Source organism: Salvia miltiorrhiza, chromosome 3 (genome assembly GCF_028751815.1).
Source record: "Salvia miltiorrhiza cultivar Shanhuang (shh) chromosome 3, IMPLAD_Smil_shh, whole genome shotgun sequence".
In the NCBI taxonomy this organism is placed as follows: domain Eukaryota; kingdom Viridiplantae; phylum Streptophyta; class Magnoliopsida; order Lamiales; family Lamiaceae; genus Salvia; species Salvia miltiorrhiza.
Window position 1 is genome coordinate 48816001 of NC_080389.1, and position 1010183 is coordinate 49826183.

Below are 1010183 nucleotides of genomic sequence, written 5' to 3' on the forward strand. Positions count from 1 at the left end.
AATATTATTTGGGTTGTTTTGGATAGGATATGTGGACTTTGGGCTTTTATTTTAAATTATTAATTTTGTATATTGAATCATTGATAATTTACATATAATTTGCTCCAATCATATGTATTTGAAATTGTATTTACTTTATTATGTACCACAATTTCTTTTATATATGTGTAGAAAAAGTTATTCTTCAGTTTATTTATTCATCCTAATATATTCATATACATATTAATTGGAGTACTAGTGTGTAACCCGTCGAATTTCGACGGGTATAATTTGAAGTTATAATTTATATAAAAAAAACCTAAAAATTATTTCTTAATATATTTATAAATTATGGATATTATTCACTAAAAAAACTGTTAATATGATATAGGTCTGCGTTACACATCAAACTAAAATGAAAAAATAAATTAAAGATGACTTTCAACATTAACATGACTTGGCGAAACGTATATTCGAACAAATTATTTGCCAGTCACTACTATTTGCCATTCATACCTGCAAACCCGCGGATACCCGCCACCCGTCGAGTATCCGCCACCTGCTACCCGTCGGATACCCACCACCCACTACCCGTTGGATACCCGCCGTGGCTTAAGAGGTAAGGGCGATGCTGCTTTTGGACGTCGACATTTTGCAATCAACCACCCAACAAATAAATCACCACAAAACAGCAGCAAATTTTAGAGAAAATTTTAACTTCTTATACACTACTATTTGCCACCCATACCCGCAACATGCGAATATCCGCCACCCGTCGGATATCCATCAACCCGCTACCCGTCAGATACCTACCACCCGCTATCACAATTACAACTCTGTCTATCCCAAATTACGCTTAATTAATTGACTAATTATCTGCCTAAATAAACCCCTCCCTAATTACGCCTCTTTCTCTCTCATTCTCTCTCTAAGCTTACGGCTCCTCCATTTCTCTCTACCTCTCTTCTCTCTACCATCTCCTAAACCCTAGCGCTGCCTCCACCCTCTAGTGCCTCCACACCCTCACCGCTAGGGATGGCAATCGGGTACGACGGGTACGGATAGTGACTATCCGTACCCATACCCACAAACTAAATGGATAGTGGTTTTTAACCACGAAACTATCCATAGATATCAATGGTATCCAAACCCGCTACCCGCGGATACCCGCTACCCGTCGAGTATCCACGAACCCGCTATCCGGCGGGTATCCGTCACCCGCTATTCGCCGGATACCCGCCACCTACTATCTGCCGGATACTCACGAAATAAAATTTAAATATAAATTTACAACAAATTTAATAGAAAAAAAAATCAACACAAATAACATAGTTCAAATCCATATGTTGAAATCCACAAAGAACAATGTTTAAATTCAAATTCATCAACTAAAATATAAAATCCAACAAAATTCTATAATTGCTCAACAAAATTCAAATTTAAATTAGACTATAAGAATTTGGGTCTTAGTTCAGTTTCTGTTTAGGCATATTTTAAGATATAATATGCTAGCCCATAATCTCAAAATATATATTCAAAGCCCATATTTTATGGAATTTTTTGTGGATATTTGACGGGTAATTCACGGATAATTGACGGGTAATTGGCGGATATTTTCGCGGGTAAACGGGTTTCGCGGGTATGGATAGTAAGTATCCAAACCCATACTCACGAACTAAATAGATAGTGAATTGCAACCACGAAACTATCCGTGGATATCAAATGGTATCCAAACCCACCCTAATAGGTTCGGATTTTCGCGGATATCCGTTACCCACGGGTAGATTGCCATCCCTACTCACCGCCTACACCCTCCACCGTCTCCACACCCTCGCCGCCTCAACTCTTCGACCCAAACTCAAGCTCGACCCCTACCAGTCGCCGCCTGCCTCCCTTCTCTCTTCAAACACCACCGCCCGTCGCCTCCACCGCCCTCGCGCCCCCACCACCCGGTCGCACCGGCGTCGCCACCGCCTGCCTTCGCGTCTCCACCGCCTCAACCCTTAGCCGCCGTCCACTAATTTTTGTGGGTTTCCGAAGCTCATCCCCTCGACCTCCACCTAGCGCCAACTCAACTCTTCAAGCTCATTTGAATCGAAACCCTTGAAGACCTCCTGCAATGGCGGCGCGATTCCCTGCCTCCACTGCCTCTTAGTTCAGCGTCGTCGTCCCCGCCACCTCCACCATAGCGCCATCGGCCACCCCCTCGAGTTCCGGATTCTCTCTGGGTTTGGGATCTGATTAATTTTGGGTTTGTGAGAAATTTTAATTTTTGTTTTGTTAATTTGATTTTAGAAATTTTGAATTTCGATCTTGCTTGGAATTTGGTTGTGGAATCTTATTTAGTGAATTTAGTTCTTGAATTTGTTGATTTTGGTCTTGAATTTCGTTCTTGGATATTTGAATTTGGTTCTTGAATTTATTAATTTTAATGAATTTGTTCTGAAATTTGTTGATTTTTGCTGAATTGTGGTTCTTGAATTTTCGTTGAATTTGGTTCTGGAATTTTGGTTTTAAAATTGTCGATTTTTAATTAATCACCTAATGAATACCTTTATCTCATCTCTATTTCATAATCTTGTTCTTCTTAATCTTCGAGCCCAAAAGCATTGTCCCATAAATAATGGGACGGAGGGAGTATTGATTATGGATTATATACTTTTGTCTCCAATTCCTATTACACCCTTGAATATATTTACATTTACTTCTCCTTTTATATGTAGATATATAGATATATAGATATAGATTAAGAAAGACACGCACAATCCCTAACGTTCACCGCTTTGAGTTTTAAATCCGCCGCCCTGCGTTCACCTCCGCCTGAGTTTCCACCGTCCGCCGTCGTCGTGGTTGTGTTTCCCCTCCCCTGAGTTGTAACTGTCCGCCCGCACCGCCTGCCCTCATCGGCCTTGCGTGAGTTTCCGCTGGCCGCCCTCGTCGATCTCGCCTGAGTTTCCACCGTCCGCCATCACCTTTCTTTCTTCTTCCTTTCGCTTTCCTCGTCGTCTGAATCTACAATTTTCCAGGTACGTTCTAATTTTCTGTCTAATTTTTTGATTGTATGCAAATTCGTCGCACTATCTTGTTAAATCTACTAAATCAATCAGCATTTTTATATTCAATATTGGTTTATTAGAATAATTGTATGTGTATGATGTAACCACTCATTTGTGGTTGACTTTGGTGAGCATTATCTTTTGATTTGAAAATAAAAGGACGAACCATAGATAGATTGTTATCACCTATGAACATTGTAGTGATTAAATTGAATCTATTAGTTTGTTATTCAGATTATGCGTTTTATTAATTTTAAGAATGGGATTCTGATTGTAAATTTTAAAAATATATAGGGGAATATGTACCTTCTTCTTCTGGGAACAAAAACACTCAGTCTTGCAAGTGCTTTCAGTATTCTAACTTCCTTAAGAAACCTATAGCTACTTTAATCTAAAATGGTGTCATTTAATTTCTGCTCTTCACATATGTTCTGCTTTATATTGGTGTTAAAGATCTTTTATGCAATATCATAGTAATTCAAATAAGGTAGCTATCTGACTTGAGTATAGCTGTTAGCCTGTTATGGATAAAGTTTATGGCCGCTAGAAGGAGAAGGCGCAAGCATATGTCTGTGTTTGCTGTCTTGCTGTTTTCTTTCTTTCTTTATCAGGCCACGGGCTCCAGTTATGGCTTGCTTCTGCCTAAGTATTACAAAGGGTTCACTCTTCTTTTGGGAGGGGTGTCGAGGATTTTATCTGCAATAGTTGTATGTGTATTGAGCAGTATGGCCAATAATAATTTTTAACTCGAAATAGTTGAAGAAGTAATGAGCTCAATGTTTATAACAGATTACTTGTATTGCTTGAGAAAAGATTGTTTAAAATCCACTACCCAATTGACCTCAATCTTGGATTAATCCCCAAGTAACACATGTTCGTTGGGGCTTTCTTGGTGAAACCTATATATATATATATATAATTATTCTATATATATATATATATAGAATAATTATATATATATAGTCATAACACACCTTATACCACATATAAATACATACATGACATATTTTTGAGTTAGTTTGGAGTCCTATTTTGTATATCAAAGTCCGAATTTGATCGAATTCTTCACTAGCCAATAGTCAAGTTTGGTTCAGTTATTTTGTATATCATGTTCAGTATATTAAGGTGTAATTTTTAAAGTCATAGCTCTTATATTTTTCTGAATTTTGTGGCAGCTAACGAGACGCGACTTCGCCCTCTTGTCTGTGCTGGACTAGTCGCGCCCTGTGGTCGTGCTCGCCACGACTTATCCTCCTACCTCGCCGCACTCTGTCTATCCCACTTGGTTCATCTTTCCTAGTAAGCCACATATCTACGCTAGCTTATATTTTTGCTCAGTTGCTTTCCTGTTGTGTCTGGATGGTGGAATCATAGGTATATGATATGAATTGCTTTTGATATTTTTTTCTCAGTTGCCTTGTTGCTGTGCTGGATGATTCGGATGAATATGATATGAATTTCTTTTGGATATATATATGTTAGTCTTGATAAAAGTGTCTTTCTTCACCTTTTTATTCTTTTGATAAATTTTATTGTGCTTGTCTTATAGAAAGATATTGCAGGGGAACATCAAATAATGAATAAATAAATTAATTCAAAAATTCTATTGGAGTATATATAAATATTTTATCTGACTGAGATATTTATTTGGCATCTTATATGCAATGCACCATTTGTGTGTTAAATTGCCCAAAAAATAGTGCGTTTTTGCAACGTCCTAGGCTATGTAGGTAATTTCTCTACCGGCGCTGCTAAATTTAACACTATATATTGTCATTTAGGTTCATAATGGACAAAACATGGATGTTAAAGAATAGATTGACTGATGAGTATAAGGTTGGAGTAGAGTCTTTCATGCAATTTGCCATGCAAAATGCACCTAATCATGAATTATGTCCTGTCCATGTTCAAAATGTGGAAATCTAATTAGAAAGAAGATTGATCTGGTAAGATTGCATTTGTTGAGTAACGGTATGGATCTAACATACCATGCTTGGACATTTGTTGAGTAACGGTATGAATCGTGAAGAGAAATTCGGACATCGTGAACACAATTTTGACTATGAAGAACCAATTGACATGGTACATGTTGCATATGAAGAAACTAATGATCCATGTGAATTCAAAAAATTACTTGAGGATGCAGAAAAACCTTTATATGTTGGATGTATCAAATTCACCAAGTTATCTGCAATTGTGAAATTATACAACCTAAAGGCCAAACACACAGCTGGAGTGACAAGAGTTTTTCTGACCTTCTCACTATCTTGAGAGATATGCTGCCTTCACCTAATGAATTGCCCCCAACAATATATGATGCAAAAAAAACTCTAGCTTCTTTAGGTATGGAATATGAGAAAATCCATGCATGCCCCAATGATTGTATTCTATACCTGAGGGAGTATGAAGATTGTACTAGTTGTCCAACGTGTGCCGCCTCCAGATGGAAAGAGTGTAGGAATTCTTCTTCCAGAAACTCAATTCCTGCAAAGGTCTTATGGTATTTTCCACCTATTCCGAGATTTCAAAGAATGTTCCGTAATAAGGATATCTCCAAAGGAATTAACTAGGCATGCTGATAAAAGGGTTAATGATGGTCTTCTACGTCATCCAGGTGATTCTCCATCTTGGAAGGTTGTGGATCATAGGTGGCGAGAATTTCAAGATGAACCAAGACATCTTAGACTAGCTTTGTCTACTGACGGGATCAATCCTCATAGTTTGATGACCTCCTCATATAGTTGTTGGCCAGTTTTATAGGTAATGTTAATGTGATATTTAAGCTATTGTTTTTGTTTATAAATATTAATTTATTTGGAAATTGCTGCTACAGGGGCTGAAATAGCAAAAAAAAAAAAAATTGTATACCTACGACAACAGTTTTTTTTTCCCCATCGAAATGGTTACGATAACCGTTGTCATATAATTCTACGACAACGTTTTCATGTTGCCTACAAAAATGGTTAAAAACCATTGTCATTAAGACCTACAACAACGGTTTTAAACCGTTGTCTTTGAGCGAAAATAACAGACAACGAAACTTACGACAACTGATTTTTAAATACATACGACAACGGTGTTTGACCGTTGTTGTAAACATCTACGACAACGGAGAAAAACCGTTGTCTATTAGCGCATTTTTCAATTCCCCTACGACAACACATGATATGACAACAGTGTTTTATAGGCTACGACAACATTTTTAAACTCTTGTCTATTAGCATATTTGTTGTAGTGATAGCATAGTCCATGTTTACTGTTCCATTTTTTAAAATCCTTAGTGGGAAAAATACTGATGTGCTGGCGGTTTGGACATTATGATCAGCTTGGTTTGTGCAAAATGTTATGATGAAATATCAAGTGTGGTGAAAGGGGAACCTATTTTTGATCTGTTTCTGATGAACCTCCGTGCATAGATATTATATAGTGCTATCTTCTTTATCCCCTTGCCTATTATACATCATGGCCTTATTCAACTAAAGTAGCTTGCTATGGGTGTTTCTTCCCCCTTTCAGAGACAGATTGTTTCGTCTTGTGAGATTCTTTTCAATTTTGTAATCTGTTGAATATTAACTAAAATCTATCATGGATAAATAGCTTGTAATGTTTCATCCACATTATTTGTGTCAAGTTCTAATTTTTCTTTTTACTGGGATAACAAGTTAGTGTTCTCAATTACATATCAGAGAATGACGTAAATTTGGCATCCTTGTGAAGGGAGTAGCAGTCAGTGAAATTCATTTTCGGGCAACTTTGTTTCTGGTCTTGTTCGTGATCTTTTAAATTCATTTAAGTTTTCTATGGTACCCGCAATGAGGCTATATTGGAAGTACTTTTAGTCCTTAAACATCATTTCACCATTGTTATAGCAATTGTCTGTCTAATGTTAAAACTTGTCATACTTGTATTTGTTGATATTGACTAACACATTTTCACAGAATATTTCAGATACAGCATCTCGAAGGTAATCCTGCAATCAAGTGAAAATTGTTTAACAAGAAACGATTGACATTGAGGACAGTGCAAAACTGATGTCTGGACTCATTGAAGGTCTTCCTGATGCTGTGGTGTTAAGGTGCCTTGCACGGGTTCCTTTTCATCTTCATCCCAAGCTGGAACTTGTTTCACGTTCCTGGCGGGAAGCCATTCGCAGCGCCGAACTCTTCAGAGCCCGTCGAGAGGTAAATGCAACCGAGGATTTCATATGTGTGTGTGCATACGACCCCGACAATCTGTGGCAACTTTATGATCCTCAACATGACCTCTGGATCACTCTTCCTGTACTTCCCTCGAGCATCCGCCACCTTGCACACTTTGGCGTTGTCTCGGCCGCAGGAAAGTTGTTTGTGCTCGGTGGTGGTAGTGATGCTGTAGATCCTTTAACTGGTGATCAGGACGGGTGTTTTGCAACTGATGAGGTTTGGTCGTATGACCCGATGACCAGGGAATGGACCCTACGCGCGTCCATGATCGTTCCTCGTGCCATGTTCGCTTGCTGCGTGCTGGACGAGAAGATAATTGTTGCTGGTGGTTTTACTAACTGCAGGAAATCAATAACTAAAGCCGAAATATACGACCCGGAAAAGGATACGTGGCTTTCGATACCAGATCTCCATCAATCGCACAACTCTGCGTGTACGGGGGTGGTTATCGAAGGTAAGGTTCATATCTTGCACAAGGGTTTATCAACTGTGCAAGTGTTGGAAAACATCAAGCAGGGATGGACTGTTCATGACTTCAGTTGGCTACAAGGTCCCATGGCAGTTGTGAAAGGAAAGCTCTATATAATGAGCCACGCCCAGATTTGCAAGCAGGAGAGAGATTCAAATAAGCTGATTGTTTCAGCGTCCGAGTTCCGCAGGAGGATTGGCTTTGCGATGATAGGGTTGGGAGACGACATTTATGTCATCGGAGGCGTGATCGGGCCGGATAGACTCAACTGGGACATCAAGGTGACGTCTGACGTGGATGTGCTGACGCTCGGGAACGAGAGGTTGGTGTGGCGTGGGGTGGCCCCGATGACAAGGTGTCGGGGGACGATTCTTGGGTGCACACACCTGAGGATTTAGGGGCAGTAATGGTGTTGTTGAAAGAGAAGAAGAGCCTGTAAACAAAACGTATAATGATGCTTCTCAGTAACGTTGGGTGTTTGGACATACTTTTTTTGGGTTGTCCAATACTTGTTGAATATGAGGCATTGCATTACATTACATTACATTGCCTTACCTGCTTTTTAGTTTAGATTTAGATATATTGACATCAATGGATATCTATTCATTCATGTTTTCGCTTTTTTCTGTTGCTCTAATTCTGTTGCTTCTCTTGATCACATGCATTAACTACTCTACCTTCGATCAACCCACACATTTCTCTTAATTTGTTTAGTTTTAGGATGTGTTCTAATTGGCTGATAATTTTATTATAAAAATACAAATGATAACAAAAATTTCTCCCTTTAAATTCATTCATTCTTTTGCCTCATTTTTTATAAAATAAAGTTATACCCCATCTAATCTATTTTTTCATTTTAAAGATGGATAATATTATCACACAAAAAATGGACAGATAATATTATCCCTCATTAAAGTGAAAAAAAAAGGATGAAAAAAGGTATAATTATCTTTTTGTAGAAAATGAGGGGGAAAATGAAGGAATTTGAAGAGAGAAATTTTTATTTTCCTTATTTTTCATGTTAAATTTATCAATAAAGTAGAACACATCTTTCGTTGCCAAATAAATTATTCACTCCATCCATTCGGTAGCTGTGGACTGAATAAGGCTCTACTTATGTGGTTCAAACTCTTTGCACAGGAGCATGGAATGTCATTTTTCGTGAAGGCAAATATAGTACACAAAAATTTGACTACAATCGGGTGTACCGTACAATCAGGTTGCACTTGTACTCAGAATCTAATCTGCACCCTAATCTAAACCTGCATCTTGACCCAAATCGTGTAAATGAAATTATTCTAGGTGCGGGTGCAATCCAGTTGTACCCAAGACCACCTCAATATAGTATTAGTAGCTACTTCCTATCAACACATGTTAGCAAAAACTTATTGTGACATTTTCCCCATAGTGATATTGTTATGTTGGTTTTGAAGTATATGTATACTACTTTTATGTTAAATCTTCAATATATTGGAATTTTTTTCTCTCAAATGAGCACTTTTGTTTTTCTATTCGAGTATTTTTTTTCATTGGATTTAATGAGGTTCGACTCTGTGTGATTTGTGAATTTCATTGAGTTTAGCTTAAGTTGTATTCATTTCTTTCTATATATTAGTATAAAATTTCTAGCAGACAGGAGTTTTTCGTAAACATATTTCGCTGAAAGAAATTGGAAGCGTCTAAATTACTAACAAATCAAAACATTCTAAAACGGATATTTATTTTACAACAAACCCTTATTTTTATGTATGGGCGATTGATAAACACTCATTTTGCATGATTTTTATGGTTTATATTCTGTAGTTTAAGTCGATTTTACGCCCGTTTTATTATCGTTTGGAGTTCATTGACTATTATTTCATGATTTCACGGTCGGGTGTAGTTTTGACTGTTTGGATGTAGAATTGAGTGTTATTGAAACATGGAGTGTAAGGAACAAGTTGAAGAAAAGAGATATGAGAGAATCGAGCCCAAAAATCGAGAAAAGATGAAGATTCTGAAGTCGGGACGAAAAAAAAGGCATTTCGGCGGTCAAAGGTGTTGACCGCCGAATTTGGGCATTTTAAAGAGCAAAAACGGCGACCAACTCGGCGATCGCCGAAATCCCTGATTGAAATTTGGCTTAGGGGCGAAAAAACGGCGATCGTCGTTTTTGTGAAGATTTCAGGCCATTTTCGGCAACCAGTTCGGCGATCGCCGAACGGGTCGCCGTTTTGACGCGTGTTTTTAATTCTTCCTCGTTTTACGTTTTTCCAAGTTATTTTCGGTTTAGAACTTTGTTTTTGACCCTAAGACTATAAATAGGTCATCTTTTGACCTATCTAGGGTTCCCAGAATTCATATTTCAGTTTTATAGCTTTAGAATATTTTTGCTTTCCAGTTTTCAAGGCTTGGATCGAGATTGAAGATTCAAGCCGCTACAATCATTCCTATTCGGTTTTTATACAATTTGTTTTTACAATTGCGTTATTTTTAATTATGTTTATGCTTTATTTTATGATGTCTGGCTAGTTCTTTTAGTCTGAACCTAGGGTTTGTATATAGCTGATTAATTATGTATTTTTGATTTATTGATATCAATTTGCCTTCCGACTTGTGATTCATGATTCCTGGTGCCTGTTTTCTTGTGAATTACCTGATCAATAATTTACATGTCTAGCTGTTCAGTTTGAGTCTTGAATGCGATAATTGTTCAGCTGATTCAGGAATGCATGATATAGTGTTAGCCTTGAGTCTTGAATGCGATAGGTGAAGCTGTAGGAAGCTATTCTTTATGTGCTACTTGGAGTTAGTTTATTCCTTGGAATCTTGAATGTGAAGGGGGATAAATTAATCTACTTTCATAGGTGTTCGTTAGAGAAGCTTGTGAATAATTTAGTGATCTTTCATCAGGGTTGGATTAAATTGGTAATTGAATTGATAGATTAAATGCATGTAGTTGATTAGTAAAAGTACATCCCTAGGGTCAGAGTTTTCCTTACATTTGAGTTAGTTATCGTTATTTATATGCTCTTTAGTTTTTATTTGGTTAAATTTTAGTTCGTAATTCGCCTTCATTATTGTTTTACCTGTCTACTGTTAGAGTTTGTTTAGGAAATAGATAGAGCAATTTCGTTTTACAGTCTCTGTGGATACGATACTCTGCTTGCTGTTTTCGTGCTACAATTACACTGTTTAGTTGCAGTTTTTGTTGCTATAAAAATAGTGATCAACTTTTTGGCGCCGTTGCCGGGGACTGTTAAGAAGTTGCTTTAATATTTTCGATAGGACTTTATAGCACTACAGGTTTTATATTGTTTTTATTTTTCTGTTCTGATTTTTAAAAGGTGTGTTTCTGTAGGTTGCGTATGAACACTAGATCTCACGAAAATCCTCTTCTTAAGTTGGACCCTGAAATCAACAAGACCTTGCGCAATCTTAAGAAGCAGAAGAATCAAGTTGAGACAGATACGATGGCTACTCCTGAGCAAATCCAAATTCGAGCTCTGCAAGAACAGTTGAAGAAGCTGATTGATAAAACGGAGGCTGAAGAGGCTCAGAAGCAACCAGCCATCAATGAAGCGTTCATACCACAGTATGTGTACCAGGAGCCCCCACGAGTGAACGTTAACAACTTTGAGCTGAAAACGGGTTTGATCACAATGGTCCAACAGAGCCAATACGGTGGACATGCGATTGAAGACCCTAATGCGCACCTGGCGCATTTCCTGGAGCTGTGTAGTACGGTGAAGATGAATGGTGTCCCCGATGACATTATCCGTCTTCGTCTTTTTCCCTTCTCACTGCGGGATAAGGCGAAGTCGTGGTATCATACGTTGCAGCTGGGAGATAATATCATGTGGGAGGACTTAGCTCATGCGTTCCTGCGCAAGTTTCATCCGCCTGGCCTTACGTTGAAATTGAAGATGGACATCGTGCAGTTTCAACAGTACGAGGGAGAAAAGCTAGCGGAAACTTGGGAGCGGTATCAGGAGAAGCTCAGAAAGTGCCCAGGCCATGGATTTGATGAAGGCACACTCGTGATAATGTTCTACAATGCCTGCGGGGAGCGTACAAGGATGCACATGGATACAGCTGCAGGTGGCTCTCTACTCCAGAAAAGCAGCTCTGAAGCATGGAGCATTATTGATAGTATGGCTTCTACGAGCTACTAATGGCCATCTGAGCGAATTCAATTGAAGAAGGTTGCAGCTGCGTCAAGTTCTGATCCTATTGCAGCAATGGTTACTCAACAGGCAGCGATGGCTACACAACAGACAACGATGGCTACACAGCTGGCAGAGCTGACTACAAAAATTGGTGAGTTGAATGTTGGACGTCCTGAGCAAGCTGAGATAGACCCATCAGGCATGGAAGATGTCAATTATGTGAATGGCAGAAACTATGGGAATTTCCAGCGAGGACAACCAGGAATGTATGGCAGAGGTCAGCAATATCAGCAGGGTCAGCAGCAGTTCCAGCCAGGAGCACGCCCGCATCCGAATCTTTCTTACAGCAATCCAAACAATGCTTTGCAGCCTCCACCTGGATTTTCTGTGTCTAGCGGAAGAGTTATAAATGAGCCGAAGAAGGGATCATTGGAGGATATGATGCAGCAGGTTTTAACAGAGGTGTCTAGCATGAAGACAACTGTTAATTCAAGGATGACTAATTTGGAGTCTCAAGTGGGTAATATTGGAAATAATTTTTTATCACTCTCCAAGCAAGTGCAGATTTTGGAGACTCAAGTTGGTCAGATTGCCAACCAAGCAGCTGCGCAGCACACACCAGGAAAGTTTCCTAGCAACACTGAGATCAATCCTAAAAATCAGTGTAATGCGATTCATTTAAGGAGCGGGACTCAGTATCAAAATCATCCAGAGCTGCAGGATGACAAGGAAAAAGGTGTAGAGATTGTTGAGGAGGACGACTTGGAGACGATTGTATGTGACTCGCCGCCTACTTCTAAGGCGTCGAGTTCTTCTGCTGTTAAGGAGCCCATTCCTACTCCTACGTTTCCCAGGCCAGAGTACAAGCCTGTAGCGCCTTTCCCGAATCGCCTGGCAAAGCCAAAGATGGATGAGAAGTTAGCCAAGTTCATGGAGATGTTTTCAAAGCTTCACATCAACATCCCTTTACTTGATGCTTTGAGAGATATGCCAGGCTATGCCAAGTTCCTCAAGGATGCAGTCTCCAACAAGAAGAAGTTGGGAAAATATGAGACGACAAATCTTTCCGAGGAATGTAGTGCTGTGCTACAAAGGAAGCTACCATTGAAGCAAAAGGATCCTAGCAGCTTTACTATCGCTTGTGTGATTGGAGGGCAGAATTTCTCCCGCGTTCTTTGTGATTTAGGGGCAAGCATCAATTTGATGCCTCTCTCTATTTTCAACCGTTTGGAGATTGGAGATATCAAGCCTACTTCCATTGCATTGCAGATGGCAGATCGTTCCCTTACATATCCCAAGGGAATAGTGGAGGATGTTCTAGTGCAGGTGGAACAGTTTATTTTTCCTGCAGATTTCGTAGTGTTGGACATGCCGGAGGACAAGGATACTCCATTGATCTTGGGGCGTCCGTTTCTAGCTACGGGCCGTGCGTTGATAGATGTGCAAGAGGGAGATCTGACCTTTCGTGTCAATGATGAAAAGATGACGTTGTCCATTTATGATGCGATGAAAAAGCCAGCTGAGCCACAAATTGAGGATTGCAATTCAATTGAGTCTGTAGTGGATTTTCCTGCAGCTATAGAGGATCCTTTGGAGGAGTGCATCTGTCGCGGCCGCGCCCGCTAAGGATAGCAAACTCGGGGAACCCGCGACGAGGGGAGGGGATTTAGGAGCGGGGTTAGAAACGGGGCATGCTTGACTTCTTGAAGACTCGACTATATAAAAATGAAACAAACGAAATGACTAGATATTAATCAAGGGCCGAAAAGGGCCGTACATAATTATCCAAGAGGGTACTCGAAGAGTTTGGGAATATTGTTAAATGATACATATTGTTCAACGAAAGACATGATAACTTAGCAACATCAGTGTACGCAGCGGAAAAACAAACATCAACTCGAGCATATGTGTGGAGACATATACTCCTGCTCTGAGGTTCTCGTCCTAGCTTGACAAAAGCTCCGCTTGCACACCACATCCCCGATCACCGCTCAACCTGCACATTTAGAAATATATGCAGGGCTAAGTACGGAAGTACTTAGTGGACACATGCCGAAATATACATACATACATAAAAGCATTATATTGTCAAGCCGTCATAGGTAGTAAGACACGAGGGTTTTCCTTTAAAGACTCGTACTTACTACAAAACAATATCATTTCTGTTCATAAATATCTCGAGCCGGCAGTTTAATATTATTAATCACCATATCAGTAACTCGTGCCGAGAGGTAGGCCTCCCTCTACGGACACTATGATCGGCCAACCCGCTAGATGACTCACGATCACAAGGGTGTACACTAATTCCGAAGGGATTTGCGGTCCCATCCAGAATCTGAATTCGATTAGCATCAGATAGGTAATTAACAACAAAACATAAAGCATTTAGGCATTGACAATATCATTTAAAATCATAAGCATAAAGTCATAACAATTCCATAATATGGTTTTAGTTTTCGTAAGAAAGCCCACCTGGTAATGGTGACTCACGGCTAAGCCTTAGACTCTTGCGTTCAACCTTGATTCGGGAAAGAACAACGTAAGGTCTTAGTCCGCGGAAATTCTAACATAAATGAGGATGCGTGATGCAATTATGCATGGCTCATATTCCTTTTTATTAACCAATTAACCCAACTAGGTTCGTCCCATGAAGTCAAGTGGTTAACTACAGTGATTCATTCTCATTAGGGCGTTCTAATTGTCAGTGAAGCATAATAATCCCTCTTTGTGCAAGCAAGGGAAGGAAAAAAAAAAAAAGGATTTGAAACACCCTAGGTTCTCTGTTTTCTCTCGCGGTCCGCTCTGCTTCGTCGCTCTCTGCTCTGGAGGTCAGCCCTGGTCTCTATGTCAGCTCTGGCTGAGTTAGTCCTGCGGCAAAGTGATCCCTCGGGGCGGAACGATTTCCTCTGATAAAAGTGATTTCTCTGGCGAGGAACGATTCCTCTGGCGAGGTGATTCCTCTGGCGAGGTGATCCCTCTGGCGGTGTGATTCCTCTGGCGAAGCGACTCCTCTGGCGAGGCGGTTTCTCTGGCGGAGTGATTCCTCTGGCGACGCGACTCCTCTGGCGAAGCGATTCCTCTGGCGACGCGACTCCTCTGGCGAAGCGATTCCTCTGGCGACGCGACTCCTCTGGCGAAGCGGTTCCTCTGGCGAAGTGATTCCTCTGGCGACGCGATTCCTCTGGCGACGCGACTCCTCTGGCGAAGCGATTCCTCTGGCGACGCGACTCCTCTGGCGAAGCGATTCCTCTGGCGACGCGACTCTTCTGGCGAAGCGATTCCTCTGGCGACGTGACTTCTCTGGCCATTTCTCTGGCCATTCCTCTGGCGACGCGATTCCTCTGGCGACACGATTCCTCTGGCGACGCGACTCCTCTGGACTTGTCCTTGCTGGACTCGTCCTCTCTGGACTAGTCCTTGCGGGACTCGTCCCCTCTGGACTAGCGATGGGGACTCCAGTTTTCAAAGCCAGACATCTCCGTTCTTATCTCGTCTCGATTCTCACTCGCATACAGACCTTAATCTCTACCTATGTGAGCATGCTGTGATTATCTATGTTCGTCTACGCTTAAAGCTAAAGTTCTCGTCGTTCGTCAAGGTCTCAAGTCATAGATTCTAACAAGTCGTAACTTAACATGCTTTTCGTTCATTCGTTTACAGCCCTTAAAACATGATTTCTGGAGTGTGATGCATGCTGATTGGAGTAGCAACAAGGGTCGATGATTACCTTGGTATAGCGTGCTTTGGTCGGGTAAAGAATGATGGTTTCTCGCTTTTTCGAGCGTCGAGGTGCAAACTGGAAATGAAATGGCTGCTGTTCTTAGGTCGAAAAATAAGTGGAAAGAATTATGGCGAAGGGAGGAAAAATAAGCCGAGTTTTTACCTTGTTCAAGGCGGAAGCAAGAATCTCGATCCACTCCCTTCGTGCAAGGCGTCGAGAGAGATGAACTCCTTGCTGCTGCTGCTGAAATTTCTAAGTGTTCGAAGTGGAGAAGGGGTGGCTCAAGGATTGAAGAGTGAATTTATAGGAAGAGCTCGACTGTGTGCACCTGAGTGCCGAAGGAAGAGTATAGGCTGAGATAGGGTACAGCAGGAGAGGTAGCGTGAGGCCTTTCGGTTTCCCGGCCAATGGGAGGAGCTGTTGTTGCAGTCTGCAGCTTTGCGTGGGAGTCCCTTCGGCTGCCTAGCCAATGGGAGGAGAGCTGCTGCTGCCGCTGGTTTGCGTGGGAGTCCCTTCGGCTGCCTAGCCAATGGGAGGAGCTGCTGCTGCTGCAGCACCTTATCCACCCTTTTCTCTCTTCCCTTTTTCCCTCTTTTCCTTACATGTGGCGTTAGCAGGTGGCGGGTAGGGTGGCGTATAGGGCGGTGGTGTGATCTTAAAGGATCTAAGTAAAAATCCTTCAGGGTCGGTCTCTCTCTTAGTATTAGAAATATTGGTTCTGCGTTTCTGCTAAAGTCGATACTTGCTAAATTAAATCCGTAGATTTAATTCATTTGTTATTCTAATACTTAAATTAAATCCGTAGATTTAATTAGCATCAAAGTCGGAAATAATTCACGACTTAAGTAGCAATGTGACAGTAAACTCCACTTTGATAAATAACACAACTTAGCTAAGTTGGTTATAACTCGGATTATTAATCATTCATCAACTCAAAGATTCTCATTGCGGTCTTAAACGCGCGAAAAAAATAAATAAAGCATACTGTTAGCTAAGCAACTTTGTTACCGAGATAAATAAATTCAGGAACATAATAGAAAACATAGAACTTCAATTACTGGCAGATAGGTAAATAAACACACAATACTGTAATTAAAATACTGATAAAAGAGTGGGTTACTACAGCATCACACAGTCATTATATCCTTATTCCGATCTTGATGAGGCGTGTGATGAGATTTTGGATTTTATTGCAGAGCTTGAAGCCGTAGAGAGCCATCCCATCGATCATGTGCCTTACATGGATATTCACAAACCTGTTGATGGGGGAAACAAGTCGATGGAAAAGGGAGCTGATTTTCCTGCGCCAGCTGCAGCTGTAGCTGCACCCAAACTTGAGCTGAAGCCACTTCCCGAGTGATCACTATTTTATTAGCAACAAAAATACCGCAACTAACACGGTGTAATTGTAGTATAAACAGCAATCGAGTATCGTATCCACAGAGACTGTAAAACGAAATCACTCTATCTATTTCCTACACAGACTCTCACAGTATGCAAGTGAAACGATTATGAATGTGAATTAAGAACTAAGATTAACTAAATAAAACTAAAGAGCATGTAAATTATGATAATTAACTCAAATATAAGGAAAGTTCTGACCCTAGGGATGTACTTTCACTAATCAACTACATGCATTCAACCTATTGATTCAATTACCAATTTTAATCCAACCTTGATGAAAGATCACTATATTATTCACAAGCGTCTCTAACGACCACCTATGAACGTAGATTAATTAATCCATTTTCGCATTCAAGACTCCAAGGAATAAATTAACTCCCAATAGCACATAAAGAATAGCTTCCTATAGCTTCACCTATCGCATTCAAGACTCAAGGCTAACACTATATCATGCATTCCTGAATCGGCTGAACAATTATCGCATTCAAGACTCAAACTGAACAGCTAAACATGTAAATCATTGATCAGATAATTCACAAGAGATTAAGCACCAGGAATCATGAATCATAAGTTGGAGGGCAAATTGATATCAATAAATCAAAAACACATAATCAATCAGCTATATACAAACCATAGGTTCAGATTAAAAGAACTAGCCAAACATAATAAAAGAAAGCAAAAACATAATTAATGAGAACGCAATTGAAAGAACTGAATTAAATAAAACTCTGAATAAAATAATTGTAGCGGCTTGAATCTTCAATCTTGTGGAAATCCAATCCAAGCTGTAAAAACTGGAAAGCAATAATAATCTAAAGCTATGAAACTGAGAAAATAAAGTTGGAAACTGAAAAAATAAAGCTGGGAACCCTAAATAGGTCAAAAGAAGACCTATTTATAGTCTTAGGGTGAAAAACCAAGTTCTAAACCGAAAATAACTTGAAAAATCGAAAAAACGCGGAAGGAAACGGAAACACGCCTAAAAACGGCGACCCGTTCGGCGATCGCCGAACTGGTCGCCGTTTTCAAGGCAAAATCTGCTCAAAAACGGCGACCGCCGTTTTTCTTCACTCAGGCCAATATCTGAACAGGGATTTCGGCGACCAACTCGGCGGTCGCCGTTTAGGTCGCCGAATTTCTTCTTTAAAATGCCAATTTTCGGCGGTCGCCGTTTAGGTCGCCGAATTTTGACTGCTGCGCGCAACATTTTTGTTTCGGCCATAACTTTCTCGTCCGAACTCCGATTTATGATCTGTTTGCGCTCACGAACTCGTATCGAGACAATCTACAACTTCTATTCAGAACATTGTTCCAAATTCGAATTCAATAAATCTGCAAATTCCTTCAAAGTTCGAGTAAGAATCATGTTTCACAAGATAAAGCAAATTAAGCACAAAACAACTATCAAACACTCAATTTCCTATAAAATTACCAACATATGAACATTAAAAACCATGGAAATATGAGTGTTATCAACTCCCCCAAACTTAAGCCATTGTTCGTCCTCGAATAATGAGAAGAACACAATCAATAACACGAATGGGTAAGAAATCTAGCTCATCGATGCCTCCGAAAAATAAAGGATAATGGAATTATCAAATCTTCAATAATCAAGCACAAAATTTACCAATAAACACAAGCTATAGCAAAATCAACCTTGACATTCCAAACAATTGAATCTCACAAGGTATGTGTATCACTCAACTCTCAATTTGATGGAACGGGACGTGTATACTCTCATCGAATTCAATGCAATATAGATCACTTACCATAAGCTTGCCAATCGTCTACAATCTCCATCGCTAAAAGTGTGCCAAGACTAAGATCAAATAGGTCTTTATTTTTGGGTTATAATGTAGGGACATTGGTTCAGGTAGGGAAATATAGGCTAAGTGACTCAAATAGATCAAGAACACCAACCTTATGACTACACTAATCAAGCATGGAATAAATTCCATCTTCCACCAACTATATCACCATAATCAACACAACTCAAGGGATTTAATCATCACAAAACAGAACTAAACACTCTTTTATGCTCTCCATTTATTTCCAACAAACAAAGTCGATTTTCTAACAAATTTCTCAATAAACACTCGACTTCACACTTTTTCACTTTTTTTTTCTTTTTTTTTTCTTTTCTCAACAATTTTTTTTTTCTTTTCTTTCCACATCTTTTCTAGAGCTTATAAGAGTAAATAGTAACACAAAATCATCCCTTCTTTTTCACAACCCACTATGAATATTCACCACACGAAGATCCCCATATACTACATCACCCCTATCATCCGGCTAAAGAATAAAAGCTAAATAGGCTCAAAGTAGATAACAAAGGATAATTTTTCGTTAAGGACAGTGTTTGGGAAAATAATGTGGCTAACAAAAGATGGCCTAAAATCATCTCCTAATCCTGGGCACAACAGCAACCTCGACACAGAAACCATGGCAAGTTCTAGAAGATCACCACATGCATGACAAAACTCACAACAAATAATAAACTGTGTATGATAAACAGTTACGGCCCAAAATCTCACAGGTTTATTCAACGTCCAAAAGTCAAGGTTAAAATCACTCTAGAATTATGCAAATTAGTTCCAATTATGCTCAAATCATCAAAGAAAATCAAATTCAATATTTTTTTTCACAGAAATCATCATTGACATCTCACCAGAAATCTAATGGAGCAATAAACACACACCACCAACTAAGCAAGATAAAACAATAAAGCCAACAAAAAGATAAAAGTGATACACATATCTACTCTCACCCCCCTCCCCCAAACTTATTACAGAACATAAGTTCGAAAATAAGTTTGGAGGGATGATGATATGTGTATCACTACTCACAGAAAAACGTGCTCCATGGTGGTGGTATGAACAAGGCGCGTGTTCCCGCATCTTCCAAGCTCAACACTACACTAAACCCCAAACAAAACAAAGAAAACAAAGAAACTAAAAGAAAGAAAAATAAAACAAAGAAAAAAAACAGTTGGGTTACCTCCCAACAAGTGCTTAATTTAACGTCTAGAGCTCGACGATACCTCATGGTCTCAATGAACATCAAACGCAGCGGGCGTGACATACTGCCTAACACGAACAGAGATAGAAGACTCATGCGCATCAGCTGCGTGAAAAACGACACTTCCATTCGGCACATCTATCATAGCTCTCCCCGTAGCTAAGAATGATCGACCAAGAATCAACGGCGGATTTGCATCTTCAGGAATATCGAGGACCAAGAAATCCGTAGAAAAGACGAGCTTGTCAACCTTCACAAAGATGTCTTCAAGCTTTCCTCTCAGCTTCACTCTTGATCTATCCGCCATTTGAATCTCCATCGAGGTCGGTTTGAGATCTCCAATTCCCAACCGCTTGAAAACAGAGATGGGCATCACATTGACACTAGCCCCTAAATCGCAAAGAGCCTCGGGAAAGAGCTCTCCTCCAATCTCGCACTCAATGGTGAAGCTACCCGGATCTTTCTTCTTCGAAAGTAGCTTCATTGGCAGCTCAGTGCACACAGCTGTTGCCTGCGGGATTTTCTTATCCTCATCTCCCATCTTCTTGGTGTGAACAACTATATTTTCTTCTTTTTCCTTGGGATCCTGCAATTTTGAGAGAGTTTGAGGTTGTGCACGTCGGTCCGATTCTTCAAGTAGTCTCTCAAGCTCATCCACTATACGTCTATGCTCCATCTCCTCGAGATTGGCAACTTTTTTCTCATTCTTGCAATGGGAGATCTCCAGCTTGATTTCCTTGGCATCCACCTTTTTGCTTGGCTGCACAGCACATTGCTCTTCAAGCACCTCCCTCTTCATCAGCCTACGGGGGAATGGAGCCTTTGGGATGTATTTCCTAAGTGGAACAAGAGCTTTGTATGGTTCCTCAATCAGAGATTCATGCTCCTTGCTCATCCTCCTATCCTTTGGAGACAGAATACCATCGAAAATAGCATTGCATTGGCCCCTAGGATTGACAGTAGTGTTGCTCGGGAATTGGCCAGGCTTATGCTGCGCAGCTGCTTGGTTGGCAATCTGACCAACTTGAGTCTCCAAAATCTGCACTTGTTTGGACAGTGATGAAAAATTGTTCCCAATATTTCCCACTTGAGACTCCAAATTAGTCATCCTTGAACTAACAGTTGTTTCCATTCCAGTCATCTTCATTAACATCTGCTGCATCATATCCTCCATTGATACCTTCTTCGGCTCATTTATAACTCCTCCGCTAGACACAGAAAATCCAGGTGGAGGCTGCAAAGCATTTTGCGGATTGCCATAAGAAAGGTTAGGATGCGGGCGTGCTCCTGGCTGGAACTGCTGATGACCCTGCTGAAATTGTTGTTGTCTGCCATACATTCCTGGCTGTGGTCGCTGGAAATTCCCATAATTTCTTCCATTCACAAAATTTACATCTTCCATGACTGACGGATCTATCACAGCTTGCTCAGGACGTCCAACATTCAACTCACCAAGTTTTGTAGTCAACTCTGCCAGCTGTGTAGCCATTGCTGTCTGCTGTGTAGCCATCGCCGCTTGTTGAGTAACCATTGCTGCAATAGGATCAGAACTGGAAGCAGCTGCAACCTTCTTCAATTGTATTTGCTCAGATGGCCATTGGTAGCTTGTAGAAGCCATACTATCAATAATGTTCCATGCATCAGAACTGCTCTTCTGAAGTAGAGAGCCGCCTGCAGCTGTATCCATGTGCATCCTCGTACGCTCCCCGCAGGCATTGTAGAACATTATCACGAGCGTGCCTTCATCAAAACCATGGCTTGGGCACTTTCTGAGCTTCTCCTGGTACCTCTCCCAAGTCTCCGCTAGCTTTTCTCCATCGTACTGTTGAAACTGCACGATGTCCATCTTCAACTTCAACGTAAGGCCAGGCGGATGAAACTTGCGTAGAAATGCATGAGCCAAGTCCTCCCACACGATATTGTCTCCCAGCTGCAGCGTATGATACCACGACTTCGCCTTATCCCGCAATGAGAAGGGAAAAAGACGAAGACGGATAATGTCATCAGGGACACCATTCATCTTCACCGTGCTACACAGCTCCAAGAAATGCGCCAGGTGCGCATTAGGATCTTCGATCGCTTGTCCACCATATTGGCTCTGTTGGACCATCGTGATCAATCCCGTTTTCAGCTCAAAATTGTTAACGTTCACTCTTGGGGGCTCCTGGTACACATACTGTGGTATGAACGCTTCATTGATGGCTGGTTGCTTTTGAGCCTCTCTCGTCTCCTGTGCATCAAGCAGCTTCTTCAACTGCTCTTGTAGAGCTCGAATTTGGATTTGCTCTGGAGTAGCCATCGTTTCTGTCTCAACTTGATCGTTCTGCTTCTTTAGGTTGCGCAAGGTCTTGTTGATTTCAGGGTCAAACTCAAAGAGAGGATTTTTGCGAGATCGTGTGTTCATATGCAACCTACAGAAACAGCAAAAAGATCAGAAAAGAAAAATAAAAACAAATAAAACTTGCAGTACTATTAAGTCCTATTGGAAATATTAAAGCAAAATCTAAACAGTCCCCGGCAACGGCGCCAAAAAGTTGATCACTATTTTATTAGCAACAAAAATACCACAACTAACACGGTGTAATTGTAGTATAAACAGCAATCGAGTATCGTATCCACAGAGACTGTAAAACGAAATCACTCTATCTATTTCCTACACAGACTCTCACAGTATGCAAGTGAAACGATTATGAATGTGAATTAAGAACTAAGATTAACTAAATAAAACTAAAGAGCATGTAAATTATGATAATTAACTCAAATATAAGGAAAGTTCTGACCCTAGGGATGTACTTTCACTAATCAACTACATGCATTCAACCTATTGATTCAATTACCAATTTTAATCCAACCTTGATGAAAGATCACTATATTATTCACAAGCGTCTCTAACGACCACCTATGAACGTAGATTAATTAATCCATTTTCGCATTCAAGACTCCAAGGAATAAATTAACTCCCAATAGCACATAAAGAATAGCTTCCTATAGCTTCACCTATCGCATTCAAGACTCAAGGCTAACACTATATCATGCATTCCTGAATCGGCTGAACAATTATCGCATTCAAGACTCAAACTGAACAGCTAAACATGTAAATCATTGATCAGATAATTCACAAGAGATTAAGCACCAGGAATCATGAATCATAAGTTGGAGGGCAAATTGATATCAATAAATCAAAAACACATAATCAATCAGCTATATACAAACCCTAGGTTCAGATTAAAAGAACTAGCCAAACATAATAAAAGAAAGCAAAAACATAATTAATGAGAACGCAATTGAAAGAACTGAATTAAATAAAACTCTGAATAAAATAATTGTAGCGGCTTGAATCTTCAATCTTGTGGAAATCCAATCCAAGCTGTAAAAACTGGAAAGCAATAATAATCTAAAGCTATGAAACTGAGAAAATAAAGTTGGAAACTGAAAAACTAAAGTTGGGAACCCTAAATAGGTCAAAAGAAGACCTATTTATAGTCTTAGGGTGAAAAACCAAGTTCTAAACCGAAAATAACTTGAAAAATAAAAAAAACGCGGAAGGAAACGGAAACACGCCTAAAAACGGCGACCCGTTCGGCGATCGCCGAACTGGTCGCCGTTTTCAAGGCAAAATCTGCTCAAAAACGGCGACCGCCGTTTTTCTTCACTCAGGCCAATATCTGAACAGGGATTTCGGCGACCAACTCGGCGGTCGCCGTTTAGGTCGCCGAATTTCTTCTTTAAAATGCCAATTTTCGGCGGTCGCCGTTTAGGTCGCCGAATTTTGACTGCTGCGCGCGACATTTTTGTTTCGGCCATAACTTTCTCGTCCGAACTCCGATTTATGATCCGTTTGTGCTCACGAACTCGTATCGAGACAATCTACAACTTCTATTTCAGAACATTGTTCCAAATTCAAACTCAATAAATCTGCAAATTCCTTCAAAGTTCGAGTAAGAATCATGTTTCACAAGATAAAGCAAATTAAGCACAAAACAACTATCAAACACTCAATTTCCTATAAAATTACCAACATATGAACATTAAAAACCATGGAAATATGAGTGTTATCACCGAGCACTTGAGGTATCAATTTTTGGGTGAGAATGAAACTTTTCCTGCTATTGTGTCTGCCTATTTATCTCCGTTGGAGTTGGAGAAGTTGATGCGAGTTTTGAGAAAATACAAGTCTGCTATAGGATGGTCTATTTCTGACATCAAAGGAATTAGTCCTTCTATTTGCATGCATCGTATTTTATTGGAGCAGGAATACAAGCCTAAGGTGCAGCCGCAGCGACGTTTGAATCCGGCTATGCAAGAAGTTGTGAGGAAGGAGGTGCTCAAATGGTTGGATGCATGAATCATATATGCCATCTCTGATAGTGAGTGGGTGAGCCCAACTCAAGTTGTCTCTAAGAAGGGAGGCATGACTGTGGTTAAGGATGAGAGAGATGAGCTTATAGCTACGAGGCTGGTCACAGGATGGCGCGTGTGCATTGATTATCGAGCTTTGAATGCAGCCACACGTAAGGATCACTTTCCGTTATCATTTATTGATCAGATGCTTGACCGTTTGGCAGGATATGAGTACTACTATTTCTTGGATGGGTACTCGGGCTACAATCAGATTATGATAGCCCCGGAGGATCAGCATAAGACCGCTTTTACTTGTCCCTACGGCATCTTTGATTTTAGGAGGATTTCTTTTGGTTTTTGCAATGCTCCTGCCACTTTTCAACGCTGCATGATGGCGATTTTCCATGGGCTGATTGAGAACATTATGGAGGTATTCATGGATGACTTTTCTGTTTTTGGCTCCTCCTTTGATAATTGTTTGGACAATCTTGCTCAAGTGTTGCAGCGTTGTGAGGAGACGACACTCGTGCTCAATTGGGAAAAGTGCCACTTCATGGTTCGTGAGGGCATTGTTTTGGGGCATAAAGTTTCTGCCCAAGGTTTGGAGGTGGATCGTGCTAAGATCGTGGCTATTGAAAAGTTGCCGCCGCCTACTTCTGTGAAATCTGTGCGGAGCTTCCTTGGTCATGCAGGATTTTATAGGCGCTTCATCAAAGATTTCTCCAAGCTGTCCAAGCTACTTTGTGCTTTGCTAGAGAAGGATGTGAAGTTTATCTTCACCGATGAGTGCCTCGTTTCCTTTGAGAAGTTGAAAGCTGCACTGACTTCTACGCCAGTACTGATCACGCCGGATTGGAGTGCTCCATTTGAGTTGATGTGCGATGCTAGCGATTGGGCCGTGGGAGCTGTGTTCGAGCAAATGAGAGATAAGTTGTTCAAGGTAATTTACTACACTAGTAAAACCTTGGATTCTACGCAGATGAATTACACTACCACGGAGAAGAGCTGCTAGCTGTGGTGTATGCCTTTGATAAGTTCCATTCTTATTTGATTGGAACTCATTCAATTGTCTACACTGATCATGCCGCCATCCGCTACTTGTTCACGAAGAAGGACTCCAAACCCCACTTGATTCGTTGGATCTTATTGCTACAAGAGTTTGATATGGAGATCCGAGATCGAAAGGGATGTGAGAACGTGGTAGCTGACCACTTATCTCGTTTGGAGAATCCGATCGAGGGAGATGATCCGAAGATGGCCATCAATGAGTCTTTTCCCGATGAGCAGATTTGGGCGGTGCTATTTAAGGATCCTTGGTATGCCGATTTCGTCAATTACTTGGTTATTGGAGCTCTTCCCGAGGGGATGTCGCACTATCAAAAGAAGAAGTTCCTCCATGATGTCAAGTTCTATTATTGGGAGGATCCATACTTGTACCGGAGGTGCGCCGATGGCTTTATTCGGCGATGTGTTAGAGAGCACGAATGGCCAAAGATCATTGAGGAGTGTCATAGCTCACCTAGTGGAGGTCACTTCGCTGCCAACCGCACTGCCATGAAGGTAAATCATAGTGGATTCTATTGGCCTTCAATTTTCGCAGATTGCCATGCTTTTGTGAAGTCTTGTGATCGATGCCAGCGCATGGGCAACATTACCAAGCGGGATGAGATGCCACAAAACATCATTGTAGAGGTGGAGCTGTTTGATGTGTAGGGAATTGACTTCATGGGTCCTTTCCCTCCTTCATGTGGTTTTTCCTACATATTGCTTGCTGTGGAGTATGTGTCTCGATGGGTGGAGGCGATCCCAACTGTCACCAATGATTCTAAGGTAGTCATTAAATTATTGCAAAAGAATATTTTGACTCGGTTCGGAGCACCGAGAGCGTTGCTTAGTGATGGGGGTTCGCACTTCAACAACAAATTGCTAGCAAGCGTTTTGGCAAAGTATGGAGTAAAGCACAAGGTGACGACTCCATATCATCCTCAAGCCAATGGGCAAGCAGAGTTGGCAAATCGAGAGATCAAGCAGATTTTGGAGAAGAGCGTCGCCAACAAGAAAGATTGGGCAAATCACTTGGATGATGCTCTTTGGGCGTATCGCACTGCCTACAAGACTCCAATTGGTATGTCTCTCTATCAACTTGTTTTTGGCAAATCCTGTCATTTACCTGTTGAGATTGAGCACAAGGCATATTGGGCGACGAGGAGAATCAATTTGGAGTTCAAGGAGGCCGGTCATACAAGGCGCGATTTGTTGACAGAATTGGATGAGTGGAGAAATGAAGCGTATGAGAGTTCCCGTATCTACAAGGAAAGGGCAAAGAAGTTCCATGATTTGAGCATCCGCACAAAGGAATTCAAGCCGGGACATGAGGTACTCTTGTATGATTCTAAGCTTCGTCTATTTCCTGGCAAGCTGCAGTCTAGATGGAGAGGTCCATATGTGGTCCACAAGAGCAATTGGAATGGGACTTATGAATTGCTTGCTTCGAATGGATCCACTTTCACTGTTAATGGCCATCGCCTTAAACCGTACTTCAAAGCAGAGTTGGACCGCGATGTGGAAGTGGTCAACTTCGTTGATCCGTGATTGTGAGGTATCGTCAAGCTATAGACGTTAATTTTAGCACTTGTTGGGAGGTAACCCAATTTTACTTGCTTTGTTAGTGTTTGCTTGTTTCCCTTCTTTTCGTTTGTCGTTGTTTTCTTCTCGTTTTTGTTATTTTTACCTTGTTAGTTTATGTTCGTTTTTGATGTTTTTCCTAGTGTTTTTCGTTTTTGCAGTATAAAAAAAGGTGAAAATTGGAATTCGGCGATCAACACTCAAATTCGGCGACCTAGCTTCAAAAACGGCGACCAACTTGGCTATCGCCGAGTAGGTCGCCGAAAACCCTGAACGCAAATTACACCTTGGGACGGAAATTCGGCGATCGCCGAATTTGTGCAGAAAATCGCCGAAAAACGGCGACCAACTCGACGATCGCCGAGTGGGTCGCCGAGTTGCCCAGGTAAGGTTAAAATTCGATTTTTCACCTAATTTTCATACTCTACACCTAAAACACACACTCAGCACACATAGTGGCGAAAATTCCAAATTTTCATCTTTAGATTTCTTCCAAACGGCTTTGAATCGTCTCAATTCCTTCCATACATCTACTACCCACATCATTAGCTTCCATTCCATCCGATTACTTCGAGTTTTCATCCACCACATTGGGAGATTCACGATTTTGGGGGTTTTGCTCAAGAACTTTTGAATTTTCGATTTTTGCTCCTAAAATCTTCAAGGTAAGTGCTTCCAACTCTTAATCTAGTGTTATTCCTATGCTACTACTACGTTTCTTTGGCTTGATTGTGGAATTTTTGATGGGTTAGTAGAGCTAGGGTTTATGCTAGAACTTTTTGTGAGCTTAATTGTTTAAGGAGTTTGAATCGTATGCTTTGTGTTGGTGTTTGAGCTTATTGATAAATGCTTCTTGGTGATGATGATATTAGTTGAATTCAAAAGAGCATGCTAGTGATAGAATTGTTAAGTCTCAAGAGGTTCTTATCTTTGCCTTACTTTCACTTGGTTTTTGTTTGATGATTATATGTGATGGTGATTGTAGCATTGATAAAATCCATGAGGCTTTGTATATTTGGGGAGATTAAGCATGTTATGGGGGATTATGATAGACAAAGGAGGTTGGATTTGTGGAGGGAGTTTGATAGGGGGTGCTAGTTAGCTTGTTTTACAATCTTGTGGATGATTAAATGGTTTCTAACTAGCAATTAATCCAGGTACAATGGTCCCAAAGAAACGTAGAGCTACCGGCGCCTCAAGCTCTCGCCAACCGGCCGAATACACACGTGAGGACCCCGAGTTTCATGGGGTAGTCCTTATATCAGACGATGATCGGAGTCGGTTTAGAAAGCTTGCAAGGAAGGGGGTCGAGATAACACGTTATGCCGATCATGACCTTCTTAGGGAGATGGGAATCTATGAAGACGTGCGTGACCTGTTCTACCATGTTGGGTGGACCTACATCTTCAATGGTGGATGGCCCACCTACGAACGAGCAACGTTGGAGATTCTAAGCTCTTTGGATCAGTCGGTCTTCACTCAAACCAGACCGAGAACCATCTCATTCCAGCTCAACAACATATGGGAGGGGGATACCCCGGTGACCGAAATCACCACGGCGCTTAACTGCAGAGTAGGGGGCTACACCGTGCACACAATTGGTGCAGAGTTCAACGCTGCAGCATTCTGGAGAGAAATAGCCCTACCAAGCGCCGGTGCATTCGTGTCGGGAACATCAAATGCGGCGAACATCAGAAATCCTGTCCTAAGGATGGCACACCGCATCTTGGCTTATACGGTGCTTGCACGGAAGGACAACACCCACGTGACGCAACATGAGCTGTTCATCATTTAGGGGATGCTCACACGCACCCCAATGGACTTGACTCACATCCTCCTCAAGCAGTTGTTCAAGGCATCAATGGCCACCGCATGAGTGATTACAATTGGAGGGATGCTTACACCCCTTGCACGCCGTATTTGTCCCGCAGTTGCTCAATGGGATGCTTTAGCAGGTGATAAGCTACTCAATGGTCGCCGGATGGTCCACATGAGATTCTTGACGAGAGCCCAACCACCATTTAAGTTGGTGCAAAGTGAAGGAGACCACTTCCCCCTGCCGAACCCGCCTCTCACCCGTGTGGGCGAGAGTTTTGAGACCCAGAACTGGCTAATGAACACAGACGCCCACTTGAGGGCTATAGCAGGGGAGCAGGTTGAAGAGCAGGAACCTCAGCAGGTGAATGAGGAGGAAGAAGAGCAGGAGGAGCCCGCAGCAGAAGCAGCAGGAGAACAATGGGGACCGAGAGTCCATTTTGATGTGACTGAGCTCACCGAGAGGATGCAGCGGTTGCAGGCCTTTGCCGAGCAACAAGAGGCGCAGCTCACTATAATGCGCACTGACGTCACAGCGGTTCGCCTGCAGCAGCAAGCTATGGATGCGTATCAGTGCGAGCAGTTTGCTCATTATGGCGCTTTTGAGACCTATGCCCGGGATGATTTCAATCGGCAGGCGACCTTTGAGGCTTGGCAGCGGGCAGAGATGGAGAGGCAGCAACAAGAATATGTTAGGCAGATGGCTATGCAGGAGGAGCTCCTACGATAGTTTCAGGAGTTCCAGAGGAGACAGGGAGGACCGCCATCTTGAGTGATTTGTAAGTATGCTCACCATAACTTTTATCTATTTTTCCCTCCAAACTTATTTTCGAGCATTCGCTCCTTAATAAGTTTGGGGGAGAGGGATGGAGATTAGTTATGGTTTGCATTTTTAGCCTAGTATATTTTTGTTTTTTTTTTTGCTGTTTTTGAGGAGATTTTTCTTAGTCTTTTATTTGTGGGCCTGTAACTAAATTGATATACTCTCAGACATACTCCATAGTTTCTTTGCTATTTGAATGTTTGTTGCTCCAGTTAGTTGATTGGTAAGGTGCCTATGACGATTTCTACGAAAAAGAAGGTAATTTCCAATTTTTCTTGATATGGTGACATGATTTGAATTGATGTGTGTGATTGATGAGTATATTTTGCCTTGAATTTTGACGTTGAACAAGCTTGTGAGGAATTGAGCCTTAACTGCCCATATTTGCAGTTTGTTCTTTGTTTTTTAGTGTTGTCATGCATGTAGTGCGCTTCTAGAACTTGCCATGAGTCTTGGTTGAGGTTGCTTGTTGTGTCCAAGAGTTTGAGATGATTTTAGGCCATCTTTTGTAAGCCACGTTATATTCCAAACACTTTCCTGAATACATTATTCCCTTATTAACCGTGTTTGAGCCTTTTTAAGCTTTAATTCATTAACCGGATGATAGGGTGTTAGTTTGGTCGAAACAAATTTTGGCGCCGTTGCCGGGGAAGGCTTTAGGCTTTTGATTGTGTTGCATTGTTTTCCGTGTTTATTTTCGTTTACTTCTTTTGACTCGGTTATTTTCTCCCTCCGGTGCGTTTGATTTGGTTTGCTAGTGTTGTGTATGCAAGGTCGCCGCAGCTTGAAGAGAAAGCTAGTACCTTACTTTGACAACATTCACTGACCTAGAGAGGTCCTTTATAGCCTGGAGGAGGAGTCCGAGTCCAGTTCGAGAAGCCTTGTGGAATCACAGTTTCGGGAGGAAAACTGTGAAGAGAGAATCGCTTCCAACCCCATTCTGGAAGCCGTTGAGGATACACATCTAGTGCATCCGGAAGAAGAAGAAGCTCGGCCCAATCCTGACCAAGAAGCCATGGCGGAGCAGAATGTGCAGTACATGGGAGACTTCTCCAGGCCGATTATTGGAAACGCTAACACTTCAGCGATAGTGCTCCCCGCAGCAGTCCGGAATTATAATCTGAAGCCTAACGATTCAAACCTGCTGCCGCTCTTTTATGGGATGCCGAGTGAGGATGCTCTACAATTCATCCGGGACTTCTGCACGCAAGTACAGACCTTCCCACTGTTGGAGCTCACCGAGGATCAGCTGAGACTCAAGTGCTTACCCTATGCACTCAAAGACCGGGCGAGGACGTGGTTGCTGTCCCTGCCGCCAAACTCCATAACCACGTGGAGCGAGGCATGTGAGAAGTTCATGCTCAAATATTACCCTAATCACAAGACTCAGGAGATTAGGAGCCAAATTATGAACTTCATGCAAGGAGCTGACGAGCCTCTCCACGAGGCTTGGGAGAGATTTCAAGAGCTCCTCCGCCAGTGCCCACAGCACCAGTTAGCACCCGTCATGTTGATGCAGTTCTTCTATGACGGATTGATTCAGACGGCACAATTTATGGTGGACAGTACAGCAGGGGGCAACATTGCCCGGAAGACAGCTGATGAGCTCAAGGAGATTTTCAACACACTTGCAGCGAGTTCTCAACAGAAATCAGTTAGAGGAAGGAGGGTTGAAGTCAATGCAATAGCTCCCAACAATGAGCTTCAGAAGCAAGTAGCGGACCTGATGAGGCAAGTACAACACCTCACGATGAACCAGGTGAAGGCTCCACCAGTTCACGCGCCACCAGCAGAAGGATGTGGCATATGTGGCGATTTTGGTCATGGAACCAACGCGTGCCATCGCATGGGGGAATGCACACCTGAAGGAGGAGCAGAGGTCTATGCTGCTCAAGGCTATCCGGGGAGGCCTCAATTTGAGCAGAGAACCAACTTGAATCAAGGGCAACAAAACTCCAACTCGGGGTGGAGAAATGAGCAGAATTCGGGATGGAGAAACCAAGGTCCTGGCCAAGGGTCGGGATCAAACCAAGGCAATCAGTTTCTCCGACCTCCACAGCAATACCCATATCAGCAACAACAGCAGTTCTACCCACCTCAGCAGCACCAACCTCCAGGCCCCTTATTTGAAGATCAGATGCAAGCTTTCATGCAAGCTAGCAAACAGGCGATGGAGGCTCAGAGTGCTACCATCAAGCGCCTCGAGACTACAGTTGAGCAACTTACAGGAGCCCTGAATCAGCTGCAGCAAGAGCAGCCAACTGGGAAGTTCCCAAACCAGGACCAACAGCCGCATCAAGCTCATGCCGTGGCGGTAATCAATGAGAATGCCCCAATAACCACGGGGAAATGGAGAAGCAAAGCCGTGCAAGCAATCAAGGCTACCCAATGCCCCAGTGAGCCACTGCCACCCGTCACAGTTGCACTAGACCAACCGCCACCCAAGCAAGGAGATCCAGGTAGCTTCATTTTTGATATTAGCTTAGGTGGGGTTGAAGAGGTGTTTGGGATGCTTGATTTGGGCGCGGCAGTCAATTTGATGCCGTTTGACATTTTTGAAAAATTGGGTAATAAAAGGCTGAAATGCACAAATATGAAGATAGAGCTAGCTGACGGCTCTATTAGTAGCCCACGGGGCCTGGTTGAGGATGTTGAGGTTGTTGTGAGGGGGATTAGAGTCTTGGTTGATTTTGTCGTCCTTGATGTGGGAAAAGGGATTAGAGGCGAGAATGGGCATCTCGTGCTACTTGGCCGACCCTTTATGGCTACCACCTGTACTCGCATCGATGTGGGTACGGGAACTGTCAATATGGTAGGGGCGGGTAGAGCGGTAACTTTCTCTGTTTTTGATAAAAAAACCCACTACCCCCACTTCCTTAATTCAAATCTGCTCTTATGTTGAAACATTTGATGCTTTGGATGAGGATTATATTGTGCAGGAATTCCTTAATCAGTTGCAGAAGGAGGACGAGATCGAGGAGGAATCCCTTGCTAACCTGCAGGATGGGGCTGACATTGAGCAGGAGTTTATCGATAAGCTGCAAGAGGATGAGGATGTAGAGCAGGGCTTTCTGCTTGCCCTGCCACTGGAAGAGAAGTTTGATGAGGTAGTTCCACTCGGTCCCCAAGAATGTGTGGACAGGAGATCATCTTATGATATGAGCGTTGAACGCTCACCTGGAGGGCCCGCAGCTGCGATCGAAAGAGATATGTGTACAAAGATGCTAAGGCAGATGGAGCTTCAATGGGGTTTTGGTTAAGGACCCATCTTAGTCGGGCTGGCGACTTTAAAACTAGCGCTGCATGGGAGGCAACCCATGTTTTTCTTGCTTTATTCTTTGCTCTTGTTTTTCTCTTGCTTTGTTTGAGTTGTGTTTCTCTTGTTTCTTGTGTTTGTGCAGGTTGGTGCTTGGGAATGATAGTTTGTGTGGATAGAGACAGGCAGACATCGTGGGACACTATAGACTCACCACTGGATTGGTATTTAGGGAAGTTTCCTCTTTCACCCCTCTTTTTGTTGCACTGAGGACAGTGCCAGATTTTAAGTGTGGGGGGGGGTGTTTGTTGGTATTTGTTATTCCTGTGGGTGTTTTTCTTGTTGTGTTCTTGGGCTTTATTGTGTTGGGGCGAATGGTCCCCTTCTTTTATTTTCTTGCCTGTTTTTAAGTACATCGCATGATTGATGGTAGTTCATTGGCGATTCTGGATTGTGTCTGTGTTGTTTGTTATCCTCGTTTTTCTTGATTGTTTTGTTCCCAATGAAGTGTAATTAGTTTAAGGTTTTGGTGCAACACCCTGATGAGCAACTTTTGACGTGATTTGTCCGGTAGAAGCTAGGGGGAGTGTTTTCAGTGCAAATTCCTAATATCATTCTCTGTGTTGAAGTGTTTGGTTGGTTGTTGAGTTTTTGATAGCTCTGGGTCTCTGCTCCTCTAATGGCTTCATTATGAGTATGGGAAACCACACGAGAACATCTCGGATAACCTCCAAAAGTTCAATCTCGTGAATTTTGGCCCATCTATTAAGAGCGAAAATAACTTGACCCAAAAATAAAAAATAAAAATGAAAGAACATGAAAAAGGAATGAGATATGATTATAAAGGAAATTGCATTAGGAAATTCACCCTTAGCGGAGAATTGGGTCTGATCGGATTTAGTTGTATCACCTTGTTGTTGCATTTTTAAATTTTAGCTTTGAACACTTGATTGGGGGAACATTGATATCTTGAAAGACTTGGATTGGTTTGTGTTTGTTTGGAGAGAAGAATCGCTGGTGGATTTTCTGTCGATGTTGTGATTGTTGCTTGAGGACAAGCAAGGAATTAAGTGTGGGGGGGTTGTTTAGCCCTATTTTGTGATGGTTTTTGCTAGTGTTTCTACTGTTCATGCGAGCTCATTTCGTACCCTTGTGATTTATTTTGCACGTGCTCGATGACTTTTTGGGTGTACTACTGTTGTGTGCAGGATTCGGGAGTTGATGAGCGGTTTGGCATCATTTCGAGCAATTTTTGGAGTCAGGCTCACGGCCGCCGCCGCTAGGCGGCGGCCGTCGTCGAGACGGCGGCCGCGGCCCCACGGCGCGGGCCGTGCTTTACTTGGAGAAGAGCAGCGAAAGGGCTCCCACGGCGGCGCCGCCCCACGGCGGCCGCCGTCCACAGCGCCGCCGTGTCACGGCGGGCGCCGCCAGCCATAAACCAGCCCAAGTCCCACAAATCAAGAAAAGGCCGAAAGGGGGGGACGGCGCCGCCGTACCACGGCGGCCGCCGTCCACGGCGCCGCCGCCTCACGGCGGCCGCCGCCCCTGTGCAAATCCGGCAGTTACGAAAGTTGCTATAAAATCCGATTTTGAGGGTTTCATTGGGATCCAACCTTTCTCCCAGCCTCCACCTGCGATTTTATGCATTTTCCCTTAGTTTAGGTAGATAGAAACATCTTAGATACTTGTGGATTCCGCTAGATCGTTGTTTCCATTGAATCGATTGTAAGTTCTTCATTTTGATTAGTTAATCTTTACAAGCTTTCTTGTTTTTGCATTGCCTAGATAATCGAGCACTTAGATAATGATATTTGATTTATGCTTTTGATGTTTTCATCGCCTAGATAATTGTTTCTTTATGCGCCTAGATAAATATTGCTTTATGTTTTTAGGTTATTTATCGCTTCAAGATTAATTAGCTTAGAACCCTAGTTTTTATGCTTGATCTATTGCTTCATGTTTATTTCTTGCCTAGATAATTTTACTGCTTTCTTTCTATTACGCGCTAGTCAACCCAAGTCAACCTAAACACTCTAATCAGAAGCACTCTCTCCGATTAACTAGCGCGTAATAGAAAGAAAGCAGTAAATTTATCTAGGCAAGAAATAAACATGAAGCAATAGATAAAGCATAAAAACTAGGGTTCTAAGCTAATTAATCTAGAAGCGATAAATAACCTAAAAACATAAAGCAATATTTATCTAGGCGCATAAAGAAACAATTATCTTGGCGATGAAAACATCAAAAGCATAAATCAAATATCATTATCTAAGTGCTCGATTATCTAGGCAATGCAAAAACAAGAAAGCTTGTAAAGATTAACTAATCAAAATGAAGAACTTACAATCGATTCAATGGAAACAACGATCTAGCGGAATCCACAAGTATCTAAGATGTTTCTATCTACCTAAACTAAGGGAAAATGCATAAAATCGCAGGTGGAGGCTGGGAGAAAGGTTGGATCCCAATGAAACCCTCAAAATCGGATTTTATAGCAACTTTCGTAACTGCCGGATTTGCACAGGGGCGGTGGCCGCCGTGGACGGCGGCCGCCGTGGTACGGCGGCGCCGTCCCCCCCTTTCGGCCTTTTCTTGATTTGTGGGACTTGGGCTGGTTTATGGCTGGCGGCGCCCGCCGTGACACGGCGGCGCTGTGGACGGCGGCCGCCGTGGGGCGGCGCCGCCGTGGGAGCCCTTTCGCTGCTCTTCTCCAAGTAAAGCACGGCCCGCGCCGTGGGGCCGCGGCCGCCGTCTCGACGACGGCCGCCGCCTAGCGGCGGCGGCCGTGAGCCTGACTCCAAAAATTGCTCGAAATGATGCCAAACCGCTCATCAACTCCCGAATCCTGCACACAACAGTAGTACACCCAAAAAGTCATCGAGCACGTGCAAAATAAATCACAAGGGTACGAAATGAGCTCGCATGAACAGTAGAAACACTAGCAAAAACCATCACAAAATAGGGCTAAACAGGGGTGATGGAGTATATGGGGATCATCGTGTGGTATTGGCTGTGGGTTGATTGAAATAAGGGGTGAAACATGATTCTAGTCATTCTTATAAGCTCTAGAAAAAGAAAAAAAAATGAAAAGGAAAAAAAAGAGAAAAAGAATGAAGTTTTGATGAAAGTTGGTTGAAAAAGTCGAGTGATAATTGAAAAGTTCATGGATAGTCGACTTTGTTATTACTAGAAAAGTGAGAGCATAAAAGAATGTCTAGTTTTGTTTTATGATGATTATATCCCTTGGTGTGTGGTGATTATGGAGATGTTGTTAGGTGGAAGATGGAATTGATTCCATGCTCGAATGGTGAAGTCATAAGGTTGGTGTAATCAATTTACTTTGAGTCACTTAGCCAAATTTCCCTACCTAATCCAATGTCCCTACATTAGAACCCAAATTTAAGACCTATTTGATCTTACCCTTGGCACACTTTTTGCGATGGAGATTTGAGACAATTGGCAAGCCTATGGTAAGTAATCTGCATTGCATGAGTTTCGATGAGAGATACACGTCTTTTTTCCATCAATTGAGAGTTGAGTGAAACACTTTTATCTTGAGAGTCAATTGTTGGAATGTCAAGGTTGAATTTGCCGTTGATTATGCTTGTTGGTGATTATTGCGTTCATATGTTAAGAATTTGAGGGAATTTGAAAGGTTTTATTTTTCTGAGGCATCGATGATCCAATCATCTTACCCATTCGTGTTTATTGTTTTGTTCTTCTCTGGTGAAACATATAAGGATGGGTATCTATTTAATCGGTGGATTATTAAGGAATCGTGGACTATACCTAGTTTTGATCGGAGAAGACAAAGAGAGTAATCGGAATTCTAGAACACGAGAATAAAGTTGCTGCTTGATAGTAAAAGATAGCGTAGGTTACAAAGGAGCACGTATGCCACTATTTATAGATTACATATGAAGGGCAAAATAGTAAAATCAGCTCTGGAGCATGCGTCTTCCGTGGTCGGGGGCATAATAGTAAAGTCGCCTTTATGCGGGAGATTTCCCCGCGTTTCTGGTGATTCCTCTGGTGAAGACCATTCCTCTGGCGAAAGCGGCTTCTCTGGCGAAGGTGGTTCCTCTGGCGAGCGTGATTCCTCTGGCGAGTGTGATTCCTCTAGCGAGTGTGATTCCTATGGCGAGTGCGATTCCTCTGGCGATTGTGATTTCTCTGGCGAGTGTGATTCCTCTGGCGAGGATGATTCCTCTGCCGAGTGCGATTCCTCAGGCGATGATGATTCCTCTGCTGAGTGCGATTCCTCTGCCGAGTGCGATTCCTCTGGCGAGGATGATTCCTCTGCCGAGTGCGATTTCTCTGGCGAGGATGATTTCTCTGGCGAGGATGATTCCTCTGATGAAAGCTACCTCGCTGCTCCCTGTGATTCCACTGGTAAAGACATTCCTCTGTTCCGCATATATTACTCCTCATCAGCTACTCCCCCTAGTCTGGTTGAACCGGGTATTCTTCGTGTTCAACCAGCGAAGTATTGTTAAAGCCAGTGTTGTGCTGTTTTCCTTGATCCCTGCAAATCATGAAGACATAAGAGTTCCAATATTGTAGGAAAGCAAAGATAAACATTTTCCCCTTGACTTTGGAATTGTAATTCCAAGTTAGATTTCCTTATCGTGAAATGGCGTGTTTATCCCTTTAATCAAAGTGCTGAGATTTTTCTTTAGAATTTTTGCTACTCCCCCCTTTGGTCTGACTAGTTCGCTCTGGAACGGTGCAACTAGTCAGAGGATTCGCCCGCGCAGATGACGTTATCAGCATTAAATGCCTGCCCTTTCTACAGTGGTTTTTCCGTATCCCGAGGTTACTTTTTCAGCCTTCGCGTCCCTTTGCCTCCCCGCAGAAATCCTCGTCCGTCAATTGCTTTTTTAGGGCCACGTGTCCTTCATCCCGTATGGTGATAGTTGCCCGCGTACGTTACTTAATTAGTTTTGAATTTTTATCCCTTCATCTTCTTCATTATGTTTCCGCACTTACTCATTTTTTCTCTCACTTCCAGCGATTTCCTTCTTACTATTTCGGCGATTTTTCTGCGACCCCACCGTTCCAGTCCTTTCCGTCGACCTTAAAGAACTCCTGACTTTAGGTAAATCGCGTGCTCCCTTTCCTGGTACTTGTAATTTACAGCGTAGTTGTGTAATTGTTGGTGCTCTGACTGAGCGTGTTAGAAACCCTAGACTTAGAAATTCCGACAATGGCTTCCACTTCCACTTCCCAAGGTTCTTCGTCTTCCTCCTCCCAGTCCCGGGATCCTATAAACCTTCCTAAGCCCTCGAAAAGAACCAAGAAAGCACCCCAGCCTCCTAAACCTGTTCCCGAATCCCGCCTTGGTGTCGCGGCGATGGAGAAGATGAGGAAGAAGTGTCTTAGTCCCCCGGACCTAAAATTTGAAGCCTTCTCCAAGGCCTCGCCACCCCCAGAGAGGTTACGCGATCATAAAACAGTGGTCGTTTGGAAAGCCCAGATAGATGCTGGCTTAAGGCTTCCTCCCCCTGCTCTCCTGGTTGAAGTCTGCAACCATTACCGCATCCCCTTTTATCAAGTCACCCCCTCTGCCATCCGGAGGTTATACTCCTTCCACATTCTATGCCGAGCCCACGGTGTTGGAGATACCTTCAAATTATTTTTTCAGACCCAGTCTCTCCGTATGCAGGGCAGTCCTCTGTATAGCTTTGCCGATCTTAAGAAATATCCCACCACCTTCCTTTCTTCCCTGAATTCTTTTGATAAAGATTTTTTATTTCAATATTGTTACGTGCGCACCCTTATTGGTTCCTGGCGCGATCACGGCGCTCTGGAGCTGGAATGGCACAGCCCTCGGACCACTTATAAACCAGCCTCTCCAGATGCCCCCTCCACCTTTGACCTGGGGTCATAACCCGTCTCAACGCCATGAACAACGCCCAGCCCTTAGACTGTAGGTACCTCGCCGAAAACAATTCGGCTTTGGCAGCCAATGGTCTATTTCCCCTGTATCCAAAGACATTGATAGGTAAAAATATGTGTTAAAAAACATATTGACTTTTGTTACCCTGATTCCAACAGTGTGGAATTTCTTGTTTGCAGACATGGCTTGGAGAGCAAAGTGCGGCATCGATCTAACTGCCACTGCTTCTCCCTCTCGCAGCGAGGGGCGTGGCTCGGGAGGCTCTAACTCTCGTACGGGCCCTTCAGAGCAACCAATCGGGCCCGAGGTGGACACCTCTCACCCGGTGTCAGAGTCCCCTGGGATGGTCACCCCTACCCAAGGCTTTCGCCCTGGTAAGGGGAAGAATGTGGAGGTTTTGCGCACACTCAGCCCGGAGGGTCCGGAGGTTGATGTCGGCGGCCTTATTCATAGGCGCAGACGTTCCGGCGCCGGTGAGGTATCCGGTGCTGGTGGAGAAGATGTCATTGTTGTGGACATTACTGATGAAGTCCCCTCTCCTGACTCAGTCCAAGACATCGCCACTCCCGGGTTCACGAAGAAGAGGAAGAGGGGCCTGATTTCTGTGGGCGAGAAAGAAAAACAAGAAAGCCTGAAGAAGGCCAGCAAGACTGTGGGTCCAGTAAGGAAGTCTGCTGGTGGTGCGGGGGCTCTCTCCTCTGCTGCCCAAAAGGGCAAAGGCAAAATTTCGGCCCCTCCTGTTGAAGAGTCGGAAGTGGCTGTGTCCTGGTCCGATTGCACGTCTGTCGGGGTAGGAGTTTGTTGAGGCCCTATCTGCCCGTGTTCACCCGAAGGACAAGGAGCTGACAACGAAATTGAAACGAGAGGTTTTGACCAGCCAGCTTGGCCAGTTGGCTCTTCAGGTATCCTGCATTTAGTATTTTTATTTAAAGATTAAATTACTAACCTCTTGATTTCTTTGTTGTGACATTACCCGCCTTATTTCTTTGCAGATGGAGTCCCGACTCTGGGTGGCCGTCCAATGCATTAATAATTATGATGCATTGGAGAAGGAGAGAGCAAATGAGCAGGAAGAGATGTCCAAGCGGGACGACGACGTCGTTGGTGTAGTGGAGCGTCTCAGCAAAGCTGAGGCGGAGGCTGCGGCTTTTCAAGCTCGCATCGCCGAGCTAGAGGTGGAGAAGGCGTCCCTGGTCTCTGAACTGGCCAGGGCTAAAAAGGAGGGTTATGATAACCTTACCCGATTCCGGGAGACGTACCAGCGGGAGCATCAAGACGCCTGCCGTCAGTGGAAAAAGGCATGTGAAGGTGTCCAGGCGCGGTGTTATGTATTAGGGGCCAGGGACCAGCACCGGGAATTTTTTGTCTCTCTCCAAGGCCAGCGGTTCCTGGACTTCATGTTGGAGGGCACTCTGGCGGCTTTTCAGAAGCACCCCGACTATCTGGAGGGGTTTGCACCCATCTTCGCCCATATTATACGAGAGATATCCACGAAAGCGGCGGAGATGGTATGAGCGTCAGAGGAGCAGATCGCGACTCTGGACATGAAGGCCTTGATGGATCATATCAAGGACGAGGATCTCAACAGGATATTGGGGATTGATGCTAAGGCCCCGGCGAAGCCCGCATGGTGGTACCCGATTTTGAATAAAGCCATTCCCCAATTCGCCTTTGGGGTCTATCCTGGTCCAGCGTTCCCCTCCCCGAAGTATCAGCCCTCCTTCTGTGCTACTTTGGCCAAATTTGTGGAAAAACTGAGGGGTGGGTCTGGCGCTGGCCCCCACAAGCTCTCCCAGTTCACTATGGAGCCCCCACTGCCCTCTGGCTTGAATACCTCGGCCTTCGAGGACACTGCCTCTGCTGCAGACGCCGTGAGACAACTTTATGCCTTATTTCAAAACAAAGACGTGTACATTTCTGAGGCAACAAAGTTGTTGAACATGAAGCAATGTCTGCCCCCAGTGCACTTCTCTGAGGCATTGCCGGTGCTAGAGGTAGGTGGTTCCTCTGGAGGAGCTTCCACCGTTCCCGAGTCTTCTGCTGTCCCTGCCCTTGTCCCGGATCCCTCTGCTGCTGCTGCCTCCAAGCTCCCTGATACTGCTCCTCTACCTTGATTATGCATTTTTTGTAAACTTGTATCTTTGTGAATACTTTGACTTTCATTTTGGCTGTTGTTGAGGGATGGTTTTTCCCCTTTGGTTGTCAATATTATCCACCCATCTTTTGTAGTAGCCCGCTCTTTTATTTATGATTAAGATTAGTAAATGCGATATTTAATTATTGCATCCTCCAGTAATGTTAATCCAGCTGAGATTCTGAATTAGATATTTCCACGTGAAATGATCGTGATTTATTCATTGAGCAGACAATTATTTATTTTTCAGAATGATAACTGACTTAGCAAAATCAGGTTATTAATTTTATATGCTATAGAATATTATTTCCATCTATTATTGTTATTCAAGTCGTGGATTATTTCGGCTTGTGAAGCGAATTAAATCTACGGATCCAATTTAGATTCATTCTACGAGTATCACGATATTAGTAAGGCAGGAAATCAAATATCGAATAACAAGATTTATTAGAGTATTCAGTATAGTAGCAAACTAGAGATTGTATTACATTTTCAGATACCCAAATACACCATTAAATAGCAAGACTAGAATTAGTATTGCAGATACTAATAGTAAGATATAAAATGACCATGACCAACACTGAAGAATTTCATTAGTCACACCCACAACTCTACACTATCTATTACAAACATCACTCAATTCCTAGCCTACTCCCTACATTCCTATTATTACGGCAGCAACAAGAAAGAAAAGGAAAGGCATGCGTGTGGGAACAAACAAGCTGTCAATCAGCCACAACTTTACCTATTCTCTCTCAAGGCTTTCACATGGCATAGAGGACTAGATATTCAAGATTAGCTACCAAATTCACTCCTTTAATAATTCAGCAGCAAACTTCCTTCATACCACTCCCATTCTACACTAAAAACTTCACCAAAAGAAAGAAAGACTTCATTTACTGCTGCCGACTTCAAAGGATGTAAGCTTTGGCTTTAATTCCTCCACTTCCTCCCTGAATTTCAGCCTGCATTTAATAGGGAAACAATACACAATTCATTTCAGCTATCTTCTCATTGAGACCAATTCAATGGCAATAGACAGCCACCGACACCAAGCATTTGCAGGTGAATACTAAACTCAGCTCTTCATGCATCATACCATCACATACATGTTTGAATAGAAATATAGAGGTGTAAACATTTATATATGCTTATGGACCCAGCAGTCACACGTAAAGAAATCAGTTTGTATATAAATCTTCTTAAAATCAAATATACACACTCTTATATTCAATTCAAAGATCTAATCTTTGAATTGATTTTAATACTTTTGACTATTGATTCTTATTTTCAACACCTACAGCCACCCTACCTCTGTACCATCTCCGTAGAGTGCTCAAGTGTTCAGCCAACAACCATTCCCTCTTAGTCTTAAACCTCCAGCCAGCAATCTCACTTCATTCTCTCCCATTCCACACTAAGGACTTTTGAGAGAGAAACAGAAGAATTTGCTGCTGCAAGACTTCAAATGAGTTTGTCTCCACGAGAATCAATAGCAACACAGCAGCCACCCAACACAAAACAATCAAGGTATTCTTTTTCTCTAATCAGTATGCTTCCTTCCATATTATACATTTCATTTCCCATCAAGCTTGTCCTGTTCATAAGATAGTACAATGAATAAGAGGAAAAGTATGATCATATCATCCACATATAATCTATAGACTAGATACAGACTCTTAAGCCTTATGCTTAGTTTTAGTGGAAGCATAAACTGTGTTAAACCAATAGAACACCAAAGCTATGAGAATTTCCTATTTACATAATAGCATTAAGTTTGAACTTAGCTTCAGCCGGACCAGGGAGAGTGCGACGGCGGCGAAGCTCCCGCCACTCGTCGAAGGCCCAGAGAGACAAGAGGGCGAAAATGGTATTGGCCATCGAACTGGCAGCGGCGATTTATGATGGGAGAGAGAGAGTACCAGCCGGCGCTTGGGCGCTGACCACGCCATAGAACAAACTCAGGCAGCTAAACTTCAGCCGGCCTCGCCGATTCTACAACGGCGGCGGTAGATTCCAAATAAAGGAGGAGAAGGGGAACCTCCTTCGCCGGAAAGAAACCACAGCAGCAACGACGATTGTTGGTAAAGAGCTAGGGCTCAAATTTTTGCAAGAAGGGTGCAAGGTGAATCGAGGAATTAAAAGAAAAGAAGAAAATAAAGAGAGGAGGGCAGATGGAGCGACGACCTCGCCGGAAAATCAGAGTTTCGGCGGCGTGTTATGATGGAGGAGATAGAGCTAGGGCTCGGATTGGGCGTGTGGAAAGGGACGACGCCAGATGGTAGGCAACTACCACGCCTGGAGTAAGACGCGGTGGAAGAACCGACCTCGCCGGAATCTCAGAGCCACGATGAAGGCGGCGGATTTCATGGGTGAGAAATGGAGAAGGAAAATGGATGAGTTTCAGGCGAAAAAAATTGAGAGAGAGAGCCGAAAATTTGAGAGAGGGAGTAGATTTGGGCTGACTTTTCCTTTGGTCTGGGCCCCTCTATTTTTTTTAGTTGGGCCGAAGAAGTCAGTTTTGATTGGGCCGAAAACAGGGTGAATTTCTTGGGCTGAAGCTGTTAATTAATTGGACTAATGCTTTTATTAAGTGGGTTGTCCCTCTTAAATAGTTTCCAGGCCCAGTTTCTTTTATTGATTGGACAGTAGATTACCGCATTATTTATTTAGCCCGATTGTATATTAATTTAGATTAGTCTATTAATTGGACTTAGTTAATTCTATTTATTGAATAATTTAGAATGAGATATTAGCTAATAAGTGGGTTAACAAACCCTGAAGTGAGTGGATTAATTAAGTTTATTAATTCAATCTCCTAAGACGAGTTTTAATCCGATAGTCAAGATTTATAGTAGAATTTCTTGAATTATTATTTCATGATAATAATCACTAGAATAAGAAGTCATGCATAGTTATTTTATACATTCTCGTTCATTTGAGAATTATCATCGAGTTAAAGTCTTATATTATATTCTCGCATTAAAGGTCAGGCGCGAGAGTAAAAGCTATTCAGGAGTAACTAAGCTATAGCAAAGGTTTGCTTATAAGGTGGGCATTACTTTCATATATATCAAATGAGTTTAAATGTTACGTTCAAGCAAGTTATTTCATGATAAAATCTTTGAGTTAAAGTTATTTCAAGTATTGTCTTGCCATAAAATGTTTAAATTTTAGTATGATATCTATCTGCTTTGGCTTTGCCAATGATGCAATCGAATTCGGGTCCTGAGCAGTTGATAGCTATCCTGCTAGGACTAGTGTACACCAATGACCGTGAGTCATCTAGCGGGTTGGCCGGTCAAGTGTTTGTGAGAGGTGGCCACCTCTCCGGCACAAGTTCCAGATATGATAGATTACAAGAGAACTTAGTCTGCAGACGAACTTTAAGAATCACAAATGAACTTAGTAAGCTTGGGCCTATTTAGCTAAAACTCCCTTGCTGTACTGTTTATGATGGCATGACAATTTACAGTTTTACGAAGCATGTTTGTGTTTATACTTAGGCATACGTGCCCACTGAGTACTATCGTACTCAGCCCTGCATATATTTCTAAATGTGTAGGTTGAGCAGTGGCTGATGAAGATGAAGTGAAGAGCGGAGCTTTTGTCAAAAGTTAAATGAATGAACTCTTGGATACATGTCTTCATACATGTAATCAGATTATGTTATTCCGCTGCGTATTCTTAAGTAATAAGTCTTTTGAATTAAGTCGGATTCATCCGAACTTACTAGTTAATTGAATCTTTGTGGCTAAACATAAGATATATTATAAATGTCCCCTTCGCTGTCAAAGATTAAGTTCAATCCTTCATTATATATAATTACCCTTTCTATCCCCGCTTCTAATCTTCCTCCCTTAGTCATGGTTTTTTTTCGGCTTAATTATCCTTAATTAAGTCCGGTCGTGACAGAATGGTATCAGAGCAGTTCGTTTGCTCTGAATCCAAGAGTTACCCAATTAGTCCTAGAATAGATATTAGTATAAAAGTGTCAGTCGACAAAAGCTCAGCACTTCATCACATCGTCATGCTCAACAAGAAAGAAAGCGGTAATGATTTTCAAACGTTGAAAAGTTCACGTTTCATGTGAATGTATTGATGCTTACATTCAAGTTTTATGCTTTATTGATTGATTAGATATCTCAATAAACTTAGATACATTAACAATGCATTATCACTGTTACAAGAAGAACAATACAAATTAGAAACTCAGTTATCTTTCACTATAGCTATAGTGACAAGCCAAGAAAGAGGAAGAGAATCAAATGTCACTTGAGAAGACACGAGAATCCAATGGAAGCAATGCAAGCAGAGTGCCACGTACGAGTCAGTGACACGGGCATAGTGCTTCATTCAGGATGTTCACGCGTGATAGAACACCGAATCGACTATTGCCTTATTTGATGATAGATCACGTGAGTCATTGCTCGTAGCAACAAGTGTGACTTATGTAATCAGTTAGGTATCGCATAATGAGCTAAGACTCATTTCTAACTCTCGATTATCACCAGTTATGGCATGAAGAGAACCTTCATGATTTATGTTCGAACTTCAGAGTCAGACTCACATGCAGTTATAACGCTTTGTGTATGATGTTATAGCATTGCGATTAGAACTGCCAGCTTACAGTTTCAGATATTCGGAACCTTTATGATTACAATTACCTATTACATTACACGTGAGCATGATTTAGAATCCCTATTGATTACGATCACCTGCTACAATTTGAAAGGAGGATAGGTGACATGGGTAACTAAAAGTTACCAACCACTATGACTAGAAAAAAATCTATACAAGTGCGTAAGACGGGAGGAGTTCCTGAAGATGATTTGGAGTTTAACAAGAGCTAGAAATATCGACAACGGTTCGATGCTAAAGTTAAGAGATTGAGATTATGATGAGAGACTAAGTAGGTTAAGTGTGCATACCTTAGTCGATCAGAGACATTCCCCAGTTAGAACATTTTGGATTATTAAACATTCAGTTTAGTAGCCAGAATGCAAGCATTGACTAAGGTCATTCCATGACTTAGTATTTTGTGTAGTGACCCATACCTTGTAAAGATGCTTATAGAAGCAAAATTCATTTCCTGGTGGAAGGTAAGATGATTCGGAAGGTCTTCCGCAAGGGCATGGGAACATGGTTACATTCAAGTGCTATGTGAAAGAACGCTAAGTACTAGAAGTACTACTACCTTAAGATCATTTAGAAGAAGATTGTGGAATAAGTTTGAATACAGATGAAAGGTTTTACGTTGCTTATAGAAGATTTTAAGAAAGGATGTTGATTGTAGAAACCAGACTTCAAGTTTGAGAATCCCCAGAACATTCTCAAGGATATATTTCAAATATTAAGAAGAAAGGAGAGACTTTTAGACCAGAAGCACCTTTTGCAGCCAAAAAAAAAAAAAAAAAAACCCCACCAGGTTCGGAAAAGTATTTCCGTGTGACTGAGAAGTAATTATGTTGGACCTGGCCAGTCCACATGATCAAAATCTCGGTAGTCGTCATATATGGGTTTCTATACCTACATATTTTAAACCTTCATCTGAAAAGCCAATCGGGTTCAGACTATTAGGTCATTTCATTTCGACCTTTAAGCCAATTCATTTCTACCCTATGGTTATTCCTTTTCAATTGTTTGACAAATTATTGAAACACTTCGCCTAATTATCATTCATGATTTCAGTCATTGTGATTTGTTAGCCGTTAGCAGCTTTTCTTTGACCTAAAGACAAAAAGAGTATCCACCAGATTATATCAGTCAGACACTTATGTTTCAACCCAAAGGTTAAGCACGTGATGCAACGAGACCATCTCTTATGTGTTTAGTAGGATGTTATTGTGTATTCCCGGAAATGTTAATTGTTCTGATGCTTTTGTATGCTCCTACGTTGGCTTAGTTATTTTGACTAGTATTAGTACAAAACGTTGGTCCAAAAGGTGTTCCATGACCAAGTTCCTTGTGATAGCTTGCTAGATAGTCAGTTCATCATGTGTAGTACCTGGATAGATCAGCAGATCCAGATTCAGATGTTGATGAAATAGTCTCTATCGAACCAACTTTCCATGTTTATTTAGCGACTTTATCGGTCTTTTGCGACAAGTCACTTCTGCCATGTTTACTTGTATGCTTTCATAAGAGAGAGTGCGAGCAAGATTTGAGGATCCAGAAACAATTTACAGATTGTATGTCAACTCATCAGTATGCCACCAAAACGAGGGCGTCCAAGAAGAGGGGAAAGAATTCCCCAAAACGATGAAAGAGGCCCAGTACCAGGGCCGAACAAAACATAGCCCCACCACCCATACAACCATAATGTAGAATAGAAGAACTATTCTACGATATAACCCACTTGTCAGCTTCAGTGGAATAGAAGATCCAGCGGAGGCTAAGACTTGGGTACAAGCTATTGAGTGCATCTTCAAATTCTTGTGTTGCACATATTAGGAACGTCTTAGTTGCGTACCCTTTCAACTGACTGGGTCAACTGACTTTTGGCGGGAAGCAAGAAGAAAGACAACGATAGCTGAGCAGTTAGGGAATTTTACACGGGAACTTTTTAAGACGAAAATATATGACAAGTACATACCCAAAAGCTATCACAAGAAGAAGGAAAGTGAGTTTTACCATCTAAAGCAGGAATAGATAACGCTACTTCAGTATGGTAGAATGTTCTACGACATGTCGTGGTATATGCGCCAGAACAAATAGATACAAATGAGAAAGTGACTAAAAAACAAAAATTAAGTACCGGCCTAAGGCACAAGATCAGGATGATTTTGGCAAGCAATTGGGGATTAACTTACACGGAATCGCATAGCAGTGCGATAGACATTGAGGCAACAATGCCGAGAGAAAGACCAATAGCGACACCTATCCTAGCACCTCCATATGCACAACTCAGAACTTTAGAGGAAAGAAAAAAAGAGGGGGAGGGGAGAGATAGCAGTAACTGCAAGCGAAAAAGATGTCATAGCACGGGCAATCATCCCATCAACCGGGGTATGAAAGCTAGGGTACTACTAGACAGATAAAGGATAACCAGCAGAGGATCCTGCCCTTCCCAGAGTGTAACAAGAACCATGAGAGATGCTGCAAGAGTGGCAATGAAGGCTGTTACACAACAGCCAGAAAGGCATTATGCAAATCGTTGCCCGAATAAGCAACAAGAGACGTGTCTAAGGCTGAACCCGCTTGTCCAAGCTCTATATCTGCAAGCAATCCAAGGTTTGCCCCAACCACACCGGGAGTAGTACTTACGACAACAACATCATCATCATCAACAACAACAACATGGATGGCCCCATAATGCTAGGGCTTATGCTATGAAACAAAAGCAATCCGAGAAGAACTAGGGAAAACTTGGCAGGTATGGGCATGCTACAACAATACTCATGTTGTACTTCTGTTTGATACGGGTACTCCACATACTTTCGTAGCAAGCGCGTATGTTGACACTCTAGGACTTAAGCAGGAAGTGCTAATCAGGATTTGAGTATATCTCCACTAATAGGAGGAATGACAATAGTAACACATGGGAGCTCGAACTTAGAATTGATCATAAGATCACTTAAGGTTGTAGTGAATAACTCATATGTTATACAAATAGAAGGCGTGGATATAATCTTAGGAATTGATTGGCTAGTTGGGAACTATGCCCCTATCATTTGCAACGAAAGATAAATTTCTTTTCGACCCCTTGGAAAGGAACTGACACGCTCCTATGGAATCAAAATGGGCAAGAGAGAGACATTCATCTCCACCTTTAAAGAAATAAAGATGACACATTGAGACTGTGTATAGGCTATAGAGAGTTGAACAAGGTGACACTCAAGAACAGGTATCCACTACCGAGGATAGACGACTTGTTCAAGCAGCTTAGAGGAGTGAGTGTGTTCTCAAAGATAGATTTAAGGTCTAGGTACCATCAACTAAATTCGACAAGAAGATGTACCCAAGATGGTCTTTCGAACCAGATATAGAAGCTATGAGTTCGAGTGGTGTCATTTGGATTGACCAATGTACCAGCCGTGTTTGTGGACCTCATGAACTGAGTGTTCCACCCATACTTAGACAAGTTTGCCTTATTTTTTTTATGATATCTTGATCTACTCGAAGAACGAGAAAGACCACGAGGAACACCTGAGAATAGTCTTAGAAACATTGAGAACAAAACATCTTTATGCCAAGATCAACAAGTGCGAATTTAGGCTCCGTGAAGTCACGTTTTTGGGGTATATTGCGTCATGTGAAGGGATAAAAGTGGACCCTGAAAAAAAAAAAAAAATTTGTGTATCCCACACGATGAGAAACTCAAAGAGGAGATAATGAGTGAGGCTCATGACCCGCCATATACTGCCCACCCAGAAAGCACAAAATGTATCAGGACTTGAAAGGAAATTGTTGGCGAAAAGATATGAAGAAAGATATAGCTTCATTTGTGAGAGATGCTTCACATGCCAACAGGTGAAGATTGCACCAAAGACCATATGGAAAGTTACAGCCATTGGAGATTCTGGAATGGAAATGGAAGCACATTACAATGGATTTTGTGACCAGTTTACCCAAGTCGTAAAGGGAAAACATTGCCATTTGGAAAATAGTGAATCGACTCACAAAATACGTTCCTTTTATACCGATACCGATAACATACGGATCGGATAAGCTAGTCCAATAAAATATGTGAGAAATTATGCGTCGCACGGTATACCTGTGTCAACAACTTCAGGCTGAGATTCGAAGTTACGTTTAGATCCTGGATGAACTTGCAAAGGAACTAGGCACAAAGTTAATTTCAGTGTCGCCTTCCACCCACGAACACATGGGTAGTTGAGAGAACAATTCACTCTCGAAAACATGTTAAGAGTAGTTGTACCAGACAGAGTTAGAAGTGAGGAATCAGCGTGGCCATCGATTGAGTTTGCCTACAATAATAGCTATCGGGTAAGTGTCGACATGACGTCTTATGAGGCATTATATGAAAAAAAATGCATATCACCATTTTATTGGGATAATATAGGTGGAATGAGGATTTTAAGACCAGACACTGTCAGTGAGATAATCGAGATAGTCAGAAAAAAAAAAAAAAAAAAAAAGAGGCACAAGATAGATATAAATCTTATGCTAATACGCGCTTAATTGAGTTGCATTTTGAAGTGGGAGACAAGGTCTTCCTAAAGATTTCTCCTTCCAAGGCAATAGTTAGGTTTCACGACAGAGAAAAGCTCAGACCCCGATTTGTGGAACCACATGAGATTTTAGAGAAAATAAGCCTGTAGGACTATAGATTGGCACTACCACCAAGTTTCAGGAATATCCACAATGTTTTACCACATCTCAACTCAGTAAGTATGTTTTCGATCCGAAGCACGTGATCCACCAAAACAAAGTTGTCCTTAGCCCAAATATGAGTTAAAAAAAAAAAAAAAAAAAAAAGCCAAAAACCACCTTGGATCCAAAAGGCGCAATGAATGAGCCTATCAATTAGTGAAAGTCCCATGAAGACACCATGGATAAGAAGAAATTACGTGGGAACTTGAAAGCAAGATGAGAGAAAAATATCATAACTTTTGTGATGATATGCAAATTTCGGGACGAAATTTTTTTTTAAAGGGGTAGTATGTAGTAGCCCGCTCTTTTATTTATGATTAAGATTAGTAAATGCGATATTTAATTATTGCATCCTCCAGTAATGTTAATCCAGCTGAGATTCTGAATTAGATATTTCCACGTGAAATGATCGTGATTTATTCATTGAGCAGACAATTATTTATTTTTCAGAATGATAACTGACTTAGCAAAATCAGGTTATTAATTTTATATGCTATAGAATATTATTTCCATCTATTATTGTTATTCAAGTCGTGGATTATTTCGGCTTGTGAAGCGAATTAAATCTACGGATCCAATTTAGATTCATTCTACGAGTATCACGATATTAGTAAGGCAGGAAATCAAATATCGAATAACAAGATTTATTAGAGTATTCAGTATAGTAGCAAACTAGAGATTGTATTACATTTTCAGATACCCAAATACACCATTAAATAGCAAGACTAGAATTAGTATTGCAGATACTAATAGTAAGATATAAAATGACCATGACCAACACTGAAGAATTTCATTAGTCACACCCACAACTCTACACTATCTATTACAAACATCACTCAATTCCTAGCCTACTCCCTACATTCCTATTATTACGGCAGCAACAAGAAAGAAAAGGAAAGGCATGCGTGTGGGAACAAACAAGCTGTCAATCAGCCACAACTTTACCTATTCTCTCTCAAGGCTTTCACATGGCATAGAGGACTAGATATTCAAGATTAGCTACCAAATTCACTCCTTTAATAATTCAGCAGCAAACTTCCTTCATACCACTCCCATTCTACACTAAAAACTTCACCAAAAGAAAGAAAGACTTCATTTACTGCTGCCGACTTCAAAGGATGTAAGCTTTGGCTTTAATTCCTCCACTTCCTCCCTGAATTTCAGCCTGCATTTAATAGGGAAACAATACACAATTCATTTCAGCTATCTTCTCATTGAGACCAATTCAATGGCAATAGACAGCCACCGACACCAAGCATTTGCAGGTGAATACTAAACTCAGCTCTTCATGCATCATACCATCACATACATGTTTGAATAGAAATATAGAGGTGTAAACATTTATATATGCTTATGGACCCAGCAGTCACACGTAAAGAAATCAGTTTGTATATAAATCTTCTTAAAATCAAATATACACACTCTTATATTCAATTCAAAGATCTAATCTTTGAATTGATTTTAATACTTTTGACTATTGATTCTTATTTTCAACACCTACAGCCACCCTACCTCTGTACCATCTCCGTAGAGTGCTCAAGTGTTCAGCCAACAACCATTCCCTCTTAGTCTTAAACCACCAGCCAGCAATCTCACTTCATTCTCTCCCATTCCACACTAAGGACTTTTGAGAGAGAAACAGAAGAATTTGCTGCTGCAAGACTTCAAATGAGTTTGTCTCCACGAGAATCAATAGCAACACAGCAGCCACCCAACACAAAACAATCAAGGTATTCTTTTTCTCTAATCAGTATGCTTCCTTCCATATTATACATTTCATTTCCCATCAAGCTTGTCCTGTTCATAAGATAGTACAATGAATAAGAGGAAAAGTATGATCATATCATCCACATATAATCTATAGACTAGATACAGACTCTTAAGCCTTATGCTTAGTTTTAGTGGAAGCATAAACTGTGTTAAACCAATAGAACACCAAAGCTATGAGAATTTCCTATTTACATAATAGCATTAAGTTTGAACTTAGCTTCAGCCGGACCAGGGAGAGTGCGACGGCGGCGAAGCTCCCGCCACTCGTCGAAGGCCCAGAGAGACAAGAGGGCGAAAATGGTATTGGCCATCGAACTGGCAGCGGCGATTTATGATGGGAGAGAGAGAGTACCAGCCGGCGCTTGGGCGCTGACCACGCCATAGAACAAACTCAGGCAGCTAAACTTCAGCCGGCCTCGCCGATTCTACAACGGCGGCGGTAGATTCCAAATAAAGGAGGAGAAGGGGAACCTCCTTCGCCGGAAAGAAACCACAGCAGCAACGACGATTGTTGGTAAAGAGCTAGGGCTCAAATTTTTGCAAGAAGGGTGCAAGGTGAATCGAGGAATTAAAAGAAAAGAAGAAAATAAAGAGAGGAGGGCAGATGGAGCGACGACCTCGCCGGAAAATCAGAGTTTCGGCGGCGTGTTATGATGGAGGAGATAGAGCTAGGGCTCGGATTGGGCGTGTGGAAAGGGACGACGCCAGATGGTAGGCAACTACCACGCCTGGAGTAAGACGCGGTGGAAGAACCGACCTCGCCGGAATCTCAGAGCCACGATGAAGGCGGCGGATTTCATGGGTGAGAAATGGAGAAGGAAAATGGATGAGTTTCAGGCGAAAAAAATTGAGAGAGAGAGCCGAAAATTTGAGAGAGGGAGTAGATTTGGGCTGACTTTTCCTTTGGTCTGGGCCCCTCTATTTTTTTTAGTTGGGCCGAAGAAGTCAGTTTTGATTGGGCCGAAAACAGGGTGAATTTCTTGGGCTGAAGCTGTTAATTAATTGGACTAATGCTTTTATTAAGTGGGTTGTCCCTCTTAAATAGTTTCCAGGCCCAGTTTCTTTTATTGATTGGACAGTAGATTACCGCATTATTTATTTAGCCCGATTGTATATTAATTTAGATTAGTCTATTAATTGGACTTAGTTAATTCTATTTATTGAATAATTTAGAATGAGATATTAGCTAATAAGTGGGTTAACAAACCCTGAAGTGAGTGGATTAATTAAGTTTATTAATTCAATCTCCTAAGACGAGTTTTAATCCGATAGTCAAGATTTATAGTAGAATTTCTTGAATTATTATTTCATGATAATAATCACTAGAATAAGAAGTCATGCATAGTTATTTTATACATTCTCGTTCATTTGAGAATTATCATCGAGTTAAAGTCTTATATTATATTCTCGCATTAAAGGTCAGGCGCGAGAGTAAAAGCTATTCAGGAGTAACTAAGCTATAGCAAAGGTTTGCTTATAAGGTGGGCATTACTTTCATATATATCAAATGAGTTTAAATGTTACGTTCAAGCAAGTTATTTCATGATAAAATCTTTGAGTTAAAGTTATTTCAAGTATTGTCTTGCCATAAAATGTTTAAATTTTAGTATGATATCTATCTGCTTTGGCTTTGCCAATGATGCAATCGAATTCGGGTCCTGAGCAGTTGATAGCTATCCTGCTAGGACTAGTGTACACCAATGACCGTGAGTCATCTAGCGGGTTGGCCGGTCAAGTGTTTGTGAGAGGTGGCCACCTCTCCGGCACAAGTTCCAGATATGATAGATTACAAGAGAACTTAGTCTGCAGACGAACTTTAAGAATCACAAATGAACTTAGTAAGCTTGGGCCTATTTAGCTAAAACTCCCTTGCTGTACTGTTTATGATGGCATGACAATTTACAGTTTTACGAAGCATGTTTGTGTTTATACTTAGGCATACGTGCCCACTGAGTACTATCGTACTCAGCCCTGCATATATTTCTAAATGTGTAGGTTGAGCAGTGGCTGATGAAGATGAAGTGAAGAGCGGAGCTTTTGTCAAAAGTTAAATGAATGAACTCTTGGATACATGTCTTCATACATGTAATCAGATTATGTTATTCCGCTGCGTATTCTTAAGTAATAAGTCTTTTGAATTAAGTCGGATTCATCCGAACTTACTAGTTAATTGAATCTTTGTGGCTAAACATAAGATATATTATAAATGTCCCCTTCGCTGTCAAAGATTAAGTTCAATCCTTCATTATATATAATTACCCTTTCTATCCCCGCTTCTAATCTTCCTCCCTTAGTCATGGTTTTTTTTCGGCTTAATTATCCTTAATTAAGTCCGGTCGTGACATCTTTTGATCTGACTTTGCGTTTATTTATTTTTGATGCCTTTCTGTCGCTTTGTCTTTGGAGCTTTGAGATTTTGCTAACTCCTCATTTGATGATTTTGCTGACCCCTTTGATTGGATTTCTCTGACTTTGATATGGTTGATGGTTTCCTTATGACATCCTTGCATTTGTTGACCGGTGCTGTCGTAATTTCTCTGACTCTTCCTTTGTGGATTTCGCTGACTCCTCTGGTGAGGATTTCGCTGAGTGCGATTCCTCTGGCGAGGATGATTCCTCTGCCGAGTGCGATTCCTCTGGCGAGGATGATTCCTCTGACGAAAGCTACCTCGCTGCTCCCTGTGATTCCACTGGTAAAGACATTCCTCTGTTCCGCATATATTACTCCTCATCATTCTCGTTGTTCGAGGACGAGCAAAATCTTAAGTTTGGGGGAGTTGATAAACACTCATTTTGCATGGTTTTTATTGTTTATATTCTGTAGTTTAAGTCGATTTTACGCCCGTTTTATTATCGTTTGGAGTTCATTGACTATTATTTCATGATTTCACGGTCGGGTGTAGTTTTGACTGTTTGGATGTAGAATTGAGTGTTATTGAAGCATGGAGTGTAAGGAACATGTTGAAGTGAAGAGTTATGAGAGAATCGAGCCCAAAAATTGAGAAAAGACGAAGATTTTGAAGTCGGAACGGAAAAAAAGGCATTTCGGCGGTCAAAGGTGTTGACCGCCGAATTTGGGCATTTTAAAGAGCAAAAACGGCGACCAACTCGGCGATCGCCGAGTAGGTCGCTGAAATCCCTGATTGAAATTTGGCTTAGGGGCGAAAAAACGGCGATCGCCGTTTTTGTGAAGATTTCAGGCCATTTTCGGCGATCGCCGAACAGGTCGCTGTTTTGACGCGTGTTTTTAATTCTTCCGCGTTTTACGTTTTTCCAAGTTATTTTCAGTTTAGAACTTTGTTTTTGACCCTAAGATTATAAATAGGTCATCTTTTGACCTATCTAGGGTTCCCAGAATTCATATTTCAGTTTTATAGCTTTAGAATATTTTTGTTTTCCAGTTTTCAAGGCTTGGATCGAGATTGAAGATTCAAGCCGCTACAATCATTCCTATTCAGTTTTTATACAATTTGTTTTTACAATTGCGTTATTTTTAATTATGTTTATGCTTTATTTTATGATGTCTGGCTAGTTCTTTTAATCTGAACCTAGGGTTTGTATATAGCTGATTAATTATGTGTTTTTGATTTATTGATATCAATTTGCCTTCCAACTTGTGATTCATGATTCCCGGTGCCTGTTTTCTTGTGAATTACCTGATCAATAATTTACATGTCTAGCTGTTCAGTTTGAGTCTTGAATGCGATAATTGTTCAGCTGATTCAGAAATGCATGATATAGTGTTAGCCTTGAGTCTTGAATGCGATAGGTGAAGCTATAGGAAGCTATTCCTTATGTGCTACTTGGAGTTAGTTTATTTCTTGGAATCTTGAATGTGAAGGGGGATAAATTAATCTACTTTCATAGGTGTTCGTTAGAGAAGCTTGTGAATAATTTAGTGATCTTTCATCAGGGTTGGATTAAATTGGTAATTGAATTGATAGATTAAATGCATGTAGTTGATTAGTAAAAGTACATCCCTAGGGTCAGAGTTTTCCTTGCATTTGAGTTAGTTATCGTTATTTATATGCTCTTTAGTTTTTATTTGGTTAAATTTTAGTTCGTAATTCGCCTTCATTATTGTTTTACCTGTCTACTGTTAGAGTTTGTTTAGGAAATAGATAGAGCAATTTCGTTTTACAGTCTCTGTGGATACGATACTCTGCTTGCTGTTTTCGTGCTACAATTACACTGTTTAGTTGCAGTTTTTGTTGCTATAAAAATAGTGATCAGCGATTCTATTCATAGTCTACACCCTATTTAATTAATAATTATAAATAATTAAAATTTTACAAATTTACCCTATACAATATAGCCTCCAAATTTGTTATCGCTTGAGTTCTTTGATTTATCCAACAATTTTCTCTCCAAATACTCTGTATCTGAATGGGATCCCCTATACTAATCACGCTCAAATCCCTCTCAAAAACCACCACATCAAACCCCTTCCTCTTTGCCGCCAATGCGAAAACCGACCTGCCGATGCCGCCGCCGGCCACCAGAATCCGCAGCTGCTTCTCCTCTACCCCGCATCTCTCGGAGCCTCCGCCACACTCGCTCTCACCGTCGAAACTCTCTTCGACACCCCACTTCATTCCTTGCAGGAAAACGGCTTCTTGCTCGGCGTCGTGCCGCGGATTTGAGCTAAAAAAATGCTCGAAATTGTTTGTTTACTACAGACGTAAATGATATGTGACAGATCAATTCGCCATGGGACAGTTAGTTGGAGAATCAGTGAGGAGTAGGGGTGAAAATTTGGGTCAGGATGGGTACCCTACCCAATTTTAATCGGGTACCCGACCCGTAAATAAGCTAAAAGTAGCACCCATACCCGCACCGTCTTATAAAATCGGGTACCCTAATACCCGTGTGGATACCCGGTCCAGGTATTCGGGTACCCAATTATTTGATCTAGCTATTAAAATTAATGTTTCATTATAAGTCCTAATTTCTATAGCCCAAGTAGCATGTTTAATTAGAAGGATAAATGGATTGATGGATATTTTGATATTTCAAAACTGATGTTTTTTATTTGTTGATGAGTTTCTTTTATACTAAATAATTTTTATTTCATTGATTACGATTCATGAAGGATGAAATTTACAAAACGAAAAATAAAAAATGAACGATGGGTACTAGGCATTTTTCATAGAAAAGCAATATACAATGTTACAAAAATCAACGACTATTCACTATTTTATTTAAATTGAGATAGTATTTATAATTTAATATATAAAACCTTAAATATACAACCATAAAAAAAATGTTCGTAATCGGGTATACCCAATGGGTACTCGAGTTATCCGTTACCCTGAAAATAGTAGCCTTGTCTATCCGGTAGCGCTCCGCGCCCATAAAGTATCGGGTATTGGGTATCCAATAACCGACCATTTATAGGGTCGGGTCGGGTTCGGGTAATCCGCTACCCAGCAACCCGAATTTCCACCCATACTCGTGTATGATTAAAACAAATTAAAGATTATTAGTAGAGTTTGACTGAGTTACGTAGAAAATATATGCTCCCTCCGTCCCTGAAATAAGTTCATCTTTTTCCATTTTGAGACGTCCCTCAAATAAGTTCCTCTTTCTTTCTTTCTATTTTTGGACAACTACCCCACTACTAATAATACTTTATTTATTCTTACTTTTCACTTTTCACCACTCCCAATACTAATTATAACACTTTTCACCTTTTCACTACTCCCAATACTAATTATAACATATTTTTTCTCCACTATCAATACACTTTACCATTTTCCTTAAAACCCGTGCCGTCCCCAAAGAGGAACTTATTTTGGGGACGGAGGGAGTATTAAGAAAGAAGCTACAAGTTCCTATAAGTAAAGATAAAAATATATTGTAAGAAAGAAACTACAAGTTGCTATAAGTAAAGATAAAAAGGACAAGAAGAGAGAAAATCGTAGAAAAAATATATAAGAGCGTTTGTTTTTAAGGATTAAAATCCCATTTATATAATTATAGATCTATGATTTAGATATTGTTCATTACTCAATACTAAAAAATCTATAAATAAATATTTCTACAACACTTTCCCTTTAATAACATCCCTAAGAAGATGTTGTCTTATTAAAATTTTGTCATGAAAATTCAATAGGCCAAAACGTGGTTGAAGAAAGAAAAGAAAAGTACAATTACTCTCCTAGAAAAATAATCATTGTAGATTTGAGAGTCAGCGCATGACGATCTTGTGTATCATCTTTAAGTCAACTATCATATTGTTGTTGGTAATGTCATTGTAAATAAGTCCGTCAAATTATCACTTAGGTAAATGTGTTGGATGTAAATATCATCAACATAGTTGGTTGTCCTTTAGTGAAACCAGAGTATTAGGATATTCGATCAAGATTTCGGGGTCCGGATTGGATATCTATCCTACCCTATACCGATATACACCCCTAGTTCCGCGCCTTAGCTTATTTTGTTCGTTGGTTCCCTTTGGAATCAACATGCATGCTTTCAGCTATCTCCTCAATTATAGCATGGATCAACTATTCATTTATGTTCAGTAGACTTAGTTTCGTATAAAGTATTTTAAATTTCATTCAATTAAAATCGAATTAAATTTTAATATTTTGATAATTGGTCGAATATGAAAATCTTTTACCGAATTATCGATAATCAATAATCGAATTATATAAATAATATTTATTTATTTTTTAACATTTAAATTTTAACCCTATAACTTTATTTAAAGCCTATTAAAAAGATATTGGGTATTAGCTTGCTTTATTACCCAATATCTTTTTAATAGGCTTTAAATAAAGTTATAGGGTTAAAATTTAAATAATTGTAGTTTATGGCCCGAACTTTGGAGTCATTTGTAAATATGGCCCGAATCCCCTCTGTTCCGTCGGCGCCGCCTAGGGCTGCCACCGGTTCAGGAACCGCCGATTCCGGGCCTGAACCGGCGGTTCAGGTTCGAAAAATTCATGAACCTGAACCGGCCCGCCTAAAATTTGAAGGGCCAGTTTTCGGACCCTGAACCGGCGGTTCTCAGGCTTTTCCTCTTTTTTTTTGTATTCTTTTTTATGAAATTAAATGATTTGTGATGAAATTTCAAAATTTTTTACTTTACAAGTGTTGAATTTTTTTGAAATTACTCAACTTAAATAATATTTTAATTTTAATCAAATGTAGGTTCTCTATTTATAGTGTACTACACATTGTAGAGAATCCTACATTTTTCAATGTGTGATAATTTAAACTTAATGTAGCTTTACTATTTATAGTGTACTACACATTGTAGAGAATCCTACATTTTTCAATGTGGGATAATTTCAACTTAATGTAGCTTCCTATTTATAGTGTACTACACATTGTAGAGAATCCTACATTTTTCAATGTGGGATAATTTTAACTTAATGTAGCTTCACTATTTATAGTGTACTACACATTGTAAATAATCCTATATTTTTCAATGTGAGATCACTCAACTTAAATTATCTATATCATATATAGACTTTCATTCTTAATCATTCATTGGTCTTTTTAATTTGTCTAATGGCGTGAAGGTATAATGGTTACATTTTTTTATTTGAATTGGGAGATGGGGGAAAATGAATTCAAGGCCTCTTTATTAATATATCGAATTTTTATTCGAATGGATGTATCATGGCACACTTATTTAAAATAATGTGTTTTTAGTAGATTTGACATAATTACTTTTACTAATTTTGAAACCCCTCTTCTCTCAATCAAATTGTTGGACTAACATTAAATTATGGGAGAAAACCCATCAAATGAACCATCAGGTATGGCTTTCAAAAAAATATTAGTAATCAAAATCGATTAATATTTTTTTAGGCCCTCAATTAATGATTAATTAATTTTTCTATAGAGTGTTCATAAAAGGGAGTCAAGAATCAACGATGAAAAGTAACATAAAATTAATCAATTGACTCTCTATTACAAAAAATATATGTTTTCAAATGTTTGATATAAGTATATAACTTAGGCACGTTATCAAAGGCATACATATGTCAATTGATGGTGCCAGGTATATTTCTAAATTATAAGTTATATATTTATAAATTATAAGTTATAAGTTATATATTTATAAGTTATAAGTTATAGTATATTACATGAGAATTGAATTGAAATAAAATAAAGGAAAAATAATTAACACATTGAGAACCAAAAATTCAAATGAATTCGTAAAAATAGATATCTTTATTGAATTTATTCTATGTACCAAAAAAATATTACAAGGATACAAATTACATAATCTTTAAAATTGAATAAGTAAACTAACTAATACTAACTAATTGATCCCTAGACCTTATAAGTTATAAGTTATATATTTAGAAGTTATAAGTTATTACATGAATATAAGTTATATATTTATAAGTTAGGTTGAGTGATCCCACATTGAAAAATGTAGGATTCTTTATAATGCGTAGTACATTATAAATAGTGAAGCTACATTATCCCACATTGAAAAATGTAGGATTCTCTACCATGTGTAGTACACTATAAATAGTGAAGCTACATTATCCCACATTGAAAAATGTAGGATTTTCTACCATGTGTAGTACACTATAAATAGTGAAACTACATTTAGTTAAAATTATTAGGATTTGAATATAAAATTAAAAAAAAATAAAAAATTGGCCGGGCCCGGTGGTTCAGGGCCGAACCGGCGGGCCGCGGGCCGCCCTCCCCTTGAACCATAACCGGACCGAGCTCCTTGGCGGGCCGGTCCCGGAACCAGCCCGTGGTCAACGGTCCGGGCCCGAACCGTTGACTTTCGGGCCGGTTCAGGGTCGGCCCGCCGGTCCCGGTTGAACTGTGGCATCACTAGCGCCGCCTCCCACCTTCCCCATCTGTAAATCCGCTCCCTTCTTCCCCCTTTGTAACTCCACAGACACCGCCGCTCCCTTCCCCTCTATTCCGCCGGCGCCACCGCCTCCCTCCTTCCCCCTCTATAAATCCGCTCCCCCAGAAATTAGGGCTCATCGGACTCGTGGTAGTGACAGCGGAGAGTGCCCTCCACCTCTTGCCTCTCTTCCCACGCCGCCTCTCGTCGTCGGGCCGCCTCTTCTCTCCTCCACCGTTCATGGTGCTTCGCCTCTCCTACTCTATTTTTCTCATAAGTGGTGGTTAGTGGCGAATCTCGTCTGGAATTTAGGAATTAAAGAAGAGGGATAGAAGGGGATAGAAATTAGAGATTTTGTTCTTCTGTTCTTGAATTTGCAGAGTGTTCCTTGAATTGGTTTTCTTCTTCTTGTTTACTGAATTTGCAGAGTGTTGATTAGTTCTTCTCCTTGAATTTATTTTTGTTTAATTCATGTTTCATGTTTCTCGTCGAAAAAAAAAAAATCCTTGCCTCTTCTTCACACGAATTAGGAAGACACGAATTGGCAGTGGCTGCTCCGGCTGCTGCTCGGCGGAATCAAAGAGGTGGCTCCGCCTACAGTTGCCGTCGCCGGAGTTAATCATGGTGTCGCCGGCGGGGTAGCGTCTGCATAGTGTATGTTGAGGGAGAGAGTGCCGAGAGAGAGAGACATGTTTGGAAAGGGGGTTAAGCTATACTTACTTTTTCTTAAACATGTGGACCTTCTATTTTTACAACACTAATTTCACACTCCTTAATCTCCGTGCCCAAAAGAAATGTGACAATATTATTGGGACAAAGGGAGTATAAGAATCAAAAATATTTTAAAACTTAAACAATATTGTAAACATAAATTATGAGTATATTATTCTTTTATCTTCTTTCACTGCCCATTTTATTTAATAGATGAACTCATCACTAAATGATACTCCCTCCCTCCCCCATATTTATGCATATATTTCCTTTTTAGTATGTCCCCCAAATTTATGCACATTCTATTTTTGGTTACTACCATATATATAATTTTTACAATTTTACTCTTGTAACTTACACTATTTACGCACAATTAATCTACTTAGAGCATTGGTAACGTACCTACACGATCCACCCTACTCGAGTAAGGGTGATATCGTGTAGGGCGTTGCAGCCTTGAGTCACTCGAGGGCTACACGTTCCATCGTGTATGCCCGATGGCCTTCAAAATTCGGCTCGTGTTTTACACGCGCTATATTTAAAAAAAAATGAAATTTGAAAAATGTGAAAGCTTTGACTACCTCGATTTGCGGTCCTTTTTTACCCGTTTGATATGTTTAATTTTTTTTTTCTTTTTTCTCCTCTTTATCTATTCTTTTCCTTCTTCTTCCTCACTTTCTTCCTTCAACTTTCTATCTTCTCCTCTTAAGATGTGTTATTTAAATTTGAGCAATTAAATTTAAATGAAAAGAATAAAAATCAAAACTAAAAAAATCATGTAGGCTATCATGTAACCCCAATGCGGCCTCCTTACTTAATGTGGTCCCCCTCATCAAGTAAGCTATCATGTAACCCCAATGGGGATGCTCTTAACAATACTCTCAATGTGATACAATTTCTCAACTATCAATACTTTAAATAATTTTTTTATTAACGTTCCGTACCATGGTCAATTATGCATATTTATGGGGGACGGAGGAAATATAAAATATACTTTTAAGATATTTTTATTTATCTATTAATATAGTATTTGATGGATAGCAATCATGATCTATTAATCAATAGTTAAAAATATAAATCTAATATTTATTAGATAAATCAATGATAGTTTTGGAGAGAAATTTTTGCAACTAAAACCTTTACTTTAATATATATAGATTATTGTTTGTAGATATTTTTCTTTTGTAAGGGTTAGTAGTATATTTTTACTCTAATAGGATTCAATATAGTATCTTTCTTTAAGAAAAAATGGAATTCAGTATATCTTTTGATATTACATGCAAGATACAATAATCCTCACGAAATACAAAAAGTGCAATTTTGTTCTTATATTATCGTCGTTTTCTAATTGAGGTTTTATATTTATTGTTCATTATCTTTGAGTTTCTATACTATTATTTGCTTTAAATAAATTATTTACTATATATAGTTTTTTTTTTAATTACTACTTAACTACTTATTTTTATAAAGAATATATAATTTGTGTATAATACTTCAAATCATATATGTATATGTTTCAAATAACACATCCATAATAACTACCGAAATTTAAATAATAATTAAGAATACATTACATTGTACATAAACTGTAATTTTAATTTTATTAAATTATACAAAAAATAATTGTACTAATACTTTTGGACTATGTCATTTCTTGAAAGCTCAATAAATATTCTAATTCAAATTTAATTAAAGGGTGATTCTAAACATAGCCCCCATTTTACTCATTATAGCCTCTTGATTAAAAAAATAATAAAAATATTAATACATATACTTTTTTTTTTTTTTGATCAGAAAAAAGGCAATTTATTAAGAAAGAAGAAGGTACCAGAGGTACCAAAGACAACTTACAACATAAAGCTATAGAGCTGTGAAGAACACCATTCCAGGATGGGTGGCTCCCACGCAAAAAAACCAAAAATCTTGTTCCAACTCCACATTCTAGTTTTAATCTCCATGATAATGCTCTTAAGCTCCCACACCTTGTCTTCGAATCTGCTTTCATTCCTCTTTCTCCAGATCACCCAAATAGTGCACATCCACAGTGCCTTAAGAAGCTGAGTACTGTTCTTGCCATTTGCCAAATACACAAAAGAAGAGAAATGTTCGGGAATACCTCGCGGTCGAGCCCAGCTGTAACCCGTCCAATTAAGAATCTGATCCCAAATCATTGCAGATTTCGGGCAGTCGAGGAACAGATGAATCGCCGACTCTTGCGGAAAAAAACAAGCAACGCAGCTCTTTTCCACCTCTCCCACTTGAATATTTCTTCGAATAAGATTGTCACAAGTTGGAAGTCGGTTTCTCAAGACACGCCAAGTTGTCACGCGAACTTTCTGTGGGGCTGTTGAATTCCACAAATCACTGAAAAGATTCATCTCTTCCGGCTCAACTCTTCTTTCCTCAATTTGGTCTCTAATTGCTTGATAGGCCGAGTTTGCAGTGTAAACTCCATTCTTTTGGGCTCTCCAAAACCATTTATCCACTGAACCTACACAAGGAGAGAAACCAGATAACTGACCAAGTAGAGATTGAGTTTGCTCGACCTCCCTGTCAAGAAGCACCCTTCGCCAATTGAGAGACCACATCCAACTCTCATCAATCCATTCCCCCATATCACAAATATTCCCATTCTTATTATTACTGAGGAGGAAAAGACGTGGGAACAAGACTTTAAGGGGCTGCTCTCCCTTCCATGCTTGATGCCAAAATTTTGTATTACCTCCGTCTCCGATCTTCCTTTTCAAGTTTTTTGCAAACCAAGAGCTTGCTTTCCCAACACCTAGATTCACAAGAAATGGGGCCGAGCCGAAAGAGGCCCATTTACCTTTTGTCAGCCCAGATGCACAAGGTATGGGGCGAGAGCTTCAAGAGGCAAGGAACCCCAAATCGCAGATACCTAATCAAAGTGACTTCCGAGATTCTGTTGGCTCCTCCCAGAGATCTTTTCCACCAACTCCAGAAAGTGACGAGATTCCACTGGTCTCGAAAGAAAGTGTGCGGTCTTCGCCGGTAACTTCGAAGAGGGACGAGCTTCGCAAGAAGGTTTCTTGGGCAAAAGGGAATCATGAAAACAGAACAATATCTTAGAAAGGTAGACAAAAGCTCTCCAAAAAACAAAGAAGAGCAGAAATTAAAGGAAAGGAACTTCAGAATTGGGGAAGCTTCATTGCCGATCTGGAGGAAGATGTGGTCGCCGGAGAGGATGCTAATTTGTATAAAGTTCGACACGCCGAGAGTCCGACTTCCAGAAAAAGGATTGATGAGATGGAAGAAGGGTCAAAAATCTGGAATCTTGGAAAAGAACTGGGATTCTCTAGCAACCTACAAGATGAGGAGATTGCAGAACAGATCGTTTCACATCAATTGAAGGAAAACGGTGAAGGAAAGCTGGGAGAGACTGACAAAGTTTTTTTATGAAGATTCTTTCTTATAACATTAGAGGGCTGGGAAGTGTGGCGAAGCAAAAGGAAGTGGGAGATCAGATCAGATTGCAGAATATCGATTTGTGCTTCGTGCAAGAAACAAAATTGGAATCCTTCTCCAATAATGTTTGCAACGGTTGGTGGGGATCTAATAATTTCGGGATGGCTTTTCGGAATTCTGATGGGCGATCAGGCGGTATTTTGAGCATCTGGGACAGAAGGAAATTCACAGCTTCAAGCAGCTGGGACATCCCAGGTGCGGTGATCGTCAACGGAACTTGGGTCTCAGGTAATCAAGAGTGTTGTTTTATTAACGTGTATGCCCCTATGGTTGCCTCAGAGAAGTTGGTGTTGTGGGATTTAATTCAGTCAATTGTTGAGCAAAATGGTGATAAATGTGTTTGTGTTCTGGGGGACTTTAACGCTATTAGGGATAAAAGGGAAAGGGTAGGGAGAGGAGGGCCTTTCTGTGTTTCTGAAGCAAGAGCTTTTGATTCCTTTATCCGTGATTGTGAGCTGATGGAATTAAGAACTCAAGAAAGAAAGTTCACGTGGTACCAACCGAATGGAGGATGTAAAAGTAAATTAGACAGATTCTTGATTAATAATCGATGGCTCTCTGTTTGGCCTGCTTCTTACGGTCGTGGACTCCAACGGTCTATCTCGGATCATTGCCCTATCCTCTTATCCACAAAAGATGTTGATTGGGGCCCGAAACCGTTTCGCTTCATCAATGCTTGGACAACACACGGGGAATTCTTGGAAGTTGTTCGGAAAATTTGGGAAGATCAGTCTATCTCAGGGTGGAGTTTCTATGTTTTCAAAGAAAAATTAAAAAGGGTAAAGCTGGCTCTTAAGGAATGGAACAAGTGCACTTTTGGTAATTTAGAGCACTCAATCACAGCTTTGAAGGATGAGCTTGAAGCCTTGGATTTGATCGACGATACTCTTGGTTTAGATGAAGGGGAATTCATTAAAAGGAATGAGATCAAAGCAAAGTTGTTTCTCCAGTCAACAAATAGAGTCAGCCTTCTTCAACAAAAAGCTAAAACCAGTTGGGCTAGAGAGGGTGATCTGAACTCAAAACTTTATCACAAAGCTATCAGTGGAAGAAGAAAGAAGAATGAGATTTCTGGTATGTATTTTAAGAATCAATGGATTGAGGACCCGAAGGAATTAAAGGAAAAGGTGAAAAACTATTTCGAGAATTTTTTCAGAAGAAAGAACAGAGTCCTACCGTCATTCCCTCCTGATTTCGTTGCCAAAAAACTCACAAATGAAGATAAGTCTTGGCTGATCCGTCCTTTCTCTGAAGAAGAAATTAAGGAAGCAATCTGGAGTTGCGATGCAAACAAGAGCCCAGGCCCCGACGGCTTCAATATTCATTTCTGGAAAAAAACTTGGGAGATTATTAAGATGGACTTCTTAAAGGTGATGAATGAGTTCCATGCTAATGGCAAGATTCCTCGAGGAGGCAATCCTTCTTTCATTGTGCTCATTCCCAAGAAAGAAGAAGCGAGCAAAATCGAGGATTTTCGACCAATTTCCCTTATCGGCAGCTTGTATAAGATCATTGCCAAAATTCTGGCGGAGAGAATGAAGGTTGTGATGGATATGATCATCTCGGAGAATCAAAGTGCTTTTATTGGTGGCAGATACATTTTGGATGGGGTCGTCGTCTTGAATGAAGCAATTTCGGAAGCAAAGAAAAAGAGGAAACAAAGATTGATTTTCAAAATTGATTTTGCGAAAGCATACGACTCGGTTGAGTGGGACTTCATTGATATCATGCTGGAAAAATTTAATTTCGACCCCAAATGGAGATGTTAGATCAATGGCTGCCTGTCTTCGACAACAGCGAACGTTCTTTTGAATGGTTCACCAGCAGGCGAGTTCAAATTAGAGAGGGGTCTCCGGCAGGGAGATCCCCTGTCTCCTTTTCTGTTTTTACTTATGGCGGAAGACCTTCATCTTTTGGTGACACGAGCGGTGGAGAGGGGTTTTCTGATTCCAGCGGAGATTGGAATTGATAAGGTTAAGGTGTCGCATCTCCAATATGCGGACGACACGATTTTTATTCTTGACAATGATGATAGAAATGTGGAAACAATCAAGCTTGTTTTGTGTTTTTTTCAATGGATTTCAGGTCTGGCAGTTAATTTCAGTAAGAGCTCCCTCATGGGGATTGGGATAGACGCCCAACATCTTCAACAGAAAGTTGGCTCGCTGCATTGTTCAGTTGGCACCTTTCCTTTCAGCTATCTGGGTATTAAGGTCGGAGGGCATTTGAACAAAATTGTGGATTGGGATTATCTGGTTGAAAAAGTTAGGAAGAAGATACAGGGATGGAGGAACAAGAATCTTTCGTTGGCTGGTCGCATCACCCTTGCAAAAGCAGTGCTCCAGGCAATTCCCATCTATCAGCTTTCCTTCTCTCCAATCCCAAAAGCAATTGTCAGAAAGTTCAATTCTCTTTTGGGAAATTTTGTGTGGGGAGGAGATGAGTCCAAAAGTCAGATTACTTGGGTGAAATGGCAGGATGTTTGTCTCCCAAAAAGGGAAGGGGGACTCGGTTTGAAAAACATTGAATTATTAATACATATACTATTACACCCTTATAGCCCTAATTTATCTTTTCAATATTTAAATCCTTTTTGTCGTCATTAACAAACCCTTATAATCCATTTTCCATTCTGCAAATTCATCTTATTGCTCTCGAAATTTTCGACAAACACATAAGTACAAATAAAATTGAATTCTAGAAACAAGTGAGTATCGCCAACAATTTAATGGAACATGCGAATGTTTGAAGCGATGGTAAAGGGCAATGACTAATGACTATTAAGGAGAATTTGAGAAAGACGATCCCCATTCATGTTATATCAGATAATCAGAAGTGGTTTATTTCCCAAGGTTTTTATGAAAGTCTTATTCAGGGGGATAGTGTCTATGGAATTATTGCGGCAGAAAGAGCAACGAAAGTAAAATGAAGATTAAGAGGGTGGAAACAAGGTAATAAGAATAAGAAGATAAAGAGAACAAAAAGTGAATATAACAATCAACAATGCCCGTAAATTCTTTTTCTGTTTATTTTCTCCAATTCCAAAGCGCGACAGATCTTGTAAATTTACAGTTGGCTGATAAAGCGAGAATAAAAATTGTGTGGGTTTTTATTCAGTAAAGTCACAAATTTCAGAGTACTTGATCTTTTGCGCTACAAAGATGAAATTATACTCCATTTATTAAAGAATTTAAATTATGATTACAAGGGCGAGATAGTAACTTTATTAATATATATTTATTTATTTTAATTAAGAGGCTACAAGGAGTAAAATAGGGACTATGAATAGAATTACCCTTAATTAAATTGAAAGCCTAACACACCAAAAAGCCCATTTGTTTTTTTGAAGTGGAACCAAAAAGCCCAAAATTTGATTTACTAATTCCGAAGAAGGGTTAATTGCCCATAAAATACCAAACTTTCATCCAATTTTGGTTTTGCATACAAACTTTAAACTGTGGCGTGATAATTACTAAACTTTTGATTTTATCTGATTTTGCTACTAATATAAATTTCAGCCAAATTTCGTCCAAATTCCATGCCAATATTCGACTAATTTGATTTGTACATGTTATTTGCAATAAAATATTTAAAGAAAGCAAATGAGTCGAACTACTTGGCACACAAGAATAAATACGACACGTCAAATATTGGCATGGAATTTGGACGAAATTTGGCCGGAATTTAGATTAGTAGCAAAATCAGATAAAATCAAAAGTTTAGTAATTATCACGCCACAGTTTAAAGTTTGTATGCAAAACCAGAATTGGATGAAAGTTTGGTATTTTATGGGCAATTAACCCTTCGAAGAATGATGATAAAGTAGCAGTACTTGACTTAGTACCCTTTTTTTTTTCTATGCGCCTCTCTTCACTTTCTCTAATCTCTCAAACTCTGCAAATTATACTGTCGTCTCCAACTCGTCAACTCCCTCTGAACGACTTCATCTAGGCCACACAGAATCACCGTCTATTTGTTGTTTTCACTCTTTCCCGGTCTCTCTCTCTCGTCCGACGGTAGCCGCCGCCTAGCCCTCGCCGGCTTGCCCCGTCTCCTTCGATCCAGAGTCGGAGACAAGGGGGTGGCTGGCAGTGGCCACCGCCCCCCCTCAAAATTTTAAATTTTTCTATGTACATATATGCATAAATATATAAATGTATATGAATGTTTATTTAAATATATATGTGTATACAATTTTTTTAGTGGCCCATTCTATGATCGATCCCAATATAATTTCTACTTAAAATCTAATTTAATAATTTGAACTAAACAAAATTCATTTAATAAAGGGTAAATTGGTATAAAACCTTAATAAATTTTCAAATTTTAGTTTTTCCCACAATCTTTCATTTTTGTTTTAAAATTCATAATAAATTATTTTTTTTGGAATTTCCCACGATGACAGATTCCAATAAAAAATTTAAATAACGTGTCAATACAATGTAATTACATGGAAATTATGTGACATGACAATCTAATTGCCCCTGGCGTTTTAACGGTGCTTGATCCCGTTAGAGCCGCGCTTGGGGCGACCGTTAAAACGTGGGGGCGTTTTTCTTCAGTTTTGAAATGTTGAGGTGGTAAACAGCGCCAACTTTGATGTTAGGATGTTAAAGACGATAGGGGTGTCAACATTGAGGGGGAAAGTGATACTTAACCCTTAAATATGCCACATCATTCAAGTTCGGCGCCACGTCATTTAAAAAATTTGCTGAAAATCCGCTGGAAAGTCACACTATGGGAAATTTTAAAAAAAGTGATTTATTATGTATTTTGAAACAAGAATGAAATTTTGTGGGAAAAACCAAAATTTGAAAATTTATTATGGTTTTAAACCAAATTTACTCTTTAATAAAATATAGTGAAACTTGGTTATACAAAAATTGATTTGCTTGTTATATTCACTCATATATACTTAACTTAAGGATAATCGTGTTATTTAAAACTATATAATCTATGAAAATATTGTTCATTATTATTATTACTATTATTATTATACTTGCCTTTTAATAGAAAATGTATGAAATGCCCAAAAAAAAATTGTTTGTTATTTAGACTATACTTGTCTTTTAATAAAAAAATGCCTAAAATATACGAAATGTTCAAAAAAAAAATTGTAATGTATTGAAACTAATTTGTAATATATTGAAACTATATAATCTATGAAAATGTTGTTTGTTATTATTACTATTATGCTCGTATTTTAGTAAAAAAATGCCTTAAATATACAGAAGCCCAAAAAAAATTTCTTGGGGGCGGTAGCCCCCCCTGAACTTAATTACTGGCTCCGTCCCTGCTTCGATCAACGACAAAAGTGAGGTAAAGCGGCAGCCTATTAGGGTGTTTTCGAAGTTTGAGTTTTTTTTTTTTTTTTTTTTTCGCCTTACTGAAGAATCCATGGATTAAGTCGAAGATTTTGTAGATATACAGAAATACTTGAATATTTTGTAAATCTCCAAATAATCAGACATTAGACAAATACTTGATGCTCATGGCTTTTATTCATGGATAATGTTAAGATGTATGAAATAATTTGTTGAAGACAAAAAAACAATATAAAGCAGCCCTAATTTTATTTCTAAATTATGCCGTTTCTTCATCTTGACTCTATTTTTTGTTTTAATTCTTTCATCATAGCTCTGCTTCTCTATGCGCCTCCTTTTTCTTCTCTTCTTATTCTTTCTTGTTGCTGGCAGAATGTTTCCTTCTCTTTTCTTCAGTTCCTTCTTGTTCTTTTATTCTTTCTTTTTGTTGGCAGAATGTTACCTTCTTTTTGGTCTCTTTTCTTCAGTTATCACGGGTAATAGTAGTGTTGGTAGTGGCGATGACAATGAAGGATGATTGTTGGTAAATTTGAAAGTGTGGATATAGAGAGTCAAAACGTGAACCACACAAGAGAGAGGGAATTACAACAAAATTTACCAAACCCGAACCGTTTCTAAAACCACACAAATTATAAAAATGAAATGAATAGCAAAAGCAAGGTGTAAAATCCCACGACTGACGTTTATCGCATCGCATTTTCCAATAGGTATTTTATCTCTGAAAGTGGAAAACACTTGACGCTGCATTCAACTGGTTTCGTGTGTGTTGCTTGCTATATTAGTATACTAGTGTTGTATTCCGTGTCATACACGTAAGAATATTATTTATAAAAAATTATGTATAATAAAATATTGATAAAATAATTACTAACAAAACTAATATCAAGAGAGAGAAAATAATTGTATTAAATATTATATTATCAAAAAATTAGGTTTATTAAACTCTAATAGGGGTCATATATAGCCTAGAATGTCCAAACAAGTAAAAAGGAAGAAATTAAAATTTATAAATAATATTGTAATAGTAAAATTAATAAATTAAAGTTCATTTTATGATCTTTCGTTAAAGTTTTATATTGCATATTTTATCCTAGATATAATTACATGAAAATAGAATAATGTGCCCTATCTATAAAATGAGAAGAAAAAGGAAGAAATTAAAATTTATAATTAATATTTTCGGTGGTTTTGTATTTAATTTGTTGTCAACAATTTTTATTTTTTATTTTGAAGTGTATTGAAATTTGTTACTTTTGTATTTAATTGTAAATTATTATTTTTTTTGTCAATTTCAATTTACTCTTCTAGTTGAATTTATTTACACTCTTATTATATATATATATATATATATATATATATATATATATAATATGATTATATATGTAACATTTTATATTTTTTCAATTTTACCTATATATTTTCCTAAATTATATATTAGTCCATAAAACTTGTTAATTTTATTTAACTTAATTATGTAATTTATATCGTTGTTACGTTTATCATATTTGGACCCTAGTTATAATATATGAAATTAACTATGATAGATAAGAAATAAAGTTAATAATAGTATATGAATAATGTAATAACTTATGGAGTAGTATTTTTTTTCTATAGGAATCAACAATCTATGTTTAATATGAAAATTTTGAACACTTAATTGGATTAAGTAACTTTAAATTAAAAGTCCAACTATTATTAAATCATCATCCAATACATAAAAAAAAAACAATTAAATTTAACAAAATAGGTCACCCTTAATTTTATAATTTTGGCATTTATAAAACAAAATTAATAGCCCATACTTCATATTAAAATTTGGGGTGGAATTAAATCTACCCACTTCAATAAAACATCTTACAAAACTACCCACTTTGAAAGTCAAAACCGAAAAGTACACTTGATGGTGATGGATTGCTTTGTTTTTTGTAAAAGTTCTTACACTTTTCTTACACAAGTACAATTGTGTAAGAAAATGTGTAAGATAGGTAGTTAAAAATGCGCAAAAGCAGATAAATGTGCAATTATTGTAAGATGATTGACGTATAATGCCCTAAGTTTGAAAATAATGAAGGTAAGTTTGTGTATAATAAAACAGTAATACGAGGATGTAAAAAATTGTACTTTAAGTATATTTGGAAACAAAAAAAAATTCTAAACCTAATGTATACATTATCCGCCAGTAAACAATAGCCGTTCGCAATAGCCGCCGGGTTTTTTTATCCTGGCGGCTATTGTTTACTGGCGGATAATGTATACATTAGGTTCAGAATTGTTTTTTGTTTCCAAATATACTTAACGTACAATTTTTTACATCCTCCTATTACTTTTTTATTATACACAAACTCCGTTTAATTTTGTATTCTTTTTTAAAAATATATTCTATGAAGTAGAAATATATAATAGGCTTGTATTTAGACAAATTTGGATCATAGTGGTGTAATAAGTCTCGAATTTTTGATTTTATTTTATTTAACATGAATTAATATAGCCTAACACATAAAATAATAGAAAATATTGGATAAAAAAAATGTATAATCATATATTATGAAACAGTAAAATATTAGAGAGCCTACCACATACGTATCCGCCAGTAATTCGTATCCGCTAGAATTAGCCGCGTGAAAGAAACCCTAAGCGGCTACTTCTAGCGGATACTTTTTACTGGCGGATATAAGTACCATGTCATTTATAACTGGTTTTTATATCACAATATATATAAATCTTATTTATTAGAGTTCATATTAATGGTTGTTGTATTTTTTTTCAATTTTGAAGAACTAAAGCTAGTTCAATTGTGATTGGACAATTCAACCGGCAACTCTAGTATGGGAATCTATAGGCTTTGCAGAAAAGTGTAATTCACGGGTATTGGAACTTGGGCACAGCTTTTGTGGGTTTCTTTGACCACATTGAAGATTTGATAAGGCCGAAATCTTGGGTAGGGCCCATTAGGCTAACTTTTTATGTTAAATTAGGGTAGAATTTTTTAGAAGCAGCCGCACCATCACCACATTCAAGCGGATACTGAATTTTTTCGTGTGAGAGTGAGAAGCAGCCGCTGCTTCATTTTTTCAAACGAGGAGTTCATTCGGTCTTTCATCAAATCCATTCACGCCATGGCTTCTTCTTCATACCAAGTAAGTATACTACATTTTTAAAATAATCACGTTTTTAAAATTCACGGTTTACTGTATTATGCATAAAATAATAATGTTTTTTAGGTTATTCAGAATTTAAAAATTTATAGCATATTAATTAAAAAATATAGAACCATAATTAAGTAATATCCGCCAGTAATTAAGTTTTTTAAGAAGTAGCCGCCGGGTTTTTTCAAACCCAGCGGCTACTTCTTAAACATATTATTTACTGGCGGATATTACTTAATAGTGGATCTATATTTTTTTATTTATGTTTGTAGTAATTTAATAGTTAATTATTCATTATTATTAGTTGATGTTCGTTAATTCATTATGTTTTGTAAATTGAGTTATTCATTATGTTTATAGTATTGAATTTTGTTTTGTACTTGTAAGATAATGTTAGATATATATGTTAGTTATATATGTTTTGTATGTGTTAGATACGCCTGTTGAATTTATTTGTTTTGTATTTGTATAGTATTGAATTTTGATTTAGATATATAGTATTTATATAGTGTAGTTGAGGGTTGTTACAAGTTTGAGTATAGTTTCAGTGTTGTTAGAATTTTTATTTAGTTGAAGCATATTTAGATATATTTAATCGTCTATTTAGATCATTAGGCTAATTTTACTGTATTACGCATAAAATAATAACGTTGTTTGGGTTATTCAGAATTTAAAAATTGATAACATACTAATAAAAACATATAGAACCATAATTACCTGATATCCGCCAGTAATTAATTGTTTTAAGAAGTAGCCGCCGGGTTTGAAAAAACCCAGCGACTACTTCTTAAAACAATTAATTACTGGCGGATACTTGTTTATTGTGGTTTTATATTTTTTTATTTATGTTTCTAGTAATTTAATAGTTAATTATGCGTTATTATTAGTTGATGTTTGTTAATTCATTATGTTTTGTAAATTGAGTTATTTTTTGTATTGAATAGGTCCGTTATTCGAGGCCCGAGCAAATCAATCGTCCAACAGTTGAGATCAGTTCGTACAACAATATCAGTTACCTATCGACAGTAGTCCAGAGACTAAACGACATTGGCGGTTTTGCACTGGAGAATACGTTCAGGCAGGGGTGCTTTGGGGATATGTTGGATTGGCAGCCGGGCCAGAAGTGCAATGCTGCATTGCACCATATTGTCTCTCGTCATCTTCAGATCACGGCCTTCGATGAGGATGATGAGATCTCCTTCTACATCAACGGGAGGAAGGTTGAGTTTACTCCGAGAGATTTCGCTCTCGTGACAGGATTGTCCTTTGGGGATGATCCTTTTGACCCCGAGGCTGAGCACGATCTGAGCGAGGCACGGACATTTAGAAAATTTTGCCGCTCTAAGGCGGTGTCAGTGCGGGACCTGGCGGCTATATATTTCGACACCGGCAATCTAGTAAATGACCCCGACGGCGGGTTGTACCTCCGTGTGGCCCACTTGTTGGTGCTACACGCATTTGTATTAGGAGCGTGCGACGACCCGTGCAGTCCTGGACTTGGAAGTTGGTGGATGATTTGCCGGCCTTTTCCAGATTTCCTTGGGGATCGTGCGCGTATAGGAGCTTGAACTACAGGTTGAAGCACAGCACAATCAAAAAGGATTGTAAAAAGTATCACTTCTACGGTCCTTCTTGGGCCCTATTCATTTGGGGTCTTGAGAAAATTCCCGGATTGGGCCCAGCCATAGCCATATGCAATGCGGGGGTTTACCCCAGATTTCGGAGGTGGACGTTCGTGAAGACCAAGTTGGATGGGTTACAGAGTTTTTTTGAGTCTCCGGTAATAATTTAGTTGTTTATTTGTTAATATTATTTTATTTTATGAATATTAATGTTTAACTACATTTTTTTTGTTTCTAGGAGAACGGGATATTGGAGATGATCCCCGATGAGTACGAGGCCACGACATCTTACTGGCTATCGGTGGCAGGCGGCAATGCCGGGATAGGGGTTCGAGTACCAGAGCCGGCAGTCTTTGGTCATAGGCAGCCTCAGGCGCGCTACACTGGTGGGGACCACAACGAGGATGCTCCTGAGCATCAACCTCGGCGTCGCAGTATGAGACAGGATACTGGCAAGCGCCCGAGGGGACAAATAGTGGACACCTCATCGAGCAGCAGCCATCACGATCAGAGCATTGGGGGCGATCACCCCGTTGATTCTGGTCGAAGGTCTCACAGTCACAGAGCCCCGAGGCCTAGGCACGAGGATGCTCCTGCACCATCACAGTGGAGCGAGGAGGATTGGCAGCGCATGCAGCACATGATGCGCGAGAGTGAGGGTCGGATAGCGAGGAACGTGGAGGACAGCCTGTTCAGGAGGCTTAAGAATTGGTTCGAGGACAAGTTGGATGCTATGCGTTGCCGATGCTCGCATAGCACTGATGTTCACGTGCCCAGAGCTGCTCCACGATCTCACTCTGACAGGAGACGCGAGCCCCAGCCCGAGCCCGACTCCGATCCGGCGCAGCCTACATCCTCAGAGGCCCCATCGCATCACCGATCCCCTGCACACGAGTCTCCTGCACGAGAGGTGGGACAGACTACTGGTGATGCCATGCACACCCCGCAGTGGCAGCATGATCCGTTTGGACACCCGACTAGCTTTGGGCATGTGCAGACTCCGCACATGGGTGTCCACCACATGCCCCTATTCGAGGCGTCCAGTTCTTATGGTGGGCCACGCTACTCGTGGGCTGAGCCGGGCACGAGTTCAGCATACCCTTTTGAGCCGGCCCGTTCTTCGGCTCCGATCATGACTCGAGATGAGATGAACGAGTATTGGAAGCAGTTTACAGGGGTATGTTGTCGTTGAACTTTTTAAGCGTATTTTAATACTATATTTTATGTGGTTTTATAGATGGAATTCGTGAGATACATATATGTGAGATACAACGGAGTCGTCGATGGTATATACTATGTTGGCGGGGCTACGGAGGTCCTTCCCCTCTTAAATGAAACAGTTGCGAGCCTGATATACAGCATCAACAATGTAATGACAACGCATTCGTTGAGCCCGAACTATCAATTGTATTATTTGGCGACCAATCGATTTGGAAGGGAGACGAAATGCGTAATAAGTGACGACGATGATGTGCAAGGCTTGTTGGAAACTGCCGAATATCCCATGGTGTACGTTGAGCAGAACAATGACCCGGTCGAAGAAGCGTACATCCCTACTTTTGATTTTGGCCAGGCTTCGGGATACGGAGATGATGAAGCACAATCTAGTCAGTATGAGACGTCGTATCATGCTCGCGAGAGCGCGCCTCCAACACAGTACTTTTCATGGGATGGGCAACCGTTGGACGAATCCGCATGGAATCTGAATAAAATGTGCGGGAGATTCAACCAGGTGCGGACGGATGAAGCCGTACAACCTGAAGACGAAGCCGAAGAACCTGATGACGATTCCGATGAAGAAGACGAAGAATACGATCCAACGAACGAGTCGGGCACAGATTCTGCCGCCTCTGAGGATTTATTAGACGATGATCTGATAGAGTTCACGGCGACCGAGCGAGCAGGTTGGATCCGACAAAGTAGAACCCGTCACGGAAATCCGACGGACTCGACCGGTGATCTATCTAATTGGATAGTTCCGTTGATTCCAGTGGACGCCACGACTTCGCTCGTTGCTCGCGAGAGTGAGCTGTCCAGAGTTGCTGATTTGGGGAAGAACTCTTTTTACAACAGTAAAGAAGAATTGGTCCTTGCTGTTGGCTTCTGGAATATGAAGCAAGGGGCTGAGGCAAAAGTTGTACGCTCAGATCAGGGACGCCTCTATTACAAGTGCAAGCACTCTGATAAGTGCAAGTTCGACCTGCGTGCATCTTGTCACGCCTGAGTTTACCGAAGAACGGGCCGGCTTAAACAATGTTGACATAATTTAAATTAAATGACTTGTAAATTTAATGCAACGACAACATACCCCTGTAAACTGCTTCCAATACTCGTTCATCTCATCTCGAGTCATGATCGGAGCCGAAGAACGGGCCGGCTCAAAAGGGTATGCTGAACTCGTGCCCGGCTCAGTCCACGAGTAGCGTGGCCCACCATAAGAACTGGACGCCTCGAATAGGGGCATGTGGTGGACACCCATGTGCGGAGTCTGCACATGCCCAAAGCTAGTCGGGTGTCCAAAAGGATCATGCTGCCACTGCGGGGTGTGCATGGCATCACCAGTAGTCTGTCCCACCTCTCGTGCAGGAGACTCGTGTGCAGGGGATCGGTGATGCGATGGGGCCTCTGAGGATGTAGGCTGCGCCGGATCGGAGTCGGGCTCGGGCTGGGGCTCACGTCTCCTGTCAGAGTGAGATCGTGGAGCAGCTCTAGGCACGTGAACATCAGTGCTATACGAGCATCGGCAACGCATAGCATCCAACTTGTCCTCGAACCAATTCTTAAGCCTCCTGAACAGGCTGTCCTCCACGTTCCTCGCTATCCGACCCTCACTCTCGCGCATCATGTGCTGCATGCGCTGCCAATCCTCCTCGCTCCACTGTGATGGTGCAGGAGCATCCTCGTGCCTAGGCCTCGGGGCTCTGTGACTGTGAGACCTTCGACCAGAATCAACGGGGTGATCGCCCCCAATGCTCTGATCGTGATGGCTGCTGCTCGATGAGGTGTCCACTATTTGTCCCCTCGGGCGCTTGCCAGTATCCTGTCTCATACTGCGACGCCGAGGTTGATGCTCAGGAGCATCCTCGTTGTGGTCCCCACCAGTGTAGCGCGCCTGAGGCTGCCTATGACCAAAGACTGCCGGCTCTGGTACTCGAACCCCTATCCCGGCATTGCCGCCTGCCACCGATAGCCAGTAAGATGTCGTGGCCTCGTACTCATCGGGGATCATCTCCAATATCCCGTTCTCCTAGAAACAAAAAAAATGTAGTTAAACATTAATATTCATAAAATAAAATAATATTAACAAATAAACAACTAAATTATTACCGGAGACTCAAAAAAACTCTGTAACCCATCCAACTTGGTCTTCACGAACGTCCACCTCCGAAATCTGGGGTAAACCCCCGCATTGCATATGGCTATGGCTGGGCCCAATCCGGGAATTTTCTCAAGACCCCAAATGAATAGGGCCCAAAAAGGACCGTAGAAGTGATACTTTTTACAATCCTTTTTGATTGTGCTGTGATTCAACCTGTAGTTCAAGCTCCTATACGCGCACGATCCCCAAGGAAATCTGGAAAAGGCCGGCAAATCATCCACCAGCTTCCAAGTCCAGGACTGCACGGGTCGTCGCACGTCCACTCCTAATACAAATGCGTGTAGCACCAACAAGTGGGCCACACGGAGGTACAACCCGCCGTCGGGGTCATTTACTAGATTGCCGGTGTCGAAATATATAGCCGCCAGGTCCCGCACTGACACCGCCTTAGAGCGGCAAAATTTTCTAAATGTCCGTGCCTCGCTCAGATCGTGCTCAGCCTCGGGGTCAAAAGGATCATCCCCAAAGGACAATCCTGTCACGAGAGCGAAATCTCTCGGAGTAAACTCAACCTTCCTCCCGTTGATGTAGAAGGAGATCTCATCATCCTCATCGAAGGCCGTGATCTGAAGATGACGAGAGACAATATGGTGCAATGCAGCATTGCACTTCTGGCCCGGCTGCCAATCCAACATATCCCCAAAGCACCCCTGCCTGAACGTATTCTCCAGTGCAAAACCGCCAATGTCGTTTAGTCTCTGGACTACTGTCGATAGGTAACTGATATTGTTGTACGAACTGATCTCAACTGTTGGACGATTGATTTGCTCGGGCCTCGAATAACGGACCTATTCAATACAAAAAATAACTCAATTTACAAAACATAATGAATTAACAAACATCAACTAATAATAACGCATAATTAACTATTAAATTACTAGAAACATAAATAAAAAAATATAAAACCACAATAAACAAGTATCCGCCAGTAATTAATTGTTTTAAGAAGTAGCCGCTGGGTTTTTTCAAACCCGGCGGCTACTTCTTAAAACAATTAATTACTGGCGGATATCAGGTAATTATGGTTCTATATGTTTTTATTAGTATGTTATCAATTTTTAAATTCTGAATAACCCAAACAACGTTATTATTTTATGCGTAATACAGTAAAATTAGCCTAATGATCTAAATAGACGATTAAATATATCTAAATATGCTTCAACTAAATAAAAATTCTAACAACACTGAAACTATACTCAAACTTGTAACAATCCTCAACTACACTATATAAATACTATATATCTAAATCAAAATTCAATACTATACAAATACAAAACAAATAAATTCAACAGGCGTATCTAACACATACAAAACATATATAACTAACATATATATCTAACATTATCTTACAAGTACAAAACAAAATTCAATACTATAAACATAATGAATAACTCAATTTACAAAACATAATGAATTAACGAACATCAACTAATAATAATGAATAATTAACTATTAAATTACTACAAACATAAATAAAAAAATATAGATCCACTATTAAGTAATATCCGCCAGTAAATAATATGTTTAAGAAGTAGCCGCTGGGTTTGAAAAAACCCGGCGGCTACTTCTTAAAAAACTTAATTACTGGCGGATATTACTTAATTATGGTTCTATATTTTTTAATTAATATGCTATAAATTTTTAAATTCTGAATAACCTAAAAAACATTATTATTTTATGCATAATACAGTAAACCGTGAATTTTAAAAACGTGATTATTTTAAAAATGTAGTATACTTACTTGGTATGAAGAAGAAGCCATGGCGTGAATGGATTTGATGAAAGACCGAATGAACTCCTCGTTTGAAAAAATGAAGCAGCGGCTGCTTCTCACTCTCACACGAAAAAATTCAGTATCTGTCACGACCGGACTTAATTAAGGATAATTAAGCCGAAAAAAAACCATGACTAAGGGAGGAAGATTAGAAGCGGGGATAGAAAGGGTAATTATATATAATGAAGGATTGAACTTAATCTTTGACAGCGAAGGGGACATTTATAATATATCTTATGTTTAGCCACAAAGATTCAATTAACTAGTAAGTTCGGATGAATCCGACTTAATTCAAAAGACTTATTACTTAAGAATACGCAGCGGAATAACATAATCTGATTACATGTATGAAGACATGTATCCAAGAGTTCATTCATTTAACTTTTGACAAAAGCTCCGCTCTTCACTTCATCTTCATCAGCCACTGCTCAACCTACACATTTAGAAATATATGCAGGGCTGAGTACGATAGTACTCAGTGGGCACGTATGCCTAAGTATAAACACAAACATGCTTCGTAAAACTGTAAATTGTCATGCCATCATAAACAGTACAGCAAGGGAGTTTTAGCTAAATAGGCCCAAGCTTACTAAGTTCATTTGTGATTCTTAAAGTTCGTCTGCAGACTAAGTTCTCTTGTAATCTATCATATCTGGAACTTATGCCGGAGAGGTGGCCACCTCTCACAAACACTTGACCGGCCAACCCGCTAGATGACTCACGGTCATTGGTGTACACTAGTCCTAGCAGGATAGCTATCAACTGCTCAGGACCCGAATTCGATTGCATCATTGGCAAAGCCAAAGCAGATAGATATCATACTAAAATTTAAACATTTTATGGCAAGACAATACTTGAAATAACTTTAACTCAAAGATTTTATCATGAAATAACTTGCTTGAACGTAACATTTAAACTCATTTGATATATATGAAAGTAATGCCCACCTTATAAGCAAACCTTTGCTATAGCTTAGTTACTCCTGAATAGCTTTTACTCTCGCGCCTGACCTTTAATGCGAGAATATAATATAAGACTTTAACTCGATGATAATTCTCAAATGAACGAGAATGTATAAAATAACTATGCATGACTTCTTATTCTAGTGATTATTATCATGAAATAATAATTCAAGAAATTCTACTATAAATCTTGACTATCGGATTAAAACTCGTCTTAGGAGATTGAATTAATAAACTTAATTAATCCACTCACTTCAGGGTTTGTTAACCCACTTATTAGCTAATATCTCATTCTAAATTATTCAATAAATAGAATTAACTAAGTCCAATTAATAGACTAATCTAAATTAATATACAATCGGGCTAAATAAATAATGCGGTAATCTACTGTCCAATCAATAAAAGAAACTGGGCCTGGAAACTATTTAAGAGGGACAACCCACTTAATAAAAGCATTAGTCCAATTAATTAACAGCTTCAGCCCAAGAAATTCACCCTGTTTTCGGCCCAATCAAAACTGACTTCTTCGGCCCAACTAAAAAAAATAGAGGGGCCCAGACCAAAGGAAAAGTCAGCCCAAATCTACTCCCTCTCTCAAATTTTCGGCTCTCTCTCTCAATTTTTTTCGCCTGAAACTCATCCATTTTCCTTCTCCATTTCTCACCCATGAAATCCGCCGCCTTCATCGTGGCTCTGAGATTCCGGCGAGGTCGGTTCTTCCACCGCGTCTTACTCCAGGCGTGGTAGTTGCCTACCATCTGGCGTCGTCCCTTTCCACACGCCCAATCCGAGCCCTAGCTCTATCTCCTCCATCATAACACGCCGCCGAAACTCTGATTTTCCGGCGAGGTCGTCGCTCCATCTGCCCTCCTCTCTTTATTTTCTTCTTTTCTTTTAATTCCTCGATTCACCTTGCACCCTTCTTGCAAAAATTTGAGCCCTAGCTCTTTACCAACAATCGTCGTTGCTGCTGTGGTTTCTTTCCGGCGAAGGAGGTTCCCCTTCTCCTCCTTTATTTGGAATCTACCGCCGCCGTTGTAGAATCGGCGAGGCCGGCTGAAGTTTAGCTGCCTGAGTTTGTTCTATGGCGTGGTCAGCGCCCAAGCGCCGGCTGGTACTCTCTCTCTCCCATCATAAATCGCCGCTGCCAGTTCGATGGCCAATACCATTTTCGCCCTCTTGTCTCTCTGGGCCTTCGACGAGTGGCGGGAGCTTCGCCGCCGTCGCACTCTCCCTGGTCCGGCTGAAGCTAAGTTCAAACTTAATGCTATTATGTAAATAGGAAATTCTCATAGCTTTGGTGTTCTATTGGTTTAACACAGTTTATGCTTCCACTAAAACTAAGCATAAGGCTTAAGAGTCTGTATCTAGTCTATAGATTATATGTGGATGATATGATCATACTTTTCCTCTTATTCATTGTACTATCTTATGAACAGGACAAGCTTGATGGGAAATGAAATGTATAATATGGAAGGAAGCATACTGATTAGAGAAAAAGAATACCTTGATTGTTTTGTGTTGGGTGGCTGCTGTGTTGCTATTGATTCTCGTGGAGACAAACTCATTTGAAGTCTTGCAGCAGCAAATTCTTCTGTTTCTCTCTCAAAAGTCCTTAGTGTGGAATGGGAGAGAATGAAGTGAGATTGCTGGCTGGAGGTTTAAGACTAAGAGGGAATGGTTGTTGGCTGAACACTTGAGCACTCTACGGAGATGGTACAGAGGTAGGGTGGCTGTAGGTGTTGAAAATAAGAATCAATAGTCAAAAGTATTAAAATCAATTCAAAGATTAGATCTTTGAATTGAATATAAGAGTGTGTATATTTGATTTTAAGAAGATTTATATACAAACTGATTTCTTTACGTGTGACTGCTGGGTCCATAAGCATATATAAATGTTTACACCTCTATATTTCTATTCAAACATGTATGTGATGGTATGATGCATGAAGAGCTGAGTTTAGTATTCACCTGCAAATGCTTGGTGTCGGTGGCTGTCTATTGCCATTGAATTGGTCTCAATGAGAAGATAGCTGAAATGAATTGTGTATTGTTTCCCTATTAAATGCAGGCTGAAATTCAGGGAGGAAGTGGAGGAATTAAAGCCAAAGCTTACATCCTTTGAAGTCGGCAGCAGTAAATGAAGTCTTTCTTTCTTTTGGTGAAGTTTTTAGTGTAGAATGGGAGTGGTATGAAGGAAGTTTGCTGCTGAATTATTAAAGGAGTGAATTTGGTAGCTAATCTTGAATATCTAGTCCTCTATGCCATGTGAAAGCCTTGAGAGAGAATAGGTAAAGTTGTGGCTGATTGACAGCTTGTTTGTTCCCACACGCATGCCTTTCCTTTTCTTTCTTGTTGCTGCCGTAATAATAGGAATGTAGGGAGTAGGCTAGGAATTGAGTGATGTTTGTAATAGATAGTGTAGAGTTGTGGGTGTGACTAATGAAATTCTTCAGTGTTGGTCATGGTCATTTTATATCTTACTATTAGTATCTGCAATACTAATTCTAGTCTTGCTATTTAATGGTGTATTTGGGTATCTGAAAATGTAATACAATCTCTAGTTTGCTACTATACTGAATACTCTAATAAATCTTGTTATTCGATATTTGATTTCCTGCCTTACTAATATCGTGATACTCGTAGAATGAATCTAAATTGGATCCGTAGATTTAATTCGCTTCACAAGCCGAAATAATCCACGACTTGAATAACAATAATAGATGGAAATAATATTCTATAGCATATAAAATTAATAACCTGATTTTGCTAAGTCAGTTATCATTCTGAAAAATAAATAATTGTCTGCTCAATGAATAAATCACGATCATTTCACGTGGTAATATCTAATTCAGAATCTCAGCTGGATTAACATTACTGGAGGATGCAATAATTAAATATCGCATTTACTAATCTTAATCATAAATAAAAGAGCGGGCTACTACATACTACCCCTCTTAAAAAAAATTTCGTCCCGAAATTTGCATATCATCACAAAAGTTATGATATTTTTCTCTCATCTTGCTTTCAAGTTCCCACGTAATTTCTTCTTATCCATGGTGTCTTCATGGGACTTTCACTAATTGATAGGCTCATTCATTGCGCCTTTTGGATCCAAGGTGGCTTTTGGCTTTTTTTTTTTTTTTTTTTTTTTAACTCATATTTGGGCTAAGGACAACTTTGTTTTGGTGGATCACGTGCTTCGGATCGAAAACATACTTACTGAGTTGAGATGTGGTAAAACATTGTGGATATTCCTGAAACTTGGTGGTAGTGCCAATCTATAGTCCTACAGGCTTATTTTCTCTAAAATCTCATGTGGTTCCACAAATCGGGGTCTGAGCTTTTCTCTGTCGTGAAACCTAACTATTGCCTTGGAAGGAGAAATCTTTAGGAAGACCTTGTCTCCCACTTCAAAATGCAACTCAATTAAGCGCGTATTAGCATAAGATTTATATCTATCTTGTGCCTCTTTTTTTTTTTTTTTTTTTTTCTGACTATCTCGATTATCTCATTGACAGTGTCTGGTCTTAAAATCCTCATTCCACCTATATTATCCCAATAAAATGGTGATATGCATTTTTTTTCATATAATGCCTCATAAGACGTCATGTCGACACTTACCCGATAGCTATTATTGTAGGCAAACTCAATCGATGGCCACGCTGATTCCTCACTTCTAACTCTGTCTGGTACAACTACTCTTAACATGTTTTCGAGAGTGAATTGTTCTCTCAACTACCCATGTGTTCGTGGGTGGAAGGCGACACTGAAATTAACTTTGTGCCTAGTTCCTTTGCATGTTCATCCAGGATCTAAACGTAACTTCGAATCTCAGCCTGAAGTTGTTGACACAGGTATACCGTGCGACGCATAATTTCTCACATATTTTATTGGACTAGCTTATCCGATCCGTATGTTATCGGTATCGGTATAAAAGGAACGTATTTTGTGAGTCGATTCACTATTTTCCAAATGGCAATGTTTTCCCTTTACGACTTGGGTAAACTGGTCACAAAATCCATTGTAATGTGCTTCCATTTCCATTCCAGAATCTCCAATGGCTGTAACTTTCCATATGGTCTTTGGTGCAATCTTCACCTGTTGGCATGTTAAGCATCTCTCACAAATGAAGCTATATCTTTCTTCATATCTTTTCGCCAACAATTTCCTTTCAAGTCCTGATACATTTTGTGCTTTCTGGGTGGGCAGTATATGGCGGGTCATGAGCCTCACTCATTATCTCCTCTTTGAGTTTCTCATCGTGTGGGATACACAAAATTTTTTTTTTTTTTTTCAGGGTCCACTTTTATCCCTTCACATGACGCAATATACCCCAAAAACGTGACTTCACGGAGCCTAAATTCGCACTTGTTGATCTTGGCATAAAGATGTTTTGTTCTCAATGTTTCTAAGACTATTCTCAGGTGTTCCTCGTGGTCTTTCTCGTTCTTCGAGTAGATCAAGATATCATAAAAAAAAATAAGGCAAACTTGTCTAAGTATGGGTGGAACACTCAGTTCATGAGGTCCACAAACACGGCTGGTACATTGGTCAATCCAAATGACACCACTCGAACTCATAGCTTCTATATCTGGTTCGAAAGACCATCTTGGGTACATCTTCTTGTCGAATTTAGTTGATGGTACCTAGACCTTAAATCTATCTTTGAGAACACACTCACTCCTCTAAGCTGCTTGAACAAGTCGTCTATCCTCGGTAGTGGATACCTGTTCTTGAGTGTCACCTTGTTCAACTCTCTATAGCCTATACACATTCTCAATGTGTCATCTTTATTTCTTTAAAGGTGGAGATGAATGTCTCTCTCTTGCCCATTTTGATTCCATAGGAGCGTGTCAGTTCCTTTCCAAGGGGTCGAAAAGAAATTTATCTTTCGTTGCAAATGATAGGGGCATAGTTCCCAACTAGCCAATCAATTCCTAAGATTATATCCACGCCTTCTATTTGTATAACATATGAGTTATTCACTACAACCTTAAGTGATCTTATGATCAATTCTAAGTTCGAGCTCCCATGTGTTACTATTGTCATTCCTCCTATTAGTGGAGATATACTCAAATCCTGATTAGCACTTCCTGCTTAAGTCCTAGAGTGTCAACATACGCGCTTGCTACGAAAGTATGTGGAGTACCCGTATCAAACAGAAGTACAACATGAGTATTGTTGTAGCATGCCCATACCTGCCAAGTTTTCCCTAGTTCTTCTCGGATTGCTTTTGTTTCATAGCATAAGCCCTAGCATTATGGGGCCATCCATGTTGTTGTTGTTGATGATGATGATGTTGTTGTCGTAAGTACTACTCCCGGTGTGGTTGGGGCAAACCTTGGATTGCTTGCAGATATAGAGCTTGGACAAGCGGGTTCAGCCTTAGACACGTCTCTTGTTGCTTATTCGGGCAACGATTTGCATAATGCCTTTCTGGCTGTTGTGTAACAGCCTTCATTGCCACTCTTGCAGCATCTCTCATGGTTCTTGTTACACTCTGGGAAGGGCAGGATCCTCTGCTGGTTATCCTTTATCTGTCTAGTAGTACCCTAGCTTTCATACCCCGGTTGATGGGATGATTGCCCGTGCTATGACATCTTTTTCGCTTGCAGTTACTGCTATCTCTCCCCTCCCCCTCTTTTTTTCTTTCCTCTAAAGTTCTGAGTTGTGCATACGGAGGTGCTAGGATAGGTGTCGCTATTGGTCTTTCTCTCGGCATTGTTGCCTCAATGTCTATCGCACTGCTATGCGATTCCGTGTAAGTTAATCCCCAATTGCTTGCCAAAATCATCCTGATCTTGTGCCTTAGGCCGGTACTTAATTTTTGTTTTTTTAGTCACTTTCTCATTTGTATCTATTTGTTCTGGCGCATATACCACGACATGTCGTAGAACATTCTACCATACTGAAGTAGCGTTATCTATTCCTGCTTTAGATGGTAAAACTCACTTTCCTTCTTCTTGTGATAGCTTTTGGGTATGTACTTGTCATATATTTTCGTCTTAAAAAGTTCCCGTGTAAAATTCCCTAACTGCTCAGCTATCGTTGTCTTTCTTCTTGCTTCCCGCCAAAAGTCAGTTGACCCAGTCAGTTGAAAGGGTACGCAACTAAGACGTTCCTAATATGTGCAACACAAGAATTTGAAGATGCACTCAATAGCTTGTACCCAAGTCTTAGCCTCCGCTGGATCTTCTATTCCACTGAAGCTGACAAGTGGGTTATATCGTAGAATAGTTCTTCTATTCTACATTATGGTTGTATGGGTGGTGGGGCTATGTTTTGTTCGGCCCTGGTACTGGGCCTCTTTCATCGTTTTGGGGAATTCTTTCCCCTCTTCTTGGACGCCCTCGTTTTGGTGGCATACTGATGAGTTGACATACAATCTGTAAATTGTTTCTGGATCCTCAAATCTTGCTCGCACTCTCTCTTATGAAAGCATACAAGTAAACATGGCAGAAGTGACTTGTCGCAAAAGACCGATAAAGTCGCTAAATAAACATGGAAAGTTGGTTCGATAGAGACTATTTCATCAACATCTGAATCTGGATCTGCTGATCTATCCAGGTACTACACATGATGAACTGACTATCTAGCAAGCTATCACAAGGAACTTGGTCATGGAACACCTTTTGGACCAACGTTTTGTACTAATACTAGTCAAAATAACTAAGCCAACGTAGGAGCATACAAAAGCATCAGAACAATTAACATTTCCGGGAATACACAATAACATCCTACTAAACACATAAGAGATGGTCTCGTTGCATCACGTGCTTAACCTTTGGGTTGAAACATAAGTGTCTGACTGATATAATCTGGTGGATACTCTTTTTGTCTTTAGGTCAAAGAAAAGCTGCTAACGGCTAACAAATCACAATGACTGAAATCATGAATGATAATTAGGCGAAGTGTTTCAATAATTTGTCAAACAATTGAAAAGGAATAACCATAGGGTAGAAATGAATTGGCTTAAAGGTCGAAATGAAATGACCTAATAGTCTGAACCCGATTGGCTTTTCAGATGAAGGTTTAAAATATGTAGGTATAGAAACCCATATATGACGACTACTGAGATTTTGATCATGTGGACTGGCCAGGTCCAACATAATTACTTCTCAGTCACACGGAAATACTTTTCCGAACCTGGTGGGGTTTTTTTTTTTTTTTTTTTTGGCTGCAAAAGGTGCTTCTGGTCTAAAAGTCTCTCCTTTCTTCTTAATATTTGAAATATATCCTTGAGAATGTTCTGGGGATTCTCAAACTTGAAGTCTGGTTTCTACAATCAACATCCTTTCTTAAAATCTTCTATAAGCAACGTAAAACCTTTCATCTGTATTCAAACTTATTCCACAATCTTCTTCTAAATGATCTTAAGGTAGTAGTACTTCTAGTACTTAGCGTTCTTTCACATAGCACTTGAATGTAACCATGTTCCCATGCCCTTGCGGAAGACCTTCCGAATCATCTTACCTTCCACCAGGAAATGAATTTTGCTTCTATAAGCATCTTTACAAGGTATGGGTCACTACACAAAATACTAAGTCATGGAATGACCTTAGTCAATGCTTGCATTCTGGCTACTAAACTGAATGTTTAATAATCCAAAATGTTCTAACTGGGGAATGTCTCTGATCGACTAAGGTATGCACACTTAACCTACTTAGTCTCTCATCATAATCTCAATCTCTTAACTTTAGCATCGAACCGTTGTCGATATTTCTAGCTCTTGTTAAACTCCAAATCATCTTCAGGAACTCCTCCCGTCTTACGCACTTGTATAGATTTTTTTCTAGTCATAGTGGTTGGTAACTTTTAGTTACCCATGTCACCTATCCTCCTTTCAAATTGTAGCAGGTGATCGTAATCAATAGGGATTCTAAATCATGCTCACGTGTAATGTAATAGGTAATTGTAATCATAAAGGTTCCGAATATCTGAAACTGTAAGCTGGCAGTTCTAATCGCAATGCTATAACATCATACACAAAGCGTTATAACTGCATGTGAGTCTGACTCTGAAGTTCGAACATAAATCATGAAGGTTCTCTTCATGCCATAACTGGTGATAATCGAGAGTTAGAAATGAGTCTTAGCTCATTATGCGATACCTAACTGATTACATAAGTCACACTTGTTGCTACGAGCAATGACTCACGTGATCTATCATCAAATAAGGCAATAGTCGATTCGGTGTTCTATCACGCGTGAACATCCTGAATGAAGCACTATGCCCGTGTCACTGACTCGTACGTGGCACTCTGCTTGCATTGCTTCCATTGGATTCTCGTGTCTTCTCAAGTGACATTTGATTCTCTTCCTCTTTCTTGGCTCGTCACTATAGCTATAGTGAAAGATAACTGAGTTTCTAATTTGTATTGTTCTTCTTGTAACAGTGATAATGCATTGTTAATGTATCTAAGTTTATTGAGATATCTAATCAATCAATAAAGCATAAAACTTGAATGTAAGCATCAATACATTCACATGAAACGTGAACTTTTCAACGTTTGAAAATCATTACCGCTTTCTTTCTTGTTGAGCATGACGATGTGATGAAGTGCTGAGCTTTTGTCGACTGACACTTTTATACTAATATCTATTCTAGGACTAATTGGGTAACTCTTGGATTCAGAGCAAACGAACTGCTCTGATACCATTCTGTCACGACCGGACTTAATTAAGGATAATTAAGCCGAAAAAAAACCATGACTAAGGGAGGAAGATTAGAAGCGGGGATAGAAAGGGTAATTATATATAATGAAGGATTGAACTTAATCTTTGACAGCGAAGGGGACATTTATAATATATCTTATGTTTAGCCACAAAGATTCAATTAACTAGTAAGTTCGGATGAATCCGACTTAATTCAAAAGACTTATTACTTAAGAATACGCAGCGGAATAACATAATCTGATTACATGTATGAAGACATGTATCCAAGAGTTCATTCATTTAACTTTTGACAAAAGCTCCGCTCTTCACTTCATCTTCATCAGCCACTGCTCAACCTACACATTTAGAAATATATGCAGGGCTGAGTACGATAGTACTCAGTGGGCACGTATGCCTAAGTATAAACACAAACATGCTTCGTAAAACTGTAAATTGTCATGCCATCATAAACAGTACAGCAAGGGAGTTTTAGCTAAATAGGCCCAAGCTTACTAAGTTCATTTGTGATTCTTAAAGTTCGTCTGCAGACTAAGTTCTCTTGTAATCTATCATATCTGGAACTTGTGCCGGAGAGGTGGCCACCTCTCACAAACACTTGACCGGCCAACCCGCTAGATGACTCACGGTCATTGGTGTACACTAGTCCTAGCAGGATAGCTATCAACTGCTCAGGACCCGAATTCGATTGCATCATTGGCAAAGCCAAAGCAGATAGATATCATACTAAAATTTAAACATTTTATGGCAAGACAATACTTGAAATAACTTTAACTCAAAGATTTTATCATGAAATAACTTGCTTGAACGTAACATTTAAACTCATTTGATATATATGAAAGTAATGCCCACCTTATAAGCAAACCTTTGCTATAGCTTAGTTACTCCTGAATAGCTTTTACTCTCGCGCCTGACCTTTAATGCGAGAATATAATATAAGACTTTAACTCGATGATAATTCTCAAATGAACGAGAATGTATAAAATAACTATGCATGACTTCTTATTCTAGTGATTATTATCATGAAGTAATAATTCAAGAAATTCTACTATAAATCTTGACTATCGGATTAAAACTCGTCTTAGGAGATTGAATTAATAAACTTAATTAATCCACTCACTTCAGGGTTTGTTAACCCACTTATTAGCTAATATCTCATTCTAAATTATTCAATAAATAGAATTAACTAAGTCCAATTAATAGACTAATCTAAATTAATATACAATCGGGCTAAATAAATAATGCGGTAATCTACTGTCCAATCAATAAAAGAAACTGGGCCTGGAAACTATTTAAGAGGGACAACCCACTTAATAAAAGCATTAGTCCAATTAATTAACAGCTTCAGCCCAAGAAATTCACCCTGTTTTCGGCCCAATCAAAACTGACTTCTTCGGCCCAACTAAAAAAAATAGAGGGGCCCAGACCAAAGGAAAAGTCAGCCCAAATCTACTCCCTCTCTCAAATTTTCGGCTCTCTCTCTCAATTTTTTTCGCCTGAAACTCATCCATTTTCCTTCTCCATTTCTCACCCATGAAATCCGCCGCCTTCATCGTGGCTCTGAGATTCCGGCGAGGTCGGTTCTTCCACCGCGTCTTACTCCAGGCGTGGTAGTTGCCTACCATCTGGCGTCGTCCCTTTCCACACGCCCAATCCGAGCCCTAGCTCTATCTCCTCCATCATAACACGCCGCCGAAACTCTGATTTTCCGGCGAGGTCGTCGCTCCATCTGCCCTCCTCTCTTTATTTTCTTCTTTTCTTTTAATTCCTCGATTCACCTTGCACCCTTCTTGCAAAAATTTGAGCCCTAGCTCTTTACCAACAATCGTCGTTGCTGCTGTGGTTTCTTTCCGGCGAAGGAGGTTCCCCTTCTCCTCCTTTATTTGGAATCTACCGCCGCCGTTGTAGAATCGGCGAGGCCGGCTGAAGTTTAGCTGCCTGAGTTTGTTCTATGGCGTGGTCAGCGCCCAAGCGCCGGCTGGTACTCTCTCTCTCCCATCATAAATCGCCGCTGCCAGTTCGATGGCCAATACCATTTTCGCCCTCTTGTCTCTCTGGGCCTTCGACGAGTGGCGGGAGCTTCGCCGCCGTCGCACTCTCCCTGGTCCGGCTGAAGCTAAGTTCAAACTTAATGCTATTATGTAAATAGGAAATTCTCATAGCTTTGGTGTTCTATTGGTTTAACACAGTTTATGCTTCCACTAAAACTAAGCATAAGGCTTAAGAGTCTGTATCTAGTCTATAGATTATATGTGGATGATATGATCATACTTTTCCTCTTATTCATTGTACTATCTTATGAACAGGACAAGCTTGATGGGAAATGAAATGTATAATATGGAAGGAAGCATACTGATTAGAGAAAAAGAATACCTTGATTGTTTTGTGTTGGGTGGCTGCTGTGTTGCTATTGATTCTCGTGGAGACAAACTCATTTGAAGTCTTGCAGCAGCAAATTCTTCTGTTTCTCTCTCAAAAGTCCTTAGTGTGGAATGGGAGAGAATGAAGTGAGATTGCTGGCTGGAGGTTTAAGACTAAGAGGGAATGGTTGTTGGCTGAACACTTGAGCACTCTACGGAGATGGTACAGAGGTAGGGTGGCTGTAGGTGTTGAAAATAAGAATCAATAGTCAAAAGTATTAAAATCAATTCAAAGATTAGATCTTTGAATTGAATATAAGAGTGTGTATATTTGATTTTAAGAAGATTTATATACAAACTGATTTCTTTACGTGTGACTGCTGGGTCCATAAGCATATATAAATGTTTACACCTCTATATTTCTATTCAAACATGTATGTGATGGTATGATGCATGAAGAGCTGAGTTTAGTATTCACCTGCAAATGCTTGGTGTCGGTGGCTGTCTATTGCCATTGAATTGGTCTCAATGAGAAGATAGCTGAAATGAATTGTGTATTGTTTCCCTATTAAATGCAGGCTGAAATTCAGGGAGGAAGTGGAGGAATTAAAGCCAAAGCTTACATCCTTTGAAGTCGGCAGCAGTAAATGAAGTCTTTCTTTCTTTTGGTGAAGTTTTTAGTGTAGAATGGGAGTGGTATGAAGGAAGTTTGCTGCTGAATTATTAAAGGAGTGAATTTGGTAGCTAATCTTGAATATCTAGTCCTCTATGCCATGTGAAAGCCTTGAGAGAGAATAGGTAAAGTTGTGGCTGATTGACAGCTTGTTTGTTCCCACACGCATGCCTTTCCTTTTCTTTCTTGTTGCTGCCGTAATAATAGGAATGTAGGGAGTAGGCTAGGAATTGAGTGATGTTTGTAATAGATAGTGTAGAGTTGTGGGTGTGACTAATGAAATTCTTCAGTGTTGGTCATGGTCATTTTATATCTTACTATTAGTATCTGCAATACTAATTCTAGTCTTGCTATTTAATGGTGTATTTGGGTATCTGAAAATGTAATACAATCTCTAGTTTGCTACTATACTGAATACTCTAATAAATCTTGTTATTCGATATTTGATTTCCTGCCTTACTAATATCGTGATACTCGTAGAATGAATCTAAATTGGATCCGTAGATTTAATTCGCTTCACAAGCCGAAATAATCCACGACTTGAATAACAATAATAGATGGAAATAATATTCTATAGCATATAAAATTAATAACCTGATTTTGCTAAGTCAGTTATCATTCTGAAAAATAAATAATTGTCTGCTCAATGAATAAATCACGATCATTTCACGTGGAAATATCTAATTCAGAATCTCAGCTGGATTAACATTACTGGAGGATGCAATAATTAAATATCGCATTTACTAATCTTAATCATAAATAAAAGAGCGGGCTACTACAGTATCCGCTTGAATGTGGTGATGGTGCGGCTGCTTCTAAAAAATTCTACCCTAATTTAACATAAAAAGTTAGCCTAATGGGCCCTACCCAAGATTTCGGCCTTATCAAATCTTCAATGTGGTCAAAGAAACCCACAAAAGCCGTGCCCAAGTTCCAATACCCGTGAATTACACTTTTCTGCAAAGCCTATAGATTCCCATACTAGAGTTGCCGGTTGAATTGTCCAATCACAATTGAACTAGCTTTAGTTCTTCAAAATTGAAAAAAAATACAACAACCATTAATATGAACTCTAATAAATAAGATTTATATATATTGTGATATAAAAACCAGTTATAAATGACATGGTACTTATATCCGCCAGTAAAAAGTATCCGCTAGAAGTAGCCGCTTAGGGTTTCTTTCACGCGGCTAATTCTAGCGGATACGAATTACTGGCGGATACGTATGTGGTAGGCTCTCTAATATTTTACTGTTTCATAATATATGATTATACATTTTTTTTATCCAATATTTTCTATTATTTTATGTGTTAGGCTATATTAATTCATGTTAAATAAAATAAAATCAAAAATTCGAGACTTATTACACCACTATGATCCAAATTTGTCTAAATACAAGCCTATTATGTATTTCTACTTCATAGAATATATTTTTAAAAAAGAATACAAAATTAAACGGAGTTTGTGTATAATAAAAAAGTAATAGGAGGATGTAAAAAATTGTACGTTAAGTATATTTGGAAACAAAAAACAATTCTGAACCTAATGTATACATTATCCGCCAGTAAACAATAGCCGCTAGAAATAGCTGCCAGGATAAAAAAACCCGGCGGCTATTGCGAACGGCTATTGTTTACTGGCGGATAATGTATACATTAGGTTTAGAATTTTTTTTTGTTTCCAAATATACTTAAAGTACAATTTTTTACATCCCCGTATTACTGTTTTATTATACACAAACTTACCTTCATTATTTTCAAACTTAGGGTATTATACGTCAATCATCTTACAATAATTGCACATTTATCTGCTTTTGTGCATTTTTAACTACCTATCTTACACATTTTCTTACACAATTGTACTTGTGTAAGAAAAGTGTAAGAACTTTTACAAAAAACAAAGCAATCCATCACCATCAAGTGTACTTTTCGGTTTTGACTTTCAAAGTGGGTAGTTTTGTAAGATGTTTTATTGAAGTGGGTAGATTTAATTCCACCCCTTCTGAAATTCAATGTGAGTATTTCAATTTGTGTTTTGGTCATTCACAAATGCAGACTTATAAGGACTAAACTTGATTCCTTACAAAAAAGTTCACGTGAAGTGTAGTGTTCATTCAATACGGCTTCAATCTATTATTGCATGTCACCTCACACATGCATAAAATTAGCATTAATGCCCCACTACAACCAAAATTTTTGCAGAGTCACCTTCTCAGTATGTACTTTTAATTTTTTACTAAAAAATTAACAAAAAAAAAAGCAACAAATACAAAAGAGGAATGCGTATGTTATATTTAAACATTCATAACAAGCTGAAAAATTAACAATTATACATAATTTGACATAAAATAATATTTTCTGCCTCACAGACCAAGTATCCGCCAGAAAATCATACAAAAGACCCAGTAGCCGCCATATATTTTTTGTTAGCGGCTACTGATAAATCAAATAATTTAATGGCGGATACTTTACGTTTTGGCTATATAATATTATTTCATTACCGAATATATGAATTTCCAAATAATTGGTATATAATTTCTTATTATTTTATGTGCAAGTCTATTATTTTATGTGTAGTCAAATCATGCATAAAGTGAGTGTTATTACCCCCACTATAATCCAAATTTTGGCAGATTCACTATCTCTCATATTTCCCATCCATGTGTACTTCTTGTACTGTACATATTTCACTATCTCTCATATTTCCCCTTGTAAAATTAAATAAAAATCTAAAAATAACGGTGCATATGTAACAATAAAAAATCACGAAGGATAAAAATTCACAATCATGCTAATTATGAACAAAGTATTTTTTTTAAAGCGAATAACACAAGTATCCGCCAGTAATTAGTAGCCGTTGAATAGTAGCCGCCGGTCACAAACTTCAGCGGCTACTTCGGCCGGCTACGAATTACTGGCGGATACATGGTTCACTGGTTTCAAAAAAAAAAATTCTTAAGAATTGACATATTCGTGATTTTTTTGGCCTTCGTATTAATGTTTGTAACACACAAACGTCCCCTAATTTATTCAAAATTTGCAAATCTATTTAATCTTATAATGCATGAAAGTGACGTTTTCTCACATTTTGTACCAATTTTAACTGTATTCTTACACAACTCTTACACAATTTCCATCATCATCAACTTTTACACAAAAAACCAAGCAACCCATCACCATCAAACTTGCTTTTCGGTCTTTGATTTTGAAAGTGGGTAGTTTTGCAAGACATTTTATTGAAGTGGGTAGATTCCCCTATTAACACTTAAAATTTTGGGTTCTTAAAAGTTCAAATTTCAAATTATAAAAGTATTAAAAGTCCATACTTAATTAGCCCAAAATCTAAAGCTAAAAAAAAAAAAAAAAAAAAAAAACTCAACAATCAAAAACAAAATTTAAAATAAATATAATCATTATAAAATAAAAAATAGGTCTACCTCTAATATAATCAGTTTTTATTTATATTTAATTTGTGGGTCTCAAAATAATACACTTTTTCTCATCTCAACTAATAAATAATAAGTACATTAATTGTGGGTCCCTTTTTCCACTCAACTAATAAAAATACACTTTTTCTTAAAACTCGTGTTTTGCTACTTAGGTCATGAATTAGTGGACGGAGGGAGCATAAATAATGGAGTAAAAAGACTATATCTCTTTATTAGGTTCACAGACATCTCTTTATTAGGTTCACAGACATGACGCCTCTAATCCCTATTTCTTCCTATTCTCACGCTACCAGCTCAGCTCGTCTGCAATCTCTCTCTGTTTTCCGCCGCTCGTCGCCCCCTCCGGCCCACGCCGCTCGCCTCGAAATCTCTACAGCAACAGCCTGCGTCGTGCTCCGCCTCACTGTGCAGCTGCAGCCTATCAGTTTTCGTCGTCCTGCTTCCTCCGGCCTCGGCCCATCCGTCTGGCAACTCTTGCCGACACCTCCCCAACCCAACGCCTAATAGCAGGTAAATCGACTGCAATTTGAAATGTGGGAGCTGAGATGTGGAAGTGAAGAATTCATATTTATTGCTGCTATTTATAGATGGTAAACCTGACTTAGAATATTCAAAATTCAAATAACCTATTACCCAACAGATAATTATTCAGTAGATTAAAGGAAGTGTGACTTGGCGGGAAAAATTGGCAGCTGAAAACCTTGCTTTAATATTAGTATAGATAGATAGATAGATTTCCTTGCCATTGTAAAACCTGCACTCGCTATTGAATTTGTTGTTACACATACAAATTTCAAAGAATTGTAGTGATTTCAGCTTCAATTCGAATCTTAGTTAAGCTCCGGGAGTTTGTGAGTGGAATTAATTTACTTCCGTTTTGGATAGGTCGTAAATTTCTCTGGGTGATTAATTTTGCTCATCTCTTGAGTTTTAGATGTTGATAGTTGAATAGCTGAGTTATGAATCTTGTATTATTTTTCTATTCTGTTTAATTGCCTAAAGGAATATGTACTTTCAATTGTAGGATGCTAAGTTTGAGGCATTCTCTTGTAACTATCAATATAGGATTGCAGACAGTTGTATTTGGGAATAATCGGTATCGATGTCCGGTGGTAAGTTTTTTTGTTGAATATATTTTCTTCTCTAATTTTCTTTTTCAACCTTTGCATTAGTGGTATTATCTTTTGCTATACGTATGATTAGCTTGAGGGTTCTTCAATGCAAACAATATACCATGTGTCCTTTATTCTTCTTTTGCTGAGGGAGAATTACGACTCATATTATGTATGCAATTTTTCTTTCTTATTAATTCTCCTTTCTCTGTTTATAAGATATGGCACATAAGTCTTAACATTTTTATGTCTAATATAAAGTCTTCCAATGCCAAATGAATGTACGAGGTAGTTGGCAGTTTGTTAAACAAACAGATTGTTCTTGGGTGAACGTGAATTGCATGCATAGAGGGATTGGTGGGACAATAAAATCGCAATAACATCAAGTGGAAAAGCTTGGCCTGGTACTGAATTTCAACGAACAATGCAACGCGGGACTGAATGACTGCATGGGGACACTAATTATCAGTAGGAGCAAAATCATGTTGATGATTTGGTCTTGTGGTTGTTAAAATGATCTAGAAAGATGTTTGGTTTGACATCTCTCTGCTAGATTATTAAAATCATTGTATATATTAATATATCCGTATAGATTGTTTAAGCATATAATATATACTATGTATACAAAGGTGGGCATATCTTAAAACTGCTCATAGAAGAATTTAACATTATAGTTACATTTTTGAGGTTGGAAAAATCCATCACATAGCAGGGGTTGAAGGGAACAAGGATATAATAATATCCATCGGAAGAGATGGTGCGGCTGAATTATTATTGCCTTATTTGGTTTTCAATGCTTAGTCTAAATCATCCTTGAATATGATACAATGAATTGATGACATTAAATGCATTAGTAATATTTTGCAGGAATGCGCTGCTAAAGGTCCTCGACCAAGGTACCCTCGCGTATGGAAAACCAAAAAACGGATAGGGACCATTTCAAAGTCCCGAAAGTTTGTCGAATGTGTGAGCTTTCGACCATCATGATCTCTATTTCTGGGTAAAAGTAGAATTTGATTTATTTCTGTTACCCACTTCAGATAAAGGGATTATCAAATGTCAAAGAGGAAGTATATGGAGCTCTTGATTCCTTCATTGCTTGGGAACTAGAATTTCCCTTGATTACTGTGAAGAAAGCTTTAAAAAGTCTTGAAAATGAGAAGCAGTGGAAGAGGATAATTCAGGTACATTCATGCTCTTTAACTGTATTTCCTCTGTTTCTAGATTCAATTATTTGATTTAATCACCACTCGACTCCCAGGTGACGAAATGGATGCTAAGCAAAGGACAAGGAAGAACTATGGGAAGCTATTACACTTTGCTAAATGCTTTGGCCGAGGATGGAAGGATTGAGGAGGCTGAAGAACTATGGCAAACATTGTTTACTCGGAACATAGAAAGTATGCCGCGCATGTTCTTTGAGAGGATGATTTCTATCTACTATCAGAGAGAAATGCATGGGAAGATGTTTGAGGTGCATCCCTGTTTCACTTCTCAATCTCTCAAACACAGAGGCTTTTTTCCTTTTGGTTAATAGGAATTCAATGTGTTCATCGTTATAATAAATACTTTATTCCTATCCCTGGTTCCATTGCCTCCTTCAGCACATGTTAAAATTAGATGGCTAACTCGTCTTCCTCTTTTGTTGTCCTTGCAGATATTTGCTGACATGGAAGAGCTGGGTATCAGGCCAAACGTGCCAATTGTGACAATGGTGGGGGAAGTTTTCAAGAAACTCGACATGCTGGACAAATACGAAAAATTGAACAGGAAGTATCCTCCACCAAAGTGGGAATACCGATATATTAAAGGTAAGCGTGTGAAGATAAGAAGCAAATTTGCCGAGCAAACTGAAAGCAACAACAATGAGGCAAATAGTTGTGACATAGAAGCTAGTAGTGATGCGGTTGAGCTGCACGAGATTGCAGAGGTTTGTAGTGATAACTGTGATGATGAAAATAACTTGTATCTGCCTGAAACCCTTACAGATTGATAATTGTATTTTATTGACGACGAGTTTTGATAAACTCGCACCATCTTTTCTTTGTGAACAAATGATAGATTATGCTTCTGCATAATCCACCAAAATCTTATTATTCCGAGTGTTGAGAAGACGAAAAGAAAGAATTAAACGCATGCTAATATGTTACAAGAAGCATGAATAATTAATTAGAAGGGAAAAATTAATATTGAAAATGAGACGTGGCGATGATCCAAGCAGCCATGAATATAAGGTAGATCGATGATGTTGTCGCATCAGATGTATCAATATTCGGAACCGGAACTGTCTTCGAACCTGTACCAATTGTTAATTAGAATACAGATATCATTCTACACCTATTGTGTATTTCAAACACAATTTTATGATTGTTTTAATTGCTTTTGAGCTTATATTCAAATATAGGCTTCTTTGATTTCCCTAAAATGCATGTGTTCGAGTTGGAATTCAAGTCATATTGCAAAATGGGTGTACCTGAATCGAAATCAGAGGTTGGCGCTTCCGCTGTTGAAGGCGGGGACGGGGAGGAGGCGTCCGACGGCGGCGACACCGCAGGCGAGCTTGCTGCACCTCCATTACCAACATCTGGAGTAGAGTAGACCACATTAATTTTAGGATTAAGTTCAAAGAAATGATCAACCTATATTTTACAAATATTTGAATAAGTGATTTTTGAAGTCTCCTCATTACCTTACCTCGTAAAATAAAAAGGTTGTTATAAATTTTTGTAAGCAAAGTTTATCCAATCAAATGCAATCCAAAACATACCATCATGACATTGAGGAGTTGGAAGTTTGCAGGTGGCGGGCATGGCCATTGCAAGAGTCCGGTTGATGGCAGTGCCGAGAGTGGCGCTTGCACCATTATTGGTGAGCATCGGGCAGATGCACTCGGGCTGCGCCTGCTGGACGTTGGCCAGAGAGGCGCAGCACGATGGCAACGGCCGCGACGAGTTCCCTCTCAGGTAGCTTATGCACGAGGATAGGCCGCTTATCATGTTGTTCGAGCACCCTGCAGACTCACCCCTGCCTCCTCTGCTTACCATTACTGCAAACACTAGGAATGACCAAATTCTGCAGCTTTTACTACCCATTTGTCCAAATATTTTGAGGAAAATAACGTTGGTTACTTCAATTATCTGCTACAACAGAGTGATAAACGCTATTTAACATGAGGATTATTTCAGTAGATCACTTCTTGGTTGCCCAACTTTTCCTAAACTATATATGAGTTATTATTAAATTTGAGTTTTTTTAGATAGATACTTCACTTGATGGTTAGGTAAATTCTCCCTATCATCAGTTGCTTAATTGATTCCTAAATATCTTCTTTTATCAAATTTCAGAATTCTAATATTTAAAGAAACAATCATTTTCTTTAGGGATAAGCTTGGTTTTTTAAGGTGTATATGCGATGCGACCGCTGCATTTGCTCATCCGACTTCAACAAACTTTGAAATTATTTCTCTATGATATCATGTTCTGAATTATATACGTTATTTTTAGCAACTAAATAAAGTAGGAATATATGAAACATACAAAAATGTCAAGTAATTAGTTGTTGTTGACAACGAAACACAACTTAGAGCATCTCCAATGATTCGCTCTACGTTACAGTGAACTTTGCTCTATTATAAAGTAAAAAATAGAGTAAATTTATATTGCTTTCTAACAGTCTTCTGCATTTCCTCTACAATAAAAATATTCTATTTGTATAGTTTCTATTATTATTAAATTAATCTTTTTATCTAATTATTACTATATATTATATATTTAATTATATTTATATTTATGCTAAATCTTATTTAATTATAATACAAGATTATAGATATTTTTAAAATAACTTATTTTATTAAGAACTATAGTTATCAATTTATTTCAACGACATTAAAACCAATTTTACATAATCCTTGTAAAAAACATAAATTCCTTGATATAACAAAACTAACATTGCATAATTGCTAAAGCATAAATTCCATAAGAACTAGTTTTATAAATTTGAATATACCTCGTACAAATGATCAATCAATGAATCACACAGTGCAAGATGAGTCAAATTATCTTTGATGCTTCTATATTTTGCAAGAAAATTTTCAAAATAACTTCTTTAATTTGACACCAGAGTTGGTGCTTTTCTCACATGAGATTGTCCAACTACGAAAAATTGATATTGCAAAGGAAGAAGCCTGTCCATTGCAATTTGTTTTTCCGTCTTATCAATGCATGACTATATATGATTTGTTATCATTCCTATTATCATCAGTTTCTTCAAGTTTAACTTGATCGATTATGTCATCAATCAATCCAAATATTAAAGGGGATAATATTATCACACCAAAATAAATGGATAATATTATTCTTCCTTTGTAGTAAAAATGAAGAATGAGTAAGGCTCAAATTCTATTTTATAGGAAATGAGAGAAAAGAAAGGAAGGAATTAAATGGTGAAATTTTATTTATCCCTAATTTTCCCATGATAAATTTACAATAAAAGAAAACGCACCATAAATATAAGATTGGACAAATGATTTAACTGATGTTAATAAAAAAATCGATATTCCCACAAATTAATGGCGGTAAGATGAAAGACGGCAGGATCTTCCAAAATTGAGAAAATTTGATTCAAAAGAAGTTTTAGAAACAAAATCTCTAACCGTTCACTCTGAGCTTACCAAATTAATGGCTATATTATGATTTTCCTTTAATCCTTAGATATTCTTTCAATCCATTAGTTAACTTCGTTAAATCCAAATCATAAAATTAGCACATCGCATCTATCCACAAATGCAATAGAAGATTAAATTAACATGAATATGCAATAGAGATCCAATTCGGGTAATTTTTCACCTACTCTCGTCGAGAGCTAAATAAGCCTCGTTAGCTAGAAAGGAAGGCCAAAATAAATGTGATTGTGATGGTCAGCGTTATGGATTTAATTATTGGAGATTGGAGATAGGAAAACTTGCCAAACATTTCTTTTTCTTCTTTAGTCACGTTAACAAATAAAGTTGGGAGGAAGATTCCAACCTTAGACTTTTGGCTTCGTTCACTGTTCACTAATTATATATACTACCACCAACATATATAGACACTGTTTATTAATTACTCATTTCGTCTCACTGATAATAGCTCACTTGATCTGGGCGTGAGAATTAAGTAGGAGGTGTTTTAGAGGTGTAAAGTAAATTTGTAGTGAAAAGTAAATACTCCATTATCAATAGAACAGGAAAAAAAAACGTAAAGTGAAGCATTATCAATGCAATGTGACGGAGGGAGTATTTAAGTCTGTGTGTGTAATAGGAAAAAATGATGTAACATGCATTGTTAAACAATCCTGGTAGAACGAGAAACTTAAACAATCACACAAATCCAGTAGGAAATATATAAAGAAAAACAAGATGAGAATCAAAACAAAAGAGCTACAACTTAAAATCCAGGTAGGGAGAGAGCAGACGATGCAAGAAAGAGGAGGAGAGCTGCAATATCATATGTTGCTCTAACATTTGTGGCGCCATTGACGGAGGGGACAGTTTTGGAGCCTGCAGATGGAATAGCGGGCGGCTGTGTGTCAGCTGGTGAAGCCGACGGGGCGTTGGTCTCACCATTGCATCTGCTAGTGGGAGGAGTCTGGACGCCGCAGGCGTCGGGCAGCTGCAGAGCGAGTGTCTGGTTGATGTCAAGCCCGTAAGAAGAGGCTGTGCCGTTGAGCAGCAAGCATAGGCACTGCGGTTGTGAAGAAACTACGTTGGATAGTTGGGAGCAGCACGAGGCCGCTGGAGTGGACGTGTTCCCGCTCACGTAGTTGAGGCACGGGGACAGGGCCATCAGGGTCTTCGTGCACCCCGTTTGGCCCCTGCCGCTGCCCCACACCATAGCCACTGCTAAGATGGCCAACAGGCCTGATTTCCTCATTTTCATAATCTTTAAGAAGTGTTGTAGCACACTTGATTGGATGAGAGCTAGGAGGAATGGAATGGGGCTTAAATAAGGATTGGAGGTAGGAAACAGACGAGAGATGTTTTTGTTGGGTTGGCCAACTGTTTCGTTGGGTTTTAAGTATAACTAATCAAATGATTGCCCCTTAATTACTAGGAAATGCATATGTCAGAATTTTGAATTGGGTTAGGAATGAGCAGGTTTTTATTTGATATGGTGTGTGTTGTTCTTTCATAGACATATGAATATATATAGTTGAGCTCTGTTAGAAATGGATATTGGACCCATTCCTCCCTTAAAAGGCCTTATAAGGGAGGGGGTTGCCTCACCATATAAAGTGGCTCATGCCACTATCTCCCTTTATATGGTGAGGCAACCCTCTCCCTTATAAGGCCTTTTAAGGGAGGAATGAGCCCAATATCCATTTCTAACATGGTATCAGAGCCAACCCAATCCAACGATGGGCCCTCCAATATCGTTGTCAACAGATGACGTTTGGGATAGTCCACGCTGCGCGTGCGGGGGGTGTATTGAAGTGTCCCACATTGGATTGGAGATAGTGGCATGAGCCACTTTATATGGTGAGGCAACCCTCTCCCTTAAAAAGCCTTATAAGGGAGAGGGTTGCCTCACCATATAAAGTGGCTCATGCCACTATCTCCAATCCAATGTGAGACCACTTTATATGGTGAGACAATCCTCTCCCTTATAAGGCCTTTTAAGGGAGGAATGAGCTCAATATCCATTTCTAACAAGCTCATATATATATCCATATAAGGTAGAAGCAAGTTGTATGAGTACTATATATATTGAAATTTTGTGTTAATAAATAGTGATTTTAGAGTAATATATATAGTAAATTGCGATTCATGGCTACTGGGGGTAATGGAAGACGTTTTCCAATTCAAAGTAGGTTGGATGCAGCAACCCAAAAATAAATTGGTACATTGGAGAAAATTCAGAGGCGTATCTTTTTTACTTGGAGAAATTAAAGAGCGGTGATTTGAATCTTAAACTTTTCTATTGTGAAGAGAAAGTCTGATATTCAAAAATATCGTATGTCTTATTTGAGAATTAGGGTAATAGAACAACAATTAATAGGTTAAATTTAAATTATTTGAAAGATTAATATATAACCCAACAAACTAAAAGTTTGTTCCATCTATCAAATGACGGCTGGAGTATATCTAAACGAAATAAAGTCTAATATATCTAAACCCTCTTCAAAATAGTGTCACGTGCTTCTGAAAGTTTAAACTGGCCATAATTCTACCAACTTAGAAGTTTGATTCTTGAATTAGTTTATTTTAACTGTGTCTGAAGACATTTTTGCATTAATTCGGATATATTTAAGTTTGTTACTCCAATAATGAATCGAAATATTTAATACTTACTTGATCCATATATGAAAATTATTATTATTATTCGCTTGGTTTTAATTTTTTTTGTTTGAAATTACTCCTTATATTTTAAACCTCATTCATATTTAATATCTACAATGAAAGTGTTGCTTTTTATGGATCGGATGTTGTGCACTGTGTTAGAGAAACACACAAGTACACACAGAGATTAAAGCAGCAGAAATAAAAAGAAGACACAAGGATATATGTAAAATTTTCTACTCTCTCTGTCCCATTGATCTTGTCCCGTATTCCTTTTTTGTTTGTCCCACTGATCTTGTTCCATTTCTCGTACCACTGATCTTGTTCCATTTCTATAAATAGTACTCCCTCCGTCCGCCAAGATTATGTCACAATTACTATATCGGGTGTCCGCCAAGATTATGTCACTTTCCTTCTCATCATTCTCTTTAATATTTTATTCTTACTAACACCCTTTATTTATAAAAAACTCACCTCAAATTCAACCCTTTTTCCACTACATCAAAATCATCACTAATTTCATAAAATCTTATGCCCAAACAATTTGACATAATCTTGGCGGATGGAGGGAGTAACAATTAGCTAAACAATAAGAATTCTTAATTATCTTCTCTCTCCTACTTTATCACTTTATTACATTATCTTTCCTACTTTATCACCTCTCATATCCTACTTTATCAATTTTATACTTTAGTACCTACACACTTAAAACACTAATAATACTCTTTTTAATAACCGTGTCGAAACCAAATGGGACAAGCCCAATCGGACGGAAAGAGTACAAGTTATAAATTACAACTTGTAGAAACCCCATGGCAAAACTTCACTAAATATGAGAATGACTTACACTCACGTTCAATATCTTTACAAAGACTAGGTATTGAACAAAAGACACTCTCTCACTAAACAACAATATCTCCAAGCTTCCTACTTTGTAGGGGTCTTCAACAATCTTTGACTCCAACTTTTAAAAAAACATGAATAAGGCAAAACACAATAATACTAAATCTCATTAATTTAACAAGAGTTGGTCTAGGGTGAGGTTGACCTCATACCATGAGACGGGTCGGGGCGCGGGTCGGGTGGGTTTGGGCGCGGGTCTGGTGGATAAGGAGGTGGAATGGGCGGGTCTGGGGTTGCATTTAATATATAATAAGTGTTTCCTTATAAATTCTAAAATCGAGTGTGTTGTAGTGGTTGAGGAAAGGTCTAATTTTCTAACCCACCAGAGTTCAAAACTTACATATAGCATTTTTTATGTTTCATTTTTTTTTTTGCGTTTTTTTCCCTTTTGTTCTTTCCTTTTTTTTTTTTGCAATTGCGTTTTTTGTGTTTCTTTTTGCATTTTTTTTTTCTGTTTGTGTTTTTTGTGTGTGTGTGTGTTTTTTTTTCCATTTTTTCTGTTTTTCTTTTTTGCATTAGCGTTTTTTGTGTTTCTTATTGCGTTTTTTTCCCTCTGTTTTTTTTCCTGTTATTACATTTATACTGTATTTTTTTCCCATTTTTGTCATATCAATGATTACTTTTTATTACAATAATAATTATTTTAGTAAAGCGTTTTATTTATTTTCTTTTATTTTTTTTATTTAATTTTTTCTTTTCAACATTTTCTATATATTTTTTCTTTTTCCATTTATTTATTTTGTTTAAAAAGATTACATTTTTTCATATCAATGATTGTTTTTGCTTACAACTATAATTACTTGACCAAGTCATTAAAATTACAAGTTTTCGTAAGTAAAAATAACATTTTTTGTGAAAAAGGTAATAATTTTGAAATGTTACATTTCTTCATATGAATAATTACTTTTTATTAAGACAATAGTTACTTTTAATAAGTATAAAATATACATTTGTTAGCACTTAGCACAAATGTATACTTATGTTAATATAAATATTTATCTTCATTCAATATAAAGTATAATATTTTCTAAACCCTAAACCCTTAACAATAAACCCTAAACACTAAACCCTGAACACTAAATCCTAAATCCTAATAGAAATATTTACTTTTAATGAGCAGAAAATATACATTTGTTAGCACAAATGTATACTTATGTTAATATAAGTATTTACCTTCATTTAATATAATGTATTATATGTTTTACATCATAGACCCTGAAAACTAGACCTTAAACCCTAAACCTTGAATAGTTACTTTTTTATTATGACAATAATTACTTGACCAAATAGTTAAGAATAAAAGTACTAACGAGTAAAAATAACATTATTTTTATTCATATCAATACTTACTTTTACTTACAAAAATAGTTACTTTAGCAAATAACTAAAATTAAAAGTTCTTATTAATAAAAATAAACATTATTGTGAAGAAATGTAATATTTCAAAAGCATTACTTTCATTCATAATAATAATTATTTTTTATAACAACAATAAATACTTTGTATTACAACGACAATAACTACAACAAATGTAATAATTTCGAAACACTACATTTGTGCATATCAATAATTACTTTTTATTATGATAATATTTACTTGATAAAAGAAATAAAGTACAAATTCTCATTAATAAAAGTAACAATTATTGTGAACAAATGTAATAATTTAGAAACATTACATTTCATCATATCAATAGTTACTTTTCTTCAAGACAATGATTACTTGAATTATTATTTGATTATTTTTTTCTATATTCTATTTATTTTCTACGTTATTCAAAGTAATTATTATTATAATGAAAAGTAATTATTGACATGAAGAAATGTAATGTTTTTGAAACATTACTTTTCATCACATCAATAGTTAATATAAGTATTTACATTTATTCAATATAAGCAAAAACAGAAAAAAAAAAAAAAAACAAAAAACAAAAAAAAGAAAGAAAAAAAAAAGAAAAAAAAAGCCAAAAAAAAGGGAAAAAACTCAAAAAAAATGAAACAGAAGAAATGCTACAAAGAAGTTTCGAACTCGGGTGGAGACTAAAAAGTGAGAACTTTCTCCAACAACTATACCACACTCCATTTTGTCATTAATAGGGAAACAGTTTTTATATATTAACATTCGACTTCAGACCCGCCCATCCCACACCCTGACCCGCCAGACCTGCGCCCAGACCCACCCGACCCGTCTCATAGGGTGAGGTCAACCTCACCCAAGAATTTGCGATTTAACAAAGTTTCATGGAGTTAAAAATTAATTCCAACATACAATAACCCAATCATTTAACACAAACTTTGATGTGTTCATTTTTTTCACTCAACTTTAATGAATCTATTTATTTACTTTATATGTATCTCACAATTATTTATTAAAACTTACACCCTCCTAAATACACAACAATTATTCGGTGGAAGAAAAGTACTAACCCATATAAAATGGTAAATAAACTTAACTTGGGTAGAAGGAAGAATCAATACGGCAATCATGATCGCCATTTGGATCGCCGAGTTTGTCAAGAGTTGAAGAAGGAAATCGGTGATCGCCGTATCGAATGCCAAAGAGCCCCTTGGCGAGCAACTCAGCGAGTTGTTCGTTTCCACCCTAATTTTGATTTTGTAAGGGTTTACATGAATTTGTACTAGGTGCTTACGTACAAATCCTCATGTAACCCTTTTATAGTTTACCACTCATATTTTAGGTATAATTTTTTATTTGCTTTCTTAGTTCGGCAAGTTTTTAGGGTTTGGATTAATTTTTGCAAAGATTGAAGTTTCAAATTGTTCATCATGAATTTGCCAACAAGTTGCTTTTATTTATTTATTTTAATTCAATTGCAAAAAAAAAATAAAAAAAAATACAAAAGACAAATGATCAAGTCAACTTTCTAAATTCAATTAGTAAAATCAATTCAAATATACAATAATATCTATATCTATTTCACTTTTGTCAAGTTAAACGACATTGGTTAACACAAGTTCTTTCTACTAGTTTGCGTAGCTGGGTAATGCATGATCTTATGCATTACAAAGAAAGAGCACCACTGATAATCAAACTTACCGCTTAAAAAAAAAAAAAAAAAATCTGACGGTGAAGTTCAACTCAGTAAGTAAGATGATTCCCCTCCAACTATTAGGTCGGAGTTCGTAACCACACTATATGCATGAGGGAAATGGAAAATCATTGTTGATCCTTTTATATATATATAAAATCTGATTTCCTTGTATGAATAATGCATGATCTTGTCTATTACAAAGAAGCCAAATGAATAATAAATTACACGAAATGGTTACAAATGATGAGAAAAGGAACATTAAAATGGCAGAGAAATGAGAAGAGATATAATGAGTGGCATTTGTGGGAAATATTGGAATTCAAGAAATAGCCCATAATGAAGCCATCAACACAAGAACGCCCATTTTTGGTCCCACATTGCTTCCTGAATTGGTGGTCGATCCATCAGTCCTAGGAACCGTCTTAGACCCTGCACCTGCACCTGATATATACAACCTTCATCATCATTAATTCATCTCTCTCTCTCTCTCATGGAATAGTAATAGCTAAAACATTGGCTTAATTAAATACCTGAGGGAATATCAGTGACTGCCGGTGTTGTTGGAGTCGGAGAATCAGGCGCCTCGTCAGAAGGAGCACCAGCATCAGCAGGCGCAGGCGCAGCATTAGCATCTGTTAATTAATATTGGGTTTTATTCATACATACATAGAAAGCAAATAGTTTGAGCGTAGATATGAAGATGAAGATGAGGAATATTAATCTGACCATCACAGCGGCTGAGTGGAGGCGTCTGCACCTTGCACACTCCGGGCAGAGCAAGCGCGAGGGTCTGATTGACCGTGATGCCCAAGCTGGAGCCCCCGCCTTTGAGCAGCGTGCACAGGCACTGCGGTTGCGACCCCACCACGCTCGACAAGCTCGTGCAGCACGACGCCGACGGGCTCGACGAGTTTCCACTCACGTAGTTCAGGCACGGGCTCAAGCTCATCAGCGCCACCGTGCACCCCGACTGCGCCGCACCTCCCTTCACAAGCGTCGCCACCACCACCACCACCAACATTACCAAACTCATCTTTACTTTACTTGGAATTAGTATACGACGAGATCTCTCTTTCTAGCTAGATTGCTACTGTGTTGAGATTCGCACTTTAAATAACACTGAAATAGTTATATATTGTTGGCCAACTCTCAGTTTTAAGTGATTCAAATTAACTAAAACAAGAAAGCTTTGAGCTGAGCTGTGCTACCTAACGTTGATTTTAGAGCTTAGCTAGTTAAGAGTTGTTGAGCTCCCTCCAAATTTTGTTAACCGTTTTATTTAAACCTCAATTAACAGATGATGAACCAATTTTCACCCATTTTTTTTTTTAATTAATACCACATTTCAAGATATTGCAATAATATTTTTACCTTTTAAAGTTTTGAAAAATTAATATATGTAAATCTTTCCGGTCACATAATATTGACATGACATAGGTCTCATTTGAGGTGAACATGATATTTATGTAAAGGTTATTAAATGTGAAAATTTGACCTGCCATATCAATTTTAATTCTGTCAATAAAAATTAAATTGAGGTGTTAATTTCATAATAAATTAAAATGCGATGAGAATAAATTGAAACGTTTTAAAATACGTGTTGAAATTGAGTGAAAATTAATCTATTATAAATGATATATATGGCATTCTGTTTATTGTACATAGTGTTCCTGTGTGAGAGCAACAGCAAGGTTTCTCCCCCATGATTTGGTGTGCTGGGGTATGAAGCTTGGCCTCCATTCACAACGAACTCCGTGATCAAGGAAAATCGCCTCCTTTCATTGATTCAGATTTGCTGCGAGCACTTCTTAAATCAATAGATATTGCTCCAGAAATTTTTCATGCAGAGTGTGGTTTCCTTGACTGTTGTTTATCTCATACAAATGAGTGGGTATACATATTTTTCTAAATTCTAGATAGATTGAAATGTCAGTTAAGATCGATAAACATTTTGCACTCTTGGCTCTGTATGTATAGACAAAACAGTCAAATCTGCATCCTTAGTTAATCAGTATTCTTAGTTTTTGACTAGATGAATTCAAGATTCTTATTCTACCACTGTAATTTCATCCCCCTTCTCGATGATGTAGGATGCTCTTAAGATTTTGATAGAGTGAAGGGATTGACATAAACAGAGAGCAAGAGAATAGAAAGAAATAAATTGAAATAAATAATGAACAAAGAAAACAGAGAATAACTCTCCTTTTGCGAGGCCTACAACGAGAACGTTGTCCCGAACTCCTCTTGAGGCCTACAGTGGAAGTTGTCCAGAATAATATTGCAACGATAATTTTAACCCTAACTCACTATTAACTCATTTAAAGACCTAGAGAAACTTGAGACCCAAGAAATATCTTGGAGCCCACACAAAAGCCTGATCCATTACTTTATTTTAACCCTAATTAATAACTTAAGCCTAAATAACTAATAAATTAAAGAAACAATATACTAATTAACTATAACTAATGATCTGTATTAATTCCTCATGCGAGGCCCTCAAAGAAACACCAAATTGATAAAATAAAGGTGAATAAATAAGATAGAAACTAAATATACGATATATAAATTCCTCATGCGAGGCCCTCAGAGATGCTATTGTTGTCCCTAAATAATGATCCTCAAATAATTATCCCTAAGTCGTAAAGAACTATATAAAGACCTAATGACTTGAGGCCCAGTTAAATAACTTAGAGCCCATGAGTCCGACCTAAATAACATAAATCCTAAATAATTGAACTATTAAGAAAATTAAAAGATAATTATGAAACTAACAAAAAATAATAGAATAAAGATAATCATAACTCTGCAGCTGATCTCTATCAGTTGCTCGCCTGTTTCGACAGCCTTGTCAAGGCTAATTTTTTTTTTTTTTAATCCCAAAACCTCTGCAAAAAAGCCATTTCCATGCATGGGCTTGTATCCCCAACAACAAGCACTATGCTACCTCCTGGATCATCCTCGTCCTGCATGAGCATCACCCTTAAGAGTTTTAGGGGGACAATTGTGCAGTGAACCGAACTTCTGGCCACAACATATTGTTCCCAAATGCATATATTTCAAGTCAAATTCATAATAGAGATTTAAGTTGAGCTACATAGCCGACTCTGTTGAAAATAAGAGTCAATAGTCAAAAGTATTAAAATCAATTCAAAGATCAGATCTTTGAATTGAATATAAGAGTGTGTATATTTGATTTTAAGAAGATTTTGTAAGACTTTTTATCCATCCTTATACTATATAAGGATGCATTGTAATCAAGGAAATAAGCAAGATCAAACAATATCAAGAAATACAATTACAATCTTTAGCTTCTCTTTATCTTTATCTATGCATTATGATAATAGCATGTTTTAACACTGAGCGGGATGGATTGTACTATGTGGATGAGATAGCTCAACAAGGCAAGGTGATGCTGGCTCACGGAACTGCTGACCGGGAAACCTGGCTTTGGCACCGTCGGTTAGGGCATCCATCTATGGGGTATCTTAAGCTTTTATTTCCTAAATTAATAAAAAATGATGAGAATTTATCTTGTGAAACTTGTGTTTTAGCTAAAAGCCACCGAAAATCTTTTAAGCCTAATGACACACAAGTAAACTCCATATTTTCTCTTGTTCATTCTGATGTTTGGGGTCCTTCACCTGTTGTGGGGGGTCAAGGTTTTAGATATTTTCTACTCTTTATTGATGATTGCACTAGGATGACATGGGTGTATTTTCTCAAAAATAAATCTCAAGTTTTCGAAAAGTTCACTCATTTCTTTAAAATGATTCAAACTCAATTTCAAAAACATATCCAGACCCTTAGAACCGATAATGGGGGGGAGTTTGTCAATCGATCCATGCAAGACTTCTGTCAACAAAGAGGGATAATTCATCAAACCACTTGTTCCCATACTCCCGAACAAAATGGTGTTGCTGAACGAAAAAATAGAATTCTCCTTGAAATGACCCGTGCTATGATGCTTGAGTCTAAGGTACCCACCCACTTCTGGCCTGAAGCTGTCGCCACCTCTGTTTACCTCATAAATCGCCTTCCCACCAGAACCCTCCAGCTTCAAACTCCTTTACAGAAATTATCCACTCTTTCTGATATACCTCTCGCTCTTACTCTTCAACCTCGAGTTTTTGGTAGTTCCGTATTCGTTCATATTCCCAAGCATGAACGGACTAAACTCTCTCCTTGTGCCATTAAGTGTGTGTTTGTCGGGTATGGTGTTAACCAAAAAGGGTATAGATGTTACAATCCTAAAACCCGTCAAATCACAACCACCATGAACTGCGACTTTCTTGAAACTGAGTATTTTTACAGTACCCACCTTAACAGTCAGGGGGAGAGTGAGAAAGAGAGTGAGATCGACCTGTTAAGTTGGTTACCAATGCCAGGCCCGGAAGCAGACCCAACAGAAAAAGTTAGCCTTGCCACCGAGCATGTTTCATCCACTCCAGAACAATCTAGTCCGCTGCATGAGCCTATATCTTCTCCACCACTGATATCTGAGGTAAGATCTTCTGAACCTACTATTGTGGCTTCTGATTCTCCTGATAATATTTCTCAAGTCATTGAAGAAGAACAGGAGGATAATACAGTAGATGGAGATACTGGGAGATATGTGCTACCACCCAGGAGTAATCGGGGTGTACCTCCTAAACGGTATACCCCAGAGAAAATTGTGAGGAATTCAAGATACTCAATTGGGAATATCGCCAAGGGAAACTTGTCCAAAAATGCCACAGCCTATGAAGCGGCCTTATATGATGAGGAGATTCCACAAACAGCAGAGCAAGCCCTGAAGATCGAGCATTGGAGAAATGCTATGAAGAAAGAGATAGGAGCCCTAAACCGGAATCACACATGGGAGAAGTGTCGGTTGCCAAAAGGGAAGAAAACTGTGGGATGCAGATGGGTTTTCACAATCAAACGAAAACCCGATGGATCTATTGAGCGATACAAAGCTCGGCTGGTTGCAAAAGGCTACACACAAACATATGGGATCGACTATGCAGAAACTTTCTCGCCTGTGGCAAAGATGAACACTGTCAGGGTGCTCCTCTCCATTGCTGCAAACAAGGATTGGGATCTTCATCAGTTTGATGTTACAAATGCCTTTCTTCATGGTGAGCTTGAAGAAGAACGGGAGGTATACATGGATGCACCCCAAGGTTTTTCGGATGAGTTCGAGGAAGGGAAGATATGCAGATTGAAAAAAACTTTATATGGACTCAAACAGTCTCCCAGAGCTTGGTTTGGAAGATTCACCACAGCTATGAAGAAGTTCGGGTACCAGCAAAGCAATTCAGACCACACCTTATTCTTGAAGAAACGAGGTGATCTTATTTCTTGTTTAGTCATTTACGTTGATGACATGATCATAACAGGGGATGACTTAGAAGAAATCCAGAAGTTGAAAGCAAATCTTTTCAAGGAGTTCGAAATGAAGGACCTTGGGAGACTAAAGTACTTCCTCGGGATCGAAGTACTCAGATCGAGGAAAGGGATTTTTATCAATCAGAAGAAGTATACTCTTGACCTTCTTGCAGAAATTGGGATGCTAGATTGCAAGCCAGCTGAGACGCCTATGGCTGTCAATCATGGGCTACAGATTGTGAAGGGAGCTGAATTGGCGGATCGAGGAAAATATCAACGTTTGGTAGGGAAACTTATATATCTTTCCCATACTCGGCCTGATATTGCATATGCTGTTGGAGTTGTGAGTCAGTTTATGCACCAACCACAAGCTGACCATATGGAAGCAGCACTCAGAATTGTGAGATACTTGAAAGGAACCTTTGATTATGGAGTACTGTTCAGGAAGACTGGACATCTCGAGATACAAGCCTACACTGATGCTGACTGGGCTGGAAACCCAGTTGACAGGAAATCAACAGCAGGATACTTTGCCTTCATTGGAGGGAATCTTGTATCATGGAGAAGCAAGAAACAAAAGGTAGTGGCACTCTCAAGTGCAGAAGCAGAATTCAGGGGAATCAAGAGTGGGCTGACTGAAGTTCTTTGGTTGAGAAGGCTACTAATGGAGTTAAGTCTTCATCCAACAAAAACATGCCAAATGTTCTGTGACAACAAAGCCGCCATCAGCATATCTGAAAATCCGGTGCAACATGATAGAACCAAACATGTTGAAGTTGATAGGCACTTCATCAAAGAGAAGATCGAAGGAGGGATCGTGACCCTACCCTTTGTCAGATCCGAAGATCAACTCGCTGACATCTTAACTAAGGCTGTAAACTCCAAAAGTTTTTCAGATGTTCTTTCCAAGTTGAGTATCGGAAATCCCGTCACTCAACTTGAGGGGGAGTGTTGAAAATAAGAGTCAATAGTCAAAAGTATTAAAATCAATTCAAAGATCAGATCTTTGAATTGAATATAAGAGTGTGTATATTTGATTTTAAGAAGATTTTGTAAGACTTTTTATCCATCCTTATACTATATAAGGATGCATTGTAATCAAGGAAATAAGCAAGATCAAACAATATCAAGAAATACAATTACAATCTTTAGCTTCTCTTTATCTTTATCTATGCATTATGATAATAGCATGTTTTAACAGACTCAACATCAGGATCCGCGATAGCAATAATTCTCAAATTAAAAGATAATGTTCCCAACATAGTTAGATGCATATATTTCAAGTCAACTTCATAATAGAGATTTAAGTTGAGCTATATAGCCTACTCAACGTCAGGATCCGCAACAGCAGGGAAGGAGGTCGGTGGAGCGGCGGTAGCAGGGGTAGAGGCCGGGGGGAGAAAGTTGCATCAATATCATTGACATCAACCGGCTTGTTTGGTCCAGGGAGTATTGGGTGCTAGGCGCGTATATGCTTAACCACTGTAGAACATGCATATGGATAGGGGTTTGCAGAAAATTCAAAGGCCTACGAGGGGTAGCAACAACCGCAGGGGAGGGATAAAGCTCGTCGAATATGTTATCCACCATTTGGGCCGCATAACTCCGGTAGTATCTAATGCCAAATGGCAACATGTGAGCTAACAAAACCATTCAAGTCAGTTCTCCACCTCGTTATAGATATACTATCACTAGGGCTGTCAAACTCTACGGACTACGGGCCGGGCCAGCTCGGCCCAACCCAGCGGGCCAAGGCATATTTTTGGGCTGGGTTGGGCCGACCCGAAATTTCAATGGACCGCGGAAATTAAGCCCAGCCCAACACTACACAGGCCGCTGAGCAGGTTGGGCCAAAACGGGTCAAAATAGACATAATTTATAACAAATATTCAACTGTATTAAACCTGCTAATAACATATAAATACACCTAAAATAGCAAAAATAATAAGACAAGAGTGACACAAATATTTGAAGTCTCCAAACACTATAAATTATCAAAAGACAATCCATGAACAAATCCACAAGCACAAGTCTCATATAAGTTTTTATCTTAATGAGAAAGTAGTTAAAACAACGATAAAGTCGACAAACAAACCTGTTAAAATTTCAAAATTCACGCATATGATTTGAATAACAAACTAACTATAATACAAAATTGAACCAAATTGAGGTAGTCTTGGGTACAACTGGGTGTATCGTATAACTTGGTTGACCCGCACCCAGATCCGCATCCAAACCGGCTTCCTGATCTAAATCGTGTAAATGATACTATTCGGTTATACAAATGACACTGCTTGTAATTGACATTATTCTGTTATACAAATGACACTGCGTATAAATGACACTATAACATTGTAAATGACATTGTGTATATTTCACACTTTTCAGAATATAAATGACACTTCCTGTAATTGACAATATAAGATTATAAATGACACTATAATATTTTAAATGACACTATAAGATTGAAAATGATATTATAACATTTTAAAATGTTGCAGTGTCATTTATATAACTGAATAATATCAATTATAGGCAGTGTCATTTGTATAATCGAATAGTGTCATTTACACGATTTTGATTTAGATACGGATTTGAGTGCGGAACAATTCGGTTGTACTCAAATTTTTGTGAACCAAATTTTCATAAATTTGCGGATCATGAATCTAGCATTTTGCATGTCGAGACATTATAGATTAATGGTACTTTTCTTTTTTTTCAAAAGTGGTAATTGTGGATTAATGGTACGTTTTTTTTAAGGTGCGCGACCAATATACAAATATTAATTACCTTAATTTCCAGGCATTATAGATTAATGGTACTTTTCTTTTTTGAAAAGTGGTAATCGTAGATTAATGGTACGTTTTTTTTAAGGTGGGTGACAAGTATACACTTTTTTTTTAAAACGAAAAGGAAGCTTATAGTATATTATTTCGGTGAAGAATATCCAGAAGCCAACTTGAAAAATCAGTAGGGATGGCAATGGGTCGGATCTGGATCGGATCTCATTAATATCAAATCCAGATCCAATTTAATTTATGGGATTCAGGTCCACCCCAGATCGAACGGATCTGAAAATTTGGAATCCAGAACCGCGGGTCCACGGGTCCAGATCCATGAATCTACTGTTTTAAATTAAATTCAAAAAAAAAATCACAAAAATCAACAATATCTAGTTTCTATCATAAAAAATATTGCACAAAACATATTCATACAATTCAAAGTCTCAACATAGAAAAATAAGTCACTAAAAATTCAAAATAAACAAATTTCAATGCTCAAGTCAATGATAACCTACGATGCACGGATTCGCGCAAAATCAACACCGTGCAGTATCCGATTCGCGCGGGGGGCGGGTGCGGGCGCGATTCGCGTGGGATTCGCACGGGATTCGCCAGGTGGCGAATCCCCCCCAAAAATAAAAAAAAAAGAAATCGGATTCGCGAATCGGATGCGCCAACCTCGCGAATCCGGGAGTTGGCTTCGCTAGCCGCTGCGGTTGTCGGGTTTCAGAGGGCTCCGGCGGTAGGGGCGGCGACCTCCTGTCGGTGCTCAGGCGAAGAAGAGCCGCTCCGATCTGAGGCCGCTAATAACAGCGGTAGCAAGTTGGTCGAGTCGGAGAGACAGAGATGGGAGTTGTGGGGGTGCTGCTGGGAAAATGGCGGCGCCGCGCTGGTTTGGTGTCTGTCGAGGGAAGGAGAGCCGAGAGAGAGAGAGATTTGAGAGGAAGGAGGACCGCGCTGGTTTGGTGTCTGTCGAGGGAAGGAGAGCTGAGAGAGAGAGATTTGAGAGGAGGGAGGGAGGCGTGTGTTGAAAAGGGGGGGGGGGGGGGGAATTAGGGTTTGGGTGTTGGGCCATAGTCATTGGGCCGAATTTCACTTAATTAAGTGTTGGGCCAATTCATTTAATTGCTAGTATTTTCTTTTTCTTTGATTATTGAATTTTTGTTTGATTTAATTGGATCTTTGAACTTTGAATTATGTTGTGATTTAGTTATTTGAATGGTCATATATATATATATATATATATATATATATATATATATATGTATATATATATATATAGCATAGGTGTATCCTTCACGAATCGCACCCTATAATTTTTAAAAATCCGTATCCCCGCACCCAAATCGTATCGCTCCCGCACCCGTGCAACATAGATGATAACAAGTCTTCCAAATTATATTTCCTAAGAAAAAAAGTCTCCATCATCCATGGTACAACTACTGTAGGAGAAACTAAGGTTTCTTTCAAGAGATAGTGTATTGTATTTAATTTTTAATAAATTTAATATTATTAATAAAATAAATATAAAAATATAAAAATATATATATTAAATAAAATAGATCCACGGGTCGGATCTGGGTTGGATTCAGATCTAAAATTTCAAGATCCAGATCCAGATCCATTTTTAAAAATTGAGATCCAGATTCGTCGGGTCCAAAAAATTGAGATCCAGACCCTGAAAAATGGATTTGGGCCGGATCCAAGATCCACTATCATCCCTAGAAATCTGACTTCCAGATGGTTACATCATCAGCAGAAATAGCGAAATTCGCAAGGCTATGGATTAATTACCTTATTTTCCAGCTAAAAAAGAAAGAAAAAGGAAATCAATTTAGCACATTTAATGGCAATTATTATTAAAATCCTTAATATAAAATTATATGTAATTTGCAACGTTTGTTTTTACCTTTTTTAGATATTCTTTAAATATTCACAATCGTTTCATATAGATACACAAATTATATCAATCTATATTTGTATGGTATGTATTTTTTAGTTGGAATTGTTGAATCGTGGCATAACACACATTTAATCCTATATAGAAATCACAACAATCTTAAAGGTTTACTTTTCATAATTAATAAGATATTTTATCTTCATCAATGAAATATAAAATAAATAATATAAATTCAAATTATAGCCATTTATTTCATCGTCTGCTCTATATATACACTATCTATACCCAATAAATCTAAGGCAAATGGCAAACCCAAAATCCTTTATAGCTATTTTTTTCATCATCTGCTCTACGCTTCTCCTTGTATCAGGTAATTTTATTCTTTAATTCAATAATTGATTATTATGGTTGATTAATTCATTAGTTATTAGGACATACAAATTTTTAAACTATAACTTTTACTAATAACTATTAATTGAAGTTTACAATAATACTAGCATTTGCACCATGTGCACGTGAAATATATTTATGTATCTATATTTATATAAAATTGATACCAACTCAATTATCATATTTAAAAATATAAAAAAATTAATTTTAACTAAATATATTTAAACTGAATATTGAAAAAATAATAAAAAATAAAAATTGGTATTATGAAAAGGCAAAAAAAGTTAAAAAAAAAACAAAAATAAAAATGAAAATATAAAAGAAATAAAAAATAAATTTATTCAAAACAAGATGAGAGAGGGGAGATAATTTTTTAAAATTTCAATATCTAATCTCATTGATCCACATAATATTTTAATTTGAATGGTAAAATAATAATAATAATAAAATGAAAATGCAGTGAATGGAAAGGATTGCAAGGAAGGGTATCCATGGGTGAAGATAAATTGCGATAGGAGCAAAGTTGATGGGCCGTGCTGGGCCGAGTGCCAACGCCGCCATGGCGCAGAAGCAACGGCCGAGTGTATTAACCCATCTCCTGCTTTGCCTAATTATGATGTTTGTTATTGCTTTTGGCCTTGTTAATTCATAATTTATTCATTTCATATTAATAAACCAGCTCATCAACTTGGATCTTGTAATAAATATGAGCATCCAGTAATATATAGCTGTGATATTGATTACATTCAAAAAAGTATTATAACTTAATTAATACTCCCTCCGTCCACGAAATGAGTACCCATTTGTGGACGGCACGCGTTTTAAGAAATGTATTGAGTGTAGTGTGAATAGAATAAGGGTCCCACATTTTTTAGTGTATTAATTAAAAAGTTTTGTGGGGTACACTTGCCAAAAAGGGAAATGAGTACTCATTTTGTGGACGGACGAAAAGGAAAATATGAGTACTCATTTCGTGGACGGAGGGAGTATTTTTTAGGGGTTATGGCCAAAAAATGCACAAATTTTGAAACAAATTGTAATTTTCACCTGAATTTTCAATTGAGTCAAAAATTATGTGAATTTATATATTAGTTGCAATTTTCACCTCAGTTTGACTTCCAGCAAAAATAGAGCTTAGTTGGCAGTGGAAATTAAGTCAATTATATTAATTTTTGCCTTCTTAGACTTCCAAACTTCATAATACTCCTTATCATCAGAAGTTAGACCAACATCAGGTGAACTTTCGACTAGCAACTAAGCTTTAATTTTGCCAGAAGAAATAAAAATTACAACTAAAATATAAATTCATCTAATTTTTTGTTTAATTTAAAATTTAGGTGAAAATAGTATTTAAAAAAAATTGTGTATTTTTTTGCCATAACTCCTATTCTTTAAGAAACAACTATTTAAAACAACTAAAAAAAAGCTAATATAAAACAACTCAAAAGAAAGCAACAACTAATTAATGTAAACAATCCATCCCAGCCTTGTAATTTAATTCTCGACTATTAGGTCACACATAAACTGTTTCATGCGTGAAAAAAAAAAAACCATGTAAAATGTGTGACATTTATATATTTCTATTGATCGCTGAAAATGTATTTTGCGGAGATAAATCAGCCCTTTTTACATTTAAATATTTTTAGAACATTTCAACTTGAGGACCAAATGAAAAAATACGAAAGAGATAAACCAAAACTAATCAATTCGGTATTTCTCAAGGAAAAAAAATACAAAAATTAAAACTATCGAAATCGGTTGGATGATGTTCGATAAATAAATTAAGATATATTTTAAATATTAAAATTTGCACAAATTTCATGGGCCGAATCCAAATTGGGCCATTAATTTGAATATTGGATAATTTTAAACACAACCTCAATTTTCTCTCTATAACCTCGTATTTAAAAACTAATAAAATAATTATAATTTTACTATTTTATCCTATATTTTCCTAAATTAAAATTTGCATATAATAACTTGTTATTATGACCCCTAAATCTTATGAAAAAAGTGTAGAAATGTGGAGGCGACCTTCCTCTCTAGACTGCCAGCCCTCCGCCGCCTGTCGAACATCTTCTGAATATTGATCGCAGCAATAATAATACACAAATCAATTCTCTATTCGAGCATAAAACAATGAAGAACACTTTCTTTTACGTGGTTCGATCTCGAAAGATCTACTCCACGGGAGGGTCAATCGATGGTTATTTTATTACCATGGAACTGTGTGTTTACAAGGAAGAACAGATTGAAAGTTACTGTAAAACCTAACTTTGAACTACAGTAATCTCCCTTTTTTTCCCTCTTCACTACGCACTGCTCTCTCACACACAATCTGCATGACTTAGAATGAAATTTAGCTCGTCAGTTACAAGCTACTATATACCATAGCTCGATGAATCTAGACCATACACCATCAATGGCTGAGATCGGCTCCTGCATCACATCCATATAACTGTCTCAAACAAACTCCTTATTTGCAACTAAGGACCTCATCTTTCAGCTGAATAGATTTGTAATCACCTCTCAACACTACTAAATAGCTAAAAGTTCATTGTTTATTTTTTTGGGAATTCTTCGTAAATCACTAACTGTGAAGGAGAAAGCTCGTTCTCGTGGAAATCTCTTCGATGGTGGGATCCTCAAACTTGTATCTCATTCGTTCATGATGTCCTCCTTTATTTTAAGCATCGGGTTCCTTTTCTTTTCTTAATCTCATGAATTTTTAAGAAAATATATACAATTTATGCTTTCACCATAGTTTATACTTTTCAATTCTTTATATTAGTATTTGATTTCTTTTGCTTTAGATTATTGTTTCTGTTGATCCTAGATTCATAGATTGATTGAGTTTTCAATCGTATATTAATTGTTGAATTTACATGTCTTATTTATTGTTCAAAATCCTAGATTTTCATGATTGAGTTTATTGCTTTCATTTATCGCATCGGTAATTCATCTGGTTCCTTTAATTACACACTAGTTAATTGGTTGAGGAGTGACAAATTCAAATCATGTTTAGACTGTTTAGAATTTTACTGATTTTTTTTGTTACACAAGTGAACGCCATGTTTAACCTCTCTTGAGATATACGATTTCAATTGACTTGCCACACTATAATGACCTCGTACTATTATGGGCGACTTTAGGTATAATTAAGTCAAAATAATGTTGATTCCTTAGAAAAAAGGTGCCAAGAAAAAGAATGAAATGGATGTAGAAATCACCATTTTTTTTCTCTCTTCCATTCCATTGTATCAAGCGTATCCTTAATTGTAATTTCATCTAAAATTCACTAATATTCAATGGTAAAATGATGTGCCTTTTTTGAACAAAATTCAGATATTAGGATTTCTTACCTATAACTAATGTCGTGTTTATGTAGTTTGTTGGGCCATGAATAATTGTCGAATTACCTTAGATGAAGGGATGACCATTTTTTGACCTTAATTTTATGAATAAATATGTTGTTTTTTCCATTACATATCGGGCAGTGAGTTAATTAAGTTGACTAAAATAGAAAGGAAAAAAATTTAGTGAAAGGACTCACTACTTTTGACAAATAATTGAAGGGTATAATTGTTTTATGCAATAGACTAACCCCCCCCCCCCCCCCCCCCCCCTCCCCTTCCCTTTTAGAATAGGTTGGCTTTGTTCCTTTAACTTTTAAGTACTTCATTGAAAGAAAAAAGAGATTTTATGGTTTACTTAATAATTACTTGCACGAAAATTTAATTTACGTGTTATTATGCAATTAGTTAGGCGAATGAGCTAGTACCTATGTCATTAGATGTTCATACTACTTGGTCAACAATATAGATATACTAGTTCATAGTTCATAGACATGTCAAGAATCGACCGAAAAATTATTAGACACACACTAGTAAAGAAACACTAATTATTAGGTGCGGCCGGTCGCATAGCATGCGGTCGGGTCGTTCGCGCCCCAAACTCGCACTCATGACCCGCTCCCCTAACCCGCACCCCTTTGACCCGCGCTTGTTTATAATAATTGTTACTTTTAATAAGCATAAGATATACATTTGTTCGCACAAATGTATATTTATGTTAATATAAGTAGTTAACATCAATATTGTGAAGAAATGTAATGTTTCAAAAACATTACCTTTCTTTATAATAATAATTAGTACTTTTTACTATAACAATAATTACTTTTGATTACAACAATAATTACAATAAATATAATATTTTTGAAACATTACCTTTCTCCATTCAATTAGTATTACTTTTTTATTATAACAATGATTACTTTTAACAAACATAAATAATTATATTATTATTTGATCAAATAATTATTATTGTAAGGAAAAGTAATTATTGATATGTATAATGCTTTGAATGAAGGTAAATATTTTATATTAACATAAGTATACATTTGTGCGACCAAATGTATATCTTATGCTTATTAAAAGTAAATACTCCTATTAAGGTTTAGTGTTCAGGTTTTAGGGTTTAGGGTTTAGTTTATAGGGTTTAGGGTTTAGAAAATATAATACTTTATATTGAATTAAGGTAAATACTTATATTTACACAAGTATACATTTGTGCGAACAAATATAAATCTTATGCTTATTAAAAATATCAATTATTATAAACAAATGTAGTAATAATTTGTGGCGCGGGTCAAAGGTGCGGGTTTGGGCGCGTGGCGACCCGGCCACACCCCAATACCAACCCATAAAGAAATTGTTCACTACAACCTTTTCAATTTAAAAATAATTATTTTAATTTTTAATTTGGTTCTTCACTACATACAACAAAATTATTTTTTGAAATAATAAAAAATTAAGTATATGAAAATCTGTCAAAATTTCATTATAGCTATATGTAAGATTGAAAAATCAACTAAGAGTCCACGTGATCCATTTGGAAACTAATTACATAAGCTAAAACTATTTATTTGGTTTGAAAAAATATACAATAAAATTGTTGTATGTATATACGCACTTATTTGATAAAAATAAAAATAAAAATAAAAATAATATTAAAAAAACATAATTATATCTAATCATTTTAAATAATTCTTCAATTGGTGAAGACAAAAAAAATTGAAACTGAAATTATGTTGAAAATACTTATCATATGTATCCTTTGACATAAGTTTTTTAATCCTTGAAAACGAGTATTAAAAAATTGAAATGAGGCTGATATATTCATACCCATCTTAAAAAGTGATTTATTATTTGTTCTAATCCGAAACACGCAAACTAATACACATTACTTATGTTTAGCTATTTGAACTCGTTCAAAAATTTTGTATTTATATCTGTCTCAAACTCTATTAAAAAGATATTTTACATGTTTTCGTCGTAAACTGATCATATATTAATACCACTAATTTCTCAAACTTGTTTAAATTTATAAAATACGTATATAATCAAAATAAAATTTAAAACAATAATTGATTATCCATCTCAATAACTCCTCAAAAATCACAAAGCAAAATATAAATAACAAAAAATGTATAAATTTAGAAACATACAATATATGAAAATTTATATATTCATATTGTCCCAAATATTGAAAAATAATTTACTTATTTAATTAGAATCACAATGATAATAGGGGTTGAAGATTAACTCAAATTTCTTTCGCACAAATTTCATAATTATAAAATTAATTTTATATCTTTATTTATTTTGAAGTCTTATAAAATTAAAAGTTAAATAAGATATTATTAATAAAAATACTGCCTGATTTCAAAAATCTATATAACTATTCTTGGCAACAAGTTAAAATTTGATATTGATATATACTATCTTTAAGAGCCAATGAAATTGCATCCCATCAACTTTGGCTCATGATTATATAAGTTGAAGCTTGAAGCCCGACTTTCCATCCAACTATCAATAGAGATCTATATATTAGTTCTAAATACACCAAATTATAATTGAAGAACTCAAGAATTGAAGGATAATTTCTTTTACAACGAAATTATCTCCAACATTAAGGTGTCCCATCAAGGTTCAAAGCATTGTTCGTGTAAGCAAGCTCAAATAAAATCCAACGTTCGATTGAAAACAAGGCGAAAGCCCCCACACCAATGTTATAAAGCTCAAAGCTCAAGATAAGCCCAAAGCTCAAATCAAGTCCAGTGTTCGATCCATAAACAAGACAAAGCTCAAAGCTTAAGTCAAACCAAACGTTAGATCTGAAACAAGAAGAAAAGCCTCTGCAAAGCTTAAAGCTCAAACAAAGTCCAACGTTCGATCCAAAAACAAGACAAAGCTCAAAGCTTAAGTCAAACCCAACGTTAGATCTGGAAACAAGACGAAAGGCCTCTGCATCAACGTCATAAAATTCGAAGATCAAGTCCAAGAAGTTCAGAGGGTATTTCTCTAACAAATTTCAATGACTACTCAATTTGAATAGAAGAATCAGATGATCAAATAGGGATAGCAACCCGCAAACATAGATTTAATCTACAAATATCGTAGTTGTAAGCAATTTTGTGTTTATTTAATTAATAGAAAATTTATGTTTATAGCATCTCACACAAATGAGAGTCCTGTGTGAGATCATTTCTCATGTTGAAATTTTATGAGACGAGCCATGATTTGGTTTTAAACGCAATCAACATTAAATAAGATTTTATAAAGTAAAAGAAAAGAAAAAATTTATCAAAAACTTGTTAGCTAATTATTTTCACTATGCCGCAAATATACGGTGTAGTTGCAATATGAGAGAAGTAAGATCGTATTCTACAAGGACTAGTAGTTCAATTCTAGTGATTATCCTAATTCATTGCACTAAGGCTATTTAGACTAAACAATAAGGTGATTGGTTTGATTATCTAACTAATTGCTTAACAAGTTCAAAGACAAAGTAAATCAAATAAACAAGGTGGATTAAACAAGTGATGGAGGTGATTTACGAACTAGGCATCAATGGACAAGTAATGGACTTCAATTAGCTCAATATTAATCTCGATGTTTCTAATTATCTAGAGTGATCTCCCAACTAGTTCTAGCCTTCTCCCAGACGACTAAAATGGTAGATTACGGGTCATAGTTGCCGTCCCCGGTCAACTTCTAACCTATAACTCCCAAAAGCACACAAAGATCGACAAACTCTCACCCAACTCTCAACCTTTCGGTTTATTGAGTTGATATGTTTCAAGCTCCTAATCTATTATGATTATCCTCTCCCGATTCAAATCACAAATTAGAAATGCATAGAAAGTGACCAACAATCCATACAAGATATAAACCTAGGGCTTGAAAAGATAATAGCAATAGAAACAAACAAGATATATATTGAGCATAATATTCAATCCAATACAACATCCATCTAGCCTAATCCCCAAATCAAGGGGAAATTTAGTCTATCACGCTTACAAATAATATCCCTAAATCAAATGGGTACATAAATGAAAGAGAGAGTAAGAGATGACAAATCCTATTTAATAAGCTTCCTTCAATCTTCTCTCTTCTTCAATGTCCTTCCAATCTTGGTGGTTGAATATAGTAATGGAGGTTAGGGTTTAGTGTGTGAAGGGTTTTTGGAGTGATGGAGTTGGTGTGTGTAATCAATGTTATGAGAAAAGAGGGGGAAAATGGGGTTTTAGGGCTAAAATTCCCGTTTGGGCCCACAAAGGGCAGAATCCCGCCTTTTCCCCGCGACCACGGCTGGAAGGAGGGGAGGCCGCGGTCATGGGCCGCGGCCGCGGCTCGGACCGCGGGTGCCGGCCAAATACGTTCTGTACTCCGGGCGCAGGGAGCCGCGGTCTTCCCCGTGGTCGCGGGTGGGACCGCGGTCCGTTCTTCTTCGGCCACGGCCGTGGGGTCCTGCGCAGCCGGCTTTGTCGGCTCCGTTCTTCCTCGTTCGAGCTTCGATTCCGGCGCCGTTCGCGCTCACGGATTCCTCTCGAGACGTACTTCGCTCTTATGCCTTCACAATCCTCCAATTGATCATTGATTTTTTTTTTTTCTGAAATCACTCCAAAAGCTACACCAAGCATCAAATCTCAACAAAACTCAAAATTGGGAAGCAAACACATATTAACAATCAATTCATGGGGGAAAATGACAACAATTCATGCGATATTGAGGTACGAAAACCATGTTTGTCAGAACCCTTGAAAGCACAAAAGATACTGATTAATGACCTTGCCTCATCAAAATTTTCGGAGAAAAGCATTTTGAACGCAATCAACAACAACGTAATTACAATAAAGGTATATTTTGTCCCATCCGTACTAATTAAATTTTAATTGTGATTAATATATCTTAAATAGGAATTAGTAAATCCTAATTGGATATGAATAAACTTTAAGACAGCGTTCTCCTTAATAGAATAGGGTGGAAAATACATATTTTTACTAATTTTTAAATTTGGATCTTGACCCATCCATCGTGAGAGTATTTCACACAAATTTGTATGTTATTCAAATATTAAAGCGAATACAAATTAAAATCATTGACAACCAAAACATGCTTATACGCGACTGGATGGAAATTGAAAAGAATCTGAATAATTTGATTCCATCCATTAATTCATTTATAGCTATAAATCTAGGCAAACTCCCCTTGAAGGAAATTAAGCAAGAAAATTAAAAAGGATTGAAATTTCCATATAAATTAATGGTTTGTAGTTGGAAGTTGAATTGTTAAAAATCAAAACTAGTAACTCAAAAAAAAAACCCCACTTAAAGTTGAGGTTTGAAAACTCCTTCTGTTTAATTCTGGCTTCCAAGTGAGTAGTCAAAAGCACTTAAAAGAAGTAGTTGGCGATGCTCTATGAATGCAGCTTTGATATAATTAGACTGCTTACATTTCCCCCTCGCCCAGTCAAAGTATGTATAAATAAACATCAATTTTTTCAATTTATTAATTAAAATTAATGTTCGATTGTATGAAACAAAATGGTTATTGCCATCGAAAATTTCTTTTATTTTTTTTAGAATACAAGGGTGTTTATATTAAATTACGAGACGCAATATCTGAGAGTCAAGCTGGGAAGCTCGACTGCTAGATCATTACACCAAAAAAAGATGTGCAGTAAAATTTGCCAAACAATGTGCCGTCTGATTAGCTTCTCTACGAACATGACAAAAATCTAAAATAACATATTCTTTCACTTTATTTCCGTGTTGACTTTGACTTTGAATCCAATGTTTAACTTTTTCACAATAGCACCCAATGTATGAGAAATTACAAATTAATATATCTACTATCGTTGTTGTTGTTGATAAGTCTATCATTTTAATTTTCTTATGGTTTCAATTTCGACATATCTAATCTTTACTCTAGACCACAATTGAAATCCCCCCTCGACTTGAACTCCTCAAATTAATTTCCTAAAGTGACATTGATTGGACATTGGAATTTCATTTCAAACAATCACAGAATTCTAAATTTTCAACAGTAAATTAATGTCAAATTGGAAAAAATTAATTCGGAAAGTCAATGAAATTTCGTTGCGATCTCAATTCCGACAACATATGATGAAATTGACATTGCAAGAAATGAATTTCAACTTCTTTTTACTGATATAATTGTTAACAACAATATGATAATATAGATATTAATTTATAGTTTTTCATATAGTGTTGAAATTTCATATCCCATTGATTAAGATTTCTCACAGAATTCATTTCCAACAAGGAAAAAAAGATTTATCACGGAATTAATGTAGTATTAATTAATATAGTGCGCATATAAACTTTTGTATTAAAAGTTATGGGAAAATTGCAGCCTATCATAATTAAAAACGAAAAGCTTAATAAAAAATATGGTAAGTATGATTTATATTTTTCTGCCACCCTACTGCCTCACTAGTCACTACAAACCAACAGAAGAAATGTAATAGGCTGATTAAGTCATGAGTAATAATATGAATTGTCAGAAATTAAAATCATAGGTAAGTAATCTGCACGTGCATGTTGTATTTGCATTTAATCCTCTTTAATGGATGAGTTGAATATTATATATGACTAGTCACTATAAAAAAAAAGTTGGGATTTCAAATTGAAGACTTTTAATTTGCAATACATTTGCACGCAATGTTCGTTTGTTAGATGCTACTAACTTTGGAAATAAATGAATCAATTTTATTGGATTTGAATCATTGCTCACATTCAGCATTTCGGAACTCATTTTTATAAATGAATTTATTTTTGTTCTATAATTGTAGTGGAAGATGCACTTTAGTTATTTAGTGTTTTGATGTAAACAACCTCCGCATAATTCCATTTAACCAAAAATCTATTTTTTTGCTAACCCGTTATACACCAAATTTGGTCTAACATAGATATTATGTTCTTACTCTTTCATTTATCGAGTACTAACAATCTAATTACTCTTAAATATCATAACAAATGTGAAACACTACCCACAAAGGTGGAAAAACTATCCGTACGTAGATGAGATTAAATCCAAAATTAAAATTAAATCCAAAATTTCTTACAAGTGAGAGTCTTTGAGTGCCTCAACTTTGCCCCTTCAGTTAGGCCTCATATATAACTATATAATTACTTGTATAAGATTCCCACAACAAAATCCGATAAATAGTTAATATTTTATACATAAGGTTAAACTTCTCATAGGACCACTGCCAATATACTCGGAATAATTAACGCATAAATTTCTCACAATTTTTTTAGGGTTAATTGCATATAATATCACGAACTTTGTCCGAAATTCATTTTCCCCACGATCTTTAAAAATTTCATTTTTTATCAAATACTCCCTCCGTCCCATTTCCATAGTCCACTTTACTTTTTTCACACATATTAAGAAAATACAATAAAAAGTACTTGAAAAATTCAAATAGTACTCGAAAAATACAAAATGTATGTAATTATTCAATTTTGCCCTTATTTATTCTATGTTTGACTATATTTAAATAAGGTTAATTTGGTAAAAAAAAGAAATTTAATGCTAATTTAATTTAGAAAGTGGACTATATTATGGGACATCTAAAAAAGGAATAAGGGACTATGAAGGTGGGACAGAGGGAGTACTTCGACATTTGTTCAATTTCCCCACGATTTTTTTTTACCCTCAAATAGAAATCGACGTGGCGCTGATGTGGCTCGCCGGCACACACCATTCCAATAAATTAAATGAGGTGTTTCAGTTTAAACATTAAAACTCTCGTTTCAGCAATCAGTGCCACCAATGAGCGATGTAACAGCCCGACTTCTCCAAGGCAAAAAGAAATAGGAAAATAATTGAAGAACTTAATTGAGCTGAATAAAATTGATAATTTACCCATTAAATCGGGTATTCATATCTAAAGAGATAAGATGAGAGAAGCTAAAATGAAAGGCGTTGAGAGATGCCAATCAAATGACAATATTCAAACTCAGGATCGCATAAGTTTAGTTTCGTGTTTCAGATAACCGACATTTCTTAATCAAAATACTTGAGAGTCAAAAGTCTAGGCTCAACAAAAGATATCGTTTAGAGTCATAACATAAAGGTCTTAAGTCAAGAAAACGAAAGACAGATAAAGGCTAGTACTACAGCGGAAGTCAAAACACGGAGTTGAACCCTAGCCTCAGCTCTCCCCGTCAGCACCAGCCAATGAACCTGAAAAACATTTGAAAATATTTGGGCTAAGTACTAATGTACTTAGTGGGCTGCAACTTTTAAAACATTTCGCAATTCGTAAGAGCAGTTTATCCAATCATTCATGACATAACTTAGAAGGTTTTAAAACAAAAAGAACTTCTAAGCATGTTAAAGCATTTCATTTTATTAGCGCGCTGTTGTCACACTCTGTTCTGTTACTCGCTGTGATCCCGAACCTTTTAGCCACCGACAGATCCCTCATTCCCATGATACTTGCCCTGAGGACGTAACTCAGACAAGTTGAATTGACCTCGGGACGCTACCCAGTCAGGCCTTACATGATACATGCTCCGGAACACATCCAGCCAAGCACCCTTATAACGCCTCTGACATGAATTAGTGCCCGATGGAGATCAACCCACCGAAACAACTAACAAGTGTACACAATTCTCAAACAACGTGTTAGGTCATAAGAGAACCTCGATCGATCCATGAATTGCGAGCCTTAAACATAACAGAGCGCACAAAAACATTTATTGGATAAACAGTTTTCATTTCAGGAAATATTTAGAGCTTAATAACTCAATCATACATTTGGAAAGTAAGCCCACCTGATAGAAACTCTTGTTGCGGTGTAGTGGCTCTTAATCTAGTTATTGCTCTCCCGCTTGACCTTTATTGCGAGAAATTTAAATAAGACATGTGCTCGAAGAGAATCCTCGATTAATGAGAATGCGAAAATAAATATGCATGACTATCTTATGCATGATTCATTATTCCGGCTTAATGGTCTCGGAATTCTACTATTAATCCTGACTCTCAGATTAAATAAAATAAACAACTTAAATAAGGCTCGTCACATGAGGCCGGATAACAACTATAATAATCCGTTCTCATCAGGGTGTTCTAATCTGTCCATTAAATAAGTCTCGCTCGTGGTGGTTGATAAAAAGGAAATAACTAACTTGGCTTGTTCGCTATATAACCTCATAAGGATTAATCGGGCTTAATAAATAGAAACAAAAATAATATTATAAGTTCAAATAAATAAAAAGTCTCAACATAAGGCAGCCTAATAATTAATTAAGAAAAGTGGGCTTGAACTAAATATTACAATCAACCCAAATAATTAAGTGAGGAGGTCTTAGTAGTATAATAAATAAATTTGGCTCAAGGGATTTTTATACAACTCAATGAATGAATTGTTAGTTGGGCTTAATCATTTAATTAAAATCGGCCCAATAAAATAGAGGTGGCCCAACTGAATTAATACACAAGGCAATCCAAAAATAAAGGCTTAAAAGATGAATCAACTGGGCTCAATTTAAATAAAAGAGTTCAGCCCAAAGGAAATAACATATGAGCCCCAAATAAAAATAAAATTTGAAGCCCAAAACAAATTAAACTCAGCCCAAGCTCCATTCTCTCCTCACAATCGGTCTCTCTCTCTAATCTCTCCCAATCTCACACCCGCAGCCTTCTCTCCTCTCAATTCTCCCAATCTCGATCTGCCTTCAGACGAGGCTTCCGCCGCCGCGACTCCGGCGCGGCCGCACCTGGCCGAGGGCGGCGCCTCTCGCCTATCTCACTCTCTCCTCTCGAAACTCCTCTCTCTCAAAAAATCAGAACGCCTCTCTCGCAAAAATCAGAACGCCTCTCTCTCTCCCTCTCTCTCTCTCTCTCGCTCCGCCTCCAGCCGGTTCCGCCGCGAACGGCTCCGATAAAGTCGTGCCGTCCGAGCTTCTGCTGCTGTCCCTCAGATTTAGGGGAGGCCACCCAAAAATTGAGCCCTAATTCTCCCAAATCGGGAATCGCCGCTGCCGCCGCTACACCTGAAGCTCCGGCGACATTGTCACCTCAAGCCGGCGTCGCTCCGCATGAAACTCCACCGCCGCCGTGCGCCAAGCCGTTGCTGTTACTCTGGAATCGGCGCGGGGCCATCACTGTGATCGGGAGTCGTCTGCCTTTCACCGCTCGATGCCGTCGACGCTGCTGTCCTTGGAACCGCCGCTGCTGCGCACGAGTCCGGCGTGCCTCTGCACATCGCCGTGATTCGTGGTTGGCGCTTGGATCCCCATGAGCCGTCGCCCGATCATCGCTTCTTGGCTCGACCGAACAGGCTGCGCCCTTTTTCCCTAAAGCTAAGTCCTACTTCCTTATATCCTAGTTTCTAGTTGTTAAGGGCAGAATACTCATGGTTTGTTGTTCTAGAGCGTAAAGTAACAATGAGTGAATCATAACATAGTTGTAATGCCATAGCTTGAACATGTTGACATGAATGCTTGATTGGATTGAAATTCGAGATAGTATAATACCTTGAATGTGTTCGAACTGATTGGTGGCTGTTGGAGTTGAATGAAATGTGTAATAGCTGAAATGAAGTGAAGGTGCCATTGTTTAAACGAATGAAGGAGACTTTTGGGCAGAGAATAGTAAAGTTAAGAGCAAGCTCACCTTGCAGTTGTTTTGTTTGATTGATGATTTGTTCGCTGTAGTTGAATGGTTTTAATTGAGGAATAACTGAATGAACTATGGTTCTCGTGTTAATGCAGGTGAACTACTTGAAGGAAATGAAAACATTGAAGCCAAGCCTTACCTTGAGATCTTGGCAGAATGAATTGGGGCTGCTCTTCGATATTTTTCGGTGGAATAAAGTGAGAGTGAGAGTTGTTTGTTGGCTGGGGTTGATACTAAAAGTTCATTGGTGCATACTTGAGTATGCTAGCAAGAATAGGTGTAGGGTAGAGTGAAGGTGATTGGGGGAAGTGGGGCGGCTGGCATAGGGGAAAGGGGAGGGTGTAGGGAGAAGGGAATAGGAGGGGAGGGGAGGGGCTGCAGCTATAGCTGTAACAGCACACGCCTCTTATCCCTCTTTTTTTTTTTTCTTCTTTGCTTTCTTTTTCTTCATTGATGGCAGATGGTGTTAAAAAAAAATTGTGGGTTAGGAACTTGTGAGATAATTGTAATAGATAGGTTGTAAAAATTGTGGTGTGATAGAGTTGGAGGATGTAGGAACAGAAGATTTGGTGGATTTACAAGGAAATCCCTTAGTGTTGGGAATTATAAATCTGTAATATAGTAACGTGTGATTAATAAAATACTAGTTTCGGATTTGTTAATATCGCGCGTGTGTATATCTGCTCGATATCTGATTTCCTGCTTTGCTAGAATAATCTAAATTAAATCCGCAGATTTAATTCACGGACTAAAATCTAAATTAAATCCGAAGATTTAATTTGTCTCACAAGTCGGAACAATTTCACGACTTAAGTAAAATAATAATAATAATAAAAATAATATTTCTATTGCACTTAATAAATAACATGACTTTGCTAAGTCAGTTATAATCTGAAATAATAATTATTGACTGCTCAATAATCCTCATCACGTGAAGCTAACGGACGTAAATAAAATAATAACTCTGCTTCCAATAATATAAATATAATTCAAAATCATAAGCGGATAAGCCTGTTATCAACCTAAATAGCCACTGGGTTTTATTATTGAATTATGCAATAAATAATTATCGCATTACTGGTTTTAATATAATTAAAAGAGCGGGTTATTACATACTACCCCTCTTAACAAAAATTTCGTCCCGAAATTTCATATCTGGGTCATCTAGCTTGGAATATTAGACATTCATTCCATTCAGCTCTTACGCGGCATTGAATCATACATGGCCTTAACTTTCTAACAACGCGTCATCGTTCTTCAAACCAGAAATTTTCTTTAAAATCTGGTATGTCATTATGTCGTGGAACTTGTCTTTTCTTTTCTTGGAGATTGGAGTGTGATCCTTCTCTCTCTACAAAGTATCGTAGCTCTGACTCAATTAAGTCTATCAATTCTAGGATTACGTCAAATTCTATCATAGAATCACACGCAAGTAACGTCCTTAGCGTTCAATTTTCCACATCAGTTATCCTAACTTCTGAAGTTGTTTCGGACAATTGCAACGTCAATTCTAGTTTCTTACTAGCAGTAGGTGGAATGAAAGAGTGAGATGCTCTAGTATCAGACAAAGCTATAATCGACACGTCGAAAATATTAATCGTACCTGCTAGGTTTTCCTGATTTTCTGCTGCTTAGTGTTGGTTAAGGGCATAGGCCCTAGCATTTCGTGGTTGTCCTTGGTATCCTCTAGGACCTTGGTTCTGTCGTTGTTGGTTTTCGGGATTTTGTTGTTGGGGTGCTCCTCCTCTTTTCTTTGGGCATGCTGAAGCAAAATGCCCAGGTTCCCCGCAGTAATAACAAACATTCCTTCCTTTCATGCATTCCCCTAAATGGGGTTTTCGACAGTTTGGACAAGGTGGTGGAGCTATAGCTTGCGGCTGTTGGTTCTGGTGCTGATTTTTATTTTGATTTGCCGCCCATTGTTTCTTTCTATTTCCATTCCCAGGGTTTCCACCAGTTCCCTCGTTCCATTTTCTTTTTCCTTTACCACTATCCTGAGATGGTATAATTCCAGATTGTTCGGGAGATTTCCCTTTTTCCTTTGGTAGAAGTGATTCAATGGTGAGGGCTCTGCTCAGTATTTGTGCATACGTAAGACCTCCTTGGCTTGCTAAAGAAATCGCTATCTCATGGTGCAATCCATTTCTGAATTTTTCTGCGCGCTTCTCATCAGTGTCCACAAGCATCGGAGCATATCTTGATAGCTGATTGAAGGCTCTATCGTACTCCGTAACTGTCCCAACTTTCTGTTTCAGATTCCAGAACTCGTTCTGCTTCTTCTGTCTATAGCATCCTGGTATGTACTTCTCATACAACACAGTCTTAAAATCTTCCCAAGTGAAGTTTTCCCACTGTTCATCAGTCATTGTGCGTCTCACTGATTCCCACCAGAAGTCGGCTTCGTCCACCAGTTGGTAGGCTGCACAAGTTACTTTGTCTTCGTCATCGCAACGGATGTAGTTAAAGATACGCTCTATGGCCCTAATCCATTTTTCGGCGTCTGTTGGATCGCCCAGCCCGTCAAACGTTGGAGGTTTTTCCTTACGAAACTTCTCTTCAGCAGTACGATTCGGTGCTACTTGTTGGATTGGCACTTCAGGGATGAATCCCCTGCCGCATCCGCGACCACGACCACGTCCTCGTCCCCTACCGCGTCCTCTTAGTGCGTCGTCCATTCTGGTTTACGAATGATATTAACACAACAGTGAGACTCATTCTTCATACATACATACCAAATATGTACAAGATATATCGCTTCTATGGTGTAACCATGTGAAAGACTAGTTCTATATGGAAACTAATCTTAACCTAAGTGGAATAACTTAAGTGAAACCTTAATCTCAGGATATTTCTTCTACGTTGTAACATATCTATGTTAAACGCTGCTATCTTATCATTCCTTACTTAAATCGATCAAGCGGAGCTATCACGACTAACATTTCTAAAGTATCCTTGGGTAGTACTCAAACGGTTTGTAAGAGGACTCATCATTCATATCGTACAGGCAGTGAACCTAAAACGATAACATAAAACTTTTCATTCATTTAATCATTTGTTTCTTTTGAAACCTTAAAACATTTGGACAATGCATGTCCCTTTCATGAAAACTTTTCTCAAGTCGGAAAGATTTAGGAAATCTAACTCGATCTTAAATTCGTTGATTCGTTAAGGGCTCGGGTAGTCCCAAACACGACATACATTCATACATTGGTTATATGAGCCGGAGACTCAAAATAACAATATGAAAGCGATAAGCAATCCATATAACATCATTCATTGAAAGCGCGCACTTCTTAAAAACATTGAAAGCATTTAAAACTTTTGAACTTTTAAAGCATACCTTAGTTGCGGCAGTGTGACGGCGAACTGAGGTTCAACAACTTTCTTAGAAGTCTAGAGGTACTATTCTAGACTCAACATTAGAAGCTTTCGGTTATCAGAGACATGAAAGAAAACTTATGCTCTGATACCACTTGTAACAGCCCGACTTCTCCAAGGCAAAAAGAAATAGGAAAATAATTGAAGAACTTAATTGAGCTGAATAAAATTGATAATTTACCCATTAAATCGGGTATTCATATCTAAAGAGATAAGATGAGAGAAGCTAAAATGAAAGGCGTTGAGAGATGCCAATCAAATGACAATATTCAAACTCAGGATCGCATAAGTTTAGTTTCGTGTTTCAGATAACCGACATTTCTTAATCAAAATACTTGAGAGTCAAAAGTCTAGGCTCAACAAAAGATATCGTTTAGAGTCATAACATAAAGGTCTTAAGTCAAGAAAACGAAAGACAGATAAAGGCTAGTACTACAGCGGAAGTCAAAACACGGAGTTGAACCCTAGCCTCAGCTCTCCCCGTCAGCACCAGCCAATGAACCTGAAAAACATTTGAAAATATTTGGGCTAAGTACTAATGTACTTAGTGGGCTGCAACTTTTAAAACATTTCGCAATTCGTAAGAGCAGTTTATCCAATCATTCATGACATAACTTAGAAGGTTTTAAAACAAAAAGAACTTCTAAGCATGTTAAAGCATTTCATTTTATTAGCGCGCTGTTGTCACACTCTGTTCTGTTACTCGCTGTGATCCCGAACCTTTTAGCCACCGACAGATCCCTCATTCCCATGATACTTGCCCTGAGGACGTAACTCAGACAAGTTGAATTGACCTCGGGACGCTACCCAGTCAGGCCTTACATGATACATGCTCCGGAACACATCCAGCCAAGCACCCTTATAACGCCTCTGACATGAATTAGTGCCCGATGGAGATCAACCCACCGAAACAACTAACAAGTGTACACAATTCTCAAACAACGTGTTAGGTCATAAGAGAACCTCGATCGATCCATGAATTGCGAGCCTTAAACATAACAGAGCGCACAAAAACATTTATTGGATAAACAGTTTTCATTTCAGGAAATATTTAGAGCTTAATAACTCAATCATACATTTGGAAAGTAAGCCCACCTGATAGAAACTCTTGTTGCGGTGTAGTGGCTCTTAATCTAGTTATTGCTCTCCCGCTTGACCTTTATTGCGAGAAATTTAAATAAGACATGTGCTCGAAGAGAATCCTCGATTAATGAGAATGCGAAAATAAATATGCATGACTATCTTATGCATGATTCATTATTCCGGCTTAATGGTCTCGGAATTCTACTATTAATCCTGACTCTCAGATTAAATAAAATAAACAACTTAAATAAGGCTCGTCACATGAGGCCGGATAACAACTATAATAATCCGTTCTCATCAGGGTGTTCTAATCTGTCCATTAAATAAGTCTCGCTCGTGGTGGTTGATAAAAAGGAAATAACTAACTTGGCTTGTTCGCTATATAACCTCATAAGGATTAATCGGGCTTAATAAATAGAAACAAAAATAATATTATAAGTTCAAATAAATAAAAAGTCTCAACATAAGGCAGCCTAATAATTAATTAAGAAAAGTGGGCTTGAACTAAATATTACAATCAACCCAAATAATTAAGTGAGGAGGTCTTAGTAGTATAATAAATTCAAGGGATTTTTATACAACTCAATGAATGAATTGTTAGTTGGGCTTAATCATTTAATTAAAATCGGCCCAATAAAATAGAGGTGGCCCAACTGAATTAATACACAAGGCAATCCAAAAATAAAGGCTTAAAAGATGAATCAACTGGGCTCAATTTAAATAAAAGAGTTCAGCCCAAAGGAAATAACATATGAGCCCCAAATAAAAATAAAATTTGAAGCCCAAAACAAATTAAACTCAGCCCAAGCTCCATTCTCTCCTCACAATCGGTCTCTCTCTCTAATCTCTCCCAATCTCACACCCGCAGCCTTCTCTCCTCTCAATTCTCCCAATCTCGATCTGCCTTCAGACGAGGCTTCCGCCGCCGCGACTCCGGCGCGGCCGCACCTGGCCGAGGGCGGCGCCTCTCGCCTATCTCACTCTCTCCTCTCGAAACTCCTCTCTCTCAAAAAATCAGAACGCCTCTCTCGCAAAAATCAGAACGCCTCTCTCTCTCCCTCTCTCTCTCTCTCTCGCTCCGCCTCCAGCCGGTTCCGCCGCGAACGGCTCCGATAAAGTCGTGCCGTCCGAGCTTCTGCTGCTGTCCCTCAGATTTAGGGGAGGCCACCCAAAAATTGAGCCCTAATTCTCCCAAATCGGGAATCGCCGCTGCCGCCGCTACACCTGAAGCTCCGGCGACATTGTCACCTCAAGCCGGCGTCGCTCCGCCTGAAACTCCACCGCCGCCGTGCGCCAAGCCGTTGCTGTTACTCTGGAATCGGCGCGGGGCCATCGCTGTGATCGGGAGTCGTCTGCCTTTCACCGCTCGATGCCGTCGACGCTGCTGTCCTTGGAACCGCCGCTGCTGCGCACGAGTCCGGCGTGCCTCTGCACATCGCCGTGATTCGTGGTTGGCGCTTGGATCCCCATGAGCCGTCGCCCGATCATCGCTTCTTGGCTCGACCGAACAGGCTGCGCCCTTTTTCCCTAAAGCTAAGTCCTACTTCCTTATATCCTAGTTTCTAGTTGTTAAGGGCAGAATACTCATGGTTTGTTGTTCTAGAGCGTAAAGTAACAATGAGTGAATCATAACATAGTTGTAATGCCATAGCTTGAACATGTTGACATGAATGCTTGATTGGATTGAAATTCGAGATAGTATAATACCTTGAATGTGTTCGAACTGATTGGTGGCTGTTGGAGTTGAATGAAATGTGTAATAGCTGAAATGAAGTGAAGGTGCCATTGTTTAAACGAATGAAGGAGACTTTTGGGCAGAGAATAGTAAAGTTAAGAGCAAGCTCACCTTGCAGTTGTTTTGTTTGATTGATGATTTGTTCGCTGTAGTTGAATGGTTTTAATTGAGGAATAACTGAATGAACTATGGTTCTCGTGTTAATGCAGGTGAACTACTTGAAGGAAATGAAAACATTGAAGCCAAGCCTTACCTTGAGATCTTGGCAGAATGAATTGGGGCTGCTCTTCGATATTTTTCGGTGGAATAAAGTGAGAGTGAGAGTTGTTTGTTGGCTGGGGTTGATACTAAAAGTTCATTGGTGCATACTTGAGTATGCTAGCAAGAATAGGTGTAGGGTAGAGTGAAGGTGATTGGGGGAAGTGGGGCGGCTGGCATAGGGGAAAGGGGAGGGTGTAGGGAGAAGGGAATAGGAGGGGAGGGGAGGGGCTGCAGCTATAGCTGTAACAGCACACGCCTCTTATCCCTCTTTTTTTTTTTCTTCTTTGCTTTCTTTTTCTTCATTGATGGCAGATGGTGTAAAAAAAATTGTGGGTTAGGAACTTGTGAGATAATTGTAATAGATAGGTTGTAAAAATTGTGGTGTGATAGAGTTGGAGGATGTAGGAACAGAAGATTTGGTGGATTTACAAGGAAATCCCTTAGTGTTGGGAATTATAAATCTGTAATATAGTAACGTGTGATTAATAAAATACTAGTTTCGGATTTGTTAATATCGCGCGTGTGTATATCTGCTCGATATCTGATTTCCTGCTTTGCTAGAATAATCTAAATTAAATCCGCAGATTTAATTCACGGACTAAAATCTAAATTAAATCCGAAGATTTAATTTGTCTCACAAGCCGGAACAATTTCACGACTTAAGTAAAATAATAATAATAATAAAAATAATATTTCTATTGCACTTAATAAATAACATGACTTTGCTAAGTCAGTTATAATCTGAAATAATAATTATTGACTGCTCAATAATCCTCATCGCGGTTCATCACGTGAAGCTAACGGACGTAAATAAAATAATAACTCTGCTTCCAATAATATAAATATAATTCAAAATCATAAGCGGATAAGCCTGTTATCAACCTAAATAGCCACTGGGTTTTATTATTGAATTATGCAATAAATAATTATCGCATTACTGGTTTTAATATAATTAAAAGAGCGGGTTATTACAAGCGAAGCACCGACGCCAACAATCGGTGCAAGCAATCGCCGCACTGGTTCGGAAGACTGGAAACACGAAGCAATCAGCGCCAGCAATCCGCGAGCAATCAGCGCCACTGGTTTGGAAGACCTCGACACGAAGACTTACACACTGGTCTGGAGAAGAACCCTTCGACAGAGGTGGTGGAAAGGAAAACAATCATTTTTTTTCTAGCGCCAAAAGTAATCTTTGATTTTCTTTTGCCTGATAAAAATGAGAAATTAAAAGAAATTATGACTTTTTATTATGATGTAATATTATATGTGTAATTTAAAATTCATATATATTCCACGTCAGTGTTACGTGTAAAATTAAATCCACGTCACTGCTATGTCATTTTTTGGGTCATCAGAAAAAAAAATCATGAGAAAATTGAACAAATATTAAAGTATTTGATAGAAAATGAAATTTTTAAAGATCATGAGGAAAAATAAATTCCAGGCAAAGTTCGTGATATTATATGCAATTAATCCTTTTTTTTTTAATGACGGTGAGATTTCGAACTATGGCATTTTTGTTTGAATAATCAAATCAAATGTCTAAATTCTAATGTATGCCAGTATGTGAGCATATATAAATATATTTTTTTTATATACTTTGGGGAGTTGGGGAGGGGGAGCAGTGAGGTTTGAACTCGGGATCTCACTGTTCACACATAGGAGGTCGCACCGTTTGGTGTCCCTCGGAGACAGCATACATAAATATTTAACATGTTAAATTAGTAAAATAATGACACGTGTCCGAAGGGATCATTCATCATGCATGACTGATGACAATAGTACAAAACGCTCTTAAATATGATTAAATACTCAGAATTACTCCCTAAAAAAACTCGAATTAATATAAAAATATGTGTACAATTTACTTTTAAACATGACCACCCGCCTAGTCGAACTTACTTAAGAGATTTACGGCTTCATTGAAAATGTAGTGACAAAATTATTAAATAGGTTGTCTTGAGTGGAGTATAAAGTTTTGCGGGGGTAAAAAAGTACAAATATGTCTTTAAATTATTTCTACGGTTAGTTCCACCTAAAGGAATAAATTAACTTTTGACTAAAATAGACACTTAAATTATTTAAAATCTGAAAAACAATCTCCTCATTATTATTATTATTATTATTATTATTATTATTATTATTATTATTATTATTCAAAATGTATCAAATTGACGCTCTATTGACCGAAATCGTTGAAGTTGTTGGTTTTATATATTAGTTAAATATTTACTAGTTATATCAGAATTGATAATAAAATACAGCTTAATTGATAAGATATCTCTACGAACATTAAATTTTGATTCAAATCTTTATAGAAGAAAATAGTGAAATATTATTAATCTTCTCAAAGAAAAGGATTATATAACATATTTTAAATGCTTTTGATGATGACCTTGCAATAGTAGTAGTATGATTAGAAATGATTAGAAAGCTCCCGTTGTATATTTTCATATGATTAAGAGGGTGTTTGACTAAGCTTATTTTAAAGAGCTTATAAGTTCTTGAAGCTTATAAGATGTTTCAACAACTTATACGTAATTTTATAATAGCTTATAAGTTGTCAAAGTATTTGAATAATTGAACTTATAAGCTAGAAAGAGAATTTTTACTTAGAGAGAGAAAATATTAGTTAGATCAAGAAAAAACAAAAATTTTGGTCCAATTGAGTGTACCGTACAATCAAGTTGACCCACACCCAGACCCTGACCTGCATCCTAATCTGAACTCGCATTCTGATCTAAATCGTGTAAATGATACTATTCGGTTATACAAATAACACTGCCTATAATTGACAGTATTCGATTATATAAATGACACTTTAACATTTTAAAATGTTATAGTGTCATTTAAAATATTATAGTGTCAATTACAGGAAGTGTCATTTATATTTCTGAATAATGTCAATTATAAACAGTGTCATTTACAGTGTCATTTGTATAACAGATTAGTGTCAATTACAAGCAGTGTCATATGTATAACCGAATAATGTCATTTACACGGTTCGAATCAGAATGCGGGGGCAACCTGGTTGTACGGTACACCCGGTTGTACCCAAGACCACATCTAAAGAAAATAAAAAAGATATGCAATTTGAATGATATATGATGAAATAAAAAATTATAGTTGAATTATTTTTGTAAAATGAGTGTTGCTTATAACATAATGAGAAAATAAGTTGAGGTAGATGGAACTTATTTTTTTTTTGGAGCTTATAAGCTTTAAGAGCTTAATTTTACAGCTTATGAGTTCTTTATTAGCTCATTTTGCTAAACACTTTAAAGGAGTTTATAAGCTTCTAAACAGCTTATAAGTTGTTTTAAAGAGCTTATAAGTTCAACCAAAGCCAAAGTGCCAAACACCCTCTAAGTAATTGAATCCAATCAATGAGGCCTAACTCAAGTGGCAGATTTGAGACACCAAAAAACTCTCTTTGTGAGAGGTCTTGGGTTTAATCTCGGTTGCGTGCGAGTTGCTTATTTAATTATATTTATATACCTCTTGTAATTCTAATTCAAAAAAACAAAAAGTAATTGAATCCAAAAATCTCGATGATGAGAATTTGCGCCTACCTTATTTAACGACATCAAATGTTAAAAAAGGTAAAATTTATCGTAAAATACACAAATTTGGACGAATTCTGATTTTGCACACAATCTTTAAAATTTGAAATAAAATACACTAATTTTTTTTTTCTTCTAATTTTTCTCTGATTTAAAATTTCCCCTAATTTTTTTTAAAAAATTACTACAACCTAACACAAGAAGCTCATAACTTGTACATGTAATACATTTAATGAACTCCGTAATTCCACAGTTCAATATTAAAATGAAGTTTTCCCTCACAATCAAATATTAATTCACAAGAAAATGAAAATAAATTATAACAATTTAAAATTTATTGTATTTTGTTTCGAATTTCAAAGATTGTAAGCAAAATTAATATTTTAATTTTATTCTCTTGTGGATTAATGTTTGATTGCATAGAAAAGCTTTATTTTTGTATTGAATTACCAAATTTCAAATTTAGAGGAATTTTAAATCGAAGAAAAAAAAAATGCTTTATTTCATATTTCAAATAGATTTTGTCCAAACTTTACATATTTTACGGCAATTTTCCCTTAAAATAAAGACTTACCAACATAGAACTTGTATTTCAAACTTGGTAGCCCGTGGTTTTAATTTGTCCATCGATAGCTGTAAGCGATAAATTTGAGCCTAAAAATACACGGCCAAATTCGAGGTAAGAGAAACTTTAATTGAGCTTTTTTACCTCAAAATTTGACGGTATAACATTAGGTTCAATTCTATCACATACACCAATCAAATAAATAACACCATTGTTGGATGATAGCTCCAAATTTCAAATTTATCCTTCAATTACATGTACTTTATAAGTTAGGTGCAAGTGATTTATAATTTTCACATTAAATGATGTTTTATTTGATCTAAATTAAATCCTATATAAATGTTCATGTGATTAGGTGGGATTGAAGTATAGTTAAAAGTCATATTCATATCTTATTCCACACACTGGAAGACGTTCTAGTAGCATGTACATTTCATCAAAAAAAAATTGTACGTCAAATCTCCTTAGTTTTTTTTGAATTATGTTGATATAATTTTAGTTCTATTATTCATGCCCTAACATATGTATATATGTTACACATTTTTCATGAATGATCTATTGATAATCTTCACATTTCTTTAACAAGTACTTTTATGAAAAAAAATTTAAATCGCATTGGTACGTATTCATATTATATATATGGGGGAGAGCTAAAATAAATACGCTTCTTAAAATATAAAAGTTAGATCATTTTCAGCCATTAGATCATTAAGATCTACGGTTGATTGATCATCCTGTTGGATGAATTCATGGTCCTGAGTTCGAATCCCAAAAGTAGTAAAAAGTTATTTTTCGCAATTCATACCTTTATACAGCGAATTCATACGTGTTCTACATAAAATTCATTCATTTTCTTAGTTCTTATTTCTTATTTAAGAGGTGCTCTTATGGTAGCCCTTCCCTGTATGTATGTATATGTAAGTTAACAAAAGAATATAGAGAAATGAGATGTTCACTACAACAAAATAGCACTATGAGGATGTTTATGTTGGGACTATTATGTGATAAGAGTCCTATTACTATTTTAATGGGACTCTCGGTTAAAAAAAATAAAATCGCCCCTAGCTAACATCCAATTAAAACTTAAAGTCTCATTTTTAATTAACGGAAAATAGAAAAAGATAAAGGGCACAAAAATTAACTGCTGAGAATGGGTATCAACGAGTCAAGTGGAATGAAATCAAATCACCAATTTCTCATTTGCTTTGGTGATTGAAATTCATCTTCTCAAAATTGAAAGTAAGGAAAGCGAGATTCACTTCATCCTTCCCCCACTGCGTCTTCGATCTTGCAGCACCGGCAGCGCCGCTGGAGCTAGCGGAAGGCAAGGCCACGCTGAAGCCACAGCAGCAGCGAGCGGCGCTGAAGACGACGAAGAGGAAGCCGGCTTCAGCAGCGGCCAGAGATAGCTCGAGTAGAAGCGGCGGAATCCGCTGAGGGCCGAGACGACCAGCACACTTGCTATCTCTCTCTCTCACTACTTCTCTCCGGCGATCTCAATATCGGCGCTGCTGCCCTAGGTAGTCATCTCTTTTCTATTTCAGAATTGATCCTCCAAAATTTGAATGCTTAGACCGAAAATATGTGGTTATACTTTTGGATCTATGTTAATTATGGTTACCTTCATCAATAATTAGTCCTTGATCGTTTTGCATCAGCGAGCTCTGCTGCTAACAAGTGTGGATGAACAAAATAGTGAGATAAACCCTAAATCGAGATTTCGATTGTAGGGTTTGTTATCTAATTACTTTTACTTTTGGCTCTGCATTTTATTAATCAGGAATTTCTTAGTGTTTTATGGGATTTTTCAACCAATCATGCTACTGATTAAGCTAAATTTCTGAACGGTCAAGCATATTTCACCACTACTGAAATTCATGTCCTTTATTAAATGATTTCTTGTTCTTTGCGTTATTCTTGATTGGGATTTTGTGTTGAAATAATGTTTTGCTTCCTACACTGTCTCCTTGATGTGGTGAGAGGATGGGAAGAGCGTGTGATTTCTCAGAGAAAGGGCAGCCGCATTGTTCACTTTACCTTAAGGGACTCTACTGGGAGTTACCTCCTTGTTGTGGTCGGGGTAGAAAGGAATGCAAATTGTATAATCTATTTGATGGGAATAAGGAGTTACCTCCTTGTTGTGGTCGGGCTTCAAGTTTCTCACATCAGTGACCTCAGGAAGCTGTTCAATCTTATGCCTCACTGCCTTTGTGCCTCATGTGATATGCCTCTCATTTCATTTCATATTATGTCTGCTGAAAATTGATTTAGATGATTGAGTAATTGAGTTTTTGTATTCATTGTGCAATCACTTCTGGGAGGAATGATGATAATATTAATAGTTTAATACTAGGCTGGTAAAGTACCAACTAAAACTTAAATTTTAGTCTGGATTAACTCTGAGGTTTGCAAGATTCTGCCATTTTTTCAGACTGAGATAAGTCACATTGAAGGATTAGTCCTGTTGTGAAAAAGGGGCTGGCTTATAATAAAAGTTTTGATGTGGGATCTTGCTCTCTTGAATTCAAGAATGTTTTTTGTTTATGTTGTTGTTTCTACAATTTACTGCTTCTATTTAGTTGAAACGGTCTCACTGATATTTCTGATTCCTTCTATGTTTTACTAATAATACACCCTTTTGACTCACTATTTAATAATGTAACTGCAATTCTTTTCACAGGTATAATGGAGTCGAAGGTCTTCATATTAAAGTTACAGAGTTTGCCTCGTCTGTGGTCCTGGTGTTCTAGTCGAGTTGGAGAAGTCTATTACTTTAAAAAAGGTGCTTCATCACATTTTCTTCTTTCAAGACTCCTATGGCCCTGATAGTTTTTGTGTCAGTAATTTTAAATGATATTTGAATCTGCAACAGTTCATCTATCAACTAGAAGATCACCCTCGTCTGCTCCTGACTAGATGGAGCGTCTCATACAGGGGGAAAAGGTTATACACGCAAGCACCTCCTGAATTAGAAAAGGACACTCGATCTAACCTAGATGTCCCTCTATTCGATCTTATGAATGGAGTATCCAGGGATATTATAATGTTAATGGCATGGCAGGTATGGGAGAAGCAATCTTCTATGAGGAAACTACGTATTGCATTCAAGGGGGTTGATGGAATTGCAGATATTGATATGGCTGGTGGGGCATAACCTCTCACCATCTCAAGAGGTATTGAAATTGTTCATCCATTTGCATAGTAGCGTTCCTTTTCGATCTCATCATTTGTGTCAGTATATGAAGACACTACAACAAAATGGGGTTGTGGGGACTCTTATATTAGGACTATTTATTATTCATAACTATAGCTTGAGAACAAACGAACCTGCTGATAATCTCCATATATTTATACTTTCCAGATATAGAACGTGGATCCTTGGTCATGCGTGCTATATTGTTGCTGCCACTACACTTTCAGATCTTCAAGGTAAATTTGATTTTTCCATTGATAAAAATATGTGATGATTTGTATACATCTCATAATAGTATTTTTAATGTGCCTTAAATCAAATAATAGCATTTTAAGAACATAATGATAATGTGAGTTACTCTTCAGAAGCCTACATTTGTTGAATGTAATTTTGCTGCTGATTTCTATGACTTCAGAGAATAAAGGTTGTATATTGCCAATTATTTTCCTAGATGTTGATCATATTTTTGTAGAGTTTGTAAAACTAGATCATATTCAAACTAGTTCTTCTTTTGTTTTCAGGTGATCAACGATGATGATGATGATGTTCGAAGAAGATTGATATGGTCTAGGATTTGGTGATATACAACAATGCATTGCTTGGCCGTATTCCAATAGAATGGGATGAAGAACTAATTAGGTCGTATTCGAATTTGTCTACAATTGGAGACGCAATCGGAACATGCATTGCTTGGCCTCGCCACTTGGTAATCATCTTTATTTATCTATGTTGTTGATTATGTTGGTGTGCTTGTTCTATTTTAAAATATTGATAACATTTATTCTTTCTTTGTTTTCCCTAGAAGCACATGCTTGCTAAGTTCAACTTTCACTCTTATTCAATTATCTAGTATCCTGCTGTTGGAATAACCACAATTCTAATGGGTTTTTCTCTTGCAAATTTTAGGTGAAAGCTAATGACGATTTGGATTGATGAAAAGATGAATAGCTTTGAAAGTGGAGTCTAGAGGTCCCATTCTAAAACAGTTGGTACCAAAGAGAACCTATTCTAAAACAGTTGATATAGTATTCACTATGTAATAAGCTTCTTTACTCATGATTGAGTTCTTTACCAAAATATTCCTTGGTGATGTCTGAAATTTCAGATTTGAAATAAAGCATTGTTATATTGGGATTAATCTCGTATTTGTTGGATTATTGTTACGTAGAATATCGCGGATATTAGGAAATAATAGTTAATTTAGTTATAACATTATTTTCATATTATAATTGTATATTAAAAGCCTCCTAGCATCCTAAAATAAGAGACTCCAATCATTCCCAAATAGGACGGTAAAAAATGTCCTATTATGCATTTTTTGGCAAACTTTTAATAGGACACTCCTGAGCATCCTAAAATGAAGCGTCCCAGAATAGGACATGCGCATGCGTCCTATTATACCTATTGTGACTAGCACAAATAGGACTCATTTTGGGAAAGTCCCATACAAGGGAAAGTCCTATTATATTGCATAATAGGACACTTATGAGAGTCCTAATATGGGATTTTTGTTGTAGTGGTTTAACAAATAAGATTTGCATAAGTCATGACTCAACAAGAAAAAAAAAAGATTTGCGATGGTCTTTTTAGAAAACAATACACATAATAGCCAAATTACAATTTTTATTAGTTAGAAATGGCACAAATTCATTATAACACCTATTTATCAAAGAAATTCAATAGCGAATAATTATTCACCTAAATATTACTTAATTTATAGGCAGTTCAATACCGATGAAAATTTTAAATAAAATAAAGAAACTTGATATTTACTTTCTAACTGATTATTTATATTACAACTAGTATGTGCCCGCTCGTGCGATGCACGACTTCATCGAAATTGAACAATAGTTTAAATAAATAAATATTAAATATATATATATATATATATATATATATATATATATATATATATAAGTAAATATAAACATATATGATCTCAATAAAAAATAAATTATCCACAATATAATCTCAATAAAAATATCAATCTGAAAACATTCGAATTTTCAATTTTTGAAATAGCAATTAACTGATTTAATTGATAATGTGTATAAATATATAAATTATGAAATATCAAAAGCAAGTATAGATGATAATAAGTATTATTATGGATCATATAGTATTCTAAGATGTACAAAACTATTTATTTACATATAGTATAACTATAGATTAATATAGTTTTCGAATACATATTTAAATCATATTTATGTGGTCATTTTGTTTATGCTCAAATTTTAAAATAAAGTTACTATCAACATATACAATTTTTTATCAATTGGAAAGCGGAAAAATAAAGGGTTTAACATGAGATATGTATCATTCATTTTCAAAAATAAAATGCATACAATTTCAGTAAATTTAAATAAATGTGCTACTATAAAATTAAACTCTTCAATTTACTAATATATAGTAGGGATTATAGCCAAAAAATACACGAACTTTGATAAAAGTTGCAATTTTCACCTGAACTTTCAAATTAGCCAAAATATACCTGAACTTATATTTTTTGTTGTAAATTTCACCTGAACTTGCAATGATTGAACTCCGTCGAGGTGAAATTTACAACAAAAAATATAAGTTCAGGTATATTTTGGCAAATTTAAAAGTTCAGGTGAAAATTGCAACTTTTATCAAAGTTCGTGTATTTTTTGGCTATTAAATTTAAGATGCATATTGAAAAAAAATCACGAATTAAATTTGACAATATTTGCAAAAGAATTAAATTATGAAAAACTAAAAGAAAAAAGAATGAAAAAATTCATGGAAGAAGAGAGAGAAAAAGAGAGGGAAAAGATGGAGGGAAAAACTCATCTTTTATATATTATATAGATGTCTTTTCTCTCTTTTCATTAAATATTTTATTTTCTCTCTTCTCATTAAAATTTTATCACTTTTTATTTAGGTTTGTATATGAAAATATTTATTATGACGTGTAACTCCATAGTAATAATGTGTAAATGCTAATTTTTGTTATTGAATAATTTTTATTACATTTTATACAAAGTTGTTAATATAATTTTTAAATTTAAGATTTTATTGAATAATTGACGTGAATTATTTTATTTTTAAAATATATTTTATATTTATTTATATTTATTTAAATATATTGTCAATTTCGATGTTTCGTCGTGCATCGCACGAATGGACATTCTAGTTTAAACTAACATAGAACGAAAATTAAAGAACACACATGAATACATTTTCATGGTTATATAAATACAACCCGTGAGTGCCCCATGACTAAATTCACTATGATCATCAACATTACACGATACAAAATAAGATCTCTCTGGTGATCAACCTTTACAAATTGGCTGTCTAAGATTACTCCACTTATCTATAAATTGGACTAGAATGTTGACTCAACACAGAAAACTAACAACCGAAAAATCTAATGTTAATCGGACAAAAACCAATATGCTACACTCCAATATCCTCAATCTTCAATACTTGCCCTTAACCTCTCCTCAATATAGAGTAAGCTTTTACAGATTGGCTGCTTAAGACTCCTTCATCAAAGTAAGACGTGAAGAACTGATGTCATGTTTGCATGTCATGTTTGCAGCAAGACAAAATGACGAGTTGGTTGTGAGTGAATGTTAGGTCGGTGAAAATGTACTCCCAAAACGTAAGAATGAGAGAGTCATCTTGTAGCTTTTATAGGATGTCATGTCATGGTTAGTTTGCCCCACTTCCCACTTCCAGAAGCTTTCAATAACCGCTGCAATCTGTTTCCAAAAACTGCTAGTCGACCAGTCACGAATGTTGGTTGAAAAGATCACGAGTCCTAAAAAATAAGAACAAATTATCCACTACTTTGGACCATGATTAATCACCATTCCACTTATTACAAACTTGGTCAACCACCACAAATCTTTATTCAACAACCAAAGAATAATAAAACGTAAAAGAAATATAAAGATTAAATATTTACAATTATCAAATGCAGCTATGCAGAGTCAAAGTTTAAATTAAAGGCAGACTCCAAAATATTAACTGATTTTTAGAAATATTGACAACAAAATGGTATCAACATTCAATCCAACAGTGTCGAAGTCTAACATTAACTCTGACAAATACCAAATACTCCATCCGTCCACCAAAAATGGGACACAATTATTATATTTGACGTCCACGAAAAATATGACACTTTCTCTTTTAAGACATGAGTCCATCACTTTTTCTTATATTTTATCATTATCAACACCTCTTATTTAAAAAAAAAAAAAAAACTTTAATTCAATCTCAACCACTCATTTTAAATAATGGTGGGATCCTTATCCACTGATCACCAATTTTATTAGTAAAATTTATGTTTAAAGAATATGCCTCATTTTTAATGAACGGATAAAGTAATTATTAAAATGAATAAGACACAAATCGATGAACAGATTAAAATAATAAATTAGAATAATAAATTAGAACACGAATTGGTGGATTGGGAGAGTGCAGTTACTTTCCAACCACCCCCACTGTTAGAGAGTTAGAAGAGATAAACAAAATTGTAGAGTTATGGAAAGTTTGCATCGTGGTTCACTGTTAGTTATGAAAATGCCACATGTAGGACCCATAAGCCCTATAAATAGCCACCTAGCGCGTCTGTTTCTGTCTCTATTTTTAAACTTATTTTCATGCTGCAGAGCATAGCAGAGTACTTCGCATTCTGCACACACAGACACAAGATAGTACTACTCCACTCTTAATCCCTACGCCACATTCCACCAAAATGCCGGTCAAGCGGAACCGCGCCGGGAGCTCCTCCGCCTACCTCGAGGCGTCGGTTGCAAGCGCCTCTTCCACCACTCCGGTGAAGGTCATGAAAACAGACGCTGCCGCCGAGACGGCGCGGCCGAAGCTGCTCGACGTTGCTTCTCCGGTGAATATTGGCGAATGTGCTGATCGGAAGAAAATTGGCGGCTTCCTGGAGCGGTGTCACTATTGCAACAAGCGGATTGCTCAGAATTCTGATGTTTTTATGTACAGGTAGGGGAATTGTGCTCGATTTGCTGAATTTTGGTTACTTGATTTGATTTTGTTGATCATATTTGTGAATGCTTGACTCTTCTTGTTTTGAGTTCCGTTGAATTAACTCGTTGATTACTTTTGAAGTCATTTTTATGATGCTTGCAATGTTTTACGTGCTATACGTCCTTTTCTCAAGTTTGATTAATGTTTTGCTATTTTTCACATGAGTTCAACTTGATTGTGGTATTTGATCTACTCTGTGTTTTTGTATGTAAAATTTGATCGAGTTACTGAAATATCACTGGTGGTGTTAATGGGTTTTTTGTTTTGTATTTTTGGTATTTAGTAATAACTGATTTAGTAAATTCGTTCTGAATATTTTTTTATACCTTTCCAGAGACAAATAGTGATTCAATTATTTAATAAATGTATTGTCGTTTCTTCCGCTTGATTAGTCTTAATTTATTGGTTCGCTGACTAATCGTCGCCTTTGAGGAATCTCGTATTCTTTTCCGTTATTGAGTTCACTTTCAGGAACATTTTCCTGTCCGTTTTTATGATAGCAAAGTTTGTAATTTGAATGAGCTTTTGATTTCCTTGATTTATGCCTCTTCATGTCTTGCTTGAAGTCTTACTTGTTTATGATTCGTTGACTAAATCCAGAGAACCAGCGTACACAAATTTTTTATTCCTTGAAATTAATAGCTTTCTTCATTTTCAAGATTCTTCCCTACTTCATTTATTTTTTTGTATTTTGATGACAACGGAACTCTTAAAGAATAATTTAGGTCTAATATCCAACTATGCTTCTATATTTTCTCACAAGTAATACTATCTTGTCACATACATTGCTGTATAGTTTCATTATATTGCTTGAGAAACTAATGGTTTCAATTTAAAGATTCTAACAGAGAAGTTGAACTATGATTTTGTGGGCATTACTTCTATCCTCTATCTTTATACTCTGGCATGCTTATATTTGAATTCATTTATTCATGCAGCAACCTCTGTGCTTTCTGCTCTGTCGAATGCCGTGATTTTCAGATTAATGTGGACAAATTGGGAGGGAAAAAGCCATAAAATTAGCAAAAGAAGTTGTTTGAAGGGCAGAAGTGAAGTGGAATGCTGATCGTATATTACATACCTGGCTAGTCAAATACTAATTGTAGATGTGGGCTGTTGGTTTTTGAGGAACAGCTTGCGCTTCTGCATATAGGATAGAAAGAGTATAATTCATGTTAATAGTTGTTACCTACACGTATAGTTACCTCCCTTTGTTAGCATGTTTCTGAAAGCATAAAACTGGTTCCAGCTCTTTTGCTTCAGTTGCTAATCTGGAGTTGATACACTGCTATTGATATCATATTATGAAAAACTCTCTTTTTTGTGCAAATCTAATTAGATTAAGTTATTGCTTTAGAAAATTAGATCCAACTGTTCGTTCGTGCTCTTTATACGTTCCTTTATTCAATTGTGCAACGGAGACGGGAGATCTCCACTATGGATTTGTGTAAGATAATCAACTACTGCATCAAAAACCTCCGAATCATTTACTAAGACAAAGGAAATGAGGAATAGTAAAGGAAATTTAATAATATTCTGTCTTGATATAATCAGCTTGGCAGAAGAATTGTATAGATTGCAGTAACCTGAAGAAGTTAATTCTTGCAGATGATTGTTTTGTCTACATGTCATATTTGTTGCAAGAGGGTGGAATTTATACAGAGATGAGGTGCTAGATTTATATCTAGTTTGGCATGCTCAATGCTCCATTTGATATAACTAGAAGTTATGCAGTGGGATAGGTATGTACCTCTTGGGATCATTGCCATGCCTTTGGACTTGAAAAGTATTGTCCAGTAAAAATATCTCAGGCATAGTCTGATTTGATCATCTGGCCAGTACTTGGACAGTTATCTATAATATAATCAAAGTATTTTACAGATATAATTTGTCCAATTATTTTCTCAAGTATGCTCTTTCTTATATACGACGTTACATTGATTTTTCATGAACTGTTTAAGAATTAGTTTTATGCCATATGATTGGTTGAAATTGTGGCACCATGATTCTTTTTTGCCGCCTTCTCTCCTTTCTTAGTTTCCTGAAGAAGTCCCTTCTATCTTCTGCATGTTTTCTCAACTGTATTCATCATCATTTTCCTCTTCCCATCAGACATATCAAATTGATTCCTGGAAAGGAAAGTGTTGGTTAAGAATTTGAACTTTTTGAGTTCTGTTGTGAACTGGCCTAACTGGTAACCCCCCATCTCTGGAACATCATCTCTAGGGCAGATCCTTTGACACGTATCATCGATGAAAGAGCTCTGCTAGTTTGCTTTCTGGTTCTGTGTAAACTTACAAAGCATAACATCCTCATGAGAATAATTTCTGTTCAGATTCTGCTTGTGTTCCATATTATAGATCATGTATATGAAGTGTGAGGACATAATGTATAGTATTTGCCAATATTTATGTGACCAACTATATTTCAGTTAGCCGGGGCATCCCACCTCGGTGACCTTTGCTCGTCCTTTATTATGATTATTGTATGCATAATTATCTCTTTCATAGTTTGGATGCCAAGGAGCCTAATTTTCACCTGTCTATCTTAGCTTGAAAAATAAACTGCGTTCTTCCACCTGCTGCGGCTGGAGGTGCAATGGGCTTATAGAATTTGTTCTGATTTTTTTAGGGGAGTTCTTTGCTGTTGATAGTTTGCTTCAAGTCCACCAATTTACACTTGAGCTAACTATTAGTTCAATGTGCTTTTATCATTTTGCTCTGACTTCTAAGGCACATACTTTTCCAGAGATCATCCTTCAAATTGAAGGGTAACAGATTCTCGGGAGCGTAAGTCACCAACAAGTTGAACAAAGTGTTCTTGAAACTTGTTTTGAATCTTTGCAGGTTTTGCTGTCACATGTACTACTACTGTATGTCATGCTCAACTGGAGTGGCTGGCTATGCAGACTGCACAAGGTAAGAGTTGTTTTCTGTATTTCACAGAGCTCATTGGTTCTTGTTTCTTTAAAAGATTAGAAGTTTCACTTTAGATATCTGCACCTTATTTTCCACCATTTTTTCTTCAGCATCTTTGTCCTATTCTCTCACCAAAACCCCACAAACAAACGACAAGCTTGTGTGATAAATCACTTTTTCAAGATCCATATAGAAACACTGAATAGATTATTTAATCTGCAGTTTCATGACAATGGTATGATGAGTTTCAGGTAGCATAGTATGATGGACAACTTGAGGTTGTGAACCTCGATGCTTAGTTATCTTAAGTCGATGACTAGGAAAATGAAGACGATGACCTTAACAGTTACTATATATTAGTGTATCAATGCTAAAAGAGCCAGAAATGATGAAAATGTGACAATAATGTAGGTGATACAAGGACACCACCAGGGGGGGGTCTAGTTATATGATACACCATGGTAAGTTCCTTACATATTCTAATTATATATGTGTATATAAAGTTGACTTTAATTACATAGCAAATTTGACTAGCTCTATTAAAGCTTTTCGTTAATGGGGACACCATTAAGATCCAAGTCAGCATTTAACTTGTACAAGTAATGCCTAGAGCAATTGGACTTGCATAGGATGTATAAGAAATTTTAATGACCATGCATAGCCTACTAGTAGAGGGCCTTATGACATGATGAAGTCATCATATGCCAAGTCTTGCTTCACCTTGATGCAATCTGCAGGGGAAAAAAAGAAAAAGTTAGAATTGTTTGTGGGCTGCTTTGAGATGTACTAAAGAAGTAGTAATTAGGTAAATCTGCAAGAAGAATACAACCCAAATATTTAATATTATTCCCCACAAACTCTAAAATCTAATTCCTCTGTGGTATTGGCACCCTGCTTCACGCCAACCCCCATATTCTGTAAATAATCATGCATGAGAGCCTTGTTACTGATCTCTGCTTTGCTGAGTTGTACCTGCACTGAGAGTACAACTGAAGCATCACCAGTATCTAAATTCATGACTATATCGCTCGTGCTCAAAACTGATTCATACCTCTGAATCGCTGATAGATAAATTAGATGTTTTCCTTCTGACAGGCTTGTTTTAACAAGCAAAGGCTACTTTGTTTTATTAAATTACTAACTCTCAGTGTGACATCATTTTTACATTTTTTAAGTAGCCCTATTTTCACAAACTAGCTTTTTTCCGTAAATGGCCCAAGTTTGTGAAATTCACCCATTCATCTTTTCCCATTTTCGTGTGAAGTTGATATTTTCTTTCGCCAATTATTTGTCACACTACATGTAATCATCATATTTTGTTGTTGCATGGTGATTTTTTGAATTACAGTAATGAGGTCTAAAGTCCTTGTGCTGTGAAATGAATTATTTTTATATACGTATAGCTTGTGTCATCATCAAAGTGGCTGGTCTCTCTATCTGAATGCATTGATTAGCATAACGCTACGTACCATTAAATCTTTAAGATGGGAGATAGGTTTACCCTTTAACACGTAAACTCTATTTCATTACGTGTTTGCAGAATTTTGAGCTATCCTTTTTTAGGGCGACCACACTTTTCCATCATGACAATCAGATCTTGATTTTGATAGATTATTATTGAAAATAATTGAGGTTTCGATTTGTCCTTTCATGATTATTGCCTATGTTTATCTCAGTCAACGTCCGTGCATCTTAAAAAAGCCTACCATTGTTGTGTTTGTTGAGAATAGAATGCATATTTTACTACAAGCACCCACAATGTGATTTTATAAAAATTTTTTATAAAATTAAATTGTGGGTGGCCACATTGTGGCCACCCACAATTTAATTTTATAAAAAAATTTAATTTATTTAATTTATTTTTAAAATAAAAATGATATTTAATTATTTTATTGTATTATCTACATTATAGTTATTTTTTTGTAATTTTTTTGCATCTTTTATTTTAAATTATTTTTTAATAAAAATAAAAAAGTTATAAAAAATTATTAAAAAATAACTACAATGTAGAAAATATAATAAAATAACCAAATCTTATTTTTATTTTAAAAAATAAGTTAAATAAATTAATTTTTTTCTATTTAAGTGATTTGTGGGTGGCCACAATGTGGCTATTTAGCTCTTTATTGTATTCAACATTTTAGATATTTCATTTTGTAATTGTTAATTAGGGTTGAGAGGACCTAATTCCCATGTATAATTTCTTAATTTTTAGTTTATAGTAGTAAATATTATTTTATGATAGAATAATATTAAAATTCTTAATAATTTAATAAGAGGATACTGATAGGAGTTACAAAATGTTGGGATAAAATATCTAAATCGAGTAATATTGGGTTTTTATTAGGCAAAAACATTTTGTTATGTATCCTCGATAATATTTATATTTATTGGAGTCTATCATTTTACGCAATATCTAGGGAATTGTTATGTGTACGTCATTTGTAGTCGATTTAGGAAGAGTCGTGATCGTGATGCATGCTAGGTTTGTTTTGTCTTGATACTTTTAACTTATTTTGGTAAGTTGATACTTCAGATAGATTCAATGGTAAAATGAGAGTTTCAATCTTTTCCAAAGTAGAATCCAAACAATATTCCGCCAGCACTTTCTTTTGATATATAAGCCACATTTTTTTAAGTCCAAAATCCCTGAATTTTCAAATTTTAATCCACTCAGTACCTATCTGAACATGTAATACGTGACCATCCATATATTACTATTCTGGCGGAAAATTCTAACGTAAAGCACCTGCAATGCATGCCTTGAGATCATGTCATGTGGCATGGTCTCAATTTTAATTTAATAGTTAAAAAATTCTAATTAATTAAAAATAATTAAAAAACAAAAGCAACCATGGTTTGACTAGGGATGGCAGTGGATCTTGGACCCGGTCCAGATCCGTGGATCCAGATCCATTTTTATTATGGATCTGGATCTCAATTTTTTGGACCCGACGGATTTGGATCTGGATATGGATCTCAGTTTTGAAAACGGATCTGGATCTTGAAATTTTAGATCCGGATCCGGCCCAGATCCGACCCGTGGATCCGTTTTATTTTATATATATATTTTATATTTTATATTTAGTTTACTAATAATATTAACTAAATTAAAAATAATAAATAAATTATATTCAAAAGAATAAAAACTAAAAGTAATTAGATAAAAGTATTCTGTGTTATATTTTTCATGATGGAAATTAGATGTTGATTTTGTGAATTTTTTTTAATTTAATTTAAAAATAGTAGATCCATGGATCTGGACCCGTGGACTCGCGGATCTGACGGATCTGGATCCAAAATTTTCAAATCCACGGATCTGGATCTGGATCTAGTATATGAAAACGGATCTGGATCTGGTATTGGCCAGACCCGATCCAGATCCGGCCCGTTACCATTCCTAGGTTTGACACATTTTTCAGAATAGATTTTCAAAATCTGTTGTACAAATGCATCGGGCACAACCCATGGTCAGAGTCGGCTTCTCCGGCGTGAAACATACGCCGGCCGATATGTCCTTTTGATCGGCATTTTGCAGCGGTCACAATGGAGTTTTCGGAGCGGAAAATGCTCGAGAAAATGGCACTGGCCGTCATTCTCCTCGAAGTTGACGCTATTCCTGAACAAAGATATGTAACTGTTGCTTTTGGTTCAGTTCAATTCACCATTCCTCACAGCAAGACCTGAAGAAGATGACGTTCACCTTTTTCGATTCAATTGAAGATTTCATCTATGGGTTGAAAGGGGCCAATTCCGAGCAATTTTTCGGGAACATTTACGGTTTCCATTCGCTTCAATTTCGCCGGCTCTCCTCTGTAGATGGTATCTCTCTTCTTTGTTTCTATACCAAAAGCTGGAATAGAGCGAGGGAGAGAGCTTGAAAAGATTTTACCAGCTTTGTTGATTTCTCTCTTTCTTGTTTTCTGCCCGTTGTTGGATGAAGGATTGCTCGACAATCTGTTTTCTTGCTTGGATTGAAGAGAGAGAGAGAGAGAGCTAGGGGAAATGAGAGCTTTTTTTTAATTATTATTTTTTATAATCCTTTTCTTTTACCTGGATTAAAAATCCCATTTTGGGATTTTGATTGGTGTTGTTGGGTTGCTTTGAATTGGGTGGTAAAATGAATATATGATGCGTCGGCTAAAGAGCATTGCTTATGTTTTCGATTTAGTTTACATTTCAGATCATGTAAATTTTCGATTTAGTTCTGTCTTGATTTTGAGCTTTTTGTGTTAGTTTGATCTTAAGGTTGGTTTTAGCATATTCAAGAGTTGTTAATCAAACTGATTTTTTGCTCCAATGAATCATCATGTTCTCTCCCTTTTATTTTCCTCTAATTTCGTGTTTTAGTTTTTCAACCTTTTTGGTTCTCGAATTTTTTTTACTGCTCGTGAATTAGATTTACCCATGAGAGATATTTGCAACTACATTAATATACACATGAACGTTTTCACGTGCAGATTTTCTTTCATCTTCCTTCTCAAATCTTGTATGTATGTGTATGCAATAATATCTCAACTCTTGTCTACTGCTTGTAAGTTAATCAAAGACCATGCATCAATCAAGTATAATAAATACAGCCCTTATAAGCAGCCACCAACCAACCAACCTTCAACATTCAGTTTTCTTGCCAGTTAGTAGCTCTTACTATTAATAAATACATGCATATATACATGTGTGATATTTTAAACATTGGTGAAGCTAATGTAATGAGATTTTTGCTATTGATATACTCTTGTTAGAGATGTATAATATCCTCTAGACACTAGTGGTAGCTAGCATATATGTCTACATTGTCTTCCTTTCTATATTTATGAAATAGATGTATTTCAAATGTAAATTCTGAAAAAATGGTGTAGGTGTGAAGAAACTGTAGGATAATAGGCTTGATTTGTGATTGACAAAATATGCAATCAAATTGTTTCTTTGTTTCTGTCGAGATATTGATTTCAGTTTATAATTAAGCGATTTTCTAATTGTGTCAATTTTAAAATAATACATGAATCGTGATGTTTATCCTTTGTTTTCTTAATTGATTTCAGGGGTCTCAGCTAATAGATTTGAATAAAGCCCTAGGTATCTCTGATAGTGATGAGGATAAATCTGGAAATTCAAAAGATGGTGATCGATTCGTATCCTCCAATCATGAGTAAGATATCTCATTTCCTAATGGAAATATACAATTTCCCGATAATGAGCCATTTGAAATTGATGGTGACAATGATAATGATGAAACTAAACGTGGTGAAAAAGATGGATTCGATGGTAATTTTCCCTCTCCAGGTGTGAATATCCCCTTCCCTGATTCTGAGCCAAATGAAACTGATAATGATAGAGTTGAATATGGTGAAAAGGATATATTAGACGGTGAACTTTGTGAAATTGTGAAACAATTATCCGTGGGTTCAATATTGTTTACAGATCTTCATCAAATATATATGTTGTATTGTAAGTATGCACATGTTGTAGGTTTCAATGTAAGGAAGGAGGAACAACGAACTTTTGGTAAAAGTTCGAAAATAAGATGGAAGGAATTCTTGTGTTCGAGCAGCGGACATCCAGATTGTAGTAGTTTGAAGCGCAGGGTGGCCGTCTTCAAGAAAATGGTAACTAGAACTAATTACCTTACGAAGTTACGAGTAACCAGAGAGGATTTAGGACCATTTGTAGTTGCTTGTTTTGAAACAAACCACAACAACAGATTGATCCCTGTTAAAATGTGTTATACGCTTAGATCCAATCGTAATTTGAATTATGGTCAGAAGTCTATTCTTGAAAATATGAAGGCGGATGGTATTCGTGTTAGTGTTGCCTGCAAATTCATGGAGAAGGAAAGCGAAGGTGTATCAAATGTGGGATTTACTCGGAAGGATGCATATAATCACATGTCACGTGTGAACATATCCTCAAAATTGATAAAGGATGACGCGGCAGAATTGCATAAATATTTCAGCGCCAAAAGCAACGAGGAGCCATATTTTTATTGGAAGTATGAATTGGATGACGATGGCAAACTGATGAATTTCTTTTTTTTCGTGATTCTAGAAGTGATGTTGAGTATGAAGCATTCAATGATGTTTTGTCCGTTGACACCACGTACCATACGAATCGGTATAATTTGATTTGTGCTCCATTTATCGATATAAATCATCATTCAAGCAATGTTATGTTCGGAATTGCCTTCTTGTCGGATGAGACAACTGGGACCTTCTGTTGGTTGTTTGAGTCATTTCTAGAGTCGATGCATGGCAAAGAGCTAAATGTGATATACACCGATCAATGTCAAGCAATGATGAATGCCATTGACAGTACCTTTACGACTGCGAAGCATCGGTTGTGTTTATGGCATATCAATCAGAATGCAAGTTCTCATTTTGGCAAGTTAACGACAACAAGGATTTCAAAGGGTTATGGTATAAATGCATGAATCGTGTTGATACTGAGGAAGAGTTTGAGGAAACTTGGCGACACATGATAGAAACATATGCGTCGGATAAAAATATATGATTTTGTGATATGTACAAGCTACGTCAACGGTGGACACCTGTTTTCACACGAGGGATTTTCACGGCCGGGCTATTGGCAACATCTAGAAGTGAGTCCACCAACAAGGTAATCTTCTACTCCAGGTTTGACAGTTAAAATCTGCAGGATTTCATAGTTAAGATAAACAACACAAACAATAAATGCTGCAAAAATGAAACAGCAAGCCCACACAAACTAGAGAGCTTACCAACATCATCATCTTCTTGCCTTCTAAATAGTCTCGCAAATATCTGGTTAGCTGATCAAAGTAAACCAGTGTAGATGCTCTTATTTATAGATTTCAAACACTAATTTAGAAGATAAAATACTTCCAAATGAAATTTTGTCACCAAAGCAGCTAAGAGTACCAAGGAGGTTTTGTAGTGCTTCTGCAGTGTTTTATTACGATTCTTCTGGTGTTCCAACAGTGACTGGAAGTAAAGAATAAAATTAATGACAGATAATGAGATGCTTAACTGCTGAAAATGTGTAAATCCAATGTGTGTGATGATAGAGGTCAAGGGAAAAGTATAACAGCATAGTAAAATTTACTAGGATGCAATTTTTGTTTCGTACCCTCAAGCACTGCCCAAACACCATTGATGTATTGTTGATGAAATTAGTTTCAAGCAATCTAGCCCCTTGAGAAACAACATAAGAACCATACCATTAGCAATAAATTAGTTTGAGTTGTATAAACTAAGTTTGATAAACTTAATTGTAACTTACTTTGCATTTTGGTTTGATTTTGAATTAAAACACGCTTTAACATATGTTGTGTAAATAATTGAGTAGAGCACAAGCTTAAAGAGTTTGTCATCTAGTTGAGCTTGAGCTTGAAAAATTGTGCTTGGCAAGTTAAGCCCTTGAGCTTGAATTAAAGCTTAAAATTTTTCCATCAAGCTTAACCTTGAAACTATTTAACTCGCCTATAGGTGTTGAAGGAGGAGGCCCGTTTCACCACCTTTTTATTTGAGTTCGTTAAGCAGTATGAACAGATACAAGAGAGATGGCGGCTTTGAGAAGTGAAGAGGACACGATCTGTATATGGCAACCTGGACAGTTCGTAGGAGACGCTAATTTACTGATACATGCAGCGAGTGTATACACACGTACAATATATAAATCATTTGAGTACGAGGTGACACATTCGTTCAACGTAATTCTTTAAGAAATTCCCATAGAAGTAGATTGATACTTGGAGTATACCGCCACTTCAAAAGAGGTTAGGTCACGTGTGAGGAAGGTTATGTTTAATCCAGTGAATCATCATTCCAGCTGTACTTGTAGGATGTGGGAATCCAAGGGAATTTTTTGTTGAAGAGCTAAAAAGTACACGTTCACGTGAAAGCTATTATGATTCACGTGAAAGTTGGATGTTCTTTTTTATCTGATTTTCCTTATAACCACCTGCAGCCAAGTTAGTACGAAACACATTCACACAAAAAGTTAAAAAGCTAATAGATAGTCAACACCTAATCTATTACTTAGATACTATTGTAATGTCAAGTCAAAATTGATTGACTCTGGCGAAAACAGGCAAGTTGGCGTATAGCTTGTTTTTAATGAAATGAAATGGTTCTCCAATATAAATTGGACAACTAAAGAGCCACACCTCCAACAAATATTTTTGTAAAATATTTTGGTTTCATTAGATTGTTTACAAGAGCCAGTTCCAAATTTAACCAAACGTCAAAAACAAAGGTGCTCACCTTTTATGTTGGCTTAAGTTATTCATTTTATGTTATGTTCGAAATTTTAATTTTTGATGGTGTTATTCGTATTTGTAGATTTCATTATGGACTTTTACCAATGTTGTTATGTTACTCTTGGTAAGGAAATAATTGAAAATGCACAACAAATACTTAGATTGTATCGTGATGTTGAAGATCCACAACATGCAAATTATATGTCTCTGAATTTCATAAACAAGATACATGCAATCATATACGATCAAAGGACCGACGTGGCCATGGCGCGGCGCCAACCGCCAACCAAAACACCATCGGCAATTCACAACTATAAAACAATATTATGCGGCATTTGCATGGACATGACTAATTTTAATGGTAGTCATCAACTATGGTAAGTGTTCAATATTTAGGCAGCAGTGAAAATGATAATATATTAAATTGGATCATACATAATTAACATGGTGTGTAATATGTAATGTTGGTGACTTAGCTGCTTAGCTTGTCGACATATGTATGATCGGAGGTGTATTGTCAAAGTGATCAACAATGATTTTCACGATATTCCAGCGGTAAGAAACTCGTCATATTTATATGCAATGTGTACATATCACTCAGTTTGGTGAATTAAAATTATAGGTAATGTTTTGATACTTTTAGTGCCTAGCATGCCTTGTCAAATGTGAAATGCACGAGTTGTGCAATATCACCACAGACGAGGTAATTGATGTTTAACCCTAGTGAATCACGAATATATTGTATTTGTATACGTCGCAAAGTTACTTATTATTCATTGCTTAAATTTTTAAGTTGCCTAAATCGAGGTGCACAATAGAATATGCACCAAAATCGCTCAATGAACATTGCATTTATTCCTTTACGCGGAAAACAATTCATGAAATTGGAGCACGTTTGGTCGGCTTTTGCGAGCCAAGGAATGTACGGTCCATCTTCGACCAAGTACCTTGAGCTAGTTGATGGTCAACTAAATAATATCAACATCAGTGGGAATGAGAACATCTGCTATTACAATGTTGGTTTTTGTTGCGCCATTTGCTTCCATGATACACATTCTGGTGGTAGTCATCAATTATGGTACGTGCTTAGTTAATTATAAGAGATAAACAATTCACCATATTGTTATGCGTGACAATTGTCACGAGAAACACTTGAATAGCAGACAGTACACAAGATGGAGAGGGCGTAATCCGTGCAGCATTCTGTAATCCTCATGAGTAGTTTAACCGTGGTCGGAATCGTGTTGGAACTATTTGACATCAAGGAGAAGCAACTCTTTGACATCACCGCGGAGAATACCACCCTGAATAGAATAGCAGCCCTCATGGCAATAGCCTCATCTGGATTCACCCCTTTGCTTGGGGACTTGCCAAAGATTTCATAAACTTCTTAGTCCTCTCAATCAAGCTGTTAACCAGAGCCTCAAACTTGGACCTTGGCAATGTTATATTCAGATGCCTTTGGACCAGTTGAATTAGCAGTTATGAAATGCAAGCTGATCTCTGTCTGAGTTGTTGATGAGAGCTCTATCTTTGCCTTCTCAGCTGCCTCCCTTAGCCTCTGGCCCTCTGTAGACCAAGATGATCATTTGACAGATCAATGATGTCCGTTCTCTTAAATTTACAACATATAAACAAGACTGAAGCAATTCATAATTCACAACACTCACAATAAGCTTTATCAGATTACGTTGGTCTCACTACCGGGAAAGTCGGCTGAACCGACTGAAGCAATTCATAATTCACAACATATAAACAAGCAAAAAAACTCACACCAATTTTGCTTTCCAGAACTCCACAATTTTGCTTATATTTAAACAGGACATCTACAAAACAAATTCTCTAGGAAGTCGTTATATGTTCAAAAAGATGTGCAAAACAAATTTTCTCGAAAGTCTTTATCATGTACTGCATGCAAGATCCAAATTTAAAGTGATATGTCGATATATAACGATTATAAATTAAATTAATCCAAATTAACTTTTTGAAAAGTCATTACGTATACATATGCAAATTGTGCGGTTTACATTTTTCAAAATTTAAGATTTTCTCATATCGAGTATCTATTGAATTAATTTGATGCGATATAGTATGTTCTTTGAATAATAACCCTTGAATTTCTTTTTCTTTTTTTTTCCCTTCAAAATTTATGAGCAGTTTGTACCAAGAGATCTAGACGACAATAGTGAGAGAGATATGGAATTGCAGGCATGATAAATTAAATTAATCCGAAATAAGATGAGTGGAGGGACCATAACACATTACTATGTTGGTTAATTAGGTATCATGCCACACATGGAGGTATGTACATCGTGATCCACTCACTATTCATTTAATTATTTTCTTTTTATATAATTTATTTCTTTATTTATATTTAAAGTCTTATTATTTGCAATTCATTATATCATCTACAGATGGGGTCATGGGGATATGCCAGTGAAGTCCAAAATCAACAAGTCGGCCCAAATAGACCGATATCAATGGAGGATTAGGATTAAAAAGTTTTAATCTGAAAAAATTCAACCAAAATAATCAGATCGAAAATAGCCAGAGTTCGATAGGGTTGCTCGATCAATCTAATTTTTTTTTTTTAATAATTGATTTTCAAACTTTATTATTTTACTTTTTAATTCGATAATAAGATTTTGATGCTTGGGAATGTATTTTGATTTTGTCCAATGGTTTCATAGCAAACATTTATGACATAAAGATCAAAGAAAGATAATCATTTATATTGAGTATATCCAAATTTTGTATAAGTAACAAAGTTACATATTAGCTATTATGTAAATTTACGTTGAATTTGATTCTAAAAAATACGGTCTATTTTATCTTACTAGAATATAATTATTAATAAAAAAATCATATGTATAGACAAATTCATCGTAAACTTGTGAATCCGACAAATTAGCCCAAAATCCATTGGGTTATAGTTAAAATCAAAATATTTTAATTTGAAAAATAAAAAATCGATTAGCTCAAATGAAAAATAATTCGAAATCAAATGATTGGCTCAAAATCGATCGAGTGGATCAGCCGGATTGAAATGCTATCTGCAGATACCACCGAGGCGTTCATTTCCAAAGTAGGAATGCAAAATGTTCAGTTTTCTTTTTCCATATATATAATGTTCAGTAGACTAATAATTATTTACGATAACGGAATCGCCTCAAAAAAAAAAAAAATTACGATAACGGAATCCCATTTAGTCATTTCAACGGATAGTGATATGGCAATTTATTACCATACAGCACAATGTACACACAAATGTAATATTATAAGAAAATTTCTTCTAGCATTCGAGAATGCAAAATATATCCATTAATAATTTCGATATCCTAAAAATAGTTACAATATGATACGCATTGATGATTTAAGGAAAAAGAAGTCTGAGTATGAGATAAGTAGTAAGACGTTGAGTTGAGGCTTTAGAAAAAGGAGAAAGAAAGACGTTAAAAATAACGTTGATATAAATTATTTTGTGTCTAATCATGATTTAAGAATCGAAATTGTTAAATTATATTTATATATATATATAAATATTTGTTAATGAAATCATATTTATATGAGTTTTTTTTTTTTTTTTAAGCCTAAAAAAGGAGGAGTAATATGTTGAGATATCAATTTTTCATACATAATATTAATATTTTTTTTAGGTACTTTTATCTTTAGCTTTATGTGGTCGCATTTCTTGCCTATGTTCAGAATCAGCTCTTATTCTCAAAGATTAAACATTTTATTTGAGCTATTTTATGCTTTAATTTTACAAAAATGAGCTTTTTGGTTGGTTGGGGTCATGTGATTATATGATCCAATCCAACGTTAATAAAATTATTATTTTCATATATTATTCTATACATAATTTTTCTTTTCATTTCTTTGACACCGTTTATAATTCTTAATTCGGAAAACACTTTTTCTAGCACTGAATGATTCTCGACCTCTTGTCGGAGCAATAACTAGAGAATCACTCTAGATATTTTTTTTTAAGAAATCAAATATTAATATTCTGTCTCATTTTGTAGTAACATATTGACCGGTTTTGGTATTAAATTATTGACTGAATTTTGTACTAGTATTTTGGTATGTGCATGATGGAGGAATGTTGATTTTGTAAAACTATTAATTAAATAAGTAAATGGGAAGTAATGTCCTGAAAATGGAAAGCAGGAAGAGGAGAAGCATCCCCACTTAGATCTTTGTCTCCTTTTTTTTCTATCTTTCAGTAAAATTATAACAAAAAATGTTACCTTAACACCGGCCAATCTCCTACTGTTGGTCAACCTCTTTTTGAAGGATACTATTGGTCAAACTACCAAACCTATATACTTAAATTAAAGTGGAGTATTAATTGTGTCGTGTTACGGATCAAATTAAATTTGTTAGCCAACTAAAAAATTAAATTACTCTCAAACATTAATAAAATTATAAATATAATATCAAATATACAAATTTACATTTTTATATGAGTGTTTTTTTTTCGAAATTACAATAGGTATCTAATATATAATCAAATAAGCAATCCGCACGAAAGAAGGTGTCTTTGAATGCCTCAACTTTGCCACTTGAGCCAGGCCTCATCGATAGATTTTTATATGAGCGTTGTTGGATAAATATTGTTAATCCAATGAAAAATCTTACATGAGTTTTTGTGATAAATTAATGATAGGCATATTGAAGATTTGAACAAGTAAATAAGTTATTTGGGCGAGCGCAGATGTGACCACTCGAGAAACAATGGTTATTATTATTATTTTGACATTAATCATCAAATTGTTTGTTAAAAAATCGTGTGCCAATTTTTGTTTGTTAGTATTTAACTTATTAGTTTATTTGGGGTTCAGAAATTCAGTATTGTTGATTTGTTTCTTTTTTGGGAGAGTATTGTCAATGCAAGAAATTAAACCTTCGGGTACAATTAATTTGGAAACATCCAAACATGTCGTGTTAAATTTTAGCAGTCGATTTAACAAATGATTCTGACTTTTTATTATTTATTTATTTGTTAATTTTGTGAGCCAAAAAAAAAAGATAAAGGAAAAAGCTGAAATTGGCACTGGATTTTGTTGGGTGTAAAAAGCAGGATCCGTAGTTAATATTCTCCTGGGAATTGTGAGACAAATGTCTGCTGTTCTTTCTTTTCTTCCAACAATTGTACTTGCTGAACACTCCATTTTTTCAATTTATATCCTTTTTTATTTCTTTTATTTGGAAATTAGTTGATATATAACTATATTTTGCGCATGTTTTTTTTTTTTTTTGAGGAAAATATATTTTACGCATATTGATTGTGTGGTAATGGTATATAGAGTTTTCTGAAAATGTCTTCGTATTTTGGTTTTTATTAAAAATCTTTAACTTCAACATTTTTCAAAAAATATCCCGTTGTATAAATTCCTTATAGGATAACGAGTCACCTTATTGGACTTTTAGGTGGAACGACATTTTTTTGGGTGAGGTTGAAAAAAAAATTCTCATATATGCAGGGGCGGATTTACATTGGGATTGCACCGGATTCCAGCCCAATGCAACCCCAAACTTTTCTTCTATATATATGTAATATATTTAGCTTAATATTTACATAGCTCAACCCATAGCCCAGTCCAATCTTCAAAAAGATAAAAAGAAATTAACTTAATAATAAAAATTCATTTACTTTTGTTAAAGATTGAATAATTTTTAAAAAAAAATGTATAGATGCAGTTCTTTATGTACTGCAAATGTACCTATTATTGAATCAATAAAAAGAGTACAACTATATATTATATTATGTGATCGATTTTTAATCCTAAAGCCATTAAAATTCTGCTTAGACACAAAACGATTTGTACAAACTGTCCAAAAAAAATTGGCCCGGGGGCTACGCCCCCAAACCCCCGTACAATACTTTCAAGTTTCATATTTCAACAAGTTCAACCCCCCCTATCTACAAATCCTAGATCCGTCCCTGCACATAAGAATCATAAGAATTTGGAGTTATAACTCATTATTTTGTGGCCAAATTTGGTAAGGAAGATACATTTTTTGAAAAATACTAAAAGTTGAGGGTTTTTTAATAAAGAAAAAAAAATTAAGACATTTTTTTAGAAATATATGAAAAGTTAGGGACACAAAACATGATTAACCATAATATACAGGGTAAATATCATAAAAACCCCTGAAGTATATCTGCTTTATCAAAAATACCCTGAAACTTTCAAAATATTCTCTAAACCCTCAAACTATCAGGTTTTTATCAAATATGTCCCGCATCTATTTTCCGGTCACCAAAAATGTGATGTAGCTCGCCGGATGCCACAATGTAATTTATATTCTATTTTTTAAATGCAATGGCAAAAATGACGTCGTTTCGTACCATATCATTTAAAAGTAATCGAGCAACCCCAGTTTGCTTCTAGGAATACGTGCAAAGAGATGCAATTCACCGAGATAGATAGATACATGCTCAGCTCCAATGTGATTTGATCAGGCACGTTTAGGCACGTTTCGGACCTCTAGAGCTGGAATAGTTATTTTAGGATATGTCTTTAAATTTTTAAGATTTATGTAATTTTTTTATGTAATTTTTAGGATTTTAAAATTAATGCAATTTAAATTTGAAGTAAATTGTGTTATTTAAATTTTGCGTAATTAAATTTAAATGAAAAATACAAAAATCAAAACTAAAAAGATCAAGTCAGCTATCAGGTCACCCCACTGTGGCCTCTTAACTCAATGTGGTCCCCATTCTATCAAGTCAGCTATCAGGTCACTCCCACTGAGGATGCTCTAAATTATGTCTTTTCATCTAATGTATCTGAATCTTGCTTTCATATTTTATAGGCGATTTCTGTGAAGTTGCATTTGATTGGGGTGGGATCACTGATGGGGATGAACACAATGAATGTAGCTATGATGAATTTGTGAAGTTGGGAGCTTTTCATTTTGTTATTCAAGTCAGGGAAGAATGAAGGCTGGGAGTGCGGCAACATTGATTGTCGATGCACTGCTACAGCGGTTCCTTTCTCTTGCCAGGCGACGCATTGAAACTGCTTAAGTTCAGGTGAGTTTCTTTATGTTCGTCTATGATAATTTAGTGGTTGAGCTCTTCTATTGCCCTTCTATTTACAGTATGGTTCTGTAGTTCATTGTTTCAAATTGTAATATGTAGTATATGTGTTCTTTGTATTTTCAATGCTCAAGCTTTCCTTCATATTATATTTTCAAAGTTGTAGGTGGTGGTACTGGTTCTTGGTTCTCAATGTTGTAGACTATGGGAAAAAGTCGAAGTTTAGCTTTACCATCTATCCTTCATCCCAGATGCTTTAACTTTCTAGTAATTGTGCCATTTAACTTTGCGAGATGGTGTCGTTCTCCAATTTTATGTGCATGTTGGCTATGTGAAGTATAGGACATAAGTAGAATGGTTTGCTTGAGATGCTTGCATATGGCACACATGAGGGAATTTATAATTTGATTTGATTTCTATTACATGTGTCCACTGTAGTTGTTGAACCTTAATTACAATAATGTTGTTTCCACTCATTCTCTTCTTGAGCACACAGATATTGTTGTGTTGTTGGACAACCTGCTGCAACGTCTCCTAAAGATACGAGTGGTGACAACGCTTGTGAAACCCCATACTTCGATGGAGAAGAGAAGTATAGGTCTGAATTGATTTTCATTTCTTATTCATCATCATCATACAATGTGTCAGTGTAACAGGATGATGATGTTTGATGTAGTGTAGGATGATGATGTTTGATATTAATGGATGTAAGATGATGATGTTTCATTCTAATGTATGAATTTTTATTATTAATTTATGTATTTTTGGCTTTTTATATTGTGCTTTTAGATTTGAATGAAATATAGATTGAAAAAGCAGGTAATTTTAAATATAATTATAAAATAAAAACTATAACAAGAAATAGACAATGGGTCTCCAGATCGTTATCTATTATAGAATAGACAACGGTCAGGTGATGGTTGTCTATGATCTCAATAGACAACGGATCTCAAAACCATTGTCTGTATGAGCATAGACAACGGACGACTAGCCGTTGTCTATCAGAGAATAGACAATGCTCACGGTCGTTGTCTTTTAGCGCATAGACAACAGACACGCAACCGTTGTCTATGACCGCCTCTCAATAGACAATACTTTGATTACAACGATCATTTTTCTAATAGACAACAGTTTTCGACCGTTGTCTATTAGCGAAATCCTTGTAGTGTCTTTCATTCCATTGCTTTTCTTGGAGATTATAACCCCCAACTCTGCGATTAGTTTAAGGGGCAATAGGGAGAGGCAGTGAAGTGGAATAGATAGCTTTGTGTTCTTTACGTTTGTGTTTGCTGCAACTTTGTGATTCATCCTTTGTGAAGACGTTGTCGGAGAGGGTGTGAAATGCTTGTTGGGATATTGATGAGTCGGCGAGAGCAATACTCCATCGTGGTTGTGTGTGTGCGTCATCGAGAGGGTTGTACCTGAGTCGAGTGTCTTCGATTCTTCTCGGTGCTTCTTGTTCTCTTTTACTTATCATTTTCTCTATCTTCTTTGTGTTGTTTTGGTGCTATTCTTTATTGCTTTGTGTAGGCTAGCCGCTATCTGAAATTTGCTTTCTTGTTGATACTGTTGTTGCAACTCTTTTGGAGACAATAGCACGATTTCATAGTTACCGCATGCTGCCTCAAATGGAGGTTATATGCCAACAACGTCAAGGATCGACACCCAACAGTGGTATCAGAGCTAGAGTTGATCTCGTCATCACATTGGTAAGTCAGGATCCTGATCTTAGGATCCTGCTCTGGTAAAGCGGTTTTAACCTTTTCGTTTTTTAATTATAGGTCATTACCAACTGGTGTCGTATAGGGTTGAGCTTAACTTCTGTTTATTTATCTACTTGTGTTTGTTGCATTTATGGCTAAGTTAGGATGTTTTATTGGCTTAAATTTTGTTACTCTAATTTGTTTCCATTGCATTAGGCTTATTATTCATCTTCAATTTTTCTGTGTCAATTCAGTGGTTGTTAATCTGTGTAAGTCGTTGTGGTTGTTTTCTTCGTGTTGCTAGCGAATTATGGTCTAGCTCATTTTAATGGTAAGACAGATTTTGGTTTCTCATAGTTGAAGAAATGTATTTTAATTCAACAAAATGTTTATCAAGTCATTGATAATTTGTATGAAAAAGATATTGATGAGAAAAAGGAAATTCAAATGAATCGTCGTGCTTTGTCTGCTATTATTCTCAACTTGTCTGATTGTGTGCTTAGAAAAGTAGGGAGAATGACTTCTGCTAAAGAATTATGGTCCAAGTTATAGGAGTTGTATACTGAAACCTCTTTGCCTTTTAAGATGTTTTTGATTGAAAGGTTTTTTACAATTCAAGCTTGATTTGTTTAAGAAAATCGATGAAAATGTTGATGAGTTCACTAAGTTAGTTCAAGATATAAAACTGACAGGTGATAAACACATTGATGAGTATGCTTCGTTTGCATTATTCCTGATCTTACAGTGATGTCAAATATGCTATTAAGTATGGTATAGATAATGTGACGCTTGACATTGTTGTGAGTGCTTTAAAGAATAAGAAATTAGATTTAAAATTTGATAGCAGTGCTCAAGAACTGAATAAGGTCATGCATGTTAGGGGTGAACAGAAATTTAATGATAAGTCTAAACATGGATATAAGCCTATAAAGTGTTATAACTGTTGTGAAATTAGTCACTATATTAAGGATTGTCCTCACCCAAGAAAAATCAACAAGTAGAGCATGCTAATGTAGTTACTAATGTGGTTAACACTAATGAAACCATTAGTGATTTGTTCTAAGGCGGAGGTTATGTTTGGCTTTAAGTTTAGGGTGCATGAGTTTTGGAATCTGTTTCCTATGTGTCTCTGTTGTTGCTCATTTTCAGGTGAAGCTTCTTCCCTTGCTTAAAATTATTAGCGTTGTTCTTTGTGGTTGTTTTGTCTTTGTGGCTTAGTGACATTGTGGATTTCTTTGTGATGATCTTTATATCGCTTATTATCTCTGTGATCTTGTGTGGTTTGTGATTTTTGCTAGCTCTCTTTGTGGTTATTCTTCGTGGTCTTTTATGTTCGACTAATTTTGAGTTAGTTTTGTTTCATGCTTGGTGGTTGTTTTTTTCTTGTGTGTGTTTTGCAGGAGTTAACATGGTTACCCTTTGGCCTTTGTGATCTAGTGTTTCCCTGTTTTATCTTTGTAATCTTACAAGGAGCTCGATGATGATGATTATTGGTATGATTTCCTATTTGATGCACACAACACCACGATTGGGCCAAAGGTGAAGATGTTGATAGTTGGCCCAATAGACATAGGCCCAAACCCATCCCTTTTGGCAGCCCTTAATCTATCTCGTCCCTCTCTTGTGTCCTAGCAACTGCGGCTCTACCTTTCATTTTCCAAATTCTTTTATTTCATGGTTTTGCTTGGAGATTATTACCCCCGACTCTGCTATTAGTTCAAGGGGCAGCAAGAAGAGCAAGTGAAGTGGAATAGATAGCTATGTGTTCTTCACCTTTGTGCTTGCTGCAACTTTGTGATTCATCCTTTGTGGAGGTGTTACTGGATAGAGCGTGGAAGGCTTGTTGGGCTATTGATGAGCCGGTGAGAGCAACGCTCCATCGTGGCTCTTCGTGGTTGTATGTGTGCATGATCAAGAGGGTGTACCTCGGTGCTTCTTGTTCTCTTTTACTTATCATTTTTTCTATCTTCTTTGTGGCATTTTGGTGTTGTTCTTTATTGCTTTGTGTAGGCTAATTGTTGTCCGAAATTCATTTTGTTGTTGCTACTGTTGCTGCAACTCTTTTGGAGACAATAGCATGTTTTCATAACTGTTGCGTTGTTGCCTCAAGTGGAGATTATATGCCAACAATGTCAAGGATCGATACCCAACAATTGCAACTATAGGTTTGAAATAATGTAAAAATAAACAATTTGAATTAACGGACATAGGAATGACAGAAAAGTTAACTGATTTATTAGATTTGTAATACAAAGACTTAGTGAAATCAAAAATAAAAGTATAAGAATATATTAAAACGAGAAAGGAGCTTGCAAAATAAAAGGGTTTTTGGCAAATAAAATCACGAACTATTTCGAAATTACAATTTTAACCTGATTTTTGAAATGTGACGAATTAAATCATCATCTTTTCAATTTTTGCAATTTTGTCCCATCCCCTCCCCCCCTTTTTCTAGTCGCTAGAGTGTTGAAATGGAGCTTACGTTGATTAGTAAAGACGACGTTTTTGTGAGGCTTAAATAACGTCGTTTCATGTAATTTCAATTAAAAATCTCTCCGAATTATAAATGGATTATATCCTGTATTGGCACTATAATTTCCAATATTCAGCAATTTTATAGAAAATGATGTCGCAATACGACTATTACGTGGCGAACTAATCAATGTAAACTCCAACTCAATGATCTAACGACCGAAAAAAATTGAGGGAACGAAATTGCAAAAATTGAGAATGTGGTGATTTAATTTACCACACTTCAAAAATCACGTTAAAATTGTAAATTCAAAATAGTTCGTGATTTTATTTGCCAAAACTCCAAAATAAAATGCATAAGTATCAGGATCTGTAAACGCGTTTCGCCGATAAAATCTATATAATATATAAAAGAGGAGTTTTTCCCTTCATTTTTCCCTCTTTTTTTTTCTCTCTTCTCCCACAATTGTTTTCACTATTTTTATCTCTATTATTTATATAATTTAATTCTTTTCTAAATATCGTTAAATTTGATTCATGAACCAATATTTAATATGCATCTTAAATTTAAGTTCGTGATAAAATATTTAATGTGATATAAAAAAAACGTCAAAAATTAATTTAAAACGAATAAGTTATGAAAACTTTAAAATACTTTATTTCCTCTCTTTTTATTTATGTTTGTGTGAGAAAATATTTATTTATTGTTTATTTATTTATTATCACGTGTAATGCTCTATAATAATAATAATGTGTAATATTAATTTTTATTATCAAATGATTTATAATTATTTTATAATACTATAATTATCATTACTTTGTATAGAGTTGAAAATTTACGTTTTTAAATTCAGGATTTTATTGAGTAATATTGATGTGGATTATTTGATTTTATTCTTAAAATTATATTTTGTATTTATTTATATTTTAATTCTATTTAACAAGTATACTTGTTTATTTAAAAATGTCGTTTAATTTCAAAATTCGATGTGCATGCAGAGGAGTGCACTAAATACTAGAGAAATAGAAGAAAATGCATTTAAGGCAGTTACAGTGTGTTTGGTACTTGGTCGCTGTAGTAAGCGGCGGCTCCGCCGTGGGGGCCCTAAGACCATGAATATCGGCGCCCACAATTCCAAGAGGTCGACCGCCACATAGACATTAGCAATTAAAAAAAAAAAGAAAAAATTTTGCTTCAGTTTTGGAAGAGACCGACCTCGGTCTGCAGCCGATGGAGATGAGACCACCTGGTCTCTCTACTTTTTTGTCCACATGTCACCATTTAATTGGTGATAAATTTAATTTAAATAGTAGTATGATATTTATATATATATATATATATATAAATATTTACATAACTTTTTTTCTCTATAAATAGGCTAGACATTTGTAATATTTTTTCACACTTCAAAATCCTCTCTTCTCCCATTTTTATCAATTTCTCAATGGACCCAAGAAATTTCTTCTCAAATTCTCCAAATATGATGAACTCTCAAAATTATTCTCAAGATTATTATTGTAATTTATATAGTATGATTATTTTTGCAATGTTATTATTGTAATTTATATTTTTAATTTAGTTTGTGTAATTTTTGTATTGCCTTTTAATTTCATAGTTATTGCTCGAATTTTAGTTTTAAAATTTTTATAATTTCTTGTTTTAATCATAATTTTATATATTATTTTTAACAAAAATAATTATTAATAATTAAAAATTATAATAAAAATAATTATAGATAACATTGTGGTTGGGTGGTTGGATGGTCATGGATAAATCATTCAAAATAGATGTGGTTGGGTTGGATGAAAATTGATGATGTGGAAGAGAGAGAAATTAATTAAATATTAAAGAGGTTGGATGGTTGGGTGGTTGGAATGGTTGCTGTTATTCATGGTCTAACCATCCACCGGTAACGCCGCCACATGTGTGATGTGTGTGTGTGTAAAATTGTAAATGTGATCGTGTATGTCATATATTTCAAAATTATTTTTCTACTAAAATAGCTAGACAACTTCATTTCGCAATTACCATGCAATGGATTCTTCTCTCTCATCATCAATGCCAATTCTATTCATCAAGAAACCTCTCTCTCTCTCTCAATCTGGACTAGATATTTATAGACAATTCCTTATTCCTATTAGCTCTAGTTAATAGTGAAGCTCAACATGAGGTGAACTGACAACATTTAATATCATTGGCAAACAAATAATCCAACAATTATATAGTAGTAAAGTCGGAAGAAGAAAAAGAATTGAAGGATGAAATAGGAATTCCGATACTTTTAATCATACTACAATACTCATATTTGAATACAAACTCATATATATTCAATAATATATTTATAATTTTATCTATATTTGATTGTCTTTCCATATAGATAGGACAACCATGACATAAATTTAAGGGTTAATTGTAGTTTATGATCCGAACTTTGGAATCATTTGTAAATATGACCCGAACTTTAAAAAATATAAAAAAAAAAGTCTAAACTTTGAACATTTGCAACAATAGCCCGAACTTTGAAAAATACAAAAAAATAGCCTGAACTTTGAAATCATTTGTAAAAATGGCTTAAACTTTGGAGTCATTTGTAAAAAAATAACATTAATTTTAAAAAATACAAAAAAATTACATGAACTTTGAAGTCATTTGTAAAAACGGCACGAACTTTATTAATACAAAAAATGACTCAATTTTTATCAAACGTATAAAAATGGCATGAGCCTTACAATTTCGGAATCGAATTATGACAACGTGGAAAGTCCAACATTGATGTGAAAATTATATGAAAATTATAAATTCACTTGGAATATTTATAATAAAGTATGATAATTAATTCTCTTATCATAAGAATTTTAATCTCGTACAAATAATTTTTCTCTCGTCAAATATTATTGACAACATGAATTTTTTAAACTTCGAGTACATAAAAAAATTCATATTACGCACAGACAGAGAATTTTCATATACTTTTCAGGTTGTTTTAGATTTTGTATTTCGAGCAATTTTAGATTTTTTAAAATTCAGGTCATTTTTACAGATCTTCATAATTCAATTTTTTTTTGTATTTTTTTTAAAGTTCAGACCATTTTTACAAATTTTCAAAATTCAAATTATTTTTGTATTTTTTTTAAAATTCGTGTTAATTTTACAAATGACTTTAAAGTTTGGCTATTTTTACAAATGACTTCAAAGTTCATGTCATTTTTTGTATTTTTTAAAGTTCATGTCATTTTTACAAATGACTTTAAAGTTCAGGCCATTTTTACAAATGATTACAAAGTTCATGCCATTTTTCTGTATTTTTAAAGTTCGGGTCATTTTTACAAATGAATTCAAAGTTCAGGCTATTTTTTGTATTTTTTAAAGTTCGGGCCATAAACTACAATTAACCCTAAATTTAATTTAACATAATTCCCTCAAAACTAATTGATTTCATGAGGATATTTTAAAGTTCTACTCCAGATTTCTTGGTTCCTTTAATCATCACATGCTTTTCCAAAAGGGTATGAACATCATATTAAGTACAACACTTCTTTTTGGACTTAGTTTTTATTTAAGACTTCCCAATAATAGCACGGCTACAGCCTACAAGGAAGAGCACAAACTCATACACAAACAAAAAGTAAAAGTTAAAAAGTCTAACACAAGTAAATTTGAGTTTCTAAAGTAGCATAGCCCTCAAATTTTGAGACACTAAAACCTTTGATGTTAAATCTCTTCATCCATGTTTTAGGGAAAATTAATTTCATACTAGCCTATATATCTACTGCACCCTGAAAACTATTCTTACACTGCAACAACTACTCATTTACAGTTGATAAATAAAAAGAGTTCGGCCCAAAAAACAGAATTAAAGAAAATGAAACAATAAATACACCATTGATAAATTAAAGAATAGCTCTGGGAGAAAAAAATGTTTTTGAATACAATACCCATTTACAGTTGAAATAGCCATCTACAGTAGGCCATGATTTTCTAATGTATACAAATCCTCCTTCAATTATCTGAGTTTCTACATCTAATGAGCTTGGTTTTCATTGCATACTGTGTATGATATTGAACCCATAAGTTACGATTGCAACGAGCAAGACTGAGATTTTTCACCTAATCTCTGCATTTCTTGATGTTTGATGCCACTTTCGTTGCAGAAAATCATTAATGAGAGAAGAGTTTCAAGTGGGAGAGTTTACACTTTGAAGCCAAGTTATGGATGCACCATAGGTTTAGCAATGAGTCGAGAATCATCATCTTCGTCTCCCACCATTTCATCTGCAAATACAAGCCATGTTAGATGAGGATATGACCAATGTAGGTGATTTTCAGCATATGTAGGTTTAGCAAGTGAAGAACAAATAATAGTAGTAGAGTGGTTGAGCAACGAAAATGAAAAGGGAAATCAGAAATCACCTCAAATTATCAAAGAATGACTCTCCTAATAAATCAGCCATTGAACTATAGAACTCCATGCAAGAGTCAAAAACCTTCTGGAAAAAACCAATAAATTATTCTCTTTACGATAGAATTAAAGTGGGATGGAAATTCTGAGGTTTTTAGGAGAAGACGACGTACTTGTTGAGAGGCAGCGGCTAATCTCATGGTCTACCACATGAGAAGAAGCTAAATGTGAATTCATTTAGAAGAAATTTGGTTGAAGATATCCATGTGCATATGGCAGCATTTCTTCAACCTCAACTCTTGAGCTTGAATAGGCCATGTTTTTCTTGATGCGGTTGCGGTTGATGGACTCGACTTCTGCCAGAAATATACTGTACACAGGCCTGTGATCCGAGAACCTAGACTCCCCACGAACATATGATAGTTGTTGGATGCCACGACCGTGCCATAGTATACGATCACACCTTCATCATAGCCACTAGTTCTGTTAGACAAAAACTTAACTAGGCATGCTTCATTGTTTTGTAACTTTTGTTAGATAAAAAAGCTTACCATGCTGGTGTTCTTCGTTTCTCTTTCGGGTGCATATTCTCACCAGCGTATCGGTCAGAGTTATCTGAATATTTGTATGTAGGAGGGAAATATATCCTCCCCTCGTTCCATCCAGAAAAGACTCTCCCATGTCGCTGCTCTATACGAAGCTGTTTTGAAGAAATAAAACCAATCAGTATAATGATTTTAAGGTAAAATGGAAGCTTTGAGGAAATTATAGTTCGCTTGCCTGATCATTTTCTAACAAAACTCTCCAGTTTCTCATCTCAACAAGTGTTTTTGCACAACGGTAAGAAAGGGCAATTCTGTAATTTAAGTCCCCAAGCCATATGATTCGACTGGAAGAGAACGCACACAAGAAAAGAGCAATTTGTCAATATCAAATAAAGACTGAAAACATTTAAAAATTTACATGAAGCAACTTACTCATGCTCAAGAATTGTTTGAGGAGAGTTCTCATCACCTACACCATGAACTCGTGGAAACCGTGTTTTCCTCAAAATCTCCATGACATCAGAGTTCCTCCTCAGCTCGTCACCATCCTTCTCTCCGGAGGTCAAATGGCTACAAACGAAGCAGAAGCTCGTTTGGTGCAAAGACATGCTAATAGATATCGAACCCTGCAAAAACTTGCCACAATAAGACTCTAGCTTTTGGTTGAAGTGCAAAAGTAGTCTCATTTGTGAATTCAAGAACCTTACCTTGTTTCCAAGATAGCCCATCAAGCCTCTACCTACACACGAAACCTTCAGATTCCGCACAGCGTCTCTAAGATCTCTCTTAATCCAAACGGTGAGAAAAATCCCCACCATTTGCTTGCTTGCAACCAAGCAATACCTCGACTGAACAGGATGCCTATCTCTATCCTCCATAGAAGCAGAACCATTGTATGGAATGGGTGAGGAATAAGTGCAATGTGACTCACTCAACCCGTTATCATCATCCGAGGAGCAATCCCCCCTCCCATTCGGATCATAACTATAATCACTCGGTCTACTATGCCCATAGATAGCCCGATCACAGACACTGTATCTACGATCAAGTCTTGGTTGGGACATTGAGCTATCATCCTCCATCACTCTCATGCTACGGCTCAATGACTGGAAAGAACGACGATGGAAGAAAGAGGAAGCCTTCTCCCTATTGGACCCTTCAAAATCATCCTCTAACTCGACTATAGGGTCAGGGACTGGTGAAGGAGTGCGACAATTGCCACTACTTCCCGGTAGACTATTTAATGTTTCTCGAATAAGCGCCAGCCATTTCCTAGCAGGGCCATTATCCTCTGTGCCCAAAACGTTGCCAGCGTTTAGAGGAACAATTTCTTGAAACCTTAACATTTGAAAACAATATTTGATCAATACAAGGCAACACAAACGTGAAGATAAGACAATTTTCGACTGACTCAAACTCACCCTAGGACATAAACATCAGCTGGAGGTGAGGTGTGCAGCCATTCCTCAAGATTTAGATAAGTAGGGGGAGATTTCCCAGCCACATTCCATGTTGCCACAAAGATTCTGATACACAAATATAAAGGCATTTGCATTGTAAAGGGATAGCTTTTTCAGTGATCAAATACAAACCTAGAATTCAAGAACACACACCTATAGTTATTCACATCTGTGAGCTGGGAGGCCTCAAGATCAATCTTACTTCTCCGGAGACGATCTGAGGTTCGTCTAGCTGATCTCTCTACCAATCCAAATAGGAGAAAATAAGCATACAAAAAACCCCAAAGAAGAAAGAAAAAGAGAAATGTTTGCAAAGATTAATAATGGCTAGTAATAATATAGTGGTCCAAAAGGAAAACCAGTTGTGTCTGATTTCTGAACCTGTTTTGCTTTTCTTGATAGTGCATGCCTCCTCCCTCTCTCTGAAATTGTTCCTCCATTCTTCATCAACACCTGAAAAAGCAAAAAAACTTCAAAAAAAAAGTTTTTAAAGCTGTGGTCATTAACTGTTGCAGCATATGACCCACATTTGCACGAAACCAAAATAGAATTTCTTTTTTGTTTAAAGGATAACTTAAATTAAATATAGGTGATTTCAGAGATATGATACAGAATGTTAAAAAAAAGAAGATCTCAGCAGATTGGAGATATCAGAAATCTCTGCAAAAATCTAAAATTCATGTGCAGAGCTAGCTGTGTGATTCAATACACCAATTGCACAGGGGCACCTTCTATATAATCTTAAAAATGGTGAGAGAAATAACAAGATTCCATTTTTTCCTTCTTCAGAATCCCAAATTAGATTTACCATGAAAAATTTACCTCCAGAAATGATGTCATCGGCGTGAAAATCCTCAGTTTTGCCTTTGATGTTGAGCCATTTCTTCACTAATGTCTTCGGCCATGAAAACTTAATATCAAGAAACACAAATTTAAAAGAAAACAAATCAGAAATCTTGAAAAATAATCAATGCAGTGGAATCCTTAAGAAACTCATTAATGCAATAATGGTTCTTCTTCAAAGATGCAAACCTTGCTTTTCTTCGAGTTCCCATCTCTCATTGTTTCACCGATTCATATATGATTGAACACTTTCTCCACTCTCTGAATAAAAGGGACTAAAAAAGATGGAATTTTTTCTCTTCCTGTTTATTCAACGAATTCATCCAAAAACAATAAGATGAAAAACAGAGAAAAATAATTCAGCAGCGGAAATCGGGCACTCGTGTTTTTCTAGGTGATGAAGAACCCAGTTTTTTGGCATGTTGATTTGGAAATCGAATTTCAAGAATTTGTGTGAAGAAAGAAGTTGGTTGTGTTTTTGGTTGTTTGAAGAATCACAGAGCGAGAAAAAGAAGGGAAGGGAAATCAAGAAAGTGAGGAGTGCAGTGAGATAGTGAGAGGTTGTGAATGTAGAGAGAGGACAATGCAGTACAAATATTTATATATATATATACATATGAGAGAGAGAGAGAGAGAGAGAGAGAGAGAGAGAGAGAGATGGAAGTTTGTTGGTTGAAGGGGTGAGAGAATGGGAGGTTGTATTGTATGGTTTCTCTCCTCAAAAACCTCGTTGTGAGTACAGAGCTAAGTATCGAATTTTGAAGAGAATAAAGTGCAGAGATGGGAGAAAAAGGAGAACCCAAAAAAATATTTTTAAAAACACACACACATATATATACACACAGTGTGTGTATTTCTCTAGGCCTTGCAAACGAGGGGCCCGGACTCAAATTAAGGGCAGTAGGAAAGAAAAAAAAAACAAGAAAAAAGAAAAATAAAAGGAACAGTTTGAAGAAGCAAGAAAAGGCAATTTGGGAAGGTTTGATTTGGTCACCTTTCTTTAACTTACCACTTTTCTTGAGAAACTAACAATGTTATAAATACAGCTCACACATACATATATTGTTTTATTTAAGTTGGGCAGCATTTCTCCAGATTGTGGAATGTTTTTGGGAGAAATTATGCATGCAAAAACTATAGTGTAGAATATTGGGTTTTGGGGAATAGCTTTATTGGGTTTAGTTGTGCTTGTGCATGGGGGGAATTGGCCGTTTCTCAAAATGTAGGTTTTTGGGTTCATAAATTTCCAAAAAAATTAATATTGCGAGGTTCTTACATCTATACAATTGTTTTTGCATATACAATGCAACAACACTATGTTTGTTTGTAAACCAATTTGGAGGTTCATTTTGGGTGAAACTAGACTAGTGTCTTGGGATGCATAGGCAACTATGTCCTAATTTGAGTATCGTTGTTGGAATTGTTCCATTAGCCACAAACCTATATACTTCTTTTTTTGTTTTTTAGAATTACAATACAAACCTATATACTTCTTATTTCATTGGTTATTAATGCAACTTCTTTTGAGCTTGGGAAATTCCTCATTCACAAATTAAAAGGGTTTTATTTGGTCAAAACTGCAAAGAATATTTTCTTCTATTCTTTTTTAAGTAATTAAGGTATACATGTCTTAATTCATATGTGTATAATATGATAACGCGAAAATAGCTGATTGTTTGGATTTATTTCAATGGCTGTGAGCTGGGGTTGGAATGGGCAAGAAATTAAAAGAAATGGAAGGAAATAAAGGAAATTAAAGAGTTGACCTAAATCCCATCTCAGATCTAACTCAATTTAAAACGCAGTTTCCTTACTTTTCTTTAAAGATATTTTAATTTTTTATTAAACGCAAATCATAGGCTAAAATTATCTGAAAACTAAATTCCAATGCATAATTATTGATCTCACTAATAATAGTATATACTTAGATATACTATACTTTCCAGATATATACACATGCATTTATTGATCTCATTAATATATGTATGTGGAAAAGATAACAAAGATTGCACTCAAAATATCTCATAAAGACATGTAGGTTATTTTCTAGTATGAAATAAAGTTTAAATGATTTCATCATAGCACAAAGTAATTATTAATGAATATTGGGCTTTTAAAAAAAGAGCGCTTTTGCTTTGATATAGGAGGATCTTGTTTAGCGCATTAACCCTAGATTAGTCGACCCACAGCCCACGCGATCTCCTAGGGTTTTGAGCAACAACTCCAAATTAAGTGAATTAATAAGAGAGTTACAACAAATTAATCTCATTGGATTAAGCCCTCTTAGACTTGGAGTATTAATTGACTAATCTAAAAAACCACATGCCACATGTGGGAGACTGTGTTTTGGTCCCAACCTTAGTCCTTGTTTTCACATTTCCAAGGTTCTTTTGCCCTTAATTATTTTTGCATTACTTTAATTACTCGTAGATTAGCCTAATCAAGTGACGCGCCAAGAAGACCTCACCTAGCTACCTCAATATCTTCTGATCATAAATCGCCCTATTGACCGGCCGTTAAGATTATACAGCGAAAAATGATGATGAGGATTAAGAGGGTGTTAAAACACCTGGTGATGGCTGATATGCAAAAATAAAATTAGATGCGAATAAAATAGATTTAGGAATGAAATGATGACAGGAAAAAAATGGAATGGAATATAGCATTCTTATGACGGGTACAAACAATGAATGAATAGAAATGAACTTTAATAATAATAATAATAATTTTATATTATTATTATATGAGATTAAATTTGTTAAAATAAAAAATAATTAATGATAATTTCATTATTTTAAAATTTTATTTTTGAGTAATCTCATATTCATGGGAATACGCAATACCATAAGGAATATGGGGAATGGCTAATCTCATATTCATGGGAATAAGCATTGCATCTGGAATGACGATTCTCATTAGAAATTAAAACCGTATCAGTTATAAAATTGAGAATGGACGCATGAATCTACATTCACATTCCATTCCTGCATACCAGTCATACCCTTATAAATTCTTTCAAAGTGTATAGCAAAATAACTTTCTAAACAACTTACAAGTTCTAAAAATAAGCTTCAAGAACTTATAAGCTCCCAAATATAAGTTCCTCTATCCCAACTTGTTTTTTCATAATCTTATTGTAACTATAATTTTACAGATATTATTCAACTATAATTTGTTATTTTCATCATATACCATTTCAAGTTCATCCCTATTCGATTTTCTCTCTTTAACAAAAAATTCTCTCTCTCTCTCTCTCTCTCTCTAGCTTATTAGTTTAATTATCCAAACACTTTGATAACTTATAAGTTCTTAAGACACTTCATTTTATAAGCTCCTGAAATATTTATAAGCTCTTTAGAATAAGCTTAATCAAACACCATATGAGCTTTATCGAAGCTTCCACTAGTCATAGTAGTGGAGCTAATTGTTAAAATAGTACTGTAACTTTTAATGTTTTTTGAAAAAGAGGACTATATGTTACGAAATTTGAAAATGAGGACTTTATGCTACTAGCTAGCTTCCATTTTTCACATTTACACTCTTACTTAATACATCAAAATAAGGACTATGGCTTTCATCATGTCCTAAAATAGGAGTGTAAATGTAAAAAATGGAAGCTATAGTCCTCATTTTAAAATTTCGTAGCATATAATCTTTATTTTCAAATTCTATAACATATAGTCTTCTTTCTGAAAATACTAAAAGTTACAGCTTGTTTTAACAATTAGCTCCGTAATAGTGATCTGATATGTTAAGCTGGCATAATATATACATTTGCTTCAGATATAGTCATCTTTAAATCTTCATGCGTAGGTCTTGTTGTGAGACTCTTTTTTTAAAATATATATGACTAATAATGATTTCTCATTTTCTCTCGTGGTAATTCGGATCCCTTATTTAATGATTAAAGGAAAGTGTCTTAAGAATTGAGTTGTGCTTCTATGAGAATGTTATGTATATAAAGCTATAATTATTTGAATTAAATAAAATATATAAATAATTAGTCAAGAATTAAAAGCACAACCAAATTATATTTATGCTTCTTTCTTATTAATTACTTTGAAAGTAATAAAAGGGGAAAACTTTAATTTATGGCCTGATCCCATATTGTGACGTTGCCTTATAAGCAAGCACTATATAATTGATCATAAGGTGTATATATATCTTTTGTGCTAATGCGAATAAATTAATCTTTATAGTCATAAGTGTTGCATTTTTTTGGTTTATTTTGAATGTTGTTGGTGTTGGAATTGATGTTCAGACAAAACATATAGATGCCATGATGGTATGTATGTATGTATAACACACACAAGAAATATATATATATATATATATATATATATATCAATGATATCATCATTCACTACAAGAAACTGGGCGATTAGCGACGGAAAATTCCGTCGCTAATCCCTGATTTTTCGTCGCTATTTTTAATCACCGACGGATGGCCGACGGAGGCCGTCTGTCGCCGTAAAATAGGTCGCTAAACCGAATACCGACGGAATTTTGGTCCGTCGCTATTTTAGCGACGGAAATAACGACGGTTCGACCGTCGGCGAAAAAACGACGACGAAAGCGTCGTCAGTCAATAGCGACGGAAATAGCGACGGAAAATTCCGTCGCTATTTAGTGACGGACTGAAATTCCGTCGCTGTTTGCTCGCCAAATATTTAACGACGGACGACGATTCCGTCGTTATTTGTCCGTCCAATATTTAGCGACGGACTTAAATTCCGTCGCTAATGTTAAAAAAAAATTATTTTTTTTTTAAATTTGCTCTATCCATTTATCGACGTCCTGTTATACACTTTTATTCTACTATATTATCAATACACCAATCACCAAAAACACAAAATCAATCAAATATTAAAATACTAAAATATCATTCACATATAGTCATAACATAACAAAATATTCAAGTGTTAGAAACATAATAGAAATAGTCAAGTATTCAAAGTACAGAAACACAACATAATCAAGACGAAGGTCCGGTGGGTGGAGTGGGTCCCGCAGATCCAGGTGGAAGCCTAGCCAATATCTGGTAGAGCATACGCTGCTGAGCGTCCTCGAACATACGCTGCTGAGCCTCAAATCGAGCATCGGTCTGCTCTTCTTTCTGCTTCATCTCATCCTTCTGACGTGCTATCTCCGCTAAGGCGAATGAGTCAGCTGTATATCTCGTACAGATGCAGCAATCCCTCCATCTGATCCTGTGGATGATGCAGGGTTTGAGGATGATGGAGCACCGCTACCACTAGAACCTCCTCCTCTCCCACGTAAACCTCTCGCTCTAGAAACTCCTCCCACCATCTTCAAAAACCAAATAAAATTTACTATTAACAATTATTGACAAAAATAATTTGATCTCACAAGTAAATTATCTTCATAAAAAAAGGTAAATAATTTGACAAAAACAAATACGCGGCTCCAAGCCATCACCACAGCAACAAAATGGGATGGAACACAGCCATCCCCCAACCTAATCTCCATTTACTACCTAGATACATGCTCGTCTAATATATACAAATAAAAAAAATCCTAGATACATGCTCATCTAAAATTTAAAATTTTAACTATGACTACCATTTGAGCCATAGTACCAAAACAAGGGATAATAGAATAAAAACTTACTTGTTTTTTCTTATTCTCGTTGACTTCTTCCTTTCTTCCTCACAAATTAAGAATCACCCTAACAATCTCAACCTGAAAATAAATGAGTCAAGTTATTCATATTTTGACTTTATACAAATTCATTCCACCTCTTCTAGTAATATACATGAGTCGAGCTTCAGTGCACTAATAGACTTATTAAAAAATGAAAATATAAAATCAAATTCTTATTATACTTTAATTAGTAAAAAGAAAAGTATATTAAAACTACAATTAACTTTATTTGTTAAAAGAAAATGATGAATTTATGAGGAGCAACTCAACTCAATTGGATTACACACTAATAATAGGAGGAGGAGTTAGTAGTCCAACCATTAAGGCTCCTGCTTCAACAGCGGCAGGAAATGCTGATGGATCAACAGAAGAAACACACACCTGCAACACATACAATAAACAAAATTCAAGCATTTCTATCTAATATAAACTAGGAATTTAGACTATGTCCATAGATAAATTGCAATATTGCAAATGAAATAAGATAGATAACTGTATTTAGGAGTGTCATACTCATCAACTAACCTCAAAAACTAGAAAAATCTTACAGCTGAGTTATTATGAAGAAATACAGTTATAGATATTTGAAAGGTAAAAGAACCGGTTATGTTTAGTCAACATGAATATTGTTCTTTTTATTTTAGTTTTAAATTTTTAATACTTGGAAAATTATTATTGACACAAGTATTTAAAATACATAATAATCAAAGTTTGATTTATTTATTTATTTTCTTCATTTATTTGAAGTAACCGAGAAAATGAATAAATCTTACCGGAAGGGCAGTCAAGCGCGTTGCAAGTCTCACAGGCAATATCTACACGAGTTGCACCTCCCTAACAAGAATCAAAATTGATTTCTGCCTAAATCCAATTTTGTCCCATAAAAACTTGATTTGCAGATTCTGGCAGATCTGCAGATACTAAACAAAAAAAATTAATTTAATTTAGTTATCATAATTAACAGTTTAAAATTTAAAAACAAAAAAAAAGAGAAAGAACAAGCTCACCTCACCTGAACAGTGGCCGAGCGCGGTGCGGCGGTGCCGGAGCAGCTTCACGGGAGCAGACGTCCAGCGGCGGTGGTGGGAGGGACCTTCTCCAGCGACGGCGGCGGCGTTCAGCGTTTTGCAGCAGCGGCGGCGGCGTTCGGCTTTCTCCAGCAGCGGCGGCGTCCAATCGACGGCGTTCTCCAGTGGCGGCGGGGTCCGATCGACGGCAGGTTCCGATCGACGGCGTTCTCCAGCAGCGGCGCCGGGTCCGATTTGCAGTGGGAGTCGCTTTTGAGGGAAAGAGAGATTTTGGGAAAATTAGAATGAATTTCTCTTCATCCCGCGTCTATCTATTAAATAGGGCCCACCGACGGAAATTACAACGGATATGTCCGTCGCTATTACCGACGGATCCTTCATTCCGTCGTTAAGCTATTTTTAATAATCGATAATTTTTTTAAAAAATTAACGACGGAATTAAATTCCGTCGGTATCCGTAAAAAAATAAAAAAGAAATTTAAAAATGAATCTACGACGGAATAATTCCGTCGGTATACAATTCCGTCGTTGTTCCGTCGTTATTTCCATCGGAGAATTTCCCGGGCGGTATTCGCGCCATCTTGAACCGACTCTCGGAAAATCCGTCGGTGATTCCGTCGGTACTTAAAGACGGAACATGTTCCGTCGTTGATTCCGTCGGTAATTAAAGACGGAAAAAATTCCGTCGGTGATTCCGTCGGTGTCCGACACATTTTCTTGTAGTGATTCATCAATGTGCTTGCAATATGCATGACATGTATTACGAGTTTAGAAATTATTAGAAATATGTATTAAATTTGAAACCTTGCTAAGATCATGTGATCAATTAGGCAATCGACAAAAATAGTATATCTCACAAATATAATGCAGATTTTTCGCCTGCGAAAAGAAGATATGAAACCAGGTGATGCAAATATTTAGCAGTGCAAGTGGAAGCCATTTCACAGAAATTGGTAATCTAAATATTGGCAAATTGCTTACTTTTTATTTTTTATTTTGCTTGCCAGGTATTGGATGATTAACCTGATTTAATACTTGGGAAGAATATTCCCTGATTTTATACAGTTTCTCTCATAAATTGTAATGAATTGAATGTATATTTTCTGAGTGATTGAACATGCATGATTTACTAAAATATATTTATTAATAGTAAGTGTAAAATTTCCATCGTCTAAAACAAAATAGTACGTTGCTATACTGCACTCATTTTAAGTTTTTTTATTATTCTTCTTCTTTTCTTTTTTCGTTTTCTTCTAATCACATTAAAACTCCCCATAATCAAAAGTGTCCGTCAATATGCAATCATAATTTTACTATTTGATGGTAAGAAATGATAATTTTGGCTAATTAATTAAGTATCAGTTTTACTAATTACAAGAATTGGACCGTGCATGTATAGACAAATTAAACCTTCATCTTTCCAACTGGTGTCTTTGCAGACATAATAACATACAACTCTAATAATCTGTATTATATATATACATATAAAAACAACTGTAGTAGACAACGAAATGCTTATATTATATAGCACATGAAATCTCAAAATATATTCTGCAAATTTTATAACTTTTCCTAAGTAAACCTCATCCAAAGCATAAGAATATATCGTATCCATTGACTTTTATTTAGTCCAATAAATACGCTTATTTATGTCACAAGACGAGAATGGTATGGGCTGCTGCTGCAACAACCTAGTTCAACCCATAGTAAAAAGTAAAAAAATAACTAAATAATAAAATCAATTTGTAGAAGTATAATTTTAGAGAAAAAAAAAAAAGCAAAATGAGAAGCTTTAAATTATGATGTGAAACTTTTCACCGAAGGGTGTAAAACCGAGGTTGAAAAAATTTCACCAAAAATTTAACTTGGGAAATTAAATTGAAATCAATTTCATTGACTTGGCCTCTGCGTAAAGATCTTGTCACTGTCTTTCTTGCCTTTCCTTTTCGAAATTGTTGTGCATTTCTTTGTATTGCACATCAAATCTTCTCTTTCATTTTTTCCCATCTTATGTAACTTGTTACTATGTCTACTACATGCCACCAAAAACTAGATCGAGTTTATTGTTACTCCATTTTAGGTCCACGATAAAAGAATTGCATGCGTTTCACCTTCATTCGGTAAAAACTATCAACTTGAAAAATATTTTTATGTGAGGAAAATGCATATCAATATATGAGTTTTTGTTCCTTTTTATTTTTGCATGACTTTTGATTTTCTTGTAAATTCACCAATTTTTAATTTTGTTATTTTTTTCATAATTTTAAATTTCACCCAAATTAAATCTGACTTGGGAGCTTATGTTATGTGGTAGTTGGGCATGTGTTAACCTCTCTCCCATCAGTACAACGTCGTTCATATTCAAATTTAGGGCAAAATTTGATTTTCTAAATTTGTTTCCTCTCAAGAAAAATTCGTAGATAAGTTGTACTTCCTCCGTCCCTCATTTTAGTATCCATATGAGATTAATGACACGAGTTTTAATAAAATGGTTGATTGTGTTGTGAATGGAATAAATGTATTGCCTTTATGAGAATGTTAGAGTGATTAAAGTGAAATAATTAATGAACCCACATTTATAGGGTTGTGTAGAGTAGTTTTATTAAAAATAAAAATTAATATTAAATTGTGGAACATATTAAAATGTAAAAATAAATAATAAAATATGGGATAGAGAGAGTAATATTTTTTGTGGCGAAACAATCTTATATTCAAAGCGACATTCATTACATATACGGATACAAGATGTCTTCTTCCTTTATCTTGATTTATAAATTTATGCATTTAGGATATTTGGACAATTTTTTTCATATGGCTTCTGCAAATTCTTTGTTTTTCAGTTCTTTCATTTTTTTTTTTAGAATTTTGACCCGTTGCAATCTACATCAATTTATTTTAAACAATAGTATTTAGAATTTGCATGGCAAAGATTTGAAAAAATGAAGAACTCAATTGAACAAAATTATGAATTTTTTTTGAATAAAATCAAAAGTTGGTGATTTTATAAGAAAAAATTAAAAGCCATGTGCAAAATAAAAGAATGATCAAATTTCATGTAAAGTTGTGGAAAAATTGAACAAAATAAAAGTTGGTGATTTTGGAGGAAAAAATTCAAAAGTCATGCAAAATAAAGGGAGCAAAATTCATGTATTTATATGCATTTTTCCATATTTATCTTGTATCGATCAAATCAAATATTATTAAATTATTCTTAAGAATATTATAGGTATAGTATGTCCGAATTTATGAAAGTACACATTTTATTATAGTAATATATTCTCCCGTACTTCCAAAATTGTCAATTTAAATACAGTTATTTTAATCACGTAATATATTTATGGTCAATTTGTCACATTCATTTTCTCTTTATTATCTTCCTTCCTATTCAGGAGAATAATTTGCTTTAAAATTACAAATTTACTATATTAGGAGGATTCTGGTCGAATCATATTTACAATTTTGAAAGAATTTAGTTTATTTTGTTAAGCTATTATAACCGCTTCATTTGTTAGGTATATAACTCAAGAACTTCATTTTGGCTCGAATTCATTTTTTGTTCCTATCTTTTCAAGGATATTAATCATCTATTGTGTTCGTATAATCTTTCTTATGATGCGTGACGAAAGTGTTTAGGATAGCTAGCTTGACCTTTAAATGATAGGATGTAACATTATTACCTCAATTTGTTGGTTTTCAAAGGAGAAGGACGGAGATGAAGATTTTAAAAATCATTTAGCAATGTGTTTGTTGGTGGTGTTTACGAAACCAACACCTAAAACTATAGAGAGAAACCGCGAATTATACCTAGTGTGATGACTTGAAGAAGACGAAGTAAGAATGATCGGAAACCTTGACCCAAAGAGAAAATAGCAGTTGTATTTGAAAATATGAGATAGCGTAAGTCACAATACACGAGCTCGGGCCCTATTTATAGATTTACAAGCGGAGGGGTAAAATAGTAAAAACATCTTCGGTGCATGCGTCTTGCGTGGTGGAAGGGTACGCTGGTAATTTCGATAATACGCGGGAGACCTTCCCGCGCATTTAACAACTCCTCTGGTAAAAAATGTCTTCTCTGGCAAAAGCGTCTTCTCTGTCGATGTAATCTCTGGTGGAGATGACTCTTCTGGCAAACACGTCTTCTCTGGCAAAGGCGTCTCCTCTGGCGGTAGTGACTTCTCTGGCACGGATATACTTTCTCTGATGTCAACGACTTCTCTGGTATTGACGACTTTTCTGACTAGGATGCTTCCTCTGGTGAAGATGACTCCTCTGACGAGGATGACTCTTTTGGTAGTGATGGCTCCTCCGTCGAGGATGACTCCTCTGGTAGTGATGGCTTCTCTGACAATGGTCATTTTTCCGCATGATTCTTCTGATGCAGATGATTCCTCTGATTTACGTCCCTTTTCTACTCTGCACATATTACTCCTCATCAGTTGGAGTATTTGGGGAGCTAGAAATGATGCCATTTTTAACGGGATCAAACCGAAGGTGAAAAGTGTTATAGAAAGAGTCAAATTTAGATCATGGAAGTGGGGATTCATTCTTTTTTCAATTTTTCTTGTGCTCATTCTCTTTATGATTGGTGTTCTAGGCCGATTGCATTCATTCTGTCTATTCTTAAATAAAACAGATTTTTGTAAAAGGGTTGTTGTGTAAGGGATTTGAGTATCCTTGTACTCATTTGAATATTTTTCTCCTTTTAACTTTTTTTTATAAAAGGGTAAAAGAATTAAATGCACACACCATTTCACTTTTAAGCTTAACTCGTATTTAGCTTGACATATATATGTAGTCTTAATTGAACCATAGTGCATTCAAATCCAACTTGGTTACATCTTTACTTGTAAAAGGCCGTACGCAAGATCTTAGTCTTTCGTTATTGACAATCTAAATAATTATTTATATCGAAAATAAATAAAATCGACACGAATTATTAAGAGAGCAAGAGAGCGCTCGTAATATAGTCATTTTGAAGAATAAAACACAATACTTGGCCACTAATTGAAAAAATATAAATTTTGGCCATATTTTACGTGTTAAGACTAGTTTGCCTTAATTAGGGTGGACCGGATTCGGATCAAATTCGGGTTTACACGCGGATTAGTACCATATGTGCCAACCGAAAAAAAAAAGTATATGGCACTAATGGCACTAATATGGCCATAAGTACCATTCATGCAAACACTGAGTATATGGCACTATTTAACCCGAATTCGATCTGCTCTATTTAAGAGCAAAACAGTTCGAAAACGTAAAAAATGGCCAAAATTTATGTTTTTTCAATTAGTGGTCAAATATTAAGTTTGCATCTTCAATATGACCATCCGTCACCATTGTTTCAATTATTAATGTCCATATGTAGGGAGTAGAAACAGACTTGCTAGCTGTTATGATCAAATTATCAACTATCCATTGTGGCGCAAGAAAATGTTATTTAATGAAATACTAAGAGGTGGGAGGCAAGTTTGACAAGATTTTGAGAGACCGTGTCTTAATTAAGTCTCCCTCAATCCTATTTTATTTCTCATGAAATGGTTATTTCACCTACCAAAACCAAACATTGGTTATTATATTTATTTGGTCACTAATTACTAAGTTTGGTTAAAAATATGCGTTCACCCCCACCATTATGCAAACTTTGAGCGTTACTTCAATAATGTCGCAGCGTTTGATAAATTATAAAATCACGCCTAACTTTTCAACATTTCGACAATTATGGCCCGATGTGATATTTTGAATTAGGGGTGGACAAAATAAGCGAAATCGAATAACTAAACCAATCCAATCGAAATATTAAAATATTGTTTAAATTGGTTTTTCAATTACGTTTTCTAAAAATCAAACCAAATGACAAACTGAATTATATTTATATAATAATACATTAATATATAAATTTATAATATATATGTATATATATTAATATTAAATACTCCCTCCGTCCCAAACGAAATGTCCTCTTTCTTTTCGGCACGGAGATTAAGAAATGTGTATAAAGTAGATAAAGTGGGTTGGTGGAAATTATTTAAATATTAAGTATAGAGAGAGAGTGTATTGCCAAAAAAGGAAACAAGACATTTCGTTTGGGACAACCCAAAAAGGAAAACAGGACATTTCGTTTGGGACGGAGGGAGTACTATTTATCCTTTTTTTTCAATTTTTTTTTGTTTCTTTTGGATTTTTTCAGATTCAGTTTTTTCAGTTTTTTTTGGGATTATTTCGGATTTTCTATTTGATTTTGTTTTAAATCTAAAATTTCAATTAATTTAGTTTGGTTAATACGGTTAATTCGATTAGATTTATTTTAAAAAAAAACAAATATAAATTTGGTTTGAACATTATTGAAAATTCTCAAAGATTTGAAGAAAAATTGATATTTGCTCTATATGCATAATAATACTGTATATTGAAATAACTGAACAAAATAAACAGCAAATTCTGCATTTAGTTTTAACATTTATGCAGCACAAAATATTCATCAGCATTGTACTTAATCATCTACTGCTATTAGGAAAACCACCTCATTTCAATACTAAATAACAATCACCATTTACATGATAGCATGGAATGTACATTCCATTTCCTTTGATAATGAATATGGAAGGCTAAGTAAGAAAATATGGGACAAAACAAAAGTCATTCAACTGCAAAGCTCTACCAAGTAGGTGTGATAAAACAGCATAAAACCAAACTGCATCTACCACAATTGATAAGCATCAAAATAAAGGATACAAATCTACAAGGGGTGAAAAATTCAGTACCAAGGAACAGGAAACACCCCACATTTGAAGCAGTACAAACCAACAGTTTAAGGCTGCGTCGACTGTCTAGCATTCTGATTGGCCAAAATTGTCACAGGCAGTAAACAGCAAGGTAGCATACAGCCCTTCAACTCAGTAACAGATCATAAACAACTTTTATGCACCTTCAATTGTTATCTATACAAAGTCGTTTTCTATGATGAAAGATCAATGCCAGAAGCATTGATTAGTATTAGATTGATCATCATTTCATCATATATATCTCTGTAGTAAGAAAAGCCAAACATAGGCCAGAATCTAAATGAAAGATGAACTGAGATAAAGGGACAAACAAACAGTCTGTTCATTTGGGGTATTCTAGCAAGAAAAAAGCAGGTTCCACTATTGACTCATCGCTTAGTTCTCTAGGAATTGGATAGTAATGCCAAAGGGTAAATAGCTAGAGCACCAAAAAAGAATTACAATTCGTTCATGCCCCATCGACCCTTAAGTTACAGAGCAGGACAAGATTTACCATTAGAGAGAAATGAACTTGATATGAAAATAGTACTAATTGCTATATAGAGCAAGCAATTAAATGACAGTTCCTATGTTTGGTTCTGTTTAATTAGTTTCCACACTTGGTGAAACATGAAAATTTATTAGGCAGCCTAATGCAACTACAGGGTCCCCAAAGACAAACAAACTCGTAGAGAAATCACAAGAAAAGAAAACTAATATTAACCTATTGTTTTAGTTAATGAGAACTCTCTCTTCACAAATCATTAATCATTAACAGACGAGGAGCATCAAACTTCGAAACAGTTAACATTTCATATGCAAAATGTACTAATTGCTACTGCTATTGCTAGAGCGTAACTAAAGAATCACTACATTAGTATACTTAACTTTCACCGTACACACATGCTTAAAACAGCCGTGGTATCATCATCTCTTCTCACAAATTAAGAGCACGAATCCGGAAAGCCTACAACTCAAAAAGATCAGCACGAGCATAAAAATGAACTTCACTTCACTATTATCAGTAACCTTTCCAAGAAGCGCTTACTTGATCAACTGAGGGCACAATGAATGATACAAACAAAATTCCAACCATTTCGAATAACAATACTCACAAACAAGAAAACACTAAACAAATACATTCAACGAGCATAAAACCCAACTCCAAGGAATCAAGAAGCGCTTATTTGATCAACAGAGGGCACAATGAATGAATCAAACAAAATCCCAACACTTTAATCAAGCAAAATTGGGTCAATTTGGACCTCCTAAACAAAACCACAATGCAGTTAACTTCACAACAAGAAAACCCTAAATCAAAAGTTTCAAACAGCAATCCTCGAAAACTTATCATAACATCTCCTCGCCAACCTCACACAATCCAGCCAATGCAAAACCTGCGCATTGGGATCCGTCTCCAACGCAACATCGGCGACCGTAATCTGCAGGGCCCCTCTGAACCCGGTGATCCTGCCGCGAACCCTGGCAACCACACCGAGCTGAATATCGGAAGCGAACTTGAGAGCCGTTTGGGCAATTGATCGAACAGCTGATGGGCTCCTCCGCGAGAAGTAAGGCGAGGTGAGTTGGTTGAGCCAGAGCACACAGGGGATGCAGCCGGTGCCATCGTCGATGGAGAAACGGAGGAATTTGCCGGGCTTGAGATCCCGAGTCACGACCACTCCGATCGTCTCGGCGCGCGATAGGCGCAGCCCTTTGCGGAGGAAGGTCGATGAGTCTGCTCGGTTGGGCGTGAGAGACACAAAATCGAAAGCTAAAAGCTTGACGTGAGTGTTGTACAAATCCATGGCTGCACACCCAAACATTTACGCGGGAATTTAAATCACTCAAATAAATCGCTTTTTCTTTTTTGATGTAATGTTCGGAAATTGCAATATTTTTGTTTTTCGTTTTGGAGTTTTATTCATATAATGATATTTAAAAATATATCTATATATTATTATGAGATATATATATATAGAGGTGGGAGATATAATACCCAAATCTTAGGTAGTATGTCGTACCAATTCTGAATCACATATTTTGTCCATGTGGCACACCAAAAAGTGATACGTGGAAGAGAGCTTCCAAAGCCTTCGAGGGCGAAATCCATGCAAGAATAAAATTGGAATAAAATTTTTGGATATTAAAAAAATATATATTTTTTTTATTTTTTTAAATTTTTTGAAGCTGACATGTTTTTGATACATAAGTTTGCACATAAAAATGTATAATATTGTACACAAAAATAAATTGAATTTTGCAATTGTTCATCAAGATATAAAATCAGAATCATTTTTAGCTTTTAGATCATCAAAATCTACAAATAATCTAGCCCCCAGGATGTCAATTGGGCCAATCCATCGGGTTTCGGGCTAGCCCTATCGAGTTAAGGGTTATTCAGGTGCGGGCTAATTGGGTTGAAATTATATTCGGGTTATAAAATTCCAACCATAACCCTAAATGTTCAGATTTTGGGCTAGTCTATCGGGCTAGTCGGGCTCAAAAATTTATTTAAATAAAATTAATTAATATATTTCTTTTGACAATATTATATTTGTAATAAATATATACATGCATAAATAAGTAACATTTCAACATCGATTTATATAATAACTAATATCCAAGTCTTAGAGATTAAAGATGCAATATTTTTATTAAATAAGTATCATTTTTAAATTTTTACATCTAAATATTTTATGTTAAGTATTGGATTAAAAATACAGAGAAGTGAAATGATGAATATAACTTCTAATATTGAATTTCTAATATTAAATCAAAATACATTTCACTAACTTTTGAAAAAAAAAATATCTTATTATGCAATTTTTCATAAGCAAAGTAATGAAATTGAAAATCAAATAATGAGAAAATTTTCATATAATCAAGTGAACGCATTATTTTCGGGTCAGCCCTATAGGGTTTCGGGTTAATTTTGGCTGATCCTATCGGGTGCCGGGCTATTTGGTTATGAGCTAATCGGATTGTAATTTTTATCAGGTTGAAAATTTTCAACCCTAACCCTCTCGAATTGACGGGTTAATCGGATCAACCCACGAATTTCGAGCTGAATTGACATCCCCGACTAGCCCTCCCTATATATATTATCTTAACTTTTAGTACAATTTATGATATAAAGTTAATTTTTTAACATATTTTGTTCTTCTTTTCGTAAAATTTCCACGAAGTTATAAACATAGAGAAATGAGAAGAAAATACAAGACAAAAATGAGATATCAATCAAATATATGGTAACTACAATTTCCAATCCAAACTCCGCGTATTTTATCGTTTTGCCACTATTTCTTTTTTTATCCAAACTTTTAATTTTCAAAAGGCCTAAGCATGGAGTTGAATTGTCCTTTTTCTCTTTAGAAAATTGAAGTCCTTGTAAATTTCTTCTTCCAAATCTATCTACTATCTATAGAAACAAAACCAGTATCGTCCAAAATGAAATTACCCTTCTTCTTTTTTTCTTTTTTTTGAGCAACCATGCGATATTAATACAATCTGTTTTAGAACAGGGGATGGGGGCTCTCTTTCTTCAATTATTTTTATTAACTTCTTAGAAGATCTTTCCCTCAAAAAGAAAGATTATTAAAAGTTTAAAAGCATCATGTGAATTTTATAAGGCCATGTTAAAGCATGAATAACCATTTTGTTAGAGCACAAACCTGACATTATAGATCTGTCATAGATAAATAAAATAAAAACTAAGAAACAATAAAAATGGAGAATTGAGATTAGTTTCACTTAAAGATGAAAAATTAAGGTTATTTTCTTAATTAATATTGTTAAAAATAGAAATTCATGACGAACCCCCCTTTTTTTGGATGAATGCACACTGTCTACTGAATCTTAATGTTAATAATTGAGCTACTAAAAAAACGTTAATTATTGAGGAGGGTATAGAAAACTTTAAGAAATAGTCTGCAAAAAGCATAAGAACCGGAAAATTACTAATCGACATTGACACATAATCGCAAAATATCCACACTTGTCATTTAAATAAAAAAAAGGCATTGTTGTAATGATACATAAAGAAGCAGTATGAATAAACGAAACACTATTGTAAAGAAGCACTATTGCTTCATTGGATTCAAAATTCCAATTCTTGATTGATGCTTCAAACGCTTTACCATAAGAATTACCAGAAGAGGAAAATGATACATGTAGATGTGCAAGCTTCATCATTCATAGATGTTATAAATTTTAGGACCACTTTGATGCTTGACACCAAATCAGGGGACCAATATCACCAGTAATAATTGAATTCAACCAACTATATAGATGGATAAATGTTGGAAGCTCATCTTGATAAGCAAGAAGCAGATGAAGGATAAGATAGAATAACAACAACAATGTCGCCTTAGATTGAGCCCACAAATGCTATAAAGTCTAACCCAAACTAATTCATAATGCAGTACACAGGCGGGGCTTTGCCTTTAGGTTCGACCATCAAGTTGCAAAGCATTAGTATCAACGCTAATAATGCAATCCCAAATAGCTTCACCGATTCCTCTAACCTAAGATTTATGATACCACTGCACAGCAAAATCACAAAGGACTTTTATAAGACTATGTTTCCACAACATTAAAAGATTGACGAATTTAGGAGAAGAGAATCACAAATATGGAATTCAAATCCCCATTGAACGAGGTGCTGAAAGTGAGAATAATTCAAATAATGTCGGCAAATCAACCACGTCAATTTCATTATCAGAATAATATTTACAAGTCTTACCTGGTCAAGAGACGGTCAAAGAGCTCACCCAATCATTGTGCGCTTTCTTCCTCTCTGTCGTACTGAAATCAGAACATATGATCCATGAAACATTGTCTTCTTGGAAGCAAAAGAAATGCAAAATCCAGAACATGAATTAAATGGTACCTTGAGCTAGCTTGTTCAAGGTTGACGACCACTGCTTTGAGGATTTCCTGTATGCTGCGAGGATTCGGTCCATCTACAGGAGACGACGGATTAAAAATTGGCATCATAACGGCTTTTCAGTCAACAAGATAATATATGATGCTTGCAAACATTTTAATTAACATTTCTTTCTTCTCAATGACCATTTCATATGAAACTTGATTTTTGCAAGTTTTCCATCAATTGCAGCCCTTGTCATCCGTTCCTAAAATATCATTACTTAGAAGAAAGGAGTATTCTGCAACACACAAGAATTTACTGCTTGAAATGACATTTTCATTACTGAGGTATTTTACATATGAAATAGCCAAATAAAATATAGGAGACATCATTTAAGCTAAAAGAGCAATGACACAGAAGACAACCAAAGACCAATTGACATTATTGCTATTAGGATTACAAAAATACATGTTTTCATGCTTCAAGTCATTTTTGAACACTAAGTCTTTTATTGAAAACAATGACTGCTTACCACATTTCCGCATGAAGAGTGCATAGATAGCAGTGCTCGTTCAAGAACATAAAGATCAACAGCTTTATCTTCTGGGAGCGTCGAGGTGAAGCTTAGACCAAAATCGATGAGTGTCTTTCGTAACATACAAATTCAACCAATTCATTAAGGAAGAATGTTAACCAATAAAAAACTCAGGAAAATTTAACACAACACTGAAAATAGTGTGACCTACCAGCTTATTGGTACCACTACGGACTAACATGTTTGATGTTGTCAAATCACCATGGATCAGACCACCATCATGTAGTTTCCCAATGGTGTCACCAATTTGTGTTGCAATATCATCTAACCGTTCTTCAACAATACCATGTGAGCCAAAGTCAAGCAATATGTCTTTCACAGCAGGACCTTCGACATACTCAAATGTAAGAGCATTTAGCAAAGTATCAACAGCATAGAGTGCCGGAGTCGAAACCCCAAGCTTTCTAGCTTTTGTCAAACACCGAGCTTCCTGCTCTAGGATTCAGCAATAGTCAAGCATATAGCAAAGAATTTGACAGCTACATTGTGATCTCTGTTTTGAAGACTAACCGCATTAAGACGTTTGAGAGTCAACTTCGAGTCCAACAATGGATGCCGATACTTTTTTGAAAACCGTTCCTTAATAATAGATCTTCTTCCAACAAAAGTTGACTCAAACACTCTCTAGAAAAATGAAAACAGAGACGTACCAGATGCCAACATGAAAATAGTTAATCCAGTTGCCCAACATAATCATTATATGTTAATGAAAACATTTCTTTTCTGTTGTTAACCAAGAGACACTAACAAGGTACTAACAATCTTTTTAACAAGGTTCAAAGTTAACTTACAGCCTCAGCACCTTGCTTAATCAAAACCAAGGAACCCTCGATTCCATCTAACTTCATATCCATAGTGAAAAATACAGCAATTCAGACGTCAATTCAGAGTTGATGTTACGGCTGGAATGGCAAAGATAATTAAAACCTAAGGTCACTCCTCCAAAAGAAAAGAATGCCGGCATTTAAATTGAATGAAACCAATACAAAGACTCCAAACAAATCCATCTAGGGTCAAAAAACTTGTGTACGATATTGTGAGCACAGTAGCCCCTATTATATTTCACAACATAAATGTGAATTTGTTTCTCTCATTAAAGAATCTCAATGAAGCGATGAAATAATAAAAGATATGGGTTCAAAAATGTTTTAAGATGTCCGGGTATTGCAGAAAGTAAGTGCAAACAAAAGCAATGAAAATTACCCAATCCTAGGAACTACCCCTGGAATCTTTTAATGAACATAATCATAACAGAATTCACAAATAGCTTCAAGCAACCATGAAAAATCTCTTTCAGTTAGTTTCTAAATGTAACATGAGACCCAAAGACCTCATATCATCTCTTTACTGTTTAATTACTCAAGTGCAACGATCCTTCTTAATAAAACAAAATAAACAAGCAACATCCAGAAAAAACATTTGAAACTTATCAATTCATAAACAAGAATCAGCAACAGGGTGGATGTAAAAATGAATTGGGAAAGCTGAGCAAAAGAAATTAGCATCACCTTCAACTAGCAAACCCGATAGGGGCAATCATATAATTCTAGAAATTTCATAACCGAAACTTACATAACCATTCAGCAGTTAACATGAGCCTTTTACATTCCTATTTTCACAAATACAGTGATTTTCACAACTAATCAGCATACAATTTGGACCTTGTACGTTCCTTTTCAGTTTTCACAAATCAGAATCCCTTTCTTGTAGTACTACAACGGCAACATAAGTTAATACTAACTACAAAACATTGGGAATCCACAGTAGTTAGACAAGTGATATCTATCTCCTAAAATCTAAAACACATATGAAAAAGCTGCTAATTACTTCAAAAAATCATGTAGAAATAATAAATGAATCACCTTTAAGCTCTGAAAGACGTCAGACGAAATGAAGAAATGCTCTGAATTTGGAAATAATTATATGGGCAGGGCATAGGGCTTTCAGAGATTAGGGTTTAACCGTTTCCTCTTTAAGCAAAAAAAAAAAAAAACGTATCTTTTGTTTATTGTAAATAATTTTTTTAATAAATACTCCATGCCTCGCATTGCTTTTGGGCAGGGGTGTGCATTCGGTTATACAGTTCAGTTTTTGTTAAAACCAAATTAAATTAAATTTAAGTTCGATTTAAATGAAATCGAATCGAACCGAATTAACCGAAAATTTAAAAATTAAAATCGAACCGAACCAAACCGAAAAATCGAATTAATCTGAATAAAATTGGAAAAACCGAAAAATCCGAATAAATCAAATATTTTTATAATTTCTTTTAGAAAAATGTTCAAAATTAGATTATATATTTTATCATTATCCATCATTTATTTTAAGAACATATAATTAAAATATTATAATTAGGGTTAGATTAGAAGTTAGATATTAGAAAATTATGATTACAATAATATAATATAATATATATACATATATATATATATATAAACATAATTCGGTTTTCGGTTTTAAAAAATTCAAACCAAACCAAACTAAAAAATCGAACTTTTATGGAAAAAAAATCGAACCTTACCGAAAAATCAAAAAAATTGAACGATATTTTTAAATTTCGGTTTAGATCGGTTCGGCTATTCGGGTTCGAATTTTTTCACCCCTACTTGGACATAGAGATTAAGAAATGTGTAATTTATAAATAAAGTAAGTTAACAAAGAGTGGGTGAGATAAATAATTTGGGATTTGTAAAAGTATGTATAGAGGACAGTATGTGGTGAGCTCATTAATTAATTAGTCTCTTAATTATTTGCCAAGAAGGAAATTAGACATCCCATTATAAAAATTGGGACATTTGTAATGAGACGAAGAGCGCAAATTTTTAAAGTCTGTTCCCGACGATAGTGAACTCAAATTTGAGAAGTTTAGTTTCAGATATTTCGATTGTCACACGATGTTATAAATAATTCCATTGCATTGTTAGTGTTGTCTAATTTAGTAGTTTTGATTGTCTCATTATTATGTTGTATTTTCGTAATAGATAATAGTTAACTCTTCGAAAGATATGACCTTATAACTTTTAAATAATTTAGACATTCTTTTTACTTTTCGTGCTCAAAAGTTTTGGGACAGAAACTCTTATTAATAATAAAGTAAATTATTTTTGTTACATTAAATTGGGTAAATATCATTAAAATCCCTGAACTGAATTGAACTATACCCGTTTTATCAAAAATACCCTGATAAACCCTCAAATTACCAACTTTTTACCAAATATATCCTGCATCTATTTTCCGGTCACCAAAAACGTAATGTGGTTCGGCGGATGCCACAATGTAATTTATATTCCGTTTTTTTTAAATGACATGGCAAACATGATGTCGTTTCTTACCATATCATTAAAAAAAATACATCACGCTGGATTTTAAAATTCACGCTGACACGTATTTAAAACCCAACGCTTCCAGCTAAGAATACATTTTTAATGTTAACCCTAATTGACGATAATTTCCAAAATTCTTTATCAGTGATTCAGCGCCGATCGTAATCTTTCTCAACTCAACTAGCGCCGAACTTGGAGTGGCCGTCGAAAGTCGATAGCTCCAGCAAGGTGAGGGAAAGCGGAGACACAATGGTTCTGATAATACCGTGAAGAAAATATTACATAGTCAAGAAGAAAATATTACCCTAAAAAGTAAGATTTTGCTGAGCCGATTGCCAAGGAATTTGCTGGTCCCCTGAGTATGAACGAATTTTCGCCGAGTTTAGGATGATGAAGAATTTGAAAGAATCTGGATTGAAGCGTGCATGAATGGAATGAGAGTTAATTATTCTCTCGTCTGCCAACTAATTTGAATTAAGGCTTCTAAATTAATTAAAAGTAATGATATGGTAAGCAACGACGTCATTTTTGTCATATCATTTTAAAAAAAGAATATAAATACATTGTGGCATTCGACGAGCCACATCATGTTTCTGATGACCGGAACTTTCAGGATATTTTTGATAAATAATATTTACCCTAAATTTTAGGAATTGGGTGATGATGGACTTGAAATTTAAGATAAATTAATCACAAAAATATTGTTTAGAGACGCTTCAATTTTCAATAAATTCCAATTTAATGTATAAATTATTTATATTTTTATAACTATTTTTTGAGAAAGTAACTCTCGTAGTTGGAAGCCTTAAAACTCACTTGAAAGGTAGATCTTGAAATTCAAGAATTGGTAGAATTTTGAAAACCTCTTAAACCATTCTCTAGCTTGCTTCTGATGAATTTTTTTTGGAAAAATTATATAAGTAAATAAAATTCTCTATCTTACTTCTAAGTAGTGATTCTTGAAAAATATAGGTAAAATATGAAAAATATTGTAATTTTACTCTCAAATTTTGAAATAGAACATTTACTGTGAAATAAGAAAAGAATCAAAATTGAAAACTCAAATACAAACGAATTGAGTAAATATCATTAAAAATAATGGTAATTACATGAAAAAAATTAATATTTATTCATTTACCCTCTAATCAGAAAATTAATAATGTTTGATATGTGGGCACGGGACATTGTCCCATGAATCCACCTCATTTTATAATACTATATTAATAGCATTTTTTTTAGATAAATATATTTGCATATTAAAAAAGAGTATAGTATTTTTTAGTGTATCTTACCCTTAAAAATAAGAAAAAGAAAGCATTCACCACTAATCAGCAAACGACGTCGCTGCGCGAAACCCTACTTAAGATTTGGGAAATTTATTCCTTGAGAGATTTGGGGGAATTCTGAAACGTACGAATAATTTGGTGAAATGAAGAGAGGACTTAAATGGAGCGACGGCGACGACGAAACGTCGTCGTCCGACGACACCTCAGCTCCCGAAACCAACTCCGACGACAACGATGTCGGCTCCAAATCTAGAGACACCTCCAAGCTCAAAGCTTCTCTTCAAGGTATACATCACGAAATAGTTCAATTTTGTTTTTAATTTTACCTGATAATTTACTGATTCTGTATGTGAGATTTAATAAATGTGGGATATTGAACCCAAAATTTGCAATTTTAATCAATAATGCTGAAATTTGCCTTTCGAAGACGATTTTGCTGATCGGATTCCGCCACGTAGTGTATTGGGAAACCTGAATTCGCAGTGCTATTGGTTAAATTATAAACTTCATTCATTTTATATGATTCCACTCTGATGTTTTTCTTTGTATGTATTTCTGTTGTCTAAAGATAGTTTCTCCATACTTGAGTTGGTTCTTTTAACAAAAGTGATGAAGCTTTGTGTATAATTTTGGAGAATTCCAACCAATTGAATGGAATAAGAATTAGGGATTTGGATTAAGAATGACATTTGAAGCTATTTTGTTGGCCTATTTTGCAACATTACAAAGTGAAGAAAAGTTGATGGGTTGAATAACAGTTGATTCTACAAAGAAGAAAAGGAAAGGCATAGACTTTGAAGCTTTGAGTCGACACGGATACAGAGGGGGGCTATCAGTGTTGAAGGTGCCGCCACCCAAGGAGGCGGAGAAGGAGCAGGACTGGTCGTGGTGCTGGGGGAAGGAGCAAAAGTCGAAAGAGGCAGAAGAAGAATCTTTCAAAGAACGACAGAAAACTCGAGCTGCACTAGCAGATGGTGAGCAGCTTGCACATGTTCTAAGCCGCAAGGAGAGGAACAATCTGTCGTTCCAACAGAAAGAGAAGAGGAAAAGAGATCTAGGCCAAGCGAGTAGGGGAAAGAACTATGTTGAAGAAGAGAAGAGGCTGCTTAGAGACAACGGGGTTTACTCTGGTTTCGACTCTTGATTTAAGTGGTAAGTTTTTAGGTATTGCAGAACAAAATCTTCATCACAGTTGATGTGTTGCATTCTGTAAAATGGATGAGTAATACTAAAAGCATGTTGTGTTGAATCTGTTGATTGAGAAGATGGATATTAAGGTGAGTAAGAATTTTTCTCAACATTTGATCCCATTTATTTTGTGATGAGCTTATGTTGTGGCATCACATAGTAGCCATTAATTACTATGACCTCAACTTAAAATACTAGCCAAATCACGCCTGCAGATACAACCTCCTATTTTTCAGGCGAATTTCGTCGTGTTTATTCGAACTTTCCAAAACTTTGATGGGAACTCTCAATCTTCTCTACGTATACGTGAAAATATTCAATGAATTGTCAGACAAAAATTAGGAGTATTGTGATTGCAAAATCATTTAACATGGTTTGTAATTGAAATCACAACTTCTAGGCCATTTTGCATTAGAAACCACGACGACTATAAAGTAACTTCGTAATTTCAAAAATGCCTAAATGTTGTAATTAAAAAACAAAAGCATAAAAACTCACAACATTTAGATCATTCTGCATTGAAAATGGCAAAGATTACAGACCCACAACGTAATTGCAAAATGACCTAAATCCTAAATGACCAAAAAGTAGTGAGCAATTAATCCAAAATTTATCAACAGAAAGATAATTTTTTGAGAAAAAGAAAAGATGGTTCAAGTCGATGGCTAATAAGAGTTAAGCAGTAAAAACATCCCTAATATTTACAGCGAAAAACAAGTAAATTCATAACGTTGTGTTTTGTGCACTTACTCCTTATCGTTCATAAAGTTGGGCTAATAACTCTTCCCGTCTAACGGTTAACAGCTAGGGAGCTTCTCTATCTTCTTCTTTTTATTTTTTTTTGTAAATGTTTGAGGTGTTTTTGCTATTTAATTCTTCTTTATTTTTCTAAAGTCTTACTTTATGCTTTCTTAATTTCATATTACAATTTTCTTAATTTTTAATTTATGTATCATTAATTTCATATTGTTTTTTTGATAATTTTATGAATAAGTTATTGCATTATTAAGCATAACTAGTACGCACAGCCGTGCATTATTAGAGTACCCGAATTACCCGATTTGGCTTAATAGGGTATTCGGGTACCCTAATACCCGATTTTCTAAAAAAAATCAAAAATGTATCCCCTATTTCCAGCCCGTGTCCTATATAATTGTGTACATTTTCAATTCCATGTATTAACAAATAATATATATCATCAAATGAATTAAAAATATATTCAATTAAAAATTCAATTCAAACTTAGTTTCATATTTTTATTTAATTAAATTTAATTAAATAATTTAAAATATATTCAATTAAAAATTCAGGTATTTCGGGTATACCCGATACCCGATTTTTTTATACCCTAAATACCCGAATTCGATCCCGAACCCTAATTTTTCGGGTATTGGGTACCCTATACCCGATTTTTCGGGTCGGATAATCGGGTACCCTATACCCGAAACCCTATCTTCCCACCCCTAATTTTTATTATAGAGTATTACATACCATAATAAAAAATAAATAAATAAATATTTTCATACACAAACATAAATAAAAAGTTAGTAAAATATTAACGAAGAGAGAGAAAATAATATTTTAAAGTTTTCATAATTTATTCATTTTTGATGATTTTTATAACATATTAAATATTTTGTCACGAACTTATATATAATATGCATATTAAATATTTATGCATAAATTAAATTTGAGGATGTTTAAAAAAGAATTAAATTATATAAAAAAATAGAAAAAAAAATTGGTGGGAGAAGAAAGAGAGAAGAAAAAAAAAAGAGGAAAAATATGGAGGGAAAAAAAGGAGTATATAGATTTGTTCTTTTATTCAAGATAATTTATGTCCAAGTTATTGTATTACTATATCATTTAACTAATACGGTTAGTAATTCGAGCTCTCTTTAAATCAAACCTGCGACATCTCTTGTATTTATATTTATCTTAGAATTCTCATTTTATATATTATTTTTAATTCATACTCCCTCTGTGATAAAAGCTTTCTAACTAGGACTGACAATTTTCAACACAACACAAAAGCACGGTACGAAACCTCATGAACTTAATGAATTAGTGTCGAGCCTTACCAGGTTCGTGTCCTTATTGTGTCGACCTGATAATTTCGTGTCGGGTTCATGTCAGGTTCGTATAACCTGATAGAGGCCACTAATGCTCTGATTACTTTTATCTCTGAATTTGCCCCAACTGCAGGTAATAGAGAAAGGTGGATCTGGAAAGCTTCCAAAGGTGGTGACTATACAACAAAATCCGCTTACTCGGCGATCAAGGCTTCTCGCAACGAGAGCACTTCGACAATTAGCAACAGCGACACATTGGCTAGTATCTGGACTACAACAGCAACTCATAAAGCCAAAGTTACAGCTTGGAGGATTTTGCGAAGCAGATTACCAACTTGTGACAATCTGAGGAAGAGGAACGTGCCGTTGGGTGTGGAGGAAATGACTTGTAACTCCTGTTTTCATAGCCCCGAATCGGTCGAGCACGTCTTCTTGACGTGTCCTAAAACTGTAATGGTGTGGAACAGGGTCAAGACTTGGATCGGGAGCAGACCGGCTCATCCTCAAGGTATCGACTCCCACTTCTACACATTCACACATTTGGATAAAGGGAAGAATTGCGAGAATTTTCTCAAGGCGCTGTGGATTTGCACCACTTGGCTTATTTGGAAGCGGAGAAATGAAACTCGTTTTGAAGGTAAACAGTGGTCTATTGATGGTCTCATCTTGGAAATTCAAGCTAGAACTTGGAGTTGGAACAAAGTGTTTATGTTCTCGAGAAAGGATTTTAGTTTTAGAGATTGGAGCTCTAACGAGCTGTTGGCCAAATTGTTGTAAGACCTTTTCTTTGGTACCTCTGGTACCTTCGTTTATTTATGCATTTTCTTGATCAAAAAAAAAATATTACTTTTTTTATTAAATATATATTTTTTTAATTTTTAATTCTTATTTCTACACTTTAGCCTTTAAGGTTTCGTGTTTAATCAGGTTTTAATCAGATCGTGTCGTTATCGTATAGTGTCAACATGATTCGAATCATGTTGTTATCGTATTTGTGTCGGGTTAGTGTCGTGTTCGGGTTTGAGTAAATCGTATCGGGTTCGTGTTCATGTCGAGCACTTCCTTAACAGGTTGTGTTAAGGTTTGACCTTATCAGGTCGTATCAATATCAGGTCGACCCGATAACGATCTGACATGCACGATTTGTCAGCCCAATTTCTAACAGGAAGTGACACGAGTTTTAAAATGAGGTTATTAAATTTATTGGGAGTGGTGAAAATGTGAAAAGTAAGGATAAATATGGTATCATAAGTGGTGGAATATAGTTCAAAAATAGAATATGAAGTTTTTTATGTGTATGTCTTAAAAAGGAAAAAACTAGGAAGTTTTATTATAGGCGGTGAAATTATATTTTTAAATACCTTGAATCCCACATCAATTTTTTAGCGTTTATCACCGATCGAAAAATCTATATAAAAAACAATTCAATCCTCTACACTATGTGGTATCCCATATCCTTCCATTGGGTAAATATCATATTAAACCTTGAACTATATTCGCTTTATAAAAAATCAGCAGGTCTTGGGTGTGACGATCGCACACCAATGCGACGGGTCCGCCCCGACCCGCGTCCGACCCGACCCGGAAATCCGAAATTCTAAATTATTATATTTGTTTATAATAATTGTTACTTTTAATAAGCATGAGATATACATTTGTTCGCACAAATGTATACTTATATAAATATAAGTATTTATCTTCATTTAATATAAAGTATTATATTTTCTAAACCCTAAATTCTATAAACTGAACGCTAAACCCTGCAAACTAAACCCTAAACCTGAACACTAAACCCTAATAGGAGTATTTACTTTTAATAAACATAAGATATACATTTGGTCGCACAAATGTATACTTATATTAATATAAATATTTACCTTCATTCAATATAAAACATTATACATAGCAATAATTACTTTTTCTTACGATAATAATTATTTGATCAAATAATAATGTAATTATTTATGCTTATTAAAAGTAATCATTGTTGTAATAAAAAAATAATATTTGATATGGAGAATTGTAATATTTCAAAAATATTATATTAATTGTAATTATTGTTGTAATAAAAGTAATCATTATTATTATAAAGAAAGATAATGTTTTTAAAACATTAAATTTTTCACAATATTGATATTAACTACTTATATTAACATAAATATACATTTATACGAACAAATGTATATATTATACTTATTAAAAGTAACAATTATTATAACCAAATACTAATAATTGAGAGTGCAGGTCAAATTCACGCAGAAGGCGGGTTTGGGGCGCGCGCCGGAAAAAAAGATGTGAGATATATTTGATAATACTATGATACTTTGAGAGTTTAGAGAGCATTTCGAAAATTCCAATGTATTTTTGATAAAACAGGTATAGTTCAAGGTTTAATATGATATTTACCCTTTTCCATTCTAATTTTCGTAAATTCTCTATTTAATCTCTATATTTTAGATATATTTAAGTCATAATTTTTTGTTAGGAAAATTGTATAATATTTTTGTTAGGCAAATTATATAATTCTAGAATTTATATTGGTTGATATAAGTATACATAATCAATCTCTCTCTATTTTGAATATAAGTTGAGTAGAAAAAACAAATTGCCTCCTACTGTTACTAAAATTTGGCAAATAACTCCCTTCATCTAACAGCTATTAACTCCTCGTTAGACAAAAAGAGTTATTTGCCCGATTTATGAACGATAGAGAGCAAATTACACAAAACATAACATCAAAAACTTAGTATTTATTTTTCACTATAAACACATAACATCAAAAACTTAGTATTTATTTTTCACTATAAACGTTAGGAGTGTTTTTCTACCACTTATCCTTTTAAATCAGTAATGAACAATATGATGAAAAGAAGGGAAATTACTTTGAGCCTGAAAAGGGGAAAACAAAAACACAATACAGAAATCTTTCAAAAAGTTATCTTAATAATATGATACAAGTGACTAAACTTGCCACTCATCAGTTTCCAGACATTAAAAAAAATAACAAAACTTCGATTCCAAAAGTTCAGTTGCAAACTGAGCCTCTTCTTCCCCACTCTGCTAACCTTCACTGGGTTGGAGTTGAGGCGCCTTCGATACTAAAGATGGATCAACAGATCTAGACGAGAGGGTTTCGTAGATTGATCTGATGGTGTGGGGAGTAGTACGGCAGCAACCTCCTACAAGCGAAGCTCCTGCTTCACACCATTTGTTTACATACGAAACGAAATCTTTGTCTGAGACTCCTGTATGTTGCTGCAAAATCAAACAAGATATGAGCGAGGAACGCTCTTACTATTCATTTCCAGAAGTAAATTTGACAATAAAGTGAAGAACTTACCACCCACTCCTTCTGATCAGCATCATAACTCTCACCGCTATTTGGGTAAATAAGTATTGGTTTAGCTGTCGCCTGAAATGGAGTCAAGAGCAACAAACACTGATATTGTCAGCTACAGCCTACAGCTTATGAATATTCAGTTTTCTAACTAATATTGATGAAAACACATGCTTGCTCTTCCATATTACTGGTGTTTGCATACGAGAAAATACCAGGAAAATTTACAATCAAGATAAGAAAATAAATGAAATCTAATCTACCAAAATTGTTTAAATATGAGCAGTTCGCTGATATATAGAAAAGGTTAATTGTAGCTAACGAATTAGAGAGAAATAAAAGTGAAGACAGAGAAGAAGATGTTTAACAATTCCATCTTCGCATGTCTATCTGTTTTTCCTGCAAGTCGATCACAAGAAAAACAACCAACTCCGAACTCTTCACCTTGTGGTGTTTTTCATCATTCTAGACTCATATTCGTGCATGTTTTTAATTGAACAATACACAGCAGAGATTGGAATATGCATCACGGTAAACAAAGAAACAGATCAAACAAAAAAAATACAGAAAATCTGATACCTTCTTGATGGATAAAACCAGATCCCTGATGAATCTGGGCGGGGTGCAGTTAATTCCAACTGCAACAACTTTGTTGGATGATTCAGCAATAGCGACACATTCGGTGAAAGAATCACCACTAACCACATTCACTCCATCCTTAGAATTGAAGGACAGCCATGCAGGAATATTAATATTCTCTTCCTCGAGAAGCATAGCAAATGCCTGGTTGAGCACAAATGATGGTCAATATGACTAAATTCATAAGTTTCTTGCATTACGCATTACATTTACATATGCGCCATTGCAAACTAGTTTTCAGGACAACAACCAGATAAGGTAAAAAAGCATCCAACTTTAGATACATTACTACATTTATTCATAGTTCCCATCAGAATCAACTTGAAAAGGTCTATAAGATATGGTAGACAAGTCAGCTTCTAATCTTGTTATATGTGGAGAGAAATACAAGGCAGCTTGGCGACTAAAATATCTGTACCTGAGCTTCCAGCCTGTTGGGTACTGTTTCAAAGGCTATAAGATCAGGGCCAGCATCTGCAAGAACCTTGACCCTCCTTCGATGAAAATCCTTTAAGAACTCCAAATTCATAGCATCTCCATAGTCACCGCTGAATATCAGCAAGGAACATACATTAACATCCAGTATAAGAATTACCATTTACTACTAATATGCACATTTCATAAAGAAGGAAAATGTTCTGTAGCGCAGATAAGTTGATAATCACTATCAGGTGTGGACCATGTATCACTAAGAGAGGTTCGTTATGAACAATCGCATAGCATGACCAACTTTATATATGTTCTGTGTTTGATCTTCGTTTCCAAAATACAGAAAAGGAAACATCAAACGCAATGACAAGATACTCATACTAGGCAGCCAGAAATTTTGCATCAAAGCACCTATATTCTGATCCATCAGCTAGGTAGGCCCCGTAACTTCCAACAGATGCTGCAACCAGTATTTGACGCTGCTTGAGAATTTTATCATCGGAAGTATCTTTAGTTGAAGCTTGGTGACACCTAGTGTAGTATATGTCGCGTGCCTCACGTGCAAGTTCCACACTCTTTCTGAGCATATTCTCACCTTGTTCCAATGAATAACCTTTGTTCTGAAATCCTTGTATAGTTGCCTGTTCAATGTGAGAAGGAATATACTTCAGTCTCATTTATATATACCTCATAGCAAGACATTCATTTTGACTTAGAGGGAGAGCCAAATCACCTGATAAGAAGCGGTAAGTATTATATCTGCACCTGCTTCAAGGTAGTCAAGGTGTACCTGCTCAAAGCTAAAGTTTTGAGTTTGAGATTGACAGATAAATGTTTTGGACCCAGCAGCCATATGTCATCAACTGTCGTAAATCCAACCTTAGCACTTAGGAAATCATATGCTCAGACCATATTAACAAAGAACGAAAGAACCACTACTTCCTCCATAAAATTAAACAAGGGTTAATTGCACCAAAATAAACGAGCTTTAGTCACTTTTTCATTGCACACGAACTTTAAAAATTACATTTTAATCATGAACTTTGCAACTCGTTCAATTTTTCCATAAAATTCAAATTCAATTCCGGCATCCTAAAATCCGACGTGTCATTTAACATGCCACGCGTATATACACACATCTTAGTAAAAACAACGTCTTTTCGACATTGGGTAATTAAGCTGTATCGTATTGCTGTTAAACGGCGTCGTTTTGACATTTTCACTCAAATTAATCTTCAAATTAGGGCACTATACTAAGGGGAAAACAGACTTATGAAAAAATTGAACGAGTTGCAAAGTTCATGATTTAAAATGTAATTTTTAAAGTTTGTGTGCAAAATGAAAAAGTGACTAAAGTTCATGTATTTTGGTGTAATTAACCCATTAAACAAAGTCAAAGTTTAAACTAAACCTATGAAACACATTCATCCATTGTCTTTTGGCATGTTAGCTACTAATTTTCAGCAGCTAAGTGGCAAAATCCAAGATCTACATGTTAGCTCGAGTAAGCTTTTGGGCATTGGAGAGTGATTTCCATAAACCTCAGCTCAAATCACAACTCACAAGGCAATAAGGATGAGCTGACCATAACAAATCAAGACGAGTCAATCAACTTAAATACAAATCACTTATGCAGAGATTTCCATAATTTGTATTAAAAAAAAGGGAAGGCAAACACATAAGTTAGTTGGGGGACCAGTCAAAAACAGATCTTGCTTTCAAGACCTGAAATATATCATATTATAATATGATGACTCAAGAGAATATTTAATTGCAATCCGTGACACCGTCATCAGCCACCATGATGGCTTGCAAATGGATAAATGGCCTAGATGGTGGGCGACCCCTCATTATGAAATTTGTTCTTTTCCCTACTTGAACTTAAAGCATCACATCTACTCACTGCAGGAACACTTACTTGGCCAACTCAGATTCTTCTCTTTCTTTCTTTATTCCTTTTCTTCTTCTTCTTTTTAAGAGAGAGAACCCTAATCTTTTATTGAGAGATTACATTTGGACACTAGAATCTCACACAACTTGTCAGTATTACACATAACGAACCCAAAAGATAAGATAATTAGTAAAAAATGTGCATACGAATGTACAATTACAAAAAAATGTGGTAAGCATTTATCATTAGAAATCAATAAAAAAAAAGAACCATGAATCGGAACATAATACTCAAAGGAGAAAAAGATGGAAGGCATAATACTCTGCGGATGAGTTCGGGGGAGGTAAGGAGGCATTTGGCGCTCCAAAGAGGGTCGTTGAGATCTGCGCCGTGGCGTTCGAGCTCCGTCGCGAAACCGCCGTCGATCACGGCCACGCCGCCGCATTGGCGGAGGAACTCCGACATCATTGCTGCGTGCCCCATTTTCGCGGCAACAATTTAAGAATCGAAGAGCCCCGGCGAGGCTGAGCTCCGGCACGCAAGGTTTTTGGAGAAGAAGAAGAAGAAGAAGAAAGGAATTAATGGAAAGCGCCGCCATTAATTTATAGAGCGTAGAAGAGAGAGGGGTTTCGTAAAACCTCGCGAATCAAATTGTCCAAAAATTTGGTAAATTTGGTACACGTGTATACCCGATTCATTTAAATTCCCAACTAACTCTACTTAAGATGTTATTCATTAAAAATGTAGTATAGTTGACTTATTTGATATTTATGTAGCACTTAGGATATAATTTTACACATTATTTTTATAATATTTTTTTATTTACCAAAAAATCACCTCATACCTCACATTCCTTATAATTTTATTTCAATAACTCATTATTCAATATGTTAAAATTCATTTTCCACTGGAAAATATCTATCAAATTTTTATTAGAACTCATATTCAATCCAATATGTTAAACTCTTGATGGATGGAGATAATATTATCTTAATTTCCTCAAACAAAAAAAATGTTTTGTTAGGATGCGTTTATTTTGATGGATAAACTTGTTATGAGAAAATAAGGGATAATAAAAATTTATGTCTTTAAATGTCTTTTTTCTTTTTCTACATTTTACACAAAAGAGAAATTCACAACTTTTCCTTCTTTTAATTCACTTAAAGGAAGTGAAAATATAATTTAATATATAAAAGAGGAGTTTTTTCTCTCTAATTTTTCTCTCTTTTTCTCTCTCTCATTCCATCAATTTTTTCACTATTTTTTTAATAATTTAATTATTTTATAAATGTCATCAAATTTGATTCATGAAAAAATAATCAATATGTATCTTAAATTTAATATAGTATAAAAATCATCAAAAATTAATTTAAAATGAATAAGTTATGAAAAATTAAGATATTTTATTTTCTGTCTCTTCATTAAAAATATAGTACAACTTTTTATTTATGTTTATGTATGAACATATTTATTATGATTAATAATACTATATAATAATATGCATAATGAAAATTCTCATTATCGAATAATTTTTAAATTTATTTAATAACTATAATATCAATACACTTTGTATAAATTAGAAATTTATATTTTTTAATTCTGAATTTTATTGAGTAATTGATGTGAATTATTATATTTTAATTTTAAAACATATTTTGTATTTTTGATTTTTATTATTTTTATTTATTTAATTATTTATTTGAATTTGTTGTTTAATTTTGATGTCCATCGTGCATGGCACGAATGAGCGTATACTAGTGTTTATTAAATAAGTAGAATTCAAGCATCTATAGATATATTATAGACGGGTTTTAATAATTAGCGGATATTATATACAGGTTCGGGACACGAACAAGTTGTAAAATTATTATATCATAACAATATAATAAATGATATTATTTAAATAATGGATATTACTATACGTTATTGAAATATGAATGAACAGAAGATTCATTTTTTAATTGAATTTGACATGAAATTTGGGACGAGTATATAAATTATAACTGGATATAAATATATAAATTTGTAACAATTTATATTTATAAAATTAAACGGGTTGCGGTCATTAATCAAATTTGAGACTGAGTACGAGTATATACATTTTAGACGGGTGGTACGAACATTTATCGACATACATTCGTGGATTATTTAAATTATTTGGGTATGATTAATATACATTCTTGACGGATACAGACATTTATCAATATGCCTGCATGATTTTTTTTCTATTTTTTTAATTTCTTATTTTAGTATAATAATTATTAGGGTTAAGTACCAAATTCCCCCTATCGATGGCGTCCCTATCGCGTACAAGACCCTATAGTCAGGGTAAGCACTGTTTACTGCCTCAACGTGGCAAAATCGAACCAAATTCCCCCCGCCTTTTAATGGACACTAACGCTGTTAGAAATTTTTCGTTTTTAATTATGGTGGGCTCTAGCTCGCTTTCTCTCTCTCTCAATTCCGGCGAGGGTCACCACCGTTCGCCTCGTCTCTCCCTTTCTTCTCCGGCGGCAGGCAACCAACGCCAGCCTAAAGGTCGCCGCATAAAATTCATAAATTGCAGAGAAGATTTTCCAAAATTTCAGAAATGAACGAGAAAATTTTTCTAGAAATTGCAGAGAAGGTTTTCACCATTTTCAGTCAAAAATAAACAAAAGATCTAAGCTAAAAAAATTGAAAATTCACCATTTTCAGCAAAAAATAAATGAGCTTGACGACTGGAAAAACACGAAATCTGAGCGAGATTCAGAAAATCCACAGCCAAATTAACTATAGAATCTACTCATCCTCTAAAATTAGCTCCAGATCTACACAAAAATCAGATTTAATTCGAAGAAAAAGGCTTCAGATCCTTCGAAATTAGCTTCAGATCTCCTTGTCGGTGGTGGCTACAACGAGGAGCTTGCGGACGAGTGGGGGGAGAAGAGAGAGAGAGAGTGGAGTGGGTTTCAAGGAGGGGTAGATGGGGGTTTTGCAGCAGACGAAGATTCGACCGCAGTGATAGCCGTGGGTGGAGGCTGCGGCGGGAGCGAGAGGGGAGGAGGTGGTGCTGGTGCTGGTGAGAACTTAGGTGGGTTCTTCGGCGGTAGAAGAGGGAAGCCAAGTAGTCGTGCTGGTCGAACAGATGGTGGAGGAGGCGCGGTGGAGGACGGTGGCCAACTAATCACCGGAGATTTGGAGAGATAGAGAGGGAGGGGGGAGAACAGCAGATGAGATGAAACGAGGGGGAAAAAGAGAAAGTGAGAGATAGATTGATTCTAACGGCGTTTGGGTCTGTTAAAAGGCAGGGGAAAATTGGTTCGATTTTGCCACGTTGAGGTAGTAAATAGCGCTTACCCTGACTATAGGGTCATGTACGCGATAGGGACGCCATCGATAGGGGGGAATTTGGTACTTAACCCTAATTATTATTCTATAATATTTGAGTCTCTATTGAGACAGATAATCAATTGTTATGATAAATTATATTTATATATTTAAAATATATGCGAATAGTTAACATATATTACTATACATTTTTATTATGAGAACGAGTAGTAAAATCGTTATTTATATATCAAATTTGAATGTATATTTTGATATAAAAAATGTTTTGCTTATTATAACTATAAATCTAACTAAAGTAATTATCTGTCGAATTTCGACGAATTACGTATTAGTAATATGTATATACATAATGCCTCTCAATTTTAAATCATCTGATAGATTTTTTTTAAATTACTTTTTTTTTATTAATTATATAATTTATTGACTATTTGCCTCTACTACATATTTTTTGAAGTGACAAGATTTATTAAATCTATTTCAGTTATACACTATAAATTTAGTAAATAACTTATCCTTTAAAAATCTTTAAAACATCAACAAATATGGGTGTCACTTTCAATTTTCGTGTTATGTTATAGGCCAAAATAGTTTTATTTGGTCTATTATTTTAATTTTAATTGAATTATCTTTTTTTAATCAAATCATTTGTTAATTTAATAAGGTCTATTCATCTAGAATTTACATAAAGAAAAAAATCTTCTATTATTGGTAGAATATTTTAAAAACAAATTTCAATCTCTTAATTTTTATTAAGGCTAATTATGTAAAATATTAATTATATTAAAATAAATTAATTACAATTTTTTTAGCTGTATTACAAATTGACATAATTACCCCAATTATCATATTATGTTAATTTATCACTATTATAATAGTAACTGAAATCGGTTGCTCCACTAAAAAGTAGAATTCCTCATCTTTCCTTACGAATTTAGGACGAAATCTAATTGTTAGGTCCTGAGGGTCTCGAATAGGTGTATGGGGGGGGAATACACCTATAGGCTATTTTTGCACAATCTACTGACCTCAATCAGAGGGATCTCAGTCAGAGATCAAAACGAAACTTTGCATGCAAACAAGGACTCCTGTTTTACTGAAATCAGTTTTGACCAACAGGGTTGACGACTGATACTGAAAGCTCTTCAGTAATGAGTTATCAGTTAAGTTGCTGGAACTTAACTGATGCAAGTAAGGGCTTCAGTCGTGTTTGCTAAGACAGAGATGATATCACTCTTCCTGACTATCAGAGGATAGTTCAGTCAGATCGATATCATACGCAGCGAAAATTAAACTTTGTTTCGTAATAGCCTCGGTGGAGCAGGTTGTTGGTTTAAGGTTTCTCTTTGCTGTTAGTCAGTGTTCAGTTTTATCAAATGAAATAGCACAAATAAGAATGTAAAACTGAAAGCTGTAAACAACACAGAGACTTTTACGTGGTTCGGAAAAACCCTTTCCTACATCCACGGTTGGTTGATCAGACCAACAATCCACTCCGCAAGTGCTTCACTGGTGCACTGCAAACCGTACACGTGTGCTTGCCTGGTGCACACAACCGTGAACTGAAGAAAAACCCTTCTTCAGCACCCACACTACCTCGCGTAGGATTTCCCTGCTAAGCACACCTCGTGCTCAGACTTTTCACTCAGAGTTCAGAGTACCTTCCTGAACTCCGAACCACTCAAACACTCTTATGGGGAGGAGGTTTGAACGAGTGCCAACTATACTTACAAAGAACAAGTTCTTTGAAGCAAGTTTGACCTTTGGCTTCTGGGTAAACAGATATATGCCTAGGGTCTAAGAGAATGTATGTAATCAGCAGTGACTGATTTTGGCTTTGGAATTCTCTTCTTCGATTCAAGCTTTGGGGCGGTTAAGCTTTAGACTGAGTAGCAATTTTGGCAGAGCTTCAGCTTATGTCGTTGAATCTGTGAAGGTTGAAGTGATCCTCGAGCGCTATTTGTAGGAGAACTCTTGAATAGATCCATTGGCGTAAATCGTCCTCAAGATTTCTTCCGTTGGAGAGCAATTCGAATTTGGGCTGAGGCTTCAATCTTCGAGGTTCCTTGTCTGTGTGGAAACGGCTCTCTTTGATGGACATGAGATGTGACGTCTCTGAAAAGTAACCACCAGATAGGAATGACCTCTGCAGAGATAAGATATTCTGAGATCTCTGCATTTAATGCGGCTGTACTTGTGCGTACGTGGCTTCCTCTGAACGTTGGAAGATCAGTCATAGGAGGAATGTTCAACTGATACTTGACTTTAGTATCAGTCCTTTGCGCGCATTAAATAATCAGTCTTCAACTGATTCTTCAACTGATACTTCAGTTGGTATCTGCAGTCTTCAGTCTTCAGTCTTCGTTCTTCAGTCTTCAGTCTTCGACACCGCAACTAAACTAGAAACGAACTCTAACACTTGAGTTCAAAAACGATTCTAGTCTATTACATATGAGTCCTATAAATTTTGGTATCATCAAAACAAGGGTTCGGATATTCCACAAGGTTCCCAACAATTTCCCCCTTTTTGATGATGCCAAAACCACACAGCAGTTCTAGACAGCAAAAAGTCTGAACTCACAGTACAAGTTCTAAACATGGGGTGAAAACAGTTCCCCCTTAACAGTAGAACCTAAAAACTTGTACTTAGAGTAAGAACAGAAACAGTTCTAAAACAGAACAGGAAGACGACAGAAAAACCATAATCAGAGCCTGGACAAAGAGTCATTATCTTCAGGTTGAGATCAATAAGAAGTTCATTTCATTAATAAAGACTGATAAGCCATCAGTCGAGGTACAGAGCAAGACTTACATTGGACTAAAAAGAAAAACAAAAACAACATGGGAAACCCATGGACTCCAGCAGTCTGCTTGGCTGCGCCTTGAACTTCTTGATCTTCATCTTCTGTCTTCGTGTCTTCATGTTCCTAAGCTTGTTCCACTCTCACTTGTGTTCCGTTGAATTGAGGTTCTCCTCCTCTTGGCGAATCTTCCTCATGATCATCAGATGAAATAGGATGATCATTTTGCTTGATCGTCTTCAGTCTTTTGAGAATAAGTCTCTTAAGAATTTCCCCCTTTTTTGGCAACATCAAAAAGGTGGGATTTTGACTGAAGGATGAAGCTAAGACCACTGCGTGGAAACAGAATCGCAGAATGGTCCAGAGAAAGATGCTGAGGGTCAGAGGTAAATGGAGAACGCGAAGGGTTTAGAAAAGAAAAAAAAAAGAGTGAGTGGAGGAGGGATGAAGGAGACGGAGAACTGGGTGGGATCAGGTTTGCATGGCTCTCGAGACTGGGAAGAAGAGAGCAGCCATCATGCAAACCAAAGGAGGTTGAGGAGAGGGTTGATGGTGAAGAGAAAGAAGCACACGAGGAGAACTGTGTGGAAGAGGAAAATCGAATCAGTGGCTATCGTGAGGATAGACACTGTCGATGTTGCACCGGTTGACAACGAGCTCTTGCTCATTGTTGTTGCTTGGCATCGAAGCTTCACAGTAGGCAAGAGGCCTTTTTGTGAAGACGATGAAGTCTGTGTTATTTCAGACAGATACTTCAAGCCGATGCACCGGGCATGAGGATAGAAGACACTCGCTTCGCTGGATACAAGTGAGGGTAGAGCAAACTTTGACGCCGGAGAGACGTTGAGATCCAGTGGAAGGGTCCGGTGAAGACCAGGTGTGTGAGCGACATTCTTCCACTCCATGACTTTGCAGTCATAGATTTCTCCTTTAGTCGGAACACTTTTTCTCTGCAACTTTCGGAAAGATTGAAAATTTTTCTCACAGTAAAGGCTGTGGAGAGATGTTAGTTGATGCAGAAAAATCGTGAAGACAACATGGTATAAATAGACAGGATGTGAACCATGTAAGAAGATGAAAAGGTTTTTCGAAAACAATGCCTAAAATGCAATTGAAGAGAAAATTCGCGTCCGCCGTCACTGCGAGGGACTGCATCTTCAAAAAGTTGAAAGGCATCATTACATTCTGTCATGTCAATGAGCTTTTCAAGAAATTTTATTGCAGAGGCAAAAAGGTTGGAAAGATTTTTGGCAAAAAGATCAGGACAAGTTCAATCAAAACAGATTTTCCCTTTATAAAAATCTTGTCCTTCTCGGATATTCCATTTTCCAACACTTCCAACAATCAGTTAAAGTTATTGAAAGAAACTGATCAGTTAGAGAAAAGATTTTGAACTAAAAACTTTAAAGCTCTTAACTGAAATAACTGATTTAAAAAGTAAGCATTTCAAATACTTACTGATCAACTGAACATCGTAGTCAGTTGATACCACTTGATCCTGGTTGTTTTCATCAGGATGACTTCTTCTTCAGATGAGCATTCAGACTTCATTGCTTTCCACGTTGGCGATCGTTGAATCAGCAGTTGGTTGACCACCAGTCAGCATGACTGTTTGAGAAGATCTTCAAACACAGCATCACTCTTCAGGGTTGATGAGGCCGATCTTTGCACATAGATCATTGAACCTCTCTTCTGGAAGAGCCTTGGTCAGCAGGTCCGCTCTCTGAATAGCAGTGGGAATCCATTCCACAGAGACATTCTTCTTTTCGACATGATCACGAATGAAGTGATGTCGAATTTCAATATGCTTTACTCTGGTGTGGTGAACTGGATTCTGGGAGATTGCAATAGCACTGGAGCTGTCGCAATAGATAGGAACTTCCTTTTCGTCGATCCCATAGTCCTTTAGTTGATGGACTAACCACAGGATTTGTGAGCAGCAGCTTCCGACAGCAACATATTCAGCTTCAGTTGTAGAGGTGGCGACTGAAGTCTGCTTGTTTAAAAACCAAGAAATGAGCTTGTTGCCTAGGAATTGACATGTTCCGGAGGTTGATTTGCGATCAAGCTTGCATCCACCGAAGTCTGAATCTGAATATCCGGTGAGCTTGATGTCGTCGTCTGCTGGATACCACAATCCTAAATTGGGCGTGCCTTTGAGATATCTCAGAATCCGCTTTGCTGCATCCAAATGAGCTTCCTTAGGATTTGATTGATATCTTGCACATACCCCGACTGCAAATGCGATATCTGGTCTGCTCGCAGTCAAGTATAGCAAAGATCCAATGAATTCTCTGTACTTCTTCGAAGAGACAGAGTTTCCTTCTGAACCTGGATCAACTTTCCAGTTTGTGTTCATTGGGATCTTGACTGACTTCATGTGCTGAATACCGAATTTAGCTATCAGTTCCTTGGCATGCTTGGACTGACTGATCAGTATTCCTTCGTTGGTCTGCTTGACTTGCAATCCGAGAAAGAAATTCATTTCTCCCATCATGGACATTTGAAACTTGTTGGTCATGATGTCAGCAAACTTCTTGCACATGCGTTCGGATTTGGATCCGAAGATTATGTCATCGACATAAATTTGAACAAGCAAGAGATCTTCTCCTTCTTTGAGAGTGAACAGAGTTCTGTCCACAGATCCCTTTTTGAAGCCTTGTTCAACCAGATACTCCGAGAGAGTATCATACCACGCTCTTGGTGCTTGCTTCAATCCATAGAGAGCTTTCTTCAGCTTGTACACCTTTTCTGGTCCAGCAACCTCAAACCCTGGAGGTTGTTCTACATAGACTTCATCTGTGAGCACTCCATTGAGAAATGCACACTTGACATCCATTTGGTGTACCTTGAAACCTTTGTGAGTTGCGAAGGCTGAGAAGAGTCTGACTGCTTCCAATCTGGCAACTGGGGTGAACGTCTCGTCGTAGTCGATTCCTTCTTCTTGACTGTATCCTTTAGCCACTAGCCTTGCTTTGTTTCTCACAACATTTCCTTCTTCGTCTTCCTTGTTCTTGAAAATCCATTTCAAGCCAATCACCTTTGCATCGTCTGGTCGATCCACAAGCTCCCAAACTGAATTTCGGTTGAATTCATTGAGTTCTTCTAGCATTGCGATGACCCACTGAGTAGACTTCAGAGCTTCTTCAATATCCTTGGGCTCTGTAGTTGATAAGAAACAGCTGAAATTCTTATCTTCGTTGATGCAGTTCTGATTGATGTCGAAGACGAGGTTGCACATTGATCTCCGATTGAGTTGTCTCCGAATGTAACTTTGGATCCAGCTTTCTCAACATACTGAGATAGATATTCTTTGTAGCCCGTCATGTGCTTCGAACAACCATTGTCCAGATACCACGTTCTGATTGAAGCTTTGGCCTCTTCCTTCTTTTTGTGTTTCCTGACATTGACCTGCAAGGAAGAGTTGCTTCAGGCACCCAATCAAGCTTTGGGTCCTTCGATGTTAGCTCGAGTTCCCTTTGGAACCCATATCTGCTTCAGAATTGGTCTGGCTGATCTCTTGCGCTTTGTTGAATGTCTGATTGACGTCGTTGGCGCTTCCAGTGGCACATGAGCATTCTTCTGTTGAGAAATCCTTTTGAAGGCCTCACTCTTGTAGCAGTTCTATCTGATGAGTGGTTGAGGTCTTCTTTGCTCGGCGAAGTATCTTCCTTGAGATACTCGAGTCTTTGCAGACTTTTGGAGACTTGGCTGATGTCCAGTAGCTAGTTGTCGTGGATGGCTCTTGGCTCGTCTGGACTCAGCATTGCTTGGTCTCCATGGATGTTGTTCCTTCTGAAACTGAACTGAAGATGTCAGTTTCTGACTGATGTGGCCTTTCTTCCCCCTGGATTGATGAGGAAGATTCTTCTTGACTCCTGATGTTCCTTCCCCGATCTTTGACTGAAATCTGCTTTCCAGCCTACTTAGTAGGATGATCTGGTTGGGGGCCTCCTTAGCTCGTCTGTAGCTTTGTGGAGGTGGAACATTTGATCTAGCCATCAGTCTGCGCTTGCGAACTTCATCCATATCATGATCTCTTGATTCTTCCGAGGTTGTGATTTCAGAAGGATCGTCCTTTGAGATGATCATGATATCCTTTCCTTTGTCAGCTGCAACCTTTCCTCCGATGCTGTTGACCAGACCTTTCGATGGAAAGTTGCTCATCATGGGAGACTGCATCATGCAGTTCTTGACTGTTTCTTCCAGCTTGTGATTGAGCCTCTTGATTTCATGAGATGCTCTTTCACATTCTGAGTTGGAGATTCTGAGCTCTTCTTCCAGTCGGTTGTTCTCCATGATTAGCTGATCAAGACAAGTTTCATCCGGAAAGTAGATGACTGTCTGATTCTTAGCTCGTTCATCATTGATCTCCTTGTCCATTTTCTGATTCTGCTTGAGGAGATCTTCGAACATTTTCCTCAGCTGACAGTGATCAGTCATGAGCTGATCAAACTCGTCAGTTTTATCGGATGAGCTACCTCCAGATTCTGAGTGGTCTCCTGAAAGCATCAGGAATTTATCAGTATAAGGAGTTTTTGAGTGAGAGTTTACCTTTGAGCCATTCATTCCATTGTCGTAGCTGTTGTTAGCCACGCTTTCTGATTCATTGGCCATCATGGCTCGGCTCTCATCATCTGAGCTGGAACTGTCGAAGTCGGATGATTCTGATGTGTCTTTGGAAGAGTCAGCATCGTCAGCAACCATCGCTTTCTTCTTCGAAAAGCTACGATCTTTCTTAGCTTTCAGTTCTCTGCGCTCAGCTGGAGTCAGATCAGGGCATTCATGTCGAAAGTGCCCTTTCTTTCTACATCCAAAGCATTCCATATCTTTGATGTTGTAAGCGGCTGACTTCCTTTCTCCGCTTCGATCTGTGGAATGTCTGGAGTTGCCTTCTCTTTCTTTTCCTTTGTAGTGCTGCTTGTGGAACCTTCTGTACTTCCGGAACTTGGACTCCATCTTGTTGAATCTTTCAGTCAACAAAGCATATTAACTGAAGAAGTCCTCTGGGTTGAGTTCCGTTGACTCATTGATCTGCTTCTTGCCTTATCTTGTTGAGGCCTTCAGTGCAACTCCTCTTGAGGTTGATGGACCATCTTTGTCTGATCCTCCAGCCTTCTTGTTACCAAGATTTCTCAGAAGGTCGAACTCATTTGCCATGAGATCGGAGAAAAGCTTGTTTGTCGGGAGCTGACTGAATCCTGGCTTATGCTGATGAGCGACTGAGTAGATCTGTCATTCTCCACGTGGCAGTGCTCGAAGAATCTTCAGGTTGATCTCTCGTTGAGTGTATTTGTCTTTGGAAATGGATTGAACTTCATTCAAGATTAGATTGAATCTTTGTTCCATTTTCTCGACAGATTCATTCTTGAGCATGAGGAAGGAGTCGAACTTCTGACAAGCTATGGATAGCTTATTCTCCTTGATTTCCTCGGAACCTACGCACATTCTTTCCAGAATGTCCCACATCTCCTTTGCAGTTCCGCACTTGATGATCTTCATGACATGTTTGTCGGGAACGGTGCCGGAGATGATGCTTTTGGCGAGGTTGTCTAACTCATCTTGCTTCCTTTATTCTGTGGTGAAGTCTGCCTTTGACTTGGGTTGGACCTCATCATAAGGATCCTGATGGAGATCAGCAGGAACCCTTTTGATAACTTCGGTGATGGTGATCGGTCCGCCGGTGATGACTTCCCACATTCGGCAATGTTGGGCGGTGAGTAAGCTTTCAAGCCGAAACTTCCATATGTCGTATTTTTCAATACTAAACATAGGTAGAGAAGATAATCTGCTGTGGTTAGTCTCCATCAAAAAAGAGAGAACAGATAACAGCAGATAGAGCAGATAGCAAGCACAAAAAGAAAGAGTAAACTTTTTCGAGACCTTTAAGAAAAAGGATCTAGTTCAAATAGAACCTAGTCAGATGCAGATAGTTCTTGCGAACAACCTGCTCTGATATCAATTGTTAGGTCCTGAGGGTCTCGAATAGGTGTATGGGGGGGGGAATACACCTATAGGCTATTTTTGCACAATCTACTGACCTCAATCAGAGGGATCTCAGTCAGAGATCAAAACGAAACTTTGCATGCAAACAAGGACTCCTGTTTTACTGAAATCAGTTTTGACCAACAGGGTTGATGACTGATACTGAAAGCTCTTCAGTAATGAGTTATCAGTTAAGTTGCTGGAACTTAACTGATGCAAGTAAGGGCTTCAGTCGTGTTTGCTAAGACAGAGATGATATCACTCTTCCTGACTATCAGAGGATAGTTCAGCCAGATCGATATCATACGCAGCGGAAATTAAACTTTATTTCGTAATAGTCTCGGTGGAGCAGGTTGTTGGTTTAAGGTTTCTCTTTGCTGTTAGTCAGTGTTCAGTTTTATCAAATGAAATAGCACAAATAAGAATGTAAAACTGAAAGCTGTAAACAACACAGAGACTTTTACGTGGTTCTGAAAAACCCTTTCCTACATCCACGGTTGGTTGATCAGACCAACAATCCACTCCGCAAGTGCTTCACTGGTGCACTGCAAACCGTACCCGTGTGCTTGCCTGGTGCACACAATCGTGAACTGAAGAAAAACCCTTCTTCAGCACCCACACTACCTCGCGTAGGATTTCCCTGCTAAGCACACCTCGTGCTCAGACTTTTCACTCAGAGTTCAGAGTACCTTCCTGAACTCCGAACCACTCAAACACTCTTATGGGGCGGAGGTTTGAACGAGTGCCAACTATACTTACAAAGAACAAGTTCTTTGAAGCAAGTTTGACCTTTGGCTTCTGGGTAAACAGATATATGCCTAGGGTCTAAGAGAATGTATGTAATCAGCAGTGACTGATTTTGGCTTTGGAATTCTCTTCTTCAATTCAAGCTTTGGGGCGGTTAAGCTTTAGGCTGAGTAGCAATTTTGGCAGAGCTTCAGCTTATGTCGTTGAATCGGTGAAGGTTGAAGTGATCCTCGAGCGCTATTTGTAGGAGAACTCTTGAATAGATCCGTTGGCGTAAATCGTCCTCAAGATTTCTTCCGTTGGAGAGCAATTCGAATTTGGGCTGAGGCTTCAATCTTCGAGGTTCCTTGTCTGTGTGGAAACGGCTCTCTTTGATGGACATGAGATGTGACGTCTCTGAAAAGTAACCACCAGATAGGAATGACCTCTGCAGAGATAAGATATTCTGAGATCTCTGCATTTAATGCGGCTGTACTTGTGCGTACGTGGCTTCCTCTGAACGTTGGAAGATCAGTCCTAGGAGGAATGTTCAACTGATACTTGACTTTAGTATCAGCCCTTTGCGCGCATTAAATAATCAGTCTTCAACTGATTCTTCAACTGATACTTCAGTTGGTATCTGCAGTCTTCAGTCTTCGATACCGCAACTAAACTAGAAACGAACTCTAACACTTGAGTTCAAAAACGATTCTAGTCTATTACATACGAGTCCTATGAATTTTGGTATCATCAAAACAAGGGTTAGGATATTCCACAAGGTTCCCAACACTAATTATATAATCTTTTAATATGGAATTCAAATTGTTGTTACCATGTGTTCGTGATTTGTGAATGTTGTCTTGGATGAGATCGAAGGCATTTTTTCCATAGTTGGAAAGGAAATTTGGAGATTAAACTCCGATCTCTCACCATATAAAGTTGGAATATATCACTAAATTACAAAAAAAAAAAATTGTGGTGGATAAAATAGAGTTTAATGATCATAATTCGAAATAGAGAATCTTTGTTTGTAGAGGCGAATACTTACACGGATAGAATGAAATCATCAACTGATTCGAGGCGAACATAAATGTCTTCTACAACACAATATCTTCTTCTCTTAAATACGAATCTTGATAATTAAAAGCATATTCTCATTGGCATAATTCTCTCTCTTTTTCACTCTAATAAACCAAAGCTGATCAACACCTATCAAGAAAAAGTAGGAATAGAAGCATCTCTTGTGCCAAAATCAAACATTATTTTCCTCACATTCTGTAAATACTTACAACTTTCAAGAAATCTCACTCACTTTCCCAGTGAGTGAAGATTATATAACGCGGCGCCTAGCGAGTCAGACTATTGCACATGAACGTGGTTGAAAATCACGGGCCACGATTAGGTCTAAAACAAAAGCAACCACTTGCCTCATCATCCGGTATCATTCCACCACCTTTGCTTGTGTCCACTGCTTCCAACATCCTCACAACCTCCTCCATCTCCGGCCGATTCTCGGGTTTCGCGTCCCAACATCTACGCATGATGTTTGCAAATGGTGTTGGGCAGCATCTAGGAATTTCTGGCCTCAGATTCTGCCCAAGAAAGCATATATATATATATAGATGTCAAATTGTCAAGCCATAGATTGTGTATCTTTATTTTTATAAAGAAAAAAAAAAGATTAATATTATTCGTACAAACTACAAACCTGCTGAACTACAGCAGCAGAGACTTCAGCAAAGCTCAAATTAGGATAAGGCATGTTGGAGCAGTATATTTCCCACAGGCATATGCCAAAACTATACACATCACATTTCCTATTGTAAGGCTTCCCATCAAGAACCTAGGATTTTGTGACATTATTTCGATTAGCTAGACGAGCCATAAAATCAAAAAACATATACAACTTTTAGTAATGCGGCTGAATTCTTGATTGCAAAAGAGAATAATAACATACCTCCGGTGCCATGTAACCAAGAGTTCCGGTGTTTCCAGTCATGTCCCTTGGATTCTGAGCTTCAACTCGAGCAACACCAAAATCCGCAATTTTCAGAGTTCTGTTAGCATCGAGCAACATGTTCTCGGTTTTGACATCGCGGTGCACGATTTTTTTGGAATGGAGGTAACTCAAGCTGCAAAAATTGGAGTGGAAATGGGAAATGAGGAAATGAAAAGGACTAATCGAGCAATGTAAAGATCGTGTTTGTGAACTCGAATGATGAGCGCAAGCATGGCGTTTTCTCACCCTCTGGCAAGATCCAATGCAAGTTGAACCACAATCTTGAATGCTAATTTCTTCTTGCTATTCCTAATCAAAAACTTCTTTAACGTCCCACCAGGAACGTACTCAACCACGACACAACATGCCCTAGATGGAAGCGAATTGAAACTAGCACCCAAAGTCCCTTCAGAAGGTAGCCTAAGATTTGTTGTTCCGATTGAGGCACCAACGAACTAGAAACCAAGAACGAGTTTTAAGTTGGAGTCGAGCAATAAACATAAACAAATACCAATTGCAGCTTAAACAATAACACAATAAGGAATATCTTCAACCACAAAAGAATTGCTATAGATACCATTATCAAAATGAAATGTAGAAACAGTTCATCTTCACCTTTGTAACATTAGGATGGTCGAGCTTATGCCAAACGGCTACTTCTTGTCGAAAAGATGTCTGAAGAGCATCGCTCTCGTCAGCTGTGGTCATACCATCCTCCCCCCACTCCAATACCTTCACTATATGTAATTGAGAGTAGCCTTAGTTGTGACTGTGAGAGTATTATTATGGTTAAATATGCAACTACATGAACTTCATCCCTTATCAAGATTTGCACAATCGATCAAGATCAAAAAAGGGGGTACTTGATCCTATCTGTTATGTCCAGTTACATCAGAGCAAACCACTGCAACAGCTAAGCTTATATATAACTTATAAGGGACAATGCTAGATAGGCAAATTATCAATCCATTTTCAGACAACATTATCTATACCCTCAAAAAACATTCACTTGAGATAGTTCCAAGAATAAGTCTTACGGATTGATGATACAATACAAGATGATTAATTCAATAAAGTCATGAACACTGCAGCTTAGCATTTAAAGGCATTCCACTGAAAAAGAGAGCTCAACCTAGCTATATACTACATGAATTGAAATGTGCATACAAATTCAATCCTATACAAATTAAAAAAGAAAGAAATGGAGATTTGTTTACCAGCAACATCTTGGGCATGATAAACAGCTTTATAAACAGTGCCATAGGTGCCATGAGCTATGGCATTCTTGATGTCAAGCTTAGCCAGATCAATCTCCCATTCCTCGGGCTCCCCGCGGGCCTCGGTATCTCTGGGCCAGGCCCGGTTCAAATGCTTCTCCAATTGCACATCCCATGTCTTGAAATCAATCCTGTCAGCCCTCATAAACACACCACTCTCTCTATTATCATCTCCCATTTCTTCCACATTCTTGAAATCCATCAATCTCGGACTTCAAAGAAGAAGCAAAAACTGCTTAAATACTCGAATATGTCCAGAAATGCTAGACGCCCACTTGAAATATTCAAATGTTGGAAGGGTAAAGGAAAAAAAAAGGTGAGAGTAGTGGCAGTAGTACTAGTAAATGGTGGAGGCATGAAAATAAATAGTGAAAGAAGGCAGGGAGAGAAAAGTTAAATGCATGAAGGACAAGAAGCATTGCAGAGGGAGAGAGAGAACGGAAGAGGAAATGACATCTCAGCGAAAGAGATGTGAAGGCGACACAATATTGAGATTTTGAAGGACACGAAAACACATTGCGGGCCGAATGCTTGTGTTTGTGCACGACAGATTTTACAAATTTTAGGTAAAATCCAAGTAAAATTTGCTGCAAACACCCAACCAAATTTGATTTCATAATCATTTATTTAGAAAAAATGTTATAACTTTGATTCGTCTTTTTTAATCAAGAATTTAAGAGAGTGCCCTTTGAGTCCTTAAGCCTTGTCTACAAGATAAGATCGTGATAGAGAACATATACAGACTTAGCCAGGTGTTTGGTATTTTAGATGAATAATAAGAAGATTCGAGATAAAATTATTATTTCTCTTTACATAAAAAAAATTGGGCTTAAGACTAGTTTTATCAATGACCAACACTAATCGGTCATAGCTAAAAGACAAAGAAAAAAATAATAAAAAAATGTTAAAATCAAAAGTTCCTCACAACCGATTATCAATTAGGTTACAGAGCAACCTTTGTAACCTTAATTCTTGTGCTGACATGTGGCAAGTGCCATCATTCATGTGGCATTTTATAATTAAAAATTATGACAACAAATAATAAAAAATCAAAAGTATTTAGGTTGTAGTAGGTTATTGATAAAATATAAAGGTTGTTAAATTATAGGTTGTGTATGTAAAAGAGAAATAAATAATTTTTTTATTAAAAAGTTGGGTTGATGTAGGTTGTTGATAAACATAGTTAAGGGGTCCTATAGCTACCAAATTTTTGAATAATAACTCAGATATAGAATTAGATTTTTACATAACCAAACCGAATCAAACCAAATATCCAAATTCTTTTGAAAAATAAAACCAATTCAAATTGAAAATTCAAAAAAATCGAACCATATTTTAATATTTCGATTTGGATCAGTTCAGTCATTCGATTTCGGTTATTTTGCTCACTCCTAGGTGGGGTGTGTCAAACTCTCTAACTGAATTTTTCTTTTTGATTTAAGTTAATCAATTAATTTAATATAAGGTTAGAATGATAATTTATTTACTTAATCTAAATTTTCATTTAATCTACCAAGCAACTAATTCATAGTATCTATATTTTATATTTTATCTACCAAATACTAGGTTACGATACTAATCTTACTCTATTTGCGATACATATCTTAAATTTTATCTGACTTGACTCATCCCAAGGAGGCTACCAAACAAACCCTTATAATGTTAGGCTCTTTAATAATTTATGCATTTGAAAATAATAAGTACAATTAAAGGTGACAAATTGATGAGAAGTAAATCATGGGATCATCGATGGACTCCTAGAGCTGATTAAATTAGGAAATCACCAACAATGATTTTATCTAAAAAGGAAAGCATAGATTATTATTATTATTATTATTATTATTATTATTATTATTATTATTATTATTATTATTATTATTATTATTATTATTATTATTATTATTATTGTTGTTGTTGTTGTTGTTGTTGTTGTTTGATTAATTACAGCGTTGATGTGGCAGGGCTGACGATCGAATCCATCACTAAGCATACGAAATCATGCCGCGTTCAATAGAGATTCTCGACAACGAGAGAAGGAAAGAAAGGAACAAGAGCATCTTCAATAGGAGGCTCTAAAAAGAGACTTTAAAAGTCGGTCCCCACCTTAGAGCCTCCACTCTCAAATACATTGGCTCTAAAAGGGGCTATAATTTCTTCATTTCCATTTTAACTATTTAATTTTCAAATCCAATATTTTGTTAAAATTTAAAATTGCGACATTAAATTAATTAAAATAAAACAATAATTAAAATAAAATTTAAAACCTTTTCAGATTTCATCAAAAAAAAAACTTTTTAATTTTTTTAAAAAAAGGGGTGCATGCTATACCGCCCCTTTGTGCCAACTTTTATTTTGGATCCTAGATCGAACTACCCAGGTGCCCTGGTGCAACGCATGCTCTAGCGCCTGGGCTCGAGCCGGCTACTAGAGCTTGCATTGGAGATGCACCAAAGAACTATTAAATTTAGCTCTAGCGCTTCATGGCTTGGTATGCTTCACGCAGAACATGTGATTTGAAACGATAATCCTGAAAAAGCTAAAGATAAAATAGTTAGTTGATAGCCGAATATAGGTAGATCTATAATAATTGTAACTAACTCATGTTGTGTACATGAGTAATTGAGAAAGACTACTTTACCCTCGCAGCTCATAGTGTTATAAATAGCTCACTCAATATACTGAAATCTAGCTTTGGTTACTAGTTTTCAGATAAGTGTTCTTCAATTGGTCGTGGAATTCAAGAGCTTTTCATACTATCATTTATTCGTCTTCTTCTTCTTCACATTTGACATCAAATTGATGATTTTTCTTTCAATTTTACGAACTTTGAAAACATGGAATTTAAGAGACTGCCCTTTGAGTCTTTACGATGTTAGGCCCTTGAATAATTTATGCATTTGAACATAATATGTATAATTAGAGGTGGCAAATGGGCTTTATCCCTTTAACACTAAAATTAATATTTCTAATATGTTCTTGTGAATGTTAGTAATTATATATATTGCTTATGAAAAGTTTGTAGTTTATATAACACTACAAGTTAGCGAAATGACACAGAAGACGCGACAAAAAGAGAAGCAACCATATATCATAGTTTTATTTTTATTTAATTTAGTTCTGATTTTCACCTATGAAAGTAAAAATGAGACGTGCACGGCTATCACTATCAACTCCAATGATGCAGACTACACATTTAATTTAGGCACAGAGAATTTGGCTTTTGAAGTGAATAAGTATTGGAGGACCACTCTTACTCATCTATGCATTCATGTATGTCAAACCAAAATGCTCCAAATGGAACTAATTCACTAGTTTGTTGGGCCAACTAATAGTGGAACACCCTCCCACATTTCACAACTTTCGCATCTTCAATATTAAATTCCACTCACGCTTGCTTCAATAATTTTATATTATAATTCTACTTGACTTTACTCAATACTACTATATAGTAATGCATATAGAACAAGATGTGGTAATAATATTCTTGGTTTCTTCGTTGCTTGTTATTAGTCAAAGCCGTGTAAAATTATGTCGCAAAATATGTATTTCGAACTTCACTTCATGTAGTATATAATCTCAAATCATGTGCACTATTACAAAAAAGTGTTAACGTGTAATACTAGCCATTTTTCATAAATATGGAGTATTAGTTTTCTAGTCATTTTCATTATTAAAAAAACTATGTTTTGTTGCCACTATAAATTTTCAAATAAAAAATAAGGGTATGTCCACAAAATACTGACATTTGCAGGGAAGATGATAATGGGTCTCATAAACTGCAGTTGTTGACTGTGAATCAATTTCATGATTGATACTTGTACAAAAAATTGAAATTTTTTTAGAACATGTTAATCGATTTTATAATTCACTACAAAAAATTGAAAATTTTCCATAGCTGATAACTAGGCATGATTAAATTTTAGTATTACATAGTTAACACAATTAGCATGTTTAAAGTTGTTAGAATTCAAAGATTGTGTGTTTCTCAAATGTTTAGTTTAGGCTTACATATTCATATGTAAGTGGCTACATGGATGGCAGCAGCCCAGTTGGAAACGCATAAATTGTAGCAATGATATTAAACAACAAAGAAGATGAAATAAATTTAGGCATTAGGATTTTAAAACATGATGGGCCCACAACCTAGAGTCATCATCACCACTTGGATACAGAATATAGTCCGGCAAATTTCAAATCGACAACTTGGACAAATTTGTTTTCTGTAGGGACACACAGAAAAATAGTTCTTTGATGGTAATGATGATTTTTTTCATAGTCTCACAGTTTTATTACATTTGTTTGAGATGGAGGGGATACATGCATGAACATGATACATTATAAATTATAAACGTGTTAATTTGGATTCTGTTACATGGATCACACCTCTCCACCAGTTTCACTTATCCTGTTCCACAAAAAATGCACTTTGCATTATGACCATCACCACATAAGTATAACCAAAAAACTACGTACAAGTTTGGTAAATAAAGTAAGTTAGTATTCCCTCAATCAATCCCAATTCAATAAAACAGAAGGGCCAGAACACGGATATTAAAAAATGAATAATTTATAATAAAATAAAAATACTAAAAAGTAACTTTTATTTAGGATAAATTTGTGAAAAAATAGGTGAGAGAAATGAAGATATTATTTTTTAAGTGAAAAAAAAGATAATTTTGTGTGGTCAATGCCATTTAGAGTAACTAATGAGTTTTGTAAAGGTGTTTGTTATGTAGTATGATTTTCCATTTTAATAAGTGGCCAACTCAATTAGGATGCTCAAATAAAGAAACTTGGCTTGTTGAATTAATGACCATTCAATCATCTTTTACAGGTCATATAAAACAAATCGATTTAACATAATTTTCTAAACTAAACTTTTCCTTATTAGATGAAGTAGGAACAAGAACACCTTATTTGAATTCTTGTTTACATGCTTACAAAAAATACTACAAACATTTTTTTTAAAAGGACATTCATATTTTCCATGTAATACTTGTTCATAAACTATTTGCCCCTTATTTATTGAACTATTCATATTATTATACTATTCATTTTAAATGATACTCCATATCATATAAAAGAACTCTTTATATGCTTGTGACTTGTACTAAATTAATACCTATGGTATATATCAAGTACTCCATCAGACGCAATTAATAAGGATATGGAGTAGTAGACAAGACAACATTGATTTTGTAAGAATAAGCTCTTTTGTAATAGTAACAATAAGTGAGTTTATTTTTAAATATGACATGAGAACTTATAATGCATGACTTCAGCAACATGTGAATACATGCATATTATTTCCGGATTAAAAATATTTATTGAGTATAAATTTTATGATAGACATGACTCACCTTCATACTGAATAACAGAGTGCCATCAGAAACTTGTTGGCCAGCAGAAACTCGAAGCCCACTGATGTAACCAGCACTTGTTGCCTTCACAACATGCTGCACAAGGAAGTTAACACCAGACCACATACAAGATAAGACATCATAACATAGGTGGAAGAAAAGCTTCGGAAAAAATAAATGTCATACCTCCATTTTCATTGCTTCTAGGACCAATATCGGCTGCCCTTCCGAAACTTTCTCCCCATCCTTCACCAAAACTTTAACTACTAAACCAGCCATAGGAGCCGCTACAGAACCAGGAGGGTGTGAAGACGCCTCAGTCGTAGGTCTGTGTTGATTGGATTCATCAATGTCAACGAGGTTAAGTCTGTTTCTCCGTTTGAAATGATGATGGCACGACCCATGCCAGATGTGGATGTGCTCCATCTGATCCTGCAAGCGTGGGCACAATTCACATTCTGAAATTAGTACAAAAGTGCAAAATGGACAACATCAGCAAAGGTACAACATTAATCTTGTAGCACAGGACATCATGCTTGCTAGAATGGTTATTGGCTAAAAATCTAACCTTCTGGTAAACAGCTATGCTGGCCTTCATGCTTACACCATCATGTTCAACTCGAAAATCTTGGTTGCCCAAGTGCACTACATTCAACTCAAGATCAGGAAAACTGCTTCCTTCTGTCTGTAAAGGCATATTAATAGTCAGGATGTGGGTTTCTGAAATAAAGAATGTAACATCCAAAGAAGTCCAAAAGCAAAACAAAAATTGGCTCGAGATGAGGAAACCGCAAGAAAACCTCAATTAGATATTTCCCTTTCGGCATGTATGTGACATGTACAGGTACTAGTTTTGGGCCACCCTTGCTCGATTCATCTTCCCATTCAAGCTCCATTGTGCGTTTAGCAAAGTGATTAACTCGGAAAGGAGGATTAGCATACCATACAGAAAGGCTACCTGTGCAGATTATACAATATAAATTAACAGATTCTACGAATATAGCAGGTTCGATGTGTCTAGGGAGTTGAGTCCTAAACTAAATTACCAGGGAAACTTTCATGCTCTTTTTCACAAAGACAAGCAGCGGCAATGGCTGCACCATGTGCAGCAGAATTGCACACTAGCTGAGTTGATAACTCATCATCGGGATCAACAAACAGATCATCTTTATGCAGCTCAATGAAATGGGTTTCAACTTCTCCCTTTTCAAAAGCTCCATGATTTGCAAGCTTTGAGAGAAAATCAATATTGGTTGGCAGACCTGCAACCTTCAAAATCTAATGATTAGATTCTAATCGCAAGCAAGACCTGGGAGTAGGGACTAGACGAAGAAGTTACTATACTTTGTAGGGAAACGGGAGACATAATGTGGTGCTGATATGGGAGAATATATTGAAAAGGCAAGAAGAAGTTATCTTTTCAGTAAATTAACTAAATGATTTGCTGCAAATTAGAACTTTATGCATCGAGAAAAGCTAAGCTAGTGATTAAATTATGAATTAGATAGCAGAACTCCTGCAGCAGTTCATATGATATACAATTCTCTAAGAGTTCAAATAACCTTATCAATATTGTCAATTCATAATACCTGAAACTTCGAAAGGCTGTCCCTCAATTTCATCAATGCACCTGTTCGATCTTCTCCCCACACTACAAGTTTAGCTATCATGGGATCGTAATGCATACTGACGGTGTCTCCTTGCTCAACTCCAGTCTCCACCCTAACTGGTAATTGGAATTCACTAGACATAAGAAAAGATGCACACAAGAAAACTGCAAAATTCGACATCGGAAGAGAATGATATCCGTAACAACAAAAAGCAAAAACGAAAGGGGGTCCTTTCTGTTACATGAACCATAACATTTTTTTTCATCTAAACTTTTTGTTTTTCTCTTTTCGAGTCTATGGCCACCTGAACTATCTAAGTTTCTGCAATGTCCATCCGGCTAAATATTTATGGAATATTCTAGAATATTCCTAAGATATTCCATCCGAAATAGATCTAGATGGAAACGAGCAATATAATAGTTCAGGTGGTAATGGAAATAAAATACTAGTTTGTATGGAAAAAGTGAAAGAGTGGCTTAATTTGGATTGCAATAAGCAATTTACCCAAAAGGAAATCCAAGCAGTTAAAGATTCCCTATATCAGTCACAATAGCTTCTGTGTGTAACAAATCACAGGAAATTTTTGAGGTGTGAGATACCCTGTCATTTGATTTAGTCATCACTATTACTTTATGTACCTTCTGACGAAGCTTGAACAGGAAGATAATGATGAAGAATTCCAGTTGCTGGTAGAAATCCTTTTAAAACATTCTCAGCATATATCCGGGCTTCAAAAGCATGGCCTGTCACAAGAAAATCCTATAAAGGAATCCTGAATAAACCCAAGGAATGGGGAATGTCCCATTTAAGTTGATCAAAATGGTTAAGAGCAAAACAAGAGCCAATGATTAGATTAGGTAACCCCAAATTATTATCTACACATGAAACATAAAAAGCTGAATCAAAATATGTCAACTGCAGATAACAGTCAACTCAAGATATCAGAATCACGTGACATGATAGAAATCAATGCTGTTTAGCACCACTTGAATGCTATGAGGCAATGCTACAATGAAGTGCCTAAGTTAGATCGCAAAAAATTGTTTTAAGATCTTTAACGAGGTCACTTTCTCCCCTCAGTTCTTAGATGTCAGGTTATCCTCATATATGACCTTTGCCTGCAATGATAGACATAGGAATGATACTATTGGCGATTGTTCAACAATTACACATATTTATCCAGTATCTCAAGTATTGCAGAAAAATATAGATTATCTGAGTTTGAGAATAAAAGCAATAAAATCACATTACATCAACTCAATGCAATCTGAGATCCAACGCATATATCAACTCAAGTTCTATGTAAAAAGTTCAAAATAAACTCCAAAAGCATACCATGTAAATATGGCGCAGTCAAAGCACCCACATAAAAGAGATCTTACCTAACAAGGGCACCTGTGACTGACTAACTGGAAGAGGTTCTCCATTAGCAACACGTATTTGCCACTCCACGAGATCTTGACCAACAATCATCTCAGTAACCGGATGCTCAACCTGCAAGAAAGATGAGTATTTTCTGCATTCAGAGGATATAGACATAGAATAAAGAGAAGTCATGGCTTGGAGTGATCTAATCACCTGCAGACGGGTGTTCATCTCCATAAAATAAAATTCTCCAGACAGAGTATCAACTATAAATTCAACAGTACCAGCACTGTGATAATTCACTGCCTACAAAAGTAAAGCATAGAAAAAATATTATGAGGAGTTACAATAAAGCCATCTAAATATACTACAAACTTAGTAAACATATTCTGAAAGCATATACATATGACTCATGCTTTTCCCTGGTGCAAAAGCATGCTTTGAAAAAAGACAGGACTAGGAGGGAGTAGTAACCTAGAGGAAAATATCTTCAAATCTTCTTTCCAAGTTTCAATAGTTCAATCAAAGAAGAATATATTCCATCTAAGAGACCAATTGCACCTACAATGGACTAATAATTACAAAATCATTTCTTCTGATTGTTTGATAGTAATAGTTCTTACACAGGATCCTCTAATAGTACACTCCACTAGCTCATTCTCCAGAATACCTCTATAATATGTTATTGTTCATAGAATATGTATTCTTCCACTTGAGTATTCTATTAAGGATAAATTATGTACTACATGAAACCAATCATTATTTGTGACTGGCATCGCTCAGAACCAGGAGAGCAAATTAAATAGGAGATATGTGCACCCCTGAAATATTCTCATTCTAAATATTTATCACTTTCTGCATGTACCAGCTGAGTTTATAGAAAAGCACATCATACTACTACTATGCTCTAAAAGAAAGCATTGTTAATAGTAGAGTCGACTAAGTTTGGCTGTTATGTTCACAATAATAAAAGAGAGGTGATAATAAGGAGCAAAACAATAAAACTAAAATTCCCTTCATCCCATCGGTATTAATAGTCAAAGAAGAAAAGAAAAAAAAAAATGTTCTCCCTAACCACTATGACCAGTGGCAATAAATGAGCTACCATATGAAGTGCAATAATGGACACACACATTATATGGGTGAGCAAAGATCACCTTAGCTGCGGACACAGCTGCTTGTCCCAAGTGTGACCGAAAATCACCACTGATGTTTGGCTGCATATATAAATTTTCCAGAGATCAGGAAGAAATCATTATGGTTAACCACCAATTAGAAAAAATAATGTAGAGAAGGTTGAAAGAGGAATTACAGCAGGAGCTTCTTCAATAATCTTTTGGTGTCTCCTCTGTACACTGCAATCTCTCTCATTTAGATGCACGATATTGCCATGTTTATCCCCGAATATCTACAATTAGAAACTTAGATAAGTGTACTGGTTTTCTCGCTACCATGGCATTAAGTGGATTACAGCTTTCCATATGTCTTTTGTATCAAATTGTTTGTGCAAAATTTGCAATTGCTAATAGTTTTGACCAATTCATCTCTTAAATCCCCTCACAAGTGAATTGCAATAACTACAGAAACAAAAGTTAATAGATGACAGGCTTTATAAAGCCAGTTGTAATCGGCAAACATAAGGATGAGCCACTCCTACTGAATAATCAAGGTCAAATGAGTACCTGTACTTCTATATGCCTTGGTTTCGTAATATATTTCTCTAGCAGGATTGTGTTTATTCCAAAAGATGCTGCAGCTTCTCTTTGTGCGCCAATAAATGAATCAACAAAATCTTCAGGACTATGTACAATCCTCATGCCCTAAAGTAGGCAAGAACCCGATAATGCTTCAAAGATATTAATGCCCTAATTCAGGTTATACATAGAAGAAACAACAAAAAAAGTAAAGAAGACAAAAGAAAAAATTATAACTTGGTCAGAAAAACCTTGAGGAGATGGATTAGTGAGCCATAACAAGTTCTGAAAAGTAGAATAATGGTCCATCAAGGACCCTACTCTTCTAAATGTGTATATCATGATTTGATGGTTGAATAAGGAGCAGAGCAGCAACAAAAATTTGTTTACTTCAATCTTTTACTTCGTGAAATTTAATATCACATCCACTCAATCTCAATTTCACCCCAGAACACCAACTCACAATTTTAGATGTAGGCCCACTCAAAACCTTTTTCCAACCAATATCATCAGCTTGCCAGACTTATCACATCACTCCCATAGAACCCACCACATATATATCATTCTTCATATGTAACTATAAATTCAAAGTAGGCTCCACCATAATAAACTAGAAGAAAGCAATGAATCATACACATTTCAGTTTCGAATCTATAATTTTTTAAATGAGGCAAAATTTGTTCTAGCCACTCAGGATACTTGAAAAGTTATAAGTTTATAAGTTTATGGCTAAGAAAAATGATTCAATATCCTAAGTGGCTTCTACCAATTGTCACTTTTTCAAATTTTAAAAGCATTTGTCTATGCACAAATTCTCATTTCTACAACCCCCCCCCCCAAAAAAAAAAATATATATAATATAATAAATATAAATAAATAAACTGAAAAAGAAAACAACACGAACTCATAAACTACATTGGAATCATTGCAAACTGAAAGCTAAGAATGAAATGAACCCGCATAGTAAATATTACACAAAAATGGTTCGAGCACTTAAATATTGCAAACTCAAAATCAAACTTGCATAGTTTGAGCACTTACTGCTCACTAACTATACCTGCTAATGTTCTCTTAACACACTAGAACATGCCTAAACACAATGTGTCGCAGTTCCCATGCTCTTGTTAGATTTACAAAAATAAAAAATAAAAATGAATGAAGATCAGCATTCATGTAATTAAACACAATGTGTCGCAGTTCCCATACTAGTAGTTTTGAAATCAGCATTCATGTAATTAAACAGAAATAGGCTATGACATTTACACCAACCATAATCTTAGAAATAAGATCATAATAAGAAAGTAGCATCACCTTTCCTCCACCTCCATGAGTTGGCTTTATCAATATAGGATATCCAATCTTGTCTGCTTCTAACTTCATCAAATCAATATCTTGTTCATAGCCATGATACCCAGGCACAAGAGGTACTCCAGCAGCACCCATTATTCTCTTTGAAGCACTGGCAGATAATAACAAGAAGGTTAAGACACTAAATCATGAGCTTTATCTGATTGCCAGACATCGAGTAACAGGTTAATTTATTGCAAAAACGTATTAAGGTGCAGCACTGCAAACAAGGACAAGACTGGTAAGCTAATAAAAAAATATAACAATTAGGATCACTTTGCACTTAATTCATTACATATAATATCCACGGTGCCCTTTCTGCTGCATATCTTAGAAGTTAAAAATACTAGTTGATCATGATGAGGTTTGAGGACATGTTTCCTTCATTTATCCCACCCCTTCTGCCTGTTATTGTATTTTTTCTTCAAGAGTTAAATTTATGTCCATATAGCATAGGAAGTATGGTCGTGTGAGACAAGTCAGCTACACAGAACTCTTTGGCACTAACTGAATTCTTACTATGGAGGAGAACCCAATGAAAAGAAAAGGAATGAGGAAAAAAAAGGAAGGAGATAAGAGAGGGAAAATGAGTAGAATAATGAAGAAGAAAAGGGAGAACTAAGCAAAAAAGAAGGTAACCTTTTATCACCCATGTCACGAATTGCAGATGCAGGAGGTCCAACAAATGTTAGTCCCTCGTCTTCACAGAGTTGAGCAAACTCGGCGCTTTCTGATAAGAAACCATAACCAGGGTGGATAGCCTAACTATCACAAAGAAGACATCCCACTGTAAATGTGTGTCTCAAAAACGCCAAACAACCAGACATGATATATCATGAAAATGCAGTCATGCAATATACACCACATTTGTACCCCTGATTTCATTAAAATGAAACATGTGAACACTAATTGATGATCCATGCAAATTTAGATATCCAGTCTTACTCGTTAAATCCAGTGCTAATTACAGCTACAAACATCGAACTTTCAGAAGTCTAGAACCACAATAAAAAGGAGGCCCTTCTAAAAGACTTAAAAACGTCCAATGTGAGCGTAGATGAACCAGCTAGTTTAAACTGTGCACACAGGGTCTAAAGAGCTCCTATATCTAGAATGCTCAAACCTGGCATGAAAGAACAAGCCAGACTAAAAATTCTCAATTTTGAATTCATTTCTTTGAGCCAAAATGATATTGCAATACAAATGCAAGTTGAGCTCTAGCGCCTCGATTTAGTTACATTGTTCAAAGAATAAAAAGTTATTCTTACACTGACGTCCAAACGAGACAAGTTGAGACAATCATATCATTCCACCTAAACTAGCCTATTAACAAATATAATCATTTCTAATTTTCACTCATGGTTTAGAACATTCAAGTTCAATGAGCATCATCGGCACTTGTTTAGCACCAATTGTTAAATACTAAGTTACTTTATCAGGCGGACTATCCACACAAAAAGCATAATCAAGCAATCAGCAATACATAACGTACAACCTGCGCGCCAGTTCTGGAAGCGGCTTGGATGATCGAGGCAGCGCTCAAGTAGCTGAGGCGAGCCGGGGGCGGTCCAATGCGAACGGCTTCGTCAGCCAATTTGACGTGCAAGCTCCGCTCGTCGGCGTCGCTGTAAACAGCGACAGTTCGAATCCCCAATCGCTTGGCGGTACGCATTATCCTGCAGGCGATTTCGCCTCTATTCGCGATTAATAACTTGTCAATTCTTCCACTAGTTCGGTCGATCGAATTGGGCGCACTCGACGAGAATCCTCTCAGCCGAAGAGTTATTGGCTTGCTTCTTCTGCGGATTAGAGAAGCTAAAGACGACATCGTTTCACAATTGTAGTGTATCTAATGAATTTACAGTTTAGAAGGAAACGAAGGGAGCTTAGAAGTTATGAGATGTTGTCTGTTAGTTTTAATTTAAATTATTTTGTCTGTATTATTGCATTACTCCGGATAGATGAAGATGAACTTATACAGCGCTTGCGTGGCATGTTTGCCAATATCCTCTACTAATGTGATTTATTTATCATTTCGTTTGTCTATAATAAATAAACTGCAAATAGGGGAATCTACCCACTTTTATAAGATTTCTTACAAAACTATCCACCCAAGCCCAAAGTTAAAAAGTCTTCGCCTGACATGCTTAATTTTTTGTAAAAGGTCTCACTCACGTCATTTTCACAATGAATTTGGTTCAAAATCTGATGAAGAGACAATAATTGTCCAACTCACGTCACTTTCACAATGTAATATATACTGTATGTTTGAAAAGTTATAAAAAAATTAACTTACGTTTGTGTTATAAAAACATTAGTAAGAGGACTAAAAATTTAACTATTATGTATATTATGCAACAAAAAAATATTCTGAAATCAATGGCGTTATTAGCCGTCGGAAATTCATAGCCGTGAATAGTAGCCGCCGGTACAAAATATACGCGGCTAATCTTTCCGGCTATGAAATTCCGATGACTAATTACGCCATTTGTTTCATAATAAATTTTTGTTGCATAATATACATAATAGTGAATTTTTTAGCCCTCTTAGTAATGTTATATTATAACACGAATACCTTAATTTAGAGTTTTTATTTAAATTTGTAATTTTATTTTTTTTATAGTACAAGAAGTATACATTGATGTGAAATATGAGAGATACTGAATCTGCAAAAAATTGGATTATAGTGGGGTAATAATACTCACTTTATGCATGATTTGATTGAACATAAAATAATACAGTAAACACATAAAATAATAGGCTATTTTTTAAGAAAACATTTGGAACTCTTGGACTTTGAAGAAAACAATATTTTAGAGCTAAAAAAAGATTAGCCGCCAGAACTTGATAGTCGGTCGTACTAGCCGTGTGAAATTTTTCACCCACGGCCAGTGACGCCGGCTACGATTTCGTGGCGGCTAAATTTTTTTTTGGGAAAAAAATATCATTTTGACGTAATACATATGGTTGTAAAATATTTTACCTTGTTATGAATGTTTGAAAGTAACATATGTATCCTTTTTTGTGTATTTCTATTTTTTTGTTAATTTTTTAGTCAAAAAAGTACATGTCGACATGAAATAAGAGATAAGGTGACTGTACAAATTTGGATTGTAATGAGGCTTTAATGCTCACTTTCTGCATGCATTTCATTGCACATTGAATAATAGATTGAAGTGTACTGAATGAATGAACAATACATTTCACGTGAATTTGTACAAATTAATGAATCTAATATTAGTCTATAATAGAGCTGCATTTGTGAATGAGAAAACATAAATCCAAATACTCGTAGATTCGTGAGTTGAGTTAAAAAATTGAGAAATTGAAACCCTCAAGATTTGAGAAGTGGTTTGTGCGATAGGTGGTGCAATTGGTGTTCAAATTCTACTTGAAGAGGTGATTTTCTCATATATTGTTTGTGTAATTAATAGGTTGAATGTTTTATATTATATTTATGAGAATAAATTATTAATTTACAAATACAAGATGTTACAAGTGATTGTGTTAAACACTAAAAAGCAAGTAGCCGCCGGAAAATCATTAGCCGGCGACACTAGCCGCCGCCCACTAGGTGGTCAGCGGCTAGTGCCGCCGGCCAATGATTTTTTGGCGGTTACTTGCTTGTTATGGTTCATTGTGAATTTTTAAAGCGTTTATGCATATTTTAATACTACATTTTATATGTTTTTATAGATGGAATTCGTTAGATACATATATGTGAGATACAACGGAGTCGTCGATGGTATATACTATGTTGGTGGGGCTACAGAGGTCCTTCCCCTCCTCAACGAAACTATTGAGAGTCTGATGTGCAGCATCAACAATATTATGAGGACGCATTCGTTGAGCTCGAGCTACCAATTGTATTATTTGGCGACCAATTTATTTGGTAGGGAGACGAAATGTGGCTTGACCACAGACGATGACGTGGAAGCCTTGTTGGCAACTACCGACAATCCCATGGTGTACGTTGAGCACTACAACGGTCCGATTGAAGAAGCCTACATCCCTACTTTTGATTTTGCTCAGCCTTCGGGACACGTAGATGAAGCACAATGCAGTCAGTATGAGACGCCGTATCATTATACGTCGTTTCATGGTGTCCAGAGCTCGCCTCCACGACAATATTTTACATGGGATGGATAACCGCTAGACGAATCTACATGGAATCAAACCGAAAGGCTTAATGAAGTATGTGGGAGATTGAACAAGGTGCGGACAGATGATGAACCTGAGCACGAAGCTGAAGCCTCGGTTGCATCAGGAGACGATGATGATTCTGAGGAAGATGACGAAGAATTTGACCTTGCGCTCGAGGTGGGCATTGCTTCTGATGCCTCTGAGGATTTATTAGATGACGATCTAATCGATTTCACGGAGACCGAGCGAGCAGGTTGGATCCGACAAAGTACAACACGTGACGTAGATCCGACAGCCGAGACCGGTGATCTAACTAATTGGTTAGTTCCCTTGATTCCAGTGGACGCCTCGGCTTCGCTGGTTGCTCGCGAGAGTGACCCTTCTAGAGTTGATGATCTGCAGAAGAATTCTTTTTACAACAGCAAAGACGACCTGATCATTGCTGTTGGTTTGTGGAACATGAAGCGAGGCACTGAGACAAAAGTTGTCCGCTCAGATCCGGGACTGGTCTATTTCTCGTGCAAACACTCTGACAAGTGCAATTTCGATCTTCGTGCGTCTAGTCACGGCCGAGGGATGTCTAAACTTTCACATAATGTCGATAAGATATCTAAATTATTAACACTGTATAAAAAAATGTCTTCACTATCATAATTATTGAAATAATTTATTTATTGAAATGATTTTAAAATTAAACTAAATCAAATTATATACTAAGTAAATCACGAAAATAACATAAGTAATTCAACCAAATAGAATTATTATTATTATTATTATTATTATTAATTCATGAAAATAATTAAACACAACAAAGGATCTTCTCGTTAGTTTCAATTTATGCACTACCCAATTCAATTCTTTGGTTGTGTATTTTATTTAAATTATTGAAATAATTTTAAAATTAAACTAAATCAAATTATATACTAAGTAATTCACGAAAATAACATAAGTAATTCAACCAAATAGAATTATTATTATTATTATTATTATTATTATTATTATTATTATTATTATTATTATTATTAATTCACGAAAATAATTAAACACATGTAGATGATCTTCTCGTTAGTTTCAATTTATGCACTACCCAATTCAATTCTTTGGTTGTGTATTTTATTTAAATTATTGAAATGATTTTAAAATTAAACTAAATCAAATTATATACTAAGTAATTCACGAAAATAACATAAGTAATTCAACCAAATAGAATTATTATTATTATTATTATTATTATTATTATTATTATTATTATTATTATTATTATTATTATTATTATTATTATTAATTCACGAAAATAATTAAACACATGTAGAGGATCTTCTCGTTAGTTTCAATTTATGCACTACCCAATTCAATTCTTTGGTTGTGTATTTTATTTAAATTATTGAAATGATTTTAAAATTAAACTAAATCAAATTATATACTAAGTAATGCACGAAAATAACATAAGTAATTCAACCAAATAGAATTATTATTATTGTTAATTCACGAAAATAATTAAACACAAGTAATTCGAATTAAACAATGTCACCAAAATGACTACAACAAAATAACATGCTTCAAACTAATATCCTTATTCACGAAAATAATTAAACACAAGTAATTCGAATTAAACAATGTCACCAAAATAATTCACGAAAATAACATGCTTCAAAGAATTAAACACAACAAATCCGAATTTAAAATCAACGAAATAGGATACTTATTTGGTTTGAAGAAGAAGCCATGGTGTATGCCTTCAAGTTGAAAAAATCATGAATGCTCTCCTTCAAGTTGAAAAAATTGTAAATGCTCTCCTTCAAGTTGAAAAAAATTGATTCTCATTCAAACATGGGACAAACACAAACAAAGCAAAAAAAAAAAATCATTCCAATTTACCTTAGGTGTATGAAAGCCGTGAATGCTCTCATTTCTCTCAAAAAAAAACCGATTCTCTTTCTCCTCTCTCTCTCTCTCTCTTTCTCGGCTCCCTCTCTCTCTCACTCTCTCTCAAAAAAATAAACCGATGCCGTCTTCCGTGAGTGAATGCGGCTAGGTTAAAACTTCTAATTCTTATACATGTAAATGAGCCCCAATTCAAATTTCTTGGTCAAACAAGCCTTAAATTGCCTTGTGAATTTGAGATAAAGTCGTGTGTATCCCCCCAATAAAGCTTCCGCGATTCTCGCCTATCTGTATAGCCGTATGAATTGTCCAATCACCCTTTAAGTTTATAATTAAAAAAAAAATAGGTTTTCGTGTATAAATAGAAGAAATAGTAGTAAATTAAGGGTAAAAAATACTAATATTATATAAAATGATATGAAAAATTATTTTAAAAACATTTTTTAACTTACCCGCCAGTACTGAGTAGCCGTACGCTGTAGCCGTGAATAGTTTCTTACCCACGGCTATTTCAGCCGGCTACACAGTTCTAGCGGGTACTTGGTTGTAAGCTCTATTATGTTTCATTGATTCATAATATATGATTTTGTAATTTTTTTATCCACCATTTGCTATTATTTTATGTGTTACAATATTAATTCATATTCAATCAAATAAACTAAATAAATTTAGACTTATTGAGTTTATTTTGTCAATCTCCTTCTCGTGAATTTACTGCAAAGAGATTCCCACCCTATAAAGCTGCATTGTAGCCGTATGAATTGTCCAATCACCCTTTAAGTTTATAATTAAAAAAAAATATAGGTTTTCGTGTATAAATAGAAGAAATAGTAGTAAATTAAGGGTAAAAAATACCAATATTATATAAAATGATATGAAAAATTATTTTAAAAACATTTTTTAACTTACCCGCCAATACTGAGTAGCCGTACGCTGTAGCCGTGAATAGTTTCTTACCCACGGCTATTTCAGCCGGCTACACAGTTCTAGCGTGTACTTGGTTGTAAGCTCTATTATGTTTCATTGATTCATAATATATGATTTTGTAATTTTTTTTATCCACCATTTGCTATTATTTTATGTGTTACAATATTAATTCATATTCAATGTTTATTTTGTCAATCTCCTTCTCGTGAATTTACTGCAAAGAGATTCTCACCCTATAAAGCTGCATTGTACCCGTGAATTGTCCAATCACCCTTTAAGTTTATAATAATAATAAAAACTAGGTCTGTTTAAAAATTTAAAATCAAGAGTATTATGAAACCAGAAATTTTTTTAAAGCTAATGAAGTATTTAGACGCCAGCTAATCCTAGCCGCTCACAGTAGCCGCCGGGATCCATTTCCAGCCGGCTACTGTTAGCGGCTACGATTAACAGGCGGGTAATTGTTGTATTAGCTTAAAAAAAAAAAACCTTGTTTCATAATAGGCTTCATTTAAAATTTTTTCAACTTTCTTATAGATGTTTTATAACACGAAAACCTGTCCTTATTTTTTCGAACTTAAGGCATTTTAGGGTATTTTAGGGTTACAAAGTGACGTAAGTTAGCAAATAATGTCATTTCCTCAAATTTAGAGTCATATTTAACTACCTCTCTTACACATTATCTTACACAATTGTACTTGTATAAGAAAAGTGTAAGAACTTTTACGGAAAACTATGCAAACCTATCACCATCAATTGCAAAGTGGGTAGTTTTATAAGACATCTTATATGGGTGGGTAATTTTGTAAGATAAGTAATCAAAGTGGGTACTTTAAATTCCGACCCTAAAAAATTTGGGGGGAAGGGCGAAATTGTAAAAATTGAAATATTGTGATTTAATTCGACACATTCCAAAAATCACGTTAAAATTACAATTTTAAAATGCTTTTTGATTTTATTTGCTAAAATTCTTATATGCATTTGAAATAAATAGGTTCTCCAATTTAATTTTTTGTCATGAAAATTAATTTTAATTAAATTATCTTTCCGCATTGATTTTTATTGAACTTCACCATGAAAAAAGGTAAATAAAAGGATACTTTTCAGATGCATTTAAGATAAATAGCTTCTTCAATTTAATTTTATCATGAAAGATGATGTGTGTGATTTAGTTGTCTAGATTCTAGTTATTTATCGTGTGATTTTATTTGATATTACCCAAGTTTGTGGTGTTTTGGTGCAGGATTGACATGATTCGTGAATGGAAGGTGGATGATGCCGAGAGCTTAGGAAAGACGTGATTTTGATGAAGTGTTCGTTGATTTTTTGAAGATGAAAGAAAACTAGGCTTAGAGTTATTTGTTTTATATTTAATTAAGCCTAAACTCTTTTTAATATTTTGTTGGGCTTATTTTGTAGTGGCCGATCAGCGCATGCCTTTTGTGGAGTAGGGCGGCTGCAATTAGATGGAAAGGAATCAATTCCCTTGGGTATTTAATAGGGGAGGCAGCCGCCACTTTGGAGGAGTTAATTTTTTGGAGAATTAGTCACAACATAGCTTTTGCTTATTTTAATTCTTAGGAGCTTTGAAATTATTTCTTGGAAGACAATTTTGGCAGAAGACGTGGTTTTCGGTTTTGAAGTGCAGTGATTAGTTTTTTCTAATAGCAATTTATTTCGTTAATTTCGTGTTTGTTAATTTCATGTTTCCTTTTATTTATTTGATTGCTTATAGTTTAATCATGAGTAGTTAATTCTTTAATTCGGTGAGAATAATAAAACACTGATTTATTAATCTGTGAGACCTAATTGGTTATGTTTTAATAAGGGAAATAGGCAGATCTGGCGTATCCAGCCGTCTATCGACACAGTAAGTAGAAATTGGGGTATGTCAGTGCGTATCACGGTATCCTATAACTGGTTGGTTGATATGGATTAATTAATTTTTGCGTTGATGATCAGAGAAGACACAATAAGTAGAAATTGGGGTATGTCAGTGCGTATCACGGTATCCTATAGCTGGTTGGTTGATAGGGATTAATTAATTTTTACGTTGATGATCAGAGAATTGAATTAGTGTGGATTTATTTGAGCCGAATTACATTTTATTGATTATTTTTCAAGAGTTATTTTATTTGATTTAATTTGCGTTTTAGTTGATAATTATTTTCTCAAATTTAAGGCGTGGTGGTTACACCAAATTAGGTCTTTAGGGAATTTGATGATTTTATCGGCTCTCTGTGGTTCGACCCTGCTTATCATTATACTCACTTAATTCTTGATAGTATTGCAGGAATTATTTGGTGGTATACGATGTCCACCAAAAAATAATTTCAAATAACTTATCATTCCCGAATTGATCTAATACATTCTGATATTGAATCTATATTAAATCTCATAATCCAAAATTCAAATAAAATTATTATTCAACTTTACCATTTAAAAATCTAAATAAAAAGATACTTAACTTCAAATATTGGATTTTAAGAATATTTTATTTACTAGTGATATAGATTAGTTTCCTCGTAGAGTGTTGAATTATGTTGATGAGCTGAAGTATTTTGAAATAAACAAGCACACAATTAGTTGCAGCAGCTTCAGCTGGCATCCCTTTCTTAAGCTTAAATGCACCCGAAAAATTACAAACCTAAAAATTGTTTTACGTTTGTGTTGTTGGCATGCTCTTTAATTGTGTGTAGTTGTATCTCAATATTGATCAATTTGTGTTATTAATATCATTCTGGGCTTTTTGGGCTCTGATTAAATTAAGTTGAATAAAGTTGGTGTAGTGGACCTAAATGCAGGTCATTGAGGCCCACCCAATGTCATTGTCTACAAGAATTAAGGAAAGCACAAGCCCAAGAAAACCCCCCCTTTTATTTCTCACTTTTTCCTAGTTTTTATATATATTTATATATATAGAGAAGGGCTACCGTGAGAACAACTCTTAAAATAAGGAATAAGAACAATTTATATATATATATGGAGAGGCTAAAATAAAAATCAAAGTTAAACTATAAAATAAGAACCATTATAGATCCTCAAATTTTAATTATTGAACGGCTAGATATGCATTCTGATTTCATTAGCTAATTATCGGCAGATTTGGTATTAGGGTATTGAAGTAATTTTAGGATTTTATTAAATATCCTTTCCTTAAATGAAGGGATTACATTTAAGTAAATATATAATATTCTTTCTTTACAAAATTGAATTAACCCACACGTACAAGAAAGAAAAAAATATAGTAATAGAGTTGGAGAACACGCTCAGATTTCTTATGGAGAACACTGGCAAAAATAAAATAATTCATGCAACACATATAGGGTGGGGCTAAAATAAATAATTCATACATAAATAAAAAATAATTCATACGTAAATTAAAAATAATTCGTACTACATCCATATTCTATGTAAAGTATCCTTATTTGAGCAGATGAATTATGAATATATTACGTATGAATTACGGAGTTGATGATATGAATTGTGTTAGATATGTAAACGAATTATCGGTTGTAATTCCAAAGCTATAGAATATGAACTGATCTTATTCAGAATTATCTTTGAATTTTCTTTGAAATATTTTATATTATTCATTTGCTTTGATAACATTTTCTTTCCCCAAAAATGAGGCTTTATTTTCGGAAACAGATAATTAAGTAAGAGAGAGAGAGAATAAATCATTAGCCCCAATTATACCCTCTACCGCATATTATGTATGAATTATAAGATTACAAAAAATGTTAAAAACGCCCAACAGGGAATTATTGGCCGGTGGCCTTCGTCGCCGTCGGAAGAGAGGAGAGGTCGAGGGAGATGTCAGTGGTGGTTGAATTTGAATTGAGGGTAGAAATTGGAAGAAGAAAGAAATTGGGGGTAAAAAAAATTGACTAACGTTTGACTAACAGCTGATAGTCAAACGGGTTTAATTGGTCGATTTTTCGAACTTCGGGAGCCTATTTGATCCAATATCGACTATGAGGAACAATACACAATAGGGGCCTCTACTATAGGGGTGGATCTACACTTTTTCCCTTCATAATTTTATGTGACTTATTATTAATGTATTTTGTAATATTTAATAATTTTTTAATTAAAATAATTCGAACGTTATTGTAACAGTTCATGTTTATAAATTTCAAGATATTTAGATTACAACGGATAATAAATTGAGTTTTAGATAAATACAAGTATATTCATTCTGGACGAGTTCATGTGATAAAATAATACGAACCCTTACCATATTAATTTATTGTTGTGCTCCATTGCAATCAATAATTCAAAAAATTTAAAACTCTAACTTCATTACTTTATTTTGTTATCGTGAAATGATCTTCCATTGAAATTATATCCTAATTTCTTCTTCCTTCTATCATGTCTTGAAAATAACAATAGTCAATCACACATATAATCAATCATGTAAAATAAACGCACCCTAATTGTTAGCCTCGTAACAAAAAGGAAGAAGACAAGGAATGATAATTTCCAACCTTTACGAACAAACAACGATTTCATCTCCACGCTTTAAATCCACCCAAAAACCAACCACCACCGACCCCGCTTTCAGCTTCTGGGCCATATCTCAACCACGACTTTAATGTGGTAAAATCCCATTTTAACCAATTCACTGTTGATTGCAACACCCACAAGACTTGTTTGGAATTTTGAAAGATGTCTTCTTTTTCTTATGCTTTAATACGTATTTATCGGATTCTGCCAAACAATGACTCATTTTATCAACCCTAATTTCATTCTCTTGGCTGCTAAATTCCAAAATTAAAAACGATAGTTTTGCACTGCTTTTATATTCATAAAGAAGATAAGTTTGTGACTTGTTAGTCTCTTTCGGCACATAAGCCAAAACAATCACCTTTCTTTAGAGTTATCATTATATAAGCCACGTTTTTTTCTAAATTGGAGTCTCGGGTCAAATAAAATCAATTTTGAAATATAAATTAGAAACTAATTTTAGTATTTAGATTGTGAAAAATTATAGTAATAAATTTATTATTTCGTTGAATGAAATCACGATCTTGAGCTTGAATTTAATTGGAAGCGAAAAATTCCATTTTTTTTGTCATTTTTAAAAAGGAATCTATCATATCATAATAATTCACGATTTATACTACAACTCAGGTTTGTATAAAAATTGTACTCTCAAATATCTTCAGAACAATTTTCTCAATATATATATATAGGATTGCGCTAAAGTAAAATTCAAGCTTTAGCCTATAAAATAAGACCAAATACAGACCCTTGATTTGTTTGAAATAAATGGCCAGATTATGATATATATCTTCAACGCAGATTGGTATTAGAGGATAAGATGGTAATTACCATTATTCAATAACTATCCCCTCCTAATATTAAGGGATCACGTTGCCATCACTATATCATTCCATAAATACGAAAAACAATATTTCTCATGTCCATTATATTTAATTTAGCCTATAATTAATTCATACATAAATTAAAATAATTCATGCAATAGATATATGTTTAATTCATTTGTTGCATGAATTAATTTTGATTTATGTATGAATTTTCACGTTTTGGGATGAATTGTTTTTGGGGTATGTATGAATTATTTGTTTTAGTCTCACCCTTATCTGTTGCATGAATTAGTTTTGGTTTATGTATGAATTTTTATGTTTTTGGATGAACTATTTTTGGGGTATGTATGAATTATTTGTTTTAGCCTCACCCCTATATCTATTGCATGTTTTTTTTATGTATGAATTATTTAAGTAACAAAATGAATAAAAGCTTCAATCTCATCAGATCATAAAAGCTTCCAGCAGCGCCTTCACGCTCCGCCAACCACTTCAGTTCAGTCGGATGTCGTCAACGCCACCCTGCGCATATTTGCCACACCTCCTCACACCAGGTATCGTCGCCGTTCATCCGCGTACCACCTCCGTTTGCCACTATTGCACACGGCGCCGCCGTTAGGTTCGGACGTCGAGCAGCACTGCCGCCACCACCACATCTCACACCAATCCGCCGCCATCCGCACCTGCAACTGCCGCGCCGTGCAGACGCCACCCCGCGCGTCGTCAACTCCCCTACGCGATTTAGAACCACCGCGCCACCCTCCACCAAGACGTGCGACAACAGCCGTCCTCCACCTACGCTGACCGCCAAAACCACTGCACCGCCTCCGTCAGAAGATTTAATTGGAGTGAAGATAATCATTTCAAATCTTTAATTTCCTAATTAATTGATGCTTGAGAATTGGAACCGCATAGAAAAAATATATGGAAGGTTAAGAGGCTATGTCAATTATGCCCTCACATCACAATTGAGTATGAATATTATCTTTTTTTAAATGAACTATACACCAAGGAAAGATTTGATTCCAGCCGTTGATTGCACATAATCTACAATCATAATATAGTATTATATTATAGACTAAGGGCAGTTCATTGAATAGCGCTACCATATATATATATAGGAGTGGGCTAAAATAAAAACACCGTTTAAAATATAAAATATGAACTATTTTCAGCCCTTAGATCATCAAGATCTACGATTGATTCACTCACCTTATTATATGAATTTATGGTTTATGATCCCGAGTTTGAATCTCATAGGTAACAAAAAATTTATTTTTCGCAATTCATACATTTTAGGTAGTTCGTATTTTATATGTTATGAAGTGTTTATATGGTAGCCCTCCCCTATATATGTTAGAATTATGTGAGAACCACATCTTTTTGTGAGAACGGAGAACCATGAACAAATACATAAAATAAATTAACAAAAGACAGTAAGACATGAACATCGTTGTTCATGTGTTTTTTTATTTATGAACAAATACATAAAATACATGAACAAAAGACAGTAAGACATGAACATCTTTGTTCATGTGTTTTTTATTTATGAACAAATATATGTGTTTTTTATTTATTTATGAACAAATATATAAAATTCATGAACAAAACACAGTAAGATATGAACATTGTTGTTCATGTGTTTTTATTCATGTATTTTATGTATTTGTTCATGATTCTCTATTCTCACAAAAAAATGAGTTCTCACGTAATCCTAACCCTATATATATATATATATATATATATATATATATAGGGGGCAGTTATTCAATAAACCACCCTTATTTTAAGAATTACGAACCAACAAAAATGCATGAATTTTATGTATAATACGCATGAATAAACTGTATAAAGGCATGAATTGTGAAAAATAATTTTTTGCTACCTTTGGGATTCGAACTCAGGACCATGAATTTATCCAACAAGGTGATGAATCAACCGTAGATCTTGATGATCTAAGGGCTGAAAATGGTTCCTAATTTATATTTTAAGAAGCGTTCTTATTTTAGCCTTCCCCTATATATATATATATATATATATATATATATATATATATATATATGAGAGCGCTCCAATGAGATCCCCTATATGTGGTGAGATTTTAGATTCATTTGTGAGTGTTCATTTCATGTATCATATGACTGATATTTATCTAGATGACGAATTTTTTTACTAAGGTTCGAATTCTAGAGGGAGCGAAAATTTTACCAATTTTTTTAGTATCGTTATTCATCAGTATATACTGTCTTATTCAACACTATATATGTCTTATTCATTGTACTCATGATCTCACGAAAATTAGCAATCTCACTGGTGTGCACTCCTATATATACATATGTATATATCTCTTTACAAAAATATTCCCTTCGTTCCATATATATAAGCTGATTGAAATTTACATAAGGATTTAAAAAATCGTTGAAAATGAAAAAATATAATTAAATTTCCTAATATGCTCATATTTATTATGAAATGAGACTCAGGCGGAGAGAGAGAGAAAGAGAGAGAGAGAGAGAGAGAGAGAGAGAGAGAGGCGATTACGAAGTGGAAATGATTTTATATTTTTTTTTTGGTGAAATTCGTGTATTTGGCTAATTAGAGTGGTGTTTATTAGGAAGATAATTAATGACTTAATTAGGCATAATTCTCCCCTTATTATTTCCTAAAATAGAAACGAGCCATTTATATTGGGACAACCCAAAATAAAATACGAGTCATTAATAGCGGAACGAAGGAAATATTAGTTTTTATGAAAACGAGTCTATATATTTAATATATTCATAAAAGAAAAAGAAAAAAGGATGGAGTAGCATCAATTTCGATGATGGATGTTGTGTATCATATCACACAATATTTAAACTGTGAATAGGGGAATCTACCCACTCTTATAATCTATCTTACAAAACTACCCACACTACCCAAAAGCAAAAAGTGATGGTGATAGGCATGATAGGCATGCTTGGTTTTTTGTAAAAGTTCTTACACAAGTACAATTGTGTAAGAAAATGTGTAAGATAGGTAGTTAAAAATGCACAAAATTTAATAAAACAGTAATACGAGGGCTGAAAAATTCCAATTTAAACATATATGTAATAACAAAACATTTCTGAACCTAATGGGTCAACTAGCCGCCAGTAAACCCTAGCCGCTAGCACTAGCCGCCGGTGTTTTCTCCGGCGGCTAGTGTTAGCGGCTAGGGTTTACTGGCGGCTAGTTGACCCATTAGTTTCAGAACCTTTTTTTGATTCTCAATTCGTAACTAGCCGCCAGAAATTCGTAGCCGTAAGCACTAGCCGCCGGTAAAAAAGTTCTGCGGCTAGTGCTGCCGGTTAAGAATTTCTGGCGGCTAGTTATGCCATTCGCTTCAAAATAAATATTTCCTTCATAATACACATAATCGTGAATTTTTGTACCTTCGTAATAATATTTCTAACACACAAACGTCCCCTAATTTTTTTCAATTTTTCAACCTACAGTATATATTAATGCAGGAAAGTGACGTGAGTTGGCATTTATGGCATCTTTCTGACATTGTGTAAGAACTTTTACAAAAAACCAAGCATGCCTATCACCATCACTTTTGCTTTTGGGTAACGTGGGTAGTTTTGTAAGATAGATTATAAGAGTGGGTAGATTAAATTTCGACCCATATTTAAATACCACATGATATGTGTTCTATTTATATGAAATGAATGGTTGTATTGCAAATTAATCTTGCTTAACGTCTAAAATATAAATTATAGTAAAATGATAAATTCATATTAATTAAATTTTTACTTATTATGAAACTCGAAGTTAGAACCACAAATTCATAATTATGTCACAACAGATCATTACGATATATTTCATATTTTATAGGTTAAGCATGATTTTTGTTTGATTTACGGACAAATCAAAATGATGCTGACGAAATAAATAAGATAATAAACAAAAGGTTCATGTGAAGCTTGAACACATAAGGATATATTGTAAAGATAAAATAAAAATCATTTAATATGTTCTCCGGGACGATTTAATTTCATATAATTAAGTATTCTGAACAATTAGGTTTTATTAATGTCTTTTTTCCTATTAGTTCAATATTTGGTGGAATAGTAAAATGACTTGACTAGCCTTATAACGTCAAGTTTATTTATATATTTGTATCTATTCCTTACATTACATTCAATTTCTTCTTCTGGCTGTGGCTACAACTCCATTCAATCCCCACTCTCTCACCCATCATTTCGGACTCCATTAGAAACCAATTTTTATTTTCTCTAATTAAATTATGATCAATCATTTTATTCCTTCAAATTGATTACATGTTGTAGGGAGAGCTGGCCAATGCATTGTTCTCACATTCTATATTATATATATATATATGTACGCTATATGTACGCGCGTGTAAATTTTGGTTAGAAATTTATGGTTAAAAACTACACAAATTTTGATAAAATTGCAATTTTCATCTTAATTTTTAATTAAATAAAAAACATGTGAATTTATATTTTATTTTTAATTTTTATCTGAATTTGACTTTTGATAAAATTAGAGCTTAATTGATGATCGAACTAAGTCAAATATATTAATTTTAACTTTTTTAAACCTTCAAACTTTTTAATTATTCCTTATCATAAAAAATTAGACAAATATTAGATCCACTTTAATTGTGAAACTAAATTTTAATTTCATCCAAAATCAAACTCAAGTAAAAATTACAACTAAATTATATTAGTATGTACTATTAGGGATGGCAACGGGCCGGATCTGGACCGGGTCTGACCAATACCAGATCCATATCCGTTTTTATATACTAGATCCAGATCCAGATCCAGATCCGTGGATCTGAAAATTTTGGATCCAGATCCAGATCCGCCAGATCCACGGGTCCAGATCCATGGATTTACTATTTTTAAATTAAATCAAAAAAAATTCACAAAATCAACAACATCTAATTTCCATCATGAAAAATATAACACAAAATACTTTTATCTAATTACTTTTAATTTTTATTCTTTTAAATATAATTTATTTATTATTTTTAATTTAGTTAATATTATTAGTAAATTAAATATAAAATATAAAAAAATATATATAAATAAAACGGATCCACGGGTCGGATCTGGGTCGGATTCAGATCTAAAATTTCAAGATCCAGATCCAGATCCAGATTCGTTGGGTCCAAAAAATTGAGATCCAGATCCATAAAAACGGATCTGGATCCACGGATCTGGACCGGGTCCAAGATCCACTGCCATCCCTATGTACTATCAAATTATCACTCTAACAAGAATAGAAGTACTATTCATTGAACAAAATTATAAGCCAACAATCATTTCACAAGAGAAAGACATGATTCAGGTGGGCCTAACTTCCACCGTCATCTGTTTCATGAACGTCCGTTAAACGACACCGTCCAGACCGCCCAAGGGCCCCCACTTTTAGAAAGTCTGAAACGACAGCGTGCTCGTAAGAGCGAAGCATCCATTGCCAAATTACAAATACACCCTCAAGCGATCTTTTCCAAAGCTGGCAACGGACGGAATCTTTTCCTCTTTTCTATTTTTGTTTAATCAATAGCGAAAGTACATTAGATTTTCTCATAACCACCAGAGTTGCAGCCCAAAAAGACTCAAAATTGTATAAATAATTCAATACAACGTGTAATCCTTGAAGGACAATTACATTTCATTAAAATTTGAAGATCCATCTAGAACTCACACGATTAGAGCTGCTAGATTAAATACTAGTCCCTTCATCTCAGTGATAATGATTAACTAATATTTAACATGATTATAAGAAAAAAAATAATTAAAAAATAAAAATAATAAAAAAGTGGTGGAGTGATAAACATACATTTTTGCCTCTTAATGTATCATATTTAATGCTTAATTATGAAGATTTTGTGTGTTTGATGATTTATTTGAGTGTATATTAATAACTAGGTTATTACCCGTCGAAATTCGACAGAAATTAATAATAAAAAACTATATAATGTGTGCACTTGTTTAAAATTTATATATTTTTACTCATGTCAAACTCGATATAAAAGTAATTTTAATTATGCGCCTGTCCAAACTGACAATTGACAAACATATGAAAGAGAGTAACACTCTTTCGAAACATATATAATAATACCCGTTAATTATCCGAATACATTTAAATTTTATAAAATATCTAAATAAATAATATAAATTTTTATAGTTATTGATTATCTAATTCAATGAAAGCTTACAATCAATATGTCTGTTTTTGGTCATTACAAAGTATACATTTATAATAAATAGCATAAATTATAAAAGATTAAAAACTAATTTATAATAAATATAGAAATTATACATTATACTAAATCTTTTTAGAATATTTTATTAGAATTTATATACCAGTCATGTCGCAAACCCAACTCAAAAGTGTTTTTACTACCAGTTCTCGTCAAAACACGTATTGTAATATCACTATTTTTTCTCAAACTCGTTTAAGTCTGTAAACATCTAAAAAGTCAAATATAAATTGTTACAATAATTGATTATTTGTCTTATTGAAAATCAAAACATTACAAAGTAAATATTAATAATACCTAGTATAATTAACAAAAGTGGTTGGTACCCTTCTCTATAATTAATAACTACAATTAATAACCCCACAATTCAAAAGTGGTCGGTACTTTTCTCTACTCAACACACTATCAACTAAATATTTCTTAAAACTCATGGCATCCAATTTCATAAATTAGGAAATTATACACTTTACGAAGCATGTTTTGAATATATGTACACATATTCATCTCATACCAAACTCGTATAGTGATACCCGCTTACTACCTGAAGTCGTTTAAATTTATAAATATTTAAATAAAAAACTGTAAATTATTACAATAATTGATTATATATTCATCTAAAAAATTGACATTACAAAGTAAAAATTAATAAATTGTTTAAATAACACAAAAATAAAATGAATAAAATACGCTTTTTGTCATGTTCTAGGAAACCCATTGTGTAGCATGCTTCCTTATAACTGTCTTTTAGATAGATTTTTAAAATCATTGTAACACATTAGCATCTTAAGTTGTATATTTTCTTATTGACGAAGGAAAATAAATTATGCTTTTTGTGGCAAAACCTTTTTTCTCACTTTGTCTATTTAAGTACACTAATTTAAATTTAATCTATTTTTGAAATTCTATTGTAATTACAATTGCAAAATTAAAAAGTTAATACAACGATTTAAAGTCATATAATAAACAAAAAGTATATAAAATCATGTTATGAAATACTTCCATTACTTATAAATACTCAATTGCGTGGACAATTGATAAAACTATGTAATTTAGTGTTTAAAAAATTGAAAATAAAACTATGGTATACAAAATTTTAATTTAAATGATTAAAAGGAAAGAAATTTCGCTTTATTCATTTAACTACGCTAATTTAAATTTGATCTATTTATACTAACTTTTTAAAAAAAAGATTAATTACATTTTTATTTATTTAGCGAAGTTAATTGTTGGCCAAATAAATATTAACCAAATTAAATTTATAATAAAAAGTATAACTCCATGTACAAAGGCAATATCATCCAAAGACATCACCTGCAAAAGTTTTGTGTGTGACCGTACTACAATCATTACAATTACTCGTGTAAGACATGTGGAATATTAATATAATAATTGTTAGATATTAAATGACGTTTAGAGTTTAAAATTAAGAGGAGTTCGATTCCCGATATATACTCATGCAAGATTTGTGGAATATTAATATAATGATTTTTAGATATTTAATGATTTTCAGATATGTAAATTAATTAAAATTTTTAAAAAATATAAGAATGAATAAGAATTGAGGAAAATTATAATGAAGTGATTATATGATGCCACATAAGATATGATTTATTTATATTGAATGAATAAGAATGAATAAGAATTGAGGAAAAATACAATATTCATTGAATTTAACATTATACTCATTAAGTTGATAACATTGTTATTACATACTATTTTAAATCAAATATTAATAGTTAAATTAATATAAATTTTTTGTTATCAATTAATCTAACTATTAAATAATAATATTTTGGGCAAATTGGATGAAAATACCTCACTTTATACCAAAATCTGATTTTTTGACAATCTTTTTAATTGTGGCAAAAATTTCAACGAGCTTGCAATCTGTTGCAATGTCCGTCCGGAGAAATTTTCCGGCCAAATCAAATCTAAGTTGGAAGCCGGAATGCCAACGTGGCATTAAAAGTGCCAAATCACACCCATACACCCCCTCCCACGTCACCCTCCCCTTCCCACGTCACTCTTCTCTCTTCGCCCTCCCCCTCTCCCTCTTCCCCTTTCCCCAGATCTGCCCAGACCCACCTTCTCCCTCTCCCTCTTCCCGTCGCCTCTCTCCCTTTCTCCAGATCCGCCCAGACCCACCCCCCCCCTCTTCTCGTCGCCTTACCCCTTTCTCCAGATCCGCCCAGACCCACCCTCCCCCTCTTCCTCCCCCTCTTCCCATCAAAAGCTTCAGAAAGATTGTAAGAACACAAAAGAAAACTAAGAACTAAGAACACCATATTAGATATATACAGAGAACTAAGAACAAATATTATAATTTGTGCTCTGCTTTCATACAAAAGAAAACTCATGAACAAATGAAATCCAATCACATACAGAAACTGAATTTTGAACTACGATTTTGCTATGAACTTGTGGGTCTTTACTTTTGTGAGTATCGAAGTATAGGTTGCATCACCGGAATTTAAGAGCAGAGGGAGGAGATAGGCGGTTTCAGGGAGACAGTGGCTGCCGAAGCTCCTGTTGTCGACGACGGCGGTGCTCCTTCAGTGGGGAAGCTGACCCGCCAACATGAAGCGGCAGCAACGGATTCAGACGGCGGTGGCGGCGGCTGACGAAGCTACTGCTGTCGACGACGGTGTTCCTTCAGTGGGTGATGTGTGTGTGTGCTGTCAACAAGAGAGAGAGAGACCAGCGGCATTCCTTCAGTGGGCAGACAGCCGAAGGGGGAGGGTGGGTCTGGGCGGATCTGGAGAAAGGTGGTACGACGATGAGAAAAGGGGGAGGGGGAGGGTGGGTCTGGGCAGATCTGGAGAAAGGGGGAGAGGCGACGAGAAGAGGAAGAGGGAGAAGGTGGGTCTTGGCAGATCTGGAGAAAGGGGAAGAGGGGAAGGGGGAGGGGGTGTATGGGTGTGATTTGGCATTTCTAATGCCACGTTGGCATTCCGGCTGCCAACTCAGATTTGATTTGGCCGGAAAATTTTTCCGGACGGACATTGCAACAAATTGCAAGCTCGTTGAAATTTTTGCCACAATTAGAAAGATTGTCAAAAAATCAGATTTTTGTATAAAGTGAGGTATTTTCATACAATTTGCCCTAATGTTTTTATATAATTTAAAATTTTTCAAATAATAAATATATCGTAATATGTGCATTATAGGACGAATCAATATTTAAAAAAAACACTTATGTACTCACATGACTATAGAACTTCATCTATTTTCTAGCCTCCCACATCCACTATCCACACAAAGTATTCACATTTGACGCCAACTAAATTGACCATTGGAACTTCTAGTCCAATTGGGGAAATAAAATGTTGAGTAATAAATGCAGTGAATTAGCAATCACAAATTAATAATTTCACAAAACTAGTGAAGCTTTGACTAGAGACGCTGATTATATTATACCTTGAGAGGCCATGATGTCTTTATACTTCTCATTCCACAATAAAATATGATTAACTTGTGGTGTTGAGTTGATCTTGATTGCTTGCCTACTTAATTATTCTTTATTAAATTAAATTTCGCTTTGTCTATTCTACAAAAAGCATTTTTTTTTATGATTTTGATTTATTCACCATAAATAAGGTATTTTTATTTTAATGCACATCATATTCTTATATTTTCAATCTTATTCATACTCAATATTCACAAAAAAAAAAATATTTGACAAACTATTTAAAAATTGTCCAACAGATCAATTTTGATGCAACTCATTTTATACGATAAATATAGTTTGTATTATAAGGGCTTGTTTGGTACACAATATAAGATAAGGTGTGTTCTTTGCGAATCTCAATATTTTACATCCCCCGACGAGGATGTCAATTCTTTGAAATGTTCGAAGGACTTCCACAACATCCTCCGACCCGAGCATAACGACGAGGCCTATAAGCCAAAAAGCGGCAAAGCGAGATAAGGGGAAGGGCAAGAAGGTGGAGTCATTGACGCACATGAAAAATGTGAAATACTACGATGTAATGGATTGAGTTTCAAAAGGCATCGAGGATTTCGGCCGCACTCAACACGAAGCTCTTGACCTCCAAATGCACTCAACACGAAGCTCTTGACCTCCAAATTCTCCATGCAGACAAATAGAAGATGGATGCAGATGAATTAGTCTTGCACATGAAACTTGTTGAGAAAATCAACAATTGTCGAGGATGGAATTAATTTTTTTTAATGTAATTTAAATATAATTTTAATTATTGTAATATTTGAATTTCAATTTAACGAATAAATATTTTTCGAAAACCAACTATTTATTTTAACTTTAAAATGCATTTAAATTGTATAAATAAAAATAAAATTTTTAGAGCCTACTTTAAAACCCATTGATAGGGAGTGGCTTTTACGTGGGGTCCACCTCATTGAAGCCCCCAAAAGGGCTCTTGCGGGGTGTGGTGTGGATGCTTTTAATTACTTTAGCTACATCAGTGATTCAGTTTAGATATGGTCAATTTTTTTTTAATTATTTGAAAATAGTCTTAAACATAAAAACTTTGTTCACATTTGTTCGTATTCGCATCATGCGAAGGATTCTATCTATGATCGGACTCGCTATGACTCGATTTGCACCATCCAACAAGTATCATTTATATGTATGAAAAGTATAATTTACCCGTATTAAAAATATTATTTGTAATGTATCATTTAGTTTTATAAAAAATTATCATTTGCATTTAAGAAAAATATCATTTATTATTAAGAAAAGTAATATTACTATAATATTTTATGTGCATGATTTCACTTAATTTTTTTTATAAAAGTATAATTTAATTTCTTGCTGATAAAAATATCAATTATTGTTAATAAAAATATAATTTTATAATATAATTTGCCGAGGCAGGACGAACGAGTGATGACAGGCAGGATCCGGTCGGAGCGTGGAGCCTTGGTCGGCATATATAGGTACGATCTCCTGTACATGAGACCCCCTCATTGCAAATAATTACTCAATCCGCCCTACTTCAAGCGTCTTGTTTCTTTTCGGCACGATTATTTAGGAAAATGTTAATTAGATTATTAAGTTGTGTAGTATAGCGTTGAAAAGGTGATGTGAGCCTCAAGAATTCTTACTTTTTTAGGCAATTTTTTCATAAAGGGAAATAAGACATTAGTGAGACGAAGGAAATATAAATTACTGATTAAACTCAATATTTTAACCTTTTGCGAACTAGATCATAAAAGAAACATTTCATAATATCATAACATTCCAATTTATATTAAATTTGTCTCTTTTAATTTATTGTGTAAATTTTCAGCTCAAATTAGATATTCATCTAATTAAAACACAAAATTGATTGATGGTTTTGAATTCCATTATTTACATTATGCTCATGTATTGTCAAATTTTACTTTTGGATATTAAATTGTACTTTCGGACATCCAATATTGCAACTTGAACTGTCGTAAAATCCAAACCCTAATTCACTTACTCCAACTATCGACTCAATTGTTCAGTCATCAAACAACCGACAACAATTTTGATAATATATGAGTAGCAATTCAGACAATAAGCTTCAAAAGTCTTGAATCAAATTTTAAATTTTAATGTAAGTCTAAACTCTAGTTATACACAAGATATTAAGAATGATGCATTCATTACAAATTGAAAGATTGAAATATTATTAAAACGTTTTAAAAATTAGATCTAATTAACAAGATCGGAAAGTTGAGAACTTGAGATTTAATTAGCAATAAAGTCAATTGAAAAATGATCATCAACTTGTTATAAATATGGAATATAATTAAATTCGAAAGCTCGTCACTGCATACACTTTGTTTGATTAACACACAATGGGTGTAAATCGGAATAACACAAGAAATCTGGTATTTAGTTTTTCATTTAAATAATTTATTCTCTTCGTCCCACCTCACTTGACCTAATTCTTTTTGACACGATTATTAAGAAGAGTAAAATTATACTAGTATAAAATATGTGGACTAAGTCGGGTGAAACAGTCCGAAAAGAAAAGTAGATCAAGTGAAGTGAGACGAGAGAATATTTAATAAAGAATCTGACATTTAATTTTTTATTTAAATAATTTATTTAAGAAAGAATCTTGCATTTAGTTGACTGTTATTTCTTCTATTGATAAAAGGAATGGGGGCAACATTGGTGTGCTGTCAGTCTACCAGAACCCACGAGTAAAACGTAAAGCAGAATCATAGAAATTCGCAAACACGAGGTACAACAATCCCAAGGACAACATCGTCATTTCCCACCTAATTTAATACTTTTTCACTATCCAATTATTTATTAGAAAACATATAGGATACTTTAATTTTTTTTAGGGAAAGACATATACACTTAAATAAACCATGTACTAGTATATTATTATTTTTTTTTATCAGGAAACCATGTAGTATATTATTATGGATTTAATTTAATTTGTTGAGGAGTGAGGAAGAGAATTATTTTTTTTAGTATTATTAAAGTTGCGTTCATTTTGTCCCGTTATTGTTTTTCTATTATTGTTGTGACCTAGATGATCGATGCGGAGTCAGCAACTCACAGCGCAACATATACATACACAAAAATATACGCAAACAACAACAGCAGCAACAGCAAACAGAATTTATTTCGAGGAGAGCGTGTTGTAGAGAGAGAAAGACAAAGTGAAAGATCTGAAAAAGCAAAGCAAATGGGGCGAGTGAGATGAGAGAGATAAACTGAAAAGCAGCTCTACTGTCTCTCTTGTTTTTATTTTATCACACCAACCAATCCATAATTCAACATCATTATTCTTTTCTTTTTCCGTTTCATCTTGCCTTACGCGGTTAGTTTTTTCCTCCTTTCCTTCTTTGTTTTTTGATGTGAGAATTCAGTGATTAAAGTATTTTTCTGTACGTAGATGGACCATTTATTTTAGGTTGACTTCATTTCATGAATTTTATTTTTCAGTGTTTTTTTGAAGAATTTGTTTGTGATCGTCGAGTTGCTTTGATGATCTCGATTTTTATTTTTTTTTTCAGAATTTTCCTTGATCGAAATCAGATCCTGTTTTAGCGAACTTTGAGTTTTTTTACACTGCGTTGGTGCCTCTGTTTGTGTTCTTCTGTTGTCTTTAGCGAAATATGTTGGTGCAGTTGTTGATCGAACAGATTATGGTACAATTATTGTTTTCATGATTTTCGTTGATTTTTGTCTAATTCATGTTGTTAAATTTGACCAGGTGAAGAATGCTTTTTGATGAATTTCTCTGTTGAAGGAGGGCCACTGTTTTCCTTGAATTATTGAAGAGTTTAATTTCTGTAAGGTACTTTAGTTTCTCTAGTTTGAAGTCTTAGTTCTCCTATTTAGTTGTAAACTTATTTAACTCATAATTTGAATTCTTTATCTTTGGCTAGGTTGAGAGATTCAAGAGAAACTACACTCAATTCTGACTATTAACTCTTGAATTGAGTGCTCGCAAAAGTTCTGTGTTGTTTTTCCACACCGAATCTATTTTTACCTAGGCCTCGGTGTTAATTTGGCAAATATATTGCTGATTCGTTGAAAAGTCTGCTAAAAGTCAGCATCAAATTGAAGGATGGCCAAGTTGTCGCATTCAGATTCCAGACGGATGTATTCCTGGTGGTGGGATAGTCATATTAGCCCCAAAAATTCAAAATGGCTCCAGGAAAATCTCACAGGTATAGATTTTCTGGTGATTGAATTATTGTTATGGAGGCAAATGTGTTGAACGTATGCAGCTCTTCATCGTTAAATTTGTAATCATCATCTTTTCAATAGCTTTTGGAGTTGATTTCTTTTGCTTTTATGATTGGCCAATTTTTTTTATCTATGTTTATAACTTTATATTTACTTCAGAATCATGAAAAGCTCTGGAAGCATATTACAATGGCTTGATATAAATTCGATGAATTTTGGTACATGTACTAATTGCCATTTTTGTGGGAGAGGAAAATTTTGTCTGTTCTATTTCCACGGGATCAATGGCATTTGCCTTTCAACGTCAATTTGTTGTTCTGTATAAGAGTTATGTCTATCTCCTGAAATCATTATGGAGGGTTTCGGAACCAGCCAGACCTTCTGTGTTGTCATATGTTTCCGCATCACTCTTTAGTGGATTATCAGCGAATCAAATTGAAAGCCTTCTGTGCTCTGGTCAGAGTATGATGAGATGTGTGTGCTAAGTTAAGGTCATTAAAAATGATCCTTTATCTTTTGATCAATCTAATGATGCTTTAATCTGATCTTGTTTGATGCATTATAAAATTGAAATTTTCTGCTTGTTTTCAGTATCATTCGGCAGCAGATAATTTTGTGAATTCATAGCTGTGGAAGAATGTAATATATGTGCATTTACTGAAAAACCCTTGTGTTCTTGTAGATATGGATGTCAAAGTTAAATCAATGATAAAGCTCCTTGAAGTGGATGAGGACTCCTTTGCGAGAAGGGCGGAGATGTACTACAAGAAAAGACCAGAGCTTATGAAAATGGTTGAGGAGTTTTATAGAGCATATCGTGCATTGGCTGAAAGATATGATCATGCGACTGGTGTGATTCGACATGCCCATCGAACTATGACAGAAGCTCAAGTTCCTATGATGTTTGCTGATGATTCACCTGCTAGTTCTGTTTCTGGAGCTGATCCTAGAACACCAGACTTGGTAAGTTATTATATGGAAATTTGATTACATGACACTGTATCTACGAATTCTGTTTCGTCTGATTCTCATGCTGTCAAACAGATTGGAGACTTCACTGATGAGTCTGATAGTGGGACGAGAAAAAGGACTTCAAAACCATTCACTGGTTCATTGGGGGCAGTTGAGCGGGTGAGGAGAGGTCTGAATTTTGATGAGGCAGAGGATAAAGAGGAAAGCGTGTCTAGCAATGAGAACAACCATGTTGGTAATAAAAAATCATTAAAAATGGACCGACAAAGTGATTCTAAGGAGATTTTAGCATTGAAGGAAGCCATTGCCAAACTGGAAGCCGAGAAAGAAGCCGGCTTTGTTCAGTATCAACAAACTTTGGATAAACTTTCACAGCTTGATACTGAAATCTCCAAAACCAGGGAGGATTTCAATATGCTTCAAGATCATGCAAATAAAGCTGATATTGAAGTTGCTACGCTAAGTGAAGCCCTGGCAACATCAGAAGCTGAAAAAGAATCTAAGCTTCAAGACTACCAAAAATGCTTGGACAAGATATCTGAGCTACAGGCTACTGTATCCACTACTCAAGATGATGCTCAGAAACTTAATGAAAGAGCTAATAGTGCTGAAGTTGAAGCACAATCTTTGAAAAGTGAACTGGATAAATTAGCTGTTGAGAAGGATGCTGCTCTCAATCAGTACCTGGAATCGCTGGAGATCATATCAAACCTGGAGAATAAATTACGATTTGCTGAAGAAAATTCTTCAGGGTTTAAAGAGAGAGCTGAAAAGGCAGAAAGTGAAGTTGAAAGTCTTAGACAAGCGATCTCCAATTTGACTGAGGAAAAGGAAAGTGCAGCTCTGCAGTACCAGCAGTGCTTGGAGACAATTTCTAGTCTGGAACAGAAACTCACATTGGCCAACGAGGAGGCGAAGCGCCTCAATGGGGAGATAGAAAATGGAGTGTCCAAGTTAAAAGGTGCCGAGGAACAATGTCTAATGTTGGAAAGATCGAATCAGTCTCTTCATTCTGAGTTAGAATCTTTGATGTTGAAGATGGGAACTCAATCTCAAGAGCTTACTGAGAAGCAGAAGGAACTGGGAAGACTTTGGGCTGCCGTACAAGAAGAACGATTGCGCTTTGTGGATGCTGAAACTGCTTTTCAGACTTTACAGCATTTGCATGCACAAACTCAGGAGGAGCTCCGAGCTATGGCTTCTGAGCTGCAGAATAGGGCTCAACTTTTGAAGGTTGCTGAATCCCAAAATCAGAGTTTGCAAGATGAAGTTCTAAAGGTTAAGCAGGAGAACAAGCATCTTGATGAGCTGAATTCATCTTCTGCATTATCAATACAGGATATGCGGAATGAGATTTCTAGCTTAACGGCATCAACAGAAAAACTTGAGGAGGAGGTTGAGCTACGACTTGACCAAAGAAACGCACTACAGCAAGAGATTTATTGCCTGAAAGAGGAACTAAATGATCTGAACAAGAAGCACCTTTCAATTTTGGACCAGGTACATGAAGTAGGCTTGAATCCAGAATTCTTGGGATCATCGGTGAAGGAATTGCAGAATGAGAATTCCAATCTGAAAGAAGCTTGCCAGAGGGAAAGTACAGATAAAGCAGCTCTCCTGCTGAAATTGGAAATCCTGGAACAGCTTCTCGAGAAAAACTCGCTCTTGGAGACCTCCCTTTCTGATTTGAATGCTGAACTAGATGCTGTTAGAGGGAAGATAGAAGAACTAGAACAATCTTGCCAATCTCTTATGCAAGAGAAATCTACTCTTCTCGATGAGAAGGCATCTCTAACGACACAATTGCAGGAAACAAACAAGAATCTAGAAAAACTCTCAGAGAACAACACAGTTCTACAAATCTCTCTATCTGATGCACACCATCAGGTTGAAGCTTTAAAGGCTAAATCAAAAATCTTGGAAGATTCATGCCAGTTGCTTGTAAATGAGAAGGCTGATTTGATAAGTGAAAATGACGGTTTAACTTGTCAGCTGGAACAGACACAGAGAAGACTGGTAGATCTTGAGAAACTTCATGAAGAACTTGAAGGAAGATGTGAGCATCTGGAGAATGAGAAAGAATCAACTCTTCGCAAAGTCGAAGAGCTGCAAGTGTCATTGGAGGTAGAGAAGCAAGAACATGCAAACAATATTGAGATGAACAAAGCTCGACTCACTGAGATTCAATCTGAGATGCAAGTTCTGAAAGAAGAACACAAACGAAGAAAGACAGAACTCGATCATGTGCTTGATAGTGCTATAGCTAGTGAAATTGAGATATTTGTCTTGCGCATGACTGCCCAGGTGATGAAAGAAAACAATTGCTCCTTGCTTACAAAGAATCACAAACTCTTTGAGCAGTCTAGTTTATCAGAAAAGGAGATCTCACGGCTAGAGCATGATAATTTCAGGCAGCAGTCTGAAATCAGATCGTTGTCAGATCATGTTAGTACTCTCAGGTCAGGGACCCGTCAGTTATTGAAGGTTCTCAGCATTGCTGAGGATTGTGTGTCTGCGGATAATGTGGAACTAGACCAGGTTTACGTCAACCAGCTATTAAGTACACTCCAACATTTGAAGAAATCACTCAGCGACTCTGATGAAGAAAATCTGGAGTGGTCTGTTGCATTCTCAGTCCTTGTCACATGGATTAAGCAATTGGGATTACATTCGAAGAATGTCGAGGTGGAAAAGGACAAACTAGAGCATGTGCTCAAGATGAAGACTGAGCAGGTGTTACAGTTGCAGAGCGATTCTTCTACACTCCATGAGATGAATGAAGAATTAAAGTCAAAATTTAGGGAGGAAGACCGCAATAAGGAAGCACTGATGATCCAGATTGAGAATTTGAACTCAAAGCTAACAGACATGCAAGATAATTGCCAGGACTTGCAAAGAGAGAAACTACAGAGTTCTGAGGAGAAAAGATCCTTAATGGATAGAATTGTGCACTCGGAGGAAAAACATAATGTCCTGGAAGAGGAAAATTATGTCTTATGTGATAAAGTGTTAGCTCTTGAGAACCTATCCTTGATTTTCCAAAGCTTTGCTGATGAGAAACTTAGGGTGCTAAGAGATCTTGGTGATGATCGGAATAAACTTCATGTAATGAACACTGCTCTTATTGGAAAGTTGAGCATGGCTGAGGGGAGACTTGAAGAATCGAAACTCGAGAATCTTCATCTCAAGGAGAGGCTGCAGAAGACAGATGATGAATTCAAGGCTGTAGCAACAGTCAAAGATCAGTTGAGTGTTGAGATTGAAAATGGAAAGGAAGTTTTGCATCAGATGGCACAAGAACTCCAGGAAGCAGGAGAGAAGATAAGTCTAGCAGAGAAAAAGAAATTAGAGTTAAGTAAAAGTGTTGAAGATCTCAGAACGGAATACAATGAGGTTAAAATGGCTCGAGATGACCAAGAGAATCAGATTCTCAAGCTGTCCACAGATAGTGACCAATTGAGCAAGGAGAATGATTTCTTGCGTGAAGCAACTCAGAAACTGGAATCTGATCTGCAGGTATTGCAAGATGATCATAGTAAGAGTAAACTCCGAGAAGAGAATTTGCTTTTGGATCTGGACAATAAAATCAATGAGATCAATGAGTTGGAGGCTCAAGCTGCTTCACTCTTTGGTCAATTTCAACATTCCATGATCAGTCAAGTTCTCTATGAGCAGAAGTTTTATGAACTCCATGATGCATGCCTTGGCTATATTGATCAAAATAAAGGCCTCCAAAATCAACTGGATGCATTTGGGCCGGAGATTGTATCATTGAAGGAATGTATTTTATCCCTGGAGGACCAAACTGATATACACATCAAGTTTCAAAATCCTGAAAACGAGGATTTGCAGGTAATTTTTAACACTAGAAATATTTGGCAACTGGCTGTTCTGATTTTCAACAACTCTTCCAATTTGATAATGCTGCCTTTCAGTTCAATTAGACAACATTTTTAAATTCTGGTGCTGCCTCACTTAGGATAATTGAAACTTTTTATTTATCATTTTTCATAGATTTCTTGTTCTAAGTTGGCTGTTTTTTTAGCTTTTTTTCTGCTTTTGTTTCCCAGAGAAAGTTCTTTGCCTGCTATTGGAGGCCTTCGGGTATAGTACATACCCACTTGTACCCAATTATGTTGCTTGCTTCTGCCAGATAGTTATATACATATATTAGACTGCCTGTAATGATAATATGACGACCTCCTCGAAAGGAGTACTATGTCTAGTCATGGCTTGTCCTGATAACTACGAAAGCAATATGTGCACCGGCTAATTGTCTATGATTAAGTAAGTCCTATCGAGTCTCACAATTATGCAATCTAAGCTTTGCATGTTATTAAGAATCACAAATGATAGAACTTAATGATCGTTAACTTTTGCATCATTTCTGATGCAAGTTCGATTGTGTTGTGGCTGAGCATTTAAATCATAGGTTTATATCTTAGATTTTCTACTTCGCATAAATAGAGCATGATGAAGCATTTATTTCTTTTCTACCTATGGTATAGGGGAGTCGTCTCTGGAGGTCCATCGGGTAGTAATGCTGTGTCATTATTCTATGTTATGTGTTTCTTTTTTTTTACCTTCTTTCGCTAATTCTCTATTATGCTATATGTTCCTTTTTCTTTTTTTAACCTTCTATAGCTAATTCTCTATTCTGCTATATGATCCTTTTCAGGGTGCTCAAGGTAGCGGCATTTCACCCAAAAGCATTAAAAATGAAGACAAGAAAGTGTCGAAGCCGGTTTCTGACTTGCGTGATCTCCGGGTCAGGCTTCAAGCGGTTGTGAAGGCAGCAGTCGAGATAAAGGAGCTAATGGCTCAGGAGAACATTGATCTGCATTCCAAGCTGGATCAATCAATGAGGCAAATCGAGTTGCTACAATCTGAAAGCGGGAAGCACCGAAGAAGCAGGAGGCCCACATCCGAAATCACTGTGGAAGATAGTGCACTTTTGACAAAAGATATTGTTCTTGATCAGGTCTCCGATGGTTCATACCGCTACAGCAAGAAAGAAGCTGCTGACGTGGACAATCAAATTGTCGAGTTATGGGAAGCTGCAGAACCAGATGGCACCGTGGGTCTCACAATTGGCAAGTCGAGCAAAACCATTCCTCCTTCCACCACAACCTCTGATTTTCATCGTTCTAAATCGACGAGGAAACAGAAAGGCGGTTTCGGGGCCTCGTCCGATGCACTCGATGAGGACTTGAGTGTGGACAAGTTAGAGATCTCCAAAAGATCTACTGATTCCTTCCAAGAAGGAAACAAGAGGAAGGTCTTGGAGAGGCTCGATTCCGATGTTCAGAAACTGGCGAATCTCCAGATCACGGTCCAGGACTTGAAGAGGAAACTCGAGGTCACAGAGAAGGGAAAGCGGGGCAAAGCTGTGATTGAATGTGAGACGTTGAAGAGACAGCTTGACGAAGCTGAAATGTCCGTGATGAAGCTGTTTGATCTGAACGGCAGGTTGATGAAGAGTATCGATGACAGGTCATTCCCAGACTCAAAGTCCTCGTTCGACTTTGAAGGCGAGGAAGGTGCCCGGAGGAGGAGAGTATCAGAGCAAGCACGACGAATGTCTGAGAAAATCGGAAGGATACAGTTGGAAGTACAGAAGCTGCAGTTCGTTCTGCTGAAACTAGACGACGAGAAGGACAGAGTGTCGAAGATGTCGGAAACGAAACGGAGAATCTTGTTGAGGGATTATCTCTACGGAGCGGGAAGAGGGGGCCAGAGGCGTAAGAAGGGGCATTTTTGTGCCTGCGTTCAGCCTTCAACAGTTGAAGATTGAGAGATTGTTGGATCGCCTAATAATTGGAATTTTCAAAACACTATGCCTATAAGCCTAATGCAGTTATTCCTTTTTTCTATTAGAGTTTTGTGTCCATATATTAAGCATTGTACATTTGGTACCAAACTAAGGATAGCTGTACTTATGTTTAGTTCTTTAGAGCATAAATTTCTAGTATTTTGTTTCATAATAGTAGCTTTGTTGTATAATATCATATCAGCGCGTACGCATGCATTGATGAATAAATTTGAGTTTTAAACATTATAAATTTTAGTTGTATAATATCATATTCTTTATCTCTTGCATAAGCAGTCCACAAACCAAATGAAATGGTGGATGTGGCACTGAAACAATATCCGAGGGTGAAGCTCAGGCGAAACAGTGAAAGAGAGACGGCCGTCTCCTTTGTTTTTGGCCTCACAGCTAACGCAGATAACTAAGCTATCTACATTTATTTGCAAGCTCTACATGTTATATGTAATTTATTTTCACAAAAACTCAAGTTAATTTATTGGCCCATGCATAAACTGAATCTGTTTATAATGGTTCATAATTAAAATTAGCATTTGCACCCGTGGTATTTTGAAATCAAATTGATATTTTGACTTTTTAAAATAGGATAGATATAGATGTAATAAAGTAGAAAATAATACTTCCTTTGTCCCACTAAAAGTGACATGTATTTCATTTTGAATTATCCCATTATAAGTGGCCTATTTTTATAAATATCAAAATTTAATCCTTAAAAAAGTGTAGGCCCTACTCTTTTTAATCAATTTACATTTTCTAATTAATTTATATGCCCAATAATTTTGTGCCACTTATAGTGGAAGGGTGGGAGTATATAATTGCATAAGTTGAAATCGGACTGACAAATACACAAAGAGATGCAATTTAGATCCTAAAAGACAACCTAATTAGTAGGATATGCAATCAAGTATAACCGATTCAATACTTACAAAATTATAAAAATACAATGGGACTTTTGAAATAAAATATCATCCTATGTGTTTTACCTCAAGTTTCTTTGGTTCATCAAATTTAATCAGATTTCGTAACAAAAGAATAATAATTAGGAGATACCATCACAAATAAGGATAAGACATGATGAATGAGACTTTGAAAAAAGCCCAAATTATTTTTACTAGTCTCAATCCAAAACGATGTAACATATATTTTCAGAGAATTTAGCATTCTGTTGTGTCTTTAGAAGAAATACCAGTAAAATTATGAAAAAGAAACCATTAAAAAAAAAGAAACAAAATAGCAGCAACAGTCATGAAAGCTCAGAAAAAGTATAGCACCATCACCAAGTCTGGAATATATTTGATGCAATGAAAATGAAAACATTAAACACATGCAACTAACTACATAAACAAAGCTAGAACTCTGTAAATACCCTTTGATCAAAAAAGGTTAAACCATGACATTCAATTAAGAAAAGAATAGCTCATACACTCAGTCAAGCGCACAAAAGCTTTTCCTTTGTACAAAACAAATGCTTAACCAACTTGTCCCTGACATCTCTGCCTAGAGGATCAATTTGCTTACAAACATGAGCTTTATAACCGGAGTCGTGATGAGCGGACAAGGCAACGTCGGGATTCAAGGTATCTCCACAATCAATAATGATATTATGAAGTAAACAACATACCAAGATGATGCTCGGTAGCTTCCTTTTGTCGGGCCTCCACATTACCTTGTTGAGGATTCTCCAACCGCCCTTGAGTTGTGAAAACGCCTTCACAGCAGCAGATCTTGCACTCTCAAGCACCGGATTGAACTCTGGTGGTTCGTCCCCATCAAATGGAGTTACAAGCCATGGGAGAAGAGGATAAGTAGCACCACCAACGATGTATTCTCTAATCTCTTCTCCGCAGCACAGTTTCTTCATGTTTCCATTCAGACGTGCCCCACTCTCGCAGAGTTTGTAGAAGCCAGAACACTTGAGCAGTCGGGAAATAGGCATGCCTCCGGGCCATCCAGTCACTATGTCCAGAAATCGCATCTCAAAGTCCACAACCCCCTGCACGAACATGCTGTAATTGCTCTCCTGATCGCACCAATCATCCGAGGTTTGAACAGCAGGAAGGGTCATAACTATGTGAGTGGAATCTATGGCTCCACAGCAATTAGGCAACCCACACAATGCTTCAAAACCAGATGTGATTCGCCCCATTTGGGTCAAGTCAGGCCACTTGAGGTGGTGCCTGGCACGCTCCTCCATGGCCTCGATGAATCTCCACGTAACCTGGGAAACTGTGGATTGCCCCACCCCAAAGGAAGCTCCCACTGAAACTTGAGACTCACCAGAAGCCAATCTCCGTAAAGCAATAGCAACTTGCTTCTCGACACTCAGGAGTCTCCCCTCGATGTTGATGAGCCCAGAAGGAGGTCTGGAGATGAGATCTTCCCTTACAAGTGAGCAGATGTACTCAAAACTTTTCTTTGAAACCCGAAAGAAATGCTTGAATCCTTGGTCCTCATCAAGTGGAACCTCTGAAAATGTAAAACCAACCAAAAGCCTCATTCCTCAATGAAGAGGCTATCTCCATACCAATTCAAAGAAACACTACTAAAAGAAGTAACTATAGTCCAAAATCAGTAACTTGAAAGCTTAACTTCAAACATCCAGTATTTAAACATCGAGGCATCCTAATTTGGGGTGGATGCACGAGCTTTTGCCTTAAACATACGAGTACACCAGGATATTCATCTCGAAATTTTCATCAACAATTTGCAGCAAATAACACTCATAAACTGTTGCAAGCATATATTTACCAAGCAGAAAAATCAATTCTTGCCGATCATGATACCAAAATGCAATTCGAAAAGGGTTATTATGTTGGACTACCCATTGCCTTAGAAAGGGTTTCTTAACATCTAATTCTGAAACACCTTAATTTCTTCAATAAATAGTTAAATGGAAAAGAAGAAGACGAAGATAAGCAGATTTGGTTACCGGAATTATTAGAGTTCCTCTTCCAGAAAATATCCCACCATTCGGAATCAATAGCTTTATTGTCTACTGCAACCGTCTTATTAATGATCTTGTTCTTGTTCTTCTTCTTCTTTTTCTTCCCCTTCTGAAATTTCTTCGAATCTTTCTTCATTTTGTTGGGTTTTTTCGGCGGAGCCATACACACAGCTGCTCGATTTCTCCAGCTGAAAAAACAAAACAGTCAAGTGGAAAAAGTTTTCACATTGATTTTATTTTATTTCTAAGAGCCGAAATCCTTCAAAACTTTCTATGAGTTGAAAGAAAAATGAAATGACGTTCAAAACGCCTCAATACAAAAGAAGAAAGGCACTTGGGTGCATTCTGGCGTACTGCACCCGAGTTTGATTTCGCTCGAAATCCTATTCGTATACTACTTACTTCATTTTTCCATTTTTTTGGAAGGGTTGATTGCCCATAAAATACTAAACTTTCGTCAAATTCTGGTTTTGCACACAAACTTTAAACTGTAGCGTAAAAATTACTAAACTTTAGATTTTTCTGATTTTGCTACTAATCCAAATTCCAGTCAAATATCAGGGTAATATGACGTGTCAATATTTGACGCGACATATCTATTGTTAATTTCTTATTAATAATAAAAAAAAGAACACAATGCAAATAATCCAAATTGTCAATAACTTAATATATCAAATCAAATAATAAGATTTTTTTAATTGTCAAGTTTAAATCAATTTTTTTCTAGTTCACTATTACACAACTGGTTACTCTAATATATAAAATAGAAGTCATTCAAATAGTATAAATATGTATAGTTTATATATTAAATTATAAAAAAATTAATCTTTAGTTAATGAAAATTTAATAAACTTTATTACTTAGCTAAATAAATGTTTTATATATTAAATTATTGATAATTAAAATGTTCTTTAGCTGACACACCTAAATTCGAAGAATCCCCTTACTATTATTGAATTAATTCAATTAAAAAAATATTATTATTTGATTTGATATATTAAATTATTGACAATTTGAGTTATTTGCTTTGTGTTCTTTTTTATTGATTAGAAATTAAATAAAAAATATTATTTTGTCAACTAATTGTCACGCAAGAATAAATACGCCACGTCAAAACTGGCACACCATATTATATATTAGCTTGGTATTTGGCCGGAATTTGGATTAGTAGCAAAATCAGATAAAATCAAAAGTTTAGTAATTATCACGCCACAGTTCAAAGTTTGTGTGTAAAACCAGAATTGGATGAAAGTTCAGTATTTTATGGGCAATTAACCCTTTTTGGAATTGCACATCACCTTTAAAATCCACCTCCTTAACACATAATTTTTTTTTTCTGGAATTGCACATGGTCAGCCAACCATCAACCGAAAACGTCACATATACACGTCGGAAAAAAAATAATTGATGTGACAGCCATGTAGGATTTTTTTTTACTATTAAATTCGAATTTCCAGAATATAGAATTAAGGCATTAATTTTCCAAATCCCCTAGTTTTACAATTTCCCCATTCGCAACAAATTGTCGAACGGACGGATCTTTATCGGTTTGCGTCGAACCCGATGGTTGGCCTCCTGACATTACTGATCGCAACCTTTTCTCACTAGATCCCACGAAAACAGCAATTTCTCATCACCCCTGCAGTTCTACCGTAATCAACAATACAACAACAATAAATGCATTTAAACCAGCCAAAAAAGGATTATATCAACTAAGTTTTCAGCACAGTAGGCCCTGGATAAAGAAAGCAACCCACGCCGAATGCATAATGAATAATTCAAATTGTCGGCTTGTTCGCTTTAATTGAGTTTGTGGAATCTATGCAAATTAGCAGTTGATGTTAGGGAAAAGATCGCAATTTAAGTTAAATCAACAGCGATAGGTTCATCTCCCTACCCGGTTCGTCTCGTGCGCCAGAGCCTTGGTCGCCAGTTCGTCGCGTGCGCCGCTGGTTTGTGTTGGTGTAATCGCTAGAACAAGTGTAATCGCCGGAGCTGGAGCATTTCTTGGTGTTGGTGTAATCGCTGGAGCTAGGGCAATGTGGAGCAGATCGCTGGATGTTAGGGCAATTGTGGAGCAGATCGAAATTCAAGTCTGGACATTAGGGCAATTGTAAAAAGTGGAAAATTGTAAAACTAGGGAATTTAGGGAAAAATTGGAGATTTGAGAAATTAATGCCTTAATTCTATATTCTGGAAATTCAAATTTAATAGCAAAAAAAAAAAAAATCCTACATGGCTGCCACGTCAATTAATTTTTTTTTCGGCGTGTATATGTGGCGTTTCCGACATCCACGTCATTTTTTCGGTTGGTGGTTGGCTGACCATATGCGATTCCAGAAGAAAAAGAAAAGTTATGTATTATGAGGCGGATTTTAAAGGTGATGTGCAATTCCAGAAAATAGGGAAAGATAATGTATTTAGGGGCAATTACCCCTATTTAATAATACCGCTAAATACCCTAACTATTTTCATTTTTGAGTTATGCATCAGTTTCAGAAAATTTGTCATAAGATATTTCAATTAAGCCTTGAAGCGATTTTTGCACTCTATGAAAATTTCCGGCAAAATCGAAACTGACTTGAAAGCTAAAAATGTCTACCTGTAATTAAATTCTACTCCTAATAGTTAAAACATCGTCGTTTTGCTTGTCGTTTATTTGAAATAATTAGTGTCAAAACGACGTCGTTTTGTTGGAACTAAAATTAGGAAAATTTAGACAAATTTGAGGATTTACGAGTATAACTAGGGTTGCTATCGTTGAAGCTGAGCTAAATTTGATTTGTCTCTGTTCTTCGTCTTCCCACACCTTCGATGGTGTGTATGCAATTCGATTGTGCCCTAGAATTCGAGAAATATTGGATTGGTTTTTGTGTTTGTCTGTCTCACTCTGGTGTCCTGCTGTCGCTGATTCCATCCAGCCAGTGCGATTTCAAATCTAGGAGGAGAAAGCAGAGAATCTTTCAGAGCGGCGCGAAAATGTGATGGATAATAAGGTTTTCCAGATTCTTTTCGGCAGCGATGGTGATGATTGTGCTATCCCCCTTACTTTAGTCCTTTTCGCCGGTGGAGGCGATTCGGTCCTAGCATGACGATTTGATACTCAAACTCTCCACGCCGACATATTCCGTCGACAAATTCTCCTTCCGCCGCTCGTCGTCGTTCCACAATTTCATCTCTAGATATAATACTTCGATCCAAAAAGAGTGCGGAATCTCATCTCCAGCTCCGTCAGGCAAGCGCTCGAACATGTAGGGTCAGGGATGAAAAATTGGTGGTCAGCATGCAAAGTCAACGCAAGATCAAAGGTAGAAGTCTCTATTGTCGCATCTAGCTCAACATTAGATCAATCGTTTCAAGAAGAGACTGCTACTATTACGTATACCCACACAACTGTAGACGTCGACCCACCACTTCTTATTTATCCCCTCAGTGGAATCGTTGACATTGAAGATGACGATGAATCAATGACTGATCAAGACATAGACACGTCATCTGATGACGACGGTAGCGATGATGACGGTAGTGATGGTTAGGAAACAGATTGGTGATGGGATTAAATGTAAATGTACAATTTGGAATATTTGGCAATGTATTTGTTTATTTGTTTGTTATTTTATGTGTTATGTTTGTTATTTTATTTGTCAATGTATTTGTAAATTCACATAACTGGTTGAGTCGAACACTTGGTAGTTATGATAGTGGGGTTATGCTGCCGAATTTTTATTTGATTCTATTAATTTATGATCAACAGATTTGTGTCTATGCTTATCTGAATCAATATGAAATAAGTAACATGTCTACCCGTAGATGTTTCCTTTCGTTTGGTCGGTCTAATCAGGATGAGTAGCCGACTGATGACACATCTTCAAGGTCCGGGCCGCACATTTCTACGACTCTTGAGACTCCCCAGACCTCTTCTAGTTCACGGGCTAGAAGGCCCAGAGGCCCATCCCTAGCCGAGACCAGGGCCAACCCGACTAGGGACATAGGAAGGATTGTCTTTGAGATGATGCTTAATGAGTAAGTATTTTAATTTAAATCATTATTTCTTGTATAGCAAATAATTCCTTAAATTACTTTTACACATTGAATTGAATGAGCCACCGTGCCTCTCCACCGCCTGCACGAAAGCATTTAGGAGGATTGATAACCCAGAGGGGTACACTTGGAGGTTGACTCAGTCAACAGTGAAGGAGTCGTACTTTCAGGAATTAAAGGTATAATTGAATTTCTAGTACATATAAATTTATCATTATATATTGTTAAAATGTTATATATTAAATTAACTATTTCTTTCAACAAAAAGAGTTTGTTTGGTCGCCTGATGCTGAGCCTCAGGTGAGGTCGATGTGGGAGAAGAAAGCCAGCAAAGGGTACAGTGACATGATGAGCGACTACAAGAGGAAGCTCAGGGTGAAGATCGAGGCGGGAGAGACGATGGATAGACCCCTGGGCATGTCTGACGAGTTCTGGATAGAACTCCAGGCATACAGGGAGCGGGAGGATGTTCGGGCTGTTTCCCAGCGAGCACGTGCGAACCGGATGTCTGAGCCCGATGGACCCGATACAGGGATCATCAGGCACGTTGGAGGGTCTCAGTCCACTCGTATCCTGCAGCAGAGACTGGTTAGTAATTATCAAATAAGTTCATAAGTAATATATAGGGTTAATAGCCGAAAAATACACGAACTATCACGAGATTTGCATTTTGCACACCACCTTAAAAAATAGCTCCAAAATACACCACCTTTTAATTTAGTTGCAATTTGCACATGGAGAAAATTTCGGAAACTCTTAAGTTTGACCGGCGATGACATGGACAACCATGTGGCTTTTTTTACAGGGTGGCAAGCCACGTAGGTAAAACTACGTCGTTTTGATATTTTGAAGAATTAAAAAAAAATCCTGAAATTCGGCGAGCCATTCCATTGCCTTCTTCCTGCTCTAGGTGGTCCTCCGCGCCGCCGTCACCATTTCCAGAATCCGGCGAGCCATCACCGGCCTCCCCTTCCGATTTAAAGGCTGAGCACCATGACTCTGCCTTGACTGCCCTCCTCCAGAAACCTCTACCATCCTCTCTACGCCGCCTCGCCCCCTGCTAACCCAATCAGACAATCACAATCCACTGGTCAAAAATCAAGAATCCCCCAACTCTAACCTAAGTTCGCACCACCTCCTCAAGACGCCGCCAACTCCCGCCGCCTTTGCTCCGTCTTCCTCCGCAAGCACATAGATCTAGGTTCGCACCGCCTCCACCCAATTTAGTCGAACTAAACCCTAGTTCGCGCCGCCTCACCTCCACCATAACCACCACTACAAAAATCTCGACCACAATCATTTTGCCAAAAAAAATTAAAGACCAAAACAAGTACACAAAGCTAGGTTTTTTTTGGGTTTGCAGATTTGTAGATTTCCAAATAATTAGGTTTTTTGGGGGGGAGGGGGGGACGCTGATGTTGTGCGGAAAGAAGGTGGCGATGGTGCGTCTGGAAAAGATGGCGGTGGTGCTCGACATCAACGTCAGTGAGGAAGAACGGGGGCACCGTTGTGAACTATCTGCGTAGAGAGAGAGAAAGAGCATAAAAGGCCGGTGAGGAAGAACAAGAAAATATTTCCCTCTTTTTTTTTATTTTTTTATTTATACTTACTCAAAACGACGTCGTTTTGAATGTCGGTGAGTCCACGTCTGAAAATTCCGAGCACCACGTCAACACCGATCAAGGTGGTGGTCAACGCATGTGCAAATTGCAACTAAATTAAAAGGTGGTGTATTCTGAAGCTATTTTTGAAGGTGGTGTGCAAAATGCAAATCTCGTGATAGTTCGTGTATTTTTCGGCTATTAACCCTAATATATATATATATATAATATCGCAAATAATAACTTATTTATCTTATATACATGCATGAATAGAGCTTGGAGACTGGACTCCTCCCGGCTGCACAGAACTATAGCACCTTCATCCGCATCCACGTGCTCGACGATGGAATTTTTTTGTCACCGAAGGATGAGAGACTAGATGTAAGTGTTTAAGTGTAATCAAATATTAGTAATACATAGTGAAATGTATTTATTTTCTACCAATTATGCATTGTTATATATGAATTAGGCGGAGATTCATCGCATTGCTGTTGAGACTGGGCGAGATAACTGGTTGGATGAGGTCTACTTGGAGGTCGTACAGCCCGACAGGTCACTGCTCTACGACACTGGAAGTGTCGGCCGGAGCCAGGTTAGTAGGGGGTCTACTCACAACACAGGCACTTCTGCGATGTCTCGGCAGCTATATGAGACACAGATCTTTACGTTGGAGGAGCAGCTGGCTGAAGAACTAGCAGCACGTCGAGCCCTCGAGGAGCGGATGGCTATGTTCGAGCAGTATATGAGGCAGTCGGGTCCTCGATCCCCTACTCATTAGGTCTCCGATCCCCGATCCATCGTCCTGACTTCAATGTATTTATATTTGGTTGAACTATTTATTTCATATTTTGGAACAAAATTACACTTGAACTTTTTTTTTTACATATATGTTTTCTTGAACTATTTATTTCATGTTTTCAAACAACATTGCACTTATGTCGTTCTCCATCCCCTATTTATTGTGATTGAATTCAACGTATGCAAATAAATTCAAAATACATTACAATTACCAAATTAAAATACTTATGATGTATAAACTAGATTGATAAAAAAATATATATTAATAATAATAATAAAAAAATTAATTAATAAATATTTTTTTGACATAAAACTAAGGACGGAAACGAGACCGATAAATAATTAACGACATCTCTTGGATATCATCTCAACATATCCTAAAGTTATGAATGTATGATATTGTATATTGAAATAGAGTTTAAATGAATTAATAGGTACTAGATATATCAATAATACGAGTGTTCTGTATTGGTGACCACTCGAAAGAAACTTCAAAGTTAAGCGTGCTTGACTTAGAGCACAACTAAGATGGGTGACCGACTGAAAAGTTCATCTAACGTATGCACTACTGTATAAATACAGAAATACTTGTGGGGTATAAATAAATAAATAAATTAAAATAAAATAAATTCAAAAGTATTATCGGCGGCAAAGAGCCGCCGCTAATTATCGGCGGCCACTGCCGCCGGTAATACTCCGGCCCATCCGCCAATCGGCGCCACCGCTGTTCGGTCAATATTACTGGCGGCGGTGACGCCGCCGCTAATGTCCGGCGAAGCTCTGCTGATCAATGGCGAATTTCACCGACGCCGATCATTTGCCGCCGATAAAGGAATCACCGACGAGAAAATTACCGGCGGCATCCCGCCGCCAGTATGTCGCCGGTAATCGAGCTTTTTTTTGTAGTGTGTATCACATGTTGTAATTTTTGTATAAATATATTAAAAATACCAGTAATTACTTATTTATGTTATGAGATTAAAATAAAAAATAAACTAAAAGTATATCATGTGTAAATAATCAGACATTTTTATGTTGTGAGAATAATGTCATACATAGATCATATTCACGGATTATACTAAATTAAATTGTACTCCCTCCGTCCCATTACAAATGCCCTACTTTCCATAATGAGATGTCCCATTACAAATGTTTCATTCTTTTTTTGGCAATATATTCTCTCTCTCTATACCTAATATTTAAATAATTTCCACCAACCCACTTTATCTACTTTATACACATTTCTTAATCTTCATGCCCAAAAGTAATGTGACATTTGTAATGGGACGGAGGGAGTATTAGGCTATAATATATAATATTAGCTAGAGTTTCCAAAATTAATAGTGAAATTAACACTATAAATTATACCCATTTTCAAAAAAACAAACAAAAAAAAACTATAAATTAGACCCCTAAAAAACACTATAAATTTAAAATTAAAAGGAATATAACTAGGATAATAGTGTATTCTAATATTATGCATTGATCACGTTGTTCGACTAGTACTTTAATTATAAGAAGATAGCATAGTGCATATATATATATATATATATATATATATATTGCAATATTTTTTATGGTATTAGTGAAATTAAAAATAAAAATAATAAAATAATAGGAGTTGTTTAGCCCTATTTCGTGATGATTTTATGAGTTTTCCTGCTGTGCATTCGAGCTCGTTTCGTACCTTTTTGCTCTATATTTCACGTGCTTGATGATCTTTTTGGATGTACTATTGTCGCGTGCAGGATTCGCGAATTGCCGAGCGTTTTGGTATTGTTTCGAGCATGTTTTGGAGTCAGGCTCACGGCCGCCGCCGCCAGGCGGCGGCCGCCGTGGAGACGGCGGCCGCGGCCCCACGGCGCAGGCCGTGCAACCTTGGGAGCAATCTGCGAAGACGGACCACGGCGCCGCCGTGTCACGGCGGCCGCCGTCCACGGCGCCGCCGTCTCACGGCGGCCGCCGTCCAGACGCCGGCCGCGGCCCCACGGCGCGGGCCGTACAATTTTTGGAGGAAACCGCGAAGGGGCATCACGGCGGCGCCGTCCCACGGCGGCCGCCGTCCACGGCGCCGCCGTCTCACGGCGGCCGCCGCCCCTGTGCAGATCTGGCAGTTACGGAAATTGCTATAAAATCCGATTTTGAGGGTTTTATTTCACATTTTCCGACTCCAGCAGCCTCCACCTGCGATTTTATGCTTTTTCCCATAGTTTAGATAGATAGAAACATTCTAGATACTTGTGGATTCCGCTAGATCGTTGATTTCATTGGATCGATTGTAAGTTCTTCATTTTGATTAGTTAATCTTTACAAGCTTTCTCGTTATTGCATTGCTTAGATAATCGTTATTCCATGTTCAATTGATGAATCATTGTTCTTTAATCTCGCCTAGATAATCGTTGTTTATGATTGATTGATTTATCTAATGCTTTCTAGATTGCTAGTTAAAACCCTAGGTTTCTTAGTTTCCTGCGTTCTTAATCTGCTTCCTTCTCATTCCGCCTAGATAGATTTATATGCTTTCTGTTGATTCTGCATTAGATAATTACAAGCTTATTTAATTACGCGCTAGTTAATCGGAGAGAGTGCCAGACCCAATTACCCGATTAGAGTGTTTAGATTTCTTTTAAGTTTCTTGTGAGCAATACGGTTAGAGCCCTGCTAAGTCTTCCTTGTGAGACGACTTGAGTCACCTTACCACCCTAGGACGACCTCGTATAAATTCGAGTCCATCCGTTAGGTGTTTTTGGATGAGTCAAATTTTGGCGCCATTGCCGGGGAAGGCTTTAGGCATTTGATTGTGTTGCATTGTTTTCCGTGTTTATTTTTGTTTATTTCTTTTGACTCGGTTATTTTCTCCCTCCGGTGCGTTTGATTTGTTTGTTCGTGTTGTGTATGCAAGGACGTAGAAGCTTGAAGAGAAAGCTTGCACCTTACTACGACAACATTCATCGACCTCGGGAGGTTCTTTCAAGCCTGGAGAAGGAGTCCGAGTCCAGTTCGAGAAGTTTTGTGGAATCACAGTTTCAAGAGAAAAACTGTGAAGAGAGAATTGCTTCCGATCCCATCCTGGAAGCCGTGGAGGAGACGCCTTCAGTGCATTCTGAAGAAGAAAAAGAAGAAGCTCGGCCTAATCCTGACCAAGAAGCAATGGCGGAGCAGAATGTCCAGTACATGGGAGATTTTTCCAGGCCAGTTATTGGGACCACTAGCACTTCTGCGATAGTGCTTCCCACGGCGGTCCGGAATTATAATCTGAAGCCCAATGATTCAAACCTGTTGCCGCTCTTTTATGGGATGCCCAGTGAGGACGCCTTGCAGTTCATCCGTGATTTTTGCACCCAAGTGCAGACCTTCCCACTGCTGGAACTCACCGAGGATCAGTTGAGACTCAAGTGCTTACCCTACGCACTCAAAGACCGGGCGAGAACGTGGTTGCTGTCCCTACCGCCGAACTCCATCACTACATGGGGAGAGGCGTGTGAGAAGTTCATGCTCAAGTACTACCCTAATCACAAGACTCAAGAGATTAGGAGCCAAATAATGAACTTCATGCAAGGAGCTGACGAGCCTCTCCACGAGGCTTGGGAGAGATTCCAAGAGCTCCTCCGCCAGTGCCCACAGCACCAGTTATCACCTGTCATGTTGATGCAGTTATTCTATGACGGATTGATTCAGACGGCACAGTTTATGGTGGACAGTACAGCAGGGGGCAACATTGCCCGGAAGACAGCTGATGAGCTCAAGGAGATTTTCAACACACTTGCAGCGAGTTCTCAACAGAAATCAGCTAGAGGAAGGAGGGTTGAAGCCAATGCAGTAGCTCCCAACAATGAGCTTCAGAAGCAAGTAGCAGAATTGATGAGGCAAGTTCAGCACCTCAAGATGAACCAGGCAGAAGCCCCACCAGTTCACGCGCCACCAGCAGAAGGATGTGGAATTTGTGGCGATTTTGGTCATGGAACCAACGCGTGCCATCGCATGGGGGGATTCACACCTGAAGGAGAAGCAGAGGTCTTTGCTGCTCAGAGCTATCCGGGGAGGCCTCAATTTGAACAGAGGCCTATCTTTAATCAAGGGCAACAAAGCTCCAATTCGGGTTGGAGAGCTCAGCAGCAGAACTACACTCAAGCTTATCAGCAGCAGCAGCCCCCGCAGTATCAGCAGTATCAACAGTTCCCTATGCAACAAGGGAATTTTCAGCAGCAACAGCAATACCAGAATGCCTCCCAACAGTGTCAGAAACAAGCTCAACCGCAGAAGCCGTCTCTCGAGGACACCATGCAGTCCTTCATGGAGATGACCAAACAGAACATGGAGTCTCAGAGTGCTACCATCAAGCGCCTCGAGACTACAGTTGGGCAACTTACAGGAGCCCTAAATTAGCTGCAGCAAGAACAGCCATCTGGGAAGTTCCTAAACCAGGACAAACAGCCGCGTCAAGCTCATGCCGTGGCGGTAATCAAGGAAACTACCCCAATAACCACGGGGAAATGGAGAAGCAGAACCGTGCAAGCAATCAAGGCAACCCAATGCCCTAGTGAGCCACTGCCACCTGTCACTGTTGCACCAGACCAACCACCACCCAAGCAAGGAGATCCAGGTAGCTTTATCGTTGATACTAGCTTAGGAGGGGTTGAAAAGGTCTTGGGAATGCTTGATTTGGGCGCGGCAGTCAATTTGATGCCGCTTGATATTTTTGAGAGGTTGGGAAATAAAGAGCTGAAACGCACGAACATTAAGATAGAACTAGCTGACGGCTCCATTAGCAGCCCACGAGGCCTTGTCGAGGATGTTGAGGTAGTCGTGAGGGGGATTAGTGTTTTAGCTGACTTTGTTGTACTTGATGTGGGAAAAGGGATTAGAGGCGAGAATGGGCATCTCGTGCTACTTGGCCGACCCTTTATGGCTACCACCCATACTCGCATCGATGTGGGTACGGGAACTGTAAGTATGGTAGGGGTAGGTAGAGCGGTAACATTCTCAGTTTTTGATAAAAAACCTACTACCCCCACTTCCTTAATTCAAATCTGCTCTTATGTTGAAACATTTGATGCTTTGGATGAGGATTGTATTGTGCAGGAATTCCTTAATAAGTTTCAGGAGGAGGACGAGATTGTGGAGGAATTCCTTGCTACCTTGCAGGATGAAGCTGACATTGAGCAGGAATCTCTGGATAAGCTGCACGAGGAAGGTGATATTGAGCAAGGTTTTCTGTGTGCCTTGCTCCTAGAAGAGAAGCTTGATGAGGTTGGGTCATTCAATCTCGTGGGATGTGTAGATAGAGGGCCATCCCAGGATACGAGCATGGAGGACTCATTTGGAGGACCCGCAGCTGCAATTCAAGAAGATGTGTTTACAAGGGCGCTAAGGCAGCTGGATCTTCAATCGGATTTTGGTTAAGGGGTTCTCTTAGTCGGGCTGGCGACTTAAAAACTAGCGCTGTATGGGAGGCAACCCATGTTTTCTTGCTTTTTCTTGTTTCGTTTTTCTTTCGTTTTGTTTGTGTTGTGTTTTGTTGCTTCTGCTGTTTGGTGCAGGTTGTTGCGTTGGAGACTGCTTGTTCTTTGGATAAGAGAGAGGCAGACATCGTGGGACACTACAGACTCACCACTGGATCGGTATTTAGGGAAGTTTCCTCTTTCACCTCTCTTTTTGTTTGCACTGAGGACAGTGCCAGATTTTAAGTGGGGGGGGGGGTGTTTGTTGGTTTTTGTAAATCCTGTGGGTGTTTTTCTTGTTGTATTCCTGGGCTTTCTTGTGTTGGGGCGAATGGTCCCCTTATCTTGTCTTCTTGCTTGTTTTTAAGTGCATCGCATGTTGATAGTGATTCATTGGCGATTCTGGATTGTGTTTGTGTTGTTTGTTGTCCTTGTCTGTCATGATTGATTTGTTCCCAACATGGTGTAATTAGCTTAAGGTTTTGATGCAACACCCTGCTGAGCAACTCTTGACGTGATTTGTCCGGTAGATGCTAGGGGGAGTGTCTTCAGTGCAATTTTCTAATATCTTTCTGCTGTGCTGAATTGTTTGGTTGGTTGTTGAGTTCTGATAGCTCTGGGTCTCTGCTCCTCTAATGGTTTCATTATGAGCATGGGAAACCACATGAGAATATTTTGGATCACCTCCAAAAGTTCAATCTCGTGAATTATGGCCCATCTATTAAGAGCGAAAATAACTTGACCCAAAAAAAAAAAAAAAAAAAAAAAATGAACGAATGTGAAAAAGGAATGAGTTATGATTGTAAAGGAAATTGCATTAGGAAATTCACCCCTAGCGGAGAATCGGGTCTGATCGGATTGAGTTGTATCACCTTGTTGTTGCATTTTTAAACCTTAACTTTGAACATCTGATTGGGGACATTGATTTCTTGAAGGACTTGGATTGGGTTGTGTTTGCTTGGTGAGGAGAATCGCTTGTGGATTTTCTGTCAATGTTGTGATTGTTGCTTGAGGACAAGCAAGGATTTAAGTGTGGGGGGGTGTCTATATAGCAACGACAATAGTATCACACATTGACCACATTATTTGATTATTTCATAAATGATATACTAAAAAAAATAGAATATATATCAATAAAATTGAAATAAATTAATTAATAACTGAAAGAAATTGCTGCCGAAGGCCTTCACCTACTCATCGAACGAGCTGTGAATTATCAGCTATTCCATCCAGCTGTGATTGGTAAAGAGGAAGTTAAAATCTCTCATCTCCAGTATGCAGACGATACAATTTTGGTGTTCAATGATAAGGAAGAGAATGCGACAGTAGCGAAGAAAATCCTCAAGCTTTTTCAGTTCCTTTCTGGTCTAGCTGTGAACTTCAATAAAAGCAGCTTGGTGGGTCACAGGATGGGGGATGAAAGACTATCAAGGATGGCGGATATCCTTGAATGCAAGATCGGAAATTTGCCTTTCAAATACCTTGGAATTAAAGTTGGGGCTTGTAGTAGAAGTGTGGTTGAGTGGAAATTCATGGAGGAAAAAATTAAAAAGAAAGTGACCGGATGGAAGAATCGAAAGCTCTCCTTGGCTGGGCGAATTACCTTGGTGAAGGCGGTTTTGCAGGCGATTCCTATCTACCAACTCTCCTTTTCGTTCATTCCTAAGACAACAGTGAAGGTGATTAATTCAATTTGTGGTAAATTTCTGTGGGGGGGGGAGGGGGGGAATGGGGACTCGGATGCAATCTCGTGGGTGAAGTGGAGTGATCTATGTGTCAAAAAAGAAGAGGGTGGTCTGGGTTTTAGGAATTTAGAAGGTTTTAATTGTGTGTTGGTTCTGAAATGGATTTGGAGGTATCTTGGGGGGAAAGGAGTTGTTGTGGGCAAGGGTTGTGAGATCGATTCATGGTGACTTGGAGTGGGGAGAGAAGGGAATGATGTGTGTTGGATATAGAAACGGAAAAGGAGGATGGTGACCGAATATTGTGGCTAAGGGGGGGGGGAGCGAGTGGTGGGTGGTTCTGGGATAACCTGACTAGAGAAGTCGGGAATGGCCAGACAACTCGGTTTTGGTATGATAGGTGGGCTGGCGAGAAACCTTTGCGGGCTGTTTGTCCGAGGCTTTTTCACTTGGGCCTTAATAAAGAAGCAGTTATCGGGGATTACGGGAGATGGGAGGACGGGAAGTGGATATGGGATCTTAAGTGGAGGAGGGAACTGTTCGGGAGAGACCTTGGGGAGCTTAACACTCTGTTCTCGGCCATTTCTTCTTTCTCTCTGAATGCAGGAATGAAGGACTGCTGGAAATGGAAGGCTTTTCTACGAAGTCGGCCTATGCCATCTTGATGGAGACCTCGACCGAAAGCTCCATGTCGGTCATTGCCAAGAAAGCTTCCTACAAGGTGTGGAAGGTTCCAGCGCCTCACAAGTCAAAGATTACTGCTTGGAGGCTTCTTAAAAATAGACTCCCGACTTGTGACGAGCTATTGAAGAGGAATATTCCGATTGTGATCGAGGAGAGCTACTGCAGTTCGTGTGTAGCAAGCTCGGAGACAGCAAATCACTTGTTTCTCCTTTGCCCCAAAGCGGGGATGGTCTGGGATGAGATCTAGAAATGGCTCGGGATTTGTACGGCTCGTCCTCAAGGTATCATCCAACATTTCTTTTCTTTTTCCAATTTGGGTGGCCGAAAGAAGAGCTGTAAATTCCTTAAAGCACTGTGGATTTGTACTATCTGGCTTATTTGGAAAAGGAAGGAATGAAGGTCGTTTTGAAGGCAAGGTTTGGGAGATTCATCCTCTTGTTCAAGAGATTAAGAGTCGACTTTGGAGTTGGAATAAAGCTTTTAAAATTATTGAGCTGGACGTGAGTCTCACTGTTTGGTGCTCGGGTGATTTGTTTTTGATGTAGCTTGTCCTTGTGACTTCTGAACTTTGGTACCTCTGGTACCCGTTTTATAAATTCAATTTTTCTGATAAAAAAAAAATAACTGAAGGAAATTGCTATAATTGTGAGAATGATATCTCCGTGTTAACTACGTTGTTCGATTAATGAATTCGGATGCACAACTCCTGAGTCCTGATAGTCTGACACGGTCCTCGCATCACGATAATATTATACCATTGTTTCACAAAATGATATATAAATAAGCAAACATGTGCAGGGAGAGGTTCAAATAAGAACCACTAAATAAAATTAGAACGGAGAACCATTTTAAGCCATTCGATCATCAAGATCTACGTACGGTGGATGCATCATCTTGGTGAATGAATGCAGATCATGTGTTCGAATCCTGAAGGGAACAAAAATTTTATTATTTTCGGATGCATTAAATTTAATAGCGAATGCATTAATTTATATAGCAAATGCATTGATTTTAATGGTTCTTATGTTCTCACGATAAGTGTGATTCTCATTATAACTGCACCCAACATGTGCATTGCCAATTATATAAGAATTTTTAGAACTCAATTGTCATAAAATTTTATTAAAGTATCACTAAGTTACCACGTCCCTATTATTTTATATGATTTAATTTTTTTATAGTTATATTTGTCTTTTCAACTATAATTTTGTATTTTGTATCTCTATGTTTACAATAATATAATTTATATTGAATTAAAATTAGCTAAATATAGATGATAATGAAATTAATTAAGTAATTTATTTTTTTCATTTAATAATTCAATCATAATATGTCTTAAATAATTTATATGAATAAACTGTTATTTGTAGGTTGACAAAAATAAACAAACCAATATTATTAGTTATATTATTGGGAACATCGATAATGAAATAACTATGATTTATATTTTTAAAGAAATTTTTATCTAAATCATTTCGACTTAGGGACCAAAACCTATACAAAAGCTCATGAAAAATATAAGAAAACGCATTAATCACACGATTGAATTAGTTCAAAATCATTTATGTGATTGGGTTTGGCAGCTTTAGCTATAGATATCACAATTTTTAGGAACATATCGATATAGTAATAATGTCACAATTTTTAGGGAGGGATGAAGTAGCTAAAATTTTACTTAATGCATGGGCTGGGCCGGGTCGATCATTTTTGGGCTTATAAACACTAGACCTAGTCCGCCTAGACCAAGTCGGGCTACATGCAATGGGCTAACTTACTGAAAAGCAAAGTGGACTTGGGCTTTATTGAATCTCAGTAAATTGTAATTTCGATGGTAAAATAAACTTATTGATAGTCTCCAAAAAACATATACTCCCCCGTCCCCAAAATAAGTTCCTCTTTGGGGACGGCACGGGTTTTAAGGAAAAATAGTAAAATGTATTGATAGTGAAAAAAAATATGTTATAATTAATATTGAGAGTGGTGAAAAGGTGAAAAAATGTTATAATTAGTATTGAGAGTGGTGAAAAAGTGAAAGGTAAGAATAAATAAAGTATTATTAGTGGTGGCATGGGGTAGTTGTCAAAAAATGGAAAGAAAGAAAGATGAACTTATTTGGGGGCGTCCCAAAAAGGAAAAATAGGAACTTATTTCAGGGACGGAGAGAGTATATATTGAGGAGCCTTAGTCCAAAGTAATAAAATTAAGACAGTAAGGGAGCATTTACTTTAGAGGTTAGTCTAGATAAAAATAAAGTTTAATCACTTGTTTACTTTGATCGAGTGGAACATTGAGATATCTTAAGGCCCTTGATTATTTTTATCATTTAAACTAATTTTGCTTGATTCTCATCACATTGAAAGGGTGAGATCGAAAAAATCCTACTGATCTTGAGGATAAAAATTAATACTCAATCATGCAAAGTAAACGGTCCTAAAGAGTCTCTCTTTCAAGAGGTCAAGCGTGTGTGTTGCATTTATTTGGATATTAATTTATAATATTGTTACTTAATTAGTTAATATACATATGTATTTTGTATATTTTTTTTTTAAATTAATTAGTTTGATCTCGCCACTTCATCTTATCAGTATATGCCAAACAACCGTCACAATAGTAATAAAGAAATGAGAGAAATAATGGAACCCATTTTTCTTGAGTTGGGAATTAATTTCCCAATCAATTTAATACATACATATACATATGGCACTACAGATTAGGGGAAGAATTTGTCTTCTCACGTTTAATCTCTGGGTTCCACACTTGATTCATACAAGACATGATGATCTCAACTCAAACATTATTGCTATATTTCTCAGAAGTGTGTGGTTTGCACGTGTGAAGCATGTAATTGCATGCTCCCACAGCCTCCCCCACAGTCAAGAAGATCCACTCCTGCCCCAATGTTTCCAGAAACTTCGATTTGTCCAGCTTCTTCATCACCTCTGCCACCGGATTCACCAGCACCAACTGCTCCAAATAAATCAATTTAATTAATTCTACGAAATTAAATAATCCTAATTAATAACTATTACAGAACTTACCTTGAGCCCTCTTCGATCAATAATCTTCTTAATCTCATCCATCATGCTAATCCCACTTGTATCAATGTTTCCCACAGCTGAAAACACAATATTTTTAAAAATCAATTTGAATTTTTTGGTTTCCAAATTTCAGTATTAACAAAAGAAATATACTTACCACTCATGTCGAGCACAACGTACTGCAATCCGATGTCACCGGAGGATTTGATCCTTTCTTCTTCGTCGTCGATCCATCTCGAAATCCTGAAGAAATTGGCGAGAATTAAGAGCGATGATGAATTGAAGAAGCATGTTCATTTCCTAAAATGAAAGAATCGGTTACCTCTCTCTCAAATAGTTGGAGTTTGCAAAGTAAATGGGAGCGTCGATTTCAAGAATGAGAATGCCGGCCACACTCTGCGCGTGCTGATAATGATCCACGTTTCTGTAAATCTTGGAATCGGGAAGGTTTCCAAGAAGTAATGTTCTTGGCCTTGCTACGAACAGCAGAACTCTCATTATGGAAAGCCCAATCTGCCATCATAAAGTTTAATATTAGTAAATAAAATTCTTGAAAAAAATAAAATAAAACATATGGTGTAGGGGGCTTGCTTACTGCAAGAACCAGTCCGATCTGAATGCTGCCGAAGACGACGCCAACGTAAGCAGTGATGCAGACGAGGAAGTCGAATTTGTCGACGTGCCACAAATGGATGGCGGCCTCGTAGTCGATGAGGCCGAGCATGGCGGCCATGATGATGGCGGCCAGCACCACCAGCGGCGTGTAGTGGAATAACGGCGTCAGGAATAGCAGCGTCGCCATCACCGCAATCGCCATTACTATGTTCGACACCGCCGTCTTGCACCCCGCGTTGAAGTTCACCGCCGATCGCGAAAACGGCCCTGTTTGCATGCATGCCATCCATATATCAGATTTTTCAACTTCTAGGGTTTAGGGGTGCTTCGGCCCACCCCAGATTAGGTGGAGTAATTATTTTACCTGTGGTAAGGTAGCAAGAGGTGCAAGAACCGGCAATGTTCATCATCCCAAAAGCGATCATTTCTTTGTTGCCATCAATGTGGTAATTCTTGAACATCGCAAAGCTTCTCCCCACCGCCATTCCCTCCTGTTAAACCATAATATATATAAATAATTGTTTTATTATTATTTCATCATGTTTATGTATATATGTGACGAGATGTTAAATTCAAATTTACAATATCATCCAAATATGTAATTAGACAATGCATATATATATAATTAGAGCATAGCATGATTAAGTAGATTTGACAACTAAAGGAGAAAATTAATTGATTAGATTGGCCCAAAAGATAAAACCTAAATTTGCGGGCATCATTAATATTTGTCATTTGTCAGATATCCAACGTTGCTATCTAAATTATTAACCCTCGTCACATGCATATTCATAATGTCATCTCATATATTTTAGATAAATTTTTATTGATATAGAAGAATTAATAGAGAACTTTAGTTTAGAGTGCTACCAACAGTCGAGTTGCTATCTTGACGCACTATGTTACTATGCCATAAATTGGGACCATTTTAAAGCCATACCACAAAAGCCACAGCAAAGACGAGTGGTCCAAATAAATAAACAAATAAAAGGAAACCACGTTCTATTTATTCCATGACGAATATATCTACTGCTGCTGCCATTTCATGTATATGTCGTAGCTAATACGATTATACAAAAATAGACGACAAATACCACACAAGATAAAAAAAAAAAAAATAGGAGGTTGAGATACTTACAGCCATTGAAATAATTCCCGTGATGATGCCAGTCTTGATTGCTGTGGGCAGATATCTTGAATCGAAGTTGAGATCCATAAATGAAGGTGGATTTATCCCTTTCTTCAAATGTCCTATCTGCATTATTTCAAAAAATAATTGAGAACATTAATTTGTCCTAGACATGTCCTCGCACATTGCCAAAATTCAACAAACCTATAATATTATTCTTACCTATATAGCTTCCTATTTAAATTAATTAAGTTGTCATCATGTGTCATAAAATTACTATATGCACGGAACTCGATGCAAGAATTATTGTCGATATACATAAAAAAAAAAATCATTTTTGAGATACAAAATATTTCACGACGAAGTCGAAGACTAACCACTTGAACTCCATGCTTTTCAGCATGGGTGAGATACACAAGAAGGCTTCCCAATATCACAGATGTTAATGGAGCCATTGCCGATATCCAGAATAGATTTGGCCTCTTCTTGCTCTGCATTATTATATAAAACAATTGTTACAATTTAATTTATTAATTACGAATTATTTACCTTTCAAAAAGTGCAGGGAAAAGTGGGACCGTGACATGGCTAGCTACTTGATTTCTTGCCAATAAGAACGAAAATAAGTAATTTTTTGACTTGACATTCTAGCTACAAAGATTTCTAGAAAAAGGGTTAATTATTAAAGTTAATCTTGATCAACTTTTCTTCAGTCGGGTTTGAATATGAAAGTTTAATTAAAATTTGTGAAGGCTAAAACAAACTTTTAGTGAAGAAAATTATTGGAGAAACTGGCTGTGTGGGCCCTTCTAGGAGATCGCATGATTCTTTTTTGCTTACGAAGGATTCCCTTCATTCCTTGACTTTGTTGTCCACTAACCATCTTTAGAAATATACTCCCTCCGTCCACTAATTCAAGACCTAGGAGGCAAAACACGAGTTTTAAGAAAAAATATATTTTTATTAGTTGGGTGGAGAAAGGGACCCACAAAATATATTGTTTATTGGTTGAGTGGAGAAAGGGACCCACAAAGTATATTGTTTATTAGTTAAGTGGAGAAAAAGTGTATTGTTTATTGGGACTCACCAATTAAAATATGAATAAAAACTTACTAAAAATAGATAGGCCTTGAGTTGGTGGACGGACCAAAAAGGAAAGTAGGCCTTGAATTAGTGGACGGAGAGAGTATTTTTTAATTTAGTATACGTGTATCGGTGCGACGGTAGAGTGATCAACGATTAAGATTTTTTTTTATTATTATTATTTTGGAAAATCAATCCCATCAATAATCTTCATACACAAAAGGATAAAACAATGGCATGATAATCGTATATACTGCACAAAATGAAAGAAATTGAATCTCTAAGTTGAGAGAGAAACTTACAAAGTATCTCGAAATTAGGAGGTAGAAAAGGAAAACAAATCCCAATAGAGCACTTTCCCATCTCCACTGCAAATTACCAAAGCCACAGTGAGAAAAAATAATTCTATCTTACAGCACCAAAATAAAAACGAGTATATTTTACACATATAATTAATATGTAGTGGTGAAATAAAAACGAATCACAAATACCACGAATGACCTCGAAATTGTCAATTGATGGATGTACACGGACTCATCTAAATCATGAATAATGTGGGGCCACTTTATAGTATTATGATAGATAGATAAATAAAAGTGATATTGATATTTCTAGAAATCAAAAGTCATTTTCCTGGGCCGCGACGTGCAAAGTGAATATTCAATTTCAACACAAAATGATAAATATATGTGGCAGTAATCAGATATATACATATATAGACAAGTGATCCGATAGGTTTTGTGGCTGACAATGGTCAGAAATTAAAGTTGAGATAAGGAGATATGTCTAAATTGATTTTTCTAAGAATAATTAAGCTAATTAATTAATTAAGCAAGATCCCTCAAATTAATTATCTCCTACCGGACAAGAATTAATACATCAAAGATTAGCTCGAATCTGTATTTGGCACCAATTGTTAATCTAATTAAGGAATTATTATGTACGTGTGTAGACACAGAATATATTCACTCCACCCATTAATGACAAAAATTAAAGCTAAGGTTAGTGCTATAAGCAGTTATCACTATTAATAGTCATTGATGCTCGTATAATAAGAATATGTTTAGTTTATCCAAAATCATGTAATCACTTTATACCATCACAATTAAGAATTTCAACTCTGTCTCAATTATACAATTTATACTCCATGTTATATATAATATAATCTATTAATGCACGCTACATGAATATTGACAAAAATCAAAGTTATTGAAAATGTGATAGAAAAAAGAGAATTTAGACAAAATAATCCCCTCTGCCAAGGTTCCTCTTTATTCACCAACCCAATAAAGAAAGCAAAAGAAGGAAGAAAAGGCAAAGACTATTTTTCACTATAAAAATGGTAACACACATATACTAGCAAACATTTATTTTTGAATTACAAATTCCATTCACACAAGAAATATGGACATACTAGTACTAGTATATAATTGAGGAGAGAGAAAATAATTTATCTATTTTTGTTGAAAAAAATACCTGGTGAGTTTGGGTGAAAATAGAGTGCAAGACGTCGATGACGTCAGTCTTGTGAGTAAAATGTTCAAGCCCTAAAACGCCTTTCAATTGTTGAAGAATCACCACCGTGGCAGCTCCTGCCATGAACCCTACTATCGTTGCATGCGACAGGAAATCCACTATGAATCCTAGCCTGTCACAAAATTATTCCTCCCAAATTTAATTTGATTATATTAATTAAATATGATGCAGCTAAATCACATGGCTTAAAACATATGATATTAATAACATGATATAATTACCTGAATATTCCCATGGCTGTCTCAAAGAGGCCGGCGAAGAAAGTGGCCGTGAAAGCAAGATGGAGGTAAAGCTGCGGATCTTGTTGCGGGTCCACCACGCCTCCCAGCATCGAAGCCGTCAGCAACGACGCCACCGCCACCGTGCCCACCGCCAGGTCCCTCGAGCTCCCCATGACGGCGTAAATCAACGGCGGAACGAAGCTCGAATCTATCATATTACATATCGCAATATATGTCATGCATTTAGCCTTATAAATAAAATTTGAAATTCAAAGATAGCGAAGAAAAAAGAAACTTACAAAGGCCAAGAATTGGCGGCAAGTTGGCGAGCTTGGCGTAGCTGATACCCTGCGGAATGGCGAGGCTGGCAATGGTGATTCCGGCGATGAGGTCGGCCTTGAAGAACTCGAGAGTGTAATGGCGGCCCCACTCGAGGATGGGAAACACGTACTGCAGGCCGAGGAGGAGCCGCCGCCGCGGGGGCTGGTTCTTGAACTGCCGGAGGGGGTCGTCCGGGAAGAATGTCTCCTTCAGAGTGTTCTTTAGAGATTTCGAGAACGGCTGCGGAGGCGGGATCTCCACGCGCTGCCCGCCGCCGCCGCCGCCGCCCACGTGATCGCCGCTGCCCATACTATACGTTTGTGTTTTTGGCTTAGGAGAAATGTTCAAGTGTTTCTCTTCCTTAAGTGTGTGGGTTTGAGTGAGAAATGGTAGGGGGGTTTATATAGTGGTGGATTGAGTGTTTTGTGGGGCCACACACACTAGAAATTGATATGAATGTTTTGAAATAAAATGTTTGTCAAAGAGTGGTTGTTTTTTATACTCTCTCCATTTGTTCATGTTGGTAGCATAGATTTTAATAAATATTAAGTGAGTATATTATTAGTGAAAAAATAAGCTCAATTTTATTAGTGACAAAAGGGGCCAAAAAAAAGGAAATGTACATTCTTGTGAAATATATCAAAATAGTAAAAAGTACACATTCTTATAAGACGGATAAAATATTATATATAAAGGATGTTGCTTAAATTGATCATAGTGGCAGGGGAGTAATTATTTTCATTAATTATTTATCTTAGTCTAGGGTTTTATCATATATGGAAGGGAAAGTTCGTATCAATATCCACACACTAACTCTCATGAGCGTGTTTTTACCTCTCTTCCCAAAATCCCACATTTTCAAAGTGTGCGAAAAGGGAATGTTGACAAAATTTGACCGGATCACTTCGATAAATGACCTTGTTCTTGGATTCTACTATCTCGTGTTTTTCATTTCAATATATTTTGCTTTATTTTATTTTATTAGTATATATACACTGTTTGTTAAATTATTAATTACCATATGTAATAATATATCAAGCGACAAATACGTATATTCATTGTTTTTTGAAAAAGGTATACTGGCTTGAGCATGTTTAATATAGCCTAATCGCTTACGTTGTCACACTTTGTTTTAGTGCCAAATCTTTCAACGAGAACCTTTATTCCATTTTTTTTGTGTTGCCATCAAATTTGTTATTTTTGAATAATAGTTAGTCTAAAAATAAAAAATAATTCTAAAATAATCAACGCTACTTAATATTTAATAACTAATAAATTGAAACTTTAGAAAATTATAAATTATAATTATATCATTATAACCTTAACAATTAATCATTAATGAAAATAAAAATTGAAAACTAATAAAAAATGTATTGTAAATCCTAATTAATTATGATCAATCCTAACTAACAAGTGTAAAGTCAAACCAAAATACAAGAACTTATAAAGAAGTAACATGTTACAACAATATATATGTATATATGCCCTTGTATTTTTATGATTTGTTATGCCCATGCTTATCACATTTGTACAATGAAATTCATCAACCATATAATTAATACGTACGTATATAACTAATTCAAGCATATTAATTAGGTCAACAAAAACCCATCAGAATATAAGTTCTCTTTCTTTATAGTCTATCCATACAATATCCTGCACATGCAAAAACAAAAATTTCGATCGACTCTAACTTGATTCTGCATTATAAGGATCTCATACAATGAAAACTAATTATCATCAACCAATATTATTCAAAATTCTCCACTGATTCCTTCAAGAGATGAATTACCGGCAAGAAAATCCTGTAAAAAAATCAGCATCTTTATCTATACAAATAAATAGTTATTTATTTATTTTATTATTATATTATTATATTATTTTTGCCTGTAAAAATACAACTTTTTTGGCATCTTCCAAGAAGTGGAAGCAAAGTGCTGGTAGCTCACGCATGATCGTATCTTCTAGGTCGGCAGCCTTGCTTCTACAATATGGCTGCCTACCAACGTGGTCGATTCTTATTGGAGGACAGTTGCGACAGCCAATCAGCGTCCAACACTTGTCATTTTCCAAAATGATTGTGTATTTATAAGGTTCGATTTTTATTTGATTACTTAGTTAAATTAAGGGTGGGTACATGCTGTGATGGTGTCATCTGATCAAATGGCATGCTGGTCGAATAGAAAACTTGAAATCATTAATGAATAATTAATGCAAAGTTATAGTTTTTGGTGGTAATGAAAAAATCATGCCAATTTAGGGGGTTATAATATATTGCTCGGAACCTAACGGTTGGGTTCAAAGCAGATATTTAATTAATAATTAGCAATACCAAATAAAAATTGAAGTTGACGATGCGCTGACAACCAATTAAACGTTTCCAAATGTTGCAATTTTGTGACATCCTAGCTATATGATCAGTCAAACTCCGAATTCATGTACGCAATAAAGAAACTAATACTACAGCAATTAATGGAACTTCAGTTTGTTTGTTGCAAGAGTTTTATTCGATTTTCCATTTGTGCCTATAGTTTCAAAGAAAACCTCTACGTTAATTTGGCCGTACTCTTAGACTCTTAGTGCATTTACAGTTACTATTTCTAAATAGTGCATTTCATTTATAACTACTATTTTATTTGATTAGAACATTCACAATGGGTCCCCAAGGGTGCGACATTCTGTGTGTGAACAGTGAGGTCTCGAGTTCAAACCCCACTGCTTCCCCTCCCCAATTCCCCCAAGTAAAAAAAAAAACATTCACAATGGAATAACTTTATACTGTAAATTATCAATTAATAATTTTCAGTTTGAATCCACTATAATATGTTAGTTACAAATTACACTAGACTAAGAATCTTAATCTAGTGATTACAAAAAGGGTTAATTGCATATAATATCACGAACTTTGTCCGGAATTCATTTTACCCACGATCCTTAAAAATTTCATTTTTTATCAAATACTTTGACATTTGTTCAATTTCCCCACGATTTTTTTTCCAATGACCGAAAATATAACATGGCAGTGATGTGGATTTAATTTTACACGTAACACTGACGTGGAATATGTATGAATTTTAAGTTACACATATAATATTAAATAATAATAAAAAAGCCCTAATTTCTTTTAATTGCTCCTTTTTTTTCAAGCAAAAGGAAATTGATGTTTGCTTTCAGTTTGCAGAATCCAGAGTCGAAGAGTTCCTTTCCAGACCAGTGTGGAAGTCTTCGTGTACTGGTTTTCCAAATCAGTGGTGCCGATTGCTCGCTCATATACCTCATAATTAATCTTCGTGTTTTCAGTCTTCCAAACCAGTGCGCTGATTGATGGCGCCGATTGTTGGCGCAAGTGCTTCGCCCATTGGTGGCGCTGATTGCTGGCCGGTGCTTCGCCCGGCAATACGCCGATGTTTCAACCTTTGCTACTTGTTTACACCTACAAAAAATGAAATTAGAGGGAGAACCAAAAGAGATGGAAGAAGAAGACATCTTGTAGGTTGAAGAAGAAGAAAACGAGATAGAAGAAGAGGGAAACTAGATGGTGCGATAATACTGCAACAGGAGGAAGAAGAGGGACACTTCTTTAATTTAGGAACTAGGATTTTAATGTTTAAACTAAAACGCAGCTTTTAATTTACCGGCATGACGTGTGCCGGCGGCGAGCCACATCAGCGCCACGTTGATTCCGATTGGAGGGGGGGAAATCGCGGGGAAATTGAACACATGTCAAAGTATTTGATAAAAAATAAAATTTTTAAAGATCATGGAGAAAATAGATTTCGGGCAAAGTTCATATGCAATTAACCCTTACAAAAAAATAAAATAGAAATTCCTTCTAACCTATCGACACGCTGATGAGGATAAAAATATGCATCCCTTGAAACTAGGGAAGTTAAGCCTAATTCACCGTAGACAGCGCTGTTTACCACACCGCGGCCCTGATTTGTCGGATTCGGCCCTATCTTGAAGATTCCTACATATTCGATAAAGAACAAGATTGCCATGAAAACAAAGATAAGCATGAAGAATCATAGTCCTATTATAAGTCCAAGGAATCATATTCCTACTAGAATTCTTAGTACTTTAGCCTATAAACACATGTAAAATCTCATTGTAAACTTACCGCTATCTCTCAATTGTTTAAGATCTTTGGCATTACTCAATACAAAGTTTTCTATATGTCTATAGCATTCTTGCGTTCTTTTAGCTTCCCGTTAGAAGCAATATTTTTGGGGACAACGCACGCTAATAATACAACTTACTAGACTTCTACAGAGTTGAATGCACTAACAAGTAGTGTCCACTCAACTAATCGATCAAACTATCATACATAATTAGAATTCACGAGTCTCTCGCTCAAGGTGTACTAAACTGATTGTCAAATGAATATTAATTGGAGCAATAAACTCAACCGTATTGCATTTGACAGTAGACTTTTCTCTCTGTATATCGATAGGGGAGAGCATTCGGACTTCGAATCGAATTTTTTGCCTGATCCGATCCGATCCGAAAATCCAAAATTTTCCTAAAATTCAATCTAATCCGAACCATATTATCCGAAAATTCGAATCCGAAAATCCAAAAATTTTTGGACAAAATCCGATCCGAACCGAAAAATCCCAAATGTGAAGAAAAAAAAATCGAAATGTGAAAAAAATCCGAAATCCGAAAAAAAATCCGATAAATCCGAAATATATAGATGTCAACCAAAATGAGAGTATAGGGTTAGAATTTAAAAATATTTAACTATTTAAAAACTAATAATTATATATATATATATATATATAATATTATAATATTAATTATATTATAAATATAATTCGGATTTCGAATTTTTAAAGCGTCAATCTGATCCGATACGAAAATCCGAAAAATCCAAACCAAATTTTAAATTTCGGTTTGGTTCGGATCGAATATTCAGATTTCGGATATTTTGCTCACCCCTATATATCGATACCGAATACAGTGTGTATTCGATCCCCTCTATTTATGAAGGCCCTGAAGCCTTGAAGTCCAAGTATTATATAGATGTACAGAACATGACAAGGCTGCTTTAAGTAAGAAAGTTACCGCCTCCTAAACTTGAACCCAAATTCTGCCTCATACTTGAAAGACAAATTCGCAACAACCTTAGTTATCTTCATGCTTGACTTGATCTACACGAATTTGTACTGCTCCTATCCATTATGTATTACATGTTATATAAATGTATCGTACAATAAAAATAGGATTAATTGTATGTAAATAAAGAAGACAAAGCTAAAAGAATATAATTAGAATTATAAAAATAATCTAACAATACAAAATGATCATTTGAAACTGATAAATTGGCATGAAATAAAATTGTGGTTGGATGCAGCGTACCCGCCATGTTTGACGGATATATTTAGGTTACGAGGTAAAGTGAGAGCACTTAGTGTGGATCTCCTGCTTCCAACTCTCAATTACTCCACCTTGCCAAAATCTATTTATGTCTTCACAATTATTAATATTTTATTCAATGGATTATTACGAAATTTGTTTTGAAATCGGAAATGGAATATTTTATTCAACTGATTATTACGAAATTTGTTTTGAAAAATCTTTAATCTATCAGAAATGGACTTTGGACTGGATCAACATCATTTTCTTACGTGTACCGTTATTAACTTATTAGCAGACCCCCTAAAAACTAAAAAACTTATTAGCTGACGTGGACATCCACCAAACAACAGCAGAATGTATATAGTAATTTCAGAATATTTAATTCGAAACAAATTGGATGAAGTTTATAATTAATCGGAGGTCTATTTCTATTTACTATAAGGAATATTAGCGGTCTTATGTTAATGATTTTTGTTAAATGAATTTATTTAATATCAATCCTTCGGTTTTTTTATTTTTTGGTTGAGTGAATTATTATAGTAACTCTTTTCTTTTCTAGCTTAAGCTATTATTTATTTATTTATTCATGGATCAAGGTTATTTTTCCTTTTATGAACATTTTAATTAACCTTTTTTTATTTTAAAAAGCTATACATTTGTTGCTTTTTATATCATGTGAATTGTAAATGCATATTAATTAAGGATCGGTTGTAAATTCACAGTTACGTTCTTTTTAACCATACAACTTAAGCTAATTATTTTGTAGTGTTATCAACTCACTGTTTTATTTTAGTGTGTCTAATGTATATCATATTTTACATTATAGTAGGTTGAGTCTCTAAATAAAATTTTGGCGGCCTTCATCGAATCAAATTGAACTCAATATTGTCGAATTCAAATTTGACGCATTTATCATTTTCTTGTTATAAACAAGGATAGTTAGATAATTAATATATTTTAACTAAATGAAGTTAATATGACACCCAACTTAGACAGTTTATATTTGTTTAATCTAACTTACCAGTTTATTAACCAATCTGCTCATATAGTAATTAACAATGGAATAGTATCAAGTTCAAGCTTGACTTACATGTGAAAAATCTCATTGCATGAGCTCAAACTTTTGTTGTACTAAAATTCGAGTAACTTGCGAATAGTTGGATAAGATTTATTACCACCTCAATGATAAGCATCATGTTGTGAGTGACATGATGTATAAGGGTTTGTTGAAAGATATTTATCTATGTATTATTTATCATTTTCATTTCTTCACTTGATTTTTCTTTTTGTGAATAGAAAGCTTGTTCCCCTATTAGTCACCATATATCAACTGAGGAAACTTTCGGTAATTCTCATATACATATATATCTATATATCTTGCTTTTTTCAATGAAAAAATATAGGCTCAAATAAACAGCAATAAATTGAATTAAATGGATCGACAACATAACGTATGAAATGTTGTATAATATAGTTAAAATTCGAAGAATTTTTCTATAGTAAATTTTTTGGCTTATTTTATGCAATATGTAGACATGATCAAAACTGTTGAGTTTTGACATTTAAATAGAAGTTATCGCGTATATACGCCGACATTAAATTCGTTGTGATAACTATCAAGAACGAAATGTGTCACATACACATGGTGCAGCAGGTGTGACGGATTTTTTTTATTTTTTTTTTGTTTAATTATTCATACACATGGTGCTACTTACATGGATCACGTAATACGTGTTTTGGCTAACAAATGCATGCGTTTTACCTTTTATATGTTGAAAGGTAATTCGCGGATGCCTAAAGAGATGTGCGAGTTTATTTGAATTTTGATAAGCAAAATTCGTGCAGCGCTTAAAAATTTGGGTAAATATCATGAAAACTTCTGAAGTATATCCGCTTTATCAAAAATACCCTAAAACTTTTAAAATATTTTCTAAACCCTCAAATTATCAAGTTTTTATCAAATATATCCCGCATATATTTTCCGGTCACCAAAAACGTGATGTGGCTCGTCGAATGCCACAATGTAATTTATATTCTATGCAATGACAAAAACGACGTCGTTTAATAGCATATCATTTTTAAAAAATCCACTCTGAAATTTAAAATTCACTCCTATCGTGTCTGAAATTCAAGCTAATAACCTAGAATTGGGGATAAACACGATAGAATATGGTACAAAACGAAATCGTTTTTTCCATGTCATTTAAAAAAAATAGAATATAAATTACATTGTGACATCCGGCGAGCCACATCACATTTTTGGTAACCGAAAAATAGATGTGGGATATATTTGATAAAAATCTGATAGTTTGAGGGTTTAGAGAACATTTCAAAAGTTTCAGGATATTTTTGATAAAGTAGGTATAGTTCAGGGGTTTTTATGATATTTACCCTAAAAATTTTGTGTTGCTATGTCGTTTATTTATTAGTGTCTATATATATATGCTTTATTTGTTCTAAATGTATTATTCTGTTAAACTCGAATAGAGGATAACTGTAAGATTATTCTTTCTTCACATGAGTTGTTTAGAAAACTAAAAGTAAAATAAACCTTTCATGCGCCTCTAATCTTATAAATTTAAAATTACTGTCTTCGTCCACAAAGATTGTGTGTTTATTACTATTTTCGTCCGTCCACAAAGATTGTGTGTTTTCTTCTTTTAGAAATTTCCTTTATACTTTAAACCTCATTCACACTCAATATTTACAAAATATTCACCCTCTACTTTTATAATTTGATGGGCTCAATACAACCCTTTAAAACTAAAATCACATCTTTCAATTTTTTTATTAAAATTCTTGTTACACTCCACCACACACTCTTTGTAGATGGATAAAGTATTAAATATGAGATGAGTGTAAAATACACTCGTGGTCAAACTTCATGCAATAATTTTTTATATTAACAAAATGGTAACACTATAATGTATGTGTGCGTGCGTGTGTATTACTATGCCTATCTATACATGTTGTTTTTGTAGGTTTTAATGAGTCATCAAACTAGAGTTAATTAGAGTAGCTTACTAAATTCCTAAAATTCCTACACGCACGTATCATTGTTGCATTATTCGTGCATTTTAAATCCTAAGCTAGCGTTTATCTCATACATGCATGCAATTATATATCTATATATAAAATAAGAGTAAAATTTTGGAATAGCCAAAATGAATCATAAAACACAAATTATGGCCACTCATTGAAAAAACATAAAATTTGGCCATTTTTATAGCTTTGGGACGTTTTTGCCCTTAATTGGGCGGACTGGGTAGGGTCAGGAGCGCGGGTCGCGTGCCGGGTAGGATCAGGCACGCGGGTCGGGTTAGGCACTTATGGTACTATTAGTGCCATAAGTGCCAAGCTTGGCACTTATGGTACTTATAGTGCCATAAGTGCCAACGAATTTTTTTTTTACTCCCCCTGCCATGTCTACCCCCCAGACGCCCGACCCCACCCACCCCACCCACCCCCAAGCCAAAAAATTTTACTTTATTATTTTATTTTATGGCACTTATGGCACTATTAGTGCCATAAGTGCCAACGAAAATCCAAAATAAAATAAAGTAAAATGGTCTTTTTAGCACTTATGGCACTATTAGTGCCATATGCAGAACAAATATAGAAACAACAGCATCATCTAAACCCTAAATGGAACATTTAAACCCTAAATGGATAATCTAAACCCTAAATGGAACATCTAAACCCTAAATGGATAATCTAAACCCTAAATGGAATATCTAAACCCTAGGGGAAGTGTTTAAAAAGTTCCTTTTGGCTTGGGGGTGGGTGGGGGGTGGGGGGGGTAGGGTCGGGGGTCAGGGGATAGGCAGGGCAGTGGGAGTAAAAAAAAAAATTTATTGGCTTGGGGTGGGTGGGTGGGGTCGGGGGTCTGGGGTCTGGGGGGTAGACAAGGCAGGGGAAGTAAAAAAAAAATTTGGCTTGGGGGTGGGTGGTGGGTGGGTGGGTGGGTGGGGGGTGGGTGGGGTCGGGGGTCTGGGGGGGGTAGACAAGCAGGGGAAGTAAAAAATTTTTTTTTTTGGCTTGGGGTGGGTGGTGGGGGGGGGGGGTGGGTGGGGTCGGGGGTCTGGGGGGTAGACAAGGCATGGGTTAATCCCTAAATCTGGATCCGGGTCAAAGGAAGTTGTTGGATCTATTGAGTTAAAGTGTAGATTAGGTAGAGCACATAAAAGATGGCCAAATATTGATATTTTAAATTTTGTGGACAAAATTTAAGTTTCAATCACCAATAGGGCCATCCGGCCCTATTGTTTCATAAAATAATCCCTTTGTTTAATAATTTTCAAATAAAAATTCAAAATAAAATAAATGATTTAGGTTATGACACAGATAGTTAGTTGTCTATTTCGCATATTGCTCGTCAGCAGCGGCGGATCCAATATTTTACATTGGGGAGAGGAGGTGAATTTATTGAGCTACGGTGCCCGAAAATATTTGCATGGAGGTTCAGAGGGTAGGAGCCCCCGAAGCAAAAAAATTTTTTGGCATTCCGTACAATTCATTTTCATGCATTTTTTTAATAGTCACTTAATATGATAAATAATTGTTCATAATTCAATTAATTTAACATCAAATCCAGTGAAAACACATAAAGACAACTTTTATGCATTTTAAAAAAAATAACTTCATCTTCTAAATAAATAAACTAATTTTCATTATTAATAGTTCATAATTTTATTTTGACTTGAGGATTTGCTCAAATTCAACATTAAAAATTAACTACGAAAGGAAAATAGGATAAAAATATCATAAACCAATGTAAAATGTTAAACAATTAACATGAATACTATAATTATTAAAATAAAACAATGTATTATATTTTTTCTTGTATAGTTCTTATTTTAAAAAATAAAAAAATTGGGAGGGGGCTTCAGCCTCCCTGATCCGCCAGTGCTCGTCAGCATGTCAACTAGAATAAAAATTGAGGCATATGAAGAATTATGGTAGTTCATAATGGTTAAGAAAATCTTGTCTTTTCAATTTAACATAAGTAGAGTTCAGCTTGGTTATCAGTGACTTGAATCATACTAATAGAATCATGAAAATTAGTTTAATGCTTATGCTTAGAGCCAATGCAGTTGGTCAGCGTGCTGAAAGATTTGTCAAGTAAGACAACATTTTACATTTTACTAAAATGTTGATTGTAAAAACACAATCAATTTGGATGTTTGAAGGTGTTTCATTAAAAGAGATGTTAAAAATACAATTTGAGCAGAAACAACTAATAGTAAAGTAAAAGCATAAAATACAACATACAAACAATTTAATGTGGTTCGAAGCAATCCTCCGATATCCACGATCTTGATAAACAGGGGAATCCAGTTCACCTTAGGATTCCTTGTTTTATAGCTACAACCAGTTAGTTCACCTTAGACTGATCACACAAGTTACGCTACTGTGACCATTAAGCAATTTTCACAATTGCAATACCGTACTCAGCAATTACGCGGTTGCATTTCTATATGCTATTTCCCGATAGCATCCGTTATTTCACTAACTTTCAGATTTATCACACGAAGCTTACTTGTCGACTTCTACATACTTCTTCGCTTATCTTCTACAATGAGTGAGAGTTACGGGGATGGGGGGAAGGAGAATTTCTCCATCTAAGTGAATACGCTCTTACAATGAAGAACAATTGAATGGGTTCAGTGTGTTAAGATTTAGGGTTATGATGTTTACAATGAAGAATGCCTAGTCTAGGAACTCATAATGTATTCTCAAATATTCAACTTGGAAATTTACAAAGAAGGTCTGGTTCATATAAGGGCGGTTTGTTGTTTTCGAAATTTAAACCACAAAAGGTTAGAGAAATAAAAAAACACATCAATGCCAGAGATTTTCCACCACCACGCATATATTGAGCGTTTGTCATATATATAGACAAGAATTTGAGTCCAACAGTTAGAAGAGAGCCTTCTTCAAAATTCGATATGTTGTTCGTTGTAATCTTCTCGTTCTGTCAAGGAATGATTGTGATAGCTGGATCTGCACATGCGCACGATGATGTTGATATTCGGTAGACATCCTTGTACCCTTTTTCTGAAAAGTGGAATTCACATTTAATATGAACTTTGTAGCATTAAATATCTGAAATGGTTTGATATGCTTTCTAGGTTGACTTTCAAGCTCGTTAAAATTTTTGATATTTTTTTTCAGAAATAAAAAAAAGATTTAAAAATAAAATTATAAAAATGAATAATTGTAAACCTCTATTTTTCTGTGGTTAATTGCAATCGTTAAATAAGTATTTTCTAGTCGTGTTATAAATGAACGAGTAAGTATAAGTGTGTCAGGCTCAAAAAAAAAAAAACTGTATGAGTGTGTCCTTTGCATTATTAATTGGAGATAATAATCATTAAAGAAGAAAACTCAAATTTTGTCACTCTGATTTAAAATGACTAACAACAAATTAACGGACACATCATTTTAAACCATTCTTCTTCACGATCAATTTAGGTTGTTACCAATGTGTTACAACAAGCTGTTTTATAATTACCTAGCCTATCAACCCAACAATTAATTTAAACAATCCAAACAATTAATACATTTACGAACAAATGCAAAAACTATTAAACTATAATGTGCACTGATCAAAGTATTGGGGGGCTGGGGTTTAAAAATCTTGATTGGTTTAATTCAGCCCTTATGGCTAAGTGGATCTGGAGGTTTTTGACGGAGAGAGATTTGTTGTGCGTTAGGGTGGTGCGGGCAAGTCAAGGGGACATCTGTTGGGATGGAGAGGGTCTTAGGGTGAAGGAGACCACTTTGATGAAAACAGGATGGTGGAAAAAAGTGTTGGGGTTAAGCTGGGGGGAAGGGGGAAAGTGGCTCAGACAGAATCTCGAATTTCAAATTGGAGAGGGCGATTCCACTTCATTTTGGCAGCACTGTTGGGCAGGGGAGAAACCTCTCTCTGAACTATTCCCTAGGCTGTTTCATCTTAGCAACAATAAGAGAGGCTTCATCAACAGTATGGGGGAGTGGGTGGAAGGAATTTGGGAGTGGAAATTTTCATGGAACCGGGATTTGAGGGATTCAGACCAAGAACGAATCACTCACCTTCTATCTTGTATCAGTAATTTTCCGATTTGTGCAGGCAAAAAAGATAGCTGGAGATGGAAAGCCGATCCAAGTGGAAGATTCTCTGTTAAGACGGCGTATAAGGCGATTGCATCGCAAGCAATTCCAACTGATCATCAAGGAAAGAAGGAGTGGCCAATGATTTGGAAAGCAAAAGCCCCATTTAAAGCAAAAACAACAGCATGGAAAATTTTGAAGGGAAGACTGCCAACTTGTGACGAACTCCAAAAACGACAGGTCAATATTCCAACCTCAGAGGCTCTCTGTATCTTCTGCAAATCTTCTCCAGAATCCATGGACCACATCATTTTTTAGTGCTGCAAATCAGACGAAGTTTGGAGGGGGATTCTTGGCTGGCTCAATAAACAGACGACCCTCCACCATAAGGCTTATGACCATTTTCTTGCTTTCGTACATCTTGGAAATAAGGAGGACACTGATTTTCTTATTGGAGTGTGGATTTGCACAACGTGGTGTCTTTGGAATGAGAGAAATGAGGGTAAATTCAACAAAAGTCCATGGAAGACTGAGAAAATAATGGCAGAGATCAAAACAAGAATCTGGGGGTGGTCGCTGGCGTTTAATCAGAAGACAGAACCAGACGAGTTCAGGAGATGGTTCTTTGGGGTGAAATTGTATGGCTAAGTCAGGTGTTTCTTTCTTTGTATTTCTCTTCTACTTTTTGTGTTTCGTTATTTTTTTCCCAGCTGTGTTGTTGGTGGGGTACCTCTGATACCTGTGCTTTCTTCATTTATAAAAGTTTTTACCTTTGCCTGATCAAAAAAAAAAATGTCACACTTCATATCACTCAGCTCTTACATATACATGTACAGTCATTGAACACTCAATAGTATAATATGCCTATGGTACATAGATGACTTTTAAGTTAAATTTTTTGAGATAATTTATAATTTCAACAAACCCTCTATTACACCAGTTTTCTGTGTCCAATTTGTGATTCGCTATTAAATTCATTATTTTTAATAGTAACAACCAATCATGCTTAATATTTATTTATTTATTTTTGAATTTTCAGTTTATTTATTTCCAGTTTATTTATTTAATTAATTATTTCCTGTTAATTTATTTATTTTCTGAATTTTCAGTTTATTTATTTATTTATTTTCGAATTTTCCTGATTTCCAGTTTATTTATTTATTTATTTATTTTTGAATTTTTAGTTTATTTATTTCCAGTTTATTTATTTATTTAATTATTTCCAGTTAATTTATTTATTTTCTGAATTTTTCAGTTTATTTATTTATTTATTTTCGAATTTCAGTTTATTTATTTTCTGAAAAATTTATTTCTAATTTATTTATTTTCCAATTTATTTATGTATTTATTTATTTATTTTCTGAAATTTCAGTTTATTTATTTATTTTCTGAATTTCAAGTTTATTTATTTATTGAATCGGCACTTTTGTTTAATGTTTTCTCATTTAAATGCTTTCATTTAATTCACCTAATAAAATAATGCCAAATAGTTAGTGCAAGATTAGTAAAAGTAACCACAATACATTATCACTACCCTTTTAGTCTTTTACACCACTTTTACACCACCTTTTTCAGCTTTCTTAAAACCCGTGCCGAACACCAAATAGGAAGATGATTCGTGGACGGAGGGAGTAGTTACTAATGATGAAATATTCAAAACTTATAGTCAATTATTGGTTAAAATCATTGTTAAAAATTATAAAATCCTAATTGTACGTAATTAATAAATCTTAATTAATAATTATATATAAAATTAAACTAAAATATAATAAATTAAAATTAAAGAATAAAATGCAAAAAAGAAAAAATGATAGTGAGGCATGAGACACCGAAATGTAGGATAGATGATCCCAATCGAGGATTGGTTGGTTTAATTTTGAAATACGTCAAATTAATATACGTGGGACTTTCTTAGTCTTGATTTTGGTTCAACTTTCTCTAATAAGTGAAAACACTTTAAAATTATTTTGTAAGATTGTCTTAAAAAATTTAGTCAACATATTCCTCAGAGTCAAAAAAAGAGTGGTTGCCTGCAAAAATGTGACAGGGCGCAAGTTTCTTTTCTACAAAACATCTAAATACTACCTCAATCTCCCTAAACCTACTAATTAATTAAATGCGATTTTATTAATAAAAACAAAACGAAAAACCCTTAAAAGCACAAGAGAACAGACTAAGGGCCGAGCCTCATTAAAATTATCTTCACCTTCTGCTTCATTATTATTTAAATTAAAGCACTTAATTAAACTGATTGAATAATGCAGACTCTACTAATCCACATCATATTATATATAACCTATTTCATCGTTAGTTATAAATTTGTTGTTAGGCTCCGTTCTCTTTGTGGAAAAAGAATGGAAAATGAATAATTTTCCTCATTTTTCATCTTTTTCATATGTTCTCTTTGTTAGCAAATTTTCTTCGAGCAGGAGGAAATTTTTTTCCGGACAGTCCTTTTTCCCACATTTTTATCCCAAATCATGATAATATTATCATGACCTGTAGGTGTGATAATTTTTTTTCATGATGTATATTTTTTCTATCCTCCAATTTTGCCCTTAACACTAAGAATAGGGCTGAGCAAAACCAAACCGGAACCGCCAAACCGAACCGAACCGAATCAAACCGGGCGGTTTGGTTCGGTTTATGTAGAGAAAACGGTTCGGTTTGGTTTGAAATTTTTCAAACCGCCAGAAAACGGTTCGGGTTCGGTCTGAGAAAAATGGTTTGGTTTATAAACCGAACCCGCCCGATTTAAATATAATTAATAAATATTTATTTTTAAATAATTAATTAATAAATATTTAAAAATTAAATTTAGAATTTTACACTTTGCATTAAATTCAAAAGTACATAAGATTTTTATTCTGTGCTTGTTCTTTAATTTTTACAAACTCTTAATTGTAGAAGTAAATGGATTTATCTAGATGTGGTAATTTTTGCTTATTCATAGTACTTTAATTTTTGCTTATAGCTTTAAAAAAAAAAAAAAACGGTTTTGACCAAACCGAACCGAACTGAACCGAAATTTTACGGTTCGGTTTGGTTCGATTTTAACCAGTCAAACGGTTTGGTTCGGTTCGAAATTTTTTAGGCGGTTTGGGTTTCGGGTTGGGTATTTCGGTTCGGTTTCAACCCAACCCGCCCGAATGCTCACCCCTAACTAAGAATGTCAATGGGTGGGTCTTATTCGATTCAGAACCATTAATTTTTTGTTTCTTTAATTTTTCTTGCCACCCCACCCATACCCCAAACGTCCCCCTCCCCCCCCTAAATTAAAAAAAAAAGAAAATCTCGTCACCCCCATCCCACCCCCTACCCCATGCCACCACCCACCCTCCCCCCACCCCCTCTCCCCCCCCCCCACCCCCGCAATTTTTTTCCCGTCACCCCCACCCAACCCCCTACCCCATGCCACCACCCACCCTCCCCCCACCCCACCCCACCCCATCCCTCCAATTTTTTTTTTTTTAAATTTTTCTCGCCACCCCCACCCCACGCCCCCACCCACCCTATCCCCCCCACCCCAACTTTTTTTTAAAATAATTTCTCGCCACCCCACCCGACGTCCTACCACACGCCCCCCCCCACCCCACCCTCAACCCATTTTTTTTTCTTCTTTAATTTTGCTTGGCACCCCCACCCATCCCCCTCCCCCACCCCAAAGTTTTTTTTTTCTCGCCACCCCCTACCCCACGTCCCCCACACACCCTCCCCCCCTCATATTTTTTTTTCTCGCCACCCCTACCCCACCCCATTTTTTTTCTTCTTTAATTTTGCTCGCCACCCCCTACCCCACGCCACCACCCCCCACCCACACCACACTCCCCCTAATTTTTTTTCTAATTTTTCTCACCACCTCCACCCAAACCCCCCCCCCCCAATTTATTTATTTTTTCAAAAAAAAATATCGCCACCCCAACCCACCCCCCCAACCCCAATTTTTTTTTTCAATTTTTTCTCGCCACCCCCACCCTCCCACCACTATCCCCCAGCCCCATACAATTTTATTTTATTTTTTCTCGATATTTTTTAAAAAAATTATAAAATAGTGGGTGGGGGTAGGGGGTGGGGGCGTGGAGTAGGAGGTGGGGTGGGGTGGCTAGAAAAATTAAAAAAAAAAAAAATTGGGTAGGGGGGACGGTGGGTGGGGGCGTTTGGGTAGGGGGTTGGCGAGAAAAAATTAAAAAAAAAATTGGGTGGCGGGGGGAGGGGGGATGGGGTGGAATGGCGAGAAAAATTTTAAAAAATAAAAATTTTGGGGGTGGGTTGGGTGGGAGTGGGGGTGGGGTGACGAGAAAAATTAAAAAAAAAAAAAAAATTGGGCGAGGGGGGTGGGTGGGTGGGGGGGTGGGGCTGGCGAGAAATCTTTTTAAAAAAAATTGGGGGAGGGGAGGTGGGGGGGTGGTGGGTCAGCAGGAAAATTGAAAGTATGGTATAAAATAATTAAGTAAATAATAAGGGTAATACAGTCATTTAACAATTTATCCATCATTTTCCAATAAAGAGAACATGTGTATAAGATAAATGAAGTATAGGATAAAAAAACAAAAATCCATCAAAGAGAACATGAGATAACAAGAGTAGAAATGATAAAATTTTCTCATCTTTTCATTTCCATCATTTTCTTATGATAATTTTATAATCAAAGAGAACGCACCCTTATTTGTTATTAGTGTTAGTTATATGTGTTCGTGTGTTCCTAAAGAAAAAAATACTCCCTCCGTCCACGAAATAAACTCCTACTTGCCCTTAAATATTTGTCCACGAAATAAACTCCTATTATGCTTTTTGGACAATTATACCATCCCTTGCTTTTAAATTTACTACACTTTTATCTATTGGGCCCACTTTATTCCACCATTAATTATGTAATTAGTCTCCCCTAAACTAAATATTATTATTATTATTATTATCATTATTATTATTATTATTATTATTATCCTTATTATTATTATTATCCTTATTATTTTTTTTATTATTGTTATTTTTATTGTTGTTGTTGTTATTACTATTATTATTATTATTATTATTATTATTATTATTATTATTATTATTATTATTATCCTTATTATTTTTATTGTTATTGTTGTTGTTATTATTATTATTCTTATTATTATTGTTGTTGTTGTTGTTGTTGTTGTTGTTGTTGTTGTTGTTGTTGTTGTTGTTGTTGTTGTTGTTGTTGTTATTATTATTATTATTATTATTATTATTATTATTATTATTATTATTATTATTATTATTGTTATTATCCTTATTAATATTATCCTTATTATTATTCTTATTCTTATTCTTCTTCATCTTCTTAATATTATTATTATTATTATTAATATTATTATTATTATTATTATTATTATTATCTTTATTATTCTTATTATTATTATTATTAGTATTATTATTATTATTATTATTATTATTATCCTTATTGTTATTATTATTATTATTATTATTATTATTATTATTATTGTTCTTATTATTATTCTTGTTGTTGTTGTTATTCTTATTATTATTATTATTATTATTATTATTATTATTATATTATTATTATTATTATTATTATTATTATTATTATTATTATTATTATCCTTATTATTATTATTATTATTGTTATTATTCTTATTATTGTTATTATTCTTATTGTTATTATTCTTATTATTGTTATTATTATTATTATTATTATTATTATTATTATTATTATTATTATTATTATTATTATCATCCTTATTATTATTATTATTATCCTTATTATTATTATTATTATGATTATTATTATTATTATTATTATCCTTATCCTTATTATTATTATTATTATTATTATTATCCTTATTATTATTATTATTATTATTATTATTATTATTATTATTGTTATTATTATTATTATTATCCTTATTATTTTTATTGTTATTGTTGTTATTATTATTATTATTATTATTATCAAATTGCTAGTTAAAGATTAGTAAAAGTAATAACAATACATAAACACTACCCTTTTAGTCTTTTACACCACTTTTTTCAGCTTTCTTAGTCTCCGTGCCGAACCCCAATTGGGAGTTTATTTCGTGGACGGAGGGTATAACCGAATTGACCCGCAATCAAAATAGTGTTATTTAAGGTTTGAGTCAGGATCTAAGTGAAGGTGCAACTCAATTGTATGGTACACCCAATCGTATCCAAGACTAACTTAAGAAAAGAAAAAAGTATTCATTATTATATATATATATATATATATATATATATATATATATAATTATGTAAATCAATAGTGGCATGAATTAATTTATAGACAACAGTCAAGGGAATTGTTGGATAACTTTTGAATTTCTTAACCACAATGATATATAAAAAGAATAAAAGAAGTCAAAGGCATTGAGGCTAATATAGATTATAGAGATAAATATATTGCAATCAAGAAAAATATATTCTTAAATACTAAATGGTAAGGATGGGAGGAAATCGTGTGGTATATAAAATATGCTACAGTGCTAGCATATGCGACTATGTGCTCACTAGTTAGAAAAATAAAAATCTACTTATTTAATTTCTCATTTAATTCAAAGGTAATCTATATAGGAGTTTTTCTACAGTCAAAATTTCTCTTTAATTTCTTCCCAGTTTTTTTCACCAAATTTTCTATATCTTTTATTTTTAATAAAAAAATCGTTAACTTTGAATCATAAAAAAAATATTCAATATAAATATTAAATTAAATATTACGAAAAGATCTTCAATTCGATGTAAGACTTATAAAAAAATGAATTGAAAATAAATAAGTTATGATCGTTTAAAGTGTCAAAATTAATTTTTATCCTCTCTCACTTATCTCTAATGTTGAACGTCATATTCTTTTCTTTTCTTTTTAGTGGAAAAATAAGTAGATGCCATTTTTTCTCCTTTCAAAATAGTTTACACGATTTTTTAAATATAATTATTTTAAATTTAAATATTTTTAAATTATAGTAGTACGAGAAGAAAATTTGTATTCATTTTAATATGAATTTTTAGATAAAAAAAATTAGTTATATATCTAAACTTAGAATTTAAAATATTATCTAATTATGTGTGCGGATTATTTATTTATTTGTATAAATATATTTGCCAATATTTTTTTATATTATTAGTATTTTTCCTAATTTTTAATTATTTTAGGGCTATTTCAACATGAGCTTTTTATAATAATATAATTTGGACTTTTAAGAGCTCAAAATTGTTATATTAAATTACAACTATCAATTTTATATATTAATTGTTTCACTATTTGCTCAAAATGAGATTGACTTAAATAATTTGCTTTACAATCTATAAATTTAATATTATACTCATTAAGTTATTAATATTGTTATTATACACTATTTTAAATTAAATACTAGTAATATTTAGATTAACATAATTTTCTTGTGACTTATTAATCTAACTCATAAATAATGATATTTTGATATTTTTACATAATTGAAATTTTTTAAAATAATAAAGTTTATTGGTAGAAACTGAAACCTTAAGATTTTTTTTTCTTGAACAAAAATTGCACAATCTTTTTGGGACGAATAGTACGAATGAGACATTTTACACCATTCGTTTCAAGTGTGGCACCATAAATATTGGGACGAATAGTGAGAATGAATAATTTTGTACCATTCGTTCCAAGTTTTGGCGAGATATAACATGGAACAAATGATGAGTTATACGACATGGCTTATTTCGCACCATTCGACCCAAGTGTTGGTGTGATAGACCTTAGCACGAATTATACGACATGGCTTATTTGTGCCAACAATTGCACAACATGACATGGTACACAAGGTGCGGATAAGTTATTTTTGTGCACTCTGTCCCAATATTTGGCACGACATATCTTGGGACGAATAGTGTGAATAGGTCTTTTTGTACCCAATCCTCTAAGGTACTGTCGCAACATCTATCAAGACGAACAGTGAGAAATGACATATGCATACCATTCTTCCCAAAGAGGTGTCGCGACATATATTAGCACGAATCAACAAAAAATAATACGAATTAACGCAATTCTGAAATAACACAAATTTGAAACAACATCTTACTCATCTTATTCATTTTACAAAAAAACTAGGTACAAATAGAAGTAAAAATCTCACAAAATAAAATGAAATATTGCAAATATAACTATATTCCATAACGCTAATTACACCCTCATACGGATTCTTGGAAAAAAAGTATGACGCCGCTCTCTACGTTCTCAACGTAAACCCTTCCGCGCCGCCATGGATTTGACGGCGACGGGGCCGTTTCTGGCCTCCACTCCACCACCTCGCAACTCCCATCTCAATCTCCCAGATATTTCCACTAACTTTACTCCATCTAAGCGTGGAGAAGTTCCTTTACCTTCGGGGGTTTCGCCTTATTCGGCTAGGGTTTCCATTGCCAATAAGCCTTCGCCCTCTCACACACAATCGCCTCAACTTTTGAATGGAATAGCTATCTCTGAGCCTGCTAGGGATGATGCGCAGCAGATCATGGGTGTTGTCTCTGGTAGCGCGCGGCAAAGGGGATCATATGCGGATATTTCACGGCCTATTCAAAAGACTAGGAAGGCTGATGTTTTGGTTCATCGGGTGATCGCTCCTGAACCAAAGGTTTCAGGTGACGCTATTATTCTATCTCTCTCTGAGGATATGTACAAACATCGTGTTGATGAATTTCGTCATGCGGTCATTGGTCGTCTTTATCTCAGGAAGGGCGATAAGCCTCATTCGGCTGCGGAGATTCGTATAGAATTGCAAGCTTTTTGGAATTTTAATACTGACTGGAAGTTAATTCCGATGAGTAAGGGTTTCTTTATTCTTCGTTTTAATTCGGCTGCGGATAAAGCAAAAGTAAAACAGAAGGTGCTCTGGGAGCTTCCGTCTGGTAATTTGCGCATAAGGGAATGGACTAGAAATTTCGACCCTTATAAGGAGATCTCCTCATTATGTCAAGTTTGGACTCGTATCTACTGTCTTCCAGTGGATTACTGGACCATTGAAATCATAACTGGGATTGGAAAAGCATTGGGAACGCCAATAAAAGTGGATGGTGCTACGGCGGATAGTGATTTTGGTCATTATGCGCGTATTTTAGTTGAAGTGGATTTGGCACTTCCTTTGCCTGAGTCTATTCTTATTGATTGTCCCGACAAGTCTTTCTACGTGGAATTTGGTTTCGAGCAGTTGCCGCTCTTTTGTTCTAAATGTAAGCTTACGGGAAACTCGCTGGAGAAGTGTAATAAAAATAACAAGGGTCCCTCTTGTGCTGCTAATGATAAAAAGGCTGTTATTAATGTTGAGGAAAATAAGAATATGGTTGTGCCGATGACAGAAAATGAGTTTCAGGAAATCAAGCCACGCAATAATTGGAGGCCTTACAAGAATTGGAAGCCTAAGCCGCGTCAAGTGGTGAATGATAGCGTTAAGCAAAATCATTTTGCTGCTCTTGATACTGAGAAAGAGGCTGATATTTGCGATCCTGATTTGGCTGCGATTACCGTTCCGGCGATTGGTGATCGTGATGAGGAGATTCCTAATGCTGCGCATGATTTGGAAAATCAAGTTTTCAAGGATGGTATTGTTGAGGAAGATTCGGATGGGGCATATTTGGATGACAAAGAAGAAGGCGCTGCTGTGGAGGTGGAAGAACAGCAAACTGGGATTGTTGGATCATCGACTTCTTCGGCTGTGCGTGGACAGACGCAGCAGGTCAGGGATCTTAATTCGGTGCAGCAGCAGCACTCGTGTGTTGATAGACAGCAGCAGCATGGTGGAGTTTCAGTGCAGCAACAACATAGTCAGCATGACGGAGTTTCAGTGCAGCAACAGCATAGTCAGCATAAACAGCAGCTGGTCACTGGGGATGAAGGTATCGTGGGTCAACAGAATAGTTTTTGACTTCGGTTAAGCAGGTAGATATTTTGCTCGAGAGGATAGGGACGAGTCCGACCGGCACTCAAAGGCAGATACAAGATCAGATTGGTTCTGGTGAGCCTTCTCCGATTACTCAACAGCCGGAGGATATTGATAGTCGTCTTAGTCGACTAGAAGAGCAGGTTAATCTGGGGATGCAGGTGATCTCAGAGCCGAAGCGAGGACGTGGCCGTCCAAAGGGTTCAGGAAAGGGCATGGGAAATGAGTCAGTGCAGGCTGCTCCAGAAGATAGCATAAAAGGTCGACTCAGGAATGCGAATGAAATGGGCTACCAGCCTAGGGAATTTATGATTGACCTTTCCAATAAGCCTAGTTTGCATGCAATGAATAATATTGCCCATGGTCGTTGGTCGGAAATGGATGATTATCCTGAGTTTAGGTATTGAGTTGATGTTTCTGTTTGTTTTCATTTGTTTTACGATCTCCTTTAGAGTTTCGTGCCCTTAGTCTGCTTTTTTGTGCTTTCAAGGGTTCCTTTTTTTTTCTTTTTCTTTTATATTAAACCTCAATTTCATAACTATATGCCATAACAAAAACTGCAATTATTTGAAATGCATACCACTAGCTGTGTCGATGAATCCTAGTTCTAGACACACATTATGGGAAAGCTTGGAGATAAACTACGGCGCAACCCCAAAAAAGTAACTGGCGATATACTTGGTATGAATGGTGCGAAATGGCAAATTTAGTATCATTCACCCGCACATATGTCCAACGGATCTCTATCATTCCAAGAATAGATGGTACTAACGGGCATATTTTGATCATTGGCTGACACGTTAGATTTTGGTACTGATGGTACGAATTTGTTCCATTCAATCTAAATCTTCTTAAATTTAAATTTGCATCTAATAACTCTCGTAGATTTAGAACACTTGAAACTCATAGAACTCATGTTTCATCGAATTTTGTAGAAGATGATGTTGAAACAGGGATGAAGAAAATCGGATATAAGGCTGTTGGAGAGAGAGAGAGAGAGAGCAGCTCAGCGACGTAGTGGGAAGATTAGGACTTCAGCATGGTTGATGCACGACGGAGCAATGAGGGTTTGAGAGAGAGTGAGAACAAAGAAAAATAGAGAGCCAATTCAAAATAGTTAAAATTGACTATAATTTATTAAAATAATATTAAATAAATAAATAAATATTAATTATAACTATTTTTAATATATATTTTACATCATTGACACAAAAAAATTATGCGAAATCCTGTTATACACCGAAAGACGAGAAATTTCAAATCGTCGTAATCTCACGATCGATTGTCTCATGAACAAAGTTGACATATAATGTAGATAGTCAATGGAGAGTGTTTCACTACCATCATAAATGGCTAAGATAAAGACGACAATGATTGAAAATATAGTCACTGATCGCAACACCATCGTAAATAAATCTAAACAAATTGCACTTAATAAAGAAAAACTTCGAAAAGAAGTTCCTATTGTTATTGTTCTAAAATGCTTATGCGACTTTAAAAATAAAACGAATATTTGTGCTTGGGGTTGGGATCATGAGAAAGCGTTAACTTGGACCAAGTTTTGCTAAATCATTGTTCAGTTTTATTTATAACTAATTACAAGACTATATATATAGAGAGTGTGTGGGTGGTTCTAATTAAAACTATAATTTTCGTAAGAATGTGGGTACTATAAAATTACTGTATTTACTGTAAAAATTAATGCATCCACTGCTAAATTTATTGCACTAAAAAAAAAATTCAATACCTTCAGGATTTGAACTTAGGTGCTGCATTCATCCATTAAGATGATGCATCCATGTAGATTTTAATGATCAAAAAGGCTGAAAATGGTTCTCTATTCTTATTTTATTAACTGGTTCTTACTTGCACATATCTTTATATGGGTTGGGTTCTGGTAGTACCATGTACTTTGATAGTATGTAGTACCAAATCTAAATCACTTGTACAAATAGCGTGCTAACAATGCGACATGTGGCAAAGAGCTTCCAAAGCCTTCAAAAGCAAAATAACGCATGTGTAACTCAGAATAAATATTTCAGATATTAAAAAAAATTATGTTATTTTTTGAAGCTGCCATGTGTACGTTTCATGCATAAGTTTGCACACAAAAATACATGCATTTTTTGCATGATTCAGACCGGGAGTAGGGGATGGTGTGGTTATTTTAAATTTTTTTTTTAACATAACATGCATTTCATGCATAACTTTAGACGCAAAAATGCATTTATATATATATATATATATATAATCGACGGGGATGGGAGATTAGCAGCAAAAGGTGCTTGATCGGTTGCACAATGCACATTTTGTGTGCAAAATTATGCATGAAAAACATGTCAGTTTTAAAAAAAAAAAATCAATGTGGGTAAGAGGGTGGGGGGAGTCAACAGCGAGAGATACTTGATCAGCTTAAAAAAACACGTTAGCTTAAAAACATATGAAAAGTATGCCAGCTTAAAAAAAAATCTTTTTTAATATTTGAAATTTTTTATTTCAATTTTACTAATACATGTATTTTGTTTTGGAGACATTAAAAGCTCTTTGGCATGTATCACGTTCTTGATGTGCCACTAAGTAAAATGAATAATTTAGAATCGACACTACATATTATCTAAGATTTGAAAACTTATAGGGGAGTGTTCCAATGATATTCTTAATTATAAAAGGAAAATTACGTAGTTGGACTATAATGTAGCATACAAAATGTCTAAGCCAGTAAATGTTAATGAATTATAGAAAAACTTTCTTTGACGATGAAGCGCAGTTTATTGGTAAGACGTTTCTTCTCCAACCAATAGGTCAGGGGTTCGAGTCACGTAAGGATTAGAGTGTGAATGGGTTTTTTCCTTTTTTTGGTTGTAACATTTTTTTTTTAAAAGTGAATTATTAAAAAAAGAATAAATAGAAAAGTGAAATTATTAATCATATGTGTTAAACTTGTGTTAGTGCTTCAAACCAGGAGTGTGGTAATATACACTCAGAGTCAGAAGTAGGGATGCGATATATCAGTTGAGATGCAGTGTATAATTATTTTGCATTTTTAATTTTTTTGCATTTTTTTTAATTTTAATTTTATATGCTTTAGTTTAATTTTATAATTATTAATTAAGGTTTATTTCATCCAACTAGAGTATATAAAATTTTTATCATTTAATTTTACTTTTACTAGCTAATAATATGTTGATAGATTCAAAGCTAAGGTATATAATTTTTTGAAATAAAAATTAAGTATAATTCATAATGTTAAAAAAAATATATTTTGATAAAAAAATTATTATTTTAAATAATAAATATAATAGTGATGTTGAATTTCTAACTTTTCTTTTCTTTTTTGGTTGTCGTTGTAATAAACGAGCACTAATTTTTATCTTTTAGAATTTTTTCTATTGAATTTTCTCTAAAAGAGGTTTTAATGAGGCTCGGCTCGTGCTTACGTCATTTTGCTCTCATGTATTAATAGATTTTTTTTTGTTTATTCATCAATAAAATCGTAATTTAATAATTTTTATTAAATGACGATTTTATATAAAAAAAGGAAAGAAAAAACCTAAAAAAAACCCTTGAAAGCACAGAAGGAGCAGACTAAGGGCCGAACCTCATTAAAACCTTTTCACTGAAAACCCAGAGGGAAAAACCGTGAAAAGGAAAAAGAGTACTCGTCTAAACACAAAATGAAAGTAGGGAAGAGCGGAAGAGAAAGTTTTCGGAACTCCGGCCTAACCATCGTCCCCAAACTATCCCGGCTCTCACCCCACGAAAAAAAAAAAAAAAACTAAACGGGCGGTTAGAACCAAACAGCCACACATCAGCCCCCTCTACCGTTTCTGACGCAGATGGCTATGCGAAGCCATGTCAAGACGAACCGCAGCCCTAATCTCCTCAATCTCGTGCGGCCACCACCCTTCCGAACGTTGTTGGTTAGCCATTAAATCGGCCGCCTTGTTTCCTTCTCTAAAGATGTGAGAAACCTGCAGCGAGAAATCATCTAACATCTTTAAAATCCTATTCCACGCCGCCTTAAAACGCCAAGGCACATTCAAAGAACGAGAATTAAGAATGAGTATCACGTAGGTGGAATCGGCTTCAATCCAAAGTCTGTGCCATCCACGATTGTGAGCAATTTGAATCGCCGAGATAACTGCCAGTAGCTCTGCTTCAAAGGCAAAACCCGAGCCACCTTTGAAGTGAAAACAACCACGCACCACATTCCAGTTATCTCTAAACACCCCACCTGCAGCAATAGTGCCCGGAGTTCCCGTCGCTGAACCATCAGTATTCACTTTGATCCACGGCGCCACCGGTGGCCACCAATGTACCTCCACAAACTCCGGAGGAGGAGCACTCCTGGTATTAACACCCACTGCCCGGAGAATCAGATAATCCGACCAAGAATTCCACATGTAGCCTAATTTAGCAAAGTTATTATCAATCTCTTTGAAAGCAACTTTCACAGTGTGGATGACACGACGTGCTTCGAACTTTTGATTATCAAAGATACAATTGTTTCTCTGCATCCAAATGGCCCAGATGACCGTGATGATACCCGCTTTCCAGAAATTACCGATGAGGGGACTAAGTTTATACTGCCAAGCTACCACCAAAAAACTATGAATATCACTCTCTTGCAACCCTTGATTGAAATTGAACCACCCAAGGAACGTAACCCAAATATTCTTCACACGCTCACAATCCCAGAAAAGGTGATCCTGAGACTCACTTCCTTTTAAGCAAAGCAAACAAACGTTAGGCGTGATCATACCGTGGCGGATAAGGCGATCATAAGTCGGCATTCTATTATGAAGAAGACGCCAACATATCAAGGAACGTCGAATCGGAACAAAGGATTCCCAAAGCCAAGAACCCCAAGACACCTTCGGAAAATGATGACAATGCTTGTTGAAGGCCAGCGCAGTAGTGACATTCCCGTGCAACGAGGGTTTCCAGAGACGCACATCTCCGTCAGTGCCCAGAGGAGTGAGCAAAATATCACACACTATCTCAGGAAAAGCATTAACAAAGGCTTGCGTGAAATGCCAGACCCCATCATAGAAGTAATCTGCCACCGATTGAGTAAGAAACGGAAGCATGAAATGTGGAATACCGCATTTATTCAAAAGATTATACCCAAGCCAGTCGTCATACCAGAACGAAGTAGAAGCGCCATCACCAATATACGAGTACGAATCCGCCACCAAACCATCAATTTCCTCACGTAAGCTCATCCAGATAGTAGAAGCAGCCACCAGAGATTTACTACGCCCAAAGCGATCGAGATATCTATCTCTAATTAAGTCATATCCGAACTCACGCCCACCAACAACCTTCCACGCCATTTTCATGAGATAGCTCTTATTCATGAGCTCGAACGACCTTACCCCGAGACCGCCCTCCTCCTTAATCGAGCAGACCCTTTTCCAACTCACAGAACAAGACGACGTTTGCTTGATGTTGCCAGTCCAAAGAAAATTACGGCAGCACGCATCGAGCTCCTTAATAAGAGCTGTCGGCCATCTATAAACCATCATGGAGTGCGTCAGGGAGCTTTGGATAACCGACCTGATCAGGCACATCCTCCCAGCCATCGACAACTGTAATCCCTTCCATCTCGCGAACTTGTTGATCACACGATCATGAATCGGTCGAAGATATGAAGCACGCACACGGCCCTTAAAGATAGGAACCCCAAGGTAAGAAATCGGAAAATTGCCTTGAGAAAACCTCAATATGCTCCGTATAGCCCTGCAGGTCTGAGATGGAACTTTGCTAGTAAAAAAAATTTGCGACTTATCCTGGCTAACAATTTGATCAGAAATTTGACCATAATACTCCATAATTTTCTGAATGGTATGAGCGTTCTTGACCGTGGCATGACAGAAAACCAGAATATCATCCGCATATAAAAGATGAGTGGGAAAATTAATTCCCTGTCTCATTTGCATCGGTGTAAGGGTGCCCGCGCTAACACAATTTGCAAAGAGCCTACCAAGAACATCCTCGGCGATTCCAAAAAGAATCGGAGAAAGAGGATCGCCCTGACGAACACCCCTTGAACACGCAAAATAGCCTTTAAGCTGACCATTGTACAGAATAGAAATCCTAGCCGAATGAAGCAGAATCTCAATCCAACTAATGAACTTTGGATCATAGCCAGCAACACGAAGAACGTTAAGCAGAAAGTCCCAGTTAAGAGTATCAAAAGCTTTTTTGATGTCAATCTTGCAAGCCATGTTTTGACCACGGCTCGTACGATGCATACAGTTCACTCCTTCCGACCCAATCAGAATACAATCGTGAATGGAACGGCCGCTAATAAAACCAAACTGATGACGGGAAACATAAACAGCAGCAACCTGACTCAGTCTAGACGCCAACACCTTAGTAATAATCTTGTAAAGAAAGTTGGACAAAACAATCGGTCTCAGATCCGAGACCGAATTGACGACATCTTTCTTAGGGATCAACACCAAGGTATTAGAATTACAGCCTTGAGGAAGATAAGAATTCCTGAAAAAAGCTTGAACAGCACACCAAATATCCACTTTAATAATCGACCAACAATGCTGAAAGAACTTACCCGAGAAACCATCTGGCCCTGGTGAGCTGTTCGGCTCCATCTGAAAAACCACAGCAGAAATTTCCTCTTCATCCGGCAAACGAATGAGCGAATTATTATAACGATTTTCAACCATCTCCTCAATAACCGCCTCCACTGCCGTAATATCAGTATTAGTATGGCTGCTAGTCGAAAACAAAGAAGAGAAAAAATCCACGATATGATCTCCAATAGCCGTCTGATCATAATTCATAACACCATTGATCTCCATGTGAGAAACGATGTGAGGTTTACGACGAAACCTAAGCATTGCATGAAAGAACTTCGTGTTCCTGTCTCCGTCTTGAAGCCAAGACACCCGACTTTTTTGCTGTAAAAGCGAGCTCTGCCTGGAAAGCACAACGTTGATCTTAGCTTGGGCCTCCACTTCTTTATCAAAGAGATCCTCCGTGTAACCATCCCTGGCAATCTGATCTTGAATCTCCAAAAGCTCTTGTTGAGTATTCATGATACAAGAATCCACATTTCCAAAAACATTCCGATTCCACTCGCGAAGAACCTGCCGAAGACGCTTTAATTTATGCATAACTTTAAAAATCGGGCAACCAATCTCGGTATCCATCTGCCAGGACCCTTCCACCGTATTGAGAAAATCCGGATGTAAGGTCCACATGTTAAGGAACTTAAAGAAACGATGGCGAGGAGGAGCATCCACCATGCAATGAAGAACAAGCGGCGAATGATCCGAGGTAATACGTGGAAGAGCTTGAACAAAAACCGAACTCCAGAGATTCGCAAAAGAGTCAGCATAAATCGCTCTATCCAGACGAGACTCCACATGGGTTGGCATAAATCTACGACCAGACCACGTATAATGCAGACCAACCGTAGGCGCCTCAATGAAACCGGAGGCTTCAATGAAATCACAGAACTCCGCACAAGAAGTAGAGTTAGGCATACAGTCACTACTTCTTTCATGGGCGCCTTTCACCGCATTAAAATCGCCAATAAAGACAACATTACCATCAATATGATCCAGAAGATCCAACCACAAACGACGTCTGCCAGCATACGTGTTAACGCCATGCACCACCGCGATTTTAAAATTGCACGTCGACCATCTGCAGTTCATGATAACCACCTGCTCCGAGGAGAAAATCACATCATGAGTAACAGAAGGATGAGAAAAAACCCAAATATTCGAACTCATGTTGTGTCTTGAATTTTGAAAACAAGGAATAAGATTCAGAGAACGCCAAAATCTTGAATAAGTCTTCTTGAGATTCGTCTTAGGCTCAATAATCCCAACAATCACAGGGGAGAAGGAGTCGCAATGCTCCTTTAAAACTCGTTTGGACTCGTCCGTAAGGCCCCGGACATTCCATACGAGGACATTCATCATAAAGACTGAGAATTCGTGTTCGGGTTTTCACCCGATTCCACTTCAGCTGCCCAACTCTTGGCCGCCACATTATTCAGGGCTCTATCATTCTTCGAGCTCCCTGACGTAATAATGAAATCTCGAGGTTTATCTCCTGCTTCCCAAGCTTTGTAAAGTTTATTTTTGATGAAATCTTCAGCCTGTTGGTTAGGTTGCTGGTTAGGTTGCTGCTCCACCGACTTTCGGAGACGACTCTTGATACTATCTTCCCCACGAATCATCGGTTTCTTTGCCGCCAAATCTTTCGGCGGTCTCCCCCTTTTTTTCACCTGCGCCTCCGCCTCACAATTCCTGAAAGTTTCCACTATCCGCTGAGCTTTGATAGCGCTTTCCATCATCCTTTCCTGTTTCTCCCAATTTTTATCCTGATTGTCCGAACTTTCAAAAATAACGATCTGTTGTGAATTTGCTTCAGGCAGTGTATTACCAACATCCGACTGCCCATCAGACTCGTCTCCCCAATCTCTCTCTTCCATAACCGGCATAGTGATCGCCTGTAAGATATCCGGACCCGATGTCAATCTATCTCCATTGACATCCTCAAAATCAATATTCCTATCAATTAAAGCCAACGACTGATTGTGGTTCTTTGTTCCCCGCGGTGTCTGAATCTGCTCTTCTTCAACAGCAACCTGTTCCAAAACCCCCAACTGATTTATAATCTGCTCTTCTTCGACAGCCACCCATTCGCGTAATCGCATGGTTCCGAAAGGTAACTCCCAAGAGGTGCTTTTCTGAACTAACGCCTTGTCTTCAGCGGTATTAAATTTAATAGTGTAGAAGCTCTTTCCCATGGGGATGATTTGCCAATCATTGTCAAAATTCCAAGCCACCTGAAGATCACGTTTAAGATCCGTGAGGAGACGCGGCTTCTCTCCTTTCCTAAGAAGAAGACGACCAATTAAAGCATGCTCAAATTGATTTATCTTGGGCAGCAAATGCTCTTTTGGCACCCTAAGCGTTGGTATTTCACCAGAGAAATCCGGTTGCAGCGAAGTGAAGCGATGAACAAGCACATCCGGCGTACGTTCAATTTGTCGGGGTCTCCTCAGAAGCGAAGCAAAAGAAGTGGTGCTCGGCCGATGAAGCTCCGTCGCCGATTCATTCTTAGTATTGTTTTCCTTGATCAAATTCGGAACCCTAGTATTGGATGTCGTCGGCGTAGATTCCTCAGCCACACCCTTAGTAGATTCAGCAGCAAATTTCTCTTTGTCGTGACATTCTCCATCGCTATGACTAGAGAAATTATTGGAAACTTTCGGCAGATTCAGCCCTGACTTATCAACCATTATCGACAACTGTTGTTGGTTGATTTGCATGGTTGGCGTCGATGACTTGCTCGTCGACGTTGGCGGCATCGGTTGGTCGTTCGACGGCGTGCCGGCGATCTCAGCAAAGAAATCCATTTTCCTGAAGGGAGCGGACCTTCACCAATGGCTGCAGGGCGGAGGCGGAGGTGGCGAACGCCGGGTGGCGGAGCCACCAGATCGGGCCACCAGAAACACCAGCCAACACCCACCAGAACGTGTATACCTTCGACGGGATCCGAGGGCGAGCAGCGTCTGCAACCCTCTCTGCGCCTGCGTCCAGAGCTTTTGCGGTCGCCGGATCCAGCAGCCCGCCTCAATCAGAGGGCGAGCAGCGTCTGCAACCTGGGTCGTCTGGACGGACGAGCCGCGCAGAACTCTTCGCCGGACGCTGCTGAAGCCACCGAACTCCTGGAAGCCGCCACTGCTGATGCTGCTTGCTGCACCGGATGACTGATCTTCGTCGATCAGGTGGCAGCGGCAGACCGGAGAGAGGGCGAGCGTGGCTACGCGCAACCGGAGAAGGCGGGGCGCAGCGTTGACTGCGATTTCTCACCGGAGAGCCGCGCTGCTGCTGCTCCTCTTCGACCAGTAGTCCGACGCTGCTGTGCTGCACCGAACGCCTGATCTTCGCCGGTCGTCGGTGGTGGCGGCAGACCGGAGATCGGCGAGCTCTCCCAACTGCTGCTGGATCGGCGATGAGGCTGGATCTCTCTGCTGGATCGGCGATACTGCTGCTGGATCTCTCTCCAGCCTCTCCGCCACGCCGAGCTCCGGACTGGAGGCGCTGCTGGAAAGTCTGAGTTTCAGAAGTTTAAGGCGAGAAGAAGGAGTTTATCGCTATTCATCACTGTAGCTGCTCTTCTGTATAAAAGTGCTACATATATTAATCGTAATTTAATAATAATAAAACATAATCGACACACAAAATCATGGGACATATAACTCATCCCAGTATATATATGGATGCTTTTGGCAAGTAATATATGATCGATCAATCACACCATGGCACAATTTTCTTTTCTTTCCTTGTCACATAGATACTACAAAAAAAAGTTTCTACTAGTGACATGAGGTTGATAGCTAATATCCGCCTCATAAAAATTAGTGAGGTTTGAAAGTGTAACTATCAGTGATTAACTACATCATCAAATGTCACTAATTTTTATGACACACGTACATAATAGCTACCAAACCTTATGTCACTAGTGGAAAAAAAAATTGTAGTGAGATTTACCGTTAAATTTTTATGATATTTTCCCAAACCTTAATTATAAACAAGGATTTGCAATTAGATCGATTGGTTATTTGGTGGATTTGAGCGTTGGGAGTGAAAACAAATTCCATAAATACATTATATCTATACCTTGATGTGCTAACGAGAAGAAGAATGAAAATTCACATTATTAATTTTTTTGGGAGTGAAAAGAAAATCCATAAATACATTATATCTATACCTTGATGTGCTAACGACAAGAAGAATGAAAATTCACATTATTAGTTTTTTGGAAGTGAAAAAAAATCCATAAATACATTATATCTATACCTTGATGTGCCAACGACAAAAAGAATGAAAGTTCACATTATTAATTTTCAGCGGGATACTTACTCCCGATTAATCACTTTAATCCAAATTAAAGCATAATTTGGATAATCCTCCAATCATAAATACCAAGAAAAGTAAATATTTGATATTGTAGGAGAATTTCAAACAATCCACCATCCATAAGTCACAAAATAAATGAGGTATAATGTGTAAAAGTATTATTATTATAGTGCGTACTATAATATCTAATTACTTTGTATAAAAAGATAAACTCAATTTTATTATTCCCATAGTGTGAATTTTTACAAATTTTGATGTACCTGAAATATCATTATTTATCTTTTTAAGGTCAGGCAAGTAATTTAATACTCCATTCGTTCCATTACAAATGTCTCATTATTTTTGGGCACAGAGATTAAAAAATATGTAATTAATAAATAAAGTAAATTAGTGAAAATTATTTAAATATTAGGTATAGAGAGAGCATATGTTGCTAAAAAGCAATGAGACATTTTTAATGGGACATCTCATTATGAAAAGTGGGACATTTGTAATGAAACGGAGGGAGTATATTTTTAATTTTATTTATTCAAAAATTAAAGAATCTTTTGTATTTAAAATTATTGAGAATCATGTAAAAACTCTCTATTTTGTATTTAAAATTATTGAGAATCATGTAAAAACTCTCTATCTTTTTTATATAAAGAGAGATATAAATTTATTATTTTATATATATAAATCTTAGGAGGCATAGCATTTTGCTAGTGAAATAAAAAGAATTAACATTTTTGTGCAGAGTTCAAATTTGATGGTTTATGACATCGTATGTCAAAATGGCCACAACAATAATTAACATTTTGATCCACTAGTCTAAAATGCCACTACAGGAAAAGGAAAATAAATTATAAATATGGGAGAGAATATTTTCACAGGTCGGATTTAAGCGATTTTGGAAACAGTAAATTAGAAGCAACTTTTTAAGTTAGTGGTGTTAAATTGGACGATTCAAGTTACCAAGAGCCTCTATATATGGCTCTAGAGTTTTTATAGGGCCGATTCATTAACTTAACTTTGCCTCCTTTTATTGTGGAAAGAGGATAAGCTCTCTCTAATTATCTATAAATTTCTAGATCTTATCATCTACCAAATCGATTATTGTTCGTATATTCATTTAGATATTGTTAGGTCCTGAGGGTCTCGAATAGGTGTATGGGGGAATACACCTATGGGCTATTTTAAATTCCTCAATCAGAGAGATCTCAGTCAGAGATCAAAACGAAACTTTACACGCAAACACAAACTCTTGTTTTACTGAAATCAATTTTGACTAAACAGGGTTGACGACTGGTACTGAAAGCTCTTCAGTAAAGAGTTATCACTTAAGTTACTGAACTTAACTGATGCAAATAAAGGCTTCAGTCGGGTTTGCTAAAACAGAGATGATAACACTCTTCCTGACTATCACAAGATAGATCAGTCAGACTGATATCATATGCAGCGGAAATTAAACTTAGTTTCGCAATAGCCTCGGTGGAGCACATTGTTGGTCTTTAGGTTTCTCTTTGCAGTTAATCAGTGTTCAGTTTATCAATTGAAATAACACAAGTAAGAATGTAAAACTGAAAGCTGTAAACAACACAGAGACTTTTACGTGGTTCGAAAAAACCCTTTCCTACATCCACGGTCGGTTGATCAGACCAACAATCCACTCCGCAAGTGCTTAACAGGTGCACTGCAAACCAAACCGTGTGCTTGCCGGGTGCACACAACCGTACCACTGAAGAAAACCCTTCTTCAGTACACACGCTTCACTCGCGTCGATTTCTCTTGCTCAGCACAACCCGTGCTAAGACTTCTCACTCAGAGTCAGAGTACCTTCCTGAACTCCGAATCACTCAAACACTCTTTTGGGGGGAGGTTTGAACGAGTGCCAACTATACTACAAAGAACAAGTTCTTTGAAGCAAGTTTGACCTTTGGCTTCTGGGTAAACAGAGGTTCGCCTAAGGTCTAAGAGAATATGTGTAATCAGCAGTGACTGATTTTGGCTTTGGAATTCTCTTCTTCGATTCAAGCTTTGGGGAGGTTAAGCTTTAGGCTGAGTAGCAATTTCGGCAGAGCTTCAGCTTATGTCGTTGAATCGGTGAAGGTTGAAGTGATCCTCGAGCGCTATTTGTAGGAGAACTTTTGAATAGATCCGTTGGCGTAGAACGTCATCAAGATTTCTTCCGTTGGAGAGCAATTCGAATTTGGGCTGAGGCTTCAATCTTCGAGGTTCCTTGTCTGGGTGGAAACGGCTCTCTTGATGGACATGAGATGTGACGTCTCTGAAAAGTAACCACCAGATAGGAATGCCCTCTGCAGAGATAAGATCCTAAGATCTCTGCATTTAATGCGGCTGTACTTTGTGACTACGTGGCTTCCTCTGAACGTTGGAAGATCAGTCCTAGGAGGAATGTTCAATTGATACTTGACTTTAGTATCAGTCCATTGTGCGCATTAAGTAATCAGTTCCTAACTGATTCTTCAACTGATACTTCAGTTGGTATCTGCAGTCTTCAGTCCTTCGTTCTTCAGTCTTCAGTCTTCAGTCTTCGACACCGCAAGCTAAACTAGAACCGAACTCTAACACTTGAATTCAAAACAATTCTAGTCTATTACAAATACGACCTATGAATTTTGGTATCATCAAAACAAGGATTAGGATATTCCACAAGATTCCCAACAGATATTCTACTCAAATATATCTTGTTGGACGTATAAGTCCATGTTTTTTATATCCTAATGAAAACTTTAGAAGATAGCATGTAATTAAAAAGTTGAAGCACTTGCTTGGATGTCAAATCGATCACATATTTACCTTAAAATGATGACTTGGTTTCAAAAGATTTTTTGGTTGGAATTTTTCATATATTGAGATCGGTAAAATGTGTTGTATATAACTTGTATGTGTGGAGAGAGGTGGGATTGAATCACTTTAATAGATTAATTCAAGGTATTAAGTTTGAATTTCATAGGTCATAATGAGCAAAAATTAATTTTTGAAATTCAGATATATACACAACAAATTTAGACATATTCTATATAGAATTCAAATATTTACATATGATTTTTTAAAGACTAAATCTCAATAGTTAGATTGTGCGTAGATCAATTGTGTATGTTCCAATTTTATACTCTAAGGTTAATTTACAAGCTAACCACTCCCAGATTGGTTATACTATATCTTATAATTTGACTTTACAAACACCTTTTATTTATAAAAAAATTACTCTTGGCCCATACTTAATCTTTATAATTCAACCTAACCACTAATTTCTACTTAGTGAGACCTTTTTATCTACTTTTTTTTTTTTTTTTTGATAAGGAAAACCTTTTTATCTACTAAAAGTATATTTATGAACTATTTTATTAAAATTTGTGTCAAACATAATGTATTGTACTCTTGATGAACTAAGGAAGTACTGAACATCAAGACATATGCCAAAATGTTATTCTCCTCAAGTCAGCAAAGCCCAATATTTGATTCTAGAATCGAGAGTTCGAATGACTAGGATTTATTTGAAGTCGAAAGTTTGATAAATAGGTCAAATTCGGATTTGATCCTAACTGCAACAAATCAAAATAAAGTTAATCTCTTGTACATCCAAATGCACGGTGCATTCGAATGTGGAAAATATGCATATATATATATATATATATATATATATATATATTCAATGGTTGGGGATAATAACCAGTTGAGCATCTGGCTCAAGTGTACAATTGCACGGGTTGGAAATCCACAAGTCCCATATTTTCTCATACCTTCAGCCCGGTCCCGTTTGCCCAATCCAGTTTGGTTCGCTTGGACCAATTTTTTTTTTACCCTGACTCTTTTATGCTAATTTGAAAACATCATTTCCACGTATTAAAAGTATCATTTGGATTCGTTAAAAATGCCATTTTATAATGTATCATTTATTTTCATAAAAGCAAATGATACATTACAAATGACACTTTTAATAATAGAAAATTATACTTTTAATTTATATAAATGATATATTTGAATGGGCCGAGAAATGATGTTTCACAAATAATATATTACTCCTTCTGTCCCTGTAACTTCCTATTTTTCCTTTCTGGGACGTCCCTCAAATAACTTTCTCTTTCTTTCTTTCCATTTTTGAATAACTACCCCACCACTAATAATACTTTATTTATTCTTACTTTTCACTCTGCACCACTCTCAATTCTAATTATAACATTTTTTCACAACTTCCAATAATAATTATAACACTTTTTTTCCACTATCAATACAGTTTACAACGTTTCCTTAAAACACGTGTCATCCCCAAAAAGGAAGCTATTTCAGGGACGGAGGGAGTACAAATGACACTTTTAATAACAGAAAATGATACTTTGTAGACAATATTTTTTTATAAATTCAAATAATATTTTGTAGTATAAAAATAAAGGATATATTTACAAATAATATTTTTAATATATGAAAATGACGCTTTTAATACATGAAAGATTACTTTTGCATGGATTCGAGGGGTCTGAAAATAAAATGTTAAAAAAAATAAAAAAATCAATAAGAAAATAATTATACTACTATGTGGGAGAAAATATGGGAGTTTTAGGTTTCGAACCCGTGCCCTTGCATGCGATTATATCAGCTGAGCTAGATACTCAACTAATTATTATCTTCAATAACTGAATATATATATATATATATATATATATAGGGGAGGGCTAAAATAAAAACAATTCATAAAATATAAAATATAAACAATTTTCAGCCCTTAGATCATCAAGATCTACGGTTGATTCGTAACCATTTTGGATGAATTCGTGGTCCTGAGTTCGAATTCCAAAGGTAGCAAAAATTTATTTTTCACAATTCGTAATCATGTAGGATGAATTCGTAACCCTGTTGGATAAAATTCGTACATTAAAAAACGTTTATATTTATATTTTAAGAAGTGTTTTTACTGTAGCCCTCCCCTATATATATATATATATATATATATATATATATATTTGCATCTTCTGTACATTCAGATGTATGGATGCACTAGGGAATCTGTGATCAAAATATTAGAAATCATATTACCAATATTTGAAAGAAGTGGTCCGTCTCATAATAAGTGTTCCATTTTGTTTCAGCACAAAAATTTAGGTAGATATAATTAAAGAGTAAAAGAAATAAAAAGTGACAGAGTCCACTTTTATTTTGTGAGAATAATAAAATTAAAATAGAGATAATTAAAAAGTAAAAAAAATAAAAAATAATGTATCTCACTTTCTTATTTTTAAAAAATGACACTTGTTATGAGACCACACAAAAAGCAAAGTAAGATAGTATTTATCATGGGACGAGAGAGTAATATGTTCAAATGTTCTAAATTAGTAATAAACTAACTTTAATTCTTATCTTAGTTTTAGGCTAACATGCAAAAATGCCCCAATTCTTAAGTTGTAGATGAAAAATACCCTTCCTTATAAAACAAAGCATTTCATACCCTAATTGACATCCATACCCCTAAGCTATTTCCACTCTTAGTCTTACTATGTCCAGAATTGTTGATTTTTTTTTTTTTTTGGACAAGTAAGCAATTGGAAATCCTCTTTATCTCCATCTTTTGCCTAATTAAGCTTGACTAGTATATCGGCTGGAAACTTTCCTCGTGCCCGATAGGTTACTTCGGTAAACTGGGTCTGGACTGTGAGACAACGCCACGTACTGTCAAGAAAAAATGATTAAAATTGGAAATTCTTCAAATTGATCCCGCGCTTCTCAAAATGGTATCAAAGCGGGTTTTTATAGAGGAATTATATAATTTTTAATTAATTTTATGACTAACCCAAGTGGGAGGAGACTCCATTTAAAGTATATGGATCCGGACGAGTGTCCGAGATGTGTACACTACAGGAACTCTCTCCAAAATCTGGAGATAGAAACCAGTCACCTTATAGGTGATCTCACCTGGAACAATCGAGCCCTCGTGACCAATCTCAGACGAGGAGGAGATATCGAGCTTATTCGCGATATCATGGCGAGTATCCAGTTCTACCACGAGAACCTCATGAGAATGGCCGTAGCCAGAGCGACCATTGAACAAAACATGGAGGATGCCCATTGGTCACACGACTGATGGAACACAAAGACAAGGCGGGAGTAGCTTTTCCAAGCTACCAAAAGATCGAGCCAAGCTCTTCCGACAACGTCAACTTGCGGGAGATCCAAAAGACGGTGGAATATTATGGCATCAAGCTGTACGATCTACCGATGGAGATAAGCAGAATATCACTCCAACAAGAGGAAATATTAACCCTCTTGCGTGATATCCAGAGAAAAATGGAGGAGATCGAAAGGCGAAAACCATGTTCCGGGAAAATTCGGAATCAATGGTCCAAAGACCCGACGAATTCAGCTCTGTTCGAGGCAGCACCCAAGGAGTTGCAGCCGAAAGATATAATCCGAATCATGAAAGGCAAATATCATGAATAGCCTGGACAGAATCGGATTAGAAGATTTACAGGAGTTAGCAGAATCCTTTGCTAACCTCAAAGTGGTTGATCTAAAGATGAACCAAGGAGATGAAGTGCCCAAAACCGAGCACCAAGAAGAAAGTTCGTCAAAAAAGGGTGGAGCTTCAGATGATGCCAGCCATTACCAACGAACCAAAAGACGTAGGCCACAGATGCGGGATACTCCTGTCGGAAAGGCTACACTTGAACCAATCCATCCCTATGGATTGATTCTCAACATCGACGAAGCCAGTTTCAAAGATTGGGAGGATCTGATCGACGAATGGGCTTCATCATTAAATATCGTAATTACCACGATAGATTACGATAAGAAGGAATTTGCCAGAATCTTCGAAGCAAGTCTGGCAGGAATGGCGAAACAATACTGGGATAAAATCGATGTCTCAGCAAGGGAGGAACTGTTTACTAGCACAAAACCTTATGAAATCATTAAGGAGGCTACTAAACAGATTAAAATCCATTTCTTGGGAATGGGTTTTTTCGAAGGATCTGCAGAGGAGAAACGCAAGAAATATCATCAGGCACTCTACAATCTAAGATTAATGGTGCTAGAGCCAAAAGCTCTTGATGAATTTCTACGTCTTTATACCCTATATGTTCATATGGGGGTAGTTGATGCTCAAACCGCCAAGGACCTCTTTTTCACAAAGTTTCCAAGTCCATGGAGGGAAATGCTCATCAACGAGTACGTGTCACCAGGAGAATATCCACTTGATAGTGCATCAAGAAGGATGTCATATGTTCACAAGAAACTGTCCGAATGGTGCCAGAAGGCGGCGGACCTGAGAAATCTCAAGAGATTGAGAAAGCTCAACAAGAAATCTCCATTGATGTGCGACAATATTGATCTTCCAACAGAGATCGGTGCTGAGTTGCTATATCAAAGAAGGAGCAGAAAGAAACATAGGTACCAACCCTATGAAAGAAAGACCAGAAGGAGTTCTTGGAAGCCAAGAACTATGTGGACCAGACAGAAGGCACGCTCCTACAAGTCAGGCCAACGGAGCGGACCATCAAGAAACCGATTCTCAAATCAAAAGAGAATCCCGGCGAGAAAAACTTTCAGGCGCACTCAAGCCAAAGCAAATGAAAGTTTTAAGGATTGCAACTGCTGGTCGTGCGGTGTAAAGGGGCATATTTCAACCAATTGCCCAAACAACGAGAAAAGGCAGATAAGGAGATTCGAATCCACACCGGATATCGAAGACGCTATCTACCACCAGAAATTGATACCCGTGTATCAATTTGAAGATATATCCTCTGATGAGAGTATATATGAGCAAGAAGAAGTCTTTAGTTCTGAAGATTCGGAGATGTCCGATGGATCAACCGGAGACGAGTCAGACTAAAGAGGAACACGAGGTCCACCACACCCAGAAGGAGGATCAGAATGGATTCACTAGCCATTTTCTGATTCCACAGGAAGAAGTGGTGAAAAAGCTCGTAAAGAAACTCAATAGGGAAACTGGAGAGGTACAAACATACCAAGGGTTTTCCAATGGGAGATTGAATCGAGTTTTTAATAGCTTGATTCCATCCAAGAGGAAGCATCATGTCTATTTTGGTGTCACAAACCGAGAAATGGCGCTTCCGATGGAGATTACAAGTAATTAGGTGGAGATCCAGCTGGTTCCTGCTGAAGATATTAGGCAGGATCTTAAGAAAATGAAGCCAGAAGTCGCAAGTACGATGAAATGGATTCATATTGGAGCAATTCAGTTGGTAATCAAATCATCCCTCTCCCCAGGGACAGACCAACCAATTGATGTCGCACTTTGCGACAAAAGAATCAGGGATACTAGAGCATCAGTTCTGGGAGCCTTTTCGGGCAATCTCTATGCCAAGAGGATTATAACCGAGTTCTATCCACAGATCGCTTATAATCTACAGGATTCATCCTTCAGCCGAGCCCTGACCCTCTATCAGGACTACAAAAAGAAGGAGCTTATGACAGAAGGGAATAGGCCATACTCACTGACTTATCAAGTCTCGTATGCCCTATCAAATTCCCATCACACAGAATTATTTCTGGGAAAAGAGTTCATTGAGATTCCAGAAATATTCAAGGAGGTAGCCAAGGCAGTCAAACCAAACCGAGTGGAGATTCCTCAGATCGGAGAAATCGACATCGATATTGGAGACAAGACGGTGCTTAGCCATACCCAAAGTCTCAGACTAGGAGCACCAAGGCTATCATTCCAAGGAAATAGGCTAACTTCAGGGCCTATTACAAGGAGTTTCTCTCATTCATATGAGAGAATGGCGATTCAGGAAACCCCAGTTCTGGACATAAAAGTCAAGCTTAAATGTCCCGAAGGATGGAGACAGGTTTCCACAAGATTTGATACAACTAACAAGGAGAACAAATTTCCTTGTAGCTCGTTGTATTATTTGGCAAATCCAGGAGACAACCGATACATCGGAATTCTGGAGGTTGGCGGTTTTGAAATCCAGACCGAAGGCCAAGCCGGACAAGAAGCAGATGTCCTGATCTTAGGACGAGATTTCCTTGACAAATATAAACCATGGTCATGGAAATCAGGAAGAATGGAGATCACAATCGGGCGTCAAAGGTTGATGATCTAATGACAAGTCCATTCTCAATATACATCTCTGTTGGGATGTTATACGAGAAATTCAAAGCAGAATATTTTGCTGCTTATGTGGATTCGGGAGCAGGAATCTGTACAGCAAAACGAGGAGTCTTTCCGGCAGAAGTGGAAGAAGATCTACCTCGAATTGCAGGAAGGGATTTCTCCAAAAAGATTTTGCTCCTATCAAAGGGAGTAAAGCAAACGGAAATATTGATCGGCGGAGCAGGACAGACACCTTGGTACAAGGTCAAGACTCCACCAATTTATTTCCATGATACCGGAGCGGATATATTATTGGGAAATAATTTTCTGCAAAGCTTCAAGAGATTTATACAAGACAATGAGGCCAGGAGGCTTGTGTTCACAACCAATTGTGACCACAAAATCATTGTGCAGAGGCTCCAAGGAGCTTTTCATCGTTCAATGCCAATCAAATTTCGCAGCAAGCGTGGTGATGATGGCAGACTCCGGAAACCTCAAATGAAGGATCAAAGGAGATTCGGCGAGGTTTTGCTCAAATGCAGAACTGAGGGATTTCCAGATCTCTCTGAGGAGGAAATTCAAATCCTCAAAGTATCCCTGATATCACACAAGGATATCAAGGAAGACGAACAGGTGTCCATAGCCGACGTCAAAAGGAGAATCCAAAAGTGTTATCACGAGGATCCTTTGGCATGGTGGGACAAGAACCAGCTCAGAGCAACCTTGAAAGTCAAAACTGGAAAGGAGCATGAGTTCGTAAGATACAAGCCTATCCTGATGAACCCTCAAGATCAACAGGATATGATGAGTATAATCAAGGAACACCTTGATTTAAAACTTATTGAAGATGGAAGATCACCCTACAGCAGTCCTGGATTTCTGGTAAGAAATCATGGGGAGATCAAGCGAGGAAAGCCAAGATTGGTCATTAATTACAAAGGGATTAATGACATTCTTGAGTTTGACGGATATTTCATCCCAAGTAGAGAACACCTAATTAACTGCATCAGAAGTGCAAGGGTATTCTCAAAGTTCGATTGCAAGTCAGGTTTCTACCAGATTCGCATGGAGGAAGGGAGTAAGAAGTTCACAGCTTTCTCAACTCCACAAGGACATTATGTCTGGAATGTCATGCCAATGGGGTTAGCCAACGCGCCTCAGATATTCCAAAGGAAAATGGATAATCTCTTCAAAGATTATTCTTCGTTTATGTTTGTTTATATTGATGACATCCTCATTGCATCAAAAAACATTCATGAACATGTTAGGCATCTGGAGATCTTTGCGGATGTTTGTCAACAAGAAGGACTTGTGCTGTCTGAAAAGAAGGCAGTCATAGCCACTCAGAAAATGGAGTTTCTGGGAATCGAGATCGATGAATCTGGGATAATTCTACAAGATCATATTGTGGAAAAAGTCCAGGGATTTCCGGAGGATCTCAAGGAGAAAAAACAGCTCCAAAGCTTTCTCGGAGTTGTCAACTTCGCAGGGATGTTCATCAAAAACCTTGCGGAACACAGAAAAATCTTTAGTCCTTTACTAAAGAAAGATGTTCCATTCATCTGGAAGGAAGAACATCGAGAGGGTATGAAGAAGTTGAAAGAGATTTGCAAGAATCTCCCAAAGCTTTCAATACCACAAGACGAGGATAATTTGGTCCTCTACACGGACGCGAGTGATTTCTGGTGGGCAGCAGTGCTCACAAAGATCACCCCATATGGAGAAGAACCTTGCAGATACTGTAGCGGTCTTTTCTCCGACGACGAGGCTGTGCGATGGCACATCAACGAGAAAGAGTTCTTTGCAGTGCGGAAGGCGTTTAAAAAATGGCCGCTTTTCTTACTGGCTAAAAAATTCGTTTTGAAAGTTGATAACACTAACGTTAAAGCTTTCTTAACAAAAAAGTTTGAATCTAAACCTGAAAAGGCTAGATTAATTAGATGGCAAGCAGAATGCCAATATTATGATTATGATATTGTCATTTTGAAATCTGATCAGAATGTTCTTGCAGATTTCCTTACAAGGGATGGAGCTCCCTGAAGCGGAGGCCATCGAGGCAATACAGGGGCAGCTCTTTGAAAGCCTAGAGCTGCTACAACAAGAATGGCAGAAGTGTGTACTACACACTAAACAAGCAGGAAAGATACAAGCGGCTGATGAAGCCAAAGTATCTAGCCAAATTGATGTCTGTTTCATGAAGATGTTCAATCTTCAGGAAGCAACTGAAAAGCCGCTCTTGCGCGCAGTCCGTGAAAATCGGGCTAAAGCAATGCTTTCCGTACAGGGCGGATTACCTGTAGCAGGGGATTCAAGTACCCCTAGCCCAAGTCCTGAGAGAATGGCTTCACAGCCGGACGCTCGAGGAAAAGATGTTGTTAAGGGGTCACTCCCTGAATCAACATGTCAACCCTCCACCTCTGGGGAAAAAGAGGGAGAGATCAGCCTTAGGCCCATGACAGGCCAAGTTAAGGTTGATACTAATCTTATTATTTCTTCTCCTTCTTGGCAGATGTATCAAGATAGGTGGGAGAAACTTCTCACGAGGAGAGGCATTAATCTGGGAAATTGCCGGGTTGATGTTGCAGGGAAATATCCAAGGGTTTGGATGACTCCAGGAGCCAATCCAAACGATGTTAAAGAATGGTATGAATTTGGGGCATTAGCTTCAGTTTATACCACTTCTCCGGCCTTCACCGAAATCAAGGGTCTACCCAAATGGATCCAGAAAACGGTGTTCGACGCATGGGAGAACAACGAGTCCCTCAAAAGGGGAGACGTTCTAGAATTGTACTTTTTCAGTGCAGCTCCAGAACCAGTGGGCAAAGGAATCTACGAGGCTTTCCATTTCATCAAGCTTCGAAGACCAGATACAGGAGCCTTGAACCGGATCAAAGTTCCTGAGTTTAATGCCGCAATCGTCTCAACATTTACGGAGGATCAAATCTCCACGAGACGAGCATGGGGTCTTTGGGTCTGTCTCACAGAGATGGACAAAATGAAGTCCAGATTCAAGTTCTTTCAGAGCTCAGATCTGGGAACGTTCCTGGTCAACACTATGACAGGAACCACAACCCAGTTTGCCGAAAAGTCTTTCGAGAACAAGAGGCATACAATATGGGGAAACAAGATTGCGGGGAGCAAAGAAACTCGTCGCAAATTCTGCAATATGGCTCATCTGAGTCATTGGAGCGAGAGGATCTGCGACCAATGTTCGTCGCAAAAGGAGCCAGAATTCGGTAAAGGTTTCCTCCCGAAACCTGACAGAAGGAGGTTCCGGTCTGATGAACACGACGAGCGTCAGACTCCAAAAGGAAGAACTCCGCGGGCACCAAAAAAGTAAGGTGGCCGACAAAGCAGAGTGAATCATGTGATTCACAGCAAGGATCGCACCCACAAAAGAAACGACAAAAGTGGGTGGAAGAACAGGAGGACCACTCACCAAAAGCTTCAGGACAAAAGTGAGTGGAGGAAAAAGTAGCCGGCCCCTACCAGCATTATCACAAAAAGATAAAGCAATGATCCAGCACCATGTGAAGCCACTAACAAGTGTCGGCAATCAAGGCCGACAAAAGAAGGTGGATGTCATATTCAAGCAAGCTGGCCACGAAGATGGAATCCGAGGCCAACAACCGAGCAATAATAGAGGGGTTCAAACCTCTATATAAACACAAGTGCTGGAGAGAAGAAGATCATCGAAAAATCACAAGACATTTTCACACAACACTTCCTCTCTCTAGAAATTATCTTTTGTAATTTTTTATTTTGTTTTCAAAGTTTTTCGTTTTTAGTTTAGTTCCTTTTTATTTTATGTACACAAGGATTAGCTACTATGAGTAGCTAAAACAAGTTGGTCTCCTCCCTTGGGGGAAGTTTTTTATGAAATAAATTAATTATTATATAATTCCTCTATAAACGCTAGTTTTTGTCCAACTATTCCGGTTTAGTAAAAAAAATTTTCTTTTCAATTTTCAACCAAAATACTTGGCGTCGAGACACAGTGAAGGAGGGAAACTGATTCCTGAAGGTGACCATTCGGCGAAAGCCGAAACACAGTGAAGGAAGAAGGTTGCAACCATCACTTGCGAGTGTGTGGTTGGACGAAGGCCGTGGAGGCAAGAAGTCCGTAAAACGCGATAAAAGCTCCAGAAGGTGACCAGTCGACAAGAGGTATACTGTTGATTAATGTTTAGAATTATTTTTGAAGTTGTACGGAAGCATGTTGGGCCTGATTCAATATTTATCGACTATTTCCAATTTAAAACACGATATTGCATTATGATGGATTTATTGAGAATTTCATGCTGAAAGGGTAGAATGGACCATTGCAAACATTTAGGGCATAGAATGCTTAAATTTATAAGAAAGGGTATTTTTCATAGACAACTTAAGGTTTAGGGCAATTTCAATTGTTACCCTTAGTTTTACTTACATTCGAGCGGTGATCATATATGGTGACGCCGACAGCTGCGTCAGAATAATGTACAGGAATGGAGTGTAGAAAAATTCGTTTTCTTCTTGTCAGCAAACGCAGGCCAACAACAGGAGAAAAAAGAAAACGCTGCCGAAAGTGGAAAAAGAACTAGTTAGTGGACTTAATTGTCATTAATGACTAATCTTTGACTTTTTAGTTGAATTTAGCAAATTAATCGAAGTGGGAGATTAACTACTTTCTCACCTCATATAACGGATCATGCATTATATTGGAGTTGAACTTTTGCCGCATGAAAAACATAGCTCTTGGTGTATAAAATAGAAATAGATTTACATCATTAATTTACCCATAATTTAATGATTATAATTTAATTTTTAAAAGAAATTATATATATATATATATAAATTCTATGTAGAATACGTATGAATTCGCTGTGTAAATATTTGAATTGCAAAAAATGAAAATTTTAGCTATCTATGAGATTCGAACTCATAGCCATAAATTCATCTAACAAAGTGATGAGTCAACCGTAGATTTTGATGATCTAAGTGCTGAAAATAGTTATTATTTTATATTTTAAAATGTGTTTTTATTTTAGCTCATTCCTATATATATAAATATATATTATAGGGGATGCCTAGAATAAAAACACTCTTAAGTGTATAAAATATAAATGATTTTCAGCCCTTAGATCATCAAGATCTACGGTTGATTCGTAACCCTGTTGGATAAATTCGTGGTCCTGAGTTCGAATCCCAAATGTAACAAAAATTTATTTTTCGCAATTCGTAACTCTGTTGGATAAATTCATACGTGTTCTACATAAAATTCGTACATTAAGAAACGTTTATATTTTGTACACTTAAGAGTGTTTTTATTCTAGCTCACCCCTATATATATATATATATATAGGAAGAGAGAGAGAGAGAGAGAGAGATGAGATAAAATAAAAGCACTTCTCAGAATAAAAAGTATGAACAATTTTCAGCACTTAAATCATCAAGATCTATGGTGGATTCATCACATTGTTGGATGACTTCATGGTCCCGAATTCGAATTCCATAAATAGCAAAAAAATTATTTTTCGCAATTTATACAGTTACACAGCGAATTCGTACGTGTTCTACATAGAATTCATACATTTTAGCTAGTTCGTATTTTATATGTTAAGAAGTGTTTATATCTTAGCCCTCCCAAATACACACACACACACAACACACACACACATATCTATTGTCAAATGTGTGTGTGTGTGTTAAGAAGAATTCATATAGATGTGTGTGTGTGTGTGTGTGTAAAGAGAGAGAGAGAGAGGGAGGGAATTTGTGAGAATTGTCAAATGTGGTGAAAAATGAGAAAGAATCTAGATCGTCATATATTAATATCCTATGACTGATATTAATTTATTTAAATTTCTCATGTGAAAAGAAAATAAGCTAATATAAATCTACGTATAAGACGCTTATAGTGCTTGAATAGCAGTTCAAACTTTGGGTCAAAATCCTGGAGGGGCGAAAATTTCACCATATTAACTAAATGCGTTATTCGTGCATTACAAGCAACTTATTCGTAAATTTACGCTGCTAATAATGCACGGATAACGTATTCAGTTAATACGGTGAAATTTTCGCCCGATCCCTCTAAGATTTGAACTCATGTGGCATTTTTGCTCCTTCGGGTAAATATCAATCATATGATTTAAATATCTCGCGTTTCAGATTCATTTTCAATTCTCACCACGTTTAGCTAATTCATTTTTTAAGAATTACAAGAGGGTATCTAATATATAATCTAATAGCAACCCGCATGCAGGCGGGACCTCTACACTACACAAAAGTGGAAAAACAACCGCACGCAGGCAGAACTACAACCCACACAAAGGTGCGGAACACTACCCACATAAAAGTAGGAAAACTATCTGTACGCAGACGGGAATTAAACCCAAGACCTCTCACAAAGGAGAGTCTTTGGGTACGTTTAGCTAATTCTTACTTGGTCATTTGTTTCTCTCTATATATATATATAGTCTATAGACACACATTTTAATGCTTTTAATAAGCTTTTAGAATAGGAACTTTGGCAAATAAAATCACATATTATTTTAAAATTGTAATTTTAACGTGATTTTTAAAATGTAACAAATTACATTATCCCTTTTATAATTTTTGTAATTTCATCCTTTTTTTTCTTTTTCTTTTTCTTTTTTTATTGCCGGTGTGTTGAGCCGTGGATACTAGTCCTCAGTATGCGACCGACTAATTAGCTAAAAATTAGAGTTGAAATATAACTAACTTATTTAATAATCGACTCAAGCCAATTCCATTATATTTTTCTTAATCAAAGGCTCAAAGCCAACAACCATATATATTTAAACAAGATTCCTTTGTGATAAGATTTAAAACTTTAAACTTATGAGGCCTTTCGAAAAAAGATTTAAAACTCATATATAAATTTGAATCTATTCATTTTTTCAAAACCCGGCATTAGGGATGTCAATGCAGCCCGAAACCCGTGGGCCGACCCGAATAACCCGACAAAATTAGAGGGTTAGGGTTGAAAAATCGCAACCCAAAAAAACCTCCAGCCCGATTAGCCCTCACCCGACTAACCCGGAACCCGATAGGGCTAGCCCGAAAACCCGATGGGCTGGCCCGGTGGGCTGACGGAATTGTGACTGATGCATCCAGTTACAACTTCTGCTATATTTAGATCTATGGTATTTGCTTAAATATATATATGTAGCCTCATTAAAAAAAGTGAAATTAATTAGTTAGAATATATGTGTGTGTGTCTGTGTGTGCAATCTCATTAAAAAAAAGTGAAATTAATTACGGATTTTTTGTAGAAATTGATTATTAGTATCTCACTAGTTAGAAATTAATTATTAGTATCTCATTTTAAAGTGATATCATATTTTTTTTTCTGTCAATGAGACATGCATGGCAAATCCACTAATTATTCAGTAATAATCCAGATTGATTCTAGTGCATTGATACATGTTAAATTTTATTACCTCATTTTAATATAATTTTGTTTATGTAATCTTGAATATCTTATATTTTTGCATTTCATGCTTTGCTATATAATTTATATCTTTAATATCTATGTATATTTTATGCATTATACATTAGATCATTAGGAATAATAAAATACAAATTATAATTTTATTTTTACGCCTTTAACTTGATTAGCCTGATGGGCTAGCCCGAAACCCGAAAGTTTAGGGTTAGGGTTGAAGATTTTCAACCCGAAAAAATCTCCAACCCGATTAGCCCGCACCCGACTAATCCGAAATTCGATAGGGCTAGCCCGAAAACCCGATGGGCTGGCCCGATTGACATCCCTGCCCGGCATATATATTTAGTTGAGCTAAGCTGAAACGTATTAAATTAATTGGTAAGGTTCATGATTCAACAAATGTGAATTTTAAGGTGATAAAAAAAAATTAAACAATTTTTTATTATCGACTCGATTACTTCGTTGACACCAGTAGTAATTATTACGTGTCTCCACCAACTAATGAATTGCAGATCCTTAACTTTTCTGTCGGGTAAAAACCTGCTCAAGTTGAAAAGTTCCTAGTTAATACCTGATCATTATAAATAATCTTCGTGGATTATGACAGTTATTGAATATCACTAACTAATTCAACATAAAATAAGATATTATGTGGCAATCATATTGGGTGTCTTGAGATGAATTATTGCACATAAAATCTACAATTTGCCCATTTAGCTTTTCTGCAGCATCTAATGATCACTCTCTCTCTACATAAAAAATCAAAGATTGAGTTGTCAATATTTCCTATAAATTATACAAATGAATGAAGGAACAAAATGTGCTAACATTTTTATGTAATATATATAATTAAAGTCCATAATAAATTCAAATATTAGAATCAAAATAAATATATATATAAAAAAAATAGTAAGATGGGTTGAACGAGAGCGGTGCTCACATATCTTATAGCATATCATTCCTATATATATAGGGAAAAGATCAAATGAGAATGGACAAATGTGGTGAAAATAAAGAATGATTGTGTAAGCTAGTATATATCTTTCATAAGCTATTTGTAATGACTGCATAACGAAATTCAATTAATTAGATAAAATTTTCGCTCTCTCCGAAATTCGAACCCAGGTAAAAAAAATTATGAAGTATTATGATGCAGCTTATGCAATCATTCTCATTTCTCACGAAAGATAGCATTCTCAGTATAACTCATCCATATATATATGTGTGTGTGTGTGTGTGTGTGCGCGCGCGCGCGCGTGTGTGTGGTTCTAGAGAGAACTACATTATTTGTGAGAACGGGAGAACCATCAAATCTAATGCATTCACTGTAAAAATTAATGCATTCGCTGTTAAAATTAATGCACTAAAAAAACAAAAATAAAAAATGCTCCCTTTAGGATTCGAACCCAGGTTCTACATTCATCCAACGTAGATCTTGATGATCGAATGACTGAAAATGGTTATCCGTTATTTTTTTATTTATGGTTCTTTCTTGAACCTTTCCCTATATATATATATATATATATATATATATATATATATATATATATAATGTAATACCAAATATGAACTATATATTTTGTTCATGCGGCGCACTAAGAACGTGACACATGACAGAGGTCTTCCAAGTCAAAATATATGGAAGGGTAAAATATGAATACAAATTTTAGATATTAAAAAATTAGAAAAAAAAAATTGCTCTCGGTGGCCGACTTGAATACACATTTCAACTATTAAAAAAATATTATTACAATTATTATTAGGTTAATCACCTATAAATTGTAGGAATATTAAATTTAATTAACAATTGATTTTTTGAGGATCGTATCTTGGATTATCTTAATTCACCATACATCGATTAAACCTAGCATGCATCTATTAACTTAAATACTGCAAATAGGAGTTTAGGAATACCTGAAGAATTCGCATGAATTCATCATAAATCGTTGAACAGGACTGCAGACTTTAACGCTTCGTTTGACCCCTCAAACGACCTCCTATTGCGTTCTGTCCAGAAATATGACTTCTTCTTTTTCGAAAGAGCTTTCTGTAGCCGCCTGTTTCGCCTGAATCGGAACTCTGCAGATGAAGTTATGGTCATTCTTCGAAGACTGCAAGAAGTTGATTTCCTGCAAAAATCTGACTCCAACTCTGATCTTCTGGACTGTATCCCGCTCAATCTTCAACGTTGGATGAACGACGATCTTCGAAGATTCCCGGGAGAAAGAAAACTCCCACTCAATGGCGCCGCTCAGCTCTCACAGAAAACCTAACTTTTGTAATCTAGGTCTAGTCTGTTCTGTTCTAAGAGGTGAACTGTATTTATAATTATAAATACAGGATATGAGCCAGATTTATGAGTTAGGTTGTTTTTTTCATACTGGGCTCATGAGTCTTTGGGCCAGCCAGGATCTAATACAAGGAATAAAGATGAGCCTCAAATGAATTAATTCTTATGATCAGCGAGATCATAATTAATTCATAAATATTAATTCATTCCACTTGATAATCAATATTGAGTTACCTTTTTATTACCGATGATGAGTCGAGTCTTGTATTTAGACTTATCGAACCCCCGTATTTAAGATATCCAACATTCATTAATTAATTAAAGCTTCTGACAACTTATATTAATTAATTTCTTATTAACCCTTAAGCAGTATCGCTCAACCTTATTATTGCACCTAAACTTAATCAACCTGCGGGGTTCAATGCAATAAACCTTTTGAGCTTCTTAAGGGGATGTTATCATCATATACTAGATACGGTCACCTAACACAGATTACCAAATGTCATATATGAATTGCTATCGCACAAGATACAAAGTACTCAAGTTAATATGTAACTCTCACCCATAGTAAATCAAAGTGATACACAAATTTATATATACACCTGAAATCTTATTAGAATTTAGGTCTCATTAAGTCACCAAGATCTTGATTCTTCATTTAGGTCAGACAGAAGAATACATCTCACTGTGATCCTATCAATATGTTCACACGTACCCGTATAAACAAGTAGCCAATACAGACTACTTCCATCTATACTGCAACCTAAAACAACAACTCATCCTAGGGTCGTCTCGGATCTGATCAATTTTATATCTCATAAGGTTATTCCAATTATATGATCTTCTGTGATCTACAACACACCATATAATCTATTTATATAGAGATAATTGGACATACATGTGCAATTATGGACAATTCACATCGAAGATAAGATATTGAACTTAGGAATCATTGTATACAAGCATAAAAGTTCTTCCTTTCAGTATACAAATCCAACATAAATATCATTAGAAACATATTTATTAGAAAACCCAATAATCAAGTATCGTTAGAAAGATAATGTTAAGAGCTTTCCAACGGTGCCTTCAAATTGCTCATTGGAATTCAGACAATCAAGTTATTGTCCAACGATCTTTTGTAATCAGGTCAAATTCCAAAAAAAAAAAAAAAGTTTATGTATTTTTTTATATCTAAAAATAGATATAACATATTAAGGGCCGAGCCTCATTAAAACCTTCTTACGGAAAACCCAAAGGAAAAAACCATAAAAAGGAAAAAGAGTACCCGTCTACAAGTCGAAAAAGAAAGGATGGAAAGAGCGGAAGAGAAAGTTTCCAGAACTCTGGCCTAACCATCGTCCCCAAACAATCCCGGCTCTAAGCCATCGAAAACTAAAAACAAAAACCCCACAAAGACAAAACAGCCCGGAAGGCAAAATTTGGTCGGTGAGACGCCGTCGCCAAAGACCTACCTACCTCAAACGAACCCAAACCCAACGAAAAAAGAACCAAACAGTAAGCAAGCAGAAAATGGGGAGCTACACGGCCGGTTATACGCCGTCGCCGTATGCACCCCCACCGCCCACAAAACCAAACCGAAGAAAGCCGGTTAAAACCAACCAAACTCCACGAAGATCTAACAAACCGAAAGTAAAAGTTTCGGCCGGTGAGATGCCAACGCCAAAAACTAACCTTCCTCAAACGCACAAACCGAAGAGACGTAAACCACATGCACGCAGAAAGGGTAGCTACACGGCCGGTTATATGCCGTCGCCACAAACATCCCCACTGCCTACAAAGACCTCGTAGCGCCAAGCAAACGCAGCACGCCAAGCAAACAAAGAGAGACTTCGACAGCACCCTCATCAAAGTTTAGTGCGAACCGCACTATGAGTCACCATATCCATAATAACCGCCGACTTAATCTCCACCAGCGCATAGGGCCACCAGCCTTCAGCGCGATCCTGATTAGCCATAATATCAGCAGCGCGATTTCCCTCACGGAAAATGTGCGAAACCTGCAAGCGAAAACCCGAAAGCTTAGCTAGCGTTTGTTTCCAGGGAGCAACAAAACGCTAAGGGACATCCAATTTTCTCGAATGAAGAAGCCGGACCACATACTCCGAATCGGCTTCAACCCAAAGGTAAAACCATCATCGATTATGAGCAATCGAGATTGCATGAATAACGGCCAGCAATTCAGCTTCAAAAGCAAACCCACGACCACCCTTAAAGTGAAAACAGCCGCGCACCCAACCCCAGTTGTCCCGGAAAACCCCTCCAGCCGCAATGTTACCCGGTGACCCATGAGCCGACCCATCCGTATTCACCTTCATCCATCAGACAGCTGGGGGCCACCAATGAACCTTGATCAACGTAGGCGGAGGCATAGCTCTAGTAGCAACACCAAGACTACGAAGAATAAGATAATCCGACCAAGAGTTGTTGGAATGACCTAACTTTTTAAAGTTCAAATCCAACTCCTTAAAAACAACTTTGAGATAGCTCATAATCATCTTAGCATTAAAATCCGACTCCTCAAAGATAACCCGATTTCGGCAATCCCAGATTTTTCACAATAAATTAATGGCACCAGCCTTCCAAAAAGAACGAATCAAAGAACTGAACTCCGAAGACCAAGCCATAACAAGCAAAGTATGAATATCTGCGCACTGCATAAACTCCCCCTTTTGAAACCAATCTAAAAACTCTCCCCACACTGGTTTGATGACATCACAGTCCCAAAACAAATGACTGATAGACTCTTCAGCACGCCCATAAAGGACGCAACGATTGGGGCCATGCAAACCCCGACGAATAAGGCCATGCAAACCCTGACGAATAAGGCCATCAACAGTCGACAAACGCTGATGGATAATGCGCCAACACACAAGCGAATGCCGTTCCGGAATAAAGCGGTCCCAAATCCACGTCCCCTAAGAAACTTAAGGAAAATCATGGCTTGTATGGGCGTAAGCCATGGCAGCCGTCACCTCCCCATTGACCGAATGTTTCCAGTACCGTGTGTCCTCGTTGCCACCCACAGGAAGCAATAAAATATCAATGACAATATCCGGATAGGTAATAATAAAATCTTCAGTGAAATGCCATATCCCATCAAAGAAGTAGTCATCCATGGCCTGCTTCAAAAAATCATGCATGAAGTGAAGAATCTGCAACTTGTCCGTCAATCTATACCCTAGCCAGTCATCACACCAGAACATCGTGCTAGCTCCAGAACCAATATACGAATAAGAGTCGTCAACCAAATGGTTCACATGATCACGAACACTCGTCTACACAGGAGAAGACCCGAGATTTTGCTTGGCATAACCAAAAGAGTTGAGATACCGCGTGCTTAAGATAGCGGCCATAAAGTCTTTGCCCCGCACATGACGCCAAGCCAATTTCATCAAAAAAATGTTATTCATTGCAGAGAAAGAACGCACACCTAACCCACCTTCCACACGGGAACTGTAAACACGCGACCAACTAACAGGGCAAGAAGTTTTCATATCAATGCTTCCGGACCAGATAAAATTACGACAACATCGATCCAGACTATAAATCAGAGACTTCGGCCATCGGTAAATCATCATAGAATAAGTGACAGAACTCTGAATAACAGAGCGAACCAAACAAATGTGACCCGCCATAGAAAGATGGAGCCCCTTCCAGCGAGAAAAACACCCTAATTAATTACTCCCTCCGTCCCAATAAAAGTGGCCACATTTCCTTTTTGGGTGTCCCATTAAAAGTGGCTACTTTCTAAAAATGGCAAAAGTTTACTTTAATTAAGTCAACAATTACTCACTAATTTGGTCAACAATTGTAGGCCACTTTCTAAAAATGTTAAAATTACTCACTAATTTGGTCAACAATTGTAGGCCACTTTCTAAAAATTACTCACTAATTTTGGTGGGTCACACTCAATTAAAACATAACAATCCCCTTCTTAATCTCCGTGCTCAAAAAAAAGTGGCCACTTTTATTGGGACGGAGGGAGTAATAGTTACTCAATTATAAATACACGAAGTATGTATACTCAAATTTCTATTTTTAATCGATATTATTTTTTGCCAATGAAGCATTGCTCTAGTGACAAAGTTGAGGCACCCAAAGACTCTCCTTTGTGAGATGTCTTGGATTCAATCCCGTTTGCGTGTTGGTAGTTTTTCCACTTTTATGTGGCTAGTGGTTTCACCTGCATGCGGTTATCTTGGGTTCAATCTCGTCTGCATGCGGATAGTTTCTCATTTTTATGTGGGTAGTGGTTCCGCCTGCGTGCGGTTGTCTTGGATTCAATCCCGCCTGCGTGCAGGTAGTTTTCCCACTTTTATGTGGATAGTGGTTCCGTCTACGTGCGGTTATTTTTCACCTTTGTATGGTGTAGAGGTCTCGCCTGCATGCGAGTTGTTTATTTGATTATATATTAGATACCTCTTATAATTCTAAAAAAAAAGACTGAGATTATTTTCTTAGTAAAAAATACATAAATTTTTATTTTTTACTAATGAAATAATACTTTTCTTGTTCCATGAAAATTAAGAAATGATTATTTAGGACATAAAGTGACGATATCTCACTTGTTTAATAATGACATAGAAAATTAAAAATACTTTAATCAAAAAATAGAAAAGCACTAATTTATTTACTTTTATAATTTATTTACTTTTATAAATGGGACAACGCGAGAAGAACATTGAAACAATATTAATGTGACGCATGGGAATATTAATTGATAAACAAACATATTTATATGTTCTTAAGGTCAATATGATGTCAATTTGAGCCGACCTTTCCAATTCTTTCATAGTATTCCAATTTTCTTCAAACAATTATTTTTTGAGCAGTGGAAAATATTGGAAAAGATGGCGGCGCTCCTAGGGTTTCCGCCTTCAACGTGATTTCTCTTCCACGGCCGTTGCATATCGCCGGTGGTCTTCCCCGGCGATATGTCGTCTGCTCCTCCTGGACTTTCTCTGTCCAATGGTCTCAAAGACGGTACTCTGGTTCATGGCTCTTCTCCGAACAACAATTTTCCCAAAATCTCTTCAAACTTTGATGTCCATCGTGTCGATTTAAGCCTGTCGAAGCAACCTCACCCTGCTGGTGTTGGAGCCGCGTCTTTTCTGCCGCCGGTGGATCAAAGCCGATTTATCCCGGGTATTCAGAACTCTGAAGCGCCCAGCATTAGGGTTCCTTCTAACCCTAAGTTGAAAGCACATGATATCCCTACAAAAAATTTCAAGGCTGCGGTTCAAGGGAAACACATCCCTAAATCTCCTGAGGTCTTTATCCACGACCTCAACTTGGTTCACCCCATCATGAGTAACGGACAACGCTGTGTTGAGATGCCAGAAGCTCTTTATCAAGAACGTATGTGTGGCTATACCTACGCTCTTCACGCACGGCTGATGCTTCGTAAAAGAGATCTCCCGCGTTTTGCGGCTGATATTCACGAAGAGTTGAGCAGCATTTGGGAGTTGTCTCTTCCGTTTCGAGTTATTCCTCTGGGACGAGTTTTTTTTTCGCTTATTCTATCATCAATGGATGATTATTCTAAAGCAAGGTTGCACCCTTCTTTGAAGCTTCGTCATGGAGTTCTATCGATTAAGGACTGATCTCCTAAATTTGATCCGTATAAACAAAATTCTTCGCTCATACAGGTATGGACTCGCATCTACTACCTTCCTCATGAATTTTGGCACCCCGAGCTTCTCACTGGTATTGCTCGAGCCATAGGAACTCCTATTAAGATGGACGGCCCGACGTTTAATGGAGAAGTAGGGCATTTTGCTAGGATTTTGATTGAGATAGATGTCTCTAAAGAGCTGACATACACTATCCCGGTAAGTCACGGTTTTGAGTGCTTTGACGTTGAGTTAAGTTACGAAAATCTTCCGTATTTCTGTGGTATTTGTCACGCTGTTGGCCACTCTAGTACTCATTGCCGAAGAAAGCCGGAAGAGCAAGCTTTGGCGGAAGAGAGCATTGGTGCTCTCGGGAAGGAAGACGGGAAAGGAGATGGCTTTGTTCAAAAGAAGAAGAAACCTTTCCTGCAAACTTGGAAGAACACAGGTTCTCATGGGAATCTTAACCCTCAGCAGATGGTGGGTCAGGCGTCGAAGTCTGGGCTTCCCAGCCAGACAATTTTTCAAACATCGGGGGGGCATTCTGGGTTCGATAACCCAGCTAATGAGCACGCAAAAGATTCTAATAAGAATGAGTCCGTCCTCTCTCGCAATACTTTTGAGGTTCTTGAGGGAGTCATTGTTGATAATGAGATGGAGGAGAATATGGATCCAGCTTCAAATTTGGCTCAGTCTTTTCCTCAAACACCTGGTGGGCAAACTTCTGGTGCTCCGGTTGTTCTCCAGCAGCCTGTTCCGGAGACTCAGAATACGGCAGAGGAGTCTCGCCCTCGTTCAGCCACACCCAAAGCTGTCGGGAGGCAGGAAGACCCATTGGTTGACACTTCCACTTCTAACACTCTGGTTCCAGAGGGGGTTGCCGAAGATATGGATAATGGGGACAATATGGAGGACCCGTTGGGGAGGAGTGTTGCTACTTCTCCACCCCGGCAATCGATGGATACGACTACAGATACTGCCAGTCCTGATCTGGCTTTGGTTGTGTCGACAGGAACGGCGACAATGGAGGTTTCCCCCACTCGTGGCCGGGGGCGTCCGAAGGGGGCTACTAAGAAGGGGAAGATTTCCGAGTCTTCTATCAAGCATCGGCTCCGGCGTATTATCAAGAATGGTATGTCTTCGGATTTTAAGACAACAACTAGCAGTACAGCTGGTGCGGTGATGCAGGGCGCCGTTCTGGACACCCCGCCGATGGCTTTCTTGAATAAAGTACAACAAGCTCAGTCTGGAGGCGCGATTATACAAAATTTTGTAGTTCACTCTCATTCTGATGCAGCTAGAGTTATGTCGGCAGTGGCTGTTCATTCTACTTCCCCTAAGAAAAATTGGGGAGATATGTTGGACGATGAAGTTTCTTTGGATGAGGACGACACTTTAGACTTTTGACCTTTTTGTGGGTGTTTTTGTCTGATTTTGTTTTATTTTTACACGGATTCTTTGTAATCCGGCCCCCTGTTTGCGCCTGTGCTCACATGGGTTTTTAGGTCCCGTTCTCTTTCTTTCTTCTTTTTTAATAAAATTTCCATTTCAGCAGGTCAATATGATGTCAATTTAATATGGAATCATGTGTTTGATAGTTATTTTGAGCTTATATTGGTTTATTGGAAAACTTATTACTTCCTTGATGTTTGAGTGAATTATCAAGAATATTGAAGCTGGGTTTGGAAAAACAATCTGAATGAAAGTTGAATTTCATCTTGATACGAATTCGTGGGCGCAAAGAGATTGAAAACCGAACCACAGACAATGAAAAACGACCCGAAACAAAAACACTGCACAAAGTTGATATTTGCACGCGGTCGCATATGCTGCCACGTGCGTCGCCGATTTTAAGCACGCGTCCACGCATCTTTGATGCTTGGGGCCGCATGTTTGCTAAATGTTTGACGGATTTTAGGCCAAAATTCAAGTTTTACTTGAATTCCTCAATATCTGACATCCTGGCCTATAAATACTCGATCCCTTGAAATTCAAGAAAGGGAACCTAGCCTTTATTTTCCAAACTTTTGCATTATGGAGCAGATGAGAAGAGAAGAGAAGATCTATGGAGTTAAAGCAAGAGATAGCGAGATTCTGCAATTTTTTCCACGGATTTTATTGTTGAATGATTTTATTTTCCATTGTTTATAATTTCCTAGTTTACATGTCTATCTGTTGCTAGTAGTATTTTGTCCTAGTGTTAGGGAGTAAACGTATGATGGATTCTGAACTTGTTTTGATTGATTAATCTAGACCGTTCTTCATTGTCATGTTCTTGGGTTTATTGTTTGCTTAATTGATTAATCACCAATTTTAGATGATTAATTGCATTAATTTGTTATCAGGAGATGATTATTGATGCTTGAATGGGAACATGGAACATGTTTTTCAATATTAGCCGAGAGGACTTGAGATTAGTGTGAGGGCTTATAATCTTATCGATTTGTTGGGAGGAGCATGTTTAAGTACAATCTGGAGACAATAATCAATAATCTTGAATGTAATCTACACATTATTTGCTACAGGAGTATGATTTAGACTTTATTCGTAATTGTCCTTGGAAAAATTGAGTTTGAGAATAATTAATTGATCTAATTTGTTTGATTTTCTGAATCTGTTTAAATCGAAGCTCAAGGTATTTCTTTCTATTGAAACTCCCTTTGTCTTTACAATGTTTATTTATTTTATTTGTCTACTTTTAGACTTAAAACCAATTCAAATTTTCATTAATTCGGATAGATGATCTTAGTTCAGGATAATAGTTTATTATAATTTCTCAGTCTCTATGGACATAGAATACGACATTGTTTGCTATTATATTCAATTGCCCTCGTACACTTGCGATGTGTTAATAAATAAACGAACACTGATTAATTAAAAATTAAAATTTATATTTATTTTGTGTATTTATTGATAATTAATTCATTATAAAAATACAAATAAAGAATGGTGGTGGACCTGGTGGTTTTATATATATCCAGAAAAACTGCGCTAGTTACAATATCTTTATCATTAGTCCTCATCACTAGGTGATTTAATGGCACAAAACTTCAAAATATGGTATATTATTAATTACTATATATTTAGCAGGTTGACATAGTATCTATATCCCCAGATGAAATCTACCACTTACATCAATAAACAATTTATTTCTTCTATCCGATTAAGTGAAAGTGTAGATTGCTATTCAGATATGAAAAAGGCAATCTTATTTCCATGTGCTTACGAAGGAAAATCCACTTAGTGGTATATTATATAATATAGTTAATTAAGCCTATTTTGCTCCCTTTTCTTAAGCATTGAGTTTTATATTCGAGAATGTAACAATTACACCTTGGATCTCATAAGCCGCCACGAATATAACAATTAATTTATCTCGATTGAGATCTAAAGTGTGTGCTTTATCACAGCCTCACAGCACAATCTTACAATTAACGATGGAATTAGTACTGTAGACTAATTTAAAATAAATTAAGAATCGAGACACATGATCTTTTGAATTTTAGATTGACATGATAGTTTCAACTAGTTTAGTCTTATCTAAGTTCTTAGAGCAGCCACATCGCAGCTCGCAGAGCGGGCGCATGTGCATACCGCTGCTCGGAGGGGGGAGATCAGGTTGAGGCGCGATTTTAAGCATCCGGTGCACGACGAGAAAGAGTGTATTGCTTGAGTTTTACGGGCCAATAGAAAAAATCTAAAATTCTCGACTAACTATTATTTTGAGCAATTGATTTTTTTTTTGTTGAATTGGAAAATTTGTTTCACTCAAGGGTTAAAATTTCTTCTTCTTCTTTTCTTTATATTTCTTGATTTCATCTATAAATAATCGAGTTTGGGCACGATTTGGTCATATTCAATCATAGTTCAAAAAATATAATTTTTTAAAAATTATTGTATCTTTTCTTATAATTAATGTAAGATTGAATTTTAATTTTAATGAAACTTTAATTTAATTCACAAATGCATTAAAAATAATGATAAAATAGAAATATAAATTAGAGAGCCCGATTTGAGTAAGTCTTAATACAAAGAAAGGGCTCTCTAGGAATGTGGACCACTTAAGAGCCTCTTCAGTGTAAATGTTCTTAGATGTCGTGGAACTTATGGTCATAATTTTTGTGTTCTAGATAAATCATTATTGAGCATGTGTAATAATATTTTGATCACATATAGCAGGTAAACTAAATTTGAAAAATAAAACGTGATAAGTTTGCATGTATAAAAAGTTGTTGCTGATATTGAAATATGAGACTTTTGACTTCATGAATATCAATATCATTCTACTATTATAATATATTCAAATTTTAAAGTTATATTCTCTATGTCTCATTATTATTGTTTCAAAAATTTTGGGCATAAGAATTGAGAAGTTTCTATTTAATGCTTTAATTAAGTAGTACGACCCACAATTTTATTAGTAGTATTTATTAAAAAAATTAATTAAAACCTCACAAATACTCTTAAAGCTAATTTATTGGAATTTCCTTCCAAATTATACCGCTAGGTCCATAAACCTTCACAAATCTATTAAAAAAATGTTTAACACATTCAGAATTGCGCCAAAATGATGTTAAAAATTTCGTTGAAATATATATATATATATATATATATATAGGGGGAAGGCTAAAATAAGAACGCTTCTTAAAATATAAATTAGGAACCATTTTCAGCCCTTAGATCATCAAGATCTACGGTTGATTCATCACCTTGTTGGATAAATTCATGGTCCTGAGTTCGACTCCCAAATGTAGCAAAAAATTATTTTTCGCAATTCGTACCTTTATACAGTTTATTCATGCGTGTTATACATAAAATTCATGCATTTTTATTGGTTCGTAATTCTTAAAATAAGGGTGGTTTATTGAATAACCGCTCCCTATATATATATATATATATATATATAGAGGGAGGGTCCTGTGAGAATGTCGTCTTTTTGTGACACCTAAGAACTCATCCTAGCCCTTGATTAGTATAATCTAACGGATCTCATCTAACCCACTAATATGAAGTAATTATTTACGCTAAGGGGCTTTAGGGAATTTCCTCACTATTGACTAATCGTTACTTTCCTAATTCCATGCAACATCATATCTCATATTTTTGGTATTTTGATTTTGTCAAACATATCCTTTATTATCCCCCTAACACACGATTTGGAGAACATATTTGCTAGAGTTATTTAGTGCATTATTCATCCTTCATCGATTCTAACATGTTCAGGCGTTTAATTGCAAATGCACTCTATGAACACACGTTATATTCATGAATATTTTTCCATGTTCAGGCGTATAATTCATTTGTTAATTTAATATAGTCCTGAACATATATTTTAATTGACTGAATAAGCTTAGTACGTTAATTTTGTTTTCGCATTTATATTATGGAAAACATAAATCGTTTTATCGATTCTTTGAGTAACCAAAAATTCATCGCTAAATTAACCACTTGTTCATATGAAAAAGGAATTATTGTGATTCAATTCATGAACAATAACTTGTCATATTCATACATTTCAACAAATGAACATCTACATGAACAATGACTTGTTCACTTCTAGTGTTCATGCATGATGGTCAGTATTCCTTCTTATTCAAAGTTCATGTCATACGTGTAGGACTTGTTCATTGACTTTGTTCATGGTTGTATTAAATTATGAACAGACATTTTTCAGTCAAGAACATATTTTTTGTTCATGTATGTTTTTCATATTTTCAACAATACATTATGTCATGTTTCGAATTTCATTCATTCTGTTATAAAGAATTTCAAACATGATACATCATTTATAAAACTTTTAAAAAAAATTACTTGTCAAGTAATTGATATTGCTGAACAATGGTGCATAACCAAATTCTTGCACATATTTTTTCATAAGCATATGTGAGCAAAGTAGAACAATAAAAATGAATAAACTTCGATTCCAATTATCAGATGTAATCATGAGTCTGTGCTCTATTGAAATATGGCATAAAACATAATATTTGTTGAAAGTCTATAACTTGTTAATATTCCTGAATTGTCTCATCCAAGCAAGATATAATTAGCATTGAAGTTACTATTCTTGCACAACTCGCGATAATGTGTAGATGCACATTTCAGCATCCTTCATCTTATATCATTGTACTCGCAACTTAAAATTGTGCCACAATATCTAACTCGCATACGACTCATATGACGTGGAGATGACGACAACATTCCACACTTCCAACTTGTTGATCCATCACACATAAAAGTCTCCAAATGGCGCATGAGGTATAAACCCATGTCTATTGTGTTTTTGTTGTCTGTCCATTTCATATTTACATGTTGTACTTGGGCTCTTGATACTGTGTCTGCCTTTGCAAATTCTTGATGGTCCAAAAGATATTTTGACAGCAGAAACATGAACAATGTCACCTCTCTTGAACAGTTTGCATGTACATATCCAATCAAATGCATGAACAAATTTATATGTAGTAATGCTTAAAATATGCACACAAACAATATACATGAGTATACCAACTACCTTTAAGCACTTGTCATGTTCTTATCGTAACAAAGACATGACCAAAGTTATATTTAATAATACTTAAATTATTCACACGAACAAAAGAAATGAACAAAGTTATAATTAGTAATACTCAAAATATTCACACGAACAACAAACATGAACAATGATATTTTCAGTATATACTTAAAATATTCACATGAACGAACAAGATACATGAACAATCTCACTTTCATGAGCAACAAACATATATCGTGAACAATAGCATGTATAATTACCAAAATCAACAAAGATTGTCATATTCAAACACAAACATGAACAACCAAAATAGATACATGAACAATGGCCTGACTCTCTCTTCCCGGTGAATCCCGACACATTCCTCATCTACACAATTAATTAAGTAATAAAGTAATCTAAATTTATACACTCATTATTCAAATGAATTTCTGGAACTTAAACAGAAATAAGAGTTGTCGAACCGTAAAAAATAAGACCACTCAAAAAATTAAGCCTTGTTCAACCAAAAACTCATTCAATGGACCAATCTCTGACCAAGCAACGCAACGGACGAGCGCACTCAATACCAATCTCTGTGAAAGCCAATCTTTAACAAAAAAACAAACAAAGAAGAGACAGAGTCGATTGTTCGATGGCCTATGTGACGGCGGACGAATTCTTGCTTCCTCGACGGATGGATACTTGATGCTTGTTTACTCGGCTGAAGGATTCTTGCTTCCTCGGTAATGGTGGACGAAAAGTTGGAAGGTGAAAGGTGAAAGGTGTAAATGGCTGTGAAAATACACTATTCAACCCTCATTTACTTCTTTCCAATTTGTCAACCCGTTAAATAAGGGATTTGATCAAATCTTTAATCCCTATCGGTGGTTATTCAAACATGTAATACCCTATATACCCTTATTCAAACAAAACGACAACTTACAAAATTGAGGGTAATATAAATTATAAAATTCATCTATTAATGTCAACCATTGGATTAGCAGGAATCAAGGGTCCATGATTGTTCTTAGGTGTCACAAAATCCTAAATTCTCACTTGATACCAACCCTATATATATATATATATATATATATATATATATAGGGTTAGGTTATATTGAGAAGCTCAAATGTGTTGAGAAGTTGAGAAGCAATTTAATAGATGAACATGCCAATTAGTTTTTATGAACACGAGTTTGATCTGGGGTTCGATCATTGGCGGTGACGTATTTTTTAACAAATTAAATAGATTCGTATGTTCGTCAGTTGTATTTGGTATGTTCAAAGAATTTATTTATATAGTGTCTAATTACCATGTTCATCAAAATGTACTAACATGTTCATCTATTACATTGCTTCTCAACTTCTCAACACATTTGAGCTTCTCAATTGAACCAATTCCTATATATATATATATATATATATATGTGAAGAGGTTCTAATAAAAACCTCTATTAAAATGAGAACTAGGAACCTAATCTTGACCTTTTAAATATTAGATCTAATGGTTAGGATTTAGTCAACAAAAGAAATTGTGCATCTATTATATTTTACTGTGCACTTAAAAAATATGCAATTTATGCAATTGAAACCAACAATGCAAAATACTCAAGCATATCGAAATTGTGCATCTATGCAATTGAAACTGTGCATCTATGCAATCGAAATTGATCATCTGTAGTTTAATCTCAGCCCTCTATTTTATTTAAATCAATGACTTTAAATTGGTTCCTAGTTTTCATCTTAAGGGAGGTTTCTATGTTAACCCTAACCTATATATATGCACAATTTCGATTGCATAGATGCACAGTTTCAATTGCATAGATGCACAATTTCGATTTGCTTGAGTATTTTGCATTGTTGGTTTCAATTGCATAAATTGCATATTTTTTAATTGCACAGTAAAATATAATAGATGCACAGTTTCTTTTGTTGACTAAATCCTAACCATTAGATCTAATATTTAAAAGGTCAAGATTAGGTTCCTAGTTCTCATTTTAACAGAGGTTTTTATTAGAACTTCTTCCTATATATATATATATATATATATATATATATATATAGGGGAGGGCTAGAATAAAAACACTCTTAAGTGTATAAAATATAAATGATTTTCAGCCCTTTGATCATCAAGATCTACGGTTGATTCGTAACCCTTTTGGATGAATTCGTGGTCTTGGGTTCGAATCCAAAAGGTAGCAAAAATTTATTTTTCACAATTCGTAACCATGTTGGATGAATTCGTAACCCTGTTGGATAAAATTCGTACATTAAAAAATGTTTATATTTATATTTTAAGAAGTGTTTTTACTGTAGCCCTCCCATATATATATATATATATATATATATATATATATATATATATATATAGGGGAAGGCTAAAATAAAAATCAAAGTTAGACTATAAAATATGAACCATTTTCAGCCCTTGGATCATCAAGATCTACGGTTAATTCATCACCTTGTTGGAATAATTCATGGTCCTGAGTTCGAATCCCATAGGTAGCAAAAAATTTAATTTTCGTAATTCATACATTTACACAGCGGATTCATGGGTGTTCTACATATAATTCATACATTTTAATTAGTTTATAGTTTATAGTCTAAGAGGAGTTTTCTGAATAGCCCTCCCCTATATATATATATATATATATATATATATATATAATGATAGAATTTTTTAAAATTCCACACAATCTTTAATTACGAATTAGTTAATCAGACGAAAAGTGACAAACTCAACCTTTATTTAGAGTGTTTAGGTTTTTCTCGTTTTAACGTCATCGTCGTCGGCTATTCCACCGTTCAAATTGAAGCACACAAAGGGCTCTTGGGTTTCAGAGCATTGTCTAATTTCACCAAATTAAGCGAAGATGAAGGGTTGCATTCTCTCATCCAACGGAGCACAATGATACGTTTCAACGCCCTCGTTGAAAATATATGATTTGAGCTCAAATTTCATCATTGCGAAGAAGGGGGGTTTCACAATTAGAATTTCGCACTGATGGGCTGATAAATGTATATAGGGGTGGTGCTGAATTATCTGAACATTAATCGATAACTAATTAAGATGGATTGTTAGAAATTGTTTAGTATGCCTTAACTGGATTATGCATAGTTTATTTTAGGTGTCGTAGCAAAAAAATACACGAACTTAAAAAAAAAATTATAATTTTCACCTGAATTTTCAATTAAGTCAAAAAATACGTAAATTTATATTTTTATTGTAATTTTCACCTGAATTTGACTTTCGGGGAAATTAGTGCTTAGTTGGTAGTCGAAAGTTCACCTAATATTGGTTTAACTTCTGATGATGATGAGTATTTAGAAGCTCGGAGGTCTAAAAATACAAAAATTAATATATTTGACTTAATTTCGACTGTCAACTAAGCTGTAATTTCGTTGGAAATCAAACTTAGGTGAAAATTATAACAAAAATAAAAATTTATAATTTTTTGGCTTAATTGAAAGTTTAGATAAAAATTGTAATATTTTTTTTTTCAAAGTTTGTATATTTTTTACTATAATCTCTTTATTTTATTATAAAGAAATGGATAATTCAAAGTCCATAATTCTTTTGAGTTTTAGCTAATAATTTAATTGGAAAGTACTTGGCCCATCAAAGGAGGGAGGATACAATTTATCCATCTCATAGAAAATAAAATAAAATAAAATAAAATAAAATAAAATAAAATAAAATAAAATAAAAGCAACCCACCGCCAAGTTGAGAAATAGTATAATGATTATTACCGTGGTTGGGTTGAGAAAATCAGACTTGCCATTGAGAATCTATAATTTATTAATTTATCAAATCAAATGGAAAGTTAATTATACTCAACAGAGTAAATCAAAGATAGTGACTTTCCAAGTGTCAGAAACATCACTAAAATTCGAGACAAAGATATCCACTTGATTTAATTATACATATATAAGTGTGACATTGCAAATGAGTCCAACTGTGAGTGAAATTTCGTTGACATAAATGAGTTAAACCTGAATTGGTATTCGGATGGTTAATTTATGAGTAAACTCATTTACTGAGTTGTTTTGAAAATTTAAATTTATTATAAGTTGGTACAGCTTAAATTTTCATATTTTAATAAGTATATAATAAATACATATGTCGGTATTTAACTTTATTTTTCATACGAAAACTAATGAATTATATTAAATATAAATATTTTCTTAGAAAAGAATATCTAAATCTATCTATATACATAATATCTAATTTTGGACTAATCGTCTAATGCTTATTCATATGTCGGTATTTAACTTTATTTTTCATACGAAAATTAATGAATTATGTTAAATATAAATATTTTCGTAGAATAGAATATCTAAATCTATTTATATACATAATATCTAATTTTAGACTAATCGTCTAAGCTTGAATAAGCATGCAAAGTCTAGAAAAATAAATAAACATGAAGCTCGAGTCGACAATACATAAGTCAACTTTGCTCTCAACTCTCGAACACATCTTGATATTACAAAATTAAATTAACTATGATAACTCCTTTTTTAAGTTTTTGGCACATTATTATGAGAAATTGAAATTGGAAACGTGTATTGTCATTCTCAATATCATTTCTATGCGTAATGCGTCATAAGAAAAGAACCAAAATTATTGAGTCTAAGTCAACGCAGCCTCCTGTTATGGAGACTACATTTCCACTATACTTCTGTTGATGAAAATGACTCCATTATGTCTTATTGAAAATAATATTATTTTATTTTATTTTTGTCCATCAAAAATAAACGGAGAACCATAAATAAAAAAAGAACGGAGAACCATTTTCAGCCATTCGATCATCAAGATCTATGGTGGATGCATCATCTTGTTGGATGAATATAGAACCTGAGTTTAAATCCTGAAGGGAGCATTTTTTTTTTAATTTTTTTAGTGCATTAATTTTAACGGCGAATGCATTAATTTTTACAGTGAATGCATTAGATTTGATAGTTCTCCCGTTCTCACAAATAATGTAGTTCTCTCTAGAACCACACCCATATATATATATATATATATAGGGTTAGGTTAAAATAAAAACCACCCTTAAGATAAGAATGTAGAACTAATCTACACCCTTAATCAATTACTATTAATGGCTATGATGAATTGTGTAAATACGTGATTAAATATTAAACAAATCATTAATTAAATGTAAAGGGTAAAAAATGATCAAATTAATGATAGTGGCGTGAATCTAGGCGCATTTAAAAGAGAATGTGTCTTCAACATTAAATTACATCCACTCCATTACCGACTGTTTCACTTCCCTTCTTCAAAACATACATGGCTTTCTTCACCAGGAAAAAATGAAATGAACAAAGTCTACTTCGAAAAATAAAAAATTGGAAAAGATTTATCTGATTTGATGTTCGATTTCCTCGTGTGTGCAAGTGAATAGTTCTTCGTGTTGGTATACTCTTGATAATTTATTTTTTTTGGATTTACAACAATACAAGACTTTTTCAAAGTGCATATATTAAAAGATAAAATGCAATTCAAAGTTCGCCGGGGGGAGGGGAATTAAAAGATTAGTGCAAATTAAAATATATAAGAGTGCATGTATTAAAAGATAAAATGCAGTTCAATTTTTTCAAAGATAGGAGTGCATATACTTGGGAAAAAAGTAGTTTCATGCGGATTAAAATCTATAGAAGTTCATGTACGAAAAATATAAAATGTGGTTCCATTTTTTTAATGATAAGAGTGCATGTACACGGAAAAAAAATAATTAAGTGCAAATTAAAATGTATAGTGCATATACAAAAAGATAAAATGCAATTCAATTGTCTTTCAAATATAAACGTGCATGTACGAAAAATAGTTTGGTGCAAGCTAAAATTTATAAAAGTGCATTTACGAATAAATAAAATGTGGTTTAATTTTTGTTATTTTTTTTTTTTGTATAACATAGAATGGGTGCTACTTACATCAAAAACCAAAAAAGAAAATAAAAGACAAAGAAATAAAAAATTGCAAATTAGGATAATAAAATTAACTATAGTGCAAATTAAAATTTATAAAAGTGCATTTATAAAAGGATAAAATGCGATTCATTTTTATATATAAAAAAAAGGTGCTATTATGACATAATAATAATTACGTCAAAAATCACCAAAGAAAATGAAAATAGAAGGTGAAGAAATTAAAAAATTGCAAGTTATGATGATGCAATCAATGAAGAATAATAAAAAATAAGCTTGTAATTGCATAATACATGGGTGAAATCTACGGCCAATTACGATTAGATCATAGTAAGATTAATTAATTATATTTGATTCCCTTAATATTAGGAGCCAACCGTTTAAAGTAAAATACAATTACAAATTTAACCCTTTTTAAATTGCTGCGAAAATATTAGTCTTATAGTTAATTATTTAATCTTATCCGTTAATCTCAATAAATCAAGGGTCAAGATTGGTTCTAAGTTCGTATGTTAACAAAGGTTTTTATTTGAACTCTTCCCTATATATATATATATATATATATATATATATATATATATATATATATATATATATATTGAACATTGAAATGATGTGATACAAGGTTGTTGTATATAATTGTGTGAATTCATGATTGGCATATGTATGTCCTTATCTAGACTAAACTAAACTGAAACAAAAAAGTAACTTGGTCAAAAGAAACGAATAACCTTATCTAGACTCGAACCATTAAACCTGAATAGTGTTGGATTTGTATACTGAAAGCAAGAACTTTTATGTTTGTATACAATGATTCATGAGTTCACTATCTAATCTCCTATCTGAACTGTTCATAATTGCATATGTATGTCCTTTGTCTCTATATAAGTAGATTATATGGTGTGTTGTAGATCACAGAAGACCATATAATTGGAATAACCTTAAGAGATATAAACTGATCACAACCGAGATGACTCTAGGACGAGTCGTTGGTTTAGGCTGCAGTATAGATGGAAAGAGTTTGTCTTGACTACTTGTCTATACTGGTACGTCGTAACGTATTGATAGGATCACAGTGAGATGTATTCTTCTATCTGACATATGTGAAGGATCAAGATCTCTGTGACTTAATAAGATCTTAATACTAATAAGGTTTCAAATATATATGTTGATTCGTGTATCACTTTGATTTACTATGGGTGAGAGTTATATATTAACTTGAGTACTCTATATCTTGGGTGATAGCGGTTAACATATGATATTTCGTTATCTGTATTAGTACCCGTATCCGGTATAAGATAATGACATCCCCTTAAGGAGCTCAAAAGGTTTATTGCGTTAAACCCTGCAGGTTGATTAAGTTCAGACGCAATAATAAGGGTTGAATGGTACTACTTAAGGATTACAAAGAGATTAATTAATATAAGCTGTCAGAGCTTTGGTTAATTAATGGATGTTAGATATTTTAAATACGGAGGTCTAATAAGTCTAAATGCAAGCTCGACTCATCATCGGTAATAAAGGGATAAGTCAATATTGATTCTCTAATGGAATGAATTAATATTTATGAATTAATTGTGATTTGGGCTGATCATAAGAATTAATTCATTTGAGGGTCATCTTTATTCCTTGTATCTGATCCCTAGACTGGCCCAAAGTCTCCTGAGCCCAGTAGGAGTCGCCTACTACAGTTATTAAGGCCATAGGTCTGTGTTTTGTCTTTAAATACAGATATCTGCTCTCAGAATAAGACACACAAAAAAATAGGGTTTTAGAGAGCAGACCAATAAGGAGGCGCCAACTATAGGGGTCGAATTCTCTGGGAGTTCTCATAGTTCGTTGTCCATCCAACATAGGGAACTGAGTGGGATACAGTTCAGAAGATCTGAGCTGCAGTCAGATTTTTGCAGGAAACCAAGTTCTGGCAATCTCCGAAAAATAGCCATAACTTTCTCTACAGAACTCCGATTGAGGTGAAACAGGAGGCCACGGAAATCTCTTTCGAAGACGAAGAAGTCGTATTTCTGCAAAAAATACGATTAGAGGTCGTGTGAGGGGTTAAACTGAGCGTTGAAGTTGGCTGACATGTTCAGTGACGAATTGAGTAAGAACTAGAGTCTTTTGATTCAATCGTCAACAGCCTCTGCGTTCAATTCACAAGTACGTGATTCTAACTCCAAGGCGCCGCACTTAAATTAATAGGAGCATGCTAGGTTTAATCGATGTATGGTGAATTAAGATAATCCAAGAGACGATCCTCGGGCAAATCGAGTATTAATTAAATTTAATATTCCTTCAAATAGTTACTAGATTATTGGTGCAATTTTATTTACTACATGCATCTATCAATTGGTTATAGGCCAAAAGAAATAACATCCCTATTGTCACTTGTCACACATGTTATAACTCTCAACTCAATCTTTCCTTTCAGTGTACAAATCAAAAAATGATCAATTAATTAATTTAACAATTTGCCCGAAACCCACATGTTGGCCTTTCGCTCAAGGTTCAACCCAGAAAGTATTAGGATTTATAAAGATTTAAATTCAGTTATTCGTATGGTCGAAACCATAAAACCGCACTCCAATACCAATTGTACTTTTGGAGACAAGTTATGTGTCTATGCCATATGCCCAAATTTACTTGCGGTCAAAACAACTTAAGCAATGGCGATCAATTAATCAATTAAGTTGTCCAACCGTTTTGAATGAAACTTAATGTATCAAGAACATATCTATGTAGTTTTATCCCTAATTCGACCTCACTAGTGTTAAACATTCATGTTCAAATCGTCTTGCCCAAGTCAAACTAAATAAACTTAGCTAGATATAAATGAAATGAAATAGTTAGACAAAAGATATAAAGAATTGATTTATGATGTTGAACTTCTTTCGCATGACCCAGAAAAAAGAATAAGCATAATGGATTTCAAATAAACAAGATGCGGTTAAGAGAGTATATATTCTTAAAAAACCTTGCCAATCAAAAACTCATGATTTCCCTCGAAAAGACCTTGGAGGTTTGAGCCGATTCAGTGCTTCTTGGTTTAAAAAATGGGATTGGTTTGAATATAGTATTGAGAAAGATGTTGCATTTTGTTTTATTTACTATTTGTTCAAGAATGAAGTTGAGATTAATGTGGGGGGAGATGCATTTGTTAATGAAGGATTTAAGTCATAGAATAAACTGAAAAGATTTCTGAAATATGTTGGTGGTGTTAAAAGTGCTCATAACGTTGCTTATGAGAAATATGTAAACTTAAGAGATGGGAAAAAAAATCAATTCTTATTTCTTTTGATAATGTCACTGATGCGATTCAAAGAGAGTATGAAGTTCGATTGAAAGCTTCAATTTCTTGTTTGTGTTTTCTATTGGGACATGGGCATAGAGAAATGAATAATCCCTTAATAGGAAATTTTCTTGAACTTTTGAAATGGTTAAAGACGCATAATAAAGTTATTTTAAAGGTCACTTTTGAAAATGCTCCAGGAAATTGTCAATTGATATCTCCAATTATTTAAAAATATATTATCAATTATTGTGCTAAAGAAACAACTAAGCGAATCGTGGAGGAGCTAGATGATGGCTACTTTGCTATATTAGCCAATGAGTCTAGTGATGTGTCCCAAAAGGAACAACCAACTCTTTGTTTGCGTTATGTAGAAGGAAAAATGGGAAAGATAGTGGAACGATTTCTTGCACTTGTTCATGTTGGTGATACCACAACTTTATTTCTTAGAAGTGCAAGTATGCCCTTACTTGTTGAGTATTCATTGACTTCATGTAACATTCGAGGGCAAGGATATGATGGGGCTAGTAACATGAAGGGTGAGATAAATAGCCTCAAAACTTTGATTAGGGAAGATACTCCAAGTGCTTACTATGTCCATTGCTTTGCTCATTAACTTCAACTAACTCTTGTAGCCATTGCCAAAAAGAACAATGAGTGTGCTTGACTTTTTGATACGTTCGCAATATTAATTGTTGAATGTGATTGGTGTTTATTGTAAGAGAAGAGAAATGATTCGAAAATTTCAAGCGCAAAATGTTTCTCAAGCTTTGGAAATGGGTGAACTTGAAATAAGATCAGGATTAAATCAAAAACTTAGTTGAAAAGGCTTGGGGAAACTTGTTGGAGTTCTCATTATAAAAGTCTTTTGAATGTCATGAACATGTTTTCTAGAATTGTTAAGGTTCTTGTTGATGATTGGGAATAATGACTCTAATTCGGATGATAAGGTAAAAGCTTAAGGCATTTCGTACTCGCTAGAGTCATTTAATTTTGTCGTTTTGGTACACCTAATGACTATACTATATTTGGGTACACTAATGATTTGTGTCTTGTTTTACAAAGAAGTGATCAATACATTGTTAGTGCCATGAGACTTGTCACTTTGACTAAAGTGGTATTGCAGAAAATAAATAATGGATGAGAGGCTCACTTGAATAAGATAATCTCATTTTGCAATAATAATGAGATTGTTGTTCCAGATTTGGAGACTTGTTATATCCCTCAAGGAAGATCAAAGCAGTTTGTTCAAAAAGTTTCATATCTTCATCATTTTCGGGTTGATGTGTTTATAGAAGTAATTGAATTACTAATTTAAGAATTTGACAACCGATTTGATGAGGTTAATATGGAGTTGCTCATATGCATGACTTTCGTAAATCCTAAATATGGCTTCTCTTCTTACGATAAAGAAAAGGTATTGCAAACTTACAATTTTTTATTCCTCTAAATTTTCAAGCATTGATTTGTCAACTCTTGAATGTCAACTTGATATATTCATGGAAGATATAATAAGAGATTATGAGTTTCAAAATTTAGATGATATTAATTCTCTTTTGATGAAGCTTGTTGAAACAAAGAGACATGTGACTTATCCTTTAGTGTTTTTGCCAATTAAGTTGGTGTTGATTCTTTTGGTTGCTACTATAAGTGTGGAGAGTATTTTCTGAATTGACTTATGTCAAGGATAAGTTGCGAAATAACATGGGGAATCAAGTTTTAAATGATTGCTTGGTCACTTTAATTGAGAAAGATATGTTTCTATAAGTTTTCCATGATGAGGTTGTGAAACGCTTTGAAGAAATGAAAAATCGTCGGAAGATGAATTAGATAATTATATACTTTTTTTCTTTCTTATTTGAATAATATTTTGAAATGTACTATTTTTAATATTAGATTAAGTATCTTTACATTTATGTTTATAAGATTATTTTTTTGAATTCCTAATTTAAAATTTTTTGATCTGCCGCTGACTGGAGATGTCAATTGAAAATTAATTCTATCCATAATATAGTACTCCATCTGTCCATAAAGAGTGTGTGGTGGAGTGGATGGCACGAGTTTTAATATAAAAGTTGGATTTTAGTGTTAAAGGGTAGTATTGGGCCCACCGAAGTGTGAAAGTAAAGGGTGAGTATTTTGTAAATATTGAGTATGAATGAAGTTTAAAGTATTAAAGAGGATTCTAAAAAGAAAAACACGCAATCTTTATGGACGGACGAAAATAGTAATAAACACACAATCTTTTGGACGGAGGGAGTACAAATTTTAATATGTGGAGGAGAGGATTCTAAAGTTCTAACAATGGATGATTACATGACAATCTTCAAAGTTCAAACTAAAATATTCGTAAAAACACCATTTATCGTGTCCACGTGTCATATTCATCATTAAACTAAAATACAAATCCAACGATATTCCAATTTTCTCTCCTAAGGACGGAACTGTTGCAACACGACATGGTGTTTATATTGGGCTCGTTTGTTTGAACAAGGTTTCGTTATTATATTTATTTATTTATTAAATTAAAATATATGCAAAATATATAAATTATACTCCTTCTGTCCTCATAAAATATATCCAATTTGTCATTTTCGTCCGTTCTCATAAAATGTATCCAATATATCCAATTTGTCATTTTCGTCCGTTCTCATAAAATGTATCAAATCTATTTTTAGTAAATTTTTCGCTTACAATAAGGTGGAACCTTACTCCACTCACGACACATTCAATTACTTTATTAAAACTCGTGTCATTTACAAATTGATACTTTTTATAAGGATGGAGAAAGTAATAGAATAGTGAAAATATAATAGTTTAGCCGATATAATAAATTAATGTATATACTTATCTTTTGTATTATATAATTTATATATAATCACCCATAATAAATATCGAACCTTTATTTGAAAAAGGGTTTTATTTTTAAAAGAAATGAGATATTAGTTTATTATAGGAGTATATATTTATCACACATCACATATATAGTAAACAAACCGATGTAATACCAAAGCAATATATTCACCTAGCTCACCCCGCATGGCCTATGGGGTGCCTAATAATGATGGAACAAAGATGTCTAATAATGGATGTGGGTCACAGAAATCATCCAAAAATTAACCGATCCCCAATTCAAATCATGCCAGTCTCCAAATTGAATCTATGTATATACTACTTTCCACGTACATAAAAGTTGTAACGTAATTTTGAAGGTACAAGTTTTAATAAATTATCGAGAAATGTACATATAAAATAGCTGAGGAAATGATTCATCGTATCAAAATTGATGTGTTAAATGATTGAATTTTTTGTAAATATTAAGTGTAATTGAAGTTTAAATATAAGGGACCGTTGAATAAAGGAAAAAACTACCATTTTCGTGGATGAGGGAGTAGTTGACCTTTTGAATTTGTGTCGACCCCAAATAAATTCTGTTATTGTGTAATTTGGAATTGGAGGGCACAATAAGTAAGTTCCCCATTACTGCAATAATACAACATTATTGTTATCGAAAAACAACTGTTTTTATGTATTTGGTCACTGTTTCATGGATGGATTTTTGTGGTAATAATTGATTTATAAGATGACATGTGATATTTGGATGGCCCTCCAAACATCAAGTATTAGAGACTGTTGGGTTGCATCATCAATCACCAAATTATGTTTTGTGTACGTATTAATTAAGCTGTTGGTTTGAATTGGGATTTCTGGAATTTTCAACAATTATGGTCATAGCTACCTCCAATATTCTGTTTAAATGAACAAATGTTTATAGTGTTTGGTGGGGCCGCACGCAAGCGGGATTGAACCCAAGACCTCTCATAAAGGAGAGTCTTTTGGTGTCTCAACTTTGCCACTAGAGCAAAGCTTCCTTAGCCTTCTTCTCACTCAATTTCACTTTAATTCATGATAATAGAAAATTAATTTTCTATGTTTCCTCCATAGACAAATGGGATGGAAAAAAAAAATTGTATGATAATTTTTTTTCACCTTTTCGTATTTGTATAATAGAAAATTAATTTTCTATGTTTCTAATTTAATTTTACAATTAGAAATTAAGACTAATTATATTTAATTAAGATATATAATTATCATTAAAAAAAATAGTTTCAACTTTTAGTTAATAATTCAGGGTTCTTAGGTTTTTCTTTTTCTTTTTTCTAATAAAATCGTAATTTAATAATAATTCATTGTTAATGTAAATACTTATTTCATAATAAGGATTTTTTAAATTTTAATTCTTAGTTACTAAATATTGATTTGGGATTATTATATTATCATTAATTTTTAGGATTATTGCTGTAAAATTCATAAATCTCATGAACTATAAATTTGACCTGAAAAATCCATGAATTAAAAAATTATTCAGGATTTTCCCAAAGCAATGTTCTCCAATCAAAATATAAATGATGCGTGATTCTAAGTGTAATTTTTTTTGTATATGTGCGACTACATGTAGATAATCTCATGTCACTTGTATTTTAAATATAGATAATCCTGCGTCACTTTTCATTAAAAATTCTACTGGGAATTTAAATCTAACCCGAATAAAATGAAAATTAATTTGGGCCGAAAATTATACCCAAATATAAGAATTTCTATAAGAATATGGTTATTAACGAAATTTATACATGCCAAAATAATTTCGTAAACTTTCTGACTCTATGAACTAGCTTGAAAATGGAGGTTTAAGGTTAAGGTCAAAATTTCAAATGTAAATAAAGTTAAGCTCAATTGGCATGAATCGAAAGTACATAAACCCCATAAAAATAAATTTGCAACGAAATGAGTTGGTTTAATTAATTTGCAACACAAGAGAGATATCAAAATCATACGATAGAGGATCGTCTCACGTGTTTTTGTTACTAGCAATGGTCTAAGTGGCCCGACTAAAAATGAATCCGTAATCGAATCGTTCCTTTTCAATTTTTTTGAATTTAATTATTGTATAAATGTGAAATTCAACTATTTAATCGATTTATCTCATAGAGGTTGACTTATAAAATTGACAGCCTACTTTATAACGTGTGCCCATGCCCACCAAAATAGATATCCATGTCATAATAAAGAATTAATAGGTTTTCTTTTTCTTAAAAAAATAATGGATTAATTATAGTTTATAGTCTGAACTTTTAATTAGTTTATAACTTTAATTTTAATTTATTTTTTGTATAGCTTGAATTTTAAGAAATTATTTAATTATAATTATAATTAGGATAAATTTGGTTTAAAACCATAATAAATTTCTAAATTTTGGTTTTTCCCACAAAATTTTATTCTTGTTTCAAAATACATAATAAATCACTTTTTTTGGAATTTTCCATAGTTTGACTTTCCGGCGAATTTTTTAAATGACGTGGCGCCGAACTTGAATGATGTGACATATTTAATGGTTAAGTACCACTTTCCCCCTCAACGCTGACACCCCTATCGCGTACATCTTAACGTCAGGGTTGGCGCTGTTTACTACCTTAACGTTTCAAAACTGAAGCAAAACGCCCCCATGTTTTAACGGCCGCCCCAAGCGCAGCTCTAACGGGATCAAGCACCGTTAAAACGCAAGGGGCAATTAGATTGTCACGTCACATAATTTACATGTAATTACATTGTATTGGCACATCATTTAAATTTTTAATTGGAATCTGTCATCGTGGGAAATTCCAAAAAAAATAATTTATTATGAATTTTGAAACAAAAATGAAAGATTATGGGAAAAACCAAAATTTGAAAATTTATTATGGTTTTATAACAATTACAGTTAAAATGATGATCATTGCCACGAAATTAGAGTCTAATATATTCTACACGAAAAGATATTTTCAACGGTAGGTAGCAGATCGTCATTGGACCACCACGCGCCAAAAAATTAGTGCAACGATGCCAACTTTTGGACGCGATTCCGACGTCACCGGTGGTCCGATGACGATGGACTACCTATCGTTGGAAATTCTCATTTAATGTATAATACATTAGGATATAATTTCGTGGCAATCAGTCATTGTTTCATATGTAATTTCGATAAAGAAAAGCTAATGTCATAGTTTTGATGTGATTGTGTATGAGACTCTATTTTTTATATAGCCTGAATTTTAAAAAATTGTTTAATTATAGCCACAGTCCACTCATTCAATCTAACCTAACTCAACTTCTTAATAAAATTATCATTTCTCTCTCATCCACATACATAATCCACAACCTAATATAATTTCTACTCTTATTAGTGACACCAACCCAACCTACATATTTTTTCTTTTCATTTTATTTTTAACTATCTAGTATCTCTAATATTTATTTATTATATTTAAAAAACAAAATAAAATTTCATGTAAAATATAACTATCCAGAATTAATATAATTCTTAGTTTGTTATGCTAACCCGTAATGAATACAATTCTAATCTATTACATAACCATGCTAACCCATAGTAACTTTCGATGAAATACAGTTCTTTATTAATTAAAAATAGAACAGATACATAATAGTATAATTTACCAAAACTAAAATCACATATGAGGAAAAACTTAGAAAAAATGTGAAATTGTGAGTAAGGGAGAGATTTAGTTGTGTGTAAGAACATAGCAAAATTAAATTTTATTTACAGAGTTAAAATTCTAGAAAATGTAGATATAATTTTAATATATTTTTTATATAAAAAATGTTATTAAATTTACAAATTCCGTCCACGAAATGTTGTCCTAAAAGAGTATTTAAAGAAAATTCGATAATCCACTCAAAAGTTGACATATGGCAACTAAGAATAAAAATGAAATAGTGACCTGCAGGACGGAATAGTTACTAGGTCAAGAATAAAAATGAAATAGTTACTTGGTCAAGAATAAACATGATTTTTACATTTATTTATTTTTTTAATATTAATTTTGTCATATTCGGGTGACCCTCACGAAGGGTCACCGTTGGTGAGTCTTAGGATCCTTTGAAATAGAAATAGAGAACGGTGTAATAAGAAATGTTGTTAGAGCATCCACAGTAGGGGTGACTTGATAGCTGACCTGATAGAAGGGGAATCACATTGAATAAGGAGGCCACAGTGGGGTGACTTGATAGCTGACTTGATCTTTTTAGTTTTGATTTTTGTATTTTTCATTTAAAATTTAATTGGATAAATTTAAATAACACAATTTACTTCAAATTTAAATTGCATTGATTTGAAAATCCCAAAAATTACATAAAAAATTACATAAATCTTAAAAATTTAAAAACATATCCTAAAATAACTATTCCGGCCCTAGAGGTCCGAAACGTGCCCAAACTTGATTTTAATTATACTTACCAACCAATATTTAAAAAATTAAATGAAAAGTAATAAATTTAATGCAAAAAATCAAAAGAAAAAAAAAGCACCTGAAAAAAAAAGCTATACAGTGAAAGAAAAAATAAAAGAACAAATCAAAATTTAATGATTTAAATGAAATAAAATTAAAGTTAAACAAGTGAAGAAATCCAAAAAAAAAAGAGTGAAAAAGCCTCCATTTAATGGCATTAAATTGGAAAAATCGGAAGAAAGCAATAATAAATTAAATGTTAATACATGCGTGAATGCATGCGCTCGGATTAAATGTTATCAAGCTTCACCCGATTTATCGAGTCAACCTCGAGTCCTTAGGCGCCACAATGGGCGACACGATGAGTGGGTGACTCGATAGCTGACGATCGAGTCACTCACTATGGGTGCTCTGCCTCTTAGAATTACTTCTTCTAAGAAGGATCATGTAGAAAACAATTTATTTTGCCTCTATTCAAATAAAAAGCTGTCATAAGCATGTCGTGGGTATAATTAATTTGCAGCCGTTATCTGATGTACACAAGAAAACACTTGGTTACATTTGAAAAATTAAGTGTCGTAGGTTCGACCTACAAAACACGTAAAAGAGGTGAGTAAACATTTAGTTACTCTAATTTTATGTTTAATCACTTAATCACTTATCATTACGGTGAAACAACAAGAACAAAACTGGTTGGTCTTTATTAATCTCAACTTTGAATGAAATTAGTCGTCGCCTATATATAAGAATCTTAGTAATTAGGTTCAAGATTTCATACAGAAACATAATGTAGGCGTGTATGTTTGCATCACACTTTTAACAAATTAGACTACTGTGATATTACTATTTACTAGTGCATGCCTTCAAAGTTCAAAGTATATTTACTAGGAAATTAGAGTAACCGGTGGATACAGATACAGTACAACAAAGTCAAGCTTCAAAAATATTTAATTCTAAATTTGGTGCTTCTAAATAATTTACAACCATTAATTTAGAGATGGGCTTAGCTTATACGTTTTGCATGGGCATGTTTAGGCCAACTGCTTTAGTAAACTGATCTCACAGAAGAAATATAAGGGCTGGAACACATTTATTAATTATTTAAGATATAATCAAAGCTCAGTTAAGAAAATCTTTCATAATTGAGATCTAAGCTCAAACTCGACTTAAGAAAATCATTAAGCTTCTGCTCAGCCTGAGTTCAATTTATAGATTTAAACAACCCTATATCTTGAACTTGAAAAACAGACAAGAAGAGCAGGATAACACGAATTAAGCTTGAGCTAAGAAGAATATATTGAAAGATAAAATATTCAAGATGACTCCATGAATCTTATTTCATCAATGAACGAACCCAAAAAACCAATTTCCCCACAAATTTTGATTTCATCAGTCAGAAAATGTAGCAGTGCAAAAATGTCATTGGATCTAGAATGACACTTATCTTGGACTAGAAACTTATGGAGTGTGCCCCCTTCTTCAATAAAGCTGTGGCCTGCTGCCTTAGTGGTGTTGGAGCCTTTCATAAACTTCCTCAGCTTCGCGACTTGCTCCCATTTGCCGGCTTTCGCGTAGATGTTGGAAAGAATCACATAGTTGCCAGGATTCCATGGCTCCAACTCAAAGAGTGCCTCACCAGCTCTCTCAGCAAACTCGACGTTGCCATGGAAACTGCAAGCCCCAAGCAAAGCTCCCCATACGACTGAATCTGGCTTCATCGGCATGCCCATGATTAGTTCGTAAGCTTCCTGCACGAGTCCTGCTCGCCCTAGAAGATCCACCATGCATCCGTAGTGTTCTAGCTTTGGCGTGATGAGAAACTTTTGCTTCATTAAGCTGAAGAGCTCCCGGCCTTGCTCGACCATCCCTCCGTGAGTACACGCTAGGATCACACCCACCAACGTCACATCATCCGGGCTGAATCCCTCTCTCTGCATTACCAATCACAAACGAAGAAATGGATCAGTTTGATCAAATTTGGTGGGATACAAGTAGGGTTAATCATGTTTTTTATCGCCAACTTTCGGCGTTTCAGAAACCCTCAACTCAACAAAATAATGAGTCACTTCATTGGATTCTTAGGTGGATCTTTTTTCCATTGGGGAATTTCTTTGAAAAATACTAAAAGTTGAGACACAACACATGATTATATGCAATACAAATTTTTTTATGGATGAACAAGTAATTTTAAACATCGCAAAACAGTGAACTCGAACATGAGACGGTATCGGACATTAACCACACTACTACTATATACGCAACACTAATTTGCTTCTTTGTTCGAGCAATAAATCAATCAATCTTGATTGCTCAAACAAAGTCATATTGAAAAGCTCACCAGCATTCGGTTAAACAGGTCGAGAGCTCCGTGACATCTTCCATGGACAGCTAAACCCATGATCATACTATTCCAAGAACACAAGTTTCTACCACCACCAATCTCATCAAACAACTGCATTGCCTTCTCAATCACACCACACCTCGCGTACAGCTCCAGCACCGCATTACAGACAAAGGCGTTCCGGAAATAGCCATTGGCACGAGCATAAGCCTCGATCCTCTGCCCCACCTCCAACGCGCCAAGATTAGCACAAGCCGGAAGAACACTAGCTATAGTGACGTGATTAGGCCTAACTCTCCCCTCCCTCTCCATCTCCAAATACATCTCCAAAGCCTCCCTATATCTCCCATTCTGCGAATACCCCGATATCAAAGCAGTCCAAGAAATCACATTCCTTGACGGCATACCCAAGAAGCAGCGCAACGCCTCATCCAAATCCCCTCTTCTTGCATAACCCGAGATCAAAGAATTCCAAGTGGGCACATCTTTGCCATCCATCTCATCAAACACCTTTCTCGCCAAGTGCAGCAAGCCCATCTTGGCATACATGTCAACCAATGCGGTTAAGGCATAGACGTCGTGATCAAGCCCGAATTTTAGGAAATGGGCGTGGGCCATTTGGCCGTGGGGACGACTAGAGAGCTTCGCGCACGCGACGAAGAGGAGGGTGAAGGAGTGCGGACTGGGAAGCAAACATCGATGGAGGAGTTGGGAGTAGAGAGAGAGGCACTGAGAATGCGGGCCGTGGGAAGAATGTGCTTGGATGAGTTTGTTGTAGAGGGAAAGAGTTGGGTTGGGAATACTGTCGAGCACCTTGTGTGCATAGCTTATGTTGGGGATTTCTAATAGTTTGGTGATCAGATCTTTGGCGAAATCTGTGCCGATTCTCAGTGAATGAGCGTGGAATTGTTTGAGTTGGTTCATGCGAGGGATTGACTTCTATAATCTGTAGGTGTTCTTGAATTTGAAAACGATTGAGCGCCAAGGCCAAGCTTTTTGAGTCGTTGGCCAGCCTGCATTTAGTGTTTAATTAAAAAGATTAGCTATTAACCTTTTCTCCGAAAAGAAAAGACGATTTGCTCTTTTAACTTTGGTGGAGCTTTGTGTTTAATTAATTGAAAAGAGTTAATAGGTGAATCTATAAATTCTTATTTAGTGAAAAATAAAATAATATCCATGAGGATTAAAGAAATGGAATAACTAGCATTTTTTGATTTAATGTACAAAAAATCAAATAATTACGACTCAACATTGCCCCAATTATGAATTTTCTCATTACTTGTCTCATTATTACCAGTCAGCATTGTGCTATAAATTCCTTGAGAATATCGAACTCAGACAAAACCATAATCTAGCATACTAGAGTAGTAGCAGTTGAAAAAAGTGGATCATATCTCAGAAATTTAACCAGAAGAGAAACAAATCGAAATGAAAAGAAAACCTCACCTTCTGCTCAAGTAAGTATGAAGTATCTCCTGCAATGTCTCTATCAAATTCTGTCTCCTCTTCCTGACCCAAAGCCTCAAGAGTAAAAGAGAACTTACAAATGATGCATTTTCGAATGAGATGTGAATTTTGGGGAAAAGGAAACTTTTCCAGGCTTGCAAATGGGTTCGGTTCTTTACTAGATTCACGTACACTCTAATTTAGGGTTGTAAATTAATCGAATATTTTTGTTCGATTCGAGATTCGATTCGAAATTGCCCTAATCGTATTCGAATAATTTCGATTCGTATTCGATAACAAATATTCGATTCGATTCGATTAGTATTTAAATATGTATATGAAATTATGATATTCGATTCGATATTCGTAAATATTCGATTCGATATTTAAAAATTATATATATATATGCTACATACCTTATGTGAGCACCTTATATAAGCACCACTCACGTTTAGGCCTCGTTAGCATTATCTTTTTTGTTTTAGACATTTATTTTTATTCTAATACTTCATAAATTGTTATTAGGATAATTAATTTTATAAATAACATAAAAATCAAAGTCTGATTTGTTCATAATCCTTTTAACTTCAAATAATTAATAAAAGAACAAATTAGACTTTGAACAATCCATTACATCTTAACCTCACGAAAATTTTAAGTCTTTTTTAATTCTAAAACTTAATTACTTTTTTCTTCTGACCCATTACTAATGGGCCATTAGTCCACTACCAATTTCCGGCCACTAAAAAGAAATTAAATATTAAAAAATAAGAATCAAAGCATTCATTCGAATCATTCCTTCTTTTTAGGTTAACGTTTTTTCTTTTCTTTTTTCACTCCTCTCTGCCCTAATTTCTTTCTATCGCCGCCACGCCACAATCGTTGCCCCACCACTGGCCTACTCGCGCCTACTCCCACCTCTCATCTCTCTCTGCTTCTAACCTTGGTCACCGACTCTTCGAAGCCTGCAATCGCCAAGCTCCTCGCACTTCTCTGTCATTGTAAAAATAATTCCATAAATTTTCTTTTTGTTCTTTCTTGTTCTTATAATTCATATGGTAGTTAATAGTTATGGTGAAATAAAAATAAATTGTCTGTGTATTGTGAAATATATTGTCTTTTACATTTTAATTCTTTATTTGTTTTTACTAATTAATCGTTCGCATTTTGCAATTGTCTGCTTTGTTTAATTATGTTGCTTTTATGTTGAGGCATTTACGAGCAGTGAGATGTGGCGAACTGGCAATTAAACTGATTACTCAGCCTGAAGAAAGCCAAATTTAGCTGCACTTTTTTAGAAGTTGCCTATCTTCGAAATTGCTCTCTTGTTAGGAGGAAGAAGAACATTTTCGTGTTATTTTGACGAATTTATTATTTTGAGGAAGATTGCATTGTTGATTCAGACAGTGGAATCATTATTTTGATGTATGTTTATTGGATGCTTGGCATTTGTTGTGTGTTTATTATGTAAAAATATTGGATATATACCTATATTATTTTGAATATAATATATTTTTTCCTTCAGAATTTTGAATCGAATAGTTTTGAATCGAATTGAATATTCGTAAAAAAATTATTTGAAGTAATTTTAAAAAACGAATCGAATACTCGAATCAAATCAAATTATTCAAAATACATATCGAATCGTATTTGGTATTCGAAATCGAATCGAATACCGAATCGAATATTAGAAAAATTTCACGAATACGAATCGAATATGGTGATATTCGTTTCGATTCGATTCGATTACAACCCTACTCTAATCTAATTCACATTTTAGTTAAAAAAAAAAAGGAACAGGACAACAGCGCCTCGGCCGCGACCCACCGGGGCAGAAGCGCGGGCTGACGGCGACGAAAGGGCGAGAGAGATAAAGAGCGAGAGAGAGAGAATACAGAGATGTTCTGTACCGGCGCGAAGAGTGGCCCAGGTGGGGTTAAGGCACGGCAACGACGGTGATGTCCGCTGGACGGACGAGAATCGAGAGGGAGATTGAGAATCTTAGAGGAAATTAGGGTTTACATATCTATATAGAAATTAGGGATTTTGAGATTAGGGCAGAGTGGTAAGGAAGAGACAAAGAGGGATAGGATCAGCGACGTTCGTCATGCCCATGGCTCCTGAATCGAGATCAGAGAAACTCCACTTCTCCACCAGCCTCCAATTCTCAAGCTGCTAATACAGATGTTGGAGGCGTTGAAGAAGTCACCATTGAAGCCGGCGTCATCTGCACGTTGGTGCAACTGCCGGAATCAAGCAGATCTAAGTGCGAGAAGATCATCCACCGACACAATATCCTCCCATCGTCCTTGGTGAAATTTGAGGGAGCAATTTGGGGCATGGGGTGATTTGGGGCATGAGGGCAACGGCGGCGACGGGTAGGGGAATGGGAAATTAGGGTTTGGGGATGAGGGTAGGGGGAAGACGATAGGGGTAAGGTTTTTTTTATAAATATTTTCCATGTGTCATTTCCGGCGGACATCGTGTCATTTTCGGCCGTCTTTGTGTCAATTTCCTACGTCTACGCCGGAAAAAAATTATTTACAGACAAATTTGAGAAGAAAATGAAAGGTTATGGATTGTGTGGTAGATTTTTAAAAATATGTGCAATTTCCAAATCCGGGAATACGTTGTGGATTTATAGGCAATTTGCCCTAGATCAAAGATAAAGATGTAGTTTTTGAAAGTAAAACTGATATTATATGAAAAGAAGTTAAAAGAGTTGTGTTGTGTATATAATTATGATAATATTAGTGTCTATTTGTAGAAAATAAAAAATACTGAGTACTATAATATACATTAACTATGACAGTTTTTATGTAACGAAGCCTCTTTATTGAAGCGTGTCATATTGAATTTTTGTTCCGTGTATGTTTAAAAGTGGTTTTTCCAAGAAGGGATGGAACCTTTCGAACCATGTCTCTCGGGGAAGCGCTCTTGAAGCTACCTTCTCCTCGAGGTATGGTTTGAGTCCTGGTGCGGAACTCCGTTAGAAAAGAAAGAAGTGAGTTCTCTCTTTATTTATGATAATAATAATTGGGGTGACGCTCTCTATTCCTTCCCCATCCAAAATTAATTGTTACAGATTGATTATGTGTTCCATAGACTGGTTTGTTTAGGAGCACTCTAAGGGCTTGTTTGATTTTATTGTTAAGGCTTGTTTATAGCCTGTGTTATTCTTAAACTAGCGTTTGAAATTTAAGACTTGTTTCAGCAGAAGCCCGTCATTAACGTTGGGCCCGGCCTCAAAATCACTGTTCCACCATGTATGTGGATGAGAGGGTATGCGTGAGTTTATTTATTAGAGTGGCTACAGTAACTAATTCTAAAAATTCATTTCCCCAAATTACCCACCTTCAATTGACGAAAATTCAAATTCCTTTTTAGCTGAGCGCTCATTCGTTGTCATATACAAAGAAAATCGTCAGAGTCGAAGTGTTCCAACGACGACGTTGACGACAGAGGGAATCGTCGACTTAGCCGGTAAAAACTGCTGCGTATTTCATAGCCTGTGAAACCTGCTGCGTGTTCGTGTTTTTATTTTGAAAATTGTCGTTGGAAATGCGAACAAATTCGTGCTCATTCCTGCGAATGGGTGAAGATCAATTTACCCATCCCAATAAGGTCCTTACCCTTTTTCGCAAGTATTGATTGAAGCTGTGGAGTGACCTCTGTTTTGTGGGCTTCTCTTCTGGTTAGAATCCTAGGTACTTTTGCCAAAAAATGGGTAAGCCTCATCTTCTATACATTCTATAATTTCTTGATTTCACTGTAAATTATATGAGAATTAAGTGTGAATTATTTGTTCAACTACTATTGAGTTTGTTGCTTGCTTCCTTTCGTTTTCATGTGTGTATTCCCAAATTGTGGTGCAATTCCATATGTGTTGCAGTCATCATTTTGGTGGGCATATTAGCGTCTAATGTTTATTCATTTGTTCAAAATAGATAATTAACGGAACTTAAGGAAGAAGAATGCATATGTCTGCTTGGCCGTTCAAGAAATAATATTTGAGCAGATGATAATGTTTGCCATTGTAGTTAATTTCCTCGAGGAGTCCAAAAAAAGAAAACGTAGACGTCGAACCCTATTAGAACCATATGGCATAGTTAACAGAATCCCTGACCAAATACACCATTTGAATAGGCTTACAAGGGTTAGTGATATGGACTGCGTACTAAACCTTCGAATGGATCGGAATACATTTGGCCGATTGTGCCATTTGTTGAGGGTTGTAGGGGGGCTTAACGATAGTCGATTTGTTAGCGTAGAAGAACAAGTTGCAATGTTCCTCTCTGTGCTCTCACATCACAAAAAAAATAGAGTGGTCAAATTTGACTTCTTGCGGTCCGGCCAAACTGTTTCGCATTACGTACATGTTGTGTTAAGGGCAATCCTAAGCTTGCATGTTATTTTGATGGTTAAACCGACCCCAGTGGCTGATGATTCAACAGATGCAAGATGGAAGTGGTTTAAGGTATATTACTATTTCAGCTCGTTGATTTAAAATGTCCCTTGTCTGCTCAATGCTAACGCACCCCTATTATGTTCCCCGTTCTTATAGGGTTGTCTAGGTACTTTAGATGGAACATATGTGAATGTGATGGTTTCGCATACTGACAAACCACGCTATAGAACGCGAAAGGGGCAGATTTCAACTAATGTCCTTGGAGTGTGTGATCATCATATGAAGTTTGTGTATGTTTTGCCGGGATGGGAGGGTTCGGCTGTCGATTCTAGGATCCTACGCAATGCAGTTAGTCGGGTCAATAGCTTGAAAGTTCCTAAGGGTATGTACTAGTACATTGAAAAGAATATCTCATTGGATTTTGTTGTGGCGTGCATAATTTATCCTATTCTGGACTGACCAGTACGTGGTGTTCTAATGATGTAGGTTCATATTACTTGTGCGATAACGGTTACGCCAACTCTGAAGGCTTCTTAACACCATATAAAGGTGTAAGGTATCATCTAAAGGAATGGGGTCCTAACACTGCTTGTCCACAGAATAAAGAGGAACTGTTTAATCTTCGACACACTAAGGCACGTAATGTCATCGAAAGGGCATTTGGGGTAATGAAGATGCGGTGGGAGATCTTACGTGGTAACACATATTACCCTATTAAGATTCAGATAAGGCTCATAATGGCTTGTTTTGTGATAAATAACTTCATTAGATCCCAAATGGTTGTTGACCCAATTGAACAAGCATTTGATAGCTTACCGATTGATAATGAGACTGACGAGGCTGAACACGATCATCATGTTGGCGTCGTTGAACCTAGCGCTTAATGGACAGCACATAGGGATGCCATTGCTCAGAGCATGTGGCAGCAATACATCGTACAAAACTAAGGTTTGATGTGAACGTATTTTGCTGTATATAATATTACAGCTGTTGATTCTACTGTTAGCTTACATTTTCAATGATATTTTGTGTGTTTTGCTGAACTGAAATGTGTTTCAAATATATTTGACTGTGAATGTGTTGCACTAATAACTGCATATGTTTGTATTTGATAGCTGATATGGATCCATATGGCCAAGGTTGGTGTCCCTCCCCTGATTGTAGCTGTGGGCGCGGGAGAATGTTATTACTATGTGCCGGCCACAAAGCCCGTAACGCAGATCGATATTACTACAAGTGTCCCGCCTTTGAGAACCACCTATATGGTTTTTTTTGGTACGATGAATTTCAGCTGCAAGTATGTGGTCATATGTTATCCAATCTGCCTCAAAGGAACATGCACAATCAAGCATCACAAATGGAGCAATCTGCGACTTCAGCCAGTAGTCGGTACATGGAACCCATTGTCGAAGCCATGACTGGTATAGCAGCTCCGTCTACTGTCATTGAAAGGCCAAATCACATTACAACCATGGTTATCTGTGTTTTTCTATTTGGACTGTTTGTTGGGAAGTTTGTTTGAGACATTATACTTCATAGTAGCTAGTTAATTATGTTTTCATTTTGTCCATGGCCATGTGGATCCTTTTTGTAATTTCATTTAACTGATATGCTGCAGACTTCGCATCACCTTGGGATTTTATGTAATGTTTCCTCTAATATATGTGCTTGGTCTATTATCAAGTGTTTTTCTTTAATTTCTTGGTGCATTTTTGTCTAGATATAGTTGTAATGAATATGTGTGTATTGTTTTGGTAATAAGAATACAGCATAGAAGATGCCGGAAACAACTTGGTGTCGCGAGACCAACGTACTCACATCCACCGATGTTGTTTGGGAGCGTGTTTTTGAGGTAAGAAGTTTCGAATCTGATTTCCTAAAATTCGATAAGAAAGATTGTTCTCATCACGTGTATTTCTTCATTTCCTTGAAAGAAAAATGTCATGACGAAGGCTTATTACCACCAAGGGGAACCGGAGTACTATAAGATGTGCGCGGTGTTTGGCCTAGAAGACATCAAGCACGAGCCGGTGAAGGAAATTATCGACATAAGTGACACGATGTACGTGCAGCAACTCTCTTCCGATGAGGAGGTCACCTCCCCGCTGGGCATTGGTCATGATGCGAATTCTGTGAATGTGCCGGCGCTCCCCCGCCGATCACACTTGTACGTTGAATGGCCTCCTTGCACTTCTCGCGCTGGGTTTCCTCCGCCTAACGCATTCCCGCGTAAGCCACGCGATCCCATAACCAGCCCAAGTGCCACCGAGGAGAGTTCAGGTGCCATGTGGAGCCCGAAGGAGTAGCTGTAACAAGGATTCAAGCACTTTTTTTGCTATATATCATAGACGGCCTGAAATGTTCGAACGTTTGCCGTAGATATCGTGCTATTTATCTATGGTATTTTGTCGTGTTTATAAGTAGATGATGTGTATATTCAGTAGCTTTTGGACGAACAAGTAAGTACTTAAGATCTTTTCATGCTATTAAAAATGAAGTAACATTTGTCCTGTTCTAAAGTTGTTCTATCGTCTCCGATTGCATCCTTATATAATCAAAAACTATAAAACAAGAACATTCTATATATGGGCTAGCCGATGTATCATGATCACTGAATACCATTAAAAAACCACAGGCTCACATAACAACAAGATGATTCAACATAGTACTATATTATATACGGCATGTTCAGCTTACAACTAGAAGGAACAAACAAAAGTTTGTGCTACTAGATTCTACACACCAAAAAGATATATGGACAATCACCAACATACTAGCTACTAGCCTACTAACATTATATATATGCATCACCTAGACGACATGATAAAGACATCACCCATCGCCCTTATATACAAAATAGAATAGCACAAAAACAGGGGTACTTGGCGCAGCGCTCACTTGCTCTTCCCTTGCAAGATGCGCAGCGCGTATGCTATGCGAGCTTCAGGAGACAAGCCAATGAATATCTCCAAGCGCTCAACCTTGTAAGCAATGAGCTCGGTAATGTCGAATATCTCGTCAAGAGATAGACCTGGGATGAGACTGACTTGATCAAACACTATCTTTCTTGCCTCCCCAATATCAAATTCGTATCCGACACGTTGATTCAATTCCACCAGCCTCTGATTAGTGGTCCTACTGATCTCGCCTAGGAATTCATACACGCCCCTTGACTCATCCATATGCTTACGTTTCTTCGTGCCCTTGGTTGATGTCCCTCCACTCCTCTTGCATTGGCTAGCACTCTCCTCGGAAACATCATTTTCCGTGATGTCCTCAAGGTTAACATGATACTCCTCATCATGCATATTCAGAGGTTCGATATCGCAGCGATACATGTTCGTAACAGCATCCATCAGATCCTCGGCGTTATCCCCCGTTGCGCGATCTTTACCGAACACCTCCTTTCATGCCTCAAACAGAGGCCATGATTTGTACCTCATTCCCTTCGCATTCTGGTCTTTCTGCACATATATCAACACTAAGATACAATTTTACATCAATAAACAGAGGTAGTAAAAGTATAAACGATAACCTTCAAGACTAGCTCATATTGTTCGTTGGTAAGATCCACCATGTGATTCCCATGCACATTGAACCCAGCCCCGCTGATACCCATCATCAATGAAAGACTGTTGTAGTTTTTCTTCCAGGCGCATATCTTAGAATTGATGTGTGGATTGCCTTTCAAGTCCGTTCCCAGGAAAGCTCTCCTCATCGATTCCTCTAGCTTGTTCAGATAACCCCCCCTGAAGCCATTATCAGACTTCCAGCCATTAGCGACCAACTCCTTGAGCGAGCTAATGAGAGTCTCCTCCTCTTTCAAGCTCCAACTGCGACGAGTCTTGTCTGCTTTGTTTCCACAGGTACGGCTTGCCTCATTGCTCTCTATTATACAAAGAAACGAGAACAACATTCAAATAACCCAAAAAAGCAAGCTCAATTCAAAGATATGCAACATTCTGGAATTTCACAATGACTAATAGATTTCACAATTTAAATAACAAAATAACAACGAATTTGCTGGCAAGTATCCATATTTCATGTAAGCTACGGAATATTATATTCACATGGCTGCGTGTTGTTATATTTAAAAGAATGAGATAAACATAAAATGTTGAACCCTAGGCGATTAACAAGGAGTAAATAACGAACCTTGTTGTGCCATTTTTGGCCAGAGTTCTGCGTTTCTTCAAGCACCTGCGATTTTCTCATACAAATATGAGCAGAGGATTGATGATGAATGCCAATCGTCGCCTGTGATTGTGTATTATATAGAACCCAAGCTTTGTTTCCCTCCTAAAACCACGCAGATGGCGTGAGATAAGTAAGGACACAAATGGAATTAGGTAAAAAATTAGAGGTTATTAACGTCATTTCACCTGCCTTTACATGGGCTGACCATGTGTTTTCAAATGCGCCGATACAGTATGCTGAATCTTGTCAAAGATTTCAAACGCCATAATTAAGAAAGCTTAACAGGCCATCTGGGCTTATTATTTACTTGGGTTAGACAAATGGGCTTAACCTATAAGCAAAATCAAACACAGCCTAAGTGTGAGATCTATTTTCAATTAATGAGGGTGTGACATGTGTCACAAGTTTGATCCTTATTTTTAATGATTCGGGGTTTTACCCCACCATAGATGATCTGCCCCTTGCAACTTTTTTTTTCCTGATTAACCGATGTGGATGCTATTTCGGCGTTACTAGCAAAGATCTACATGGTCCAACTATAAATGACACCGTAATAGATTCGTTTTTTTTTTTTTTTTTGAATTTAATTTTGTACAAATGCGAAATTCAACTATTTATCTCATAGAGGTTTACTTATAAAATTGGCAGCCCTGCTTTATAATGTGTGCCCATGCCCACCAAAATAGATATCCGTGTGAATATAATAAGGAATTTCAAACACCACTGAATGCATACAGTCAAACAAATATGTGTCAGGGCTTATGACATACTTCTAGGTAGGAAGGTCTAGGTTTTTTGTCTTGAATTTCAAAGTGCAATATATAGCCTATCCATATTCATCGACTTCTTTCATGCTTGTCAATGAGATTCCTTCAATCAACAATCCAATATACAAAATGCCAATAACTGTTTGTATAATCTAGTCGCAATTTGGTAGTCTAATCATTGCCATTTCGTTCTATAATTTTCTTTAAAAGTTTTCTCTTCACATCAATTTGATCATCTTTTCAAACCTTATTATGTGGTAGACTCCATCCCACATGTCAATTTTGTATTTCTGCTCTCTATTATTGCATCCCTTTATTAATTTCTTTCAAGCTTAAGTCAAATGGTTTTCAATATCTTGCTTTTTCTTATTTCTTTCTTCCCCATCTCGAATATTTCTTCAAACATCAATGTTCATATCAAATTCCTTTCTTTTTATTAGTACAATAGATGTTACACGTGATTGAGTTTACTAAATTTAATAACTACTCATTATTGCTCAAATCCACCTCATGGCAGCAATTTTTTCAAAGCAGGGTAAATTATGAATACTAACTAGCATTTGCACCCCTCGCAAGTCGCAACACAAGAAAATTGTTTTTATATTTATTTTAAATTAATACCAACTCAATTATCATATTTATAATTAATTTGAATTGAATATATTTAAGCTGAATATTGGAAAAATACAAAAAATAAATAAGAATTCATAATAATAAAAAAATTATATTATGAAAAAGTAAAATAAAAATAAAAAAGAATTCTAAAATATATTTATTCAAGAGAAGATGAGAGAGGAGAGATAATTATTTTGAAAAAAAATTAATCTTTAAATAAATATAATTTTTACATTTTAAATCAAATATTTACATAAAATATATAAAATTAAAGCTCTTATTGTGATCTTTAATTTGATATGTATATTAAATATTTTATAATTAATCAAATTTCACAATTTTAGAAAGAAATAAAACTAAAAATTAAAGATAAAGAAAATATATATATATATATATATATATATATATATATATATATATAATTTACAAATAAACTTTTAATTTTAATATATTATAGATTATAGATTATAGATTATAGATAGATGTTTGTTTGGTAGCCTAAAAAATGTGATATTTAACTCTCAGATTCAAGATTTGTTTGTTTGGAAAATTTGGAATCGATTCTTCGACTTTACAGACATTTTGGCACATTCGATAAATATTTTCTCCCATTTCTTAAAACGAAGGATTAAAGTATACTTAGATTTAGTTTTTAACTAATACAAAGTAGTATTTCTTTTTGAGTCAATATATGAAAGTAGCCATTTTCTTTTAGTAAATTTAAAATTTACTCATTCAAATAAAAACTATATAAAAAATTTATTCACTTTTTGTGTTAAATGACTAAATTGTCCCTAATACTTTACAGACATTTTGGCACATTCAATAAATATTTTCTCCCATTTCTTAAAACGAAGGATTAATTGTTTGTAAATGTACAAAGTATACTTAGAATTAATTTTTAACTAATACAGTAATACGGAGTATTTTTATTTGAGCCAATATATGAAAGTAGTCATTTTCTTTTAGTAAACTTAAAATTTACCCATTCAAATGAAAACTTAAAAATTTATCCACTTTTTGTGTTAAATGATTAAACTGCCCCTAAAATTAAAATTAAAAAAAAAATACTCACACCTCATTTCTATCACACTCCTCTCTCTCTCTATCACACTCATCTCTCTCTCTCTCTCCTCTCTCGACCACCCACCCCCAAGCCGAAAAAAAACAAAAAAAACGGAAAAAATTCTCTTACTCCCCCTGCCCACCCCCGACCACCCACCCCCAGTAAAAAAAAATCTTTTACACCCCCTCTGCCCACCCCCCGACCACCCACCCCCAAGTCAAATTTTTATTTTTATTTTTTTCTATTACTCCCGCACTGCCCCCCTCCCCCCAAGCCAATTTTTATTATTATTATTATTATTATTATTATTATTATTATTATTATTATTATTATTATTATTATTATTATTATTATTATTATTACTTTCCCACCCCTATGAATTTATTAATGTTTTTGAATTCACAATTAGATCTATGAATTCATAATTTAATGTTCTTGAATTCACAAGCAGATCTATGAATTCACAACTTAAATTTTCTTGAATTCACAACCAAATTTATAAATTCACAACTTAATGTTTTTGAATTCACGACCACATCTATGAATTCACAATTTAATATTATTGAATTCACAATCAGATCTATGAATTCACAACTAAAGCTAAAATTCACAATCAGCTCGATGAATTCACAACTGAATCGTTAGTGTTGGTTGTGAATTCGAATTTTAAAGCTTGAAACTAGTTGTTTCACAACCAGTTTGATGAATTCACGACTGAATTGCTAGTGTTAGTTGTGAATTCGAGTTTTAAATCTCGAATTCACAACCAACTCTATTGCTAGTTGTGAATTCAAGTAGTCGTGAATTTGAGTTTTAATGCTTGAATTCACGACTAACAATATTCGTAATTGTGAATTTATGTTTTAAAGCTTGAATTCACGACTAATAATATTTCTAGTTGTGAATTCACAACTAATGTTTTTAGTTGTGAATTCAAACTTTGAAACTCAAATGCACAATTAATTACTTGAATTCACAACCAAAATAAATTTTGGTTGTGAATTCACAACCAAAAAATTCTGGTTGTGAATTTCATTGGGTTGTGAAATGCGCAAATTTTTTAAAGGGTGGTGTTTAAAGGGGTAAAATGGTAAGTGTGGATATTTTTTTTAAAGTTTTTATCTCAGTGGGTAATTTTTAAGTTTACTAAAAGAAATAGGCTATTTTCAAAATCGACTCTTTCTTTTTTGGAATTAATACATAAACATTTAATATTTTGAAATTTTCCCTGAATTAAAATGTGGATGCCGGAATTTTCTTCGTGGCATTTCAGCTGATAATTAAAACTTTGCATTTCACATAACATAATATGCTTTCTGAACCCTATTACTTACAACATAACATGAAATACGAAGAAAACGACGTTATTTTTGTGTTATATAAAAAACACATCATTTTACTTATCAGTTAAAATACCACGTAATACAATTTTATCGTCCATGTAAGGTTAATTATTACCGAAGTTTCTCATTGAGTCAAAATCCAAAATGTTGAAAGTTCATATATTAATTGACCAGAAAACTAATGTTGATTAAAAATCAATATTTAGGTATGCATTTATGAATAATTAACCCTAAAATTAAATAATGGGCCGAAGTATTATAAATATTTCTATTAAATTTAACCATAAAATCGATATTCTTAGAAACCAACTTTCCAATTTCAAAACATCTAATTGTTCAAAATTCCAATGGACACACCAGCCTCTGAATATGAGGAGAGTAGAAAATGTAGATATGTAGGCAGGTCGGTGGCGCGTGAGGCTAATTCACCCTTTTCCAAACTCCAAAACCAAAATGAAATAATCGAAGAAAGCCCAGTAGTTGCAGGCCCACTTCTTAGAAATACCATCCACTATATATCATTCACCTCAAACTTTTTTTTTTTTTTGAAACGAAAACCAATATCTTATTAATTCCATCAATCGCTATAATGTTTAGAAACCAATATGGAAAATCTGACCTATAGATCATAACAATCCGAGAACTAATAGTAAAATTAGCTAAACTAGAATGTAATAAAAGGCATAAAACGAAATCAAGTGATAGGAAAGTTGAACCTCGCAACTCTTTGCTTTTCTTGAATTCAATAATTTCAAAAGAGATTAAGAGCGTGTTTTCGGTCATTTAAGCTAGTTTTGCTTGATTTTTATCACATTGAAAGAGTGGAATTGAAGAAATTCTACTCTTGATGATAAAAATACTCAATCATGCAAAGTAAATGCCCCTAAAAATAGAAGGATAGTCACTCGTTGGAGTGAAAAGAAATAATTAAAAATGGTGAAATTTTCTTTTGTAAAAAGAAAGTACTTAAAGGGGAGTTTTTTTTTATTATTATTCTTTTTCTTATCATAAATTTACAACCAAAGAAATATACTCCCAAAAAAATTTGACTCAACCACCGCATTCTACATCATTTGTTTTGCATTTGCATTTACACAAGCAAACTAAAATAGTATTTTATGTGTTCTTCATAGAGAAATGGTCATTATTTGATCCCCAAATTTCCATCAGTGCGAAGATTAACTAAATTATGAAAAATTATGAATTCGAATTTCGCCGAATTTTTTTAAATTGAGATATTCTTTATACACCTATCGAAAATTCAGCATTATAAAATTATGGTGTTCGAAATCATTCAACACTTTCTACATAAAGATATTCTATGAATACTCACAAACTTATAGAAGACGATCACAACCGTGCAAATTTACATTCATCAGGGCCTAAAAATAGCATCCAATTTAAGCGGCCCAATTTATAAGTTTTCTTTTTTTTGTTACAGATTTGGTCCATGTTCTATTAAAAAGTTCAATTTGAGCAAATAGGTCATTGTCATTTAGTTTTGGGATACTTGATTTCGATGAGTTGCATTTATGCATATTTATTTAGTTTGACATCCCTCAATGTTTGTAAGTTTAATATGCTTAAGTTGTGGGTTACATTTGTGTTTTACTAGGTGATTTGTGAAGATTTATGAAAAAGAAGGCAAAATATGATGAGTGTTAGTTGAGGTTTGAAGATGGAAATTGAAGCCCAAGTCTTGTAGGTGTATAAGGAACCAAAGCAGAAGGAAGTAGTAAATAAGGTGTGTGCTGAAGCCCTAATATTTTATAAATTAAATTAAGTTGGTGGACCTTCAATTATTATCCAAAGCCCTAATATTTCACTTAAATAGTTTAATTATTGGTTTAGATATTAGAAGGAATTAAAGAAGTCCTAAGGAAGGAGGAAACTTGCCAAGGTTGAGAAGAGAAGAGAATAACATTTTGCATTTGCGATCAGTTTGTAGTAATCATTGTTGAGATTATTTCTGAGCTAGATTTGTCCATTTAATTTAGAGGTGGTACATTTGGATTGACCCATATTCAGATTCTGATCCGCATTTTGATCTAAACCCACACTCTGATTCAAATCGTGTAAATGACACTATTCGGTTATACAAATGACATTGCCTATAATTGATACTATTTTGTTATACAAATGACACTACGTATAAATGACAATATAACATTGTAAATGACATTGCAATATAAAAGACATTTTCTATAATTGACACTATAATATTTTAAATAACACTATAAGATTGAAAATGACATTATAACGTTTTAAAATGTTACAGTGTCATGTATATAATTGAATATTGTCAATTATAAACAGTGTCATTTGTATAATTAAATAGTGTCATTTACACAATTTGGATCAGGATGCGAGTTTGGATTAGCATGCGGGTCAGGATTTGGGTACAAGTCAATTTAGGTGTACAGTACACCCGGGTGTACAGGAGATTTTGTGTTTAATTTTTAATCCTTATTTTTTGTCGTTGCATGCTTGAGTCCATTAATTGATTTTAATTTGTCATTGCATTTTAATTATTTTGTTCATAGTTATTAGTAACTCTCATACCCCGCTTTAGCTCTATGTTAATTTAATTAGGTAAAAATAAATTGGTTCTAGTTTTCCAATCCCTGTAGATCGACTTTACGTCTTTACTTGCTGCTTTTACAATTTATTTTCATTGAGTAAGTTATTTATTTTTATTTTTTTGGCTTCGACGCCCATCAGATTCTCTGCAGTTTTCCTATTGTTTGAAAATATGATATGTTTAAGCTATTCATGTAACTGTTATATTAGTGTTGTTATTTTGAATAGCTCTCAAATCCCTTTCAAACTATGTCTGTACAAATTGAAAAATTGATAAAAGTGATGAGGTGAGATAATAATGAAATTCACACGGCCATTCTCTCTTTCCGTTCATTTTTTTATTATTATTTTTATAAATTACATAAATGAATAAATAAATAAAATTTAAATACTGTGCGACGGAGAACTCGAACCTAGGACCTGACTCAAACTCAAAATCTCAGATCTTGGGCATTAACCTCATATCGCTAGGCCAACACACACACTCTCTCTTTCCGTTCTTTTAGATTTAGGATGTGGTTACTCTAGTGAAAAATGAGATAAAAAATTAATTTTTATCATTTTTTTTTTTACCGTTTTCACATATTTACTATGATAAAAGAAATTTTTCAGATAAGGTGAAATATTTTCTCGAGCAACTCTTTTTCACAGTGTTGAATAATATTATCTTTGGATAGTGCCGTGATAATATTTTTCAATAAATTTTCATCTTTTCATCTTTAGTAAATAAGGAAAAAAAAAAGATATTTCTCATCTTTCTTATTCATAATTTTCTAATAAAAAATTTTATCATCAAAGTGGGCTCATCCTTAAAATAAATTCAATTTGCATGAATCATGTATTTTCTTTTAGAGTGTGTTCTCTTTAATTGTAAGTTTATTATTTGAAAAGAAGGAAAATGAAAAAATGAAAAAGTTTTTATCATACTTTAATGGTCTTTGTATTTTTTATCTCATGTTTTCTTTGGTGGAAAAATATATGAAAATATTATAAAGAAAGACAAAGAAAAGAGAGTGGAGAGAGAGAAAATGAACATAGAGAATGAGAAAGATAGAGAGATGAATTAAATTGAAGTACATATTTGAGGGTAAATTTTTTTTATAAAAAGGGGTAATGGCCTATAAATACTATTCTCTGCGTCACACTCTAATAGGCTCATTTTCCTTTTTGAGACGTCCCACCACAATAGGCTCGTTTTCCATTTTGAGTAAAGAAAATGTACTTAATTGGTGTGGACCACACCACTTTACTCCTAAAAAGTAAGTTTCTTAATCTTCGTGCCGAAAAAAAAAATGAGCTTATTGAGATGAGACGGAGGGAGTATAACTTTTCCCATTTTTTGATTTTGCACTCCAACTTTAAAATTTGCATATAAATACAAGAACTTTGTATTCTTTCTGATTTTGCACCCGACGAATTTTTACTCATAAATCGTTGCTGACATGGCAATCGGATTGAGAGGAAAGTAGTACATAATATTAGTTGGATATAATAGATGGTATAAAAAATTAACAATACTAATTTTATCAAACAAGCACCGAAAATATAAGAAAAGAATATAAGATAAGAGGTATTCAAGACTTTGGAACATTGCTTAAGACGCGTAGAGCAAACGGTTGTATAAAATTTTCATTTATGGAAGTGATTAAATTAAATAAACAAACGCACGACTAAAAAATGAAGTACTAAAATGTCAGTACCATTGTTTGAATTTCGATTACAAAATTATTGCCAACCGTGCGCGCAGCTTGCAGTCTTGCACCGACTAAAGTCTTTGCCATTTTTATTTTATTTTAATTTTATCGTCTTCTATATATTAAAAGTCGACAGGCCCCATAAACTTCTGGGTGACAAAATTATAAACCACTATAATTATTACTCATATTTCTTTTCAAAGGTCACAAAACCAAGATATTTTAAGATCATGAAATATAAATTACTATTTAAAAGGTGGAAATAAAAAAAAATGGATTTTTTTGGGAGTACGACACAATATGTGAACCTCTCGTTTATCACTAGGTTAGGTGATCGGCCTATTAGGTACCAGATTAGACATGCAAGATGAATCATTCATTAAGATTGTTATGGCGACATCTAACTAAAATATTCTAAACAAAATACGTTGATTTAATGATATTTTTAGCTTAATGAGTTAGGAGTAACACATTATTCAAATCTAATAAATTGATTGAATCAATGGTAGTTCGAAAATGATTTTTGGAGTTAGGAATTAAAAGGACATTCACAGATTATGTGTACGAAACAACATTGTTTCACGTTTGAGATTTTTTTTTTTTTAGGTTCTTAAATTATATTTATTCACCTCAAACATGATATGACATCGTTTAGCTAACGTTGACAGTCACATATTATCTTTTATAATTGTGCGATTTAAATTATTGTCGAACTAAAATAGACATAAATAAATTTAATTTTCCAAACTTGAATGATATATTGAAAGATATTAGGCTAAATCTATTACAAAATCATTCTTAGTATGAAAAGGGTTAATTCCTGATCCAACAAGGTAGGTGCCCTCACACATAATAAGATGGCGACAGAAGATGTATAGATGCAATAAATATTGGGTGGCGTCATTATTTAAAGGGTTAATTATGAGTGTCACGAATTGTGTACGGGAGTTGTGCACGGATTTGATGAGTAGGGGTCCAAATTGCAAAATCATTTTATGACAGGTGGTTGCTATTGGTATAGTACGGTTGGCCCATTAATTATTATTATTATTATTATTATTATTATTATTATTATTATAAAATGAGGTTCAAATGAGAATTATTTAATACGAGAATGGATAATCACCCTTTGGATTATGAAAATTTATGGTGAATGCATTATTTTGATGGATGAATGCATCAGTTCGTATTCTAAAGAGAGCAATTTTTTTTGTGTGCAATTAATTGCATAGTGAATACAGTAACTTTACACTTCAATAATTCAATGCAGTATTCGCATATCTCATTTTAAATTGTGATTTTCACTACAACCAACCCGATATATATATATATATATATATATATATATATATATATATATAAGTTAAACAGAGAATGCTAAATATTTAGAGAATAGAGAATTCGTGAAATAAAACGAACAGATCTACAATTTTTACGAACAGATCAATGTACCGCATGAACAGAAATTTGCCCCGGGTTCGAATCCTGTTGGTGGCGAGTTTTTCTCTTTTTTTACTAAATACGTCTGTTCGTTAGTTATGTTAATCTGTTCGTAAAATGTATAGACTTGTTCAAAATGAAATATATAATAATTCTCTGTTTAACTTGACCCTATATATATATATATATATATATATATATATATATATATATATATATCGGGTTAGGTTTCATTGAGAAATTAAATATTTTACGAAATTGCGAAACATTGAACAAATCAATAATTATGATGAACATGTCAGTAATTTATTGAACAAACATTTTGGCTTGGGGTTTGAATCCTAGAGTGCAAGATTTTCAACAAATATGTTATTTCATCAAACTTATTGACATGTTTATCAACATTATTGATCTGTTCAACATTTCGCAATTTCGCAAAATATTTAATTTTATCCTATCACTGATATTTATTCGGAGAGAATTTTTTTTACCTAGGTTCGAATTCTAAAGGGAAAAAAAATTTTACTAATTTTTTTAATATCGTTATTCAGCACTATATACTGTAATGTCAACACTATATATATATATAGAGTAAAATTTTGAAGTAGCCAAAATGAAGCATAAAACACAATTTATAGCCACACATTGAAAAAACATAAAATTTGACCATTTTTTTTATTTGGACGTTTTTACCCTTAATGAGGCGGACCGGGTAAGATCAAGCACACGGGTCGCGTGGCGGGTCGGGTTAGGCACTTATGGCACTATTAGTGCCATAAGTGTCAAGATTTTACTTTGGTTTTATTTTGGATTTCCGTTGGCACTTTTGGCACTATTAGTGCCAAAACTGCCATGGAAATCCAAATTAAAACCAAGTAAAATGATCATTTTGGCACTTATGGCACTAATAGTGCCATAAGTTTCATACGTGCAACAGAAACAACAGTAATAGAACCAAGAAATCATAAATGGATCATCTAAACCCTAAATGGATAATCTAAACCCTAAATGAAACATCTAAACCCTACGGGGAAGTGTTTAAAATGGTCCTTTTGGCACTATTAGTGCCATAAGTGCCAACGAAAATCCAAAAAAATAAAACCATGTAATAAAATGATGCGTATGACACTTATGTGCCATACGCGCAGCGGGCGCTGGCTTTTTCCCGCGAGCGCGCAACTCACCCATAAGCTTCCAGCGGTCGTGCAATCATCCCAGCGGCCGAGCAATCACCCAGCGGCCGAGCATCACATCAGCGGCCGAGTAAAAAGGGCAAATTAGGCATACCACCTAATTAATGGCCATATTTTGATGTTTTAAGATTAGGGGCCAAAAAATGATTTTCAATCTTCATTATGGCCATTTGACTACATTGTTTCTATATATATATATATATAGGGAAAAGTTCAATTGAGAAGGTGTAAATATAGTGAGAATTGAGAAATAACCATGAGCATTGATTTTGGTGGATCTAACGGATCATAAATTTTCAGATTTTATGCTCTTTATTTGATCAAAAATGATACATTAGTATGCCTTCTTACTGAAATCGTGTTTTCTATTTTTAAGGCATACACATAATCTTAAATTTTTTATTATACTATATTACTCCCTCTGTCCCAATAAAAGTGGCCACTTTTTTTTGGGCACGGAGATTAAGAAAGGGATTGTTATGTTTTAATTGAGTGTGACCCACCAAAATTAGTGAGTAATTTTTAGAAAGTGGCCTACAATTGTTGACCAAATTAGTGAGTAATTGTTGACTTAATTAAAGTAAACTTTTGCCATTTTTAGAAAGTAGTCACTTTTAATGGGACACCCAAAAAGGAAATGTGGCCACTTTTATTGGGACGGAGGGAGTATTATTTTTCCAATTATTATTATTTATTATATTAATAATATTAAATTATTTTACTATTATTATTATTTATTATTATTATTAATTATTTAATTAAACAAATAAACTTTTATTATATAGTAATCTTATATTCGTGAGAATACATAATACCATGGGGGAGGGGAGGAATGACTAATCTCTTATGTATGGGAATAGGCATTCCATCGCGAATGACGATTCCCATTACAAAAACGATACCAACCATATGATTGGAAATGGACGCAGGAATCACAATTTCATTCCCATTTTATTCCTGCATACCAGTCATGCCCTTAATGTTATACTGTAATGTCTTTATGCATTGTATTTATGAATGAATTGTGAATTTTAAAACTGTTTTGTATAAGTCTTTTTATGAATATAGTCATACATATTTTATTAATTATATAACGTAACACTAAACATAATATAATGACTAACAATCAAATTTTAATACCATCATGATACTTAGAAATCGTCGATAATTTTATAAAAATTTTATGTTTTATAATTAGCATTTAAACAATCAAGAAATTGTATTGTGAAGTTTATTTATTTATTATCATTCCATAACGCTTCACTTTTTAGTATTGATGACAAGTACATGAATAGTACTAGTAAATATAGGAGCAGATTGCAAATTCCCAATATCATGTGGATCATATTTATGCCATCAGTGAAGTCACATTATCCTCACATTTTTAGCAACAAACCAACTGCAATACGCGCACCTCCATTATGTTTTTCCCCAACTCATCTACAATAATTCACACACCACATTATGAAAATATTGATCTAAAAAAGTTTGCGAATTTTAAATCGTGAATTTAATGATGATGTACTTACCTTCTTTTAAGCTTATTTATTTATTTGGGTTATCAATTGTTTGACTCTTCCATATTTTGTATCTTCTTCTATTTGGCCAATCCACACGTGCCTCATGACATAAGGGGTGAAAATGGAAACACGTTCTACCACTAAACCATTTTCTATTATCAAACTAATTCTCTTGAAATACCATGTCTAAATCAGACATATAAAAATAAAGATCAATGAAAAGAAATCAAAATCTCAAGATACCACGTCCCATTTTACAGCAAAGCAATTGACGAATGCTTCCACATTAATTTTTTAAGACAAGTAAAATAAAGGGACAGTTTCGTATAATATCACCAACTATGACAAATTTCCAATTTTCCCACGAATTCTAAATTTTCCAAAATTTACCACGAAATGAAAGTTTGTTCCAAATTTCCCACGATTTTAAAAGTTTAAATTCAAAATTGACCCCTTCAAAAGGTTTTATTGCACAAAACCCCAACTATTTTATCAAAATGTACCGAAAACCCCAAAATGAAATATTGCCTTCTTATAATTATAATGATCCTACGCTCTCGCCTAAAATGGTATCAGAGCGGGTTTTAATTGAGGAATTATATTATATTTATTTTATTTTATGATTATACCTTTGGGATTAACCTATATGGGAGGAGACTCCATAAAATTATGGATCCGGACGAATGTCCGAGATGTCTGGTTTACAGGATTTCTCTCCAATCTTTGGAGAGAGACAACAGTCGCCTATTAGGCGAATTACGATGGTATTGGAGAGCACTCATGCTCAACATTAACAACAACGAGGAAGATGTTCGTGAAATCATTACGAACATCCAGTGGCATCTTGATGCTCTATTAGAGAATGCCGTAGCCAGAGCGGCAAACAGACGAGCCAGAGACAATCTCCATCAACAATATCATACTTGATGGAACCAAAAAACAAGGCAGGAGTAGCTTATCCAAGCTACCACAAGATCGAGCCAGATTCTTCAGAGAATGTCAACCTGCGGGAGATTCAAAAGACGGTGGAGTATTACGGCAACAAGCTGTATGAGCTACCGATGGAGATGAGCAAAATATCACTCAAACAAGAGGAAATACTAACCCTCTTGCGTGATATCCAGAAAAGAGTGGAGGAGATCGAAAGGCGAAAACCATGTTCCGGAAAAATTCGGAATCAATGGTCCAAAGACCCAACGTATCTACCTCTATTCGATGCAGCACCCAAGGAGTTGCAGCCGAAGGACATAATCCGAATCATGAAAGGCAAATATCATGAATAGCCTTGACAGAATCGGATTAGAAGACCTACAGGAGTTAGCAGAATCTTTTGCTAACCTCAATATGGTTGATCTAAAGATGAACCAAGGAGATGAGGTGCCTAAAACCGAGCCTCAAGAAGGAGAACCGTCAAAGAAGGGACCGGCTCAAGAAGATACTAGCCAGTTCCGGCGGACCAAAAGACGGAGGCCTCAGATGCAGGATACTCCTGTAGGAAAGGTCACATTAGAACCAATCCATCCATATGGATTGATTCTCAACCTCGACGAAGCCAGTTTCAAAGAATGGGAGGGTCTCATCGACGAATGGGCTTCATCATTGAATGTCGTGATTGCCACAATAGATTACGACAAAAAAGAATTTGCCAGAATCTTCGAAGCAAGCTTGGTGGGCATGGCAAAATAATACTGGGATAAAATCGAAGTCTCAGCAAGGGAAGAGATGTTTAGTAGCACGTCAATTTATGATATCATAAAGGAGACTACTAAACAAATAAAAATCCATTTCTTGGGAATGGGTTTTTTCGAAGGATCCGCGGAGGAGAAGCGCAAGAAATATCAACAGGCACTATTCAATCTAAGATTGATGGTGCTAGAGCCAAAAGCTCTCGATGAATTTCTGCGCCTGTACACCCTATATGTCCATATGGGGGTGGTTGATGATCAGAAAGCCATGGACCTCTTTTTCCCAAAGTTTCTGAGTCCATGGAGAGAGATGCTCATCAACGAGTATGTATCACCAGGAGGATATCCACTTGATAGCGCTCCAAGAAGGATGTCTTATGTACACAAGAAGCTGTCCGAATGGTGCCAGAAGGCAGCGGACCAGAGGAATCTCAAGAAATTGAGGAGACTCAATAAGAAATCTCCATTGATGTGCGACAACATTGATCTTCCAACAGAGATTGGTGCTGAACTGCTATATCAAAGGAAGAGCCGAAAGAAACATAGGTATCAACCCTATGAAAGAAAGTCCAGAAGAAGTTCTTGGAAGCCAAGAACTATGTGGACCAGACAGAAGGCACGCTCCTACAAATCAGGCCAACGGAGCGGACCATCAAGAAACCGATTCTCAAATCAAAAGAGACTCCCGGCGAGAAAAACTTTCAGGCGTACTCAAGCCAAAGCAAATGAAAGTTTCAAGGATTGCAACTGCTGGTCGTGCGGTGCAAAGGGACATATTTCTACCAATTGCCCCGACAACGAGAAGAAAGGGATAAAAAGATTCGAATCCACACAGGATATCGAAGATGTTATCTTTACCAGAATCTGATACCCGTGTATCAGTTTGAAGATATATCCTCTGATGAGAGCATATATGAGCAAGAAGAAGTCTTTAGTTCTGAAGATTCGGAGATGACCGATGGATCAACCGGAGACGAGTCAGACTAAAGAAGAACACGAGGTCCACCACATCCAGAAGGAGGATCAGAATGGATTCACTAGCCATTTTCTGATTCCACAGGAAGAAGTGGTGAAAAAGCTCGTGAAGAAACTCAATAGGGAAACTGGAGAGGTACAGACATACCAAGGGTTTTCCAATGGAAGATTGAATCGAGTTTTAAATAGCTTGATTCCATCCAAGAGGAAGCATCATGTCTATTTTGGTGTCACAAACCGAGAAATGGCGCTTCCAATCGAAATTACAAGTAATCAGGTGGAGATCCAGCTGGTTCCTACCGAAGATATTATGCAGGATCTTAAGAAAATGAAGCCAGAAGTCGCAAGTACGATGAAATGGATTCATATTGGAGCAATTCAGTTGGTAATCAAATCGTCCCTCTCCCCGGGAACAGACCAACCAATTGATGTCGCACTTTGCGACAAAAGGATCAGAGATACAAGAGCATCAGTTCTTGGAGCCTTTTCGGGCAATCTCTATGCCAAGAGGATTATAACCGAGTTCTACCCACAAATTGCTTATAATCTGCAGGACTCATCCTTCAGCCGAGCTCTGACCCTCTATCAGGACTACAAAAAGAAGGAGCTTATGACGGGAGGAAATAGGCCATACTCACTGACTTATCAAGTCTCGTATGCCTTATCAAATTCCCATCACACGGAGTTATTTCTAGGAAAAGAATTTATTGAAATTCCAGAGATATTCAAGGAGGTAGCCAAGGCAGTCAATCCAAACCGAGTGGAGATTCCTCAGATCAGGGAAATCGACATCGACGTAGGAGACAAGCAGGTGCTAAGCCACAATCAGAGTCTCAGATTGGGAGCACCAAGGTTATCATTCCAGGGAAATAGGCTAACTTCAGGGCCTATAACAAGAAGTTTCTCTCTATCTTATGAGAGAAGGGCGATTCAGGAAACACCAATCCCGGACATGAGAATCAAGCTCAAATGTCCCGAAGGATGGAGACAGGTTTCCACAAGATTTGATACAACCAATAGAGAAAACAAGTTTCCTTCTAGTTCGTTGTATTATTTGGCAAATCTAGGAGGCAACCGATACATCGGAACTCTGGAGGTTGGAGGCTTTGAAATACAGGCCGAAGGCCAAGCCGGACAAGAAGCGGACGTCCTGATTTTAGGACGAGATTTCCTTGACAAATATCAGCCATGGTCATGGAAATCAGGAGGAATGGAGATCACAATCGGACGCCAAAGATTGATGATCCAATGACAAGTCCATTCTCAATATACATCTCTATTGGGATGTTATACGAGAAATTCAAAGCAGAATATTTTGCTGCTTATGTGGATTCGGGAGCAGGAATCTGTACAGCAAAATGAGGAGTATTTCCAGCAGAAGTTGAAGAAGAACTGCCTCGAATTGCGGGAAGGGATTTCTCCAAAAAGATTTTGCTCCTATCAAAAGGAGTAAAACAGACGGAAATATTGATTGGCGGTGCAGGACAGACACCTTGGTACAAGGTCAAGACTCCACCAATATATTTCCATGATACCGGAGCAGATATATTATTCGGAAATAATTTTCTGCAAACCTTCAAGCGGTATACACAGGACAATGAAGCCCGGAGGCTAGTGTTCACAACAAATTGTGACCACAAGATCATTGTGCAGAGGCTCAACGGAGCTTTTAATCGCTCAATGCCAATCAAATTCCGCAGCAAGCGTGGTGATGATGGCAGACTCCGACGACCACAAATGAAGGATCAACGGAGATTCAGAGATATTTTGCTCAAATGCAGAATCGAGGGATTCCCAGATCTCTCCGAGGAAGAAATTCAAATCCTCAAAGTTTCCCTGATATCACACAAAGATATCAAGGAAGAAGAACAGGTGTCCATAGCCGACGTCAAAAGGAGGATTCAGAAGTGTTACCATGAGAATCCTTTGGCATGGTGGGACAAGAACCAGCTCAAAGCTACCTTGAAAGTTAAAACTGGAAAGGAGCATGAGTTTGTTAGGTTCAGACCTATCCTGATGAACACTCAAGATCAACAGGATATGAGGAGTATAATCAAGGAACACCTTGATTTGAAGCTGATCGAACCAGGGAAGTCGCCTTACAGCAGTCCTGGATTTCTGGTGAGAAATCATGGGGAGATCAAGCGAGGAAAACAAAGATTGGTCATTAATTACAAAGGGATTAATGATATTCTTGAGTTTGACGGATATTTCATCCCGAGCAGAGAACACCTTATCAACTGCATCAGAAGTGCAAGGGTATTCTCAAAGTTCGATTGCAAGTCAGGTTTCTACCAGATTCGCATGGAGGAAGGGAGTAAGTGGTTCACAGCCTTCTCAACTCCACAAGGACATTATGTCTGGAATGTCATGCCAATGGGGTTAGCCAACGCGCCTCAGATATTCCAAAGAAAAATGGATAATCTCTTCAAGGATTATTCTTCGTTTATGTTTGTTTATATTGATGACATACTTATTGCATCAAAAAACATTCATGAACATGTCAAGCATCTGGAGATCTTTGCGGATGTTTGTCAACAAGAAGGACTAGTGCTGTCTGAAAAGAAGGCAGTCATAGCTACCCAGAAGATGGAGTTTCTGGGGATCGAGATCGATGAATCTGGGATAATTCTACAAGATCATATTGTGGAAAAAGTCCAGGGATTTTCGGAGGATCTCAAGGAGAAGAAGCAGCTCCAAAGTTTTCTCGGGGTTGTCAACTTTGCAGGGATGTTTATCAAAAACCTTGCAGAACACAGAAAGGTCTTTAGTCCACTACTGAAGAAAGATGTTCCATTCATATGGAAGGAGGAGCATCGGGAGGGTATGAAGAAGTTGAAAGAGATTTGCAAAAATCTCCCGAAACTTTCAATACCACAAGATGAGGATGATTTGGTCCTCTACACAGACGCGAGTGATTTCTGGTGGGCTGCTGTGCTCACGAAGATCACCCCTTATGGAGAAAAACCTTGCAGATACTGTAGCGGTCTTTTCTCCGACAACGAGGCTGTGCGATGGCACATAAACGAGAAAGAATTTTATGCAGTCAGAAAGGCGTTCAAAAAATGGCCGCTATTCTTACTTGCTAAGAAATTCGTTTTGAAAGTTGATAACACTAACGTTAAAGCTTTCTTAACAAAAAAGATAGAATCTAAACCTGAAAATGCTAGATTGCTTAGATGGCAAGCAGAATGCCAATATTATGATTATGATATTGTCATCTTGAAATATGATCAAAATGTTCTTGCAGATTTCCTAACAAGGGATGGAGCCAACTGAGGTTGACTCTATCATGGAGAACCAGAGGCAGCTCTTGGACAGCTTGGAGATGCTACAACAAGAATGGCAAGAGTGTTTACTCCATGCCAAGCAAGCGGGAAGGATACAAACGGATGATGAATCCAAAGTAACCAACCGCATACGAGAATGTATCATGAAGATGTTAAATCTTGATGATGCAACCCACAAGCCGCTCCTGCGCGGGATCATGGCTCCCATGATCGAAGCAGGCATTACCGTACAGGCCGGATTACCTGTAGCAGGGAATTCAAGTACCCCTAGTACAAGTCCTGAGGCTAAGGTGTCAAAACCGGATCCTCAAGGAAAAATTGTTGTTAAGGCTTCACAGCCCGAACCAACAAGTCAACCCTCCACCTCTGGGGTAAAAGAGGGAGAGATCAGTCTTAGGCCACTGACGGGCAAATCTAAGATTGATACTAATATTATTGATATTTTTCCTGTTTGGCAGATGTACCAGTCCAGATGGGAAAAACTCAATACAAGAAAAGGACTCAATCCGAGCTATTGCCGGGTTGATGTTGCGGGAAAATATCCTCGCATATGGATGACCACCGGAGCCAATCCTCAGGAGGTCAAAGAGTGGTATGAATTCGGGGCATTAGCCTCAGTTTATACTACTTCGCCAACATTTAGCGAAATCAAGGGTCTACCCAGGTGGATCCAAGAGACAGTCTATGATGCTTGGGCGAACAACCAGTCCCTTAACCGGGGAGATGTCCTGGAGCTATACTTCCTCAGCGCAGCTCTAGAACCAGCAGGAAAAGGGAATCATGAAGCTTTTCATTTTATTAAGCTTCGGAGACCCGACACGGAAGCCTTAAACCGAATTAAGGCACCCAATCATGAAGTTTCCATTGTCACAATATTCACGGAGGATCAAATCTCCACGAGACGTGCATGGGGACTATGGGTCTGTCTCACAGAGATGGACAAAGTAAAGTACCAGTTCAAGTTCTCGCAGAATGCAGGACTTGGATCTTTTCTGTTAAATTCTATGACAGGAAAAACTACAAGCTTCGCAGAGAAGGCCTTTGAAGAAAAGAGGCAGACACTCTGGCGAAACAAGGTGGCGGGAAGCAAAGAAACCCGTCACAAATTCTGTAACATGGCTCATTTAGGCCATTGGACAGATCACATCTGCATGGAGTGTCCAGCGCAGAAAGAACCGGAGTTCGGCAAAGGCTTCTTCCCGAAGCCTAACAAGAAGAAATTCCGGTCAGACGAGTACGAGGAGCACAAGACTCCACGTGGACGAGCACCACGGGCACCAAAAAAGTAAGGGGCCCGACAAAGAAAAGGGAGTCATGTGACTCAAGACAGGAGGACCACCCACTAAAAGAAAAACGACGAAAGTGGGCGGATGATAATGCAGGCCAACTACCCACTGACCAAAGTGGGTAATTCTACAAGAACTCCACTTATCAGAAGAGGACAAAGGATGGTGGAAAAGTTGCTGGACCTCACCAACCATTATAACAAAAAGATAAAGGAAGGTTCAACTCCATCCATGTGAAGGCACTAACTAGTGTCGGCAATAATGGCCGACAAAAGAAGGTGGCTATCACCATCCAAGCAAGCTGGCCACGAGGAAGGAATCCAAGGCCAACTACCAAGCAATAATAGAGGGGTCCAAACCTCTATATAAACCCAAGCTCTGGAGAGAAGAAGGCATCGGAAATTCACAACACATTTTCACAACACATTCTCTCTCTAGAAAAATTATCTTTGTATTTTAATTTCTGTTTTCAAAGTTTTTAAATTTTAGTTTTGTTTCTTTTATTTTATGTATACAAGAATTAGCTACTATGAGTAGCTAAACAAGTTTGTCTCCTCCCTTAGGGAGATTATTATGAAATAAAATAAATATTTTATAATTCCTCTTTTAACGCTCGTTTTAGCCCAATTTCCGGTTGAGTAAAAATATTTTCTTTTCATCTATCAACAAAAATATTCGAAGTCGATACACAGTGAAGGAAGGAAACTGATTCCTGAAGGTGACCATTCGGCGAAAGCCGAAACACAGTGAAGGAAGAAGGTTGCAACCATCACTTGCGAGTGTGTGGTTGGACGAAGGCCGAGGAGGCAGGAAGTCCGTAAAACTCGACAAAAGCTCCTGAAGGTGACTAGTCGACGAAAGGTATACTGTTGATTTATGTTTTGAATTATTTTGAAGTGTTACGGAAGCATGTTGGGCCCGTTTTAATGTTTTAATGATTTATGTTGTTATAATTATAAGAGTATTCATTGGGGTGTTTTAAACTGAAAAGAATTAGTTGTGGAGATTGATGTAATATTTTGCATATCTGTGGGGTTGTTTTGATATTATCATAGAGTAGGGAATGGGAAAAATGGATGAATTATTTGTTTTATGGTAAAAATTGGAATTTTGAGAAATTATGGGAAAAATGGAATTTTATTATAGTTGATGATATTACATGCAATTATCCCTAAAATAAATCATATACAATTAAAGGGATAATTGTATATAATATACTTTTCTACTTTTTTTGTGTTTTTGGTTTACATATGAATTTTAAACCTTGGCACTCACTATCATAGGAAAAAGAAAAAACTTTAGGCATAGAAAATACAATCTTTATAATTTGTGTAGTTTATAAGTGGACAATACACATGAAAAAGTTGCAATGATATATTGATATAGGATATCGTACATATTGCAAATGTTATGTTTTGTTGTTAGATAATAAATTATTTTTTTTGATCAGGAAAAGAGCAATTTATTAAGAAGAAGGGGTATCAGGAATACCCAAAGGCGAGAGGATACAAAGAAAAAAGTAAAAACATCAACAACGATCAGGGAAAACACCTCAGAACTCTCAAGACGAACTAACCATGTAATTTTGCCTCTGTAAACCATCGCCTAAAATCTGAAGTGATACGCTGCAATTTAAAAGCCTCCATCCACCCCCAAATCCTTGTTTTGATCTCCGCAACCAACTTCTCTTTCCTCCACACGCCTTGGTTGAACTTACAAACATTCCTCTCTTTCCAGATACACTAAATCGTGCATAACCAAACCACAAGAAGAAATTGGCTGTCATCCTTGTTTCCAAGATTTATAAAGGCCAACAGATGCTCCTTAGCCTTATGATTCATTGTTGTCTGTTTGCCAATCCACCGCAAAATCTCTTTCCAAACTTCATCGGCTTTAAAGCACTAAAAAAATGTATGATTAATGGTTTCATCTTTCACTTTGCAAAAGCCGCACAAAATATCTGCATTTTGAAAACTGACCTGACGTTTTTGGAGTTCATCGCATGTAGGCAGTCTTCCTTTCAAAATCCGCCATGTTGTTAGATAATAAATATTAGCCCGTAAATACATAAATTTTTAGTTGATTCCTGAATTGCACATGAACTTTAATTTTATGCAACAATACATTAATTCGCAATTTGTTCTGATTTAATAACGGTGAAGCACTGCAACCACTCTTTAAACTTGACATTGACATTTTAAATTTAAGGGTTAATTGCATGAAAATACACGAACTTTAGTCGCAATTTCATTTTGCACATGACTTTTGAAACTTACATTTTAAATCATGAACTTTACATTCGTTCCAAATTTTCCTTAAAATTGAGCTCCGGCACCGGAGAGGCTGATGTGGCACCTATGTGGCAGCCGGGCATGTGCCAGTTAAACAGCCGGAAGTTTGCAGACATGGAAACGACTTCGTTTTGTAAAACGACGCCATTTAAACAGCCGAAAGTTTTTATCTTCTCAAACTGCAACCGCCTCTACCCCACAATTGCTGGAAATGGCTCACGCCGCCTTGACATCATTACAACAAGCTCTGAAAAAATCAGAAGTCGTCGCCGGCCGCGGCGGCAACAAAGAGGCTGGATTTTAATGCTAAGACCGTTGCTGCTGCTTCAATTACTAATTTTAATGCTAAGACCGTCCAAAAATCAACCGGAAACCACTACAACATCAGCGCCGGAGCTTGGAATCAGAATGACGATACTCCTCTCACTCCCAAAATTCAGAGCAGTTGCCTATTCCTTCTAATTTCCGACAAGGTTTCACGCAGCCAATCCCCCATTTTCTCCTCTAATTTCCAGAATCAAAATCGGCGATACTTCTCTTCAAAATTAAAATCACACGCCCACACTAATACGACGCACAATTCACGCCGTCGATTCCCCTTTTCTCCTCCTTTATCGGCGGAGAGCGCCGCCGCTAATGGCGAAGATTGAGGGAGCTAGGGTTTTCGATTTGGGGATTGATAAACGCGGTATTAAAATGACGTCGTTTTGTGCCACGTCGTTTGAATTAATGACGTGTCACATACGCGTGGCATGTTTGAAGACACGTCATCTTTCCGGCTGCCGGAGCTCAATTTTAAGGAAAATTTGGAACAAATGCAAAGTTCATGATTAAAAATGTAAGTTTCAAAAGTCATGTGCAAAATGAAATTGCGACTAAAGTTCGTGTATTTTCATGCAATTAACCCTAAATTTAACTAGAACTTCCATTCGTGCCATGCACGACGAACATCGAAATTAAATGATATATTTAAATAATAAAAAGATATTAAATAAAATTAAAATATAAATAAATGAAAAATATTTTTTAATAATAAAATAAAATAATCCACATCAATTACTCAATAAAATCTTGAATTTGAAATGTAGATTTTCAACTTTGTATTAAGTATAATGATAATTATAGTTATTAGATAAATTTAAATTATTGATAATGAAATTAAAATTGACATTACACATTATTATTATTATTATTATTATTATTATTATTATAGAGTATTAAGCGTCATAATAAATAAATTAATATTTTCATACCCAAATATAAATAAAATATTTTAAAATGTTAAGGAAGAGAGAAAAATATATTTTTTCATTTTAAATTCATTTTTGATGACTTTTATACCATATTAAAAATCTTTTCACGAACTTAAAATTAAGATGTAGTATATTAAGTATTTTTTCATGTATTAAATTTTATGATGTTTAGAAAAAAAAAATTAAAGAAAAAAATAGTGAAAGAAGAAAGAGAGAAATGGAGGGAAAAAACTCCTCTTTTATATATTATATAGATCTTAATCCAACTTAAATCCATGACTTTGTATTTTTTTTAATGAACAAGCTAAAAGTCAACACAAATGGATTAACCATAATCCCTCAAACCTTCTCCACAATGATTAACCGCGATGAATTTGGAAGAGCTTCAATTTTTGAATCCTCTATCTGCAACAACGCCACCCAAATGACTCATTCCATTTCATAATAAGCAATCATGAAAGAGTCCAAACAACAACATTTTATTATTAGAGACGACATGGTATTATTTATTGGACGATATATACATGTTGACAAATTCAGACATTTACATCAATTTTAAATTTGAAAATTTATATTTCGTTATAAAATTATAATAGTAATTAAAAATTTGTGTATTATTATACATAGATTAAAGATCATGTACAATTGAAGGACTAAAATTTTGTATACTTACGTGTTAATACGCCGTTAAAAATAAGTAAAAGTTACGTTTATTGTAGGAAATTAATTAGTATTAATTAAATGATGTAATTAAGAATAGTTAAGGAGGCGATAATCTGTCATCAGCTACCAACTCTCCACACCTTTCTGGAAATTGATATTGAACAATAATTGGAGAGACACACAATTAAGAATGATTCGCTGAAATCAGAGTGGCCCACCACTACACCACTCTTCTCCTCTCTCCAAATACTAGCATAGGTCTCCTGTCCTTTTCCAAGAATCTCAAGAACACACATATTTTACCATTTCTTGCTGTTTGTTTGACTCTCCATACACGGACCCACACAAACACACTGTATCACTCACGAGGTGTGAGTGAGTGTTCATCCATAAACTGTGATTCAATTTACAAGGTCGCATTGATGCTCGAGTATCAGATAGTATACGACTTCGCATACACACAGTACACACACTGAATCTCTGACAAATCTTTACCTTTCTTCTTCTGCATAAAGAAGAAGTGGGTAGCATTTCCTTTTCTTTCTTTCTAGATTGTGGTTCGGGAATCACATTTTCAAGTTTGAAAATCCCTTTCTTTTGTGTGTGTGGGGCATTTTTGATATTGGGGTTTGTCTTCTTTTGCCGCTCCTGCTCGATTTTCTCCTTTTTAAAATACTTTTATATACTGGATTGGATTAGACCCAAATCATAAAATATAAAATATTCGACTTCTTGCTCATTTACCCTTCTCATTCATTATGTTTATTATCCTCACATGCTCCTAAATTCACTCATCGTGCTTGGGTTTAAAGATCTGCATTTTATCTGAACGCCTTCAATTTGAGGTACCATTCTTTACTTGAAAATCTTCTTCTCTTCTCGGCGGCATCGATTCGAGAAAATGTGCTAGATTGTTGTCAAATCAGCTGTGTTTTTGTTATGAGCTTTCACTTCCCAGTTTGAATTTGCCCTTGTTTGCAAAACCCTTATGGGTTTATTGATTTGGGTTGATTTTGAAATGCAGTACGGATATAAGTCCTTCGAAGTAAACAAATTAGGTAGAATATGTTTCTTTTTTTTTTGCTTTCGGTTCGTGATTTTTCGACTTTGTACCGAATAATTTGTTTCGCCTAAAATGTCAAGGAAAAGAAATCATGCTAGCTGGTTTTTCTTGAATCAAACTGCGGGTTTAATCATATGATACTACTTGTTTTGCTCAAAGCAAAAAATTGCATTTAATTTACCTTTGTTGGCCTTTTTCTTTCTTGAATGTTCTTGAGAAAATGTTACTATATCTCAAATTAGGGATGTTCCTTACTTGCTTTTATGTTGTTTCTTTGTTTATTAGAAAGGGGTTTACATTTTGCTGTTATTGGAAGAGAGCCTTTGCTGAGGTTTCTATGTTGTGGTAATTTCACAATTCTTGAACCAAATATCTTTGTCGGTGGTAGTTTATTGTTGTCTTAGTCTCTTGAGTTCTACTGCCGTTTTGCAAATGTTTTAGATGTGCTCTTAATTAGATCTGTATGTTGTGTGTCATACGGTTATGTGCTATTTCTGGCAACTAAAGACGGACCACTCGATTAAAATTTTCTGCATTTGGCAGCTTCTCTGGTAGTCTGATGATTGCTGACAATTTTCTTTGTGATACTTGAAGGTGGTGCTTCTTGTGATGTTATATTGGGAGAAATCATAGACTAAAGTCATACTGAACCTTTGTAAAATGGAGAACTATGATATACTGGAGCAGATTGGTAAAGGGTCCTTTGGCTCCGCGCTGCTTGTTAGGCATAGACAAGAGAAGAAGAAGTAAGGGAACATTGTAACTAGAATTTTGTTGCTTTAATTGGAGTTTATGCTTCTCTTGTTATTGATTTCTGTTTCTGTTTCTTTCAAGGTATGTTCTGAAAAAAATCCGCCTCGCTCGACAGACTGATCGGACCCGCAGATCTGCTCACCAGGAGGTGATACTTTGTTTGAATATTCTGAAATACCTTCGAGATGTGGAGACACTGTTTGATCATTCGATTGTGAAAACATCAACTTTTGGGTTACTTAGTGATAATGCACATGAGATTCGTCTGCATGATTCAGAAGCTAAATTTTGTTTGAAATACGTACACATTGTATTTTTTGAATATTATATGGTTTTGTTAACAACTGCTAAAAATTTCTGGTTGTATGGGATGTGGTGAAGCACTTCTCTAACATAAAAATCGTATTAATTTTGTGGTCATATGGATTGTGGTGAAACACTTCTAAAAGGGACAAAAAGTTCTTTCCTCTGGAGTTTCTCATATCTAAGTAAAACAATATCTTTGTATTTTTGCTTATCACTTGCCCGATTTCATATGCTTACGGCATAGATCTTATTTTTTCTATTGTGCAGATGGAGCTCATTTCCAAAGTCAAGAATCCATATATTGTGGAGTACAAAGATTCCTGGGTGGAAAGGGTATGTGAGTTATATCAAACTTACAAATGAAAGGAGATGAATTATTTTCATGCTTATTCATTTACATAAGAAATGTATAACCTCAAAACTTGTGTTATATTGTTGGAGGGGACATGGAATTTGAAGTGTGAATAAGTTATGGGCGACCATGATCAGGCTTAGTCACAAGTACTAAAACTAATTAGTGTTTGCCACAATGTTTACTTACCTTTTTCTTGCTTAAGATTTGTTTTGTTATATCATCCAATTACGATTTAAAAATTCTCTTATTTTCAGGGCTGTTATGTGTGCATCGTGATTGGTTACTGCGAGGGAGGAGACGTGTAAGTCACTAGTTTGTAGAATTGTATTTGCAGATATTTGTCATATAGTATTACTTTTTGTGCAGCTCTGATCCCGTTGCCTTTAATGATATAATAGGGCCGAAGCCATTAAAAAGAGAAACGGAATTCATTTTGCTGAGGAGGTTCTACAACATCTCAATTTTCTGTTCTTTTAGTTTTTTCCCAAGCCTAGGTGTTAATAATTACATCCGTTTGTTGAATTACGAGCAGAAACTTTGCAAATGGTTGGTTCAACTGTTACTGGCATTGGATTACTTGCACTTGAATCACATTCTTCATCGTGATGTCAAGGTATTAATTACCCATCATTTAACATATTTAGATACCAGAAACAAAATAGCACATATTAAAGTCTCCATCTATTTCTTCTCAGTGCTCCAATATATTTCTGACGAAAGATCAAGATATACGTTTAGGTAACTAATTATAATCATTCTTGATTCTTTGTGGCTGCTACTTTTGATGCCTTCATGAAACTTTTGAATACGAAAATGCATTAAAATTTTCTTCTATCGTAATGTTTCAGGGGATTTTGGTCTTGCTAAAGTATTGATTTCTGAAGATCTAGCTTCCTCTGTGAGTATAACTGCAATGCAGATGCAGATTTCTTCATGATCTCCCTTGTTCATATGTTTAAATTGTTTTTACGCTATCCAATTTCAGGTAGTGGGTACACCTAGTTACATGTGCCCTGAGCTTCTTGCTGATATACCTTATGGTTCCAAGTCAGATATCTGGTCCTTGGGTAACTTTCTTGATATCTTGTAGTTCTCGAAAGTGCTACATTTTTTGAGTTATTTTCGTGACCACTTATGAATTTGATGTCTTATTCAGGATGCTGTCTCTATGAAATGGCTGCTCACAGGCCTGCATTTAAAGCCTTTGTAAGTCTAGTTCTGTTATCTCTAAACATGTTACCATTGATAAAATTTGAATTTATGCAAATATGTGACTGATCAAGTTTGCAAAATAGTCTTAAGTCGTTAGGAGAATTCCCAATAAACGGTGTTTGAATACTCAGAGCAATTGTTAGCATCTTTATTAGTTATAACGCATTCATTCTCTAGAATGTCTCGTCTCCTAGCATTCTTAATAGGGTAATGTTACTTTTTAACCTAAAGTATGGGACATTTCTCAAAAATGCTCGTACTTTAGGTTAGAAAGTGATATTACTCTTCTTAATAATGTAGCCTGTAATTTCTTGCCATTTTTCAAAACATAGTAGCGGGATCAAGTTGAATAATTCATCTTGTATTTGCTTCATATTTCTTCTGATATACTTCATGAACAGGATATACAAAGTCTCATCCACAAGATAAATAAATCAATCGTGTCTCCACTTCCAACCATGTATACCGGTCCATTGTAAGTCCGTCAACTCAATTCATTTATATTCAAACCGGGTTTTCTGAGACCTTATTTTCTTGAGAAGACTTTGTTTTTTGTTAACTTGCATCTTTTACCGTGTCCCTTTCCTCCAGCCGAGGGCTAATCAAGAGTATGCTTCGGAAAAATCCAGAGCTCAGACCAAGTGTACGTTCCATTTCTATGCTTTTCCTTTCCTGCTGTAATGTGCCAGGCAATGATATCTGATTTCCATGTGCAGGCTGCAGATTTGCTCCGACATCCACATCTCCGGCCATATATCCTCGATATTCATCTCAAGTCTAACAACCCCAGGAGGCATACTTTTCCTGCCCTGCCCTCTGATGCCAATTTTGTCAAGAAAACGAGATTCGTTGAAGCTGAAACTGTCAAACAAGAGAAAAGGCTGTCAATCGGCAACAATAGGGCTTTGAATCCTAGCATATCTGGAAACGAACTTGATAGTCCTTGCTCATCTCGAAGAGCACAAAAATCGTTCAGCCATTTGAATGATAAACTATCCGACTTATCCATTGATAGTGTGGGTAATGATATCGGAGTGCAGAAGCTGGCCAATGCCACCAAGTTCAGTGCTGTCAAAACTCCGAAAATGGCTTCAGCAAAGGCTTCTTCGAATCATAGAAGACAGTCCACGACCCCGTCAAGAATATCGAACCCTGGCTCCACTCGCGAATTGGTTCGTTCTAATTCACTGTTTCACTCTATCTAAGTTTGTAGTGATCATTGTTTCTTCAATTCATTCCTTGCTTTCATATATGGCAGCTTCCTGTGTCGCATACTCCGGCCAGAAAACCTTCCCAAGTAGCACGCAGGGCGTCTCTTCCGCTGTCTACACGAGCTAAACCTAGCATCGGTCTACTTGGTAGCGTGGATTCCCCTGATGTCTCAGTCAACGCACCGCGAATCGACAAGATGGTCGACTTTCCGTTGGCGTCCTCGGACGAACCACCGCTGCCAAGAAGCCGCCGGAGCTCATTTTCGTCTGCTCAGTGCTCATACACCCCACCGTACAGCGGCGACCGCTCCATCACGAAAGACAAGTGCACGGTCCAGATTCTAGACAGAACCTTTGGTAGGTCGCTCTCTGCTCAAGGTGTGCAGTACAATGGGAGCGAGTGCTCGGAACACAACCCGGTCGGGGGCGGGGGGTCGAGCCGTTCGTCGTCGGATTCTCGGCAGCGGAGGTTTGACACGACGTCGTACCAGCAGCGAGCGGAAGCCCTGGAGGGGCTGCTGGAGTTCAGCGCAACGCTGTTGCAGCAAGAACGGTTCGACGAGCTCCAAGTCCTGCTGAAGCCGTTCGGGCCGGAAAAGGTGTCGCCTCGCGAGACTGCGATATGGCTGACCAAGAGCTTCAAGGAGAACACGGCATGATGAGCTGAGGATGAAAACACATGTCAGATTAACAGCTAACCGCAGGTAGGAGTTATTGCATTTGGCGTTGTCGTGAATGGCTTGTTCATGGGAACTGAAACTAGAGTAGAACAAATACTATGATATGATGTAAGAACTTGTCTTCACCTTCTGTTTCTATTTTCATCATATTTTACTATGTAGAGCTGTCAAATGCTATTACACGAAAAGGAGGTCTCGGCCTTCAATCCAAGTCCAACAACTACAACTACAACTACAACATCATCATTTAGAGTTTTCTTTTTTCATTTCTTTGGTTCTGAATTTTATTTCATAAAAGAAAATCCTTAATTTTCAAGTCGATCAAAATACAGGAGGGAAGAGGCATGGGACTCCATCTTTCAATAAATTTTAAAAGCATAAAATAATAAAATAGTTATCAGGCAATATAAGATGGAGTGTATTTCTTAATTCAAAATTTTAAAAGTATTTTCTCTGTCCACAAAAAATATAGTTTATTTTTACTATTTTGAGACGTCGATAAAAATTAATCCTTTTTTATTTTGAACAATATTTTACAATGTATTATCCTCAATACATCTACTTATTTACACTTTCTAGCACATGGTGGATTATTTTTTCCACTCACAATGAATTAATTAATTAATTATTAGTATTAATGCATTACTATTTTTTAAGTGAAATCATTTCTCTACTCACAAAACACTCAACTATTTTAATTAAATTCGTATCGTCCCCTTCTAATTTTTTTTGGTGAACGAATAAAGTATATTTCTATATCATTTTAAAGTACAGATTCAAATTATATTTGTATTGTTATTTTCCAATAATGTATTAAAAACTTGGAATATAAATCCATGATAAATTCACATTTATATAAATTTTACAAAGGTTTAAACATATTAGCTTGATTAAGCATATGTTTAAAAAATATGCAAAATACATAAATTATGCATATCAAACTAGTTTGTTTTTTTTTTTTTTGCAAAATATATTTAAAAATAATTTAAATCGTAGACCTCATTATTAACATAGAAGATCATCACGATTTAACTAAAACAATGCAATTGATAAATTTAAAAAATTAAATAAAATTTGATAAAATAAGTAAAAGTGGGCATATATTTAAAAACTAAGATTATTATTTTTTAAATACACAAACTTTCGCACTTTTTAGAATTTCCCACGAAAGCCAACTTCGATAAAATTGAATCTCACGTGGGGCCAAATTCTGTTGACGTGAAATATTTTAAGGTTTAATCTGGTACAATTTTATTTAAATATTTAACATTATATATATTTTTCATGACAGCAGAATTCGAAATCATGTCAGATTCAATTTCATTTGAATTGATTTTAGCTAAAATTTTGGAAAATATAAAAATTTGTATATTTAAAACAGATTTTTATTTATTTTGAGAAAAATCGAAAATTGTGTAAAGTTTGTAAATTTAAAACAAATTAACCTAAAAATTAAAATAAGTTTGGGTGGAAACCCTGTGCCCTCAATGCTGTTGAGTGTTGATAGATGGAAGAAAATGAAATCCTGGAGCTCTACCACCTTCAATATGCTGATCTCATGGCGTTGTTGTCCCACCAAAATCCCCCATCAAACGATGAAATTCAACTGTCACTATCGATTATGCAAAACCTCGGCCCCAAGGGACCGGGCCTTATCTCCATCGGCGGTGTTCCTGCAGCCCGAGCCTCCCAAACTCTTCTCCTTTTGGCCCGAAAGCTCGCTCTTCTCAGTAACGACGATCGAAAAAGGATTCTCAAGGTAAAAAACTAACCTTTTCGATTTATTACTTATTTGTTTGGGAACTTCATGAGGCGTTAATTCCTTTTTGAAATAAGTTTGTAGGATCATAATCTGGGGAGCGATGTTCCGCTAAAAAATGCGGATAGAACCGTATCGTCTTTTGCGATGCAAATGAAGTATGAAGATGAATTCAAATTTAGATTTGGGGGTAGTGGAATGGCTAAAGAGGTTGAATTTGGGGAATTCAAGGATCTAGGGTTTGCATTTCGCGAATTAGGGTTTTCTATGATGGAATTAGGGCTTTGTCTTGCGCGAGTTTGTGATAAACAAATTGGTGGGTGTGAGCTAGAACAGAGCTTATTGCAAAGTGGCACGGCCAAAGGGAGGTTGATACATTATCACTCTGTTGCTGATAATGCTGCCTTTAAAGAAGCAGCAAATAGGAAGCGCCATAGCAGAATTAGTAATGTTAATTTGAGGCATTGTAAATCTGATGATGATGGTAACACAAAGTTGTGGCAGCAATGGCATTACGATTATGGGATTTTTACAATTCTGACAACGCCTATGTTTATGATATCAAATGGGAGTGATGAGCAAGAATGCGACTCTCCTAGTGGCCATACGTACCTGCAAGTCTTTCATCCGGAGATGAACCGTGTGCTTATGGTGAAGGCGCCACAAGGGAGTTTTATTGTTCAGGTAGGAGAATCAGCAGATGTGTTGTCGAGGGGGAGGCTTAGAGCAACACTCCATAGTGTTTATCGACCTGCCGAGATGGAGAATTTGAGCAGGGAGACTTTTGTTATATTTCTACAGCCAGCATGGAGCAAGACGTTTTCACTTGCAAACTACCCCGATCAACAGTTAAGGTTAGGGGGTCAGGGTTTGGATGAGGAGACTTGTAGTGCTAGGCATGAGTTAAATGGATTGACTCAAAAAATTCATGAGATTGTTCCTCCTCTGTCTTCACGTTTGCGCGATGGGATGACATTTGCAGAATTTGCAAAAGAAACTACAAAGCAATACTATGGTGGTAAGGGTTTGCAGGCTAACAGATAGGTAACTCCCTTGTTTTTCTTTCTTCCTAGTGTAGTTTGCCCTATTCTTTTCCATTATGCTAGCTAAAGAGTTGTGTTATGAGATAAATGATGGTGCTCAATTGATCTTGACTGCACGCAGTTGCAAGTAACTTGTCTCTACTTCATTAATCTTATGTCGAGCAAGTTCACATATCCAACGACACCACAAATTAGGCCCGTCTTGTGAATCATTGAGACCGATCTAACTAGTCATAGAAAGACAATAAATGCCTAAATGGAAAGGGAACACTCCATCTGAAAGTACTGAAATGACAATTCTTTCTTCTCTTTATGTTGAATTACTTTGATACCATTTAATACTTAATAGTACTGAACATGGTGAAATTTGATTCTCATACTATGATATAAAACAACAGCAACTGCTTGCCCTGATTGATGTCTATGTATTTTCAGGAAAAAAATTCTTATATTGCGTCCCTTATTGTTTCATGAGCTGTTTCTTCGTAAATTTTATATCATTTGTCCAATTGCATCCATCATTCTTCTGTAGATTCCTCAATGTGATATGTATTCCTTAGGGTAAAGCAAATTAGTATTGTTTAGTATGTAGAGAAACTCTGGAATGTAGAAAGGAGATTGTTTATTAGTTGTCATGTTTGTGAAATACTATTGCAGGAGAGAGTTATCAAACAGATTAAAGGCTAATTAATGGGTGGATTATGATGATTAATCTCACCTGAATTCTTGCTATTTGCAAGAGACATCAAGCAGGTTAGACCGTTAGGGGCTTATTAATGGGTCCATTATAAGGATTGTTGATCGTTATTTTAGATATGGTTTCTTTCAAGGGTGTGAATTGTTACTATCGTTGGCTACTCATATTTGGCACAGATAAAAGCTCGCTCGTTAGAGTAAACTAGCTTGTTTATTAAGTTAGTTTGAAATATTATGAGTATTAGTATCATTTAAGAAAAATGTCGCTTTAAATTCAAAACTATGACCAATATATAAAAAAATTCACTAACTGTAAAAAATATCAATTAAAGTCATTGACCATTGAGAATTTATCAAAATGTCACTCCGGAGTGTTGAATGTCACTTGCTGGATGTCGCAGTGGAATGATAATTATATATGTATATATATATATAAAAGATAAGATTTTTTTTCATAAATTATGGATAAGTCATAACAATTTTGACAATTCAAGATATATGATTTATGATTTTAATAGATGTTTTTATTAGTTCGCACACATTCTTATAAGATGGTAATAGTTTAGGATTTTAAAGTGATGTTTTTCCTTAATAATAAGTATCAAGTCTCTAATTAACTTTGCTTATTATGATGAAATTCAGCAAATGTGTTACTTTTTATGTAAATAAAATATAAATTGAAATTAATAATATTCATTTAAGTTTAAATGAGCTCGTAATTCACACAATATTTCGGAAAAGAAGTTGAAGCTCGATTCAATACCAAACAAACCCCTATTCGAACTTAAAGGTTGTTTAGGTGAGTTTATAAGTTCTTTAAAACAACTTATAAGTTGTTTAGGTGCTTATAGGCACCTTCAAATTGTTTGACAAAATAAGCTCCTAAAGAGCTTATAAGCTGTAAAAATAAGTTCAAAGAACTTATAAGCTCCTCAAAAAATAAGTTCATCTATCGCAACTTTTTTTCTCATTATCTTACAAATAACACTCATTTTACAATAATAATTCAACTATGATTTTTTATTGTCATCATATAGCATTCTAATTTCATCTCATTTCGATGTTCTCTTTAACTTATAATTCAATTATTCAAACACTTTGACAATTTATAAGCTTTTAAGAAATTATATCTTATAAGTTCTTAAAACATCTTACAACTCTAAGAGCATCTGTAGTGGGGGGCTCGCCAGCCGGTGCGCACTGGGCTCAGCCGAGTCCTCCCCAATACTGCGCCTCACAGGCTCGCTCCAAGCTCCCAACTTTGCATTCGACTCAGAAAGAGAGAGAAGGGGGTGCGTGTATAGCACCGTCCAATATTCTTTAAGCAGGAAATACAAAAAAAATTATATATAAAATAAAAAATTGGAATCTGCAGATTTTTGAAGAACTTGGCTTAATTTTTTTAAGAGCCTCTATGGGCTCTCCACTAGGAATGCCAAACAGCCACATTGTGGTCACCCACAATTTACCTAAATAATAAATAATTTAATTTATTTTTAAAAATAAAAATAAGATTTAGTTATTTTATTATATTCTCTACATTGTAATTATTTTTTTGTAACTTTTTTATTTTTATTAAGAAATAAATGAAAAATAAAAAATGCAAAAAAATAAATACAATGTAGAGAATATAGTAAAATAACTAAATCCTATTTTTATTTTAAAAAATAAATTAAATAAATCAAGATTTTTCTTTTTATACTAGTGTGTGGGTGGCCACAATGTGGCTGCATAGATTTATTGTTTAAAACAAGGGGAGTGTATTCAATTAAGAATTTAAAAATTTTTGACAGACATTTCATAATCCATGGACTCAGTTAATTCCATAGATTGTTTTAATTCTATGTAGAGTTTAGCAAATTTTGTTAGATTGATTTATTTATATTTTCATAGACTTTATAAGTCTATAGATTGTTATGATAATAATAATAATAGTAAAAGAAACAATATAATAATAATAAAAAAAAAAAAACAACAACAACAACACGCTTTTTGGATCATCTCTTCTTCCTTATCAGCACCACAGCTACGGCTTCTCTAGCCATGATCTTGTTGAACACCCCAACTCAAAAAACACTACCATCTTCCATTGAGAGAGAGAGACCATCAAATATTATATATATAGAATTAACTTAAGATTCTGCATCATTAAGAATGTCTGTCGTACTACACAAAGCAACTCAGCAATTCGTTAATTGTGATTTGATGTAATATTTGGAATTCATTCATTCTGGTTTCATTAAAAAACAACTCATCATAATATTTGTAATTCATTCATTCTGATTTCATTAAAAATCAACAATTTGTGTAATATCTGTAGTCACTCTTTCTGCAAATTCAAATACATTAGTATAACTTTAGTCGGTCCTTCTTACAATTCGAGTCGGTCTTCTACAAGTTTTATATATTATACACAACCATATAGTGAATTATGCAAATTCATAACTCTAGTTAGTCTAGGCAATAAAAAAAAACGAGAAAATAGAAAACAATACATGTTTGATCGATCGAGAAGTGCAACAAAAAAAAAAAATCGATAGAAGAGAAACGAAAATATTGACATACCTGATATCTCTTTTCTTGTTTTGAAGGAGAGAGGCAGAATATGTCAAAATCTCTTACATAGAGGTGAGATTTTTGGAGCGATTTTGTATTTATATTAGGGCATAAGAATCCTATAGAGTCTATGACATATTAAAATCCTACCAATTTTCAATATCATCAGATTTTGATGGATATTTAAAAGTCATAATTGAATACCAACAGATTTTTAAGGATTTTTTAAAATCTAAATTGAATACCTATGAACTTTTAAAATGTAAAAAAATCTTTTAGATTCTCCCCTCCTGAGCTTTACCCAAACACTCTTTTAATTTTAATTGTGTTAAAGTTGTGTGGATTTGATTAGGTGTATTTTAGGGAGGTTAAATTGGGTGTAGCGAGTAGTGAACACAGAGACCGAGAGATCTGATTATACATATCTCGAAAGGAATTAAAAGGAATCTTTCAAGTATTTTCAGGGTCAGGTAAAAATTACGACAGGAGACATAATTCAGAAAAAGAAAACTGGGGAGAGACAATAATCTGCCTAAAAGTTCTGAATAATTTTGCATGCGGTTTAATTGAGAAACTCGAGGGACATAACATCACATTGCTACTGTACACTCATCTCTCTTCATCATTTTATTTACTTTCTAACTCTGCTTCCATGCACGTCTGCTCCCTAAAAAGTTTTAAAGATTATCCAGAAATTATAAAGCTTCTAACAACTGATACTTGATTCAGTATAAAACAGGTTGAATTTGCATTACTTATTTAGCAAATCCTCTGCATAACTACATGCTAGCTCTACCTGCACAAATCTCAAATACATTTCATTACTTGACTTAGAGCACCCGCATCGCGGGTACTCGAGGGCCTCCTCGAGGAGATGGCTGGCTTCGAGGAGGGCGATGCAGCGTGGAGTTCCTCGAGGACTCCTCGAGTTATCGAGGAGCCTCGAGTAGGCGCGTGCTCTGCACGCGCCATAATTAAAAAAAAAAAAATTCCTATTTCAATATTTTCGACCGTTTCTTCATTATTTTATTTATTTTATTAAAGTTTTATATAATATTTAGGATTTTATAATTAATGCAATTTAAATTTGTAATAAATTGTGTTATTTAAATTTGAGAAATAAAATTTAAATGAAAAACATAAAATCAAAACTAATATTATCAAGGAGGCTATCAAGGAACCCCAATGCAGCACTACCTACTCAATAACACAAACACTATCAAGTAGGCTATCAAGGAGGCTATCAAGGAGGTCCCAATGCGGATGCTCTTAGTTCCGGCTCATCTTGCAAACGAAATACCACCTCACTCACGCCTTGATGAATTTCTCTATTGATTTCGTTTTTTTTTTTTTTGAAATTCTATTCATTTGTGTTGAATGAATCATATTGGCAAAACAAGTGCAAACCGTTGATCGGACCCATTGAGTTGGGCACAAGGCTTACAAAATTGTAGGCATGAATCACTACATAAGAGGGTGTTTGGCTAAGCTATTTTAAAGAGCTTATGAGTTTTTGAAGCTTATAAGATGTTTCAAGAGCTTATAATATAAGAGTGTGTTCACTTTGATGGATGAGAAAAGGAGGGATAACAAAAATTTTTCACTAACCCACATTTTACACAAAAAGAAGTTCACAAAAGAGAAGTTCACAATTTTTCCTTCCTTATTTTTCACTTCAAGGAGGGATAATATTATCACACCAATTCTTTTGTGTAAAATGTGGGATAGGAAATGAGACATATAAAGGCATAAATTTTTGTTAACCCTCATTTTCTCATCCATCAAAGTGAATGCACGCTTATAAGTTATCAAAATGTTTGAATAATTGAACTTATAAGCTAGAGAGAGAAAATCGAAGAGATACGAACTTGAGAATGTATATTATGAATAATAAATTATACTAGTTGAATAATATTTATAAAATAATTGTTACATATGATATGAGATTATGAAAAAGTAAGTTGAGATAGAAAAACTTACTTTTTTTGGGAGCTTATAAAGCTTTTAGAGCTTATTTTTAGAGTTTATAAACTGTTTAAGATCTTGTTTTGCATATCACGTCGAAGAAGCTGATAAGTTGTAAACAATTTATATAAGAACTTATAAGCTCCGCGGAACACCCTCTAAATATGGTTTGCACTTTGCATGCAGGTGAAGCCGAGGGAGCTTCAGCACCCCAACGATTTTGTTTAGTTTTATGAAGTAAACACAATTTTCGTACTTGGGGATTTTCAATTGTAGCATTCATGACTGAAAAATTTAGATTTCAAGTCCTTGAAAACAATTTTGTTGTACTTGTACATGCAGATGCAGGCTTGGCAGGTGATCATGGGTATAGACAAGTTAATTTTGCACGTAATTGGGATTATGAATATTGGAAAACACCAAAAAGGTTGAAAAACAGAGATTTTGTTTTCAGGAGATGATATATATGTGGGTGTGAGGCAAAGGGAATAAAAGCATGAAACAGTTAATGGTCCCAAGCCATGGTGGTTGGAGCAGAGAATTTGGTATATGGTTTTGAAACGCAATTCATGTATTAACATAACATAAGCAGAATTGATGAGAGGGGAAAAAGGGAGGCATTATATTTGAGGCACGCCTTTTGCTCACACATCCAAACAATCTTGGTCGGCTCCTGATGTTGCCAACACAATATCAATCTTACAACTTACAACCATTACTCTTTGTCTTCTTCTTCTTCCTCCTCTCTCTCCTTATGCACTCCAATTCTTCATCATGCCCCTCACCTACTAATTAACATCAACAATCTTAGCTACCTTTTATTCTTACTAATTTTAAGTCGATTTTATTAGTGTATAATCATTAATTTAACTCATTATCACGGCAGTTTCAAGAAAGAAAGAAAGAAAAAAAAAAAAAAAAAAAAAAGGTAATCCTAGAAGTTTGTGGGAAAAAAAAATGAAAATTTTGTGGGAAAAATCAAAATTTGAAAATTTATTAAGGTTTTAAACCAAATTTACCCTAGTTTTATTAGAAGTTTAATATTGCTAGAATCCTTGGAATTAAAATTAGTTATGTAATGATGAATCCTAGAAAATAAACATGGCGATAAAATTAAGCGATGCTTAATTAATTAAAATTAACTTTTTCTAATAAGTTTAGATTTTTTTTTTAAATTTTATGAGTTTTATATATTATACATTTCAAAATTTCTCCAATAATTAATTTAAAAATATATTAAAATGATAAATATTATTATAAAATAAAATAAAATATATATTTATATTTATAATATTAAATAATTCTTTTTTACATGCAAATACGCGTTATTTCTGGTAATTTTATTAAATTTGTGATATCGTCATAGTTGGACAACTTTAGTAGTATAGGCAAGGAAGTCGAAATACTTGGCATCAATCGAGGGAGAGACTAATACAGGAAATAATGAAGAAATAGAGGGAATCGAACTCAACCTAGGAAATTGTGGTTTGTAAAAACTGTGTACCTATGATTTTTACACTTCTTTAGTCAGAGTAATAATATACGTTAATAAATTCTTCTCCTCGAATTAATTTTGTTTAGTGGGTGCAAACTAAAGGCTATTCTTCTTTTCACTTTTCTTTTCCTGGCAGTAATATTTAGTTACGGATTAAAGATACTATTTTATTCTTTTGCAGTAATCATGATTCATGTACACGAAGAACTTTTTTAATAAAATAACATTTTTCCAACACCACAAATTCTTAATGGCAAGAGCCAAATTTGCATCATTTGTAAACATGCATATAATTTGATAACCACGTGCTATATATTGAAGAAGGGTATCTTTTAATAATTTCTTTGGTAACAAAATATCAATGATGATGGGTGTAATCCTCATTAATTTAAAAATTAAAATAATTAGGTAGTATATATATATATAGAGGTGGGCTACCGTGAGAGCACATCTTAAAATAAGAAATAAGAGCAATTTTTAATGTATGAATTTTATGTAGAACACGTATGAATTCGCTGTATAAAGGTATGAATTGTGAAAAATAAATTTTTGCTACCTTTGAGATTCGAACTCAGGACCATAAATCCATCCAACAGGATTATGAATCAACCGTAGATCTTGATGATCTAAGGGCTGAAAATGATTCTTATTTTATATCTTAAAAAATGCTCTTATTTTAGCCCTTCCCTATACATATATATATGTATATATATATATATATATATGGAAGGACTACGGTATAAACACTTCTTAAAATATAAAATACGAACTACCTAAAATATACGAATTTATGTGTACAACACGTATAAATTCGCTGTGTAAATATATGAATTGCGAAAAATAATTTTTTTGCTACCTTAGGATTCAAACCCGGGACTATGAATTCATCCCACAAGGTGATGAATCAATCGTAAATCTTGATGATCTAAGGGCTTAAAATAGTTCCTATTTTATATTATAAAATGTGTTTTTATTTTAGCTCACCCCTATGTATATATATATGAGGCAACACCCAAATCTAGTCAAAATCATATAGTAAAAGAAAATTCTAGCTATATGGATAAAATTATGGAAATAATAATATTTCTAACCAAAATACTTTTTTACTGTGTAAGCACTAGAAAATACCTAGACACGATTTTGCAAAATCATGTACTAGTCATGAAAAGTGTGTAACAACGTATTTTATATTGTTACAAGTTTTTTACAATTTCGTGTAATATTGTATTTTACACTGTTACACATTTTTATGTAACAATGTAGAAGTGTAATAATCGTTCGGAGGTGGCAGAGAGGTCAAGGTGGCAGTAGCGCTGGAGAATCGAGACGGCAAGGTAGTGAAGGAGAGAGAAAAAGTGTGCTGTATGTATAAGAGAGAAATGAGGGCGAGAGATAAAGAGGAATTTAGTAGTAATAATGGCCTATATAAGTGTAATAATCGTTCGGAGGTGGCAGAGAGGTCAAGGTGGCTTGACCTATATACGGTCCGACCGTTAACCATTGAGGAACATTTCACAGCTTTCATACATCTAGGAAAAGGTAAGAAAAGCAGACGTTTTTTGAAGGCCCTTTGGAGTTGCACGATCTGGGTTTTGTAGAGACGAAGGAATGAAGGTTGATTCGAAGGAAAGGCTTGGGATATTAATGAATTAAGTCTTGAAATAAAGACTAGAATGTGGAGTTGGATCTCTATCTTTGAGTTACTTGATTGGAACGATTCCTTTTCTTCCTGGTGCTCCGGCAACCTTTCGAGCATTCTTTGTATTTAACCTGGGGCATCTCTGATGCCTTTCATGCTTTATGAAATTTTTTCTGATAAAAAAAAAGTAACAATGGCGGCAACAGGCGATGACAATGCAAAAAGAGGGGGAAGAATGGCGGAAGAAATTAAGGTGAAAGAGACGAAGTCGGGAGGTAGGAAGGTTCTGGCAAGGAGAGAGGGGGAAAAGTGACAACAACGTAGATTGGGGGAGGGGGGCGTAGCGGAGGGGAGGGGGGGTTGATGCAACGAATGGTCGTGTTGGTGGCAGCGAGAAAGAGGATGGGGGATGGCAGCGGGAAGAAGGAGGGGTTAAAAATTGTTATTTTTTTAGTTTCTTTTTTTATTATTTTTTTAGTTTCTTTTAATAAGCATTAAGAACATATTAATGTATTTATAACAAAAAAAATGTTAGTATTTTCATTTTTTCATGAATATTATTTCCTTTTAATGAGTAAAAATATATAAATCTACCTACTAATTCTATATATATTGTCCTATTAGCAGGTGCTTGAGTCCACATCCACTACATACTTCATGTCTCGTGTATTAATGGTGGTAGTAGTAATAGAAAAACAAATTTAAGATGAGCATGTGTAGAAAATAGTGCATTAAGCAGAAAAAGATAGCCAGCAAGAAAAAAATGGCAAGTGATGAAAAATCTCAACAGGCAGCAATCCCAATGAAGAAAAAGAAAGAGATAGTATGTGTAGTGAATGAATCATGTTTTCACAAATAATTGTTGTCATACAACTTTTTTATTGAATAACAAAACCCAAAAAGAAAAAGACCCGCTTTCGAAAAGAAAAAAAGAAAAAGAAAAAGAAAAAAAGAGCAACATACACATACTCATCTCCTTTTCCCACCTTCTCTTCTCCTCAATGCCTACAGTGCACGCCGTTGTACTCCCCTCAACGTACAACACTAGGAAGCTGGAATCGGAGGAACCGCAAGAAGCCCCACCGCGGAGAGAGTTTAAACAGACAAAGACCCCATTGACCGCAGCACCCAAACTCCCAGAATTAGTGGGCCCGGCCAGTCACCATCCTGGGCCTACTGAAATTCCCCTACTACTCTATATCAAATTTTAAATAAATAAATAATAGTAAGTCTATAAAACACACACTAATGAACACAGTATTCATGCAAGTAAATTCCATTTGGAAAAGCAAAGCAAAGCAAAAAACCATTCCCGCCATCATATCCTTTCTCTCACATCATGTACAACACGAGTACGAAGATGGACATTCTGTGGGCCGAGAAGGGCCCGAACGGCGAGCTTCCGCTGCCGGAAAGCCCGAGAGGGCCCATGGAGTTTCTGTCGCGGTCGTGGAGCGCCTCCGCCCTTCAACTATCTAAAGCCCTCACTCCTACTTCCAATACCTCCGCAATGCTCGTCAAGACCGCCGTACCTCACGCCGCCGCCGCCATACCCGAAAACAACGCCGCCGAAGAAGAGGAGAGCGCTAAGCTTTCAGGCAACACCTTTTCATTTGCTTCCACCGCCACTTCTCAGCTCATTCTTGAGCGCATCATGTCTCAATCCGTAAGTTTTCATTTCTAGTTCACAAATTATTATTTATTATTATTATTATTAAATATATGTTTGAATGAAAATGTAGGAGATTTCACCACTAACATCGGGAAGGCTTTCTCATAGTAGCGGGCCTCTAAATTGTCTCACCGAGGAAACCGAGTCGCCTCCGATTTCACCCTCCGACGAATACGAGGACGTCGTCAAGGTACTACATTAATTCATCTCTTATTTTCGACTAACTCATTACTATAATTTAATCATAATTAATACTCGTAATTTTCGATAAAGGGCTGATCCATCTAATTTCTAAGACATCATTTGTCAATGATTTGGTGCTAGACTATAAGTTTATTATTAGAACACAAGGCCGCCATAAATTTTCAGCTTTCACAACGTAGTCTGCAAAAAAGCGAAGAAACATACAATGCTTTTGTCACTTTCGATATTTACTTTTGTTTCTTTGCAAGAATGCTTTAGCCGTCCCAAAACTGCCCTTTTTGACTTTTCCAAACGCTCACAAAACACACACACACACTCATTCCCACCTTTAATCTCACAAGCTAACGGATTACTTTGAATACTACTTTAATCAAAGCTACTGCAAAATGTTAATAATAATCTTAAAGTAGATAAAGTTCATTTATGGAATTTTAATTAAAGAAACACTTGCCCTTTTTGACTGTTCAATAACAATTTTTTGCCTTTAAAGGAAACAGAGCTACAACCCTCAAGAAATAAACTTCAAAATTTCATGGCCCTTTATTTCAATATCAAGATATTATCATATTGTAATATCTTTAATATAAATTTAATATAGTGAAGAAATATCACTATTTAAAGAATCCCTATAGTAGTACATCAAGAATCATGAATAGAGAAGAGAAAAAATGAAATTCTGCAGTAATTCCGTCCAAATTTTAAAGCAGAATTGTTAAAGAATTCTAGAAAAAACAGCTGGTTGAGTGCATAAATGGTCATACTGATTTGTTGTGGTATTAAATTGCTCCAAGTTATTGGCACAGATTTCCCAGAAGAAAAAAAAAGTTTTTCTTTTTCAATCTGTTTTGGAACTACTGCCACTGATTTGGCAGAATTGCCTTACCCTTTTTATGATAACTGAATTTCCTCTACTACTCTTTACCCTTTTCATCTTTTCATTTGATTTTCTTGCTCAACATTTACTTCACCGTCACACTACAATTCCATATATACCATAACATACAAGGCTCCTCATTCAAATCAATGTCTTTAAACTTTTTCTACTTTCATCCAATTTTTTTTTTCACTTTTTCACACCTCGGAATGCGCTCTATTATCTTATCTCGTCTTTTCGTTTCATCTATGGTTAAATGTTGGAAGAAACGTATATTTACTACAACATGTAATTTTCACAATTTAAATATTGAAAATTCATCAATGCTAAACAAATATGTACCACTAAAACAATGTGGTTAATTATGTTATTAAAAAACCGCGCATGCGAAAATTACAAAATTCGAACTGACATTGTTATTTCCGACAAATTAATCTTTTTATATCTATCACATGCATGTCACGTAAATGTATTCTGAAGTGCTTGAGTATATGTCTATATGCTTATTATGTGCATGTTTCAAAACTAAGTAAGGTTTATAGTGGTTAAAAATATGATTAATTGTTAATCCGTGGTAATTTACGACTGCACAAAATGAAAACTTCAGTATTTACGAGCAAACAACACGCTGCAACCCCTGTTCACCGGCACCCCCCGAGCCGGGTTCGCCGCGGCGGCTGCCGTTGGCGGGGCGAACACGCCCGGTGGGAAGACGGTGGGGAGGTGGCTGAAGGAGCGGAGGGAGAAGAAGAAAGAAGAAACCAGGACCCACAACGCGCAGCTGCACGCGGCCGTCTCCGTGGCCGGCGTGGCCGCCGCCATCGCTGCGATAGCGGCTGCTACCGCGGCCTCGTCCTCCAACTGCAAGGACGAGCAGATGGCGAAGACGGACATGGCGGTGGCCTCGGCCGCCACGCTTGTGGCGGCACAGTGCGTGGAGGCGGCGGAGATAATGGGGGCCGACCGCGACCACCTCTTGTCGGCCATCAGCTCCGCCGTGAACGTCCGGTCACACGGCGACATATCAACCCTCACGGCCGCTGCCGCCACAGGTAGGCCTGGAATTGTTGATGAATATATATATGGCGTTTGAATTAATTAAGTAGGTAAAATCGTGCAATTTTGGTGCAGCTCTACGAGGCGTGGCAACGTTGAAGGCGAGAGCTCTGAAAGAAGTGTGGAACGTGGCAGCAGCCGTGCCTGTGCCTGTGGCTATAGAGAGAGGGGCGAGTTTAGGCAATGGGAATAACACTAACTCAAGCAGCAACAACTCCGGCAGCTACTGCGAGGAGCTCGTGCCCGAGGAGAATTTCCTTGCTGCTTGCAATCAAGAGATGCTTGCTCGAGGCACTGAGCTTCTCAAACGAACTCGCAAAGGTAATTCAAATTAAATCAGCCCTCTCTACATATATATTTATTAGAGTATCTTGAAATTGATTACGTAGGCTGATGGTGCAGGCGATCTTCACTGGAAAGTTGTATCTGTTTATATTCACCGGAGTGGGAATGTAAGTTTGGCCTAATCATGATAGCATATAGACAAGGTTGGTTGATAAGAATCTGATGTGGGTGTGGTTGGTGCAGGTGATGCTGAAGATGAAGAGCAGACACGTGGGAAACACCTTCACCAAGAAGAAGAAAAGTAATAGTAACACACATTAAGCTATAAGTTTAGATATATGAGAAGTGGAATTAACGGATAAGATATGTGCAGATGCGGTGGTGGATGTTCTGAAAGACATGGCGGCGTGGCCGGGGAGACACCTGTTCGAGGATGGGGAGCAGAGGCGGTACTTCGGACTGAAGACGGAAGGGCGAGGAGTGGTGGAGTTTGAATGCAGGAATGCGAGAGAGTATGAGATGTGGACGCAGGGGGTGTCGAGGCTTCTCTCCATGGTTGCGGAGAGGAAGAGGAGGCATTATAAATAGCTTCATTAAGAATAAACTCTCATTTGAGACAAGAATGTGTGTAGCTAACCCACACTTTTCTGCTTATCAGAATTGTGCGTTTTTATAGCTTGTTTCAATCGTCTCTTCTAGGATTTGGAAGTAGTAAGATTGTGTGTTTCATGTCTCCAGCCATCACAATGTGCACAACTCAGATTAGTTTAAACTAATACATCAATGCTTGGAAGATTACAATTATCAAGTAAGAGTATATAGGAAATCAAGAAAGAGATCACTCACTAGCTACTACATCAAGTGAAACCGAAACTCAAGAAAGATGTGTGCATGTGTTCATTAAATGATAGACTACTTAATGTCTAAGATTGGAGTTCTTGACCGATGATGTGATCTTTAATTTTTTTAATTTAATTATTAATTTATAAAAGAGAAAAAATAATAATAATAAGCATCATTCATGGGGATGTAGAGTAGGCCTATTAAAATGTGGGCTTTCTAGAACCACCCACGAGTCTACGTTATAATTTTTTGGGCCAGATCGATTTTTATCGGACTAATGCATGGAGTCCCATTGGGCCAATTGTGTGGATCTATTTTAAAGGTGATTATGCTGGTAGCCTCGTTTTACTCTTTATAGCTCCCCATTTTTAATAATAATAATAAAATTATTAAAGTTGTACTTTTTTTAGCCCCATAGCAACAAAATTTAAAATTTTAATAATAATAAAAATATATAAATATATTTTATCAAGTCACTCTAAATATGTTGTCGAGAAACATTCATTGTATCTCACAAATTAAAATTGATTTGTTCAAATTGTTCATCCATTTGTTTTCGATGCAGTCAAGTGACTCAAGTCACAATGTGAAAGCTTTTCTTTTCTTCTGTGGGCGTGATCAAAATATTTTGGTTGGAGGAGTTAACCTGCTTAAAAGTTCGATGATGATTGAGTTTTTTGTGATAGTACAAATTTACGAACTACTCCCTCCGTCCCACGAATCTTGACACGTTTGATTTTGGCACGAGAATTATGGAGTTGTAGATTAGTGTTTTAAGTGTGTAGTTAATAAAGTATAAAAGTGATAAAATAGGAAGAGAGAAGGTAATAAAAGTGATAAAGTGTCAAGATTCGTAAAATGTGTCAAGATTCGTGGGACGGAGGGAGTATTATGTTATTATAATTTTAAATTTTGAATTTTAAATTGGGGATACAAGGTTAAGATTGTACACTTAAACATTTTAATTATATTTAAATTATGGAACTATAGTGAATAATATGAACGCTATGTTTATAATTGCCAAAAACGTGGCCTAACGTCACCAAAATTAAGGTGTTTGTAAATCTAAATTGTAGATGATTCTAATATAATGAATTTGATAAATTAACTGAGAAATTAATCGATTAGTTACGCACACTATGATTTGGTTGGGTATATTAAAACTATTCATGAAAAATGTAATTTCTAAAAATATCATTCTTTTTTTTTCCTATAACTAGCAGAAAGAACGTACGTTGTACGTGTCATTAATGTTATTTTATTTGATAATCTATTGTTTTAGAAAATCTATTAATTCATTACTTTTATTAAATAATTTATTGAATGGATATATTTATCTATAAGCTTTATCAATAGCTATAGATATATATCACATAGATTAAGTGTAATATCTAATGAATTAATATATTTTTATAAATATATAAAATATAATATGTAAAATAACCTTAAAATAAAATATGTAATATGGGTAAAATAGGCAATCCACAAGTTGTGCCTTAGAGCATCTCCAATGCATGGTGTCTTAGGGGGTGTCTTAGATGGTGGTCCCCCCTAAGACACACCCATTTCCAATGCATTGGTGCTTAGAGGGTGTCTTAGATCTCAATTTCCACAAAATTCATATTTCTAAACTTTTATTTTTAAATTCTCAATTTCATTAAAAATAAAATTAAACATTACAATAATTAAAATAAAATTAAAAACATAATTAAAATACGATAATAAAATAAAAAATAACAATAATTTCCTAATTTAAATAAGTCATCGACGCTTGAGCACTTCTTGGACTAGGTGGTTGTGCAAGGTCAATTGTGCCTCCGTCATACCCGTCGTGTCATTGTTCAAGAGCTTCATATCCATCTCCTCCCGTTTCATCTCGGCTTGCATTTTTTTGACCTCGGCGATTTACCCCGTTTTGAGAGCATTCTCCCTCATGCTTTCGGCCACCTTCTCGAGGGCGTCGGAGAACGTCGAACCTCCTCCCGAAGACCCTTCTCCCTTCTTCGCCTTGCCCTTGTCTCGCTTTGCCGCTTTTTGGCCTTGGGGCCTCGTCGTGACACTCGGCTCCAAAGAAGTGGTGGTTGCTCCACCATCGGAGCCCTTCGACTTCTTTGCGGAGTGGACATCCCCGGCTTGCGACATGAATCTTTCGCATTCGCGAAGCACTTTCCAAGCTTTGATGTAAGAGAATTGCTTCTTGAAATTCGCCTCGAACATCGTCTGGGCTTGTTGGGTGATTTGATCGTCGCTCATACCACTCCCCCAATTCTCCTTGCAAGTGTTGTAGAAGCCCTCGAATAATTTTGTCTCCTTTTGGATACGGGCGAAGTGGGACTTGAGATGTTTCGGCTTTCGCGGCGGCGCTCCCGACTCATTGAGCGCGTTGAACTTCTCTGCGATTGCTCCCCAATATTGGAGCAACCTTTGGGAGGTCCCCAAAATAGGATTGTGGGTTGCCTCCGCCCACAAGATTGCCACGAGCTCGGACTCCTCGCTAGAATATGAAGCGCGGGTGCCCTTGGCTTTCGGCCTCGCCGCCTCCGGCTCTTCTTGGACGTTGGCGTGCGCCGCAGGTGTGGGAAGATTTCCCGTAGCCAAGACATTGGAGGCTTGCGAAAATGGAGCAAACCCCATCATCGGAAGCCTCGTACCGCCGCCTTGTTGCTCGAGGTATTCATCGAATTCGCGATCCATTAAAAGAAAAATGTAGAAGAGAGAATTGTAGTTGAGATGAGAAAATTTTTGAAGAGAGATTTGTAGTTGAGAAAGTGGTGAATTTTATATTGTGAAAGAGTGGTATTTATAGAAGGGAAAAAGGGGGGGACAAAACAAAACAAAAATAGCCGTCAGCAACGGTCGAATTTAATAATAATAAATAAAAAACAAATTCAAACGGCTAAATTTATTAAAAATCAGATTTTCGATTTTTTTTTTTAAATGGGGCGCGTCCTCCGGACGCGCCAACCATTTCCTCCCTTCGCCCCGGGTCTCCACTTCGACACGACCTCGCATCAGGCCGGCTCTCCAGTGCGGCCACCCTCCCAGCGTCCCGGATTGATCCCCCCGGTGGAGATGCTCTTAGAATGCCTTAGGCTCTTTTTCTATTAGTATAGATTTTTTGTTTGGTTAGACATTGATAAAGTTCTTTAGCAGGTGTAGAAACAAGTCTAGTGTATTATAACAATCTTGTGTTACGTGACGTTTTTCTGTGATAAAACTTTAACATTTTAAAAGCTATCAAATTGGATCCAGTAGAAAAACAGTGTTGAAATTTTTTGGATATAGATCTCATCTAAAAAATTTTAGGTATAGAGCTCATATAAGATTGCAGCTCTTTTCCAAGTTTTTGATGGAACAAAAGTCCATGATTTAATGTTAGAGCGGTAATATCAAATATGGGGTTGACCAATATTTTTGGGTGCATGTTGAGGGAGGAATTTCACTGTAAAGTCAGGATATCATTTTACTTGTAATATCTTGGATCGAGCAGAGGCCTTTAGACTATGTTTATCAGCAACCACCCAATCATCCAACCATCCAACCATCTTTAATATTTAATTAATTTCTCTCTCTTCAACATCACTAATATTCATTCCAACCCAACCACCTCTCTTGTTGTTGATTTATCAATGACCACCCCAACCACCCAACTACAACATTATATACAATTATTTTATTATTATTTTTAATCGTAATAGTTTTAGTAATATTAAGTATAAATTAAACTAGAAAAATAACAAATTAATAAAAATTCAAAAAGAATGAACAAAAAATATTTTGGAAATATGTTGAATGTACAAATTAATTCTTTTGGAAATAATTTTATGTAGAGGAAAAATAAGAGAATTTAAATGTATGTTAAAATATAGCAAGAGTGGTCTCTATTTGTAGAGAATAAAAAAATATAAATTTTGATATTTTTAATTTAATTTTTTAATATTTTATGTAAAAGATATGATAATTTTATATAATAATTTAAATTAAATCTACAAAGCCAATAGAATGGAGACAAGTGTCTCATTCTCATTGATAGAAATATAGAAGAGAGAGAGAGACCACATGGTCTCATTTTTCTTGTGGTCGACCCAGGGTGGTTTCACAATTGTCATTTTTTAATTTTTTTTTATTTGCTTTGCTGATGTGGCGGTCGACCATGGCAATTTTTTTTGGCCGATAAAGATGGTCTTAGGTCTCTTCGGAAATGGATATGAAATTGGCAGCTGCTCGATCTCCTTTTTGGTCCGTCCCAACGAAGTTGAGTTGTTTTCCTTTTTGGAATAAATTAAAGTTATTAATAGCACTTTGTTTTTCTTAAACACATTATCCTCTTTTTCATTTTACTTTTTCATTCACTTTTGATTTCACTTTTTCACTAAACACTAACTCCTTAAATCTCGTATTAAAAAAAAACGCCTCAACTTCGCTGGGATGGAGGAAGTATAAAAGTTCACTTGGCGAAAAATTTAGTGTTAATAGGCAAAAATGCCCTTTTCTTATAAACACTTGTAAAAATGCCCACTTTCATAAGTGAAAGTGGGCATTTTTACAAGTGTTTATAAGAAAAGGGCATTTTTGCAAATGCCCCAAAAATTTATCAGATCTATAAAATTTGCTCTAATTATAATAATTGGGGTTATAGAACAATTGTTGGGAGTTATAGAATCTATAATAAATAAAATCAAGCTAAGGGGATAAATGGAGCTTGGGATGAAGACAAGATGCTTCCTAGGCATGAATCATCGAGCTTAAACATGGAGGTTAGGTGGAATGTAAGTGCGTTAAACAAAACTGTAGTTTGTACATTAATTCTACAAAACTGACGTGTCATAGTATTTTTTTTCTTCAACTTGTAAATGAATAATATACTCTTAACAACCAGCAAATTGACGTAGACTTGCAAAAGAATCTTAAATCGTTGTAATCAAATTGAGACAAGTCTAAGTATTTCTCTAAGTAAAACTTGGCCTCATCCTTATCAAAACTAAACATAATTTTATCAAGTACATTCAAGGTTTATGAGCTTTTCCGGGCATAATTACTCCATTCGTCCCACCAATTTATTCTCCTTTCAATTTTCACACATATTAAGAAAATACATTTAATCTTCTTTAGAAAAATATTAATTTTTATGTTTTTATTTTTCATACCCTTATTTATTATTTGCACGCATCATTTTCACATTTAAGTGAAACATTAAATAAGGTTAGTTTAGTAAAATAATTTTATAAGATATATTATCATTGTAGGTAGATTCTCATATTTAGACATAATATTTTTATATAATATTAATTAAAAAAAGTGGACTATCTTTTTGAAACATCCCAAAATAGAATAAAAGACTAATTTCATGGAACGGATGGAATATTAAATTTAGGTGTTCATTTTTATTTTTAGTCTAAATTTAGGTGTTCATTACTCCGTACAAATTATTTCTAAAATTCATTGTTTTAGGTTATCTCACAGTGATAAAATATGATCTTGATCCTAAAACCAAGTTTCTTCTACTTAAGTCACTTCTTTTTAAAAATGCGTTTTCATTGCTGCTCAAAAGATTCGAACTTGTGCCCTTAGAAAGAAACCGATTTGTTTAATTTTTAAAAAAAATACACTTCCATTACTAGTCAAAGGATTCGAACTTGTCCCCTTAGAAAGAAACCGATTTGTTTAAGAAAAGGATTCGAACTTGTGCCCTTAGAAAGAAACCGATTTGTTTAATTTTAAAAAAAAAAATGCACTTCCATTACTAGTCAAAGGATTCGAACTTGTCCCCTTAGAAAGAAACCGATTTGTTTAAGAAAAGTATTCGAACTTGTGCCCTTAGAAAGAAACCGATTTGTTTAATTTTTCCCTTAGGAAAAAAGGGTAAAGTCTTATCCACTCCACCAACTCATCATTTATGTTTATATAGAACATAAAATTATTTTAAAGAAACTTGTAATTATTTTTAATTATTTTATTTTAATTTTAATTTTAATTTTCAAAATTAAATATATAATATTTAAATTATTAATTTAGTTAATCGATTGATTATCGATTAACTGAATTCTAGAGAATTCGAAAACCAAAAAATTGAACCAAATCGGTGAAAATCGATTATCGATTAACCGAAATTTATTTTGGTTACGGTGATAACTGATTAACCGAACTCGTTTTATCACTCCTATGACTATAACTATTTTATATTTGTAACTTTAGTTAATAACTGGTTGTTGGGATTGATTATTCCATAACTATGGTAGAGAATATTTTAAGCTTCAATAAATCGAATTTATTATATTATAATGAATTTTAATTTTATGATAAGTATAAAAACTAATGGGATTGACAATGTATTGGGATAGAGTATTAAATGGAAGTAAATTTGAGAATCGAAACATTAACAGAGCCAAACTGAAAAATTAAATTTGTTTCGGTTATTAATTTATTTTGAAAAGATTGAATCAAGCTTTCTATATCGAAAAACAAAAAACAAAACAAATCGGAAAATCCAAAAGAACCTTCAATCAAACAACTTATTCTCTTTCTAGCCATGATGAATCAAAATAAGTGAAGATTCAGCCCTAATTAACGCACAAAGGAAGCACATGAACATCGTATTCATATATGAAGGGTCGTGCGAACTTGAACGTATATAGTCCATGAAGTAACAAAACAATTTAGTAAACTTTCGTCTCAAAAAAGAAAGAAATGAAAAAGTGAGGACGATGTAGATGAGAGTGAGAATTAATTAGAGAGACGGTCAGCAGATTTGAAAGCCTGCAGAAATTTGAGGAACAGGTTGAGGATGTCCAAGTAGAGCGTAACGGACGCCCAAATGTAGTCATCGTAGGAGTTGCGTTTGATCAAATTATCTGTATCGTATATGATGTATGCACACACCAGGAATATCATTGTACAGCATCCACCACATCTTCCCCAACGGCAAAAATATCTGCACTCACACAATATGATCAGCACCAACACAAATACGACACCAAATTATTCATGTCCGAACCTGGAATATGTTAAGCAAGATGAGAGTGATGATAATGGTGAGGCTCAAGGGAATGAGGAACTTGAAGTCCTCGCCGCCCAGAATGTGTACACTGTCAGACTCACTACCACGGCCAGTGTCGCGCTTGCCGCCTCTAATACCAGGAGCGCTGGAAAACGGATGATAGATTAATACAAGGATTAAATCATCAAATAAAGCAACACACTTACGGTTGACGAATGAAACAGCAAGCCCCACAAGTAGGCCCAAACACAGTGTGAATGGATGAAGTTGATGGGATGCTTGTGCTGGAAAGCAGAGAGCAAGCATAGAACTGCAACATATAGATACAGTTGTACATCAGAAGAGAGAGTGTGCGTTATTTTAATTAAAAACATAAATCATTCCTTACCCATGAGAAAAAATATTATGTAGTGCCGAAGAAAACAGCAATGGATTGATGGTCAGCGACGTAGGCTGCAACGGCGATGGTGGCGAGGAGTTGAAGGATGAGGATCGAGTACACTTTCTGAATAAATGCCCATCTCAGCTGTGGGATGGATACAAGAGAGCCGCCTCAACATCATCAACCTTGTCGTTCCACATTTTGATTTATGATTTCAATTTATATCTTAGTATGTGTAAATCGTATCAATCAAGAAACGCACTACTTATATAGCCAAAACTGATTAAATGGATCAAGAAAGGCTGCTGCCACACAGCTAATGTGAACCTTCTAAGCAGTGGCTATGGATATTATTAATTTTGGAATAACACGTTGAAAGCCTTCAAACTCCAACTTGTACATGTTGTGTAACAAATATCAATCTTGTTTCTTTGTTTTATGGTGGAATTTTTTTATATCAACATGGTTGGCAGTTGCTTAATATATATATTCTCTTGTTTACATGTGATGTTTTTGACTCTCTCTCCAAACTGTAACAACCCAAATATTGATATTAAACTACATGATCATCTGCAATCATTTACACAAGTCAAGATGGAACTTGCTTCAATCAGTAGCATGCTTGATCTACATTCACAAAGGTAATTTTACACTTATCTCAACAATATTCTAACTATCCGCAGCTCTGAATACCGTCAACAGAGATAAGAAGAGATTGATGACATCCAAATAGAGAGCAACAGCAGCCCAAATGAACTCGTCGTAGCTGTAGCGCTTGATCAGGTTATCCGTGTCGTATACAATGTAACCGCAGAAGATTATTGATGCCAGGCATCCATAGATCATCACACTGATCCTACCAAGAGGGAACAGAATCTGCACCATTCAAATGTTTTAGATTGTGATTCATTTTACCTATTGCCAGAACTCAGATATTAATATGTGAATCACCTGAATGAGGGCAAACAGCATAAGCACAAGAACGGCACCAAACAGGAAAGGTCCGAGGAAATTGAAATCATGACCCCTCTTTGCAGCCCAGAATGTGTATAGAGTGAGGCTCACTACCACCGCAGCAGTTAAGATGACAGATTCAAGAATCACTTTCCCTGCAAATAAAGACGGCACCATACACTTGAGCAGCCTAGACTTATGAACTCATGCCAGAATATTGCTTAAGCTGTTTTCAAATTTCAAGTATGTAAAACAAGTCTCCAATTAGGGCTCTTAGATGTTTTATGATGTTATGTAGCCTGTATATGCTGGGAATTTAAGCTTAGCGTGATCTTATCAGTAAACCAACATTATGGCAGAGAGATTAGCATGATCATATATCCATCTTCTTTGACATAATGAAAACGAAAACTTCTCCAATCCTACAACCAACTGAGATAGCTCCCACTCAGGCCAACAATCCATTAAATTAAACCTATCAGAAGGTAAACATATTGGACTCTGCACAGTCTCTTTAGGCTGCTTCATGACACATACCACAATGCATCACTATTCACTTGAAAATGATTCTAAATCTATGCAATGTGAGATATGGTCATCTTATTTTCAGGTATGACAAACAAAACAACTGCAGAAAGGGGGATAATGCATGAAATTCCAGCATCATATTTCTCTTTTGATTATTAAATTCTTGATGCAGTGGATTAACACTCAGAAAGATATGCCTAAATCAGAATGAGAATCAAATGTAAGCAACATTGACATTTAATCTTCTTGATTGATTTATTTGGCAAACCCTAACTGAAAAGAAATACAAGGAGAGAAAGGCTCACCATTGGTGTAAGAACAAGACAAGCCCACTACAAAGGCAAGCGACAGTGTGAAAATGGCGAGAAGGAAGTAATTCACAGGGTGCCTCTGATAATAGTAATACAACGGCCACAGCACTGCAATGCAACCCCGCCCCCATCAAAGAAATTAATTAATGACCACAACGGAGATAGAGAGAGAGCAATTATATTATATATATCAAATATATTTACCGATGAAAGGGATGATGATGAGGAGAATGTAAAGCGCCAAACCGGCGCCAGTGGTTGCAAAGAAAAGCGAAATGGGATGAACGGTGACGACGATAGCAGCGACGGCGATGGTGAGAAGCAACTGAATACTGATTATGACGTATATCTTCCGAATAAACGCCCACCGCAGCGCGGGGCTCTCCTGCATCATCGGGTACAGCTCGCCGCCTTCCACGTCATCTTTCCGGTAAGGCTGCGACCACATTGTTCAAGAAAACTTGGGTTGCGGGTTTCGGGAGTTTGGGATTGCTTAGTGGAAAGGGTAGTGTGTATATATTGATGAGAATAGGAAAGGAAAGTTCTTGATGCGTCGCGTAGAATAAAGCGTGACGGTTTCACCCAACAAAATTCCAGACCCCTCTCGATTCAAATACTAAGAGAGCCATTTATGCAAAATCGTGTTTGGCTAAGAGAGCCATTTATTCAAAATCGTTTATCTATCAAGTAACGCTTCAATCTGTAATAGGAAAATTAGTTTCCCACCGAGCTCCTTCTGAACTAGCACAGTAGGAAAAGGGATAAAAAATTTCGACATTTGTGAGTGGAAGCTACTTGAATTTTTTTTATTACTATACATTATTGGCATCATCTATCTATCTATATATATATATAAAAGCAAAATAAACTAGGGGAAATTTATATTTAGCCTATAAAATAAATAATATATTCAATAGAGCCACAAGTATAAAGCTATAGTAAAAGTAGTCATTTTGTAGTAAAAAGACAAACATATCCTCAATGGGGACCACAAATAATATAACTATAATATATTAAATAAACAATAAAGATTTTTGGTGGTTTGAAGGGATATTACTATTAAGAGGAGATGGGTTTTTTTATGATTTTGGTGTTTTACATAATTATCCTCCATTAATTACTTCCCTTAGATTAGGCTTAATTTTCGTTTATCTTCTTTATCAATAGTTGACTTTTTTTGTTTCCTTTATTTCCGTTTTTTGGCTGCTTTAATTTTCTATTTTTTGTTTTCGAAAATTATTCTTATAAATCTTATAATAATTCGAATTTTATATTATTTTTTATTTCTGATTTTTTTTATTTATTTGTTTCAAAATATTATCATTTATTTTTTGGAATTAAATTGTTTTTTTGAAATTAATATTTTTTTTTGAAGATTAATTTTCTTTTTCGACAATTATGTTTTAATATTTAAGTTTTTTCTGTTTCCTTATTTATCGTTTTTTTGTTGCCTTATTTTTCGGTTATTTATTTCCTAAAATTATATAAATCATATATTTCGATGTCTATATGATTTTTTATTCCTGATATTTTTTATTTATTTGTTTCAAAATATTATTATTGATTTGTTACCAATAATTTTGTGTTTCTTGTTAAAATAATTCTAGATTTATTTCCTGCTATTATTTTTTTCGAAATTAATATTTTTTTTTTAAGATTAAATTATTTCTTTTTCAAAATTTATGTTTTATTTATTTGTTTCCACATATTTAGGGATTCTTTTAAAAATAATCATAGCTTTGTTTTCATATATTATTTTTTTATTGTTTCGAAAATAATATTTTTTTCTAAAATTTTGTTTATTTATATTCGAAAATTATGTTTTTTTTAATAATTTTTTTATTTTTTGTTCGACAATTATGTTGTTTTCACTAATTTAGAGATTCTCCAAAAATCATCCTAGTTTTGTCTCCTCTAATTTAGAGATTATCTTTAAATAATCCTAGATTTGTTTCCACTAATTTAGAGATTCTTCTAAAATAATCCTAGATTTGTTTCCACGAATTTAGAGATTTTAATTCTCCTAAAAATAATCCTAAATTTGTTTCCACTAATTTAGAGATTCTAATTCTCCTAAAAATTTATAATGATCGATTAATTCAAAAATCGATCTAAAATCAATCATCCCATTTGTCATACACAAGTTTTTAGTTGGTCCTTTTGAACAGTTACTAAATCTGATTTATAGATTTCGTGTACTATTCGTATACTGAAGAAATAGGTTTTGTGTATGACTTCGTGTACTTGATATTAATAAATAATAACAGCTTTCGTGTACTGTTTCGTGTTTATGTTTATAGGTTTCGTATTGTTTCGTGTATCTATTTACGGGTATTGTGTACTATTTTGTGCACTTGGGATAACCAGGTTTCGTGTACTATGTCGTGTATTGAAGAACATGTTCAAGTGTGCACGAGATATTGTACACGACTATAATCTTTTGAACACAATACTAGACACGAAATCAAATAACATACTTTTAAATGATTTGGCATCGATATGGATGTTAACATTTTCATTTTCATTGAGAATTATGCTTCAAATCTCAAAATAAACTTACTTAACATGATTTTATTGAATTCTCTATTAATTTAGTGAAACTTAAAACTTACAATAAAATCGTGTTAAGTAAGTTTATTTTGAGATTTGAAGCATAATTCTCAATGAAAATGAAAATCTTAACATCCATATCGATGCCAAATCATTTAAAAGTATGTTATTTGATTTCGTGTCTAGTGACGTGTTCAAAAGATCATAGTCGTGTACAATATCTCGTGCACACTTGAACATGTTCTTCAATACACGACATAGTACACGAAACCTGGTTATCCCAAGTGCACAAAATAGTACACAATACATGTAAACAGATACACGAAACCTATAAACATAAACACGAAACAGTACACGAAAGATGTTATTATTTATTAATATCAAGTACACGAAGTCATGCACAAAACTTATTTCTTCAGTACACGAATAGTACACGAAATCTATAAATTAGAACACAAAGACGTACACGAAACCTGACATCATCCATAGTTATCAAGTGCACGAAATTGTACACAAAACCTGGTTCTTCAGTGCACAAATAGTACACGATTACATAATTTAAGCACAATTTCATCCTACAACCAACAAAAGCTCCAACAATCCATTCATCCACAATTTAATCGTATTTCTCCTGCTTAACACATGTCTTATTCTATCAATCCATGAGACATTAAACTCCAAATAGGATAGACTTGTCTTGTGACAATCGTATCCCATCTCTTATCCATATCTTAAACAATTTCTTTATACAAATCATTCTTCTCTCATCAAAACACTCCTCGTTTATTGAAAACTTAGAAATCAATAATTCTTAAATGACTTAATAATTATAATTTGAAAATGGTCTCACCACCATTTTACGAATTTCAATAATAATTATATATATAAATAGCATATAAATATATAATAATCATTTCTTTACTCCCATGCAAAGTTTACCATTCAAATAACTTTGCAAAATAAAATATAATAAAAGATATATTTCATTTCCATGCTTACCTAGCCTCGTAAGCAAACGACGAATTCCGATCGTCTCCAACTCGTATGATTCCACGAGTTTCGCTTAATCGCCGAATATCTATAATTATAAATCATAGAAGGCTACCCGGCGTTTAACTTGGCGAACGACGAGAGTTCGCAAGAGCCTTTATTCACTTTAAAGTGAATAAACGAAGGAAAAGAGGGTTGTTTCCTTGAATTCTCGACTGTGAGGGCCGAAGAGAAAGAGTGAACGGTGTCCAGCGGCAAAAGGCCTGCTCTCTAGCCGTCGCAGGAGACGAGGCGATCGTGAGAGAGAGCAAGAACGAGATGAAACGTTCTTGAGATCGTTCACTAACGTCGTTTCGCCGGAGGATATTGCGGCTATTGGTTTGGGAGATGTAGAGAGTGTTTGAGCATTTCGATTGTTGGTGGTGGTAGCCTGTAGATAGGTGAAGGGTTACGCGTTCTCGGTTTGCAGCCTCGTGGCCGGTCGGCGACGAAATAAACCGGCAAAGAGGGCCCACTCGTGCTTCTATTCTAATTTCAGCGAGAGAACAGAGGGCTTTTCTCAGCGTTTCCCTTTCTGTTCCACGGATTTCTCGGCTGATTGTGCGAGGATGGCGGCGACGACGGTGGCCGGCGGAGCTCTATTGGCGAGTTTGGAGTGGCGACGTGATTAAGCAGAACAGCTGCTATCCTGCTTTAACGGTTGCTGTTAAGATATGATCGGAGAGGGAGCTTGGAGCTGGAAAAGGAGGGAGGGGTGGTGGTGTTCCACGGTGATGGCGCGAATAGGCGAGGCGGCGGCGCGACGGGGGCGGCGCGGCCAAGCTGCGCGCGGCTACTGCTCTCGTGTTCTGCTGACAGCAGCTGCTACGACTCCCAGCTCCTGCTGCTGCTGTCTTGAAGGAGCTGCTGTTGTGCCGGCAAGAGGCGGCTGATGGTGATCGGCGAGTTCGACAGCAGCGGTGGAAGTTGGCGGCGGCGGCTGGAGCTTGGCGATTGAGAGAGTTTGAGCGAGAGAGAGAGAGTAAGCGAGAGAGAGCTGAGCGAGAGTGAGAGATAGAGAAACAAAATAAATTTGAAAGCAAGAAAAAATCGAGAGAGAGAGAGAGAGAGGAGAGGAGAGAGAGAGGGATTTGTGGGCCCACTGAGGATATACTTGTCTTTTAACTACAAAATGGCTACTTTTACTATAGTTTTATAGTTGTGACTTTTTTTAAAATTGTTTTTATATTTTAGGCTACTAATATATATTAACACAATAAACTATATCCTACGTGGCGTCGTATAATCACTCTATTCCAATTTTCCTCAATTCTCATTCATTCTTATTTTTTCTAAATTTTTAATCAACAAATTTCGATATCTAATAAATAACATATATACTAAAACTCCAACTCAACCATTCTTCTTTTTAAAAAATTTGAAACTATCAAAAACAAAGATATATATAATATTCGCCATAAATATGCATAAAATAAAATTCTAAAATATATTAATATACATAAAATAAAATTCTAAAACATAGTGGGTCAAGTGATTATATTTATACGTGAAAAATAAGAGTCATATATAGATAGACTCAAATGTATCATCCGTGTGTAGAATACTATTTCATCTTCATCTCTTTCTCTTGATTTTAATTATTAACATGTATTTAATCAACATCACAATTATTAACAAATTATAGACAAACTCAAATATAGATAAATCCTATCAAAGGTGGACTTCTTTGTCAAATTGACAATCTTATATTTCATCTATAAAAAGATGTATATATTAATTTTATTTCTTTAACATCTTTAATCAACAAATTTTGATATCTAATAAATAATATATATGCTAGAACTCCAACTCAACCATTCTTCTTTTCGAAGAAATCAAATTATACAAAACACTCAATAATTAAGAGCTACATGTATCCTGTGCGGCCTATGAATCTTCACAGTTATGCTGCTTTGTTCAAAGAGATTTGAAACGTGTAAATAATTTTCTTGCCAATCTTTCCGTTTTCTACAATTATTTGATTAAGTATATTAAAACTTTCCACATACAATGCTTTACACCACTAGTTAACAGTTAACACAATTAAATCTCAATCTCAAGATTGCCTCATGTCATATATAAGTTCTAAAGAAAAAATATAAGTTCTAAAGAAAAAAAATATAATTACACCATTTGTTAAAAATATAAGTTCTAAAGAAAAAATTAATTTTAAATGCTAAAGGTTTGACAATTTTAAGTATTGAAAATTAAGTTATAGAAAATTTTGTGTATTGAGCTGATTTTGTTAGGTCTCAAGATTTTTTGGTTCGTTCCTAGCTATTTCTTTCACTCTAATGATTGCATTCCAAGTTCAGTAAGAATGGATAGTATTTTGTCTTAGATTATGTATCTTTTGTAACACATGTGAATAATAGCATAATATTTGATAATTGATTTACTTACTCTAAATACAGGAAATGTCGACGAATAATGAAGCTATTCATTTGAATGTTATCAATCCAAAAATACGAAATAAATATGTGTGGTGGTCAGAATTTTGCACTTATGGGTTCAAAAAGATAAATTGGGCAAGGAAGCACTTGAAATGATCGTAATTGATGAATGGGTAAGTCTTATCACAGTTTTATTGAATTACCAATGGATAAACATTGCTTAGGTAAATGCTTATAATGTTCTTGATTTTTATTGAGATGGATAACCAATTATTATAGCAACTAATATTTGATTATTTAGATATTTTATTCATTTGAACAGGTTCGGATAATTAGTTGGTATTCCTATACGAGTTTAAGATGCAAATGGGTAATAAAATCACTTATAATCGAGTTATAGATTGATGCGGATGTATAAATTCTAAATAGTTTTTGTAAATTGTGTAATTTTTAAATTTAAACTTGAAATTAATTTTTTAATCGTTTATTATTTGTACTAGGTATTATTTTGTAATGTTGTAACAACTTACTATATTTGATTTTTTGGATATTTATAAGCTTAAATGAGTTCGAGAAATTAGCGGATAATACTATATTTGTATGGACAGGAACTGATAGTATAAACACTTATGAATTGGGTTTGCGACATGACTGTTATATAAATTCTGAAAAGATTTCGTATAATATATAATTTCTACATTTATTATAAATTAATTTTTTATCTTTTATAATTTATATATTTATTTGAAATGTATACTTTGTAATGTCCAGAAACGAGCATATTGATTGTAAGCTTTTATTGAGTTAGATAATTAATAATTATAACAATTTATATTGTTTATTGAGATATTTTATAAAATTTAAATATTTTCGGATCATTAACAAATATTATTGTATAGGTTTGAAAAGAGAGTTACTCTCTTTTCATATGTTTGTCAGTTTGGACGGGAACGAATAATAAAAATTACTACTTTTTAATCGGGTTTGACACGGGTAAAAATATAGAAATTTTAAATGAGTGTATAGATTGTATAGTTTTTATTATTCGTACTATCTATTTTTTTTTTAATAAACTAACCGTATTAAATAAAGAAATTTAAAGGCCGCACCACATGGAACTCGAATCTAAGACCTTTGGCCTTAAGAAATAACCCCTTACCGCTCGGCCAACACACGCACACCGTACTATCTATTATTAACACACACACATAGATGTTCATAAATCCACATTTATTTTTTTGGGAGACTTCACTAATTGTAGAATCTAAATAAATGATATACATGGTTATGTGAAAAATTTTCAATTAATTAATATTTACTATTTACTATTATTAATGTTTATTTTGAAATATTATGAGTTTTTATTGAGATGGATAACTAATTATTTAGATATTTAACAAATTTAAATATAGTCGAATAATTAGTGAATATTACTATTATGAATTTGAAATAAGAACGAATAGTAAAATTATTTTTAATTGGGCTTAAGACGAGTACGAGCATATAAACGAATTTCATAATTTATGAATTGTATAATTATCAAATTTACGCAAAAAGTTAAAAGTTAATATTGTTAACAAAATTTATATATAATAATTAATTCCCGTCGAATATCGACGGGCGACAAACTATTAATCTATTATCTTCTATTGTACTATATCCTGGCTCCATTTCATTAATAATTAATAACTCAAAATTTTTAAGCATGTATATTATTTAAAGTTATAAAGTAAAAAAAAAAAAAAAAAACTTCACTTATGTTAAGGTATAAAATTAATTTTGAAGTACTCGGACACCATAAAATGAATTTTGAGTTATTCTTAGTGAAATAGATGAAGTATTACTTTTAAAGTAAAAACTTAATCAAGATTCCAAAATTAAGTAGAGACGATTTTTGAGATAGCCATAAAAAATAGTGAATATCAATAATTGTCCACAAACATTATTTTGCTAAATTTTAGCCAATTTTTGAATTTTCATATAAGAATGACCCTAAACCTATTATTTATGGCAATTTTTGTAGAACCGTTGTAACTTTTTCTGCATAACTCCGATTGAGGTGATTCATGTGGCTATAGAAAGCTCTTTCGAAGACGCAAATATCGTATTTCAGGGTCTAGAGTCAAAAGAGATCATTAAAGGCCTCAAATAGGAATTATTGGTACAAATGAGATTCTTTCATATCATTCATCCCTCAAATGCCTGAAAACGAAGAAATTTAGGCCCAGAAAAGGTATTATAATAGAAAATCTGAGCTACGGACCAAAAGTTACGTCCGTTTTACATCCTGCCAACGATGACCCTTTTCACGATCCTTAGTCGCCAAATATTCAATGGCAAGCTGCTCCACATCATCAACACTTGGAATGACTGGTACGAAGAGATTCTTTCGTACTATTCGTCCCAAGAGTTAGCATGCAACACTTGGAATGACTAGTACGAATGAGGTTCTTTCGTACCATTATAACGCACAACACTTGGGACGACTGGTACAAATGAGGAATGAGATATTTTTGTTCCATTCGTCCCAAGAACAGACGGGGTCTCTTTGGACGGATGGCACGAATTAGTCCATCTGTATCATTCGTTCCAAGAATTGGTGTACAACACTTGGTACGAGTCAAGCATGCAACGTCTGGCACGCTTGGTACAAATAGTATTCTTTTGTACAGTTGGACGGAATAGACTAGATCTCGAAAATAGTTTTTTTTTATAAAAGAAACACAATAATATGTTGGTTAAACACCAAATATGATCGCAAAAGTATATTTGGAACCCTAAATCGAAAAAGGAGGTGAAGCAGCAAAATCGTTGAAAAAGTATATGAAGAAGATGATCGAAAAAGTTTGTAGAGAAGATGATCAGAAAAGTAAATAAGGAGAATAAAACATGTAGCAAAATAAAGATTTGACAATATGAACGCCGCCAGAGAAAATTACCTACACCAGAAAGAACTGGTTTTGAAAAAGGAAAAATAGAGAGTGATAAAGAAATGGCGTGAACTAGATGAGAGAGAAAAATATGGTTGTAAAAATTGACTAGGTGAAAGTTACTCCCTCCGTCCACTAATTCAAGGCCTACATGAAAAAACACGGATTTTAAGAAAAATTGTACTTTTATTAGTTGAGTGGAGAAAAAGACCCACAAAATATATTGTTTATTGATTGAGTGGAGAAAGGACCCACAAAATGTATTATACTCCCTCCGTCCGCCAAGATTATGTAAAATTGCTTGGGCACGAGATTTAATAAAATTGGTGATGATTTTGATGTAGTGGAGAAAGGGTCCCACCACTTTATGAGATGTGTGGTTGAGATTGAATTTTGAGTGAGTTTTTTGTAAATAAAGAGTGTTAGTATGGATAAAATATTAAAGAGGATGGTGGGACCATTGCCATAAAAGGAAAGTGACATAATCTTGGCGGACGCCAAATATAGTAATTTTTACATAATCTTGGCGGACGGAGGGAGTATTTATTAGTAGTTGAGTGGAGAAAAAGTGTATTGATTATTGGGACCCACCAATTAAAATATGAATAAAAACTTACTAAAAATAGATATGCCTTGAGTTGGTGGACGGACCAAAAAGGAAAGTAGGCCTTGAATTAATGGACAGAGGGAGTATGATGTAAAAGTAAGGGTAATTTGGCCCATTTAGCTGAAAGTTGACTAATATTTATTGAATCTATGTTGGTGGACAACTATTAATTTTCAATAATATGAATGTACATTTCGGACCATATAACACAATCAAGTAACCAACAATGAAAATCAAAAGATTAGTTTGACAAAAAAGACTCAATGCATATCAAGTTAAATAATGTACAATTAAATTACGAAGCACATGAAGCACTTCCGAAATAAACCTTTATTAGATGGTTATCATATATTTAATTTAATCCTAAAAATTCATATTCTTTACCTTATCAGAATTCATTATTGTTTTTCTTTTTATTATAATATTGAATAAACTGAAGAAACTGAAACAAATAAAATTATAGCCAACTTGAGCACGATTGCATGGATGTCCATGTCTTGTTCGGCCCGGACTATTATGCTTATGGTGTTGGGGTTATTGTTCGCAATCATGAAGGGGCGACAATGGTGGTTGTTTCTACGCTAACAGGACCTTCGACAAACGATATAGCAACGAAAGTTATGGCGGTGGTTCAGGGGGCAATGGTGAGTAAAAGTATTAGATACTTTTTATTGAGATACATAGATTCTTTATTGGCTGCGAGGATTACGGCTAACCCGAAGGAGGTTTATCCACTTCTTCCGAATGATGTGAGAGATATTCTTCAAAGTGCTCGAGAGTGTATGCTTGTTGAAGTCTGCCACATGATTAAGACGACTAATAGAGCCGCTCATTTTCTTGCTCAGTTTGATAGGAATCTTGTGCAACCTTTGTTTTGGAGGACATATATTTCTAGTTGACTTAGGGATATTGTAACAGATGATAACTCTTGAATAAATGTTTGACTTCCGCCTAAAAAAAAGTATATATGATTAAATGGACACCAAGAATTAAATTAATCAAATTAAGCTTGTAAAAAACATTTAAATCAGTCATGTTAAATTGAAGTTTTATAAGAGTCAATACATAAAACTATCCATTCTCATATTAAAAAATATATATATATATATATTCAGTCAGATAAAAAACTTTAACATATAATCAATTTTTGTGTATGACAAACATGGTTTTCGTACCTCAATTCCACATGTTTTGTTGTCATTTTCCTTCATGTTTTGCTTGTGAATGCTTGTTTGTGCCCGAATATTTAGTTTTATGAAGATTTGATATCTTGGTGTAGTTTTGGAGTAATTTCAGGAACCATCAATGATTAATTGGAGGATTTTGAAGATATGATATTGAAGTACGTCTCGAGAGGAATCCGTGAGCGCAAACGGCGACCAAATCCGAGTCCGGACGAGGGAGAACGGAGCAAAACGAGCGGACTGTGCAAAACGCCCAGTACCCCGCGGTCACCACCCGCGGCCGCGGGGTAAGACCGCGGGTCAGCTGTTCCCGACTCAGGAGACACCCGCGGTCACCACCCGCGGCCGCGGGGTGGGACCGCGGGTCCCCTGAGCATCCCCCACGTTTGAAGGCCGCGGACGCGGGCCGTGACCGCGGGAAAAGAGCGGAGCATCCCCAAGTGGGCCCCAGTCGCGTTTTTCAGCCCTTAACCCCCATTTTTCCCCTTTTCCTCACATTATTCATCATCCCCAACCTCATACTCACCCATTTCCATCTTCCCCAATTCCTCCACACCAAACCCTAGCCTCCATTACCACATCTTTTTATCAAGATTGAAGGCATTAAAGAGGAGAGAAGATTGAAGAAAGCTCATTAATAGGATTTGTCACTTCTTACTCTCTCTTTCATTTATGTATTTCTTTGATTTAGGATTGTTGTTTGTGCACATGTTAGGCTAAAATCCCCCATTGGTTTGGGGATTAGGCTAGTAGATTATGTAATGGATTGATTATTATGCTCAATATTTGTCTTTGATTATGCCTTCTTCATTATCTTTTCAAGCCCTAGCTTTAATTCTTGTATGGATTGTTGGCCACTTTCTATGCATTTCTAATTTGTGATTTGAATTGGGAGAGGATAATCATAATAGATTAGGAGCTTGAAACATATTGACTCAATAAACCGGGAGGTTGAGAGTTGGGTGAGAGTTTACCGATCATTTGTGCTCTTGGGAGTTATAGGTTAGAAGTTGACCGGGGACGGCAACTATGACCCGTAATCTACAGTTTTAGTCGTCCGGGAGGGGGCTAGAACTAGTGGGGAGATCACTCTAGATAAATAGGAATATCAAGACTAATATTGAGCTAATTTGAAGTCCATTGCTAATCCATCGATGCTTAATCCCTAAACCACCTTCATCACTTAATTAATCCACTTTGTTTGATTGTTCTTATTTTGTCTTTGAATTTGTTAGTTAATTAAACCACTCACCTCTTTGTTTAGTCTAAATAGCTCTAGCATAATGACTTAAGGTAATCACTAGAATTTGACTTCTAATCCTTGTGGAATACGACCTTGCTTCCCTATATTGCAACTACACCGTATACTTGCGGCGTAGTAAAAATAATAGCGAACAAGTTTTTGGCGCCGTTGCCGGGGATTAGTTTAGTTTCATTACTTGTGATATTTTGCTTCATTGTGCTTAACTACTTTAGACATTTTACTTGCTTTAATTTTTGTTTTCTATTTTAAGATTGTGATTTGATTCTTTGTTCTTGTTGGTTGATAGGTAGTGTATGAACACAAGGTCTAAGGGTGCACCTCTTATACCCATTGACCTTGAAGTTGAAGCTTTTTGCCGACACAACAAAGCAAGAGCGAGAAGAGAGAAAGAATTGGAGGGAAGCATGGCGGAAAATCAAGAATTGATCCTCCAACTCCAAAGACAATTGGAGGCCATGCAAGGGCGAATCAATGAGCAAGAGGCTCAAAGGAATGCACCACCACCACCACCTATTAGCAATATGTTCCAACCCGTGGTCCAACAAGGGGGAGTGCATGCCCCAAGAATCAATGCCAATAATTTTGAGCTCAAGCCGGCCCTCATAAATATGGTACAACAAAACCAATTCGCCGGTCTTTCTCAAGATGACCCGAATGGACATCTTGGAAACTTCTTGGAGATATGCGGCACCATCAAGATAAATGGAGTCCCGGAGGATGCCGTTCAACTTCGACTCTTCCCCTTCTCACTAAGGGGCATGGCCAAGACATGGTATCAATCTTTAGAGGGTGGTTCTATCACTACATGGGAGAAGATGGCTCAAAAGTTCCTCAATAAATTCTACCCTCCGGGCAAAACCATGAAGATGAAGAAGGACATAGTCCAATTTCACCAATTTGATGGAGAATCCTTCTATGAAGCTTGGGAGAGATTCAAAGAGATGCTAAGGAAGTGCCCTAACCATGGCTTAGATCAAAACACAATCATTTGTGTATTCTACACCGGGTGTAGTGGTGAGATGCAAAGAGACATGAATGCATCGGCCAATGGAGCATTGTTGGAGAAAAGCCACAAGGAGGCCGCCCACATCATAGAGAACTTGGCCGCCAATAGCTACCAATTTCCGGGGGAGAGGACTATTTTGAAGAAGGTGGCGGCTACAACAAGCTCGGATCCGATAGCTCTTTTGACGGCTCAATTGACCGCTATGAATAGCAAAATTGATGCTATGTCCACATCAAAGCTGGAGCCTATAGTGGAGGAACGAACCAGCATTGAGGATGTGCACTACATTAACAATAATCGAGGCTTTGGAAACTTTCATCCTCAACACCAAGGAGGGTATCAAGGGCAAGGGCAATACAATCAAGGATTTCAAACAAATCGCCACCCAAATCTTGCCTATGGTAATCCCAACAACTTCTTGCAACCACCACCCGGATTTGCAGTGAGCGATGGTATGATCAAGGAAGAGAAGAAACTCAACCTTGAAGAGATCTTAATGAAGTTCATGACCGCCACACAAGCTCACATGACAAAAACCGATGAGAGGTTGGAGGCTCAAGCAACCCAATTGAAAATGCTTGAGATGAAAGTGGGGCAAATTGCCGAATCCTTAAGCAATCAACGCCAACAAGGGCAATTTCCAAGCAACACTATTGTAAACCCTAAGGAGCATTGCAAAGCTATTAACATACTAGGTGAGACAACCTTTGAAGAGTCCAAGATGTGCTTGGAGAGGAGACATGGTTGAAATAGAGAAGAGCAATGATGGAGGCATTTCTTCAAAAATGCAAAATGATAAAGAAAAGAAGAAGGAAGTGTACAAAGCTCCACCTCCTTATTGCCCACCAATCCCCTTTCCTCAAAAGCTTCCCAAGAAGAATGTGGAGAGTGAGTTCTCCAAATTCCTTGAAATCTTTCGGAAGGTGAATATCAACATCCCCCTTGTTGAAGCTTTGCAACAAATGCCCAAGTATGCAAAATTTCTCAAGGAAGTTCTATCCAAGAAGAAGAAATTGGAAGAATTTGAGACGGTCAACCTCACCGAAGAATGTTGTGCCATTCTTCAAAAGAAGCTACCCATCAAGATCAAGGATCCCGGGAGCTTTACTATCCCATGTGATGTTGGAAATGGTCGTTTTGGAAAGGCCTTGTGTGATTTGGGAGCAAGCATAAATTTGATGCCTCTCTCCATCTTCAACAAGCTTGAAATAGGAACCATTAAGCCAACCACGATTGCTTTGCAAATGGCGGACCGTTCCGTTTCATATCCAAAAGGGATAGTGGAGGATGTCTTGGTGAGGGTTGACAAATTCATTTTTCCGGTGGATTTTGTGGTGTTGGATATGGTTGAGGACAAGGATGTACCTTTGATCCTTGGACGTCCATTCTTGGCGACGGGGAGGGCCCTAATTGATGTTGCAAAGGGCAAGCTCACATTGAGAGTGAATGATGAGAGTGTTACCTTCTCAATCCACAAAGCTCCCAAGCACAAAGATGGGGAAGAAAGAATGAGAGTGGAGGAATGCAAATTGATGCAAGTGATTGAACCTTGCATCAACATGAAAGAAAAATTGAAGGGAGAAAGGAAAGAGGAGGAAGCCCAAGGCTTGGAGTTGAAGCTTCTCCCCACACACTTGAAGTATGCATTCTTTGGTGAGAATGAGATACATCCAATGGGGCAAGACCGTGTACTCCAACTCAAAGAGTTAGATGAGTATCACGCATTTGAGAAGTCAAGCCTCTACAAAGAGAGGACAACAAGTGCTAATGACGAGATGATGCACAAACGGGAGTTTGCACCCGATGATGAAGTCCTTCTCCTCACCTTCCGTCAATCACTACCTCCGGAAAAGCCAAGATCAAAATGGACGGGTCCTTTCAAAATCAACAAGGTTTTCAACAATGGAGCAATTGAATTGAGAAAGAAGGATGAAAGAACCTTTGTGGTTGAGAAGGAAAGAATCAAGGCATTTTTGCCCTTGAAACCAAAAGTTGAAGTGTTCGTTGGAACCACCCCCGAGCCATAACACCATCATGGAGACGTCTAGCTCATGACGTTAAACTAAGCGCTAGTTGGGAGGCACCCCTACAAGGTACCCTTTAATTTTTGTATGGTTTATTTTTTTATATGTTAGTTTTTTTTGTGAGTCCGAGACAACTTCTCCTTCTCTTTTCTTCCAAACTCATTTTCACTTTGTGTGAAATAAGTTTGGGGGGAGGGGAGAGATGGATTAGTTGTCTCATCTATCTTAAGCTTTACTTGTTTTTGTTTGTTTTAGTATTGTTGTCTTGTTTTTGTTATTGTTGAATAAATGAAAGCTTGAGAGTTAGTTGGGTTGATATTTTTGTTTTTGTTTTGCTTGGGATAATTGTATCAAACTTTGTGATGTTGATTGAATGTCATTGGGCTTATGATATGATTTGTTTCTTGGAAAAATTGTGTGTATCACTTGTGGATTATGTATGAAAAGTTTGAACTTGTGACAAGTGAGTTAAATGTTTTGCCTCCAAGAACTTGATAATGAGCTTGTAAGATTTGAGCCATTGATTGTCATATTATCACAATCTCATTTCATTCTTGAGTGTAAATCAATTGAACATGTTCGTTAATCTCTAGAACTTGCCATAAGTCCTCTCTCAAAAAAAAAAAAAAAAAGTAGATGTGTTATGAATGTTGAGATGATTGAAGGCCATCTTTGCAAACCACTTAACCCAAATCTTGTCCAAATTCTCATATGATCATAGTTTACCCACTTTTGTGCCTTATAACTTTTCTTTGAATTAACCAATGATGGGTAGAACTTAGATTGTTAGTGATTGCTTTGATGAAAAGGTTTGGGAAATGATTGAAATTGCTTATCAAGCTTTGATTGAGTGAAAATCACTAGTCCCCTATGAGCTTAGAAAGAAAAAGAAATGAAAATGAATGTGAATAAAAGAGCATAAATGGGAGTGATTTGCCTTTTGAATCATATCATGATAAGTATCACTAAGAGTGAAAAGAAGAAATGTGGGAATTTTGGTTTTTGATTGATAAGAACAATGGTGAATATGACATATTCAATTTGGGAATTGTATGGGATATGAGTCACTTTGCCTATAAACACCTCACCTCACCAAAGAGCTCTCATTGCAACCTAAATAGAAGCCCTTTTTGATCTTTATTTGTAACACATTGAAGTATAGAGAGTTAGGATAAATGGCAAGCTTATGGTAGATTGCATATTTGTTTCAATTTGAGTGCAAACACGTCCATTCTAAACACTGGAGAGTTGAGTGCGTCATTGAAACATCCACTTTGTTAGGATTCAAGCTTGGAGGTTATAATATTGAACTCATTATCACTTGTGACTTCTTGGAATGCATTTCTACTTGTGATGCACTTTTGAAAGATTTTTTGTAAAATTTGAAGCCCTTGAAATGACACCAATTCATGCTCACATGTTTGTTTACTTTTATTTCTCTTCTCTTCGTCGTTTGGGGACAAACAACACTTTAAGTTTGGGGGGTTGACAAACATGGTTTTCGTACCTCAATTCCACATGTTTTGTTGTCATTTTCCTTCATGTTTTGCTTGTGAATGCTTGTTTGTGCCCGAATATTTAGTTTTATGAAGATTTGATATCTTGGTGTAGTTTTGGAGTAATTTCAGGAACCATCAATGATTAATTGGAGGATTTTGAAGATATGATATTGAAGTACGTCTCGAGAGGAATCCGTGAGCGCAAACGGCGACCAAATCCGAGTCCGGACGAGGGAGAACGGAGCAAAACGAGCGGACTGTGCAAAACGCCCAGTACCCCGCGGTCACCACCCGCGGCCGCGGGGTAAGACCGCGGGTCAGCTGTTCCCGACTCAGGAGACACCCGCGGTCACCACCCGCGGCCGCGGGGTGGGACCGCGGGTCCCCTGAGCATCCCCCACGTTTGAAGGCCACGGACGCGGGCCGTGACCGCGGGAAAAGAGCGGAGCATCCCCAAGTGGGCCCCAGTCGCGTTTTTCAGCCCTTAACCCCCATTTTTCCCCTTTTCCTCACATTATTCATCATCCCCAACCTCATACTCACCCATTTCCATCTTCCCCAATTCCTCCACACCAAACCCTAGCCTCCATTACCACATCTTTTTATCAAGATTGAAGGCATTAAAGATGAGAGAAGATTGAAGAAAGCTCATTAATAGGATTTGTCACTTCTTACTCTCTCTTTCATTTATGTATTTCTTTGATTTAGGATTGTTGTTTGTGCACATGTTAGGCTAAAATCCCCCATTGGTTTGGGGATTAGGCTAGTAGATTATGTAATGGATTGATTATTATGCTCAATATTTGTCTTTGATTATGCCTTCTTCATTATCTTTTCAAGCCCTAGCTTTAATTCTTGTATGGATTGTTGGCCACTTTCTATGCATTTCTAATTTGTGATTTGAATTGGGAGAGGATAATCATAATAGATTAGGAGCTTGAAACATATTGACTCAATAAACCGGGAGGTTGAGAGTTGGGTGAGAGTTTACCGATCATTTGTGCTCTTGGGAGTTATAGGTTAGAAGTTGACCGGGGACGGCAACTATGACCCGTAATCTACAGTTTTAGTCGTCCGGGAGGGGGCTAGAACTAGTGGGGAGATCACTCTAGATAAATAGGAATATCAAGACTAATATTGAGCTAATTTGAAGTCCATTGCTAATCCATCGATGCTTAATCTCTAAACCACCTTCATCACTTAATTAATCCACTTTGTTTGATTGTTCTTATTTTGTCTTTGAATTTGTTAGTTAATTAAACCACTCACCTCTTTGTTTAGTCTAAATAGCTCTAGCATAATGACTTAAGGTAATCACTAGAATTTGACTTCTAATCCTTGTGGAATACGACCTTGCTTCCCTATATTGCAACTACACCGTATACTTGCGGCGTAGTAAAAATAATAGCGAACAGTGTAAGATGACAACATTACTCTTATTTTATTATTTTGCTAAATTTTTTACTTTCTTCTATAACTCTTATTCTCTTTCTCTCTCTTTCATTCACCCATCTTTCTCTTCCATTCTCGCGACGTCCACATCTGCTGCTCCGAAAGCTAACAGAGCTACCATATGCGGCGGGTGTTGTGGGCCAGCGATGCAGATGCAAGAATAAGAATGTCTGCAAATTGTTCGATAGAATATCCTAATGAAAAACTTTGGAATTTGAGTGTTGGTATAGCAAATTATGTGATTTTTGTATATTAAGTATTGTTTTATTATCGATTATTAACCTTTATACATGTTTAACATTTAAAATAACTTTATTTTTGTAATTAAATGTGATTCGATCAAGTTTGTATTGTTATTGTTCTTAAATTTGCAAATAGCATGATGAATTCACAACTAGGTAAGTTGTGAATTCGAGTTTTAAAGCTAAAATTCACAACTAGCAATAGTTTTGATTGTGAATTTGAGTTTTAAAGTTGAATTTGCAACTTGAATATAGATTGGTTGTAAATTATGTTTTAAAGTTAGAATTCACAACTATGAATAATTGTGATTGTCAATCAAACCATATAGATTGGTTGAGAATTGCGTGTTAAGGTTATGTATAATGTGAAGCATGCTTTGGATGCTTGTATGCTAGTGTTAACCTTATCTCCTGATTTATGAAAAGAAATATTTTCTCACATAGTTTGTATTATATTTATTTGTTAATTATATTGCAATAATGTCCAAATTATATATAAAGATCATTTGGTGATTGACGATCACAAAAGGTCACATGGATAATCTATTATAGAATAAATTAAGTTCGCGGTAAAAATAGATTTGGGCAATTTATTAGTGACGACTGAAGTATCTAAGTTGTGAAATCAACTTTTCTTGACTAATTATAGATATTTGTGTGGTATAGCACTGAAACTGGATTTATAGTGAAATAAGTTCTAAATAGCAGACATGATTTAGAACGAGATCTCGGGAAATTATTATTTCTTAATTTATATTAATAATATCGTGCATGAAAGATTTTATGATGCACTGCTTTGACTTATCACGGTGAGGATTAAAGATAAATGATAGAAGATGAGTAAAATAAAATGAAAGATGTTATATTTATTCTACACCGATATCTGCATCTCTCATATCTCTCTTTGTCATCGGCTATTGATGAGTGAAACAGTGAGAGAGAGAGAGAGAGATATGCAAGTGCAAATGCAGAGAAAATAAACGCATCTCAAAATTTTCTCATCTATCTCAATATTTGGAAATAATCATGGCTCGTGCAAAAAAATTTCATCTATCTTAAAATTTCCTATAGACAGCGCCACTTGATGAGCCGATCTTTTACCATAATATATATATATATATATATATATATATATATATATCATAAGTAAAAAAAATATGAACCTTGTGAAGACTGGAAGAGATATCGAGAAATATATGGAATTCTGTGTGCATTCAGGACGTCCAAGCTTTTCCGATGAATACTAACAATCTCCACTTTTCAAGAGACAAAAATACATGATGATATATAATTGATGATATTGAAAGAGAAGAAGATGATTTTGCTAAAGAACACTAACTTTAAAACTTACTTCTTTAGAGTAAAATTGCTAGAGTTTGTTTGAGTATTTCTATATTGCGTACATTTACAATTAATTCTAACACTATTTATAGACATTCATATGTTATGGGCATAATGGACTTTTCAGTTATGTGAGTGGAAAGTAAAATCGTCAACTTGGGTCTACCATGTTTTACGTTGAAGGATAACCTCATCAATTCAGACCCCCACGTGTATTGCATCAGATGGTGACGTCGTCTGACATAATATTTTTTTTAAATATTTAATAATAGATTTATGTTAAGCGCTTCCATGCAAAGCAAATGAAATGTTTATGCATATCTCAGTTGAAAATGACTTTTTTTGTTGTGTTGTGATCGTGCGCTTTCAGTGTTGTCTTTAATGATGAGCTCTGGATGAACCATTCAGATCTGATGGTATTTCGCTCGTTAACTTTGTTTTTGTACACGAACATTGCGTTTCTTTTGTCTTTATAGCCATGTTTTCTAGTTCAGATCTAACTAGGTCCGAGCAGAGCTCCATAGCCTTCAGGTATGCTCGTGTCGCTTATGCCTGCCACTCATAAAGTGCACGCGACGTGATCTAAGATTCTAAAAATATATAATTATGTGAGAATTGTAGTTAAATCAGTACAAATAAGGACGTAAGGAAGTCTTCTAACTCAAACATATACATTCCCTATCTCAGTTGAAATTAGTGCGTTGTAGCCTTTTCGTGCCTGTCTAATCTCTCTATTCATGACATAGTTAGTAGGATTTCTTGGCTTTGGAGTTTTCAATGTCGAAGGCGGTGCTCATGGCTGTCTAGCCTGCAGAATCCCTGATGCAACCTGTGGGAGTACAATCTACATTTAATACAACAAGAAGAATTCAATGTTCACCATTGCTTGAACTTTAAATTTCAAAAATCTATATACAGAAATTCATAGCAGGAATTTACCTTTGTAGGGGACTTACAAGTAAACTAATTATGAAATCCACCACAATTCTTGCACGCCATTCGTAGTCCACGCAAAGATAATTTGGTTTTGGAGTTGCTTTGTTGATCATCATGTCCCCTACACCCTACACTTCTTAGGTCTTCCAGCTGGTTTAGAATATCGAGTAGGCAAAATTGGAGGATTTTCAATGACAGGCCAAGCTTATATTCACGCAGTGGATTTAACCCAAACTTATAATATTCCATGACATTGAACTTATAGTAAAAATGATCAATATACGCCACATGATCCACTCTATTATATATGAAATATGCAGCTTAAAGCATGACAACATGGGATACTTGTTAACTCTCATGACTTACAAGAGAAGACCTTTCCAACAACATCAACTACGTGTGAATCATCATTATAATGTACCTCGAACTTCCCACCAATCGTACATAATCTCACATTATTCTCAATCTTAATAAGCTTCTTTTGAATGGTAGGACAAAGTGGATCAAATGCATCCATGGTTTTTTCAATTCCAGCATACAAATTATATATCCTAGTCATAATGCATGATGTCGTAATATCTTCTAGCATATCAATCAAGAGCTTATCTCTAGACTTCAAAATATGATTGTTAAACGTTTCACACACATTATTCTCAATAGTGTCGATCTTCGTGAAAGAGTTTATCTGAGCCTTATAGAAAGAAGAGGGCCCTCTGGTCACGAAATCATCAGCTACTTGTGCATTCACTATTCTCAACTCATTCAGACAACATTCATACTCAGTCTTCGATGTAGCTTCTGAAGTGTTCCAAAAAGGCACATTGAAGTTCGGCCCCAGGAAATGCTTTTTCCAATTCACGTATATGTGCCTTGCACAATATTTGTGCTCGCTATTCGGAGCGAGCCTTTCTATTCCATTAATCAATCCCTGAAAATGAATAAATTCCATTAGTATTCAGTATGGAAATGGTGGCACCACATGGATGAGAACAGTCGCTAATCTCAAGCTATTTATCCATGGAGAGAAATTATAACAAAATCAGTCTTATCCTCTCCATCAACAAACTTCAATGTTAGACTAACAAAATCAGTTTCATCCTCATCATCAACTTTTGCAAAAGTAAACCCGCAATTCTCTTTATCCTTGAATACATATTGACATACTCTCACACCCCAAATCAACAAACAACACCTCATTAATAAATGACTCTCGTACTTGAAAACATCATATTCAAGGATGTTCAAAAATATTTCTCCTATATATTGATTATTGCTAACAAAAACTCCATCATATGTACCATATCCTAAGCATAACCACGAGAGTTGACATTCTCTACAATAAACAATAAATAGGAATTTTAGAAGATGTCATGCACAAACACAAAAAAACAGAGAAAATTAAACAAAAATAGAAAAGTCCGCCATTGAACAATACATGTGAATAAGTGTATAGTTTATTGTCCTACTTTAATATATAGCAAAATTTATAATCATCCCATCACAACTAGAACATGCAACCAAAAGAAACCACCAGTGCAACTTATACCTTCATATTGACCAAGATATTATAACAAGATGCTTTTTTTTATGCATGTATTCTCAGCTCTTCCGATATAGACAATTGGGTTTCTATTAAATAAAACACAAAATGAGAAAATGAGGTAGGGAATTTCACACATATTTTCATCTTCAACCTCCTGATGTTTTCAAACTTATGTAAACGATTTTATTGATAAACAAAAAGATAAATTTTATTGAAATACCTTCTTGATGAGGAGAGAATGCAGTCGTAGTGTCGTCTTTAACCTCAACAACTAATAACTAGAGGGAATAGAAATATCTCAAAAGGCAGATGCAATTTCTAGATGAAAAGCAGCGGCGGAGAAACCCTTATTCCAGTACTCGTGTCCTACACGTGGAGGCGACAGAGAAGATGGTGAAGTGTAGAGGGCAAGATAGGGTTTTATACATAATGTGTGTTGAAGATATGTGTTTTGCCCTCTTTTTGTCTTAAGGGTTTGAAGAAACATAAGGTTGAGATGCATTTTCTATTGATATGGATTTTTTTTTATTTCACGTATATTGATAATATGATATTAGTTGGAACGCATCAATTATCGGTAGACAATTTATTTTTACGGTTCATAAATAAAAATAAAATAAAATGATGAGCATTATTTTGTAATTACCTTTATAATAAGATATTTTCAAAAAACAGTTTTTTTTTTTTTTGAGAAATCAAAAAACAGTTAAACTATAGCTAAAAATTGATATTTACCGAGAGAATAATGGTATTGTGCAGTTGTCCCCATGTGAGGGACACAGAAGTGATAAACAAATTGTCGAGAAGACCCCCAATCGCTTAAGGACACATCTGTCAATTCAAATAAACACAGGTGCATGAACGTAATTCTCAGGCTCACCGCTTACGTGGCACTCTGGGGATGCACCTCCGTCGCCCCCCACCCCCGCAAAACCCAAAAAGAAATAGAAGAAAAGTAAAAAAGGAAATTCCGCACTAGACAAAGCTGCGACGCCGCGGCCATATTTCCCGCAACCACCAGTCCACCACACTCTCCCTCACTCACTCGCTCAGCCACAACCTCGAATTACCAAAATAGCCCCCAATTCCGCCCGAATTCCCCACCCTACCGCTCGATCTGCTACCTCGCTTTCGCCGGAGAGCTAATCGTACAGTTCATCAGAATAGATGCCGGAATCTTGCGCCGCCCCGCCGGAGGAGACCGCAGTTAAGTCCCCGCTCGACAAGCCGCTCCACCAGCTCACGGAGGATGACATTGCTCAGGTGACTCGCGAAGACTGCCGCCGTTACCTCAAGGAGAAAGGTACCAAGTTCGGACTAATAATGGAACTGGAACGAACAATCAGGCGTGATTTTTATTTTATTTTTTTATATATTTTTTATTTTCCCGTTAATTTTTTGGCGCAGGAATGAGGAGACCTTCGTGGAACAAATCTCAGGCGATTCAGCAAGTGATAATGCTGAAGACACTCCTCGAAACAACGCCGGATTCGGACGCTGCTGGTGCGCGCAAGCGGCTTCGCATTTCGCGCCCTACCGATAGCAGCAGCAATGTTGCTCTGGAGAGTGTGCGTAATTCTTCTTCTGTGTTTATTTATATTTAATTAATTAATTGAATGTAATTTGAGGATGAAAGAATAAAAGATTATGTGCATGTTCTGCCTTGAATTGAGTGATTGTGAGGAATTAAATATATGTTTAATTCTGATTAACCTGTTTAATTTATTAATAATGCAGGTTCCCAGATCAACAACTGGTGATGCGGAGAATTCTTTATCCGCAGAGGAAACGACGCCGCATTCTGTGAAAGATCTCGACAAACCTGATTCTTCGGGAGGTTTCTCTAGCCGTTTCGCCGCCGCCAATGATGAATCTGCTCAACCTAGGTTATTACTAATTTACTCAATCTGAGTTATAATTCCACACAGAAGCAATTTTGTTTTTCAAATTCAGAAATTTACTTCCTAAATAAGTACCAAAGCTACATTTTTAATAAACCAGTGAATTAGTTGAGTCTTGTACTCTTTGTTTTTGTGTTGTTCTTTAAAAATCTAACAATCCTCCATATACGTAAAATTTCGTGAATAGCTTTGCCTTCCTGATGAAGAGGGTATTTTCTTTCTTCCAGAACCCCAGGGTCGATGAATATGCCTATAGGCCAAATGACAATATTCTACTGTGGCAAAGTGAATGTGTATGATGATATCCCTGCGGATAAGGTATTGAAGCTTTTGTTGCCCTACTTGGAGGTTATTGTCATTCTTCTGTTACTCGACTTTATGTAGTTTTATCCCTGGATACTACTATGCTGGTCTTTACCATAACTAACTGCTGTGTGTCTCAGGTACGAGCGTTAATGCATATTGCTGCAAGTCCTCTACAGTTTCCAGACGAACAGCCAGTTGATGGTGCTGCAGGAATGCAACCTTTACCATGCATCCCAAAAACTGTCAGCTCTGCTCGTCAGGATTCAGCTGTTCTTATCTTGCCAACTCTCCCAACAGGTACGGAGGCCTTTTTCCTGGTACTATTAGTTAATACTCCCTCCGTCCATGAAAGAACTTCTTAGGAGGGAGTGACACGAGTTTTAAGAAAAAAGGTTGTTGAGTGTATTGAGAGTGGTGAAAATGTGTTATAATTAATATTGAAAGTTGTGAAAAAGTGAAAAGTAAGTAAATATAAATGGTGGGGTATAGTCCAAAAATAGGTAGGAAGTGTTTTTGTGGACGTCCCAAAAAAGAAAGATAGGAAGTTCTTTCGTGGACGGAGGGAGTTGTATTCTTCATTTTTATGAGACTTCCTTCTTATTCTGCTTCAGTGCTTCTATCAAAATTTTGTGTGATAAGTGCTTGTGCGGTGTCTGTATGATCATATGCAAACTCATATTCAACACCCTGAAAGAGCAAACCTGAATATTGCTAGTTCTGATGCTGACTATTCTTACTCTATTATGCCATCTATACTGATTGTGATTGGTTCCAGGAATTCCTGGTAGAGTTTGGTCTGTGTGTGTTTGTCTTTTATATATAAATATATTTGAATTTCTCTCCAGTGTAACAGTTACCTCAATTGGATTTTTGAATTGCTTTTGCAGTGAAAATGAATGAAAGCACCCCACTGCCTGGAGAAGAAAATAAAATGCTTCGAGAAGAAACCCCTGGTAAGCAACTTTCCTTTTGACACTTCTGTGAGGGGACGTTTGGTTTGATGGATGTGATAAATAAGATTGATAGAATCGGAGGATGAATTAAATAATCAACCCAACTTTGGGTTGATAAATAATCATCCAATTGGATGATTAGAGGGCAGGCTGAATTATCCATCATGGGCCATATCATGCAAACCAAACATTTGATTAAGTTGAATTATTTTATCAATCATGCCTTATCACTCAAACCAAACACCTCTTGAAGTTCTTCTGGTATAGGATTGATTAGTTATAACAATAGCCATTCTGGTATTTCAAGTTATATTTATTGTAAAATGGCATTGGGAATACCTCAGTTTGCTTTATTTATTTGTGGCAAGATACATAAAGAGCTGTACAAATCCGAAGGGCCAATTATCAACTTCTCAATAATTAGTGCACGTTATCTCTTCTAGGAGAAATGATGCTGATAGCAATTGAATCTTCGATATGGCCTTCTTGTAACTGCTTCAGATGATTCTCTTTGGAGGGATGAATGATCTAGTTTCAATTATCCTTATAATATTCGGGGTTGAGTAGTATTGATTAAACAAAGTAAAATGGTTTATGCAAATTAGATAGATAGGGTAAGCATAATGGCTCATGTCTATAAGATAAAACAAAAGATTAGGGCAAACATAATACTGCATGCAGTGGTTAGCTGTTAATATCTTATCTTAACAAGTTGTATTAATACCTTGTCATATTTGGTCTAAGTTCAACTATATTTTGCTTTGAGAAAAATAATCTTATCATATTATAAGTGCTATAATATTCATATTGCTTTGCGTGAAACAGAAAATATTGAGATTTTGTAACATCAAATGCTCTCATTTTGGTTGCACTATTGTAACAGTTGCTCCATATTTAAACACATGTCTTCACTCTGCATCGTAGGACATTGTTGACATAAATCAGCTTCTTTGCTCTGAAACTTCTGCACAAAATAGCTTTATTTTACATCTCTTATATAATAATAAATCAGGTCTAGTGTGTATATGTAACCAAAGTCACAAAAGCTGGGAGCACATACTTTTTCCCATCAGGATCTTAATGATGTAAAGCAAGCAGGACTAGTTGTAACTTTTTCAATTTTTCTGTAAACGATGAGGGAGTAAAAAAAAGTAGAGATAGAACTGCAAAGGATGCATTGAGAATTACCACTTCTGAACTTCGCAATGCGTAAGATAATATTTGGGTCTTCTAGGCTTGCCCTGATTTTCACATAATCTGCATTTGTGCTTGCCCCAATGCAATAGTAAAAAGAAATGTCTGAAAAGTGAAAATATCTATAGAAACTAAAGCTATGAGCTATGAAAGAACTTAATGGCATAAGACTTCAGAAATTTTTATTCTGATGTATCTTCTCATCTTTAAATCAGTTGAAGGACCGTCAACCAGAAAAGCATCTGTACTGAGATACCTTGAGAAGAGAAAAGACAGGTACCCTGAATAATTTGACAAAAATAAGAAACCGTGGAAATTGTTTCTGGTTCTTGTTTGTTGTTTCCTCATATCTCTGTTAGGTGAAGGTTTAAGAGCAAGGGAAAGGCAGGAATTACCTCGTGTGCAAGCTTGGATGTTTATATTAACCATCAAATGGGTAATCAACTGCCAAGAATTGACACTTCGATAACCCAAATCAGAAAACCTTCTAACCCTACACGGTGCAGTTCAATGGAAAATGATTCAGTGAAGAAAGTTTGCCTTTCTACTGGTCTGAGTAACAAAGGTGAGATTATTACTTTTAGGACCATTTTAATTATATCTTACTTGGGCTTGTCTCGAAACATACATGTTTTCTTGCTGGCCATAATCATTGCCATAATGAATACGTATGAGTGGCCAAGATTTGATTTCCTTAAAACTAATGAAAAACCTAGTAGAAAAGCATGAAACCCTTGTGATATTCAATCCAATTTTCTGTCACCTAATTAAATGTTAGATAAGCTGATTTATTTAATATTATATCCAGTTCTCTCATCTCTGACATGTAAGTAAATGTATCATAGCAAAATGTCTGTAAAGATCCAGAATGATCATCTCATTGGATTACTTTTTATTAGCAACATTCTCATTGGGCAATTTGTTGGAAGAGTTGAATTGTGCTGCAGTGAACATTTGACAAGTTTCGCATTCTTGACGTGTACTGGAAAGATTTCTGCTGCAACTTGCTTATCCCTCAGAAATTTCTCAGTCTAGAGAACATCTTTTATTCACTTCCGACTTCCACCCAATGCGAAAAACACCTACTGGCTTGTTATCACGTGGCTGTTCTCTTTAGATGTTAAATTTTGCATAGCTTGCCTCGCCTTCTCGTTTATGTTCTTTGTTCACGAGTGTGTTGCTACCTTTTCTTTCTTTATTTTTTCGGGACGGGAAAGAACTAAGAAACTATAAAGGTGAAGGAGGACTAACTAACTACTACGTTGCAGGTGTATAGGTGGAGTGCGCGAGCCTTGTTGAATTTTTGTACCATGCGATTATGTAGGGTCGAATTCATTCTTCGTGTTGTCCAAATTTGGTGGTGGGCGCAACTGTCTCATCCATTATTGTTCCCCCCTTGGTTAATTGACTATCTGATCCCTCTCATGTATGCTCTTACCATCTTGTGTCGATTAGGTTCAATCATCCCCTTTGTTCAATTGACACTTAAAACAGTATCTGTCAAATTCATGGGATGTGGACGATCTTTCAAAATGGAGTTGTTGACTACCTTTATCTCTAGTCAATCCCATCATTACTTATCTTCGACAGATTCATGACTTTCTTTGAATATAATACCAATACGGAAAACGTAGGCAAATGTAGTTTATGTTATAATGGTTAGGATTTTCTTTTAAAATACCATTACTTGCATCTTCCCACATTGCGACAAACAAGACGAGAAATCACAATAGCTGATAGGTTATCCATGCTGCCAGTCTCAAAGGCACGGCGGATTATACGTTCGGGCAACGACGATGATGATGCCTTATTGTGAAGAAGACGACATACATCTTTTGGTGTCAATGTTTCGAATACGCCGTCAGATGCAACCACCAGATAGCTGTTTTCAGGGGTGAAAGCCCTCCAACCGGTGACTTCGGCTTCAGCTGTAACCCCATATCTATTTGCAAAAGGTTCAACTTCTAGGGTCTAGACAAAACCTAATCAAGAAATTGAGAGCAGAACAAGTATGCATACCTTTTGAGGTAGATATCACCAATGGCTCTGGACAGAGCTAATATACCATTCACACGAGGGACGGCGTATCGAGTAATGAAGCCACCGGCTGCTTCAATTCTGGCCTTCTCATCTGCTCTATCTGGATGATGGTCTCTTGTTAATTCCTCCACATAAACGTCTTTCGACGAATCCCCTATGTGATGACGACAAAGTTTGAGCACTCATTTTAAGCATTTCGAAAATTCATTTTAAAATGGTGTATTCAGACCTTTTGTAAAGCACAGGAGAGCTTTTGAATCCCCAACATTAGCAACGAGAAGTTGACCCTCGAATAGAAGAGCAATAGTGCCGGTAGACCCGGAAACATAACCTTTATCCACAGCTTGCTGGAGATGGGAAAAGGAACTTCATACAAGCAATCAGCTTTAACAAAGAGGTTATAGTGAATGGGCAAGTGGGTGCATACTTTTGAGAATTCTGAATCGATATCTTTGATCGTTCTCAACAGTGCTTCTTCTAAATCTGAACGAAGCGAGCGACGATCAATCACTGCTGGCATCCTTCGCAGCCTGCACTAATATCAAGAGGACTGGATAGAATTGGGAAGTGGGTGATGCATATAGTATTGAATTATCACATATGATGGTGCTCATCTCTGACCAGATTGATCACTAGTGCAGATTTGGGAGCTGATTCTTGAAATGAGGCTAACCAAGAAATTTCAGCATCAAGCCAACCACCTACAACCATGCATGCTAATATACAGATTTTCTTCCATATAAGCTTATAAAACTTACTTGAGTCTTGTTATATTCCTCGTAGCTTGGAAGCACTCGCTTGTAAGCACCGAACACAACATTCATCAGAAAGTAACTGGATAGCATGGTGGAAGCCATTTCACTGGCTTCGTCGCCTCCATGGCCATCAAATATAGCTGCTATACCAATACTAGTCTCCACAGGCACCTCTTCACCTGCAATTGAACAAGTTTCAACAGATTCTAGTATAAGCCTAGTTGATCAAACTGAATTTGAATAAAAAAATGAAGAGCATAGCATCGGGAAGATACTTTATACGTAAAGAGACCATCATGATACATACCGGGATAGAAGAAGCCAGGGTCACCCGAAAATGGTAGCTCTAAATCAAGATTGCACACTACGCGATCTTCTTGATATTCTCTACGGCCTTGTAGCATGGCAAACTGGCAATTCTTGGTCGAGTTCGATGATTCAACAGAAGAGAACAGCCAAGGACACTCAGGTGAGTTTAAGACAGCACGAACTCCACCTTCTTCATATGCCATTATACAGGACAATGAGATCCCATGATTGGCATATGCTACTACCGTGCATAACAAACCTCTAATCGATGTAAATATTGCAAGCCATTTAATCATGAAATGCATCGACATTTCTGAGCTCCTGAGAATCTGAAAACAGGATTCTTCACCCTAAATTACAAGAGAAACGGAATAATCATGTTGCATAGAGATGTGACAGCAAAATATTATTAAAAACCCTTTTCCCGAATACTACTGGTATTGACATTTTCACAAACAGGTGATGTGCGAACTCAGCTCAGAAATTTCAGACGCAACTCACAAAGCACTTTGAAAGCAGTAATGATTTTTTTCTACGTATCACAATTTGATTTCCATCATGTTGGAGCAAAGCTGTTGATTCGCGATCTTGTATGATAAAACCCAATTATAATAAATTATTTCCAAATGAACGATCATTCAACCTGCGTGTCGGTTGTGCGAAAACAGAACAAATGCGGGATGCTGGTTACCGCTATTGCTCGTCGAAATTATTGATTCTTTTCACCTGCAAACACAAAAATATTTACAAGTCTGTATTTTTATGTGATGACGAAGCGGAAAACACTGTCCGATTCTGATGTATATTTTCTTGTCTCCACGACAGTGCCTGAAAATGAAAATCAAAGCATGTATAAAACTTGGTTGGAGGTTGATTAGATAAACATCTGAGATTGCGTTTGATGAGATCTAAGCTTGGTAGCTTGACCCGTGTTCGTGTTCGTGTTCGTCTCTATGAAAGCTCGCTCGAGCTTGATTACTATGTGATGAAAATTAATTCAATGCTCATTCTTCCTCTAAATATGGAATTGGTTCTTCAAATTAACATCCGTTGATTCAATACGGTTAGAATTTAGGAATTTCTCAATTATTCTGTATTACTCTTCATTTACGAAAATCAGAAGCTCAATTGTAAAGTAGGAACTAGAAAGATAAGGTGCATTCTATTTTATTCATAATTATCCTAAATTAAGTTATCAAATAAAATAAAATATACTTAACAAATGTGTGAGGACTGAGGAATATAACATACCATACCACCATTTGCACGGGCCTCCCGTGCAAATGCAATTTTAACCGAATATATTTGAATATTTATAAATATAATAAAAAAATAATTTTAATAAAATATTGAAAAAATAAAATAATTAAGAAGATTTGTAATAATAAAAATTCATATTATGAAAAGACATAAAAAAGATAAAAAATAAATTTATTCAAAAACAGATAGAGAAGAGAATTTTTATAAAATTTTACTTCCTCCGTCCCAACGAAAGCGGTGCGTATTTCCTTTTTGAGCCGTCCCAACGAAAGTGGTGCATTTCCTTTTTTGATAATAATTTTACACTACAAATAATGTGGCCCCATACACATTTACACACTTTTATACTATAATTTTATTCTTCTTAAATCTCATGCCGAAAAGAAGCGCATCACTTTCGTTGGGACGGAGGGAGCATAATTTTTATATTTTAAATCAAATAATTACATAAAAAATATATCAAACTAAAGTTCTTATCATGATCTTTAATTGATATGAATATTAAATATTTTATAATTAATCGACTTTCACAATTTAAAAAGAAATAAAATAAAAAACTATAAAGATAAAAAAAAGAAAATAAAAAGAAAAAATATATTTTACAAATAAACTTACAATTTTATTATAAAAATAAAATTATCACTCAATTTTGATATAAATTTAAAATTGAAATCTTAACCTTTTTTGTTTTTTTGAGAATTTGAAATCTTGACTTTTACTATAATTATGTCTACACGATATCAATATTTTGAAATACTTGTTAAAACTTGAGTGTGTCCTTTAAAGTTGGGATGCAAGGTGCCAAAATTATGAAATTCCATAAGAGGCACTTTTCCGGTTGCACCGTGCAACTGATTTCTGAATAACACTACTTCAACATATAAATGACACTTAAAGGTATGTTGAAGTAGTGTCATTTAAAAATGTTCAAGTGTTATTTCTCGAGTAAGTAGTGTCATTCTGACAACCAGTTACACAGGAGTATTTGTGATTCCGTAATTCCCAAATCCCTAATTGTCCGACTCGAATCCATCACTAGTATGCAAATTTACGACTCGACTCTATCACAAGTTTATGTGCTCTAGAGTTTTGGTAACAACAAAGAGAGAAGAGAAGTGCATCAACTTTGCACCTGATAATAAAATTATATTAACAAAAAATTTCCAAGTATACAAAATTCAGGCAAGTTAGGGAGAGAGAATCGAAGGGGAAGATGATACAAGGTTGTTTTGGCGCATTACAGAGAGAGAGAGGGAGAGGGAGAGAGAGAGAGAGAGGGGTATACACTGAAAGCTACAAGCTAACTTTTTTCTTTTCTTCAATAATTTAGTTCCACTTTCCCCAAACCTTAAGGTTCTTGGCTGTTGACACGGCTATGAAGCTCAAGCATCTCTTGATGATTGGGGTCCACGGAGAGCGCAGCTCGACAGTCACGCAGCGCCCCCATAACATCGCCAATGTGCTCGTGGAATGCAGCCCGCAGGTGAAGAAGGTGAAGATCCGCCTTGAAAGTAATCGCCCTCGACAGTTCAGCGATGGCTTCTTTCTCCTTGTGGTTGTCCATCAGAACTGCACGGGAACACACACACATTCCAATTTACCAAAGGGGCCAGCACTTTGAGAGAGATTATATGATTAGCCTATACTTATCTAACATGGGAAAACCCGGTGTTGAAAGGATTATCTAACCTGCCGCTCTGTATCGGTACGGGTAGACCCGAAGAGGATCTAGGCGGGTGACCATCTCAAGATCGGCCTTGGTTAGGTCGCGCTCGCAGTACTCTGACCGTTTTTCATAAGCAGACGCGTTGTTCCTTGCCTTCTCGATCAGCTTGGTCATCTCAGCATATGCTGCGTTCTTGTCGTTTCTAAGAAAGTGGACGCGGGCAAGGCCCTGGTGGGCCCGAGTATGCCGGATCTTGAGGGCATTGATGTAGCAGTCAGCCGCTGCATCAAGCTTCCCGCAATCAACGTACACGCTCCCAAGGTTGTTCAGCGCCTGCTCAGAATAGAACATTAGCAAAAGAAGTTGGTAAAATAGACAAACACTGCTGCTTGTGTTATAAAACAATCAAATGACATTTACTTTGGGTGATAGATTAGATTGACAATACATGTTATTTGAAGGATAAGACGATTAAACGAGCTCAAAAAAATTGCTCAGTCCATCATCAAGTACGTAACGGATTAGTCTATACTTCTTTTATATATCTATGCTATCACCCGAAGTAAACATAGCCTCAAGAGACACAAATAAGGAGAAAACAACAATGAAGAATTAAAACGGGGAAGAACAAAATCAAAATAAGCCAAAAGATATTAGGACATGCGATCAGAATTCGATAATTGGACAACCTAATGGGAAGTTTCTTTCATGTTAACAGCCAAGAAAACAACAACCATTTTCTCAAGTTGTAGCGACATTCGTGGCTAAACATATTCAAGTAGTCCAGGCTAATTTTTGTAATAACAAAACTGGTGCATGCTATTTGCAGCTACAATTAAATATGTTACCACAAAGCTGTGCCATAAGTGGGACTTCTCATATAAATTTAGTAGTAGCATTCAAGGTTTCGGTTTATAACCAAAAAGCAACTCAGCCAACTAGAATATTGTCAGTCTTGCCAAATTCCAAAGGGGAAAGGAATCATACCTGACCCTTGCGGAGTCTATCTGACGGGCACTTCAGAGCTTCTTCAAGAAGTGATACAACAGTGGATGAGCAAGATGGGTCCTGACAAGAGTCAGCTAAAGCATAAGCTTTCAGGAAAAAAGCTTCAAAAGATCTCTGGAGATTAATGGACTCCTCAGCTTTCCGTAGACCTTCTTCACAATGACCCGTATCATATAAGATCCACCCCTCATATACTAATCTTTCAGGTTCACCTGATGCATGCTCGCGAGCTAGCTGCAAACTCCTCATCGCTGCTTCAGGACAGTTTAATCTGATCATATATAGTATCGTTAGAAACTTAGAATTTGAATACATCAACCTACCAGTAAAATTTGATGCAAACTAACAAATTAGGTAAAAGAGCTTTTTGTAGCACACGAGTCCATTGTTTCAAACATGAGAGAGGATAACAAGACATGATTTTTTTACGGACTTAACCATAACAATCACAGTATTTAATGATGACAAAAACAAAAACATTAAATCTAAAGATGAATTATCAGAAGTATCCGCATCGGAAAAGTTACCTGAGGAGAAGTAAAGACTGCCTAAAGTATAAAACACCCTTTGCTGCATCAGACTCGAGCATCTGATAGATTACAGACAATGATCCAATATCATCGACTAAGGACCATGTATCATAAAGCTGTAGCCAGCAATCTGCAGTTGTCCAGCTCTCGACATGTTCACGCACAAGAATACGAAGTTGGGAAGCTGCAACTCGCCCACCAAACATCCTATAATCTGGAGAGAGTGTAAGAATCGCTTGCACATCACACAAAGCTGATTGGTAATCCTCAAGAGCAAGATAGAAACAGAAGCGCAGCTCCAAGCACTCTAATGCTAGTTTGAACCCAAGAACCCTGTTGATTTCTGCAAGGGCCGATTGAACATCCTGCTTTCTCATCAAAGAGGCAGCTCGATACATGTAGGGGTAAGTCAAGGTGGGGTCCATCTCAGTAGCTTTCTCGAGTTCTTCCCATCGTTTATCACCATCACAGTATAACGATCTCTCTTGATACATCCATCCCAGTGGCGTATAAGAGGATATGACAGAACTGATCTTCTCGTACGACTGTTTGCTATGCCCTCTCATATGATTTAACCTGGCTAACCCGAGAATGGAATAAACGTGCCCTTCACTCAAAGCAGCTTCAAACAGCATTTCTGCTTCATCGCATTCTTTTCTGAGAAGTCTAACACACCCCAATTGATGAAGGGCTATCATTTTCTGCCGTCTATTTCCAGCACAGTCTAACAACTGCTTAACAAAAAGAACCGTACTGTCTGAGGAGGGATTGGAATTCATGGAAACTTCTGCCAACAAGGAATATAGAGAAAAGGAGGCAGGTCCAACCATTATTGACCTTTGTTGCCTATCCAAACTGCACAACAGTTCGACTACCTGTTCATCATTCAGAGAGTCGGGGAGCTCGTGTAAAAACACTTGCAAACAAGAGGCAGCTAGTACGGGAGAATTCTGCTCGAGAGCAAATTCCATGAGTTCCACAGCATCTTGTCTGCACAAAACCAAAGAAGCAAGTTTCTGATCACAAGCATCCTTGAGGCTTTCACAGCAAAATCTGTTTGCAAATACCAAAATCTCCAACAAAAGACTGGGAGCCACTTCACTTAAACTCCCAGTTTTACTGAAATCGCTGATTATTCTCATTCCTGAAGCAGAAATGTTGTTTTCTGAAAGATCTATATCATCACAAATCGACTCTGTGAAGCACCCATTGAGCATCGCATGAAATGGAGTTGAAAGTCCAGCAATCTTGCACCTCTCACATGTTATTCTCTCATTGCCAATTTGAAAAGAAACAACACGTGGGAGATTAGTGTTGTTCAACATTCCAAGCGAGCTTGGAGTTTCAACAACAGGGAACTCAGACGCAATATCTATAGATCCAAACTCCTTAGCACATTTACCGCAAGAGGACAGCAAGTCAGATATTATATCTTCACCTTGCTTCTCATATTTCAACCAAGCACCAAAGACAAGTTTCTCATGAACCGTACTTGCCTTCAACCAAGCAGAGCGAAGGCTTCTTCGCATCAACTTTGATTCTCCAAGGCCTTTGAAGACCTGATACTGCAGCAAGTAAAGACTCGATCTTTCTGTAGGGTGACATGACTCAAGTTCTTCGTGAATTTCAGCTAGCACTTTAACATAATCAACAGGCTTATAGAACGGAAGAATTGAAGGTTCAGGAACCTTGATAAGGGATTCTCTACATACAATGTTAAATATTGTTCAGTATTCAATCACATCAAGCAGGAAGTAGCCTAATATACAACTAATTAGTCACACAATACACACACATGCTATTCTCTTCAAACAATGTTAAATCTTGTCCAATATTCAATCACATCAAGCAGGAAGCAGCTTAATACACAATCAATTAGTCACACACACACACACACAAATATGTTACTCCTTACGCACCCATGAAGAGTAGAAATGAAACAAGATAGGCTACTCACATTGAAGAAGGAGACTGCGGCCCGAATTTAGTGAGTTTGCCTCTTTCCACTTGGAGCCATGACTGAGGATTGATAGCACTGCGAAATGGTTCTTTACAGGACTCTGAAGGAAAAAGAGCCCTCATAGGACAAAAAATACTAAGAAGGTCCCAGATCTCCACAATAGCAATAAATAATTTACTCCCAAAATCTTGAAGAGTAAAGAAAAATGTTGGAGTACATATATATGTAGAAAGAAGACAACAATTCCTTCACATATCAGCCACTCTCTCTCCGGAAGCAACCAAAAATCAAACCTTTTCAACACAATTCAAATGACTTCAACAGTACCTAAAGTTGGGCTTTCCTACAATTCTAATTAAATCAAAAAATTAATAATAATAAAAGAAAACTCAAACCCTTTGAATTGAACTTCAGGAGGAAACCCTGAGCAGCATAAATAGACAACTGGAATCTGAAAAGATAAAAGAAAAAGAAATGACGTAAGATCTCTACCAGAAATGTAACCAAAACCACATTTTGCCCAACAAATCTCCTAAAATTATCAGAAAAATAACCAATCCACCAAACGGAGAGCAACTAAACCAAAACCAAGAACGGAACCGTCACTCTATTGGTCTCCATTTCAGAAAACCAAGAATCGGGAACTGAGCTGCCGCGTTTGGATCCAAGTGATGGGAGCGGAATCCAAAGGGAAAAACTACAGTCTTTCACTTTCTTTCTCTTCTCTCGTTTTGGTAAAAGAAAAGTTTATACTTTTTCCCCTCTCTCTCTCTCTCTCTCTCTCTTTTTCATTTTCTTCGTCTTCAAAAAAAATCCACTTATTTTATGTCCGTTGGGCAAAAGGCTGCAAATCTTACTGTATGAAAAAATTGAATAATGAATCTAGGACAACCAAAAAGAAAAATAATAAATCTAAAAAGTTTATAAACACCAATAGTGGATACTTTAGAAAAAAAAATTCCAAGATATATAATAAAAACAACATGAAATTTCCATATTTGTTATATGTATAAATTATTATATTCCGTTTATGGTACGTCACAATCGCATCATATTCCATTTAATTTTTGGAGTCAACAAATCAATTTACAATTCATAATTCATAGTTGGACTAATCATCGGTAAAATATTAAACTTTTATCAAATTCTAATTTTATATATAAATTTTAAAATTGAGTATAATAATTATTAAATTTTTATCTCATTCTAATTTTACATGCAAAATTTAAAAGATAGCGTGGTAATTACTAAACTTTTATCAAATTCTAATTTTACTTATAAACTTTAAAATGTATAATTACCGAACTATTAATTTAATTAATTTTTGCTACCAATATAATTGAGATTTTGGCCAAATTTAATGTTGATATGGCTAACTGAATAATCGTGGCATAATCGACGAGAAAATAAAACGATGTATGTGATAACACATTGCAACCATTATTCGAAATTATGCAAATTAAATTATTCGGCTAGTCATGTCAACGATAAATTTGGCCGAAATTTCAATTGATAGTAAAATCAAATTAAATCAATCGTTCAATAATTATAGCACTAATTTTTAAAATTTGTATGCAAAATTAAAATTTGATAAAAGTTCAGTAATTATCATGATACCTTTTAAACTTTTTACTCTACTTTAATTTTTTATGTTTGTATGTAAGAATTTGATGAAAAATTAAAATTTGGTGAGAAATCCATATTTCACATGCAATCACGGTTGTCCATAATTCCGAACAAATGATATAAGTTTCAGTTTACAGTTTTTTAAATTTAATACTTATATTAACGGCTGACTTTGATATTCATAAATTCGTAGTTCAAATTCGGAGTTCTTCATAATTCATAATTAGGGATTTAAGGTTCAAGTTAAAGTTTGTTAATTAAATGGAGTACTTAATTATACAAGCTGTTCGTTTTTATTTTGGTATGATAATGTGAAGATCGTAGACGAACATATTAATTTGTATACAGAAAAAGACAAAAATGAGCATACTTTAAAAGGGGGTAATCGAACTAAGTCGAACCGAATAATGAATGTTCAAATTTGGTTTATTTAGTATCGAGTTGAATCTCGAACTTTGTTCATAGAATACTTTTAGGCTCACGAGCTTAATGAAGCACATATGAACTTTCTAAATTTATATTTACATTTATATTCAAAATTATTGATCTTCTTTTGAAAATAAATTATTTCATTCAAAATAGTTGTACTTATTACTAATTAGAGATTGAATACAATTATTATTAATTTGAGTAATAAATATACTAATTATTTTCTTATAACAAATAAAGTTAATTAGAGATTGAATACAATTATTATTAATTTTAATTAGTAGATAAATATAAGTTGTACTTATTAATAATTTATAATTTTCAAGCTGAATAACATAATGAATGTGTTCATTAGCTAACGAGTCGAATACTACCAAGTTCAAGTTTGATTTGTTTATTTATCGAACTTCTCTAAACGAACTTGAACGAGCTTTTTTCAAGTCGAACTTCGAATAATTTGCGAGCAGTTTGGTTTATTTACAGCCCTAATTATAAATAAAGAATAAATTTGATTTTCTTTTCGAGAGAAAAAAAAGAAATTTGATTAATTTAAATTATCACTTTTTAAAAATAATTATCAATTTTTAAAAATTATTGTGCATACCGATAAAAAGTGATAATTATTCTCTTACTCGCTAATTAGATAAAAGAGTCAATACACAAAATTATCAATTCTAATGTAACAAAAATAAAAGATATGAAGATAAAAAAAACTTGAAAAAAAATAACCAATATTTATGAAAGATTACAATATTTTCCTTCCAATTATTTTTAAATTTCACTAACTTAGCGTGAGGAAGGTAAAGAACTCAGATCTGGAAAAGTGCGCGAGGAAGATGGAGATTAAGCCACAAAATGAAATTAAGAGGTTGTTTGGCTGAGCTTATAGCTCTTTAAAATAACTTACTATAAGTTATTTAGGAGTTTATAAGCTCATAAATTCGAAGTGTTTGACATAATAAGTTCATAAATCGCTTATAAGCTCCCAACAAATAAATTTATCTGCCCTAACTTATTTATTCATAATTTTATATGCAACAATCATTTTATAATTATTATTCAACTATAATTTATTATTTTCAGCATATGCCCTCTCAAGTTCATCTCTTTTCAATTTTATATCTCTAACAAAGATTTTTTCTCTCTAGCTTATAAACTCAATTATCTAAACACTTTAAGAATTTATAAGTTCTTAAGAAGTTATATCTTATAAGCTCTTGTTAATAGCTTATAAGCTCTTTAAAATAAGCTTAGACAAACACCCTATAAATCAGAGTATTTGTTTATGTTGCCTGTTGAGTGTTGAATTCATTCATAAAGTATATTGTTTTTCTTTGTTTATGTGTTAAAGAAGGGCAGACATATAATGTATGTGGCGCTTCTCTCGGCTTTACAAGCGCTGAAGAAGGCAACACATAAAGATTAGCTCTGTAATCTCTCCACAATCAAACATCAAATCAGAATTCGTGGAGAGATTCGTGTGAGACAATGGCTGCGTTGCTGAGCAGCATGATCCAATGGGTAAGAGAAGATGATGCGAAGTTGTGGTTGTGGGGAGAGAGAGAGAGGGAAAATGGAGAAACGAGAAAGATGGTTTGCAAGTGTTGGAATTCATCTTGTTTGATTTTGTTAGAGTAACAACACATTACGATCAAAAATTTATTTTCTACTTCTGGATGTGTAATAAGGGATTAATCTCGAGCAAATTTGAGTTTATATTGTTAATATTATTGAATTCACAACTAATTTAGTGAATTCACAATTAAAATACACGTTGAATCGGTGAATATAGGTTAACATTGAATAATTCGCAACCATTTCATACTCTTAGTTGGAAAAGGCTCAGGGAAAGTCTGGAGAGGCGGGTTGGAAAAGGGGACTCTGTGCTTTTCTAGCACGATTCTTGGGCTGATGGTGGGGGGTTGAGGGTTGAGGGAGAGGTTTCCGAGACTCTTTCGTATAAGCAAAGAACAAGGGGGTACGATCTCCAATATGGGGGCTTGGATCGAGGGAGTTTGGGAGTGGAGATTGGAGTGGATTCGCAAGTTACGGGGTCGGGAGGCGGCTCAACTCTCTGATCTGCTTGCTTGTATTTGTAAATTCCCCTTGTGTGCAGGTAAGCCAGACGGGTGGAGATGGAAGCCAGGCCAAAGTGGTATCTTTTCAGTCAGCTCTGCATATAAGCTTCTCCGAGAGAATGGAGTTCCAAGGGACAATCGAAGGAAGAAATCAGAGTTCAAAACTATCTGGAAAGCGCCGGCTCCCTTCAAAATGAAGACTGTTGCATGGAGAATTCTTAAGGGGAGACTACCCACATGCGAAAATTTACAGAAAAGGCAGATTCTTATCCCTTCACCGGAATCAGATTGTCTTTGTTGCATCACCTTTTTTTACCTGCCATAAAGTCATGAATATCTGGTTTGATCTTCTCAAATGGCTTGGGATTCAGTCGGCCCTGCACTGCTGCGCAAAAGATCACCTCCGAGCCTTTTCGAGCCTTGGGACGAAAGGAACGACTCAGCTGCTCTCAAGTTTGTGGATTTGTACAGTGGGATGTATTTGGAAAACGAGGAACGAATGTATTTTCAACAATGGCTCTTGGAGTAAAGATAAGCTGATTCTTGAGATTAAGACAATGCTGTGGAGCTGGAAGAATGTCTTTAATCTGAAAATACTCTCCTCGGATTTCCGATCTTGGCTAGAGCAAGCAGGTTTGACTGAGTGATGTTGTATTGGTCCCTTTCACTTGTTTCCTTTCTTTTTCCCCCTCTTTGAAGCCTTGTGCTGCTTTGTTTTCTCTGAAACTGCTGGTACCAAACTTTTCCTCTGGTTAATTTTTATCCTTCTTTCCTGATCAAAAAATAAAATAAAATTCATACTCTTAGTTGTAAATTCGAGTTTTAAAGTTAGAATTCACAATGAAAAAATAATTTTGGTTGTGAATTTGAGTTGTAAAGCTATAATTCACAACTAGTTATTTTGATAGTGAATTCGAGTTTTAAAGCTAGAAATCACAATTCGAATATAGATTGGTTGTAAATTCGAGTTTTAAAGTTAAAATTCACAGTTATGAACAATCTTAGTTACGAATTATAGATCTAGAACTAGAATTCACAACCATTAATAGTTTTGGTTGTGAATTTCAACTTTAAAATTAAAATTCACAACCAATATTAGCTATTCAGTTGTGAATTAAAGAGGATAATTTTTATATTTTTTTTTTTTCTGGAGAGTAATATGGTAAGTGTGATTAATTTTTAAATTTTTTATATTAATGAATTTTATTTTAGCTATATTAATTTGGACATTTTTAAAGATAAAATATCAATTGGAAAAAAGTGATAATAAATATAAATAATAAAACACAAATACTCCTGTGCAACCGATTGCATTGTGCAACTGGTTTCCATAATGACACTACTTCATTCAAGAAATGACATTTGAACATTCAAGAAATGACACGTCCTTCAATATACAAATGACACGTCCTTCAACATACAAATGACACGTCACGTGAGAAGTGCCCCGTAATAAAATAACAATTCATGAAGAGTGACATCTCTTCAAATACACATCAAATTGACATGTCTACATAGGAGTCCACCTCTGAAAAATTCTAATAGGTTAATTGATGTTAATATAGCCAATTGGGGGGGGGGGGGGGTGGAGAGGATGAAAATAATGTTATAATTAAAGCATTATTATTAAACTCATCCATACGGCGTCGTTTTATGATGCAGATACCAGTAATAATGCTCAATCCGAGTTGTGCATAAGCTGGCAAGCTGTATGGGTCCATGAGAAGGAAATAAAATTTTAGTGGAAAATTAGTATCACCAAAATATAGCTGGAGAATCTTTGCATCAATTGGCTTTACTAGTGTTAACAATTTGACTCTTTATTCTGAAATTAAAATGAAATTCAAAAGTTTGGCAAATGTTGCTTTAATAATAGTGTGATTAATGTTTAAGGTTAAATATCTCAAAGTTTGGGATCCACTATCACAAAATTTTTACTTATTCATTAAAAAAAAGCTTTAGTTTAAATAATAGTAGTAACTATATATGCATAAATACCACTTTTGAATTCATTAACCTTTTTTTAGTATATACACATATGATACGAAATCACTTTAGCTTCGGTCCTTTCATTTAGTAGTGATTTCTATAAGATGCTCTCAAATAGTAAAATTATCCTTATAATTTAATTAGCATTGCGTTTTAACATTATATTTTATCCGTCGAAGAATTTCTTCTGAGATAGTATAATATTAAATTCATAACTTATTAGAAATGTATACTCGTGCTAGTTAATTAGATGTACGAGGTGTCCGTTTTAACTCAAAAATAAAAGAGAGATTGAAAAGTGTAAAGGGCTTGAAGAAAGACAAAGTATTTCATATAGAAATACAAATACATGCAACTCATTCAAAAATCAAAATGGAAAGGTCAGAGAGGAAAAGTTACACGACGGTCCCAAAAAATCTGAGACAATCGGAATATTTGCTAAGACAATAAATTAAAATTCAATTTGTGAGATTCGAATATAAACTCACTTAGCAAATCTTTGTAATTAATTTTGAATACTTGCTTCAGATTTTCAAATATAATTTTGGAGCTAGTAAATATAGAGGATCCTTTGAGAAAAAAAATATATAAAATGTATCTAACAAAGCATGATAGCGTTAAGAAAAAATAAAACAAAAATCAAATTGATCGCATACTATAAGGGACATAATTGTATAAATTAAGAATTTTGGTAGAAATTCGAACACACACACACACATAATAAGCATTTTAAAAATATACTATGTAATTTTCCTTTTAATTTATATTCCCTCCGTCCCAAATAACTTGATCAATATTCTTTTTTGGGTCGTTTCATGAAACTATGTCGATCAATTTTTTTATATGAAATAAATATAAGTAAGGAAACATTTAATCACTTATTCACTTTATTACCAAACACACTTAAAACAATAATTTCTTAAATCTCGTGCTGAAATGAAGTTAATCAATTTAGTTGGGACGAAAGGAATAATTATCTACTCCCTATGTCAACAACATCATTTCGACTTTTGCCATTTTGCTTCGATCACGATATCATTTTCACTTTCATTTATAGCAGTAGGATCCATAAACTCTACTCACAATAATAGTGGGATCCAAACTCCACTCACAACAATACTCACTATTTTTAATTACTATTATTTATTATTTTCTTAAGACTTGTATTGTAAGCAAAGTGAAAATGATATCGACGAGGAAGTATATAATAATGTTGAAATTTTATTTGAACGCGTTAGCTATGAGTTTGGAAATCAATTCAATAGAGCTGTTTCTATACACAATAGTCGCCCATCGATATGCGGATTTAAATTGTGTTGAGCATATTTACATTAATCGGGTCATATTGGAGTTTAAAACGTAACGTAACCATCAAATCAAGTTAATATATATGTCCAATGGCTTAATAATCATCATTAATAATTGAAAAACTAAGCTTAAACATAATTGTGACTTAATATAGAAACAACTTGATATGAGGGACTAAAACTATTTTAAGTAGAAACTATAGTGATGAAAATAAAAAACCGAGTGTATTAAGATAAGAGTATGACCTTATATTCAAAAGTCCCTCATTGATTCAAACAGAGGTGACAAAATGTCACATCCCGATTTTTCGAATGAAGAAAGACTCTTAAATTGGGGCGGTTGGAGTATAATTCAAGAATGCATGAAGTTTTTGGTTGGGGGATATTATTTTATAACATAATAAGAATGCATGAAATTTGATCAGACTAGCTCTAAAAATTTAATTAGTTCATCAAAACACATGCGAGAAGTATAATTCAAGAGGTGCTTGTGAATAATAAGATATATCATAAAATAATTAGGGAATTTAAAACATAAGATCTTAAATAATAAATCCATAGATGTCTTGAGGGACATAATTAGTAAAATCTAAAGATAATCTTAGCATATCGGAAAGCTTAAATAACATCTCAACTTTCGCCTCAGCTTTTCCCCTACCGGCCTTCAACCTGAAAACATTTTAAAAATATTTGTGCTAATTGCTTATGTATTCAATAGGTCAATATCAATTTTTAAGCATAAAAGTTCGAACATATATTTTGAAAAGCAAAGTTACCCAATATAATGTGAAGTGATATTCATATATAAGGTTTAAAAATGAAAACCACCTCTAAGTTCACTAAAGCATTTCTTTTATTAGTTGAGCGTGCTATGTCGCGTACTTATGTTACTCTCGTGATCTGAGACCTCTAGCCATTGTCAAATCTATATTTAACCTCAAGTCCTGAGTCCCCAAAAGGTCGTCTAATACTTGGTGGATTTTGAGTTACCCAACGAACTCTTCTGCTATGTTAGCATATGATGAAGATTAATCCATCACACTACTAACCATTTGTGTACACGATTCTTGCACAACATGTTAGGTTAGTGTAGAAACTCGACCAATCCATATGAGAGTATTTAACGTAGTAGTAATGCACATACAAAACATTTATGGATAACTTGCATTTTAATAATAAAAGCATTTGAGCTTATTAGCTCCAATTATACATTTGGAAGAATTTATCCACCTTGCAAAAAGATATTCATTGAAGAATTACTCGAGTTTGTCAGAAAAGTAACACCTAATTCGTTGCTTCGTCGGACCCTACAAGATAATCTATCTCAATAGGATCCAAAACTTATTCTAATCTTAACCTATAGATAAAACTAGTTTAGTTCTATATTTGCTTAAGCCCGAAATTTCAAATCATTAATAATATGAAAACTTTAAGATTTTATCGAAAGATAAATAAATGACTCTTGCTCGATCTTCTTGAGAAATCTATTTTATATAATTTGATCTGAAGGTAAAATTCTTATGAAGACAATCAATAATTCTCATACAATTTCATTTAGTCACATAAGTCATTTAGGAATGTAGATTTAATAATAGATCACAACTACAAGAATTTAAGGGTTTTAGACACACATCAATGTGAGGCTAAAAGTAAATTTATGTGTCACCGTAACTTTTTACCCACACATAAGTCAAATGTCAACAAGTGTTTACCCACACATAAGTCAAATGTCAACAAGTGTGGGTAAAACTTAGTAAAGAAAGAGTTTTATCCACACACACGCACACACACACACACACACATATGTCACGAAAAATAAATTTATGTGTCACCATAACATTTTACCCACACATAATTCAAATGTCAACAAGTATGGATAAAACTTAGTAAAGAAAGGATTTTATCCACACACTGTGTGTATGTGTGTGTGGGTTAATTATCAAACAGTTACCTACACCTATATATATCACCAAAGGTATATTTGTATGTGTGAATAAAAAAAATTGATAGGTGTAATAATGAGGTGAAAATGATGTAGATGATGGCGTGGAAAATTGTATGTGTAGGTAAATCTTATAAATTATGTATAGGTAATTATTTTTTCAATAATTGAATATTAGAAAAAATATTACTATTATTTATTAAATATTATAAATAAGTGTGGGTAAAATGTATATTATGTGCGAAAAATATTTTTTATCACATTTTTTTATATAAATATCATATTATACATTATATGAGCCAAATATAAACTACAATCATGTCATTTATCGCATATAATGACAGATTCATTAACAGACATATACAATTCGAAGTATTTTATTCTGTTCTTTGTTGCATTTGGCTTTGAGAAAGCAATTCAAGATTTTCATCTTCCATGTTAAGATGTGGTGAAGCTTGACTTCTTCAAGTTCAATTGGAAATTTGTTGGGAACTTAATGAAATATCCTAGTCCTAGTTTTGATGATACCAAAATCCTTAGGTTTTCTTTGTAATAGACTAGAACCTTTCGAACTCAAGTGTTGGAGTTCTCCTTGTAGTTTGTTTAGTGTTCTGAAGATTGAAGATTGAAGACCGGAGGACTGAAGACTGAAGAACTCAACTGATGTTTGCAATTAAAGGCAAAGTCAAATACAGATGTTTGACTGAACGAGCTTCTCAACTGAAGAATCAGTCATAACTGATTCATCAATGCTGGCTACGTGGATTCAGCGGACTGATACTAAAATCAAGTATCAATTGACATTCTTCCTCGGACTGAATCTCTAGAAGTTTAAAGGAAGCCACGCACTCCAAGTACAACCGCATAAAATGCAGAGATACAGAGGATCGTCCTTTCTCTGCAGAGCATTCCTTTTTGGTGATTATTTTTCAAATGCGCCTTACCTCATGTACCTTAGACGTCGTTTCTCACCAAACAAGGAACCTCGAAGATTCAAACCTCAGCCCAAATTCAAATTACTCTCACAACGGATGAATTCTTGAAGACCATCTCCGCCAACGGATCTATTCAAGACCTCTCTTATAAATAGAGCTCGAGGATCACTTCAATCTTCACCGATTCAAAAGCACAAGCTGAAGCACTGCCGAAATCGCAACTCAACCATTCAAAGCCATCAAAGTTTGAATCGAAAAAGAGAATACACAAAGCCAAAATCAGACTACTGATTACCTATATTCTCTTAGATCCTTAGGCAAATATTTGTAATATCCAAAGCATAAGTTCCGATTACAGAAGGCATGTTCTCTGTGTTCTAGTTAGTATTTCGAACCTCCTTTCAACTGAGCGAAAAGAGTGTTTGAGTAGAGCGGAGTTCAGACCAGTGTTCTGACTCCAAGAGATCTTAACCAATGCTAGCAAAGGCATTGTGGTGTCTTAGCTAAGAGTGAGCGAGAAATCCAACCCAGTGAGTTGGTACTGAAAATTTGATTTTCAGTTGTAAGGTTTGTTGTGCACCCGTAAGCACAAGCCCAGAGTGTTTATCAGTGTGATCAACTGACTGTGGACGTAGAAAATTATTCTGAACCACGTAAAAATTCCGTTGTCTTTTATCTCTTTCAGTTCTTACTTTCTTATCTGTGCTCAAACCTGTTCTTAACTGAAACTGATTAATCACAAAGTGAAACCTTAATCTGACAACGTGTAAACTCACAAAGGATATTTCAAAGTAAAAGTTTTTCGCTACCACTGTTATTAGTCTAACTGATAAATCTTCGGATAATCAATAAGATTCATAACATTCCTCCGTTTCTAAATCAAGACTGAAGTTCTACGTGAATATCAGTTAAGTCTCGTGCTTAACTGATATCTCTTTACTGAAGTCATCTTCAGTATCAGTCTTCAACCTTTGTTTAACTGAAGTCTTTTCTTTCAGTTAACTTCAAAAGGTTGTTCTATTTTGTGTTTTGAAAAATAACCTATAGGTGTATTTCCCCCCTATACACCTATTCTAGACCTTCCGGGACCTAACAAAATTCATTTGAACGATATTCTTTCAGAAGAAAGTTGTGTAATCCAACACAAGCTAATACTAACTCTGCTTGTGTTTGAAATGGAAATGGAGGTGCGGTTTTGAAAATTATGAATCGTGATTTAAAGATACCAAAGATTCTCTCAATCACATTTCTCAATGATGCATGACGAAGATTGGATAACTCACTTGCATTTCTTGGGTGACGACCTTGACCACCAAAATCTTTAAGATGATATCGAACATCACGTAATGGAGCTAAAAATTGACGTCGATTAGTAAATCCACAATCCACGAGGAAATATTTACCTAAAAATACAATATATGTCACTATTTTAAAAAATTAAACACAATAAAAATTTAACAATTTATAGAAAACCAAGATAAACTAGTAATTCTGAAACCAACAATAAAATTAAAGTATATTACCTTGAGGCACTACAAGCCCATTTATTCTTGATAAAACATCATTTAGAAGTTTTGAGTCATGTGCCGAACCTTTCCACCCACTAAGCACATACATGAATTGCAAATCAAAATTGCAAGCTACCAAAATATTTTGGGATTGTATACCATGACAGTCACGATAACTGCTTACATCTCCATAATTGTCACAGATTCAACAAGTATACATTTCTTAGTTCCCACTAATAAATTATGCAATATTGACGGGCTAATAATCTATTTTACAAAGTAGACACATTACAGAGTCAAATTCAACTAAGTTCAGCAACATAGCATCAAATCAAGCCAATAGGACATGAGATGCATCCAGTTACACCACTTCTAGGTTATGTATAGTTCTCAAACAAATGAAAACAAATATTTCATCTCAAAGAAAATTTACTACAAGGCATACACCAGACAACTACAATTACGTTCGTGCTATTGTGCAATACATCAAGATAAATAAAAATATTGCCATTAATTTGCGTAGTAGCATCTAGTGCTGAATGTACCCCAATTCAGTGTTGGAAATAGATTATCATGAAAGTGCTAAAGAGTGTACATTAGCAAAATTGGTAAGAGATTCACAATTCTATTGAAACCCCCAAGTGCAAGACATAAGTAGGAGAGAGTAAGAGATCCAATACATATCCTTAACCCCAAAATAGATCATCATTAGCTATTTCCCAACAGAATGTAGATAGATGAACATTCAATTTCATTCAATAGATTTCATAATAAAAATCAACAAAAATAGCAAACGAAGGACCTTAGAACAATAGTCATAACTTCACCGTACTAGCTTGGGAAAAAGTTAAAAAGGCGTTAACAATTTCAGTGGTGAAAACCAAACTCGCGTTGCTACTACATATCACAGAGCGTCTCCATGTCGAACATCGTGCTCCAATAATATTTCACCAGGCTTTGCTTTTTCAACCAATAATTCCCTTAAGACATCAAGCCTTGCTCGATATTCCGGTATTGATATGTCATTGCACAAAAAAAATCAAACAAAATCATAAGAGATTGTAGGCATAATAAGCAGACTGAATTAAATGACTAAGCCCACCATGAAATTGATCGAGAAAAGCCTAATAAATGGAAGTATTCCCCATCAAATTGGGTTGCACCATGGCTGCTTGAGCTTATCCCTGTCGAAGACTTACAACCATTGTGACTTCTTCTCTCTTGAGGCCGAACTGGTGGTCGATGGCAAAGCAGGAATCTCCTTAAGTTGGACAAATCTTATTAGATATCCATCTTCTCAAAATTTTAGATCTCAACGACTGCACGACATTCCACCACTTGAAGATCAGAGGCTGGATATTTCGTTGGCTGATAGTGAGATCCTACAACATATCCTAAATTGAAAAGGCTACACTGCCAAAGGTGTTATTGGGCCAACGATTCTCGCTATCAAAGATGCCACAGATGTCTCCAAGGCTATCACGAACGACCATCTTGTTGGGGTTTCGACAAATCAAAACCATTATGGGCTTTCAATTGTTGAGCTCCATCGATTTTAGGTTTTTGCCTCAGAACTGATCTAAGTTGAAGAAGACAAGAGACCGTCGATGACTCATGGCGGCTTGTGTGAAGTGCAGCAACGCAGCCTTTGGGTGAGGGAAATTGTCTAGCCCGATTTTAGATTTGGGAGCAGTCACTTTTTAGAGAAACAAAGAGAGATGGATTGATCCTAGATTTGTGAATTGGGAGTTTTCATGTAGAGAAATTGATGGGGGAGGACTCGACGCAAGGGATATTTCGACTGATCAGACAGCAAAACTGAGAAGTCCAAGTTTTTGTGGAATTTCACCAAAATCGACCGCAAATATTTTGGTCCCTAAATTCATAATCGACTCGGACCAAAATTGCGTGCAGAGCTGACTCAAACCAATTGGTTCGATCCTATTCGTCGGTTTTAATTTAGTTCTGCTCACCCCTAGATTTGTGCGTGCATATGGGGACCCATCCCTATAGCTGGTCTACATGTTGGTCTCATGTAATTGCTACACCAGGTGATGTCCTTTAACAGCCAGAATCCTCTCGTCATAATGGGACGGGTGGAGGTTACACCGATAACCACCACACGATGATAAGGACGACGTGAATTTCAACCAGGCCTTGATGAGATGAGAGTGGATACGATAGTAACCCTCGACGAGTTTGAATTTAGAAGGCTCTCATCTTTGTGGAACTTTAAACCTACAGACTCCCTTCAATGAACGGTCTGTGCTTATAAATAGGACAGTCGCTCATGCATTCATTCCATACACCACAAAATTGTATACAAGCACTCATACTCTCTCTACATACATACCGTTTGAGTTCTATTTTCGCCTCGCTTCTATTCACTGAAGCTCGTTGGTTTGTATCTCGTCAAACTGAGATCAATATCGGATCATATCTCGTCTAGCAGATAAAAGACTCCTCTACTTGGCTTTATGCACCTGTCCTACGAGTTTATCCAATTATAATTTCAAAACAATTTGTTCCTTTGTAATATGATTTTCTACTTTTATATTTCATTTGTAATTGCCTATAAGCATACTGTAATTTTTTTAATATATAACTGGCACATTTTTTCTTTTTCTTGAAACTGTTATTCTTATATTGCCCCTCGTCATTTTTTGTGCTAGAAGGCATCCGACATATATCGCAGTTTAATGTATTCCCATACATAAAATATAATTTAAATTTAAATTTATATACTAGGTGAGGTGAGGATAAGTATCTATCAGAAGCTTGGATGTTGATAGTATTTTAAAGAGTCTTGTGCTGCGGTATCATTTCACTCTATATATTTGGTTGATACTCCCTCCGTCCATCAATTCATGTACTACTTTTCTTTTTAGTTCGTCCACCAATTCATGTTCTATCCACTTTTAGTAACTATTTATACATTTTTTAATTGGTGAGTCACAATAAATAATAGTACATACTCCCTCCGTCCCGCGAGTCTTGACACGTTTGGGTTCGGCACGGGAATTAAGGAGTTGTAGATTAGTGTTTTAAGTGTGTAATTAATAAAGTATAAAATTGATAAAGTAGGAGAGAGAAAGTAATAAAAGTGATAAAGTAGGAGAGAGAATATAATAAAGGTGATAAAGTAGGAGAGAGAAGGTAATAATTATTGCCCAAAAAGGAAACGTGTCAAGATTCGTGGGACGGCCCAAAAAGGAAAACGTGTCAAGACTCGCGGGACGGAGGGAGTATTTTCTCAACTTAACTAATAAATAATACATTGTGTGAATCTCTTTCTCTACTCAACAAATAAACAATACACTTTTTTTTTTAAATACGTATTTTCTTCTCTAAGACATGAAGTGTTTTAAAGAGGGGAGTAGTATTTTAAAGTATCTTGTGTTGCGTCATGCGTGTAGTGGAAACTTGGATGTCTGAAATCTAAAAATTGATTATTATAGCGTTTGTTAGTCAAACCTCTCATTAATACATTTTACATCCTTCTAAGATAAGATCTATGGATCACTCATTGCAAAATCATGTCCCTCTCCTTTATGATTAGTACGCCATTACTCTCTCCTTAAAATAATGTTTTGGTTCGAATTAGAATCCAACTGTTAACCATATTAAGAAGGCGTGGTTCTGGTTACAAGGATTAAAAAACAAATAAATAAAATTATAAATATCCTAGTATTGGCAAAACAACACTCGTAACATCATATAATATTATTAAATCTGTGTCTTTTTTATATATAAATTGAGATAAAGGGTGATAAATAAAACTTAGATAAATAATATTATTAAATTTCTCAGTGAAACAGTGATATAAGATCGGGCCTCTCGCTTAATGCGGGCTTTCTTGTTAATCAATATTGTTATCAAACGCTTAGATAAGATATGATTATTTATCTATCTTGCTTTATCTAGGGCTATCAAGCATTATGGACTTATTTTTCTACTATCCATGTCCAAAAAATGAATAATAATAATAATAATAATAATAATAATAATAATAATAATAATAATAATAATAAATGACTTTGTATGCGATATGTTTGGAAAATCAGGACGAATAAAATAAATTACATGAGCTTTTTATTTTCCAAACTACATTAAAATGACGTCCTTAGATAAAAACGAGAAACGTCTGGCTCTTCTCCAATACAGATATACTATATAACTTAATTTTTATGTTGATAATTTGAGCGTGCTTTCTAGGTTATGACTGAGATTAAGAACAAAAATAAAAACGACAAATTGAAAACATTTAGTGCCCAAAAGATGAAATTGGAAATTATGGTAACAGAGTGTTGATGATATTCGACAATTAAAATGTTTTGAAGCATTCGAGACAAAGACAAGCAATCAAGGCTCCACAACAGATTTCATGTAACATTTTCACACTTTTAACCAAACCCAGATACTTATGGAAGGGCAGAGGATGGGGGCTTCAACACGACACTGGCGACGTCGATTCTCCCCTAACACCATATCTCTGCTTCCTGGTGATTTTCCACTTCCATCAAACCAAAGATATATCTATGTTTGCACGCAGCTTTCATCAGAAAACTATCAAAGTTGATTCCAAGGGCGAAAGCAAATATTGATCGCTGATTAGCTTGGAACGCAATGCTATTTTTGCAAAACGTAATGCATTAACGTACCAATGACCACATTTGGGTAGCTTTCAGTGAGTTGCTGTAGGATAACACAGTAGAGAGATGGCAGGAGAGGAAATGCCGGCCACAGTTCGGACGTTAGGCTAGTTAGCCAGCGCTCTACATGGCTAAACGATACTAAATTTGTGAATTATCCATGATTCATTCACCAACCCTATCAACAAGACAGGTAGTATACTGTTAATTCTTTTACTTGCACAGTTGATGGTGCAGCAATGGGAAGGAAGAACAAGAAGATTACTTTCAGGAGGAAGAACCTGAAATTTGGACGGCATAAAGATCATAATGAGGATGGTTTCGCATATCAAATGTGTGTTGGAACTGCTTCGTACTTGCCTCTTTTCTTCCCTCAGAATAGCAAGGACGTCAATGAATACCCTAACCACAAAGATGGAACTCAACAAGGTGGAGGAGAGTGAATTTTTAAGAAGCTGATGTAAAATAAGGATGCCTCAGGGCATCATCAACACTCAGCCGGCTCTCCTGATACAAATCCATATGTAAGAAATTCATACTTCAACAGATAAGTTCAAAGTAAAACATCAAGATGAGTAATTGCACGCTGGGAAAAGGAATCTGACTTCAAGATGCCATACACATCATAGGATTAGTAAGAATTCATTGAATCATCCAGGGTGACTGTTTTAAAAAAAATGATTTCTAAACTAAACCACTGAAGAGCAAACTTACTGGATCCCACTCTAGTAAGCCACGAACTAAACGCAAGGCCCATATATTTGGAAATCTGACAAATTAATATAAGAACACATCTCAAATAGCAAGGTAAAATCATTAATTGAATGCACCAGTAGAGGGAAAGAGAAGTCTGACCCTAATTGGAGAGGATCTCTACTCCGTATTAGATAAGAGAAATACTCTTCAGAGCACTTCCACGGAACTGGTGAACTAGAACTCTGTACACAAAACCCACAAAATCTTCATTCTTTGGATGCACATAAAAAACCTTCAACAATTGATAATATAAAGTTCTTACTCGCAAACTTAAAACAGAATTATGCTCTCTTTTCGAGGGATGTTTGATGTAATTTGGATGCTTGGTCTCTGTGTTGAACTAATCTCATTTATTTGGCATGTGACGGAATTTGTGATGCACATAAATCTTACATACTTCATTCTCCAACATCAATTTTGAAAAAGATAGATTAGGAGGTGAAGGATGATAGGGTTTTCCTTGTCTTTGTTTTTTGGGTTTTGTCTGCCACAGGGGATTAAAACGGGTCAAAGTAATTAACAACAGGAAGGTAGATATATGTCCCTCAGGCATTGGAACAATGTAAGCGTGAAACATAAGATATTATACATCAAAGACTTAATAAAATCATAAAATATCCCCCATGTTACTGTATAACAAGCTGAGAAACTGTGTACTAAGAAACTCTCGGCCAACTTTCTTTTAATGCAATGAGGAATTTCTTGTTTGCCCTCTACATTAATATCAGATTATATCACATATTAGCTTACATTTAAAAATATGTTAGCTTATTACTGAAAATACCAGATTTAAGTCCTTGCTGTTATAACTTTTTCAGTGCCTTGATGATAAGTTTCAAAAGTATCAACATGTTGCAAATATGAGTTATTGTCATTGAACAGATCATCCTTGGCTAGATGGTGTAGAGACACTATTCCAGCTACTGAATCGTGGCATTCTCAAACATCCAATTAGCATCGCCAATTGTCCTACATGAACTAATTGCAAGACTAAGAATACCGACTGTTAAATAAACATTCCAAAGACATTACAACATAGAACTTTTATGGAAGGAAGGGCCATTTGAATTCCAGTTAAGCCAAATGGGTTCTGGACTCAGTATTCAAAAGGAGAAGGAAATCACCTGACTATTTGTACCCCCATTCTGATGAAGCTTTGAGGAAATTCCAGGGATTAAGATGCACATTTCCATCAATGATCTAAGCCTGGAATCAACAAACACATTTAATTGTTTCCAGTTGCCCAAAACACCTAGAAATGACCAAGTATTTTCACAAATCTAACAGCTAAATATCCTAAGTAATAACGAAATCCTTCATGCAATAAGGTTCTTCTAAATAGACAAACCATTGTATGGCAGTATAACTTTGATATGTATAATGTATTTCAGCAATTTCAAGTTGATTGGTGTACGATTAGTCAATTAGAAAATCAAAAAGCTAAGCCAAGGAACCGAATGAAAACAGTAGACGAAAAGATACCAAGATAGAGAAGCAGATGTCATAAGATGAATAAAATGTTGCTCTGGCAACATGCATAACTGCTGCAATGAAATCAGGGTGTCCCAAGGAACCAGATGAAAACAGTAGACAAAAAGATACCAAGATAGAGAAGCAGATTTCATGAGATGAATAAAATGTTGCTCTGTTAACGTGCATAAGTGCTGCAAAGAAATCAGGGTGTGTTTGGTTGTCTTCACCAGGTTCTAATCTCAGATTCAACAGATTATGTTGACGCTGACAAAAGGACAAAAGCCAACTTCTATACCAAGCAGTCCAAGCCGATATATTATAGCGAAACAATAAATACTCCTTCCATCCCAAATAAATATCTAGTCCAATGTCCTATCTTGGGGTTTCTCAAATATGTTGTCTGATTACTACTATATTTGATATTGTTTTTATAGTCATCGACAAATGTACCATTCTATGGTCTTGGAAATTCACATGATATATAAATTATTGATAGTCTCGAACTTCATTAAATACGGCCATACGGGCAGAATAACTTGTTTTCTCAAATAATTCTTAATCTATGTCAATCAAAAGTGTACTTATGTCTCGTCCCTAGGTAAAAATCTAGGAAAACTGTTATTAGAAGCTGAACCGAGCTCAAACATTGTTTCTAGAACAAACACTTCAGTGAAGCCCAACAAAATGGTAATTTGTATCCGAAGGAACTGTAACGAAGCTAACAAAAGTAATACATTGCATTTACCTGTAAGCAAGCTCTTTCAAGTTATCGTTCCAACCTCTGAGATGCTGATCAAGAAGAGCTTGCGTTTTAGAATTTATTTGAAAAACATTTGGTGATCCTAAAATCATCTCCATAATTACCACACCAACACTCCACATATCATACCTGTCAAGGAACAGCACAGCAAAATCAATAACATTGCATATATAAGGGTAGTAGATGCATAACATGACTCTTAGTCTTGCTATAATTTTATTATCCTTGAGTCACTGATAAGCTCTTTGATAGTAGGAAACACGAAGTGCCCCCAATCTCACTGAAGTATCAACAATCATGAGAGATATAAAGATATGAAGTATAAACTTAAGTTCCACACCAAGTATGAGCCATTTTTATTTGGGAATAGAAACATATATTGAAAGAAATAAAACAGTACCTTTCATGTTTTTTACAAAATGCATTTATGATGATGAATTGTTTTCACACAAGAAACTAATGCTAATGAGGAAAGTAAAGCCAAAAGTCGGAGCCTTAGGCAGAAATTACAATATAAATGGAGACCCAAACTCTGAAGAAAATAACCAACAGTTGGTTTTAACAATCCATCTTAACAATAAGACAAAGGTTTCATGATTAGCTAAATATTGAGATACTAGGACCTTCCAATAAACTATTTACCAAAATATCATTAAAAAATCCGGCTACCAATAGAACCTTCGTTTTTATGGAAGAATGGATCCAAAAAGACAACATTAATTGCAGACATGCAGTGAAGCTTGCAGAGTTTAATTCCAAGTTATATTTGACAAAGTTTCTTAAGCCACAGCTAAGCATTAACTACCTTTAACAGTGGAGGAAGGGTATACTTATATAAAGACAGGGAAATCAATTTAAATCTGTCCACTTAACTATCCATCTCATCTTGCTGAAAAAAGTAAATACAGAAAAGCAAAAAACAAATAAAAAGAAAATCAAACATACTTTGATGTAACAGTTGAAGGCCCCTTATACCAACTGACATTCAGAAAAGCTTCTGGAGGAGCATACCCAGAAGTTTGTTCAGCGCTGCAGGATACAAAGCAAATCAAAGTCAATTAGCAATAAGAGCATAGAGAATTGATCCACAGATAAGATTGGATACTGTTTAAAAATGAGAGGAAATTGGTGGTTCTAACTTCTAACCTATTAAATACATTTCTCTAGAAACAGTTAAAGAAGGTAGAAATAACCTCAAAACTAACCATTCAGAATTCTAAGATATATAAACATTTGTCACAGCCCAACAAAAAAAACAAAGATATAAAGTACAGACCACTACTCACTAGGGCAGGTGGTCGTGGGCCTCACCTAGTACTAGTAGAGGTAAGATGTAAGGATTCTAACCCTGTCCCTCCCCTTCTTCCCTTGTGTTCAGAGTTCACTTTACAATAAGGAAAAGGGAATTAACGAAGTGCTCTGTGCTCCACTGGGGCCAATTCATGTTTATTCATAGTATTTGCAGACTCTGCTTAAGGGGATGAAGTAATACTAGAATTTGGGTGCTGAAATTACTGGCCAAATACTGAATGACACAAAGTAAGGATATGAAAGCAGCTTTCTAGTCTATACTAGCTTGTCATCCTCTACATAAGATCTAGAAAATACACTTGAAGGATGGAAGCAATATGCCATCTGGAGAATGTATTACCTTGAAGGTCCAACAGATCCATACAAATGTTTCACCGTGAAATCATTTACAGCACTACCAAAGTCAATAATGCGCCTGCAATTGACAAGAAAAGGACGTCAGGAACTTGTCGGAGATATTATACACATTGGGATCAAAGAATACATCACAACTTAGTTGAGCAGGTTTGCGACATCCATAACGTGCTTTTTACAGGGATAACCAAAGCAAATCATTTGTCAACTAAATATGGAACCCTTTGTCATAGTATGCGTTGGGTGTTATGATAGAATTGTTGGTAGAATGAATAGTTGTTCCAACTAAAGCAAATAGCTAAAAGTTAAGGCCGCGCAATTCATCACAGTAAAAAGGAAACTACAGTAATAAATTTTAAGAACCAGGATACAGAAACACAAAGATAAATTCGAAGAATCAGTACATTTTAGTAGTGTAGTTCTCGCTACTATTTGGAGTTGCTCTCAAGCAGCTTCCTGAGTCTTGGTCTTCAAAGCACATTACCATGTTTTCTTGCAAGAGAACATATGACATCCTTGATTAGATTTTGACTGTGTAGAATAAGGCACAGAAATGCACAACCTCATATGCCTTCTTACCAGGTTTGATATCCCTGTGAGTGATGTTGCGGTCATGGCAGGACTTGATTGCCATCAACTAAGCAAAACACAAAGTGATACATTACAAGGTTGAAGTGAGAATCAGAGATTCCATTTTATACTTAAACATCACCTTCTTTTAGATTTAATCCTGATCCCAAAATTCTACCCCAACTCTTCCCAGCCCAAGGTGTATCTGGAAACCAATTTATTATGAACCAGGCAGCCGTGTTCAATTGTTCGTTCAAGCCAGAACCCAATTATTTGACTATGAAAGAGCGGTTTGAAAATTCTACCCCAACTCTTCCCATGACCTTTAAGGTTCAGATTCAGTTTGAAAAAGCGGTTTTCTGGATTTTCTTTAATATATACTTCCTCTGTCCTTTGGGTTGTCCCATTTGACTTGACCTGTTTCGTTTTTGGGTAATCAATTTTCACTATAATAAATATAGGTCCACACACCTTTACGCTACAATCTTACTCTCCAAAATAACTGTACCGAAAAAAATAGGCCAAGTGAGGTGGGACGGAGGGAATATCTACTTAAGTTTTATTTTTAAATTTGGACTAATGGTCGAGATTTGCAAATCAATGTAGATGAATGGCTAAGATATGTAGACCGTTGGGTTGGAAAACTGCTGATTTTCCTACTTATTTTCTAATTTTTTTCAAACTGCTAGATGTGCTGAGGTTTCGGAACCAGGAATCAGTGGTCCCTAATCATTGTAGACCTCTAGAGACAGGTAATTAACAAAGGGTTCTCACGCTTCTTAATGTACTACTTAAGCAAATAGTATTAGCCTACCAACTGCCATATTATATCACGAAATTCCTCTTGTCCAGCTTCCGTTGTCTTTAACCAGTGCCACCATTTTGAAGCACGTAATATCTGCACACGCTTCCCATGGTCACCTCTTTCTTTGTCAGCATCACTGACCACATCTTCTGCAGTATACAGAAGTTTTGACAAGGAAAAACCTTCATGACGAAATACAAGCCATATCTCGTTAGACCGTGATTCAAAGGATTCAATGTATCTAGCAATGTGATTTAGTCCTCCTTCATAAGCAGCTCCACTCAATCTTTTTTCCCTAAAAATCACATCCTCGGGACTCGAGGATTCCTCAATCTCTTGTTTGACCGATTTATTTACATTTCCAAAGCCATGTGCACTGCAATGTGATAATTTCCAGATGAAATCTGGTTCTTTAGACGATGATGAACCTTGTAGAGAATTGGAGGCATTTAAAAAGATTTCACCAAAATATTTCTCACGTAACCCACTCAAGTAAGCACCAATTCCTCTTTCAACCTGCGCATAGAAACCACAAATTGCTATATCAACCATTTGATAACTAATGAGAAAGATCCAATTGCTAGTATATAATCCATGTATATTTCACTAGACAAATCAATTAGAGAATACAAAAAGAGTAGCAAAACATTTTGACATTCTCTGGCAAAATAAGAGAATAAAGATAATATTATCATAGAGTAACTATTTAGATTGCTAATTTAAAGAATTAGAATTTCAGGAGCTTTAAAATTAAACAATGATTTAATTACATTGATTGCAATCTCGGCATCTCCATTAGAGCACATTTTTACTTTTCTTGACACCCAACTGGCTTAATCTTTTGAGTTTTACAAGTAAACTAATTGAAACAACTGAGGTGTCTTTCAAATTTACAGAACTTGAGCCGAAGACAATCACTCGGCACATAGAAACTCAGTTCTACCATGAAGATCAAATAAAGATGTAGACAATCATCCAGCCAAGACTCAATCTCTGACGTTTTAAAACCAAAACATCTGAGGTGTCTCTGGACTTCACAAAACTGCAGCTCAAGAGATAAATAGTATGTCCAGTACACACATAGTGGTAAAAAATTTGGAAATTATAACTTCAATTGAATGTGATTCTCATGTGTGCTTAATGACTTTATATATTAGTTCAACTTTTCTCCTTTTTCTTATGAAAATTTAAATCCTATGACAAAGGGAAAGTAGGGTGGGGAGATTTGGAACCTTGACCTCTTCTCTTTTCTAAGAGAACCACTACCAACACTCCTAGCAAGCATCGAACGACTATATTCTCCTTGCATATTTCATCACTATTTTATTTGCCAAAATTACCTCTGGTCATTTTCATGTAATTATGTAGTTAAGAACTGCATCTTCAAGAAAATAACAATGGCTCCAACTCTATGACGCAAGTATTATCTTATGTTTGTTTTCTTCATTTTCTACAGAAAGACATTTTTGAAGATATTTATGAGTTAGTATTGTAATGGCAGAGCAAAAGATTCTTCTAAAATTTCATATGAGGATGTTTGTCGTGTACGAGATTGAAAAGGTTGCCTAGACGCAGGTGTGACCCCCCTCAGCATTCAAAGAATGGGGGAGTAGCAAACAAGAAAACTACCATACCGCACCATTATCCGCTTCAAAATGAACATATAGAAGCATTGAGATCTAACATGTGAAAATACAATGAAAGAAGATAGTGGATTTGATTATGTACCATTATCCTCTTTAAAATGAACATATTGTCATCAGAATTGCCTCCTTTGCAATCTTCAAAAATCGTATTTGTATCTTCATTTTCATCATGTGCAGTCGTTCTCTCATTTCTGTAGAAACCATTTTCTTCTACATACTTTCTTTGGGAATACTTTCCAACTTGAGAACAATTCCAATTGAAAGCGAGCCAAACTTCACCAAATGCTCCGCGATCAAACTTCTTCTTCAGTATGTACCTACAGTCAAGGCATGTGAAAAGATCCAAAAATACATAATAACATTATTGGCTAATTGACAAAACGAGTCCTATTCAAGAAAAGACAATTATAGTGAAGGCAGATTCAAATAGTTGCTCCATTCAACAATTATGGCATTTCTAGACTATGTCAATAGGTGCATTCTCAGGTTCTACAAAAGAAACAAACTAATCTATACCAGGAAAAACAACTACACACTGAAAAACATAGCTACATCTAAGTCACCAAGTTATATTTAAGTTGTCAACTTGAAATTAACCAAAAAAATGAGGGCTCGAGTAGAATTAAATCAGTCAGTCCAAGGTAAGTTTAAATTTATACAGTAACAGTATGCTAAAAGCATTTCCTCATGGAGCCTTAATGATGTAGAATTTTTTTGTGTAAATTAATACTTCAATCTATTCAATTTAACTCGATCACCTAATGCTTCAGCTTCCAGGATAACAGAAGCCCTCTTCTTGAATAACTAGACTGTAGAATGAATAACAACTACCAGCTACAAAATTTAATAACTCATTTTCATCAAAATCAGCATCTCGTCAAAATCCCAAATGGTCTTTCACCATTGAAACATTAAGAGGACAGTATAAAACTTCACTAAAGAGCTCACCCACCTTGTATCTGATGTTGCATGCTCACTTTGACCAGAATTATGTAAAGGAATTGATTCCAGCAAACCAAGGAATCTTGCAAAGCTATCAGAACTCATGCAGTGACCTTTCTCCTCATCAATATATGATCCAAAGTGCATGCATGTATGCTGATCACTGTAGAAATCTAAAAATCGGCCTGCATGTCAAAATAATAAGACTTCAATTACCGGAATCAATTACCGGAAGTAAACGCAAATCATATCACAACCAAGTTTTCACAGTTTATCAAGTGGCATTGGCTGTGAAAAACCTAATACATATGCCACTTTTTGAGAGCATCAGAACCAATTGATTTTCATGAAAGTTGAACTTAAACTTACTCCAGGTAAACTGATTGGTGCCACTTAAAGCAGGTAATTGTTCTGCCACAGGTTCACGGTCATCCTTGTGGATCCAAAATGTGTAATCATCATTCACATCAAGATTCTCAGATAAATAAAAGCATCTAAACTTGTTGTGCTTTCCTTCAACCTGTAGCAAGAAGCAAAGTTTCATAACCTAATAAGTTTCACTTTTTGTATCATGTTGAAGATTGATTATTGAAAACAGAAGGAATAAGGCCAATTTGCATATGATCAGTGATACAGATCAGTATTTAGTTATAGTTAATTAATTATATATTGTTTCTTTAATTTATTTAGTTATTTAGGCTTAAGTTATTTAGGGCTAGAATAAAGTAATGGGTCATGCTTTTGTATGGGCTTTAAGATATTTCTTGGGCCTCAAGTTTCTGTAGGTCTTTAAATAGTTATTAGTGAGTTAGGGTTAGGATCATCGTTGCAGTATTATTCTGGACAGCTTCTGTTGTAGGCCTCGCAAGAGGAGTTCGGGACAGCGTTCTACTTCTCGTTGTAGGCCTCGCAAGAGGAGGTTACTCTCTGTTTTCCTTGTTCAGTTTTTATTTCAATTTATTTTTCTTTCAGCTCTCCTGTTTTCTGTTTATCTCAAACCCTTCACTCTATCAATTGGTCCGACCTGCCGGATCAAAAAAGATGATGGGGAAGACGATAGAGAAGGGTGTTGAGCCTGTTGACTCGATCTTGACAACATTTGAGCGAATAATGGAGAAACTCAATCGCATTGAGGAGTTGCTGGCAATTCGATCAAGAAAAATGAAGCCCTCTCCCATTCCTTGTAGCCAAGATAATGTCAAATCAGCCACGCCGCATCCACATCCTGTTTCTGTGCGGACTCCACCGCATCCACCTTCTGTTTCTGTGATGACTCCACCGCATCCACCTTCTGTTTCTGTGATGACTGCACCGCATCCACGTCCTGTTTTTGTGATGACTCCACCGCCTCCACATCCTGTTTCCATAATGACTCCCCCACCTCCACCTCCTGTTTCAGCGACAAGTCTGCCACCTCAGCCGCCTGTTTCCCTGACGCCGCCGCCTTTGCCTCTTGTTTCCATGACGACACCTACTTCTCTTATAGAGACAGTGGTCGTGGTGGCTTCTGCCCCTTCAAATATACTTGTTGTGGCGCTCCCTACAAGAACTTCATCTCTTTCAAGGGTTGCTCCCCTCTCTACATGGGTTGATTCGCTCTCTACAAAGACTCTTGCGCCAACAAGGATGTACGCCAGCTTTGCTCATCGAGATTGGAAGGAATTGAGTCAATTAACTAAGGAGTTTCTCACTACGATAAACTTAGGCAGAATATATAAAGCCTCTCCAAGGATCACAGTGCAGCAAGGGGAATATGAATTTCCCAATCAAAATAGCTTGAAGACAGGGCAGATTTGGGATGTTTTTTGAAGTGCTTACAGCCTTGAGGACAAGGCTGTTTCGAAGAGCGAAGGAATTGATACAGATCAGTATTTAGTTATAGTTAATTAATTATATATTGTTTCTTTAATTTATTTAGTTATTTAGGCTTAAGTTATTTAGGGCTAGAATAAAGTAATGGGCCATGCTTTTGTATGGGCTTTAAGATATTTCTTGGGCCTCAAGTTTCTGTAGGCCTTTAAATAGTTATTAGTGAGTTAGGGTTAGGATCATCGTTGCAGTATTATTCTGGACAGCTTCTGCTGTAGGCCTCGCAAGAGGAGTTCGGGACAGCGTTCTACTTCTCGCTGTAGGTCTCGCAAGAGGAGGGTTACTCTCTGTTTTCCTTGTTCAGTTTTTATTTCAATTTATTTTTCTTTCAGCTCTCCTGTTTTCTGTTTATCTCAAACCCTTCACTCTATCAATCAGCAGGAGTGAGATACATTAATCAATCATCACAAACAAAAGATACAAACAACTAAGGTATATCCAAAGTCTATACGTCAATTTCTCATCAAACTGAAACAATCAATACAGCAATATATCATAAAACAGTCACCCAAACAAATTATACACACAAGAAGAATGCTAAGTGTCTGCAAGCCAAAAAGAAATTTTGCAGTGTACAACTAAAAGCATCTTACCTTATCTATTTGTTAGATTTCTGGTTATTCTGCACCAAGTTTCTCACTATTATTTTTAAAAAGGTGATGAATATGATTAATGATTATATGAGATGAAATAAATTACTATAAGAAAGTTGGTCTACACATGCAAAGTTAAGGTGACCTTCAATGTTCCCTGAAACAAGTGATCTGAATCTTGTCTTAATTCTTTTACTAAATTCACCATGTTTATAAGCAATCTATCATACCATATTATTATCACAAGAATGAAATAATTTCTTCTGATAGACAAAAGTTCTGCATGTAGAAAATAAAAGCAGCTTAAAAGGAGATGCAATAACCAAAACATCACAGAGATTTAAGGTAAACAGGGAGCACATCAGCTATAGATTCGAGAGGGTAAGATGTAGGTTTCCAGAAAATAAGCTAAACCGTGTGTTAGAGCCTGTCCTGTGCGTATATGCTAGAACTCCATCCTACAGTCAACTTGAAAAGGGCTCGTAAAACAGGAAAAACCAAACATCCTTTGGTAATATTGGGACCAAACAATTTCAGTGCAGGCTGACTCTAATTATGACCCTTCATTGTATCACAAAAGCTTTATGACCCACTTTTAAGATTGTTACTATATTGCTCCACTTCAGGGTTTTACTGTCAAAAGTATTGCAGACTTTTTCTACTGCATCAACCTAATATTAAAGCTACATCTAATCATTTAGAATGTGAGAAAGCCAATTCTGGTTTAGAAATTTACCAACTCAAACATACAAGTAGGTAAGAGAACTCTGTCAAAAGAGAAATCAACTAGATAATCCCCTCCAAAAAAATCATTATGTTGTTGCTGGTCTGCAACAAGACAATAGGTCTAAATACACATAGGAGGCGTTTGGTTTGGTGGATGGGGTAGATATGATTGATAAGATTGGAGGGGTGATTAAATAATCCGCCCAACTTTGGAGGGATAAATAATCACTCAATCGGATGAGTAGATGCGGTCCGAGTTATCGATCACGGGCCCAATCATGCAAACCGAACACTTGATTAAGTTGGATTATTCTATCAATCATGCCTTATCACTCAAACCAAATGCCTCCATAGGATAAGGTCCAAGCTCATAACTAGAAGAAGGTCCCCAAACCATTTGTACCACCAATTTGTAGTCTGTATTACTTGATTTAACCAATTTACGGCAACACTGATGTGAGACTTGTTACAAGTGTTGGTGATGCACTTTTAAATGTATGCATTAGAATAAAACAGGAATGCAACAAGAAACAAAACTGTAACAAGAAAATTAAGTTACTAACAGATATAGAGGAAAAAGCTTATGTTGCTTGTTCTAGGCCTTACCAGTAACCTATCAAACTTGGTAACATCTGGAAGCAGCTGCAGTTCTGCAAGTACTGAAGTGTTGGCATCAGCTACACAAATGACAAGGGTGTAGATTAGATTCCAGCAACAGACAGTTCAAATGTGATTACTGATTCAAAGGAGAAAGATACAGATGGGCACCAGAAAAATATGAACGGCCTTGAAACAGCATCACAACTAGGTCTGTCATAGTTATTAGGACACTCAATTCAAAAGACAGCTGAATGCCAATCGCTGCTCGATTAATAAGGGCTACTGATTGAGAAATATTTTTGTATTTCAAAACAGCAGCATGCATGAACAGGGATATATTTGCTTCCATAAAAGATGATGAACTTGTCCTTTATGTCAAGATTTTGGCATTCATAAACCACCACCCTCCCCCTCAACCCAAAGAATTAAACAACAAAAACACGCAACGAACTCTTCTCTATGAGTAGGAACGGTTACAAGAAACCCCCAGGCTTAGGTGAATCCAGTCATCTGAACCTTGCCACAATCTCCAGAATGCAATGACCCATGCACATCAAATGTAATTGCTGAAGACTTTGTATACATACATCCATATATATATATATATATATATATATATACTTATTTAGTAGACTTTCTATGGTATGCAGATCCTTTTATTTTAGGTTTAGATTGTAACCTAGTTTCTGCTCCCTCTATATATATACATACAGGGTCGGGGGAGTCTTTATACAGGTATAATATAGAAAACATTTTTTCTTCAATATATGTCTTTCTTTAATTCTCTTCTACAACAATAATTTTTGAAGAGGTTGAACCAACAGAATTCTTTTCCATTTAACCACCCAATAAAACATTAAAGTGTCACCTAAATCTGGATAATATAAGCTTTTAACAAACACAAGAATATATTATGAGCAACAGCAGATAATATCAAGTAATGTGTGATAGTAACTAATAAAATTCGGCTAAGAGGCTGGAGTTGAACCTTACCAACTCGAAATACAATTTGGCAACTTCAGGAATTAAACAAATAAGTTGAGAAACTCTATATTGTCAGAACTATCAAAACCGGAGCTGAAAATTATAAATTCCATATATTTTTGAAGCTCATATGTGTTACTAAAATTTACAAAGCGACACTTGAAGTTAAAAAGGTCAGCTGTGCATCCCCATTAAGTTTTAAACCACTTACATTTCAGCCAAGCAATTAGACACATTTCTGTGGAATTCTCATGGTCTAGTGTCGTGATTGCTGGGGTCTAAGCCTGCAGATACTCCCATGGACTCAATAAGAACATAGGACATGAAAAAGGTAGCGCTCCAGTGGATAGGGGAGATATCAGAGACTTGTAGGTCATCTCATCAACCTCTCACACACTCGACCTGATATTGTTATCTTGTTGGTGTTTGGTTCGGTTTATGCATCAATCCAAATGAACAACATATGAATGAAATGAACAGGATACTAAGGGTTAAGATGTCACCAGGGAAAGGTTTATTCCATTATACCAAAAGAGTGGCAACAAAGAAGTTCAAATTTTCTCAGATACGGACTAGGCAGGAAACGTGTTACACAGGCAGTCAACATCAGGATATTGTTCCTTTGTTTGGGGAACGGAAAAGCAAAAACAGCCTGCGGTTTCAAGAAGCAGTGCAGAGGCAAAATTGGGCTCCAGCCTTGGTATTTGTAAAGAAGTTTGGATTCAGTGATTGCATGATGAATGTGGGTTACTTGCAAGAATCTATCAGGATGGTTTATAGCAATCAGGCAACGACCAGCATTGCAAAGACTCTACACCATGACCAAACAGAACACACTCGGTTATACAACTTTTGTACACGCCTACTAAGTCTCAAACTGCAGATATCCTCACCAAAGCCCTGCCATGTACTAATTTTGAAGAGCTATGCCACAACCTGTGTATGTATAGTGTCCACCACCCAACTTGAGCGGGCCTGTTGGATTCTTGTGACTGTAGGAAGTTTATTTTTCTTAGGCTTCTGTAACACTGGAAATTCTTGTATTAAATTCCAGATCTCCTCATAATTCTCTACCCTTATTTAGTGTAGGAATTTCATTTATTAGTTCCTAAGTTTACAGCCATGTTGTACAGCCTCTCTATATAGACTTGTACAGTTGTACTGCAACTCATTGCATACTCGAAAATCATATGAAATGAAACCTTCAACATTTCTTCAATTTCATATCTGTTATGGGCCCAAGCATCTAAGTACTACCAATAATAATAATGGCAAACCGATTAAATAAGTTCAAAAGAAAATCATGTTTTTTAAACTCCTGTGAGAACAAAATGATGACAAGAAGAATGTAATAGTCCAAAAAATTTCAGAAAGCTTTTCAACTGTTTCTTTAAGAATGTTCCTGGCACTAAGTTGCAAACTGTTAAACATACTTTTGAAAGAGTGACTGAAATGATGGGTTAATATTTTCCTGCAAACATCAAAAACAGTGACTTCGCAAGAAGCGAATTTATACAAGAATTTTATACTGGAGAATAAGATGTAAGACATCAAAAAACTTTAGCTGCACCATGTCCAAACCTCTAATCACAGATGAGATACTTTTCTTTTTTGTTAGTGTATAAAATTATCCTAAACAGTGAGCAAATGCAAACCACTTCAAGAAAAGAGAATCACCTGAGTTCACATAGATCTTCCGTTCATCTACTACTCCCAAGTAATCAGGTTTCCTGTAAATCCCGCCCCCAAAAGTTTCAACAGAACCTCCTGCTCTCGTGTTAATCACTAGAGCTGCCAAGTTATCCATACTTCCTTGTTCAAAAGCAGCATTAACTATGCAATCGGCCAATGAGGATGAACACGAAGAATTGAGTTTCTCCCGAACAGTGAAGCGGGAAAGGGGTTCCCACAGTATATCACAAATGTCTTGGGGGTTAAGCTTTTCAAAGACACCATCAGTTGCAGCAATAACATAACTGTCATTGCCTGTCAAAGGTTGCCAATCTGTCACCTCAGGTACTGAGATTACACCAAAGCTGTTAGCACGGCAAGAAGAATGAACAGATCAGTTTTCATTTGTATTTTTGTTTGAAGTGGAAATGATGAAGTGTAAAGCGAGAATCTCTAAAGTTTAAGTCATTTGATTCAAAGCCACTTATCAGTTTGAAGGGTATGTATCAAAATAAATCCTCTTGAATAGAAACAGTTTTACTTCTTAAAATGTATGTCCCCAATTGCTCTGGATACAGCCAATTGGCCATTGACTCGAGCTACACCGGCCCATTTTGAAATATTTCCCCCAGCAGATTCAACCCGGGATTTTTCATCCTCTTTATCAGGATGGTGATCGTTTGTGAGCTCCTTAGCAATTAAAACTGTCCACCCATTAGATGCCATTTGCTTTATGTGATCTCGCTCATTTACAGATGAAGAAACACCCTCAGCTCTTCTCTGCCTGATGATCCTAAATACAGTGGCTACAATTGGCAACACCAAGTGGAAGTAAGAAACACGAGCTTTCATTCATATCAAGTGAAAAATATAGAGTTTGAACATGATAGTAAATTGATATTATTGAAACTGCAAGTATAGTCTAACCTTTAGCCTCAGATGGAGATTGATATACTTCAGAGCATAAGAATGCCTTCGAGTCACCTAAATTAGCAACTAGAATTTGAGCATCTGCTAGGAGCACAACTGCTGCTGTAGTGCCGGACTTCAGGTTGTATCTTGATGCATCCTTCATTGACCAGATAGCCATATAAGAAAAAGGCAAGAAACAAGTATATTAATTCTTCAGTTACATATAACTCTGGAAAAAAAAAATCTTCAGTTACATAAATAAAACTCGCCTTAGTAAACTTTGCATCAATGTCATGGATTGCTCTTAATAATGCTTCCCTCAACAAGTCAAAGGGGAAAGATCCATCTAAAATAGTTGACAAAGTCACCTTGAACCTAAAAAGTCAAGTTTCACTTACAAATGTCATGCCTATGAACTGAAAGGAAAGATACTTAAACCACAATTTATATGAACAATATAGCATGCAACCATCAGGTTTGAATATATGAATCTTAGACAGAAAGAGTCCAAATAATTGGGATAACATGAGTAAAAAGATGTACACAAGGTAAAAAAAGTCATCAAAATTAAGTTCAAGAAGCAGCACAATCTGATCTTGAATACAGCCAAAACACGCACCATTAGCACACATTATTAACATAAATTGACTGGCTGTCTTAACCCAGAGTACTCTTCATGATTCTCATATTAAGGAATAGTCAGCTTTATAAAGTCCACCACCCCCATCAACAGTTACAAATGAAGAACATCCCTATAAAATTCTTGCAAATCAAAAACAAATATATCATTCAAACGAGACCAAAAAAGAAAGACCTCCCAAGATTCAGAATTCGGCCATCAATGTCCTCGTACTGAATCTTCTGGAAACCAGCAGCATCTTCCCCTTTACTCGGCAGCCTTCTCATCAATTTCTTCGACAAAAAGGAGTAAGTAGTATCCAGCAGAAAGTAAGTATGCAGAACAAAATACTCCAGCAGCAACTCCGACGCCATTTCACTAGCTTCCGAGCCATTATGTCCATCAAAAACCGCCATTATCCCAACACTCATTTCCTTAACCCCCTTCGGACCTTCAAAAGAACAAAAAAAAAAAACAGAGTATTCAATCACCACAATTTCCAAAGATTAACCACTCAAAGTTAATTTTCAGCACAACGTACCTGGAAAAGGGATGCGAAGGTCGAGAAAGCAAAGAGTGCGATCCTCCTGCGATTTCCGGCGGCCTTGGAGCGCAGAAGACTGACACGTCAGCGACCGCGATTCCGGCCGCCGATTGGACTGGGATTTGAAATTCGAGAGGTTCCATCGAGGGCATTTTGGGGATTGAAACACCGCCGTCGCGCCACCTTCTCGGTACACCGTCAAGCACGTCGGCGATTCTCCTCCGACGGGAGGGGTAGCGCTGAGCGCCAGCCCCGAAAGCAGGAGAAGCAGATCAAACACGTTGAATATCATCATCATCTGAAGATGAAATCAAAAGGAAGAAAAGAATTTCCAGTTATTCATACACAAGGGAAGCTAAATTCGGGCTGGCGCGTATAGATCAAATCTGAGGATATAAATAGCATTTCAGAATTTGGGCCGGCCAAAGGCCCAGTCATGAGCAAATGAAAAATCGAATTATTTCCTCCATGTTTTTTTTCTCTTTTCTAATTTATCTGTTTTTTCCCATCAAATTAAAATTAATTATATTCACATCCCATTTTTTTCTTCTTATAGCCCCAAAGTTAATTAAAGTTCAAAAACAATTTTATTCAACATTTTCTCTTACAGACCCCAAACTATTGTTCAGTTAATTTTACGAATTAAACTTTTTTTATTGGAAATTAATTATGGTTCAGTCACTATAAAATTGAAAAGCCATGTTAATCAAGTTTCCAACACAAAAATTATGCTAAAAATAAAAATTTTACAAAAAGTATTTGTTGTTTTACGAAAGTCTTGACATGATACTGCTTCTATACACTTGATGTTCATTTGAAAGAGGATTTGTGATTCAATTCGGACATGGAAACATGAATTTGATTATATTAAATTATGGGGATGAAAATATTATTTTATATAGTTATTATTATTCTACTAAAGTCTGCTAAAATATTTATTTTTTTCTATACTAGAATTCAGAATATTCAACCAACTTTCAATAAACTATGGAATAAATTGATTTATTTGAAAGTGAATTATAGATCAAGTCATATACCACTAAAAAGTCTTATGAATTTAGTTTAAGCAAAAAAAAGTGACGTAGTTAAAAATTGATGCGGTCTTACAGAAAGTTCTGATTTTCGTATTATTTGCTCCCTCTGCAGGGTGTGCAAGGATTTGATTCTTTAAAAATTGAACATAAATTGAACTTAATAAAAGAATGAATCGAACTTTAATTTTTATATAATGCAGAATTTTGATGATTTCAATAGCAATTGTTGATGTTTTTTAAACCAAAATATAAAAGATAAATATATAAATAAAAGTGAGACACATGTGGAAAATCAAAAAAATGTAATAGAAAATCCCAAAATATAAAAAATAAATATCTAATTATGAAATGGGGAACGCGCACACACACGTTAGATGAGTTGAAAATGAAGAGGTCTCATGTACATACGTCCACATAAGAGAATCTATGATCGAAAAGTTAGAAAATTCAATATGATGTAATGTTGTTTACAATAAAATGATAATATTAAAAAAAAATACTCACTTTAAATTTTATATAAACATGTGCAATTTGTCTTGGAAATTTACATTTGTTAACTATTTTCAATTGAGGAGGTCTCATGTGCTGAAGTCCACATATGTAATGCCCCGCTCTTTTAAATATATATTAGATTAAACATGTGCATTAGTTATAAAATTCTTTTAATTATTTATTGTGACTATTTTATTCAGATAATATTATTTCAGCAAAAGTCTGTATAAGAGATACAGAGCTGCGATTTAATATTCAATCATGAATCAAACCAATAATTAAATTATTGGTTTAGCTACACGTTTGAGACCTTGCATTACCAGTTGATTGATTTAATCAATATTATTAGAAAATTTAGATTTATAACCGATTTTATAAATCGTGTTATTTAAATCAAATTGCTAGAATTATAACTTGAGATCATATGCATAATAATTTTATTATTTCGCGTTATATGTGTTAAGGTATTAAGTCGCGAATTAATTCCGACTTTCACGTATTAAATCTCAAGATTGAGGATTTAATTTATATAAATACGACGAGTATTTATTAAACGAGAATTGGAGAATTATTACAGGAACTAGGAGAAACTAGATCACGGCACTACACGTATGTCTCGATTTTTCATCCAACACATCAATTCCTACACTATTCCCTACACTATTCCACATTCCCCTCCAACACCTCATTACTGCAACAATTTTTTTTTTTAAAAGTTGCATTATCTTCATGCATGTGTAATTGCTCCATTTTACTACATTTTCTTCCATCTTAAACTCTTCTGCAAAAAGTTCAGTTTATCACCAACTCTCTCCTACAACTATTCATCTTCAATTTTCAAAAGCTTCAGCACGCCGAAAAAGAAATTTCACGGCAAGATCACAATTGTCAAAGGATGCAAATTTCAACAACCAAATCTTCAAAAGTTGCAACTCCCGGTACCAAAAATTTCCACCATTTTGATTCTGTTGTCTGCAGAAACTCCTCTATAAATTGAGGAGAGTTCTGCAGAAGGAAGAAGTGCAGCAAGAGGTGTGAGGCAAGAGAGAGTTTAGGAGAATTTTTTTAAAATTTCTTACTTGCAAGAACTCAAGTGAGCTCCCTTCGCCGGGCTGTTTCTTCGCCGACCGGCCACTAGGCTCTGAACCGAGAACGTGTACTCGTTCCTCCATCTTCAGGCTACCAAACCCAACAATCGAAAGGCCGAAGCCTTCTCTATATTTTCCTGACCAAAGGCCGCAATATCCTTCGGCGGCCAACGTCGAATTCCCGACTTAGCCACCGGCCAACTTACGGCCTTCGTTTCTCACTATCCTTACGACGAAAAATGATCGAGAAACCACCGTTGTGTAGCCTGATCTACCTCGCACGAGGAAAACTAAGTCGTAGACCTTCGCGGCTAAACACCATCGCGGAACGACGACCGGAAAACCCCCGACGAACAACTTCCATTAGTGCTCACTTGGACAAGGGTAAGTTGACGCCCTTATTTCGATGCATTCCCGTTTCTATTATATTATGGGAAATTTCTGGGGTATAGATGGGAGTGTGGTGAATATTTGTACAAAGTTTCATGTCATTTGAACTTCGTTTACTACCCTTTTAAAATTTGAGAAGTCTACTTCCAGTATCTGCTGAAACTGTCGTGAGGCAGATGATTAGGTTAATTATTTCAGTAACCATATGTTGATATGTAGCTCTCAAATTTTTATTGTATGAAGATATATGTGTTAGCTATCTTCATATAAAATTTGAGGTTATTCCGGTAACGTTTGCTATTTGTTCAAAAATCTGGACTTTCAGTTGGCAGAAACTGCCGAATCTGGTAGGCGATGGGAAAATCGCTATATCTCTTAAACTACTTGGAGTTTTTCAACATACTTTTTTTTTCAATTAAACTAGACTCAAAGAGGTTTCTATTGATATAAAATTAGACTCCATACGAGTTCGGAGTAAAAGCAGTTTATTAGTTGAAGTTGAACCTATACAGTTTTGTTGAGATGGAAATGATTCAAAATAATTCCTATTAAGGATTTTAAAGTTTTATTGTTGATAAAATATCACTTTTAGTTTATAAATGAGCTATTGATGTGTATATATATATATATATTGGTGATTGACATTATTAAATGGGGAAAAGGAAAACGTTTTATGTTTATAGAATTATTCTTTATTTATAATAGATAAATAAATGAATAATATAAAATGGAATTTCCTACATCCTCAAAGGTACATGAAGTATTTTGATAAAGGAAGAACGATTGTATATGAGTTAGATGTAGTCGTTTAAGGAAATATGGGTAGTTAGAGAAATGAGTGAATAGTGATTCACTGCATTTGTTGTTATCTTTTCTATTATTCACTCGAACACATGTTTTCGTGTTATCAAAGGTTCAAATAAACAAAAGCGTCTGAGTAACCTATCGCGCTAAGGAAAGAGAATCATTGTCTTAAGTAGCAAAACACTGCAATCAGGTGGGCATTACTTTTACTATACGTATATAGAGATCCCCTGCGTGTCGTAGGCCTCTTATACGAATGAATGCGTGAGATGATTTAACTGTTAATTTCAGTTTTATATATCTATCAAACGAGTTTAATGCTACCTTTGAGCAAGTTATTTCATGACAAAATCTTTGAGTTAAAGTTATTTCAAGTATTGTCTTGCCATAAAATGTTTAAATTTTAGTATGATATCTATCTGCTTTGGCTTTGCCAATGATGCAATCGAATTCGGGTCCTGAGCAGTTGATAGCTATCCTGCCTTGACTAGTGTACACCAGTGACCGTGAGTCATCTAGCGGGTTGGCCGGTCAAGTGACCGTGAGAGGTGGCCACCTCTCCGGCACAAAGTTCCAGATATGATAGATTACAAGAGAACTTAGACTGCAGTCGAACTTTAAGAATCACAACTGAATTTAGTAAGCTTGGGCCTTTTTAGCGAAAAACCCCTTGCTGTACTGCTTATGATGGCATGACAATTTAAATCTTTACGAAGCATGTTATATTTCATAGTAGGCATATGTGCCCACTGAGTATTTTTGTACTCAGCCCTGCATGTATTTCTAAATGTGCAGGTTGAGCAGCTGATGGAATGGAATGATGTTGAGCGGGTGTTCCTTTGACATTTCAAGAAATGTAACCTTGAGTATACATCTTCATATGTATATCTCACACGTTTTCCGCTGCAAAACACTTTAATTAGAATAACTCTATGTTATGAAGTTGTGACACGTGTTATTGGGTAACCCACCTTAATCAGTTCTCCTTTATGTGTATGTTCTATAAGTATCCAAATGATCATATATGATCCTAGCATTTTATCTATGAGTGACATTTCCATATACTTTAATGTTAAGTAATTGTCCATATCCGTTCCCACTCATTAATTCTCATCCCAAGTCATAATCCCGGCTAAATTTGTCATTAAGGGTTGCGGGCTGTGACAACATAGTTGCGGACCATTCACATATAATAACATAAATGTCTAGCTTAAAGCATCCACAGTGCATGGGGGGCGTGCTGCCACTAGCTAGCATACTACGGTGGCGTGCGCACTGGCGCGACCCCCAGTTCGTGCACGGACGCGCGAAAATTATATATATATATATGAGAGAGAGAGAGAGAGAGAGAGAGAGAGAGAGAGAGAGAGAGAGAGAGAGAGAGAGGCTATGGGAAATATTTCATTTTGCGCAGAGAATAAGAAGAAGAAGAAGAAGAAGAAGAAGAAGAAGAAGAAGAAGAAGAAGAAGAAGAGACACTGGAGAGAGGCCAATTTATTTTGCCCTATTTTTGTTTAATTTTTGTTGGCTTTTTTGTTCTATATAATTTTGAATGGGTAAGAGAATAGATTGAATAAATGGATTTTTGCCCTATTTAAATTTTGTTTCCTAATTTTTAATTTTAACATAATTTTCTATAATGATTATTGTAATTTCAAATTTTAATTATATAAATTATTATAATTTTTATTTTAATTAATGTAATATTTAATTTTAATTTTAATGATATGTTGAATTTTAAAATAAAAAAGAGTAAAAATAGGATAAAATAGAAATGAGAATTATAGCGCCTCTTATAGATCAATCAATGCACTAGAGAGAGGAGGCACTATGGTGGGGATCCCTTTATAGCGCATCCCATTGTGGATGCTCTTACTAAGGTATGTAAGTAGTCTGCAATATACAAACGTCCGCAATGGAGAATTTGTGTTTTCAATTTATATATCTAATATCTAACTCGGTGCTATATAAATTTAGATTATATATATGGAGTGGTAAAATAAAAACATCATTTAATGTCAAAATTACGAATCGGTTGTACTCAACATATAAAAGTATAAGCACTTAACTTATAAAATATTATGGACTTTTGTGGTTTTAGATTTAAATCTCATAGTGGACACAATTACAGTGCATTTACAGGACCATGAAAGTACACTTACTTTATACGTTAAATACAATTACTTATAGGTTGTGTGCAAGGTTCATAACTTTTAAACTATTGCTGAATTAAAATTTTATTGCAAGAAAAAGAAAAACCAACCTAAAAAAACCCTTGAGAACACAAGCGTAGTCAAGGGTCGAGCCTCGTTAAAGCCTTCTCAGGGAAAACCCAAAGGGAAAAGCCCCAGGAAGGAAAAAGATACCCGTCTAAGCAACAGGAAAGAAAAAGAGCGGAGATGAAGCTTCTTCGGGAGCTCCGGCCAAACCATCACCCCCAAGAAGCCTCGGCTCAAGAAACAAATAAAACAAGGAAAACCAAAAAAAAAGGTAGTCGAAGGGCACCCCGAAAAACGATTCAAAACACCACCACCTACTCTGTAGACAATAATAAAGAAACCGGAGTATTAGGCTCAGCGAAGCTCTGCAGTAAGACTCCGGAATATTATGAAACCGAGATTTAAGTTCAATAAGACCCATAAGCAACGACTTATGGTTAGAGCAATAATTCTGCAAGAGAATACGGGAGGGTTTGGTCATCCCACGTATATTCCACGCTAGAATATTCATGATAAATAAGTAGAGTGCTCATCCTCAAAATGAGGATTTTCATCATCAATCATATCACCCCACTTTTGAGAAACCACAGAGTTCATAACATTGGCAGCATGCGCATCAGGTTTGATAATCTGAAAATTTCCAATGGACTGACCTTGTGAATGAGCAAGCTAGTTGAACTAACAAGTCAAATTCTGAGCTTTTGCTTTGAAAAGTATGTGGAGAGTGTTGTTCAGCGGTGTCTCTCGCAGAATCCGCAATATGCGGAGGATGCTGAAGCCTGTTTTTAATGGAGTTTTCAAGAATAACCCTGCGCACCACCTGCTCGGGGGAATGCTTAGGTGGGCAGCCCCTGCCCCTCTTGACTTCCGGCACCTGAGTAGTTTGTGTTGTACATTCTTCCTAAAGTTGGGTAAGATAAGTCTCTAAATGAGCAGTCTTCATGGAATTTTAAATAGCCATGGCAGGTGTCCGTTCGGAATTCTTAGTAGAAGGAGTCGAGAATTCCTCTAAGATAAAGGTATCATTGTTGCATCAAGAGGGTTTGAGAATAGCTTCGAGCATATCGGGGCCTGATAAAGATTTCTGGACATCATCCTGCTCCATCTCAGCATGGGCGTGGTCAAATGACTGCTACCTTCTATCTGTTTGATGAAAGTCTTGTTCAGCCTAGTCCCCGGGCACAGTGTTAGAATGACGCTCAGGACTGTTGTGAGAGGTAGTCCCATAGATAGTAGTTTCCTCAGTATTATCCTGAATCAGCACTCTTGGTTCCTCCGAAAAATTCTGTAAGGCAGCAAAAGAATTGTTAGTATTTTCAATAACATTCTCGGCACGACGCCAAACCCCAACTTGCTTATGAGCAGGTATATCTTTCGCAGCCAAGAGGTTGGTCTGCCGAGCATCCACTTTGGGAATGTCATTATTAATCTGTGATGGGTTGTTAACTTTGTGAGTCTTGAATTTTAGGCATTGATCGATAGAATGACCTGCAATCTTACAAAACCCGCAAAAATAAGGTAGATTTTCATAGTCGAATTCAACTTCGAAAGAAGAGGAACCTCTTTGAACAGTGAGCGTTTCAGGAAAAGCTTTTGAAACTTCCAAATCGACCAAAACATGAGCAAAATGCCCGACAACTCCCACAAAAGTTTGACCATCAAGCTTGATGGGCATACCAACTTGACAAGCGATGTCGGCGATCACCTCCGGATCCCAATAATCATGAGAAAGATAATATATTCGCAACCAAACTTGAGACAATGAGGAGGCTTCCTTATACGGATCAAAATTCGGAGTCCAATCACGAATACGCATAATACCTGGATTCATCTTCCATGTGGATTTGGCTTGTGCCACACTTAACTCCTCAGGGGAGGAGAAAATGATTGAAAATAACCTTTTTCCTAAAGGGACAACCTCTGTAAAATCAAAACATGCCAAAGCTTGATGATCTCTTGTTTGATGTCGGAGGCAAACTGAGGATTATCACCCTTATTAAGAATGATCCGAGCATGTATAGCAAACTGAAACTTACTCAAACGCCTCTGATATAAGGCCTTCGGGATAATGAAAACAGATTTGTTACCCACGTTCACCGGTTGAAGAGCACAGAAGTCTTGAGCTAAAACATCAGCGGGTTTCGAAGAAGATTTTTGAACCACCTTAGCAAAAGAAACCCTAGCCTTGTGAGGCAGTGGTTCATTATGAACACCGATGTTACTAGAAGTGTTTGTATCAACAGTTTTTCTGGCGGCAGAATCTGGAAATATGAAACGCCCTAAGTCATTGACCTTAGGGCTTTGCAAGGGAGCCTTATCGATGACAACCGATTTCGAAACTAAAGGGGTAGTAGAAGAACGAGGATGAGGAGGTTCAAAATTATTTGAAACTTTGGGAAAAGAGGAAGAGAACGCCATGGGGACGCCGGAGAAGACCAAAGCCGGGTCTGGGAGACCTTAGGGCGGCGCCGCCTCCATTAGGGTGAAAGAGAATGTACAATGAATAAAATGAAGGCATCCATAACTTTTATACGATTAATAAATAAGATTTTCGATAACTCATCCCGTATTATATATAATCCATCGGTCCCCAAAAAATGTGATTTTTTTGCCATTTGGATTTGTCCATAATTATTATGGTGTTTTCATTTTTATACATATATCCTTATATTTTCAACTTCATTCAGACACAACATTACCAAAAGCCAACACTCAAAACGCTTTATGGATTCTTAATACAATACTTTTTGTGAAACTTTTTATTAATTCAAAATACATCTTCTAATTTTTTTTATTAAAATTCGTATTAATTTTTCAAATCACATCATCATTATATAATATGATTTAAAAATTCTAATCACCTTAGATGATTGCAAGAGGATCCCCAACCCCTGCGAAAACTAAAGGGAATAAGAGAATTGACCTTTTAGTTCGATACACTTGAGTGATCGCTCGCTAAATAGGTCTTCGGCGGTGCGGTTCCCTGTTGTAGTCCCAAGTTTTGTGGTACCATCAGGGAGGCTGCGAGAATATTTATCATAAAATGAATCTCTAAATAATCAATAGATATAATTAACATAAAATTTGATGTTATCTTAATTAGATCACCATATATTAAATGGAACGAATCAATAGTAATACTTAATGCAAATAATTGATGTCTCAGAAAAATTACATGAAAAAAACAGCAATAGACGAGAGGCAATAAATAATAGTATATAAATTAGGGTTCGCATTTATAAATTAGAGTGTATATTTTTCATGCGCGTATATTTAATTAATTATAATAGTACAAATAATGTAGAAGTTACATTAATATATTATATTCCTAATGCAAGATATGAGCATCCATTTTATGTATGTATATATAATGTAATATCTATACGTTTAAATTAGAAACAATGGTGTCAAATGGCCACATTGAACATGCAAACACAATATTTGGCCACTAATTGAAAAAACACAAATTATGGCCATTAATTAGGCAATATGCCTAATATACCCCTAATTGGGCGGACTGGGTAGTGTCAGGAGCGCGGGTCGCGTGCCGAGTAGGATCAGGCACGCGGGTCGGGTTAGGCACTTATGGCACTATTAGTGCCATAAGTGCCAACGAAATTTTTTTTTACTCCCCCTGCCATGTCTACCCCCCCAGACCCCCGACCCTACCCACCCCCAAGCCAAAAGGAACTTTTTAAACACTTCCCCTAGGGTTTAGATATTCCATTTAGGGTTTAGATTATCCATTTAGGGTTTAAATGTTCCATTTAGGGTTTAGATGATGCTGTTGTTTCTATATTTGTTCTGCATGTTTGGCACTTATGGCACTAATAGTGCCATAAGTGTTAAAAAGACCATTTCACTTTATTTTATTTTGGATTTTCGTTGGCACTTATGGCACTATTAGTGCCATAAAATAAAATAACAAAAGTAAAATTTTATTTAATTTTATCTAGGGGGAGTAATTTTTTATTTTTTTTTGGCTTGGGGGTGGGTGGGGTCAGGGGTCTGGGGGGTAGACAGGGCAGGGGGAGTAAAAAAAAATTTCGTTGGCACTTATGGCACTAATAGTGCCATAAGTGCCTAACCCGACCCGCATGCCTGATCCTACCCGGCACGCGACCCGCGCTCCTGACCCTACCCAGTCCGCCCAATTAAGGGCAAAAACGTCCCAAAGCTATAAAAATGGCCAAATTTTATGTTTTTTCAATGAGTGGCCATAATTTGTGTTTTATGATCCATTTTGGCTATTCCAAAATTTTACTCTTTAAATTATTTAACTGAATATTGTAAGAACTTATATACTCCTATGATTTATTTATATATTTTATAAAAAAAATTAAATGAATTCGGGTAGTTAAAGGGTGCTACTATATTGATTTTGATGGAACACGGATGAGGAGTTTCTTTCTGTCAAAGATTTCATAGGATGATGAATTAAATAACATACATATTAATTTTCTATATATATCACATAATAAAAGATACTCCCTCCGTCCCGGCTTTTGGTATCCAGTTAAGAACGGCACGAGTTTTAATAAAGTGATTGGTGTGTTGTGAGTGGAATAAGGGTTCCACATTTTATGTGAGAGTTAAAATAATTAAAGTGGAGTAAGAGCCCCACCTGCTTTTACTAAAAATAGAAATAGATACCAAAATGTGGGACGGCAAAAAAAAGGAAAATTGGATACTAAAAACTGGGACGGAGGGAGTACAATAAAGCGGAATACTACAATTTATGGGAATTTAACTCGTTGTAGTGTATTGGCCTTTGAATATTGTAGCAGTTACGGATTCAACCTGAGAACCTTCTAGCTTATTCCCTCTTATAGCTTGAACATTAGATTAACAATGATCTAACAAGTCTAATGGCCGAAGAAGAGCACAAAAACCTCAGGAAAATGGAGCAAAATTTTCACCTACTGATGTTATTTATTTTAGTACTTAGTAATGTTCGAGTCTTTGTTGATATGACTACTATTTATTGGAACAACTAATTGTTATAAATTTAAATATATTTGGATTATTATCGAATATTATTATACAAGTTCGGAACGAGTATCACGTTCTCTCTTCTTATTGATCTTAACTAATTATTGTGCTACTATATGAAACTAGGACGATAACAAGTAATAACTTTTTATTCGGATTTGAGATAAGTACGGTAAATCTATATAGATCCGAACATTGATCGACATGTTACGTAGAATTTTCTCTAGAGTTCTGTAAATGAAATATTATAACAACTTTTATCTTAATTGATTCTTGTAAGAACTCATATTTGATTATTTAGATATTTTATAAATTTAAAAGAATTCGAGTAAGAATTAAGGCGAGAACAAGTAGTAAAATAACTTTTTATTTATATTAAAGATATGTACGAGTATCTAAATCTATAAAGATACAGATATTAATTAACATGCTTACAAGATTTTTTTTAGAATTTTGTAAATAAAATATTATAACAAATTATATATATATATATATATATATATATATATATATATATATATATATAAGATGTGTACAAATATACATTATAAATATGTTCAGACATGTATCATTTTAATTTAAAATTACTTTTTAATTGTGTTTAGAAAGGATACAAATACATAAATTTTACACAGGTGTGGATGACTGAAATATATTAGTCTCGTCGTTTGTTTTGCTTCATCAACGATTTTAAATAACAAAACTGGTGGTCGTCTTCTACCACCAAATAATTCCTGCAATCTTACCAAGAATTAAATAAGTATAGGTTAGGAGTGTGCAGAAACCGAACTAAACCGGAAAAACCGATCAAACCACACTTTTTTGGTGCGGTGCGGTGCGATTTGTGGTTCAATTATTTATTTGAAGAACCGATTATTCTTTTTAATTTGTTCGGTTTCGGTTCACCCGATTTTTTCGGTTGGGCACCGAACCTATTCTTCATCCAAAATATATCTCTGACAGCCATTAATCGTGCATCTCTCAAATTCTTTTAATTCCTTTCACTCGACTCCATCGACATCGAACTCTTCAATTCATGCACAAAAAATTACCTTATTATATGTATACAAAATTCGATTAAAGCACAAATAATCCAAAAATATGAACAACTAAAACACACATATCAAAAACTCTATTTAAATGTAAAATTATTCTTATAAATTTACTTATAAATTACTCCCTTCGTCCACAAAATAACTTCTTAGGAGGGAGTGATACGGATTTTAAGAAAAAAATTGCTAAGTGTATTGAGAGTAGATAAGAGGTTGTTGAATGTATTGAGAATGGTGAAAAATTGTTTTAATTAATATTGAGAGTGGTGAAAAACAAGGGTATAAAATATTTATAAGTGGTGGAGTATAGTAAAAAATAGATAGGAAGTTCTTTTGTAGACGTCCAAAAAAAAAAGTTCATTCTTTGATCTTTGACGGAGGAAGTATAATCCACTAAAATTCGACGAATTATAAATTAATACTCCATCCGTTCATAAAATAGAGTCTCGTTTAAAGGTGAACACTAATTTTAATAAAGTTGTTAAAATTGTTTCAAGTAGAATAAATCTTCAATTTGTAAGTATAGTGTTAGTACAAAAAGTAGAATAAAAATATATTATTAATTAAAAAATTAAAATAAAAATATAATTAAATATATGATAAAAATAATATGATGTGATGATTTAAAAAAATAAATGAATTTTCTTTTTTTAAATAAAAAAGGATAAATAGAATTTTTTTTTTCGTGGACCGAGCGAATATTTTTTTTATATATATATAGGAACGGAATATATAAAAGAAGTTGATCGAAGGTGGAGTCGAGATCCCGTGAGGCTGGAACATAGACGAAATTTATAGCGGATTGTGGTGCCCCACCCATTGCTGGACTTATCTGCTTTCATTTCTTTCAATTAAAAAAATAGCAATACTTTTTTTCTTATTAATATTATTATTTTTAGGAGCAAGTGATCGAAATATCTGCTCAAAGATTCTATCTACTAGTAAGTTCGAGATGAATTTTTTTATTTAGGGAAAGTTCCAGAACATTTTTTTTCATGGAAAGTTCCAGAACAAATATGGGCGGCCACATAGAAAGCACAAATACATAAATTTAGCAAATACATAAGATCTTTGGATTGTGTGAACCTGATATGTATATTGGTGCATAATATAAAATGCCATTTTATATTATTATGTCCGAAATTTGCAGAAGTTGGGCAATGACACTTGTGCCCGCGTGCCGTCCCCACATGTTCTATAGAAGCTCAATGGAGCATTTTTATTTATTCGGCCTTACATGGTGATGTGGCACTTTTAAAAAAACTTGCTTTAGCAATTTCATTCGGATGAATTCGCGAGCTAGCTTTTATGTCAAAGGGATTTTCATATATCTTTTAAATATTTTAAATTCATTCGATCGCGTCTTGTCGAGGGAAATACAAATAGTGCATGAATTTTCAACGAGTTATGTAATGTACTTGGCGATGACGACTTGTTTTGATGATAATTAAGTTTGGAAATATCGAGCATTAAATTATTATCTTGCAAAGATTTGAGTAAGGATTAAAATAAAAAAACCTCTTAGAATATAAAATATGAACCATTTTCAGCCTTTAGATCATCAAGATCTACAGTTGATTCATCACCTTATTGGATGAATTCATGATCCTGAGCTCGAATTTTATTTTTCGCAATTCATACAGTTACACAGTGAATTCATACGTGTTCTACATAGAATTCATATATTAATTTGTGAAACTTTCGCTCCTTTCCAAGGATTCAAACTCATGTGAAATTTTTGCCTCTTCTAAGTAAATATTAGTCATAAAATTTCAGTATTTAATATTTTATATTCATTCTCATTTCTCAGTACATTTGATTATTATTCTCGTTGGATTTTTTCTATATATATATGTAAGGAGAAAAGTTTTCAAACACTTGAGTTTCATACTTTGATTGCTAAAAAAAGTGTCAACTTTGAAAGGTCCAAGGACCAAATAGATTTATAGTTATACTAATGAAAAAGTTAGAGAAACCATCAGTTAGATATACTTAAATATCTAAGCATTTGCGGCCACCTTAATAAAACTTAATTAGTATGACATTATACATTTGACTCTTATTAAAATAGGTTGTACTAAATTAAATTACGGCAGGGTACATCGAAATCCAATAATTCTTTTTGAAGGGGTTGATATCCAATAATTAAAAGGTCCACATGAAAATATTTTGCATCTTCTGCATTAATGGTCCTACATAATTTTGGTTATACTCTTCAGATGTCTTTGTCCATGTATGATAAATAATGAGATTTGTCCTTTTATACCCCAACTTATATTCATTCATCATTCATGTGCATCTCACAAGATTAATCAATTAGCCTTTTCCTTAGCCAGTCGAGGATAAAATCCAAGAGATATATATGGGAAGGGCTATCGTGAAAATACTTTTTAAAATAAAAATAAAAACGTTTTTCAATGTACGAATTTTATATAGAACACGTATGAATTCATCTATCAGGGTTACGAATTGTGAAAAATAAATTTTTGCTACCTTTGGAATTCGAACTCAGCACCACGAATTCATCCAACAGGGTTACGAATCAACCGTAGATCTTGATGATCTAAGGCCTGAAAATTGTTTATATTTTATATTTTAAGAAGTGTTTTTATTTTATCCATCCCCTATATATATATATATATATATATATATATACACACACACACATAACAGTGTCAAGATTCTTGTCATATACATGCATGCAACAAATATGTACGACGGTGATTCGATATTATCTTCGTTTTTATGTTTTTTAATTTATCTAATTAAGTTCCTAAATTAATTTATTTCATTTCATGTCAGTCATTAATTAATTTTAAGGTTAATTGCATATAAATTACTAAACTTTCAACAAATTTTTATTTTGCAAATGAACTTTAAAATTTTTATTAAAATTACTCAACTATTAAATTCTTCTCATTTTGCATATTTGTCCATTTTTCATCGTTGTGACATGACATCAATATACTTGCTTGGCATGAATATGTTTGCGTAGCATAAATATATATGATCGTGTGAAAAAATAGAATTGACATTTTAATGCACAGTTGGATAGAAACAACGTCATTTCAGACCCAAAGTTTGGCCGGAAAATGAACAAATATGCAAAATGAGAAGAATTTAATAGTTGAGTAATTTTAATAAAGATTTTAAAGTTCATGTACAAAATGAGAATTTGTTGAATGTTCAGTAATTTATATGCAATTAACCCTTAATTTTATATATATGTAGTTTTTCTTTTCTCGAATACTTTAACGGATGTTTGACATAATACATCGATTGTAAGCTCAAATTTGTATCTTAAGTATTCAGTCCTGGTCCTTTTCTGTTAGGTAAATAAAATTTAGGGCAAAGGTACAGATTGCCCCCTGAACTACACCCCCTATAGCTTTTAGCCCCCCCTCCAATACTCGGTCATAGTGCGTTGACCTCCCTGAACTCCCGAAAGAAGGGTGCAGATTCTCCCCCTTAAAAAAAAATTGCGGTTCTCTCTCTCTCTTCCACAGATTGTCGTCGTCAAAGTCGAGTTCGAATTCACATTCTCAGTCGACGCCGACTTCCCCGACTAGCCTCCATCGACCTCCCCATCGTCTCCATCTCCTTCCATATAGCTCGCAACGCACTCTGGTCGAACTCGTGGGGGCTGCGCCACCCTGCGCCAGAAAAGGCCCTAAGAATCGCCCGCACCGGTCAGAAGCGGGCGCGTCTCTTGATCCCCATCTTCAACCGCCGCTACATCCCTTGCAACCCTAGCCTCGCCGTAAAACCTATCTTCTACGTCGATGAGAATCGGATTTTTTGCTGCGGCTTCGATCTATCCGACTTCTTCGACCGCGAATCCACACTCTTCCACGACAAAATCACGATTCACCGATCCGCCGCGGGGAAATCGGTGACAAATTTCTCGAGGAGAAGCCTCAACACGGGCACGTGGACGCCACGGTGGTGGAGTTATGGAGCGACGCCACCGTGGATCGGCGGTGGAGGAGCTCGAATTTGTCGTCGTCGTCGGATAGGTATATCGACATGTCGAGATCCGGTATGCCGGAGTGGGATGGTTTTCGCCGGAAAATTGAAGGACTTCAGCTAGAGAAGATGACCAAAAAAAAAGTTAAAGAAAACAGCGTTAAACCGCCGTTAAACGTGGGGGGCAATCTGCACCCTTCTTTCGGGAGTTCAGAGAGGTCAACGCGCTTTGACCAAGTATGGGGGGCTAAAAGCTATAGGTGGTGTAGTTAAGGGGGCAATGTGCACCTTTGCCATAAAATTTATTTAAAAAGTTTGAGGGGCGCATCCCAACAACAAGATACAAAATTTACCACAATAATACAAAAGACAAGATTATATGAGCTCAAGTCAGTGAGATGGATTGCACATCTAATCTCCTAAATTATAACAAGCCTTACTGTGAGATAAATTTGAGAACCAAAATCAAATAATCCACGCAATTAAGTTTTTATATATATATATATATATATATATATATGTGTGTGTGTGTGTGTGTGGGGGGGGGGGGCTATAATAAAAACACATTTTATTGTATAAATATGAACCATTTTCAGCCCTTAGATCATCAAGATCTATGGTTGATTCAACACTTTATTTGATGAATTCATGGTCCCGAGTTCGAATCTTATAGGTAGCAAAATATTTATTTTCACAATTCATACAGTTACACAGCGAATTCATATGTGTTCTACACAAAATTCATACATTTTAGATAGTTCGTATTTTATATGTTAATAAGTGTTTATAGTGTAGCCCTCCCATATATATATATATATATATATATATATATATATATATATAGCAGCTCGACACATTCTTGAACATCATCTCATTTCGATGATTCCATAAGTTCCAAACAACATAGATATTCTATAATGCTTTCCACCACTTTAGCGCTCATTTCCTTCTTGCAATTTTCAAATGTTGCTCAAATTGATATACCGAATTAACATGTCCAACATAGTTGATTTCAAACCACTTGTAGCAACAAGCCACACTTCGTATACAAACGTGCAGGAGAAAAATAAATGTTCCACAATTTCACAGTGAATCAAACAAGAAAGGGCACCTGTCATCGATGCCTGACCTCCCGGAGTACTCCTATTTTCAAAGATTTTATTGAGACGGGATTCTGTTTTGGAGAAGTTTACAACAAAAAGCAGTTGCTTTGATTGGAGCTAGCTTGCACCAAATCTTCTCTAGAGGCCCATGGAAAATGCTTCCTTGAAGTGATTTCTTTTCAATCTATTTATAGGCCGATTTATTCAGTCCTGGACTTGAAAATGACTAAACAGAAACGAAAAAACTTTAATTCCTCATAAAAAGTATCCATTTCTAAATAACACGAGTTTTAACAAAGTAGTTGAATGTGTTGTAAGTGGGGTAAGAGTCCTACTTTATTGTGAGTGGAAAACTTACCAAACAAATAGATTGGATATATTTTATGTGGACGAACGAAAATGACAAATTAAATACATTTGAGCACAGAGAGAGTAATACTTTTGTTGAAGAGATTGAGCAAGTAGTTCTTAATTGACAATATATTTTAGCTATTTATAATTTGCAAATTAAATATGAGAGACAAATTGAACTAAAAAAAAAAATCATTTATGAGTTATGACAATTAATTTGCTCTAACTTTACAAGACATTAGTTTAATTCAAAGTTTGAACATTTTGATCACAAGTGTCTACTCCACGAGAAAACCATCCTAAAAGAAAATTTTAAAATAGATGGACAGTGACTCTGTGAAAATCAATTACGAACTTCTACATATATCTAGGTTGAGGAAATTAAAAGGGACATCAAGAAAGTAAAACTTGTAATTATCTTTCCAGTTATTAACACTTTTATTGGAATACTTTGCGCAATATTATTATAAAATATAGTACAAAATTTCATTATACATCACTACAAATATAAAAACTCTAAACATTTTGTATAAAAACGCAGAACACGCCCTTTTCTTTTGTCCTAACCAACAAGAATATAATTTAAGTGCGAAATTCAAATACTTCTGGCATCCCTAAACAATAATCCTAGAAGTGAGTGATATAAATTTTAATAAAGTAGTTGAGCATATTGTAAGTGGAGAAATCGTCTCACCTTAAAAGTAGGGTTGAGATTGATTAACAAATTATATTATAATTGGAGAAATGGCCTACCATTTGGTAGGATATGCAAATAAGTTGATATATCAATGTTGGAAATTTAGTTAATAAATAGTTATAAAATCATAATTAAATATGGTAATGCATTGAATTTATTCAGGTTAATGATATGTAGATATGAATTCTGTGTTTCGATGTACATGAATTGAGTGTATTTATTAGTTCATTTTCGAGTTGGGATGAATGAGCTATTAATACCTAAAGATTGCAACTTGAAACATGAAAAAATTGGCTATCCCACATTTGAAAAGTAATGAAGTTTCAAGCTATTTATAAATGGTTTCTCATTAAAAGGGAACAATAAAGTGTGCACCACTATGGTACATCTTAATGGACATATTGTATTAGCCATTTTATAGCTAGTTCAATTGCCTATGAGGACCATCTGAGTTCCAGCACACGCACTTGTCGCAATGGATGCTTTAACGATGCACACGTGCATCGTCGCGATGACCATTGAGGAGCCTTTAATTTTGGCAAGTGTATCACGCGGATTATAGTTCGGTGTGGTTCACATGTCGACGCATGATGTGAGTGAAGGTGGCGACAATTGACTCGTGCCACGCTAGACCGACTCATCAGTTTTAGTCAAGGTCAGGATGCGAACTATCGCATTTGTTCGGACCAGATAGACATACCTGTTCAGAATGGGTAGATAAGGCTCACACCTCTTCACGAACACCCACCCACCTACCTGTTATAGATAGAGCCCCCAAGATAAACAAAAATAACTACATGGTAGCAGTTGGTGTGTCACATCTTCATGAACAACCTTAAATAAAACCTAAACCCTGTTATAAATAGAGCCCATACGACAAAGAATAACTCATTTCAGCATACGATTTTGAACACCCTGAACAATTGTATCTTGGAGAAGCCCCCAAGATAGAATATAGATTAAACAACTCGTTTCAACCACCTACCTACTATAAATAGAGCCCTCTTGGTGAACAAAAAAAACTCATTTCAGCATACGGTTTCAATCAATCTAAACTGTTGTATCTTGGAGGAGCCCCCAAGATGGACGAAAATACCTACATGGCGGTAGGTGGCGCATCATCCCTTCACGAACAACCATCTACCTATTATAAATAGAAATAATCATATGGCAGGACCCTTTCACGAACAGCGCCACTTACCTGCTATAAATAAAGCCCCTAGGATAGACAAAAATTACTAATTTTAACCACATGCATGCCATAAATAGGCCCTGAGATGGACGAGAATATCTAATTTCAACTTATAATTTTGATTATATTGAACTGTGTATTTTGGAGGTAATTTGTTGTCATTCGTGTATACAATATATTGGAGCAATATTTATCCTGTGGAGGTAGTGTCTAATACTAGCATCAGTTCATTCTTAATTTATTGGAATTATTTTATAATCCGTTTTCAACACTTATTTTAATTTAACAATTAAGCACAATATATTATAAAGTACTCCCTCCGTCTACGAAAAATATGACACAATTACTATATTTGGCGTCCACAAAAAATGAGGCACTTTTCCTTTTAGTACATGGGTCCACTACTTTTCCTTATATTTTATTGGGTTAATTATAGTTTATAGCCTGAACTTTTAACAAATTTCAGTTTATAGCCTCAACTTTAATTTAATTTTTGTATAGCCTGAACTTTGAGAAATTATTTAATTATAGTCATAATTGCACAAAAATTATATTAGTAGTCTATTATTTATCATAATTACAGCTCTAATGATGATCAACTGCCACAAAACTAGAGTCTAATGTATTCTACACGAAAAGAGTTTTCAACAGTAGGTAGCACATCGTCATCAGACCACCGGTGTAGTTGAAATCGCACCATAAAATTAGTAAAATGATGTCAACTTTCATATTCGATTCTGACTTCATCGGTGGTCCAATGACGATGGGCTACCTATTGTTGAAAATCTCTTTTCGTGTAGAATACATTAAACTCTAATTTTGTGAAAATCGGTCATTGTTTCATATGTAATTTCGACAAAGAAGAGCTAATGTCATAGCTTTGATGTGATTATGGCTATAATTAAATAATTTCTCAAAGTTCAGGTTATACAAAAAAAAAAAATTAAAGTTGAGGCTATAAACTGAAATTTGTTGAAAGTTCAGGCTATAAACTATAATTAACCCTATTTTATTCTTACAAACACCTCTCAACTACTCATTTTAAATAATGGTGGGATCATTTCTTCACTAACCACCAATTTTATTAAAATATGTGTCCAAGTAATGTGCCTCATTGTTGGTGGATGAAGGGAGTAGAATTTATAAATAAGAAGAGGCTAATTTTTATATACGTATTAAAATGATAAAAAAAGGACCTATTTTCTGAGGAGGGAATGAGTACTATATGATACTTTTTAATTCATGATATTTTTTTTTATCATTTGCTTCACATATTCTTAGGAATAATAGCGATTCGTCGCCCTTCGATATTGCGAAAGGCCATCTCAAAAGACTATTGTCTTAAAGTAATAATCCACAGTAATACACCAATTATATTTTATTAAAGCAACTTCGATTAAATTATTATATTCTACCAGCATCCATTTATATATTCGAAACTCGAAAGTAGAAATATATTTATAAATAGAAAGTGAGGTGGAGGTTATCCTGATGTCACCCAATAATAAAGTGGGCCACACCAATCCACCAATCACAGCCTCCCAATTCAATTATCTATATCTCTGCCACCTCAACCCCCCACCCCCTTCACCACCACCCCCTATTTTACTCCAGAAGTTTCGACGCCACCTATTGCAGAAACAAACAACACTTAAAAAAATTGCAAGTTGCAATGGAAGGTTCAATCTAAAACTTTCCTTCCATTCTAGAACGTTCCACGATAAATATCTCCCCCCCTATATAAACAAAGAGCATCTTCTTTCTGTTCACACTCAATCTCTGAACTCCAGCGTCTTCAACGGTTTCCAAAACCAGCAAAACATCTCAACTAAAAGTCTCTTCTCTGTCTCCTTCCTTAATCGGAAATTCATGTCCGCTGCGAGGATTCTTCATTCCTCTGCTTTTCTTCAACTGGTCAATCACATTTCGCAATCGCAGCAATCTAATCTACGTCTTTGTAGAAGCGAGCGAAATCGAATATAAATTGATGTTTCCGGTGAAGGATGAATATCAAGGAGCATCGAGCTCGTGGCCGGAATCGAGCGATCAGGCGGCGCCGCAGCCGATGGACGGGCTGCACGAAATGGGGCCGCCGCCGTTCCTGACGAAGACGTTCGACGTGGTAGAGGATTCGAGCACCGACGACGTCGTTTCCTGGAGCAGAGGAGGTCACAGTTTTGTCGTGTGGGATCCTCACGCCTTCTCCACCACTGTGCTGCCCCGATATTTTAAGCACAATAATTTCTCCAGCTTCGTCAGACAGCTCAATACTTATGTAAGTAATCGTTTCTGTGTTTAAATTAATTTGCATTGGATTTGATAGGAAGAATGAAATGAAATAAACTTTTTGAGTGGAAAATGATTCGGATACAAAATCGAAAATTAAAAGGTTTACATGGTAATTAGATTGGAATTCTCTTAAACATGGTTTGTTCTTTCTGTTTTCGTAAAGGTTCAACAATGTTGATGACAAACAATGTACAAGATGATGAAGGTAGCGCAAAGAAAATCTCAAAATCCCATCACGACCGAGGTACTAATGATGTTTCCAAACTCAAAAACGAACTAAGCAAGTGTGGTTGATGCAGGGATTTAGAAAAATCGATACAGACAAGTGGGAGTTCGCGAACGAGGCATTTCTGAGAGGCCAGAAGCATCTATTAAAGAACATCAGGCGAAGAAAAACGAGCCCCCCTCAGCTCCCCCCGGCCCAGCAGGCCGCCCCCTTCATCGAGCTAGGCAACTTCGGCCGCGACGCCGAAGTGGACGGCTTGCGGCGGGACAAGCTTGTCCTAGTAACGGAGCTGGTGAAGCTCAGGCAGCAGCAGCAGGTCACTAGAGCTCATCTCCAGCAAATGGAGCAGAGGTTGCAGAGCACGGAGACGAAGCAGCAGCAGATGATGAGCTTCCTAGCAAGGGCAATGCAGAACCCCGAGTTCATCCACCAATTAGTCCACCACAAGGAGAAGAGGAAGGAGCTCGAGGAGGCCATCAGCAAGAAGCGCCGGAGGCCCATCGAGGCCGCCGAGTCGAGCCGGGTTAAGGCCGAGCCCTTGGAGTTGTGGGGGTCCCAAGCTTCAGAACTTGAGGTGCTGGCTATGGAGATGCAGGGGTTTGGTAAGGGGAAAGCGGAGGCGGAGGTGGAGGCCGATGAGGTCGATAACGAGCTCGACGATGGGTTCTGGGAGGAACTGCTTAGTGAGGGGTTTGATCAAGAAGTAGGTTGTGACGAGAGTGAAGGGAAAGATGTGAATGGCTTGGCTCATAGGTTGGGCTTCTTGGCTTCACGTTGGAGATAGTTTATCCTCTTTTATATTCATGTCGTCTATCAATGTATATCTGTTTGTTTTTTTGAGCTAGCTGAATGTATATCTGTTTGTTATGTTTAAAGTTTCACTTGCAGTTTGTGTTGTAAATCGATCTTCAAACCATCGGTTTCTCCTAATCCATCATGTTAGAATTTGATTACTTCATTACTTATGAATCCAATCCCGTTCAATAATTTATGAACTCGTGAGATAAGTTGCACTAGTCTTATCTGGTTTAGAATCAACTATTATACATTTACATTTGTAGTTTCGTTTTACAATATTTGGGGTTTGACAGGTGCTATAAACTGCGACAATCTTAAAAAGTTGAACATAGGAGTAGTATTTTTTTTAGTTAGTTGAACATAGTACTTATATTTAAATTACACGTTCTGTTTTAATTAATCAACTAGTGTATATCCATCGAAATTCGACGAGTAATTGTTTTAATTATATTTATAATTATAATAAATAAATAATTTTTATAGGAGAGTGATACATTCAAAGTTAATATATAAATTAGTACGTCCATCCGTGCGATGCACGACGAACATTGAAATTAAACGATATATTTAAATAAATAAATTCAAATAGTAAACAAAATCAAAATATGTTTTCTAAAAAAAATTCACATCAGTTATTCAATAAAATCACAAATTACAAAATATAAATTTTCAACTTTGTATAAAGTGTAATGATAATTATAGTTATTATATAAATTTAAAAATTATTCGATAATGAAAATGGCATTACGCATTATTCTTATTATTATAGAGTATTACACGTCATAATAATAAATAAATACTATTTTCATACACAAACATAAATAAAAATTGTAAAATTTCAATGAAGAGAGAAAAAATAAAATATTTAACTTTTAATTTTTTTTATAACTTATTCATTTTAAATTCATTTTTTTTTATGTTTATGCTATATTAAATGTAAGATGCATATTTAATATTTTTTCATGAATCAAATTTGACGATGTTTAGAAGAAAAAAAAATTAAAAAATATAAAAAAAATAATGGAAAAATTGGTGGGAGAAGTGAGGGAAAAAATGGAGGAAAAATAGTACTCGTTCTCTTCACAAAAATATATAATAATGCGTGTTAACTATCCACATATATTTAAATTTGTAAATATAATTTATCACAGTAACTAGTTATCCGTCTCATTAGAGACTCGACTATTACATAATAAATATTAATATACAAAATCAGATATTAAAAGATGAGGGGAAAAAAATTGCATATGCACATTAATAAATGTTTATACCCACCAAAAATATATGTAACTCATACCCAATTAATTTGAATTAGAACACTTCAAATTAGAGAAAGTTCCACGAAGGCATGTTGATAAATGTTTGTAACCATTTAAAATGAATATACTCGTAGATGACCCAAATTTGATTAGTTAATTGAGTTTAATTTTATAAATATGTGATGCTAGAAATTTATATTTTGTTAATTTATATACTCATACCCATCTCAAATTTAATTAAAAATTATTTTTCTACCTATTCATGTTTCAATTTCGTATAGTAATTTCCAATATTTAAATAATAGCTTAATAATCTCAACATTTACTATCAAAAGATTGAAAATGTACTACAATGTTATATTAAGACAATATTGACTAAACGATATTATTACATATTAATACATCACATATAATATGTGTTAATAACATGCAATTATGTAAAATTTTACAATCTAGATATATAGTACTACCAGGTATTTACGTAATATCTTAATAATTTAAATATTTATTACCACCAACATTGAAAAAGTACTACAATGTTATGTTAAGACAATAGTTTATTTCATTATTAAATTGAGGTTTATTATAAAGTGAAAAAGAAAAAACATCCCTTGAAAGCACAAGATGCAGACTAAGGGCACAAAACTTAAAAAGCGAAGGAGAACAACTCAAAAAGGAAAGTCAGGATCATTATCCAAATCATCCGACCAACGCCTATGGACGACATTATTCATTGCAATCATACTAGGCCTATTGGTGACGTCAACCACAAACTCCATCGGTTTGTTACCCATTTCTTCCACATTCCTGAGACGACTTTTAATACAACCTTCCGGAATTGCATGTATAGGCTCTCGTCCCTTTACCGAGCCCTTTGGACGACCACGTCCGCGCTTCTGCTCCGAGAGCAACTGCATCCCCTGATTAACTTGCTCCTCTAACCTAATAATACGACTCGCCATGTCATCCGGAGAAGAAATTGATTTATTATCAAAATCAACTTCCTTAATCGGCGAATTAACCCGCTGGCTCGCTGAATCTTCTGCCCCAACTACCGGTTGTTGCTCTACCACAGCTCCACTATTCGTTCCAGAATCCAACTCCAAAGTTCCCTCTACATTCGAGCCCTCCTTATCACTAGCCTTGTCCGTGTGAGGCGACCCATCATTTTCTTCCTCATGTAAAGGGTCTGCTTTATAATTGGAGTCCGCAATGATAGTCTCCTCCACTTCCTCTTCCTCATCCTCATCTAGCGCTTGATATCGGTTAGCATCCCCCGCCAGAGGGAGATCATTTTTCTTAAAAGGTGCCGCGTCTAGAAGATCAAGACCTGATAGAGGTTTAAGAATATCAACTTTGGGCTGCCATGCAGGAGTCGGACCCTCTCCCTTATCAAGATTCTTCACAACCACAGCAGGAGGGTCAGTGATCTTTCGCTTGCTCGTGGCCCTATCAGCTCTCCGGCATTTATCCGTTGAATGACCTGTAAGTTTACAACGCGAGCAAAAAAGAGGCATAGATTCAAAACCAAACTCAATATAGAACGATCTATCGCCGTCATCAATGTACATCGAGTTGAGAATAGGCAAAGCCATGTCAAGTTCCACCAAAACCCGCGCAAAGTGTCCCACATGACCAGTTGCGGAGGCATTATCAATTCGCATAGGATGACCAAGCACACGACCTATACCAGCAATAATCACCGGAGTCCATAACTCCACAGGGAGATAATATATCCGAACCCATACCTGAGCCAGAGACGACACTTCCTTATACGGATCGAAATACCTAGTCCATTCACGGAAGCGTACGTGGCCGATTGACAGTTGGAGAAAAGAACTCCCCTTAGCTTTCTTTTTCGCTTCCATCGTCAAAAATTTAACAACGAAGAATCCCTTAGCCATGGGCACCAGTTGACAGTCGGCGCACTGCCATATGGTTCGAAGTTCATGAGAGAGGTCGGCGAACGTGCGTGGCTTGTCCCCTTTACGTTGGATAAGTCTATCGATTAGTGCAAAAATTTGGACCATTTCTCGATTTATGCGTGTCATCCTTGCGCAGGGGCCATGCTAATCTTCTCTGTATCGTTCCAATTTTATCGGATGTCCCCGAAGGGACACAATAGTTTATTTCATATGATGTATATATTAATTAATATCTTAATAATCTAAACATCTACTACCATCAAAATCGAAAAAGTACCACCAAAAGCTATTTATTTGGAAAACCTTATTTATTTATTTATTAAATTTACCAAATTATTACTCCCTCCGTCCGCCAAAAGTATGGCACTTTGGCCGGGCACGGAGATTAATAAAATTGGTGATGATGTTGATGTAGTGGAGAAAGGGTCCCACCACTTTTTGAGATGTGTGGTTGAGATTGAATTTGGGGTGGGTTTTTTGTAAATAAAGAGTGTTTGTAAGGATAAAATATAAAGGTGGATGGTGGGACCATGGCTTAAAAAGGAAAGTGGAATACTTTTTGCGGACGCCAAATATAGTAATTGTGCCATACTTTTGGCGGACGGAGGGAGTAATATATATATATATATATATATATATATATATATATATATATATATATATGTGTGTGTGTGTGTGTGTGTGTGTGTGTGTGTGTTAGGGGTGAGCAAAACCGGACCAAAATCGACGGACCGGACCGAACCGATCGATTTTTTCGGTCCGGGTCGGTTTTGGTCCATGTATTGGTCCGGTCCGGTCCTATTTTCTTGGACCGAAAAAATTTCGGTTCGGTCCCGGTCCAGGGGAGGCCAAAATCGACGAAAACCAGACCGAACCGAATATATATATATTTTAAATATATATTTAATATTTTTATTAATATTATTAATATTTTTATTAATTCCTAATATTTTTATTAATATTTTAATTAATTTCTAATATTTTTATTAATATTTTTATTAATTTTTAATATTTTAAAAATGGTCGGTTTTGGACCGAATCGGACCGAGAACCGATGGCGGTTTCGGTTCGGTCCTAGGGTTTCAGTTGGTTTGGTTCGGTCCAAAAAATATTGAAAATTCGGTCATCGGTTTCGTCGGTTCGGTTCGGTCCGGACCGACTGCTCACCCCTAGTGTGTGTAAAACTATTTATTTGATAACATAATTAAATTGACTTAGCATTTTGATTAATATTAATGTCAATTATCCAACTAATTAATTGTGATTTTTTTGTTAGAATAATATATATAAGTTGACTTTTTGATTGTCAAAATAAATACAATCATTTTACATATGTTTTCATTTGCTAAATTGTCAAGTCCGTATAGTAATTTCGTTGACTCCTCAAACTCATTTGAATTTATACAAATAAATTGTTATAAATAATTGGTTATTTATCTCAATAAACTGAAATATTAAAATACTAATAATAAATGGTATAAATAAAACATATACGTTGGATTCCAAATTATTTATGATCTTCAATTTATAAAGTTTTCTAAAATAGTAATTAGTTAATCAGAATAAAGAGGCTAAAGTTCAATCACTCGAACCCGTCTAATATATATATAGGGGGAGACTAAAATAACACTTCTTAAAATATGGAAATAAGAACAATTTTCAGCCCTTCGATCATCAAGATCTACGGTTGATTCGTAACCCTGTTGGATGAATTCATGGTCCTGAGTTTGAATCCCAAAGGTCGCAAAAATTTATTTTTCACAATCCATACCTCTGTACAGCAAATTCATACGTGTTCTACATAAAATTCATACATTGAAAATTGTTCTTATTTCTTATTTTAAGTGGTGTTGTCACAGTAGTCCTTTCTTATATATATATATATATATATATACACACACACACATATACCTATCCCAAACCACTTAAAAGTTAAAAGTTACTACTAACTCTTATCTCAAACATGAGTATAAAAACTCGCTAATTAGTCTTTTTCGTCTAAAATCTATATAATAATATATGGTAATTAACTTAATTCGACTATCGTTTTAAATTAATTGTACAAATTCTATATATCATTTTATTGATGCTCGAAGGAAATCTAATGAAAAATCGACGTGTATCATTTAAGATTTTCAATTGACAAATTCTAGATTTTTAATTGTGGTTGTACAAAATTATCCGTTTATATAAAATTTTGAATTGGTGAAATCTCATGAAAAATCAATATGATATTCGAAATGAAATAGATCGATTTAAATGTCACTTATTTATTAAAGATAATTATGAGCTCCATTTACACAGTTTATTATATGGGAAAGATACATAAGTACAAATTATCACGCTTGATTATCAGGGTTGTAAAAGTATCACACATATAATCGTTATTCTAATTTAGATTAAAGGTTAAGACTGAGAATATTCTTGAAACATATGTTTAAAGAAAATTATAATATTAAACCATATATTATTTTAATATTTATCTTGATTTTTCTTTCACCAAGTTATCAAATTTCATAAATCAAATAATTAATGTATATATAACATTTTCAAATGCAATAAAAAATACATTGTGTAATATAAGAGAGAGGATAAAAAATATTTTATTTGGAAACTTATAATCTTTTTCTTTTAAATTTATTATTTTCATATTATAGTATTAAATTAAAGCTCTTGTAATGATCTTTAATTTGATATGTATATTGAATATTTTATGTATTAACTAAAAAAAAAGAAATGAGAATAAAAAAAGAAAGAAATAAAACAAAGAAAATTTATATGTTTAGTTTGAGATTTCCATACTGAGAGAGGTTCCCATATTGAAATTTTTGTAAAGAGATATATGATTGCAGAAAAATAAAATAAAAATTCCTCATTAGTCCACATAAGACCATGAATTAAGGAGAAATCGAGAATCTCTAATCGTATTATATTGCAAGAACACGCCTAACCAATGCAATTCTATCTGCAAAAATGGCAGCATATCATAAAAACTTCGTTTAGAGGTATAATCAGGTTATTAGCGCATAAATACATGAACTTTGGATCAATTTTAATTTTTTCCATCAACTTTGAAAATGGTAAAAAAATACACAAATTTAAAGATTGTTATAATTTTTCCACAATTAAATTTTAGTCAAAATTAAAGTTGATATGACAGGTGACGTGGCACCAACTTAATCAAAACGACATAATTTTGAATTTACAAAATATTAAAAAAAAAATAATCAAAATTACTCCCTCCGTCCCAAATGAAATGTCACACGGAGATTAAGAAATGTGTATAAAGTAGATAAAGTGGGTTGGTGGAAATTATTTAAATATTAAGTATAGAGAGAGAGTGTGTGTATTGCCATAAAAGGAAACAGAACATTTCGTTTGGGACAGCCCAAAAAGGAAAATAGGACATTTCGTTTGGGACGGAGGGAGTACTATTTTAATTCCATCTCACACTCCCACCTTCTCTCTCCATGAAATGTTGCCCACACGCTGTACTTCAATTTGAAATTATATTTTTCTATTGTAAATGCTTGTTGTGATTCATTACTATGAAGAAGAAAGATAAGAGGGCAAAATGGTTATCAATTTTTATTTTATCTGAGTTACTGTTCAAAATTGCAGTAGCTATTGGACCCTTTTCATCCGATTTCTTATATAAAGAGGCACAATAATTTCACATCGGGGCCAACTCTTATCTCGAGCCTTTTTATTACTCATCTAAGATACCAAACACCTTGAGCCTAGATATGTTCCTTATCATGGCCTTATCTTGCTTACCAAATAACGCCTAAAGCTAGAAATATGAATTGGCAAACTGTACAAGTACATTTTTTTCACGGACGTTTTCAAGGGACATTTGTAAATGGGAATTCAGTCTCAAAGTCATCTAGTGGATCAAGATAAGGATTAAGAGTTTGACTCATAGGACTTGCTCGCCAAATTGGCGTACAATTTTTAACATTTGAGCAGTGTTTTTATTTTGGTCATATCTATCTTGTTTGAAGTTCGACAATCTGTTTTCACCTACAAACTTGTATCGAGATGTATTCTATCATATTCTGTCCAAACTCATTAAAAAATTGGCCCATTCTATGTAATTCTCGACCTTCAAGTACCTTGTGATTTTAACTACTCCAAAACAATTAAAAACTGCACTAAGTGACCAAACATGTAAAATTATATCCAAACAGTATATTTTCGTATAATAACGGAAATAAAATAAAAAAACATCACACAAGTGCATAATCTCAATAAATATGCCAAAAACGTCAATGAAAACTAAACCGAAAACTAAATACCCACCCTCTAAATATGTCAGCAAATAACAAATCAATTCAATCGTCCAGAATAGAAATTAAACCTTATTACCGTTTCTCTGTAAAAATTAAAAAGATGAAAACTTCTTTGTTAGCAGCTAATTAGATATTCAACTTCAATTCACAAATCACAAGTTCACAACGCTCACCTCCCCAAATCAAAACTAAAATAAAATAAAACCTATACATTAAAATTAAGAGTATCATACACCGTATATTACGTCCCTTAGGAAAATTAGGAATATCTTTATTTTATACTATTATCGACCAACCCAACTATACTCGGGCAAAAATGACTACGTTTGAGTGTAGGATTTTTGATATTCAGAATAGCCGGAATGTTGGGCCTTTTGCAAGTCATATTAGAGCACGTTAGGCCCATATTGTTAATTTCTCACCATAATCCAATCCAAGTAGGCCCATATTGTTGATTTCTCAATTCTCACCATAATTTTTCGGTTTTATCTTCCAATTATTAGTTTTTGCTTCTTTCCCTTTATAATTTGTGAGACTAGTTTAAAGAAAAATCAGAAAGATGCGTGTGCTCTGCATGTGACTCAAACGAGTCTCCTCATTTCTGGGTTATGGCAATTTTGAAGATGAAAAATAGTCATTGTTATTAAAATATTCTTCAGTACACGAATAACACAAGCATGCAAAAAAAAAAAAAAAATAGTTTGCGCAATAGTTTAAGGTTTACTTGAATATTGGAAAAAATGTTGTTCGTTTAATTATCCCAACAGCAGCAGCGTTCGTGATTTTTCTTAATTTATTTTAAAGCATTTTCGTTAACCGTATATTTACACAAAATGGCTAGTTTTCATAATTATGTGTGTGTGTATATAAGTTTTTTTTTTGTATACCAGTTATAACTAATTGGTATGATTAATGAAGTCTTAACATTTATTTATTTTACACTGGAGTATTTTACAAAATCCTATTGATATTAAAATATATCAATTGAATGAAAGTTAATTATTACCACTTGATAAAAAATTAAGTCACTAGTCATGCAGAACACATAAGGGAAAATCATGTTGATGAATTAAATCTGATGAAAGTCTTGGCCTAATAGCAAGGAATATGTTGGAATTCAATTTGCATCGTTCTTATTTAATCTTATATTGGTAGAGTGTCTCATCACGATGTGCGTAATTAGTTTTACTGATTTTATTATTATTTTGATCATATTTTTAGAATCCAAACTGTATTCTTTTAGCAAAAATAAATAAAAATAAAAAAGGGTGAGTAAGTCTCAATTGCATGAAAGAATCTGCGAATAGAAGACCCGTGAACAAAAGCATCATTCATTGCATGACTCTCCTTTTGCTTATTCCTTCCCACTTATAATCAAATATTCTCTTCTCTCTACTCATCATCGTTCACATCCAAACATTATTGCCATATTTTCTTTTACGTACCTAAATAAATAAGTTAATAAAGTTAGCCCCACAACGTATGTGTATAACATAATATACTATAACTACATATTTAGTTTAACTTAATTAATTACATATATAATCCAAACTCCATTTTCTTATCGAGCACATTAATTACATCATCTAAAGAACATTGGATTCTTGAAAACACGAATAAAAATAAAAATTGAAGATTTAATAATTGACTAAAGTTCCTGATAAATTAGTGGAGGTATTAGTTTAGATGTCAATGACGTACAACAATAATATAATTTCTTTAGGGTTTCATCAAAAGATGGATATATGTATCTGTGCAGTACAGAAATCTAATCTTATCTCATGAAAAAGGAAGAAGCAAAAAGAAGAGGAAATGAATCTCAAATCAAAGATAAACACATGATCCTAGAAAACATAGGATTCTCACAGTGTTTAATTAGTTTCAAGAATCTAGAGATAAGCATTCATATGGGTCCTATGACTCCTATTCTTGCATTGTTGCCCGTTGCCATTTTTCATTTTTTTATAAAAAATAAAATTTATAATTAAATCTGATAATCAAATTTATATATAATTAAATTTGTTGCCTGTTGTCTGTTTTTATTTTTTTTATAATTAAATTTGAGTTCTGCTTAAAGGGTAAAATTATGTGTATGCAGCTAGCTAGGAAGATTTAAGAAGCTGTATACATTAAAGAAAAATATTCACGAATTATTAATTAGGGGATGGTTTCCGTAACCAGCTGTACATATATTTTGCTTGCTTTAAATTTTTGCCTCCATAATGATAATATTTTTGAAATGTATGAAATTATAACTAATATCAAGAATTTAATTATTTTTAATGGATATATGGCTTTGGATACAGGTTTGGAATATGAAAAAGTTGCAAGAGGATATTTGAGAAAAAGAAAGAGACCTTCTAAATTCCCTTTGGTGGGGTTTTGGATTTGAGAAATTAAATAGTGCAATCCAGGGATGAGATAAGAAGAAAACATCAATCACAAGAAATTAAACTCATGAAAAAGAGAAATAGTTACACATATACTTAATTTTCACAGTTTTAAATTTAACCACTTGTGTACCACCAAATTAATTTCGAGTATGCACTGATTAATTTTTTCTATTCAAATATATAGTTTTATTTTACATTTATAAACGAGATGATTAATATTTAAAGTCCAAAGTAACTTTGTTGCATATTAATTGGATGCAATTTTTAAAAGTGTTCTAATAATTTCCACCACAAAATATATTTTTTTTCTAGCGACGAATTTAATGAAGAAATTGTAAAAAGATCGATGAATTACAACCAAAAAATTAATATCGCCGAGTCGTGAACTTGCCACGGAATTTGTGTTTATAATAGTTAACGACTGAGCTTTATTCCATTGTAGTAACTTTTGATTTTAAAAAGTATAAAATTTAATTTAAATTATAGCGATAGAAAATTTGTCGTCGTAAGATTTTTTAAGAAAGTACAAATTAAATAAAAAAATTTATCGTCGCAAATGTATTAAAATTAAAAAATAATTAACGGCAAAACTTTTCCATCGCAAAAAGAATTAATATGGGCACACAATTATTTTCTTGATTTCAACAAAAAAGGGAATAACATTACCAAAATCTTAAATTCCCAAAATCGAAGTCACCGTTGAATACAGCATCATCATATGCAGGAATCACAGTCGCTGCTAGCTCCTCCGAGCTATAATTGTTAAAACAGGACCACAATTTTCATTGTTTTTTAAAAAAAGAACTACTCTCTCCGTTTTTTATCAAGTGTCCCCAACCGTCACAACATACATATCAATAAAATAAGATATTTTACATTTGTAACCTTAGTAATTATCATAATAAATGCATATATACAACTAATTATTATATTCATACAAGTATTAAATAAGGATAAAATAGGGAAAATATCATAAATGTACTCTCAAATTTTGAAATGGGACACTTATTGAGAAACAAAAAAATGAGTTGAATGGGACACTTACAAAAAAATGAAGGGAGTATATATTATGAAATTCAAAAATAAAGACTATATATTACAAAATTTAAAAATGAGGACTATAGCTTTCATTCTTTACATTTATACTACTATTTAACACATCAAAATAAGGACTATAGCTTCCATCACAATCTGAAATAGGAATGTAAATGTAAAAAAAATGAAAACTATAGTCCTGATTTTCAAGTTCCGTACACTACAAGAAAACACATCTCCAGCGACCGAAATCAACGACCGTTTACATACGGTCACTAAAAGCACGGGCGTAACGAATGAAAATTTTAAATACGACCGAATTAATTAATTTAATATGTTGTTATTTTTTATCCATTAACGATCGTTTTAAACGGTTGTTAACTACTAACGACCGCTACAACGACTGCTTCGTCGGTCGTTAAGTGGTAACATAAAGTCCTTATTTTCAAATTGCGTAACATATAATTATTTTTTTGAAAAACATTGAAAGTTACGGGCCTATTTTAATAATTTGGAGAGCTCCTCCTCTTTGCCATAAATCTGTCGCAAGCTGTTGGGAAAATTATACTCATTTCGTCCCACTCTAATAGACTCATTTTTCTTTTTGGGACATCCCATTATAATAGGCTTGTTTTCCATTTTGAGTAAAAAAAAGTACTTAGTTGATGTAGTCATGTAGACCACACCACTTTCCTCCTAAAAAGTAAGTTTCTTAATCTCGATGCCCAAAAGAAATGAGCTTATTATAGTGAGATGGAGGGAGCACATTTTTTGATTTGCAAAATGACTAAAGTTACAGTCCTAAAAAAACAAGAGAAAGGATAGAATTTTTTTAATTTGTTAATCTTTAAATGAATATAACTTTTACAATTCAAATCAAATATTTACATACAATATGTCAAATTAAAGCTCTTATTGTGATCTTTAATTTGATATGCATATTACATATTTTATAATTAGTCGAATTTTACAATTTTAGAAAGAAATAAAATTAAAATAATTAAAAGATAAAAAAAATAAAAAAAATATAGTTTATAAATAGACCTTGAATTTTATTATAACTCCAAATTCCCACTCAATTTGAAATCTTGTTTTTTTAAGTGTTATTTTATTCCCTTTTTTTCTTCCCCTATATTTTCTTTTCTTGCGTGGCAAAAAATTTAATATCTTGCCACTCCAAAATTGTCAATCAAAATATTTAATATGCATATCAAATTAAAGATCACAATAAGAGCTTTAATTTGATATATTTTATGTAAATATTTGATTTGAATTGTAAAAAAGTTATATTTATTTAAATATTAAAATTTTTAAAAAATTCTATCTTCTCTCTTGATTTTTTAGGACCGTAACTTTGATCATTTGACAAATGTAGGACAAAAAATTTTGGGCTTGCAATTGCAGGACAAATTGATTTTCCGGGCTCAATTTGTCCTACTTATGCTCAATTTTTGAAAATTTGTCATATAATTGCAAGCCCGAAAAAATTTGTCCTACATTTACAAAACAGTCAAAGTTATAGGCCTAAAAAAACTTTGGGCTCAAGTTGAAACATTAGCAGATTTGATCGGAAGCTTTTAAAGTTTATTGTCAGAATTTTTTTCTTATGCTATCAATTTCATCGCGAATGTCCAAAAATAAAACTCGATCGAACCAACTCCCGATTCAATTACTTAGTCATTGTGTTAGATAACTAACTCAAACAATGAATTATAGCTAGACCTAGACAATATTTGAAATTAATGCTTTGACATTAAGTACAATTTAGAATAAGGTCTAAAGTCTGGGATTTAAATTGCAAATTATCTCTTTTATTATGTTTAGGATTGATCGTAGGATTTGATTTTTTTAGTGATTGGTTATATTATAAATATTTTTTGTTCTATGATAAATATTGAAATAATCAATACAAAAATTTGGGTACGATTGGGTGATTGGGTGTACCGTACAATTGGGTCAACCCGCATTCAAAATAGTGTTATTTATTAAGTTCAGATCAGGATACGAATTTGAATCAGAATACAAATCAAGATCTAAGTGAAGGTGTAACTCGGTTGTATCCAAAACCACCTCAATAATAATTATGATGATCGATGGTACCAAAATAGTACACCAAAAATATGAAACAAATGATCTTATCTTTTTTATCTATGCTTTGATATGAAATTTCTAATGATGTTGGGGTCAATACGCGATATAATGACGTCGATCCATTGGCATAGATTTCTTTGCTAATGAATCAATTTCCTACATATAGACTAAATGAAATTATATTAGACAATTTCACTACTTTTTTTTATTCTCAAAGGAAAAGCCTGGTAATAATACACAATTAATTGAAGTCCGAAAAATTGAGGCCAAATCATTTTAGCTTTTTATCTCCGACAAGACTAAAGAATGGAAAACAGAATAATTACAACTTTCAGAGTAAGAATAATTACACATCAATGTTATATACATTGAGAAATTATATAAGAGCTTTCTGTCTCCCATTGACATATACTTACACACATATATAATATAATGCGTGTGAGTGTGTGTAAATCATCAAAATTGTGAGCTGATGATAGTCAATGTGATAATTTAATAATGATATAGAAAAGTGGGCATATAAGAGATAGAGAGAGAGAGCCTCATCAACATCAACTCTTCCACTTTCCCTTTAGCCTTTAAGCTTTAGCCTTTTGGCTTTGCAACCATTTCTATAATATTTATATCTTTTTTAAGCTTCTCAATTTTCTTTGTTAACAATTCCTCCTTTTAATACATTTCAATTCTATTCAATAAAACTTTTAGGGGTTTGGGTTTGGGTGTTTTGTAACAGGAGCAAAAGAAGAGACAATAAAGTACCTATGTCAGTCCTCTAAATTTAGGGAAAACAAAAATATTGTAAATAATCCATAAGCAACAATTAAAAAGAATATTTGATGATTCAATAATATTCATAACCACACTAGTACTTTCGAATTCTTGATTTTCTTTCCTCATTTTAAATAAACTAGCTAGGCCTCCTTCATCCCCTCTCTCTCTCTCTCTCACACACACACACACACGCACACATACTTTACTTTGCAGAATTCTTTCCTTTTCTGGTTTTTCGTGCCGTTTATTATCTGGGATTTGTTTTTATATTTTTTTTTTTTGACACAACATTTTATCTACTTAGGTTGGCCATTTCTCTCTTCTCCAAAGTCTGCCACTGTAATCATCACACACATTCTTGTACACTATTTCTACCTGCTGACAGGTTTTCCAAATGCTATTATACGATTTTCCTTTATCACTTATATAGATATTCTCCGATACCTTCCAAAGGGAGGAGAGAGAGAGAGAGAGAACATCTTGCATGGTTGTTTTCAAAGAGAGATTTGAAATTGTGCAGCAGAAATGCTGGGAGAAGAAGCAACCCTAATTAGTTATAGTATAAAACAGTGATTCACAGAGTTAGATTCTTTTTTAATCTCCTTTTTCAATAAGAAAATCAACTATTTATGTGAATTCATCAGTAATACTGTATTAATTTCCAGGTGGGATTGAGCTATTTCAGGGCTGTTTTTACTCCACCTGTTGGATTCAGTTGTAGGGCTTTAATGAGGGTTTGTTAGAAGAGTTTTTTTTATTCATAAAAATCCAATCTTTTTTTGCCTCAACTTTAAAGATTCAACAATAGCTTCCTTTTTTTGTCTGAATTCAACTAAATTCATCTTCATCTGCAAAACCAAAAAGAAGCATGTTTCCAATGGTGATTCCGAATTCAAGCGAAGAAGGCAGCAATTCATCAAGCGCAAGGGTTCAAGATTTGGGCACCCTAAATTCAATGGTGCAGAATTCGAACGCGATGCCTCAGATGAAAGCGAAGAAGAAGAGGAATCTCCCAGGCAACCCAGGTAGTATTGTGTGTGTGTGTGTGTGTTTGAATTGGTTGTTAATTAATTAATGGTGAGTGATAGTACTATGATGATGATCAGACCCTGATGCTGAGGTGATCGCGTTGTCTCCGAAAACCCTAATGACTGCAAACAGATTCGTGTGTGAGATCTGCAACAAGGGTTTTCAGAGGGATCAGAACCTTCAGCTCCACCGGAGAGGGCACAATCTGCCATGGAAGCTGAAGCAGAGGAGCAGCAAGGAGAATCGGAAGAGGGCGTACGTGTGCCCGGAGCCGTCGTGCCTCCACCACCACCCGTCGCGGGCGCTGGGCGACCTCACCGGAATCAAGAAGCACTACTGCCGGAAACATGGCGAGAAGAAGTGGAAGTGCGACAAATGCTCCAAGATCTACGCTGTTCAGTCCGATTGGAAAGCCCACTCCAAAACTTGTGGAACCAGAGAGTATAGATGTGATTGTGGAACCCTTTTCTCCAGGTATATTATATTTATTCCCTTCAAATTCATGTGATTTTCGATTAATCTCATGTTTCATTTCTTTAAAAGATTCAATTTTTTTAGTGGCCTTTTTGTTATACTATACAGGTAAATGGCCTAGGTTGTTGGTCGGTAGCTAGGATTCAAATGCTACCGCCATTAATGCATGTGTCTGATCAAATTTAAATATTTACTACTAGGAAAAAGTGGGTGAAATACAATCTTGCAATTGTACTAAATTCATTATTATTTTTTAGATAAATCGATGTATTCTTATGTTAATTGGCAAGATTAATTTTTTTTTTTTGGGGGGGGGGGGGGGGGGGGGGAGTTTGAAATGTGGGACAGTGGCAAGCCTGCATTTGCATGCAAATGTCTCTCTTCTTTCTCAACTTTTGCTAATTGTAAGTACTATAAAAAGGAGTCTAAAAAACAATGATGAGTGTTTCAGCATTTGTTCTAAAAGAAAGTTATGGAAGCTTGAATACTTTTGTTGATCATGGCTGAGAGCCCCTGCAAGATTTCTCACTATTTACTGACAGATGCTGTAATAATTTGAGAGGTTATAATCATCAAAAACTGCAAAAAAGGGCGTTGTTGTGTTGTGTTGTTTTCGAAAGTTTATGAGCTGCACATGCACTCACGCACTAGTGTGTGTATGTGTATGCATGAACAAGCTCTATTTTCAAGAACCTTTCGTCATCGTATATGCAAAATGATTTCCTTCCAACTTTTCTTAGTGCTTATTTTTGTGCATGCAGCAAATATCCATAGTCTCTTTCTCTTTCTCTCTCACCTTGGGGCTCACAAGCTCAGAAAAATTCATCTACATTTTCTTATACGCTTTTGTTTTGAAAGTTTATAATGACCCACAAGACTTATAGACTATAGTAATTATTAAAGAGCTTTATGCCTTTTAACGCCCGCCCCCATAATTCACATGTTTAATTAATTTCCTATAAATTTGGTTAAATTAATATATGCTATCCTCTTTCATTTATTATTTTTATCCATTCTCTCTTTCACTATATATTTCTTGTGTAATTTCATTACTTTCTTGTACTGAAACCGGCCTCAATAAATATAACTGAACATATATAGGTTCCTATGAATAAAAAAACCAAAATATTGTTGCATTCTTTAGCACATGTACCACATTGTGGATTCATGATGAAGATGAAATGTTGGCATGCATGCTAAGATACGAAGATCATGATGACTTGAAACAAAATATTCCACCTTGTCATTTTCCCTTCCCCAAAGAAATGATGATGTGATAGTAATTTTTTGTAAATTTAATACTACTAATTTTAACTTTTTGTACAGGAAGGATAGCTTCATTACCCACAGGGCATTTTGTGATGCATTGGCTGAAGAAAGTGCAAGGCTCTCAGCTGCCACAAACTCAATGTTGGCACCAAACCCTAATGGGCAGCCCTACCTCTTCAGCCCCCAAAGCCTCCTCCCTCCGCCGCCCCTCCTCCCCTTCTCCGCCCACCACCGCCACTTCCGCAGCCCCTACCCTAACCCCATCAATGCGGATGTCCAAATCAAACACGAATCCCTTCACATTCCCCTTTCTTCACCGCTCTACCAAGATCACATGACGTCGGCCTTCCAAGTCAGCGGCGGGGCGGCGCCGCTGTCAGCCACGGCGCTCCTGCAGAAGGCGGCGACCATGGGGGCGGCGGGGGGGCACGTGGGGTCCACCATGGCCCACCTGGACATGCACGTGGCTTCGGCGTGGCACAAGAGCAGCGATGGGTTGACCAGGGATTTTCTTGGGCTGACGGGCGACCAAAGCGGCGGCAACGGCGGCGGGAGAGAGATGCTGCCGCTGGTGAAACTGTCGGCGTTTGAGCGTGATCACCATGGATTTGGGTTCAGTGAAACCTGTTCAGGGTGGGGCAATTGCTGAAGATCCATCCATATTTAGTACAACCCAAAAAAGAGGGAAACTAAAAGAGGGCCAAACGATACACCTCGTTTATCATTTCTGTTTACTCATCACTTTTATTTGGTTTTCTTTTTTGTCTCAACGTCTTTGGATTATCTATTAGTCAGAATAATTAATTAACTGCCAGCTTAATTTCTTGCTTATTTTTCAACTTGATGAGCTGTTTCATATCAAATTTGCAAAGATAGCTTGCTAATTAAAGACTATCACTTTTGTCCCTTTTCTTTTTGGTAATTCAAGATACTATCATAAGGTGTTTCTTTAACTTTTGCACTCGCTATATAATTAAGACACCTAGTAAAATAAATATTATGATGGGTATGTTGTTAGCATGTCATATTTTATAGGGTTAAATGGTAGTTTTTACTAACTTCTAAAGATAAAAATACAAAAAGTATTTATTATAAAAAAATATAAAAATTATCCATTATGAGTTTGAAATAATAAAATTACTCTTAGTAGAATCGAAACTTCATCTTGTTATTTTGTATTACTCGAATCGCGAACTTTACTCCACATTTTTGATCAATTCATGTCGAGCATTAGTGGTAAATATACTAATGTTCGATCACTACGAGTCAAGCATGTCGAGCGAGGTAATGCTCGACCTTTGCGAGTCGAGCATGAATAGTAAATTCACTAATATGCTCAACATGTCCAACACTGCGAGTCGAGCAATCGAGCATTCTATGAAAATGCAATAATGCTCGACATACTCGACCACTACGAATCAAGCATTAGTGAAAAAAATTCACTAGTATTCGGTATAAGGGTAAAAAAAGACATAATGGAGTATTTTATAAAATATGGGTATTTTTAAAAAAATTCTTTCAGAATAATTAGATACTATTTTCACCCCATTTTATATCCCGCCACTTTTTGTGGTGTTTCATTTGCATACCATTTTAAAATTGTTTCTATTTTCTTTATCAAATTTTAATTTAAAAAATAATTTTATAATTGGTGATTGATATGGTTGATTGTACACAATAGGGCGTATTATAGGAATTTCATTATCCGGATTTATTATATTAATTTCAAGTCTTAATTAGTTAGAAATGTTAATTAGGTTTTATTACATAATTTTATAATATTACATTCGAGGGGTATAGTACCGTAATATACAATTGTGGCATGCGTGCTGAGATCTATCACGGCAGGTACATGCGTATTAAATACTACATAGACTATTTAAAAACTTAAATGCGGACTCGCTAGAAGAAAATCGATCGACATTGTATTGATGTTTTACATTATTAACGCAGTAGTCATCCACATTAACTACGCATGCAAAAGTTATCCATACCAACATACTCTCACTTTGACTATATTTTATCTTTATTTGGACAAAATATATCCCAACAAAAAATAATTAAATATATTAAAAAATACATTTGTTTAAATTTTTTGATTCAAAATAAAAAAGAATTTAGTTATTTTAATTGTTTTCTTCATATTATAGTTTTTTTGTAATATTTAATACTTTTTAAATTTTATTATTTTTTAACTAAAAAAAACATTAAAAATTAAAATAATTATTTAAAAATTACAGAAAAAACTATAACGTGAAGAAAACAATAAAACTAACTACTCCCTCCGTCCCACGAAGCAAGACCAAGTTCTTTTCGGCACGGGAATTAAAAAAATGGTATTTTGTGTGTAGTGTGGTAGACGAAAAAGTGAATAAAGAGTAAATTTTTTGCTACTTTTAGAAACTGGTCTTGCTTCGTGGGATAGACCAAAAAGAAAACTTGGTCTTGCTTCATGGGACGGAGGGAGTAAAACCTTTTTAAATTTAATTAAACCAAAAAAAATTAAATAAATTGATTTTGTAAAATATTTAATACTATTTTTTTGTTTGAACAAATTTTATCCAAATAGCACTACTCATATTAACATGTATGAAAATTTTCAACATCGATCGGTTTTTTGAAGGATTTGACTAGAGCGTGAGTTTATGTCAATTTATCTACTTGACATTCATTGCTGGTGTAATTGATGAGCATAAAAAGCCCCAAGGTGAAGAGAAACACTATCATAAGACATAGTTTTTTGGGTGAAGTTTGAAAATAGCCTATTTCTTTTAGTAAACTTACAAATTACTCATTAAGATAAAAAAAAATTTTAAAAATATCCACACTTACCATTTTATTCCTTTAAAAACCACCCCCTTTAAAAAAATCCCGCATTTCACAACCCAGTGGAATTCACAACCAATCGAATTCACAACCAAAATTTATTTTGGTTGTGAATTTGAGTTTTAAATTTTGAATTCACAACTAAAAACATTAGTTGTGAATTCACAACTATAAATATTATTAGTCGTGAATTCAAGTTTTAAAGCTTGAATTCACAACTACGAATATTGTTAGTCGTGAATACAAGCTTTAAAACTCAAATTCACAACTACTTGAATTCACAACTAGCAATAGAGTTGGTTGTGAATTCGAGATTTAAAACTCGAATTCACAACTAACACTTGCAATTCAGTAGTGAATTCATCGAATTGGTTGTGAGTTCGAGAATTGTGAGTTCGAGAATTGTGAATTCGAGAATTCACAACCAAAACAACTAGTTGTGAATTCGAGCTTTAAAACTCGAATTCACAGCCAACACTAACGATTCAATTGTGAATTCATCGAGCTGGTTGTGAATTTTAGTTTTAGTTATGAATTCATAGATCTGGTTGTGAATTCAAGAATATTAAGTTGTTAAGTTGTGAATTCATAGATGTGATCGTGAATTCAAAAACTTTAAGTTGTGAATTTATAAATCTGGTTGTGAATTCATAGATCTGGTTATGAATTCAAGAACATTAAATTATAAATTCATAGATCTAATTGTGAATTCAAAAACATTAATAAATTCATAGGGGTGGGGAAGTAATAATAAAAAAAATTGGCTTGGAGGGGTGATGGTGGTGGGGTGGGCAGGGGGTTGAGAAATAAAAAAAAATGGCTGAGGGGAGGGGGGTGGGCAGAGGGGGGACTAAAAGAAAAAAAAATGGCTTGGGGGTGGGTGGTCGAGAGTGGTGGTGGGGGGGTGGGTAGAGGGGGGAGTAAAAGAAAAAAAAATTGGCTTGGAGGTGGGTGATCGGGGGTGGGCAGTGGGGAGTAAAAGAATTTTTTTTGGCTTGGGGGTGGGTGGTGGGGAGAGAGAGAGAGAGAGAGAGAGAGAGGAGTGTGATAGCAATGAGGTGTGGATATTTTTTAAATTTTAATCTTAGGGATAGTTTAGTCATTTAACACAAAAAATAGGTAATTTTTTAAATTTTTATTTGAATGAGTAAATTTTAATTTTACTAAAAGAAAATGGCTACTTTCATATATTAAGGTTTCATATATGGCCTAATTTTGTTGCATATGGTTTTTGATAAACTAAATTGAACCCACGTACACTTCCAAAATTTCAAACTCCTCTTTCTTTAGTTTCAACATCTAACATTGAATCAAAATCAAAATTTTTCTGATTGACTCTATTTTTTTCAGTATAAAATTAAATTTAATTGTGAAAATAAACTTTTCATTTTGTAAGTAATGAATTAATTCAAAATTTTAATAAAAGACTATATGCATTACCTAAAAAATTAAATTAAAAATAAATTATTAAACGAAAGTACAATAATCATATCATGAATGTTTTTCTTAGACAAGTACAATTATGTAAAAAGTGTAAAATTTTCCCCAAAAAACAAAGCAACTCATCATATCCTACGGTATATTAGACCATTCTCTTAAACTTGAGCATGAAATCAATATTTTTATAAATCCTTTAACAAATTAAAGTGGACATTTTTACCCATTAACACCTTAAATAAATTTAAGCCCTAGCCATAATAAATTCTTCTTCCAACACCCAATCGACGCACGGATTGAGAGTACCATCGTATCATAGCGTCATAACAGTGCAGGACAACTCTGTGAGGTACATCACTAATATTGGTAATTTCAATCATCACTCAAATGTCGATTAATAATATAGTTTAGCCGCACATTTGTTCCTTGTATAAGACAAAATTTGATTCCATCTTGGATGATGATACATACCACAGCCACATGGGAAAATGTAGGACAAAATTGAATGGAAAATTAAACAAAATCTATGTGTGTGATATAGTTTCGCACTTTATTCCGTTTGTTTATGCATATAACATAAAAATGATCATTATACCATGAATCGCAATGTAATGACAAATATTCACATTCAACTAGGCTCCTATTCTCAATTTATTTAACTCGAACTTGTACAGTACATGATCCATGACATATCGATGTAGTTTAAAACCTTGCCTTGTATTGATGTAATCACATTAAACTTAATACATTTGGATTTTACTAGAATGACATAGAATTAGGATGAGAGAAATTGAATTTGTAAATGAATTTAAAGAGGGAAAGAAGTGTTTGAGAATTAAAAAAAAATAAAGGCAGAAAAGTTTATTTAAAGAAGAGGCAGTAGTAAAACCTGGTGTAAGCGTGAAGGGAAAAAAGCAAGTAAGTTGATGGGGGTGTTGTATGTGTTTCCGTGCTGGGCTCTTAGGCTTAGTGGTGGTCCGGCAATTAGGTAGTGAACCCAAAAGCCCCTTAATAAATTAAAAAGAGCCTCTTATAAATGTCAACGCTTACCCAAAAGATACATCATTCATTCATCAATTTAAAAGTTTGGATTATCATCCACTCCTCTTTTCCCTCTGTTTCTGTGCATATGCATCTTCTTTTCCATTTCCATTTCCATTTAATCTTTTTCCTGCCTATTGCAATTTCGGTTTCGCCCAACTACTAGTTTTTTTCCTGTTCAAAATGAAACAAAGATGTAATGTCTTATCTTTTCTCACCTATAATAGATATGTGGGAAGAATTTGATACTTGCAAACACAAAAGACCTACAACCTAACTTTTTTTTTGGTCGGACAAAGTAATGTTAGAAGTTAACAGTTAGTACCTCAAACACTCCAAGAAATCACCAAGTCCATCTTATCTCTCCAAACACCAAATTCGCTCCCAATGGGGATCGAACCCAAGTCTCATCACTAAAGTGATGACCCGGTGGCCAGGTGAGCTACAACCTAACTACATCACCAATTTGAGAAAGCTAGAGAAGAAGCAAACATCCTCAATAAAAAAGAACCAGAAGAATAAACTTTTCTCCCAAAGAAACCATGAGGTGTCATATTTTGAGCAAGAATGAGGACACCAGCTTTACAGAGGTATATTCAAAATCCAAGTGTTACGAAAAAGATGAGGAATTTAAGTAAAAGTTCAGGGTATCAATAATTCCTTTAGCTTTAGGAGGAATATACAAAGAGCATGGCGTGATTAAGAAAAGATAAGCAATAAGCATATGGAATGGACCCAAAGAATATATATCAAAGAAATCTGCTAAGTGCTAAGCTACTTTGGTATATCCAAAGCTTTTAGAAAGTAGGGTGTAATAAGTTGCAGGTCAAGGTACCAATACATACCATTTGCCTCACTAGAGAAAGGACGCATTCTCTTTCTATCTTGCTATGCTATGGAGCACAACCAGACAAAACTAAAGCTTCTATTCTATTCCCTCTCTCTCTCTCTAGAACTTACATATGTCATGTTTCATAAGGGAATCTCATCTCCACAGGCCTACCTTTTGTTCCTTTTCTTCTTTCTTCCAAAGCAAATAATTACCAAACCTTCTTTCATATACTTTTATAATCTTTTCCCATCTTCTGCAAATCCCCATGCAGGATAGTACTCCCTCTTGTCCACATAACATTTGAGTGTCACCGCGGCAATGAATAAAGAGCAAGGTAAATATATATCTCAACCCAACTTCAAAATTATGTTACAATCAGTTTTTGGCTCCACCCACAAGGAAGAAAACAACTGTTTCAAGATATTCATATTCCCATAGCTTTCAGGATTCACATAAGTCGATAAAGTGTAAAGCAAACGATTCTTGAGCTAATAGGCTGAAAATAATGTTTAGATAATGAAGTGAGCACCTAGCTAGAAAACCCCCAAGAGAACTAAAAGTAGCAGCAACTGTTAGATGCTATGCGGCAATCGAACCCAATACCCACAAAACATACCATTCCGAGTGCATCATTGAACATATTTGTATAACTAAGCACATTAATACTAAAAGGACACGTCAATAAGATGTAAACCCTGGCCTCCTTAAAAGGTTGGTCTGGAGTAATAAGCATAGTTAAAGGAGGTGAGTAATTACATTCAAATGCAAACACAACTGCAAACAATCACTAACTTTCAGAAATAAAGTGCAGCTGTCTATTTTTACTTCAGTGAAGACATTATTGACCTAATTATTAGTTAAACTTTAAACCCACTTTAGCTTTTTACACCCATTTCATTATTTAGTCTTTATAGTATGTCATTGATTTCGTCATTATAGCTTTTAATTATGGAGTCCACTTGACTTTTTTTGTCTTCACAAAAACTCATTACTTAGTCAATGAGCTTGAGGGGTCACTTGGTAAGTGCAAGAAAATATAGGCTAGAACCACAGTATATACATGTGAATTGTCTTACATAGGACATGTCAATTTGTTCTACAACTAACTCATTGAACCGAATATTATATTAGCTATCATTACATATATTTCAGCTGAAATTCTAGTAACAAAAAGAGCAACTCCTATATAGTATACATAAAACATGGTATAAGTTGACTCACATGTATAATCTGAAACCAAGACTGCGCTCTTTCCAATTTGGCATGTTTCTCAAGCCAAGACTATAAATAATCAACAGTGTCTGAACATTATTAGTCAGTGATTCCTACTGCAGCGATGGTTTTGGCCCATTGAGATTAATTCCCAGATATTGGACCAGCACATTATTGAATGCCTGTTAGAAGAAAGAACCCTATAAGGATAGTGTCTGGTGCCATTCACAGAAACGCTTAACTCTGATTAAATGTCTTTTAAAGAAATAAATAAGTAATGTTTGCAGCTAAATATGCAAGTCACATATGTTCGAGAACAAAATTGAGTTTGTGAACAAAGATGATCTTGAATGAACATACATGTATTTCTGCTATATGGAGGTGGTTATGCATCAACGTAAGCACAAAAGGGAAATGCAACAGGGGGAAAAAGTATACAAGATAAGGTGCCCGAATGAGATATTTTATCTGAGCAAATATGTGTGCCTGAGATTATAAATAAAACAAGGATAAATATTTAAGGTAATAGGTCACATGGACCATGATACATCATATAAATAAGACAAATTAAATTATATAAACTATATCCTCGATGGAGGCATTTTAAGATTCCATCATCATATAATATTATAGGGACCACTGCCAGAATCACCTTCATTGCTTTTAGCATAACAAATTTGCAGGTATCCAATCTACATTTTCTTCATTAAATCAATTATCAGCATTTTGAGATAAAAATAAGTGTCTAAAACAGAAGCGCCAATCCATCCAACAAGTAATGTCACCTTATACATGAGAGCAACATAAGTTGTTACTCCCTCCGTCCCACTTATCTTGGCACGCTTTCCTTTTTAGTTTGTCTCATTCATAATGGCACTTTCCAAAAATAGTATGTGATCCTTACCTTCTCTACACACATTAAATAAGTGGTTCCTACCCACTTTACACTCTTAACACCTTATTCTTAATCTCCGTGCCCAAAGCAAATGTGCCAAGATAAGTGGGACGGAGGGAGTATTATGTAGCAGGACATCATGTAGTGACTGAGAAGTAGAATAGCTTCCTTCAATGGCAAAAATAATTGTAATCTGAGTTCTTTTATATAGAAGCGGTTGAACACCAAAATATAATGATTTCTGAGTACATCAGGCATCCTGCTAGTTCAATCTTTACCTGACTTAGGAAAGCTTGAGAAGGACGAAGAGTGATGGGATATATAAAATGAAAAAACAAACTTCTAAAACTTCTTCAACGGCTCAACCTTTTCAAAGATGACAATAGAGGAACTATTAAACAAACTAAAAAGAATAATAAGATACCTGGCATGCAAAAGACTCTTTCCCATTCAAAAGAGCGTCCATGGCAGCGAATTGGTTATCAAACACGCTATAGAATTTCTGGTAAAACTGACTCCTGAAATCATAAAAATATCAATATTTAAGACTCAATTAGATATTCTAGTCTTCGTGGAGCACAAGAACCACCATAAGAAAAGAACTCAGTATGCACCGCTCATCTGGAGCAATCCTTTGATCCATCTGCTCAAATTTCCTGGTAAGGACTTCAACTCCCACAGGGGAGAGAGCATGCAATACAAAAGCCTCCAATGTCCTTGGAAAATTGTGCTGAAAAATGCAAAGTTGGTAGTTGAGAAAGGGAAAGAGGGAGGGAAAGAAAGAAATAGAGAATAAGGTATTGATCTGCAAAAGAATGACCACAGCTGGTTAGGAAGCGGAACATTTCTGAAGGTCACCCAAACGTTGTACCAACAAAAGTAAATGTCCAGTAAATACAGCAAGAGTTGAACAAACAAACAAACAAAACGGTTCTGGGACAAAACTGAAATTGACAAATACAGCATCAATCAGCAAAAAGAATGAATATAGTTTGGTGAAAGGTGACAATTTCTGAGTAAAAAACGACAAAGGGCAACCAATACAACAGCTTACAGATAAATGCCCCATAAAACAGCAACACTTGACAAGCAAACAAAATTGGTTCTGGGCCAAAAAGTGAGAATAATAAGTACAGAATGGAAGAAAACAAAAGAGCCAACCCATCCAGTTTTGTCTAACAATTATGAAGCACTTAATGGTCTCAAGAGTAGAAATAGATTTTTCTCATTTGTACATATTGCCAGAGAAAAAGTTCCAGCAAATGAAAAATTGATATTGACTGCCATATTTAAAGCTACAATCTACACATCACCACCAGACACATGAGTCATCCAGTATCACGATCTGGATATCATCCTCATAAAGAACATATCTCAAGCTATCAGTGTCATTTACCTTATGAAGATATTGATTTGAAAAATAACTTCAAAAAATTATCCTTAAAAACACAATTGATTCCAATGCAAAACCCACATTATATCTTTAATTTTTTCCACTCAAGTTTCCACTGTTAAGCATTTCATGTTGAGGCATGCATAAAAAACAAATGCATCTCCAATCCCATTGGAAATAAAGAAGAGGGAAAGAAGGTATAGCGAAGAAAAGCTTATCAAGCTATGGATATTCATTTTCTTTAGTTGGTCATACCGCTAGAAGAAGAGAAAATGTATGATTTGAATGGGAATAGAAACTTACTGCCATGTTAAGAAAGACGATTTGAAAGACATGTGGTTCTAGGTTCCAAACAGTATTTGCAATTGGATCATCTTCTAAGTCATATAAATTTGCTTTAACAAATTTCTTCACATCTTCCTCTCTACAAACAGACTGGTCTGCTGGGATGTTGCCTGCTGGTTGGCGGTTGATTTTTTCATGGACTGATGAAACGAGGTCATGAAGAGATCTAAGTTCATGTGGTTCCAGTTCACGCAATGAAAACCCTGGCACCAGCTTTTCTTTTCCACCTACTTCCTGATGGTTCAAATTCAGTTCTTCATCACAGCATCCTGACAGTTTCACAATATGTACCCAAAATAAGTAGCCAGTATGTGTCTAAATTTGCTCATCAAGTTAAATAACTGAAAGAAGAAAGAGACCATAAACTGCAAGGAGTAAGCAGAACTACAACTGTAACCTGCATTTACATTACTAGACTGGCCACTTGCACCAATCATATGGTTCACCTTGGAAGTCGAAGGCATAGATAGCATTCGATCCTGTCCTGATCAAAAAACAAGTTAAGGTACTTTATGCCAAATCTTTCAGTTACACAGCAAGCAAACATGAATTCGAGGGAATTGGTAAAGAAGATATTTACGGTGGCATTTCTTTCCCTGATAGACTGGCAGTAATCAAGGGAGTGAGTTGAGACTTGAGATTCGGCATCTATTCTAAAGTAGTGTAGTGTAGTGTATGATTTAGTAAAAATCTGATTAAGAACTTAATTACATGAGATAATAAATAAATTATTGAGCTCCCAATAACAAGTAATCTCTTGTTAAATTCATCTCACAAAAATCAAAACCGGAGAAAGACCAACAAAATGCTATTGCTATCAGTTCTTTAAAAATATCTATATCAATTATGCACACATATTACTACACTGTTCATGAATCTGGGCCATATTTTCCAACACTGTCCTTTTATCAGGATCACATCTTCATACATCTGTGAGGTAGAATGATGAAGGAGCTAGACCTTTCCTTGGTCATTCCAAGTTCATATAGAAATAAATATTCTCTGGATTAAATCAAGGCATTAGCAAAGAGGGTAAATAATGCGGAGGGCCATTGCTCACGCATTTTGTCAGTCCTTTTGGCTGGAAAGATATATGAGAATGTTTGAAGAAGTTGGATCATTGCATAATGTATGGGACTGATTGAAGCTCAAAGTAGACATTGGAGATTAATGTTTTAGAATTGATCCTTTTCTGTTCCAAGATTCAACAAATTGAGGATTTCTAATGAGCCACATTGTTGGAACTTAATGTTAAGGATTACTAATTTCTGTATTGTCTTTGAACTTTGAAGTAACTAAGAAGGTCATAGTTTGGGTTTGTAATTGCACCAGAACCATGTCAAAAACGAGAAGGGAAATGTTATCCTTGGAAGTTTTAGATTTGTTACAATTGAACTCTGGAAATTACATAACACCTCTTTGGCGAGATTCAATTTCCCATAGGAACAGGTATTCAGTTGTAGGCCATGAGTTTGATAAGGGCTGAAGGTACTGCAATTCACAGCTATCAAATGAACGAACAAGATTGCAAGAAGGTCCAGTTCTTATCTGGGCTACCAAACGGGTCCATAGAGGATAAATTCTCCACGCAAGAGTACAACAAATCTATAAGATCAGATTTGAACCTCGAATGATGCCATTAACAAAAAAATCATAAATTCTCCAATCTTAGAAAACCACGCTTTCCACTTTCCAGTATTTCAGAAACCATGTATGGTGATATCTCAATCTAATTCGTAATATTTCTAAAACCTAAGTTTGCCATATTCACCCCCATGTGACAGGTTTTCAGCCTATGCTAAACCCAGGAGTTAGTATTTCTTCAATTTTAGTAGCATTTGACTTACAAAGCATGTCCGCCAGGCTTATTATAACAAGTATTCCCATCATGTAATCTACCTCAGAGATTATGCATTTGACATTTGATACAACCCCATTAGGAGCTTGGTAATGTTTTAAATTAGTTTATATCGGGATATATGTGAAACTGATGCGAAAAGAGAACCAGATATATTCGGAGATGTAAAAACCTAAATCTGCCCATAGAAAGATGGCATTCCTACAAAACAATTTTTTATGCAGCATAGTAGAAAATATATATAAATATCAATATTTACTTGACAAGCAATGGATCAGAATGGACGTTGCTTACCATTTCTTTGTCAGTTAACCTTGAAATTTAGATCCAATAGCAACCAGACATGGAAATGAGAGAAAAGTTAGCATGTTTCTGATAAATGGAAGCAAAACCAAAACAGATGTGCACAAGAGCACACCTTTTCAATATTCTACGTAGATAGTAAGCATCCATGTGTTCTGGCATGCTAGACATCATGTCGGACTGCCACCAGAAATTGACAGCTATAGTTAAATCTTCACTATCCACTTGGTGGAACCTAGAATAGGAGTTATAAAGCATCTTTGAATTTCCAGTAAGTAGTTATACATTTATATGTTGACACACCATTCCTAGAACAATTTGCCTGGTTATATGTAATTGAGATGCCTACACACGGCAACATAAGAAAATCCAGTTCAAGAACTTTTGTACAACTAATTTTCTCACAAATTAATATTTTCCCACCAAAATCAACTACTGCTGCAATATTTGACATATTAAATAAATTGAGGAATGACAAATTCAACAAAAAATATAAATATACAAGAAAGTAGATAGCATCAAAATGTTGCATATAACAATAGAACATCCGTTATCTATAGCCATTGCAGGCTACACGTCCCAAGCAAGGATCTAGGGTTTTACGTTTACGGATTACATATCCTTTCTAATTTACGTTTACGGATAATCTTGTCTATTAAGATACAATATTGCCAACCCCTTTTTCAATTCAATCCAATTTATATATTACCGTACATAATAAATACTTTTCTAACCCACAATTAAGTCTTATTAAGACCTTGATATGCACACGAGATGGACTCACTCCTTCAGGAGGAAAACAATTAAAGATGGCAGTCTCTAAATCTAAATATCAGTGAAGACTTAAAAACAGAATAAAAGATACCATCCTTCAGGAATGAACAATGCATCTCCAGCATGAAGGGTAACTTTCCGGGAGTACTTGTCAATTGACTTTGCCCTGGGATAGAGGCTAAAATTGGTGTTTTCTAAAGGAATGGCACTGCAAATAGAAGAATGTTATTGACCATCAAAATCCAACTCAAATTAATTCACAGAGAAAAAATAAAAGGTGATAGCTTATAACTAATTAACTAATAAGACAGAAAATGCAGTCTCTTAAATGAAAATTAATACCTGTGGTTCGAGGATTCTCCATACACAGGCAACGGATATAAGAAGGGGCTTGCGGAAGGGGGCCATAAAACAACTGATAAACATATTGTGAACAGGTCATTTTCTTCACATAAGAGAGTTAAAATACATAGTATCTCAAGGAAAAATCATGATGAACAATCATTAACGGCAAATTTTCAGTAAATTAGAGGCAGAAAAGATACAGTTCATTTTTTTTACTCAAATGTGGGGTACAAAAGTGTGTGGAAGTGTGTGATTACTCTATAGATGATATGATACACTATCACTATCAAGCATTGACTGTGGGCCCAGATGGCAGAAAAACAATGAAAGACGCCAAACATAAGTTAAGTGATACACCCCCCCCCCACCGGGTCCCATATAAAGACAAAAAAAGAAAGACAGGAAGAAAAAGGAACTAACGGCCTCAGTGACAGTAATATTATCAATAGTGGTCAATATTGCTGGAATGTTCACTCCATGATGATAGCTTTTAACCTTAAAAGGTCAAATACTACCAGCAGTCATTTTACATAAACTAGTGGCCAGTGGTCATGTTTAATAACACATCGGTAAGTTTGCTTCTAAACTTTCATACCTTGTTTACATCCTGAAATTATGCATAGAAGATTATGGTGTGGATCATAGTGAGTACTAGATCTGCTCTTGGCATTGTTCATCCACAAATTTACAGAAGCCAGAGTTTTGCTGTCCAGAAATGCAGGCTGTTGAGAGTTGACATTTACAGTTAACATCCAATCCATGAACATGAGATTCACACTGCGCAGAAAAATTCAGAAACATGACATGCATACCGTTTCAATGTCATCTCTAAGGCATTCCAACTGACTCTTTTCCTCATTTTCAGTATTTACAATGGAAACCTGAATCATGTAAAGTGTGATTATGACTCCCAAAAATTAAAAATTTAGGATTTGAAATACAACAAAGGAAACACTTATCCAGGCTGAAGCACTAAGAATGCACAAACTCCAAAATTACAGTAAAAAAAAATATCTTGTTACAAAGACTCCAAGATATGCTAGTTATTTTAATGTAACTAAATGCAGGAAGCACATGGAAGACATTAGTATAGTGTGTGTTGCAAATTTGAATTTTACAAAAAAGAAATATAAAGATCCATCAGAAATACCTCATGAGTTCACTACAACCATATATTAGTAATCATGAAACATTATCATATAATTTGTGTGCTAAAGGCCCAATGAAAGTTATCATTTCACAATTGTGTTGTCTGCTCAACCAATGTAACAAATTGAGATATCCCTTTGTAAGTTCACTAGGCATTGATTTTTCATGTAATGTTTGAGAATCTAGATTAACCACGGAGGAAGCACCTGGATCACGTCTTTAGCAGGGATATCAAAAGGGCCGCCTGGGCATAATAGGCCTGTTAGGGCTAAAAAGCCATATCAAGGCTCTAAACTTCATGCCCAACTCCAGCCGAGCTTGTATAAATGTGGGATATCAATCAGGCCAACCCACTAAGCTTCGGGCCGGCCATATTGGGTTGTTAGGCTATTGCGGGCTAACTCGTCGGGCCAGTCGAGCTAAAAGATTAACTAATATATTTCTCTTGATAATTCTATATTTGTAACAAACAAATACACACATAAATGAGTATAATTTCAACATTGACTTGTATAATAACTAATACATAATACATAACTCTTAGAAAGATAAGGACACGTACATTTTTCTTAAATGATTACGGTTTTCTAATTTTTACATCTAAACGCTTTTATGTTAAGCGTTATAGTAAGAATACATGCATAGAAGTAAAATGACGAGTATAACTTTCGAATATTGAATCAACATATATTTCACAAATTAAAATCTGAAATATATATAGGGAAAAGATCCGTAGAGAAATACAAATATTTAGAGAATTGAGAAGAAATCTCGGTCATTTATATTGATTGATCCTACGATCTATATTTATTCTGAATTTATTCATTTCTATATATATTTTGCGAATTTGCGAAACGTTGAACATATCAACAATTTTGCCAAACATACGAAGTTTATTTAATATGTTGAAAATTTGGTCACTCTAGGATTCGAACTCCAAACCAAAATGTTTGTTCATCAAAATTATTGAGTTGTTCAACTATTCTAAATTTCGCAAAATATTTAATTTCTCCATGGAACCTAAATAGGTGTAAACAAGTAGTACATTTTGATGAACATGTCAATTAATTTTTATGAACGCGCGTTTGGTATGGGGTTCGATCCCTGGCGGTGGCATGTTTTTTAACAAATTAAATAGATTCATATGTTCGTTTTTTAACAAATTAAATAGATTCATATGTCCATCAGTTATATTGGTATGTTCAAAGAATTTATTGATATGTTCATTAATCTCATTTGTTACGAAAATCAGCTTCTCATAGAACCTAACCCTATATATATCTTATTCTACTAACTTTCAAAAGTAAAATAATGAAATTTGAAAGTAAAAAAACAAGAAAATTTTCAATTAATCGGGTCAACTCACTAGCTTTTGAGTCAAACCTATAGGACCTAGGCTATATTCGGGCCAACCCTATCGGGTTGTCGGGCTATTCAGGCATGGGCCATTAGGGTTAAAAAAAATTCCGGGCTAAATATTTTCAACCCGAACCCTGTCGAATAGTTGGTCTATAAATTATGTCCAAACATTCTAGATAGAAGGCTAGAGAAAAGTCGCCAAGACCTCAAGTTTTTCACCATTGCATTCAAAGAAAGTCTTAATTTCTTCCTCAGATAATGGTGATTTCGTTTTCATTGTATCAACTTCACTAATGCCAAAGCAGCAATCCCTATCCACTTGCTTCATCTGTCTCATATAATATTGGAAAGAAGCTAATCAGCTCCTTCCGGATAGGAACTTCATCTGTGATATAAGTATCATCCTCTTTTCATGTTTTGTGATCATTTTCTTTCTTTTCTATAACCCGCACCAGAGTATAAGCATTTGGGTTTCATTACTTGCCTTGGCATAATTTCCTTTTTCAATTGTAACTTCTCCAAAGAAGTATTGCATATTGCTCTAACAGAATAACAGTCACCAAATTTTCAAACCAATCACCACAACCTTCTTTTGAAACCAATTGTTGAATTATGTTTTCCACCAAACATTTTAAGCACCTCCTTATTACATACCTTCAATTCCCTACCAACACATACATAGGACAAAAATATGCATCATAGAGGCCAGCAGCCCCATTTGTGGGCAATTTTTTGATACATTCCCTCAATCTATCTTACATAATCAGATGCGCGAGCTCTCAATTCCCAATATAAAGTTGTGGGAGTTTGCATTTACAAGTATGCATCTGAAATTACATATTTATTTTATGATTATGGTTTGGGGTTGGGGGGATAACCGTTCATTGCCCCTCTTGAACTATAGTCCAGCCATTTTTTTTGTTAATCGAGTTTCTATCAAGTTAATTTCAATCATCAGCACAACTTATTGGACTATTATGCAAACCTGTGCTAGATAGATTTGCTTCGGAGATTCTTCTCCCATGGCAAAATCAACTTGTTGTGTAGCATCTCCCGTAGGTTCATGCTTTCTTAATTGAGATATGGAGTCTTGGCAATCATCCTCACATTGTAAAAGATCTTTGCAGTATCCAATAAAGGTAGAAAATGGCAAAGGAACCTATTGAGAACAGAACACCTCCATTAACCGCATCACTTATATCTAGTTTCATATTGACCTTTAGATAATAGATAAAACCTTTACCCTTTCATGACCTCGAATATCTCCATAAAATACAGGTGCAGATCTGGATAGCATAGCTTCCACAACCGACGATCCCACTAATTCCTATTTTGCAATGTCAAGAATTGTCTCAGATAAAACATAAGAATTAATAATGTCGAGAACATAAAATAGTCTGTAGTGTAAAGTTTGACTTGTATAACTCAAATCTGAAAAAACTTTCATGTTATTTCCCAGTCATCATAGAACACGTTTCTGAGAACACTCCACACACAGCACACACTGAGCAGTGAGCACAAACCACAGAGAAGTGCCATTCTTGTGATTCGTGATAGTTTCACTAACGTTACATTCTTCCAAGTTAATTGCAAATACTCGAGCGCAGGTTTTGATATGCGTAAACATTATTAGCAAACATATTTATTCAATTCCAAATTTCATTCATATCAGTACGCAGCAGTGCTCTGTTATTTACATTCATGTAATTCTTTCTACAATCGCGACCGGAACTTAATCACGTTCTTCGTGTATTTCAACTCATATTGCGCTTCAAACTCTTTCATACGCTTACCTGCAAGTAGTCGAGACCGCCATTCGATACATTCCATTTCGAAAATGCTTTCCACTCCTTCGCGCATCCACTGAAGACCTTCCAATTGAAAATATTATCATTAAAACGCAAATTAGGAAAGAAGAAAAAATCCCTAACAATACAAGTTAAGAATTTGCAGTGTGCGTGTGCGCGCATAAACTCAGCGTGAGCATAAAGAAGTATTTACTGCGGGGACATTCTTCTGTTCAATCTGAGAGGCGAATTCTTCCGGCGACGGAATTTCATCAAGTCGGCGTATCTGCAGAGACTCCATTTCTGCTGCCTGTAGGCTGTAGCTGTAGCGCAGAGTAATGAATGTTTGTAGCTTTTGCTCAAATACTAAACCCAAAACAGCGTTAGCGCTTTTCCATTAACGTCATAAAATCGTCTAAACCCTTGTTTGGTTAAGCTTTTTTTTTTTTTTTTGGAGATTGGAATGAAATTTAATTAATTAATTAATTATGTATTATTTAATTTGAATAATAAATTAATTATTACTTTTATTTATTTGAGGATAATACGATCTATTTGTTACCTTTCAAAATATAAGAGAAACAAAGAAAGAGAATCATTTACTATTTATTTATTTTTATTATTAACTCAAACATTCAATAAAAATAACAGTTATTGTTTCTATTTCTCTCATTTATTTGATTTCATTCTCTTTCTATTCTCTTACTTGAACCAAACGAGCACTAATATTTATTATTTTCAGTTATTTAACCATCTTTTCTTTCAGTTGCATTTGAAAACTATTTAAAAACTATTATATTTGTTCAAAACATAAAATGTTAATTTTATTTTATTTTTCAGCGTTATGAAAATTTCGTAACTTAATATATTTCATTTCCGTACTTAAAGACAACTTATAAGTAGAAAAGGACCCATTTATTCTTCTTAATTTTTCAATTATTTATACAAGTAACGTAAAAATAGCTAGACGCAAATGTTCCATGTACCCAATTTTATCCAGCAACTTAATAATAATGTTGGAAGATAGAAGAAATATCCCAATTTTGTTTTGATGACCCCAAAACCCTTAGATTTTATTTTTCTATACTAGACTTTTTTCGGACTCAAGTGTTAGAGTTCATGTTCTAGTTAGACTGAAGCGGCAAAGCTTGAAGACTGAAGACTGATGAAGACTTGACTGAAGAATCTCGACTGAAGTACTGTCCAACTGAAGCTCACCAGAAGTTATTGCAACAATAAATGAAGCAATCTTTAGCCGGAACATTCTCTGAAGACTTGTTTAAGGATCAGAAGAATACAGAGGACTGAAGTTACAAAAAGACGGACTGAAGATTCATTAAAGGACATATCACTTAGACGAATAAAGATGAAGGATATCTTCTAGTACACGCCACATTAAATGCAAATGACAGAGCATTAAATGCTGGGATATGGCAAATCGTCCTTCACCGAGTAGAGTTACTTCATCCGTGTTACTTTACACTGTAACACCATCTCCCCATGTCTGAAAACCTTACCCATTTCGGCGAAAAGGAAGATAGAGGACGAAGACCCTGAGCACAGATCAAATCAAGCGTCAACGACAGTATCTGAAGAAGGATATCCTCCAACGGATCTATTCTTCATCCTCCGCCTATAAATAGAGCTCAAGGATCAACCTTCAACCTCACCGATTCAAAGACTTACGCTGAAGCTCTGCTAAAATATCGAGTCAGCCATTACATAGCTATTAAACTTGAATCGAAGAGGAGAGTAAACCTTGTTGTAAAAATCAGTCTACCAGATTTATAAACACTCTCTTAGAAGTGTCTAGGCAATCACATTCTTACATCATTAGCCTAGTCCGTGATTACTCGAGAGCTTGTTCTCAGTAATCTTAGTTGGAAGTTTTTCAAACCCCTTTTCAACCAAGAGAAAATAGTGTTTGAGTGTTGGAGTTTCAGACGATTGTCTGAACTCAAGAGTTCTCAGTCTTTGAAAACTAGACGAGTGAAGTCTTAGAGGTTTTGCTAGATTGAGTGAAGAAGAGAAATCCAACCCAGAGCGTTGGTACTGAAACGGTTGTTTCAGTTGTTAGGTTTGTTGTGCACCTGTAAGCACAAACCCAATCGATTGTCAGTGTGATCAACTGACCGTGGATGTAGGAAAAGGTTTTCCGAACCACATTAAAAATCTTTGTGTCATTTACAATTTTCAGTATTTCATTTCTTTTATTTGTGCATAACGAATATATACTGAAACTTTTAAAACTAACAATCTGATTCACTAAAGACTATTTTCCTTAAATCGTTTCCGCTCACCAAGTGTTATTAGTCTAACTGACAAACTCTTGGGTAGTCAGTAAGATTCATAACACTTACTATGATTTGCAACTGTCTAGATTGAAACCCTATCTGAACTATCAGTTTGTTGACTGGTTCTTCATACTGAAGTTATCAATTGAATCATTATCAGTCTACCTCTTCTTTCAACTGATCTTGTTTTTCACTCATCACGTTTACACTACATCTTTTTAGTCAATGAAAGAAGTTTAAACTTTTAAAATAACCTACTGGTGTATTCTCTCCCCCCCCCCTTACACCAGTTCAGTGACCCTCTGAGACCCAACAATTGGTATCAGAGCAGGTTGTTCGCAAGGACAAACTGCTTTGACCCGGTTCTACTGAACTAGATCCTCTTAAAGGGTTACAATCTTTTAAAAAATCTCCTCTGTGCTATCTGTGCATTATACTTTTCTCTTCTCTTTATCTCTCCCATGGAAACTAATTTTAGCAGAACCTCGTCTCTACCTTTATTTTCCATTGACAACTACAATGTATGGAAGTTCAAGATCAAGGGCTACCTCAAAGCTCGACACTGCAGAATGTGGGAAGTTATCACAAATAGCCCAATCATAATCAATGAGTCGATTACGAGGCAGTCTTCAGAAGCAGGAAAAGATCCCTATGAAGACGTAAGGATAAAGGACAAAGCTGAGTTCAGCATCCAAATAAAGGAAATAAGAAGAGCTAGACAATCTTGCAAAGAATGTCATTGCAGGGACTGTCTCCGACAAACATGTTTCCAAGATCATGGATTGCAAAACAGCCAAAGAGATGTGGGACATCCTTGAAAGGCTGAGCATCGGATCAGACGAAATCAAAGAAAATAAGCTATCTATAGCTTGTCAAAAATTTGACAATTTTCTGATGCTAAGGACAGAAACAGTTAAAGAGATGGAGCACAGATTCAACCAAATCCTGAACGAGGTTCAATCCATCTCCAAAGACAAATACAACCAGTGGGAGATCAACCTGAAGATTCTCCGCACACTTTCAACTGGTGACTGGCAGATATACTCAGTCGCTCATCAGATCAAGCCCAGCTTCAAGCGCTATCACCACTAAGAAACAGTTCTCAGATCTAAAAGTAAATGAATTCGACATTCGTCGAAATAGAGATAATAGGAAAGCTGGAACCTCAGACGAAGACACTCCATCAGGATCCAAAAGAGCAGCACTGAAAGCTGCATCGAAGGAATCCAAGAAACAGACAAATGATTCGTCTGAAAATAAATCTGGAAATTACTCCAGTCAATATGCTCTGTTGACTGAGAGGTTCAACAAGATAGAATCCAGATTTAGGAAGTATAAGAAGTTCCACAAGAGGAACTTCAGAGGTAAAGGAAATGAGCACACTCCAAGGTCTTCAAGAGACAGAGCTGAAGACCTTCATCAACTGATATGAAGGATGTTGAGTGCTTCGGATGTGGAAAGAATGGCCACTACAGAACCAAATGCCTGGAGCTCTCACATTCAGAAAGAAGGGCTCTTCGTGCAAAAAGAGACAAAGAGACTCGAGAAAAAGAAGGCGATGGTAGCCGATCATGCAGAGGACTCAAATTCCTCGACTAAATCAGACTCGAGCAACTCAATGAGTACAGATGATGAGTGCTAGGCCCTGATGGCAAAAGACATCGAGAATGTAGCTGACAACACAGTCAACAACTACAATAATGGACTTAATGGGTATGAGGTAAACTCTTACTCAAAAACCTCTAATATTGATATCTCCTTCATGATGATAGGAGATCATTCAGTCTTCGGAGATACATCACTGAGGATAGAAGATTTTGAGCAAGTGATGTACGACTATCAAAGATTAAGGTAACTATTTGATAATCTACTTGAAGAAAACCAGAGGTTAACAAAGGAGGTCAGTCAACCAAAGACTGAAAAAGAAAAGATCAACGTCATTCCAGACAAAACAGGTCTTCATGAATTAATTGAATAAAATAAGAAGTTAAAGGCGAAAATTGAAACTCTTCAATCAGAGAAGTTCAAACTTTAGTCTACCCAGGATGAAACTGAAGTTCAACTAAAAAAGTCTGAGAATGAATTAGAGCAAGCTTCCTTCGAAACTACCAAACTAAAACTGAAGATGGAACAGTGGGTACATAATTGTATGGAAAATTCTCCACTAATGAAGCTATTTCCTTCAACATCACTCGTTCAGAGTATTGGGGGAAAAACCAACTGCGGAAGAAAAGCAAAAAGGGGTGGAGATCGTAGATGCAATTGAATAATCAAATGACGACACTCCAGTCAAATCAGTTGACTATGCTGCAGAAGAAGAAAGAAAAATGAGAATGATGTCTCACAGGAATGTTCCTCCTCCCAAACATTATGGGAAACCAACAGACAGATACTGGAAGGAACAGAAACTGATGGCCAATAATCCAAGCCATCAGGAAAAAAGAAATGAAGGCCCTTCCAGACAAAATCATCATCAGTCAAGGCCTTTGAAGAAGCAAAACCCCAGTCACAAATCTAGGGGGAACCAGCACAACAAGAAACTGAATAATATTCAATTTGTATGTGAGCAACAATCGTGTAGACAAAGCAACCATCCATCCAGACCACAACAATCACAATCAAAATATCATCAATATGGAATTCATCAGTCTCAGAAAAGACAAGCATCAGTCAGTTGCTCATCAGTTCAGGCTCAGACATCATCCGCAATACTCAACTTCAGTATATCAAAGAAGATATGATACTGAAAAAAAGAGATCTCCAGTCTACCCCATAACTGATAATAAGAATAGGGCATTTGATACTAGAAGGACATCAGTACGGACTGAAGAAAGAACGACTTCAGTCAAGAAGCCTTACATCCTCAAAGCAGCATCTTCACCACGTGCAATAAAACAAATTTGGGTTCTTAAAGGAACTAAAACTAACGAGCAAGGACCCAAAAATTGATCGGGTACCTAAAATACTTCTTCCTTGCAGGGTAAATCCAGAACACACAACAAGAAGAAGGGAGAAGTAAAGCCATCAAAGAATATTTGGTACCTGGACAGTGGATGTTCAAAGCACATGACTGGATACAAAGAGTACCTAACCCAGTATGTGGAAAAAGCCGGATCCAAAGTCGCTTTTGGGGATAACTCACTTGGAGAAACAAAAGGTTATAGCGTGCTAAACATGGGTAACACATGTATCTCAAATGTTAGCTATGTTTCTGGACTAAAACACAATCTTTTATCTGTGAGCCAATTTTGCAACAACGGATACTATGTGAAGATCAAGAAACATGAATTCACAGTGAATGACAGTCAAGAAGAAGGAATTGACTAAGACGAAACATTTATTCCAGTAGCCAGATTGGAAGCCGTAAGATTGCTTCTAGCCTATGCAGCTCACATGAGATTCAAAGTACATCAAATGGATGTGAGGTGTGCATTGCTCAACGGAGTGTTGACCGATGAAGTTTATGTTGAACAGCCTCCAGGATTTGAAGTCGTTGAACCTAATAAAGTCTACAAGCTGAAGAAAGCTCTCTACAAACTGAAATAAGCACCAAGAGCTTGGTATGATACTTTATCAGAGTACCTGATTGAACAAGGGTTCAAGAAATGATCAGTGGACAGAACTCTGTTCACACTGAAAGAATGAGATGAACTCCTACTTGTCCAAATCTACGTGGATGATATAATTTTTGGCTCAAGGTCCGAGAAATTATGCAAAAAGTTTGCTGATATAATGACCAACAAATTCAAGATGTCTATGATGGGAGAAATGAATTTCTTTCTAGGATTACAAGTGAAGCAAACTGAAGAAGAAATACTGATTAATCAGTCAAAATACACCAAGGAACTGATCAACAAGTTCAGAGCTCAACATATGAAGACTGTGAAAATTCCCATGAATACAAATTGGAAAGTGGATCCAGGATCCGAAGGGAAATCAGTATCTCCAACAAAGTATAGAGAAATCATTGGTTCTCTATTCTATCTGACTGCAAGCCGACCAGACATCTCATTTGCAGTTGGAGTCTGTGCAAGGTATCAGTCTAATCCAAAGGAAGCTCACATGGATGCAGCAAGAAGAATACTTCGATACCTCAAAGGCATACCAAATGTAGGATTATGGTATCCCTCTGACGACAACTTGAAGCTATCAGGATATTCCGATTCAGATTTTGCAGAATGCAAAATTGATCGCAAGTCAATTTCCGGCACATGTCAATTTTTGGGCAACAAATTGATATCATGATTTTCAAAGAAACAGACTTCAGTCGCCACGTCAACAACTAAAGCTGAATATGTTGCTGCTGGAAGCTGCTGCTCACAAATTCTGTGGTTAGCTCAACAACTGAAGGATTATGGCATTGAAGAAAGGGAAGTACCGATCTACTGTGATAGTTCAAGTGCCATCGCAATCTCTCAAAATTCGGTACATCACACTAGATGCAAACATATTGTCATCCGTCATCACTTCATCAGAGACCGCATAGAAAATAAGGACATTGTAGTCGATAAAATCCACATGATAATTCAAGAGCAGACATCCTGACAAAAGCTCTTCCAAAAGATAGATTCAATGACCTCTGCGGGAGATTAGGTCTAAGTGGCACGAGTTTTAAGAAATGATAGATAAAAGTGTATTGTAAGTGAAAAATGGATCCCACTTTGTAAAAAATAGAGATGAAAAGTAAAGGGATTGTGTTGGGGTAGTGTACCAAAATAGAAATGTTCATGTTTTTGTGAGACACCCAAAAATGGCAAAATGTTTTATTTTTGTGAGACGGAGAGAGTAAAATTTTATAAATTGTGTATTCTTCTCATACACCAGTATCACTCGCACGTGACCAACATAAATCATACATGAGTTCTTTGCTAACTTAATGATCCGAAGTATATTGTCACATAAAATAGTTATTTCCTCGTTATCTTTTTTAGAAACGAAGTTGGCAATAAGTGAGTCAAAAAAAACTTTCACATGCGTCAATCGATTTCCAGACATTTTCGAACTCCTACCAAATTGCCTTCAACTCACCTATGACATAACAACAGTTTTTAGTCCAACTGACCAGCTTTAAGCAGTCAGTAGGATTGCTAACTGGTCACTCTATGTTAGACAAGTATTATCTGGACTATCAGTCAGTAAATCGAGTATCGTATATATCGTAAAGTTGTTCACTAAGATAATAGCAATATACTAACATGGTGCACTTGCAACATATATATATAATCGAGTATCGTATCCACAAAAACTGATATATATGATGAAAACAAAATGAGTAATCCTAATAAATACTCATTCAGGCAAACAGAAATATGGGGAATAACTAAAACTAAACTCACATAATGCAAATAAATAAAATCAGATAAAATCCAAGATATAAAAGAATGGTCATAGGGAATGCAATTTCATTAATTAAACTTACACAATTAACCTATTAATCTAAATTACCAGTTTAATCCAGTTTTGATAAGAGATCACATAAATAATTACACACTCTCGCTAGAGCAACTTATAAAAGTTGATTATAGTAAATTCTCTATCTTTGCTAGGTCTCAAGAAAATCTAACATATCCCAAAAGCACATAAGAATAGCTCTGTATGATCCACCTATCTCTGTTAGGTCTCAAAATTAATAAGAGGTGGTCTTGGGTACAATCAGGTTGCACCTTCACTTAGACCCTGACCCACACCTTGATGTGAACCGGTATCCTAACCTGAATCTTATAAATAACATTAGTTTGGGTGTGGGTCAACCCGATTGTACGATACACTCAGTTGTTCCCAAGTTTTTGTGAATTAATATTATATCACACATTCTTAAATTCGCTAAACAGTTATGTCTGCTAGGTCTCAAACTGAATAACTAAATATGTAAATTATTGGCCAGATAATCCACAAGAAATACACACAATGAATTATAAATCAGAAATTAGGGGCTATATGGTATTAATAAACCAATCACATAAATTCAATCCGCAAATGCAAACCCTAAAATCAGAAAATAAACTAGCTAGCCATAATTAAATAAATAAAAAATATAAATATAGCAATTTATATTAGTTAATTAAGTTGTTTTAAAACCTTAACAATCTTTTAGCGGCAAGGTTAATAAAAATTTGATTTACTTAAATGATTTTATGAATGTGATTAATTGAAATGTCACTTGAGTTTGAAGTTTTAATGTGAAATTTATACGATTACATCGCTTGTAAATTTGTAGAATTAAATACTCCCTCCGTCCCGCCTAAGATGCTACATATTCATTTTCGGGCCGTCCCAACGAAGATGCTATATTTCTATATTTGACAAAAATAAGGAATTTTAAACACTTAATTAACACTAATTAAGTATTTCTTTATTACATTCTCTTTCCAACTTTATCACTTTATTACCTTCTCTTTCTTACTTTATCACTTTATTACTTTCTCTCTCTTACTTTATCACTTTATTATTACACACTTAAAATATTAATCTACAACTCCTTAAATCATGTGCCGAAAAGCAAATGTAGCGTCTTGGCTGGAACGGAGGGAGTATGACATTCCTAAGAAAAATAAATATTGCTAATTAAGTTCTGAATCTTCTGATTGTATTTCCAAAGCATGTTAAAGAAACAAAGAAATGACTTATAGTTATTATATGGGTGGAGTGAAGAATGAATAACTATAAGACGCTCTCGAAAGAATAACAAAAGAATTTCTCAAACAATAAAAAAAGAATAACAAAAGGAAGTATTTATTGCAGATAAACCTTCTTAGTCTCTATTTAATAAAATGGGCAAATTGCATGGAAATACCCCCACTTTAATCAAAATCTGATTTTTTTGACAATCTTTTTAATTGTGGCAAAAAATTCAACGAGCTTTCAATTGATAGCAATGTCCGTCCAGAGTAATTTTTCGGCCAATTTAAATCTGAATTGGCAGCCGGAATGCCAACGTGACATCAGAAATGCCAAATCACACCCCCATCCCCCTCCCACATCACCTCTCTCTCTCCCCCAATCCCCCTTTTCCCCTCTCCCCGTCGGCTCTCTCTCTCTCTCTTCCCCCAGAAAACATCGGTCATCTTCCCCCTGCGCAGACCCCTCCCCTTCCTCCACCCCAGCGTCGCCGAGTCTTCTCCGGCCGGCGAACCCATCGTTGGAAGATGGAGAAAGCAGCGTGGGGCGACATCCAATGGCCAGATCCGCCGATGATCCACCCCAGATCCACTGCCAAAATGGTGGTTGTGGGCGGTTGTGGCGGAGTTCCTGGGACCGCCACGACGGGGTTGAAGGGTATTTGGGGCGTCGCCGCCCCTCTGCAAACCCTAACCAAGCAGCGCTGCCCCTCAGCAAGCCCTAAACAAGCGTCGCCCCTCTGCGAACCCTAACTAAGCGTCGTCCCTCTGCGAACCCTAACCAAGCGGCGCCCCCTATTCCGGCTCCTCCGGGCGGCGGTAGCATTCTCCCACACCACCCCTCCGCTGCCATGATGTATTTGAGCGGTGGGGGAGGCGACGACGAAAAAAACCCTACTCGCCGCGAACCACCCCTGAAACCTCGATTTTCCTTGAAATCCTCACCGGGAAAAAGGTCAATGATGATAACATCTCTGAGACCACCCTTGAAATCCTAGATTTTCCTTGATTTAGGAGCGTTTTTTTGAAGTTTTTTTTTTCAAGAATTGGAAGTTTTTCCTCATTCTTCAATTTTTGATTTGGGGGCGGTGGGGTTGTTGGGAATCTGGGGCGGTGGAGGGAGGAAGTCCGGCAGTCGTTGCTGCGGAGTTCCCAGAAAACGTCGGCCCTCAAGCCGATGGACTCGAGATTCTGGGCAGATCTGGGCGGTTGTGGCGGCGGTGGAGGAAGTGAGAGCCGACGGGGAGGGCGGGGAGAGGGGGAAGGGGGATGGGGGAAGAGAGAGAGAGAGAGAGAGAGAGAGAGAGAGAGAGAGAGAGAGAGAGAGAGAGAGAGAGAGAGGGTGACGTGGTAGGGGAGGGTAACGTGGGAGATGGGGTGTGATTTGGCATTTCTGATGTCACGTTGGCATTCCGGCTGCCAATTCACATTTAAATTGGCCGAAAAATTACTCTGGACGGACATTGCTATCAATTGAAAGCTCGTTGAAATTTTTTCCACAGTTAAAAAGATTGTTAAAAAACCAAATTTTAATTAAAATTGAATATTTCCATGCAATTTGCCCTAATAAAATTGACACCTTGTTGTTTCATGTAATATAAGAGAGTAGAAACAACACTTTGAGTTAATTATAATAAAATTGACACCTTGTTGTTTCATGTAAATATAAGAGAGTAGAAACAACACTTTGAGTTCATTATAAGTTTGTTTTTTCCTCTTCAAGCTTATCTGAAAACCTACGAAAATCGAAAAGGGGCAGCAATCAATTTCCTAGATTTAAGTTGTAAGAAATTTCACATCTAATACACGCGCATATATATAGATAAGGATTAATAGAGAATTGCAAATATATAAAGAATAAAGAATGCATCCCAAACGTCTATTTCAAGCAATCTAACGGGGGAAACAAATCAGGATTTATTTATTTGATTAAATTTGAAAAAGTCATATATGTAATACCAATCAACAATGTAACCGATAATATCTTTGTAAATTATGGTAAGATATGATGCATCCATTAAATTTAGTTAACTTTTCTATTCAATCGTTTTTTTTTATTATTATTATTTTAGGGGTGGAGCCGCAATAATACTTCTCAAGTCTCACGCCATTTACATGAAATTTACTAATAACAATTTTTTTATTATTTTAAATTGGACTTTTCGATAAATTATATGTAGTATATTACTGTATAGTATTAGACCAAATACTATCATACACTATTTCATATTGCAATATTAATGAATTTTTTGAAGTGCATTCGAAAAGAGTAATAAAATAATAGGTTAATTCCAACATATTAATAAGTTAAGTTTCAATTCATTTTAATAACTAATATATTTTTATAATCTGTATAATATATTTTATTTTACGCTTATTTAAAATATTTTATCGCAACAAGAATATTTTGAATATTTTATTTAGATGTTCGTAATTTTGTTATGTTTGTTCAAAAATTTTGATGTTAAATATTTTATGTCAGAAAAATAATTCAAATATTTTATTTAAATGTTCGTAATTTTTTTACATTTGTTCTAAATATTTTATGTTAAAAAATTTATGTCAAAAGAAAAATTCGAATATTTTATTTCGATGTTCGTAACTTTTTAACGCTTGTTCAACATATTGTTAAATATTTATACACTTCTAAAGCATATATCAATAATGCTATATTTCATTGTTCATAAAAAAATGCTATATTTCATTAGTACATTCGTATCATTTTAACTTTTTCATTATTATGTTTGTTAGGTCCGGAGGGTCTCGAATAGGTGTATGGGGAGGATACACCTATGGGCTATTTTTCTTCTCCTCAAAGGGAGGGATCTCCAGATAGAGATCAAAACGAAACTTTACACGCAAACAGTGACGCCTGTTAACTGAAAACAGTTTTGACCAAACAGGGTTGACGACTGATATTGAAAGCTCTTCAGTAAGGAGTTATCAGTTAAGTTACTGGAACTTAACTGATGCACGTAAGGGCTTCAGTCGAGTTTGCTTAAAACATAGATGATAGCACTCTTCCTGACTATCAGAAGATAGATCAGTCAGACTGATATCATACGCAGCGGAAATTAAACTTAGTTTCGCAATAGCCTTGGTTGAGCACGTTGTTAGTCTTAGGTTTCTCTTTGCAGTTATTCAGTATTCAGTTTATCAATTGAAACAACACAAGTAGGAATGTAAAACTGAAAGCTGTAAACAACACAGAGACTTTTACGTGGTTCGGAAAAACTCTTTCCTACATCCACGGTCGGTTGATTATACCAACAATCCACTCTGCAAGTGCTTAACAGGTGCACTGCAAACCAAACCGTGTGCTTGCCGGGTGCACACAACCGTACCACTGAAGAAACCACTTCTTCAGTACCCACACTTCACTCGTGTCGGATTTCTCTTGCTTAGCACAACCCGCGCTAAGACTCTCAGAGTCAGAGTACCTTCCTGAACTCCGAATCACTCAAACACTCAAATCTTTCTTCCTGAAAGGAGGTTTGAACGGGTGCCAACTATACTGCAAAAAACAAGTTCTTTGGAGCAAGTTTGACCTTGGCTTCTGGGTAAACAGAGGTTTGCCTAAGGTCAAAAAAAATAACGATGGTCAATATTTGAGAGAATAAATAAAAAAAAAATTGCGAGAAAAAGAAATGAAAATAGCTGGGAAATTTGACATACCTTATATCTCTTTTCTTTTTCTTGTTGACGTTGTCGATGGAGATATGATGTCAAAATCTCTTACATATAGGTGAGATTTTTGGAGGTATTTTGTATTTATATTAGGGCATTAGAATCCTATAGAGTCCATGACATATTAAAATCCTACAAATTTTCAATATCACCAGATTTTGATGGATATTTAAGAGTCATAATTGAATACCAACAAATTTTTAAGGAATTTTTAAATTTTGAATTGAACTATGGGCCGGCTTTTGAAATACAAAAAAAAATAAAAATAAATAACTTCTGAATTGAATACACCCTCCTTAAATTAATATGAAAGTATATCTACACAAAGATATATATAAAATTAACCTTAATTAATCATACAAGAGGAACACCACGTGTATATATAGATAATTACTATGTGTAGTATGTATGCATACATGTGAGACATAATTTTGGAAAAAAGACTTGAAATGTATCGCATGCTTGTGAGCCCAAAAGGATGGCCTTATTGTGTTGGTTCTGCTGGAATTAATAATGGCAAAAGTGTGCAGGGCAAACAAATATCAAAGTTGACAATATTGTTCTAGTTTTTGCTTAGAATAAGACTTATTCTCACCTAACCTCAGCATCACTTGGTAATAAAGAAACAGCAAGAATTATGGGTGTATTAAATTGACTTGATCACCCAATTATTTTCGACTTGTTTATTCACAACATCATTAAAAGGGAAACTTCTTCCACAGTGAAACTTTAGATTGGATGTTGGGTCATGCTCATCTTCTTACATTACCAATCTTGGTTGTGTGCTGTAGATATGGACGCCAATTGACTTTTCAACCTACTTTCTTTTTTACATGTCATAATTTTATTGTTTGGAGATTATTAAGATTGAAATAACGTCACTTTTCTTGATGTTGGGAATTTGATTCTTCCTCTTATTTGGTAATTATTCCATATAACGTGGATACCATTAAATTAAAATGGAAAATACAATAATTTAGATTGAAAGTATTATTTTGTAACCGTTTTAACTTGATAAATCATTCATTCATTATTCAAATCCGATAAATCGAATTTGTACCAATTTTTGCTCCAAAATTATTTTGGGAGTTGGAAAGCAACATGAGACGACACACAATTATTACGTGAACGAGACAATAGCGTTTTAATTAAATTTAAATGGGATAGACTTGACACTAGCTAGAAAAAATACATTAATAATTTTTGGATAAATTAATAATTAAATAAAAAAAATTAAAGATCGAGTCACACTAGACTCAAACCCATAATATTTGACATTAACCACTCTATATTTAAGCTAACACAATGCATTGATAATTTATTTGACTAAAACTTGCCACAAAGTCATATTATCATATACTAATCTAATTTATTTACCTTAAACACAAAACAATGCCATTTTGTCCATGTTGGCAACCACCTGCTAATTTCCTAACGCAAACTATTATTTTCGATGTCCAATATCAGTTTCAACCTAAAATTGACAGATTTTCAATTTATTGGACTAGACTAACGTGTTAACAATTTATTAGGCTAAAACTGGCATTTATACTAGAAGACTAGAGCAATATATTTTCGGGCTAATTGTCGCTAAATCCATATACTTTTTCAATTTTCAGTTTTTTCTCATGGTAAAAAAAAATCTACTTTAAAATCCATGAATTGAAAAATCAATTAAAAATTTCCCCGCTTCCGATTTCCGGCCATCGACGAAATGAGTCAGACGCTATGTGGCGCAATTTAAGCCAGGTGTTAAGTTTAAATAGTGACATGGGCGCCACATAAGATAAGTGACATGCTTAATTAGAATACTTATCTTATGTAGCGCAAACTGTTCAGCATCCACCACGGATGATTGACCAAGGCCTTCGCCCCCACAAGATAATTCACCAGCAACAAATTCACCAGCAACAACAATTAATGCCCTTAACGGCTGCTGAAAATTCCACAAAGTTGAAACCTTCAAAACACTCCCTCTCAAATCCTCATACAACTGTTTCATCGCAGGCTCAATCGGTTGATAATCAACATCCCTAAAAAATTCCTCAAGAAAACCTGGTGGCGACGAAGCTCCACTGCTACTCCCACCGAAACCATCAAGATTACCCCCAACCTCCGCAAAGATCAAAGGCAGCAGCGGCATAACACTCAATTTGTTCGTATCATAATTTGAAAAACAATCAGGATTACACAAATGAACCCCACAGGCCACAGTAGGTTAATGCCAATTTTTTGGCTTGTTTCACTACCAATTTCATCTCCGACGACCTCACATTCTTATCCTTCATCGACGCGATTTTCTTCCCCTTTTCGTAAGCGTGGTGGTAGTTGTTGACTAGATACTAGAATGGTGGCTCGGCAGTGGGGAAGCTCCCGGAGAGCCGATCAATTAGGACGCTCTCCATCGATTCTCGCGATAATCTAAGCTCGTTACCCTTTTTCATCATCTTTGTTGCTGTAACCTCTTAATTAGTAACACGAGAATTGTTCTCCATTGAATCAACAAGCGACATCAAAAGTATTTTCCTCAAGATTATATCCTCGATTTCCGCTAGTGTTTTCGAGGGTTTTGGCGTCGCCATTGATGGTAGATTAGTGCAATCCGATCAGCCGAAATCAGAAATTGAACGAAATTCTGATTTGATTTTGAAACGATGGTTTTCCAGATGTAGATCAATAAGTTTAAAGAGTGACATGCTTATATAGTTGGAATACTTATCTTATGTGGCGCTCATGTCACTCTTTAAAACTTAACACCTGGATTAAATTGTGCCACATAGGATCTGACTCATTTCGTCGATGGCCGAAAATCGGACGCGGGGGAAATTTCCAATCAATTTTTCAATTAATGGATTTTAAAGTAGATTTTTTTTTGTCTTGGGAAAAAACCGAAAACTGAAAAAGTATATGAATTTAGCGGCAATTAACCCTATAGTTTCTCAAATTGAAACCTTTATGTTGCATAAGTAGAGCAACTTATATTAGTGGAAGTTGTTTTAAAACCTTTAACAATCTTTTGGCCGCAAGGTTAATAAAAATTTTATTTACTTAAATGATTTTATGAATGTGATTAATTGAAGGGATGGCAATGGGCCGGATTGGTCCAGATCCAAATCTGTATTTTCTTACTCGGGTCCAAATTCGTTGGATCTAAAAAAATAAGATCCAGGTCCAAATCCATAAGACCCACAGGGTCTCGGGTCCAGACCCAGGTCCATATTTTTTTTCTTTTTAAAACATTTATAAATTTTAAATAAATTCAAATTAAAAAATCAAATTTAATCTAGACTTTCAACAATTATTAAATTAAAAATAAATAACTAAATCATAATTTATATAAAAAAATTACTATAAAAATTCATAATAAGTAAGAATATAATAATCAAGTACTAAATACTTAATATATTAGTATTATAATGAGATATACACTTATTGTAATTGGATATGTAAAAAATGGTGAAAATTAATTATAACATCATTAAAATCAATTTCCTCTCTATCTTCACCACAATATTTAGTAACAGTGGAACAATGTATCTTCTATTTTGACATTGAAAAAAGAATAATAATAATAACTAAAATTTAAATTAAGATATAAGTAAAATATTATCTTTAATAGAGTTATATATTATTTATGAAAAGAGATGTATAGATTAGTAAGAGATTTTAGGGTAGAGTTCAATAACAATAAAATAAATTTATATATTTTTTATATATCATTGGATTGGCGGGCCGGATCTGGGTCTTAAAACTTTTGCTCCAGATACAGATCCGCAAATCTTAGGAGTACTTCAGATTCGATTCAGATCCATCGGGTCCATTTTTTATAAGACCCAAATCCTCTAAAAAGGATCTGGATCCACGATCCATTGCCATCCCTAAATAAAAGGTCACTTGAATTTGAAATTTTAATATCAAATTTATAAGATTACGTCGCTTGTAAATTTGTAGAATAAAATATGATCCCTAACAAAAATAAATCTTGCTAAGTACTGATTGTATTTCCTAAGCATGTTAATGAAACAAAGAAAGGACTTGGTTATTATATGGGTGGAGTAAAGAATGAATAACTAAAAGACCCTCTCAAAAGAATAACAAAAGGAAGTATTTATTGCAGATAAACCCTCTTCGTCTCTATTTAATAAAATGGACACCTTTTTTTTGTTTCATGTAATATAAGAGAGTGGAAACAATATTTCCCATTAATTATAAGTTTGTTTTTTTCCTCTTCAAGCTTATCTGAAAACCTACGAAAATCGGCAAAGGACAGTAATCAAGCTCCTAGATTTAGGGGGGTGTATTCGTTGTGGATTTCCACAGACTTTAAAAAGTCCATGGAATTTAAATTCCATGGAATTCACATAGATTCCAGACGACTTTCAAGAAATTCGTGGTTGGATTTCACCCCGATTTTCACTGATTTTCGAAGAATTTAGGGGATAATTCTGGAATTGAAATCCATGATGCCAACGCCGGCTGAGTCCCAGCGACCGCTGGGAATCCAGCGAGCGCTGGGTTCCAGCGAGCGTTGGAAGCCCAAGTCAGAATGCTCGAATTATGGGGATTTTACTCAAATCCCAAACAAATACCCTCTGATTCATGCTCAATTCCGTGGATTTCATCAAATCTCCAACTAATACACCCATAATTATATAATTCATGCTCAATAAAATCAACCTGGGCTGGGCTGCCTGGGCCCAGCGACCGCTGCAACCCAGCGGCCGCTGGGAACCCAGCGCACGCTCAAATCCAGCATCTGCTGGACTCTCTCAACGGTGGCTGAGTTCCAGCGGTCGCTGGCTTCTTGGCCGCGGCCGCTGGAACTCAGCGCTCGCTCAAAACTCCATGGATTTCAATTCTCGTGGTTCTTGGCCGGATTTCGTCGTGTGTATTTTTTGGATGAAATCCATGAAAGTCATTCCGGATTTGACGTCAATGGAATAACGAATACACCTAGATTTGTATGGATTTTAAAAAGTCTGAAACGAATACACCCAGATTTATATGGACTTTTAAAAGTCTTGAACGAATACACCCAGATTTCTGCAGACTTTTAAAAGTCTGGATCGAATACACCCAGACTTTTAAAATCCATAGAAATCTATTAAACTCCACAACGAATACACCCACCTAATACACGCACATATATAACACAATAATAAGAATAAGATAGGAATACTAAAAGAACGTGAAGAAAGGTGTCTATTCTTGAACATGTGATTAGATTTTAGGAATAATAAATACCACTAGAATCTAGAACTAGCAATAATTATTTAATTTTTCTTCGAGTGAGCAATGCCTTTTCCTCCAATCTATTATATAATAGGATTAAGCCTTAACCTATGTGGCATATCTAAAATCTCACCATTTCAAAATTTACCATATATAATCTTCATCATTTATTAATTAATTAACTATTACATTCTATATAAAGATTCATTAATCATAATAAATATAATTAATAATAAATATATATATAATAATATTAACATTACATATAATCTAAATTAATAAATTTTATTATTTATTTTTTCTAGATAAAAATTAGATTCACATGTCTGATAAGAAAAAAATTATAATCTATATACGATAAATTATTTTAATTGAATGTTAGTGATTAGATGTATATTTGTTATTAATTTTATATTTCTCAATAGCGTACATATTATATGTATATATTGCAATATATTATATTGTATGAATATATATATATATATATATATATATATATATAATATTTATATTCTTAATTTTCAATAAAATTAATTTTAAATTAAGTTTGAATTGAGACATGCACGTTTATGTAAATTATAAACGGGTCCGGTCATTGATTTACATGTTTGCATAATAAGACACAAATTCTATAAACTGATTACTTTAAAACAAAATCTTATTTTATGTCTATCAAAATAATTAAAATTTTATTTTTATTTTTTATAAAATAAATCCATACATTTTATTTATATAGGGAAGAAAAATATATTTTTCATTTCTGCAAACTTTATTTGTTTCTGTTTGTCCATTACTATAATAATAATAATAATAATAATAATAATAATAATAATAATAATAATAATAATAATAATACGATTAGGCCTTAGCCTACGTGGCAGGCCTCAAATTATTTCTTTTCAATCTCAATCTCCAACGTGGCATTTGAGAATCCAATCTATATATTCTCATTCTCACTTTTAAAACAAAAGTCATGCCTCCCTCTTCCTCACCCCATCGCCGCCGTCCCTGAATCCGGTCGGCGTCGTGTCCTCCTTCACTGTCTCTCTCTTCTCTCAATCCTTTTATCTCTCTAAAGTCGATTGCACACTCAAATCAAGCCCTAATTCCCCCCCTTAAACTACCCGCCTCTCTCTCCCTCTAAATTCAGGCGTCGCCGCAGTCCTAAGGGCGGCGCTGCTCCGCCTCATCTCTGACTCCCTCTTCCATTCCTTAATTAGTTCGATTTTGTTTCCACTTCTTAAACCCATGAGAATTCACCATTCGAAGCAATTAATACAAGAGCCCTAAGATTTCTTTTTCCTATAACCCGTTGTCGTTCCTTCTTTTAGACTCTGGCGAAATAGTTGTCGCTGAGCTTGCGGTTCGTCCGCCGCCGAGTCACCGCTGAGCCCTGGAGTTCGTCCACCGTGCCGTCGACCCCCACCCCACCGGCGACTTCTCTGTTTTGATACCTCCATTTCCTGATCTGCCGTGATTCTTCCTACACACCTATGGTAAGTATTAAATTAGTTTCCTAATTTAATAACGTGTTTCACTATTTTAAATATAGAATGATTATTATTTTAGAAAGAATTTTGGCATTTGCTATCAAGTGTGTTGTGATTGTTGCATGGAAGAAATATGATTTATCAACTCTGATGAGGGGTGAAATATGCAAGGTCCTAAGATCAGGACACATGGATTTGCTTGGAATACCAAAGATGAGCAGCATGGAGCAAAGAAGCTGTGAGAAATAGGCAGAGGAAAAAGTCCAGAGCAGAGCTTACCAGAGCAGAGTTGGCAGAGCAAAGCTTCCAGAACAGAGCTGCCAGAGCAGAGTTGCCAGAGCAGAGCTTCCAAAGCAGAGCTTTCAGAGCCAGAGCTAACCAGAGCAGAGCTTCCAGAGCAGAGGGCCAGAGTCAAGTTGCCAGAGCAGAGATGCCAGAGCAGAGCTAGCCAGAGCAGAGATGCCAGAGCCAAGGCTAACCAGAGCAGAGATGCCAGAGCATAGCTGCCAGAGCAGAGCTTCCAGAGCAGAGCTGTCAGAGCCAGAGCCAACCAGAGCAGAGCTGCCAGAGCTAAGTCATTAAAGTCAGAGCCAGAGCCAAGTCGCTAGATCCAGAGTCAGAGCTAAGTCGTTAGAGTCAGATCCAGAGCCAAATCGCCAGATCCAGAGTCAGAGCTAAGCTATTGGAGCCAGAGCGTGGAGCCACACGCCAGAGACAATTCGCCAGAAGGCGGAGCTACTTAGCAGAGCGGAGCCAAAGAGTAGAAGTCTGCCCCAAGGAAGGAAATACAGAGCTACTAGACAGAGCGGGATGATGAGGACAGAATCCAGCTCTGTAATTAGGGGACAACGACTTGACAAGTTATAATCTAATAATAGCCTTAATTAGTTTAATGGCGAGCATGCAGAATAGATGACCAAACAAATTTACTACTTTACCCCGACTGTAATGCCTATAAATACCTACGATGATGAAATAAAGCACACGCTCTCTCTTTTACTACTTTAATAACTCTTCTCTTTCTTTTCTCTCTAGAGTTTGAACTAATAAAATTACATACATAAATAAAATATCTAAATTGTTAGAGTTATGTTTGTTAGATAGTTGATAATTGGAGTCATGGTTGAATATAATTTCATATTTGATGATGCTCTCTCAAACTCTAGATGAGATGATGCTCAAAACTCCAGACGAGATGATGCTCTTTCAAGTTTTAGACGAGATGATTCTCTTTCAAGTTTCAGACAAGATGATGCTCATAATTTAGAGGTGATCTGTCAAATCTGCGACGAGATGATGCCCACAACTTGGTTCGTCTTAAAACTCCAAATGATACGATGTTCGATAAATCAGTTATGGTCTTTTAAATATCAGGCGAGATTATTTTCATAATTAGTTATGCTTTTAGAAGTTCGGAATTATATGATAGTCACAATTCAATTATGATTTTTCAAACTCCATATAAAATTATGGTCAAAAGGCAAAATAAAAAAAAAAATTGAACAAAATTAATAAATCTTGTAACAACAAATGCAACAAATCAATCTTCCATCATACCTATGTCAAATTTATATGTATTTCTACTCTCTTTTTTTCTTACGCGTCAACTTTTTATAAAATTTTATATGAAAACTAATGGGTATTTTTATGATCTCAACAAAATTAATAATTTAATTACTAAAAGTTGTTGAGATTAATATAATTTAAAATGTATTACTAATTTAATTTAATTAATTATATAATAATTTACATAAAAAATTATTTTATATAATTATCATAAGAATAACATAAAATATATAAATTACAAGAAAATATGTACCCGTCGAATTTCGACGGGTAATACACTAGTTATATAATAAAAGAGAAAAGTAAATGTTAAATAAAGTAGTATCAATATTCAATTAACAGTATTGTTATAAACTAGTAGTAACGTATAGTAAATCAATCAAATACCACCGGTAAAAATACAATTTAATATAGAATCAAAAGTTTTAAAATAAGATATAAACATTACAAACAATGGCCAACTGAAATTCACTAATTAAATATAACGATAACCTTGGAAATACGAAAAATCTACTTTCGCATACAAGATTAACATGATGTTTGGCTAAGCTTATTTTAAAAAGCTTATAAGTTATGGCGTTTATAAGATATTTCAATAGTTTATAAGATGTAGTTTTTTTAAAATCTTATAAGTTGTCAAAGTGTTTGGATAATTGAGCTTATAAGCTAGAAAGAGAATTTTTAATTAGAGAGAGAAATTTTTGTTAGAGAGAGAAAATCGAAAAGAGATGAAATTAAAATGATATATAATGAAAATAAAAAATCATAGCTGAGTTATTTTTGTAAAATGAGTGTTGCTTATAAGAAAATGAGAACTTAAATTAAGATAGATGAACTTATTTTTTGGAGAGCTTATAGGCTCTTAAAGCTTAATTTTACTGCTTTATAAGCTCTTTAGGAGCTTATTTAGCAAAATACTTTAAAGGAGCTTATAAACTCCTAAATAACTTATAAACTATTTGAAAGAGCTTATAAGCTCAACCGAACACCCTCTAAATTTTGAATTTTCTATTATAATGAAAGGCAAAAAAGAAATCCATATAATTCAAACAAAAGAAGTCAAATTTCGACTTGGACGAATACAAACAAAGATTAATCCGAATTGATCAAATCAAGAAGTTATGGATAAAGTATTACTCCGGTTCATCCGGAGTACTATTAAATCAAATCAGACAACGAGAAGGGCCATTTATCCGGGTTCTCTTTTCTCAAATACAAAACACAAGAAATAGAATACTTAAACCACTAATTACACGACTTACCAAAAAGAAAAAAGCTCTAATTATCTTTATACCCCGTCCCACTCTAGCTATTAGACTAGTTTTCATTTTCGGAATGTCCCACTAAAATAAATTAATTTTCTATTTTAATTAAAAAATGTAATTTTTTTATTTAATTAATGCGGATCACATCACTTTTTCTTAAAAAAATAAATTTTTAATTCTCATAATCAAAAGAAATGACCCTATTAAAATAAGACGAATAGAGTATCGATTACGACTACTCGTGAGAATAACAATATTGACAAATCTCGTATTATAATATATATATATATATATATATATATATATATATGGTGCACTATTCAATAAATTATCAGTGCACATGAATAACAAACTCTTACTTTCTCTTTCAAAAAACACTATTAAGTTGTGTTCTCTTTAATTTGATAAATTTATCATCGAAAAAGAAACGATAATAAAAATTTATGCCTAGAAATACATCATTTTCCCTCCTCATTTTCTACAAAATATAATTTTACCATATTTTGTTCATTCTTTTCATTTCAATAATGGATAATATTATCACATAAAAAATGGAGTGATAATTTCATCCCTCCTTGAAGTGAAAAGAATGAACAAAATATGGTGAAATTTTATTTTGTACTAGAAAATAAGGGAAAAGAAATGAGGTATTTAAAGACATCAATTTTTGTTGTTCCTCATTTTCTCATGATAATTTTTTTTTCATCCTCTATAAATACCACTTTTCCTAATTCATTTTCTACATTCAACACAACAATTCTTCTCTCATTTTTCTCTCTTCTTCTCTCACCTTTTCACCTTATTATCACAAAATTTACTACAAAAAATGAAAGTAAATTCAACGACTATATGAAAAAATATAGCTCAAGGCTAGGGTATTCTTCATTCTTTCCCGGGGTTTCCTAATTCCACTCTGATGATGGGGTTCGCGCCTTTCTCTCAAGGCTCGAATATCTTCTCCCTAGGCTCTCTTCCAACCATGACGAACCCACTCATGTCGTTCAACACTAGCATATTCAGCTTGGAACATGGGAGTGTGGTTGCATCCCAAAATAAAATAAAATTTTAGTAGTTTTTAGGGGTGGAAAATCGGGTTGCGGGTATCGGGTATACCCTCACCCGTCCCGATACCCGCGCGGGTATCGGGTACCCGATACCCGCAAAATTCGGGTGGAGGGTCGGGTGCGGGTATCGTATCCTCAAAAATTGCGGGTAGAGGGTACCCTCGGGTATACCCGCGGATACCCGCATTACCCGCAGATTTAAAATTATAAAATTAAAATTAATAATTTTATTTAGGATTTTAGGAATTAACCCCCAAAACTCTCCTAGCCCTCATTTTTAGTCTATTTCGTTCCTGCTGGGCCTGGCCGCTGCTGACCTGAAATTGGCTCTCGACTCTCTCCCTTCTCGACTTCGCCGCCGGCGCCGCTGCCCCGCGCCGGCCCGTCGCCGCCGCTGAGAGTACGCTGCTGTGCTGACTGCTGCGCGGCTGCGCCTGGGAGTACGCTGCATCGCGCCCGCCCGTCTCCGTTGCCTCGCGCTAGCACGTCGCCACCCCCTCGACGCTTTCTTCCTTCGCGCGGTCGCCACCACCGCCCACCAGCGCTGCCCGCCTCTTCCCGTCTCCGGCAGAACGCAGAAGTAAGGTAATTTCTCAGTTTACTTGAATTATTTAAGATGCAGCAATGAGTGAATAATTATTTTAATTAAGAAATGGCAATGAGAGAAATGGCTTATTTATTGCTTATTCATGAGGAAATCCTTTATTTTTTCTGAATTTAAATTTACCAGGTAATGTGAAAGAAGCCATTTCGGTTAGTTTGGACAATTCTGAATTTAAATTTTTTCTGAAATCCTTTATTTTTTCTGAATTTAAATTGTCCTTGTAATAGTTTGAAATGCGGGACGAAATACCCTCTCGCAGGACGAAATACCCTCCAGCGGGACCAAAAACCCGCAAAATTACAATTAAAAAAAAATCGCGGGACTGTGAGGGTACCCTCATACCCGCAGCGGGTATCCGCTGCGGGTATTCGGGTACCCGCATCGGGGAAGAGGGTCGGGTGAGGGTGCCATTTTCGGCGGTTTTCGTCCCGCGGGTACCCGCATTTTGCGGGTAGGGTACCCGCGGGTACCCGATTTTCCACCCCTAGTAGTTTTTATATTTCTATGTAAAATATTTTAGATTTAGTTTTTGCACCCCAATTAAAAATATAACGTCAAAGAAAAATACAAGTCCAACTTAAAAACAAACACTAAACTTTAAAATTAAGCAATATTTGAGTATGTTTATTTTTACCATTAAATATTTTTTTTCATGATCATGTAAATATTTATTGCATCCCCCAATTTGAAAATCCTAAATCCGGCACGGCCGTTCAAGACGTCGTCGTCGAAGTGCCAAAGCCAAAGATGTTGAAGAATGTTGGAAACTTAATGAAATATCTTAATCCTAGTTTTCGTGATACCAAAATCTTTAGGTTTTTCTTGTAATAGACTAGAACTGTTCGAACTCAAGTGTTAGAGTTCTTTTTCTAGTTTATATACTGTTCTGAAGATTGAAGACTGAAGACCGGAGGATTGAAGACTAAAGACTGAAGATGCCGACTGATGTAACGAATTAAGGCAGAGTCAAATACTGATATTTGACTGAACAGTTCAAGAATCAGTCACGAACTGATCACTTAATGCAGGCCACGTGGATTCGGTGGACTGATACTAAAGTCAAGTATCAGTTAACAATTCTTCCTCGAACTGAACCTCCAAAGCTTAAAGGAAACCACACACTCCCAGAGTACAGCCGCATTAAATGCAAAGATTTCAAGGATCGTCCTTTCTCTGCAGAGCCTTCCTTTTTGGTGATTACATTTTTCAGAGACGTCGTATCCCCTGTACCAAGTAGCCGTTCTCACCAAACAAGGAACCTCGAAGATTGAAGCCTCAGCAAAGTTCAAATCTATCTCCAAATGATGAATTCTTGAAGACCTTCTCCGCCAACGGATCTATTCAAGACCTCTCCTATAAATAGAGCTCGAGGATCACTTCAATCTTCACCAATTCAAATACACAAGCTGAAACGCTGTCGAATTTGTCACTCAGCAAATCAAAGCCATTCCAAAGTTTGAATCGAAGAAGATAATCACAAAGCAAAAAATCAGTCTCTACTGATTACACACATTCTCTTGGAACTTAAACAAATATTGTAAGAGGTGAAGGAAATCAGAGGAGGAGGCGAGCAAATCGGGGCATTGCCACTCATTGTCGGGGACGAATATGAGTTTAGTCGGCGGCTAGGGGTGGTTCGAGGGAGATGGCCGGGTCGGAGCGAATCTCTCCGGTGGAGTAGTCAAAATGGACGAAATAAAAACAAAATAAATAAATAAATTTTTTAACGATGTTAACTCACCATCTGACGCGAGGGAAAAATTGCTTTACTTATTGCACGTTAAGGTGCAAGCATGGCTAAACGTTTTCTTAGTGTTGTGAACGCGATAGGGGGTGAACATTGGGGAGGGATTGCTACTTTGCCCTATTTTAATTAATGTAATTTCAAAATTTTTAATTATTTAAATTATTATAATTCTTATTTTAATTAATATAATGTTTAATTTTAATTTTAATAAAATGTTGAATTTTAAAATTGAAGACTAAAAATGGGATAAACTTAAAATGGAGAAATTAGAACCTTTTTATAAAGTCAATGCATTGGAGATGAGACTCTAAGGTAGGGAGCACCCATTAGAGCCTCAATTGGAGATGCTCTAAGATTTTGTTGTGCATTTATAATATTTTTGAATTCTATTACACTTAATCAATTTCAAATAAATCTTATACGAGATTATTTTTAAAAAATTAATACTCCCCCTGTCCACAAAAAGATGTACTAAGGGAGGGTGACAAGTTTTAAGAAAATTTGTGTTGTTTATTTAGGACTTGTTTGATACGTAGTATGGAATAACGCGTGATATTGTTGACTGTGATATAGTAATTTATAGATATCAATATCATGTTTGATAAGATATATAAAAAATGTGTTACATTATCACATCTCTCAGGTGTGATACAGAATCCAAAAGATACGAATAGTAGATAATATGCCATTAGTTTATAGATTTTTGAAGCAAGCAACATATTAGGATGCTATAGACATCTGTCCCATACTTACCATGCATAGCAAACGAGTCCTTAGCAAATGGAGAAATGGGTCCACAAATAAATAAAAAAAATGAAAAAAGTTAATTAAGTCAGTGAGTGGAGAAATGAGCCACAAGTTAGTGAGTGTAGAAATGGACCCACAAATTATTACTAAAAATAGATTATGACATCTTTTTGTGGACAGACCAAAATAATAAATTAGAACATCTTTTTGTGGACGGTGGGAATATAATAATATATTAATAGGTATGTCGTAATATTATGACTATTGAACACGTTTTATTTTCGAGTAACTCATGACATATACTTGAAAATAATTATAATTGAGGTGATCTTGGGTACATCCAAGTGCACCGTACACCTGAGTTGACCTGTATCCAAATCTTGACCCGCATCTTGACTCAAATTGTGTAAATGACACTATTCGGTTATATAAATGACACTGTCTGTAATTGACACTATTATATTATGCAAATGACATTGCGTATAAATGACATTATAACACTGTAAATGACAATGTGTATAATTGACATTATCCAGAAATATAAATGACACTTCCTGTAATTGACACTATGATATTGTAAATGACACTATGATATTTTAAATAACACTATAATATTTTAAAATATTACAGTGTTATTTATATAATTGAATAGTGTCAATTATAAATAGTGTCATTTACACGATTTGTGTCAAGATACGAGTTTGAATTAGCATGCGGGTCATAATCTGAATACAGATCAACTCGAGTGTACGATACACCCGCGCATACAGGAGATTATGTGATTATAATTTGATTTATAAAACCTATTCCTAAGTAGGGACATGGCAAAAAGGCAACTAAATCCGAATATGTTGCACTATATAAACTTAAATTTCATAATTGTTAGTATATAGTATTTACATATAATTATTATCCATAAATATTGGCTATAATAATATAACAATACGCAAATGCGATTTACAGCACCGGTATATTTAGTAATATCAAAAAGATAATGTGGTTAAGTTAGAAATCTCACATGACACTGTATAATTAATTAGTCGAGATTTTGATAATCAGTAAGAAGACTTTTTTCATAACCAACAAAATACTTTTTGATACTTTCGTAATTGTTGCTGCAAACTCGTTATTATATGGAGTACTATATATATATGGATTATTATAATAATAATTATTAAAATTAAAATAAATAAAAGGGATAGGAAGAAAAGCTAAAGTAACAGGTCTTCACGTTGGGGGTATCGATCTCCGTAAGCCACGTGGCAGATTTATGGACGTGGATCTGAGTTGCCTACGTGGAATATCGCAAGTTTTAGGAACAAGGGTTTAAGCCTTTATAGGAAAAGAAGAAAAAAAAGAAAAGAAAAAGGAAAATAAAGAGCTACTAATATTATATTTAGAGAGAGAAAGAAACATGTTAGAGATACAGAGCGAGAAACAAGGCGCGGAGAGGCCGTCCGAAAACAAGAGAGAAAACACGCTGCATTTTCTTTTCTTCTTCTCTTTGCTCTAAACTTTTTCTTTTCAACTCCCAATTTCTAGGGCAAAATCTAAGATTCAACACCCTCTCGATAATCTATAAGAAAATTGTTTGACTGACATTTTCGATTGTCTCCTTCCCAACTCCGACATAGATTAATCCGGCATACACATAAAATATATAGATTAGATTATTTCTCTTAATTAGAAGAAGCGATTGAATATATACACATCCACCTATATACACACCTCCGCTCCGTTTCTACAGATCCTGCTGCATTTAATCCTTAATCTGACTCCAGTTGATCACATTTTATTTCGGTTTTTGGTTGTGTCATTTCTTTTATTTATTCGTGTAAATAAATCTGGGGATGAGCTGGGAGATCCTTCTAGACATAATCTAGAAGGGTTGGGATTTGAGATCTGATTGTTGATGCTTGGTACAATTGAAATCTTGGCTCTCGGATGAGAGAGCTGTCTTGGTTGATATATTTTTATCATCTGTTCCATTTAGTTGAGACATCTGCTCATATATGTTTGGAAATTCAAGTGGAAAGAAAACGATGAAATGGGTAACATTGCTTAAAGACTTCAAGGAAAAAGTTGGTCTTTCCCCGCCTCCGGCGTCGGCCCCAACAACTCCATCTCCACCACCCCCGAGAGATAGAATCAGCAGCAGCAGCAGCAATGCAAACGATTTGTCACCGACCAGCCCAGACTATTGGTCATTGCCTTCAAGGTTCGATTTTTATTCAACCGAAGAACTTTGACCGAGTCTCTCACTTTATTTTTTCTCTCTCTCTCTCTGTGCTTTATGTTATCGTTTTAGTTGCAAAAATGGACTATTCAACTGCAGTATTGTGAGCTCAAGGATCTACCTCGAGATTTTTGGTGGTTAGATACGGATTAACTTATGATCAGCTGACTTACTCTTACTGAATATATCTTTCAAATTTATTCTATGCGAATTTGGAGTAGTGGTTTTAGTTAATGTTATTGGAGTCTGTTTGCTGTTGATGAGTAGAACCTCTTCATCAGTGTAATAAAAATAACTGCATTTTAAGTGCATAAAAATTGGTGATATTTGTTGAGTTGTTACACTTCCTCTACATGTCTAGTTTAAATTGAATAAAGAGCTCCGGACACCATATCATTTTAATGAAAAAGATGGTGAATTTGAAATTCCATACTCTGGCCACTATCAGCTTCGTTGCGATCTCATTTAGCAAATAGATATGATCATCTGTGGTAGAGTCAAAGTGGATAGACTTTGGTATTAAACATGGATGTCTTGGATGTATGCGCTACAGGTCTTTGTTTATTTTCATTGGGAATTTAATTCCATACAAAGAATTGCATTGCAGGATCAACAGTTTTATAGATGTGAGCATGTAGCATGCATTGAACTTTTAAATTGCAGCATTTGTGGCTCTGAAAAGAGCATGCATTGCCATTTTCCTTGTTGGCATATTCATGATTTCTGTATTACTCTTTTTGGTACTTATGGTAGGGTATTCAATAAACCTTTAGTCAGAACAAGAAGTTTGTAGATTCTTAAGGAATATGTATCCAAGTAAAATTTCATATGTATTCTTCTCTGCGTAGCCCTCAGGTGTATAGTCTAGATTTTATGGTGACAAAGTGGCTTAGAAATATGTAAGAATCTGTTCATATTGACTTGAGCTTGGTCTGTTCATATTTCTCTTGGAGTTTATGGGCCTCAATCTGGGAGATTCTGGTATGTTCATGTTCCTATTAAGCATTCATTAGGTGCAGCAAGCTGCTCTCTAGCCAGTTCTGGAAAACATTTCACTATATTAATAGTTGTTATGACCATTGGTCCAATATTCAAGAACTTGATGATCCTACGAGACTTCAGTGAGGTCTAGCCATCATATGAGCAGGGCTCATTCTTGGTTTAAAAAAGCGCGCTTAAGCGCAAAAAAGCGCACACTTTTGGTGAAGCGCAGGTTTGGGCTTTTTTCTGGGCGAAGCGCGCTTACCTACAGGAAGCGCTGAGAAGCGCACAAAAGCGCACAAAAGCGCGCCTAGGCGAGAAGCGCTGAAGCGCGGGCTTTTAGTATGTTAGGGTTAGGTTTTTAAAATTTAAAAAAACTAGGTTTTATTTCATTAAAACAAATGCGTGCCTCCCGTCTTCTCCCATCCCTCTCGCGACCTTAACCTGTTCTGCCCACCATCCGGCGCCGCCAGCCGTCGCGCGTCGTCGCCAGCTGTCCGCCGCCGCCGCCGGTCATGATGATTTTTGATTAGTTGCTTGAGATTTGATTGAACTTTTAGACTTGCGTACTTTAAACTTAAGTATTTGTGTGTTTTAATTTTTAAATTAAGTATTTGTGGTTTTAAGTATTTGAGTTTTTTGCTATAAAATATATTGTAGGTAAATATATTAGAATTTTTTAGGTTTTAGCGCGTTTCGCCTACGAAAAGCCCGCGCTTTCACCAGAAGGCCGCGCTTTAAGCCCCGGGGCAGTTTGCGCTTAGGTGCGCTTCACGCTTTTTTAAACCAAGGGCTCATTTATATTCAGTGGTTAAACGGGATAGGCTGTGCCGCTGTGTAGTGATCCAATTAGCTGTGCACTTCAAAAGACGAAACCGTATGATGTCTTGCAGGGTTTGGTCCAATTCAAAGTTTATACTGGATGTGGCGTGGTATCATAGGTGGGGGGAGTATTCTGGATTTTACTTTTGAATTATCATCAAAATGATATTACCGAAAGCAGTTACCTCTTCGACATAGGATTGGTAGTCTCCCTCCAAAAATCTTGCCCACTCTCCTTCAAATTTGTGTGATTGCCGATTTTCATTCTGCCATTTCATAGATTTTCCGAGAACGGACAAACTATTTTTGGGCCTCAACCAGATCTCCTGTATATATAGTGACCTACACCTACCATCCAAGGAGACCCATAAACAGTAACCTACATGTTATGATTGGTTCTATGTTATGGAACGTCCAAACTACTTGGGAAATTATGCTTAGAAAGGATTCTTCATTTGCATAATCTATCCGTTCTTTATACTTTTATCATTACTTAACCACAAACTAGTTGTCTAATTTTTAACATCATTTGCATACCCCATTCCTAAATCTTTTAACTTCTAGTGCATTGTAAGGATGTTGAGATATGCAACAGCAACGTGTGTACTTGGCGTGATATGCTTAAGGGAGTGAGAATGACGGAAGGGGTAGAGGATCAATTGTGGGGAAAACCTTCAGGTCCATTTTTGCATGCCTTTTTATAGGTATCTTTTCCCTTATGTTTGTAGTGATTTTTCATTTAGGAAACTGATTTGGATGGATCCAGTACATAAAAGGTTAAATACATGTGAAATTGTTCAGATGAGACATCTTCACACTCTATCCTTAGAGGATCAAGATCACATATTTATACTCTGGTTTTGGAGTGCGTTGAAGGAGCTGCCAATACTATAGGCCCTACCTAGTTCAAGAAGAAGGTTGTATTCTTTGGAATTTTGTATTAGCAAGAGAGGCAGATTATTTGGGAATCAATGTACACAATGTTGTGAAAATCGATTGAGGCGGCCGCCTTGAGGCGTGCCTCAAGGCGAGGCAGTGGACCAACCGCCCCAATTTTACGCTTTTACTGATTTTACAATTTTATGCTTTCATCAGCTGCAATTGTGTATTATTAAAGTATTTTTTTTTACTTTCAAAAGGCCAAGGAATCAGCCTCAACTTTTATGCTAAAAGGGCCCCATTCAGCTGCAACTTTTATGCTAAAAGTATTTCTAACCCTAACTATTATGTTGAACTATAAATATATTATAACTTTGCATGAGATTCACAAGGAATGAGAAGCAGTCAGCGTCCTCATTTCCACAGCAGCAGTCAGCAGTATAAAATTTTAAATATTTGATAAGCTGACGAATTTGGTGTTTTTGAGATATTTTCAACTTTTATTTTGATTTTTAGAACTAATAAATTCATAATTTATATATTTATGATTTTTTTGCTCGGTGTGAGGCTTATGCCTCAAACCGCCTCGAGGCTTGCCGCCTCGCTTCGACGAGGCAAAACGCCTCCTGCCTTAAGCTTTTCACAACATTGAATGTACATGAAATTTTTGGTTCGAATGGATGCAAAGAAATTGGAGTTGACGAAGTTGAAGAATCATGGGATGATGTATGGGAAAGATTGAAGATCAAGTTAACAATTTATGAATGACATTATTCCACGTTGGAATTTAATGTTTATAATAGAGCTCTCACTTCACTTCTTTTGGTTTAATGTATGTGCATATTTTCATCTACTTGTACTATTTTAAACACATTTACTACATTTGTAATCTTTTTTGTTTCTTCTAAATCCAATATTTCATCCTGGACTTGTCTCTCTTCCCATCATAGAAAGTAGATGAATCCTTAATAATTAATATGCTGAATTCAGTTATCTCAAAAAAAAAAACGCTTCATTCAGGAGGAGGTGATTTTTAATTGTATCCTTGAGAGGTTTAATACATTATGTATAGCTCAAATCTATTTTCTTCACATGCTTGATAGTGGGTTCATTTTGTAGCTTCATTTCAGTTTCAAACACAAGCATACTTAAATAATGAGCTTATTTTTATTTCTCTCTCTAAACAATGCCACTTGGTAGGATATAATCTGTAGTTTAGTAGCTTTTGGACATCAAAACTAGAAACATTTGTTTGGAACCTATGGTATCCTTGGTCAATTGGTCTTGAGTTCCATGGAAGTGCAAATTGTGGCCGCAATTAACACATTATGTTTTATTGGTCTCGGTAATGAATAGTGCTGATATGAGAGCATTAGTCATGATGCCTTGAAAGGGACTAAGTTTTTAATCAAAGGCGAAATCTTTTTCCATTTGGGAAGATTGGTCTGAATTGGAACAATATATTTGTTGGAATTTCTTGATATTAAGATGTTTTATGATTCTAATTTTTGGTGCTCTTAATTCTTACGGGCTTTAGTTGATTTATGAGGTGGTAGACTGAAAACTGGAAATTTAAGTTCCAAATTCTGAGAACAGTATTTATTACATTTTCGTTTCATCTGGGATGCTTTTCTTCATGTATGCAACTAATATATGGCAGATTATCGTAGTACCTATGTTATTCTTTTAGAGCTCCGCATTGGTGCTTTTACTATTAATTTTTTGATTTTCGGCTTGTTTCATACTTGGCTATTTGAATAGAAGAAAGTGATAAAATTCTTCCATTTTTCGATCCTTCAAAGCAGAGACAAAGATGAACTGGAATTGGATTTTAAGAGATGCTGGGAAGAGTTCCGTTCCTCCAATTCTGAAAAGGTGTGTTTACATGTCATTAGAATATGCCTAACTTTATTTATCATTGCATTTTGGTTGTGTTACTGTTGCAATTACTAATTATATCACTGCTGTTTATATATTCATCATTTCGTTTTCTGTCTCAGGAGAAGGAGAGGGCCTTGACTTGGACTGTAGAAATTTTTTGTAGATTAGAGAGAGAACACAAAAATGTCGCCCAATTAATTTCCATGTAAGAGAGATTTTTCTTCAATTCATTTACACATATTTCAATGCTTTGACTGGATGCAGACTTTTACTCTTGAGACATGCTAAATATTGCTTTGCTGCCAATTAATTATGTTTTTGAAGAACCAAGTTTAAAAAAAGTGTGGTTTATATATTCTAGAAAGACTAAATGGCACTCTCTTATGAGAATGATATTATAGTACAATGAAATTAACACACCATGGAAATTACTTCTGAAATCTTTCAGTAACTTTTGCTGTATTATAGTATAAGACATGTTTGTTACCTTCTCCAGCTGTTTACGAAACTCCTGGAGATGCACTGTTAGACTAAAATTAATACGATTGATCATTATGGATCATATCGACTACAACTGTTTTTCTCTTGCTCTTAGAGTGTTAAATTTTGAGGCTAGGATGATGTTAATATTTGATATCTGAATTGCAATTAATGCAGATTGGTAGAGACACACATTTTTTCGTTTGTTGTGGGAAGGGCTTTTGTAACTGATATAGACAAGCTGAAGCTTAGCAGTAAAACAAGAGCTTTGGAAGCTGAGAAAGTTTTATTATTTTTCTCAGAAATTACAAAGGTATTTTCAGATGTTTACATGTATAAGGTATTCCTGTTTTTGTGGAGTATGCTCTTCGATCACAACTTATGCTCATAGTTCTCTGCAGGATGGCATTACACCTGGTGCAAATCTGTTACATGCAGTGGAAGTTCTTGTATCCGGGGTTTGTTTACTGACCCATAGGAAGAGTTCAATAAAATAGTTTGTGTTTTGATGCTCCATTTTGAATATCTAGGATAACTCAAACTGATTATTTCTATGTCCTAAGTTGACACAAGTTATTTGGATATTATAAAAGAAGTAAGGAACTTGTGTCCCAAGTTTTGGCACCCAGGCAACTTGTTAAATTTCATCAATTTCCATTCTTTTGGATTAAAATGTGAATAAAATCTAATGCATATACACTATGCTCCATTCATGTCAATGATGTCACAAAGCCAATGTGAATTTGTGGATTCTGTATGTTGCAAATTAGGCTGTTATATTTTTTAGTGGAGTGTAATTTTCCCCATGTTGCCACTTAACCACGTGACTGGGGACAGGCTTTGAGTTATTTACTTCCTTGTGCAAGGGGACAGTGTTTATTCGGATATTATAAAAGAAGTAAGGAACTTGGGTGAATGTTCAATTTTGAAAATTCCCAAGTTTTGGCACCCCAGGATACTTGTTAAATTTCATCAGTTTCCATTCTTTTGGATTAAAATGTGAATAAAATTTAATACATATACATTATGCTCCATTCATGTCACAAAGCCAATGTGAATTTGTGGATTCTGTATGTGGCAAATTAGGCTGTTATATTTTAGTGGAGTGTAATTTTCCCCATGCTGCCACTTACTCACGTGACTGGGGATAGGCTTTGAGTTATATACTTCCTTGTGCAAGGGGACGGTGTTTATTCTTATTATATTTATCAGTAGTTTGTTACTTATGCTTTTGATGATTTTGTGATTGCAGCCAGTTGATAAACAATCATTTCTTGATTCTGGGATCTTTTGCTGTCTTATTCATGTCCTAAATGCTCTTCTTGCTCCTGATGGTGGCAGTCATTTGAAAAACTCAAGTCACAGTGAAGACTTGTCAACATTTGATGAAAAAAATGATGAAACTAGACCTGCTCGCAAGCTTGAGGTTGTTTTTTCCCCTATATTCTTTTTGTATTTTAATTGAGTTTAAAGTATTACTTCGTATTTGAAGTGCTAAGCTACTCCATTTACATTTTCTGTTCTTTGGCATGGTCTAGTGATAGTGATTTTCTATGTTAATTTGGTAGCTGTGTTGTTACAGGTTCCAGGGAATTTTGTGTTTACTAGGGGTTTATAGTCTTCTTCATCTAACAGACTGTTTCTGTTGGAACTCTCAACTATCTTTTGCATGTTGAATATTTGACTTTCCTGTGTTTTATGCCATTTCATTCCCTACAATTATTATTAGAGAGAAATCAGATGATTGTTTTTTCAGACCAGTTCAAGTCTTTCTCAAGCAGATTACAGGAGAAGTTGAATATTCCCATTTAGAGAAAATAAAATAAAAACACGAGTGATTGAATCTGCATGAAAACTTATGATATCCTCAATGAAGTACATAGGTCCTTTTTGCAAACTGCTCAGTGTAGTTATGAAAGGTACATGACTCGTGTGTCTCATCATGGTGAGAGCATATATGTGCCAGAATTAGTTTCAATTAGATCTAAATGCAAGTCTGAGAAGAATCAATGTCTTGAGATGTCCTCTCATACTAATACCTATATAATTGTCAAATGAAGCTGCGAGTTGGTACATTCTTTATAAAACTCATTTTCGTTTTCTGATCTCATAGAGGTTCACCACGGTGGGCAATGTCGCTCAACCTTCAGGGTCCGAATCACCAATATAATTGCTTTTCATTTCTATTTTGTCTTATGACGTTCGTAACTGGTTATGATGCTTAATAAACTAGAGTGTCATCTATGTTGCATTACTTATTGAGTTGATAGTATATATTCCAGTGCTGTAGTTTGCTTTTGTTTTGTTATGTTTGTAGTAGTAGAACATATTGTTTTTCCCCCCTCTTTCTTCTGCTTGTTTATTTGTTGATTCTTTGTATTGTTGGACATTGTTGCCAACATAATCGATATTATATGCTGTGGTGCCCCTTGCTATCTACTGCATTTATTTGGTTTTTATATGATTTGATGCTCATTATCCAAAATATTAGATTTTTCATTACTCTGTGTCACAGTATGATCAGAAAATCTCTGCTACCTGGGGAAGTATTTTCCTGGTTATGTTAGTTGCTTAACAATAATATACAGGGGCCTTTATTTATGATCTTGAGAATTCTTACCCAGTTAAACTTTTTGTCAGGTTGAAGGTAGTGTTGTACATATTATGAAAGCATTGGCTAGCCATCCTTCAGCTGCTCAAAGTCTGATAGAAGATAACTCACTTCAGTTGCTGTTTAACATGGTTGCCAATGGTTCTTTGGTCGTGTTCTCTCAATTCAAAGAAGGTCTAGTTCCTCTACATGCCATTCAGCTTCACAGACATGCCATGCAGGTAACAGAATTTTATCTGGTGTTGGAATAGTGACGAATTATTTATGCATAAAACATCTTGAAGCATGACCTCATTTCCACTCAAATTGGTCAACTGATGACTCACTGGCTTATTATTGCAGATCCTCAGTCTTCTTTTGGTTAATGACAATGGTTGCACTGCCAAGTACATACGCAGGCATCATCTGGTATATATATATGTGTGTGTGTGTGTGTGTGTGCACATAATATATTCTTTGCATGCACTTCTCCATTTTCTTCTTTGTTGCCAGCCATATTATGTCTTTGGGTTCTTTGAATTAAGAAGACATAAGAGCGTGTAATTATTGTAATTCCGCTTGAATCATTATTTATTTGTTAAAACTTTTCAATCACTGAGAGATGGTAGTCTTTTGAATTAGTTTCTGAGAGTTAAAACCAATTAATCTTTATCTTTTTGGAGCCAGTTTGATATGAACTCTGGAATTTGAGTCAAAGATGCGTTCCTCCCATCATCATAGAATGAAACCTTGACAAATTCTTTCTTGTCTATCTACTATGATAATGTTGGAATTATATATGGTATTTTAGTATTAGGTTTTGATTATGTTTTGTAGTTTAGGTTGGTCTCTTGTATTTTAACATGGTATCAAGAGCCATAGGATCTAGGGTTTCGAAATTAGAGTGTTAGAAATTAAAAGTTAGGAGTTTTGGGTGGAAAAGGAGGCAGCCACCCATTCTTGTTCCAAGTTTCACCGGTCGACACCGCCTGGCCAGGGAGGTGCGCCGCCCCCAGACTGGCCTTCGCCGGATGTCTGGTCGCCGGAATCGGTGTATGTGGCTCTCACGCGCTGGCGATGCTTTCTGCATTGTTTCCATTTTCTGGAGCGTGTAGACGCGTTTATCGCCGGAATTTTCTCCAGCCGGTCCTGGTTGACTCGCCTCGTCGTCCTCTATCTGTTTGGGTACTTGTTTGGATTAGCACGGAGAGGTGTGAGATCTGTTCTTGTCCAGTCAATTTTTGACGCGTGTGTTGCTGGAATTCAGTCCAGTTTGTTGCATTGTGCATTTTGTTTCGTGTTGCATTGTGCCTTTCGTGTGTTCATGAGGTTGTGCCCGTGATGACAAGATTCAAGGAACTCAAACTAAATTCAGTGAATTATTTGGATTGGCCTCAGACTATTGAGCTCTATTTGTTGAGTGTGTTCATGGACCATCATCATATGACTGATGAGTATGGAAAGTTCAAGAAATTGCGAGGTCTCAACCTACTTCTGTCATTGCCATTGCTGATTCAAAATCTCATGAGGAAGAAGATATTTGGTGAAGGGAATCGGTCTTCCCATTTTGAAGGGACTTTGTCCACTTTTGTTTTCTTTCTGGTCTTTGGTTTCTTAGTTACTGTTTTCTTTAGATAAGTGAGTCTTGAGTTCTATTTTTTGAGGTCAATAATTATTTTGATGCTCCTTTTCTGACAAACTAGGCATGATTAACATCTGTGTTCTAGCTTGAGGCAGGGTGTTGGAATTATATATGGTATTCTGGTATTAGGTTTCGAGTATGTTTACTAGTTTAGGTTGGTCTCTTGTATTACAAATAGGTGCTTTATTGAGTTGATGAATATACAGAAAATTAGTCCCAAATATGTTTCCAACATATGTTTAACGGATAAATAGTCGGTATACCTTTTCTCCTAAAAAATGACAACCGATTAATGGCTTGTGTATGAATGACCTATTTATATATACCATATAAAGAATGACTCTTTTCTTTGGATATCATATAATTATGCTATTCCATTAAAGATTATGAGGATTATGGATTTATATCTCGATGGGAACCATCTAACACTAATATGGCCCGACTCCCTTTACACATGTAATTTTTCAAATTTGTGGACTAGATTTTTGATATTTTTCATATGATACCTAATTTGCTAATATGTCAAGCCCATTGTTATAGCCAATTAAGATTGACTACAGATACCAACTTGTTTCTGGTGGAGTTTGTATACATGTGAACTTCAAAGACAAAAATGTTACTGAATTTTCATTCTCAAATGTCGTTCTGCGCTCGTTTGGTCACTTTTATTGATTCCTTGCCGATAATATAATCTAGCTTTTGCTTATAAAGCTGCTTCCTTTTTTTTTCCCCTCCTTTTGGCAGATTAAAGTTCTTCTAATGGCCGTGAAGGATTTCAACCCTGATTGTGGGGATCCGGCCTACACTATGGGCATTGTAGACTTGCTGCTTGAAAGTGTTGAATTATCTTACAGACCCGGTAAGTTTACGTACTTCCTTATAAACTGAAACGAACTTAAAATATTTTTTTCTTCTCAACTGAAAGGCTGCAATTCTTGAATTATCCAAAACTTTTTTTGTTTTATTACAAAAAAATTGAAAATTGAATCGCTTGAGTGAGAAGTTTGGTGTGACCCAACTTGTCACCATGCTTTCTCACACAGATACTGAACTGCTTAATAGACTCGGATTTAATTTTCTTCAAATTTTTTTATTTTTCATTTTTATGTAGAGGCTGGTGGTATCAGGCTCAGAGAAGATATTCACAATGCTCACGGCTATCAGTTCCTGGTTCATTTTGCCTTAACTCTATCAAAAAACAGATCTGGCCAGACTTTCTATTCCATTACATCTGAAGACTCCGCTTCAGGCAGTTTACATGCAGATGGGAGGGTGGAGGGAAAGAGCTCAAACGATAAAGTAGGATTAAACAACTCGCCACGCAGTCTCTCACCAACGCTTTGTAGGCTCCTTGATGTCATTATTAATTTCGCCCAAATAGGTCCCTCAGATGCTTCGGAATTATCTGGAACAAAAGCTTCGAAAAGTTCTAATATAAAGCCGAATGGGCATGGCAAAAACCATACATCATCTGGTGATAGACCAGTGGATGACATTTGGGAAAAGGATGATGGCCAAGTCAGAGATTTAGAAGCCGTACAAATGCTGCAGGACATTTTAATTAAAGCAGAAAGTACAGAACTGCAGACCGAAGTATTGAATAGAATTTTTAAGATATTCTCAGGTCATCCTGAAAACTACAAGTTGTGTCAGCAATTGAGAACTGTTCCCCTCTTGATCCAAAATATGGCTGGTTTTCCTTTGTCTCTACAAGAGATAATCTTGAAAATTCTTGAATATGCGGTTACTGTTGTGAATATCATCCCTGAACAAGAGTTGCTTTCACTTTGCTGCTTATTGCAGCAACAAAAATCTGCTGAATTGAATCATACAATTCTGTCCTTTCTCGTGAAACTCTTATCATTTGATCAACAGTACAAGAAGATCCTAAGAGAACTTGGTATGCTGGAGTTTCTATTGGATGATCTTAAGCAGCATAAATTTCTCCTAGCGACTGAGCAGCTAACTGGTGGCCATGGTCAATTGGAGAGAAAAACTAGCCCTAGCAGCTTCAAGAAGCACTTGGACAGCAAGGGTGCAATTCTTTCTTCTCCAAAACTCTTAGAATCTGGTTCTGAGAAATTCCCTCTTTTTGAGGTAGAGGGGACAATCTCAGCCGCTTGGGATTGTTTAGTTTCGTTACTAAAGAAAGCAGAAGCTAATCAAGCATCATTTCGCTCTGCTAATGGTGTCTCTATTATACTTCCTCTTTTGGCTTCTGATGTTCACCGCCCTGGTGCCTTGAGGGTGTTGTCATGTTTGATTATTGAGGATGTCAAACAGGTGAGAAAGTTCTTTATTCATTCGTTCTAATCTTGTAGTACCTTGAGCTTTAGTTATAAACTTTTGATGAAGTTCTTGTCTCTATTGTTAAAAGTAGATAATGTCATAATGTATGTCCTTCCCCATATTAAGTTGTGTATTTTGATATGTTCAGTGTTAACTATGTCGTGTATTTTTGAAATATCCTCAGGATCAATCATCGGGTATGAGAATAGAGATGGTGCCTTAAAGTTTGCTTTATTTAGTTGGCTATGTGTAAAATGGTTAATGGACACATCTTTGTATCCCTGCGCCTGTTTATTATTAGCAGAGGTGTTTTGGCGAGTGCAAGGAAAATTGATTTATATCTATGTTAATCACTCGTATTAGTCTGAATATCACATAGAGTTTTCTTCAAAGTTAACAATATCCATCACTACCTTTTTACATTGTTAAAATCACTATGTTCTCTCATTTCCTTTTGAAGAGCCTGGGTTGAAATAATTTATTGAGAAACATGGCTGCTTGTGGCTGGCGTTTCTGAAAGTTCATTGATGTCAAGGCATAATGTCTTGGTCATGTTGGAACAAATCATCTCTAGTTTATGCTGGAAGTAATTTATTGTCATATGATATGACCCAACTGAATCACATTTTAGTTATATGACTGCTGTTGATTCAAGGAACCAATGTGCTCTCTGTTTTAATTAGCTAAATCTACTGTATTAATTTGCCTGCTTTTCCATTTTCTATCAGGCTCATCCGGAAGAATTGGGTACTGTGGTTGAAATTTTGAAGAGTGGAATGGTTACGAGTGATTCGGGATCTCAATACACGCTTCGAGATGATGCAAAATGTGATGCTTTTGGAACATTATGGCGCATATTAGGAGTTAATGGCTCAGCTCAGAGGGTTTTTGGTGAAGCAACTGGGTTTTCTCTTTTATTAACCACACTTCACACTTTTCAGAATGACAACGAGCAGAAAATCCAGCCATTGATCTCTACGAGTGCCAAGGTGTTTACATATATGATGCGTGTGATGGCAGCAGGGGTTTCTGGTAATGCAGTCAATCGGATAAAACTGCACACAGTATTGGCATCGCATACCTTTTCTGATCTTTTATGTGATTCTGGACTCATTTGTGTTGACTATGAACGCCAAGTCATACAATTGTTTCTTGAACTTGCTGTAGAGTTAGTTCTTCCACCATTTTTAACATCAGATGCAGCTTCAGTAACTAGCGAGATGCAAAACGAAACAGCTAGTTTTCCTTTGATTACTCCATCAGGTTCTTTCGTCCCTGACAAGGAACGTGTGTACAATGCTGCTGCTATCAGAGTGCTCATACGCGCCTTATTGCTGTGCACTCCAAAGGTGCAACTTGAATTGCTCAACCTTATTGAGAAACTTGCTTGTGGTAGCTCCTTCAATAAAGAAAACCTCACATCTGTAGGTGCGAATCCGCTAAGTCAAGTTTGAATTCGTTTATTCTGCTGAGTGTAGTTATCACATGTAATAATTTTGTTCCTCTACTGCTAGGTTGTGTGCAACTTCTTTTGGAGACTATTTACCCATTCATTTCAAGTGCTTCTCCTTTGGTTTCTCATTCTTTGAAGATTGTTGAAGTTCTTGGTGCCTACAGGTAACGACAATAACTAATTTGGGCTGGGATGCATCTGTATTCTTTTAGGCCATTGAATAACAAACTTTATTAATCTGCGGATGCGAAATTTTGATTGGCAGGCTATCAGTTCCAGAACTTAGAATTCTTGTCAGGTATATATTTCAAATGAGAGTCAAAAGTTCTGGTCGCTGTCTCGTTGAAATGATGGAGAGATTGATCCTTCTAGAGGATATGGGCTCCGACGATGTATCTCTTGCACCTTTTGTGGAGTTGGACATGAGCAAGACTGGACATGCTTCCATTCAAGTGCCATTAGGTGACAGATCATGGCCTCCGGCAGCTGGTTATTCTTTTGTTTGCTGGTTTCAATACCGAAATCTTCTGAAATCATCTGCTAGGGAGACTGAAGCGCCTAAAGCTGGATATTCTAGAAGGCGCAGCTCATCAATAGGGCAGCAACTTGGATCCCAAGTTCTTCGAATATTCTCTGTTGGGGCTGTTGAAAATGGAAATACTTTTTACGCTGAGCTACTTTTGCAGGATGATGGACTTATAACCCTTGCGACAAGTAATACTTCTTCCTTGACTTTTTCTGGGGTAGAAATGGAGGAGGGTAGGTGGCATCATCTTGCAGTTGTACATAGCAAACCAAATGCTTTGGCTGGGCTGTTTCAAGCCAGTGTAGCATATGTATATGTTAATGGAAAACTGAGACACACTGGAAAACTTGGATACTCTCCCTCTCCTGCGGGTAAGGCTCTACAGGTAAATATTGGGACACCAGTTGCGTGTGCTAAGGTTAATGATTTGTCATGGAAACTCAGATCTTGCTACCTTTTTGAAGAGGTACTCTCACCAGGTTCCATATGTTTTATGTACATTCTTGGAAGGGGATATAGAGGGCTTTTCCAGGATAGCAACCTGTTGCAATTTGTTCCAAATCAGGCATGTGGAGGGGGAAGCATGGCTATTTTAGATTCTTTAGACACAGACTTGCCTTTGACCGGTAACATGCAAAAGCCTGAGAGTGCTGGCAAACAAGGCGCCACTAAAGTGGATCAAAGTGGAATTGTTTGGGATTCTGATAAATTAGGGAACCTATCACTGCATTTGTGGGGCAAAAAACTGATATTTGCATTTGATGGGACAAGTACAGAAATGTTCCGAGCATCTGGAACCTTATCTATGCTCAATCTAGTTGATCCTCTTTCAGTTGCCGCTTCTCCTATAGGGGGTGAGTGAACATATTGTGTCTATTCAATTCGAACATATGCTCATATATAGTTCTGCTTTGGCTAATTGGTTTATTTTACATATTATAAAATTGTTGCTGTTTCTTTATACTGAAGTTTGTTAATTTGTTTTTTTTTTGTTTTTGGATTTCTTCCAGGGATACCGCGCTTTGGCAGACTTGTTGGAGATATTTATGTTTGTAAGCAATGTGTCATTGGTGATACTATACGCCCCATTGGTGGAATGGCTGTTGTACTTGCACTTGTTGAAGCTGCTGAAACAAGGGACATGCTTCACATGTCATTGACATTGCTTGCATGTGCGCTTCATCAGAATCCTCAGAATGTTAGAGACATGCAGAAGTACCGAGGATACCACTTGCTAGCTCTTTTTCTTCAGCGCAGAATGTCATTGTTTGACATGCATTCACTTGAGATCTTCTTCCAAATTGCCGCATGCGAGGCTTCATTCTCCGAACCAAGAAAAATTGAAACAGTGCATAACAACCTCTCACCTGCAGGCACCATTAACGAGTCCAACTTTGAAGATATTACTTTATCAAAGTTCCGTGATGAATTTTCGTCAGTTGGGTCCCCAGGGGATATTGATGATTTTTCTGCAACAAAAGATTCATTTAGTCATATATCAGAGTTAGAAAATACAGACTTGCAGACAGAGACATCTAATTGCATTGTTTTGTCTAATGCTGATATGGTTGAGCATGTGTTGTTGGATTGGACCCTTTGGGTGAGAGCTCCAGTTCCAATCCAAATTTCTTTACTTGGATTTCTCGAGCATCTTGTCTCCATGCATTGGTACAGAAATCACAATCTGACAATTCTTCGCAGAATTAATCTTGTTCAGCATTTGCTGGTTACCCTGCAGAGGGGTGACGTCGAAGTGCCAGTGTTAGAGAAATTAGTTGTTCTGCTGGGTGTCATTTTGGAGGATGGGTTTCTTCCTTCTGAACTGGAGCTAGTTGTGAGGTTTGTAATTATGACATTCGATCCTCCTGAGCTAACATCTCGTGATCATATTACACGAGAAGCAATGGGGAAGCATATCATTGTAAGAAATATGTTACTTGAGATGCTAATTGATCTTCAGGTCACAATTCACTCAGAGGAGTTACTTGAGCAATGGCATAAAATTGTTTCATCGAAATTAATCACTTATTTTCTTGATGAGGCTGTTCATCCTACCAGCATGAGGTGGATCACGACTCTTCTTGGTGTGTGTCTGACATCATCTCCTACATTCGCACTTAAATTTCGCTCGAGTGGAGGTTATCAAGGTTTGGCAAGGGTGCTTCCTAGTTTCTACGATTCTCCTGATATATATTACATTTTGTTTTGTCTGATATTTGGGAAGCCTGTATATCCAAGATTACCAGAAGTCCGCATGCTTGATTTTCACGCACTCATGCCAAGTGACAGTAGCTACATAGAGTTGAAATTTGTAGAACTTCTGGAATCCGTTATTGCCATGGCAAAATCAACATTTGATAGGTTATGCAAGCAATCAACTCTTGCCTATCAAACGGGCAATCTTTCTCATGTTGGTGCTAGCCTTGTAGCTGAACTCACGGATGAGCATGTAGACGTGTCTGGGGAGCTCCAAGGTGAAGCTCTCATGCACAAAACTTATGCTGCTCGCTTGATGGGTGGAGATGCATCAGCGCCTGCTGCTGCCACTTCAGTTCTCAGATTCATGGTTGATCTTGCAAAAATGTGTCTTCCCTTTTCTGCTGTCTGCAGACGTGTGGAGTTTCTTGAAAGCTGCATTGACCTCTACTTTTCCTGTGTCAGGTCTCAGACATATTTTCATACCTGGCCTCTAACACAGTCAATAATATGCAGCTATTAGTTAAATTTGATGCATGTTGCATATGAGTTCATATTATCGTTGCTGTGGCTGGTTTATTTTGGTTAACTAAGTTTCTCTTTGTTAATCCAGGGCTGCACATGCTGTGAGGTTGGCCAAGGAACTCTCTGCAAAAACTGAAGACAAGAATTTGAATGATGGTGAAGAAGATAGCAGTAGCTCCCATAATACTTTCTCTAGCTTGCCTCAAGATCATGAGCTTTCAGCAAAGACCTCTATTAGTATAGGGAGCTTTGCCCAGGGGAATGTTAGTGCTAGTTCAGACGATATTCCTGTTTTCCCAAATAACGTGGTTAGTGAGAAACCAGATATTGGTATTGTGGAAACACAATACAAGCCAGTGAAAGAAGATGCACAAGCTGTGAGGAACTTTGATGTTGAAGCAGTTGAGCAGGCATCCCATGCCACTTCTGGCAGCAATGAGTTCAGTTTTTATGATAAAAAAAGTACATCAGATTCTAGTCATCAAAAGGATTTGCATAGTACTTTGTCTTCTACTATGCTGGAGTCTCCTGTTATGTCTGAAAAATCTAATTCCATGATCTCACCGACCTCTTCTTCTTCTCCAGTTTTAACTTTGACATCTTGGCTAGGGGGTTCCAATCGAAGTGATCTAAAATCCCGGTCGGCTCGATCCATGGATTCTTTTGTATCATTGAGTGATACCAATCACACTCCAGACTTGAAGTCCTCTGATCAGACTAAACCTGATTCAAACATGTTTGCTATCAGTCCAATGCTTCTGCTGGAAGTGGATGATTGTGGCTACGGAGGTGGTCCATGTTCCGCTGGTGCCACTGCAGTTTTAGATTTTGTAGCGGAAGTTCTTGCTGATTTTGTCACTGAGCAAATGAAAGCTGCATCAGTTGTTGAGACTGTGCTGGAATGTGTACCTCAATATGCTGATGCTGAATCTGTTTTAGTTTTTCAGGGCTTATGCCTTACTAGATTAATGAACTTTCTTGAGAGACGTCTCTTACGTGATGATGAGGAAGATGAGAAGAAGTTAGATAAGACCAGGTGGTCCTTAAACCTGGATGCACTGTCCTGGATGATAGTGGATCGGGTATACATGGGAGCTTTTCCTCAGCCAGCTGGCGTATTGAAGACTCTGGAGTTTTTGTTATCCATGTTGCAGTTGGCAAATAAAGATGGGCGGATTGAAGAGACAATTCCAACAGGCAGGCTCCTTTCTATTGGAAGAGGAAGCAGACAACTTGATACTTACATACATGCCCTCTTTAAGAATACAAATCGTATGATACTGTTTTGTTTCCTTCCATCGTTCTTATTCACCATTGGGGAAGAAGATCTTCTTTCGCGTCTGGGCCTGCTGAACGAGCCCAAGAAAAGATTGTGTGTATACCCATCACCAGATGGTGAAGGGATTGATGTTTTCACTGTATTGCAGTTACTGGTTGCTCACAGGAGAATAATATTTTGCCCCAGTAATCTTGAGACGGACCTGAATTGCTGTCTTTGTGTAAATTTAATATCCCTTCTCCACGATCATAGACAGAATGTCCAAAATGCAGCTGTTGATATTCTCAAGTATCTTTTGGTACATCGAAGGGCTGCACTTGAAGAGTTTTTTGTTTCTAAACCTAATCAAGGATCTTCATTAGATGTTTTGCATGGTGGTTTTGATAAGCTTTTGACTTTAAACTTATCTGGATTTTTTGAGTGGTTTCATAGTTCTGAGTCAGCTGTCAATAAAGTGTTGGAACAGTGCGCTGCCATTATGTGGGTGCAATATATTACAGGGTCAGCAAAGTTTCCTGGAGTTAGGATAAAGGGCATGGATAGTCGCCGTAAAAGAGAGATGGCGAAAAAAACAAGGGACACATCAAAAGTGGAGCAAAAAACATTGGGAGCAGGTGAATGAACGGAGAATTGCACTTGAGTTGGTTCGTGATGCCATGGCTACTGAGTTGCGTGTTATCCGTCAGGATAAATATGGATGGGTGCTTCACGCAGAAAGTGAGTGGCAGACTCACCTCCAACAACTTGTGCATGAACGAGGAATATTTCCGATCAGCAGATCTTCTATCAATGAGGAGGAGCCTGAGTGGTATCTTTGCCCCATTGAAGGTCCATACAGGATGCGGAAAAAGCTTGAACGGTGTAAACTAAAGATTGATACAATCGAAAATGTTTTGAATGGACAATTTCTGTTAGGGGAAGGAGAACTTTCCAAGGAGAAAATTGAAGATGAAGATCATGCCTCTGATACTGAATCGGATTCTTTTTTCAATCTATTAACTGCCAAGCCAAATGATGAATCTTTTAGTTCTGAATTATATGATGCATCAACTTTCAGAGAATCAGAAGATGCTAGAGATATAGCTTTTTCTGGAGTTGGATGGAATGATGATCGAGAGAGTAGCATAAATGAAGCAAGTCTACATTCAGCTACTGAATTTGGCGTCAAGTCAAGTGTTGGATCCACTCAAAGAGCTGAAAGTGTTCCAGGAAAGTCTGAGTTAGGCTCCCCGAGGCAATCTTCTTCTGCAAGAATTGATGAAGTCAGAGTGGCAGAGGATAAATCAGATAAAGAACTAAATGATAATGGTGAATACTTGATCAGGCCTTATCTGGAACCTTTCGAAAGGATCAAGTATAAGTACAATTGCGAAAGGGTTGTAGGCCTTGACAAACATGATGGTATATTTCTGATAGGAGAATTATCCCTGTATGTCATTGAGAACTTTTATATTGATGATTCTGGGTGTATATGTGAAAAAGAGAGTGAAGATGACCTCTCTGTCATTGATCAGGCTTTGGGTGTAAAAAAGGATTTTTCCATGGATTCTTATTCCAAATCCACTCTGTCATGGAGTGCTACAGTGAAGGCTTATGCTGGGGCTAGGGCCTGGGCATACAATGGTGGTGCATGGGGGAAGGAAAAAGTGGGGAGTATTGGTAATGTGCCTCATCTTTGGCGTATGTGGAAGCTTGACAGTGTCCACGAGCTTCTAAAGCGTGATTATCAGCTTCGGCCGGTTGCTATTGAGATTTTCAGCATGGATGGTTGCAATGACCTATTGGTTTTCCACAAAAAAGAAAGAGAGGAAGTTTTCAAAAACCTGGTGGCCATGAATCTACCTAGGAACAGCATGTAAGTTATTAAGTTTCTTCTGTCTCAGTGGTTCCATACTTAACCTGGCATTTCATTACTGCTTCTATAGGCAGCCTGTTGATTGTGTTACTATAACTAATTTGGCTAGCTGTCGGTCCATTATATTTTTTTCCCGTATATACTGTTGTTTTTCAGAAGGGGATTGAAGGTAAGCTTTTACCTTAAAGCAATACTAAGAAAAATAGTCTATTCAGTTCTCTAACTTTTCACTAACTTTTTTTTGAGATGTCAATACTTTCTTGTTACCATATACTCTTAGTTAACCAGAGCATGTCTCGAGAGATATTCTCTTTATAGGTTGGATCAGTGAATATTGTAACTGCCTTGCAAAGATGATGATAAAGTTCCGAGTTGTATTGGTGTTATCTTTCTAGAGAATGCTTCTGATTATTCTTTGCTGAGAATCGATGGCTGTAGGGATAGAAACACAATTCTGGATTTGATTTCCTTCAGAAAATCTTGCTGGACATGCTTTTTTCATAAATTAGTCCTCCCATGCCCAGTTTGATGCTAACAAAAAGTATTCACTACGATGTAGTGTGCCTGGTTACAGTACTCTGGGAAGGGTGACACCTGTTTACTTAAATCTACATTTGTTGATATCACTGTCGAAAAATATCCTGGTATATATTGGCTAAAATGCTTTTGCTTCCACTTTGTGGCTATTCTGTCATTGTTAGCCTCTTCGTTTCGCTTGTTACTTTCCCAGCTTGTCTGAAACAACTTTTATGTAATATTTTTCTTTTGGTTATTCAATGTGAATAAATATTTTCTAATCTTTTTAGTTTATGGTACTGTTATGCTTACCGTTTTCTCAATAACAAAGTTTGAGCGAACATCCATGATGTATATAATTTACAGGTTAGATTCCACAATCTCTGGGTCAACCAAACAAGAAAGCAACGAAGGTAGCCGTCTATTCAAGGTTATGGCGAAGTCCTTCTCCAAGAGATGGCAAAGTGGAGAAATTAGCAATTTTCAGTACATCATGCATCTCAACACACTCGCTGGCCGTGGATACAGTGATCTTACGCAGTATCCTGTGTTTCCTTGGGTGTTGGAAGATTATGAGAGTGAAACTCTTAATTTCTCAGATCCAAAAACCTTCCGGAAACTTGATAAACCAATGGGATGCCAATCATTAGAAGGAGAAGAGGAGTTCAGGAAGAGGTTGGCAATGGTTTTATTAATTCCTTACTCCGTGTTCTCGTCATCCTAAATCTTCATTCTCTGCCCCTCTTCCCCATTCTCGTAACGTAATAATATTTTTTCTAATATGCTCTCTCTCTCATGTCACATACAGATATGATAGCTGGGATGATCCAGAGGTCCCAAAATTCCATTATGGTTCTCATTATTCTAGCGCTGGGATAGTTCTCTTCTACCTCCTACGCCTGCCTCCCTTCAGTATGGAGAACCTAAAATTGCAGGGTGGACAATTTGACCATGCTGATCGTCTTTTCAACAGTATACGTGATACATGGTCGAGCGCTGCTGGAAAAGGCAACACTTCTGATGTCAAGGAACTAATTCCTGAGTTCTTCTATATGCCCGAATTCCTGGAGAACAGGTTCAACCTTGACTTGGGTGAGAAACAATCCGGAGAGAAGGTATGTGGAAGTATTTAAAACGTTGGCTGAGTTTGTTCCCCGATTTGATCTTTTTCCTGTATTAGTTTACATCTGAGTTTGCTGACAGAGCATAATCTTCTACAGGTCGGTGATGTTGTCCTGCCACCATGGGCCAAGGGCAGTGCTAGGGAGTTCATCAGGAAGCACAGGGAAGCTTTGGAGTCTGATTATGTTTCAGAGCATCTGCATCATTGGATAGATCTTATTTTCGGATATAAACAGAGAGGGAAGGTGAGTGTCCTCGAATATTTTCCATGATAATGCTGAAATATATATATATATTTTTGTTCAATCATTGTTTGTGATGTTTTTTATGGCCTTATGTTTACTTTATCTTGCTTACTTATGATCTCTTTCGTAGAATAAAGAGCTCTTGCAGTATATGTGATCAATGTCACCTTGAAATAATATCTATTCTGGGGTTATATTTATTCTTTTTATTAAATTATCAGTCATGTATTATCTTTATTTCCCTATTTATGGATCTGGGTTCTGGAATAGGAGAATAGGATAGTGAATTTCATATTAAGTTGACCTGAATCATTTTTCAGTCCTTGAGAGCTTTAGGATTCTTTGCATTGAAGCGTTGCCTTATTAGACAATTCGAAGGATAACTATTTGAATGAAGGCCTTGCATTATACGGGCTTTACTTTGTATAGACATTGTGCTAGATCCATCACCTGTCTTCATGTCAGAAACATCAGCTGTTAGCTCATTCATATTCTATTCGTATATTTATGGTAAACTAATGATGCGTGTTTCCCAGGCTGCTGAGGAAGCTGTTAACGTCTTCTACCATTATACATACGAAGGCAGTGTTGACATTGATTCAGTTGCAGATCCGGCTATGAAAGCTTCAATACTAGCACAGATTAATCACTTTGGTCAAACACCAAAACAACTCTTCTTGAAGCCCCATGTCAAGAGACGAACAGACAGAAAGCATCTCCCTCACCCACTTCGGCATTCTGTGCTGCTTGTTCCTCATGAGATTCGCAAGAGCTCGTCTTCTATATCTCAAATTGTGAATTTTGGCGACAAGATTCTCATTGCTGGTGCAAATAACTTGCTAAAACCAAGAACATTTTCTAAAAATGTTGCATGGGGTTTTCCTGATCGGAGCTTGAGATTCGTGACCTATGATCAAGAGAGGCTTCTTTCTACTCACGAAAATCTTCACGGGGGTAACCAGATCCAGTGTGTTGGTGCGACCCATGATGGTCAGACTTTGGTTACTGGAGGTGATGATGGCTTAGTCTGTGTTTGGAGACTTGGCAAAGATGGACCTCGTGTACTTCAACGCCTGCAGTTGGAGAAGGCTCTTTGTGGTCATACGGGTAAAATCACCTGCCTTCACGTTAGCCAGCCCTACATGATGATCGTGAGTGGCTCTGAGGACTGCTCGGTAATAATATGGGATCTGAGCTCTTTGGTTTTTGTGAGGCAGCTTCCCGAGTTCCCGTCACCGGTGTCAGCAATATACGTGAATGACCTGAACGGAGAAATTGTGACTGCAGCAGGCGTGATGCTCGCTGTTTGGAGCATCAATGGTGATTGCCTTGCAGTGGTTAACACGTCACAACTCCCATCGGATTCCATCCTCTCCCTCACAGGTAGCACTTTCTCCGATTGGCTAGATACCCAGTGGTATGCATCTGGTCACCAAAGTGGTGCAGTCAAAGTCTGGAAGATGGTTCACTCTTCCAGCAACGAGTCGAGCCAAGCCAAACAAAATACTAGTCCCAGAGCTGGTCTGGGACTTGGAACTAAAGTTCCCGAGTATCGGTTAATCCTGCACAAGGTGCTAAAGTCCCACAAATTACCCGTCACGGCCCTTCACCTGTCGAGTGACCTAAAACAGTTATTGAGTGGGGATTCGGGAGGCCACCTTCTTTCATGGACGTTACCAGACGAGAACTTGAGATCCTTCATGAACCATGGCTGATGAGAGCAAGTGAGAGTGGTGGCCGAATGTTCTCAGTTGCCTCCTTTCATTTACAGGCAGATCGAGTCTCTTGGAATGACTTTGACGAGGATGAAACTAATCGAGATGACAAATGCCAGCTGCGCCAGTGTGCTGCAAGAACGAATGAGAGCTCAACCTCGTGCGGAATACTTGGAAGCTTGTCGTGGTCGGAGCTCGGAGGATGCTGCAGGTGGTGTCGTAATTGCAACAACAAGAGTGGTGGGGCTTTTCTGCGTGGAGGTGTGGTTTTTGACACTGTAAAATTATCTTGTACAGATATAATATATTAAGTGTTTGACAAATTGTAAGAGTCTCTGCTAATCTTATTACCAATGGAGGAGCGACCCCACTGCCTGGGCTTAAACTGCTCCATTTTTTGTTGTGAAATGAGATGTAAATGAACCTTGGCCGGTTCGTATATAATATATATATCTAAACTTATGGGGGATGAAATTTCCCCCTTTTTTTCATTTTCACTCTTCAACTTATTATCTGCGCTTCTTATTCCAAATTATTCTATGTTATGATCCCTCATGTATTTCGAACCCATCACCATTCTTTATATAGTCTTTGGAACTGTCGTACACTAAACTAGTTTTGCATGTTATGATGCACGATTTGTTACTTTAGCTATGTTTGATGTCAAGGGAAGCAGCGTAGGTAGGGATGTCAATCAGATCAATCTACCGAATTTTGAATTAGTTTTATACTTTTATTGGGTTGCGGGTTATACGATTTTTGGGCTATTTGAATTGGAATTTCTTTGACCTATAAATTCTCGATCGTATCGGGCTAGTTGAGCTATATATACACAATTAACTTTTATTAAAATTTGTATTGTCTCCGTTTAGAAAGGTGGTTTAGGGACGGGGGAGTAATATGAAACTCTTAAAATGATAGAGGTGTACACATTTTTCTTAAATAATTATCAAAATATACTTTTCTATAATAAAGTCCACCTCGATAGCAAGGATATAATAATTCGCCCTAGGTACTCGGACCTACTAGAAATTATATTTTTAATAGGTCTCGTGATACTATTTTTAGGGAAGGATTAGTGATTCTTGATACACTAGGCTAAAGTTTTAAAACAATTTTAATAAAATTCTTTTCCAAGGAAAAAAAAATCAATGTTAAAGAAATTTAAATATGGAGTAAATAGTACTCCATCCGTCCCAGTAGTAATGTCTTATAACTTTGGACACGGAAATTAAAAAAAATTATAATTAATGTATAAAGTGAGTCCATTAATAATAGTTTAGACTTTGGTTGCGAAATTAAGCGCCAACTTGTATACATTTTTTGATAGTATAATATTATAATGCAATGATAAATTAATACGCCCCCTCGTACGATGCATGAGCTATAATATATTTATTTATTTTTAAAATTTAAAATTAAGTAAAAATATCAAAATGTCATTATTTATGAGTTAGATTAATTGATAATAAAAAAGTATGTTAATTTAATTATTATTATTTGATTTAAAATAGTGTACAATAACAATATTATCAACTTAAGGAGTATAATATTAAATTTAATGAGTATTTTATAATAATAATAATAATAATAATAATAATAATAATAATAATAATAATAATAATAATAATAATAATAATAATAATAATAATAATAATAATAATAATTTCTAGATTGTAAAGTAAATAATTTAAGCCAATCTCATTTTGAGCAAATAACATTAAACCACCAATAAAAAAAAATTAATAGTCGTTATTTAATATAATAATTTTGGGCTCTTAAAAATTCAAACTATATTATTATTAAAAGTTCATACTGAAGGAATATTAAATTTAATTAATACTCGATTTGGCCAAGGATCGTCTCTTGGATTATCTTAATTCACCATACATCACTTAAACCTAGCATGTTCCTATTAATTTAAGTGCTGCACCTTGAAGTTAGAATTACTTATTTGTGAATTGAACGCAGAGGCTGTTGACGATTGAATCAAAAGACTCCAGTTCTGACCCAATTCGTCTCTAAACAGGTCAGCCAACTTCAACGCTCTGTTTGACCCCTCAAACGACCTCCAATCGTATTTTTCGCAGAAATACGACTTCTTAGTCTTCGAAAGAGCTTTCCGTGGCAGCCTGTTTCACTTCAATCGGATCTGACTCTAGCTCAGATCTTCTGAACTGTATCCCGTTCAGTTCCCAACGTTGGATGGACAACGAACTATGAGAACTCCCAGAGAATTCGACCCCTACAGTTGGCGTTTCCTTATTGCTCTGCTCTCTAAAACCCTAATTTTTGTGTGTCTTATTCTGAGAGCAGATATCTGTATTTAAAGACAAAACACAGACCTAGGGCCTTAATAACTGTAGTAGGAGACTCCTACTGGGCTCAGGAGACTTTGTGCCAGTCCAGGGATCAGATATAAGAAATAAAGATGGGCCTCAAATGAATTAATTTTTATGATCAGCCCAAATAACAATTAATTCATAAATATTAATTCAATATTGATTTACCCCTTTATTACCGATGATGAGTCGAGCTTGTATTTAGACTTATTAGACCTCCATATTTAAAATATCCGACATCTATTAATTAATTAAAGCTCTGATAATTTATATTAATTAATCTCTTTGTAATCCTCAAGTAGTACCACTCAACCCTTATTATTGCGTCTAAACTTAATCAACCTGCATGGTTTAACGCAATAAACCTTTTGAGCTCCTTAAGGGGATGTCATTATCCTATACCGGATACGAGTACTAATACAGATAACCAAATATCATATATTTACCGCTATCACCCAAGATACAGAGTACTCAAGTTAATATATAACTCTCACCCATAGTAAATCAAAGTGATACACGAATCAACATATATATTTAAAACCTTATTAGTATTAAGATCTTATTAAGTCACCGAGATCTTGATCCTTCACATATGTCAGATAGAAGAATACATCTCATTGTGATTCTATCAATACGTTATGATGTACCAGTATAGACAAGTAGTCAAGACAAACTCCTTCCATCTATACTGCAGCCTAAACCAACGACTCGTCCTAGAGTCATCTCGGCTGTGGTCAGTTTATATCTCTTAAGGTTATTCCAATTATATGGTCTTCTGTGATCTACAACACACCATATAATCTACTTATATAGAGACTAGGAGTGTAAATGAGCCGAGTCGAGTCGAGTATTACTATGCTCAGACTCGAACTCGGCTATATTGATGAAGCTCGAGCTCGAGCTCGACTCAGCCGAGCTTGATTTTTTTGAGCTCGAGCTCGACTCGATGCCATATTCGTGAGCTCGAGCTTGACTCGGTTCAACTCGATTATGGAGTCATACTCGAGTTTGAGCTCGAGTTCGAGCTCATTTAAGCTCGGTGAGCTCGAGCTCATTTAAACTCGGTGAGCTCGAGCTCGTTTAAGCTCGTCCGATTAATGCTTCAACAGATACTAGGAACAATTTCCCCATCAGTATTTTGTTGTACACAATCAGAGACTCTAAGCAACTCTCTCCATCACATTTATTGATATAGGAACAGCACCAAGACCAACAACAAGAAACATAAACCAGATAATGATATACACTACAAGAATGTCATTTCTAGACACAACCAAAATTTAGAAAACAGAAAGGAAAGAGCTGTAGCGGCGTCACTGCTACTATATCACCGGGCTGGGAAAGGGCAGTCAGAGCCCAGTGGTGGCAGATGATGCTGCTATCGCGCACGCCGGGCTGGGAAAAGGAGAGCCAAAGGCGGCGGCTCCGTGCTGCACTGTTGCTGCTATTACACTCGCCGGAAGGACGAGCCGCTGTCGCGCCGCGGAGCCCGGTGGTGGCAGATGATGCTGCTGTCGCGCGCGCACCGGGCTGGGAAAAGGAGAGCCAAAGGCGACTGCTCTGTGCTGCACTGTTGCTGCTGTTAGGCTTGCCGGAAGGACGAGCCGCCTTCGCGCCAAGTGTCGGGGTGCGCGTCAGCGGTCGCCGGTCGCCAGTCAGCTGAGAGAGAAATGGGAGATTGGGGGCGGCTGCTGTTCTGAGATAGGACTTAGGGTTTTGTTCAATTATTGTGTAATTTAAATTCAGTAATTGTGTTACAATGGGCTTAGGGTTTGGGGATTGGGCCATCTTTGTGGATCTGAAATATATTTAATTTTGGGCCTACAAATAATATATTATATATATAATTGTTTGAGCTCGATTAGGCTCGCGAGTCTAACGAGTCGAGTATCACGAAACTCGAACTCTGGCTCAGTACCTACTCGAGTAGCTCGAGCTCGACTCGACTAACATCGAGTCAATTTCGAGCCGATCCCGAGTAGCTCGCGAGCTAGCTCGACTCACTTATACCGTAAATAGAGACAAAGGACACACATATGCAATTATGAACAATTCAGATAGGAGATTAGATAGTGAACTTAGGAATCATTGTATACAAGCATAAAAGTTCTTGCTTTCAGTATACAAATCCAACACATACATGCATAATTATGAATAAATAAATAATTCATATACATAATTAAATAAATCTGTATAATATTTTAAATTATAGACTTAAGATATACACCCTCTGTCCCGCGAAGCTTGAGCAGTATTAATTTTCGGGTTGTCCCACAAAACTTGAGCACTTTTGTTATATGGCAAAAGTTTTTCCCTTTAAATTATAAAAATTATAATTTAAAAATATTTAAATTTAAAATAATTATAATTAAAAAATTATGTAAACTTTTTTGAAATAAAAATAATGACATCTACTTATTTTTGTCACTAACAAATGAACTTAAAATGAAGAAAGAATATGATGTTCAACATTAAAGAGCGAATAAAAATTAAATTTGACACTTTAAACGATCATAACTTATTCTTTACAATTTTTTTTTTAAATAGTTTTCACATCGAATTAAAGATCTTCTCATAATTTTTAATTTAACATTCATATTGAATAATTTTTCATGAATCGAAGTTAACGATTTTTTGAAAAGAATTAAAATAGAAATAAAAAAAGAATTTGGAGGGAAAAGTGAGAAGAGAGAAAGTTTAGAGATAAAAAAAAAACTAAAATTTTATATAGATTGGATTAAATTATTACCAATTTTGAGAAACATATATGTGTATCTGAATTAAAAATGAAGTTGTATCTGAATTACTAACTTTTATTTTGTGAGTTTCCAAATAAGTTCGTGGGGCTCTTGAGTTGGTCATTGGTTACACCAACCCATTGTGTTAATTAATGGAGATGTAGGATATTTTTTGGATAAATTAGCAATTAAATAATAATAAAAAAATTACTTCAGAAAAAAACAAAAAAGTTCCGTTGCCGGGAATCGAACCCGGGTCTCCTGGGTGAAAGCCAGATATCCTAACCGCTGGACGACAACGGATTGTTGAATACCAAATCATAATTTAAATAAATACTTATTGATTAAGAATAATTTATAGTACTACTATATATTTAGCATCTCCCGTGCATGAAAGCAGAGCATAATGTCGACGTTAATCCAACACATCAACTTGAGCTCTGCTTCAATCTCCACACCACCTCCCATCCTCACCACATTCCCACTTCTCAAACCCACCAATTTGCGCCAATCCCTTTTCTCATTCACCCATAAATTAATTCTTAGCCCCCCAAACAAGTCTTTGGACGAAGCTTATGCGTCCGTTCTTGATCATTGCGCCGCCCAGAAATCGTTATGGCATGGAAAACAGATTCACGCCCACATAATAAAGCGTCACAATGTGCATGATTTCATGTTCTTGGCTACCAAGCTTGTGTTACTGTATGGAAAATGCGGGTCCTTGTTGGACGCAGAAGAGTTGTTCGATGAAATGCCTGAAAGAAGTATTTTTGCTTACAATGCCCTGCTTGGTGCTTATGTTTCACACGGGGAGACTAGGAGAGCTATTCAATTTTATGCGGATATGCGGTTTTTGGATGTTCCTGTAGATGCACATACCTGTAGTTCCGTGTTGAAGGCCTGTGCTGGAGAAAGAGATACGCGTTGCGGGAGAGAGATTCATGGCTACATGATAAAGTTAGGGTTTCTTTGTAATGATATTGCTGTGAATTCACTTGTTAGTGTCTATGCCAGGTGCGATGATGTAGGGGCGGTGAAGCTGTTGTTTGATCAGAGGAGTGGGAAAGGAGATGTGGTATTATGGAATTTAATGATTTCTACTTATGGTTTGATTGTTTTTGGGGAAATGCTGAGTGCTGCTGTCACGCCCACCACATACACTTTTGTTGCAGCTCTTCAGGCCTGCAAAGAGCTCTCATCAGGGGTGCAGATTCATGCTGTTGTCTTCAAGTATGGTCTTTGTTGGGATAGATACGTCGCGAATGCTTTAGTAGTCATGTATTCAGAATGCAGTAGAATAGATGAGGCTGAAAGAGTTTTCATCAACATTGATAATAGGGATAGTGTTTCTTGGAATTCCATGTTAGCTGCTTATGTGCAAAATGGCCTTTATGATGAATCACTTGATTTATTCCGTGAAATAACAAGGGATGGGCGAACACCTGACCGGGTTTCAGTTATTACTGCTCTTTCAGCCTGTGGAAGATCAGGAAAGCTGTTGAGCGGAATGGAAGTTCACACCTTTGCTTTGAAAAATGGATTGGACTTGGATCTTCAAGTGGGAAGCACGATCACAGACATGTATGCAAAGTGTTCCAAGACAAGATTTATGGACTCTGCTTTCCGTAGGATTCCCCAAAAAGATTTTATTTCCTGGACAACAATCATTTCTGGCTATGTACAGAATAATGGCCACATGAAGGCCTTGGATTCCCTACGGGAAGTGCTGAATGAAGGCATTTATATTGATAAAATGATGATTGAAAGTGTTCTCATTGCTTGCCGTGAGTTGAAAAGTATTTCAGTAGTGAAAGAGATCCATGGCTACATAGTGAGGAGAGAATTATCTGATATTGTAGTGCAGAACACTATTGTGGATGCATATGGAGAGTGTGGAGAAGTGGATTACGCAAGAAATATCTTCGAACTGATTGAAATGAAAAATGTTGTATCTTGGACAAGCATGGTTGATTGTTATGTCCGTAATGGACTTGCAAATGAGGCACTCAAAATTTCTCATCGCATGGTTAGACAAGGTGTTGAGTTAGACTCTATTGCAGTTTTGAGTATTCTCTCAGCTGTTACCAGTTTATCAACATTGAGGAAGGGTAAGGAACTTCATGGGTTTCTGGTTAGGAGGTGCTTGCATTTGGAGAAATCCATTGCGAGCTCACTTGTAGATATGTATGGGAGCTGCGGTGCTGTAGATAACGCACATAAATTATTCGATTGTGCAAAAAGTAGAGATTTAGTGTTGTGGACGAGTCTGATTAATGGATATGGAATGCATGGTCAGGGCAAAATGGCTATTAAATTATTTAGAAAGATGGAGGCTGAGAACGTGCATCCTGATCATATCACGTTTCTAGCAATTCTATATGCTTGCAGTCATTCTGCGTTGGTTGATGAAGGCCGAAGATTTTTCAATACTATGAGTTGCCAATATGGCTTGGAACCATGGCCTCAACACTACGCTTGTTTGGTTGATCTCCTTGGACGAGCAAACCATTTACAAGAGGCGCTTGAACTTGTCGAAACCATGAAAATGGAGCCAACAGCTGCTGTCTGGTGCGCCCTTCTTGGTGCTTGCAGAATTCATTCTAACATGGAAGTAGGAGAAATCGCTGCAATAAAGCTTCTTGAAATGGACCCCAAAAATCCGGGAAATTACGTGCTTATTTCCAACATGTTTGCAGCAGCAGAGAGATGGGAAGATGTTGAAGAAGTGAGAATGAGAATGAGACTTAAGGGACTTAAAAAAGACCCTGGTTGTAGCTGGGTGGAGATTGGAGATAGGTTGCATACGTTTATCACGAGGGACAGATCTCACCCTAGGTCTGATGAGATCTACGACAAACTCACTCAGATCACTGAGAAATTAGAGAGGGATGCAGGTTATAAAGCACAAACTAGTTATGCATTGCATAATGTGGAGGAGGTGGAGAAAGTAAGGATGCTTCATGGCCACAGTGAACGACTTGCTCTAGCATATGGCCTGCTTACAACTCCCCAGAGAACACCGCTCAGGATCACAAAGAACTTAAGAGTGTGTGGCGATTGCCATGCTTTCACAAAGCTCGTCTCCAAGCATTTCGAACGAGAAATAGTTGTGAGAGATGCCAACAGATTCCATCACTTTAAAGACGGTTATTGCTCCTGCAGAGATTTCTGGTGATGGTTGAACTCTTTGGCAATGGCAATGATATTAGTGGCTTCTGTTCTTGCTCTCGAATCTCATGATATTTGCAGGGGATCTAAAACTTGGTTGCCATCACTCTGCCATAATGAGAACCCAAGATGAGCACTTGAGAAGCTACTGGCATTGATCGGGACATCGATTTTGGATCGGAGGATTTCATTTTCAGGTACATATAGACTAAATATAGACTAATTACACAAAAAGTTATTGTTTTAAGTTTTCAGTATATATAGATTAAAGTGTTCTTTCTTCTGTTTTGCTAATACCAACTCTACCATCTTCCATTTTTATCTCTTATGTTCTTGAAATGCCATCAGCATTGCATAAATTCTCTAACTCTAGTCTTGTAGCAGTTATTGCTCTTGTTGCCAATCTACTCTTTTCTTCCCTGCAAGAATCGAGTTATGAGTTTCAGAAATAAAAAAAACATGTTTGTTTGATAATATTATATAATATTGATAAAGTATATATAGGATTGAAAAAGTAGTTATCATATTAGAGAATTGGAAAGAGTTTGAAAACGACTGCAAACAACTTGAGTTATTCTTTTGCCTCTGCCGCAGTTCATAAGGTTCTGAAAGAGATGGACATTATTGTCAATACAAGCTCTGTTTCCTTATTATTATTATTATTATTATTATTATTATTATTATTATTATCATCATCATCATCATCATCATCATCATCATCATCATCATCATCATCATCATCATCATCATCATCATCATCATCATCATCATCATTATTATTATTATTATTATTATTATTATTATTAAGGTTAATGAAAGTCATTTTTCCAGGTCACCAGCCTACATTTGATAATTCTTCTCAACAGGGCCGCATGAGATCAATTTTCACATTATTTTATGTTCCAATCATTTATCACTTACTTATTTATTTTAGTTTTTTTTTTTCAATTTCGATTTCTAGTATTTCGATTTAATATTATGATTAACTTAGGGTTATATCCAATATGATTCATTCCTAAAACAGCTAAAATTCAGAATGAATTTTGCAGTATGGGTTGTATTATTCAGGCTGTATAACCCTTGTTACCAATATAAACGAATGCCTATAGCTGTAGTTGCGTGAGATTTTGTTTATCTCAGACTGAGCCTTATAATTTGCAAGTAATCTCTACAAGATAGAACTTACAGTTATGCTATTTTTTTATCACCACCATGTTAACAGCCAAACTCAAGGTTTATCCTAGATTCATGCACATCTCCTCCATTTCAGCTAGCAAAAACACTTTCATTAATCTAACTTCGGGGGGTGTATTCGTTGTGGATTTTCACAGACTTTAAAAAGTTCATTGAATTTAAATTCCATGGAATTTACACAGATTCCAGACTACTTTCAAAGAATTCGTGGTTGGATTTCACCCCGATTTTCACTGATTTTCGAAGACTTTACAGGATAATTTTGGAATTGAATTCCATGAAACCAGCGCCCGCTCACACCCAGCGCCCGCTAGAAAAGACCCAGCGCCCGCGGAGTCCCAGCACCCGCTGGAAACCCAGCGACCGCTGAGTTCCAGCGAGCGCTGGGAATAACACAAAACTATACGTTAGAAATGAAGTTCCAGCGAGCGCTGGTATAATACTTTGGCTACCTCAGTGCTGCTTGTTTCTACAAATTGGATTTCATTGTCAGCAACAGCAGCTTTTACAAATTCTCCATAATTAGGTAGAATATATTTTCTATGAAAGTTTGCACCAATTAGATCAATCACACATTCACTTAAGTAATCGAAGTGATGTTCACAAAGGATTGCTGAGCTGCCTGGGCCCAGCGACTGCGGCAACCCAGCGGCCGCTGGGAACCCAACGCCCGCTCACACCCAGTGCTCGCTGGCTTCTTGGCCGCGGGCGTTGGAATTCAACGCTCGCTTAAAACTTCATGGATTTTAATTCTCGTGGTTCTTGGCCGGATTTCGTCATGTGTATTTTTTGGAGGAAATCCATAAAAGTCATTCCAGATTTTAAGTCAATGGAATAACGAATACACCTAAATTTGTATGGATTTTAAAAAGTCTTGAACGAATACACCCAGATTTATATGGACTTTTAAAAGTCTTGAACGAATACACCCAGATTTCTGCAGACTTTTAAAAGTCTTGAACGAATACACCCAGACTTTTAAAATCCATAGAAATCCATCAAATTCCACAACGAATACACCCCCTTTCATCTCAACATTTATATTTAATCCATTTGTCACATCATTTTACAACTTCTTGGTTATTTCATATATGCCTATGTCGATGTTTGACAAATGGCCGGTCACAAGCTAGAACTCGTGATCTTTGGCAGCAAGCTCAAAATCTCTTTACGTGGTTGGCTTAATTCTATCTTTATAAGTTAAAAACATTGTAAAAAGAAGAAAAAAATGGGCTTCTGGAAAAATAATGTTACTCATCATTGTAAAGATATTTTCCTAGCTTGTCATTCCTATCTTGTATCAAATGTTGTATAATTAGATTTGCATATGCCAAATAGTAACTACTTTCTTGAATGCTTGAATTCCTCTTTCTTCAATTTAGTACTCCTACTTAAATAGTCCTACTTAATGTATTTTTAACAGGGCCGCATGAGATCAATTTTCACATTATTTTATGTTCCAATCATTTATCACTTACTTATTTATTTTTAGATAGTCCTACTTAATGTATTTTTTAATGACTCCTAATAAGTAGCTCAATTGATGTCTCTCCTGCTACTGAGTTATTACCTCTTGCATCTGCAACGTCTGGAGCCTATAGGTGTTTTATTCACTCTGTCACAGTGTGTGTTGTGTGTGAGAAAAATGTGCTCAAACTTAGCTGGCAATGCCAATAAATTAAATGAGGCATGCTGCTGCAGCTGCAGCAGAAGCAGAAACACAGGCATAAATGTCATTGATGAGGCAATTACTACTGTAGAGTTTGTTGTTTGCTGATTCTTGGTGGGGGGTTGCCCTTTTCCTCCTCATTTGAGAGGACAGATATTTTTTATGTTATTGTTATTATTGTAAGCATACCAAGACAAAAAATTCAAAAGAAGAAAAAAAAAAGTTGATTTAAAAAAAAGTCTACTTTCCTATCCTCTTTCTGCTTCATCTTCAATTCTTCATCAGTCTTATCATTTTCATTTTGTGTGTAGGTTTATTAGCCTTTGGACCACTCTACCTGTATACCACTGCTGCTATAGGCTTGCTATTTGCTACACTGCAATCTATCCTTTTTGTTAATTTAAGTGTTTAGGAACAGTCCAACTAATCAATCAAGATTCTCCTAATTCATAATTAAGCACAAAATAAACCACCAAAAAAATGAAAAACAGAAATTGTTTACTCAGTTTGTTATTTTGTGTGGCTATGTTTTCTCACAATCCAACGCAACCGGTTGTAGAATAGGGCAAAAATTTTAAATAGAAAAAAAGATAAAATATTAACTTCTACACCAATCAATTGTGTTTGCATTCTGCGGACCAACCTATTACACAATCAAATAAAAAAGTGCCATTTGACATTTTATAATTAAAAAATATGATAATAAATAATAAAAAAAGAAAAACTATTTAGATTGTAGTGGATTATTGATAAAGTATAAAAGTTGTAGAATTTAAATAAATTATAGTTTCTAGATGTGGAAGAAAAAAAATTAAAAGATTAAATTATTGAGGTCATTGATATATAGTCGCACTTAATATTCTTGAACCTTTTGTTAATTAAACACAACTTAATTACATTTATATTTCCTAGTATTTAATTGAGAAGTGGTGACAAATCAGTCTAGGCCTAGGGCTATATGTACATAAGACTGCAGCTATGAATATAGGATTTTAAGACTATGGCTGAAATATTTTGTCATGTATCATTTACATCCATGTTATTCTTTTGCTTTAAACAGTTGTTATACAAGTGTCATTGCCCAACTCTTATGATTATCTCTGCCCCCTTCTCCTATTTCTACAACCTGACAAATTTCTTCTCTCTCTCTCTCTCTCTCTTTTCTTTGTTTTTTAGTTTCCTATCTTCTTGTTTGTAAATAATGATCTATACTAGCTAGTCCCTTTATGCTTTATTTTCAAATATTTCTCCTTTTTTCATTGACCAAGTTTTGTAAAACACTTTCTGCTCTGCAAAAACTTGCCTGTTTCCGGGATTTATATCTAGTAAAGTAGCAAAATTTGTACTAATTGCGTATAGTATTTTTTAAAATTAAATTTTATTAGTTGTCACTCTCGCATTAGTTTTCAAACTGATGTTTAGAATTCTGAAAAAACCAGACATCATATAGACTATATATATTAATGTAGTAAATAAATAAAAATGATTTCTATGTTTTCTTTAAGAGCATTTGTAATGGGGCTAGCAGAGCGTTTGCGCGCCCGACTCGCGCGAACCCCTCATCAGCGTATTCTACACACCCCAATCAAAAAATGATGGCCATAAAATGAAAAAAAATCGTCAAAATTATGGGCAATAGGAGATGGGGCTCGCTACTGCAGATCCAGTGACCCGGACGGATGGGGCCCACTTGCAAGCCTGGAAGCTTGGCTCGTGGATGTGAATACTCAAAGTTAATTATTCAACGAGATTGGAAAAGAGACCAAAATTTCCTTTAATGATTAATAAATTAAATTAGTCCCGATCAAAAAAAAAAAAAATAAAAAAAAAAAAAAATTAAATTAGTATTTGTCTTTCATTATATATTATTTAGAATTTTCCGAGTGAATAAATACAAATTTCGGAGCTTCAACAGTTATGGGGAGTAGCCTCGGATTGGCAGCTGATCCCCTTGGGAAATGGTTTTTATACTCTTCGTTTCACTACGGCTGCGGATAAATCTATAGCAAAAGGGAAGATTATTTGGGAACTCTCGAAGGGAGACTTTCGGTTACGGGAGTGGTCTCGGAATTTTGATCCTTTCAAGGAAAACTCTCCCTTGGCTAACGTTTGGGTTCGCATCCACTTTCTTCCGATCGAGTACTGGAATCCGCAAGTTATTTCTGGTATTGCTCGTTTCTTGGGTCATCCTTTGAAGATTCATGGAGCTTCAGCTGGAAGAGATTTTGGGCAATTCGCTAGAGTTCTCGTTGAAATAGATATGTCGCTCCCTTTACCTAATACTTTACTTATTGATATGGACGACTTTTCTTTTCATGTTGAGTTCGTTTTCGAAAATCTTCCACTTTTTTGTGGTCGTTGCAAGATCACGGGACACTCTCCCGACAAGTGCCATAAGATTAAAGCAACGGTGTTGAGTGAGGTTAATGGTGAGGGTGCGGTGTTGCCGAAGTGATGTCGCTAGTGATGATGAAGTCACGGCTGAAGCTGTTGCTTTTATGGATAAATTTGATCGTTTATTTCAGCCTAAGTCTTAGGCATTTCTATTTTGTTTTGTCAAGTTTGTGTTGGACATATTTTGTTGGGCTTGGGTCTTTGCTGACTTTGGGCCCTTGCATGGGCTTTAGGGTTTAGATTTTGTGTATATATTCGGTTTTTGTCGTCACTTTCAGCAGCTAATTTGGGAATGAAAATTCAGAAATTGAGTGGCCTCTCAATTCACCAGCAATTCTAAGCTTTCGCTACGTCAGTTGGTATCTAGAGACCAGTACGATTCTTCGCGATGCCACCCCGTCGTCAACCACAGAACCAGGCAGATGCTCGTCGTGACGCCGACATTGCCCTGTTGAATCGACAGGTTGAAGCCCTTACGGCGGGCTTCGAAGACCTACGGGTTGCTGTTTCCAACGCGTGGCCTGGCCCGCAGCACCATGCCGCACCAGAGCATCCTCGTCGCGCCGGTGGCCACCATCGGCATCGGCCTCACCCACCAGTTGAGGAAACTGACCTCGATTCGGACACTATGTCTGCTACCCTCTCCGACGTCAATCCTTTCGCTCCTGAGCACACTTTTCATGGGGACGACAGTAGGCGGTGGGAATCGGGATTCAAGCTCGATCTCCCGGAGTTTACAGGTAGCCTCGACCCGTCGGACTTTTTGGACTGGATCAATGCCGTGGATGAGTTATTGGTGTTCAAGGCTGTCCCCGATCATCGTCGTGTGGCACTTGTGGCAACCCGATTTCGTGGGCGCGCGTCGTCCTGGTGGCATCAGTTGAAGGTCACCCGTCAACGGCAGGGTAAACCTCGTATCACGTCTTGGTCGAAATTCCGCAAACATCTTGAGCGTGAATTTCTTCCTTTTAATTATGAGAATACGCTATATCAACGCCTACACACTCTTCGTCAGAATTCTCGTTCGGTTGATGCTTATACCGAAGAATTCTATCAGCTATTGTCTCGTTTGGATATTCGTGATTCTCCTGCTCAATTGGTGTCTCGATATATTAGTGGGTTGAAGTTATCATATCAGGATACTTTGAATCTCTTTGCTCCCGTTTCTGTCGCAGATGCACACCAGCGCGCTGTTCTCTTAGAAACTCAAGCAAGTCGACGTCCTGCTAATGTCTCTACTTCCTCGCAGCAGCGTGCCCCTGCTCCCTCAGCGAGCTCTGCCACAGCCACGACACCACGTCCGCCGGCTGTTGTCGGTCCCACTTCTGATCGTTGCTTTACTTGTGGTGAAACCGGACATCGCCGCGCTGCCTGTCCTCGCAACCGCAGCCAACACGCACTCCTTACGGAAGACGTGCAGCATGATTATGATGGCCCACCGCATTTTGATGTGGAGCCTGTGGTACCATTGGTCGAAGAACACGTCACTGGTGATAGTGGCCCCCTACTCATGCTTCGTCGTTCTTATCTCGCTCCTCGAGCCGACGATCTGGACCCACAACGCTCACACATATTTGCTTCTACTTGCACAATCAATGGTAAAGTTTGTCGTTTTATTATTGACTCTGGCTCTTGTGAAAATGTGGTGGCAGCAACTGCTGTGGCTAAGCTTAATTTGCCTACTGAACCACATCCTTCTCCTTATACTCTTGCTTGGATTCAACGTGGCAATTCTGTTACCGTGGACCGTCGTGCTTTAATTCATTTCTCTGTGGGTTCTCGTTACAAAGACTCCGTATGGTGTGACATTGTTCCCATGGATGCGTGTCACTTGTTGTTAGGCCGACCATGGCAATTTGATCGATCGGTGTCCCATGATGGCCGTCTTAACACGTATACTTTTATATTTGATGGTGTCAAGATAGTGCTTCATTCTTCGTTGCCGAGTTCTCCATCACCAGGCTCTTCAGTGTTCCTCATTTCTCGCGCGGACTTATGGCGCGAGCTCTCTGCAGCACCTTATGCTCTCTTTCTCGTGGGGATTGAACGTCCTAATCAAGCCACATCGTCCTCTCCTGAGCTTGCTCGTCTCTTGCAGGAATTTTCTGATGTCTTTCCGGACGAGTTGCCTTCTGGTTTGCCCCCACTCCGTGACATCCAACATCACATTGACTTGATCCCAGGAGCTTCTCTACCGAATCGGCCTCATTATCGCATGAGCCCTACGGAACATGCCGAGCTCCGCAGCCAAGTAGAGGAACTTCTTCAGCGAGGTAGTGTTCGCGAAAGTTTAAGCCCTTGCGCTGTCCCGGCATTGCTCATTCCAAAAAAAGATTCTACATGGCGCATGTGTGTCGATAGTCGCGCGATAAACAAAATTACGGTTCGTTATCGTTTTCCGATTCCACGCCTAGATGATTTGCTTGACCAACTTAGTGGTGCAGCCATTTTTAGCAAGTTGGATCTCCGTAGTGGCTACCACCAGATACGTATCCGGCCTGGTGACGAATGGAAAACAGCGTTTAAAACTCGGGAAGGCCTTTTTGAGTGGCTCGTCATGCCGTTCGGTTTATCTAACGCGCCGAGCACCTTTATGCGGATAATGAACCAGGCACTCCGTTCCCTTATTGGTGTGTGTGTCGTCGTTTATTTCGACGACATTCTTATCTATAGCCGCTCGTGGGAGGCTCACTACGATCACCTCCGAGCAGTGTTGCTTATTTTGCGCTCTGAGAAGTTTTATGCTTCACCTCAAAAGTGTATCTTCTGCGTCGACGTTGTGCTATTTCTTGGTTATGTGATTTCTTCTCAAGGAATTCGGGTCGATGAGTCTAAGGTCGCTGCCATTCGCGATTGGCCGTCCCCTTCAACTATCACAGAGGCTCGAAGTTTTCATGGCTTAGCCTCTTTTTATCGACGTTTCATTGCTCACTTTAGCTCTATTATGGCTCCAATTACTGATTGCATAGGCCAAAAACCTTTTGTTTGGACGCCGGGGGCGGAAGCTGCCTTTAACGTTATCAAGCACCGCTTGACCGAAGCCCCGGTTCTTCTTCTGCCAGATTTTGATCAGCCATTTGAGCTATCTTGTGATGCTTCCAAAGCAGGAATTGGGGCTGTCCTTAGCCAAGCCGCACGTCCTGTGGCTTTCTTTAGTGAAAAGTTATCTGGAGCCCGCTCTCGCTACAGCACATACGATGTGGAATTTTATGCTGTGGTTCGGGCTGTCCGACATTGGAGGCATTATTTGTTTCAACGTGAATTTGTCCTCTTTTCTGATCACGAGGCGTTGCGTCATCTCGCCACTCAAGATAATTTATCTGCTCGCCATGCATCATGGGTTGCATTTCTACAACAATTTACCTTTGTGCTCAAGCATCGATCCGGAGCGTCTAATCGAGTAGCGGATGCACTCAGTCGCCGTTCTCTCGTCCTCACAGATTTGCGTGTTATGGTTCCTGGTGTTGAACTGTTGCCCGAATTATATCCCACAGATAGCTTCTTTGGACCGATACTTCTTCGTGTCCATGCTGGAGAGGCAACAGATTTCATTGTTGTTGATGGATTCTTGTTCAAAGGGACTCGGTTGTGTATTCCCGATGGCAGCCTTCGCTTCAAACTAGTGGCAGATTTACACAATGCAGGTCATGTTGGCCGTGATCGCTCTATTGAGCTTGTGCAACGCTCTTATTTTTGGCCTTCTCTTCGCCGTGATGTCACTCGTTTTGTCGAGCGTTGTCGAGTTTGTCAAGTCTCTAAAGGGACAGCTTCTAACGCCGGCCTTTATAGGCCTTTACCTGTTCCGTCTGCGCCTTGGCTAGCCATTAGCATGGACTTCGTGTTAGGCCTCCCACGAACTCAACGTGGCCACGACTCCATATTTGTGGTGGTGGACCGTTTTTCCAAAATGGCACATTTTATTCCATGTCGCAAATCCTCTGATGCTCTTCATGTCGCTCAATTATTTTTTCGCGAGATTTATCGCTTACATGGATTCCCATCGTCTATTGTTTCTGATCGCGACACTCGTTTCCTGAGTTTCTTTTGGCGTAGTCTTTGGCGCATGGCTCACACTCGTTTGGATTTCAGTAGCGCTTATCATCCCCAAACTGATGGACAGACGGAGGTTGTCAACCGCTCCTTAGGCAATCTATTGCGTTGCCTTGTTGGTGAACATGTGCGTTCGTGGGATTCTCAGCTTCCTCAGGCTGAATTCGCTCATAACTCTGCTGTCAATCGCAGTACAGGCTTATCTCCTTTTCAAGTTGTCTATGCTGTTCTTCCTCGAGGTCCAACGGATTTACTCTCTCTCCCTTCTCCTGTCCGCGCCGAAGGTCGTGCGGTGGATCTTATTCAGAATCTGCGTCGTACACATGAAGCTACCCGTGCCCAGTTAGTTGCTGCTAATGCTAAATACAAGAGTGCTGCTGATCGTCGTCGCCGCCATGTTGACTTTGAGGTGGGTGATTTTGTTTGGGCAGTGCTCACCAAAGATCGTTATCCCGCACATGAATATAACAAGTTGGCGGCTCGTAAAATTGGCCCCGTGGAAATTGTTGAGAAGTTGAACCCAAATGCTTATCGTTTGAAGCTTCCCCCTCATCTCCGCACTTCCGATGTGTTTAATGTCAAACACCTCGTGCCTTTTCACGGTGATAACTCGGCTGATTCTGATGGTGGTTCCTCGTCGAGGTCGACTCGCTTTTTGGTGGGGGAGAATGATGTCGCTAGTGATGATGAAGTCACGGCTGAAGCTGTTGCTTTTATGGATAAATTTGATCGTTTATTTCAGCCTAAGTCTTAGGCATTTCTATTTTGTTTTGTCAAGTTTGTGTTGGACATATTTTGTTGGGCTTGGGTCTTTGCTGACTTTGGGCCCTTGCATGGGCTTTAGGGTTTAGATTTTGTGTATATATTCGGTTTTTGTCGTCACTTTCAGCAGCTAATTTGGGAATGAAAATTCAGAAATTGAGTGGCCTCTCAATTCGCCAGCAATTCTAAGCTTTCGCTACGTCACGAAGCCGCCACCAATTATTCAACCATGTCTGCAGACTAAGCCGTCTGCTTTGCTGCCAAGGTCGACTCACGAGTGGCACCAGGTTGTTCCTAGCAGCAAGGTGGCGGGCAAGGTTGCTGTTACTGTGGACAAGGATGCTGCTATTGGGCGTGAGTTGGACATCAACTCTTTTGGCCCTCTAGCGGAGGACAGTTCAATCATGGATGGAAGGGAGGCAGCCTATCATTGTGATTTGTTGGGTCATAGAGAGGTTGCAGCTAGTCAGGGAGATCCGAAAGATCTTCAGGTCGCTAATGTCCAACAATCTAGCGGTGCAGATGCGGACACTGATAGTTCTGTGGATGAGGAATTGAAGGCTGATGATGCTGAAATTATTAATAAGGCAGCGGAGCATCCGTTGGAGGTTCATGTGGCTGTTGATTCGGTGACTGAGGTGGCTGGTGGAGTGGTCGATCAGATAACTGAGGCTGGTAAGGGAGAGGAGGTTGCCCAGACTAATGTGGCAGCTGATTTGGTTTCACAGGACGACAAGGATTCGCCCACTGCGTCGGAAGATTTTGCTTGTCGTCTTAGTAGGTTAGAAGAACAAGTTAGTCAAGGCATGCAACTGCTCGTTGCGATGCCTAAGCGACGGGGCCGTCCCCCGAAGGGGATGGAGCGTCCGCGTGTAACTCAAACTCAGGAAGATAATATAAAAAGTCGCCTCAGGAATGCGGAGGAAATGGGTTATAAGCCGAGGGCCTTTGTTGTTGATCATAGCAAAAGTCCTAGTATGAGGGTTATGGATAATATCGCTAACAGTCGTTGGTCTGATGAAATGGAGTTGCACGATCTTCACACAAACATGGATTTTCCTTATTATTAGATGTTTGTGCGTTTAGCGTGTTGAAGCTTTTTTAGCGTTTTGTGTTTCGTTCTCTTTCTCTCTTTTTTACGAGCTCTTTTGAGAGTCTCGGACCCCTAGTCTGCGTCTTTGTGCTTTCACGGGTTTCTTTTTCTTTTTCTTTTTTCTTTCTTTTTATATAAAACCGCAATTTAATAATAATCTTGCACTACTCACTACGCTATTAACAACGAAAATTCCCTTCGTAAACTTCAATAATTATGTCGTTAAATTATTTATCGACAGATTGACGACGGAAAATAGGTATTGCTATATTAATTGTAGAAAAAATAACGGATCATCGGCAGGTATATCCCATCGTTAAATCGTAGGTTACCCAAGTCACCAAATTTTGGTGAAGAGGTTTACAACGGGAAACTATTCGTTGAGAAATTATCTTTTTTTTATGTATTTTCTTTTCCTTAATTAATCTGTCGAAAATTTATTCATTTATTTATTAATTTTTTTAACTGTATAAACCTGTTGTATCAATAAAATTACCAATTTAAACATCAATTCAAACATACTAATAATAATTAAATATTCAAATTCAAACTACAAATAAGCATCCAAATTCATATCACAGGCTTAAATTAAACTAAGAATTTGAATTCAAACTCTAATGACAAACATAAATTCAAAATACAAGTTGCATCAACGATTAAGACCCCTCCATGTTTGTGCCATCCACTCCATCATTATACGCTTCAAATAATTGATGGTGCCATTTTGCTCCAGCAATCGGGTTTTGAGGTTGTCGCCTATAGCAACCTGCGCATCTAATGTAGCCTTATGTGCCTCGACCTCTTCAAGAGAAACAGCAGGAACAGTCTGAGACATGCTGCTAGTGGACTGAGTACTGGATCCACTAGATATCATCTGTGACATCATGTCCATCCCGACTACACCCCCTTTGAGTCGCTCGTCACCACCTTCTTAAAGATGTGATGTACCTCTTCTGGAGTCGTATCTCTGACCTGAGTGGTCTGAATCTCCTAGATGCGGCGTTGTATCTCCATCTATAATTGATGAAATTGAGGTTTAATATAAAAAAATAAAAAGAAAAAGTAGCATCCCTTGAAAGCACAAAGAGCAGACTAAGGGCCCGAAACTCAAAAGAGGATCGAAAAACGAAAAAAGAGAAACAAAGGCATCAAATCAGTACCTAAAATCTGGATAATCATCCATTTTCGACCAACTACCATGAGCAATATTATCCATTACACGCATACAAGGGCTATTGCTAAGATCAACTACAAATTCCCTCGGCTTGTAGCCTAGTTCACTTGCATTCCTGAGTCGACTTTTAATGCTACCTTTCGGAGCTTCCTGCACCGGCTTCTTTTTCGAACCTTTTGGGCAGCCAGGCCCTCGCTTCTCGGAGAGCATTTACATCCCCTGACTAACCTGTTCTTCTAACCGTGTAAGGCGACTAGCAATATCCTCCGACTGCATATTTGGAGAAGTAACAATCTCCATCTATAATTGAAAACATACTATATTCGTGAGCTAATGACAAATTGTAGAATAATTATACTCTATAATTACCGTATGAACCTCAAAACGTGGGCCACTGTATTTCCCTTCCTTCAAGTGCATGCGTAAAAATGTATCATATGTTACAATCCATGAGAATGTTCTTCTTCCGGGCATATAATGAAAGCTTAAGATGTTAACAACATAAGATTAATTCAATTTATTATAATGAAGTATATTGAAAGTCGGAATAAATTTATTTAACTCACCAGATGCTCGGCGTGGTCGATGGCACTGCACAATCCTCTGTGATGTATGGCGAGTTCTGTATTGGGACCACCAGGCTCATAACTACGTTTCTGGTTGGCCTGCTCGGATCTGAGCTTAACTTCAGGAGTATTCCAATATGTTTTTAAAGCCTCTGCAATATGTTCATTGATATTTGCACATTCTCGACGGGCTAATGACGAGAATTAAAAAATATAATGTTTTAAAAATTTAATAATCAACGACAACTTCCAGAAGGATTAACGGCCGGCTTGAGTTGTCGTCGTTAATCCGTCATTAGACGTGCCTTTTTCTCGATAGGTCTTGTCCCGTCGTTAATTTCTGTCGTTAGTGATTAGTTACTATATAGTCTAGGGTATTGTTATGCGAAGAATATTTTTTAATAGTATGAAATAGTTAGATTAATACTTTTACATCTCAAGTCAACAACATCTTGGCTTTAACCGTGAAACAAGAAAAAAAATCACATGTGAGATTTATCACTCGATGAAAAAAGACATACTATATGTTTGATATATGTCAATAAATGAATTGATTTGTTTATCCTGTGCTCTGCTCTTTCACAAACAAGAAGTGTCATATTACAGTTGACCAAAACCCTACCTTTGCCTTCTTTTTTTATTATTCTGATGATTAGCAAAGCATCCCCCACCCCCCTGCACCTGTTGTATCTATCTATCTATCTATATAATAGTGTGTGTGTGTGTGTGTGGGAAAGTTATGAACCAAACCTATAGAGAGAGCTATGCAGTGAAGCATATAGGTTGTTAGCTGTAAATATTTCCTTTAATTATATCTTTCTTAGCTGCCCACATGACTATGCCTTAAATTTACTGTTAAGAAATGTGAGTTTGTCTTCTTCATCATTTCTCCTCCTATAAATATCTATTCCTATTCCTACCTCTCTCAACAATTAAACACAAATTCTCTCTCTCTTTCTCTCTTATATGCTCGCAGCTGCTTCTTGATTTGATGAATTATCTAGGAAAGGAATAAGTGAAGCTGCCAGCATGATCTACGTCGGGATAGTTTGTTTCTTCTTCGTTTTCTTGTAGAAAGAAGATGAAACTGTTTCTATAAAAGAAATGAAAAATGAGCCCGAACTAGGTCATGCTCTGACAGCATCACTCCTTCCTCTCCGGAGACATATATACATACACAGATATTCTTGTTATCTTGTGTCTGTACCTCTAACTATATTCTTTTTACTTCTTATAGCATACTATTTTTACACCTCTGTCTGTCTCTCTCTCTCCCATATAGTCACGCTAGATTCTTGCTTTTTTTAATTTATCAATTTGGACCCATTTTAATTATACGATCATGATTTCAGCTAATATATGCGTGTTTTGATGATAGTACTGCTTAATTTCCTCTTATTCAGGTGAAGGGCTTTGAGTGATCATGCGGATGCTGATAAGGATGAGAGAGAGAGAGAGAGAGAGAGAGAGAGACACTGAGTTTCACAACTCATTAATCTTGATTCTATGTAGCAATTCTTGTCAAAAAAAAAAAAGATTCTATGTAGCAATTAATATTTTATTTTTAGTTGTATAAACAAAAAAAATACATATAATATATTTTTATAATTTCCTGGCTTTTAAATGCATATAACTATTGTAGGTCATTGCATATAACCACTGCATGCATTGTGAAATATTTTTATCATCACATGAAAAAGAATAAATGTAGATCAAAGATTCTAGCTAGAGTATGCAATTTTGTTTTTTGGATGTTAATAGTAGTATCAAAGATTCAGTAAATAGCAACATTCCTCTCGGAGAAAAGAAAATATAAATGAAGGAGAATACACAAAACGTACAGTAACAGGAATGGATGAAGAGATAGAAAAAATAATGAATAGCTGCAGTTGAAAACTACCTAGTCAATGTACAATGTTTTGTTGAGAGATGGATATTTCAGGAAATTTGATTGTAGTACGAATATGAATTAATTGACGACGCACGTTCTATTTAGTTACATTCAAATACTTTTGCGCATGCATGATAGGTCACCATCTCAAATTTATGGTATATGTATATATATGCGCACACATATGACATCGTTCCATGTCCAAATTGATTTTAACTTCGACTTTTGTGAAAACAAAGTCCCATATGTTATTTTTATTAAATATTTCAAGTTAAAGGGAATATGAACAAATTAAATTTTGTTTTTTATGTAATTTTCAAAATTAACTATCTCAATAACAATTTATAAAGTTTAGAATAAAAATTAATGTATATATATAAAAAAAACAATGCTAACAAGAGCTAAACGTGATTGGTGCTCACATAAGGTATGTAACATAATATTAGGGTTGCGCTAAAATAAGACTGAATATTATACTATAAAATAAGACTCAATCTCAACTTTTGATCTTAATTGAATTAACGGCCAGATCTTTTTTTTAAATGGGTTAGCCGAATTGTTAGGAGGCTAATAATGTAATTGCCTTCCTTTAATTAATATGGATCCCACGAATCATGGGATCACGTTTCCCATATCTTTATGCTTTACCGGTAATCAAGATTTCATTCATTTTTTTTTTTTTTTTTTTTTCTTTTCTTTCTGAATTAGTAACATATTTTGCACAATTCTTTAGTTCAATTTTATGCTATTTTTTATTATTTTTATTGATTGATTATAAGTGCACGAGTGTATACGAAATAATGCATGCAAAATGGTGAAGTGTTCATACCCAAATATAGGGTTGTTAATACCAATTTTATATTTTCATCATTCGAATTTTTTTATTGTTTTTGTTTGTTAATGTTGTATAGTTTGAACTCATGCTTCACCGCTAATCAGTTTTTGATATTTGTTAGTATTTTTTAACTTCGTATAAATCTTGATTGTATTCGTTTTGAATTAGTAACATTTATTGCACAATTATTTATATCAATTTCCTGTTATGTTTTGTTATTTTTATTGGTTGTTTTTAAGTGAATGAGTGTATACGAAATAATTCATGTAAAACTATGAAGTGTTCATACCCAAATACATTAAGAGATGGGCTGACACGAACTCTACTAATCATACAACTTCTGCAGCTGCCAAGGAACGTATGTTTCAGACGTTCTGCGGATCCAATAAATTTCTACTGCACGAATTTTTATACTGTATACTCATGAATTTTTCTCTACTTATGCATGAATATTAATTTTCGAAGCAATTTATGTAACACCCCAATTTTCATAAACTTTTCAATATAAAATCTTTGAAAAACTAATAGATAAAATAAAATTTCTTGAATTATAAAAGTTTAAGCCAATTTAAATTCAACTCAAACTTCTATAGAATTACTAAATCTCTAGCCATTCTCGACTTCCATGGCCGCCTCAACTCCAGAACTGCAAAACTGAAAAGATAAGGGGTGAGCATATATATTGAAAATATACTCAGTGAGGAACATAACAAATATCCACATACGTCACATACGTAACCAAATCACATTATCATACTTGCAAACATACGCCAAGAGACCGGAGCCCCTTGACAAACATAATCATAGTTTGAGTCGATGGCTTAAGTCCCATGACCAAACACATACATAGATCAATGGCTTAGGTCCCATGATCAACTTATCAATATAGATCAATGGCTTAGAGAATTATTCATAAGTATAAAAATTATATTCTATGTATATCTCATAGGATAAAGAATAAAGATGATAAAAGAGTTCTAGTTCTAATAATAATAATAATAATAATAATAATAATAATAATAATAATAATAATAATAATAATAATAATAATAATAATAGTCTAGATAAAATAAATAAATGGTGCATATCTATCTGTTTCATGTAATTATAAAAATAAATAAACTATAAAGAAAATACTAATAATTCAACTTATATAATAAATCTGAATATTTGGGATGTTACAATTTATGTTTGCACAATTTTTAACATATTTAAATGTATAGTCGTGAATGTTTTCCCAACTACGCATGAATATTTTCATTTTTATTAAATTTTTAGAAAGCAAACGGATTAATGTATAAAGTAGAAAAATTCATGTATAAATTTATACAGATTAATGAATCTTCACTCTATTGATAATACCGAGAAGTAATGATTGGAAATCTTAATTTTCCTTTTTAATTGTTGCTTCACAATCAGAACTACCATATAGAATATTTAGGGAATCAAATTGATATGGGCAATTGTACCCTTAGTCACATATCCGTATGCACAATTTAATTAAGTAACACATTTAAATTAAAATCCAGCCGTAGATCATGTACAACTATGGTTATAAATTAGTCTTATATTATAGACTAAGGGAAGTCCATTGAATAGCATATATATATATATATATATATAATATTATGGGGTAGAGCTATTCAATGAACTGCTCTTAATCTATAAAATAAGATCTACTAGTAACTGTAGATCTTTAAATTTTATAAGGCTGTGATTTAATACAAGTGATTTCGTGTATTCGGCTCTCTCTCTCTCTTAAAATTCATACGACATAACATTAAAGGGTAATATGGGTATTGATTTTGTCTTTCCATATATCATACTCCCTCCGTCCACGAAATGAGTACCCATTTGTGGACGGCACGGGTTTTAAGAAATATATGAAGTGTAGTGTAAATAGTTTAAGGGTCCCACTTTTTGAGTGTATTAATTAAAGAGATGTGTGGGGTACACTTGCCAAAAAGGGAAATGGGTACTCATTTCGTGGACGGACGAAAAAGGAAATATGGGTACTCATTTCGTGGACGGAGGGAGTAATAATTTCCACCGATTTATCTGCCCATTAAATATGGCAATGAAGATGTGATTTGATAGATATGTAATTAAATAGTCTCTCTCTCTGTCTCTCTCTCTCTTAATAACGTGTTTCCAAAACTCCCGGTGTAGTGGGTTTGACGATCGGCCCGGTGGTTTTGAATCGCATTCGGACAACGCGACAGTGGACGGGGACAGATTGGCGTGAGCAGTGGTGGTGGCGGCGCTGCTGCTCGGCGTCTGGATCTGGCGGCAGCGCTATGTGTAGGAGCGGCGGACAGAGGTGGTGCACGGATGAACGACGACGAGACCTGATGTGAGAGGCGTAGCAGATATACCTGGTGTGAGGTGGTGTGAGGAGGAGTGAGCAGTGGTGGCGGCGGCGCTGTTGCTCAGCGTCTGGATTTGGCGGCGGCGCTGCTGCTCTGCGCGATGTGCAACTGGGGCTGAGGAGGCGTGCATTATTTTTTATTTTCGTATGAATTATTTTTAGTTTACGTATGAATTATTTTGGTTTTCATACGAATTATTTTATCCTCAACTCTGATTGTTCGAATTATTTTTGGTTTTCGTACGAATTATTGTTTGGTGAATACATGAATTATTTCAGAGTAGTTAATACATGTTTTGTTGTGTGTATTTGGCGGATCAAATTTTGGTTGTGTACTTTATTTTTCTTCTATTATTTATATACATGAATAGGTATGAATTTTTTATGTGAACACTGAATATCTTGAACAATAAAATATTAATCTTAAAAATATGAATTAAGGATTGTACTGTTGATATATTATGAATAAGTGTGTACTTATTACATGAATAAATAGATGCATGGTATGAATTTTTAAAGGGACGATGATGAATAATAATTAAGAACAAAAGCCATCAAAACCTAAATTCTGCATCTTCAACGTGTGAAATTTCAAAGAAGATTTATGTTTTAAATTATCACGGTAGTTTTGTTATTTTTTGTTTCAGAGAAACATAAATCTTAGAATTAGATCTGATATGGAAATTAATTTTATATTAAATAATGTAATTCCTTAAATCTTGGAGTAACATATTCTTTAAAAGTAAAATTACTTTGTTAGCCCTACAGTAATCTGACGTGATTTTAATTGCATAAATATAGGGAAAAATCTGGCCATCCAATTTTATTAATGTAAGGGCTCATATTAGGTCTTATTTTATAGGCTAAGAGTGAGTCTTATTTTAGCATATATATATATATAGCCATATATATGATTTTGCATACAAATAGTGGTTGTGATGCACCATCAAAGACATTATTTTATTTCCCTGCCGATTATGTCATATTAATTATTCGGCTAGCCATGTCAGCAATAGATTTGGCTGAAATCTCGATTGGTAGTAAAATTATATTAAATCAATAGTTCAATAATTATCATGCTATAATTTAAAGTTTGTTTGTAAAATTAAAATTTGATGAAAATTCAGTAGTTATCACACTACATTTTAAAGTTTATATGAAAAATAAGAATTTTTTAATGAAAGTTTAGTAATTTATAAATAATTAACCCATGTTTTTTTAACGAAGAAATGGTCGCACTATATTGAATATGAATGATGGAGATTCAATTATAATGATTGAACGTGAGCCATATAATATTTGTTTAAAAATAACGAATAGTTGTAAATTTGAAGTACAAAGATAAAATGTGGCGTCGTGTTTTAAAAAAAGAAGTAATCTAATCTTTTTTTGGACGTGAAATAAGTCATTTTTTTTAACGTGAAATAAGTCAATTATATGTATATATTTGCAAATTCTGATAATTCACTGGGAATTGATGTTGTATTTTACTGTGTTTTTAAGCTTAGCTCGCAGCTCAATCAGAGTCCGGCTAGTGATGCTTATTTTATGCGAAGAAAAATACTCCTGTCGTCTATAAAATATATTCAATTTATTTTTAATAAATTTTTATTTCACAATAAAGTAATAAAGTGAGATTATTTCTTCACATCCAACAAAATGATGATGATGACGTGACTTGATAATCATGTATCTCTAGAATGCAGATAATAAATGTGTAGCAACAAAATTATGAAATTTAGTATTACTATAATATTATTAGTGAGAATTGACATTTTGTAGCCTAAAGCACATAGTTTATGACTTTTTTAGCCACCTCTTTTAAAGAGTGACTTTTCTAGCCAAAATCTTCTTTAAAGACAATTGCGCCCCTAGGTCAACTGTGCACGTTGTGATTCAACTGTGTACAAGTTTTGAAAAATGGCTTAATTATAGTGCTGATCCCCCGCTTCTCAAAATGGTATCAGAGCGGGTTTTTAATGAGGAATTATATTATGTTTAATTTATTTTATAGTTAACCTAAGTGGATTAACCTATGTGGGAGGAGACTCCATTGAATTGGAATGAATCCGGACGAATGTCCGAGATGTCTTGTATACAGGATATCTTTCCAAATTTTGGAAAGAGAGGCTATTCACCTAATGGGTGAATTACGATGGTGTTGGAGAGCACTTATGCTCAACATAACCGAGGACGAGAAAACGGTTCGTGAGATCATTACGGACTTTCGGGGGCATCTTGATGCCTTATTGGAGAATGCTGTGGCCAAAGCGGCAAACAGACAAGCCAGAGCCTACCTCCATCAATATCATACTTGATGGAATCAAAGGACAAAGCAGGAGTAGCTTATCCAAGCTACCAAAAGATCGAGCCAAACTCTTCCGACAACGTCAACTTGAGGGAGATACAAAGAACGGTGGAATACTACGGCAACAAGCTGTATGATCTACCGATGGAGCTAAGCCGAATATCACTTAAACAAGAGGAAATCCTAACCCTCTTGCGTGATATCCAGAAGAAGGTGGAGGAAATCGAACGGCGAAAACCATGTTCTGGAAAAATTCGGAATAAATGGTCCAAAGACCCGACGTATCCACTACCAATCAAAGCAGAGCCCAAGAAGGACTTGAGCCCGGAGGATATAATCCGAATCATGAAAGGCAAACATCATGAACAGCCTTGATCGAATCGGATTGGAGGATCTACAAGAGTTAGCAGAATCATTTGCTAACTTAAACATGGTAGATCTAAAGATGAATCAAGGAGGAGGGATGCCAAAACAAGAGCATCAACCCGAAGGATCATCCAGACAAAAGGAGGTTCGTGAAGACACAATCCACCAAACCCGAACCAGAAAAAGAAGATGGCCCAAGATGCACGATACCCCTGTAGGAAAGGTCACACTGGAACCAATCCACCCCTATGGATTGATTCTCAACCTCGATGAAGCTAGTTTCAAAGATTGGGAAAATCTCATCGATGAATGGGCTTCAGCAATGAGGATCGTGAATGCCACGATAGAATATGAGAAGGATGATTTTCTCAAATCTTCGAGGCAAGCTTATCCGGTATGGTAAAGCAATACTGGGATAAAACGCCAGCCGAGGCAAAGAATGAGTTATTCCAAAGAGGATCGGCTTTGGAAATCCTCGAAGTGGCAACAAACCAGGTGAAAATCCATTTTCTTGGAATGGGTTTCTTTGAGGCGTCAGGAGACGAAAAACGCAAGAAATATCAACAGGCACTTTACAATCTAAGATTGGTGGTGCTCGAGCCCAAAGCTCTTGATGAATTTCTGCGATTATTTGCCATATATTCACATATGGGGCTAGTTGATGAACGGACTGCCAGGGACCTCTTTTTCACAAAGTTTCCGAGTTCATGGAGAGAAATGCTCATCAACGAGTACGTGTCACCAGGGGATTATCCACTGGATAGTACATCAAGACGAATGTCCTACGTTCACAGGAAGCTGTCCGAATGGTGCCAGAAGGCAGCGGACCAGAGAAACCTCAAGAGATTGAGGAAGCTCAATAAAGACTCCCCATTAATGTGCAACAATCTTGATCTTCCGACGGAGATTGGAGCCGAGTTGCTGTATCAACGGAGGAGCAGAAAGAAACATAGGTATCAACCCTATGAAAGAAAGTCCAGAAGGAGTTCTTGGAAGCCAAGAACTATGTGGACCAGACAGAAGGCACGCTCCTACAAATCAGGCCAACGGAGCGGACCATCAAGAAGCCGGTTTTCATCCCGAAAGCAAATCCCGGCAAGGAAAACTTTCAGGCGCACCCAAGCCAAAACAAATGAAAGTTTCAAGGATTGTAACTGCTGGACGTGCGGTGCAAAGGGGCATATTTCCACCAATTGCCCAGACAATGAGATAAGAAGATTCGAATCCACACCGAATATCGAAGACGCTATCTACCACCAGGAATTGATACTCGTGTATCAGTTCGAAGATATATCCTCTGATGAGAGTATATACGAACAGGAAGAAGTCTTTAGCTCTGAAGATTCGGAATTGACCGATGGATCAACCGGAGACGAGTCAGACTAAAGAAGAGAACGAGGTTTTCCACACTCAGAAAGAGGATCAGAATGGATTCACTAGCCATTTTCTGATTCCACAAGAAGAAGTGGTGAAGAAGCTCGTGAAAAAACTCAAGAAGGAAACCGAGGAGGTACAAACATACCAAGGGTTTTCTAGTGGAAGAATGAATCAAGTTTTCCAAAGCTTGATTCCATTCAAAAGGAAGCATCATGTCTATTTCGGCGTAACCAACCGAGAAATGGCGCTTCCAATCGAGATTACAAGCAATCAGGTGGAGATCCAACTTGTTCCAGCTGAGGATATTCGGAGGGATCTCCAAAGAATGAAGCCAGAAGTCGCGAGTACGATGAAATGGATTCATATTGGAGCAATTCAGTTGGTAATCAAATCTGCCCTCTCACCCGGGACAGATCAACCAATTGATGTCGCACTCTGCGACAAAAGAATTAGGGATGCCAAAGAATCAGTTCTTGGAGCTTTTTCAGGCAATCTCTATGCTAAAAAGATTATAACCGAGATGTATCCACAAATCGCTTATAATCTACAGGATTCATCCTTCAGCCGAGCCCTGACCCTCTATCAGGACTACAAGAAGAAGGAGCTTATGACGGGAGGAAATAGGCCATACTCATTGACTTATCAAGTCTCGTATGCCTTATCAAATTCCCATCACACGGAGCTATTTCTGGGAAAGGAATTCATCGAAATTCCAGAAATATTCAAGGAGGTAGCCAAGGCAGTCAATCCAAACCGAGTGGAGATTCCCCAGATCAGGGAAATAGACATTGACGTTGGAGACAAGCAGGTGCTAAGCCACAATCAGAGTCTCAGATTGGGAGCACCAAGGTTATCATTCCAGGGAAATAAGCTAACTTCAGGGCCTATAACAAGAAGTTTCTCTCTATCTTATGAGAGAAAGGCGATTCAGGAAACACTAGTCCCGGACATAAGGGTTAAGCTCAAATGTCCTGAAGGATGGAGACAGGTTTCCACAAGATTTGATACAACTAACAGGGAAAATAAGTTTCCTTCTAGTTCGTTGTATTATTTGGCAAATCCAGGAGGCAACCGATACATCGGAACTCTGGAGATGGGAGGCTTTGAAATCCAGGCCGAAGGCCAAGCCGGACAAGAAGCGGACGTCCTATTTTTAGGACGAGATTTCCATGACAAATATCAGCCATGGTCATGGAAATCAGGAGGAATGGAGATCACAATCGGACGCCAAAGATTGATGATCCAATGACAAGCTCATTCTCAATATACATCTCTGTTGGGATGTTATACGAGAAATTCAAAGCAGAATATTTTGCTGCTTATGTGGATTCAGGAGCAGGAATCTGTACAGCAAAACGAGGAGTCTTTCCAGCAGAAGTTGAAGAAGAACTGCCTCGAATTGCGGGAAGGGATTTCTCCAAAAAGATTTTGCTCCTATCCAAGGGAGTAAAACAGACGGAAATATTGATTGGCGGTGCAGGACAGACACCTTGGTACAAGGTCAAGACCCCACCGATATATTTCCATGATACCGGAGCAGATATATTATTTGAAAATAATTTTCTGCAAACCTTCAAGCGGTACACACAGGACAATGAGGCCAGAAGGCTAGTGTTCACAACCAATTGTGACCACAAGATCATTGTGCAAAGGCTCAACGGAGCTTTTAATCGCTCGATGCCAATCAAATTTCGCAGCAAGCGTGGTGATGATGGCAGACTCCGGAGACCACAAATGAAGGATCAACGGAGATTCAGAGATATTCTGCTTAAATGCAGAATCGAGGGATTCCCAGATCTCTCCGAGGAAGAAACTCAAATCCTCAAAGTTTCCCTGATATCACACAAAGATATCAAGGAAGAAGAACAGGTGTCCATAGCCGATGTCAAAAGGAGGATTCAGAAGTGTTACCATGAGAATCCTTTGGCATGGTGGGACAAGAACCAGCTCAAAGCTACCTTGAAAGTTAAAACTGGAAAGGAGCATGAGTTCGTAAGGTTCAGACCTATCCTGATGAACACTCAAGATCAATAGGATATGAGGAATATAATCAAGGAACACCTTGATTTGAAGCTGATCGAACCAGGGAAATCGCCTTACAGCAGTCCTGGATTTCTGGTGAGAAATCATGGGGAGATCAAGCGAGGAAAACCAAGATTGGTCATTAATTACAAAGGGATTAATGATATTCTTAAGTTCGATGGATATTTCATCCCAAGCAGAGAACACCTTATCAACTGCATCAGAAGTGCAAGGGTATTCTCAAAGTTCGATTGCAAGTCAGGTTTCTACCAGATTCGCATGGAGGAAGGGAGTAAGAAGTTTACAGCCTTCTCAACTCCACAAGGACATTATGTCTGGAATGTCATGCCAATGGGGTTAGCCAACGCGCCTCAGATATTCCAAAGGAAGATGGATAATCTCTTCAAAGATTATTCTTCGTTTATGTTTGTTTATATTGATGACATTCTTATTGCATCAAAGAACATTCATGAACATGTCAGGCATCTGGAGATCTTTGCGGATGTTTGCCAACAAGAAGGACTAGTGCTGTCTGAAAAGAAGGCAGTTATAGCCACCCAGAAGATGGAGTTTCTGGGGATCGAGATCGATGAATCTGGGATAATTCTACAAGATCATATTGTGGAAAAAGTCCAGGGTTTTCCGGAGGATCTCAAGGAGAAGAAGCAGCTCCAAAGCTTTCTCGGAGTTGTCAATTTTGCAGGGATGTTTATCAAAAACCTTGCAGAACATAGAAAGGTCTTCAGTCCACTACTGAAGAAAGATGTTCCATTCATATGGAAGGAGGAGCATCGGGAGGGTATGAAGAAGTTGAAAGAGATTTGCAAAAATCTCCCAAAGCTTTCAATACCACAAGACGAGGATGACTTGGTCCTCTACACTGACGCGAGTGATTCCTGGTGGGCAGCCGTGCTCACTAAAATCACCCCTTATGGAGAAGAACCTTGTAGATACTGCAGCGGACTTTTCTCCGACAACGAGGCTGTGCGATGGCACATAAACGAGAAAGAATTTTATGCAGTCAGAAAGGCGTTCAAAAAATGGCCGCTATTCTTACTTGCTAAGAAATTCGTTTTGAAAGTGGACAACACTAATGTTAAAGCTTTGTTAACAAAAAAGATAGAATCTAAACCTGAAAAGGCTAGATTGCTTAGATGGCAAGCAGAATGCCAATATTATAATTATAATATTGTCATCTTGAAATCTGACCAAAATGTTCTTGCAGATTTCTTAACAAGGGATGGAGCCAACTGAGGTTGACTCTATCATGGAGAACCAGAGGCAGCTCCTGGACAACCTGGAGATGCTACAACAAGAATGACAAGAGTGTTTACTCCATGCCAAACAAGCGGGAAGGATACAAACGGATGATGAATCCAAAGTAACCAACCGCATACGAGAATGTATCATAAAGATGTTAAATCTTAATGATGCAACCCACAAGCCGCTCCTGCGCGGGATCATGGCTCCCATGATCGAAGCAGGCATTACCGTACAGGCCGGATTACCTGTAGCAGGGGATTCCAATACCCCTAGTACAAGTTCTGAGGCTAAGGTGTTAAAACCGGATCCTCAAGAAAAAGATGTTGCAAAGGCTTCACAGCCCGATCCAACATGTCAACCCTCCACCTCTGGGGTAAAAGAGGGAGAGATCAGTCTTAGGCCACTGACAGGCAAATCTAAGATTGATACTAACATTATTGATATTTCTCCTGTTTGGCAGCTGTACCAGTCCAGATGGGAAAAGATCAATACCAGAAAAGGGCTCAATCCGAGCTATTGCCGGGTTGATGTTGCGGAAAAATATCCTCGCATATGGATGACCACCGGAGCCAATCCTCAGGAGGTCAAAGAGTGGTATGAATTCGGGGCATTAGCCTCAGTTTATACTACTTCGCCAACATTTAGCGAAATCAAGGGTCTACCCAGGTGGATCCAAGAGACAGTCTATGATGCTTGGGCGAACAACCAGTCCCTCAATCGGGGAGATGTCCTGGAGCTATACTTCCTCAGCGCAGCCCCAGAACCAGCAGGAAAAGGGAATCATGAAGCTTTCCATTTTATTAAGCTTCGGAGACCTGACACGGAGGCCTTAAACCGAATTAAGGCACCCAATCATGAAGTTTCCATTGTCACAACTTTCACGGAGGATCAAATCTCCACGAGACGTGCATGGGGACTATGGGTCTGTCTCACAGAGATGGACAAAGTAAAGTATCAGTTCAAGTTCTCTCATAACGCAGGACTTGGATCTTTCCTGTTAAATTCTATGACAGGAAAAACTACAAGCTTCGCTGAGAAGGCCTTTGAAGAGAAAAGGCAGACTCTCTGGCGAAACAAGGTGGCGGGAAGCAAAGAAACTCGTCACAAGTTCTGCAACATGGCTCATCTAGGCCATTGGGTAGATCATATCTGCGCGGAATGCCCCACGCAGAAAGAACCGGAGTTCGGCAAAGGCTTCTTTCCAAAGCCTAACAAGAAGAAGTTCCGGTCCGATGAATACGAGGAGCACAAGACTTCACGTGGACGAGCACCACGGGCACCAAAAAAGTAAGGGGCCCGACAAAGAAAAGGGAGTCATGTGACTCAGGACAGGAAGGCCACCCACTACAAAAGAAACGACAAAAGTGGGTGGAAGATAAGGCGGATCAACTACCCACTAGCAAAAGTGGGTAATTCTACAGGAACTCCACCCACCAAAAGCAGGAGACAAAGTTGGGTGGAAAATAAAGAAGCTGGACCTCACCAACCATTATCGCAAAAGGATAAAGGAAGGTTCAACTCCATGTGAAGACACTAACTAGTGTCGGCAATTATGGCCGACAAAAGATGGTGGACATCACATTCAAGATAGCTGGCCACGAAGGAAGAATCTAAGGCCAACTACCAAGCAATTATAGAGGGGATCAAACCTCTATATAAACTCAAGCTCTGGAGAGAAGAAGGCATCAGAAAATCACAACACATTTTCACACACCACATTCTCTCTCTAGAAAAAAATTATCATTGTATTTTAAATTTTAGTTTTCAAAGTTTTTCAGTTTAAGTTTTAGTTTCTTTTATTTTATGTATACAAGTATTAGCTACCCATGAGTAGCTAAAACAAGTTAGTCTCCTCCCTTAGGGAGATTATTATGAAATAAATTAAGTATTTTATAATTCCTCATTAAACGCTTTGTTTTTGCCCAACTTTCGGTTTAGTAAAAATATTTTCTTTATATTTATCAACAAAAGTATTTGACGTCGAGACACAGTGAAGGAGGGAATCTGATTCCTGAAGGTGACCATTCGGCGAAAGCCGGAGCACAGTGAAGGAAGAAGGTTGCAACCACCTCTTGCGAGGGTGTGGTTGGACGAAGGCCGAGGAGGCAGAAAGTCCGTAAAACGCGACAAAAGCTCCTGAAGGTGACCAGTCGACGAAAGGTATAACTGTTGATTTATGTTTAAGAATTATTTTGAAGTGTTACGGAAGCATGTTGGGCCTGGTATTACTGTTTGCATGTATTAATTAAGCATGATTGTAGACGAAGGGCTGTTTGGTCATTTAATTGGCTTTTGGTTACTAAAGTCTTACTTTAAACCTTGTGGCTATATAAGTCTCTAACTATGTAAGTTTGGCTAAATATGTCTTTTCCCCATATTATTATTAGTACAGGTATGAACTTGTTGGAGTGATGTAGACAAACTGTGTTTCTTGGACGAAGGTTAGAGACTGTTTGATAGAGTTTACAAGAGCTTTAGAATAGCTTATAAATTATTTAGAAATTAATTTTTTTAAAAATATTTGTTAAAATAAACTTTTACACAACTTATAAATTATAAAAATAAGGGTAAATATCATAAAAACCCCTGAAGTATACCCGTTTTATCAAAAATACCCTGAAACTTTTAAAATGTTCTCTAAACCCTCTCAAACTATCAGGTTTTTATCAAATATATCTCACATTTATTTTCCGGTCACCAAAAATGTGATGTGGCTCGCCGGATGCCACAATGTAATTTATATTCTATTTTTTAAAAATGATATGGAAAAAACGACTTCGTTTCGTACCATATTCTACGGTGTTTATCCCTAATTTTAGGTTATTAGCGTGAATTTCAAACACGATAGGAGTGAATTTTAAATTTCAGAGTGGATTTTTTTAAATGATATGGTACGAAACGACGTCGTTTTTGCAATTGCATTTAAAAAAATAGAATATAAATTACATTGTGGCATCCGGCGAGCCACATCACGTTTTTGGTAACCGAAAAATAAATGCGGGATATATTTGATAAAAACCTGATAGTTTGAGGGTTTAGAGAACATTTCGAAAGTTTCAGGGTATTTTTGATAAAGTGGGTATAGTTCAGGGGTTTTCATGATATTTACCCTAAAAATAAATAGCTTATAAATTTCTAAACTTCAATTTATACAACTTTGATGTGCTTCTAACAATGAAATGGCAAAAATTATACTTCCTCAGTCACAACTAATTTAATCAATATTTCTTTTTGGATCTTCCTAACTAAGTTGATCAATATCCTTATATCGAATAAATTAGAGATCTTTGTCACTTTTTTCACTTTAGTCACTCTATTAATTTAGTTTATTAAATTACTTGACACACTTAAAATATTAAGCACTTACTTCTTTCTGTGCCGAAAAGAAATTGATCAACTTAGATGAGACGGAGTCACAGAGGGAGTATATATATACAACTTGATGACGCAATTCATTTTGCAGAAAGCATGATTTAACTATTTTAAATGCATGAATCTTTCTCAATAATCATATGATTTCATACAAATAATATGCAAATTGAAGGTAGCATGGTGAGAAGTAGCAAATAAGTAGGAATTCATGGATTCAACATAATAAACTGTATCATGAAAATTTGTATTGTTATTAACAATACAAATTTTCATGATACAATTTATTATGTTGAATCCATGAATTCCTACATATATACTACTGGATTTTTTTTTTTTGAGAACCTAAATACTACTAGGTTTAAACGTACTTATAATCAGAAAAACCATGATGCGGAGAACTAATTAAAACATAAAATCTATCTATTTCTTAGTATGATCATTATTGATTTTCCAAACAGGAAGAAATCATGTCCATTAGATCATAGTGAATTAATGGCCCAAATAAAATTATATGGAGATTCGAAATTTATAACTGTTTTCTTTGCAATTCATACGTTTTTTCTTATTACGAATTGAAAGTGCTTTTGTTGCGAATTATATTTTATGCACGAATCTGAAGTTCTTTTGTTACGAATTATGATTCAAGTCACAAGATCAACCAAGATCTAATGGACATGATTTATTCCTATTTTATACACTTAAAAGAGTTCTTATATATAGGGAAGAGTTCAATGGAGACCACTAAATATTCAAAGAACGGAGACCAAATCTCAGTCGTTGATCTTATCTAATCTAACGGTCAACATTTATTCACGCCATGTTCAACAGATTTTTTTGTTGAACATATACAAGGTCGAATCCCACAACCCCCAAAAAATCAGCATTTATTCACGTCATGTTCAATGGATTTGATGAACGTTCATCAAACCCTTTGAACATATCAGTAATTCTGTTGAACATTCATCAAATCCGTTGAACATGGCGTGAATAAATGTTAATTTTTGGGGGGGTTGTGGGATTCGATCCTGTATATGTTCAACAAAAAAAATTCGTTGAATATGACGTGAATAAATGCTGACCGTTAGATTAGATAAGATCAACGGCTGAGATTTGGTCTTTGTTATTTGAATATTTAGTGGTCTCCATTGAATGCGACCCTATATATATACTCCCTCCGTCCATGAAAGAACTTCCTAGGAGGGAGTGACACGAGTTTTAAGAAAAAGGTTGTTGACGTATTGAGAGTGGAGAAAAAATTGTTGAGTGTATTGAGAGTGGTGAAAATGTGTTATAATTAATATTGAGAGTTGTGAAAAAGTGAAAAGTAAGTAATTATAAGTGGTGGGGTATAGTCCAAAAATAGGCAGGATGTTTTTTTGTGGACGTTCCAAAAAGGAAAGATAGGAAGTTCTTTCGTGGACGGAGGGAATATATATATATATATATAAGAGAAGGAAAAGCTATAATATATGATTTGGACGAATTGTTGGCGACTTACAACTAGGAAATATAGGTGAACAGCCAGGGGTGCTTAGCAACACATATAGTAGATATTTTGATATGAAATTAAGAGAAAGCAAAGAATATTACTCCATAAAATTGAAGTAGAGTGTTGATAGCATACCATGATGAAATCTGGTGTGAGGTGGAGCTTTGGTGAAGCAGTTGGTAAGTTCAACATAAATGGCAGGTCGCTTGCATTGTCATATATGTTCCTCTCTTGAAATCGAAGCTTCCCCTCATCAATATAAAGCCTGCAACTTATCAGACATATATGACAATGCAAGTTACTAGCCATTTTTTGGAGTTTTTTAATACTCAAGTGAATATAAAGTAGAGACTATGGGACTCCACATATATACACTATACAGATAGACTTATCTGTGTATAAATAATAGTCAAAGCACAAGTGCAAGAAGTAATTGATCCATATGTGACCCAAGTAAGAAAGTCGTCGGAAATTTCTGTGTGAAAACCTCTGCTTCAATCAGTTTTGCTGCCGCCGAAGTTTCCTCTTCCAACATCAAGGAATATAGCCATGTGTTTCATTACATATTTGAAAACACAAATATATATAAATATACAGAATTAACGTCAAAACGAGAGAGAATTTCGTTGACAAATTTAGAGTTGGTATAGAATTGATAACCAGCAAAATGAAAATTGTCTCAACTTTAAAGAATACTAATATTAGACAAGGCAAAAGATTAACAAGCGAGGCATATCCCAAATACAACCAAAATGCTTAAAGAATATAATCTAAATACACATCCCTAAATCCATCTAAAAAGGGCGTCGTCTATTACAAAAAGAAAATGGCATGAGATTACACCGAAAAGTAAAAATCTATAAACCCAAAAAACCAGTTCCAACCGAAAAGAGTGATGAATATAATAGTTAATTAATGGATGCATTTTCCAGAACTATTAACACCAAGAGGAAAGGCCGATCTGCTAGCTATCTGCTACTCCTGAATCCATTTCCAATACAAAACCATATTTCATCTCAAGATCGGGTGATCCACAATTTACAGACACAGCATCACCATCTATATCTTCTTTTCTTATTTGCCTTCAAAAGCATTCCCTTCATCAACTTGAGGGCTGAGCTACTGTTTGCTTCAAAAATTTCACATGACCATAAGATCAAACTCCCTGTCGGTCGTCATCGGGACAGTCAAGACATCAGAGAGAGAGAGAGAGAAAGAGAGTAGTCATCCGCAAACCAAGAAGACAAGAGAGTGGAAATTTTGCAGTTTCATTATAAGCTCATTACCCAATTATTATGCATTTTGTTGGACTTGCCGATAAAGCAGTAACATCCAGTCAGCATAACCATTGGCACCACCAATCTGGTCCTCCACAAGACTTGTGAGTAGAAAGAAACCTTCTCTAGGTTGATCACCCTGCCTCACAAGATGGCATAGCTGAAAATATGATGGATCGCTCTTCCTATATTGATTAAGAATCTCCATTATCTTTCTAGACATGTAGTTGTCTCCTTGGGAAAGGCTAACCTGGAACCACAAATGAAGAGGAAAGCATGTTATAACAGGATATGAAGGCAAAAGGAGAGTTACAGCTTGAAAGAATTTACTGAAATATGCTTCAACATCAAAAATATTACATCCAGCTACATAAATATGAAACAATAAACTAAAATCTTATTTAATGCATAGTCAATAAACTAAACCAGACCCCATACTTTTTACTCTCGATGAGAAGAGCAAAAAGGAATTTGGAAATTAATTTTATCTTACGATATTCAGTTACTCATTAAAAATGCATTTAATTTATGCAAATTATAATTATTTTTAAAAAGAGAGAATAATCTAATTATACAAATGGAGTTAAAAAGGTTAAATAGAAGATAAAATGTGCGAGAAGCTAAAAATTTGGTGTAAATTGTGATGAACACTATTCATTATATCAAATTTGGCATTACATCTAGAATCATATGTTGCCTCTTGCATTCATGATTGTCAGTGTTCATAACAAGGTGTTTTCTACAACAAATTCATAGTTCCCATCCAATATTTCAATCTACTTATAAGAACAATAAACCAATTTTAAACTAAATTGTATATGGTTTCAGAGTTTGACAGGTGCACACATAGGAAAAGTAATGCATATGTACATATATATTCCTGTTTTTTGTCTTCAATTAAAAGACAAACTGTAAGGACATGATTATTTTATTACTTTGCAGATAAAGTAGCTACAGAATGAAATTTATGAGAACTTATATAAACTAGTCAATAAAGTTCACCTTTGAGAAGTCTGTGGCAAAATCTTCCCCGACCAAATTCTTAGTTATGTCAGGTGAAAGCGCTTTGCCAAACCAAACGACAAACCGGAAACCATCATCAAAGACATAGAGACCTCTGGTGTCTAAGCTCTCTATAGTTAGTGGAAGCCTCTTTTTGATGTCAAATTCTTCAGTCTGAGACATAGGGAATAGGTAAGATACACACCAAATCATACTCCACCGAAGGAAACAAGATGCAATAAACTTACTTTTACAAGACACTCATCCACACGAGCCAGGTTAGGATACAGAAGTTTCAGCAAACTTTTAACTGGTAAAGCCATCATGGTGTAAGCAGCTGCACTTCGCTCATCAAGCTGCACATCAGAATACCCACCACGGAGGGGTAGTGATTTACACAATGCTAGTGCATACAATGGTAAGAATTTTAGTGACTCGGGGTAGATCATCCTTCCAGACAAGCGATGTTGAACAGCATAAAGATTTCGATATTCCCTTAGAGCTTTGACAATACGAAGTTGAACACTATTCCGAGCTTCTTCCAACTTGGATGACAAAGTCTTTTCAATTGCTGCAGATTAATTCATGTTAAATTGGAACAATGTTCGTATACAGGCATTATAAAAGAACAAAATATGTATACATTTATATGTTCTCTACTTATTTCCTTCTAATTGTGGAGTGGGGGCTAAGGAAGGTACAAGAAGGTGAAGGGGGCGACCATCCTTACCTAGCCTGGAGAACAAAGAAATAATTGCTCCAGTGTCAGCCAGGCGGTACATCTCTCCTAGATCTGCAACAACTGGAGCAGCTGCAGTGTGTACTCTAATACGCCTTTCTCCAGAAGATGATGTATATCTTAGCAAAGGTTAAGGCTTTTAGTTCTTTAAAATATCCAGTTGAAAGTCGTGAGGATGGCCCTGAAGATTCCTAAAACCTAGATGGCTACTTAATACATGAAAGTGGAGCTGACACAACTTCAGGAGAAGAAAAGATGGAATTGTAGAATGTCAATGATTCTCAAAAGAAAAAGAAATTACCTTGCATGTTATTGAAATCAAGAATCTGAAAGTTATAAGTAACTTGCAAAATATGACCAAATAGATAGTTACTGAAAACATGGCTAGATAAGGATACAATAATGCAACTTGAAAGTACACAGTTTGGGTAGTCAACAGTGTCTCTTCAAGAGACAACTGTGCTGCATAAGCTTTATCACAGTCAACGGCAGGAAGTGCGAGTAAGTCTGTGGATCTTAGCATAAAATTCCCATGATAAGATGTGAAACGTACTCCTACAGACAGGAAAAAAAAAGGCATCAGAAGCTTATCCAACAATACCAAAAATATCTGCATGTGAGTGTGTGTCACAGAGAGAGAGACACACACATGGACTTCCTAGCAACTAGTTTTCATCAACCTGTTACTTAAGAGAATCTACCTTTTCCACATCTTATCCGCATGACCGCTTCCCATGCAGTCTCTCTTGTAAGATCTCTAGTTAGCTCATGTTTCAACTTTTCTTCATGGATACTAGCCTGGAAATTTGGATAATAATACACCTGGCCACCAGTATACTTTGCCAGTGTTCCTAGGAAGCATCAAAGGTGGCAGATTTAAAGTGCAATGTAATCATCAGTAGAAAGTCCAGGCCTAGAAAGTCAAAAACCATTGAAGGTTCCAACTAAAATAAAAGGTTGAAGGACTCTGTAACATACCCAAAGATGCTATATCTGTATACTTATCACTGAACGCATATACATTTACAGCTATCTGATACTTAGTGAAATCAGCAGCCATCTGTTTATAAAATGGATCTTCAGGTAACCGTAAAGTATGCTCCTTATCTGTCCCATAAACTCGAATATCATCCCCACGCAGTTTCAGGCGGCCAGCACCAAGAGATGGTAGAGTATTCTGGAAGATTAACAATTTACCGCCAAGTTGACTCTGACAGTTGAAATAAAAATTTATTAGTCTAAGCTGAAGGAGAACAGTTTCTGTAGGTACAACCCTTGAACAATAAACTGAAGATTACCACCCCCCTCAAAAAAATAAACTGAAGATTACTCACATGAAATGCCAAATAGGAGAAGGCATTAGCCTTTAGTATTATTTCAAAAACTAGTTTATAGTTACTAATAAAAGTTTAAATGGTGCAAGCTACAGAGGGAGACACACCATAACCATGAATGCGGCTTTGAGAGCTGGACCAAATGCGGATTCAACATTCATGTTCTCCTGGAACATGGAGGGCAAACTATCAAGGAATGCCTCCACCACACCCCTAGATTCTGACAAGTTGACTAGAAGATCATCTGGTAATGGAACAAATATATCATCCAAATCTGAGACAACCATCATCTGAGGCTGCTCCAATGATGACTGATGCAAGAAAAAGACACTAACATTATGTTAGGCAAGATAAAACTTCAATAAATAACTCTTATGTACAATCATTTACCTTCATGTTATAGAAATGTATGGTGCTGTCATAAGTTATAAAGCCAATCTGTGTTCGTGTAGAACCAGGTAAGCTGTCCAGACAAGACCTAATAGTTTGTGCCATAACCTGAAATATATTATTAGCATTAGTTTAGTTAATACTTAATAGAAGAACTGACAAATAATTGGGATATAGTAGTAAATGCTTTATTGTTCCTGGAGAGAAGTAAATATTTCTTGAATCAGTTTGAGCGAAAGAACACATAATATGACAGGATGTCTCAGAAATTACATGATATGGAAATAACATAGGTATCGAAACTTGAATAAGTTTCCAAATAAATTTTGTCATGTCACCCATTAAACTGTTTATCTCAAAGCACCCATAAAAAACCAGCCTAAGTTTAACTAACTAATAGCATAAATGAGCCCCTGAAATTTATTATTATGAAACTGATCATTAACATCAATTGAGAGCATTCAGACATTAGAATTGGAACAGCAGATCCTTAAGATAATTCACACTTGCTGAATAGCTGAATCTCAAAAGAGAAATTTTATGTTGAGTAAGTAAAATATTAGGAAGTACTTTGAAAAACAAATGACTTCAGAACAACAAACTCGGTGCAGCTATAAATAATAAAAACTACAGCTAGATTCAGTTCTTCTTTCACTTCTACCAAATGCTTCAAATAAGGATAAAAGAAAAATGTGATCTAGAAATGTACCGAACCTATACTTCTTTGTAAAATAAAAAAGAATAGTATCATGTATTCCATTACAGGGTAATGATAGATTAGCTCTTACATAAGAGTAACGTATCCCACATCTGCTAGGTAAAATCCTGTTAACTATACACTGAGTAGTATGCAATTGCAAACGACCTTTTAGTTGATTAATCAGTATAGAAAAGTTACCTTGAGCATTCCACTTTTAACAGCAGATATTGATACATCGATGAGGAAAAAATACAGTGGTGGCATTGGAGGGCGGACCATATACTCAGCTGGAGCGATAAACTCAACACTACCCTTTATTAGTTCAGGCCTTTGATCCAAATCAACTCTTCTGCCGCTAGCATCCACATGGGCAAAATACTCACTTGGAACTGCACATAAGAAGCTACTGGTAAACAGGGCAGCACCTTTTGAAATTATTAAATAGAAGGAACCCCAAAAAAAAAACCCTGAGATTGCTTCTAAGTTTTCCAGACTTTTAAGTTTTAAGTCATCCTAGACAACAAGGCAGATATGGCAGTAATGCAACCATTGAATTCCTCTAGTTTGACTGTAAATCATGCCACAGTTGTACATCAACTATCAAAGAATATCCATGCAAGATGAAAAAGAAGCCCACTTCAAAGAGATTAAGTAAATACAAAAACTGTTTGAACTTATAAATTTTAGTCAGACCAGGAAAGTTGGTGCTTTCTAGTAGTGGTCTTTCACCCTTCACAGGTTTAGCTTAGATTGGAAGAATTACTTCTTCACCAAAAGAATGCATTGGGAAAATCTGTGATCAACTTGAAAGAATGCTGATTCCACAAAGACACGTTATACACATCTAACCAGCGGGAAAAAAATCAAGCTTTGAAAAGCATCAATAGAAAGAATTACTAAATCACCGTTTCTCCCTCTGTTTCTTACCTTTCCTTGTTATTGTGATAATTTAATTATCAAACAAGGTGTTCTTCTTATACAAAAGGGACAGTTATAAGAATCTAGTAAGTAGTAACAGAAAATTAATAGTGAGTGAATAAAAAAACAAAAGCCTAGCAAGTAGCTACAGCAGAGATCTCTTCAATTTTCATGATTAAAAGAAAAACATCAAACATTAAACACATACATATATATACATATATATGATTTAAGACGTAGTATAAAGTTTGGGAATAATTTACCATCATTTAGCAATGAGCATATATTGCATCTCCACTTTCTGCCATTGTCTGTGAATGTGACATATGGGTTCACATAAGTACGGCACCTTCTACATCTAATGATTCCTGTTGTGGCAAAATTAACTATTGGAACTTCCTCCTGAAAGTAAATTAAGTTACAATTAAAACAAATAGATTGTAAATGACATATCTATACATATGCGAAATCAACTTCTTAATAAAGACTAACCCCTGGAGGAGTTTCTGCCAGAGGGCAAACAACAGCCCCCATAGGCAAATGCCACCGCGATGCCAATGATTGAGAATTTGGTATGCCACTTGTTGTTAGTCGCAAGAATCTAGAATTACAATTCATTGGGTACATGTCAGCAAAAGACTTGGGTTCCACATCACCATCTAATGGCCTTGGTAAGGCTGTGATATCAAGTCCTGCATCAAACGATCCTGGTACAGATCCAAGAGAGAGTGAACTAAAATCTTCAGCCAAACCGTGTTGGGCAGCAACTGGAGGTGCTATGCCATGTTGCTGGAACTGGTTCCCAGGATAGAGGCCAGATGGAGTTGAAACAGGTGGAACAGGAGCATAACCTCTTTGTTGAGCTAGAAGAGAAGTTGGAGGCGCTTGTGACGCATAGCCCCCTTGTTGTAAAGGAAAGGAGGCAGACTGCACAGGTGGACCATAACCTCCTTGTTGTGATTGAAAGGAGGCAGGCTGCATAGGTGGACCATAACCTCCTTGTTGCGATTGAAAGGAGGCAGGCTGCATAGTTGGAGCTTGGGGAGCCGAATTTGGTTGCATATTGGCATACCCTGGATAGGTACCCCTGCCAGCTGCATAAGATGTCCCAGTTGGTGGGGAAGAAGGCTGGGAACTTGGCCTGGGAGCTGAGAAGTGTTGAGCTGCAGGAGGAGGGATATTTGGGTTAGGTTGTCCAGTTTTTATGCTTTGAGGCGGAGATCCCATGGATACCAAAGGTGGCTGGGGCTGTGACAAAAGAGAAGCAGAACCTGGAGGAGGTCTGGTTGGTGGAGCTATAGCAGGCTGACCTGTAAGAGAGATGTGAGGAGGTAGTACTTTACCAGCTGAGGGCACTGGGGGGTTTGGGAAACTCTGAAATCCTGAAGTAGGTGGGCCATAAGAGGATGGTGGAGGAGGTGGGCGGACCACTTCATTAGATCTACTTGGAGGGGGTCTAAAGGCAGGGGCCTCCGTTCCAACCAAAGGTCCTCCAGAAAAGGGAGGTGCTTGAAAATTCGAGGCCGCAGGAGGTCCAGGCCTAAAGACAGGTGCTTCTGATCCAACAACAGGACCAGACGACAAGAAAGGTGTTGAAGATTGATGAGAAGCAAAGGGTGTTGCAGCTGGTCTTAATGGATAGTTTGGACGATTAGGATTTTCGGTCCCCATAAAGATTTAGCTTGATCACTAAGGAAATGGCTGAATTTCTGCAAGTAGGAAGCACAAATCACAAAATGCATAAGAAACAGGAGAGAATATATATATATATATATAGAGAGAGAGAGAGGGGGGGAGGATCCTGTGAGAACGGAGAACCATGAACAAAAGACAGTAAGACATGAACATCGTTGTTCATGTGTTTTTTATTTATGAACAAATACATGAACAAAAGTCAGTAAGACATGGACATCGTTGTTCATGTATTTTATGTATTTGTTCATAGTTCTCCGTTCTCACAAAAAGATGAGTTCTCACACGATCCTAATATATATAGGGATTGGATAACATAAAAACTCATTTGAAGATATAAACTAGGGAAGGGTTAACCCCTTTTAAAATACAAACTATGAACCCATGTATTCTCTGTGGAATATCTATCACGTATGAATTCTCTTTGAAAATCAATGAATTCAAAAATTAAAATTTTCTCTCCCTATGGAATTCGAACACAGGACCATGAATTCATTCAACAAAGTGATGAATCCATCGTAGATCTTCATGATCTAAGGGCTAAAAATAATTCCTAATTTATATTTTAAAATGAGTTTTTACTTTAGCTCATCCCTTAGATCTTCATGATCTAAGGGTTGAACATAAGTTGGAGTAGCAAATTTAGTTTTTATATAATTCCCGTGAAAATAAAGTAATACTCCCTCCGTCCCCCAAGTGTATACCCACATTTCCTTTTTGGTCCATCCCCGAAATGCATAATCATATTCCAATCTCTAACAATGTCAGAAACAGGTAAGGTTTTCAATTCTTTGTGTTGAGACCCACAACGCAACCTTAAAACCTAAGGCTATCCCAAACCTCCTAAAGGGATTCTTTATAATTTTCGAATCAAGACCTATTGCCTGAACATAAAATGCAAAGTAGATAAATTTTAATTTTATCTAATAAAATGTAGAAATTCAATATAATCTAAAGAGACAAAGATATAACAGACAGGAATCCAATGTATTGATCAATTTTCCAGATAGAGGTTTCTCAGTAATAGTATGTAGACTAGCTGTCTGGGACAGCCTCACCGAACTCATACCTAGAGCTAAATCCATAAGACTCTCTAGCCTCTCGGCCTACCATTTTGGAACTTGGAAGGTGAGGAATGAACGTGTTCCCTTTTCCACAAAGTTACACGCAAAGACAACTAAGTAAAGTTGCAGTGAAGGTATATTTTAGCTTCAAACACTTATGAAAACATGCAAAGTGTATATTTATGATGCTATCAAGTACAAAATGGAGCGTGAGGCGATACAAGGGAATAAAAGGGAACACAATTTAAAACAAAGGATCTCGTCAGCTAAAAGAACCGCATTAACAAGAACAATGTACATCTGTATTGCCCTAGGATAACCTCTAACTAGTACCCTAACAACTAAAACACAATTAAACAAGACCCAGTTCTGTCAAAGCTGTTTCCTTTTCTCTCCACAAATCCAAATTCACCAAATCCATCCTAAACTAAAGCAAATTAGTTCACAGACAGGCGGCAGAAGATAACTGAAATTTAAAAATCCAAAATTCGGTGTTGACTGCTCGAACTCACACATGACACATGCACTCAATCTCAGTTTGCAATAAAGGACACAATCAATCAAGATCGGGCAACACCACTTATCCGAAAAGGTACAATCACAGTAATTCAGCATAACATTAATCTCGCGAGTGAACACAAAAAAAAAACCCAAACTTGAATCAAAAGAAAGAAAGATTAGCCACTTCACATCCACCAACATAATTTAATCGAGAAATCCTGTGATTCCAAATACCTAATCGGAGATCTCGCCGGCAGAGAGCGCGATAGAAGAATCGAGAGCCGGCGATCAGAGAGAGAAGATAGAGAGGAAAACACAACGAAAAGAGAGTCCGATTACTTTCGCTCTTTTAAGTGAAGACGCAGTAAAAAAAAAAAAGAGAGAGAGAGAGAATAAGAGAAAAATATTACGGAAAATAATTTATTCATGTAAGAAAAAACTTTAGCTTGAGCAGTTGTTTTAGGAGAAAGATTCTTTTTTCACTTCAAATCGGAAAAATTATTAAAGTCCAACTAATAGTTTTTTTTTTTTTTAGGCACAGTTAGTTTTTTAACTTAACCGTTTCCTCCGATATTTGATTTACTGCAACTTGGCGGCCCAATTTCTGAGGCTCCAGTAAAAAAATTATTGACCGGATTTACTAGTTACTACACGATATTTCATGTTAACTAGCAATTGCACTGTGGAATGCACAAAAAAAAAATATTTTAATATTTATATAAAATTATACTAATTTAATTATTATATTTATAAATAAAGTAAAAAATAATAATTTTAACTAAATATATTTAAGTTGAATATTAGAAAAATAAAGAATAATTGACATTAATAAAAATTAATATTATGAAAAGACAAAAAAAAAATGAAAATATAAATAAAAAATAATTGAAAATTATATTTAGTCAAAAAAATGAAGATGGGAGAGAATTTTTTAAATTCTTTAAATACATATAACTTATATATTTTAAATCAAATATTTACCTAAAATATATCAAATTAAAGTCATATATGTCTCTTATCCCACATTGATTTTTAATCAAACTTCATCTTGACTAAAGCCTATATAAATACTCCCTCCATCCCACTAGACTTGGCACTTTTGAGTTGGGCACGGAGATTAAGAATAAAGGGTTAAGAGTGTAAAGTAGGTAGGGTCCACTTATTTTATGTGAGTAGAGAAAGTAGGGACCACATACTATTTTAGGAAAGTGCCAATTCTAGTGGGACAAACAAAAAAGGCAAGTGTGCCAAGTCTAGTGGGACGGAGGGAGTACTTGTGTTGTGTAGTATCTCATCCTATATATATTTGCAGTAATTAACTTTTGGTTGGCCAAATAAATAGTTATATTTTTATTAAAAAAATTACTTTGGCCAATAATTAAATTTAAAATAGTTATATTTTTATTAATTAATTAATTAATTTATATAATATTACTTTGGCCAAAAATTAATTTTTTTGAATAATGTGAGTCTATATATTAAAATAATGAATTAATAAATTTAATTTTTCTTATGTTATTTATATTTATTAATTCTATAATTCAACATTCAACTTTACGATATTTTAGCAAATGTAAAATTTTTTTAAAAGCGGATTTGTAAAAATAAAATTATGCAATTTGAATCTCATATTGAATTTTTATGACACCCTTTTCAGTTTATAACCTAACGGAAGTATATATATTGTGCAATTTTTATTAAACAGTTTTTGAATCCCAAATCGTTTTTTCATAAATCTTTTACAAATAAAAAATCTAAATTGAATAATTTTTTTTTTAATCTCTTAACCAATTAAATTTTAAATTACACATTAATTTTTCATTAGACTTCACAAACTGAAAATCTAAAATAAAATTATACAATTTGAATTTCACATCATTTTTTGTCATTCTATTAAGATATAATATACTAATATATTAGTTTACATAAAACAAATCAATTTTTGTAAGCGTATTTTATCAATGATAAGCATATTAAAATTTAAAATATACTCCCTCCATCCACGAAAATATGATCTAAGAGAGAGTGACATAGGTTTTAAAAAAATATTAATTAAACTATGAAAATGCGTATAGGGTTTTGGATTTATAATTTGTATTAATAGAGGTAGTTGTTGCTATTTAGGTGTCAAGAGTTCGGTTAATATGTTTTTTTTCTTTTTATGTATAAATGGGCACAACGACAATTTAAACGAATTTGAATAATTATTAATACCAATTACTAATTATTATAGTAATTCATAGTTTGAACGAGTACGGGTAGTTTGTGATATTAGCTATATAGGTTTAGGATGGCCATAATTAGTAAAATTATCTGAGTTTTGGATAGATTCAGCTATGTAAAAGTTTCAAATGGGTGCAACCGTTAATCAATAAGCCTAGTCTAATATTTATGTTATGCCACAATCAACAACTGTGAGTGGGTGAACCCTAGCACCGTCGTGCTCCCCTGTTGTCAACAACTGAGAGGTGATTGAGTTGTAGCCACTTATTAAGTTGTTTTATAAATAAATAAATAAAATTACAATGTAAAATGATTTAGCGTAAAAACTCGAGATATGATTTATATATACTATGATTTAAATTCGTGATTTCGCTAAAACTCGACGAGATATGATTTATATAGTATATGATTCAAATTATTTGCCCTGATATTTTTTTCTTAATGGACAAAGTTTTGGGATTTTAAGAATGGACGGACAAAATTATACATACATATATGATTTAAAATGATCACTCTATTATTGTTTCCTTTATGAATAGAGCTAAGATTTTTAAAATGAACGAACGAGATAATATTTCTATATTTAGAAACAAAATTAATTAGGGTGATGGTTGAATACTCGATTGTTACTCAATGCTAGAATACTTTAGCATCCCACGTTGAGCACTCGAGCACCGAGTGGTGAGAGGTTGAGCATCCAAGATCGGTAAGCGGCGTGACATTTTAGGAGAGAAAGAGAGAGAATGATGAGCGGTGATGTGAGACATTCCAAATCCAAGAGACATCGTCGAGCACCGACAAAGAGTTTGATATTATAGACGGAAAATTGAAAAATTGTAGACATGGGGTGATATTGCTAGAAGGAATTGTAGACATGGAGGGGAAAGGGTGGCGACGATGGAAGAATTACAGAACTGAGATGGAGACTGGGAGGGGATGAAATGCGACAATTGAAGGAATATTAGTTTATTTTTTATTTAATTTTATCTCTATTTCATTGTAGACATTTTGTCAATTCATTTTATATATATATATATATATTTTTTTTGATGAGTAAGTTTTATCTTTACGTTTTTAAAATACGCATCATCTACTATTAACTATAACATTTATATATTTTAAATATGAAAAAAAAATCTATAGAATGTAATTTAAGGGGGGTGTATTCGTTCAGGATTTTAATAGATTTCTGCAGACTTTTAAAATTTGGGTGTATTCGTTCAAGACTTTTAAAAGTCTATGAAAATCTAGAGGTATTCGTTCAAGACTTTTAAAATTCTATAAAAATCCAGAGGTATTCGTTTCAGACTTTTAAAAATCTATGAAAATCTAGAGGTATTTAAAAATCTATGGATTTTAAAATTGGACTGATTTTCATTGATTTCATTCAAAAAATACACATGAACAAATCCGACCTCAGACCACGAGATTTCGGAAATTTTCAAATTCCAGTACCGGCTGGGCTCCAGCGGCCGTGGCTCAAAGAAGCCAGCGGTCGCTGGAACCCAGCGATCGCTGGGAGCTACAATATTCATTACTATACGAAAAAAATTAAGTTTCATTACTATACTCATTTTAATGAACTTACTGTAATAGTTTTATGAACATATATTATTAATTTTTAAATAGGCTCCTTTTTGTGACATACGGAATATAATTTCGTTGAAAGCTGTTCCAAATTCTACATATGCATTAATAAATTTATAAAGATTCTATCATTATACGAATGAGTGGTTTTCCTTATTTGTACATTGAAATTATCACACAACCACTTAAATATTTACTTTTTAGTGCAATAGAATCAATGATAGTAATAAGAATTGTGAACGTCACTTTCTCTTATGAAGCCAGCGATCGCTGGGTTGCTCTTATGAAGCTAGCGGTCGCTGGAACCCAGCGATCGCTGGGAGCTATTCCAGCGCTCAATTAACTCCAACGAGCGGTGGGATGGTCGATTTTAAATCCGTAAAAATCACGTCAAATTCTTGTTAAAATCCCTATAAAATTCGTTCAAAATATGTTTAGAATTCCAAAATACAAGAAGAATCTGTGTGAAATCTGTAGATTTTTAAAATCTCTGAATTTTAAAAATCTATTAAAATCTTGAACGAATACACCCCCCTAAATGTTAAGTTATATTGTTCGAACATTCAAACCAATATTTATTGGTTCCGAGGCTAATATGTACTGGTGTAAATGAGAGGTGAATACACCAATTGACAATTTTTCTCTTCTTCAACTTGAGTGTTCTAAGGCATGTAAGTTGATATGTAGATCAGCAAACTAATGTTTGCTAACCGATGTCCAGATAACTTCTTCCTAACAGAGTGTTCAGTTAATAATTCTACTGACTGCTCGTAAACCAATCAGTTGGACTAATAAATAAAGTGCATGCGGAATGTGGTGTTGAGTTTTAACTCGCTTTTAGAAAATCCTTTAAGTTATACTTTTCAATTTATCAGTGTTCACTCTAAATGCTTGTGCTAATCAATGAAAATGTAGGTCAGTATGCATAGCAGAATAAGCAGTATGAGCAGACTGAAATGTAAGTGCTTAAGTAAAAGATACAAGCAGTTTAATGTGATTTGGAGCAATCTCCTATGTCCATGACCCTGATAAACAAGGGAATCCCTTAACTTTGCATTCCTTGTTTTATAGCTGCAAGTCAGCTTGACCAGTCAGTTCCTTTAGACTTATCACACTGATTACGCAGTCGTGACCGTCGAGAGTACTTTCAACAGTTGCAATATCGTATGCTATTAACTGATAATACCAGTTGCTTCCTCAACTTTCAGACTTTGAACTTGAACCTTATTTGTTAAATCCTTCTAACTCCAGCACCTCAATTTTATAAGGGTGAAAGGGTTCAAGGTAGGGTTTACTGCAATAAGAACAGTGTTGGGTCCCGAAGGGTCACTGAAGTGGTGTATAAGGGGGGAGGGAAAAATACACCAATAGGCTATTTTTCAAAATTCTTTTAAAAGACTGAAAGAGTATCGACTGATACTGAAAAAAGTGGACTGAAGTCAACAGTCAAAGATAATTTCAGTTGAAACTAGGATGTAGACCGATACTGAAATAACTTCAGTATTTTGATTTCAGTTAGGCACTAAGCTTTAACTAATAATCCACGTAAGGCTACAGTCTAGATTTTGAAATCAGATGAGTGTTATGAATCTTACTGATTATCCAATGATTTATCAGTTAGACTAATAACACCAACAGCGAAAAATAAACTTAAGAAGTAGCCTTTATGAAAAGCACCTTGTCAGATTTTATATCTCTCTTTGCAATTTACCGGTTTCAGTTAGGTAAAAGGTTTGTGCACAGATAAGGAAGGTAAATACTGAAAGCAATAAACAACACAAGGTTTTTACGTGGTTCGGAACAAGTTCCTACGTCCACGGTCAGTTGATCACACTGACAATCACTCTGGGCTTGTGCTCGCGGGTGCACAACAAACCATCAACTGAAACAAGGTTTCAGTGCCAATACTCTGGATTGGACTTCTCGTCTCCTTCTCAGCTCGCAGTTTGCAATGATTACACTTGTCTTGCTTGCGGGGGCTAAGAACTCTTGAGTTCAGAACACTGTCTCTCTCTCTCTCTCTCTCAAACTCTCTTTTCGCACAGTTGAAAAGGGTTCGAAATACCAACTAGATTACAGAGAACATGCTCTCAGTAATCGGGGACTTAGGCTAGAGATTTAACAATAGATTTGCCTAAGGAAATAAGAGAATATGTGTAATCAGTGAACTGATTTGGGCTTTGAGTATTATCTTTTTCAATTCAAACTATGGATAACAGTGAGTAGGCTGAGTTGCGATTTTGGCAGAGTTTCAGCTTGAGCGTTTGAATCGGTGAAGATTGTACATGATCCTCGAGCTCTATTTATAGGCGAAGTCTTGAATAGATCCGTTGGCAAGATGGTCTTCAAGAATTCGACCGTTGTGAGAGAGATTTGAATTTGGCTGAGGCTTCAATCTTCGAGGTTCCTGATTTGGTGAGGAACGACGTCTCTAGGTGCAGGAGCATGGTGCCTCTGAAAAGTTTGCACCAAAAATGAATGCTCTGCAGGAAATGACGATTCAATATCTCTGCAATTAATGCGGCTGTACTTGGTGTGTACGTAGCTTCCTTTTAACTTAAAATCTTCAGTCCGAGGAAGAATATCAACTGATATTTAACTCAAGAATCAGTCCGCTAAATCCATGTGGCCACCATTAGTTAATCAGTCATATTTGTTTCTTCGGTGAGATCTTCGTCCATTTAATATTTCAATATTTGATTTTGGTTTTTTCACATGCGATCTTCAGTTGGGTATACTTCAATCTTTAGTCTTCAGTCCAACGGTCTTCAGTCTTTAGATCTTCGATCTAACTAGAAAATATGAACTCTAACACTTGAGTTCGAAAAGTTCTAGTCTATTAAAAAGAAAACCTAAGAGTTTTGGTATCATCAAAACCAGGGCTAGGATATTTCATTAATTTCCCAACAAACAGTGGGTATGATAGTGTCCTTGGATCTAGGCTTTGAATACAACAAAACTGTATGCCTCGACTAAGCAAGTGTTTGTATACTAACTCTGGAAAAACAGATCGTGTAATCCCAGAGATAGCTTGTGAACACTTTAGAACTCCCTTCTTCGAAATACGCTAAATGTTTGCATAAAGATGTGGAGAGCTTGAATGCTTGAGAGATTTCAATTTGATAGTGTTTTCGGTAGTCTTCTCATTTGAATATCTTAGACCGAACTTTGAATAGTTCTGTTGGAGATAACATCTTCAAAATGCGGTGGTTGGCTTCAAAAATTTCCCATTGAATTCCAATGAAATGTGCAGCGAGTCGTTTGTATATAGCTTTGCTTAAACCGATCAGGAGGAGATGAGGTTAGGGTTTTCCACCGCTGCTCCTTAGGCGGCCGTCTTCTCCTTGTCTGGCCGGCCGGCTCTGGTCTTCTCCGGCCGGCGTGATGTCCTCTACTGTCCCCTCGGCTGTCCCTCCGTTGGGAATCAACAACATGAATTGGTTCCCTCCTTTAAGTGCTGCCTCTAATGGCACCGCACGGACTCCTTCTGTTTCAGACTCGAGTCGGGCGCTTTCTCCTTCAACTAGTATGGATCATTCTTCGGCTGGGGCGGGATTCCTTTGGAATGGGACTTTGCCGCCGAAGTCTCTGGAAAATCTTTCTAGGGTTTCACAGTCCTTACACCAACCGACACGCACCGTTGGCTTGCGTACTTCGGTTCAGCCGTCTGCGCTGCTTGGAGTCTCTTCCGGGGTGCCGGAAATGGTGTTTGACTGGAGCTCTTTCCTTGCCAAGGCCTTCGTTCAATCGCAGGCTTCACAGTCGGCGGCTGTAGTTTTCTGCCCTAGGGTTTTTGTTTCGAAGACGTCTGCAGCAGGGTTTACGCGAACTCCTAATGCTTCTACTACGACTCATATAGGGGAGAGTACTGGACTGCTCCAACTGGAAGAGAGGGTTCCTCCCACTACGTCGGCAGTTCAACAGCAGACTCAAGGTCCTCTTCATAATAGGAAAACGTTTGCAGAATCTCTTAAGTCTCCTTCTGATCGTCTGGCTGATGTTTCGGCCTACGATTATGCGGTGTTGAAGCCGACGTTATTGGCTGACCGTCCTTGCCTCATTCTTTCTTCAGCCTTCCGTCAGAGACAAATTAAGTCGTTTCAGCATGCCATCCATGGACGGATTTTCCTCAAAAAAGGTCAAGCGCCTAGGTTCGCTGCCGACCTCTACTCGGAGCTCTCAGATATTTGGAAACCGTCGGCGAACTGGGAAGTTATCCCGCTTGGAAGGGATATTTTACGCTAAAATTCTCTACACATTTGGACTTTGCCGTTGCTTTTGCTAAGAACACGTGGAGACTCCGTTCGGGAACTCTCTTCATTCAGGCTTGGACTCCGAATTTCAATCCGCACAAGCTGGCATCCTCCTTGGCTCAGGTTTGGGTGCGAATTTTCAATCTACCTCATGAGCTCTGGCATCCTGAGGTCATTACTGGTATTGCTCGTCAGGTTGGTACCCCTTTACTTATTGACGGTTTGTCGGCTAGAGCGTCCGTTGGCAATTTTGCCAGGATCTTAGTGGAACTTAATGTGGCTCTTGAACACCCCACGTTACTTGATGTTAAATGTGATGAAAACACTTATGAGATTGAGTTTCGTTATGAGGATGTGCCTCCTTTTTGTGGTGTTTGCTCTTCTCTTGGTCATTCTACAGATAAATGTCGGAAGATGAACCCGAAAGCTGATCCCGCTGTTACAGAGTTGCCCCCACTTAACAGGGATTCCGGTCAGGTGAAGGCCGAAAATACTATTGATGAATCTTCGCACTCTCCGACTCATGTTCAGAGTTCGACGGTACAGGGTCGACCATCTGAACCGGCTGAGTTGGGGAAAGTGTCAGCTACTGGCAAGGAATGTTCTCAGGATTTAATCGGGAATTCGATGGCGGTTGTTGTTGCGGGGGTTTCGAACTCTAATTCCTTTGATATGCTGGTCGATGGGGTTGATTCGGAAGCTGTAACAGGAAAGGGCCAAGATGTGGAGGATGATGATATGTCTGACAAACAGATTGTCATCTTCAATGATTCTGCTTCGGCTCCTCATTCCTCGGACTTTCATCTTTCGGACAGACCGACGGATACTGCTACTGCTATCACCCTGAAGCACTGTAGTAATTCAGATTTGGCTTTGGTTATGACGTCTGAAAAGGTGATGATGGAGGAGTCGCCCATACCTCGCGGCCGAGGGCGACCTAAGGGGGCTTCCAAGAAGGGAAAGGTTTCTGATTCCTCTATCAAGCACCGTCTTCGGCGTATAATCAAGAATGGTATGTCTTCTGATTTCCAAAAATCTGCAGGCCGTGCTGCTGGTGTCGTTTTGCAGAACGATGTTCTTGACGCTCCGTCTCCGAGGGAGTTCTTGAACAAAGTGCAGCAGGCTCAAGCTGGCAGGGTGATTCTGGGAAACTTTGTGGTTCACTCCTCTTCCGAAGCAACCCGAGCCATGTCGGCGGTGGTCTCTACTAATAAGAAAAAATGGGGAGATATGTTGGATGACGACGATGTTGGGGACGATGATGCCTTTTTAGATTTCTCCTCTTAGTTTCGGTTTTTGTCCACCCGTGGTCTTTTGCGGGTTTCCTGTGGTTTTTATCTTGTTTTTTTTTTTTTCGTTTCTTTTTGGCCCGGCCCTCTGTTAGCGTCTGTGCTTTCAGGGGTTTTTCTCTCTTTTTTCTTCTTTTTAATAAAATTCCTATTTCAGCAGTGCAGCGAGTCGTTTGTGGATCCGTATAAGGTGGATGTTGACATTCTCATGATATCCTTGTACTATGTTGTAATTTCCTATATAAAAGCGGGATCTTCATTCAATACAGAATCCTTAGCATTAAATGTTCTCTTTGCTTTACACATTTTCGAGGATGCTTTCACTTTTAAATATCTGACTCGTAGGGTTGACGTGGCAAATCTACTTTCAAGTGTGTGCCAGTCTGAGTCCTTCAATCAGTTTGTGGAAACTGATTCTTCCATCAATTCGTGATTTTAACTTAGCGAAATCTTTAAAACATTGCAGACTAGCTTTAGCATACTGCTCAGTTGATCTTTCAGTCTTGTTCTTCAGGTCGTGATCTGTAAGCATAAAAGCTTGAGAGTTCAACTTTAAAACAAATGGATAAAATTATACTCCCGCTGTCATGTATCATGTTATGAGAGTAATTATTGTCTTCAACTTGAAATCCTGCTACACTCCAAAGTGCACATGTAAGAGAGAGAGAGAGAGAGAGAGCTCACCAAGTTAACAATCTTGGATATTATAGAGTTTGAACCACTGGATGTGGCCTCTATCCTTAAAGGACCATCCTGTAACATGTTGCTGAAATAGAAATTTTATTAAAACGAAAGAAAAAAGAACCTACACCCAAGAGAGCACAAACGCATCTGAGGGCCAGGCCTCATAAAAACCTCATTAAGGTAAACCCCAGGGGGATCCCTTAACGCGGAAAAAGAGAGCCCGTCTAAGAAGAAACAAAAAACTGGCGGTGAGCGAGGGGAGCCTCCTCAAAAGCTCCAGCCGAACCATTGCCCCTAGGAGGCCCGGCCCACACAAACCAGTAACAAGAAAACAACTGCAAAACAGACTGACCCCGCCTAGAAAAGAAAAGGCCGACCAAAGAACAATGCCAACAAGAAGCCAACCCAGCAACCGCACAACAAGCCAACAACTACCACTGATATGCCAAGTCAGAACATTCATTGAGAAATGTTTGAGTGTTCCTTCCTTCCGGGAAGGATATCCTCATCAACCATGTCACCCCATTTTTTATTAGAAAATCCAGACATGATTTGAGAAGCCTTCGAAGAAGAGCTCGAGACCACGAAATTTTGTAGAGTAGCCCCTCTGGCTTGAGCCTCGTTGACCCGTTCAAGGAATTTCGTAGGATAACTAGTCGTGACAATCTCCCTCGACTTTGCTCCCAAGTCCCCCGGTTTTCTTAGCCTATTTTTGATGCTATCCCCACCATTTTTGGCAATCTTCTCAGCTGCCCTAGACGCCTGTTCCAGCTTAGACGGACGTCCCCGACCACGTTTGACAGTGGGAACATGATCCGGCATAGGAATCGCTGAAATCTGCTCCAAACACTGAGCTTTCTGAGCATTTTCCAAAGTAACATCTTCAAATGGTTGCAAAGTCTGATCCTGAGATTCGCGACCACAATCCTCATCAGCCAAGCTGTCCGCCCCATCCGAGTCTTCCTCAGTCGCATTCTCCACCAAAACCTGATCATAGGCCGAAGTCTCAACAGGTCGCAAACCAGAAGCCAACAAATCTGGCCCATAAGTACCTCTGTCCTCACCACCGTCAGAAGCCCCCAGGTCACAAATCCGCTGAGCAGGCAAAGGACGGCCAGACGTCGGTGAAATCGGCTTTGGATCCGAGATGTCACCTGCTCCATACAACCCCGAATCTGAAGTCTCGAGCCGATGACCAGAAGCCGGAGAAAACCGATGCTGATCAAGCTGTGTCGATGCGTTCCGACGGTTAGAATGTTGTTGTCGAATCTGTTGAACGGGCGGCTGTTCTTGGCTGCCAGAAGCCTGCTGCTGAGAATCCAAAGATTCACCAGCCCCAAAATTTGAATCTAAAATCTCGAACCGGTTTCCAGAAGACGGAGGAAACTGGGACTGATCAAGTTGTAACGGAGAGCTCCGATGGTTAGACTGTTGCTGCTGAATTTGCTGAACGTGTGTTTGCAAACTCTAAGCATCCATGTCTCTGAAATGTGATTCCCCTTTCGAAATAAACTCCAAGGGTTTCCCAGCCTTATTTTCCAAAGTCGGCTGCCAAACTTTAACCATCTGCTGTTTAACAGCCTGCTGTTCCAAACCAACCAAGCTCGCCCCCACCATTTCCTTGTGCTTCAAGTCTCCGTTATTCGCAGCCCTCTCAACTAGAGCCTTCTTACGGCATTTATCAAGAGAATGACCTGTAATCTTACACCTAGAACAATAGAAAGGCAGGTTTTCATAAGTAAACTCAACATGGAAAGATAACGAACCTCCATCGATGAGAAGAGTAGTCGGGAGAGGTTTGGACATGTCCAGCTCAATCAACATTCGAGCAAATTGACCAAAATCTAGGCGAACCGAAGCTCCATCGATTTTTAGAGTGTGCCCGACCAACCGACCAATACCAGCGAGGATTTCTGGATTCCAATAATCAATAGGAAGGTAGTGTATCCTAACCCAGACATTCGCCAATGAGGAGTGCTCCTTAAACGTGTCAAAGTTCTTTGCCCATTCTCTCAAACGGATATGACTGCATGATAGCTCCCAAACCAGTTTATGTTTTGCTCTCTCTTTATCAACAGCATTGTTAAAAGCCAGCGTATAATACCCTTTACCGAGGGGTATAAATTTCCAGTTCGCCTCGATATTCCATAACTTCTGTAACTCCTCCTTGATCGCCAGAGCAGGCAAATGTCGGACTCCCTTGTGGAACAAAAGACGACCCGTAAGAGCAAAAGAGAATTCCGAGCGCACCTCCCTCTCATATAATTCCTGCGGTATCTTAAGGTAGAAGAGATCTCCGTCTTTTGTTGGCCTTAACGCGTGAAAGTGATGAGCAGCAAGATCAGTGCGGCGTTGAGATCGATTCATCGCTATGTCAGCGTAGGAAGTATGCTGTGTTTTCTCCTTCTCAGCGGCAGCAGCAGACAAACCCTCAAGGGTAGGGTTTTGAGCATTGAACATGTTAGGGTTTTGGGGGGCCATCGTAGGGTTTGGTAGAGTAGTAAAAGATTGAGGCTGCTTAGATTGTTTGGTAAAGATCCGCTCCGCAGGCAACGCACCAGCGGGCGGAGCAGCAACACCCGAACTTCGATCCAGAGAAGCGGTCTCGGAGTGCTCTCCTACAACCAAGGAGGAACGTAGAGTATTTGGGAGAAAATTGGTAGAGACAACCGGCAGATTGAGCGCACCTCTGTCGCCCGGTGAACTGAGTCCACCGGAAGCCAAAGACGGCGGCGGGAACCAACCAACCATTGGAACCCTTTGAGCAAACGCGAATCCTTCACCGGAATCTGTTGCACTACCAAAGCTTCCCTCTCGAAATTTTCAAATCTTCGGAATGAGCCAAGTCACGGCGCACGTTTAACTGAGACAGCGGTGGCGGCAATATATATTTTGGAAAGGGAGAAATGCTAGGTCTAGCCAAAAATTCAAAACAGTAGTCACTGTAGCTGAAATTCGGCGATCTTCAACAGCAATATCTCCTCTTCGGACGGCGGAGCTTCGTCATTACGTCGCGTGAAGACGCCGCAGAGAATGGCGAGCAAAACCAACACGATGTTGAGCGAATCCCAACTGTTCTTGAGAGAGAGCGAATCCCAACCGAAATAAAGTGTTCAGATTTGCTCCAGCAGCCTACACAACAAAAAAGAAAAACATAGAAACAGATAAAGCTGCTGCAAATTCTGCCTCATGTAACATGATGCAATAAAGGCATCATCAGTCTAGCAATAGAATTATGAAGATAATCATCTAAAATAATTTAACAGTTAAACCAATTTTCATTAGCTATACAATTTTGTTTAACATATATTTATATACACACACATATATAAACTTATAATTTTTTGTTTTTTTTTAAGCTCACTCCTGAAAGTGTTGAATGGAACTTGGTTTTCGATTTCAATGACTTTTTCAATGAAAATTTTGGAGAGTATGTTCAAGTTGAACTCGACGAGATTAAGGGGGTCTTCGCAGTGAGCCCTGGTGAAGAAGAGCCTGATACTTGGTCTCCTCTGGCGTTCGCATCCATGCTCTCTAATTTCTCTAATCTCCGGTGGCTGTTTTGGAAACTTAGCCAATGTCGCAAAGCTTGGGTAATTTTCCATTCACTTACATTTAGTCCGTCCGTGCATAAAAACTTAATTCGGATTACTTGCAAAATTCTTAAAATTATTGAGCTGGACTCGATGGGATTTTTACTTAATCATTGAACAAAATTTACGGGCCAATTTGGCCCGAAAGTCCGATGAGCTTTTTTTGTCTGTCGCCCACTTGGCCCGACCGGACCAGGTAGGCCCGGTATTTTTTTGGGCTTTTAAATTCGTAGCCCAACCTGGTCAAAACTACAGATGAGACGGGTTGGTCGTCGAGCCCAGTCATTTTGGGCCCATTTTGACAGCCCTGATGATAAGACTAGAAGAGATTTATTTTCTTATCGGATCTACTTAGTAAGAGGATTCTTAGATCGTGTAATTCATTGTAAAAAGGATTTTTATAGTGAATTCACAACTGTAATTAATCAAATTGAAGTATAAAGTTATTTCATTATGTGTATTTTAAATTTTGCCGCTTTACTGTTTTTCATAAGTAATTTATTGATTTATTGTTCAAACAATTAGTCCAACAAACTCTATTTTGCAAGAGCAACATTATCATTTATAAATGAAAATAAGCTCATTTTCGTGAACGCATCAAAATAGCAAAAATAACTATTTTTTAGGACGGATGGAGGGTTGTTTTGTTTAATAGATGAAAAATATAAGCTTCATGGTTTATAAAGTTGACTTATTATAAAGGGTTAAGGTGCAGATAGACCCCTATAGTATAAGCCCTTATAGTGTATTGCTCCTCATACTCACTGTGTGTGCAAATAAGCCCTCAAGCTCTGAAAAATCGATCAATTAAATCCGTTTGACTAACTGCTGTTAGTCAAATGTTAGTAATTATTTTTAACCCCCAAGAGAGAGTGACTTCTGCAATTTCTACCGGAAGGTGGCTCGCAGCAGAGAGGCAACGGTTGGGGTGCGATGTGGTGTGCCGGATTCTGCAATTTCCGTCGGAAGAAAAGATAGGCTAAGGAAGATGTAGGAGTGACTAAATTGGAATTGGGGGTAGAAATTGAAAGAAGAAAGAAATTGGGGTTAAAAAAAAACATTGACTAACGTTTGACTAACTGCGGTTAGTCAAACGAGTTTAATTGATCGATTTTTCGGACTTTGGGGGCCTATTTGCACACACAGTAAGTATGAGGAGCAATACGCTATAAGGACCTATACTACAAGGGCTTATCTGCACCTTAACCCTATTATAAAATATAATTGTTGTTCTGTTTTTATGGCATATTCCACCATTTAGCAAGCATTGGAATATGAAATCTATCAAAATAAAGAATCTAACAAATTTTTCTCTATATTATTATAGATAAATATTTTCAATATACACTATCATTTCAACATTTTCGTAAATTAGTGAAAATGTGCCGACGCAAGTATAATTGCAAAAAAAACTATTCAATGTTTTAATTAATAAATTAAGGTGTTGCTCCATCAATTTAATAACAAGAATTTAATGTGATGCGCCGTGTGAATTTAATGGATTGAGATTCAATGTATCATATTTGTATTTAATTTTCAATTTTTTTTATAGATATATATTTTCTCAAATTTCAATTTTGTACGCTTTAGTTTAATTTTATGATTATTAACTAGGATTTATTATATCTAATTAGGATATATAGCTATTTTTTACCGTTTAATTTTATTTTAATTAGCTAATAATATATTGATGAATTAAAAGTTATGGTATATAATTTTTTAAAGGGTTAATAGCTGAAAAATACACGAACTTTCACGAAATTTGCAAATTGCACATGAGCTTCAAAAATAGCCTCAGAATACATCACTTTTTAATTTTGTTGCAAATTGCACAAGCGTTGACCACCACCTTGGTCGGTGGTGACGTGGCTCCCGAAATTTTCGGACGTGGACTCACCAGCATTCAAAACGACGTCGTTTTGAGTAGTATAAATTAAAAAAAATAAAAAATAAAAAATAAAAATTAAAAAATAAAAAAAGGTGAGAGGCGATGGACCAACGGCGCCTTCCCGTCTGGACACCGCACCTTCTTCGGTGGTTTGGTTGGTGGAGGCGATGGACCAGAGCAGGCGCGAACTGGGGTTTGTTGTTGTATGGTGTGTGTGGGTCGAAGAAGGTGAGAGGTGGCAGTGGCTCTGTCACTGATAGAGGCGGCGTCGCATCGTTGGGGGTAAAAAGGGAGAAATCCCCAGATCTGGCGGTGGCGGTGGAGGGCTGCAGCCATGGCGCTCCTGGCGGTGGAGGAGGATGAAGGCGGCGACGCTGTTGGAGATGAGGGTTTTGATGGAGGCGGACAGAGACGCGACGTTGTGTAGGTTGAAGAAGGTGAGAGGTGGCAGTGGCTCTGCCACTGATAGAGGCGGCGGCGCATCGCTGGGGGTAAAAAGGGGAAAATCCCCAGATCTGACGGTGGTGGCGGAGGGCTGCAGCCATGGCGCTTCTGGCTGTGGAGGAGGATGAAGGCGGTGACGCTGTTGGAGAGGAGGGGTTTGATGGAGGCGAATAGAGACGCGACGTTGTGTTGGTCGGAGAAGGTGAGAGGTGGAGGCGGCGGTTGAGTGGAGGTGGAAGAGGGGAGGTCACGGCGCAGCTGCTCCTCGCTGGAGAAGCAGGGAGGCGGATAAGGTTGCATTTTTTTTTTTTTTTTTAGTAAATTCTTCAAAATATCAAAACGACTTCGTTTTGCTCACGTGGCTTGCTAGCGTGTAAAAAAGCCACACAATATGCCATGTAATGTCCACGTAATCACCGGTCAAACCTATTCCTCGCCGGAAATTTCGCCGTGTGCAATTTGCAACAAAATTAAAAAGTGATGTATTCTGAGGCTATTTTTGAAGCTCATGTGCAATTTGCAAATTTCGTGAAAGTTCGTGTATTTTCCGGCTATTAACCCTTTTTTAAAATAAAAGTTAAGTATATATTCATAGTATTATAGTCAATTTTATTTTTATAACAATTATTATTAAAATAATAATTAAAAGAGTGGGATATAGTGACACACATGAAATTGCAAGACACTATTCATCCCGAATTTAATAACTAGAATTCATTACAATATTACACGCACAAGTTACTAATCGAAAAAGAAATCCTCTATTATAAATCCATTTTTCATCTTCTTCTCTCTTATAACCAATACATGTCACGTACATAAATGATATCATCAATATGTATGTGGCGTATGTTGGTTATACGGGAATAGAAAATGAAAAAATAATTTAGAAGAGAGGAAGCTCTACCACTAAAACAAACTAAAACAAGTTTAAGTAATCTAGGAATGGTTTGTCTGTGACAGGCACAAACTTCATGAGCCAACCAATAGGCCATGTGACAGCTGCAATGACAACACAAATCCCCCATTGCCCCAAACTCAAACTAACTGTATCAGCAAACTTCTTGAGGAATTCCACCATCACAAACTGCAGCACAATAGTGACAGCAATGATCCCAACAAACAGCTTATTCCTATGAATCCCTTTAAACACATTCTTCTTCTCCAAATTCCTCGAGTTAAACTCATTGAAAATCTGGCAAAGCACAAAAGTATTGAATATGAGAGTGTTCTTTACCTGCTGATTTACCTGGAAGATCTGCCTGCCTCTGAACTGCAAGATCAAGAGAATGGATATCTGGTAGAGGGCCTGAGGCAGCAGGTTCCTCCACATGATGTTAGTGATGAGGGGCTGAGTGCGGCCCACGGGGGGCCGGTGCATGAGCTCCTTTGTGGGGCGCTCCGTGGCCAAGGCGAGAGCGCCCAAGGTGTCCATGATGAGGTTAACCCACAGCAGCTGCACAGCAGTGAGGGGCACATCCCCTGCTGAGACTGCAGCTATGAAGTTGATGACTAATGCTGCAATGTTCACCGTCAGCTGGAACTGGATGAACTTCTGTATGTTGTTGTAGACGCACCGCCCCCACAGCAACACCGTGGCCACTGAGGAGAAGTTGTCGTCTAGGATCACAATGTCTGAGCTCTCCTTGGCCACCTCCGTGCCTTGGATCCCCATTGATAGCCCTACATCGGCTTCCTTCAATGCAGGGGCGTCGTTTGTTCCATCTCCCGTCACTGCCACCACCTCCCCTGCTTGTTTCAGGCACCTCACCATCAGAAGCTTGTCCAGAGGGGAGGATCTTGCCATTACTCGGATCTTCTTGATCTTCACCCTTCTCTCTTCGTCTGTGTAGTTTCTGAACTCAATGCCTTCCACTACTTCCCCGTTTGCAACGTGCTGGTTTGGGTCGAGTATCCCACATTCCGTGGCTATGGCCTTGGCCGTGAATATGTTGTCCCCGGTTATCATCTTGATGTCCACTCCTGCAAATCTGCAGGATTCAATCGCCTTCTTTGCACCACTTCTGCATGGATCCTTCATCCCAACTATGCCAAGCAGTGTTAGATTTTCTTCGGTTAGAGTTTTTTGGGAGAGAGTGATTTCATTCGATGTGGATGATTCTTTTTCATATTCTATTTGCTTGCAAGCAAATGCAATACATCTGAGGCTGCTTGCTGCCATTCCTTGTATGATATTCTCGAATTCGCTCATCTTCTCCTTGCTCATGGCCTTCATTTCTCCCGTGTGTTGGTAGTAATTCGAACACATTGCTAACACCATCTCTGCAGCTCCTTTCCAATGCACGTAGCTGCAGTTTTGGACGTCGTTCCTCAGTGAAACCCCGCTCCGTTTCTTGTCTGAGTTGAAGGTCTCGACGTGGAGCACTGTGTAGCTCTGCTTCAGCTTCTCAACATCCATGCCCAAATCTTCAACAGCCCAAGAGAGGATAGCCTTCTCAGTTGGACTGCCGGAATACTCAACAGCACTTGCTGATTTAGGCTTATATATGCTGCCTACATTTGTTTTATTTTTCCTTATATATTAGTTCAAGAAAGAAAAAAGAAACACACATCAACACATCAACTCAACTTATTAATTAGTAGTATACATACCAGTAGTGTTGAAAGCAACTCCTTGATAGAAGAGCTGAAGAAGATTTGGGGCGATGGAATCTTGCCGAATATCGTGGCCTCCTAGGCAGAATTTGGTGACCTTCATCTGATTGAGTGTCAAAGTCCCAGTTTTGTCTGTGCAGATGACTGTTGCTGATCCCATGGTCTCACAAGCAGAGAGTTTCCTGACCATTGCTTGATCCGCCATCATCCGTTTCATGGAGTAAGCAAGTGTGAGTGTGACTGCCAACGGCAGCCCCTCCGGTATGGCCACCACCACAATGGTGACTGCAGCTGAGACGATCCTCAAAACGGAGTTGAAGTTGTCGTTCAAGTCCGTGTCGACTCCATTGAACTCCTTGCGGCCATTCTCATCCTGCGTGTTTCCCGTGAAGTAACGGACGAGCATGACGAGGAGCACGAAGAAGGCGACTGCAAGGCCGAGCTTCCCAATGGTGGAGGTGAGCCTGTTGAGGCGCTCCTGGAGCGGCGTCTGCTCGTTGGAATCGCGCGTTATGGAGCTCATCATCTCGCCCCACGCGGTGTCCATCCCCACCGACACCACCACCATCTTACCATATCCATCGGCAACCTTGGATCCGGACAGCAGGAAGGGGTTTCGCCTTGAGTCCACCTCCACGTGCTCGCTCTCCCCCGTCATGCTCGACTCGTCCACCTGGAACGAGTGCCCGTCCACGAACACCCCGTCCGCGGGGACCTGATCGCCGGTGTTGAGGAACACCACATCGCCAACCACGGCATCGAAGATGGACACGTGCTGCCTCCTCCCCTGCCTCACCACACCAATCTTGATGTTGTTGCTGATCTTGGACAGCTTGTCGAACTGCCTCTCCTGCCGGAAGTTGCTGGCTGCGGAGACTGCCACCACCAGGAACACGGCCACGAAGATGCTCCCGCCCTCGTACCACCCCTCCTTGCCGCCGTGCTCACGGATGCCAAAGGCCAGCGAGAGAGCTGCGCAGGCCAGTAAGATGAGAATGGTGGTGTCCCTAAACGCCTCCACCACGAAATGGATGAGCCCCTTGGGCTTCGCCCTCTCGTACGTGTTGGACCCGAAGGCCACACGACGCCTCGTCAACTCCTCCTCGTCTCCATTGATGCCGCTCTCTGTGTTGGTCGCAAGAAGCTTGGCTATGGCTGCAATGCCGCCAAAGCCGTCCAGCTTCTTGGCCTTGACCATTTCTGCAAGCCTTTTCTGATCCATCACTTGACCATCTTCAACATCATCAAGAACAGCCTTGATTTCAAGGATACTAGTGTGAGGAGGAGGAAGAAGAGGGGTGCTGAGCTTCTTCCCCTTACGCGAAACAACGCGTTTGGCCATGGACAAGGACACGTATATGACAATGCAAGCAACCCTCCATTTCCTCTGAGATTTGGTGAGAGGGGAAGTGCTGATAGCCAGCAGCACTGACTGAATTCCACTACCATAGTAAGCAGCCTTGGAGGAATATTTCAGTTTGCTCGACATTATTACTATTATTCAAAATTGGGATACAGAAAGAGTAAGACTTCATTCAATAGGCTAGCCTGCAAGTCTTCTTATAGTAGGCATGCAGCACACTAACGAAATTGCCAAGAAACTTCAATGTGCACACTGCTCATTCCTTTAATTCCTTTCTAAACTACGGATCATCATCGCTTATATATTAATATAACATGATTTTCTCAAAAGCTTAACGATCAAGAAACTGGTTCTGCAATTTGAACGGAGTTTGCAAAGAATGAAGAAGAAGGCGGTTAATTTATTGCATGCGAAACTAGTTCTGGTTCAGATGCAAAATACTTGTCAACATTTGCAACCTTGTTTTATGCTGTTCAATTAGGATTTGTAGTTTGAATATTCCAAAAGTTCATTTTCTTACTCACCACCTTTATCTTTTCGTGTTCCGTGCATCAAACGATTGTTCTTTACTTAAACCGACTCCACTTCTCAAACACCAATTCCTTTATTCAATTGATATAAATTAGTACAGAGTTTTTCCATCACGAGCCGGTCTCCCGGCCCAAAAACACGTGTCCGGTCCAAACATTTTTTAAAATTTTATTTATAAATAAATGGAGTAATACTTTTATTAACAATAAATAATACCTATATCAATAATAAATGAAAATATGATATAAAATGATATTTTTTAAATGCAACTAATACTTCATAAATGATAGTAGTATATTTTGTAAAAATAAATTATGTTATAATATATATATACATAACAAATGTTACTTTTAATAACAAAAAGTGATATTTTTATTACATACAAATGATATTTTATATAAAAATAAATAATATTTTGTATAAAAGTAAATAATATATTACAAATAACACTTTTAATGTATGTAATTAACACTTTTAATTAAAAAATCATACTTTTCATACATGTCAGGATCAAGACGCGGTTAAAAAAAATAGTCGAACCGGAGACCAAACCGGATGATGTGTGGGCGTAGTCAGAGGAAAATTTGTCTGCTGGTTTGATTTGATCCGGCCCGGACCCACCGCATGTGAGGACAAAAGATTTGTCTTTCACTATTTGTATTGGCTCCTTACTTTTGGGCACGAAGATTAAGAAAATCTTTATTTATGAGTTAAGTAGGTGGAGACCGTGGAGTGTTTTACTTTTGTCCACTTATGAGTCCTTATTTTTGCTATTTTAAGAAAGGGGTCAATACAATTGGGACAGTCCAAAATGGCGATGGGGCCCAATACAAATGGGACGGAGAGAGTATGTGTTAAAATCCGCTACATACAAAAAGTCAAATTGAATTTGCTTTTCTTTACTAAATAGATTAAATTTATTAATTACTTTCAAAATTAATTTGTACTATGATTTAATTTTATCTCATATCAAAATAAATAAATACATACATATGAGTATGTATAATTGATAAAGTAATTCTTATCAATTAAAATAAGTAAGGATATTATAAGTATTTCAAAGTTTATAAGAATACAGTGATAATTTATTGTGTTTTCTCTTTCATTCTCATTGGTATATACTTCATATGTCAAGCGAAGCTTGAGCAGTATTTCTTTTCGGGTGAGAGGCTTGAGATCTATATCTAATCTCTCACTCTTATGAAGTTAGATTATTATTATGATCACGCACATCCTAAAATTCATATATCTTTGCTTATCACTGTTATAAAACATGATTGAATGAAATGTGAATTTGAAGTTGAGGGTCCATCTGCATTTTTGTGTATCGCCTTGGACCAGATCTACAGTTGTTACCAACGACCGTACGCAATATTTATTTTAACATGCAAAAAGTAAATAACACACGGAAGAATTCTGTTCAGATGAAGAAAAACGAGAGTTGAATATATTAAAATTGGTATTTAGGTTAACTGTTGGTGATTTAAGATTGCTGACTCTACTAATTAAGGAGGTATTAAATAAATAAAATGTAATTTGGTGACATAGTACAAGTACCACGGAATAGAGATGAGATCCAGTGTCCCACAATTTTATGTGTGCCATTGTGTCTCATTCTTATATCTATTATTTTAAAAATATTTTTTATAAAAATAAAATTTATTATGATACTATGAATTATATTTAATTTTTATTTTAAAAAATTAAATTTTTTAAAAAGTATATACCATGGCTTTGAATTTATCAACTATTATTAACTAATAAAAGTGAAATTAAATGATAACAAATAATTATATACCCTAGATTGATGGAATAAACTCTAGTTAATAATCACAAAATTAAACTAAAGCATATAAAGTTGAAATTGAAGAAAAAATATATAATAAAATAAATAAAATTGAAAGTGGAACACAAAGTGAGACATAAAGTGTGGTACACTGAATCTCATTCCCACGGAATAAGACGAATAACCGGTAATATAGTCTTTTTTTTGTCTAATTCAAACCACTTATATTATTAAGAAAATAAAAGAAAGGAACAGTTTGCAAAGTCACGAACAACATCGATATTTTCAATTCTTGTACTGAGACAAATTATTAATTTCTGGGCAACACTAACTAGAGTACTACTATTAATATTGATTTCTATTTAATTACTATATACTACTTGTATTACTAAAAGAAGGATTATTCTCCATATATTTGGGCCCAGTCCAAACGCTCCCTGCCGCATTCCAATAAATTCATAATGACAATTGTCACCATTGCCTTGTCAAAACAATTAATTGTTTGAATATTAATTACTATTAATTCTTAGTTATATAAGTCATATCTTTTGTATTAATGAATTATTATGCAAATACATTTCATTTTCTAATACAAACACATCAGTTACGTGTATACGAGGAGATATATGTTTACACACATATACTTAACGACTTAGTAATCGTTTTTTGATTAAACATATGTCGGTAGATAACTACAAATTTCGGAAAGATGTGTTTGACACATCATCAATCCATAATTCGATAAATTATTATTATTATTATTATTATTATTATTATTATTATTATTATTATTATTATTATTATTATTATTATTATTAAAATTAAAAAGAAAAATAGGAAAAAAATTTGAAGTGGGTCGGCGTAAGAGAATAAATCAATCAAACTTAGAACTCGTATCTGAATTACTTGAATATGAGGAAAATTTAAATTCATTTCAATCGAAATTAATTATTTAAACTTAGATCAAATAGAATTAAATATTAAACACCCTACCATAATGCAAACCATGTTCCGGTCAAAAAGTAAATAAAAAAAACCCAGTTCTTAAATTACTAGTTACGTTATTTTTTTATGACAAAATTAATCATTTCAGAGTATAACTCAATTTGTTTATAATTCCATATTTCATCGGTATTATATCAACATGCTCTTTAACTACTCATACCTACTAGTATTACATACATATTTAACATTTGTATATTTATATATTTAGCCGTTTAAATCATTATAGCAATACCTTAAATCAAATCAAATTTAATCTAATCGTACAAATATTTAAATGTATTCTGTCCCAACAAATAGTCGACAGTGCCGACTTCTTAGAAATATGTATTTTCACATTATAAAAAGTTATTGATATAATCGACATGGAAACAACTAATGATGTCTCTCGAATTTTCATCTGGTGGACTACACTACAGACGTTAACTATTTACCATAAAATAATAACATCATAATACTAAATAATTTTAGTATTAAAATAACGAATATGCTAAAAACTCCTACTATAAGACTAAGTTTATCAGCAACCACCCAACAACCCAACCATCCAACCATCTTCAATATTTAATTAATTTCTCTCTCTTCCACATCACCAATATTCATCCAAACCCAACCACTTCTATTTTTGTTGGTTTATCAATGACCACCCAACCATCCAACCACAACATTATATATAATTATTTTATTATTAGTTTTAATCGTAATAATTTTAATAATATTAAATATAAATTAAAAAATTACAAAAAAAAATTAAAATGAAAAAAATAGAGAAACAAATAATAGAAGTTATAAGTAAAAATGATAAATGAGAGAATTTGAAGGTGTATTGAAATATAGCAAGAGTGGTCTCTATTTATAGAGAATGAAAAAATATAAATTTTGGTATATTTTTTATTTTTTTTAATATTTTATATAAAAGATATACTTGTTTTTATTAATTATTCTAATAAAATCTACTCACCCAATTAAATGATGACAAGTGTTACAATATGATTAGTTGATAGTTGAGGAGAGAGAGACCATGCATGGTCTCTTTTTTCACAAGGTCGACCGTGGCCTTCACCTCCTTTATCAATTTTTTTTTTTTTTTAATTTCAATTATCCTAGGTGGCAAGAGACCTGGTCTCTTCATATGCACCGATAATCCTAGTCTAATACACCGAACTATTTGCAGCCCGAACTGAGCTGGTTATCTGCCGCCTCACCAATATACAAACCCTGTCTACTAAGTTATGAATAATAATCCTTTTCAAAAAAAAGTTATGAATAATAATCACTATTATATCATAAGTAATTTCATATGCTAGAAGGCAGTAGATAATTGAAGTATTTAATTTAAATATTTCTACACGAAATCAATAGATACGCATTATTTTTTGTTAACCACCCCCATAAAAGTATACTAATATATAACTTATGGTAATACCTCTATAAATTAATAACTTGGGACCTAGAAATTTTATTAATTCGGAGAAATATTAATATACCAATAAATTAACAATTTATTAATATTAGATCAAGTTATAGTGTAAAATAAATAGGAGATAATATTCTAACATATTTAAATTAAATAAATTCATGCATGTTTAGTTAAATAAATCCAAGTACCGATCATTAAATTGTTGATATTACTTGAGATCATAATGGTGATCAAGAATTCGAAACCGCTAAAAACAAACAATCACATGAAGGGAAGCATTGAAAGCAACGACAACTCTTTACAACCGGAACTTGACACTAGAACTTTTAAATATGATTAGAAAAGTTAGATTCATATTTTAACAAATTATGATAATATTCATAATTATAATATTTTAAAATTATTAATTTATAGTAACATTAGCGAATTCATAAAGAAGTTCTCTAAATAATTATTATTTTATTAAAATTGATAATTTTTATAACTGGCCCAAGTTAGGAGAAGAAAAATTTATTAGCATATAGAATTTATTAATTTATCAAGTACTATTATTTTAAATAAATTTCACGTACAAGGCACTAACACTTAGCACTCACGTAATCCCGTAATTAAGGCGCTAAAAATGCCGTTGAGAACGCACTTACGATTGATTCCACCATAATATTTCAATTCAGAGATGACCCACATCTTATTCTCCCTATATGCTATGCGGTGAAAACAAGTTAAAGCGACTTTGAGACGACAAGCAGCTAATGAACCAAATATATACTCCATCAATTAACAAATTAATAAAAGAATTAATTGTATTTTATAGTAGGCACTTTGGAATCATTTATAAAAAAAAATAGGTAAATTAAGACCTCGAAATTTCAAATATCTGCTTAGCTATATTTATGTCAACAAGAGCCTATTGTACGCATTAACAAATTGTAGGAAACTGCAACGAAATTTCCAGCATCATTGTAATCAAATAAAAACATCAACAAAGTCCTAATTTGAAACTTCCCAGTAATTTCCCATCACATTATTTTCATGAATATGTCAAGGATATACAGCACGCAAGTGACTAACTTAGTTGTCACCCAACCCAAGTAGGCCTTTACCATCGAACCATTTCCACAAAGACTTGTACCGGATCGTGTGATAGGTCAAGATCCATCGAACAATACCCCATACATCTAGGCCCATATCCACTGACATATTTATAATTTATCGTCTGACACGAGACTCTCCCAATCGTTGCAATACGGAACAGTCCTCGAACCGATTGTTAGGAATAGTGCTATCGATTAGGTTACTTTTTCAGCAACCCTAGTCTCAATTCTCCTTAATTACATCACACGACTATGGACAAAGGAAAGCAGCAAGTGGAAACAAATGCAAAGACTCCACGCAGACTTATACTCATCATTTCCCACTATAGAGCAAAGTCATTAACAAAACCTAACATCTTGGTCTTTGTCCAATTCCTTTATTTTGGGAGTGGATGGGAACCCTTTCCAGCGGCTATTATTCAAAAGTTTTGAGCGAACAACTAATTTCCACATCACTTCACTTTCTCAATCTCACATTTTAGAAAGAAAAACGCATAAACACATGCAACCAAGTCAATTAAGTAATGGACTAGCTACACACCCTACCTCATACCAAATTCCTTGTGTCTTTTCGCTCAATTGGAATAAACTCCATTCGATAATCGTTCCACCGGGCATTCTATATTGAAGTTTACCTGTTTCCAAGGAAGAAAAGGTTCACCAAGTAGAATAATACACTCAGAACGATTCAGCAAGTTGCAAAACACAATCAAGAGAGAAAAAATCGATAGATCAACATCAAGGATAGAAAGAAAATAAAACAATCTAGATATTCTTTGAGAGCATCTTCCACAAGTCAATGGAATAAGCCATTAAGTATCATAAACCATCAATTGCATAGATTAATGGATATACATAAAGCACCAACATCTTTCTAAATGGATTATGAGTCAGTAACCAACTGGGTGCCACCAAATTTCCGAACATCTTTCCAAATAGATAATAAGTTAGTAACCAAACAGGTGCCAACCAACTTTCAAACATTACTTGGGAAAAACTAAGGAGAAAGAAATAAGCAATATAGATATGCAGTGAATATTTGACAGTTGATACCTTCATGCAGCCATCCACTTTACCTTCTCAACTATCAAATTATGTTTCAACAAATCCTGAACTTTGTTCTTAAGATCAGGCTAATGTTTCCATCATATCATCATCATCATCATCAAACTTCTTTAAAACCATCTAGTAGTTTATTGTGATATCACTGATATGCTAGTAGTTTCACTTTATTAATGTGCCAACTATTATTTCCAAACTCTCTACAACTTTCATTCAGCATGCATAAAACTAATAACATATCACCTCCCATGTTCCTCGGTAATCCATATACTCTGATAAAGTGCCAGAGATGGCTCTCGTCAACTATCCAAGTTGTATTCGAATTTAAAGGTCAAGCAATCAACATAAAACATTAATAGGTTACGCATTATAAAGAGTTCATCTACAAATTAGCAGCAGCAATACTACTCTCTGAATCAAGCACCCTACAATACTTATTTTGATCAAATGTGCCCACACCATAGACAATCGAGCCGATCAGAAAGTTTCTTTATTAAAACCAGAACTCTGGAATTAACTGTATGGAATGTTGCAATACTTTAGAAATTGTCAAAATGAACAGGCAAATATATCCAGAGTAAATATTCAAAAAGGTCAGACACTTTAATTGCTAGAAAACTACAGATAAGGCCATACATATCTGCCTCTTCATGTAACAAATTCTATTTTGCTTGTTAGACATCCCAATGAAGGTCTAATATTATGCATCTAGCCTAGAAAAATTAATAAAAAACCAAATCCTAATTAAAATTTAAAACGGATATACGATCAAGTGCTATCACTACCAGGTCTGTTGCAGCGGTTGAACCACCTCAGTGACATCTTAACTTATACGTTGCAACTATTAGAAAACAACATAATTGACTAATATTTCAAACAAAAAGTATCCATCATGTTGAAGAAATGATAAATAATGCATAATTAGGTTTTTGATGCAAGCTAAAAAAGTCAAAATGATAATTATTGTTTGAAACCGGAAGTTAAACTGAAGCTGACATACTGATGGCTCCACATGTGTTTTCTATGAATTATAATGCATTTTATCTTGGCTTATCTGGAGATGAATTAAGGTGCCCCTAAACACAAGCCTATAGATGACCTGATCTGCAGGGCTTGAACTCCACTTAAAATATTAAACTTGTCATCCACCAACAGATGTGTTTGATAAATGTGAGATCGGCATGACAATGGATCAACAGAAATCCCGGCTACACCAATAATGTTATTGTTTCGCCAAAATGAGACGTTGTGTTATAGAAGGTTATATACTGACCACCTCATGTATCTATCAATAAACTGTCCTTACATGTCATTCTAAAGCCCTGCAATTTGCTAGCATACAATGACACTCCAGTCAAGATATGGAACATATTACAAGACCATGCATATTGATAAGCCTAATTTGAAACTGGTATTAGCTAAAAAATTGGATATAGTGCAACCACAGCATCCACAACCTTAGTGAAAAACAAGAGAAACTAGTTACACCACAAGGAGAAAGAAAATATTATCAGCAGCTAGATGGAGAAGGAAAAAAGCAAGCTACTCAATAGCATAAGGAGATAATATTGGAAAATTAAGTTATGTTAGTAATGAAGACAACACTAAGTTATGCGAGATTCATAGAACATACGCAAATGACAATTATTCCATAGAATATGCTTATGGACTATGAGATAGTTTTAGGTATTAACCGTATTATCTAGTAAAGTTAAACAATAAAAAACCAAGCATGACACAATAAGGATTAGAAAAGTATCATTGACCATCTATCAAACATTATACATGAAATTGCCAAAATCAAGTGAGTTAGTGAGTGCATTAAGCAAAAAATCAAGTGTGTAATCTCAATTACAAACTAACACTTGAAATATACGGACATAAAATTCAGAAATCAGATGACAGATAAAGACATTCGGAAAGAAAAAAGAAAGGAAAACTAAATTGCACCGGTAACAGGTAACTTGAGCAAAAAGACATAGGCGAAAAACTATTTTGCAATTTCAGATTGTTGAAGCTACCCTTTCTGTCCCACATCGACTTGGTAAAGATCCTGACTCCAATATATAATGTTGGACTACCCCATCCTCTTAAATGGCCTTTTAAGGGGATGAAGGGCCCAATTATAATACAGATTTACATTACTCTGAATTTATATGACATTAGCTTTACTACTGGAAACTACGGTAATATTTTATCTGAAACTTAAGAGATTCTAATTTCAAGTTCCTATCAAAAGCAAGAATCTTGAAGATAATATATACACCTTCACTATAAGAGCTCTAAATAACAGGAGATTCCTGTTCTCTTTTTAGTAGTGATAAACATCTTTATAGATCAGGAAGAATTGTCCAAAGAAACTGAAGTTTGTTTGCGGAGAAACTTTTAATTGCATGAACCATCAAACTTATCAACTACCACATAGTTAAGACCGTAACCTAGGACAGGTAGCTAACTGTATCTTCTCCCAGAGAGAGAGAGAGGTAATAGTGGATGTCAGCCCATAATGTAGAATGGTACAGTAGAGTATTAAAGACATCAACTAATAATCTTAAAAATCAATTAGCAATGAATTCTCCTCTCCTTTGAGCATAGTAAAGATGAGGCAAGTTATATGAATGCATGTATTGATGCAAGTGAAATTGTTCAAACCACAATAAAGGTTCCTTTAAGCTCAGTTATGGGCAGCAGTTTATATGAATGCATATGCATATGCATGTTCATGTAACAATCTGTGAACTCATAATAAGCATTCCTTTAAGCTCAGCATACATGGTAAGTTGTATGAATTTATGTCAGTGTCCATACGACCTTTTGTGAATCATGGTACTATTCTGAATCATAACACATGTGAAAATCAGGGTTTTTGATATTTCCACATAACCACCTTACATTGCACTAGCCAATAAACGACCATTCAAAGTGTAGAAGAATATGATTTTTTAGCCTAATCTGGAAGTTTTATGTGTGTCCAACTACGACTGAATGGTTTCCATGAACTTAGAGAATTGTTAGTTCCACATTATTCACAAGAATCACAAGATAACTCGCTTCAATTAACCATGGGGCACTTCTTGAGGATCATGTGTAATTCAAGTTCTTGATGAGTAGAAAGTTTCTGACATATCGCCACATGACAACAAATGGTAGTCTCAAGAGTACTACCTGGACATCTGCTCTTTAGTACATTAAAATATGGATGCCATTCTCAAGAGGCTACCTGGACTTCTGCTCTTTAGCAGAATCGAGTCTCTGACTCTCTATTGTGTTAAATTACGAGTTCATTATGTCATTCATCGCAATGTGACCAGAAGAAGGAGATCTAGAAAAAGGTAGCTTCAAGATGGAACAGTGAAATATATACTAAATTGTGTTTCCTATGTAATAACTGTTTCCAAAACTCACGAGTTTCTTACTTCTATGTTTTCTAGAACACTTGGCTTTTCTAGTCCAACTTGATATCCAACACACAAATTAAACTTGTCCTTGGTTTCTATTCATCAACTACTTTTCAAATTATAATGTTGGGAGGTTACAAATATTCAATTCTCAATTAAGAAAAAAATGTCAAATATAGTGCAACGTATCTTTGATTTCTTACACGTGCAGAGTCTAGCTATTTCTCTAAGGCAAAGACACTAAAACAGTACATGAAGTACATTAGTAGAAGTCCATTCCCTACAAGGACACCTTATTCCAAGCCACACAAAGTTATGCCAAAGTAATCACAGAAATTAAAGCACTAACCGCTATAAGTGCATGGTAGTAAATGCAATATATCAGACGCAAATTGCCAATAACAAACTACATAAACAAATCAAAACCTACAAGTCATAACAGTTCCTACAACATCAAACAAATATACACATCAGAAGTGCATCAATTATTCACCTACAAAATCAAAGTTTTTAAGAAATATTTAAACTTAAAAGGAGGAATGAAGCTCACATTTTGAGTTGCACCAAACCTCACGCTTCAGAAAACCTCAACTCTCATAAACAATTCATTTCTTCGTCTCCATCCCCTCCCAAACCCGAAAAGCGTGCAAAAGAGCCACAAAAACTCACACTAGAATCTTTCTCAAATACTCCTCAATATCCAAATAATCGGAACCCAATAAATCCTTCCCTCTAAGACTAGTAACCTCATATTTTTGCCTAAATTCACCCCAAGATTTATCCACCCCCCAAAATCCAACCCCGTAACTCTTTTCATTCGCAAAACAAACCGTGGAAATCAACCTAGAAACATCCTTCCAATCCACCACGCTTGACTCAAATCCACTCGCCCCAATCCTCGCATTCCTAAACGCCGGCTCACACCTCTGCTTGGCGAAGCCGCTGCATCTCTCCTTCGCAGCTGCGAAACAGGCCTCCATCTCAATCTCCTCACACTTCTCCCTCTCCCTAAAATCCTGTTTGGAATATACTCCTAAAATTACTTTCCACCAAGGGGGTTTGCATTTGCTAGAAGCGGAAATGGAGCACCCGACCCGCGCCCCCAATTCGCATTGCGCGATAATTTGAGCCCGGCAGTTTCGGTAGGCAGCGGCCCAGGCGCGGCGGTTTTTGAAGGCGAGGAGGTATGGACCGGAGGAGGGATCGTCTAGTGGACCGGCTTTGATTGGTCCGCGCAAGAGAGGGAGCGGGCGGGGGAAGGGGATTAGGGTTGAGGCGGCGGAGTATTCGAGTGGCTGAGGCGCGCCGCCGTCCATTGGTGGCGGATGGAGGTGAGCTCCTCTCTTGTGAGAATCTACTTTTAACGGGTTTTTAGGACTTGTGTTGTGGGTCCGAATAAGAAACGCAGCAACGGCGCCGTCGTTATTCAATGGCAATTGAAGCCAGTATTTGAGTTGCTAACCGAATTAGGTATCATTGGCCCGAACAAATTGACGTCGCAGACCACACTGCTCCTGGTCTCGAGCGTGGAGCGCACGCTGATGCCGAAAATCGAGTTTGTAATCAGATTAGGGATCGAGTATGTTGAGGTAGGAATATGGGGATTTGGAGGAGATTTAAGAGATTTCCGCAGTATTTCTCCTTCAGTTTGGAGAGTATCAGACCGCAGCATCAGCTATTCATGGAGCACAACATTGCAATGTCACTGCCGGAGATGTTGAAGGTTAGCGATGGCGAATTCAACGTGAAATTGATTGATAAACGCTTGCTAATGGCGAAGGATCGGCGATTGTAGCTTTTTTCCTGTGAATCCTGTATATTGTTGCCGTCTTTAGATGTTTATTTTTTAAGTATCCATATTATTTATTTATTTCAATTCAATTTCGATTTTAAAGGATAGGCAGCATTATAATCTAAAAAAATAAAAAGAAAAATTAATTAATTTAATTATTAAACTAAAATTAAAAATTCAGATTATTTAAAAGAAGGATTGGCCTAAAAGTTTATTCAATTAGGCCTCCTTATTTGGATACGGGGTATTAATTTTATTCGAATTGAGTATTGGTTATCAGGTAATCGATATCCGATATTTGGTTAAATGGTGCGGTTATCGAGTATGAGATTTTTTGGTTATCGTGATTTAATTGGTTTCAAAATTATAAAATATAATTTTATAAATATAAATGTATACTTGTAATTTAATAATTTAAAGGTTTGAAATAATCTCATCATATCTGAAAAATGAAAACTAAAACTATAATATAACTACATAAAGAATTTGGTATTTACTTTATGTGAAAAGAATCTATTAACTTAAAGATTACTAATAATTAAATTAACTTGTAATTACTCAAATATAGTAATAAAATAATCAACCACCAGATTAAATATTCTCTATATTTGATTTCACATGGCTTGCAATAGTTGCTTAATTAAGTTGTATTATTGCTGCCTTTAATTTTTTTTCATATATATTGTTCGTGTTCAAAGATAGGATTAACAAATGAGTTTAAACTCCTCCATTTTGATTTTGAAGCTATCAAAATGGTGTGTTTGAGAGAGAAATAGTTGCCCTCTGATGTAACATAATATTACATTCTGTATTGAACTCCAGAAAATAATCCGAGTAAATTTGAGACCTTTCATTTATTTTGAAAAAAAAAAACATCTATATCAATAGGATTTGTCTATTTACTAGCTATATAAATATAGATAGTTATATTTTCTCAAAAAGAATATAGATAACTATATACTCTCTCCGTCATATTCCCTTTGTCCCACTCTAATAGGCTCATTTTCCTTTTTGGATAAAAAAAGTTGTACTTAATTGGTGTGGACCACACCACTTTACTACCATTTTACTACTAAAAAGTAAGTTTTCTTAATTTCTGTGCCCAAAAGAAGTGAGCATATTAGAGTGGAACGGATGGAGTATCATTTATGACACATACATTTTCGCATGGAAATTAAGGAAGTAAGATTGTAGTGTAAAAGTGTATAAATGTATGTGGGCTCATGTGATTTGTAGTGTAAAAGTGTGTAAAGGTATGTAGACCCATGTGATTTATAATGTAAAAGTGTGTAAATGTATGTGAGCTCATATGATTTGTAGTGTAAAAGTGTGTAAATGTATGTGAGGTCATGTGATTTGTGGTGTAAAATTATTACTAAAAATATAAATGGGCCATTTAACTTGGGACACCCCAAAATGGAATACGTGCCATTAGTGGTAACTGATTATCGTTGGGGTTCGGGTATAAGTAACATAATTGCTCTTGTACCCGACCTGTTTATCACCCCTATTCAAAATCACTAAGAGCATCTCCAACCCAAAAGTTCTAAAAGGGGCTCTAAGGAGGCGGTTCCACCTTAGAGCCTCCACTCTCCAGCCTAAAGGCTCTAAAATGGGCTATAATTTTTTTTATTTTAATTTTATTTCATTTTAACTCTTCAATTTTTAAATCCAACATTTCATTAAAATTTAATTTCAACATTACATTAATTAAAATAAAATACAATATTTTAAATAAAATACAATAATTGAATAAAAATTACAATCATTAAAATAAAAATTACATCAATCATCTACGCTTCACGACTTATTCGAGCATACTTTTGTGCACTGTCAATTGTCCTTCAGACATCTTTGAAGTGTCCGCATTGAGAATTTTAAAATCGAGAGATTTCCTTTTAAAATCTATGGCTACCTTATGAGTGGTGTTGAAGAGCTCAATTCCTTTTGCGACGTGGTCCAGTGCCTCGTAGTATTGAGCCTTGTCCCTGCCCGTTGAGGACTCCACCTTCTTTCCCTTGCCTTTGTCGCGCATGGCCTTTTTCTGGAGTTGGGGCCTCATCGTTATGCTTAGTTCGGATGATGTAGTCGCACACTGCCTATCCAACCCTTTGGAATTCTTCGACGAGTGCACATCGTCGCTAGTGGACGCGAAGCCCTGATATTCTCGTAGAATCTGCCAAGATTTGAACTATTTGAATCTAGCTCCATAGTTGGCATTGTAGCTCTCTTGTGCTTGTTCAGTGATTTGATCATCACCCATTCCACTCCTCCAATTGGCTTTACATTTTTCATAGATCAACTCTCACTGCTTGATGTCCTTTTGGATGCATTGAAAGTGAGACCTGATCTGCTTGCTATCACGAGAATAAGTGTCGGAAGGTCGAGCGTCGTTGAACCTTCGGGTTATATCTCCTCAATATTGAAGAGCCTTTTGGTCGGTACCCTTGATTGCGTTGCGGGTAGCCTCCACTCACATCATACGCACTAGCTCAGTCTCCATGGCGGAGTATCCGATTCGTAACCTCGTCGTTTTGGGAAGTGATAAAATTTTTGCTACATCGTTATTTTGAATGAAACGTGTTGTGTTGAAGTTGATAGGTGTATGGCCCGGAGCAAAGAAATTCGAGCTTTGAGATAAAGGTGCGAACCCCATCAGGAAAGAAGTAGGAATCCCCGAGCCTTGAGCTTAATTTTCATGTACTTGTTGAATTCACAATCCATTTTTTCGAAAGATGGGAAGTGAAATGAGATAAGAAGATGAAAAAAATAAGAAAAGAAAAAAGTGTTCAATATAGAAAATGAGCATGAAATAGGTGTATTTATAGAGGGGGGGAAATTGAATAAAAAAATGCTAAAAAAGAGAGAGATTTCAGTCGATTTTCTTTTTTTTAATATGGGCACGTGTAAACACGCGTCCCATATATCCTTCTTCGCACTTGGTTCCAACCTTCGGCCTAGCTTCGAACCGAAGGGGTGCGCTAGCCCCGCGCCGACTCTAGCGCATCAACTCGAATTGGCGCTTGCACCCCGCATGGGAAATGCTCTAATTATACATATAATCATTAATCCACAAAATTAGAAACATATTTAAAACACTAAACACTAACTCCTTAAATCTCGTGCCCAAAAGAAATGTATCATCTTCGCAAGGACTAAGGGATTAGTAAGATAAATAACTAACAATATTCAATACTCCCTCTGTCTCTTAAAAAATGCGGCAAAGTGAGTGGCCGAGTTTTAAGAATTGTTAGTTGAAAATTATTGTGAACTGAATCCCATTTTCTAAAGTGTTATATTAGTTAATTTTAGATGTTTGTTTCCTTAATTCTCTTCTTCTTAAATTTAATCATTTGAATTATTTTTATACACAATTGTACACTAAAATATAGAGAAATAAATACTGAAATTTTAATAAAATAAGTAAACAGTAATTAAATTATGGATAACAACACCGAACTATTGAATTAAATTTCCCAGCGCACGATTCTCAAGATACTCAAAAATTTTAGAGGGAATTACCAACACAAAGCAAGGCTACTTAATTCCCACCAAAACTAAATTCAATCTTAATTGTCTTTAGATCCTAGATCTATCTAAGAGCTTGTTGAAGTTATCTGCTGCAGGTTTTAAAATACATTGCATTAATTGCATCGATTTCATATGAATAACATTGAAAGTGAATTTTATTTGACTTCTTTTAAAAATTATATCATGGTATATGTGTCATAGTTTATAGTTGATGTTCTTAACTATTAACATGTAAACATCTTTTTATTCCTATTTTTCATGTCATATGTAAATGTGTGCGCAAGTATCTATTAATACATAAGCAAATATTCTATATATACTTAATTTTGGAAACCCCTCATGAACAGAAACTTCATCTTGTAAATCTCTTATCGGTATATATATATATGATTTAACAATGCTTTGTTCACATTGTTAGTTATGAATGGATTGGCCTCCGTGTCATGTAACTTGGCTTACCCTGAAGATAGCTGAATTTTCTCTGTATGTTTAGCACCATGTTAAGGCCTTCAGCAATTTAAAGAAATCAATAATCTCAATTAAATGTGTTTTGCACTACTCCCACCGTCCATGAAAGAACATCTTAGGAGGGAGTGACACGAGTTTAAGAAAAAAGGTTGTTGAACGTATTGAAAGTGAAGAAAATGTTGTTGAGTGTATTCGAAATTGTGAAAAGGCGTTTTAATTAGTATTGGAGTGGTGAAAGGTGAAAGGTGAAAAGTAAAGGTAAATGAGATATTTATAAGTGGTGGGGTACAATCCAAAAATAGATAGGAAGTTCTTTAGTGGACATCTTAAAATGATAGGAAGTTCTTTAGTGGACATCTCAAAATGGAAAAGCAAAAAGTTCTTTCGTGGATGGAGATAGTATTTGATAAACAACACACTGAATACTAACAAATACATTATACACCTATGTGGTGACTTGCGTAGTTGAAGTTTTGATGATTGGGGAAGATTTTCTTGATGCAGTTTATATGAAATGGATAGCTTTCATTGGCGCAGAAATAAAGAATTATTAAAAATGCTATGACGCTATGTTTTGATCAAGTTGTGGATTAATAAATTGCTTTGATTCAATTTGCGAAGATCATTATGTGTAGATTTCATCTATGGTATTGTAATAAATGCACTATAGAAGTATTTACCATATGAATTTTGGTTTGAAAGAAAACTTAATTTATCTTGATATTATAAAACTTCGGTAATAAAAAATGATAAATGGAAAGCTTACATGGTTGGAATTTTGATTATTAGTCCAACTAAGTGTAATTCCTAGTTGATTCATTGCTTCATCTCTAATTGATCGACTAATGCACATCTCATTGATTATGTGAAGATATTGTTCCTCGTTTGTTAATAATATTATGATTATATATGCTTGCTAAGTTAATTTTTTTTTTATAAATCTAGCTACTTTAATAAATGGACTTTGTTGATTTTATTTTTCCATTGTCTTGATGTATATTTAAAGTTTTGATCCCACTACAAACTTCTTAAATTTAAGAACGTGAAATAATTTACTGTTATGAGGATAGTGCAATGAACCTGTTGACACCTAAGAGTTCCTTGTTATTTCTTCAAAAAAATTGGTACACATACAATTAAATACATTTAATACACTAACCAATAACTTCTTAAATCATGTGCCCAAAAGAACTGCCTCACTTATGGTGGAATGGAGGGAGTACTAACTTATGTGCTTGAGAATTTTTGCAAGAATATATGAACGAACAAAGCAAAATACAGTGAGATGCGGATCTGTGAAGAGTTCAAGCGAATATGGCGAAAATCAAGAATATGACAAGGGTAACCCACTAATGCTGTAGTGATTCAAGTACTTCGCAGATTTAAAATTTATTAATGCATGTGAAGATGATAAAGAAATATTGTATCTCCTTATGTGAGCAGAATTATGATTTCTACGAACTTTGACTTCATTTTTTAAATGATGGTATTATATTGTGAAGTTACACAACTTCTGCATATGTATGTATGAATGAAGTTGAACTCTTCTTGTTTCATGTTCAAATTATGTCAGCCATGCATGACCATTCAGTGTTGTAATGCATTTATTTGTCCTCTCAACTCTGTAATATGTTCTTGTAAATACCTCATATATTACTAGAAGATGTAGGAGTATATATACCCTCATACTCTATTTTATGAAAATGATGTGCCAAGTATAAACTTTACAGAGCTAACACAGTTTCTCTAAGATATGGATGAAAATCAGGACTGGTGAAATGAATGAATAAAAACACGCTTACAAACATGTTCATCGATCATCGCTGCTAAAAAATGATCCCAAAAGCAGAAACCAACTCAGATTAATACGGCAACCCAAAATCCTATGCAATACTAGGCTCATTTACGTCTGACAAAGCTGAATCACGCCTGCCCAGGCTCATTTACGCAATTTCACGCTCAATCACGCATGCCCAGACTCATTTATGCCTTTTTAGGCTCGAGTACGCTTGATAAGGCTCTATCACGCCTGCTCAGGCTCAAATACGCCTACCCAAGCTCAAACACGCTTGCCCAGTCTCATTTATGCCTTTTTAGGCTCAATTACGCTGGCCCAGGCTCAAACACGCTTGCCCAAGCTTATTTACACTTTTTTAGGCTCAATTACGCCTGTCCGGGCTCATTTACCATTTTTAAAGCTAATTTACGCCTTTTTAGGCTCAATTAGGCACTTGACCAGACTGTCCTGAGCCTTTACACATTTACAAGCATGTTCATTCCTTCACAGGCCTGTTTACGCCTTTACAAGCTTGCATATGCCTGTATGGCCCTTCTAAGTCTTGATGGGTCCTCCTAAGATTATGTAACACTGGCAATGTTCCAACATCTAAGGAAAATCAACTCTGAAAAAACTACTCAATACAAAGTAAGGGTATAACATTTTTATTACCTAACATTCAAATATTTAAGTGTGAAATATCTAACGAATGCAGGAAAAAACAACTCTGAGTGAGTTTAATGCACAAAACATAAAGCTCTGAAAGACTTTATTTGATGAATAAATCAAATTTCCAATACAATATACGTGAAAGACAGCCCTGAATAGGTTTTAGGTTTAATGAATCAAATGATTAATGAGCGTCTCATAATAACTCAGCGTAGGCTGTTGTACGTATTTGCTTAATTGTCTTAGTTTTGTTGCGTCTGTTCAAATATATATTTGTTACATGTTAAAGACAGCTCTAAAGAAATTATCACATCTTTACTATTTTGCATGGTTAAAATATCTCATCTTTGCTTTTTTACATAGCTGAAAAATATTGTATACTTGTTCCGTAGAATTAAATAGTAGTATCATATTTTTATAGTATATGAACTTATGATTAGAATATTTTGACGTTCAAGGCATGTTTAACTAGTTGATGTGAATTAGTGTTGAAAATGAATATCTAATATAATATATATTTGATTATGATTTATACTTGCAAGTTTGTGGATAATTACATTTCTTATTCTGCTAGACATCTGAGTACTACTTTATTCTCTAATCTTTTAGATATGCATTCATATATTATGCATGCATTTCTATTAGACTGGTTGGGCATCACTATTTGTAGATCTAGACCTAAACAGACGTGTTCGTTGGTTTCTCAGGAATATCAATTTATGCTTTCACCACTTTTCATGGTTTCTAATTAACTTAGGCTTTTAGTTTTAGATTTAGATTTCACTTGTGTTAGGTTTTGGCATCATGAAAAATGAAAAAATTAGTGAAAAGTTTCTATGTTTTGATGATATACCAAGCTTATACCAATACCCCTGACGATGTATCAGCTGAACGTTTCTCTAATTTCTTATGGTATATCATGTATTGTGTTTCATCTAGATTGTTTATTTTATAGGGGAGCACAAATGAATTGCACGGTGATGAAGAGCTTGCTAGATGCCTGCTGTGGAAGAAAGCAAGATTGAAGAATGATGGAACCATTGACAATGAGAATTTGAAGATTGCCATGCAGAAAATAGTATTACTTTATTCATTTATGGAATTTAATTACAGTTGTCAATTTAGTAGTGGTTTTAATCGACATTTTCTTTGCACTTAATAGGATGAATACATAAGCGAAAAGGAGCAAGGGACACTTGAATCAGAAGAAGGTTCAAGTGATTTGCTTTCACTTGCCCTCGATAAACCAGAACATGCTGGTCGTGTACGAGGAAAAGGGGAAGGGGTAAAGCCCAAAACCTACTTCCATACTGCTAAAGGAACACCACGAACAACTGTTCAAGCTCCATGTGCTGAAATGGAAGAAGCAAAGAAAAAGATAAGTGAACAAGCTAGCCAGATTCAATTTTTGGATAAAGAAGTTCATGAGTTAAAGAGTAAAATGGCAAAATTTGAAAGTACAATGGGTGACAATGACAAAGAGTCTGAAGGATTTGGTAGTTGTACGGTGATGAAGATTGCACCTCATGAGAAATATGTGGAGTCTCCTGATACCGTATGTATTGGAAAATCAGAATTCTTGCAGGTATGTGTAGTGATTTTGTTTAAATAGTGCCTGCACGCAATTATATTTTAATGAAACTTTATTTAATATGATAGGGGAAGGAGGTGAAGTTACTTCAACAAGCCTCCAAAAAGCATGTAGCTTATGGAACGGTATTTGTTGCTGGTGCTGTCCTACATGGCTCGCCAATGCCTGCAGATTGCTTTCGTGTTTCGATTGATGAAGCAGTTGATCCCAATGCACGACTACCATTTCCAGTTGCAGATGATATGGAGACAGTACGCGATGTAGTAGGAAGCCATGTGGCTTGGCCTTGTGATTTGGTTGTTGCAAGATCTAATGAGGTACTTTTAGTGAATTTTATGTTTTCTTGTACGTTTTTTAGGGAATTGTTCTATCTTTACTCTAACATTAACTATTTAGACACAGGAAAAGAAAAGAAGTGCAAAAAAGACATCTTTGGGAAATCAAGATTTGATTGTCAGCTTGTCCTCATTCCTTCACATTGATGGTGATTTATGCTTAATTGTTCTAATTTTAGGGGTTTGCATGTGCATATTTTAAGTTAAATCTTCTGGAAATTGGTGCGTTTTATGGTGTATTTTATGCTTTGCAGGAGATTTAGGATTTCGAGATGAAGAGTGCAAATGTTGGAGAGTTTGGGCTAAGAATTACATTTTTGTGCATACTCTGGCATGTCAGAGAAGCGAAGCCCCGCATGCCAGAGCAGCGAAATGGGAAGCCAGAGAAATGCCCCAGAGCCAGAGCAGCGAAGTCAAAAGTCAGAGCAGAGGAGAGAAATCCAGAGCAGCGAAATCACTAGTCAGAGAAGTCATATGCCAGGCCAGAGAAATCAAAAGCCAGTGCAGCGAAGTCAATCTCCAGGCCAGAGGAATCGAAGCGCCAGAGGAATCGAAGCGCCAGAGGAATCAAAAATGCCAGAGGAATCGAAAACGCCAGAGGAATCACTTCGCTGCTGAAATCACACGCCAGAGGAATAAGAGCCAAAGCGGAAGCCATTCCGCTGGCGAGAGCCAGAGCGGAAACCATTCCGCTGGCGAGAGCCAGAGCGGAAGCCGTTCCGCTGGCGACCCATTCCGCTGGCGAGAGCCGCGATTTCCGCTAGGGTGGAGATTACTTCTAGAGCGCGCGTCACAGCTGGACTTACCTTCCTTTGCACGATTCTATTCCTTTTAGAGTCCGGCTTTGCATGGCAACTTCCATGGTGATCCATAGGGATTTGAAGTCTATAAATAGGGCCATACTTTTCATTGTAAAATATAATCCCTTGCCCTAATTTTTGGACGCCTTTGAGATCTTCCCTTGGCAGCCGAAAACTTCGGATTTTACTTGCTTTCTTAGTGCTTTCATAGTTTCGAGTTTTCATTGTTCTAGTTAGGTTTCAATTTAGTTTTATTTAGTTTTTATTCTTGGATTGTGATTGAGTGACACAATTACACGTTCAAGACATTTACGGTATTTAGTATTTCAATTCAATTTATTTTGTTTAATCATGTTTATGTTTTTCATTCATGTTCATGCTTTCTTTTTTATGCAATTTAAATTATGCACTTTAGTTTCACGCCTAGATTAGAAGTCTTTACTTTTACAAGTATTTAATTTCATAAGTAGGTTTATTTTAAGTTTTTTAAAATCTTGCCTAGGGTTTAATAGTTCAATTCGCCTAGTTTAATTTTAAGTTTGATTTTTACTTAAGTTTTTAATTCTAAGTTTTAGTTTAATAATCAATCTTTTTACTGCTTTCTTTACTATTTTTCCTGCGATACAATTAGAAGCCCTTTAAGACTTTCCTTGAGAGATAACACTGGGTCAGCTTACCATCACTAGGATGTCCTTGTTCTATTGCAAGTCAAACTAGAGGTGTTCTAGGTTGAGTCAAATTTTGGCGCCGTTGCCGGGGAAGGTTTTAGGCTTTTTAGTTGTGTCACTTTTCTTTCCGTTTTTACTTGCTTTATTTTTCTTTTTCTTGTTTTTGGTTACTGTCTCCCTCCGGTGCGTTTGATCCGTTTGTTAGTGCTGTGTATACAGAACAGCCCGGTGACAAGGAAGAAGAAGAGCGTTGCCAGCCCTACAAGCATTCAGCGCTCCAAGTCCAGCACTACAAAGAACCAGCCCATCCGCCATCATGCTTCGAGCTTAAGATTGAAATTCTATGGCAGATTATTATGATATTTGTGAGTACATGACCCTTGTGGAGGACGCAATTCCCAAGTATGGAGTTACGCAGATCCAATACCATGAAGTCGTACGAACGTTGGCGAAATTGCCCAAACTTTTTAAGGTTGGGTATAACTCCCAAATACATTTGCGTGATTCTGATCCTGAGAGCACCATTCAAGCCTTCATACACGCGATCATGTCAGTCATTCAATCGGCACAACAGGATGTTGAGTTTGTGGACGCAACAGTAAAATGCTTTGAGACTCGCGTCTTTCAAGTTGTTAGTTGGTTGAGAGAAATGGTACGCCAGTGCAAGGGAGAAAATCCAGCACTGCAGACTCCAGCCCTGCAAGGTCCAGCTCTACCCAGACCAGCGCTGCCCACTCCAGTGCTGCCGAGCCCAGCTCTGACCAATCCAGCTCTGACCAGTCCAGCTCTGACGAGCCCAGCTCAGCCCTGCCAGGAAAAGAAGGCAGTGCAGCAGATAGAAGGAGAGATGGAGAAAGAGGAGGTTCCTATGTTTTTGTCGGATGGCGATGAACTAATTGATTTGTTGGATGAGGATGTGATAGAGTTAGAATGTGTGGCAAATTTGGAGGAGGATTCCACCGAGGTATTGGAAGAGCCTGAATTAGCCTTTGCCAAGACACTAAGCGATGCCAAGCAAAACAAAATCTCTACACCCTCTATTTCTAAGGTTGTTCAATTCTATTATATCATTGCCTCTGACAAGTTCTTTTCCAATAATTTTACACAGGGATTTATCTATGATGCAAAAGAGGTGAACTCCACATGTCTAAAAGGGACGAGCATGACTCCATCAATTTTATCTTTAGGATCGGTAGACGTTGTGGCTGATGAAGATGAAATGGTCCAAATAATGGAGTGGTTCAAGCTTGAGACTGATTTCGGATAACACTAGCAAAGTCGGGCTGGAGACTTTAACTCTAGCGCTTGGTGGGAGGCAACCCACCGTTGGTTAGTTTATGTTTTTCTTGTTTTGTTTTTCTTGTTCTTTTCTTGTTTTTCGTTGTTTGTTTTTAGTTTTTCCTAAGTTTCGATTTCTTTGCGGATACTATGATGCTTGGTGTGCATGTCTTGTTTTTAGCTCTGCAATTCTCAATATGCCGCCAGCGCTGCACTTCTCCGCGCTGCACTTCCCCGCGCTGCAAAGCAGATGCACTCGCCAGAGAAATCAACTTGCCAAAGCAGAGAAACCAATTGCCAGAGGAATCAGTCACCAGAGAAATGCCCCAGAGCCAGAGCAGCGGAACCAACCCAGGCCAGCGAAGTCAATCTCCAGGCCAGAGGAATCGAAGCGCCAGAGGAATCGAAGCGCCAGAGAAATCACTTCGCTGCTGGAATCATAAGTGCCAGAGGAATCGAAAACGCCAGAGGAATCGAAAACGCCAAAGGAATAAGAGCCAGAGCGGAAGCCATTCCGCTGGCGAGAGCCAGAGCAGAAGACATTCCGCTGGCGAGAGCCAGAGCGAAAGCCATTCCGCTGGCGAGAGCCGCGATTTCCGCTAGGGTGGAGATTACTTCTAGAGCGCGCGTCACAGCTGGACTTACCTTCCTTTGCACGATTCTATTCCTTTTAGAGTCCGGCTTTGCATGGCAACTTCCATGGTGATCCATAGGGATTCGAAGTCTATAAATAGGGCCATACTTTTCATTATCATATAAAATCCTTGCCCTAATCTTTAGTTCCGCCAAGTTAGCTAAAGCTTAGGTTTATTGCTTTCATAGTTCTAGTTTCGATTTCTGTTCTTAGTTAGTTTAGTTTATAGTTCTTTAAATTCATGTTTTAAAGTAGTTCCCGTTTAGAGTTGTAATTACGTGACAGATTACTTCTCGAGACGATTTACGGTATTTCTTTAATCAAGTTTATTTATTTGCTTTTACTTATGCTTTCTTTAAATTCTGCGAATTTACTTATGCGATTTTATGATGCTTTCTTTAAATTATGCAATTTAGTTTCTGCCTAGTTAGATTAGATTAGAAGATTTTAATTAAAGTTATTTAAATTCAATTTGCCTAGTTAATTCCTTTACTTTAAGTTCATTTAATTCTTGCTTAGGGTTTAATAGTTTCACGCCTAGATAATTTTAAGATTAAGTTTTTAGTTAAGTTTAATTTACAAGCGTTAGTTAATAATTTCTTTTCGCCTAGTTAAGTTTAATTCACGTTAATTTACTTTCCATGTTTTAGTTTAATAATCCAACCTTTACTATTTTCGTTGTGACATAATTAAAAGCCCTTAAAGATCTTCCTTGAGAGATGACATTGGGTCAACTTACCATCACTAGGATGTCCTTGTTCTATTGCAAGTTAAACTAGAGGTGTTCTAGGTTGAGTCAGATGGCATTGTACTGTTTGTTTGAGAAAGCTTACAAGGATGATGCGCTGCGTGTTACATTAGATGCCGAACTTTTTGGGGATGATTCGAAACTTAACATTCTTAAGAACTTTGACTTAGTTCCATTTTGTAACATGCAACCAATAGCAGGAAATTGCATTGTGGCATATATTTGGTAAGACCTCGTCAATTCTATGTGTTTATTTATGAATGACACGTTAATATAATTACTACATTTTTATTGGCAGGCACCTGTATAACAGCATGAGGGGAAATAGTGCAGCTTCCAAGTTTGTATTTGTAAATCCATTTGTCGTTGAACATAGCGTGCCGCAAGATGATAGAACACGCGCATTGTCAGAGAGATTACTTGAGGTTGCTGCATCAGATGTACTCGTATTTGTGCCTTGCAACGTGGGGTGAGTGAACAAGTATATAAAATAGTTAGTATCCCGTATGTTTTTGGCCTAACAATCTGACATGCATATCAAATAGTGGGCATTGGATTCTTACAATCATTCAAGTTGAAAAAGGACAAGCTTTTCTAATGGATCCTAAAAGTCATCGTAATAAGGACATCATATGGAAGTCTGTTGTCGACACGTAAGTTTTGAATTATACAACTAATTAATCATCTCTTTCATTTTATTTGATGTTAATGTTAACTTTATATAAATTTCCTTTCAAGTGCGATAAGTATGGTCACTGCAAAAAAGGGAAAGAAAATGAAAAAAGCAACTTGGGAAGTTATAAAGGTATGTATGCTTAATTTACTGACAGTTTTGGGCAGTTTATTTGATGTTAATGTTAACGTTATATAAATTCTTTCATGTTTTTGTTGGATAGTTGGTAAAATGCAGCCTAACCATTTTATTTCTGTAATAATTATAGGGTCCTACACAACCTAATGACAAGCAATGTGGTTATTTTGTGATGAGGTTTATGAGAGATATTATCGAAGGGTTTCAAAATGCAGCAGCCTCTACTTTTCACTTGTCATCACTGGTATTAAATATATATACTTGAATATTGTCTAAACATATATTAGTAGTTATTAATAAAATATATTGGTGATCTTGTTTTTATTCGTAGTTTAAAGGAGTTACTACTTATTCTCAAAATCAACTCAACGAGGTCCGTGAAGAATGGGCAACATGTGTGATAAAGCATGCATTGGATGGATAGGTATGTTTAAAGTTTAATTATTCTGAGTGTTATGTCAATTTTTTGAGGGAAATGTTTATGATGTATTGGGCTCGGGGGAGTTGGAATGCCTCCTTACTTTTTTGGTTTTGGGAGATTGAATGGTCTTCGCTTGGTTTAGCTTTCAAGTTAATGAATGCTTTATCATTCGTCACTTTTTGATGTGGTCGCAAACTCGTGTTTCTTGTTTCTGACAAGTACTGTTAACTGTTGTATTATCCTACAGATGCTTTACATGAAGTGAAATAGAGACGTGACAGGAGAAAGGTTATTTCAATCGAGATGGCTATCTATCAAGCTAGTAGCATCATTTTGTAGACTTTGTTTGCACGCACGATTGATAGAACATGTCTTTTTGTTAACTCTATTTTGGATGGTGATTGTATGAAAATTTCGAATGGTATATGACATGATTAATGGATGGTTTTTATTATTTTATTGTATTAGAATTTTAATAAAAAGCTATCTGTAGCATACATAATGAAAATAAAAAAAATATACATAACGGTTACAACCGTTATGTATAAAAGCAAACATAACGTAAAAAAGAGTAATCTAAACAACAATTTGACGTTATTGTAATATTCAAAGATCACACATAAAAGTGTGATATATATGAAAAATAACCATTATGTATAAATAAATAGATAACGGATAAATAGAAATTTTAATTACGGACGAAAGCGTTATGTATAACACGCATACATAACGCTTAAAAAACATTATTAATTTCAAAATACCGTTACGCATATTTGCATACATAACGGCGAATATCAGACTTTCATGACGGTCGGAAACGTTATCTATAACAATTATAGATAACGGATTATCCACGTTACTTATATATTAAAAACCGTTATGTATATATATATACATAACGGTTAAATTTAAACTTTCGTAACGGTCGGAGACGTTATGTATAATCCTTAACATAACGGAAATTCCAATGTTATTTATTTCAAAACTACCGTTATGTATACCAATATAGATAACGGAGAAATATAAACTTTCATAACGGTCCGAAAGGTTATGTAAAAGGCCTATAGATAACGGATTTTTAGGCGTTATTTATTTATCGATGACCGTTATGTATAATAGTATAGATAACGGATAAATATCCGTTATCTATGCGCGCCGCATACATAACACCACTATACTTAATGCAAGATTATCCCCATAGATAACGGATAAAATCCATTATGTATGCGCATTTTTGGCGTAGTGCAGCGTTGTAATTAATTAGTTTCAGCTTATCTATTAGAAAGTTGAGATTCTAATTTACAGGCAAGAAGAAAATATGTTGATGATCAACCCAACTGAAGAATACACACTTAGCTGAAACTAGGGATGGCAATCTACCCGCGGGTAGTGGATATCCGCGAAAACCCGAACCCATTAGGGTGGGTTTGGATACCATTTGATATCCACGGATAGTTTCGTGGGTACAATTCACTATCCATTTAGTTCGTGGGTATGGGTTTGGATACTTACTATCCATACCCGCGAAACCCGTTTACCCGCGAAAAATACCCGCCAATTACCCGTCAAATATCCACAAAAAATTCTATAAAATATGGGCTTTAAATACATATTTTGAGATTATGGGCTAGTATTTTATATTTTAAAATAGGCCCAAACAATAAGGCCCAAAGTCTAATATTGAGCACCGCAGTCGTCTCAAACCAAAGCTATTAGAAGCATTAATGTGTACTCAAAATTGGCTACGAAATCAACTTGAAGGTATGTAAATTTATAATTATAATTAATCTTTTATTTCATATATCTAATGTAAATAATTGCTTATTTCATAGGTCAAGGAAAAAATGGAAGCTTTTGGACTTGTCTTGAAGATGAAGAAGAAGAGTTTAATGAAGAGGGTTCTATTTCTACTGTCGAGCAATTATAGACATTGTTCTTTGTTGGATTTTATATTTTAGTTGATGAATTTAAACATTGTTCTTTGTGAATTTGAATTTAAACATTGTTCTTTGTGGATTTGAACTATGCTATTTGTGTTGATTTTTTTTTTCTATTAAATTTGTTGTAAATTTATATTTAAATTCTATTTCGTGGGTATCCAGCGGATAGTGGGTATCCGGCGGATAGCAGGTATCCGTCGAATAGTGGGTGACGGATATCCGTCGGATAGCGGGTTTCGCGGATACCCGACGGGTAGCGAGTATCCGCGGGTAGCAGGTTTGGATACCATTTGATATCCATGGATAGTTTCGTGGGTAGCAACCACTATCCATTTAGTTCGTGGGTATGGGTATGGATAGTCACTATCCGTACCCGCCGTACCCGATTGCCATCCCTAGCTGAAACTAGTGTAAAGTTTAGCGCTGAAGTCAATCAATTGAATACAAGACAACTGATAAAGTCGACTCAAAGTACCTAGACGTGAAGCTGCTAAAAGTTTCTATTGAACCGCACAAGTCTGACACCAGATCCTCGGACAATCTGAAGGTTCGAAGATTGTGTACAATGTTGTAGAACTGATGTGGCATCCCACCAACTGTCAACACGAAGATTTTCAACGGTGAAAGAAAGAAGGATTTTTTGAACGAGCTATCCAACGACTCTTTCTTTATGCCCTCCTATATATATCTTGTGGGTTCAAACACAATCGATATCGAAACTATGTGCTATCAAAACCTACAAGTATTTAAAGCTCTCAAGCTCAAGAACACTCTCTCAGCATAAGTTTTGAAGAACGAAATTTACAAAGCTTAGAAGATCTCTGAAGTCATCAAAAATCTCTTCTTAGAAATCTCATTTACATTTTCTTAGTGATTATGCAAATATTTCTTATAAACTCAGGCCTAGTCATCCAAGCAAATTTATCTTTTTGTACTATTCTTATTGTAATAGTTTGCTCAACATAGTTGGAAATATTTTCCAAACACATTCCCTACAGCAAGCAGATAAGTTTAGTGTTAGAAGGTAAAACACAAGTATGCGACGAAGTGCTTATCGTCTGAAAGCACAAGGTAGATTTAAGGACATGGTCTCATTGGAATCGTACGTAGATCAACCTAAGGTTACCTGACTAATCGATTGTCTTGCAACCATAAAACAAATAATCCTAAGGTTAATTGGATTATCTTGCTCAATCAAGGTTGTGGACGTAGGAGCAGTTTACTATGAGCTACATTAAATCATTTGTATACTTTACTTTTCAGTACCTTAACTGTTGCATTAACTGTCATTCATTTAGCACTCTTACTCTACATCATACTCTCATACTCAAATTAACCTGACTAATATGCATGTACTTATTAATATTTTCATAAGGATTTTCTAACATAGTTGATCAAAACAACTTAATTATTCATCAACAATAAATTGTTTGTCCAACTGATAAGTTACTCAGCTGTCAGTAGGATCACTTTGAAACTGTTTTTAACACTTTTAGGACAAGAACACTATAAGTCAGCTCATGATTAGTGTGTTGATCTTCAATCATCTGCTAAGTCAACTGACTTACTCGTTCTGTCTAAAATTTTAAGTATGAAAAATTGTTAACTAGCGTGTTCTCTCCCATACACCATAATATACTCAATTGGGACATGCAAATAATAAAAATTTAATAAGTATATTTATCGTAAAAATTATATTTTTTTCTTCGCCTCAGTTCCTCCATTATCTTGATCCGACTCTCCCATACACTGTATCTAATCTCTATTAACGTGAACACAAGGCTGTATGTACAAAAATTGTATGGCGATAACAAGCGCCATTTCTCGACGTGGTTGGTTTTTGGCTTTGTTTTACTGTTTCTTCTTTCTCTTTTGTCTCTCCTCCTTGTGTACTTTTTTTGGTACTGCTGGTACCGATTTTATGAAAGTTTCATCCTTTTTTCTACTCAAAAAAAAAAAAAAAACAAGCCATTTCTCGATGAACATATTAAGAAGGCATGGAGCTAGAATTTTAAAAATAACTATGAAAGAATAAAATTGTAATTTTATATATAAAACATAAAAAATAAAAAATAAAATACAATCAAAATATAATAACTAAAACAAAAATTTGCCTTCTCTGATATTAAGCTTACAATTAATGTTATTGGACAAAATATGTTTAGACAAAAAATAGTTAAATACTTTAAAAAAATTATTTATTTAATTTTTTTTAGTTCAAAATAGAAAAGGATTTAATTCGTTTTATTATTTTCTTCATATTGTAGTTTTTTTTTATAACTTTTAATTTTTAAGTAAAAAATTATTAAAAAATAATAAAAAAGTATTAAAATGTTACAGATAAAATTATAATACGGAGAAAATAATGGAATTAATTAAATTATTTTTAATTGAATAAATTTTTTTAAATAAATTAACTTTTAAAAATGTTTAATTTTTTTTATTCAAACATATTTAGTCCAAAAATACCACTGCTCGTAAGCTTGATAGCTCAGGCATGCCATACAATTAAAACCATGGTATGTAAAAAATTGATTAACGTGTTCAATTATTACTGGCTTCTTTTATGCTTTTCTTGCAACAAAAATTATCCCCAGAAAACGACGAGAATTTTGAAACAAAGTTATTGGTAGATGCAATGCAAGAGAAAATTCACAGTAGAGAGAGAGAGAAAGTGAGGTGAGGGAGAGGAGAATTGGTTTCGTATTTGAGTTTATGGTTGACGTCAGTGAAGAATGGACACGTAGCGGGAAATCATGAGCCTCACCGTTTCATCCACGAATGGAGACAATTCCAGCTATACTAAGCCAAGAGCCTTTTCCTCAGTCGGTCCAATCTCCCTCTTTCTCTCTCTATATATGCATGTACGCATGTGTTTATATAGAGCCGCTTCATGTATGTGGTGACATGATTTATGCACATATCACATTGAATATTATTTATAAACTGGAGAGAGAATTGAGCTGCTATGATACTTGCAATTAACAATTTTGGTTTGTTTTTGAAATGGGAAAAGGAATAAAGGCTGAGGCCACCGATGGGATGCACCATTCAGGTGGGAACGTATGGCTACATGCGTACAAACCGGAGATAAATGGGAGAAAGTAGAGCACGAGGTTTTCTAAAATTTTTGGCTGTTTTGTATTTCTCTCTCTAAAAGTTCAAACTGCATTGATATCTCATCTCATCTCCCTAGTTCAATCCCCATTCGTTTCTCTCTCTTACTTAAGAGCAAGACTCCAGCCAAAAAAAAAAAAGATTTGAACTTATCTGCAAGCAACCAACAAAAGAAAAGAAAAAGAAAATTGAAACTCCCTAGACGGACCAGAACATTCATGGGGGTTGTTTAAGTTTGGTGGTGCTCTCTCACTCTTCTTTGTCTCTTTAGACTTTAGGGTTTTCTCTCTCTTCTAAGCCTTCTCATTTGTAAATTTCTCAAACAAGGAAATACTAGATCGGAAAGTCAAATGTGCAAGTGTTTTGTTGTTGATGATTGACAACATAAATTCTTGTTGTTGAAGAAGATGTTTTATAAATTAGTGATTTAGATTTGTGATAGAAGTCACTTTCACATCTGGATTTTTTTATTTGCAAGTGGGTGGTTGTTTTAATTTGATGGAAACCCCTAATCCCAGATGCTTTATGTTGCTGCAACTTGCATCCATCTTTCGTACTTGATCAAGATCTTCAAGCGGGCCCTTTCTACAAAAACCTTTGCTCCGTACCAAATTATATAAATATTATATTCCATCTCTCTCCGATACTTATATATTCAACCCCTCAAATTCTACATTCGAGTATCAAAGATGGTTAAAGTTGGAGCAGCGGAGCAAGATCTGCATTTGAAAAGTGAGGATAATGGTGTTGCAAATGCTGCAAACCCTAGTGGTTTCGATCCAATGGAAGAGGAGCAGCATCAGCATCACCATGGTGTTGTGTGGGTTGATGATAGAGAGCAAGACAGCCTTCTCGATGTGAATGAAGCTTCCATTTTCTACGACGACTTCCCCCCGCTGCCGGATTTCCCTTGTATGTCCTCCTCTTCGTCTTCCTCGTCCACGCAGCCCGTGTCGAAGCCCATCGCGGGCACATCTTCCTCCTCTTCCGCCACCTCGGCCGCCTCGTGGGCGGCGGTGGCGGAGGAGGTCAAGATGGAGGCCTCATCCACGGCGGTGGCGGCGCCGGATTGCATGGATGTGATGGAGAACTTCGGGTACATGGATCTCATCGACTGCAACGACCTCTGGGACCCGTCCTCGGTTTTCCAGAGCGAAAACCCTCAAGAGATGTTGGAAGACCAACAGGCGGCGGCGGTGACGGCGGCGCCCGCTGGGGAGGAAGAGAAGGACGGTTTGAGCTTCCTGCAGGGGAACAGCGAGCTGGCGATGATCTTCTTCGAATGGCTGAAACAAAACAAGGATTACATCTCTGCTGAAGATATGAGAAGCATCAAGCTGAAGCGGTCCACCATTGAAAGCGCGTCGAAGCGTTTGGGAAGCACTAAAGAAGGAAAGAAACAGCTTCTTAAACTGATACTGGAGTGGGTGGAGCAGTACCAGCTGCAGAAGAAGGCGCGCCTGCCACTGCCAGTGCCGGAACCCCAATCTCCTTTCGCCTTCGATGACACTCTTCAAATCCCTGCAGATCCCAATTTCATGTTCAATGCGGATCCAAACCCTACCACCCAGCACTGGATGCAAGACCCCACCCCGCCCCCGCCCCCGCCGCCGTCTTTTGCTCCTCCGATGATGCCTGCCTACAGCGGGGATCCTTACATGAATCACGGAGTTGTGAACGGCATCCCTTATGGGGAATATCCGCCGTCGTGGGCCTTCCCGCAGTTTACTCCTTTCCCTGATAATGGCTCCGCCACCATTATCAACCGGCAGCAGCAGCAGCAGCAGAGTTTGTACGCTAATCCCTATCAAATGTACGATCCAAATGGGGAAAGATTGGCGATGAGACTGGGCTCTTCTGCGACTAAAGAGGCGAGGAAGAAGAGAATGGCCCGCCAGCGCCGCCTCTATTCGCACCATCACCGTCACTCTACCAACTCCAACCAGCATCAAAACCAACTCAACGATCCTCCTGACGCCGATCAGGGTGCTTCTCCGGGGGATTGGGTGTACTGGTCTCCAGCCGGCGCCTCTTCTCCGACGCTGCAGGCGCCTGCGGATGCTAATTCTGCGGATCGGGCCACCATGCAGCCGCAAAATTGTCAACGACAGGCTGCTGCCGGTGGCGGTGGCGCTTCTGATCGGCGGCAACAGCAGGTTGGTTTTGCATCGTATTGGGATTTTGACTTGATTGATTGATTGAGCTATTTTAATGAAATATTTGGTTTTTGGTGTATAGGGTTGGAAGACGGAAAAGAACTTGAAGTTTTTGCTACAGAAAGTGTTGAAGCAAAGTGATGTTGGTAACCTCGGAAGAATTGTGTTGCCAAAAGTATACTTCTTCTGCCTTTAATTTGTTGCTTCTTAATTATTTACGTTGGAATTATGATGATGAGATCTGAAACAAAATTGCAATGTGGTGGCAGAAAGAGGCTGAAAGCCATCTCCCAGAACTGGAAACAAGAGATGGGATTTCCATTGCCATGGAAGACATTGGAACTTCTCGCATTTGGAATATGCGTTATAGGTATAATTTTCAAATTAATTATCTAATATATCCTTTCTATAATTTCCATTCTGATTCTGATTCTGATTATATATGATGATTTTGGTGGCCGGGGTTTCAGGTTTTGGCCTAATAACAAAAGCCGAATGTACCTTCTTGAGAACACAGGTAAAATGAATTCGACCATCTTAATTACTAGGAAATGGATTATTTACGAAATCTTGATGATTTTAATATATAGGGGATTTTGTGAGGGTGAATGGACTTCAAGAAGGAGATTTCATTGTCATCTACTCGGATACAAAATGCGGCAAATATGTGAGTTCTTCAACAACTGCTTCCTCTTTATCCTCACCTTCTCGATTTCCTACTGAATGCTGGCATGATACAGATGATCCGAGGAGTGAAAGTGCGACAGGCGGGTGGAAAGTTGGAGGGCAAGAAACCGGCGAGGAGAAACATACGCAACATATCATCGCTTGCCGGTAACAGCTCCTCACTTGCACCTATCAGACAAGCTGTAAGATGAAAATTGGGGTTCCAATTCACAATGTTTGGGGTTTAACTTGTGGTGTATGATTTCATTGGCTCCAAATCACATGTTTTAATTTTAGAACCAAGCAAAAGTGTGTTATGTATAGTCATATGTAGTTGGGAAATGATGATCTGGTCCTAATAGCGAGTGGTACATAAATATTTTGGTTCAAACTCTCCTAGCTTGCAGTGTTGAGGGCCTCCTGCTAGGTTATTTTGCACCTTCACCAACTACTACTTAATTTGTCTTTATATTGTTATTACCTAAGTTAACAAACACCCATTAAGATGTAGTATTGTCACAATAAACCGTTTGTTAATTAAGTTTGTTTGTGATACTATCAGAACATATATACATGTTCTGTATTCACCTACATTTTGTTAGTATTATGATGTTGGAGCCAGAAATGTTTGCTGCTGCTTTTCCTTTGTTGAAACAATCATGTCTTAATCTTGTAATTTGCAGAGCCAATTTATTTATCGGTATGTAGTAGAAATGTAGGAATGGTAGGAACATATATGGTAGCAAATGGGACTTGAACAAAGTATATATGTATATTACACTACCAAAAAATATATTATATATCTTGAATTGAAGTTACAATCCATTGGTTGTTTGAAATTCCTCGGGCATCTGAGTTTAGAGACTATCCGTGTATCAAATTATATCGTACAATTAACTTAGAATGCAATGATTTCAATTGAATATTATACAGTATACACTACTACATTAGTATCTATAGGGCCTGTTTGATATGGGTTTAAAAGCAAGATAAGTTAAATTAGTATGGATTTATGTAGTGTTTGATATTATGTGTTACTAATATGGTCAACTCCAGGTTTATCTCAAGACCCTAGCTTATTTTGTGGGATTAACCCACACTAATTATCCCACCTCCCCCATGGGATTAACCCACACTAATTATTCCACCCCCTCCATAGGCTACTAATTTAGGTATTTGAAATGTTAATCCAACCTATTTCAATGGATACCAAACACTTTTTGAGATTAATTACCAATGATATCAAACACCCATCTGAGATTAGAAATCATGACTAATCCACACTAAATTATCAGGATAATTTATATCCTGATTAATCCAATACTGAAAATCAAACGGGCCCATAGGGTGTACGTGTGTATTGTATTTTTAACTTAATCAGTTGTACTTAGGGATGTCAAAAAAGCTCGAAACCGACGGGTCGACCCGAATAGACCGATAAAAAAGACGGGTTAGGGCTGAAAATTTTTAGCCCGAATGGCCCGAACTGAAAATAGCCCGAGCCCGATAGGGTTGGCCCGATTAATCGAACACTTTCTTAATAATTGATTTCTAAATTTTAATACTTTATTTTTTAATTTGATAATAACATTTTGATGCTTGTATAATATGTTTTGATTTTTTCTAACGATTAATAATAAATATTTATGATATAAAAGTCAAAAAAAGATAGTAATTTATGTTATATCTATGTATAATTTTTATCGGAAATAAAGTTAAAATTAAATATTATGTAAATTTACATTAAAATAACACTAATTTTTGTATCTAAAATAAGGCGAAATGTTTTGATTTAAAAAGCACGATATATTTTTATTACAATAATATGATTATCCATATAAAAAAAATTATACATATAAAAAAATTATAAATTTGTGGTCCCGAACGGTCTAGCCCGAAACCGAGTGGGTTAGGATTAGGGTCGAAAAATTTTAGCCCGAAAAATAAAAAAATCGATTAGTCCGAACCGAAAATAACTCGAAACCAAATGGGTTGGCCCGAAATTAAGTGGGTTGGCTCAATTGACATCCCTAGTTGTACTTATAAAAGTTCAACACAAAATAGAATATTAATCCTAGGCTATTGAGTATTAGCATTGAGTTATAATGAAAATGATTGTTTAATTTCTTGAAAAATGAGAACAATGAATAATTTGTTTGTAGAGTACGAAATTTTAGTTAAAATGGTGCAATGTTTAAATCCTTTACAATTCGAATTTAAGTTCGAATTATTATTTTCATACATTAATAATTGAATTTTCTCTTTCTCTATCTAATATTATATAAAAAGAAAGGTAATTAAAAACTTAAAATAAGCTCTAATTAACTCAACCTCTCTCGTGCAAATTTTTTTTATTCACAAAAAAAAAACCCAACTTCTCCTGCCGCTGATGTTCGCTTCTTCGACTTGAACCATCAACTTTTCTTCAAGAGGTGTGCTAGGGTTCACGAGGATTTGATACATTGCAGCCTTTGCAAAATCTTCGCCATTATAATACTCCTTTCGTTCACGAAAAATTTGATATAATTTTTTTTTTCAATTTCTTCACAAAAAAAAATTGTTCTTCTATTTATACTAGTAGTATGATTGACATAATTCTACTCATATTTAAAGTGAAATCACTACTAAAAAACCCACTCACATAAAATATCAGTAGAGTATTTGTTTATCATTGATGAAATGTTGCATTAGGCAGCTTTTGTTTGAATTTAATTATGAATGCAATTAATTCTTTTTATTGTTTCAGGTTTTTGATTGTTGTAGTACTTATTGATGTTAATATGAAGTTGGTGGATGATAATTTTTTATTCTCACTCCACTCATAACTCCAGTGATATTTATTAAAACTCGTATAAATTATAGTGTGATAATTTTTTTATGAACAGAGGAGCACGTAGATGCTAATTTGGACTTGCGTTTTCTTCTTGATGACAAATGTCGCAGTTGAACTCAGACAAATAAGAAAGTTGGTGTACTTTGAGTAAATAAAAAAAATTATATATGTCTAGAGTCAGAAAAGGTAGAAAAATTGTGTATGTACAAACTATATTATTCCAAAATAAAACTCGTCTCAGACCTTTAAACTTTAAAAATTTATTTTACTAAAAGGGAAATGAAAGTATTCGTAATGCCATATGATTCGAATTGCACCGAAGTTCTATATTATTGACCTAAATAAACATGCCGCACTTTATAATAATCGGATAAATATCACTTTAAATTTCAAATTATTTTTATATTATTATTAATTATTATTTTGAACTATTAACAATAATTTTTGACTTTAAATTATCATTTTTGTATTAGTTATATTTTTGTATAATTATCATTTGAAAAATGATGAGAAACCCTAGCTCCTCTCTCGCCGCCGCGTGATTCTCCGCCCGCTTCCATGGCTTCCGATTTTCCTCCGATCTCCAACAACTTTGTCAGGCCTACGCCTGCGTCTTCCGGTAAGAATCAAACTCGGCCCTTGGATGTTCCCTCTAGTTCCATTCTCAAAATCTCTTCTGAGAACAGCAAGAGTCATTCCGAGGCTCTTGTCAACTCGACGCTGCATGGAATTTCTAGCCCTAGCGCTGAGGCGAAAAGGAACAAACTCTCTTTTGCGCGAACGGTCCAGCGTTCAGTTCCCAAACCAGCAGATGTTTTCGCCCAGGATTTCAACGCTCTTCACCCGGTAAACATTGGCAACAAATCTATTCTTCGGATTCCAGAAGCCCTGTATCAAAGTAAACTCAAGGAGTTTGAGTTCGCTGTTCACGCCAGGCTTTTGCTGAATAAGGGAGACACCCCCAGATTTGCCTCTGACATTAAACAAGAGCTCATGGATTTATGGAAAACCTCGGATGCGATCTGTGTGGTACCGCTAGGGAAAGGTTTCTTTTCGATAATTTTCGCGAATGAATCTGAGCTTGCTACGGCAAAATCTAGGGCTACTTGGAAATTGAGCAAAGGTATTATTCGAATTAGGGAATGGGTTCCGGATTTTGACCCGTACAAAGAATCATCTGCCCTCTCTCAAGTCTGGCTGAGAATCTATTATCTTCCTCACGATTACTGGCATCCGGAAGTGATAATCGGGATCGCCAGATATGTCGGTCTTCCTATTAAACTTGATGGTTTTGCGTTTGCTGGGCAAGTGGGACACTTTGCTCGTGTTCTTGTCGACATGGATGTCTCTAAGCCTATTTCCGAAACTCTCACGGTGGATAAGGGGACTCGCTCTTTTGAGGTTGAATTCGTCTATGAAAATTTGCCGCGTTTTTGTGGTTTTTGCAAACTTGCAGGTCATAACATTGCTCAATGCCGCCGCAAGAAACAGCAGGATAACAACACTGACATCACGAATCCTAAAAGCTCGGATCAACCTTCTCTCAAGACCAATCACAACAAAACTATGGGGAAAGAATGGCAGAAAAATAAAGAGATTCCTATTGGTAATTCTTTCGATGCTTTATCTCAAGAGCCTTCTGGAGAAGAGAACGTCAACCAGGAGCCTCTTCGTGAGAATGAGAGGACTTCCATTATCAGCGCTTTGGAGCAAATTAATCACACTCCCGCTGAGGAGTTTCGTCATACAGATGGGGCACAAAATTTGCCCCAGCGTAAAGAAGGTTTGTCCGGACCTGATTTGTTTGCAGCTGCGTGCAGACCCGTTCCTGATTCGAACCCCGACATAATACCCGAAGAGGAACTAAATAACAAGAGCACCGAGACGAGTAATTTTGCTGATAAGGAGGTGGCCTTGGGAAATATGATGAAAGTGCAGATTTTAGAAGCAACATTAACTCAAAATCAAAAGGCTGATAATGCTAGTGAAAGGCCAGAACAAGAGACAAACTGTCGAACAGTTGGTGCCAATAGTCGTACTACAAATGAGATGAATGAAATCGTGCCAATCAAACGGGGGCGGGGTAGGCCGCCCAAGCAAACTGTCGAACAGTTGGTGCGCACGGCTGCTCCGACAATCAAAGAGCGTCTACGACACAATCAGGCCGCTCCTATTGGGGATCAGGTAGGACAACCTCAGGGGACCACGGCGGAGTTTAATTCTATGGTTAAGGAAGCGGTGGATAAAGGCGTCCAAATTTCGGAGTTCCTTATCTCTCAAACTTCTTCTGCTGCTGGTAAAAGTATGGACACCGCTTCTTCACGGAAATGGGGTGATATGGTGGATGATGATTATGATCCTCAGGAGGAGGACGAAAATATCCACTTTTCTCAATGAATATTCTCTCTTGGAATATTCGTGGAATGACGGACGCGGCACGTAATTTGCTTCACAGTTACTGTCATGTTCATCATCCTATTATTCTGGGCATTATTGAGCCTAAGACTAACTTTCTTCATATTCCGGCCTCCTTCTGGAACTCTATCAATTTGACTCCTTTCCATCAAAATGATCGCGCCCCTCATGCTTCCAACATCTGGATTCTCATCGCCACCGGGGTTACCTGCTCGTTGATTATGTCCACGGAGCAGATGGTTATTTTTGACATCTCGTTTTCTAGCTATTCCTTCAGAGTGGCTATTGTTCACGGGAGTTGTAATTATATCACTCGCAGGATTCTTTGGGATGATATCTCTTCTTATATGGTCCCTCAAATGGTGATTCTTGGGGACTTTAACGCTGTGCTTGGAGCTCATGAGCGGCGTGGACGCCGGTTTCCCAGTCGTGTTTCCTGCAGAGATTTTCAAGCTTTCATTGATCGTCATACTCTCATTCAAGCTCCCACCTCTGGGCCTTTTTTTACTTGGACGGACAGGCGTAAATTTCCAATGACTACTGAATCTGTGCTGGACCGCACTCTTTTCTCCGAGGATTTTGCTGCGCAATGGCACTCTGCTGAGAGCCTGGTTTTGCCTCGTCTTGGCTCGGACCATGCTCCTATTTTGCTTAAATGTTCCACTCCTCCTAATACCTCTGGCGCTCGTCCTTTTCGTTTCCTGAACATGTGGAGTTCTCACTCTGATTTTATTCCAATGGTTCAGCGTTCTTGGGCTCCTGTTGTTGATTTGAACTGCCCCATGGTGCGTATGATGCACAAGCTGAAACGTTTGAGGAAAGATCTCAAAATTTGGAATAAGTCCACCTTTGGGAACTTCAACACTTCGCTTGAGGAGCTCTATAATAAGCTCTCTTCTCTTCAGACACATATTGATAATGTTGGCTATTCTGAGGCGCTCTTTGAACAAGAAGTTGAGCTTGAAGCCTCTATCTCGGTCATGCTCTCTCGGCAAGAGGACCTGCTTCGCCAGAAAAGTAGAATTCGATGGCTCCAGGATGGAGATCGCAATACCCAGTTTTATCATAACATGGTGAGAATGAAGCGCGCTAGCCATACTATCAAGCATCTTGAGATTAATGACGTCCTGGTTGAAGATCATAGCACTTTGGCGTCTCATGTGGAAAATTTTTATAAAACTCTCTTTGCTGCGGATTCCAATCCTGGGGGCGATCTTTCGTGGATTACTAATTATATCACCAGTAGCCTCACTTCGGACCAGAAGTCGGCTTTGGTTACTTGTCCCACTGCGACGGAGATCAAAGCGGTGGTTTTTGCTATGGACAAAGATAGCGCTCCCGGCCCGGATGGCTTTGGCGGTACTTTCTATCGTTCCGCTTGGGACATTATTGAACATGATTTCACTTCCGCCATCAAAAGATTCTTCACTCATCATTATCTTCCTTCGGGTCTCAATTCCAACACTCTGAGTCTTCTTCCCAAGAAAGCTGATGCCAAGGTTATCTCTGATTATCGGCCCATCGTTCTTGGCAATTTCTTTTTCAAAGTTATTGCCAAGATTCTGGCGATCCGGCTGAATGCTGCTGCTGCCACCATTGTCTCCGAAAATCAATTTGGGTTTATTTCGGGACGTTCTATTCATGAGTGTATCACTCTTACCTCGGAAGGGGCGAACTGCATGGAGAGGTCTTTACACGGCAAAAATATGGCTCTTAAAGTCGACATTCATAAAGCCTTTGATACGCTTAGATGGGATTTTCTTCTGTTCGTGCTTCAAGAGTTTGGCTTCCCCAATATTTTCTGCTCCTGGATTAAAACCATTCTCAGCTCGGCTCGCATCTCTATTCGGTTCAATGGTGCTCTCTATGGCTATTTCGAATGCGGTCGGGGGGTAAGACAAGGAGATCCTTTGTCTCCCATTCTTTTTGCCTTGGCGGAAGATGTTCTTAGCCGTATTTTTCTGGATGCTGCAAATCGGGGTTTAATCGCCGGCATGCGTTTCTCGAGATCTTTGAGTTTCCCTTCTCATCTTCTTTACGCCGACGATGTGCTCCTGTTCTGTCAGGCTTCCAAGCGTAATTGCATTATGATAGACTCGATACTTCAGCTCTATGCCACGGTCTCTGGACAATTTTGCAACAAGCATAAGTCTACTCTTTACTTCGGGAAATGGGTGTCTCCTAGGCGACGTTCTCGGCTTCAACGGATTCTAGATTTCAACATTGGCTCCATGCCTTTCACCTACTTGGGAGTGCCTATTTTCTCGGGCCGAGCTTCTTCTGCTAAGCTTCGACCTATCTATGATCGGATTCTTGCCCATTTCCCTAGGTGGCAAGGTTGTCAACTCTCTATGGTGGGCAGGCTCTGCTTAGTTTCCTCTGTTATCAACAGTGCTGCGGTTCATAGCATGCTTGTTTATAAATGGCCGGCGAAACTTCTGCATGCTCTTGACAAAGCTTGTAGATCGTTCATTTGGACTGGGAGTACTCTGAAGAAACCCTCTTTTTCTGTGAGTTGGAACAGAGCTCGTGCTCTGAAAGAACATGGCGGCATTGGGGTCAAAGCTTTCTCTGACATCAATAATAGTTTCATGTTTCGGTTGGGTTGGTATATTATGAACATGAACAGCTTTGGCTATCGGCTGCTTCGTCAGAAATATCTCACTCAGACCATGGATTGGGCTTCCCAGTGGGCGAGCTCATCGATTTGGACTGGAGTTAGAAGGACGATTCGGGAGATTGTTTCGGATACCTTCTGCATGATTGGCACTGGAGATACGATTTATTTTTGGAGAGATAATTGGCTCGGGTATCGGCTGATCGACAAACTTCATATCCCGGATTTCATGACCCCCTATTTCTCTCAGAAGATTTCAGACTACTACTTTGATAATAAGTGGCACCTCACTTCTAGATTTGTGCAGTCCTTCCCGCGCATTGCTCTCGACATCATATCTATCCCCATTCCTGGATTGGCGGACGACAGATCCTGGATACACTCGGGTTTCGGGAACATTACTGCTGCTTCGGCCTTTGCTCACATACGACCTCAGTTCCCTAAGGTCGACTGGGGCTCCTGGATTTGGGCCCCTTTTATCCCCGCTCGGCGATCTCTCTTAGTCTGGCGCACTATTGTTGGCAAGCTCCCTACCTTTGATACGAGTCGCCTCCATGGTATTCAGGGGCCTAACCGCTGCCCTTTATGCTCCGCAGCAGAAGAGACGATGGATCACGTTCTGTTGAACTGCTCCTTCTCGGCTGCTATTTGGGTGGATGTCTTTAGATGGTTTTCGATTGAGCAACCTTTGCCGCCGGACGTTGGCAGCATGATTCGCTTCTCTATCCACCAGAAGAACAGCAAACAAGTTGGCAATTTATGGAAAGTTGGGGTGGTCTCTCTTCTCTGGAGTCTCTGGTCTCACCGCAACAACGTCATACACAAAAATTTAGCACCTTCGCGCCACTTGATTATCAAGCAGGTCCGGGTTTTTCTATGTGAAGCTGCCAACAATTTCGTCCTTGGCCCTATGGCCAACTCGGTTTCTGATCTCCTCATTCTTAAGAAACTGTCCATCGCTGGACAACCCAGGAAACCTATCTCCTATCTTTACGTTGCTTGGCACCTTCCTCCGCCGTCTTGGATTAAAGTTAATACTGATGGTTCGGTTCGTGAAGGGAGGATTCATGCGGGGGGCGTCTTTAGGAACGCCTTCAATGACGTTCTTGGTTGTTATCATTTTTTGGGCGGCCAGGGGGTTGCGTTCGAAGCAGAGCTTTTAGCAATTATTATTGCGATTGAATCTGTGCATCGTGCTAATTGGGAGAGAGTTTGGTTTGAGTCGGATTCCTCTTACGTGGTTCAGCTTCTTCAGTCGCTCTCTGAGACGGTTCCTTGGAGATTCAAGCCTCGGTGGCAGCTTGCTCTCTCCAAACTCCACACTTTCACGTGGCGCATTTCTCACATTTTTCGTGAGGGCAACAGATCGGCGGATTTTTTGGCTTCTCAAGCTAGGGAGGAAGGTTTTTGGCCTCATGCCATTGCTGGTTTAATTGATTTTGTCAAGGAGGATGTTTCTTTTCCTTATTTTACTCGTTTCGCTTGATTTCTTGGTTTTTTTTCTTTTTTTTTTTGGATCGGTTGTGAGCCGGGAGGCCTAAGGGTAATGGTTCGGCCGGAATCTTTGAGGCCTCCCAACTCCGCTCCGTCAACCTTGATCCTTGACGAGTACTCTTTTTCCTCATTTTGGTTTAATGAGGTTTTAACGAGGCTCGGCCCTTAGTCTGCAGCTTTGTGCTTTCAAGGGTTTTTGGTTTTCCGTTGTTGTTTCTTTTCTTTTCTTTTCAATAAAATCTTATTTCAACTATATTCTACGTACATCCATTTTTTAACTCGCAAAAGCTGACATCGCTTGTTGGATTGCCAGCTTGTATTTATATACTCACTTGTTCCTTAAAGTCATTCCTTTTCTACTATTTTATGATACGTCCCATAAAAATATGGGTGAGAATTTAAACTACCCACTTTGATAATGTATCTTACAAAACTACTCACCCATATAATATATCTTAAAAAACTACTCAAAGCACAATTGATGTTGATAGGTTTGCATGGTCTTTTGTAAAAGTTCATACACTTTTCTTACACAAGTACAATTGTGTAAGAAAATGTGTAAGATAGGTAGTTAAAAAATATACAAAATCTTAGAAATGTGTATTTATTATAAAGTCACATCACTTTGTAACCCTAATAAAAACCCTAAATTTAAAAAAATGAGGGCACGTTTGTGTGTTATAAAACATTAATACGAAGGCAAAAAAATTCAAATTTATGTATATTGTGAAAAAAAAAATATGAAGGCAACGGATAAACGTCAAGCCGCCGAGAAACCCTGACCGCCTGCACAAGCCTCGCGGGACCGTTTTATTCAGAATGTTTTTTTTGTTCACAATATACATAAATTTGAAGTTTTTAACCTTTTATTAATGGTTTATAACACACAAACGTGCCCTAATTTTCTATTTTTTTATTTTTTATATTTTGTTACACATTTGACTATAAAAATGTACTTCCAAACATTGAGGACCGAAAATCATTGTAATGTATTAACTTTTGAATTTAATTATGTAATACTATATCACATCCCCATTTTTATTTATTTTCGGCTATTGTAATGTATTAACTTGGTTGTCACTAACACCTAATGCATATATATATAATAAATAACAATAATTTTGGAAGGAATTTCACGCCTTCTTAGGAAAATCAAAATCACGCGTAAGATATGCAAGGAATTTCATGGCTTTTGCAGTCAAAATTGCGGCTAGTTTGACCAAAATTAAAGTGTCTCTCGCTGTCTTCTCGGGTTCCTAGTAGTTTTGAGACGTTAGTGGGTTGGGAAATAGGGAAGTCTCACTACACTATTATTTAGGTTAAATAATAGTGATAGGAAACTGCTACAATCACATTCTCAAAAAATTTGAAACCGAAAAATTACTTAATGTTTGCTCGTCGCTCTATTGCTTGGAGACTTAGAAGATTGAAGTGCCGGTATAAAGAAAGTTGCAACCACTGACAAGGTAAATAAGAACCAAACTATATAAAACTTCCATTACCGATCGAATTGCCTATGTGTTTATCCGATTTTTTAATCAATTATCCAAACTATGTAGAAATTTTTGGAGGTTGGAGGAACCCAAAGTAGCGAGTAAGAACACAACCATTCACGGCTATGGCTTCTTCTTCAAACCAAGTAAGTATTCTATCTTTTAATATTGTGATATTATTTATTAAATTTTGGGTTGGATTTAAATTGTAGTTTGAGTAGTTGAAGATTATATTTCGAAAGGAATGCTTGTATCTTTCGTGAGTTTTGAAATAAATTGTTTAGATATATTTTTTTCGTGGCGAAATTGTTTAGATAATTGAAGCATGTTAAATTGTTTAAATTGTATCTTTCGTGACTTTTGAAGCATTTATATTTGTTAATTTTGTGTCGTAGATTTGTGGTGTTTTTGTGTTAAGGATTTCTTTTGGTGAGAAAACAAATTTAAAATGGAATAATTGTGTTTGGTTAATATAAATAAGTAAAAAAATAAATGGTACAAAATTCGAGTTTGTTTAAATGATTTTATGAAAGCATAATTTATTCGAGAAAGGGAATAAATTAGTTCTCGAATAAATTAGTTGGGATTTCATGTAGGATTATTGTATTACGCATAAAACAATAACGTTTTTTTAGATTTTTCATAATGATAAAATTAAATAAATATATTACTTAATTAAAATTAAACAAGCGAATTTAACCAACTAGCCGCCGAAATTTATGTTTTTAGAGCACGAGCCGCGGACCGTGGAAAACCGGTAGCTAGTGCTCTAAAAAAAATTCGGCGGCTAGTTGTTTATTTATGATTTTTTTAATTAAAGGAATAAATTCAATTATGTTTATTTATAATTTTTTTAATAAAACGAAAAAATCATATAAATAAAACAGATAAATAAAACGACTGATTCTAGGGACATAAATTCATTAATCAAATTCACATAATCAACCTATTAATCCTAACTACCAGTTTAATCTAGTTATGATGAGAGATCGCTTAATTAATCAATTACTCTCGCTAGAGCAGCAACGATCGTAGATTAGTAAATTCTCTATCTCCGCTAAGTCTCAAGAAAATCTACTAACTCCCAATAACTCCTAAGAATAGCTCCCTATGATCCACCTATCTCCGCTAGGTCTCAAGGTTAAAATCATATCATACATTCCTGAATCCGCTAAGCAGTTATCTCCGTTAGGTCTCAAACCAAATAGCTACACATGCAAATTATTGGCCAGATAATCCACAAGAAATCAAGCACCAGGAATTATGAATCATAAACTGGAAGGCAAAAAGGTATTAACAAATTAATCACATGAATTCAATTAACTATTTACAAACTCTAGAATCAGATTAAAAACTAGCTAGACATCATAAAATAAAATAAAAGCATAAATAAAAGAAAGCAATTGAAATAAATAAAACAGATAAAATATATCCGGAAGAATGTTGAATGACAACTTGAATCTTGTAGAAAAATAAAGCTAATCTATGAAAACAATAAAATTGTAAGTCTAAAACCGAAAAGATGGAGAAAAGAGGTAAAGAGATGTGTCTAATAGGTCAGGGAAAGGACCTATATATAAGCACATGAGATAAATACAGTGTAGAACTCGAAAATACTGATAAAATCCGAAAATCCCGAAAATTCCCGAAAATTCGGAAATTCCCGTCGGACACTATTCACTTGTTTCGGCCATATCTTTCTTGTCCGAACTCGGATTTGCGAACCGTTTGCGCCTACGAACTCGTATCGAGACGAACTACAACTTTAATTAAGACCAACAGTCCAAATTCAGACTCCATTTTTCTGTAAAATTCATCAAAGTTGAAGTAAGTATCATATTTCTCAAGATAAAGCAATTTAAGCACAAAACAATCATCAAACACTCAATTTTCTATAAAATTAACATCATAAGAACATTAAAAACCATGGAAACATGAGTGTTATCAGCCTTCCACGTCATCGTCGGTGGTCAAGCTACATTTCGTCTCCCTGCCAAATTGATTGGTCGCCAAATAATACAATTGGTAGTTCGGGCTCAACGAATATGTCCTCATAATGTTGTTGATGTTGTACATCAGGCTTGCAACAGTTTCGTTGACGAGGGGAAGGACCTCTGTAGCCCCGCCAACATAGTATATACCATCGACGGCTTCGTTGTATCTCACATATATGTATCTCACGAATTTCATCTATAAAACCACATAAAATATAGTATTAAAATATGCTTAACCGCGTAAAAACATCACAATAAGCACGAAAAATGAACTAGCCGCCCAAACATCACTATCCGACGACAGTAGCCATTGACCTTGTGGTCGGCGGCTATGTCACCAGCTAATGAGTTTTGGGCGGCTAGTTTCGTTTTCATGTTAAATACGTTCTATTCAACTATAAACAAGTTTAATATCTCAATAAAATGCTTGTATTGGTAAAATAATAACTTATTTCATAAATATAATGTAAAACATGTTCTCTTCATTAAAAACAACATACAATCAAACATGCAAACTATAATTTATACGAAGAATATGAGAGAATCACCTTTTGAGGCAGAAATTCAACACAAATTGCACCACCTCTCGCACAAAATCACTTCTCAAATATTTAGGGTTTCTATTCTTCAATTTCTTTTCTAAACTCACGAATCTATGATGAGTATTTGAATTTGTGTTTTCTCATTCATAAATACAACCTTATAAGAAGGACTAATATTAGATTCTTTAGTACAAATTCACGTGAAATATATTGTTCATTTAGTACAATTCAATCTATTATTTCATGTGCAATGACATGCATGCATAAAGTGAACATTAAAGTGAAACAATAAAATATTTCCTACCTAACACACCAACTAACCGCCCAAAAACCGTTTGCCGGAAGCACTAGCCGCCGGTGAATTTACACGCGGCTAGTGATGCCGGCTAATAGTTTTTGAGCGGCTTGTTTGGTTGTTAGCTAGATAATATTATATTGTTTCAGAATGTATGAGGTTTGATATTTTTAATCAATAATTTCCTATTATTTTATGTGCAACTCTATAATTTTATGTGTAAGTCTATTATTTTATGTACAATCAAATCATACATAAATTGAGTATTATTATCCCCACTATAATACAAATTTTAGCAGATTCACTATCTGTCATGTTTCACATCTATGTGTATTTTTTGTACTATAAAAAAAATAAGACTTAAAATTAAAACTAAATTATAAAAATAACGATACATATGTTGTAAAACATTAATACGAAGGCAAAAAAATTCATATTTATGTATATTGTGAAACAAAAAAAATTCCGAGGCCAACGGATAAACAAGCCGCCGAGAAACCCTAACCTCCTGCACAAGCCGCGAGGTATTTTCAAAAAAAATTCAAACTGCCCTCAGTTTTATAACACAAAAACTGCCCTCGTTTTTTCAAAATTTTCAAACCTACAATATATATTAACGGAGGAAAGTGACGCAAATTAGCATTTATTGCCTCTTTCTCAAATTTTTGTACCATTTTCAACTACATATCTTACACTTTCTTACACAATTGTACTTGTGTAAGAACTTTTACAAAAATTCAAGCAAGCCCATCAACATCACTTTTGCTTTTGGGTAGTTTTAATAGACATGTTATATAGTGGTGCCGCCGGTTCCGGGCCCGAACCGGCGGTTCAGGGTTCGGAATCCGGCGAACCTGAACCGGCCCGGATGAAATTAAAAGGGCCGGTTTTCTGACCCTGAACCGACGGTTCCGGTCCGGGCCGAGAACCGGCGGTTCAAGGGCCAAAAACCGGCGGTTCCGGGCTTTTTTGTTTTGTTTTTTTTTTTATTATTATTTTTATTCTTTTTTATGAAATTAAATGATTTGTGATGAAATTTCAAAATTCTAATTCAACTTAAATCTTAAAATATATAATATAAATGACTTGTGTAGAAAATTTAATGATTGTGATGAAATTAAATGATTTATGTCATATTTTTTTTCCTTTTATGCAATTAAATGATTTATGTTATATTTTAAAATTAAATGACTTGTGTTGAAAATTTATATTTTATGAAATTAAATGATTGTGAATTTGTGATGAAATTTCTAAATTTTAATTCAACTTTAAATAAAAATTATAAACATGTGTTGAAATCGAAAATATAAACATGTAATAGTTTTTATGTCATTTTAAATTAAATGACTTGTGTTGAAAATGTATATTTTATGAAATTAAATGATTTGTGATGAAATTTCCAAATTTTAATTCAACTTACAATATAAAATATAAACATGTGTTGAAATCGAAAATATAAACATGTAATATCTTTTATGTCATATTTTTAAATTAAATGACTTGTTGAAAATTTACATAATATATTTTTTACATAATATTTTGTTATGTCATCTTAATTCTTTAGTAATGTCATCTTAATTCTTTAGTAATGCTTGTGCTTTTTTTATTATTATTATTAAATGACTTGTGTTGAAAATTGAAATACAATAAAAGTACAATAATTCTAACACATTGAGTCATTGACAATCAAAATAATGCATAAAACTTGAATTTATTCTATGTAATTGAGTACTTAATAGTAGTATAGTATAGTATTTAGTACTTAATAGTAGTACTAGTAGTAATATAATGTAAAGCAAGAACAATAAAGTAAAGCAATTGAATAAGCAAGAGAATAGCTAAAGAATTATAGAGCAAGAGCAATAGCACATAAAGAATGGAGGAGAATTAGAAGTAGAAGAGAGGAGAGTGTAGAATTGTTAATACAATGGAGTGATTTTGAAGGTGGAAGAAGGGGGTATTTATAGATAAAATTGGGTGGGGGAAAATGTGAATTAGATAAAATTGTGTGGGGAAAAGTATAATTATAATGTTGAAAATTTGAAAAAATAAAAAAAAAATAAAACAAAACATTTGAATTTGAAATTGAGAGAGAGAGATGGCAGGCCGGTCAAGACTCAAGGCCTAGCCTAGGCGCCTAGCCCACCACTCACGCTGCCCCCCCAGCTGCTGCCTGCAGGCGCCAGCCTGCTGCCCCCCATGCGCCCCTGCTTTCCTCGGCCCCCGCGCCGGAACCGGCGGTTCCGGGCCGAACCGGCGGGCCAGACCGGCGGTTCAGGGTTGGGGGAAATGTGAACCTTAACCGGCCCGGATAACTGGCGGTTCGGCCCTGAACCGGCCCGTCGGTCAACGGTTCGGGCCGGAACCGTTGACCGGCGGGCCGGTTCAGGGTCGAACCGCCGGTTCCGGGCGGCCCTTGGCAGCACTAATGTTATATGGATGGATATTTTCCATAGACATGTTATGAAAGTGAGTACTTTCGCCCTTTAACACTAAAAATATTTATTTTTTATTTTTGGATACTACTTCGCCATAAATCTCTTATTTTTTTACCTTATTTTCATAACACAATATTCACCTAACATTTCTTAGAACATATATTAGAGAATATAATGAATAATTTAAGGGATGAATATCATTGAGGTGGTCTTAAGTACAACCGGGTGTACCGTACAACCGGGTTGATCTGCATCCAGACCCTGACCCGCATCCTGACTGAAATCGTGTAAATGACACTATTCGATTATACAAATGACACTATAACATTGTGAATGACACTATGTATAATTGACATTATTCATAAATATAAATGACACTTCATGTAATTAACACTATAAGATTGTAAATAACATTTATACTATTTTAAATGATACTATCAGATTGAAAATGATCTTATAACATTTTAAAATGTTACAGTGTCATTTATATTATCAAATAGTTTCAATTATAGGCAGTGTCATTTGTATAAACGAATAGTATCATTTATACGATTTGAGTTAGGATGTGGGTTCGAATCAAGATGCAGGTTAGCATCTGGGTGCAGGTCAACTAAGTTATACGGTACACCCAATTGTACTCAAGTTTTTGTAAATATTATTTGTTTAGTTGACATGGAGCTATACCATTAAAATAAAATTAATGAATATTTTTAAGGGACAAAGTAAATATTATTTTATTAAGTTGTCATGGAGCCATGTCTTTAAAAAAAACTGAACATGCAACACTCTTCTCCCTTCTATCGTCGCCTTCCTCCGTTGGACTTGGAAATCAAGTCTAGGAGAGGTTGATAGATATTGATGACCACAAATTTAAGACCAGGCAAATTTGCCTTGAAATTTAGGGAAGTGGGGTTCAATTTATGGTTGAAGAAAACATCATCAATTTTTAGCCTCCGCGCACTCATTGCTCCCCTCACCGAATAAGATTATTATCATCGTAACTCTGATTTTTCATGCTCTAAATTTGTATATATTCTATATGAAGGAAGACTAGAATCACAACAGAATGTGGGAAAATTGGTTAGGAGAGTTGACTCTGTTGAGGAAATAATGAATATGTATAATTAATTCTGAATGAAATTATAGTTCCTTGCAATGGAGAGATTGATTCTGCCCGAAAATATAGCATCGACTTTGCTCCGTACCTCCATGTTCACCATGCTTAGAAAGGAGAGAGAGTCGTTGATGACAGAGGAAGGTAAAGTTGGAAGGAAGAGAATTGATGCATTGTTCTATTTTTAAATTTTTTTAATGACATGGCATCTATGACAATTTAAAAAAGAACATCTGAATACACTGTGGCAAATTCGGCGAGCTACGTCAATTTTATAAAATCGAAAAATAGATGTTAGATAAAATTTATACAAATCGATAATTCAAGGTCAAAAAAACATTTTTTTGGTTATTTAGGATATACTCCATTCATCCTGGAAAAATAGAGAGTGACACGAGTTTTAATAAAAGTAATTGAGTATAGTGGTGGATCCAACAATTCTCATTAGAGAGCCAAACTTGAACGATGGTTCGGGAGTGGTAACAATAAGCATGTTTTTTTTTGGGGGGGGGGGGTCAGTTCACATAGTTTTCAGTTTTATTTTATTTTTAAAGCAAGCACACAACAACAACAACAACAACAACAACAATAATAATAAAATAATATTTTCATGCACATTAAATAGATATCCACACTAAAAATAATTTAAGAATAGATATTTGGCTAGCAAATTGTTTATGTTTGAGAATACAATGATAACTGATTTCGATGTGTACTCATCAATTAAAAACATTGCAAGATCTTCTCGTTATCAATTATCGAGAAAATATTTTTCTCAATGTACACGACTATAAATTGTCATTCATTTAATTGTTCATAAAATATACTTAACATATTATGTTATGTTCTCCTTTCTCTCTCTCTTAATTCAATTACATGTTAAACAATTTTTTTTAAAATGGGGTTCGACCTACCCTAACCTGATTGTTGAGTCTGCCACTAGTTGAGTATATTGTGAGTGGACAAATAGTTTCACTATTCTTAATAATGATAATTAATTGTATCGTTAGTGGAGAAATGAATCCACAATGTGGTAGAATTAAGTAAATAAGTTGAAATATTGTGGGGTAATATCCATAAATTGAATATGACTACTTTTTGTGGACGTTCCAAAAAAGAAAATTATGATTATTTTTTTAGGATGAAAAGAATAATTAATAGTACAAAAATAATTTGAACATTATTTACCCAATAAATAATTTCACAGAAACACAAGTTTTTACCGTTAAATTTAATTTTTAAAAAAGACATCAGGTTATGAAATGAACACATGTTAAAAAGAATTTTTGGAGCACATTTTTTAGTCAATACATGAAACTGTCAATTCTTATATGACAAAAATAAAAAGTATCCACTAAGATTAAAAAAAAAAATGCTCAATCTGTCAACAAAATGAGTACCCATGTTTTATTTTTTGTCCGTCCACCAAATGAATATTCATTTCCTTTTTTTGGTAAGTGTACTCCACACAACTCACTCACAATAAAAAGTGGGCCCCTTATTTCACTTACACACTTAATCAATTTCTTAAAACTCGTGCCACCCCAAATGAGTACTAATTTCGTGGACAAATAATCAATTTTTGTATAAGAAGACAAATTTACCCTTCATCCATACCATTAATCTTTTTATTTTTAAACGTGAATTTTTGTGACAATAGTGAAACTTTTCTCCAACTATGGATTCTTCTTCTTTTAACCGTGAACTTTTTTGCTTACCTCTTCGTGATGGCAGCGTCTAGGAGAGGCGGCGTTGGTTACGATAGTCAGCAACGACGAACTATTATACTAGTCAAGGCTCCTACAACGTCAATTAAGAGAAGTGTGGACATCGTCGATGAGAGGTTACAACGAAGAAAAATACTTACTATGTAAATTTCTTGTTTTTTTTTAATTGTTAATGATTTTGAATTCACAACTAGCTCAATGAATTCACGACTAGATTGGTAAATTCATTTTTTTTTTAATTTTGACATTTTTTAAATCTACTCCACATTATTTATTATTATTATTATTATTATTATTATTATTATTATTATTATTATTATTATTATTATTATTATCTATTATATAATAGGATTAAGCCTTAACCTATGTGGCATATCTAAAATCTCACAATTTCAAAATTTACCATATATAATCTTCATAATTTATTAATTAATTAATTATTACATTCTATATAAAGATTCATTAATCATAATAAATATAATTAATAATATATATATATATATATAATATTAACATTACATATAATCTAAATTAATAAATTTTATTATTTATTTTTTCTAGATAAAAATTAGATTTACATGTCTGATAAGAAAAAAATTATAATCTATATACAATAAATTATTTTAATTGAATGTTAGTGATTAGATGTATATTTGTTATTAATTTTATATTTCTCAATAGCGTACATATTATATGTATATGTTGCAATATATTATATTGTATATATATATATATATAATATTTATATTCTTAATTTTCAATAAAATTAATTTTGAATTAAGTTTGAATTGAGACATGCACATATATGTAAATTATAAACGGGTCCGGTCATTGATTTACATGTTTGCATAATAACTTAATAAGGCACAAATTCTATAAACTGATTACTGTAAAACAAAATCTTATTATATGTCTATCAAAATAATTAAAATTTTATTTTTATTTTTTATAAAATAAATCCATACATTTTATTTATATAGGGAAGAAAAATATATTTTTCATTTCTGCAAACTTTATTTGCTTCTGTTCGTCCATTACTACAACAACAACAACAACAACAACAACAATAATAATAATAATAATAATAATAATAATAATAATATCTATTCTATAATACGATTAGGCCTTAGCCTACGTGGCAGGCCTCAAATTCTTTCTTTTCAATCTCAATCTGCAACGTGGCATTTGAGAATCCAATTTATATATTCCCATTCTCACTTTTAAAACAAAAGTCAGGCCTCCCTCTTCCTCACGCCTCCATTTTCCTCACCCCATCGCCGCCGTCTCCCCCTTCATTGTCTCTCTCTTCTCTCAATCATTTTCTCTCTCTAAAGTCGATTGCACACTCAAATTGAGCCCTAATTCCCCCCTTAAACTGCCTGCCTCTCTCCCCCTCTAAATTCAGGCGTCGCCGCCGTCCTAAGGGCGACGTTGCTCCGCCTCATCTCTGACTCCCTCTTCCATTCCTTAATTAGTTCGATTCTGATTCCACTTCTTAAACCCATGAGAATTCTCCATTCGAAGCAATTAATACAAGAGCCCTAAGATTTCTTTTTTCTATAACCCATTGCCGTTCCTTCTTCTAAACTCCGGCAAAATAGTCGCCGCTGAGCTTGCGGTTCGTCCGCTGCCGAGTCACCGCTGAGTTGAGCTGCCAGAGCCAGAGCTAGCCAGAGCAAAGCTTCCAGAGCAGAGCTGCCAGAGCAGAGATGCCAGAGCTAAGCCATTAAAGTCAGAGCCAGAGCCAAGTCGCCAGATCCAGAGTCAGAGCTAAGTCGTTAGAGTCAGAGCCAGAGCCAAATCGCCAAATCCAAAGTCAAAGCTAAGCTATTGGAGCCAGAGCGCGGAGCCACACGTCTGAGACAATTCGCCAGAAGGTGGAGCTATTTAGCAGAGCGGAGCCAAAGAGTAAAAGTCTGCCCCAAGGAAGGAAATTCAGAGCTACTAGACAGAGCGGGATGATGAGGACAGAATCCAGCTCTGTAATTAGGGGACAACGACCTGACAAGTTATAATCTAATAGTAGCCTTAATTAGTTTAATGGCGAGCATGCGGAATAGATGACCAAACGAATTTACTACTTTACCCCGACTGTAATGCCTATAAATACCTACGATGATAAAATAAAGCACACGCTCTCTCTTTTACTGCTTTAAGATCTCTTCTCTTTCCTTTCTCTCTAGAGTTTGAACTAATAAAATTACATATATAAATAAAATATCTAAATTGTTAGAGTTATGTTTGTTAGATAGTTGACAATTGGAGTCATGGTTGAATATAATTTCATATTTGATAATGCTCTCTCAAACTCTAGATGAGATGATGCTCAAAACTCCGGACGAGATGATGCTCTTTCAAGTTTTAGACGAGATGATTCTCTTTCAAGTTTCAGACAAGATAATGCTCAGAAGTTAGAGATGATCTGTCAAGTTTGCGACGAGATGATGCCCACAACTTGGTTGGTCTTAAAACTCCAAATGATACGATGTTCGATAAATCAATTATGGTCTTTTAAATATCAGGCGAGATTATTTTCATAATTAGTTATGCTTTTAGAAGTTCGGAATTATATGATACTCACAATTCAATTATGATTTTTCAAACTCCATATAAAATTATGGTCAAAAGGCAAAATAAAAAAAATTGAACAAAATTAATAAATCTTGTAACAACAAATGCAACAAATCAATCCGCCATCATACCTATGTCAAATTTATATGTATTTCTACTCTTTTTTTTTCTTATGCGTTAACTTTTTATAAAATTTCATATGAAAACTAATGGGTAATTTTATGATCTCAACAAAATTAATAATTTAATTGCTAAAAATTGTTGAGATTAATATAATTTAAAATGTATTACTAATTTAATTTAATTTAATTAATTATATAAATAATTTACATAAAAAATTATTTTATATAATTATCATAAGAATAACATAAAATATATAAATTACAAAAAATATGTACCCGTCGAATTTCGACGGGTAATACACTAGTTATTATTATTATGAGATGAGATATACGGTTAATTTCACTTTCACATAGTAAATCATAAAATCAGTAAACAAGTTACGGAACCAGCAATTTATACCCGTGTTTTTACCCTTTTAACCACGAATCAGATATGCATAAAAATCAAAGCACAAGATTCCTGAAGTAGCAAAAGATTTTCTCCAAATTTTATTTCTGCTGCTGTTGCGAGGGCCGTCGGCTCTAATTTTCGCAGTACTCGTGTCTCTTGGCTTGCTCAGAAAGTAGGTATGAACCAAATTTTGGCTGTCTTCATTACTAGGGTTTAGGGTTTTATGCTTCCAACGAGTTCTAACTGTGTACAATGTCTGTGACACAGCAGGTTTCACTTTTTCCATATTCTTCTTTTGTTTTCTTACATTCTCAGAGTTTGATTTGGTGTTCGTTTCTGCTCATTGATTCCATTTGGTGTTCACAGTCAATTGGATTTTCTCTCTGTCTCTCCCTCTGTCTATATGCCCCTGGTCACTAGAACTTTTTGTGATTTTTCTTTTTCGGACAATTAGTGTCTTGGGGAAACTGATGCGATGAAGAGAGATAAACGCCTTGGGTGTTCATGGACTTTTAAACTGAAGAGTAGTCCAAGTCTTAATGTACTTCTGGTTTTTAGTATTCACTGAAATCTTTCTGTTAGTGATGGATGAGTTTCCATATTATTTAGGGCATTTGAATTTAATTACATGCCTTTTGAGTTAGCTGGCTTTATCATTACTGTATTTTGTCACGGTCTGTGGGTGAATCGGTATGCTCATTATTTTCTCTTATAGACTTTTGCTTTTGATAAAAAACAATCTTGATAAATAAAACATTCATGTTTTGATAGTTCGTAACCTTTTGGGTTGTTTGCTTCAGTTTTTCATCTACTGATTCTTCTTTGTTGCTTGCATTATCTATCTTGAGCAACGGGCTTGAGCTTTTATAATTGCTTTGACCTGGGGACCTATGACATGTAAATAATCATGCTATGTACTAAAGCCTGCACATTTTAGAATTTATGCTCAAGGTGGATATATATGGAAGAATTTATTTTTTGAATCATATATGGTGGATATTATTGTTCTTCATGTTGGCAATTCTACAAGTATTATTCTTATTTTTCTATTTCTTCATTTTGAACGTTAGTTTGAATATTCTGAGGTTCTGTATTACCTGACCTACTCCTGATTATCACTTGTTTTAAGTAGCTCAACTTGCTGGCCATGATGTCTTCCTCTTTTTCTGGCTTGCAATTTCATTTGATTTTATAAAAAAGCTTAGAGCAAGGTATTTCTTTACAGGGATTAGAGCAAGGTATTTCTTTACAGGGACTGCTATTCTAAAATTGTAAGCATTATGAAGAAGACAAAAAACCCAATGGTTTTCTTGGATCTTTCCATGGATGGGGATGCTGCTGAAAGAATTATTATTGAGGTAATTATCCTATTGGAAATTGGTTTAAACTTTAAACATTGTATCTTGTGTTTATAATTTATGCCTTCCTTTGGCTTGCTCTTACACAATTATTGTATTGCAGTTGTTTGCTGATGTTGTCCCTAAAACTGCTGAAAATTTCCGGGCTCTCTGCACGGGTAAATTGAATTTGTTTTCCTCGTTTCCTTTTCATAATCTTAGAAAAGGAGTATTAAAATCTACTAAAGACTCCACATGAAGGAGGACACTTTTTTTGAGTTATCTTAGACCTGGTCCTAGGAGTGAAACATTCTGAGCTCTGGTTTCCTCTTAGTTTGTCATTGATGATAAAACTAAAGGTTGACCTGATTGCCATTATGGAGTTCGTTTTCGTATGCAAGGATTGCTTTTATCTGTATGCAATTGAAATATATGGAGGATGTTTGTAAAAATGTTTGTGTAGTTGTTTCAGGAGTATGTTGGAAGTATCTGTTGGTTGGACCCGACCATCATTTCAAGAGTTCATTTGTAATTTTCTTTTGGTTGGTAGTCTTATAAGCAAAATTCATTTCACTTTGTAGGTGAGAAAGGTGTTGGAGTCTCAACAGGGAAACCTCTGCACTACAAGGGTTCCACATTTCATCGCATAATCAAAGGGTTTATGGCACAAGTATGCTGTTCGATACTGTTTTGTTGTTTTTGTTAACTTTCATGTGATCTGTTATTCTTTACTTATGCCTTCTCATTAGTTCACTCCACTAGATGTCCGATAGTTTCCCACTTTTGAAGAGGATTAAATAAAACCTGTTGACATGCCCTATATCTTCCTGGGATTGGTTCACCATGATAGACCTAGAAAAGTTTGGTGGTATCTTGCATTGTAGTCTTTCTGGATATTTGATGCATCCCTTATCCAGTTTTTCAGTGGCTTTCATTTTTAACTTTGTCTTACCATTGCTGGAAGCTGCTCAGCTGCAAGCAGTGGTTGCTTGATTGTTGTTGTCCATGTTTGCTTGAACCTCAAAAGCAGTATGCAAAATAGATGGGACTCATGCTGTGTGTTTCTGGCATTTAATTGCTCTGTTTTCCAATGTAAATTTAATGAACATTATTTTTTTTGTAGATTCATCTGTAATTCTTCAACCCCTTGTGGGGGTTTTACATTTTTATTGATTGAATTATATTTAAATTGAAAACAATCAGGGTACATTGCTTGCCTCTGTTAGTCCTAGAAGTTATTTTTTCTTTTGCAAATAGTTTAACTTCAAATATGTAAACAGATCTGTTTTTTTTTTTTGCAAATAGTTTAACTTCAGATATGTATATAGAAGAGTATTCTGGAAACCCTAATCTTCATTTCTTTTTCCATCTGAAGGGCGGTGACTTTTCAAAAGGAAATGGTACGCTTTTCTTCTTCCGGATGTGGTGCTTTCAAATGATGCTGATACGCGATATAACTTGCATCTTCATGCTGACTCGTACATCACTACTTCTTGATGGTTTGCAGGAACTGGTGGAGAAAGCATTTATGGAGGAAAATTTGCTGGTAGGTTTTCCTGTCATTGGTCTCCTCCAATCCTTATTGTTAGTAGTTATTGCTTAAAAATGATCTTTCTTTACAGATGAAAACTTCAAGCTCGATCATACTGAGGCTGGTCTCCTCTCGATGGCTAATGGTGGCCCGAACACAAATGGATCTCAGTTTTTTATACTTTTCAAGCGACAGCCTCATCTTGATGGGTACTCCTTTCTATGTTTTATTAGATTACCTGCTCAATTTCATAAGATTTTAAAATTTACCTTGTGATTGGGTTATAATTATACACTGATTTTCTCCCTCAAATTTATTTTATGGTGACAGAAAACATGTTGTTTTTGGAAATGTTGTGAGTGGAATGGATGTTGTTAAGAAAATGGAACAGCTTGGAACAGCTGATGGGAGACCAGTTGGAATTGTTAAGATCGTAGATTGTGGTGAGATGTCTGATGCGAAGATGGAAAATTTAGTTGTAGCCGACAAAGGTATTGAGCTTATGCGGTTGAAAATATTGTTTTTTGCATTTATGTCTAATTGAATTTTAATATTATTTTTTGTGATGTGATTCAGTTAAGAAGAAAAAATCAGCAAAAGAAGTTGCAATTAATGACGGTTCTGACAGCCATGCCAAACGAAAGCAGAAAGCATCTACGAAGGATAAAAGGAGAAAGAGGAGCTACTCCTCATCTGGTTCTGATAGCTCTGGCGCTGATTCTGATTCATATTCATCCGAGTCTGATTCATATTCGGACTCCGAGTCAGATGCTTCTTCAGAATCTGATTCTTCAACTTCATCTAGTGATGGACGGCGTAGGAAGAAGAGGAAATTGACAAAGAAGGGAAAACGTAAACATGGGAAAAAAGGGAAGGCTGGAGAAAGGAAGAAGAGAAGAGCTCATAGCAATAGAAGATCAAAGAGAAATTCTAAAAGGTTTGTCTTTTTGTATTATGATTACATGACTTTTTAGTAGATGCCGCTCGAATATCTGTTTCCTTTATCATAATTATCAAGCAAGTTTTTGCTTGTCTCTATGTGCAAATTTCTATGGAATATATATTGATGTTTTTTGCTTATGTACTTTATGTTAGGGGAAAAGAAGAGTCATCTTACCTTTGCACAAATTTCAGAAACAAATGAATGTTATCACTTCTCTAATAATTTTTTATTGTCTTGTAGTGCTGCAACTTGTCTTCCAATATATTTTTTTGGAACGTAAGTAATATTGTGGAATTTGATGTTTAGGTACTCGGGAATCTCTAGTGATACAGAGAGTAGTGGAAGCAGTTCTGCTACCAGCAGTTCTGATGAGGAAAGTGCACGTAGGGGTAAATCACGGAAAAGCAACAGGAAAAGTGAACAAGAGAAGAAGCCAGTCCGCAGTCATGGTATTGTTTAGTTCTTAGATACTCTGCATTTGAATAAGCATTGTCAGTTTGTTTTTCCTTTTGCATGATTTGGATAATGATCAGGTACTGTTATCTTAACTTTGAATTTAGCCCAGTATCTGATATGTGTATTTGATGTGACTGGCCAATGTGAAGGGAATGAGAAAAAGCCACCAAATCCTAGCCTAGTATCTGGAGAGGAGCGAAAAGGTGATGATAGGAAACACACTGGGGGCGACTCCTCTCACGAAGAGGGTGAACTTCCTCAAAAGAATGGCACCCGTATGAATAATGGCCAAGGGCATATCAAGAACAATGAAACTTCTACCAGAGGACGACGAGCTGATTCAAGCAGATCCAGGTTTTTAGAAGGGTTTTCTTTATGTTATTTACCTGCCTTTAACTCGCACCATCTGTACTCCTTGTGTTTTACCCTTGAGATCAATTTGGTTTAGTTGATAATCTGCTTTCTCCAATTAGTGTAAGGTTAGTAGGTAACTTTGTTTGCTTATTATGTTACTTCTTTTGACTAGCAGGAGTCGATCTCCAACTTCTGGTGGGAGGCCCAGCCCTCACAGCAGTCCAATTGAAAGTCCCAGACTTGAAGAGAACAGTAATATTCCTAAAGCTATTGCTAGTCAAAATGAGAAAAATCATTCTCAGATTCCAGTCAGGAGTCCTGCTGGCAAAGGTACTCAGCCTTCTGCTTCTACTCATGGTCGGGATTTGTCACGAAGCCGCTCTCCAGGTGGAACTCCGAAGCGTGTTAGAAAAGGCCGGGGTTTTACTGAGAGATATGCATTTGTTAGAAAATATCGTACACCTTCTCCAGGACGCTCACCTGATAGATCTTATCATTACAGTGGAAGAAATGTTCAAAGGAATCATGACAGGTAAATTCCAATGGTTTGAAAAGTATGCATGGTTATTTTGTTTTCTTTTTATGAATTCTTATGACATGTGCCCCTTCCTATATGGTAAGCTCTTAGTTGGCATCTGCATATAATCAATAGTTGTTATAAGATCTAGATAATGCATATATTCATATAAGTTTTATAGCAGGAAAACAATGTTTTCTTGTTTTTACTTCTACGAAAAGCATTGTTGCAGGAATTTGGACATCATGTGATGTCATAACGTCCAATATTTTGTTGAATGTGTTGACATATGATTTTATGACTAGGTGTATGCTAATATCTCATTTTCCTCCACAAGCAGTTTTATCATTCTTGTGACAAGTGTCCGAAATCAGCCCGAGTGTGTTGTGACTGGGTTGTTTGTTGCAATCTCTGTTTCAGGCATCCAAGCTATAGAGGCAGATATGAACGCTCACCCCAAAGACGTCACCGTAGTCCACCTAGAAGAGGAAGAAGCCCGCCAAGGTTTATATCCCTCGTCTCTTTTTACTTAATCTCCTGCTCATTTGTGCACTTTAATGCCGGCACTGCATGTCAAATTTTATTTGTAAATTATGCTCTGTGAGACTGGTACAATACTGTTAGTGTTAGATACACAAATATAGGCTGTTTGCACACAGCATGCCACAATCTCTATGGATCTTTCTCATTTCAATTTACAGAACCCGCCACTGTTCAAATATTTTGTCTTATAGTTGGTTATTGAAATTAGATATGAACGCAAGAGGAGTCGAAGCAGGTCTCCTTCTCGAAGCCCTGGAGCCTACCGGGGTCGTGGGAGGCGCTATAGCAGAAGTCCCGTGCGCAGTCCTAGCCCTTCAGATAGGCGCCCCGTTATAAGTGACAGACTGAAATCTCGTCTCGGGCCTAAGAAGAGTGACGATTCCCCTCGAGGAAGGTCAATATCACGCTCCAGGAGCCGCAGCCCACGTAGATCAAGATCACCTGATGGTGGCTCGAGAAAGCATCCGCGCAAAGTTTCGTCAGCTTCGCCTCGAAGCTCTCCGTCGAGCCCTTCTGGTGGTGGGCAACGTGGCCTAGTATCATACGAAGATGTGAGTCCTGATAATGGGGTGAGTTAGTTATGGAACATGAAATCTCTGTTGTAATATCACTCAGTTATTTTGTCCTGAAACTATGCCTTCCTATTTTTTTGACTGAGTTGAGAATTAGACTGATTTGGAGAGGAATTATGTTTATTGGATCATACTTCCGTTTCCGATTCCTTTCATTATTCGTCATTCGTGTCCCATTAAGCATTTGGGATATTCTATCTCACTTTCTGGTGTTGCATTTGTGTTCTACAACTTAATTTATTTAGTTATTTTTCTTCAATTTCAATTGTCATTGCTTAAATTTAATTTTTTTCATGAGTCGATAATTTAATTAGAGTTATAATTAATTCGTGTCTCAAGAATCTTGATGCATATTCTTTTTCGGGCCGTTCCATGAATTTTGATGCATTTCTAAATATAATAACAATTAACTAAAAAATAAGGATTTTTAATTATATTTAATTATTATTTTTCTACTTTATTAGGGAGTACAATATTTAAATAGTATTTAAAATTTTAGTAATAAATGTTGACTGTATAATTTACTTATTATTTTGTCGTGAATATTATTCCCTCCATTTATGACGAGTGTGATATTTTTATCATTTTCATGGTCCATAATAAGTATTTTCATTTTAAGATGCACACTTATATTTTTACCTTATTAATTTGGATTACATTTATCTTGGAGGAAGGGAATAATGATGGACGAAGAGAGTGTTAAAATATATTATTTATCTATTTATTTTTAAATTTTTTTATGAAGTCAACCTATTTTCACGATATCATAATATCGTTCTTTCAGAGTAAAATTTGTAATTTTTGGATTTAATTTAAGAGTGGATTTTTAAAATGGCCACTTTCATATTGTAAAGATAAAAAATGTCCACTAAAATAAAAAACTTAAAAAATGTCCACTGTTACCAAAATACCCTTCACATTAAAAATTAAAAAAATGTCCACTTTACATCACCCCTTTAAAAAATCCCGCAATTCACAACCAGTGTGAATTCACAACCAAAATTTTTTGGTTGTGAATTCACACTGGTTGTGAATTGAGAATTCACAACCAGTCGAATTCACAACCAGAATTTTTTGTTTGTGAATTCACAACTAGGCGAATTCACAGCCAAAATTTAATTCACAACCAGTCGAATTCACAACCAAAATTTAATTCACAACTAGAATTTTTTGGTTGTGAATTCACAACAAATGAATTCACAACCAAAATTTAATTCACAACCAGATTTATGTTGGTTGTGAATTCAATTCACAACCAAATTTAATTCACAACTAGAATTTATTTTGGTTGTGAATTCAAATAGTTGTGAATTTGAGTTTTTAAAGTTTGGATTCACAACTAAAACTAGAATTTATTTTGGTTGTGAATTCATAGATCTCGTTGTGAATTCAAGAATATTAAATTGTGAATTCATCGAGTTGGTTGTGAATTCAATAATATTAAGTTGTGAATTCATAGATCTGAGCGTGAATTCAAGAATATTATGTTGTGAATTCAAGAACAATAAGTTATGAATTCATCGAACTGATTGTGAATTCATAGATCTAATTGTGAATTTATAACATTAAGTTGTGAATTCATAAATATAGCTGTGAATTCAAGAAACGGCATTAAAAACATTAAAAAAAAAAAACTGAAACCATACACAATTTGCAAAAGAGACTCAACATATACATATACACATGTCGGGAAGTAGAGGTTGGTGGGGCACTGCAGTTCAAAAGAGACTCAATCTCAAGCAATGATGAAAAATTGATACACTAGTGATTGCAAAAGAGTCATACGTTTAATTAGCAGAGCAAGCTTCTATTGATTGGAAAGCTGCATCTTCATGAACTGCACATCCATCTCCAAATCAAACCTCTTCTTCTTCTGATTCTCCAACTCCATCCTCAGATTCACAATCTCCTGCATCAGCTGTTCCTCCCTCGTCGCCTCCACCACTTCCCCACCTCCAAGGAATGCAATAATCTGCCCCACCCTCTGTCTTTGATCATCCACACTATCCTTCAAAACCAGCATTCTCCGCAAGACTGCCGTTGCACCACCGCCGCCGCCGCCACCTCATCCGCCTCCTGCATCATCATAGCTCTCATCCTCCTCTTGAATTACAACTTGTTTGGCAGCCGCATCATCAGCTGGGAAAACAGGTTCCAAGCCTTCCTCGTTAAAATTCCACCCACTAATCCTCTTGTGCTTCCAGAGTTGGCCAAAGGCAGAGTTAGCCTCATCATCGTCCTCATCTTCACTGCTTCTGCTAATGGATCGGTGAAAGAGTAACACACAAGCTTTTCTTCTTTTTCAAAGTAAAAATAAAAATTGAATGCAAGCAACTATGACTTGGGAGAGGAGAATAAATCATCAAGACAATGCTAACTCTCAACTCTTAAGTCACAAGCCAAATCAATTTTGGATCTTCCATGTTTCTAGTATCAGAAAAGTAAGCTCCTAGCCACTCAACAAGCCACAAATTTGTTTATGTAATGATGTTCCTCCTCTTTCACTATAAACTCGAACCGAACCCAAGTTCCATCTAAGAGTATCACAGTTATTACCTTTCCCTACGGGAACCTATTCCAGATGCTCATAAAATCAGAATTCAGAGCCCAAACTGAACAAACTGAAAGACAAGAAACAACAGCAAAACATAATCAATCAGAATTCAGAGCCCATGTGACAACAAGCCATTTTTCAACACAATCCAAGAAATTTGCAGTTTCTAACACATCTAATCCAAAACAAAAGAGGTGAAATTTTCTTACCATGAAGCAGCCAAAACAAGTTTCCATTAGGCATGAATTCATGAACCAACAATTTCTCATCCCTAGCGAAATAGTAAGCCTTCAATCCGATCAAATTAGGGTGGCGTAGGCGGCCCAACACCTCCATTTGCTGCTCAAACTCCTTCTTCCCGTTCACATTCAAATCATGTGGCCCCACCCACAAGCAATCCGCCTCTCCCCCAAATTCACCATCTCCAGCCCCCGCCACCGTTACCTCATCCGCGCCGTCCGTCGCTACCGCCGCCTCGTCCTCTCCGAGCACCACCTCCCCCTCGTCCCGCCACTCCTCAACCTCACGTCTTCTCCGCCGCTTCAAACCCTCGCAATCACCGTCTCCGACGCCGCCGCCCCTCTCTCCCACGGCGTCGACGTCTGAATTGTCTTTCATGCTCAACCTCTGAATTGTGCAATTCCCCCCATTCGAATTTGATTTCAGAGAGAGAAAGGCTTCGCCAGCAATTCCTCACCTCTGAATTGTGCCACCGCCGTGCCTCCACTTCAAGCTCAACCCTAGATCTGCGTAGAAGATGACCGGAAAATTGAAAATCGGCAACAAGGACGCCGAATCGCTGGCGGCGAAGGGGGAAAACCCCGCGGAACTCGAAGCACCACCGCACTCATCCTCCTCTGCTTCGAAGGAATTGGTGGCGGACGGAGGCTAAAGTCGCGGCGGGGGGTGAAGCAGGAGATGGCGGAGGCGACGAGGCCGGGGCAGCGGCGCTTCGCCGGCGATCTGAGCTCGAAGAAAGAGAGAGAGAGAGAGAGAGAGGAGGGTGAGTGAAACCGTGAAAGAGGGAGATGAGATGAAATGGCCTATTTTAGGCTGAGGGGCATTTTCGTCATTTCAACCATAAAGTGGGCAAAATTTATTATTTTTATCTTAGTGGACATTTTTTATCTTTACAATATGAAAGTGGATAGTTTTATATATTTACTCTTAATTTAACTTGTCAATTTATATGATTGAAAGTATAGGGTAATTTTACATTGAGAATTTATGAGGCCAATTGAAGGAGTTGATTTGAAAATGAACGGTGAAATAAAAGTAATCTCAATATTTTTTTCTTTAAAGATAGCAACTGCATTTTCTAGAAAAACTAGTACGCCCGCTCGTACGATGCACGACTAATATTAAAAGTGAGTGATATTTTAAATAAATAAATATACATATTAAATGTAAGTAAATATAATTGATATTGTGTATAAATATAAAAATCATCAAATATCAAAAGCAAGTAAATGATAATGAGTATCATTATGTATCATATAATATTCTAAGATTTACTCCTATAAATTTATACAAATCTAAATATCACCTTTAAAAATTTACTTTTAAGCTAAAGAGTTCTAAAATGAACAAATTATAAGTTTAATCTTTTTAGTCGCATAAATATTAAAAATGATGTCTAATAAAAATACTATAAAAATAAAATTAAATTAATAAAGAAAAGGGAATGAAATAGGGAAAAGATATAACCGTGAAATTCAAAAGAATGGATTTAGGAGAGAGAAGATGATAGATGAGAGAGGAGAGAGAAAAAGAAATAAATTTATGACTTTAAATGATAATAACTTATTTATTTTAAATTTATTTTTTGTAATTTTTACATCAAATTAAAGATCTTTTCATTATCTTTAGTTTAACATCTATATTGAATATATTTTTATGAATTAAAATTGATGATTTTTAAAAAAGAAGCAAAATTGAAAAAGAAAGATGAAGAAAGAGAAAATTTGGTGGGAAAAAGTTTACGTTAAACTGGTGTTTTATAAATTATATAGATAATAGCTCATTCGTACTAATTCAACAAATTTCTTATTTCAACGTGTCACTTTCTAAAATGAAAAATTAATATTCTCTCGGTCTCAATATTATTAGCTCGTATTCCTTTTCGGGTTGTCCTATGTAACATGGCTCATTTTCTTTTTGGCTATAATTAGAAGTAGATTAATTAATAGTATAAAAGTCATGGTGGCGCGGCGAAAGCAAAGGCACAACGGTGCGGCGGAACGAAGGCGAAACCCTCTCTCTCTACTTTGCCCTCCTCCGCCTCCCATCCCTCCACCGCTTTTACCCTCATCCCTCTACCGCCTCCATCACTTCCCCCCAGATAGATTTTTTATTTTTGCAGTTTTGATTTTGAAATTTTGATTTTTGATTTTTGAGATCTTACTGAGCATTAACGAGCCATAAAACGCCATTTTTTTGCGCCTCTTTAAATCTCCATTGAGCATCAACGAAACAGAGCAAACGAAACAAATCTTATTGAGCATCCACGAAATAGATCAATGGCTTAAAGTTTGAGATCTCACTGAGCATCAACGTAACATATCTCCATTGTTTCCCCATCATTTTTCACCTCTTTAAATCTTAAATTCAAAAGGTTTAGAGTTTGGAAAAGTGGTGATAGATCTAAGTTTTTTTGGAGGGAAGGTGAAACTCGCTCAAGGACCTCATTCTCTGGCGATGGCACGACGGGGGAGGCGAAGGTTTTCCATAGCGTATCTCTTGATCAACAATGAGTTAATATCAATTAAAAATCACACTAAACATGCGGGTCACACATTTTTTCCCTAATTTGATCTTCTAAATATTCGTGCTCAAAAGAAACGAATCATGAATATTGTAACAGATGGAGTATATAACAAACATTTCTCACAAAATTCATTATTTACACTAAATGCATTGTGACTCACACATACTTATCTCTCATTTCATTTAAAAAATTAATATCTCATTTTTTTTCTCTCTTACTTTTTAAACAAATATATCTTCAAAAACGTTATTTTTTCTCTCTTATTTTATTATAAATTATTTATTTATTAACATCCGTGTCCAAGTCCTATGACCTATTGAACTGACATGGAGGGAGTGCAAATTCATGAGATTCTTTAGCCTGGCAAACCACAACCAATCGTTTTATAAGTCCACATTTTGTGGATACGGACCCTTTTAAGGAGTTTACTTATACATGATTGATAAAATATATGATTAAGTAATTTTATCCTTATTAGTATAATTTTTCTAATCTCATTCTTTCAATGAGATAGGAATCAAGCCAAACTAGCTTGATATAAATAATCAAGGGTCATGAGATTCTCAAAATTTCAATCTATCAAAACAAACAAGAGATTAACTTCACTATTGATGAAACAAGCATCAACACCTTTAATTAAAAACGATAAATAACGCTAAGATTTTTACATGGTTGGATCGTAATGATCTATGTCCCCGGAAACTCGCCGGAGAAATTTTCACTATTGTAGAGAGATTACACTTTACAAGTTTTCTGCTAATGAAGAGAGAATGACTGAATCGAGAGTCCCCTAGGTAGGGATGACAATTTACCCACAGGTAATGGATATCAGCGAAAATCCGACCCTAATAGATGCGGGTTTGAGGGGCATTTGATATTCACGGATAGTTTCATGGTTACAATTCACTATCCATTTAGTTCGTGGGTATGAGTTTGGATACTTACTATTCATACCCGCGAAACCCGTTTACCCGTGAAAATACCCGTAAAACACCCACAAAAATACCTTTCAAATAGAAGTTTTTGGATGGACTTCTCTTGAAGACGAAAAAGAAGAGTTCAATGAAAGGGCTCTATTTCAACTACTAAGGACCAATATAACTTTGTTGGATTTTAAATTTTAGTTGATAAATTTGGATTTTTAAACTGTCATTTGTGGATTTGAATATGGATGAAAGATGTGGATTTGAACTATGTGATTTGTGGTGATTTTTTTATATGAAATTTGTTATAAATTTATATTTAAATTCTGTTTCGCGGGTATCTGATGGATAGCGGGTGGCGGGTGGCTGGTATCCGACGAGTAGCAGGTTGACGGATACCCGACGTGTTACGGGTATCCGCGGGTGGCGGGTTTAGGTAGCATATGATATCCAAGGATAGTTTCGTGGTTAAAATCCACTATCCATTTAGTTCGCGGGTATGTGTAAGGATAGTCATTATCCGTGCCCGTCGTGCCCGATTGCCATCCCTACCCCTAGGTTTACAAGTGAAAGTCCTATTTATAGTTTACAAAGAAACCTTAGCTTTAAAAGCCTATTTATTAAGGCAATCGGGCCCAAGCCTCATTATAATAATCCTAGTTTCGGAACTAAACTGGCATATGTAGGCAACGTTGAGCTGTCAGGATTGAATCGTCAGCGGTTGATATTAGTAGAGTTGACCAGTCAATGCTGACTTTGGTAGAACTAACTAGTTAACGGTGACCTTGGCAGAGCTGATCAATCAAGGCTGACCTTGGAAGAGTTGACCCCGTCCAAGGTGACACTCCACTAGGCTATTGTCAGGGATGACCTCAGCAAGGCTGCCATCAAGGCTGGCGCATAATATTGTCCTCATCAACTATTTTTATCCATCAGGACTAATCTTTTAAAGTAAACGCCACTTGGTGACTTAAATCGCTCAGTGATTTAAGCCGCTGCAAATCGTATTTTAAATTTAATAGACTTTAGTTAATCATGGATAACAAGTTCTCTAAATTATGAAACAGTCAACATAACTAATAAAATAATATTTAATGTGTTAAGTGTGATAGGTGAAAAATGAATCGTTTCATTTGGACACGAGATTTAAGAAAATACTTCGTATTTAAGTGTGATAGATGAAAAAGTGAATAAAGAAAAAAACTTCTCATATAAAAAAATGTAAAAGAGAATACGACTCATATTTCGTGGGACGGAGGGAGTAATAAATTCCCTGAAGGCATGAGATCGGATGTAACAGTGTGCAAAAAGGGACTTCAGAAAATGCATGCTCCAATTCTCTCTGAACTAAATACTAGTATTTTTCAAGCAAAGTTAAACAGAAACTGCACAAAAACACGAAATAAAAACAGGAATGAAGACTTATTTTCTACATGAAAAAGCACCAAAATGTGGATTCCGGATTTCAGCTCTCCAACAGTCTTAACTCTAAAACCTGGTTTCAACCATTAAGTTCACCAATCCTGGTTCATAATCCAAAAACTACAGTGGAAGTTTCATGGTTTCAACCACTAAGTTTCACTGATCTTGCTTGCTTCATAACTTGAAAACTACAACAGAACCAACCTATCGATCTGCATACTGAGAATCTCAGAAACTGCGACTTGAATCGAGAAGGAATACAGAAAGCTCCAACAGCAGGAAGAAACAGATTATTGGCGTCAGCCTCCTCCTATATGGGCTGACCTTTTGGGACAATTTGATCCTTGATCCACATGTAAATCGGAACCAACACGTAGTAAGCTCCAGCCATGGCACCAAGAATCAACCGCGCCAGAAACACTAATGGATTTACAGGTTTTGATACATCCTCAGTCTTAGGACCAAGCTGCAAAGCAAACATCTCAGAGTTTGATGTTCGTTCCCAAAATAAGAAAATAAAAAATCACTCTTGTGCTAAGATAATAACCAGAACAGCAAGTGCCACATGGTCATCAAATATCATAACTCATAAGTAGATGTCTAACAAGTTCAAATATACTACCAAGCTTTAAAAAACCGAGTTGAACAAGAAACGGAGTGTCAATTTTGTGGAATCAACTTGGTAGTAAGCTATGTTCAAATGGGCCAGCAACAGAATAAGTAACTCATGAGAGAAACAAAGGATTATTTTTTGGTTTTTCTCTTTCTCACTTGGAGGAAAATCTCACTCAAGGCACCAAAACTCATCACTATATTTTTCATATGAAGAAATATACTTATCAATATGATTAAGAATTCAACTTAATGCGGACAAAAGTGAAAAATGCAAAAAGCAAAAGTCGGAGTTTGGTGCTTGGGAAAACAGTAAGAAGATTACCTGCAAAGGTGAGTCCCCAGAGCTGGTCTTTACACCTGAAACAGAACATCCCATGATGAGCCCGTGTCTGCGAACCCCACGATACCATTTTGGACCAATCCTTTTAAGTTGAACATTCTTGAACCCTGCCTTCTCAAACCACTCTATGTACTCTTCCTCCTTAGGGAAGAGCATCCACGCATCTGCAAAGAAGCGCGATAACCAGAATGTTGGATATACGGGACCAATCAAGCACGCTTTCCCCCCAAGTCTCAAAACCCTGTAAGCTTCCTTGATTCCACGCTGCGGGTCTGGCCAGTACTCAATGCTGAAAAAGACACAGAAATAATCACAACATGAAATAGGATCCCCCCCCCCCCCCCAAAAAAAATATCTCCACACAGATCAATTAATAGCTTATTCTGGTCAAGCTTTCAACATTTTGGCGTCTATCTTAACGTCCTTTACACCTTCCATTATGAAACATTGAAAAAGATATAATTCAGAAGTTAACATCCAAAAACTCACAAACAGAAGGGTCGATAAGCTTTTCAAGTACTAGCTAACCTGAGATACAAAACTCACCGACTATTGGAAAAATGGAGTGGCGTGATTTTGTTGCACATTACAGTATGTACTCACCACATATCACCCAAGGAAGACGTCGTATTAGTATTGAGGTCAAAATGACGTCACTGAAATGTAATGAACATTTCTATTCTGCTACAAATCGAAAAGTAGTGTTATTACCGAATTACCAACCAAAATTAGCCCAAAGTTGGTGAATTCTTTAGCAATTACCCATAAAATAACATAGTTTCAGAAAATTCCAGAACAGCAAGCCTGAATTCAAGCTATCAAGCAAGGAAGCAAACAATTAAACCCTATACATATAGACACAGATGCAGCAATATATACCTCCCGGCAGAAACGTATCGATCGACGGAGTCCGTGGGGAAGGGGAGGTCCTCAGCATCCCCCTCAAGAATCTTGCAGTCCTTGAGGGGCTCCTTCTGCCTAGCCTTGGCCAGCTGGTGCGGCGACTGATCGAGAATGGTGACATTCTTGGCATCCACGTGCTTCACAATCCCCAAAGTGGTGAAGCCCGTCCCACCGCCAACGTCCACCACCGTCAAATCCCGATGGTTGAGGTCGGCAGGCTCCAACGCATCATCCCTCATATCCTCCGTCCAATGCCCTGGGTTTATCACGTGGTCGTACACGATCGACAGAAATCTGTAGAACCAAAATGCCTCCTTCTTGTGCTGTATGAATCTCGGCTGCGACGCCGGCCTGGGAGCTGAGATGCTGCATTTTGGGGTGAGGGTTCGGCTCCTTGCTGTTCGAATTGAAATGTTGCCGCGCGAGATTGGGGTGAGAGTGGGGAAGTTTTTGCCGCGGAAATCAGAGCTGAGAAAACCTAATCCTTTGGGGTTTGGGGCGATTGCTCGGATGAGAGTGAGGTTTTCGGCGCCGTTGAGCATCGCGGAAGCCATAGAAGAAGCGAACTGCGAGCTGAAGGGATTCAGCTATGGAGATTGATTAGCTAATCGTGGAAACAGAAATGGGGCAAAAATGGAAGCGACAAAGAATGTGGAGAAGAAGAAGAGAGTTTCTGTGGAGGCAGACGCGCGGGCAGCAACTACACTGGTGGAAGTGATATAGTAGCCACAACATTTTTCATTTTTCATTTTTCTTTCCCAAACAAAACAAAATTATTGCCATCTTTGACACGTGTTAGTTGTTACGTTACACGATTCATTGTTTTTTCATTATTTTCATAAGCAATTTTTCAATTACTCTAATATTCTTTTGGTTGGAAATTGAAATACCATAATAATGTCAATCCACCCCAAAATTTATGAACTAATCGGATTAGGTCGATTATTCAAAAATAAGATTGAAATCTTTTAATTGGATAAAATTATAGCTCAAATGCCTAACAAACGAATAGTTCGACGCTCAATAGAATTGGTCCAAAATCCTACAAAAGTTACCCTTATATAAAAATTTTCACTAGCTTATGATTTTTTTTTTCAAAAATTTATAAAATATATTTTAATTCAATATTAGAAAGTTATACTTGTGTGTTTTTAATTCAATATTTCACATAAAAACGTTTAGATATAAACATTAGAAAATGATTCATCTTTATATTTCTAAGAGTTGTATATTACTTATTCCCCATGTCTCAACTTTTAGTATTCATATTTTCTTTTTTGGTCGTCTCATACTCCCTCCGTCCGCTAAAACTAGACCATTTTTACTATATTGGGCGTCCGCAAAGAGTATACCACTTTCCTTTTATGGAAATGGTCCCACTGCACCCACTTTAATCTTTTATCCTTACAAACACTCTTTATATAAAACTCACCCCAAATTCAATCTCAACCACATATCTCATAAAATGGTGGGACCATTTCTCAACTACATCAAAATCATCACCAATTTTATTAAATCCCGTGCCAACCAAAGTAGTCTACTTTTGGCGGACAGATGTAGTATTTTGGTATCCATTTTTATTGTTAGTAAAAGTAAGTGGACCATCGCTTCACTATAATTATTTTAACACTCACATACAAGGTGGGACCCTTATTCCACTCACAACACGCTCAATCATTTTATTAAAACTCGTGTCACTCGTAAATGGATACTAAAAATTGGGACGAAAATAGTATTATGTAAATCGATTATGTGTGTATTTGTTTGTTACAAACATAATATTGTCAAGAGAAATGTATTATTATTATTTTTTTAACAAAGACTAATCTACATATTTGGAACATTAAAAAAAAGATTCTATATAATTGATACGAGTAAGCGTGATCTTGGAACGCATTCATTTAGTGCATTAAGAGGGCGTTTACTTTGCATAATTGATAATATGCATAATTGAGTATTTTTATGCTCAATGGTAGAATTTCTCCAATCACACCCTTTCGATGAGATAAGAATCAAAAACAAAACTAACTCAAATGATAAAAATAATCAAGAGACTTAGGATATCCTAAAGTTCCAATACATCAAAGTGAACAAGGCATTAATCTTACTACTTTTATCTATCAAGCATAATCCTTCAAAGTAAACGCCACCTTGTTGGGACACAAAAAGATATCCAACTAGTTTTGATGATACCAAAACCATTAGATTGTTTTGCTTGTCTTTAATTCTCTTGCAGGCTCAAATTTATTGAGACTAAAGATCGGTTGGTCAAGAAACAGAAGACTAAAGATCAAAGACAGCACAATTGAAGCACACTTCGCTGAACGAACAAAAGGACGCATCCTGACTGGAAGTCAATCAGTCATCAGTCGAAGATGTTCACACAATTCAATATCAGCATTAAAGTGAAGACTAAATCAAGTTCCAGTCGACATTCTGCATCTGACTGCAGATAAGAGTACCAGACACGTCGCATTAAATGCTCAAGTACAACAACATTTAATGTCAAAGATTTGACGATCGTCCTTGCAAGTACCAGAGCTTCCCTTTGCGTGTAAAGATGCAGAAGCACCATACTTCGAGAACAAGACAATTCAAAATTTTGTCTAATGGAGTACCCGAAGATTGCCACCTCAGCCCATGTAACGCCCCAATTTTCATAACTCTACGATTTAAAATTTAAGAAGTGCTAAAGATGGAAAATTAAAATTTCTTAAATTTCAAAAGGTTTAAAACTAATTTAAAAATCATCTTGCCAAAACTAAAGTTATAACATGATATAAAACGATAAACTAAAATGTATAAGTTCAACTTAAAATTCTATGGAAGTACATAATCTCTAGTCATTCTCGACTTCCATGGCCACCTCGACTCTAGAACTGCAAAACTGAAAAGATAATGGGTGAGCATATTAAAAATATACTCAGTGAGGAAACATGCACATATTCACATACGCTTAAACATGCAAATACTTCACATTGTCATACACATATACTGATAATCTGATGGGCGAACTGAGAGCCCCTGAACATGTATTTCAACATGGCTAATATTCTGAACATGTATTTCTACATGGCTGATATTCTGAACATGTATTTCTACATGGCTGAGATTCTGAACATGTATTTCTACATGGCTGAGCAAGTATAATCAAATATGAACTAAGAGCATATAAAAACATACATGAATATAACCACAAGCATATAATCCCTCACCTTAAAGTCGAGACTAAAAATTAAATCCGGAATGAAGGTCTTAATCGCACTGTTCCTAATTAAAATAAAAATAAAAAAACACAACGCTTCAATGAAAACTCCTACAATAACTTAAACTAAAATTCTATAAATAAAACTAATACATATGTATATATATATATATTCTTAAGCATATGAAAAAAAATACAAGATTCTGTAGACTAAATAATACTACAAAATTTATCATGTAATTGACCCTTTCAACCACAACCTAAAATAAATTAAATTATCTATAAACCCATCCATAATAAAACAAATTCCTAAATACAAAAATAAGTAATTTAACCTACTTTATGAAAGTCACAACTTAAGTTTTCAAAGCCAATACAGTATTCACCCATTAAGTATTCCTAATCAAATATTTACGAAACAAGCTAATGGTCTAATTATTATAATCTACTAATTGAAACTAAAAAATAAATATATAAAAATATTATTCTGACAAATTTCGATGATTTCCAAACACCAAATCAAAACTCAACTAATTCAATTTAAAAGAAATATACATATAATCGAGGCTACACCTAATCTAGTTACTAAAATATTTTCAAATGCCTACTGCCTAGAATCGACTATAGCAGAAAAAGAAAGAATCTATGCATTAAAAGTGAATAAGATGTGTACCGATTTTACTTGCTTTGCGTTCTGTGTGCGTGTGTTTTAGGGTTTGAAAAATAGATCTCATATTTATACTAGTTTCTAAAGAATTTTTGATAAATATAAAAATTATATTCTATGTATATCTCCTACTAAGATAAAGAAATAAGATGATAAAAGAGTTCTAATCTTAATAGAAAAATCAATAATAATAATAATAATAATAATAATAATAATAATAATAATAATAATAATAATAATAATAATAATCTAGTCTAGATAAAATAAGTGGTGCTTATCTCTCTCTCTCTCTCTCTCTCTCTATATATATATATATATATTATAATTTTCTAAAAAAAATAATAAGTTGTACAAGAAAATATTAATAATTAAACTTATATAATAAATCTAAATATTTGGGGTGTTACAGCCCAAGCTTCGACATCTTCTCACAACGGCAGAAATCCTGAAGATCATCTCTCTAACGGATCTATTCAAGACTTCGCCTATAAATAGAGCTTGAGGAACAACTGCAAGCTTGGCCGATTCGAAGACATACGCTGAAGCTCTATCGAATTAGAGAGCCAGCATTTCCTTAGATAGATATATTTCGAATCGAAGAAGAGTGTATTCAACGTTGTAAAATCAGTCTACCTGATTACCTAAACTCTCTTATTAGACTAGGCACATCTTGTTTTATCTTAAGCCTAGAATGAATTACTTAAGCGCCTATTCTCAATAATCTTAGTTGGAAGAGTCCAAACCCATTTTCAACCGAGAGAAAAGTGAGTTTGAGTGGTTGTTGTTTACTACCAGTAAAACTAAACAGTTCGGTCCCTTGGCACCTGGTAAGCCAAGTGGTTGTTGTTTAATACCAGAAAACTAAACTTGACGGTTACCTTGGTACCAGTTAATTCAAGAGGGAGTTCAGATTAAAGGTTCTGGCTCCAATTACCTTAGCATGAGCTGATTGGACACGACAGTGTTAGGACGTGCTAAGTGTTAAACCCAATTAAGAGTGGATTGGTAGGTTTGCTGTGCACCTTTAAGCATAAGCCCAGAGTGTTTGTCAGACAAATAATCTGGTTGTGGATGTAGGAAAGATGTTTCCAAACCACGTTAAAAATCCTTGTGTTCTTTATCTGCTTTCAGTTTTTCCTTTGTTGTGCTAAACTGCTTTCAACTAAACTAGACTAACTGAAAAGTGTAACTAAGGATTTTACAAGTGACAAACTCTTTCCTAAAGGCTATTCGCACTAAGTTTAAATTCCGCTGCTGAGTTATTAATCCTACTGACGACTCATCAGATAGTCAGAGAGATTAATAACTTTACTCTGTTTTACAAACTAGACTGAAGCCTTACTTGGATATCAGTTAAACCCAGTGCTCGACTGATATCACTTTACTGAAGTATTTTTCGTATCAGTCTACAACCTATTTCGAACTGAAATTTGGTTAAGTTTATTTTGATTTGCGAAAAATAGCCCACATGTGTATTTTCCTCCCCCATACACCTGTCAGTCGACCCTCCGGAACCCCAACACCCCTAAAATAATTTGGGAGGCAAAATTTAGTTAACATAATGTTGGTTTTAGTGGATTGATTCTGCATATACTTTTAACGAACGAGATTCAATAAAAGTTGATCGTTATGATTATGGCAGACAAATTATGTGTGTTGGATAATGACCTAGTCGGTGCAATAATGACACGATATAATAAAGTCAAACACAAATACGACCTATTAAAAATTGCTCGATACGAACATGAACGCGAATACGATACGATCTACACAAATACGAGCACGACTCAGACACGACACAACACAATACGAAAAATAATAGCAACACGATTTGAATCGTGTTGACACAACATAAAAACAACACAAAATATGATCTAGTAAAAACCTGATTAAATATGATCTGATAGCAACATGATAGAAATATGAATTAAAATAAATAAAGAACATGAGTTTTGTGTTACTTGGAAGCGGAACAAAGGATGTGATTAGAAGAAAAAGCGAAAGTCTTCAAAAAGTAAAAGAAAATTAAAAATGCTCTAAAATAAGAATTAAAATAAATATATAATAAAAATAATAATATCAATTTTAAGGAAATACACAAATTCAACACAAACTCAATACAAAAATATTGTATCTTTATCACGTCAACACGATAAAGATATTAACCAGATAAAACTTGACGTTAACCATTCATTTCATACGATTTTATATGGTGCTTTAATTTATTTTATACAATTTTATATTGTGCTTTAACTTATGTCTATCCAACATTATCAGTTCTAATTAGGATGATAGAATTAAAAAGAATACAAATCAAATCAAATTTATATAATTAGATTGAAAAACTATCACAGATATATGGTTTTCCTTGATAACACTTATATCCATGTTTATGTATATATGGTTTTGCTTGATAACACGTATATCCAAATTTATGCATTCCATAAGCTTATGAACATTTCTTTATTTGCTGATATTTCTCATTTAGTTAGTAAGTTTTCTGTGGTCCCTATAAGAAATATATCTATTATTAATAAATAAGTTTTTGAGAGTATTTAAATTAGTTTTAGTATTTGTATATTTTTAAATTATGTTATTGTGTGATTAATTCTATGTAAATAGTTTATGTATATTTGTACATTTCTTTTTCGAATATTCAACTTCCATTTCTTTTAATAAAGATCAATTCTATTATATACTATGTCCGTTCCAGTAATAACATCCCAAAAAAATGGGACACCCAAATTATGAAAATGTAGATAAAGTAAGAAAGAGATAAAGTAAATGAGGAGAGGGATAAATAAAGTAGTGAAAAAAGTAAGAGATAGATAAAGTAAATGAGGAGAGAAATAGAGAGAGTAGATAAAGTAAATTTTTTTTTTTTTGGGTTGAAACATTATAAATATATCTCCCAAAAAGAAAATTTGGAACGTTATTAGTAGGACGGAGAGAGTATTAATAAAAATTTAAATAGTTATGTGTATTTGTACAATTATTTTTTCGAATATTCAACTTCCATTTCTTTTATAGATCAGTTCTATTATATATTAATAAAAGGTAATAGGTATATTTATGCATTCTCACATACTAAAATGAAATAATACCTATAAAAATAAAAAACTACAATTAATAATTTTTTTTATTATAAATGTACTAATATGCCCTCAACGATTATTAAAAAATAAAAAACAACGAAAACACAAACCAACCTGCTGCCCCCTTCCCTCAAATCCGTCGTTGTCATCCTTCCCCTTCCCGCTGTCATCGACGTCGCCCGCCACCGTCTTCTACCACATTCTGCCTCTCTCCTCACCTTACGACCCGTATCCCCAACTCAGAAAAATGTTTTACAAACGTATAAAATAAAAATAATAGGTATTAAATTCATATTATTGACGTATTTTCACATATTCGTATTTTTCACGTATTATGTTTAATCTTAAACACAAAAAATGCATAATGTTAAACATAAAAATGCATAATGATCAACACCAATGTATATACATAATTATTTTTATAAGTTATCTTAAAGTGATCTATCAATGCCATCAATTGCCTACTTGTTCATATTCACAGATAACTTTGAACCCTATTGGTTAGCAGCTCGCATTTCAACAACGGTCGATGCTTGGGCATAGGGGTGAGCAGAAACCGAACCGACACTGAAAACCGAACAGAACCGAACTAGATTGGTGCGGTTCGGTCCCAATTCTATTGGTTCGGTTTTTGGTTCGATTTTGAAAAGTAAAAACCGAAAATTTTCGATTTGGTGTCGGTTTCCATTTTTTGGTTCGGTTTTAAACCGAACCGAACCGATACATATTAATATTTTATTATATATAATTATATTATAATATATAAATATTTTTCTAATTTTTTAACCTAAAACTAAAACCCTAATTCACAATTATAATATATAATTATTTATCATGTTCATGTTGTGGGGATTTGACATTTGAAATTTGTGTATTTACATTATTTTACAATTTTTAATTGGTATTTTCGAAAAAAAAAAATTGCATCATTCGGTTGATGGTTTTATCGGTTCGGTTCCGGACCCCCAATTGGTACGGTTCGGTTCCAATTTTAACCATCGGTTCGATTTTCGGTTTTGAATTTTTGGTTCGATTTTGCACCGAATCGAACCGATGCTCACCCCTACTTGGGCAGAATGTTCGCCATCGTCTCAAATAAAGTAGGGCTCGAGCGGGTTGTGGCGATGACAAGATTGGGTTGAGGAGGTCGGCGCTCAGCATATAATTACATTTGCTTAGCGATGGGGGAATCCGGCAATGTCACGCCAGAAAGAGATTGGCGGATCTTGAGATCTAAATTGGATCATCGTTGGAGATTGTAATGTGTTTGAGGGTTTGGTGTTGGTTTAAACACAATATGTATATAGTTAAATGCAAATATCCATAAGTATGAAATCCGTGTAAATAATACCCGTACACATTTTTTTTCCCCTAAAACTGATCTCTTCCTATATCAGCCCCTCAGTCATTTTTGAACTGAAAGACCTCTGTCATATATCACATTTGTATGTATTCATATAAATATGATATATGATTCAAATTTAATACTATATACTAGCTAAGGATATTACTACCAAAAACTACTAACAAAGTGCAATGCACGTATTACTCACTAGCTACTCATCACAATTCACAAGAGTGTAATCAACAAGAAACGAATTTCCGACTAATCCTAAAAAGAATAAATAGAAAAAAGAAGAAAAAGAAATACACGGAATCATCCCATCCCATGTAATTAATATTGTGGCTTGAAACATTCACCAGGAAATAATCCCTTGTATCGATCATAATCTTGGCAATAATCATAGATCAAAGATTTATTTCTAAGCAACTCCATTTGGTTCTGAGCATCAAGGGTGAGTTGGGAGGTCGTACTTGGCGCAGCAGCTGCACTACATTGAGCGACGCTCGTGGTTCCTTGAAATCTGCAAGCCCGCGCTCGAAATTTACGCAGTTTAGCGATGAAGGGCGCTTTGCTCCAATTGATCCTGTCGAGGCCACCCCGCGTCGCCCAGCTATCCGCGTTCCAAATGCTCGAGTAGGCCCTCATCGGCTGTTGCAAGTCCGGGTATGGGATTCCATCCTCTAAATAGTTTTTGTATACTCTAATCGGAATCTTATCCACCAACCATCTGATCAAATAGTATACAAAAATCTTCTCTAAATTTTCTTCAATAGTATATTTTTTTAGGCATTTCAATTGATTGATGATGACTTTCATATAACAATTTGCACAAAAGTAGAATAAATTTTAAAATCCTAAAATTGACTTGTTTGTGTGCCCGCCAATCACGGTACATGCCTATGTAGATTATTACCAGTAAATCAAATCTATTGATGTAGATGAAAATATTTGATTACTATACAAGTGAACTTTATGCAGACCAAAAAATCAATGGATTTCATATCATAATTTTTGACACTAGTCCCTCTCACATGTATAAAAAGCTAAAATTTTATATGAGCTTTACTTCACTATAGAGTTTAGAGATAAGTGACGATTCTTATAAATAAAAGTAAGAAATAGTATTATAGTAATAAAAATGAAATTGAGTTTTTGTAAACGTGTAGGGTGAGGGAGACTTACACAACATGAGAGGGAGTCCAATGAATGGTGTAGTTGTGGTAGTCTTTGGAGGGGTCGAACCATGGGTAAAACTGGACTTCCCTGCCCGCGGCTCCTTGCGTATAAATGTTGGTGTGTATAATGTAAGGTTGCCCACTTACGTTTCCTAGAAATTCAAAGTCGATTTCGTTGTGCTTCGCCCCGAGGGAAGATAGCTGGGAACAACAACTTTAAATACAAAAACAATCACTACTATGAAATCAAATTGAATTACAACACCACTTACATAAAATGAAGTTACAGTGCCAGCAGAGTCTCCGGGTACAAGCTTCATTTGCATCTCAACCGTTCCAAACAAAAATTGATCCTTCGATTGGATTCCAGAACCTACATTTCAAAATTTTACAGATTTGTGAATCAACGCACCTAATTACCTACTAATTCTCCATATCAAAAGCTGGAAGGAATCTTTTGTTTTGTTTCCCACAAACACAAACAATTAACTATCCACTTTTTCATAAAGGTTTCAATTGGATTTATTTGAATATTTCTACTAATGATACTCTGCTTCGTATCTCCTTCCTATTCTTAAAAACATAGATCTATTTTCCCCAACAGATCGCTGTGTTGCAGAAGAACTCATCTCTAATTTTGATTGCAAGATTTTTCCCAAACAGATCGGTAAATGAGAGAGAGAGAGAGAGAGAGAGAGAGAGAGAGAGAACCTGAGACAGGGTCGAGAACGAGAGTAACATCATCTCTACCGGCAGGCTGGAGAAAGCCAGAACGCTGAGTGCCCCAGCTCAAATGCATGCTCTTCAACATACTTCTTCCTTCAATCAAATTTGAATTCAATGCACCAAATATGATTGCCATTGCTATCACAAACTCTAAATCCGCCATTTTTCCACCCATCTTCACCCTAATCTACAAATAATACAATCGACTTGCGATACACACACGCACTCACATTTATAATTAAATTCACACAATTAAAGCAGCAGACACCGCCTCAATCACAGAGACAAAAGGAAGACTCATTATTAATGTTATATGAATATGATGATAGCGGCTACATCTCTGTCTCAATCATACTCTTATTTTATCTCTCCCTCTCTCTAAAGAATATTAATAAAGTGTACGATCATAATGACTGGCAACAATTAACAGATACTAAATTAAATCAAAGGCATCGAATCAAAACATAATTATTTTTTTGAGAAGCCCACACGAATAATTTTGATCGGAATTTTATTTTATTTTACTAATAATTTGAACAGTGAGGTCCCGGGTTCAAACCCCACTGCTCCCCCTCCCCAACTCCCCAAGTCAAAAAAACAAAAAAAAAATTGAAATTGGAATTAAAATATTTAAACGATGGGATCAAATTTGTACCCACCAAATTAAAACAGACGTTATCGGCTGTAACGATTTAAAGTATTATAAATAGGTGTCCGGTGATTAATGAGATATTGATGAATAGCATTATTAAAAGAGTTAATATATAAAACTATCCACTTTCATATTGTAAAGATAAAAATTGTCCACTAAGATAAAAATAATAAAAATTGTCCACTTTTTGATTGAAAAGACGGAAATACCCTTAACATTAAAAACATAAAAATTAACCATTTTTCTCTCATTCTCTCTCTTCTCTTTCTCTCTCTACGCATTCTCTCCCCCAATCTCTTCTCTCTCATCTCTCTCTCCACTCTCTCTCATCTCTCTTTCTCGAGCGACGCTGCGGCGGAGCAGGTCAAACAAGGCGGCGAGGCGCGGGCAGATGCGGCGGAGAAAGCCACCGTCGGCAGAGCCGGGGGAGGTGGACATCGGCTGGAGGTACGCCTACGCCGCCTGCTTGACGAGGCGGTTCCGGATGCAGATATCGGATCCGCCACCGCCGTCACCTCTCCCTTCCTCCGCCACCTCCTACTTCACCCCGCCGCCACACTCTCAATGCCGACCTCCGCGCCACCGCCTACGAGATCTTCATCTGCGCCAACCGCTCATCCGCCTAATCTGGAAACCGCCATTGCTGCTTTTGAGATTTCTCAAAGAGGAAATCACAGGCGGTGTGGGAATCGGCGTGAGCGAGCCTGCCGCTGCTCGAGCTACCGCCGCGCCGATCGATTCTCTCCGTCGGCACCCAGGTGGCGGGCCTTGTCGGACTTCGGAAGAGAAGGGACGCCGGAGGCGACGGAGCTAAGGGGTTTTGCTGCGGAAACCCTAGATCTGAAGCGGCGTTGTCCTCGCTACCGGAGCTAGGGTTTCGTCGGAGCCACCGTGGCTTTCAAATAGGGATTACAGAGGCGTAAGACGACGGCCGTGGGGAAAGTACGCGGCGGAGATAAGGGATTCGAGTAGGAAATGAGCGAGGGTTTGGCTGGGGACGTTTGAAACGGCGGAGGAAGCAGCGTTGGCATATAATAAGGCGACTTTGCGAATCATAGGTCCAAAAACACATCTGAATTTCCCTCTGGAGAGTGTGGCCAAGACATCTGTGAATCATGGAGCTGTTGGCAGAGATCATCACTGGAAAAGGGCAGCAGATCTAGATGAATATGAATTAGAGAGATTGTGATTCAATGTTGCGTGCTTCGTCTCTGATTCGTTGGTTGAAGATTGAGATAATATGAATTAGAGAGATTCAATATTGTTGCGTGCTTCATCAATCTTATTCATAAAAATAGCACTCGATTATTTTTACTTTTTTTATGTTAATGTTGGTTGATAGTGGGCACCCTCCACTTTTCATGGTTAAAAGGTGGTCTGTTGTGTAGAGAATAGAATTCACGGCAGCATAAGCCATATCAGAGATATGATATTGTGATATGATATTTATTGATAATTTCTTGAATTCACATTTTAATGTTTTTGAATTCACATTTAGATCTATGAATTTATAACTTGATATTTTTAAATTCACAATCAAATCTATAAATTCACAACTTAATGTTCTTGAATTCACAACCACATCTATGAATTCACAACCACGCCTATTAATTCACAACTAAAACTCTAGTTGAATTCTTGTTTTAGTCGTGAATTCAAACTTTAAAAACTCAAATTCACAACTACTTGAATTCACAACCAAAATAAATTCTAGTTGTGAATTAAATCAGGTTGTGAATTCGACTGATTGTGAATTCACAACCAACATAAATCTGGTTGTGAATTAAATTTTGGTTGTGAATTCGTTTGTTGTGAATTCACAACCAAAAAATTCTAGTTGTGAATTAAATTTTGGTTGTGAATTCGACTGATTGTGAATTAAATTTTGGCTGTGAATTCGACTAGTTGTGAATTCACCAACAAAAAATTCTGGTTGTGAATTCGACTGGCTCAATTCACAACCAGTGTAAATTCACAACCAAAAAATTTTGGTTGTGAATTCACACTGGTTGTGAATTGCGGGATTTTTTAAAGGGGTGATGTAAAGTGGACATTTTTTTAATTTTTAATGTGAAGGGTATTTTGGTAACAGTGGACATTTTTTAAGTTTTTTATTTTAGTGGACATTTTTTATCTTTACAATATGAAAGTGGCTATTTTAAAAATCCACTCTTATTAAAATGGTATTCTCCCATCTCAATAATTCTTTGCTTGCAAACTATAATATCCAAACTCGAACCTAACAACAGCTTCATTAATTAGAGGTTTACAGAATATAGTTGACCTTGCTTCAACGGAAAACAGCAAAATCAATTATTTTATGAAGAGAAATATTCAAATAAAACATACTACTACTTAGGAACGGCCGAGACACCTAGTTGAAGTGGCAAAGATGAAACACTTAAAAACTTTTTTTATGAAAAGTTTTGAATTCAATTCCATATGGGTAGTTTTCTCATTTTGTGTGAATAATATGGGAAGAGATCCAGTGTCCCACAATCTTATATGTGTCACTGTGTCACATGCTTATATCTATTATTTTAAAAATATTTTTTATAAAAATAAAATTTATTATAATACTATAAATTATATTTAATTTTTATTTCAAAAAATTAATTTTTTTAAAAAGCATATACCATGATTTTGAATTTATCAACCTATTATTAGCTAATAAAAGTGAAATTAAATGATAAAAATTAATTATATACCCTAGATTGATGGAATAAACCTAGTTAATAATCACAAAATTAAATTAAAGCATAAAAAGTTGAAATTGAAGAAAATATATATAAGAAATTAAACAAAATTGAAAGTGGGACATAAAATGTGGTACACTGAATCTTATTCCGGATAATATTCCCACCTTTGTGTGGGTAGTGTTCCGTCTGCGTGCGGTTATTTTTCCACCTTCGTGTGGTGTAAAGGTTCCGCCTGCATGCAGATCGCTGATTTGATTATATATTAGATGCATATTGTAATTTTCAAATATATACACACATATTATTGCAATCATAAATTATGTAAAAATTAATTATTTAAATTATTGTTAGTTAACATTTGAATATTCTCATTTAAGCGAGAGTAATAATATAGGCATAAGCCCCTCAAAAAAATACTAATAATATAGGCATAAGAATACGTCAAATAAAGATATAGGCATTAAAAAATACTAGTACAACAATATCCACCAAACGTGCGTCAGACTATGCGACGGCCTTTGTCGCCAGCTGTCACGATAGAGTGGAACGTGCACACCCAAATTATTTCAAATAATTATTTATTTATTTACCAATTTTTACAAGAAACATACATATGTGACCATTTTAAAAAAGAAAATATAAATTTTGGCTACTAATTTAAAAAACACAAAATCTGACCATTTTTTACGTTTTAAGATTATTTTATCCTTAATTAAAGCGAATCGAATTCGAATTTGCGTGCAGATTATATACATGACACTATTAGTGCCAATAGAAAAAAAAATCAAGTAAATTGATACACTTGACACTATTAGCGCCAATAGTGTCATGCACGAATGATACTAGTGACCCCTTGACACTATTAATGTCAATAGTGTCATGCACGAATGGTACTAATGACCATATTAGTGATATATACTTATGTTGATACACTGTCTTGTCTTATATAGATGAGTGCAGTTATATGATCATTTTGAACACTTTCCCGTAGGGTTTAAATTATCATTTAGGGTTCACAATCCTCATTTAGGGTTTTGATTATCCATTTTTGGTTTTGATCAGTGGCGGAGCCAGGAATTTTGTTCGGGGGGCTGAACTTTTACAGGGTTCGGGGGGCGGTAGCCCTTGATTTTTTAGGCATTCTATACATTTTAGACATTTTTTGTTAATCAAAATACAAGCATAAGAGTAATTCGGTGGTGCATAAAGTGGTGGAGTTCAAGAAAGAATGAGCCATAAAGGGATGTTCTATTTTATCCGATGGATGGCGTGATTCGGTGGTGCAAAAGGATATTGTGAACTTTCTTGTCAACTCTCCAAAAGGGTCCGTGTTCATCAAATCGGTGGAAGTTTCCGAAGTTGTGAAAGATTCAACCACTTTGTTTTTAATGCTTGATTCTATTGTTGAGGAAGTTGGGGAGACAAATGTTGTGCAAGTGGTGACGGATAATGCATCTAACTATGTTAAGGCGGGTAAGAAGTTTAGATCATCTATTCATCTTTAATTTTATATTTTTCAGTTCCAACTTCCAAGTTGTTTTTACTTAATGATTAAAGCTTAATCTTTTTTTCATAGGGAAATTGCTTATGGCCAAAAGACCACATCTTTATTGGACTCCATGTGCCGCACATTGTGTGGACTTGATGTTGGAGAATATTGGAAAGCTTCCAAAGATCAAGAATGCCCTTAAGAAGGCGATCTTCATGAATGGTTATATATATAACCATGTCGGCGTTGTGAACATGATGAGGAGATTCACCAATCAAAGGAATTTGCATCGACCGGCGGTCACAAGGTTTGCAACTTTCTTCCTCACTCTTGCACAATATCACAAGCAAAAATATAATTTGAGGAAGATGGTCACTTCGGAATTGTGGATTGCTTCAAAGTGGCAAAAGGATGCGGGGGGGAGGAAGATGACATCTTTTGTTTTGCAAGACACATTTTGGAGGAATGTGTTGTATGCTCTTAAGTTGGTAGATCCTCTTGTGAAAGTACTTCGGATGGTTGATGGGGATAAAAAATCGGCTATACGATACATTTATGAAGCTATGGATAGAGCTAAGGAGGTTATTGCTAAGAGTTTTGGTCAGAAGGAGGAGCATTACAAAGAAGCTTTTGAGATAATTGATAAAAGATGGGATTGCCAACTTCATCGCCCTTTACATGCGGCTGGATACTTTCTAAATCCAAAAATCTATTATGATAATCCGGAGGGAGTGAGTTGTCAAGAGGTTGAGAAAGGCTTGTATGAAAGCATTCAAAGGCTAGTTCGAGAAAGTGATACATTAACATTAATTAATCTCTATTTTAAAGATGACTTATGAACTTATTGAAAGTAATCTATATAAAATCAATCAACTCAAACATAAACATTCCAAAGAGAAAGTGATACATTAACATTAATTAATCTCTCCAAAAAAATTGATAATTAAAATAAGAAAAAAATGCTAATTAAAATAAAAGAACGATTAAACAAATAATAGCCACAAAGCACTCTTATACACAATATTCTAATTAAAACAAGAAGGAAAAAAATGCTAATTAAAATTAAAAAGACCAGATTTTTTTTACTCTCGTTTCAATTAACTCACCCTTTTATTAGTTAACCCAATATATGGAAATTATATATATATATATATATATAGGGGGCCGCTCCAATGAGACCCCCTAATTTTAGTTAGATCTAGGGCACGATCCGGTGCGTTTATTTTATCAATCCTATGACTGATATTGTATCTGGAGGGTGATTTTTTTTCGCAGGGTTCGAATCCTGGAGGGAGCAGAATATTTTAAATTTTGTTATTCATCAGTATATACTGCATTGTTCATCAGTATATACGGCCATGTTCATCAGTATATATGTCTTATTCATTACGAATTTTTTAAATTTTATTTTTTCATCAGTATATACATCTTGTTCATTAGATATACGTTTTGTTCATTAGTATTACATGTCTTATTCATTGTCCTAGTGTTTCACGAAAAATATGGGGTCTCACTGGAGCGCGCCCCTATATATATATATATATATATATATATATATATATATATATATATAGGAATGAGATCATGTAGTATCCAATGCTTATAATAGATCCGTAGATCCAAATCTAGACCACATATTTATGACATGTGGCGCATCAAGATGCATAAAGGCATTTCAAGGCAAAATATGGAGAGGGGTAAAATTGGAATGTAATTTTCGGATTTAATAATTAAAAAAATATATTTTTTTTAGATTTTCTCAAAATAGATACATATAGTTTCACACGAAGATGCATAAAGTTTTCACATGAAATGCATAACTTTGAATAGAAAAATGCATTTGATTTTTACAGTTTTGGTATTTTCACCACCCCACCCCGCACCACCCCCCAACCCACCCCACACCAACCCCCAACCCTCCCCATTACCACCCTCCAAAATAGTCATGTTTCACATGCATATATAATCAAACAAAAGTGCATAAAAATTTTACATAAAAATGCATTAAATTATACAAAAAATGCATTTCATTTTAATAAATCTGGTATTTTCGCCACCCCACCCCTGCCCCACCCCCCACCCCCCACCCAAAAAACAAACTTTTTTTTTAAAAACTGATTTTCTGACCACTGACCCGCCCCCCACCCCCCCCCCCCCCCCCCCCCCAATTTTTTTTTTCAAAACTGATTTTCTGATTGTTGAGTCGCTGACCCACCCACCCCCCCTCGCACCCCCACCCACCCCCCCAATTTTTTTTTAAACTGATTTTCTGACCGCTAACCCCCCACCCACCCTCCAGCCCAAAAAAAAATTACTCCCTCCGTCCGCCAAGATTATGTCACTTTCCTTTTATGGCAATGGTCCCACCATCCTCTTTAATATTTTATCCTTACTAACACTCTTTATTTACAAAAAACCCATTCAAAATTCAATCTCAACCACACATCTCATAAAGTGGTGGGACCCTTTCTCCACTACATCAAAATCATCACCAATTTTATTAAATCTCGTGCCCAAGCAATTTTACATAATTTTGACGGACGGAGGGAGTATATTTTTTCAAAAAATGTAATGCATTTTTGTGTGAAAGTATATGCATTTTTGTGTGAAAGTATATGCATTTCTGTGCGAAAGTATATGCATGTAAAACATGTAATTTTTTTATGCATGTAAAAATTAGTTTTTCAAAAACAAAAAAATTTGGGGGGGTGGGGGGTGGGGGGGGGTCAGTGGTCAGAAAATCAGTTTTTGAGAAAATAAAAAAATAAAAATAAAAAAAAATTGGTGGGGGGTGGGGGGTAGGGGTGGGTCAGTGGTTAGAAAATCAGTTTTTAAAAAAATAATTTTTTTTTGGGGGGGGGGGGGGGGGGGGGGGTAGGGGGTGGGTGGGGCTGGGGTTCAAGGGTGTGGGGGGTGGGGTGAAATCTTATGCATTTTTATATGAAACTTTATGCATTTTTATATGAAAGTTCATGCATTCTCGTATGAAACTTTATGCATCTAAAATATACCTATATTGAGAAAATCTAATTTTTTTTTAATTTCGAAAATTACATTCCAATTTTACCCCTCTCCAGATTTTGCCTTGAAATGTCTTGCCACGTGTCACCATCTTGATGCGCCACATGTCATAAATGTGTGGTCTAGATTTGAATCTACGGATCTATTATAAGCTTGGATCTACCGGAACCCAACCCTATATATATATATATATATATATATATATATATATATATATATATAGGGGGCGGTTATTCAATAAACCACCCTTATTTTAAGAATTACGAACCAGCAAAAATGCATGAATTTTATGTATAACACGCATGAATAAACTGTATAAAGACATGAATTGCGAAAAATAATTTTTTGCTACCTTTGGGATTCGAACTCAGGACCATGAATTTATCCAACAAGGTGATGAATCAACCGTAGATCTTGATGATCTAAGGGCTGAAAATGATTCATAATTTATATTTTAAGAAGCGTTCTTATTTTAGCCTTCCCCTATATATATATATATATATATATATATATATATGTATATATATATGGTGGGCGGTTATTCAATAAACCACCCTTATTTTAAGAATTAAGAACTAGCAAAAATGCATGAATTTTATGTATAACACGCATGAATAAACTGTATAAAGGCATGAATTGCGAAAAATATTTTTTTGCTACCTTTGAGATTCGAACTCAGGACCATGAATTTATCCAACAAGGTGATGAATCAACCGTAGATCTTGATGATCTAAGGGCTGAAAATGGTTCCTAATTTATATTTTAAGAAGCGTTCTTATTTTAGCCTTCCCCTATATATATATATATATATATATATATATATATATATATATATATATATAGGGCGTAAATTGTTGGCGTTTTGTGTGTCATCAATTTCTCTGTATTTTTTAACTCTTAGGCATTGCTTTTGTGATTATAATTTAGGGAGTTTAATTTGTTAATTCTTTTTAATTGCTAGATTAAGTATAGCGAGGGAAAAGATTGCTTAAATATTTACCTTTCCCGGTAAAACTAAATTGTTGGCGGTTTTATCAAAAACTACGAAATTGAAAACCCCTAATTCTTCCTTCAAAAAAAACCCCCCCCTAATTCTTCACCCCAAAAAAAGAAGAAAACTCCTAATTCGTAAACAATTGTTTCCACTTATTCCCTATTTCCTCCTAATCAGAATCCCCTAATTTTTAAGGAGCAAATAGCAAAGAAGGTCAAGAAGCTATCCACTTTTCTTTGTTAAAATTACGCGCACAAGCACATATTTAACTGAGCGTATGATTTTTGTTGATGATAATTCATCGGTTTCAGGTTCGCCGGCGGATTTCTTGGCCACAGCAGGGGATTTCAAGTTTCTATTATCGTCAAATTCACAGGGTCTGCAGCAGGGCGAAAGATACTTTTTGGTAATGTTTTAGTCCATTGTTTTCATGCTAGATATATAGTCATATAAAGATTCTTTGTGTGGCGATGCCGAATAAATTTTTTTCATTCAATTTAAGAATCCTCGCTAGCTAGATTTTCTTTGTTAGTCTATTATTTTGTGAGCACAATTCTTTTCTTTTCATTGTTTATCTTCATAAATGATTCAATTTTCTCATCGTAATTGGTATCATATTCGTCATTTGACGTTGAGACTTGTAGCATTTTCCCCACTTTTAAGTTATAGTAGAATTCTCATATATTTCATCCGAAAATTTACAAATTTGAATTGAAGCATTGTTTATGGAATACTTAGAGCTCTTTGAGCAATGAGCAACTTTGAATGCTAATATCAAATGTCACTCTAAACTATTCTCGGCTTCTCCTTTGTATGTGGAGTTGCAGATCAGTAGAGCTGACACACCTTTTTTCTTTCCCCAATCAAGGGATAAGGACAATAATTCACAATAACCGCTTTTTCATTTTTAAATTTTTGTTTTTGTGCTTCTGGTTTGTAAGTTAATTTGTTTATATTAGTAACTTTATACTAATTAAATTTATGAGACCATATGTGCACTGAATTTTATTTTGAGGATGATAATTTGACATGGAGTGCCGTTAGCAAGGCTTCGGGAGCTAATGACCCTATTTATAGCACTAGACATGCATCTTGAGTTGATAAAGGAAAGGGTGTAGTTGCTTCGGGTTCGAGGACGAGAAGACTCTTAGATGAGAATGAAGATGAGGATGGGGATGAGGGTGCGGAGGAGATGGAAGAGGACATTGGTGAAGACAAAGATGATGAAGGAGATGGGGATGATGCACTTAATGATGATGATTATTGATTAGTTATTCGATATTTGATCGTACTTTTAGACTTGCGTAGTTTAAAACTTAAGTATTTGCGTGTTTTGAATTTTTATGTGTTTTTAAATTAAGTATTTGTGGTGTTAAATATTTGAGTTTTTGGTATAAAATATATTGTAGGTAAATATATTAGAATTTTTTAGGTTTTAGAGCGCCTCGCCTATAAAAAGCCCGAGCCTGAGCTTAAAGCCCTGCGCCTAGGCTCCGGGAATGTTTGCGCCTTTGTGCGCCTCGGACTTTTTAAAACGAAGGTGTTAACTTAAAAGACCACCTATAATAGTCAGTATTATTATGCTAATACTGCATAAATCATAGCAGCAAACACGCCCTATACAAATAAAGAATAAAAATGAGAGTTTATTATGGAGTTAAAAAATTAACTCCAACAGGGCCCATTGCAGAAATGAGATCACAGAGGCCCATGTTTGCTAGATTTTCTAAAGATGGGCAAGCCGAACACCGTTTCTTAAATTATTTATATTAACCATTTATTTGTGCTGAAAGAATATGTAGAAGATCTTGAAAATAATATCCAACCACTACATTTGTTTGACAATAATTTCAGTTAACCTCAACTTTTAAATTAAAAGATACGATCAATGTACCAAAAATGAAAAGAATTTAAAGAATTCATACATTCCGCTTTTTTAAAAAATAAAATAAAAAGAAAAATAAATTTAAAGAATCAATGCACCAAAAACTTGTATAAAGTAAATGACCATATATGGCATTAATTATTTGTTACAAACACGATGGTTCTTCAATATCAAGTCCAGAGGCCATCTAATCATTCTAAACAAACACCACAACTTACATTGGTGTCATATCAAATTAAGATTATTCCCCTCCACCCTCCCCTACAGATATAAATGTGAAGAAATAAACCCAGAAAAAGAAGAAAACGATATAAAAGCAAATTGTAAGATTATTGAAAAACAGCAGATTCCGGAATTAGTTGTGTGGTCATACTTTGTGTTGCATAGCTCCGAGCTCCTCCCCTCCATAAACGGAGTTGTGGACGGAGCGCTCGAACTTCTCGCCGTCGCCCCAGAGCGCGTAGGCCTCCTCGCCGTGGACGGCCTCGTCGCCCACGCGCAGCTGCTCCTCCGACATCCTGAGCGGGATGACGAGCTTGATGAGGTTGCATATGATGGTGGTGACGACGACGTTTAGGAGGACGATGTAGATGACTCCCAGAATCTGGATGCCCATTTGCTTGAAGCCGGCGCCGGCTCTGCCGTTGTGGATGCCGTAGGCCAAGCCGATGTAGTGCTCGTAGTTGTCGATCAAGTAGAAGAGGTGGCACAGCTTTGGGTTGGCGAAGAACCCCGTGAGGAGGCCGCCTAGGGTTCCGGCCACCGCGTGCGTGTGGAACACCGCCATCGTGTCGTCTACCTGCCGCAGCAGCCACACCTTCTTGTGGAGGACCATCATCGTGAACCACGGGATTGAGCCGGAGAGTACGCCCATTATGATGGCGGCCCATCCTTGCACCACCCCTACCAAATCCCATGCATACTTTAATAACACTTATAAATCTCGTCAAATAAAATTGTGATATATTGTAGCTGCTTAATTATTATAGATTGTGATATTTAATTATTATGCATGTCACTTAGTTGTAATAATTTTTGTAACATGTAAAAATGTAGTTATTTTTATGACATGTGAAAGAATAGCTATTTTATATCACAATATTTTTTATAATTATTTTTTTATTAAAGTAATATAATAATATTTGTGTGTATGTGTGAATTTGAGAGAGAAAGAAAGCAATGATATATCAGGACACCTATGTGTAGAAAGAAATATTGTGATAGCTTTAAATGTTGCAAAATTTGTTAAATGGATAGATGTTACAAAAATTTGTTACATTTTTAAATATAACAAAATTAATTTACATTTTTATGTGCACGTGATTAAAGTATATAGATAAGCTTTGTTACACAAATTTTGTGACGCATAGACATTATTGATTATTGATGAATGTTTTATATTGATTAAGTGGCATGCAATAGATGATTAGCGATTTGTAAGAGGTTATGAGGGAACCTGCGGCGGGCGTGATGCACACCAATCCGGTGATCATCCCCTGCGTGGCGCCAATAACGGAGGGCTTCTCGAAGAAGATGATGTCCAACAGCAACCATGTGAGCAAGCTGGTGGCTGCACACACGTGGGTGTTGAGCACCGCCAGTGAGGCGTCGATGCTGGCCATGTAAGGGTCGCCGCCGTTGAAGCCGGTCCAGCCCATCCACAACAGCCCCGCCCCTGCCAACATCAGCAGAATGTTGTTCGGAGGGAACCTCTCCCTATCTTTAGTCTCCCTGGGCCCCACCTACAACGTCCAAACATATATCATAGCTAGGTAGCGGGACATGACATGCAGTGCAGGAAATGAATGGATGGTAGTTACCCAGTAGGCGGCGGTGAAGCCGGCGACGCCGGAGGAGAGGTGGATGACGTATCCGCCGGAGTAGTCGATGATGCCCTTCTTGTTGAGCCATCCGTTGGGGCTCCATATGGAGGCGGCGCCGATGGTGTAGGAGAAGGTGAGCCAGAGAGGGACGAAGGCCATCCAGGCGTAGAAGCTCATGCGGCCGAGCAGGGCCCCCGCGATGAGGATGAGCGTGATGGCGGCGAACACGAACTGGAAGTAGAGCATGGTGGCGTTGGGGAACTTGTAGCTGCCGAAGGTCTGCTTCAGGAGCACGTGCTGGTCCAGCGCGTCGTCGATCTTGTTCAGGAACGGCAGGAACTTGTTCCCGAACGCCATCTGGTACCCCCACCCCACCCAGCACAGCAGCACCGCCGCGAACGCGTACAGCGCCATGAACGCCGAGTTCACCGCCCACTTCTTCTTCACGATGCTGCCGTACAGGATCACCAGCCCCGGGATGCTCTGTAGCCCCACCATCGTCGCCGCCGTCAGCTGCCACGCGTTGTCGCCTTTGTTCATCCATGCCGGGTTTGCCAAGTCCGGCTGCAGGTTCGCCGGCAGGGACGAGTAGTCCGGGGTCGTCGTCATCTCTCTCTCCTCTCTCTATGTATATATCTTGTACATGTGTGTAGAGTGGAGTTATATATATATTGGTAGTGAGATTAATTGGGACATTGTTGCTGGAAGCAGTTTTTGGACTGATTTGTGTTCAAGGACTTAATTAGGCACTGATTAGGAGTTAATCGTGCGAGGAAATGGGGTTATAAGAGTAATTAGCGAATAAGAGATCTGCGGGCGATGAATTCAATTGGTACAAGTGAAATTCAGATTGGCACAGCTGGTATTCCTTGTGCATATGGATTGATTGTTCCTATGATGCATTTTTCTTTTTCTTAATCAATTAATTATTTTGTCATATTGATATTACTAATTAAAGAGTTCCTCGTTGGTTGTGATGAATTTGGTCTGAATCACCTAATCTCATTCTTGCCCACGTTGTTTTATTTAAAGACTTTGGGCCCTTATTAACCCCAAAACTCAGATGCTTAGGTTAATTTTCCTCTCAATTGTTCTTCTCTATCTCTCTCTTCCTTATCATAACAACAAGCTAAACTTATGCTTGTTCTTTTCTCTTCCAGCACTTATCTCATTCGAGACAGAGGAAAGGGACAGCGATGCTCGTGGGTGGCTGCCGGCTAAAATCGTTGGAGATGTACAGGCGACGACGGTATAGAGGAAGAAGAAGGGGGAGAAAAAAGAAAGGAGAGATTGAGAGAGAATTGAGGAGAGAGAAAGAGAAATTAATAGCTAAAAAAATGGGATTATAAGAATTTTAATCAAATGGGCTTTATAATTCATTCTAGTTGGGCTCTTTTAAAATTGGGCTTTTAATTCAGTAAATGCTTGGGTTGAAGATAAGGCTTATAGTTTAAGCTTGATTAATGATGGGCTCTTTTATTAATTAGTCTAATAATCAAAATCAAACTAAATAAAAAATTTATTTGAGATATAATTATTTAAACCAAAGAAACCTTATTGTTAATTAAGTCACACAATAAATATATTATGTGCTTAAGAATTTTTTTTACTTCATCCCTGCATGAAGATGTTTTCTTTATTTTTGTCATTTTGTGCAAGAAATATTTTTTTTAAATTTGTTTTCGAATCAAATTGATTTTCAAAAGAAAATACGAGCAAGAGTATTATTGGTGAGCTTAGATCATCCACATTATAGAGCCCAAATGAACTCTTAAAAGTGGTCCCCATCATGTAGGAGCCTCTTCCCCATAATGGAGTTCTGTGCACCCGGACTCTTAATTTTTTTTTTCAATTTCATCTTTATTTTTAAAGTTCTTTTCAATTAATTTTAACATTAAATTTAACAACATAAATTTCATTTAAAATAAAACTAAACATTACATTGAATAAAAATTAAATTACATTAACATTAAATTAAAGTGTTAATGAGGTGAAATACCCCATTAACAAAAATGCCTACATCCATAACAAACATACTCAATTTACCCAAATTAATGTGGAATACCAAGGATACCCTTGGATGTTGATAGATGTACATTGTTTTTTTGTAAAAGTTCTTACACTTTTCTTACACAAGTGTACTTGTACAAGAAAAGTGTAAGATTATTAGTTGGAAAATGTACAAAATCTGAAATAAAGGCATTTATTGATAACTCACATAACTTTCAACCACTAATTGATGAAATAAATTTAATCATGTACTGTAGGTGTCAAACTTTTTAAAATTAAGGACACGTTTGTCAAATAAAAACATTTATTCAAATGTGAAAAAATTTCAAACATTATATATTGTGAAAAAAAATCTATAGCTAAATGTACATCATTAGCCGCCGAAAACTCCTTAGTCGGCGACTAATGCCGGCGGCTAAGGTTATTTTGACGGCTAATGATGTTTTTAGCTATATAATTTTTTTTTTCACAATATATAATTTTTGAATGTTTTCACCTTTGTATTGATGTTTCAATACAACAAACATATACTTATTTTGTGTATTTTTTTTTATAGTATAAGAAGTACATATCGATATGAAATAAGAGAGAAACTGAATATGCTAAAACTTGGATTATAGTAGGGCATTAAGGAATCAAACTTGAGTCCTACATAAGGTTGCATTCGGAAATGAGAAAACCTATGATGCACGGATTCTTCAAAAAATAGCACAGTGTAGTATCGGATACGCGCTGGGTGCGGGTGAGGGTGCGATTCGCGTGGGATTCGCACGGGATCCCCTCAAAAAAAAAAAAAGGGATTCACGAATCTGATTCACGCACCCACAAATAGGGTGCGTTTTGGGCTATTTTGTAATTTTTTCAATTATTTTTTGGACTTTTTTTGCAATTTTTGAGTTATATGTACATGCAATTTGAAACTTTTACATGCAATTTATTGAAATTTTTACTTTACTTATATTTGTAATGCGATTTTTTTTATATATTATTTTTGGGCTCTTTTGCAATTTTTATTGAAACTTTTACTTTGACTTATATTTGCAATGCAGTGGGAGCTGCGAAGACTTTTTTCCGCCGGGCCACCGCGCCACTTCCCACCTGAGCGCCACCCGCCTCTTCCCACCGGAGTGCCGCCGAGCTAGACCCAGACGCAGACGCGAGACGCTCGGTCGCGGCCCAGACACCGAGCAGCCCCTGCCTTTGCTCGCCTCCGTTTCCAAGCTCCGGCATCCGCAGTCCCTTCTCCGTGAGCAGCGGCGTGACCAGCAGAGCAGTTGCAGCAGCCGGCGTGAGCAGATCTCCTCCGTTGCAGCAAGCAGCAACAGCAGTCGGCGTCGTCTGTCCACCTCCGGTCCCGTTGCAGCAGAGCAGAATAATCTGCACAGGTCGTTGACCTTCATCGACGCCTGCATCTGCGCCGGAGGAGCAGCGACAGCCGCTGAGACGCGCAGCAGCCTGCTCTCGGAGCTCGCTGCGCGACTTCCGTCTCTCGCCGACCCTCAGCTGCCGATCCAGAGCCCGTCTGCTTCTGCACCGGTCGCCTGCTCCAGAGCCTGCATCGCCGCCTGCATCTGCACCGCGCCGCCCCACCCTTCCGACTCACCCTTCCGGCGGATGGCCACCAGTTCGCCGATCATCGGTCGAGACAAGGGGGGTCTTAACCTTCCCCCGGTTTCTACCAACTTTGATGTTCGAACTAAACCTGCCCATGGTATGCGTCTACCTCCCAGGGGGTCGGGTACTGATTCCGACGCGGTTGCCGTCGAAATGCGATCTACTGGTAATTCATCAAATCTGACAGATAAGCAACCCACCCAGATTCTCACTTATTCCGACATCGTTAGCATCTCCCCTAAGAATGACGATAGAGTTTCTTATGCGGAGGCTACTGGCAAAAAGCCGATGAAAATACAGGATTTGGCTGCTCACATTTTTCATGATCTGCGGCCTACTAAGGAGGGCGATCAGTTCTCCCTCAAAATACCGAATGATCTATATCTTAAGGAGATTAAGGCCTTTGAATTTGCTTTGACAGGACGTTTGTTTCTTCAGAAAGGAGACAAACCGAGATCAACTATGGAACTAAAGTGGGAACTTCAGAGATTATGGAGTTTAGCCTCTGATTGGCAACTAATTCCTTTGGGAAAAGGTTATTTCACTCTCCGATTTACTACGGCTGAAGATAAGGCTACAGCAAAGGGAAAGGCAGTTTGGGAGCTCTCAAAAGGACTCCTCCGACTCCGTGAATGGACTCGAAACTTTGATCCTTTCAAAGAGAATTCCCCTTTGGCGGACGTTTGGGTTCGCATACACTATCTGCCGATAGAATACTGGAACCCACAGGTTATTTCTGGAATTGGCAGATATTTGGGTCACCCCTTAAAGATCGATGGAGCGTCGGCACGACGTGACTTCGGACAATTCGCTAGAATCCTTGTGGAAATCGATATGTCGCAAAATCTACCTTCTACTCTTTTAATTGATGGTGAGGATACATCATTCCATGTTGAATTTGTCTTTGAAAATTTGCCTCTTTACTGTCGTCGTTGCAAAATAACTGGGCATTCTCAAGAAACATGTCGAAAAAAGCGACGTGTGGAGCCGGTAGCTATTCAGGAAAATCTGACGGCTGCTCCTAACAATCAGTCTGGTGTGGTGACTCATAAACAATGGCACATTGTGGAGCAGGGCAAGAAGGTTGTTGTCCCAATCGTGCAAACAACGGGGGAACATCAAAACACTTCTAGTTTTGGCCATTTGGCGACGGGGGTGCAGCAGCATGATTTCCAGAATGAAGGCCATGAGATGGCTGGCAGTAACCCAGTTCTGGATTCCAAGAGGGTTGACGATCATGGCACTGAGGAGAGAGCGTTATACGAGCAGGAGGCAGCGGTGTTGGTTTCGGTTGATCAGGAGCTTCATAAGACGACTGGTAGTGAGGACGAGGTGGACGAGGAAATTGAAATGGAGACGCAGGCTGGAGATCCGACTGAGATTGTTACGGCTGCTGCTGATTTGGATGAAGCTCGCAATTCTGAGCAAGCTAGAGAGTTGGTTGGTCAGCAGGCTAAAAAACTGGATGGTGATTTAGGTGGGCAAAGCAAAGACTCGCACACTACTGCTCCAGAAGATATTGATAGTCGTATAAGTCGGTTAGAGGCGCAGGTTAGCCAAGGAATGCAAATGCTTGTTGAGCAAGCTCCGCCTAAGCGACGGGGACGTCCTCCAAAAGGTATGGAACGTCCGCGCGTTCCACAGAATCAGGAAGATAGCATTAAAAGCCGCCTCAGAAATGCGGAGGAAATGGGTCAGAAGCCGAGGGACTTCGTCATTGATCATAGCGGAAGTGCTAGTTTGCGTGTTATGAATAATATCGCCACAGGCCGTTGGTCGGACGAAATGGAGGTGGACGATTTTTTGAATGGTTTTTAAATCGCTTATTGCTTTGTTTCCTGTTTGACGAGCTCCTTTCCGAGTCTCGTGCCTCTAGTCTGCATTACTGTGCTTTCAAAGGCTTTTTTCTGTTTCTTTTTATAAAAAACCTCTATTTAATAATATTTGCAATGCAGTATTTAATTTGTGAATGCTCTTTTTTTTTTTCAATTTGATTGGTCACATATAATAAAATATATATAAATATAACAGACGTATCCTTCACGAATCGCACCTTATAATTTTTGAAAATTCGTATCCCCGCATCCGAATCGTATCGCTCCCGTACCCGCCCTCTCGCACCTGTGCAACATAGGAGAAAACACAAACTCAAATACTGATATATATATTTACATGATTTTAGAGAGCAAATTAAAGAATAGAAACCCTAAAGATTCGAGAAGTGGTTTTGGGCGAGAGGTGAGGCAATTTGTCTTGAATTTCCTATTTCAAATGTAATTCTCTTATATTCGTCCTATAAGTTATAGTTTGTAACTCAATATATTTGCTTGTATTTTGTTATTAATTAAGAGCTTATGATTTACGATTTATTTATGAAATAAATTTATTATTTAAATATTTAAAGTATTTTAGGGAGATACTGAACATATTTATCACTACAAAAAAACATATCGGACACCGACGGAATTACCGACGGAAAATAATCCGTTGGTAATCACCGACGGAACAACGACGGAATTCCGACGAAGATATTTTCAAAATTTTACCGACGGAATAGCGACGGAATTATTAGCGACGAAAAATAATCCGTCGTTAAATATTATTAATTTATTTTTCATTTATTTTTTTATCATTTTTTTAAATCTACCGACGGAAAATAATCCGTCGTTAAATATTATTTATTATTTTTCGTTTATTTTTTTATCATTTTTTTTAAATTTACCGACGGAAATAGCGACGGAATTATTAGCGACGGACAATATTCCGTCGCTAAATATGATTTATTTTTATTTTTTTATTTATTTTTTTTGAAAATATATTTTTATTATTTTTCGTAAAAAAATAGCGACGGAAAATATTCCGTCGCTAAATATAATTTATTTATTTTTTTAAATTTTTAAATTTTTTGTTATTTTTATTTTTTAAAAAATATTATTAATTTTTTTTAATTAATATTCTAATTTATTCTTATTTTTAAATTATTGAGAATATTTTAAATTTATTGTTATTTTCAACAATAATATATATATATTTTTAACTAACTATAATATTAATATTTTTTTATTTTAAATTCGATCGTATATTTAGCGTCATTCTTTCGTCGGCACCACAAGTCGTAGATATGACTTTAGCATATTCTAAGGTCATGAATAAATGATATTGTATATTAAAATAGAGTTTAAATGAATTAATAGGTGATAGTTATATCAATAATACGCGTGTTCTGTACTGGTGACCACTCGAAAAGAACTTCAAGGTTAAGCGTGCTTGAATTAGAGCACAACTAAGATGGGTGACCCACTCAGAAGTTCGTCTTAACGTATGCAATTAAGTTCAAAATACATTAGAAATACCAAAATACTTGTGGAGAATAAAGCTAGATTGATATTTTAAAAAAATATATTTTTTTTATTATTTTTTGAAAAAACAAATAGCGAGCGACGGAATTTCCGTCGCTATTTCCATCGCTATTGACTGACGACGCCTTCGTCGTCGTTTTTCCACCGACGGAAAATTGGGGATTAGCGACGGAAAATTCCGTCGCTAATCGCCCAGTTTCTTGTAGTGTATAATATAATACTCGCTCCGTCCATAAAAAAATGAGGCACATTCCTTGGGCACAGGTTTTAATAAAATTGGTGGTTAGTGGACAAAGGGTTTCATCATTGTTTGAAATGAGTGGTTGAGATTGAATTAAAATTAATTTTTTTTTTTTTTTGTAAATAAGGGGTATTGATAAAAATAAAATATAAGGAAAAGTGGTGGGGCCATATCCTAAAAGGAAAAGTGTCTTATTTTGTGTGAACGTCAAATCAATATATATATAAAAGTAAAATAAGCTCTATCCTACGTGGCGTAATAGAATCACTCTATTCTAATTTTCCTCAATTCTCATTCATTCTTATTTTTTCTAAATTTTTAATCAACAAATTTCTATATATCTAATTTCGAACCTATCATCAACAAATTTCTATATCTAATTTCTTATGCATTAATTATATCCAATCATATATATCTAATTTCGGCCTCATGCAGCCACGTTTGAGCTCTTATTTTATTTACTTCAACCTATCACCTTTATCTCTTTCTCTTGATTTTAATTATTATCACTCCATTCTAATTTTCTTCAATTCTCATTCATTCTTATTTATTTATATATTTCTAATCATCAATTTTTACATTATAGCAAAATAAATCATATCCTACGTAGCATCGTATAATCACTTCATTCTAATTTTCCTCAATTCTCATTCATTCTTATTTATCTATAAATTTAAATATATTATAGCAAAATAAATCTTATCCTACGTGGCATCGTATAATCACTTCATTCTAATTTTTCTCAATTCTAATTCATTCTTATTTATTTATATATTTTTAATCAATTTTTACATTATAGCAAAATAAATCATATCCTACGTGGCATGTATAATCACTTCATTCTAATTTCCCTCAATTCTCATTCATTCTTATTTATTTATACATTTCTAATCAATTTTTACATTTAAAAACTATTAAATAATCATATAAATTTATAGATAAATTATATACTATTAAATAATCGTATAAAACTATTAGATAAAATCTGTACTATTAAATAATTGTATAAAACTATTAGATAAATCCAACATATCTATTTAATTATGAATCCTACATATATTATAGCAAAATAAATCTTATCCGGCGTGGCATTGTATAATCACTTCATTCTAATTTTTCTCAATTCTCATTCACTTGAAAAATTTAACTTAATAAAATGATGGCATCCAGAATAGGAATCTTTATACCCACTTAATTGAGATTGTTCCAAGTGTGACTAAAACTTAAATAAAGTATACAAATAAACTAATCCACGAAAAGCAATCAATTCAAATGTCAATTCATTTTTAAAAAAAGATATTCTTCAACTAAATGTTATAAATAAATAAAATACATGCCTATGCGGCTATGCCCAATCTATCTATCTATATATATATATAATAGCAAAATAAATCATATCCTACGTGGCGCTGTATAATCACTCTATTTTAATTTTCTTCAATTTTCATTCATTCTTATTTTTTTCTAAATTTTTAATCAATTGCCATATCTAAAAAAGATTAATATTTGTATTTTATTTTATTATATAATATTAGTTTAAGTTTATCACATCATACTCACAAATTAATATGTATATATATATATAATACATTTATATATAGATGTATTTACTTAAATAATTAACTATATATATATATATATATGTATATATGATTGAATATGATTTCAAATTTGACGGTGTTGTTTAAAGTTTGAGACGGGATTATTCTCATAACTTAATTATAGTTTCACAAATTCTAGACAAAATGATACTTACAAGTAAGTTATAATCTTCAAGCTCCTTACAAGATGATGCTCAAAATTCAGATGTGGTATTTTAAACTCCAAAGAATATGATTTTCAAAATTTTGACGTTCAAATGTTGTATGTGGTCTTTAGAGCTTCATATTATCATCTGGTCTTATTAGGTCCATATGAGATGATACTCAAATGACATATGTTTAATTAAATTATTTCTTATCCGTCAAATTTAAAGAATTTGAACAAACTTAATACTCCATCCGTCCCCCAAACATCTTCCTAAGAGAGGATGACACGGGTTTTAATAAAAGTTAGTTATGCATTTGATAAGTGAAGAATGGATCCCACAAAAAGTGAAATTGTAAGAGTGATAGTTAGTGAAAGTGGAGAACGAGTCCCACAAAAAGTGAAATTGTAAGAATAATAATTAGTGAAATTGTTTTAAAAAATAGGTTAGGAAGATGTTTTGGGGACGAACCAAAATAGAAAAAAAAGGAAAATGTTTGAGGGACGGAGAGAGTAAATATTATCGAAATACGATTAACAGTAAATGCGATACATCAATCGTACATCATATCATACTTCAAATTTACATATTTTTTTCTTCTAAAATATTCAATCCCACATCAACTTTTTATAAACTTCATCAAATGAATATTTATATAAAAATGTATTTCTATAATCACAACCTACATTTAATTGGCGAAAGTGATTAAGATTAATATTATTTCAAATATTGTATTACTAATTTAATTTGATCATATCAAATTAATTAAAGAAATAATTTATATATAAACTATTTCATATGTTATAGTAATAAAAATAATTATAAATGATGACATAAAATAATTCCCGTCGAATTTCGACGGGTTAGACGCTAGTATAGTTATTGTACGGTTATACCCCATCTTTAATGGACGGAGAGAGTAGAGTGTGATAATCACGAATAACCCACTAGCCGCCCAAATATCAACTCTGCCAGAGTCTGGGGAGCAAAACTACTCCAAAAACACAACAAAAAAAAAATTGTAATAATGCCATATAACTCGAAAGAATCTTGAAAATTCTTAAACAATACAGATTAATTCATTTTTTTTCAAAAAAAAAAATACAGATTAATTCATGTATGGGGATTTCTTGACGTAGTTAAAAGAATAGTTTTCTTTCACGAATTCGAGCTTAGTCAAAAAATAATTGGGCCTTAGGTCCAAAACGTGAATTTGGCCCATTTCAGTTAAATTAGATCTCAGAAAAATAGGAATTAGGATGGTCTTGGAAAACGTTAGGTGCCGAATTGTTATCCAACTCTCAGTTTGAATGCGATATGAAGCTGGGTGATTCTATTCATAGCCCAAATTATACTCACTATAGTCCCATTTTTAATATTATAATAATGACAATAAATAATTATAAATTTATTATTTTATTCTATATTCTATAATCCCCAAAATTAAATACTTAATAAATAATCCTATAGATAAATATATAAAACAAAACACAATAAAAATATGGACGGAATTTAAAGTACCCACTTTGGTTAGTTATCTTACAAAATTACCCACCCATATAAGATGTCTTATAAAACTACCCACTTTGCAATTGATGGTGATAGGTTTGCATCGTTTTCCGTAAAAGTTCTTACACTTTTCTTACACAAGTACACTTGTGTAAGAAAATATGTAAGAGAGGTAGTTAAATATGACTCTAAATCTGAGGAAATGACATTATTTGTAACCCTAAATGCCTTAAGTTCGAAAAAATAAAGACAGGTATTCATGTTATTAAACATGTATAAGAAAGTTGAAAAAAAATTAAATGTAGCGTATTATGAAACAAGTTTTTTTTTGAAGCTAATACAACAATTACCCGCCTGTTAATCGTAGCCGTTAGACGTAGCCGGCTGGAAATGGATCCCAGCGGCTACTGTGACCGGCTAGGATTAACAGGCGGGTAAATACTTAATTAGCTTTAAAAAAAATTCTAGTTTCATAATAATCTTGATTTAAAATTTTTAAACAGACCTAATTTTTATTATTATTATAAACTTAAAGGGTGATTGGACAATTCACGGGTATAATGCAGCTTTATAGGGGGCAATCTCTTTGCAGTAAATTCACGAGAAGGAAATTGACAAAATAAACTCAATAAGTCTAAATTTATATAATTGAATATGAATTAATATTGTAACACATAAAATAATAGCAAATAGTCGATAAAAAAATTAAAAAATCATATATTATGAATCAATGAATCATAATACACCTTACAACCCATTACCCGCCAGAAATATGTAGCCGGCTGCCGTAGCCGTGGGTAAGAAACTACTCACGGCTACAGCGTACGGCTACTAAGTACTGGCGGGTAAGTTATTAAATGTCTTTAAAATATTTTTTCATATCACTTTATATAATGTTAGTATTTTTTACCCTTAATTTACTACTATTTCTTCTATTTATACACGAAAACTTAATTTTTTTTTTAATTATAAGCTTAAAGGGTGATTGGACAATTCATACGGCTACAATGCAGCTTTATAGGGTCTATTTCTTCTTTGCAGTAAATTCACGAGAAGGAGATTGACAAAATAAACTCAATAAGTCTAAATTTATTTAGTTTATTTGATTGGAATATGAATTAATATTGTAACACATAAAATAATAGCAAATGATGGATAAAAAAATTAAAATATCATATATTATGAATCAATGAAACATATTACACCATAACACCAAGTACCCGCCAGAAATATGTAGCCGGCTGCCGTAGCCGTGTGAAAGAAACTACTCACGGCTATATCGGACGGCTACACTTTAGTGGCGGGTAAGTTATTAAATGTCTTTAAAATAATTTTGCATATCATTTTATATAATATTCGTATTTTTTACCCTTAATTTACTACTATTTCTTCTATTTATACACGAAAACCTATTTTTTTTTTTTTTAATTATAAGCTTAAAGGGTGATTGGACAATTCATACGGCTATACAGATAGGCGAGAATCGCGGAAGCTTTATTGGGGGGATATACACGGCTGTATCTCAAATTCACAAGGCAATTTAAGGCTTGTTTGACCAAGAAACCCATTTACATGTATAAGAATTAGAACTTTTAACCTAGCCGCATTCCATTTTGAATTCACGGCATCAGTTTATTTTTTGAGAGAGAGTGAGAGAGAGAGGCAGCCGAGAAAGAGAGAGAGAGAAGAAAGAGCATCGGGTAAATTTTTGAGAAAGAGGAGAGCATTCCAAACCGAAGGTAAATTGGAATGAATTTTTTTTTTTTATTTGTTTTCTTGTTTGTCCATGTTTGAATGAGAATCATTTTTTTTGAACTTGAAGGAGAGCATTCACGATTTTTTCAACGTCCGAAAGCATACACCATGGCTTCTTCTTCAAATCAAGTAAGTATCCTATTTCGTTGATTTTAAATTCGTGAATTGGGTTCGTGAATTATTTTGGTGAAATTGTTTAATTCGAATTACTTGTGTTCGTGAATTGGGTTCGTGAATTGGGTAGTTATTTTGTTGTAGTCATTTTGGTTGTAGTTATTTTGTTGTAGTCATTTTGTTTAATTATTGGGATGGAATTTACTTATGTTGGGACGAAAATAATTAATTATTGGTTGTATATTCATTTTGGTTGTAGTCATTATGTTTAATTATTTTGTTGGGACGAAAATAATTAATTATTTTCGTGAATTACTTATGTTATTTTGTTGTAGTCATTTTGGTTGAATTAGTTATGTTATTTGTGAATTAGTTTGTATATAAATTGATTTAGTTTAATTTTAAAATCATTTCAATAATTTAAATAAAATACACAACCAAAGAATTGAATTGGGTAGTGCATAAATTGAAACTAACGAGAAGATCCTCTACATGTACATAATTATTTTCGTGAATTATTAATAAATTGTTTAATTCTATTTGGTTGAATTACTTATGTTATTATTAAATTTTGTGTTATTTTTCTTAATTAATTATATTTTGGCTTTTTAATTGATATATTTTTGGTATTGAATAGATCGGTTATCGGAGGCCCAAAACAATAAATCGCCCCGGGACGCAGATCAGTTCTTACTACAAGACCAGTTATTTGTCCCGGGTACCCGAGCGACTGAGGGAAATTGGGGGCGACGCACTGGAGAATACGTTCAGGCAGGGTTGCTTTGGACATTTGTTGGATTGGGAGCCGGGCAACAGGTGCAACATGGCATTGCACCATATTGTCTCTCGTCATCTGCTGGATAGTGACGATGTGATGTGGTTCTACATCAACGGCAAGAAGGTTTGCCTTGATCACGCCGCTTTCGCTCTTGTGACCGGATTGCCATTTGGGCCACATCATTTCGATCCATTAGCCTCCCACAATTTGAGAAACAATGTAGCCTACACACGTGTTTGTGGCGGGCAGCGCTTGTCAGTTCAGGAGTTGGCAAACATTTTTTTTGATCAGTGGACGGAGATTGTCGACCCCGACGGCTCGGTAGCACTGCGTGTGGCCCACCTGTTGGTGCTACACGCATTTGTTTTGGGCGTGGATTTGCCACGACCCGTGGAGATCTGGACGTGGGCTTTGGTGGAGGACTTGTCGGAGTTCTCCACATTTCCTTGGGGTGCAGCGGCATATAATCGCTTGAACTACAGGATGAAGAAGATGTCGACTTGTGATGCATATAACACTGTAAGATTAGATGAAAAAACTACTTAGCCGCCACAAAAGTGTAGCCGTGAGGATTTAGCTGTGTCAAGCTTCATTACCCACGGCTACAGCTTTAAAAACTAATTAGTGGCGGCTAATTAGTTTTTCAAACTTAAATGACATTTTTGATGCATAATCACATAATTTCAAACTCTGTAATGGTATATTCTAAATTTATTAGTACAAGTTGTTCGTTTTCCCAAATTCTCATTCATAATTTCAACTCATAATTGTAGTGACATGTAAATGGTGATCATTGTTAAGTAAGTCTGATTTATCGTTTGAATTTGTCAAATATTACAATTGAATATATTTATCAACGTCAAACAAACCAAAATAGAACAATTAGCCGCCACAAAAGTGTAGCCGTGTGGATTAGCCGTTCTAATGTAACTACCCACGGCTACACATTTTTTAGGCACATTTTGTGGCGGCTTTTTAATCATTTTAGTTCCTAGTTCATTATAAATTGTTTAACTCAAACTTAATTTATCGAATTTCTTCAAATTACAACGTTATGATTTAATCCATCAATCCGGTCAACTTATGATATTTTTATCAAAATTATATAGTAATTCATTTCTATTTCTAATGTAATAATAATAATTATTTAATATTTAGAAGAAAAGAACAATGAAATTGAAATAATATCATAATAATTAGAATAATATAATAAACTATAGGACAACATATCATAATAATTAGGGAACTCTAAATGAACTTAAATAAAACAGAAAAATAAATTAGGGAACTCTAAATGAACTTAATGTCATAAATACGACTACGCATCGGTGGCCGTACCCTTGCACGATCGACGTGTGTGACCAGACCCGCCACAGAGACCACACGTTTTGGGTGCTCGTTTCTTGCTACTAGTTGATGCCTCCGCTGTTGATGTGTTTTGAGTCGGCCTTTCACCTGCGGATCGAACTCGAGTTTCCTTTGGACGACCAGCTTGTCGCCGAGAGAGATTTGGTAAAACAAGCTGAGATGCAATTCGGAAAGGAATATTCCAATTCTCTATGGGAGGCAAGTGGTTAACGTCACCAGAGTATGTGTCAACTAGTGAACTGTTCCAGTAGTAAGAGTGCACGTAATCCTCCACTGACTCGTTCGCCTCACTGCAAAACAAACGATTATACTTTTTGTTATTTAATAATGGTCATGAATAGAAATGACATACGTAATGGCTGCAATCGCATGAGAACACGGCATCTGGTCCTCGTTGAATTCGTTGCATTCACAGCTCTGCTTTTGAAGGTCAACCATATAATGGCGACCACTAGCACGAACCCTGTATTTTCTCTCGGTGGTCCTCTTGGCTGTGTAACGACGACTTTTTACAAGTTCTGCACTGAGCTTCTGTTTTGCCTCCGGAGTCAGATTTTCATCGCTCTCTTGTGCGGCCGCAAGCCTGTCGTTGAACCACTGCTCGACAACTAATCTGACTGCCTCCAACATCGAGCAGATTGGAAGGCGCCTGGCCCACAGCAAACGTGCATTAAAACTCTCGGCGGCATTGGATGTAAGGAAACTGTAACGGGACACAGGACATTGTGATCGTGCCCACTTCTCCGGGCCTACGCGCAACAACTTCTCGTACGCCTTTGGCTTCAGAGCAGCCATGGCTGACATTGCACGCGTGTAATCTGATTGCTCGTAGGCGTATGCAGCCTGGCGGGAAAGCTCAGCAACACCGGGCCCGTAACCCTTCATCTTGTTCAACAAGTGGTAGTAGCAAATACCGTGAGTAGCATTTGGAAACTCGCTCTTCACAGCATTAGCGATGGAGACATGCGCATCAGATACAATAAGTAAGTTATCGGGCTCGCCGCAAGCACCTCTCAGATGTGACATAAACCACTTCCACGACTCATCATTCTCGATCGGACCGACACCGATCGCCAAGGGAAAAACTGCCTCGTTTCCGTCTTTTGTCACGGCGACAAACAAAATGCCACTATTTTTGCCCTTCAGGTGTGTGCCGTCAACCACAATCACTGGTCGAAGGTGAAAGTAGAAAGGTGAGATGGAAGCCCACAGAGCAACAAACAAATGTTTGAACCGGCAGTCTACATCTACGTCCAAATCATATAAGGTGCCAGGATTCGCTTCCTTCAGGGCATACAGATATCTTGGGAGCAGGAGGAACGAATCATCAACTCGACCGTATATCATATCCATCCCGAGATTTCTTGCACGCAGCGCGACATCATATTTGATTTTGATGCCGAAATCACGTACTAACTCAGCCATGATGGATTTCGGCTTAATGACCTCTCCATCATCGCGTATTCTGTTTGCCACAAACGCTGCCACCACCTTCGAGTGCGCCTTGATTTTTTTAGCTGTGCGCAAGTCCCCTTCGCATGAATGCTCTTTCAACTTATGCACTCTCCACATCCCTCGGCCGTGAACAGACGCACGAAGATCGAAATTGCAGTTGTCAGAGTGCTTGCACGAGAAATAGACTCGTCCCGGATCTGAGCGGACAACTTTTGTCTCAGTGCCTCGCTTCATGTTCCACAAACCAACAACAATGATCAGGTCGTCTTTGCTGTTGTAAAAAGAATTCTTCTGCAGATCATCAACTCTAGAAGGGTCACTCTCGCGAGCAACCAGCGAAGCCGAGGCGTCCACTGGAATCAAGGGAACTAACCAATTAGTTAGATCACCGGTCTCGGCTGTCGGATCTCCGTCACGTGTTGTACTTTGTCGGATCCAACCTACTCGCTCGGTCTCCGTGAAATCAATTAGATCGTCGTCTAATAAATCCTCAGAGGCATCAGAAGCAGTGCCCACCTCGAGCGCAGGGTCAAATTCTTCGTCATCAGAATCATCATCGTCTCCTGATGCAACCGAGCCTTCAGCTTCGTGCTCAGGTTCATCATCTGTCCGCACATCGTTCAATCTCCCACATACTTCATTAAGCCTTTCGGTTTGATTCCATGCAGATTCGTCTAGCGGTTGTCCATCCCATGTAAAATATTATCGTGGAGGCGAGCTCTGGACACCATGAAACGACGTATGATGATAATACGGCGTCTCATACTGACTGCATTGTGCTTCATCTACGTGTCCCGAAGGTTCAGCAAAATTAAAAGTAGGGATGTAGGCTTCTTCTACAATCGGACCGTTGTAGTGCTCAACGTACACCATGGGATAGTCGGCAGTTGCCAACAAGGCTTCCACGTCATCGTCTGTGGCCAAGCCACATTTCATCTCCCTACCAAATAGATTGGTCGCCAAATAATACAATTGGTAGCTCGAGCTCAACGAATGCGTCCTCATAATATTGTTGACGCTGCACATCAGGCTCTCAATAGTTTCGTTGACGAGGGGAAGGACCTCTGTAGCCCCACCAACATAGTATATACCATCGACGAGTCCGTTGTATCTCACATATATGTATCTAACGAATTCCATCTATAAAAACACATAAAATGTAGTATTAAAATATGCATAAACACTTTAAAAATTCTCATAAATATAACATAAAACATTCAAACTATTAATTACACAAACAATATATGAGAAAATCACCTCTTCAAGTAGAATTTGAACACCAATTGCACCAACTATCGCACAAACCACTTCTCAAATCTTTGAGGGTTTCAATTTCTCAATTTTTTAACTGAATGCTCTTTCTACGAGTATTTGGATTTATGTTTTCTCATTCACAAGTGTAGCCATTATAGACTAATACTCCCTCCGTCCACGAAATGAGTACCCATTTGTGGACGGCACGGGTTTTAAGAAATGTATGAAGTGTAGTGTGAATAGTTTAAGGGTCCCACTTTTTGAGTGTATTAATTAAAGAGATGTGTGGGGTACACTTGCCAAAAAGGGAAATGGGTACTCATTTCGTGGACGGACGAAAAAGAAAATATGGGTACTCATTTCGTGGACGGAGGGAGTATTAGATTCCTTTGTACAAATTCACGTGAAATGTATTGTTCATTCATTCAGTACACTTCAATCTATTATTCAATGTGCAATCAAATGCATGCAGAAAGTGAGCATTAAAGCCTCATTACAATCCAAATTTGTGCAGTCACCTTATCTCTTATTTCATGTGGACATGTACTTTTTTGACTAAAACATTAACAAATAAATAGAAATACACAAAAAGGGATACATATGTTACTTTCAAACATTCATAACAAGGTAAAAAATTTTACAACCATATGTATTACTTCAAAATGATTTTTTGCTCCCAAAACAAATATTAGCCGCCACAAAATCGTAGCCGGATTCACTACCCGTGTGTGAAAAATTTCACACGGCTAGTACGACCGGATTTGCATTTCTGGCGGCTAATTGTTTTTTTAGAGCTCAAATATTTTTTTGGTTACATTTCATGAGTTTCAAGTGTTTTATTCAAAAATAGCCTATTATTTTATGTGTTTACTGTATTATTTTGTGTTCAATCAAATCATGCATAAAATGAGTATTATTACCCCACTATAATCCAATTTTTTGCAGATTCAGTATCTCTCATATTTGACATCAATGTATACTTCTTGTAATATAAAAAAATAAAATTAAAAATTTAAATAAAAACTCTAAATTAAGGTATTCGTGTTATAATATAATATTACTAAGAGGGCTCAAAAATTCACTATTATGTATATTATGCAACAAAAAAATATTATGAAACAAATGGATTAATTAGCCGCCGGAAGTTCATAGCCGCTGAACCAGTAGCCGTGTATATTTTGGACCGCCGGCTACTGTTCACGGCTATGAATTTCCGGCGGCTAATTGTTTTTTTAGAGCTAAAATATTTTTGTGTTTATATTTCAGGAGTTTCAAGTGTTTTCTTCAAAAATAGCCTATTATTTTATGTGTTTACTGTATTATTTTGTGTTCAATCAAATCATGCATAAAGTGAGTATTTTTACCCCACTATAATCCAATTTTTTGCAGATTCAGTATCTCTCATATTTGACATCAATGTATACTTCTTGTAATATAAAAAAAATTAAATTAAAAATTTAAATAAAAACTCTAAATTAAGGTATTCGTGTTATAATATAATATTACTAAGAGGGCTCAAAAATTCACTATTATGTATATTATGCAACAAAAAAATATTATAAAACAAATGGAGTAATTAGCCGCCGGAAGTTCATAGCCGCTGACCAGTAGCCGTGTATAGTTTGGACCGCCGGCTACTGTTCACGGCTATGAATTTCCGGCGGCTAATTGTTTCATTGGTTTCTAAATATTTTTTTGTTGCATAATACACATAATAGTGAAATTTTTAGTCCTCTTACTAATGTTTTTATAACGCAAACGTAAGCTAATTTTTTTATAAATTTTCAAACATACAGTATACATTAGATTGTGAAAGTGACGTGAGTTGGGCAATTATTGTCTCTTCATCACATTTTTAACTTGTGAAATTGACGTGAGTTAGACATTTTACAAAAACCGAAGCATGTCAGGTCTGCTTTTCCAAAAAACCAAGCATGTCGGCTTTGACTTTTTAGACTTTGGCTTGGGTGGGTACTTTTGTAAGACAAGTTATAAAAGTGGGTACTTTCCCCTATTCACAGATAAAAATATTACTTAAAAATTAGATGAGAACTCTATTTTTCACATCAACACCAAAGAAACGCAACAAACAATATTAACTCTAAAAAATCCATGGCCTTGTCTCCTAAAAGAATTACTGAAATTATTTATCTTTTTTATAACTTAATTTAATTGTTGTTAGTTAAAACAAGAAAAAAGAAAAAAGAGTTGAAGGCAACAACAAAGAGGAAGCAATCCATGTAATTAATAGCAAGATACGATGAAAAAGTATCAAAATTCTGACAAAAAATAGAATTAAAGAGACGATGTGCAGTGAGCGCTAGTTGAGGGGTTGGATTTAGCATTTCGGCATTTCATTTACTACTTTTTGTTGCTTCTTTTAAAAAAAAAATGCTGTTTTTTTTTTTTGTAGGTTTTTTAGATTTCATGGAGTCATGGCTGTGATGAGTTTCATACATTCTAATTTATTGTTTCATTTTTTTTCTTTTTTCTTTTTTGTGATGTATTGTGGCAGATCAATGAATATTAAACTGTTGATTGGAAATTAGATCTATTGTTAGTGTATGGGAATTTTGAGTTTGTATTTGTGATATTTTTGAGATGGAGTTATTTAAAAAAAATGGTGATTGCAAAATTGAATCAGATTTTAGTGGTACGTATATATATATTTTTAGAATTGTGAGTACCTTTTCATTTTAGACAATTATGAAAAATACATTCATGCAACAGCAACTCCATGGTGAAGATTGTGAAGAATTACAGTAAAAAAATCGTTCTCATAAAGAGGAAGATAGTTGATTTCGACGAGATAAATGGATGAGTGTATTGAAAATGTAATTACTATTTATTAGATATTTAATTTGAGAATTATAAATTACAAGATAAAATAATAAATTTATAATTATTTATATTATTATTATTATATTAAATACAGAGCTATAATGAATTAAATGGAGGTTATGAACAGAATCACCGTACTAAGCTCTATTGTATTAAATCACTTTTGTTGCCAAATTTTGGAGTGCATATCAAAAATAGAGCGCTATATCAAATCACCGGTCAACGGCAGAAGGAATATAATTAACCTGGAAAAAAAATTACAAATTCTCTAATTAAAAATTAATAAACCTGTAGTTTTATCAGTAATTTACTGCAATTCTGTTCCCAGATTTTGGATAATTTGTATGCAACATGTGGCTGCAATGATGTCACACATCTCCTAAATTCGATGAGAACATATTTAGAATTGGGAAATTGGGAAATTAAGAATTCAATTTTGTGATAATTTGACAGTCTTTTGAGGGCATTATACGCTTTGCCTTGGCCTCTGGACCAAATCAATATTTGTGGAATTATTCAAAGTTGCCACTTGCCATTTTCTTATAATTGCCCATCTTTAGAATAATTCTGAACCTCGGATTCTGTTAATTATTTTACCTGAATTGGGTTTTGATTTGGAGGGAAAGTTAGGTGAAATTCATTGGATTAAGTGCTTGCTTTTAAGCACTCTCAAAATGAAAGTCTTAAAAAAAAAAATAACACAATGATTTTATTTGGACAAAATTTATCCGAATAAAAATATTAAAAATATTTTAAAATAAATTTATTTAAAATTTTTGGTTCAATTTAGAAATGATTTACTTAGTGATGAAGAGTAATATATGCAGAGCAGATGAATGACCTTTATCGGGGAAACGAACCTCGCCAGAGGAACGGATGTTGTCAGAGAAACGGTCTTCACCAGAGAAAAATATTTGGCCTTCGCCAGAGAAGTCACTCTCGTCAGAGGAATGACCCTTGCCAGGGAAATGGCCTTCGCCAGAAAAATCACCAAAAAAGTAGCGGAATCCCCCGTTTGGGAGCAGATTTACTATTATACCCTCGACCACGCGGAAGGCATGCTTTGAAGGCGAAATTACTCTTTTACCCTTAGCATGTAATCTATAAATACCCATGCATACGCACTCTGTAATTTACGCTATCTCTACTTTCCAATACTACTGCAATTTTACTTTCGTGCTCTCAACAACTTAGCAATTCTCTCTCACTTTTCCGATCAATCACTAGGTATAATTCATAATTCAACAACAATTCACCGATAAAATGACTATCCGTTCATTCATGCTTTACCACTTAGTTTTATTGTTTTCTCCATATTGCACTTTTTTGTAATTTTTTAATATTTTTTTTATTTTTTGTAATTATTTTTGTAGTTTTTGTACTTTAAAAATACTCCCTCCGTCCACCAAAAATATGCCACTTTACTTTCGGCACGAGTTTTAATAAAATGTGAGTGAAGTTGGTAGTGGGGTAAGGGTCCCACTTTAAATGTGAGTGGAATGGTGTGGACCCTACAACTAAAAATAAATGTGGCATATTTTTTGTGGACGAACGAAAAAGAAAATTGTGGCATATTTTTGGTGGACGGAGGGAGTAATAAAAATAAAAAAGGTTATTAAAAATTATAATATGGAGAAAACAATAAAATTAGCTAAATTCTTTTTTATTTTGAACTAAAATTTATAAATAAATTTATTTTATAAAGTATTTGACCATGTTTTGTCCGAACATATTTAATAATTTGTCCAAATATCATTATTGTAAAAAATAAGCTTAAAAATTTAGTGCATTTCAAGGATGAGTAGTGTTATTTGGACAAAATTTGTCCGGATAAAAAAAAGGTTAAATATTTAAAATTTTATTTATTTAAAAAAAGAGTTCAAATTTAAAAATGATTTAATTAGATTTATTGTTTATATCCACATTGTAGTTTCTTTGTAATTTTTTAATTACTATTATATATATTTTTTTTAGTTTTGTTGTACTTAAAAAAAAAAAAAAGGGGCATCGTTTCCCTCAGGTGACTTGGGGTAAGTGGATCTGGGAGCCGTTTATCCCGGTTCGAAGATCCATTTTGTGCTGGAGAATCATTCATGGGCGCCTCCCAACTTTGGATGTCCTAATTCGGCATGGTATGATTGCTCCAAATGGGTGTCCCATATGCTTTCGAGATGAGGAAAATATTAATCATATTATGTGGCAATGTGATAAAGTGCGACTCATCTGGAAAGAGTTCTTGTCTTGGTTTGATAAAGATATCAGTTTGGGCTCTCAGGATATTCATTCTTTTCTTGTGGAAGCTTGGAACTCGTCCTTCAGTCCGCATATTCAAGCTTTTTGGAAGGCTGGCATTATTACGACCATGTGGAAAATTTGGGATAGTAGGAATTCTGTGGTGTTTGATAACGCTAGTTTTGAGTCCCAACCGATTCTGATTTTTGTGAAAACTTTCTTTAAAGAAATGGATAAAAGTTTTGCAGCTCTTGGCAATAGTAAGAATACTTGGATGGATTATTTGACCACGAGGAGGCTAGGTATTGCTACTCGTCCTGCTCCCCCGCCTCGTATGATTGAAGTTTACTGGTGGCCTCCGGTTAATCAATGGATCAAAGTTAATACCGACGGCTCTGCTATAGGTGCTCCGGGCGCTATTGCGGCGGGTGGTGTTTTCAGGGATAGTTGGTCGGTGGTGCGGGGCTGCTTCCACATCAAAGGGGGCGTAGGTTTCGCTTGCGAAGCCGAGTTGCTCGCAGTTATAACGGCTATAAACATTGCTCATGATCGTAACTGGTTACACTTGTGGGTAGAATCCGACTCGATGTATGTGGTACATCTCTTGCAGTCAAGGTCGTTGGACGTTCCGTGGCGTTTTATAGCGTCATGGAAGGGTGTCATTCGCCGGCTCCAGGACTTCACTTTAATGGTGAGTCATATTTATAGAGAGGGTAACAAGCCCGCGGATATTATGGCCAACGGTGAAAGACAAGAGGGATGGTGGCCCTTGGCGATTCCTGAGATCTCGCAAGCGGTGGTTGCTGACATGTCTACGCATAGCCATGTTCGTGTGGTCTGAGCATGTCGAGCGTGTGTTTTTATGTTTGGTTGGGCAGAATGGGTGGCTCGTTCACGGGCACTGTTGTTATCTCGTGCGATGGGTTTTCTGTGGACTTTTGTCATACACCTTGCGGTCGTGGTTTCTGGGTGTGGCTTTTCTTCGAGCAGATGGGGTGCCTTTTGTTGGATGGCGGCGATCGAGATCTGGTTATGTTGCTGGACCTGGTGTTGGTTGGTCTTTCACGTTTTCGACAGTGGAGGTTGGGTCTGACCGAGCTGCTGCTGGAGTTTTGTATTTTTTGCCCATTGTTGGTGTCTTCCCTTTCGAGTTCGTTTTGTGTTTGGCTGTCTTCTGTTTTGTCTTTCGTTTTGTCTCTTGTTCTTCCTAGTTCGTTGGAGCCGAGATACTTAGGGGTGATGGTTCGGCCGGAACCTCTGAAGTTTTCTCATTCCGCTTCAACGCTGGGGTTGTTTTCTTCTTCTACGAGTACTCTTTTTCCTTTTAAGGTTTTTCCCTTGCGGGTTTACTTAAAAGGTTTTAATGAGGCTCGCCCGTAGTTTGCTCTCTCTTGTGCTCTCACGGGTCCTTGGTTTTTTCTTTTTCCCTTTAATAAAAGCTTTATTTAATAATTAAAAATAATAAAAATTAAAAAAGTTATTAAAAAATTATGAAAAAAAATTATAATATAGAGAAAACAATAAAACTAACAAAATTATTTTTTATTTTGACCGGAAAGATTTAAATAAATTTATTTACTACAGTTTTATTTAGAAAATTTGTTCGGATAAATTTTATCCAAATAGCATTATTGTTCAAGAATTCAGGCCAACTAAACCAATTCAAGTTGGAACATGTATTGTAGAATTTATAACATCTTCGCATGTCAACAAAATTTAAGAATTTATCAAATTTGGCTTGTGTGTAATAAAAATTTGAGGTAATATATAAAATTGGCCACTTTCCTACAATAAATTTTAAAATTAGCTTATTAAATAAAAATTTAAAGAAATTGATTATTTTGTTGAGTAAAAATATAAAATTACCTCTAACATAAAAATTAAAAGGGTTAAGTATCAAATACACCCCTAACATTGACACCATTTTCACGTCTGGCACCCTAAACTAGACTTTGGTTCAACTAAAACCCTAAAATCTTAAATTTGGTTCAAATATTAAATCCTGAGTCCTAACGGTTGTTTAACTCCGTTAAGTATTTTAATTTATTTTTTTTATTTCATAAGTTGTGGGTCCCATGTCTTTCTTCTTCGCCAAGCTCGCGTAAACACGCTCGGCGCGAATCTGCGACCTCTCCACATTGACGCCGATCCTTTTAAATAAATCAAGAAATGTTGAAATAAAATTCATGAAAAAAATCAGAAAATGTTGAAAGTTCGTGTATTTACACACAAATAATTCTTTTAAATAAATCTATTAGAAATGGAATTTCATAATTATCGTTCATTTACATAAGAAGTGGCCTCCTGCACATCCGTCCGCACTGTGCGAACGGATCGTACCCGGTACTCGGCCCAGAAATATATGCACACCTGTCCAAACCAATCCAACCCGACAAGGACCTTTTTCTTCACCTTATTCCATCTAGTTATTATATGTCAATGATATTTTTATTAAAATCAAATGATATTTTTATCAATAATAAAGGATATCATGCACATAAAATATGCTATAAAATGATATTGTGATATTTTTCTTAACAACAATTGATATTCTTTTTAAATGTGAATGATACTTCGTAAAATTAATACTATTTTTTATAAAATCAAATACTACTTTATCCAAAAATTAATGTATAATACAAATGATACTTTTAATATATGTAAATGAAACTTTTAAATATAAATGATAATTTCTTATAATATCAAATACTATATAATATTTTATATACAAATAAATAATTTATTACAAATATAAGTACTTTTAATATATACAAAGGATAATTTTTAATTAAAATCAATACTTTTTTCACATAAATCGAGAAGGACTGAACCGAATAAGCCTGATGGGATGGAATCGACCAAATGTAGAGTCGAATGTACAAGAGAGTTTGGCTTCACCTTAACATCAAACCATTCTAGCTTATACTAATATAAAACCTCCAAATAGAAAAACCAAGAAGAAAAAAATTCAAGTTATGTGTAGATAAGTTTATAATAGGAGTAGTAAATATTAATTTGATAGTAATAGAAGGCAAAGGAGGCATGTGATGTGAGCATGGATAATTGAGAAGGGGACATGGTTTTTGGCAGCATATTGCGATTCCCAAGTATAGTGGAGGGACTCAGCTCAGGGACCAATTTCAAGACACCCTTAACCGCCACTGCTTAATGTATTATTCCGATTTATTTCATTTTTTAAACTCTCCAAATTATCAATTTTATCATAATTTTTTCCAAAGTTTATTAATCTTATCATCCAAATTTGTCTTCGGTGGCAAAACCAAGACTTCGACGGTCAATTACTCTATCATCCAGTATCAGATTATGAGGTTTTTAATGAAATCAATGTTGTTAGATTTTAATACACATTAATGGTCCAACAATTGGATCATAAAATACTCTTAAAATGATATACTGCCTTTTCTAATTCATTTTAAGAGTGTTTTAGAGTCCGGTTTAAAAGTTATTTTAGCATTTTTTAAACCTTTTAGATCGATCGTATGGTTCATTTTTTGTTTTTTGTTTTTGAGTATATAGTTCATTCATCTCTTAATTGTAGGAGAATGAAGGCAGCGTGACATTAGCAATCATCTCACGTCTCTCTCAGACTCTCACTCTCATCATCTTTGGTAATTGGCACCCACCTCTTCGATCCAATCCATTTCCATTTACAGAATTATTATAAATTAAAATTAAATACGTTCTGCTTCTATATTAGGCACATTTTTCCAATTTTTATCTTCAGAAGTGGATTTTTCCTGATATATCTTTGGCTACAAATACACCGAATTGACATTTTCTAAATAAAATACTTTGGCACTGTGTTAAATGCAGATCTCTATAAATTCACATCACATGCGTTACAGAGGGATATGATGAAACTTAATAATTATCGTCTTTCCAAATTGTACTCCATAAATACCTGCTGGCTGCTGCTATTCAATAATAATAACATACAAATAAAGAGATTATGGTAAAAAAAATTACAGAAATTTTGAAAAAAAATTATAATTTTCACCTGAATTTTTAGTTAAGCAAAAAAAAATATATAAATTTATATTTTTATTGCAATTTTCACATGAGTTTGACTTTCGATAAAATTAGAGCTTAGTTGATAGTCGGAAGTTCACCTAATATTTGGTCTAATTTCTGATTATGAGAGTATTTAGAAGCTCAAAGGTCTAAGAAGACAAAAATTAATATATTTGACTTAATTTCGACTGTCAATTAAGCTCTGATTTCGTTGAAAGTTAAACTTAATGAAAATTGCAACAAAAATATAAATTCATGTCTTTTGTGGCTTAACTGAAAGTTCAGGTGAAAATTGCAACTTTTTCAAAATTCGTGTATTTTTTTTATCATAACCCCATAAATAAATGGAGATTAATTATATTTTTCTGAAAAAACAAATAACAACCTTTTAACTCTTTTAATTTATTTTAGAATTACAAGAGGTATCTAATATATAATTAAATAAATAATCCGCACGCAGATGTGACTTTTATCAATACAAAGATGAAAAAACTACCCTCACGCAGGCGGGACCACTACCACACAAAAATAAGAAAATTATCCACACGCAGACGGAATTGAACCAAAGACCTCTCACAAAAGGAAGTTTTTGAGCGACTCGGTTTTGCCCTTTTTTCCTCTTTTAAATTAAAGAAACGTTTTTTGTTTCTTGTTTTTTTTTTAAAAAAAATGTATACATCAAGAAGGATAGTATTAAAGATCCTATAGATTATTTTAACTAAATTACGAAGAACAAAGGTTAAATAAATGCAAACTAATATCTAAATGTATTAAATTGCAATTTCATAAGTAAATTGGAAAAGCAAACAAAAGCGAAATGTACTTTATTTCAGAAACAAGAAACCAATCCTGTTTACTTTTTCCAATAAATTTCGAGTTTTTGAACCCTTTTTTTTTTTTTAATGTCACAGTAAATCTATGCAATCATATTGTAATTTGTCCCATAAATTAGTTAGATAGGAAAAAAATAATTTATCTAATAATTTTTTTAAGTACAAAAATAGATTTAATTATTTTACTGTATTATTTATATTGTAGCTATTTCTTGATATTTTTTAAATAAAAGTTTACAAAAAAAAAATAAAAAATATTCCAATATGAATAATACAGTAAAATAATTAAATACTTTTCTATTTTAAAAAATAAATTAAGTAAATCAAAACTTTCACTATTTAACTAGTTTGTGAGCAGTCACAATATGACTGTTTGGCATCAATCTATTAACTAGAATGCATTTTTTTTGTTGGCTGCAATTATTTCATTATAATTATTTTTTACATTATTGTTTTTTGTTTTGACAAAAAAGAGGATATTATTAAGCACAAACACATGAAATATGAAGAAAATCCTCCGCATGAGTTGGAGGTTCGTCCCAAACATACGCATTAGGAAAACTACAAGCACTTCTAGCTAAACGATGAGCACCCTCAATAGCCCTCTGCTTAGAATAAGAAACACGAACATGAACTAAACTCTCAAGCAACTGGCGGCAATCTTTAATGATGGATCCTAAATCAGACCTATCAGTGTTCATAGAGTTCAAAGCGTCCACCACCATCTTACTATTTGTAGTTACCTCTACATATTCGAGTTGTCTCGTCTTTATCCAAGAAAGGGCGGCTTCCTTCACACCCATTGCTTCCCCCTCCGCTACTCTCGAGCAACCCACCATAGTCATCACCTTCGCTCCCACAAAATCCCCTTTCGCGTTAATTATGGAGAATAAGACAAGCTCTTGTTCTCGACCTGGATGCAAAGAAGGCGGCATCGATAGACTATTGTTAGTCAAGTTTAACAAGTAATTAATATAAATTATACCTTTTGAAATTTTATTTTTAAAATTTAAAAGTTCTAAAATGAATTAATATAATCTCACTCTTCTTAATTGCATTGAACGCCAATGTAAAATATATATAAATAAAAAAGGGTCAAAATTTAAAATACCCACCTTCATAACTTATCTATCAAAAATACCCACTTTCACAAAACACATATCAACCATATCCAACTCATAATTAATGACAAAACTACCCTTCAACAAATCCTCTACCTATTCATCATCATGCCATTCCATGTTCAAATTAAAACTAGTCTAAATAGACATTATCAGGCCCAACATGCTTCCGTAACACTTCGAAATAAATCTTAAATTTAAACCAACACTATACCTTTATCGACTGGTCTTCTTCAGGAGTCGGTCTTGTTGCGTTTTACGGCTCGTCTGCCCACCCGGCACGCACCAACCACACACTCGCAAGAGATGGTTGCAACCCTTCTCCTTCACTAAGTGTCGACTCAATACTTTGTTGGAAAAAATAAAGAAAATATTTCTACTCAACCGGAATAGTTGGACGTAAACAAAGCGTTTATAGAGGAATTATATAAAATTTAATTTATTTCATAAAATACTCCCCAAGGGAGGAGACTAACTTGTTTAGCTACTCATAGTAGCTAAGACTTGTGTACATAAAATAAAAAGGAAACTAAAACTAACTCTAAAAACTTTGAAAACTAGAATTAAAAAATACAAAGATAATTTTTCTAGAGAGAGGAAGTGGTGTGTGGAAATGTGTTCTGATTTTTCGATGCCTTCTTCTCTCCAGAGCTTGGGTTTATATAGAGGTTTGGACCCCTCTATTATTGCTCGGTAGTTGGCCTTGGATTCCTTCCTCGTGGCCAGCTTGCTTGGATGGTGATAGCCACCTTCTTTTGTCGGCCATTATTGCCGACACTAGTTAGTGCCTTCACATGGATGGAGTTGAACCTTCCTTTATCTTTTTGTGATAATGGTTGGTGAGGTCCAGCAACTTTTCCACCATCCTTTGTCTTCTTCTGATGAGTGGAGTTCCTGTAGAATTACCCACTTTGGTTAGTGGGTAGTTGGCCTGCATTATCATCCGCCCACTTTCGTCGTTTTTCTTTTAGTGGGTGGTCCTCCTGTCTTGAGTCACATGACTCCCTTTTCTTTGTCGGGCCCCTTACTTTTTTGGTGCCCGTGGTGCTTGTACACGTGAAGTCTTGTGCTCCTCGTACTCGTCTGACCGGAATTTCTTCTTGTTAGGCTTTGGGAAGAAGCCTTTGCCGAACTTCGGTTCTTTCTGCGTTGGACACTCCGTGCAGATGTGATCTGTCCAATGGCCTATATGAGCCATGTTACAGAATTTGTGACGGGTTTCTTTGCTTCCCGCCACCTTGTTTCGTCAGAGTGTCTGCCTCTTTTCTTCAAAGGCCTTCTCTGCGAAGCTTGTAGTTTTTCCTGTCATAGAATTTAACAGGAAAGATCCAAGTCCTGCATTATGAGAGAACTTGAACTGGTACTTTACTTTGTCCATCTCTGTGAGACAGACCCATAGTCCCCATGCACGTCTCGTGGAGATTTGATCCTCCGTGAATGTTGTGACAATGGAAACTTCATAATTGGGTGCCTTAATTCGGTTTAAGGCCTCCGTGTCGGGTCTCCGAAGCTTAATAAAATGAAAAGCTTCATGATTCCCTTTTCCTGCTGGTTCTGGAGCTGCGCTGAGGAAGTATAGCTCCAGGACATCTCCCCGGTTAAGGGACTGGTTGTTCGCCCAAGCATCATAGACTGTCTCTTGGATCCACCTGGGTAGACCCTTGATTTCGCTAAATGTTGGCGAAGTAGTATAAACTGAGGCTAATGCCCCGAATTCATACCACTCTTTGACCTCCTGAGGATTGGCTCCGGTGGTCATCCATATGCGAGGATATTTTCCCGCAATATCAACCCGACAATAGCTCGGATTGAGTCCTTTTCTGGTATTGAGTTTTTCCCATCTGGACTGGTACATCTGCCAAACAGGAGAAATATCAATAATATTAGTATCAATCTTAGATTTGCCCGTCAGTGGCCTAAGACTGATCTCTCCCTCTTTTACCCCAGAGGTGGAGGGTTGACATGTTGGTTCGGGCGGTGAAACCTTAGCAACATCTTTTTTTCGAGGATCCGGTTTTAACACCTTAGCCTCAGAACTTGTGCTAGGGGTATTGGAATCCCCTGCTACAGGTAATCCGGCCTGTACGGTAATGCATGCTTCGATCATGGGAGCCATGATCCCGCGCAAGAGCGGCTTGTGGGTTGCATCATTAAGATTTAACATCTTTTTGATACATTCTCGTATGCGGTTGGTTACTTTGGATTCATCATCCGTTTGTATCATTCCCGCTTGTTTGGCATGGAGTAAGCACTCTTGCCATTCTTGTTGTAGCATCTCCAGGTTGTCCAGGAGCTGCCTCTGGTACTCCATGATAGAGTCAACCTCAGTTGGCTCCATCTCTTGTTAGGAAATCTGCAAGAACATTTTGATCAGATTTCAAGATGACAATATCATAATCATAATATTGGCATTCTGCTTGCCATCTAAGCAATCTAGCCTTTTCAGGTTTAGATTCTATCTTTTTTGTTAAGAAAGCTTTAACATTCGTGTTATCTACTTTCAAAACGAATTTCTTAGCAAGTAAGAAGAGCGGCCATTTTTTGAACGCTTTTCTGACTGCATAAAATTCTTTCTCGTTTATGTGCCATCGCACAGCCTCGTTGTCGGAGAAAAGACCGCTACAGTATCTGCAAGGTTCTTCTCCATAAGGGGTGATCTTTGTGAGCACAGCTGCCCACCATGAATCACTCGCGTCGGTGTAGAGGACTAAGTCATCCTCATCTTGTGGTATTGAAAGTTTCGGGAGATTTCTACAAATCTCTTTCAACTTTTTCATACCCTCTCGATGCTCCTCCTTCCATATGAATGGAACATCTTTCTTCAGTAGTGGACTGAAGACTTTTCTCTGTTCTGCAAGGTTTTTGATAAACATCCCTGCAAAGTTGACCACTCCGAGAAAACTTTGGAGCTGCTTCTTCTCCTTGAGATCCTCCGGGAAATTCTGGACCTTTTCCACAATATGGTCTTGTAGAATGATTCCAGATTCATCGATCTCATCAATACCCAGAAACTCCATCTTTTGGGTGGCTATGACTGCCTTCTTTTCAGACAGCACTAGTCCTTCTTGTTGACAAACATCCGCAAAGATCTCCAGATGCCTGACATGTTCATGAATGTTCTTTGATGCAATAAGGATGTCATCAATATAAACAAACATAAACGAAGAATAATCCTTGAAGAGATTATCCATCTTCCTTTGGAATATCTGAGGCGCGTTGGCTAACCCCATTGGCATGACATTCCAGACATAATGTCCTTGTGGAGTTGAGAAGGCTGTGAACTTCTTACTCCCTTCCTCCATGCGAATCTGGTAAAAACCCGACTTGCAATCGACCTTTGAGAATACCCTTGCACTTCTGATGCAGTTAATAAGGTGTTCTCTGCTTGGGATGAAATATCCGTCAAACTCAAGAATGTCATTAATCCCTTTATAATTAATGACCAATCTTGGCTTTCCTCGTTTGATCTCCCCATGATTTCTCACCAGAAATCCAGGACTGCTATAGGGCGACTTCCCTGGTTCGATCAACTTCAAATTAAGGTGTTCCTTGATTATACTCCTCATATCCTGTTGATCTTGAGTGTTCATCAGGATAGGTCTGAACCTTACAAACTCATGCTCCTTTCCAGTTTTAACTTTCAAGGTAGCTTTGAGCTGGTTCTTGTCCCACCATGCCAAAGGATTCTCATGGTAACACTTCTGAATCCTCCTTTTGACGTCGACAATGGACACCTGTTCTTCTTCCTTGATATCTTGGTGTGATATCAGGGAGACTTTGAGGATTTGAATTTCTTCCTCGGAGAGATCTGGGAATCCCTCAGTTCTGCATTTGAGCAAAACTTCTCCGAATCTCCTTTGATCCTTCATTTGGGGTCTCCGGAGTCTGCCATCATCACCACGCTTGCTGCGGAATTTGATTGGCATCGAGCGATGAAAAGCTCCATTGAGCCTTTGCACAATGATTTTGTGATCACAATTAGTTGTGAACACTAGCCTCCTGGCTTCATTGTCTTGTATGTACCGCTTGAAGCTTTGCAGAAAATTATTTCCGAATAATATATCTGCTCCGGTATCATGGAAATAAATTGGTGGAGTTTTGACCTTGTACCAAGGTGTTTGTCCTGCTCCGCCAATCAATATTTCCGTTTGTTTTACTCCCTTTGATAAAAGTAAAACTTTTTTGGAGAAATCCCTTCCTGCAATTCGAGGTAGATCTTCTTCCACTTCTGCTGGAAAGACTCCTCGTTTTGCTGTACAGATTCCTGCTCCTGAATCCACATAAGCAGCAAAATATTCTGCTTTGAATTTCTCATACAACATCCCTACAGAGATGTATATTGAGAATGGACTTGTCATTGGATCATCACTCTTTGCCGTCCAATTGTGATCTCCATTCCTCCTGATTTCCATGACCATGGTTTATATTTGTCAAGGAAATCTCGTCCTAAGATCAGGACGTTCGCTTCTTGTCCGGCTTGGCCTTCGGTCTGAATTTCAAAACCTCCAACCTCCAGAGTTCCGATGTATCGGTTGTCTCCTGGATTTGCCAAATAATACAACGAAGTACAAGGAAACTTGTTCTCCCTGTTTGTTGTATCAAATCATGTGGCAACTTGTCTAAATCCTTCGGGACATTTGAGCTTGATTCTCATGTCCGGAACTGATGTTTCCTGGATCGCCCTTCTCTCATACGAATGAGAGAAGCTTCTTGTTATAGGCCCTGAAGATAGCCTATTTCCTTGGAATGATAACCTTGGTGCTCCCAATCTGAGACTCTGGGTATGGCTGAGCACCTGCTTGTCTCCAATATCGATGTCGATTTCTCCGATCTGAGGAATCTCCACTCGGTTTGGATTGACAGCCTTGGCAACCTCCTTGAATATTTCTGGAATTTCAATAAATTCTTTTCCCAGAAATAATTTCGTGTGATGGGAATTTGATAAGGCATACGAGACTTGATAAGTCAGTGAGTATGGCCTATTCTCTCCCGTCATAAGCTCCTTCTTTTTGTAGTCCTAATAGAGGGTCAGGGCTCGGCTGAAGGATGAGTCTTGTAGATTATAAGCGATTTGTGGGTAGAACTCGGTTATAATCCTCTTGGCATAGAGATTGCCCGAGAATGCTCCAAGAACTGATGCTCTAGCATCTCTGATCCTTTTGTCGCAAAGTGCGACGTCAATTGGTTGGTCTGTCCCTGGGGAGAGGGACGATTTGATTACCAACTGAATTGCTCCAATATGAATCCATTTCATCGTGCTTGCGACTTCTGGCTTCATTTTCTTAAGATCCTGCATGATATCTTCGGCTGGAACCAGCTGGATCTCCACCTGATTACTTGTAATATCAATTGGAAGCGCCATTTCTCGGTTTGTAACACCAAAATAGACATGATGCTTCCTCTTGGATGGAATCAAGCTATTTAAAACTCGATTCAATCTCCCATTGGAAAACCTTTGGTATGTATGTACCTCTCCAGTTTCCCTATTGAGTTTCTTCACGAGCTTCTTCACCACTTCTTCCTGTGGAATCAGAAAATGGCTAGTGAATCCATTCTGATCCTCCTTCTGGATGTGGTGGACCTCGTGTTCTTCTTTAGTCTGACTCGTCTCTGGTTGATCCATCGGTCATCTCCGAATCCTCAGAACTAAAGACTTCTTCTTGCTCATATATGCTCTCATCAGAGGATATATCTTCAAACTGATACACGGGTATCAGATTCTGGTAAAAGATAGCATCTTCGATATCCTGTGTGGATTCGAATCTTTTTATCCCTTTCTTCTCGTTGTCGGGGCAATTGGTAGAGATATGCCCTTTTGCACCGCACGACTAGCAGTTGCAATCCTTGAAACTTTCATTGGCTTTGGCCTGAGTACGCCTGAAAGTTTTTCTTGCCGGGATTCTCTTTTGATTTGAGAATCGGTTTCTTGATGGTCCGCTCCGTTGGCCTGATTTGTAGGAGCGTGCCTTCTGTCTGGTCCACATAGTTCTTGGCTTCCAAGAACTTCTTCTAGACTTTCTTTCATAGGGTTGGTACCTATGTTTCTTTCGGCTCCTCCTTTGATACAGCAACTCAGCACCAATCTCTGTTGGAAGATCAATGTTGTTGCACATCAATGGAGATTTCTTATTGAGTCTCCTCAATCTCTTGAGATTCCTCTGGTCCGCTGCCTTCTGGCACCATTCGGACAGCTTCTTGTGGACATAAGACATCCTCCTTGAAGCGCTATCAAGTGGATATCCTCCTGGTGATACATACTCATTGATGAGCATCTCCCTCCATGGACTTGGAAACTTCGGGAAGAAGAGATCCATGGCCTTCTGATCATCAACTACCCTCATATGGACATATAGGGTGTATAGGCGCAGAAATTCATCGAGAGCTTTTGGCTCTAGCACCATCAATCTCAGATTGTAAAGTGCCTGTTGATATTTCTTGCGCTTCTCCTCTGCAGATCCTTCGAAAAAACCCATTCCCAAGAAATGGATTTTAATCTGTTTAGTAGTCTCCTTAATGATTTCATAAATTGACGTGCTACTAAACATCTCTTCCCTTGCTGAGACTTCGATTTTATCCCAGTATTGTTTTGCCATGCCCGCCAAGCTTGCTTCGAAGATTCTGGCAAATTCTTTTTTGTCGTAATCTATTGTGGCAATCACGACATTCAATGATGAAGCCCATTCGTCGATGAGACCCTCCCATTCTTTGAAACTGGCTTCGTCGAGGTTGAGAATCAATCCGTATGGATGGATTGGTTCTAAAGTGACCTTTCCTACAGGAGTATCCTGCATCCGAGGCCTCCGCCGTTTGATTCGTTGGAACTGGCTCGTATCTTCTTGAGCTGGTCCCTTCTTTGACGGTTCTCCTTCTTGAGGCTCGGTTTTGGGCACCTCATCTCCTTGGTTCATCTTTAGATCAACCATATTGAGGTTAGCAAAAGATTCTGCTAACTCCTGTAGATCTTCTAATCCGATTCTGTCAAGGCTATTCATGATATTTGCCTTTCATGATTCGGATTATGTCCTTCGGCTGCAACTCCTTGGGTGCTGCATCGAATAGAGGTAGATACGTTGGATCTTTGGACCATTGATTCCGAATTTTTCCGGAACATGGTTTTCGCCTTTCGATCTCTTCTACTCTTTTCTGGATATCACGCAAGAGGGTTAGTATTTCCTCTTGTTTGAGAGATATTTTGCTCATCTCCATCGGTAGCTCATACAGCTTGTTGCCGTAATACTCCACCGTCTTTTGAATCTCCCGCAGGTTGACATTCTCGGAAGAGTCTGGCTCGATCTTGTGGTAGCTTGGATAAGCTACTCCCGCCTTGTTTTTTGGTTCCATCAATCGTGTGACTGATGGGCCTCGTCTCTGTTTCGTTCTATCGCCGTTCTGGTTGCGGCGAATCTCATGAGGTTCTCATGATAGAATTGAATACTCGCGATAATCTCGCGAATAAGCTCGATATCTCCTCCTCGTCGTAGGTTGGTAACGAGGGCTCGATTGTTCCATGTGAGATCGCCTATTAGGCGACTGGTTTCTTCCTCCAAATGTTGGAGAGAATTCCTGTATCGTACACATCTCGGACACTCGTCCGGATCCATATTTTTCAGTGGAGTCTCCTCCCACATAGGTTAATTATAAAATAAATTAAAATTTACATAATTCCTCTATAAAAACCCGCTCTGATACCATTTTGAGAAGCGCGAGATCAATTTGAACAAGTATCCATTAAATTGGTTTTTGCTTAAAAGTACGTGTCATTGTCTCACAGTCCAGACCCAGATTACAGAGTAACCTATCGGGCACGAGGAAAGTTTCCAGCCGATATACCATTTGAGCCCAATTTTAATTTAAGAGAGGTTTAAGTATAAGGGTAGGAATGGTATTTCACTATGAAGTGGGTATTTTTCATAGATGTTTTATATAGGTGGGTAGATTTGATAGATGTATTATAAAAGTGGGTATTAAAAACCATTTGCCCAATAAAAAATATGAAAAATGATATCGAATAAAAGTATGGGAAATGAAATAAAATTAATATAGAAAGAAAACTAAGAGAAAAAAAAAATCATATGCTCAACATTAATAAGAAGAAGAGATAAAATAAAATATTTTAAATTTTAAAATTTTCATAACTTATTTGTTTTAATTTAACTTTTGATCATTGTTATTCCATATTAAAGATCTTATCATGAATTTATATTTAAGATGTATATTGAATGTTTTTTTATGAATCAAATTTAACGATATGTAAACCAGAAAAAAGAAAAAAAAAAATGATAGGAGAAAAGAGAGAAAATTGGACGGAAGAAGTGGAGGGGGGGAAAATCTTGTTTTATATACTCCATCCGTCCCGTAAGAGAAAATCACTTGAGGATGACACAAGTTTTAAGAAATGTTTTGTAGATTATGTTGAGTGGCGAAAGGGATCCACTACTTTTTAGAAAAAAGTGATAATGTGTGGTAGATAATATGTGAGGTTATATCCCAAAATAGAAGTTATATTTTCTTATAGAATGGACGAAAATGAAAAATGTGAGACTTTCTTATGAGACGAATGAAGTATTATGTATTTCTTTCATCCCACTTTAAGTGTCTTATTTTCTTTTTGTGTTTGTCCTACTTCAAATGTCATGTTTTCCTTTATGAAAAGAATTAATCTCAAAAAGTGAGAATTTTGGGGGCCCACATCATATTTACAATTCTACACAACATCACTTAATATTTAATTAATTTTTTTCTATATAATTGTGCCACAAAGAAAAATGATACTTAAAGTGGGACTCAAGGAGTAAGATATAAGAGCATCCACATCGGTCGGCTCATAGGACTGACTCAAGTCAGCCCTTACGACCTCCATTGACTCGACCTGCGGCTCATATGGATGAGTTGAACTCATCCGCCCTTTTCCCCCTATGCGTGCAATGCAAGCGCTTGAAAAAAAAAATTAAAAATACAAACTTGGATAAGCTCAGTCGTGCAAAGAAGGGGAGGGAAAATAAGGAAGAAGAAGAAGTGAAACCCATTGAGAAGAGTAAGAAATAGGGTTTTGCTAGTGAGATGAGCTTTTAAAATAATTCATTTAATTAAATAATGAGCTTTTAATATCAGTTTGGGCTTTGGTTAAACATTAAAATAATTAATTTAATTATTTAATTATTTTAAGTTTTAGTTTTCTTAATTACTTTAATTTTAATAATGTAAATTAATCTAGTTTTAAGTTTATGTAATTTTTAATTATGTCTTTTAATTTAGGTATTTTTAATTTTATATAATTTTAATAATTGTGTTATTTAAATTAAATGAAAAAGTCAAAAATTAAAACTAATGAATATGAACCAACAGGATGAATCAGATCAATGCAAGACATTGACTCATAAATGATCCCAAATGTGGATGAGCCAGTAATTGATTTGACTAAATGGACATGAATGCTCTAAAATTATTTAAATCGTAACATCTTATCTATTTTTATAGAAGTCAATTTGAATGCTTTTATATATATTACATGTCATAAAGTAACATTCATTTTATGGAAAAAAAAACTAGCTGGTTCAGATCGAAGTAGTCCATATTAAGGAAATATATGAAAAAATTAGCTCAATCAAATTTTCAATGAAAATTTTCAAACCAAATATTGAGGAAATTGATTGTGTTTTCAAGAGATAACGTAAGTAAATAAAGAGTCTCCATATAGTAATAAATTGTTAAGTTTGCTATTTCAGCTCAATGTCTGTCGTTTTACTCATGTTTTCTACCTGATTTTGTGAACTATTCTCATTAAGTTATAATAGTTCCCCTTTTTCGGTAAAAAAATAAAATTGTAATTAAGATTTTTTTATTACTATAGATTATCTGTATACAAAAACTAAGCCATTTGTAATGTACTATCAAACTTTAATTCTTCTTGACTTTTAAGTCATGTGAAACCACGTTTCTTCGACAAGCTTTGTTTTTCAGTTCCTTTCATTTTCAGAGATATCTATTGAATATTCCAGCTAATATATTTGATTTATTCCATGAGAAAAAAATGACACGAGGTGTGACTTGTGAGGACATAATTGGATCCACAGTTACAAATATGGAGTATAAGTTAAATTTTCATAATTTGTTCTCCACCTCATAACAGTAATCAATTCTTTGTTCAACCAAAAAAAAAAAAAATATAGCCGCTATCCAAGATGCGTATTTATGAATAAACTTCATTTATATATAATATTTAACTCAAACCATCGTGTAAAGTTAATTTTATTTGAAAATGAAAATTATTGAAAAATGAAAGCTGAAGCGTTAATGTCATAATAATAATAATAATAATAATAATAATAATAATAATAATAATAATAATAATAATAAACTGTAGCATTTTTTTAGGGTAATAATAAACTTTAGCGTTAATAACGTATTATGGACAAGCTCATCTAGAAATTCAAGAAAAAGAGATACAAGAAAAATTTCCTTGTTTCAGCGTCTATATAACTTAAATTCTTTAGGGAAAAGGTGCAGATAAGCGCTCCTAGGTGTAGCCCTTATAGCGTATACCTCCTCATTTTCACTAGGGCTGGGAATTTCGGGATCGGGTAATCGGGTACCCGATACCCGACCCGAAAAAATCGGGTATCGGGTACCCTATACCCGAAAAAATCGGGGTCGGGGTCGGGGTCGGGTATTTAGGCTGTGAAAAAATCGGGTATCGGGTATACCCGAATTACCCGATTTTTTAATTAATAAAATTTAAACTATTTAATTCTCCCAAACTCCCACAGCCCGCCGGTCCTAATTCCTCCCAATTCAATTCATCCCAATTCTCCCAAACGCCATAGTCGATTCCCTCCCAATTCCCAAATCAATTCATCCCTCCCAATCAATTCATCCCTCCCAATCGTACTAATCGGCGCCCCTCTCCGCCCGTCGTCGCCGTTCTCCTCGCCTCGTCCGCCCGCAGTCGCCCATTCGCTCCCAGCCCCCGCAGGCCGCAGTTCCACCGCGACCCTCGACCAGGCGCCCTGTCGTTCCTGTCGTTCCGCCGCCGCCGCGCCGAGCTTGTCGCCCTACAGTAGCCGTGCTGCCTCCGAGCTCCAACAACGTTCTTCTTCTTCTTCTTCTTCTTCTTCTTCTTCTTTTTCTTCTTCTTCTTCTTCTTCTTCTTCTTCTTCTTCTTCTTCTTCTTCTTCATCTTCTTCTTCTTTAATACAAATTTCCTATGTCAATGTTGAATAATTGAATTTGCTGATTTGAATTTGCTGCCCTGGTTTGAATTTGTTGCCATGCCCTCTGCTTCATTTCCTCTATGTATTCGGGTAATTTCGGGTACCCGAATACCCGAGTCGGGTATTAGGGTACCCGATTAAGAAATCGGGTTCGGGGTCGGGTATCAGTTTCAGACCTTATTCGGGGTCGGGTACCCGATTTTTTCGGGTAGGGTACCCGATCCCGACTCGATTCTCAGCCCTAATTTTCACTATGTGTGCAACTAAACCCCCCAACTCAAGAAAAAGGGTGCAAATACCCCCCTCACCTTAACCTCCGTTTTCTCACCGTTAGTCAGAATTATTATTTTTTTTAAAATTTTCTGTGATGCCCACCTTCTTCACCTTGTTAAATACAGCCAACTCAAGAAAAATGGTGAATAAAGCCTCCGAGAGACGGATTCTTGAAGACGAAGTTGAGAGCGCTGAAAATCTACGGCGACTTGATGACGGATATCGTGGAAAGCAAGACTTGCGCCTATATTTGCAACCTTTCTTTGAGAAAGAAAACACACTTGCCAGCGCGTCGCTAAATGGCTTAGAAATTTTCAAACTCAATGATTCCATAGGGAGCTTTGCAGCCGCCAACCTCGAGCTCATGGTGGATTCTTCTCCACCAGCGAAGAAGAAAAACGGCGTTGTGACATATGCTGTCGTAGGGAGTGTTGTCGGCGTACTTGCGGTGGTTGCAGCCATTGGCTTCTTCATTCTCCGGCGGCGGCAGAAAATGAAGGACGCGGCCACGAGCATCACCAAGTCATCGTGGACAATACTTTCCACCGCCAGAACTAGCGGATCATCAGCTGCCATCTCCCTGCCCTCCGATCTCTGCAGATACTTCTCCTTCGACGACATCAAAACCGCCACCCGCAACTTCGACCACAACTTCGTCATCGGCAGGGGAGGCTTCGGCAACGTCTACAAAGGCCTCATCGACGACGACGCCGTCATCGTCGCGATCAAGAGGCTCAACCTCTCCTCCAGCCAAGGCGCCCGCGGGTTCCTCACCGAGATCGAGATGCTCTCCAAGCTCCGCCACCTCCACCTGGTCTCCCTCATCGGTTACTGCAACGACAACGACGAGATGATCCTTGTCTACGACTACATGGCCCACGGCTCCCTCCGCGACCACTTCATCCACACCTTCGAGAATGGGGAGATATACGCTATAAGGGCTACACCTAGGAGGGCTTATCTGCACCTTTTCCCAATTCTTTATATATATATTTTTAGGGGTTATTGCCATAAAATACATCAAGTTTGTCAATTTTCTGGTTTATATCATGAGCTTTTTTTTTGCCAAAAAATACATGAATTTATGATTGATTCTTAAATATCCCATAAGTTGTAATTTCGTCCAAACTAATCTGAGGTGGCTGCCGGAATTCCCAAATCATACATACACACACTTTTTTTCTCTCTCTCTCATACACACAGACACACACAGACACACACACAAACACACGCACACACCCACTGCGCCACACACACACGCGCGCGCAGCCCCTCCCATTTTTCCTTCTCCGGCGACGGTAGTGTCGCCGCCGCCGCCCTCTCATCCCTTAACCATCCCCTGTCTCTCTCTCTCTCTCTCTCTCTCTCTCTCACACACACACACACAGACACACACACAAACACATGCACACACCCACACACGCGCAGCCCCTCCTCCTTCTTCATTCTCCGGCGACGGTAGCGCCGCCGCCGCCCTCTCATCCCTTAACCATCCCCTGTCTCTCTCTCTCTTACCGTCTCTCTCTCTCACCATCTCCCCCACCAGCAATTTCTTCAAAAACTCAACCAAAACCACCAATTTCACCATGCTCAATTATAGATCTGCAAATTGGAAAACTTTGGGTGAAGGCGGCAGAGATCGAGAGGGGAAGTGGTGGCAGCGGGGTTGGGGAAAGGGGAAGGCTCCGCCGGCCGGCGGGGGTGGGCGAATCCAGTCTTGTTCTTCTCACTGCTAAGCTTGGAATCTGTGGATGTTGTCTCGCCGTGAATTGAAGGAGAAATGGCGTTTGGACGGCGACGCCGGGCAGGAGAAGATGGTGGCGAGCGGCCAAGATTGCCGGCGCGGTAGCAGCTGGGCGCGGTGAGGAGCGTGACAGAGGGTGGTGAGAAATGAGGGAAGGGAGATAGGTCGAAGGGGAAGAGAGAGTAGGCTGCAGGGCCGCCGGCTCCGCCGACGACGCTGTCGTCCGGTGACGGTGGCAGGAGGAGGACCGAGGGAGAGAGAAGGTGGGGAGTGAGGGGCAGCTGCTGCGTGAGGGGGATTGGGGTTGGGGGCGGGAGGGGGGGGAAAAGGGGACGGTGTGCTGGGGTGGGTGGGTGGGGGGAGTGGCAACTGGCAAGTGGCAACACAACATCATTCTCAAATAAATTAAATGCCACGTCATTGCCACATAAGCCACGTAAATGACACATAAGTTTCGATTTCGCCGGAGATACTCGTCGTGGGATTTTTACCAACAAATCATAAATTCATGTATTTTTTTGCTCAAAAAAAAGCTCATGATATAAACTAGAAAATTAACAAACTTGATGTATTTTATGGCAATAACCCCTATTTTTTATTATAATATTTTTTAATATATATTGATTATAATATATAAATTAATTATAATTATATGTTGATTATAATATTAAAATTGATTATATTAATTATATTTAAATTAATTTCCTTTCTTATAATATTTTTATTGATTATATATATATTTTTAATTTCTATATAACTTAATTTCTTTATATGTTTTCCCATAATTGTAAAGATTTAATTTTGCAGGTTAACAGTAAAGTTATTTTAATAATTTTACATATAATGTAATCAAGTTATTCCATGATTCTAGGGATTACGTGATTAATGATAGAATAATTATCTATTTTATTTTCTTATATTGTACAAGAATATAGTCAGAAACATAAGTACATAGAGGTCATATATAATAAATGCATGCATAGAGTTCATAAGTACATAATCTTATTAGACAAATATAACCTCACAAAAACTCATGTGAGACCGATTTTACAAAAGACCACTTGATATCACATATCGTCATCTACAACGTGTTATACATTCATGCGAATTGTAGAAGTATTATGCAATAAACTATATGCAGCTGAAATAAGATTTTATTAAAAAGAAAAGAAAAGAAACAACAACGGAGAACCAAAAACCCTTGAAAGCACAAAGCTGCAGACTAAGGGCCGAGCCTCGTTAAAACCTCATAATAGCTGAGGAAAAAGAGTACTCGTCAAGGACTAAGGTTGACAGAGCTGAGTTAGGAGGTCTCAAGGATTCCGGCCGAACCATTACCCTTAGGCCTCCCGGCTCACAACCGATCCAGAACGAAGAGAGAAAAAAAACCAAAAAATCAAGCGAAACGAGTAAAATAGGGAATAGAAACATCCTCTTTGACAAAATCATTTAAACCAGCAATGGCATGAGGCCAAAAACCCTCCTCCGAAGCTTGAGAAGCTAAAAAATCCGCCGATCTGTTGCCCTCACGAAAAATGTGAGAAATGCGCCACGTGAAAGAATGGAGTTTGGAGAGAGCAAGCTGCCACCGAGGCTTGAATCTCCAAGGAACCGTCTCAGATAGCGACTGAAGAAGCTGAACCACGTAAGAAGAATCCGACTCAAACCAAACTCTCTCCCATTTGGCGCGATGTGCAGATTCAATCGCAATAATAATAGCTAAAAGCTCTGCTTCGAACGCAACCCCATGGCCGCCTGAAAAATGATAACAACCAAGAACGTCGTTGAAGGCATTCCTAAAGACGCCCCCCGCATGAATCCTCCCTTCACGGACCGAGCCATCAGTATTAACTTTAATCCAAGACGGCGGGGGAAGGTGCCAAGCAACGTAAATAAAGGAGAAAGGCTTCCTGGGTTGTCCAGCGATGGAAAGATTCTTAAGAATGAGTAGATCAGTAATCGAGTTGGCCATAGTGCCAAGGACGAAATTGTTGACAGCTTCACAAAGAAAAACCCGGACCTGCTTGAGAATGAGGTGGCGCGAAGGTGCTAAATTGTTGTGTATGACGTTGTTGCGGTGAGACCAGAGACTCCAGAGGAGAGAGACCACCCCAACTTTCCACAAATTGCCAACTTGTTTGCTGTTATTCTGGTGGATAGAGAAGCGAATCATGCTGCCCACGTCCAACGGTAAAGTTTGCTCAATCAAAAACCAACGAAAGACATCCGCCCAAATAGAAGCCGAGAAGGAGCAGTTCAACAGAACGTGATCCATCGTCTCTTCTGCTGCCGAGCATAAAGGGCAGCGGTTAGGCCCCTGAAAACCAAGGAGGCGATTCATATCAAAGGTAGGGAGCTTGCCAACAATAGTGCGCCAGACAAAGAGAGATCGTCGAGCAGGGATAAAAGGGGCCCAAATCCAGGATCCCCAGTCGACCTTAGGGAACTGAGGTCGTATGTGAGCAATAAACTATATGCAGCGAGTTCAGATAAGTTATGCAATAGATTCATTGATCTTGTATGCATTTTCATCCATAAATATTTATATAGTTCTACATAAAAATTTCAACCATAGTTTTTCATGTATCAGCGACTACGCACAATAGAATAGGTTAGGGTTACAACCATTTTTTATTCAATATTAAGTTGTTTTGGCATCGAATGCAATAGTTTTTTCAGAAAAAAAAGGGTTCAATTATTGATTATAATCCCTATTCAGCGGTGGTTTTTTCGCAGGATCGACCTTGTTCTAACAACGAAGGAAGTTTAGAGTTCAGAGAATAATATTACATTTTACTACAATTGTATTTGTATTCTTATATTTTAATCTTCATGTACGTACGATTTCGGGTCCAAATGATACACTATGAATTTACATAAAACATTATGAATTTACTGTAAAAAAATTATAAATTTAAAAAAATTGAGCCATAAACCATTAATTTATTCATCAAAATAATAAATTCATCATAGTTTTTTACGATCAAAAGGCTAAAATGATTCGTAATAAACACTTAAGACTTCATTTAATACTTTAAACATAAATATAATTTTAAAAAGTTCATTTAAGCTTTATTTAATTCGCAAGCTTTGAAATATTCGATAAATATAGCTTAAAAGCTCGACTCGTTAATAAATAAATCGAAGCACAATAATATTCCACAGGATTTGGTTTAAATTGACAATTTTTTTTAGGGGAAAATATACAAGTTTTGATTGCGAGTTTGCGATAAATAATTATTGGAATATGAATGGATGGAATGAAAGGTTATGTGCGAGAGTAGGCGAGAATGAATGAAGCGATAAATTAGGCAAAACCTATATACATTTATGTAAGTCCTAATTGGTAAATGAAGATTCACGTGATAAAGTAGAAAGGTTTTAATTTGACGTCTCCTTTGTCACATTGGTTATAATTATGCAGATGTATATGATTATCATGTGCCTAACTGCCTAAACAAAACAGATAATACTCCTATGTTTTAAAACTATATGACAAATTAAATTACACAACTTTGTTCTCCACATTCCTGACAACATTGTCGGCCTCGAAAAACACATTCCATCAACTAAATTTGACTGAAATCAGAGATTAGAGCTTAGATTTCGATCTGCAATTATATTTGTGTTGATACATTAGTAGTAATTAATTTTAATGAGAACTATTACCTTCTCCCCAATACTACTTGACAAAATATGACAACTAATCACTGTACCCTCCGTTAACTTCAAATTAAACCATCAATTATTTGAATGGCTGACAGCAAATTTTGTGGTAGAATTGCAAAAAGATTTTTAAAATTACAGTACACATACAGTTGGTGCGTGTCATATTTTGTGTTTTAAATTTTTTAATATAAAGTGTTTTTTTATTTTAAAATTATTACTATGAAAAAATAAGAGAATAAAATATCAGGAAATTTTATCACACGCTCTTTTTTTTTTTTCTTTTACTTATTCGCTAAGTTGGAAATTGCGAAAAAAAAAAAATAGCATATCAATACCTTATGATGGCATGAATTGAAGTGATCATGAAAGAAAATGGACAACCCCAGGAAAAGTATTCATTCTAAAAAATTGTGAAAATAGTGAATAAATGGTGAATTTTCGTTAAATAAATGTATGCATAGTGATAATTTGAACCTTATTTTTAAAAATGTATAATCATTATAAAAACTTTCAAATTAAAGATTTAATTTGAGTGAGACACTAATCGTAGACTATATATATTAAAAGATTTAAAGACTTAAGTTGAGCGATAGTCTACAAATCTTAAAAGAAAAGTAATTTTTTTGTGCATAAAAGAAAATAAATTTATATGTGCACCAACCCCGATATATAGTATATACTTCATTCATCCACAAAAAATAGTCCAAGAAGAGGACGATACGAGTTTTAATAAAAATGATTTACTAATTTATTGTGAGTGGAGAAAGGGTTTCACTTAAAAGATAGTGTTAAAAATGAAAATTAATTGTATTGGGAGTGAAAAAAATGGCTCATCATGTGTACAAAATATATAGGGTTCAATTTTTGCGGACGTCCTAAAATAACAAAAACGAATTACTTATGGACAGATGGAGTATATGATGCCGCATGTTTTAAATTATCGTGTAATTAGACTTCATTTTTTAATAATATTTTACAACTTGTCAACTAGTACTTAGAGTATCTGCAACGGAGCTCTAACAGCCGCTTCGAGCCCCGCCACAAGAGTCGCAAGGTGTCGCCTTCTCGCTGCCCGACAAACATGGTTTTCGTACCTCAAATTTACATGATTTGTTGTCATTGTTCTTCATATATATTTTGCTTGTGAATGCGTGTTTGTCCTAGTGTTGAAAATATGATGTTTAGTTGTAGGTTAGGGTTTGAAGGATTTTGATTAAGGGTTTTCTGAATTCGATTCAGCTATAACTTATTTTTTTTTTTTTTTACCGACTTCTGTTAAAATCTCTAATAACTATTGTAAATGTCATATGCTATATACTCCCTCCGTCCCACAGAACTTGAGCAATATTCGTTTTCGAGTTGTCCCGTGAAACGTGAGCAGTTTTTTATATGGTCAAAATTTTTCTCTTTATTCACATTTTCACTTTTTTACCTACCACATTTAATACACAAAATACTAACTCCTTAAAATCCGTGCCGAAAAGAATTGCTCAAGTTTCGCGGGATGGAGGGAGTACTTTCAGTTCCATTTTGTTATGAATCGGTATTTTTTGCATGTGATAGCATGAATATTTTTCTTTCACTAGTCATAATATAGATTATCTGTTGTCAACGTTAATATGAATCAACTTAATTAAACAATGTGCAATGTCATTTTTCTTAAGAAAAGAAACAGTGATTACCAACTCTAAACATAAAATAATTAGGTAAAAAAACGTACTAGAATATTTTTAAAAGTACAATATAAATCGATTTAAATAAATCACCCTCGCAGCATAGGCGCGTGTATAATTCGAGAAGAAAGAGATATAGGTTTTCTGATTGTAAGCTTATTTTTGTATGTTCATTAATCATAAATTTTCTTCTTCTATGTTCTCGATTATCCGTAAGTAAGGTTATCGAGGGGGAAATTTAATTGTTTCAAATCGTTTTGACCGAAATAAACCAAAGACCAAATTGGTATGATTCAGGATTCAGTGCTGTCCATAATTTGATTCGATTCCACGTGGGGAGAGAGAGAGAGAATCTAGGCATCCTTGTTGATGATTGAATTAGCATTCCAAAATCCATGTAAACACCAATCACCAAATTTCCCTTATAAATAATATAAGTTGCAGAAAGGATTCCCCTCCTCATCCCATGTGATGGGATGAGATAGGTTTTTATTCTATTTTATGCAATCTATGAATTGTGATTAATTAATGTAGTCATATTTATGAACTTACAAAGTACTATTATAAGCTTCCGTCGACACTGACATATTTGATTATGTATAATATATATTGATCATGACCCAACTTCTTTGTATTGTTATGTAAATTGTGAGTAAATAGTGTATAAGTTACAATGATAAAATTGTAAAAATTAAGTGTGGAATATTGTCCAAAAATAGGGTGTGTATAAATTTAGGGATTATACAAAAAAATGAAGAAAAAAAAATGAAAGGTATGCATAAATTAATATGAGGAGAGGGGGAGGGAGTATATATGATTTAATACTCTATTTTAAACGAAATTAAAAGGTGGTAAAATTCAAATTAACCATCTAGATCATTATGTTTACCATGACCGTATGTTAGATTTAATCATTATGAAGGAATGAAAAAGAAAAGGGTAGATTTTATCATTATGAATGAAAAGACTATATATGAAACATGCAATAAATTCTGTTATTGTACAAAAATATTTCACAAATATTGTGCATTTACATTGACACAACAATTCAAAGCCTCAGAGGAGATTGTCAGATTTCAATTCACATTCATTATTGCTTGTTGTACAAAAATATGAGAAACTTTTGGGATTTTATGAACAGTTTTCAGTTGAATCATTGTTTTCCTCAATTTTTTGTTATTGTTGGCTTCTTCTCCACAATTAGAGTGAACCTCAATCCCAAAATTAAACTAAAACTTCCACATCTCTTCGTACAACAATTAAAAGCTTTTTTACTTTATTAATAATTTTGAATTTCAATGGGTTGTAATATGTTTTTATTTTAATACGTGTGGAATTACTTATATAAAGTATTCTATGTGTGTTGACGTATGAATTTTAATTTGGACGTTGAATTCTGATTGAAGTAGCTAGCGTGTATTTTAGAAAATTGATAGTAACAAAAAGTAAATCTATATATATAGGCCAACAAATGAAGGGCAGTATATGAAAATGGGGCACTGGGATTGGGCTTTATATCTCGACAGTAGTTAATGCGATTGTGTGTGTAAATTGAATTTGATGACAGAGGCAGAGGTCAGATGATATGAAGAAGAAGAAGATTGAATTGAAGAAGATGAAGACTGACATTTTCAAGTGTTGCTATGAATAAATTTGTCTTATATGATACTTTTGGGAAAATGAGTTGAAATTAATTATGTGTTGTGTAAATGCACACTGCTACTGCCTTCTTATGCACACATTTTTTTTTTGCCCAACAAAACTGTCCACAACTTTGCTGGCCAGGCCAGATGTAATAGTAGAAATTAAACACCAATATATATATTTTATTGCGAGACATATAGTATATTTTTTGGTAGCTAATTCGAGCGTACGTTGTGTTGTGTATTCATAGTTGGAAAGGTTTAATGGTTGAAATTAATTAAGGGTTGGAAAAAATTAGGTGAGATGTATGTGTATCTCTCGTGAATGGCATTGATATTATATGGAGTGAGGGTGACATGCTCTTAAATTGTTTATTTACCTCTGCCTTAATCACATGAAGCAATAATGTAGTAAATCGCATGTTCATTTCTCTTTTTGTAAGTAGAGTTGTCAAAGTGGTGTGCAATTTTAGTAGCATCAAACACACACAATTAATGTAGAAAACTCAAGACCGAAGAAAATTCGACGACCCAACCCGACCGCAAATTTTAGTCTGCTATCAAAACGAGCTATTTTTGACTTGTGAGTGTGGAACAAAAAATATGTCGTCGAGTACCAATGATAGACCCAAATTACAAATATGCATGTCCCAATATTAGCATAATTGTAAAATACTATCAAATGCTTCAAAAAAAAAATTATTAGCATATTTGACGTATTTCTTAGCTTGGCAAGCAGACGGTTTTGCACCGAAAGGCCAAAGACCACCTCAATTCCTTCATAAATTTGGGGAATAAAACGGACGGGCGATTTTTGCTTGGAGTTTGGATTTGCACAAATTGGTGCCTCTGGAAAGAAAGAAATGAATGCAAGTTCAATCAAGATAAGTGGAACAGAGAAAAAAAATTTGCCGAGATAAAATTAAGGTTGTGGGGCTGGAAGATGATTTACAACACGCAGACTCCATCCTCGGATTTTAGGAGATGTCTGTTGTTGTCTTGTTCCTCTTTTCTCTTGTTTTGGTTCTCTTGTATCTGTTTCTTCGGTACTTCTGGTACCTGATCTTTTAATAGATTTTCTTTTCTGATTAAAAAAAAAAAATTGACGTCTTTCACTGTCTTTTGTTGTAAAGGAGGCTATTACCTTCGTTTTGTAGAAATAAAATATGATTGGTTCTGTAAAGGAGAAAAATGTATTGATAGAGGCGGCGAAGAACGTCGAAATTCAACGAAATCAGGGGAGGAGGGTGGTGGTGAAGGTGTTGAACCGATATTTACTCTTAAACTTAATAAACTTGGCTCTATTAAAAAACAGAGAAGGATTATTAATATTTAAATACACGAATTTTGAGTTCATTTTTGTTTGTCTCATAGAACTTTGAAAATTGTAAAAAAGAAAAAACACAAATTTTATAACTCTAGCAATTTTACCACGAATTAAAATTAAGGTTATTTGCGTGTAAATACACAAACTTTCAGCATTTTCTAGTTTTTCTCACGAACATTATTTTTTGAATCTAAATACACGAACTTAGTGTTTTTTTTATTTTCCCCATGATTTTTATTTTTCCCTAAATTGATTCTAATGTGGTCGCCAGGGCTGCTGACGTGAAATGACCGTCATAGTTATAAATGATGATTAAGGACCTACCCGTTCGCCATTACTCCACTCAACTTTGATGTCATCGAACTACGAACAACACTGTCGGGTTGGGTTTATCGAAGACTAATTCTACCCCCAATCAGAGACATAAATTAGAGAGTGGAGAGAATCGACAGAGATTAGCAGAGAATGTCAGCGAGAATTGATAGAATAATGAGTTTACCTTTCTTTTTTTGAAGAATTTGTGTTATTTTATGCAGAGAATGGGATGAATTTTATGGCTTTATTCTTTTTTAAGGGTTTTTGTTGTTTTACGCGATGGGTGGGGAAGGATACCTCTTTTAATTTTATTTCATCTTTTGTCAAAAAAAATTTATAGAAATTAAAATATTGACATGTATATAACACTTAAATAATAATAGGCCACATAGACGCCAAATCAGTTTTAATTTGATCTGAATTGTTCGTCATGGAAAAAATTTAAAAACACTAAATTCATGTATTTAGATTCAAAAAATAAAGTTCGTGGAAAAAACTAGAAAATGCCGAAAGTTCGTGTATTTACACGCTAATAACCATTAAAATTACGCCTAAATTGAACTAACATGGCATCTCAGAAACCCGACGTAGATGAAATAGTTTGTTTAACCAATGGTATTGTATTTCATGACTAGTCGCACATTAAAACGTTCTCGTTTATGGACCATACTTCTATAAATGGAAATGAAAACGATATCGTGGACGAATCGAAATGGCAAATGTGAAAATGATATCGCGGACGGGTGGAGTATTAGGAACATTGCTAGAGTCATAAAATTTATGCATTTCCTAACGACTTTTAAAATTGATGAAAAAAAATTAAAATGAATCCAAAATTGGTATATTCACTCACCAATGACTAAAAAATAATGGAAAGAAACTTAAAGCTAGCCTCTGATGAAGATGCCACAAGGACCACAACGGTCATATACAAATTCACCTTCGTATTAAAGACTAACTGTCTTCTTGAGTTCTTAAATATACTTGCTGATGTAAAATTAAATGCCTATTTATCATTAACGCCAATTATTGGGTGCGACCGTCACACAGGTGTGCGACGGGTTGACCCGGCTCCAAACCCGTTCTCTTAACCCGGAACCCTGACCCGTGTGGGTTTGACCCATACTCCTAATTATTACATTTGTTCATAATAATTGTTACTTTTAATAAACATAATATATACATTTGTTCATATAAATGTATATTGATATGTATAATGTTTTATATTGAATGAAGGTAAATATTTATATTAATATAAGTATATATTTGTACGTGCGACCAAATGTATATCTTATGCTTATTAAAAGTAAATACTCCTATTAGGGTTTAGTGTTCAGGCTTAGGGTTTAGTTTACAGGGTTTAGGGTTTAGTTTATAGAATTTAGGGTTTAGAAAATATAATACTTTATATTAAATGAAGGTAAATACTTATATTTATATAAGTATACATTTGTGCGAACAAATGTATATTTCATGCTTATTAAAAGTAATAATTATTATAAACAAATATAATAATTTAGGATTCAAGATTTCGGGTCTGGACACGGGTCGGGTCGGGCGCGGGTCGGGGCGGACCCGTCGCACTGGAGTGCGACCGCGGCATGCAAGACCGGCCCTATCATTAATTAATAGAGTGACAGATTCGTGATTGGCTTGGTCATGTATCACAACTTCCATCGATATTTTTACGTGCTTTTCGAATTTCGAGCTATCAAGCAAATTTGCAACGGGACTGATCAATTGAGTATTAGAACGAATATTGTAATGTTAGTAAAATAAATAATGACTCAATTAAATAGTTATACGGAATGAAGACCAAATAAATACTGTGATATTCATAAAAACAACTACGTAATGTTCATAGTATAACAACAAATAAATAAATAAAAGGAGTGTGATACTTTTGATAAAATAAAATTTACACAAAAATACAATTAACGTTATAAATTAACATGTCAACAACATGTTCCTAACATTTTATGGTACTTAGGCAAAATAAGATATAACTGTTTTTGTATCAAATATTTAGACTATCTTAAAGTTAAAAGAATAAGAAGCACATTGACGATTGAAAGAGCTAGTGTCCCCTTGGGAACGCTAATTACTTTTTAAAAAATGGGTTATTATAATAGTAGTCTTTTTTGGCCCTTTTTTGCATTGAACCTAAAGTAATCGCACCTCTCGCCTATGTTCATGACCAAGACTTAATTGTCAATTAAATGTGCAAAAATTAATATGGTTTCAACTATTTTCATGTCAGAGTTTTCAACTTGTGATTAATTTTGGAAAACTTGTAATTTGGAGAAAAGATTTCATGCAAAAAGAAAATTGGAGTCGTAGGAAATATTTATTTTCATTCATGGAGTCGACAAAGGAAAGTGCTAACTTGGAAGCAAAAAAGATTGCATGCAAGGAACTAATTCTGTAATTCACTCGTATTTTTTGCAACGGCTTTCATGGTGTAATGGGTAAAGTGCAAATGTGATTTAGAAAGATAATAGTATAAGAGTGTCTTTTTTTTTAAAACAAAATGTTTTATAAAAACATAAAAATAAGAGTTAATATATAAAACTATCCACTTTCATATTGTAAAGATAAAATTTGTCCACTAAGATAAAAATAATAAAAACTGTCCACTTCTTAATTGAAAAGACAGAAATACCCTCCTTTAAAAATATGTACTCTCTCTTTCTTTCATTCTCTTCTCTCTCTCCACTCTCTTTCTCTCTCTTCTCCCTCACGATACACCTTCCCCCTTCTCTCTCCCCCCCTCCCTCCCTTCGAGCTCAGATCGCCGGCGAAGCGGCGCCGCCTCGGCCTCGTCGCCTCCGCCATCTCTCTATCGCTGTACTCTCTCTCTCTCTCACGCTCCCTCTCCCTCTCGCCGCCTGTTTGCCGCGCCACCGCCACTCGATCTCCGGCAATCGCAGCGGCAGCGCCCCGTCGACCTCTCTCGTCGTGAATCGGTTCGTTTAATCTTGCCCTGATTTCATTTCTCTTTTAGTTGGAATTCTTCTTCTTAATTTCATATGCCTGCTATTCGTTATTTCATATGCCTGATTCGTTATTTCATATGCTATTTCTTGGGACGACAATTCGCTTACGAAATTCATTATTTTGTTGTATTATTCCGGGAGTTTTGTTTCTCTGTTCCCTGTTTCGATGGTGAGGTCAGGGGAGGTACGGCTGTTGCAATTTTTGTACAGAGTTGTTTGATGATGCTGTGAAATTGGGGATTTCGCCCAGTGTGAAATTGGAGGCGGAATTGAAGAAGATGGCGCCGGTGAATGGAAGGACGGTGTTGATATTCCACTCGATGAATCCATGGCAGCAGCAGAGATTCAATTTTTTTTCTTGTGTTGGTGATTGGAAATTTATATTACATGTGCTTGATTGAAATGAAATTTTTTAGTTATTGTAAGAAATAAAATGAATAATATTTTTTTTAGTGATGATTTGTGGATTTTATTAAAGAGATTTGATCGATTGAAAGAGAAATATATTTTGGATAATTGATTAATGTTCTTGAATTCACAACTAAATTTATGAATTCACAACATAATATTCTTGAATTCACGCTCAGATCTATGAATTCACAACTTAATGTTCTTGAATTCACAACCAACTCGATGAAATCACAATTTAATATTCTTGAATTCACAACGAGATCTGTGAATTCACAACCAAAATAAATTCTAGTTTTAGTTGTGAATCCAAACTTTAAAAACTCAAATTCACAACTATTTGAATTCACAACCAAAATAAATTCTAGTTGTGAATTAAATTCAGGTTGTGAATTCGAATGATTGTGAATTCACAACCAACATAAATCTGGTTGTGAATTAAATTTTGGTTGTGAATTCGTTTGTTGTGAATTCACAACCAAAAAATTCTAGTTGTGAATTAAATTTTGGTTGTGATTCGACCAGTTGTGAATTAAATTTTGGCTGTGAATTCACAAACAAAAAATTCTGGTTGTGAATTCGACTGGTTGTGAATTCTCAATTCACAACCAGTGTGAATTCACAACCAAAAATTTTGGTTGTGAATTCACACTGGTTGTGAATTACGGGATTTTTTAAAGGGGTGATGTAAAGTGGACATTTTTTTAATTTTTAATGTGAAGGGTATTTTGGTAACAGTGGACATTTTTTAAGTTTTTTATTTTAGTGGACATTTTTTATCTTTACAATATGAAAGTGGCCATTTTAAAAATCCACTCTAAAAATAATTGTTTTTTTATAAGTTAAAAAATAATTGTTTTAAATAGTAATTTTCTGAGTATATTTCATATGATCCTTGCATCATTCCATGTAAATTTTGCGTGTACTTATGCAAAAGGATTAGAGTGAGACGAATCTTATTTTAATTTGAAATCCATTGGTAATTCAATACTTTGCAATTGCATGCTCTAGGTCCACATAATTAACAATAAACGTGGATCATGAAAAAAGAAAAAGGAACAAAATGACAAACCAAATAAAGGAAAAGAACAAGTGCCGCCATTTTATATGAGAATATTCGAAAATTTTATCGCCTGATAGGCATAACAATAATAAGAAAAAGAAATTCACATGTGCCTAATTTTGCTAGTCATCCAATTCTTTAGAATTTGTAAATTTAGCAACGTAAGCTATTATTTTGTAGGTAAATTTGCTCTGCCAAAATGAAATGAATTGACTTGATTCTAGCATAAAAATTGCTTAAAGATTATTTCGAAATTAGCCAAAGTTGCAACGAATTACTAAAGTTATTTGTTTAACATTTCTTTTTTATGAGCTGAGGACTAAACTCGAAACTCTCTCTTCTACACAAGTGATGCCTATTGATTATTTTTTCAAATAGAATATGTTTCAAAAATTCAAATTAGTACTCGAATGAATATTTATTATTCCTCACAAGTAAAATCAATCTACTTTGCACTATGACATTATCCACATTTTTTTGAAGGAACATGATCACATATGTAATAAACAATATTCCATTAAAAAAAGTCTAAATTCTCAGCCAAAGCACGCTTACTGAAGCAATTTAATATCAACTCAAAATAAAATAAAAATAACCTTACACTCAAAACGTTACTATTTTGTTATATTTTTAGTGAATAATTTCCCCATATAAAATGAAACCAATATTTACAGAAGAGTGAAGAAAGTCAAATAAGGGCGCGTGAGTTTAGCAAAACCCTACTACCACTTCTCCACTATTGCTCCTTTAAAAGAGCAGAAAGCGGGAGTTGTGTTGAAGTGAGTTAAAGCTCAAGTTGAGAGAGAGAGAGAGAGCTCCCAAATATGAAGCTAACTTAGGTGTGGGTGTGCGTGTGTTGCGTGAGTGCTTAATAAGAGAGAGAGAGAGAGAGAGAGAGAGAGAGAGAGAGTTACAGTTATCGGAGTTTGACGTCAGCGGCGGCAAAATGTCAGCAGGCATGGTGAACGAGCAGTGCTTCGAGAAGCACATAGACAAACAAATGGGTTGCATGACCGGCTTCCTTCAAATCTTCGATCGCCACCAGATTCTCTCCGGAAAACGCCACTACCCCGCCAAGCGTCTCCCTCCCTCTCCGGTACCATTACCATTACCATTACCCCCCTCTCATATTTTCTTCTTCGCGCAATTCTATTCCTAATCTTTTCATCTCACCACTGTTTAGGTGTTTGATACAACGTCGGAGTCGGAGAAGTCAGCCCCCGCGTCACCGGCGATCTCGACGGTGACAGCAGCGAGTCCGGAGCTCCCAATGTTCGGCATGAAAGAAGGCACCAAATGTTCTTGGAAATTCAGCAAAGAAGCTCCACGGCTGTCGCTGGACAGCAGAGCCACCACAGATACCAAGGGCAGCCTCCACCCCAAAGAAATCCGCACGGCGGCGTCCATTCTCGCCGCCGCCAATCGATGCGACGGTAATGAGAGCGTCGACGGCCAGCAACACCGCTCTCCCAGCGTCATCGCCAGGCTCATGGGGCTGGAGCCATTGCCGGATTCATCCTGCTTTGAACCGGAAATCAAGCCGGAGCTCCGGAGATCCGCCTCCGAGTCGAGAGTCTCGAGAGATCTCTTTCACTCGCGATTCATCTCAGAGAGAAGCAATTTCTCCTCCAATCAGCCGACTGAAGCCGTCGACGTCAACTCACCGCGATTTTCAGATCCGATAAATTATTTGCTAAAGAATGCTAAAGTTGATACACCGAAAGCATTCAATAGAGGCAGCGGCTTTCATTCTCCGTCGCTGTGGAACGCTCCGCGTCACCGCAAAAGCTTCTTCGACTCCGGCGACTTCTTCCCCGAGCCGAAACAGGCGGCGTCTATCTACGGCGAGACCGAGAACAGATTGAAACTGCCAGGAATTGAGGAACCGTCAAAGGATTTGGAAACATTGAAGCAAATTCTAGAAGCTCTGCAGCTCAAAGGACTTCTGCATTCCAGAAAACACTCGGAGCAACACCAAATCCGCCACCGCACCTTCGTCTACGACGATTCGCCGATCGTCGTAATGAAACCATCGAGATCGCCAAATTCAACGCCATTCAGTCGGAGAATGGCGAACGATTATTCCCCGCCGCTCGGTGGAAATCACAGCCGCGGCGGTTGCCGGAGGAACTACGGTCTCGCCGGAGAAAATTCACCGTCGATGAGCCCCCGCCGCGACCGGAACGTTCGGAATCCGGCTCAGAGTCCGAGCCCGACGACCACAAACCGGGCCGAAGGCAACGCAGTCGGAAGGCGGTCCAACACACTGTCAAAGCCTAAACCGTTGAGCGTGGAAACGCATAGGAGAAGGAACGGCTCAATGGAGAACCGGCGGCTGTCTCCGGTTCATTCTCCGAGAAGAACCGGACCAGAGAGATCGCCGAGGAGCAGTAAATCGACGGCCGAGATCAATCGGAAAGAGAAGAAAACAGAGGATGAAACATCGTCAATTTCCGGTAGCAGTATCACGACATCCACCGATACAGAGGTAATTGTAATTGTAATTGACGAGGCTTAATTAGCGCTAATTAGAGTTTAATTAAGAGGGTGTTATGTTAAGCAGAGGGGTAGAAGCGAGGAATACAAAGAGGGGCGCAGCTTATTGGAGAGGTGCGATAAGCTGCTGCACAGCATAGCTGAGATGACTGCAACCGAAATGCAGTCGAGCCCCGTGTCAGTTCTTGATTCGTCCTTGTACAAGGACGAGTGCTCCACCCCTTCACCCAGCACGACAAGACGTAATATTGATTTCAAAGGTACAACTTCACTTAATCAATTCATATATTATCAGTATCACCTACACATTGATGATGGATTGGTGTTGTTGGATTTATAATCAATTGAAAACGACTCACATTTGTTGTTGTTGGAGTAAACTCGTGAAGTCCAAACAAGATAGTGAGTGATGCTTGCTTATTTCGTGCAACTATGGTTAATCTCAATTTCAAGCTACAAAATAAATGTTGGGATGTATTTTAGTGCAATTGCTATTTGTTGAGGTTGTCTACTCTTTTAGGAAAATGTAGATAAAGTGCAGAAAATGAAAATGAATATGATGTTTGAATGATGCGTTGCATACAGATGAGTGTGTTGAAGTGGATGAGGAGAGGTGGAGCTCTGAGACTGAGATGGTGTCATCACAAGACTGCGATTTCATGTACATCTCAGATATCGTGAGGGCATCTCATTATCTCCCACAAGAGCCAAACGTATTCCTATTGCTAGAGAAACAACGGTATCTCAAGGGAAAGGATACATGCCAAGTGTCGAGGCTGCAGAGGAAGCTCATCTTCGACACGGTGCACGAGATCCTCGACAGGAATAGGCGGTTGCCGCCGTGGAAGCTTGCTTCTTGTGGTCAATCTTTGGAGAAGGTGTGGTCGGAATTCCAAAGAGTGAGAGAGAGGGAGAGGGAGAGGAAGGAGGCTCAAGATCTGTTTGACACCATTTGTGGCGTCCTCAAGAAAGACCTAGCCGGAGATGGGATTTCCGGCTGGGAGGATTGCCCGTTGGAGATGTCCGAGGCCATCTTGGACATCGAACGCCTCATATTCAAGGATCTCATCGGCGAGGCCATTCGAGATCTAGCGGCATTAGAGTCCACGTCGAGTAACAAGCCAACGCTACCGTCCTTGCCTAGGAGGAAGTTGCTTTTCCTCAACTCCTAATTACCACATTTTCTCTTAATATATTTTGCCCTTTTCATCCCTTCAAAAGGGAAATGCCCTTTTCATTTCGTCGTTAATATTTCATTCATTCTGATTATTAAGACAACAGTCACTTTTGCAACATGCAAACTGTGAAAATGAAAATTAGAAAATAAAAGGCAAAAGTATAGAAAATACGAAAACGAAAAAAGAAGAATGGAGTGAACTTTTTCATTGTGTGTAAGTGCATGTGTGGTGTTGGGCGTGAACATCATGGGCTGTCATGTTTTGGAGTAATAACTTTATTCCGCAGCAAAAAACGAGAGAATAAAGTAAAAAAGGGAAATATACAGTTATACTGGATATTCTGCACCATCCAAATTTTTATCAAATTTTGCTCAGGACAATATTATTTTTTCGCTTTTAAGAGTGGACAACAAATTGCAAAATAAAAAAGTAATCCCCCACGAAATTAGAGTAACATATAAACTATACTTATATTGTGGTATAGATGCAATCTATTATTGAACACATTACTCGGTAATCACAAGTCCAGAATAACATGTAGTAATTACAATAAGGTCCGTCTCCTCGAGGGTATGTCGAATGGTCCTTCCCTCCTTCGGCTCTCTCGCCGCGGCCTTCTCCTTGAAGGCCATAGTCTTCCGCCGCCCGCCTTTCTTTGACTTCGACGCACTGTGGGCGGCCGATGGATCATCTCCTTCGCTTGGACGAGGTTCCTCCTCCAAGTTAATACTGCCTAAATCGGGGTGGTAATCGTCGGAGAGGTCGGGTACCCAATTTGGATCGTATCAATTAGGATTTTGTGGATCCATTTTTTCTTTGTTTTGTGAGAGAAATAGAGATAAAAACAAGAAGATGAGAAGTGAAGAAGAAGAACAATTAGAGAAGATTTTATAGAAGAGGAAAAAAATAATCGGTCAATTGACCGAAAAAGGGAAACAAACAAAAAAGCAACGGTCCAATGCATGCAACGTTCAAAAATTTTAAAATTCGATTTTTTTTAATATAGGCGCGTGTATAACACGCGCCAGTCCTTTTGCCCATCGTGACTGACCTGTTCTATCGGGGCTCACTCGAGTTGCTCGTCGCTGCAGTGGGCGACCCGATCTCGGGGGTGGCTCGAGTCCCCCCTATCGGGTCCCCACTGCGGATGCTCTAAAAACTCAACAAACGAAAGTATAAATTGAACGCAAGGTAAAAGCTTTCTTGGAGGGTTATAGTTTTATGGGTTAATGGTTGCTTTTATCATTTTCAAAGATAAAAAATAAAAATATTTATTATAAAAAAGAATTATATTCCCTTTCGCTCATTTATCTTGACATATATATATATATAGGGAGAGGTTCAAGAAAGAACCATAAATAAAAGAAGACCGGAGAACCATTTTCAGCCATTCGATCATCAAGATCTACGGTGGATGCATCATCTTGTTGGATGAATGCAGATCCTGGGTTCGAATCCTGAAGGGAGCATTTTTTTTAAATTTTTTTAGTGCATTAATTTTAACAACGAATGCATTAATTTTTACCGTGGATGCATTAGATTTGATGGTTCTCCCGTTCTCACAAATAATGTAGTTCTCTCTAGAACCACACCCTATATATATATATATATATTAATTTATTTCATTTATACTGATATTTTTCAAAAATAGTATGATATCCCTATCTTCTCTACACACATTAAATAAGTGGCTTATAATCACTTTATATATATACACTCTTAACATCTTATTCTTAGTCTCCGTGTACAAAGCAAATGTGCCAAGATAAGTGGAACGGAGGGAGTAAAAATTATTCATTTTGAGTTTGAAACGATAGTCTTCCTTATTTTGATTCACAAATTTTATTGAAATCGCAAACTTTATTCAACATACTTGACTAATGCAAGTCGAATATTAGTCGTAAATGTACTAATGCGCGATCATTGTGAGTCGAGATATTGAAAATTAATGTAATTGTGATAAATACATTAATGCTTAATATGCTCGATCTTTACAAGTTGAGCATTAGTGGTAATTACATAAATGCTCGACATGCTCAACCACTGTGAGTCGAGGAGTCGAGCATTAATAGTCAAATATTTTTAAAAATTGTACTAATACTCTATATTCATCTATTACAAATGGATCATCAATGGTCGAATATCAGTGCAAAATACAATAGTGCTCGACATAAACATAAGAATAAAAATATTCTAAATAAATATAATTTATATATTTTATAAGAAATAAATTATTTTTAAATTTTATCTATCAGTATATATCATTACGCCCGCTAATTTTATTGTGTTTGTGGATAGCAGAACAGAGAGAGGTATGGTAGAATGACTTAATAATTAGAGTAGATTGGGGTATGAATTATGTGTGGAAAATGATGATGGGGGCTGGGCCCACTCCCCAGGTGCTTATGAACAAACTTCATTTTTGTAGGGCCTAATCCACTCCAACACATGCAATCTCTAATCTTGGATTAATCGAATATTAAGTTGTCCTACTTATGCTTACTTTGTATTTAATTTCATAATTTTAGATGGGAGAATATGTTGGTGTATCAAAAATTAATTAAAGCGAATTTTCAAAATCTATCTTCAATTAACTATTTTGATCATTATAAATTTGTACGCTATGCGTGTATTGATCTATTAACACAATAATTAATTTCTGAGTTAAAATGTTTATTTCTACTACTACTGTATATAAAAAAAAATCTGAGCAACTAAAAACTAGCTTTTCTTCAACTTTCATCTAGTGTTTATTGCGCCGAAAAGATTGAATGATGATAGATTTGCATAATTTAAATATTTCAATGATCGAATATTTTTAAAATACACTATAGTTTGTACTTTCGTTCCATTTCTTTTTTCTTTTTTTTTTAAATTTGGGGGAGCTGGGGAGGGGGAGCAGTGGGGTTTAATTAAACCTGAGACCTGACTATTCACAGAAAGGAGGTCGCACCACTTGGTGTCCCCTTGGGGATATTTCTTTTTTCTATATATATAATAATTTACTTAATATATAAACTTTACAATTAATTACTCCATTCGTCCCATTTGTATTGACCCCCTTTGCAATTTTGGACTGTTCCAGACTCCCAATTGTATAACAAAAATAAGGGCTCCCAAGTGGGCAAAAGTAAAGCACTACACCTACTTAACTCATAAATAAAGACTTTCTTAATCTTCATGCCTAAAAGTAAGGGGTCAATACAAATGGGACAGAGGGAGTAGTATACTGCCTACAAAAATAGGGTTTGAAAGTTAAAATGTGGTCAAGTTGCGCTTGGTGTTCAACGTTGAATACAATCATTAAAAAAAATTAAATTAACTGAATAAATTGAAGTTGCAGAGGAAGATCTTGATCGCCATTATTGAAATTCTCATGAAGGTTCTGACTACGGTATCCTACTACATTTATATACTTCATTCCAAATCCTTAACGCTATTTTATTACTATTTTCTTGTTGTTGTCCTTTTACTGCAACAAATAATTTTGAACGCATGTATTATAAGTATGTCCTATCCAATTTATTTTCTCAAATTACGAAATTCAGCTCAAAATTTTATAATGTTGTATTAAGCATAGAAAATCCATCTTTTTTCGAATTGCGCCTATTGAGTGCTATATGATGACTTCTTAATAAAGCTAATACTAGTGTTTAGACAAGTTGTTCTAGTTTGAATCCTAAAACAAAAAAGTATAAATTCGAAGTCGGTGCAATGAAAATAAAAACTTGACCCGCTACAACCTAAAAGTAAAAAAGATGCATTTTTCCTCTAATTATTTTTAACTGTTTGCATTCGTTGCTCATAAATGCGTCCGACATAAGAAATTGATAGGATTTGAATTATAATCTTTCAGCTATGTGATATGATCACCAATTTCACCCTTCTTTTTTGACATTATATCAGGCAAATTCGAAGTATAACCACGATTGAGAAAAAATGTCTAGCTAACTCCAATTGTGTTATCAATTATTACGAGGTGGGGTATTTTATTTTTCGTTTATTGAAAACTTAAATATGAATTTTGCAATGCAAAAACACAGCTTATTTAATAGAGTAATGCTAAAATAACTTCTTTATGACCTTTATATCTTCTTTTAGTTTTTGATAAGTTGATGTGGCGGTATCGTTATTCTGACTCGTGATAAATGATCACATGACATGTATTATTCAAAATGTTGAAGTGGATATATCGTTGATCAAATAAATCAACGATGTAAGTTTTTTTTTTTTTTTTTTTTTGCATGTAAATATTCGAATTTTTTTCATTTTCTGGTTTTGTACCCTAAATACCTAAATTTTGTACATTTTTTGATTTTAGACCCGACGAATTTCTTACCCCCAAATCGTTGCTGACATGACAGTCGGATTGAGAGGGAAGTTTGAAGTGCATAATGAAGCCGATAAATTTATTGTTAATGTGGAATTTAGAACATGTAAATATGTAATTGTAGGTTTTGGGATGTTAATTTCGCTGTCATGTCAACAATAATTTGGGAGTAAAAATTCATCGGGTGCAAAATCAGAACAATGGGTTTGGAAGTGTGCTCAAATCTAGATTTAAAATATTGATAATAGATGCCTAGTTATAAGGGAATGTTGTATGCAAGATCTGGAAGAACTTCTCTAGTAATTCCATAAACAAGCTTGTAAACACTTTAGAATTCTCTTCTGCGAAATACGTTGAGTTCTTGAGAATAATAGTTGAATGCTTGATAATTTAGAGAATTCATATTCGCATCATTTCTGGTACTTTTTCTGTTGAGATACCATTGGGTATATATAAATCGAAGCTTGAGGCAGATCAATTGGAGAGAGTGCTTTTAAAATCTTCTGTGGTTAGCTTGGTTTTCTTCGTGTTGGACAAAAGCAATGGCTGTGACAAATTTCTGCAGGTCCATACTTTATAGATGTTCACATTCTACGAAATCCTCGTACAATCTTGTCTTTTGTCCAAAAAAAGCGGGATTTTCATTAAATGACAAATCTACGACATTAAATGTCTAATTTTGCTTGATACGCTACAAAGGTTGACTCCATTTTTATTCTTCTGACTATAGAACTGGTGTGACATAAGTGAGTCTGTGTACGTGTCTTCAACCAGTTTGCACAAGTTGATGTTCCATCAATAGGTTTTCTATACTTAGCGAAATCTTCATGTGTTGGAGGCTGAACATCAAACTGATCAGCTGATCCTTTAGACTGCATTTATAATACAAAATGCACACTCCCTAATATATGAGCTACAGTTTGCAAGATACACCCTTAACATATAATCATCAATCTAAGAGTTTTGATATTAAATAAAAAATTTATAATTTTTCCAACAGTTAGCAGTGGGCCTTTTAGCCCTACTATATGTTATGGTTTGGAATCATATGATTCGTCACACTTGACTTCCCTCATTCGTTGGATATGTGAACAATTTAGGAGGTGCTTGATACGAATAAATGGAATTAGCAGGGGCGGGGCTAACCTACGGAAGGCTCGGTGCGAAATTTAAAATCGGGCATTTTTTGTAGCTAAAAATGTATCAAAAATATAAAACAAAAAAATATATATTATCGAGCGATAGTTTTTATTATTATTATTATTTTATTACACAATAAGCATGTAAAAACTAAAACATTTACTTAGAAGTGTTGCTCTCCTTGTAAATTTTGAAACAAAATCACTAATAACACTTTGATCATCAATTTCACACGCCACTTAATGAAGGAAAAGAACCCCAAAGCAATAAAAATATAAAATTATAACTAAACAAAATCACTAATAACACTTTCATCATCAATTTCACACACCACTTAATGAAGGAAAAGGGCCCCAAAGCAATAAAAATGTAAAATTGTAACTCTCAAGAATCGAACCTACATCAACAAGATTCCACATAAAAAATATAAAATTATAACTAAACAAAATCACTAATAACACTTTCATCATCAATTTCACACACCACTTAATGAAGGAAAAGAGCCCCAAAGCAATAAAAATGTAAAATTGTAACTCTCAAGAATCGAACCTACATTAACAAGATTCCACATAACTTGAAGAGAGCATCTTTTCACTGAACTAGTTAATAAAGTTATTTATTTTTCAATTATTTAAATATATATAAATATATAGACCTACATATAATCGGGGGCCCTCAATTTTTCGGGGCCCTGTGCGGTCGCCTATCCCGCACACCCTCAAAACCGCCACTGGGAATTAGATATGAATGCAATAAACCTGGGAAATGAATCATGATATGATAGGAAATGAATGATGTAAAAAAAGCTCATTCTAATGTTTGATATGATGTAAGAAGAAGAATGTAATGAGATATTTATTAATTGATTCATTCCAATTTTATGATTTATAGATAGAAATAAAATGTAAGAATGGAATAAATATATTTATATTACACAATTACCCTTTTATATTTTAATAGTTATATGGAAAAAAAAAATTTGATTAATTTGAGGAATAAAAGTATTGATACATATCCTAGTTGAATATAATTAATCATGAAGAGATAGTGAATTTGCCATGAAGAGATGAACAAAATGAAAGTAAATTTTAAGGAAAGTCTGTGTAGTTTCACGTTAGGTTTTCTAAAGTATTTATAATAAATGGTGAAAATTGTCTAATAATAAAATATATAAAGATAATTTTGTCCGATAATATTATATGAGTTTGTTTGCTATGCATCATAAGGATGAGATAGATATGTATAACACTCTAATATGTTGTTTGCTCCAAAAATCAAACCCCTTTATAAATTAATGGCCCGTTATATATCATGCACGACTAATTGCAAGAAACGTGAAAATGACTATTTTGTTCCTTCGTATTTTTTTAAAAATAGAATCTTTTAATGTCAGCGTCATGTGTCATTCATCTGTGCAGCCCATTTTTTCAATTAATAGTCCAAATTTAGATCTATATAGTACTCCCTCCGTCCTCATAAAATATATCCAATTTGTCATTTTCGGCCGTCCTCATAAAATGTATCCAATCTATTTTTGGTAAGTTTTCATCTCACAATAAAGTGAGACCCTTACTCCACTTACAACACATTCAACTACTTCATTAAAACCCGTGCCATTTACAAATGGATACTTTTTATAAGGACGGATGGAGTATTATTTAAGGGAGGGTTCTACCGGAGCACAATATATATATATATATATATATATATATATAGGGAATATATATATATATATAGGGAGAGGTTCAAATAAGAACCACTAATAAAATAAGAACGGAGAGCCATTTTAAGTCATTCGATCATCAAGATCTACGGTGGATGCATCATCTTGGTGGATGGATGCAGGTGCTGGGTTCGAATCCTGAAGGGAGCAAAAAAATTATTTTTTTCGGATGCATTAAATTTAATAGCGGATGCATTAATTTGTATAGCAGATGCAGTAATTTTATTGGTTCTTATGTTCTTACGATAATTGTGGTTCTCATTATAACCGCACCCTATATATATATATATATATATATATATATATATATATATATATATATCAACAACAATCTCGGCGATGGAACTTATCAACATATAAAAAAATCCTTACATATATTTAGAATGTTCCTAAATGATTAGTGTTGTAGTTAATAATTCAATATTTGGCACTATAATTCACATGCTTAAAGTGACAAGATTTAGTGTTTGAAGGATAGAAGAGGACCTACATTATCAAAAGTTGTAGCAAAGACAGCAAAAATGGGACTACCATGTGAATATGTGATGAGATGGAAAAAGCCTCTTAAATGGTGGGGGACTTACAGCCACTTTTCGCCTGTTATTTTTGTATACTTGAAAGCTCCTTCCCAAAAATTTTAGCAACATTGGATTGCTATGAACCCCAACTACCTCATTTATATTATGCAATTCTATAAACAAAAAACAAAAATTTGCAACTTTATTATTATTATTATTTGAAAAGGACTAAATGGGCGTCTTCAAAACATAACATTTGTTACGTTTCATTTGACTTCATCTATTTTTTTTGGGGCTCTCTCCTATTTGATTAAACATGTTTTATTTTTGTGTACACTTTGTACTGTATTAAATATGGGTCCGCATATTTACACTATAATTTAGTCTTAATCTTAATCTTATTTTATTCTTCTTAATAATTATACCGAAAAAAATAAGTAAGCCGAGAGAGACGGAGAGAGTACTAATTAAGAGGGTCTCATAAGGTTTGTGTGGGAGATTGATCAATTTGACCATTATGGGAGATTATTTACTTGAATTACCGTAGTCTTTACCTCCCCAACTAAAAATAAAATACTAAAATAATGGAAGTCCCATTTTTGTAACGGCGGATAAGGCCGATTTAGCTTTAACTGGACATGGAAAAATCTGTATTTTCTTTTCTTTAAAAATTTTATTCCAAATTTATAAATTATGTAAAACAGTTAATGTATACAAATATATGTAGAAACTAGACATTCACTTGTTTTTTTTTTTATCAGAAAAAGAACCTTTTATAAAGGAGGAAAAACTGGTACGGGAGGTACCAAACCAAAGAGATTACAGCAAAAGAGACACAGGGCCAAAAAAGCACCAGGAAGAAAAGTTATTCTCCCAAGTGCAAAAATGAAGAAAGTTGTTCCAACTCCACATTCTTGCAAATATTTCCACGGTAGTGTTATGAATGAGCCACTCCTTGCCTTGGAATCTACTTTCATTCCTACACCTCCAAAGGACCCAAACTGTACACACCCACAAGGATTTTAAGAACTTCTTGCTCTTCTTCCCAGTCCCCAAGTTTGAGAACCACTGAAAGTGCGCTTGAATCTCCCGGGGCCGGGCTGACTGAAAACCTGCCCATTTCAAAACTCCGTCCCAGACCGCCGAAGCCTTTGGACATCCAAAAAGGGAGTGTTCTGTAGACTCGAGCAGTTCAAAACATGCATTGCAACCAGTTTCCGCTTCTGCAATCTCAATCCTTCTTTTTCTCAGATTCTCGCACGATGGTAGTCTGTTTCTAAAAGCTCTCCAAGCCATGACTTTAGCTTTTTGTGGTGCATGTATGCCCCAAACTTGCGCTGCAGCCTTCATTTTCTCGCTGCCCAACGAGCTTTCGTATCGTTTTGATTGGATGGTCTTATAAGCCGAGTGTGTGGAATATGTTCCGTCCTTGTTTGCCTTCCAAATCCATCTATCCTTTTCCCCTGCATGAAGAGAGTAACCAGAGAGACAAGATAACAACACATTAACTGCATCCTTCTCCCAATCAAAAAGTTCCCTTCTCCAAAGCAGCTTCCAAACCCAAACCCCGTTCTCCCACCTCCCCATCTCGCCCACCTTAGCCTCCTTATTACCACTCAAATTAAAAAGTCTGGGGAAGCATAGAGATAGCGATTTTTCCCCTGCCCATTTTTGTGTCCAGAAGAACGTATCCATCCCGTCCCCTAATCTCCTGTCAATGTTCGAAAAAAACCACTCACCCCGCGACCCATTCCCTGCTGACACAACATCACCCCACCAACCAGCCCCTGCCCGTCTCCCTCCTTCACACCTCCATCCACCCTCATCCCACACCAGCCCCCCATACACAGATTGAACAATCCTAGCCCAAAGCTCATCCCTCCCACCAAGGAACCTCCATACCCATTTCATAGCAAGAGCAAGATTGAACCATTCCATATTTGCCAGCCCCATACCCCCATCGTCTTTGTTGAGGCACATGTCATTCCATTTCACCCATGGAATCGACCAATCGGAAATCCCTCTCTCCATAAGAATCGGCCAAAAAGAGAGTGAAGTGTTTTTACCGTAGCCTTGGGGATGAGTGAGAAGGAAAGCTGGTACGTTGGAATAGATTGGAGCACCGCCTTGACTAAGGTAATCCTCCCTGCCAGAGAAAGCTTCCTGCCCTTCCACCCCTCGATTTTCTTCCGAACTTTATCCGTCAAGAACTGCCAGTTGACAATTCGTTTGGTGGAGCCCCCCACTTTCGCTCCAAGGTAGTTGAATGGTGTTTTCCCAGCCTTACAGTTAAGAAGCTCCGCAAGACGCGCCACTTCACCGTCTTCCATCCCAATGCCCACCAGACAGCTTTTATTAAAATTGACCGCAAGGCCCGACATCCATTGGAAAAGAATCAGAATTTTCTTCACTGCTAAGACATTCCTCTCGTCACAATCCATGATAAAAATAGTGTCATCCGCGTACTGTAAATGTGAGAGCTTGATTTTATCTCTCCCAATCTCGGCCGGCTGGAGGATTTGAGTGCTCACTGCTCTATCGATCAGAGATTGAAGTCCTTCAGCCACAATGAGGAAAAGGAACGGGGAAAGCGGATCCCCCTGTCGAAGTCCACGCTCCATCTCAAATTCCCCTGACGGCGAGCCATTAATCAAAACATTCGCCGAGGCTGAAGAGAGACACCCTCTGATCCACCTTCTCCACTTTTGATCAAAATTGAGCCTTTCCATCATGGAGTCGAGAAAGTCCCACTCAACCGAATCGTAGGCTTTTGCGAAATCAATTTTGAAGAAGAGCCTTTCCTTGCCTCGTTTCTTTGCCTCGTGAATTGCCTCATTCAAGATCACCACCCCGTCCAAAATAAATCGACCGCCGATGAAGGCACTCTAATTTTTCGAGATGATTGAATCCATCGCCCCCTTCATTCTTCCCGCAAGGACTTTAGCAATAATTTTGTAAAGACTTCCAATAAGGGAGATAGGTCGAAAGTCTTCAATAGAGCTTGCATCATCCTTCTTTGGAATGAGGACAATGAACGAAGAGTTACATCCCCGGGAGAGTTTTCCATTCGAGAAGAAATCTGTCAACACTTTCATGAAATCCCTTTTGATGACCTCCCAAGACTTCCTCCAAAAATTCACATTAAAACCGTCTGGCCCTGGACTTTTACTCCCTTCACAGCTCCAAATCGCCACTCTAACTTCCTCCTCCGTGAAGGGTTTGATCATCATCTGTCTATCCTCATCCGTTAACCTTTTCGCTGTGAAATCCAGCGGGAGATTCGGGAGTGACCTGTTCTTCTTCTTAAAGAGTTGTTGGAAGAAGTTTTTGACTCCTCCCTTGATTTCCTTCGGTTCTTCCAGCCACTGATTCTGAATCTTCAACCCAAAGATCTCGTTTTTTTTCCTTCTCCCAACAATAGTTTTATGAAAGAAACTTGTGTTTAAATCTCCCTCCTTTAGCCATCTGAACTTTGCTTTCTGTTGTAACAGGCTGACCTTCATCCTTGTTTGCATAATGATCTGAGCTTTGATTTCATTACGTCTAATGATTTCGCTTTCTTCAAGGCCAAAGGTATCGTCCACGGCGTCCCACGAATGCAACTCCGCCTTCACGACTTTGATTGACTGATCCATGTTGCCAAAAGTGCTTTTGTTCCATTCTTTGAGCTTCATCTTCACTCTCTTCAACTTCTTTTTAAAGACAAAGGATCCCCAGCCTCGAACATCTGCCTCTTCCCATGCATTCCTGACTTGTTGCAGAAAATCAGGGTGGGAGGACCAAGCATTCACGAAACGGAATGGCTTTGGCCCCCAATCAACCACGCTTGTATCGAGCAAAATTGGGCAATGGTCAGAAATTGACCTCTGAAGCCCCCGTGCACGGGAGTAGGGCCAAACCTGGAGCCACCTCTCGTTGACCAAGAACCTATCAAGCCGGCTTTTACAGGCACCGTTAGGTTGATACCACGTATATCTCCTCCCTTGAATTCGAAGATCTTCAAGCTCGCAAGCCCTAATAAAGCTGTCAAAATTCCTCATATCAGCGTTACAGGAACTAGCGCCCCTGCCATCTCTTTCGCTAGCTCGTCTGACTGCGTTGAAATCTCCAAGCACACACACACATAAATCTTTATTTTGCTGTACCACTGTACTGATCACATCCCACAGCACAGATTTGTCCACTGAGGCCATCGGACCGTAAACATTTATGAAGCAACATTCTTGATTTCCCGGCAGCCATCTGCCTTTGACAATGACCGCACCCTCAACATCCCAGTAACTAGAGTCTGCGAAGATCTCCCTTTTCCATGCGCTAAGAATTCCACCCGATCTTCCAATAGAGTCTCTCACTGCCCATCCAAAATTATTAGCTTCCCACCATCGATTTTCCACTGAATTTGAGAACTCCTCTAACTTAGTTTCCTGAATGAAGCACAAATCGATATTTTCTCCTCTAATAATGTCTTTAATCTCCTGTTTTTTCGCCACACTCCCCAATCCTCTAATATTATAAGATAAGAGTTTCATGGATAACCTGAATTTCCATCGCCCCGCTGCTTATTGACCGAATCCTCAGCGCACAAACTTCCGATTTGTTCAGCCACTACGGAATCTTGAAGATCGCTAGTAAGTCCCAATTTCTTTCCCAGCGTCCAGACTTCCGAACCTTCCTTCGCCCACTTTGACGTCCTTTCTTCATAAGGGCAATCTCCCTGCAAATCCGAGGGCACTGTGTGAATGTTGCCCTTACTCACCTCCGGGTCGATATCCGCAATGAAAGACCTCCACCTCTGCCTCTCGCTCCCTTGTGCTCGGGCCCTCTTTTTAAAGGACGTTCTTCTAGGGGGAGCCTGCTTATTCTTTCTTTGCGTGTCAATAGGGCGAAAAGCAACCCCATCGGCCCTCGATTCAATTTTTTCGCCAATGCTCTGGGTTTGGAGTCCCTGGTGTTCTTCAGATCTTTTTCCAAAAAGGGCATCCGTCTCCTTTTCTTTAGGAATCGCCTCAACCGTGCTTTGTGTTACCCTTTGAGAGTATTCACTGTCCTGAGAGACATTCTCGCAGACTCTATCTGAAGAAACGAAGGTTCCAGCCTCTGTCAAAGAATTCCTTTTGTCAACTGGACCTAAGTCCTGGGCCGAAAATCCAGATTCGGGGGTTTGGATCTCTCTCACCTGGTCAAGTGGGCCAAGACCAGTTTCCTGGGCCGTCTGTCCTGGGTCACCCAGCTTTTCTTTTTCTTTTACTCTTTCTCTGTCTTCAGTCTCATCAGGGTATTGGGCTTCCAGACTAAAATCACAAAAGCCCACACGGGGATCCAGCGCATTCGCGGGGGCAGAGTGCGCATTACGAGGGGCTGAAAAACCTTCGAGGCTCCTCTCGGGAACTAAAACCCCAGCCGCCTTCTGCACGGGAGCCGAAGGGTTGCTTGTTTGTGTAATCGAGAAGTCATCATCCTGATTCTCCAAGACTCTTGGGCTGCCAATCTGGGCGTCTGCCGGCGCCATGGACAATTCATCCAACGACCATTCCGACTCCGAGCCGAGGATTTCGGAACACCTATCTTCATTCCCTGCAGTAACGCCGGGAAACGAAAATTCTTCGATCCTAACCTTAAAAGAAGCTCCTTCAATTCTGCAGTGAATCGTGCGATCGATGGAGGTGAGTCCCGTTGATAGTTGAATGAGAGCCATGTCCATCCTCTCTCTGGATTTTGTCCTTTCATCCAGTTTCAAGACTAAACCGAACTTGACACTAGCGAGCTCAAAGAATCTCTGGTTCCATGCATGAGCCGGCACCCCCCACCATCGTGTCCAGATTACTCTCTGTTGGTTAACGTCGACATGCTTCCACGGACGGGTCCATTGGAACCAAAAATCTCTCCACTCGTCCATCTCGGAGAGGGTAGAATCCATGGTCTTCTGGCCGATTTGTTGAATCAGAACCAAATTACCCCCAAGTGTTACCACTTTGAGTTTGCCCACGCACTCGCAGTTGATCTCTTCGTAGATGTCTTCCCACTGAAACTCTGGTTTGATGAACCCTGTGTAAGCTCCGTTAAGCCATGCCTTTTCTTCCTCCAAAGGTTGAAACTGCAGAACCTCGTCATCTAACGGAGCTTCTGATCTAGCTCCGGTAAGGATTTCCCTAAAGGAGACTCCGTGAATTCTTTTCCTCTCCAAGAAAGTACACTGTGTTGGATTCCCCGTAGTCTTCCTGCCACTGAAACCTTCTTTCTCTCTGCCATACTGAGGGTTTTCTCTGTTAAACCTTGGGATGAAGACCCTCAGCTTGTAGGAACCAATCCATAGCGTATTGAGGTCGTGAAGTAATTGTTGTTTATCCATCACATTCTCAAATCTCACAAAGCCAAAGCACTTGCCTTTCTTATCCCTTTTCCTTGGACAAAAGATATCTGACACCTTCCGCACCTGTTCGAACTTGTGTCTGAGGAAGTCCAAACTGCAGTCATCTGGAATATTTGTGAAGAAGAAGGTGATAAGCTCGTTCTCTCCATCCACATCACCATCCTTGACAACTTTGGGTCTGAACGTATTCGTAGCCTGCGTTCTCGAAGCTCCATTCCATATATCTGCTCTCCCTCTCTTTGGTTTAGGATTCCTAAGGTTTGGGAAGTTTAAGTGCCTCGCCGGAAGTCGCTCGGAATGGGAAGAAACTACCCCTCTCCTCCTTACCTCTCTCCACTCACTCTCCATTGGATGGACGTTGTTCAGGTTGCTACCTACTAGACATTCAAATTGTTTGGATAATTGAGCTTATAAGTTGGAGAGAGAATTTTTTGCTAGAGATAAAAAATATTTTTTAAAGAGACAAAATCGAAGAGAAATGAACTTAAATAATTAATGATGAAAATAATAAATTATTGTTGATAAATATTTGTAAAATGATTGTTGCATATGAGATTATAAAAAAATAAGTTGGGGTAGAGGATAATTATTTCGATTTAATTCACATTACATATTCATAAAACTCAATTAGGGACAAGTAACCTTTAATGTGTAAGCCTTCAATATACTCATTAAAATGCGCTAGAGCTCGACTCGATTGAAATTATTCAAATTAAATATCTTCGAGTAATTTATTCTAACTCCATTTGATTAGGTCCTAATTTTAAAAGAATTTAGTGTTTTTAGCCCATTTTAACGTTTTTTTTTTAAAAAAAATTGTTACAACCAAAGAAAGGAAAAAAACTCACTCACACTCTAGCTCCTAGGGTGACTCGAACCCCCGACCTATTGGTTGGAGGGGAAGCATCTTACCAACAGACTGCGCTTCATCGTCAAAAAAAAAAAAAAAAAACCCATTTTAACGTTATTAGTTGGTTTAATACGAGAGATTTTTTTGGATAAATGATCAAATAGTTTTAAAGATCTTGTGACGATCGCTATAAGAAAGTAAGTCGTATTCCGAGGGAACAACGAACGTCACTGATTTTTGACGATGTCTTCGATGGAATCACGACAGAAAATATAATTTCGATTTACAGTCAATTTTACCGATGAAATTTTTGACACTCTCCTACATTAACTATTCTACCACTAGACCAACACCCGCAAGAAATATTTTGCTATTAAGTTAGGTCATAACTCATAAGTAAACCAAACGAACCAATTAGCGTTATGAAGTAATTTCGGAATATCAATTAACTATAAACTTGTCCCTATATATATTTCTAGAGAAGAAAAATGACAAATTTCTCTGCCAGACTAGGAGGTAGAAAATTTTTATTTATCCAAGATAGTCTGAATTTGTATCATTATTGGTGGTGACTTTTTTTTTTTTTTTTTTTGTCTTGATGTAACATAGAAATGGAAATTTTGGTTCCCTATGAGAAAAATAAAATAACATGGGGTGACTTACAAATCGAATGTAGTTGATTTCTTCTTCTTTATTTTTGGTCTAAAAAAGGAGCTTATATCTTTCGCCAAAACTAGATGGGCGAAGAATCTGGGTGTTTGACTAAAGAAATATGCAATGAGATTTTCTTTACCAAATGACTTTTGTTTGTTTTCTTTTTGAGTTTATTCTCATTGGATTTGGGATCAATGATTGGTGTGTGATGCATGCTTTTGAAATTTTATAGAAATAATATGGAATTTTATAGTACTACGATTGACCATTTCCAGGTTAGGAAGTGGAATGGTAGCCTTTTGAAGAGAATATTTCCGGTTCAAGGTGTGATTGTGTGTGGGAATTGTATTATCATATTTGATGTGTTTGTTAGAAAGCGATTTCCACTAAAAACTGTTAATTAGTAAAATCAAAATCAAAACAAAATTATGGTCGTCGATTATGTTTTAATTCGTCGGCGAGCGTATTTATGTCTGCGAATTTGTGAATTTGAACTTTGTTCATAACGTCATTTCACAATTACAATATGATTTTATGTTGTTCCACTTTTAATGGTTTCAAAAAAAAAAACGAATTTACAACACCCTCTATTTTATTTGAATTTGGCTTGATTCATGATGATTTACACGAAGAACACCTTTTAATGATAGAAAGACGTCTTTGAAGATTTGAAGAACGCCTTCAATACTTGGAGAACGCATTGAAGATTTGGAGAACGCTTTGAATGATTGAAGAATGCCTTGAAGATTTGAAGATCGCTTTGGATGATCGAAGAACGCCTTGAATCTTGGAGAGAATTCTTCTTCCAACTCTTGAGCTCTTCAATCTTTGTACCACTTCACTTATACCTTATGCTTGTTTCAACACCCCTACTTATAGATATAGGGATGTGTGCTTATGGGCTTTGGGCCTTCGTGTAATGAGCTTTAGGCCCATAAAATCATTTATAAAAAAGTAAATAGTTCATAGTTTGTTTCTTTTGAAAGAGAAGTTTTTACTACAACCAATCTCATAATAATGTTTTTTTTTCTTTAATGTTCTATGATGAGTTGAGATTAAAAATTCATGGGCCAACATACGTGTACAATGCCTAATTATATTGGACTGTAGTCCTCTCACTTCGATGAAATATCTTCAAGCCTATTTATTCAGACCCAAAATAATGGGTCATAACTAATTTCATTTCTCAGGCCCACCAAATATATAAGCCTTTCATTTTCTTTGAGAGGGAGACGGGGGTCTTGTGCTGTGTAATACCATCTAATGGGTTAAAAAATCTTTTAAACAAGTTATAATTCAAACCATCTCAAAAAAAGAAGTTACAATTCAAACACTACCAAACATCTGTAAAATTATAAATATGGTATTGAATACGAGTTTAGATTCTAATAGTTGGCCGGTCTTATGGATGTTAACCCATAAGCCATCATACACTAATTTTGTGTTTCTTTAACATATATTTACTAGGATATGTGATTATTTATTTGGTGTTTTATTTTCTTCCATTTTAAAAAAAAAATCATTGTAGATTTAGATGCTTTTATGTAGCATTCGTGGGATCTCGTGTTTCATTATAATTAATAAGAATAGATTGGATATCATCACATCATCTAAACATATACATGGTAGAGATTAAATGAAATATTTTTTTCTATGTGCTATTTATGAATTAATTTGAATAATTTGATGTTTGTATTGATGATCTAAATTAGTTATCTGCAGAGAAAGAATTGAAGCATTAATATTGCGTACATTATTTTATTTTTAAAAAAATATTGTGTACATTAAAAAACATGTACTATTGCAACCACTCCTAGCTATAAGACATAGATTGAAAAAAAAAATGATAGATATTAAGTATTATTCGAAAATAGAAGATCCACATATATCGTTTGAATCTCATGGAGACAGCAAAGAAAGCACAAAAATAATGTTTATTGGAAGTGGGAAGAGTGTTAATTAAAGTCCCATCTCTGCTGCCCTTAAACCCTACAAAACTATGTTCACCCAAACCGCTTTTTCAGCCAAGGGTTTGCCATTAACCTCTTGCTCCATCCATTTACCAATATTAAATGCCCATTTTTGGGCAATTCACAGGTACAATTATAAAATCCTGCTTCCAATAATTAGAATTTCATCGTACCTCTCCATCCTTCTCCTTCCATTTATCACTAATTAATTGAAAATTTGAATTAGGAGAATCTTGTTGTGGAGTCAAATCCCTAATGCTAATTGTACGATAATATTTTTTTAGTAATTTCTTAAGGATACGAGTCATTATTTTCTTTATTTAGGCTTTGCATTTTTAGATTATGATTTGATTGCATAAAAAAATGATACCATTGGATCAAAGTTGCAAAGTGGATACATCATTTTGCTTGTCGGAAGCTATGTTCATTTAAGCAATACAGACGCGTGGAGAGATTTGATCATTTGAAGATGTTAACACACTATAGTACAAAGTTTGTGTCATTATTAATTGCTTAGGTTTAAAATTGAGTAAAATTTTGAAGTAGCCAAAATGAAGCATAAAACACAATTTATGGCCACACATTGAAAAAACACAAATTTTGGCCATTTTTATAGCTTTGGGACGTTTTTGCCCTTAATTGGGCGGGCTGGGTAGGGTCAGGAGCGCGGGTCGCGTGCCGGGTAGGATCAGGCACGCGGGTCGGGTTAGGCACTTATGGCACTATTAGTGCCATAAGTGCCAACGAAATTTTTTTTTTACTCCCCCTGCCCTGTCTACCCCCCAGACCCCCGACCCCACCCACCCCACCCACCCCCAAGCCAAAAAAATTTACTTTATTATTTTATTTTATGGCACTTATGGCACTAATGGCACTAATAGTGCCATAAGTGCCAACGAAAATCCAAAATAAAATAAAGTAAAATGGTCTTTTTAGCACTTATGGCACTATTAGTGCCATAAGTGCCAAACATGCAGAACAAATATAGAAACAATAGCATCATCTAAACCCTAAATGGAACATTTAAACCCTAAATGGATAATCTAAACCCTAAATGGAACATCTAAACCCTAAATGGATAATCTAACCCCTAAATGGAATATCTAAACCCTAGGGGAAGTGTTTAAAAAGTTCCTTTTGGCTTGGGGTGGGTGGGGGGTGGGGGGGTAGGGTCGGGGGTCAGGGGGTAGGCAGGGCAGTGGGAGTAAAAAAAAAAATTATTGGCTTGGGGTGGGTGGTGGGAGGGGTGGGTGGGGTCGGGGGTCTGGGGGGTAGACAAGGCAGGGGAAGTAAAAAAAAAAATTTGGCTTGGGGGTGGGTGGGGGGGGGGGTGGGTGGGGTTGGGGGCCTGGGGGTAGACAAGGCAGGGGAAGTAAAAAAAAAATTTGGCTTGGGGGTGGGTGGGGGGGGGGGGGTGGGTGGGGTCGGGGTCTGGGGGGTAGACAAGGCAGGGGAAGTAAAAAAAAAAAAATTTTGGCTTGGGGGTGAGTGGTGGGGGGGGGTGGGTGGGTAGACAAGGCAGGAGAAGTAAAAAAAAAAAATTGGCTTGGGGGTGGGTGGTGGGGGGGTGGGGGGGGCCGGGGGTCTGGGGTCTGGGGGTAGACAAGGCAGGGGAAGTAAAAAAAAAAAAATTGGCTTGGGGGTGGGGGGGTGGGTGGGTGGGGTCGGGGTTTGGGGGTAGACAAGCAGGGGAAGTAAAAAAAAAAAAAATTGGCTTGGGGTGGGTGATGGATGGGGGGGTAGGTGGGGTCGGGGTCTGGGGGTAGATAAGGCATGGGTTAATCCCTAAATCTGGATCCGGGTCAAAGGAAGTTGTTGGATCTATTGGGTTAAAGGGTAGATTAGGTAGAGCATATAAAAGATGGCCAAATATTGATATTTTAAATTTTGTGGACAAAATTTAAGTTTCAATCACTAATAGGGCCATCCGGCCCTATTGTTTCTTTAAAATTTGTGTCTTATTTGTAATTTCGGTCAAAGATTGTGATTTATGATGCAATTAATTAACCTGGCCTTGATCGAGAGATTATAAGGTGATATGTGACAAGGGTAGAAGATTAATTTCACTTTTCGGTATGTCAGTTTCCAAGTGCTGAATTTTGTAACAACAACTATTGAAAAAGAGAAAGCTTTACAATGAATGAAAAGGTGTGGTAAGCAAAATTTTGCTTTTTTGGAGTTTGTTAGAAACAGCCATATTCTCCATTAGCTTGCACAATTGTGGTGTCTTTTGATAGCCTTGCCTGCATTAATATTGGGTTAATTAGTGGAAATAAAGGTGAGGTTAAAACATTATGTAAATAGTGTAATTACATTGCTTGTAGCATGGCTGAGTGAATGCTGGATCCAAGGATTGTGGGGGAGGCTCCACACCAAATATCATTTCGCAGCTCATATCTTCAAAATCTGGCATTCAAATAAATTTAGTACTATTTCATAATTTATTAAATTTATGTCTGCAAGTACAATTAATTTATATTTATTATTCAGTTTTAATTAACGAAAAATGTAACAACCCAGGATTCAAAAATGCAAGAAAAAACGAAAACGAAAAAAAGAAGGAAGTAAATCGAAAATATATTTTCCAGAAATTAATTAATAGCGTGCAATATACTAATATGACTGCATGCCACGTCGTACGTCATTAATTAGAAGAAGAAGAAGAAGAAGAAGAAGAAGAAGAAGAAGAAGAGCTGTTAGGATAATTAAAGTGATTACTTTGTATCATTATTCTTGAATTTCCTAATGAACTAAATATTCAAGGACTTAAGATTCTCTAAACGACCACTTATTCGAACCAAAAATTAAATCAAAGTTCATTTAGTATTAATATTGCTTCCTTTTATTGTATCAACATATAAATGATGAAGTAGGCACAGTATATTAGGACATGCAAAACGCAATCAGTGTTTTTTTTTTTGTTTTTTTCTTCAAGTGGAAATACAATCAGTTTTTGACCATGAACTCTCTTTTCCTACATTGTTATTGTAATTTGAAAAAGTACTAATGGATATGCAATTCACATATTTTCTATTCAGTTACAAAGTGAACCATTCAATGAGGATATATAGTATAGGGAGAAAGGATACAATTAAAATAGTCAAATGTAATTAGAAATGAGAATGAAACCAAAACATCAAATATTCAAATTTTATGATGAATATTAATTTATTCAAATTTACCCTGTAAAAGAAAAATAACCAATAAGTTAATATAAATTTACGAATAAGCCGCTTGTAATGCATAAATAGTCGTCCAAACTTGAGTTCGAATTTTGAAGGGGGTGAAAATTTCGCCATATTAACTGAATACGCTATTCGTGCATTACAAGTAACTTATTATTGACTTATTCATTATTTTCATTTCTCTCAGAAATAGTCATTTTCTTATTTAACCCTATAGCTATATATATATGCGCGCGCGTGTGATCGATATATGTATGTGAAATGGGGTCCTCCATTCAGTTTCATCATCTTCCAAGCTTCCAAGTTGTAGTGCAACTACTGTTTTTCCATATTTTGGATCGACATTATGTATGCATCACCATATTCACATTATTAAATATCCTGTCTGATCACTAATACTCTATATCTACGTAATCAAGCTTTTTTCTAAATCAAGTATAAATATATGTATATATTTGTGGAACGAGTTAAATTGGTAAAAGTGATCAGAACTACTTACTGGGGACCATATTGATGGATATTCCAAGGGAGTCCTTAATGAACGATTGAGAAGGCATCTTGCAAAGATTAGTGCACATTCCTACACAATTTGTCTCCTCCAGAAACCTCCAATTTTTCACAAAAAATAAAATAAAAAAATTTAATCGAGATATAATATATGTGACAGCTTCTCAATATTTTTGAGGAAAATTACCTGCATTTTGGTACGTACACAACATTTTTCTCTCTTCTCCCTTGAAACTCTGACTCTTTCACCTATAAAGGAATTCACGCACAAACGTATTCTTGGTGTTTTTTTTCAAAGTAAATCAAAGATTGTATTTTTATGATAAGAGTGATCGATGATGAAACTGCACGTACGTGTTATAACATGCATTTGTATATTAGTAAATGTTTGGGATAAAATACAAGTAACAGAAAATTATCAGACTGATTCAAAAATATACCTGGCAAGGACCGACTAGCCATGCGAAGAAGATAGTTGTGAAGATGGCAAAGTATTCTCTTGCAAATTTGGATGGTGGCAGCATTTTCTTTATCTGTTAATAAGTAAATTTGTCTCTTAAAATTGATATATATATATATATATATAAAGGGAGTGATAAGGCTACAAATTCATTTAAAATAGGAACTACAAATCATGAAATTATAATATATTCTATGAGTAATATGGTGAATTTGTTGGAAAAAAAGTGATGAATTAAAAAAAGAAAATCAACTTATATGATATTCGAACTCAAGAACTTGAATTCATTCAATAAATTGAAAAATTCAAGTAAATCTTTGTACTAAGAGCTGGAAATCATTCCTAGCGCTGATTGTTTGTCTGTATCTATAAATGACTTGACTCCACATTCACATCGAATCAAAACATAGTATATTAGTATAAAATATGTTGAAATTTTAGAAATATCTATGATTGATGAATTTAAATCAACTTACAATATTATTTTATTCAATTAAATATCTTCTATTTATAACGTTAATGAATGGGTATTGAAATTGACACTGTAAATTATAATGAATCAAACGAAAAATATTTTGGCTATGAAGTTATACGAGTTGTTTAATTAATGAAAAAATGCGGACATAATCCTCTAACGGATGATAATTTAATAGTTGAAAGAGAAAATAAAATTTAATATTAAAATAGAATATTATGAAAATGAAGCTACTGAAGTACTGCACGATATGCATGCACAAAAATAACAAATTAAAGTGCTAATTAAATAAATAAATAAAACTTTGGTTTAACATAAGACGTCGGTCTGATCCATCAAATAGTATTTTTTTTACCATGTGTCCGGGGAAATTAATATATATGATTGCAATAATTGCGAGTTGAAATTCCCGAATGTACTTCCTTAGTGCTACTTACTTGTATAACCATATACTATAATAAACTAAAATTATATAAAATCTGGTATTGAAGGTGATGCAATGATGATGACAAGATTATGCAAACCAAGTATTAGTTATAATTGGAATGATTAAAAAGGCAAAGAAAGTATAAAAATTAATGGAATTAAAGAGAGAAAGTAATTACCAAAAAAAGAATCGGGGCGGGGAAGGCCGTTTGAAGCGTTTGGATAACAACTCGTCTCTGTTGGATTGGATCGAATTTACGCGACGCCATTGTTGCAGCTTCCACCAGACCTTCGTAGCCTCCCTTGCTGCTACTCATCCCTAAATATCCATCAATCACAAACACACACGCACGCGCGCGCGAGTTAAGAAATTGAAGCCTTCTACCGATTGACGATCCGATTTCAGTGTGTGTGTGTGTGTGTGTGAGAGAGAGAGAGAGAGAGAGCGAGAGGAAGAGAAGAACCTGCTGAGGATTGTAAGCTTTGAGAGAGGTGGTTAATGGCGAGGCGGTCGAACCAGTTGTCGGCGTAGGAGGTTTTAGTTTCGGAATCGTGAGCGCTTGATGCGTCTAAATTGTGATCTGTGGCTACTGATCGACTGAAATTGGACCGTCTAGGGTTGTGCATGGCGATCCGCCGGTTGAATCGCGGAGGCGGAAAGAGGCTCCTGCACGGCTGCGCCAGAGACGACGTTGCTTCCATCAGAGAGAGAGAGAGAGAGAGAGAGCGATGATGGAAAAGAACAAAAACAGAAGAGATGGTATATTTAAGCGGAAGGCATTGCCGAATCTTAACTCTCAACACTGTGGATCTTGTTACTATTTTTCTAAATATGTGTTGCATTTGTTTTCTTTTGTTATTTTAATCAGTTCAGCTTGCAAGATGCTGTTTTCGTCGTCTAGTTTGAGACCACTTTCTATATTAATTTATTTTCATTTTTCAGGTGTTATATGGAATTTTAATTGTTTTAAGTGAAAAAATAAATCAATATATAATATTCCTTCGTCCCTCATATTTATGCATATATTTTATATATATATAGGTGCACACTCTATTTTTGAAAATATAATATCCTACACATAATTTTCACAATTTTACTATTGTAAGTATTTATTTACCTACAATATACTTAACAAAACCCTTAATATAAGACTTTTTCTCTATTATCAATACTCAAAACAACTTTTCATTAAAATCTGTATCGGGAACACCTATACATATTTATGGGGACGAAGGAAGTATAAAAGATAAGTTTTTACCTTCAAATTTTCTCTCTCCTCTCAATTTTTCTCTATCCTTTTTATTTTAATTTAATTCTTTTCAAAAAATTAATCGTTAACTTCGATTCATAGAATTAAAAATATTTAATATAGATGTTAAATTAAAAATTGCGAGATCTTTAATTCGATGTAAAAATTACTTCCTCCGTCTCAGCTAAGCTGATCAACACGGAATTTAAGAAATTGGTGTTTTAATTGTGTTTGGTAATAAAGTGAATAAATGATTTGATATTTTCTTGCTTATATTTATTTCATATAAGTAAATTGATCAACTTAGTTGCGATGACCCAAAAAAAAATATTGATCAAGTTAGTTGAGACGGAGGAGTATAGAAAATAAATTTGAAATGAATAAGTTATGATTGTTTAAAATGTCAAAATTAATTCTCTTAAGAAAAAGTGTCAAAATTAATTTTTGTTAATTCTCATTTATCTTTAATGTTGAACATCATGCTCTTTTTTTATTAATTTTATTTTTGTTTGTTGGTGAAAAATAAGTAGATGTCATTTTATTTTCAAAAAGTCTTTATGATTAATTAATTATAATTATTTTACATTAAAATAATTTTAAATTATAGTACTTCATCCGTCCACGATAAATATGATATTGATGAGAGAGCATAAAATTTAAGAAAATATTGGGTGGTGTGTTTAAAGCCAAGAAAGGGACCACCAAGTTGAAGAAAGCGGAGTAAATGATTTGTGTTATAGATTTTTTGTAAATAATGAGTGAATGAGGATAAATATATATATATATATATATATATATATATATATATATATATATATATATATATATATAGGAATTGGTTCAATTGAGATTTATATATATTTTGAGATTTTGAGATAAATGAACATATAAGTACATTTTGATGAACTTGTCAATTAATTTTTATGAACGCGCGTTGGTCTGGGGTTCAATCCCTACAGGTGGCGTGTTTTTTAAATAAATTAAATAGATTCATATGTTCATGAGTTATATTGGTTATGTTCAAAGAATTTATTGATATGTTCATTTATCTCAAAATCTCAAAATATTTAAAATCTCAATATAAGCTAACCCTATATATATATATATATATATATATATATATATATATATATAGGGAAGGGCTAAAATAAGAGCATTTCTTAAGATATAAAATAAGAATCATTTTCAGCTCTTAGATCATCAAGATCTACGGTTGATTCGTAATCCTGCCGGATTGATTTATGGTCCTGAGTTCGAATCTCAAAGGTAGCAAAAAATTATTTTTCACAATTCATACCTTTATACAGCGAATTTACACGTGTTCTACATAAAATTCATACATTAAAAATTGCTCTTATTTCTTATTTTAAGATGTGCTCTCACGGTAGCCCACATATATATATATATATATATATATATATATATATATATATATATATATATATTGGGCTATAATAAAAACACATCTTTTTGTAAAAACTAAAAACGGCTGAATTCTATGTAGAACACGTATGAATTAGCTGTGTAACTGTATGAATTGCGAAAGGTCCTGAATTCTATGTAGAACACGTATGAATTGGCTGAATTCATACAGTTACACAGCTAATTCATACGTGTTCTACATAGAATTCAGTCGTTTTTAGTTTTTACAAAAAGATGTGTTTTTATTATAGCTCACCCCTATATATATATATATATATATATATATATATATATATATATATATATAAGGGTGTGTATCTCAAAATGAAAAATAACACACTTATTGTGGACAGATGAAAATGGCAAAAAGATCACCCTTATCGTGAACTGAATGAGTACTTTTTAATGTAATTAAGGAGAAGAAATTTGTATAATTTTAATATGAATTTGTAAATAAAAAATTAGTTATATATCTTCTCTTCCATAATTATCAGTAACGCTAATTAACTAAAATTCTAATTACACTAAAATACAGTTATTATAGAATTTTTGGTAGTATTGCAAATTGACATAATTATCTCAATTATATATATACATATTGTTAATTTATCTCCATTTTTGTTTTTAATTGTTGAGGCATGATAGTAGTAATGTCTTAAAATATAAGTCGAAGACGGCTTTAATTAGATTATTCCTATGGGCGAAAGTCTATAGTATTTTTTATATTAGGAAAGGGAAACATGTTGTCTGTATTCGTCCAATTCGCACACCACAAAGATGTGAGTATTACAAGACTTGGCTCGATAATATTGAGACGACGACACAAGAAATGTCAATTGAACCACCTAGCATTAATTGAATATTCGAATTGATAACATTTTAGTCATGGCCTCATTTGTCCAAAAAGTAAAACATGATGATGTATATTAAGTGAATCATTCAAATTATAACTTCATCACCATGGTCAATAATTTTAATCGTAGGGCATATATATTAGACAATATTTACAAGACGTTATGAATATGAAACTTATGAATATCTTTCATATGTTAAAATGGCATCGTTTTATCTCTAATAGTTGAAAAGTAAAATCATATCTTGATTTTGACGTTCTCTAAATTTATAATTAACGTTTAAGTCCAGATAAAATGGAGAACTTCTACTTAACACGTCAGCGTGGACCTTCCACATTACAGTTCGAGGCCAAAAGTGTAAGCTCATACGAGTATTGCAACTAATTAATCTCACAAAATTTCAAGGATTTTTTGTACTTTTTAAAAGTTGAACCATTTAAAAATTGCTCCAAAGTTCATATGAAAAACTACAATTAACTTATTTTTAACAGAAATTAATTAACCCGATGTTCCAAAATAACGTATTCATGTGTTCCCTAATGTCTATGACTTCTTAACAAAAATTGAACTCGACCAAAAATTTCATCAATCCTTATTTACATAAGGATTTGCATTACTTTACCATAATTTATATGTGAATTTGGATCCAATTCCGTGTATTATCCGTTGATATTATTTTTATTTTTTTTACTTATGAAAGGAGAGATGATTGGGTTTGAACTCTAAACTTAACTATTATAGACTGAACCGCTTGGATATTCCTTTGGATAGCTTTTAGTGAGATAGTTTCCACCATCGAAATTCGTCGGCTCTGATTTATTCTAATAATCCTTTGTTACCACTAACAAACCCACCACCATCGTACTACACTACTGCTCTAATCAAACAGCTAGTAGTTACGCCCTCATACCTAAAGCATGAACTTTTAATTCCGTGATTTTAGTGCACGACATTTGGACTGTATCATAAATATATTACATGGAGAGGAGTAAAATACGTACAGGTCAGGATCACGACACATGTGTGTCTGTCATTGAGGGAATTTTAGAAGAGAGTATTTTTCAAGGCTGGAGCCATGAAAGACCCCAGGCTATATTTACAGTGCTGTATATTATCTCTATGGAGATGAGTGAAATATTCCAACCTTGGAGATATACACCCTTGTCGTTCGTCATCGCTGTCAGAAAAGCACCAAGCCCCGCAAAAGCTGACAAGCCGCTTACGCAAGCTCCGTTACCTTGCACGAGGAGTACGTAATATAGCTAATGACCATATTATTCCTCTGCCCATGTATCTTATAAATGGCACTTTTTTCAATTTGTAATACACGCTTTCACTTATTAAAAAATACCACCTATAGTTATTGCTCTCCCTTACGTGCCATTCTTCCTTCCCAATGAACTTTTGCAGGTAATCGGATTAAAAATCGAACAGTAGGATTTATCTTCCCCATTTTATCATTCAACATTACGAGTCACATTTTTAGGTTTGAAAAATCGACATCTCATTTACTTGAAGAATGAATCGGTGATAATGAGGTTGATGATCTTGTCAAAGATCAAAAATTGTTATTCACAGCATTTTTGTGACATTATATAAATGTTAGGGGCAAATATATTATAGTTTCAACATTGGAATATTTTTCGAAAACGTATTGAACATTGAGATCATATCATATAATTATCATTTTTTTGAATTATATATATAAGTTATTGGACTGCAAACGGAACTTCTACACCACACAAAGGTGTGAAATACACACGCGAGCAGGATTGAATTCAAGACTCACGGAGGTCAAGATATACAAAGGTGGGAAATATAATATACGCACGCGGGCGAAATTGAACCCAAGACCCAGACACAATTGAACCAAGACCCACACAGGTCAAGACTAGGGGTGTAAAATCGGGTACCCGCGGAACAAAATCGCCCGAAACTCCCACCCTCACCCGACCCGCCTGCATGCCGCGGGTATCCGCTGCGGGTATGAGGGTACCCTCAATTTCCCGCAATTTCTTAACTGGTTTTAATTGTGCGGGTATTTTGTCCCGCTAGAAGGTATTTGTCCCGCTGGAGGGTATTTCTTATCCCGCAATGTGCGGGTACCCTCTTTACCCGTAGGAATTATTTTATAAATTAATTACCATTCAAATCAATTTGAACTCAATTTTAAAATAAAAGTTATCTTTTTAATATAGTATAGATAAATATAGAATTGTGACAGTACGAAGAACTGAATTGAAATTAATTATTAAAATCTACCTAATCAATTAAAGCTCCAAACATATGTTTGAAATATTGGAATGCATAGTAAATGCATCCAAACGTATATTTGAAATATTCTCATAATTTTTGTACTCACAGTCTATGTTTTTTTTTTTTGAAACCGTACTCACAGTCTATTAAATCCATATATAAAAATTAAATTAATTCATAAGTATAAAAATGATTAAACTAAAAATTTAATTTGCGGGTATACGGGTACCCGTCGGGGTATCCGCGGGTACCCGATACCCGCATTTTTTTAGAAACTAATACCCGCACCCGACCCTCCACCCGAATTTTGCGGGTATCGGGTACCCGATACCCGCGCGGGTATCGGGACGGGTGAGGGTATACCCGATACCCGCAACCCGATTTTACACCCCTAGTCAAGACACACAAAAATGAGAAATATAATACACTGCACGTGGGCGGAATTGAACCCATGACCAGACACACAAAAGTGGGAAATATAATACATCGCACGTGGGTGAAATTGAACCTACGACCTCTCGTAAAGGAGAGTCTTTTGATACCTCAACTTTGTTACATGAGCTAGATTTCATTAGCATAGTTATCTTTATATATATATATATATATATATAGAGAGAGAGAGAGAGAGAACAGTTAAACAGAGAATGCTAAATATTTAGAGAATAGAGAATTCGTGAAATAAAACGAACAGATCTACAATTTTTACGAACAAATCAATGTACCGTATGACCGTATGAAACATTTGTTTTGGAATCCAAATATATTGTATCGAATTAAAGAAGATAACAAGCTTCATTTTAGTTAAAGGTTTACAAATTTCGGGTATGACCGTATGAATGTGTAGTTTTTGATAAATCTGTTTAATCTATATATAATATAAAACACCAGTTTTCTTCCCTCCAATTTAATGGCATTTTTGCAATTATAATGTCAATTAAGGATAAAAGTTTAGAAATTAAAAGAGAGTGGGGTGAGAGGAGAGAGAAATGTAGAAATTTGAGATAAGTTACGCTTCATCTACTATCATTTTTTCCCACATTTTCTCTCTCCTCATTTTCTTATACATTCACCCATTTATTCTCAATTCCAAATTTTTCTCTCTTCTAACCTATTTTTCATATTTAGATAATTTTCTAAAAATCTTTAAATTTAATTTATGAAAATATATTCGATATGAATATTTTTCTTACATGATTGTTTGATTATAATTATTTTAATTTAATGCAATTAAGGAGAAGGAAATTTCAATATGAATTTGTAAAAAAATAGTTATTTATCTTAAAATTTGAATTTAAAATGTAATATAGATTTATTTAATAATATGTAAAAATTATTTATTTGTTTGTATAAACATATTTGTTGTTATATTTTGTTTTTATATTATTCGTATTTTTTCTATTTTTGTAATTATTTTTGGGCTATTTAAATATGAACTTTTAATAATAATGCAGTTCGTACTTTTAAGAGCCCAAAATTATTATATGACGTCTATTAATATTGTTATTGATAGTTTTAGTGTTATTTGCTCAAAATGAGATTCACTTAAATTATATGCTTTACAATCAGTAAATTTAATTATTATACAATACTCATCAAATTTAATACTTATACTCCTACTCATTAAGTTGATAAATTATCAAATACTAATATTTAAATTAACAGAATTTTTTTTATTATTAATTAATTTAACTCATAAATAATACTCCATTCGTCTCACTCCAATAGGCTCACTTTTTTTGGGCGCGGAGATTAAGAAACTTACTTTTCAGGAGTAAGTTGCGTGGTTTACACCAATTAAGTACAATTTCTTTACTGAAAATGAAAAACGAGCCTATTGGAGTGAGACGTCTCAAAAATGAAAACGAACCTATTAGAGTGAGACGGAAGGAGTAATATATTTATATAAATTAAAATTTTAAAAATAAATAAATATATCGTGGCCCGTGCATCGCACGGGAGGATGTACTAGTTTCTATTAGAAGGAAGTTTGGTTAAACTTTTTCCTTGAGAGGATGCAGTCACCAAAATAGTCGTTTGGTTTAAAAAATACTAAAATTACTGTATGCGATTATTTATTTCTAAAACAATCGTAAAATTAGTTTGAAGCTCCCTCCTATTAGAATAGGTTTGTCTCATTTTTTTAAAACATATTTATAAAGAAGAATTAAATTAGTGTAATAAAGGTGTGGAACCATATTATTTATAGTGTAAAATCATTATAAAAAAATAGAAAAAGGACATTATCAAATGAACAACACAAAAAATAAAAAGGACAAAGATAGTACAATATTGGGTCTTCAAAAAATTGGAACTAAGCATCCAAAATATTGTGAGATAAAATAAAGTTAAAAAACTAGTATGAAACTACCGAAGCGCAGACATTGGCATTCGGTTGGTATACTTCCCTTTCAGTAACAATTAACAAATTTGTTTATTTTTGCTTTCTGGGCAATATATAGCAAAATCCGTCCCCAATAAAATTGATATTCAAATAAATAATTGAATAAACTGCATGTTTTCTGTCGCCTACTGCATGATTCAAATTCCATATAGCACATACAAAATGTGGTGAGAGCGTGAGCAGACTAAAAGCACAGATACTTGATCAAACTTAAAGTTAGAAACAAACTACATCAAATGATCAAACAGTTCAAAAGGTTGTTCTTAACTACGACCTGAAATCTAATTCCTAGCATACAAATCTAAATTAAATGGAGGCAATGTCACAAAAGCATCACTGTGGATCAATTAAATAGACATTAAGAGTTGGGGACAGTAATTCATTCCTTGGTGGTTTTGTTGATGAGGGATTTGTGAATGTGGGGAATCACACCACCACCGGCTATGGTTCCTTTGATGAGGGTGTCAAGCTCCTCATCCCCCCGAATTGCCAGCTGCAAGTGCCTTGGCGTTATCCTCTTCACTTTTAAATCTTTGCTGGCATTTCCAGCCAACTCAAGCACTTCAGCAGTCAAGTACTCCAGAATTGCAGCAGAGTAGACCGCTGCTGTTGCTCCAACTCTTCCATTGGCATTGGTTCTCGACTTGAGGTGGCGATGAATCCTTCCCACAGGAAACTAATAGCAACCAACACAAATTTAATTTGAAGCATTTGTGCCTTGACAAGATAAACAAACGCTCTTTGCCAAAGAATCAAACTCTTCTACACAACACCTCTCCCATAATCATCAACATAAACATGAAAGGTGATCAAGAACATACCACCAAAGAAAGTAATACAATACAACTAGACAATAAGAAAAACAATAGTAATTAGTAGCATTCCATAGAGAAATAGGGGTCAACGGAACCCATACTACCAAAGCCTTCTGATCCAAGGGTGCCACAAATATGAGCAGGCAGCAGAGCATATCTATTTAAACTATGACGAAGGACCTTAATAGTTACTACTGATGGAGCCCTTATATTAACATGGATCTCACATCAAACAGCATGCACCAAAAATCATTCAAATGGGATATGAGCATGCCAAGCTGCCAAAACTCCAAACATGATACAATCATGTGGCAAATTGTCGCTACATTCAAGCAAGTGCAACACACCAGTGATGAAAAGTGCAACACAGGAGGCTGACTTCAACTAGACAAAGATTCAGATGTCTTGTGAATTTGTGTCCATTATAAACTCAATTACTCAACCTATATATAAGAAGATTTAAAAAAACAATCAAATTTGCTGGTGTCACAAGTTTGTGGTTGTATTGAGCAGTATTTATACCTGGAGGCCAGCACGAGCTGACCGGGAGACAGGTCGCTTCTTGTCCTTGTCCTTGTTAGCTGCTGCAGCTGCCATTGTCTTCCCTGCCACAAGCCCCTTTCCACCTTTCCCAGCCATTTTACTCTCAATACAGCTTCAGCACTAATTTCAGAAAGGAAAACAAATTAGACAGAAAAGTTATAAATACACAGTTAATTATTCTACAACAAATAATAAACCAAGCACATATACAGTTCCTAATAACAAACAAAGGGGCAATCTTTCATTGTACAATTGAAGATTCCTCTTAAGAGTTAGATTCATCCAAACCTTAACATCCGAGAAGCAAGTCTCACTACTAATTGATTAAACAAGAGATATAAGGTGTTAATAATAATTAGTAAGTCCTTTTCTTATATAATCCACGATTAAATCTCAAGAAAATCAAATCCTTAAAACAAATTTCCACAATGCTCTACCTCAATTTCTACTTTCACTTTTAACTAGAAAAACATTCCAATATGTTTAGTCAGATTCCTTCGCTTTTTCTCAACCCTCACAAGTAATTGGGTATAAAAAGAAGAAAAATGAACATAAATCTAGCTACACATCCTGTTCTAAAAACAGATCTGGTCGATTTAGCTTATAAATCGCTGATCCACATACTAACAGAAACATCAACACACCTGATGCACCAAATTTAGCAAATCTATCGACGAAAAAAAACAAGTAAACGATGAACCAAAGTATTAGTACCTCGGGATTAGATAGAGAAAACGAAGAGGAGAGGAGCAGGAAGGTTAAAGATGAGTGTGTATAATTGTGTAAACAGTGAAGATAGAGGAAATTTATTGCTTTTTTGTGAAGGTTTTGAATCTGGATTGGAATTTTGGCGGTTGCTTTTGGGTGGGAAAAAGCAATTTCGGAAGCCGGAAATTTTTCACATCCGGGCTCAATTACGATTCTGCCCTTGTCCTTGCGTCCATGTACAGCTTCTCTGCCGTCTGAATTTTGCCATTATTTATAGCTAATCAATTAGGCTTTACAATTTACATACCAACTTTATGGGCTTAAATTCATGTATATCTCATGATGGGCCTAGCCCAAATATATGCTTTCAATTCTTTTCGTAGTAGATAAGATAACAGACTTCTTTTTAAAGATTACTGACTTTCATCTAATATCTATTGCCCTATTATCAATTATCATAATTCAAAATCATACTCCATGCATCCGTCTCGTAACTTACGATCCACAATCGACATTTTTTCAAAATGATTTTTGTTTTCGTTCAAAAATCTATATCTATACTATATTAAAAAAGGAGTTCTCAATTTTAAATTGATTTCAAAATTGAGTGGCAAATTTGTGATTATAATAAAATTAAAAATTTATTTATAAGCTATACATCTTTTTTTTTCTTTTTTAATTTTTTATTTTTCTATTTTATTTCTTTTCTAAAATTGTGAAATTCGACTAATTATAAAATATTTGATATGCATATCAAATTAAAGATCATGACTAGAGTTTTAATTTGATATATGTTATGTAGATATTAGATTTATAATATAAAAATTATATTTATTTAAGGGTAAATATCATATTAAACCTTAAACTATACCCATTTTATCAAAAACACCCTAACACTTTCAAAATGCTCTCTAAACCCTCAAAGAATCAGAGTTTTATCAAATATATCCCGTATCCCTTTTCCAACCACCAGAAATATGACGTGGCTCGCCGGATGCCACGGTATAATTTAAAATTTATTTTTTAAAATCCATGTCATTTTTTTATTCTCTTTTTTTAATCCATGTCATTCTTTTATAAAAATCCATGTTGGAAATTAAATTTACATAAAATGAATGTAAATAAACTTAATGTGGTGAGAGCCCTACTCGATCCAATTCCAATTCCACCATGCCAGATTCTCCACAAGAAAACCAGCAGCGCTGCCGCCGCTGATGAGCCGGAGCCAGAGGAAGCTCCTCATCTTCTTCCTAAAATGCGTAATCATGGCAATCGTGATGTCCCTCTTCCTTTTCTTCCTAGGGTTCGCCACCATCGTGCTCCTCCACTTCCTCTTTATGTCCAACACCTTCAGCCGCCGCTGCATGATAAACATGCATTTTTACCTCATGGTGTGTCATTTTTTATGTTTAGTTATGAGGATTTTGTGTGTTTGTTGATTTATTTGAGCTTATATTGGTTTTTGGTCAAGAACTTGTCACTTGCTTGTGTTTGAACGTATTTTTCAGAAATAAAGAAGCAGAATTTGGAAGATTTGGATGAAATAGAAGTTGTAGTTCGTCTCGATAGGAGTTCGTGAGCGCAAACGGATCATAAATCGGAGTTCGGACGAGAGAGAACGAGCCAAAACAAAATTGCTGCGCAAAGCTGTTAGGAGTTATGTTTCGTCACGCGGTCCAGGCGCGCGGCCGCGCGACGTGGCCGCGCGAGTCGCCGTATTTCCGCCCAAAATTCGTTTTTTTAGCGATTTTGGGTATTTTTGAGAGCTACAAGACCTAGGGCATATAAATACTCCCCAAGAACTTATTCTCTGCACCTTTTATCAACTTATATCATATTTTACTTTTCCTGAGAGCTGTGAGAGACGGAGAACGGAGCAAGAGCAAGATTGAAGATTCTCAACTCTACTACGGTTTTATTGTTGAATGTTTATTTGTATTTTTGAGATATTGATTTTTAGTCATATGTCTATGTGTGGCTAGAATCCTTTTTCCCAGGGTTTAGGGAGTAGACATGATTTGAATTTCTTTGATTCAATTAATTGAGATTGTTTTTCCTTTTTATGTTCTTGTTACAATTGTTTGCTTTATTGATTGGCCACCAATTTAGCATAATCATAGGTTTTAATTTGAGATCGGGAGATGATAATTATTACATGAACTAAGAACATAGAACACATATATTTAATTCTAAAGGGAATTGATATTTGCGAGGGCGTTAATCCTATGAGCTTTTAGGAGTTGCATGTTAGAAGTACGATCCCGGGACGGTAGCCTTGCATGTAATCAACGGTTTGTATGCCACGGGAGTGGGTATAGACTAGTTTTGAGATTGCCTTAGGAATCATCTTATTAATTGAATTGAACATGTTAGTTAGGAGAATCTGTTGAAACCTTTGCCTTGGGAAATCTTCTCTTATCTGTTTCTCTGTTTCACAGCTTGCTTTATTTTCTTTCCTGCTGTTTATTTATTTTGTTCTTTACAACAAAAACTCTTAATTTCGTTTGTCCAGATAGAGTAGAATAATTTAGGATAGGAATTGATTAAATCAGTCTCTGTGGAATACGACCTTGCTTGCTACTGTACACAATTGCACCCGTACACTTGCGGCGTGTTAAATAAAATAGCGAACAAGTTTTTGGCGCCGTTGCCGGGGACTGATTTTTATCAATACTATCTTTTGATTGTTTGAGACTAATCTGGATTTTATTTCTGTTTATTTATTTTTCTGTTCTTTATTTTTTTTCCTGTGGTCCTGATTTTTGGTTCTGAAGTTTGCTAGGTAGTTCTATGGCTACCGCAGAAGAAGTCCGTGCTCTCAAGGAGCAACTGCAGCGTTTGATTGAGGCGCAGGAAAATCGCGATGCTCAAAAGCAGCCTCCCATCAATGAGGCGTTCACTCCGCAGTATCAGTATCATGAGCCTCCAAGAGTCAACGCGAATAATTTCGAGCTTAAGACTGGTTTGATCACGATGGTGCAACAAAACCAGTATGGAGGCAAAGCTGTGGAAGATCCCAATGCGCATCTGGCGCAATTCCTGGAGCTGTGCAGCACTGTTAAGATGAATGGAGTCCCTGATGACATTATACGACTCCGTCTTTTCCCATTCTCACTCAGGGATAAGGCAAAGTCGTGGTATCAAACTCTACAGCTGGGAGCCAATCCCGTATGGGGGGACCTGGCAGATCTTTTCCTGCGGAAATTCCATCCTCTCGGGCTCACATTGAAGTTAAAGATGGAGATTCTCCAATTCCAACAGTTCGATGGGGAGACACTAGCAGAGACATGGGAGAGATACCAGGAGAAGTTGAGAAAGTGCCCGTCCCATGGGTTTGATGAGGGGACTCTGGTGGTCATGTTTTATAACGCTTGTGGGGAGCGCACCAGGATGTTCATGGATACAGCTGCAGGGGGGCTCATTGCTCAAGAAGGGGAGTTCTGAAGCTATGGAGATCATAGAGAGTATGGCCACCACAAGCTATCAATGGCCATCCGAGAGAGTTCACTTGAAGAAAGTTGCTGCTACCTCCAGTTCAGACCCTATGGCATTGATTTTGACTCAGCTGGCAGAGATGAACTCGAAGATCAATGCGATGACTATTGGCAATCCTGAGCCGGCTGTAGAGATCCTGACAGGCGTAGAAGACGTCAACTACATTAATGGCAGAAACTACGGGAACTTTCAGCACGGGCAACAGAGCGGGTATAATAATGGACAACAGTTTTATCATGGAGGTGTCCACATCCCAATTTGGCTTATGGGAATCCCAACAATGCAATCCAACCTCCACCAGGCTTCTCTGTTACGAATGGAATCATTAATGAAGAAAAGAAGCCAAATATAGAGGAGCTGATGATGAAGTTCATCTCCAAGGCAGATGAGAGGATGGAAAAGCTAGAGTCCAATGTCGTTGCTGTGGGGACTCAAATGAAGATGTTCGAGACCCAATTGGGTCAAATAGCCACCGCCGTCAACAAACTCCAACAGTCGGGCAATCTCATAAACAATGCCAAGGTGAATCCCAAGGAGCAGTGCATGGCCATTGGGTTAAAGAGTGAAGTCACCTCAGATTGCAGCCATGGATCTCATGAGATGGAGAAAGAAGAGCTATCATGGAGAGTTCATGAGGAAGGGCGACGACTCCCACCTCATCTGCGTCCTCCGGGGTGGATGCCGTTTCCCCAGCGTCATTTTAAGATGGTTGATTTGCCGAGCGGGACTACACAGGAAGGGGCCATGACGGCAAAAGATGAGAGTGCACAGCTGGTTGAAAAAAGAGCTGAGGAGGTCACTGTTGAGGTTTCTGGCAGAAAAAAGGATGAAAAGCAAAAAGCTACTTCGCCAGCAACTGTGACTACACATCTCCCTCAGCGCCAGAAGAAAGAGAGGGGACAAGAGCAGTTCTCCAAATTCTTAGAGATCTTTAGGAAAGTACATATTAATATTCCATTGGTGGAAGCACTGCAGGAGATGCCGCAGTATGTTAGATTCCTGAAGGACATTATCTCGAAGAAGAGGAGGCTGGGAGAGTTTGAGACGGTGAATCTCAATGAAGAATGCAGCGCAATCTTACAGAGGAAGCTGCCGGTGAAGGTCAAAGATCCGGGCAGCTTCACACTTTCCTGCATTATTGGAGGCCAGCATTTCGGAAGGTCACTCTGCGATCTGGGGGCGAGCATAAACCTCATGCCTTTATCTATTTTCCAGCAGCTGGCAATTGGAGAGTTGAAGACGACATCAATGAGGCTGCAGATGGCGGACAGGTCGGTCACTTATCCTCGTGGAATTGTGGAGAACGTGCTTGTGAAGGTGGGGGATTTTATTTTCCCTGCCGATTTTGTGGTTTTAGACATTGAGGATGACAACAAAATCCCGCTGATTTTGGGGCGCCCGTTCCTGGCAACGGGAAGAGCTTTAATTGATGTGGAGAAAGGAGAGCTCACGCTGCGAGTTCATGATGAAAGTCAAACCTTCTATGTCTACGAACCGTGCCGCATCCACAAGGACGAAGTGCCCAAGCAAGCAAAGGATCCGGGAAAGGTAAGAGTTGATGCTCATAATAGTTTTAATGAGGATCAGTTTTTTTGGCAGGATCCAGGTGATCAGAATTCGCAGGAAGGGAGCATGGCTGGCAAAAGTGGAGCAGGGAGCAGCTGGTCGCAGCACTGCTTGTACCAGCCTCCTTGAAGAGTTTGATGTTCTGTCGAGCTAACGACGTTAAAAATAGCGCTTATTGGGAGGCAACCCAATTTTTGGTTAGTTCGTTTCTTTTCACTTGTTAGTTTGTTTTTGTGCCCCACAAATCCTTTTCAAACTTATTCTCCTTGGCGGTGAATAAGTTTGGGGGGATGTGTCTTTGTGGGTGCATTGTTTCTTTTTAGTTGTTTTTGTTTGTGTCGTCGTTGAGTTGTTTTAGTCTTGCTTTGGTGGTTTCTCTGTGATGTTACCTTGATGAAGATGTGAGTAGTGTAGAGATTGGTTAGATAACTGGCTCATGATAATTTTTGCTTTAAACTTGTGAAATTGCATGCGTTTGTGTTGATATTGTTGTGATTGAGCATGATTGATGAATGATAAGCATGGTCTCTATGTATTTGCAATCAATGAAATAAGCTGTGAGATTTGAGCCTTGACTGTCATTATTTTTACAGTCTTATTTCTTATTCTTGAGTGATTGCTCGAGCTTGCATGTGTCTCACTAGAACTTGTCTTGGTTTCTCCCTCGAGGTCACGTAGTGTGCTTAATAACTTTGAGATGATAGAAAGCCATCTTTGCTAGCCTATTTATCCATTATTTGTCCTATATCTTTATATGATCCTAGTTCGCCCCTTTGAGCCTTATTTTTCCATATTCTTTGATTTAGCTATGTGTGGGAGCTTGGAGATTATTTGATAGGAGATAATTGGGTTGTGGAGATAAATGATCATGAGTTATGTTTTGTGGTTTTAAATTGAAAATCCTAGTAGCGCTTATTGGGAGGCAACCCAATTTTTGGTTAGTTCGTTTCTTTTCATTTGTTAGTTTGTTTTTGTGCCCCACAAATCCTTTTCAAACTTATTCTCCTTGGCGGTGAATAAGTTTGGGGGGATGTGTCTTTGTGGGTGCATTGTTTCTTTTTAGTTGTTTTTGTTTGTGTCGTCGTTGAGTTGTTTTAGTCTTGCTTTGGTGGTTTCTCTGTGATGTTACCTTGATGAAGATGTGAGTAGTGTAGAGATTGGTTAGATAACTGGCTCATGATGATTTTTGCTTTAAACTTGTGAAATTGCATGCGTTTGTGTTGATATTGTTGTGATTGAGCATGATTGATGAATGATAAGCATGGTCTCTATGTGTTTGCAATCAATGAAATAAGCTGTGAGATTTGAGCCTTGACTGTCATTATTTTTACAGTCTTATTTTTTATTCTTGAGTGATTGCTCGAGCTTGCATGTGTCTCACTAGAACTTGTCTTGGTTTCTCCCTCGAGGTCACGTAGTGTGCTTAATAACTTTGAGATGATAGAAGGCCATCTTTGCTAGCCTATTTATCCATTATTTGTCCTATATCTTTATATGATCCTAGTTCGCCCCTTTGAGCCTTATTTTTCCATATTCTTTGATTTAGCTATGTGTGGGAGCTTGGAGATTATTTGATAGGAGATAATTGGGTTGTGGAGATAAATGATCATGAGTTATGTTTTGTGGTTTTAAATTGAAAATCCTAGTATCCTACAAGAGTTGTTGAAAGAAAAAAAAAGAAAAAAAAAAGGAATGGTGGAGAAAAGAAAAAAAAAACAAAGAAAAAAAAGAGAGAAAAGAATTGGAAAAAAATGGGTACATAGGATGCATTAGAGAGACATAATGTTATGAGAAATAATTGTTGAGTTGTGATGGTTTTCGTATTGAAAAATTTGGTATTGCGGAAGGTGGAGGATAGAATTGAGTAAGAATGCTATAATGTTGGTGATTATGCTACATTGAGAGTATCTATTAGTCACTTAGCCAAATATATTCTACCCTACCAAAGAGCCTACATTACAACCCTCAATAAAGACCTTTTTGATCTTAGTTATAGGAGCACACATTTAGTGGTGGAGAGGTGAGACGATTGACAAGCTTATGGATGAGTACTTGTTTAGCTTGAACTGAGCGTATACACGTCCTTTTTTATTGATACACTTGAGAGTTGAGAGTTCTTATTTTCTTTATCCTTTTGGTGAGGATTGCAATTCATTGAGACCATAATTTGAATTTGTCATGAGTGTGATATCTTAATGATTGGAGATACAAATGCATGTTGGTAATTTTGTTGACAAATCTGAAGCCACAATGTTACCCACTTTTCTCTACGCTCTTGTTGATTCATTCTTGGTTCATCTTTGTTTTGTCCGAGGACGGACAATAGTTCAAGTTTGGGGGGTTGATAAACATGCATTTTTACCTCATGGTGTGTCATTTTTTATGTTTAGTTATGAGGATTTTGTGTGTTTGTTGATTTATTTGAGCTTATATTGGTTTTTGGTCAAGAACTTGTCACTTGCTTGTGTTTGAACGTATTTTTCAGAAATAAAGAAGCAGAATTTGGAAGATTTGGATGAAATAGAAGTTGTAGTTCGTCTCGATAGGAGTTCGTGAGCGCAAACGGATCATAAATCGGAGTTCGGACGAGAGAGAACGAGCCAAAACAAAATCGCTGCGCAAAGCTGTCAGGAGTTATGTTTCGTCACGCGGTCCAGGCGCGCGGCCGCGCGACGTGGCCGCGCGAGTCGCCGTATTTCCGCCCAAAATTCGTTTTTTTAGCGATTTTGGGTATTTTTGAGAGCTACAAGACCTAGGGCATATAAATACTCCCCAAGAACTTATTCTCTGCACCTTTTATCAACTTATATCATATTTTACTTTTCCTGAGAGCTGTGAGAGACGGAGAACGGAGCAAGAGCAAGATTGAAGATTCTCAACTCTACTACGGTTTTATTGTTGAATGTTTATTTGTATTTTTGAGATATTGATTTTTAGTCATATGTCTATGTGTGGCTAGAATCCTTTTTCCCAGGGTTTAGGGAGTAGACATGATTTGAATTTCTTTGATTCAATTAATTGAGATTGTTTTTCCTTTTTATGTTCTTGTTACAATTGTTTGCTTTATTGATTGGCCACCAATTTAGCATAATCATAGGTTTTAATTTGAGATCGGGAGATGATAATTATTACATGAACTAAGAACATAGAACACATATATTTAATTCTAAAGGGAATTGATATTTGCGAGGGCGTTAATCCTTTAGGAGTTGCATGTTAGAAGTGCGATCCGGGGACGATAGCCTTGCATGTAATCAACGGTTTGTATGCCACGGGAGTGGGTATAGACTAGTTTTGAGATTGCCTTAGGAATCATCTTATTAATTGAATTGAACATGTTAGTTAGGAGAATCTGTTGAAACCTTTGCCTTGGGAAATCTTCTCTTATCTGTTTCTCTGTTTCACAGCTTGCTTTATTTTCTTTCCTGCTGTTTATTTATTTTGTTCTTTACAACAAAAACTCTTAATTTCGTTTGTCCAGATAGAGTAGAATAATTTAGGATAGGAATTGATTAAATCAGTCTCTGTGGAATACGACCTTGCTTGCTACTGTACACAATTGCACCCGTACACTTGTGGCGTGTTAAATAAAATAGCGAACACTGCACCCGCCTCGTCGACTCGCCGTAGGCGTCGGACTGCGCGATTTGCTTGGATTAGCCTGAGTCGCTTTCTGCCTCCCTCTTCGTCCCAGTTCCCTCTCTAATTCCTCACTGGAAGCATACAATTGAAGGGAAAATGTCGAGCCCTAGCTCCTTCGTCTGAAATTGCCGGTCACTGCCCCGGGCTTGACGCCACCGCGCCTCCTTTGGCTGGAGATCGCAGCACCGCTAAAGTCCTTCCTCTGCTCATGGATCGAGCCCTAGCCTTTCGATTCAGGTCAACATTGACTCTGCTCTTTCTTCTCTTGTGTTCCAGATTTCCGCCGCCGATGCTGGAGTTTGCTCACAGCGCCGCCGCCCTTCCTCTATTGGGGACCCTCGCCTCCCTTGCGGTTGTCGGAGGCCCCTCTGTAAGCCGCGGCGGCAAGGTTGTCGAAGGCCCCTCTGTAAGCCGAGGCTGCCTCCGCTCTGGTCCGACGCTACGGCGTCCTCTCCTGCCGACTCACCGCATCCTCTGTGCCATCACCGGCGACCTCTTTCTCCGTCGGTCTCGACGTCAAGGCAGCGGCAGTAGATGCCGCGCCTTTCTCGCCCCTTTTCGACTACACTCGATGAGCCCTAAATTAATTTCCAGGATGGATTAAAAAAAGAAAATAAAAAAATGACATGGATTAAAAAAATAGATTTTAAATTACAATGTAACATCCGGCGAGCCACATCATATTTCTAGTGGTCGGAAAAGAGATGCGGGATATATTTGATAAAACCCTGATACTTTGAGGGTTTAGAGAACATTTTGAAAGTTTCAGGGTATTTTTGATAAAATGGGTATAGTTCAAGGTTTAATATGATATTTACCCTTTATATAAAGATTAAAACTTGAGAAAATTCTCTCTCCTCTCTCCTCTTTTGTAAATCTTTTTTTTTTCAATTATCTTTTAACTTATATTGTTTTCCTTTTTCACAATATCAAATTTTATTAATGTGAATTATTCTTTATTTTTTATATTAAACTAAAATATGTATCTTAAATTACTGTATTTTTTAATTATATTTAATTTTTTTATATAATAATCAAATTAATATCAATTTATGTATAGTGAAATATAGAAATATTTTTCTTGCGTTGCACGAGTGCAAATGTTAGTTTTATATTAAGCATTAGAGCAACAATTAGAGAAATTATAATAAATATAACTTTTATTAAATCAAAAAAATTCCAGAAGTATTTGAAAAAAAATCTTAATATACGTGCACCAACTTTTAAAAGTAAAGCAATGTTGTTTGGAAAATACTTCCTCCGTCCCACTGTATGTGAAACTTTTTTTTTTACACGAAAATTAAAAAAAATGTATTTTGTTTGTAGATAAAAAAAGTGAAAATGTGTTTAAAGGGTAAAATCTTTACCAAAAAATGAAAGAGTCTCACTTACACTGGGACGCCTTAAATAGAAAGAGTCTCAGATACAGTGGGACAGAGGGAGTAAGTAACAATGAGAACCGATTGGATTTTCAGGGGCTAGGGTTATTTCTAGACCAACTTTATTAGATTGTTCGGATATTCAATTATGATTATAGAAATTTTCTACCTTAGCCCTCCCTTTTTATTTGATCTATTCAAACCAATACATATTTCCAGTGTGAGTTGACATTCCATACGTGATCATGGGTGCGTTTACTTTGATGGATAAATTTATCATAGAAAAATAAGGGATAACAAAAATTTATGCTTTAAATGCCTCATTTCCTTTCCCATATTTTATACAAAAGAGAAATCACAATTTTTCCTTTCTTATTTTCACTCCCTCCAAAAAGTTCACCATTTTTTCTTCCTTATTTTCACTTCAAGAAGGAATAATTTTTTAGTGGATTTTGAAAATAGCCTATTTCTTTTAATAAACTTAAAAACTATCCATTAAGATAAAAACTTAAAAAAAATACCCACACTTACCATTTTACCCTTCAAACACCACCCTTTAAAAAAATCCCGCATTTCACAACCCAATGGAATTCACAACCATACTTTTTGGTTGTGAATTCACAACCAGAATTTATTTTAGCTGTGAATTTGAGTTTTAAAGTTTGAATTCACAACTAAAAACATTAGTTGTGAATTCACAACTAGCAATAGAGTTGGTTGTGAATTCGAGATTTAAAACTAAAATTCACAATTAACACCAACAATTCAGCCGTGAATTCATCAAACTGGTTGTGAATTCACAACCAAAACAACTAGTTGTGAATTCGGGGTTTAAAACTCGAGTTCACAACCAAGATTTATTTTGGTTGTGAATTCAAGTAGTCGTGAATTTGAATTTTAATGTTTGAATTCACAACCAAAACAACTAGTTGTGAATTCAAATTTTAAAGTTTGAATGCACAGCCAGCAATAGAGTTGGTTGTGAATTCAAGAACATTTAGTTGAGAATTCATAGATCTGGTTGTGAATTTAAGAATATCAAGTTGTGAATTCATAGATCTAGTCATGAATTCAAGAATATTTAATTGTGAATTCATATATTTGTGAATTCAAGAACATTAATCAATTATCTAAAATCCGTCCAACTCCCTCTCTTCTCCTGCGATGCGCTGCCTCTCCGGCCGCACTCGCGTCTCACTCATCCACTCCCTCTCTTTGTCTCACTCCGACCATCAATATAGTATTTGTGGAGATAAACTGCTTGGTTATGTTGATTCAGATTTTGCAGCTAATATAGACACAAGGAAGTCTCAGTCTGGGTACATCTTCACATTCTATGGAGCTGCAGTTAGCTGGAAGTCGGCTCTTCAATCAGTAGTAGCTTTATCCACTACTGATATCTGCACTTAAGTAATTTCAGTATCAGTCTTCAACCTTTGTTTAATTGAGTTTTCATTAACTGTCAGTATCAGTTGAAACTCTTTCAGTTAACTTCAAAATGTTGCTCTGTGTGTTTTGAAAAATAGCTTATAGGTGTATTTCCCCCCATACACTTATTCTAGACCTTCCGGGACCTAACATAAGAGAATTTGAGTAATCAGTAAATTGAATTTGGACTTTGGATATTCTCTTCTTCGATTCAAACTTTGGATAGCAGTAAATGGGCTGAGTCGCAAATTTGGCAGAGCTTCAACTTGAGTATTTAAATCGGTGAAGATTGAAGATGATCCTCGAGCTCTATTTATAGGCGAAGTCTTGAATGGATCCGTTGGTGAGATGGTCGTCAAGAATTCGGCCGTTGTGAGACAAATTTGAATCTTGGCTGAGGCTTCAATCTTCGAGACTCCTGATTTATTTGAGGAATGTGCGTCTCTAGCTATAGGAGCATGGTGCTTCTGAAAAGTTAGCACGAAATAGGAAAGCTTTGTGCAGGCGAGGACAATCTTCATATCTTTGCATTTAATGCGGCTAAACATCGTGAGTACGTGACTCTTTTAAACTTAAGTCTTCAGTCCGATGAAGAATGTCTAGTGATACTAGACTTATGTATCAGTCCGTTATTTCCACGTGGCCAACATTAGTTATTTAGTTATAACTGAATCTTCAGTTAAGTCTTCATCCTTCAAATACATCAGTATTTGTCTTTAGCCTTTCCAGTTCCAATCTTCAGTTAGGCGATCTTCAGTCAGGCGATCTTCAGTCCTTTGATCTTCAGTCCGACAGTCTTCAGTCTTCAATTCTTCAGTCGAGCTAGTATACTGAACTCTGACACTTGAGTTCAAAAAGATCTAGTTTACTGAAAAACAATCTAAAGGTTTTGGTATCATCAAAACTATGATAAGGATATTTCATTAATTTTCCAACACAAATGTAACTAAATTCAATTTCAAGGATATAATTGGAATTGGAAACAAAATTAAAAATTAGATTTAATGTGTTAACTACTACACGCTTAATTTTCGAAAAGAAAAAACTACCATTAGGCATTAACCAAGAAAATAGCAAACCATAGAATTGTTGTGTAATACATTATTTAAATCTTTTATTTTTTTCTTTTCATATTTTATAGATAGAACACATTTTTTCATTTATAAGTAATTTCATATTATGTCAAATATATAATATGCATCTTGAATAAAAGATTATGAAATAAACTTCAATTTGATATATAAAACATAAAAAAATAGATTCAAAATGATCAAGTTATGATAATTTCAAATTATAATATATAAAATAATTTATATTTATAAATAATGATAATTTAATTGCAATTAGAAAGTGTATCATTTTTTAAAAAATTCTCAAATTGTGTATTTTTATTTATTTCATTCAAAAAATTATTATAATTTATTTTAAGATATACTCTCGCCGTCCCACGAATCTTGACACGTATTCCTTTTTGAGCCGTCCCACGAATCTTGACGATTAATATATGGGGTTAATATTCCCGTGCAACGCACGGGAGGCATACTAGTTGTATTAATATATGGGGTTAATACTTAATAGGAGTTAATTGTCGAAAATAACATAACGATTATCCAAATTTATTGTTTTTTTCAAAAACATAAAAATGTTCCGTGTACAACATCATCTTTAAATTTTATTTAGCTATAATATTTCCAAATGTTTTTGTGAGAGTTGTACAGTATGTATCGCTAAACTAACTTCAGTTAATTGCTTATAATATTGGAAATGGTGTACAATCATACAAATTTGAAAAGTAATATAGTAATTGCAGTACTGTAAAAATTTGTGTGAAAATTATAAATTTGAAGGCATTGTGTTATTTTCGATAGCTAATTTATACGTAAAAAATGTATAATAAATTTTTCATTTGATGTAACGTACTAATAAGTCCAAGGTCTAACAAACCAAACGCTCGCACATATCAAAATACAGGAAATATACAATGGATTTTCATCAATAATATATAAATGTAATTTCAGGTCAAATCAGATTTGTTTATGGGTAGCTATTACAATTGTTGATTCTAATATACGAGTAAAACAAAGTTCATTAAACATGTTATGAAAAAAGAGAGAGCTGTGGGACCCCTTCCTTTTATCCTAATCCAAGACGCGTATGACTTTTGTGATGCACAAGACTCATAATAAAGTAATAAATCCAAATTTATAACCACAAACCTAATAATTTACGTGTTCATCTCTTTTATAAATTACAAAAGAGAATACAAGTTCGATTCTCCCATCATGCCGCCGAGAAAGGTATTTTATAAATTTTATTAAATCGAAACATATTTCACAAGTATTGGATAGAAAAACCTTAATGTATACTAATTACTTTTTTTAAAAGTATAGAAATGAAACGATGAATATAAACTCTTTAAAGGTATTTGAAAGGTATTTTATTGAGCTTATAATTTTTTAAAAATAATTCATATTTTATTTAAAAGTTATTAAAAATTATTTAAAAAATAAATTCTTAAATAATTTTTAAATTGTGAAAATAAAGCTCAAATAATTTATAAGCTCCTCAAAAAATAAGTTCCTCAACACCAATTTATTCTTTCACCAACAATAAGCATTTTACAAAAATAACTTTACTATGATTTTGTTATTTTCAATATCTTTCCAAGTTCTTATCTTTCAATTTTATCTTTCTAACTATGATTCTCTCTCTCTAGCTCATGATTCTCTCTATAGCTTACTAGTTCAATTATCCAATCTTGCTTTCAGTATACAAATCCAACATAGAATGCACCATAGTGGCGCACACTTGATTATCTCCTTCTAATGAGATAAGATTTATAAATGGTTTGAGAGTTTCTTATTTTTTCAACGTGAGATACTAACCTTTCCACATTTAGAATGCTGCTTAAATACCAAACTTCATGTTTCAATTGCTTATTCATTACTACTCTCAAATGGACTCTCAAATATATTATTTTGATGTGCTTGAAATATAGATTCTAAATCTAAAAACAAATCTCCACAAAATTCTAATGAATTTATCATAAATTAATTTATGAATTTACACAATTTATACATAAATTTTTTAATAATTATAAGACTAATCCTAGCTAATCCTATAAGCCGAACATCTCTTATTAGATGATTTTTTTTTTCTTGAGTTGTTAATTTTGAAGTATATCATTGGGGGGGCCGAGTCCAACCTAGTTCTAGTATTTGAGATCGCTATTTAACGAGATTGTTGAATGATTTGATTTGGTGAAGGCCAGGTGGATGCTGTTAGGAGAATGATTATTTTTGTAATTAAATTAAGTTTTCAAATTATTCAAATTAACGAGATCATACAAATGTCACATCGAGATTTGACTAAGTTATTCAAATTATTTACCTCCAACCTCTTATGTGCACTACATTTTCATAGTATAGTAGTTCAATGCACCTCTCCTGTCACATATGATTTGCAAGTTATTAAGTAAAAGTTAATTTGACTTACTACGCTTCGACTAGTGTAATTTGCTCAAAACTATAACTTTTCTTAGAACACACAAGAACATGTTTTATTCGATACATATCCCGAATAACCATTATAGGATTAAAAAAAGAGAGAAAGATATATTAAACATTTTATTAACACGTTATAATAATAATAATAATAATAATAATAATAATAATAATAATAATAATAATAATAATAATAATAATAATAATAATAATAATAATAAACATTTATTTTCTTGCGAAAACATGAGGGCGAACTCTACTCACTTTTATAAACAAAAAAAAAAGAAGGATTAATGGTAGCTTTTACCTGTTCTCAAAGATTAGGGGGGGTAATTGCCCGTAAATACATTACATTTTCTCATTTTCTGGAATTGCACATCACCTTTAAAATTTGTCTCATAATACATAACCTTTTTTTTTTCTTCTGAAATTGCGCATGGTCAGCCAACAACCAATCGGAAAAATGATGCGGATGCCGGAAACGCCACATATACACGTCGGAAAAAAAAATTAATTGATGTGGCAGCCATGTAGGATTTTTTTTTTTTTTTTGCTATTTAATTCGAATTTCCAGAATATAGAATTAAGGCATTAATTTTCCAAATCCCCAATTTTCCCCTAAAACCCGTAGTTTTACAATTTCCCCATTCGCAACAAATTGTCGAACGGACGGATCTTTATCAGCTTGCACCAAACCCGATGGTTGGCCTCCTGACATCATTGATCGCAACCTTCCCTCACTAGATCCCACGAAAACAACAATTTCCCATCGCCCCTACAATTCTACCATAATCAACAACACGACAACAATAAATGCATTTAAACCAGCCAAAAAAGGATTATGTCAACTAAGTTTTCAGCACAGTAGGCCCTGGATAAAGAAAGCAACCCACGCCAAATGCATAGTGAATAATTCAAATTGACGGTTGTTCGGTTTAATTGAGTTTGTGGAATCTTTGCAAATTAACAGTTGATGTTAGGGGAAAGATCGCAATCTAAGTTAAATCAACGGCGACACGTTCGTCTCCCTACCAGGTTCGTCCCATGCGCCAGAGCCTTGGTCCCCGGTTCGTCGCGTGCGCCGGAGCTTTCGTCGCTGGTTCATGGTGTAATCGCTAGAGCAAGTGTAATCGCCAGAGCTGGAGCCTTTCTTGGTGTTGGTGTAATCGCTGGAGCTAGGGCAATGTAGAGCAGATCGCTGGACGCTAGGGCAATTGTGGAGCAGATCGAAATTCAAGTCTAGGCGCTAGGGCAATTGTAAAAAGTGGGAAATTGTAAAACTAGGGAATTTAGGAAAAAAATGGAGATTTGAGAAATTAATGCCTTAATTCTATATTCTGGAAATTCGAATTTAATAGCAAAAAAAAAAAAAAACATACATGGCTGCCACATCAATTAATTTTTTTTTCGGCGTGTATATGTGGCGTTTCCGGTATCCACGTCATTTTTTCGGTTGGTGGTTGGCTGACCATGTGCAATTCCAGAAGAAAAAGAAAGATTATGTATTATGAGGCGGATTTTTAAGGTGATGTGCAATTCCAGAAAATAGGAAAAGATAATGTATTTAGGGGCAATTACCCCTAAAAGAAAATTATAAAAACTACTCATTTTTTGAGCTTGAAATGACAAAGTTACCCTTACTTAATTCACAAATTTGTTGAAATCGCTAACTCTGCTCGACATGCTCGATTAATACATGACGAGCATTAGTGGTAAATACACTAATGCTCGATCATTGCGAATCGAGTATATCGAACATTAATGTATTTGTGATAAATATATTAATGCTCGACTTCTGCAAGTCGAGCAATAGTGGTAAATACACCAGCACCCGATATGCTCGACTATTGTGAGTCGAGCAATCGAGCATTCTTAGAAAATACACTAATGCTCGACATTTGTCGATTACAAGTCGAACATCGGTGGGCGAGCATCAATGCAAATTACACTAATGTTCGACATAAGGGTGAAAATGTCATAAATGAATATATTTATATATTTTATAAAATGTGGGTATTTTTTATGTTTTATCTTTCAGAAGAATATGCTTAAGCTACAATTTTAAATATTTTTTTGACGTTTTGTACATATTTATTTTCTAGAAGCGGCAGAAAACTAACATTTATATTGAGTTTTATTCAACTTGACTTTTTGAGAAACACAAAAAATCATGTGAAATCGGTTTATGGTAAAATCGGCTTCACAATGATATTACTTCAACATACAAATAACAATTTATCATTTTAAAGTGTCATTTGTATGTTGAAGTAATGTCATTGTTAATCTGATTTCAACATAAAACCGATTTTATAGGAGACCACATCTTTCAGAAATTGTGAAAAAGTTCAAACCAAATAAAAAAGAATTTCTATAAAAGAGTGTCAATATTTGATTGCTCTTGTTCAAGGAGACAAAAATTCGACAAATGTCGATCATATATCTCTTAATTTGTTTATAACAGTACATGGTATCGAGTAGATTACTTTTAAATAATTTAATTAGGGCATCTTTCTAAAATCTTGATCAAATATCCAACACCTCATACTTTAAGAAAGGCCGATGATCATAATACTTTGTATAGTTTATTTATTCGATCAAACGTTTTCCAATGAATCTAATTATAAATTATGCATGCATTGAATCTAATTATATAATGAGTAATTCTATTTGAACAAAATTTCTTCGGATAAAAATAAGATTAATTTTTTAAAAAAATTAAATTGATTTAATTTCACTGAATAAGAGATTATTGTATCGGTCCTACCAAACGGGCTGAAACTATTACACTGTCACACACAAGCAATTTAATTTTGTTGACTTAATTATCGTTATATTAAATTCATAAAAGCGAAGTAGATTGCTACTGCTCAACTACAAAAGTGAAAGAATTCTAGAAGGGTCTATATTTTTTTATACTATATTGAGTGTTAATAGGTAAAAATACTTTAATTTTTAAATTGTATATAAAAGTATCATTTTTTTATAAACATAAGTATTTTATGCTCAAATTAAGTGAACGACTTAAATACTCTTAAGTGGCTCTGCTTAGTTTTATGTGAAAAGTCTTACACATTTTCTATACAAGTAATATTGTGTCAGAAATGTGTAAGAAAAATCTAAAAAAAAAACGATTTAGCAGCTATATATCAGTCAAAACTCCATTTAGTCGGTGCCTAGACTATCTAGCCGTTCAGGCAACCAAATCATTTGCTCGGATGATTAGATAATCTAGTTGTCGGTTAAATCATCTAGCCATCTAGCCACCAACCAAATGATCTAACCGCCCGAATAGCTAGATAATATAGTTAGTGGCTAAATAAACTTTTGACCGATACCTGCCAAACAGTTATCTTTTTTAGATGTGTCAGAATGTGCACGGTGTTTTCATATTTCAGATTTTTCGGTTTAGATCGGATTTTATCCAAATTTTTTTGAATTTTCGAATTCGAATTTTCGGATAATAAGGTTTGAATCATATTGAATTTTAGGAAAATTTCAGATTTTCAGATCGGGTCGGATCGGACTAAATAAAAATTTGATCTGAAATTCGAATGCTCACCTCTACTCTAAGGCGACATAGGTCAAGCACGCGCACCAACCACCACCATTAAACTGCATGCACGAGTTATTTTGCCAAAACTAAAGGCTCATCAATTATTCGTGCGACGATGTGCACGTGCTCGTGTTCCACCACTAAGTTGCATCCCCAAGTCACTTTGTCAAGACTAAAGGTTCATCGATGTCCTTCATGGCGATGTGCTCATGCTCGAATGGTCCTCGTAGGCAATCAGACTAGCCATAAAATAGCTAATACAAAAGGACATATTGTGTATCATAGTGGTGCATACTTAATTGTTCCCTTCGCATGGAAAAATATTTATAAATAGCTTGAGACATCAGTACTTTTTTAATCTGTGACAGCTAGGGAAGACAATACAGTCCGAAATCCGTGGGCTGACCTGAGTAAACCGACTACTTAAGAGGGTTAGGCTTGAAATTTTCAACCCGATAAAACTTCAAGCCGAATAGCCTGACAATTTGATATTGTTGACCCAAAATAGCCCGAGTCCTATAGGACCGACCTTCTAAGAAGAATCGATCTTCGGTGAATAGATTCTAAGATAAGGCGCTTAACCAATCAACTATACTCGACAATTGATTAATTTGGTGGGTTTTTATTGTCATATACAAATATATATGGATCTACGTATTTGTGGGGCCCCTATTTTTTGGGAGCCCTATGCGGTCGTCATCCCCGCGCAAAAAAATCGCCCCTGGACATACATTACGTTTGTTTAGGGGGACCCGCACATAGGGTCATCGTTGGTTGTAGTCTAAGAAATTAAAAATAAGTAAGACTTGTAAGACTGTGACATGTCAATATACGTATTTAGCAATAAAATTTGCATAACAAATTATATGATAAGCAGTGAGTTGCGTATATTACCTTCCAATGGCATCAATATTACCTTCCAACGGCGTCATAGGTTACAGCAAGGTTACTATAAATAGGGGTGACCAAAATCCAGTTAAATCCGAAATCCAAACCTAACCGAAATACTAATTCGGTTCGGACAATTTGGTTTTCGGTTCGATTTAATAATTTATATATATTATTTAAAAATTAAAATAATAATTATTACTATTCTATAAAATAGTCAATCATCACTCTTAATTTATACTCTTAATCTTGGTCAATTTAAAAAAATTAAAGTAAATTTTCAATAATTTTTCTTAATTTATACTCTTAATCTTTGGTTAAGATGTTTTGAAATTTTGGATTATTATTTTTTATGGATTTCGAATCTTGTATATTGAATATTAATTAATTATTTAAACATTAAAAAATATAGTGTATTTATTTCGGTTATTTGGTTTTAACTGAAACCGAACCGAAATATTTCGGTTCAATTTTGTTTGGTTTTAAGCATGTTCGGTTCAAATTTGGACATTAATTATATAATTTGGTTTTAATTTGGTTTTTGTTATTCGGTTCCGTTCGGTGACCGAATAACCAAATGCTCACCCTTACATTGTTACTCCAAGTGTATTTGGATGGTAAGCACTCATAAATTTCTTGTTGTAGAATGCTCCTTGCTTCTTCAAACAATTGAACAGCCTCGTTTATTGCATAACGCTGCACACAAGCTAAACTCATCTCGTTCAATGCATTGCCAAAGAAAGCCAATTTCTTCTTCCCACTAGCATGAAGCTTTGTTGTTGCGTTTTATAAAGCCATCTGATTTCTTCCGCCCCTCATATCTCTCCCTGCCAATGATACAACCACATACACTAGAGCAGACTAAGCAATCGTTAGAAGAGGAAGTCCAGCTTGAAGTGGAAGCTCGTGATTTTGTCATTAAGCAGATAAATCCTCACAAATGCCCTTGGTTTGTCAAGGCATCCAAGTTCCAAGTTCTCATTCCAAGTTCTAGTACCAAGTTTCTATGATCACACCTTGGATCATAGTGTAAAAGTTATTAGCGAATTGATTAGTCTAATGCACAACCAATAATGTTGAAAGTTATTTGTATTATAGTCTGTCAAAGGCTGTTGTGACATGATAGAGTTTAAAATCTTCTTTAGTCTAATCTAGAGGTAACGATGTTATACATGTAGAAGTCAATATTCAATTTTGTATTTTATAAGGATGTAACACCTTAGCAGTATATTATGATAATCATGAATTAATTATAATTATATGCTTTAATCACATTTTAATTTACTTAATAAATTTAAATTACACATAATTTCCACAAATTTGTATTCAATTTTTATTTTAACAAAAGTCAAGTCAGCACAATAATAAAATGTGAACAAATTTCCACAAATTTTTAGATTAGTGTGAACAAATTGTAATAAAACATTTTTTTTATCATATTAAATAAAATCAAAGTAGTTAGTAAAATAAAACAAAGTAGGGAAAAAACGTGTTAGGAAACACACGACTTCTATGTAGCAGCGAAAAAAAATTAAAATGGAAGCAGCCATTCTCGAAATACGTGTCCGACCATGGTTGATGAGTTGACTGTGGTAAAGCAATTTATAGCATTAAAACTAAAGCAAAAATACACTTAAAAGTACTTTACACGTGGCAGCATCTAAACGGACCTCATGTATTGCATTACAAGCAGGATGGAACGTCCCGTATATTTTGGTGTAACATGGTCTTAAAAAAAACGGTTGGTCAAAAGATACAATTAAAATAGATAAAAAATCAATGCACATAGTTATTATAGACGTACCTAATTAGTACATATGCATAAACTAAGGGGGGTGTATTAGTTGTGGAGTTTAATAGATTTCTATGGATTTTAAAAGTCTGGGTGTATTCGTTCCAGACTTTTAAAAGTCTACAGAAATCTAGGTGTATTCGTTCAAGACTTTTAAAAGTCCATATAAATCTGGGTGTATTCGTTTCAGACTTTTTAAAATCCATACAAATCTAGGTGTATTCGTTATTCCATTGACTTCAAATCCGGAATGACTTTCATGGATTTCATCAAAAAAATACACACGACGAAATCCGGCCAAGAACCACGAGAATTGAAATCCATGGATTTTTGAGCGAGCGCTGAGTTCCAGCGCCCGCGGCCAAGAAGCCAGCGAGCGCCGGAACTCAGCACCCGTTGAGAATGTCCAGCGCTCGCTAGGTTTGAGCGTGCGCTGGGTTCCCAGCGGCCGCTGGGTTGCAGCGGTCGCTGGGCCCAGTGTCACGACCGGACTTAATTAAGGATAATTAAACCGGGAAACCATGACTAAGGGAGGGAGATAAGAAGCGGGAGTAGAAAAGAGGAATGAATAAATAGAGAAGGATCGTACTTTTCATTGATAATGAAGGAAACATTTAACATATATAACGAAGGTTTAGTTGCAATGATTCGATTGAACTAGTAAGTTCGGATATCTCCGACTTAGCCACAATAACATAAGACTTCTTTGAGTACGCAGCGGAAGTAATAAGGTTTCTGATTACATGTATGAAGACATGTACCCAAGAGTTTTTCAAAACATATAACATCGAGACAACAGAAGATCCTGCTCGTCACTTCATCACCATCGGCTACTGCTCAACCTGCACATTTATAAATACATGCAGGGCTGAGTACAAAGGTACTCAGTGGGCACATAGGCCTATAATGAAATATAACATGCTTTGTAAAGTTGTAAATTGTCATGCCATCATAACCAGTACAACAAGGGGGTTTTTCGCTAAAAAGACCCAAGCTTACTAAATTCATTTGTGATTCTTAAAGTTCGACTGCAGTCTAAGTTCTCATAATCTATCATATCTGAAGCTGTGTGCCGGAGAGGTGGCCACCTCTCACGGACACTTGACCGGCCAACCCGCTCGATGACTCACGGTCGCTGGTGTACACTAGCCTTGGCAGGATAGCTATCGACTGCTCAGGACCCGAATTCGATTACATAACACATCAGATAGATATCATACTAAATTGAAACATTTTATGGCAAGACAACAGTTGAAATAACTTCAATTCAAAGATTTTGTAATGAAATAACTTGCTTGAACGTAACATTTAAACTCATTTGATATATATGAAAGTAATGCCCACCTGATAGCAAAGCTTTGCTACAGATTAGTGACTCCTTGACGAGCTCTTATTCTTGCGCTCGACCTTTAATCCGAGAAAATAACGTAAGACTTTAAATCGAGGGAAAATTCTCAATTAAATGAGAATGCGTAATTTAACTATGCATGAATCTCGTATGCATGAACTATCATTCTGAAATAATAATCAGGGAATTTCTATTGTTAATCCAGGCTATCGGATTTAAACAAAAGCTAAGTCTCGTCTCATGAAGCTGGATAATTAACTAAAATTAATCCGTTCTCTTCAGGGTGTTCTAATCCGCCGATTAAATAAATCTCGCTCCTCGTAGTCGATAGAAAATAAATACCTCAGCTTATTCGCTTTATAACCTCACAATTAATCGGGCTTAATAATGAGGAAAAGTAGTGTTATAAGTTCGAATAATTAAAAGGCCCAACATAAGGCAGCTTAATAATTAATTAGATAGAAGTGGGCTTGAATAATAAAAATGAAAGGTCCAATTGAAATAATTCATTGGCTCAAGTAATTAAATAAATCTTGGCCCCATGAATAAATGATTGATTAGCTGGGCTCAAATAAATAAATCAAACGAGGCCCAACTAAGTTAAACTAAGTTAACACAACAGCCCAATGAAAATAGAATGCAGTTGGGCTTTAATTTAAATAATTTCGGCCCAAAGAAGTAAAATAATAAAGGGCCATCTGAATAAATAACACAAGGCCCAACTGAAATAAAATAGAACAGGGCCCAAATTAATAATAAAGCAAGGCCCATTTCTTCAAATTTTTATCGGCCCAATCGAATCTCTCTCTCTCATCTCCATCAGTCGGCCTCTCTCTCTTTTCTCAAGCATCAGTCAACCTCTCTCTCTTTCTCTCATCAGTCGCGGTCCTCCCTCAAATTCAATCGACATCCGACGCCGCCGCTTCCTTCTCCGGCTGTTCGAGCTGCCGGCGTCCAATCGTTGACCGCGTCGCCTCCTTTCCCCAAAACCCCTCTTGCTGACAGTTCGTCCAAGGCGAGAAGGGCGAGCCCTAGTTCCTCCCTGATATCGCAATCGCCGCTGTCGCCGCTGCAATTCCCGGCGAACCGCCGGCGTCTCGTTCGTTCTCCTGCGTCGGACTCTCCCCACAAATACTTCCTCTCACATCGTCTCTCTCAAATCAAATGAAGGAGCGGAGGGAAGTCCCAAATCCTTCCCCTCTTCCACACATGCCCTAGCTCTTCCCTTTTCGGTCCGTCGAGCTCCGACAAGCAGCAAGGTTCTGCCTCGTCGCGCCGTCGCTGTTCCGACCGAGCGGAGGTGCGTCGTTTCCGATTCAGAGCAGGCAGCCGCCCACTCCTCACACTAAAGCTAAGTAAAAATTCGACCCTCTTGCTATCGGCTCTCAACGTGAAATAAAAACAAGGCGTAATCTCTTCTTGCTTTGTGTAACTCAGTATGCACATTAAAACTACATATAACTGCCATTTGCTCACGAGAGTATTTTTGGTGATTCTGCTAAGTTCTATAGCGTGAGGTAACCATGAATGAATCATGATGTAGTTGGTGTTTGTACTATAAAGAATGCAGCTTTGCTAAGTCCATTATGTCTATAATGGTTTTCTATCATATCTGATCATGCTTTGGTATGTATGCTTGATAGAAAAGATATTCGAGATAGTATAATACCTTGACTGTGTTCGAACTGATTGGTTGTTCTATGTGAACTGGAATAACCGAACTTAAAGTTCGGCAGAGCAATGAATGAGTGTTCCCTCTTGTTCTTCGATTTCTTGAGGGATTAAAAGGGTTGGAACTGAACTGAAATAAATTGATATTGTTGTCTCAATAATTTCAGGTAGAATCATGGAAGAAGTTGGAGAAGTTTAAGCCAAAGCTTACCTTGAAGTTGGCAGGACACAGGATGGAGATTTCTGCTCCTCCAAAAGCTTCTAAGTGTGGGAAGGGAATGAAATGAGAAGGTTGCTGCTGATAACTGATTTGAAAATGTGTAGTGGCAGCTGCACTTGAGTAATCTACGAGATTGATGGCAGTAGGGTGGCTGATGTATGGGTTAGATGGGATGGGGGGAGCCATCGAGAAGGTAGCTGGACTGCACACTTGAGTGTGCTAGGGAGAAGAATGCAGAGATAGGGGTGGGAGCTACTGCTCCAGCACACCCACACGTCCTTTCCCCTTTTTTCTTTCTTTGTATATTTGGTGTTGGTGTAATTAGGAATATAGAAATGGGAGTTGATTTTGAGTAAAAGTTTGTAAAGTCTGGGAATGAGATTGTGGTGAATAAATGGAATATATTCTTATGTCTCGGTGATTCTGTAACTGTAATATGAAACTAAATTAAATCCGTAGATTTAATTCGTTCGTTATTCTAACATCTAAATTAAATCCGCAGATTTAATTAACTCACAAGTCGGAAATAATCCAGGACTTAAGTAAATAAATAAATAATAGAATCTAGTTCCATGTCGCTTAATAAATAACATGACTTCGCTAAGTCAGTTATAACAATTGAAATAATATCATTGATAGCTTCAACAATTCACGTCGCGGTCTTACTCACGCGAAATTAAAAGCATACTGATAAACCAATAACTCGACCTCCCATAATATACAATTCAGGATCATAAGCTGAATTTTTTATAGATAATAATCGGGTTTCATTCACTGATGAAAAATAATAACACGCATTACTGGATTTAATATATATATAAAAGAGCGGGTCACTACATACTACCCCTCTTAACAAAAATTTCGTCCCGAAATTTGCATATCTCTGCTAAAACAGTTCGGGGTATTTCTCCTTCATCTTGTCTTCAAGTTCCCACGTGGCTTCTTCTTGTCCGTGATGTCTCCATAAGACTTTCACTGATGTGATTGCTTTATTTCTGAGTTGTTGCACTTTCCGGTCTAGAATGGCTTCAGGTCTTTCTTCATAGCTCAAGTCTGGGCTAAGGATCATCTCTTCTTGGTGGATCACGTGCTTTGGATCGAAAACCTATTTTCTGAGTTGTGACACGTGGAAAACGTTGTGAACGTTTCCAAAACTTGGCGGTAACGCCAACCTATAGGCTACTAGGCCTATCCTCTCCAAAATCTCATAAGGTCCTACAAACCGAGGTCTGAGCTTTCCCTTGACACCAAACCTAGTTATCCCCTTGGAGGGAGATACCTTTAGGAAGACCTTGTCTCCTATCTCAAAATGTAACTCGGTTCGGCGTGTATTGGCGTAAGATTTCTGTCTATCCTGAGCCTCCTTTATTCGTCCTCTTATCTGACGGACTATCTCAATCATCTCGCTGACCGTGTCCGGTCCTAAGATTTTTTTTTCACCCACTTCATCCCAGTAAAGTGGTGATCTGCATTTTCTTCCATACAACGCCTCGTAAGGTGCCATATCAATGGTCGCCTGGTAGCTATTGTTGTAGGCAAACTCGATTGGCGGCAACACTGATTCCCAACTTCCACCTCTGTCTAACACCACTGTTCTCAACATATCTTCGAGAGTCTGAATTGTCCTTTCCGATTGACCATCTGACTGCGGGTGGAAGGCGGTGCTAAAATTTAGCCTTGTGCCTAACTCTTTCTGCAAACTCATCCAAAATCTAGATGTAAACTTTGAGTCTCGATCTGAAGTAATCGACACGGGTACGCCGTGTAAGCGTACAATCTCTCGCACATACAACTGAGCTAGCTTGTCTGATCCGTGTGTGATTGGTATTGGTATAAAATGAGCACACTTTGTGAGTCGATCCACTATTACCCAAATGGCAGTGTTTCCTCTCTTTGTTTTAGGCAGACTGGTCACAAAATCCATTGCGATATGCTCCCACTTCCATTCTGGAATTTCCAACAGTTGTAGTTTTCCGTATGGCCTTTGGTGTAAGGCTTTCACCTGTTGGCACGCCAGGCATCTCTCTACGAATGACGCTATGTCTCTCTTCATGCCTTCCCACCAAAAATGTTTCTTTAGGTCCTGATACATCTTAATACTCCCGGGTGGGCAGTATAAGGGGTATCGTGAGCCTCGCTCATGATTTTATCCTTAAGCTCATCATCGTGGGGGATGCATATCCTTCCCTCAAATAAGATTGCATTATCCGATGCTTCTTGGTAATTCTTGAGGTCTCCTTTCCTTACCGCTTCTCGTAGCTTCTCCATTTTCTCGTCCTTTCTTTGTGCTTCTACAATCATCTTTCTCAAGCTAGGTATCGTTGCAACAACGCTTGCTATCGTCCCTGGTGGTTTAACCACTTCTATGCTCATTTTGCTAAATTCCCTTATGAGCTCCGTCTCTCGAGTGATGAGAGATCCCAATTTAGATTGAGTCTTATGACTCAATGCATCCGCCACTACGTTGGCCTTGCCTGGGTGGTAGTTAATACCGCAGTCATAGTCTTTCACTAGTTCGAGCCATCTTCTCTGTCTCATGTTGAGATCCTTTTGCTCGAAAAAGTACTTCAGGCTTTTGTGGTCTGTGAATATCTCACACCTAACTCCATATAGGTGATGTCTCCAAATCTTCAGTGCGTGCACCACTGCAGCTAACTCCAGATCATGAGTCGGGTAGTTCAGTTCATGTGGCCTAAGCTGTCGTGACGCGTATGCTATCACTTTTCCTTCTTGCACCAGTACACAACCGAGTCCATTCTTGGACGCGTCCGTGTAGATCACATATTCCTTGTCGGCTGTTGGGACTGCTAACACTGGCGCAATAGTCAACTTCTCCTTAAGTTCTTGAAAATTCTTCTCGCACTCTTCTGTCTAAGAAAACTTTATCCCTTTTCTGAGTAATTGCGTCATTGGCCTTGCGATTTTGGAAAATCCTTCTATGAATCTTCGATAGTAACCTGCCAATCCTAAGAAACTTCTTATCTCATTAGGGTTAGTAGGCGATCTCTACTCTCGCACTGCTTGTACTTTTTCAGGGTCCACTTTGATCCCTTCCTATGACACAATATGCCCTAAAAACGTGACTTCGCTGAGCCAAAACTCGCACTTGCTGAATTTGGCATAAAGGCGCTCCATCCTCAACGTCTCTAGGACGATTCTCAGATGTTCCTCATGGTCCTTCTCATCCTTCGAGTATATCCAGATGTCATCTATGAATACTAAGATAAATTTGTCTAAGTATGGATGAAAAGCTCGATTCATGAGGTCCATGAATACGGCTGGTGCATTGGTTAGCCCGAATGGCACAACCACAAACTCATAGTGGCCATATCTAGTTCGGAAGGCCGTCTTAGGTACGTCTTCTGGACGAATCTTCAACTGGTGATAACCAGATCGCAAATCAATCTTTGAAAACACGCTTACTCCCTTGAGTTGGTCGAAGAGATCGTCTATCCTTGGCAAAGGATACTTGTTCTTGAGTGTCACTTTATTCAGTTCTCTGTAGTCTATGCACATTCGTAATGTGCCATCCTTCTTCTTTACGAAAAGTACGGGTGCACCCCAAGGGGATACACTTGGCCTAATAAATCCAAGATCCAGAAGTTCTTGAAGTTGTATCTTGAGTTCCTCCAGCTCCTTTGGGGCCATCCGGTACGGTGCCTTTGAAATGGGGGCTGCCCCGGGTTCCAAATCAATGGTAAACTCAATTTGTCTGTCAGGTGGTGGCCCTGGCAGAATCTTCGGAAATACGTTTGAAAAGTCCCGTACAATTGCTACATCTTCTATGCTCTTCCCGGTTCCCGGTTATCCGTGTAAGTATACGAGGTAAGCTGGGTATCCATTCTTCATCATTTTTGTTGCTTGTAGGGCGGAGATGATCATCTTTCTCCTTCTCATGCTGATTCCGTGAAAGTGTGTCGGTTCCCTCTCTGGGGGTCGAAAAGATATCCGTCTTTCGTTACAAAGGATGGTGGCGTAATTCTCAGCTAGCCAGTCCATTCCCAGGATTATGTCCACGTCTCCCATCGGTATAACATATGAGTTGTTCACTACAATCTTGAGTGATCCTAAGTTCAATTCTAGATTCAAGCACACGTATTCTACCGTCGTCATCCCTCCTATTGGTGATGATATACTCAATTCCCGATCAGTTTTTTTTTTCAGTTCTTAATCCTAAAGTGTCAACACATGCACTTGCAATGAAAGTATGTGATGCGCCTGTATCAAACAGAAGTACGACAGGGGTATTGAGTAGCATGCCCATACCTGCCAGGTTTCCCTGGTTGTTCTCGGGCTGCTTTTGCCCTATAGCATAAGCTCTAGCATCACGAGGCCCTCCCAGTTGTTTCTGTTGTCGACGAGGCTGTTGCTGAAACGGCTGTTGCTGTTGTGGCTGATACTGTTGTAATTGCTGAAACTGGGGCTGCTGATACTGTTGCGGTTGCTGCCCTGGGTTTGGTTGAGGATAAGCTTGGATTGCTCGCAGATGCGGAGCCTGAATCGGTAGGTTCAGTTTTGACCCTGTTCTGTGTTGCTTATTCGGGCACCGATTGGCGTAGTGCCCTTTTTGGTTGCAGTTATAACAACTATCATTTCCAGCCTTACAGATTCCCTCATGATTTTTGTTACACTTGGGGCAAGGTGGGGTCTTCTGTTGGTTATTTCTCATCTGTTTCGGTGCGTTCTGGCTCCCATAGCCCTGTGACTGGAAGGTCTGTCCCTGCCATGCCCTTTTCTCGCCTTGGTTCGGGTTACTGTTGTCCCATCTCCTATTTCCTTTGAAATTTTGATTATGATTTTGATCATGTGGAGGTGCTGGCGCAGGTGCAGTTGCGGGTCTTTCTCCCGGCATTGCCGCCTCAATGTCCAACGCTCGGCTGAGCGACTCAGGGTAGGACAATCCTCCGTGGCTTGCCAAAGCCATCCTAATCTCGTGCCTCAGACCGGCACAAAACTTTTCAGCCATCTTCTCATCTGTGTCAACTTGTTCCGGCGCATACCTAGACATATCGCAGAACATCCTGTCGTATTGAGTTACCGACATCTTCCCTTGCTTCAGATTGTAAAATTCAGCTTCCTTCTTCTTGCGATAGCTCTTGGGTATATACTTGTCATATATACCAGTTTTGAATTGTTCCCAAGTCAAGTTTTCTAACTGCTCTGCTGTCATCGTTTTCATCCTTGCTTCCCACCAAAAATCAGCCGACCCAGTCAACTGAAAGGACATACAAGTCAGGCGCTCCTGATCAGTGCAGCGCAGGAAGTTGAAAATGCGCTCAATAGCGCGTACCCAAGCCTCAGCTTCTGCCGGGTCTCCTGTCCCATTGAAGGTAAGTGGGTTCTGTCGCAAGAATAATTCCTCAATCCTCCGTTCTGGCTGTACAGGTGGTTGTACTATTTCAGGTTCTGGCCCTGCTCCTGGGCCTCTCTCATCATTCCGGGGAATCCTTCCCCCTCCTCTCGGATGCCCTCGTTTCGGTGGCATTCTAATGAGTCAATGCACAAGTTGTTAGCGCACTAAACATAATCAAGACGTTCAATCATTACTAATATCGCTCTTATTCCTCGAACTCTACTCATGCTCAAGCTGAAGTAAACATTTGGATAACATAATGGAACGACTTGCCGCAACTAGTACTAACTAGGGTTTTGAAATGAGGTAACTCCGCTATGTCGCAGCTTTCAAACTATGCAATACACTCTCATTGCCATGAGAAGTGTTCGTTCCAGACTAAGGGGGGTGTATTAGTTGTGGAGTTTAATAGATTTCTATGGATTTTAAAAGTCTGGGTGTATTCGTTCCAGACTTTTAAAAGTCTGCAGAAATCTAGGTGTATTCGTTCAAGACTTTTAAAAGTCCATATAAATCTGGGTGTATTCGTTTCAGACTTTTTAAAATCCATACAAATCTAGGTGTATTCGTTATTCCATTGACTTCAAATCCGGAATGACTTTCATGGATTTCATCAAAAAAATACACACGACGAAATCCGGCCAAGAACCACGAGAATTGAAATCCATGGATTTTTGAGCGAGCGCTGAGTTCCAGCGCCCGCGGCCAAGAAGCCAGCGAGCGCCGGAACTCAGCACCCGTTGAGAATGTCCAGCGCTCGCTAGGTTTGAGCGTGCGCTGGGTTCCCAGCGGCCGCTGGGTTGCAGCGGTCGCTGGGCCCAGTGTCACGACCGGACTTAATTAAGGATAATTAAACCGGGAAACCATGACTAAGGGAGGGAGATAAGAAGCGGGAGTAGAAAAGAGGAATGAATAAATAGAGAAGGATCGTACTTTTCATTGATAATGAAGGAAACATTTAACATATATAACGAAGGTTTAGTTGCAATGATTCGATTGAACTAGTAAGTTCGGATATCTCCGACTTAGCCACAATAACATAAGACTTCTTTGAGTACGCAGCGGAAGTAATAAGGTTTCTGATTACATGTATGAAGACATGTACCCAAGAGTTTTTCAAAACATATAACATCGAGACAACAGAAGATCCTGCTCGTCACTTCATCACCATCGGCTACTGCTCAACCTGCACATTTATAAATACATGCAGGGCTGAGTACAAAGGTACTCAGTGGGCACATAGGCCTATAATGAAATATAACATGCTTTGTAAAGTTGTAAATTGTCATGCCATCATAACCAGTACAACAAGGGGGTTTTTCGCTAAAAAGACCCAAGCTTACTAAATTCATTTGTGATTCTTAAAGTTCGACTGCAGTCTAAGTTCTCATAATCTATCATATCTGAAGCTGTGTGCCGGAGAGGTGGCCACCTCTCACGGACACTTGACCGGCCAACCCGCTCGATGACTCACGGTCGCTGGTGTACACTAGCCTTGGCAGGATAGCTATCGACTGCTCAGGACCCGAATTCGATTACATAACACATCAGATAGATATCATACTAAATTGAAACATTTTATGGCAAGACAACAGTTGAAATAACTTCAATTCAAAGATTTTGTAATGAAATAACTTGCTTGAACGTAACATTTAAACTCATTTGATATATATGAAAGTAATGCCCACCTGATAGCAAAGCTTTGCTACAGATTAGTGACTCCTTGACGAGCTCTTATTCTTGCGCTCGACCTTTAATCCGAGAAAATAACGTAAGACTTTAAATCGAGGGAAAATTCTCAATTAAATGAGAATGCGTAATTTAACTATGCATGAATCTCGTATGCATGAACTATCATTCTGAAATAATAATCAGGGAATTTCTATTGTTAATCCAGGCTATCGGATTTAAACAAAAGCTAAGTCTCGTCTCATGAAGCTGGATAATTAACTAAAATTAATCCGTTCTCTTCAGGGTGTTCTAATCCGCCGATTAAATAAATCTCGCTCCTCGTAGTCGATAGAAAATAAATACCTCAGCTTATTCGCTTTATAACCTCACAATTAATCGGGCTTAATAATGAGGAAAAGTAGTGTTATAAGTTCGAATAATTAAAAGGCCCAACATAAGGCAGCTTAATAATTAATTAGATAGAAGTGGGCTTGAATAATAAAAATGAAAGGTCCAATTGAAATAATTCATTGGCTCAAGTAATTAAATAAATCTTGGCCCCATGAATAAATGATTGATTAGCTGGGCTCAAATAAATAAATCAAACGAGGCCCAACTAAGTTAAACTAAGTTAACACAACAGCCCAATGAAAATAGAATGCAGTTGGGCTTTAATTTAAATAATTTCGGCCCAAAGAAGTAAAATAATAAAGGGCCATCTGAATAAATAACACAAGGCCCAACTGAAATAAAATAGAACAGGGCCCAAATTAATAATAAAGCAAGGCCCATTTCTTCAAATTTTTATCGGCCCAATCGAATCTCTCTCTCTCATCTCCATCAGTCGGCCTCTCTCTCTTTTCTCAAGCATCAGTCAACCTCTCTCTCTTTCTCTCATCAGTCGCGGTCCTCCCTCAAATTCAATCGACATCCGACGCCGCCGCTTCCTTCTCCGGCTGTTCGAGCTGCCGGCGTCCAATCGTTGACCGCGTCGCCTCCTTTCCCCAAAACCCCTCTTGCTGACAGTTCGTCCAAGGCGAGAAGGGCGAGCCCTAGTTCCTCCCTGATATCGCAATCGCCGCTGTCGCCGCTGCAATTCCCGGCGAACCGCCGGCGTCTCGTTCGTTCTCCTGCGTCGGACTCTCCCCACAAATACTTCCTCTCACATCGTCTCTCTCAAATCAAATGAAGGAGCGGAGGGAAGTCCCAAATCCTTCCCCTCTTCCACACATGCCCTAGCTCTTCCCTTTTCGGTCCGTCGAGCTCCGACAAGCAGCAAGGTTCTGCCTCATCGCGCCGTCGCTGTTCCGACCGAGCGGAGGTGCGTCGTTTCCGATTCAAAGCAGGCAGCCGCCCACTCCTCACACTAAAGCTAAGTAAAAATTCGACCCTCTTGCTATCGGCTCTCAACGTGAAATAAAGACAAGGCGTAATCTCTTCTTGCTTTGTGTAACTCAGTATGCACATTAAAACTACATATAACTGCCATTTGCTCACGAGAGTATTTTTGGTGATTCTGCTAAGTTCTATAGCGTGAGGTAACCATGAATGAATCATGATGTAGTTGGTGTTTGTACTATAAAGAATGCAGCTTTGCTAAGTCCATTATGTCTATAATGGTTTTCTATCATATCTGATCATGCTTTGGTATGTATGCTTGATAGAAAAGATATTCGAGATAGTATAATACCTTGACTGTGTTCGAACTGATTGGTTGTTCTATGTGAACTGGAATAACCGAACTTAAAGTTCGGCAGAGCAATGAATGAGTGTTCCCTCTTGTTCTTCGATTTCTTGAGGGATTAAAAGGGTTGGAACTGAACTGAAATAAATTGATATTGTTGTCTCAATAATTTCAGGTAGAATCATGGAAGAAGATGGAGAAGTTTAAGCCAAAGCTTACCTTGAAGTTGGCAGGACACAGGATGGAGATTTCTGCTCCTCCAAAAGCTTCTAAGTGTGGGAAGGGAATGAAATGAGAAGGTTGCTGCTGATAACTGATTTGAAAATGTGTAGTGGCAGCTGCACTTGAGTAATCTACGAGATTGATGGCAGTAGGGTGGCTGATGTATGGGTTAGATGGGATGGGGGGAGCCATCGAGAAGGTAGCTGGACTGCACACTTGAGTGTGCTAGGGAGAAGAATGCAGAGATAGGGGTGGGAGCTACTGCTCCAGCACACCCACACGTCCTTTCCCCTTTTTTCTTTCTTTGTATATTTGGTGTTGGTGTAATTAGGAATATAGAAATGGGAGTTGATTTTGAGTAAAAGTTTGTAAAGTCTGGGAATGAGATTGTGGTGAATAAATGGAATATATTCTTATGTCTCGGTGATTCTGTAACTGTAATATGAAACTAAATTAAATCCGTAGATTTAATTCGTTCGTTATTCTAACATCTAAATTAAATCCGCAGATTTAATTAACTCACAAGTCGGAAATAATCCAGGACTTAAGTAAATAAATAAATAATAGAATCTAGTTCCATGTCGCTTAATAAATAACATGACTTCGCTAAGTCAGTTATAACAATTGAAATAATATCATTGATAGCTTCAACAATTCACGTCGCGGTCTTACTCACGCGAAATTAAAAGCATACTGATAAACCAATAACTCGACCTCCCATAATATACAATTCAGGATCATAAGCTGAATTTATTATAGATAATAATCGGGTTTCATTCACTGATGAAAAATAATAACACGCATTACTGGATTTAATATATATATATATAAAAGAGCGGGTCACTACACCCAGGCAGCCCAGCCCAGCAACGCTTTTAAATACCCAGGTTCAGGGTTCTCCTCACACATTCGCCAGACGCTTACCACCCCTCAAAAAAAGAAGACAAGTTCAGTTCAGGGTTCTATATTAGCTTTTAGCCAGGTATTTTTTTCATAAATTTTATATCTTCATAGTATTTTAATTATGCAATTTTTCTATAGCATGAATCTTGTACTTTTATAAATTGTTAGCAACTGTATACTGTGTTTCTATTGCATGTGAGTTGATTTTAGTTTTTTGTTGATGTTTTTTATTTTTTATTTTTATTCATTCATATAGTACTGTTCGGTGTCTAGTAATATTATTATGGGAGACTCTCAACCACAAGATTCCAAAAAAAGGGCAGTGTATGAAGCATGGACGCAGGAACAAAGTGATGCCTTGTTACGAATTCTGGCTGAATCTGCAATTAGGGGATGGCGCGATAATAGTGGTATATTTAGCAAAGCAACAGTAGAGGAAAGGATATTGCCTGTTCTCAATGAAAAACTTAGGTCCAATAAAAATTATAATCACTACCAAAGTCGTATCAAATGGTTTAAGAGCCGTTGGAATGCGTATTCAACACTGTTGAAGTTTAACTCTGGTTTTGGTTATGACAACGACACCAAAAAATTCACTGCCCCAGATGAAGTATGGGATGCGTATATAGAGGTAAATTTGTTATCAATTATTTTTTAAACACAATTTAATTTAAATAATATAGTTAATTAATAATTTTCTTATTTATATTTTTAGGCTCACCCAAAAGATGCATACTTACGCACTGGGAGTTTTTCGGATTATGATGAATTGAGGCTTGCTGTTGGAAACGGTGTAGCTGTAGGAAGAAACGCAATTGGAGTGGGCAGTGCTACTAATGCTAGGACAATAGGAGTTGATGAAAGTAGAGGTCCGCTCATAGAGGAGTTGAATTACGATACTGCTACTGAGGCGTTTGTAGTACTGGATGAAGATGATCCACCGTTATCCGCCTCCAAATCACCTTTGGAGCCCACTGAAGTGCCTGTGGAGTCCACTCAGAGAAGAGCTCCCGCCAAAAGAAGCAGAGGCCAGTTTGAGACAAATTCAGGCCACACTGAAAATAGTTCGCATCAGGAGCTCATGGTAGAAATTAAAAAAGTCACTAGCACAATGGATCGAGTTGAAAGCCTCTTCGTGAAACGAGATACTATGATGGAGAAAAGAGAAAAGGAAAAAAGTTTTACAACTTGGGATGCTATCTTAGAAATTCCTGATTTGAGTGAAGATGACCAATACACAGCATTTGACTTGCTTGTTACAAAGTCACAAAAAGATGGATTTATGAAAATGACTGTTCCTCAACGCAAAAGATGGATAGAATTCAAGACTAGGAAATAGAGGATAGTTTAGTCATGTTTTTTGAACTATGTTTTTATTTTTGTTTCACCATCTTTTTATGAGTACATTGTTTTGTTGGTTTTATGTTTTAATGCTTTATTTTGCTGATTAATGAATGGTTTTTTATGAGTATTTTTAAAAGGCTATTTTTTGTGAGTCCCTTTTATTCTTATTTCAATTATTGTTTCATTGTTTTAAATGGCAGCATGAATTATGAAAATAAAATTAACATTGCAATTGAAGAAGACATAAATGAAGAACTTGAGGATGAAATCGAAACAGAGATGGAGATTGAACTTTATGATCTTGTTAGGCAACTGATGGAAGTAGCTAAGGTAGTTATCACTCTATTGGGAAATATTATGACGCTACATCCGACTGCTGACAACGCTCTGATGCGACGACCAAATACTAGGGAAGGATTCCGTTTTATTACGAGAATGATGGATGGAGATCCGAGCCAGTTTCGACAGTTGTATAGAATGTATCCTGACGTCTTCATCAAATTATGCCAGATCATTAGGGAGAAAGCCCATGTGGATGATACACGATATACAACTGTTGAAGAAATGTTGGCAACATTCCTCATCATTGTAGGGCACAACGATCGTTATTGTAACGTTCGTAATAGGTTTGGTCGTTCGCATTTTGCTACTAGTCAGAACTTCAACAAAATATTGAGAGCATTGAACACCATAGCACCGGACATGATGGTTAAGCCGACTGGCGCAATACCCGCTAAAATTCGGAAAAGTACCAGATTTTATCCTTACTTCAAGGTATAATATTTCTGCTCTTGTATTATATTAAATATTTTTGGTTTTTGTATAACACATTCACCTATTATTTTAGGATTGTATCGGGGCTATAGATGGCACTCATATCCCGGCCACGATAATAGGTAAAGACGTGAGCTGTTATCGTAACCGTCATGGGGTGAATTCGCAAAATGTTTTGGCAGCTTGCAACTTTGATTTGCAGTTCATCTATGTGCTTAGTGGATGGGAAGGCTCAGCCCATGATTCCAAAATTTTAAGTGATGCGTTGTCTAGAACAAATGGACTCCACGTGCCTCAAGGTAAATATTTTCTAGTAGATTGTGGATTTGCTAATCGTCGTCAGTTTTTGGCTCCGTTACGTGGCGTTCGATATCATCTCAAAGATTTCGGTGGTGACGGTCGTAATCCAAGAAATGCAGATGAGTTGTTCAATCTTCGACACGCATCATTGCGAAACGTGATTGAACGCATTTTTGGAATCTTCAAATCACGTTTCATAATTTTCAAAACAGCTCCTCCGTTCCCTTTTCAGACACAAGCAGAGTTAGTTTTGGCTTGTGCTGGATTGCATAACTTTCTCCGAAAGGAGTATCGTTCTGATGAATTTCCAGTCGATGTTGAAGAAGGAAATGTTGCAGCAGATGTTGAGAACGATGCGGACATTTTGGATTATCTTTCTCAAAGCCAGCTGTCTTAGAGGAATGAAGCTAATGCATGGAGAGCAAGTATTGCTAATGCTATGTGGGAAAATAGACACATAACTGAAACCGATCAAAACACACAGGCGGAGACCGAAGATAATAGTTAGGGAGGTGTTTTGATGGATGTCGTTGAATTAACGTTTTATTTTTCAATGTTGGGTTTTTTATGGATGTTGACGTTATTTTTAGATTTTTTTTTAATGGATATTGGTTGATTTTATTGAGCATCAATTATATAATTAGGGGTGTATAATTGGGGATTTGATGAATTCCACGGAATTCAGCATGAATTAGGGGTATTTGTTTGGGATTTGAGTAAAATCCACAGAATTCGAGCATTCTTTTTTGGAGCTCCAGCGGTGGCTGGAGCTCCAATTCACAATCGTCAAATTCTGTGGATTTTACTCAAATCCCAAACAAATACCCCCTAATTTATGCTCAATTCCGTGGAATTCATATTTTTTGGGGTTGCTTATGTTAAGAATTTGTGTATATTTTTTTTATTTTCAGTTCATCATACGTTATATTCATGTAAAATTGTATGATCATAAAAATATAATAACATGATTAAAATGTAATGAAAACATGAAACTCATTAATCAAATGCAAACATAATTCATGAAAACAAACATTAATCATTGTTCAAAAGATAAAATTATCCAAACTCATAAAACAAACATTAATATAAAAACTCAGAAACGTGGTCTCCAAGAATTCCACTGGCGCTGCAGCTCGGCAATCTGCTGGTCTTGTGCATCAAAGCGAGCATTCATATCATCCCTCATTGATGTCATCGATGAGTCAAAATGAGCTCGGAATGCTCCCATGGATGAATCAAAGTGTGCACGGAATGATGTGAGATCATTCTGAACCTGCTGATGGTAGTCTCTCGACATTGAACCACCAGCTGCTCGCTCTCCATTCCCCTCATCTTCTTCCTCTGCCTCTTCGGCTTCCTATTCGGCTTCTTCTTCGTTCTCCTCTTCTTCATCATCACCGGCGGTCCCAGATGGACCGGCACCAGGATCAATGCGGGGACGATGGCCTGCTGCAATCTCGGCGTGTATGTAGTTAACTACACAACTCCTCTTCTCATGAGAAACCAACGTGTATCGGTCAGAAATCAATTGAGCTGCTCTGAGCTCATCATAATCAATGTACTCACCATCCAGCTCATCCTGACCATGCTGAGTCCCTTCTGTCGCAGCAAGAACTCCATTCTTGTGTGCCAAACCAGTGATAATAGTAGCGAAAGAAGCATGGGCAGTAGGGCGCTTCTTCGCCCGAATCATAGCAGCCCAAATAAACTGTGAGATGCACACTTTTGTGCCATCTAAAGCACACTCCAGCAAAAATACCTCAACTGCATTCACCTTATTCGCCTGCTCCTTTCCAGACACATTATATGCAAGAAATTTATGAACAATAGCCAACGCCGGATCCTTAATGTACCCACTAGGCATACCCGAACTATCCCAATTATCACAGTCAGTCAATCGATTCCACGCTTGATTAACATTCCATCCCCGAGTTTTATCAGATAATCCACCAATACTGAAACCAAAAACAGCTTTCATTCTAGCCAAACTAATGCGATACTCTCGCTCATACATCCTAACTTTAATCCATTTCATATCACCAGTCATTTCCACAGTAGTCATAAATTCATAGCATAGAGGATCATAACTAGAAAATTCAATATTTTTAGCATACCATTTCATTCCTAGATTCTTCAAATACAAACCAACTTGCCGCTCAAGATTCAAATCAGTAATCAACTCCCAATCCAAGTAATGCGGAGGAGTAATATAGTTCGAGTTAAATTTCTTAAAAATTTCTCCCTCTAATTCGCTTTGCAATTCAAATGGACATTCATACCTTTCGCTCAAAGTAAGCTCCCCTCTACCGACGTTTGCGTTCTTCGTTCGGACCATTATATCGTTGAAGGTGATTTTAGAGGGTAGTGGTATGGAAGAATTGTAGTTGAAGGTGATTTTTTTTGGGGGAAGAATTGTATGGAAGAATTGTAGTTCTGGAGCGGCGCTGGAGAGGAGAAGAATGAAAAAAATTAGGGCACCAGCGCTCGCTGGCCCTTTATATAGTGGTTATTTGGTCCCAGCGCTCGCTGGGTTTCCAGCGGTGCTGGGACTCAGCGGGCGTTGGCATCATGGATTTCAATTCCAGAATTATCCCCCAAATTCTTCGAAAATCAGTGAAAATCGGGGTGAAATCCAACCACGAATTCTTTGAAAGTCGTCTGGAATCTATGTGAATTCCATAGAATTTAAAATCCATGGACTTTTTAAAGTCTGTGGAAATCCACAACGAATACACACCCCTAAGTATCCTACTAAGAAAAATGAATTTGTTCTATGAATAAATACTTTGATTTTAAAAATCCATAGTAAAATGATGCATAACTTTCTATTTTATCCTTCCAAGGACATCTCCAATGCCCAACCCTAATATATTAACTTTAGCACTAAAATAGCCTATGATTTTAGTTTCATCTTCAGTTGTTTGCTATATTGTAAAAAAGAATAATTCAAAAAATACTTTTCAATAAATCTATTTTTATTAATAAATGAAATTTAATGTAATGCAAAATAAACACTAATAATAATAATAACGATAATAATAATAATAAAGAAAAAAAATAGGGCAATGAACACTGTCACTATATTAATAGCGGGACACTATTAATTGCACTAAAATAGCTCAGGGTTGGATCGATTTGAAATTTTGGGATAATTAAAAGTGAAATTTGGGACCCATGATATTTGATTATTTTTATTATTAAGTTAATTTTGTTTATTTTTTATCTCATTAAAAAATTGAGATTGAAGAAATTATAATTTAAAAATAAAAATACTCAATAATTTATTTTATTGATCATGCAAAGCAAATGTGTCCTTATTTAATCATATCCGTATTCAAAGATGGAGAAAGTATTTTTGAGGTATGAGATCACTCATTGGATCGTGACTCGTGAGTGGAGAGGCAACACCCTAGTCTAGCCAAAACCTTTTAGTCATAAGAAATTCTAGCCATACAAATAAAAATATGGAAATAATAGCATTTCTGACTAAAATACTCTTTTAGTGTGTAACAATATAAAATATACTATTACACACTTTTAGAAATGAAAAAAAGTGTGTAATAGTGTATTTTACACTGTTACACACTTTTTCGTAACCACACTTTTACATTATTACACACTTTTGTGAAAAAGTGTGTAACAGTGTAAAATACACTGTTGCACACTTTTCGCAGTTACACACTTTTGCGAAAAAGTGTGTAACAGTATTAAGGGTATAATTGTACATTTACGTTAGAAAATGCTAGTTTTTCCATATTTTTATTTGGGTGGACATTTTTTCCTTTTCTTATACAAGAACGGCTAATTGAGCCCATTAACTCGTGGATTTAATGGTAAATGCCACAGTCAAAGTCTGCAATTACTTTCTTCAACTAATTTAATAATCTCAATTTTCTCTCACTATTAAAAGTAAAAAAAAATTAATTACATATTATGAATTTGTCTGAAATCTATTTTCTTCACGATCTTTAGAAAATCTATTTTTTATTAAATACTTGATATTTATTTAATTTTCCACAATTTTTTTATGACCGAAAAAAATGACATAGCAGTGACGTGGATTTAATTTTACACGTAACACTGACGTGGAATAAATATGAATTTTAAATTACACATATAATATTAAATAATAATAAAAAAATCATAATTTCTTTTAATTTCTCATTTTTATTTCAGGCAAAAGGAAATCAAAGATTGCTTTTGCTGCTAGAAAAAAACGATTGCTTTCCTTTCCACCACCTCTATCTGAAGGGTTCCTCTCCAGATCAAAATTCGATTGTTGGCGCTGATTGTTTCCAGACTCCGTGGTTCCAGTCTTTCAAAGTGCTTCGATTGTTGGCGTTGGTGCTTCGCCCATTAGTGGCGATGATTTAGCTACAATCGAAAATCAGTTCCATTACCTCAACAATTTAGCCAAAATCGAAAATCACTATATCACCTCAACAATTCAGCAAAAATCGAAAACATATATATACATACCGCTCGGTGACGATACAGTAGAAAGCGCGTCCCAGATTCTTCGTTGTTTTTGAAGTTTCAACCTTTGGTATTTGTTTACACATACAAACAATGAAATTAGAGAGAGAACCAAAAGATAAGGAAGAAATCTTGTAGATTGAAGAAGAAGGAAACGAAAAAGAAGAAAAGGGAAAATGAAAGAATGAGGGATACTGCTTTTTCTTTTTTCTGATATGGACTATGCTTTTAATTTAGGAACTAGGGTTTTAATGTTTACACTGAATGCAGCGTTTCATTTATAGGAATAGCGTGTGCCGACGAGCCACATCAGCGCCACGTTGATTCCGATTTGAGGGGGAAAGAATCGTTGAGAAATTGAACAAATGTCAAAATATTTTATAAAAATGAAATTTTTAAAGATTGTGGGAAAAATAGATTTCGGGCAAAGTTCGTGATATATATTATATATATGCAATTAATCCTAACAAAAAATGACAAATAAAAGAACATTACAATTTAAGATTCACAAAACCAATCTCAACTAAGTTGCAATCATTAAGGTTATTTAAAACACAACTTGCAGCTATGCAATTGTTGAAATAGACGACGAAGAAGCACTCTCAAAAATAAAGAATTTATTTTGACTATATCATAAAAACAACTTTAGAAAAATATCGAAAATAATGGAAAATATATTTAAAAGAGATCCGATGTAATTTATAACTTAGAAGTCGACGAATTCGAGAAGTCGTCTAATCTGACATTGGTAAATATGAATTCCGGAACAAAATTCAAGTTAATGTATAATCCTGAAAGAAAGGAAAAAGAGAAAGAAAAAAAAAAGAAGCCAAGCATAGAAAATATATTGAATGATAAGCATTAATTCTAAGATAATAGGTGTATCTAAAACTTATCCAATTGGAGAAAATATTAGAATTTAATTCAAAATGGACATGTAACTAATTTTCCCAACTACAAGATATCATACGTACACAATTTCTCTTTTTATCTAACCACACTATGAAAAAAATGGTGTTAACAATGGAAATTATGATCACCTTGAGTTCGAGTCCATCATCGTGCGATTTTTAAATTTATTTATTTATTTATTTATTTTATAAAAAATATCTAAATTCGAGTTCACTATTGTACTATCTTTAAATTTATTTATTTACTTGTATAATTTATCCAAAAAATATATATATATATATCGACAAGTGGAGTTTTGTCGTTATCTCCCATCTTTAATCTTACGTTTTTTGTAGTAAGTGAAATTTATTTGTACCAACTATCTTAAAGTGTTTTTGGAAACGTGCATGAATATTAGTTTGCAAATTGCAATTTATATATGAGAGGTAAGTTAGATTAGGGAATTTCTTTTATACGATGGATTCAATCTGAAAAACCTTTTCTATTCCCTTGCTTCGCCAGAAGTATGGTATTTTTATTATTTTAGTCTATTCAAAATAAGTGTAACGTTTTTATTCTAATACACATATTCTTATTTTTCAATTACATTAAACATAATATTTATCAAAAATCTCAACACTTAATTTTTTTGTGGGATCCTAATAGAGCACTCCCAGCAGAAATCCTAAAATTATTGCTCCTATATTCCTCCCTAAAGCTTTCCTATTTAATTTTAAGATCTCGATTTTATAAAAGCATACACCAGATCTCCTATTTTCTACATAAAAATAATAATTATGTGTGGACCTACTAATTATAAGCTTAAAATAAATTTAAGATGAGTGTAAATTTAAGATTGAATTTAGGTAGGTGTAAATATTTTTGTGGGCTCCAGTCAATTTAGGGGATCTGCTGAATGCATTTTTTATCTCATTTTCAATTATTTTAGCCTAAATTTAGAGTTAGTGATGCATTTAGGTGATCTGCTGGGAGTGCTCTAATACCTTTTGTGAAACTCTTTATCCGTTCAAAACACATCTTTCGATATTTCATTGAATGTATATCCTCTAAATCACACCATATTTTAATTGGACAGATGAAGTATATATTTTATTTGGTGTTTCGAAACAAATGCTAATTTCGAACATCAACTGAAGGAACACATATAAGATTCAAAACATATAAGTTTGAAATTGTACACAATATTATTAAGGCTTGTTTGATACGTGGTATGGGATAATATGCACTATATTTGATTGACATATCTTTTACTATATGTCATATTAATATTATGTTTGGAAGAATGCATTAAAATATCTATAAAATATAATATGTTGTTTGGTATGATATATTAAAACTATATAATGTTAATAATAATTATAATTACAATTTGTATTACGTATATTACATTCGTAGATGGTATACATATACGAACTTTTAATTTATAAACGATTGTGTATTTTGTACTTCCTCCGTCCCATTATTTATGGCTTTTATTCCTTTTTTAGTCGTCCCACATAACATGGCATGTTTCCTCTTTTTGACACAATTAAAACTTAATTACACTAACTATTTACACCTAAACCCTATTTTGTTTTCATTCTCTCTTTCTTCTCCACCGCCTCCATTTCTTCTCCCACATTTCTTCTCTCACATTTCTTCTCCACCGCCTCCCTAGGTCGGACGGCGAGCAGCCGCAAGCACCAGGCACGCCACCAACCACCTCATGATCTCACTAGCACCATCCCCCTCTTCTTTCTCCCGATTCCATGGAACCCCTAAATCTCCAATTTTTTTTAAAATTAAAAATCTCAAGCTTTTTGCTTACCTCTCACCCGCCGTCGCCATCCTACAGCGAAGTTGCCGCCACCAGCCAACGTCGACAACCACAACAGACGTGCCGACACCTTCTCCATTCTATCATGCTAAGACCAATTGCTACAAGAGGCTGTCGCCGATCTTTCTCTCAACTCTGGCTGATGGCCAATATTAGAAATCGTCATCGCCTGGTCTGCCTCCTCCACCCTCCACTTGCGCACCACCTCCACCGCCTCCACGACCTCCACCCTCACGATTCCTCGAGTAATTTTGAAACCCACGAGTAATTGTAGTATATGTTGAGATTTTCTGCTGAAGATTCATAGGATTTGTAAAAGAAATCAGTAGATTATTGTAATTTTTGTTGTGGTTTTATGCTTGAGTGTTCCATGTTTTGCTGAGGTTTCCGCCGTTGTCTCCAGTTTAATTTTTGTAATTTTGTTCTTAGTTTCTGCGTGAGATTCATAGGATTTGCGAAGATTGTTGGTTTAATTTACAATTTGTGGAATACTTGGGAAAATCATATGACATTTGTCGAATACTTGGGAATAATTGAAATATTTGTTGGTTTAATTTGTAGTTTTTGATCTCCTTAAAAAATTCATTAAACTCTTCCATTCCCCTAATTTTAGTGCCATGAATAACGGACGGAGGGAGTATAATTTTGGGTTAATTGCCCCTAAATACACCACATTTCCTTGAATTCTACAATTGCACATCACCTTTAAAATCCGCCCCTAAATACACCTCATTTCCTTGAATTCTACAATTGCACATCACCTTTAAATCCGCCCCAAAATACATCACCTATATATTTTTTCTGTTTTTGCACATGACTAAAAAATCCTCAAGAAATAAATTAAAGTGTTAATTTATAAATTTAAATATCTTTTTAGCAGCGGAAATATAATAAAATAAAATTCTTTATAAAGTTTAAAATCATATATATATATATATATAAGTATTTTCGTAAAGAAATAAATTCTCTAATAAATTTTTAGAAAGAACTTGAATTAAAAAAATAAACAAGTCATGACATTAAGAAAATAAAATGAAACTTTTATTTTAATAAATTTCACACGAATTCGATATAATTTGGAATTTAGAGTTACAATAATCAAAAGTACCACATGAATAATATAATGAGTTTGAAAGAAACATTTTTTTTAAAGAGGTTCGACGCGCCCATTCGACTCTCTACGCGCCTCCAATGTCATTTACCTGAAATATTAAATATGGGATAAGCATACATAGTATACTTAGTGTGGGAACATGCAATTATTGTCTACGTTAATAAAATGGTAACACATACGATCATATCATTCAAAACGACACAGTTTTGCCAATCTGGAAGCCACGTCATTTAAAGTGGTAACACGCTAATCTAATTAAAGTGTTAGATATAAATTTAAATATCGTTTTAGCAGCGGAAATATAATAAAATAAAATTCTGTATAAAAATAAATAAAGAATTTTATTTTATTATATTTCCGCTGCTAAAAAGATATTTAAATTTATAAATTAACACTTTAATTTATTTCTTGAGGATTTTTTAGTCATGTGCAAAAACAGAAAAAATATAAAGGTGATGTATTTTGGGGCGGATTTAAAGGTGATGTGCAATTGTAGAATTCAAGGAAATGTGGTGTATTGAGGGGCGAATTTTAAGGGTGATGTGCAATTGTAGAATTCAAGGAAAAGTGATGTATTTAGGGGCAATTAACTCTATAATTTTTTATCAAATAAAATATTAAAATATCATAGATATATTATAGGCCATAGTTACTTAACAAGGGGTCCTTATATATAGCAGTATAGTACAATACAACTTGATTGATGGGCAGTTTAAGAGTTAATTCTTGAGGCATATGCTGTACTTGCACTGATATCACTTGTCTTAAAGAGGATGTGACCACTCTTATACTTATTTACCACTTCTAAACAACTTTTTACCTCCCATATTTCACAAAATTGGACAGAGCCCAATTTTGGGGTTGTGCATCACATAATCAAATTAAGACATTTCATTTGTCAGAAGTTAGAAGAAAAAGTATGCACAGTCTTATTTAATACCTTTAATACGCTGCTCTCGAAGGGAAATGACCTAATAACTTATGCTCCTGGTTTGTTTATTTGTTTTGTGTCCATACTAATTGTAAAGATAATGTTAAGATGGATTCGAACTATGATCATTGACCTTAGACATGAATTACTTTATTGTTAGGGTCAACATACACAATAAATTTATAAATTGAAAAAAAGTTGTGTCCATACTATTAGTTCAATGAAGAATATTTATTTGTAAAATGGTGTTTTTGAATGCACTCCAAAAATTATCTTTACTGAATTGAAATATTATTGAAAAGAAAAATTAATTCATTAATGACACCTACGTGTGAGTAATTTTTTCACTTTTGTGTGAATAGTAGTATTGTCTGTGTGCGGATTGTTTTCCAATCTTTGTATGGTATAGAGGTCCCGCCTGCATGCATGTTGCTTATTTGATTATATAATAATAGATACCTATTCAAAAAAAAAATATAGGAGTGATCGAGCCTCATCAAAATCTTATCGGTTAAAATCCAATGAAAAAAAAGCACTGACAAAGAAAAAGAGTACATGTCTATTACCAAAAAAAACGAGAAAAATAATACAACGGGCGAAGACCAAAAGACAAATGAGTAGCTGATAAGACAACTCACTCGGAAAAGAGAACAAAACCAATGAAATCATATCGAATTAGAACTAGGATCTAGCGCACCAAGAACCTGAAAAAGTTCCAATTTGATCACTCCAAACCCAAACCACTGGAGCACGAAACACAAGTCTTGCCTCTGAGCGAAGGCTGAAACCAAACTAAAAAAATTCCTCAAGAAGAAAAAAAAGCACAAAGAACAAACTAGAAGAGAGGATACACAAAGTACCAATTGTAAGAGCCATGCAAAGGGAGAAGAGGCTGCAAAGCAAAATCAGAAAAAGCACCAAATCCACAAGCAAACCCAGCACTCTGCCCAGCAGCCAACTATTCGATGAAAAGCTCAAGAGAAATTCGAGCTAAAGACAAAGCCTCAAACCGCGTGAGTAGAAGAAGAGCCTTTGGAAAACACAGAAGATCACCCAACAAACACGAACAATCCGGGTTTAATTGCACCGAATTTGGGACATCGGGGCCTTGATTGATCCAATGTCGAGTATAGGGGGCTTAACGTCATAGGGGTATCCATGTTAGAGGTGTAATTGCTACTTAAACCCTTTAAGTAATTTATTAAATAATTTAAGTTGAAAATGGTTATTAGTACATAAATATATTAATGTTGGATCAATTCTAATTTTTATCATGAATTTTTAATGTATTAAAAAATACATCAATTTATTGATTATAGTAATTTTAACATAAATTTGATTTTCACTGATGTGGACAAACTAAATGTTTACAAAAATGACATCGTGAACACATCATTATTTTTTTATTAATTTTTTTTAATTCAAATTAAGTAAATCGTGAGAGATGACCGTTTTAAAAAAATGAGTTTATAGTTGTAAAATGTCTTCTTTTACAAATACATCAAATTCTTCTCGGGCTCCGAATACAATGTGTTTGCAAAAGAATCTGTGTTTTAAGACCCGAATTTTGATTTTATATCTGATTATACGATACATGTAGCCTCTAGGCAGTTTGTAGGCACAAATACAAAAACCACTATATAATTTACAAGTCAATTTTTATTTTTTTACATAATTTAGAAAACCTATTATACGCGAATATTGCACACACGTTCAATTACCTATTATTTTGGCCACAATTGATATAATGTGGGATAGTGCCCAATATAGGAGTATCGACTTTCTTGGCTAAGCTTATACGCTTGATAAAGCGACGGGTAACATCATTCCTCATTTATCAGATGCATAAAGTCTCGATACAATAATGAAAAAGGAGGAGGAAAAAAAAAAGGAAGATGTAATTTAAATAAAAAGAAAAAAAGCAAGCAAGGGGCATTTATGTAATTAAGAAGCTCAATGGTTGGTAAAAATTGATATTTCCACAGTAGAACGTGGCAGTTGAAAAAAGTTGAGCGGGTGCAACAACCGCGTAATTCATGGGGAAAGGCGAGGCTATTTTGGGGAAATCAGCACAAAGCATTGAAAACGCGTCACCTCGTACAGACGTGGCGACGTGTGGCTGCGATCAGGAGCTGAACATGGCTAATCGGCTGACACGTACCCCCTCAACGGGGATGGGATTGTTCTCGCCACGTCGGATGCCAGCGTGGCGGACCCCCCGCTTTTTTAAAAGTCCCCCCCACCCCTCAAGCGCCTGCTATTCCTAGCAGCTGCTCCTTCACACTACACTAAACCATCACGCTCCATTTCTCTCCCCACCTATTCACACACTCACCGTGTTTGTGCGTGCGTCAGATATTTTTTTCTCTTTCTCGCCGGAAATGAAGATTCCGGCTTCTGATGATCGGATTCCAGGCTGCCGGAGAACTGATGTCATGTTGTTAGTTCCTTTTTCTCCACTTCTGATTTTGAATGTTGACGTTCGCCCGTAATTGAAAACCCAAAGCAAAGGCGAAGGTTTTTTTTTTTTTTACGTAGCACAGTTTACAAGTTATTCCATGCTTTGTCTCTGGTATATGATCAAGGGAAGAATTATTAGAATCGTAAGGAAATTATGACCTGATTGTTAAAAGTATCATAGATTTTCGGCCAAATTCTCGGTTTTTGTTCCGATCTAATTTGGTCTATGAGTTTTAAGATCTCTTTTTTTTGGAAGATCGTCTAATTTTCGCCTTTATCGCCGACTGTTTTTGTGCGATCGGTTTGTCTAGTGCCGTTGAGTTTAATGAGTAGGTGATCGTTGTTTCCGTAGCCAGTTTTCTTTCTTTCATCTAGAATGCCTGGAAAATTAGGAGTTACCTAGAAATTGAAGTCTTCAACGTTGACTGCGCGGAGAAATGGAGCCTGAAAACTAGCGGCGTCGAAATTGTGATCATTTATTAGTGGACGACTGAAATTAATGCCTCAAACCATGAAAATTCAACCGATCGATTTCAACGAGGCGGAGGAACCGACGGCGAAATGTGAGGCAGTTGCGAAGCCAGTATTTAGGTCGAGGTTCAAGTGGCTTTTCGAGAGGCCGTTCTCCAGAGCTCCGGTGACGGAAAAGCCAGCCGGCGCCGCTGAGCCGCTGACTAACAAGGACGGATTGGAGGAGTTTGAGCCTAGCTCGGTTTGCCTTGCGAAGATGGTCCAGAATTTTATGGAGGAAAACAACGAGAAGCAGCAGCACAAGTGTGGAAGGAACAGATGCACTTGCTTCAATGGAAACTGCACGGACAGCTCCGATGACGAACCAGACTCGTGCAATTCCTCTTTCTCCCAGGCTTGTGATACACTTAAGGTACTCTCTCTCTCTCTTCAATTGCACATGCAATGTGATTTTGTGGTCCATAATTTGACAGAGTTCTTGATGTTCATCTTCTTGTCCGTATTATGTTATCTGATGGATTTTCCGGAAAAATCCGAATGTTTAAGCAGAGTTTGGTGCCCTGTGTTTGTGTATCCGAAAAGAATTTGCTAGCAGACACTGCGAAAATCGTTGAACGACACAAGATCAACAAACGCAAAGATGGATTCTGCAGAAAAATCGTGGCAGATGGTCTAATAGCCCTTGGATACGACGCTGCAATCTGCAAATCGAAATGGGAAAAATCCCCTTCTTTCCTCGCTGGTAAAACACCTTCTAATCGATCTCCAAAATCGGCCTCTTTCTCTCAATCTCTGTAAATTCACGACCCTTATTCCAACAGGAGAATACGAGTACGTGGACGTGATAATCGAAGGGGAAAGACTGATCATCGACATAGATTTCAGATCGGAGTTCGCCATCGCAAGGCCAACCAAATCATATAAACTACTCCTCCAAACACTGCCCAACATATTCATCGGCAAATCCGACCGCCTCGAGAAGATAATCGGAATCGTCTCCGACGCCGTGAAGCAGAGCCTAAAGAAGAAAGGCATGCCCGTCCCTCCATGGCGCAAAGCCGATTACGTGAAATCGAAATGGCTCTCAGCCTCCACCCGATGCGGATGCGCCACAGAAACTCAGGTGAGCAGTGAGAGAGAGGAGGCTGGCGAATTGGAGGTGATGCTAGGTGGAAAGTCCTCCCCTTCCCCTGATGAAGGTGAATCTCTGTTTGTTTTCTCTAACAGTAACAGTAGCAGCGGCAGCCTATCTGACGACGCCGAGGCTGCGACGCCACAGCTGAAAAAGTGGGAGCTGCCCCTACCCCTAATTAGGCCTAAAACTTCTACTAACAAAGGAGTGAAGATGGTGACCGGTTTAGCTTCAGTAATTGACGATAAAGCATAAAAATTTTGGTCCTATTTTTGTTGTTAATCAATCAGAGTGATGCTATCTTACATGACATCACCATTTTCTGGTATATCTTTGTAATCCCTTCGCCTTTTATGTAAGGGTACTGATAATTGTAGCAGATAGACAGGCTAATACTAGTACTACTAATTAATAGTATCAATAAATAAATGATCTTTGGCTTCATTTCATTGCTAGGAGGAGGTGCTACTTTTGTATTTTGATTATTTTTCTTAATTTTGTGGTACTAATAATATGTTCTTAGAGTTGCAGTTGGTGCGGAAAGGCGTAAGCTATCTGCTTTTGTTTGTTTGTTGAGGAAGAGAGCGGTGGCAAAGTATATTTGGGGAATTGGGAGCTTTTCACTTATTCGAAGTGCCCTGATTTCTGTGCACATTTGTCGCATTATAATCATTGCTTCCTTCAGTTCTAACTGCTGATTTTTGCTTAAAATATTAATCGCTCTCTCCCCCAAAAATATGTCAAATTTGTTATTTTTAATATTCGTAAAAGAAAAAATACTTTCACGATATCGTTTTTATTTTGTTATCTTCATTCGTTCATAATATTATTTTCATTGAGAACACTAGAATTCACAAATTTAATTCATAATAATAATAAAACTTAAACTTCACTTGTAGTAATATTCATTGCTACCACTCACAAAATAAAATTGATATAATGGATATAGAGAGTATTGTTTTAAAAATATTCGTTATTTATAAAAAGAAAATATCTCATATAAATGAGTGTGGTTGTGATCGTGTGCGATTACTATTTATTCGGTGGACTTTGCCTTACCCTTCTATTTTATCTTTCCATCACTTCATATTTTTGTTATTATGATTGAGGTGGTGTTTCTTTTGTCGTGCATTTATTTTTGTATTTTTAACTTTATTTACATACATTATCTATCAGAAATCAATGCTCAAAAATATTCAAGATTTTTTGTAAGTCTTTTTTTTAGACGAAAGAAGAGCTCTATTATGAAATATAGGATCGTACAATATCTTGGAGTCAAGATGGAAAATCACAACTCCAAATCATTACATTCGTGGAAACGCTACCATAAGCGGCCAACTCATGTGTCGCCCTATTCGCTTCCCGATAATCACCTTTTGTCGAGCTTGTTCGAAGGCTTCTCATAAATCATCACACAAAGAATCCGAGCCCTTGAAAGCATCATGTAGAACATGAACATCAAGAAGCGAGTCCGTAAAAACCTCCACCAGGTCGAGGTCATGCTCGAGGCAAAATTCGACCTTTTGTAAGTCTTAACAATACCATTTTTATGGGATTAGTTATTCATTTAATATTAACCTTTCAAACTTTTAGTAAAATTTGTGTTATCTAAATCATACTTCCCACGTTCCGCTTCAGTTGGCTTGATTTTTTTGGGGTTATCTCATTCGATTTTATTTTTTGAGCAATTAATTTTCACTACAACAAATAGGGACTTATATTTATTAAAGAGAATCTGTATATCTTTCTTTGCGATACACATGTCGCAATATATTTTATTATTTTAAAATTTTAAATTATGTAAAAATGTCAAAATATCATTATTTATGGGTAGATTAATTGATAAACAAAAAATATGTTAATTTAGATATTAGTATTTAATTTAAAATAATGTATAATAATAATATTATTAACTTAATGAGTACGATATTAAATTTAATGAGTATTGTATAATAATAATAATAATTAAATATATGTAATAATACTTGAATTTATCGATTGTAAAATAAATTATTTAAGTCAATCTCATTTTGAATAAATAACACTAAACCATCAATATAATAAAATTAATAGCTTTCATTCAATATAATAATTTTGAGCTCCTGGTAATTTCGACCTTTTACTTTATTTTAAATATACAATCAAGTGTTTTTTCGACCTTTTACTTTAATTTAAATATACAATCAAGTGTTTTATAAAAATAGACATTTTTAGTTCGAAGTTATAAATATGAATATTTTTCATCATTAACACTTTATTAATCATCTACTATCTTGAATACGTAAATGTCGGGAAAAAGGGTAAATTTTATTCGGAAATGCCTTACCTGATAATTGCATCCATAGATATATATTATCATTGCAATTGTGAATTACTAGTATAATTTATTTTATTGGATTTTATTATTAATTTTATCTGTACATTTATTTCTTAATATCGATTTTCAATGTGTTCACCAATTTGGTTTGGTCAAATTAGTAGGGATGTCAATTTAGCTCGAAATATATGAGTTGATCCGATTAATCCGCCAATTCGAGAGGGTTAAGGTTATAAATTTTCAACTCGATAAAAATTACAATCTGAAGAGCCTGTAACCGAATAACCCCAATTCAATAGGGTCGATTCGAAATTAACCTAAAGCCCTATAGGGTTGACCCGAAAATAATACGTTCTCTTGATTATATGAAAATTTTCTTGTTATTTGATTTTTAACTTCATTACTTTGCTTATGAAAATTAGTATAATAAGATGATACTCATCATTCACTTCTCTGTATTTTTAATCCAGTACTTAACGTAGAATATTTAGATGTAAAAATTAAAAAATGATAGTACTTATTTAATAAAAATATTGCATATTTATATCTCTAACACTTGCATATTAATTATTCTGTAAGTTGATGTTGAAAATGTTACATATTTATGCATGTAATTATTTATTATAAATATAATATTGTCAAAAGAAATATATTAGTAATTTTTTTAAAATAAATTTTTGAGTCCGACTAACATGATGGGCTAGGTTGAAACTCGAACATTTAGAATTAGGGTTGGAAATTTTTAATTCAAATTTTTTTTCAACCCGATCACCCCGCACTCGAATAACCCGTAAGCCGATGAGTTGGTCTGATTGACATCCCTACAAATTAGTATGTCTGCAAAACATTGCACACTACGGGCTGCATTAGCAGATACAATTATTGTCTTTGTATTCAATCCCTAGAGCATCCACAGTGGCATACTCGATCCACCTTACCCGAGTAAGGTGGACAACGAGTAAGCCACTGTGGGTTGCTCCTTACTCGGTATTACTCGATTTTTCGAGTATGACTAAATGACTGTTTTGATATAAGTGGGGTGCCTTCACGTACTGAATTAAAAAAAAATCTTAAATTTTGAATCCAACGGCTTTTTAGCCGATTTTTCCTTTTTTTTTCCATTTTTCTTCTTATAAATATCTCTCATTTCTCTAACTACATTAACACCTTCATCCATTCTCTTTTTCTCTATTTCAATTCATTCTCCTCCTCCAAAAATGGCTGAATGGTTCAATGATATTTCGTCGTCTTCATCCGACGGGATTACCCAAGAAATCATGGATGTCATCGTGGAGTCAAAAGAAGCGGTTGCTCAATTTTTCACCCAACTGGAGCCGGAACGTGTTATTCACAACCGAACTTACGTTTATTGTGATCATGAGGCTGTTCATCTACGTCTTATGCAAGACTACTTCAACAACAATCCGATGTACAGGCCAACATTTTTTCAACTGCGTTTTCGAATGCAGAAGGAGCTATCCTTGCACATCGTCGATGCTGTGCAAGGTGAAGATGGTTACTTTCGAATGAGCCATGATGCTGCGGGCCGAGACTCTCTCACGCCTTTGCAGAAATGCATGGTGGCTATCTGCCAATTAGCCATCGTCGTTAGTGCGGATACTTTCGATGAGTATCTCAAGGTCGCTGACACAACGGGACATCTATGCCTAAAGAAATTCTGCAAAGCTGTCATCCGGGCATACGAAGCCGAGTATCTTCGATGTCCTACGGCGGCGGATGTCCAACGGCTTCATTAGATGCACGAGGTGCGACATGGATTTCCCGAAATACTCGAGAGTTTTGATTGTATACATTGGGCGTGGAAGAATTGCCCAAAGGCGTGGCATGACGCATTTACACGCGGTGATCAACGGGAGCCCACCTTGATCTTGGAAGCTATTGCATCCCACGATTTGTGGATTTGGCATGCCTTCTTCGATATCGCCGGCTCGAACAACGATATCAACATTCTGAACCAGTCGCCTCTGTTCTCCGACGTCTTGGAAGAAACGTCGTCGCCGGTGATCTTTGAGGCCCACCGACACTACTAACAGATGGGCTACTACTTGTGCGATGGCATATATCCGGAGTGGCCATCGTTCATCAAGAGTCCACCGATGGCGACCAATCCAAAGGAGGCAAGGTTCAAGAAGATGCAAGAATCGGCACGAAAGGATGTCGAACGTGCCTTTGAAGTGCTTCAAGCTCGATGGGGAATCATTCAAAGTCCGGCTCGGAATTGGTTCGTCGAGCATCTCAAGAACTTCATGATGTGATGTATTATTCTCCACGACATGATTGTGGAGAACGAAGGTGAAGGAGCTACCCATTGGAGAGATGACGACGCAGGACACGGGGCGTCTAGTAGTGACTCGACGGAGAGTGCTCGAGCAACCCCGCTTAGCTTCGAGGAATACGTGCGAAGAGATGCAATTCTCCAAGATAGGCAGATACATACTAAGCTCCAACATGATTTGATCGAGCACATTTGGGCAAGTTTTCGACCTCTAAGGCCGGAATAGTTATTTTAGGCTATGTTTTTAAATTTTTAAGTTTTATGTAAAAAAAATTATGTAATTTGTAGGTTTTTATATTTAATGCAATTTTAATTTGAAGTAAATTGTGTTATTTAAATTTGAGCAATTAAAGTTAAATGAAAAATACAAAAATTAAAACTAAAAAGATAGAGTAAGATAATAAGTCATTCCACTGTGGGCTCCTTACTCATAAGTGGTCCCTCACTCTATAGAGTAAGGAGCTTACTCAATCACTGTGGATGCTCTTAGAATCTTGGACTATTTTCATAAAAATGAATAAAACAATAGTCTTGGTTTTGGGATAAAATCGACGTTGAATTTATACGTTGTTTACAGTTTAAAGGGTCATAAGATAAGACTAGTAGTCGCCACGAAATCGTCGGTTGAAATAAGTGTTACATATGTAGAAACTAAGGAAATGAGCTCTATTATCATTATGAATTATGTAGCATATCTATTTTTCGGTGAAGAATTTGATGAAGTCTAATGTTTTTGATCTCGTGCGATGAGTCATTTCATTTGCTTCTCTCAAAGTCACGAGACTCCCAACACCACCATTTCCATAATAGTTTTTAACATTTTTAAATAGCTACTCATTTTCTTTCTTTCTTTTACATATAAAATACCGTAAATCAAAATAATCAGTGATCCCTTTTTAAAGTAGAATTGGGGATACAATTTCCTTATTGAGTTTAGCATGAAAGGTTAAATTCCGGATGCCAGACTGTTTTGTTTAGCAAGTTGCAACTGCACTAGTTGAAAATTATTTGAGATCCTCTATTAAATTTTAGTGTGACATCTTTTATTAAATTCGTGAAAAACTAATACATGATAATTTTAAGAGTTTGAAATATAAAATTTATAATTTTTCCTGTAGATTCGGATGTACGAAGAAGACGGTGTATGATTTAGACCGATTCAGTCCGATTCGATTTGGTTCGTGCCCATTCAAAAATATCATTTAAATGCATTGAAAATGTAATTTATAATATATCATTTATTTTTATATAAAGTATCATTTGATTTTATTAAAAAATATCATTTACAAAGTATCATTTTATGTAAAGATCAAAATATCATTTATTGTTAGTAAAATTATCATTTGTTTTTAGTAAAAATATCATTTACGTTGGTCGAAAACAACTAGGTGAAAAATAAATAGGCGAACAAAAAAGTGGATGGGTCGGGTCGGGTCGGGTCGGCGAGTTTGGGTAGGGTTGACCCGTTTGCATGGTGCGGATGGATATACATGAGGCTACCTCTTTAAAATTGATACTCTCTCAGTCTCAATTCAATAGGTCATGTTTTTTTATTTGGACGTTCCATTTCAATATGTCACTTCCTAAAATGGAAAAATCAATACATAATAAAAATCCTCACATTACTCATTATTAATACCAAATATCATGGCGGTTGTTCAACCTAAAGTGTACCCTCTAGATTGCTAGAAAGAGAATTGAGGCCAATCATAGAGTGTTAAGATGCCCCAAGTAGTATCCAAGAAGAAGGCTTAACAAGGTTAATGATTTATGCGTTACACACAGAAAGAAAATAAATCCTAAACATTCTATCCATAAGTTAAAGGCTTGTTTCAAGAAAATAAAAAATAAATTTAAGAAAAATACCAAAATAATTCTAAAACGAATAACGAGTGAAAAATGAGTCTAAGGTCCAAGATTATTCTTCTCGAAAGTTTAACACATTAGCAAAACATGAGCACAATTAATGAAATCTAACGACATGTTCACGTAGGAACTCAAAACAATAATTTCCATATTCATGCTTTGAGACTATGCAAACAAAATAGCTAGAAACGATTAACGATTAGACCATGCATTTTCGTTTAAGTTTAACTCCAATTAAACAATGATCCAACAATGAATTCATCTCTCAATCTCATTCCTCATTTAACAAGATAAATCATTGGTCAATTGATAATCTAAAATAGAACAATTTAATGGGGCTATTACAAATCATTCACAAAATAATTTAACTCTCGATTCAAATATCTCGAACCATAGAATGTAAATTTAGTTCATAATAATGTAGAAATAATAGCAAAAGACGAGTAGAATTAAAAGTAGAGAAAGAAAAGAAAGTAACTCTTACTAATCTAAAATGAAAATTTGTTCCAAATGCGTAAGAAAATGAAAAGATTCATAAACTAACGTGTTCCTTGAAGTTCTTGTGGTTTGCAAGTGAAAAGATAAAAGTTTGAAATGAAAAGATAGATTTAAAACTGCCAAAAACTCCTTATCTAAGGTAAAACCCCATCAAAAATTGTCAGAGTCGGCCAGGTTGATAGTGCACCGCGACTCACTCAATATTCTGTCCAATTTTTCTTCAATTAGTGAGCTCGGTTCACTGCGCATTACAGCTCGCTAGACTTCTACACCCTCTTTTGCATCATTCTGAGCTTAATTACTTCAAAATCTCAAAATGATTTAACGTCCAAATCTTCTCACTCAATAGGGCTCGGGCTCTGAAAGAGCATGGCGGCATTGGGGTTAAGGCCTTTTCTGACATCAACAACAGTTTCATGTTTCGGCTGAGCTGGTTTATTATGAATAAGAACAGCTTCGGTTACCGGCTCCTTCGTCAGAGATATCTCACTCCGTCCATGGATTAGATTTCCAAATGGGCGAGTTCTTCGGTTTGGACGGGGGTTAGAAGGACGATTCGGGAGATTGCTTCTGATACCTTCTGCACGATTGGCACTGGTGATACGATTTATTTTTGGAGAGATAATTGGCTCGGGTATCGACTGATCGACAAACTTCACATTCCGGATTTCATGATACCTTATTTCTCTCAGAACATTTCGGATTACTTTTTTGATAATAAGTGGCACCTCACTTCTAGTTTTGTGCAGTCTTTCCCGTGTATTGCTCTTGACATCATTTCCACCCCCATTCCTGGGGTTGCCAGCGATAGATCCTGGATACATTCGGGGTTCGGGGACATTACTGCTGCTTTGGCCTTTGCTCACATTCGTCCTCAGTTCCCTAAGGTAGACTGGGGCTCCTGGATTTGGGCCCCTTTTATTCCCTCTCGGAGATCTCTTTTAGTTTGGCGTACTATTGTTGGCAAGCTTCCTACCTTTGATATGAGCCGTCTTCATGGTATTCAGGGGCCTAATCGCTGCCCTTTATGCTCTGAAGCGGAAGAATCGTTGGACCACGTTCTGTTGAACTGCTCCTTCTCGACTTCCATTTGGGCGGATTTCTTTAGATGGTTCTCGATTGACCAACCTTTGCCGTCTGATGTTGGTAGCTTGGTTCGCTTTTCTATTCAACAGAAGAACATCAAGCAAATTGGTAATTTATGGAAAGTTGGGGTGATCTCTCTTCTCTGGAGTCTCTGGTCTCACCGTAACAACATCATTCACAAGGATTTGGCGCCTTCGCGTCACTTGATTATCAAGCAGGTCCGGGTTTTTATTTGTGAAGCTGCCAACAATTTCGACCTTGGTCCTATGGAGAACTCGGTTTCTGATCTTCTCATTCTTAAGAAGCTGTCCATCGCTGGGCAACCTAGGAAACCTATCTCCTATATTTACGTTGCTTGGCACCTTCCTCCGCCGTCTTGGATCAAAGCTAATACTGATGGTTCGGTTAGAGAAGGGAGAATTCACGCGGGGGGTGTTTTTAGGAATTCCTCTAATGACGTTCTGGGTTGTTATCATTTCTCGGGCGGGCATGGGGTAGCGTTTGAAGCTGAGCTTTTAGCAATTATTATTGCTATCGAAACTGCACATCGTGCCAAATGGGAGAGAGTTTGGTTTGAGTCGGATTCCTCTTACGTTGTACAGCTTCTCCAGTCACTTTCTGGGACGGTCCCTTGGAGATTCAAGCCTCGGTGGCAGCTTGCTCTCTCCAAACTTCACACTTTCACGTGGCGTATTTCTCACATCTTTCGTGAGGGCAACAGATCGGCGGATTTTTTGGCTTCTCAGGCTCGCGAGGAAGGTTTTTGGCCTCATACTATTGCTGGTTTAAATGCTTTTGTCAAGGAGGACGTCTCTTTTCCTTATTTTACTCGTTTTGCTTGATTTTTTGTTCTTTCTTTTGTTTGGGTTCGGTTGTGAGCCGGGCGGTCTAAGGGTAATGGTTCGGCCGGAATCCTTGAGGCCTCCCAACTCAGCTCAGTTTACCTTGACTCTTGACGAGTACTCTTTTTCCTCATTTGTTTTAATGAGGTTTTAACGAGGCTCGGCCCTTAGTCTGCAGCTTTGTGCTTTCAAGGGTTTTTGTTATTTCCTTTTTGCTTTTTAATAAAATCTTATTTCAGCAAAATCTTCTCTTCTAAAGCTGAAGCATCACACAATTTCACACTAAGCTCAACTTGATACATTAAGACCAAATATTTCCACAAAACCTGCAAGAAAATACGACTAAACTAATTAGAGAAAATGACACAAACAATGACGAAACATTGGTCTATACATAATGATCACTTTAAAAAATATCTTCATTTATCTCTCCTACTTTTTAGATAAATATATCCTAAAATATTACTTTTTCTGTCTTGTTTTATTGTTATTTATCCGTTTCTTAACATTGGTGCCCAAGCTTTGTGGCCTATTGAATTTGGGATGGAGGGAATATAAGAAAATACACACTCTATCATTATCAGTCCTAAACTTTTAATTATGATATATATATATATATATATATATATATATATAGATCATGTCATATAAATTAGAATTAAAAATTTTAAATGATTAAAAATAGGGTTAATTTTCGTAGATAATACCCCCCCACCCTCCCCACCTCCCGTTCACAATAAGTGTGGTGATTGGAGGGCATAGTTTAAGAAAATATTTGAAAATTTGTCTGGAATGGAGAAAGAGACCCACCAAAAATTGATTTATTAAGTAATACTCCCTCCGTCCCTGAAATGGCTTCCTCTTTGGGGACGGCACGGGTTTTAATAAAAAGTTGTAAAGTGTATTGATAATGAAGAAAAAATGATATAATTATTATTGGAAGTTGTGAAAAGTGTTATAATTAGTATTGGGAGTGGTGAAAAGTGAAAAGTAAGAATAAATAAAGTATTATTAGTGGTGGGGTAGGTTTCCAAAAATGGAAAGAAAGAAAGAGGAAGTTATTTGGGGGACGTCCCAAAATGGAAAAAGATGAAGTTATTTTAGGGACGGAGGGAGTAGTAAGTAGTTTGTGAAATGATTTTTTTTATAAATATTGTGCGTGAATGAAATATAATGTTACACAACGTATTTGAGATCGTCAATGCCCCAAGAGATATTGAATGGTTTGACAATATTAATTATGTACAGAAATATATTTTAGATAACATATATATATTTGAATGGTGTTGTAGACGATTTTGAAAGTAAAAATGTTAGACGAAGTCATTTTTTTTAATAAATAATGGACGTTTTTTATTTTTCAATGTATTGCGTATGATGATATATTAGAGGCACATTATTATTATAATTTCGTCCAAAGTCTCATTTTTGTCAAGACCGGCCATGTTTTTAAGTATATATTTGAAAAACACAACTATCGGGTAAATGTAGTGATATTTATATATGTGGCAATTGACCTTGACGATATTAACAGAACGTTATTGTAGGTATTTTAATAATTAATATCTATGGTCTGAACTCTGACCTCTAATGGTCATAGTTTCTTATATGTATTTTCAAAATTATCCTAAATATTTTTTTGCATTATAAGTTCGAATATCAAGTATTATGCTAAACATTTCCATCAAAATTGCTTGTATTATAAGATGACAAATATCTCCTCTTTTTTTTTTTTTTTTCTATTTGGACGAGAGAGAGGTTGTGATTTGATTCCTATACCTCACTTTTGAACTTTTTACATGAGGGGAGGTCATATCACTTGAATCTATACTATATTAAAACAGCAGTTTTCAATTAGAAATTGATTTCAAATCAATTTCAATGGCAATTTTGTAAATAAATTTAATTAAAGAGGGTGATTAAAAAACTGCCAACAATGTACATCCATTTCCGTTAACCCACTACTTTAGCAAATTGTATAATCTATCTTCTACTAATATGGAGTAGTATTTTATTACATGTTATTTTTGGCGAATTTAATACCATGCATGTAGCTTTTGTTATTCATAACTAAATGTAAAATTAATGATTATCAATTATGTGCTGCAATGATATACATATTTATACATAAAGCAAATTAACATTTTAAAAATATTAGTGAAGATCCAAAAAAAAAAAAAACTGAAATGGAAATATAGAAAACACAATGGAGCTCAAAATAAAATTGTTAAGGTTATAAGAAAGGGGAATTGAAAATTTTGTTTTGATATTTTTGTTTAAAAAATAATATCATACTCCATCCGTCCACAAAAAATAGTTAATTTTTGTCATTTTGGGACGTCCACAAAAATTATTCTCTTTATTATGAATATAAAGATAAATAAATTTATAAAAAAATAACACTTACTATTTAAAATTAAAATATATATGTGTTTGCTCCAAAAAATTTATAATTATATGTAGTATTAATCGCAGTTAGTTCAATATTATATTATATATTTATATATGATCTTATAATTGGTTGATTTCATTGCATGAATATTGCATCTATAATTTTGACAAATACTATATGTAGTCTTCGTCTAAATTAATAAATTATTCATTAATTATTGAATTGAGGATTATCTATATCTAATATATAAAAAAAAGTTATGACTTTTTCAAAAATATAAATTATGATTATTCTATCAATTCGTAAATGTTCGTTTTTAAAAAATAATCTTATGAAATATTCCCTTCGTCCACGAAAGAACTTCCTACCTTTCCTTTTTGGGACGTCCACAAAAGAACTTCCTACCTATTTTTGGACTACCACCACTTATAATCCTCTTACTTTTCACTTTTCACAACTCTCAATATTAATTATAACACTTTTTCACCATTCCCAATACACTCAACTACCTTTTATCCACTCTCAATACACTCAACAATATTTTTTCTTAAAACCCACGCCACTCCCTCCTAGGAAGTTCTTTCATGGACGGAGGGAGTATTAAAGTTTTTATATATTTTGTTAGTGTACTTCTCTATTTTTTTGTAGTACAACTATAAATATTGTATAAAATTAAACATTTCAAAATTAACTATGTGTTATATTTAATAGTTTTTCTAATTTAATATTATATATATATAATTTTAATAATAACTATTATCGTGCATCGCACGATGGGCAAATCTAGTTCTTATGAAAACAGAAGAATAAAAAACATTTTAAATATGCATACTTTCGTGAAGGGAGACTAAATCAATAAGAAGTATCGTATAATCGAAATTATATATACAATACTTACGTGTTGCGAAACACGTTTTATACGAGAGATCAACAAATTCAAACTCAAATTTACATTCCATAGCACACTTATAATCATAAATATTAATAAAACTTAAAATTTGTCATATATTAAAATATAGACTCGGATTCAGAAATTAATTGGAAGTGTGTGAGACGTAAGTTTTTGTTTATACTTATATTAAGTTCGAAAAATAAAACATGGATAAAGTTCAATATTTGTAATTGGAAGTATAGGTTTGTTAGGTTGTAAGAGCAAATTGACGTAGAATAGCCTCATTGAATTTCTTCGTATTTAGTGTGAGAATACATAATTAATATTGACGTATGCAATGAATTAAATTGGGGCGTCAGAAGCAACGTATTTGTGAGGTCAATTTTTCTACTGTAAATGAGTGGTGAGTAATGAGTAAAGGGCAAAGAAAAGAATAGGAATAGAGTAATCGGAAAGCAACGTGGACGTGGTGCTTACTTTATCACAACAAAATAAATCACTAAAATAAAATGAAATAAATATGGATTGTTGCTTTAACACGTTTTTTCAGTGTGGTGGTGGGTTGCTTGTGATGCATGACACTGACGTCTTTTGTATGTGTGGAATTTGTGAAATATGCAAATATTAAGATAAGTTATCTAATGTGATGAACCCTTTCTTTCCCAAACGATATTACCAAATCCTTTTCGTTGAAACAACCACATTACTAGCAATCTTGACTCATGGCTATTGTGATTTCTGCAGTGGCTCAGTGATTCAATTTTAATTATTTTTTGTGAATCGTAGGACATAATTGGAAATTGTATTATTTGTGAGAGCGTGAAAATAATACATTCGTTGTTGAAATTATTAAAAGAAATAAAATTTTCGCTTCTTTCAGAGTTCGAACTCAAACGATGCATTCATCTAATAAAATGATGCATGATCCATCGTAAATCTTAATGATCGGAGAATCATTTATTATCCTTAATGGATGGATGGATGAATGCAGCATTAGAGTTTAAATTTTTCAGGGAGTAATTTTTTTTTCAAATGCATTAAATTTATCATTGAGTGCATTAATTTATTCAAAAAATGCTTTGTTCTCATGTTTTCACAAAAAATATAGATCATACTATAACCAACCTCACCCCCCCCCCCCCGCAACACACACACACACATATATATAACTATAATTTTGATAAGAACGTGAGAACCATTGAAATTACTCCGCTACTAAATTTACTGCACTAAAAAAAAAATTCGCTCCGTTCTTATTTTATTTACTGGTTCTTACTTGAACCTCTCTCTACAGTGGATGCATCATTTTGATGGATGAATGCATAAGTTCAAATCCTGAATAGAGCGAAAATTTTACTCACTTTGTCCCATCGAGAATGCGTAAATTGGTTAAATTAAACAATAAATCTATGCAGCCACATTGTGGCCATCCAAAAAATAGTTTAATGGGAAATTTTATGATTTATTTAATTTATTTTTTTAAATAAAAATAGGATTTAGTTACTTTATTATATTCTTTACATTGTACTTATTTTTTTATTTTTTTATTTTTTTAATAAAAATAAAAATAATTACAAAATAATTATAAAAAAATAATTATAAAAATAAAAAATTACAAAATAATTATAAAAAAATAACTACAATGTACAGAATACAATAAAATAACTAAATTTTATTTTTATTTTTAAAAATAAGTTAAATAAATTAAACTTTTTTTCTATTTAAATAGCTTGTGGGTGGCCACAATGTGGCTGTTTAGCATCACCCTAAATTAAAAGTGGTAGGACTCACACCTTTTGAAGGGTTAGTTATTACACCCTCTGTCTCCCAAATACTCCTCCGTCCACGAAATAAACTCCTATTTGCCCTTAAACATTTGTCCATGAAATAAACTCATACTCTGCTTTTTGGACAATTATACCCTCTCTTATTTTCTGCATTTATTACCATCTACTATTCATGGGTCCCACCCCCTAACACCTTTATCACTTGGGTTAAGTACCAGATTCACCCCTATCGATGGCATCCCTATCGCGTTTAGCCCCCTACCGTCAGGGGGGGGAGCTGCCCACTACCTCAACGTGGCAAAATCGCACCAAATTCCCCCCGCCACTTAACGGACACTAACACCGTTAGAAAAAATCTTTTTTTAAAAAAAGTTCAGGTGGGCCTCACTCATCTTTCTCTCTCTCTCCTTGATTTTCAGATCTGGCGCCTCACCTCCTCACACCCATCGACACCTCCGGCGAAGCCAATAGGCAGAATCTGCCGTTGCAGCTCCCTCCGGCGAAGCCAATCGGCATCGACTGCTCGTCGGAGAAGGTGAGAAACAGAAAATAGAGCCACACTTCCGCTTTCTACTGCTCCTCTTTCTCTCGCCGCTCCTCAATTTTCTCTCTCTAAATTCAGTCTGCGGAAGCGGCGGCGGCGCCATTGGTGTCATCAAAGTGAATTATAAATTCGCCGGCTCCGACGCCAATCTCAGCACTCTCAGCGCTCACGATGATGTCCGCCACCTCTCCATTCTAGTCGGCGTCGACCTACCCTTCAGAGGCACCAGTCGTAAGTGGGGGAAATAGGCTGCCAAGATACAGAATGGGCTCTCTCTCTGCAGATCTAGGTTTCTGTGGATTTTGCCATCTTCATCGGCGAAGCTCCTGCCGCCGGAATTTGGGGCAAAGGTGGGGGAGAGAGGGATGGTGGTGGAAACTGTTGGATGTTGAACTTTTGGTTCCTGAACTTGTGGAGACGGAGGAAGACATGGTGGTGGTGCTGACGATGGTAGTGGAAGAGGCGACGGAGATGGAGGCCGGCCAACGGCCCTTCACCAAAGGATGAGCCGCGGCGGCAGAGCTTGAGAGAGGGAGAGAGGGATCATAAAAACATTTTTTCTAACGGCGTTAACATCCGTTAAAAGGCAGAGGGGGGGAGGGAATTGGTGCGATAAAGCCACGTTGAGGTAGTGGGCAGCTCTCCCCCTTAACGGTAGGGGGCTAAACGCGATAGAGACGCCATCGATAGGGGGAGTCTGATACTTAACCCTTATCACTTTTATATTTTATATATACTACCCTTTACCAGTCATGGGCCCACCTTCACAATACATTTATCACTTTTATATTCTATATTTATTGTATCATTTACCATTCATGGGTCCACCTCATAATACTTTTATCACTTTAGTCAACTACCCTTCTATTTAACTAACAACGCCTTTATCAACTTTCTTAGTTTCTGTGACGAACATCAAATGAGAGTTTATTTCATGGACGGAGGGAGTAATTTTCTAGGAGGCACATAGGATTTAAGATAAAGTTGTTGAGTGTATTGAAAGTGATGACAAAAAAAGTTATATTAGTATTGAAAGTGATGAAAAAAAATGTTATGATTAGTATTGGGAGAGGTGAAAATGTGAAAAGTAAGAATAAAAAATTTATTAGTGGTGGGATAGTGTCCCAAAATGAATATGAAGGTATATGAGGGACGACCCAAAAAGGAAAGATAGAAAGTTATTTGAGGGACGAAGGAAGTACTTTTTATAAAAATGAGACAATCCAAAATAGTAAGTGAGATAATAATAAAAATAAGGGTTAATAGCCGGAAAATACACGAACTATCACAGGATTTGCATATTGCAAATCACCTTTAAAATTAGCTCCAAAATACATCACCTTTTAATTTATTTGTAAATTGCACACGACGAAAATTTCAGCAGCTCTTAAGTTTGACCGGCGATGACGTGGATAATATTTAACATTATATGGCATTATTTGTGGCTTTTTTTACACGCTGGCAAGCCACATTGACAAAACGAAGGTGATTTTAATTAATCAAAGCCTGATTAATTAAACAAAGTCTGAAATTAAATTAAAAGGTGATTTGAGCAGAGGCGGCGCCGCTCTAAGGGAATGAAACCCTAGGCGACGCAATTTTTTTCCAGCAAATCCTAGAAGGGTTAGAGGCGTGAGCGGAGCGGTGTTCGTTGGAGAAGGAGCCACAACAGAGGAAGCAAGAGTCAGGGGTGTGAGCTGTTGTTGTCACCGAACTAAGAGATGAAGAGAAAGGCCTATGACCGAAATCAGCGTCAGTGGTTTCTTGTTATTCTTTGCCAAAAATCGAAGAAGAAGATGGAGGCTGGAAATATGGGATCTAGGTTTGAGAAATGAGATGAGAGAGGTGAGCTTTAGAAAAGGGTGAGAGAAGGCGTCGTCGTTGCCTCCCTCAAACCCGCCCTCTCTAACAACGTCGCCGCCTTCATCCTCTCCCCGCCCTCACTCCTCATCCCCGCCCTCTGCTTCTCTCTCCTCTCTGTAGGCATCGTCGCTGCCTCTAGGCCGACAAGGCGAACGACGTCTCCCTCTCTCTCAACCCTTCAATTTTGATGATTAAGTCTTGGGTCCTTACCAACAACCGTCGCATTTCTCCTCTGTTTCAAGTTTTTTTTTCCTTTTCATAAAGAATTTTGTGGTGAAGAATGAATGGTCTTTGCCGTGTGTACGAATGTGCGAATTTGGAGTGCTGGTGTTTGAGACCGTGACAAATAGGTGGGATTTTGGTAGGGGTGGGAAGATAGGGTTCGGGTATAGGGTACCCGATTACCCGACCCGAAAAAATCGGGTATCGGGTACCCTATACCCGAAAAAATAGGGACCGGGTTCGGGATCGGGTATTTAAGGTGGAGAAAAATCGGGTATCGGGTATACCCGAAATACCCGGTTTTTATTAAATATATATTAAATTATTTAATTAAATTTTAATTCTTTAATTTCAATTTTCAAATCAAATGAGTGAAGTCTGTAACCTACCTACTCCCTCACCTGTTCTCCCGAGTCCTGACTCCCGCCGCACCCCCAGGCCCCAGCCCAGCCCTCAATCCCTCTGTTCCGTTTGCTCGACGACCCAACGTCGCCGGCGCCGGCCTTCGTCGTCCCACCCGCTGCCCGCCACGATCCAGCGGCGCAGTCCTCTCGCGACCATCGCCCAGTCCGCTGTCAGCCAGGCGCCCAACTCCCTCTGTTCCGCCCGCAGCCCGTCGACCCAGCCTCGCCGCCTTCGTCGTCCCAGCAGCTGCGCCGCCTCCGAGCTCCCAGCAGACGCGCCGCCAGTCGTCCCCACTCCCAGCTGCGCCGCCTCCGAGTTCCTCTTCTTCTTATCTTCTTCTTCCTTTTTTTTTTAATTACTCAATGTCTCAATTCAATGTGTACCGGGTAATTAGGGTACCCGAATACCCGACCCGGGTACCCGAATCGGGTATTAGGGTACCCTATTTTTTTTCGGGTTCGGGATCGGGTATCAGTTTTTCGTCTTAATCGGGACCGGGTACCCGATTTTTTCGGGTAGGGTACCCGATCCCGACCTGATTCCCAGCCCTAGATTTTGGGAAGAGAGAAAGTGGGGTGGTTGAGTGGGTGAAGCTGCATTACCCGGGAAATGTGGAGGATTTAATCGACGGGAGGATGGAGAAGACGACGAAGATGGTTTCCACGGCGGCGTTTTTTTTTTTTTTTTGCAGCAGCATTTTTTTTAAATCTTGACAAAACGACGTCGTTTTACATGCCCGGCGGTTAGTCCACGTCTGCAATTTCCGGTTGCCACGTCAACTACGCTTAAAGTGATGGTCAACGCGTGTGCAAATTACAATTAAATTAAAAGGTGATGTATTCTGGGGCTAATTTTGAAAGTCATGTGCAATTTGGAAATTTGGTGATAGTTCGTGTATTTTTTTGCTATTAACCCTAAAAATAATGGGACGAAGGGTGTACTTTTTTTTCTTTCATTTTTTCCGAATGCAGCTAATTGCACAGCAAATGCAGTAACTTTACACATTAGTGCATTGTTAGCAGTTCTTTTAAATTGTGGTTTTCACTATAGAAAGTGGTTCAAATAAGTTCAGGTATTTATCGTATAAAATAAAAATTATTTTATGCACTTAGATCATGAAGATCTACGATGAATTCATCACTTTAATGAATAAATTCTTAATATATACCATTGCAATATGTTTTTATTCATAGTGTAAAGCCTAATTATTTTCAATGTAATCTTGCGATTGGGCTTTCATGTTCTAATAGAGCAGTAAGGTTCATGTGCGCAGCAAGTTTCGGGCCAAAAATAATTAGTTATGGATTTAGTTTTGAATTATGTTCTTTTATTATTATTCTTACTGTATTTATTATTATTCTTATTTTATAATTTTGGGCTTATGTTTTTTGTATGGGCCTGAATTTTGTATTGCCGAAATTATGTTTAGCTTTTCTGTTTGAACTTTGTAGCGTAGGTTATGGCAAAGTATCTTGCTATGTGACCTACGTTTGAGTGTTATCTTTCAGATAATTTCAGTCTTTTCTTTTATCTTTCATACGATCTTAACTCTATTAAATTGGTGTGGTGAGTGTGGAATTATTCATGCCCAAGACAAGAGAGAAGACAAAGATGGAGAAGGTGTTAGATAAGTTGCATTCTAAGGTAGCCACGATAAAAGGTGTGTTAGTTTCCATTGAGGCAGCCCTGGGAAAGCACAATCACTAGTTCGCGACAACTTGAAATGATATATGATGAAAATAATAAAATATCGTTGAATAATATTTGTAAAATTATTACTGCATATAAAATTTTGAAAAAATAAGTTGAGGTAGATGAATTTATTTTTTGAGAAGCTTATAAACTCTTAAAGCTTATTTTAAAGCTTAATTAAATATCGCTTTATTAAAGAAAAAAAAAAACCTAAACCCATGAAAGCAGATAGGAAGCAAACTAAGGGTCAAGCCTCATTAAAATCCAATGGGAAAAACGAAAAAGGGGGAAAAAAGAGTGTTGTCTAAAACATCCAAAAAATAGGAAGTACAACGGAAAAGGAAAACCCGGGGCAGGGAGCAAGCAAACCCGGGCTTCGGCAAAGCCATGGCCCACGTAATGCTACTCCCCCAACCGCTAGACACCAAACAACCATTAGGAAGCTTCGACATGGCCATTACTGTACCCCCAATAGCCGCAAATGTCACCACCCCGGGCAACAAAAGTGAGCCAAACAATATGCCAAAAATCAGCAGGGAAATCAAAGACGAACCAAACCATCTACCAAAACATCCCTACCAATTCAGAGAGCTCCCAAAATAAGAACACAATGCCAACCAGAAGAACCCCTCTCCTCGCAGGCAATTCGAGGAGCACCACAGCCGCATCGCCTCCAATAGATCCCGACCCATCAATGTCCAGTCGCTAGCGCACCAGCCAATTGAAAAAGACATCAACGGACGCTTCACCACAACACCACCAACCTCAACCTAAACCACGCAGGGAAACACTCGTGGCGGAAACCACAAAAATTACTTGACGCGGAGATGACTATGCGTGGCCATATCAGTTCGCACTACATGCTTGATATCGTCGATCTTATAAGCCCACCAACCCTCAATCCTCTTGTCATTGGCCATATTGTTCGCCGCCTGATTGTCTTCACGAAAGCTTATTTTAAAGCTAATTAATTGTTTAAGAACTTATTTTATTAAATATTTTAAATGAACTTATAAATTCCTACGCAACTTAAAAATTATTTAAAAAATTTATAAGCTCAATCAAACGTCCTCTAAGTCTATCAAATCCAATTATCTTTATTTTCTCTACATAAAGGGTTTGGACCTTACTTTCCATGGATCACTTGTTCGGTGGGAATATTAATAATCAAAAGTTATAAATTTAAATTCAATTTAATAATTTTTAAGAAGAACTTATGGAATACTCCCTCCGTCCCATTAAAGTTGGCAACATTTCTATTTTGGGTGTCCCATTAAAGTTGGCCACTTTCTAAAAATGGCAAAAGTTTACTTTAATTAAGTCAACAATTACTCACTAATTTGGTCAACAATTGTAGGCCACTTTCTAAAAATACCAAAATTACTTTAATTAAGTCAACAATTACTCACTAATTTGGTCAACAATTGTAGGCCACACTCTATTAAAACATATAACACTCAATTTCTTAATCTCCGTGCCGAAACGAATGTTGCCAACTTTAGCGGGACGGAGGGAGTACAACTTATGACTTTTATTGAAATTTAAGAATGCTGTAAAATCAAATCATGAATTAGCAATGTGACATGAATTTGACATATGATTCCTTAGTGATGTAATATTAGGGTCAACAAATTCGCTCGAGTATGAAACAAAGCTTTCAAGGTGGAGTTAACCCACATTCCTAGAATGGCTTCGACATTATCGAAAGGGTAAATACGTAATTGCAAATATGCACGTCAAAAGAGGAATTAAAATAGGGTCAAAATTTAAAATACCCACCTTCATAACTTATCTATCAAAAATACCCACTTTTACAAAACATATATCAACCATACCCAACTTATTATTAATGCCAAAACTACCCCTTAACCAATCCTCAAGAAATCCATCATTAGACCATTTCATGTTCAAATTATCATGATTCAATAAATACATAATCAGGCCCAACATGCTTCCGTACAACTTCTAAATAATTCAAAACATAAATCAACAGTATACCTTTCGTCGACTGGTCACCTTCCGGAGCTTTAATCGCGTTTTACGGACTTCTTGCCTCCTCGGCCTTCGTCCAACCACACGCTCGCAAGTGGTGGTTGCAACCTTCTTCCTTCACTGTGTTCCGGCTTTCGCCGAATGGTCACCTTCAGGAATCAGTTTCCCTCCTTCGCTGTGTATCGACTCTAAATATTTTTGTTGAAAAATGAAAAGAAAATATTTATACTAAACCGAAATAGTTGGGCAAAAACTAAGTGTTTATAGAGGAATTATATAAAATTTAATTCATTTTATAAAATACTCCCCAAGGGAGGAGACAAACTTGTTTAGCTACTCATAGTAGCTAATACTTGTGTACATAAAAATAAAAAGGAACTAAAACTAAAAACGAAAACTTTTAAAAACAAGAATTTAAAATTACAAAGATAGATTCTGAAGAGAGAGTGTGTAGTGTGAGAAAGTTGTGGAAATTTTTCGATGATCTCTTCTCTCCAGCACTTGTGTTTATATAGAGGTTTGAACCCCTCTATTATTGCTTGGTTGTTGGCCTCGGATTCCTTCTTCGTGGCCAGCTTGCTTGAATATGACATCCACCTTCTTTTGTCGGCCTTGATTGCCGACACTTGTTAGTGGCATCACATGGTGCTGGACCCTCGCCTTATCGTCTTGTGATAATGCTGGTAGGGGCCGGCTACTTTTCCTTCCACTCACTTTTGTCCTGAAGCTTTTGGTGAGTGGTCCTCCTGTTCTTCCACCCACTTTTGTCGTTTCTTTTGTGGGTGCGATCCTTGCTGTGAATCACATGATTCACTCTGCTTTGTCGGCCACCTTACTTTTTTGGTGCCCGAGGTGTTCTTCCCTTGGGTGTCTGACGTTCGTCATGTTCATCAGACCGGAATCTTCTTCTATCAGGTTTCGGGAGGAAACCTTTGCCGAATTCTGGCTCCTTCTGCGACGAACATTGGTCGCAGATTCTCTCGATCCAATGGCTAACATGAGCCATATTGCAGAATTTGCGACGAGTCTCTTTGCTCCCCGCGATCTTGTTTCCCCAAATAGTTTGCCTCTTATTCTCGAAAGAATTTTCAGCAAACTGGGTTGTGGTTCCTGTCATTGTATTGACCAGGAACGTTCCCAGATCTGAGCTCTGAAAGAACTTGAATCTGGACTTCATTTTGTCCATCTCTGTAAGACAGACCCAAAGACCCCATGCTCGTCTCGTGGAGATTTGATCCTCCGTAAATGTTGAGACGATTGCGGCATTAAACTCAGGAACTTTGATCCGGTTCAAGGCTCCTGTATCTGGTCTCCGAAGCTTGATGAAATGGAAGGCTTCGTAGACTCCTTTGCCAACTGGTTCTGGAGCTGCACTGAAGAAGTACAATTCCAGAACGTCTCCCCTTTTGAGGGACTCGTTGTTCTCCCATGCGTCGAACACCGTTTTCTGGATCCATTTGGGTAGACCCTTGATTTCGGTGAATGCCGGAGAAGTGGTATAAACTGAAGCTAATGCCCCAAATTCATACCATTCTTTAACATCGTTTGGATTGGCTCCTGGCGTGAACCAAACCCTTGGATACTTTCCTGCAACATCAACCCGGCAATTTCTCGGATTGATTCCCCTTCTCGTAAGAAGTTTCTCCCACCTGTCTTGATAATTCTGCCAAGAAGGAGAAGAAATAATCAGATTAGTATCAACCTTAACTTGGCCTGTCATGGGCCTAAGGCTGATCTCTCCCTCTTTTTCCCCAGAGGTGGAGGGTTGACATGTTGGTTCAGGGAGTGACCCCTTAACAACATCTTTTCCTCGAGCGTCCGGCTGTGAAGCCATTCTCTCAGGACTTGGGCTAGGGGTACTTGAATCCCCTGCTACAGGTAATCCGCCCTGTACGGAAAGCATTGCTTTAGCCCGATTTTCACGGACTGCGCGCAAGAGCGGCTTTTCAGTTGCTTCCTGAAGATTGAACATCTTCATGAAACAGACATCAATTTGGCTAGATACTTTGGCTTCGTCAGCCGCTTGTATCTTTCCTGCTTGTTTAGTATGCAGCACACATCTGTGCCACTCTTGTTGTAGCAGCTCTAGACTTTCAAAGAGCTGCCCCTGTATTGCCTCGATGGCCTCCGCTTCAGGGAGCTCCATCCCTTGTAAGGAAATCTGCAAGAACATTCTGATCAGATTTCAAAACGACAATATCATAATCATAATATTGGCATTCTGCTTGCCACCTAATCAATCTAGCCTTTTCAGGTTTAGATTCAAACTTTTTTGTTAAGAAAGCTTTAACGTTAGTGTTATCTACTTTCAAAACAAATTTTTTAGCAAGTAAGAATAGCGGCCATTTTTTGAACGCCTTCCTAACTGCAAAAAACTCTTTCTCGTTTATGTGCCATCGCACAGCTTCGTCGTTGGAGAAAAGACCGCTACAGTATCTGCAAGGTTCTTCTCCATAAGGGGTGATCTTTGTAAGCACAGCTGCCCACCAAAAATCACTCGCGTCGGTGTAGAGGACCAAGTCATCCTCGTCTTGTGGTATTGAAAGTTTCGGGAGATTTTTACAAATCTCTTTCAACTTTTTCATACCCTCACGATGTTCTTCCTTCCATATGAATGGAACATCTTTCTTCAGTAATGGACTGAAAACCTTTCTGTGTTCCGCAAGATTTTTGATGAACATCCCTGCGAAGTTGACAACTCCGAGAAAGCTTTGGAGCTGTTTTTTCTCCTTGAGATCCTCCGAGAAACCCTGGACCTTTTCCACAATATGATCTTGTAGAATAATCCCTGATTCATCGATCTCGATCCCCAGAAACTCCATCCTCTGGGTGGCTATGACTGCCTTCTTTTCTGACAGCACTAGTCCTTCTTGTTGACAAACATCTGCAAAGATCTCCAGATGCCTGACATGTTCATGAATGTTTTTTGATGCGATAAGAATGTCATCAATGTAAACAAACATAAACATAGAATAATCTTTGAAGAGATTATCCATCTTTCTTTGGAATATCTGAGGCGCATTGGCTAGCCCCATTGGCATGACATTCCAGACGTAATGTCCTTGAGGAGTTGAGAAGGCTGTGAACTTCTTACTTCCTTCCTCCATGCGAATCTGGTAGAAACCTGATTTGCAATCGAACTTTGAGAATACCCTTGCACTTCTGATGCAGTTGATAAGGTGTTCTCTACTTGGGATGAAATATCCGTCAAACTCAAGAATATCATTAATTCCTTTGTAATTAATGACCAGTCTTGGTTTTCCTCGCTTGATCTCCCCATGATTTCTCACCAGAAATCCAGGACTGCTGTATGGTGATCTTCCTGGTTCGATCAGCTTCAAATCAAGGTGTTCCTTGATTATGCTCCTCATATCCTGTTGATCTTGAGGGTTCATCAGGATAGGTCTGAACCTAACGAACTCATGCTCCTTTCCAGTTTTAACTTTCAAGGTTGCTCTGAGCTGGTTCTTGTCCCACCATGCCAAAGGATTCTCATGGTAACTCTTCTGAATCCTCCTTTTGACGTCGGCAATGGACACCTGTTCTTCTTCCTTGATATCTTTGTGTGATATCAGGGATACTTTGAGGATTTGAGTTTCTTCCTCAGAGAGATTTGGGAATCCCTCAGTTCTGCATTTGAGCAAAACTTCTCCGAATCTCCGTTGATCCTTCATTTGGGGTCGCCGGAGTCTGCCATCATCACCACGCTTGCTGCGGAATTTGATTGGCATTGAACGATGAAAAGCTCCATTGAGCCTTTGCACAATGATTTTGTGATCACAATTGGTTGTGAACACTAGCCTCCTGGCTTCATTGTCCTGTATATACCTCTTGAAGCTTTGCAGAAAATTATTGCCGAATAATATATCTGCTCCAGTATCATGGAAATAAATTGGTGGAGTTTTGACCTTGTACCAAGGTGTCTGTCCTGCTCCGCCGATCAATATTTCCGTTTGCTTTACTCCCTTTGATAGAAGCAAAATCTTTTTGGAGAAATCCCTTCCTGCAATTCGAGGTAGATCTTCTTCCACTTCTGCGGGAAAGACTCCTCGTTTTGCTGTACAGATTCCTGCTCCCGAATCCACATAAGCAGCAAAATATTCTGCTTTGAATTTCTCGTATAACATCCCAACAGAGATGTATATTGAGAATGGACTTGTCATTAGATCATCAACCTTTGACGCCCGATTGTGATCTCCATTCTTCCTGATTTCCATGACCATGGTTTATATTTGTCAAGGAAATCTCGTCCTAAGATCAGGACATCTGCTTCTTGTCCGGCTTGGCCTTCGGTCTGGATTTCAAAACCTCCAACCTCCAGAGTTCCGATGTATCGGTTGTCACCTGGATTTGCCAAATAATACAACGAACTACAAGGAAACTGATTTTCCCTGCTTGTTGTATCAAATTTTGTGGAAACTTGTCTCCATTCTTCGGGACATTTGAGTTTAACCCTCATGTCTGGAGCTGGTGTTTCCTGGATCGCCATTCTCTCATATGATTGAGAGAAACTTCTTGTAATAGACCCTGAAGTCAGTCTATTTCCCTGAAATGATAGCCTCGGTGCTCCCAGTCTGAGACTTTGAGTATGGCTTAGCACCGTCTTGTCTCCAATATCGATGTCGATTTCTCCGATCTGAGGAATCTCCACTCGGTTTGGTTTGACTGCCTTGGCTACCTCCTTGAATATTTCTGGAATCTCAATAAATTCTTTTCCCAGAAATAATTCCGTGTGATGAGAATTTGATAGGGCATACGAGACTTGATAAGTCAGTGAATATGGCCTATTCCCATCTGTCAACAGCTCCTTCTTTTTGTAGTCCTGATAGAGGGTCAGGGCTCTGCTGAAGGATGAATCCTGTAGATTATAAGCGATCTGTGGATAGAACTCGGTTATAATCGTCTTGGCATAGAGATTGCCTGAAAAGGCTCCCAGAACTGATGCTCTAGTATCTCTAATTCTTTTGTCGCAAAGTGCAACATCAATTGGTTGGTCTGTCCCTGGGGATAGGGATGATTTGATCACCAACTGAATTGCTCCAATATGAATCCATTTCATCGTACTTGCGACTTCTGGCTTCATTTTCTTAAGATCCTGCCTAATATCTTCAGCAGGAACCAGCTGGATTTCCACCTGATTACTTGTAATCTCCATTGGAAGCGCCATTTCTCGGTTTGTGACACCAAAATAGACATGATGCTTCCTCTTGGATGGTATCAAGCTATTAAAAACCCGATTCAATCTTCCATTGGAAAACCCTTGGTATGTTTGTACCTCTCCAGTTTCCCTGTTGAGTTTTCTTACGAGCTTCTTCACCACTTCTTCCTGTGGAATCAAAAAATGGCAAGTAAATCCATTCTGATCCTCCTTCTGGGTGTGGTGGACCTCGGGTTCCTCTTTAGTCTGACTCGGTTCCGGTTGATCCATCGGACATTCCCGAATCTTCAGAACTAAAGACTTCTTCTTGCTCATATATACTCTCATCAGAGGATATATCTTCAAATTGATACACGGGTATCAATTTCTGTTGGTAGATTGCGTCTTCGATATCCGGTGTGGATTCGAATCTCCTTATCTGCCTTTTCTCGTTGTCTGGGCAATTGGTTGAAATATGCCCCTGTGCACCGCACGTCCAGCAATTGCAATCTTTGAAACTTTCATTTGCTTTGGTCTGGGTGCGCCTGAAAGTTTTCTTCGCCGGGATTCTCTTTTGATTTGAGAATCGGTTTCTTGATGGTCCGCTCCGTTGGCCTGATTTGTAAGAGCGTGCCTTTTGTCTGGTCCACATAGTTCTTGGCTTCCAAGAACTCCTTCTGGACTTTCTTTCATAGGGTTGGTACCTATGTTTCTTTCGGCTCCTCCTTTGATACAGCAACTCACCACCAATCTCTGTTGGAAGATCAATGTTGTCACACATCAATGGGGACTTCTTGTTGAGTCTTCTCAATTTCTTGAGATTCCTTAAGTCTGCTGCCTTCTGGCACCATTCGGACAGCTTCTTGTGGACATAAGACATCCTTCTTGAGGCACTATCAAGGGGATATTCTCCCGGTGATACGTATTCATTGATGAGCATCTCCCTCCATGGACTTGGAAACTTTGTGAAAAAGAGGTCCTTGGCGGTTTGAGCATCAACTACCCCCATATGAACATATAGGGTATATAGACGTAGAAATTCATCAAGAGCTTTAGGCTCTAGCACCATTAATCTTAGATTGTAGAGTGCCTGATGATATTTCTTGCGTTTCTCCTCTGCGGATCCTTCGAAAAAACCCATTCCCAAGAAATGGATCTTAATCTGTTTAGTAGCCTCCTTAATAATGTCATAAGGTTTTGTGCTATTAAACAGTTCTTCCCTTGCTGAGATGTCGATTTTATCCCAGTATTGTTTTGCCATTCCTGCCAGACTTGCTTCGAAGATTTTGGCAAACTCCTTTTTATCGTACTCAATTGTGGTGACTACGATATTCAATGATGAAGCCCATTCGTCGATCAGATCCTCCCAATCTTTGAAACTGGCTTCGTCGATGTTGAGAATCAATCCATATGGATGGATTGGTTCAAGTGTGGCCTTTCCTACAGGAGTATCCCGCATCTGTGGCCTGCGTCTTTTAGTTCGTTGGTAGTGGCTTGCATCGTCTGAAGCTCCACCCCTTTTTGACGAACTTTCTTCTTGAGGTTCGTTTTTGGGAACCTCATCTCCTTGGTTCATCTTTAGATCAACCATGTTGAGGTTAGCAAAAGATTCTGCTAACTCCTGTAGATCTTCTAATCCGATTCTGTCAAGGCTATTCATGATATTTGCCTTTCATGATTCGGATTATATCCTTTGGCTGCAACTCCTTGGGTGCTGCCTCAAATATAGGGGGATTCGTCGGGTCATTGGACCATTGCTTCCGAATTTTTCCGGAACATGGTTTTCGCCTTTCGATCTCCTTCATTCTTTTCTGGATATCACACAAGAGGGTTAATATTTCCTCTTGTTTGAGTGATATTCTGCTCAGCTCCATCGGTAGATCATACAGCTTGACGCCATAATATTCCACCGTCTTTTGGATCTCCCGCAAGTTGACGTTGTCGGAAGAGCTTGGCTCGATCTTTTGGTAGCCTGGAAAAGCTACACTCGCCTTGTCTTTTGGTTCCATCAATCGTGGGACTGATGGGCCTCGTCTCTGGTTCGTTCAATCGCCGTTCTGGTAGCGGCGAGTCCCATGAGGTTCTCATGGTAGAATTGGATACTCGTGATAATATCACGAATAATCTCGACCTCCTCTCCTCGTCGTACGTTGGTAACGAGGGCTCGGTTGTTCCAGTTGAGTCCGTCTAATAGACGGGTGATTTCACTCTCCACATGTTGTAGAGAATTCCTGTATGGTACACATCTCGGACACTCGTCCGGATCCATAAACTTTTAATGGAGTCTCCTCCCACATGGGTTAATCGTAAAATAAATTAAAAATTACATAATTCCTCTATAAAAACCCGCTCTGATACCATTTTGAGAAGCGCGGGATCAATTTGAACAATTACCAATTTTAATCATTTTTTGCTTAACAGTACGTGGCGTTGTCTCACAGTCCAGACCCAGTTTACCGAAGTAACCTATCGGGCACGAGGAAAGTTTCCAGCCGATATACTAGTCAAGCTTAATTAGGCAAAAGATGGGAAATAAAGAGAAATTAAGTATAAGGGTAGAAATGGTATTTCACAATGAAGTGGGTATTTTTCATAGATGTTTTATATAGGTGGGTAGATTTGATAGATATATTATAAAAGTGGGTATTAAAAACCATTTGCCCATTAAAATATACTCAAAGCATGCGTTGCTTGGAATTAGATATTTGTTGAATTCCATAAAAAAATCTCTTACATGCTTTTTCGAAAATCTGTCATCGGGAATAAACAAGTTAGTGATGACGTCACCGTTGGCTGCATTTTTCCCACACACAAATTTTGTTGAATCCAAGTTACAATAATTTAATTAAAAGCTAACTACGTATAACCTTTTACAAAAAGAGAGAGAAAAAAAGAAGATGAATAAACTCTAAAACACGGCAATAGGCCCTCGTAATGTCTTTTATTACTGAGAAAAACAAGCGAATATATTTTTCTTCTTTTCCCACTCCAGATTTTATATCAGATTATATGTCATCGCAAGTTTTCCGATTTGTTGTGTTTTTGTTTTATGATGTAATTATTAATTAGGCTAATTATACCAAATAGGGGATTAAAGTTAGTGTTAGCATTTAATTTTCAAATTTTAGTTACGAATTTATTCATCATCATGGTTAATTATTTTAGAATTAGGATATATATATATATATATATATATATATATATATATATAGGGTTAGGTTATATTGAGAAGCTCAAATGTGTTGAGAAGTTGAGAAGCAATTTAATAGATGAACATGCCAATTAGTTTTTATGAACACGAGTTTGATCTGGGGTTCGATCATTGGCGGTGACGTATTTTTTAACAAATTAAATAGATTCGTATGTTCGTCAGTTGTATTTGGTATGTTCAAAGAATTTATTTATATAGTGTCTAATTACCATGTTCATCAAAATGTACTAACATGTTCATCTATTACATTACTTCTCAACTTCTCAATACATTTGAGCTTCTCAATTGAACCAATTCCTATATATATATATATATATATATATATATATATATATAGGAATGGGATCATATAGATCCCAATGCTTATAATAGATCCCTAGATCCAAATCTTGACCACACATTTATGACATGTGGCGCATCAAGATGGTGACACGTGGCAAGGATTCCAAGGCAAAATCTGGAGGGGTAAAATTGGAATGTAATTTTCGGATTTAATAATTAAAAAAATATATATATTTTTTTAGATTTTCTCAAAATAGATATATTTTAGATGCATACAGTTTCACACAAAGATGCATAAAGTTTTCACATGAAATGCATAACTTTGAACAGAAAAATGCATTTAATTTTTCCAGTTTTGGTATTTTCACCACCCCACCCCATACCACCCCCCAATCCAGCCAACACCACCCCCCAACCCTCCCCATTACCACCCCCCGAAAATAGGCATGTTTCACATGCATATAAAATCAAACAAAAATGCATAAAGTTTTCACATAAAATGCATTAAACTATACAAAAAAATGCATTTCATTTTAATAAATCTGGTAGTTTCGCCACCCCACCCCAGCCCCTGCCCCCTGCCTGCCCACCCCACCCACCCCCCCACCCCCACCCCCCCCCCCAATTTTTTTTTTTTTTTTTTTTTTCAAAAACTGATTTTCTAATTGCTGGCCCACCCCCACCCCCACCCCCCACCCCCCCCCAAAAAAATTTTTTTTTTTTTCAAAAACTGATTTTCTAATTGCTGGCCCACCCCCACCCCCCACCGACCCACCCCCACCCCACCCCCATCCCCCCACCCCCCCAAATTTTTTTTTATTTTTTTATTTTTTTAAAAACTGATTTTCAAAAAAAAAAAAATTTTTTTGGGGGGGGTGGGTGGGTGGGGGGGTCAGTGGTCAGAAAATCAGTTTTTGAGAAAATAAAAAAATTTAAAAAAAATTTTTTTTTTTGGGGGGGGTGGGGGGTGGGGGTGGGGGTAGGGGTGGGTCAGTGGTCAGAAAATCAGTTTTTAAAAAAATAAAAAAAAAAATTTTTTTTTTTGGGGGGGGGGGTGGGTGGGGGGGTGGGGGGGTAGGGGGTGGGTGGGGGTGGGGTTCTGGGGTGGGGTGGGGTTCTGGGGTGTGGGGGGTGGGGTGAAATCTTATGCATATTTATATGAAACTTTATGCATTTTTATATGAAAGTTCATGCATTCTCGTATGAAACTTTATGCGTCTAAAATATACCTATTTTGAGAAAATATAATTTTTTTTTTTTTTGAATTTCAAAAATTACATTCCAATTTTACCCCTCTCCAGATTTTGCCTTGAAATGCCTTGCCACGTGTCACCATCTTGATGCGCCACATGTCATAAATGTGTGGTCTAGATTTGGATCTACGGATCTATTATAAGCATAGGGATCCACCGGAACCCAACCCTATATATATATATATATATATATATATATATATATATATATATATATATATATATATTTCCTTTCAATTTCTTAATTAAGTAATAAATGTATGTTGTAGTTGATTCTATGAAATTACCGAGCAACTACTATCAAACTATAATAAATTTGACGATGGAACACTAGCTATTTGATATACCAAAATTATGAGATACTACGATTTTAATCGTATTTTTCAAGGAAATCTTATGTTAGATCGTCTTACAAGTTAAAATTTATAATGGAAAACTATTTGATAAACCAAATTATGAGATAAACGATTTTAATCGTACTTTTATATTATTATTATTAGTATTATTTAGAGAAGGGAGAGTGATGAAGTTTGAACCATAAATCTAATTGTTTACAAATTGAAGTTTGCACCACTTAAATATCATTTGAGTTTAGGATTATTGTGTTTTTTATTTTCGTCGTATGAAAAGGGAAGCTAACCAAATTGCTCACTATTTGACAGATTTTGCTAATTCGTTTATTGATGTTAGATCTGAAAGTCAAATTTTTTGAATTGACTTTTAAATATTATTCATCAAGATTTAATATAATAATTACCTTTTTCCTTAAAAAAAATCATTTGAGTAAAATCGTCAAAATTCAAAATCGTATTGGGTATTGGTAGTGTAGTGGACCAATAGTATTGGGGGTTTGTGCAAGATCCAAAATGGAGCGGCTACCAATTCAATGGCTTGCTTCCTCTTGTATTATTGTTAACCATTTGGCAAATGGTTACGGAAAAGGAGACAAGAAATATATTCACGATGAATTTAATATGTAAAACCATTGGTATCTCAATGACAACAAAATGGATTGCAACGATGGTCATATTAGCATCCAAACATATAATTCTAATTTTTCATTTATCAACTACCATTTACATCCCTATGCTGCACGAGAAATATTTTTATATTTATAATATTTATATAAAATTAATATCAATTTAATTATCATGTTTACAAATATAATAAAAATTAAATTTTAAATAAATATATTTTAGTAGAGTATTGAAAAAATAAAGAAGAATTCACAATAATAAAAATTGATATTATAAAAGACAAAAAAAAAGTAAAAAAAAATTAATTAAAAAATATATTTATTAAAAAAAAGATGAGAGAGGAGATGGATTTTTTTTCCATCTTTGGTTTTTTTTTTTTTTAAATCTAGATTTAGAGATAATTACAGCTTCTAAATTTCTAATACAAAGTGCCTTAGAATAAACATATCACTTGTAAAATCCAAGTTGGAACTTATTGTCTTTTTATTTAGATTCCGTTACTTTTGGACATAAAGATTAAGAAATAGTATGTAATTAGTAGATAAAATGAGTTGGTGGAGATTATTTAAGCATTATTTTAAAAGTAGGTATAGAGAGAGAAGGATTGGTGGGCCCATTATTTAATGAATATAAGTCCTTTAATTTGACAAAAAAAGAATGAGACATTTGTAATGAGACATCTCATTATGTAAATAAAAAATCTTGGGTACACCCGGGTGAACCATACAACCGGGTTGACCCGTACCCAAAATAGTGTTATTTATATTTGTAATGAGATGGAGGGAGTATATCTAAACGATTAATGGTTGGTTTGCTAGGGGTGATTAGGTGTATAATATATCTATATACTCCCTTCGTCCACTAATATTCATGACCTAGGGGAGGAAACACGAGTTTTTAAGAAAAAAATGTATTATTTATTAGTTGAGTGGAGAAAAAATATATTGTTTATTGGAACCCACCAATTAAAAAATGTATAAATAATTACTAAAACTGGGCAAGACATGAATTGGTGGACGAAGGGAGTATGATAGACTAATATCATGTTTGCTTCAAACACGAGGCTCTTTATAAAGTAAGGGTTTGATATGTAGTTATGTACAGATCTTTGAATCATGTATATCACCTTCTAGGTGAGACATGTAATAAAATTTCTAATTATATCATTTATCAATTTGATAATGGATTAAACTATCACAATTTCACCTTCCTACTATGCATTAATATATTAAATTGCCAAAATTTAATTATCCTACCATAATTTATTTATACATCAGAATAATAATTATTCTTATGTAGTGATCCACATCACACATTTTTTGATTGGAAAATATTGTCGAATAAAAATTCGAATAATTTTTCAATTCATATATTATCACGCATAATTTAAAAGATATGGGAAAAAAATCAAAATATGTGAAAATATATGAATTTTCCGATAATTAACCTCATAATCAAGGAAATGCCACATACGCTCCCAAATTAAGGAGAAAGTTCAAATTTACAACCGTATAATATATAAACTAGTGTCTAGCCCGTTGAAATTAGACGGGAATTATTTTATGTCATCATTTATAATTATTTTATGTTATCTTTATTACTATAGCATAGCATATGAAATAGTTTATATATAAATTATTTCTTTAATTAATTTGATATGATCAAATTAAATTAGTAATACAATATTTGAAATAATATTAATCTTAATCACTTTCGCCAATTAAATGTAGGTTGTGATAATAGAAATACATTTTTATATAAATATTCATTTGATGAAGTTTATGAAAAGTTGATGTGGGATTGAAGATTTTAGAAGAAAAAAATATGTAAATTTAAAGTATGATATAATGTACAATTGATGTGTCGCATCTGCTGTTTATCGTATATCGATAATATTTACTCTCTCCGCGCCTCAAACATTTTCCTTTTTCTTTTCTTTTTTTCTGTTTTGGTTCGTCCTCAAAGCATCTTCGTAACCTATTTTTGGAAACAATTTCACTAATTAGTATTCTTACAATTTCACTTTTTGTGGGACTCGTTCTCCACTTTCACTAACTATCACTCTTATAATTTCACTTTTTGTGGGATCCATTATCCACAATTATCAAATACATAACTAACTTTTATTAAAACCCGTGTCATTCTCTCTTAAGAAGATGTTTGGGGGACAGAGAGAGTATTAAGTTTGTTCAAATTCTTTAAATTCGACGGATAAAAAATAATTCAATTAAACATATGTCATCTGAGTATCATCTCATATGGACCTAATAAGACCAGATAATCATATGAAGCTCTAAAGACCACATATGACATTTGAACGTCAAAATTTTGAAAACCATATTCTTTGGAGTTTGAAATACCACATCTGAATTTTGAGCATTATCTTGTATGGAGCTTGAAGATTATAACTTACTTGTGAGTATTGTTTTGTCTAGAATTTGTGAAACTATAATTAAGTTATGAGAATAATCTCGTCTCAAACTTTAAACAACATCGTCAAATTTGAAATCATATTCAATCATACATATATATATATATATATAGTTATAGTTATAGTTAATTATTTAAGTAAATACATCTATATATAAACGTATTATATATATACATATTAATTTGTGAGTATGATGTGATAAACTTAAACTAATAGTATTATATAATAAAATAATAAAATACAAGTATAAATCTTTTATAGATATGGAAATTGATTAAAATTTTAGAAAAAAATAAGAATGAATGAAAATTTAAGAAAATTAAAATAGAGTGATTATACGGCGCCACGTAGGATATGATTTATTTTGCTAATATATATATATATATATATATATATATATATATATATGTATGTATGCATGTATAGATTGGGCATAGGCATGTATTTTATTTATTAATAACATTTAGTTGAAGAATATATTTTCTAAAAAATGAATTGACATTTGAATTGATTGTTTTTCATGGATTAATTTATTGGTATACTTTATTTAAATTTTAGTCACACTTGGAACAATCTCAATTAAGTGGGTATAAGGATTCCTATTCTGGATGCCATCGTTTTATTAAGTTAAATTTTTTGGATGAAAAAATGGCGGATTGTGAGGCATGATGCGTTCTTGTTGGTCATTGAGTTTATATATATAAGAAAAGTTGGTATAAGGTTGGGAGGGATTTCAGGCGTTTGAAAACAGACGAATGGACCCTCGAAGTGCTAATGTGTTTTAATTTGGCTGGGTTCTGATAATCAAATGGATATGTAGGAGTTATAATTAAATGGATATGTTGGATTTATCTAATAGTTTTATACAATTATTTAATAGTACATACTTTATCTAATAGTTTTATACGATTATTTAATAGTATAGAATTTATCTATAAATTTATATGATTATTTAATAGTTTTTAAATGTAAAAATTGATTTAAAATGTATAAATAAATAAGAATGAATGAGAATTGAGGAAAATTAGAATGGAGTGATTATACGATGCTACGTTGGATATGATTTATTTTGCTATAATGTAAAAATTGATTAGAAATATATAAATAAATAAGAATGAATGAGAATTGAGGAAAATTAAAATGCAATGAAAATACAATGCCAGGTAAGATAAGATTTATTTTGCTATAATATATATAGATAGATTGCTTAAGTCAAATTTAAAGACGGGCCAATAAAACTATGTACAAGGGAAACTGTAATGGGCCGATAGTAATAACAATATAATGATTGTGAGTTTTTGTAAGGTATATAGGTTCTTACATTTATATAATGCTGTATATTATAGAAGTATATAAATTACTTACATTTATAATTTTCAATCAATAATCAATAGCAGACATTACAATAACAGAATCAATGACAACGAGTACTAATTAATTAATTCTAACAATTTAATTGCATGTTACAACTTTTACATTAACATATAGTATTAAACTTCGAAAAAAATAATCTATATACTATTAACAACAGATTATATTATATATGTAAATGATACTCTATACAATAAATTTGTGTTTGTATATATATTGGATTATTATAATGTATTAATATGGTATGTGTTTGTGCTATTCATGCTCTTTCTTTCTTTTTGTTGGATTTTGGGCTTATCGAAATTAAGTTATATTCCTCTCTAATCAATAAGGGCCGAGTTATCCACAAAGAGTAATACGTATGTATGCTAGTTTGAAAAGTAGGGTAAAAGAACAAATAGTCCAGCCCACTTATGGGAGCCCAAAGCCCATAGCGGGGAGTGTGAGGATTTGCGTTTTATTTTGATATTAAGTCTTTTAAAAAATAATAATAAAAAATAAAATAAAAAAGAGAGTTTCAAATGTAATTTGAAATTGATGTGTACTTGGATGAAAGTCTAATTGTTGCGAACACCACAAATGTCATAGTTCGGATGGTTTCTAAATTGATGTGTACTTGGATGAAAGTCTAATTGTTGCGAACACCACAAATGTCATAGTTCGGATGGTTTCTTAAGCGGCCTGTCTTGTGGTAGTGTCCCTCCTTTCAGGGAATGTTATCTTTGTTTCTATATATTTATGTTTTTTGCTTGTTTGTGTGTGGAGTGGGGTGAATGCTTCCATTTGCTTGACGGATTGTTGGTTGTTGACCAAGCCACTCTGGCTAAGGTTGGCTCATTGGATGGCTCGGGTGCTGGTTGGCTTGGCCTGTGGTCCGTGTCCCTCTTGGTATTTGCTGCCCTGGTTGTGCTATGAGTCTAATGTTTTGGGTGCAACATCTTGGTAAGCAATTGTTTGGCGTGATTTGTCCGGTAGGTTATGGGGAGTGTTTCCATTGCATTGCCTAATATATTTCTCTGGTATATAATTTTGGAGATCTGATAAGTTTTGATGGTTTTGGGTCTCTGCTCCTCTGATGTTCCAGTATCATCATGAGCATGAGAAACCTCACAGGAATATTTCGGTTTTCCCCGAAAGTGTTCGTCCCGTGACGATTGCCCTTTTTGTTTGAAATGGTTGTGTTTCATGGTCTTCGGTTTGAGTTTGATTGTAAAGGCATTTGCATTAGGAAACTCGCCCATAACGGAGAACTGGGTCTGAACGTTTTCAGTTGTATCAGTTTGTTGTTGCACATCAAAGCCTTAGCTTGGCGCACACTCGAGACCAGTATTTATCTTGTGAGACCTGGATGGGAAGGTGCGGTAATGGGAGAGTAGTCACCAGCGATCTGTCTTAGTTGGTGTGGCGGCGGTTTGGAACCAACTTTTGGGGCTTGCTTGTGGGGTTCATTTTCCTCAGCTTTGGGTGTTTGCTCTTGGTTGTGCCTGTTTGTGCTTTTCTGGTTTTCTTCCTGTTTGCTTTCGGTGTTTTGTTGTTGTAGGTGGTTGCTGGTTCCCGCTTGTCGTGAGGTCCTTTTCCTCACTTGGTTCCTGAGGTGTGGTGTTTCCTGCTCCGTCAGTCCGTTGGACTGTTGTTCGCTTCCCCCACCTAGGTTTTCTCGTTTTGCTCTTGTTGTTTCCTTGTTTCCTTGGTTCTGGTTTGGATGAGCCGGGCCTTCTAGGGGTCATGGTTAGGCCAGAACCTCTGAGGTGGGCCTTTCCCGCTCTCCGCCTGTTTTTCTTTTTTATTTTTAGACGAGTACTCTTTTTTTCCTTTGTTGATGTTTTAATGAGGCCCGGCCCTCAGTTGCGCTTGTGCACTCATGGGTTTAGGTTTTCTTCTTCTTTTTTAATAAAATTTCTATTTCAGCAGCACAAATGTCATAGCATATCAGAAAGTGACTTGTAATTGATTCCCTCGACTTGTAGTAAATGTTTACCGACTTGTTCTTTAATTTTAATCGTGAAATAAATGCATGTTTGAACCATTGTATGAGTTGACAACACCCAACTCTTACGATAAAAGATTTCACAAGTTGGATTTTGTCAATTTAGAAACACAAAAACTTGGGTACAACTGATTATACCATACAATCGGGTTGCACTTCGACTCGCATCTCAATCCGAACTCGCATCCTAACCCAAATTGTGTAAATGACACTATTCGATTATACAAATGACACTGACACTATTCAATTATACATATGACACTGTCTATAATTGACACTATTCGGTTATACAAATGACACTGACACTATTCAATTATACAAATGACACTGTCTATAATTGACACTATTCGGTTATACAAATAACACTTCGTATAAATGACACTATAACATTGTAAATAACACTATTCAGTTATACAAATGACACTATGACATTTTAAAGGGAGTGTTTGATAGGGTATATTGGATGAGATAACTTATATTTCTTGCCTTAACCCTCGGTTTGATAGGCACTGTAAATAATAATAAGGGCCTGCATCAAAACCAAAGCCCGCTGAAAAATCACTGTGCGGCCGAGAAAATACAACCAATGCCCACCCCCCGTTGAATAATATCAATTTGCACAGTAATTGAGATTAGATTTGAATTTTACATTTTTATCCCTGAAATTACTTCAAAATCGGAAGGGTCTGCAAATTCTGCCCTATTTCGCTGCTTCCTTCGACAAAACAAAGCCGAGCTATTTAACATTGATCTAGCTGCGGCGATGGAGTGTTGGGGAGCGGCGGAGCATTTGGGACGGCAGAGTCGACGGAAACGTTGGGGATAGTGAAATCAACGGAAACTTCAACAATAATTTATGCTATTCTTGAAAAGAAGAAAGGGGTGGGTGTTGGGGGTGAGCTTGTGAAGAAGAAAAAATGTGGTGTGGGGTGGGGTGGGGTGGGGTGGAGTTGGGGGTAGGGAGCGGTGGGGAAGTCCGCGTTTGTATGCTTGAGAAGAAATGGGCCGATACTTTCCAAAAAAAAAGAGGCAAAGGGGTGGGGGGGAGAGGGGGCGAGCCAGAGAAAAAGAAGAAGAAAAAGATGGGGGAGGGGGGTAGGAGGGGTACATGCTCATTCATTAAAGTGGTGGGGGTTGGAAAGGAAACGATAGGTAGTTGTTTTTTTTTTTTAATTATTATTTCTAATATTACGGTTAAAAGGGTAATTTTCTTATTTATTTTTTTTGAAATAATTTGTTAATTTAATCTTAAGTTATATATTGTCTATCAAACAAAAAAATTAATTATATCAAGGATTCTATTTTAACTATCAAACACAAATATAAAATACCTATCACTCATTATCTATGATATTTATCTTGACTTAAATTATCTTGCCATATCCTAACAAAACTATCAAACGGGGCCAAAATGTTAATGTGTCACTTGTATAACCGAATATTATCAATTATAAGCAATGCCATTTGTATAACTGAATAGTGTCATTTATATAATCGAACAATGTCATTTACAATGTTATAGTGTCATTTGTATAACCGAATAATGTCATTTACACGATTCGAATCAGGATACGGGTTCGGATCAGAGTGCGGATCAAGGTGCAATTCGATTGTACAATATAACCGATTGTACTCTGTGAGATGTGACTGCAAAGTGGAGGTTTTAGGAGGACTACTTAGCAATAAAGGAGGGACTAAAGTGAAAATTAGATAACAAATATGTTGATTCTGTTATTCACTGTTTCATTGCTGCTACTTGCGGTTTAGCAGATGATTTTGATCTAAGTTTAATCTCATCATCCAACGGCTGAGATTAGTGGTTGAGAGTGACATTTAAGCTCAAGTTTTGAGCAGTTATGAGAAAAAGAGAGATTCATTCTTATACAGAAAAACGAGAGAGAAAATGCATTGAGAGATGAAGTTGTTGAGAGCTAGATTTGTTCTTAGTTTTCTGCTATTGTATTCGATCTCATCGAGATTGTACTTTGCTGAGTGAAATCCTAATAATACAGAAGCTGTTAACCCTCCGTGGATGTAAGCCATTAAAGGCTGAACCACGTAAATCCTTGAGTTATTTTCTTCGGTTCTTTCTGTTCTTTGAATTCTTGGTTGCGTTTCAACAAGAGTTGGATCATTATCTGGTTTTCTTACTGGTTTCGATTGGTGTGTTTTGTTGTGCTAAGTTCCAACAAGTGGTGCCGTCCCTTGGGAATCAAATCCGCGACGATCAACACTGCTGAAATTGCAGATCTTAATCGGAGAAGATGACCACAACAAATTTTGAAACCGAGAAGTTCACGGGGCAGAACGACTTCGGATTGTGGCGTATTAAGATGAAGCAATCTTAACCCAACAAGGTTTGATCGATGCCGTCAAAGGTGATAAGCCGGTGAAGAAAGAAGGCAAGGGAAAGAGGGAAGAAATGATGGAGAAGGCTCACAGCGGATTATCCTATGCTTGGGTGATAAAGTTTTGCACGAAGTAGCTAAATGTAAATATGCGGCAGATGTATGGAAGAAGCTTGAGGATCTGTACATGGCTAAATCTTTAGCCAACCGCCTATACATGAAGCAGTGCCTATATGCCTATAGGATTACTGATGAAAAGCCAATGACAGACCAACTTGAAGAGTTCAATAAGTTGCTAGATGATCTAGCAAAAATTACTGATGAAAAGCCAATCATCCTCCTAAATGCATTGCCAAAATCCTTTGAAAACTTAAAGGATGTAATGTTGCTTGGGAAGGAGAAATCTATATCAATAGATGAAGTTCAAGCTGCGTTGAAATCAAATGAGTTGCAAAAGGCGCATGAAAATGGTGGATGTGACCCATTGGCGGAGGGTTTGAATATCAAAGGCAAACCACAAAACCAGAAGCCTAAATTCAAGAAAGGCAATTCAGAAAACAAGAAACCTGGTTAGGCAAAGGGGAAGAAAAATAGAAACAAAGAAACAAGAAAATGTTTTCACTGTGACAAGCCTGGCCATATCAAGAAAAATTGCTATGAGTGGAAGAAGTTACAAACCAAAGAGGGCCAAAAAAGGACTCAGCTGATGTAGCAGAGGGCTGCGATGATGCACAACTGCTAAATGTTACAGATTGTTAACATTGAAGAGGAATGGGTGCTTGACTCTGGATGTAGTTTCCACATATGTCCTCATAAGAACTGGTTTTTTGAATTGGAGATGAAGAAAAGTGGCTCGGTTATGCTGGGTAATGATGACCTCTACAAGGTGATGGGAATAGGCTCTATAAAAATTAGAGTTCATGATGGATCAACAAAAATCTTTACAGAAGTTAGGTACATTCCATCACTAAAGAGAAATCTGATTTCTTTGGGGACTCTTGAGGAAAAATGGTGCCAGTGAAAATCAGAAAATGGATTGTTGGAAGTAAGATTGAACAATAAGGTGGTCATGAAAGGAAAGATGAGCAGATGGCTGTATTTTCTTGATGCCAAAACCATAATAGGAAATGTAGAAGTCAATACAAAAGATGACTCTGATTTGTGGCACAGGAGGCTAGGACATGTGAGAGAGAAGTCTCTGCAAGAACTTCAAAAACAAGGAATATTGAAGAACTCTTCTGCAATCAAAATAAGCACCTGTGATGATTGCATCTTGGGCGAAAGTCAGAAACTCCCTTATGGAAATAGCAACTACAGTGCAACTAAACCTTTGGAATACATTCATGCAGATTTGTGGGGGCTATCAAGAGTAGACAACATGGGAGAAGAAAGATGGTTTCTGAGCATCATTGATAACTACTCAAGAAAATTATGGATGTTCATCATGAAGAACAAAAATGATGCATTCCAAAGCTTCAAAGAATGGTGCATTGCTGTAGAGAATGAAAATGATCTGATTGTAAAATGCTTGAAGACAGATAATGGGCTGGAGTTTGTATGTGAAGAGTTCAACACTTTCTGCAAAGAAAATGGGATTAAGAGGCATAGAACAGTCCCAGCCAACCCACAACAAAATGGTGTCATTGAAAGAATGAAAAGGACTTTGTTGGAGAGAGCAATGTGTTTACTCAACAGCTCAGGCCTCTCAAAGAAGTTTTGGGGAGATGTTATGGCCAATGCCTGTTATTTGATTAACAGATGTCCAACAAAGGCAAGAAAGTTCAAGACACCGGAGGAGTTGTGGACTGGAAAAGCTGCAGACCATTCCAACTTAAGGGTGTTTGGTTGTATGTCATATGTTCACATCAAGCAAGATAAGCTTGATCCTAGAGCACTCAAATGCATACTTATTGCATACCCAAAAGGTGTCAAAGGATACAAGCTCTGGTGTTATGAATCTGGTTACAACAAGGTGTTGATTAGCAGGGATGTGGTCTTTAGATAAGACATCATGCCTTTTCTAAAAACCACAGATCAGTCTAAGGAGAAGAATCAGAACCAAGGTAAAGAGCACACTCGAGTTCAGGTGGAGTTTCAAAAGGATTCTCATGAAGAAGACAGTGCATCTTCAGTAGGGTTGTAATCGAATCGAATCGAAGCGAATATCAACATATTCGATTCGTATTCATGAAATGAAACTATTATTCGATTCGTGATTCGATTCGAGTTCGAATATTAAATTTGATTCGTTATTCGATTCGTTGATATTTTCGAGTTATTCGATTCGATTCGAGTATTCGATTCGTTTTATAATAGTTCCTTAAATTGTCGAACCGAATACTCGATTCGAGTATTCGACTTGTATTCGATATTATTCGATTCGAAAATCTGAAGTGAAAAAAAATGTTAAATAATATATAAGCCACAAATTCAAAATATTGTAAAATAAACGATATCCATGTAGAAACATACATCATGAAAAGTTTCAAATACATCAAAATAAGATGACACTAGAACAAATGTCAAGCATTCAATCTTCCTTCAAGCTTGTAACTTAACGTGAAGCTTCTTTTGCAAACACCTCTTCAATCCACAACTTTTTTCTCCACATCATTCACTTCCACCATAATCTCATCTACTTGAGGAGTATTTTCTATTAGATTTGAATTGTCCATTAACTGCATTCTGCCAAAACAAACATAAAATCACAAGAAATTTATTACAACTCAAGCTACTCATCCTGTGCAGATATTCAGATGCTTAAATTCAGATGCATATATTAATTCAGATGCAGATATTCAGATGCTTAAAATACACAAGAAATTCAGATGCTTAAATATAAAAAACGCCACTAATCGGCTTAAAGGATACTGCTGTAGTCAGCCCTAACCAGCTCAATCAACGCTCAAAACTAAAAAAAATACCCGATTCACTACGCCAATTTCTCACAGAAAATCAGAAAAAGTCCCAACAGAAAAGCAAAGATAGGTTCAACTAAAGTGCAAGATCAGATTCAGAAATCTAGCAACACCGGAACCCAGAATTGAAAATGCAGGAAAATAGAAGCAATACCTCGGCTGCGAGATACTCAAGCACGGCAGCAAGTAAACAGGCGCGGCGACGCGGTGTAGGCTCTGGAGCAGGCGGCGAGCAGATCTGCGGCCGGAAGGGTGGGGCGGCGCGGACCGCGCGGCGATGCAGATGCAGGTGCGGCGACCGGTGCAGATGCAGGCGGCGATGCGGCGCGGTGCAATCTCTGGAGCAGGCGGCGATGCAGAGGCATGCGGCGACGCAGCGCGGTGCAGATGCAGGCGCGACGAGCGGACCGGTGCAGGCAACGCGGTTCAGGTGCAGGCGGCGCGGTGCAGGCGCAGATCTGCGGCGGGGGTGGGGCGACGAGGTTCAGGTACATGCGGGAGCTGTGCGGCGCTGATTTGAGGAATGAGGTTGAGGAGGAGGCGCTGATTTGAGGAATAACTTTTAGTGAATTAGGTTTAGGTTTTACTTTTTAGTATATTCAATAATTTAAAATAAAAAATTATATATATATATATATATATATATATATATATATATATATATATATTTCGAATCGAATAACTACGAATATCGAATCGAATATCAATATTTCATTTAAGTATTTGAATAATAATCGAATCGAATCGAATATTTATTATCGAATACGAATCGAATAATTTCGAATACGAATCAGGCAATTTCGAATCGAATCTCGAATCGAGCAAAATTATTCGATTCATTTACAACCCTAATCTTCAGCTTCTAAAACTGAGGAAAATGAAGATACAAACCAGGATAATCAAGGGAGTTATTGGCTCACAAGAGATAGAGTAAGGAGAACCACTGTTGCTCCTGTGATATATGGAGAGGCGGACCAAATTGCTCATGCTCTCAGTCTAGCAGATGAAATAGAGTATTGTGAACCAAGGAGCTATGCAGAAGCCATGGGGAGTTCAGATAAGCAACATTGGATCACAGTCATGGAAGAAGAGATAGATTCTATCATGAGAAACAGAACTTGGGTACTTGTGGATAAGCCCAACAACCAGAAATCAGTTGGATGCAAATGGATATTCAAAAGAAAAATTTAAATAACAGAGCAGGGTAAAGAACAAGTTAGATTCAAAGCAAGACTTGTTGCAAAGAGGTATACACAAAAAGAAGGTGTTGACTTTAATGAAGTTTTCTCTCCTGTTGTCAACCACTGTTCTATTAGGATATTACTTGCTATGGTAGCTCAGTATGACATGATTTTGGAACAACTTGGTGTTAAAACTGCTTTTCTAAATGGTGATTTAGAAGAGTCCATTTACATGTGTCAGCCTGAAGGTTTTGTTGTTCCTGGTTGCGAGGGAAAAGTATGCTTACTTAAGAAAAGTCTTTATGGATTAAAGCAATCTAGTAGGCAATGGTATAGAAAGTTTGATGAACACATGTTAAGTATAGGTTTCACAAGGTCTGCTCATGATAGTTGTGTGTATATGAAGGTTGTTGATGATAAACCTATTGCTCATATGCTCATTTATGTTGATGATATGCTAATTGCTAGTAAGAGCAAGATAGAAATTGATTTGTTGAAAGCAAGTCTGAAAAAGAAATTTGAAATGAAAGAGTTGGGCTGTGCTAGAAGGATATTAGGTATTGATATTCACAAGAATTCTGGAAAAGGTCTGGTGTTGTTGTGACAAGCTGATTATATCAGAAAGGTCCTGCAGAGGTTTCAAATGGATAAATCAAAGGAAGTGTCAACACCATTAGCTCAACATTTCAAACTATCTGAAACTCAGAAACCTACAACAGATGAAAAGAAGAAAGCTATGGACAGAATCCCATATGCTAGCATTGTTGGCAGTATCATGTACCATATGGTGTGTACAAGACCTGACTTGTCTCACTCTATTAGTGTAGCAAGTAGATATATGTCAAATCCTGGGAAAAGTCACTGGGAAGCATTGAAGTGGATACTAAGGTATCTTAAAGGGGAGAGTAATAGGTGTATAAAGTTTGAAAGATTATCAGATTTTGATGGAGATCCACTTATGGGATATGTTGACTCAAATTATGCAACAAACTTAGATAACAGGAGGTCTCAATCGGGATATGTCTTCACACTTTTCGGTTCAGCCATCAGTTGGAAGTCATCTCTACATAATGTGGTGGCACTCTCTACCACAGAGGCAGAATACATGGCAGCCACTAAGGCTGTGAAAGAAGGAATCTAGTTGAAAGGCATGATTGAGGAGTTTGGCATTCATCAAAGATCTGTGACAGTGCTATGTGATAACCAGAATGCAATCCACTTGTGCAAACATAAAGTCTTTCATGAAAGAAACAAACACATTGATGTTAGGATGCATTTCATAAGGGATTTGGTGGAGAAAGAAGTAGTAAGTATTGCAAAAGTTTCAACGTTGGAGAATGTTGCTGACATGCTCACAAAGGCTTTACCCGCTACCAAGTTTAACTACTGTATAGAGCTGGTGAAACTGGTGTCACTACTAGAAAAACGCTCATAGATAACGGATTTTATCCGTTATCTATGAGAAAAAAAACCGTTGTGTATAGTGGTGTTATCTATTCTATACGTCATACACAACGGTTTCAAAACCGTTATGTATAGTAGCATAGATAACGGTACGATGCGTCATACATAACAGTACGCAACCGTTATCTATAAAGGTTATACATAACGGTTTTTCACCGTTATGTATTAAGATTTTTCCGTTATCTATTAATTTTTTTTTTATTTTTTTTATCATAGTTAACAGTTTTTTGCACTTTTTATAACGGTTTTAACCGTTATCTTTGATAGAATACATAACGGTTTTTCACCGTTATGTATTAAGATTTTTCCGTTATGTATTAATTTTTTTTATTTTTTTTTATCATAGTTAACAGTTTTTTGCACTTTTTATAACGGTTTTAACCGTTATCATTGATAGAATACATAACGGTTTTTTGCACTTTTTATAACGATTTTTTGCACTTTTTATAACGATTTTTGCAATTTTTATAACGATTTTAACCGTTATCTTTGATTAGAATACATAACGATTTTTTACACCTTTTATAACAGTTTTTTGCACTTTTTATAATTGTAGTATATTTTTAAATTTTGCAATTTTTATAAAACGACAAAATGATAAAATCAACAATAACAATATTATATATCATCCAAAATATTCATACATTATTATACAAATGAACCAAATATCAAGTATACATCATCATTGCATATTCCGATTCAAAATTGAAAATACCAACTACCTTATAGCTAAAACAAAAATCTATCATACAATGTTTCTAGCACCAAGTCCTCAAGAACTAGTTAATCAACCTGCTATGATTCTCCGGTTGTCTTTTGACCTCAAGCCATCCCAAGCTACCATAAATTCATTACGCATTCTTCTAGTTGCCTCATGCTCAAAAGCATCGCCACGGGCGCCAAGTATGCTGTCAACCTGCACTCGGCACATGGCGAAAGATGGTAATGAAGCCAAAGCAGGAATGTCTAAGTTGCACTAAGCTACTGGACAAATTATTATGCACAAGATAATAATGAAACCAAAGCATGAAACACAACTATGCAGCAGGCACCGAACAGCCTAAAACAATGCCAAGTCGAGACTCCAACAAGACATATCAGAAGTTCAGAACTTCACCAGTAATACAGAAATCATAACCACAACATGAGCATAAACCAAACTTTATCTCACAAATAATACAGAAATCATATTCATGGGACAGCCACAATAACACCAAAATCATCAAGTAGAAAACTCAAACCACAGGTGCTTATTCCACAAAGAACCTCCCAAGGTTCATTGAAAATAAGAGATACAACTAGCACTCGCACATTCAACAAACTTCAAATTTGACATACCTAATATGTCTTGAAAATCATTTACAATTGATCTAGTATCACTCTCTGTTGGATCATCCCTGCCATTGTATATTATCATAGTTGTAGAGTTAGACTAGACACTTGCTTGAAGACTATTGAAGTGAGGGTACCAGTAACTAACTGTACATGTTACCTACTTTTTCCATAAAAACTAGTAGGTAGTAATTTTAGAACTTTTTCAACAAAACAATAAAATGATTGAACATGTCCAACAGAGGAAAAGAAAGTAATGATTCAAAGGAGTTCTTTAATTGCATGAGTGATTGAGACTCCAGTTTGCTGTGAAAATTACCTAGAATATCGTATGAGCAAATTATCGGGTTTGAAGTCGCCATGGATCATTGCAGCACCATGCAGAGTCTCTAGGATTTGAAGCATCTCAATGGTGTAATAGATACATAATACTTCGTCCATAGATCCACTTGTAACCACATTACAGTTCATGGCATCCTGCAGATCATTGAATAGGAACTAAGTACTAGGTAAAAATTTCAAAGTTTTAAAAGAATGAAAGCAAGTACATGCCAACCTGTAGAGTCCCATGAGCAAAATAATCAGAGACTATGACACTGTAGTCAGAATAGAGGTGCAATCTGTGAGCAAAGCCAAAACTCTTCTGAAAATCAAAGACTTTAAATGAGCTGGGAGGTATGACTAATAGCTATTGTTGATTGTTGTTACTAGAATTACGTACTTCTTTTTCAGGAATCCTAATGTCGAGTTGGCGGTACATATAAAACTCCCAAGGAAATGGAGGCTTTTGAATCTGTCAGAAATTGTAAGCTTCAGAAAACATGCAAGGATCTCCCTAGATTGAAATCCACATTGAAAGCTGGAATGAAAAGATATAATTACCTTACGGGCAACGACATCATCAGGTTGGCCGTCAACATATGCTTTGAACACCTGAGCAAACCCACCCTGACCTGCACGACCTCTGATCTGATAATTCTCTCTACCTTCAGGCATGACGAATCAAAACCAAACTGAAGTCAAAAGCGGAAGGAATATCATTTAGACATGCATCTAATAGTTCTAGTACAACCCTTAATGGAACCAAGCATGCACATTATATAACCAACAACAAGGCAGGCCATTCAGTGTTATTCTACATGCTCCAATTCTAGCATATACAGCTAACGTTTAAGAATAGTAAATGGATGCTTATGTCAATTATGCATATTATTGAAACATGCTTACCTATAGTGATGTCTTTATTTTTAGCTGATTTCTGCAAGGAGGATAACGCCACTTTTCCAGGATATGCTTTATTACTTGAATGGTATCCCTTCAGAAAATATGCAATTTTCTTTAGATACCTTAGAAAATATTTACACAGGAATTTTATATACGTTCATAGAGGAAGGACCTCACCTCATATTCCACAACTTTAGAATTCATCTTTTGCAGTAGATTTTTGAGGGTTGAGACAGACCATGGATTAATAAAATTCTCTCCGTCCTCTACAGAAATGTCATTTTTCATCTGTTCAAAGGTGGAAAGAACCTGGGTTATGTTGATATTTTCAGAATATTCTTTATAACAAACATTATTCTCTAGTAATCATATAAATCAATAAAATTAGTAAATTAATCTACTGACTCACTTGCAAGCACCAATACCAAACACTGAAAAAAATCTGTTGTTCAGAAAAGGTAATTCCCTTTCCTCTATAGTCTCTACTCTAGTATATTGTCTGAACTCTGAACAGGTTAGGATGAATGAATTCAGTTATACCTTTTGAAATGATCCATTAGTTACTCTTTCAGACATTCTCTCGAGAAATAGAACCTGAGCTTTTTTTAGTCTCCCCAGTGGCTCAGCATTTCTGATACGCAAGAACACCTTTGTTATGGTGGAATATCAAAACACAAACTTACTGATTTATATAAAACTATAATGCCAATGAGAAGTTAATAAACCTTGAGATGCCAAGATGATAAATCATACAAGCATCTATCAGTCTGCCTTTTACTTCCAGAAACAAAGCAAATGATTCATAAAGCAGCGCTTTGCGTATGCAAATCCTGTGCTCCTCTATTTCCTTAAAAACTCTTTCATAATCTGAGCTACCATCCATCTAGAAAGTATACAAAAGAATATGAATTTTCCCAAAACGGAGAGACATGTTTTTTTTATATCAGAAACTAGCATATTAATCCAACTGCATTTTTGTTGCAGCAGATCACGAACATAATCCATAAAATCAGAAAGAACCTACATTCAACTACTTCACAACTACAACTTACGCAACTTAACAAACCAGATGGCCGTACATCAAGTAGAAAACTCACATTTTCCAGCACCACTCGTTTCCATAACCACTATAGCTTTGCTTGTCCAAAATAGCCTGTACTTGGAGATCTCTTTCCTGTTCTTCTCCGAAATAACCTGCAGCAAAATCAGAAACACTAATTAGCATTTGAAAGAGGTGCTTCAAATTACCAATCTGAATTATTTTGTCTGCCTCGCTGCATATATTCTTCACGGTAGCTCTGCCTCACCAGACACCAGCTGAGCTACCCCATACTCCAGCCATACCATAGTACACAAAGGGCTCAAATCAGCCACCCAACATTGTACCATTTCGTAGGTAACTCAAGTCTTCAGCCAACCACCCTCTACACTCATTCCTTATTCACCAGGGAAGTAAATTGATCTACCTGCTACCAGAAATAAAAGTTTCAGTTCATGTAATACTTCAACAGCCGAAAAGTAAGAGGGCCTTCATTCATTACTCTACCAGACTTCAAGGTAAACCTTGTCTTCAATTCTTTCAAATAGATGAACAAATAGCATACACACAGAATATGGGAAAAACCTTAGCCCACTATTGTCATAATATGAGCTACAATACCTATGATTCCATATACACCGACATGCTCGAAACTAGTAATAACATTCAAGAAACTCGCTGCCCAATTAATATGCCATTGCACTATTAGTCAAATAATATTTTACTGTCACGAGAGTTCCTCATCTTCACTCTTTTCAGATAGTCATAAGATGCTACAAGAGAGAAGACGATGCAGGAAATCAAATTTGTTAATCTTCTTATTAAATAGCTAAACTTCGATTAGATTTCTCATTTCAAGTTATCGATATATAATAAAACATAGAAGAAGCACCGTTGCCACCTTAGAATTCAAGCATAATTCATCTTTGAACTAACCCTAAAGAAGGTGAATCCTAAAATTCATATCTCTACTTTTAATTACCATATCAGCATTCAAAACATTAGTAAAGTCGAATTTCAACAGAACATCCACATACTTCTTGCATATCTCCAACAGTTCTTGATGGCGCAAGCAATAACATATATTCTCTGAGAAGTAGAACACTTGTGTGCCATGATTTATATAGAAAAGACATAGCAATCAAAGGCAAGCTATAATACACATTGAAAGCATGAGTAATCTCTTTCACGAAAAGAAGTCCTTTGGAAAAAAAAAAAGTCGAGACCACATCAAGGATCATCGATATAAAGAAGCTCAATAATAGAATTGCATAAATTTTACCAGCAAGAGCAGTCCAGACTGCAACATCTACAATTGTGAGGCTATAACCAGCGAGAAAGGTATTCAATAGTAGATACTCATCCACAAAGCGGCATGCTCGATGAATGGCTTCTCGAGTCCAATAAATTCTGCATTCTAATTGAAATCTGAATTCACAGCGTGAAGCTCCATGAATTGTTGACAACAAAGAGAAACAATCATAAATTAAATGAGGAATTGGAAAAAATAGGGTTTACGAGCTGACGCGCGCGAAGAGCAGATAGGGATTTGCGAGCTAAAATGGGGTTTATCGCGGCGCCTAGGGTTAAAAGGGGCGGCGAGAAGACGGCCGGCGTGGCAACAGCGAGTCGACACGGTCGGTGGCAGGCGACGCGGGTTCGAGATGGAGAGATATCTCCGCAGCTGCTGCTACGGGTAAACAAACAGAGGACGACGAGATGGGGGGCGCAGTGAGTGCCGGGCGGCGCTGGTCGTGGCGGCGAGTCGCGACGGCGGTGGCAGGGCACGGCGATGGTGAAGAGAGAAAGAGGCCAGGTCCGATTTGGGGGAAATTTTGAGGTGTTAGCGTGAAAATTGAGCGGGAGCAACGAATAGGGATTTTAGGGGTTGAAGAAATGAAGTCAAATCTTTTTCTTTCTTTTTTTTTTCTTTTTTTTTTTCTTTTGTTTCACTTTTATTATTTAATTTTTGGTATTTAGGTTTCTAATAATGTATTTAGATTTTATTATTTTTCAAAGTCTATAACTAGAAATAAATTCAGATTTTAGGATAAACACTTAATTTGTTATTTTTTAATATAATATAATATAATATTAATATTATTTTAAAAAAATTAATAAAAAAATTATACATAACAGTTTTTAGAGACGCTCATACATAACGGTTCAAAAACCGTTGTAAATGACTCTTATACATAACGGTTCTTTAGCGTTATAAATAACTGTTATAAAAGATGGTCATAGATAACGGTAGCGTAACGGTTTTGTAATACCGTTATGTATGCAACTAATAGATAACGCAAAAACATATATAACGCATTTGTTCAAACCGTTATCTATGCATTTAGACAACAGTACATAGATAACGGATTTTCGAAAAACCGTTATCTATTCCTAAAAGTGCGCTCATACATAACGGTTTTTGAAAAAAACCGTTATCTATGTACTGTTATGTATGTAAACTTTTGTAGTAGTGTGTCAAGCAAATAGATATGGAGGAAGCCCTGTAGTGGGGCATGATTGAGGGGAAGTAGGAACTTCTGTGTTATTCAAACTTTGCAGTCAAGGTGGAGATTGTGAGATGTGACTGCAAAGTGGAGGTTTTAGGGGGACTACTTAGCAATAAAGGAGGGACTAAAGTGCAAATTAGATAACATATATGCTGATTCTATTATTCACTGTTTCATTGCTGCTACTTGCGGTTTAGCAAATGATTCTGATCTCAGTTTAATCTCATCATCCAACGGCTGAGATTAGTGGCTGAGAGTGACATTTAAGCTCGAGTTTTGAGCAGTTATAAGAAAAAGAGAGATTCATTCTTGTACAGAAAAACGAGAGAGAAAATGCATTGAGAGAGGAAGTTGTTGAGAGCTAGATTTGTTCTTAGTTTTCTGCTCTTGTATTTGATCTCATCGAGATTGTACTTTGCTGAGTGAAATTCTAATAATACAGAAGCTGTTAACCCTCCGTGGATGTAAGCCATTAAAGGCTGAACCACGTAAATCTTTGAGTTGTTTTCTTCGGTTCTTTCTGTTCTTTGAATTCTTAGTTGCGTTTCAACAAGAGTTGGATCATTATCTCTGGTTTTCTTGCTGGTTTCGATTGGTGTGTTTTGTTGTGCTAAGTTCCAACATACTCAAGATCGGCTCTTTTAAAAAATAGGTATATACTCAAAAAGTACATTTATTTTATGAGTTACGTAACTTGTGAAATAACCTATTTAACAGCATAATTCACGAATTTACACCATATTGCTCGTGAATTGGTCGCAATTTTAGACACAGCCCAAATATTGATCATGAATAAGAGTTATAGTATATATTACTTAAACACAAAAATGACTACTTTGATCTTCTTCTTTTTTTTTAATCCTAATTAATACTATTTCTTATTTTTGCCTATCAAAATGATTTTTCTGATATATAAGCTCTTATTTATATCTCAAGTATAATTCCTCGAACTTATCCGACTAACGTAATTCACATGGTAATGCTGTTGTTGAGTCAAGTTGACTAATTAATTAATTAATTAATTAGTTATTGTAAGAAAACTTCTTGTAAACTTCCTTTAATTCATATATTGTCAACACCACTCATTTTAATCATTTATTGTAAAGTATGGTTGTATTTTACGCAAACGTCACCTGCACATTAATTTAATCATAATTCTGAATATGATGTTTATTTTTTTTGACTTGGGCGAGTTGGGGAGGGAATTATGATGTCTATTTATGAAGTGAAATAAGAAATACAACACTATAATTTATAACGAATAATTACACCTCTAAAACGAATACAACAGTTACTATAATTACACTTTTTTTTTTCTCTGAGGCGACTATAACTAGTTTTTTTTTTTTTTTTTTTTTTTGATCGGTCAAAGTCATGTTAGATGTTAGTAATTAGTTCCCCATCCACTCCAAGAACCACCTTATCTCTCCATTCACCAAATCCACCTTATATCTCCAATCTCCAATTCGCTCCCAAGAGGGATCGAACCCGGGTCACTTCACTTAAGTGAGGACCCGGTGGCCAGTGGGCTAAGCCCCCTGGTTGCGACTATAACTAGACTAATAGCATTAATTTTTAGTACCAAGAGAACATTAAATAGCGTTTACATCTTAATTTAGAGAACTATATAGAAAAAAACACTATTTAGGGCCCGATAAAATAATATACAATGAAAATGTTTATCGTAAAATTATATGATATCTTAAATATGAGCTTGAATTGTTATATAAACATATAAATCATGTATGGATATATATACATAAAGAAAGACTCCATACTAGTTTGAGTCGTCTTTATAAATAATTAGCACGAAAGCAACCATTTGTTGCATGCCAATCCCACATATCTATATTAGTCAGTCTCCAAATCTTTCACAATATCCATATATCTAATCACATGAGAAATTCATCAACAAGATTCATCGAAGACGCCCTCTTCTGCTCCGACCCGTTGGCCCTATCCTACTCCGACCCGGATCAGAAATGGATCATCCGGCAACACCTCATCTCCCTCCTCCACGACTTCCCTTCACTCAAACCCTCCGTCGCCGTCTTCACCCACAACGACGGCACCGACGTCAAGCTCCTCCTCGCCTCCGGCGACCTCCCCGTCTCCCCGCCCGTGCCCCTCACCATTTGGGTGCACGAGCTTTACCCTCACGTGCCGCCGATCGTCTACGTAAACGCCGCCCCCCACCCCATCCACGACCACTACCCCTTCGCCGACCCCGCCTCCGGCGCCGCCGCCTCCGCCTACATCGCCAGCTGGCACTTCGCCAGGTCCACCCTCTCGGGCCTGGCCCACAATCTCGTCAGGCTCTTCTGTCACAGCCACCCGTTTTGCCACACGGGTGGCTCTGACAGCTGGGCCCACCACCCGTCCCTCGCGTCCAGGATGGAGGCGACGGACAGGCTGGCGTGCTCGGTCTACTCCGACGCCGCGGCTATGGCGACGGAGGCGCGGCGGGAGATAGAGGATCTGGCGGCGGTGCAGGCTGCGCTGAAGGAGAGGAGCGAGGCCCTGGCGATCGCGGTGAGGCAGCTGGAGGGGGAGCGGAGAGGGCTCAAGTGGAGATCGGATAAGATGAGCGAAGAAGCAGACAGATTGCAAAACTGGCTCAAAGTGTACGCGGGCTGCGCCGCCATTGACGATGCGTTTGAAGGGGTGGATGCGTGGAGTGAGACGGCCATGGATCTATTGGCGGCGGATCGGGCGGCGGAGGATTTGTTGTATAAATTGGAGGAAGCGGTTGGAGCAGGTGTTGTGGGTTTTCATGTTTATATCAAGCAGGTGAGAGTGTTGGCCAGAGACCAGTTTTTCATTAGAGCTAAGATCAACATGATTTCAACTACTTTCCAATTCTAACACCCTTTTTTTAGCACATGTGTTAAACTTAGATTAATTATGTATTATGGAGTTCTTTGATTTGAGTGATAAGGTATAATTGATAAAATAAATTTAAGTTAATTAAGTATTTGATTTCTATGATTCAGCCTATGATGAAGAATTCGATTTGTATATATTCTAATAATTCAATTGAATGATTATTTATTGCCCAAAATTAAGTGAATTATTTAATCATCCTCCAATATTATTTATAATTTGGGTTGGATTGTCATCCCTACTTCTGAGCATCATCTCATTTCGATCTAGAAATATCACAACTTTTGTGCGCGAGACTTCTGATAATCTCAGAGTTTGAAAGATCACATCAAACTTTTGGGCATCATAATCATCTTATCTAAAGCCCGAAAAAACCACATTTGCTTTTGAAGCAAAGGACTTGTGACCATTATTTCATTTAAGGTTTGAAAGACTACATCTGGCTTCGAATATGAGATTTTTTAGCATGATCATATGGAGCTCGAAAGATCAAAACTGACCTTTTGACCATCAAACATTGAAAACATTGAGTCATTTGGAAGTACCAAATCTAACTTCTGAGCATCATTTTATTTGGAGCTTGGCTATTGATCATCGGACTTTTGGGCATCATCGTCTAGAGCTTGAAAGATAATTAATTGTGTTTAGATCATTAAACATTGAAAATGTGGTTTCAAAAGTGGGAACGTGGATTTAAGATAAATAATAATATAGAATGCATAAAATGCTACGTGGGATTGTGAAATTGTTAGAAAAATTATGATGTTTTAACTAGATCCCAAAACCCTGAAACTAATTAATTATGACATGTCAAAGCTCTATAATATTGTAGATTGCAGCTCATATGTTAGGAAGTGTGCTTTTTATATTTATATGATATATATTTCGTAAGTGAGCTGATGGATCAGCCGGACAGTCTACAAGGTCAGTTGAAGAACCGAAGAGTTCTTAATGTAGTAGGAAATCAACCGATAGGGGACCAACTGATCACACACGACTAAAGGCATGGCTCCACAAATCCAGAAGTACCACATAAGTCCTAAAGTCAAGAGAAGGGAAAACGAAGTTAACTACGAGGCGTGATAAAGTGAAGAAGGCATTAAAGGCTACAAATTTGGTATTAAATGAGTATCTTGCTTTTCCAGAATAAAATACATCCTAGTACAAGAATTTTGCAGATGCGTCTACATCGTTAGTGTACGGATACGCAGAATCCAGACACCGAAGATTTGAAGACGTTCTCTCCAACGAAAATATTCAAGCCCTCGTCTATAAATACCTTGAGGCATTCAACGAAATAACTACCAGAAATGTTGCCAATTTGATTCTTCAAATGATCAAGCCTTCAAGCTTTCATCCACAAGATTACAACATATTTTTGAAGAAGGAAGTCTACAGTATAAACAAACTCTTGTCTATAATCACAATTTTAAGTCTTCCCAAATCAAGAGTATATACATTCCCTTAGTTTTAGGCATCAAATCGTGTATCCCAAGCCTAGAATCGAGCACACGTTATATTCATTGTTCTTATTGTAATAGTGTGTTCATTAGTTGAAAAACCCCTTTTATACTCCCCCACGCCTCCAACTTAAGATCAGTGTTAGAGTAGCAGAAGGTCGTTCAGAGAGTAAGCTGCAGGTCGTAAGACGAACTAAAATTCGAGAATCAGAGAATAAGCAGCAGGTGGTAAGACTGATTGAAATATGAAAGGTATCCAACGGTAGCAATCAACATAAGTTGCAACGGGTCACTTCCGTGATACAAAGTGAAGTACCAGCTGACTTAAGCTGATAGCCTGACTTACAACATAAAAACAAGGAATTCAAACGATAGTGAATCCCCTGTCACAAAGGGAAGTGGATGTACGAGATTGCTCGGAACCACTATGAACCAACTGTGTACTTACTTTCTGTATTTCCTTTTAGTATTTCATGCTTATCTATCTGTTTATCTTAACTGCATACTAATAAGTTATATACTACATCAGCATCAACATAGAAAACTACTTTCAACTTTTGATCTTAAACTGAAGACTGACTAAGCTCAAAAGTTAATCAAGAAAGATTTTGTAAAGAGGGCAACCAACCACCACATTTCACACTAGTCAATTATTTGTCCAACTGATCAGCTTACGAGCAGTTAATAGGAACGCTAACTGTACTCACAGTTAAAATAAGCTTATCTGGATATCAATCAGTTTAACATTGGTTAAACTGATCTGCATCAAACTAGCTAATTTATTATCAGCTGAACCTGTTTAGAACACGACACTTTGAAAAGCAAACGAAAAATTTGAAACTAGTGTATCCCCCATACACTAGTACTTATTCGCTGGGGACCATCAGATATTGGTGCCACCAATATATTTTTGATATATAGAATTATTAGATACTATATTTTGAGAATATATACTACCTCAATAGTTTATTAAAACTGTTATTTTAAAACCCTATGAAAATGGAATACTATAATATTATAATAGGCATATATTTATTACAACTATATATAGATTACTTTCATTTAATCAAATATTAAATTAACAAAGTTGAATGTTATAATTTGATGTGGGAATGAGGGTTTAAGAGGAATAGAGAATGAGGTACGATATTAAAATATTTATCTTTTGTCTCAATAAAAATTTAAACTTTACTATTTATTTTAAAATATATTATTTGGTCAAATATAATTAAAGAACATTTTTATTTCAAATGCATCTAAGTATCCTTTTATTTAGGTTCTCGATTGTGAAATTTAATAAAAATTCAGTATGATAATGAGCATTTAAAATATATAAGAATAGAGAATGAAAAAAAATGCCATATAGCATTGTGAATTGTTGTGGACTTGTCGTGTCTCCGACTCTCCAATATATTATTTCTAAGAATATATACCGTCTCAATAGTTTATTAAAACTATTATCCTGCAATCCTTGAGATTAACAATGATACTATAATACTCCATCCGTTCCACGAAATATGACCCAATTTATTTTTTGGGTTGTTCCACGAAGCTTGACCTATTTTTAAAAATAGCAAAAAATTTACCCTTTATTTACATTTTCACTTTTTCACCTACCACATTTAACATACAAAATATCAATTTATTAATTTTCGTGCCGAAAAGAACTGGGTCATGCTTCATGGGACGGAGGAAGTATTATACTTCATTTGTCTATAAAACATCTTCTTGAGCAGAGTCTACATAGATTTTAAGAAAAGTTAGTTGCGTATTTGGTGAGTGGATAAAAGATTCCACAAATTAGAAAAAATAGAAAAAGTGATGATAATTAATTGGTAAAGTTTAATAAAATACCAATATAAGAATGAATGATGATGAGTGACATTTTATTTAGGTTCTCAGTTGATGAAATTTAGTAAAATTTTAATATGGTAACAAAGATTTAAGCTAAACAAGAATAAGGGAGGAAGAAAATGTCACATAGATTGAGAATTATTATGATGCTTTTAATATGCCTATGTGAATTATTATGATATTTTTTTTATATGTTTTGTTATATATAATTAATGGATAATAGATAGATTGTTGTTAATTTTTTTTTTCAATGGAAACTGTTACTTTTTTTTAGAAGGTATAATTAATAGCACTAAATGCGATTTGCCCCAAATTAAATTATGAGCGGATTACAAACTTGCCAAATCTACATTTTAGACTTAAATCCAAATATAAATGCTGTTTGACGAAGGAAACTTTTCCATATGAAAGAATAATTTTAATGAAAAGATAGTCTTTTTAAGTACACACTAATGGATCTTGGCATGATAATTTTTTATGTGTAAATATTAATCTAAATTAAATAATAATATATTCATCCTTCGAAAACATCCTCCAGCCAAAAAAAAATAAAAATAAATAAATAATAATAATAATAATAATAATAATAATTCCCTCAAAACAGATAAATAAATAAATAGTAATATGATGTGAATAATCTACTAAATCGAAAATGTTTTTTTTTTATCCGCCAAATCGAAAATTTTAATGAACAAGTTGATGTATTTATTTATAAGAAAACAAAGGTGCATAAAAGAAACAAAATAATGTGGTCAGAATCTAATTCCATTTCTCTCGCGAAAGTAAAGTCGTTAATTGTCGGTAAGCGCTTACTTCGCCCAGAACGAATTAAAATCGGATTGGTGTCCGATTTCTTTAAACGTGCAAATAATCCTCTACTTTGCGGCTCACTGTAGTCACGGATGAAGAATACTCGTCTTCCCTCACACCTTCAACTTTCAAGATCCGAAATCCAGTTACAAAAAAAAAGCATAACTTTGAGCCTCAACAACAGTTGAAATTCTTATTTTTATCCTCGAGATCCCCACTCCCGTCCCCCTCTCGAAAACCCCCATTTTCCCGTTCCTTGTGATTGCTACCGTACCATCTTTATGCTCTTAACTGCACTGCATTTTCTGGATAACTGCTTCTCCACCGATCAGACATGCGGGCGTTGAGTCCGGTTGCCGTTTTGGCCATTTTTCTGTCGTTTTTCGTATCTGGGTCGCTCTCTATTGACAATTTTCGTCAAGCGTGAGTTTTTGTTTTCGGATGATGTGAATGTGCATTTCCGTATTTATTGATTTAGTGGACGTTCTTGCTCCTATGAATATTAGAAATGGTTGTAATTGTGGGACTTTTTTTGACTTTTCGGTTTATTTTAATTTCAATTTAAGCATTTATTGTCTGATATTTTGATGACTTAGTTAAGAATGTATTTGCGGTTGGCCGTAGTTTGCAGTGCTCGCTTCGTGGGCAGAGTGTTGAAGTGAATGCTTTCATGTCCTTATATTGAAGTCTAGCTTGCTATGTGTCACATGACTCACATTGTGCAAAATTCTTTTATATGAATGAGATTGAGAGCAAGATTCTATTATAGTTATTCGTTATTTAGGATGTAATGTGTGGAGTACTGATTTAGTTTAAGGTATTAAATGATTGCTTTGAGATTGTTCGCGTAATGTGCTAATTGGTGAACTAAGGAGCTGGCTTTGAACTCCTAAAGAAAATATATTGAGTAATGAAATTGGAAGTGGAGCGAATGCTTGATAAAAAATTTCATTCTTTTCATTTAAAGTCTTATGATCCTAATCACTTTTTCTGCTCAGAAAGGGTAGTATAATCCCGATGAACTATTGACACAACAGTTCGTTGTGGATATGTATAAGTTGCTCACCGGTAATAACTGAACCAAAGAGAGATAAGAAAATGAATAAGATAGCATGTGATCTGCCATCATAACGCCCATTGCATTTTATTTGAATTGCTTTATTTTGTTTCTTCCTCTGTTGTACCTTTAGTTTATAGGTTACCTACTACTATGTGCTTAATATATTTTGAGATTCTGATTTAGCTTGTCCTAGTCGCTTATCTTTGTGGCCAGAGTGTCTTATATCTATTTATTCGTTGATTTGATATTTCCTTTATACAGATTTCCTATCATAGAACCAGATCCTGGCCACACAAAACTTCGCTTGTCAAGAGAAGGCCTGGAAGCAATTGAGAAAATCACCACACCTATATCAGCTGTTGCTGTAAGAGATTGATTAATAACAGCCACTAGCATGTCTAAATGGAACTGCTACTTTTATGAAATTCTTTTTCGTGAGGAAGAGTTCAGTTCGTACCTTTTCAATAGGACATAGCAGAATTAGAACCATTAGATTCAGAGGATATTTTCATTTTTTGGCTGTCTGGTAGCTGAAAAGTGATTGTTGAAGGTTCTACTGGGTTTGCTGATTACCTATAACTATAACTATAACTATAACTATAACTATAACAAGCCTTTAGTCTATTGTCCTTGCAATGTAGCTTCTTGTATTTTTAACAAAATTTGATGGTACTAGTAATGTTTTTCTTGACACAATTTCATGTCGTATTTTCTAGGTCATTGGTCCATATCGGTCTGGGAAATCATTTCTACTTAACCAGCTTCTCTCTCTATCATGCTATGAAGGTGCAGTTTAGTAACCCTTTCATATTAAGTAATGCTGCTCCGTTGTAACCTTATTCCAACTCCTGACTTTGAAGTCATAATTTGACAGGTTTTGGTGTTGGGCACATGCGTGATACTAAAACCAAAGGTTTGTGCTACTGATTATGAATCTCGGCCGTACTAAAGTGACATGATACATTACTTTTTATGTGTACTCAAATCTTTGTATTGGTTTCTCTAGGTATTTGGGTGTGGGGTACTCCAGTCGAAGTGGATATCAATGGAGTTAAGACTTCTGTCTTCTACCTTGATACTGAGGGTTTTGAAAGTGTAGGGAAGTCTAATGTATATGACGACAGGTAAATTTCCAAATTACTTATCTTCCCAGTTTGTGATACCATAGTATTTTAAATATGCTTCTGATTGATTAATATGGTTTCCCATCCCTTGTTCTGCAGGATTTTTGCCCTGGCAACTGTAATGAGTTCCGTGCTTATATATAATCTACCCGAGACAGTACGTTACTTTTCCTGTACCTGTCATACCTCTCGCAATTCCATACATGAAGTATTTTTATGCAGATGATTGGAACTTTTACGATAAAAAATTCTTGAAGCACCCTGCTGCTTGATATGGTATGAGGCTATAGAATAGGGTTGCATGAACTTTTATTGGATGGGAAAATATTTTGAGGTAGCATAAGGTTTGAAGTAAATGCGTCTAGTATTTTTTTCATAACACTCTAGGAGATCCCTTGTCAGTTCTTTGCTCAGGCTGTATACTGCTCAGGGATTTGTACAAGGCTAAAATGCTCTAGAAGACTAGTTTTATGGAAATGGTAAGTATAAATGATACCTTAGACCTTAGTGATTGAAACGTTTAAAACTTTTCGAAATTGAGAAGGGGTTTCATGGCTTTTGCTTGAGTTCGGTTACCTATTTTCGTTCTTTCCAGGGACTGGTACTGGTAATTATTTGCTAAGTATTAATGCCCTTAATAGCTGTAATAATATGATATTCTTTTAGATGTTATTCTAATATTTGGTGTAAGTTTTTCAATAAATCCTCAGCTTTAGAAGGTTACGACAATATAGCTAATGTTTTTTATAATTTTCAACTCATTTTTTTTACAAAGTAATGTATCTTAAAAATGAAATATGGAATACGACTCCTGAATTCATTGTCTCATATGATGGGTTCTCAATTCTTGATATCATTTCTGATTAGCACGTGGGAGCTAGTTCTGAGTTTGGGAGTCCTTTTTAAACGTGACTTGCTTTTATTTATTTTTCTTAGATACGCGAGGCAGATATATCTAGATTATCATTTGCTGTGGAGCTTGCTGAAGAATTTTATGGAAGGTCCGTCATAGCATGTATATTCAAAGTTGCTAGTTCTTCATAGTTCATATATTTATATGGTTAATTTTTGTTTGGCATCTCTACCTAGTTCTTTTGTCCTGATACACTTTTTTTTTCTTCTCTGTTTCTGGAAAATGAACATGATGAACAGAGTCAAGGTGATACTCCTGTTTCTTTGAAACTACTTTTCTTTTGAACCAGTCTTTCACACACACACACACACACACTTATACTTACACTTACAGATAACCATAGAAGAAAACAAAAAAATGAGAAGTCCGCCAGTTCTTAGATATTAACTTTTGTACCCTTTGATTTGTATTGCAGGGGCAAGATGTGGCTTTTGAGCCTGCTAAGTTATTATGGTTAATCCAGCGTGATTTTCTGCGTATGTTTACAAAACACTAATCTACTTTCTTATCTGATTATGTTTACAGTCTGCAGTCGAGTCGCATTTCAAGACCCTTAGTTTTGGTAGTATAGCTGCTGTATATCCTCTTCTTTTTTTAATCCTCTTTGCTATTTCTTATGTGGATTTCATATTTGGGAACTTCAGAAGGGAAGTCAGTGCAAGAAATGGTTGATGAGGCTCTCCGTCGAGTCCCTAATGCCAATGGTTTGTTTTCTCAGCCTACAAATTGTCTTTGCCTCTTTGTCGTGTATTAGAAAAAGTTATTTTGATTGCAAATCTAACTGTGGGGATTTTCTTTGAGCAGAGGACAAGAATATTGATCAGGTATGTTGAATATCTAGATTCCTCTATGGTCATTAGTATGTTATGTTCTGATGCTCAAAATGGCATATCATGTTTTTGGTTAATGCTTTCAGGTCAACCAGATTCGTGAGTCATTGGCTGTCATGGGTGATAATAGCACAGCCTTTAGCTTACCTCAGGTTTGTGGTTATATTTTCAAGTGTCACAGCTCTTCTTTTGTTTTTGGTAGTGGTTGTTTAATACTGATGCAATAGGTCAATCTTACCCTGTTGTACAGCCCCATCTGCAGCGCACAAAGCTCTGTGACATGAAGGATAATGAACTTGAGCCTATGTATGTAAAGAAGAGGGACCAGCTGAAAGCAGTGGTTTCTTCTATAATCCGGCCAAAGATTGTCCAGGGTAAAACACTCAACGGCAAGGAATTTGTATCTTTCCTGGAGCAGGTGCTATCTTCTACTCCTTTCTGGTTTCTTGTTAATCTTTAGGTTCTTATAACAACTCGTGTAGCTTCTTGTTATTTCATTTTATGTTCTTGGTACAATATTTATTTTCTTTCCAACATATTGAACTAATCTTACTCTATCAAGCATAAAGATTAAGCCCATGTTTGGTTGGGCATTTTTGAAGGTTGGAAAGGGATTCAACTAATTGAATACATTACTTGTTATTTGGTTTGGGTAATGAGTTAACCATTACCCTTACTTGAGGGTAACTCAATCACCCAATTTGTTGCCCCTCAAAATAGAGGAGATACAAAAGAAAAGGAATCCGATTCCTTTCCATTGTTGAACCAAACACACAATAAAAGTAACAGTTATTGTTACCATTCTCCCCTTTATTTGATTCCATTATCTTTCCATTCATCTACTTGAACCAAACAAGCACTAAGGGTGATCAAATTACCCTTCCATGTTAAACAGGGATTTTTAAGACTTCCTCTAAACTACTGGGTGAAGGAGTTGTGAGTTACCTTGTGAACTCACAAAAGCTAAAATTTTCGAGCTTTCATCTGTTCCTTATAGATAAATTTGTGTTCCAGATTCTTGAGGCACTAAATAAAGGGGAGATTCCATCAACAGGCTCACTCGTGGAGGTTTTCAATAAGGGTATTCTGGAGCGTTGTTTGAAACTATATAATGGTCATATGGCTGTTTTGAGTTTCCCAACGACGGAGAAGTCTCTTCAACAAGCTCATGAAGAGGCCAAATCTGCAGCACTTGTAGCTTTCGATGAGCAACATTTTGGTCGTCATCATGCGAAGAAATCTGCCGAGCAGTTGGTGGAGGAGATTGAGAAGGTATGAACTTAAGAATAATAGTTTTCCTTCCAGAGTTCTTGGGATCTCTCTGCTTATTCATAGGTCTATGCAGGTATTCAAGAACTTTATTCTAACCAATGAATATCAATCCTCAAAGTTGTGTGAGGCTCTGTATACTACATGCGAGGAAAAAATGGATCAACTTCAAGTCCTCAGACTCCCATCCATGGCTAAATTTAATGCTGGATTCAACCAGTGCAACCAGAGTTTTGAACACGACTGTGTTGGACCATCTAAAACCAACTATGAGATGCGGATGATGAAGGTCTGTAACTCTCCATCTATTACTGGTTATATTAGTTCTTTATGTCCTAGAATTCTGTTCGGTTGGTGTAAAGGTACAATTAAATAGATTTGGCTTGTTCTTATGTTTGGCTTGCTGAACTCTCTTTGTTGAGGGCTTCCCGATTCTCCTCCCGTTTAAAATGTTTACCTGGGCTGTCTTAGGAAAAAAAAAAATCAACAATGTGTTAACGTGTGAGTCTCAAGAAATTTTTGACTTATTGGATCCTACAATTTCCTAGTGTCTGCAGTAGAATAGCCTGTTTGTAAGTTGTGAAAAGATTTTCTTTTTTGTCTCCTATTTAACTTCTATGGTCAGTGCGTGTTTAGCAAATCATATGTTGCCTTTTTTACCTGTTGTTATCTCAAGACATTTATATTTAAATGCAGATGTTGGGAAAATCAAAATCTCTATTTATCAAGGAATACAACCAAAGGCTCTTCAATTGGTTGGTGGCCTTCTCGCTGGTCATGGTGGTGGTGGGTCGTTTCATCTTGAAATTCATTTTGATTGAGATGGGAGCATGGATACTTTTTATATTCTTAGAGACATATACACGAATGTTTTGGACCTCGGAATCTCTTTACTACAACCCCGTGTGGCATGCTATTGTGAAGACTTGGGAAACTGTGGTCTACAGCCCTGTCCTCGATTTAGACAGGTAATTATGACCTTGTGCCATATGTTAATACCTATATTAAATCTTGTTTTAAGAGGCACACTTCCGCACATTTGGATGCACGGTGCACTTGCCCTAATCAAATCCTGATTGTGATTAATAAACCCTAATTGGATTTAATTAAGAAGAGGGATATCTTTTCTTCTACAAAACACAATATGGTTGCTACGGTGCTATGTTACTGTGAATAGAGGAAAATAAGAGTTGAGGGATGATATGCAAAACCAATATTTGTATAGTAAGAAAATTCTTCTACTATAGCTGATGTGCATGTATTGTTCGACAGATGGGCGATTCCCCTTGTAGTCATAGCTGGAATATTGTTGCTTTACTGGCGGTGTTATGGGAAGAGGAAACATGGTTCTCGCTGGATATTACCTGTTTATGGCAATCAGAAAGATGAACGAAGATCAGAGTGAAATATATATATATGATGGTGCAACGCACTCATCCCATCACTCGGCCTCAGGTGCTTTTCATTTTTTATATACGAGCACTCGTGGTTTTCGTGTCACATACATGTATACACCAATTAACCTCGAGGGGATCCAAGGCAGATCTGCTTGCTCTTGGTGTTGTAACAACAACGATGAAATGTACAAATGGCCTTTTCTTCAAGTACAGTCGGATCTTTGTTATATCACAGGTGCACTTTTAGGCTGTTAGATAGCTCATTTCGAATGTTTAACGATGATTTTGTTTTCCAAAAAGAAAGGTTTGAGTCACCAAAAGGTTCGGAATTGTTAAAGAAAGCAGAGTTATTTGTGCTTTGTAGCAGTTTGGTGATATTGTTTCATGTTGTGGATTTATTTTGTTCTTCGTTGTAGATTTGTGTACAGAAATCTCTCTCTCTCTCTCTCTCTCTCTCTGTCTTGCATATAGAGTATTGGGTGGTTTTATGTAATCTTGCCAATTGCCATTGCTATTCCATATTTAGCACCTCATACATTTTTCAACAAAGGAACAATTATGTTGATTATTAACTAAGTTGTGAGTATTCACTTTAGTTTCTACAGAAGTTCCTTGGTTATCCTCTGCCGTAGATTATAGATTAGGGGGTTAAAACGAGAGCTAATATGGAAATCATAATTCTTGATCATTTCAGATAACAAAGACAGGAAAAGAAAATAGATCATTACTCTTAATTGGCCTTTCAATTTACAATATTTGGAAATATCAAACAAAAAAAAAAAGTTGCATGTTTTCTTCATTTTTATGGCTGATGCTGCCATGATTAGACTTTGTTGAACGTTAAAACTTTTTTTCATTTGCCTTAGAGCAGCTACAATGCGGCTCGATGGTGGGCCTCGAGCAGGTGATGCCACGCCCCTTGACTCGGCCGTTGACTTCTTCCGCATCGGATTCTTGCCTATTTATGAATGCCGCGTGCTATATGGAAAAAAAATGAAATTAAATTTTCAACTGCTCTTTTGACTAATTTTTAATTAAAACAAAAAAAAAAAACAATCGTTGCAACAACGGTTCTTTTGTAAATTTTTATTTATTTTTTATTTCTTTTATTTACCTATAAATATCACTCTTTCATCCTTCTTCATCTCATTTTCTTTGTAAATTTTATACCACAAATCATAAATTTTATACCTTCTTCATCTCATTTTCTTCTTGTAAAAATGAATCGGTGACTTCCAAAATTAGTGGAGCAACCAACCAAATTCGTCGGCGATTCCAACTTTTTCTCCCTCACCATTCTTTCGAGGATCCAACGCCTTCAATGCTGGTCTTGAAGGGATCTACTTGAACGACACTAAATTCGTTCGAGATGATGAAATAGCAGAGATTTCTTCTCTTCCTAGGACGACGAAGTTACGCACTGACTACACCCCGACAGATACCGAGCTTATTTGTACGCTTTGGGCTGAAGCGACACACAACGCCATCAAGGAGAAACACAAGTATGACGTGTACTTTCAACACGTCGAAAAGGACGTCAAGCTTTGGGAGGCCGCGTACGAGAAATGCCGAGCCAATTGGAGCTACATGAGTGATAACCAAATCACTCAACAAGCTCAAGAAAAATATCAAGCAAATAATGGGGCTCCATTCAAATATTTTGGGGCATGGCGTGTTCTTCGCGAATCTCAACGATTCGTATCCTCCAGCAACGGCGACGTCCTCCGACCCGAGCATCAGGACGAGGCCTATAGACCAAAAGGCGGATAAGCGAGACAAGGGGAAAGGCAAGAAGGTCAAGTCACCCATGCAAGGGGAAAAGAGGAAATACTATGCAATAATTGATAGAGTTGCAAACTCCATCGAGGATTTTAGCTGGACTCGGAGCTGACAAATCGAAGACAAATGCGGAGGAATTGGCCTTGCTCAAGTCGATGGTTGTGGAAGTTGAAAAAAGTCAAGGATTGAACTAATTTTTTTTTAATTATTTATTTTAATTTTAATCTAATTTTAATTACTATAATTTCTTTCTAATTATTGTAATATTTGAATTTCAATTTAACGAAATTTTAAATTTTAAAAGATAATATTTGTTTTAACTTTTAAATGTATTCTAAAAATAAAAAATATATTTCCAGATCCCGTTTTAAAGTCCCCCAATATGAAGGGGGCTCTTCAATGTGGTTCGTTGTCTTATAACCTCAAAAGGGACTCTATGAATACGGTTGCTCTTAGCTTAAAGTTGAGTAATTATATACTAGTACTCTCTCCGTCCCATTACAAATGTCTCACTTTCCATAATGGGATGTCTCATTACAAATGTCTCATTCCTTTTTTGACAATATATTATTTCTCTATACTTAATATTTAAATAATATTTATCAACCCACTTTATCTATTTCCTACACGTTTCTTAATCTCCGTGCCCAAAAGTAATGTGACATTTGTAATGGAATTGAGGAAGTAGTATTTATTAGTTTTAGCCACATGAAAAGCTTAACGTGTTGAGCGTTCCACTAAATCCACTTTAGAGGGTGTTTGGGTGAGCTTATAAGCTCTTTAAAATAATTATTTAGGAGCTTATAAGTTCATTTAAAATATTTGACAAAATAAGCTCCTAAAAAGCTTATAAGCTGTAAAATTAAACTCTAAGAGCTTGTAAGCACCCCAAAAATTAAGTTCCTCCCCTAACTTATTTTCTCATTTTCTTATAAGCAATACTTATTTTACAAAAATAACTCAACTATGATTTTTTATTTTCATTATATACTCTCTCCGTCCATTACAAATATCTCATTACTTTTGTGCACAAAGATTAAGAAATGTGTATAAAGTAGATAAAGTGAGTTGGTGAAAATTATTTATATATTATGTATAGAGAGAATATATTGTCAAAAAATGAATGAGACGTTTGTAATGGGACATCCCGTTATAGAAAGTGAGACATTTATACTGGGATGGTGGGAGTATCATTCTAATTTCATCTTTTTCGATTTTCTCTTTCTAATAAAAATTTTATCTCTCTAACTAAAAGTTCCCTTTCTAGCTTATAAGTTTAATTATCCAAACACTTTGACAATATATAAGATCTTATGAAACTACATCTTATAAGCTCTTGAAATATTTTATAAGCTCCAAAAGCTTTATAAGCTTAGCCAAACTTCCTCTTAATCATCAGTGAGCTAACATTGGCAAGTAAACCAATCGCTGGAAATATAATATACATACTCAGTGTAACGTTTATAAATAAAATGGCAAGATGCAACGATTTTGTTTTAACTATCTAGATTTATAAGGCCTACCAAACATACATCTCATTTACAAATACCGCGAACTTTTATACGAGTGTAATTGAGGTCCAATTCTAAATTCTATATACACAACTTAAATAAAATTAATTAATTAATTAATTAATTGGTAAGACACTTCATGTTCAGCTATTAGTTCAACTTCTATCCATTCAACTTAAAAAAAAAACTAAATAAATAAATAATTAATTATTTGATAAGACACTTTCTCTTTAATTATTAATTGTCAATAAACTGGAAAAAAAAATATGTATATTAATTTAACTTTCATAAAATTTTGATTTTGTATAACTTTCATAAAATTTTGATTTTGTATACAAGTATACAACTTTAAAGTTTGATATGATAGCTATTGAATTATTGATTTGATCCAATTTTGTTATCGATCAAGATTTTGATTAAATTTACTGCTGACATGACTAGTCGAATAATTGAAGTGGCATAATGAGATGGGGAATAATATATTCCCATTTGTACTTCAAAATCATGTCATTTTATACTTGAATTACACACACCACCACGAAAGATTAATCAAATTCAAAGAATCCAATGATGGAAAAGAAGCGATCAGATGATTAAACTTCAACTCTTCTGCTCACACATTAATATGTATTGTAAGCCAAAAACAATGTTGTTTTGATAAGTACGAACAATGTCATTTTATTCTCTCCAATTATATCATGTCAATTATTCAATTAGCAATGTCAGCAATCGGAATCCTAATTGATAGCTAAATTATATTCAGTCCATATTTTAGTAATTACAACGGATAGTTTTAAAATTGACATGCAGAATTAGAATTTGATGGAGGTTCGATAATTTAAATATTAAATATTTTATAATTAGACAAAATTTCATAATTTTAGAAAGAAATAAAATAAAAGGTAAGATTATAAAGAAAATTGCTGCTCACGATAATTCGACAATCAAATTCAAAGAATTGGATGCTTGATAAAAATTAATGGGGTGACTCTATACATGGTCTCCATTTTGCTCATTTATGAGCTGAAATTCGAAAACTTAACTTGGGGGAATAAGAAAAACAACATAAAGCTCTAAAAATAGAACACTCCATAAGAGAAGAAACAACAACAAACAACAATGTTTTAACTTGAAGAGAAGGAAACTGAATATTTATTATTCATAACAAACAAAAATATGTGGGTAATTCAGTTTTTCTGCAATTCTAGACGTTGTTGATCATACAAGGGCGGACTTTAAGCTTTTGGTGAACACCTCTAGTTCTTTTATCCCATCTTCAGGTGATTTTGCATCACCAAGTATTCTTACGATGGCGCTACCAACAATCACACCATCTGCTCCCCAATCGGCCACCTGAAACACATTGTGCCAAAAATATGTTAGCTATCAATATCATGTCTTCCCTATCAACCAACAAAATCTCTGTTCAAGACGGACCAGCTTAACATGTTCCGGTTTCGATATGCCAAAACCAACTGCTACTGGCTTGCTCGTTGCCTGTGGGAGGAAAAAGGGTGAGTGTTAGTTTGCATCAACCTCTATTAAGATTGTCTCGAGAGTTATACGAGGGTAGTGTGAGAGATTGAGAGGTGTGGTGGAAGATACTGACAACAATATGTATGAAATATATCTCCAGTTTCGGGTGAGACTTGTTATATAACAGAAATCTTTACCTCCTTGATGTCCACTAGAAGAGTTTGAACCTTGTCACTGACAGATGCTCGTGCTCCAGTAACTCCCACCGAGCTCACCTATTAATATATACAAAGGAGGTGTAGAGTAATTTGATTTAATCAGTCGGGTTGCAACTTAAATTGAAGTCTCATTTTTCTAGTTCAGAGTAACAACTACATATAAACATCACAATGGACAGAATGAGAAGTTGTGTTCAAGGAGATCAACATTTGCTATTGACAATTTGACATTAATGCTTTTATTTTTATATGCTTCATATAATTTTTTTTATCAAGATACAAATAAATTGGTCCAACCAGTAACTACTCAAAGGAAATGCGAATCTTACAAGGTAGACGAAACCTTCTGATGCTTCAACAATGGCTTTCATTCTTTCTGTTGGAGTGGTTGGTGTTGTCAGCAGCACCTGGATTGGAAACCAGAGAGGGTAAAGTGATGCACCCAAAGAGTATTACATTTCCCACTAAGATCATAAATGCAAAAACGAAAGCAGCTCAAATAATAGGCAGATAAACTACACCCCCTATTCTTTTATAGCGCATTACCATAGGAATTATCAACAGAGGGATAGAACTGTAACATCAAAGGTGACATATTGATGGGTATCAGCAAGAATAATAAATTTTTTCTTAGTTTCTGAAAAACTGCCCCCAAAACCCAACAAAAAAGAATGAGAAGGTACAAGAATTAACCATCTATCATGAAAAGAAGTAAGAAGTTGGCAATTTGACAGTTCTTAACATATTATGCCAAACAGTGCAAACTGGACACAGAAAATATAACCAGGAAATGAATTATTATTGGGAAAGCTAACCAATTCAATATTTTTATTGGCAGCTTCCTTTCTCAATATATCAGTCTCCTCTAGAGGCACATCTGGAACAACAAGTCCTGAAATGAATGAAATCCTAATCAAAATAGATAGAATGTAGTTGCAAAATAGTAGAGCGCATTTACAAAGGAAGCAAGAGCTATAGGTATAACAAATTCAAAAGGGACCAAAAACCATAGTACTAAGACATTGATTTGCAGTTCAAATTTTTAATGCGGTTAAATATAGAGATAGTGTATCTAAGTAGTGCTTGACAGACTAAAAACTTATAGATGGCAATGCTATCAAAATAAGTTAAACTTCATTATATGTTAAAGAATGTAAAGCTGCAAAGTATATTTTACCATGTATTCCAGTTTCCTGCAAAGTGCTCATGAATTTCTCCACACCACGTTTGAGTATTGGATTGTAATATGAGAATAATGCAACTGGACAAGATAATTGAGGCACCACCTTTAAAAGGACAAAAAAAATGTTATATTATGAAATTGTTTCATCACACCGAAATAGTTTGATTATAGTTAAGCTACAGACAACATAAAATACAGTAAAGATAAGCTTAACAAAACTTTTCACTAAAACTTAAAAACAATACGCAAGTCAATGACCACAAGAACCATTCCCATGCACTACAGTACCTTTGAAGTTTAAGATGCATCAAGAAAGAAAACGGCAGAACTAAGAATCATCACTTTGTTACTGTTTCAAATAAGCATCACTTATACGCTTTTGTTGATGCTGTATATGAGTAGTGGAACTTACTTCCTTCAACATTGCAATGATCATATCAAAGTTGGTTCCTCTGGCTAATGCTCGTGTTGCAGCAGCCTATGAAAGAAAAAATAGATTGGTTATCATTCATAAGCAATAAACTGCTATACAGCTTGCATGCCAAGATTATATGTAACCACATGTTTACACCTGGATAACAGGACCATCGGCTAAAGGGTCTGAATAAGGTACACCCAGTTCAATAATGTCTGAGCCACATGAGTCGAGGACCTTTAGCGCTTCTGCAGTTGTTGAAAGGTCAGGGTCACCAGCTGTGATATACGGAATGAGTGCCACCTTTTAAACCAAAAGCATGGTTAGCATGTAACATTGAGAAAAGAATGCATGAAACCAATATATCACAGCATGATTGTGAATTCAGTATTAATAGAATATCAATCAACTGTTTCATCAGATCTCCATCACTACCTAAAAGTGATAGGTTTATGACAGAATTTGTGCACCAAAGTAAGTGGCTACAAAATATTCTAGCTAAATGCATCAAGCTAAAATCATATTCCTGGTCACAAAAGATCAATTTGACAACCAGTCAGGTATCTATTATTATATTTACAATTTAAGCGACTTGTTGTGATAATCTTTAAATGGACCTCTTATCTCTTTCTACTAAAATTGGTTTTTCACAATCCCTTTTCTCCGTGATGGCAGTATGCTGATTTGTATGGTTTTCCTTAAACAAATAAAACTCAAAAAGTCAACAAACATACAAGTTTAGGCATTTTCTGTTCCAGAAAAATGGAAAAGACTAATTAATACCATTCAGTGACAAATTGAGTCTACCGGCATTTTAGCTCCAGATAAATGGAAAAGACTACTAATTAGTACTAATAATGAAGGATTGTGCTATTGACCATTTTTGCTCTAACTGATAATATTCAGTGACAGATTGAGGCTGTGGGCAATTTAACTCCAGATAAATGGAAAATAATATTTATACCATTCAAGCGACAAATTGAGGCTAAAAAAATATCCACTGCTAAAAACCGAATCTTCTTGCGGAGACACTTCGAGATTGAATACAAACACTAGTATCAACATGTCGGATTTTACTAAATTCAGCCGTAATCAAACGACTGAAATGCACGAAACAGACCGCCCAACTCTTGAACCAAACCCCAGAAAAGAAAAGAAAAAATATATATAAAAGAAATTCTGTCAACAACAGGAATTTCGAAACCGAAATAATCCAAATGTTAAATAAGAAAACCATAAACAAGATCCGAAAACCCATCCAAAACAAAGCTGCATGCACCACATTGAGGATTCACCAACACAAGCACAATCAAAGCAGACACTCCATCGGCAGATTTAACACAAGGAATAAGAAAAATGTTATAAAAAAAATCCTCAATTAAAGGGAAAACACAGATATGAGATTGAAAAGAAAACCGATTTCTCACTTTTCCTTGTTTTTTCAATCTGGAGAAAGTTTCAGAGATTCCAACGGTGGGTGCGGCAGTGAGGGTGGCCATGATCGGCTTCAATTTGAAGGAGTTGTTGGCAGAAGGGCATTCAGCTGAATAGTTGGTGGTCTTGAGTTTGAATAAGCGGGCGGAGGTGAGAGCAGCAGCGGCCATTGATGCTCTTTCTCTGCTATAAATTGTAGCAACTGCTAATTTGGTGTGCACTAAAACTAAAACCCTTGTATTTGGACTTAAGACTGAAACGATAATATATCTATATTGCTCAATATATTGTGGTATGTCATTTAATATTCCCAAATAATAAATGTAGCTTCCTCAAAAAAAAATTAAAAAATGTAGATAGAGTTTTGAAATTAGGCCGACGAAATTATATTTTTGCATTTAATAATACATTTAAACAAATAAAATTAGAATTTTATTTATGAATATTTTAATTTAAATATAATAATTAAAAGAAACGGCTCAGATCACCGCTGATGAGTCGAACTCGAGAATGTTTTTATACTATATAATTATATATCATAAATACAAGTGTTTTTCTTTTTGAAACTCAAAGGAAGAGATTTTGTTAATGACGTGAACATGAAACATGGATATGACCTCCATGAATGATGGAGTTTCATTTCAAACATGAACATAATCAACATCTAGCTAACCAATGATGTTATATAAGTGTTATATAGGCATGATGAGATGCCTATGTATCGTATAATGTTATATTGAATAATATTATGAATGTAAATATTATAGTATGTGTTAGCTAGCAGTTCTATTTAGCAATAGTGATAAAATAATATAGTGATTTGGAATAGAAAGACATGGTTTCTTGACTAAATTGTTTATTATATAATGATAATGATGATTTATTAATGTTATCTTTCCACTAACCATAATTTCTTCGGTCCCAAATATAATTTTCGTTTCCCTATTCACAATAGTAAGAAAAAACTATTTAAGGCCCTTGGAAAATCAAGAGCACACGCAATCTTCTTATCATACCATTATTTATTCTACCAAAATAGCATAATATTATAATGGAAATATATACTCGTTCCGTCTTTCAAATAACTTCATAAGAGGAAAGAGCACGATTTTTAAAATGAAAAGAAAGTTGAAAAGTAAAGATAAGAGCATCCGCAATGGGGTTCCTTGATAGCCTACTTGATAGTGGTTGTGTTATTGAGTAGGTAGCGCTGCATTGGGGTTCCTTGATAGCCTACTTGATAACATTAGTTTTGATTTTTATGTTTTTCCTTTAAATTTAATTGCATAATTTAAATAACATATTTTTGTTAGTTAAATACGCCATTAAACATAAAATTTAAATTCACCTAAAACATAAAAAAAAATTACATAAAAATTTAAAAACACCTAAAACATAAAAAAAAATTACATAAAAATTAAAAACACCTAAAACATCATATTACGTCCTAGTTTAGACCACGACACCTGAGCACGTCGGCGACCATGGACGCGTGCAATGCCCTTTGTGCCTCTGTCATGTGCGTCGTATCCGTGTTCAGGAGCTGCATATCGAGCTCCCTTTCCTTGATATCGTTCCTCCGCTGGTACTGGGCGGTGAATGCCCTCATCTGCTGGTCGGACCTGTCCAACCTCTCCACTATTTCCGGTGGAGGATCCGAGCTCGTATGCGACGCTGATGCCTTCCATTTCCCCTTCGCCGCCGCCTTCGCCGCCTTGTTGCCAATGGGCCGGGCAGAAGAGATCTCCTCGCCCGACGCCGAGGTGGTGAAGCCGCCCTCTTCTGTAGTCTTTGTTCTCTTGGAGGCATGCACGTCTCGAAGGAGGTACATCGACTTGAACTTGGGATTGTTCCGGAGAACTTTCCACGCGTTCCAGAAATTGAAGGAGGCCCTGTGTGGGCTTCGAGCCCTGAAGAGGATTTGGGCCTTGTCACGAAGCATATCATCCGAATGACCGGAGGGCCAATTGTTGCGCGTCTCCACCCAAATAGCTTCCCAGAGATGCACATCCGCTCTCACCTGGGACCAGTGGCCTTGAAGTTGTTTGATCTTAAGGTCGACGCCGAGGATAGGGTTCACACGTGCGCGGATTCGGCCCCAATACGCCTCTCCCTTCTGATCCGTCCCACGGATGGCGTCGTTGGTCTCCTCCGCCCAAATTTGGACGATGAGATCCGTATGCTCAGGAAGGTAAGTATGACGGTACCTTCCTTCCTTGTCGTGCTTGATTTTGGTGGCCATTTCCTTCCTCCGGCCGTCTTTCTTTGGTGGGGAGACACTCTGCTGTGCACTGACCGGTTCCTCCTCGGGCGGGCTCTCCTCCAAGTTGATTCCTCCCATATCGGGATGATAATCGGAGGAGAGATCGGGGCACCAATTTGGATCGTAGAAAGGGTTGTGTGGATCCATGACATAGAAAATTCTTGAAGAGAAATGGAGGAGATGAAAATTAGAGGAGAAGAAGAGATGTGAAGATGGTGGGGAGAAGTTGGGGTTTTTTAAAGAGGAGAAGAAGAAAAAAAAAATTGAAAACGGTCGGTCAAAGGGGCGCAAATCGAGGAGGTGCAGTCAAAATTCGAATTTATCAATTTTTCCTTTTTTTTATTAGGGCGCGTGCATTGCACGCACCATCCCTCTCCCCCCCTTCGAGCATACTCGAAGATTCGAGTATGCCTTGAGTACCTCCCCCCGCAACGGTTTACCCGAGTGCAACACACTACTCGAGGAGGCCCTCGAGTAGCTGCGTTGCAGGTGCTCTAAATGGAGTACTAGAAGAGTTGAAAAGATGAAAAGTAATGACAAATGAGGTATTATTAACGGTGGATTATAATCCAAAAATATAAAGAGAAGATTTTTTAAGAACTGAAAAAAAATTGGAAAATTATTTAGGAGATTGAGATAATATTACTTTTGTAAATATATTATGATATTGTCAACTTGGTGGATATGATACTAAATTATATTTCTACACGTGTAAAATGTCCACAATTTCATTTACAGAATGTCATTGACTTTGTATTAACAAATCTTTAAAGCACTCCATAAAAGTATAAAACTTGTACACTATTTACTTCATGTGTAAATTGAATGAATTAAGTAAATACTATATTAACCTTGAAGCACTAAATACATATTTAATATATTCACATATTAATATAATGTAATGTTTGGTACTCCCTCCGTCCCACCATTTTAGTCCCTTATTTCATTTTGAGATGTCCCAAAAAGATAGTCCATTTTTCTAATTAATACTATATCAAAATATTATTTTTACTAAATTAACCTCATTTAATGCTTCACTTAAATGTGAAAAGGATGATGTGTGAAAATAATAAATATGGGTATAAAAGATAAAAATATAAAAATTAAATGCATTTTCTTAATATGTGTGAAAAGTGGGAGGGGACTAAAATGGTGGGACAGAGGGAGTATAATGTACTCAAATATGTGTAAAATATGTATAAGTTAATTTTGTTTTACTATTTTAATTAAATGTACATATCTAAGTGCATGGTAGTTATAAATGAAGTGACGAAAATAAATAAATAAATACGCGAGTACAATTATCTAATACACAGGCCAGGCCTTCCATTGACATCGGGCTCCAATACACAAGCTAGGCCCAGATCATCATGAGATATCGGGCTCAATTAAACTAAGAAAAAAAATAAAAAGACAAACCCTAAAACTAAAACCCTTCCAATCCAGCATTTGCTTTCACCTCAGTTTGGAGCAGTCGACAGTTATCTCCGCCTCCCGCCGTGGCGCTCCATTCCTCCGGTACGGATCTCATCGAATGTGTTAATTTATTGTGATATTCTATCACCAAAAAGTTTAATTTTCACCAGCTTCTTTGTCGTTGTTGTTCTGACAGAACCAAAAAGCCCGAGTTAGTAATGGCGTTCACAGCGATGAAACCCACAAAGCCGGGGCTAGAGGAGCCGCAGGAGCAGATTCACAAGATACGTATTACACTTTCATCAAAGAACGTGAAGAATTTGGAGAAAGGTACACTCTAACTTTATAGCCATTTGTTTGTGTATATTTGATTTGTTATGTTATGTATGTATTCACTAATGTAGAGATCATCTATTTTATTTTCCACGCCGTTAGTGCTTAATGATTTATATAGAAATTCGCTGAGTATATTATAGTCTATCTTGTAATGTTAGGTATCTGGAGTCTGTTTCTACTGAATACTGAATTGTTGGATTCAATCGTGGTTATTGTGATCAAGAATTTAACACTTTCTGTACTACGTTTTATAATGCTGGGAGAGAGAAAGTTGATTTTTTGAATTAGTTATGGGATGAGTTCAATCACCCAGGACCACTCTCTCTTAAACAAGGCACCTCTACTGCTTTTCAGTCTTGGGCAAGTGTGTGCTGTACGATTTTTGGAGTACGTATGTATACTAACTTTGCTCTGAAATTGCTGGACATATATTATTCATGTTGTAATTTACCATGGACATTGGTAAGCTGAACTATTACTAGTATGTCTGTGGCTTTATATACATTGTTTAAGTGCAGCTCCTTGTTATTGATCTTCAGCTGTATTGACAATAAGTGGTGTTTACAGTGTGTGCCGACCTGGTACGTGGTGCCAAGGATAAAAGGCTCAGGGTCAAGGGACCAGTGAGAATGTCGACCAAGGTTCTTAAGATTACTACTAGGAAGTCTCCTAGGTGAAGGTAGAAACTTTATTTCATTTGGAATTTGACTGCTTAGGCATTGTTGTACTGACCAGTATAAAATGGCTTCTTTTACTCTGGCCCATTAAGAATGTCTGTTTACGATTAGTAATTTGGGTGGGATTTAGGCATTGTCTAACGTAGAGGGAGCGCTATTTTCTCAACTTTGCTCATATAGACTGTCCATTTTTTTTCAATGTATGTTTTTTTATGTCATTATTTGGGCCTCTTCAGTAATTGCAAGTTTTTTTAAATGGTACACTTGTTAAGAATTATTGCTATAGAAATTAGAACATAATCTTAAGTGAATCACCTCATGAAAGTAACTTTTGTTTTCCTGTAAAGTCTGCATTTTGAGAAATGTGACTTTTTTCATTTTAAAATGATTACTCTCAATATATCAGTCTTACTATTAAGTTGTACAAATTGCATGCTTTTAAATGTCTGATCCAATTTTGTCATTAGAATTTTGGGATCATAGCCATTTGCCTATGATGTCCCTGTGCATTGTGATATACGATATCTATGAGTTAATTGTCTTGATTTTGTTCCTTAGGGTACCAACACCTTTGATAGGTTTGAACTTAGGGTCACAAACGAGTTATCGACATTTTCAGCTCCCCTGATGTTGTGAAGCTGATTACCTCAATTACCATAGAACCTGGTGTAGAGGTTGAGGTTACAATAGCAGATTCTTAGACACATCTTGTTTGCCTGTTTCTGCTTCTGTATCCATGAGCCAAGATATATGGGCTAGGTTGTCATATGAGTTCTTTCAGGTGTTCACAATTTTGAATGTCCTTGACTGCTTTATATATTTTTGATTAATACTTTTCAATTTGACGTTCGACTGTACCTAGCAACACTGGAAACTCGTTTTCTTAAGAAGGTTGCATCTATGTTGGCAGACTTATTTTTTTGCATATATTATGTCTCACCTTATCTAGCTTTTTCTAATAGGGTATTCGAATAGAGCTTATAAAATGAAGTTGTATTTCATGGTCTATTAATATTTGATTATAGCTTGGGAAATGAAGTTTGAATTCGGTAATTGTTTTTTTCTTGATATATATTTGGGTTGATGACTCCATATCCTAGTAGTAGGAGTTGTATTGTTTTCCCGTCAAAATTTTGGGTATTTTAGAGTCATTTCATAGTAAAAATTCTTGGTACACTACACACTCCAAGGGTTATTTATTGCCGTAAAGTCCTAAACTTAACGAAAAGATGGAGTCTCTACTAAAAAAAAAAAAGCCGAGAAGTCGTGTTCTACACTTTTATGTACAATCCAGAATTAAGTATTCATAATTTATATATATATATAAAAAGCAAAGTAAATGTAATTTTATTTAATTGAAAGGATATAATTGGAATTTATGGAAAAAATGGATGATTACCTAATAATTCAAGAAAAAAACTACTAATAATTATTTACGGAAAAATGGATGATTACCTAATAATTATTTTTAGTAATGATATTTAAAGAAAAAACTAGAATCCGTCTTTCAAAATTTTCAATTTTTTCTTTTTTCCTAATTCTAACATTGTATTCAATTATGTATTTTTGTTTTATTTAATTAAAAATACAAGAGGAAAGTAATGGGCAAAATAGATTTTTTCGAGGCGTTTAATGTTTAATTTTTTTTATCTAACTAATTTTTTTGAATCTATGTATGTTTATATTTTGTTGTTTGCTTGTTATTAATTTAATATTATTATATTAATAATTAGAAGTGTTTCATATATATTGTGTGATGTATCGTGATAATCCCCATGCATTTTTTTTTAATAAAAGTAAATGACATTTTGTAAAAAAATAAATGATACATTACAAATTATACTTTTATATATGCAAATGACACTTTTAAATATAAAAAAGACAAATTTCTTAATTGAAATGATTATTTTCTTTGCTTGTGATATTTTTTTTTATAAAAGTAAATAATATTTTATATAAAAAATAGTAATACATTAGAAATGGTATTTTAGTGCATACATCTAACACTTTTAAAAAAATAAAAAATGTTACTACTTGTCCGATTGACTCAAACGAAAAGGGAAAAAAGGTGGAGGAAAGTGGGAGGGTTGGGCCAGTGCGGGCGCGAGTTTGGCAAAATTAATATAAGCTCCAAAAAAATATATGGATACATGTATATTTTTAAATTTTCACATTTTTATTGTTATTTAATAAAGTTATATTTTTGAAAATATTTGTATTTATTTAATAAAATATTAAATTTACAACATATTACTCCCTCCGTCCCTGATATGGCTTCCTCTTTGGGGACGGCAACGAGTTTTAAGGAAAAGTTGTAAAATGTATTGACAGTGAATAAAAAGTGTTATGATTATTATTGAAAGTTGTAAAAAGATGTTATAATTAGTATTGAGAGTAGTGAAAAGTGAAAAGTGAAAAGTTAAAAGGAATAATAAATAAAGTATTATTAGTGGTGGGATAGTTGTTCAAAAATGAAAAGAAAAAGAGGAAGTTATTTGGGGGACATCCCAAAAAGGAATAAAAGGAAGTTATTTCAGGGACTTAGGGAGTACTCCCTCCGTCCCACTCCAAATGTCTCATTTTAATTTCTATTTTGGGTTGTTCCACTCCAAATGTCTCATTTCCTTTGTTGGCAATACACTCTCTCTATACTTAATATTTAAATAATTTCCATCAATCCATTTTATCTACTTTATACCCACTTTATCTACTTTATACACAATTCTTAATTTCTGTGCCCAAAAGAAAGGAGATATTTTGTAATACCCCGTTTCCTCGAGCTAAGTTTAGAATAATTTTAAACTTAGATTTAAGATGATTCACGCCGGATTGAGAAAAAGAATTTATTTTAATTCCAACAAAATGAGTTACAAAACATTTGTAAATTTAGTTATTGAATTTATATGCATTGCATATTTATTTAATTTAGCATTCAAGTATTTTCACGAGCTATTTATTTAAGCAAACACTGAACGATTATTACAGTTTTCATAGTACAACCCGGAAGACTTTTATTTATTTTATTTTATTACTCCCACCTACTCCATCAGCCACCCTATGCCACAACTTTATATCACCTACTCCATCAGCCACCCTATGCCACAACTTTATAGCTTTTTGTCGAGACACCTCATTCACCACCATACCTTTCAATCATTCCATTCTCTGCAAAGACACCTCATTCTTCCTCTACATTCCTCTACAAAGTCATTTCACTTTAATAAAGGACCTATCTTCCCCTCACTTAGGCATTTTCGATCAATCTCATTTCTCCCTCAAGTTTACTCTA

The 1010183-nt window shown here is 36.2% G+C and overlaps 58 protein-coding genes, 9 long non-coding RNA genes, 3 other non-coding genes and 2 pseudogenes across 111 annotated transcripts; 32 read left to right on the forward strand and 40 right to left on the reverse strand.

Moving 5' to 3' along the window:
- Window positions 1-2707: 2707 nt before the first annotated feature.
- LOC131016299 (F-box/kelch-repeat protein SKIP30-like) lies at window positions 2708-8247 on the forward strand. Of its 4 annotated transcripts, none has more exons than XM_057944963.1 (4): window positions 2708-3005; window positions 4211-4334; window positions 5650-5795; window positions 6974-8247. In XM_057944963.1, the coding sequence occupies exon 4, from the start codon at window positions 7067-7069 to the stop codon at window positions 8102-8104; it is 1038 nt and encodes a 345-aa protein (XP_057800946.1). In that variant the 5' UTR covers window positions 2708-3005; window positions 4211-4334; window positions 5650-5795; window positions 6974-7066; the 3' UTR covers window positions 8105-8247. The 4 variants fall into 4 exon arrangements, with proteins under 4 accessions (XP_057800946.1, XP_057800948.1, XP_057800945.1 ...); XM_057944965.1 differs by having other exon boundaries at window positions 6984-8247; XM_057944962.1 differs by lacking the exon at window positions 5650-5795.
- Window positions 8248-41318: 33071 nt separating this feature from the next.
- LOC131016300 (uncharacterized) lies at window positions 41319-42416 on the reverse strand. Its single transcript, XR_009098912.1, has 2 exons — window positions 42203-42416; window positions 41319-41855 (listed from the first exon to the last, which is right to left on the reverse strand). It is a non-coding gene; the product is annotated as an uncharacterized LOC131016300 (long non-coding RNA).
- Window positions 42417-50854: 8438 nt separating this feature from the next.
- Window positions 50855-51800, reverse strand: LOC131016301 (uncharacterized). The gene is made up of 2 exons (XR_009098913.1): window positions 51739-51800; window positions 50855-51391 (listed from the first exon to the last, which is right to left on the reverse strand). It is a non-coding gene; the product is annotated as an uncharacterized LOC131016301 (long non-coding RNA).
- Window positions 51801-63390: 11590 nt separating this feature from the next.
- LOC131018928 (uncharacterized) lies at window positions 63391-64158 on the reverse strand. The gene has a single exon (XM_057947613.1). The coding sequence runs from the start codon at window positions 64156-64158 to the stop codon at window positions 63391-63393; it is 768 nt and encodes a 255-aa protein (XP_057803596.1).
- An 18588-nt stretch (window positions 64159-82746) lies between these two features.
- Window positions 82747-83844, forward strand: LOC131016302 (uncharacterized). The gene is made up of 2 exons (XR_009098914.1): window positions 82747-82960; window positions 83308-83844. It is a non-coding gene; the product is annotated as an uncharacterized LOC131016302 (long non-coding RNA).
- Window positions 83845-92288: 8444 nt separating this feature from the next.
- LOC131016303 (uncharacterized) lies at window positions 92289-93386 on the forward strand. Its single transcript, XR_009098915.1, has 2 exons — window positions 92289-92502; window positions 92850-93386. It is a non-coding gene; the product is annotated as an uncharacterized LOC131016303 (long non-coding RNA).
- Window positions 93387-96585: 3199 nt separating this feature from the next.
- Window positions 96586-705892, reverse strand: LOC131016333 (uncharacterized). Of its 2 annotated transcripts, none has more exons than XM_057945025.1 (2): window positions 704614-705892; window positions 96586-96913 (listed from the first exon to the last, which is right to left on the reverse strand). In XM_057945025.1, the coding sequence occupies exon 1, from the start codon at window positions 705377-705379 to the stop codon at window positions 704729-704731; it is 651 nt and encodes a 216-aa protein (XP_057801008.1). In that variant the 5' UTR covers window positions 705380-705892; the 3' UTR covers window positions 96586-96913; window positions 704614-704728. The 2 variants fall into 2 exon arrangements, with proteins under 2 accessions (XP_057801008.1, XP_057801006.1); XM_057945023.1 differs by lacking the exon at window positions 96586-96913 and adding an exon at window positions 699377-700238.
- LOC131016329 (pentatricopeptide repeat-containing protein At4g21190-like) lies at window positions 96771-99615 on the forward strand. Its single transcript, XM_057945017.1, has 6 exons — window positions 96771-96904; window positions 97419-97506; window positions 98374-98472; window positions 98547-98690; window positions 98768-98980; window positions 99164-99615. Exons 2-6 carry the CDS (start codon window positions 97420-97422, stop codon window positions 99497-99499), a joined length of 879 nt encoding a protein of 292 aa, XP_057801000.1. The 5' UTR covers window positions 96771-96904; window position 97419; the 3' UTR covers window positions 99500-99615.
- Window positions 99545-100875, reverse strand: LOC131016336 (non-specific lipid transfer protein GPI-anchored 5-like). The gene is made up of 3 exons (XM_057945028.1): window positions 100274-100875; window positions 99980-100090; window positions 99545-99802 (listed from the first exon to the last, which is right to left on the reverse strand). Exons 1-3 carry the CDS (start codon window positions 100596-100598, stop codon window positions 99690-99692), a joined length of 549 nt encoding a protein of 182 aa, XP_057801011.1. The 5' UTR covers window positions 100599-100875; the 3' UTR covers window positions 99545-99689.
- Window positions 102797-103470, reverse strand: LOC131016337 (non-specific lipid transfer protein GPI-anchored 5-like). Its single transcript, XM_057945029.1, has one exon. It carries the CDS (start codon window positions 103420-103422, stop codon window positions 102931-102933), a length of 492 nt encoding a protein of 163 aa, XP_057801012.1. The 5' UTR covers window positions 103423-103470; the 3' UTR covers window positions 102797-102930.
- LOC131016334 (non-specific lipid transfer protein GPI-anchored 5-like) lies at window positions 108896-109938 on the reverse strand. The gene is made up of 3 exons (XM_057945026.1): window positions 109504-109938; window positions 109308-109409; window positions 108896-109218 (listed from the first exon to the last, which is right to left on the reverse strand). Exons 1-3 carry the CDS (start codon window positions 109808-109810, stop codon window positions 109097-109099), a joined length of 531 nt encoding a protein of 176 aa, XP_057801009.1. The 5' UTR covers window positions 109811-109938; the 3' UTR covers window positions 108896-109096.
- On the forward strand, window positions 144759-148130 carry LOC131016342 (uncharacterized). 2 transcript variants are annotated; one of them, XR_009098920.1, is made up of 6 exons: window positions 144759-145319; window positions 146480-146581; window positions 146672-146972; window positions 147161-147228; window positions 147514-147698; window positions 147899-148130. It is a non-coding gene; the product is annotated as an uncharacterized LOC131016342 (long non-coding RNA). The 2 variants fall into 2 exon arrangements; XR_009098921.1 differs by lacking the exon at window positions 144759-145319 and adding an exon at window positions 145330-146018.
- LOC131016340 (FCS-Like Zinc finger 7-like) lies at window positions 151593-153350 on the forward strand. Its single transcript, XM_057945034.1, has 2 exons — window positions 151593-151975; window positions 152959-153350. Exons 1-2 carry the CDS (start codon window positions 151719-151721, stop codon window positions 153035-153037), a joined length of 336 nt encoding a protein of 111 aa, XP_057801017.1. The 5' UTR covers window positions 151593-151718; the 3' UTR covers window positions 153038-153350.
- On the reverse strand, window positions 178259-182522 carry LOC131016315 (type I inositol polyphosphate 5-phosphatase 4-like). 2 transcript variants are annotated; one of them, XM_057944996.1, is made up of 12 exons: window positions 181832-182522; window positions 181622-181709; window positions 181181-181252; window positions 180953-181040; window positions 180761-180865; window positions 180047-180677; window positions 179772-179965; window positions 179575-179683; window positions 179346-179494; window positions 178968-179257; window positions 178806-178879; window positions 178259-178667 (listed from the first exon to the last, which is right to left on the reverse strand). In XM_057944996.1, the coding sequence occupies exons 1-10, from the start codon at window positions 181859-181861 to the stop codon at window positions 179032-179034; spliced, it is 1692 nt and encodes a 563-aa protein (XP_057800979.1). In that variant the 5' UTR covers window positions 181862-182522; the 3' UTR covers window positions 178259-178667; window positions 178806-178879; window positions 178968-179031. The 2 variants fall into 2 exon arrangements, with proteins under 2 accessions (XP_057800979.1, XP_057800978.1); XM_057944995.1 differs by having other exon boundaries at window positions 178806-178882.
- On the reverse strand, window positions 196268-197072 carry LOC131016338 (CST complex subunit STN1). The gene has a single exon (XM_057945030.1). It carries the CDS (start codon window positions 196922-196924, stop codon window positions 196424-196426), a length of 501 nt encoding a protein of 166 aa, XP_057801013.1. The 5' UTR covers window positions 196925-197072; the 3' UTR covers window positions 196268-196423.
- On the reverse strand, window positions 199364-202555 carry LOC131016332 (uncharacterized). 3 transcript variants are annotated; one of them, XM_057945022.1, is made up of 8 exons: window positions 202426-202555; window positions 201355-201465; window positions 201074-201187; window positions 200715-200993; window positions 200501-200614; window positions 199990-200062; window positions 199843-199904; window positions 199364-199642 (listed from the first exon to the last, which is right to left on the reverse strand). In XM_057945022.1, the coding sequence occupies exons 2-7, from the start codon at window positions 201415-201417 to the stop codon at window positions 199867-199869; spliced, it is 681 nt and encodes a 226-aa protein (XP_057801005.1). In that variant the 5' UTR covers window positions 201418-201465; window positions 202426-202555; the 3' UTR covers window positions 199364-199642; window positions 199843-199866. The 3 variants fall into 3 exon arrangements, with proteins under 3 accessions (XP_057801005.1, XP_057801003.1, XP_057801004.1); XM_057945020.1 differs by having other exon boundaries at window positions 202072-202449; XM_057945021.1 differs by lacking the exon at window positions 202426-202555 and adding an exon at window positions 202136-202398.
- Window positions 205145-206470, forward strand: LOC131016335 (uncharacterized). The gene is made up of 2 exons (XM_057945027.1): window positions 205145-205457; window positions 205931-206470. The coding sequence occupies exons 1-2, from the start codon at window positions 205316-205318 to the stop codon at window positions 206314-206316; spliced, it is 528 nt and encodes a 175-aa protein (XP_057801010.1). The 5' UTR covers window positions 205145-205315; the 3' UTR covers window positions 206317-206470.
- On the forward strand, window positions 208490-209209 carry LOC131018929 (uncharacterized). Its single transcript, XM_057947614.1, has 2 exons — window positions 208490-208496; window positions 208566-209209. The coding sequence occupies exons 1-2, from the start codon at window positions 208490-208492 to the stop codon at window positions 209207-209209; spliced, it is 651 nt and encodes a 216-aa protein (XP_057803597.1).
- LOC131016325 (homocysteine S-methyltransferase 2) lies at window positions 211296-217043 on the reverse strand. The gene is made up of 7 exons (XM_057945011.1): window positions 215050-217043; window positions 213571-213627; window positions 213249-213478; window positions 212827-212956; window positions 212349-212552; window positions 211773-211844; window positions 211296-211687 (listed from the first exon to the last, which is right to left on the reverse strand). Exons 1-7 carry the CDS (start codon window positions 215209-215211, stop codon window positions 211493-211495), a joined length of 1050 nt encoding a protein of 349 aa, XP_057800994.1. The 5' UTR covers window positions 215212-217043; the 3' UTR covers window positions 211296-211492.
- On the forward strand, window positions 217319-217917 carry LOC131018930 (uncharacterized). Its single transcript, XM_057947615.1, has 2 exons — window positions 217319-217354; window positions 217537-217917. The coding sequence occupies exons 1-2, from the start codon at window positions 217319-217321 to the stop codon at window positions 217915-217917; spliced, it is 417 nt and encodes a 138-aa protein (XP_057803598.1).
- LOC131016324 (serine/threonine-protein kinase STY13-like) lies at window positions 228591-231409 on the reverse strand. 2 transcript variants are annotated; one of them, XM_057945010.1, is made up of 6 exons: window positions 230784-231409; window positions 230182-230298; window positions 229813-230021; window positions 229525-229699; window positions 229276-229410; window positions 228591-229159 (listed from the first exon to the last, which is right to left on the reverse strand). In XM_057945010.1, exons 1-6 carry the CDS (start codon window positions 230835-230837, stop codon window positions 228953-228955), a joined length of 897 nt encoding a protein of 298 aa, XP_057800993.1. In that variant the 5' UTR covers window positions 230838-231409; the 3' UTR covers window positions 228591-228952. The 2 variants fall into 2 exon arrangements, with proteins under 2 accessions (XP_057800993.1, XP_057800992.1); XM_057945009.1 differs by having other exon boundaries at window positions 230182-230303; window positions 230784-231399.
- On the reverse strand, window positions 235056-244166 carry LOC131016311 (methylcrotonoyl-CoA carboxylase subunit alpha, mitochondrial). 4 transcript variants are annotated; one of them, XM_057944987.1, is made up of 16 exons: window positions 243715-244166; window positions 242859-242980; window positions 242184-242331; window positions 240861-240998; window positions 240491-240586; window positions 240336-240395; window positions 239392-239484; window positions 239196-239307; window positions 238452-238556; window positions 237793-237929; window positions 237250-237472; window positions 237004-237161; window positions 236772-236888; window positions 236390-236635; window positions 236204-236299; window positions 235056-235248 (listed from the first exon to the last, which is right to left on the reverse strand). In XM_057944987.1, the coding sequence occupies exons 1-16, from the start codon at window positions 244045-244047 to the stop codon at window positions 235240-235242; spliced, it is 2193 nt and encodes a 730-aa protein (XP_057800970.1). In that variant the 5' UTR covers window positions 244048-244166; the 3' UTR covers window positions 235056-235239. The 4 variants fall into 4 exon arrangements, with proteins under 4 accessions (XP_057800970.1, XP_057800969.1, XP_057800972.1 ...); XM_057944986.1 differs by having other exon boundaries at window positions 235056-236299; window positions 243715-244147; XM_057944989.1 differs by lacking the exon at window positions 235056-235248 and having other exon boundaries at window positions 236038-236299; window positions 242859-242984; window positions 243715-243856.
- On the forward strand, window positions 267245-275468 carry LOC131016305 (protein NETWORKED 1D). 4 transcript variants are annotated; one of them, XM_057944971.1, is made up of 7 exons: window positions 267329-267559; window positions 267756-267890; window positions 267956-268039; window positions 268131-268415; window positions 269117-269397; window positions 269479-273258; window positions 274085-275468. In XM_057944971.1, exons 4-7 carry the CDS (start codon window positions 268313-268315, stop codon window positions 275198-275200), a joined length of 5280 nt encoding a protein of 1759 aa, XP_057800954.1. In that variant the 5' UTR covers window positions 267329-267559; window positions 267756-267890; window positions 267956-268039; window positions 268131-268312; the 3' UTR covers window positions 275201-275468. The 4 variants fall into 4 exon arrangements, with proteins under 4 accessions (XP_057800951.1, XP_057800953.1, XP_057800954.1 ...); XM_057944968.1 differs by lacking the exon at window positions 267756-267890 and having other exon boundaries at window positions 267245-267559; XM_057944970.1 differs by lacking the exon at window positions 267756-267890 and having other exon boundaries at window positions 267256-267559; window positions 267956-268034.
- Window positions 276602-278575, reverse strand: LOC131016322 (protein ANTAGONIST OF LIKE HETEROCHROMATIN PROTEIN 1). The gene is made up of 2 exons (XM_057945007.1): window positions 278163-278575; window positions 276602-277699 (listed from the first exon to the last, which is right to left on the reverse strand). The coding sequence occupies exons 1-2, from the start codon at window positions 278338-278340 to the stop codon at window positions 276663-276665; spliced, it is 1215 nt and encodes a 404-aa protein (XP_057800990.1). The 5' UTR covers window positions 278341-278575; the 3' UTR covers window positions 276602-276662.
- On the reverse strand, window positions 295047-300754 carry LOC131016312 (sulfate transporter 3.1-like). The gene is made up of 12 exons (XM_057944990.1): window positions 300346-300754; window positions 300047-300254; window positions 299766-299937; window positions 298592-298657; window positions 297584-297697; window positions 297216-297332; window positions 296442-296568; window positions 296058-296344; window positions 295785-295975; window positions 295620-295705; window positions 295463-295539; window positions 295047-295388 (listed from the first exon to the last, which is right to left on the reverse strand). Exons 1-12 carry the CDS (start codon window positions 300674-300676, stop codon window positions 295212-295214), a joined length of 1953 nt encoding a protein of 650 aa, XP_057800973.1. The 5' UTR covers window positions 300677-300754; the 3' UTR covers window positions 295047-295211.
- On the reverse strand, window positions 382344-385025 carry LOC131016317 (pentatricopeptide repeat-containing protein At5g08510). Of its 2 annotated transcripts, XM_057945000.1 has the most exons (3): window positions 384853-385025; window positions 383404-384419; window positions 382344-382996 (listed from the first exon to the last, which is right to left on the reverse strand). In XM_057945000.1, exons 2-3 carry the CDS (start codon window positions 384328-384330, stop codon window positions 382379-382381), a joined length of 1545 nt encoding a protein of 514 aa, XP_057800983.1. In that variant the 5' UTR covers window positions 384331-384419; window positions 384853-385025; the 3' UTR covers window positions 382344-382378. The 2 variants fall into 2 exon arrangements, with proteins under 2 accessions (XP_057800983.1, XP_057800982.1); XM_057944999.1 differs by lacking the exon at window positions 384853-385025 and having other exon boundaries at window positions 383404-384682.
- Window positions 385638-386376, forward strand: LOC131016343 (uncharacterized). Of its 2 annotated transcripts, none has more exons than XR_009098922.1 (2): window positions 385638-385853; window positions 386064-386376. It is a non-coding gene; the product is annotated as an uncharacterized LOC131016343 (long non-coding RNA). The 2 variants fall into 2 exon arrangements; XR_009098923.1 differs by having other exon boundaries at window positions 386078-386376.
- LOC131016339 (uncharacterized) lies at window positions 391948-393555 on the reverse strand. 2 transcript variants are annotated; one of them, XM_057945031.1, is made up of 3 exons: window positions 393416-393555; window positions 392796-393148; window positions 391948-392724 (listed from the first exon to the last, which is right to left on the reverse strand). In XM_057945031.1, exon 3 carries the CDS (start codon window positions 392614-392616, stop codon window positions 392155-392157), a length of 462 nt encoding a protein of 153 aa, XP_057801014.1. In that variant the 5' UTR covers window positions 392617-392724; window positions 392796-393148; window positions 393416-393555; the 3' UTR covers window positions 391948-392154. Both variants share the same exon structure in this region, with proteins under 2 accessions (XP_057801014.1, XP_057801016.1).
- Window positions 417306-422855, forward strand: LOC131016313 (serine/threonine-protein kinase Nek2). 4 transcript variants are annotated; one of them, XM_057944992.1, is made up of 16 exons: window positions 417415-417963; window positions 418467-418526; window positions 418776-418927; window positions 419016-419082; window positions 419508-419573; window positions 419850-419896; window positions 419994-420039; window positions 420128-420208; window positions 420291-420333; window positions 420444-420493; window positions 420581-420662; window positions 420752-420801; window positions 421209-421282; window positions 421399-421450; window positions 421524-421979; window positions 422066-422855. In XM_057944992.1, the coding sequence occupies exons 3-16, from the start codon at window positions 418842-418844 to the stop codon at window positions 422675-422677; spliced, it is 1812 nt and encodes a 603-aa protein (XP_057800975.1). In that variant the 5' UTR covers window positions 417415-417963; window positions 418467-418526; window positions 418776-418841; the 3' UTR covers window positions 422678-422855. The 4 variants fall into 4 exon arrangements, with proteins under 4 accessions (XP_057800974.1, XP_057800975.1, XP_057800977.1 ...); XM_057944993.1 differs by lacking the exon at window positions 417415-417963 and adding an exon at window positions 418148-418176; XM_057944991.1 differs by lacking the exon at window positions 418467-418526 and having other exon boundaries at window positions 417306-417963.
- Window positions 424009-425631, forward strand: LOC131016320 (uncharacterized). The gene is made up of 2 exons (XM_057945002.1): window positions 424009-424457; window positions 424542-425631. The coding sequence occupies exons 1-2, from the start codon at window positions 424206-424208 to the stop codon at window positions 425499-425501; spliced, it is 1212 nt and encodes a 403-aa protein (XP_057800985.1). The 5' UTR covers window positions 424009-424205; the 3' UTR covers window positions 425502-425631.
- LOC131016319 (VAN3-binding protein) lies at window positions 435104-438743 on the forward strand. The gene is made up of 7 exons (XM_057945001.1): window positions 435104-435517; window positions 435594-435713; window positions 437209-437653; window positions 437733-437978; window positions 438060-438109; window positions 438186-438243; window positions 438316-438743. Exons 1-7 carry the CDS (start codon window positions 435191-435193, stop codon window positions 438528-438530), a joined length of 1461 nt encoding a protein of 486 aa, XP_057800984.1. The 5' UTR covers window positions 435104-435190; the 3' UTR covers window positions 438531-438743.
- On the reverse strand, window positions 440691-441479 carry LOC131018931 (uncharacterized). Its single transcript, XM_057947616.1, has one exon. The coding sequence runs from the start codon at window positions 441477-441479 to the stop codon at window positions 440691-440693; it is 789 nt and encodes a 262-aa protein (XP_057803599.1).
- LOC131016341 (protein LIFEGUARD 2-like) lies at window positions 445403-446558 on the reverse strand (annotated as a pseudogene).
- Window positions 446696-448572, reverse strand: LOC131016331 (protein LIFEGUARD 2-like). The gene is made up of 4 exons (XM_057945019.1): window positions 448162-448572; window positions 447952-448065; window positions 447116-447273; window positions 446696-447040 (listed from the first exon to the last, which is right to left on the reverse strand). Exons 1-4 carry the CDS (start codon window positions 448403-448405, stop codon window positions 446834-446836), a joined length of 723 nt encoding a protein of 240 aa, XP_057801002.1. The 5' UTR covers window positions 448406-448572; the 3' UTR covers window positions 446696-446833.
- Window positions 460778-460884, reverse strand: LOC131019285 (small nucleolar RNA R71). Its single transcript, XR_009100204.1, has one exon. It is a non-coding gene; the product is annotated as a small nucleolar RNA R71 (small nucleolar RNA).
- On the forward strand, window positions 470836-475900 carry LOC131016321 (protein TIFY 4B-like). Of its 3 annotated transcripts, XM_057945005.1 has the most exons (9): window positions 470836-471260; window positions 471365-471525; window positions 471695-471843; window positions 472086-472176; window positions 472302-472461; window positions 473052-473117; window positions 474527-474587; window positions 474677-474876; window positions 475580-475900. In XM_057945005.1, exons 1-9 carry the CDS (start codon window positions 471125-471127, stop codon window positions 475585-475587), a joined length of 1032 nt encoding a protein of 343 aa, XP_057800988.1. In that variant the 5' UTR covers window positions 470836-471124; the 3' UTR covers window positions 475588-475900. The 3 variants fall into 3 exon arrangements, with proteins under 3 accessions (XP_057800988.1, XP_057800989.1, XP_057800987.1); XM_057945006.1 differs by having other exon boundaries at window positions 470857-471260; window positions 474671-475900; XM_057945004.1 differs by lacking the exon at window positions 475580-475900 and having other exon boundaries at window positions 470857-471260; window positions 474677-475247.
- On the reverse strand, window positions 475943-478589 carry LOC131016327 (probable protein phosphatase 2C 51). 2 transcript variants are annotated; one of them, XM_057945013.1, is made up of 7 exons: window positions 478059-478589; window positions 477414-477744; window positions 477110-477285; window positions 476779-476886; window positions 476581-476698; window positions 476331-476505; window positions 475943-476253 (listed from the first exon to the last, which is right to left on the reverse strand). In XM_057945013.1, the coding sequence occupies exons 2-7, from the start codon at window positions 477724-477726 to the stop codon at window positions 475995-475997; spliced, it is 1149 nt and encodes a 382-aa protein (XP_057800996.1). In that variant the 5' UTR covers window positions 477727-477744; window positions 478059-478589; the 3' UTR covers window positions 475943-475994. The 2 variants fall into 2 exon arrangements, with proteins under 2 accessions (XP_057800996.1, XP_057800995.1); XM_057945012.1 differs by having other exon boundaries at window positions 477414-477765; window positions 478059-478583.
- Window positions 479783-484810, reverse strand: LOC131016310 (ETO1-like protein 1). The gene is made up of 5 exons (XM_057944985.1): window positions 483837-484810; window positions 481877-483583; window positions 481329-481620; window positions 480365-480674; window positions 479783-480244 (listed from the first exon to the last, which is right to left on the reverse strand). Exons 1-5 carry the CDS (start codon window positions 483959-483961, stop codon window positions 480024-480026), a joined length of 2655 nt encoding a protein of 884 aa, XP_057800968.1. The 5' UTR covers window positions 483962-484810; the 3' UTR covers window positions 479783-480023.
- On the reverse strand, window positions 499917-517811 carry LOC131016306 (probable inactive protein kinase At3g63330). Of its 7 annotated transcripts, none has more exons than XM_057944979.1 (22): window positions 517438-517811; window positions 517092-517347; window positions 516547-516652; window positions 516293-516434; window positions 515907-516171; window positions 515372-515730; window positions 512717-512787; window positions 509292-509442; window positions 508933-509107; window positions 508063-508297; window positions 506344-506850; window positions 505539-505596; window positions 505364-505451; window positions 504946-505020; window positions 504240-504323; window positions 503280-503423; window positions 502186-502267; window positions 501161-501243; window positions 501020-501074; window positions 500587-500707; window positions 500315-500483; window positions 499917-500189 (listed from the first exon to the last, which is right to left on the reverse strand). In XM_057944979.1, exons 1-20 carry the CDS (start codon window positions 517736-517738, stop codon window positions 500696-500698), a joined length of 3249 nt encoding a protein of 1082 aa, XP_057800962.1. In that variant the 5' UTR covers window positions 517739-517811; the 3' UTR covers window positions 499917-500189; window positions 500315-500483; window positions 500587-500695. The 7 variants fall into 7 exon arrangements, with proteins under 7 accessions (XP_057800962.1, XP_057800959.1, XP_057800955.1 ...); XM_057944976.1 differs by having other exon boundaries at window positions 500587-500812; XM_057944972.1 differs by having other exon boundaries at window positions 500571-500812; window positions 517438-517802.
- LOC131016330 (protein TRACHEARY ELEMENT DIFFERENTIATION-RELATED 7A-like) lies at window positions 509466-511074 on the forward strand. Its single transcript, XM_057945018.1, has 2 exons — window positions 509466-509841; window positions 509895-511074. Exon 2 carries the CDS (start codon window positions 509964-509966, stop codon window positions 510729-510731), a length of 768 nt encoding a protein of 255 aa, XP_057801001.1. The 5' UTR covers window positions 509466-509841; window positions 509895-509963; the 3' UTR covers window positions 510732-511074.
- Window positions 524636-525885, reverse strand: LOC131018933 (uncharacterized). Its single transcript, XM_057947617.1, has 2 exons — window positions 525504-525885; window positions 524636-525387 (listed from the first exon to the last, which is right to left on the reverse strand). Exons 1-2 carry the CDS (start codon window positions 525883-525885, stop codon window positions 524636-524638), a joined length of 1134 nt encoding a protein of 377 aa, XP_057803600.1.
- LOC131016328 (heat stress transcription factor A-7a-like) lies at window positions 538509-540288 on the forward strand. Of its 2 annotated transcripts, XM_057945015.1 has the most exons (3): window positions 539000-539095; window positions 539273-539314; window positions 539409-540288. In XM_057945015.1, the coding sequence occupies exons 2-3, from the start codon at window positions 539297-539299 to the stop codon at window positions 540117-540119; spliced, it is 729 nt and encodes a 242-aa protein (XP_057800998.1). In that variant the 5' UTR covers window positions 539000-539095; window positions 539273-539296; the 3' UTR covers window positions 540120-540288. The 2 variants fall into 2 exon arrangements, with proteins under 2 accessions (XP_057800997.1, XP_057800998.1); XM_057945014.1 differs by lacking the exon at window positions 539273-539314 and having other exon boundaries at window positions 538509-539095.
- On the reverse strand, window positions 543408-543510 carry LOC131019207 (U6 spliceosomal RNA). Its single transcript, XR_009100129.1, has one exon. It is a non-coding gene; the product is annotated as a U6 spliceosomal RNA (small nuclear RNA).
- LOC131016323 (protein indeterminate-domain 12) lies at window positions 553737-557510 on the forward strand. Its single transcript, XM_057945008.1, has 5 exons — window positions 553737-554480; window positions 554565-554633; window positions 554764-554924; window positions 555006-555402; window positions 556729-557510. The coding sequence occupies exons 3-5, from the start codon at window positions 554768-554770 to the stop codon at window positions 557318-557320; spliced, it is 1146 nt and encodes a 381-aa protein (XP_057800991.1). The 5' UTR covers window positions 553737-554480; window positions 554565-554633; window positions 554764-554767; the 3' UTR covers window positions 557321-557510.
- LOC131016316 (lysine-specific demethylase JMJ31) lies at window positions 561779-574601 on the reverse strand. Of its 5 annotated transcripts, none has more exons than XR_009098917.1 (16): window positions 574442-574601; window positions 574234-574311; window positions 573684-573767; window positions 573426-573599; window positions 570745-570813; window positions 570528-570654; window positions 569930-570002; window positions 569679-569795; window positions 568929-569048; window positions 568805-568823; window positions 567050-567131; window positions 566611-566921; window positions 565529-565644; window positions 565339-565432; window positions 564029-564201; window positions 561779-562149 (listed from the first exon to the last, which is right to left on the reverse strand). XR_009098917.1 is itself a non-coding variant. In XM_057944997.1 (15 exons), the coding sequence occupies exons 1-15, from the start codon at window positions 574526-574528 to the stop codon at window positions 564133-564135; spliced, it is 1620 nt and encodes a 539-aa protein (XP_057800980.1). In that variant the 5' UTR covers window positions 574529-574601; the 3' UTR covers window positions 563845-564132. The 5 variants fall into 5 exon arrangements, 2 of the variants coding, with proteins under 2 accessions (XP_057800980.1, XP_057800981.1); XR_009098918.1 differs by lacking the exon at window positions 561779-562149 and adding an exon at window positions 562624-563217; XR_009098919.1 differs by lacking the exon at window positions 561779-562149 and adding an exon at window positions 562624-563303.
- On the forward strand, window positions 580254-580766 carry LOC131018934 (uncharacterized mitochondrial protein AtMg00810-like). Its single transcript, XM_057947618.1, has one exon. The coding sequence runs from the start codon at window positions 580254-580256 to the stop codon at window positions 580764-580766; it is 513 nt and encodes a 170-aa protein (XP_057803601.1).
- LOC131016304 (protein SPIRRIG-like) lies at window positions 601942-626263 on the forward strand. Its single transcript, XM_057944967.1, is given in 20 exon segments — window positions 601942-602758; window positions 607261-607333; window positions 607459-607544; window positions 607997-608132; window positions 608221-608277; window positions 609072-609245; window positions 610460-610651; window positions 610773-610838; window positions 612796-612910; window positions 613163-614334; window positions 615069-615768; window positions 615855-615957; window positions 616059-617173; window positions 617330-618980; window positions 619129-620914; window positions 620916-622174; window positions 623057-623365; window positions 623499-623805; window positions 623911-624057; window positions 624594-626263. Coding segments are annotated over 20 exon segments (10833 nt in total). The 5' UTR covers window positions 601942-602552; the 3' UTR covers window positions 625773-626263.
- Window positions 631084-631155, reverse strand: TRNAE-UUC (transfer RNA glutamic acid (anticodon UUC)). The gene has a single exon. It is a non-coding gene; the product is annotated as a tRNA-Glu (tRNA).
- LOC131016309 (pentatricopeptide repeat-containing protein At3g63370, chloroplastic) lies at window positions 631240-635315 on the forward strand. Its single transcript, XM_057944984.1, has 2 exons — window positions 631240-634217; window positions 634852-635315. The coding sequence occupies exon 1, from the start codon at window positions 631259-631261 to the stop codon at window positions 634025-634027; it is 2769 nt and encodes a 922-aa protein (XP_057800967.1). The 5' UTR covers window positions 631240-631258; the 3' UTR covers window positions 634028-634217; window positions 634852-635315.
- LOC131016307 (protein transport protein SEC24 A-like) lies at window positions 664888-674223 on the reverse strand. The gene is made up of 14 exons (XM_057944981.1): window positions 674065-674223; window positions 671066-672282; window positions 670837-670975; window positions 669854-670044; window positions 668956-669063; window positions 668673-668876; window positions 668210-668441; window positions 667933-668082; window positions 667630-667786; window positions 667223-667350; window positions 666741-667063; window positions 666493-666666; window positions 665500-665740; window positions 664888-665378 (listed from the first exon to the last, which is right to left on the reverse strand). Exons 2-13 carry the CDS (start codon window positions 672242-672244, stop codon window positions 665507-665509), a joined length of 3219 nt encoding a protein of 1072 aa, XP_057800964.1. The 5' UTR covers window positions 672245-672282; window positions 674065-674223; the 3' UTR covers window positions 664888-665378; window positions 665500-665506.
- Window positions 690467-694273, reverse strand: LOC131016308 (calcium-transporting ATPase 12, plasma membrane-type). Its single transcript, XM_057944982.1, has 2 exons — window positions 692405-694273; window positions 690467-692305 (listed from the first exon to the last, which is right to left on the reverse strand). Exons 1-2 carry the CDS (start codon window positions 693894-693896, stop codon window positions 690711-690713), a joined length of 3087 nt encoding a protein of 1028 aa, XP_057800965.1. The 5' UTR covers window positions 693897-694273; the 3' UTR covers window positions 690467-690710.
- Window positions 705893-718882: 12990 nt separating the features above from the next.
- LOC131016344 (uncharacterized) lies at window positions 718883-719998 on the forward strand. Its single transcript, XR_009098924.1, has 3 exons — window positions 718883-719409; window positions 719497-719589; window positions 719834-719998. It is a non-coding gene; the product is annotated as an uncharacterized LOC131016344 (long non-coding RNA).
- A 5076-nt stretch (window positions 719999-725074) lies between these two features.
- Window positions 725075-727951, forward strand: LOC131016345 (B3 domain-containing transcription factor ABI3). Its single transcript, XM_057945035.1, has 6 exons — window positions 725075-726799; window positions 726882-726974; window positions 727069-727169; window positions 727270-727316; window positions 727390-727466; window positions 727540-727951. Exons 1-6 carry the CDS (start codon window positions 725333-725335, stop codon window positions 727675-727677), a joined length of 1923 nt encoding a protein of 640 aa, XP_057801018.1. The 5' UTR covers window positions 725075-725332; the 3' UTR covers window positions 727678-727951.
- Window positions 727952-749488: 21537 nt separating this feature from the next.
- Window positions 749489-755966, forward strand: LOC131016346 (peptidyl-prolyl cis-trans isomerase CYP63-like). Of its 4 annotated transcripts, none has more exons than XM_057945040.1 (14): window positions 749489-749687; window positions 750764-750869; window positions 750973-751027; window positions 751430-751518; window positions 752224-752248; window positions 752356-752394; window positions 752471-752588; window positions 752710-752870; window positions 752956-753316; window positions 753629-753771; window positions 753928-754132; window positions 754308-754664; window positions 755070-755153; window positions 755401-755966. In XM_057945040.1, exons 2-14 carry the CDS (start codon window positions 750792-750794, stop codon window positions 755768-755770), a joined length of 2085 nt encoding a protein of 694 aa, XP_057801023.1. In that variant the 5' UTR covers window positions 749489-749687; window positions 750764-750791; the 3' UTR covers window positions 755771-755966. The 4 variants fall into 4 exon arrangements, with proteins under 4 accessions (XP_057801023.1, XP_057801020.1, XP_057801022.1 ...); XM_057945037.1 differs by having other exon boundaries at window positions 749532-749687; window positions 750737-750869; XM_057945039.1 differs by having other exon boundaries at window positions 749550-749683.
- Window positions 755967-757388: 1422 nt separating this feature from the next.
- Window positions 757389-759311, reverse strand: LOC131016347 (salt tolerance receptor-like cytoplasmic kinase 1). Of its 4 annotated transcripts, none has more exons than XM_057945044.1 (3): window positions 758528-759311; window positions 758321-758385; window positions 757389-758013 (listed from the first exon to the last, which is right to left on the reverse strand). In XM_057945044.1, the coding sequence occupies exons 1-2, from the start codon at window positions 758934-758936 to the stop codon at window positions 758327-758329; spliced, it is 468 nt and encodes a 155-aa protein (XP_057801027.1). In that variant the 5' UTR covers window positions 758937-759311; the 3' UTR covers window positions 757389-758013; window positions 758321-758326. The 4 variants fall into 4 exon arrangements, with proteins under 4 accessions (XP_057801027.1, XP_057801026.1, XP_057801025.1 ...); XM_057945043.1 differs by having other exon boundaries at window positions 757389-758019; XM_057945042.1 differs by lacking the exon at window positions 758321-758385 and having other exon boundaries at window positions 757389-758019.
- A 4012-nt stretch (window positions 759312-763323) lies between these two features.
- Window positions 763324-766069, reverse strand: LOC131016348 (2-methyl-6-phytyl-1,4-hydroquinone methyltransferase, chloroplastic). Its single transcript, XM_057945045.1, has 3 exons — window positions 765265-766069; window positions 764368-764674; window positions 763324-763896 (listed from the first exon to the last, which is right to left on the reverse strand). Exons 1-3 carry the CDS (start codon window positions 765840-765842, stop codon window positions 763741-763743), a joined length of 1041 nt encoding a protein of 346 aa, XP_057801028.1. The 5' UTR covers window positions 765843-766069; the 3' UTR covers window positions 763324-763740.
- A 1915-nt stretch (window positions 766070-767984) lies between these two features.
- Window positions 767985-768564, reverse strand: LOC131016349 (uncharacterized). The gene is made up of 2 exons (XR_009098925.1): window positions 768504-768564; window positions 767985-768175 (listed from the first exon to the last, which is right to left on the reverse strand). It is a non-coding gene; the product is annotated as an uncharacterized LOC131016349 (long non-coding RNA).
- A 5212-nt stretch (window positions 768565-773776) lies between these two features.
- Window positions 773777-775936, reverse strand: LOC131016350 (probable xyloglucan endotransglucosylase/hydrolase protein 26). Its single transcript, XM_057945047.1, has 4 exons — window positions 775487-775936; window positions 775048-775148; window positions 774783-774976; window positions 773777-774327 (listed from the first exon to the last, which is right to left on the reverse strand). Exons 1-4 carry the CDS (start codon window positions 775674-775676, stop codon window positions 773931-773933), a joined length of 882 nt encoding a protein of 293 aa, XP_057801030.1. The 5' UTR covers window positions 775677-775936; the 3' UTR covers window positions 773777-773930.
- A 10410-nt stretch (window positions 775937-786346) lies between these two features.
- Window positions 786347-788707, reverse strand: LOC131016351 (ammonium transporter 2 member 5-like). Its single transcript, XM_057945048.1, has 3 exons — window positions 788062-788707; window positions 787698-787983; window positions 786347-787144 (listed from the first exon to the last, which is right to left on the reverse strand). Exons 1-3 carry the CDS (start codon window positions 788671-788673, stop codon window positions 786609-786611), a joined length of 1434 nt encoding a protein of 477 aa, XP_057801031.1. The 5' UTR covers window positions 788674-788707; the 3' UTR covers window positions 786347-786608.
- Window positions 788708-802367: 13660 nt separating this feature from the next.
- On the reverse strand, window positions 802368-804697 carry LOC131016352 (uncharacterized). The gene is made up of 2 exons (XM_057945049.1): window positions 802912-804697; window positions 802368-802849 (listed from the first exon to the last, which is right to left on the reverse strand). The coding sequence occupies exons 1-2, from the start codon at window positions 804246-804248 to the stop codon at window positions 802510-802512; spliced, it is 1677 nt and encodes a 558-aa protein (XP_057801032.1). The 5' UTR covers window positions 804249-804697; the 3' UTR covers window positions 802368-802509.
- Window positions 804698-843410: 38713 nt separating this feature from the next.
- LOC131016353 (protein LONGIFOLIA 1-like) lies at window positions 843411-846370 on the forward strand. The gene is made up of 4 exons (XM_057945050.1): window positions 843411-843744; window positions 843832-845136; window positions 845212-845404; window positions 845730-846370. The coding sequence occupies exons 1-4, from the start codon at window positions 843595-843597 to the stop codon at window positions 846314-846316; spliced, it is 2235 nt and encodes a 744-aa protein (XP_057801033.1). The 5' UTR covers window positions 843411-843594; the 3' UTR covers window positions 846317-846370.
- Window positions 846371-865916: 19546 nt separating this feature from the next.
- Window positions 865917-869813, reverse strand: LOC131016354 (beta-carotene isomerase D27, chloroplastic). The gene is made up of 7 exons (XM_057945051.1): window positions 869395-869813; window positions 869110-869249; window positions 868010-868102; window positions 867757-867818; window positions 867562-867668; window positions 866191-866283; window positions 865917-866120 (listed from the first exon to the last, which is right to left on the reverse strand). Exons 1-7 carry the CDS (start codon window positions 869771-869773, stop codon window positions 866083-866085), a joined length of 912 nt encoding a protein of 303 aa, XP_057801034.1. The 5' UTR covers window positions 869774-869813; the 3' UTR covers window positions 865917-866082.
- A 7482-nt stretch (window positions 869814-877295) lies between these two features.
- Window positions 877296-879448, reverse strand: LOC131016355 (probable histone H2A variant 3). Its single transcript, XM_057945052.1, has 3 exons — window positions 879186-879448; window positions 878451-878591; window positions 877296-877789 (listed from the first exon to the last, which is right to left on the reverse strand). Exons 2-3 carry the CDS (start codon window positions 878565-878567, stop codon window positions 877493-877495), a joined length of 414 nt encoding a protein of 137 aa, XP_057801035.1. The 5' UTR covers window positions 878568-878591; window positions 879186-879448; the 3' UTR covers window positions 877296-877492.
- Window positions 879449-900493: 21045 nt separating this feature from the next.
- LOC131016357 (uncharacterized) lies at window positions 900494-909592 on the forward strand. Its single transcript, XR_009098926.1, has 2 exons — window positions 900494-900641; window positions 909496-909592. It is a non-coding gene; the product is annotated as an uncharacterized LOC131016357 (long non-coding RNA).
- Window positions 909593-927418: 17826 nt separating this feature from the next.
- Window positions 927419-929671, forward strand: LOC131016358 (uncharacterized). Its single transcript, XM_057945053.1, has 3 exons — window positions 927419-928507; window positions 928645-928837; window positions 928917-929671. The coding sequence occupies exons 1-3, from the start codon at window positions 928124-928126 to the stop codon at window positions 929480-929482; spliced, it is 1143 nt and encodes a 380-aa protein (XP_057801036.1). The 5' UTR covers window positions 927419-928123; the 3' UTR covers window positions 929483-929671.
- A 3090-nt stretch (window positions 929672-932761) lies between these two features.
- Window positions 932762-933301, forward strand: LOC131018935 (uncharacterized). Its single transcript, XM_057947619.1, has one exon. The coding sequence runs from the start codon at window positions 932762-932764 to the stop codon at window positions 933299-933301; it is 540 nt and encodes a 179-aa protein (XP_057803602.1).
- A 3574-nt stretch (window positions 933302-936875) lies between these two features.
- On the forward strand, window positions 936876-938132 carry LOC131018936 (uncharacterized). The gene has a single exon (XM_057947620.1). The coding sequence runs from the start codon at window positions 936876-936878 to the stop codon at window positions 938130-938132; it is 1257 nt and encodes a 418-aa protein (XP_057803603.1).
- Window positions 938133-975092: 36960 nt separating this feature from the next.
- On the reverse strand, window positions 975093-978426 carry LOC131018938 (mitotic checkpoint serine/threonine-protein kinase BUB1-like). The gene is made up of 12 exons (XM_057947621.1): window positions 978345-978426; window positions 978135-978231; window positions 978006-978057; window positions 977763-977920; window positions 977578-977668; window positions 977215-977325; window positions 977041-977128; window positions 976696-976799; window positions 976535-976606; window positions 976370-976456; window positions 976133-976290; window positions 975093-975397 (listed from the first exon to the last, which is right to left on the reverse strand). Exons 1-12 carry the CDS (start codon window positions 978424-978426, stop codon window positions 975319-975321), a joined length of 1179 nt encoding a protein of 392 aa, XP_057803604.1. The 3' UTR covers window positions 975093-975318.
- Window positions 978427-982370: 3944 nt separating this feature from the next.
- Window positions 982371-983583, forward strand: LOC131016359 (protein ELC). Its single transcript, XM_057945054.1, has one exon. The coding sequence runs from the start codon at window positions 982483-982485 to the stop codon at window positions 983449-983451; it is 969 nt and encodes a 322-aa protein (XP_057801037.1). The 5' UTR covers window positions 982371-982482; the 3' UTR covers window positions 983452-983583.
- Window positions 983584-987636: 4053 nt separating this feature from the next.
- On the forward strand, window positions 987637-994617 carry LOC131016360 (uncharacterized). Its single transcript, XM_057945055.1, has 17 exons — window positions 987637-988016; window positions 988915-989017; window positions 989370-989439; window positions 989528-989566; window positions 989660-989777; window positions 989877-989934; window positions 990714-990778; window positions 990930-990936; window positions 991106-991166; window positions 991335-991394; window positions 991495-991514; window positions 991607-991672; window positions 991771-991938; window positions 992535-992792; window positions 992866-993078; window positions 993486-993757; window positions 994062-994617. Exons 1-17 carry the CDS (start codon window positions 987928-987930, stop codon window positions 994192-994194), a joined length of 1800 nt encoding a protein of 599 aa, XP_057801038.1. The 5' UTR covers window positions 987637-987927; the 3' UTR covers window positions 994195-994617.
- A 3925-nt stretch (window positions 994618-998542) lies between these two features.
- On the reverse strand, window positions 998543-1002683 carry LOC131016361 (tryptophan synthase alpha chain). Its single transcript, XM_057945057.1, has 9 exons — window positions 1002196-1002683; window positions 1000925-1001071; window positions 1000766-1000831; window positions 1000348-1000456; window positions 999986-1000062; window positions 999500-999577; window positions 999150-999227; window positions 998914-998973; window positions 998543-998829 (listed from the first exon to the last, which is right to left on the reverse strand). Exons 1-9 carry the CDS (start codon window positions 1002370-1002372, stop codon window positions 998695-998697), a joined length of 927 nt encoding a protein of 308 aa, XP_057801040.1. The 5' UTR covers window positions 1002373-1002683; the 3' UTR covers window positions 998543-998694.
- A 3141-nt stretch (window positions 1002684-1005824) lies between these two features.
- LOC131018939 (40S ribosomal protein S20-2-like) lies at window positions 1005825-1007821 on the forward strand (annotated as a pseudogene).
- The last annotated feature ends 2362 nt before the right edge of the window (window positions 1007822-1010183 follow it).

What these genes read in the sequence shown, in the direction of transcription:
- LOC131016299 (XM_057944963.1), top strand. Translation starts at nt 7,067, where the DNA reads ATGTCTGGACTCATTGAAGGTCTTCCTGATGCTGTGGTGTTAAGGTGC.
- LOC131018928 (XM_057947613.1), bottom strand. Translation starts at nt 64,158, where the DNA reads ATGGGGGAATGGATTGATGAGAGTTGGATGTGGTCTCTCAATTGGCGA.
- LOC131016329 (XM_057945017.1), top strand. Translation starts at nt 97,420, where the DNA reads ATGCTAAGTTTGAGGCATTCTCTTGTAACTATCAATATAGGATTGCAG. An exon ending in CCCGAAAGTTTGTCGAATGT is followed by an intron (nt 98,473 to 98,546) that starts GTGAGCTTTCGA and finishes TACCCACTTCAG; the next exon opens with ATAAAGGGATTATCAAATGT. An exon ending in TGCATGGGAAGATGTTTGAG is followed by an intron (nt 98,981 to 99,163) that starts GTGCATCCCTGT and finishes TTGTCCTTGCAG; the next exon opens with ATATTTGCTGACATGGAAGA.
- LOC131016336 (XM_057945028.1), bottom strand. Translation starts at nt 100,598, where the DNA reads ATGGGTAGTAAAAGCTGCAGAATTTGGTCATTCCTAGTGTTTGCAGTA. An exon ending in AACTCCTCAATGTCATGATG is followed by an intron (nt 100,091 to 100,273) that starts GTATGTTTTGGA and finishes ACTCTACTCCAG; the next exon opens with ATGTTGGTAATGGAGGTGCA. An exon ending in AACCTCTGATTTCGATTCAG is followed by an intron (nt 99,803 to 99,979) that starts GTACACCCATTT and finishes CAATTGGTACAG; the next exon opens with GTTCGAAGACAGTTCCGGTT.
- LOC131016337 (XM_057945029.1), bottom strand. Translation starts at nt 103,422, where the DNA reads ATGAAAATGAGGAAATCAGGCCTGTTGGCCATCTTAGCAGTGGCTATG.
- LOC131016334 (XM_057945026.1), bottom strand. Translation starts at nt 109,810, where the DNA reads ATGAGTTTGGTAATGTTGGTGGTGGTGGTGGTGGCGACGCTTGTGAAG. An exon ending in TCCACTCAGCCGCTGTGATG is followed by an intron (nt 109,410 to 109,503) that starts GTCAGATTAATA and finishes ATTAATTAACAG; the next exon opens with ATGCTAATGCTGCGCCTGCG. An exon ending in AGTCACTGATATTCCCTCAG is followed by an intron (nt 109,219 to 109,307) that starts GTATTTAATTAA and finishes TGTATATATCAG; the next exon opens with GTGCAGGTGCAGGGTCTAAG.
- LOC131016340 (XM_057945034.1), top strand. Translation starts at nt 151,719, where the DNA reads ATGCCGGTCAAGCGGAACCGCGCCGGGAGCTCCTCCGCCTACCTCGAG. An exon ending in TCTGATGTTTTTATGTACAG is followed by an intron (nt 151,976 to 152,958) that starts GTAGGGGAATTG and finishes TTATTCATGCAG; the next exon opens with CAACCTCTGTGCTTTCTGCT.
- LOC131016315 (XM_057944996.1), bottom strand. Translation starts at nt 181,861, where the DNA reads ATGAGAGATGGGAACTCGAAGAAAAGCAAG. An exon ending in TATCAAGAAAAGCAAAACAG is followed by an intron (nt 181,041 to 181,180) that starts GTTCAGAAATCA and finishes TTGGATTGGTAG; the next exon opens with AGAGATCAGCTAGACGAACC. An exon ending in TGGGCTATCTTGGAAACAAG is followed by an intron (nt 179,966 to 180,046) that starts GTAAGGTTCTTG and finishes AAGTTTTTGCAG; the next exon opens with GGTTCGATATCTATTAGCAT.
- LOC131016338 (XM_057945030.1), bottom strand. Translation starts at nt 196,924, where the DNA reads ATGTTTGGGTGTGCAGCCATGGATTTGTACAACACTCACGTCAAGCTT.
- LOC131016332 (XM_057945022.1), bottom strand. Translation starts at nt 201,417, where the DNA reads ATGGATATGAAGTTAGATGGAATCGAGGGTTCCTTGGTTTTGATTAAG. An exon ending in CTCTCAAACGTCTTAATGCG is followed by an intron (nt 200,994 to 201,073) that starts GTTAGTCTTCAA and finishes ATCCTAGAGCAG; the next exon opens with GAAGCTCGGTGTTTGACAAA. An exon ending in GTAGTGGTACCAATAAGCTG is followed by an intron (nt 200,615 to 200,714) that starts GTAGGTCACACT and finishes ATGTTACGAAAG; the next exon opens with ACACTCATCGATTTTGGTCT.
- LOC131016335 (XM_057945027.1), top strand. Translation starts at nt 205,316, where the DNA reads ATGAAGAGAGGACTTAAATGGAGCGACGGCGACGACGAAACGTCGTCG. An exon ending in GCTCAAAGCTTCTCTTCAAG is followed by an intron (nt 205,458 to 205,930) that starts GTATACATCACG and finishes GTTGAATAACAG; the next exon opens with TTGATTCTACAAAGAAGAAA.
- LOC131016325 (XM_057945011.1), bottom strand. Translation starts at nt 215,211, where the DNA reads ATGGGGCACGCAGCAATGATGTCGGAGTTCCTCCGCCAATGCGGCGGC. An exon ending in CCAACAGGCTGGAAGCTCAG is followed by an intron (nt 212,553 to 212,826) that starts GTACAGATATTT and finishes GTGCTCAACCAG; the next exon opens with GCATTTGCTATGCTTCTCGA. An exon ending in TGGTTTTATCCATCAAGAAG is followed by an intron (nt 211,845 to 212,348) that starts GTATCAGATTTT and finishes ACTCCATTTCAG; the next exon opens with GCGACAGCTAAACCAATACT.
- LOC131018930 (XM_057947615.1), top strand. Translation starts at nt 217,319, where the DNA reads ATGAACGAGAAAATTTTTCTAGAAATTGCAGAGAAG. An exon ending in TTCTAGAAATTGCAGAGAAG is followed by an intron (nt 217,355 to 217,536) that starts GTTTTCACCATT and finishes AATTAGCTCCAG; the next exon opens with ATCTACACAAAAATCAGATT.
- LOC131016324 (XM_057945009.1), bottom strand. Translation starts at nt 231,045, where the DNA reads ATGGATTTCAAGAATGTGGAAGAAATGGGAGATGATAATAGAGAGAGT. An exon ending in ACCATCCTAATGTTACAAAG is followed by an intron (nt 230,022 to 230,181) that starts GTGAAGATGAAC and finishes CTTGGTTTCTAG; the next exon opens with TTCGTTGGTGCCTCAATCGG. An exon ending in GCATTGGATCTTGCCAGAGG is followed by an intron (nt 229,700 to 229,812) that starts GTGAGAAAACGC and finishes CAATTTTTGCAG; the next exon opens with CTTGAGTTACCTCCATTCCA.
- LOC131016311 (XM_057944986.1), bottom strand. Translation starts at nt 244,047, where the DNA reads ATGTCGTCTTTAGCTTCTCTAATCCGCAGAAGAAGCAAGCCAATAACT. An exon ending in TTATTGAAGAAGCTCCTGCT is followed by an intron (nt 240,396 to 240,490) that starts GTAATTCCTCTT and finishes TTATATATGCAG; the next exon opens with CCAAACATCAGTGGTGATTT. An exon ending in GCATAGCTGTTTACCAGAAG is followed by an intron (nt 236,636 to 236,771) that starts GTTAGATTTTTA and finishes CCACGCTTGCAG; the next exon opens with GATCAGATGGAGCACATCCA.
- LOC131016305 (XM_057944968.1), top strand. Translation starts at nt 268,313, where the DNA reads ATGGCCAAGTTGTCGCATTCAGATTCCAGACGGATGTATTCCTGGTGG. An exon ending in GCTCCAGGAAAATCTCACAG is followed by an intron (nt 268,416 to 269,116) that starts GTATAGATTTTC and finishes GTGTTCTTGTAG; the next exon opens with ATATGGATGTCAAAGTTAAA. An exon ending in CTGAAAACGAGGATTTGCAG is followed by an intron (nt 273,259 to 274,084) that starts GTAATTTTTAAC and finishes GATCCTTTTCAG; the next exon opens with GGTGCTCAAGGTAGCGGCAT.
- LOC131016322 (XM_057945007.1), bottom strand. Translation starts at nt 278,340, where the DNA reads ATGGCTCCGCCGAAAAAACCCAACAAAATGAAGAAAGATTCGAAGAAA. An exon ending in GAGGAACTCTAATAATTCCG is followed by an intron (nt 277,700 to 278,162) that starts GTAACCAAATCT and finishes TTACATTTTCAG; the next exon opens with AGGTTCCACTTGATGAGGAC.
- LOC131016312 (XM_057944990.1), bottom strand. Translation starts at nt 300,676, where the DNA reads ATGGGCAGCGGCGATCACGTGGGCGGCGGCGGCGGCGGCGGGCAGCGC. An exon ending in AGATCGGACTGGTTCTTGCA is followed by an intron (nt 295,976 to 296,057) that starts GTAAGCAAGCCC and finishes TTATGATGGCAG; the next exon opens with ATTGGGCTTTCCATAATGAG. An exon ending in TTGATCGAAGAGGGCTCAAG is followed by an intron (nt 295,389 to 295,462) that starts GTAAGTTCTGTA and finishes TATTTGGAGCAG; the next exon opens with TTGGTGCTGGTGAATCCGGT.
- LOC131016317 (XM_057945000.1), bottom strand. Translation starts at nt 384,330, where the DNA reads ATGAACCAACTCAAACAATTCCACGCTCATTCACTGAGAATCGGCACA. An exon ending in ACCTGTTTAACCGAATGCTG is followed by an intron (nt 382,997 to 383,403) that starts GTGAGCTTTTCA and finishes TTGGTAATGCAG; the next exon opens with AGAGAGGGATTCAGCCCGGA.
- LOC131016339 (XM_057945031.1), bottom strand. Translation starts at nt 392,616, where the DNA reads ATGGATGCTGTTACGAACATGTATCGCTGCGATATCGAACCTCTGAAT.
- LOC131016313 (XM_057944991.1), top strand. Translation starts at nt 418,842, where the DNA reads ATGGAGAACTATGATATACTGGAGCAGATTGGTAAAGGGTCCTTTGGC. An exon ending in GCAGATCTGCTCACCAGGAG is followed by an intron (nt 419,083 to 419,507) that starts GTGATACTTTGT and finishes TCTATTGTGCAG; the next exon opens with ATGGAGCTCATTTCCAAAGT. An exon ending in GTCAGATATCTGGTCCTTGG is followed by an intron (nt 420,663 to 420,751) that starts GTAACTTTCTTG and finishes TGTCTTATTCAG; the next exon opens with GATGCTGTCTCTATGAAATG.
- LOC131016320 (XM_057945002.1), top strand. Translation starts at nt 424,206, where the DNA reads ATGGAAGAAAATGAAATCCTGGAGCTCTACCACCTTCAATATGCTGAT. An exon ending in ATCGAAAAAGGATTCTCAAG is followed by an intron (nt 424,458 to 424,541) that starts GTAAAAAACTAA and finishes ATAAGTTTGTAG; the next exon opens with GATCATAATCTGGGGAGCGA.
- LOC131016319 (XM_057945001.1), top strand. Translation starts at nt 435,191, where the DNA reads ATGTACAACACGAGTACGAAGATGGACATTCTGTGGGCCGAGAAGGGC. An exon ending in AGCGCATCATGTCTCAATCC is followed by an intron (nt 435,518 to 435,593) that starts GTAAGTTTTCAT and finishes ATGAAAATGTAG; the next exon opens with GAGATTTCACCACTAACATC. An exon ending in TCTCAAACGAACTCGCAAAG is followed by an intron (nt 437,979 to 438,059) that starts GTAATTCAAATT and finishes CTGATGGTGCAG; the next exon opens with GCGATCTTCACTGGAAAGTT.
- LOC131018931 (XM_057947616.1), bottom strand. Translation starts at nt 441,479, where the DNA reads ATGGATCGCGAATTCGATGAATACCTCGAGCAACAAGGCGGCGGTACG.
- LOC131016331 (XM_057945019.1), bottom strand. Translation starts at nt 448,405, where the DNA reads ATGTGGTCGCAGCCTTACCGGAAAGATGACGTGGAAGGCGGCGAGCTG. An exon ending in CATCATCATCCCTTTCATCG is followed by an intron (nt 448,066 to 448,161) that starts GTAAATATATTT and finishes GTTGCATTGCAG; the next exon opens with TGCTGTGGCCGTTGTATTAC. An exon ending in TGCTGTTTGCCCTCATTCAG is followed by an intron (nt 447,041 to 447,115) that starts GTGATTCACATA and finishes TGAATGGTGCAG; the next exon opens with ATTCTGTTCCCTCTTGGTAG.
- LOC131016321 (XM_057945004.1), top strand. Translation starts at nt 471,125, where the DNA reads ATGCCGGAATCTTGCGCCGCCCCGCCGGAGGAGACCGCAGTTAAGTCC. An exon ending in GCAATGTTGCTCTGGAGAGT is followed by an intron (nt 471,526 to 471,694) that starts GTGCGTAATTCT and finishes TTAATAATGCAG; the next exon opens with GTTCCCAGATCAACAACTGG. An exon ending in ATGATATCCCTGCGGATAAG is followed by an intron (nt 472,177 to 472,301) that starts GTATTGAAGCTT and finishes TGTGTGTCTCAG; the next exon opens with GTACGAGCGTTAATGCATAT.
- LOC131016327 (XM_057945013.1), bottom strand. Translation starts at nt 477,726, where the DNA reads ATGTCGATGCATTTCATGATTAAATGGCTTGCAATATTTACATCGATT. An exon ending in CCCTGGCTTCTTCTATCCCG is followed by an intron (nt 477,286 to 477,413) that starts GTATGTATCATG and finishes GTTCAATTGCAG; the next exon opens with GTGAAGAGGTGCCTGTGGAG. An exon ending in TCGATTCAGAATTCTCAAAA is followed by an intron (nt 476,699 to 476,778) that starts GTATGCACCCAC and finishes TCCCATCTCCAG; the next exon opens with CAAGCTGTGGATAAAGGTTA.
- LOC131016310 (XM_057944985.1), bottom strand. Translation starts at nt 483,961, where the DNA reads ATGAGGGCTCTTTTTCCTTCAGAGTCCTGTAAAGAACCATTTCGCAGT. An exon ending in CCGCAGTCTCCTTCTTCAAT is followed by an intron (nt 483,584 to 483,836) that starts GTGAGTAGCCTA and finishes CATTGTATGTAG; the next exon opens with AGAATCCCTTATCAAGGTTC. An exon ending in ATAGACTCCGCAAGGGTCAG is followed by an intron (nt 480,675 to 481,328) that starts GTATGATTCCTT and finishes TATTCTGAGCAG; the next exon opens with GCGCTGAACAACCTTGGGAG.
- LOC131016330 (XM_057945018.1), top strand. Translation starts at nt 509,964, where the DNA reads ATGATGGGGAAGACGATAGAGAAGGGTGTTGAGCCTGTTGACTCGATC.
- LOC131016306 (XM_057944976.1), bottom strand. Translation starts at nt 517,738, where the DNA reads ATGATGATGATATTCAACGTGTTTGATCTGCTTCTCCTGCTTTCGGGG. An exon ending in TTGATGCAAAGTTTACTAAG is followed by an intron (nt 516,435 to 516,546) that starts GCGAGTTTTATT and finishes TGGTCAATGAAG; the next exon opens with GATGCATCAAGATACAACCT. An exon ending in CCAAGTTTGATAGGTTACTG is followed by an intron (nt 509,443 to 512,716) that starts GTAAGGCCTAGA and finishes TTCTTGCTACAG; the next exon opens with GTTGAAGGAAAGCACAACAA.
- LOC131018933 (XM_057947617.1), bottom strand. Translation starts at nt 525,885, where the DNA reads ATGGCGTTCTCTTCCTCTTTTCCCAAAGTTTCAAATAATTTTGAACCT. An exon ending in CTTATATCAGAGGCGTTTGA is followed by an intron (nt 525,388 to 525,503) that starts GTAAGTTTCAGT and finishes TTGATTTTACAG; the next exon opens with AGGTTGTCCCTTTAGGAAAA.
- LOC131016328 (XM_057945014.1), top strand. Translation starts at nt 538,808, where the DNA reads ATGTTTCCGGTGAAGGATGAATATCAAGGAGCATCGAGCTCGTGGCCG. An exon ending in TCAGACAGCTCAATACTTAT is followed by an intron (nt 539,096 to 539,408) that starts GTAAGTAATCGT and finishes TGGTTGATGCAG; the next exon opens with GGATTTAGAAAAATCGATAC.
- LOC131016323 (XM_057945008.1), top strand. Translation starts at nt 554,768, where the DNA reads ATGTTTCCAATGGTGATTCCGAATTCAAGCGAAGAAGGCAGCAATTCA. An exon ending in GAATCTCCCAGGCAACCCAG is followed by an intron (nt 554,925 to 555,005) that starts GTAGTATTGTGT and finishes GATGATGATCAG; the next exon opens with ACCCTGATGCTGAGGTGATC. An exon ending in TGTGGAACCCTTTTCTCCAG is followed by an intron (nt 555,403 to 556,728) that starts GTATATTATATT and finishes CTTTTTGTACAG; the next exon opens with GAAGGATAGCTTCATTACCC.
- LOC131016316 (XM_057944997.1), bottom strand. Translation starts at nt 574,528, where the DNA reads ATGGAGTCTCTGCAGATACGCCGACTTGATGAAATTCCGTCGCCGGAA. An exon ending in ATATTCGAGGTCATGAAAGG is followed by an intron (nt 573,600 to 573,683) that starts GTAAAGGTTTTA and finishes TGTTCTCAATAG; the next exon opens with GTTCCTTTGCCATTTTCTAC. An exon ending in AAGAGTCTTTTGCATGCCAG is followed by an intron (nt 564,202 to 565,338) that starts GTATCTTATTAT and finishes TTCTTCTAACAG; the next exon opens with GCATTCAATAATGTGCTGGT.
- LOC131018934 (XM_057947618.1), top strand. Translation starts at nt 580,254, where the DNA reads ATGACCAACAAATTCAAGATGTCTATGATGGGAGAAATGAATTTCTTT.
- LOC131016309 (XM_057944984.1), top strand. Translation starts at nt 631,259, where the DNA reads ATGTCGACGTTAATCCAACACATCAACTTGAGCTCTGCTTCAATCTCC.
- LOC131016307 (XM_057944981.1), bottom strand. Translation starts at nt 672,244, where the DNA reads ATGGGGACCGAAAATCCTAATCGTCCAAACTATCCATTAAGACCAGCT. An exon ending in TGGCAGAAACTCCTCCAGGG is followed by an intron (nt 670,976 to 671,065) that starts GTTAGTCTTTAT and finishes ATTTACTTTCAG; the next exon opens with GAGGAAGTTCCAATAGTTAA. An exon ending in TTGCCACAGACTTCTCAAAG is followed by an intron (nt 665,741 to 666,492) that starts GTGAACTTTATT and finishes TTGTGGTTCCAG; the next exon opens with GTTAGCCTTTCCCAAGGAGA.
- LOC131016308 (XM_057944982.1), bottom strand. Translation starts at nt 693,896, where the DNA reads ATGTCGAGCAAACTGAAATATTCCTCCAAGGCTGCTTACTATGGTAGT. An exon ending in AGTTGCTTTCAACACTACTG is followed by an intron (nt 692,306 to 692,404) that starts GTATGTATACTA and finishes AAACAAATGTAG; the next exon opens with GCAGCATATATAAGCCTAAA.
- LOC131016333 (XM_057945025.1), bottom strand. Translation starts at nt 705,379, where the DNA reads ATGGACGGCGGCGCGCCTCAGCCACTCGAATACTCCGCCGCCTCAACC.
- LOC131016345 (XM_057945035.1), top strand. Translation starts at nt 725,333, where the DNA reads ATGGTTAAAGTTGGAGCAGCGGAGCAAGATCTGCATTTGAAAAGTGAG. An exon ending in GTACCTTCTTGAGAACACAG is followed by an intron (nt 727,317 to 727,389) that starts GTAAAATGAATT and finishes TTTAATATATAG; the next exon opens with GGGATTTTGTGAGGGTGAAT. An exon ending in ATACAAAATGCGGCAAATAT is followed by an intron (nt 727,467 to 727,539) that starts GTGAGTTCTTCA and finishes GGCATGATACAG; the next exon opens with ATGATCCGAGGAGTGAAAGT.
- LOC131016346 (XM_057945040.1), top strand. Translation starts at nt 750,792, where the DNA reads ATGAAGAAGACAAAAAACCCAATGGTTTTCTTGGATCTTTCCATGGAT. An exon ending in GAAGCCAGTCCGCAGTCATG is followed by an intron (nt 753,772 to 753,927) that starts GTATTGTTTAGT and finishes GCCAATGTGAAG; the next exon opens with GGAATGAGAAAAAGCCACCA. An exon ending in GTTCAAAGGAATCATGACAG is followed by an intron (nt 754,665 to 755,069) that starts GTAAATTCCAAT and finishes TCTCTGTTTCAG; the next exon opens with GCATCCAAGCTATAGAGGCA.
- LOC131016347 (XM_057945041.1), bottom strand. Translation starts at nt 758,936, where the DNA reads ATGAAAGACAATTCAGACGTCGACGCCGTGGGAGAGAGGGGCGGCGGC. An exon ending in CTTGTTTTGGCTGCTTCATG is followed by an intron (nt 758,023 to 758,527) that starts GTAAGAAAATTT and finishes CCGATCCATTAG; the next exon opens with CAGAAGCAGTGAAGATGAGG.
- LOC131016348 (XM_057945045.1), bottom strand. Translation starts at nt 765,842, where the DNA reads ATGGCTTCCGCGATGCTCAACGGCGCCGAAAACCTCACTCTCATCCGA. An exon ending in CGATACGTTTCTGCCGGGAG is followed by an intron (nt 764,675 to 765,264) that starts GTATATATTGCT and finishes TGTCTTTTTCAG; the next exon opens with CATTGAGTACTGGCCAGACC. An exon ending in CTGGGGACTCACCTTTGCAG is followed by an intron (nt 763,897 to 764,367) that starts GTAATCTTCTTA and finishes TTTGCTTTGCAG; the next exon opens with CTTGGTCCTAAGACTGAGGA.
- LOC131016350 (XM_057945047.1), bottom strand. Translation starts at nt 775,676, where the DNA reads ATGGGTGGAAAAATGGCGGATTTAGAGTTTGTGATAGCAATGGCAATC. An exon ending in CGTTCTCGACCCTGTCTCAG is followed by an intron (nt 775,149 to 775,486) that starts GTTCTCTCTCTC and finishes TTTGAAATGTAG; the next exon opens with GTTCTGGAATCCAATCGAAG. An exon ending in TGGACTCCCTCTCATGTTGT is followed by an intron (nt 774,328 to 774,782) that starts GTAAGTCTCCCT and finishes CTATTTGATCAG; the next exon opens with ATGGTTGGTGGATAAGATTC.
- LOC131016351 (XM_057945048.1), bottom strand. Translation starts at nt 788,673, where the DNA reads ATGACGACGACCCCGGACTACTCGTCCCTGCCGGCGAACCTGCAGCCG. An exon ending in GCTTCACCGCCGCCTACTGG is followed by an intron (nt 787,984 to 788,061) that starts GTAACTACCATC and finishes TGGACGTTGTAG; the next exon opens with GTGGGGCCCAGGGAGACTAA. An exon ending in GTGCATCACGCCCGCCGCAG is followed by an intron (nt 787,145 to 787,697) that starts GTTCCCTCATAA and finishes GGGATTTGGTAG; the next exon opens with GGGTGGTGCAAGGATGGGCC.
- LOC131016352 (XM_057945049.1), bottom strand. Translation starts at nt 804,248, where the DNA reads ATGAAGCGAGGCACTGAGACAAAAGTTGTCCGCTCAGATCCGGGACGA. An exon ending in CATGCGATTGCAGCCATTAC is followed by an intron (nt 802,850 to 802,911) that starts GTATGTCATTTC and finishes TTTGTTTTGCAG; the next exon opens with TGAGGCGAACGAGTCAGTGG.
- LOC131016353 (XM_057945050.1), top strand. Translation starts at nt 843,595, where the DNA reads ATGTCAGCAGGCATGGTGAACGAGCAGTGCTTCGAGAAGCACATAGAC. An exon ending in AGCGTCTCCCTCCCTCTCCG is followed by an intron (nt 843,745 to 843,831) that starts GTACCATTACCA and finishes ACCACTGTTTAG; the next exon opens with GTGTTTGATACAACGTCGGA. An exon ending in CGACATCCACCGATACAGAG is followed by an intron (nt 845,137 to 845,211) that starts GTAATTGTAATT and finishes TATGTTAAGCAG; the next exon opens with AGGGGTAGAAGCGAGGAATA.
- LOC131016354 (XM_057945051.1), bottom strand. Translation starts at nt 869,773, where the DNA reads ATGCAACACATATTTAGAAAAATAGTAACAAGATCCACAGTGTTGAGA. An exon ending in GGCTAGTCGGTCCTTGCCAG is followed by an intron (nt 867,819 to 868,009) that starts GTATATTTTTGA and finishes ATTCCTTTATAG; the next exon opens with GTGAAAGAGTCAGAGTTTCA. An exon ending in ATCCATCAATATGGTCCCCA is followed by an intron (nt 866,284 to 867,561) that starts GTAAGTAGTTCT and finishes TTTGAATGCCAG; the next exon opens with ATTTTGAAGATATGAGCTGC.
- LOC131016355 (XM_057945052.1), bottom strand. Translation starts at nt 878,567, where the DNA reads ATGGCTGGGAAAGGTGGAAAGGGGCTTGTGGCAGGGAAGACAATGGCA. An exon ending in CAGCTCGTGCTGGCCTCCAG is followed by an intron (nt 877,790 to 878,450) that starts GTATAAATACTG and finishes GGTTGCTATTAG; the next exon opens with TTTCCTGTGGGAAGGATTCA.
- LOC131016358 (XM_057945053.1), top strand. Translation starts at nt 928,124, where the DNA reads ATGCCTCAAACCATGAAAATTCAACCGATCGATTTCAACGAGGCGGAG. An exon ending in AGGCTTGTGATACACTTAAG is followed by an intron (nt 928,508 to 928,644) that starts GTACTCTCTCTC and finishes ATGTTTAAGCAG; the next exon opens with AGTTTGGTGCCCTGTGTTTG. An exon ending in ATCCCCTTCTTTCCTCGCTG is followed by an intron (nt 928,838 to 928,916) that starts GTAAAACACCTT and finishes TTATTCCAACAG; the next exon opens with GAGAATACGAGTACGTGGAC.
- LOC131018935 (XM_057947619.1), top strand. Translation starts at nt 932,762, where the DNA reads ATGGCTGAATGGTTCAATGATATTTCGTCGTCTTCATCCGACGGGATT.
- LOC131018936 (XM_057947620.1), top strand. Translation starts at nt 936,876, where the DNA reads ATGATACCTTATTTCTCTCAGAACATTTCGGATTACTTTTTTGATAAT.
- LOC131018938 (XM_057947621.1), bottom strand. Translation starts at nt 978,426, where the DNA reads ATGGTACAATGTTGGGTGGCTGATTTGAGCCCTTTGTGTACTATGGTA. An exon ending in GGTAGCTCAGCTGGTGTCTG is followed by an intron (nt 978,232 to 978,344) that starts GTGAGGCAGAGC and finishes ATTTTGCTGCAG; the next exon opens with GTTATTTCGGAGAAGAACAG. An exon ending in CTAATGGATCATTTCAAAAG is followed by an intron (nt 977,326 to 977,577) that starts GTATAACTGAAT and finishes ACCTTTGAACAG; the next exon opens with ATGAAAAATGACATTTCTGT.
- LOC131016359 (XM_057945054.1), top strand. Translation starts at nt 982,483, where the DNA reads ATGAGAAATTCATCAACAAGATTCATCGAAGACGCCCTCTTCTGCTCC.
- LOC131016360 (XM_057945055.1), top strand. Translation starts at nt 987,928, where the DNA reads ATGCGGGCGTTGAGTCCGGTTGCCGTTTTGGCCATTTTTCTGTCGTTT. An exon ending in CACCTATATCAGCTGTTGCT is followed by an intron (nt 989,018 to 989,369) that starts GTAAGAGATTGA and finishes CGTATTTTCTAG; the next exon opens with GTCATTGGTCCATATCGGTC. An exon ending in AGGACAAGAATATTGATCAG is followed by an intron (nt 991,515 to 991,606) that starts GTATGTTGAATA and finishes TAATGCTTTCAG; the next exon opens with GTCAACCAGATTCGTGAGTC.
- LOC131016361 (XM_057945057.1), bottom strand. Translation starts at nt 1,002,372, where the DNA reads ATGGCCGCTGCTGCTCTCACCTCCGCCCGCTTATTCAAACTCAAGACC. An exon ending in GATTGAAAAAACAAGGAAAA is followed by an intron (nt 1,001,072 to 1,002,195) that starts GTGAGAAATCGG and finishes TTGGTTTAAAAG; the next exon opens with GTGGCACTCATTCCGTATAT. An exon ending in GCAGGAAACTGGAATACATG is followed by an intron (nt 1,000,063 to 1,000,347) that starts GTAAAATATACT and finishes CATTCATTTCAG; the next exon opens with GACTTGTTGTTCCAGATGTG.